We start from the raw sequence: 1,095,323 nt of genomic DNA, 5'->3' as shown, positions 1-1,095,323 counted from the left end.
CTCCTCCAGCTGACCCTTGCTGAATGTCAAGGTCTCTTGAGATTTCTGGCCTCTGCGTCTTCTCTCCCTCTTGTGTTCTCACTCCTTGGGGGAAGGGGAGGTCCTCTTGCTCCCACAGCCTCAGTTCACATCTCTAGGCTGACGACTCTCAGACCCCTATGGCGGCCGAATTTTCTATTTTGAGCTTGAAAACCTCAGTATACTACTGGCCACCTTCATTTGAATACACTTGAATTTCAAACTGAACTGTTCATCACCTTCCACCCGGACCAATTCCTCTTCCTGGTTCCCATTTTAGTGAAGGGTTCTGACAGGCATTATCACCCAAGCCAGTGGTAGGTGTCACCCTGGGCTCCTGCCTTTCTTTCGGTTGGCCTACCAACTCTATCTCCTAAAGCGAGCTCGGATCTGCTCACTTAGCTTCATCTTTGCCGACTACCCAAATTCAAGCCACCTCACCTCTCACCTGGCTTCCTGCTCAGTCCGATGGTCTCTCTGCCTCTAGCCTTGCCCCTCCCAATCTTCACGCAGGTCCGAGACATCTTACTAAAATGAAAATCTGATCATATCACGCTAACACTTACAGCCCCCCAGAGACAGACAGCTTGACAAAGTATAAAGATTCTTCATTTTCTGAGAACTTCTCACGTCTCCAGACATTTCTCTTCTAATTCTGTTCCCATACATGCCGTGTAATTAAGAAATGCTAAATCTACCTGCACTTTCCAGAAATGTTCCACTCTCTTGCCTCTTGGTGCTTTATACATGCTTCAAGTTATACAGCCTGAATGCACATCCTCACACATTTTCACTGGGGTCTCTTTGAGATGTCTCAGTTTAGATGTCACTTCTGGGGAGCCCCCTGGACCCTGCAAGCCTCAGTGAAGTGCTCTTCCTCAAGCTACCAAAATGTCCATCCACCCCTGTGTATCACCTGTCATCTGAATTGTAAGTGCCTGGGGCTCTGTGATTCTTTTCCGGCTGGCAGTCTCTCAGCAGGCTTTCTCTGGGCTCAAGGAATCCAAGACTCCCACCCTCCTTGGCTGTAACCCTACCTTCAGGGAGAGTTGTGTGTTACTGTGCCCTCTCTATGGGGGCCTCCAGGGGGAGTGGATCCCCACCTGGCCCCAGGACTGGGCCTGGCTCCGTAGGGGACCTCCTCTCCTCCCAGCTCCACCTGCTATGGCATCTCACCATTTGGTCACCCTGACACCCTCTTCCCAGCTCATCTCGTCTCCTTGGGCCACCTCTGACCTCTCTCTTTGCTCCCCTGCCAAGGCTTGCTGGGGACAGCCCTACCCTCTCCCGGGGGCTTAAGCAGTCTATATCCTTCTCTACCGTCTGCTCTATTTCCAGAGGGCAAGTCCTTTTCCTTTGTTGCAAATCAAAAAAAAAGGGTCACCTCTGACCAAAGCAGCAGACCTAGTTCCAAGTCATGGTGTTCAACTCAGGGAGCTGAGCACAGGATGTGCTTTAGGACCCCCTGCGATTTATAAACCGTACAAACGTGTACCGCCCTCTCTGGGTCATAGAGACTTAATATCCCCATTTTACAGATGAACAAACTTAGGCTCAGAGGAGCTAAAATGAGGCTGGATGTTGCCTGCTGGATCCAGGATCTCTGGGTTCTGGCCACGAAGGACTGGTGCTGCCCAGCAGCTCCCCATTCTCCACCCTGCAGCACTTGTTCCTAGTCCCAGCTGGCTGCCTCAGGTGCTCTCTGGGCCTCTCCCAAAAGGTAAACACATGTCCCAGAGGAAGTCTGTGCCCAACCAGGCAGGATGGAGAATTTCTCAGCTTTTCCCTTGGGTTAGTGAGGCCTATAATTCTCCAGAGCAGACAAAGCTAATCCTTGCCCCATAGCCCAGCCTGCCCACCCTCAATTCCCTTGGATCCCCTTGCTCTGCCTGACAGCTCAGCCCCTGTTGCTATTTCCTGCTCATGCATGGTCAGCAGGATCCAAAATAGTGGCTCCAGAAACTGGTCTCTAAATCAACATCCGGCTCTATAACTGTGGGCAGCTGGCCCTTGCTGGCTGGGTGGAGCACCTTGAATCTGGAACAGAGCCGTACCCTGGGCCTGGGGCGTTTGTTTCAGCAGGTTACCTTCTTGGGGCTCTAAGGGTTGGACTCAGATTCTGGGGCTATGGGGTGAAGAAGGCAGGGAAAGCCAAACATGCCCCAGAGCACCTGAGGAAATACAGGTTGAGCTCCAGACTGGCACCTCCACCAGAAAGCCTTCCTGCTGCCACACTTGGCCCAGGAAGTCTGCGATGAAGCGTCTGTTCCTCCTGTTCTATGGAGCAGGCTTGTGAAAGAAGTGAGACGTTGTTAAGACCATGAACTTAGACTGTGGTTATATAAGAAGTTAACATTAGAGGAAGCTGCTTGAAGGGTAGCTAAGAAATGTCCCCGCTATCTTTATAACTTCTGTACATCTAAAATTATTCCAAAATAAAAAGCTTTTACAATTTGTTGACAAGTACTGAATGCTTTGTGTATGCCAGGTACTATGCTGAGTATATTAGATACATTACATATCTTTTGTTTTTTCTCAGTTTCATCATAATGTTTTATTTCTTTAGAAAAAAAACAGAAATCAAATATGGCAAAATGTTAAAATTTGACAATATTGAATTGTGGGAGTAGAGATATCTGGTTTTCCTTTTTTGATATTTTTAAAACTATTTTCTAGTTAAAAAATATAAATTGACTAAACTTTTAAAATGAGAGACAACCGATTCTCTATATTTATAGAGAATACATTCTCTATATTTAAAACCCATCAGCAAATGGGTTTTAGGAAATATTATGAATTTAAATGATGCTGTTATTATTTGCTTTGAAAAAGTGAAAGTCACTCAGTCCATGGAATTCTTTAGGCCAGAATACTGGAGTGGGTAGCCTTTCCCTTCTCCAGGGGATCTTCCCAACCCAGGAATCGAACCCAGGTCTCCCATATTGCAGGTGGATTCTTTACCAGCTGAGCCATAAGGAAAGCCCCAAAACACTGGAGTGGGTAGCCTATCCCTTCTCCAGCAGATCTTCCCAACCCAGGAATCAAACCGGGGTCTCCTGCATTGCAGGCAGATTTGTTACCAACTGAGCTACAGGGAAGCCCATTATTTGTTTTAGGCCTAAAACACTGAAAATTCATGTTATCCTTTGAAAACCTTCAAGAGGCTTGATTATGGCTAATCTTGCATCAAGAAAAAAGGTAATGATGACCAGTTTATAGAGTTTAGATGAAATAACTATGATCAAAGGGAAGCTAGGCCAGTCAGTCAAACTATACCACTGACTCTTGAGGAACACAGGTTTGAATTGCTTAAGTCCATTTATAGATAGGTTGTTTCCAATAGTAAATACTTTAGTACTGTACGATATATGGTTGGTTGAATCCACCAATGTGAATCAGTGATACAGATCTGGAGGAACCATGGAAACAGAGGAACTTTGTATTAGGAGAGCCAACTGTAATAAGTTATATACATGCGTTTTCAACTCTGTGGGAGGGTCTGTGCCCCTAACCCCCTTGTTCAAAGGTCAACTATACATTTTATTTAATCCTCACAACCCTATGGGGTGAGTCCAGTTATCACCCTATTTTACAGACAAGAACATCAATACAGAGAGGTTAAGACAGATAGCAGCTAACTTTGAGAGTTTATAAGGAATCCTCCAGTTGCCCTCCCCCACGACTTGAAAACAATTGCGAGCTTTCCTGGGGCTAACTGGATATTGTAAAATCTGGATACCCAACTATGGTCTAATTGCCCAGCCCTTATATGAAAGCTTGGAGAAGGCAATGGCACCCCACTCCAGTACTCTTGCCTGGAAAACCCCATGGATGGAGGAGCCTGGAAGGCTGCAGTCCATGGGGTCGCTAAGAGTCAGACACAACTGAGCAACTTCACTTTCACCTTTCCCTTTCATGCATTGGAGAAGGAAATGGCAACCCACTCCAGTGTTCTTGCCTGGAGAATCCCAGGGACGGGGGAGCCTCGTGGGCTGCTGTCTGTGGGGTTGCACAGTCGGACACGACTGAAGTGACTTAGTAGTAGTAGCAGTAGTAGTAGAGAGCTTATATACCTGAGCATTAAGCAGGCTTGTGGCTCTGACCAACAAAGCTCTCTTTATCTCTCAGAACACAAGCTGATGGGCAGAAGCGGGAGCAAGAAGGGAGGATGTAGATCACTTCCGCTCTAGTTCCCAGGGCCAGAACTCAGTCACGTCACACCTAACTGCAGCAGCGGCTGGGAAATGTGGTCTAGCAGGGTGCCCAAGAACAAAAGGAAACTGCAGATACTGGTGATCATGAGTAGGTGTTCCCAGACCAGGCACTGATACGAGATATAGTGAAGTTGCTCAGTCGTGTCCGACTCTTTGAGACCCCATGGACTGTAGCCTATCAGGCTCCTCCATCTATGGGATTTTCCAGGCAAGAGTGCTGGTGTGGATTGCCATTTCCTTCTCCAGGGGACCTTCCCGACCCAGGAATCGAACCGGGGTCTCCCGCATTGCAGGCAGACGCTTTACCGTCTGAGTCACCAGGGAAGCCCCCTATAAGATATATATAATCAGTTAATTCTCATAAGCCATAGCAGTAAATACTATTTTTAATATTCCCATATTACAGATGTGAAAACTGAGGTTCAAAGAGAGTTTAAGTAAACTTCCTCAAGGTCACTTAGCTAGCAATGGTAGAACCATACTACGAACTCAGTCAGCAAGCCTATTTTCTTAAACACTTCCTGAGCCTTCATTCTGCGTTGGTCTTTAGTGACTTGCTTGCCAATGGAATTTGGGGCAGAAGTGGTATATTCAGGGACTTCTAAGGCTAGGTAGTAAGGTGCCTCACAAACTTCTGCCTGGAGCTCTTGGAACACTCTTTTTGGGAGCCCCAAGCTACTCTACAAGACGTCTGACTCCCCCAAGGCCATGAGGCTGGAGTAGCCATGTATAGGTGAACTGGTTGACCGGCCCTGCTGAGTCCAGCCTTCCAGCTGAGACCCTAGACCTCCTCTTGGACCCTTCAGATCAGCACACTTGCCAACTGAATATCATTTGAAATAGGTGTCAGTGCCACGTGGAACAGAACAGTCCACTTGACCCTGCCTGAATTAAGGACCCACAAAATCATGAGATAAAACAAAATGCTCTCAAGCCACAAACACTTGGGGTAGTTTGTTATACATCAACAGCAGCAGAGCCAGTCTGACCAGAAGTCCCACTTGTTAAGCGCTAAATCAGTCTCTGGAGGAACAGGTGAATGAAAAAAGGACACAGCAGTCACATCAATCCACCCACGTGCTGGGTGCATGAAGGCAACGTCACAGTACAAGGAGGACAGATGACAGTAAAGCCCTGGCTTCTCTCTGCCGAGAGCCCCACTGGAGAGCAGAGGATGGTTAGAGGCCCAGGGGAAATGCTGGTGGTAAAGGCTTTGGGGTGGACAAGGTGGGGAGGCTGCCAGGAATGGAACATCCCCCTCCTCTCCCAAGCTCTGTTCTAAGCTACAGCTGCCTAACTTCCAGGCAAACACACTCCTGCTGACTTCCTGGCCCCCAGGAGGCCCCTGTGGGTCTGCTGGCCTCTGGTTCACAGCCTGGCCTTGACACCTGCTTCCTCCACTTCCTCCCCAAGGCAGCTACAGTATGAACTCTGTAGCCACTGGGGCCTCAGGGAAAGCTGGTTTGAGGAAAACTCAAAGGGAAATACCCCACCCTACCGCTAGCTACTCTGCTCCCCCATCACTGGCAGACAGGAGGAATGGGCTATCAGTGTTCTCTCCCTTTCCCCAGATCACTCAATTCTCAGGTGATGCCCCCAGGTTTCTGCACTAATCTCTTTATCCATGTTCCTTGAGCCAGCTGATGTCTGGTTAGCCTGGCCCTCTCTCCTGGGGAGTTGCTAGAATCTCCCCTCTTCTGAGATTTCCTGCATCCCAGCCCCTACTTCAGAGCCTTCCATCAGCCGATCCCTCGAAACACTTCCCCTTTTACAGCCCTGTGCAGGTACGACTCTGTCTCCTATGCCCTCTAGAGCCACACTGGGGTTCCTAGGACCCATAACTGGGACTCCATCAGACTAGTTTTCAAGCCTCCCAGGGCTCTAGCTTAGTGCTGTTGACTGCTAGAGCCTCCTGATTCTGGAAGCAACTACGGCAGAGGGTTGCACATTAAGCAGACATGAGAAAATACACATGTGCATATAAAGAACTGAGGGCAGGTTAATTTCCCCAGGATCACAAGGGTGCTAGCAAGGCACATTTTCACTTGACTGTTGAACTTGCAGGCAGGACTACAAAGGGGAAACTTGGGGTGAGGTGGAGGGGCTCTCATGGCCCCTCATAGACCATCCCACACAGACAGCACTCTGCATAGCCCATGAAAGATCCCCCTCACATCAGTGCCCCTTTCCGAGGGACTCCTGGTGTCACACACTCTGTACCATATGACTCTACGGCTCTGCTGGCCTAGCCGTAGATGGCTGCACCAGGATGGGCACCTGGGCACAGCCTTCAATTTGTTCCCCATGTCCATCCTCCCCTTTTACTTTGGTGAAGAACCTCAATCGTCAGCTGGGTGGCGATGCACCCAGCCAAGAGAAAGTGAAGTCGCTCAGTCGTGTCCGACTCTTTGCCACCCCATGGACTGTAGCCCACCAGGCTCCTCCGTCCGTGGGATTCTCCAGGCAAGAGTACTGGAGTGGGTTGCCATTTTCTTCTCTAGGAGATCTTCCCAACCCAGAAATTGAACCCGAGTCTCCCGCATTGCAGACAGATGCTTTACCATCTGAGCCACCCAGTAAGCTCTACTTTGGCACCCAGCCAAAGGTAGGTAACTTTGGCCAAGTGACTATGTTCTATTCAATAAGATGTACTGAATTACTGTGTGGAACTTCTGATAAGTCTCCCTGAAGGGCAACGTGTGTTCCATTTAAGGGAGAGAATGGGATTGGCTGGGATCCCTCCTGGTCCTGGACTCCACCGCCTCCACACCCTCCATGAGAGAGAAAGAAATGTTTGTCTTGGTTAAGCCCCTGTTTTTCAAGGCTCTGTTACTTGCAGCCAAACTGGTCTTAACTGTTATTCTCCTGACCCTCAGGTAGTCAAGAGGCCTGTGGACTGGTCTGATGTAAGAGGCTGCCATTGATGAAGAGCAGCTGACAGTTGATGAGCCCCCACGTAAACCTGGTCACTGGAGTTATGGAATATTCTGGGAGATACTCCCATTCTCCAGGAGATTCCTTGTTTCCCAGTGTATTCTTACAATGAACCCGTGAGGTCACTGGAGAGTGAGTTTATGCTTGGGTCCCTGAAAGAACCTCAACTATTTCCTTCCTGAATTTCCATCAGACCCCTGGGATTCCCTGAAAAAAATGAGTTGGGCAGGACAATGGGTCAGTGGAGGCAGTTCTGTCGCAGAAAGAGCCACTGCACAGAAGGAGCTGGCCTTACCCTTCTTATTCTCGGTCCGGCTTTGTGCCTCCAAGAAGCAGCAATACATCTCCAGACAAGGAGTGACAACAGACACTGCCACTGCTGAGCTGAACGGCCCGGGGTGGGAATGGGGCGGCAGGAAGAACAGGAGCCTTGGACACGGGTTTCCATTCAGACTCCATCCTTTAACCAGCTACATGAGCCTGGACTGACAGTCAGCTGCTCTGAACTTCACATTCCTCAAGGGCAAAAGCAGGACAGATGCCACACTGCACAGGGCTCTTGTGATGATGGAAAGAGGGGAGCAGCCCAGTGCCTGGCACGCAGTAAGTCCTCCACGAAAGCTTGTGTTTCTTTCCCTCCTGCTGAGAAAGCCAGGAGCCTTGCGAAGGAATATTGGGATCTCCATCCTTCCTGGCTGGGGAAGGGAGGCCTGGTCACACAGGCCCCAAGAGAGATGCAGTTTTTGTCCCTTAGCTTCTCAGAACAGCGATGGGGCCCAGTGAGGTGGTCACCACCGGCCCATTTCTAAGAGGCCATCATCTGGGTTTACTTTCTCGTTCTTTTAAATAGATGTATATGATTTATACACCTTTGCCAAGGAGTTTTACACATATAAGAGGCTCTGCATTCTATTACATATAAGTTTCTTAGATATTGTTGTAAACTTACATTAGGATATTAGACTGTAATGATAAACGCAGCCCTCTTAGCTGAAGCCCTCGTTATCCAAACACTAGAATTTTTGCCTAATGAAAAGAGTTTTACAGGCTCTCCAGACCCCCAGTTCATCTTTATTCTGGTCCTTAACTTAGGGAAGAAGAGAGAAAAGTTAAATGTCTCCCACAGTCACTCACACACACACACACACACACACACACACACACACACGCCTAAAGCAGGCTTATGAGAAAAATCTGGAATGTCTTGGAGTTGTTTTTTTTTTTCAATTACAACTCAATAAAAATGTGCTTGTAAAAGTTCTAGATAAGCAACAGCTTTGCCAGCAGGATGGGGCTACCCACTTCCCAGGGAAGCCTGCCTGGTGTGATGGGCAGGGGTATAGGGGAGGGCAGGAAGGCAAAGTTGGTTGCTTTATGGTCTCCTCCGCCTTCTCCATACAGCACACACACAACGGGCTCCTCTGAGGAACTGGGAACAGCCCCTGCTATAGAGGAGGTGGGGGGCAGCCTCCTTCTTTCTGAAAGGTCAGTCTGTCCAGCCAAGAGACCAGCAGGAGTAAAGCCTTATATTAGGCATAATATTTTGAAAATATTCAATGGCTGTGTTTTTACATCGTCTCCCCCATAAACAAGTTGCTTAGAAGTAGGGTTGCCAGATAAAATACAGGACACCGGTTAAATCTGAATTTCAGATAAACAACAAATAATTTTTTATTATAAATATGTCCCCAATATTGCAGAGGACATTTGTTCTTATCGTTTAGTCTCTTAAGTCATGTCTGACTCTTCTATGACCCCTGTGGACTGCAGCCCGCCAGGCTCCTCTGTACATGGGATCTCCCGGGCAAGAATACTGGAGTGGGTTGCCATTTACTTCTCCAGATGATTTTCCCAATCCAGGGATCGAACCCAAGTCTTCTGCACTGGCAGTAGTTTACCACTGGGCCACTAGGGAAGCCCGCAGAGGAGATGCTTAAAATAAAAATGTATTTGTAAATCAGTCAATCCTGTCTGGAAGTCACTTCACTTTTATAGCCCCTGACAAATGGGGAAAAGAGGCCAAATTCAGTAAGAGGAGGCCCAGAGGATTTTCCAGTGAGAAAGAAAAAGGAGGTGAGTGACTGGAGAGAACAAGCACTCGAGGAGGGGCAGGAGCGGTGACCTCCATTCTCTGAGACACGGTCCCGGGGACGAAGTGAAAGGTATAGAGAGTGCCTTGCTCTTCACTTATTTTTTCCAACATGAGCAGCAGCCAGGCTTAAGGGGCCCCACAGCATCAAGGCTCTCTCCCCACCTTTACGGCTCTTGCAGCAAACCCTGATGGACTACAGCCACAATCCATATTACAATATATCCACAGTCTGGCTTGCACAGCGGAAGAGGATTCTGAGTTTGAGCTTTTAACTGGGAAGCTGGGATGTTATTATTTAGCAAATTTAAGTGTCTGAAAGTCCCAGCAGGTGGGGAGGGGGCTTGTAGGGAAGGTTAGAAGAGCTAAAGATAAATAAAGATGCCCCAGTTCCTTTGTACATCCCAGCGAAAAGAAGAACAGCAACATGAGGACGGTGATGCAGCCTATCTTGCTGTTACCTTTCCCTCCACTTGTAGAACTCTGCCCAGCACCTGAGAGGCGCTCTGGGAAGGGCAGAGTGTGTGAACTTCCCACCCACTCTAAGCCAGGCTGACTGTGGTAGTGAGGGTCTCTTCAGGCCCTGGTACACCTGACGCCCCTCGAGAGCTGGCCTCAGGGACAAGTCTGAGACTGCGTGACCAGACACCAAAGTAGTGAAGTTGCTTAAGAAAACACGGGCTTCTTTCCTAAGATTCATCAGCAACTTGTGCAGGGAAAAGTTACACCATCAGAGTCAGAGAACTTTTATTAAAACAACAGCACCACTATGTGCTAAGGCCTGTGTTAATTAAGCACTTCATATCATTTCATTTCACAACAAATACCTCAAAGTCAAACTCACCAAGTAATTCTTTACAATCAGCCATCAAAACATACCTGGAATCTAACTTCTCAAAAACCCTGTCACTACCATCCTGAGCCCGTAAGGCACCAGCATCTCTTCCCTGAACCACCAGAGCAGACCCCTCCCTGGTACACTACTTGTTCACCACATTCCATTCCCCACATACCGGTCAAAATGTTCTTCTTAAAATGCACATCAAATCATGTAAGCATCCTCCCTGGCATAAAATCCAAACTAGACCACAAGGCCGCATGGTTACAGGCCCTCGTATGCCAACATTCTCATTCTTCTCCACTCTGGTGTAACCACACCAGCTGTTCAAAGCATTGGGGTCCAGGCTGGGTTACTGTGATAGAGTCCAAAACACAGTGACTTAAGTAACTGTTTATTTCTCTCTGGTGTCACTGTTCAAAGGTAGGTGGGCAGTCCAGACTGGTTAGGGGACTCAGCTCCCAGGGGTCACGCAAGGGACCCCGGTGCCTTCCACCTCGCTGCTCTGCCAGCCCTGAGAGTGTTGGTCTCGTCTGCCTGGGGGAAGCTGCAGCCCATTGCTTCCTATTGCCTGGCTGCTTCAGCATCCCTGGCTTGTTCCCTTAACCCTCCTCACACTCTGCATGTAGTCCCTTCACTGATATCTCTTTCTTTAAACTATCCCTGGTGAATTCTGTCCCTTTTCAGCCTGTGACTAAAGGTCCACTGCACACAATGTGTCAGAGTCAACCCCTCCCTAAAACTGAGCTCAGTTCAGCTTATAGATATATGTGGTGGTGGTGGTGTTTTAGTCGCTAAACTTGTCCAAATCTTTGTGACCCCATGGACTTTGTAGGCCCACTAGGCTCCTTCGCCCATGGAATTTCCAAGGCAGATACTGGAGTGGGTTGCCATTTCCTTCTCCAGGGCATCTTCCCAACCCAGGGGTCAAACTTGCATCTCCTGCATTGCAGGCGGATTCTTTACTCACTGAGCCATCGGGGAAGCCCCCATATATTAACATATGTCTACATGTGTATCTATGTGTACATATATGGGTGTGCATATTTATATTTGTATATACTTATGACTATACAGTGGAAGTGAGAAACATATTTAAGGGTCTAGATCTGATAGATAGAGTGCCTGATGAACTATGGAATGAGGTTCGTGACATTGTACAGGAGACAGGGATCAAGACCATCCCCATGGGAAAGAAATGCAAAAAAGCAAAATGGCTGTCTGGGGAGGCCTTACAAATAGCTGTGAAAAGAAGAGAGGCGAAAAGCAAAGGAGAAAAGGAAAGATATAAGCATCTGAATGCAGAGTTCCAAAGAATAGCAAGAAGAGACAAGAAAGCCTTCTTCAGCAATCAATGCAAAGAAATAGAGGAAAACAACAGAATGGGAAATACTAGAGATCTCTTCAAGAAAATTAGAGATACCAAGGGAACATTTCATGCAAAGACGGGCTCGATAAAGGACAGAAATGGTATGGACCTAACAGAAGCAGAAGATATTAAGAAGAGGTGGCAAGAATACACGGAAGAACTGTACAAAAAAGATCTTCATGACCCAGATAATCATGATGATGTGATCACTAATCTAGAGCCAGACATCTTGGAATGTGAAGTCAAGTGGGCCTTAGAAAGCATCACTACGAACAAAGCTAGTGGAGGTGATGGAATTCCAGTTGAGCTGTTTCAAATCCTGAAAGATGATGCTGTGAAAGTGCTGCACTCAATATGCCAGCAAGTTTGGAAAACTCAGCAGTGGCCACAGGACTGGAAAAGGTCAGTTTTCATTCCAATTCCAAAGCAAGGCAATGCCAAAGAATGCTCAAACTACTGCACAATTGCACTCATCTCACATGCTAGTAAAGTAATGCTCAAAATTCTCTAAGCCAGACTTCAGCAATACGTGAACCGTGAACTCCCTGATGTTCAAGGTGGTTTTAGAAAAGGCAGAGGAACCAGAGATCAAATTGCCAACATCCACTGGATCATGGAAAAAGCAAGAGAGTTCCAGAAAAATATCTATTTCTGCTTCATTGACTATGCCAAAGCCTTTGACTGTGTGGATCACAGTAAACTGTGGAAAATTCTGAAAGAGATGGGAATACCAGACCACCTAACCTGCCTCTTGAGAAATCTGTATGCAGGTCAGGAAGCAACAGTTAGAACTGGACATGAAACAACAGACTGGTTCCAAATAGGAAAAGGAGTACATCAAGGCTGTATATCGTCACCCTGCTTATTTAACTTCTATGCAGAGTACATCATGAGAAATGCTGGACTGGAAGAAACACAAGCTGGAATCAAGATTGCCAGGAGAAATATCAATAACCTCAGATATGCAGATGACACCACCCTTATGGCAGAAAGTGAAGAGGAACTAAAAAGCCTCTTGATGAAAGTGAAAGAGGAGAGTGAAAAAGTTGGCTTAAAGCTCAACATTCAGAAAAACAAAGATCATGGCATCTGGTTGCATCACTTCATGGGAAATAGATGGGGAAACAGTAGAAACAGTGTCAGACTTTATTTTGGGGGGCTCCAAAATCACTGCAGATGGTGACTGCAGCCATGAAATTAAAAGACGCTTACTCCTTGGAAGAAAAGTTATGACCAACCTAGATAGCATATTCAAAAGCAGAGACATTACTTTGCCGACTAAGGTCTGTCTAGTCAAGGCTATGGTTTTTCCTGTGGTCACGTATGGATGTGAGAGTTGGACTGTGAAGAAGGCTGAGCACCAAATAATTGATGCTTTTGAACTGTGGTGTTGGAGAAGACTCTTGAGGGTCCCTTGGACTGCAAGGAGATCCAACCAGTCCATTCTGAAGGAGATTAGCCCTGGGATTTCTTTGGAAGGAATGATGCTAAAGCTAAAGCTCCAGTACTTTGGACACCTCATGCGAAGAGTTGACTCATTGGAAAAGACTCTGATGCTGGGAGAGATTGAGGGCAGGAGGAGAAGGGGACGACCCAGGATGAGATGGCTGGATGGCATCACGGACTCGATGGACGTGAGTCTGAGTGAACTCCGGGAGTTGGTGATGGACAGGGAGGCCTGGCGTGCTGCGATTCATGGGGTCAGAAAGAGTCAGACACGACTGAGCGACGGAACTGAACTGAATACATGTGTGTGCATATGTTTATATATTGACACATGGGGTGTCTGTGTGTATTTTCCCATCCCAGACAGTGCCCCCAAATCTAACTGGAATTGGCACAAGATACTTGTCGTAACTAAACTTGCGTGGGTTGGCACTGAACTGAAAACGTCCATGACAGTCTGGAGTGATAGCACTCTCTGTGCAGCGAGTGCTTGTTGAGTGCCTACTGGGTTCACGGATCACCAGTACATTACCACAGATGTTCCCATCTAGCCTTCTTCCCCCAGGGCCAAGGCTGGCCTTCTCTGAGCATTTGTACTGTTTCCCGGCTCTTCTGGGCAATCTCGGTCACCTGGCACCCCCCATCACAGCGCTCGCCTCTCATGCTGCTGGTGTGTGTTCAGAGGTTTCTGTTTCTCCACTGGGCAATGAGCTCATCCAGGGCAGGCCCTGGTTTCCTGCTCCAAGGACAGGGCCTGGACTCAGAGTAGGGCATCACTTTAATAAATAAGTGAGGCGCACTGCGGGCGTTTCAGCTCCCAACCTAATGGTTTGTTCATTTGGTCCTCTCTAGGGGCTTCACTTTCATGCACTGGAGAAGGAAATGGCAACCCACTCCAGTGTTCTTGCCTAGAGAATCCCAGGGATGGGGGAGCCTGGTGGGCTGCCGTCTATGGACTTACATAGAGTCGGACATAACTGAGGCAACTTAGCAGCAGCAGCAGCAGCAGCAGGGGCTTCTTAATCTATCCAGTGAGAGATAAAAACAATTAACCAGAGTTGAGGGAGAATGAGAATAGCAATGGCTAGTGTATAATATTTGCTTCCTCCAAGCCAAGGGCTTCACATGCATCATTTTATTTAATCTGCATGGTAACCCTATAGGTAAACCCTGTTGTTAGATATAATGTACAGGCTCAAGGAAGCTGAGGGACTTGTACCAGCTCAGAGTTACGTGGCTGAGGCAGGATTTGAACCCAAGTCCACGTGGCCGAGGCAGGATTTGAACACAAGTCCTTCTGTTTTGCAAGCACATGCTCTTTCCTCCTTCACTCTCCTGCCTCCCACACATGAATAATCACACTGTCAAGGCTCATCAATGTTACTTTGATGCATTAACAGGCCGTGAAGAGGAAACAGCCATCTATCTGTAAAATAAACAAGTCCTGGCATGCAGACAGAGGTGCTAATAGAGACGCAATTTACCCATTTGCTGAGATCACTGACAGACTCAAGCAGGGCTCAAACAGCAGTCATCTGGGAAAGGGCGGGTTTGGGGGGACCCCAACCTACAGCCCATGCCCCGGGTCCTCAGGGCTCCAGAGCCCCCCAGGAGGAGGTTGGCAGTAGGCACTCCCAGTATTTTGACAGCCAGGCAGATAAACAGAGGTATCGATTTCAGAGAAACATCCTCAGCTCTTAGGTCTTCTCTCCAAACACAAAGTCCTCACATAGCTAGGTCATCAAAGTCAAGAGTGACAGCTCCACAGCAGACATGGCCTGGCCGGCTGCCAGCAAGCTCCCCGGAGAGTCACAGAAACCTTCAAGGCACCTACACACCGGCAACAACCTGGGCTGGAAGGAGGTAGGGCAGGCCTGGATAGATGGAAACCCCCACTGTGATTCCCATCAGCACAACGTCTTGTCTCACTCTCAGTGACCCGGGCTGCCCAGTATGGGAGCCCCCAGCCCCTTGGGCTGTTGAGCACTTGAAATGTGACTGGTCCAAGATGAGATGTGTTATAAGTGTGAGATACTCAGATTTCAAAGATTTCATATAGAAAGAAGCATGTCAAATATCTCAATAATTTTTATACCGATTACATACTGACACTGTAATATCTGGGATATGGTTAAATAAAATACATTATAAAAATTAATTTCACCTGTTTCTTTCTACTCCTTAATGTGGCTACTAGAAAAAAATTTTTTTGGCTGCGTCGCGAATAGGGATTGAACCCAGCGCCACGGCAGTAAAAGCGCCAAATACTAATCACTGGACCATGGGGAACGCCCCCTAGAAAATTTTAAGTTGCAAACATGGCTTTGCATTATATCTATTTTAAACAGTGCTGATCTGAAGAATAAAATAAAAGGGACAATTCAAAGTGAACAAAGAAATTTTTATCAAAATGCAAATTAAATGAAAATAAAACATGAGAAACACCTCCACGTGTATTTTAAAGAGTTCCTTTTTTAAAAACAAAACATTGGAAGTTTCTATTAAGAGTAAAAAGGAATATATAATTGCTGGATATCAAAGTTTTAAATGAAAACAATCTAAATGAACCCCAAAATCTTAACTCACTTCTCTGAAAGCTTTGTTAAATCTTACAGACAACTGTTACAAAAACAAAATGATGGATAATTCTAGTAGTCAATGTAAAGAAGTGGCATTTTGCTTCATAGTACATCTAGACCTGCATATAATATATATGCTTTAAAGAAGTCTATGAATTGTTTTAACACACCAAAATATCCCTCAGCTGTTGTGTGGCTGTTGGGAATACCACACTAATGCCAGGTCACCTCCAGAGCCCTGGAGCAGAACGCAGACACAGCGGATGCTCAGCACCACCAGGTCCGTGCGCTTGCTGAGCCGACGACTGATTCAGCAGGATAAGCCGTCCCGCTTCCCCGGCTCCAATCCTCTCTGGAAGCCCGAGTTAGCAGTGACACAGCCCATCAAACTTCACGGAATTCAGACTCAGTCACTTTTTGTTCTGAGGACACCGAGGAAGGGAAGGACGAGCACATTCTCTGCGGCCTAAATGGCGTTAATCGCAAAAGCAGATGGAGTTACAGGTCACTGGGCGCCTGTGAGAAGAGCCAGACCCTGGGTGAATGAGTTGCCCACATCCTTTTGATTTTTAAACTTCCACGCAGTGAAGTTCACTGTCTTTTTACTGACAGATTCGTATGGTTGTGTCACTATGACCAACACACACAACAGTCACTGCAACCCCCAACATTCTTACCCAGGTTTGGCACTGTAAGCTTCTTGCTTGTTTTTAGCCATTCAAATGAGTGCTCAAAGCATCTCAACACGTGTGCGTGTGTGTGAGACACAGAGAGAGGGACAGAGAGAGACAGAGGTGGGGATCTCTAAAAAAGAAGCTCAGCGAAGGGCTCCTTCTTCCCGGGTCTGCGGATGATACTGTCTGCTGCTGCTAAGTCACTTCAGTCGTGTCCGACTCTGTGCGACCCCACAGACGGCAGCCCACCAGGCTCCCCTGTCCCTGGGATTCTCCAGGCAAGAACACTGGAGTGGGTTGCCATTTCCTTCTTCAATGCATGAAAGTGCAAAGTGAAAGTGAAGTTGCTCAGTCGTGTCCGACTCTTAGCAACCCCATGGACTGCAGCCTTCCAGGCTCCTCCATCCATGGGAATTTCCAGGCAAGAGTACTGGAGTGGGGTGCCATTGCCTTCTCTGGATACTGACTAGGGGAGTAAAGAAAAAAAAACCCTCTCTCAGATGGGTGACAGTGACTTATCTGGCAAAATGCCATGGTGGGCTTTTTGATAAGAAAGGGAGGCCCCTAGCTTATTCTGTTTGGGAGGCTGAGACTAAGAGGGAGCTGACCTGCTCAGCATAATCACTGGAAGAGCAGGAATCTGGAAGGTCCCTGAGGGAGCTCTGGAGGAGAGAGGGAGAGGCCCAGAATGGAAGGAAAGGAAAGCTGCGAGGACTGTTCGCGCAGCGGGGAGCCTCGTGAACATGGCAGGCACAGGGACGGATGTCTCAAGAGGGAGAAATTCCCTGGGAGTGGGGCCCAGCCAACAACTTCCTAAGACTAAGGAGCTCAGACATGGAATTCGGAATTGTCACCTGCTCTGTGCTGTGGTCCCCTCTGCCACACACAACGGCACCAGGTGAGTGGTGCTTTGGAGGAAGAACAGAAGAGGATGGTGTCGAGCTTGGGATGAGGCTGGAGGAGAGGAGGGCGGCACGTGCCAGTGAGGTGGAGAGGCAAGAAGGCTGCAGGGACGCTGCCCCAGAGAAATGAGAGCCCTCCTACCTGGACTCCTTCGAGAGGACGGCAGTCCCTGGAGATGCTGTGGAGGGCTCTGGGCAGGCTGCAGAACATGGGCCTCAGTCTGGTTGCTTTTCTTCTTAACATGAAACAAAGACCGTTGTGGACAGCAGAGGACCTCGCGCCATCAGGCTACACCCGTGTGCTGCTGAGATACGGCCTCAGCCCTCTGGGCTCCATCTGGGAGGGCACCCTCTCTCTCCCTGGGCTCTGGCTGGATTTAGCATCCGCATAAACTCTGGTGTCCACAGAGCACAGAAGCCTCTGGATCTTTTCAACCCAGAAAAGTCAGGTACTAGTCAAATATCACATACTGGTTTTCCTGCTGCTGCTACTATAGCAAGCCACCTCAAACTTAGTGGCTCAAAGCAACACAGATCTTCATACAGTCCTGGAGTCAGAAGCCTGATGTGGGTCTCACTGGGCTACATCAAGGCATGGGCAGAACTACATTCCTTTAGCAGGTTCTAAGGGAGAAGCTGTTGCCTTTTCCAGCTTCCAGAGGCTGTTCTTTGGTTTGTGGCCCCTTCCTCCATCTCCAAAGCCGGTAACAGGAAGCTCAGTCCCTCTCACAAGGACTCAACTCTCTTCTTCAGGCTCTCTCTCCCACTTTGAAGAGACATTCTGATTACATCAGGCCCACTTGGGTGATCCAGGGTACTCTCCCTGTTCAAAGATCTTGCGATTGGCACTCTTAATTCCACCTTCAACCTTACTCTGCCTTGTAACATATTCACAGGTTCCAGGCATTAGGATGCGGACACCTTTGTGGGTGTGTGCATGAGTGTGTGTGTGTGTGTATTCTGCCTACCATACCTTGCCACTGCATGTAAGTGGAATTCTGATCCAGAGTAGTGTCTACCTGTATGTGAAAATGGAGAAAGTAGAGAGAGATTATGGGGGAAGGGAATTTGCTAATAAAATCACTTGAGTCAGAGAAGGCAGTGGCTTTGGGAGGAAACCTATGTCAAGTGCTGCCATATGTACGTTAAGTTCCTAAGAAGCTACAATGAAAACAACAGCTGTTTCCACAGATCACACTTTGCCTGCACTAGGGCGGCATGCTGTTGCACAGAATCCTGGCGGATTAGCCTCGGAATCTTAAACAGGTAGAGACATCTCTGAGTCCAGCCGACAGTCACCGGGCTTGCCCCCCTCCTGGCATGATGGCGTGTGTGCTGCGTCCACATCAGGCAGACCTTGGGGCATTCACTCACAGCCTGAGTTCTGTCCCGAGAGCTGTGCAGACAAGGCGGTCGTTTCTCACAGGTGAGCCCTTCAGCTAACTAAAAGATGGACCAGGTGTTCCCAGCCACCACCACTCTTTTCTAATAAACTCTTCCCAGGGCTTCCTATAGTTTCTCACAATTAATTACGTGGTTTCCACTCTTTGCTACCCTTGACACTCTCCTTTGGGCATCCCTTAATGTGTGAAGGATTGGCAACATGTGGGGTGTGGGGAGAGGGTCACGAGTCTTCTGATCACAGCATTTAGGGGCTAGTCTAGCAGAGGTGATAATCCAGCAACACACACCAATCTTTCCTTGGCCATCCTTCTAGACAGTGTGAAATACTACCCTGCTCTGTTAATGGTTCTCTCTCTCTCTCTATCCATCCCAGATGTCTTTAGCTATTTGATTTTTGCCCCCTCTGAATCTACATCTTCAGCAGCTCCTCTTGCTACCTCAGCCCTTAACTTGGGCTGGGATTGGGACTGATGCTGGGACTGGCCCCCCAGGCTCCCAGCTGGATGGAAATCTTTCTTCAGCCTCAGTTAGTTTCAGCATCTCTGACTTCTCCAGTTCTTAGGGCAATTGCAGCAGGGCCTGTGACTCTGGTGCTCTGACTCCAGAACGTGATGGCAGGGACATGTGGACCCCGACAGCTTGACCTCCTTAATACATTTTGTACTGAGTACTCTGCCTTATGTATATTCTCTGCACCAAGAAATCAATAAAAGCAAAATCTTTCTTAGCAGTTTCGCAATGAAAAATACTAGAAGACATAATTGCTCTAAATGAAACTGGCAGTCGTTAAACATGCGAATTGTATTTTGGTTTGCTGAAGACAAAGTTGTAAAGGGCAATATAATGACCCCAACATAAGAAGACCCTACTAAGTGCAGGATATAGAGAGACTGGGGACCCCCCACCCACTCCCCCTAATCCTTCACACACTGAAGGATGCCCAAGAAGGGTGACAGGATGGGAAAGGATGGAAAATCAAGTCACTCATTAAAAGGAACTATAGGAAGCCTTGGAATGATTTTACCAGAAAAATAGAGGCGCCTGGACAGGACTATCCCCCAACCCCTGCAGCCCTAAAAGAGAGGACCCTAGCAGTAGGGGTGGTGGTGGGGACCCAGGAACAAAGAAGGCTGGGCCAAAGAGATGGGAGGCTGAGAGAGAGAATCATTAAGAAGAGAGATCTGGGAATGACTGTTGAATTGGGAATATTTTTGGCCTCCTAATACCGTCCAGTATTTTTAACAGGTTTAGCATGTATCAGGCACTGGCTGTAGACTTTTCACACGGTATTTCATGTAACTCTCATATCAACATAAGAGGGTGGCACTATGATTATTTTCCCCACTGAAGCCCAGACACGGGTTGGACAACTGCCGAAGGTCTCACAAGAAGGGACACAATGCAAATGAACCCAAGTTTCCAGTTTGTCTGGAAGGTGGATGTGGTTCACTGATCACCCTGCATGATGTGGCAATCATTCCATTCACTCCTCAGAGACAGCTCCAGAAACTCCCAGAAAATACTGGAGTGGAAAGTTCTCCAGGCTGGGGGCCCCTGCCCTTGCACAGGCACTGTGCCAGCTTGCAAAACACCCCCATTCCAGCTGCTCCAGGACAGAGCCCCAGGCAGGGCCCCGCAGGCACCTGGCCTCATCCATCCCAAGAAAACAAAGCCAGGAAATCCCCCTGCCTGTCCCTGCATTAGTGGCCGCGTGTCTCGCCTCTGTGGCTGGGCTGGGGACAAGCGTGTGTGCTCCAGGTACAGGACTCCCAAAGTCAAGGGTTTCAGATCACACTGGCAAATCATTTTGCAAGCAGATGCCATAGGTCTCCTTGCAGACTGGGCAGCACACAAGGTCAGCGTCAGCAGATCTGACCCTAAAAATAGGCCCTTGGATGCCAGTCAGAGTGGCTGGGTGTGCGGCCGCCACACGCCCCACGGACCAGCGCCTCCTGACCCGGCCAGGACCCAGTGCGCACAGGTAAGGCCCTCTGGTGGGGAGACTGGCATCTCTTGGGTTCAGTCAAGTGTTCTTTGGGGTCCCGGGTGTGGGGATCAGAGGACCCCTTTCCACCTGGTCTCTGGAGCAGCAGAGACCAGCTGACATCTTCTCAGTTTGACAGGCTTCTTGCTCCATCTTTCCCTAAAGACTCCCAAGAAATTTTCTCCACTTCCCTTCCTCTAAATCTAAGCTTCCAGTTCAATGACCATTTCTAAAGGATAACAGGGTGGGTTAAATCTCATCGGGCCCTTCTGAGGCACTGGATGCACTGCATCACATATCATATTCCAGCAAGGTTCTGCATTTATCCATTTAGCCAGTAGAGGGGAAAAAAACCTCAGCAGGAGGTGGGGGTGGAATGGAGACACCCGTGGTGACTCACATCAAGTGTGGGGCAGCACAAATCACAACTAAGTCCTTAAAACCCTGGGGATGAGAACGCTTCCTGTGTCCTCGGTAACCCTAAACATCATTTGGACACAGTGGTTGTTTTTGAAGCTTTTTCCTGTCCTGGTGGGAGGGTGGGGTTGGGGATGATTGCTCTGGTAGAGATGGGGAGACTGGGTCACTGAGGGACTTGGCCTCTGGACCAAGACCCCAGCGCCTGTAGGCAGGAAGGTGGGACCATGTCCTGTATCTCAGACCAGAGCTCTCCCATGAGACCCTGGGCCCTTGTCCTGTGGCCCCAATGGCCCCTCATGGGCCTGGACCCAAGAGTTGGGAGTGGGGGACTCTGAGTGTTGAGGAAATCTGAGGACATGCCGAGGGGAAACGCTTCAAGTAAGATGGGGGAAGGTGCCGGGCGTGTGTGTGGAGAAGCCGCCTCACTAAAGGCCCAGCATCTGAGGGGCTCTGTACTCGGTCTGTGTTCTTGCGCCCTGAACCTTCTGTCGTGACCTCGTCTTTGTCCTCTTCACAACAGACGCATTTTGTTCCCACCAAATGACATTTACCAACAGCACTCGAAGGGCTTCTGAGCTGAATCCTGTACAGGGGAACAACCTGGGGCCTGGAGGGGGAGGTGGGACGTGGGGGAGGGTCTGAGGAGTCATGGGGAGGTCAGAGGCTCTTCAGGGGCAAAAACAGATCTATGCTGGGGGGCTGGGGCAATGGCCCTCCTCCATCTGATGAGCTGGAAGCCCTCGCTTGGGGGCATGTCGGTCCTAGGGTGGAACTGGACTGGAGGGGACCCTAAGTCCTGACTGAGGGTGGATTTCCAGTGGCTGCTACCAACCTCACAGGAGACAAGGGGCAGAGGGGACCCTGAGGCCGGGGCCTTAGTTGTATTTCCTGTCACCCTGGTGATGCCCAGCTGAGTCCTAGGGGGAAGCTTGCCCTCCCTGGAGCCAGGGCTGGCCTTCTCCAGACACCGTGCAACCCTGTGAATCGGCAAGGGGTCCTGGCTGACCATATGCGAGGCACGGCTCGGAGAGCTTGTCTTCTGGGTAGTCACATGGTTGTGTACTTACTACTTGGAACCGCAGCAGCCCAGGGAGGGATGCGCCTCGTCACCTTCACTTCAGATGAGCACACTGAGACACAAAGCCTTGGAGTAGCTTTTCCAGCATCACATAGCCCAGACCACAGCGAGGCCAGTGTGCCTCAGAGCCTGCACACACAGCCACTGTGCTCGGGTGGCCCTCCGTGAGGTGGGGGTGGGGGGACACTTCACCCGCTTCCCTCGTTGCCTGAACCCCCACCTGCACATGGCCACTCCAGGTTCTGGTGTCAGGAGGCAGAGCTCCGTGCGTCCTCTCCAGCCTGACTCCAGGGCAGGAGACCCTCGATGGTTCTGGACCCACTACTTCCACAGCAAATAGGGGATCAAGTCTCATCGCAGCCTGGCATGGGCACCAGATATTAACAAGCTGGAGAGAGACCTTTCTCCTTCTCCCCAAAGCTCTGCTTATACTTCACCCATGAGCAAAGGAGCCCCATCACCCAGAGGATGTTCAGACGTATTTATTAATGCCGCATCCTGTCTGCCACGACTACCCCCACAGAGACCTTTGGCCCCCACCAAACAGCTCTACCCCTATTCCTAACACATTCTGGGCTCAGAACTTAGCTCCTAACACAGTGGTAGCAGCTGTAAGAGTGGGAGCTTGGCCTACAGCCTTCCCAAGGCCTAGAGCCTCCTCTGCGCAGCACAGAGAGATGGACGCAGTGAGTGATAGTGGTGCGGACGGGCAAGTGGGGGGGTGGTGAGAGCCTGGTGAGGGCTGCACCCCCACAGTCTACCCCAACATCTTCCCCCCTCACGAGGAAGCCTCACATTTTGAGGCGGCACATAGTGGGAAGTGATCCTTGAAAGAGAGGGGCTAAAAGGCCATGTACTCCTGAATTCATGAGCTGTGTGACTGCCTGCAGTGTTTACACCACCACCGGTCTGGTCAGAGGCTCTTGCAGCCCCCCCTGTGCCAGAGCCTCCTCTCCCCTACGGGGCTGGTCATGGAGGTCAAGGCAACCCCAGCCAGCTCCCCTGTCTGGGAAGGAAGGTGCATGTGGGCCTCCAGCCTCCTCGCAGATTCTGGGAGGCCCAACTCTGCCAAACCAAGACTGAAAAAAATCAATTAGGAGTTCATAAATTACCACCCTGAAGCACTTTGAAACCATTTGAAGAGTTAATCAAACAAGTTAATGACATCAACCCCATCTTAGAAGGAATATTAAATTACCTCTTTAAATGAAGCCTTCTCTGTTTTTTTTAATAAAAGGATTTTACATTAATTCACATAATTGCCTCCTATTAACATATTTGCCAGAATCCAAAAGGAAAAGAAAAATCTGTTAAACTTGGGTTGTGTCTGACATATCAGGAATTAAATTATAGGCAACAAAAAATTCCTAGGGTTTTCACGTCCAGGTTTTAATTTTTTTAAAATCCCACAACTTTTATTTCCTAGTTGGGATCATTTTCGCAGATTTAAGATGCATAAAGACAAGCATGACTAGCAGTAAATTAAAAACATGTATATTCATATACATATACTGCTGCCAAATTCTGCCCTTCCACATACCCTGGTGGTAGGTATTACTCTCCTAATAGAGTAATTTTCCCAACCACAATAACATTTTTACTCTCCCCCTTCTTTCAAGGCACATTCCAAGCCCAACTTGGGTGGTGTCATGGAAGAAATGTGTATGCAGGCAACACAGGCTAACTTTCCCCAAGAGCCCAACGCATTTAGGAAAGTAAATATGTTATGTCCGTAAATACGGGATCCCGTCAAAGGAAGAGGATTCATTTTTAGGAGATTAAATTATAAACTGCTCTACTAGACCAGAAACTTGTAGAAGGCAGAGACCTCTCTGGCCCAGCCCAGGCCTGGCACTTAACAGAGGGATATGGTGGATTGTGGGGGTGAGCAGGGCCAGGCCTAACTTCTGAGGTGAAGTCAAAAAGCAGCCGTGATGCTGGCCGAATCAGCCTAAACCACGACCAGGCTCAGCAGAATCAGAGAGCCCCAAGGGATGGGGATGGATGCTGCCCTCTCCACCTGAGGTCTGTCTCCAGTCCAAGGGACGCTTGGGAAGCAAGCTTCCTTCAGAGGTAGATTTACCCCCAAAGAGTCAACACCCCGCACTTGCACTGGTCTCTTCTAAGGCCCTGCACCTATTGGGTTTTCTTTTTCTTAAAGAAACTGTATACACTTCAGAACCCACAAAACTTGACTCACTTCTGGTTTTCCGGGAAGCACTGAGGGACCAGAATGACTCGGTGATGTGACCTAGGCCTGGCTCTGCCACCAGAGGGCTCACGAAGGATACAGCCCTGCCTCTGGGAAACTCACATGGCCTGGAAGGTGCTCGGTGCTGTGTGTCACAGCAGGAACTCCTGGTCAGGCCTTGCCCTGAGGGCCACCTGTCCGTACCTTCTGTCCACAGGTTTAGAAAGTGCATCGACAACACCCAGAACAGTTCTCAAACAGAACCTTCACAGGTTTCCCCCCTGCCATACACTCTCAAGTATTCTATGTTCATCACAAGAGATTTTAGAAAAGATGGCCCCTTAGAAATAAGAATAAGCTCATATAATTTCATCATTCTAAAATAAGGATATACTTAGTGTTAATATTTTGGTGAAACGTATTTTTGTACAAGAACAGAATCAGACTACACATGCTGCTTCACAAACTTCTGGTCTCTTCTTGCCACCAACACAAGCCTCTTCCCTTTTGATGTCTCAAAACCACAGCAAACATAGCAGTCTGTACCATCTAACAATTTCACTGAAGTTTCAGGGTGACAACGAGAGGGCTGACAGCCAGTTGTTTAGTCGCTAAGTCACGTCCGACTCTTTTGCGATCCCATGGACTGTAGCCTGCCAGGCTCCTGTGTCCCTGGGATCTCCCAGGCAAGAATACTGGAGTGAAGTGCCATTTCCTTCTCCAGGGGGTCTTCCTGACTCATGGATCAAACCTACATCTCCAGCATTGGGGGAGGACTCTTTACCACTGAGCCACTAGGGAAGACTGATATAGTCAGTTGTTGTTCAGTGACTCAGCCACGTCTGACTCTTTGCAACCACAAAGTTAAGCATGGGATCCCTGTTCTGAGGAATCCTGTGGCTGTGTGCCCTGGATGCTCCTCACCTGGCTCCCAAGCGCTGCCTCCCACACCCTACAGCAGTTCCCTCACACACCCCCTCTGGGGAAGTTCTAGAGGCTCAGAACTCCCCTTGCTTTCTTGTACAGAATAATTTAGCTCTTTGTTCACTCCATCACTTTCTGAAATATGCTTTAGGACTTACGTTTTCCCCATCAAAAGGATCCTTCAATGGTGTTTTTTTGTTAATCGGGAGGCCTGTTCTGTGGCTCACACTCCTGGACATGGCTACCTGGCCAATCTCTGCAGGCTCAAGGGGGTCCACTTAGATATTCAAGTTTCCTGCTGAAATGAATGATGCATCTCTCCACTGGGCTTCTTCCATCCGCCACCTTAGAAAGCAAAAGAATCCAGGTTAAGTATTTGTTTTTGAAGCATCTTCATCCCTTTTGTTACAGCTCTATTTGATCAAAAAAGGAGGCAAAGCTCAGGGAGGATGAGACGTGTAGATCCGAGTCCTCAGTGATTGCTGAGGCTGTGAGAGTAGAGAAGGGCCACCAGCCAGTGAATGTGGGGAGAGAGGGACAGAGAGGTAGAAGAGCCCCAGGAAATAGCCAGGCCCTGGAGGCAAGTCAGATGAAGTGGAAATCATAAATCAGAAGTCACAAGTAGCTTCCAGCCCAGACTGTTCTATTTGGCCAGCACAGTGAAAAAATACAGACGTGGTTATTTATTATAAAATATGATTATTTATAAAGAATCCCAAAATAGAAGACACACAAAAATATCTTTCTGAGTCCTGCCACTTGTTTACGGTATTTGGTAGTTTTTCCGCTAGTTGAAAAAAAATATATATATATATACATATATATATAATATAAAGTTTTTAAATTTAAGTATATTTGATTTACAATATTGTTAGTTTTAGGTGTACAGTGATTCAGTTATATAAAAGAATATACATATATACATATTTTTTTCAGATTCTTTTCCCTTATAGATTATTACAAGACACAGAGTATAGTTCCCTGTGCTATATGGTAGGTCCCTGGTTATCTACTTTATATAGAGTCATGTGCATAGGTTAATCCCAAATTCCACAAATTTTTTTTTTTACATAAAGTCAAATCATGGTGTCAAAATTATATTTCTAAATTCAGCTTTAGCCCTTCTTCACTGGCAAGGGAAACCTTTAATCAAACACAAGCTGTACCACTGAAAAATCTGACATGGAGTCAAGATTAACTAGGGATCCCAGTTTTGATTATTCCTGGAAATAGTTTCTCAAAGCAAGGCTACTGTTTCACAGAGGGAAATGGCACTTGGGCCTTACAGGTCAAGTACCACTCGGTCTCTGCATTCTCTGTTATCACAGTGTCTTTGAATGTTTTAAGATCAGCGATATCTTAGTTGGGTTCCCTCCAAGGCAGACCCTGAAACCAGGGTTTGAGAACAAGTTGTTTGTGAGGTGCTCCAACAAACAGGATCAGTGCAAAGACCCGAAAATGCCCTCAATGAGGGAAATAAAGGGCCTTGAGGGAGGAAGCCTTTTGTGTATAACGGAGCTGTCCACGGCATGATCCAAACAGGAATGGGACAGGACAAGGCTGGTTTCTAGTGCAGCTGCCTACTGACTTAAATTTTTTAAATCAGCTGATTTCCCACAAAACTCTGGCTTTCCGACTTTTCATAAAAATAACCAACAATATGGGCTTGCATCCCCACATGGAATGGCAAGCTGCTGCCCCTTCAGTGGGGGCGTTTGCTCCCCACTGTGCCACAGTCCGCACCACTCCCTGACGTCTCCTGCTGCTGCTAAGTCTCTCAGTCGTGTCTGACTCTGTGCGACCCCAGAGATGGCAGCGCCCCAGTCCCTGGGATTCTCCGAGCAAGAACACTGGAGTGGGTTGCCATTTCCTCCTCCAATGCATGAAAGTGAAAAGTGAAAGTGAAGTCACTCAGTCATGTCCGACTCGTAGCGACCCCATGGACTGCAGCCCACCAGGCTCCTCTGTCCATGGGATTCTCCAGGCAACAGTACTGGAGTGGGGTGCCATTGCCTACCTGAGGCCAATAGTTGGGCTTTTGCTTGTTTTATTCTTTAACACCCAATGCACTTAACTCCTCTATGTTATCTGCCTGGCCCCTCCAGGAAGGAGCCTGAGTCTATCATCCTTTGAGAGGAGGCAAGCTGATGCTGCAAATAAAGGCCAAGTAGCCATCAAGTTGACATTTGATTTCCTGGGACCAAACCTTTCAATATGAAGCTGTAACAGGAACCTGGAGGCCTCTCTTGACAACCTGCCCAGCTCTCATTATGACATTTAGCCTGTGATTGATATTGTATGTGTCATCGAGACCTTGGCAGTTAATCTTTAGGTCGAATCTATGGAAACCAAACAGAGCAGGTTTGTCTTCCCCTTCCACTTTGGCTGTGATCTGGGAAACAGACGCTCCTGGCCTCTCCGAGATCCAGAGACTTGGGAGCCATGCAGAGAGATGCACACAAGCCGCCTTCAGGATTTGGAAAGATTACAGGTCTATGGTTTCTGGACGGCTCTGTGCTTTGTTCTCTCCCCCCATTCAATCTACATGCTGGAGGATAATAGATCCCAGAGCTCCCTCTGCATGCCAAGCCGCTCTGGGTAGACCACACCACTTCCGCTTCTGTCTGGAAATCCAGCCGAGGCTTTCAGCACGGGGATGGGGATGGCTCCCTCCACAGTATAATGAAGGAGGACCAGCCTCAGCAAGGGTGAGGTCAGCTTCAGTGATCAAAGGAGGCAGGCACAGGGTTCAGAATGCAGTTACTTCAGCATCTCCCTAAAATCCCGTCTTCTGAAGCTTGCTTTGGTAGCAGTCAGGGTTCAAAATGGCTCAAACCTTCAAATTTCAGTTCCCAGCTTTGACTCACTGTGAAACAGGAAGAGCTGGTGCCATGGACAAGCTGAGCTCCAGACCTCTTAAAATTGAAGCACCTCAGGCCTGCAGCAGGGAGAGTGTGCTTACACTCTCAGGAGACTGGGTGTCTGCGCTGGTTCCTCCACAGATGTTTCCATCCATTCCTGAAATAACACCTCCCTTGGTGACTGCAAATGCCAGTAGCCATGCCCCAGAGCAGAGTTCGGGTCTGAGAAACTCCCTGCTGCAGGGGACTGTCCACCCTGCGTTCTGCTCCTCACTCACCTTCTGTCCTCCTCCAAATTAGCCCAAGGCTCCCTCCTGCCCCATCAGCTCCACTAAGCCCCTAGCACAAGCCCCCAGTCTTATTCACGGCCCTTGGTCATCCATTCACTCCTTCCGTTCACCCCCTAGGCCATTCCCTCATTCAACAAATACTTTCTGATCCCCTCTTACATGTCAGACACTGAGGCTGCAAACAACACAAAGGAGCATCTTCAAGGAGCCTCGGCCAAAGGCTCTCTACCCCCTCTCTTGTCCCAGTCCCACATCCTTATTCGGGGCTAAAGACTGGGGTCTGCACTTCAGTGAGAACATGGAAAAGCATATTGAGCACCCTTCCTACCCTTCTGTTGACTCAACAGCTCCTTGACTCTTGAACCACATACTTGGACAATTATTATCAAACTTTAGTTAGCATGAGACTCACTTGGGAGTTCGTTAAAATACAAACTTCTAGACACCACCCTGGTTCAGGGTACAACTCAGGAATCTGCAAGAGCCAGATGATTCTGTGGGAGGTAGCCTTTAGATCACACTTCCACAGACTCCAAAGAGAGGCCTCTGCAGCCCACTGTCCCACCCCTCCACTCAGGGTCCTGCAGGAAAAAGTCACAGATCCTGACCTCCCATGATCACCAAAGACACTGCTAGCCAGTGATCCTTTAATTCATCTACTGTGAACTTGGCTGAATCAAACTTCCCAGAGCAGCCCTTTTCTTCTTAAAAAAAAAAAAATAATAATTTAATGTAAACTTTCATGCATACAAAGAGTAACAGTGACTACCTGCAGCCCTCATCCTTGGCAAATCCTGCCTCATCACACCTCTATCCATTCCCCCCACCCCATGCACAGTATATGATTACATTTTCCAGTGGTATTATTTTTGAAGCAAATCCCAGACATTATATCATTTCATCCGTGAACATTTCACTACATATTTCTAAAAGATAAGACCCCAAGGTATAATTTAACTGTCCTCTGAATCTCCCGCAAAGCAGTTGCTAGATCTAGACTCTGAGGACTCTGATCAAAGATCCAGCTCTTCCTTTGGCGATACGCCTTCTGTGGTGGTGGCAGCGTGTTTCTCCATCAGAAGGCCCGTAGCGTCTGATCGTCACTTCTTATGTTGCTGCTGTCAGTGCTTGGCTCCTGCATCCATTAGCTCCTCAGGTGATGTGAAATGGTGCTTTCTTCCTTCTCTATTAAAGTTCTTCTATAAAAGAAAATTCCCCTCATCTACCCAGTAGTACAGTTTGTATCAGATAGGAACAACAAATGCCAGATTCTGTTTATCGACCTGTCTTCACAGTGAGCTGGTTCCCTAGCATCTTCCAACAGTGAATGATTGTTTTCCGTATCATCACGGTTTAAATGCTTGACGTGTTTCTATCAGCTGCAGTTGTTTTTGTTATTCATGTTCAAACTGTCCCATTTTTGATAAGTGGGGGCCTCTTCGAGATGTGCTCCGGGTCCTTTCGATAGGATGCTACTGGTCTTTGAAGTTCCCAGGGCTTTTTTACATTTTTAAGTCCCTGGGGCCTGCCCTTCCTCATGCTGTGTGCTCCACTCTGACCCCTGCCCTCTCAGCAAGTAAAAAAAAAAAAAAGATTTATTCCTTCATTTATTTATATTTGGCAGCGCTGGGTCCTCGTTGCTATATGTGAACTTTAACTAGTTGTGGTGAGTGGGGGCTATTCTTCACGGCAGTGCATGGTTTTCTTATTGTGGTAGCTTCTCTTGTTGCAGACCATGGGCTCTAGGGTACTCAGGCTTCAGCAGTTGGGGCTCATGGGCTCAGTACTGGCTTAGTAGGTGTGGTATATGGGCTCAGTTGCTCGCTGCATGTGGGATCTTCTGAGACCAGGGATCAAACCTGTGTCCCCTGTATTGGCAGGTGGATTCTTAACTGCTAGACCACCTAGACCACCAGGTAATTGACCACATGGCAATTATTTTTTTCTCAGAAGACTGCTGCTAAGTCACTTCAGTCGTGTCCGACTCTGTGCGACCCCAGAGATGGCAACCCACCAGGCTCTGTCGTACCTGGGATTCTCCAGGCAAGAATACTGGAGTGGGTTGCCATTTCCTTCTCCAATGCATGAAAGTGAAAAGTGAAAGTGAACTCGCTCAGTTGTGTCCAACTCTTAGTGACCTCATGGACTGCAGCCCACCAGGCTCCTCCACCCATGGGATTTTCCAGGCAAGAGTACTGGAGTGGGGTGCCATTGCCTTCTCTGCTCAGAAGACTAAGATCACATATTACAAACATCCTCAATTTACAGTGTTCCTCATCTCCAAAATGAAGATAATCCCAGCACCTATTAATTTAGGTTGTTAAGATTAAATGAGTTAATAATTGTAAAGCACTTGGCACAGTGCCTGGCACACATTAAGTGCTACACAAGGATCTGTTACATGTATGAATAGCGTTCCCTCCCCATTTCTCGGCCGTGAGTTTCTCAGTGACTCCACCCCTTCCTCTTTCCCTCCAGTTCCCCAGCACTGTGAGTACAACCTCCCTTCCCAGGCTGCCTGAGTGTATTGGTCACCCAGCCCACAGAACACATGGTGCCCAATTCCACGGAGATTCATTTCCTTGGGGACAATGGAAACTGTTCACACACATTCTATCACAGAGGCTGACAAGCTCTACAAACATCCTGATCTGCAAACACAGCTTTCTAGCTTGGAATGTCTTCTGAATGACCATTAAATTAACACAACTGCCAGCCTCCTAGCGTGAGAGTGGCCAACGTTGTGTTCAACCTTCTAACAAGTTGACAAACCCTCACACAGCCAAGTTTCCTCCCACCCCAAGACTTCTGAAGCCCTGGCAATGCTTGGCTACCCAGACCTCACAGGTTCTGGACCCCCAGATGTGCCCTTTCCACTGGTCAACAGTTCTCTGCAGACACTGAATACCATGGGTCTGGAAGGCCAGGGACCTTCTGGGCCGTCTTGTTCATGCTCAAATGGCCTCAGCCTGCAGACTCTAGTCACACTAAGGAAAGAGTAGGCACCAACAAAGGGGTAAAAATCTAAAAGAAAGATGGCAAAGAACAGGCTGCCTGCAGGGATTTCTTAGACCCAAAGTCTGTCCTGGGTCTGCAGCATATGCCCATGTCAGAGGGCATGCAGCATGCTTGCTCTGCAGGGGACTGGAATGTCGGGAAAGTGTTGTTTAACTGCCATCATGGCCTTCCTTGTTGACCTCCGTAACCTGGGAAAAGGAAGGAGGATCAGAGCAAGCCGGGGAAGTTCCTGCCACATCTTCAGATCAGCTTTTACCCAACTCTGTCCCTGCTAACCCCAACACTGATCCTCTCTCATGACCAGCTGCAGAAAGGAAAGAAAATCCCTTGGCTCCAAAATGACATCTGGAGAATCGAAGACAGGCCTCAAGAACGTCTACCCATCTGCCAAGAAGCTGCTGCCGAAGGTGGAGGAGGAGGGGGAGGCTGAGGATTACTGTACTCCTGGAGCCTTCGAGCTGGAGCGTCTCTTCTGGAAAGGCAGTCCCCAGTACACCCACGTCAATGAGGTCTGGCCCAAGCTCTACATCGGTGATGAGTAAGTGCCCAGATTCAGCCTCATGTTTGGTAGCCAGCCCTTCCCAGGTAACAGCCCTTGCTACCTTCCCACCAAGAGCTCTTGCTTTCCAGGTTGGTTCTGAGAGAACTCTTTATCAGTTAGGACTAGGTTTATTTTCCTATTACAGAAAACTCAGAAAAGGGGCTTAAGCAAGATAGAGGCTGGTGTGTCTCACATAAAAGATGTGCAGAGGAAGGAGAGCTGAGGCTGGCATGGCGACTCCAGGGTCATCAGCAGCTCAGGCTCCCATGCGTGGGCCCTGCCATCCCCCAGGTGTGGCTTCCTTCTTCAAGGTTGCTTCATGACCTGACACGGCTAGTAGGGCTCTGTCACCAACTGTAGGATCCAGACCATGGGAAGGTAGAGGAAAAGGCCATCTTCCCTAAGGGAAGTCCCACCAAAGACTTCCCCTGCTCCTTGCTGCAAGAGAGGCTAGGAAATGTAGCCTGCTTTTAGCTGAGGATAAGACAAGCAAGAATAAAGTCAGTTCTCAGGTGGGTGGCATAAGAGCACATCACCCTCTGTATCAGGAAATGTGGCAGACCTAGCAAAGTTGAGGTCACTGTCTCTTGCTTTTGATTTTTATAGCCACCAGGCCCCACTCTTCAAAAAAAAGGGAAGTGTCTACTGTAAATAATAGTGATAACACTAATGTTGGTGGTGGTGGTGGTGGTGATTAAAAGTCATGTCTGACTTTTTGCGACCCCATGCCAGGCTCCTCTGTTAATGGGATTTCCTAGGCAAGAATACTGCTGGAGTGGGTTGTCATTTCCTTCTCCAGGGGATCTTCCCAACCCAGGGATCAAACCTGTGTCTCCTGCACTGGCAGGCAATTCTTTACCACTGAGCCAGAAGGAAAATAATAATAGTATACCTATCATTTATTGACTATTATGTGCCAGGCACTGTGCTAAGCATCTTGCATGAGTGATCTCACTTTATCTTCACTACAGCCCAATGAGAGGTCATCTCATTACTCCCATTTTAAAGATAAGGAAACCGAGGCACACAGCAGCTAAATAATGGGCCCAAGGTCCACAGCTTGGTAGGCGGCTGAGAGCTGGGATTCAAATGCAGTTTTGCCTAACTCATAAGCTTTCATCCTGATTAGCACTCCTGCTCCTCCCTCCACCCCCCAGGATTCCAGTTTACAACTCACCTCTCCAAGGAGTCAGATGGCACAGGACCCATTCACATGTGACTTTCAATAACTGCTGCTTAAAAGTGTCTAGTCATGGGATATCCAGAGGCAGCATCCCTCTTTTTTCCTTAGTAATTTTAAATGGAAAAAGTTACAAAAAAATTATATGCCTTTTTACACTAAATTAAACAAAGAGTTTTAAAAACAAATTGCATAATCTCCCTTTGTCCTCTCTTAATTCTGCCCTAAGTAACCAGAATTAAGCTCACTTTATGTATATCATGGCAAACATAAGGAAACATATGCAAACACTTAAAGGATTTTTATTTCTTTTAAATAATTTTAGCAGGAAAAAAGGAATTAAATGATTCTGTACTTTCAGTATTCCTTAGCATAGGTGTGCCATAATTTATCACATCATCTCTCAGTTGTGAACATTAGGGGAACCTGGGCTGTTCTAAATAGGGTCTTCATTGTTTACTTTTTAAAAAATAATAGCATTATTGAGATATAACTTACATTCCGTAAAACTCACCCTTTTAAAGTATACAGTTCAGTGGTTTTATTTTATTCACAGAGCTGTGCAACCACTATCTAATTTCAAAGCATTTTCCTCACCTCAAAAGGAAACCCCAAACCCATTAAGTAATCACACTCCATTCCCCATATTCCCCCAGCCTAAGAAACCACCAGCCTGCTCTCCTTTTCTATGAATTTACCTTACCTGGAACTTCCCATGAATGGCCTTTCACAACTGGCTTCTTACGCTTAGCGTAATGTTTTCAAGGTTAATCCAAGTTGAAGCATGTATTAGTATTTTATTTTTTTTCCTGCCAAATAATCTCTGTACTACTTTTGCAACTTTTTTTCACTGCACGGCTTGTGGGATCTTAGTTCCCCAGTCAGGGACTGAATCTGAGCCCTCAGCAGTTAAGAATGGAATCCTAACCACTGGACCACCGGGGAAGTCCCTATTTCTGCAACTTTTATGTGAGTCTAGGATTAGTTCAAAATAAAAAATGCATGCACACACTGTGACTCCAAATATCACTTTAAGAAATGAAACACACAGAAATAAGAGTACCAATACATAAGGATATATGTACAACAACGTTTAATACAGAAGTAGCAATAAAAGGTGTGGGGGGGATCTGAATATCTTCTAATATTATTAAATAAGTATAGTAAATATACTGCTTCCCTATTTTAAAGGTAATATAAACTCACTGTATAAAATTATAGACATCTTCATTTCCCTAGGTATAATATGTTGACAAGTGAACTCTCTTCATAAGGGTGTATGGATTGAGACAATATATGGACATGGGTCTGAGCAAACTCTATGGGACAGTGAAGGACAGGCAACCCTGGCGTGCTACAGGGTCGCAGTCAGACACAACTGAGTGACTGAACAACGGCAACAACGTCAAATACTAGTGTGGTGTCAAGTACAGAGTAAGCACTAAAAAAGATTAGCTTTAATAATAAGACAGTGCTTCGTGTTAAAGAAAACTTTTCAGTCTCCCAGAACAATCACTGAAGTCCACCACTCCAAAGCCATTCCTGTTAATTCTGTAGTAATTTCCTCTTAGACTGTCTATATGCTACTTTTGGTTTAAAATAGTTGTAATCATATGGATTATTCATTTTATCTTTGTCTTTATTCCACACAGCATCATTCAAAACCTTTCCCCTTTTTATATACTTCTCATACACTTAATTATAGTAACTATAATTATATATATCAGATAGACATAATTATCATTTATCTAACCACTTTTCCTACTGTTGGATATAGCAGTCATTTTCATGTTCTTGCTTTTATAAATAATGCTGCAGTGGACATCTTTAGGTATAAATATATTTTTAATATTTAAGATTATTTCCTTAGATTTGATCCTTAAAAATGGCATAAATGGGGGAAGGACCAGATTGATCCCCAAGAAGCACCTCACTCTTTTGCCCTCCTCTCACCTCAAGAATAGAATAGCTGGGCATTTGCTCAGGAGCCACAATGTTTGGGTCAAATACTGACTCCTATGTGGCCTTGAGCGTGTCACTCAAGCTTTCTGAGCTTAGATTTCTTTACCTATGAGATGTGGGTTCGATGGTTTAATATGTCAGATGCTGAGCTCAGTTTCCAGCACTGAGTGTGAACTATTAGAGATCAGGCAGGTTCTGGAAACTCACCTCACAGTGTGAGAAGAAGGTAAAGAACAGTCACCACACTTTGCCACGAAGGGTCCCTGTGTGTTAAGGGCAGCCCTGGGATAGAAAACACCCCCAGTCACATTTCTCCCATGAGATGCTATCATAAACCCAAGGCCAGGTTGGAAGGAAGGTCCCTCCCTCATAATGGGCCTCCTCCAGACAGCTCCCTCCACAGACACTGTCCCGGCCTTCCAGGGACCCGGGTGGCCAAAGGCCCAAGGGGGCAGTGCCACATCCAAGCCCTACAAGCCTGTGGGTTCCAGAATTTCTGAAGCTTTTCTCAAGCCCAGCTTATCCCAAGGGGATCACCAAATGGGATGCCTGGTGACTCCAAGTTCCCACTGCTTACCAGCCTGGGGAGGGCACAGATGCAACCCCATCCTCTGCCCTGCCCAATACCACCACAGCCTGGCGAGCAGAGGTCACAGATGGGAGAGTGATGGGGTTGATGTGAAGCGCGCTGGCCCAGCGCTGAGGGTCGGTAGGCGCCCCTAGGCAGCCACCTTTTGGATGTCCTCATGGAGAAGCCTTCCTCCCTCAAGGGCTCAAGGCACAGCCACCCTCTCCCACGCCTTGGTAGGGGGTCTGAATCTCCAAGTAGGAACTGGAGGGACAGTGTGGAGAACAGCAAAAGCCGTCCAGCGGGGATTGAGGCAGAGAGTTCAAGCCCCCAGCGTGGGTGGCCACTCTGTGTGGCCTTTGGCAAAACAACTTATTGTTCTGGGACTCAGTTTCTTTATTTGTAAAATAAAGGGATAATTTCAAAGGTCCCTTCCAGCTCTGAAGTAAAATTCTTTAAGAAATGTCTTATTAAATAAATTAGGCTTTATTAGGCTCAAGCACATACTTGTTTTATTACTTTTAAGTCATTCAAATTAGATTCAAATTAGGTTAACCAAGTGTTGCCCTCCAGAGAATCAGGGACTGGCATCAATGATGAGATAAGAATAATTCATCACCTCTTATCAATCAGCAGTCCCTAAATGGGTGCTTCACAAGTGCTTCAGGATGCTTGAAAGCACTAAATTCCTGTAATTTAAATATTCTAACTTTAATCTCATTCACATCTTTCATTTGCTTAGCAAAATCTTTTTTTCTTTTTTCTCCCTGACAGTCAGCAGGAGGGCAAGTATCCTGGCTACAGTCAAAGTGACTGCAAATTCCCAGGCAGGACAGGCTCCCCACAGCAAGGCAACACTGAGAAATCTCTCCTCCCTCTCACAACAGAGGCAGTCCTGTGAGCCAGCGCCAGGGCTCTGTGAAGTTGCTCTGCTGCTTGAATGGTGGGGACTCTATTTTTATTAAAATTACAGTCGCCTCCAAGGTCTGCCTTTTAGGGTCATCAACAGCCAGCAGCCTCTCCCCATCAAGCCTGACTCTTCAAACGCCTGCATCTGCCCCACTCAGCCTGAGCTCGCTTGCCAAGGGGTCTCTCTCTCTCCTCCTTTTTGCTCCCAAGCAGACCATCAGCCTCTGAAGCCAGAGGTATCTCCAAAGTTGGTTGGTCAAAGATGCTGGAGAGAGTTGTTAAGTCGCTAAGTTGTATCTGACTCTTTGTGACCCCATGAACTATAGCACACCAGGCTTCCCTGCCCTACACTATCTCCTGGAGTTTGCTCAGACTCACATCCATTGAGTCAACGATGCCATCCAACCATCTCAACCTCTGTCACCCCCTTCTCCTCTTGCCCTCAATCTTTCCCAGCATCAGGGGCTGAGGTGAAGGCAAAGCAATGGCTGAGACAGTCCTCAGATTGAGACAGGACCTCTCACTGGTGTACCCGGACAGCTGCAACCTTTCCCCTCAAAAAGAAAGAACTAATTCAGCCTTGAGGCACCAAGTAGAGCTAAAATTTAACTGTCTGTTTTTAGGGTGGGCCATGGCTAGACTAGGATGCAATGAAAACACAGCCAAGGTTGACAATTTAACATGCTGAATGTCACCTGAAAGAACTAGAAAATTTGGACTCTGAGCCTCCAAGCACCCAAGGCGACTAAGCATAGCTGGGCACCGGTCATGGGCAAGGCTCTAGGGGAGAGGTGCCAATGGTCCTGCCCCTACTGGGCCTTCTCACACTGGGTGGCAGTACTGTAAGCAAAGGCCCCGAGCAATGCCAACCATTTCCTTTCACGGATAGCCAAATGCCTTGTCTAATCAATAATACAATGGTATCTTTTGAAACCAGGCCTTCTACACATTGTCTTTTCCCATTTAGCCTCAATCCTTGGAGGCCTAGAGCCTAGTGGGGTGGGGAAGATGATGGAGAGATTCCTAAGGAGTTAAAAACAGAGACCACCTTAGGTCCTTGCGACAGTCAATCTCTCCTGAGAACTAAGGATAGACTGTCAATAAAAATCCTGGCATATATTTAAACACTAAGTGACTATATGACACGTTCATTACTGAAAATTTACACAACACGGACAAAAGGAAGAACATTAAAATTCCCTATAACCCCATTACCCAGAGATAACCACCGATAAATTCCGTTGTACATCTTCCTGTTGCTTGCTACCTCCTCTTTGTTCAGAATTTATCTTTTAACCTTTCAAAGAAACTTGAATATCATCAACATCACTCAACTCTTCAAGAATCTTGCAAGGAAAGTACTGCCAATGTAACTGGTCCTCTTTAACAAATAAAGAAATCTGAGGGTCCCAGAGGTTCGTTGTTCTGGTTCATGCAGCAGTTTAAGCTTACAAACCACACCTGCGTGCCCTGTGCTTTCCGCAGGTCCTCATAGTGCAACAGTTTCATCATTGGCAAGTAACAGGAACACCCAGAAAACAGACAGCTAGTGAATTCTGCCTTCATATCAGATGAATTGAAGGAGACCAAAAACTACAATTGTGTCTGTTTTAAAATTCACCTGCAAGGAGCAGGCGTGGCGAAGACTCCAGAGAAGAAGGTCAGCATCAGGGTCATGCTCTCAAAATGATCTGCCACTGCAACAAGCAGGGTCACATTCACCAGTGTGTGTCTGTGCTGTGCTTAGTCGCTCAGTCGTGTCTGACTCTTTGCAGCCCCATGGACTGTAGCCCGCCAGGCTCCTCTGTCCATGGAGATTCTCCAGGCAAGAATACTGGAGTGGGCTGCCGTGACCTCCTCCAGGGGATTTTCCCAACCCAGGGATCGAAGCCAGGTCTCCCACATTGTAGGCAGGTTCTTTACCAACTGAGCCACCAGGGAAGCCAGCATGTGTCACAGGCATCAAAAAATGACAGGATGTGGGCCATGGTGAACAGGAATCCACAGTTAGGTGTGGGAAATCGGCAGGTCCTCACATGTGAGGGTATGCAGAACCTCCCCATCAGTAGTGGACATACATCAACACCCAGGGCAGAATCCTGGCAACACGGGAGCGCCTGGTGGGCGCCTGGGGCAGACGTGTACATGCACGTGATGTCCCTCCTCCCCTCTGTGAGAACACTCACCTGTGGGAAACGGGCTTCTAGGCAGGGGCTGAGGTATGCAGGACGGGAATCAACAAGGCCTCAAGGGGTCTGGAAAAGCAGGATGCCGGGAGCTCTGTCCAAGGAGACTGCTCCTGTCACTCCTCAAGGTGGAAGGGGTGCTGGGTGAAGCAAGTTTCCTGGAGAAACTGCGAGGGGCTGGAAGGAGGAAGGGAGGGAAGGTCTCTGAGGAAACTGGACCCCAGGAGAAGAGAGTCGCTTCCTTGGCCCTCCAAACCAGATTCAGAATCCACATTTGAGGCCAGAGGTTCACAAGACAGGGAGAAGTGCCTAAGAGAGCTGGGTCAAAAAGAGGGATATAACAATGTTCTTCCAAAGCGAAACTGTACAGGGGACTTCCCCGGTGGCCCAGTGCTTAAAACTCTGCTCTTCCAATGCAGGGGGTGCTGGTTTGATCCTTGATAGGATCCCACACTGCATAGCTAAAAAGTTTTTTAAAAAAGTAAAACTATACAAGTCCAACAAATGAAAGAGAACATGCCCAATCACATCACTGAAATAAATTAATAAAAACAAGACACCTTTTTTTGTCTGTGAAATTAGCAATGAGCAAAAATCAGAATGTAAATTTGAACATGCTTTCTAGAAGATAATTTAGTAACAAGTATCAATTGTGTTCAAAACACTCATGCCCAGCAATTCCACTTCAAAAAAAAATCTCTCCCAAGGACACAGACATGTGCTCAAAGATACAGCAAGTTGTTTGTTTATAGTTGTTATAATAACCACTATTCTCTCTCCAGGATAGAGACAGAGAGACAGACCAGAGAGAGAACACAAACGCCCAAAGCTACGGACTTGAGGAGGGAAAACTGAGGCTCATCTGTGGAAGGGAACAGGATGCAGCTACTGAAGGCTGTATGTTGACATAATAAGATGTGTACAGTACATCACCATGCAAGGGTTCTAAACCGTATATGTGGTATTACCATTATCATAATATTACCATATTACCCCCAACCATTAAATAGAATATACAAATATATTCATGGAAAAGCAACTGGAAGATCTTATTTCAAAAGGCAAATAGTCCTTATCTCTAGGGTGTAGAAATACATGTGTTTTTGTGTTGGGGGGAGCATGTTTGTCTTCCATGTTCTACAGAGAACATGTGTTAGTTTTGTAATTAGCTGACACTTACAATGAACAGATTATCAACATCTAGGATTTTTCTTAAACTACCAGAAACTAAGGCCGCTGCATGACCTAGATTCTAGGAGTAATTTCTTAACCCTGTTTTTTTTTTTTTTTTTTTTGAGCTTTTCTCCTTCAACAGAGGCACATTTCTTAGTCTTTCCCACATATCTGAGTAGATGGCCCTGAAAGTTAAGAAAATAAAACAACACAGTGCCAAGCGGCACCCTCCAATCCCACCAGTGACACCCTCCAATCATCCCAGCGACAGATGAGCTGGGTGTCTGGGCCAACTGGGGACCTGCCTCCAAAACAGCTGCTGTCTACTAAGAGTCACTTTATGTATCTGCAAATCCCCTTGCTGCCGTTGAGCCGTCACCTAGACTCGGAGTAAGTCAAGCTGGGGGAAATCTTCAGAGGGGTGTGTGAGGACATCACCCCCCATTCTAGGCCTAGGGAGCCACAGAGCCCAAAGACCTGCAACAGGCCTCAGGATACCCACCAGGTCTAGTCCTCCCCATGAACCTCCTTCTCTCTTTCAGACACAGTCAAAAACCGGCTCTGGGAGGGAGGGGTGAAAGTGGATGTGTCATGAAACAAGTCTTGTTGCGTATCTACCTTGATCCTTGACCCCCAAAGGAGCAAAGTGCAAACTGCTATTTATTCAAACTGCCATTTGACTATGTTGAAACCCAGCTGCAGAACCCAGAGAGACCAGTCTTTATGGTGGGTAGGAACTTCCTGTCAAGGACAGTTAATTTTAATTTTTCCACTGAGCTCAACCTCAAAGTGAGGTTGATTGCTACTCGGCAAGATGGACTGCATTAGTGGAGGCTTTAATTGAGCACAGATCTACATCCCAAAAGCATAATGTTTGTTGTATACATACTTTGGGGCGAGGAGAAAAATGAAAAACAGACCCTTCTGAGGAAAAATTGAAAGCATAATGTGTTTCGTAGTCAGCATGGCAGCCCCAAAAGCCAGCTGGGGGGCTTGGTGGAGCTCCACACCTCCCTATGCCTCTGTTCCCGTGGTCTGTTTGCTCGTTTCTAAAAGCTCACTGGGGTTCCTCTCATGACCAACAAAAAGCCCCAGGAAACCAGTGATAGATGTGGGGGCCTTGGCATGTGTTTCTACTGCATGGAGGTGCAGGGTGTTGATCCACACTGGCATCCAATACGCTCACTTCTGTCCAGATCCTCTTACCAATGGCCTGGAGATGAGCCCTCCACGGGAGCACAGTGCCACTTTTTGGTCTCTTACTGTCACGGTTCCAGACCTTGTCACCTCTTCCCTGAGCTGCAGAAGTGGACTTTGCGCTGTTGACGGAGATGTCATCTCAGAGCTCAGATGGGATCACCCACCTCAAACACAAAAAAGCTCCTCTCAACCCCCAAATGCACATTCTGACTTGCAAGCACCCCACGGTCAGATCCCACACTCCCTCTCCAGACCTTTCTCTCCTCTCCTCTCTTCTCACATCTTATGCTCTGCCCAAACCAGTCCCTTCCTTCCTCCCCTAGTCCCAATCCATCAGCAAGTCTGCTGTGACCCAGTCCAACTACCTTCCTCCCTTGACCACGTGACTGTGACACCTCCAAAAGAGAGCCTCACTTCTATTTTTCGCTTCCTTTCAATCCATCTCCATGCATGACTGATCTTTAAGAAGTAAACAGCACTCACCTTTTCCTTAAACGCCTCTGTAGCATGCGGCATCCTACCATACTGAGCATAAATTCCAGACTCTCCCCCATGACCTCTAGGGTCCACCGTGACCCAGCCCCCACTTTTGGTTTCCTCTTGTGCTACTACCACCCTTGTGATTACAGCCACACAAGTCTCCCTTCTGTTCTTAGCACTTGCTGTTGCCTCTGCCTGAATAAAACATGTTCCCTCCCCCTCTTCCCCTGCCTAGGCCCCTATCACCTGCTTGTCTTAGTTTAAATGCCACCTCCCGGCAGGGACCTTCCCTGATCACCTTACCTAAAGCAGGACCACAGTGATTCTGCACAGCTTACTGCTATCTGAAATGGATCATTCATTTATTTGCTTTCCCCAGAATCTAAGCTTCCCGAGGCACCTTGACTACCTGCTCACGGCTGCAGCATCAGTACTCAGGACAGTGCTTGGCACACAGGAGGTTCATTTCCTGAACGGCTTTCGTTATCTCCAGCCTCCATCCCTTAGGTTGTGCTATTTCTTTGGCTTGGCATGCCCATGTCTCCCTCTTCTCCTCCATCACCAAGTGTTGATACTATAGTAAGGCAGGCTCAAAACCCTCTTTCCAATAAAGTGTTTCCTAGCCCTTCAAGGAATGATAACTCCTGCTTTCTCTGTCCATGTTCCAAGGCCACCTACTTTAAGACGACTTTACTCTTTGTTAATGAAAAATCTTGCCTAGAAAGATAAGGCTATAAATGAGAAAATAATCTCACTGTTGGCTTCAGGAACTTCCTAAAGTCGGTTCCAACAACAGACAGCTTAAACAACGCTCTTTCTCAGAACAGTGCTTCGCCCAATGAGGCAATGATTTACTTATTAAAGCAAAGAGTTTGTATAGTGTTCACCAATCTCCTGAACATCATGATCAAGAATTTTGCCATATCCTCACACTGAATGACCCATTTTCGACCATTCATTTGAACCTCACCCTTCAAACCCCAGAAATATCCAAGGGTTCAGAGGAGAGGCTGCTTTCAGGGGTCTCTTGAGGCTCTGTGGAGGTGGCCCTCTCCCTTTCACTTATTCAGCGTGGCCTAATGAACAGCTTATTCTGATGGCCTTAGAGGAGGTCTGGCAGCTGACAGTCGACTCCTGCCACCACTGGAGTGTCCAGCACCAAGTTCTTCTGTATTTGGTGAATGAAAGAGTGAATGGACAAATGAATAGGTTGCCCACTCTCCACCTTCTCTCAACTGCTGAACCAGAAACGTTAAAAAGGCAAAGCAGCCAGGGGGTCAGCAGGAGCAGGGCTTGCACAAGGGAAGTCCTTCATTTCAGTGGCTAGGCCTATTTAGAAGCTAGAATTGATGGCAAAAACCCGTGGACTGAGCTCGAGTTTTCCCCAGATTTTGGCCAGGGCTCTGCCTACAAGCCTCTCTCTCTCACACCCAGGGCAACCGCACTGGACCGCTATGGGCTGCAGAAGGCAGGCTTCACCCACGTGCTGAACGCTGCCCACGGCCGCTGGAACGTGGACACGGGGCCCGACTACTACCGTGATATGGCCATCGAGTATCATGGCGTCGAGGCTGATGACCTGCCCACCTTTGACCTCAGCGTCTTCTTCTACCCAGCTGCCGCTTTCATTGACGCTGCCCTCCGCTATGATCACAGTAAGAGACCTTTGAAGCCCGTGGTCCCACCCCCGCCCCCGGCCACCTCGAGGCCCCGCCCCCAGTCCACAGCCCCGCCCCTCACCCTGGTGGGAAGAGGCATCTGCACGCTTAAAGTAAGCTCCCTTCTCAAATTCTGCCCTGCCAGGGTAGCTGGAAATGTCGGACCCCCTGGAGTCTCTGAGCCTCACTGAGCGGTGCTGTAGTTGCTGGGGTTTGGACTTGGTTGCCACTAATGGGAAGTCGGGAGGGCTCAGAGGAGAGGTCTTAGGCCTGAGTCTCTCTTCCCTAAGGCACAGCAGCCATCCTTTGAATGCCAGGGTTGGTTGGAAGCCCTCAAAGCTGGGGTGCTGCCAGGATGCTAACTGTGCCTGGGTCCAAACCAGACTAATAGCCAAGGGCCTCGATGCTAGAAAAACTTTAGAGAGCTAATCTGAGTGGAAATATAGAGACTTCAAATTCTCCTGCTCTCCAGCCTAGCTCATACCCACCTCTCCCATCCTCCCACCCCAGTCATATTCAGTCTAGTGAACTCTCCTGTGGAAAGCAGACAACTTCAGAAAGACAAATACCATATATCACTTCCACGTGGAATCTAAAATATGACAGAAATGAACCTATCTACAAAACAGACTCTTGGACATAGAGAACAAACTGACGGTTGCCAAGGGGGAGGGGAGGGGCGGGGCTTGGTGGAGGGCTGGAATGGGAAGTCGGGATTAGCAGAAGGAAGCTTTTATATATAGAATGGATAAACAACCAGGCCCTACTGTAAAGCACACCGAACTATAGTCAATATCCTATGAGAAACCATAATGGAAAAGAATATTTAAAAGGACTATATATACATGTATAACCAAATCACTTTGCTGTACAGCAGAAATTAATGCAATATTGTAAATCAACTATATTTGAATCTTTAAAACTAAAGGATGAGGCTTTCAAGAAAAAAATGAAAGCTGACAAGTTATTCTTTGTAAGTGCCAAACTATGAGAATCTGAGTTTTATGCTCATAATGTCCCAGTTTTTCAAGGTTAATTAATAACCATCTTTAAAAATCACGGTGCTAGTCCTTGTGCTCCAAATGCAGTTTTAGCTGCCCTAATCCAGGTAAAGGCTGCAAGGCTATTTTCGAGAGAAGGGCACAGTGTAGGTATGCATCCGGGTGAGATAATATTCCATGATGACTGCAGGTTGCGTTTCAGTGGCATTCCACAGAGGTCAGAGGGGCTTCAAGTCCTTGATCTGTGCTCTGACTTCAGCCCCATGTGTCACACACTGAATTATGGAGTCATCACATAATTCAGGATATACAGTTACTAAGTCTTTCTGGCCGCAAGTAGTTGGAATTAAGAGGCTCACTGACTGACCAACTCGCCTGCTGCAGAAACTGCAACTTACAGCTGGGCCAAGGCCACGCCTGCTGGAGAGTCTCAGACCTTGTTTTTTATTTTGGTTCAGAAAGCAATGTCAGAGTGAGGGGGGAAACAAAACAAAACAAAACACGGAGCTGCAGTGCTTGTCTTAGGGGATGCCTCATTTCAAAGTCATCCTTTTTATGAGTCTATTTATGGACCATCTTTCTGTGCTGGGCACATTCTGGGTTTCCAAGCAGGATCAAAAAGCAACTGGGCTCTGACTCATCACCATAAGGTGAAATTCGCCTTACAGTATTTGAAGCTAACTGAAAACATATTTGACATTAAAAAACAAAAAGATTCAACCACCCGATCCTTCCGATTCTGTTTAATGTGCTCAACTTGCCATTACTATATCTTCAACCATCCCCTTAATGGAAGGGGCCTGGCTTCAGAGAAGACAGGGCTGCTTTCAAATTCATGCTGCACAACTGACTAACAATGTGATTTCTAAGCCTTGGTTTCTCCATCCAGTGATGAAAATATTTACCTTGAAACGTTATAATGAGGATCAACAGTAACCCACAAAAAGCACTTAACCTAGAACCTGGCACACAGCAGGCTCTCAGATGTGTTTGATAAAGAAAGGTCGCGCACCGTGAAGCACATAACCACACCAGCACGTGCATATCATCATAATAAAGTTTCCAATCCCCAAAGGGGTAAAAAAAAAAAAAAAGGAAAAAAGACATTCCAACTTTGAACTTCAGTGGCATGATACACGCATAGGACAGCGAGCTCAGTTCCTGACATGCCATTTTAGAGTCTGCTCCCACTCACTGCTGAATTAGGAAAGAATGGGCTATGGAGTCATATGCTTATGCCTGGGCAGATCTCAGAGCATCGCTGTGGATTGTGACAGGTAGATGGTGCAGCCAAAAGCATCATGCTAGCCAAGATAGCATCAAGAGAGAAAAGCATATCCGCAGGTCAGAGGACACGCAGGGAGTGTGAGCCTAGACCAGCTGGCTGGGGGTGGGGAGCAGGACTGGACAGGACCCTGTTCTCAGGTGGGAGGACTGATTCCTGTCTCTGTGCCCTTTGTATCTGCATATCTAAAGACTTCCTCAAGCTGAGGGCTCAAACACCAGCCCTTCAGGACCCAGGCAGATGCCTAAATGAATGACACTGGCTGTGGGGGAGGCCACGGGGTGCAGGGAGGGGGTTCTTATGGTTAAGCCAAGAGCCCCGTATTCCCTCCACAGGGCACAACTGTGACTCAGTCCCAGCCAGCGATCATCTTGTGAGAATCAGTGCTGATGTGGTAGATCTGACTTTACAGGAAAAGTTTCCAACCTGGATTTTAACATAAAACTGCTCAAATTTTAAGTGTTGTTGGCAACAAGTTGAAAATTTCTTAAAATGCTGCAAAGACCAAACAAAAGAAACCCAATGGCTGTCAGCTTGTAACCTGTGCCCTGAGTAGTCAGAGTAACAAAATAAAATGCTAGTTAGCATCATCAGAGACTCCAGTAGTGGAGACAGTATGTGCTCAGCTTGTATGACACATGTGCAGGCTGCCTGGATGGGGCTTGTCACACCCTGGAAAACCACAGGATGCTCCTGTAGCATTCTAGAGCCAGATGCACTCATATGTTTCTTATTATACTCTTAGTGTAAGAGCTGTTGATGGACAGTCTGGCCAAAAGGCAAAGGCGTGTCTTTTTCCTGTCTTTCCTGTTCTTCCTTTAGCTTCAGCTTAGTGCACAGTTTCCCACACCACCCCTCACAGTCAGTCTCTTTTTGGAAAGCAGAAAAGCATCCCTCGCGGTGCTGCGGAGCTGTACTTGTGGTCTGTTGTCAGCCCCACGGGGCCCACCCCATGTCTACCCAACCTTGATCTGACCATTCCAAAATAACTCACCAAGCAACATCAGTCACTCCTGAAAAATCTTGGGAGATAATCGGGTCCAGTGTTCTGCCCTGAGAGCTAGGGAAACAGAGACCCAGAGAAGTCACATGACACGGTGAGGGTCACAGAGCTCATCAGAGGCCAATGGGCATCCCTTCTGTCACTCAGGCCTCATGGAAGAGTCCTTTGTCCCTATTTTGAGCATCTGGTGACTGCAGTATAAGGGGTCACCAAATATCATGAAAGGTGAGACATTCTAGCTGGTAGTAGGATCTAAAACAACTGAATTATCATGCCTCATCAGAAAAAGAAGTACGGACAAAATACTGCCACTGGAGCCCCGTTTGGACTACCTTCTCTGCTCTTGGGATGGCATCCTCAGAGCTAAGTTACTGTGGTTTTAATTTAATGAAATCTTCTGAGAAATCCCAGGGCAGATACCAAGAGGTTCTAAAGATCAGATCTTAGTGTCACCACTCTCCTTTCCTTTCTTTTTCTTAAACAAACAGTCCATAGGCTGCTTTTGAAGCCATCTTAAAATCTATTATGGATAAGGAAGGTATGAATAAATAAATGAAGTCTGCATTTGAGCAGGAAGCTGATTCTCTGGTGCTTCTGGCTTTAACCAGACCAAGATTTCCAGGGTGTTTTAAGAGTCTCCCGACCCACTGCAGCAAGAACAGGCCTGCTGCCTGGCAGTTCTAAAACACGCCACACATCCTTTTCCTGAGGACTTCCACGGGTGCAGACCGTTTTGGGAGGAGAAGGAACTCTGCAGGTTCCCAGGTAGTGAGTGGGAGACAAAGGGCATACCCCTCAAACCGAGGGAATGGGATGGGATGAGTTGGTGATTAACAGGCTTGGCCTATATGACTGATTTGAGTGACCAAGGCTTACCTTCTGGTCACCAGTGAAAACACGCCACTAGGTAAACAGTAGAGATGAGACGGCTGAACAGCATCAACAATGCAATGAATATGAACTTGGGCAAACTCTGGGAGATGTTAAGGGACAGGGAGGCCTGGCATGCTGCAATCCATGGGGTCACAATGAGTTGGACATGACTAGGTGACTGAACGAGAGATTCTGAATTTGACTTTTCCTCATAAACTGTGGGAATTCACCTTTTTTGTAAAAGGTCAAAGGAGGAATGCTTAATCGAAATCATTTCTCAAACATAAATTGTGGCCTATCAGTGGACTGAGAAATCAATTTAGAGGCTGTGACTAGTATTTCTTGAAAATTTCAAAAGATTAGGAAAGAACAGAAGCCAGCAGCATGCCTGGCATGTGGCAGAAGTGCTAATTACTTTGTAAAACTCTCCTCTGATATACACACACCTGTGAGGCCCCTTTATAGCTTTTAAGGTTTCTGGCGGCAGTGGCCTGGGCTTGAATCAGGTCCTGCCACTCCCCAGCTGCGTGACTAAGACACAGCACTTCCGCGCACTTCAGCTGCCTCCTTTGTAAAACAGGGGCACTGATTTTATCTACCTTATCAGGTTGTTGTGAGGACTGACTGAAATGCACAAAGTGCTTGGAAGATACGGGGTGGGCTGAGCCCATGTCCGTGTTAGCTGTGAATTTTATGCCAGGGAGCAACAGGATGTAACACAGAAGAGTTAGAAAATCACCGATCCAGAAAATGCCAATCCCGACAATGATCCCTTCCCTCAGGGTCCTAACCCGGGCTGGCATCTACCTCACAGAGAGCCGCCGGCTTTCTCTGGTGCGGGCCATGCTGTGAAAAGGCTGGGCCCACAAGGGTGTTGCTTAGCAAGAGATCCAGAACAGAGGGAGCAGTGCCCTGAGACACTGGGGACAGCGCCTCTACCCGAGGAGACCCACCAAGCTCACGAGGCTGGCAGCACCAGCATTGCCGTCGTAAAAGCAAAATTCAGCTGAGCCGGCATTAGCGCTACTGTCGTAAAACCGAAGTTCAGCGGGAAGGGGCTTCTGCCGGAGCGGAGCTGCTCCGGCTCCTTGTCCCTTCTCTCCCCTTCCTCTCTCCCACTCAACAGACTTCAGGCTCCCTAAAGACTTAATGAACTACAGCTTTCGTCTGTTTCAAGTCTTTAGTCATGACAGAAAGAATTACCCTTTTTGCCAGGAGAGGAAGAAACGCTTTAGTTATCAGCAGACCTGGCAAGGAGCCAGGCAGCCTCTGGAACAGTCCGTGGGGATTAGAATGCCAGAGGTAGCCATTCCACTCCAGGAGCACAGTCATGCCGCTGAGCTGGGCCAGCCGCCCCCAAACCCCACCCAGCGCTAAAGAAGCCAGCCCTGCTCTGGCCCTCTGGCCTTTCTAACCAAGGTGCACAAGCAGAAGGCGGCCACACTTGCCGCTCAGTTACCGGGATTGGAGGCCTGTCTGGTTAGCTTGTGCAGACTCTTGGAAATGAATCACAATAAAATTCTCTATGAGGCTCCTTCCGAATCAGTGTGTGTATGTATGTGTGTAAAACTAAGTTCTCTATGAGGCTCCTTCTGAGCGTGTGTGTGTAGGCCACCAGTGGGGTTCTTATGGTGGGGCAGGGTATATAGGCCTCTCCAGCCCGCATAGGTTGCAAGAGAGAATCTCAGTGCCTAGAGTTCACCCCTTTTGCTTGTCTTACGCTGCTGTGGCCACTGACTGTCAACTCTGTCTTGGGCTTAGTCCCATGAGGTGAGGGATGAGGATGAGAGGGACACAGAGCCGCGTCCCCTCACAAGTGTTCTTTGCCAAGCTCTTCCTATCTCCTGATGGTGCTCCACAAACCCAGTGACATCTGTTAACATCTTTCTCCTTGGTCATCCTTCCAGGCCTGGGGCCTGAGACTTTGGAACAGCTTTGGGGTCACACAGCCTAAGCTTGGCCCCAGCAAACAGATCCTAGAACCGCAGGAGAGGGCCACCACTGCACTGAGATGGTGGTATGGCAGTGCAGGGGACAGCCAGAGATGCTAATCCCCAGGGCACAGTAGCAAGGAGCCACCGCGCAGGAGGGTCTCAACAACAAATTGCTTTGAACTATTTCCAGCGGTGGCACCATCTTTCTGGGTGACCTCTGGCAGTCATTTTGCCTCCCTGAGGCTATTTCCCCATCTGTAAAACAGGGATGAGAATAATGAAACCTTGAAGGTTATATTAAGGATGAAATGAGATAAAGCATGTTGATGCGCTCTGTGAGCTCTACTCTAGAGCACTGCCAAATTGGAGGCCTGAAGGATGGAAAGCTGCTTCTCATGGTGGCTTCTCGTCAGGCCCAGCTGTTGCCATTGACAGTGACCAAAGGGAGCTTTTTTCTAGTGGAAATTCTTCTAGATCTCCAGTTTTCAAATTTTACAGTTTCAGATCACTTCCACACTCCTAAAAATTACTGAAGGCCTCAAAGAGCTGTCATTTATGTAGGTTAGATCTATCAATCTTTATTAGAAATAAAAACTGAAAAATTTGAGAATATTTGTTAAAAAATAATAAAGTAAACCAACTGCATATAACAATGTTTTTATGAAAAAATTACATTTTCCAAAATAAAGTTAGGGAGAATCGTGGCATTATTTTACATTTTTGCAAGTCTTTTTGATATTAGACTTAAGAGAATCCAAGTGGGTTCTTATATCTGCTTCTGCACACAATCTGTTGTGATACAGTGTCTTGATGGAAGTATATGAAGAAAACCCAACCTCACTCAGATATGTAGTTGGAGAAAGAAGGGATATGTTAATAGCCTTTTCAGAAAACTGTGGATATTCTTCTTTGATATTACACCAAAACTTGACAAATGATAGCTTCTTAAAGGTGAGTTGTGATGTGGGATTTGAAACCATATCTATAAATTCTGTTATATTCTGTCATATTCTGTTACATGAAAATCCATTGGTCTGTCTTGAACTTGGAATGGATTTTTTTACCCATCATGATGCTGTAATATCTCATATTGGTCCCACAGAAAGTCTCATTCACTGAGTTAGGCAGATCTTCGAAATGTTGACATTTTTTCATTGTACATTGTCAAAAGACACATTTGTTAATATCACAGCTGATCTTAACAGAAAAATCCTAAGAGTATTGTGAAACTGTCAATCTCACAGTGGTAGACACAAGTTTTCCCAAAATTCTAATTTTTACTTGAAAGCTTGCTTTTTTATCACTGGAAAAAGATACTGTCAATTGTTTTCTTTGATGTGACAGGCTCACTTTGTTCACTTCTGATAAAAAGTCTGCCAAACACCGAAGTTTGAATTACCATAGTTTTTCTGTCATTCATTAAGTAAAAATGGTATTTCATGAAACACTGAAAGCTGAATTAGCAAAATTCAGCTTGCAACTCAATCTCTCATAAGCTTTTCCTTGTGATAACAACTGTACTTTGGTTTGCAGCTTAAGTACTTTGGATGTACATCCCATTTCATTACATAGAATATAAGAAGTGTAACCAAGGGCTGAAATTTGATAAAATTAATTTTTGCTGCTTCATCAAGGATATTCTTAAGGGAAGTTGGCTTGCTTTTCCCCCACGAGTGCCTGCTGGTGAACGCAACGATTACTAGTCTAGTTCGGCGCCTCTGCCGTGATTCACACTAAGGCACCAGCAATTCCTCCTCCTTGCCTTTGCATCATCAGTGAAAAAGTCAAAGCAGTGAACGAGGCAAATATCACTACAGTACTATTTTGAAAATAATGTTAACTCTATAGATCTCCTCAGAGTATCCTGGGAACCCCCAGGGTCTTAAATCATGCTTAAAGAACCACTGGTCTAGATGATGATTTCATCATCCAGACTGTAAGAACAGTCATCCTGTGGTTGTACTACATGACATGGTAAAATTATTTTTGAAAAATCTTATCTTGTAAATTTTACTGACTTGATTTTGCTCACAGCTGACCTGAGGTTGCTGCCCCTTTTGACAGTTGAGGAAGCTGAGGCTCCACAGGCTGAGTGGAGCCCAAACCCAGGTAGTTAGGAGCAGAACTGACTCTGGAACCCAGGCCTGCAGGAGAATAGGCTAGGGTTCTAGGCAGACTGGGTCATGTGGATGCTCACAGATACCATGACAAACAGACCATGCCCTCTATCTCTTAGGACTGTGGGTAACTTTCTCCTTACTGAGGTTAAGTGCATCAGGACTGCAAATGGTGCAGAAAGCCTGCATTTCTCCACAATCCACCTGCAGTCATGGAAGGGATGGAGTGCATCTGCTTAAAGTGGATTATGGTTCATCCATACAGAGGAACTCTGTGCAGCAACAAGAAAAAATAACAAAGAGAGAACACTTCAGAGGCTGATATACAAAGATTTCCAAGACACACTGTTAAATGGAAGAAGCAAGGTACAGAAAAGTGTGTAAAACTTGCTACCTTCTGGGCAAGGAAAGAAGAGAAAAAAGTATGTTTTTGCTATGTATATGCACAGATACTTCTCCATAAGAAGAACTGGTAATACTTGTCACTTTGGGGAACTGAGGAGCGGGTGGGAGGGAGACTTTTCAATGGGCACCATATTATACATTTTGAAATCTGAACTCTACTGGCTGCCCTATTCAAAATAAGCACTAAGAAAAATAAATAATATATTATAAACATGAAGAAATTAAAAGTGAGCACTAAAAAAAAAAAAAATCATAAAATTTTTACTCCTGCACGCTGATGGAGCTTTCACTTGGAGGCGCTTTGGCAGGTAGGAAGCCATCAACTTCAACCCCTCCTCCCTCCTCCTTACGGAGGCAATGATAACATCTGTGCGCCAAGCAGTGTACCAAGTGCTTTAAGCAAACTGCCTTTACAAGGACACTAATGAAGATTACTGATGGTATTTCCACTGTACAAGTGGGGAAGCTGGGGCTCCCAGATACTCAGCAAGTTGCCCAGAGTCCTACAATATGGGAGAGGGATCAGGATTTGAGCGGGTTCCACCTGAGCCCCAGACGTACGCTCCAACCTCCAGGCCACCCTGCCTCTCCAATGTGGGTCTTTCTTCTCCCCTCTCCGTTTCAGATAAGATCCTGGTTCACTGCGCCATGGGCCGCAGCCGGTCGGCGACTCTGGTCCTGGCCTACCTGATGATCCACAGGAACATGACCCTGGTGGACGCCATCCGACAAGTGGCCAAGAACCGCTGTGTCCTACCCAACCGGGGCTTTCTGAAGCAGCTCCGGGAACTGGACAGGCAGCTGGTGCAGCAGAGGCGCCAGGCCCAGCACGGGGAGGACGCCGGGAAGAGCTGTGCGCAGGAGCCGTAGGGGCCCCTTGCGGGGCCAGCTGGACGTTTGGGAACGGAGAGGGAAGTCTGAAAACAGCTCTGCCCCGTGACTTCCTTTGTCGCAGAGAAGGGACATGAAACCAAAGCTTGACTCCTTGCAAACAATCTTAAACTTCCCGGGGGCTGGTGAACAGGGGGGCATTCACAGTGGGCTCCGGGACGAGCCCGGCGCCCGGCTTCTCTGCAAATGGCGCGGACCGGCTTCCCAGCACAGTTGGTTACAGGTGAGCGCGCAGGCGCCGTTCTTGTTTCTTTTTTTTGGTAAAATGGAAGCAGAGAAAAGGACTTAAAAATCTGTTGACATTGTGCTGTGATTAAACATTTGGCTTTGTCTGAAAGTCACATTCTTAAAAATATAATTTTAAAATATAACTTTATTTTCTAACCACAGAAAAAGTGCCTGGGAGAGCTGCGTTAAACGGTCTGCTCCTGGGGTGGGGAAGTGCAGGCAACCGGGATTTCCTTAACGGCGGCTGCTGCGTCTTCTTTTCGTTAGACTCCACAGGCTCAGGTCACCATCCAGAGATGCTGCTCTCTGCAAGCTGTAGACAGCAGTTTATCTGGGAGGCGTGGGGAGTGGGGGGTCCTGGGACCCTGCACAGAGGACCCCTCTTTGGCTTCCCCCGCCTTCCTCAGGGAGCCAGGGAAGTTCAGAAAGTTAGTCAGTCAGTCGTGTCGGACTCTTTGTGATCCCATGGACTGTAGCCCGCCAGGCTCCTCTGTCCATGGAATTCTCCAGGCAAGAATGCTGGAGTGGGTTGCCATTCCCTTGTCCAGGGGATCTTCCCGACCCAGGGATTGAACCTGGGTCTCCTGCATTGCAGGCAGATTCTTTACCAACTGAGCCACCAGGAAACCAATAATTTTGAAAAGAGACTTTGGGGGGGTGGAAATCTTTCATTTTGATTCTAGTCCAAGCAACACGAGCTTGTTTTCAGTCCCAGTATAAAGCGTTTGCCCTGGAATGCGCAAACCAGGCAGCCTTGTGAGCCTGCTCCCCACCCCCTAGCCCAACTAATCCACTCACCATGATCGCGTGATTCTCATTCTTGAGGAGAAAGCAGCAGCAGGAACAAAGCTGGGGGAGATGTCTTCTAGAACTAGAAACTGGAAACCAGACAGAACCCGAAGATGCTGATGCCAGTAGTCAAAGAACAGAAAACCTGAAATGATAATGGCCTACGGGGAAAACAGGAAAATGAACCCACTAGGAGCTCAGCAGCTGTATAAAGCCACCCGAGGGTCACCCTGTGACTTTAGGGGAGCTGCCCTGCTTTTGTGAGCCCTCATAGGGCTCCCTGGGATTGCCCATGGTCTGCTCTGGGGTCACCTTGGCCCATAATGGATCCTCATAATGACTCAGATTTGGGTGAGGGGAGCCCTGTACACAGCCTCTTGGAAAAGAGATGTGGACCAAAAGGGATTCTAGTGGCCCCTACTTAACCTTTCCCATTACAAGATCACAATAGCTCTTCTACATTCAGTTCTTATCTCCTAGGTCTGACCATTTCTGGTCCAGAAAGAAATATTTCCATTTTAATGAGATGTTACTTTTATACATCATCATGAAGTATTTATGAATCCATATGTGGGAAGGATAGGTCCATTGGCTGCTGGTGTCCCTCAGAGGGTTCTTGTATTTTCTCTCCACCTTCCCACATGTTCCCATCTTTGTGGGGCTATGAGTCCTGTCAAGGAAAGCAGAAGTAGATCACTTTGAAGTTAAAGCCTGGCCTCTTTATGATGGGAGCCAGGGGTAGAAGAAAGGAAGAACAGAAGTTTTTCAAAAGCACTTAAATTTTTCAGAAATGATATATTCATTTGGTCAACAAGTATTTGAGAACCTACGGCATGCTAAAAGTTGGGTTAGGAGGCCAGTGCAGAAATGTCTGTTTTAACGACATGGGATGAGGGAAGCAGCTACTGAGGGAGACAAGCAGGGGGGATGAGGCAGGGGAAAACCCACTTTAGACCTGGGAGGACGGGGTGAGATGAGACTTCAAGGAGAGCAACTTCCAAATGGGAGGGAACATTCTAGGCTGAGGAACAGCACGGGTGAAGTGGCGCCGAGGTGGCAAAGAAGTGTGTTTCTACCCGGTGGGAGTGTTTCAGCAACTGCCCATCAATGAAGCTGGAGCTTGTGGGTGAGACAGGAGATGGATACAGAACAGTAGAGACACTGGATTTTATTCCAAGTGTGAAGAATAACCACAATCAGTTTTTAAGCAGGGGAATGGTTTGATCTATGTTTTAAGAAGATCACTCTGGAAAGAAAAAAATCACCCTGAATGAAATATAGAGAATCGATTGTAGGGAGGTGAGGCAACCAGTAAGAGGGTGTTGAACTGTTGACAGGAAAGAGGAAGATGGTCTGGACTAAGATAGCACCAGGCAACTAGCATTCAAGATTAGTTTAGAATTATCCTAGAGAACAAAGCCTGCTTTGAGGGACAGGACTGGAAGGCAGTGATTCAGTTTCTTGGTGGTGCCTTAATACTGAGATGGGGTTGACCAGGGCAGAAATGGAAGGAGGGGCTAGAGATCCTCAGTTACATCATGTCTAAGACCTACAAAAGATGACCCATGATTTCACCTTCAATCTACAGAGAGAGCTCAGAGGAAGATCCACTGTTAGCAATATAATCCTGGGTGCTATCTGCATAGAGGTGGTGTTTGAAGTCATTGTACTGGATGAGATAATGAGAGAAAACAGAGGAAGCCCTAGTGCCTGAGTGCTTTGGGTGCTGGAGGAGGGAGAATAGGGAAGATGGAGAAGGAAAACCAGGAGTGCGCTGCAAAGAAACTGAAGCTCCTGCTTCATAATGCAACTACTTGTACCATAAACCAGTACTGCTTGTAACAACAAAGTAACCTATATTTGTATAGCACCTAACAGTTTTAAAAGCATTACCTATTAGTTAGCTAAGCCTTTAAATCAGAGAGCTGATAAGTTATGGCCTTCTCTCAGAGTAAAGTGTTCTAGAAAAAAAGACTATGCTTTGGAGAGAATCAAATTTGTTTCTGCTCACAGATTTCAGTTCAGTGTGTTTGGACAATTAAGTTAGCTTGTTTGCCCCATTTCCTGCAAAGGTGGATATTTGTGACTTTTTCTTGGAATATTGTGTCATTTTTTTCTAAAATGAAATGTTGGCAAGGAAAGCCAATGCCTTCACACCTGGGTAGGCACCACCTGCGCCAGTAAAAAGGCCAGGCTGGCAATTGACAATCACTTGTTAAAAAATTCTTCTAAATGAAAGAACACATTACTGGGTTTAGAAGGTACAGCCTGTTGATGCGTCTCAACCTAATAATGACTCTGTTTCTCCTGATGAATCCGAGTTCCCGTTTTCTGGGCTCCCTGGTGTCACATTTAAGGCTGAGCTGATTTCTCTAAGTGAGAGTAGGCAAGTGCAGAGCAGGCTCAGATCAGCAGCTTCTCTCCCACCACCCGTTTCCATCTGTGATGAATGTTAGGACTTGGGGCCCGAAGAGGGGCTCCCACCCGTGGCTATGCTGCAGTCCCTGGGGAGCCTGTAGGACACCAGGAGTCCCCAGTACCGTTCTTAACTTCTGGTGCGGCAGGTCTGAGGCAGTGACTAGGACTTGTCCTCAAGCTCCCTGGAGGACTGAGAGGCAGGCGGAGTGTGGTAAGCCCAGGTGCCACACAAACCATAGGGTGCGGTTACAAGCCATTGTAATGCGTGGAACAGACGACAGTCTCAGTCCCCAAAGAACCTTATTTAGCACAAGAGAAGAGACTAAATATGAGCCGGTTTCCAGGTGGGGCCTGTGGAAGGTTCTGCAGAGTTCCCCATCAGCTGGTTAGCAAGTCCCCGCAAGTCCCCTACCCCTCCTAGGGGCAGACTCCTGCCTGAGGTGTGGATCCACCGGGTTGCTAAGATCCTCGGCAGCTCTAGAACCGATGCCAGCAGCTGATTCCAACAACAGCACACCATCAATTCCTGCTCTGAAGGAGGAGAAGTTTCCTTTCCTACCAGAAAAGCACCTTAAACGTTCTCTTCTCCCCTTGGTGACAACAGCCTTTGCAGAAGTGTCTTCTTGGAAGCCCTCCCTCCAGCTACTACAGATGTTCCCCCACTTGCTATACAGTTTTGGGGGAGGAGGAACCAAAAGATAAAATCTTGACACCAAGCCCAGACTGCTTCGTAACTGTGGGAGAAAAATATTAAGGGTGAGTGAGTGCACGAGGCAAAGCCCTCTATCGGGACCCGTGACCCCGGGCTGTGTGCGCTGTCCTTTCCACGCGGGTGCCGTCAAGATTCGTTTCTAGGCTTGTCACTTAATCATCAAATGTTTTAACAGTCAGACAGGGCTTTCTCTGAATGCCATAATGTTTGTGAACAATGACTTTCCCCCCCCTAAACTTTAGACTCTAAAAATAACATCCAATCACTCATTCATGACAGAGCAAAACGTGCATGCTTGTTCAAGAAAATGATATTTCAAACATTCAAGTCCAAATTGGGTGCTTTTTTTTTTTTCCCCTGGTATTACTGTTTATAAAAATGAACTTTGCTACCAATGGACTAGGCCCTGAGGGGATTTTATACAGACTGTACAAACGAGGCAGCTGGATATCTGGGCAGGATCCCTTTGCAAATGAAGATCAAAGTCAAAAAGAAAAAAACAAATTCACTTTATTTTAAAGACAATGATTGGCATACAGAAGGTATGCACTAGCATAAAATAAACTTTCATGAAAAGCATTAAAATCCATTATAAATTAATTTATTAAATAGGTATTTGGTATATGTGATGGTTTTATTAGATATTACTCTTATTTATTGCGCCAACCCCTCCCACAAAGTCAAAACAAATCAGAAAATCTCTTAACTCCGATTTACACTAAATAATTTATTTTCCCGAAATGTGAATGTGATCTGAGGTGTGACATGATATACAGTTCAGTTGGTCATTCTCTATCAATCATAATATGACAGGACACAAGAGGCTAAAAATGGCTCATCATAATTTATTTTATGTTAAAATGTACAGCTTTTTTTGTTTGTTTTTGTTTTTTTTTTTTTGAAGTGACTGACTAAAAAGAGAACAGATAAATACAAGAGTGTCGCTGGCTCCTATTTTATACAAGGATTACGCCTCTCCTGCTTGGCCCTTACAGTCACCCTGTACAGGTACAAAGGCTACAAAAAAGGAAGCAATATAAACAGACACAAATAACTTTTTTTTGCTTTTTTTACATGCGATTGGTAAGCTTAGTTTGAGCTATTCACAAGCTACTTCTCTATTTTTCCTTAAAAAATAACTCCAATATTTTATAAAGATAGAAAAATCTACAGATGGAATGAAAATGTAAAGTTAGAGGCATTTCCATAAAATAGCAACTTTACACCAAATTCACTATTTTTTTAAATCCTGCCAAGTATTTGGACATATATGAAATGTTTCAAAACCTGACAGATAAACACTGAGATATGCTTCATTCAATAAACAGAAGTCTGCATTTATAAAACAGAAAGCTGCCTTTTTTTCCCCAAAGAAATCTGTCACCAAAATGGAAAAGGGTCTCAACTTTACACCAAACATTTAGCAATAAAACCCTTTTGACTAACCAAATGGGAATAGCTTTTATAGCTCTTTACAGTTTTATAATTAACAAAAATATAGTTTTTTTCTTAAACCCTCAAGTTAGGGCACCCTAATCAAGGCAAAAAACTTAAGAAATGGCTTACTGTCAGCACAACACTTGTACAGTACTACAAAATGCACGGTCACTAACAAAGACATTAGCGGCATGCTGAAGTGTCACCTCGAACAAAAGAGACGATAACTGAAAATGGCAAAGGCATTTACATGGAGTGGACAGGGAAGAAAAAAAAAGCTCTAGGTTCAGTACTGAAACAGAGAATTTGGGGTGGGGTGGGGCTTGATATCCACATTATTTAATGGAAGCAGTCACAGCGAGTGGCTGCCTCCATATGTAGTCCAAAGAGAGGCCTTCCTTTGCAGAGAATTTCATATAAAAAAGTAACAGAAACAAAGGTACCAAAAAGGAAAAAGGAAAAAAAAAAAGATAAAAAGAAAAACAACTTTATAAGGCTTTCTGCTGCATACAGCTTTTTTTTTTTTTTTTAATAATAAATGGTGCCAACAAATGTTTTTGCATTCACACCAATTGCTGGTTTTGAAATCGTACTCTTAGAAGGTATTTGTGCAGATCAATCCGAGAGAGATGCCCAGGGGTTCTGTGACTGCCCCTGTTGCCTACCGTCTCATGTAGGACCCATTGAGAGACTGTTTGGACATGCCTGTGTTCATGTAGCCATGGTGTCCGGGGGCCGTGTACATCATGTTACTGTGGGGCGGGGTCTGCATTGGCTGCTGGGCGTATGGCTGGGTCCCCATCATGCCCATCTGCATCTGCATAGGGTACTGGGGCGTCTGATTCATGTAGCCATGGTTGCTGTGGTAGCCACTATTCATCATCGGCTGGGACATGCTGTACCCGTTCATGGCATTGAGAGTGTTCATGTTCATGTTCACAGAGTTGACATTGTAGGCTGGGGATGGCATCAGGTTCACACTCATATTCATGCCCCTCTGCATCGTTAAAGTCCGTGCAGGACCCTGCATGGCTACAGTCTGGGAGCGCCCATAGATTTGCGACTGATGGGTGGCAGCGGCTGGTGACAGAGATGCCGATTTGGTTCTCATGGAGACGTGGCCCTTGCTGGCAATCTGGGTTTGCAGTCTTTGGCTGTGGGAGATGCCAATATTTGACGCAGCCATGTTCCGTTGCAACAGAGGTGGTGGCAGATTCATTGGAGGAGGAGTCAGGTTGGGGGGTGGGGTCATGGTAGCTTGTGCTTGGGGTCCCCCAGGGACGGAGTGTGGAGACTGAGAAAGCTGAACAAGCCCTGTGTTACTTAATGGTGTGGACAAAGAGGCACTGTTTGCATAGGAAGTTACAGCAGCGGAATGGCTGTAAGGCAATGAATGATCAATAAGTGTATTAGTTAACTGCTGTAGTTTGGCAAGGCTGAAGGTGGCTGACGGCTGTGGGTAATGCCCAGCCCCAAAATCACTCTGACCCATCCGTTCATATAAGCCAAGGTTGGCATTGCCAGTCTCGGGGATCTCGGCCAGCTGCATGGGCGGTGTGAAGTTCGCAGCCATGCTGCACTGCGCCAGCTGCTGGCTGCTGCTTGGCGGCCTCTCCACCACACAGCCTTGAGGAGACTTGACGCTGCAGGTCGGGGGGGAGCTGATGCTGGTCTGCTGCAGCATGCTGCAGCTCCCGCTGATGTTGGACATCTGCTGGGTCACAGCACAGCTGCTCTGGGTCAGACTGCTGGAGGTGAGGTTGCTGTAGGAGCAGCTGTTCTGTGAAGAGCCATTTCCACAAATGCTGCCGCCCATAGTAGAATCATAGCTGCTGGGGTTTTCGTAGTTCTCGGTTGTGCTCTCGATACTGCCCAGGTCACTGAATCCGCTGTCCACAACTTGCTGCGAATGATCCGAAACGGACGGGACGTCCATCATTGGACTGGTTTCCATGTTCTGCAGAGATGGCACTGAGATGGCACTTTGATCCGGGCTGATTTGGGCATAGCTGTTTTCCAGGGCAGGGACGCTTGGGCTGTTGACAGAACGTACTGACTGGCCAGGGTGGGAATGGACGGATGAAACTGGGCTGCTGTGGTCTGACTGCTGGCAGTCATCTAGAGCGGCGGAGATCTGCGGGCTTTGGTCTGCATGGGTGTAGTTCTGTAGGCTTCTACAGGCCTCTTGAGTCTCGGCACAATCCTGAAAGGTGTCGTCCTGTTCACTGTTCTCCTGGGTCAAGGACTGAACCGCTTGGACGGTCTCAGAGTCTATTTCCAAGGTGGCTGTGTTTCCCTCTTTGAACTCAGAATCTGCTTCTTCACTGTTCTTTTGGTCCTGCTTCTGTGCCTGCTCTCCTGGGGGTTCCTCATCAGATTCAGGGGCCGTTTCAGTGGCTCCAGCAAGCTCCTTAGGTTCACTATTACATGAAGCTGGGAGGTCAACACCACAGTCCATTAGGACCTCTGGGTTTGAATGACTAGGCGGGACACTAAGGTCTAAAAAAGCTCCCTGGTTTTCCAGTACTTCTTTGAAGGCTTCTCTTGGGTGTTCTTCCTTTGCTTCAGCAGACGCCATGTGACTGTCATCCTCATCATCGGCATCATGCCCCTCGTTGTGAGATGGCTCTTCCTCCTCTTCCTCCTCCTCTTCGTGATCATCCAAATTCACAGGGTCTTTGTCCATGCAGACTTCTGGCTCCTCTTTATCCTGACTCTTGGCACCACTGGGGTCTTTTTCTACATTTCTTTCCTCTTCCTCTTCCTCTTCTTCCTCCTCCTCCTCTTCCTCCTCAGGTTTGATTAACTCGTCTTCAGGTTTTCCACCCGGTGATTTATTTGGACTTACAGGTGCACACGTCTCCTCCCTTCTGTTTTCGTTCTGAGGCAGCAGGGGTTCCACGGCTTCCTTGACCCCCTCCTCAATCCTGGTGGAAGTGGGGCTGGTTTTGTCTGCTGGAGTCTCCTTCTGTTCTTCCGCTGTTACCTGGTCATCAGGCTCCAAGGGTGTTTCTGGCGGGGTGTACAAGTTCAGTTTAAACCCAGTCTTCCTCTCTTTGTTTGGCCTCCACTTAGACAGAGCACGCTTTGTTCCTTTTGGCCACTGTTTGCACTTCAGAGGTTCGGGATTGTCTCTACTGGCTTCTTTCAAGTTATTTGCACCATCATCCACATTGTCTTAGCGAGGAGACAGACAGAAAGGGGGAGGAAGGAAAATAAAATCTTAGAAAGCATCACCATAAACAATTTGAATTCATTCTTCTAAATAACTTATCAAATACTGCTTTTCAATTTAGCACTTTAAGCTTTGATGCTAAAGATATAATAAAACCTAATACAGAATAATATTGTGGTTAAAAAAAAAAAAACTGAGGAAATAACCTAGGTCTGGAAAATAATACATGCTGCACATACCATATACCCACCCCCCCACACATAACCCATTCTTTACAGAAGTTGTGCTTTTTTATAGGAAGCACATGAATAATAATGTGCTTATATTATTATATAAGCAACTATAATAAGTTCATTTCAGTTTAACAAACAAAATATTCTTTAACACAAAATCCTGGAATTCCACAATGTGAAAAGAATCATTTTGAATATTTGCAAATTAGGAAATGCAGGGGAAAGGAGTTAAAGTTAGCTCATATCCCAATCACCACTAAACTGGAGAAATAAATAGAAGCCTAGCTTGCATATTTATCCTGAGAAAGTGAACTTCTGCTTGTGGACATTTACTGGTTTGAAATGATCTCAGATGACATTATTTTCTTTGATTTGAATATTCTCTCTGGCATAAAAATAAACTATGTACCTCTGAAACAAATGAATAACTAACTAAATAACCAAAACATAAATACATTTCTAATCTACTCCAGGATCATTTCTGCCTGACACACACTATAATGTAATTACCTTGAAATTATTGAACATTTAAAATACAGGTATTCTTTTTATCACTAATTCTATCCACACTGCATTTTGGATCCATGTGCAAATGTGTGGTTTGAATATTAAATAAGAAACAAACCATAACTGTCAGGTTCATTTTAGCTCAGCTCAACCCTGGAATTTCTTTGGAAGGAATGATGCTAAAGCTGAAGCTCCAGTACTTTGGCCACCTCATGCGAAGAGTTGACTCATTGGAAAAGACTCTGATGCTGGGAGGGATTGGGAGCAGGAGAAGAAGGGGACGACAGAGGATGAGATGGCTGGAGGGCATCACGGACTCGATGGACGTGAGTCTGAGTGAACTCCAGGAGATGGTGATGGACAGGGAGGCCTGGCGTGCTGCGATTCGTGGGGTCACAAAGAGTCGGACACGATTGAGTGACTGAACTGAACTGAATCTTATTTTTACTGTTAGTTGTATATATGTATGAATATAAATATATTTCTATAAAATAAATATATATATATTTTTATATAAACATAAGCAAGCAAACAAGTAAATATATGAATAAATACAAATATAAAACACCCAAGTCTTAATATCTTTATAAAATTAATGACCATATCAATCTCCTGCATGCATGCGCAGCTGCTTCAGTCGTGTCTGACTCTTTGTGACCCCTTGGACTGTAGCCCACCAGGCTCCTCTGTCCATGGGACTCTCCAGACAAGAATACTGGAGTGGGCTGCCATGCCCTCCTCCAGGGGATCTTCCCAACCCAGGGATCAAACCCATGTCTCTTATGTCCCCTGCGTTGGCAGGCAGGTTCTTTACCACTAGCACTACATGGGAAGTCCCACTGATCTCCTAGAGGGTTCAATTTAAAGAAAAAGCTTCATAAAGAGAAATGGTCTTATTAGAAACACTGTTTTGGAGAACAAAATAAGATCTAATTAATAATCAGTGAGAAACAGAGATCCCTTTTGCCAGAATGGAGTGGTTTCTAATCCAATCAGTGCAGAGCAGGGTAAACATTGAGCTCACTTATGTAATAAAAGGGTTACACATAAACTCACCTGTATGTATTACATTCAAATGGGCTAACTGAAAAGATATGTACTATAGACTGATTCCTTCAGAAGTGCAAAGTACAATACCCAGTTAACAGATCTCTCAGGTGTTCAAATGGTTTCATTTCTATTCGCACAAACAGGGAGCAGGCAGGCCAGTGACTCTGGACTCCACGTTCTCATTCCACATGCTACTAGGTCTACGAGCATTTTTAGGAAAACTCTGCTAATCAGAAGATGAAATTTCTAATAACTATTTTTTAAGAAAGAAGATCCTGAAAGGAATCAGGTATAATACAGCCACTTGGAATTTGTTAAGGCAAGTGGCACAAAGCAGAGAATGAAGGCAGTGATGAGTCATGTATAGACTCCTGAGAACGCAGCTAAAAAGTGGAATAAGGTTCAAATTCCATGCCAAAAAATGACTAATGAACAGGCTTGGTTCCTCCATACCCAGAGTGAGATGTCACTGCCTCTGCAAAACAGGTGTAGCAATAGCATTGTTGTTAATTCAGAAAGTCAAGGAGCTGCCTGCTCATGTTCTTAAAATTGTGGCTTTTCAAAGGCAAGAGTGATAACCGGTGGTTTCCAGGAAAGTGAGATGGTCTGTTCTTTAGACTAAAATAAAGTAAGGTTTTGAATAGAGTCATTTCAACTGGAGAGTAGAGAGACTGTCCCACAAATCCTCATCATTCCGCTGGGAGCTCAAGTTCCCAGCCCAACAGGCAAGGGATGGTTTCTTTTAAATAGGGCATCAAAGAGGAGTCAATAGTGTTTCTTTTTTTTAGAAGATGGGGTGGGATGTCTCTGCAACAGCAACTGTTGAACAGTAATTTGAAAGGAAAGATAATTTCCTGATTTACACATTATCCTATATTATCAAAGCCAATACTGATGGTGTGGGTAGGTTTAAATGATTCTTAATAAGAACATCTCCGAAGACACCATTGATTATGATTCATCATCAATTTACTAGTATTTGTTTTCCAGGGAAAAACATTCAGTGCTCACATCAATAATAATATATACCCTGATTTTAGAATTATTAAAAAGTACATATTAGAATCAAGGAAGTGCAATGTGTTTCTTATTGACAGACTTCAAAGTTTTTGAGGATAAGCCAATTTCTGGAAAGTAAGATGAACCCACCTAGAGGGATGTTCTGGCCTTAGAAGTTGTTTAACATAAAATCCAATTCCAGGAAGAAGGGATAGAACCTTTTATGAATGAGAAAGGACAGATGAGCACTTATTTCTGGTGGGTCGGTATCACCTCAGAGATGCCTTTGGGTAGAATTCAGGTGCCTGGTTTTTGGCAATAACAGAGAGAAATTCACAAGGGTAAGGTTTTTATAATTCCTCCACTTACTTCTACAAGGGTCAGTACTCTTAAAGCAATGATTGTCTTCTCCTTCCTCCTCCTCTGTCTGTCTTTTCTTCCCAGGCTGATGCTGGAACGCTCTCCTCGGCACTGGCTTCCTGCTGTCCTCCTCCACTTCCGTCTCACAGGTAGGCTCCAGCTGTGGCATTGGCCTCTCTTCGTCTGAGTTGTCAAAGGGCTCATTCAGTACTTCTGTCGTCTCAGAAATGGTCTCAGTTGTTACACTGCTGTTGATCCTCCTGCGTTTACGACCCCTTTTCTTCTTTACTACAAAAGGCCTCTGAAATTAATTCCAAACATAATACATCAGAGCTCATGAGAAATTACATTGCTGAGTTGATATGCGGCAAACATGTACTGAACGCGTGTCTGAGACTTACACGTAAAGACTTCTGTAATGCCTTTGTACTTAACCTTCCATTTGATGTTTAACATCCCTCTCGGGCGCCTACTACACAGACAAGTGTTTTCCAAATAAAACAGTTGTTTACCCAAGCAGATGCTTTGAGAGGGAACATCCTAGCAGCTGCACTGTGGATTTTTAAAAGCTAAGGTTTGCTTCCCTAGCATATTATTTTCGAGTAGTACCTGCTGGCTTCAAATCCTATATGTTATAGTGATTAAATCATCATGGACATCAGCGTCTCTATGAGTGTTTCAACAGTCAACTAGCCACTGGGTCACTCATTTTAAATTTGATAACTGTTCAAGGAGCACCTACTATGTGCACAGCACTCTAAGATATGTGATGATACACAAGACTAGCCTACTCACTCCCCAGTGCACAGGAATTCAGTAACAACGAAAAGGAAAGAGTGCTTGAGGAAAGAATTACTCTGCAGACAACGTTAGAGTCATGTACTGGTGGCTGCAAGGATTTTACAAAGTATTTCACATGGACGGCATCTAAAGAAAATGTAAAGATATGTGGAATGTGTCTTACTTATGTAAAATATAACAATTTTTTTTATAATTGCATTAGAAGTTGGCACAAATGACTTTCCATAGTTGAAAACATAAAATATTTTTTCTAAGCAAGATGTACTCAATGATACAAAATCCAAGTATAACAGGTAGATTTGCTGCTAAGATGTAATCTGTCAATAATGGGTCTGAAAAATTACTGAAAGTACATTGCAAAGAAGAGGACAAAATGCTTGATTAAAACTCAAACTCTACGTAAACTATATCCAAGAATCACTGCGTCTCACATTTCTAACTGTCTGGATGATGACTGAAGTGCACATATACATTTTGATAGTCATATTCTGTATTTTAGTATTTATGATTATTAATCCCTTCAGTCAGCCTGCTCTCCCTAATCCATTAGAATTTTCCGAAACATGAGTTTAGCCAATATGCAGAACTGGTTTTCTTTAGGTTGAGTCCTTTTGTGTGATGGTAGGCACTTAACACCCCTTGGATAATTCTGGGGTTTGTTATTTTTGAAGCAAATTTCTTTTGTTATATACATAATACATGGATACATGTTCCTTGTAAGAAATCAAAGTATGAGTCATAAGCCTAAAGTCCTCTATGTGGGATGTTCTTCTTGTACCTCCCCCAGCTGCCCTTCCACTCAAACACGGCCAGGCTCAGAGGATGGAGCACCAACCACCCTGGGGGTCAGAACAGCAGGTGCTTTGACAGAAACCACACAGCGGGGCCTTGGGGCAGAGCCTTAACTTGCATTCTCACTATTAGTCTCGGCTATCCTACACTATCTGGCCCCTCCGCATGTCACAGATAGACACTGAAGACAAAGACGGCAGATCTGGGTTGAGCGCTTACCTAAAGACAAAATCAATTTTCTAACTTCTGCACCTGGAATGTGTACCTAGAGAAACCACCAGGCTACTATGACCGGAGACACGTCAAGAATATGTACTTGCACAAATGCAAAATACCAGCATTAAACATAAGGGCTTAAAATACCTTCTGACAATTCTGTGCCAAGGACAAGAGAAGGAAATACCATCAGGAGCACTGGGCTTGCAGTCTGAGCATTTGTCTGGTTCTGGCTCCATCTCTAATGAGTTGTGTGACCTTGGACAAGTCTCCTATCCTCTCTAGGCCTTGACATTTTCATCAAAATTGACTGGAGAGTGGTTAAGTGCTCCCCTGGGCCCTTTTCTCTTCCCACAGCCTGATTTACTCCAGGCCTGCAAACCAGCAGGTGGCAGTAACTACCAGCCGCCTGTCCCTGGCTTCCTGTCAGAGCACCAACAAACCTCAAAGAGTAAACACAATCATGACTATAAGATGAATGATGAGGACATATGATCAGTGGGACTGGACACAAATAAACTACATCTAAAGAATGGAGCGTGAAACAAATACTAATAGAATGTTTGCGATGACAAATAAGATCTGATTGAAACTGACTCACAAGACAGAAAATCTAAACAGACACATACCTTTCTCTTTATGGCAACTGACTGTGGTTTAGTCAATCTTGGAGGAGAGCTTTGGATATTTTCTTCCTCTTCCTCCTCCTCCTCCTCCTCTTCCTCTTCCTCTTCTTCCTCTTCCTCCTCTTCTTCCTCCTCCTCTTCTTCACTGCTCTCTTTAGACAGCTCCATCAGCTGCCCTCGCTCCCCTGCCACTGGCCGGCTCTCCGGGGAATGCAAATATTTATTTTTCGATTGTACTTTTGCAGGTGATTGCCTACTGTTAGCTCTAGATGACAGGATTTCTTGCTCCTCTTTTTCCCAGCAGCTAGCTTGTTCCATTAGCCGCTCGGCCTAAAGGGGAGGTAAAAATGGCGGGTCAGTGTGAGGGCAGTTACAGAGTCAGAGCCTCTAAGGATCAAAGGCAAAGGATCTCTAAGTCGTTTCGGATCAGGATAATCAGCCAGTCAAGCAGCATTCCAGCTGCATCATCTCAGAACTCTTTTGCATCAGTTAGGATAACAAATCAAAGAAGATTGGGTTTCATGGGATATTTAGCAGTATTAATGATGCGGCGAATTGATTTGAGTCCTTATCGCTACATTACATGCTCACTGGCATGGAGCACTTTAAGTAAGTTCATAAACACAATGAATCGATTGACATTGCAGTCTTGGAGCTCAGCACCAAATTTGATCTGATTACATGCTGTCACTAGTGAAAAATGCTGCTTTGTGATCAATGATAAACGTTTCATTTTTCATACTCAATTCAATAAAATTATCATGTCTTACCATGCAACCTCACTTAGGATAAATTAGTGCCATATCATTTCACAAGCTCTCTCTACATAACCAAGCTTTTGACCATGATGTTAATGACCTTAGCTTAAAAATGCTACAAGATTGAAATTACACAACTTAGGTTGATGAACCCAAATTACCTCTTTTTCGGCTTCTCGTTCTTCTTCAGAAACTGCAGCATTAGAAATTAAGATTGGGGTCCACCTCAGACTCTCTGGATCAAGTTCATTGGTCCGGGAACAGGTTTTCAACTTTTCCATGTGGCCCAATATCAACTTTTCCCGTCTAATGATGACAAATCTGAAATGTGAGGAGGCAGAAAAAGGTGCAATCAAAAGCTGAAATTTCATTTCACCTTCAGATATTGATCTCTGCTAGCACTAACATTGCCGGGGTTAGAAAAAACCAGAAAGCTCATCAATGAAAACGTGGAAGAAACTGAAATTTGACTAGCAAAGAAATGTCACTGCCTGTTTTCTTTTTAGGAGAAAAGTTTTTATAATGTTGTTGGGAACCTCTAATATTTAAATAGAATGAATCTGCCTAACTTTAGGGACCCTTTCTGGGGTAAGATGGTTACGAGGCAGCTGGGTTGCCCAGGACACGGGTGCTCACCGGCCATCTCTCTTGTCGATCATGTGGAGGTGCTGCAGAGTGGTGGCGATGTCATGGGGGCACATGCCCGTGGCTCTGCTGATGGCCTTGATGCTGATGTGCCGCTCGTGGTGGTGGTAGAGATATTCTAAGATGACACTCTTCCAGTAGGCCAGGTAGGAGAGACGACCTAGATCGGAGAGTGGCTTTTCAGGAGACCCTGCTTGGCCCTCTCTTCGAGAAAGCAAATAGCCTAGGGCAGAAAAAGCAAAAGTCGCCGTCACTGTGGTGTTCTCAGACATCGGAACAGGGGCCACTCAAAATAATGTAAGACTTAAAAAAAAAATGTAAGACTTACACTGTAAGTAGCAACAAGGTATATCACATCACAAAATATCACACAACTAGCATCACATTGGAGAAGTGCATTAATTTTCTGTATAGTCTCTTCCCAGTTATAGTCATCTGACATCCACGAAGTTTATGCCCCCGAATCCTTTATAGGAGCCCTGTAAGTCAGTTCATTTAGCTGATGGCAGCATTTCAGGCATACGTTGTGGCATACTTAACGAAGCTAAAGTTGAACACATTACTTCTGATAAGTCTCAACGTCCAAGTCCCCCGGCTTCAGATCCTTTCAAAAACTAAATGTCAGGCACTTACTCAGAAATCCTGTCAAGGGACCACCCCGAACATTAATGGGGAGGGGGGTGGTTTTCCACAGGAAGAACCAAATGACCCTTTAACAGCTGGGTCTTAATAAAAGACAAGGGCCTCTGTTGACTGAGATTCCGTATTGCTTGTTACATTTAACTAGCGGCGGATCTAAAGCTTTGTTTCAGGACTAATAAAAGAATGTCTTTTAAGTCAACTGCTGCAACTCCTATCAGCTCCACTAGCTCTATTTTCACCTCTTTCATGGAAATTAATTTATAATCCAACCGTTGGCTCCTACAAATTAAAACAAAACAACCTCCTTAAAACAAACTGTTTCATGTAAACGCAGAAAAGCCCTGAGCATGGTAGGCTTTTGAACACATACCCAACAGCATTACTGTGAAGGTTCCTTGGCAAAGGAACTTTAAAACGAGAAAAACTTTAAATCCACTTGAAGGTAATGAATGAAAGCTGGCGGCTGTCTCGGTAATTAAGAGCCACTTACTGAGTAGAGAAGAAATGTTATAAACTAATGATGTCTACCTTGTTCTAATTATCTATTTCAACAGCCTCACCTTCATGAACTTCCTAAATTTAAACAAACATCAACTACATACAGTAGGTGGCAGCAATTACAAAATCATGCTGCTTTGTAAACCACCCAAATCTTCAGCATTTTTCTTCTTTATCTACATTTCCAAAATGGCTGCATTTTCAAGAATTCTCTCAATTTTGGATTTTTTGTTAAAAGGAGAAAGCAATGTCTCTGGTGCGTTTTCCTGCCTCTCAGAATCACTGTAAATAATGCAGAAATATACAACAAGAAATCCAGCCTTACCCTAGAAGGGTATAACCACAGCATTTTGCATTTTGATGGTTTTAATCTGAACGCCATTATGAAGATCAGGCACATATTTAACTTTAGGTTTTGCTGAAGTCTTTTGACTTGTCTCTTTAACTCATGTTTAAGCGCAAAGTATCTGACTGAATGCAAACAAGCACCACAAAATCTGACTGTCGACACGTCACTGGGCTGCACACAGAGGCTTTCTACAGCAGTGTCAGGAATGCTAACAGTGATGGCCACTGTGCTGAACCCAGCCCAGATTATGCCCTGTCAGTGTGCAGAAGCGCTGTCACCAGAACACAAAGGGTGCCCAAACCTCAGGACACAGATAATCGGCACATCTGTCCCCTGCCTCCTAAGTGCTTGGTACATGCTGAGAAATTTACTGGGTCAGCTGGAGGTCCCAGCTCTGTACCTCCGGGGTGGGTGGGAGTCGGGGAGGGAGAGGGAAAAGAACCATAGTGTCATGGACAGGGAATGATCCATTTTTGTCCACAGGATCCCACAAGTCAGTCTGATGCAGGGACTATGAAGTTCCCTAGCTCCTCACTGGTTCTCATCTGAACCCCACAGCTGGGAACAGTAAGCACCCCCACTCTGAAGCCCAGCAGACAGATTTCCGTACCACCAAAGTTGCACCCTCCCAACCTCATGTCCCCTCTGCGACGAGCAACCTTATCCAGGGAGCGCATGTATTTCTTTGTTCTGTCTTCTCTTCCCATGAGTGCTTTGTTGGGCTAAAAGGAAGCAGCCAGAAGCCCCCCAAAAGACAGCTGACACGATTGTTCATGCTTTCACACCCTGAGAGAGCAGCATACACCTTCTCAGGGCCTCAGACCAGACGGGTTAGGCAACCTGGGGTCTGTGGAGAACATCCTGGAGCAGGCCTTTCAGCTCCCGCTGCTCCCACTGTGTTCAGCGGCTGTCTCCCTGGGACGCTCCCTTGGACATAGTCTGTGATCTGTGTCTGTGCCCCACTGAGCGCGTGCATACCAAGCCCGCTGGACGTTCACAGAGACCACCTCTGTGCTGTGCTAGCAAAGGCTGCAAAGGCTACCCATACCTGCCAGGAAGTGATACTTTCCCTGGTGTGGGAGAGAAAAAACTGCTAGCCCAAACTCCAACCAGAACACACCAAGCAGGTTTCCAAGGATGATGGGCCCGCCCCACTGCAGACCACACAATGCCGCTGTCCCAAGACATCCCGGCACCGTCTGCAGTTTTCCTGTCTCCTCTTTGACTCATGAGCCCTTCAAGGAGCTTACACCAGTGGAAGGAACTCATATTTGTGCTTTTGTAAGTTCACAAAGTCTTTTCTCCTGAAGGAGAAATTTTTGGTTTAAACGGAATCCATTTCAACAAACAAAATGACCAAGGACAAATTTGTGATTCCTTGGTAGTAAAGTCAAGTCACTGGTAATACGTTAAAATATACACAACAGTTTAGCAGGAAAAGTTGCCGTGTCTTTTCCACTCCATTTGTGCACAAGGTTGAAGTAATACATAATTTAAATTTTACCTGCAGCAGGCACTTTTCCTCAAAAAAGCTGTAGCTGGTGGCACTTTATGACTCTGACCTTCATAACATGGCATGGTTTAACTCATGCATTTCTTGCCATCTTGTGTTTCCTTCTACTTTTTCTAGGCTCCTCAAATTATCATCACTATAGAGCCCAATGACAATAAGTTTTAGTAAGAACAGTTACTTATTGAGTGATTATAGCGATGTGGTGGTTAAGTTACAGCTCTTAAGTTTAACTTACCAAAAAGATTCCAAATAATTGATCTAAGATGCAGGGAAATAAAAAGCACTTATCTTGGAAGCCGGTATATTATCCTGAAGCATCTGAAACAAGTACAATACACCCCTGGGGAATAGATTCCTGTGGTGCTCTAATGCCTTTCCTCAACTCAGGATACTTTGAATCAGAAAACCTGAACTATCCCTGGGGAAACCTGGCTGTTCAGACTGGAAACAAAGTGATGTTTGGAGGACAAATCCCAGTAGCTGCAGTATAATTAATCGCTGGTGAAATTATTCCCTGTAAATTGTGAGCCAGAGGTGCTGGTGAAAAGCGCTTAACTCTGCGAGCAGGAGGCTTGTGCTTTAAAGCTGACTGGCCAACACCCCTCACCCACATCAACTATCTTGAGGAAGCTAGCTTGTTATTTTGCTTCACTGGAACTACCTACCCAAGAGAAAGTCAGGTCTAAGTTTTAGTGTATGAACCACGCACTAAATTCAAAAGATTATCAAGGTATTTGCTTAAAGGGAAAGGAAAAATAAGGCGAGGTCTGGAAAGAAATAAGTGTTTCTAAGCTGTATTGCATGGGACCCAAATTTACCTCACCTCTGTTGAGGCTGACCTACCTGTAGTAAGATAAGCAATCCTCATGTTAACTAGCTCTGATCCCCAGTGTGTGAAGAGGTTAATTCTCTCCTAAGGGCAGGGGAAAAAAAAGTGGTAGAGAGTTGCCTTCCTGCAGGCATTAGGATAAGGAGGGAACAATCTTGACAAGGTCAAGATTTGTTTTTGCAGCCTAAATTCCCAAATTAACTGAACTCCCAGCATATTAAATGCAAGGTTAACCCTTGATTAATATGACACGCTCTTTTCTTTTAAATCAGTAATGTAGTAAATTAGAATGCAGACTAAACCAGAGTGGGGTCATGTTTTCCAGCAAGGGGGTGGGCACGGGTAAGGATTTTCCTCTCCAAGGCAGCCACGCTCACCCTTGCACATCTTTATGTTCTACCACCTGGAGCCAGACCAGATGAACTTCCTCAAAGACAAAAGGGCAGACTTTGGCAAAGTACTTCCAACTCCCATCTATCTGGATTATATGGGTCTGGAGTAACCAGTTGCTTTTAGGGGAAAATAATCTTTAAGGATTACACAGTTTTCATCAGACACCTGTTTAGCTCAGCAAACCCCACTAAAGGGTTCCTATCAATAGAGAGCATTGGGTTTGCAAGCCTGGGAACTGACACCAGGCCAGGGATTTATGGCAGCTCTGGATCAGAGGAAATCCAGTGGCTCTAACCATGTATCTCAAAATTGTGGACGGAAATTCACTGGTCCACACTCATCTATTACTGGCTTCTGGGGTTAAGCAGCTCTGTGACCAAGTGGACAAATGGCATGTTATCAGTTTAAACAGTGGAGATAAGTCAGTTTGACAGGCTACTTATGTCTCCTCAGTGAAATTTTGTGGTGATTTTGCAATTAGTAAAGAAGGAGGCTGAACCTTAGCCTTCTCACTGTTTGAAGAGGAGTATTCTAAATGACTTGTGATCTGCCTGAATTCTTAACTGCTCAGATGTGTCCTCAGCGAACTTGGAAATTTTTAATTTTAAAGATATTCTGTATTTTAGGAGATTGGTTTTGAAGACATGGAAGTTTACGGCAACATTCCCATAATTTTATGGGCTTGAATAAACACTGCCTGACCTCTCAGTCTACAGCCAAAGACCAGTGGTTTTCAGAGTGTGGTCCCCCAGACCAACAGTATCAGCTATCACCTGGGAACTTGTTAGGGCTGTAAATTCTCAGGCCTGTTCATCAGAACTTTTGGAGGCAGGACCCAGCACCTGTGCTTTAACAAGCCCTCCAGGTGATTCTGACGCCCTGAAGTTTGAGAAGCACTGGAATAAACTCTGCTATAGGGCCGCACAGAATCGGACACGACTGAAGCGACTTAGCAGCAGCAGCAGCAGCATAAGGCTGCTGGCTTTGATGGGAATGTTACAATGGCCCTGCGCAGCAGGAGAGCCAATGAAAAGACAGTGGCTGAAGAATCTCGGTGAGAAGATCTCACCCAGATACTCGGTGGGAGAGAATCTGGAAAGCCCCACCAGACTGAAATTTAACCAGGGTCACTGAGTTGGAGAGTGCCTTTGTCTGTAGCTTCTATGCCTGTGCTTCCCAACCTTCACTGTGCAAACAATCCCCTTCTCGTTACAACTGGATTCTGATTCAGTACATCTGGAGTGGGGCTTGAGAGTCTGCATTTCTAACAAGTTCCTATACCATGAACCATGCTTGAATAGTAAGGGTTTATACAAAAAGCCAGTGATTCTCAAACGTTTGGGTCTCAGGACCTCTTTACACTAAAAACAAATTGTTTAAGAGCTTCTGTTTATAAGGGCTACATATATTTAGAAAAAAATTGACAAATATTTATTTAAACCCCCATTAAACCCATTATGCATTGACATTATTTTCTGAAATACAAAAAAATTAAAAAACGAATAAAATAAAAAGTGACAAGAGTAGCACTGTTTAACATTTTTGCAAAACTCTTCTACAATTAGCTTAAGAGAAAACAGCTAGATTCTCCTATCTGTTTTGGTATTCAATCTGTTGTGATATCACAGGTCATGAAATTCTGGACAACTCCACTGTACACTCGTGGGAGAATGAGAGTGAGAAGGACAAACAGTATCTTAGCATGATTTTGAAAACACTTATGACCTTGCAGACTCCCTAAAAAGGGCTTCCAAGACCCCCAGCGGTCCCTGGACCATACTATGAAACCATCTGCATTAAATAAAGAAATGAGAAGAATTTATAAAGATGGGCAACAAGGCAACAAGTATGAGAAAACAATCTGGCCCTTACTGCACACAGTATGACAGATTGTAAGAGGCACCACGGGTTGGTTAAGGGCAAGGGCTCTAGAGCAAGACTGCCTGTGATGGAATCCAGAGTCCACGTGTAACAGCTACGTGGCTTTGGACAAGTTATTTAATCCCTCTGTGCTTCAGATCCCTCATGCATAAAGTGTGGAGAGTAATCAATCATACCTGTCACCTGAGGGTTGTCATAACAATAAAATGAATGAATACAAAGCACGTAGAGCAGTGCTCGGCATGTTACAGAAACCCTGTATGAGTGTTAGGTATCATCAGCATCATTCAGCATGGTGAATGACAGGAGTCTCAAGCTGGTCATTTGATGACTGCTTATCCTTACTGTAGGGGAAAGAAAGAAAACTGGGACAGGAGGAGGCAGAGAACGGCTCCCTTTCCTTTTTCCTACTTTTGCTTGAGGCACCTGAAAACCATTCCATTCTTCCTCCTGCGCCCATCCCCATCTAACCACCCAAACATAAATTAAATTAGAGGAAGAAGCTGTGATTAAAAAAAAAAAAAAGGCAAACATATTCTGCCTTGGGAACGATCTCAAGAAACTGGCGACTAAAAGCTCCCAGCAAGCACATTTCTGTGCCCCCAAATTGCCTTTGGTCCTCAAGTCTTTAACTTCAAGGACTGCCCTTAGGAAACAGCAAGCACATCAAACCACAGTAACAATGATGGCTGGAGGGCTTCAGCAAGAACCCAGGGATGGTCCCAAGAGATGAAACAAAAACCCAAATGTTCTAGAAGACTCAAGAGTGGCCCTGGGAACATGGCTTGAGCCAGTGAAACCCAGAGAATGGGAACAGCAAGTCTTTGGAGAGGGAAGGCTGGCTGCCCAGGGTCACACGCCAGTCTGTCTCTCTAAGGCGCCCTTTAAGATCTCCCTTTTCAAAGATCCCACAAGCTCCTCTGCAGACTGTGCTGATGCTGGGCTCTTCCTCAGTCATGTGGTGGGGCCACTGGTCTTTTTTACTGAACACCCCTGCCTTGCTTTCAAGACTATATGGAAGAGGAGTGGTATTCCTTCAAGCCACGCCCCTACCCCACCCCCACCCCCACCCTGGGTAATGTGTATGTGGGGCATGCCGCCGCTGCTGCTGTGGGGGTGTGCGTGTGTGTAAGCATACAGACCATACTGGAATTTACCAGATGAGTTCCATGAGTCTGCGAGTGGATGTGGCCTCTCAAAGTGGGTGGTCGTTCTCCGTGTATACAGACTCATTGTGTATACAAACTCACAAACAGGACATCAGGTGGCAGGAACTCTCCTCCCTCTGCAGCACCCTTGTGTTGGAGAGGGTGAACATCTGTGAGTGAGTTACCAAGTTGGGGATGACCAGGGCCGGACCCTTGTGAGACAGCCCCAGGGTAAAAATGAGTCAATGGGTTTTTAATAACTGATTAATTTAACTGAGTGACGCTGTCTCTTTATTTCTCCTTTTTCTATCTTGTGGTCTTGCCCAGAGGCTCTCAACCCTGGTTGCACACTAGAATCACTCAGCCTTTTAAAAGCTCCAGATGTTCATGCTTCATCCAATCACAACCCTTGCCTCTCAAGCCAGGCTGGTCTCCGAAGTGTTAGGGCTTATATTAGGCAAAGGATCTTGGGGACTACTCCTTGGCCAGAATGTTAAATAGAGGTGGAATACCAATCCCACTTCTCATTTCTGTCTTGCCCCGCAAAGGCTGTGGTGGTAGCGGTGGTGCCTAATGAGAGATCCAAGTAGAAGGCGAATCCTGGGGGAATCAGAGACACCTGAGAGTTAACGGCAGAGAGGAGAAGAGGGTCACTTGGCAGAGAACTCCGTGCCAGACTTTGCAGAAGCTTCACTGATTTAAACATTTAACTGAGAAATATTTGTTTACGTGTGCCATGTTACCACACCATCAAGGTCCTGGTCTGGTGTATTAGAAAAATATAACTTTTCTAAGAAGGTGATCATGTATGAAATAGATTCAGTCTCCCAAATTTCTTGTTAGGAAGATGAGGCACCTCTGACAAAGAACAAAATGATCAATTTGTCACTCTCACTTATTCCCAAACTAAAACCATTTGGGGAAGGCAAGAATTAAAAAAAAAAAAATCTTTCCTTAACTATATCTGGGAAGTAACTAGTTTTTTTTTTTTTTTTTTTATGAGGCCCTTGCCTATTGCAAATTAAGTTCAGCTCTGACTCATCACTCAGAAGCACCCTTGGTTAGATAATAGTAATACAGTACCAGTACCATGACATCTGAGGTGACAGAAATTAGAAAAACATGTCAGAAGAATGCCCTCCTTTGGGACCTTTTGTGGGTTTCCACAGTTCAAACCACTTTTAAATTCTGCAAAGTTTTGGGAAAAACAAATTTACCAAAAAAAATTTTTAAGATGAAGTAATGTGGCATTTAAAAACTATGCCCTTTCTTGTAAATAGGCAAAAGTCCACACTGGCGATTCAATCTGAAAAACTATTTCAAAAACTAAATTTCTTCCAAGTTGAAACCTGGATACAATTTTTATATTGAACTTGCAAAATCCTGGTAACAAGAATTTAACTTTGAACAGTTACAACATTTTAATCATTGCATTAAATAAACCCATACACATTTCAAATAAAGTATCTGCTCAGAGCACGTAACAGTATATATTCACAATGCTGCACCTGTGTGACCATTCTCTGTAAAACATTACAACTGAACTCTTCTTTAAATACTACAAAAAACAAAAAGGGTAGTTTCTTTTGACCACTGAGCTTCTGTGGAGGGTGGCTGAAAAAGTTATTCTAATAGTCTGGTCGAATCCTACCCAGGCAACCAAGGGGGAGCATTTAAACCAACATGGCCACTGGCCACTGATCTCAAACCACGTTTGGGAGACAAGACAGACAGAAGAACAACTTGCCTTTCCATATGTTTCTTCTCCCACAACAGCCCCACAATACTTTGTGTGTGTGTGTGTGTTTCCAGTTATAATTTTCAAAAACTGGACAAAGTATAATTCCAATCATGAGTGATGAGCTTTCTGCACTGCAAATGTAAGAATATAGCAAGACTGAAAAAAGGAAAAAGGGGGAAGCAAAATCTAAAATTTTTCTTTGTTTTTAAAGTACATTTCAAAAAGGGTCTGTCTTTGAGACAACTTTCTAAAACCAAAGCATGGCCTATCACCCAAGGTGACTTAGACAAACAGTGCTATTTCACTGGTCTATAGAAGTCGGAAACTTCTCTTTTCACTTTTTATTTATCTCCTCTAAGCTTTCAAACAGGATTGGAAGTAAAAAGCCTCTGGCAATAAAAGGTGGTCTCCACACAGGGTTACTGATGAGCCCATTTTGACAGAAGTGCAGCTTCCTGCACCTGCAGGCTGGATGGGGCAGGAAGCTAGGCTGGGATGAGGTATTCAGTCAAGTCACTGGCTGCTTTGCCAGTGGACTTGGTGTCATGTAAGTTTCTAGCCATTAATCCTACAGGGATCTTAAAGTCCAACTGGCTACAGTTAGATATTAGCTGTTGGAAAAACAAAAAACTATGAAGCGTCATCACTAGCGGTATGAAAAGACATCAGTAGCTACCCCTTCAGTTAGCAGGTAATTATCTCTCAAAGTCCACCTTTTAGATTGGCTCCCTAATTCAAGAAGTACTTAACAGCTGAGACTTCAGTAACAATGTGTTAATATTGGTGGTTTAGTTGCTGAGTCGTGTCTGACTCTTGTGATCTCATGGACTATAGCCTTACAGGCTCTTTTGCCATAGGATTCTCCAGGCAGGAATACTGGCGTGGGTTGCCATTTTCTTCTCCAGGGGATCTTCCAACCCAGGAACTGAATCCAGGTCTCATTCTTTACTGACTGAGCTATGAGGGAACTGTGCTAATATTAATATATTGTTATTATATATATATAGGCTTACAGGTTTAATACTAGTAATATTAACACTGTAGCAAAAACTGTGCTAACAATATATTAGTATTAGCACAGTTTTTGCCACAATATCACTAGTATTAAGCCTGTAAGCCTTTATATTCTGTGGTCACTGGTAACCAAAGAATGTCCATCCAACTTTCAAAAGGTTGGGATTGAACAGTGCGTTCAGCAGGGGAATGCCCACTGTGTTCTAGGCACTTTTCTAGTTAGGTTGTGGAGAGACACTACATTTTCCAAATTTAATAAGGAAAAAAGCTCTGGGAATTTAATTTGTTAACCAGTATACAACTGTTGAACGCAAGAACCACAAACTACATAAATAATAGGAATTCAAATAGATATGCTAACAGCTAAAGTTCATTTAAAAAATCAATTCAATATGCTACATGCAAGCAATCAATTACACTGCAATCATCATTTACAAATCAAAGTATAATGCGGATACTCATGGGGGTAAATACAACTAGGTGGAAGTGTGTGATTATGGACGAACAGGCTGAAACTGTAAATTATGTAACTGTCTCTTGTAATTACCCTGCTTGAGAACCAAAAGAAACTTCCTGTATAATTTTGCTGGAGAATGGGGATCAAGACACAGAATTGCTTTTTAGCTGGTTTTAACCCTTCAACAGCTATTTAATTATGTGCGATGAGGTCAAAGAAAGTTTATGCTTAATTTATGAAAACTCGGCAGGGAGGTATTTTAAAGTAATCCTCTGAAAAGCTCCAGATTATTCATGAAAACTCATGATTTCTCTTCCTCTTCAAGAAAGATTTATCTAAATTATCTGGTAAAATAAACAACATTTAAAACAAATTCACAGGTGTCATTCAATTTATTTGCTCTCTAAAAACATTCATTATGGTCTGTAAGTTCTTAACTGGATGCAACTAAAACTTGCAGGGGTAGAAGGCTGTCAGAGTCCTCAAAGGCTCTTCTGCTTTGGTAGGGAAAAAAAATCTCATTAGCTTCCTTAAATTCATGGGGAAAAGCTCCAATACTGGGCAAACCACAGGGAAGGACTTCTAATCTACAGAGAATCATCTGCTTCTTTAGAAGGAGGAAGTCTGCTTTTGCAACAAATAATCAGCAGAATCTATTCTCATTTTAAGACATTCCAGCCTTTTTCCTTACCTTTCTTAAAAATCTAACTTTTAAACATCTTTTCTCTTCTGTAAGCACTGTTTCTAGTGCCTAAAAATCTGCCCCAAATATCGGAATACTGAACACTTCAGCATTCTTGGTGGAAGGGCAATTTCCTACACTTACAACGTCTGCCAGTATTGCTTTCCCTTATTTTGGATCAAAAAAAGGGTGGGGGGGGTGCTTCCCTAGTGGCTCAGTGGTAAAGAATCTGCCTGCAGGACACCCAAGTTTGTTCCCCGCTCCTGGAAGACCCCACACGCCACGGTCAGTAAGCCCAGGTGGCGCAATGATTGAGCCTGTGCTCTGCAAGAGAAGCCACTGCTTCCCAAACAGAGAAAGCTGGCGTGGGGCAACAAAGACCCAGCGCAGCCAAAGATCAAACACAGAAAAGTAAATAAAATAAGCAAATTAAGTTATTAAAAAAAAAAGAGCAAGGAAAGAAGAGAGGGTAGGTGGGGGGGAGGAAAGAAGGAAGGAAGGGAGGGAAGAGAAGAGGAAAAAAAAACCCCGAGGCTGCAGTGTCTCTTCTTCATCTCTTCGGTCTTTCCATTCCATATTCTCTCCTCAGTTCACCCCTATTCTGCACAGGCATTCCTTGCCTGCATCCTCTATTTTATCACCTGTGTTAACATACAGCCCTTCATTTATGTTTCTCTAGGTTTAAGAGTAGAAACATAGTTTACAGGAATGCTGTTTTTCTAACGGACTTAACATTTGAGAGGCCATGATTCTAGTAAATTTCAGGATATTTCCTTCACATAAAAGTGATTCTGTATAGCACTGAAATATATACATTACAATGTGTAAAACAGATAGCTAGTGGGAAGCTGCTGTATAGCACAGGAAGCTCAGTCTGGTGCTCTGTGACAACCTAGAGAGGCGGGATGGGAGGGAGACGCAGGAGGGAGGGGATATGGGTAGACTTACGGCTGGTTCATGTTGCTGTACAGTGGAAACCATCACAACATTGCAAAGCAATTATCCTCCAATTAAAAAAAAAATAAATGATCCTGCAAGGTCTGACATAAAGGTGATGCCAATATACCAAATACACTTGTAGTGTGCTAAGTCGCTTCAGCTGTGTCCGACTTTTTGTAACCCCATGGACTGCAGCCCGTCAGGCTCCTCTGTCATGGAGATTCTCCAGGCAAGAATACTGAAGTGGGTTGCCATGCCCTTATCCAGGGGATCTTCCTGACCCAGGGATTGAACCAATATCTCTTATGTCTCTCGCACTGGCAGGTTCTTTACCAGGAGCGCCACCTGGGAATCCCCTTATATTCATGTAAAAGTCTAAGCTCTAAAACAGATACCATAGGACATTATCTCCTATTTCAAGAATATCACTTCCTTTAAAAAACAAACAACAACAAAAAAGCAAAAATTAAACACAGAGACATATTAAATAAATATATACAGCTTAATAGATTATCATAAAGCAACCGCCCTTGTAACCATCTCCCAGGATCAAGAAGTAGAAGCTTGCCAGCTAGCCCGCTACAAACCTCCCACCTGTCCCATCCTGTTTACCCTCCTCCTTTCTTCTTCTTAAGTAACCACAATCATGACTAACAGTAATCTCTTGTGTTTCTTTATACTTTTATCACCAAACTATCCCCCCCAAGGACATATGCAAATATATTGTGTATAGTGAGGTCAACATGCATTATATTTTCCTCAAGATTTCAGCAACTTTTTTCAATACCTTCTACTATATAATCACACTGCATATTTTTTTTCAGTGTGGACAAATGCACAACTGAATTATTCTTAATCCACCAAGCTATTTTAAAGCACTTTATAAACATTAATTTAAAACAATTTTGTTGAAAAAAAGTAGCTCCTCTGTGGTGTTAGCTCAAAGCAGGACTCAACGTGAATTAAGTATAAAACAAGGTTTTTATATTGGGAAACGTGAAAATGCAGCACTAATATTAGAGCAGAATCAAATGGAACACAAATCCATGAGGGAGGGAAGAAAAAAAAAATCATGAGGGAGAAAAAACAAATCAGGTTTCTTACTAGTACTTCCCTAACAGAATTCAAAACAAATGTAAGAAAGTTGCTTAACCCAAAACAAATTGATATAAAAAATTTCTGCTTTACAACAACTGAAATTTTAAATATATTATTTAGAAATTTCCTGGAGAGAGGATGTTATCAAACTATTATCTTACAATATTCTACTTCAAACATACTACTACAAGCTGCAAAACATGTTTACAGAGAATAGCTCCCTTGAATCCAAAACCAGGTATAGCACTAATTTCAAACAATTGGAACAAAATCTTTCTTGCTCTTGGTTTAATAATGAAAAAATGCTTCCCTTGCATATATCTTAGCTGGGAAAATGGAAACGGAAGTGGGAAGCATTTCCTCCTCTGCAATGATGCAGCCCAAGTGTGCTTCACAGCATACACTGAGTGGGTGGGTGGGGAGCATCCTTGGTGTGCCCATTTCCTGTGAGCAAGAACTAGATCATTTATCCTGATGTTTTCATCACCAAGGCTAACCCCGGCAGAGTCTGTGCAAAGCATGCCGCTAAAGGAAAGGATGAAGGGATCAATGAATGAAAAAAAAAAAACAAAAAACGGCAAAAAACCAAAGATGGAGAGGAGATCTGAGATCTGGCTGGGTCAATTGGACAGGTGCTGTCACTGACAGAGAAGAGGACAGACTACATTTGGGCATTCATTACTTCTCTCCCTCAGCAAACTTTTTGTGGGCTCACCTATGCGTGTGACACTGTGCTTGTGGCTTGGGGTAAAGCAGTAAACAAGTCCTGGCCCCTGTGATGGTGCTGCCAGTGAAGTGAAAGTCGCTCAGTCATGTCCAACTCTTTGCAACCCCATGGACTATACAGTCAATGGAATTCTCCAGACCAGGATAAAGTGAAAGTCGTTCAGTCGTGTCTGACTCTTTGTGACCCCATGAATTGTAGTCCATGGAATTCTCCAGGCCAGAATACTGGAGTGGGTGGTAGCCTTTCCCTTCTCCAGGGGATCTTCCCAACCCAGGAATCAAACCCAGATCTCCCGCATGGCAGGCGGATTCTTTACCAGCTGAGTCACAAGGGAAGCCCAAGAATGCTGGAGTGGGTGGCCTATCCCTTCTCCAGTAGATCTTCCCGACCCAGGAATCGAACCAGGGTCTCCTGCATTGCAGGTGGATTTTTTACCAACTAAGCTATCAGGGAAGCCCTGCCGGTGTTGCCAAGTTCCCTTTATTCTTGAAGGCGAGGTTTTCTCATACTAACTCCTGGAATGGAGCTTGCCCAGTAGTGGGATTCAAAACTACTTGCTGCAAATGCTGGTCAATGTAAACAATTCAAACGGGCAAAAGACTTGTTAAAAAAAAATCCACCTGCGTGCCAAAACTTGAAACATTCTCAGCTATGTAAGGCAAAATGGTAGTTGCAGGTCGTATGTTTCATATTTACAATGTTTTCATTGATGCATGAATACAAACTATTCTATAAGAGCTATTTATTTGCTCTTATTTATGACAAGCTTAGTTAAAAATAAGATACATAAATAAATCGTTAGCTGCACTGCCTCATGCAACTCATTTCAATGCATTCAGTAACAGTCACTCGGAATAAATCACTGAAGAGCTCAATTTTCAACCTTGATGTTATCTTTAGCATATTAAAATATACTGTACTTCAGCCCAGTGTAATAAAGCAGTCATGACAAAGGCTTCTAGTACAACATATTATAATGAGAAAATAAGGAAAAATAGCCATTTCCCTTATTATATTATAAGCTAGAATCCTATTAAAAGATATGTCATCATTATATTTGATTACACAGGTCAAAACATGTCTTCCAAAACCCAGCCAAAGTCTGAGGATACAGCTGCTGGTTCTATCTTCCAACAAGTGTCATGGTGGAGGTGGGGGGAGCAGCTCTTATCTTAGAAAAGGCCATAAAGGACTTGAGCACCATTTCAAAAGCATAATTGATTATTCCTTAATGGTTGCTCAGCCTGTGCTCACCACGGGAGAAGAGCTGCTGGGAAAGCTCTGCAAAGAAAGAAACTGCCGTGACAGTTTCTTAGGACTAAAGTTGGAATTCTCCTTCCAAAATAAATGCATGGAGAAACGAATTATCTGATGAAAGCAGGAAAAGATAAATATCTCTTTGACCAACTGTGTGTAAATGTGCATTTTGTCACAGCTCTCAATTCTCTGCTCAAGGTTTATAGTAGATAACTGACAGCTTCCTTTCTGATGCAACTTATATGATCCTAAGACAGAGGCTGCCCTTAAACAAAAATACCAGACCGCAACAAAAGGCAGGGTGTACATATCATGTGGAAGACAGCAAACCACACCTAATTATGTTCTAATAAGATACAATTCTTCTTCCTAAGAATCACATGTGAGAAGAGAAAGAATATTAAGATAAGTTCTTCCTGAGGTAATTCATTTAACATTTATTCAATAAATAATAAAGACCTATTCAGTGCCAAGGGCTTCTCTGATGGCTCAGCAGTAAAGAATGCAGTAAAGAACACCTCCCAATGCAGGAGATGGGAGTTCGATCCCTGGATTAGCAAGAGCCCCTGGAGGAGGGCATGGCAACCCACTCCAGTATTCTATCCCAGCCCACAGAGGAGCCTGGTGGGCTATAGTCCATGGGGATGCAAAAGACTTGGACATGACTGAGCATCTAAACAACAATTCAGGGCCAGGCTCTTCTAGGGGTGAGATTACAGAAGAGAACGAAGACTCTACCTCCATGACGGACAATAACCCATGAATATATAAAAGACATCTGCAACTTTCTAAATGACTTTGCACTTACTCAGCCTAGAGCACTTTTTAAAAAATAGTCAGTGCCACTGAAAAAAAAGAAAAACTATTAAATAAAAATCACAAAAGTAGGTAAATAGCACATGTCAAATATACAGCTCCTTCATTCAATTTGCTTAACTCCTCACAGGCGGTCAGAGTGTTTCAGTCGGATCATGTACCTAAGACACACTGCCATGGTCTCTTAAAACATCTCTGATGCTTGGCTTGTGGGGCTCATAAATAGGGGAAAGTGAAATATTTATCCTGTAACCTACCCAACAGAGTTTATGCCCCCAGGGAGTGCTGCATGGCCTCCACCCAACAGGGAGAAGATAATATTCACATGCCTGCCAGAGTAAAAGGATGAGGCTGCTCAGGGTGAGGTGACTAGCACTAGAGCTCTGGAGACTGCAACATCTCTGGCTAGCTGGACCAGTTCCTGGGTGACTCGTTGGAAACTGTAGCCCTAAGTTGACCGCAATGGCACAGAGATGCCCAGAGACCCTCACTAGAGCAGTGGGTGTCTCCCCAGGGCCTGCCACACTAAGGATCCATCTCTTGGGGAGAACCTGTTTGTCCTGATATGGTACTTGACATGGCCTCAGAGAGAAGCTAGTGACTCCCGTCAAGTCCTTGTTCTTTAGAATTTACCAACAGGTAAAATGTGTCACACTGGAATCCAACCAACTCGACTCCTAAATTAAAACTCCTATTTTCTACAGGAGACAGGCCAGTCAGTATCAGAAATTTTGTTCTAAAAAAAGCATGCAATTTTCAGGTAGGATGAAGTTACTCTAAATTTTTGTTTAATAGTTTTCTTAAGTTTTACTTAAATTGTGTTCTGAAAAGTTTGTAAGTGGTAGCTCTTTTAAAGTAATCTATTGAAGGCTGACTGTTAAAACTGCAAGTTGCTAGTTGGTAACCAGAAATACTATGAGATCTATCCTGGTATTTAGATATATAACATTTAAGCTAGTGGCTAGCATCTAAGATCGGAGAAGGCAATGGCACCCCACTCTAGTACTCTTGCCTGGAAAATCCCATGGACTTAGGAGCCTGGTGGGCTGCAGTCCATGGGGTCGCTAAGAGTCGGACACGACTGAGCGACTTCACTTTCACTTTACACTTTCATCCATTGGAGAAGGAAATGGCAACCCACTCCAGTGTTCTTGCCTGGAGAATCCCAGGGACGGGGGAGCCTGGTGGGCTGCCGTCTCTGGGGTCGCATAGTCGGACACAACTGAAGCGACTTAGCAGCAGCAGCATCTACAATACAGGGGAAGACATTTTCTCTTTGAGAGAGATAATGTGGTTAACATCACCAACATCATGTTAACTTTCAACATCACAATATTCTAGGTAGAGATGCAGCATGTGACTTTCTAATTCTGCCTGATGGACCTAGAAAGGCAGAGTAGTAGGGAGAGAAGGTGCTTTCTTGTCTAGGTGGTGCTTCCTCAAGAAATCAGCCAAAAGCTATAAAGAGGCTAAAGGAAAGACAACACTGGCACTGGACCGTCTGAACTACCTAAGAGATCTCTGTCACTAGAACCAGATCAGGGGAAGAATGAGGGCATGGAACGTTGATCTGTTAATTCTCAGTGAGGATGAAACTAGCTATTAAATGGTACCCAGAAGCATCCTTTCTTAAAAGTTTATTGTATTTCTTATTTTCCTTAAATCCAGGTGTGTGGACTCCTTAAGAACGAGACTTAAATCCAGTCTCATTCCAGTCTCATTCTTAAGAAAAGTGAACAAGTACAAGGACACTGCTAACCACACTGGTGACCTGACCAAGTTCATAACTTGTAGACACAAAACTGGGTCATTTGCACACATCTTCTAGCAGCACACACTAAAGACAGATTGAGTTTGTAAATGGTATACATTCCTCATGAAAGCTGAGGGGAAACCTCTCAACATACAAGATCACAGAAAAGATCAGCAAAGGTGATTTCTGGAAATAATAAGTACCTAGCTCATTCCATCATTCATATTTCCTCTAGAGCAAGTTCTGTTCCATGAAGGACAACCCTGATACATCGTACAGTATTTTAATACTCAATGGAGAAAGCCAAGAATCGAAGCTGCTTACAAACTTTTATGATTAGCCTACAAATAAATAGTCGTTTTTAAAATGACTGACTGAAGGTGAAGTTAACTGATAATTTATGTAACTGAAAAGCTTGTCATCTGTACACTAGTCTCAGGAAAACTGCAGATTTAAGTTTGTAGACTCCTGGACCCAACTGTCATCTACTCTTTATAGCTCCCTGCCCTAAGAATAAGTCAAGTCTGAAACAAAGAAGAAAAAGTTAATGTAAGATTTAGAATTCTTATGATTCAAATGAGTACATTTGATTATTTTAAATTAGGAAAGAATACTGAATTTCATCAAATGCCTTTTCTCATTTGTACTAAACAACCCCTCTGGTTATCGTTTGTTTTCTCATTGATTTTTCTCCATCAGTGCTCCAGTCTCTCTAGCTTAAAAACAAAAAAACCTACAGCCCTTGATAATTAAGCTTTTTAAGTCTACTTCTTTAAATTTCACTTATACCATAGTCCTCAAAGTATAATTTTTACACCTTATCTTAGCCTTCTTCTATGGGGTACTGAACAGTGGCTCAGGAGTGATCTTAGACAAGTTTCCTAGTGTCTCTGTGCCATCAAGAGAGAGAGAACTGTGACTAACTTCTGAGGGTATCTGCAAGGACTAAGTGAGTGTGTAATTCGGGTTATAGTACCTCATATATGGCTTTCCGGGTGGCGCTAGTGGTAAAGAACCCACCCGCTAATTCAGTAGACTTAAGAGATGCAGGTTCAATCCTGGTCGGGAAGAGCCCCTGCAGGAGGGCATGGCAGCCCACTCCAGCATTCTTGCCTGAAGAATCCCATGGACAGAGGAGCCTGGCGGGCTACAGTCCGGGGTCACACAGAGTCGGACACGACTGAGGCGACTCAGCACGTGCCTGACACACGGTAAGTGCTTTAGAAACGTCAGCTATGACTATGGATACTGTTGTCGAAATGCTGACCTCTTTTGGCTTACTTTTCCTACTTCTGCACCCTTTACAATGAGGCTAAAAGCGCACATCTCAACATGTGATGTGAGGACAGACTCCTATGACCGTGACGGACACATATTAGACACTTAATAAACGTCAGTGCTGTTGCTGCCATCGATGATTTTCCCTTTTCTGCACATTTTGTGTTCACGACTTCTGCTCATTTTCCCATTAGGGTTTATGTTTTAACACTATCAAAACCTTTACTTTTGTATTTGTTTAAATACTACAGATAACAAACCTCTGCCTGGTAGATTTGTTGCAAACATCTTTCCTATTATGTTTGCTTTTAAATATTAATATTTTCCCACATAGAAGTTTTACATTATTATACAGTGAAGTCTGTCTATTTCTTGCGTGTGATTTCTTTCATTCTCTTAATGCTCAGGATGTCCACGACCATCTAAAGACCAGATAAATAATTAGATATCCTTTCTTTTACTTTCTAAATGTTCTTTTTGTTGTTAATCTCTAAGTCTTTAGTCTACCTGGAGTTTCTTTTGTTGTTACCTAAATATCTAACACGATTCTGTACATGCTCACACCTTTGAATATGCTCTTTCCTCAGCCTGGAATGCTTTCACGTTTAACTTCTCACGCCACGAGCTCTCAATATCTATTGTAGAAACATACTGTCCAACAATTGATGTCTCCTCAGTGAACTTAATTAACCACCCAGCTAGAGCTGTGTCTTCATTTCTCTTGCCTGTGTTTAGCTGAATGTAGACTATGGTTTCCCAATCGACAAGGTTGAAGAGGTAAGAAATGAATCTTTTCTCATCCTTCTTCATTATCCAGTTCAGAATCAGATAAACACGTTTACATAAACACACAAGCACGTGCTTTGGCCAGCCTGTTTCACCACTACCTGGCACAATGTTCTGCAACCTACTGCTGAATCAGCTGTGTTCCCTGGGTCTCTCCTGGGTTAGCACAGGAGCCTGGGTTTTGTATCCTGCTCCCTAGGCAGGGTTTTGGTTCTGCAGGCCTAAGTAAAAGACAGTTCGTCACTGCCCATCCATTGCCCCACCAAGCACAGTCCTACACAACTGAAAGTATATACAACAGATTATCACTGCTCCATAAGTATTTGTACCAGAGGAAACAATGAAAGGATCAACAGAAACTAGTAAGATTGGTGACCTGCAGGAAAGGCTCAGGAATGGGTCTGAGGAGGCAGTAACACTTCTTTGAGTATACCCTTTAATTCAGTTTCAACTTTGAAAATCATGTTGTTCTATATGCTTAACATTTGAAAACAGTTGTACTCAGGGTGAAGTCGTGAAGAACTATATACAAATACTGACCTCTCATTAGAAGGTCTGTTTTATACAGTGATGTGATTAGCAATCCTAAAATGATTTAATGTGTATTCTAGGACTAAGCACAGTAATAAATATACTGTAGGTAATGGAAGTCAGGTTTCTCGCTACCAGAGAAGAGAGGTGCAAATACAGTAATATGGAAGGATAGACTAAAACTGTGCAGAGGTGTTGATCTGGAATGCAAAGCTCAGTGAACTCATAACAGGGATGTGTGTGTGTATACATAAACACACACACACAGAGAAACATTTATCTCTTCTTTCCTGGCTCTTGCCCCTTGAGAGGCCCTAGAAGCAGTGATACCCCAGTAGCAGTATGAACACCTAAGTGCTCAGATCTTGGTTTTTACATTGTTTTTCACCATAAAGAATTAAAGACTTTTAAAACAGAAATGTGTGATTCCAGGGCTAGGTCAGAGAGAGAATAAGATGAATCTGGTACATTAAGTTTGTTGTACCAGAAAGTAAGGAAGGATCAGACATGTCAGGCACCAGGACATAGGCACCAGTCTTAAGCAGTTCGCACAGAATAAATCTGGGGCAACCTGAATATCAAAATAAACAATGGCAGCTACAGGTTATAATCCATAGAATAAAATAAAAATTCATTAAGTAGTCCATAATTATATAAATTAAAGAATAATGAGATAAATCAAGTGATTTTAATTAATAAAGGAAGCTCTGGGCTTCCCTGGTGGCTCAGCTGGTAAAGAATCTGCTTGCAATGCAGGAGACCTGGGTTTGATCCCTGGGCTGGGAAGAAGGGAACAGCTATCCACTCCAGTATTCTGGCCTGGAGAACTCCAGGGACCGTATAGTCCATGGGGTCACAAAGGAAGGGCCACAAAGAGTCAGACACAACTGAGCGACTTTCACTTTCACTCACTTTCCTTACAGCAAATATCAACAAGAAGTAGACGATACACTGGGATTTTAAAAATCATTATTTGGTAACTACCAAAGTAGTAACTGTTTTAGATAAGAATTATGAATAAACACTAAAGGTAGTAGGTGAAAATTGGATGAGAAACAGGATATTTACATAATTCCAAAGTATCTTCCTAGGATATTACTGATTACAAAGGGAAAAATGTTATTCTATAGTGAAGAAATCTGAAAGGCACCATCTTACACCAGTAATGGGACAAAGAAATGATCACGTGATCCTGCTGGGAGGTGCTCGGGAGGACCCAGCATCACTTCTGTGTCTTCCCACCAAAACATGGAGAACTCCAGTCTACTCATGAGGAAACATCAAACGAGCCCAAACTGAGGGACAATGAGCAAAAAAAATGGTCTGTATACTTCAAAAATGTCAAGGTAATGACAAAACAAAACAAAAAATGACTAAGGTGTCATTCCAAATAACTCTAGAGATATAAGAACTCAACATGCGATCTTGGACTGGGGAAAAAAAAATTTTTCCCGCCTGCAAAGGACATAAGTGAAAACTGGCAACATTTGAAATTTGAACAAGATAGACAGATTAGATAACAGATAATGCTGAATCAACATTAATTTCTTGGTTTTGATAATTTATGGTTTTGTATGAGAGCATCTTCTTTTTTTTTAAAAAAAAAAAGAAAAACACACTGAAATGGTAAGGGTAAAGGTGCAACAGGTCTGTAATTTATGATTACATATGACTCTCAAATGATTCTGGAAAAGAAATACAGAATGACAGAGGGGGATGGGAGGGAGCAAGAGGAAGACTGAGAATAATAAAGCAAAAAACAAATGTGACAAAATGTCAGTATCTGGGGATCTGGGGTGGAGTAGATGGGAACTTTCCTCTAAGTCTGAGAGTACTTCAAAATTGAAGGGAGAGCAGTAAGCTGGAAAGGCACTGCTGGGGGGTTCTGGCAGCAGGGACAGGGCACAGCCTGGCAGGGACATGCTAATGCCTCACCCTGGGAGACCTGGAAGCAGGAATCACAGAAGTTTTGAGGGAAGGGGGCTCTCTGGAGTTCTGAGATGCCTGGTGTGGATGGAGAGTTGTATGTGTATGTGTGTGGACACAGAGAAGGGGAGGACTGAAAATTTCTAACTGAGGGAGAGAGGGAAATCTTAGAAAGCAGGAGAGAAAGAGAAATACAGTATCAGCTTCAACCCATGACAAGTCACTCCTTCCACTATCTACTTCTGACTGAAGTTTTGGGCAGAGTTACAAAACCTATGAGTTGGTTTATGAGCAGACTGGGAGTAGGTGCCCTTAGTCACTTGGGCCAATCTGCAGATGACCTCTGGGGAAGCCCTGCTCTGACACATCCCAGACAAGCTGTCCTAGGAAGACACACATAATAGCATTATTCTAAGGACAGCATTTGGTGCTGGGATGACCATTCCATCTGTTGAGAACAGTGTTCAGAGCTTTAGAGTCACAGCTCTTTACATTCACTCATCACTCTGTGCCCATGTCTATAATTCTGTGTGCCAGTGGGCAGCTGGGCAGTGAACAGCTTTCCTTCTATTGGTGTCTTGTTTTAGCTTCCTGAACCAGTAGTTATTATAAACCAAATAAAGATTTCATGCCTTAAAACCTTCTTTAAATTACTGAAAATACCTGCCCGGACCAAAAGACCCTCAGGCTCATGTACAAGTAGAAATAAAATAAATTTAACCCTTAAAAGCTTCCTTAAAAAAAAAAAAAAAAAACAGAGCAGATTTTAGAAAACTTATAACTCCAGTTATCTATTTTGCCCTGAGTTCTGAATTATAAGATCGATAAGGATTATGCGAGGTCATGGGGTTTATCTCCTCCTTCTGCAAAAGATTGGATCTAATCATCATAGAAAGATATTTATATACTATTATTTTAAGTAACTCCAAACGAGGAGAGGCTATCAATTTTGGCAGCAGCCTACTCTATCTTCTTTAAAACGTGTGCAGCCAAGGAATTATTTTTTGGTTTTAAATTGAATTTCTGTTTGGTTTATACTAGTCCCCATTTTCTTTGAGTGCTATAAAATTCTTCCCCTGATCTCCTCGTCTCTGAAGAAACAGCACCAATCCCCTTTCAGCTTTATTCAAATCATTCACCATACTTCTTAACCCACTGCAGTGCAGGGTGATGCCAAGGGTACATGAACGAGAAAATCTAAAATGACACCTTTCAGCACTGCATTGCCTGGCTGCACCCTAATGGATGGCATTCGTCATGATGGCTTTGAGCCATCCAGATAGATTCCACTGTGTTCCCTAGTTGTTTCAAAAAACAGAGTAGACTCTAATACAGTTTTCACTAAAATGGTTAACATAAAGATTTGCATTTGTTCCTGGGTTGTTATTTTATGCAGAAGGCCTCAGTACCAGACCATGCTGAACAAATAAGTGGCTACTATATTTAGAGACCTGCATTTTTACCTGGTAAGTACCAGTCCCTTTTAAACTTTAGGTAGAAAATCATCGTAAGCAGTGACCGTATCACTTTGGAGATTTCATTCAAACGAGCAAAAATACATCTACTGCAGATTACGAGTGCTCTGCCGTGCTGAATGAAAAGAAGGTAGCCAAGGAGCTTACAGCAAGCTGGAAGCATGACACTTGTATCAAATAATTACTACAAAAGAATGAATTGAATCTAAGTGCTACACTGCAGAGATATAAAGCCAAGAAAAAAACAGGATGTAATTCTGGGAGATGGGATCAAAAAGAAGAGGCTGGAGGCTCAAAAGGGAGTGGATATATGTATACTTACAGCTGATTCACGTGGTTGTGCAGAAGAAACTAACTCAACATTGTAAAGCAATTATCCTCCAATTAAGAAAAAAATAAAAAGGAAGTTCTTGAGCCAGTTCTTAACAGCAGGTAGGATTTTGAATAGAGGCTAGAAAAGGAGGAAGTGGTCATTTAAGGAAGGCAGGGCACCGACAATGGAAATATGGGAATCTGCTCAAAGTATTTGAGGAAATGGAGGTTAATATACAACATAATACATGAAAAAGCCCCAAAGAGAGGCTGGAACTAGCCGTTGGAAGATCACGAATACTGAAATAAGTAGTCTGCCTTACTCTGTAAGCATGCAAATACTATCCAAAATTTAAGGCTCAAATGGCTGCAAGGCATACCCAAAATTATTAGGAACAGCTTGTGAACAGTGGCCACAAAAAAACACAAAAATAAAACAATTGGATTTGCCTGTAGAACACATTACAACTGGGGCTGTAAAATAAAATGGTGAACTTCCGGTAAGATGACCTTTCGTGGGATAACTAGATCAAGAAAGAAGAGTAAGACTAAGGTAATGAATTAATGACCAGAAATATCATCTGAAAATATAATCAATTAAAATACTTCAAAGAAGAATACTATCTTTCAATGTCAATAAATTATACAAATCAGTCCAACACTGCTATATAGTTATATTTTACACCCAAAATTTCATATTTCAACATCTAATAATATAGATTTAGACTCAACACATCACTTCATGGTTTTCCTTGAGTATATTTACATTTTGGTTTTGCATCTGATGTACCTTATGACGATTACATGATTTGCTGTGTTTTCCTTCTTTCAGTTTAAACTCTGGTAATGAAGAAGCACATAGTTCCTAGTGACAGATTTTCACATGGTCAGATTACTATCATGAGATACCTGGTCTTCCTGTTATCTGGATATTTTGAATAAAATCTCCAAATGCAGCCTTAATACTGTATTTACACATCCAATCTAATATAAACAAAGGAGGAAAAAACGACCAACTTTCTTTAAACATTATTTTATGCATACTTTAAAGTAGTATTCCAATTTTCATCGAGGAGACTCAGCAGATACAAATGCGTATAAAAAGTATTACTTGGGGAACCTCTAAATACAAACATTTCCATACTAATTTCCATAAGAGACAAGGGAAATTAACAAAACAAGATATTTATTTCTACTAGAGAGGCTCCAAGGATAGGCTACCTAAAGAATTATTTTTCTAAATAGACAAACCCCTGTTTCTACTCTGTACTGCACAAGATTATAGGCAGAATTTCAGAAAGCTGAAAATCCTTTTAAATAACACTTCCTCTGGCTTTAATCACAAATAATTGCCTCTTTTGGTGCTAATGAGCATGAGCCTCACAGAATGGAATGTAATTCTGCCGGTTCATTCAGGGTAATGGCTTTGTGAGCTGGTGACTCTGCGAGAGATGGGGTCTCAATTTCCTAGAGTACAATAGTGAGCAGCAATACATTTTTCACTTGAGGAAGATTTTCTAACCTATGTAAATATAAGTAGAAAACCCATTATCTATTGATAAAAACAACAAAGTAGGTTAAATAAAGTTTTAAGTACTACTCTCCTTTAATAGCCGTCAGCTCCCTGGATCATGAAAGTAAATAAAGTACTTCACTTACTGAAATCAATGAGAAACCGTCCAAATCCTTGCCTTTGGTGCTGGGGCATGATCATTATGCAGGAGACATTATACTTCTGCTGGCAAAGTTTTTCCTGAGGGAAGGAGAAACAGATCAAGTATGTCAGAGCGCTGCTAAAGCGGGCAATTCCCTGCACCTGCCGCTGTCCATATGCCACGGTCCACTAAGGTGAGCGGCGTGTTAGGTCAGGATCAAGCAGAATAATTCGACCATCTTAATCAATCAAACTATCAGCTAACAACAAACTACGCACTCCAGGCATGCCTCTCAATTACATCTTTATTCTTGAAAGTCAGCACCATGAAATATGAATAAAGAATCCAAGGAAATGTGAGTCAAATGAAACAGCACAGTATGGAAGAAAGGTTTTCTATCCTCAAACAACCTGGGAGATGGGCGGAGGGAGTGGGGGAAGATCCAGAGAGTCACCCAGCGGGATCAGTTAAGAACACCTTGTTAAAGGCCACAGTGAAACTGTAACAGTGTCTGTGTGGGGAGACTTGCACGATACATTTCTCTTATGAATGAACAGTCAAAGTAAAACGCTGGAGAAATAATCTATATTTCAAAGAAGGACAACAAAACAAAAAAGACAACAGCAACAAGAAATCCCCAAGCCTGCAAACCAAAGTGAGGCCACCATATTACCAACAGTCTGAAACCAGGAGGAAGACTGGAGAGAATCTAGTGGAAATGGTTCTTGTAGTTCAGGGAAAATTTGCAATGTTCATGGGGCTATGGCATCAGAGCAGCAACATTTTCTTCACAGTACATAGAAGCTGCCAAAACCTACACAGAGAAGACCTGGAAAAGGCTTCTGAGGTTGTGAATGCTCTGGCCAACTATAAACCACAAATTAGATTAACCACAAATGGTACTAACCACATCAAAGAATTACTTTGGAACACCCAGATCTTTAATGAACCTATTTGAAAGATCACAGGAAATGGTGGAGGAAAAAACACTACAGGGCAGAATTAAAGATTTTGTGAAAAAGATGTGCTCCCGACTTTTGCACATTTGGAGCTGTCTGTGGAGTCTCCAAGACATGAGGAATAAGAAATAATGTATGTCAATTTTCCTAAGAAACTGGACGGTCCCATCACTGGATGTGTACATCCACAGCAAAGATTCAAATAATTAGTGTGTTTTGCAAAGTCAGACAAATGGGTCACTGTATCTAAAATGAGGTGTACTCCGAGCTAAAGGATTCATCCTTGACACAAGTCTTTTCTTTATTCCAAACTATTTTTACCTGTATATTTTTGGAAATCTAACCCAAAAGTGGTCCTTTCCCCCCATCCTTTCCCCCTGCCTTTAAACACATGTTACCACAGCTAAACTCTAAACAACTGCTCCCTCTTTCCTTCCTGTTTTGAGTCCTCTATTACATGCTTAGAAAGATATATGCATGTAATGATTTACACTAAACTTTTCTAGGTCATCTCGGCCATCCTTTGGCTATAACATCTAGAATTTGGTTTAACGTCAAAGGGCCACAGTCCCTCAGACTCCAACTGAGATGTTAGAATATGGCTTAATTTGCCTCTAGTCTTTTAACATGGCTGTTTTTTAGATTTTGTTTTACTGCACTTGCAAAGGATATTTTAATACTCCGAGTATGGTAAGAAATGACAGCAGTTGCTGCCATACTATAAAAGAAACAGTGACAAAATGAAAAAAGTTTAGCTTGTTCTAAGTAAAATGTTTGGCGAAGAAAATGGCAACCCACTCCAGTATTGTTGCCTAGAAAATTCCATGGACAGCAGACCCTGGCACCCTATAGTTCACGGGGTTGAAAAGAGTCAGACACAACTGACCATGCATGCAAATAAAATGTTGGGCGCTCTGTGACAAAGAGAAGACTCAAACCCCAAGAGTTACTGTGAACTAAAGACCTAGAGGTCAACTCAACATAAGGCAGTACAATGTCAATGGGCATCACCATTTGTTTTAAAATGCAGATAAATTTAAAGAAACACCATTTTCAAACAGAAAGGACAGTCATGACCATTATTCTTTTTAATTCTTTGGAGAAAAAATTAAAAATTCTTTTAAATTCTTTGGACACATCTATACAGAAGGTAAAATGTTCTATAAATTATATAAATTTCCTAGCTATTGCTTTCCCTTGTATTAATCTCTATCATCTGTAACCTATAAAAGTTAACAGTCTTCTTTTTCATTTTAGAGCTTTACCAAATACATGGATTAAAATGGTGAGGCTGTTTCCCATGAGTGTTGTCAGTTCTTCCTATTTTTGTTTATGGTCTCTGGGTTGTTTCTTAAATTTGGAAAAACTTCTGTATGCAAAGTTTTGACCTTCCATGAAAACAACAATTCCATTAGGCATTCCATTATGTAACAGTAGATTAATTAAAATTCACTTATCACCTAATATGTAAACATATATCATAAAATAAATAAGCTATAGGATTTGGAGCATTTCTATTCTGCCCTAGAAATCTTAAAATTACCATTCTGGCATATTAAACTATTTCCTAAGTACCTAAGAAAATTTAAGGTTAGCCTGATAAATATCTCCAAACTCAGATTCCTTTTATTGCATACGAGTTAATGCATCTCAGAAGCCTCTGAACAGAAGAATGTGAGATAAATGTTCTGAACCACGTGAAAAAGACAAACTACAGCCACTCAAAATGTCAAGGGCTCCCCTATATTAACAGCTGGAGATACTTAGGCTTTCTGAAGATGAGGCTACTTTAGACCTTAAAACAATAGCACGGAGAGTAAGAGATGAAAGAGTAAAACCAGCCATTATATCAGCTTAACTGTCCAAATGCCAGCGTTCCAACTCACTGAGATACTGATGACCACCGAGGGAAGGCAACAAGGAGAAAGGAGAATTCTCTTTTAAATGCTACGTTATACTGAAACCTTCATGTTGATACCACTTAGGGGGAAAGGGGAACTAAGCTTAAAATTTAGAAAATGAAAGACGCTAGGTGGTCTGCAAGGCAGCAATTATAACATTACATGAATGCTGACAGTCAACACAGCAAATAGTGCTGAGGTCTTTTACACACTTCTTAGGCACAATGCTCATGGTGTTTTTATGTGTGTTTTTCTTAATGAGCTCTGAATAAGAACCTGAGCTTTTCAGAAACATGTTGTTTATTCAAATTAGAGTCATAAAAAGGCCCTGTTTAAGGAATTGGACTCTACCAAAAACATTCTGAAAAAGAAAATGAAGGTCATACTGGCTCTTGTTTTACCTTAGAGAAGTATCCAACCAGATGACATCCCTTTTCATCATTTTTTGTAAGGACATAAAAAAGGAATGGCTCGACATCATAATACAATGTTTTGTGGTCCAGGAAGAGCTTGGCTAACAAGCAAAGGTTTTGGCAATAAATTTTGCTCATATTCCCATCAACCTAGCAAAGAGAAACAGACAACATTATTTAACATAAAAATACCACTCAACATAAAACTGTTTCTTTTATATGGTATTTTGGAAAGCATATTTTTTTCCCCCAAATCCCAAACTAAACAATTAACACACTCCATTAACCGAGAAAGTTTACCAGAAAATAGCGGTCATTTGGCCAATCAGAATTCCACCTTTTCTCTTAAATTGGGGTAAATTTAAGGTAGCTTAAATTTCTCTCTACACTTCCTAAAGAAAGGCCACACATTGCTAACAAAGGAGTAATTTTTATTTACTATTTATTACAACTAAAAAAACTGATTAGGCATTCCTTCTCTATTTGAACCAAGTAAACTTGAATTAAAGAAACGCAAACCAATCAAAATGCTGCTTGAGTCAGTTAAACTTTATGTTGCTTCCAAAGGGCTTCACATTAAAATAAACTATATTATTCTGATTCCTCAGAAACATGGATGCACAAAAGAGGATTCCATTTTGGTTTTATCCCAAGCATCATTTTAAATATAATTGGAAAAGATAAAATTTCTATGTTGGGAATACTTACAGAGAAAGTGAGATGAATTTTAACCTACAGTAAGTACCATGATTACAGTCTACTTCTCTTCAAAATAAAAGAATCAAGCTGTGTTACTGATGGTTACAGACAGGAGGCGAGGCACAGATGCCAATTTCGTTGATCAAATGTAGTTACTTGTTGAAAACAGAAAGCACAGCAGATTCAAGAAGAATTTCCCTAGCACTTTTCTTACGGGAAATGGATATTTGCTAACCAGAGCTCTTGGACAATGAACTTGATCGTTCTTGAGTCTCCTGTGGACCATACCGGTTCTCATAATGCACAGATTATTTTTAGACTTCATATAACCATTTCCCTTGGATGATACCTCGGTCCCGCACATGGCAACATGATCAAATGTGGGCAACAGGCACAGAGGATACAATTCTCTCTTTAATTAAAGGAAGTTTTTTGGAGTATGGTCCTTTTGGAAATGGTAGTATATAACAAAAAGGAAAGACAGAGATGTATGTATCCCTGAACCAGAAAAACAAAGAGATGACAGTGCTGGAAAGTCTTACCAGTTGTGAAAGGTCTAATATGACATGCTTTCAAGAGGGATATAGAAAAGATAGGAAAGTAGTAATCTATGATTATTATTCATTTATTTTAGAAGTTACTAAGGACACTGCAAAGACAAAAGTTCCCCACATGTTATACTCTTAGTATTAACTCAGATTCTAAAATAGGGACCTTGGCACTTCTCCAATCCAATTCCTTCAATTATTTTTATGAATAAAAAATTTACAGATCTGCTTCTGATTTCTCCCTTCTTATCTATGTATGGTCCCAAATTAGAGCATTTGGTCCTGAATTAGAGCTTTCTCATTAGCCTAACAAGATTGATTCTCTTACCCCAGAAGACTTTTCCTGGATTTATGAGAGGTTCACCCCCTCTGGCAGAGTTATGCTGATTTATTTAACAATTACTTAAAGCCAACAATGTGTTCTGTCCTTTGAGAAACAATGAGACACTGATTTTCATTTTATTTTGGTTAGAAGAAAGCTTCCAAGGCATCAAGGAAGGAGCCAACAGTAAGTTGAACTTGTGACATTCATTAATTAAGCTTCAACTGAGAACAGCTCTGTTGTCTCAACTGGTTGGGGCTGGCCTGTTAGCATCCCAAGATGAACAACAGGACAGCGACTGGCATCTGCCTTTCCCTTTAGCCCAGTGGTTCTCACTGTGGGTGATTTTTATCCTTTAAGAGACATTGGCTATGTCTGGATATTCTGACTGGAGGGGGCTTGGTGCTACTGGCATTTAGTGGGTACAGGCCAGGGATGCTGCTAAACATCCTACAATGCCCCTACACCAAAGAATCATCCAGCCCAAAACATAAAGAGCCCCCAGGGTGAGAAACTTTGTGCCTCCCGTTTAGTAAGAACACATCAAATCTTCTCAGCAACAAAACCCTTCTCCCTTCAAGCTTGCCAAAAGAGCCCGATTTAACCAGGAAGAGGGGTTTCAGAAAAATCATAAGTCACAATACATGTGTTCTCTGGTGAGTCTTGGGAAAAAGCAATGGGCCCAAGACTGTCTGAGAGAGGGAGCCTGATCCATGAGAGAAACCTAGGCATGACCCTCCCCTACATTAAATTTAATGCAAGACATTACAGACCAGAATTATAGAGAAATGTGGGGTAGAATAATAAATTTCTAATCTGAACAACTCCGAAAAAGAGAACCCTAAAGTAAAATTATTTCAGAGAAAGAGGAGATCATATCTGCTGTGCAGGGAAGGTTTCTTCTGAGCACTCCGGAATGAACCCAATGACTAAGATGCGTAATAGAAATGATAATGAGGCAGGGTGATGGAAGCGTGCAACCAGAGAGAGAGAATTGAGAAGGCCTGTGAATAGGCAATAACAGGAAAGAAAGGCATGGCCTCTTCAAGAACAAGTGGCCTCTTCAGCCAAACTGGATCCCTGAAACTGACAACAGAACATGATCAAACCACGAAACGATATACCAGCGAAGACCTTCTGCTACTAAATCAATTCTGAAAACACAAAGTGTCTTCAAGAACACACAATAACAGACACATGGCCACAAGGGGTTCCTGTGAACAGCAAAGTTCTCCAGGGGTGGTCACCCACCCAGATTGGGCAGGGAAGGAGTCCCAACATCTGCTGAGGTCTCACCAAAAGGATTAGCCACCCTGCCAAGAAGTGGATGGAAACACAGGTGGTTGTGTACTGAGGAGATATGTACAGCTGCTCAATTCCCTGGAAGAGTGAGCACCTGCCAGACACTGGCTGGAGCTGCTGAACAAAGCTAATTTCTCCTGCCAAAGAGAGTAGAATTTACAAAGAGCTAAGGAGATCATAAATTCACTGGTGAATATATCTGGTGCAGACAGGGATTTGGGAGAAGACAAAAAAGTTAATGTGATGAAGTAGGAATTCATCATCAATCTCAAAGGTTGCTTAACATGGTTAGAAAAACACTTCAAAATATGGAGATATTTGAAAAAGCAGTCTGAATTTCAGTGCCAAAATTGAATAAACATTGTACCTTCTATGAACAAATCAGTACATAGTCAACAATTAGAAGCACTAGGTTTCCAAAGCTGAGTTTTTTATTTACACATGCTTACCTCAAATACTGAAAGGTCTTTCCTTCGGTAAATTTCATTTGCTGGAGGATGAAACCATCCACATTTCTTTGAGTGTCTTAATAAAATATTTTTACTTTTCATATATTTAAGACAGAATTCACACAGGTAAAGCTTTGGTAATCTGTTGAAATTGGGGAAATATTATAAACATTGTTCAATTCTCTCTAAGCCATAAAAAGGCAGTATAATAGTATTTGAAGGAAGTAGTTTAAAAAAGGAACAAGAAAGCCAGTAGTAGACAGAATGTACAAACTTTACATTATTTTTCAATCTCATAGTATTTGCTGTCTTTACTGTATGAACAAATCATTTCTTTCCTTAGAAATGTCCTATCGAAAAAAGGTTTTCAGACTTGGAACTATGACTAATAAAAACAATGGCATCCTGTCAACCATGTACATTTCTCAAATTTCACACTTAATGTCATGATTTCAATATTACATATAATCAGTGGTGTAACGATAACAAATCTTTTCAAAAAGAAGCGAACTCATTATTTTTAAAATGATCTGTGTACTTATAAGACAGGGAAGTCCTAGAATTTAGCTGTCTCCATTTCTTATGGATGAGGTAACTTTAAGGTTTCTATCAGTTATACACAATCTAAAGCACTAAGTGCAGTCAAGTCAAATGACCTTATCTGTTCCTACCAATTCCACTGACTCTGAGTAACATTAGACAATCAGCTTTCTCACTTCTGCTGACTTTTTCTCCACCTTAGAAATGACACCGTTTTGTTAACCAGTGCCCTGTTATGCTTAGGTGGACACTGCTTGTATTTACAAGAGAATGCCTGGAAGCATTCTCAAGGGCTTTGGGATATAAACATGGGGAGAAGGGTTTTGGGGAGAACTAGACAGACGCATCATAGAAATCTCCAATTTTGGATTCATATACAAAACTTATCCAAAGCTCTCAGAACAACATGACTTATGATTACCCATACATATAAAAGCTCACTGGTGTCTGGTGTTTTTCAAAAACTGTTTAGGAACATGGAGCTGAGCGATGTGAAACCAAAACCCCTGACCTTAGTCTGCCACTTCTAGAAATCCTCCCCATTTCCTCCAGTTAGATGACTGGACAGATGCCCATGAGAAAGAGGAAAGGGTGATATCTATTTTAGAAGGAAAGTAAATTTGTGATTACCAAACTTCGCAGGCTAAAGCATTTGAGAAGATACTAATCAAGTATGCCCTGATATACCTGAAGGAAAAAAAATCTGTTCATAAAACACCCATTTTTAGATACATTAGTTCAAGACAATTTCACAGCTAATCTTAGTTCAGGACAAAAGAAAAACCTAGTACCATTATTTTCTCTTCATTTTTAACAAGTTAGTCACAGATGCTCTAAAAGTCAAGACCTGGGGAAGAATCTCTGAAGGCTACCCACTCCCACCTATTTCCTTCCATATTTCCTTCTTTTGCTATGCGTGCTAAGTGCTAAGCTGCTTTAGTCGTGTCTGACTCTCGCGATCCCGTGGACTGTAGCCCGCCAAGCTCCTCTGTCCATGAGATTCTCTCAGACAAGAATACTGGAGTGGGTTGCCAATTCCTCCTCCAGGTCTTTTGCTCTAATTTATGTTAAAAAAAAAAAAAAAAGAATACTTGACAATAAAATGCCAGAAATCATGAGATAAAACTAACAGGCCTAATTAGGAAAATGAAAAAGGCAACCAAAAAGAAACTACCAAATACTTTACAATGGCTAAATTTTTTTTCTTGATTTGGTTTCTTACATAAACAATATTTCCCCAGTTAGTTTACAGAATTTCCCCAGAAATTTACAACACTGGTGTAACTAAGGAGTTTAAGGTGTTTGTACAGAACAATGACTACTATAAGAAGGTGCTGACAAAAGTGATAGTTTTGGACACACCTGAAATTGAACTGAAATTGACACTCAAAATATGTCTTTTTCTTTTTTTTTTAAATTTATGTCTTAAAAAATCACCCAGTTTCAGTTCTAGAAGGCTCCTTCCTACATGTGAGATGTTAAGGCTGCACACCTGCCAGGCTTATTCCATTACCTTGCATATTCCTGTGGGTAAGGCGAGGAGTACCAGGTTTGGATTTCATATTTCCCAAATTCTATTACAGAAGGGTACCGGCCACAGTCTTCCACTCCACTTTCACACTCTATTTTCTGTCAGAAAGAAAACAAAACAGAAGTCTCAGAAGAGGATTTCTTCACTTACGCTTTGGTTCTTTCACCAGTGGTTATGAAAATCTACCAATGCTTTACAACGGCTAAATTTTTTTTCTTGATTTGGTTTCTTACATAAACAATATTTCCCCAGTTAATTTACAGCAGAATTTTTTTCATGTTGTTGAAAAAAAATTATAGGCCTTTGTGAAACAACAGTCAACTTTGTATCATATACATATATAAACAAATACTCTTAAGAAACAGTATTACCAATATAGGAAAAAATGAGTACTTGTTAGAACATATAAACCTCTATGAACAGTCAAGTGATCTGCTACAATGTATTAAAACAGGAAATTCTATGATGTGGCTATTACACACTGTCACACTGTTAACAGTTCCTGTTCTCCACCAAGTAACATTTACCCCAACCGTAATTAAATAATCAATTTGAAGTCTGCAGTTGATACCCATCTCCTTTTACTCTCATGCAGGAGGTTAGAACTTTGCCTGCCTGATTCATCCTGACATTCCCAGGGTCTAGCCCAATGCCTGACACAGCCAAGACATGTTCTTGAATGGAAAAGCCAGGGTTACTGGGTTGGATACAACGGGCTTTAGGTTTAGCAGTAACTTTCAGGTAATTGCTTGTTGTTCATCATGTTTAAATATGAATGCCAGATACAATCTCCCAAAGTGGTAATATTTAAGGACTTCAAATCTCAGTGACTGGGGGGTGGTTGGGGGGTGGGGGGTGGGGATGGGATACATTTTATCTTAGCCAAAGGGGAAAACACTACAAAGAATGCAGAATGAGGACTGGAAATATCCAATGGCCCCTCAAGGAGAAATAAGCACAAGTATTTAGTCCAAGTGGTTTCTACTAAAACTAAAGCTCAAGAGCCTTCAGACAGATCCCTACTCCCCACAAAAGGAAGTGAGGTAGAGCAGGTAATCTATCCATAAATATCGTGCCCTGAGAATGTGGTCTTGTTCAGCTGCTAAATCATGTTCGAGTCTTTGTGACCCGATGGACTGCAGCATGCAAGGGTTCCCTATTTTTCACTATCTCCCGGAGTTTGCTCAAATTTATGTCCATTGACTGAGCCAGTGATGCTATCTAACCATCTCATCTTAGGCCGCCCTCATCTACTTTTACCTTCAATTCTTCTCAGCATCAGTCTTTTCCAATGAGTCGGCTACTAAATGTGGTCTACTAACAGAAAAACTCGCAATCCATAATAAATTTGTTTCTGACAAGTCCAACAGCCCTTCCTTTCAATGTTTTGGTGAAAATAAGCTAAGTAGAGTTACTATCTTAGGGAAATCATTTAAAAGAAATTACTGGACATCGAAAATAAAAGTAATTACAACTGATCATGCAACACAATATTGTCTTCACCAATGCCCAGGAGTTAAAATCAGGAGATGTTTTTCATATTGCTGGCCATCTGAGCTGGAAGAAGCACTGGTCAATTTAAAAGTGATTTCTTCTTTCAGTGAGCTATTTAAAAGGGCTATTTTCTTAATTTGAGCAAGAATAATCAGAAATCTATTCCTTTACCCCTAGAAGCATTTTTTAAAATCTGTCTCAACAACTGCTACTCTGGCCTATTTTGTGAGACCAGCTGAGCCATTACCAACTTGTGAGAGTGAAGACAACTCAAAGTCAGGACTTTTGAATGTACAGTCCACAGAAATGACGGTAGCAGTTGAAGAACCATAAAGAATTTTGAAGGGGATTCTTTATAAAATCAAGGCAGTTAATTTCACAGTAGTCAGATACAAAAGTCATATATTATCTTAGTATCTGGATTGCAGTATTCTGGCCTTACCTCCCAAGACAGTTCCTGGGCCTGCTTGAAAACATCCAAATCCTCTTCAGTAACGGTATCCTTGTTTCCAATCACATTTATATCTGTACTTTCCTGTTTGATGCTTATTTTGATTTCCGTATCTGTCATTTAAAACCAGCAGAAAGTGTATTTACTGACTTGCATCATGAATAACCACCATGTAATTACCAAAATGGTACCAAATTAGCACAGTGGGCAAATAGGGAATTTTTTTTTTAAAGCTTTATAAGCTTTTACATCTAAGCGCTACTCATAGTTCCAGCAGTACCTTTTCCCTGCCATACCCAAATTATTTGAATTATCATTGTCATCTTCTTTTAGCTTCAGTAAACACGGGAAAGTAAGAGCAGTACAAAAAAAAAATTCATAGTTTTCAACCAAGATTAGAAGGCATAGCAATGTCTAGGTATAGAATTCCCATGATCATGTTTGAGACAATAAAATCTATCATTCTGTCCCAATGACACATAGTTTGGCTTTTGTTTCATATAAAGGATAGCAAATGTAACGGGCCAATTTGTTAAATGAAATCATGAAATCAGTTTTCTCCCTGAGGTGAATACACACACAGACACACTCACATCCAAAAAAGCACACTTCACAGAATTACAGATCAGGCTCTGTTGAGAAGGAAGCAGGATGAACTTTGTCATGAGAAAGCAATGGACAGAGGGAAATGAGGAGCCGACGTCCCCCCTGCCGGAAGCGCGGACAGCACGTGGCCACACAGCGCTGTGGCTGGAGAGCTGGCACGGGGAGGGGCGTGGCGGAAGCGCGACAGTGGCTGCTCATGCGGGACCACAGCGCCATAAGCAACGCTATGACAGCATCTGGGGGGGGCCCTAGTGTCACTACAAATGGAAGGAAATCATCAGAGTGGGAGAGTATTAGTTGAAAAACAATGTTTTGGAGGTTTAGTCAGCATTAGAAAAAGGTCAAAGTTTCACTGCTTCTGTATGAAAGTGAAGTGGAGAACAAGAGAAATAGCTAAGACCTATGTGACAAATAGGAATTGATTGATTCTTTTTTTTTCCGGGGGTTGGGGAGAAAGGGACGGGACGCAGGTTTGGTTGGAGCTTTGACCTTTTGCTTACCATCATCCTGATCAGGTTTAATCCTTCCGTCTGTCAAGCTCCCCTTCCCTGGTGAGGGGGTCCCCATCTGAGGGGTCACTTTATATTTTAACCTGCCTAGCATCCTGTGCTTTTTAAGGAAAGTTGTTCGCTTGAAGTGAGCAATTGCTTTAAAAATACGCCCTCTAGCCATCCCCCAGCTAGAGGAGGAGGAGTGAGAAATAAACCTACTTCTAATATCTCTTTTTCCAAAGAAATGGGCTTTAGATTTTGCTGTGAGAGGGAATTCAGTTTTACGACGCATACGTTTAGGTGGTGCATAACTTGGGTGTCCCTTTTGGCGAGACTGTCCCTGAGTGGTATAGATATGAGAGAGTCCGTCAAAGAGTGCCTTCAGCTGGCTGTTATTAGTAAGACTGCTAAAGGAGGGCACGCTGGACTGGCTGGAAGAACTCTGGGGAGAGGTAGAAGAAACAGAAGTGCTGGACTTTTGTGAGCTGGGGCTCTGACCAGAGATGGGAGTCGGGGGTGGGAGTGAAGAAAGTGGAGGTTTTAGCTTTTGTGTGGTACCTGGAGCCAACACATGAGAAGTGCATGACTGTTTCTGAGAGACCTTTTTCCTTGGACGATAGTGCTTTGAAAAGTCTATTATTTCACCTCGTGATCTGCGACCATCAGGTGATGGTGTAAAAAACTTAGTAAGGCCATCAATGAGCCCTTTGGTTTTCTTGTTAACTTTAAGTGTAGAGGCAGAAATGTAGGTGGAGGTGGTGGTGATTTTGGTGGTGGCACCAGGCCGAGTGGGGTCTGTAACAGCCAATCTGCTGCTTGAGTCCTTCCCAGATGCAGCATGACCGGATGAAGGTGTGGTACAGACTTTAGTCTTTTGACCCCTACCAGGTGACCCCCTTCCTGTGAATGCATTCATGGATCCTTCATCACTGGTTACAGACCTAGGCAAAAATTTAGAGAATAGTATCAGCATTTAATAATAAAATTATAAAGGTATCTAACACAAGTTTATAGCAACTAGATGCAGTCAACGGGCTTAAACTTAAAAATCTGAATTGCAACCCTAAAGCCCTGCTTGTGTGTGCGTGTGCCTTCACTGAGGTGTTCTTCTCGGTTGAAACAGGTTGCAGCCTCTACGCTGGCAAGTCATAATTCTCCCAGGGCCTGTCCAACAGGTACTGGAAGAATCATGTGGACCCAAGGGCATTATGAGTAAGAAAATTTTTGAGGGGATTAAAAGATCACCCCATGGTTTCATTATAGTTAAATAAAAAAATGTTACCCCTTGTGTCATTATACATAATTGTGATTTTCTGAAATGCCTTTTAAAAAAAGTATTAAAAGAAAGAAGTCATTAAGTATTATCTCGAAGTGAAAGAAGAAATTTATGTAATCTCTAGTTAGAAGCAATTTTAACTCAAATGGAAAATTTATAGAAATAATTATTATCTATAGTTTTTTTTTTTTTTTTAAGAAAACATTTTAAAAAATACCCTCTTCCTCTTAGCATTTTATGCTTAGGATGATAAGATAACCAATAATACTCTCTAAGTAGAGGAGACAATTAATTGCAGCATAAAATATTGCTGAAAAAAGGACAACAATAGCAAAAAACTGAAGAAATGGTTAAAGAAAAGCTACAGCAGGTCAGACATGACATGGAAAGTCTGGTGGAGAAGCAGCACATTTACCATGGTCATTATCAGACACCTGGCATCAGAATCTTTACACACTGGTTCTGACTGCTATTTCAGTTCCTGTGAGGCTGGTTCTGCTCATACAGCTGTGTGCTCAGTGGAGATGGGAGGTCACTCTGCTAGCACAGCTGCCTACAGGAATGGCAGCTGCCTGCCTTCGCCTCAGGCTAGGACTTGGAAAGCCACCCGTTTTGCCGCAGAATTTTATACAGCAGAAACATGTGCATGTGAATTATGGCAGTGCTGGGGCCCGAGAACGGACCTTAAAAATTATCAGTTGAGCTGACGGCTAGTAATGAAGAAATGGAAGCCTGAAAATGATATGATCTTAAATTATAAAAATATCTGTAAGTAATTACAAAAAGAAGAGCATAGCTTAGTGGTTATCCTGTACATAGAGATTTGATGAACAATTTCAGCAGTCGCCCTAAAGGGGAGGCTGGCGTAGGTCAATGGAGCAAGCTACTAAGGCTCATCTGAAGCAGCTCAACCGCCAGGAGCTTTGTCCAACACCACCGAGTCAGCCAAATCAGGTTAGAGCTGGAGATCTCGAGTGTCACAGTGAGAGTCACCAGTAAACAACTCATCCAGGATAAAATGTTTTGCATCAGAATGTTACATTTGGACTGTATCTGGAATCGATTGCCCAGAAAGGATAATATGCTTATAAAGCATGTAAAAAGGAAAACTCCCCAGACTGTCTTAAAAATTCCTAAGCTCAAAGGACAATTTTGGACAAACAAAAAGTTAGGATTGGTGCCAGATGTAATTTTCAGCTGTGGCCTTTGTTTAGAAAGTTTATATCCTAATTCGGTTTTTTAAATTGGGCCCTGAGGATACAGTCCCATTTCAAGAACAATGCTTAACACTGGATGAACACAAAAAACACATAATTCCTACTTCAAGTGATGCTAATATGAAAGATTTTATTCATGAATATGTTTCATGTTTGCCTCTACAAATTAACACAAATTCCGTATTAGAATGTCCACCAGTTAGAAGATTTTCATAAAGGTTCACAAAACACTCTAGAAAGGAGCATGCATTTTTTGTTTCTCCTTTGGGAGATAAAAGTGCAGGAGGATACTGTTTTCCTGAGAGCAGGTAATAATAAAATGAATTGCTTCAGATAAAACTAAGGGAGAGGGGAGAGTAAGCAAGTAAGACACCTGGTGTTTGTTCACTGTGTGTAGAGTTCCTGTTCATTTCTACATTATAATGACCCTTTCACTAAGCCCAAAGAGAAAGGCAATGGTCTTACAGACAGAGCTGCTTCAGATATGCAAGTATATAGATTTCATTTCTAAACTCCTTACCTAATGCTGATATTCAGTTCTATATTCTATATGGGTTAAAAAAACAAACACACTCATTACACCTCTTTTCTCTACTTCTCCAGTAATTCCAGCTAAATGTTCTATTTGGCATTAATGGCAACCACATGGCCACAGGCTAGAGGAAATGGGGCTAACATAGCATTGGGTTGGCTAAAAAGCATATCGTTTGGATTTTCCCTAAGATGTTATGCAATAACCTGAATGAATTTTTTGGCCAATCCAATAGAACTGCATGCTACCGCAAATATATTATTTTGTCTATATGTTTGTATACATGTGCACATACCAAATGGTCCTGTCTAACTCTCTGGAGGCAAACATTAGGACAGTCATTTGCAGATTTCTCAGAAGCTTCTATTTCATCAAAGGGATCTTAAAAAGTTGTAATACTACATTAGCACCAGAAACGAGGAGTATTTTTCTAAAATGTTATCTGGGGTAACAAGAGAGAGTCATTATAGATGTGAACAAATCCCTCTCTTGTTTTAAAAATTCCTATAAAAATATTTATATAATTAAGCTCTTTTAATGTTCAGCCAGTAATAAAGTAGGCACAATGAGTGTTTCCAATTCTTACATTCTGCTTCTATCCTGCTGGTTGAAAAATGTCACTAAGCATCACAGATACTGGCAACAGAAGACCTCAAAATGCCAATTGTAATTTTAAATGTTATTTTCAAAAAGATTTCCACAGCTTATGCAAAAGAAGAAATATTCCTCATCCCTTGAGTTTGTAAAAATGATGCTAAAAAGTTAATGGGATCTAAGGGGGTTACAATCAACTGCATTTTAAAGCACAACATAAAAGATTTTTTTTGATAAGATCTCAACCTACAACAATCGTTGCTTTAATTTATTTTTCGGTCGTCCAATGGGTTTTGCATATCGTCGTTTTATTTGTGCAGCTTTCTCATGAAGTAGTTTTCTTCCCTTTTTCTTTGGTCTGCAGACTTGGCAAATCCACATCCCTGAATTAATATATATATGAGAGAAATATTTTAATGTTTCATTTTAGGAGAGAGATTAAATATAAACTGCAGCTGTAATAAGCTGCCCAAGGATGCCTGTATGCAGAACTTTACCCTAGAAGGTGGATCGTTCCCTTTAGTCATTCTCCTCAGGAAGCTGTCACTAAAGGTCAGTTTTCCCAGGTCAAGGTGATGAGAGCAGAGGGCTGACCCATCTGAGAATTATTCCAATAAGGTTTTGCCCAACATGTCACCAAGACTCCCCACCACGTAAACACACGTGAAAACCCAGTCTTGTCAGATAGTATATATTTTTGGATTTGAGGGAGACATTTTTAAGCCAACTGGAACATTTTTAAGTCAACTGGAACTTCTAGGAAAAAAATACTTGTTTTATCATCTCTTTTGGGGAATTTTCTATAGTAAATAAGTTATAATTCTAATATATAGTTTTAAAAATGAAAACTTCAAACGTTTAAGTACTGTGGAGCTACAATAATTTGAAGTGTGGCATATGGAAGCAGATCAATGGATAAGAACTAAAAGGCCAGAACAACAGAGAGGTTTAGCATATCATAACAGTCATATTTCAGATCAGTGGGGAAAGGATGAAATGATTCAGAAAGGGGTGCTAGAACAAATAGATGTCTGTCTGGAAGGAAAATAATTACTTCCTATCTTTTATAAACACAAATTCTAGGCAGATGAATATTATGTGACAAAATTAAATGTTACATAATTTAAGCATGACTGATACTTAAGACTGAAGCCATAAAGAAAAAGATTCATGGATTTGACTACATGAAAATATAAAGAGCTTCTGCAAATCAGTAAGAAAAAGGTGAAAACCCTTAAAAGAAAAATGATTAATGGATAAAAACAGGTGCTTTACAAGATGATATACAAACAGCCAATAACCAAACACAAAAAAATGTTCAATTTCACTAAAGAAAATAATTATCAGACATATTTTTTCTATTATCTAACTGGTAAAAATTTTAAATAATAACACTGTATTACACTGAATCTAAGCTATTTATGACTACAAGATGCATCTGATTTCAAAAATGTTAAAATGTTTTTTAAAAATGTCTGTCTTAGATTCAATGAAATATAGTTAATGGTGAGTGTTGATCATCATACAGGGAAACAGGTATTCTCTCATGCACTGCTGGCTGGCCTGAAAACTGACATGACCTTCAATCCAGAAATTCTTCCCTGAGGAATTTATCTTAAGGCAAGAATTGTTGATGAAAAAAACTGGAAATATTTGTAATATTCACTAGATGAAATTGGTTAAATTTTTTTTTTTTTAGAAGAACATGGGGTTGCAAAATCAGTTATGTTCAGGAACCACCCAGGTATAATATATGTGACTGAAGCAAGCTGGAATGTAAAGCAACAGGTAGCAGTGAGACTGAGGCAGGATGGAACACTGGCAAATTCAAATTCAAAAATCTTTAAATACAGAACCAGATCTTCTGTTACACAGTTAAGAGAAGTCTCAATAAAACATTTCTGTGGCCCACAGTCATCATGCTTATAATCTCGGCTCTAAATAGTACGGAGTTCTACACACTCATTAAAAACTATCTTTGGGAGAATATTTAATGATGTGGGAATATGAGAATCTATTGTTAAGAGGGAAAAACCATAAACATACAGAATTTTCCATTTCTTTTTAAAAGGGTGGGTGGGGCAGGGAAGGAATTTCTAATTGATTATTCTTTCCATTCCTTTATGGCAATCAGTATTTTCTAAAATTTTCACAATGAAAATGTATAAACTTTTTAATAAGAAGGCAAAGTTATTTATAACGTTCAATATATTATCATATGAGAAAAAGAAGGCTAAACTTGGCTGACTACCCAATAAATGGAGAAGAAAATCCGTATTCTATATGGATACACCCATGTAAGATAGTTCAGATCTTCACGTTCAAGATTATCAATCGACGGCCAAGGAAATGGTAATGGCTCCTGTTATAGGACTTTTTGGTGGTCATTATCACCATCATCGAAAACAGGTAATGTGTTACCTCTGAACACTATACTGAATAACATGGAGAATACTCTAAACTTTTGACCTACATAGTCTAAATTTATTCTAATGGGGAGTGGTTTTAGGAGAAGAATGATCTTTTTAGTCCTGTCTGAATTACAGCATTTATTATATACATTACCCCCAAATTATAAGCTTTTACACTTCTCTGCTCACAAACTGTACTAAACCCACAAGTATAAGGAAGGTGGGAGGGATGAAAAAATGCTTAAAGAACCTATATACTCCTGAGCTGTCAGACATTAGGACTAGGCTAATGTGTACCTAATAAAGCACATTTTTTAATAGGTTTAAAGGTTCACCTTTTGGCATTCTGGAAAGTGGGGGATCACAGCACTCCATATGGAATCCTCTATCACAGGAGTCACAGAAAAGCATATTATCCTGTAATGTAGCATATTAGAGACTAATTGAGACTGAAATCAACTGTAAAAGGCCACAAATTCTTTTGTTATCTGGTTAACAATAATAAAATATGATAAAGTAGCACCACAATCCCTACTGAAATTTGGTATCACATGTACCTAAACATTTAAAAAGAAAATAGCAGCAATCTACAAAAATGAAAACCTTAACACTGAAAGCCAACAGTTCACCTGGAGATGGATACTGAGAGCCGTACTTACTGCATTTTTGCCTTGGATTCTACACGCACTGCACGTCTTGCATTCGATGCATTGCCACCTTAAGGCCTTTACATTTGTTGTTAATTCAGGACAAAATTTCAAACAGGATGGGTGTCCTATAAGAATAAAAAAAATAAACTGCTTTGTGGGAATGGTGCCTTCAATTTTTTAAACTCACTGATATTTAGTGACGATGTCAGCCAAAGATCCTTAGGAACTTGAAAATACAAAAAAAATCAAAGATTCCAAATTGTATTTTCCCTTTTGCCCTTCCCCCTGGCACCGATATGTGACAGAGTGACTGTACAAATGTTTTCCCTAAGAGAAACTTGGAAAATGTATACCAATTCTAATCACAAGTCTTGGAGAACCTGAAGATAATGTATGCTCAGATCATGTTCTCATACCTGTGCCTTCTGTTAAATCTCCTGCCCTTGCCCTCTTCATCAACCACCATCTACCCCAAAGCTTTCTGGCCTGCTGGCCTGTGAGGAGAGTGCTGAAGTTCAAATGATTCCTACTTTCTGTGTGTAATGAAATCATAAAACATAAAACAACAGTTAACTAAATAAAAATCTGATGCTGCGTAACATAATACAATGAACAAATGCAAAAAAAGAAAAAAACTCAGTAGTATACAAAGACTATCCCATTGCTGGGATATACAAAGACACTACTGCCATCTTGCCCCGGGTTCCTGAATTTAAAATCTGTAAGTGGGAGTTGTCATTTAAGTCGCTAAGTCACGTCTGACTCTTTGCGACCCCACTGACTGTAGCTCACCAGTCTCCTCTGTCCATGGGATTTTCCAGGCAAGAATACTGGAGTGGGTTGCCATTTCCTTCTCCAGGGGATCTTTCCAGCCCAGGGATCGAACCTGGGTCTCCTGCTTGGCAGGCAGATTCTTTACCACTGAGTCATCTGGGAAGCTCTGTAAGCAGGAATAGAAACAGTGAATTTGGGAGTTAAGAAGTTGCAAAGTCCAGGCTACATAGAACATGTCAAGAAGCATACCCTTAGCAAGCGTCCCACATTTTTCTGAGAGTTTGGCTTTTCCACCCTGTTTTGGACACACTTTCCATCTAGCAGCTCTCACCTTACACAGGAAAACTGGAGACCCCAAGGGATAGCACCACTTAAGAAAGTCAGCCAGGCTACACTGAGTAATAGATCTCTCTGAAAGGTTTGGGGAGTGTGAGTCCAGACTCTGGAAGTTTAAAATCTGATGGTCTTTTATCACGTAAACCTGAGACCTCCAAATTTGATTTTAGTTTTCTAAATCTGGTCTTAAAATAGTATGGATGTTAGTAAGTCCCATGTGAAAGAACTTATAACCAAGCTGCAAAAGAAACCTGAGGGGTAATAAAAAAAAAAAAAAAAGCAGATTCTGCAATTTCAAAACTGTTTTATAATTTCCTGACTTTGGCAGGCTCATTGTTTAAATATGTATTTTGGGTGGCTGCCAAAAAGGTCCTCCTTCCTAAAGCTTAACAGGTGCTTCATAAAATTCTACCCACCAGGAGATTTGGCTTTTTGAAGTAAAAACATTCAAAATCAATCATCAATACTGTTAATAAAAGCACACTATTCCTGAGTTAAAAAAAAAAAACAACAAAAACCTAAACATCTGTATTTAAGATGTTGAGCAAATAAAATGTTGTCATAGGATTATGACCTCAGGCAGTAGACACCCAGGCAGATGCATTTAACCTATGACACTTTTCTTTTACAAGGGCTTCTCTCATTCAAATGAATGTGGGGTGGGGGGGGCAAGTTTATATATATATAAATGGTATCAATCACCTCTTTCTGCTCAGGAACAGCAAACAAAGACAGCTCCCTTTTAGACTTTAAGAAGGATACTTTGAAGAGGGAGGGGAAGGTCTACTTTGATCAGGGCTTTCCCGCCCCCACTTACATAGTGAGGGGGGTAAAAACTCAAGTTTTAAGGAACAGCAATTTAAATTCCACCCTTAAAATGGGTCCCATCAGCTTAAAAGTATACCATTTACTTCTCTTTTTTTCTCCCTTTTTATTACTTCCTGTAAGTCATACATCACTAGCACATATGACCTCAATTTCATGCACTAAATTTTTCTCTACATTAAAATCTGCTTTTGTACTTTGTAGCTTAATATCCAGCAACTAAGGTAATTCACATCATATTATAGCTTACTATTTTTTTCTCACAGATATCCTATAAAAATAATTTTTAATAATTAATTATACTTTTGAAAGTTAATGGATTTCAGCCACTTATTCTTCTTCTTATTGCTTCCCCTCACTTTAAGTAATATTATATTGTAACTACTACCATTTAAGCTACCCTATCAAATTCTAAAATCTTTAGTCTATCTTTCCTTCAGGCAGCAATCTTACCTTTATTTAGCTCAAGAGAATTGGCCATAGATCCCTTCCAGCTCTAAATTTATATGATTCTGTAAAGGATGCTGAGGGATGAAGAAATATTTCCATTTTATTTTCTCACTGCCAACTTTACACAAAAGACTGTAACTGAGTCTTGATATGCTAGTACACAATCTATAGTAATTAGAAAAAGGACAACAATGCTATTAATAATTCAATTCCTTACCTCCCATTTTAGCCATTCTGTAAACTCAACAATCCCCTCTAAAATTTGGGTTCTCTCTGCTGACACAATTCATGGTGGTTTACACACACACACACACACACACACACACACTCTCTCTCTCTCTCTCTCTCTCTCTCTCTCTCTCTCTCTCATTCTTATAACAGCAGAGTCTAAGCACTGATAACTTACAACCGTTTTGTCCAGCGAAACCAAAGGAGCACTGTTTAACATTAAACAAGTACCAATGAGACCAGAAGTCAGCAGAAGCGATTTTTGAGTCAAGTATTATGGGAGGAAAAACCATGGGCTCTGTAGTAGACTGAACAGTGCCCTCCAAATATGTCTATTTGTAATCCCTAAAACACACAAATATATTTACCTGACATGGCAAAAGCGCCTTTGCAGATATGACCAAGGGCACAGGCCTTGAGACGGGAGATTATCCTGAATTATCTGTGTAATTATTCCAATCTAATCACAAGTACTTAAAAGCAGAGAATCCTCCAGCTTGGTTAGTAACATGAGACAAGAGGAGGAGGAGAGGTTCAACACGGGAGAAGGACTGCACCCAGAGGGGAGTGGGAGGCACACAAGCCAGGGAGGGCAGGCGTCCGCAAGAAGCAGGGGATGCCGAGTGTGGGACAGCAAGAAATGGGGAAACTGGTCCTGCACATGCAAGGAACTGAACTCTGTTCACAGTTTTGTGGCAATTTGTTACAGCAGCAATGGAAAAACTATGAAAGACTCAAGACACTGGGTCCCTCAGATCAGTTATCTGACCAACTACCTGTCCACTGAAGACACAATGAGGAAAAGGACAGACATTTCAGATCACATGGTCCAGCAGGAAAGACAACCATTAGACAAGAATTGGGATAGGCTGGCTTGGAGATGTGGGCAAGTCTAGCAAGAGATTAGAGGCAGGCCTTCCTAAAAAGACACCAAAGGATGAGTGAGATCAGAGGGAAGCAGAGGCAGGCAGGGTGGGAGAGAGCAGCATGTGCACAGTGACAGGAGAACACGGGGACGAACATGGGGACATTTAAGAAGAGGAAATAAGCTTGATATAACCTCTTTATAACCTCATATAGTGTGATAGCGGAGAAGGCAATGGCGCCCCACTCCAGTACTCTTGCTTGGAAAATCCCATGGACGGAGGAGCCTGGTAGGCTTGCAGTCCATGGGGTCGCTAAGAGTCAGACACGACTGAGCGACTTCACTTTCTCTTTTCACCTTCATGAACTGGAGAAGGAAATGGCAACCCACTCCAGTGTTCTTGCCTGGAGAATCCCAGGGACGGGGGAGCCTGGTGGACAGCTGTCTATGGGGTTGCACAGAGTCGGACACGACTGAAGCGACTTAGCAGCAGCAGCAGCAGAGTGTGATAGGGATGGTGATGTGCAAAGGGGTCAACAGGAGCCCAGTTCAGAAGAGTGTTTTGGGCTTGGATTTTTCCTAAGGTTAACTGGTGGACACTAAAAATTCTGTGATTAGATTTATGGTTTTAAAAAGTAATTTATGCTGAAGTATGCAAAATGGATGAGGAGAAAGAGTATGAAGATTAAAGCTAGCTTATTATCATGGCAGCTCTGAGCAGGTCTGGTGAAGGCTGTGGATATACTGAGGACGTAGAATACATATTGGGACCTACAATCAATGCATTTTTGGTAATTTCTTGCTGTGAGAGAATAGGACAGAGGAGGGCTTGTAGAACTGAATGCGTAGCTGGTATGTGTCATTTGCTGAAATGGGAAATCCCCGAGGAGAAGCAGGATGTCGTTGTTTGCTAAGATTTCTGTCTTTGCTAGAGTGGTGGTGGTTGTTTGGGGAGGAAGGAGCAGTGTAAGGTTCATAAGCTGTTTTGGATATTATCCCTGAGGAGCCCATGAAGTGTCAAGAAGAGGAGTCCTGGAGGTGCTTATACCTAAGGGTCTGGAACCCAGGAGAAGCTATGAACCAAAGTGAGGGCACATAGGGCCAAGGATGAAAGCCTGAAGAAACTCTGAGGTGATGAAGAGAGGGCCAAGGAGCTCACAAAAGATCTGGAAGAACTGAACTGATAGAAAGAAAACAGAGAATATGAAATCGCAGAAGTCAAAAGATGAGAACATTTCACGGAAAAAGATTCTCAGCAACTCAAATATGACTGAGAGGAGAATCTGTTGTAGATTGAAAGATGTCCACTAGACTTTTTTTTTTGCCACGCCACTGGACAGCATGCAGGATGTCTCAGTTCCTCCAAAAGAGATTAACTTGTGCCCCCTGCAGTGGAAACTCAGAGACTTAACCACTTGCCTGCCAGGGAAGTCCCTAGAGTTTTACAAAAACATAGAAGGCACCTTTAGAGTTTGCTACATGGAGGTCACTGTTAATCATATCAGCAGAATTTTAGTGAAATAACAGGTCAGAAGCAAGGCTTCTGCTTCCTGTTACTCTGCGTGGACTGTCAATCCAGCTTTGGGCTTGTGGAGAGGGGGGCTCACCAATCCTTCCTCCTACATCCCTGTCTAGTCCTCTTTAGAGTCCATCTCGAGGTTTCTTCCTGGTTAAGGGGCTTCTTCCAAACCTAGTTTTCAATCTGTGTATAGTCGGTGTGAAGCTGGACAACTAACCAACCAATCCCTGGGGTATTTTCTCACAGTAATCTCAAGAAGCTAGTGACTACATATATATGTATATTGCACCAACCAGCTCACTGGGAGCAGAAGGCAGGCAAGTTTTATTCAGGGTTCACACCAATAAAACAAACACAGGAGAGACTTCAGGTCTCCTGAGGACAGACTGGGGCACAACTCCATGTCTCTGGAGGAGACATACTTCACTGTACAAAGGTAATCTTCCTGCTCTCCAGCTGCATCTCAGCAGCCATGCTGTCTCCAGTGTCAATGAGCTTCCACTTAGAATGATGCTGTAATTTTGAACTGTGCACTTATCTTAGATTTGCTAATTTGAAAACACACATGCACAGAACTCATCTGTAAGTAAGATTTAACCACCCAGCAATCTGAGCAGCAGACACAAAATTTCATTTGGTATAATATCTAATACTTATGTGAAGCTAATTAAAGATAATTTGGTCTTAATGAGGCAAAGAGAATATAACAGTGTTAATTTCAAAGTAGGCTGATCCATGAAAGTCAAGCAAAATCACTTCCTAGTCCCAACATTTCCAAAGACCTGAAGACTATGTGATGAGTCCCACAGTCCTATTAGTGTTTCGAACAGCCCTTCGGTGTTTGTGTGATGATTTATAGATACTGATGATCTTCACAGCATTATCTCACTGGATCCTCACAACAGCCCTGTGGATGCAGGATACAGACATCACCCTCCAAATCTCACAGATGTGTACAGTTCCATAGCCAGCAAGTAAAGAGGACTGCAGCACTGTATCTGGGGCTCCTTGTACTATTTACCTCCCTTCACAGTTTTACTATCTGCAAACTTGAATAATTTTTTTCAAAAGTTTTGGCAGAAAAAACACAGTTAAAGAAAATACTGCCCATCTGCAGCACTGAGCCATCTTAAAAATATAGAAATTTCTAATTGGCTTTACTTTATGATGTAAGCAGAAGGAAACACTTATTACCCAGGTCTATGAAGTCTAAGCAGTCTAAATGTGCCATCATATAAAAGATACTTCAGATAGAAAGAAGTGACTAAAAACCAACAGGCACATGTGGGAAACACATTTAAAAGCAATCCTTATGAGCTATTATCTATATTTCCTTTTTTGTTTGTTTGTTTTACAAGGCTATGATTTTTTTTTTTTTCCCACAGAAACACCTTACATTGGGGATTCCTTTGATCATTACAAGCAGTCTCAATCCAATCCCAGAACCAACGGGCTCTACAGTATGAGATAGTGGTCACTTCTGTAAGGCCAACCGGGGCTACCAGCCGCTCTGTAGTTCCCACTTCTGAAACTGAACTAGACCATGACACCAGGGCTCCCACCACTACTGGGGGACACTGCTGGGCCAGGCCAACCTGTTTGATGCTTTTTCCCTATAATCACCAACATGTCACAACAGACCACCGTAACTACAAAATCTCCCCAAGCTTTCTAAGAAGAACCATATTTTTCTTCTAGTCCTTCTATTTAAAGACCGCTGCTGCTAAGTCACTTCAGTCGTGTCCGACTCTGTGCGACCCCAGAGATGGCAGCCCACCAGGCTCTCCTGTCTCTGGGATTCTCCAGGCAAGAACACTGGAGTGGGTTGCCATTTCCTTCTCCAATGCATGAAAGGGAAAAGTGACAGTGAAGTCGCTCAGTCGTGTCCGACTCTTGGCGACCCCGTGGACTGCAGCCTACCAGGCTCCTCCGTCCATGGGATTTTCCAAGCAAGAGTACTGGAGTGGGGTGCCATTGCCTTAAAGCCAATAACAAAGTCCACTTATCTGATCTACCAGATGAAGTAAATGCTTACAGTGCATCTCCCCAAGTTAGGAACTTTTTTTTTTTTTTTTTAAACTAAAGTAGGTAAATCCAGACTGGCACAGTACACTCAAGGGAAGGTTCAGTTCAGTTCAGTTCAGTCTCTCGGTCACATCTGAGTCTTTGGGACCCCACAGACTGCAGCACACCAGGACTCCCTGTCCATCACCAACTCCCAGAGCTTACTCAAACTCATGTCCAAGGAGTTGGTGATACCATCCAACCATCTCATCCTCTGTCGTCCCCTTCTCTTCCAGCCTTCAATCTTTCCCAGCATCAGGGTCTTTTCAAATGAGTTGGTTCTTTGCATCAGGGGGCCAAAGCACTGGAGTTTCAGCTTCAACATCAGTCCTTCCAATGAATAATCAGGACTGATTTCCTTTAGGATGGACTGGTTGTATCTCCCTGCAGTTCAAGGGACTCTCAGGAGTCTTCTCCAACATCACAGTTCAAAAGTATCAATTCTTCAGCGCTCAGCCTTCTTCACAGTCCAACTCTCACCTCCATACATGACTACTGGGAAAACCATAGCATTGACTAGATGGACCTTTTTTGGAAAAGTAATGTGTCTGCTTTTTAATATGCTGTCTAGGTTGGTCATAAGTTTTCTTCCAAGGAGCAAGTGTCTTTTAATTTCATAGCTGTAGTCACCATCTGCAGTGATTTTGGAGCCCAAGAAAATAAAGTCTGACACTGTTTCCATTGTTTCCCCATCTATTTGCCATGAAGTGATAGGACCGGATGCCATGATCTTTGTTTTCTGAATGTTGAGTTTTAAGCCAACTTTTTCACTCCCCTCTTTCACTTTCATCATGAGACTCTTTAATTCTTCTTCGCTTCCTACCATAAGGGTGGTGTCATCTGCATATCTGAGGTTATTGATATTTCTCCCAGGCAATCTTGATTCCAGCTTGTGCTTCTTCCAGCCCAGCGTCTCTCATGACGTACTCTACATATAAGTTAAATAAGCAGGGTGACAATATACAGCCTTGATGTACTCCTTCCCCAATTTGGAACCAGTCTGTTGTTCCATGTCCAGTTCTAACTGTTGCTTCTTGATCTGCATACAGATTTCTCAGGAGGCAGGTCAGGTGGTCTGGTATTCCCATCTCTTGAAGAATTTTCCAGGTAATTGTGATCCACACAGTCAAAGGCTTTGGTGTAGTCAATAAAGCAGAAGTAGATGTTTTTCTGGAACTCTCTTGCTTTTTCGATGATCCAACGGATGTTGGCAATTTGATCTCTGGTTCCTCTGCCTTTTCTAAATCCAGCTTGAACATCTGGAAGTTCACGGTTCACGTACCGTTGAAGCCTGGCTTGGAGAATTTCAAGCATTACAAGGGAAGATTAAGTGAACCTTAACACTAGAGCCAGATCACATAGGGGAGTCCAGAGAAACACGCTGAACCATCCATCCTCTATCCTAACCAAAGGGACCTGACGACCCCAGTTTTGAATTTCTACCAGGACCCACAGCTCAACTCCAAAGCCTCTAGCTCATTCTGTGTGAAGGGGGGGCTTACAAAATGACTCTGGATATGTCTTTTAGACAGCATCCTCAATTCATTCTTCCCCATGTGTGAAAAGAGAAAATAAGAGATCATTTTTGAAAAAAGAAAACACAACACTACACCTACATACCCTGGAAAAATGAGAAACTTCAGGAGTAAAAATATTTCAGTCACCTCTAACTATAAAGGAACTCAAACCTCTCTTTTGGCAGGCTTCAATCTGGGAAAGATGAAAGGAGATTGGTTACATCAGAAAATCTAAGATCTACCTGTTTAGAATTACACCTTTATACCTTGTGAAAAAAGCCTTGAAGTTATGATCTGGAAGATAATGATCTCTTATCAACTTAAGTAAGTGTATCACTGGAGGTAAGGAAATATATGAAGGGAACTTTTCTTTCCAGATTTAAGTATGACTTTAATCTGTCTAGGTGCCCAGACAAATAGACACTCAAGAAATAAAACAGTTAAGAGTGTTTTTAAAGTACCACCTTAAAAATCACAAAGGGTAAACCTTAGACAAGGGAACACTACTAAATTGATCAGGCAGTTACACAAAACAATAATTCATTCAGAATGAGCCCCGTGAGAAAACCCAAAAGATAACTACAGAGTCAGAACTGATGAGTGAGGCACTAGCTCACCAGGATAAAACAAGGAGAGTGAAGGATTGAGATTTATTAATCTGAACATACAGATAATGTTTCCATGCCCTTTTGTCACCAGCCACGATATCATGGCAGGTGAAAGAGTTTTAATGAATCTGTAAAGCCCATCAAAAAGACTGTCAGAAAGCATTTCTCAAGCAGAGTTTGAAACGTCTTATTTCTAAGGCTCTCTCCTCCTAGTCAAGTCCTGAGAGCTGCAGAACCATTTAGGGTCTATCAAGTTAAACCTTCACAGGAGGAGGAAGAATCATTACACAGCAGTGTCATTCTTCAGTGTGAAACATTTCCTCTATCCAACCATCAAGCAGCTGTCATAAACAATAAGATTTTAAATTTCTTGCAGCAATCAAGGAAAACAATTTGATCCGCCAAAAACAAAAAAAGACCAACAACTGCTGATGTGTAGAGTTCACTTACCAGAGTGTAGACCATGTGTTAGGCTATTTACTTGTGCTCTCTTCTTTAGCTTCCATACAACCCAAGATATAAGATGGTACCTTTATCTCTATGTTTCCAATAAGGGAACCGAGGCTGAGATGGTTAACTCATTCGAAGTGAAGGGGCTATGGCCGGCTTTCTAGTTTGGTCTTAACCACTATACTATATTATTGACCTGCTAAATGAGAGAATGCTATTGTGTTTTGCAGATTTGTTGATGTTTTTAAAGAATTAACTATAACTAGAGCAATACTTGGTGTTAATTTTAAAATAACATTTTTTGGGGGAAAAGTTTCAGTAGGCTAGGAGAAGAAAATTTAAAGATTAATACAGAGGTTGATTTTTAAAAGCTCAGTAACTGCCACTCACTCTCTTGTGTACGTGTGTGTATATACACACACATATAACCATATATATCTCTAGGCAACTTAAGAAGGAAGGCTGGCTGGTAGGACACATCCTTTTTAATTATCTTTCTTGCCAAGCCTTGCAGCATGTGGGATCGAGCTTGAGTATGAACCTGCACCTGCCTCAGCAGTGAAGTGCAGTCTTAACCACTGCACCACCAAGTAAGTTCCAAGACAAATTCTTTTTGTATAAGCATAATGTGACTTAATTTCCATTACAAAAGTGGAAATGTGTGCTTAAAGTCCTATGCTGAGAAAAAGAGGTGACAGCAATCTTGAAAGTTTTTTGGATATTGCAGTGTACCAATGACCCAGTCCTCGCCAGTATTCTTGCCTGGAGAGTTCCATGGAGAGAGTAGCCTGGCGGGCGGGGTTGTAAAGAGTCCGATACAACTCAGCAACTGACAGTAACCCTATCCAGTAGTTCCTTGGTTTCAGCATCACTTTCTGAGTAGGCCACTCTTTTCCTATCTTACTCTGGGCAATCTGAGTTTCTTTTATGCCTGATGATTTCTGGATTATATCAGTGCAGTTGCCAGAATCCTGTGCATCCCCTTCAGTCTGTCACACAGAGCTGGGCTGTAATATTATATTTCACCAGTAGGTGTCAGGATATATTCCTACTCAAATGTATTAAATTGAGACTTCAGGTTATAAAAAACAAGTGATTCTAGCTGCAATCAGCTTGAAAATTTAGAATTTTCTACCCTGAATTTACCTTCAAGGTAGAATATTCCACGTTGAATTACCAATGCTGGCACGAAATCTACGGTTAGTTTAAAATATGAACACATAATTTTTTATAAACATATATAGAGAAATTGCACGTACTATAATGGGGAGTCATTGTACACACATACAAAAATAACAACTTACCACTACTGCCACAATCTGCACAAGAGAGAAGTTCTTCTGGTTTCTTTTCACGATTTGATTCCTTTGTCCCCAGACAGAAGCTACATATTGGAATGGGATCGGCACGGGGCTATGAAAAAATTAAAATGAAAAAACACTGTTAGCTTTCCACTTCAAAATTAAAAACAAAGTATTAAAATCAAAAGCGTCTTACATATTTCTTTACCAAAGAAAGAACAGGGTATTCATATCAATATTTTCTTCTGATTAAAAAACCCCTCAAATTATTTGATAGTGAAGTATTGCCTGAATAATACATTTAAGTATAATGCATAAGACTCAGAAATAATTTTTATTAAGCCAGTGAAACTTAAAACCTTTATATATATTATGTATTACCTTCCTGAAATGAACATTAAGAATTCATTTGAAGTCTCAAATTGTTTCCATAATCTATATGCCTACAATAAATTGATTCATCTATTCAGTATTGCAGTCTATGAATATCATCTAGTCAGACCAGATTGCTTAAATTTCATCAAATGTTTTAGTACAGGTTACTATAATCCATCAATTAAACATATGACATAAAATACTGGCATGTTAAAAGGTGACATAGTAACACCCTTGGAACTAAAGAAGGGGTTTCCCATGGTGATTCAGTGATTAGGACTCTGCATTTCCACTGCAGAGGGCACGGGTTGGATCCCTGGTCTGGGAACTAATATTTCACATGCTGCGTGGCATAGCCAAAAAAATGTTAAGAACTTTAAAATTCTGTAGGATCATTTAAGATGATCAAAAGACCATTAACAAACCTTTTCTAACACCAATGTCTTCAAAAGTAAACCACACCATGCCACACAAAAGGGATAAACTCTCAATCTCTGACATTCCCCTTCAATAAAAGAAACAACAAAACATTGGTCTAATCCCTAGCACCCCTTTAACTCTCACAAAGGAGACTGCTTTTAACAATGTATAAATCTGCATACATTTTAGTGCCTTCATTGTTATTTGCGACTAACAGCAACACTAGTATTCCCATCCATATGAAGAGCTGATTGTGCCTACAGGTCTGGTCACATTATTTTGCACAGCCAAACGGTATGAGAACTAAAATTTTACTGCATATTCCAAGCGTCACACGTTGTCTGCTAGCCATTAGAATGTAACTCTAACGCATTTATATTTGAATCTCGTGAATCAAAAATTTAGGGCAAGAAAGCTTAGTATAATCACAATTTTTTTTATTTAAATGTAAATTTAAAACAAGATTTTGCTAGGCCTAACTTTCCAAATATACATCAGTGTAGAATAAACCTCATTTGTTCAGCCACTCTATTCCAAAAGCCTGATGCACATAGGCACACAAAATGTTTTTTGCTAACTATATAAAAATATATGTGAATAAATGAAAGAAATATATGCTAGTTTAAAAAACCTTATTCTAAAATAATATTTCAAACAGTAACAGTGATTCCAACAAACATCTTGGTTCAATGTGGCATGTCATCAAAAACCAGAACTCATCTCATGACCAAGCATTTGCAAACTGTTCGATACGACCGTTAATTTCATCTTACAATATAAGCTTTCATTATCTTGCCCTGATTTTCAGTTTAATTTGTTCTTTTAATACCAACAGGCTTTACTTTCTGAGGTAACTATGCAAATATATTTTTTGTAGCCCCAGTTAAAAAGCAGAGAATAAAACTCTGTTCTAGAAAAACCAAAAAAGACAAGCTACAACAAACTGGTCACTGACTCCTGCCACCATTTTTTAAATGCCAGATAATCAGCACTGCATAATTATGGATCCATAGTTATTACTTGCAAATGCTCAACTGCAGTACCTTGGGAACACTTCTGTTCCTTTAAATAGCAATTAAAAGAACAATCTGGTTTTCAAGTGACAACATTCCCCTGATAGATTCCAGCTAAAACCCAGTCCTTGTACTAATGGGATTCCTACTTTCATTTGATATAACAATGCTCGAGCCTTTGCTGCCCTCCTTGCAGTGATAAATAATTTACAAAATGTCACATATCATTCACGCAATGAAACAAATCCAAATCTGCAATCCTATTTTTCTTCCCCAGATGAATTTTTCACTGTAAGAAGACATGGCCATCAGCCAGCATTCATGCTCATTTTTCGTTTTTAACTAAAGGTAACACAAAGGACAAAGGTTGCTAGTAGTTCATGGCCAGAAAGACCGATGGTTCACACTCTGCTCAATAATAGAAAGCACAGATGATATCACTTCACGCCACATTCAAGCAAGCCCCACCATGCTGATGTATGCTCACAACCATTCATTTTAGGGATAACTATCTCACAATACTCTATAAAACCACTGTATTATACAGAAATGTCTGCTCTGCTGAATTATTGATAATTCAAAGCACTTTTTGCTAACCTCAGTATAGCCGAGTCTAATTAACTTTAAAAAACTGTCACTTGTATGAAATGAAACTTTTACAGTAAGACATGTAAACTGGGTCATGGGATTATTATGATTCACTATTCTCAATCCGACTACATATAAACTGTTTCAAAAAATAATCCCTGGTAATAGATTAAAATGAATTCCAATCAGAAACAGGTCTGAATAAATGGCAGCTCAACTCCACTATAGACAAACCATGTTTAAGAGGTCTGAAAATGGAACCAAACATCTTCCAGTTCTGAATTCCTTTCTTTGAAATTTCAAAAAGGCATCTTACCTGTTGATCATAATTTCTTATCAACATGCATGAATATTTCAATCTCATCTCGAGAGCAAACACTCTTGGAGAGGTATAAACTCTGCAGGCTGCTGGGGAGGCATTTCTTCCTCACTTCCCACGTGATGGTCCTGGGGCAGCTGCTAGGCCAGAGGCCACTCATACACTAGCTCATTTAATCATTTTAACAATACTGCCAGGAATGTATATTATTATGCCCATCGTAGGAAAGAACTTGAGACTCTAAGGAGTGAGGTAACTTTCCTAAAGTCACACAGGTTCAAGTGTGGAGCTGGGATTCAGACACAAATCTGCCTTCAGTAAAGCCCATTTTCTTACCTTTATTACCTCCCCTCCTGTCTCTCCTCTCTCAAGAAAAACAAATGTTTAAAAATTATTTTTTCCATTGACGGTAATAATTCTCATGTGCTCATAATCTCTGCCATCCAATTTCTCCCATGACCAAATAGCATGCTTTTAAAATTATTTAAAAAGCAACCTTTAATATGCTACAGATTATTTATTATGGGGAAACAGAAAGGCTGGGAAAATGGTACATTTACAATGGAAAAATATGGTAGACACCCCCTTAATCAAGCAACCAAACCTAGCAGCCGTTATGGGACAAATCGACATCGAGTGCCTTCCAAGCGTGGCGCCGAAGGACTCAGCACTGCCTGAGCAGGGTCCTTGCTGGGAACATTTACTCTGACTCCAATCATAAGGAGATAATCAGGCAAACCCAAAGTCAGGGACATGATCCAAAACAACTAGCCTGGGACACTTCAAAAAATGCCAACGTCAGGTAAGACCCCCAAAAAGGGCAGAACCAATTTAGGCAACTAAAGTGTCAGGAAAATGAAATATAGTTTGTGATCTTCACTTGGTTTCCAAATTTCTCAAAAATACCTATGACCATAAAGAACATTATTTGGATAAGCAGGGTAATATGCACTAAATAGACAATACACAAACCAGACTGTCATTGATTATACAGGAGCTGTTCTTAGGAGTTATGTGCTGAAATATTTTGGAGTAAAGCGTCATGATGTCTACCACTTGAGCTCAAAAGATGCAGGGGAAAACCCCTATGTGTATTAGTGTGTTTGTGTGCAGAGAGGGAGCAAGCAAATGCGGCAAATGTTAATGGTTGGTGGATCTACATAAAGGTAGGAGGGTGTCCATGACATGATTCTTCCAGTTTTTTCAATTATCCATTCAATGTTTACAGTTTTCCAAGCAAAAGGCTAGGAAGGCACTTAGGAAAAAAAAAAAAAAAACACAAAACACAGGACCTAAAATGAGTTATTACATAGTTGGATTACAGCATTTTTAAAATAAAATAACTCAATTCAATTACTGCTTCATAGGAAATGCAGAGGACAGAGGAAGGTATCAGTCTACATAGCAGAGGGACCCAAGTACCAAAACTCTTGAGGACAAATGACCCAGTTTCTTCAACAAATAAATTAAAAGGGAGACAGAATGAGTGAGAGAGGCAGAGACACAGAAACAGATATGAAAGAAGAAACAATAGATTAAGAGAAATTTAAAAGGCTTATCAGCCAATTATAATGTATAGTCCTTATCTTGACCATGATTCAAATATACTGTAAAACAAAATGCAATGGCCTATTGAAGGAACTGGGGCTAGTTCGCTGGGAAGAGGCTGTTGGGAGGGGACAGTGGGTGTGCTCTTTCAGGGGGAGGGGTTAGGTTTGTTCTCCATGCTTCCCATGCCCCAACCCTCCAGCAACAAAATGATTTTTTTTTCTTGTTTCTTTATTTTTCACATTGTGGTTTTATATATACATATATATATATATATATACATACATATATATATATACACACATATAACATACAATTTATCATCTTAACCATTTTAAAGTATACAGTTCAGTGGCATTAAGTATGTTGTACCACCAACATTGATCTCTAGGACTTTTTCATTTTCCCAAGCTGACACTCTGTTCTCATTAAATACTAACTCCTTATTCTCCTCTAGCCCCAGGCAAATGCCCTTCTGCTTTCTGTCTCCATAAGTCTGAGTAATCTAAGGACCTCATATAAATGGAATCATACGGTCTTCATAATCAGAAGAGGCCATGAGAGGCTGGGTAGACTCTATCAGGATGTCAAGGACACCAGGGTGGAAAAAGGAGACTCCCATAAGTTAGGATCTGGGACCTTTTCAGAGGTCCTTTCCAAATCAAATAGTTAAATGGTTCCGTAGCTAGATAATTTCAAAGGCCCTTCCCAGCTGAGCTCTAATTTTTTATTGCTTCTATTATACTTTAAAAGACATTTTTAAGAGTCTTCAGGAATCCTCAATATCAAAATAAAATAGTCTTTTCTGAGGAAACATTTTTAAATTCAAGACAACTCATTTTAGGTAAGTTTTACATTTGTTTATGGTTACTTTTATTTCTGCCCTGAAGGGAAAAAAAAAAAAAAAAGATGCTCGCCAGTCTTGTTAGTCTAAGTAACTGTCAAAAAAAAGAAAGTTCATGCACAGCTGGAGGCAAGAGCACCCAGGCTTACATCCTCGTTCTGACAATGACACCAAAAGGGGTTTTGTCTCCACAGTCACCAGTCACAGTGATCGGGGACATAGTCTTCTCTTTCCATAATCCCTTATGGATTCTTCTCCTGGAGTCACCTACAAAATTTCTTGAATCTACTTATAAAACAGCTGAGCTACTCCCTGGTAGCTCAGCTGATAAAGAATCCTGCAATGCAGGAAACCTGGGTTCAATCCCTGGGTTGGGAAGATCCCTTGGAGAAGGGAACGGCAACCAACTCCAGTATTCTGGCCTGGAGAATTCCATGGATGATTCCACAGGGTCGCAAAGAGTCAGACACAACTGAACAACTTTCACTTTCATTTATGAAACATATCAATTTAGTAATTCCAAGTGCTGGAAACAATTCCGCATTTCTCATTCATATACTCACACTTGTGTCATGAAAAGACCTGAATTTATTTTCTGTTCTCTGAGTCTCAGCTTCCCCCATTTTAAAAAGAGCACAATAGAGTCCATGTTGTCTTGATCCAGGATTGCTAAAGTTCCCATGTGAGTGAGTGTGTGAAGTACTTTGTAGGCTACAAAGTTCTGTTCAAACATTGTTAACAATTATTGCAAAATTCACCCAGGCTATAAAAACAAGCAGGGGAAACAAACAACTTCAAGTCCTTAATAAACATCAGTGCAAATAATTTGATCTGGAGTCTAGAATTTACTCTATAAAAGGTGGATGTTGTGAGGCTCTGAGCCCCATGATAAGTATTCATCTTAAAGCGGTTTCTGGTTTTTGTTTTTAATGAGTTGATCAGAGAGTACAGGGTAGAAAACGCCTCAGCTGAGAGTGAAGAGGCCTGGAACCGATTTAATAAAAGGAAAGCTCAGAGGAAAAGGAAACAAAAAGATGTCAAAGGCAGGAAAGCACAAACAAACATAAAATCTTAAACAAACACGAGCACAAAGGCAAACAAAGATGAATATAAATCTTGTACACCCCAGTCTCAAATGGTTCATCTTTGGAGAATGTTCTCTACACTCCAGCTCAGACAACTCAATTCAAAATTTCACAACAAGCTGTATGAAAGGGCTGTTTTAAGGCTGCTGCATTTATCGCTTTAATTTGTGCCCTCTTGTCGTTTCACGCTGAAATCTGAAGTCAAGGCACTGCTTTCCTGTTTCCTGGTCTCCTCAAGTGTCTCACTTGTGCCGAACACGAACCCTGGGAAACAGGCTTGGTGACTCTTGTCTGTCGTGTCACAGGTAAGTTAAATGCTCCCTCTGGTCACAAAGCTATTAAGACATGGCGTCTTGCTGACTCTAAGCTCTTCGCTCTTTCTGCTTCCCATGGCTGGTCCCTCATTTCCTTCGGAGGTGGATTTAGGTACCACCTTATCAGAAGGGCTATCCCTGACAGCTCTCTCCAAAGGGCACTCCAGCAGCACCTCTGGATCCTCCGTGCTTTGCTTTACTTTTCTGCACACTGCACATCACTATCTGACATATGCTGTATCGTTTGTCTTTTCATTTCACTTAGTAAACATTAAAAGAGCAGAGATTTGTTGCTGTTGCTCCAGCCTCAAAGTACATTTCCGGAATAAGTGAAAGAATAAATGAAAAGACTGCTTTTGGGTTCAGACTGACTTCTCTGATTTAACAGGTCCCTAAATACTGACTACTGTTCTTTATTTTAATGTATATTTTTAATGACTACAATATGAAGCAACGACTGGTGGCAAGGTGAGTGCCATAAAGGTCTAATCTGACTGCTTTTTTCCTATTCTGATCACTTACCCTGACTGATATTTATGTTTGGACATAATACTTCTGTGGGTCTAGTCTGACAAGATAGAAAATTTTAAAAATCAGCTGGGAGGAAAACTGCCTCATCACTCCCACAAATATTAACACCTATTGGGGCTCACTCACTAATAGGCACTATAGATTGTATGCAAGATAGATTTGGGGCCATGCTCACGTGCTAGTACCTAACACACAAAAAAGAAGTCAAGAAAGATGAATACACTGTGGTCAGAGTAACAGAATTATAAAAAAGCATTAATCTGTTCAATCTATTTTAAAAAGTATTTTACAAACTTTGGTGTTTTATTATTGGTAATGAATCACTTCCCACAAAATGCACAAGTGACAGCACTGGGACAACGGAGGATGACACTGTTCATGTTGTTTCGGGGAACATACTTCCTCTTTTTTAAATTTTTTGGCTGCTCAGCACTCTACCTGCCACTTATCTAATAAAGAGCTAGACTTCATTTCTCACCACTTAACCCACTTACTCAACTGATATCTGTCTGAACAGATCAAGCCCACTCCTAATTAGGATACAGATCGTGCACATTCAGGACTTTCCTTTACAGCTATTGGCTTAAGCCGCGGTCTTGGGAAATAGCATATTTCAGAGTACAACTCTGACAGTTTTTCCGTGATGGCTGAAATCATCTTATTTTGTAAGAGTGTTATTTTGTCCCCCTCGGTGGTCAGCGCAGCCATCCCTCTGCAAGAAGAAGGTCTGGTGACCACACCCTCACAGCAGCACCGGGGCTGCGGCAGATCCTTGGGGCTCAACAGAGCTCTGCTCACAACATGCCCGCCGCCATCTTCTCTACGCTCACGTACCCTTCTGCTTTATTCTAAGGCCATTCTTGCATTTCCGTCATGAATCTTAACCTGAGCAGATGCCTAAATAATTTCTTTCGGAAAATAATTGGAGATATACTTATTACAAGACTTTTCATAGGCAACAGTTTTTACCATAATTTTCCTCTGGCCATAGAGGTTTTATTATATCACCTCCCTTGCTCATTATGCTTCTCTGTGGGTGATTGGTTCTGTGAGGGAGCCCTACATCTTCCTCACTGGCTCTGGATTGAGTTTCTGTATTACTCAGGGCAAAAGGATTTATTATGGCTAATGTATGGAGATCTTGAATGTGACTGTTGTATTTCACCTCCTTGTCACAGTCAAGGGAGTTCTCTGTATTTCAAGAGTGACAACAAGCAAATTAAATCTAATAAAATAAAAATATTTAAAAGCATCCCTACACATATCCATAAATACATCACTTCTTTTTTCATTTAAGGAATAACGTAGAAACAGAAACATCAATGACCACATACCATGAAATTTCCACAACCAAAGGCAGAGTCATAAGTATAAAATAATAAAAAGCTTAGCCACAGAGGAATAAAAAGAGGAGAGAGGGGAAGACTTTCTAAGAACATCAGTCACAATAGCTATCAATTGTGTGGAGGTAACTGAAATCCTCACACTATATCCTGCAGTCTAGAACTTGTTCTAATTAGGCAGGTGTGCCATTTGTAAGAGTGCTGATTAAGGAAAGTGATTCTATTGGAAGGAAACAAATCTGATCTTGGACACAGCATTTAACAACAGCATCTCATTTGTTCTTTTTTTCCCCCCCTAGGCAGGGGTGGGAGTGGGTGGGGGGTGTAATAATGAGGCCTACAAATGGGGGGGGAGGGGTAGGATAAAGAAACAATTGCCTTTCCCAGGGTTTTTAATTTCTTGTCTGGACTGGGACTTGGTTTTTAAGATTTCATTTGAAAGTCCCTCCTACACCCCTACCATTAAAAACTGCAGATACTGCATTTATCTTCTCAAGAGGGATCAAAGTCTGACTCAACACAGCTGGAAATTCAACACATGGTTATAGGAAGTCAGCTTAGGATTTACAAACTACTATTTTCAGTGAGTATGTCACAATAGTAGCAATATAGTATAAACCCTACCATAGATTTTGAGAGATGGAATTTAAAAATCAATTCATATTCATGTGTCACAAATCTTTCAGTTTTCTTTTCTTTTTTCCCCCGGAGCAGTTTTAAGTTCACAGCAAAATTCAGAGGAAGGTACAGAAATTTCCCATATATCCCCTTGCCCCCACATATACATAGCGTCCCCCATTATCACATCCCCCACCAGGCTCATACATTTGTTACAACTGAAGACCCTACATTCACACCTTATTATCACCCAAAGCCCACAGTTTACATAAGGGTTCTTTCTTGGTGTTGTACATTCTGTGGAGTTGGACAAATTTATGATGACATGTATCTACCCTTACATTAATAGTATCATACAGAGTATTTTTCACTGCCTAAAAAAAATCCTCCTGTTCTGCCTATTCATCTTTCCCTCCTCCCCTGTAATCCTGTTAACCACTAATCTTTTCTTTACAGTATCCATAGTTTTGCCTTTTCCAGAACATCACATAGTTGGAAATCATAGGACTGGTTTCCTCAGTTGCCCCAAGGAATCCATTTTAATCTAGAAGTGATGCCTACACACAGGGCCACCGAGGCATGATGTGAACGTAAACATTCTCATTACCAGTTTCACCAACAGAAACCTGCATCATCTGCTCAGAAATAGAGGCAACCGAGCTGACTGTAATTGGGTACAAACAGGGAAGCAGGGTGAAAAGATGAGGCACAGGCAGATGGATATTAACATGGCAGCTGGTCACCTTCTCAATAATATTATCACCACCAACTCCAACAATGTTCTGCCTTCACAGAGATTTATGTGGCAGCTGAAACGCTATGCACTAGTCAACATGTTTTCGTTTCTCTTTGGAGTTACATGTTTTCATCTCTTTTTAGGAGCTAAACTGCTGGGTAAAATGTAAGTATATGTTTACCTTTATAAGAAACTGTCAAGAGTGGTTTCTGAAGTGCATTGCCTGGCTGCACTTGGGTCTTGCCCATCTTTTTAATTTTAACCATTTTAGAGGGTGTGTGAGAGTATCTCACTGCGGTTCTAATTTGCATGGACTTGATGGCTAGTGCTCAATGGCCATTCATACATCGTCCTCTGTACAGTTTCTATCAGGCTCTTCTACCTGTCATCATGGTCTCCTGGAATATATTGTCAAACCTTCTTCCAGTTGAAAACCTGTTGCCCCAGCTATTGAAAATGCTACCAGCAGGCAGGTGCCAGCTGTCATTCCCTTCAGGGGCTGCTTCAGTTGCAGAGTCATGTCACCAAAGGATACTCTCCTTCCTGCAGTGGCCCACATCCAAGAACTGCATAAAAAGTCAGCCATGGCCGTTACTGAGCTGCATTGCTGCTCAACCGTCTCCTCTGCCCAATGCTGCTTCACTGCATTTCCTCCCACAAGAGTCGGTATTACTAAAGGCTTCCCTTAATAAATATCCTACCATAAAACTTTATCTCAGTGCCTGATTCCTAAGGAACACACCCTATAACATCTGTTTTTAAAATGGGTTGTTTGTCTCACTATTGAGTTGCAGGATATATGCTCTAGATACAACTCCTTTATATATATAAAGGGCTTCCCTGGTGGCTCAGATGGTAATGAATCTGCCAGCAATGCAGGAGACTGGGTTTGATCCTTGGGTGGGGAAGATCCCCTGGAGAAGGGAAGAGCAACCCACTCTGGTATTCTTGCTGGAGAATTCCATGGACAGAAGAGCTAGAGCCTAGCAGGCTACAGTCCATGGGATCACAAAGAGATGGACACAACTGAGGGGGCTAACACTTACTTATATATAAAAAATATATGTACTTTGACTATTTCCTCTAGTTCTGTGGCTTATCTCTTTATTTTCCTAACAATTTTTTTTGAGAAACAAGTTTTTCATTTTTATGAGGTCCCATGTACCATTTTTTCTACTTTTCATGTCCACTCTAAAAAATCTTTGCCTAATCCAAAGTTACAATGGCTTTATCATATATTTTCATCTAGTTTCATGGCATTCGTTTATAAATTAAGTCTATGATGCATTTTTACTTAATTTTTGTGTATGGAGTGAGGTAAGGGTCAAGATTCACTTTTTTCCATATGTATATCCAGCGATTCCAGGACAATTTGTAGAGATGTTCTTCCCGTTGAACTAGTCCTTCAACTTTGGTCTTCTTTTTCAAAATTTGTTTTGGTTATTCTAAGTTCTTTGTATCACCATTTCAATTTTTCAATCAACTTGTCAAATTCTAGAACAAAGCTTGCTTTATCATGATTGTATTGACTAGGTAGACTAGTTTGGGGAGTGCTGACTGTAACATTACTGAGTCTTCCAATCCATGAGCAGGTGTATTTCTCCACTTATTTAGGTCTTCTTTCCTTTCTTTCAATAATGATTATACTTTACAGGGTACATATTTTGCTAAATTCATCCCTATATACTTTCATATTGTTTGATGCTATTACAAATGGTACTTCAATTTTTGAATGTTCATAGCTACCCAAAGAGAAATAAAATTGTGTTACCTCCTACTTTCTGAAAGAATTAATCTAACATTTGTATTGTTAAATATTTTATAGACTTCACCATTAAAGCTGTCTGTTGTCTGACCTTTACAGAGTTTCCTTTGTGCCACAGTTTTACGTTTTGATCTCAATTTCTTCAAGAGATATAGAGCTATTCAGAGTTGCCATTTTGTCTGTATGTATCAGCTGTGGTGATCTGGGCATTCAGGGAATTTTCTCATTTAATCTAAGTTGCCCAATTTATTGGCATAAAATTGCTCTTGATGTTCCATTATTATTCTTTTATGTCTTCAAGTGATATCCTCTCTTCCATTTCTGCTATCAATAATTTGTTGTCCCTTTATTTTCTTATTGTTCTACCTAGAGGTTTCTGAATTTTATTGATGTTTTCAAAGCTTTTGATCTCCCCTATTTACTTTCAATGTTCTTTATATGCAGAAAAATGTTGATTCTTATGCAGAAATCTGATTTGTTATTGTCACTATCATCATTTTTATTCTAATACAACAGATAAGAGTCATGTGGTTATTCAGAGTGCCAACCCCTTTTCCTTGGGATGTAGAGCAGAGACATTCTACCCAAACATTCTACTCTGAGAGGCAGCGGGGAGGGAGGAGGTAACAGCTAGTGCTTTGGCAGAAGAGGAATCCTACCAATAACTGCTCTCTAGACAGGGGTTCTTAAAGAGATGTGAATATTGGGATCACCTATGTAGTTTTAAAAAAATGTACATGCCTAAGCCACACACATGGATTTTGATTAAATAGGCAACTCAAACATTTTGATTTTTTAAAAGCTTCAAAGAGATTCTGTTGGTACCCCAGGTCGAGAATCAAAGCTCTGAATGATTAGAACATCAGGCAGTTTATGCTACGAAGGGTCTGAGAAATACAAGAGTATACATAGAACTGAGAGGCTACTAAGAACTCACTGGATACTCTTAATTACTGTGTGTCTGAGGGAAGATGAATGAGTTTATGGACATGAAGTTGCTTTAAAAGTAAAGTAAAAAAAAATTGTAAGTGCTGATAGCTTCAGTTTCTTCAATACAAGGGCCATTTTGTCGATTTAAAGTTGTGTGTGTGGGTATTTTTAAAATTTAAACAGTATAAAGACATATGGAATGGGAAATAAGTCTCCATCCTACATTTAATCTCTGCACACTCAAACCCCCTTTCACAAGGTAAAGTGAGATACCTTCATCTTATACAAATTAAAAGTTGAGGTACATGAAACCCATTTCATTCCAATAGATATTGAGGTTATTATTCTTTTGCTTCCACAAAAATGTACATATGTACATTTGCATGTGCAAATATACCTATGTGGAATAAATGCCTAGATGTGAGACTGCTGGGTCACAGAATGCAGGATTTTTAATAGTATAAAGTTGTGCCACGGTATCAATTTTTCCTTGACAACAGTTGAAAATCACACCATATTTTAACTTAAATTTGTTCTTCAAATTAACTTTAAACAACAGATTCAAAGGTCATATTTTAAGTAAAAAAACTAGCAATTTCTTTTATTCCCTAGTATGTGATAATACATGGAGCTGTTCCTCCACAACCACCCATGATTCACAGTTAATTAAAGACCAATTTTCTTAAATATCTTCACAATGTTTACATAGAGGAAACAAACCAAAGGTAGAAGTACTGGCCAAAGGACAGTAAGGACAACACATGGAACTCTACTCTCCTATCCACTGGTCTTTTAGGATCAGCACAGTGAGAACACCATCTTCATATTAAAAAGGTAAATGAAGCAGGATTATAAGATGACTGCACTGTATATGTATATATTTAAGAAAATAAGGGATGTACACTAATTTTTGAGACCATGAGTTAAAAGGAGACTTTGCACAGTAAGTTTGACAGATCACTGGAACTTACAGAGCCAAAGAAATTTGCTACCAGCCCATAAAATTTCAGTCACTTCTTTCCATGGTCCATGCCACAACAAAAAACAATCTAAAATCAGTGAGCACAGACTCATCTACAGAATTACAGTATTAGTACTGGCAGGCATGGTTTTTCTTCCTCTCTTCTTCCCTTCTTTCTAATTAACAGCCTGTGTATTTTGAGGGCCTGGCTCATGTGGTGCTGCTTGGTGGTCCACTGCTGGTAGTCATCTCTAAGTCATTCAGATGATTTTGAGGATGATGGGGGAGAGGCTGGGAAATGATGAAGATTCAATCTTTAATAGACAGTCTCCCTAGGTAGTGCAGTGGTAAAGAATCTGCCTGCCAATGCTGGAGACTCAAGAGACGCAGGTTCAATCTCAGGGTCGGGAAGATCCCCTGGAGTAGGAAATGGCAAGCCACTCCAGTATTCCTGCCTGGAAAATGTCATGGACAGAGGAGTCTGGCAGGCTACAGTTCATGGGGTCGCAAAGAGTCAGACACAACTGAGCACGCATGCATAAAACTCCTGGAGATCTTGTTAAAATGCAGGTTCTGATTCATTAACTCTGGAGTGGGGTCAGAGTCTAAATTTCCAAGAAGGTCTCCTGTGACACTAATGCTGCTGATCTGTGGTCCACACCTTTGAGCAATAAGAATATAGATACTTTTTAAAAAGAGTAACCCCCAAGTTACTCATATTCAACTTTGGGATATGTTTTACCATTTCAATATGAGGGTTCACTGAAGAGCAGAACCCTGGAGTTAATGCCCTGCCAGAGGAACTATTTTATTAGGCATAGTAACACAGTCTTTGGTGTGGTAGCAGTTGTAGCAGCAAGCATTTGAAAAGCACTAATAACAGATATTCAGGTAAGCACTTAATCAATCATTAAAATACCAGAAGGTAGGTACTATTATCTCTATACTACAGATCAGAAAACAGAGGTTAACTTTCCCTAAACAGCTGGGCTCCAGGATCACTGCAGTCTCCAGTTATCAAGTTCACCATCACTGTGTTCTTAGTAATGAATGTCATCATTTCTCAAGCTGACACATGGGAAAGGGCAATTGTTTAAAGGCCTTATTTTCTAGCTTCTGTAAAGTCCAGCTTAGATAAACAAACAGATCATTGTAACTGATCAGCCTGGGTCAAGGTCAGGAAGAATTTAAAACTGATTTGACACTACAGACAATCTACCCTTAGATAATCAAGACTGGCTGTGAGTTCAGAGGCCAAAGAGACGATAATGTTGTTGTTTTAAATCTTCTGGCTTCATTTGCTAACTAAGGTGTGACAGAGTGGAACAGCTTGCTTTTGAAGTTATCCAAAGACTAACACTGGCTACAATATGAATTCCAGCATATTTGGCTTCGAAGCTACATTTTACGCTTTTTAAAAAGAGATCAAGCTAAATATACAGTTCTCAGTCAAAATAGCTCTGTAGAGTAACCCGATCTGAGCAGGGGCACTTTAACTCACTGCCAAATAAAAAAGCATGATCGCCTTATTCCACACACAAATACCATTCTAGGATAGGCCAATTAATCATGAATATAACTTTTCAGACATTACATAATTTCACATAGACTTGCTCCTAATGCCTGCCAAGGAAAACAGCAATTTGTATCACCAGGAATAAATCTACATTTGAAAAGAAATGAAAGTTACAAATATTAAACTGTGTAACTCTGGTCGCCTCTTTCATGCCACCCTTCCTCATAAGCTCTCAATTATTTTACTTTATAAAACTGACATTAGTAAGATAACCTAAAATGATGTAAGCTTTAAAATTACATAAATGAAAATAGAGAAATTCAAGTAATTTTTACATCTACAAGAGTAGCAACCTCGAAGATATGATAAATATTAACAGCACTATGCAAAGTCATGTGCACACTGCATACTTCTGGGTCCTCCAATATTATACAGAAAAACACTGGTATAGTAAATCATTTATTATTAGTTTTAAGACATTTAATTTTCATATCTAAAATGATTTCTATTTTCTAAACAAATGTTTCACTGATACATCTCTGGTAAACCAGGAATAAATGACTAATCTGACAGCAATCCAATAATATCTACATTCAACATTTTCCAATATAAACAATCAACATAAGCCTGGCAATTATTCTATTGGAAAATATACCCATCAGCCCAGGATTACTTTCAGCACGTTTAGGAAATTCATTAACAGAATAGTACAAGTAGGAAAGCTCGGAAAACAAAAGCAATTAATTATCCTCATGCTAAATAACTGCTGTACCAAAGATGCATCAGACTTTAAATGGATATGTGTAAACTCACGACGGACTTATCTGAAGCATCTCCTTCTACAGTTATTTTTAAAAAGAATGCTCTCCTTCACACTATTCTTTTTTAAAAAAACTAATTTCTCGTTCATTTACTTAAGGTTGGGGTGGACTAGCTTTTGAAACTTTCCTAAGAAAAATCAGTTTTTCTTAATCATTATCACTCAAAAGCAAACAAGTGCCTACACACGCATATGGGACTGTTGCACATGGAACTCTGGTGCTTTTAAACAAAGACCGAACCTCTAATGCCAGATCTTCAGTAGGTGTGCAGAAACAGATGCTGCGGTGCACTTCCCCACCTCTGTTGAAACCCTTGCCTCACCAGCCAAGATTTTGTTCAACTTTATGTGTTTTGTATTTTATAATATGTAATTTTTCAATTTCTAAAAGAGAAATGATATTCTGAATGTTTTTCTAAACTATGTAACTATGTAAGTGAATGCAGATGTGTGCACACATATGCATATATGTATATACACATATATATAGGTACTGTGTAGATATACAGATATATTAATAAGGTGTGTTCTTCATTCTCTTTCCCTGTTAACAAGAATAACAGCTAATATTTATTGCATGCTAACCATGTGCCAGATACTGTGTGAGGTATTTACATTATTTCAACAAACTCAGCGAGGTGTTCTTATGATTCCAGACTTATTAAGGAGGAAACTGCAGCCCAGAAAGGTTAAATAATGGACCCCAAGGAGCCCACAGCTGCAAGCGGCAGAGCTCAGATTCCGTGTCAGGAGGCCGACCTCAGAGCCTGCCTTCTTCACCCCTGTGTGAGCCTCTAAATTAGGAACAGTAACTAGAGCAGGATGGGATACACACGTAAGTCAAGGGCAAGGGTCATTTTGGAAGTGGGAAGCAAGAGTAAGTTTATAACAGGCATGGATATTAGAGGAAGAAGCCACGCGAGGTCTTTTATTGTCAGAGGAGATGAAGAGGAGACCATTGGCAATTCTCTACTTAATTCAAAATGACTTTTACACAAGACTGGCTTTCAGGAGTTATTTAGAACTGAAGGAAAAAGGACAGTTTGTTGAGGAGAGAATCTAAGAAAATGATAGTGCTTGGGAGACTGTTCAGAAGACTAGTAATGAGTTCACAGAGAAGGTGCTACCTAGAGGGACTGAAACGAATGGAGCGAGAAGGCTAGGGACCTGAGCAGCAGATGAGGGAAATGAGATAATCCAGAGCCTGCTAGAGACTGGCTTTGATGCATGGGGCAAAGAGCCAGAGGAGATGCAAAAGGAAATGAGAAGCCCCTGTAAAGATTTAAGGAAGGGGCTGGCGTGGTCAGGAAATTCACCCGGCAGGAGGTAACAGTCCATTCTAGGAACTTGGAGGAGAAGGCCAGGAGAGGAGAATGACAGGCCTAGAAGCTACTGAGTTCAGTGGATTTCATGATGATTTCATAAAGACGGGTGTTATTCTGGACAAGTCTGTATGTTGAAGAAGGAAAGTCAGCCAGAAATTGCTCTCTAAATTTAATAAAGTTTTCAGAAAAAAATTGCCAAGGCAGAAAACTTCCCAGTGATTCTGCCAGTACAGCTAATTGCTTAGCAATTACTGGCTATGAGCATCACAGAAACTGTAGACATTTTTAAACCCTTTCGCTATGAGGAACTATGTCTCAAAGCCCTTGAAATTTTCATTAGTATTTGGGTGTCCTCTGAGCAAATTCTCTACCCACGTCACCAGAAAAAAAAAGATAATTTCCCAGAGAAAATTGTTATGCTGTCTCCTCCATTAAGCCAGAGTTATCCTCAGCTAAGATGTACATATGAATAATTTATACTCACCTGGAATGGTTAACATATGAGCATACTGTTCCACAGATACAGCTGGTTTCTTTAACAGCCCAGATCATAGACATTCCTCACAGTCCTCATTTGGTTAAAGGATAAAATACAAACATTTATGGGAGAAAAACAACTTTAGTAGCTTATTGATTTAGCTCTAGGAGTATTTTCACAACTGAGTCCTTTTTAACAGCATACAACCAGGGGCATGTGTCTAATCAATACTGAACATCTACCTTGCAGTTGGGGCTCATGAATTAATCAGAATCTACTCCAACTCAAACCGTCAGACAAAAGCAGCAGTGACCTCCATCTCTTTGAACACTGTTAGAACAACTCAAACAATGTTATCATTTACTATCATGACAACAAACTTGAACCCTAACCACAACCACCAAAACTAGTGTCTCTACTCGTGAGTTATTTATTTGTAGGGTATCTCTTTTTCCAGGGAATTAATAGCAGGAATTCAGGTTGTCCCATGAAACACTTCCTATATGTATTTGCCACCACATCATGTAATACTACAAGCCAAAAGCTGAAAAAGCACCTGATAAACCCCAGACCACACAGCAAAATTAGGGAGTGTGGGGAATCTGCATCTCCCAGTCAGATTTTTATTGTTAGGCCAAGAAACCTGTTTCCCTGATCAGCAGGTGAAACAATAGAGGATAAAATGGCGTGTAAGCAGAAAGTCTTCCCTTGTAAGCTGCAAATTACCTCAAGGTTTTATTTCTAATTATGGTCATATAATTACAGACACTTTAAGGAGAAGAGCCTGTTTGTTCTCCCTGGTGTGAGCAACTCACTGATTTAGGCTCTCTTGAAGCCAGCAGCCAAGTGGCCGTGGCAGAGGCCCAGGAGTTCCTGAAGAACAGATGGACAGCTATCCTAAAAACAGAGCTTCCTGATGCCACCCAGCAATGGGATGTGAGAGCCTGATAACTCTACCGTCCTCACTCAGGTGATACACGGATAAAATGAAAGGGTTCACAACATTAAATAGACACTGTTTCACTGGGTAGTAGACAGCACTATGCTTGGTCTCCCATTCTCTCATTTTCTGACCAGGCCTTCCCAAGGCCTTCCTACTTAGCATAAATTGGCTTCACCTGAGAATTAGTATTCTGTTTTCCATTTGGTTTGGTTAAGAAAATAATCATATTTCATTAAAATTTCAAAACCTGTCACAGAAGATTTCTGAAAGCCTGCTGACACCCATTGTAGTAAAGAAACTGAAGGCCTAGAGTCTGGAACAGACTCCCTGCGTTTGAGCCCCAGCCCTCCCACTTTCTGGTTGTGAAATGCAGCCAAGACATTGAGGCCTCCTTTAGGTTCTACGTCTGTAAAACGGGAATAACAAAAGTTGCGTAAATTAAGGAGACCACATATATAAAGTACCAAGTGCTGCAGCATGTAGCGACTGCTTGGAAGACATGGAGTTGCTGTTGTACTTGGTGTAGGCATTTTTGGCCCCTCAACACTTTTTCAGCACCTGCTTCTTACTTCAATTGTACAAGAGCACAGGGTCTCTATCCACTGTGCCATAGAAAATTCAAAGAAGGAGAACATACGACCTGCGCTTTTGGAGAGTTTACAAATTACAGGGAAAAAAAAAGCATACATGCACAATTCAAGAACATGTTTCAGACAACATAACCCCATAGACACATGTGTTTCTTGCTTTCTTCAACAGTATGTTCTGTGGAAGGTTGGCAAGTCACATTCTAAAAGGCCGTTTCCTCCACCTCCTTTAAAGGAAAGGTATGGTGAATACTTGAAAATTAAACATCTCAACAACTGTCACATCAATTATTTCTCAATAAAACTGCAAAGAGGATGTCCAGGGGAAGAACTGTCCTATTTTATTGGTTCATATGGCTAAAGAAATATTTGAGCACTTAGTATATATACAGAATACTGTATTTGATACCAAAATTCAAAGTGTTCAAAGTTTTATTTCACTAAAGCTATATAGATAATATACAAATTATCAATAAAAGCATAAAAGTTGGGTAGAGTCAAACCACAGGGCTTATACAAGGGGCTGAATTTTGATGCAAAATTTCAAATGGAGGGTGGGAGGCAGACACAAATAGTAAAGCCTAATGGCAGCAGACTTGGGTGGAAAGGAGAGAGGTGGCAGCTGTAACGATGAAAATACACAAGGATTCATGCGGGAATGAATGACAGGAAAAAAAAGAATGTCCTTTAGATGGAGATCCAATTTGGCAAGAGCCTCAAATTAAAAAGAAACAAAGCTCTCCCTCACTGACCACCACATCACAGCCTCCCCAGTCCAGAGCTCTTGATTTCCCACAAAATGCTCAACACCAGGGGCTAATAAGCTATTTTCTAGGACGCCCATGCACCTCTGCTTCCACCTGTTGAGGTCTGTGCTTAACTGTGTTTGTTTTCAAATTTGTTTATGTCAGTTATGCCTGTTACTATAATTAAGCACCTTAATTAAACACTGTTATCCAATACCCAATAAACTATGTATACAAAGAGAGCTGTAGTCTCTATGGACACTTTGTTGAATGTTTTTAGGCAGATCTGACTAATAGTGAAAAAAATTATTCCAAGACTTGGAGGAAATTACAACGAGAAGAACTCTGCATTCTAATTACTTCACAAGTGCATCTAAGGAAACTGAGCCTGAAAGTTGTGGAGAAAAGAGGTGGGAAACTCCAACCTATCCTCAAAAACAAGACTAGAAGCTCCACAAAACAAATGGCAAGTATATATATGATACATATTTTATTACAAGTTAAAATATTAATAAAATATTGCCACATATATACTGATACAGTTTTTTGTTTCCTACTTTTAACTACCTTTTCAGGTTAACCGGTCAATTCTTATCACATCAAATAAGAAAGCTTCTACTGTAATGAAGTCAAGTGGACCACGCAATCACACTTGAATTAAAGTTATCAAAAAACTGCACCTGCAAATAGATGGGAAAAATCCTATTCAAATGCATAAGTTTTATATCTATACTCACTATATCGCATCTGTGAAGGTCAAAAGAACAGGTAAATGAAGTACAAACATCGTTACATATTTTGCCAACAAAATTTCAGTCTGAATATTGAATTTAAATATATATTTGCATTTGTAAACCTGACCTTAAAAATTTTAATTTTATTTAATGTAAAATACTCTATTTCTAATACAAAAGAAGTCTAAATAGATATTAAGTATTCTCAAAGTACCTTAAAATAATCAAGAAAGGATAAATGCTGCGAGGATCATCAGTCTCTGAAAAGCAATCATTTTTCAAATAATATAATGTGCTATTGACTGATTTTAAGATCTAAATAATATAAAGAATGGTAGATACCTCCTACTTGTGCTCATTTTCTTCTTCAGTGGGTTAAAATACAGGTAAGAACCAGCCTAGGATTATTAAAAAGAATTATTTAATTTACTGTGAATTATTTTGAATACACAATTACCACCAATAGATCTGAAACTAGCAGGCCAGGAGGAGCCACATACACTTTCCCATTAATTACTCAGAGCAGGTTATTAATCATAATTGCAAAGAATTTGCCCAACTGATAGCTCCTTGGTTTTTTCTGACATGACCATTTCACAGATGATTAGACCATAAAACCACTAAATAGGGATTGTGTCTTGGACTACGTCCTGTACACGATGATGAATACACTGGTGGCGCTCAGTCAATGTATGACTAATGATAACACTGCCATTCGTTTATTTTTCAAATACTTTATGTTCACTGAAAAATATTTATCACAGGATTTCACTGTATGCAAGAGCATCTGTAACACAGGGTAGAAACGGAATGTTTTCAAAACAGAGCGCCTGGAAACATTAGCCAGAACTCAGGCGGCCAGTATTTTGGGATTTTTTTTGGCAGGCACATAAAACAGATCAGACATTCTGGTTGAAAACTAAATCCCCCAGCAACAGACAGAAGAAACCAATTTCATTCAAGATAAATGATCTTTTTTCAAATTCCATTAAGAGGAAGAATCTCTGTTTGGTAGAGATAGGCATAAAGTCATGAAAGACACACATCCAGATATATTAGATTGAGGCCCAAACCACTACCACACCTCGTATGGCACAGCATTTTCCCATTGCAGAGCCTCATAAGCTTTGCAAATTTTTATTTCATCAATTATAAATCACTAAACAAACCCTGACAATAATGAGAATGTGGCTTGGACAGAAACAGTCTGAACATTTCTAACTCAAGTTCTACCACACAAGAAAAGAGAAATATATTCAGCAAGGGAAAACAAAGGTTCTTGGCTAAAAGCTCAACTCACCATCTTGTACTTATCAAAGTCATCTTAAGAGGCATTATTCCAGGGTTACACTACCGTTGTTTAAAAACTAAAAAATGTACATGCATTGGCCCAAGGTCAGTGTTCAACAAATACTTGTTGACTTGACGTCTTAATTTTTCAAGAAAAAGACTATGAAAAATTTAACAATTATGTATAAAAACTAAAGATTCCTTTCTCCAAAAAGACATGTTCATATGTCAAATGACATAAATCAGCTAAAAACTCAAGGTTCAGAATAAAACCTAGGCTCTCTAAATCAGTGATTCAAAATGTTCTTCCTGACAGAAGAATTAAAAATATTTATTTCTTCTAAAGTAGTGAATTTTACTAAATAATATCTATTTTTCATCTCTTCCTGCACACATTGCACTTAAAGCTAAAATTAACCATACACTATTACACTTGATTACTACTCAAAATATCAAGTATTTTGCTTCACATGCATAATCTTATCCATTCAATCATACCACTAGTTTCTTGGGAGAAGATCTTATAGTTTTATATCCTCTTTGGGGCCTAATACACCATCAGGATATAAGACTTTTTAAAAAATTACTTATCTATCAAGTAAGTGACAATCTAATCAGGGAAAGAGAAAGCAAACTCTTGCTTCTGACATAAATTATTTGCTTTATTCAAATATCCTGGTTCACAAAGTAGGATTAACAATTTCACAAATTTTAAGCAGAGTAAAAAATTTGATATTACAGCCACACAATTACCTTTGAGTTTTGCCTTGTATACTCTTGCATTATTATTACCCTTGATGAACCAGAACTGCCAGCTAAAAGAAACGTCCAAATAATAAAATGCCAGGTAGACCAACTGTTTTTGCTAGAGCATTCTTTGTTGATGAGTTCAGATGCCTGACTCTGATCTGGGTTAGCTTGCATAAGCCTGTGGCGTCCTCCTGAGTTAAGGGTGGCTTGGAGGGTCTCTCTACATGCCAGCACTGGAAAGCAGTGCATGAAAACCTGGTCTGCATACTTCGTGGCCGGAGAGCATAGCTTCCAAGGGCAAAGATGGCTGTGGAAGCCACCAAATAGTCTTCTGGCAGCACTGCTGTAAACAGCAAAGGACACCAACAAAGGTGACTGGGTAGGAAAAACAACATCCATCCCATGCCAGCAGGGGAAAGACACCTTCTGAATCAGGGTGAGGGGTGAGGAGCTGGGGAGATGGGCTTTGAGGGGACCCAGAGCTCTCTGTGGCTTCCCCCTCCTCCTAAACCCACCAGTGAGTAATCCAGCCGATCACCACTTGCTGACATTCGGAATCAGAAAGGATCTTAAATTATCTGTTTCTTAGAAAGGAGATTTTCAATTTCCCTAGCAAGTCTGTCAGAGCCAAAAAAAAAAAAAAAAAGAGGTTTCTTATGGCAGACTTTAGTCAGGCAAGGAGAGGTGCCTCCTGCTGAGCTGCTGGCTCCCCAGTTCAGATTTCCTGAATCATTCAGGCTCTCCTGAGAGGCTTCTTTATACCCACGGAAACAGCAAGGTCTCACTCCACAGGGATCTGCTTTAGGCAGCCCCTTGCCGGTTGACAGATATGACTCCTGATTCATTAGCAGTCAGGACTACTGGAATGGGAGTGGGGGTGGGGGTTGAAGCGATGTACAGGAGCCTGAAAGGGGCCTTGTCAAGGACCTCTGCTCGGCCAACACACTAATTGGTAGAGAATAGTTTATTACATTAACATCTAGGTCAAACCTAGAACACTGGCGTCCTCAGTAAGATTTTGTAATTACATTTCTGGAATGCGTATTCTAAGGAACAACAGCAGTGTAGTGATAATTACTGTTGATTATGATGATTCCACTGCCTCACATTTACTCAACATGCCTGACTCCCACCTCATTACTACATTTAATCCTCACAACCTTGTGTGACAAGAGCAAGAATAAACACCTCACAATGAAGGAGCGAGGCACGGAGCTGACCGGACTAGAGGTCACTCCTTCCTGGGAACCAAAACAAGGTCTTCGGGGTACAGTGAGGAAGGTGCGGAAGCAGAGTCATTAGCTAAACAAACCTCTGCCCCACGCCTCTGTGGGAAGCAGTGGGCCAAGCTCTAGGATTTCAGATAAACACTGCACGGTCTCAAAGGAGTTGTGAGATGACAGGGAAGGAACAAGGTGGCATTTAGGCTGGGTCTGGAAGGGTAAGTGCCTGGCATTACTGAAGAAGACTAGAACATATATGTGAAGATGTTGAGAGGCATGGACCTAAGAAAGAACTTTAAGTTAACCTTTTTTTCTTTTTTTTAAAGGGACTTTCTTGGTGGTCCAGTGGCTTGCAATGCAGGGTATCTGGGTTTGATCCCTGGTCAGGGAACTAGATCCCATATGCTGCAACTTAGACTGCAACTAAGACTCAGTACAGCCAAGTAAACATTTAAAATAGAAAAATACAAAAAAAAAAAAAAAGCCATCGTAAAATAAATAAGTAGTTTTCATTTTCTCTTACAGGCAAAATACATACAATGGTATTTCCCCCCAATGTCTTTTTTAACACATTTGATTTCAACCAGTCTAAAACCTCAAATAAGTCCCTTACATAGAAACCTTCAAGTTGCAAACTTTCAAAGATGCAAACATGTGTTCACATGTCCAGTCATGTGAGCCAGTTCCCATGTCTGACATACACTGTCACATCATGCATCCTCCACAGCAGTTGTTTCTGGGTACTTTACATACAGGACTGTATAGCATATAGCAGTACAGTAGCCTCATTTCAAGCCCAGGCTGTCTGGAAGCAAGCATAAAAGCCGCACTGATATAGCCGGTACTGCTCCCAGCCCCTGGATGCCAGCTGTTGCACTGTACTATTATACTTTTCAAGGTACTGTACTGTAAGATTAAAAATGTTTTGTTTTTTTTGTGTATGAATTGTATGAAAACTATTATAAACCTATGATACTACAGTACCATCAATACATAACCAGCTGCGCTAGTTAGGTACCTGGGCTAACTCTGTAGGCTGTATGAACAAAATGGACTTATGAACATGATCTCAGAATGGAACTTGTTTATATGTAGGAGACTTACTGGTATTCATTCAATTTCAAAACCAAATTCAACATTTATTTATTGAGTCTTGACAATATACATATTAGGTGCCCAGTTCTATGCTCACTGTGCCTTGCGCTTGCTATCACAACTGCACGGCCATCTGTCCAATTACTGGTTTGCTGCCTCCCATCCCTGGACCCCACCATGGGCTGTGAACCCCACATGGCACAAACTGCATCTGGTCTGCTTACTATTGTGCCTCCAGCACACATGCCACATACATGTCTGGCACATAGTGAGCACTCAGAACATTCTTCCAATGAATTGATGATGTACATTGGGCATTGTGTTATAAAAGAATTCTCACTCCACGGAATACAGACACCTAAAATACAGACAGCACTATGCAATGAGTGTTAAGAGGTATTATTAAAGAGCTTTGAAAACACAGACAAAGGAGCAAATAATCTAGTTCATATATCCTCCTACACGTCACCCTGTATAAACAGTTTCTACCCTTAATAGTTTGCTTTTATAACAAATACTCATCCAACAGAAACTATGTTATTCTGTGAAGGAAATTTAAGCAACAAAAGTGACTCAATTTCCAGGTATAGGTTTCACAAAATGCTTTATTCTCTGCCAACCACTGTGATTACCAGTATCTTCATGAAGGTTATGAAAAAGAAATGTTATTATATAGAAAGACTGGAACAAGACTAACCTCTAGACCTACCGAGGAAATCCTCTTCATTGAAAATTTTCAGTGGGAGAGAGGGGGCAGCTTGAGGAGAGAGGAGGTATAGAATGATTATTCTACAATATTAGGCCTTTAGCTTTCAGATGTTAAAACACAGTTTATGCCCCAAAGGCTCAATTAAAACACAGTTGGAAAAAAAAAATTCAATAGAGCAAACTGACAGATTTCATCATCTGATTTCATCACAGAGCAGTGAGAAGCACTTAACTGGCCTATGGAGAGAGAAGAGCAGTTCTCTTGGCTGGAAGGCACTAAATCCAGCACTGTTTTTCTTTCTTCCCCTTGGTGTTTTTTTTTTTTTTTTTTGGCAAAAGGAGAAATGTCCAGTCATCATAGTAGAGAGCAAGTCACAGAATTTCTAATTTTAAAAAGGCAATTTCATGGTTAAGAAGTGATGGTTTGATGGTAATGAATACCTTCTCATTTTTATTTTTTTATTTTTTTTACCTTCTCATTTTTAAAACCTGACCATGAGAACATCCAACTAAGACACTTATTTCCAAGGATAACGTCTCTTCCTTTCAAAGTTAAAACTCTTAATATTTACTCGGCTTGGAACATGTTTTTTAGTCATTCCCATTCTTTGAATCTCTGCCTAAAACAAGCTTACGTTTGGAGACACCACTCCCATTGATGTTTATAAGAATGTCTTGCTATTAACCTCTGACCCAGTTAGTCACCAAATTGGCAGAATACACAGCTATTTGGAAACCAATAGCTTATGAAGGAAGTTTAAAAAAATCTGCAAAATGAGCTATATTATGACTACTTTATTTATAGTTTTTAAGAAGTATTCCAGGAAATCTACAGTAACAAATCCGGAATAAAGGCAAGCACAGGTCCTTTGTGTGCAACAGGGCAGGGAGTTGTGGCTATTTTAAACAAAAATAAATTTAAAATGTAAAGGTACAGTGCACTCTGTACTTTCGTCATTTTTCCCCTTTCCTCTCCTGCCACTGTCTCTCTGCATCTTGGTGAAAGAAAGCTTCATCTTTCTAGTTACTCAGGCCAATACCTTTGAGGTCTCCTTTTTTCCTAACATTGTATATCCAAGTCCATCTACAAATTCTGTTGGCTCTACTTCAGACTATATCCAGCTGCTGATCACTCCTCTCCACCATCACTCCAGTCCAAGCCATCACAGCTCCTGCTTGGTTTGCAGCCCTGCCTTCCTAGCTGGCCTCCCTAGTGCTGTCCCAAAGTTTCTTCTCAGCACAGCTGCCAGAACATCTGGTTAAAACAAAGTCGCTCAGATCATGGCCTTCTTTGCTTAAAACCTTGCAAGGACTCCCCTTCTCACTCACAGAAAAGCCCGAGGTTCCTGAGGCCTGGCATAAGCTGGGGTCTTTCTCCCCCTCTGTCATCTCTAACTACTCTCCTCCTCCACTCCGGTCACACTGGCCTCCCTTCTGTTTCCCGAATAGGTCAGAACACACTCCCATCAGCAGGGTCTCTGTACTTGCTATTGCCTTTGTCTAGAACACTCTGTCTCCATGCACGGCATGCTCTGCACATCCTTCAGAATCAAATGTCACTTTCTCAGGGAGGTCTTTCCTAATCAAACTAATTAAAATAGCAATCTTGCCTCCCATTCCTGTCACTCACTAACTCTATTTATCTCCACAGTACTCATCACCAGGTGACGTGCTGTATATCTACTTGTTTATTATCTGTCTCTTCCCATTAGAATGTGAAATGAATTTCATGAGGGCAGAGGACTGTCTGTTTTGTTCTTTGCTGTATCCTCATCGCTTACAACAGAGCCTGACATATAGCAGGTGCTCAGGAAATACTGGTTGATTTAATGAATAAATTAAAATGCCAGACTTCTTCTTCCACGCCTTCTCCATGCTACTTCTAGTAATACAATTATTTGCCCATGATTTAGCATTAAAATTGTTCTGAGTTCATTTCTCAAAGATCCGTTTTAAATATAACTCTTTATTAACCTACCTGAGGATATACCCAATAAATAAACAGGAACTTAAGAAACCAACTTATTCACCTTCTAGCTAAACATTAGAGACTCCAATCTTTCCAATAACCTCTGCCTGCTTCTAAAAGCCTACATTTCTTCTGTGGCAGAGTACAATTTAGACGTGTTTTCCAATCCTTAGTCACTCCCAGACCATCCTCAGCAATTCTGCTTCATCTACACATCAACTGTGCAATTATTTTCTTAACAATGTCTTTAACTTGGCTCACTTTTATTCTTTAAAAAAAAAAATGAATGTAAGAAGAAACTCATCTTAAGCAGTAACAACTATGAAAAGAGAAGTCTGAAGCAGGTTCTGTCCCACTAATATGTATAAAAATAAAAGTAATGACTTATAGGAAAGAAGGGTTTGTCCACGGTTTACCATCAGTGGTACAAACCATACTCCAGGATTCACTGATACAAGCCAAAAACTTTACACTGAGGCAATATCTTTAGGAAGAAATGAAGAAACACACACACACACACACACACACGTTCCCCTTTGCTTTACACCATGTAAGTTAAGAATTCAAGTCCCAAAAGAATCAGATTATCTATGGATTCCAAATATATCATGAAGAAATGTCTAAATTCCTAGTCAGATTGATTCAGACCATCAAAGCTAAGCTCCTAAAGGGAAATCTATTCAACTATCTGTTGGGTCCTTTTCTAAGATGATTATCTGCTCAAATGCTCCAGTAAAGAGGAAACCTGTATACTTTTCTAGTTAAGTTTTTTTTTTTTTTTGAACACCCAGTCTGCCTGCATGCCTGTTTGTCTTTTTCCTTCCTACCTAACTTCCTTCCTTGTTTTCTTTTAGAAGTGGGTGGTTGGGGTAAAAAGACCTGGGACACATTTCCTAAACTTGATGATTTCTTCCTAACAGCAATTTCACAGTTTATTTCTAGTGCTTTATCAAATTTGACTTCTAAAGATTACTTTTCTACTTTAGCGATTGATAGTAAGAAATTTCTGATTGAGAACAATGATCTTTAACAAACTGAAAGGCCATTCTTATATTCAAACACATTTTAAAATGTCAGTAGTATTCTAAACTTGCTTCAGACAGCCCATACAATCACAAGGGTTATTTTAAGAAAAAGACTTAGATGGACATATCCACGGAAGCTAATACGAATGCGCTGTTCTTCCAACAAAAAGGTTACTGACCCATCAGTAGGAGTTGTCTTTTCTGGCAGAGATGACAGATTTGCCTTGTCTTATCTACACCCCCTGCTCTGTCCCCATAATGAGCCACGGCACACATGTGCAAGACAGCTGGCAAGGGGAGTCGGGGTCTGTGGCCATGGGCCAGAGCAAAGCTTACCAACCCACTCAGAGCCCGGACCTATGACCCGGGTCTCATTAGCACCTTGCTCCAAGCAACTGAGCTGCCACAAAAATCAACAGTGGCTTAAGCCATTTTGTTTACAAGTGAAACAAATCAGGTCAGTCTGACAACCAGTAGTTCAAGCAGCCACTAGAGAATTGCCCAAAGTACAGAAGAACCAATGGTGAGGGGGAATTAAAAGGGTCTTGCTGTCCTGCTTTTGCCCCCCACCTTCCAAAGTAAGGATAAATTTGGAGGGGAAGTGAGAATATAATAGGCAAGTCCATTTGTAATACACTAGGTATTCAGCGCATGTTAACAAGAGATAATAGAAGAAGAAAAGCACGTCTACAACTTCCTAGGTTATACCCCTTCCTACTCAGCGGTTAGGACATACTTGAGAGATGCACAAAAAAGAGCAAAAGACAGTTTGTACTTGAGAACTGCAAACCTAAAAAATCTACACACAAAAAATACTTAGATACATTTACATTAGGAAATCATTTGGTCTTAAGGAAAAATGAAAGAAACAAAAATCCACAGCAAATCAAGCTCAAAAGAAATCATTACATAAATAGTTTCATTACCAAAACTTTGGATTTCTAAAACATCTAAACAATCTTTCCTTTGATAATACACACAAATTAAAACTAAGGAACGCTCCCTGGGTACCAGTTTGTGCCAGAGTTTTATCAGCTGGTTTAATTGGGGTTATCCCACCTTGGGATGGAAAAGCAGGGGAGAAGAAAAAAAAATCGAAGCTATTTTTAAATTATAATAAATCTCTCTTTGAGGAATAAAAACAGTCTTATGAACAAAAAGGAGAAAACACTGGAGGTTGGAAAACTGCCCTTTAATCAGCCAGTCAACCAAGTTGTAAAGAACTACCTATCTACTTACCATTATATTAAACGCTATGTGAGATAGATAAGAAATATTAGGCAAAGTCTTATCCACAAAGCTTACGATCTGGTTAAAAATCAAGGATAAACAAATATTAAAAAAAAACAACAACAATCCAGCTAAAATACTGAACTGCATAGTTGAGGCAGTAAATGCTGGAGGCACTCTTCTGGTGATGGGAGAATAGGCAGTTCATACCAAACTTTCTGGTAAAGATAACGTAAGATGCTGGATAACAAATACATCTTCATAAAAGCACCAAAGAGCTAACTAGACAGGGTTAGATTTGGTGAGAACTGGATGCCAGAGAGATAAGCCCAACACTCAAGAGCTGCATTTGTCCTGCCTTTTTTTTTTTTAACCTGTTCAGGAAGAGAGGCGGAGGTGAAACTGCGGTGGCCTCTGGGGCCTAAGAAGTTGGGGTCTTTATCTGACGCTTACTGTAAGTTGGGCCACGCATAAGCGGGGAAGGGAAATATAAGTAACCAGCCTACATAAGGATCTGCAGTCCAATTTACAGTGGCTCACTGGTAAAGAATACACCTGCTAATGCAGGAAACTCAGGATTGATCCCTGGGTTGGGAAGATCCCCTTAAAGAATGAACAGCAACCCATTCCAGTATTCTTGCCTAAAGAATTCCATGGACAGAGAAGCCTGACAGGCTACAGTCCATGGGGTCACAGCGAGTCGGATACAAGTGAAGAGATGAACACACACATTACAACGTCTGAATTGTGACCCTGGGTTGAGGAGGCCTCAGCCTAAGGCATTAAGGCAGAGCACATGAAAATTCTAGGCCTCAAATTATTTCTATAAAAATGTTTTTTCAAAAACAGTATCCAGCATATAATCAAGCACATGGAGAGATAAGACACGGTAAGTCAGAACTACCTGAAACATTAAAGGACAGGATCAGACCCGCGGAAATATCATATACAGGCATACTTTGCTTCATTGTACTTCACAGATACTGCCTTTTCTACAAATTGAGGATTTGGGGCAAACGTGCACTTAGCAAGTCTGCTGCTGCTGCATCTATCAGAACCGATCTTCCAGTAGCATTTCCCCACCTTGTGTTTCTATGTCACATTTTGATGATTCTTGTAATATTTCTAACTTTTTCATTACTATTATCATATTTGTTAAGGTGACTGGTGATCTTTGAGGTTACTAATATGCTTGGCACCCCACTCCAGTACTCTTGCCTGGAAAATCCCATGGGCGGAGGAGCCTGGTGGGCCGCAGTCCATGGGGTTGCTAAGAGTCTGACATGACTGAGCGACTTCACTTTGACTTTTCACTTTCATGCATTGGAGAAGGAAATGGCAACCCACTCCAGTGTTCTTGCCTGGAGAATCCCAGGGATGGGGGGAGCCTGGTGGACTTCCGTCTATGGGGTCGCACAGAGTCGGACACGACTGAAGCGACTTAGCAGAATATGCTTGCTGAAGGCTCAGATGAATGGTTAGCGTTTTTTGGCAATAAAAATATTTTTATTCAAGGTATGTACATCAGTTTTGTATATACATAATGCTATCGTACACTTAATAGACTACTGTATAGTGTAAACCTAACTCTTATATGCACTAGGAAACCACATAATTTGTGTGACTCCTTTATTTCAATATTCATTTTACTGTAGTGTTACAGAACCGAACCTGCAATATCTCTGAGGTCTGCCGATGCTGAAAATACAAGCTAAGATTAAAAAACAATTACATTTATTACAGTCAAAGAGATAAAAACCAAGCTTAAAGATTTGGCAGGGGACTGTCAACTAAAAAATGTGACAAATGCGAAAAATAACTAAAAACTTCTATTATTGAAATCAGGAACTCAGTGAATAAGTTTACTGGCAGATTAGATACAGTTGAAGAGAGAACTAGTAAACTGCAGTTGAGAAGAAAATTCAAGTATGGCTCAGAAAAAAAGATGAAAAATACAGAAGAGAAATAAGAGAAAAATCTTTTATTTTTCAAAAGATGAAAAATACAGAAAAATACTGTATGCCCTGTATGCATAGGATATACAGTAAGAAATTATAACATGTATTTTATTAGAAACCTGAAAAGAGGGAGGAAGGTGGAGGAAGATTCAAGAGGGAGGGGCCGCACGTATAGCTACAGTTGATTCATGTTGATATATGGCAGAAACCATGACAATATTGCAATTATCCTCCAATTAAAAATAAAATAAACTTTTTTTAAAACAAAAGAAAGATCTTATAAACAGAATGTTCTAGGACTAAAGGAAAAAAAAGAAAGAAACCTCACAAGAGAAAATAAAGAGGATGAAGCAGGAACAGTACGTAAAAAAATAATGGCTGAGAATTTATATGAACTAAGATCCCTAGTAGACCACACAAAAAGATATTAATATCTAGACATAGCACAGCAAAACTTCACAGATAAAATTTGAAGAAAATAGATGAAAATGCAGATTCCTTAGTTTAACAAATGAAGTCATAAGACAATGGACTATCTTCCACATGTTCAAAGAAAATTGTTGTTCAGTTGCTAAGTCATGTCTGATTCTTTGAGACTTCACGGATTGCAGCACCCCAGGCTTCCCTGTCCTTCCCCATGTCAAAGAAAACAACAACCCAGAATTCTATACGTAGCAAAAATAATCAAGAAAGAATGTAAAATAAAGATAAAATTATTTGTGCCAGCAAACTTGAACTCAACAAAACTCTTTTCCTCTTACATGACCCAGTCATACAGTTATTCATTGTTTTAATCCTCTGCATTACATACCGTAGGCAGGAAACAAATGCTTGACAAACTGCACTGCCATGCCAGTTCACATACATTACAACAGAAACCTCTAAGATGTATTGAAACAAGGACCGGGATTTTCCTGTTTTCTTTGTTGCTATATCCCTCACCTATCACATAATAGGTGCTTAAAGACATTATAAAATAAATTCATAATATTAATAGCATTTTTAGAAGATTTTAGATTCCATTGTAAGAGTTGAAAATGTTTCCTTTGTTTGTTCAGACAATAAAATCTTTATGCTATATATTCTAAAATTAGAAACACTGATTACAAAGTAAATGCTTATAAGTATGGTTAACTTGAAACTTTTTTAAAAAAGCCAAACTTACCTCATAAATATGAGACTCTATCTACATAATTAAAAAGCAATGAAAAAAGATAGTTCTTAACTGGTACTAGTTTCATCTCTCACTATGTTCTCTGCATACTTTATGCTCCGTATTTCAGTTAAGTGATGTGCCAGTCCATGCAGTCACTGTTTCGTCTGTTACGCATTCATGCCAATAACGTTGTCTCTGTCCATAATGTCCTTCTCTTCCATGCCAGTTCTCCAAAAAGAAAAATTCTCTCATTCCTTAACAACCAAATCAAATGTCATTTCTTCAGAAAAGGCCACCTCAACACTGTCACCCAATGAGCTAGTCTGAACTCTCTCCCCGCTATTCAGACGGAACAAAGGCTTTTTACAGAAGGTATTACATGCTACATGGTGCTCAGCACTTGCGTATACCTGTCTACCTTGAGAGCTAGAAGGGAAGGGCCCTGTCTTCTCCATTCTTTTATCTTTCTAGCCCCAAGCACCAACCTTAGTGTCTAGGACATAGTGAGTATCCAAAACTGTTTGCTCAGGAGACTGAAAGAAAGAACAGGAAATTATAACAGACCGGAGGAGACAAAGGAGAAACAGCAGCTAAAGGCAATGTGGGATCCCCAGATGGGCTCTGAGACAAGGAAATACAGTAGGCGGAAAACTGGTAAAATTAAAATAAGGTCTATAGTGTATTTTAATAGTGTTGTATTAATACATTTCTGGCTTTAATAATCATACTACAGCAAAGTAATTGGTAAACATTAGGGGATTAGGTAAGCACAGGCTGCAGTCCATGGGGTCGCCAAGAGTTGGACATGACTGAGCGGCTTCACTTTCACTTTTCACTTTCATGCACTGGGGAAGGAAATGGCAACCCACTCCAGTGTTCTTGCCTGGAGAATCCCAGGGACGGGGAGCCTGGTGGGCTGCCGTCTATGGGGTCACACAGAGTCGGACACGACTGAAGCGACTTAGCAGGAGCAGCAGCAGCAGCCGGGGGGGCTAAAGAGTATATATAAACTACACTATTTTCATAATTTTTCTGTATTATTTTTTCAAAATAATTTTTTAAAGGGCTTGCTGGATTGAGTTATTTTCTCAAATGATAGAAACGTCACAAAGAAATGTTCAGTTTTATACAAAGTGTTCAGCCATACAATGTAAATAAAAATAATGAAATAGGTCAAAGGAACCATTACCAGATATACACTATCTGAATTTTTACCCAAAATAAATTCATATACAATGTGTCAACTAAACAAACAAAAAAAAAACCCAAGCAAACAAAGTATATAAGAACTACAAAGCAAATTCAATAGACCTGAAATTTGTCTATGGCTAGCACAGTCAATAAAGATACAGACTCTATAAGCACTCTCTAGGTAAGATGTAACGCAGTGATACACAGAACATGGAAATCATGAAATCCAGCACTACTGTGCAGATATTTCATTCTGATTCATCACTGCACAGGAAACGAAGCTCTACATAAAGCACTGTGCCATGCTACAGAATACAACAGGAGAATATGTCCTGAATAAAAACTGCTGAGATGGTAAAAATACGAATCTAAGAGGTCAGTTTAACGTAGAGAAAAAAGCAAATTATCAAAGAAAGCACCAGTTCAATAAAACACGTAGAACTATAGACGTAAGTGAAAATGCCCACAGATCTACAAGATAGATTACCATGATGGCATTCTGATACCTCTCAGGGTCATAACAACGGCAACACCACTATAAAAATATAGATTTTTTAAAAAACAACCATTGCAAGCAATGTAAGTGAATTTTAAATCATCTTCGGAATATTGATAACAGTGGCAACAAGCAGCAATATTGAAGTGGTGGATTTGAATTGATCTGCTAGCACTTGTAACCTTTAGATTGTTTCATTTAAGACAAAGGTAACCAGTTAATTCTTTATCTGAAAGACTAGTGATAAAGAACAGAAACTGTCTTTCATTCTATAGATAATTCATTGCAACTTAGTATGTGCCAGGCACTGGGACAGTATCGGAGACACAGAAAGATGCAGTCCCTGCCTTATTGGGGTTTACAGTGAGACCACTAATAAATGTGATGATGGCATGTTAGTGAGAACGAGGAAGCACTGGAAGCTCCGAGCCTAGTCAAGGGAGGCCTCCAGACAGATTCCAGTTACACTGACACTGAAGGCTAAAGGATGAGGAGAGTCAGCTAGACAAAGGACGCGAAGGCAGGAAGTGAGGTTCTCGGTGGGTGAGGCACCTTATGGGAAGAAAAGTCTTGAAAACACATGGAGCATGGCAGATTAAGGAAGTGAGGAAAATGGAGAACGCTAGAGTCCACAGTAGGATGGGGTAGTATATGCATTTATCAGCCTATATAGCATGATTCTCAAGATCACAGAGAAACTTATAAGGATGTTCTTCAAAGCTACATATATTTATGGTGTATCAGTATGGTTATCACTACTTTTGCCAAAGAACAGGTTTTAATAAAAAGCTGTATCTCAAAAGATACGTTCTTTGCTTCTAAGGGAACTGGATAAGCTTGATAACAAAGGAGACTATGTCAACAGGGGAAAAAAAGGATCCATTTGCACTGAGGGTACACTGGAATCATAACCTAACTATGCAGGCCTTTTAAATTGCTGAATTCAAAACAAAAATGGCTCATTATTAAAGAAATTCCTAATTTCTTGTGCCAGTTACTTTGAAAAAGTTACCAAGTTTGGCCAAAGTTCCTTATTCAGAAGACTGTAAAATTTTCCAGAAGAAATAAATTGCTTTAACCTTGGCAGTAAATAATAACCGTGATAAGTATGAAATTAACCAAATCCAAATTAGTTCTACACATCTAATACCAAGAAAATTATGTTGAAAGCTACCCACATAACAATTCTTCAATTTAAGAAGAACTCATTTAAATAATAAACCTGATTGAATTTTATTTCTCATTTTTTGGTGAGAACAGCATCTGTTTTCTGTCACAGGTCTTTTAATTTCTGGATTAACTAATTATATGTTGAGAAAGCACAGTGACATACTACATAAAAAAAATGTTATAGACTTGCTAAATAAAATAACACTTAAAGCTCACATTGGGCTTGAGGGCAGATCTACTGTATTGGTTTAAGTAGCAGGTGACTCGGGCACTGGGTGTGGGTCTCTGCTGGGGAAGGCCTGGGTGACCCCCACAGGTCCACTTGCTTTCTGTCTCCAAATGTATGTCTATTCGCTGGCCTCGAGCATGCACATTTTCTTTCATCTATGTGCACTTTCTCAAAGGAGCAAATTTCTAAAATACAAGTTCTTGCTTGACTAATGTTGAATAATGTGCTTCTGTAGCAAGATCCAAGTCTAATTCAATCCTTGTGAAATTCCAGAAGCAATTAACATTATGAGAGTATTTCGAAATCTAGTTTGAAGTTTATGTATAGGGTGCGTGATTTCAGATTTCCCTAACAAAAGTTATCTGCAGAGGTCCCACTGAATAGCTTGTGACACCGGAGAAGGCAATGGCAACCCACTCCAGTACTCTTGCCTGGAAAATCTCATGGACGGAGGAGCCTGGTAGGCTGTAGTCCATGAGGTCGCAAAGAGTCGGACACGACTGAGCAACTTCACTTTGACTTTTCACTTTCATGCATTGGAGAAGGAAATGGCAACCCACTCCAGTGTTCTTGCCTGGAGAATCCCAGGGACAGAGCCGTCTAGTGGGCTGCCGTCTATGGGGTTGCACAGAGTCGGACACGACTGAAGCGACTTAGCAGCAGCAGCAGCTTGTGACACCAAACTTCTCCCACTGATTACTTGGCCTACCCCTTCCCTCTCTTCACATCCCCAAATGCAAGTAACACTTCACAAGACACTTACTTATCTCTAGGATTATCATATAACTACCATTTACAGTTAGATTCTTTTTTTGCACTTGACTGAACAACCCAATCAATAGCAACAAGGACACTCTGTTGTCAAAAGCAGATGCTGCTCCAGCTGCTGGCTCCCCTGGGGCTGATGCTGGGGCACCATGTTTGGAAAGCCCTGCCAGACTGACCCCATGTGCCATGATCACTCTGCTCCATCACACAGACACAGACATCAGGCACAGCACTAACTCATATAGGTCATTAATGAATCTGACTGTAATTAGGCAATGTTATAAACCAATACAGTATAGCCTCTTTTGTAATTCTGAAAGCCTAAAAACTAGACATGGCTGCCCATATTATAAACTGCACTCATAGCGGTTATGACTGAAATTAAAGAGGGAAAAATTAGAGAAAGCAAATGCTCGTATAACATATAACCTTTCTATAATACAGGCAGCGCTAAATACAAGATACATGACTGAGCAAAGTTAACAGACTTACAATATAGGAAATTATACATCTGATTGGCTACTTAATAGAAAATCTACTGGAAGTTAGGATTCATCCTCCAACTCTATCCCCTTCAGCCTTTAACTATCACATAAACATATGCAAAACAGTTGAGTAACTTGCCCAAACAGCTTAGAAATTAGGATATTTGAAGGCTGAGCTCATTAGCTACTGAAGACACAATTAGAAGGAAACCAGTTTAGAAATCCTTTGTAATACGAAAGGGAATATAATTTCAGAAAATGGAATCTGCTTTTTAAAAAGTAGTCACAAACACCTACTGTTTTTTCTCCAGATTACAGACATACACAGTCATTCAAGAAAATGTATCAAAATATTTTTAAAGGAAAGGTAATTTGAAATGGATATAAGAATCACAAAAATACTACAAAATAATAATTTAAAAATCGTGATGAGAAGAAAGACAGGGAAGGCATCAAGGGAAAAAATGACATGGTTCTATAAAAATGGCACAGAACAGCAGGGGGACTAAATTCTAAAGTGAATGAAGACAGTTAAAAATTATGTTCCATCAACTTTAAAAAATATGTTGATACATACACACAAGTCGCACACACACATATAGGCTGCCATGTAAGAGCGTGAACCCTGGAGGAATGCAGTGTTTATCAAACATCTTCACACGTTATACTCTGCTAGGCTATTCAGAATAATCAAAGAAAAATACAGTTGCTTTGAAGATTTGAAAGGAAAGATGTTGTACATAATAAAGTGCTTATTCTCAAAATATTTTTTTAAAATATATTCTTTCAGGAATGAAGACAAATACCCAAGATTCACTAGCAAGAATCAAAGAAGAGGGTCTTGAAAGCGGCAAAGGATACGCTAGACAAGATTGTCGGCTCAAGCCCAAGATTAGGGAAGAAACGCTAAGAGAGGACCTAGCTTCTGTAGGTATGTGTATTTACTCCCTGCCTTCATCCATAAAAGAAAAGTGTTGATATCTGTTTTATACAAGGTCAAGTTTCCAAACCTCAGTAAACTTCCTCTTAAAGCTGAGATGACAGCTTTAAGTGAGGCAGCAGACGTACAGTCCATTAAGGTTTTAAAGTCAGGGAGGACGGCTGAGACGCCAGAAGTCTGATAGGAGCAAACGCCAACAACAACGATAAAGTTAAGGAAGAAAATTCAGAAAACAACATGCAAGCAGACACTATACGCCCCCTGAGCAAAAACTTTAGAAAAAATTAAACAGCTTATTTCTAAGTACCCAGAAGTGAAGTATTTTTAGACCCCCAAGGTGGAGTTACTTAAGCACTAAACCTCAAAAACTAAGTTCATTTCTCCTCTTTTTAAAATACTTATGTATTTATTTTGTTTTTGGCAGTGCTGGCTCTTCCTTGCTGCAAGGGCCTTGTTCTAGCTGCAGAGAGAGGGGGCTACTCTCCAGCTGCAGGACGCAGGCTTCTCACCATTGACAGCTTCTCCTGTCGCTGAGCACAGGCTGAAGGGCACACAGGCATCAGTAGCTGCCGCACATGGACTCAGCAATTGTGGTTCCCAGGCTCTAAAGCACAGGCTCAATAGTTGTGACGCACGGGCTTAGTTGCTTAGAGGCATGTGGGATCTTCCTATGCCAGGATTGAGCCAGTGTCTCCTGCACTGGCAGGCGGATTCTTTGCCACTGAGCCACCAGGGAAGCCCCCAATTCATCCATTAATAAGGCTGTTGGACACTCAGTCAGAGGAAAATGCCACAGACCCCAAAACAAAACAAAACATAAAGGCAGGTAATAAATTCTTTTCATGTTATAACTACGGACGGAGAGAAATACAAGGTAAGGTAGTTAGGCAAACTTACTAATTTACTGAAAAACCAGAGTCTAACCAAAGCAGACAGATTACTAAAGCAACAACAATGGGACGTATCCCTTTACCTCATCTTACTCAATAAATATATGACCTCAAGAAGGCAGTTTTTTGAATGCTGAGTTTTAAGCCAGCGTTTTCATTTTCTTCAGGCTCGACCAAAATCACTATGGACAGTGACTGCAGCCATGAAATTAAAAGACATTTGCTGCTTGGAAGAAAAGCTGTAACAAACTTAGACAATGTACTAAAAAGCAGAGACATCACTTCGCTGACAAAGGTCTGTACAGTCAAGGCTATGGTTTTTCTGATAGTCATGTACGTATGTGAGAGTTGGACCATAAAGAAAGCTGAGTGCCGAAGAATTGATGCTTTTGAACTGCGGTGTTGGAGAAGACTCTTGAGAGTCCCTTGGACTGCAAGGAGATCCAACCAGTCCATCCAAAGGAAATCAATGCTGAGTATTCACTGGAAGGACTGACGCTGAAGCTCCAATACTTTGGCCACCTAATGTGGGGAGCCGACTCATTGGAAATGACTCCGATAGTGAGAAAGGCTGAGGGCAGGAGGAGAAGGGGGAGACAGAGGATGAGATGGATGGATGGCATCACAGACTTAATGGACATGTGCAAACTCGAGGAGATAGAGAAGGACAGGGAAGCCTGGTGTGCTGCAGTCCATGGAGCAAAGAGTCGGACACGACTGAGGGACTGGACAACAAAGAAGAAAGCAGGAGTAAAATAGAACATTAGGGGAAAGAAGCGACAGCTGAACACAACACCACAATAACCTCCTCCCTTCAAGCAGTCTGGGATCTAAGTGCTTCAGGGTGGCGCTTGGAAGCCAGGCGATCCGCTCATCTTGTAAGTATGACAACTGCTCTACTCCTCTGAAACCAGAACAGGTGAAGAACAATAAGCAGTCACAAAATGTGCACCAAAAACTTGGGGAAAAAAATTTAAGACTGCTATAGAACTCAAGCTAGTCCAAGCAAAGCAGAAAGCATCTCTGGCCACAGAACCCTTTCCTCAGAAGGCCAGTATCCACCCAGAGCCCTAGAGAACTAAGGGGAAAGATGTTTGGCCACGATGAGGAGGAGTTGAGCCACGGCCTTATGCACGTGAGGAGATTATCCAGGAAGGATGTGGGAGTCCAGTTTCGGCTTAACGCTAACCCAAATTTGAGAAGTGCAGCCTGGTGTCTAGCCAATAAAGAACTAAACAGGGAATAATTCTTCTGCACAATCAAGAGGATAAACTCCAAAACTGATTTGAGGGAACAGGCCTGGCCTCATTTACATACTAACAAGGCCAAGATGGCCACATCTTATTTTACTCCTCAGATCTCTTGTGTCCCCACTACTGACTACTGGGCTTCCCAGGTAGCACTAGCGGTAAGGAATCTGCCTGCCAGTGTGAGACATGCGAGAGACATGGGTTTGTTCCCTGGGTGGGGAAGATCCCCCAGAGAAGGAAATGACAACCCGCTCCAGTATTCTCGCCTGGAAAATTCCGTGGACAGAGGACCCTGGCGAGCTACAGTCCATTAGGTCACAGAGTCGAACATGACTGAGTCCAGCACAAATGACTATCACCCTCTAACCTCATCATATATATACTGTGGATATTGTGATTAAAAAACCTTGGTTCAGAGTCCAAAAAGGAGAGCAGTTGGGGGAGAATTTGCAGTTGATTTGGGGAAGAAGATACAAGGCAGAATCTGAGTTGCTGTGGGTCAAAACCCTGTGGTCTACCAGAGGAAGGATACACATAAATCACAAAAAAAATGTAAAAAGGAACTACGAACTTATATTAAGGATTTAAGTGACAGAAAGTTATTTAAACTAGAAGAATATATAAACAAAAACAAACAGTCAGGAGGAATATACTGAGTTGACCCACATAAAATCGCTATTTTCACAGATCCAAAAAAGTGCAGTGTCAGCAATTTTATAAGGTTCGAATGTACTTTGCATTGAAAAATTCACTGAAACTGCACTGGACAGCACCAGAATGAAGAGGAATTTCAGACTCAGTATTAAGGAAGCACCTCTGACAAGGCAAACAGTGTGCAAACAGAACAGGGTGATCCCCTCTCAAGAGATTTCTGTATTAAGTTGCTTCTAAGATCCCTTCTCTTGCCTACTTAGTCTAAGCAATTTCTGGTGGATTCGTTTCCATCTGCAGTAAGAGTAGAGAAGACAGGTGACTGTGAAACAAAATGTGTCCTGAAAAAGAAAATGGGACTAGAGAAGTTCAGAAAGGCAACAGTGACCATTTCCAACCCGTTCAGCCCCCTCTCTGCAGAACCCAGGGATCATCCTGCCTTGAACACAGTGAGAGCTCAGCCAACATCTGCAGGCAGGGGAAAAAATGAGTCCTATAAACAAATGCTATAAATTTAAAAGAAGGATTTAGGACCAGGAAAAAGCAGTAAAGAGATCTGGAAAGGAAGGCTTCATTGATGCAAAGAGACTTGACCTGCAGAACTGTGACTTAGGTAGTTTGGGACACAGAGCAGAGAGCACACCAGGGGCTGAAGCCCAAGAAGCAGAGCTGGACACAACGTATGTAAGTGAACAGAGAGTCTGGGGTGATGAGTTAGAGAAAGGGGGTTGCGGCCAAGACTAGGAACAGGGACCATCTTGACTGCCAAGTTCAGGCTGGCACTGTAAGTCTAAGTAGGGTTTATAGACAAACCGGAAGACTGAAGTAATAAGTGAAGGGACAGTTCATGTCTTCACCCACAAGTTCCAAGTATTACAATGTTAGGGACTCAGACAAAGAAAAAAGCAAAGCTACGTTTTGATTTCAGTACTGCTTCATTTTTGCATTATTCAGGTCAGATTCTGCTACATTTTGTTCTTAATGGTTTATAAACTGTATTCAAAATGCCTTATTTTTATTACAAATTGTTTACACTCTACGATCACAAAAGTTATTAGTCCATGTTCACCTAGCAATTCCTCTCAAATGAAAACAGCTATCTTGGCTCAAATGTGAGAAAAGCGGTAAACATTTTGGGGGCGTTTACTGGCAGTGGTGGTATTTCAAGGGGCTGGATGGAAGGAGTGGTCCACCCAGGGTGCAGGCAGTAACGGGGTCTGCAGAGAATTTAAAAACAGTAATAAACTGACTAAGGTCAGTCTGCTTTTTATTATCCCTCTGCACTGGCAATTCTAAACAATTCTAACCCTCCCTGCTGGGACTGATGGCTCCCATCTCAGCCATCTCTCCTGGGTCCACCACCAGTACTAGCGCTCAGCATCATAGGAAGTGTTTTACATGAACTCTCTTTTACCCCTCATTTTACAGACAGGGAAAGAGAGGCTCGGGAGACAGAGGTAAATAGAAAATGAGGGTTTACCCCAGGCAGCCTGATTCCCAGGGTTGCATGTTTAACCTACAAACTACTCCACTCAGGGAAAAATGAGCAAAACAGTAGAAATCCCCAGTTCAGCTCAGTTAAGAGTCAACAGCCGAGTCTGAATGTCGTGTTTCATTAGCCTACCACCTACCTTTTCATCAGTGAATCAACAACTGACTGCCTATAGCTCAGAGAACACTTCTTACTTACTAATTCATTGCCCATTTCTGGACTTTTCCCCGGAGAGCAAGGTAGGTTAACTGCCATATTCCTGGCCACTGTGGCCTGAGGCAAAGATCTCTCAGAACAGCCGGGCAGTGGTAAAAACCAGCTTCATGAAAACACATTCTGGACTCCATAGCATTCATTTTAATGAACAAGGACATCTATGTTTAGGTACCGTCAAAATCCTCATAATAGAATTTTATCTTAGTTGCTTTAATTTTAGACTCTGCCTTTTACCAGGAGTCTTCACAGTGAGAGAATGTAGAATAGAAATAACAAACAATACACTGGCATTTCTTCAATGGTTAATAATTTAATTGTGCAAACAACTCATTTCCTCTCCCCAGCTTCTCCATCTATTAAGTAGAATGTTAAGTTATACATGGAAGAAATGGACAAATTCTTAGAAAAGTACAATTTTCCAAAACTGAACCAGGAAGAAATAGAAAATCTTAACAGACCCATCACAAGCACGGAAATTGATACTGTAATCAGAAATCTTCCAGCAAACAAAAGCCCAGGTCCAGATGGCTTCACAGCTGAATTCTACCAAAAATTTCGAGAAGAGCTAACACCTATCCTACTCAAACTCTTCCAGAAAATTGCAGAGGAAGGTAAACTTCCAAACTCATTCTATGAGGCCACCATCACCCTAATACCAAAACCTGACAAAGATGTCACAAAAAAAGAAAACTACAGGCCAATATCTCTGATGAACATAGATGCAAAAATCCTCAACAAAATTCTAGCAATCAGAATCCAACAACACATTAAAAAGATCATACACCATGACCAAGTGGGCTTTATCCCAGGGATGCAAGGATTCTTCAATATCCGCAAATCAATCAATGTAATTCACCACATTAACAAATTGAAAAATAAAAACCATATGATTATCTCAATAGATGCAGAGAAGGCCTTTGACAAAATTCAACATCCATTTATGATAAAAACTCTCCAGAAAGCAGGAATAGAAGGAACATACCTCAACATAATAAAAGCTATCTATGACAAACCCACAGCAAACATTATCCTCAATGGTGAAAAATTGAAAGCATTTCCCCTAAAGTCAGGAACAAGACAAGGGTGTCCACTTTCACCGCTACTATTCAACATAGTTCTGGAAGTTTTGGCCACAGCAATCAGAGCAGAAAAAGAAATAAAAGGAATCCAAATTGGAAAAGAAGAAGTAAAACTCTCACTGTTTGCAGATGACATGATCCTCTACATGGAAAACCCTAAAGACTCCACCAGAAAATTACTAGAGCTCATCAATGAATATAGTAAAGTTGCAGGATATAAAATCAACACACAGAAATCCCTTGCATTCCTATACACGAATAATGAGAAAGTAGAAAAAGAAATTAAGGAAACAATTCCATTCACCATTGCAACAAAAAGAATAAAATACTTAGGAATATATCTACCTAAAGAAACTAAAGACCTATATATAGAAAACTATAAAACACTGATGAAAGAAATCAAAGAGGACACTAATAGATGGAGAAATATACCATGTTCATGGATTGGAAGAATCAATATAGTGAAAATGAGTATACTACCCAAAGCAATTTACAAATTCAATGCAATCCCTATCAAGCTACCAGCCACATTTTTCACAGAACTAGAACAAATAATTTCAAGATTTGTATGGAAATACAAAAAACCTCGAATAGCCAAAGCAATCTTGAGAAAGAAGAATGGAACTGGAGGAATCAACTTGCCTGACTTCAGGCTCTACTACAAAGCCACAGTCATCAAGACAGTATGGTACTGGCACAAAGACAGACATATAGATCAATGGAACAAAATAGAAAGCCCAGAGATAAATCCACACACATATGGACACCTTATCTTTGACAAAGGAGGCAAGAATATACGATGGAGTAAAGACAATCTCTTTAACAAGTGGTGCTGGGAAAACTGGTCAACCACTTGTAAAAGAATGAAACTAGATCACTTTCTAACACCGCACACAAAAATAAACTCAAAATGGATTAAAGATCTAAATGTAAGATCAGAAACTATAAAACTCCTAGAGGAGAACATAGGCAAAACACTCTCAGACATAAATCACAGCAGGATCCTCTATGATCCACCTCCCAGAATGCTGGAAATAAAAGCAAAAATAAACAAATGGGATCTAATTAAAATTAAAAGCTTCTGCACAACAAAGGAAAATATAAGCAAGGTGAAAAGACAGCCTTCTGAATGGAAGAAAATAATAGCTAATGAAGCAACTGACAAACAACTAATCTCAAAAATATACAATCAACTTCTGCAGCTCAACTCCAGAAAAAAAAACGACCCTATCAAAAAATGGGCCAAAGAACTAAATAGACATTTCTCCAAAGAAGACACACGGATGGCTAACAAACACATGAAAAGATGCTCAACATCACTCATTATTAGAGAAATGCAAATCAAAACCACAATGAGGTACCACTTCACACCAGTCAGAATGGCTGCGATCCAAAAATCTGCAAGCAATAAATGCTGGAGAGGGTGTGGAGAAAAGGGAACCCTCCTACACTGTTGGTGGGAATGCAAACTAGTACAGCCACTATGGAGAACAGTGTGGAGATTCCTTAAAAAATTGCAAATAGAACTACCTTATGACCCAGCAATCCCACTGCTGGGCATACACACCGAGGAAACCAGAATTGAAAGAGACACATGTACCCCAATGTTCATCGCAGCACTGTTTATAATAGCCAGGACATGGAAACAACCTAGATGTCCATCAGCAGATGAATGGATAAGAAAGCTGTGGTACATATACACAATGGAGTATTACTCAGCCGTTAAAAAGAATTCATTTGAATCAGTTCTGATGAGATGGATGAAACTGGAGCCGATTATACAGAGTGAAGTAAGCCAGAAAGAAAAACACCAATACAGTATACTAACACATATATATGGAATTTAGGAAGATGGCAATGACGACCCTGTATGCAAGACAGGGAAAGAGACACAGATGTGTATAACGGACTTTTGGACTCAGAGGGAGAGGGAGAGGGTGGGATGATTTGGGAGAATGGCATTCTAACATGTATACTATCATGTAAGAATTGAATTGCCAGTCTATGTCTGACGCAGGATGCAGCATGCTTGGGGCTGGTGCATGGGGATGACCCAGAAAGATGTTATGGGGAGGGAGGTGGGAGGGGGGTTCATGTTTGGGAATGCATGTAAGAATTAAAGATTTTAAAATGTAAAAAATAAAAAACTAAAAATAAAAAAAAAAAAAAAAAAAGAATGTTAAGTTATAGTCCTCAAAAGTTTGATGAGGGGACTTCTTGGTGGTCCAGTGGTTAGGACTCAGTGTTTTTCACTGCTGTGGCCTGGGTTCAATCCCTGGTTGGAGAACTAAGATCCCGAGAACGTGGCCACAAAACAGAACTCTTTGATGAGGGCAGAATTTCCCTAATAATATGAAATCTTCAGGCCATAAAACTACAAAGAGAGGTCACTGTTGTCAGGATCTTGGCAATTATAGTGAAGACATTTCCCTTCATTTCATTCCTCAATTTCTGAAGGGAAAAGATTAATTAATCTGCTTTATATATTTAAACTTAAAAATCAATACATACTGAATATGACTAGAACTATGTAGCAGTTTATGCAAAACAGCTTCTAAGCCCAGACTTCCAAACACTGGATGTATTAACACAGCTAAAGAAGTAGGAACCAGAGATCAAACTGCCAACATCTGCTGATCATCAAAGCAAGAAAGTTCCAGAAAAACATTGACTATGCCAAGGCCTTTGACTGTGTGGATCACAATAAACTGGAAAATTCTTCAAGAAGATGGGAATACCAAACCACCTGGTCTGCCTCCTGAGAAATCTGTATGCAGGTCAGGAAGCAACAGTTAGAACTGGACATGGAACAACAGACTGGTTCCAAATTGGGGAAGGAGTACGTCAAGGCTGTATATTGTCACCCTGCTTATTTAACTTCTATGCAGAGTACATCATGAGAAACGCTGGACTGGAAGAAACACAAGCTGGAATCAAGATTGCTGAGAGAAATATCAATAACCTCAGATATGCAGATGACACCACCTTTATAACAGAAAGTGAAGAGGAACTAAAAAGCCTCTTGATGAAAGTGAAAGTGGAGAGTGAAAAAGTTGGCTTTAAAGCTCAACATTCAGAAAACGAAGATCATGGCATCCAGTCTCATCACTTCTTGGGAAATAGATGGGGAAACAGTGGAAACAGTGGCAGACTTTATTTTTGGGGGCTCCAAAATCACTGCAGATGGTGACTGCAGCCATGAATTTACAAGACGCTTGCTCCTTGAAAGAAAAGTTATGACCAACCTAGATAGCATATTCAAAAGCAGAGACATTACTTTGCCAACAAAGGTCCGTCTAGTCAAGGCTATGGTTTTTCCTGTGGTCATGTATGGATGTGAGAGTTGGACTGTGAAGAAGGCTGAGCACCGAAGAATTGATGCTTTTGAACTGTGGTGTTGGAGAAGACTCTTGAGTGTCCCTTGGACTGCAGGGAGATCCAAAACAGTCCATCCTAAAGGAAATCAGTCCTGAATATTCACTGGAAGGACTGATGTTGAAGCTGAAACTCCAATACTCTGGCCACCTGATGAGAAGAGCTAACTCCTTTGAAAAGACCCTGATGCTGGGGAAGATTGAAGGCAGGAGGATATGGGGATGACAGAGGGATGAGATGGCTGGATGGCATCACTGACTCAATGGACATGAGTTTGCATAAACTCCAGAAGTTGGTGATGGACAGGGAGGCCTGGCATGCTGCAGTCCATGGGGTTGCAAACAGTTGGACACGACTGAGCAACTGAACTGAAAGGTGACAGGAACAAGAAGCCAGTCAGCAGTGGACACTGAGACTAAAGCAGTGGTAGGCAGAATTCTAGCATGGCCTCTGGGTGTATACAACCTCTATAATTCGCTCCCCTTGGCGGGACTATGGATATTATGGGTTCTCCCCAGCCCCCCACGGTTAGGTTAAGTTATGTGACCAAGGTAAGGAAATTCTGCAAATATAATTAAGTTCCCAAATCCACTGATCCTCAAGTCTATCAAGATAGAGATTATCTAAGGTAAGCCTGCCTTAATTAGATGGAGTTTTTTCACATGATCAGAGATTGGAAGTCTAGAACAGATTATCAAAGGATCTTGGAAAAGCGAAAAAGTATGTTGTGGAGAAGGGTCACATGGAAGAGCAGCCTCTAGAAGCAAAGTGCCTCAACCCTATGACCATAAAGACCTGAACTCCGCCCACATCTAGTGAGCTTAGATGAGGAACTCAACTTTCAGAAGAGATCATGGCCCCAGCCAACATCTTATTGTGGCCCGGTGAGACCCTGAGCCAAGGACCCTACCAATCCATGCCTGGACTCCTGACCCATAGAAACTGTGAGATAACAAATGTTGTTTTAAGCTGTTAAATTACAGTGATTTGTTAACAGAGCAATTGAAAACTAATAGAGTGAGTCTCCAGATAAGCTGGCAGCATTCATTTAAACACTGTCCAGGACACTGGCATCCCTGCTATGAGACAGAAAAACTAAAATCATCTAACTCTTCAGGCTAGACGTCATGCCCACTGATACAAGCTTGGCTTCCTACACAGATCTGCCTTCAGGGAGATAACAGAAACCGACTATCCCTGGGATAATTACTTCTTAGGCAAATAAACAAATATACTGGCCCCCAAACTTAATACATCAGTTCTTCAGCTAGGCTAATGTGAATCTGTGTGACAGAGAGCTCTGCCCTTGATATCCAGAAAAAATAAAAATAAAATCTGACTAAGCTAAGAATTAGCAAGACTCTGGGTTATATTAGTTCTCTATTGCTACCAACAGTGGAGTAAGCAACACTCATTTATTAATTCACAGTTCTGTAGGTCAAAAGTCCAAGCAGGCTGACTGGACTGGGTTCTCTGCTTAAGGTGTCACAGAGTCAAAACGAAGGCGTTGATCAGGCTCTTTATCTTGAGCCTCTGGGGAATAACCCACTTCCAAGCTAACTTAGGTTGCTGGTGGAATTCAGTTCCTATTGGTTGTAGAACTGAGGTCCCTGTTTCTTTGCTGGCTGTCAGCTGGGAGCCACACTCAGCTTCTAGAAGGAATGCACATTCTGAGGCATGTATTCCCTTCCATCTTCAAAGCCAGCAAAACACAATCAAATCCTACTCAAGCCTCAAATCTCTCTCTCTTCCAATTATCCAGAGAGCAAGCTCTGCTATTAACAGGCTCCTTTGATTACATCAGCCCACCTGGACACTGCCCACTTTCATTGTCCAAGGTAATACAATTGTGGGCATGCCAGCTCAACACATTCACAGGTTGCACCCATGCTCAAAGTGGAGGGGCTTGCTCAAAGGCCAAAGGTCATCGGGGGGCATTCTTAGCCCTCTGCCTACCATACTGGACCACAGCAAACCCAACAAGACAATGAATGCCACCCTGGAAGGCCTCCTGAAAAAGAACCAGCTAGCTTCCTACAGAAGACACAGATACTACAAGGACTGTCAAAATTCCCACTAGCTTTAAAGCAATTCATATTTCCCTGTTCCTTTTCCAGATCCTCAGCATATTAGCATATATACACACACATACTTTTTATTTCTCTGAGCTGGAACCTTATCAATGTATTTAGAACATATGCAGAAATTATTTCATAAAACAAAGCAAAAGACACCAAATATTGGACATTTATTTCATATGAGTCACTATGTTAAACACAGTGAAAGCTGGAAATATATAAAAGTTAATGCCTCTGAAGGGACTGATATATAACGCAAGTCAAAGAAAAGATAATATAAAATGATGAAGGATGCCACACTAATATTAGTCAGATGCCCAAGAATAACATATTCACACCAAACTGCATAGCTTTTAATACAAGTCTCACAGCCTGAGTATACCTACAAATGTCACTGGTGACAGCAGTACATATGAAGGCTTTTAAAAAATTACCAATATGGTTCCAAATTTGGTGAGGGTGTTTAATGTGTACATAATTTTTATGTACAAATTAGAAAACGTATGAGCGGAAATATACCAAAGTGACTAGCTATTTGAATAGCAAGAATCACAGGAGATTTTAATTGCATTTTGATTAATTTTTAATATTTCTCATTTTTTCCAATAAACATGTAAGAACACTCTCATAACCAGAATATATATATATATGTATGTGCACATTTATATTAGGAAACTCGTGGTATTTGGTCCAAACAAACTTTCTTTCAAGCCAAAACCAACTGCTGTACATGTTTCAGATAACACAGTAGCTTTGACATAGCATCCCACTGTGTAGAATCTGAATAAGGAACAAACTTGTTAATGACAGAAACCACATCAGAAAGGATACAAAAAGGTGAAACTCCTAAGGACCACTACAAACCGGTGGCATGAGAGAAAAGAAACGCTAAGTAAACAGAAGCTATGAGGTAGAGGAAAGGGTGGAAGGAGAGTGAGGAAAGCAGCAGATGAGAGTGGAGAGAGGAGCTAGACTTGCTGTGGAAGGCAGAGACAGATGCCAGACGGAAAAGAGAATGAGTGAATAAATGGGTGGGCAGGGAAGACAGGAGATGGAAGGACAGACAGACAGACAAAGAGCCAGAGCTGGCATCTGCTTCTCTTAGGGCTCCTCTGATTTCTGAGAATTTTCCAGCCCCCTTGGTTGGAATCATTCTTAATAAATGATTTTTCATTGTTTTCAACCAAAATGAGCCCAACTACAATTACATTAAAAATATTACTTCTGTAAGGCTAAAAACTGAAACAAAAGACAAGGTCTTAAAGGTCTTCTAAAAGACAATTTCTTAATTTAGACATTTTGTTTCTTCAAATCCAGCTCCTCCCCAAAGCTGGTGAGAACGTGGCAATCTCTGACCCTCCCCACCCTCAGCACTCAAAAACAGAACAATCCCAGCCAGAAAAGGATTTGCCTATTAGCCACGCTATCTCCACCAAGACAGCAGCCTTATTAAATTACAACTGTTTGAACAAGGTCAAGCACTCAGAGTTTAATTCAAAGTGTTTCCAGGTATAATGCTGTCAGGTCAACTTAAACAAGCCAACAGAGGCTTGGAGCCTGATTAAATATTAAAACAGAATCTTTCACATCTGTTTTTACCCAAGGATGAAATTACTGTACATCACTTCCACCAGCTCATTAATACACTATACACACATCTTGCCTCAAAGGTTACAGGAATATCAATGCTTCAGAGGCCTGCAGTGAAGCCTGCCCACACAGCCAGAAGTGAGGTCACTATATACTTTACAGGACGTCAATATTTCTTTATAAAATGTGAGAGATAATCAGTTAGACACAGACACATTTTAAATTAAAGGATGAAAATCTCCATGAAGTTAAGCCAGTTGCTTTTGATCTGAACCTTTTATTCATTCATTCAGTTGGCTTTGACAGGTAACTTAATAGCACAGGTTAACAAAAATTCTGATTCAATAGTAATTATTTTATAAAATGGAGGGCTGTCACATCCAAATAGATGGCCATGGTGATTACCTTTTTCAACTTATAAAAGCACAAATATAAAAGGTACATATAGATATTTCAAAGCACAAACACTTGGGACACTCAAAATATATATTTTCATGGGGTATTAGGGAAAAGAGCAGTGGACGGTTTGAAAGCTTTGAAAAGCACTATAACAGGGAATGACACCTGGACCGACCGTCTAGAATTACTCAGAGTACTCCTCTGCGTTTAATACCCTGACCTGAACCCAGAGAGCAATTTAAGAACTGTTTTACAGCCCTAAGCCACAGACGATGAGTTACTACTGATACCTGTGCTGCTGTGCACACATTTCCCACTCTCTCCTCTCCCTCTGGTACATCACCCCCTTTCTTCCGGCGAACCCACTTCCACTTCTGGTCCTGGAGAACTGTCAATCATCGTGTCCTCACCCCCAACTCACAGGGATGATCCTCAAAACCGCAGTTCCCAGGCATCTGGTGACAATAGCTGGTCTAAGGGGTGGACACATGCCTTAGGAAGGCTGTTTCTATCTATGTGTTGGGAGAGAGAAGTCTCTGGAGGCTGGAACCACTTACCTGGCAGGAGGTACGGGCGGCCATTTCCCCCATCGCCAAGGAGAGGGCCTATAGGCACAGTGAGCCCATGCACAGAGGGGGCAGAGCTACGGATGCAGACAAACAGCCCTGACCACATCCTCCGAGCGAGGGCCGTCAACTGAGCCTAATCCACCTCCACTTTCTGTTTTGAACATTAGATGTCTCTAGATAACATTAACATTAGGTTAATGCCAGATTTATCTGTGCTTAGATATTTGCAATAAGATAACAGAAAAAATGTTATTCTAACCAAAATGCAGCAAAGCTCACATTTCCAGGAGGACATCCTACTGATCCTTCTTTTTTCTGAAGTTCTATAGAACTTCAATTTCTACAACATTACCTTGAGATTTATCTGGAACTGTTTTCTTACTGTCCCACCTGTGTAATTAATTTAAAGTTTTAAATCTCTCGTTGCTACATATTGAAAAGAATACAAAGGCTGCTTAGGTCTAAGATATTTGAAGTTAGACTAGGATAAGGATGATAATTTTAGCTATGTGAAACGCATTTGACCAAAAATAACGACGCTGGTATTGATGTGTGACTTGGTGAGTCTGTTTCATTGCAACACTGTCACACCTCATATACTCAGGGTTTTTTGTTTTCTTTTTTCCAAGAGAACAGATGATCACTCATTTACACAGCAGTGGAGGTCAACTTCACGCCTAAAGAAGAGTGGGGACAATGCACAAACCCCGAGTGATAAAACCTTCACAATCCACCTTACACGCTTCAGGCTAAGAGGCATTCAAGAACCATTCATTGGATTACAGAGTTTTAAAAACTCCATTTAGAAAGGTGATATATTATCTAGTCTCTCAGAGAAATAGTGGCTGCTTCCATAAATATATGAAAAAATATTTTCTTTCTTTGGACTAATTGACTATAAATAAAGGAATTATTGGGAGATGAAAAATCAAAGGTTCATTTTTTTCCCCAAAGATATAATTACATTGGAAAAATAAAGTGACTCTCAGCAGAGAGCTGCTTTACGCTTCTTTTTTTCCCTGCCATTTCACAGTATTAAATAGCATTTCTGGGGGAAAACCACGGGACAGGGGCCAGGAGACCCAAGCTGGAGTTCTTGCTCTGTCACTGACTGCCCGTGTAGAGATAAAACAGACAGGGTGGCCCAGGGGTTAAGACTCCACCTGCCAATGCAGGAGACACAGGCTCAGTCCCTGGGGTCAAGGAAGATTTCACATGCCATGGGGCAACTAAGCCCGTGCGCCACAACTACTGAAGCCTGCACACTCTAGAGCCCACGCTCCCCAACAGGAGAAGCCGCCACAGTAAGTCCACGCACCACAGTGGGAGGGTAGACCCCACTCGCCCCAGCTAAAGAAAGCCAGCACGCAGCAATGGAGATCCAGCACAGCCATAAAGAAATATAATTTTTTTTAAAGATAAGACAGATACAGCATAAAACCTCTCTTGAACCTGTTTTCTTAGTTGCACAACGAGAATAATATCTGCCTTACCCACCAGCTAAATGGGCAGTAAAAATCCAATGAGATGAAGTTTGAAATTCACAAATATAAGCTGCTGTCTAGAGAAAATAAATTACTTAGTATCATGAGCTATGTGCAAAGATTATGCTAATCCTCTTCCAATTTATAAATGAGAAAACAAAGCTCAAAGAGGTTAATCCTAATTTGCGAAAAGTTATAGAGTAGGTAGAAGAAGCAGGTCTGTCCACAGCCCGGGCCCCATTCTTTCCATCACAATCCTGCCTCCAGTTACTTAAGAACAGGAAAGCTACATACCTTGACTGGAAAGGACCCAAATTCTAGGTGACTTTGCCTAGTTAACAAATGCATTTCATATGTTTCGAGAGGATGAACATTTTGTAAGAAGCACTTTGTTCTTTTTTACTAAACAAACATACAGTTTATTATTGACAAAGAAAAGGTCTAACAAACACACATAAGCATCTATTGCATTTTACTGAACAAAGTAATTTAAAAGTGTCTGTCTTGGTATAGTTAAAATTCTAATTTAACATGGCAAAAATATCTACAACTGAATTATACTTAATTTCCTATGGAGTTTTCAAGTTCTAAAACATAATAGCTCCCAAATTTTCAATTTTCAAAGCCAAAAACACAACACAGATCCCTGTTTATAGTGTTCATTTACTGAATGTAAGCCATGAGGAATACATCTAAATTTTTAATAGAATGTTTTATAGAAAAGCTGAAATTTTTTGACTAGTAATTTAAATCATGATGCAAGCTAAAATCATTTAAAAATCAAGACCGTCTTGGATGAAGTTCACTGCTAAGACACAAAAATAGATGTTGGTCTCATCTCTTACATTCTGGAGGATGTAAGCAGCATGTCTTACGAAAAGGAAAAAGAAGTCTCCAAGTAGTGATGACCTAATGGATTTTCACTGCCCATGAGCTCATTGGAAGTAAAAGGAACTGACCAGCTTATTGCAGCTGAAGATAAGAGATCTCTGTCCATGGGCCACCACAGTGAGGAGGGGAGGTGCAATACCACGGCCACTGGAATTGGGCCACTGCTCTCGGTTCTGTCAGGAGGGGGTGAGGGGCAGGGGAGGCGGACGGGCTCAGGGGTGCATGCCAGACTGTGTGTCTGTGCCTGGGCTTGTTTCAAGGGTGGAGAAGGAGGCAGCAAAACCAGAAGGTTAGGTTGCAGGATTATAATAAAAGCACTTGAGGACTTATGAAGAAAAGGCTTTTTGAAATCTTAAACCATTAAACACCAGTCGTGAATAAAACACAAAGTAATTTAAGAGAAAATAGAATTCCAATATACACAATCTTATGCCACACACAAACTCACATTTGAACGATATAATTGAGCAGAGTAAACCACACTAAATGTAAAATCAATAAAGTCTTTTTCGATTGTTGAGCCCCTACCCCCACCACTACCACCAAAGAAAAGATGCAAAGGAATTTAATGGAAGGAAATTAATCCTAATACTCTGGAATCTACAGTAAAATAATTTGGGCATTAGTTCAGTTTACTTGAAATAAGATTTAAAGCAGCACATTTGAAAGAAGCAGAATTCATTAAGCAACCTCTCAAAAGGATCATTTCCTCTAATTATTGCTTTTATAACAGAAGACAAAAGCAACCCAATGTAAGTTCATAAAATCTACAATTAGCTGCCAAAATTTTACCAGATAAAATTAGAAGAGAAAGGATACTTAGACACAAAATTGGCAAAAAGTTCTGCTACTTCTAAAAAGGCATTTGTTCTCTCTAGCCATAATCATTAAGGAAGCCAAACACTATGGGCTAGATATTGTGGCAGGTCCACGGGAATGAGGACTGAAGAGACAAGAACAAGCTGGGTGCTTTAGAAGTTTACACTGCTTGCCTGGAGTGGGCAAAGTATAAAAATCCTCATAATATCTCCAGATAACCTAGACTGTATAAGAGACTCAGGTTTGATCCCTGGGTTGGGAAGATCCCTGGAGGAGGGCTTGGAAAGCCACACCAGTATTCTTGCCATAGGGAGAATCCCTATGGACAGAGGAACGTGGCGGGGTACAGTGCACAGGGCCACAGAGAGTCAGACAGGACTGAAGCAACTTAGCACATGGGAGAAGCTGCTGGTTGACTGGCTGAGTCTTAAAGGAGCATGAGCATGAAAAGGTAGAACACGAGGTAAAATAAGGCTCGCCTTCCGTCATACAAAAGCAGCAAGTGTGTGTGAAAGGGCACAGACAACAGGATGAAACGGCGTTTTTAAGGCATCTTTGGACAGAAGAGGAGTGGAGAGAATAAGGAGGAATGAGGGGGCAGTCCACAAAGCTGGAAAGGCTGACGGCAACCAGATTATGGGAGAAGAGCATTTTAGTCAAATGACAGAATTAATTCAAGTTTCCTGCGCTACTCAATAGGCCTACTGGGAAAATGTTGAAGATCTGATCAAAGTCTGTCATATTATTTCCGTTCAGTATTTCAAAATATTTAATCATTATAATTAATGTTTTAACTGCAAAAAAAAAAATATGATTAAAGGACAGAGTGAAAAGGCAACCTATGGAATAGGAGAAAACATCTTCAAATCCTATATCTGATGAGAGGTCCACATCCAGAATATATGAAGACCTGCTACAACTTAAAACTGGGCAAAAAACTTGAACAAACATTTCTTCAAAGAAGATATGCAAACAGCCAACAAGTTAAAGAAAAGATACTCAGCATCACTAAGCATAAAAGAAATGCCACAACCACCTCATATCCATCAGGACGGGCACTATCAAAAGGACAGGAAATAACCAGTGTTGATGAAGACATGGATAAATCGGAACTCCAGTGACCTGTTGGTAGGAATCTAAAATGGTGCAGCCACTAGGAAGAATGGTATAAAGGGTCCTCAAAAAATTAAAAAATACTTCCATGTGATCTAGCAATTCCACTCCTGGGCACATATTCAAAAGAATTCAAAGCAGGATCTCAAGGAGATACCTACACACCCATCTTCACCAGAGCACTATTCACAACAGTCAGGAGGTGCAACCACCCCAAATGACCACCAGCAGATGAAGGAGTCAGGAAAAGGTGGTGTATACATCAAACGGAATATTACTATTTTTAAAAAGGAAGGAAATCTTGTCGTATGCATCAATACAGATGACCCTTGAGGATATTATGCTAAGTGGAAAAAGTCAGTCACAAAAAGATAAATACTACATGATTATTCCACTTATATGAGGTATCTTAAATAAACTCTTAGAGAGCACAAAGGTGGCTGCCATGGGTTTTGAGGAAGGGGGGAGAGGGGTAGGGGAATAGTGTTAAATGGGTACAGATTTGCAGTTTTACAAGAGGAAAAAGTTCTAGAGATCTGTTACATGGCAACGTGCACGTATTGACACTGTTGAACTATGCGCTTTAAAAATACACTCTGCTATGTACTTTACACTTAAAAATGGTTGAGACGGTACGTTTTCATGTTTTTCACACACTTTAGAAATAAATAACAGCAAAAACACACCAAAAAAGCAATGAAAAGTTGCAGAGTTTCAGGCTACCTCATAAGGGGTCCCAAATGCCAATACAGGGCCATGACTTGTCCTAGCTATAAAATTAGTTAGCAAGTTTACAATGTTCAGTTTATAGTGAAATTTCACCTTTCTCAGTTGACAAAGTAACTGTTGGCAAGCCGTACACCTGAAATCTGGAGTGAAACTGCACTTAATTATAAAGTCCTTCTCTAATCTACTGGTGCTGAGAATGCTGACTGTGTCATCATGAAAGGATTTTTTTCCAAGTTCAGTGACTTAGAACTACATATTTGTAGTTATGAGTTTAAAAAAGAAATTATCTTAAATACAGTCAAACTTTCAGGTACTAAAAAGTCCAGTCTAATCCATATCAAACCTAATTTCATCTAATGTGAAACTCTTCCCCTAAGACCAGCAGAGAGGAAAGTGTGGGGAGCCAGAGAATGAAAAGAGGCAAATGGCAGAAAAAGGAAAAGGAAGTGTCCATCTATTCGTCTGTGGTCCGCTGGCCTATAAAACACCTGCTGGAGTCCAAATGCCAGCTCTCTCCAGTGAGACCTCGTCTCTGGATCCTCCATGCCGCTGAGGCAGGCAAGGGGCCCTCTGGCTCGTCTCTCTCAGCTCCTGCCCGTGGCTCATCCACAGCCTCTTTCTGCTGGGGTCCCACACCTGGCAAGCAGTCTCCACACGCAGGGAAGTTCTTTCAAGAAGACTCAGTGGTTGCCTCCAAGCAGACCTCCTGGCCGGCAGGAAGCGTCTGGTATTTGCTGTCCCCTCTCCATACACTGCTCCCCCAACTCACCACCCAAGGTAGCTCTGGCCACACAGCTAGTTCCAGGTGAGAGGAAGACGCCAGCCTCTGTTCACAGATACCTCCAAACTCCAGGAGAGGCATGCCACACTCCCTCAGGAGTTCTTCCTTAGGACTTCATCCTAAATCCATAGCAGCACCTGGCTGGTGACTGCGATTCAATAAAATGTCAATCTCTTTTCGCCATCATCCCAGTCTTTCTGTTATTCTCTTGAGAGAATGACACACAGAGGGAAATTTTCCTTTCCCTCAAGGAAAAGCATTCTCTCCTCCTCGGAGATCCGTGCATGTAACTCATTCCCAGTCTTCCTGACAGAGGCTGGGTTACAGGATGGAGGGTGTAACAGTTGCTAGACCCATTTAGACACCCCTTTACAAGTCCCATGATAGATGCTTCTAGAATCTCTCTTGAGACTACATGGGTGCCTACCACCTATCGGTTATAGCTCTGGATCTTGACCAGAATTTTAGGCAAAAGAAAAACTCCCATTTAATACACTACCATATATATTTCCTTACTAATAGGACAAAAAATGAGAAGCACTATATCAAATTGAGGTACTTGGTTATCAGGTATTCAAGGTACTTCCATGAAGTCGAAAATTCCTCCAAGAAGAGTTTAAAAGTCAACTCTACTAAATATTTAAATAACTGCACAAATAAGCACTGCTTTACAGAAAAAGAAGTCAACCCTGCTGAACCCAAGCTGTTGGCAGGCAAGCAGTGTCATCACACAATAGCTTGAACTGTCTGCCATCCAATGCTCATTGTCAAGTAACTTTTGATTGCACAAAAGCAGGTTTGAGGTATCAGTGCGAAACGTACAAAAGTAAAAGCTAAGCCCATCTGTATCAACGCTGATGTGTACAATGAGGGCTATACAGGGAAGATGAAATCCTGGCCATTTTAGTAGCTCTACTGCCATTACTCAACATTCAGGAAACGAAGATCATGGCATCAGGTCCCATCACTTCATGGGAAATAGATGGGGAAACAGTGGAAACAGTGTCAGACTTCATTTTGGGGGGCTCCAAAATCACTGCAGATGGTGACTACAGCCATGAATTTACAAGACGCTTACTCCTTGGAAGAAAAGTTATGACCAATCTAGATAGCATATTCAAAAGCAGAGACACTACTTTGCCAACAAAGGTCTGTCTAGTCAAGGCTATGGTTTTTCCAGTGGTCATGTATGGATATGAAAGTTAGACTGTGAAGAAAGCTGAGTGCCAAAGAATTGATGCTTTTGAACTGTGGTGTTGGAGAAGACTCTTGAGGGTCCCTTGGACTGCAAGGAGATCCAACCAGTCCATTCTGAAGGAGATCAGTCCTGGGTGTTCTTTGGAGGGAATGATGCTAAAGCTGAAACTCCAGTACTTTGGCCACTTCATGTGAAGAGTTGACCCATTGGGAAAGACTCTGATGCTGGGAGGGATTGGGGGCAGGAGGAGAAGGGGACGACCGAGGATGAGATGGCTGGATGGCATCACCAACTCGATGGGCATGAGTTTGAGGGAACTCTGGGAATTGGTGATGGACAAGGAGGCCTGGCGCGCTGCAAGTCCCAGGGTTGCAAAGAGTCAGACACGACTGAGCGACTGAACTGAACTGCCATTACTAACTGTCCCTGCATTTTACACCATTCTCTCCAGTTTCAAGCTCCAGGGTGAAAGCAGTCAGCAGGCTGAGCCTAAGGAGTGAGCCCACTCCTGTAACTCCTAAGAGGCAAGACCAGGAAATGCGCTTTTGACCTGCACCAGCTTCCACAGCAGAAGGCAGACCCTCCCCATGGCACACCAGTGGGCAAACCATAGTGGACGCCAAACGTCTGTTAGAGATACTCCTAATCTTCTTCTTTAAAGAACTCAGAATATAAGTCAAAACAACACTGACAATGATAAACAATTTTATTTCCGCAAGTCCACATTACATGCTAATAGCATTCCGACTAAAAACTAATTTATAAAAGCATATCACTACCACAGTCTCCCATCATCAGTCAGAGTCAACCAAAAATGAAAGCTCCCAGAAGGGCTAAAATCATTAATGCAACGCTGATGACAAAGATGCCAGGAGATTATTTAATTTTTTATGTCAGATCATGTTAATTGTCATGTTTAAATTTGTAAATCGCTGCTTGTTAAACTATCCATTTACTAAAGTAATAAATAATGCACGTTGTGACATATTAGCGAAATTATTATTTTTAAAAACATCACAGACACAGATGAATAACCATTTCAGTGCAACTCCTTGTACTATTAAGGGGAAAACAAGAGGATTTGATAAGTTATACTGTGGCAGAAAAAGCAAGAATTGTTACTGTATTTTCCTACTCCAAACTGACCCTCCACATTTCAGGCTAAGTCCTCCACATTGCAGATACGGTCAACTCAGCTCAGCAAGGTACCTGGGGAGCCAAAACCAGAATCCAGAAAAATGCCTGGAGGCTTTCTGCCAAAGACGCCCTAGAAGCAGCAGGACCAGCTAACATCGAGGTTAAGCTGGCAACGGAAGCAGGGCTGAGTTCAAAAGAAAGGCTGTAAAGAATTGCCAGGACCAGAAGAGCTGTTCTGAATCACATCACAGCAAAGGTACAGGGATCACAGCTTCCCCTAAACAATGTGCTCAGTAAATCTTGCATGTTCAATTTCACCTCTTCATACAGGGCTTGGTTCTTCACTTTCACTGAATGGAGATAAATGCTAGGATCTCTCATGATCGTCTGTGAAAGAGAAGTGGTTATTTGCAAATGCTGGAAGGCAGAGAGTAAAAACAAAGTTTATAGAACACATGTAATTTTAAAATTCAACCATGTGCATGAGGGAAAAAACCCCCAAAACACCCTGTGCTCTACACACAAGATCTGAATATTTATATTTAAAAAAAAAAAAAAACTCTCAGAAACTAAATCAGAAGTGACCACTTTAAAAAAAAATAACCAATGATGATACAAAAATATTTAATACTTGGTAAACAAAGGATTCAACGTAAAATATGTGCCTACTGAATCAAAGTTAAACTTCTAAACTTGGCCTTCTTAGCTCTTCATGGCCCAGCTGTAACCTACCTTTTAAAATCTTACTTCCTCCTGCTTCCCTTTTATCTACCTTTTCCATCTACCTATTTACATGCCTGTACCAGCAAGCGGTACTGCTCCCAGTTCCTCACATTCTCCTCTGTGCCCTTGTTCATAGCAATGAGCCCTTCTTCCCTCCTCCAGCACCGCTCCTTAAAAGTCAAGCGGTTCAAATTTCACTCTTCCTCCAATGACTACCCCAATGACATCGTGGCCAAGAAATCTTCCTGGGTTTCCCAGGGAGTGCTCTTCCCTTCCTCTGGCTCCCAGAGCCCTGGCTGACCTCTTATAAGAAACTACACTCTGTTCCTTTTTAACAGTCATTTAGTTTACAGGGGGCTTCCCTTGTGGCTCAGCTGGTAAAGAATCAGCCTGCAATGCAGAAGACCTGCGTTCAATCCCTGGGTTGGGAAGATCCCCTGGAGAAGGGAAAGGCTACTCCAGTATTCTGGCCTGGAGAATTCCAGGGACCATACAGTCCATGGGGTCGCAAAAAGTCGGACATGACTGAGCGACTTCACTTTACCTTCACAACGCAGCTCTAACTTTATGGAGAGACACCCATACCATGCTCTGCGTACAAAGATCTCCTGCTTGGGCCTCCAGAAGAGGGCAGACCCTACCTGCACCTACAGTTCCTATCTGCCTTGTTACTCCCCTCAGGTACAAAAGCTCATTTACTCCTCTGGCTCTTCATCAGCAGGACTTAGTTCTCCACCCAGACAATGCGCTTTCTTTCAGTAGCACTGAGTGACACTTTGTGGTTTGACTTGTTTTCTGCTTCACCGTACCATTACCTTAACCACACAGTGGAAGGGACACCACTGACAAGGCTTGTGCCAGGGAACCCCCAGTTAGTAGATGAATAACCCACAGTACTCAGCCCCGGCTAGCCTGGCACCACCGTGTGGATTGAGCCCTTCAACCTTTCACACTGACAGGAAAGGCGACAGTGCCGACTGGCCCTGGGCAGAGCGCCCTGCTCCACGCCTCTCCTGGACCTCAGGACTCAATTCCCTTCCACTGCATCTTCACAGCTCCTTAACTTCTTAATGAGGCTGAACAAACTCTCAGCCGTGGCAGCCTTACAGCCTCAGATGAGCTGAGTGTCAAATATAAGATAGGGAAAAATGACTCAGATGACACAGATAACTAGGCAGCTCTATCTCCCCATACATATAGACACACTGATTTAAAAAATGTTAGAATGTGAAAAACATGTTTTGGAATCCATGAAATACATATAGAACAGAAATGAATTTATTTTATATATAGATTTCATATGCATAATACATAAAGAATCCATGAAATGCAATACATATAGAAATAGATCTAGTTCTGAGGTGGTTTTTTTTTAACATAATGTGATAATTTTGTAATTTATTTTTCTCACTAAGAATGTACTTGGGAGAGTTTACCCTACCAGCTGCATACAGATCCACTCCCACACTGTTATTAGGTGTGGCGTAATATTCTATATGCTGGCTACACCATTGTGTATTTAGCTTTTCCAATATTTCACCACTGCTAACACAGAGAGAATAAGTGTGTGCTCTTGTATACTGTACTAGACACAAAATTACTGAATCAAAGGTATGTGACTTTATTTTCATAGACACTGTCAAACTGCCTTCCAAAAACACCTGAACAATTTATATATTCACTATATAGAAAGTACATCCATTTTTTTCTGTCACCAAAATGAAATATTATTAATCTTTTTAACTTCTGTCAATATAATAGGAAAAAAAATATCTGATTGTTCTGCAGAAGGTTTCTCGTACTCTCTACATTTATCCTTTGTCTATTACACATGGTCTATTTTCTCCTAGTCTCTTACTTGTCCTTTAATTATTCTTGTGATTTTGTCTTTGGTGATACAGAGGTTTCAAATCTTTGCAAGTCCAATTTACTCATCATTTCCCATCTGTACCTGAGTTTATTTACATATAGGGAATATTTTCTTCTAACAGTAACTCATTCTTTGCAATTCCGCTGGGTTCTGGCCTGGCAGTGCTTACGGGGAGAAGGCATACACTCCCACGACCCAAACACTGGAAAATTTCCATAGCTATCCTGAGCCCACCTCTGAAAGGGGCAGGTGCCAGCCAGTGGGCACCAGGAAGGACTAGCCAGTTCCCTTGCTTAATGTCTGAGGCAGAAGCCTAACCTATTCCAGGCTTGTGTGCCAAACTGGTCAGCCTGACTCCTGACCCAAGGCCAGAGACCAAGGCCCAGATACACAGAGGCGAGCATCCCACTCTCCATGGCTGAGTTTCCGAACCACCGGTGTCTGGACATCTTGTGTGAAGACTGCCAACCCAAGCCCACACACACACACCCACCACCACCGCACCCTCAGATGTAACAGACACCCTGACCTGGCAAAAACAAACCCAGAGTGACAATGTGTACCCACAGCAGGTAACTCTGGTGACTGGATCCTGACAGGCCCAGCTGCCAAGACACAGTCTGTGTGACAGGGACTCCTGTCCCCAGGAGAAAAACCAGGCCCTTCTCCCTCCACATCTGCACCATGAGACCAGATCACTAACTCCAGCTCACCACTGTTTACATGGCCTCCCTCTCTCAGCCTATGACCTACTGCTCCCCGCCTGCCTGAGCTTTACCCTTCAGGCCCTCATGACTCACCCAACTGCCAGAAAGAGGGCCCAGGACAGTTAGGTTCCGAGTTCCCTGCCTCCCGAGCAGTGCCTAGTGGCTCACTGGGAAGACGCAGGGTTGTGGAAGGCCACAGATTGGTGGCAACACACACCCCTCTGCTCTAAATTCATGATTAATTTAGCTAAAATCACAGAACTTAATGGGCAAGTGAGGTGGCTACACAGAGCAGGAGCAGATGCAGCCTGTTTTCCTGTGGCTTTTCCTTTGCCCCTGAGTTTCCAACTAAGAGCACAGCCAACTGAACTCAAGATCTTGTCAGTTTAAAGGGGAAAAAGCTGAGTTCTTGCTGCAAGTTTTTTAAAAAATCTGGCTTTCTTAACACTCTCTATACCTCTGTTTAAGGGAATATTTATATACATTAGATAACCCCAGCTGTTGAGCCAAACTTGGCATTTATTAAGAATCCCTCCTCACAAAGGTGAGGAGAAATGCGTGTGCAGAGGTGGGGTGGGGGCATGGGGGGATTCATGCCCAGTATCTCTCCCTCCAGCTTTCCAGAGTCTTGGGAAAATCCATCTTTCAGAAACACTGAAGACCTGAGGGGCCTGCTCAAACACATCTGGAACTCAGCAGAGCTTCTCACAGTGCACACCTGGAGAAATCCCAGTCCCACCTCAACCCTCTCTCACTCCAGATTAATCTTGTATGTCGGGATCTTAACGTTCCCAGATGTAAACAGTTCCTTCTTGGGCTGTTACAGCCCCAGCCAGGCTGTAAAGCCCTGAAGCCGAATCCTGACTTCAACAGTCTGAAGATAATACCCTATTTGGTTTGGCATTCTGGGCTCTAGAAGGAACCCCTTTGGACAGAGCTCACCCTCTCAGCTTATCAAAACCTCCCCAGTAAGACTCAAATAGAAAGCTCCTTGAGGGGACCACCTAAGTTTAATTCACTCCTAAGGCCTCCACGTTTAGTATAGTTCTTTACACACAGGAAATATTTTCTAAATATTTGTTCAATTAATTACATTGGAGTTATTTTTGGACTCATTTGCTTTCCCAAAGAAGTTCATTTCTAATATATTTTAAGTCTGATAAACTTACTCCTTTGTTAAATAAGGCCAAAGTATTGGAGTTTCAGCTTCAGCATCAGTCCTTTCAATGAACACCCAGGACTGATCTTACTAACTTCAAATTTAACCAGTTGAGGCTGGTTCCAACCCGAAATGAGAAACCTTGACAGCCCAAGATGTCATTATACTAAATGGTGATTTTCTACATGATCTAAACCTCTGTTGTCTAATATGATAATCACTAACCAACCACCTTGGACTGCAAGGAGATCCAACCAGTCCATTCTAAAGGAGATCAGCCCTGGGTGTTCTTTAGAAGGAATGATGCTAAAGCTGAAACTCCAGTACTTTGGCCACCTCATGCAAAGAGTTGACTCACTGGAAAAGACTCTGATGCTGGGACGGACTGGGGGCAGGAGGAGAAGGGGACGACAGAGGACGAGATAGCTGGATGGCATCACTGACTCGATGGACATGAGTTTGAGTGAACTCCGGGTGTTGGTGATGGACAGGGAGGCCTGGCATGCTGCAATTTATGGGGTCGCAAAGAGTCGGACACGACTGAGCTGAACTGAACTGAATCAACCACCTGTGACTATTTAAATTTTAATTTTAAAGAAAACTTAAAATTTAACTCTTGGGTCTCACTAGCCACATTTAAGTGCTCCACAGCCACAAGTGGTTAATGTTGGACAATGCAGACATAGAACATATTTCCATCATTCTTTGGATCAGCATCACTCTGCTGCTGCTGCTAGGTCGCTTCAGTCGTGTCCAACTCTGTGCGACCCCAGAGACGGCAGCCCACCAGGCTCCCCTGTCCCTGGGATTCTCCAGGCAAGAACACTGGAGTGGGTTGCCACTGCCTTCTCCAATGCATGACAGTGAAAAGTGAAAGTGAAGTTGCTCAGTCATGTCCAACTCTTGGTGACCCCATGGACTGCAGCCTACCAGGCTCCTCCGCCCATGGGATTTTCCAGGCAAGAGTACTGGAGTGGGTTGCCATTGCCTTTTCCACGGCACCACTCTAGGTGCAATATGAATCTTGAAAAACCGAACAATTCTTAGCTTGCATCCAACAAGTATCAGATCATCAAAGTGCCATGATTAAATTAAAAATATACTGCTCCTCCAATTAAATCAACAGAAGGAAACACTCACTGATCAGCAGAGCTTTTATAATAACAGATTTGTCTTATGACAATGAAAAATTTAAACACAGCATAGTTCTCATCTATCTCTGATTGCCAAAAGTAATATGCTAGGCAGAGGGCAATGCATACTTTAAGTTACATGTCTCTGTCTGGCCAGATAAAATTTCTGGTTAATGGTCATTTAAGGAACTAATTTTTATACAACCCTTAATGTCTTGTGCCAAGTGTGCAAACACTTAGAAAATTTTTCAACCCAGGGATTTCACCATGTGTGCATACAAAACCAAAGTATCTAAATACTCTAAGAGTTCAGAATCTGAAACTAGGAGAAAGGCTGCCATGAATATGTTAAGTATGTAAATTAGAACAAAGGAAGCCTCGACTACGTGGGTCAATCTCCCACCCCTGCCCACTAAATGCCACTTTCCTTAACAGATAAAATACACACATGGGGAGTGAGAGAAAAGTGATCTTCTGCAGACTTCTAGGAACACCGAGACTTCAAGGTGAAAGATCCAGAAAGCAAAGTCACAGCACTTTGACAGAAAAGCCTTTTCCCACGGTGAGATCAGTAAGAGGGACACTGAATGCACAACGAAGGAGAAAAACTCAAAACCACGGTGGACAGTGGGCAGACAAAAGAGGCCTGAAGGTAAGGACGACATCACAACCTACCAAGGAGATTCAAGGTATAACACGGTACATTAGAGTCTGAATTTTACACATTTTGAGTGTATATTTGTGACATTCTTACTGGGCTGTCCACCACCCTGTCTAAGAAATTGAGCTTTATCTACTATCCAAGGTCATTCATTTACCACTTCTTACTGAGATGTACTCTACCTTAAGGACCACTCAAGCGGGTCACAAACAATTTGACTGTCTTCAGGTCAGTTTTCTGCTCTATCCTAAGGCCAATGATTTCCAACTAACTGAAATACATCCCTAGAATTCTGCCAGGAGGGCAGCAGGAGGTATGATGGGCAGGCAACGGACTGGGAACTTTTAACTTTCATCTCCCTTGTCCTGCAGCAGCACATCACAGTCCTAAAATGGTGATTATCTTTTTCTGCCTGACTCCTTTGCCCTTAAAGAGCTGTTTATCATCATGAAATAAAACTGTATTTTTTCCTTTGGAAATATACGTGTTCTGTGACAGGACAGGAAATACTTAAGATCATGATGGGTAGAACCATACTGGGCTCACAGTACTGATCTTGAGTTTACTGGAAATTTTTAAGAGGTTAACATTTTATCCAGGTAAGAGAGAAACAGATGAGAAACAACTTAATCTCCCATTTTATACATCCATTATTTCAATTCCATCGCTGTCTGTAAACTTTTTACAAACTCTCAGAAACTCAAGCAAAAACAGTGTGTGAGTCACTCTCTCAACAGTGTATAAATGATGAGGAATATGTTATTATATGCACACCATCATTCACTGAAATTTTTAGTTAGCTGTTTTTAATAAAGAAAATCACATGATCATCAAAAGTATATGTATTATAAGCATGTTACAGATTCTGGTACTGATTTCTTAAAATTCAGAAGGAGGTAAATCAAAAAAGTACTAATATCTCAACCTTCAGAAACCAGGTTTAAAATGTTTAAAACATTTAAAAAAACTAATGTTTTAACCTCGATTTACCAGCTATTAGGGAAGAAATTAACTTTTTAAACAAAGATCATTTTTAAAAGTAAGCAATCTTATAAAATGTTTATCTAACCAAATCCCGGCATACTGGCTACAGCATCTCTATTGACATACCTAAAAAACCACAAATTACTATGAAATTGGTCTGGAAACATGTGGCCCATGGAGAAAAAGTGTTTAACAAAGAAAGGTTTCTCTCTAAATTACATTAGTATTCACAGAGCGGAACAGCTTGTTACAGATGCATGCCATTAGCATCACGTTCAGTAATACCTTTACTAATAAGAGAATATATCCGAATATCACACTTCTTTTTTATAAAACGTAATTATCAGCGGCTAGAATTGAGAGGCCCAGGGATGAGTTCCAAGATGTCAGATAAGAAGATGGCTGCAGAATGAAATTATCATTAAATATTAACTGAAAGTCAGACATGCAAGAAAATATAAAATATGCATCAGACAGTTTGAGGAAGAAGTTGAGGAAAAAAGAGAGTAAGCCAGATTACTTTAACAGCAAGAGGAGAAACAAGAGGAATTTCTATTTGAACAGGAAAGGGAGGACAGCACAGGAAATCTTGAAGAGGGGCAGGGCTCCAGGCTCTAAGTGAGGTGAAGGGGAGGATTCTGGAAGCCCCAGTAGACACATCCAGTCTGGGTCTCAGCATCAGGGAAAGGAGTGGGAGGGTCTTTCCAATCATACCCTTCCCCCTGCAGACCACCCAGCAAGGGCCTGACTACACTAAGACTGCCTTCAAGGTCAACCTCAGCAGGAAGCCTAGGAGAGCTTCAGGCCTCTAAAGCTCCACCCCTGCACAGTGTGCTAGCCTGCCGCATAGAGTTTAACATGTAAATGATGCCTGAGATAACATACATTTGTTTCCAGTATAATCAATCAATAAAAAGTACCAGTGAAAGATATCAAATTATTATGTTTTGACAGAAGGACAGAAGATGGAGTCTGGGATGTCTGAAGCTGGCCAAAAGGGAAGGCAGGGAGCTAAGGGCAGTGGAAATGCCAGAAGTGAGGGATGTGCGGCTACAGGCCAGCACTTCACTTTACACAAGTTGATCTCAGGAAAGCCTCATGATAAGTCTACAGATGAAGTGGAGAGAATCAATGAGGGGAATCCTAATCTACCCCTAATCTTGGAAAACTAATGCTATCTAATGAGAGTCAAACAAAATAAGTTATGCACAGTATCCTTAAAGAATCAGAGTAAGATTTGCCTGAAGACCCAACAATTCTACTCCTAGGTTTATTCTAGGAGAATATAGGTATGTTTCGGGTTTCCCTGGTGGCTCAGCAGTAAAGAATCTGCCTGCCAAAGTAGGAGACATAAGAGATGCAGGTTCAATCCCTGGATAGGAAGATCCCCTAAAGGAGGGTGAGGCAACCCACTCCAGTATTCTTGCCTGGAGAATTCTGTGGACAGAGGACCCTGGAGGGCTATATATAGTCCATAGGGTCTCAAAGAGTCGGACACGACTGAAGTGACTTAGCACACGTGCACATAGATAGATCTGTTTCGAAAGATCTGAAAACATGTGTCCACCCAAAAACTTGTACACAAATGTTCGTAGCAGTATTCAAAATAGCCAGAAAGTAGAAACAGCCTAAATGTCTACCAGCTTATTAATGGATAAACAAAATATGACATATCCATACAGTGGAATGTTGTTCAGCAATTAAAAGGAATGAACCACTGCTCCATGCTACAACATGAATGAACTTGAAAACATTATGCTAAGTGAAAGAGGCCAGACACAAAAGAGGCCACAAACTGTATGATTCCATTCAAATGCAATGTCCAGAACAGACAAATTCCAAACAGCCAGTACATAGACTAGAAGTTGCCAGGGGCTGAGGTGACTGCAAGTGGGTACAGGGTTTCATTTTGTAATGAAAATGTTCTGAAATTAGGTAGTAGTAAAGGCTGCATGGCTTTGTGAATATACTAATAAAACCACTGAACTGTATACTTTTAAAAGGGTGAATTTTAGGATATATGAATTATATCTCAATTTTTCAAAAAAATATTTGCTTGAAGACAATAAAATATCCAAAGACTGTCTATCAGAAGGGGAGACTTGTCCACAACAGAAGCTCAGAAAGGGTGAAGAAACAAAATGGCAGTGTCCAGAGGAGAAGCCTCACCTGCAGAGAGACCAGGAACTTGGTCTGTTCCCGTTAAAAGGGCTTTTTTTTTTTTGCCACATGTGGCTTGTGGGATCTTAATTCCCTGACCAGGGATCTTAATTCCCTGACCAGGGATCTAACCTGGGCCCTCAGCAGTAAAAGTGCACAGTCCTAACCACGAGACCACAGGGAATTTCTTCAGTTCAGTTACTCAGTCATGTCCAGCTCTTTGTGGCCGCATGGACTAGAGCATGCCAGGCTTCCCCGTCCATCACCAACTCCCTGAGCTTGCTCAAATTCATGTCCATTGAGTTGGTGATACCATCCAACCATCTCATCCTCTGTCGTCCCCTTCTCCTCCAGCCTTCAATCTTTCCCAGCATCAGGGTCTTTTCAAATGAGTTATTTCTTTGCATCACATGGCCAAAGTATTGGAGCTTCAGCTTCAGCATCAGTCCTTCCAATGAATATTTAGGGCTGATTTCCATTAGGATTGACTGGTTGCATCTCCCTGCAGTCCAAGGGACTCTCAAGAGTCTTCTCCAACACCACAGTTCAAAAGCATCAATTCTTCGGCGCTCAGCTTTCCTTATAGTCCAACTCTTACACCCATACATGACTATGGGAAAAACCACAGCTTTGACTAGATGGACCTTTGTTGGCAAAGTAATGTCTCTGCTTTTTAAAATGCTGTCTAGATTGGTCATAACTTTTCTTCCAAGGAGCAAGTGTCTTTTAAATTCATGGCTGCAGTCACCATCTGCAGTGATTTTGGAGTCTAAGAAAATAAAATCTGTCACTGTTTCCAATGTTTCCCCATCTATTTGCCATGAAGTGATGGGACTGGATGCCATGATCTTATTTTTGAATGTTGAGTTTTAAGCCAACTTTTTCACTGTCCTCTTTCACTTTCATCAGGGAATTCCTTAGAAAGGCTTTTCTGAACAGCATTAGCAATACAGAATTCACCCCAGGCTGGAGTGAACAGAGCCCGCTGGAGTTGAGTAACGCCGCAGCCCAAAGACCCTTTGTCAAAAGCTCAGATGTACCAAGCAGCTTCTGCTTCCATTGTGCTCCACGGATCCAAAATCACTTATTTCTTGTTGTACATTATTAAATTATTATCTAATAGTCTGATAATTATTTTGTATAATTTACAATTAAATATTTGATACTATTACATTATTATTAAAATTAAATTATTAAGCTGCCTTTCAGTCTTCGTAAGCCCAGCCAAGGTGGTTTTATCCTCAAGAGATAACTCACTTTCTGTATTTTTAGACCCAAGAGAATATGGAAAGACTAGGGCAACAACCACCCTGGTTTTTCTAGGACTGTCCAGGCTATGTAGTACTGAAAGCTCTGCATCCCAGGAAATTTCTCAGTCCCAGGCAAACCAGGATAGTTGGTCACCCTAAATAAGACCCTGAAGTGAGTAACTACACCAAGACAACGTCACCCTATCAAGGGCAGATACTGCACAGAATGACTGACACAAACTCATTCTCACCATCTTTTCCTTTACCTTCCAACCAGAGAGACTGCAAAGTTAAACTTGTGACCTCCCAGAGTACTTGCAGCGAGTGACGACCATGTGACTCAGCTCAAGGCAACGAAATATAAGTACAGGCCCCTGGTGGAGGACAAGAGGCCTCATTTCCTGAACAGAAAGGAAGACCTTTGTGGGGCTACCCCTGGCCCTTTGCCTCTTTTCCCTGGTGGAACACAGCAGTGGTGACTGCACATAAAGAAGCTACATTGTGAGAATGAGAGGAGTGTGAGGAAGGCCTCAGCACTAAGGACGGCGAAGCAGAAAGATGCAAAGGCGGAACCATGGCATCCTGGCAGCCTTGGAGCGCCCACCTTGGCTGCTGCAAGAGACAAAAACCCCCTGCCTGTTCAACCTTCACTGCAGCTCTTGACTCTCTACTATCCAATGTCCCTTACCTACAGTATCTGTGAAACTTCTTGGGAAAGAGTCATCAGACTACTCCAAGTTTAAAGGAAATCATGAGAAACAATATTAAAAAATGAATTGTCCTCATTTTTATACCAGGTATGTATATTTTATTAAAAAAAAAAAAAAAAGCTCAGGGATGGAGTACAGCATGGATCAGACCTGGGATAGGGGTATTTGCTGGTTTGCTGGGTATACAACTAGGTAAACGTTTTAAAGCTGAAAGGTTAATAGTTTGTTTCATAGTCAGGCAACAGGCATGGAGTTCAAATCTACAACATCAAAATGGCCTCTTCAAAATGTCATATAGTTTTCTTGGGAATATTCCATTTTGAATCAATAAATGTTTTCTAATTTTTAAAACTTCAATAGATACTTAATCTTTTTGCTTCATGGATGAGCAGACTAAGGCTCAGAGATAAAAGTGAAAGGCCCACATTCACACAGTTAGGAGGCAGAGGAGCCAGGACCTAGCACCAGCCCAAAGACTCCCTGCCTCTGACCAAGGGCTGTCAGGGCTGGGGAGGGTGCTTTGAAAGATGCACCAGCTTGCCTAAATGAGGAGGGGACAAGATGAGGCTCCACATGGTGGCACATATAACTTCACCACAGTGTCTTTAAAAAAAAAAGGTGTAAACAAGTCTGAGTTTATTATAAAGAGGCTTTACTCTATTTATAAAGATTTATATATTAATGTATATGTGTGTGTATTAGATAATAAAGTATCTTGTGGATCAAAACAGTCTGTTGAGATATCTATAATACAATTATTCAAAATAAAAAAAATGAAAAAAAATTTGCTGATCAGGGAGAAAATGAAAAGTAAAACTGCTCAAAATACCTAATAAAATGAAGACCAGGTCCCCTTCCTAGGCTAATCCTTGAATGTCAGTATTCCCGGAGACCTGCCCTCTCCTCAGCAACCACTGTTCCCCAGACTCTCCTCACTCATGCCACACAACAGACTAGAAATGTCTCAATACTTTGGTGTGTCCTCTCGGACATTGCTCCACACCCAAGACCTCGCTTCTCCTTTACCTCAGTTGCACATTATTCCCTGCCTCCAATCTCTCTGCCCCACAATCAACCTGTCACACTTCACCGGTTATGTATCTGAAAATACAAATCTCTCCTCCTCCGCTTAAAAGCCTACTGACAGAATAAGATCCAAGTTTCTTCACTGGACCCAGCTCTACCATCCTCTCAGCCTCATCTTCCCTCACACTCCCCCTCCTCTGAGCCATACACTCTGTTCGGCCATCTGCTGTTTATCCGTTGCCCAAACGTGCATTCTGGATTACACCTCCGAAGTTCTGGGTTCACTATACCCTCTGCCTAGAATGCCATCCCCACTTCTGGGCTGTCAGTGCACTCTGACACTAATCTCAACCTAAAATTTCCTTCCTCTGCAAACCCTTGCCCAGCAAAACAAGTTTTTCTCCTTCGTGCTCTCAAGGTAACTTCATGGCGAGCCCACTTACTTAGAACACAGCATGAGCATTAGTTGTATAGTTAGTAACCAATGTACCCAACTAGAGTCTCCCTGGTTGGCCAGTACATACTATACCCATAATAGGTAGCCAGTAAACAGATATGAAATATTTCATGGGTCACTGACAAAGCAGGAAGCCCATTTATCCTTGAGTTTCTTAAGGAAAAGAGTGGTGTCTTAACCATTTCTGTATTCCTAATACCGGCAAATCTGAGATGCCCAATAACCATGTGCTGAACTCGTCATCACGGCTCCTTACAAGTATCACCAGTGAGTTGTGATTTAAAGCCATCCCTCTCTGTGAACTGAGAATTGTCTACTCAGACAGAGGTGTCATTCAGAGAAACTTCATTTTGATAGATGTATTTTTTATTTGTTTTAAACTTTTGTACAACCAGCATGCATTATTTTTATAATTGGGTATTTCCCTTTGAGGGGAGAGGAAAGAGTGGGCAGAGAGACTGTCAATGTTATTACTCACTGTTGATTATATAGGGTTAGAATCCAAAAACAAATTATCCTTAAGTTCAGAAAAGGCTGGAGAAATATTTTCTCTTCAAAGCTCTATGCTTTTGACTATGAGAATCTTAAAAATCATGTTTCTCTTTCTCCTTAGTGTTCAGAATGGTTAGAACTAACTTATTCAATCTAGACATAGGATTTATCTAGTCTTTCATCTTAATTATTTCTGTTACTTTAGAAAAGAAGATTCGTATATTACATATATTTTAATCACCTAAGTCACCTAAAATCATTTTTTCGATCTAGGCATAGTATAACCACCATATATAAAGGTGAAATTTGGCAGAGCCACTTTCAGAAGCATCAAAACCATAGTAAAGCCTTGGAAAAAAGTACATATCTCTCAAATCTTGGCAAAATCATCCCCCCCCTTTTCTAAATTATTTCAATGAATTTTAAAGAGCTTCTTCACTTCAAATGGGATCTTAAAACCACTACATATTTAAGCATCATTAAAAATCTGGTGTAAAGTACTAGACTGCCCACACTGACACATAAAACCTTAGCACTACATTATTCTGCTCCCAGAAACCCTTGCACTTGGCTTACTTTTGCCGTGGAATACAAAGCCTCCTTAAATTGAGAAATAATTCTCTATGATATTTAACAAAGCAATAACTCCTCAAAATAAAACTTTGCCTTAGTATTTGGAGATGCCTAAGAAATAGCACCATGAAAAGCACACACAAAAAAGCAAAGATCAGCTTTTGATAAACAAGTCTTTGCATGAGAAACAGTAACATCGGTCACCAAAAAAGAACACTTCTATGTATCTCCCACATTCCATACATAACAGAGGAGGCATGATCCTAAGAAGTCAAAGCCTATTTTTTTATTGCCAAAGGGAAAAATTAGGAGATACATTTACATTTTCAGAGCTCTTCAAATAGTGGGCAAAGTTGACATGAAGTTGCAACTGCAAATATTTGTTCTTTTCTTGGTTTAAAACTTTCATGATGATAAAAATTCTGTATAAAGAGCCACTAATTAAAAAGGAATCAATTTGTCTTATAGGATGCTTGAATTTGTATGTTTTTTAAGATGAATAAAATGGTACACACTAGAAGGCAACGGGAATTAGAATATTTAATTTTATTGGTTTAACGAGTTCCTCCTGAGATTTCAATTGTCAAATCTAAGAAGCTCCTTTACACAATAATTTGTTCGACAAGGTAGCAGTATGGTATAAATTAATATCTCCCCTGACCTTGGAAGTACAGAAGGCAGAGACTTCCCTGGCAGTTCAGACTGTGCTTCCAAGGCAGGGAGCACAGGTTTGATTCCTGGTCAGGGAACTAAGATCCCACTAAGATCCTGCATGGCACAGGCCAAAAAAAAAGGAAGCATAATGTGTGGTGAAGAAACAGCAAATTAAATGTCTGAGAAAAAGACAATTTTCTATTACTTTGACTTAGGGTCACTTGATATTCCCATTTAATGGTAATCGAGTAAGAAGGTCCCCTCATTGTGCAAGACTCCTTAAATTTCTCAGAGAACTAGCTAAACCAAACTGATTATCGCATAGCACACACAGACAGTCATTTCTGCTACTACTTACCTCTATACTAACCTGGAATATAGACCTTAAGCCTGAATTGATTTCTTATAGTAAGCATCACTGCAACAAAAAACTAGGAGTTATGGAGTTCTTATTATGTGGCAAGTTCTTATTATGTGTCCAACAGGCCTCTGTCTGAAATACTCTGTGTGTATTACCTAATTTATTCTGTGAAATGAGTACTATTCTCCCTAATTTATCAGATAAAAAATTTAAAAACACGTTTCTCACACAGAGAAGTAACTTCTCAGAATAAATAAATTCACTTACTGCTAGGAAATCCAGGGCTCAAAAGCAGGGAACCAGCTGTTACATAAATTGATATTGGGCCCTTCCCCCTCCCTCTACAAAACATCTTCTCCAGGTGCTCACAGAGCTTTTCTCCACCTTTCTCTTAATTGCCCTTGGGCTCTGTCCCCAGGCCTCTACTCTTCTGATCCACACTCCCACCCACCCCAGCCCATCCAACCTCCCAGCCTCACCCCGGGAAACTCATCAAATCTCAGTCCTTTTAATATCAGCTATATACTGCTAAGTCACTTCAGTCGTGTCCAACTCTGTGTGACCCCATAGACGGCAGCCCACCAGGCTCCCCCATCCCTGGGATTCTCCAGGCAAGAACACTGGACTGAGTTGCCATTTCCTTCTCCGATGCATGAAAGTGAAAAGAGAAAGGGAAGTCGCTCAGTTGTGTCTGACTCTTCACAATCCCATGGGCTGCAGCCCACCAGGCTCCTCCATCCATGGGATTTTCCAGGCGAGAGGACTGGAGTGGGGTGCCATTGCCTTCTCCGAGCTATATACTAATGACTCTCAAATTCTCCAGTTCAGACTCTAACCTAAGACTTTGACCATCCAACTTACCACCCTGGGTCTCCACTTGTGTGTCCAACAGGCCTCTGAAACTCACGGCCAGGAACAGAACTGCTGAATTACTTTTCTCTACAGTCATATTTCTACATCAGCCTCTAGTCTTTCTTACCAGTAAATGGTTCCATCATCCACCTAGATTTACCCCTGCATCTCTTCCCTCCACATCAATCCATTATTTGGTCCTGTTAGCTTTTTTTTAAAGAAAATTTTATTGAAGTATAGCTGATTTACAATGTATTAATTTCCACTGGACCACAAAGTGATTCAATTATACATATATGTGTGTGTGTGTGTATACCCATAAATATATATATGCTAAGTTACTTCAGTCATATCCAACTCTTTGCAACGCTATAGACCACAGTGCACCAGTCTCCTCTGTCCTTGGGATTCTCCAGGCAAGGATACTGGAGTGAACTGTTATGCCCTATATATATATATACACACACACACACACACACACACATACACACACCCCTAAAAGGAGTACTGGGACCTCAGCTTAAAACCCCTGAACTTGGTGACCTCAAAGGCCACCTGCTACTCTAAAATGTTATTCTCCAGTTGAAGAACTACACAATGGTTGTACTACCCTATTGCTTCCCTGGTGGCTCAGACAGTAAAGAATCTGCTTGCAATGCAGGAGACCCTGGTTCAATCATCCCTGGGTTGGGAAGATCCCCTAGAGAAGGAAATGGCAAACTACTCCAGTGATCTTGCCTGGGAAATCCCATGGACAGAAGAACCTGGAGGGCTACAGTCTACGGGGCCAAAGAGTTGGACATGACTTAGCGAGTAAACCACCACCGCCACTATATATGTGTTATATATTTCCTTTCCGTTATGGTTTTTCCCAGGATATTGAATACAGATGCCTGTGCTATACAGCAAATAGGTCCTGTTAGCTTCGTCTCCAAAAAAAATACCCTAGACCTCACTTCCTCTCTTTCCACTCTCCTTTGAATCCCTTGCCACTGTTCTGTCCCGCCAACACCCTTGGCTTGTTTCCAACTCAGGACGTTGGCCTGAGCTATTGCTTCCGCTTGGGTCATTCTTCCCTGAAGCAAAGCTGCACCTTCAGTTTCACTTGGGTTTGAACTCAAATGTCACCTTCTTAGAGAGGCCTTCCTAGATCAGTCCTCCTAAACCTTTAGAGCACCTATCACTCAAAAAACTGAAGGAATCTTAAAGTTTCACTTGGTAACGTGTTTAAAGGTAAGCTCCTTGAGGGCCAGAGCTGTTCTGCTCATTGCTGCTCAGGCTGAACAACAGCCTGGCACACAGCAGGCACTCAATATTTGTTGACTCCAAGGCCGGAAGGGGAGGATGACTATGAAGTCCACAAAAAACACACTGACTTAAAAAAGCCCATCAATCATTAAGAAAATAAACAACACAGGACAGCCAACAGTAGCCACCCAAGTGAGCTTATCTTCTGCTTTCTTATTCCCATGGGGATTGTAAGACCTGTTTACAATAATCCTGTGCGTGGTGCTTCAATTTTCAATGGTAACTCAAAGTAAATAACACATTTTATATCATGATGAGAATATACATATGTACATATTTAATTAAAACTGAAGTTTCATGAAACATTACTTATCCTTTCCACACAGGACATGCTACAATGTTTCTTTTTCACTGTTTTTTAAAGCTGCTACCAACTACTACATCAATTTCACAACCAACTAATGGGATAGGATTCAGTTTGAAGAACACTTTTAACTCATGCCTATATGTTGTTTCTTCTGCGGAAAGACAGCAAGATTTCTGCCTACATCTGGCAACTTCAAATGAGCCACTTCATAGCCCTGAGCCTCACCTCACCTGTAAAATAAATCACTATGTTAACTATTCATAAAGTGGCTGCCTTGAGTAGAATGGATTAGAGGTGAGAGTACCTTAGGAAGAAGATTCTTTTAGAACTCGATCTGTTACCCTAAGGAGGCAATTTCTACCTCCTGCTCTTCCCCAGGCCACCACATCCACTCCATCAGCAAGTTCCATTAATTCTACCTCCAATTCACATTTCAAAATTGTCCTCTTCTCTCCACCCCACTGCGACACCGCAATCCATGTCTCCATCATCCCAACAGCCTCCTTCTGGACTTGCCTACCCCTACTCTGGTCCCCTGTAATTCCTCTCACACACAGCAGCCTCAGAGACCTTTAAAGTTTTGTTTTGGGGAAAAAAAAAATCAAACCCACAGAAAAGTTGCAAGGATATTACAATAAACAGCCGTACATCCTCTAACATATTTGTTACCTTCTATTCCTTTTTTTCCCTGAACTATTTGAGAATAAGCTGCAAAGACCACGACTCTTCACCCTTCTTAAGAACAAGGACACTCTTTTCATAACCACAAGGAGTTACCAAATTTAGGAAACTTAATATTGATACAATACTGTTATCTAATATGCAGTTTGTGTTCAAATTCTGCCATTTATCCCAACACTGTCCTTTAGAGTTAGCATTTCCTACCTCCCCCACCTCAATCCAGGATTGCACATTTCATTTACGTGTCATGTCTCTGGATGATTTTAAAAACATAAATCAGATTCTGTTGTTCCCCATCTTTAAACTCCCTGCTGCTCTGGTTCTCCCACACAGCTCTGGTTACAGCCACACAAGCTGCCCTTTTCTTTCTCAAACACAAGGGAGGACCCTTCCCTCCTGGAGCCTCTCAGCTCTCCCCACAGCTGACCCCTCCTCATCTTTTCATCTCTCCTCAGGAACTTCCCAGGGCACAATGTCTACAGACACATCCTTGGTTTTCCTCTCTCTCACTCCACTCTTGATTACCTTCCTGTTACTTAACAGTCTGTATATACCTTGCTGGCTTATTCGCTTATCAGCACCTGATTTTGTGAAAGAAGAACAGTGTTTGGCTCAGAGTAAGCACTCAATAAATATTTTTGAGTGAATAAATGAAAGAATAAACAAACAGCTCTTTTAAAAAAGTGGCCTTGTCAAGACCTCACTGTGTAAGATTGCACACTGGAAGGGACAAGTCAGTGAGACCCGTTCTCCTCTGAAGGGACAGCAATCGCATGTGGGCACAGCTGGGGTGCAGTCAACGAGAATGTGCACCCTCAAAGCACTGTGAAGGTTTCTAAGATCAAGGGTGACAAGAGGGGTTAGCGGGCCAGCGCAAGGTGGTTTCGAGTTGTTAGAAAGACCCACGTCTTCAGCTTGAAAGGGGAAGGCCACAATAGTTTAGGGAAAGGGCTGGCTCTGGAGTCAGAAGACGGGGTTGGCTTCCCATCTGTGTGGCTGTAACTCTCTCTGGGCCTCAATTTCCTCAAATGTTTAGTAAGGATAATGCCCCGCTCTTGGCCCATCTGGGAGCAGAGGGTCCTGCAGGTACTTTGAAACAAAGGGAAACAGGCTCCTGAATGGAGGTGAGGAGCAGTGAACCGGGACACACAGCTGAGCAACAGTGATTGCTCACTTCTGAACCTCAGCCTAAGTGAAATGCCGGCACTGTATCTGGCAAAGCGGGCTCTCAATAGTTCCCTTCTCACTCTTGTTCATCCCTATTTGGACCCAGAGCAGAGAGCAGCTCAAATATGCAAGCATTTAGATACCAACAGAACCTAGAACAAAAGCTGCTTCTGGGCACAGGGGCTCCCATTCTCCCTGTGGCGGGAACAGAGGCTGCATGACCACTTGGGAGGATTCTGCAGAAGAGATTCAAGCGCGGGCTCAGCCCCATGACCCACAAGGTCTCTTTCAACCTCAAGAGTCTGTGATTTTTTAATGGAATTAAGTATGCCCCTGCGGTAGGCAGCATGGATGTTATCAATTTAAGCTTTAGTCTCACTCTCCAAGGAATTGACAACCAGCCTAGAATGTCAGTGCCCACAGAACTGACAAGTTACAGACAGTGCTGAGGAGCAGGATGGACAATAAAGACCACAGTGCTACAGTGGCTCAGAGGAGACCAGGAGACTGGCCAAGAAGAGGTGAAAAGTGGCTAGGACGCGAAGGCCAGTGCATAATGTAAGGCTGTTTAAGGAGTGTCCTCTCTGTTAATAAATTCAGTGGTAGTTTTCCTCTTGTGGTGCTGGCTCTGGCCTCAGCTTGACACGTGTAGCCATGTACCAACACGTCCAGGACAGGAGGCATGTACGTCTGATTGTTGGTTTAACATCCAGCACAAGTACCAGAGCATGTGGCTATCTGGCAAATATCCTGCTATGTGGGGTGAGGTGGCATGGGGTGGTGGGAAGAAGACAGGAAGGGCTGAAGCATCCTCTATGGGACCTGGAAGAGCAGGCTGAGCCTGCAGGAGAAACAAGAGGGCTCTGCAGCAGGCTGTGCCCAGAACACAGCCCCAGAACAAGGGAGGGTGGTGGCTGGGAGATGGATTCCAGTCTGTCCGCTGTCCAGACACTCTAAAGGGCAACCTTCTACCCTAAACTCAAAACTGGTTTTTAAAATGTCAGAGATTCAAAATGAACTCTGCATTTATTTGACTCAACTTTTTTCCAGTTGCGGGAGTCTACAGATTCCCTTGCCAAGATTTTTTAATTACCAGGCAGTTGGCTTGCTTACACATTTCGAGTATCTGATTTATTTTTGACCATCCTAATAATCACTATATATCCCACAGAGTTATGTATAACATACAGAGTCACTTCTTTTATGTTACTGAAGTATAGTTGGCTTACAGTGTTGTGTTAACTTCTATTGTATAGCAAAGTGATTCATTTATACACATATATTCTTTTCATATCCTTTTCCATTATGGTTCATCACAGGATACTGAATATAGTTCCCTGTGCTATACAGTAGCAGAGTCTCTTCTAACAAAATTCTAGCCTCAGACATCGACAGGTCGTGTCTTTTGTACTATAAACCCCTGCACTGTTTAATTTGTTCCATTAGATCACAAGTGTTTCACAGAAGAGAAATGGCAATTAAAATCATTGCTTTCATAAGACAATTCATGTTCAAAGAAGCAAAGTGAAAATGAAAAGATCAAATGGATCTATTTGAAATGAGCTGATATGTAACTGTGAGATTCAGTGGTCATCAATCAGAAAAGAGACTGCTGCTTGCCCCTCATTCTAGATTAAGATATGGAATAGCCCAAGTGAGAAGCTACTCAACTCTAAAATGTAAACCATAGGCTGCAATTCCAAGAACCCACCTGGAGGACTTCTGCTTTTAGGTCTCATTTCTTAAATCTCTGTATGCTATCTCAGACACAGACAGGATCAGGAAACATATGACACCTCTCCTGATCATCCTAAACACACTCTCCCACAGCTCTCCAAGTCTGGTGAAAATCTGTCCAACTGTTTTTGGACAGACTCTGTGTTCCTGCAATGGAGTAAAAGACAAACAAAAATTTAATATTTGCTAATAAATAATATAACTCCTTGCACTCACTCAACAGAGGTGAGCAAAGAAAAAAGGCCTCCATCTTCGTGGAGCTCTTCCACCTAGGGGGACAGTTAACCAGAAGTTAACCAGACAAATAAATACACAATTGTCAGCTGTCACAAGTGCTGATAAGATAAAGTATCGGGTACTTTGCTGGAATTACTTAAGGGACTTCATTTGGATGGGAGGTTCAAAGAGATTAGGAAAAATCTTTTAAAAGAATCACATTTAAAATGGAAAATATTTATGAATTAATAGTATTTTTTTAAAAAAGCAGAATATACAGCTATGGATATGATTTGACTATAGTTATATAAAAGGGCATGCATAAAGACAAATCTGGAAGAGAAATACAAAATAAATTGGTTATGTGAGGGTGGCAATGTTATGGATAGTGTTCACATTTCAAAATTTTTCTTTAATGTTGCTTTATTATTTTTATCATAATTAAGATAAGCACAGACAGAATCTAAAGCCTTAAAGAAGTTTTTGTTTACTCCAAGGCTTGACCAAAAATCCACGGCTTAGATCTTCATTAAAATAGCAGCATGGCGGAACAGAGGGCAAACCTCGGAGGCTGAGAGCCCTGGACACCATTAAGGCCCAGGCACTAATGAGCTGCGTGACACTGGACGAGCCACCCTTCCTGGGAGGCTGTTTCATCATCTCTTGAGATGGAACTAATGAGATCTACCTCATAAAGCTGTTGAGCGGATAAAAGAAAAGAGCATATGTAAAGACCCAAGTCCAAAGCCTAGCACACAGTATGTGTTTAATAAATGTTGATAGACATCATGATCATTACTAGCATATAAATCCAAATGAAAAAGTGGGCTTTGAATCAAAAGACTCCCAGGCCTAACAGATGACCAAACTAGAGAAATCAGACGACTCATCAATCATTGTTAAATGACTTCTCTCTGACAACAAGGAAATCAACTAGTGGCCAGTCACTTTCTCTGAGGCCCCCTATGCTGTACTCTGAGTAAAGCCAAAAAGATGAGTCCAAGAAAAATTTTCCTAAAGAAGAAATGAGCCACACAATTTTGGCAATTTACTGAAAACAATTTAGAACCCCTTTATTAAAAATAAAGCCTCCTGAAACAGTTTCCAGAAACTGAGACTAGAATTCATATAAAAATACAGCAGATTCAAAACAAAATAGCCCTACAAAAATTATACAGCCGGAATTTGCCAAAAGATGATATCACTAAGGCATGCTTTTTGGTTTCCAGGATATCTGTGAAAATAAACTAAAAAGACAACAACTCCATTAGTCTACCAAGCATTTTCAAACACAGACTCTGCCCTAAAACTAGAATGCTTCTAACATCAAATATTATGATAGGATAATTTTTCCAACTTAAAACATTAGGTTACAAAAATGCACTCATCCAAACACTCAATAAATCACTGCTTTAAATCATTTAGTTAACTGAGCAAGAAGCAAAACTGTTTTTGTTCATTTGCTTCCGTCAGAATAGAAAACAGTGTCAAAGGAGGAAGAAGGCTTTCACTCTTGCTTTGTTGAATACCTGGATTAGACTGACCACCCTTTAAGACTGTCTTTGTGTGCTTCCAAACCCAAACCAAGCCACACAGAGCAGCTGCTCACTGACCAACTGGTCTGCAGAATTCAATGAATGACAAAAGGTTACCTTAATTCAATAAGATAATCGGCACACATTTACCCACCACCCGGAGTCTAACCATCTGCAAGGCGACAGAGCCAAATGCCTATAAAACAACTGGCAGTATGCAGACATGTCCTCATGTCCCTCATGTCAATGACGTTTCTCTCTTAGCAACAGCTACAAAGAAGCTGAACTTTCAGAAAAATTTCAAGATTTCATGATCCAACAACTTGTTAGTAAGTTATTTTGAGTGCCACTGAGATTTCCAGGCCAGATGGGTAATATGTTTTATTCAATTGAGTCTTGTACTGGGATAACAAAATGTGAGACAGACACGATCTGGGTCCTTTCACTGCTCAAGAGGCAAAGCGACCTAGTGGCTTCCAAATAACAGCAGGGACAATGTAGCAGGAAAGAAAAAAATAAAGAGAGAAAGGAAAACAAAAAGATCAAAAACTCAGGAAAACCCCAACGACAAGAGCAATTTCAGAGCAAGAAACCTCTAACTATTTAGACTGCAGAAGCTGACATCTGCCTTTTAGGCCAAGATGCCATTCAGCTAAACATGCATCTGTAGTGATCAAAACTACCAGATAATAATGATGATGATGATGATTCAACACAGAAGGTTTAAAAACAAAGACATAATAGGAGCTATAAATAGCACACAAGTTTCTTTTCTTTCTAACACACTACTCTAAAATCAATGGATACAGCATTTCTCAAAGATTCAAGACACTTTGAGGTGAGATTCAAGACAATTTGAAGCAATCTAAATCACCCAGAATAGGAAAGCCCTTGTTCCCTTTTCAATTTTCTCTTAGACCTCCTTATAAAGTCAAGAAGAAAGTCTCAGTTTGGTGCTAATATATATTTAACACCTCTCTAACATTTGCTAAATCTTTGAGAGGCCAGCCTGGGCTCCCAGCAGATAACAGTATACAAATATATTTTTAATTAAAAAATTTTAATAATAACTTTCACAACTATCTTCTGTTTATGATATGGAATACATATTTTCCACTTATAGTAACGAAAACTTTCCTTTTTCAGTAGATCAAAGTAAAGAAAATAAGGCCATTTAACTTTTAACAAGTACTATTCAGTTCAGTTACTTAGTCTTGTCCGACTCTGCAACCCCACAGACAGCGAGTACTGTAATTATATTTATTTTTTCAAATTTACATTAAAAAAAAATTTCAAGCCTATAGAAGAGTGTAAGTACAATGAATGCTTGTATGCCCTTCACCTAAACTCACCAATTGTTAAGATTTTGCCTCATAGCTCTATCTACACCTTCTATCTATTTAAACATACACATATGTGTGAAAATGTCGGTTGCTCAGTTGTGTCAGACTCTGCAACCCATGGACTGCAGGCCACCAGGCTCCTCTGTTCATGGAATTCTCCAGGCAAGAATACTGAAGTGGGTAGCCATTCCCTTTTCTGGGGGATCTTTACCACCCAGGGATCAAACCCAGGTCTCCTGCATTGCAGGCAGATTCTTTACTGTCTGAGCCATCTGGGAACCACACATACTTTTGTTATGCCTGTTGATGAACCACTTGAAAGTAAGCTGCACCAGCATGACACTTTATCATTAAATACTTCAGAAGGTATTACCTAACTCATAAGGAGATAATCTTAGATGACCAAAATACCATTATCACATGAAGAACATTAACAGTAATGTCTTAATTTCCCCTAAGTGTATGTGTTAGATGCTCAGTCATGTCCGACTCTGCTACCCCACTGACTGCAGCCCGCCAGGCTCCTCTAGTCTATGGGATTCTCCAAGCAAGAATACTGGAGTGGGTTGATATTTCCTTCTCCAGGAAATTTCCCCTAAAATCTGGCCCAAATTCAAATGAACCTAATTATCCCCCAATTTCTGGTACAGAATTCATGCATGGCATTTGGTTGTTACCCCTTTAGAAGGGCAATAAGAAAGAAAATATTAAGAAAATAATTAATAGATGGTATATGAAACTCGCAAAAATTGTAATGGAGACACACTTGGATTTGTAAAACACTGAACCAACCAAACACCTGAGGGGAATAGGGGATAAGTAATCTAAATAATTAACAAGGAAAAAAAAAAACATAACCTCTGCTATTAAACTAAACTTACACTCACAGAATGCAAAGCTATAAGGAAAACATTTAATACCTACTCTTTTTTGATTAGGCCTTGAAAAAGGACAGTCAAAAGATCACTGTCAGAAGAGAGAGGTATATGCCAAAATGGGCTTCATTAAAAATTTCAAAGCTACAAATAAAATAATTAAAAAATTTGTTTTCAGAGTTTATACGTGTCCAAAATAACTAGCTCATCTCTTTTACTGAATAGGCACCAAGTCAGGTGCTCCAATGCATTATCTCATTCAATCATAATCGACATATCTACAAAAAAATAGACATGCTGATTTCAATTTAGTAGTAAAAATATTTACATTGTTTTAGTAAAAAATTATTACATTATGGTTTGTTACAACAAAGATGTCGATATACCACACATTACAATTTATTATATCATAGCTTCTAAAACCCAATATTGTGTTATAACACTCTTCCTCAAGCACCCATGTGTATGCACTCCCTCTCTCTCTCACAAACACACACACACAATACTGAATACTGTCCTCTAATACGAGCTTCACAAAAAGGCACCGGGAGATGACTTACTAATAAGAATGGTTCTTTATGGAATAGACATGTTTTGAAAATGTGTGAATGAATTTACTAAGACTGAGAATTTTAAATATGCCAGGGAAATTTGCTATTAAAATGAATGTCACTCTTTAAACAAATAACACACCATGAACACCTGCAATTCATACTCAGAAAGCAAGAATGGTCAATATTAGAAATTCATCATATTAAAGATCAAAGAAAAATCACTCTCTCCATAAATGCCGAAAAGATATTGAATAAAATAAAAAATCTATACTTGATAAATTTCTTTATCAACATGATAAACACATAAGACAGTATCATATTTGAGAGATAATGAAGTATTCCCCCAAAACATATCCACTGTCATCAGTACTTTTTAACATCATTAAGGAAGTACTAAAGCTGATAAAAACAGACTATAGAAAAATTTCAGATATAGAAATTACCAAGGAGGAAACAGAATTTAAATGATCATTATTTGCCAATACAGTATTATTTGACCAGAAAACCCAAGATAATAACTAAAAACTATTATGAACAAAAAATGAACTCAGTAAGGTGGCTAAGTACAAAATTAATACATAAAAATCAATAGCTATCTTGTATTTAAAAAATCAAAAACTATCTTGTATTTTAAAAAGAGTCAGTTAGAAAGGGTAACAAGTTTCTATTTACAATAGCACCCTAAAAATAGCATATCCAGGAATTAATTTAACAGAAAGTTAAAATCCTTCCGTACACATTGCTCATACTCTATAGTCTACACACTTACATTCACACACAAGACTTAAATGGATAATAATGGTTATATTACAAAAATATTTATAAACAAAATGTGTTTGGATTTACTTCAAAATAATTCAGCCGTGGCAGGGCTAGGAACAATGTGTAGGGATATAAATGAAACCTGAGTAGTCATGAGGAATTATTGTCATGGTAATGGGTGAGCATTGCTCTTGATTTTTCATATGTTTTAAATTTTCCACAATAAAGAAAACCTGAAGTAACAAAACATATTAAAAAAATGGAAGTTACATCTGTTCTTTGGTATAAGCTTCAGTATTATTATAAGAATGCCATTCTATACCCTAAGAGCTCCAATAAAATTACAAGAGCTTTTGAGAACTAAACAGCTCATTCTAAAGTATATGTGGAAAACTTCCCTGGTGGTCCTATGGTTAAGAATCTACATTTCCAATGCAGGGGGTGCAGGTTCGATCCCTGATTGGGGAACTAAGGACCCACAAGCCGTGTGGCACAACCAAAAAGAAAACAAAATAATAATAATAAATAAAGTCTATGTGGAAAAATAAGCACAACTCACCATGAAAATTCTGAAAAGGAGAATAAGGGAGCACTAGTTAAGAAAGAGAGAAAGAACAAGTGTTGGTCAGAACGTGGAGAAACTGGAACTCTCAAAACATTGCTGGTAGAAATGTAAAATGATGCAGCCACTGTTGAAAGCAACTGGGGAGTTCCTCAAAAAATTAAACACAGTATTATCATATGACTCAACAATTCCACTCCTAGGTATATATCCAAAAGAAAAGAGAACACAGATTCAAATACTTTTATTCAAGTCTTCAGGGCAGGACTGTTTATACGGTATACAAGAGGTACACCTTAAATTCAAAGGTATAAATAAATAGAAAGGAAAAGAAAGGAAAACGATAAACCACAAAAATAATAACCAAACAAAGGTGAAGTGGTTATATTACTATCAGAAAAAAATGTTTTAACATAAAAATTGTTACTGAAAGAAAATAAAGATACTGTATAATGATGAACGGGTCAATATATCAAGAAAATATAACAATTTTAAACATGTAGAGCCTGAAAATACACTAAGTAGTAAGTAAAACTGGTAATAATGAAAGAAGCAGACAATTCAACAGAAACAGTTGGAGTCCTCAATATTATACTTTCAATAATAAAATAATCAAGCAGAAGATCAGCAAGGAAACGGAAGTCTTAACCAGCACTACAAACCAAGCAGGCCTAACAGATAGCTACGGATGTCGTCACACGGCAATAGCGGAATACACACTCCTCTCAAGCGCGTACAGAACATTTTCAGGACAGATGTTTTCAGCTCGTATGTTAGGCATAAATATAAAAGGACTGAAATCATATAAACTGTATTCTCTGATCACAATGGAATAAAACAGAAATCTTAATAACAGAGGTAAATTTAGGAAATTCACAGCCCAGTATGAACTTTTGGGCAATACTGAATGACAGCGGGATAGTTCAGAATGACAGTGGGATAGTTGGAAAGATCCGAAGGCAGGCTAGGAGACAGTCTGATGGGCGACAGCTCAGGCGTGCCCAAGAGGAAATCCACTCGCTTCCAACTGTGGCAGGTTGAAGACAGCAAGGGTCTCTTACAAACGCACTGCATGTCATTAAAAACAATAGATAATTGGGCAAAATACATTCTTTTCTGAACCCTCAGTTTCACGAAATAATCATAAGCAATTAGTGAAATACAGGCTGACATAATAGGGCTAGCTAAGACTCTCTAGAGAGGCACAGAATTTAGACAGCAAATGATTTCAAATGATATGTATTCCATAAGTTTTTGAAAATGGGAATAATGTACCATAGAGGCCACTTGCCTTTTACCTCCTCTGTCCTCCCCTACATTCCAAAGCAAAATTGGAAGACAGTTCCACAGGCTAAATGAGGTTAAGTGAAATAAATGTTACAAAGTTAACTGAACTAAAACTGTCAAAGGTAAAAATGAAGCTGAGTATTAAGAGAGATCTAGCTCTCAGTTCAGTTCAGTTCAGTCGCTCAGTCGAGTCCGACTCTTTGCGACCCCATGAATTGCAGCACGCCAGGCCTCCCTGTCCATCACCAGCCCCTAGGGTTCACTCAGACTCACGTCCATTGAGTCAGTGATGCCATCCAGCCATCTCATCCTCTGTCGTCCCCTTCTCCTCCTGCCCCCAATCCCTCCCAGCATCAGAGTCTTTTCCAATGAGTCATCTCTTCACATGAGATGGCCAAAGTACTGGAGCTTCAGCCTTAGCATCATTCCTTCCAAAGAAATCCCAGGGTTGATCTCCTTCAGAATGGACTGGTTGGATTTCCTTGCAGTCCAAGGGACTCTCAAGAGTCTTCTCCAACACCAGGCTGGAACTGAACTGAGCTTTCTGACAGATAAAAAGTTATGATGTGATTTTTTTTTTAAGGTATCATAAATTAGTGGGGAAAGTAATAATTTTTTTATATGATCCTGGAACAATGTCAGCTATTAAAAACAACATGACAACAAGAGACCCTTACACCATTTACCAAAACGAAAACTGCACATGATTTTAAGGATTTAAGTATAAAGACAAACAAAAAATTAGAAGGCAAAAACAGTAAATGTCTCTCTGAACTCAGCATGGAGAATTTTCTAAACAAAACAAAACAGGGCCTCCCTAGTGACTCAGTGGTCAAGGATCACCTGCCAGTGCAGGGGACATGGGTTTGATCTCTGATCCTGGAAGATCCCACGTGCTGAGGAGCAACTAGGTGCATGTGCCAGAACTACTGAGCCTGTGCTCTGGAGCCTGGGAGCCGCAGCTACTGAAGCCCGCCTGCCCTGGGGCCCACGCTCTGCAATAGGAGAAGCCTGTGCACCACAGCCAGACAGTGGCCCCGCTCACCGCAGCTAGAGGAAAGCCCGCAGAGCAACCAAGACCCAGCACAGCCATAAACAAACAAATCTTTACCTATTTAAAAAACAACAAAAATCACGAAAATCGATAACAGTATACTTCAAGGCACAAGTAAATCGTATATGCACACTGACTACAAATACTTAGGCAGAAATGATGACCTAATCACACTGAGAGGAGAAGGGCAACGGGAAAGGGAAGGGCGTATGAGAGCTTTATCCTTATCTCCCCTGGCAAGGAGCCAATCGAAAATATCTAAAACCAAAATTCAAGAAACAGCGTTATAAGAATGCTGTTTAAAAACCAAGAACTCTAACTTCCAGAAGAAATGACTAAATATGGTTGAGGAGTTGAAGATGGTTGCCTCCAGGGCACAGGAATGAAGGACGGATAACCACAACACTACAGCTGTTAAGCAATGACCACTAAACAAAAACGTGCGAGTCATTCGCAAGCACAGAAATACCAAGTAAAGACAGAGATCCACTCTTCCGTCTACCACACTGGCAAGGTAAAAAGTCAGGATGAGGCCGAGACTTCCCTGGTGGTCCAGGGGCTGGGACTCTGAACTCCCAATGCAGGGGGCCGGGGTCTGATCCCTGGTCGGGTAACTAAATCCCACATGCCACAAGTAAGACTCAGTGCAGCCAAATAAATAAATAAATATGGGTGAAGAAGCAAGTTTGAGCAAGCTCTGGGATTTGGTGATGGACAGGGAAGCCTGGCGTGCCGCAGTCCATGGGGTCACAAAGAGTCAGACACGACTGAACCACTGAACTGAAGAAGCAAGTGGATGGATGCCCAAGGACTCTATACTCTGCCCAAGAGTATAAACCGGTACTACCTTTTGAAACATTTTTTACCATATATTTCACAAGTCACAGAAGAACTAATGTGTATGCCCCAGTATTCTCCTCTAATAATCTATCCTATGAGAAGTAATTACCCATGCGTGCACAAATTTTTAGTAGCAGGATTACTTGTAATAGCAAAAGAGTTAGGAACATCTTAAACGTTAAGCAACAAAGACACATGAAATACTACCAGTCTTTTAAGGTCACACTTCAAAGAATTAATACGGGGAAAGGTTCACAACATGTTTTAAATGTAGAAAGCAAGACACAAAATTATACAGCTAACATCTTTTTATTTAAATAGAACAAATACACAGGTAGGGGAAAAAAGACGGGAAGGAAATACAAACTTTTAATGCTAGTTATCTTTGGAGGGAAATTTACATAGTATTATCATCCCTGAACTTTTCTGTCTTCTCAAAACCTGTACAATAAACATGTGTTACTCTAGAAAATACACTCTTTTTCTTATTATTTAAATAAAAAGAAATGAGGGAAAAAACAACAAAGAAACGGAAATTGTAGCCATTGGTGGCCTGTGTGACTACAGCGAATCTCCAGTAGGAAAGGAGGGCTTCCTTATGAGGTGATGAGGGTATCACTTTTGCTTCAAATGCAGCGAGGCCACGGGCAACTGTGCCTCCCATAGCGCTAGACTCTGTTCAGCAGCCCTTTCTAGTGCAGCAAAACTACCCCACGCAGTCTGTGCTTTTATCGTCCCCATTTGCCAGCTGAGAAAACCAAGACAAGGGCTACTTGCCCAGTGGAAAAGTCGGGATTTGAACCAAAGCATTCTGCCCCCAGAGCTTCTTTTTCCTAAGACTTCTTTCTCACATGATCTCTAAGATCTCTTTTAGCAACGGTGGGGGCCCTGTCCAATTAACATATTTAGATTGTTTCCTCAACCACAAAGTAGCGCCTGTTTGCTCATCTATAAAAGAAGAAAGTTAGCCTCAGGCAGTGATTCCTAAACTTTTCCTGCATGCTGGCATCTCTCCAGAGATTGTTAAAAACTTCTCATGCCTGCCTCCCACCCAGACACTGTGTGTTAACAGGTGGGATGAAGTCTGGGCATGGAATTTTTAAAAGCTCTTCCAATATTCAAACGTGCAGCAAAATTGGGAAACCACTGGTCTAAAGTCAGGTGACCTGCTGAAGGAGGGGAGAGATGACAGGCTTCAGAAAAATACTCATAAAACATGTAAGCCTAACATTCTGTATACAGTTTTAGAAGTTCACAACCCCCTAAAAGGAATACTGGGACCTCAACCTAAAAGCCCTGAACTTGGTGACCTCGAAGGCCACCTGCTACTCTAAAATGTTACTCTCCAGTTGAAGAACTACACAATGGTTTTACTACCCTACAGCTTCCCTGGTGGCTCAGACAGTAAAGAATCTGCTTGCAATGCAGGAGACTCCGGTTTGATTCCTGGGTCAGGAAGATTCCCTGGAGAAGTGAATAGCTAGCCACTCCTGTAATCTTGCCTTGAGAATCCCATGGACAAAGGAGCCCGGTGGACTCTAGTCCATGGAGTCACAAAGAGTGAGACATGACTCAGCAACTAACACTTTACTAATTCATAACACAGACAAGGAATGAAAATGATGATTTGAGGGTTTCTCTTCTGAAGCACAAACCCAAAGTCAATTAGTCAATGGCTTCCCTTGGGATGAGTATTTGGGAGAAATGAGGAAAGGACTTGGCAGTATAACCTGACATTAGCACTATCCAAACTGTGCTTAACCAAATGTAAAGATTTCTAGACAAGTGAACAGCTACTGTGAGGAGTGAGGAGAAAGAGGAAGGCCCATTATCAAACCATCTGGAGAAACTATAGGCTAAGCAAGTCAAATTCCAGAATCTCTCAGGAACTTTAAAACTCAGAACGTTGTTAGCATCCTTATCATCTTAAAGAGTACCATTTCCTTCTACCTCAGGATGTTTGGAAAAAGCTACATCAGATGAGGTCACACTACAAATTTTAAGTCTTTGCAGTGACTCCTATCATAAACACTTAAAAGGCATTTAGAGGTCCAGGTTTATAAGAACTTAATGTGTACTCTTTTCAACACCCTTTCTTTAAAAGTTTTCTTCTAGAGGAAAATATAAGGGAATACAGCATAAGCATTAAGCGTACAGACTGTGGAGCCAAGATGCCAGGACCTGAATCCTGGCTCCACCTCCCCACACAACAGGCATGTGACTTTGGGCAAGTCCTTTAACCTCATGTGCTTCAGTCCCCTCCCTCGTAAGAAGGCAAAGAAGTACTACATCACAGGCAAGTACCTAAAGCACTTTAAGTAGCGTCTGACTCACAGTAAGCAGTATATAAACGGCTGCAATTACTCATTCCTGAAGAAAATAAATTTTCAGTCACTGTGAAAATGAAGATCACCGCACTGGTCGTTTGAAAAGGTACCGCACAGCTGTATGTCTAGGAATGTTTCAACTGGTTGATCTAACTACAATTTGAATATAGCTTATACTATGTAAGTTTTATAGCACTTAGTACAGAGCTTTATATGTTATAAGAATTCAATAGGTATCTGCTGGTTCCATCCAAATAAGTGAGAAGACTGGAAGGTGTGAAGTGGCTGTACTCCAAGTTGTATGCCAGGTTGAAACACTAGCTCTGACACTTTTTGTGTCCTCTTGGGCAAGGTAACATCTCTGCACTGTTTCTTCATCTGTAAAATTCCATCAATAACAGTATTTATCTCTCAGGGTTCATGTAAAGTTATTTTATATATATTAAATACTTAGAAATTTACCTGGTACATAGTAAGTACTGAGTATCAATATTTCACACTAATATTTTCTTGCATGTTTTCTGTACAGCCTTCAAATCTGAGCTGTTTATTATGCTATTTTACAAGGTACAAGTACAAAGTTTTAACCACATTCTTTTGCTTTTGTTGTGTATCACAGACAGAACTTGGAACTGAAATAGTCACAGGCACAAACAATGTATTTTAGGAGAGTCAAGGCACTTAACTGCAAGGTACACGGTGACATTCTACTATGTCAGATTGTAAAACAAACAACCTAGAAAGTGGTGGTCCTGATGATAACTATTTATTTCATTTTGCTCTGAAATTTTTAGAAGCTGGAAAAATACATATAATTTGCCCCTGATCAATGTTCTGCAAACTGCCTATAGCTTGTGTTCCTACCTTAACAAGATTTATTGCTAACCAACATGCTATGCTAAATTGAAATCAAGACATTACACAATTTTCCAATAAAGAGATGATTTTATATAAGTTGGTATAAATGCTCTGTGAGGAAGTACTTGTTGGCTTCTTGTTGTATTTCAGTAGTTGGTGGAAAATAAGTTGGAAGGGAGGTTTACAGAGGGTCAGAGCTCATCAGATGAGAAGATTATCTTTTTTTTATCAGCTCTAGAAAGCACATTTACAGGCGGATAACAAACAGTTTTTCTTTAACAACTGAAAAGGTCAGCATTACCAGTGCATGCCAACTAATTGCAGCTACTGCAGAAGATTCTACTAAAGCACTATGGAATGAAAGGAAATGAGGGCTCAATGCCTTTGTCAATCTTGATGTGATTTTTTTTCCTCCTCAGTTTTTACTAAGAACTGAAAGAACATAATAGACATTCACCTGAATATTTTTCTTTTTTTCCCCCAACTTTATTGAGGTATAATTGACATATAACATTGTGACCAAGATATTATTCTTTCTTAAATAAGTCAGTTTCTTTACTGGCCTATTTAAGACTTCTCTAACTGAGGATTCAGATTTAAATAATAGACATAAAACTCTTCAAAATATCACCAAAGAGTCTCTCACATTAAGTTGTCATATATTTTCCTGCACTCTATGAGTATTTAAATGAAAGAGCCTTATCTACAACTTTAAATGTACTCTGTTAGAAAATATTTTGAATATCCAGACTCCTATCGGTAAAAACTCTCAAGCTATTACTGCCAAACCCATTCTTCAGTTCTTCGACTCAGAAGTAAAGAAACATTAAGTGGAAGTGGGGGCCAGCCCCTGTTCCTGCCCTCATGGAAATGATTCAGGATGTACATCAGACCTAGAACTCAAGCTGTCTGACTCCCAGCCTTCACTCTTTTCTAAGCAGACTTAAACCATGTTATTACACTACAGCACCAAACTCTTCACACAGCACCAAACTCTTCAAAGATCAGCAACCTCTAATGTAAAAGTTGATTTAAATGAGGTTATTGAAACCACTGTGTGGCAGGCAGAATAATGCCACCCCCCTCCCAAGAGCCATTTCCTAATGCCAAGAACTTGTCAATCTGTCACTTTACATGGCAAAGTGACCTTTATGGCTGTGATTAAGTTAAAGACTTTGAGATGGGGAGATTATCCTGGATTATTTAAGTAGCCCCAATCTAACCACATGAGTCCGTGAAAAGCTGCCCAGGCTGCTGTGACTATGTGACTATGGTAAAATGTTGAGAGTGCTGAGATGTTGCTGACTCTGAAGCTGAAGGGAGAGGCCATCAGTCAGGAAAGGCAAGCAGCCTGTAGAAGTGGGGAATGGTGAAGGAACAGAGTCTCCCCCAGAGCCCCAAGAAAGGAACACAGAACTCCTTTCACCTTGACCTCAATCCTATGGGACCCATATTGGGCTTCCAACCAAAAGAACTGTAAGACAATAAATTTGCAGTGTTTCACGCTACTAAATTCGTGGTGATCTGTCACAGCAAGTAACGGAAAACTAATATACACTGGATGAAAGGTTATTCACATGGTCTCAGAGCATCATGAGATACTGTACAAATTATTTATTCACTACAAAAGGAAAAAGGTGCCTTGGTAAAGAGAGGTCTAGCAGGCACCACCTTAAGCAACTAATCAAATAAGCACTGCCAGTAACAAGACCACCTTAAAGGATGTGACCAGAAAAAGGAAATACACAACATGACCCATGTAGTATTCTTAGCAAAAATATTGACTCTGAACTTAATCATAAGGACATAATCAGATTAATTAACAGTAATTGTGGGACATCCTACAAAAATAACTGGGCGAAACTGTTGAAAAATGTCACTGACAGGAGAAGTAAAAAAAGATGGAAAACGGGTCCCTATTAAAGGAGACATGATAACCAAGTGTGATGCAAGATGCTTAACTGGATTCCAACTCAAAAACAAAAGCTATAAACGACACTTTGGGGCCATCTGAAACAATACATGGGGTCGCAAAGAGTCGGATACAACTGAGCAACTGAACAGAACTGAACTGAAGCTGTGACTGTCTATTAAATGTAATACTCTTCTTTCACTGTTGAATTTCTACATGAGCTAATACCATTGTGGTTACACTGGAGAATGTTCCTCGATATATAATTGTTATTATAATTTAACATCATGTTTGCTGTTATTTTCAAACGGTTCAGCCATAAGTATGAATGTGTGTATACACACATACACACACAAATGGGGAAAGAGAGAAAGAGCAAATGTGGGACAATGTTAACAAGTGGTGAGTCTAGAGGAAAGAAATACAGCACTTATTGTATTACTCTTTCAACTTATCTGCAGTATTGCAATTTCGTAAATTACAAAGTTAAGGGGGAGACGTCTTCCTGGCTCCCACTAAGTGCGAGTGCATGCGTGCTCAGGTCTGTCCTTACTCTCTGTGACCCCACGGACTGTAGCCCGCCAAGCTCCTCTGCCCATGGGATTCTCCAGGCACAATACTGGAGTGGGTTGCCATTTCCTCCTCCAGGGGACCTTCCTGCCCCAGGGACTGAACTGGGTCTCTTGCTTCTCCCAACTTGGCAGGCAGGTTCTTTATCGTTGCGCCACCTGAGAAGCAGTAGGCTGCCTACACTGCCTATCTTTCCCAGCCTCCTTGTGCCTGGCCAGCATTGTAGCTGGAACAGCTCATATTCTTCAAACTGCCAGCTCTTCCACTAGCAGATTTTGCATTCTGCTGCTTCACTCACATCCCAAGGCTCAACAGCTGCAGTTGGATTTCGATATAAGGTAGAAGCTCCTACATGGTATTAAAATACCAGTTTGGGAAACAAGTTGACCAAATATCAAACTGGAATCATCACTGCATGTCCTTAAAACCGGATTTTAGTTTGTGAATTCTTTGCTTCTCTTACTACCATTTCTCTTGCCCAGTATAACCCCTACTCTCCGTTTCTTGAAATTGATCATTCTCATTTATGATCCGAGACGGTCACAAGCATGGCAGTCAACCATGGACAAAACTCAGGACTGGTGACATCAGAAAGTACTACAGACACATTCAAGTGTCGCCTCTGGCTCACAGCCCACATCACTGTGAGTATCATAGACAGCCCAGACCAAGGCTCACCTCCTTCCTGCAGGCCTCATTGCTTTCCATATGGCAGCTTACCGACATCAAAGAAGATGGAAGACATTATCTAAATTTACCAGGCTAGTCCCATTCCATCCCTTGAACTGTGGAAGAGTCACTGATGTCTCAATTACCAATTCTGCAATACCTTTTTCTGCATGCTAAGATTCTGTAATGCTAAAATAGCAGAGCGGGGGAGGGTGTACTGGACTAACAGATGGAGGATTAAGAACAGAAGACCTCCCTGATGGGAGGAACAAGAGCTAAAATGTTTGTACACCTACTATAACAGCACAGAGAAACAAAAATTGAACTTGTAAATAAAATTAAGTTGCTCTTCTGAAACGCCTGTCTAACTACAGACAGGAAAAGGCCCAGCATGGTTTCTACGTACGCTTATGCTGTTTTTAATAGAAAGGACACAATCAAGCCAAAACAAACATCTGTTAACCAGCTAAGTTTGTTAATGAAACAAAATTGCAGCTGGTTTTATCAAAGATCAAAAGTGAAGCAAATTACAGAAAGGATGTATGAACAAAGCTGGTTTCTAAAAAATAATGGCTAAAGAGTTCTAAACCCACTTGTCAAATTAACACAAATCCTTCCTGGATTTTGCTTACACCACTGATTAGTATTTATTTTGTATCTTTGAAGAAAACCAGCCTCACAGTTTAATATCATTCCCTCTAAAATTTTGCCTGTATAGTCCAGTTTGCAGAGTTTTCAATATACTATATTTCACCAAAGAAAAAAAAGTTACACTCTAATTAATACTCTGTTAATTAAAAGGTTCGCTTATAAAAGGAAAAACAACAGTATACTGTCTGCAACTCCTAGAGACTTCTGTGGGAAAGCAGTCTAGTCCAAAGTATAAGCCTGATTAACAGTGACTAGCATTTCACAAGGCTCACTGCCAGGCCTCCTCCTTTTACTTATATAAACTCCCCATCACTACCTGAAGACAGTGAGATAAGGGAAGCCACACACAAACAAAAACTCATGGCCCTGCTAACTCCAAATGTCACAAATTACACGGATGACTCATTTGCGAACTTTAATTCAGTGAGCTAATTGATGTTTCGGAGAAGGCAATGGCAACCCACTCCAGTAATTGATGTTTATGTACTTAGAAACATTAATAGATTGGAGAAATCAAAGTACTTAAGTATGCTGATTCACATTTGAAATGCTGGTGTAACCAGAGAAGAACTATTAAACTGTAGTTTCATTAAACTATAGTTTAATGTATAGGCCAGAAAAATTAAGTTTATACGTTTATAAACAATACCCAAAGTCATGAATTTTCCAATCAAAATTTGCTACTGCAGTGATAAAACAATCACATGTATTCTTTTTATATTACCATGAACAAAGATAAAATACACAAAAAGAATGTAAACTTTTGTTCTGAGATACATTAAAATGTACTATTTATTAAATAAAGTTTGAAAGGAAAGGATGAATAAAAATCTCTGCCATCCAAGATACAGTCAGAATAAATCAGCAAACAGCACTTAACTGTTAAACAACATCAAAGTTATAAAAATGTAGATTTTTCTTAGCACTGAAAGAAATATAGCTGTTATAATCTAAATAGGTATAAGGAATACAATAGTAAATTCCTAAAAGCTGCTCAAAACATCCAAAATTAGTCAAGAAACTACAAAACTACACCCTTAGCATCCTCAATGCTTGAAAGAAAATATCATTAGGAAATCAAGGTCAGGAAAAGGCAGCTACAATATCAAACATATCTAGGACCCAAAGAGTTAAAAGGAGTTATTTCACACTCATTTTAAGAGTCCAGAATCCTCTAAGGTTTATATTTTACCTGAAATGTATTTCATTAGAGGTGTACACAAGTCCCACCTAGATATAAGCTCAAAAGTGGAACATACTGTCACTCCTGTGAGTTCGAGAAAGACGCACGTGTTCTTCATTCCGTGCTCCCCTTGACCTAACTAACTAGTCTCAGACAATTCCTGGGCTCTCAACATCACCTCAGTAACTAGCACTATCTGCTCTCAAAAGCAGCTCATGTTATTCTGAAGAACTTCTGAAGCTTAAACACAGGAATAACATAACAATCCTTTTCCCTCCCTGACCCTGGAAAAGCACGTATGGATTCACCTAGTCGTTCACATGACAGAGCAGCTTTCTGTCTGACTTCAGTCATTCTAAAACTGACCTTGATCCATACCAACTCCAAAATTCAGGTGACGTGTAAGAGTACATTTTGGTGTATTCAGGGCTTTTTCCTACTTTCAGTTGAATGCACACAGCTAAGCACTCTGAGAAATGTGCCATCTGCAATACAAAGGACACCAATTCAAAGGAGGACTGAGCAGGACAACAGAGAGGACGTTTGGACTCCATAATTAGCAGATAAAAGATACACACATTTCTGTCAAAAAGATCCAGAGTTGTCTGCAGCCATGGACAATTCTACAGCTGAGAAACTTCTGGAAGCCTGCCACATCAAAGAACAATATGGACTAGTGAATGGTCCTTCACAGAGTACAGGCAATTGAAAAAAATCCCAGAAAGGGAGGAGGAGGGCAGGGAGAAAACTGAAGAAAAGAAAAAATTAAGTTATTTAAATTATGGCATTTACACAATACAGGAAATTGATGTAGGATATCCATTAACCTTCTGTTTATGAAAACTCAAAAAAAAAGGAAACAGATCTAATATGGAGTCAGATTTGTTCTTTGCTACTACACTTCCTTTAAAAAAAAATCCTTCTATTTAAGGAACTATTTCATAGTAATAACCAATAACCATAAATAAAATAGCTCCCTAAAAGGAGTGAGGGACAAACAGAATAAACAGCTGAACAGGCCAAGAGCACAAAAAGTGATTTTTTAATATAGTTTTATCTCTCAGCCCCATTTCTGATCATCTGTGCTCCTTCTGAAACTCATTTTTTTTTTTCTTTTTGACAGTATCACTGGTGTGGTAATTATGTTTGAAGCTTTTTCATAGTATTATAATATAGGTATTTCATTTCTTCAAGAAAAAAACATCAAAAGCCCTACCTGATATTAGAAGTGTCTCCCTTTCCAACCACAGCTGCCAAAAATGAGAGCTCCTATTATAATAATATGTACTGCACTAGAAACATACCAAGATTTGGCACTTAATAAATTTTAGGAAGATATTACCAATAAAGTGAAATACCGAGGAATTTGTTTAAAACTGAACCAAACTGATTTTATAAAAATGCTAAAGCCCAAATGTTCAAATAGAATCTTAATGCTACAAAATGCATACTGATAACTAAAGTCTCTCTTAGAATATTTGACTTTTCCAAAGTCCTCATAAAAATCTGACCTAATTGAGCTTTACCATTTTTAATGAGAAACTCTAACACTATCCTTTAGGAGTTCCCTCATCAAATCAAAGATAAACTTTTATCTTCAGTGGTTTAATTCGTTTCCATATCACCTCACCAAAGAGAGCTTTCTTAAATAAATACAAAGAAGTTATGCTAAGGAGCCAGTATGGTAATATCCAATTTGAATTCCAGACTATCAGAAGATGTGCAATTACATGTTAGAAAGGAGGGAGCCCTTCTATTTCAACTCGCATTGTATTCCTCCTAGCAGTCATGCACAGGAATGATGACAATGTTAAATCTAATTAGACACAGAGTTACTATTTTCCCTACTGCTTTCCCATACTGCTAATATTATAAATAGTACCTGCTTCAAAAACTGTAATAAGCTCATTGCAGCTACCAAATTTAAAATGCCAAAAATCTATTGGTTGGGGGGAAAACTGCTTCAAAGCATTTGAGGACTTGAAAGAGATACTTGTATTGCTAATGAAAAGCCCCACCTGTTGCCCAGTATACAGCCCAGTGGTAAAGAGGTCTAGAGTCAGACTGTCTCAGAATCTTGGCTTCACCGTTCACCAGCTCTGTAAGTGACCTTGGATAAACTGCTTAGGTTTTGAGCCTCCGTTTTTCATCTATAAAAGGATAATAATCTATGGCCCTCACAGTTATTGTGATAATGAGACAATAAATGTAAAGCACTTGGAAGAGTGCCAGCGTTTAACAAGAAATGTTATTACTTTCACTCTTTTTATTTTCTTTTTTACCATTAAATGAAACTGCTCAACAAAAGTAACTAGAGTAACAGCTTCTTAAAAGATACTGGTCAGCTAAATTGTGATTGAATGACTTCATCTCTGTACAGCGGCCATTTATATCATAAATGTCCTCCCACAGTGTGAATTCTTCAGACTTCTAGCACAAGAACAATGATAATCTGCCTTTCAAATATATTAGAGCAAGTCCTATATACATGAAGCTATAGTAGAACTAGTTTACATACAGATCCAAGTTCAACAGCTGAAGCAAAAACAATGGAAAGGTAACAATTAGTGTATATATATATATACACACACACACACACACATACATACATATATACAGGTTTTTGTATAACAAACTCAAAAATATCTTCTACAGTATAAAAATGTTCACATTGGCTCTTTGACATTTTAGATCCCTTTGAGAATCTGATAAAAATTACAGACCCTGACCCTAGGAAAACATGTGGATACAAACGACTGTTCTATTTAAGAGGATTTGTTAGCCTACCTACCCCAAACTCATTCATGCACCCAGGATAAGAATTTCTATTACACTGACTTCGAAAGTTTACAGGGTTTTAAACTATTTACCCCTTGTAATCTCAAAGGGCAATATATTCTAATGTAGTTCTCATCACATTTTTCAAGGAAAAATGCCATTGTAATATACAATGGAAGCAATACAGCACATTCTGGCCAAAGTGACTTGATCTGATTTTCATTTATGTTTATTCGTCCTCTTTTAAGAATTAGATTATGATTACTCAATACAATTCCCAAATTTCATCAAATAAAAATTACAGGACACATTTTCTCAGCATTCCTTGTTATAGGATGATGCTAACTGGACAATTTAAAGAACAGCATCACAGAAAGAGCAGGAACAATTTGCATGCTAAGCAATAAATCACTCTGTTCTCAATTCTAGACACCTCCGGACAGGAGTCTTCCCTTAGACTAAAAATACTTTTGTGTAGATGCTGTATGAAAAAAATATGATAAGAATGGCAAAAATAACGATGAGCAAGGTTAAAGAGAAGGAGAGGAAAGGGACTGTGGAAAATCTATAATGATTTCTCTACCACAAGTTAAGATATTCCCCTGGATCACAAAATTATTAAAACATGCTATTAAATTGCCTAAAGCTGCCTGAATTAGTCCATGTACCTGATAATTATAAAGCTTTAATATATTAATGCCTTAGAGTAATGCATATATTTTTAAAACAAAGACATCCAAAACCATCAAGAAATGGCTCTACATTCCCTTAAGGAATTTCCTTGTGGCGTAAGCTTTTATAAAAATATTTAATGAGAAACAGAAATGCTCAATGTGGCTGTGTCAGAAACAGAAATTAGGATTTAAGTCACCTGCTGTATTTTCTTGAAACAAATGTTATTAAAAAGAAAATTTCAAAGGTTTACTTATTTCTTTCTTTATGCCCACATTCTCTCACAAAGAACTGGGGATTGGTTATACAAACACAAATACCACCCAAGGATAAAATAAATGTTGAGGAAAATTAATAAAATAGAAATACAGTTAAAAAATAAATGCTAGGGTTTAGATTAGTCCATGGAAAAGCAAATCACCTGGTCCCACTTAGTTTGCAAGGATGAGCCTCTATCAGCTTAATGCAGTGAGGGAAGCAGGGGCTATCTCAAGGGCAACAATATCCAAAGAGGAAAAACAAGTCCTCAGGAGCACAGCTTTTCCTGACACTGCTTCTAGCACTTCTGAAAATGCAGTTCGCTCATACAACAACCACCCTGTCTATCAACAATGGCTAACAGTTTACAAGATGTAAAGTTATTAATAACTGGCATCAATACATCCACTCCCTCAAGGGATAGACAGATAAACTGGAGGGCTGAAATCATTATAAACAATTTGTTGCTGCTCTATTTTGGGTTTAGTTTGGGTGGTAACTTCAATAGCTTTGAAATAAAACAAAGGATAACCCTACATAACCAAAGACTTTAAATTGCAGCAGTAACTTTAGGAGAAAGAAATAACAGAAAGCCCAGAGAAACCAAAGATTATAAGAAAGATACAGACGAGACAAAATAAACATTCGCTTTCACCAGATGAGAAAAGTGAACAAGTAATAAATGACTTTAAATTGAAACAGGCAGGATTTAGGTCACATACTGTAACACTTCCAGTAATGCACAAGCTATCAGTATTAAAATAATTAGTCTTAAGATTCTTCTTCTCGGAAACAACAATAAAGAGGAAGATAAATCAATTATACCTCATAAAGCTAAAAAAAAAATAAGTAATAATTTTAAAAGAGAAAAGCATGCAATGGCTTTTCTTAGATTTTTGAAATAAATATATGATCCTGCCTTGAGTAAAGAGTGAAGTTATCTATCCTGGGCCCTTCAAGCACCCAAGGATTAGCAATTAGAGTTTAAAAAACAAATCACATAATCATCACATTAAATTCTTATTCAACCAATGAGGAAGCCCTCAACACACTGTAGAACAATAGAGAGCAATTTATATTGTAAAATAATATATATCTCTTAAAATATAAAAGACTGCTCAGAGGCAAAACATTTTGATTTTATCAAACTTAACTTGCGTCTGTGTAAAACTTAACTGAAACCATACAAGTCAAATGGGCAATACTTAGAAAGTACTGACACTTCTGTCTGCACTTACCTGATCTTTCTCGTGGGGTAGAAGGCTGACAGGTGGGAGTGAAGATGGGAAAGCACTGGGGTACTTGGGAGCCCCTTTGCCATCTAAGCCTCCGTAATTGACCCTGTACTGCGGTCCGTCTTTCAGTAACCTCCCATTGTTCACTGCGCGTTTGGCCCCCAGTCGCAGCCGCTGCTGAAAGGCTGGGTTGGTGGTGGTGCTTGTGAGATCACTTTGACTTCTGAGATACTTCTCAATGTTCTTCAGGGAGGAGCCATTTGGCTCCTCCAGTCCTTCAATTGCTCTCCTTAGAAGTTTATTCCAATCCACGTTGCGCAGATCATTGCATGATCCTCTCGACCCCTTGGCTGACTTAGGGAAAGTGCCTGGTTTAACTGATGAGAAGCGCCCAGGGTTGTCTGGGTCCTTGTAGGAGGCAAGGCCTTTGTTGGTGACTTTGAGAACTGAGCCATCCTGAACACTGAGTTCCAGCTGCTCAGAGACGGTCTTCTTATCCAACCCATGGGAAGTGCTGACGGCATGGCAGATTCTCTCTTCGGAGGGCCTTTGCTTTTGCTTCTTTATTTTCTGTATAGCTTCAAGAATCCACTCTGTATAAAGTGGGTTTGCAAGTTTTACCATGGTTGACAAATGACTTCAGTACAAAAGTTACCCATAGAGGTTCTCCTTGTATTTAACAGAACTTGCACATTTAAAAGTCACTTACAATTCAACAAATGGGCAGACTATTCCAGACCATATTAAGCAACATCTCACAAATATCCATCCTTTAGAGATTAAAAAGAGGATGAACAGGCAAAGTTGATATTTGTCTTATTTGACCAACAGGAAAAACTGCATTCGGGTGAAGAGCATCTTTAACCAGGAAATCAAGACCTTAAAAGATAAAAAAGAAGGAAAAACTCTTAATAATGAAACTTCTAAAAATAAAGTAAAAGACTTTTTCAGATGCAAAATGACCACAGAAATAATGACAAGCAGGTATTATGTAACAAAGCCACAGTGATTATATTTTCCAACCAGAAATTGGGTCACAGTCTGAAAAGGAATTTCTTTTAGGATTTTTCATTTGTTATTTATACGAGTTGTTTATGGGGCATTTAAGAGATCATATCTAAGTTATCAATACATATTTAATGGATAACCTTCATTGAAATTAACAAAATTACATGTTAGTGGTTCAAGATATGTATCTACCATAAACATAAAATCAACACCAAAATAAATCTATGGCGCAAAACATCTGATGGTGGGGATCTCCCCAGTGGTTCAGTGGCTAAGACTCCATGCGCCCAATGCAGGGGGCCAGGGTTTGATGCCGGGTCAGCAAACTAGATACCACAGGCTGCAACTAAAGATCCCAAATGCCAGCACAGTCAAAAAATTAAATATTTTTTTAAAAAAAGGAAAAAAACTCTGATACATTAAACGTAAAAAGAATTTTAAACTTAAAAAAAAAAGAGCAATAGTCCTGACTCTTCTATTTCAGCTAAACATTCTACCTATTTCTCAAGTCTCACACATAAGAAAATTTCCCACTGAGCCTCTGCTACAGAACCATTTTCCCCCAGCCCTTTGAAGAGGTTCTGTAACACTCTCTCATCCACAGGTTGGAAGAAAACTGAAACTAATGTGGTAACATAACCCGTCACCTTTTGAATAATGGAGCCCTTGAGGTGTCTCTACCCGCTTAGCTCACGAAACCGCTCAATTCGAGCAAGATTTGTACACATTCTATTCCAGGTAGACACTGATACTGCTTTCTGAGAACCTCCTGATATACACAAAAATCCCCTAGATCTCCAATCTGGTATTGAGAACACCTGCCAAGAGCACCAGCCAAAGCACCCTGGTCTGGGAGTTGAGTCAGATCTGGGCCCTAATCTTGCTCTTCACAGATAAAATCCACATCTTAAAACTCTTTTTCAAACAGTTTGAAGTTTTCAGAGTGTGCTCATATATAACTTGTAATCTGCAGGATGACTCTATGGGTAACCTGACGCTCGGGGAAAGGTGCAACACAGGATAACAGTCAGTGGTAGACTCCAGGTTCATAGGCCTTTATTCTAACTTAAGTCCGTTCTGCCTTCACTTGAGCCTCAACTGCTTGTTCCAGCTAGTTCTTCCTCTGCAATTAAGACTAATAGTTCACACGCTGGCCCTACCCATGTCAAGCAGAGAAATCTGGGTAAATGACTTAAGTTTCTGTCACTTTACCTGTAGGGCAATAATAGTATATCCTTCCAGGACTGCTGAGAGAATTAAGTGAAAACATTATCTAATATGCAGCACAGCACAGCTATCATCATTTCCACTTAATACAATGCCTACACACTCTGAAAAATGGCTCATAAAATTATAAAGTTATCTCTGATTGCTTATTTACATTTAATGTACCTCAAAGAGTAAAATGAGCTTCCCTTGTGGCTCAGCTGGTAAAGAATCCACCTGCAATGTGGGAGACCTGGGTTCAATCCCTGGGTTAGGAAGATCCCCTGGAGAAGGGAAAGGCTACCCACTCCAGCATTCTGGCCTGGAGAATTCCATGGAATTGTATAGTCCATGGGGGTGCAAAGAGTTGGTAAAACAATAAAAATAAAATAAAAATGAAATAAATAAAATAAACATTTTAAAAAGGGTAAAATAATGTTTTTCCCCAAAATTTAAGCAGATACACTGAAGAATTTAACATTTGCTTTCAAAGATTCTGTTGCTAAAAAACAACTGGACCACTGAACTATACTAGTTTGAAAGTGGCAGTTTCAAAAAGGATTTGTCCTTTTTGCAATTAGTATACTATAGTTTCATTCTATTTTTCTCCATTCAGATTTAGAAACTTGGGACTAAAGAGATCTTATAGGTCATCCAATCCAACTTCTAGTTAAACAGTAAAAGACCCCTTGTTCAATTCCCCAACAGATGGGCCATAAAGTCTCAAAATACTTTCAGTGATTGAGAATTTGTCACTTCTCAAGACAGCTCATGCCACTGCTGGACAGCTCTGACTGTAATATATCTCTTGCTCAGAGGAGCCAAAATCTTTCTTCCCGTAACTTTCACCCACTAGCTCTAGTTCCCCTGGAACAAACTCAAGAAATTCTTTAATAATACACTCCTTCATATATTTGAAAACAAGTATCTTTTGAAAACCACTACAATCAAATCCCATTCTACCTGCAGTCCACCTTGGACCACTCATATCCCAATTCCTTAACATGCCCACACATTACAGGTTTCCAAGCACCTCCTTCTCATGCTCACTCATTAGCCTGGCTAATGCTCATCTTAAAATCTGGCAGTCCAGGCATTATCCAATTATAAATGCAACCCAGGGTTATATAAACTTTCCTACCAGCACTGCCACACAACTGGTTCATGCCAAGCATGCAGTCCAACTAAAAATCTCAGATATTCTTTCAAAAAAACTGTTCAGCTGAGGATTTTCATTCTCTACCCCATACAAATTTAATAAATGCTCAGACTTTTAAACGTATCATGGTTCATCTTATTGGTTTGAGTCTATCTTCCAACTTGTTAAAAACTGTTTTGAATCTTGATTCTGTCATCTATGTCATCTGCAAATCTAATAAGCACTCCCCTTTGTGTCATTACATAAATCATTGACAAAAATGTTAGACTTGGAACACAGTGTGTTTAAGAATGAAATCATTGGCTTTCATCGTGCAACCACTTTCAGGACAGAACACAGAAATCATTCTGCTTTAGTAAGTTTAGAACAGGAAGCTGATCTTTCCAAAGTAAAATGGTTCGGGGCAAAATTTCATTAGAAGACATTTCACCGTGTCCAAGCAATTATTTCATCTTTCATCATTTATTCAGGATAAATCAACTAATTTAATTTGATTGCACAAAATACAACTACAGGAAGCAGGAAAAGAGGTCACAGAAAAGTATCTAATATTGCAAAGTTGCTTTCAGGCATTTTGGTTACACAGGCCAATGAACATACCTTAAAACAAAATACATTTCATAATTAATACTCAAAATACACCTTCATGACAAGCTATTACCATAATCCTAACCCACAATCAAAAGAACTGTTCATCTCCATGACCAACACATTTCAACCAGACTGACATTTTTACATCTGAAAAATACAATGAAAAAAAAGGGAAAATACCAGAATCAGAACTCCAAGTGTTCTAACAGTCCATGACAAAAAAGAAGATTGTCCAGATGTCAGGCAAATCTGCCAAAAGAAAAAAATGTAAATGTTAATTCGGGCATTAGGACACCCCTTAAATTCAGCAACCATCTCTGGATCTCCATGATACTCAATCCAGACACGGTGAGTTTACTGGTACACCCTATTTGGTGATAAGCTAGCTATCTTTGACAAGAAGCCCCACAAGAAGTACCTCAGGAAGTAAATTTTCAGGCTTCTTCAAAGCTAGACCTGTCCTCCAAATTTTAAAAAATCAGGTTTGCAATAGAGACTAAGAAAGAATTTCATCATTTAAAAAAAACCAAAAACTCACTATAACTCAAGTAGTCAGGCAGGTACAACATTTTGTCTGGATGGAAGAAAAAAAAATAGTCAAACACTGTTTAAAGGTCAATATTAACTTTCCCAGGCAACATTCACTCTTTATCCCAAGGGTCATCTGGTATCTAAGTACTGATTGAACTATCAAGATATGGCCAATAGCTGCAACTAAGAGAAAGATGCACCAGTTTCCACAGTACGTCAGCACAGGACACATTTCAGGGCAGTGGTGGTTAGTCGCTAAGTTGTGTCTGACTCTTGCAAACCCACGGACCACAGCCCGCCAGGCTTCTCTGTCCATGGAATTCTCTAGGCAAGAATAACGGAGTGGATTGCCACTTCCTTCTCCAGGGGATCTTCCCAACCCAGCGGTCAAAACTGAGGCTCCTGCGCCGCGGGCAGTCTCTTGCATGCAGGAAGATTCTTTACCAGCTGAGCCACCAGGGAGGCAAAAAGTAAACGTGAAACAACACTATGGACAGCTGTACTGATACCGTGCAGAACCACCAAGTAACCTTAGAGCCTCCTTCTCTCCTCCCCTAGCCACAGACACATACCTTACTCCTCAATTTAATCTCAAAATTAGCTCTCATCTGACATCAACCAACAGAGTTAATTAGGCAGAAGCAGATGTAACTCAGCAGCTCTTTGCTACAAGCTGAATCAGTGTTAAAAACAGACACACACAGAGCTAAGAAAGGAACAAAATCGTAAGTCTCTTATCTGTAGCCAATTCTCAACTAAACACATGTATATTATCCACTTTGTATATTACCCACTGCATGTTTTTTAATCTTAGGCTGGTTTGTTTCTGACATCCCACTGGCCCCACTGTAATTGGTATATGTTAAGAGAATAGACTGAAAACCAATTTTAGTCTAAGCAATATTTAACTAGAAAGACAAATCTAAGGCAAAAAAAAAATGCATAATTCATTAAAAAGCCAGTTAGAAATGCTTTCCGTCCCCTGCCTCCCCTGATTCAGAATTATCCACACCATTTCTCTCTTCCAAAGCCCTAGGATTGGTCCCACAAGTAGACAGCTCATGCTATTACAAGTGCGACCCTGAAAACCGTTATGCTGTTTTCATTTTTTTCTATAAAAGCTTGAAAGCTGGACTAAAAGGCTATCAAAACTAAGAATGAGTCATTCCAAATTAATTCTGGGGACTCATGCTACATCAAAATTAAATTACTCTATTTTCTAAGGTTTTGAATCACTATTTTTAACTACAAAGTAACATGAGTAAATTATGTGGTTGTATCATACAGTTTTTAATAAAACACTATTTACATCATTCATTACAAACTATTCTAAACAAATCTAGAGAAATGCTTCGTCCAACACTGAGCTTTTGGCTTCATTAGTATTATAAAAATATCAACACTATTCAGAAATACTCATGTCAGCATAAGAAGAGTCAAAATACCCTGGATCATAAATTCTATGTGAAGCCTCCTCTAAGCTTTTACTAAGGCTGTGTGTTTCTTCAAAATCAATGTCATAACACTCGAGTCATGAGATTGCGGATGAGCCAAAAGCAGTGGTAGAAAAAAATAAAGATTAATAGTTGAGTTTACTCTTCTGTCATACTGACAAAACAGTTATTTTTAGCTCTCCCACTTTTATAGGCTCCTGGATTTTTTCATAGCCTATTATGTAACTGAGTCAGGATCCACAAATCTTAACAATATCGTCTGAAAAAGAATATAGACTGTTTAAGGGAAGGGAACTTAACTTCTCTTCTTCTATAACCACCCAGCACAGACTACTAGCACAGTTGCTCCAAACAGCATTCTTAGTGAACAAATTTCTGGGACATCAGACCTCATCCATACAGTAATACTGGTTTAACTTTCAAATCCTGCGTGCGATTACTTCTCAAAATTAATGCTCAAGGCCCAAAACCTGTGAACTGGGAGGTGAGGTTATAAACACTATCAAAGAACAACCAGCAAATTTAGTGAGATACTGTTCTGCGTGTGCAGCCCTCTGGTAGATGCTGTGGGGAAAAGAAGCAATTCAGCACAACTTGGTAGTTCTTCAAAATAATTAAACATAAAATTACTGTATGAGCTCACACTTTCACTTTCCAGATATACACCCCAAGGAACTGAAAACAGGGACTTAGATAAGGACATGTATACTCACGTTCAGGACAGCATTATTCCCAACAGCCAAAAGAAGTGGAAACAGGTCAATGTCCATCAACAGACAAATGGGTGAATAAAATATGGTATATCCATACACTAGAATATTATTCAATCATAATGAGAAATGACGCAGCGGGGGCTTCCCTGGTGATCCAGTGGTGGACAGTCTGCCTTCAGATGCAGGGGACATAGGTTCAATCCCTGGAGGGGACGATCCCGCAGGCTGAGGGCCAACTACGCCCATTACCGTAACTCCTGAACGTGCACTGGGGAGCCTGTGAGCCACGACTACTGAAGCCCACGCACCCTGAGCCCCTGCTCTGCAACAAGAGAAGCCATGGCAATGGGAAGCCTGAGCACTGCCACCAAGAGCAGCCCTGACTCACCGCAACTAGAGAAAGCCTGCATGCAACAACGGGGAAAAACAGCACAGCCAAAAATAAAAGTGAACTCGTCTTTAAAAAAGAAAAAGTGATGAAGTAGTGATACATGCTGCAACACAGACGAACCTCAAATTATGTTGTGAAAGAAGCCAGACACAAAAGGTTACATATCATTTAATCCCATGAATAGGAAACTCCTAGAACAGATAAAGCTAGAAACAGAACACAGATTGCTGGGACCTGGGAAGGGATGGGGGAGATGGTGAGGAGAGACTGCTTAATGGGTAAAAGTGAAAAGTAGTGAAAGTCACTCAGTTGTGTCAGATTCTTTGCGACCCCCATGGACTGTAGACTGCCAGGCTCCTCTGTTCATGGACTTCTCCATTCAGGCAAGAATACTGAATTGGGTAGCCACTCCCTTCTCCAGGGGATCTTCCCAACCAGGTGTCAAACTCAGGTCTCCCACACTGCAGGCAAATTCTTCACCACCTGAGCCACCAGGGAAGCCTGGCTTAAGGGGTAAGTAAAGTTGCTCAGTCGTGTCTGACTCTTTGTGACCCCATGGACTGTAGCCTACCAGGCTCCTCTGTCCATGGGACTTTCCAGGCAAGAGTACTGGAGTGGGCTGCCATTGCCTTCTCCAGGCTTAAGGGGTAAGGGACTTTATGTTGGAGTGATGACAATGTTTTGAAAACTGCATAGAGGTCATGGTCACATAACACTGTGAGTCCACTAAATGACAGTGTAGATCACAATAAACTGGAAAATTCTGAAAGAGATGGGAATACCAGACCACCTGACCTGCCTCTTGAGAAATCTGTATGCAGGTCAGGAAGCAACAGTTAGAACTGGACATGGAACAACAGACTGGTTCCAAATAGGAAAAGGAGTATGTCAAGACTGTATATTGTCCCCCTGCTTATTTAACTTATATGCAGAGTACACCATGAGAAACGCTGGACTGGAAGAAACACAAGCTGGAATCAAGATTGCTGGGAGAAATTTATCAATAACCTCAGATATGCAGATGACACCACCCTTATGGCAGAAAGTGAAGAGGAACGAAAAAGCCTCTTGATGAAAGCGAAAGAGGAGAGTGAAAAAGCTGGCTTAAAGCTCAACATTAAGAAAACGAAGATCATGGCATCCAGTCCCATCCCTTCATGAAAATAAGACGGGGAAACAGTGGAAACAGCAGCTGACCTTATTTTTTTTGGGCTCCAAAATCACTGCAGATGGGGACTGCAGCCATGAAATTAAAAGACGCTTACTCTTTGGAAGAAAAGTTATGACCAACCTAGATAGCATATTCAAAAGCAGAGACATTACTTTGCCAACAAAGGTCCGTCTAGTCAAGGCTATGGTTTTTCCTGTGGTCATGTATGGATGTGAGAGTTGGACTGTGAAGAAGGCTGAGCGCTGAAGAATTGATGCTTTTGAACTGTGGTGTTGGAGAAGACTCTTGAGAGTCCCTTGGACTGCAAGGAGATCCAACCAGTCCATTCTGAAGGAGATCAGCCCTGGGATTTCTTTGGAAGGAATGATGCTAAAGCTGAAACTCCAGTACTTTGGCCACTTCATGCGAAGAGTTGACTCACTGGAAAAGACTCTGATGCTGGGAGGGATTGGGGGCAGGCGGAGATGGGGACGACAGAGGATTAGATGGCTGGATGGCATCACTGACTCTATGGACGTGAGTCTGAGTGAACTCTGGGAGTTGGTGATGGACAGGGAGGCCTGGCGTGCTGCGATTCATGGGGTCGCAAAGAGTCAGACACGACTGAGCGACTGAACTGATACTAAATGTCACTGAATTGTTCACTTTAAAATGGTTTTATGTTATATGAATTTCACCCCCATTTTTTTTTTAAGAAGTAAACTATAATAATAGCAACCACTGCCTGACACCTACTGTGAGCCAGGCACTTTACATAGATTATCATGTGCATATGTATGTCAGGTCACTTCAGTTGTGTCCGACTCTTTGAGACCCCATGGACTATAGACCGCCAGGCTCCTCTGCCCACGGGGATTCTCCAGGCAAGAATACTGGAATGGGTTGCCATGCCCTCCTCCAAAGGATCTTCCCAACCCAGGGGTTGAACCCATGTCTCCTGTGGCTCATGCACCCCAGGTGGATTCTTTACCACTGAGCCGCCGGGCAAGCCATAGATTACATAATTATCAAGTAAACCTCAAAACCACCCTGTAAGGTAGCATTGTTGCCCACATTTTGCAAAAGAAAAACAGATTTCTGACTGTCAAGACCTCAGACCAGTAAGTCATGAAAGATTCTAATTCAGATGCTAAATGCTTTCCTGTCTCTCCATTGGTTTTCAAACTAGGCTCCTTGGCACTGCTGTGAGAAAGTGCCTGGGCTTTCAGAACCACCTGCAGATGCCCTTGTGGGTTACACACTAGGGCCACCATAATCCCTGCACCAAACAAAGCATCTCTGCCTTAACTATTCTCTATTTAATGGGCTTCTCTATCATATTCACTTCAAAGAAAGGGCTCCTCTAAATACAGAAGGAACAAAGTCTGAAAAAAACCGCGACTATTCCTCGGTGGTAGTGCGGATGGGAGAACATCCCTTGGACGGATGGGACTTAAACTGGACCCTGAAAGGCAGAACTTAGATTAACTGCCTGTTCTCGCCACAGATACCTCCTCAGAAGCCCGACATCACTTTGTCTAACAGGAAACTTATCATTTGGCATTTCTAATCTGTATTTTGCTTACCTCACCTCCCCTGCTGCTGCTGCTGCTGCTGCTGCTAAGTCGCTTCAGTCGTGTCCGACTCTGTGCAACCCCAGAGATGGCAGCCCACCAGGCTCCCCTGTCCCTGGGATTCTCCAGGCAAGAACACTGGAGTGGGTTGCCATTTACTCCTCCAATGCATGAAAGTGAAAAGTGAAAGTGAAGTTGCCCAGTCGTGTCTGATTATTAGCGAACCATGGACTGCAGCCCACCAGGCTCCTCCGTCCATGGGATTTTCCAGGCAAGAGTACTGGAGTGGGGTGCTCTTGGGGCATGCTAAGATAAATCAAACATGAGTCCTGTCCTTAAGAATTTTGCAGTCATCTCCCCTAATAGACTGTAAAATTCTTAAGAACAGGACTCATGTTTGATTCATCTTGGCATGCCCCAAGATTTCCAAGGACCACAACTTGAACGTAAGAGGGGTTCAATGTCTATTTGTTAAATGGATGCACCAGTGAATGAATGAAGGGAAATCTAGGAGAAGGCACAGAACAAGAATGAGCTGTCCAAATAGAGGAACACTGAGTCCAAGTGCATGCTTGGAGAGGGGACTTGTTGACTAGGAGTAAGAAATAAAGCTGGATGTGACAAGAGCCAGGCTGAGGCATGCAAACACGACAGATGAAGTAACAGAAAGCCAGTGCAGAAGTAGCAACACGAGGTAGAGTGGAATGCAAGCGCGCATCTGCGCGCACACACACACACCCACACAAACATGCTCAACGTCTGAATAATCCTGGCCATGGTACCCATCCAGTGTACGCTAAAGGGAAGGATGACTGAAGGAACAAACAAAAGCAATCAGTATTTCATCTCCCCAAATATCAATCTTGTTCAACTTATATTTATGAGCCTAATTCAGCAGCAAGCCCAGAGTAGGCATTCCATAAATGTTAGTTGAATTGAATATTTAATTCCCATCTTTTTAGAATAATACTAAGTCCTTTCTCACTACTCATTAACATAGAGTTTTCAATTCAAAAGCTAATAATGTTTTCCAAGGATTTCTAACAGGCTAAATCACCATGAAAATTATAATTTCAACGAATACATATTATATTAATTGGAAATTTAATTTTTCATGTCATGCTCTCCTCGCTGACAGTATCCTTGTTATGTCATTAAACTATAATTGTGTGAATCTGCTTCAACAAACAATAACTGAACCATCAGTAAACTATTATGGCTTCCATAATCCCCAGCAAAGATTAGTTTCAACATCACCATCGTAAGTTAGTAGAGACGCGTCCCCAATCTCCTGGTGAAGCCTATGAATCCCGTCTGCACAGTCATCCCTAAATTTAAGTGCTCAACAGTTTCGGTCTCTAAACTTTAATTACATTGTTAGGAACCTCACAGGAAATTTGATCCCTTGTAAAACAGGATTTTAGAGACAAGATGAAAAGTCATTCGAAGTCATCAGGCCTTTGGAGCCAGGGTACATTGATTAGCAATAACGATATTATAACTAAGCACTTTCACTTAAGAAATAATCAACTGAATTTAGAGTGACGGTTTTTTTCTGACATTTAAAAATTCCTATTCAATTCTAACATATGACAAAGGCAAAAAAAACAATGTATTTGGGGAAAAAATCTGACATCTTAAATTTTTAAAGATTATTTTGAAAATACACATCATTTCAGAATTCTGTATTAACTTTATCACACAGTTCCAAGAGGATATCCTTAAAACAAATTAAAGCTGCTCTCTGAGAATCTCAAGGAAATTACAGATCTATTTCTAAACAGGAACACAAGTACATACAGACATTTGGATACAATTTCAAGGGCTTACAGAATCTCTGTTGCCCATCCAAGGACCTCTAAAGGTCTATTCACTAACTTTACTTACTTTAACACACACAGAGAGGTTGATCGTTTTGTCCAGTTTCACAATAATTATCTCTATATGTGCTTAAAGTAAAACATGTTATATTGAAAAAAAGAAAGTTATTATCATCAGTTTGGGATACTGCCAAACAGGCTCATGAAATCTTATTCAACAGGGCAATGTGCTATGATGGGATGGATCTAGAGAGTTCAGGAATCAAGTCCCCACTTTGTCAGCTACCTAAGCTGTGGGATATAGGGCACATTACTGAGTCAACCTAAGTCTTAGTTTTCTCACCTGTAAAAATCAGAAAAATGTAGTTTTGCAGACCTGTAAAGAGGAATAACTGAGATAACAAATATGAAAGAACCAAGGCGGAGGACACATAGCAGGAACACAATAAAATGCTAGCTCATAAAAGGAAAAAGGGCAGTGCAGTCAGCTAGAGACCTGTAAAATCTAATCTAGCTGAACTTCTGTCTATATGACCATTTTCTCCTATGAGATAGGGAAAATCAGCACCTGGCTTAGTTATAGTTGCAGAAAAGAAAAATTCAAGACAGAGAACAGAAAAAAGTGAAGAAGAGCAAAAAGAGATTTGAAATGGTGAGGATAGGGTCAAGAAGCGTGTATTTTCCTCATGATCATACATCTTTTAAGGTCAGTAAAGATTTAGAAGATAAAATTGATAGGCGAATGTCTACTTAACCTGAGGGCAGGAAAAGTCTTAAAACAAGACACAAAAAGCACTAACCATAAAGAAAATACCATTAAATTTGACTCCATTAAAATTAAGAAGTTCTGTTCATTAAAAGACATCACAGAGAGTGAAAAGGCAAGCCAGAGAATGAAGGCAGGCATTTGCAACACACACAAAGGACAGAGTTTCATATTTAGAGCAAGAACTACTAAATAGCTATAAAAAGACACAAGGACCAATTTACAAAAGGGGGAAGAGATGTGGGGACAGACTTGAATAGGAACTTTACAAGTGAGGAAATCCAAGTAGCCAATAAATAAACGAAAAGCTGTTCAACCTCCTTACTAATAAGGTAAAGGCAAAGTGTACCAGATCGGCTAAGCTGAAAAGCTAACAAGACTAAGTCCAGTTGGTGAGAATAAGAAGCCAGGGAACTCAGATATAGATACAGATACATAGATATACTGGAGGAAGCATCAGCTGGTACAACTCTGGAAAATAGTCAAACTGGTACCTAGTAAAGTTGCAGACAAGTATACCCCACAACTAGGGCAACCATACAGATCATCATCCAAATTCAGACGCTTCTGAGAATTAAAGGTGCGGAGGAGCCTGGCAGGCTACAGTCCACGGGGTCGCAAAGAGTCGGACATGACTGAGCGACTTCACCTCGACCTCGACCTCGACCTCTATACTAATACCTGGAGGAGGAAACGGCAACCCACTCCAGTATTCTTGGACAGAGGAGCCTGGGTCGCAGAGTAGGACACGACTGAGCATTATACAACCAACACCGGGCCAACAGGCATAGGCAGCATTAACAATCACGCTGCCTATGAAGCAGTTCATTCCCTGTGCACACCTCAGGCGGAGGCTGTGCACACGCACACCAGGTGATGAGCACGGGAACGCTGGCAGGGAACATTAGTTCATAACTTCCCCACACCAGAAACAACTCAAATACCCAGCGAGAGTGGAACTGAGGAGGCTTCCCTGGTGGCTCCTGGTCATGGTAGAGAGTCTGCCTGCCAATGCAGGAAACACAGGTTCGATCCCTGGTCCTGGCAGATCCCACATGCCAGGGAGCAACCATGCTCACATGCTGCAACTACTGAGCCTGCGCTCTAGAGCCCGGGAACCACAACTACTGAGCCCCTGCAGCCTGCAGTCTGCGCTCTGCAACAACAGAAGTAACTGTAATGAGAAGCCCATGTACAAAACCCACCATTAACCACAAACTAGAGAAAACCTGCGAGCAGCCAAAAATGAAAATAAAGAAATACAATTATTTTTTAAATGGCCACTTGGACATATTACAGCCTTTCAAAAAAAAAAAAGAGCGGAACTGATGATAGAAAAATTGTGGAAGATTATGGGAGTCCCATGAAAAGCTGCTTAATGGCGTTCTGGAAAAGAAAATTAAAGCACTACAAAGAAGAAATCTCCATTGATCACACGTCTCCCATTCACTAGTCATTTACTATTCTACATGCAAAGACTGATCACTGTAGCTCACACATACCTGCTTTCCTAAAACAATTCCTTTTCTCTCACTTGATACAAATACGGGGATCTGTATACAAGAACGCTGAAACTACTGCGTAGAGAACTAACAGATGAAACGTCACTTATTAGGAACCCTGGCATTTAAAAAACCGTACCAGTTGGCTACGTCTTCTTCTGACTGGTATTCAACAGTCCATGAAAGTTTCTGAAGTACATTATTTATCCAACTTCCTCAACTACCTTCCAATATTCACCTTATTTTAACTTTCCCTCCAGTGACACCTTATATCTGACAGTTCCCACCTTATCGGCACAAGCAGTGGGAGAGATAAACATGTGGTGTAACAGCTATGACCTAACATTCACTCTACTCAAGAGGCCTGGGCTTGATTGGCAGGCAAAATTTCAACTGACCGTGTCATCACCACTGGGGCCAGTCATTCTCCTAAGTTCCTCCTTTAATGTTAAACCCTCCCCCTGTCTTTATCTTCTCTTTTTAACTATCACTTCACCATCTCAATCTTTGACCCTAAGTTCAAGTTCTCAGGTAAGAATCTTACCCTTAATTGAAAAATGCATTATCCTTTCCTTCTGGGAAAAGAAAAAAAAAAAAAATCCTGCCCAAATTCATTTTGATAAGTGTGAAGAATTTATGAATAAAAAAGAATGGAGTGTTTTACTTCAAGGTTATCCCAGAAAACCAATGAACTTTACTCACAGTCATACAAAACACACACACACACCTTTTTTTGGAGTACCACAGAACTAGAACACTGTCTCGGTGTAAATTATTCCCATTAGCCACTCCCACCTCCTGTCCATATATGGAGGAGTCTTCATGTGCTCGCTCTTTTGAATTTCCAGGTACCTCCACCCAAATCTTGGTTCACTGGTTCTCTCTTCCTATTTTCCACATTTGTAATCTAGCCCCTCCTCTGCCTTTGCCCTTTGTCTCCTACCACTCCCTGCACTCAACTCAGACCAAAACACTTACAAATTCAAAAATATGCAAACACAAGGAGCCTCTTTCAGAGACAGACACCCAGTTTCCCCTTGAGCTGACTCCAGTTCAAGTTATACCCAAGAAATCCAAAGTGTGTGCCAACTTGCGTACCCATGGGTTGTAGGCCACCAACTCCTCTGTCCATGGAATTTCCCTTCCAGGCAAGAATATTGGAGTGGCATGCCATTTCCTACTCCAAGGGATCTTTCAGACCCAGGGATTAAACCTGTCCCCCACCCTCCTGCATTGACAGGTGAATTCTTTACCACTGAGCCACCTGGGAAGCCTCTAACAACTGTCTCCCACACTAACATCTTTGCCCATATGCCCTCCCGACTCAATCCAAATCACATTCGCCCAGTCCCACCTATCCTTCTTCACACCTGTCTCCTTTTCCCACCTCCTGAACCCCCTGGCTCCTAAGAGATTTTCTGTTAGATATATTTTGTTCAAGGGTCACCTCGGGGCAAAATATATCTAATAATTTAGAATATATTTAAATTCTAAGTAGGCTCCCTTGGAATTTAAGTTTGCTCTTCTGTCCTCCGGAGACTCTCCAAAGAATATCCGTTTCCCATCCCTCCATGTTTTTTCCAAGCTTCTATACCCCAAAGCTAGTAAACCTTTCTATTCAAGATCCCAATTCACCCAGATACCTCCTTCCCCCCATAGTAAATGTACCTAACCCCCCGTTTCCTCAATACTTCCTCCAAACCAGTATCTACTCTGCACCGCTTTCTCAGCACTACTCCATATCCACCACACCCAAATCCATTCTTACTCTGCCTCCCCCCAACCCCCATATCTACAAGTTCACCCTTCTGCACCGTTTCACTTGCCCCTCGGTCCTCCTTCCACTTCTCCCAATTCTGCACTCCCCTCACCCTCTCTGATGCACCTGCTTGCACATCTCGTTTCCCCTCACACCCAACCCCTCCCTGGGAGTGCACTTCCCAGACACTCACTGGCCCCCTACCGTTCCTAGTAGGTCCCTCCCACTCAGAAAACCCCTACGAGCCCTCGCCTTCCGACCACCCGAACCCCGCCCCCATCCCGATATCGCTCCGCCCCTCTACCTCGAGCCCCGCCCCTGCCCTGGAGGTCCCGCTGAGGGGCGGGGCCTGTCCCTCCTCCCCTTTCCCCCGCCCCCTACCGTCACGCTCAGGGGCAGCCTGACCCCGAGCGGCCTCGCGGTGACCCTCGCGCAGAGGCCTGTGGGAGGGGCGTCACAAGCCCCCTATTTCCCCCCCCTTCCGCCCCCCTCCCGCCCAGTCTCCTCCCCCTGGGAACGCGCGGGGTGGGTGACAGACCTGGCCGCGCGCCACCGCCACAGCGCCTGCCGGGGGCGCTGCCGCTGGCTGAGAAAAAAGCCGCGGCTGCCGCCTGGAGGAGGTGCCGTCGCCTCCGCCACCGCTGCCGCCGCCGCCAGGGGTAGGAGCTAAGCCGCCGCCATTTTGTGTCCCCCTGTTGTTGTCGTTGACATGAATCCGACATGACACTGATTACAGCCCAATGGAGTCTCATTAAACCCGAGCCACGGTCCCGCCCCAGCGCTGCTCCATTGGACTAGACCGCAGACACTTAGGGCCACCCGTTGGCCTAGGAGTCTGTCTGTCACCCACACACTAACCACTCTGCAGCCCATTGGGGCAGGATCCTGCCGGTCATCTCGCCTCCGCATAGGCACACCCCTCGACCCATCAGCCCCCCCTCCGGTACCACCCCGGGGGAGGGCCCACTGCCAGTACCAATCAACAGACCGCCTGGCCCGCCTATTCTGGGCACCTATTGGTCCAGCCCTTTTTCTCTCGCCCAGACACCACGCAACCTCTACTTCCACCTACCCGCCCCCTCTACCTCTAGAAAAGGATTGGGTCTACTCGCAGGAGAGGTACTTGGCCTTATTGGCTGCAGACAACGCCAATCAGAGGGCCTTTTCCCTTTCCCCTCCCCCACTCAACCCCGAACCCCCTAGCCCGCAGCTAAAGTTTGTGTGAGAGCTGATCGCTGGCGGCGGCCGCAGGATTTAGGGGTGGGCGCGGGCGGGCGCGCGCGGGCGGGCACGCGAAGTTAAAATTCGAGGTTCTCAGTCGCTAGCTCCTGCGGTGGAGCGCGCGGACGGGCGCGCCGCCTGGAGCGTTCCATCCCGCCCCCTCCTCCACCTTCTCCCGTCCTGTCCCGGGCGACTACTCGCCCGCCCCCTGGCTCGCATCCTTACCCCCCACGCACCCCTACCCTGCAAGCCGAGGCCGGGTGCAGGCAGTATGATGTCGCTGCAGCCTCCTCGCCATCCCATGCCGAGGGGGAGCAAGCCCTTACCCGCCGGGCGTGCACCCCCCGGCTCCACACTCGCCCGTGTCTGCAAGCACGTGCACCGTTCGCCGCTGCCTCCAGCCACCCCGGTCCCGGGCTAACCTCGCCTGCAGCCCGGCCAATCGCTTGCTGCCCTTTGTTGCTGCAGCCCGGGTCTCCCCGCTGCCTTCCTCAGCCTCCGCCTCGTCCTTTGCCAGCCGCCCGGGTCCGCAGCGCCGCGCTCCCCCCGCCCGGGACCCACCGCCGCCGCCTCCTTCTCCTCCTCCGCCTCCTCCTCCTCCTCGGCTCCGGGCTGCAGCGCACAGAGCCCGAGGCAGCGCCGCCCAGCCCCGCTCCCCCCGCGCCGCCAGCTAGCCCGCCCGGCCCGGCCGGGGGCGCAGCCTGGACCCCGCCCGCCCCAGTCCCCGCCCCGGGGGTACCTGCCTCCGCCCTGGGGGGCTCCGCTTGCCGCCCTCGGGGGAGGGCGGGGATGCCGGTGTCCGCGGGAGGATGGGGATGCCTGGGCCGTTTGGGGCGGGGAGTGTGCCCTCCAGGGCTGGGACTGAGAGGTGCGGTCCTCGCCAAAGCGCCCCCCCCCCCGCCCCGCCGCCGTGGGCCCCAAACTTCGTCCTCCGCTAGGCCTTGTACCCTGGGCGGTCGCGGCAGTTTTGGGGTGGGGGATGCTTCGGGAGCTGTGTCTACCCTGATCAGGAGGAAGAGGGAGCAGTGACATTCAGCGACTGCGGACAGGGCACGGCGGCGGCATCCTTGGGTGGGAGTGGGGATGTCAGACGCCGCTGGAGGGGGAAGCTGCCCCTCAATACCCTCTCCCGGTCTGCGAGGAGCTGGAGAGCTCTGAGCTGCGTTCTCAGTGCTTTCTTGGGCGATGCAGCCGGGTGGCAGAGGGGCTAGGGGCGGGGAGAGACGGCTGGGGGGGCCCTTCCCCCTCTCTTCTAGCCAGCGCTCGAAGGAAGGCTGATGGCGAAGTTCAGTTTTCCAGGCTTCCCCTGGGCCCCCCGAGTTCCTGAGGCCCACAAGAGGGAGGCTGGGGGCTCATCTGGCCGCCCAGGCGAGGCCACTTTGACGCTGCCCACATGCCTCCCAGCGCCGTCCAGACTCTGAAGAGAGACTCCCTCGTTCTTCCCAGAGACCGGCGGGATGCTGACAGGGGAGACTTCAGAAAATAGTAAAAGTAGCCTTGGGAAATGGCTCCTAGAGAGTTTGAGTACGAAGTTTCCCTTCCGAGGCGCCATTTCTTCATGAGGGGGAGGAGAACTATGACTTTGTAAAAGAACCAAGTTTCAGGCATGGTGGCCTAGGTGGCAAGCCACCTGTTGACTCCAGTCTGCCCCAGGGCGATCTTGGGCCCTGGCAGGGTGACACATGGTAACCAGGGAGAGGAATCCCCAGGCTTCCTACCCTGGTTGACTCTAGCATCCTCATGGCAGTGACTGCAGCAGCAGCATCTTCAACTTCGCGTTAGCAACCACTGTGTAAGCTAGGTAGGTGCTTTGTTAGAGCAACTTCTCCCAAACAAACAAAAGCAGCAGCACAGCGCAGTCATCGATTGCAGAGCTAAAACACACTTCACTTTTTAAGATGGTTTGCTTCTCTAGGGTGTGAGCTACCCCTACTTACATGCTTCTTGGCAACAAGGTGAGAAAAGAGCTAAGACAAAGGGTGCAGAGTTGGATGAAAGGACAGAAGAGGGGAGAGGGGGAGCAGAAGAGTTGTAATACTACACTCAAAACTGTCACCGGTTCCATTATAAATCCCTTTTATAGGTGTTTTATTACTTGGTTGTTAGTTTTTAAAACACAAACCTCTTTAGATTAAATCTTGGCATTCACCGGCTCAGCTTGGGGAAACAAAACACAGGGGAAGCTCTGGCTTGGCTACTTTTGAGTTACATTACTGATAAAACAAACAAACAGCAGGTTGGGTTTCCTCATAGCCTCTCCTACCTCTTTTATTTAATATCTTCAGTAGCTGGCTCAAGGTGAATTTTTACAAGCCATTAGTTTATAATTCAGTCTAGTTCATTTAGGTATTTCAAAGAAAAGGACATTTATAAGGTATGCTTTTTTTTTTTTATAATGCACTTGTTGGGATTTTTATTCTCCAAGAAATTACTAAGTAAATCTAAGAATCCTGGCACACACTTTGGCCTTTATGTTCTGGTGCCCCCCCACCCCCCCGCCCGTGGTCTGCCCAGATGCACTTTATTTTGTAACTTAGATTTGAGCCTCCCAGGCTGCATTTTATCTTAAGCAATAAAAATAAACCATGTCTTAATTAAAAACAAGTTTCAAAACTCCAAATCTGTACAAACTAAAGTATGCTAAAGAAGCAACCAAAGACAATTAAAGCCAAAAGTCTGCATTTAAGATGTCTTCAGCCAATGAATTGTGGGAGATTTATGAGCATCTAACACTTGTTATCACTAATGAGTTAGCCAGATGGATTTCCAGTGCATCAAGATCTGAACAGACACCTTAGATAGAAAAGGGTCTCATTTGCCTAAACTTGTGCTCCTGTAACCCCAGGAGCTGGCAAACACAGAAGATGGAAGTATCTTTATCCAACAAATTGATGTGGTTTTTTTTTTTTTGAGGTTCTTTTCTTAATATAGTTCTCTAACAGGGCATGGCAAGGAAAGGGACTGTGTTGCTTTCCCAATGATACTCCCCTCTAAGCTTACTTGTCCTTTGAGCAATCCTGGCTCTTCAGATAAGTGGGACTGGAAAGCATAACAGAGTCACAGAAAGAGTTACATACTTAATGCTTCCTCTAAACCTCTCTTTATCTATAGTATCTCAAAGCCTCAGCTGAGCTAAACAGCTCAATTAATAAGTTAATCTAGAAATAACTTGAAAACCAAGCCCAGCGCAAAATTTGCAAGCTGACTGGACTGAAGGATTATGAATCCAGGGGCCCATCTGATGAGTCCTCCCCCTTCCCCAAAAGAGTTGCCAGTGGGCACCACTGAGCAGCACTGCTCACAGATGAGCAGCATCAGAATGATCTGGGAATGAGTGCTTAAAACACAGATTCTTCAGCCTAACCCCAGATTCTGATTCAGTAGGTCTACAGTGAGTCTCCCAAATCTACATTTTTAGCCCACGACTTGACTTGAAGCTTATGATCCCTGATTTGACAACCACTGGCCTAGGCTGAATCCTTGTCTTTCCCAATTGCAAACTAATGTTTCTTTTGTGAGCTTCTCAGCCAGAAGGTTATAGTCCCTAGTATACTGAGATGATTCCATGGTCTGACCTATCTGTCCTTCAGTCCTGAGTAAGAGTAAAAAAGAATGCAGAATAGCTTCAGGAGCTGAAGGGAACTGAAGGGCTTGATCTTTGGGGTTTGTTTACTTGCTCTGCAGCAAGTCAAACAAACACTCTGATAAGAGGGATCATATCCACAGATGCACCAACAAAACCTTATGAAAGAAACCGACGAAGGGAGGCAGCAGGCAGAGACCCTGAGCTGATCTGTCCAGGCCAAAGCTCAAAATGAAGTCTATTTACACTCAATTAGTCACTTAAAAAAACAATGGTCTCCACTGTCCTTCCACCTGCCACTGGGGACTGGAAATTGTATCCCCACAAGGTCACAGTGTCTGGTTATGTCAGTCAAGGGCAAAGGGGGTGAGGGATGATCAGTCAAACCATTAGTTTGAAATAGGCTAGCAAATTCAAGCTATAGGTGTGTATGAAAAGTCTGCATTGTTTTAAATACCAATATTTTGTACTCTTACCCCATTAGTTCCAGCTTAAAAACTTTTAGTGTCATTTAAAAGCATTCTAAACCAAGTCTACACTCCTTAGCCTACCTCTAAGGCTATGTACATCTGCACCCAACCATTATCTCATCTCCAGCTTCTCCCAGCCCCACACACTCCTCCGTGCCCAGCACACACTGTTCCCTCTGCAGTCATGCCTGCCCTCTCTACCTTATCTGATGAAGACCTTGAAAAAAAGATACCTCCAAATCCCTGCTTGGCTGCTGCCTCTTCTGTGAAGTTTCCCTGGTCTTTGTAGGGAGCCCAAAGGACTTGAAGCAAACCTGGAGCAATCCAGCCCTGCACTTGTTGAGTGCTCTGTTACTGTTTGTCAAATTACAGAATAAAAGCACTTACACTCTGTTGTCACATTTTGCCGGTCTGTTGTCCTAGTTAGCTTTTCTACTACATGGTCCAGTTTTTCCATCTGTATAACTGCCCTAGAGCCTGACCCATAGAAGCTACTTAACAACCACCACGCACACCTGTGGTTCCCATCCCTGGCTGCACGCTGAAGGAACTTTTGAATCAGCTTAGCACCAAGTCCCACCTGAGGACACCTAAGACTGTTTGGGGTGGACTGTTTATTAGTATTAGTATTTAAGCACCCTGTGCAGTCAACAGTTCAGAACCATTGTTTTATATTTACCAGGAGGATGCCTCAGCATCAAGTGAGAAATTCTGAAGACAAGAGAATGGTAAAAGATTATAAAATTAGCTAAATGTTGCTGAGAGGACAGGGGACTCAGGATCTTTTTGGTTTTGTTTTAAGACTTAAGAGAGTCTTAATAAAGACTCAGTTTTTAGCACCAGGCTATAAAAAAGAAAAATGAAACAATACCAAGATTTAATTTAATGATTCCCAGTCGTTTGAATTTTAAAATTGGGGGGAAAAAGCTGCCAACTTATAATTTTGATAATAAGGACATTTTTTAAAAGACCTAATGACCATCCACTGCCTGCATTATTGGGGCTTCCCAGACAGTACTAGTGGTAATGAACCCATGTGTCAGCGCAGGAGACATAAGGAGATTGGGCTTTGATCCCTGGAACGGGAAGATCCCCTGGAGAAGAACATGGCAACCCACTCCAGTATTCTTGCCTAGACAATCCCTTGGACAGAGGAGCCTGCTGGGCAACAGTCCATAAGGTCACAAAGAGTCGGACACAACTGAATTGACTTAGCATGCATGCACGCATCTGCATCGAACAAACTGTGGAAAACTCTTCAAGAGACGGGAATACCAGACCACCTTACCTGCCTCCCGAGAAATCTGTATGCAGGTCAAAAAGCAACAGTTAGAACTGGACATGGAACAACAGACTGGTTCCAAATCAGAAAAGGAGTACATCAAGGCTGTATATTGTCACCCTGCTTTTTTAACTTATATGCAGAGTACATCATTAGAAACGCTGGACTGGATGAAGCACAAGCTGGAATCAAGATTGCTGGGAGAAATATCAATAACCTCAGATACGCAGGTGCCACCACCTTTATGGCAGAAAGTGAAGAGGAACTAAAGAGCCTCTTGATGAAAGTGAAAGAGGAGAGTGAAAAAGTTGGCTTAAAGCTCAACATTCAGAAAACTAAGATCATAGCATCTGGTGCCATCACTTCATGGCAAATAGATGGGGAAACAGTGGAAACAGTGACAGACTTTATTTTGGGGCTCCAGAATCACTGTAGATGGTGACTGCAGCCATGAAATTAAAAGACGCTTGCTCCTTGGAAGAAAAGCTATGACAAATCTAGACAGCATATTAAAAAGCAGAGACATTACTTTGTCAACAAAGGTCCATCTAGTCAAAGCTATGGTTTTTCCAGTGGTCATGTATGGATATGAGAGTTGGACTATAAAGAAAGCTAAGCACCGAAGAATGGATGCTTTTGAACTGTGGTGTTGAAGAAAGACTCTTGAGAGTCCCTCGGACAGCAAGGATATCCAACCAGTCCATCCTAAAGTAAATCAGTCCTGAATATTCATTGGAAGGACTGATGCTGAAGCTGAAACCCCAATACTTTGGCCACCTGATGCGAAGAACTGACTCATTTGAAAAGACCCTGATGCTGGGAGAGATTGAAAGCAAGAGAAGGGGACACAGAGGATGAGATGGTTGGATGGCATCTCCAACTCTGTGGACATGAGTTTGAGTAAACTCCAGGAGTTGGTGATGGACAGGGAGGCCTGGCGTGCTGCAGTCCATGGGGTCACAGACAGTTGGACACGACTGAGCGACTGAACTGATGCATCTGCATTATTACAAAAAAGAAAGAACTTTCCGAATAAAGGATAGTCTCGCCCATGAAATGAAAGTGGATGACTATATCAACATGTACATTTTCTTTCTTCCTCTTTTTTTTTCCATTTCAATGCAGACATTGAAACTTTACTTCTGAGTCTGGCTACCTGAGCAGAGTGCATTCAGGAATCACTGGACTATTTTACACTTTTCCAGGGGCAAAAAGTATAGATCATGTTCCATCTAATCATTAATAATTTTCTCCAACATGCCCAACTCAATGTGCTCAACTAATTGAAGATGGTTTTCTCTTATTCTATCTTTAATACAGAAAGAAAATATACAGCTCAGAGAGGTAGTGGCAAAGGAATATGGAAGAGAGCACCAAAATAAAAGTAGGCACCAGATTTTTATCCATCTCTGCCAGCAACTAATGTGTGTCCTTGGACAAATCCAGAGTGGCGACATCTTGAAACTCATCTCTGCTCTTAGTAATTTATTGTTGGCTTACCTGTGATTCCCAAAAGGTCATTGTTCTTGTATATAAAGTTTCTAAAGAACTGATGAAAGAATGAAACTTCTAAATATGTTTTTTCTTACCTCATCTTTTAATTATAACATATTTATACATATTTGTCATAGAAAGTGTGGATAATAAAGAAAAAGGGGAGAAAAGTAAACAGAAATTAGTTGTAAGTCCTGACACCGAAAGATAATATGTTGGCAAGTATTCTAACTTTTTACTTCAATCAATGTTTCTATTGTGGCTGAAGTTTGGGATAAATTTTTCAGCTAAGGAAACTGCAGTAGTAAAAAAAGTAACTTACTAGGACTTACTAGAATATTGCAACTTCTCAGACAGTTTGCATATATGATAATTATTGCATATTGTATGATAATCACTCCAATTTTTTGATAGAATTGCAGACAGAGGGCCTGAATTAGCCTTTCCAACCATAAGGTTCTCAGTGCAGCCCACATCCCATCATTCAAGTCAGCAAGTCAAAAACATCTTAAAGGCAGTCGAGAAGATCAGCCTGGTGAGCAGTTTCTCAGTATTAGTAACAAAACTGCTTGTAGGAGACCATGGTTGAGAGCCTGCTTGATCATAACAACCTTGGCCAGAAACTTCAGGGTTGGGATTGGGTTCATGTGTACAGTTCCCCAATTGCCCTGTACATGGTATTAATAAATGATGTTGAGTAAAATAAAAAGGATCTGTTATCTATTTGCTTATCTTAGAAAATTCATAAAGCAGGCTGTAAACGTCCTAAGCTGAAGTATTTCCTGTATACGGTCATGTACATCGTGTGTGCACGCTCAGCTGTTTCAGTCGTGTCTGGTTCTTTGCGACCCTATGGACTGTAGCCCGCCAGGCTCCTCAGTCTGTGGGATTCTCCAGGCAAGAATACTGGAGTAGGTTGCCATGCCCTCCTCCAGACGATCTTCCCAACCCAGGAGTTAAACATGCATCTCTGCAATGCAGGCAGATTCTTTACCCACTGAGCCACCTGGGAAGTCCCATATACTTCACAGACATTCATTCAATATATGAAGGCTGGATGAACACATTCCCTAACCACTGTAAAACTGTACTTTCTGCTACTTAATCTAAAACCAGTTTTTCTAAGTTATGTATGTCTGTTGGAGAGTTTTTAAACATTAACATTTTTTAAACATTAATATTAATGTTCTTAAACATTTAACATTTCAGCATTTGATCAATGGGTATGTTTTATTATATACTACATTTGGTTTTATATATATATATATATATACACACACACACACACACACACACACACACACACACACACACATGGGCTTCCCAGGTGGCTCAATGGTAAAAGATCTGCCTGCCAATGCAGGAGGCTCAAGAGATGTGGGTTCAACCCCTGTGTCGGGAAGATCCCCTGGAGTAGGAAATGGCAACCCGCTCCAATATTCTTACCTGGAGAAATCCATAGACAGAGGAGCCTGGTGGGTTACATACAGTCCATAAGGTTGCAAAGAGTCAGACATGACTTAACAACATATATATATATATATACATACACACACAGACATACACATAGGTACACACAGGTATATATATATTTATAATGACGCTAAAGCTGAAACTCCAGTACTTTGGCCACCTCATGCGAAGTGTTGACTTATTGGAAAAGATTCTGATGGTGGGAGGGATTGGGGGCAGGAGGAGAAGGGGACGACAGAGGATGAGATGGCTGGATGGCATCACCGACTCAATGGACGTGAGTCTGAATGAACTCCGGGAGTTGGTGATGGAAAGGGAGGCCTGGTGTGCTGCGATTCATGGGGTCACAAAGAGTCGGACACGACTGAGCGACTGAACTGAACCGAACATACATATATACACAGACTTGAAACCACTCCCATCTCAGTTTCTAAGATCAAGAACACCATACTTTGAGGAAATCGTCCTACTCCCACAACTATGTTAGCTACCCACGTCTGCAGTTTGTGACCTATTATAGTGCTCCCAGTGGCTCGCTTCAGTAGCCAGTGTGACTTGGCATATCTACCAGCTGGGACTGATATCTTCCTTTTTTTTCCCATTGCAGTGCCACACATCTAACGATTACCTTTAGTAAAGAGTCTATAATTGCTCCTGACTCTGCTTCCTAAATCTTAATTGACGATCTAAAATAACAACTCCAGGTTCAGTTTATTTGCTGTTTGTAGTATCTCAATCTATGGCAAGGCAAAGAGATTACTGTTCTCCAAGTATTCCCTATGTTCCCCTATATTTCATAGCCTTCCTTTCAGTTTGGTTAGATCGTGTGGCTAGGTTTAGCCAATGGACTCTGAGCAGAAGTGGTATGCATTACTTCTGGGTCAAGAAAGTTAAGAACCAGGGTAATGGTTCTCCATGCCTCTCTCTCCTTGCTGAAGCATCTCAGAAGCCATGTGTTACAGACAAGAAGCTGCAAGTTGGCAGAGCCACTATCAGCCTGGACCCCTGAGTAACTAAATGGAGAAGACTCCCCAAATCCCACAATTGGGTTTAATGTGTAACAGGAGAAATAAATTTTGTTGTGTTAAGCCAAAGAGATATGCCTTGAAGTATGTCTATTATAGCAAGCAGTGGAGTTGCAGAACCTAAATTAATGTATTTCCTAAGTGCAGTACTTTACAAATACCTTTTAAAAAATCTTAGTATCTGTGTCATTGCGGTAAAAACACGTCCCTCCTCACTAATTATCCTTTTTCTCCAAGCACCCCAGCTGACTGCCCATTGGCCACGGTTGCGATGGATATATCAGATCTATCATATTATGTTGGATTTCCCCCAGAATGCTTCAGTAAAACTGTTGATGAGATGAAGGGAATTGAACAGTGGATCCAGGACTTCCCTGGTGGTCCAGTGGCTAAGACTTTGGGCTCTCAATGCAAGAGCCCCAAGCACCTTCCTGATCAGGGAACTAGATGCCACATGCTGCAACTGAGACCCAGTGCAGCCAAATAAATAAATAGATATATTTATTTAAATTTTAAAGATACAATGCTTAAAAAAAAAAAGGTTCTGTTTCTTCATGTAAATAAAAACTGTGAAAAGTCTGGGGTGGTAGTGTCATGCTTAGGCTAGAATCTACTGTATTTCTGAAGACAGTAGAAAAATTGAGTTGGAATCACTGTATTACTTTAGCATGGCTTTGTTGGCTTCCAAATAATTAATTTTGTCACCACTGTAAGTTGAATTTTTTGAAATATGGGTATTTCTTGGAAAAACTGCTGCTTCTTAAGAGAAGGAAATTCTGCCCCAGTCCATTCAGTGTCCTTTTTTACAGTTTCTCAGCCTAGCCTTGGAGCTCTAAGAAACGACAAATGATATAGGAGCTGATTTGCAAGGTGGCTAGGAGAAGCGCATTTTGTTCCTGTCAGTTAAAGAAGGGGGACTCATGTTGGGCATGGTATTGTGTAATTCTGTGGCTCCACTCAAAACCTCTTAGGATAAACAGCGTGGGAACACGGGATGCTGAAGTGGACTGCGGGAACATGTTGGCTGAGCACGGCTTTTAAGTGCTTGGCCTAACAATATTATTAATAACAGCTACCACTTACAGAGTACTTACAGGGCTAAGTGATTTCCCTGAATTGGCTCATTTGATCCTCACAAAAATCCTCCTTAAATACTGCTATTATCCCCCATTTTACAGACTAGGAAACTGTGGCCGAGGTGCTGAGTAGCCGGCTGGTGGTCCGAATTCCTTTTACCTGCCCCTTGATGAGGTATGAACTCAAAGCCAGGCCTCCAGCCACTGCCCATGGGAGTGGGGCCCTGTGGGGCTGTACAGGGGGCCAGGCAGCCACTGAGCAGCCTGCCCTCCTGGCATTGCCCACTCAGCGCCTGTGCAACAGAGGCAACTCCTGAGGTGCACATGACCTCACCCAGGTGCCCAGGCCCAAGGCTCTTGGCAGAGAGGAAGCTGGCTCTACCAAGAAAGGGAAGGCACGGGAATGCTGCAGGCCAGGAAGGCGAAGCGGCCTCTGGGGCAGAAAGAAAGAGTCCTGGCACTGGATGGAGAGGAGAAAGTAACAGAGAAGAGCCTCCAGGTCAGGCCTCCAGGAGTCCAGAGGCCGAACCACTTCCAGGCTGTGAGAACACAGGAATAACCACTTTCTGGCATGCCAAAGCCTCTCACTTAATTTCAATAAGAATACTTTTTAGAAAGAGGAGAAATGAGCGAGGATACTAAGCTTCCAGCAGGTGGGTGCTGCGGCAGAGACTCTGGGGCGCAAACCCGTGTCTGTGGCGCTGTCCCCCACCAGCCACCGGGAGACACTCTGCGCCTTTGTCATTCCGCATCCCATGGTGCCATCTACATCACTCTGCTGTCACCGCCAAGCCCGGGGCCGCTGGATACAAAGTAACTCTCGGAGTGACCTCCCAGCGAAGGGATGGAGCATCAGCTGCCAAACTAACTCAAGTTGCTAAACTAGCCCGGTGGCTGTTTTGTCTTTTAGTGTGAACTCACGAACAGGTTGCGGATACCTCTGCAGCATGTGAGGGAGTCTCTTTCTGAAAGAATTCACCTTGCTGAAGGGCTGATGTCTGGCACAGAAAACTCACAGGGCTCACCTGGCTTTGACAGGAGCCTTCTCTTCCCTGCTCGGTTGCCTCCTGGGAACCCCACGCCACATGCCCCCACCTACCCACAAAGGGCTAGCCAGGCAGGGCCTGGGGCTGGCATGGCCTTACTACAGTCTGGGATCCTGAGCCCAGCCTTCCCTTCTGACCCTCCCTGGTGGACATGACCCCACTGGCTTGCACAGACGGAAGCAGGGAAATCAGCCAGAAGGTTCTGGAAACTGGCAGGCTCCCTCCAAGAAAACCTCTGCTCCATTCTGAAAATGTGCCTGCCCCTGGCGGGGTCCAGCCTGAGCGTCATCACCAGCCTGGCATCAGCCATCATGCAGAAAGGGTCATTTCAGGGAGGATGATCCCAGATAACTGTTACTCTAGCAGAAAGCAATTAACATGTGGATGGGACATTATCCTACGTCCTATGGGTTTGTTTAAGCATCACATCCAACTCCTTTCTCAACATGAATGTACTCTGTTTCTGCCACGGTCATCCCAGCTACCTCCTGGATGTGGATCTCCAGTGTAAAGCCAAGGACATAGGAGCAGGCATAAGCCATCCGGTTGCCTGGCCTGCTGCTTTAGCCAAAATGAGCCAGTGTACTGACCTGAGACTAGATAGGAATTGATGTGATACATTTTTAAAGAAAGTTTGATATATTTTAAAGAATATATAGTCTAACATGAACACTTTAACAAATAACAAAGGGCTTCCCTGGTGGCTCAGTGGTAAAAAATTCACCTGCCAATGCAGGGGGACATAGGTTTAATCCCTGGTCCAGGAAGATCCCACATGCCAGGAGCAACTGAGCCCATGAGCCTCAGCCACTGAGCCTGTGCCCTGGAGCCCATGCTGTGCAACGAGAGGGGTCACTGCAACAAGCGGCCCGCGCGCTGCAACCAGAGCAGCTCCTGCTCAGCCCACACAGCAGGGTGAACCCGGCAGAGCCAAGAATAAGTAACCAAAATGTTTAAATGAGGAAAAGTATAAGTATCTAATAAGCATATGAAAAATGTCCAGACTGAAGATGTGTGAGATCCTGTTTTTCCCTTTCCAAATAAGCAAAATGAAAGCATGGGGTCCCCCCACACTGGCCTCGGTGTGGCAAGTGTGACACTCTCCCTGGGAGCATAAATTGATGTGAAGTTTCTGGAAAATAGCTGACAGCGTTTATCAAGAGCCTTAACAATGCTCCGCGCAGATGAGTGGACGCTAAAGCAGGGGCGTGGGAGCCAAGCAAGTGTGAGTCCTGATCCCACCATTCCAGCTGTGTGCCCACGGACAAGCCTCTTTGCCTCGTTTACGCTCTTCTTCTCAAGTATGAGACCAACGGGTGCTTCTCCCTGCCTCACAGGGCTGTTGTGAGGCTGAAGGGAAAAAACAGAGGGCTTAACACACAGGGAGGCTGTGGTGGCTGTTATTCTAAATTCTCTTTGAGCCAGTAATCTGGACTGTCCCAGAGAAATAATCTGACATGTAGGCAAAGATTCATGTACAAAACATGTCTATCCAGTATTGCTTTTTTTTTTTTTTGCCCTCCCTTGCACCCTCAGTATCTGGGGTTCCCCGACCAGGATCAAATCCATGACCCCACGCCGGGGAAGTGCACAGGTGCTGGATTGTCAGGGAAGTCCCTCTAGGATTACTTATGATCATAAAAACAAGGGCACAATCCATCCAGCATTAGGGGAAAGTTAAGAAAGTTATGGTCCAGACACGTGGTTTCAGATAGAAACTCAGCTGATAGCCTATGATATGCACTGCTCTGTACCTTGCTTTTTTTCACTTAACAGTGTAACATTTCACAAATTCTACGTGTCTGTAGGGTAAGTGCCTAGCATTGGGATTATTGAATCAAAAGATGTGTATTTAAAAATTTACAGTTATGGCCAACTTGCCCCACAGAGGTTCCAATGCACTCTTGGACAAAGATATCAGAAGGGCTGTTTCTGAAGCTCTCCACATCAGTGTTATCAACCTTTGTTCTTGGCCAAGGTGAAAGTGGTATTCTATTGAAATTTCAATTTGCATTTCTTTTATTGTGAGTGAGGTTGAGCACCTTTTCATATGTTTAACAGCCATTTGTGTTTCCTTTTCACTGCATTGTCTGCTTTTGGCCTCACTTTCTATTGAGTAGTAGGTCTCTCTTTTTTTTCTTCGTTTAGCTCTTCAGCTGAAACATATGCAAATTCTTTCCTCCGGTTTATCACTTATCTTTTAATTTTTTGTGGGGTTTTTGCCATTCAGCTTTAAAATAAAAAACATATTGTCAAGGTTCTAGGAAATTGCTCTTTCTCTGCTGTGACATGCTGTATTGTCCTAATCCATTGACTCTTCTTCCTGTTTGAGCTCCTTGAGGGCTGGGACCGCGGCTATCTGCCTCATCTTTTGAACCCCTGATAAGCGCCCAAAAGATACCTGTTCAGTGACTGTGGTTCCGCTTAGTGAGTAAGTGCCAAATGGCTGTGCCTCCTAGGTAAATCTGCGTAGTACACAAGGGAAAAATATTCTCCTGCCCTATCCACTTCTGCCACAAAACAGTCATGGTCAACTTGTAACAAAATGTGTGAATTTTCCAGGTATTACCCCAGCCTCTCTGGTGTCTCAGACGGTCAAGAGCCTGCCTGCAATGCAGGAGACCAGGGTTTGATGCCTGAGTCGGAAAGATCCCCTGGAGAAGGAAATTGCAAGCCACTCCAGTATTCTTGCCTAGAAAATCCCATGGACAGAAGAGCCTGGCGAGCCCCAGTCCAAGGGGTCCCAAAGAGTGGGACACAACTGAGCAGCTGACACTTTACTTCACCCCAGTCTCAGATGTTGGCAGCCTCAATATTCAAGGTCACACTGAGAGTCGACCAGTCCACCCCCGCCTCCCACCTGGCCCAGCCCACCATCCAAGTGGGACACACAGCCCCTCAGGGACTCACTGTGCTGTGGCTCCCAGATGAGTGGGCTGGGGGTGGGGGTGGAGGCAAGTCCTCCCCTACAGGGGCTGGGGCAGCTTCAGAAGACTCTCTACTTCTCTTCTCATGGACCTAGGAGGAAAAGCAAGAGTTCCTTTCCAACAGCAAAGAACAGGACGGCCCAGATTGTGCTATGCAAATGATTGACTCCAATCCATAGAAAATTCAGAGCATTCCTGGACTGACAAGGAAGAATCAAGAAAATTCAACATTAAAAAAAAAAAGGAAAAAGAAGCGTCTATAGAACAACTGTCCACCTTTGGCAGAGGTGGGTCAGGTTGCTGTCAGGGTCTCATTTACTGCTTGCTGTTCAGGGGCAATACTGGGCAGAGGCAGAAAGTTACACCTTGGCTCCAAAGCTGTTTTATTTTGCAGCTCAGCCATTGGTATTGTTTTTTTCTAACAATTATTCTCCAAGAGCAAGGGGCACTGAAGGGCTGTGTTCAGGCATCCAATTCTGCTTTACTCAAACGGTTAGCCTCTTCTTCCCAGAAAGCATGATGGAGCCACTCTAAATAAATACCATACCAGGAATATTGGGAATATCTTTCTATCTTTACAGACCCTAAAGGCTTTCTTGGGCAGGTGTCGTGTCGGGTGCAAAGGTGGCAAGAAGCTGCCCCTGAAGCAGCCCAAGAAGCAAGCCAAGGAGATGGATGAGATGAGGCATGCAAGCAGAAACAGAAGGAGCAGCAGAAGAGACTAAAGGAGCTAAAGCCAAAGTCTCAGAGAAAGGCCCCCTGGCCACAGGTGGAATCAAGAAATCTGGCAAAAAGTAAGCTGTTCCTTATGCCTGAAGCAATGACGATTCTTAGTTCCATTCCTCTTTAAACCTCTGGATTGCCTGCCATAACATCTTGTTGACATCTATAGCTAGAATGAAGTGTTGTCTTGGAATCTATTGTATATTTAAGAGTAAACTTGTGTTAAAAGAAAAAAAAAAAGGCTTTTTTTATTTTTTATTTTTTTGGCCATGTGTCACAGCTTACGGGATCTTAGTTCCCCAATCGGGGGTTGAACCCAGACCCTGAACAGTGAGAGCAAAGAGCACTAACTACTGGACAGCCAGGGAATTCCCAAGACTTTTTAATTTTTAACTTCTTATTTTGAAAAAAAAAAAAAAAGTAAAATTTACAGAAATGTTGCAAAAACAAACCCTCCTCATCTATTTTCACCAATTGTTCTTATTTTTGCTACATTTGCTTTACCATTCTCGATACAATATATTAGGGGGTTTTCCCTTGTGGCTTATCTGGTAAAGAATCTGCCTGTAATGTGGGAGACCTGGCTTTAATCTCTGGGTTAGGAAGATCCCCTGGAGATGGGAAAGGCTACCCACTCTAGTATTCTGGCCTGGAGAATTCACTCCATGGGGCTGCAAAGAGACACAACTGAGCGACTTTCACTATTCACTATAAACTGCATACCATTATTATCTTTTTTTTTATTATTATCTTTTAAATGAACTATTTGAAAGCAAATTGTAGACTTTTACTCCTAAACATTTTCATCTTTGCTGTTAACAGTGAAGACATCCTCTTATAATCACAATACAGTTATTAAATTCAGAAAACTTAACATTGTTAAATTACTGATATCTAGTCTGCAGTGAAATTCCAATACTTTGGCCAACTGATGCAAAGAACTGACTCACTGGAAAAGACCCTGATGCTGGGAAAGATTGAAGGGAGGGAGAAGGGGACGACAGAGGATGAGATGGTTTGATGGCATCACCGACTCAATGGACATGAGTTTGAGTAAGCTCCATTAGCTGGTGATGGACAGGGAAGCCTGACGTGCTGCAGTCCATGGGGTTGCAAGGAGTTGGACACGACTGAACGACTGAACTGAACTGACCTGAATCTGTAGTTCACACTCAGATTTCACTGTATGTGTGCTCAGTAACGTCTGACAGTTTGTGATCTCATGGACTGTAGCCCACCAGGCTCCTCTGTCCATGGAATTTTCCAGGCAAAAATACTAGAGTGGGTTGCTACTGCCTCCTCCAGGGGATGTTCCCAACCCAGGGATTGAACCCATGTCTCCCGAGTCTCCTGCGTTGCAGGCGAATTCTTTACCACTGAACCACCAAAGAAGTCCCTCAAATTTTGCTAATTGTCCAAATAAAGCCTCCAATAGCTCCTTCTTTCGGAGAAGGCAATGGCACCCCACTCCAGTACTCTTGCCTGGAAAATCCCCTGGATGGAGGAGGCGGGTAGGTTGCAGTCCATGGGGTCGCTAAGGGTCAGACACGACTGAGCAACTTCACTTTCACTTTTCACTTCCATGCATTGGAGAAGGAAATGGCAACCCACTCCAGTGTTCTTGCCTGGAGAATCCCAGGGACAGGGGAGCCTGGTGGGCTGCCGTCTATGGGGTAGCACAGAGTCGGATACGACTGAAGCGACTTAGCAGCAGCAGCAGCATCTCCTTCTTTACCAGACCAGGATCCAATCTTGGTTGCATTTAGTTTTTCTCTCTTAATTTCTTTTAATCTGGATGAGTTCCTCCACCTAGATTTTATGATCTTGATGTTTTCAAAGATTGCTGGCCAGTTGCTTTGTAGAATTTCCTTTAGTTTGGATTTTCTGATGTTTCTCTATGGTTAATTTCAGTCCATACAATTTTTATAAAAATATTTTTAATTGCTCATGATCCTTGTATATTATAACCAAGTGATCAAATGAGTCATATTTTGAAACAAGTTTTTTCATTATAATTCATATTCACTTGAGGCTGACTTCTTAAAACATTATTTCTTATATTTTTGAACTATCTCCTTTTGGTAATTTTAAACATGGTAATTTTTTTCTGTTTGCATTTAGTATCTGTTCTTTTGAACACAGATCAGGGAGTCACTCTTGCTGGTTCATTCTCTGTCAGTTTTGTTTTTTATATCTGTTTATAATAGGGATATTGACATTTTATTTTGAAATAGAAGTCATTCCTCCCATACCATACCATGCATGCATACGTGCTAAGTCACTTCAGTTGTGTCTGACTCTTTGAGAGCCTATGGGCCATAGCCCACCAGGCTCCTCTGTCCTGGGGTTCTCCAGGCAGGAATACTGGAGAGGTTACCACGCCTTCCTCCAGGGGATCGCCCCAACCCAGGGATCAAACCAGCGTCTCTTCCGTCTCCTGCATTGGGGGTGGGTTCTTTACCACTAGCACCATCTGGGAAGCCCATACCATACCATAAGTCTCTCTTACTCTCCTTTGTATCCTTTTATCTAGCAATAATACCTGGCACCACTCAGGAAAACTCTGGGGAACACTGGTTGACTCAGTGAATGAATTTAGTGGCTACATACTGAATTTTCTTAATCCAAGTCCTATACAAAAAATAATTTTGGTTTCTATTAATTACTGTACACATTGAGAAGTACAGGAATTCAAGTATCACAGTTTTACAAAAACATCTTCTAATGATTTAAGTGTCTCAGTCTTAGTATGAGCCCAAAGTCCACCATCTTTGGCTGAAATTCTGTTTGAGTCCTGGTACATTGGAGGAGAAAGGGTGGGACGAGAGTACTCATGGTCTGAAGGCAGGCTTCTCTGGGGAAAAGCCTCCTTATAGAAATCAACACAGAAGCACCTGAGGGCTTTCAGGCTCTCCTCAAGAGCACCAAATCTTGAATGCAGAGAATTCGACTTAGTTACTCCTTGGTCTGAACCTTACAACTTGTCGTATGGTCCAGCTACATTAACCTGAAGTTCAACACACCTGCCATTGTGAGAATTTGCCCACTCTCCAGGCTCAGGCTCCCTCTACCTTGTTCCTCTGTCAGTAACATGCCGTCTCCACCTCCTCCCTGGAGTTTTGATACTTGGTTAATAGAAGGAAAGAGGCTCAACTTAGAATCCTATAAATTTATATCATAATGAAATAGTTTAAATTTATCAGTTTGGCAAAGACAAGACAGATTAATTATATGTAAGAAAATGACAAAATAAGTACTTTTATATACTTTTCATATTTTACAGCATCTGTTTAAACTTGAGCAACTCAACTTCTGGGATTCTTTTCTATAGACATACTTGCACAAGTGCAGAAAGAAATATGTAAAAGCATGCTCACTGTAACCTTTTTGTAACAATGGAAAGATGGAAACTGCTCTCTCAACTGTCCACCCATAGGGGCTGGTTAAACAGATTACAGCAAAGCATATAATATAATATAATCTGATTGTTAGAAAGAATAAGGTGGATCTACATGATCTAATATGGAATCTGTCAAAAATATATTGTTGAATGGAAAAACAATTTGCAAAGCAGATTAAATATGGTTATTTATATCATATAATATATTCACAGCAAAAAAGTAAAAAAAATCTGAAAACGTACACCAAACTGTGAACAATGATTATTATCTGAGGAATGTGGGATTACGGAAGGCTGCCACATTCTTTGCTTTATACATTTGTGAAGTTTGAAATTTTTATAAGAAATATTATTTGAAAATCAGGAAAGAAAATAAAGAATGGAAAAGCTCACGAACCAAAAAATAAAAGGTAGTGTGTGGGGAGCTGGAGGGGGTCCAGATGCAACAAAACTGATCATTTGCTGACAACTGGGACAGGTCGATAGGGGTTCCTTGTACTCTCTACGTTTGCATGTGTTAGAATATTCCATAATAAAAAGAAAACAAGGAAAATAAACATCCCAAATCCTAGGACAGGCAGGTGAAGAGGAAGCACAGCCTGTGTAAGCTGGAAAAGGATAGAGTTCCAAGAGCTCATTAAACATCCAAGATTACATTTCAGTAGGTAGAGAACGAGACATTGGTAACTTCTTTAAAGTATGAAAGCTGATTTCATAAAGATTACTTTGTATAATTTGGGTTGGAGGAGGGAAGCATTACAGGTAAGGAGACAGACTATTCACAGAAATCACTTTGCTACAGCAATAAGGTAGAAAGGAAGGGTCTGTTAGAGGTGGGATGGAGGCTGCATGGAAATGGCACAGTGGCTGCTGCGGAGCGGGGAGGCGGGAGAGTAGTGCCACGGAACATCTCAGTCCTTCTTCAGAGCCCCTGGGATGCTGCTGGGCCGAGACACCCAGACAGAGATCAATTTCCTAAGCGCCAGCTTTCATCCACTTCCCCATCAGGGAAACCTCCCAGCCTCTGCAGGGGCCTTTTAGCCAGCTCTTGCCTGGCTCATGTGCGACTGGAACAACTGGCCTCGAACTTGATTCCACTATTTCTCCCAACACCACCTTCCACTTCTTACAGGGCTCCCTAATGGGCTACGCATGCATGTGCGGGCTAAGGCGCTTCAGGTTCTTGTCACCAGCGCCACCTGAGAAGCGCCTAATGGGCCAGAGGAGTTAGCAGAAGGATTTGTTTTCTAACGTTCATTTATCCACTATCTTTAAGTAGGGGGCTTCCCAGGTGGCGCTGGTGGTAAAGAAACTGCCTGCCAGTGCAGGAGACTTAGAGACGCAGGTTTGATCCCTGGGTCAGGAAGATCCCCTGGAGGAGGAAATGGCAACCCACTCCAGTATTCTTGCCTGGAGAATTCCATGGACAGAGGAGTCTGGCAGGCTACAGTCCACAGGGTCACACACAGTCAGACATGACTGAAGTGACTTAGCACACACATACAACGAGACCAAGCACAGAGTACACTCAATAATGAACACAGCAGACAAGTCACTGGTCTCCTGGGGCCTGCAGTTCCTTCTTTCACCATCACACAAGTAGATTGTTTGCTCTCTCCTTTAACTATTATTATTATTATTGTGGTAAAATACATATAACATAAATTTTACTGTCAATGGCACCCCACTCCAGTACTCTTGCCTGGAAAATCCCATGGACAGAGGAGCCTGGTGGGCTGTAGTCCATGGGGTCGCGAAGAGTCAGACACGACTGAGTGACTTCACTTTCACTTTTCACTTTCCTGCATTGGAGAAGGCAATGGCACCCCACTCCAGTACTCTTGCCTGGAAAATCCCATGGATGGAGGAGCCTGGTAGGCTGCAGTCCATGGGGTCTCTGAGGGCTGGACACGACTGAGCGACTTCACTTTCACTTTCATGCACTGGAGAAGGAAATGGCAACCCACTCCAGTGTTCTTGCCTGGAGAATCCCAGGGACAGGGGAGCCTGGTGGGCTGCCATCACTGGGGTCGCATAGAGTCGGACACAACTGAAGTGACTTAGCAGCAGCAGCAGCAGCCACTTTTGAACATACTGCTCCGTGGCATTAATTACATTCCTATCTTTCAAGACTGATATTCTATACCTATTAAATAGTGACTTTCTATTCTACCCCTCCCCCAGGCCCTCAGCAACCACTATTCTACATTCCGAATGAAAAAATTTGATTACGGGAGGTACCTCATATAAGTGGAATTAAATAATATTTGTCTTTTTATGTCTGGCTTATTTCACTTAGCATACTGTCCTCAAGTTTCAACCACACTACAGCATGTATCAGAAATTCCCTCCTTCTAAAGGCTGAATTAACATTTCATTGTACGTATATGCCACAATTTCTTGAATTGCTTCCACCTTTTGACTATAGTGATAATGCTGCTATGAACATGGGTATACAAACATTTCTTTAAATCCCTGCTTTCAAGTTTTTGGATATATACCTAGAAGAGGAATTGCTGGATCGTATGGTAATTCTATTTTTTAATTTGTTGAGGAACTGCCGTGTTGTTTTCCACAGCAACTACACCATTCTCACCCACAGGGCACCACGAGTTCCAGTTTCTCACATTTTTACCCACACTTGTCCTGTTTAATGCTTGTTTTCAGTAGCCATCCTAATAGCTATGAATGGGTAGAATGGGTTTTAAAATATAAAAAATTTTTAAAACGAATATTGCTCAAGCATATTAGTTTCAATTCAAAGGGTATTTTCCTCTCCTATTAAGCCACCTTAATCAGAGATAGAAAACTCTGAGAAGGACCAGCAGTTGTAGCCGCTTTTGTCCGGGGGGTCTAATTCCGCTATTCCGAAAGCAACACAGCTGGAAGTTTCAATTCACTCAGTACAGGGCTGTACTTTAGCTTAGCTTCCTCATCTATATAACAGGAATAATAAAAGTATCTACCTCATGGAGTTATTATGAAGAGGCAATGAGTTAATTAATATAAAGCATTTAAAACAGGACCTGACATATTGTAAGCTCTGTACAAACACCTATTAAATAAAATAATAAGAAGTTTTCCAGTTTTGTGGATCCTTTGGAGGTGCTGTCTATTACACTGGAAAGGAACAGGAACTGATCAAGCCTTTACCAAAAGCCTGTGTGTCTAGGATTGTTCTGGCCACTGGGAAGGGACATGGGAGATGCCTCAGGACTCTCTAGGCCTGTGGCTACTCAGTAAGAACAGTTTCTGAACTTCAAGTTTCAGCTTCTCCAGAATTAAACACACTCAGTTTGCCCACCACATTCTGGGTACTGTCCTGGGCATTTTATATGCCATTTCTAATTTTTCGAACAACTTCACAAAGTAGGGATTATTAATACCAGTTTACATATAATGAAATTAAGGCTCTGAGAGGTTAAGTGACTTGCCACCATGATGGGGAGCATGGTGGGAGCTGAGTCTAGGAGGGAGGCAGGGCCGGTTCACCCCAGAGCTTGAGACCTTCAGGGCTAGTGAAGATTCATCTTTTACTTAGCCCTGCCACATGCCAGGTCCAGGTCAAGTCTTCATACATGAGACTCATCATGAGACTCACCATTCATGGAAGAATTCTTCCCGGGAGATATTTTTATAAAGAGGAATCTGAGGCAGAGAGAGGCTAAGTCATTGGTTAGCAAAAACTGGGTTCACTGCAAAGTTTTCAGATACCTGGAAGGGTGGCTAAGCACTACCAGAGGTGTTCAAAAGGAGACCTTCTGCATCAAAATCACCTGGACTGCATATCAAAAATGCAGACTCCTGGGCCCCACTCCAGGCCAATCAAATAAAACTCTGCCTAGGATTTGGAAGTTTCAGTAAAGCTTTCCTTGGAGCCTGGAAATAAGAATACAATTGCCCACAGAGAGTTAAACCATGAAATCAGCATTAAAGAATCCAGGCAAGATATGCCAAGTTACATCTGAGGGGACATATCAATCTTCCCTTTCCCTCTTAACACCAACCAGACTGACTGTATTAACAAATATAAAGGAATAATGAAGAGGAGAAGATATCATGACCTCGGCATAGAGAAGCACTTCTTAAACAAGATGCAAAAAGCATGAGCCTTGAAAGAAAAGAACTCAAATATTCAACTGTCTAAAAATTAAAAACTTCTGTACAACAAAAGATGTCATAAAAAAAAGTAAAGACAAGTCAGAGAAGGGGAGAAGATATTTGCATTACATATAATCAACAACAGATTGTGTATAATCAACAAAAGATTAGTATCTAGAACATATTAAAAAACTTTTAAAAATCAATTTAAAAAGAGGGAGAAATATCTCTGTAGAATAGTGATCAAAGGACATGAACAGGCAATTAGAAGAAAAGCCTAAACCACAAATAAACACGTGAAAAGGTGTTCAATTTTACCAGGGATAGGGAAATGCAAATTAAAACCACAAAGAGATATTTCAAGGACTGGTTAGGCTGTGCAGCAACTGAAACGTCTACATACACTGGGAGCCAGTGTAAAATGGGATGTGCTCTTTGCAGAGCAGGCTGGCAATAGCTAATAATATTTAAGAAGAAAATACTCCCACAATCCAGTAATTCCCTTCCTAGAAAAATTCTCCCACATGTGCTCTAAGGGACAGATTTTTAAATTTCCACTGTGGCATTTTGTATAATAAAAAAGGAGGTAGAGAATTCCCTGGTGGTACAGTAGTTAGGACTCTATGCTCTCACTGCTGAGGCCCTGGGTTCAATCCCTGGTTGGGAAGCTAAAATCCCCACAAGCCATGCAGTGCAGTCCAAAAAAAAAAAGGTGGGGGGGTCCGGGGTGGGGGAGAGAGAAAAACAGAGACAGTTTAAATGTTCATTGTTAACCTAAAACAAAAAAATAGCCAATTATTTTTTACCAGCAAAATGGGTTTATCCAGGAGCAGCTAAGAACTGCAATTCAGGACATGCAACTATGGGGAACGACATGCAAGTCCAGTAAGGCAAAGGAGAGGAAACTTACAGAGAAGGAAAAGTTGGGAGGGACTGTTAAAACAAGTTAATTGGAGGAAACAACAAGTTTGAGGCTTTTCATTGGCTGAATTATGACAGTCTCTCATTGGCTGAGCTGTTGCCAGGCGAGGAGAAAATCTTTATCCCTCCTGCCGGCACTAGTAAAGTCATGCTACTTTCTGCTGGAGACACAAGGTGCATTTCTTCCAGATGGGATTTGTGTTGACTTGAGTGATATGTGTGTGAGTGGCCCTCTTCCTGACCTCCTGATCTGATAAATACCCAGGTGGGTAATATGGTCGTTCTATTTTTTTGTTTTTCGAGGAACTTCCATACAGTTTTCTATTGTACCTGCATCAATTTATATTCACATCAACAGTGCACAAGAATTCCCTTTTCTCTACATCCTTGCCAACACTTTTTCTTATCTTTTTTGCAAAAGCCATTCTAACAGGTGTGAGATGATATTGTATTGTGGCTTTGATTTGCATTTCCCTGATGAGGAGGGATATTGAACACTTTTTCCTGTATCTTTTGGCCATTGTTTATCTTCTTTGTAAAAATGCCTGTTCAGAGCCTCTGCCCATTTTAAAAATTAATTGTTTTTCTTGCAATTGAGTTGTATGAGTTCTCTATATATTTTGGATGTTAGCTGCTTATTAGAGACATGATTTGCAAATATTTTCTTCCACTCAACAGGTGACCTTTTCATTTTGCTGGTGGTTTCCTTCGCTGCTCAGCAGCTTTTTATTTTGATGTGGTCTCACTTTTTGATTTTTGCTTTTGTTGGTTTTTGCTTTTAGTATCAAATCAAAAAAATAAATCACTAAGACAATATCAATGAGCCTGATTTCTTCTAGTAGTTTTATGCTTTCAGGTTTACAGTCAAGCCTTTAATCCACTTTGAGTTAATTCTCGTGGATGGTGTAAGATAGTGGTCTAGTTTCATTCTTTTCATGTGGCTGTCTGGTTTTCAGTTCTTAAAAGAGATTGTCCTTTTCCCATTGTATATTCTTGGCTCCTTTCTTGTAAATTAACTGACTGTTATATGTATGGGCTTATTTCTAGGTATTATGTTACATTGATCTATGTGTTGTTGTTGTTTTTAATGCCAATACTACACTGTTTTGATTGCTATCGCTTTGTAAATACAGTTTGAAATCAGGGAATATGATACCTTCAGCTTCGTTCTTCTTTCTCAAGGTTGTTTTTGGCTATTTGAGGTCTTATGTGTTTCCATACAAATTTTAGAATTGTTCCGGTTCCATGAAAAATGCCATTGAAATTTTGATAGGGATTGTACTGAATCTGTAGATTGCTTTGGTAATAAGGATAATTTAACAATATTAATTGTTTCAATCCATGACCATGGAACGTCTTTCCATTTATCTGTGTTTTCGATTTCTTTTCTCAGTGTCTCATAGTTTATAGTTTACAAGACTTTTACCTCCTTACTTATATTTATTGCTAGGTATTCTATTCTTTTTTTGAAGCAATTGTAAGTGGGATTATTTTCTTAATTTCTCTAATTGTTTATTATTATTATTGTTTTTGACTGCCCCCATGCAGCATGTGGGATCTTAGTTCCTTGCATTGGAAGCATGGAGTCTCAACCACTGGGGCTGCAAGGGAAGTCCCCTGATTACTTGTTATCAGTGTACAGAAATGCAACCTATTTCTGTTTTTTGCGTTTCTTTGGCCACACCACACAGCTTTTGGGATGTTAGTTCCCTAACCAGGGATGGAACCTGGGCCCTTGACAGTGGAAGTGCAGAGTCTCAACCCCCGGACCACTAGGGAACTCCTGATTTCTATATATTGATTTTGTATCTTGCAACTTTACTGAATTCATTTATTAGTTTGAACTTTTTTTTTTGGTGGAGTCCTTGGGGATTTCTATTTATAACACTATGTCATCTGCTAATAGTGAGAATTTTACTTCTTCCTTTCCAATTTGGAAGACTTTTATTTCTTTTTCTTGCCTGATTTCTGTGGCTAGGACATCCAATGCCATGTTGAATAAAAGTAGTGAGAATGGGCATCCTTGTCTTGTTCTTGATATTAGAGAAAAAGCATTCAGCTTTTTACCTCTGAGTATAATGTAAGATATGGGTTTGTCATATATGGCCTTGCCTATGTTGAGGTATGCTCCCTCTATACCCACTGTGTTAAGAGTTTTTATTATGAATGATGTTGAATTTTGTTAAATGCTTTTTGTTCATCTATTGATATGATCATATGATTTTTACCCTTCATTTTGTTAATGTGGTATGCCATATTGATTGATTTATGGATGTCAAACCATTCTTGAACCCCTGGAATAAATGGCACTTATCATGGTATATGATCTTCTTTAAAAATTTTTTTTTCACTATTAAAAAAAATTTCTTTGACTGTGCTGGATGGCATTGGGGATCTTAGTTCTTAGACAAAGGAACAAACTCGTGCCCCCTGAGGTGGAAGTATGGAGTCCTAACCACTGGACCACCAGGGAATTCTCTTTTTCAAAAGTCTTCATTTTATTTATTTTCAAATTAATTTGATCCTTTTAATTATTGTTGAATTTGGCTTGTTGATATTCTGTTGAGAATTTTTCCATTCTATATTCACCAGAGATAGTGATCTGTAGTTTTCCTTTCTTGTGTCTTTGGTTTTGGTATTTTTCTCATTTCTTAAGGTGAAATGTTAGGTTATTTATTTGAGATCTTTCTTCTTTTTAATATAGGAACTTAAAGCCATTTCCTCCAAAGCACTGCTTTCATCGCATTCCATAAGTTTTGGTATATTGGGCTTTCATTTTTATTCATCTCAAAGTATTTTGTAATTTCCCCTGTGACTTCCTTGACCTACTTGTTTTTCAAGAGAATATTTATATTTTCCACATTTTTGTGAATTTCCTAAATTTCCTTCCACTATGGATTTGTACTTTCACTTCATTGTGAAATGAAAATACAATCAGAAGCATATTTGTATGATTTCAAGCCTTTCAAATTTATTGAAAAAAATTTTACAGCCTAACATATGCTCTAATACTGGAAAATATTCCATGAGCACTTGAGAAGAAAGTGTATTCGGCTATTGTTAGAGTATTTTATAGATGTGTGCAAGTTGATTTATAGTGTTGTTCAGGTCTTCATTTAACTTGATCTTCTACCTACTCTTTTCATTATGGAAAATAGGATATTAAATTCATCAACTGTAATGACTGAATTGTCTATTTCTCTTTTCAATTATGACTCTTTTGCTTCATGAGTTTTGGGGCTCTGATAGGTGTATATTTATAATTATTATGTCTCCTTTATATATTGGTCATTTTAAAATTATGTAATCTGCTTTGTCTTTAGTAACAATTTTTATTATAAAGTCCACTTTGTCTGACATTTATATGGACATTTCAGCTCTCTTTTGGTTACTGTTTGCATGGTACGTCTTTTTCCATCTTTTTTCTTTTAACTTACCTGCACCTTTGAATCTAAAGTGTATCTCTGGTAGACAGTGTGTGATTAGTTCTTTACTCTTTTTGAGAATCTTGGCCTATTGAGTGGAGTGTCTAGTCCACCCACATTCAATTACCTTATAAGGTAAGGTTTGGGCTTCCCAGGTGGCTCAGTGGTAAAGAATCCACCTGCCAATGTAGGAGACTCAGGAGATGCAGGTTCGATCCCTGGGTTCGGAAGATCCCCTGGAGGAGGAACTGGCAATCCACTCTAGTATTCTTACTTGGAAAATTCCATGGACAGAGGAGCCTGGCAGTCCATGGATTTTCAGAGTTTGACATGACTGAACAACTGAGCACAATCCCACACAGGAAAGATTTACACCAGTCATTGCGATTTGCTGACTATATGTCTTTTTTTTTTTTTAATTTCTCTATTTCTCCATTACGGTCTTCTTTTCTGCTCAGTAGATATTTTCTAACGTACCATTTTAATTTCATTTCTTCTAATATTTTTTTTGAATTATTTTCTTAGTGGTTTCCTGAAGACTGTAATTCACATCTTGAAACAATCCAGTTTGGAACAGTTCCAAGTTAATTTCAAAATTATACAAAACTTTGTTTCTACATAGCTCCAATTCCTCCCCTTCCTTTGTGCTATCATTGTCAAGCAAATACATCTTTATCTAATATATGACTGTCAACATATATTTCCAATCTTTCACAGATTGGAGAGAAAAATGGTTACAAACAAACTATACATATATACTGTCTTTCATACATACTTATTTAGTTACCTCTTCCAATGCTCTTTATTTCTTCATGTGGATTCAAATTATCCTCTGGTGTTCTTTCATTTCAGCCTGAAGAACTCCTATTAGTATTTTCCATTAGCTAGGTGTGCTACTGACAAATTCTCTCAGTTTTTGTTTATCTGAGAATGTCATAATTTCACCTTAATTTTTTTTTTTTTGCTATTTTAATCTAACATTGTATTTTTTCTTACTGTGGTAAAATATACAGAATGTAAAATTTATTATTTTAACCATTTTAAAGTGTACATTCTGTGGCATTAAGTATCTTTACATTATTGTGCAACTATAACCACCATCCATCTCCAGAACTTTTTCATCTTCCCCAGTTGAAACTCTGTGTCCTTTAAACACTAACTCCTCAATCCCTCTTACCCAGCCCCTAGAGAGCACCACCATTCAACTCTGTCTATGAATTTGCCTACTGGATGTACCTCATATAAGTAAAATCATACAGTGTTCTTCTGCATAATGCCTTCAAGGTTCTTCCATAGTGTGTGTCAGAATTTCATTCATTTGTCTGTAGACTACATTTTGTTGTCCATTTATCTGTTGATAGGGGCTTCCCTTGTGGTTCAGATAGTAAAGAACCCGCCTGCAATGCGGGAGACCTGGATTCAATCCCTAGGTTGGGAAGATCCCCTGGAGAAAGGATAGGCTATCCACTCCAGAATTCTGGCCTAGAGAAGTTCATGGGGTCACAAAGAGTCATGACTGAGTGACTTTCACATCTGTTGACAGACATCTGGTTTGTTTCCACCTTTTGGCTCTTATGATTAATACTGCTTGAACATTGGTATACAAATGTCTTTTGAGTTCTCTCTAATGTTTGAAGGATAATTTTGCTGGATATAGAATTCTTGACTGACAGTTTTTTCTTTTAGAACATTGACTATGTTCCCACTACCCTTTGGCCTCCATGGTTTCTGAAGAGACATTAACTGTTAATTTTATTGAGGGCCTTTTGTATGTTACTGTGTTTTTTCCATCATGCTATTTTCCAGGTTCACTCTTTATTTTTGTTTTCAACTGTTTATTATGAGTCTAGATTTGAACCTCTTTGAATTTATCCTATTTTGATTTTGTAGAGCTCTTGGTTATGTAGATTATTGATATTTTTCCCAAATTTTGGAACTTTTGAGCCATTATTTCTTCAAATGTTCTTTCTGCCCATTTTGCTCTCTCTTTTCCTTCTTGGAACATCCTTATGCATATGTTGATATAATTGAAGGTTTCCTACAGGTCTCCGAGATTCTGTTCTTTTTCTCTGTCATTTTTCTTTCTGTTCCTTAGGTTGGATAATTTCAATTGACCTATCTTCAAGTTCTCTGATTCTTTTTTTTTTTAATAACAACTTTATTGAGATATAATTTACATATCACACAGTTAACCCAAAGTATACAATTCAATGGTTTTTAGTATATTCACAGAGTTCTACAACAATTACCATAATTAATTTTAGAATCTTTTTTATCACTGAAAAATAAATCCTGTACACATTAGCAGTCACCCCTCATTTACTCCAAAGCCTCCAGCCATGGGCAACCACAAATCTATTGTCTTTCTCTGTATATTTTCGTACTGTGAACATTCCATGTCTTCAATTTAAAGGATTTTGAACAATGGATTTGGCATTGTCACCATACCCAGCCCACCCCCTGCCTGAGTTGATTCGTGTTTTCCTTAATTCCCCCATCACTGAGATACAGGTTTTCTGCCCCTTCCTTTTCCTCTTTCTTTACCTGCTTTCCTATTCTTCTCCTCCATTCCTTGACTTCTTTTTCCTCTTTGCTTCTCCTCCCTATTCCTCCTCTTTGCTCCACACTTTTCTTCCATTCCCTACTCTCTCCCTTGCTCCTCCCACATCTGCTCCAGCGAGGCAACATGACTGAGTGAGTGTGCTCAGGTTCTGGCAGCAAGAAGAGCTGAGTTTGAATCCCAGCACTGCTGTGTGAGTTTGAGGATGACTATTTACTCACCTGTAAGATAAATTTAATAACAAGGAACTAGCAGTGTTGTGGTAAGGAATAAATGAAATAATATATGCGAAGAGTGTTATATGCTAAAGGCTCTACATTGAAACATTATCTTTGTTCATTAATATAGTATTATACACCATTAGTTTCGCTATGAATATATTATCATTCTTTTTTCTCACTGTTGAATACTTGTATAATTTACTATCCATTGTTTTAAAGCATCTAATTCTTCTATGACTTATCCTTGATCCTTTTTTCTCACTTACCATGGCATATGGTCCCTGTCTCTTTATTTTTAATATATTTAAAAAAATATTTATATTTATTTGGCTGCACAGGGTATTCATTTAGGCATATGGGATCTTTTAGTTGTGGCAGGCAGGATCTAGTTCCCTGACCAGGCATTGAACCAGAGCCCCTTCTGTTGGAGCATGGAGTCTTAGCCATTGGACCACCAGGGAAGCCCCCCACTGTCTCTCTAATTGTTTGTATCCCCTCTAATGCGGAGCTCCTCAAGGGCAGACCATTTGTTGTTCACCTTCAGATGCCAGTGAACAGTGTCCAGACATGACAAGCACCTAAAAAACACTAGCTAAAAGCCAAATGAATGAATGAAACTCTCCCCACTCAGGGACAAAAGGACATATCCAGAAGGTCCAGGATTTCTGTTTTTGTTCTTGTTTCCCAGACCTCACAATGGGGCATCAGTGTCTCTGTTTTACCATGAGCTAAGGGGTGACCATGCTATTATTTACTAAAAGTTTTATTTAAATGAACTTGCTGCTTTACTGAAATGTAGGAGCCTGGTAGGCTGCAGCCCATGGGGTCGCTAAGAGTTGGACACGACTGAGTGACTTCACTTTCACTTTTCACTTTCATGCATTGGAGAAGGCATTGACAACCCACTCCAGCGCTCTTGCCTGGAGAATCCCAGGGACGGCAGAGCCTAGTGGGCTGCTGTCTATGGGTTTGCACAGAGTCAGACATGACTGAAGCGACTTAGCAGCAACAGCAGCAGCAGCCAAAAGGAAAATTTTACGTCAATATCATAAGCTGAAAAGCCAGTATCACTTGTCTTTGTTCATTAACATACACATTTGAATTGTTCCAAAATAAAAAAAAGAAAAATTCTTAAAGAACTATTTCAAAAAAATAAAATGAACCCCCTAAAAACAGATTCCTTTCTGTATCCCCTAAAGTGATCTTGGGTACCCTATTTTGGGAAATATTACTTTTCATGCAGCATTTTCCCACATCCAACACACTGGCCATTTACATGACATATGAGAATTTCTGATTTTTTCCTGTCCTCTTTCCTCAGGGTTGAAATGCTATATCCTATGAAAAATGACATTTTTTTTTGGTTTTACCTAATTTGAATTTATTGGGGTCAACTCAGGATGGTACAGTACAGCCACCAGGCTTTGGTGCCAGATATGCATCCTGCTGCCCATGGGGGCTTGGCCCTTGATTGTTCTTATTTCACTGCACTCCTCTGTTGCTCACCCCTGGGTGAAGTTGCCATGGCCTGCCTCTGAGCACATGAGATTTTTAAGATTTCTAAATCTGATTACCCAGAAAGGTCAAGATAAGGACTCAGATGAATACTCGGATTCACTGGGGGGAACATTCATTATTAGGTACCATGCCATTGTTTCCAGTTAGCCCTGGATTTGTGTTTTATGTTATGGAACATAAAGTATCTCTAAACATGCTAAGAGAATTTTTTCTTGTAAAATATCCTTCATAATTATATCATTGGTGCTGATTTATAATTTCCATTATGCACAAGTTTGCTGAGAGGTTCATAACTCTGCTTTAGTTTCCATAAAGTGCCCTTTTTGGCAGGTGGATTGTTGAATTGGATGCAAATCCTAACTCTATATTAAGTGAAAACTTGTTAAGTCACTTTATTTAGATCAAGGAGAGATTTTGATCTGTTTTTGGAGAGGGTACAGACACTTTTTGATCTCTCCACTTCTGACAGTTATAGACGGCTGTTTTACAAAGAGAAACTCAGGAGGTTTGTGTTTATTCACAGGGATAAGTAATGCTGAACACTGGAAGGCCCTCCTCCTTCTGGGGTGCAGAGGAGCAGAACCGCTGGGCCACAGGGAGCTTAGCACCTGTTCTCTTGTGCTCTGCCAGGGAAGAGATGAAGCCTGCCTGTAACTGCGTCCTCTACCTGGGGTCCTGCCCTTCATTCTGCCCCTACTCCCTGGCCCTGGTCACTATAGTTCAGTTCTGGCATGGAATGGCCCCAGCATCATTAGTCCTCGCCTCCTGCATAATTTGTTTGGAAAATCTCTGAGATCTTTGTGAGAGGGACAGGGCCTCTGGCCAATCGAAGTGTCTGGTTGCTCTGCCAGTGTCCCAAACCGACAAGTGACGATGGCAAATAAAACAGTCACTAATTGTGAAATATAAAATCTAAAAATTCCATCCAGGGGATCCCCCAGAAGTCCAGTGGTTAGGAACCCATGCTGTCACTGCTGAGGGCCCAGGTTCAATCCCTCGTTAGGGAACTAAGATCCCATAAGCCATGAGACAAGATTAAAATAAATAAATAAATAAATAAAAATTCCTTCCAGACTTTGAAAGACTATGAGCCAGAAAGTGTTTTTTTTTTTTTTCAGGGGGCTAGTGATGTCAATGATAAAGTGGTTTTCTGCTTTCCTCGTGTAGGTCTTAAGTGGCTGAGAAGGGGAAGGTGCCTCTTGACACCTTCTGTTTGCATCTGTCCTTTTGAGCACTTTTGCTCCCGGGTGACAGCAGCTCAGTGACCACACAAAAGAGCAGAGATACTGCCTGCGATCTGAGTTGTCCCTCTGTGCTCACATTTTGGTGTTCACACAGAGTAATTTCTATGAAGAAGAATTCACACATTCCTCATTAACACACTAGTGATTCCTTCTCCCAACTCAAGACACCAATGACCCATGTTTCAGGAGGCCACGTTTACCTGGGCTGGTGCCTTTTGTCATTCTGTTTCATCTTCCTGGAAAATCCACTCCCTGTTTCAACTGCACATCTCAGATGCCATCTTTTTCAGGTTGGGTTTCCATCTCTCCCTACTTAAAATACCCATGGCACTCTGTGAGTTTCTTCTAGTGCTTCCCTGACTCTGATACTGGAGTTCTGTGTGGCCTGCGGTCTCTCCCCACTGGGCCGTGTGCACCCTGAAAACAGGACCCGTGTTCTCTCATATCCTGTATCGCAACCACCATCTCCTCCCCCAGAGGGCTGAGTACATTATTTGTTGAATTAAGCCAAATTGCATCTATCTTTGTTTTCCTGTTTTCTACTTTTTCCTCCATTTGAAACCTTAGCTTCCGTCGTCACTAGTTCCTGGATATACCTTCTCTTTCTCCTCATCCACCTCTTCATTTGTTGAGCATTTATCTTGTGCCTTCTAAGTGTCAGGCACTGGACTAGGCACTGGGGTGGGGAGGAAGTGTCACAGTGAACAAAACACTGTTTCAGGTGCCAAGGAGCCCTGGTCCAAGGAGAGGGATGGGGAGCGGGTGGCGGGGGGGGGGGCCAGAGGCAGACTTCAAGAGGGCTGAAGGTGCAATTGAGGGAAGCCAGGGAGGGTTTCTCAGGGTGCCATGTCTAAGCTGAGACCCCCTGGCATGCTCATGTAGTCCCTCTGCCTGGACATACCCTTTAACCCCTGGGACCAAACCCATATGGCTGCCCTCCTCTCCATACCCTTGTCCTGGACGTGCCCTCCTGCTCCTCTGACATCTTGATCTCTCTTTTCAGTGTCTGAGGCCATTGGCATTTGTCCTTGACATTTTTTCCTCATTCTTCCTGGCTTCGTTCTCAGCTCAATGCAGATGACTTCTGAACCTATGTCTCTAAGCCCATCTTTCTTGCCTGAAATACATTGCTACCTGCCTGCTGGATCCAGCCCTCTGGAAATTCTGCTTTCTCAAACTTTGGCACATTTAGAACATGGTGTTTTCCTTTTGAATCCCACTTCCTGAGACATTCAGAGGTCTTGGGCTGGAGCTGGGGAGAATGCATGCTTTTTTTTTTTTTTTTTGGTCTTTTTACATAACCTGATACAAAGTTTGCCCTGGTCATGTTCTCCCTCTTAGATGTTCTTAGTGGTAGCGGAAGTACAATGGCTGGGCTCAAGTACTGAATTATGAGTACGAGACCCTTCCAAGATCTCTTTCCCTTTGTTGTGTGACTGGCAATGTTTCTGACAACAGCTGTTTCCCCAGCCTGGGCCCTAGAGTGAGGACACGTGGGGCAGTGGCCCCAGCCAGCTCATGATAGACATGTAGATGCAGTGGAAATAACCTTGTTGTTATAAACTACTGAGATTTGGGTTGTTGGCAACATACCTTATCCTGACTAGCACCCTGCTATGTGGAGTGAAATCATATTTAGCACCTTTTCTATTTCAAGCATGCCTTTGGGTTCTATAATAGCTTCCATATCCATGTCCACGAACTTTGTAGATGAAATTCCCTAAAGCAATAGGTTTCTCTTTAAACAATGGTTGAAAATATATACATATTGATGTCACTTGTTTTACACAAACCCTAGCTCAGTTGGTAGAGAATCCGCCTGCATTGCAGGAGATCCCAGTTCAATTCCTGGGTTAGGAAGATCCCCTGGAGAAGGGATAGGCTACCCACTCCAGTGTTCTTGGGCTTCTCTTGTGGCTCAGCTGGTGAAGAATCCACCTGCAATGCAGGAGACCTGGGTTTGATCCCTGGGTTGGGAAGATCCCCTGGAGAAGGGAAAGGCTGCCCACTCCAGTATTCTGGCCTGGAGAATTCCATGGCCAGTCCACAGAATGGCAAAGCCTGACATGACTGAGCAACTTTCACTAACCTGTGTGAAGGGCTTCCCAGGTGGCACTAGTGGTAAAGAACCCACCTGCCAATGCAGGAGACAAAAAGAGACCTGGGTCCGATCCCTGGGTTGGGAAGATCCTCTGGAGGAGGGCATGGCAACCCACTCCAGTATTCTTGCCTGGAGAATCCCATGGACAGAGGAGCCTGGAGAGCTACAGTCCATGGGGTCCAAAAGAGTCAGACATGACTGAAGCAATTTAGCACAAAAGCACTCAACCTGTGTGAAATCAGAGCAGGTCCCACACTTGATGAGTAAATGCATTAAGGAGCCACACTTACTGTTGAGTTTGCCTTAAACTGCAGCTGTCTCTGCTGTCACACCACACACTACGTCCCATGCTCTGTTCTGAGTCTGCATCCATAGCTCATGGAACCGGGCGGCAGCCTCGGGCTTTTTCGTGTCTGCTGTCACTCACTTTGACAAGTCAGAAGTGGCGTTTCCACCGGTGTCAGCCCTTCCAATCTCTCTCATTCCTGTTCCAACCTGCCACCAGAGTTCCAAGTCAGAAGAGCTCCTAATGGTTACACCTCTCAAACTCCAAGACAGAGAAAGGAAAACCAGGTGGGCCCACTTCTAAGTGGCAGAGGACAGACACCTCGATCCCAGCCAAGGTCAGTCCTTGCAGATCCTATTCCCTCAGCCCTGGAGACTGCTTCCTTTGCCTGAGGCTGGGTGGCTGACTCTCCTATCTGCAGGGCTAGTCTTCCGAGTGTGTAACCCAGCCCCTGAGATTCAAAACTCTCACCCTTCCTAACACTCTGCATCTTCCTTGCCGAACATCTTTCCTCCGTAGCACTTAGTTCCTTATCACATCCATCAGTCAGTCCAGACGCTCAGTCATCTCTGTTCAGTCACCATTTACTAATTATTGTGTTTGCTCTTTTTTTGTTCCTCCACAAAAGCACTGACATTTTTGTCGTTTGGGGGAGGGTCAGTCTTTATTCGAAGTAAACAGAACAGTGGCTGGCACACAAAACAAGATGCTTGCTGAACATCTGTTGACTGAATGAACAGGGTAGAACAGGTACCTGTGATTTTGACAGGATCCCTGAGTGAGTCCAAGCAGAGTAGGGTAGAGAACTACTGTCCCATAGTCCCTAGTTCCCTGGTGATGTGTAATAGTTCTTGCTCTTTTCTCGACAAGGACCTCAGTGGCCAAGCATGTTCTGGCTTATCCCTGCTTGTCAAGGACAGCATTCCTCCCACAGCTTTGGCAGAGCGAGGAAGGAGAGTTGGTTCTGTGGGAGCCCCTGAGGGCTGCTTTCCCAGTGCTTGTACTCTAGATGGACACATACCAAAAAAGAACACAGATCACGGTGTCACGGAATAACTCTTAGTGACTAGGAAGTTTGGAATGGAAGTAGAGAATGCATTTTTTTCTCCTAGTTAAATTTTTGGAGCAGAGGTCTCCCTGGCTCCCTGAGGCTGTCAGGAGAGCTTCTGATGCCTATTGTAGTACTGCTCTTGTTCCAAACATCTGAGTAGCAACAAGGAGACACACTGCCATGACATCATCTGTCCTTTGCAAGAGGAGACACATCATAGTTGGCAAGCACATAGACTCTATTTATAAAACCACTTTACTTAGATATGATGGACATGTAAAAAAAAGCTGTACCTACTGATGTATACAACTCGTTGAGTTCGGGGATAAATATACACCCCTAAAACCATCACAACAATCTAAGCTATAGGCATATTCATCACGTCCCAAAGGTTCCTCTCACCCCCCTTATTTTTGATTATTATTAATTTTGTGGTAAAAACACTTAATGTAAGATCTAGCCTCTCAGCAATTTTTGAGTAAAATATTGTTAGCAGCAGGCACTATGTTGTGTGGATTTCCAGAACTTATCTTCATAACTGAAACTTTGTACTCTTTGACCATCGCTTCCCTATTTACCCCTTTCCAGCCCCTGGCAGACACCATTTGACTCTGTGCTAGCTTAGACAGTACAGAACCCACCTGCAATGCAGGAGACCCAGGTTCAATCCCTAGGTCAGGAAGATCCCCTGGAGAAGGGAATGGCTACCCACTCCAGTATTCTTGCCTGCAGAAGTCCATGCACAGAGGAGCCTGGCGGGCTACAGTGCAGGGGTCACAAAGAGTTGGACACGACTGAGTGACTAACACTTGTACTTCTACGAGTTTGGCTCTCTTAGATTTCACATATAAGTGATACTATATGGTATTGTCTTCCTCTGTTGGGCTTATTTCACTTACCATAATGTTGTCATAAATGGCCCCCTTTCTTTATTTTTTAAAGGGTGAATAATATTCCTTTAGATGTATATACCAGATTTCATAATCTATCCATCCATTGGTGGACATTTAAATCAGTTTCATATCTTGGCTACTGTGAATAATCTCGTAATGAATGTGAAAGTGCAGGGATCTCTTTGAGATGCACATAGACTCTGAAGAAAACTTTAAATTCTTTTTAATGTTTTTAAAGAGTACCATTTGTTCATATTTTTTGGTCTGATTTATACTAGTCTTGTGTATTTTTAATCTGTTTTCTGTTTTCCATATTCATTCCTTGTGTGAGTGTGTCCTTTGTCACTCAGTCGTCTCCGACTCTTTGCAACCCCATGGACTGTAGCCCGCCAGGCTCCTCTGTCCATGGGGATTCTCCAGGCAAGAATACTGGAGTGGGCTGCCATGCCCTCCTCCAAGGGATCTTCCTAACCCAGGGATTGAACCCAGATAGAGGCAGATTCTTCTCTACCATCTGAGCCACCAGGAAAGCTCAATAATACTGGAGTGAGTAGCCTATCCCTTCTCCAGAGGATCTTCCTGATGCAGGAATTGATCTGGTGTCTCTGGCATTGCAGGTGGATTCTTTACCAGCTGAGCTACCAGGGAAGCCCATATTCATTTCTATTTTTTCTTTAATCAATAGACAGTTGTTTAGATTTATACTAAATTCAGCAGATAGTAGGGAAAGTTCCCATACATGCTCTTCCAGCACACAGTTTCCCTTATAATTAGCCTCTTGCAGTAATGTGGCATACGTGCTAAAACTGATAAATCAGTATTGATACATTATTATAAACTGAAGTGCATAAATTACATTCCAGTTCAAGCTTTATGTTGTATATTTTCTATGGGTTTTGACAAATGCATAATATCATGCATCTACTATTATGCTATCATAGAGAATAATTTTAGTGCCTTAAGAATCTCCTGTGCCCCACTCATTTCTTCTCTCCCACCCCCAAACTCCCGGCCACCACTGATCTTTTTACTGTCTCGTGTGGCAGCGACTGTCACTCAGTCGTGTTCGACTCTGTGACCCCAGAACTGTAGCCTGCCAGGCTCCTCCGTCCATGGGCTTTTCCAGGCAAGAATACTGGAGGGGTTTTGCCAGTTCCTTCTCCAGGGAATCTTCCCGACCTAGGGATTGAATCCGGGTCTCCCACACTGCGGGCAGAGTCTACCATCTGAGCCACCAGGGAAGTCCCTACTGTCTCTGTAGTTTTGCCTTTTTCGTAATGCCAAATGATTGGAATCATACATGATGGTGCCTCCTCCAACTGGCTCCCCTTACTTAGCACTATGTATCTCAGGTTGTTCCATGTGTTTTTTGAGGCTTGGTCAGTCATTTCTTTTTATCATTGGATACTAGTCCATTTTACAGATTACCGTCATTTATCTGCTCACCTTTTGAAGGATACCTTGGTGGTTTTCAGCTTTCAGCAATCATGAGTAAAGTCGCTATAAACATTCATGTGCAGGTTTCTGTGCAGACGTTAGGTTTTAACTCATGAGGTTAAATGACTTGGCGTGTGACTGCTGGATAGTATGGTAAGACTATGTTTAGCTTTGTAAGAAAATGCCAAACTGTATTCCCAAGTGGCTATACCATTTTTCATTCCCACCAACAATGAATCACAGTTCTTGTTTCCCCACATCCTAGCTAGCATAACATTTAACACTGTCTGTTCTTTGGATTTTGGTCATTTTTAGAGGTGTGGAGTTGTTTAATCTGCACTCTCTAGTGACATATGATATTAAGCATCTTTTCACATGCTTATTTTCCATTTGTGTAACTTATTTGGTGAGGATCTGTTCAGATCCTTCGATCATTTTTAAACTCGTTTGTTTTCTTATCGTTGAGTTTTAAGAGCTCTTTGCATATTCTGGATATAATTCCATTCTAGGTATGCGTTTTAAAGCTGTTAAAATAGAACAACTTTATTGAGATATAATTTGTTGACTTTACAATTCAACCTTTTAAAGTATGTAATTTAATTGTTTAGTATGTTTAGAATTGTGCAAACATAACCACAACCAATTTTAGAACATCATCACCTCAAGAAAAAAACCCATGACTATTAGCAGTACTCCCCATTTCCCCCAACACCTCCACCCTTAGGCAACCACTGCTTTACTTTCTGTTTCTGTAGAGTTGCCTATTCTGGACACTGCATATACATAAATCGTATAATAGGTGATGTTCTCTGAATGGCCTCTCTCATTTAGCATAATTTTTAAGGTTCATCTGTGTTATAGCTTTTATCAATACTTTACTTCTTTATATGGCTGAATAATATTCAATTGTATGGGTGTATCATATTTTGCTTATCATTCATCAGTTGATGGATATTTAGGTTTTTCCCACTTTTTGACTATTGTCAATAAAGTTGCTATGGACATTTGTGTACAACTTTCTGTGTGGACATATGTTTTCATCTTTCTTGAATATATACCTAGGAGTGTAACTTCTGGATCATATATGGTAACACTATGTTTAACTTGCTGAGGATCTGCCAAACTGTTTTCCAAAATGGCAGCACAATTTCATGTACCACTATCAACATGGGACAGAGAAGGCAATGGCACCCCACTCCAGTACTCTTGCCTGGAAAATCCCATGGATGGAGGAGCCTGGTAGGCTGCAGTCCATGGGGTCGCTAAGAGTTGGGCATGACTGAGCGACTTCACTTTCACTTTTCACTTTCATGCATTGGAGAAGGAAATGGCAGCCCAGTCCAGTGTTCTTGCCTGGAGAATCCCAGGGACGGGGGAGCCTGGTGGGCTACTGTCTATGGGGTCACACAGAGTCGGACACGACTGAAGCGACTTAGCAGCAGCAGCAGCATCAACATGCAAGGATTTCGATTTCTCCATATTCTTGTCAACACTTATTACTGTCTATCTTTTTATTAAGGTCATCTTAGCGAGTGTGAAGTGGTATCTCATTGTGATTTTGATTTGCATTTCCTAAGGAGTACGTCAAGGCTGTATATTGTCACCCTGCTTATTGAACTTATATGCAGAGTGCATCATGAGAAACGCTGGACTGGAAGAAACACAAGCTGGAATCAAGATTGCCGGGAGAAATATCAATAACCTCAGATATGCGGATGACACCACCCTTATGGCAGAAAGTGAAGACGAACTAAAAAGCCTCTTGATGAAAGTGAAAGTGGAGAGTAAAAAAGTTGGCTTAAAGCTCAACATTCAGAAAACGAAGATCATGTCATCCGGTCCCATCCCTTCATGGAAAATAGATGGGGAAACAGTGGAAACAGTGTCAGACTTTATTTTTGGGGGCTCCAAAATCACTGCAGATGGTGACTGCAGCCATGAATTTAAAAGATGCTTACTCCTTGGAAGAAAAGTTATGACCAACCTAGATAGTATATTCAAAAGCAGAGATATTACTTTGCTGACTAAGGTCCGTCTAGTCAAAGCTATGGTTTTTCCTATGGTCATGTATGGATGTGACAGTTGGACTGTGAAGAAGGCTGAGTGCTGAAGAATTGATGCTTTTGAGCTGTGGTGTTGGAGAAGACTCGTGAGAGTCCCTTGGACTGCAAGGAGATCCAACCAGTCCATTCTGAAGGAGATTAGCCCTGGGATTTCTTTGGAAGGACTGATGCTAAAGCTGAAACTCCAGTGCTTTGGCCACCTCATGTGAAGAGTTGACTCATTGGAAAAGACTCTGATGCTGGGAGGGATTGGGGGCAGGAGGAGGAGGGGACGACCTAGGATGAGATGGCTGGATGGCATCACAGACTCGATGGACGTGAGTCTGAGTGAACTCCCGGAGATGGTGATGGACAGGGAGGCCTGGCGTGCTGCAATTCATGGGGTCGCAAAGAGTCGGACACGACTGAGCGACTGAACTGAACTGAATGACTAATGATGTTGAGTATCTTTTCATGTATTTATTCACCATTTGTATGTCTTTTCTGGAGAATTATTCTCTGTCCATTTTTAAGCTGAGTTGTTTTTCTTTTCATTATTTAGCTATAAGTTATTTTTATATTCTGGAAACTAGACCATTATCAGATCTACAACTTGGAAACATTTTTTCTCATTTGCTGCATTGTCTTCTTCCTTTCTCTTTGAAGCACAAAAGTTTTTAATTTTGAGGAAGTCTAATTTGTCAATTTTCCTTTTGTTGCTTGTGCCTAACCTAAAGTCTTAAAGATTAACATCTATGTTTTATTATAAAAGTTTTATAGTTTTAAACTTTACATTTAGGTCAGTGATCGATTTTGAGTTAATTTTTACATGTGGTACATGAGAGGAAGGGGTTCAGTTTCACTCTTTTAGATGTGAATATCCAGTAACCTCAGGATCATCTGTTGAAATGACAGCATGTAGACTCCTAAAGAAAAAGCGGGTGTTACATTTGAAAGAGGCAGAAGAAAACTTAGCCAGTTCTCCTGACTTCATGTTTTCCTTTGGGGCCACCTGATGAATAGTCACTCTGAAGCCAAGTGCTATGGTGGTCATGACCAACTGACCTCATCTTTCAAGGCTCATCTCCTCTACTGCACACCAATTTCTTTCATCTTCTAGTGCACTTAGAACAGAACAGAATCTCCATGAAAGGTCCCTATAGGTCTAGCCTGACCCAGTCTTTGAATATTTCTCATGGAATCCTGGATCAGCTTCTGGCCTCTCTCTGTTTAGATACCTCCTAGTAAGAGGAAACTCACTAGTTTCTAAGTTATAAAGTTCAACTGGTGGATGGTTTGATAATGATAATAATAGTAACAACAACACCAACAACTATTTTTTAAGCCCTTTAATTTTGATGATACATCATAGTTTAATTCTTGTAACAACCACTCTCTTCTCCTGTTGCAGCAACTCTGGAAGCAATGGTTGGAAATGGTGGAGCAATAAGGTGAAAGGTGTCTGGATTCACTGCTGTTTGCCCTAAATTCACTGCAGGGCAAATAGCTACTTTGGCCTGCATTTAACCTTGCTTGAGCAAGATACAAATTTCACGTTAGGCCTCTGAGACTTCAAGGTTGGTTTGTTCTTGTAGAGTAGACTAATCCCATCCTGAGTATTAAAGCTGAGTGCTGTAACTGCTTCCATTTATTTTCCTCTTGATAAGAGTTCTGCTTCCTAGGGTTATACAGGTGTACACAAGCATCCGCAACATCATCTCAGTTTCTGATTCTTGCCATATTGTTTTATTTGTTATTGTCTCCTATGTGCTGATCTCATGGCACTGATTAGTTATAATCTCCTTAGCAGGTCAGAGACTATGTTGTATATTTCTTCTTTATCCTGGCTGCTCCAGGTACAAAATTAGTGCTAAAGCAGTGCTAGTTAACTGCTGAATCTATATTACCCATGAAAAACTATTTATATTTACTCTGGCTTTAAAAGGTTAATATTAATTAGACTTTTAAATTCAGTTGAAGGCTTTATTCTATTTATAAGTCTAGCACATTTTAGTGATTACTTAAAAAATAATAATTTGGTCCCATTTATAGATTCTGTTAAATACTTTGAACTATTTAAAACAGCATTTATAAATGTAATATACTCTATTTCCTTTTAAAAGTACTTCAGTTATTTAACTGATAAACCCTTCAAAGTACCTAAGTAATTTTTACAAATCTAATAAATTAAAAAAATACATATGGTGAACTTAATTCTTCTGAAATGTTTCACTACTATATATAAACTTGGTAATATTTCTACTTAAAAATTATAAATCTAATCAATTACCTGATAACACATTTTTAATACAAACACAAACTTATAGAAACTTTGAAAGCACAATTTAAAGAACTTTTTTCCAAACCATTTGAGAGTAAGTTGCCAATCTGATGCTCCATCACTTCTGAATATTTAGTGTGTGTTTTTCTACAAACAAGGACATTCTCCTGTGTAACCACAACAGAGCCATTAACATCTGGAAATGAACACTAATATATTCATCATTAACTCCTCAGACTTCAAAAGAATTTTGTCCATAGTCCTAATGATGTCCTTTATAGCACGCAAATCAAACTCAGAATCATGTGTTCACTCCTAGCCCTAGAATCATTTCTTCCTCCAAGAAGCCATGGAAATAGTAGTGTTTAGAAGCCAAGATCTGGGCCTTAGGTGAGCTCTATGCCACTGGGATGCTGCTGCTCCTGGGTCCTTGCAGTAGATAGAGGGAATTCTAGCTTCCATTACGTTATTTGACTCATATCTTGGTACACAATTAATCTTTCCCACCTGGGCTGCCTCTTCTATTCTCTGCTGAGATTCTAACTCTCTACCCTGAGCTTCCCCTGCAGGGCTCCCCGCTCATCCTGCTGGGGCTCTGATGCTCTGCCTTGGGCCACTGCAGCCCCTCACTCTTTCTGAAAGCACAACCAATTCTCATTCGAGGTAGTTGTGCCCTATAAAGTTGGCACAAACACTGAATTAGTGAACTACTCTTCAGGGAAATACAGAATTAGGTTCCCAAGAGCCTCTGGTCATAATGGTTTGTTACCTGATCCATACATACCTAGCTTTATGTGTATTTCTGTTTAAAGTACTTTATTTAATAGATACTGTTGATTCACTAACATTGAACTCACAACCAATGGCACTATAATCCATTCCTGCGTGAAGTTTATCTTCATGTTTTCTCTGTGAGGCACAGCAGAGCCTTCTTGCTCTCAGGAAGAGTGGACAGCACTTCAGGACTACACTTGAGGAACCGACCATTTTAAAAAGAGAAAACAGCAACCAAAGGGGTAAAAATGTAAAAAGTTGGCACTTAACACAGCCAGAAAGGACACTTATTTAGAGCTGAAAGCTGAAACAAGGAGGCATCACACCAACTTGTTCAGCCTCAGCTGAGAAGGTGAGCTTGTGGTAACTCAGACTTTTCACCTTTGTAACCGCTTGCCCAGGCTCACAAGAGCCAGCTGCGCAAGCACTTCCCAACCCCACATTCTGAGCCTTCACCAAGTAGTTTGAAATTGACCATGGTGTGTGTATTTACACCACAGAAATCTGCAAATGCTACAAGCCAGGGCTTTTTTTTTTGAGAATTGGTTGTTAAGCTTTAACCATCACACCATGGCTGGAATCTCATTTATAGCTGCTATACCGATAACTTCAAAACCCCAAAAGGGACAGCTCACATAGCCAGAGACCCTTCCAGCCCCTATTCACAAAAGTCTCCAACCCTTCTATCACTTGTGTGGATACTGCATTTCTTTGTCTCTAAGAGTGGTGGCACCAGGGACCGACTCTGTGGAAGGCAATCTTTCCAGGGACTGGGGAGGGGGGAATGGTTTCAAGGATACTTCAAGTGTATTATGCTTACAGTGCACTTTATTCTAATCTAATGCTGTTGCTGATCTGACCAGAGGTACTGGTCCACGGTCCAGAGGCTGGGGACCCTATCTTAAAATATGTAACCTTTGGAATTCCCTGGTGGTCTAGAGGTTAGGGGCCTTCCCTGGTGGCTCAGATGGTAAAGAATCTGCCTGTAATGTAGGAGACCCTGGTTCGATTCCTGGGTCAGGAAGATCCCTGGAGAAGGGATGGGCTACCTACTGCCATATTCTTGGGGTTTCCTGGTGGCTCAGCTGGTAAAGAATCCGCCTGCAATGCGGGAGACCTGGGTTCAACTCCTGGGTTGGGAAGATCAGCAGTACTTTTGCCTGGAGAATTTCCATGGATTCTCCTCCCCCAGAGGGGCCTGGTGGGCTACACTCCATGGGGTTGCAAAGAGTCAGACATGATTGAGTGACTAAGCACAGCACAGTACAGCCAATGGTTAGGACTTCACGCTTCCCACTGCACAGCACAGCCAGTGGTTAGGACTTCACGCTTCCCACTGCACAGCACAGCCAGTGGTTAGGACTTCACACTTCCCACTGCAGGGGGCACAGGTTTGATCCCTGTCGGGGAACTAAGATCCTATATACTGCACGGTTTGGAAAAAAAAAAAGTAACTTCAACTCTAAAGATTTGATTTGATGGATTCCCGTCTTCTTTCACCTTCCTAGGACTGTGCAACTCTTACAACAACGGAAATAAAATCTGATTGAGTCTAGGCCATTTTTCTCAGCTTTGTCTCATTCAGTCATGACCTTCAGGTCATTCTACTTCCCCACCCCCCTCTCCCCAGCATCCAGCCCGAATCCTCATGTTATAAACTTTCCTCATTTCTTTTTTCCTGTTTAGGATCCAGATGAAGGCTCCTTTTGCAGAAAGCCCCCTGGCTTGACAGCTTGCAGCACAGGCAGCCCCTCCCCCACCTGCAGGTCTCCTTAAGCAGAGTGAGCCAGTTCCCTTTAACACCTGGCACCAGCATGTGGACAAAGAACTCATGCTGCTGTGCTAGCCTGGTGACTTAGGCTGTAAAACTGTAGTCCAAGTTGTTAAACCCAGATTCAGGTAGACAGCCAAACAGGGCCAAGGCTGCCCTGAATCTGGGTTTTGGCAGACAGAGCAGTTTCCCCATCTGTGGAGCCTTAGTGTGGCCTTTCTCTCTAGGAGGCAATGCCAGTATAATTTATTGGGCCATAATTGTTGAAAGGAACAGTCCTTCAGGCCATTCATTCAGGCCAAAAAAATGCTTCTTTATTGAGCATTCTCAGTGTTCTCAGCCTTGTGCTATGTGGGGCGCGTGCATGTGCGTGTGTGTGTGTTGAGGGGAGACTCACAGAAAAAGGCCAAGATCCAGACCCTCTTCTGTAGCTTACCAGTCAAGCAACAACAGAAAGCAGAACATGCTAAGGCCAGGTAAGTGGTAGAAACAGTAAATGCTAAAGAATTTAAAAGAAGAACTTCTCACAGTAGACTTGAATTTCACAGGGTTTTAAGGATGAATGGGATTTAGTCAGTGACGGGCAAGGTGAGGGCTACTTTCCTGGGAGATGAGCTCATAGAATGTGCACAAAAGGTCCTGGGACACATCCAGGGAGTGGCAAGTTGTAGGCAGAGAGTTCCTACGGTGAAGGCCCCTGGGGAAGTTCTCCCGATGGAAGAGCTGAAGCTGTGGGCAGACAGGAGGTGGGAGAGAACCTTAGATCACAGGCAAAGGAGTGTGAACTCCATTCTGCAAGAAAGAGGAAATGCTGAAAGTTTTCAAGGAGAGGAACAGCATGATCTGGTGTGTGTCATACGGAGGCAAAATTGAGATTTCAACTCTCACCATTGGAGCTATTTTCTCTAAGAGGAGCTTTAGCAATATGCCAAGGTTTCCAGGCTGAGGGGGTCACGAGTGAAGGACAAAGGCTGGAGATATTTCCAACTTCCAACTGTGCTCACTGGGTTGTTCTTACTGTCCAGTCACTACCTATAGAATGTGTCAGATATAATAATGTGATTCATATTAATAACAAAGTACTAAGTATATAACCATAAAAGTAATAAGTATAGGTAAAATTTATTGAACAATTCCTACGTGCTAGACCCTGAGCTAAGCAACCTATAGCTATGATTTTGTAAAATACTTACGTTAACTCTCTTTAGTAGATGCTATCATCCTCATTTTACTTAGAGAAAACTAAAGCACAGAGAAGTGAAGGAATCTGCCCAAAGTCACACAGCCAGGAAGTAGAAGGGGAAAGATGAGATCCCAGCAACGCCTAAACTCTGCCTACACTATGTATTCCCTTCTGAAATAAAACACTTCCTCTATGGAGCAGTCCCCAGGATATCTGGGCAAGATGGCAAATGAGGGCTGGATATCATTCCAGGTAGATGACTTAATAAGTGGTTGAAGAACCACATTCAGAGGGGGCTGGGGAATGAATTCGGAATGCCTCAAAGGGTAGTTTTCTAGTGATGTCACAGCCTCTAACTGTTCAGTTACTTTAGTGTAGAATTAATTGATTGCAAACTGATGGCCTACAGGACATCTGTTCTATAGATACTTTTATCCCATATGCTGGTAAAAAATAGTCTGTGTTTTGAAATCAGTAGACTTAAAAAAAAATCCAGAATTCCAGATTTTGAAAGAAGCTGGTGATCAGGTCATAGTGTATTTGCATTCCTGTAGAGCAACCGTCAGCTGAAGTAAGTAGCAGCTGCTCCTCTGCCAAGGGACTCTTGCTCCCCTGCTCACAGAGCCCACATCATTCACAGAGTGTACACTTAAAACCAGCCCCATTGATCCACTCCTGGGCCTCTACAAGTATTTGACTTTTGAAGTCCTGATGACAGATGCTTTCCCAAATTATCACAGATGAAGTGAAGGTGAGAGGGATAGCAAGAAAATGGATAAAAACATCAAGATCCAGAAAGATCTAGTTAACAGATGTGTGTCTTTAATAGAGATAAACGTCTTGTAATTTTCCATTGCAAGATAAACCTTTAATAGAGATAAATGTCTTGGAATTGTCTATTAAAGTGACTGTATTAGTGGGGACACAAAGATATGGCTTAACAGGAGTAAGCTTTAAGAAAAAGCCCCACAAGTTTTAGCTGATGAAAGCCTCAATGTGAATCAGTAGTACAATGTGAGAACCAAAAAGGCTGTGATTTTAAGCTACATTAATAAGAGTATAGGACAAATATTTGGCTTCCCTGTAACAGGGATTAGATGTACTGCATAGCCTCCCAGGAAGAGCATGAATTAATTTCACAGAGTAGAGCCTAAGTGAGGAGAGACATTGGCGCAGTGTTAGGAAGCTGCTCAAGGCCACTCAGAAACAGAAGAGCTGTTCAGGGGGTAGCTTGTTCCCTGGAAACTGGAGTGTTCAAGCATGAACAGAATGACCACTGGGTAAAAAATGGGGCAGCAAGAGAACCATGAGAGGATGGTGGGTCTTAAAAAAAAAAATCTCAGGTCCATTTTGATGCTCAACATTCCATAATTCCAGGTACTAGATGTCTCTTCAAAGAAGGGAAAACGAGTATTAACCTATTTGTGCCATTTCATATGTGGGTGGGTGCTAGTTTAGAAGAAAGCATTGGTTAACTGTGACAGCATATGGCAATATCTGAGAGCCAAGCAGGCCCGGCCCTAATCTCATCATCTGAGGTCTTCAGATGTAAGTTGGGCTGAAGGTGGCATTCTGTTCCATCACCTAGGTTTGTGGGATGGCTGACTTGCAATGGAGATATGACATATACTGAGGAGAAACAGGTTTTGAAGAATTGACAGCTGCCACATACAAACAGTTTGCCAGCCATTGTGGGGCACGGGTCGGGGTGGGCGAGCTGCATAGTCTCAAACCGAATCTGGAAGCCTGCTCTCTGACAACACTTGGTAACCACTGGGCTAGCAATGAGTCTGTAGTATCCAATGCACGTAATCAGCACACAGGAGGTGATGGTCTGCAGTGGAAAAGAACACAGGCTCTGGAGTCAGACAGCCTGGGCTCAAAGCAGGATCCAGGTTACTCATGTGTAAAATGAGGATAATAACACCTATGTACAGAATGACATATATATATATATGTTAATTATATATAATATAATAATATATTGTAATATTATATTTATACATATATACACAATATATTATATATTATTATATAATATATATTATATGTATATTATATATACATTATACAATATACTATAACAATTGTATATATACAATATATATATAATACATATATTATAATATATATATAATGTGTGTCTGTATTTAGTAGATGATCAACAGAAAATAACCAAAGACTTATTTTTCTTTACAGATATTTTTAAGACCAGACTTATTTTTCTTTTTTCATTCTATTGTGGGCTTTTGCCTGTGAAGCAGCTTAGATTTTAGCAACTTTGGCACTTTGAAAAAACACATATTGAGGAGACTGGATGGAGGGATTAGAAGATGTGTGTGCACATTATGGGTAGGAGCAACCCACCACCCACATGCAGAGAGCACTAGCAATCTTAGTGAGAAACCCCTTATTCACAACCTAACTCAGTTACCTCCTGTAAGAGGCACCGCAGGAGGAATTTCTGTCACTGGCTCCTCAGAGTGTCACCTTTGGGTCCTCAAACATGCCAAGCACATCCCTAGCCAGGACTTCTTTCTTGCTGTTTCTTGTGCCTGAAACTCTTGCATCAGATAAGGGTGTGACTCAATCTTCATTCAAATATTGCCTTGTCAGAGGAAACTTGTCTAAGCAGTCTATCTAGGATAGCATCTTTCCCCTTGTCCTGATTTTTCTTTCTTACCCTGAAAACCACACAATACATGATGTAATTATTTATTGTTCCTGTCTCACTAAGTGTGTGCTCCAGGACAGCCGGGGGCCCATCCCCAGGACCTGGAACTTGTCGGTATATATTAAGTCTCAAGGAACATTTTTTGGGTTGTGTGGTTTACAATGGCTTCCTGGATAGCTTGATTGCTTCCCAGAAAAGTTCTACCCTAAACCACCCTGAGTTCACTCTGAGTAATGGGTCTGTAGCCAAACAGCAATTCCTAGACAGAGAACACTACCCACTTGGCACTGGGACGGGCCTGTTTTGTGCTTGGCTCTTCCACCTTTTGCTTCTCTGCTGCTGCTAAGGCTAAACAGTAACGGGCAGAGACTGAGAACAGGCGCAGAGGCATCTGAAAGAATGAGACGCTGACTCACATAATGGGGGACAGGACCAAGTGCCCTACTTTTACAGAGCCACACAGAACAATCCTTGGTAATAGGCAGAACTTACCATCCTCTCTTTCACTTGTCCAATTGTCTAGCACCACAGAGCTGGTAAAACTGTTTAGAGATAGGCTTTCATACCCGAGCAAGGAAAGAGTCTACTTTTGACTGCACCACCGAAGGTAAGACTTGAATGTGTCTCATCAATATGCAGCCACTGCAGTTCATTCACATGGAAGACCATGTTTACCCCTCTGGCCCTTTACAGGGCTGAGTCCCTTGAAGCAGTTCTTCATCAGCGGTTCACATTCTATCTAAACTTGTATTTCAAAGCTGTGTTTGGCATAGAGATAAACTTCACTGGTTTGAAGGGTTGTTTTGTGTGTTGGCATTTGGCCTTGCTGGGCAGTGGGCGCTTTTGAGCTGACAATTCAAACAGCTATCTTCTGATGGAAAGTGGTCACATGGATAGGGCTGTGGGTCAAATGAAGAAACATTTTTGGATTAATATGAATGGAATTTTTTTTTTTTTGCATGACGATTTAAAAAATCTGATAAAAGAAAGCAGCTCACAGGGTGGGGGAGTGAGGGCTGAAAAATAACATTTGGACTTTAAGATGATTAACTCAGCACTCAGCTATATTATGTCTCCTCCATTTGTCCTTCACAACTTGCAGCTTGTGCCACACACGCAAGCATTTCTCCTTGTCACCAGGGCTTGCCGGCTCTGGGCACAGAGAACAGACGGTGAGTGCCCCCTGGAAACTCCTTTCCTTCAGGATGCGGGGTGGTGGAAATGTGGTGAAAATATGTGTTTGGTGATTCAGTGCATTTGCTGCCCATTTACTGAACTATGAAAATTACTGAGGCCCAGATAGGAGACAGGCGGAGATCATGACCTTTTATTAAGGACCTTCCAGCAGGTTATAAACCAACTCTGGAGCAAGCATACACACCTGTTTCCATCTTTGTGCCACCTACCCTGACTCACTCAGTAAGACAGTGGGTCCAAGAGTCATTCTCCTGGCCCCAGAAAGTGCCTGGCATAGGATACTCAATAATGATTGCTTAAAAGAATTAAATGATCACAAAACAGAATTTCAGAAATGGGGAGACTTCAGAGATCGAGTCCAAGAACCTGATTTTTCATACAGAAGTGTGTGAAGAGCTGAAATAATCTGCCGAAGATCCCATAAGGCTGACAGCCACCAACAATCAGGGCTTTTGGTTCCTTGCCAGACCTTTTTCCACTAGAAAAACAAACATTTCAGAGCTGGAAGTGGTCTTGGCACTCGTGAAATCGCTTTATGTTTTGTGTGTCTGTGTGTAAATGTGAGTATGTTCTGGGTCACAACTGATTTCTTTCAGCTTGTGGTATAAAAAAAGAAAAAAAGGAAATTGTCTTTCTAATGCTCTCATTTTATAGATGAGAAGACTGAGGTCCAGAGTCAGGACTCATTCTCCAGGAACTAAACCTGGGGTTTTCCTGAGTCAAAGTGCCAGGCTCTCCAGAGCTTAGCCAAAGTGCCTGTTGGGACGTGAGACTATGTCACCCAAGCACAGTAAAACACTCCACGAGGACCTTGAGCTTGCGGCAGTGCTTAGCACAGTCAGTACTCAGGAAGTGTTGAATGAACATCGTACTAAGGGTATTTTGAGGTGGGCCGTGTAAAAAACAGCTACAACATTACAATGTCAAAATATACTTTTAGCAGAACACTTACATCTCAATATGTTTCCAGCTATCCAGGCTGTGTACATTTATTTCAATATGCTGCTGCTGCTCAAAATCCTTCCGAAAGCTTTTTTTTGATATTTCCTCCTGAGTTCTTGAAGTCCTATAAAACCAAGGTCTCATTACTTTAGAGCCACATCTTCTTTTTGACCTAAACACAACTTTTGTAGTAAAATTTCCTATCATGTTCATCATATTTTATTTATTCAAAGATGTTTCAGTTCAGTTCAGTTCAGTCGCTCAGTCGTGTCCGACTCTTTGGGACCCCATGAATTGCAGCACACCAGGCTTCCTTGTCCATCACCAACTCCTGGAGTTCACTCAGACTCACGTTCATCTAGTCAGTGATGCCATCCAGCCATCTCATCCTCTGTCATCCCCTTCGCCTCCTGCCCCCAATCCCTCCCAGCATCAGAGTGTTTTCCAATGAGTCAACTCTTCGCATGAGGTGGCCAAAGTACTGGAGTTTCAGCTTCAGCATCATTCCTTCCAAAGAACACCCAGGGTTGATCTCCTTCAGAATGGACTGGTTGGATCTCCTTGTAGTCCAAGGGACTCTTTCAAGAGTGTTCTCCAACACCACAGTTCAAAAGCAGCAATTCTTTGGCGCTCAGCCTTCTTCACAGTCCAACTCTCACATCCATACATGACCACAGGAAAAATCATAGCTTTGACTAGATGGACCTTAGTCAGCAAAGTAATGTCTCTGCTTTTGAATATGCTATCTAGGTTGGTCATAACTTTTCTTCCAAGGAGTAAGCATCTTTTAATTTCATGGCTGCAGTCACCATCTGTAGTGATTTTGGAGCCCCCCAAAATAAAGTCAGCCACTGTTTCCACTGTTTCCCCATCTATTTCCCATGAAGTGATGGGACCAGATGCCATGATCTTTGTTTTCTGAATGTTGAGCTTTAAGCCAACCTTTTCACTCTCCTCTTTCACTTTCATCAAGAGGCTTTTTAGTTCCTCTTCACTTTCTGCCATAAGGGTGATGTCATCTGCATATCTGAGGTTATTGATATTTCTCCTGGCAATCTTGATTCCAGCTTGTGTTTCTTCCAGTCCAGCATTTCTCATGGTGTACTCTGCATAGAAGTTAAATAAGCAGGGTGACAATATACAGCCTTGACGTACTCCTTTTCCTATTTGGAACCAGTCTGTTGTTCCATGTCCAGTTCTAACTGTTGCTTCCTGACCTGCATACAGATTTCTCAAGAGGCAGGTCAGGTGGTCTGGTATTCCCAACTCTTTCAGAATTTTCCACAGTTTATTGTGATCCACACAGTCAAAGGCTTTGGCATAGTCAATAAAGCAGAAATAGATGTTTTTCTGGAACTCTCTTGCTTTTTCCATGATCCAGCGGATGTTGGTAATTTGATCTCTGCTTCCTCTGCCTTTTCTAAAACCAGCTTGAACATCTGGGAGTTCACGATTCACGTATTGCTGAAGCCTGGCTTGGAGAATTTTGAGCATTCCTTTACTAGCATGTGAGATGAGTGCAGTTGTGTGGTAGTTTGAGCATTCTTTGGCACTGCCTCTCTTTGGAATTGGAATGAAAACTGACCTTTTCCAGTCCTGTGGCCACTGCTGAGTTTTCCAAATTTGCTGGCATATTGAGTGCAGCACTTTCACAGCATCATCTTTCAGGATTTGAAATAGCTCAACTGGAATTCCATCACTTCCACTAGCTTTGTTCGTAGTGATGCTTTCTAAGGCCCACTTGACTTCACATTCCAGGATGTCTGGCTCTAGATGAGTGGTCACACCATCATGATTATCCGGGTCATGAAGATCTTTTTTGTTTATTAAATGTTTTCTGTATGCCAGTATTATTGACTTCAACTCTGTGTATGAGCAGAGCATATTACTGACTGCCAGGCATTGTGTTTATAAGTCCTTCTTATAACTGATTTATTTGATCTCCCTCAATAACTTTAAAGGGTCAGTATAGAAACTGAGGCTTAGAGAGAGAAAACTGATTGTCCCATGACACAAAGCTGGGAAGAGATGGATTTAAATCCAGGTCTGACTCTAGAGTTCAATGGCTTCAACATTCTGATACTTACCAAGTTAGAACATACTCTTCAACATAATTTTTAAGGGCTCTGTGGTATTCCATTGTACACATGGACTGATGTACCAAAACAGCCTTCTTCTGTAGAACATTTCTATTATTTCCATTAATAACATTTAAAAAATTCTGTGATGAATATCCCTGGATATAGATCTTTACACGTGTCCCTTGATCTTTTCTTCAGAAGAAAATTCTAGATACATGTTTTTAAGGCTTTTTAACTGCCTTCTGCAGTAAGTATATGAGGTCATTGCTTTCCAGTAGCTATATTATTTTAATTACTGTCAATTTTGGATATATAAAAAGATAACTTCATAAGTTTATTAGTGAGGAAAACATTTCTTTTTTTCATTTGTATTCTACTTTTGTGAGTTGCCTTTTGTTGCATTTTTAAAAAATTGAGATATATGTCTTTTCCCTTCTGCTTTGCAAGTTCTTTCTTTTTAAAATACTTTTATTTATTAAAGATTTTAAAATTTAAAAAATAAAAAACTAAAAAAAAAAAACCTTTTATTTATTTATCTTATTTCTGGTTGCACTAAGTCTTTGTTGTTACACCAGCCTTCCTGCAGTTGTGGAGTGCGGGCTTATCATTGTGCTGGCTTCTCTTGTAGAGCACAGGCTTCAGTAGTTGTGGCACACGGGCTTGGTGGCCTCACGGCCTATGGGATCTTCCTGGACCAGGGGTCAAACCTGTGTCTCCTGCTTTGGTAGGTGGATTCTTTACCACTGGGCCACCGGCGAAGCCCTGCAAGAGTTTTTATTTTTATTTTATTTATTTATTTTCCCACCCCCCTGCAAGAGTTTTTAAAATTAAGGACATTTAGCCTTTGTCTAAGGATAACATTTTATCCTTGTTTGTGGTTTAGCTTTTCATTCTTTTAAATTAAATCTGTTTCAAAGTTTTATGCAGGCAAATCTATGTACCTTTTATGACTTTTGCTTTGAAAAACATTTATGACTCAAAATTATATAAGCCCTTTCTATATTTTCTTTAAGGTATTCTAAAAAAATAACTCTATTTGAAAATTTATCTTGATGATTGGTATGCAGTGGAAACTCTAGCTTAATTTTTCCAATGAGAAACTAACTATCCCAGAACTCTTTGCTTGAATAATATTTCCCCCCTCTGATTTTTAAATTGATATATCTCATTGTATTACAGTATACAGCATAATGATTCAGATTTGTCAATACTGCAAAATGATCACCACAATGAGTCTAGTTAACATCCATCACCATATGTACAGGTTTTTTTTTCTTTTGAAGAGAACTTTTAAGATTTACTCTCTTAGCAACTTTCAAGTATGTAATACAGAATTATCAACTATAGTCAACATGCTGTACGTTACATCCCCATGACTTATTTTATAACCTGAAGTTTATAAAGGTCCGTCTAGTCAAAGCTATGGTTTTTCCAGTAGTCATGTAGGGATGTGAGAGCTGGACTATAAAGAGACCTGAGTGTCAAAGAACTGATGCTTTTGAACTGTGGTGCTGGAAAAGACTCTTGAGAATCCCTTGGTCTGCAAGGAGATCCAACCAGTCCATCCTAAAGGAAATCAGTCCTGAATGTTCATTGGGAGGACTGATGCTGAAGCTGAAACTCCAATACTTTTGCCACCTGATCCAAAGAACTAACTCATTGGAAAAGACCTTGATGCTGGGAAAGATTGAAGGCGGGAGGAGAAGGGGACAACAGAGGATGAGACGGTTGGATGGCATCACCAACTCAATGGACATGAGCTTGAGTAAGCTCCAGGAGTTGGTGATGGACAGGGAAGCCTGGCATGTTGCAGTCCATGGGGTTGCAAAGAGTCGGACATGACGGAGTGACTGAACTGATGAGTGATGATACCTTTTAACCTTCTTAACCAATTTTACCCACTGCCACTCTACCTCTGATTTAAATGCTATTTTTATCATATACTAAACATATGTGTATACTAATACTTCACGTCTGTTTCATGGCTTTAAATTTTATTTTACTGATCTGTCTATTCTATGCCAAATTTTGCTTCATAACAAATTTAAGAATTAAAAAAGTAAAATATTAGTTCAAGGTGTACAACTTGTTGATATGATATTCATATATGGTAGAAAATTATCACAATCAAGGTAACTGACATAGTCATCACTTCACATAGTTACTTTTTTCTTTTCTCTTTTCTTTCTTTGCATTTTTGTGGTAAGAAAACCTAAGATCTACCCTCTTAGCAATTTCAAGTGTAAAATACAGTACAGTTAACTACAGCCACATTGTTATTCATGAATTTATCTTTTTTAATGTACCTTGGTAAAGTTTTGTTCTTTCCTTCAGGTAGATCTTCATATATTTTAAGTTTTTTATAAAGTTTATTCCCAGTGATATATATACACATGTACATACCTGCAAATATATATGCACACATATATACAGGGATACCATGGAGATACGATGCATCCAGTTCCAGACCACTGTAATAAAGTGAAAGTCACAATAAGTGAGCAACATTAATTTTTTTGGTTTCCTGGTACATGTAAAATTATGTTTACATACTATAGCCTATTAAATATACAATAGTATCATGTATAAAAATGTATACATCTTTATTAAAAATACTTTATTGTTAAAAAGTGCTATCATCTGATCCTTGAGTGAGTAGTAATCTTTTTGCTGGTGGAGGGTCTTGCTTTGATTCTGGTGGCTGCTGACTGATCAGGTTACTAAAAGTTACTAAAGGCTGGGGTGGCTGTGGTAATTTCTTAAAATAAGGCAACAACAAATTTCGTCACATCAATGGACTCTTCCTTTCACAAATAATTTTCTAAAGCATATGATGCCATTTGGTAGCATTTTACCCACAGGAGAACTTCTTTCAAAATTGAAGTCAATCTTCTCAAGCCCTGCTATCGTTTTATCAAGTTTATGTAATAGTCTAAATCCTTTGTTATCATTTCAAGTTTTACCATTAAGGTTTTATCATGAGGTTGTAGCAATTCAGCCTCATCTTTAGGCTCTACTTCTGATTCTAGTTCTCTTGCTATTTTCATCTGTAGTTACTTACTTTATTGAAGTCTTGAACCCCTCAAAGTCATCTATGAGGGTACAAACCAAATCCTTTGAAACTCCTGTTAACATTGATATTTTGACTTCTTCCCATGAATCACAATGCTTTTAATGGAATCTGAAATGGTGAATCCTTTCCAGAAGGTTTTCAGTTGACTTTGTCCACATCCATCAGAGGAATCATTATCTATTGTAGCTATAGCCTGACAGAATATATTTCTTAAATAATAAGACCTGAAAGTCAATTACTCATTGATCCAAGCACTGCAGAATGGATGATGTGTTAGCAGTCATGAAAACAATACTGATCTCTTTGTACATGTCCATCAGAGCTCTTGGGTGACGAGGGGCATTGTCAGTGAGCAACAGTATTTTGAAAGGGATCATTTTTTCTGAGTAGTAGATCTCTAGAGTAGACTTCCAGTATTCAGTAAACCATGTTGTAAACAGGTGGGCTATCATCCAGGCTTTGCCTTCCACTTACAGAGCACAGGTAGAGTAGACTTAGCATCATTCCTCAAGGGCCTAGGACTTTCAGAATGCCACATGAGCACTGGCTTCGACTGAATGACACCAGCTGTGCTAGCTCCTACCAAAATCACGTCCTTTGAAGATCTGAAGCCAAGCGTTGACTTCTCCTCCCTAGCTATGAAAGTCCTAGGTAGCATCTTCTTCCAATAGAAGGCTGTTTCATCTATATTGAAAATCTGTGGTTTAGTTCAGCCACCTTCATAAATTATCTTAGCTACATCTGCTGGCTAACTTGCTGCAGCTTCTATATCAGGACTTTCTGCTTCACTCTGAATTAATGCTTTTATGTTACAGAGATGGCCTCTTTCCTCAAACCTCAAGAACCAACCTCTCCTAGTTTCAAAATTCTCTTCTGCAGCTTCCTCATCTCTCCCAGCCTGCACAGAATTGAAGAGAGTTAGAGTCTTGCTCTGGATTAGGCTTCAGTTTAAGGGAATGTTGTGGCTGGTTTGATTTTCTATCCAGACCACTAAAACATTCTCTGTATGAGCAATAGGCTGTTTTTCTTTCTTATCATTTGTTTTCTCCGGAGTAGCACTTTTGATTTCCTTCAGGAATTTTTCCTTTGCATTCACAGCTTGGCTAACTGTTTGGCTCAAGAGGCTTAGCTTTCAAGCTGTCTCAGCTCTTGATGTGCCATCCTTACTAAGCTTAATCCTTTGATTTAAAGTGAGAGAAGTGACTCTTCCCTTCATTTGAACAGTTAAGAGGCAATTTTAGGGTTAGTAATTGGCCCAATTTCAATACTGCTGTGTCTCAGAAAAGTCCAAGAGGAGGGAGAGAGATGGGGGAATGGCCAATTGGTGGAGCAGTCAGAACACACAAAACATATTTCAGTGAAGTTCAGCATCTTACATGGGTGTGTTTGTAGCATCCCCCAAACAATTACAACAGTAACGTTTAAGATCACTGATCACGGATCACCATAACAAACAATAATAATAAGGAAAAGGTTTGAGATATTGTGAGAATTACCAAAATGTGATGGAATAAAGTAAATTGCAATAAAACAAGGAATAAATTTTTATGTATTTATGTAAATTATATTTATATATTTATGTATGTTTTAATGTTTATATGTATACATTTTATGTATTTATATAAAATTTCTATAATTGCTACTTGAATGGGATATTTATCTTCTCATTTTATTTTCAAACGGATTATTGACAGTGAATACTAATTTAGTCTTTCAGCAAATACTGTGTGCTAGGCACAGTGCTAACCACCAAGACTATACTAGCACAGGACAGACATGGTCTGTGTACAGTATTTATAAATTGCAAAGTATTGATCATCATCCTTGCACTTCTGGGTGATGATGGTATGTTGGAATGGAATGTTATAGAATGCTTGGTGATAGAATGTTATTTTAATATATTGTGCTAACGGATTAGATTTGGCAGTATTCCATTTTGAATATATGTTTATAAATTCCATATAAGTAGCTTAAGTCAGACTAGTCTGATCTGGCCTGTGTGTGCGTGTGCGTGTGTGTGTGTGTGTGTGTGTGTATTTTAGCTTCGTAAAATAAATTGAGTATCTTCCTTTATTTCTATAGCTTATATAGCACTGGAATTAAGTGTTTCATTCTTATTCCTTGACAATCACATTAAATCATAAAGTTCAAAGTAGAAGATTAGAACTGAGATAAAGCACTGGTTTCTTGAATATCAGACATTTGAAAGAATTTATAAAATTGGGTAAGAACAGAGATTTATACAACAATAATCCAGATGACAAGAAATGTATTTCTTGTTTTGGTTTGGTCCCCAAATGGGATAACAGTGGTCTTGTATGTTTACTTCCTGAAGGAGCTAATTTTTTCATCCAGGGAAGACACCAAATATGCTCTCATCCTAGAGCTGCTCATACTCTGCCAGTAAACACTTGACTGATGCTTTGGGACACAAGTGATCGATTTGCTATGTATGAGGTGAATAGAAAATTCTGGTGATGACAACTTTGGGTCAAAAAGCAGCATGATCATTGTTCCTTTCTCAAAGAATCTCTCAACATCATACACAAATTAGAGTGTTACTTCTTATCTTCATTCTCTGAGTCCTTCTGAATTTGTACAACTATAGTTAAATCTATCAGGCCAGTTCCATCCCTGCTGCAGAGTCCAATACACAACCAGGCACTGAGCCACAAACCCTGATTCTGAGATATAATATCAGTTCATTTCAGTCGCTCAGTCGTGTCCGATTCTTTGCAACCCCATGGACTGCAGCACACCAGGTTCCCTGTCCAGCACCAACACCTGGAGTTTACTCAAATTCATGTCCATCGAGTCAGTGATGCCATCCAACTATCTCATCCTCTGTTGTCCCCTTCTCCTCCTGCCTTCAATCATTCCCAGTATCAGGGTCTTTTCAAATGAGCCAGTCCTTCGGATCAGGTGGCCAAAGTATTGGAGTTTCAGCTTCAATATCAGTCCCTCCAATGAATATTTTGGACTGATTTCTTTTGGATGGACTGGTTGAATCTCCTTGCTGTCCAAGGGACTCTCAAGAGTCTTCTCCAACATCACACTTCAAAAGCATCAATTTTTTGGTGCACAGCTTTCTTCACAGTTCAACTCTCACATCCAAACATGATACTGGAAAAACCATAACTTTGACTAGATGGACCTTTGTTGGCAAAGCAATGTCTCTGCTTTTGAATATGCTGTCTATGTTGGTCATAACTTTTCTTCCAAGGAGTAAGCGTCTTTTAATTTCACAGCTGCAGCCACCATCTACAGTGATTTTGGAGCCAAAAAAATAAAGTCAGCCACTGTTTCCACTGTTTCCCCATCTATTTGCCATGAAGTGATGGGACCAGATGCCATGATCTTAGTTTTCTGAATGTTGAGTTTTAAGCCAACTTTTTCACTCTCCTCTTTCACTTTCATCAAGAGGCTTTTTAGTTCGTCTTCACTTTCTGCCATAAGGGTGGTGTCATCTGCATATCTGAGGTTATTGATATTTCTCCTGGCAATCTTGATTCCAGCTTGTGCTTCATCCAGGCAGGCATTTCTAATGATGTACTCTGCATATAAGTTAAATAAGCAGGGTGACAATATACCGCCTTGACGTACTCCTTTCCTGATTTGGAACCAGTCTGTTGTTCCATGTCCAGTGTTAACTGTTGCTTCTTGACCTGCATACAGATTTCTCAGGAGGCAGGTCAGGTGGTCTGGTATTCCCATCTCTCTCAGAATTTTCCACAGTTTACTGTGATCCACACAGTCAAAGGCTTTGGCATAGTCAGTAAAGCAGATGTTTTTCTGGAAGTCTCATGCTTTTTCGATGATCCAGCCGACGTTGGCAATTTGATCTCTGGTTCCTCTGCCTTTTCTAAATCCAGCTTTATAATATAATCCTGCTCATAATGTTTTTCTTTATATCCCTGAATGTGTTTTCCAGTTTTTAAATTTACTTGCCTTCTTACCTTCCCCAAGAACCTTTTCAGCAAGTGGGGTTCTGAAATCCCTTTCTAATAGCTATTGTATTCATTTTCTATTGTCATGTAACAAACTGCCACAAACACGACCTCCATTTATTATCTTACTGTTCTGTAGTCAGCAGTCTGGTGGGCTTGGGAAGGTACTTCCCTCCAGATCTCAAAATGTCAAAAATCAAGGTGTTAGTAGGGCTTTGTTCCTTTCTGGAGACTCTGGGTAAGAATCCACTAACACGTTCACTTTAGCTGCTAGTGAGATATGGTTCCGTGTGGTTGTAGGGCTGAGGTCTAGTTTACTGTCTGGCTGATAGCCCGAAGCCCCTCTCAGCCCCTTAAGTTTTCTGATATTTCTTGTCACATTGCTTCTACATCTTCAAAGCCAGCAACGATGCACTGAGTCTCCACGCTTCAAGTCTGTCTGACTTCTCTTTCTGTTCTCTGCTTGTAGAGGCTCATGTGATTAGACTGGGCTCACCCAGATCAAAGAGAATAATCTCTTTATTTTAAAGTTTGTAACCTTAGTCATATCTGCAATGCCCTTTTACCATTTTATATAATATACTCATATGTTCTAGGGATTAGGGGATTATATTATCCCCCTTTGTGGGATTATTATGTTTATCAAAGTTTTCATCTCTTTATTTTCTACACAGGATATTTTGGAATCATCATGTCCCTTGAAGAAGAAGCAGAAGACAATTCCACCCTTTTGGAAAAAAATAAAACTACTGCCCACATCATGCCCCAAACTCACATAGACATCACACTTTCAGCTTATCATAAAGTTGTTTGATTCTGGCATCAAGCTCATTTGGTGGATTTAAATTTGAGATCACCAAATATTGACACACCATTAGGTGGCACTTGATTAGAAGGCTCGCTGCTGTCTAGATTTTTCCAAGGCTGAGATCTGTGAGATGCAGAGGAAACTCTGCTGTAGATGGTGGGCAGATTTGGGGATGGCATTCTTAGTGACTACAGGAAGATCCTTAAAGGCACAAACTATCCAAGACATGAATGTAATTTGTATATGCAAGCTGATTTTAGATAATTTACTTATTGCTTAGCAAATGTAAATGGAGTATTTAAAATCTTTCATACATGATATTTTTAAAAAATCCTGCAGTCAAAAAATTCCCTCTAATATATTTTTATTACCTATAGCCTTTGTTCTACGTTAACAATTGAGTAAATATTCATGGAAAACGTAATATGTAGGGTAGTCATATAATGAGCACCACTATGCTCTCCTATCTACCTTTGGCCCATATTTTGCACCAAGCTGTGTTTCTCTGAAATAGCACTGTCCAACAGAAATAGAATGCCAGCCATATATGTAATTTTTCACAGCTTGAGACATAATTTACATACCATAAAGTTCACATGTTAAAGCATATGATTCAGTGTTTTTCAGTATATTTATAGAGTTGTGCCATCATCGCATAATCTAATTTTAGAACTTTTTCATCATGCCCAACAGAAAAGTTGTACCCATAAGCAGTCACTTCCCATTCTTCCCTACACAGAGGCCTAGCCCACTGGTAATCAGTCTCTGGAGAATTTCCTATTCTTGACTTTCCATACAGATGGGACCATGTAATACGTGGTGTTCTGTGATGGCTCTTGCACTTAGTATAATATTTTTAAGGTTCATTAATATTATAGCACCCATCAGTATTTGATCCCTTTTTATGGCTGAATAATATTCCAGTGTGTGGTTATACCATATTTGTTTATCCACTGATCAGCAGATGGACATCTGAGTTGCTTCTGATTTGGGGCTATTTTGAATGTGCTACTATGGAGCATTCTTTATGTAGAATGTGGATATGTAGAAGTGAAATTGCTGACTAGAGATAACTCCATGTTTAGCTTTTTGAAGAACTGCCCAACTGTGTCAAAAATGGCTGTATCATTTTATATTATCAGCAAATATGCAATTTAGAAAAGTTTTATTGCGTTATAATTGATATACAATGAAATGTACTAATATGAAGTATATAATTTGGTAAGTTTTGACATGTATATATCTGTAAAGTCATAACCATAATCAAGATAATGATCATAAGCATCACTCCAAAATTTGCCTCATGCCTCTTTGAAATGCATTTTCCCCATCCTTTCACACTCCATAACCCTGTTATTCCCAAGCAAACACTGATCTGCTTCCTGTCACTACGGTTTAGCTTGCACTTTCTAGAATTTTACATAAATGGAATCACCCTTTGACAGGCTTTTTGCAGCATAAGTATTTCAAGCTTCATGTGTTGAACATATCAATGATTCATTCTTTTTTATTGATGAATAGCATATATATATATTTATATATATTAATTTGTCCATTCACTCATTACTGATAGATATTTGGGTTATTTCTAGTTTTTGTTGTTGTTCGTTCAGTTGCTAAATCTTGTCTAACTCTTTGCGACCCCATGGACTGCAGCGTGCTAGGTTTCGTTGTTCTTTGCTATTTCCCAGAATTTGCTCAAACTTATGTCCATGGAGTTGATGATGGTATCTAACCATCTCATCCTTTGTCACGCACTTCTCCTCCTTAGGGCTATTACAAATAAAGCTGCTATGAACATTCATGTATAAACTTTGTATGGACATATGTTGTATTTTAGTGGGGAAAATACCTAAATGTAATACTTGGATTATGTGGTAGGTACATTTTAGGAAACTTCCAAACTTCTTTCCAAAATGGTTTGATTTTATATGATTCAATGTGACTTTCTTTGCGCTTACCTTACTTAAGATGGCTGATTTAAAATCCTTGTCGTTCATCCCAGAAAATGTCGACATTAACTTGAAGGGACGGACAGTTATTGTGAAGGGCCCCAGAGGCACCCTGCGGAGGGACTTCAATCACATCAATGTAGAACTCAGTCTCCTTGGAAAGAAAAAGAAGAGGCTCCGTATTGACAAATGGTGGGGAAACAGAAAGGAACTGGCCACTGTTCGCACAATCTGTAGTCACGTACAGAACATGATCAAGGGTGTTACACTGGGCTTCCGTTACAAGATGAGGTCGGTGTATGCCCACTTCCCCATCAACGTTGTTATTCAGGAGAATGGTTCTCTTGTGGAAATCCGAAATTTTTTGGGTGAAAAATACATACGCAGGGTTCGAATGAGGCCAGGGGTTGCCTGTTCAGTATCTCAAGCCCAGAAAGATGAGTTGATTCTTGAAGGAAATGACATTGAACTTGTGTCAAATTCAGCTGCTTTGATTCAGCAAGCCACCACAGTTAAAAACAAGGATATCAGAAAATTTTTGGATGGTATCTATGTATCTGAAAAAGGAACAGTTCAGCAGGCTGATGAATAAGATCTCAGTGGTCCTGCTGCAGAAACAACAAGATGGTTGTTTGGAATCAGATGGTTCTATGGACTCAGTTGTGATCCTTTAAAGAGACAATAAAAACTCTTGATTTGAAAAAAATAAATAAATAAATAAAATAAAATCCTTGTCGTTTAATGTCTGGGCTTCTTTAGGGATAGTTTTATATTGACTGCTTTTTCTTCCATGTATGGGCCATACTTCCTTGTTTCTTGCATCCCTCGGGGTACAAGAAATGGGACTCAGGCAAGTTAAAATGCCACAAAGCTCACTGGTCTTATCAGGATGCTACTGCTTTTCTTAAAAAAATGCTTCCCAAGCTGCTTCAAGCTTTTGATTACTGTCCAGAGTTCTGAAAAAGTTGATTCTGACAGTTTTTGCCAGTTTATAGTTGCACTTTAGAGGGGAAGCTTTAGGTATTTCTTACTCTGTTATTTTCACTGAGGTCACTCCTCTAAATTTTAAAGATCTGGTTTACTCTATACTTGCAACCCTACTCTTCCAATCAGCCACATTTCAAGTACTCAGTAGCTACATATGGCTAATAGCCATGTTGGACGGTGTAGGTTTATAAGAAAATTTCTAAGCAGAGTTATTTAAAGGAATATAAATGAAAAGTAAGGTCTTTAATTGCTTTTTTATAGTTTGCCATGAAATGGTTTTCATGGCAAGGTAGGGACCCTATGAACCACAGGCTGCAAATAATAATAGCTACCACGACTTAAGCACTTTACTTAGTGCCACGTAACACTTTAAGATGTACATGTATTAACACTTTTATTCTTTATAACAACCTAATGGAGTAGATATTATTGTGCTTTAAGAATGAAGAAAGCAAAACATTAAGAAGTTAAACAACTTACCCAAAGTCTCAAGTTAAAAGGTGGTAGAGCCCAGGTGCAAACCTTGAAAGTCTGGTTTAAAGTTCATGCTGTTAGCTACCACTCCATGCTACTTAGCAGACCTTAAAGGAGGAATTCAGAGAAAAATTATTTTGGCCAAAAGAGGATAGGGTGGGGAGGAAATAGTACTATATAGAATATTTAAAAATTAAGAAAGTCTAATAGGCACTTATAAGAAAACATATTCATTGAGGGCTATATATATACCTGTACCTAACCTATTACTTGATATTTAGTAGGCGCTCAGATACTCGATACTTTTTATATCAATTTAAAAAAGTATGAATACTTAGTGAATATTTGTTGAATAAATGAGTCATTGTTGCATATAGATACATTGTACTAGGTTTTCACAAATGGCTCACTCCAAGTCATTTTTAAAGGAGAGACACTAAGCTCAGAGTTGTGGAATCATTCCCCCCCTCACTAGCTAGATAGTGCAGAGATTAGACTAGAGATCAGTCCTCAAATTCCAGATCTTCTACCCTCTAGCTTTTTCTGAGTTCAAAAAGGATCAGAGTTACAAAGGATAAAAGCTTATTCCGTATCACACGATCAGGTGTCATTTATGTGCATGCAGATTTTGTGTCTGGGGAGGTGGAGAGAAGGTGTTTTAGCCGTGGCAATCTGGATACTCTTTTTTTTTGTTTGTTTGTTTTTTATTTTTTATTTTTATTTTTTTATTTTTTTTTTTTGGATACTCTTTTCACTTGCTTACTTAGTAGACAGTCTTCAAAGAACGGAGCTACAAAGAAAGGCAGGGAGAGTTCAGTTATGGAAAATGTAAGAAGTATAACCAGATAGTAACAATTGATAGCTGTTGTAGCTGATATCCTTGGTGACCCTGCCATCTCTAAGCTCTAACTCACTGCAGAGATCTGGAGAACTGAGAAAGGCCTTCCTTGAGCAAACATTTATTGAACATGTACTATGTGGCAGTGGATAGTTCTTAGAAGAAGACATACACACCAATAAAAATCATATGATACATTGTGATTGTATAAACTACAATAAGGAAATATGCAGTGCAGTTTGAGAGAAAAAAAGGATGGAGCAGGAACTAATTGCCTGGGAGGTTTACAGAGAACTTTTTAAAGGACACACCTATTCCAGGAGTAGAACGGCTGAGTCGAAGAATAGGTGTGTTTAACTTTATAAGAGACTTCCATGCCTTTTCCCGAAGTGGTTGCTCCATTCTGCACTCTCACTGGCAGTCCTGGTTCACATCCTCTCCAACATTTGGTGTTGCCATTTAAACTTCAGACTTCTGAGCTTGGATTCTGACACATGAGCAGTTGTAACGGGAAAACAGCAATCTGCGTAGAGGCAAGAGTGTAGTTATAAGGTATATTTGGGCTCAGGTGAAGGGTTGTAAAGATGTATGGCAGTAGGAAGGCTGTTAAAGCGATTAAAGGGTGGATGGTCAATGACCAGACCATGGAGTGTGACTGTTTCTTCTTAGGAGGGCAACCCCCGTGGTGAGAGAAGACTAACGGCCAATAAAGGGGAAGAACTAGAGTTGGGTAAATTAGTTAGATATGATGAAAATCTAAACTACACCTGAGAGCAGGAGGAGGTGGGGAAGAGATTTAGGAGAGGGAGAACTGACAGAACTTGGTGATCAATTAGATAAATGGGCAAGGAAGGAAAAAGTTGGGAATTACTTCTATTAATGGAGATAGAAAAAGTAGAAATAGACTGGGCTGGGGACTTCAAGAGAAGGTGAGTTCTATTTTGATCATTAACTTGCCTGCAGAATATCCCAAGGGGCTGACCTATATAGGTTTTGAGCCTAAACCTGGGAAGGCGATCAGGGTTAGAAACAGAGATTTGAGAGTAATTAGATGATAGGTGAATTCATGGCAGTCAAACTGAACACCTAGGAGGAGCTTATAGTGACAAAAGGCTGTGGGAGTGGAGGTATCCTGACACAAGAAAAGGACAGAGGTGTTCTGAAAGCACGCTAAGAGGAGGAGGTAAAAGAGGCAAGATAATGAGGAAGAAGTGGCTGGGTGAAAGTTGAGGGAATAAGTCAAGAGAGCATGGTCCTCCAAGTCAGATGCTAAGATGAGGTAGGATGAGGACTGAACACTGGCTCTCAGGTCTGACTATTAGGAATTTTCTGGTTATCAGGAGAAGGGATGCTACAGAGAAGGTAGGGGCAGACTGCAGTGAGTTTATGAGTCTGGGTGGGAAGAGGTCTGGTTGGTGTTTACAGAGGTGCTTTGTGAATAATCCAATTGCTAGGTGGGTTAGGGAATGAGGAGAGGGTGTTCCATACTCAGAAGAGGAGCTTGGAGGTTGCAAAGAGCCCCAAAATTAGCTAACTTGCAGCAGCCCAAGGATTGGCTAATTTTGTCAGAGAATTCATGTGAAACTTACATTTTGAAGTAAATATGTGGTTTTGCATCAGGTGCTGTTTTACCTTCTTCATGAAACGTTGCTATCAATCATATTTAATAGGCAAGGTAGAAACCATCCAAGTGCCCATCAACAGATGATTGTGTATTCCATACATAATGGAATATTATTACTCATCCATAAAAGAATGAACTATCGCCACTGTATCAACATGGATGGACCTAAAGGATATTATACTTAGTGAAATAAATGACACAGAAAAAAATGAATATTACATGATACCACTTACATGTGAGTCCAAATACAAATGGATCTATATTCCAAACAGAAAAAGACTCACAGTTACAGAAAGCTAATTTATGGTTACCAAAGATTAAAGGTAAGGGGAGAGAAAATTAAGAATATGGGATTAACAGATACAAACTGCATAAAATAGATAGGCAGCAAAGATTTACTGTATACACTGGGAGTTATATTTATATTTGATGTCTTGTAATAATCCATAATGGAAAATAATCTGAAAAAACATATAACTGACTCACTTTGTTGTATACGTGAAACTAATACAATATTGTAAATCAGCTATACTTATTTAATTGATTTTCCTATTTAAGTACTTTATATTTTTTTGAACATTAGGACAAATTTCGACCATAAGGAAACATTGAAAAGTATTACACAGAAAACATCCATTTCCTTCTATAGTCTACAACTAATATTTTGCTACATTTGACATCACTTGTTTATCCATTTAACCATCCCTCTTTCCGTTCATCTTATTACTTGATGCACTTCACTGTAAGCTAAAGACATTAATACACTTCATATCTATGCACATCATTAACTAGAGTTCAACATTAGCTTATTTTGTGTGTATGTGAGTTTCAAAAACCACGCAGCTTAAGTGGGACATTCCCTGTTTTGACAAATGAATATACCTGTGTAACCCCTATTATGACATCACTGTCAGCTTAGAAAGTCCCCTCATTTCCCTTCCCAGTCGGTTTCCACTTCTCCCCTCTCCCACAAAGCAGCTCTTGTTCTGAACTGTCTCAGTCGGTTGGTTTTACCTGTTCTAGAACTTGACATACAGGGAACCTTACAGTATGCACTCTTTTTTGTATCTGATTTCTTTCACCCAGTAAAGTGTTTTTGAGATTGATTCATATCGTTTTATCAGCAATCTTCTTCTTTTGCTGAGTATTATTCCACTGTTTGACTATACCACCATTTTTATCTCTTCTCTTGCTGTTGAATAACTAACCCAGTTTCCAGCTTTTGGCAACAATGAATAAAAATGCTATAACTATTCGAATACAAGTCTTTATGTAGACATATGCTTTCACTTCTCTTATGTAAACACCAGGAGTAGAATGCCTTCATCAAAGAATAGGTGCATTTAACTTTTAAGTTTCTTAAAACTCACACGTGTTTTCCCAGAGTGGTTGTTTCATTTTACGCTCTCACTGGCAATGTTGCTTCACATCCTCTCCAACATTTGGTCGTCTCATTTAAACTTTAGTCATTGTAATGCAGAAGTTATCTTATTGAGGTTTTAATGTTAATTTGTCTCATGACTAATGATGTTGAATACTCTTATCATATACTTAATGACTATTCACGTATTTTCTTTCCTGTTTGTCTTTTCACTATTGAATTAGTTTTTTAGTATATTCTGGATATAAGTTCTTTGTTAGGTATATGTTGTATTTTATCCTAGCCTATAGCTTGTTTATTCATATTCTTAATGGTATCTTGATGAACGATAGGATTAAATTTTTTTGAATGTATCAGTATCTTTTCTTTCATGGTTAGTGCTTTCAAAGTCCTCAATAAGAAACTTTTGCCTATCCCCAAGCTGTGAAAATATTATTTCCTTATAGAAGAGTAATAGTTTTAGCTTTTATTACAGCTGTGATTCATTTTATTATTTTTATGTATGGTGTAAGGTAAAGGGTGAAAGGTTCATTTTTTACCCCATAAAGGTATCAAGTTGTAATAGCATTGTATATTGAAAAGATTTTCCTTCCCTTATTCGGTTGCTTTGGTGCTTTTGTAAAATATCAAACTGCATATTCAAATTTATTTTACTGTTGATAAAACGGTCTTATTCTCCTATTAACACTCTCTCACTCACTATTTTCCTCATTTTGAATTGAGAAAACCAAGGCTTAGGGCAGTTCAAGAACTTGACCAAAGGGACAGAAAGTAAAGGACTTCTGGAACTACTCAGTTCAGTTCAGTTCAGTTCAGTCACTCAGTCGTGTCCGACTCTTTGCGACCCCATGAATCGCAGCACACCAGGCCTTCCTGTCCATCACCAACTCCCGGAGTTCACTCAGACTCACGTCCATCGAGTCCGTGATGCCATCCAGCCATCTCATCCTCTGTCGTCCCCTTCTCCTCCTGCCCCCAATCCCTCCCAGCATCAGAGTCTTTTCCAATGAGTCAACTCTTTGCATGAGGTGGCCAAAGTACTGGAGTTTCAGCTTTAGCATCATTCCTTCCAAAGAACACCCAGGACTTATCTCCTTTAGAATGGACTGGTTGGATCTCCTTGCAGTCCAAGGGACTCTCAAGAGTCTTCTCCAACACCACAGTTCAAAAGCATCAATTCTTCGGTGCTCAGCTTTCTTCACAGTCCAACTCTCACATCCATACATGACTACTGGAAAAACCATAGCCTTGACTAGACAGACCTTTTGAATCATAAAGAAACTGTTCACATTTTAAACCTACTATAGCCAGTGAAAATATTAAATGGACACTTTTTCTGAGGGTAATGGAGTAACAGAAATGAGTAAGTGCATGTTTTTATATTTCAATACAGGTGGTATTTTCAGACTGCTAGCCAAACACATGCTTCTTTTGTAAGCTTGTGTATATCTAAAACAATCTAGGACTACCCTGGTGGTCCAGTGGTTAAGACTCTGTGCTTCCACTGCTTCCACTGCAGGGGGCTCAGATTTGATCCTTGGTTGTAGAAGTTCCTCATGCTGCATGGTGTGGGGAAAAACCCCCCCAAAACCACCACCACCAAGCCCCCAAATAATTATCCCCCTAAAAACCAACACAAAATAAAACAAAATCTCCCCCAAAACTCATAAAAACCCAATCTATAATATGCATCCCTTTTTTTGAAAAGATATAGAATTATAACAGTTGCTTTACATAATTGAGTAAGAACAACAGCTTTTAGCAAAGGTTGCTTGGACTTTAAGATAAAAAATGTATTTCTTTCATCCTGATCTAAAATGAAAATTACTTTTCCACGATTCACAGAAAGAAAACAATACTTAAAGGTATATGCCATTAAGATAGATATAAAAATGAGTTGTTGTTGAGTTGCTAAGTCTTGTCTGAACTGACTCTGAGACCCCATGGACTGCAGCACACCAGGACTGTCCTCCACTGTCTCCTGGAGTTTGTTCAAATTCATATCCATTGAGTCAGTGATGTTATCTAACCATCTCATCCTCTGCCACCCCCTTTTGCCTTCAATAAAAACTAGAAGAAAGCTCAATAGCCACTCTTACTTTTTCTTTCTCTCCTATTCCGCTATACTAATACTTGGGCACCCAGCCTGTTTCCAAATGTTTGGTATCATTTTCTTTTCCACATCATGGTAGCAGTTTTCAAGCAAACTTGATCATCTGCTGAGACAAGGCCAGCCTCAATAATCTAATTCTCTTACTCAAAGAAATGCATTTGAGTCAGTTCGAATGAGGTGGATGAATCTACAGCCTATTATATAGCGTGAAGTAAGTCAGAAAGAGTAAGAAAAATACCATAGATGGTACTGACGATCCCACATACATGACAGCAAAGGAAATACAGACGTAAAGAACAGACTTTAGTATTCAGTGGGAGAAGAGGATGGGATGATTTGAGAGAACAGCATTGAAACATATACATTAGCATATGTAAAACAGCCAGCCAGTGTGAGTTTGATGTATGAAGCAGGGAATCCAAAGGGTGGTCTGCGACAACCTAGAGGGATAAGGTGAGGAAGGACGTGGGAGGGGGGTTTAGAATGGAGGGGACACACGTATACCTATGGCCCATTCATACTGATGTAGAGCAAAAATCATCTCACTATTGTAAAGTAATTATCCCCAATTAAAATAAGTATATATATATTTTTAATCTAATTTTCCAGATCACCTAGGTTCACCCCTGAGGCATGGGTTTCCTATGCCCACCCAATTTACCCAACTGTAACATGCAAACTAATGGCTTGTAAAGACCATCTTTTCCCAGATTCAGGAAGGCAGGCTTGTTAAAACCATTCATACATAATATCCTTTAGGAATGTCACAACCAAAGCATTTATATTTTCAGAATTATTGGCTTGACCAAAAAGTTTGGGATTTTTCTGTAACATTGTACAGAAATCCCAAATGAACATTCTAGCCAACCCAATACATAAAATAAGAGAGTCACTCAACTATTTGAAGCCAATCTGAGACCAGAACCCATGTTTTCTTGACAACTTCATTATCCCTTCCCCCATTCGGGAGTCCTATATGTCTTTCCTCAACTATCTGCTAAGTCAAGATGCTATAAAGTGGAACTAGGTTAGCTATTCATCATTCCAAGATAGAAAAATTTAGCCCAGAGAAGAGGATGCTGGACAACCAGTTAAGAGGCAGTTTTCCTGAGACCTGGTCAGCAAGGCTAGCCATTATTTTCCCCTTGTCCTTTAATAAAACAGAGAACTAAAAAAAGTATGCCATAAATCCAAGAAAAAAATACACACATCCCAGTGACTATTTTGCTAATACAAGAAAGTTATGTGATCTGTGTGCATGTTACTTACTACCAGAAAGCATGCTTCTGGAACCTCTTAAAAATAGTGACTGTCATAAAAGTCTAGCTGGTGAGTGGTACTTATCAATAACCTTGGGGTGAAGGACTTTATCAAAAAAAGAATAGGAAAGGTTTATCAGTATCAGAACTACTGATCTAAGAGGAAGACATTTTGTAGTAGTTTTAATATGATAAAGATACTCTAACATTCAAAAACTAATTGTCCTTGAGAGACAAAGTTAGAGGACTTTGATTTCAAAACTTAGTCAAAGCTCCAGTAATCAAGACAGTCCCGACTGGCATAAGGATAATATACAGACATACAGACTAATGGAACTGAGAGTCCAGAAATAAAACTTTATATTTATGGTCAATAATTTTTGACAAGGGTGCCAAGACAATACAACTGAAGTGAAAGTAAAAGTGTTAGTTGCTCAGTTGTGTCTGACTCTTTGTGACCCCATGGACTGTAGCCCATCAGGCTCCTCTGTCCACGGAATTCTCCAGGCAAGAATGCTGGAGTGTTTCCTTCTCCGAGGGATCTTCCCCACCCAGGGATCAAACCTGGGTCTCCTGCATTGCAGGCGGATTCTTTACCATCAGGGAAGCCCCAAGACAATACAATAGTGGAGAAACTAGTCTCTTCTAACAAGGCACACGGACAACTGCATATCCAGAAGCAAGATAATTAGACCTCCCAACTCAACTATAAAACTCTTAGAGGGGAACATAGATGTTAATTGTTCATGACCTTGGATGAGGCAATGGTTTCTCAGACATGAAACCAAAAGCACAATTGACAAAAAAAAAAAAAAGAGAGAGAGAGAAAGAAAGTGGCTCCCATACAAATTAAAAACATCTGGGGAACTCCCTAGTGGTCCAGTGATTAGGACTCCATGCTTTCACTGCCAAGGGCACGGGTTCAACCCCTAGTCAGGGAATTAAGATCCCTCAAGCCACACGTGTGTGCACCGTTGTGTCTGACTCTTTGTGATCCCATGGACTGTAGCCAAATAGGATCCTGTGTCCAAGGGATTTGCCAGGGAAGAATAGTGGAGGGGGTTACCATTTCCTCCTCAAGGGAATCTTCCTGACCCAGGGATCAAACCCACGTTTCTTGCGTCTCCTGCATTGGCAAGTGGATTCTTTACCACTAGTACCACCTGAGAAGCCTAATCACAAGCTGCAGAGCACAGCCAAAAGGAAAAAAAAAAAAAAAAGCTTCACAAGCCATGTGGTGGAAGACAATATCTGTAAGTCACATGACTGATAAGAATATACAGAACATACAAAGAATGCACACAACTCAACAATAAAAGAAGGACAAACCACTCAATTTAAAAATGGACAATAACTTCGAATAGACATTTCTCCAAAGAAAGGAATCCAAATGGTCAATAAATACAATACCATTAATAAACAGGAAAATACAAATTAAAAACACAACGAGATATCACTTTATACCCTCCAAGATGGCTATAATCAAACAGAGAGTAGCAAGTGTTGGCAAGGGTGTGAAAAAATTGAAACTCACAAACCTTTACAGTGAGAATGCAAGATGACGCAGTCCTTTCGGAAAGGTCTGGCAATTTCCCAAAAAGTTAATCATAGGGTTACCATGTGATCCAGCAATTCCACTTCTGGTATATTGAAGTTGAAAACATACATCCATATAAAAAACTTGGACATGAATGTTAATGACAGCACGATTCATAATAGCCCCTAAGGGTTGATTGGGTCATTAACAACTGAAATGTCCATCAACATGAATGGATAAACAAAATATGGCATATGTATTCAAAGAAATATTATTTGGCAATAAAAAGAAGTACTGAAAATATCATAGGATAAGTAGACTTTGAAAACATGCTAAGTGAAAGAAGCCAGACACAAAAGAAAACATTATTATATGACTCCATTTTTATGAACATCAAGAATAGGCACATCTATAGAGACAGGAAATAGATTAGTGGTTATCAAGAGGATAGGGAGTGAATTGGGAAGAAAAGGGTTTCCTTTTGGGGTGATGAAAGTGTTCTTGATTTAGATATTGGTGATAGCTACACAACTCTGTGGATATACTAAAACCTACTGAATTGTATACTTTAAAAACTTTTATGGCCTATGAATTGTATCTCAACAATGATGAAAAAGATTAGCGTAGGAGACCTAAAAGTCTTCTTAAACGTAAAACAAAAACCTGAATGCTTTTCTATGAACTCAGTTTTATAACTATGATTTTCTTCTTCTTCAGTAATAATAATCATAACAATAGTAGGTTCTTATTAGACTTGTAACAAGCATTTTGTACCTAGAATCCCCTCTTGAATCATCTCAGTGACCTCATACAAAGGGATTATGATTCTATTTTGTAGAAAGGAAATTGACGTTCAAGAGGCTAAGTAATTTGCACAAGCTCTTATCAAGGTAAGTACGTCTGACTCCAGAGGTTCCATTTTTTTTTTAAGATTTTTTTGGGGTGGGGGTTGTGCTACACAGCATGTAGGATCTTCATTCCCTGACCAGGGACTGAACCTGTGCCTCCTGGGGCAGAAATATGAAGTCCTTACCACTGGCCTGCCAGGGCATTCCCCAGAAGTTATATCACACCGTTCTGTCTTCCTGAAAACAGTGGCTTACTGATCTCCAATACTAAGTTATTTTTTGATGTGTTATGTTGTTTTTTCTATCTCCATAAACAGATCAGATATTTCAGGACCCAGGATTAGACAGTTATCTTTCTACCTTAGTTTGCTGAGTACAGGACAAAGACAGAAAAAAGGCCCTTTATGACAAGTTTTTATTTGTATCAAATACAGAGTACCATAAGTAAATATAAGATTATGACTTGAATATTATAATATAGCTTATAATTTGGCAAATTAATTATCCAAAATTTATTACATGTTTGAGTACACACTGATGAAATTACTTGGCATAACTTGGAAAGATAAATATTTCTGTACCTTATTTAACCACTTGTCATGTATATATGTGGTACATATATGAACACGTGTGTGTATATGTGTATAAACACACTTCTGAATTAAATATACTTGTATAAAAGCTAAAGATTTATGTATTATCTTTAATTCCTTTAAAAAAATCTATTATATTAAATTGCATCTGCATTCAAAGCAGAAATGTAAAAAAATGATCACTTTGCTTAGTACACATGAATTTACAGTGTAATGGAAAATGAAACAAAAATTTCAATTGAAATACTATATTCCTGTTTAATTGACATTTGCCTGGCACTATCAAACTATGGAAATAAACCTCCTACTTTAGGTTGTTGAGAGAATAAAGATTCTATTGTGCATTACTGTACCCCCTAAATTAAGAATCAACATTATTATAGTAGGAAAGGTGGCATTCAGTTTTCTTCTTGATTAATATGGGAATTCTCAGGAAACAATCTGGGCAGTGTCTGTACTCCTGGGATGCAGCTTCATGCTTTTCCATCAGTGGAAGTCAGGCTTCTCAGGAAAGGTGCAGCCAGTCCTCCTAATGATGACGCTTGCAGCATAGTGGCCAGCACGGATGCACTCGGTTAGGGGCTTGTCAGAGACCAGCTGAGACAGAAAACCTGGAGCACAGACAGAAGGGAGAAACCTGAGTATTGTGTAATGGCATCAGAAATGTCAGATGGGCCAGAATAAAATATGGTCTACGTACCTTTAGTCTTGACAGTGAAGTGTCAAACCTCCAGGGTTAGAGGGTTCTTCCCTAATAATTCTTTTAAAGAGCTCAAGTTGGGACTTAACAACTCATCATCAAGTCAGTCTAGTCTTTCTAGGCATAAACGATCATGCTTTCCTTTAACTTTGAGAGTAAAAGGTTGTAAGAAAGAATTACTGGCCAAATAGTATTGTCTTTGGTCTTTACAGCTGAGTAATTAGGAGCTATACCTCTGCCTATCTCTCTAAATTCCTTCTGTATTGCTGTTAGAGAATTGTTATTTGGGAAAAACTCTATCATCTGGATATCTCTCCAAGAACAAATCTGAGAGTTGAAAAGTTATGAAGGACCTTTTATATACCTTTTTCACTCCCAGAAGTATCAGGGAAATAATATCTAGAGTCAAGCACCATGGAACAGTTTGACATTAAAATAAATGTGATTAGATAACAATGCTGAGGCCTTTTGCTCCCGATCAAGACGAAATAAAACAATCAGATTTACCCTTTCTTCAGAAACAACTTTAAAATAAAAACAAAGTATATGAAACAAAGTTTCTCAAATATTGTACATCAGTCACAAAAGATACATGAAAGAAGGGAAACAAATGAGGAAAACTACCAGGCCACGATTCACGGAAGGAAAACCTTGGCAGAGCCTGACAGTTACCAAGTTGAGAAGATGGAAGTAGGAATCATAGTACGATAAACATTTATACAGACTGAGAACGAAAAAAAAAAGAGGAGAGACATAAAATGGTCACTACTGATAAGAAGAGACATCATATCACTAGAGCATCTATACACACTAAAAGGATAACAACTTAATGCCAACAAAGTGTTACAGAACTATAAGGTGTTCAGATCTGACAAGTAAGACAAACTTCTGGAGATACACAATCTATCAAAGCTCACTCAGGAAGAAATAGATAACCTGAATAGCCTTGAGTTTATGAAACATTTGATTTTAAAATTAAAAAGCTTCCCACAAAGAAAATTCCAGTTCAGATGGTGTCACTGCTGAATTCTACCAAACATTTAAAGAAGAAAAATAATGTCAATGTTATCGCTCAGTCGTGCCCGACTCTTTGCGACCCCATGGACTGTAGCCTACCAGGTTCCACCATCTGTGGGATTTTCCAGGCAAGAATACTGGAGTGGGTTGCCATTTCCTTTTCCAGGAGATCTTCCCGACCTAGGGACTGAACCCGGGTCTCCCACATGGTAGGCATTGTAGGCAGACAATTTACTGTCTGAGCTACCAGGGAAGATATACAAACTCTAGAAAACTAAAAAGGATATTTTCTGACTCACTCTTTGAGGCCAGTTTTACTCTGACAGTATAATCAGAAAAGATGCAAATATTTTAGCAAATCCAATCCAATAGTATATTTTAAAAGATAATAATTCATGATAAGGTAGCATTTATCCTAGAAATGCAAGGTTGGTTTAACTTTCAAAAATCAATCAATGTAATCTACCATATTAACCAGGAAAATCATATGGTCATCTTCATAGATACTGAAAAATCATTTGATGAAACCCAAGATGGATTTCTAAAAAAAACTTTCAACAAACTAGTAACAGAAAGGAACTTCTATGAAAACCTTGCAGTTAATATCATTCTTAATGGAGGACGATGAAGTGTTATTCCCCTTAAAATTAAGAACAAGGAAAGAATGTTTGTTCTTAAACATTGTACTGTAGACTCTAGCCGGTGCATTAAGGCAAACAGAAGAAAGAAAAGGCATCAAAACTGAAAATGAAGTAGAACTGTCTTCATTTGCAGATGGCATGACCACCTATATCTATGGTTCTCAACAGTGGTAATTCTGCCTCCTGGAGAACATGTGGCAATGTCATACTCATGCCAGAGGGTGCTAATGGCAACTAGAGGGTAGAGCCCAGGGATGCTGCTAAATATCCTATGATGTCAATAATACTCAAACTGAGAAATCCTGGTCTATATAAAAATTCCTATGGCATCTAGAAAAAAGTTAACTTGAACTACTAAGTTAGTTTAGTGAAGCTGCAAGATATAAGATTCCTATACACAAATCAATTGAATTTTTATACTAGTAATGTGTGTATATATAGCAATTGTATATGCCAGCAATGAACAGTTAGAAATTGATATTAAAAATACTCTTCACCATACTACCAAACATGTGAAATACCTAAATCTGACAAAAGCTGTGTAAGACCTCAACACTGAAAATGACAAAAAAAAAAAAAAAAAAAGCTGAGAAAACAACCCCAAACAAACAAAAAACAATGCTGAGAGATAAAAACAAGCTAAGTAAGATGAAGAGCTATACACTATTCAGAGAACAGAAGACTCAATATTGTTATCAGCTCTACTGATTCAATGTAATATCAACCAAAATTCCAGCAAGCTTTTCTAATAGAAACTGACAAGCTGATTCTAAAATTTATGTGGAAATGCAAAGAATTTAGACTAATCAAAACAGAACTCTGAAAACAAGAGTACTTGATTTAAAAATTTATTATATAACTAAAATAATTTAGACATTGTGGTACAGGTATTAAGATGGACAAATAAATCAGTGAAACTGAACAGACAATCCAGAAATAAACTTACTTCTATGTGGCCAACTGATTTTTATAAAGGTATTAAGCAATTCAATGGAGAAAGGATAATCTTTTTTTCCATGTTATTATAATAGACTTCTTTTTAAACAAATGTTCTTAGAAGAGCTGGATGGGCCATATGTGAAAACATAAAAAAACACATACACTTCTACCCTTCTTCACACCAACCACAAAATTAACTTGAAATGGATCACAGGTCTAAATGCAAGAGCTAAAACTATAAAACTGAGAAGAAAACTTATGAGAAAATCTTTGTGATTTTGAAATTGCCAAAGATCTTAGGACATAAAAAGTGTAAACTTTTATGAAAGAAAAAATAATTTTGACTTAATAAATTAAGCACTTTTACACAAACACTTTAGTGAAGAAGATAAACATGTCAGACAAGCACAGGAAAAGACGTTCAACATTATTATCTGTTAGAAAAATGCTAATTAAAGCCACCATGAAATACCACTGCCCATCCACTAGAAAGGCTAAAATGAAAGACAACTGACAAGTGTTGGCAAGAGTACAGATTAACTGAAACTCTCAAATACTGATTGCCTGTGTGTGTGTTCAATCGTTCAGTTGTGTCCAACTCTTTGCGACCCCATGGACTGCAGCCTGCCAAGCTCCTCTGTCCATGGGATTCTCCAGGCAAGAATACTGGAGTGGGTAGCCATTTCCTCCTCCAGGGGATCTTCCCAACCCAGGGATCGAACCTGAGTTTTCTGCATCTCCTGCATTGGCAGGCGAATTCTTTACCTCAGAGACACTGGAAAGCCCCAAATACTGATTATGAGACTATAAGACTCTTTTTGAAAAACAGTTATCAGTGTCTTAAAAAGTTAAACATACACCTATCAAAAGACTCAGTCTTTCTATTTCTAGGTATTTAACCATGGTTTGTATATGAATGTTCAGACCAGCTTTATTTGGCATAGCCCCAAATTGGAAATAATCCAAATAGTACGGACGCAGTAAATGTGTCCATAGTGATGGTCCATGGGTGTATACATAAGTCAACATTTGTAAAACTGTACACTTTAAACATGTGCAGTTTATTGTATGTCAATTATACTGTAATAAAACTACACAAAAAACTGTTGTAGTTACAAATAAGATAGTCAAGAACAGAAAAACCTGGGGCTACTTCCCCTCTAAGGAAAACCGGAGATGCTATAGCAGTACTCAAATACGCAGAAGAACAGATGATAATGAGAAACTGTTCTGTAGCCAGACTTTTAGGCCTCACAGGCCCTGGGCAGCTGGGGGGTTAAGGTTAATTTAAAAGCTGTGGTATAGTGACCTGTAGAGAGCATTATAAGAGATTTATGTTCTTTCTCTTCTACCATTCTGACCACACAGGCTTCTCCCTTGTCAGATTTGGGGAATGCCGTATCCAATAAAATAAATAAGTACGCCCAACCAAAGAATAATTAATTTGGTTAATGGAGTGATGTATTTTGAAGACATTTGCTTAGAATGTGAAATCACTCTCTCAAGAGGTTTAGTAAGAGTATTTTATCATTGAGTTTTCAGGTAACAGTCAAAGGTCAATATTAACTTTCAGCCAAACTGTGAGACTACACTGTTCAGCCCACACAGTGAATGGAGCAGATGCCAAATTCAGTCAGATCGGCTTACAATGGAAACACGTCTATTAGAAGACTTATAAGGAACATCTGTTTTCCTCATTCCTCCTGGTATGTTCTTTCTGAGAAAAAGAAAGCTTATGTTTATGAAATATTTTTGAGAAGCATAAGTACCAGCATCCTCTTTATAATAGAAGAGCTAGTTGATGATTGAAGTGAAGTCCCCTGAAGAGACATTTGCTTTGACAAGTGGAAAACCTGCATGGAGAAAAAAAGCTTAGACCTTTGCCCTGAGTGAATATCAGTTCTTTAACAATCTATTTTTAAATTCTAACTGAGATGAACTACAGATGTTATATAATCAGTTATAAGTTGAACCTTCATAAAGTAGCTGATATGAGTCTTCACAAGTTGTACAAAATAGTTTAAAAAAATAAAGGAGCTTATATTTAAAGAATCATAGGAAATTCTTTCATAATAAGAATTAAACATCCCCAAGATACCTTTTTTATTGCGTAAAATATACATAACCTCAAAGCTACCATTTCACCCATTTTAAAGTGTACAATTCAAGCCATTAAGTCTATTTGCAATGTAGTGTAACCATCACCTCTATCAATTTCCAGAATATTTTCATTACTCCAACAGAAACTATATTTATTAAACTCTCCATTCTCTCCCACCCCTGGCCTTTTGTGTCTGCTTTACTTCACTTAGCATAATGTTTTTCAGTACAATTTTTTAAGTTTAGATTTTTATTATTAGCTGGCCTAAAATGTATTTTTTAAAAACCACATTTGGAAATAATTTCAAATTCAGAAAACTTGCCAAAAAAAGAAAGAAAACTTGCAAACAATGCAAATAGTATCCATATATCCTTTACCTGGATGTACTTATTGTCAACATTTTGCTCCTTTTGGGCCCATCTGCTCTTGTATAAAATTGTATAAAACACAATTTTCTCCACTGAACTAATTGAGAAGAAGTGGCATTTGTCATGCCCTTTACTTTTAAATCTATCTATGCATCTTTCCTGAGAATAAGGCTAGTCTCATGGATAACCATAGTCATCGACTTCAGTAGTACTGTTAGAACAGTGTTATCTAATTGACTGTTCATATTCCAGTTTTGTCAATGACCCATTAATATCCTTCATAGCATTTTTCTTCCATCTAGGATAGAATTTAGTCTAGGATTTGTCATATTTTTAGTTTCCTTTATCTTGAACATTTCCTTCGACTTTTGTGACAAGGACATTTTAGAAGAATATAGTCTTCCCCTACTCCGTATTTAATAGAATGATGCTCATTTTGGTTTGTCTGATATTTCTTCATGATTAAATTCAGATTATGCATTCCTGGCCAGAATACTAGAAAAATTATGTTGTGTCCTTCTCAAGGGTATCACATTTAGGAACACATTATGTCTGGCTGCTGTTCACTGGTGATAATTTTGATCACCTGATCAAGATGTTGTCCTACTTCTCCACTGTATAGTTATATTTTCCCTTGTATCTAACAAGGAGTCTGCTGGTAGACACTTTAATACCATGCAAATATTCTGCTCCCTATAAAGAATCCCAATCCCTTCTCCCAAATTTAGTATTCACTTGTAATTCCTAACTGAAGCAACTTAAACCATGATGATTTTCTAACTCCAGCACTCCCTTCACATTTACCAGTCAGCTTTCAACATTCTATATGTAAGAGCTTATCTCTTATCTCATTTACTACTTTTCATCTATTTATGTATCAATAAGGAGGCACAGACTTTTATTTTTTAATCAATGGTTTATAATTCAATACAGCTCTATATGGTGCTCAAAATGTCCCAGTTTTTACCAGTGGGAGCACCTTAAAGCTGGCTCAGGTGTCCTTGGATATGCCCCTCATACTATCTTTGAGTACTTCCTTACTTTTTGGAATTATATTATTGGCTCATCTTAAACTCACCCTATCTCAGCCTTAGAACCTGCCATTTTTCCAAGGATACCTATTTCCTATTAGGGTAAAATGGTGTTAGAGACCACAGTGTGGGAGGTAGGTGCATTCTTTGCTTCTATACCCTGATAGCAAATGGAGCTAGGAAGTATGTACTTATACACATGTACAGATACAGATACACATACATACACACATAAATGTGTATGTATGTATATACATGTATACACAAACCTATTTTAGAAATTGAATTGACACCAATGCTTCCAGTTCCAATCCATCCTTATAGCGCTCTTTCTTACCTTTCTCCAGTCCATTATTATGATTCTGTACTTTTTTCCATAGTGAAAACCCTAGCTTTCAACAATATCAAAATATTTATTGGCTCAGTTTTATACTATCTCCAAAACAGCTTCAAAATTGCTTCACTACTAATTTTACAAAACCCCAAAACTATTAAAAACAGCTTAGAATCGGTTTGCTGTTCTCCAATGTGCTCAAATACTGTGTTCAGTATGCTCTTTAGATTGGTTCTCCTTTTTACTCCACTTCAGAACTGACAAGCTGTTGCTGAACCACGAAAGACCCCAGGACTCTTGGCCTCCAGAGAAGAATTCAATCCGGGCCCAGAGATGAGGCTTGATCGCTCAGAGCTTTTGTGTAATAAAGTTTTATGAAAGTATAAAAGAGACAGAGAAAGCTTCTGACATAGACATCAGAAGGGGGAAGAAAGAGTACCCCCTCACTAGTGTTAGGAATGGAGTTATATACTTTTAATTAGCTATTACAGTGAATCAAAAGAATGTCTGGAGGTTGTAAAGACCTTACTAGACCCACTCCCATAATTTACATTTTAAGATAACAGGATTAGCCAGAAGGTTTTTTCCAGAAACTGTCCTTAAGCAGGATACATTATTGTTATATAATCCTAAGGAATGTAGAGGGAAAAAAAGTTTGTCCTTTCCTCCTCCTTGAGAATTCCAGACCCCTCTCTCCCTGGGGACCCCCAAACTTCTTATCAGCCTGCCTAGGAATTGACTCTCTCAGAATGGTTCACTTACTTAAGACCGAAAAAAATGTTGGGGGTCACGATTTCAATTTTCATCCCTCACTTTCATCCTTATTAACTTAATACTTTTTAAAAAATATGTAGAATATTAAAAATTCTAAAAAAGGTATGCTCAGAGAAGTGTCACTTTCTTTTACCCTATGCTCTCCCCATTGGAGGTACCCAATTTCACTGTTTTTTGGTTTGTCTTCATGAGAAACGCTGGACTGGATGAAGCACAAGCTGGAATCAAGATTGCCAGGAGAAATATCAATAACCTCAGATATGCAGATGACACCACCCTTATGGCAGAAAGTGAAGAGGAACTAAAGAGCCTCTTGATGAAAGTGAAAGAGGAGAGTGGAAAAGTTGGCTTAAAACTCAACATTCAGAAAACTAAGATCATGGCATCCAGTCCCATCACTTCATGGCAAATAGATGGGAAAACAATGGAAACAGTGACAGAGTTTTTTTTGAGGGGCTCCAAAATCACTGCAGAGTGACTGCAGCCATGAAATTAAAAGATGCTTACTTTTTGGAAGAAAAGTTATGACCAACCTATACAGCATGTTAAAAAGCAGAGACATTACTTTGCCGACAAAGGTCCATCTAGTCAAAGCTATGGTCTTTCCAATAGTAATGTATGAATGCGAGAGCCGGACTATAAAGAAAGCTGAGTCTCAAAGAATTGATGCTTTTGAACTGTGGTGTTGGAGAAGACTCTTAAGTCCCTTGGACAGCAAGGAGATCTAACCAGTCCATGCTAAAGGAAATCAATCCTGAGTATTCACTGGAAGGACTGCTGCTGAAGCTGAAACTTCCATACTTTGGCCACCTGATGCAATCAACTGACTCCTTTGAAAAGACCCTGATGCTGGGAAAGATTGAAGGCGGGAGGAGAAGGGGACGACAGAGGATGAGATGGTTGGATGGCATCACCAACTCAATGGAGATGAGTTTGAGTAAACTCCAGGAGTTGGTGATGGACAGCGAGGCCCGTCGTGCTGCAATCCATGGGGTTGCAAACATTTGGACATGAATGAGCAACTGAACTAAACTCCTGTGTTTATTTTTGTAAAAGTAAGCAGATATCTGTGCATTTTCTTATTTCCTCTTTTTTTATACAAAAGGAGTGGCATAGAATATATGCCCTTTTGCACTTTGCTTTTTTTTTCCACTTAAAATATCTCTTGGCATCACTGCATACTAATACATAAGAGATTTTCCCCATTCTTTTTTACAGCTGCATAGCAGCTTATTGTATGGATACACCATAGTTCATTCACTCCATCTCCTATGTATGAATGTTCACCAGTTTTTAATGCTTTGAAATTACAAATAATTCTGTAACGAATAACATTTTGCATGTGTGCTTTTATGCTGTTGGGTGTGTGTGTGTATCTTTCGGGTAAATTTCTAGAAGTGGCATTTTGGGGGTTGAAGGATAAATACGTAAGTAGTTTTGTTAGATACTGCCAAATTCTACTCTCTTGGGGTTAAACCTTTTGCATTTCCACTGGTAATGTTTAATGAGCATTTCCTCACAATCTCAATAACAGAGTACACTGTCAAGCTTTTGATTTTTTGCCAATCTGATGGGTTAGAAACATATCTCAATGTGAATTTAATTTGCATCTCTCTTACTATGGGTGAGATTGAAGACCTTGTTCTATGTTTAAAAAACTAATCTCTTTCTGTGAATTGTTTTTTCTGATCTTTTGCTTATTTTTCTGTAGAATTTTTGGCTCTCCCACCCCAATTTTTTAAAGTTCTCTGTATTTTTAGGATATTATTTCAATAAAGTATTTTTAGGTAGGAAAAATACAATATGCTGTTAGTATATACAAATACTGTGCCAGCAAGTAAACAAAGTGCTTATTCATATTTCATTCACTGAATGTGATGAATTACAAATACTGTGGCTAGAAGACACTATAGCAGATAAATATGGCTTGCAGATAAATTAAAAAAGAATTTTGTACTCTTTCAGTAAAGACTCTGGGCCAAAGAAGAAGTAAGAAGTAAAATTTTAAATAACTGACTTGGAATGGGTGTTCAATATGAAAAAGTACTTTAGAAGCTCTTTGTGGGGAGGCCATTAGCTTATGGTCCTTGTCAGTATATCATGTTAAAAATGAATAGTAAGGCTCTGTGTATATGCCTTTCAAGACAGCCATGAGAACAGGAACAGGAGGCATACACTGGTGAACGAGAAACAGCAGTACAGGTTTCCGAATCAAGAACATGCTGAGGCAGTGGTTGTACCTTTTAACTTGAGTGCCTTCTTTCTGTGACTCCTAACTTCTCTTTGATCCTTTCATGGACAGGCTTATTCCAGGGCCTCTCCCACTTCTGGTCATGTCATGGGCCTTAGGTCCATGCTCAGGCTGCTGAGGCACAGTGTACCTGAAGGCTTCTCACTGACACTGAATTTGGTTCCTAGGGCTCTGAATCTTGGAGCAATCACAGACCCAGAGTTCTCAGAATAAACCTCAGTCCATTAACAACCAGTATGGTTTATTATCTTCTGGTTAATTTCATTTGGACTTTTCTTTTACTGCTATTAAAGAGAGTGGTCAATTTGAGCATTCAATCAGCATGAATTCAGTGTCCGAGATTAGACCTGACACATAATTTAAAGTGTGCTGAAAGGAGTACCAAGTTTTTTTTTTTCTCAAAGCATATAGAGGTGTGATGGCTAGTGTGGGCAAAAGGCAATGAGATTTTCTAGCTCAAGTTGTCCATTCCCTGTAGTTACTGTAGAAAACATACAACATGTAGAATTTCCTTAGTGTCATCCATAGAAAACAGAAATATTGTCAGTAACTATGAAAGTCTTAATAAAGACACTTAGGAGCCAGGAATATTTTAGAAGGAAATGAATGAAATCTATAAGTCAGTATTTTCTTTTTCATATACAGTTCCTTCACTAATATTTCTCATGGTGGCTGGAACTAAAAACCCAGTAGACTCCATTCCTGTTCACTCAACATTCACAGTAAAAGCATGAGTTAGCTTTTCTGATTATCATCACATATGGCTACATGGTTTATGTTAAAAAAAAAAAATCCAACAATTCAAAAAGGTGACCAGCTAAATCCATGCAAAGGAATTACAGAAAGCAGTTAACTAAAATGAGTTAGATCTTCATTAAGCTGCTATGAGACAATTTCCAAGATAAAAGTAAATGTAAACTCAAGTAAGCCCAGTATACTCTCATTTGATGAAAACTAGGATATATATACATATACAAACTTGTACAAACACATAATATTTATGGGTGGATTCAACAGATGCCAGCAACCAAAGCTACCTCACACAGGGGAATTAGAGGACTGGGGTGCAAGCCATGCTTACCTTTCATTACATATAAATATAGTACTTCTATATTTCCTTTTTGTGCTGTTGTATTTTCTACTGCTTACAGGTACTATTTCTGTAATAAAAACTTTATTAGAAACATTTTCCTATATCTTTAAATATTCTTAGAGACCATGCATTTTAAATGTAGATGCAGTATAATTTACTTAATCCTATTACTGGATATTTAAGTGTATTTCTAATTTTTTTTACTACTATAACACTATAGTGAGTATCTTTATAACATTTTAATAACACTTATTGTGCACAATTAAAAAATTTAATTTTCTTGGGATATATTTCTTGAAGGGTAATTAATTTTTTAATTAATTTTTTTATTTATTGAGATGCACCAGATCTTGGTATATGTGGGATCCAGTTCCTTGCTCAGGGATAGAACCCAGGCCCTCTGCATTGGGAGCTCGGAGTCTTAGTCAATGGACCACCAGGGGAGCCCCAGAGGTAATTAATTTTAAGGCTTTTTATTCATATTGCCAAACTCCTTTTCAAAATGATGTTATTAACATATATACCCAATAGCATTCTTGCTATAAAAAAATCTGTTTGATAACTTAAAAAGTGAAAGGCAGAATTTTGTTTTAACTTAAATTTGTTTATTAGGGAGGTTGAAAAATTTTTTAGCTCATATGTCTACTGGCCATTTGTATTGCTTCTTTTTATGAGCTGTCTGATGACAGCTTTTACCTGTTCTCCTACTAGAGGATTTCTCGTCTATAATTGATTTCTAAAAGATATTCTTCCAGTTTGTCTCCTATTTATGTTGAGAGTACTTCCTGTTATTTTGTCACTCGCCTTAGATTGCCACATCGATATATTTATCTTTTAATAGTTTTTTCCACTAAATTTGAGTTGAGACAGGTCTTCCATACCATGAATTCAGATAAATATCAGCTTATATTTTTTTTAGTTCACTTATGGTCATTTAATTATTTACTCCATCTAGAAATTGAGTGTCATGATTGGTAGTAATCAACTTTCATTTTTCCCAGAGTTACGTTTTTGTTCCACCATCGTATCTTAAGTAATCCATCTTGTTCCAAACATTTTAAAACATTTTATTTTGAAATAATTTTAGATTTACATAAGAGTTGCAAAGACAGTAGAGTACATCTGTACTCATTCTGATTTTATTAAATTCCTACATGTGTTTCCCTCCATTTTTACTCTTTGGTCAGATCTTTGCAATGTATTTTAGAAACATGTTTATTCAAAACAGTAAAAAAGCAAAATTCTTCTATGTCTGAAGAATTATGATCATTTCCAGATTTTGGAGATGGTTTTTACTTCCTGTTTCCTTTTATTTCCTAAATATTCTATAGTAAATAATATTACTTTTATAATCAGAAAAAAATCAATAAACATTTTAAAGGATAACATGGGACATTTAATTATTCAGAAAATGTTTACGAACAACTCATTCAAGAATTTCAGTTAAGTGATGTTTTATTCTGATAGTTTTCCATTCATGCTTTTAGAATTTATTAATAATTATAGCCAGTTGGGGAACAGCTTTCTGTAAAGTAAATCAGTATGAATGTTAAGTACAATGAAATTGGTCCTTATTCTCAGAAAGATTTCTCAAGAACTAAAGATCTTCACTACCTTCTATATTCTCAGGTTTAGGGAAACACAGGCAATGTTAGAGGAGGCACCTTAGAGAGTTTTTGAGGCAACCTTAGTACAGTATTTCTTCCCCACATGAAGACTTCATTTGTAGATGGCATATGCCAAATACATCAGTCTGCATCTTTTGAAATGGAAATTCAGGGACCAATGCTTCCTTAGCAGGGATTCTGGGAGAATTCCTGCCAGAATTAAGCAGAAAGGTTCACTGTACTTGAATAGAGTGGTCATTATGTGGTATCAATAGAATAAGCTTTTTTAGTAAAAACGGTGAGATCACTGGCCATAGGACACTGGCCTTAGAATCTTAGAACACTGCAACTGATGAAGCTGGGAAACTTAAGGCACACGCCCAAACTGAAGATACTAGTAAAATGAGGTGGGTGGAAGAAATGTTTTTCCATTTTGGCCTTTTTTGTCTTTTAAATTCATAGACTATTTTTGGGAGCAGTTTTAGGTTTACAGAAAAACTAAACAGAAAGCACAGGGTTCCTATATACCCTCTCATTGCTACATCCCTTATTTCCCGTATCATTAACTGTTAACAATTAATGAGCTGATAATGACTCACTGAAGTCCACGGTTTATATTAGGGTTCACTTTATGTTGTTCATTTTATAGGATTCAAAGACATATAAAAAGAAAATGTCTGATTTGTTACACACCATTACAATACTACATAGAATAGTTTCACTGCTCAAAAAACCCCTGTACTATCTATTCATACCTCTCACTCCCCCCTCACCCCTCGACAATCACTGATATCTTTACTCTCTTCATAGTCTTGTCCTTTCGGTAAAGGATTCATACAATTTGTAGCCCTTTCAAATTGGCTTTCATTTAGCGTGGTATGTCTGAGTTTCTTTTGTGTCCTTTTCATGGCTTGATAGCTTGTTTCTTTTTATGACTGAATAATATTCCACGGAATGGATATACTACAGTTTATTTATCCAGTCATCTATTGAAGGACATCTTGGCTGTTTATAAGTTTTGTCAATTATGAATAAAGTGTTATAAACATTTGTGTGCAGGGATGAAGGTATAAGTAGGTATAAGTTTTCCATTCATTTGGGCAACCAAGGATCACAATTGCTAGATCTTACAGTAAGTGTATTTTTTAAGAAACTGTCAGACCGTTTTCCAAAGTGGCTGTACCATTTTGCATTCCTATCAGCGGTGAATGAATGAAGAGTTTCTGGTGCTATACATCCTAACTACATAGTCTGCACATACAAACTCAAGATGCTGGCTTAATGATATGTGTAAAAGAATGTCTTTTTTCATTAAAAAATAAATCTTAATACTTACTTACAACTAAAAACCTCTCAAAACATGAAAGTATATGCCTTTTGTCCTATGCTCACTTATCTATTTCATTGCTCACAGTAAACTTACTATATTTTACATATGTTGTCTTCGAAGCCACATGATTTACTTTAGACACTGATGGTATTCTCCACAGCTTTGGTTCAGATCCTTGAGGAGTAGGTCAATGATCTAATGAATCATTTGCATTCTAGATATTTATAATACTATGCTTTCTCTACTATCTTCATCCCTCATCCCACCCCAACTCATCCATTTAAGTTATCAATGTTCTTTAAACATGAGTAATATTGAACTATACACTGTATAGTAGTGATGAGTTAATCACATAGTTATTAAGAGATAATATGGGAATAGTAACATAAGTTATCATGTAATTACCTTTGTTCTCAGAGGCATTACCGTGTAATTAAAGCAAACCTGATATAATATTTTACAGCAACTAAGAGTGCTGAATTCTATATTCTCCCTGTCATTTTCTTTGTAAAAATTTTGCTGTCATTTCTAGGTCAATTTGATTTTCAATATTTGGTTATTTTCCATCTTTCTTAGGTATCTACACTTCAGTGATGATTTTATGTGCTCTCTTAGACTGGTCTGCTATACCTTCTAAATCAATGGTTATCAGATATATGCTGCCACACGGCAAATGAGACAGTCAACTTAAAGGCTGTACTTTTATTTTTATTACCTGTGCATGCTCTAAGAGAGAGAATAAGCTATAAATTAAAACACTGACTAATCTGCCTCAATTTATTAGACTCATGCCACTATCATGCTAACACTCATATACTTATACAAACTTGTATAAGAAGCAAATGAAAATAAAAACCTAGAATGCTATCAAATCAAAGTATTTTGATTAATTCAACCAACAGCTACTGAATACCTGCCATTACTAGGTAAGGTGCTAGACATCAAAGGATTCAAAGATGGATAAAACAGTGTTAATCCTTGAGGATTTTAGAGTTTTTAGGAAAGCCATATAAATACTTTAAAAATAATCCTGGCAGAAGTGTGTAACATGAATTCACTAGGAAAGAGAGCGCTGGCAAGAGATCACATAGGCATCTACTTCAATATTCTGGGAGTGTTTCTCTAAGTGCGGTTCCTGTACCAGCAGCTTTAGTGTGACTTAACCCCCATCCCCGATGTTATCAAATCAGAAACTCTAAGGACAAGACCCAGCAACGTATCTTTTAACAAGTCTTCCAGGTGATTCTGAATTCTGATGCACGCTCAAGTTTGAGAACCACAGGTCTAATGTGACAGATAATAAGGGTAGGAAGGAGAATAAACAGTGATTTGATGTGAGTGCTGATGCAAGTTAAAAAGTTAAGAACAATTCTGTGGCTTAAAGCTTAGGTAACTGTGTAGAAAATGAAACAAGGGTTATGCCCCAGGCATATATGTATGTTCATCGGAGTCTCATTGCTACTCCTGTGGAGAAGCTACATTTCACAACACTTTCAGTAAGAAACAGCAGTAAAGGTCCTAGGTAGGACACGACAAAGGCACTGTTACTGGATGCACTGGACATTCCACTAGGCATTTTAGCAAATCGGATTTAGATATCTACTGGGTAACTTCAGTACATTCTGTGATATCTTCCTGGGAGCCTCTGACTTGTATGCTACTGCCTATTAACATCAGGAACTGATGTTCAGGATTATGATCCTGAGAATCAGTTTTCATATTCTGGCACTAGAGGTAAAGAACCTGCCTGCCAATGCAGGAGATGTAAGAGACGGAAGGTTCAGCCCCTGGGCTGGGCAGGAAGATCCCCTGGAGGAGAAATGGCAACCCACTCCAGTATTCTTGCCTGGATATTCCCATGGACAGAGGAGCCTGGAGGGCTACAGTCCCTGGGGTTGCAAAGAGTAGTATACAACTCAGCAACTGAGCATCCACACATATAATAGCAAAGTTCAATCTTTTTTTTTTTTTTGCTTTTTCACTTTTATTTATTTTTAAAAAACTTTTAAATTTTGTATTGTAGGGTATGGCCAATTAATAATGTTGTGATAGTTTCAGGTGTACAGTGAAAGGACTTGGCCATACATATACACGTATCCATCCTCTCTCAAACTTCCCTCCCATCCAGGCTGCCAAAACACACTGAGCACAGTTCCACGTGCTACACAGTAGGTCCCTGAAGGTTACCCATTTTAAATATAGCAGTGTGTACATGTCCCTCCCAAACTCCCTAACTATCCCTCTCCCCTGGCAACCAGAAGTTCATTCTTTAAGTCTGTGAGTCTGTTTCTGTTTTGTAAGTTAAGTTCATTTCTACCATTTCTTTTCAGATTCTACATATAAGCGATGCCATATAATGTTTCTCCTTCTCTGTTGGACTTATTTCACTCAGTATGATAATCTCTAGGTCTATCCATGTTGCAGCAAATGGCTTTATTTTATTCTTTTTACTGGCTGAGTAATATTCCATTGTACACATGTACATCTTCTTTATCCAACCTTCTGACAGTGGTCATTTAAGCAGCACAGTTTAATCGTAGGTGAAGGTGCTCTGATACTAAAGTATGGTCTAACCTGCTATTTCCTGACTCATTCCCTTTCTGACAAAATCCCTCAATAACCAAGTTCTTATTTATACTAAGTTTATTTGACATAAGAGGTAAGTTTGTTGTAACTATGCACGCGATTAACTGACTTTATATCATACAATGAATATTTACTGTCTATTCTCTGCTAGGTACTGTGGTGGATCCTGAGGATACATTGGTGAAGAAGACACATAGAGACCCTATTCTCTTAAAGCTTGTATTTTAATGGGGGAGATTTTTTAAGAAGCAATAAGTCAGTGAGTAAGATAATAAATAAGTAAGATAATTCCAGAGAATGTTAAGTGCTATTAAGGAAAATGACTATGTGCAGCAGTACAGAAGAGTGAATGGAGCCATGTTAGATAGAATGATTAGAGAAAACTGTTAAGCTGAGACTGAGGATGGCAAAGACATTGCCATGCAAAGTAGGGACGAGCATTCCAGGCAAAGGGAATTCCATGTGCAAAGTGTCTAAGGCCTGAAAGAAGGCTTGCATAGCTAGAGCATGCAAGCAAAGGTGAAATTTATGCAGATTTTCTTCAGAATGTTTTCTAAAAGTGCAAAACCCTTCAGAATGTGTACTAGTTATATTAGTTTCCTTTGGCGGCTGTAGTAAATTACCACAAACTAGGTGACCCAACATATCAGAAATTTATTCTCTCATGGTTGCTGTGGCCAGATGTCCAAAATCAATGGCCCATGATCCCTCCAAAGGCCCTAGAGGAAAACCCTCCCTTGCCTCTTCCAGCTTTGGGTGGCTATTGGCATTCCTTGGGTTATGGCCACATCTCTCTGTCTGCTCTGTCCTCACATTAACTTCTGCTCTGTGTATTTAATCTCCCTATGCTTCTCTCTTATAAGGATGCTTTTGTTGAAATTTCAAGCCCACTGAGATAATCCAGGATAATTTCATATGAAAAGCCTAAACTTAATTACTTCTGTAAGACCCTTTTGCCAAATAAGGTAACATTCAAAGGTTCTGGGGATTAAGATATGGACATATCTTTATGGAGGTGACCTTTAGCCCACTACAGTCTGCCTTCTGGACCCCCAAATTTATGTCTGTCCCCTGTGCAAAATACATTCACCCTACCCTAATATTCCCCAAAGTCTCAAACCTAAAGTTTAAACTCTCATCCAAACATCATCAGTTCAAAAGTCCCAAATCTCATCCAGATCATCTAAATCAGCAACAGGTCAAAACCCTGGGGTAAAATTCCTCTGCATCTGTGAATCAGAGAAACAAGACATTAACAGGGCTCCTGCTTTCCAAATGCAGTGGTGGGATAGGCATGTGATAATAGTTATAGACATTCCTATTCCAGAAGGAAGAAAATGGAACAGACATAGAAAGGAGTTCCTTGTCTTGATTTTCAGAATTTGGCCAGGCAGAATCCCCTTCCCTGGTGGCTCAGATGGTAAATGCCTGGGTTTGATCCCTGGGTTGGGAAGATCTTCTAGAGGAGGGCATGGCAACCCACTCTAGTATTCTTGCCTGGAGAATCCCACGGACAGAGGAGCCTGGAGGGCTACAGTGCATGGGGCCGCAAAGAGTTGGACACGACTGAGAGACTAAGCACATAGGAAGCTACTGTAGTAAGTAAAAAACAGGCCTGAGTTAAAGCGGTAGATCTGATAAAGCAGAAAAACAGATGGATTTGAGATAAGTTGACATGAGATATATCCTTAAAATTGAGTCAAAAGAACTCACTGAAGGTTTGAACAGAGGGAAAGGAAAGTATTGAGTAAGATCCCTAGATTTCTAGCTTAAGATATAGGGTGTTTGATGTTCCATGTGTTATGTGATAGATGGATCATGCTGTAGGGAACATTTTCAGAACTCTAAGTATGAGAAAAAGGGTAAAGACAAGGCATGCAAACATACATGTACATAGAGCCCTTTAAAGGCTCCATCCATCACCCTTTTAAGAAAAACTGCTTCACCTTCAGCATTGTTGAGGGGGTCAGTTGATGTATTTTGAGCATACAGATCAACCCCTGGATCAAGGCCAGGACATCTGACCCAAGATATTCTTCCAGTGTCCTATTTATGAATGACACAAAAAGTAAATTGAGCTAACCTAGTGTTCTCTTTTAGGAGCCAGAATGGAAAAAAAAGAAGGACCAAGAAGGAAGAAGCAGAGATACAGTGAAGCTGAGTAATATTAGTGCATAAGCACTGGAGTAAAGATCCATGAATTTCTGCTGTTGAGGTCTCTAGAACTGATGGGTTCTAGAATCATCATCTGGCTCCATTCTCAGCAAAAACTCGTCCAGTCATGGTTCTTGCTTGAGATTCCTTTTATGACAGGTAACACTTAATGAGTCCTTACTAAGTATTACGTATTGTGCTTTGTAAACATTGTTACATTCAACTTTTACAATAACCCAAATGAGAAAGGTACTTGGTCCTCTGTTCATAGATGAGAAAACTGAGGCTCAGAGATGTCAAGTAACTAGTTCCACAACGAGTTAATGGCAGCACCAGGACTCATATCCATGTCTTTTGACCCACTGTCTTAACCACAATGTTATAATGTCCCCTTTAATGCTAATGTGCTTCCTTAAAAAACAATCCTTATTCTGAGCTAGATGAAATGGGTTTCTGTTCCTTTGACCAAAGGACTCAGATGAGATAGTACCTTGAAGCCAAAGTATGGCTGCCCTACTAGATCCTGCACCCCTCCCTGCTTCCATGACAACAAGCTTCTTCACATAGCTGTCATTCTCTAGAAATGAATAGAACAAAATTAATTACTGGATTGTAGGGATTTTGAAATATAAAAAACAGAATGATATAAATCTACATCCTTTCCTTTTCCTCTGTCTTTGAATACTTGAACATAGAATAAAGATGGAAATACAGCTGTGAAAAACCAGTTTCCTTCTCTACCCTCTGAAAAATTGAAAGAAGAAGCTCTAGTGGTGCCCACTTACGTAACAAAATTTTACAATCTGCTACTTCAAGGTTTAGAAGTTTAACTCGGGGTAGAATTTGGCTGATAACTATATACCATTTCAAAGGCAAAGAAAACGCTTCAATATCTTTCACTTTTTTTTTGACAGAGTCTGTTACTCCTAGGCTTTAGAAATGGTCATTCCTCAGATATCATCATTTTAATGAGTCATTTAGGTAAGCTGGGCAGTAGTGCAAGAAAGCATGAGTTTCTTATAAGGCAGCAAATAAATGACTGTAGATGATGGGAAAAAGACTAATTTTAAAAAAATCTATAATGGTAAAACATATTTTTGATAAATTTTCAGTTTTATGTTCATCATCCTAGGTATAATTCAACTGTGACTTTTTCTAGTCATTTGCAAGGAGGCAAGTAAAGTGTTTATATGACTACCTTTTATCAAATTCAAAAGCTAATATAGTTTTTATAGAGGGTAAGTAACTTCTTAATCTAACTCTTATCTTTCTCACAGTTGTGCAATCAACTTTTATCTTCAAGATAACGACTAACTTATAGCAAGCTAGAATATTTTAGATTCTTCTTTAATGAAGGAAGGTATTAAGAAACAAGGGTGGCATTTACAGTTTTGTGTGTCTTGGTCATGCTGCACTACAAAACCATTTAGGTTTGCTAAAGATGCTAACTGGGTCTTTTTTTCCTTAATAGGATGTTTTAATTACTTTATAATTGCTTTACTATTTCTTTAAAATTGATTCTTCAGAAAGACCATGTATGTCTTTTGATATGAGTACAGATCACTGTCTCCTTACATTGTGTTCTAATGTTAGCTTAAATTACAAGAATGAAAAAAAGTCTGAAAAACCCTTAGCCATTAAATTTATATATTTAACAAGTCACGACCTTGAAATCTTGCTCTATCTGAAAGCACCATTAAAAATGCTTGATTATTATTACTAGAGGAAATTTTAAATAAAAGTTAATTAATCTACAAAACTCCCAGGCGGTTAACTGATTTTAGGGGCTAAATTTCTGGTACTTCTAATTATCCTCTGATGGCTTTACTCAGTGTCTCACAACCATGGCAGATGACAATGAAAAACTGCAGTGAAATTCATCCACCCTGACACTGTGCTAAGCACCAGCTTCTCCCTCTCCAAGTAAAATCAATACTCTGTTTGAGTAAACACATTTACAGCTTTATTAGGATGTCTTGCTTGTTCTATAACAGCTACTTGAAGCTGTGGTAACAAATCGACTCAACTCAGTTAAACCTAGAGAGCTGGGTAAGAGGCCCATCGATAAGGTTGTTATAAAAATAAACTGCAGGGGATCAGAAAGCTGGAGCAAACAGTCTGGCAAATGTCAATATTTTCCCTTACAGAGGATGACAAAAACAGTGAGATCATGTGGAAAGCCTTTTTTTTTTCCCCTTAAAAATGTCTCTTGTTTAAAATGGATAAAGCATTTCTACCTTTTGTGCACAACTCTTCTGAATGAAATTTTTACTTCCTAATTCCCATGTGTATCTGAATAGAAAGCTGATGTAAATACTTGATATTTCTTCTGCCTTTTCAGAATCTTTATTTTCGTTTACATTAAATGGCTTATTTTGGTCTTCACTGACTTTATAAAATAGCCTTATTCAAGTTATCGGGAATACCCACGGTGGTTCAGTCTTACCTTCTTTTTATTGATGAAACAAAACTATCACCAAAATTTGGGAGGTCACAGTGTTCACTCTTACCATTGTATCTGAGACCTGATGTTCTACCTTCCAAATTAGGTCTTCCAAATTAACGTATTTAACAAGAGCAAACACTGTTAGCTATAGACAGACTACACAACCTCCTGATGAGTGGCAGTACATAAAAACGTCTGCTACCTATTAGGAGCAAGCCTCCACAGTGGCTACAGCTCTACCAAACAAGAACTCATATACCCTATTTTAGATGTTCACAGGTTGCTCAAAGAACTAACATATGGCAGGAAATTCCCACTTCAATTTGGCTGGCTTAGACTACCCAGATGTGACAAAGTAATGGTTTCCCCCTGCTGAAAAAGCCTGAGACATAAGCTTTTTTTTTTTTTCTTTCATTTTCTATGTAGTTTAGTTAGTAAAATTTTGTTTTGACTTTATATTGACTACCAGCTAGTCATGAACTTAAACAACAACTTGTGACTCATATGTTAAAAAACACAGATTTTTCTGGAAAAAGGAAATCAACAAACATTAAGTTTTGAAATAACTTAAAAAGCTACTGTGCCTGTCAGGGTAAGGTCTGACCTAGCAGATATTTGCATAATGAAAACCAAAGCCTAAGTGGTGTCAGATGGTGTAGTGACTGACATGGACAGGAAGTCAATTCAGAGCGAAGGTTCCTTTATGATAGCTCAGCACAATATGCTCTCCCACACAAAGACAGCGACTGAGCAGTATGGTATAACACACAGGCAGTGATCAGTGCTATAACAATGAGGATAACTTATTTCCCCTCTCTGGTATCTGAAAATGGAAACTTGTCAAACTCTATTAACATGGTGTGGGATATTACATTCGAATTATTAAAAAAGAAAAAAATCCCAAACCAAGAAAACCTTTCAATGCTAATTCAGAAAAGAAGCTCCTAAAAAGTACCAGAATGCAGTATGTTTTACTTGTATGGATAAGTTGCCCTTACACCCCAGCCCCTTTCAAAATACTGCTGTAATGATCATTACTCCTTATGTAACAAAAATGTACACGATGAGATTAGAATCTGAATTCTAAACCTAACCTGTGAGCTCTTGATGTGGTTCCCAAAATAACAGTTTAGCACATGCTTCTGTTTATTGTGAAAGCTTTAACATCTTGGATACCCACATGCCAAAAACAAAAACACTACATCAAAGGCTTCTATCCATTTGGGGTATTGACTCTTGACCTATATATTTCCAAAAGGCCTACTTAACTGACAACTTTCATTTGGCTTATGAACATATGTAATTACTGATCATGAATTAATGAGTTAGGAGATCTAGTTTCTAGTATTGCATATTTGCAATTAACTCCTTTTCTTTGGTCTCACTTTCCTCATCCATCAAATGGGGGCTTTTTAACAGATTATGTTAGGTTTTCATAACTAGTATCAACCCATTCAAGGGAGCTCTTTTATGAACTGCTAAATAAAATGTGGATAAGGTAATATGGGGGATTTGTTTAACCTAATTTCATTTTGATTCAGATAAGACCTCATTTGAACATGGTTTCACTATTGAAAACCTGAAAACCAGGAAACATGATTTAAAAAAATACTCTTTCAGCACTAACATCTTAAGCAATAATAATTAAAAACAAAAAGGCATATCAGGACAAAGTCATAGCTGTAGGAGTAAGGAGATGATAGTAAGATTATTTATGCTTCAATTCATATGCAAGATAAGTAATTTTGTTACAATTTAACTCAATTCAAAAACCTGTATTTGATCAACTGACAATTCTTCACAGCAGGGTGGTTTCAAAATTCTAAGAGCACTCCATGACAGAGACTGGTTTTAATTTGCCATTTACTTCATGGGCTAGAAATAAAAGGTACATATCTTAACTTCATAAAATGTCAATGTAAACTAGATAATTAAATGAAAAATAAATTAAGATCCTGTGTTCATACCCCACGTTTGGGAACTCATATCTGATGGGATAATAGCTGTGAATTTAGAGATCATGTCGATAAATTTTTGTTTCATTCAGACCTCTGTTGACAGTAAACAGCCCTTTGACAACACAGGTTAGACTTCATACAAATTTTCATATAGTTTGGACATTGTTTCTAATAACTTACACACCGTGGCTAAGACTTTGGCTAAGTCACAAGGTGGACCAGGCTAAACATCAGTACCACCAACATGTGATTTCATTTATTTTGATTATACTAATAACAAAGCCAATAAAGGCACATGGTAACAAATTCAAAGATCGCTGAGACAAGATTTCAAACTGAATATATTTAGCTTTGTGAAAACTTACTATACTGCTCCTACCTTTTGTTTTCATTTTGTCATTGATTGATGAAATCTCTGTAGACTGGCCCCAGTCTACAGACTAGTGGTTAGAAAGGCACTTTGGATATTTCTCCTCATTTGGAGGGGAAGACAAGAGGATATACTAACAGAATGGAGTATAACAAAATAATCAGAGTTAAGAACTTTGCAGTCAAACTTTAAGTTCGAATCCTGGCTTTCACTGTGACCTTGGGCAAATTACTTAATCTCTCGAACCTCTGAGACTAGAGGAACTGCCCAATTGAGCCTGGGCCCAGCTGTCAATTCACAGATTTGTGGAGCTAAATAAACGGTTGTTCTTTCAGGTCACTAAGTTTTGAGGGTGGTGTGTTACACAGCAAAACCTAACTGATACTGGCTGTATGAATCAGACAGATAAGGTAGGTAAAATTGACCAAATACATGTAATAGCAGCATAAACCGCTACTGGATTCAAATTAGTTCCATTTGACTCACAAACTTGTTAAAGGTTGGAAAACTTACACACATATATTTTGTCATGTCACACTTCTAAGAAAATCAACTTCAGAAAGTTTTGCTTATGATATTTCTTTTGCTCTCTTCTACCAAATGAAATCTTATAAATACCAATGTTGTTTCCTTGGAATAAGCATTTCTCAATAGCCTTCAAATACAGGAAATGTAAGGTTGATCTTTGGGCTTCCCAGGTGACTCAGTGGTAAAGAATCCACCTGCAATGCAGGAGTCGTGGGTTTGATTCCTGGGTCATAAAAGATCCCCTAGAGAAGGAAATGGCAATCCACTCCAGTATTCCTGCCTAAGAAATCCTACAGAGAGAGGAGCCTGCCAGGCTCTTTTTGGAGTCACAAAAGAGTTGGACATGACTTAGCAACTAAACAATAACAAGATTCATATATATGTTTCAGGATCTGACAGCCTACACAGCTCAGCCTGTCTCTAAATTATCCAAATCTCCAGAAGACAAAGTCCTTTGAATTTCATTATCTATTAACAATTGCTTCTAGATGGAGGCCATCCAAGATACTGTATCTTTGAGGGAACATTTCTAATGGTGAGAAATTTCAGACTTTATCTTAAACTCATCCTGTATCCCATGTGAATGAAAGTTATTTCTCTTTTTTGTTAAGGCTTGAGGATCATGTTTACCTCTTTAGACAAAGGCTTAAATAATCTTTGGCAAGGTTCATGAAATTTGGTCCTGGTCCAATGTCAGCTTATTGAAATCTCTAGGTGTGAAACATCAGCATAGCATGTCATGAAGAATCCTAGGACTGTGCAAGGTGTGAATCTCTTTTCCCTTCCCCCTTGCATGAACTTGAGTTGCTGTCTGTGTTGTATTTCAAATTCCTAATGACCAAGTCTGGTGTGCTGCCATTCATAGCATCACAAAGAGTCAGACACGACTGAGCAACTGTACAACAAATGGCCAAGTGTATTCTATACCTCATTTAATGGTTTTAAGGGAAACTGCTTAAGAAATTAAACACCAAAGATGTCCTCCTAGAGGTAAAAGACAGAGAAGGGATTCTTGTTGCTGTGGGACATGGTAGGAATATGCAGCAATCTTCTCGGTTACCATGCACAAATAAATCTTCTGCATACAGTGGGTCATATGAAGGTTTTGATTTTTGAGTAAAGAAGTGTGAGAAATGATATATTCAACATGCACCAAGCTATTTTCTAGTCCTCTGAGTTGACAGCAAAGGAAGGGGGTTGTGCAGAGAAAAAAGAAAATCATAAGAATTCTGCACCACTTCTTTGCATAGCACGATGAAGCAGCAGTTTAGAAAAATGGGAGAGTAAGCTATTAATACAAATGTTTGGGAACAAAAAGCAAGGGGAGAATAGAGAATATAAACATAATTTAGATTCCCTATGGTTTTCAGAAATGTAGACAGGTGCTACTTGAAAAGGAAGTAGTATCTCTGCTCTAGAAACTTAAACCTTTTTTAAAAAAACAAAACATCTTTTCTGAACATAAATTAGAAAGTGAAGTTAATGTTCCTTTTTATTAGATGAGAAACAGGATAATTATTTACAGTGTGATTGCTAAGTAGCTTTAATGGTCATTTGCATGTTGTAGGTAATATCTTTTAGGAAAATTCATTTTCCTTGCAAAAGCTGTCATGAGAAATTTGAAAATATAAATATTAAAGGCAGCACAGTTACTCTACTATCATTCAAAATAAACTGTTCTAACCTATATATGGCTTTTAACCATTATTTAATGAAACGCTTTAAATCCTAAGAATGCTGGCCCTTGAGTGAGGTCTCTAGTCTTTTATCTGAGAGTTATATTAATATATATGTGCCTGGGAATAATCTGTCAAAGGTGTACTCAGTCTAAAAATGATTAGCAGATCTAGTCCATATTCCTACAGCTGCCATGAAACATATGACTAAATCATATTAGATTAACACAAGCTGGTATTGACAGCTCACTGGGAACATATTGATTAGGTCCCCTTTCATGGTATTTGTTATGATTTTTCTTCTCAGTTTCATTTACTGGGAAGACACAGGGGAAGAGATTTCACTGGGAACAATGACAGTGCCTGTCACAAAATGTTCTCAATGTTTCCATTTGTTACTATGGCAGTGACAAAGAGGGTTCCAAATGAAAAGGCAAACCTGCTGTGACAAAGCACAGCAGGACAACAGGAAGAAATTTTCTACTGACCTGGGAAATTAGGAAATCATACTTAGAGATTATAGAATTGTCTCCATTTCCAAGGGTACAATCGTAGTGCTTGGGCTTTTGAGGGAGAATGTGAAAAGGGTAGTTCCATCAGGGCTGGCTAGTGACACATAAGAAAGTGCTTAAGATCTACAAACAGAACAAGGAGGTATGCTTGTAGAGGTTGGAGGTATTTGTCACTGTCACTAAACCCTGGAGATGGAACTATGAATTTAATTTATGTCTATTTGGGGTAGTCATTTTAAAATTATACATCAATGATGTAGTCATGTCCCTCTTATGTGGCTAATAAGAATACATGGCACTCTGGTATTGTGATATGTAATATCACCACATGGTAGGTGAAGTCATCATTTATCTAAGAACTTAAATTTAGGACTGGAATACCGTTATGCAAATTCACAAAAGAAAGAAATGCTTTTAAGCCAGCAAAACTTGAAAGTAATAGGAGGAATATATTAACCATCTAAAGATAAAATGTGTCAATCAGAAAGGAGGTATATTAATCAGGCAATAAAGCACAAAAAAGAAACTACATAAGACATGCAAATGTTGCCACTGCCTCTCCATTCATGTTCAAGCCAAAGGAGTATGCTTTCCCAGGTACAGATATGGAAGAAGGGGATTTTAACCAACGGATTTTTCACTTTTCAAAGTAACAAGACCATCTCTATTGTAAGACAGATGCATCACCCTGGTGCTGTTGAACAGTTGATTCATATAACTCTCTCCATTCAGATTCCATGCTGGCCAAACAAGTTAATGATCTGTCTTTCAGTATGTAGCGCCATCAATTCCACTATTTAGCAAGAAGTTCCCGGTTCAAACTCACTGGGGATTCCAGTTCTTCGATTCTCTTCCCTTTCCCTTTCTCTTTCTTTTCTGCAACAATCTTACCCTAGAGTTCTCAGAATCCTATCAGATAACAAAAGCTCCTGTTCAATAAATGAAGTCATCTATGCAGACGACAGGAAAATTCTCTTTGGCAAAACCAGTTGTTATTAGTAAGGCTGGTCTGTGGTTCTGAGTCCTAATGATGAGATTTCCCTAAACGTTTAGAGAAGCAGAACAGTTTATACTGCCTATCTCTGCTACTTTCTAGCTATGAGACTTTGGGCAAGTTACCCAACCCTTCCGTGTCTCAGCTTTATTATCAGTAAAATGGGGTTAAATATAACTTATCTCCAGGATCTTTTATGAACATTAAATGAGTTAATATATGTAAAGTGCCTAGGATATCGATTGGCTTGCAGTACTATGTGTTACTAATTGCTATTACTGTATAGCTTGACTTAAGTAAACAGAATGTGCTGAACTAGCCAACATTAGTATTCTTTGTTAAAATAACATTATTTATCTCATTGCATGACTCAGTCTTTCAGGATCTGATTATCTTGTGAAGCAATGAGAGTAGGGTTAAATGAAAAAAAAATGGCTACCTAACTGAGATATGCAGATGACACCACCCTATGGCAGAAAGTAAAGAAGAACTAAAGAACCTCTTGATGAAAGTGAAAGAGGAGAGTGAAAAAGTTGGCATAAAGTTCAACATTCAGAAAACTAAGATCATGGCATCTGGTCCCATTACTTCATGGCAAATAGATGGAAACAGTGGAAACAGTGGCTGATTTTATTTTGGGGGGCTCCAAAATCACTGTAGATGGTGACTGCAGCTGTGAAATTAAAAGACGCTTACTCCTTGGAAGGAAAGTTATGACCAACCTAGACAGCATATTAAAAAGAACAGACGTTACTTTGCCGACAAAGGTCTGTTTAGTCAAGGCTATGGTTTTTCCAGTAGTCATGTATGGATGTGAGAGTTGGACTACAGAGAAAGCTGAATGCAGAAGAATTCATGCTTTGGAACTGTGGTATTAGAAAAGACTCTTGAGAGTCCCTTGGACTGCAAGAAGATCCAACCAGTCCATCCTAAAAGAGATCAGTCCTGTTCATTGGAAGGACTGATGTTGAAGCTGAAACTCCAATACTTTGGCCACCTGATGTGAAAAGCTGACTCATTTGAAAAGACCCTGGTGCTGGGAAAGATTGAAGGCAGGAGGAGACAGAGATGACAGAATGAGATGGTTGGATGGCATCACCGACTCAATGGACATGAGTTTGGGTAAACTCCGGGAGTTGGTGATGGATAGGGAGTCCTGGCATGCTGTGGTCCATGGGGGCGCAAAGAGTTGGACATGACTGAGCAACTGAACTGAACTGAATTGAGGTTTTACCAGTAAAGTTCTGCCTAGTTTTAGCCTGCCTTCCACTTTCTCTATACTGATTTCAACACTCTGTAGTGAAATCCAGGGTATGATGAAAGTGAATCAAGTGAGGAAGCTGCCAACATATTACAAAAGGGGTTGGCAAACCATAGCTAAGGGTCAAACCCAGCCTGTGGTCTGCTTTTTTACAGTTGGAGAGCGAAGAAAGGTTTTCACATTTTTAGAGTACTGTAAAACATGAAAAAACAAAACAAGAAACAAGCAAGAAAACAAATGAGAAGAATATGCGATATAGCCTGTATATGGTTTGCAAAGCCTAACATATTTACTACCTGGCCCTTTAGGATAAAAAAGCTTGCAGGTCCCTGTTCCACACTCTTTCCTTTTTATTTACCTCACTGTACCCCAACCATAAGTATATAATGAAGTTGAGTAAGAAAAGCAAGATAAACAGGCTGAAAATCCTCTAAGAGCCCAAGTGCTTTGATGACATAGTTAACCATAATACAAATGGGTAGCTGGCTGTTCCTACTTCTTATCTTAAGAATGCCTTTTCTCTTCCTCAGAAAGTCTACATATTCCTACCTTGTACTGGAAACATTATAGGAGGTAGGGGCCTATGGAGAAGGTAATGGCAACCCACTCCAGTACTCTTGCCTGGGAAGTCCCATGGATGGAGGAGTCTGGTGGGCTGCAGTCCTTGGGGTCGCAAACAGTTGGACGCGACTGAGTGACTTCACTTTCACTTTTCACTTTCATGCATTGGAGAAGGAAATGGCAACCCACTCCAGTGTTCTTGCCTGGAGAATCCCAGGGACGGGGGAGCCTCGTGGGCTGCCGTAGGTAGGGTCTCACAGAGTCGAACACGACTGAAGTGACTTAGCAGCAGCAGCAGCAGCAGGGGTCTATAACGGAATTGCTGTTGCAAGGCTAGGAAACCCAGGCCTGAGGATCAGAAGTAGTGGCTAGTTAGGTCACCATCATCATCATATCATCATCATTATATTTACGGTGGCCTCAGGAGGTACCAAACTAAACAGCAAAGAAAGAGAATTCTGTTTTAAGTATTTTTAAATGCTTAAATAATACACACAAAAGTTATAAGTTTATAAGTTTCTGTACTAAGATTACTGGTTTAACCAATTTTTAACCAGGAAATCAATAGTGTCTCCTTAATGTATTACAGAATTTGACCCAATTCTGGATAAGGTGTTTTTAGGTTACATGGTATTAGATTTTACATGGTATTAGACCTCTGAAGCAGCATGGAATAGAAAAAACAGCTGCAAAATAATCAATGGTGAAAACTTTCACAGCAAAGAAATAAAAGATACATGAATGACAGCAAAGTAGCACCTTATTTGTTGTGTGCACATGTACTCTTTCCCAAGAACAGGGCATGGTGCATGCGACCAGTCTTGTGTTAACAGTTTAGTGATAAAAGTTTCAAAGAAGGAAACACGAAACATTTATGCTAGTGAAATAGAATATTAAAATAAAAAGAATATAAATATTTTAAACAATACTAAGTTAAAACCATTACATAATCTCAAATAAGTTTCCCATAATTCAAATTATACTCCAAGGAAAGAAGGACAAGTTCCATTTACCTTTCTTTCCTTGATGTTATGAGAACTAAAGATCAGGAGGGACTCTTTTGGGCTATCATTCAGGAATCTAAAGCTTTCTAGAGATCCTAACCTAGCTTAACTACACTTAGCTAGAAGGAGTTCAGAACTTATGAATCAGATTTTACATCAACCTAAGTCAGGAAGCCAAGTGAAAATGAAGTTGCTCAGCTGTGTCTGACTCTTTGCAACCCCATGGACAGTAGCCTGCCAGGCTTCTCTGTCCATGGGATTTTTCATGCAAGAATACTGGAGTGGGTTGCCATTTTCTTCTCCAGGGGAATCTTCCCAACCCAGGGATCAAACTGGGGTCTCCCACATTGCAGGCAGACCCTTTACTGTCTGAGCCACCAGGGAATCCCTAAGTCAGGAAGCCAAGACTCTGCCAATTTTCTTGATTTTATTTTTGACTACTCACTCCAAAAAAACCTTAGTTCTTATAAATATCCAATCATGTGTTAGAAACAGATGATACAATCAAAGGATATAATCCAAAGACATCATCCTTAGCTATTAGCATACTATTAATATTCACAACTTGTTTTAAAGAACAACAATGTGTTAACATTTCAGCTTGAAGGGCTATGAGTATGCTATGTACTATACTTGATGCAGCTTGTTTATGCAATATTCTGACAGACACAATTAATCTTGTGAAAATGACTGGGATATAGCATAATAGTAAATTACCTTTAAGCCCCAAATATGTATTTTTCTATAGTGATATACCCTTCATAAAAATGATAGAACCATATGGAAAAATATCAGGAGTTAATTCTTTAAAAGAAGAAAGTAAAAGTTATTAAATTAAAAAATCTTGGCCATGTGGCAAAGATAGGGTTAAAGGAAACGTTTAACTTATAAGTAAGAATCATATAAATGAGTCTGTACCTCCAACAAATGCATCTCCAGCTCCATTGGTATCAACAACTTCTTTCTGGTCTTGATCCAAGACAGCAAAAGCGGTGACTTCATTTTCTGCAATTAGAGCCAAAGCAAGGCAGAATGACTTCTCTTCGTAACACTCAATATACAGACTAACCCAGGAAAGCTTAAAGCTCCTACAGCATTCAAAGAGAGCGACGGAACATGAGGTCCATATTCTCCACACGAGCACTTGGGAACCAAGGTGAAAGGCCAACTGTAAGCAATGTGCTTTTGGTAATTTTCAGCACACAGATGCCATATGTTTTGTCAAGAGTTATACTGAGGGTGGTTCACATTTTTGAGGAACGACTGCAAATGGTAGCAGTAACTTTTTGGACAGTAAAAATACTTGAACAGAAGCTATGAACTAAAGGAAGTGCTTTCAAGTACTATATCATGGATCTCTAATAAAACACCAAGCCTGGCCTACAATCCTGCCAGTGAAATCTTATGGTTCAGTCACTTAGCCATGTCCGACTCTTCGGAACACCATGGACTACAGCCTGCCAGACTTCTCTGTCCATGGGGTTTTCCAGGCAAGAACATTGGAGTGGGTTGCCATTTTCTTCTCCAGGAGATCTTCCCGGACCAGGGATTGAACCCTCGAACCCTCATCTCTTGCACTGGTAGGCAGATTTTCTACCACTGAGTCACCAGCAGAGCCCTGGCAGTGAAATCCTGGATATAGTTAAAGAGCTATAAATTTAAAAAATAGAAATAATGAATCTTGGGTGTTTCTATATAGAAAATCACAATGGCACAATAAAAATATAACTACTGTTCTGAATAATACTTCATGCCAATGGCAAAGATTACTTCATGCCAATGGCAAGGATTACTGATATTAGTTGGCTTATTACAAATAACCTAATCTGGTTACTTTTTACAAAAGAGCCACTATTTCCTCCAAACTATCAGTCAAACAACAAAAGGAAAAGCTACCTCTGCCTGGGCAGAACAAAAGGGACAGTGCAATGAGCTCTGGTCTTACAGCAGTCTGGACTAGGGCTTGGTTGTTTTGACTACAGAGGAACTGAATACACTGCTTTAATCCTGGCAGATGACAGTGGAATGACATGACAGTAGTCTCCCTTATCCACAGTTTTGCTTTTTGTGGTTTTAGTTACCAGCGGTCAGCTGAAGTCTAATGGAAAATTCCAGAAATGAACAATTCATAAATTTTAAGTTCCATATCATTTTGAGAACTGTCCCAATTTATCCTGCCCTGGATGTGAATCATCCCTTTGTGTGATGTATGCCTCCCGTATGTCATTCAGTAGCCCCCTTGGTTACCAGATTGACTGTCACTGTACTGCAGAGTTTATGTTTAAGTAACTCTTATTTTACTTATTAATGGCCCCAAAGTACCAGAGTAGCGATGCTGGAGATTTGAATATGCCAAAAAGAAGCCATGAAGTACTTCATTTAAGTGAAAAGGTTTCTAAGATCTACAGTAAGAATGAATCTTCTATCTGAAATTGTGAAGAAGGAAAAAGAAAATCTGTGCTAGATTTGATGTTGCACCTCAAACTACAAAAGTTATGGACATGACTGAGTGGCTGATCACACCCACACACAAACGGTGGTTACACAGATTCAGGAACAGATCTAGACTGAAAAACATAAAAATTACTGGTGAAGCTGAGTCTGCTGATGAAGAAGTTACTGCCACATTCCTGACAGTGTTGGAACTAATTAAGGAGAAAGGATACCAAAAGCACAAGTCTTCAGTGGCAATGAAACTGGGCTCTTCTGGAAGAAGATGCCCAAGAGAAGCTACATTCATGAAAGTGCAAAGAAGGTACCAGGGTATAAAACATGGAAGGACAGATGAACTCTGGCACTATGTGGCAACACTGCAGGGCATGTGAGAAAGCCCAGAGTAATAAGAGTAGTGTGCAGGGCAAAGAACTCACTTGCTCTCAAAAACTGTCAGAAAGCAAGGGTGACAGTCACCTCATTTATTGGATGGTTTTTTTTACTCATGTTTCATCCCACAAGTGAAAAAATATTTGCAAGAAGAAAGGTTGGAATTTAAAGTCCTATTAATTATGGATAATGCACCTAGTCAACCTGAATTGTTATAAACATGAAAATGTTGAGGCTAGAAGTTTACAACTTCAGATACAACTTCACTGCTTCAACCCCTTGACCAGGGCATCATTCAGTTTGTCAAGGCCACATACACCTTCCTGGTATTTGATAACATTCGACCAGCAATTGATGCAGACTCCAGTCTAGACACAATGCCATACTGGAAATCACTCACTATTACATACACAATAATACTCATCAAAGCTGCAGTGGATTAATTAAACTAGATATTGTAAAGGCCTGCAGTCATGAGTGATTTTAAAGGCTTCCTGGGAATCAACAAAAACATTAGGAAAATCATTCATACAGTAAGAATTTACCAACATGCTCGATGAAGAAGCAGAACACATAGGAAACTATGGAGAAAGAAGTGTTACTAGATGAGAAACTGTAAGAATTTGTTGAGTCATCAACAGAGAAAGAGAAAGATTACAAAGAAGAAAGTGAAACAGAACCAGCAATTCAGACGATACCAAAATTTGCTGAAGTCTTTCAGATTGCACAGACTTTAAAGGATAAAATTAGGGAACAAGACTCATGGATGGAATGCAGTATTAAAGTTACCCTTATTATCACTGAAGGATTCAAACATGGCAGCAAAAGTTTGATGTGTTAAAAAGAGACAACTTCCAATTACCATGTTCTTCTAAAAGATTTCAGTGAAACAAACACAAACAAAAACAAATACCCTTCAACCATCAAGGATCCCCAATCATGGACATCATCTGCTGCTGACACCCAACCACTGACATCATGGCTTGATATCTTCCTTCTGACGTTATCATCAGAAGGTCAATGTTAGCTTAATAATACATAACAATATGTCATTCATCTCACCTCATTTCATCACACAGGCACTGAATCATTTCCTGTCATCATAAGAAGGGTGAATACAGTACAATAAGATAACTTTGAGAAAGAGACCACATTCATATATATATATATTTTTTTTTTTGGTTGTGCTTTGAGGCTTATAGGATCTTATTTCTCCAACCAGGGATCTAATGTGGGTTTCCTGCAGGTGGAAGCATGGAGTCCTAATCACTAGACCACCAGGCAATTCCCATACCATAATTTTTATTACAGATTATAACTATTATATTTTATTATTAGTCATTGTTGTAAATCTCTTGCTATGCCTAATTTATAAATTAAAACTTTACTGTAGTTATGTATGTATAGGGACAAAAAACATAGTATATATAGGGTCTGCTACTATGTAGTCTCAGGAATCCAATTTGTTGGGACATACCCCCTGCCAGTACAGGAAACTACTGTATTTGCGATGAAATCTGGCCTAGAGGACATTTGTAAAAGATTGAATAGTGCTTTTTATTGGTGTCTGGAACTTCTCAAACCACAAATTTGCATCCTTTCTGGTGATAGATGTGCCCAAAAAACTGTAACCTTCAATCTCACCTAAGATGAAGAAGGAGAGAAAAGGAGATCTTGGAAACTTTAAGGTTTTAATGAAGAAATTAAGACTTTCAAAAAGCATGTTCTGCCTGCTTTTTGCTACCTGCTACTAATGGATACTTTCAACAAGAGATAAACAAAGTTAAGATAATGAGAAAAAGATCCTCCTGGGAAGACTGATGCTCCAGAAGAAGACTCATTCACTTCATGATCCCTATGGCTGTAGATGCTAAGAAGACTTCACGTTAGACGTATCCATCTAAAAACTATAAGTACTACCTTTCCACACTTTATAACACAAGACATACATGAAGTTGACAAGGTTTTGATTAATTGGAAGTTAAGGCATAAATATCCAGGATTAAATTTCCTAGGGAGTATGTAGTATAGACTGCTATACAGGCCAAAAAAAGAGATATAAATAGAGTTTATTGGAAACAATTAGGAAAGGAAAGGGCTACAGTCTGCTTTATGGGAAGGTCTGTACCATAAATATTTATAAAGAAATCTGATTTTATTACTTCCAAGTACAAGTCCTACTATAAAGGGAATTAACAATTATAAACTAGAACGAATAGGCACTAAACAAGTAAAACGAGCTAAGTTAATGACACCATTACAATTTATAATAGGGTTACATTATGTAATAATATGTCTATAAAACATTTTAGGTAATAGAAGAATTAATATAAGAATTAATTACTGGATTAGAGATTTGAAAATAATTATCAATAAATGGTAAGTAAGCCACAATTAGATATAATTCTTTGATTTCCTATTTAAATAAGTTATTGATTTTTAATTGGATAAATCTTTATGAATAAAACCTAATTCACAATGGGAGAGTTCATCTGAATTATGTTCTTAAGAATCACTTTTGGTCTACATTAGCAAAAATTCTAAGTGAATGAAATTTTACTATACTTTTTTCTGGATGTATGTGTAGATTCTTAAAATCTTTTATCCTTAGGTGTCATGTGAAGTTCAATTTCCTAAAACAAAGTAGAAATATTTTCTACCTTCTGTACTTGTTAATATAAATAATATATGAGAATATGAAGAATGTACAGAGAGCTGTCGTAAACTGGTATAGACACAGTCCAGGCTCTACTATCTGCTGCACCGTGTGTGCTCAGTTATGTCCGACTCTTCGAGACCCCACAGAGTATACAGCCCACCAGGCTCCTCTGTCCATGGGGTTTTCTTGGTAATAAAAATGGAGTGGGTTCCATTTCCTCCTCTAGGGGATCGTCTCGACCCAGGCATTGAACCTGCATCTCCTGCACTGGTAGGTAGATTCTTCACCGCTGAGCCACCTGGGAATCTTTTATCTGCTGCATATCAAGAGCTATACTATGAGAACTCTTCAAAACAATAACCCCCAAAATTCCAAGACCTTGAATGGTGTTTCAAATTATTGAAAGGGGATTAAGCAATGTTCAGTAATATTCAATTATATTTTCAGTAAATTCTTATTTTGAAATACAATGATCTAAGCTGTTTTACAGAGCTATTTTTTTAAAAAAAATCCACAAACTAAGTAAATGGGTTTTTTTGCCGGCATGATCTATTTCATAGCCATCTAGTCAATTTATTGCATGAAAATACAAAGTACTTAACTAAATCTGAAGACCCATTTATATGCATGGGCATTATTCAGCTAATGAGGCCCAAGAAACTCACATGACTCTAACTGAGAACTAGTTTTCAAAGGTGTGAAATGGGTCTGGAGTAGCTGTGGGAAAAGTAGTAAAAATAGCCATTTGCCTTAGTTATAGAAAAATGACACTGTTAGTTCTGATCAAATACGAGCTTAAGTGCTACTGTCTCTCAATTCCTCCCAATTTTTTTTTCCTCTCACTTTTTATAAAGTAAGAAGGGAAAGGGCTGGGAATTATTATTGTTTTTAATTAATTTATTTTTAATTGAAGGATAATTGCTTTACAGAATTATGTTGTTTTCTGTCAAACCTCAACATGAATGAGCCTTAGGAATTCTTAAATCCCTTCCCTTTTGAACCGCCCTTCCATCTCCCTCCCCATCCCATGGGAATTATTATTATTCCTATTTTCCAGACTTCTACAATAGCACAAAATCATGTGCTTCCCTAAACAGACAGGAAACAAACACTAACAATTCAGTTGATACCAGATTTGTTTAGTGTCAGTATCATTTATTAGATAAGACCTTAGGGTATTTTCACTCAGAACAATCAAATTTAACATACTTAAAATACAAAGCAATAAAAATCAAACATTCTCTGGACAGTTTATACAAGCAGATAATTTACTCCTCACTTTACTGTGACATATGCCTTACTTCTCAAGCACTTAAGAGGCCAGTCTGGCTAGAATCAACTATAATGTTAAGTCATTTATACTAGAGATGGTAGTTCATACAAATGCCAAAATATCTAACTCAAAAATAATAATACAAATTCAGTCACTCAATGCCACACAACCAGACTAAATGTTCCTGTAGCTTTACCACTACAAAATGAACTATATATTTTAGCACTATACACAAAGTCCCAAGACAGTTAATATCCTTAGGAAATTTTGTTCAAGGTATATTAAAAAGCCACATGTTGCCACTGTATCAAAAATGTCACCTCTAAGTTGTAGTGAAGATACAACTGAAAAAGATAGAAAGCAGGATAAGAAGTAGACAGGCAGATGATTTTCAGCCATAAAGTAGATTGTAGTCAGTCACCACTTCTGCCACTGCCTCTGATGAGCATTACCAGTCATGGAAAAAACTGAAAACTGATGGCAAAAATTTCACCAGAAAGTGATAAGCACTACTGTTTAAAAACCTGAACTTCTAAGATTCTTTGCTTGTTTTTTATTAACCTTTTTTTTGGGGGGGAGGGGCAGTGTGTGGAGATAATTTGAAACTGGGCTTCCCTGGTGGCTCAGTGGTAAAGAATCCATGATGTGGATTTGAATCCTGGGTTGGGAAGATTCCGTGGAGAAGGAAATGGCAACCCACTCCACTATTCTTGTTTGGAAAATACCATGGAAAAAAGAGCCTGTCGGGTTAGTGTCCATGAGGTTGTAAAGAATTAGACATGACTTAGCGACTAAAAGACAATTTTAAACTAGCAGAAAAGTTTGAAGAAAAGTACAGAGAATGTTTATTCAGATCTATTAGTTTTTCATTTTGTCAAAATTTATCAACCCTCTGATATGTATGTATATACACATACACACATATTTTTATTTATTCTTTCAGGTCACTTGAGCATAACTTGCATATATCATGTCCTTTATTCCTTAATAATTCAGTGTGTATTTCCTAAGAACAAATATATTCTTTTAGGTTACCATGGTATAGTTGATAAATTAAAAAACTTACTATTATTATTAAGTTTATTAATTATTATTTATTATTTCCTCTAATCTGTATTCCATAATTGAATTTTATTAACTGTCCTAATAGGCTTTTTTTTTTTTTTTTTGCTGCACCAGGTCTTAGTTGCTGCACTCAGGATCTTCAGTTGTGGCATGCAAACTCTTAGCTGTGGCATGTGGGATCTAGGTCCCTGAACAGGGATCAAATCTGGGCCCCTGGCCTTGGGAGCATGGAGTCTTAGTCACTGGACCACCAGGGAAGTCCCTTAATGTTTTTATAGCACTTTTTTTTAATCCTATAAGATGCAGTCCAGAACCACACATTGCTTTTAGTTATGGGTTTTTAAAAAAAATTTAACCTTTCAATTTTTGTTACAAATAATACATAACCTATAGACTCCAAACATTAATCTATAAAAAGAAAGACATGGTATAAATTCCACTCCCTAGTCTCTCCCATTTCCCATTTCTAGTCCTACTATTTTCTAATCTGGTTATCACTGTTATTACTTCCCTGTATCTTTCCATAATTTCTCTATGCACATACAAGCAAAATACATAGTTATTTTTCTTCTTTTTATTTTATTTATTAAAAAAAATTTTTATTTTTACTTTATTTTACTTTACAATACTGTATTGGTTTTGCCATACATTGACATGAATCCACCACGGGTGTACATGCGTTCCCAAACATGAATCCCTCTCCCACCTCCCTCTTCTTTTTATTTTAAACAACAACAACAAAAGAATAACACTATGCAGCCTGCCCTGGACCGTGTTCTTTCTCTAGGCGATCTTTCTATGTTGGTAAGCAATGTCCCCATTATTTTTTATGGCGGCATAATAGTCCATTAAATGGACAGTCCTTTTGTTTACTTAAACAGTCCTTTACTGATGGACTGTTAGGTTGTTTTCAATATTCAGTTATCACAATGTTTCAAAGCACTAATGTTTTTAAGTAGACTCTAAATCTAATTATTTGACTTAATAGCCAAGTCAATAATATCATTCCTACTTTATACTGGGAACTGACACAAGGGAATTAAGTTGTTAAACAAACAGCATGAAATATGCCTGTGTCACAGAATAGGAAAAAAAGGGAGAATCTAGGAAATAATTTTTCTTTTCACTGTGATACACAAACCAGGATATGAGCAAAGACACCCTGCTCAGACTGCTCTAATAAACAGGATAATGAAACAGATGACAAATTCTGCTAATAATACAGATTTATAGAATACTCCTAATTAACAGGGACTTTGGGGGGAATGAAGAACTCTGGGCTAATTTAATTTTCTGATTAAAGAAAAAGCAGAAAGTCTCTTTAGTTGGAAATCTTTCTAAATGTACTAATATAATAACATACCATGACATCCCTGCTTTAATTAGTTTAGTTTATTGAACTCAAATGAAAATTTTCTTTGATAATAGAGAATCTTATAGCACATGTTAGTGTTATTATTCTGAACATCAATCCTTATTGTAGTTCCAAATGTATAAGCGCTTTCATGAAAGGCAGAATAAATGGAATGATGGCAAGTACACTGCATTAGGACTCCACTGTTTGAGTCTGGTTTTCGCTCAGCTACTTTACTCAACAAATACTTACTAAGAGCTTATCATCTGTCAGGACCTTTGTTAGAGAGGGAGAATACAGATGTGAGGAAACATCTAGTGAGGAAACACAAAAATGAAGAAGATAATTTGAAATAACAATAAATGACATTAAGGAAACAAATAGGATGAAAAAGTATGACTGGGGAGGAGAGCTAATTTAGATGGGTGCTACTTCCTCACTGAGGAGGTGATGTTTGAATTGAGACTACAGTAGCAGGAAGTAGCCACATCAGGGGTAGAATACTCAATACAAAGGACCTGGGCTATAACAAGCTTGGTTACCCTCCATGGGCGGTATTTTGTTATACCAGCCCAAATGGACTGAAATAAATATACCCACATACATATTAAAATATGATAAATGTAGAAGTTGTCATTTTACACTGGGAGAAGAAAGTTTGTTCAACAAATTGTGATGCAACTATTTAGTAACATTCTGGAAAAAATACAAACTTGTAGAATTATTTTTCTATATCCCATAGTTCATATATAAGTTCCCTACCTGAAGTGTGCTTTATCTACCTTTGATTGGAGAAGCCCACTTATCCTTAAAAATTTAATTCAAGACTGCCCCCCCCACCCCCTTCCCCTTCTCTCTCTTGCTGAGCAACTCATCCTTATAATTAGGTGAGATTGATCAAGACAGGCATCCATGACAAGGGGGCTTGGAGCCATAGTGGGCCAAAGTGATATTAGAGGTGACGTAGAGATGAAGAGGCAGTGATCAAGACCATTCCCAAGAGAAAGAAATGCAAAAACAAAAACTGGTTGTTTGAGGAGGCCTTACAAATAGCTGAGTAAAGAAGAGAAGCGAAAGGAAGGCAAAGGAGAAAAGGTAAGATATATCCATTTGAATACAGAGTTGCAAAGAATAGAAAGGAGAGATAAGAAAGACTTCCTTAGTAATCAATGCAAAGAAATAGAGGAAAACAATAGAATGGGAGAGACTAGAGACCTCTTCAAGAAAATAGAGATACCAAGGGAATATTTCATGCAAAGATGGGCACAAGAAAGGACAGAAACGGTATGGACCTAGCAGAAGCAGAAGATATTAAGAAGAGGTGGCAAGAATACACAGAAGAACTATAAAAAGATCTCAGTGACCCAGATAACCACGATGGTGCGATCACTCACCTAGAGCCAGATCCTGGAGTCCGAAGTTAAGTGGGCCTTAGGAAGCATCTCTATGAACAGAGCTAGTGGAGGTGATGCAATTCCAGTTGAGCTATTTCAAATCCTAAATGATGATGCTGTCAAAGTGCTGCACTCAATATGCCAGCAAATTTGGAAAACACGGCAGTGGCCACAGGACTGGAAAAGGTCAGTTTTCATTCCAATCCCAAAGAAAGGCAATGCCAAAGAATGTTCAAACTACTGCAAAATTGCACTCATTTCACACGCTATCAAGTAATGCTCAAAATTCTCCAAAAGGCTTCAACAGTACGTGAACTGTGACCTTCCAGATGTTCAAGGTAGATTTAGAAAAGGCAGAGGAACCAGAGATCAAATTGCTAACTAACATCCATTAGATCACAGAAAAAGCAAGACAGTTCCAGAAAAACATCTACTTCTGCTTTATTGACTATCCCAAAGCCTCTGACTATGTGGATCACAACAAACGGTAGAAAATTCTTAAGGAGATGGAATTACTAGACCACCTGACCTGCCTCCTGAGAAATCTGTATGCAGGTCAAGAATCAACAGTTAGAATTGGACATGGAACAACAGACTGGTTCCAAATTGGGAAAGGAGTACATCAAGGCTGTATATTGTCACCCTGCTTATTTAACTTACATGCAGAGTAAGCTGGGCTGTATGAAGCACATGATGGGATCAAGATTGCTGGGAGAAATATCAGTAACCCCAGAAATACAAATGACACCTCCCTTATGACAGAAAGCTAAGAGTAACTAAAGAGTCTCGATGAAAGTGAGAGAGGAAGGTCAAAGAGCTGGCTTAAAACTCAACATCAAAAAACAAAAATCATGGCATTCGGTCCCATCACTTCATAGCAAATAGATGGGGAAACAATGGAAACTGTGACAGACTTTATTTTGGGGGGCTCCAGAATCACTGCAGATGGTGACTGCAGCCATGAAATCATAAGACGCTTGCTCCTTGGAAGAAAAGTTATGACCAACCTAGAAAGCATATTAAAAAGCAGAGACATTACTTTGCCAACAAAGGTCCAGATAGTCAAAGCTATGGTTTTTCCAGGAGTCATCTATGGATGTCAGAGTTGGACTATAAAGAAAGCTGAGTGCTGAAGAATTGATGCTTTTGAACTGTGGTGTTGGAGAAGACCTTGAGAGTCCCCTGGAATGCAGGGAGATCCAACCAGTCAATCCTAAAGGAAATCAGTCCTGAATATTTATTGGAAGGACTGATGCTGAAGCTGAAGCTCCAATACTCTGGCCACCTGATGTGAAGAACTGATTCACTGGAAAAGACCCTGATTCTGGGAAAGACTGAAGGCAGGAGAAGGGGACGACAGAGGATGAGATGGTCGGATGGCATCACCTACTTGATGGACACGAGTTTGAGCAAGCTCCGGGAGTTGGTGATGGACAGGGAAGCCTGGTGTGCTGCAGTCCATGGGATCGCAAAGAGTCGTACATGACTCGGCAACTGAACTGAACTGTGTAGTGTTACGGAAAAAATTGAGCAGTCAAACATCAATGGCTTTCTCCTTCCCTCCATCCTTCCTGTCCTTTTCTTGTGGTTTAGTCCTAATCACTGCAGTAGTGGGATACAGGATACTACTGGTACTTTAAATGGACCCCTTTCCAAAACCATGTATTTCTTCCTGAGTACAACAGTAAAGATTTTCAAATGGATATGCAGGTACAAAGCTATTCTCCATTATCAATGAAGATGCTACGGATACCACTACTTCTAATCATGGGCTTCCTATTGGTAAGATTTCCTTTTGAATTGCTTGCTGGTGGTGGCAATGGTAATGTTGTTAAGTTTGCAAAGGAAAAGCTGCATCAGATATGAGGGAACCAATGTTTCCTTTTTTATCCTATGGATTAAGAAATCTTAGAGCAAGAAAGCATTAATGAAATATCACTAATGTTTAGTGCAATCTGGTTTGCAGGGATGATAATGCTTTAAGGTAACGTCGTAGGTTTAAAAGGAAACAAAAAAAATTAAAGTCTATACTATACAATAAAATTAAACTTCCTCAAAGTATGGAGTGAATTTCAGAGGGCTCCGTGACAAACACTGATAAAAGTTATGAGTACTGTTTACTGTCCAATAAACTAAATTGGATTCACAGATCACTTGACTACTTGGAGTACAGCGATAAGCACTAGTAAACAACGATTTTATCCAATTTAAACAGAACACTTTTCTTTATTGAGGCATTTACCAATCTCTCTTGCACTTAAAAGTAGATTAAAATGTATAAACGTATGGTTAATTACCTGTTTGAAGAAAACCTCTCAATTACAATATTTTATACTGCTTTTTAAGCTTGGTTGTACTCCTCACTATTCTTTATGAACAGAATTTGTAGCATCAGATTTTTGAAAAGTTGCAGGAATAGTTTAAGGATCATACTCATACCCCTAAGTAGATTAAAAAGAATGGCACAACCCTATTAAAAAATGATAAAGACCCTCTTTCCAAACAGGCTGGTGTCTGTCATCTAATACTGAGCCGATTACTGCTAATTCCTCTCAGAACTGTTTCTACTAATAATCCTTAGCTGCTGCTTCCATTTTCCTGTCCAAAGTGTCATTCTAGATGTCTATTACTCTTCCGAAGTCACCAAATAATTGTCACCATGAGAGGCTAGAATAGAAGCCATTAGGTGTCAAGTCTTTATACTTTGCTAGTTAGGTTGAACCACTAGATAGTTCTTCAAATGATACCAACCCCCCTCTCAAAACCTAGCATCTTTGTTTCTGAGACTGGAAGATGAGAGATAATTCAATTTAAGAAAACCATCTTGTACAGCTTTAGCGGATACTATTGATGCTCTAGTTCATGTAAATGGCACGTGCTAGCCTTGGTCTGTTTACAGTCCACAATACCACTTATACTTCCTCAGATGACCCAGAGACAAAATACAAATTGGTCAGGCTGTAGAGGTCAGTGCTGCATGGCTGGTGTCCTTAATTGTGTGGGGTATGACTTCTTGACATTGGTTACATCTGGACAGAAGAAATTTAGGCCTTGTTATTAAAAAAAAAAAAAAACTCTCTGTTTTAATACTGACAACTTGCACTAGTATTCCCAAAGAAATAAAGAAGCGTCAATAGGCCAGGTATGAATTTATTCACCTATTTTAATAGCACATTCTAGATAATGTTAAGTAAATGTTCTCTGTGAGCAACATTTGGAGAAGGCAGTGGCACCCCACTCCAGTACTCTTGCCTGGAAAACCCCTGGACGGAGGAGCCTGGAAGGCTGCAGTCTATGGGGTCGCTGAGGGTCAGACATGACTGAGCGACTTCACTTTCACTTTTCACTTTCATGCATTGGAGAAGGAAATGGCAACCCACTCCAGTACTCTTGCCTGGAGAATCCCAGGGATGGGGGAGCCTGGTGGGCTGCCGTCTATGGGGTTGCACAGAGTTGGACACGACTGAAGCAACTTAGCAGCAGCAGCAGTGAGCAACATTTGCATCAGCAGTTTAGTTTTTATTTTACCAGAGTGGTAACTGATAAGGAAAGGGAAAAGCCTTCAAGCTTAGCATGAAGCACATTCTGAAAGCTTAGAATTTGAGCGTCTGTGGCTATGGTTCACATTTTCTGGTAGTGATGGCAATCCCCTTAATACTTTGAGAGTGAAGGGAACACATACTGGATCATACAGGTGCCTTCTACCTATATCCAGGTACCGTGGTTTGAAAGGGATGCAGACAGAAACATCTTTAACACCATCAGGGAAAGTCAGGGGCACACGTTTTCACCCTCTTTACAGAATAAATGCCATTAAGAAATATGAAAAGGTGAAGAGCTTCTCTAGTGGTCCAGTGGTTAGGAATCTTCCTGCTAATGCATGGCACAGAGGTTCAACCCCTCGTTGGAAAGATCCTGTATGCCATGAGGCATCTAAGCCCAAGACCTGCAACTACTGAAGCCCACGCACCCTAGAGCCTGTGCTTTGCACCAAGAGAAGCCACCGCAATGGGAGGCCCACGCGCTGCAGCTAGAGAGGGGCCCCCACCGCTACAACTGCAGAAGACTTGTGCACAGCAACAAAGACTCCTTCAGAGACAAAAATAGTTTTTTTAAAAAGAGAGAAAATGTGAGCATTTTATCTAACATATTCCAAGTCTATGAAGTCACTCTAGACATCATATAACAAGTCTTTCTTATAATTATATGTTTACATATTTAGTGGGAAGAAATGGAGATAATTATTGAAATGTAGCAGAAACCCATTATTAGGTACATAACAAATATTTGGTGATTGACTAATGGTAGAATTAAAAGACTTCTAAGCTAGGAAACAAATACATTTTCTCATAAACAAATTTTTAGATATTATTTTAACAAAATAGAGGAAACTTCTGTATTTCTCAAATATTTTCTTAGTGGGTACAACAGGGATTACAATCAACATTCTAAATATATAACAATCTAATTTGAATTGAAACCAAATTAGTTTCAACACCACACAAAACCTATGCTTCCATATTATTCCTTTTCCCTATTATGATGGTGCTATAAATTGCATCTTTATGCAGATGTGTCCATTAACGTATTTGTAATTACTGTTAAATGTATTGTCTTTTAAATCATGTATGAAAAAAAGAGGAGTTAGAAACTCAAAATACAAGAACACTGGCCATTCACCTTTGTAACTACGTTTACTGGAATTATTTCTTTACATGGCTTCAAGTACTGTCCAGCATCCTTTCATTTCAGCCTGAAGGGTTTCTTATAGGGCAGGTCTACCATTAATGACATCCACTGGATCATCGAAAAAGCAAGAGAGTTCTAGAAAAACATCTACTTCTGCTTTACTGACTACACTAAAGCCTTTGACTATCTGGATCACAACAAATGATGGAAAATTCTTAAAGGAGATAGAATTACTAGACCACCTACCTGCCTCTTGAGAAATCTGTATGCAGGTCAAGAATCAACAGTTAGAACTGGACATGGAACAACAGACTGGTTCCAAATGAGGAAAGGAGTACATCAAGGCTGTATATTGTCACCCTGCTTATTTAACTTACATGCAGAGTATATCATGAGAAATGCCGGGTTGGATGAAGCACAAGCTGGGATCAAGATTGCCGGGAGAAATATCAATAACCTCAGATATGCAGATGATACCACCCTTACAGCAGAAAGTGAAGAGGAACTAAAGAGCCTCTTGATGAAAATGAAAAAAGAAAGGAAAAACGTTGGCTTAAAACTCCACAATCAGAAAACTAAGATTATGGCATCCAGTCCCATCACTTCATGGCAAATAGATGGGGCAACAATGGAAACAGTGATAGTCTTTATTTTTTTGGTCTCCAAAATCACTGCAGATGGTGACTGCAGCCATGAAATCAAAAGACACTTGCTCCTTGGAAGAAAAGTTATGACCAATCTAGACAGCATTTTAAAAAGCAAAGACATTACTTTGCCAACAAAGGTCCAGATAGTTAAAGCTATGGTTTTTCCAGGAGTCATGTATGGATGTGAGAGTTGGACAATAAAGAAAGCTGAGCACTGAAGAATTGATGCTTTTGAACTGTGATGTTGGAGAAGACTCTTGAGAGTCCCCTGGACTGCAAAGGAGATCCAACCAGTCAATCCTAAAGGAAATCAGTCCTGAATATTCATTGGAAGGACGGATGCTGAAGTTGAAACTCCAATACTTTGGCCACCTGATGCAAAGACTCACTGGAAAAGACCCTAATGCTGGGAGAGATTGAAAGCAGGAGGAGAAGGGGATGACAGAGGTCGAGATGGCTGGCTGGCATCACTGACTTGATGGACATGAGTTTGAGTAAGCTCCGGGAGTTGGTGATGGACAAGGAAGCCTGGTGTGCTGCAGTCCGTGGGGTCACAAAGAGTCAGACACAACTGGGCAACTGAACTGACTGACTGACCAGTAGTGAACTCCTCTAGCTTTTGTTAACTGGAAATATCTTAATTTCTCCCTCATTTTTGATGTAATATTTTTAACAGATATAAAACTCCAGTATATATAAACCCTTGTTTTCAGATGGTGAATTACAAATGACCAAAAAAGCTAACCCACCAAGGAGATTTTCCATGATTCACATTGCCTTTTAATTTACTGAAGGTCCAGGAAGATAAAATTGTAGTGTGGGCAAAGATCAATGTTGAGCTCAAGCTAGGAAAGCTTTGCAGAAATTGGTTGCTGATTGTACTTTGATAATTAAATACACAAACCTATGATCCTTTTAGGCTCACCTAATTAGTATCAAATGAGTTTACTTAATTATAGTTGTAAATTAAATGCACAGGGTTTGCCTCATCTCAAATAATTACATGTGCATTGTAATGTGAATTATGGAACATTAATTTTTAGTTTATCGATTACTCCCTAAACAGAGAACAGGACTCATTATGACAGAGTTATTATCATAGCAGTTTTGATAAATAGCTCCTAGAAAAGGTTCCTGAATAATGTTTGCATATAAGTTCTTTAAAGGAAAGGTGTGCAAGTGTCAGAATTGGTACTACACATTTACGCAAAGCCCCAGCATAGACAAATGTTTTCCCTGAGGTATTTTAAGTGAGAGACTTATATATATAGATATGCATGTATATCTATATATATGCACGCATATAAAATCTCCACTCTCATTCTTCAGAGCTAGAACTTTTTCAAAGTTTATAGCAGAGGCTGTAACTACTTAAAACTTAAAAAAAAATGTTTCTAGGCAAAATGTTACGTAATTACAGGTCGAAGCGTTACCTCCAGCACATGGGTTCTTGGAATCCCTCAGGTGGAGGAAATGATAGGCCAACTGTCATGTTAAGAAAGCTTCTGTTATGTTCACTATACCCAGAACAACCAAAAAATGGGACAAAAACTCTATATATTCTTCTACTCTGTGGATACTTTACTATAGCAATTTTTTTCTTCCTTATGCAATCTTTAAAAAGAAGTGCTAGAAGATGAATGAAGAATTATTACAGGTATAAATACAGACTAATCAGGGGGAGAAAATATTCTAAATATTGAAATGTTTCAGACCTAATTTCATGAATAGGCTTTTGGTTTTCCTCATACACAAAATACATCGAAGTAAAAATATGAGATTTTCTTGTTTAAAAGATACAAACTTTCAGACCAGTCCCTTGCCTGACTTACTTCAAATGTACCTCTTATTTTTCACATTTTCCTGCTCCTGTTTTATTATGAGACAATTCCCACTGACCACACCAATAACTGTAACCGGACTTATATTATTTCCTCTCATTTTTCTTGGCTATTTTGCAATGTGTGCCAAAAGAAACTCCCTGCTTCCGCAGAGCCTGAAGAATGCACTTGGTTGCTTGCTACAAACACTCACATTTTGCTAGTTAGGGATAGTGATGTTATATGGCTTCAAAAAGCAACAAAGGCGATTAAAAAAAAAAAGCAACAAAGGCGGAGACTGAACAGATATGTCAAGTCTTCCTCTGCATTTACAATTTCTAACTTTGGCCACCATAGTTTTTTTTCTCAGTATACTTGTAGTTTTCTGCCATTTCTCCCTCTGAGTATAGAGACTTGAGAGGAAGACCTCAGCATAATAATTCTGTATTAATTCAGCCCAATTTTGGCCTAAAGCAAACATCTAATTACTCGTGATTAATTCTGAAGAACATAACCCACTTTCATGTTCAGTGGATCTATGTTAGAATCTAACTAGTGGCTTCCCCTCATTTTTCACTGCCTTTCAGTCTTTTCTGTGTTAACTTAATCCCCAAAGTGACTGAAAAATCATAAACTGCCGTTCTCCTACTGCACAAATTATCTATATTATACAACTCACATTTCAAAGGACTTACATTATTAGTCTTGAATTGTGTGTTCAAATTCAGATTGAATTCAGACCTCTCTGTAATAAATGACAAGATGCATGAGGGTTGCCTATGTAATCTAGGCAACCATAATTATACAATTATTGATGAAGCTCCTGTTGATAAACAATGCAAACATTAGGAAATACTATTTTGCAATTAAATGGTGAAGAAAGCTGTTTATTGCCTTCCATTCTCTCCACTGTTAATAAGATTGAAGTTGCAGATGTTCTTGTATGCCGCATTGATGTTAAATGGTGCATGATGCTCTAGGTGGTTCCCATAACCTTGCTTTGTCTACTATGAACTGACTCAATTGATATGATAATAGAGAAAAGAGCTGGGCTGAACTGGCACAATTTGCATAGCCTTGAAATTTGTGATCGTTGGACAGCCAACTGCTCCTAAAAGTTCTTATTCAGTCGTCATTGACAACAATGTGTTAGACAAATAATATTTTGGAATTAACCACTCAGGTGGGGACATCAGTTTACTGAAGCTTTTATTCCATCAAACAAGTTACTCATCAAGGCATTTCTAGAGCTAATGACAGGGAATTTTATGATATTCCTTGGGATCATTTACTATTAGATTTAACACAAAGAAAGCAGACATCATTCAGGGGGTCACAAAACAGTGGTAGCACTTACAGCTTTTTGACACAGGAATTATATCTCATAAAGCCTGTATTTTCATCTCATTATTAAATAAATATTGTATTTTAGAGTAAGGAATAATAAAATCTTGATGCTGCTCAAAGCTTTCCTCATTAAAAAAATATGAGAACCTATACAAATATAGTAGGAATCAGTCTGATGCATGAAAATAAAAGGACATGTCAGAGAACCTCAAACACTGAAGAAAATCCCAATACCTTACAAAAACATTTTGAATAGTAACAGGAGAACAACTAGAGAAACACTTTAACTATAAAAGAGGACTGAGAATCTCTGAGCTTAGAATTTAAGAGCGTACATGATGAATGAAAAGATAAGAGACAGTAAATGGGTGCACAATGAAACAATGAAGAACAGAGATGTGCAAATAAATGGGAAAAATGTTATTAAAGTTAAAAAAAAAACCATAAAAATAAAAATCCTAGGAAAGCTAGGATGAAAAATTTAGTGCTAATGAAGGTATAATACAAAACAGAGAACAACTGGGCTATGCTGTAATACCGGGAGGTCACTATGAAAGATTTAACTCCCTGAAAAACAAATTCCATTATCACTACTGGGAAAAGAGGTGGGGCAGAGGAAGTTAGAGAAACACCAGATGGAAGAAACTGTGCGCACACAGAATTAATGTTTTAAAGAAGAGCAATGCGAGTGGCTTTTAAAGTAATTAGCCTCCAATTAAAATAAATAAATTTAAATTTAAAAAACTCATTCTCTAAGGTTTAAAGAATAGCATGTTCTGACTTTTTTGTTGTTAGTGTAACTTATGATAAATTTAGGATATAACCCCAAATTACAATAAGACCATTAGTTTTATCTCAAGAAGACTAGACTCTATTTCAAGAAGAGTAGAATATAAACCTGGGATGGAAAACGGGTCCACGGACACACTGTATTCAGTGCTCCTCCTTACTGGGCTCATTCCTGTGGGGGAACTATTATACATTCTGTAATAAGGACTGTACTTCCTACCTGATTATTGTCAGGCCATATGACTTGCTTCAGCTAATGGAATGTGAGGGGAGATGATGCAAGACATGTAACAACTACGTGTAGTTCTTTCATCATGCCTTTACCCCTCTAATGCAACTAACATGCCCCTGATTGGGACTGCCCTTCGGTGTTGATCCCAGACAGGAGAAAACATGGAGTTGGGCCTCAGCTACCAAGTGAAGAAAAAGAATGCAAGAGAAAAAGAAATATCTGTTATTGAATGTCATTAAGATTCTGAGGTTATTTGTTAGTAGGCTGCTGCCTTAACCTAATCTGGCTAATAAATATATATACAAAAAAAGGGTAGCACTGAATTATTAATCTTAACATTCCAAAATTATGAGATGAAGACTACAGAATAACTGCTTATTTGAATTTGATAATACTGTCACTGTGTCTGAAATGAAATGCAATATCAGATTAAACATTCAACATGTGCTTTTAAAGAGCATCTGGATAAATGTGGTACAGATGGTAAAATGTGTCTATGAGGATGCCCTTTCAGGGTTATCTCTACTCCCTAACAGTTTCTCTAGCATCCCAGAAGAATAGAGAAATATTAGTATGAGTTTAAGCAGGTTTTGGGGACTTCTGATAGTAAGAGATTAAGTAATTTAGACCAACTATCTCATGAAGAAGAATCAGAATGGGCAAAAAATATTCTTGAAATGTGCTTGAAGGTACTGATGCCATAACAAAAGAATGAAAAATTACCAGGGTAGGACATAAGGGATAATAGAGCCCAGAGAGGTGAGTCTGATGTTTGATATTGCTGGAGGACAAAACTTGGAATCTAGACCCTATAAAGTGAGATGGCCCTGGTAAAACCTCTTCATATTAAGTCTGGAACCCAAAGGACTGCAGCTAGGTTTAGGGTATACAGGAGGTAGACAGGTCTAAGCAATGGACTGTGGTTTATACTCCAATCATCTAAATACCTAAATTTAGATCAAGATGCTTCTAGTATGCCAGTAGACTCATGCTTACCAAAAGAAAACATGAATTAGCCTATACCTCTAATTATTTCTATAAAGAATTTTCCAAATGCAAAGTCTCAAACACAATAAAAAAAACAGTAATATAAGAAGAGCAAGAAATTAAAACCACCAGAAATTATACAACAGAAAGTAGACCAAAGTGGTCCAGATAATGAACCCATCAAACAGAAACTCTGAAATGACTGTACTTACTGATTACAAGTTAAAAACGGAAGATTTTAGCAGAGGACTATAAAGTATGAAAAATAGATAACAATTTCATAGGTTTAAACAAAAACTGAAAATAAGAATTCAATGAATACTATTTAAAGGAAACTCAGATGCAGCTTAGAAAATAATTAGTGAACTGGAAGATAGGTCAGAAGAAAATATCCAGGATGAGACACAGTGAAGATAGATAAGATGGATTCTACATAGCTACTGAAAGCGAAATTAGAACCAATGCAGAGATTTATAAGAAGGTAAATTTCTGTTTAACAGAAAGAAGAATTTTCTAACAATTTAGGGTTTATAAAACCAAAATGAAGAATCTGCTAGGCAGTGCATGTTTTAGAAAGGATTCTTGAATTGAGTTGGGAATGAAATAAGATGATTCCTATGCCCTTTTAAAGACCTTAGGATTTTATAAGAATTCAGAGAAAAAGTATAATATAATCCTATATATATAAGATTATGTACTACAGGCATGCAAGCACTCAGTAGAAAGATGTCTGAAAGGATAAGCACTGAATTCTTAACATCTGTTTGCTGAATGGGGAAATCTGAGTTGACAATTTTATGTATGAAAATATGCTGAGATTGTTATCAGTAACTGGGAAATATACTTTTGGGTTCTAGGACATATATAATACTTTTAAAGATTGAGGACCCCAAATGGCATTTGTTTATGTGAGTTATATTTATCAATACTTACTGTATTAGAAATTTTAAAAGACAGTGGAAAAAATTATTAATATACCTATTAAATTTTAAAATATTTTAATAAAAATAATATATTCCAAATAAAAATATTATTGAAAATTTGCATTTGCATTTTTGCTAATCACTTTAATGTCTGGTTTAATAAAAGATAGCAGGGTTTTCATATTTACTTCAGTATTAAATCTGTTGCTGTTTTACACATTATGCACTCTCTGGAAAACTCTACTGAGATTGAGTCATAAAGACAATGTCTTAGTATTATTGTGAAACAGTTTTGCCTTCATGGAAGACACTCTGAGAGTGTCCTGGACACCTCCAATGGGTTCACACCTTGAAAACTGCTGTATCAAAGTAACGGCTATTGATGTCCCTATGCTGGGATGGTACAACTGCTCACTCTGGACAAGCTGTAACTCAAAGAATATGTCAGTTCTGCTGTGCTCACAGCTGTGTTTAGTGGGATAGGCCAGTAAGGAGTTCATGCTCTGCAGCTTAGAAAGTAAAAGATCTCAAGTGTTTAGATGAAAGCAAGCTGGCTAAGAAGAATGTTTTAGACTTCCCTAGGCAGATAACGTGTCACTGTACTGATCCCTTTATATAATAATAGGCCTGAGTTAATTAACCCAACCTATGATTTCTCTGTTGTTATAGCAAACAAAAGTAAAGTTTGCTATAAATGCTCTGGATAAAGTATACTGGATGAGGCCTAAAGTGGGAGAACTAACAAAGGTCTCCAAAGTGATCATACTCTGATTTCCATGTTAGAATCCTGGTAGCTTAAGACTGAGATACACAAGCCCAACACAAGATAGATGGAAATCTGAAGCCTGCCTAGCGTGGCAGTTGCCCTTTTCTAGAAAAGCACACGCGCGCGCGCGCACACACACACACACACACGCACACACGGTCTGAAGTGTACACTACCATGAAAGGACTGATTTAGCCTATTTTATAAGAAATTATATTAACAGGCTGTTGAACTTCTCTCCTACTAGGCTGACAGTTTTGAGGATTTTAAAGAATCTAGTCACAAGTATTATAAATACCATTTCTTCCTTAATTGGGAATCACAGGGCTCCTCTACTGCAGATAATTTACTATAATAGTTTGATGACAAGGTATTTTTATCCTTTTCTTCCAAGCTGTTAAACACTGACTTTGAAATATCATTTTATTTACTTATTTTTATCTCAGTTCCCCAACCAGGGAATGAAACCAGGACATGGCAGTGAAAGCCTGGAATCCTAACCACTAGGCCACCAGGGAACTCTCTGAAGTATCATTTTATGTTTCATTGATGCTTTTGAACTGTGGTGTTGGAGAAGACTCTTGAGAGTCCCTTGGACTGCAAGGAGATCCAACCAGTCCATTCTGAAGGAGATCAGCCCTGGAATTTCTTTGGAAGGAATGATGCTAAAGCTGAAACTCCAGTACTTTGGCCACCTCATGCGAAGAGTTGACTCACTGGAAAAGACTCTGATGCTGGGAGGGATTGAGGGCAGGAGAAGGGGACGAAAGAGGATGAGATGGCTGGATGGCATCAGGGACTCGATGGACATGAGTCTGAGTGAACTCCGGGAGTTGGTGATGGACAGGGAGGCCTGGCGTGCTGCGATTCATGGGGTCGCAAAGAGTTGGACACAACTGAGCGACTGAACTGAACTGAACCTTAAAAGTAAAAAGTCTGAGAGAATGGTCCCTCTGATAGAACGTTTATGTTGTAGCCCCCTGAGAATTCTTTTAACACTTACATTACATTAATATATAGACCAGGGCTTCCCTGGTGGTCTAGTGTTAAGAATCTGCCTGGCAATGCAGGGGACATAGGTTGGATCCCCCGTTAGGGAAGATCCCACATGCTGCGGAGCAACTAAGCCCATGCACCACATCTACTGAGTCAGTGCACCAGAGCCGGACAGCTGCAACTACTGAGCTCCCGTGCCTAGAGCCCGTGCTCTGCAACAAGAAAAGCCATCTCAATGAGAAGCCTGCACACCGCCATTAAGAGAATAGTTCCCACTCAGCACAACCCGGGAAAACCCGCATGTAGTACTGAAAACCCGGAGCAGCCAAAGATATATAAATCTTAACAAAAAATCTAGACCAGAGGTTGTCCAACTATGGCTTATGGGCCACATCTAGCTATTTCCATTTGATTATGTACTGTTATATAGGAATACTTTCATTCTAGAGGCAGAGTTAAAAAGCCTCAACTGAGATCATATATCTTGACCCTGTATAGAAAGGTTGCTGACTCCTGATCTAGACGTATAGACCATTAGAGCAATCTGGACACATAGACCATTAGAATTGAAAGATACAGTAGAGATTTTCTAGTCAGTCCTTTCATTTCATAGTTGAATAAAATAAAACCCAGAAAATAAAAAAAGCAGCACACAGAAGACAAGTGGAAGCTTCCTAGCACACGGAATTCCCACTTTGCTATTTTCTAGCCTACTCATTCCACACTAGGAATGCTCTGCCTAAATCAAGAGTCCTGCCGAGTCTCTTAAAAGCCACATATGGTCTTGGCACAGAAATTGTTTTTTTAACACCTGGGTAACCAGGCTGTGTCGGTCCCAGGAGTACAGCAGTGCCCTTAGCATCAGCTCTAGCTAACCCCTGAGGAGTTAGATCTGAGAGAGAGCTACTTTCAAGGCCCTGCCTCATTAGTCCCTGCTGCCACCAATCTAGCTCAGAGAAAATTGATCCTTCCCTCATGTCTGCTGAACCAAGGCCAGTCTTGGGGAAAGAGGTTTTGTTCATTGAGGATTTGTTAATTAAGTCGTCACTGTACTAATGAAACCCCAGAGCTTCAGACACTAGTAGTCTATATTACTTTAGGGTAACTAAATTTGTATACTTAATTAAAAGGCTTGTGTTCTTTTAAAAACAACATAATTTTAAAACTATATAGAAATAAGATATGGAAAACACACAGTACTTATCATCTTACCCCTACCTCCAACATAATCACTTTTGCTATTTTGATTGTAGTGGCAGGTAATTTAATATTCTGATTTTTGTATACTATTGAAAAGTCCTCAAATTTTAAGTAATGATGTTTCACAAAATGAACAAACACTTTGCATTGTTCATCTAACACAATACATAAGGGTCTAAAATTGCTGTATCATTTTTAATGGTAGCATTAAGTAAATAACATACTTTATCCATTCCATCAAGGTTTTGTTTAATTTTTACTACTGTGCATAAAAAATGATATAGCTGTCTTCACACACTGTCTTACTTTGATTAAATTTTAAGAACTGAAAATACTGTATTAAAGGATATAAATATTTTCACTTATTTGTATTTTAGTAACATTATATAGGCATCTGATTGACTACACCCCCAAGCATCAAATATCAATTCTTTTTAAAGATCCTCTTATACCACATATCCTCAGCTGATCTTTTATCAAAGTCCTTATGTATTCTAACACATCTATGTTCTACCAACAGAATTAACCTTAAAAGCTAGAGTTCAAAGAAAGAAAAAAAGAAAAACCAACCCACCAATCTAGAGTTCACATTAGTCTCAACCACAACTAGGATGATGGACTTTCCTGGTGGCTCAGATGGTAAAGAATCTTCTTGTAATCGCTGAGTTGAGAAGATCCCCTAGAGAAGAAAATAGCTACCCATTCCAGTATTCTTGCCTGGAGAATTCCAGGGACAGAGGAGCCTGGTGGGTTACACTCCATGGAGTGGCAAAGAGTCAGACATGACTGAATAACTAACACTTTCACTTTTCACAGCTAGTATGAAACTGTGAGAAATCCATTAATAGTTCAGTAGTTTTAAAAAAGCTCATTAATAAAAGCAAAAGTGTATAAAGGTAAGAAAAGTATTTAAAATATTTATTATGATCTGGGGCACTTTCTGCATCTCTCATAAGGAAAAACTACTCAAATAAGGTGGTACTGATGTATTACAAAACCTGCTTGAAGGCCAATTTAAATATCCAGTCCACAGAAACACATTCTCAAAAAAAAAAAAAAAAAAATTCCAGAATCAACCGCTAGGCTTCTCTGTCCATGGAATTCTCCAGGCAAGAATACTGGAGTGGGTTGCCATTCCCTTCTCCAGGGGATCTTCCCGACCCAGGGATTGAATCTGGGTCTCCTGCATTGCAGGCAGATTCTTTATCACCTGAGCCACCAGGGAAGCCCCAGCACAGATTCACAAACACACAAATCTATACTTAATAAAGCATATTATTTTAAGACTCTAGTTAAAAAATCACTACACTCAATTCATTATAATTCAGGTAACCTAGATTAGTTCAAATTGTGTATATCCACTTAAAAATGACTAGATCTTTTTAAATATGAATAATGGTGCAGGACCCCAAATATTCTATCTGACTATTCTAAGATTAATTTCTTTTAATAACAGCTGCACTAAGCTATGATTTGAGACATACTGAAACCTATGGCTTGGGACCCTCTACTGGAGTTTTTGTAAGTGGACAAATGTTTCCTAGAGCAAAAAACTACAAAAAAACACTAAGAAACTAAAAATAACTGCATGCATGCATAGCTGGGGCAAATTATGAACAATATACAAAAAGGCCAAGCCCCAGTTGCTACTTCTGAGGTACCAGAGCAAAAGCAGGGTAGTGCGAATGACCCCTGCCCACAGCACCACCAAGGGGGCGGGTAGACCACTTAAGCCACCCGTTGAGCCCCAGCCACTGCCCCTACCCTCACTCCATTAATGGGACCAGCTCATCCCCACACTGGGCACTGGGGAGTGATAAAGGGAACTTGCTTTCATTCCCTGTGCTGCAGTATGAGTCCCAGTAAACCTTGGCCTGAATTTCTCCTCTGACCTCTTATCAGTTTCTATTGATTAAAGAGTCCAAGAACGTAGGTAAGTAACAGATTGACATCTGGTAAACTGCACATTTAAAGTGTATAATTTGTTAAGTATGTAGTATGTATATATCCATGAAACTATCACCATAATCAAGACAATAAACATATCTATTACTTTCACAATTACCCTTGTGTTTTTTAATAAGCTTCTATCTCTTTCTGCCCCCTAGTTCTTAGACAACCACTCATAATGGATCCATATTATCAAACTTTGATTTGGATTTTTATTCAATTACTGTGTTATTTTTCAGGTAATACTGACTGTAGTCAGTGGATTGTGTCTCCAAAAATGGATGTGTAACCTGAACAATAGAGGTTCTTTTGTAGGAAAATTTCTGAGCTACAGATTCATTGGACCAACAGCAGATTCAAGCATCTGCTAAATGCCAGTCTTCTGTGGAGACTGCCAGCCTTGTCATATATTAACACATAATTATAGATCTAGCATTAGCTGATAATTGGTGGTTCTTGAAACAACAGTATTTTAAAACAAATGAAAGAGGAATTAATTTGATAATTTAGATCCAAACCTTTGGAACACTCATAGCAGTTCTGTTTCTCATTTAGTTACCCTATTTCTTTTCTTCTGAGTTAAGAAAAATTCAGGTAAATTTTCCTTTATTTTATATATTGTAATTTTGAAAAAAAAAAAAAAAACAACAAACTATGCCAATGGTCAATAATCAATTCTAGGTTGTTTGTTGGCTTTAAAAACCTATGGTGAGTGTATGATATTCAGAATTTCACCGATGAAACACATTTAGTGTTCAAACATACATAAAAAAATACTCGCTGTGTATTTTAGGTACACTCAGATGAAAAATATCTATAGGCTACATAATTCTTAACATGGAGTTCCCATTTGTCTGTATTATCATTCTTCTAGTTACTCATACTCAGAATCTTAGGGTAATTTTTGCCTACTTACGTAGTCATAATTTCTATTAAGCCTTCTTTAATGGTACCTTTTGCCTTTAGCAATGGAATCCTTCTTTTGTCTTTCTAGCTCCTTGTGCCTGTGGCTTAGCCTGGACACACAGACATACTTTTATCACGCCCTCAATGCAAGATGCTCTACTCTTGTTTACTTAGGCTTTTGCTCGCCAAACTGCAAATGCTCACCTAATGTTTAATCTTGTATAAAACACTTATTAGAGTCTTCCATACAATTAGTTGATTCCTCATCCTGTGTCCTTAACACCTTAAGCATTCATCTGTTAAAACTCTCCTTACAACAAACTGCGATTATTTCTCTATACTTCTGTTTCATATATTGTGAGTTCCCTACCCAGTGCCTGGAACATAGTAGGTCCTCAATCCCTGTATATGGAATAAATAAATTTTATTACCTTCTTTCTCATTAAATTTCCACCATTCTAGTTCAAATACTTACAGGTACACATCTGAATCGCTGTTTCCAAACAAGCCTGCCTGATTATAACCTCTTTCCCCTCCATCTGATCTTATACCCTAGCATGAAATTACATCCCCTAAACTACTGTTCTTATCACATGATTCCTCTGCTAAAAACTCTTTTAACAGCTTCTTACATCCTTTGAAGTTGGAGCCATCTAACTGTAACCTAAAGTTAAATATTTTCTTTGTCATCTATTAAGTTTCCTTACAAAAACTTTACACTAGACAGATAAGAAGTACTTGTTTTCTCTGAAACATTCTGTAATAACCATTTTTGCTACATTATTCTTTAACAACTAGGTTTTCCATTGATTATACCCCATTTGAAAGTAAACTTTTTATTGAAGTATAACACATATTTAAAAGGGGTATAAACTGTAAGCCTGAGGCCGGAAGTGCTGACTCTAAGACTAAATGGAGACAGAGAGGGTTCCAGGCAACCCTAACAAATCCAGCTTGCAGGCAACGCACTAATTGAATGCAGTCATACAAGTGACTACTGTCAAGACCAGAAGAATTACTCACTTGAGCCTATTCTTGATTACAGAATCATTAATAAAACTTTTTTTAAAGCTACTAATTTGTGCAGTGGTATGTTATATGGTAACATTCCCTTTTTGAAATTACTAATCCCCTCCAAAGATAACCTGACTTCTATCTCCAATGACTTTATACACACACACACACACAGACACACACACACACGGAATCATATAGTATGCACCCTTTTGTTTACAAAAAAGTGACTTTATTTCACCTTCATACTTGAAGAAAAATTTTGTTGGACACAAAATTCTGGATTGGCAGGTTGTTTGAGTACCTGGAAGATTTCCCATTCTCTTTTGACCCTCAACGCTTCTGATGAGAAACCTGCAATTATTCATTTAATGTTTCCTCTGTATGTAATGTGCTATTTTGCTTTAGCAACTTTCTCCTCTTTATCTTTTGTTTTCAGTAGTTTTATAATATGTTTGGTTTTGATTTTCTGTGTATTTATTCTGTTTGTGGTATACATTGAGCTTTCCAAATCTTTAAATTCATGTTTTTAATCAGAATTATGAAATGTTCAACTATTATTCTTCAAACATTTCTCCTGCCCCATTTTCTCTCTCCCTTCCTTCTGGGATTTTAAATACACATACATTAGGCCCTTTGATATTGTCCCACAGTTTACAGAAGCTCTGTTCATTCTGTTTCAGTCTTTTTTTCTCTCTATTCCTCAGACTTGATAATTTCAATAGATCTGTACTCAAGTTTGCTAGCTCTTTTATCATTTCTAAATTGCTCAGAGCAGGTAGTGAATTTTTAATTTCAGAAGCTGTACTTTCAGTTCCAGAATTTCTATGTTTAAAAGTTTCTATATCTCTGCTGAGATTTTCTAATTGTTCATTCATATGAGCATATTTTACATCTTGGAGTATACAGTTAAAACAATTGCTTTAAAACTCCTTTCAGCTAATTCCACATCAGTGTCATTTCAGAGCTTGTCTCCACTGATTGTTTTTGCTCTTCAGCATGAATGTTTCTTTGCAATCTGAGATTATATCCTGAATATTGTGCACAGGATATGAAACAGAGGTTGGGCAATCTATAACCAGAGGGCCAGTCATTTACTTTTCTAAATAAAGTTTTAGTGGAATGCAGCCAAGTCCATTTGTTTACAGATTTTCTATGGACAGTTTTGCATTACAATGGCATAGTTAAGTAGTTTCAACTAAGACCACAAGGCAAAGCCTACAACTCTATATTTACTCTTGTGCCCTTTAAAAATAGTTGGTTGACCTTTATTGTAGGGAGACTTGTCATTTATGTATTTCTGAAGAGGATTAATTTTTTTAAATTTAAGTAAGCAGTTGGTGGTGGTGGTTTAGTCGCTAAGTCTTGTACAACTCTTGCAACCCCATGGACAAGAGCCTGTCAGGCTCCTCTGTTCATGGGATTCTCCAGGCAAGAATACTGGGGTGGATTGCCATTTCCTTCTCCAGGGGATCTTCCCGACCCAGGAATTGAACCTGAATCTCCTTTAAGGAGGAGAATTCAATGACTGAAGTCCTTATAATAAGAGGTGAAGTGAAGTGAAGTGAAAGTTGCTTAGTCATGTCCGAGCTACTCAAGTAGCTCGGTAAAGAATTGGTGGTATTCCCTGGTGGTCTAGTGGTGAAGAATCCACCTTCCATTGCAGATGTGGGTTTGACCTCCGGTCTGAGAAGATTCCCACATGCCGCAGAGCAGCTAAGCTCATTCATCATAACCATTGAGCCTGTGCTCTAGAGCCTGGGAGCCACAATTACCGAACCCCTGAGCCACAACTAATGAAGCCCACGTGCCCTGGAGTGCTCAGCAGCAAGAGAAGTCACCACAATGAAAAGCCCATGCACCAGAACCAGAGAGTATCCCCTCATCGCCACAACTAAGAAAAACCACCGTTCTTTACTGAGCGATGAGGGAAACCCATCACTATTATTACCCCATTTTTTAAATGAACGTACGGAAAGGACAAGACTTTAGTCCCCAACTAGTGGCACTAAAGCAGCGGCAGAAAGCAGGAAATGGGTGTGGCTGAGTGCCCACTAAGCAAGCAGTTAAACTTAGCTAAACTCAAATTCTAAACTCCTGGTTCCAGCAACGGACAGTAACAGAAATTGTCATTCAGTTCTTTTAGCTTTGGTTGAGCTGCTGGAACTTGTCTGTATATGTGTAATTTGGGGTCATACAAATGTCTTCCTTCTCTATGACTGCAGGATCTTTACGCAGTTTCAGGCTACTTTGCTATGGTTCTTTCCTTTCAGGAATTTCTTTGCTCACTTTCTGCCTGACGTAGTCACCCCAAACTCTTTCTCTGCTCCTGACGTCTGTAAGACTCTTTCAGTTTCCACCTGATTTTTCACTGTTTTCCAGTATCTCCCAGTAAATTTTTTAAAAGAATATTCATTTATTTATTGGTTGCACAGTCTTTGTCGTTGCATGAACTTTTTTCTTAGTTGTGGCGATGAGGGGATACTCTGGTTCTGGTGCATGGGCTTCTCATTGTGGTGACTTCTCTTGCTGCTGAGCACTCCAGGGCACGTGGGCTTCATTAGTTGTGGCTCAGGGGTTCAGTACTTGTGGCTCCCAGGCTCTAGAGTACAGGCTCAATAGTTATCTTGAATGAGCTTAGCTGCTCTGCGGCATGTGGGAATCTTCCCAGACCGGAGGTCAAACCCACATCTCCTGCAATGGAAGGTGGATTCTTCACCACTAAGCCATCAGGAACACCCTAGTATTTTCTTTTCTAATATTTTTCCAGAGTTATAATCGCTACGTGAGAAAGGATTGGTTTGATAGGAGCTATTCCTATTCTAAGATGAAAGTTAGTATCTACTCCTTTGAGCCTGACTATAATTGGTAGGACCTCTATGAAGTAGTATGGAGCAATATTCAAGTTATATCATTCACTGAAAAAAGCAAAGTGCAAACAAGTATCAACAGTATGCCACCTTTCACATGAAAAGAAAAGGAAATAATAAAACATTCATGTATCTGTTCCTTTGAGCATAAACAAGTATAAAAATGAAATGTCCATCAACCAATGAATGAATAAATAAAATGTGGTATCTTCCCAACACAGGGATCGAACCCAAGTCTCCCGCATTGCAGGCAGATGCTTTAACCTCTGAGCCACCAGGGAAGCTCATATTTATATACAGGTGGGTTGAATAGCACCTACCCCAAATTCACATTCATTTGGAATCTCAGGCTGTAACCTTATTTGGAAATAAGATGCTTGCTGATTATTTAAAATAAGATCATATTACATTAGAGTAGGTCCAAAATTCAGTGACTAAAGTCCTTATAATAAGAGGTGAAGTGCAGTGAAGTGAAAGTTGCTCAGTCATGTCTGAATCTTTGTGACCCCATGGACTATATAATCCATGGAATTCTCCAAGCCAGAATACAGGAGTGGGTAGCCTTTTCCTTTCCAGGGGATCTTCCCAACCCAGGGATGGAACCTAGGTCTCCTGCATTGCAGGCGGATTCTTTTTTTAAAATTAATTTTTTAAAAATGAAGGATAATTGTGTTATAGAATTTTGTTGTTTTCTGTCAAACCTCAACATGAATCAGCCATAGGTATACACATATCCCCTCCTTTTGGAACCTTCCTTCCCTCTGCAGGCAGATTCTTTACCAGTTGAGCCACAAGGGAAGCTCAATAAGAGATGTGGATGCAGAGAAATACATACAAGAAGTCCATGTGAAGACAGAGGCAAAGACTGGAGTGATTCAGCTACAAGCCAAGGAATGTTAGCACTGCTGCAGATTAATTGCCAAGAGCTACCTGAAGCTAGACAGAGGCAAGAAAAGATTTTTCCCTATAGTCTTTGAACATGGCCCAACTAATATCCTTATGACTCTATATACTGATACCTGGAGACTTCTAAGTTTCAGAACTATAAGAGAATAAATTTCTGTTGTTTAAGCCATGCAGTTAATGGTAATTTGTTATGGCAGTCCTAGGAAACTAATATGTCACACAATGCAATATTATATGGCAATAAAAAGGAATGAAGTTCCTGTAGAAAATTAAGGAAATGAAGCTCTACTTTTAGAATTTTAGAGACACCAAGGGAATATTTCCACACTGTGGAAAATTCTGAGAGATGGGAATACTAGACCACCTGACTTGCCTCTTGAGAAATCTGTATGCAGGTCAGGAAGCAACAGTTAGAACTGGACATGGAACAACAGAGACTGGTTCCAAATAGGAAAACGAGTACGTCAAGGCTATATATTGTCACCCTGCTTATTTAACTTATATGCAGAGTACATCATGAGAAACGCTGGGCTGGAAGAAACACAAGCTGAAATTAAGATTGCCGGGGGAAATATCAATCACCTCAGATATGCAGATAACACCACCCTTATGGCAGAAAGTGAAGAACTAAAAAGCCTCTTGATGAAAGTGAAAGTGGAGAGTAAAAAAGTTGGCTTAAAGCTCAACATTCAGAAAATGAAGATCATGGCATCTGGTCCTATCACTTCATGGGAAATAGATGGGGAAACAGTGGAAACAGTGTCAGACTTTATTTTTTGGGGCTCCAAAATCACTGCAGATGGTGACTGCAGCCATGAAATTAAAAGATGCTTACTCCTTGGAAGAAAAGTTATGACCAACCTAGATAGCATATTCAAAAGCAGAGACATTGCTTTGCCGACTAAGGTCTGTCTAGTCAAGGCTATGGTTTTTCCTGTGGTCATGTATGGATGTGACAGTTGGACTGTGAAGAAGGCTGAGTGCTGAAGAATTGATGCTTTTGAACTGTGGTGTTGGAGAAGACTCTTGAGAGTCCCTTGGACTGCAAGGAGATCCAACCAGTCCATTCTGAAGGAGATCAGCCCTGGAATTTCTTTGGAAGGAATGATGCTAAAGCTGAAACTCCAGTACTTTGGCCACCTCATGCGAAGAGTTGACTCACTGGAAAAGACTCTGATGCTGGGAGGGATTGGGGGCAGGAAGAGAAGGGGACGACAGAGGATGAGATGGCTGGATGGCATCACGGACTCGATGGATGTGAGTCTGAGTGAACTCTGGGAGTTGGTGATGGACAGGGAGGCCTGGCGTGCTGCAATTCATGGGGTTGCAAAGAGTCGGACACGACTGAGTGACTCAACTGAACTGAACTGAAGGGAACATTTCATGCAAAGATGGGCACAATAAAGGACAGAAATGGTAGAGACCTAGCAGAAGCTGAAGATATTAAGAAGAGATGGCAAGAATACACAGAAGAACTATACAAAAAAGATCTTCACGACCCAGATAATCACGATGGTGTGATCACTCACCTAAAGCCAGACATCCTGGAATGTGAAGGCAAGTGGGCCTTGGGAAGCATCATTATGAACAAAGCTAGTGGAGCTGATAGAATTCCAGCTGAGTTGTTTCAAATCCTAAAAGATGACGCTGTGGAAGCACTGCACTCAATATGCCAACAAATTTGGAAAACTCAGCAGTGGCCACACAACTGGAAAAGGTCAGTTTTCATTCCAATCCCAAAGAAAGGTAATGCCAAAGAATGCTCAAACTACCGCACAATTGCACTCATCCCACATGCTAGGAAAATAATGCTCAAAATTCTCCAAGATAGGATTCAACAGTATGTGAACTGAGAACTTCCAGATGCTCAAGCTGTATTTAGAAAAGGCAGAGGAACCAGAGATCAAATTGTCAACATCTGCTGGATCACAGAAAAAGCAAGAGAATTCTAGGAAAGTATCTACTCTGCTTCATTGACTATGTTAACGCCTTTGACTGTGTGGATCACAATTGTGAAAAATCCTTCCACCCACCTGACCTGCACCCTGAGAAATCTGTATGCAGGTCAAGAAGCAACAGTTAGAAATGGGCATGGAACAATGGACTGGTTCCAAATTGGGAAAGGAGGACGACAAGGCTGTATATTGTCACCCTGCTTATTTAACTTATATGCATGGTACATCATGCAAAATGCTAGACTGGGTGAAGCACAAGCTGGAATCAAGATTGCCGGGAGAAGTATCAATAATCTTAGATATGCAGATGACACCACACTTAAGGAAGAAAGTGAAAAAAAAAACTGAAGAGCCTCTTCATGAAAGTGAAACAGGAGAGTGAAAAAGTTGGCTGAACACCCAACATTCAAAAAAGGAAGATCATGGCATCCACTTCTAACACTTCATAGCAAACAGATGGGGAAACAATGGAAACGGTGACAGACTTTATTTTCTTGGACTCCAAAATCACTACAGATGGTGACTGCAGCCATGAAATTAAAAGATGCTTGCTCCTTGGAAGAAAAGCTATGACCATCCTAGACAGCAAATTAAAAAGCAGAGACATTACTTTGCCAACAGAGGTCTGTCTAGTCAAAGCTACAATTTTTCTAGTAGTCATGTATGGATGTGAGAGTTGGACCATAAAGAAAGCTGAGCACCAATAAATTGATGCTTTTAAACTTTGGTGATGGAGAAGACTCTTGAGAGTCCCTTTGACTGCAAGGAGATCCAGCCAGTCAATCCTAAAGGAAATCAGTCCTAAATATTCATTGGAAGGACTGATGCTGAAGCTAAGGCTCCAATACTTTGGCCACCTGATGTGAAGAACTGACTTATTAGAAAAGATCCTGATGCTGGGAAAGACTGAAGACAAGAGAAGGGAACGACAGAGGATGAGATGGTCGGATGGGATCACCGACTTGATAGACATGAGTTTCAGGAAGCTCCACGAGTTGGTGATGGACATGGATGACTGGTGTGCTACATTCCATGAGGTCACAAAGAGTTGGACATGACTGAGTGACCGGACTGAAAAAGGAATGAGGTGCTGATATTACATGGATAAACCTCTAAAATACCATACTAAATGAAAGAGGACCAATATAAAAGGGAATGTATTGTTTGAAAGTATTATACATTGAGAATATAAATTTTAAAATTTACAAAAAAATATATTGTGTATATCTTTCCATGTTAATAAAAACACCTTCATTACTAAATCAATTTCTGCCATATGGATATATTAATAAATTCAAAAACTCCTAAGACAAAAGGCATAGATAGAGAGACAGGTTATTGGTTGCCAAGGGCTGAAAGACAGAGGAACTGAGGAAAAATGGTATGTTTTGGGGTGAAGAAAATTGATTGTAAATAATATTAAAAGTGACTGTAGTGACGATCACACAACTTTATGAATATATCCCCAAGACAAAATTACACATTTTAAATGAGTAAATGGTATGGTATGTGAATTCTACCTCAATAAGCTATTAGGACGGAGAAGGCAATGGCACCCCACTCCAGTACTCTTGCCTGGAAAATCCCACGGATGGAGGAGCCTGGTGGGCCGCAGTCCATGGGGTCGCTAAGAGTCGGACATGACTGAGTGACTTCACTTTCACTTTTCACTTTCATGCATTGGAGAAGGAAACGGCAACCCACTCCAGTATTCTTGCCTGGAGAATCCCAGGGACGGGGAGCCTGGTGGGCTGCTGTCTACGGGGTCGCACAGAGTCGGACAGGACTGAAGCGACTTAGCAGTAGCAGCAGCAAGCTATTAGGAAAAAAAGATAAAATACAGGAAGAATAGTCAGAAAGTAAAGAGCTCTGCTGCCTACTGGTGGGTAGAAAAAGTATGAAGGAGATTGAAAACTGGAATGTGGAAGAAAGGATGAGTGGAGAGAGACACTTCACTCAGTATCTATGTAGTCATGGTAACTTTTTACATATATACATATATATATACACACACACACACACACACACATATATATATATATATATATATATATATAAAAGTTAACATGAACCAGGATGTGCAGGGAAGTCTCTGGTGTTGGACTGAAGTAGACAATACCAATATGAACCCATATTTTAAAAATACATATACACAGATATAGAATTAGATAGACGTGTTTATATATTCACACATTTTCTAATCTCATCCACAGAAATCTGAAAATGAGACAATCCAGTAGAAATGAGAATGGCCAGTGCCAATAAAAGGATCAAAGGCTTCTTAGAGAAATGGCTGATCCCATGGCCAGGGCTAAGTATAAGATGATCTTGGAATATCTTGTGTCAGAACATAAGGAAATAAAGAAATGATAGAAGCATGTTGAAAGGGTACAAGAGACAACTTGGAGGTGCTTCCAATGGCCAAATCTAAAACTATCTGAGCAACAAATAATGATACTAATGAATGCACATCCATAGAATAAAATAAATATCTGTAAGGTCATCCTGATATAAATAAGTAAATGAATAATGGGAGAAGAGAAAGCTCCTTCTGATGACAGAATTCCAATTAATAAATATACGATGAATAATAAAAATTTAAAAAGTCATTATTTGGCTGACACTACAGTAATCATTATTACTAATCAATCAATGGATGTTAAAATTTGAGGGCAAAAATGTAACGGGGGGGAGATGAAAGATACAATCTCAAAGTATCATCCCACAAAATACTTTGTTGATTAAGAAGAGAAAAACATTAATTTACAATGGAGAAATGTGAGAGGAACCATCTTATGTAAGTGATCAAAGTTAATGTCACCACCAATGAGACAAACTGGTATCATATGCCTCCTGATATGATGTACTGAGGAGAGCAAAATATTATCTGTGTGGTATTCTTGCCTAAAAATACATAACGTGAATTTTATCTTGAGGAAACAGTCAAACTCAAATTGAGACATTCTACAAAATAGCTGGGCAGTACTTTTTATGAGTGTCAAAGTCACAAAAGACAAAAGAAAGACTGTAAAACTATGCCAGACTATAAGAGAATAAGAGGAATTGACTAATGACTAATGCAATGTGGGATCCTGGATTGTATCCTATGCCAGAAAAAGAACATTACTGATAACTGGCTACCTATGAATAGGCCTGTAGCTTTATTAATACTATTAAATCAGTATTAGTTTCCTGGTTTTGATGATTTTACTATAATTACATGAAATATTAAAGATTAGGAAAGCTGGGTAATTAATATATGGAAGATCTCTATAATTTTTAACAACTTTGCTGCAGAAAATGAGAAGTTAAAAAATTAAGACCAATGCTGTTACAATCATCCTTGTGTATAAATCTTTGTGCATAGGCTAAATTATTCCACTGAATCACTTCCTATAAGTAAAGACACTGAGTCATATTTATACATTTTTTAAAGATTTTTGATATGTATTTCCAAGCTATCTTCCAGGAAAGTTGTATAAAATTTCTCCCACCAGCAGTGGGTCTCAATTACTTTTCAAATTTCTAAGATGTACCAGATGATCTCTAAGATCATCTCTGGTTCTTATTTGTATCAAAATCTTATTTACATTCCACAACTTAGTTTACATGTTCCCTTTAGAATATACTGTTTCCATGATCACTAGAATAAAATGAATTCATGCTTGCATTATTTCTACAGTGTATTTTTGGGTAAAATTCACGTAATTCTTTCTTATTCTGTTTTCTTGTATATATCTCACCTGCCTTACTCAAGAATAAGCTCTGCCATAAAGGCCGTTTATCTATGTTTCCAACATTACCTCAGCACAGTAGGTTACACATAGCAGCGGTTCAATTTAGCACTGTAGTAGTTAAACAAGTTGCAAGTTGCTTTCTGCCATGACATGTTCGGACAGCTATCTGCTGACATTTTAAGTCCTGATTTTGCTTGCATGAGGTCCTTCTTCATTTTGCTCTGTTTATATCTTTGCTAGTTCTTTGTAGTTCAGGTTGCATTTGCAGAGCTGGGTACCAAGTTTCAGCTAATTCTAATAAGGGCAGGATAGTTGTCAAGATTAGAACATGGAATAACAGACATTCAGATGTAAGCTGTGGTGGCCCAAATGTGACCACAAACCTCTTGTTCTATCTTAGTAAGTTGTCTTCTGCATTAGTCAATCCTAGGAACTGAACTGAGATTCGGTCTAGATTCCCTATCTTTAGCCCTGAGTATTAGCCTTCCTAACACTCTAGGCTCTGTCTTCTAAATCTAGATGGCTTTCACTCCAAGGTGTTTGCTAGGAATTTTAGAATGTGCCAGCTCTTGGGAACCTTCCATTTTAGAAGACCAATGCAGCTTTTATTGGAGAAGGAACTGGCAATCCACTCCAGCATTCTTGCCTGGAGAATCCTAGTTAGAGAAGCCTGGTGAGCTTCAGTCCATGGGGTCACAAGAGTCAGAGATGACTTAGCGACTAAACCAGCGGCTTTTATTTAAAAATAAACCTCTCTGAATGACACTGATTGACTTCTGAGAAAGAGTTCTTCCATTTTCCTGCTACCATTCCTAGCTCATATAATATGTTGGTGGATTCATACTAGAATTCCTCAGGCTGTTGTACTTCTGTGGAGACTATACCCAAGCTGACTTGACACCAGATTTGCTATAAACTTGTGTAACCAGGACATCTTATTTAAACATCTGCCTCATCTGGTTAAAGTATTTTTTAGTCCTTATTGACTTGGCTTTCCTGAGTTTCCTATGTAACTGATCTACTGTGCCTCCTTCTTGGATCATTAATCAACTTCCTATAATTTAACTTACCACAGTTTTGGCTTGTGAATTGCAAAAACAGCACAAGAGGTCAATGCCCAGAACCCTCTGGTTGGCATAACTCATCTGGAGAAAAATAATCATCCAAACAGTATCTACTCAATATTCCTGTTTTCCTCTGTTACATAAAATTCAGAATAACTTGATAGAAAAAGCTATGCTTTGAAGCTGAATTGAGACCACCATATACATGGAAACACATGGAAAGTTGAGTTGCAAACAGATCTCAGATTAAATGTCAGTACTGTCAATGGTGACAAATACCTCCATGCTTTACAGATAAGCTTACAAGTGGCATGCTGGATTGGGTTCTTGCTATCATGTGTCAAAGAAACCTACTGACTTTCCTTATGATCCACTTCTTAAGTTGATATACCAATGTACAGGTTTCAAGAAGTTTACTACAGCCAACTGTTCCATTAAGGTTGAACACACACACACCCCGCCCTCTCTCCCTCCTCTCTTTCTCTCCTTCCTCCCCCTGCCCCGCCCACCCATACTTACAAAACATCCAACCAAAGAAACCTGAATATAGAGATTCTTTATAGAGTAGTATAAGAATAGAGATTGATGAGCCTGAGGTCATTTCAAAAGAAATCTTTTTAAATTACTCTCTGTGTCAAATTTTCAAAGTAGCTAGAGTCCAGGTTCTAAAAAGTTTAAATCTCTATGGATTTGCTATGAGGGCTTAAGTCTAAATGCATCAACAGATTCCAGAATAGTTTACTTGAAAACTGTTTATTTGATCCTAACAAATTACACTGTTGATCTTTCTTTTTTTTCTTTTTTTTTCAATGTTTATTTTTTTATTTATTTTTTAATTAATTTATTATTATTATTTTTTTAATTTTAAAATCTTTAATTCTTACATGCGTTCCCAAACATGACCCCCCCTCCCACCTCCCTCCCCACAACATCTCTCTGGGTCATCCCCATGCACACGCCCCAAGCATGCTGCACCCTACGTCAGACATGATCTTTCAAATAATCACACTACAGTCTCTAATTTATGGTAAAATCTACTGCAAGATGTAGAAAGTGAAGGCCATAGTTCACTTTCTAGAGCTCATGAGCACATTCAGTACAAATAGCAGCTTACATTGAAATATGAACTTTGCTAAGGGAACTATATAATTGTCCTAGGGAACTACACTTTTTGCCTAGGCCTCCATCCACTGTTCCTCACCTAACTCCTTAAGACCTACACATCCTCCTCTAGGTATCTAAACACCATCAAGAGGGAGTAAGAATTTTATTTTATTATTATTTTTTTTAATTTTTATTTTTACTTTATTTTACTTTACAATACTGTATTGGTTTTGTCATACATTGACATGAATCCACCACAGGTGTACATGCGTTCCCAAACATGAGCCCCCCTCCCACCTCCCTCCCCATAACATCTCTCTGGGTCATCACCGTGCACCAGCCCCAAGCATGCTGTATCCAAGAGGGAGTAAGAATTTTAAAATAATTTCTTGATTAAAATTTGAGTCTCAGAAAGAAATATTTCATAGAAAATTCAGTGACAAAGATTTATCTGAAAAGTTTCACAAAAAAATCTACTTTGAATCATAGAATATAATCACATTATACATCATATAAATGTAGACTCTCCAGTGAAGACATATTCCTACAGCTCTACATCTTAGGTGTTTCTACCATTCAGTTCTTTTCCTACAAAAATTTTTTAAGTGTTTATTTATGGCTGTGCTGGGTCTTTGCTGCTGTGCATGGGTTTTTTTTCTAGCTGTGGCGAGTGGGGGATACTCTGTAACTGAGGTGAATGGGATCCTCATTGCTGCGGCTTCTCTTGTTGTAGAACATGGGCTCTAGGCACGCAGGCTTCAGTAGTTGTGGCACATGGGCTTAGTTGCCCTGCAGCACGTGGAATCTTTCCAGGCTAAGGATCAAACCTATGTCCTCTATATAGCAAGGTGGATTCTCAACTACTGGACCACCAGGGAGTTCCTACCATTCAGTTCTTAAAACCCTTAAACCAAGAATATCTCCTGGAAATGGAGACATTTCTCAAATGCTACCTGCTGCTTCTGTGTGGGTTTAAAAATGGAAAACATATAGCTTATCTTATGTTAAACACTAAACACTATTTTGACCTTCTATATCCAACTTACAGTAATTATTAACATTATCAGAATTTCCATCACTTTATTAACAGAGACAGTATCTCCTAACTTAGTATCAATTGCAAATTTTATTAATGGGTTACTTATATTTTCCCCCTAATTTAAGGGAAAAATGCTTAATAAAAACCAGGCCAGCAGCAATTCTTTTTGAGAGTACTTTAGTATAAACTTTCTTCATGACTGAATTCATTAGCCTCTTGCATTAGTCTTTGTTTATCATCTTTAAACCAAGCCAATCTTTATTAATTTTCTAAGGCATTTTCCCTAGTGCTTTCATCACAGTTTATATATAGCTCGTCTTCTCTACAATTTTTCTAACCCTATCAAATTTGTCTCACTCTGACCCCATGGGATTGTTCATCACTAATACGTTTTAGAGGGATTATTGCAGCTTTTATTCTTTGGCATTTAATTTAAAAACAAAAAAAAGGGATCTTCATCTTTAGTATTTGTTGATCCCTCTGAAACAGAGCTTTATAAACAAGTGTAAGTATAGTTCCTTTCTTTTACTGAATTATGATAAACTGACCACAAGATGTTTCTCAGCCCAAATCTCTTTCTTCTTAGTATGTACTTTAAGCACTTAATCATGTCCTGTGCAGTACAGCATTCAAAGGCCTATTACAACTTACCATTTCATGCTTACCCACACCCATCTCCATGATATGTAACTTTCTTTGTGATACATCATACCCTTTAAGGCCTCTTTGCCTTTTGATCTTAGTGCTCCATTAACTTAAATTCTTTTGTAATATCAACTTGCCAAAACTGTAAGTATTCTTCAAAGCCTAATTCAAACACCACTTCCTCTGTGAAACTTACAAATTTCTTCATTCTTTACCCTATAAAAATTTGCTCATAAAAGTTGTATACAACTTCTCATGTTGTATTAGTGGGTTATGTCTCTTCTAGATTCCAAGGAAAGGAGATTTTGTCTTATTTTATCTCTGTAATTACAACTTTTGACATATAGAAGGCATTCAATAAAATGACCCTGACTTGAATTCGTTTGTATTGCTACTTTACTGTTTTAATCTATCGGTATCTTGCCTCTCCAACTTGTTGTTCTTGGAGTTAGATTCTCAGACTTAAATTCTATATTATCTGGCATATTCTTAGCACATGATCAAGAATTTGTGAGTCGGAAGAAATGTTAGAAATAACATAAGCCCAAAACATCAACCAATGTAGTAATTCATTTTACTAAATACTTTTGTTTAAATATCTATAATGACTTGCATGATCACAGAGACTGGTTTGCCCAGGATAGTCCTATTACAATTAATAGTACCCCCTTCCATTTCCAAAAGTATGTAAGTTTTAAAGACAAGTTTTATGGTTGAATAATAACCATAAATAAACCATAAATAACCATAAATAAACTTAAATAATGAAAAACTATTTCCTCACAAGTAGTGGACAGCTGAACAAGCCCTAATTATTATACATTTTGAATTCTGAACCATGTGAATGTACTGCCTACTCATGAGGCATTAAAAAAATTTTTCCCTTTGTTATAGGTGAGTATGGGTGAAATTCTAGGAAATCATTAAGAGTACAGCCAAAATTTATTACAATGAGTAAATTATATAAACTAGGAGTCCCTACCTCTGGAATCTAATGCCTGATGATCTGAGGTAGACCTAAAGTGATAACAATAGAAATAAAGTATACAATAAATGTATAGTGCTTAAAACTAATACAACATTGTAAAGCAACTATACTCCAATTAAAAATAAAATTTAAAAAAGGGTTCATCTAAATTTTAATATATGGAAATTAAAATTAATGTCAAAAGAATATTAATAATTAAGGTTGTAGAAAATTAAAAAAAAAAAGAGTAATGCACTTCAATCATCCCTAAACCACCCTCCCACCCCTGGCCACGGAAAAACTGTCTTCCATGAAACTAGTTTCTGGTGCCAAAAAGGTTTGGGGATTGCTGATATTAAGTGCAAAATAATGAGACAAAAAAATAGGCCACTTTCTTGGGACAAGAAAAGCTCTAAATATAGGAACTTAAAATAGTTTAATAGAAACAGGGAAAAGCTAAATAAACTTTATGGACCAAGATTAAACAAAGGGGGAAAGTCCTCAGGAATACTGGCTTCTATAGGGCTACTTTAAAAATCAATGATTTAAAAATGATGTGAGCTTCTTAAGACGTTTAACTGGGATAAACTGTCTGATCCTAATAATAGGAACAAGGCAACAGTTAAGTCTGCATTTAAATAAGTTTTTCATATTAAATGTAAAAACACTTTATTCCTTTTAACTGAGTAAAAGTTTAGCTGTTCAATTATCTGAATTATACTTATCTGCTACCCTTCCAAAGATTTTTATCTGAGCCAAAAACTTGCATGCGGTATTTAAGCCAAAATAAAATTTTGCCGCCAAGTTGTAATGATCTGAAAAATGAATTTTGGTGTCTAACTGAATTGCAGAAAAATAACTTACTGGGTATAATCAATAATTACTCTGAAAAATATTTGGTAATACACTTCTTAGGTAAATATCCATTTGTATACTTTCAAGAGCTTTAAATTATAGAAATTGATTATACAGAGTTTTAAAACACAACAGATACCTTCTCTACGAACTATTTAAGCTAACGTCTATCTATCTAGGGCTTCCCAAGTGACCCTAAGGTAAAGAATCCGCCTGCCAATGCAGGAGACACAAAAGACGTGGGTTCAATCCCTGGGTCAGGAAATGACAACCCACTCCAGTATTCCTGTCTGAAAAATTCCAAGGACAGAGGAGCCTGGTAGGCTACAGTCCACAGGGTTGTAAAGAGTCGTACATGATAGAGTGACTGAGCTCACTATTTATCTATCTGTCAGTGTGTAGCTAAACATATCTATCATCTAGATATCCATTCATATACATGAAATGCATTTATATGTACATACTCTTTTTCATCAGACTGTTTTCTAGCTCTAACAAATTCTAACTAAAGAGTATTGGAGGGTATTTGGGAGAAACTCTAAAAAGCACAGCTAACCCAGTATGGACTAGTTCATACATAGATGCTTTCTTACATTAAGGGGCCCCTGGCTGTATTCCTATATGAAGATTTATTGTTATTGATCTTACAGTTAAGTGTGTAATGGGGAAGGAGACAGTGATCATTTAAATAAACATTCTGAGGTACACTGTGAGCCAGGGGTTTTCCAATCCAGGTGCTATCCATATTTTGGGTCAGATAATTCTTTGTTGTGAGTTGCTATCCTGTGAATTAAAGGATGTCTAGTGGCACCTCTGGCCTCTTTCCATTAGATACTAGTAGAATTCCCCAACCCTCCTCTACCTATTCCATTGTGACAACCAAAAGGAAAGAGAACCACTGCTGTAATAAATACATGAGGCACCATAGTACGGAATGGATTATACTAGATTAAGAATCAAAAGGTTAGGTTCTAATCTAGCTGTTTTTGCCTCTAACTTTGGGGTCATGGGGAAATTACCTAATCCAGCAGTTTTCAAAGTGAATTATGGAGGGCAGTATTACCAAATCAGCTAACAACCTTACATAACAAATAGATCAGCCCACTTAACTTTCCAGGACTATATACTTTTCAAATTTACAATAAAACATATTTACTAAGGACATTAGGTTCTATTGCTATTGCTTGTAACAAACCAACTCATACATCATAAACAGCTAGAACAGTTGAAAAAAAAAAATTTTTTTTTAAATAAATGAAGGTATAAGAGCTGCCAAAGTAGACAAGACTTGATGGGAGAAAAGAGAACCTTAAAGAGATATGTTGATGTACTAAAAGTTGACTTTCTCCTTCAAGGCCTGGTAATTCTTGGTTCTGGTGAATGGCTAAGAATCTGGGGAACTGGCTTATGCTAAGAGGGCTTCCCCTTAGCTCAGCTGGTAAAGAATCTGCCTGCAATGCAGGAGACCCCTGTTTGATTCCTGGGTTGGGAAGATCCCCTGAAGAAGGAGTTCAGTTCAGTTCCTCAGTCATGTCTGACTCTCTGTGACCCCATGGACTGTAGCACACCAGGCTTCCCTGTCCATCATCAACTCCTGGAGCTTGCTCAAATTCATGTCCTTCGAGTCACTGATGCCATACGACTATCTCATCCTCTGTCATCCCCTTCTCCTGCCTTCAATCTTTCCCAGCATCAGGTTCTTTCCCCAAAGGTCAGTTCTTTGCATCAGCTGGCAAAAGTGCGGGGGCTTCAGCTTCAGTATCAGTCCTTCCAATGAATATTTAGGACTGATTTCCTTTAGGATAGACTGGTTAGATCTCCTTGCAGTCCAAGGGTCTCTCAAGAATCCTCTCCAACACCACAGTTCAAAAGCATCAGTTCTTCAGTGCTGTTTTTTTTATGGTCTAACTCTCACATCCATACATGACTATCAAAAAACCAAAGCTTTGACTAGATGGACCTTTGTTGGCAAAGTAATGTCTCTGCTTTCTAATATGCTGTCTAGGTTAGTCATAGCTTTTCTTCCAAGGAGTAAGTGTCTTTTGATTTCCTGGCTGCAGTTACCATCTGCAGTCATTTTGGAGCCCTAGAAAATATAGTCTGTCACTGTTTCCATTGTTTTCCCATCTATTTGACATGAAGTGATGGAACTAGATGCCATGATCTTAGTTTTCTGAATGTTGAGCTTTAAGTCAGCTTTTTCACTCTCTTCTTTCACTTTCATCAAAATGCTCTTTAGTTCTTCTTCACTTTCTGCCATAAGGGTGGTGTCATCTGCGTATCTGAGGTTATTGATATTTCTCCTGGCAATCTTGATTTCAGCTTGTGCTTCATCTAGTCCAGTATGTCGCAAGATGTACTCTGCATATAAGTTAAATAAACAAGGTGCCTATATACAGCCTTGATGTTCCCAATTTGGAACACTGTTGTGTTCCATGTCCATTGCTCCATGTCCAGTTCTAACTGTTGCTTCTTGACCTGCATATAGGTTTCTCAGGAGGCAGGTCATGAAGTCTGGTATTCCCATCTGTTGAAGAATTTTCCACAGTTTATGGAAATGGCTATCTAATCCAGTATTCTTGCCTAGAGAATCCCCATCAGAGAAGCCTGGCAGACTACAGTCCACAGGGTTGCAAAGAGTTAGACACAACTGAGCGACTAAGTGCACAAAAGGCAACAAAGCCAATGGAGTTTCTGGCAATCTCCAGGCCTGGTGAGACATACTTGGAGTGAAGGCAATCTGAACTGAAGTGTCATGATCATGAAGGGGAATACAGTAGAGTAAGACTGGTACTCAGGGGTTTTCTCCTTTGAGGTATCTGCCAAATTTGTAAGGCAGCAGGACAAGAGGTCAACAGATTAAGTGGAAGATCTCTAAAAGGCAGAGTAATGTTTTGGGTAGTTATATGGTGCCAAAGAGAACCTACCAGTGAGTAGGGATCCTAGCAAATACCCCAGGATTTCAAGAGACCTGCAGAATTTCAGGAGTGAGGGGGAAAAAAAAACCAGAAATAGATTGAGCCTTATAAAAACTGCAACAAACCCTGGGTTGGTTCACTTTCTGATCTAGCGTTACTCTAGCTGCCTTTTACAAAAAGACAGTATCACCAACAGAAATGCTATAATTTATTAGGGATAAAAGAAACATCTGCTGATAACTGAGATATAGCTTTTGGACATGCAGTTTACTATTACTATTACTGTAATTAACATGTTTGAAAATTAATGACAAGGTAGAGGGTTATATTATAAAACTGCGATCAATAAAAAAGAAAATTTAGAAAAAGAATGTGATTACTGAAATAAGGAAATCAACGGATGTGTTGAAATGCAGATAGGAGAAAGCAAGAGAAAGGATTCCTGAACTAAATGCTAGTTAGTTAGTTAAGTCGCTTGGTCAGTCGTGTGCAACTCTTTGCGACCCCATGGACTGTAGCCCACCAGGTTCCTCCGTCCATGGGATTCTCTAGGCAAGAATACTGGAGTGGGTTGCCATTTCCTTCCCCAGGGGATCTACCCAACCCAGGGATCGAACCGAGGTCTCCTGCATTGCAGGCAGACGCTTTAACTTCTGAGCCACCAGGGAAGCTAGGTCACTGCAAAACACACAAGCTGAAGCCCGAGGGAAGAAAAAGGATAAAAGATACAAAAAAAGTAAAAAAGACATAAGGGATACAATGAAAAAGGCCCAAGATATGTGTGATTGGTTTCTAATTGGAAAGACAGAAATGCAGTATCTAGAGAGATAATTACTGAGAATTTCCCCAAATTGTTAAACAACATTAAGAAGATGATCCAGAGTCAAAGATGAAAGAAGCACTAAAAATCCCAACAGGATGAATACAAAACCAAATACAAAATTAAAGTCAAAGAAAGAGAACAAACTTACGCTTGCCAGGGGGTAAGGATCGAAGCAAGAGATAGTCAGGGAGTTTAGGACTGACATGTAAACAATGCTCGATTTAAAATGGATAACCAACAAGGTCCTACTGTATAGCACAGAGAACTCAGCTCAATGCTGTGTGGCTACCTGGTTGGGAGTATAGTTTGGAGGAGAATGGATACATGTAATATGTATCACTGAGTCCCTTTGCTGTACACTTGAAACTATCACAGTATTGTTAATTACCTATATTCCAATACAAGATAAAAAGTCAAAAAACAAACAAACCAAAGTTAAGGTCAAAGAGAAATCCCAAAAAGCAGTAAGAGAAAATGAAAATATCATGTTCAAAGGACCAAGAATAAGACTAATGTCTGGTTTCTCAACAAATATAAAAGAATCCAAAAGATAATGGAAAGTGATCATTAAAGAGCTCAAGTAACCCAGTATATCGAGTTCCATATTTATTGAAAGGCAAAATAGAAACATTTTCAAGCAAAAACCAAAAGAATTCACACACTGAATGAAACACTAAAAGGGGAGCTGTTTAGGCAGAGAAAAATTATGTGATAATTTGGAAATATTTAGATGAAAACATGGAAATACAAAAGGGAAAGAAAAACAATGGAAGGAGTATATTCAACTGCAGAAGATAACAGTATTTTGTCACTACAAGGCATTAAGATATATGCAGAATTAAAATGAATGACAACAATACAAAAGATTAAAAGGTTTAGATGGATTTAAAACTTTCTACGATCCTACTATTGTATGAGAAATGGCAAAAGTTACAGTTTATATTTGACTTTAATAGGTCAAGGATAGATTCTGTAATCTTTCAGTTCAGTTCAGTCACTCAGTCACGTCTGACTCTTTGCGACCCCATGAAATGCAGCACGTCACGCCTCCCTGTCCATCACCAACTCCCAGAGTCTACTCAGACTCACATCCATCGAGTCGGTGATGCCATGCAGCCATCTCATCCTTGGTCGTCCCCTTTTCCTCCTGCCCCCAATTCCTCCCAGCATCAGAGTCTTTTCCAATGGGTCAACTCTTCACATGAGCTGGCCAAAGTACTGGAGTTTCAGCTTCAGTATTATTCCTTCCAAAGAACACCCAGGACTGATCTCCTTTAGAATGGACTAGTTGGATCTCCTTGCAGTTCAAGGGACTCTCAAGAGTCTTCTCCAACACCACAGTTCAAAAGCATCAATTCTTCAGTGCTCAGCTTTCTTCACAGTTCAACTCTCACAACCATACATGACTAATGGAAAAACCATAGCCTTGACTAGACGGACCTTTGTTGGCAAAGTAATGTTTCTGCTTTTGAGTATGCTATATAGGTTGGTCATAACTTTTCATCCAAGGAGTAAACGTCTTTTAATTTCATGGCTGCAGTCACCATCTGCAGTGATTTTGGAGCCCCAAAAAGTAAAGTCTGTCACTGTTTCCCCATCTATTTCCCATGAAGTGATGGGACCAGATGCCATGATCTTTGTTTTCTGAATGTTGAACTTTAAGCCAACTTTTTCACTCTCCTCTTTCACTTTCATCAAGAGGCTTTTTAGTTCCTCTTCACTTTCTGCCATAAGGGTGGTGTCATCTGCATATCTGAGGTTATTGATATTTCCCCTGGCAATCTTGATTCCAGCTTGTGCTTCCTCCAGCCCAGCATTTCTCATGATGTACTCTGCGTATAAGTTAAATAAGCAGGTGACAATATACAGTCTTGACAGACTCCTTTTCCTATTTGGAACCAGTCTGTTGTTCCATGTCCAGTTCTAACTGTTGCTTCCTGACCTGTATATAGGTTTCTCAAGAGGTAGGTCAGGTGGTCTGGTATTCTCATCTCTCAGAATTTTCCACAGTTGATTGTGATCCACACAGTCAAAGGCTTTGGCATAGTCAATAATGCAGAAATAGATGTTTTTCTGGAACTCTCTTGCTTTTTCCATGATCCAGCAGATGTTGGCAATTTGATCTCTGGTTCCTCTGCCTTTTCTAAAACCAGCTTGAACATCAGGAAGTTCACGGTTCAGGTATTGCTGAAGCCTGGCTTGGAGAATTTTCAGCATTACTTTACTAGCATGTGAGATAAGTGCAATTGTGCGGTAGTTTGAACATTCTTTTGCATTGCCTTGCTTTGGAATTGGAATGAAAACTGACCTTTTCCAGTCCTGTGGCCACTGCTGAGTTTTCCAAATTTCCTGTTGGCATATTGAGTGCAGCACTTTCACAGCATCATCTTTTAGGATTTCAAATAGCTCAACTGGAATGTCATCACCTCCACTAGCTTTGTTTGTAGTGATGCTTTCTAAGGCCCACTTGACTTCACATTCCAGGATGTCTGGCTTTAGGTGAGTGATCACACCATCGTGATTATCTTGGTTGTGAAGATCCTTTTTGTACAGTTCTTCTGTGTCTTCTTGCCACCTCTTCTTAATATCTTCTGCTTCTGTTAGGTCCGTACCATTTCTGTCCTTTATCGAGCCCATCTTTGCATGAAATGTTCCCTTGGTATCTCTAATTTTCTTGAAGAGATCTCTAGTCTTTCCCATTCTGTTCTTTTCCTCCATTTCTTTGCACTGATCACTGAGGAAGGCTTTCTTATCTCTCCTTGCTATTCTTTGGAAATCTTTAGGGTAATCTGTAATCTTTAGGTTACACAGTAAAAGATATACCACTGGCAAACATATAGAGACAGAAATGAGAATTATAAACACCCGATTAATCCAAAAGATGCAGGAAAGGACAGGAAAAAAAAAACAAATATGAGAAAACAGAACATGAATCCAATTATATGAGTTATTCATATTTAATATAAAGATTCCAAAAGATAAAGATTGTCAGAATTGAAAAACAACAAAAACTATATGCCAACTGCAAAAAAAAAAAAAAAAAAAACCTTAAATTAAGACCAAAGAAAGGTAGAAAGTAAAGGAATAGAAAGACATACACCAATGCAAACAATAAGCCACGGAAAGTTGGCATATTTACACTAATAACAGATACCACAGACACTGAAGCAAGAGGCATTATTAGAAGTAAAGAGGGACATCTCAAAATGATAAAACGTTCAATTTATCATGAAGATAAAAGAATTCTAAACCTATATACAGGACTTCCCTGGTGGTCTACTAGTTCAGAATCTACCTGCCAATGCAGGGGACATGGGTTTGATCCCTGCTCTGGGAAGACCCCACAAGCCTCAGAGCAACTGAGCCACATGCAGCAACTAGAGAAGTCTGCATGCCTAGAGCCCATGCTCTGCAAGGGAAGCCACCACAATGAGAAGTCTGTGTACCACAGTGAAGACTAGCTTTTATTCACCAAAACCAGAGAAAGTTCGTGCATAGCAAAGAAGACCCAGCACAGTCAAAAATAAATAAATATACATTAAACAAAATAACTTATATGCATGTAATAGGATACCTTCAAAATACATAGATCAAAATTTGATAGTACCAAAAGGAGAAATACACAAATTCAAATCAGAGTAAGACTGTTTAATAAACCTCTCTTCATAACTGACAAAACAAGCAGACAATAAACAAGAATATAAATGGTCTGAACTACAAACTTGACAAACTTTGACCTAACTGTATATATAAAGACCATATATAAGAATATCAGCATTCACATTTTTTTTAATGCCCAAAGAATATGTATAGAATTAACCATATGACATGCAGTAAAAACAAAATTACAACAAATTTTGAAGAACTAAAATCATCCAACATACCTGATCACAATAAAATTAAAGTCAGAAACAAAAAGATAATTAGGAAATCTCCAGATATTCGGAAATTAAGCAAAACTTTCTAAATAACTTAAGGTTTTAAATTTCAAAGATGAAAATTAAACAAGATAATTGAGAAAAATCAATGAAGGCAGACTTGATTCTTTACAAGAAGAATAATAATTGATCAACCCTGTGGAGGCCATCAAAATGCGCCTCTCAGATCTGCCATGTGCCATAACTGACTGGTGGAACTAGCTATGTTCTGAATCCATCACTGCTTTCATGCTGGGCCCACGCTTCCCAACAGCATGGGACTGAGCATAGCAGGAAGACAGAGGAGTTCTCTTTTTCTTTCTGCTGTTGCTGTATTTATTTATTTATGTTTTGGCTGTGCTGGGTCTTTGTTGTTGTATGGGCTTTTCTCTACTCAGTCGCAGTGAACAGAGTCTACCTTCTGGTTCAGACGTGCAGGCTTCTCACTGCTGTAGCTTGTCTTGTTATAGAGCACAGGACCTTAAGCACGCAGGCTTTGGGTGGTGGCATGCAGGCTCAGTAGCTGTGGCTCCCAAGCTCTAGAGCACAGGCTCAGCAGTTGTGGCGCATGGGCTTAGTTGCTCCACGGCACGTGGGATCTTCCTGGACCGGGGACTGAACCCAAGTCTCCTGCACTGGCAGGCAGATTCTTTACCACTGAGTCACCAGGGAAGCTCTGGAATCCTATTCTTGAGAGGTGGGACTCTGTTCGACAGTCTGGCTTGATGAACAACTATGGATTGAGGAATCCTCACTGATATTGTCAAAACTTTGCTGTATTACAACCTAAGCCTCTTCCTACTTTCCTTCTTTCCTACCTACTTTCCTTCTCTCTCACACAGGGAACAGACCTGCATCACAGTTTGACAAGTCTCTTTGCTCCCTCTGACTGCCATCTTATTATCCTTCACAGGTGTTTCCTTCAATAAGTCTTTGGATGTTTAACTTCATCTTTTCAAAAATGTAAGCAATTAATTATCTGTGGCTGGCTGGGTCTTTGCTGCTGCCCACCAGCTTCCTTCAGTTGAGGTGAGTGGGGGCTCCTCTCTTGTGGTATGCAGGCCTCTGTTTATGGTGTCTTCTCCTGTTGATGAGCACAGGCTCCAGGGCACGCAGGCATCAGCAGTTGGAGCATGCTGGCTCAGTAGCTATGTTCGTGGTCTCTAGAGCACAGGCTCAGTAGTTACGGCACATGGGCTTAGCTGCTCTGAGGCATGTGGGATCTTCTTGGAGCAGGAATCTAATCTGTGTCTTCTGCATTGGCAGGTGGACTCTTAACCACTGGATAACCAGGCAAGTTCCTCTAACTTCATCTTGGCATCTACTTCTTGAAAAATTCTAACTAAGGTAAACTTCTAGGAAATGATCACGGAAAAGAGCAGAAATTTAATTTCAAGGTCAGGAATTTTAAAAAGGATATAGGATCATAAATCCTATAGTAAGCAGGAAGGTGAGAGAATAGTATGAATAATTTTATGCTAACAGATTTTAATATTTAGATGAAGAAAATTCCCAGAAAAAGCACAATTTATCAAAACTAGCATAGAAAGAAATGGAAGCTACACATACTGATTCAATGAAAGAAGCTGAGTCTGCAATGAAAAGTCATACAACAAAGTATTTCCTAGGCCAGGACATTTTGAAGGGTGAACTCTTTACAATATTTACATAAAACTAACAGTGTAATAAAACTCCTCTAGAACAGAAAAAGGCGTTTATCTAATTCACTTTATAAGATCATCATAATGTTCCTACTCAAAGTAACAAAATGTTACAAGAAAGGAAAATTATAAGGCAAACTCTCTCTAAGCAATGCTGCAAAAATCAGAAACAAAACATAATTAGATCAAATCCAATGATCTAATAAAAGAATATCACAATTATATTGGGATTATCTCAAGAATGTGAAGGTGGTTTTACCACTCCAAAACCAAGCTATAATTCACACATTAAAAGGAAAAGAAGGAAAGAAATCATATAGCAATCTTAATAGATCAGAACAGGTATTGGATAAAACGCAACATTCCTTCATGAGTCAAAAATAGTCTTACAACAATAAAATTCTTAGTAAACTATTACTGGAAGGAAACTTCCTTAATCTGATAAAGAATATCGACAAAGAGGCTATAGCAAATATCATTTTTGATGAAGTGCTGAAGGTTTTCCACCTGTTAGAAATGAGACAAAGATGCTCAAAATAACCATTTCGACTGTACTTATATTTGACATGCTGTACTGTGCTAGATAATACAGCTGAGAAAAAGTTTGAAAGAAAGCAAACATCTGTGGGACTTCCCTGGTAGCTCAGTGATAAAGAATTCACTTGCTAGTGCAGGAGACACTGGTTCAATCACTGACTGGGGAAGATCCCACATGCTGCGGAACAACTAAGCCTGTATGCCACGACTACTGAACCCGTGTCCTAGAGCCTGTGCTCCATAACAAGAGAAGCCACTGCACTGAGGAGCCCGCACACCACAACTCGAGAGTGGCTGCCGCTTGCTACAACTAGAGAAAGCCCATAGAGCCAAAACAAAAAGTAAATATTTGGGAAAGAAGCAAAATTGTAAATCTGTAAATATTCACAGATGATATCATTATATACATAGAAAATCCTACAGAACCAACAGATACATTACTAAAATGAATAAAACAAGGTCACTATAAAAAAATCTATACATTAATTAAAAACAAATAGAAACTGAAATCTAAAAGGATGTCACTTAAAGAGGGATAGCACTAAAAAACAAAAAACTTGGAATATTACAAAGATAGATATTATAAGACTATTACACTGAAAATAATAAACATTTTGAGAAAAATTAAAGACCACTTAAAACATCAGAGGGAAATACTCTATGGATTAGAAAATACAATGTTATAAAGGTGTCAATGCTCTCTAACTGAAATGCAGATTCAATAGAATCTAAAAAAAAAATTCTATTAAGAATTTGACAAAAAAAATAAAACTTTAGAGGGGGCGATAATAAACAGAGTCTGGAATTTATGTGGAAATGCAAAGGACCAAGAAGAACCAGGAGAGTCCTGAAGAACAAAGTTAGAAAGCTGATAATAATCAGATAATAAAGGTGATTATATAAACTAAGTAAATGACAATGTAAATCAGTATAAGCATAAAGAGACAATGGAATAGAATAGTCAAGGAAAAGAACCACAGATATAAGATCATCTGAAATATGACAAAGGTATCAATTTAGTGCAGTTAGGAAGAGGATGATAGGTCAACTGGTTATTCACATGGGTAAAATGAACGGATCATGCCTTCTAGATCACATCATATATAAAAACTAGCTCTAATTCTAGATGGACTGAGGATCTACATGAAAAATTTTTAAAAATTAAAACTTTAGGAAAAAAGAATAGGAAAATATGAAGACATGAGCTTGGCATATGTAAAGATTTTCCTCAAAAAAAACATGAAAGTTTATTTACCACAGAGGAAAACACTATAAATTTGACTATATTAAAATTAAAGGCTTTTCTAAGATACTTGCATCCTAAGGTTCACTGCAGCACTATTTACGACAGCCAGGACGTGGAAGCAACCTAAATGTCCATCCAGAGAGGAATGGATAAAGAAGATCTGGTATACATATATATATATATATACACACACATATATACATATATATACACACACACAATTTGGAATACTACTCACAGTAGTCTTAAAAAAAAGAATGAAATAATGTCATTTACGGCAACACAGATGGACCTCGAGAGTGTCAGTCTAGTGTCTAGTGTCAGCCTAGGGTCTAGTCTCTACTGAATGAAGTCAGTCAGAGAAAGAAGGACAAATATCATATGATATTGCTTACACGTAGAATCTAAAAAAAAGCGAACTTATCTAAAAAACAGAAATACAGTTACACATGTAGGAAACAAAACTTGGTTACCAGGGGAAAGGGCAGGGAAGATAAATTAGGAAATTGTGATTGATGTAACATACTACTATATGTAAAACAGATAACTAATAAAGACTTAACTGTAATTGAACTCTATTCAATACTCTTTAATGGCCTTTATGGTAAATGAATCTTAAAAAGAGTGATATATGTATAACTGATTCACTTTGCTGTATAGCAGAAACTAACACGACACTGTTAATCAGCTATACTCCTTTGAAGACTAAAGACAAAACAAAATATTACATTAGTTTCAGGTGCACAACAAAATGGTTTGATATTTACATACATTGTGTGTGCTACAGGGAATAAGAATACAAAATAGAATTTTACAGTAAATAAATAAATTGGCTCAGACGGTAAAGCGTCTGCTTGTAATGCGGGAGACCCGGGTTAGATTCCTGGGTCGGGAAAACCCCCTGGAGAAGAAAATGGCAATCCACTCCAGCACTCTTGCCTGGAAAATCCCATGGACGGAGGAGCCTGATAGGCTACAGTCCACGGGGTTGCAAAGAGCCAGACACAACTGAGTGACTTCACTTTCACTTTCAAAGGCTTTTCTAACCAAAGACTTGCATGTTGACTGTAAGAATTATAGTCAATTAGACAATCAAATAAGCACAAAAACTTCAACAAGAACTTCACAAAACTAGATATTCAAACGTTAATAAGCAGATGAAAATGTGCCCCACCTCATTACAACAGGAAAATTTCAATTAAAAGCACAATGAGATACTAGTACATACTCACCAGAATGACAAAATTAAAAAAGATGGATAGTTATCAAATGCTGGTGAAAATGTGGGAGGAAAAAGTCATTATATATAAATTGGTACCATCAGTTTGGAAAATTCTGAATTGTAACTATGGTAGTGGTTACATAAACATATGCATTTGTCAAAACACAGAGAACGTGATACTATGAAGAGTAAATTTTTTACTTACTTAAAAAACAATTATCTTTCAATTAAAAAATAAATTAAAAAACCCAGATATGAAAGGAAATCAAAGTAGAATACAAACTCTAACAAATATAACTATTACAAATGAATAATATAACCATATTGAAGTTGATGGAATAAAAAGAACTAACTTAGATTTACTTTTGGATAACAGCATCTTGTGCAGGGAGATTAAACCAGTCAATCCTGAAGGAAATCAGTCCTGAATATTCAATGGAAGGACTGATGCTGAAACTCCTACATTTTGGTCACCTGAAGCAAAGAGCTGACTCACTGGAAAAGACCATGATGCTGGGAAAGATTGAGGGCAGGAAAAGGGGATGACAGAGGATGAGATGGTTGGATGGCATGACTGACTCAACTGACATGGTTTGAACAAACTCCAGGAGTTGGGGATGGACAGGAAAGCCTGGCGTGCTACAGTCCATGGGGTCACAATGAGTCGGACACGACTGAATGACTGAACTGAACTGAACTGACTAGATACTGCAAGGTCAAAGACAAAAATAACTGTAAACTAACACTGTATGTCAAGGAAATATGTTTCACACAAGGGTATGGGAAAGCAATTAAAAACTTTGTTGTTTAGTTGCTAAGTTGTGTACAACTGTTTTGCGACCCCACGGACTGTAGACTGCTAGGCTCCTCTCTCTATGGGATCTCCCAGGCAAGAATACTAGAGTGGGTTGTCAATTTCCTTCCCCAGAGGCTCTTCCTGACTGAAGGACTGAATATGCATCTCCTATATTGGCAGGCAGACTCCTTACCACTGTGCCACCAGGGAAGCTCAAAAACTACTTTGCTGCTAAGTCACTTCAGTCGTGTCTGACTCTGTGCGACCCCAGAGACGGCAGCCCACCAGGCTCCCCCGTCCCTGGGATTCTCCAGGCAAGAAACACTGGAGTGGGTTGCCATTTCCTTCTCCAATGCATGAAAGTGAAAAGTGAAAGTGAAGTCGCTCAGTCGTGTCTGACTCTCAGCAACCCCATGGACTGCAGCCCACCAGGCTCCTCTGTCCATGGGATTCTCCAGGCAAAAGTACTGGAGTGGGGTGCCATTAGGATGAAACAAATAGTAAGTATAGCTTATATAACAAAACCAGAACTTTCAATATCAGAGTAAGAAGTTATAAATAAGGAAAGGAAGAAGGTCAGAAAGAACTTTATTGTTGGACTGGCATCAAAGGTTATCAGTCTGAACTCACGGAATTTAAATATATACATGGATAGAGAAATAAATATAAACAGGAGTAGAGTCATGGGTCAGAGAAGGCAATGGCACCCCACTCTAGTACTCTTGCCTGGAAAATGCCATGGACAGAGAAGCCTGGTAGCCTGCAGTCCATGAGGCCGCTAAGAGTCGGACACGACTGAGCGACTTCACTTTGACACGACTGAAGTGACTTAGCAGCAGCAGCCAATCTATTTGTAAGAGGGCCTAGAAGCAATGATTCTTAAGTAGCAATGAGCATATCTAGTACCCAGATTTGGGTTTCTAAAAACATTTGCTAGTAAAAGGAGCTGGGGTTATTTGAAGAAGTAGTTGAAGATCCTATGTTATCAAAAAGGAAGGTAGTGCTTAAAAAAGTATGGGGACAGAGCAGGATAAAAAGCCTATATATTGGGTGATTCTATTTTAAAAAGAAGCGGAACAAATTGTTAGCAGTAGAAGTGAAAAGAATGGGTAAATTTGGTGGGGGTAATGATTAGGAGGGGAGCACAAGGAGAGGGTTCTGAAGTGCTAGAAGAGTTCTTTTAATTGATTTGATGGTCACTGGCATAGGTATGAAAATCATAGGTATGATGTGCCAACATAATGAAAATCTGAACCAGCTGTGTGTCCACACTATATTTCAAAACCATACATTTTATATTTTGATTACAGTGGCTGTTCCATGTTAATTGCTAAAATATATGTGCATTCTACCATATGTAATCCATACCTTAATAAATGTGAATAAAGGTCCTTTAAAAATAAATTCTATAATAAGGCAAACATTTGCCTAGTGTAGGCCGTCTTCCATTTTGCTTTCTAGCTTTGATAGAAAGGTGGGTGTTCAAAGAAGTCTCGTTTCTTGACAAGCCTGAGATCACTAAACCACACAAACCATGCCCCAAAGATAATACTTTGTCAGGAACACGACATTTTCACATATGTCATTCTAAATTATTTTGAACCTCTGGATTAATTAAAGGACTTTGTCATTTGTGGTTACAAAAAATTTTAATTGGAACATGAGTTAATAAGTTACCTCTTTACATTAATAGTTAAGAAAAATACATACTGTGTAAAACCTTATCTGATAAGAACTTTTTCTTAAGAATGCCATGCATAGATGTTCTGAAAGAATGCTACTTAATTTGGTCCATCCACATCATTACCAGTACCTATGCCAATAAGAACAAGATTTAAAATTGGTTTGGCTATAGTGGAAAACACTTTCAAAGTGACTTATAATAATATTTTATAGCAGTAGCAGTTGTGATGATGTGCTGACATTATTCTTTCAGCTGCTGAGATTGTTTTTCCTTTAGAGTTCACATTTTCTTTTGCACACCTTCTGTGGTTTATGCCTACCAGAATTGCAAATCACACTGAGCTTTTCTTAGAGAGTAATAGACAGCCTTGAGTGTTTTCAAAGAACATGAAAACTTAACTAGCAAATGGGGTGACCAAGTTTAAGGACTCAAGAACATGAAAACAAAAAACTTCAATAACCCCATTTACTCATAAGAAAATGACAGAAGACACTATGATGTGACTATCTTAAATTACAAACTTCCCAGAGGCAGGAGACTAAAGTAGTATGTATACAGATTGCTTTTTATTGTGGATGAGTCCTTGTTACTTTGTGATTTATTGAGAAGGAGAAGGATTCAACAAGGCCTGACTTATTGAGGCATTAGATGCTTAGCTGCTAAAAGATTTTGTTTCTATTATCCCACAGGATCATAGAACTTGAAGCAACGTCATCAAATCACCTAATCCAATGGCTCTCAAAGTGAGAGAAGAGGATAGTAGCATTGCTATATCACCTAAGGGGCTTCCCTGGTGGCTAAAACAGTAAAGAATCCGCCTGCAATGCTGGATATCTGGGTAAGATTCCTGGGTTGGGAAGAACCCCTGGAGAAGGAATGGCTATTCTAGTATTCTTGTCTGGAGAATTTCATGATCAGAGGAGCCTGGCAGGCTACAGCCCATGGGGCTGCAAAGGGTCGGACTTGACTGAGTGACTAAGTGCACACACATTATCACCTAAAGAAGTTTTTTCAACAAATTCACAGCCTTGCACTTCTCTTCCCCCAGACTCTAGCACCTCCATTCTTATACATCTTGAGGATATATATTCTAACTCCTCACAGGGATGTATCAGATTGAGGGGAAGGTGTTTTTATGAAGGGAGGGCAATATTTACCATAAGCCCATTAGGTGATTCTAATATAACAGCACCAGTTTTCCAGTTGAGAATCCTGGACCTAGTCTTTTTTTTTCTTTTAGGGCACAATTACAATTCAAACAGATCAGAAAGCACTCTGGAAGTATTCAGAAAAGTCTACAGTTTATTCTTCAGCGCACCTATTTTATTGTCTCATAACAGCTACTGTATAAAATGTGTTATTTTCAATTCAGAACAAAAGTCCTATTGCTTCTTCCAATTTTCAGTGATATATTTAGTACAGAAACTTGGAAAAACTTAAATTTGCTACAAAGATATAAATATGTATATATGTGCATATATGTACATATTTATACATGTGTATGTAGAAAATCTTTTTTTCCACTACAATCCTTATTTTAGTAAGATGTTAATATTTGAAGACCTTATTAGCAGCTGCTTTGCAGTAGGTAATCTTCAGTCTTAGTTTTTCTAAAGTTTATAGACACAGAAATGATTTCCCTAACCTGACTCCCATGTTACCAACAGGTTCATTCAACATTTATTAAAAGGATCAAAATGGATAGAATCAACTTTTCTTTCCTGCCTTCATCCCTAGTCTCTTACTCATTATTTTCCAGTCCCTCTCCAATCCTCTCACTCCCCCAAAAGCTCAGAACTCAATTAGCCTACAAGCAATGAACCAATGATTAGTATGTGACAAAACCTCTGGGCTGGAAGGATAGAGGATGGATTCCCAAATGAAGTGACCAAAAAAAAAAAAAAAGTGGAAAAGTCTTTAGATTCACAAGCAATTTATGGAAGAGGAATTCAAAGAATTAATTTATAATATAAAGGAAAACAGTTTATCGACTCTATCTCAAAAGGAGAAAGGTCTCCAGAATTAAATACCAAGGAAACTAATTTTGTTACATTATTGCTAAATGCCACAAACTTAGCAATGATCATTTAAAAGTACTCTACAGCGCAAGGTTTGAGGAACAATGATTTCTAATTAGTGTTTTAATAAGTGTGTTAGCACTGCCTTGTGCCATTCTGGAATGTCACTTATAGTAAATTAAGGGATACTTTCTTTCCCCATCTTCCATTAGTATTTTAATGCTAGGAGGTGGGAAAAAGCTGATCCATATTCAAGAGGGAAGGAGGAAAAACAATAACAAATTGGCATCTCTTCTGTGAATTGCCCCACAGGCCAAGCATTTTTATGTTCTTAATCATTATTAAATGACTTAACATGACACCCAGAGCCTGGCGAATGATTGCATCCTGACATGAGAACGAATTACAAATGAAATGAAAGATCAAGCCGTATTAGAGGACTGCCTCTGGGAAATGAAAATCTTTAATTCTCTTTTACTATTGACATTTATTTGGCTGCCATGAATAACAACACAGCAAAGAGATTCAGCTATGCTTCTGCATTGAATAGCTTATCCCAGGGCTCAAAACTGCATTAACATTTATCATGTTTGCTTTTGTAGCTGACACTACTGAACAGATTCTCTATCCATCTTGTATTTATCATGCATTGCAGATATAGTGCATCCTCTAATTTAAGTTCATTTTCATAGAGTAGGAACAGCAAAGATTAGCCAGTGTCTTTCCTCAAATAAATGCCTGCTGGTAAGCATCCCTAAGCACGGTTTAATAGATTTAATAAAGAACAAAATGAGTTGACAAGGAAATTCAGTCATAGGAAGGGGAGGCTAATTTTAAAGGTTTCAATTTTGGGAAAATTGTGCAAATTCACAATGAGGAAGACACTTGTACAATATGTAGATCTGGAATATATAAAGCCTTAAAATAAATGTCTCCATAAAGAGCAACAAATTGCATGTTTTGAATCTGAAGGCAGTATACCAGTTCCTGTAAGATAAAAAAATCTGCATGTTCTTCACTTTTCCAAAAAGAGTTCATTGCTAAGACAGGAAGAGGCCACATGGTATAGGAAGACAGCAATCAAGGTAGTTATCAATGCAGGGCCATCTTTTCATGACCCTTTTCTCCCCTGTACACATTTACAACATGGCTTTTCCTGTCACAACAATTAAAGATTATACACTACCTGGTGCCTTTACACGATCCTCTTTGACAGGACTGCCCTCCTTTCTTTAAGTTCCTTCTAAAATTCAAGACTTAGCAAGGATATCAATGCATCTTAGGAAAGGTCCTTAATAACTCTGAATTTTGTCTGAAAAATTATTTTGTTTTTTACTTTTCTTTCTGTTTCATTCACTTTTAATTATGGAGAGTTTAAAACATATGTAGAAGTAGAAGTAATAACATAATAACCATCCCCCATCACCCAGCTTCCACAATTATTAACTCATGACAAATCTCATCTCATTTATCATCCCACTTCACTATTTACCCCTCACTGAATTAACTTTGAAACATAATTTTAAGTAAACTTCTCAACCTTGATTTTGACAATTCTAAAATAAGAAAGTTGAAATAAATTAACCATAGGGTTCCTTCTTCCCATAATTTGACAACAGTTTCTTCTTTTACCTATTTTAGGCTTATATACTTAATTCAGTAAAAAACCATCTACATATTCTCTATAGCATCTTTCTTCAAGGTTTACTGATCTCCTTCTTTGAGTCAATACAACCCATTTAGTCTGTACCAATAAATACTTATACTCTGTTGTATTCATTGTAAACAATTATACTCTGTTGGATTCATTGAGTTTTCCATGTGGCGCTAGTGGAAAAGAACCCACCTGCCAATGCAAGAGACATAAGAGACATGGGTTTCATCCCTGGGTCGGGAAGATCCCCTGGAGAAGGAAATGGCAACCGAGTCCAGTATTCTTGCCTGAAGAACCCATGGACAGGGGAGCCTGGCAGGCTATAGTCCATGGAGTCACAAAGAGTTGGACACGACTGAAGTGACTCTGCATGCATGTATTCACATTTTGATGGGTACCAACTTTATTTCTCAGCCAGATCTTTAAGTCTATTTTAAATTTCAGTGTTCTGCAGAGTACTGAACAAACACAAAACTAATAATTGCTATTGTTTATAACAGTTATTAATGAGCTGATTGAATTTAATCCTAATGATTCAGAGAATATTTAAAGGATTTTACTTTGGCTTTAACAGTAGGCAGCATCATATTGATAATATTACTCATTTCAATGAATAAATGTTTGTTTATTAGATAAAATTCCTATTCTATTTCTATGACAGTTATAAAATAGATTGCTGAGTAAAAACAGAAGTGAAGTTTTCTTCTTGAAGTTTAAAAATAACAAAGTAACTTACTTCTGAATTCTACTTGCTCATAATCAGATAAATTTATTTTATTCAAGCATGGTACTTGGTAAGTAAAATTTATTTATTTACTTATTTATTTTCAGGAAAGATATTTCTAGACTGACAGTATCTCCAAAATTACAAAACAAATAAACAAAATCAAAATGGATTTATTTAACTGAATTTTAATAAATATAAGTTCTTGAAACTTTTTTTTTAACTAGGAGAAGATAGCTGTATTTATTAAAATAAACAATAAAAAGTACATTTTTACAGACATAGAACAAACAGTCCTAAAATTTGCAGGGGACCACAAACTATCCTGAATAGCCAAAGCAATCTTGAGGGAAAGAATGAGGCTAGAGGCATCACACTTCCTGATTCCAAATGGCATTACAAAGGTAGAGTAGTCAAAACAGTATAGTACTGCCGAATAACACGCACACACAGGTCAAGAGAACAGAACAGAGCCCAGAAATGAACACGCGTATATAAGGTCAATTCATTTATGACAAAAGAGCCAAGAGGACACAAGAGGGAAAAGACAGTTTCTTCACAATAAGTGGTATTGGGAAAACCAGACAGCCATAGGCAAAAGAATGAGACTGGACCACCATCTTACAACATACACAAGCATCACCTCAAGGTGAATGAAAGACTGGAAGCTAAGACTTGAAATCAAACAACTGTTAGAGGGAAACAAAGGGAGTAAGTCCTTGACATTGGTCTTGATGATGAATTTTTGGATTTGACACCAAAAGCAAAGGCTAAAATAACAATAACAAGTGGGAGTTAAAACTAAAAAACTCTTGTATAGCAAAGGCAACTATTAACAAAGTAAAACACAACCTACAGAACGGGAGAAAATATCTGCAAGTCATATACCTCATAGGGGTTAACATCCAAAATATATAAAGAACTCACACAACTCAACAGCAAAAGAGCAAATAATCCAACTTTAAAAGGGACAGAGGATCTGAATATACATTTTTTCAAAAGAAGACAACAGATGGCCAATAAGTACACGAAAAAGGTACTAAAAATAACTACTCATCAGGAAAATACACATCAAAATTATAATGAGGTATCACCTCAGACCTGTTAGAATGGCTAAACTATCATAAAGATAGGAAATACCTGTTGGCAAGAATGTGGATAAAAAGGTACCTTTTTGTACTGTTGGTGGAAATGTAAATTGGTGCTGCTGCTATGAAAAACAGTATGGAGGCCCTTCAAAAATAAGCAGAACTACCATAAGACTCAGCAGTTCTGAATCATGAAGGAAACAAAAACACTAACCCAAAGAGATATTTGCACCCCCATGTTCGCTGCAGTATTATTTACAATAGCCAAGACATGGAAGAAACCTATGTGTCCACTGATAGACATTTAGGATGGACAGACTTCAGAATGGATAATAATAATGTGGTACATATACATCAGCTCACGCATGTGTGCACACACATGGTGAAATACTATTTAGGCCTATTAAAAGGAAATGCTAGTATTTGAAACAATATGGATGAAACTTCAGTACTCTACACCAACTAAGCAAAATAAGTCAAATACCGTATGATCTCACTTGTATCTAGAATTTTTAAAAAAATAATAAAAAAACTCAAAGTCACAGATACAGAGAACAGATTGGTGGATGCCAGTGGCAAGGGTTGGAGTGGGGATGACAGTGAGTAAAGTACATGAAGATTTTAGAAAGAAAAATGTACACTGTTTTGAGTAATTTATAATAAAAGTATATAACACCTTAAAATAATGATTAATCTCCATAATACTGGGTTTTTCCCACAGCTTCCCCAGGTACCTGTAGCCAGTATGGTGTCTTCTCTCCCTTGGGTGAAAATCACGATTCGCTGCCTCTTTGAGTTGACTTTTGGCAGAGCCTGTGTCTTTCTGGCTATTTCTTTAATGTCTTCAGTCTATTAATAGAAAGGAGGAAAAATATGTTCATAATCAATATAATAAACTAAAATTTTATAGTAGATTCAGGATTTAGTTTCTCATGCTCAAAATAAGAGAGACTTGATCATAGAATTATTACATAAAAATTTTAACTACATACAGAAGTAAACAGAATAGTACAACAATCTTCAAGGAACCTATCATCAAGCTGCAGTGATTTGAAATCTATGAAATCTTCTATTTATCTATCTACCCTTCATATTATTCTTAAGGAAATCTCAAATACTACATAATGCCACATGTAAAATGCTTTATTATGTATTTCTGAAAGGTAATGATTAAAACATAACCATCTATTATCATATTTTTAATTAATGATAATTCTTTAATATCAACAAAAGTCAGTTTTCAAATTTCCAATTAATGAGAGATTTGTAAAAAAGAGTATTACTGAATCATTTTAGAGGCTTACAGAGAGAGCATAATTATGCTGGTTCTGGAAATAATGCAATTAATATAATAAATTTTTCAAAGAACTAAAATGAGATGCTAACCATTTTCTAGAGACTTAGCTTTTTTAAAGATAAAGTTTAAAAAAGTACAAATTAGTTCTAGAAACCCTCATGCTGTTTTTCATGATCATATAGGCTGCAGTTTTACATCATAAATGTTCTTCCTTGAAATCTAATTCTTGAGTTATGGCTTAGATTTTTAGAATCATGTTTTCAACTTTTTTGAATTAAAAAATGTATTTTTATTAGCTTTTTAAAAAACCGATTTATTTTATTTTTTTTGGTTACGCTGGGTCTTCATTGCTGCGTGCATGCTTTCTCTAGCTGCAGTAAGCAGTTGTGGTGTGCAGACTTCTCACTGCGGTGGCTTCTCTTGTTGTGGAGCACAGGCTCTAGGCACATGGTTTCAGTAGTTGTGGCCCATGGGCCTAGAGCTTGTAGGCTTCAGTACTTGTGGCAGGTAGGCCCAGCAGTTGTGGCACACGGGCTCAGTAGTTGCAGTGAACAGGCTTAGCTGTTCCTCAGCTTGTGGCATCTTCCAGGCCAGGGACTGAACCTGTGTCTCCTGCATTGGCAGGCAGATTCTTATCCACTGTACCACCAGGGAAGTTCTCAACAATTTTAGATAATTTAAAAATCCATGTTTGAATTTGGAGGGCTGCTAAAATTGTCCATCGTTTGGAGTTTGTTGGCAGCTTCCTCTATCACTGTGCAAAGTTTTAAAAAGTTATGGAGACAGAAATATATACCAGAGTGGAAATATATCTAATAAAAGAAATTAATTAGGATATATAGGACAGAAACATTTAGGTAAGCAAAGCAGACAAGTCACAGTGGCTACAGACAACATCAGAAACCATGATGTTTTTAAAGGTATGACAGTCTTTAATGAAATATTTGTATGCTGTTTAGTCACAAAATACTTAAGAAATTCTGGATGATATATGAATCTAAGCTTCTCCTAAACCTAACATCATGATTCCTGAGGACTGCTATTTCTGGGGAAAAAAAAAAAGCCATTTGTGGTTGGACAATGCTGCTGACCTTTCAAACATGCGGACTATTTCACTTTTGTTTGCTTATTTTAGAAAAGAACTGTGCCTGAAACTCTGATAAGACGAGAAAAGAAATTCCCTCAGTTTGAGGGGAAAGACTATTAAAAATGACCAGTAACATTTGAAAGTGAAGTGGCTCAGTCATGTCCAACTCTTTGCGACCCCATGGACTGTAGTCTACCAGGCTCCTCTGTCCAGGGGATTTTCCAGGCAAGAATACTGGAGTGGGTTGCCATTTCCTTCTCCAGGAGATTTTCCCAACCCAGGGATTGAACCTGGGTCTCCCGCATTGTAGGCAGATGAGACACTTTACCATCTGAGCCACCAGGGAAGTCTATCCCCCCAAATGACAGTGTTTTATAATAATAATGTTTCTAATAAATATATACATTAAAATTATATATATTCTCCAAATCTCTTTACTGCTACTGCTAAGTCACTTCAGTCGTGTCCGACTCTGTGCGACCCCATAGACGGCAGCCCATCAGGCTCCCCTGTTCCTTAAATCTCTTTACTACAGACATATTCTACTAATACAGGATTTTTGCTTATGATTGAGTACAGTTCATTTTTAGTAAAGATAGGAGGCAAACTCCAGAAAGACTCACTTTAGCACCTTAGGAATGGAATTTTATGCATGTACTGGGTGATTTTTAAGTAGAGATCCTTCTTAAAAGTGGTATAAGGAATAAATTAAGAGTGAGATTTGGTTGTCTTATACCAACCCTGTGAAAAAAGAGAATGTGCTGTGGGAGTTTTGGTAACCTAATCAAAGCAACATTTTTTTCATGCCTCAAGTTAGACCTTATAAAAACAGCAATTCAAGATTGAAACAAACTTTACAAATATAAAAGATAAATCTTCACAGAAAGATTAAGCTTTATTCTGTTTGTATCCATATCTATAGTTCCATTGTGCACCAAATCAAAGTATCCCACACTAAGCTTTGAGGAGTCATTGCTTTGCCCTCAACAGACGATTCCCATCTAGTATAAAAGCTTTTCTTAAAACTTCAATTTTGTCTTCCTAACAACATATACTTCGAGTTCTGTAAAACTTGAAAACATGAACCTCTTCCTTATCTCCTGGCAGTTCTTTCTCCCATGTATCTGCTCTAACATATCTTAACAGAATGATGAAATCACAAGGGATTTTAGAGTACGACACAATTGGATTCACTAATTTTGACGTTGTTGTTCAGTTGCTCCGTCGTGTCTGACTCTTTGCAGCCCCACGAGCTGCAGCATGCCAGGCCTCCCCGTCTAACACCAACTCCCGGACCCTACCCAAACTCATGTCCAATGAGTCAGTGATGCCATCCAACCATCTCATCCTCTGTTGTCCCCTTCTACTCCTGCCCTCAATCTTTCCCAGCATCAGGGTCTTTCAAATGAATCAGCCCTTCGCATCCAGTAGCCAAAGTATTGGAGTTTTAGTATCAACATCAGACCTTCCAATGGACACTGAGTATAGGAAAAACCATAGCTTTGATTATATGGACCTTTGTCAGCAAAGTAATGTCTCTGCTTTTTCATATGCTGTCTAGGTTGGTCACAGCTTTTCTTTCCATTTGTGTGACCTCAACTAGTAAATTTTTATACATGGAAGATCTGTATAAAAAAGATCTTAATGAAGTGGATTACTACAATGGTGTGGTTAGTCACCCAGAGCCAGACATTCTGGAGTGTGAAGTCAAGTGGGCCTTATGAAGCACTGCTGTTAATAGAGCTGGTGGATGCAACAGAATTCCAGCAGAACTATTCAAATCCCTAAAGGATGATGCCATCAAGGTTCTGCATTCATTATGAAAGCAAATCTGGAAGACCCAGCAGTGGCCCCAGGACTGGAAAAGGTCAATTCTTATCCCAATCCCCAAGAAGGGTAGTACCAAAGAAGGTGCTGAACACTGGACAGTTGCACTCGTCTCCCATGCTAGTAAGGTCATGCTTAAAATCATGCATGCTAGGCTTCAGCATTATGTGAACCAAGACCTTCCAGATGTCCAAGCTGGGTTTAGAAAAGGAAGAGAAACTAGAGATCAAATTGCTAACATTTGCTGGATTACAGAGAAACCACAGGAATTTCAGAAAAACATCTATCTCTGTTTCATTGACTATGTTAAAGCCTTTGACTGTGTGGATCATGATAAACTGTGGTAAGCTCCTAGAGAGAAAGGAATACCAGATCATCTTACCTGTCTCCTGAGAAAACTGTATGTGGGTCAAGAAGCAACAGTTAGAACCCTGTACGGAACAAGTGATTGGTTCAAGATCGAGAAAGGAGTACGACAGGGCTGTCTGCTGTCACCCTGTCTGTTTAACCTATGCACTGAGCACATCACGAGATATGCCAGGCTGCCTGAGTTACAAGCTGGAATCAAGACAGGCGGGGGAAACACCAGCAACCTTAGGTATGCAGATGATACCACTCTAATGGCAAAAAGTGAAGAGAAACTAAAGAGTCTCTTGATGAGGGTGAAGGAGGAGAGTCAAAGAGCGAGCTTAAGATTACATATTAAAAAACTAAGTTCATGCATGGCATACATCCCCCTTACTACATGGCAAATAGAAGGGGAAAATGTGGAAGTAGTGACAGATTTCCTCTTCTGGGGCTCCAAAATCACTGCGGATGGTGACTGCAGTCATGAAATCAGAAGACGATTGCTCCTTGGCAGGAAAGTGATGACAAACCTAGACAGGGTGTTGAAAAGCCGAGGCATTATACTGCGGACAAAGGTTCATATAGTCAAGGCTATGGTCTTCCCAGTGGTCACGTACAGTTGTGAGAGCTGGACCGTAAAGAAAGTAGAATGCCAAAGAATTGATGCTTTTGAACTGTGCTGCTGGAGAAGACTCCTGAAAGCTCCTTGGACAGCAAGGAGATCAAACCAGTCAATCTTAAGGGAGCTCAACTCTGAATACTCACTAGAAGGACTGAAGCTGAAGCTGCAGTATTTTGGTCATCTGATGCAAACAGATGACTCAGTGGAAAAGTCCCTGAATGCTAGGGAAGACTGAGGACAGAAAGAGGAGAGGCTATCAGAGGATGAGACAGGCTGGATGGCATCACTGACTCAATGGACATGAGTGTGAGGAAACTCTAGGAGTTGGTGATGGAGAGGGAGGCCTGGAGTGCTGCGGTCCACACAGTCGCAAAGAGTTTGACATGACTGGGCAACTGAACAATAAATAGGTAAATATACCTCTCTGAAACTCCATTTTCTCATCTACAAAACTAAGACAATAGTAATTGTGTTAAAAGATGTTGAGAGTGAAGTATGCTAAAATTAGTGGGCAAAAGTCTGAAGAGAAATGGGGTATTTGCTTAGTCTTATGGTATCTCCCTCTAAACTTATTCATTACAGAAGAAAAAATAGAAATGTTAATAGTGGAGAAGGTTGACAGACATCCCTTTACCCCAGTGATCAACTTTAGTGATGCTTAAATTAGTGGGTAAAATGGGATATTTGCACAGGTATCACCCCCAAGATATTTTATCAACTACAACGGGAAAATAGTTAACTTCATAGAGGATAAATACCACCTTAACCTAGTGATCAAAGTTAACATCACCAAGAGTAAGACATTGGGATATCGTGTATATATTCCTATTATGACGCACTGACAAGGGCACAATGCTGCTGCTGCTGCTGCTAACCGCTTCAGTCGTGTCCGACTCTGTGCGACCCCATAGACAGCAGCCCACGAGGCTCCGCCCTCCCTGGGATTCTTTAGGCAAGAACACTGGAGTGGGTTGCCATTTCCTTCTCCAATACATGGAAGTGAAAAGTGAAAGTGAAATTGCTCAGTTGTGTCTGACTCTTTGCAACCCTATGAATCGCAGCACACCAGGCTTCCCTGTCCATCACCAACTCCCAGAGTCCACCCAAACCCATGTCCATCGAGTCGGTGATGCCTTCCTACCACCTCATCCTCTGTCGCCTCCTTCTCCTCCTGCCCTCAATCTCTCCCAGCATCAGGGTCTTTTCCAATGAGTCAGCTCTTCGCATCAGGTGGCCAGAGTATTGGAGTTTCAGCTTCATCATCAGTCCTTCCAATGAATAACCAGGACTGATCTCCTTTAGGATAGACTGGTTGGATCTCCTTGCAGTCCAAGGGACTCTCAAGAGTCTTCTCCAACACCACAGCATCAATGATTGATTCAAAAGCATCAATTCTTTGGTGCTCAGCTTTCTTCACAGTCCAACTCTCACATCCATACATGACTACTAGAAAAACCATAGCTTTGACTGGACAGACCTTTGTTGGGAAAGTAATGTCTCTGCTTTTTAATATGCTGTCTAGGTTGGTCATGAATTTCTTCCAAGGAGCAAGCGTCTTTTAATTTCATGGCTGCAGTCACCATCTGAAGTGACTTTGGAGGCCTAAAAGATAAAATCAGCCACTGTTTCCCCATCTATTTGCCATGAAGTGGACCACATGCCATGATCTTAGTTTTCTGTATGTTGGACAAACCTAAATTGAGGGACATTCTACAAAATGACTGACAGGCAGTCTTCAAAAGTATGAAGATCATGAACAACAAGGAATGCATGAGAAACTGTCTGATAAGAAGAGACTAAGAAGACAAACAGATGCAATGTGACCCTGGACTAGACTGTGGAAGAGAAAAAAGAAATTAGAGGAAAAACTGGTGAAATGAGAATAAATTCTATAGTTCAGTTACTAACACTGTACTAATGTTGACTTCCAGGTTTTGATCATTATACCTTGGTTCTGTAAGATGTTTACATTAGGGGAAGCTAAGTGAAGGTATCCAAAAATGCTCTGTACTATTTTTAAAATTTTCTGAATCTAAAATTGTTTCAAAATAGAAAGTTAAAAATAGTTTTCTTTGTGTATGAGGAGGAAAAATAAGGTAAGTGAAAGAGCTGAATGCAGTATTTAGCACATGCCAAGTACTTAATAAATATTAATGTATTTCCTGTATTTACTGTCATTTAAATATACTCCAAAACTGTCAAATCCTAAGTTGCCTGAAAATCTCTAGAAAGGACCTCAAGAATTTTTTGAGTGGGGCTGTGGTGAGTCTTCAGTGCTGCTCATAGGTTTTCTCTAGTTGTAGTGAGTGGGCTCATTACTTGTAACACATTTAGTTGCTTAGTTGCCCAGCAACAGGTGGGAACTTCCTGGACCAGGGATCTAACTGGTGTTCTTGCATTCCAAGAGGTGGATTCTTAACCAATGGCCCACAGAGAAGCCTTCTGAAGAATTCTGAGTATTGAGAATTCAATTATGTTATCCAATAAGGGAGGAGAAAGAGAAAAAAGGAAGAAAAAGTAGAAAGCTCACAATTTAAATACGAGCCATGTATGAACAGCTATGAGCACTCTAAAATACTCAGTACCTCTTAACCAGTCTAGACAGTATGTATTATTACTATGTCGCCATTTTATAGATGCAGAAAGCAAGAGCCATGTACATAGCTCTAAAGTATTCAATAAATCTTAACTACTCTAGGAAATAGGTGCTATTACTATATCCCCATTTCACAGATGAGGAAATTGAGTCACAGAGAGGTTAAGTAACTTCCCAAGGTCATAAACATACTAAGAAGTGGAGCCAGGACTAGCATCCACAAAGTCTTGATTCCAACACTCTTCCCTGTTATCTACAGATCATACTGCGTCTACGAATTCTGGTTATGTGATTTCTGTTGTGATCACAAAACTAAAGCATCTTCATGTTAAATGATTATATGCCACAGTCACAAGTCATTGCTGATCTTGCATTTAAACATGATATTTTTCTTAATTATTCTGGATTGTATTTTACCCTAGTGAATTTCAACTTCTGAATTTCCAGATATTTCTCATTTTCCAAGGTCATTTGAAAATCTGATTTCCTCCTCCAATATGTTAGACTGTGAGAAAGAAGTGTAGTTTATAAAGATCACCAGATTCAAGACAGCTGAGCTCAGATTCTGACTCCATTATCTGTTAGCTATGTGACTCTGAACATGTTATGTAGTTTATTTTTTTTTCTGTTCAACTGATATGGCAGTACATGCCCTACCTACCCCTCCAAGGTTTGTATGAATATTAAATGTATTAATTATATGTTAGAAAATGTTTTATAAACTTTGAATCATTTCATAAATGTCAAATTATGCTTTTATTGTCACTAGTGCTCACACACTTTAAATTTAGCATTGTTTTCCAAATTAATATATTGTCTTCATTTCATTTTTAACAAACTGATGATACAAATGTAAAAGAATACTGTTACCACCTATCTGCTGCTGCTGTTGCTAAGTCGCTTCAGTTGCGTCTGACTCTGGGCAACCCCACAGACGGCAGCCCACCAGGCTCCCCCGTCCCTGGGATTCTCCAGGCAGGAATACTGGAGGGGGTTGCCATTTCCTTCTCCAAAGCATGAAAGTGAAAAGTGAAAGTGAATTCACTCAGTTGTGTCCGACTGATATTTGTGTTTTTTTAGTTTTACTTCCTCAGAAGTCACTCCAATGATCAGAGTATCTAAAATAGGAGACTCCCATCTTTTCTTTTACTGTACACTTTCATTATTTCTATCTTGTCTTCAGGGTCTATCGAAGCGTTAGGCACAAAGTAAGTGCTCAGCAAGTGGATTTGTTGAATGAGTAAGTGATTAAATCAAGATAATCAAGACTATTCTATCTCTTTCTGTTAACTGAGTGTTTCAAAACTGTTATCATTTGGAACTCAGTCACTTAGGGAAGCAGTACTGTACTCCATCAACACATGATCTAATTCAGTGTCTCATTTCCAGAAACTCTTGGCGACCATTCACTGTGAATTCTTTACATTTGTGAGGAAAACAGGAACATTAGGAAAATCTTGGAGAACTCCTTGGTCATCAACACCTTCTGAAACCCTCTGTGGACTTACTATCCAGGGCTAATCAATGGAAGTTTCTGTGAGGATGTCACGTTCTACATCTGCTCTGTCCAATATGGTAGTCACTATCTACGTAGGCATGCACTTGAGATGTGCCTAGAGACTAAGGAACCGAACTTGGAATTTTATTTAATTTAAATAGCCACACATGGCTTCTGGATGCCTATTGGATAGCACTTTCAATACTTTCTTCTCTCAGTGGTCTAAGATGATAGAGCTGTCATTGGTCAGAGAAAGACTATAAGCCTGGAAGTCTCTGGGCAGAGTCATGGGCTGTAGGGAAGTGGGAAAATGGAAAAGGATTGCTTTATTTCCTCTATGGTTAGAAGTATTGTATTTTAGAGCTCTAAAATAAGAAAATTAAAATTTGCTGCTTGGAGTAAAATGGAGTAACCGATACAATAGAAAAGGTATGAATTCTCTTCATCATTTGGCATATACTCTATTGCACTGAGAATGAGAACACAAAGAATAGTTTTATTTAGGTTTTGGAGGTATGTTCTTCACCTTAATTTAAATCAATTTTCAATAGTGCTTTTAAAAGGTTTCATAATGAAACATATTGCTAAGTGCCTCATTTCTATTAAGGTTCTAAAAATACAAACCTTTAATCGGTTCAACTTAAGATAAGGTTGGTTGAAAAACACACTGCAGTCTGAACCGATTTTCCAAAATAATAAAAGGCCCCATGAAACTTTTTACACCAAGAATTGTCATTTTAAATTCTTAGCAGGTCTGTCATTTAAATCAGGCACTATGCAATTTTCCATCAACCTATATATATATACATTCCTCTCTCTTCTGCTTTGTGTTCTGGCCAGTTCCAGTTTTTATCTCATTCTCCAGTGCACTCCTAAGCTGCTGCTTCTTACTGAAAATTGCCCAATTCACTTTAAAGATTAAAGATTTTTTTCTTAAAGAAAGATTATCTGAAATTTGCAGAGAAGCTAACCAGAATATCATAAACAATGTCACTGAGGATATTTCCTGATGATAAACACTGGTTATTTTTAGATGCATTTGGATTGGTCTCTTAGCAGAAAGATCACTAGTGGCAACACTCAGTGGCTTTGGGAACTGATTGGGATTTATAACAGAAAATGAAGGTAGGACTTGTGGGAAGAAAAAGTGCCCACCTTTTCTTTCTCTTTAATTTTTTCACTTCTCTCCTCTCATTCATGTCTCAAATTAAGAGGTAAAATTAAAGTTGGGAGGAAATAGATACAGATCTTGTCTAGTTTGTCACAAGACTTGAAAGCACTGACACATTCCCACAGACATTAAACTGTTAAATGATTTATTCTCGTTAGAGTCTTTAAAAATACTGAGATTCCAATCTATGCCTTCATACTACTATCTAACCAACTAAGGAAACTTTAATGACATTTTAGAATCATTCATTTTCTCTAGATAGCATTCAGTACAAGGATTATATTTTATTAAAAATACTGACTTCAGGGTATTCTAATCAAGGGTTTTACAGATTCTGAAATGCTTACAGTATTTCAGGGAACCCATGAAGGGATACATCAAGACACTGTATGCTTTATACAATCTAACACACCATCGTCAGATTACCAACTGAGTTTTGCTATGTCAGGAGGTAATAAGGTATACTATTATAATCATCACTTTGTTCATATGTTGTAATCAGTTATGGCAGACTTATGGTAAAAAGAAACAACTTTAGAGTCAATAAGTAAGAACTAATGGCAAGGTTAATATGGTGTTAGTTAGTAGAAAATAGAAAAAGTAGCTTGTTGCTAAGACTGAATTTAAACCAGGCATATTCAAAGCATTTAGCTCAACAGGACAATAAAACTGAATTAGTAAGGTTTAATAAATTATTAAAATTATTATCAGGTACTACAGAATCATTTGTTATACATGTTACATATCTAAGCATTTATAAAAGTGGTTATTTTTTAGAACTGAAATACATTTCTAAATGTTAGCACATAAAATAGGACACAAATTTATACTCTATATATGTTTTATTTGAAGAGTTTTTATGTAACAATGGAGAATATTAATTGTTAACACTGAAATTTAAAATCAGTGAAACTTTATAACATGACTTAAAATATTTACTTATAGTTTCATGATCAAAACATTTGCCTTTCTAAATTGAACGTTCCCCTCATTACATTTAGCCCTGTACAGCAATTGCCAGTTTGGGAAATTACAAAGGGAAACTTAAATTAGATAAAAATTACTTGGAAATCTTTATTCCTTCTTCATGTGACTCAACCTTATATTCATGAGAATATGTTAAAATAAAAAAAGCAAACTCCCAAGAAATGATGATAGTTTCCATTAATTGAGAGCTATGAGGCAGCTTCCTGCCCTGATACAGTTTTTATATAGGACCTTGAGAGTAGAATACTTATACCACATGCTCACTATCTTCCCCCAAGAAAAAGCAGCACCTTGGTTGTCAAGTCCTATGACATGGATAACATACACATGTATCACTTTGTTGCTTAATAACGAATCTGTCTTTAGTACATTTAAGTAACATTTCCTTCACAATTTTATAAAACACCTTTCTCTAAAGAGTTCAAAGTAAGCTTACTAATATATCCAGTCAACGCTCACAGTTTCTGTACATGGTAGACAATACTGAGTATGCAAATAAGGAAAGAGTTTCTATATATTCCAGATCTAGTCAGGTTAAATTTAAAAAACTTACTTCCATCACACATTCCAGTTTGCTATATAGAACACAATATTCTACAGAGTTCTGGCTAAATAAATAAGATGGTGATAAAAATCACACACTCATTTAATCTCTGTCAATTAGCCTGGGTTTAGATTAGTCAGTGTTTCCCAACAATCTAGCAGAAGGTAGATACTACATATGTAAAAACATGGTCTTGGCTATTATTTTAATTTTGCCAACAACAACTATATGGAGTTTGGAATCTCAACAGGATAGTATTTCTATAAGGAAAACAGAACTGATTATCTGAAAATTAAAGCAATTATCAATTTTGTGTTTCAGATAATGTATATGTTTTATGCTATCAAAGAAATGAGGAAAAAGAAAGAAAAGAAAAAAAGATTCAAACAGGAAGTTCATATGAGAAGGATTTAAACTAGTCAGTTCCTAACAACAGTTAAGTATAACCTTTTGGAAATTAATTTACATAATGATAATCTACATGTGGTAAGGTTGAAATTATTTAAATGACATTATATTTCACTATTTAGTGTTGCTCCACCACTGCTTTAGCAGTGAATTCTTATGAAATGTAATGCAGCTAATGAGGTAGCTTTTTAACTGAACAAACTGACAGGCCCCATATCTGCAGAGGCAGCTTGAAACCGTGCCCAACCTCTTGGCTTCCCAAGAGGCTTTTCAAAATTCAATAAATAACATCTGTAGGCGATGTTGGGTGCAGACCTAGCAGAGTGCGTCATAACACTGTGCTGGCAGAACAAAGAAACCATGACGACTGCCAAGTTTCCATGGCAACTGCTGCGAGGCTCTGAGAGTATAATAGCACATCAATCACTGTCCAACAGAACTTCATTATCAGCTAGAAAAAACCTTTAGGATCTGTTTAGTGTGCAATTGTGGGTTAACTCACCTCAAAGCCTTGCTCTCTAGCAAAAGTGGCAGCTTCCTGAAATAAAAAAAAAAGAACAGTTAATTATAAAGTGCTAGGTAATGAAGAAATAATCCATTTTGAAACTCATTCAAACAGTCTTCTTTTTACACAATTATCTCAATATACTCACATAGTTCAATTTTTATTCTTACACGGAAAAAAAGATTTCTTTTTTCCTTGGCATAAAAAAAAGGCAGCAAATGTCAACACACTTCACAAGCTGAAATAAAGAAGATGTAGTACATGTTTTTACTGTAGCTGTCACCATGAGTTCAGGTGTTTTGACCCCAACAAAGAAAATCATTTGAAACCTAAGGAAGATGCTGATGGTTATGTTTTTAATTAAAACAATACCTTTCAGAAAACTCTTCTGTAAGAAGAATGTTTGCTAATAAATTAGATTCAGAAAACCCACCATTTTGCAATCTCTGATTTATTCAGGCAAAGGTCATCAAAGGATGCTCAATTCATTAGGTTAAAGAATGATGGGGAACTGGTTATTTCATGGAATCAAAGTATCAAAGATCACATGCTGGTCACAAGGAGCAAAGTATAACTTTACAGTGGAAGAATCAAGCAGTCATCACTTTAACCCAGTGATCAATCTTACTACCTAATATTCTGATCACCAAATAGTCTGTGGTTTCTGTCATAATGTAGTATAACGTACAGAGCACCATCTATAAAGTTTTTAACATAAATTAATCAAAATTTTATTCAATAACTTGCAATCTACAGGAAATATATAGAGGATAGAAGAACAAGTTAAATGATACACTGAGAAAGCTAATAAACAAATCCATAGTGAAGTGAAGTCGCTCAGTTGTGTCCGACTCTTTGCGACCCCATGGGCTGTAGCCTACCAGGCTCCTCTGTCCATGGGATTTTCCAGGCAATAGTCCTGGAGTGGATTGCCATTTCCTTCTCCAGGGGATCTTCCCAACCCAGGGATCGAACCCGGGTCTCTTGCACTGTAGACAGACACTTTACCGTCAGACAGGACAAGTATCTTGGTCTTTTTAGTAAGTCAACATCATGATAAAATGTATAGGAGTAATGTACAGATTTTAATTGGAAACTGTTTGAACAAACCAGTTGTAAAATACATTTTGGGTAAGTCTGATTATGAAATGGAAATCAAATAATGTTAGGGATTATCAACTTGATATGAAAAAATCCTAGATTTTCAGGTGTATCCTGAAGTATCCTGGGATAAAATGGCATGGTATATGTAATTTATTTTAGAAAACTTAAAAAAAGAAAGTGAAGCAAAAATGGTAAAATATTAATGTATCTAGATGTATTCAGTATTATTATTTTTGCCTGTTTGAAAATTTGTGTAATAAAATGTCTACCCCCGCATTTCTCTCTGATTTAAGATGACAGGGTAACAAATGCTGAATATTTTTTAAAATTTAGTTAAAAATTTGAAAACAATGTTTTTCTAGATATTAAATATATCTTAAGGGCACAATCTGATGAACATTATTATATAATCTAATGCCCTTATAATAGGCTATCAAATGACAAAAACACATCTGTGTAATCAAATCCTTTCCCTTTCTTCTTTCTCTACTTTGTGCATATATTTTCATTTTAGTACTGATACAGAAAATGGAGGCAATATTACTTTTCAATTCCACTTCCCTCTTGAAGACGAAAAAAAAAAAAAAACTGCAGACAACTGTCAAGAGTCTCTACATCTTAACTTACATTCCTCCAGAATTATCTTTGCCAAGAGATATTAATAGAAGGATGGGATGTGAGCCTGAGTAGTGAGCAGATCCAACTTGACTAAAATGACTGCTGCACCAAACCATGTAAGGCAGAAACTACAGTTAATGTCTCCAGCACAAATCTGGGTACTATCTACATGTTAAGGAAAACATAGAGAAAAGAAGTATGTATGCAGTTATAGTCCAATATACTAATACCATGTAAGTTTAAAGAACCACTTTGAGGGTCTGAGAAGAGTGAAACATACTATCACAATTAAACACTGAAGTTAATAGAAAGTGATAAGCTGAAAGTACAGCTCCTTAGGCTGTTCACTAGAGAAGCATAAAACTGATTGAGTTAACCTTAGTTGATACAGATAAAACAAATTAAATCATGATCTTGACAATTGGGGTAAGGATGGTTAGCCTTCTTGACAATTTACTTCCACCAGAATCTTGTATACCAGACAGTCAATAATATTTACTAGCTTGGATGTCAAGGAAAAGGATAGGGTTCAAAAGATAGCAATGTAAAATTTTTCCAAGTTGTCCAACTCAAGAATTAACCAAGCTAATTCTTATAGAAAAAAAACAACAAAACAGCTTTGTGAGAACTACTTATTTATATGGAACTTTATCAGAGGCATGAAAGAAACCTAAAGGACTGTAAGACAAAGTTAATATGACAAATCTGTACAACTAAAATTGTACTAAGACATAAAAACTCAAAATTCACATACAGTAGATAAGTTGCCTTTTTAATATCCAGTTTTGCTCCCCAAAGTAAGAAGCAATAGACTGTGATCCGTTATGGTACAACAGAACTGACTAATTGCAAGAAGGCACATTTACCAATGTCAGATCATTATTCTTCAATGAAACTGAGCCCTAGGACTCTTCCACATCTGTAAACTATTCCAAGCACTAACATATTTCTGACTGAGGAAGGACATGCTGAAGAAAAGTCAACTCAATTTTCTATCTTAGCGCCCCCTCACACAGGTTTGCAGAGCTGTGCCCTATCACTGAAAAGCTAAGCACTTGTTCTATAGCTTAAAAAGATCTTATCTCCCGACTTCCTCCCACCTTCCTTTGATCTTGGGTTGGTGCCCCCCAGTCACTCCATTAGTAAAGGCAGCTGGCTCACATCACTGCAGACTTTCCCACAGCTAACCTCTGATCTGAAGGTGTTTGTAGATACAACGATGGAACAACATTTATTTTTCCCTCACAGCAAAACAAATAAAACAACACAGAGGAACAGTTTGACCCAGTAAGAATTTGATGGAGAATTTTAGTCCTAAGATTCACTGCATGGAGGGACAAAAGAGAAAAGGCATTAGGTCAGAAATCAGGGAAGAAAAAAGGCATAAATGGTGGGCAGAACAGTAAGGCAGGTTCCAAATATCAGGGGTAATTCCAAGTGAACTGATCACACTAAATTGAAAAGGACTTTTTAGCGTGCCTTCGCAGTAAAAGTGAGAAAAGAAAACAAGCAAGTCCCCATCTGTGCTGCCCCAGGGCGCCACGTACTGAGTTTCACAAATCTAATGAAGCAGTCAGGTTAAAATCCAACCGCAGAGTGGATGTGACATGTGGAGAACAGCTAGGGTTAGAATAGAGAAGCATGGCGGTCCCTAATGCAGGTGATTATCCATGTGATAATCATTATATTTACAGGCTTTCCATTTTAGATCTGACATCAAAAATCACAAAGGAGGCGGGATTAAGGAAATAAACAACCGACACAGAGGCTTTCCTGCTCCCCTGAGAGTGTAGCACTTTCATTCATGCATGACAAGCAACAAAAGCAAAACGAAACAGGCCAGGAAAGAGTATTTCTGAGAAGGCTGGATTTCACATTAACACTACTTTCCATTTTGATAACTTTCACTATTATTCAGCTTCTCATACAGGTCACATTTTCAAAATCAGTTCCCATTGTTGTCTAAGCCATAATACAGTATCATTTTTGGTTTACAATGAATGATACTCACATATGTCTTTTTACAACAACAAAGTCATTTTTTTCCTTCCTGGAATTGAGTGTTGTGAATAAAATGGCATATAATTAAAGTCTTAGGCTCTCATCTACACCACGCTATTTAGGATTTGCAGTAGGCTTGCTGCTTCATCGACTAGGCTAAAAGGATGCAGCAACAACCAAGAACAGTTTTTGAGTAGAGGTTTAAAAAATAAAGCTGAAATTCATGGTTAATGAAAACTATGGAATACTTACATGAAGAACTATTTAAAGGGATTAGCAAACCGCTACTAAAAAGCACAGTTCTCAGGTTATACAGGAAAGGAAGGAACAACTCCAGTGTGTGTTTGTGTGTATGAAAATACAACAATTTCCTTTATATCTAAGAAGAAAACCATTTTCTTTGCATTTTGCCTGATAACACCTTGATTTTATGTAGAATTATCTGTAGTCACTATAAAACTAAAACCATAAACAGGCCATATTATTATTCTCATTCTAATTATCTGTTACTAGTTACATAGAAATACAAATGATTTCTGTATTATTGGCCTTATATCCTGAGACTTTGCCAAATTAACTTATTGGTTGTAGGAACTATCCTTTTCCTTTAGGGAAACAAGATGTTCCTACTAACCAAACCACAAAGTTATTTTAAGAATTTAGCAACATGCCTTAAAAAATCATCTCTCTTTTCTCCAGGGTAATCTGAAGGGTGTAACTACAAACTACCCACCACTATCATAGCTCATAACCCTTGCTCTCCTACTTCTGGCTCTACATTTCAAGGCACTGAATCCATTTAGAGCTATTATCTGCTTGCTTATGTTACCACTCTGTTTTTCGATATAGGACACGAGGGATCTTGGGTGTTGACTGAAACTTCATGGACTGAAGTAAAAAAAGAACATCCAACTTAGGACCAAAGAAAGAAAACTTCTGACTATCCACAGAAGGCAGCTCATCCATTCAAAATAAACTATTTTGCTGCTCCAATGCAAACAGGAAGCAGCAAACTCACTGGCGTTTGCATGGTCTTCACTCAAGTCATAGGAGTCCAGCCAGAGCTCTGGGAAAAACCAAGGGAGAATGGAACCACCAAAACAGTTCTATTTTGTTTGTTCATCTCTCCATCCAACTAGTATTTACCCTGCAAGGACAGTTTTAGGCTAACAGATACTATAATGCTAGAGATACATCAGTGTTACAGCTGTTATACATCTTATTGGACTTTGACTTGCAATATTTGAAACAATACTGTAAATCCTAAATGGTGCGGTGCACATGAGAGTCTAAGATGGAATGATATCTATGTCTGTCTCTATCTATATAAATCTATGTATAAAAATCTCTGCATATAAATAAAATCCATATATTTTTATACAATTATATGTATGAAGCCTTTCTTGAAGGCTTTAAATGCAAGATAGTACTGGTCAGGAAGCAGTTACAGACAAATAGAAAGAGTAGTTGGCTTAGAAGATCTTCACTAAGGTTACCATTTTATAGCTCATTTGATACGTAATCTTGGGCAAGTCACTCAGTATATATCAGTTTATATTAGTAAAACGGAGGCCAACAAAACTGACTGGATTATTACTAGGAATAAGGAAAATATTTAATGTGAACTATAAAATCATATCACCTATTAAATTCAAGCTTTTGGTAAAATCTTAGGAAAATTTAAGCAAATGAATTTCAGAGCATCCAGAGTACATTCCATGATTTGTCCTATCTATGGATCATATATGTAGCAGGAAGCCTCTAAAATGGTTGCCTACTGTGTGCCTAACTGGCGACATTCAAATCCTTGTAAAATTTTCTCCCCTTTGTGTGTTGTCTGGACTAAGAGACTCACTTTTAACAAATACCTGACAAAAAGTGATGGGATGTCGTTTGTTCGTTCTCTTGCTCACATGCTCGCTCTCAGCTCTCGCTCTAGGGGAAATGAGCTGCCATGTTGTGAGCTCCCCCATGGAGTGGCCCATAACTAACCATCAGAGAGGATCTAGGGCTTGCTAACAGCCACGTGAATGAGCTTGGAAGTGAATCCTCCCCAGGCAGTGACAGGACTACAGCCCTGGCTGACATCCTGACTTCAGCCTTGTAAGAGACTCTGAATTCAGAGGCACCGAACTAAGCTGTGCCCAGATTCTCTATCCACATCTTATACATGAGCAATCTAAGCCTAAAAGAGTTTAACTAACATGGTCCAATTCAGAAAACCTCTCTATTCAGATTATGCTAATCCTTAAAAAAAATCCTCACAAAAGTCAAACCAAACAAGCGTGGCTAACAGATCAATCACAGGTGAGAAAATAAAGGAAAGATAATTTAGAAACATATTATCTAAATGGTTTTCTATACCTGATTGTGATTAATCATTTCTTAGCTGTAGCAGTGATACACCTCTGAGTCATGCTGACATTTAATGATAAAGAACTATCTGCTGTTAATTTCTTTCCTATATTCAGCTGAGTTCAGTTGCTCAGTCATGTCTGACTATTTGTGACCCTATGGACTATAGCATTATGAAGACTTATATTGCTTAATCAAATCCTAAAAGATGATCCTGTTAAAGTGCTGCGCTCAATATGTCAGCAAGTTTTAAAAACTCAGCAGTGACCACAGGATTGGAAAAGGTCAGTTTTCATTCCAATCCCAAAGAAGGGCAAAGCCAAAGAATGTTCAAACTACCACACAGTTGCACTCATTTCATATGCTAGCGAAATGATGCTCAAAATTCTCCAAACCAGGCTTCAAAAATACATGAACTGTGAACTTCCAGATGTTCAAGCTGTATTTAGAAAAGGCAGAGGAACCAGAGATCAAATTGCCAACATCTGTTGGATCATGGAAAAGCAAGAGAGTTGCAGAAAAAAAAATCTACTTCTGCTTTATTACTTCCAAGCCTTTGACTGTGTAGATCACAACAACCTGGAAAATTCTTCAAGAGATTGGAATACCAGACCACCTTACCTGCCTCTTGAGAAATCTGTATGCAGGTCAAGAAGCAACAGCTAGAACCAGACAGGGAAAGACAGACTGATTTCAAGTTGGGAAAGGAGTATGTCAAGGCTGTATATTGTCACCCTGCTTATTTAACTTATATGCAGAGTACATCATGTGAAATGCTGGGCTGGATGAAGCACATGCCGGAGTCGAGATTGCCGGGAGAAAAATCAATAACCTCAGATACGCAGATGACACCACACTTATGGCAGAAAGCAAAGAAGAACTAAAGAGCCTCTTGATGAAAGTGAAAGAGAAGAGTGAAAAGGCTGGCTTAAAACTTAACATTCAAAAAATAATAGGATCATGGCATCTGGTCTCATCACGTCACGGCAAATAGATGGGGAAACAATGGAAACAATGACAGACTTAATTTTCTTGGTCTCCAAAATCACTGAAGATGGTGATTGCAGCCATGAAATTAAAAGACGCTTGCTCCTTGGAAGAAAAGCTATGACCAACCTAGACAGCATACTGAAAGGCAGAGACATTTCTTAGGCAACGAAGACACATCTAGTCAAAGCTATGGTTCTTCCAGTAGTCATGTATGGATGTGAGAGTTGGACTATAAAGAAAGTTGAGCATCGAAGAACTGATGCTTTTGAACTGTGGTGCTGGAGAAGATTCTTGAGAGTCCCTTGGACAGCAAGGAGATCAAACCAGTCAATCATAAGGGAAATCAATCCTGAATATTCATTGGAAGGACTGATGGTGAAGCTGAAACTCTTAATACTTTGGCCACCTGATGTAAAGCACTGACTTATTGGAAAAGACCCTGATGCTGGGAAAGACTGAAGGTGAGAGGAGAAGGGGACGACAGAGGATGAGATGGTTGAATGGCATCACCAACTCAATGGACATGAGTTTGAGCAAGCTCCAGGAGCTGGGATGGACAGGGAAGCCTGGTGTGCTGCAGTCCATGGGGTCCCAAAGAGTTGGTCATGACTGAACCAAACTAACTGATATTGCTTAAGCCTCTAAATATTTCTTCACACTATCCTTCACACTATGAGTTACTTTTACCTTGTACTATTTACAAAATGTACTTTGTACTTATTTATAAAAATATTTACATATTTTCCTATGAGACTGCATTAATGTTATACTATTTTTAATACTAAATTATTTGTGAAGAGGAAAAGTTTTAACTTGTAAATAAAGTAAACAAAGGCTGGATAATATTTTTAAGTAAATATAAATCTGAGAAACCCCTTTTAAAATGTTTCATTCATGAAAATATCTGTACTGGTTTTTCAAAGAACATACAACTTCTGGGAGATTTTCAACCTGTGCTCTGGCATTTATTACCATATGCTTCCTGCCTGCAGAATGCTGAATATAAATGTTATTTAACATTTATTGAGTGTCAAAAACTCTGTGGGGCAATGTATAAGCTATAAAGACAAGCATGGCCCCTATCCAATGATAAAAATTAAACAGTGTATAAAGTATACCTTCATAAACATGACTGAAAAAAATCACATAGCTGAATTATAAGCCAAATAAATTAGGTTCAGTTTAGAACATACTTAATCCTTTCACAAAATGATTTACTAGGTGATATGTCTGTTTTACCAAGGAAAGCTGTTCATCACGCCCACTGTTATGCATATTTAATGATGGTAGGTAAAGGAAAGCAAGTTTAGGAAAAGTATTTCATCAAAATTTGATTGACTAGCTATTTGGGCTAACTTATAGACTAACCCAAGTTTTTCAGCTGCTTAAAAAAAAAGAGGAGAGGTGATAGGATAAGAAAACGATTAGGGGAGTAGGCCTCTTATTGGGTGTTTTATTTCCATTTCTAGTGAGATACCATGTGCATGGCATAATGAAGACACTTAACAGGTGTCAATTATTTTCATTTCATTTGATCCTCATAAAAATCCCATAAAATACGTATTCTTCTCCTTTCATAAATAAAAATCTGAAGGTTTGGAGACATTAAAGTATATATTCAATACCAAATAAAATGTATTCATAATAGCTGGCAGCTGGATCTGATGATTTCTGAACGGTTTGTGCTGGTCTGCTGAACTCTTTTAGCTGTTTTGTCTTAACCTCATTTTCATTTTTGAAAGATATTTTTGCAGGGTATAGAATTTGAGATTGACAATTTTTCTCTAAGTTTCAGTTTGCACTGTTTCAGATGCATTCTTTCTTGGCTCCTGGGCTCTAGAACACAGACTCAATAGTTGTGGCACGTGGTTAGCTGCTCTGCAGCATGTGGGATCTTCATGGATCAGGGATCAGACCCATGTCTCCTGACCCGGCAGGATCATCCCTGAGCGACCAGGGAAGCCCTAAGATGCATTCTTATCTTTGTTTCTCTATATAGAATATATCTTTAAAAATCTGTTTTAAGATTTATCACTGACTTTATGCAATGTGATTATGATGTTCCTTGGTGTAGTTTTTTTCCTTGTTTCTTTTGCGGTTTGTTGGGCTTCTTTGATTTCTGGGTTTATAGTATTCTTCAAATTTGGAACATTTTCACTCTTTTTTACTTCAAATATCTGTTTTGTTTCTCCTCTCTAGGACTCCAAATATGAATGTTAGGTCACTTGAACTTGAGCAATCCCTGTTTTATGCTATTAGTAGAATACGTATAAGTTTTAAAACAGACATTTTTCTTCTTTACTGCATTACCAGTGAAGAACTGAAGGCCTATGGAGACCAGGCTACAGCTTGTTAACCTTAAGATAAGTAAAATGTATCTTTAGACAGATGTTACGTCCCTCATTTATTGGAAAAAGAAAAAAAATGCAAAACTTGAGTCACTTATATTAATAAAAAACAGTAAAAGACAAGATAAATAATTGATTCTTACAAGTTTAGATACATGTTTACGTGGGGCAATGAGAAAGGTATTACTGATCAGTGTTAAAAATTAGATCAAAAAAGGAAACGAAGACCTTAGGATGGGGAGAGATTGGCATTTTTATTAAGTATCTTAATCTTTTCTCTCAAATGTGTACTAATATCCTTTATTTTTTCTATATCCCATGCATTAAGCTTCTTAAAGTTCCTAAGCTTCCTATCACACCTTCCTAAGGTCAAGGTATGATAATCACTGCTACCTTAGGGTCAAGGTGTGATAATCACTGCTACATAGTTTCCACCCTCTATGGCCACCCTAATGACCCTATCAGCAGAACCTATCATAAAAGCTCCTCTATTCTTTGAGTCTCCTGGTCTTTCAAGGGAGAAGAGGAAACAATTAGAAATCATAACAACATTCACAACCCAAAATATTACTGAATTAACTTAAAAAGAAACTTATAGGAACACATTGTGACTTAATAACATTTAAAAAATAGTTTAAAACAAACAAACAAACAAAAAGAAAACAAAATGAGAAGCATCTAATCTCCTAACCTCTAGTTGGCGAAGGGGGTCGGGGTGGAAAAGGTAGTTCTTCTCAGGTCATAATTTTTAAACTATGGATGTGTATATAACAACATTCCATTCAAGTATCACCAAAACCCCGTATTATTTTCATTCTTGCCAAGTGAGTCACAATAATTATGCAGAAAGTGTACAGTAGCAGTATGCCTTAGAAACAAATCTAATATAGACAAAATTAGAATTTTCATAATGGCCAGTGGGAAGAAACAAGGTTAGGCATGGTGGTAACCATCAATACAGGTCTCTCAAGGAAAAGAAAAAAGAAAGCGAAGAGCACACTACCACCACTAACCAAAAAAACCCCACAACAAAAATGAAACTATAAAGAAGTCAATGGAAAAAAAAGTCAGGCTATTAAAAAAATAATTACAGAAAGAGGATAGGAAACACCCAACATAATATGTATCTCCATAAATACTTAGCTGAAAGCATAACTCCCTTACCCGACCTCTAAGATAAATATGTTTAAAAAGCTACTTTTGAAAAGCCAGTACTGCATTTGATAATGAAATGGGAGACAATCATCTTAAGTCTACAAACTAGAACCAAGAGATATTCATCTACCTTGCAAACCTTTTTTTTTCCTTTTGGGCTGCCCCATGTGTGATCGAACCTGTTGCCCCCTTGCAGTGGAAGTGAGGAGTCCTAACCACTGAACTGCCAGGGAATTCCCTTTCCCCCCCGCCTCACAAACCTTTTGTCAGAATCTGAGATAACATTTAATCCAAGTGCTTGCCTATGTGCTTAGGAGTCTCTGTAACAAAGTATGAGTTTTCATTAGATACCAACAACACACTGGGAAATGAAGGTAATTCAGCACAGAGGTAGTAACAAAGCACCGGCATTTTTATTGTACTGAACATTATAAAGTGACTGGCTAACAAATGGGATTTTTGTTAAAAGTATTTTTGACTTATTGTACATAGTATTATAAATCGGCTTCAACCTATATCCATTTCAGAAACTTTTCCCGTTGGTCACCAATCCTAGCTTTCTCCTTCACCTTTCTGAATAGGACTTGATCTCTCTTCTAGAGTGATGAAGGATTTCTCCATGGTGTAAAAGTTAGGAATAATTATTTTAAGAAATATTTATTTTCTCCTATTTTAAGAATAGTCATTTCCTTCTATTTCTTCAGAAGCATAATTTTAATCCCTGTCCAAATTTCTTTGCATTACCAATTAGTCTTCATTTCCTGAATAAATATTTTCCCTCTTTCTAGTCTTTGGTCAGACTTCCTACTTACTCCTACATATTTAAGCCCTCTTGCTTGCATTTTTCCAATTTTATTTTAATTTAACAGATGAAAAACTGAGATTCTTTTTTTTTTTGATGCTTTAGAGTGTGAATTTTTCCACCCTCTCCAAGAAACATTCCTCCCTACTTTTCTGTTACATATCATCTTTCCCTTTCTCTCTCACCTTCCCTGTTGCTTATCTTCAAATTTATTAACTTCCCTAAACATAGTCTTACCTAGAAATTGAGATATCAACTTTTCAATCTTGTCTCTCTTTACATTTTTTGGGGGTAATTTCCTTTATTCCTTTCATTTGGTAACATCCTCAGATATACTTCCTCACTTCCAGAGACCCTTTGACATTTTCTTTCTCTTCACATTTGACAGCTTCCAAGTTCTGCCAAGTACATTTTATAAGCACAATGCCTATATAGTCTTGTCGTCATTCTTACCCACAGAAACCTAGGTCAGGCCTGTATTACCTCTTGCCTAGATTACTGCTATAGTCTCTTAAACAGTCATATGCATATTTGAATGCATGCTTACACCCAATCATTAGATCCACCTTCCTAAATATCAACTCTGATTAGCCTTTGTTCAAAAAGCTACCTACTGCTTCCTGATAAAGTACTGATAAAAGTTCCAAAGCCTGACTTTCAAAGGTCCTCCATAAAGTGCCCCTACTTTTTCTTCCTAGCCTGATCTTTTACTATTCTCTTGTACATGTACCAGATGCCACTCAAACTAGAATACTTGTTATTCTCTGAACATGCCTCAGGCTTTTTTGCCTTCATGCTACTTTGCACATGTAGGCACTAAATGAATTAGAATACCCTTCAACCACCCTTGTCAAAATCCTACCAATCCCTCCAGGGTTAGTTCAACCATCTTCTCCTTAATGGAAGCCTTCTTGAATTGTTCATGGTCTTTCCTTCCCATCTCCAGAAGTGGCTTTCTGCATTGCAGAAGAGTTTTGCTAAAATTGTAAAGGTTTCTTTTTTTGGCAGTTATGTACCGACTGGAAATCGTTATGTGTGTAGACAGCTTATCTCTCTTACTAGATTACAAATTCTTAGCATAGAAACTTTTTTATTTTATATCCTCAAAATATCTGATATGTTGCTCTGCCCAGAACAGATAATACATCTTTGTTGATTTACCAAATGATAAGGATAAAGCACTCACCTACATTAAGCAAAGAAGAAATACCTCTACATTAGATCAATGACTTGATTTGTTGTCCTTCATACTTCTGTTTTAGAGATCTTGGTGCTCTGTATATTTCTCTGTTATTTCTTACACTGCTTTACAATTTATTTACGCAGTGTATTTTCTCCCCTACCTTATCAGTTTCTTTGAGAACTAATTTTTATATCGTATCTTAGAATTATACCTCACACAGAGTATGAATTAAACAAATGAGAGCTGGAATGAGTTAAACTGTTTTAAAAGAAACACATTTTAAAAGGTAAAAGATCTTTCTACTCATGTATATTGAGCTTTTCTGGAATGAGACCCCAGCAAATTGCTGGCCTTAGGTGTTCCGTGACAGTATTCATTCAATATGTATTTGAGCTATTTCTGCAGTTGTCCTGCTCTGGGAAGTTACCATAAAGGATTTTGGCACTTGTCTCTTTCCAAGCATCACACAAATAATTGTGGAAATAGTTTTTCCTGGAAGAACGGTTAACTCTGAAATATTAAACTATGTTTTCAAAGATAGGCACAGTCTAGACATCACTGCCAGATAGTGGATATCAAAGGGTCTAATACAGCTCAACAAAGATAAGCAGCAATATTTATAATGGAAGTAGCAAGAACAGCTACAAAGAAAATCAACAAAAATAACTAAACAAAACCCACAAAACAACCTCTTCCATACAGATTAAATAACAGGGGTAAACAGCAAGTCTCAACTCAGGTTTAAAGACTTGATAAGTTATCTACTAAGTGGTTTTATGATAAGCTACTATTTTACTTTGCTGACATATATGATAATTAGAGAATTTATAGCACTTGGGATAGAAATAGAAGTCTAAATGAGCTTACAACCAGCCACAACCCATTATGGTAGATTCACAACTTCAAAATGCCATTTATTTTCTTTAGTAAATGAATGCTAATACATCCAATGTAATACATATCATTTTTTCACTGTCAGTGCACATATCATTATAGATACAACCCCATACATGTGCAGCTCAAGACGTAATGTTAAATTTTCTGATTTCAAAAGAAGAGAAACTGACCTTCATAAATTGATCTTATGTATTACGTTTTCCAAGTGTTAGCTGGTTAAGCATGTCCAACTCTTTGTGACCCCATGGACTGTATGCAGCCCACCAGGCTCCTCTGTCCCTGGAATTCTCTAGACAAGAATATTGGAATGGGGAGCTCTTCTCTTCTCTAGAGGATCTTCCCTTCCCAGGGATCAAACCCAGGTCTCCCACATTGCAAGTGGATTCTTTACCATCTGAGCCACCAGGGATGTCCAAGTTTTCCAAGAACAAGATCTAATTTAGATAGTGAGCCTCTGGAAACAGAAGCTAGAAGCAATGATAACATATCTAAAAACTTCATGGTGAAAGGAATGATCTGAGTTACATTTCTAATTAACAGGCACTCTACCTCAGAAACAGGAAAGTCAATTCTTCACTAGACAGAGCATATTAGACATGGTTTGGACAAAATAGGGGCCTGCCTGAGATGTGCTCACCAACCCAGAAGAGTCTGGTAATTAGGCAATATTGGATTAGCAGTTGCAGGATGAAGGCAAGGAGCTGGATTAAGGAGCACATTATTGTATCACCCACTTCCACTTCAGAGTAATTCACTTTATCACTGCCATGGTTAACATTCACTTGGACAACCAACACTAAACAATGGATTTGTTATTATAGCGATTTTCAGTTATCAATAACTTCTCTTCCTACTCTGCTACCTTTACATGCAGTTCAGTTCAGTTGCTCAGTTGTGTCTGACTCTTTGCGACCCCATGAATCACAGCACGCCAGGCCTCCCTGCCCATCACCAACTCCCAGAGTTCACTCAAACTCATGTCCATCAAGCTGGTAATGTCATCCAGCCATCTCATCCTCTGTCATCCCCTTCTCCTCCTGCCCCCAATCCCTCCCAACATCAGAGTCTTTTCCAATGAGTCAACTCTTTGCATGAGGTGGCCAAAGTATTCGAGTTTCAGCTTCAGCATCAGTCTTTCCAATGAACACCCAGGACTGATCTCCTTTAGAATGGACTGGTTGGATCTCCTTGCAGTTCAAGAGACTCACAAGAGTCTTCTCCAACACCACAGTTCAAGAGCATGTCAATTCTTTGGCACTCAGCTTTCTTCACAGTCCAACTTTCACATCCACACATGAACACTAGAAAAACCATAGCCTTGACTAGACGGACCTTTGTTGGCAAAGTAATATCTCTGCTTTTTAACATGCTATCTAGGTTGGTCATAACTTTCCTTCCAAGGAGTAAGCATCTCTTAATTTCATGGCTGCAATCACCATCTGCAGTGATTTTGGAACCCCAAAAATAAAGTCTGCCACTGTTTCCCCATCTATTTCCCATGAAGTGATGAGACCAGATGCTATGATCTTCATCTTCTGAATGTTGATCTTTAAGCCAACTTTTTCACTCTCCTCTTTCACTTTCATCAAGAGGCTTTTAAGTTCCTCTTCACTTTCTGCCATAAGGGTAGTGTCATCTGCATATCTGAGGTTATTGATATTTCTCCCGGCAATCTTGATTCCAGCTTGTGTTTCTTCCAGCCCAGCGTTTCTCATGATGTACTCTGCATATAAGTTAAATAAGCAGGTGACAATATTCATCCTTGATGTACTCCTTTTCCTATCGGGAACCAGTCTGTTGTTCCATGTCCAGTACTAACTATTGCTTCCTGGGCTGCATATAGGTATCTTAAGAGGCAGGTCAGGTGGTCTGATATTTCTATCTCTTTCAGAATTTTCCACAGTTGATTGTGATCCACACAGTCAAAGGTTTTGGCACAGTCAATAAAGCAGAAATAGATGTTTTTCTGGAACTCTTTTGCTTTTTCCATGATCCAGTGGATGTTGGCAATTTGATCTCTGGTTCCTCTGCCTTTTCTAAAACCAGCTTGAACATTTGCAAGTTCACGGTTCATGTATTGCTGAAGCCTGGCTTGGAAATGAGATGAGTGCAATTGTGTGGTAGTTTGAGCATTCTTTGGCATTGCCTTTCTTTGGGATTGGAATGAAAACTGACTTTTTCCAGTCCTGTGGCCACTGTTGAGTTTTCCAAATTTGCTGGCATATTGAGTGCACCACTTTATCAGCATCATCTTTCAGAATTTGAAACAGCGCAACTGGAATTCCATCACCTCCACTAGCTTTGTTTGTAGTGATGCTTTCTAAGGCCCACTTGACTTCACATTCCAGGATGTCTGGCTCTAGGTGAGTGATCACACTGTGATTATCTTGATCATGAAGATCTTTTTTGTATAGTTCTTCTGTGTCTTCTTGCCACCTCTTCTTAATATCTTCTGCTTCTGTTAGGTCCATACCGTTTCTGTCCTTTATTGAGCCCATCTTTGCATGAAATGTTCCTTTGGTATCTCTGATTTTCTTGAAGAGGTCTCTAGTCTTTCCCATTCTGTTGTTTTCCTCTATTTCTTTGCACTGATCGCTGAGGAAGGCTTTCTTATCTCTCCTTCCTATTCTTTGGAACTCTGTATTCAGATGCTTATATCTTTCCTTTTCTCCCTTGCTTTTCACTTCTTTTTTCACAGCTATTTGTAAGGCCTCCCCAGACAGCCATTTTGCTTTTTTGCATTTCTTTTCCATGGGGATGGTCTTGATCTCTGTTTCCTATACAATGTCACAAACCTCCATCCATAGTTCATCAGGCACTCTATCTATCAGATCTAGTCCCTTAAATCTATTTCTCACTTCCCTTGTATAATCATAAGAGATTTGATTTAGGTCATACCTGAATGGTCTAGTGGTTTTCCCTACTTCCTTCAATTACCCTTTGTTAATTAATAGGTAGATAGTAATTTATTTTTCTTTTTTGAAATGATGGCAAGAAAAGTCAAGAGTCACAAAAAAGCAACAGTACATTCTTAAGAAGCAAACTGCATAAACTGCATATATGAAAAAATACTAAAATCAAGTTCTATTTAAGGTTTTTCAGGAGCATCCTAAATTACTCAGTGTATTATCATGCACAGCATCTGAAAACATAGCTGCCACAGAACATGGCATGATTTTATGTGCAACTGCATAAGAAAAAAAGGCCTCTGATTAGTCTCCCCAAAGCAAAATATAAACAGTGTATATTCTACAGATATTGCATAAACTATGAAATTTGGTGACTGTAATAGGCTCAGAACAGGCATTTCATAGCAGGTATTTTGTATCTCCAGCCTCCATGTAATCACCATGACAATGTTAGTCAGATACTATTGATTGCTGGATAGGAATGGGAGTTGCTGGACTTCTCTTGGTTCTAATGACCTGGATAGATTTTTGATTATCTAATGCAGGAATATAGGGACGGTAGTAATCCCTAACTTTCATAAGAATTTTAGCAACCAATGACCATATTAGAGACTTTTTAGGTACTTTTTATTTCCAAAGTTATAAGGCACTGTGCAAGACTCATCTGATTAATCAAAAATAAGGAAATAATGAAGATGAAAGCAAAAATTAAACTCGGACTACAGTATGTTGCAATGGAAGTGAAAATGAGAGAAAACAAAAGAAAAGGCTTTACGGTAGAAGTAGAATTTGCTATAAATCTAAAAGGCAAAATTTTAGGAAGGATAGGAAGGTACGGAAAATGACAGGTGTGTCCTGTCAGTAGCAAGTGGTCCAATGTGGGTGGATCATAAGCTATGAATACAGGACTCGAAAGCACTAAGATTTGAAAGGCAGATTTACACTGCAATGAGTTAGAAGACTGGATTTAATTCATTTAACTATGTGGTAGGCCGATGGAGGAGGTGAGAGATATTATGTGATAGGCAGCCTAATTAGTTCTACACTTTGTAAAGACTGATTTATCTAGTGGCAATATACAGACTGGATATAACAGGGAAGACAGGTGAAGATTTTTAGATGGCAGATCAGAGAACAGGTGATGAATACAAAATAATTTAACTCAAAAAGTAAAGTATAGAAATGATAAGTTATAAAATAGCATGTAAGAATTAAAGATATTAAAATTTAAAAAATAAAAAACTAAAAAAAAATATATACACAATATAATAAATTTTGGGCAAACCTTTTTATTTAGGTTTTCCTTCCAAGTTACATAATATAATGAAATAAAATCAAAGAATCCTGGACTTGGAATCATGTTTGGGAATGCATGTAAGAATTAAAGATTTTAAAATTTAAAAAATAAAAAACTAAAAATTAAAAAAAAAAAAAAAAAAAAGCAGCACACATACTAAAGCCCTGCTAATCTACTCTGTTTTGAAGATGTCCTCTGTAACATTTTTTTTAATAAAGAAATGCACCTGTTAAAAAAAAAAAAAGAAACTTGGATTCCAGTTCTTTCTTTGTCTCTTTCTTTACCTATAGTGTGACTGTGGGCAAGGCAAACTCCGTCTCCTCACCTTGAGAATGAGAGGCTTAACACTTTCTCAAGTCCGTCTAAGTATATAATTCAATGACTATACAACTGAGTTTTTGGAAGGTACCTAAGAACTACAGAAAGCATATTAGAGAAAGCTCCTTCAAGCAGAAGTCCAGAGATTCTACCAAGAAATGACTGGACTAAATCAGTGAGATTTAAATATCTGTCAGTTTTTACTGCTTGTATCTTTTTGCTAAAGGTAAAGCAACATTTTAGAAGACAGTAAGGGGCTTCCCTGATAGCTCAGTTGCTTAAGAATCTGCCTGCAATGCAGGAGAACCTGGTTTGATTCCTGGATTGGGAAGATCTGCTGGAGAAGGGAAAAAGCTACCCACTCCAGTATTCTGGCCTGGAGAACTCCATGGACTGTATGGGGTTGCAAAGAGTTGGACAGGACTGAGCGACTTTCACTTCTGGAGAAGGTAATGGGAACCCACTCTAGTATTCTTGCCTGGAGAATTCCATGATCAGAGGAACCAGGCATGCTACAGTCCATGGCCTCACAAGAGTCCAACACGACTTAGTGACCAAACCACCAGAAGACAGTAAAAGATTCATTCCTTCTTTCTGAAAGCCAAAATTCAGGAAACCTTTTGCCTTATTCATGTATATGAAAACAAACTCCTGCCAAGAGAAACAAATTGCAAAATACAGAGGTTGGAAAATGTGAATCATCACTGGCATTAAAATCAACATTTAATAATTATGTTGCAGTTTCAAATGACTGCTGAATCCCATTAGGTTTAAACATAAATTCAATAAGATTTTATGACTGCATAAATGGCGTTTAAATGTATTCAGAAGTAGAAACAAGAACCATCTGATAGAGAAGTGATGGTGGTTAAAATGAAAAAGAAGGTGCAAGTAAAGACATAAGGAGGCCAGGTGAAGGAGAGGAAGGATATAGAAATAGGCTGCAAGTCAATGTACTACAGTGATGATTCTGAGGCAAATGCTTACAAATTTATCTTTCGTACTATGCATTTTCATACTGTATGGATTCTGAGTTAACACTACAATAAAAGATGGGACACCTGTCATTTAAGAAGCAGAAATTATTTTAGCAGAACTTTATGCCAAGTTCTTAAGGATTTTTAGAACATATGGAAATATGCACCACATGACTGAAAATAACAATTTGGCCTTTATTTCACATCCAATTTGGATTTTAACTGTTAACCGTTTTCTAAAGTTTTAATTCTATCTTATTTTTAATCATATTCATTAATCTGAAAAATAGAACTGCAAGTGGTGTCTTATTAAGACAAGATTTATGCTTTATTGTTGATATGATCACTTGTTTAAAAATCGCCAGTCTCATATTCAGCAATCTTGATTGTTAAAATATTTAACTCTCTCCTTCAGTTACCTGGGAATAGTATGGAACTCAACAAGCCCACAGAAAGGATACAGTAATGTTCCTGGAGTTAGGCTATATTCTAAGTCCCATCATTTGACTTTCCAGGCTCTAACCTGCCCCCTCTTCTTTTTGAACTCTTCTACTTTCACCTGACCTTGGGGCTCCCAGGGATTTAAAACCACATTTTAAAAAATTTAGGGCCTCACAAGGACATTTTCTCTCCATGCTACCAATACTCAGCAATTTTCTAAGGACCTTCGGGCACAAAATAGGGAAGGGAAAGAGTCAAAAGTCAATCTTGAAGGGTCAAGAGAAAATATCCAACATAGAAAATTAAACATAAGCTACTAAAGCTACCAACCTTAGTCAAAACTTTCGTGCAGAGGAAGCAGCAGAGCCGCTGAACTTCCAAAGCTAACGGCTAGGGATCTCAGCGGAGCCAATGTGGACAGAAGATAAGAGGGTGGAGACTGGTGGTAATTCCGAGTGCTATACTTTGTGTAACAACTCTGGGGAGGTAAAGGAAAGCACCCCAATAATGATGTGCATCTAATTTCCCAGGAAAGCAATTTAAAATTGCACTAAATTTAATGAAAATAAGATTCAAGAGACAACTTTTTGGGTGGAGACAAATGTGAAATTAACGAGTAAGAATAAAACAAACACAGAAAAGCCTACATCCAGTACAAAATAATGTTTATATAACCAAGTACATGAAAGTATAGTACATAAAAACTGAGAAATATATATACCAAAATGGTGAGAAAATTCAAAGAGCTTTAAAAAAATTAGAAAGGTTTGTTGGAGAAAAAGGATTTCCCTGCTCTTTCCTGAAAGATCATCCTGAGAAGAAAAACAAAGTAAAAGCATAAAAATATGAAGTATTATAGAATTCTAAGAAAATCACAGGATGGGGCACATGGTCCAATAAAGAGAACAGATGAAATACCATTAGCTTTCCTAGGCTTGAGAAGGTTTTCAGGTTTTGAAAATTAAAGGTAGAATGTTATACAGTGTTTCCTTTTTTTAAAGAGGCTTTCCTCCAAATTTTGATGGGCTCCTTGAACTTAAACATTAACAGCATTTTCCGGGAGATTTCTGATTTTGGCTTTTGACTCTAAGCAAACAAATGTGAGAAGCCAAAGCTGCAGAAACAGAGAGATGCCTGGGGAAGTTGATAAGTGAAATAGATTGCTTTTCTGGAAATACTTGTTAGGAAATTATTACACAACAGCATCCACTAAAGTGGTAGCTTTCAAGGTTTCTTGACAGCAACCACAGTAAAATATTCACTTTACTTTGTAACATGCCATACACAGACAGAGGTATACATGCACTTACATAAATGTACATTCTTATATCTTTATACTTATTCCATTCAGAACTGGTAATTTTGTTCCATAAAGTGAAACTAAGACTATCATTTACAAAGTAACATGGGCCTTTGGAACTCAAACTTAAGTTCCTTGAGGGCATTTTATATTGATTAGAACATAATAAGTGCTCAGTATATTAATCCATCCTTTCATTTACCACTATGTACCAGGAACTAATAGCAACTAAAAATACAGAAGAAACTATTAAGCAGGATCTAACTAAGATTTGGTGGTGTGAATGAAGAAGGAATCTTTAAAGAATGAATAATTTAGTGGGTGAATAAAAGTTAACACCACAGGTCAAGGCAGAGGGAAAAGAACATGAAAGGAGTCTGAGACAAGAAGAGAAATAGGTCAACAGTTTTTAAAACTGGAAATAGGCCACCATGACAGGAGACTGGTTAGTGGAAAGATGGTGTTATGGATTCTGAATTTTGTTCACAAAAAAATATTAATAATAAACCAAATCCTCACAACACAACATAACCAAAGAAAAAATGGTGTCTGTTGAATATAAAACCAAATACAGAAATCAAATTTAATTCTGCCTTTGACCTGGTTTGCAAGAACAGCTTTAAAGTTATAGAGCATAAAATATAACGCAAGTGTACTTGACACAAAGGCTGGTTTAATTTCTTGCCAAAGCAGGCATTTATTGAAAACACATGCACCACACTAAAAAGGATCCTAAAATTTTATGTGCCACATTTGATAAGAGATTTAATTTATATTTTGGAATTTAGCTAGAAGCCTGGATTAGTGATGCAGCAACATAATAAGGACTTCAACTTTTTTTAGTTATGTCCTATTCACTTGGTCACTGGCAGTTTCAATTAGTTCAAACCAATATACTGATCTCAAAACAAAGGTTAAAGGTCAGGAACAATGAGACTAAGAGCATGAATGAAAGAACCAGCCTGTCAATGCAGGAGCCTCAGGAGATGCGGGGTCCATCCCTGGGTTGGGAAGATTCACCTGAAAAAGGAAATGGCTACCCATTACAGTATTCTTGCATGGGAAATCCCATGGACAGAGGAGCCTGGCGGGCTATAGTCCATGGAGTCCCAAAGAATTGGACATGTCTGAGTGACTAACACACACACACACACACACACACACACACACACACACACACACACACACACACACCAGGAAGTGGCCAAATTAAAAAACAAAAACCATGAATCATGTCTCTATACTCTCGCAGTACAGATACTTTCCATAATTAATGCTGGTGTTTCCTGTATCATTTTCCTACTAGACTATCCATCTTGCTCACCACTGCATCAAGAGAAGTGTTAGGCACATAACAGTCATTTACATATTTTTTGAATTAATATATGGTCTTTACGGACCTTTAGTGGGAGGTTATGCAAGTATTCAAGAACATCATGCTGCTGCTGCTGCTTCTAAGTTGCTTCAGTCATGTCCGACTCTGTGCGACCCCATAGACGGCAGCCCACCAGGCTCCCCTGTCCCTGGGATTCTCCAAGCAAGAACACTGGAGGGGGTTGCCATTTCCTTCTCCAACGTGTGCAAGTGAAAAGTGAAAGTGAAGTTGCTTAGTTGTGTCCGACTCTTAGTGACCCCATGGACTATAGCCTACCAGGCTCCTCCATCCATGGAGTTTTCCAGGCAAAAGTACTGGAGTGGGTTGCCACTGCGTCCTCCGCAAGAACATCATATATATACAATTAGGCACAAAAAAACTCACAACCAAATTTCAGTTAAACTTTAATTATACATCATAATATCAAAGAGCAAACTAGGGATCCAGTATAAAAAATTACAAGGAAAAGGTAGCAGGCAAGGCAATGGAGAAATACTAAAACTGTGTCACTAATCCTTATGAGAGTGCTTAAAACATGTTTTTAATCCTCCAAAGAGGACAAAATTCATTCTCATAAAAGCCATCTCTACAAAGTTCTTCATTAAATATCCAGATTTTAAGCTCTATACCCAAAGAAACACATTTCTAAGTACCAAGATCTTTCACATATAATAATATTACAAACTGATAATTGAACTAAAAATGGAGTATTTTCAGTGCTCTATTTATACTCTTAGATGAATCTTGCAGGACTTTAGGTGAAAGACTAACTCAATTAAAATATATCCCTAAATGAGATATTTCAAGTATTAAAACAAAATTAAATTTCACAGTTTTTCTGGGCCTTAGATCTTGCACCTGAAAAATGAAGGGATAGATTGATTGCTTCTTAAGGAGATCTTTCTACTTTAAGACTAGCAACAAAGCTTAGTTTCTGAGTGTGAACGGTGCTAATGTAAATGATTCTTGAGGTTACCAGTTGTAGGGGAACTATTATTTTTGTGAATTATAGCCAAGGTAACAATTATTGCTTAATTATGTCTAAATGATTCTGATGGCTTTTGGGAGGCGCTGGGGCACATCATCTTGCTTAGGCTGAACTATCTTTCCCAGTTATTCAACCAAGCACTAATCTATCTGCTGCTGGGGTGGAATTTTGCAGATGAAATTAGAGTCCCTAATCAGTCAACTTTAAGTAAATCCCAAGTGGGACATAATCAGTGAGCCCTACGAAAGAGAGCTTGTTGTTTAGTCACTAACTTGTGTCTGACTCTTTTGCGATTGCGTGGACTGTAGCCTATCAGGCTCCTCTGTCCATGGGACTGTCCAGGTAAAAATATTGGAGCGGTCACTAATTCCTTCTCCAGGGGATCTTCCTGAACCAGAGATCAAACCCACATTTCTGGTATTGGCAGGTAGACTATCACTGAGCCCCCAGGAAACCCAAAAGAGAGCCTAGGCTTTCCCTAAACAGAGACTCTATGCCACATACACCCATATGATTTTAACCTGCTCATCATCTTCTGTTCTTAAGTAGACTTTAAACTTTAGTCAGCCTTCAGAACTGTATATGCCAATTCTTTGTAAGAAATCCATATTATCTATATGGTTCTACTGGTTCCGCTCCTCTGCTTCAACTCTGACTCATATAATGATGCTGTACAAGCTATAAAGAGTGAACACTTTAAAATATTCTAACTGTTCCCATCAATTTCAATGAAATGTGTAGATATGAGGAGTAGACACATATATAATGTGCAGATAAAGGGTGTATTCAGATGTCACTGCAAGGTGTACAAAGGTAAACAAACCTAGACTCCCATGGTTCTTCTTCTCCAGAGACTTTGAATTTTCTCATTGTCTCTCTCTTTCCCTATCCAAAACTAAGATGAGGAGAGGATTAAAAGTTATTCACACTGAAGTATTAATATTTTACAACAGTTGGTATTCAAAATTTCCACAAGTTACGTCTACTTTAATAAAAGTGAAAGCTTCAACACAAAGGAGTATCTGGCAAACGGTGAAATAAGCAAACAAATAAGGATATTCTCCAATACATAAATTCACAAACTCTCAAACGACCACATATTCTGCCTATCTATAAACTGGCTACCTCCAGGTATCTTTTTTTTTTGATGATTTATTCATTTTGTGATTCTAGAAATGATTACAGCCAAACCTTTCACACCAGTAACATTTTCTTACCATATAGTACTTCTACAGAAGAAACATACTTTTTTTTTAATCATTCTGTATTATTTTGGTTTGGGTAGGGAGTCTTTGTATATTATTGGGCAATTATCATTTATTTTATTATTTAACTTTTGATGCACTTAAACCATATATTCCAAACTAGATCATGAGCTTCTTGAAGAGAGGGTTACAACTCAAACTGAAGAAAAAAAACCACACAAAACGCAAACCAACTAGTGTTTTTTCTTATAAGAGTGTAGCAATAAATCAATAAGTATTTATTAATTTGATAATTTGCAGAGTAGTATGTAAAATAAGGATAATTGTGGTTCGTCTCTTATCTAAAGGAATTTTTTTCCTGTTTATGAGAAATGCTAGTACTCATGTTTTTATAATAAGACCATAACTTGGAAAGACGTACATCTTTTAGCCACAAAACTAAGAGTAAATATAAAGACACATAAGAGACAAAATCAAATTTCAGAAAAGGACAAATCATTTGTACCATATAGGTTTTTACTTTGGCTTTTACACATTACATGTTACCTTAACTTTAAGGCAATATTCAGAAATGACTAGTAATAATTCTTGAGAATTTGATTATGTTACAAGTTACTCTGCTTTACCATAATATTTAGAAGAAGCTACTAGTCATACTAGAGACTTTGCTCTATTGCTAGCCTAAAACCTCACTGCTGGAAGTATGAGGATATTCCTTGATTGTACATGCAGTACTGACCAACTGTTTCCAGACACTTGGTATACGATAGGACTCGAATGATTAGATTCTGAAAATAAGTGAATAAAATGAATACTTTAGACCCAAATAAATACGATACTAAAATTTAAAGGTTATAAACTAAAAAGGAAAACCAACAAATGTGACTACATACAAATGAAAAATTTCCACATATAAGAAAAGCATCAAAAATAAAGTGAAAAGACAAGCTGTGAGAAATATTTACAAGTGAGGAATTTATTAGGTATTATTTCCCTAATAAACAAAGCAGGGGAGGGGATAAACACTGTAGTAAAAAACGCATCATTCAAAAGCAAGCCGAGCAAAGAATTTGAGAGATGACAGATTAAAATAGAAATGGCTCTCAAACTTATAAACTTCAACAATAACTCCAGAAATGCAAATTAAAACAAAGAGATGTCACTTTTAGTTGATCATTTTGGCCAATCTTAAAAACACACTTAAATTCAGAATATGATTTGGTAGAAACTCTCAGGAGGGCAACTGGAAAAATTTAACAAATCTAAAAATCATTAGCAATTCTACTTCTAGAGATTGATCCTAAAGAAAAATGCACACTTAAGTACACAGACATATATTCACTACAGCACTATTTATAACAATAAAAAATAGAAGACACCCCAATAGCCTTCAATAGGAGAACAAACTACAGTGTATGCATACAATAATATGACTACTATTAAAAAATACCAAAGAGAAATCTGTGCTAACAGGAAAAGAGGTCTATGTATTTTGTTAGGCAAAAAGCTTTAAAGCAGAATTACAGTACAACCTCATTAAAATGAACATTTAAGATACTTTACATGGTAAAATATGAAGGTATTTGGAAGGGATACCTAAAAGTAACAACAGAGATTATCTCACTATGAGATGTGGTGGGATTATGAAAGAGTTTCCTTTTGGCATTATCTAGTTTTGTAAAGCTCAATTTCTAAACAATGACTAAGAAAAAAGAAAGTTCCATATAACCATGATATCCTCAGTCATCTGTTCTACCTTGTTGTATACTATTTGGGTAGGGAAGTATCTGATACTGTAAAGTTTATGGAATACTAAATCACGTTTTTTAAATTACAAGGGGGATGAAAGGGCAAACGCAAATATACCCTCAACATATATCCCGTGAGTAATAGGTAGTCAAATATTGATATATATATATATATGCCTATTTAGCTTTTTAAATTGACTAATCTGTGTTTGAAGATCTGTGATTCACCTCCTACAAACTTCAGTCAAAAATAACTTCCTCTATTAATTATGTGCTGTGTTCAGTCGCTTTAGTCATGTCCTATCCTCTGTGATCCCATGGATAGTAGCCGGCCAGGCTCCTCTGTCCATGGGATTCTCCAGGCAAGAGCAATGGAGTAGGTTGCCATGCTCTCCCCTAGGGGGTCTTCCCAACCCAGGGATCGAACCTGCATCTCCTGTGTCTCCTGATTCTTTACCTGCTGAGCCATCAGGGGAGCCTCTACTATCTATAGTATAGCTATTTCTAGTAGTTTCAATAAAGAACTTTAAAAATTTTTAATTCATACTTCCAGTGAAATAGGTATAATGCAGCTGCCAGTTCATGTAGAAATTCATTTTCTTATTTTATACTTGTTAGAGGTTGTTACAGAGCAGCACCATTCTCTAATGTGTCATAGTTCTTGGGACTGTTGAAAATAAATATCTGTTAAGATCCATAGTAACAAGGGTGTGCTCCTATTTTATTTCTGAGGTCTGACAGCCTTCTACATACTCTAAAGAATGCGAGACAAGGGGAGAAGTGGGGATCTGACAGCATCAATCACAGAAATCTGAAGTCGTTTTTTTACAGATACACTGCTATGTAACCTACACTTAAATCTCACAGAGCAATTAATGGTCCTAAAAGGGAACTAACTGCATGCCTCCAGCTGTGCCTGGCATCCTTCTCTTCTCAAATTCTAAAACAGACTCCTTTTTTTTTTTTTTTTTACTTAATACATAAAAGAAGACAGTAGGAGAAAAGCTAAGATTGGATAAGGACTGGTCAATAAGACTGAAAAATGTTTCCATGAATGCTATATATATATGCCCTTCCGGTCAAATCTTCTGAGTAGTAGTGATGCTCCACAGAAGATACTTGGTTAAATATACAATAGCAGAGTCCCTGCTGGTCAGAGATAGTGAAGCTGTTCTTTTAGCTCAGTGGCAAAGAATACAAACTATATAGTACAAGAGAGGTTGGAGACTTGAAATACACTCCTGCCAACTGCTTTTTACTTTGAAAGATTTCTAAATCAGTGATAAGCTATCTGCACTGAGAAGGGAGTGGAATATCCTCTAGTTGTGTATGCCGTCCTTATGTACAAAATAAGCATGGCTCATATGGCATATTGCTGTTCTCTATTTTAGAACTAGCACAGGAACCATGTGATGTGCTCATTGCTATGGTAACTACATTTCAGTGGCGAACAGAGCAAACAGGCATGTAAAACATGTATAAGTTGTCAATATATAAGTAATTGCTGCCCTGGAGCTGCAATAACTTAAATTCCCTGTTGCATGACTTATCAGAATAAAACTCTACACCTTTTTTTAAAAAAATCACATTTAATAAGTGTTCACTCTCTCTAATGCCTGCTCCGTTCAAGAAAACAAATGAATATTGTCTTTCATCCTAGGGTTTCAGTTGCTTCATAAAGAACTACTGATGTAACTATTACTACCACTATTACAGATCGATGCTTCTAAAAAAGAAGTGCAATGTCCTATGTGATTTAAGGATGGATGAAGTCTCAGTCTTGGTCAAGAGGAAAAATGCTCTTACTCTCTTCTCTAGGGTTTTGAGTCTACTGTTAGGACCAACTAGGTCAGGTTTTTAGTTGATTATAGGGGAAGAAATCTCTGATTTGGCACCAGTGTTATTTAAATCTTCCAAGTGCTTTCTTACCAGAGCAACCTAGAAAAAAAAGATCATCCAAAGATTTTGACTACTTTTAGAACAGTCCTATTGTCCTGTATTTTAATGAGATATTTATAATATTGTATACTTAATTTTAAACTTTCTGTATGATGTCACTTAGGAATGTAAACCTTAAGTTTCTCTGACAATTCTCTCTCCCTCACCCCTTCCCTTCCTCCCTTCCTCTCTTTTAATCCATCATTCTGACTTTGTGGTCTTTTTGTTCAGTCTCTAAGTCATGTCTGATTCTTTGTGATCCCATGAACTGCAGCACGCCAGGCTTGCCTGTCTTTCACTATCTCTCGGAGTTTGCGCAAATTCATGTCCATTGAGTCAGTGACGCTATCTAAGCATCTTATCTTCTGCTCCCCTCTTCTTTTGCCTTCAATCTTTCCCAGCATCAGGATCTTTTCCAGTGAGCTGGCTCTTTGCATCTAGTGGCCCAAGTACGGTAGTTTTAGCTTCAGTCTTATCAATAAATATTCAGGGTTGATTTCCTTTAGGATTGACTAATTTGATCTCCTTACACTCCAAGGGACTCTCAAGAGTCTTCCTCAGCACCACAGTTCAAAAGCATCAATTCTTTAGCACTCAGCCTTCTTTATGGTCCAACTCTCACAACCATACATGACTACAGGAAAAACCATAGCTTTAACTATACGGACCTTTGTCAGCAAAATGAGGTCTTTGCTTTTTAACATTTTGTCTGTATCTGTCATAGCTTTTCTTTCAAGGAGCAAGTGTCTTTTAATTTCATGGTTGCAGTCACTGTCCACAGTGATTCTGGAACTCAAGAAAATAAAATCTGTCACTGCTTCTACTTTTTCCCTATTTGCCATGAAGTGATGGGACTAGATGCCATGATCTTAGTTTGTTGAATGCTTAGTTTTAAGCCACCTTTTTCTTTCTTCCCTCTTACCTTAATCAAGAGTCTCTTTCCTTTCTCTTCACTTTCTGTCATTCGAGTGGTATCAAGTACACATCTAAGGCTGTTGATATTTCTCCCAGCAATCTTGATTCCAACTTGTGATTCATCCAGCCCAGCATTTTGCATGATATACTTTGCACAATTATACAGCCTTGTCATACTCCTTTTCTAATTGTGAACCAGTTGTTCCATTCAAGGTTCTAACTGTTGCTTCTTGACCTGCATACAGGTTTCTCAGGAGATAGGTAATGTGGTCTGGTATTCCCAATTTATCAGCTTGCTGTGATCCACACAAAGGCTTTCACATAGTCAATGAAGCAGAAGTAGGTGTTTTTCTGGAATTCCCTTGCTTTCTCTATGAACCAATGAATGCTGGCAATTTGGTCTCTAGTTCCTCTGCCTTTACTAAACCCAGCTTGTACATCTAGAAGTTCTCAGTTAACATACTGCTGAAGCCTCGACTGAAGGATTTTGAGCATAACCTTACTAGCACAAGAAATGAGTGCAATTGTCCACTAGTTTTGAACATTCTTTGGCATTGCCCTTTTGAAGACTGGAATGAAAACTGATCTTTTCCAGTTCTATGACCATTGCTGAGTTTTCTAAATTTGCTGGCACATGAAGTGCAACAGTTTAATAGCATCATCTTTTAGGATTTTAAGTTGCTCAGCTGGAATTCTATCACCTCCCTGAGCTTTCTTTGTAGTAAGGCTTCCTAAGTCCCACTTGACTTCACACTCCAAGATGTCTGACTCCAGGTGAGTGACCATACCATCATGGTTATCTGGGTCATTAAGAATTTTTTTGTATAGTTCTTCTGTGTATTCTTGCCTTCTCTTCTTAATCTCTTCTGCCTCTGTTAGGTCCTTACAGTCTCTGTCCTTTCTCATGTCTATTCTTGCATGAAATACTCCCTTAGTCTCTCAGTTTTCTGAAGAGATCTCTAGTCTTTCCCACTGTATTATTTTCTTCTACTTCTTTGCATTATTCATTGAAGAAGGCCTTCTCATCTCTCTTTCCTATTCTCTGACTCTGCATTCAGTTGAGTATATATTTCCCTTTCTCCATTGTTTTTTGCTTCTCTTCTTTCCCCAGCTATTTGTAAAGCCTCCTCAGATAACCACTTTGACTTCTTGCCTTTTTCTTTAGAATGGTTTTGGTCACTGCCTCCTGTACAATGTTATGAACCTCCGTCCAAAGTTCTTCAGATACTCCATCTACCAGATTTAATCCCATCTACCAGATTTAATCCCTTAAATCTATTCGTCACCTCCATAAAGGCTTTGACTTAGATCGTATCTGGAGAGCCTAGTGGTTTTCCCTACTTTCTTCAACTTAAGCCAAAATTCTGCAATGAGGAGCTCATGATCTGAGCCATAGTCAGCTCCAGATCTTATTTTTTCCTGACTGTATACAGCTTCTCCATTTTTAGCTACAAAGAATATAATCAATCTGATTTTGGTATTGACCATTTTGTGATGTCCATGTATACAGTCATCTGTTGTGTTGTTGGACAAGGATGTTTGCTATGACCAATGTGTTCTCTTGGCAAAACCCTGTTAGCCTTTGCCCATTGTTTCAGGTATCTTCCTACTCTTGCAGTCCTATCCCCTGTGATGAAAAAGATGTCTTTCTTTGGTTTATGAGACAGCGAAAGGGATCTCACACCAATGACTTAAATTATGCTTTTATATAATACACACTTCGGGGTTCTTCTATAAAGAACCATATTCTATGGGAAATAACACACTGCTAAATACAACAAATACTAAAAACAAGATGGACTCCTGAAAAAACCCATCAGAATGGTTTATTATTCATAGTAAATGACAATGTTATAAGCTTAACCATATCTTATAACTTGCCATTAACTTAGATCAGGAGGTTTTTTTTTTTTAATTGTAATAAACTTAGAAAATATAGTATAATTTTATTGGAACTTGGAGAAAAAATACAGGTTAAATAAAGCAGGTTATATTTATAATCAATATACTTTATACATACAACTATCATACATAAATTAAGTTGGAAAGAAAATAAACTTGTGCATAAAAGAGTAATCCACTTTCTGCTATTTCAGCAATAGGAACATTTTCTTCAAACTCATTGGTTCAGTTGCACCATATGGAGCATACTGATATTCAGACACCAAGAAATGTCTCGAAGATACACTTCATTCTAGTGTGTTAAAACTTTCTACTCTGCAGCTATCGGTAGAAGTATATAATTCATATTCCACTATAAAAATGCAAATCATATAACTGACTATACTTACAGAAATAGAAAGGATTTCTAATGGTATCTATATTTCAAGTCATAATTTCAACTTTGTTAGAAGTTTTACATATATGTGAAATCACTCCTGATTTTGCTGATTTAACTACTACTGCAGATGTAGTTCAGTCACTCAGTTGTGTCAAACTCTTTGCGACTCCATGAATCACAGCACGCCAGGCCTCCCTGTCCATCACCAACTCCTGGAGTTCACCCAAACTCATGTCCATCGAGCCGATGATGCCTTCCAGCCATCTTGTCCTCTGTTGTCCCCTTCTCCTCCTGCCCTCAATCCCTCCCAAAATCAGAGTCTTTTTCAATGAGTGAACTCTTCATATGAGGTAGCCAAAGTACTGGAGTTTCAGCTTTAGCATCATTCCTTCCAAAGAAATCCCAGGGCTGATCTCCTTTAGAATGGACTGGTTGGATCTCCTTGCAGTCCAAGGGACTCTCAAGAGTCTTCTCCAACACCACAGTTCAAAAGCATCAATTCTTTGGCGCTCAGCTTTCTTCACAGTCCAACTCTCACATCCATACATGACCACAGGAAAAACCATAGTCCTGACTAGATGGACCTTTGTTGGCAAAGTAATGTCTCTGCTTCTGAATATGCTGTTTAGGTTGGTCATAACTTTCCTTCCAAGGAGTAAGCATCTTTTAACTTCATGGCTGCAGTCACCATCTGCAGTGATTTTGGAGCCCCAAAAAATAAAGTCTGACACTATTTAAACTGTTTCCCCATCTATTTCCCATGAAGTGATGGGACCAGACACCATGATCTTCGTTTTCTGAATGGTGAGCTTTAAGCCAACTTTTTCACTCTCCACTTTCACTTTCATCAAGAGGCTTTTTAGTTCCTCTTCACTTTCTGCCATAGGGTGGTGTCATCTGCATATCTGAGGTTATTGATCTTTCTCCCGGCAATCTTGATTCCAGCTTGTGCTTCTTCCAGCCCAGCGTTTCTCATGATGTACTCTGCATATAAGTTAAATAAGCAGGGTGACAATATACAGCCTTGACATACTCCTTTCCAGAGTTGGAACCACTCTGTTTTTCCATGTCCAGTTCTAACTGTTGCTTGTTGACCTGCATACAAATTTTTCCGCAGGCAGATCAGGTGGTCTGGTATTCCCATCTCTTTAACAATTTTCCAGTTTGTTGTGATCCACACAGTCTAAGGCTTTGGTGCAGTCAATAAAGCAGAAGTAGATGTCTTTCTGGAACTCTCTTGCATGATCCAGAGGATGTAGGCAATTTGATCTCTGGTTCCTCTGCCTTTTCTAAATCCACTTTGAACATCTGGAAGTTCATGGTTCACATACTGTTGAAGCCTGGCTTGGAGAATTTTGTATACCCTAAACTTATATAATAATAATAAGCTGTACACCCTAAACTCATGTAATTCTGTATGTCAATTCTATCTCAATAAAAATAGAAATGTTTACTTAAAAAGGAATTCAACTACATTTGAGTATAACACATTATAAACTGAGGTTCAAATATATATTAATAAGCAGCAAGATGCAAATTAAAAAGACTAATATTGCTATTGAAAGTGAAAAGTGAAAGTCGCTCAGTTGTGTCCAACTCCTGTGACCCCATGGACTGTAGCGCACCAAGCTCCTTGTTCCATGGGATTCTCCAGGCAAGCATACGGGAGCGGTAACTTTTCTCTTCCCCAGGGGACCTTCCTGACCCAGGGACTGAACTCGTGCCTCCTGCATTGCATGCAGAATCCTTACCATCTGAGCCACGAGGGAAGCCCAACATTGCTGTTAGTATTTTCCAAATCAATCCACACTGACTCTATCCCTATGCCAATCTATTAAATACAACATACTTCTGTCAAAGCATGATCTAATAATGTTACTATCACTGCCTTAAAACCTCTAATATTTTTCTGTTGTTGATGCAAGGTGGTAAGACCTGGGGAGTGGGGAGCAGTTACTGAGTCTATTACAATAATCCAGGAAGTGATAAGAGCATCATGAACTAGGAAGAAGTTAGAAGAGGTGGTATAAGATAGTTAGATTTTCAATATAGATTGACTGTAGATTCACACACAACTATTTTGATTAATGTGACAATGGATACAAAGCTCCTTGACTGCAAACCACTGGATAGATATCTCTGACCTAAAATTGCCACTTCAGATTTATAAACTAAGAATGACAACTAGACATAAACGTCTTCAAAGAATCCAGAAATAGTCTCAATCTTAATGTACCTGGCATATCTATGGCTACTAAAAGCTCCATTATAACTTCAATGAGTTAACATACAAATATACCTATTATAGGTATAAATTATACCTCTTTGTGACAGCCCAAAGAGAGTTCTATAAACTCAAGGGGAAAGTTAATGAATGAACAAAAACTTCACAGAATAATTACATCTATCCCTCGAGACACAACATGTCCCTCAAGACACAATGTAGACACAACTCTACATTCATCATGGTCAGGTATTTAAGAATATACCCTTATTTTATATGAATTCAGAAAAAAGTACCTTCTCTCTATAATATTCAAGCCTATACTTATAAATTAAGAAGTACCTGAATAATGTCTGTCACTCCCACTAGACTATAAAATCCTTATGGGTAGGGACCATATCTCTTCTTATTCAACCAAGTATCCCTAATATTGGATGTAGTGGACACCTAATAAATCACTGTGAAATAAATGAATAAAAAAAGGGAGGAAGTTAAAAATTTTTTGCGAGGTTTTCCAGGATCATGGAAATTTGATCCTCATCCACTTAGTTGTAACAGGTAACTCTTGTTTAAAAAAGAAAAAAAAAGTCCCAGTTGTATTCATCGTGCAAATTCATTTATTTATTAAGAAAATACTGAGTGTCTACAGTGTGCAGATGCTGTTTAAGGGGTTGGGAATACAGCAATGAATGAGACACAACGTTTTCATCCTTATGGAGCATACTCCATTCTTGCATTCAGTGCCTTTCTGAAGCCATTTTTTCTGTGTAAAACATCTTTACTCCCTACCATGAAGGTTTCCTGAACATTCAATCTTCTGGTATACTTGCCAGGTAAAATACTAGATTACCAGTTAAATCTGAATTTCATATATGCAATTAATTATTTTTTAGTTTAATTATATCTCTAACATAGTGAATTCCATCTGAAATTCAAATTTAAATGGACATCTTGCATTTTCTAAGCTGTTTCTGGCAATCTTGTTAATTGGTAATTTCCCCCCTTTCCAAATTTCCATTCTAACTATATTCAGGATCACAGAGTTTAACACTTAATCATTCTCTTCTGTAGGAATTTTGTTCTGTTGCTATATGTTATAAGCACTTAACAAATACTTGATAGATGAAGACAGAAAAGAAAATTACACTGAATATTTATATACAGAGATGTTCTTCCGAATGGTACTTGCCATACTGAAACAATCAGAAACAGTAAAAACGTTCAGCAATACAAGACTAATGAAAATAAATGACATTATACAGCAACCTAAAATGATAACTGAAAGAACAATTAATGACACTGGAAAATAATGAAAATTTAATGCTAAGCGGAAAAGGAGAAATAAAGTTACAATAATGGAAATAATTTCAATTTGTTAAAACTTTGCATATGCCCAACAGTTTGCGACATTCTTTAAAAATGCCAATGTCATGACAGGGAAAAACCAAGGAACCGTTTCAGATTAAAGGAAACCGAAGACATATGACAAACAAAGGTGATGCACAATCTTGAACTGGATCTTGGAGTAGGGAAACAAAATTACTAGAAAGAACATTCCTGGAAGACAGGAAAAATCTGAATATACACCAAGTATCATATGCAAAAAGAGAAGACACTCAAAGCTTATGGGAGAAATTTATTTGTATTCTTCTTACAGCTTTTCTTAAATTTGAAAATCATTTCAAAATAAAAACTTTAGGGACTTCCATGTGGTCCAGTGGTTAAGACTCCGTGTTCACAATGCAGTGGATCTGGGCTAGATCCCTGGTCAGGAGACGAGATCGCACATACCTCAACTAAGAGTTTGCATACTATAACTAAAGATCCTGAATGCTGCAACTCAAAGATGCCACATGCCAAAAAGAAGACTGAAGATCCTGAGTGCCACAACTAAGATCCAGTGCAGGCAAATAAAAAGCCAAAAAAAATTTAAGCTAAAAAATATGTATGAAAAAAACACTGTGAGGAAACACACAAGAATTTTTTAGACTAAGTAAAAAATGCTGAAATGAAAGTTAATTTTAATTTTATCTTTGACTGTTTCTATATTTTATTCTCTATATGAGCATGCATTATTATTATAGTTGGAAAATATTAAAAGTCACTTAAAGGTCATCTGATAAAATATATAGTCCATGACTTGTTAATTTGTCTTATTTATAGACTTTCAGGATAAAAATTTATTGTTAACATTAAAAAAAGATCATTACAAAATACATTAGAAGACTGAACACATTCTCAATTCTAGGGGCTTCTTTGGTGGCTCAGATGGTAAAGTGTCTGCCTGCATTGCAGGAGACCTGGGTTCAATTCCTGGGTTGGGAAGATCCCCTGGAGAAGGAAATGGCAATCCACTCCAGCACTCTTGCCTGGAAAATCCCATGGATGGAGGAGCCTGACAGGCTACAGTCCATGGGGTCACAAAGAGTCGGACACGACTGAGCGACTTCACTTTCACTTTTTCACTTCTATTTCTACTCTTCTCTCTACTATCCAAGATGTTCTATTTTCTTACGACACAGCTTTTCTTAATTTTTAAAAGCTCTACTGTAAAACTAATCTAGATATGAGCAATCTTTTTAGAAATGTTCCCTGGACTTGTTACCTATTATACAAAGGGATAAAGGGACTATGATAACTAAATCAATGACATCGTGGTAGTAATGTTCTGATTGTTTATAATAATAAAGAAAAAGGAAATACAGAACTCAGTACAAATCTGAGAATAGCTAGACAAATAGAGATAAAAATGTTTCTAGGGAAGGCCTCTTTTAAAAATTTTTTATTTGGAGTAATAGTTACTTTAAAATTTGGTTAAGTTCTACAGTACAGCAAAATGGATCAGCTATACTTATACATATATTCCCTCCTTTTTGGATTTCCTTCCCATTTGGGTCACCAAAGAGCAGCTATACAGTAGGTCCTCATTAGTTATCTACTTCATACATAGTATCAACAGTGTGTATATGTCAACCCCAATCTCCCAATTCACCCACATCCTATTTCCTCCTTGGTGTGGGGTGAATCGGGATCCTCTACAGTTCCCTAGGGCTTCCCTTGTGGCTCAGCTGGTAAACAAACAGCCTGCAATGTGGGAGACCTGGGTTCGATCCCTGGGTTGGGGAGAACGCCTGGAGAAAGGAAAGGCTACCCACTCCAGTATTCTGGCCTGGAGAATTCCATGGACTGTATAGGCCATGGGGTCACAAAGAGTCGGACTCAACTGAGCAAACTTCACTTTCACAGTTCCCTACTTCTGTGTCACTATCTCTTCCTATGCTCTTGCCATACGGAAATTAATATATTAAAATCACAATTTAAAAGGCCCTTTCTAAATCTTTCCCTCTCCTAAAGTTTCCACTTCTTTCATTTGTTATTTGAAAACTAATTCTAAGTACCATTCAGTTGTGACAACATTGCTTCGTAGGTTTGTATCTTTTCACTTATTTTGTAGCTGGTCTATATTTTCCTGAGCAACAAACAAAAGTTCTGCTGATTTACTTTCTGGTATTCCTTGTAGTACATTTTGGGGTTCAATATATCAAGAAATGTAGACTCTGACTTTACATAACAAATGTGAAATTTGATTAGGAAGGTGTAAACTGAATTTACCTCCAAGCCAGAATTGCCCCCTTACCTCTTCAGATACTGAAGAGGTCATTTTTAAACTAATACCATGCTGAGAGAAAGAAAACTTACGTTTCCCTATGCTATAAAAAATTAATTTTGTACAAATTATCAACCCTAGTTGGCATGATGTTATAATAAAAGAACTTTACTTGTCAAATTAAATATTCTACCTTAATATGACTAATTAGTACTAATATGAATAAATTAGTACTAATATCCACTCTATTAACAAACGTCTCCACACTTAATATTTAGTTTCATTCAGGTCAATTACTGAAAACACATACTGCTTCTTAAAAGGCATTTTCATCATAGTTCAAAAGGAACAGTAACATTTGTAACAACAGTCATGGGGGATACCATATCTATTTGGCTTAAAGATTATCTAACATCAATCCTATGAGTATCATATTTTTGAAAAAACATTAGGACACTCTTCCAAAGAAAAAGAATTAAAAATTGGAGGAGCCAATCATTTCCTAAGTGTACAAAAAGATGATAGGTTTAAATCTTGTTTCTTAGGGAGTAAAGTTTGACAAGAGGGAGCTGCAGTTTCAGTCCCCTTGTCTCCCTTCTCTACACTATCAACTGAAACCAGAGAGTAACCAGAGGGCTGACAAAATACTTCTGGTGGGGACTACAGTCCCCTGGGCTTGTGAAGTTAGTACAGCGGTTACCACAAAACTGAGGCTCTTCAAACTATTCATATGAACTGGGACCCCTAAGCCAGACCTGAATTTCTTATTGTGAAAACATGCTGCAGATTCTTATTTTCAAAAAGTTGAGAGAAAAGCGATGATGATAAGCAAGTGTCTGTGTAATAGCACTGATGACATTCTAAAAGGATTTTAGAATACAGATGTAGAACACAGGGCCTGATACAGAATATTCTCTTAATAAATAGTGGTCAAATTGAAGGAAAATATTTAATCACCTAAAAATATTTTAAATGTGTCAAATATAGCCTAAAATAGCTAAAAGTTTAGTTTGGGGGATTCATATTTATGACCAATTCTTAAATCCTAAATCTTCCTAAGATCAAAAGTAATGATTAAAACAAAACAAAACAAAAAAACAGCAGTGACTAAGCAGGAAAATCGTATTTAAAAAGACAACCAGTCTATACAATTTGCAAAGATTCAAACTCCAAGCAACGGAGAAAAAAAAAAAAACCTCACCCATTCATTTATTAAATGTTTAGGAAACGCATATTATTTGTTAGGCAGTAGGACTATAATAATGAACAGAAGTCTACTGTGAATGAATATATTAGTGTAAAAGAAAATACATAAGCATGTAATTACTAAACTATGCAAGTGTTAAGAAAAATGTGTTATAATTACACACAAAATATCACTAAATCAAATTTTAAAAATGACTAAGTGAATGGGGATGGAGGAGAAGAAAAGGAGAAGGTGAGGGAAGTAATGCAAGTTTTAATGGATAAGTAGAAGTTTGCCAGAAATAATTAGAGACATTAAAGATAAAGACAGAGGACTGAAAGATGAAAAAACATGAAGGCAAAAATTAAATGGTGCAGTCTGGAAAACCTGAGTAGTTAGGAAGTTCAGGAGAAAGAGGGATTTGCAGGAGAAAAGAAAATAAAGAAAAAACTATTAATATATAATGAGGATTCATTCATATTCATTGAATGATTTTAGACAAGCAAAAATGAGATGTCTTTAAAGTCCATATCTTAAGAAATGATCATTTTTTAATTTACTGGATTATTTTTTATTGTGCTCAAATGATAGGCTGATAGGTGCTGAGTCAATTATATTCTTAATTCAGTTTAATTCTCGTAGCAACCAACTTTTTGAAATAAGCCTAGACTCTGACCCTTCTAATGAATTCTATTTGATAGCAGTGCCTTAAAAATAGTCAATAACCAAACATTAAAATAACTCCATTAGAAACAACATTCATGTATACAGCTGTTGTGAGTGAAAAGTATTCCAAATATGGACATTTAACATAACCATTTTAGAAACATCAAAGCTAGGAAATTACTGTTGATAACATACTATAGAACCTATTAAAAATTCCCCAATTATCCTCCTAATGTCAAACAAGAAAGCTACAGAAAAAATTCAAGCTGAGTTAAAAACAGACATTTAAAAAATTCTAAATATAATCGTAGGCTCCTTTATATGTCATATAAATTTAGCTTTTATTTACAAGTAAGTCAGTTTCATTATAATTTTAGTAATAATATTAAAATTCATTAAGTTTAAATATTAAGTCATTGCCTTTATATCATGGCATACCAGACAAATAATACTATAATAGTGACACATTTATAGAACAGTAACTAAAACATTCTTTGGCATTGCCTTTCTTCCAAGCCAGGCTTTAGCAATACGTGAACTGTGAACATCCAGATGTTCAAGCTGGTTTTAGAAAAGGCAGAGGAACCAAGGATCAAATTGCCAACATCCACTGGATCATCAAAGAAGCTAGAGAGTTCCAGAAAAACATCTACTTCTGCTTTATTGACTCTGCCAAAGCCTTTGACTGTGTGGATTACAATAAACTGTGGAAAATTCTGAAAGAGATGGGAATACCAGACCACCTGACCTGCCTCGTCAGGAAGCAACAGTTAGAATTGGACATGGAATAACAGACTGGTTCCAAATAGGAAAAGGAGTATGTCAAGGCTGTGTGTTGTCACCCTGCTTATTCAATTTATATGCAGAGTACATCATAATAACGATGGGCTGGAAGAAGCACAAGCTGGAATCAAGACTGCTGGGAGAAATACCAATAACCTCAGATATGTAGATGACACCATCCTTATGGCAGAAAGTGAAGAGGAACTAAAAAGCCTCTTGATGAAAGTGAAAAAGTTGGCTTAAAGCTCAACATTCAGAAAACGAAGATCATGGTGTCCGGTCCCATCACTTCATGTGAAACAGATGGGGAAACAGTGGAAACAGTGTCAGACTTTATTTTTGGGGGCTCCAAAATCAATGCAGATGGTGACTGCAGCCATGAAATTAAAAGACACTTACTCCTTGGAAGGAAAGTTATGACCAACCTAGATAGCATATTCAAAAGCAGAGACATTACTTTGCTGACGAAGATCCGTCTAGTCAAGGTTATGGTTTTCCCAGTGGTCATGTATGGATGTGAGAGTTGGACTGTGGAGAAAGCTGAGCGCTAAAGAATTGATGCTTTTGAACTGTGGTGTTGGAGAAGACTCTTGAGAATCCCTTGGACTGCAAGGAGTTCCAACCAGTCCATCCTACAGGAGACTAGTCCTGGGTGTTCACTGGAAGAACTGATGCTGAGGCTGAAACTCCAATACTTTGGCCACCTCATGCGAAGAGTTGACTCACTGGAAAAGACCCTGATGCTGGGAGGGATTGGGGGCAGGAGGAGAAGGGGATGAAAGAGGATGAGACGGCTGGAAGGCATCACCGACTCGATGGACATGAGTTTGGGTGAACTCCGGGAGTTGGTGATGGACAGGGAGGCCTGGCGTGCTGCAATTCATGGGGTTGCAAAGAGTCGGACATGACTGAGTGACTGAACTGAACTAAAACATTCAAATAAAAAGTAACTGAAATTCTGAGTAACACAGAAAAGCACTACTGTATAAAATGTGATCATCTCCATAGCAATTCAAATCATTTCAAATCACAGGATTTTTTTTTTTTAAACAAACTATTAGTTTAGGAATGATTGAAAGACCTTTCATCCTTACAGAGGCAATGTAGTTTGGTGATGAGAGGGAAATGAAGGGAGCAAGTATGTTGGTGGGGATAAGAAGGAAAAAAGAGGAAAGGAGGAAAGGAAGGAAAAGATGCACAGAGCTTACAGTTAAATAGCTTCTGGCTCTTTCAAAATCCTTCCCACAGCCCATCTTTACAACATGCCACTGACATTAGAAGACTCCCTTGTGCTACAGTAAATCTCATTTTTTTCCACGTGAGTTAAATATATCAGAAAGACCCTGAGGAGAAAGTTACATCTAGGAGCTAAGCAGCATTACAATGCCACAGCATCATCTTAATTGAAATTTCATTATCCTTAACAGAAAATAAATCAGAATCTTATAAGAACACCATATGTTTTAATTTTTATGAAGGGGCTATATATCTTCTCTGAAACATCATTTCCTACTTTCCTGGATTGACCTTATAATAACCTTAGATTCTGTCTGTATCTTAGGCACCTCTCACTTTCTTTGCTTATATTGATAGAAAAGAGACAGGAATGGAAAAACCTATATGAACAGTCAGAGGAAGGTGACTTCCATCTTTTGTTGGAAGAAACTAGGCACTTTTGTATACTTAAAAGGGTAGGATTACCATTTTAGATACAGCCTTATTTCCCACATTCATGTTGGAAATACCTTAATCTGAGGAAAGAAAAGACCATCTCTTACATTGGCAGAATATGGATCTGGTGACAACCTGGCTCTCTGAAAGTGTTTGGAAATCATGTTATCTTAAAGAATTAGATTTTATAAAAAGATACAAGAACTCAAAAAGGAATTCTTTGAGGATAAAATGTGCACAGACTTGAGAGAGAAAGGAAATTCTCCCCCAAATTAAAAATAATACCTTTGTAAAGAAAGTATTCTAATCAAACAGAGACTACGTGGATGAAGATGAATGCATGCTGCTACTGCTGCTAAGTCGCTTCAATTGTGTCCAACTCTGTGCGACCCCAGAGACGGCAGCCCACCAGGCTCCCTCGTCCCTGAGATTCTCCACGCAAGAACACTGGAGTGGGTTGCCATTTCCTTCTCCAATGCATGAAAGTGAAAAGTGAAAGTGAAGTTGCTCAGTCGTGTCTGACTCTTAGCAACCCAATGGACTGCAGTCCACCAGGCTCCTCCACCCATGGGATTTTCCAGGTAAGAGTACTGGAGTGGGGTGCCATTGCCTTCTCCTATGTATGCATGTATAGCACTTATTATATTTGGTGCACATGACTTAAAGATTTACACAGATTTTCATATTGAAATAGCAAATGACGTCTTTGCATAGACACTGACAGAATACTTCAGATAAGACAGAGTTTACCAAAAATTATTTACAATTAAAACTATTCCTGTTTTCCAATTCTTAATTTTTATAATGTAATTTAAAAAAGAATAAAAAAATAAAAAAGAATCAATGGCTATTAGAAAGACTGTTGTTTAGTCGCTAAGTCATGTCTGACCCTTTGTGACCTCATGGACTATGCCTGCAAGGCTCCTCTTGTCCATGGGATTTCCCAGGCAAAATTACTGGAGTGGGTAGCCATTTCCTTCTCCAGGGATCTTCCTGACCCAGGGATCAAACCTGTGTCTCCTACATTGGCAGGTGGATTTTTTTTTAAACCAGTGAGCCAGTGAGCCACCAGGGAAGCCCATTAGAAAGATTAAGAAGAATTTAACGGTGTAAACAATAAATGTCAATAAAGATCTCCTCCTTTCCCAGCGAAATATATATAAAAAAGAAAGTTAGCCTATTCCACCTAGTTTAGTAAAAAAATGATCAGGATTTACTTACACGGTGCTATAGCCATTATTCAAGCTCAGAAAACATGGATTCAAATAACGAAAGTCAGTTTTACACTTCTTTCAGTGTACTGATGCCTCAAGTAGCATTCCTGTTTTTGGCTGCACATCACTGACATAATATGATTTAAGAGCTGGTAAGCCACAACAAAATAAACTACAACAAAAAAGTGCAGAGCTGTGTTTATTGTTTTATAATTCATTGATTAATAAAATATTTTTTTAAGTTAAATCATCACTTACAAAAGAGAGTCATTTCAATTCTCCTGGTCTGCACTAGAGATTTTTAATATACTGAATCCTCTGTAGGATCAATAGGTTTAAAATGGACTTCCCTGCAAGAAAATGTACAGTGTGGGAATATTGCCAGCAAAAGGATGGATAAAACAGAGTAACACATAATCTTTATAAATAGAAATCATCTGTAAGATTCAAAACACTAGGTCTATGAGTTGGAGTTTTATCTAAAATGTAGCATTCACAATATCTATGAAATAATTAAACTGAATTCTTCTGCCCAATTTTCTACCTGTACTTCATTATTTAAACTCTATCTTAAAGCACACTGTACCGGTAATGTGACGTTTCACTGCGGAATTAAGTGGTAACTCTTGACAAAGCAGTTATTATCATGAGATAATTGACCTTATTTGAGAGTTAAGTATCCTGAAGCAAAGTTGAGGGTACTTAATCCTGGCAGGTTAATTACCCAGTGATTACAGAGACTTGAAAGGTATTATTCTTAAGAACACTTTGCAAGATGACACTATTTTTTTAAAAAAAACCTTAATTTAATAAAAATGAAATCAAGAAGAAAATCAAGTTCTTTAGTCATGTACTGCTAGATAATGACTACAAAGCAGACTGCATTAGCAGGCATCAATGAATATAATTACCTGCATGCAGAATGTCCTTCATTAAGCTGATTACATGTGACTCTAGGTAACAAATGGTTGTGGCTGAAGGGAAATGCTTTAAACTTTGAAGATATCAGAAAAAAATTAAAATGCAAACATTAAATAATTTATGTTTTAAAACTATCTTAACAAGAACAACCAATAAATTCAGGTGTGCAGTTTAAAAGTACAAAAGGCAATTTAACAGATTATCAATATTTTTAATTAAGGTACCACAGAAATTTATCGCTATCAATTTCTAAAAGTAAATCACACAAATCAAAATTACAATGAGATAATGAGATGCTACATTACACCAACAGGATGCTACTGCAAAAAAAAAAAAAAAGGAAAATAACAAGTGCTAGCAAGGTTGTAGGGAAACAATAACCCTTGTGCATTGCTAGTGGGTATGTAAAACAGTGTACCTGCTGGGAAAAACAATTTGGTGGTTCCTCAAAAACTTAAAAGGAGAATTCTTAGCATATGACCTAGAAATTCCACTTCCACATATCCAAAAAACCTGAAAGCAGGGACTTGAATAGATACTTGTATACCAGTGTTCACAGCAGTATTATTAACAAAAGTCAAAAGGTAAAAACAAACTGAATATCCATTCACAGATGAATAAATAGACAAAAGGGAAACTGATACAACACTGATGAACTTTGAAAATATGACGTTAAATGAAATAAGCTGGACAGATAACTAAGGTATGATCCCACTTTTTGAGGTACCTAGAGCAGTCAAATTCATAGAGAAAGACAGTAGAAATGTGATAACCCAGCACTGGCAGAGAAGAGGAATTAGCAGTTATTGTTTAATGAGTACAAAGCTACTGTACTGGAAAGGTGAAAAAGTTCTGTGACTGGATAGTGATGATGATTGCACACCACTGTCAGTGTACTTAAAATCAATGAATTATACACTCAAAAGCAGTAAATTTGTTACGCATTTTTTACCATGATAGAAGGAAAAAAAAAGTCACATCAGTTAATACTTTATACTTTCTTTTTATCATATTAATGGAGCCCTGGTATTTTTGTGATCACTTTTACTTTGTTTCAGAATGAGCTCAACCAAATATTTTCAGATATCCCTTACAGAAGAATATTCTTTTCCCAGGGCATATCAAACAGAGAAAAGAAATAGTACAGGTAAAAGAAGGGGGAAAATCTAGCTCATAAAGCACTATAGTCGAGCCTATTAACAATGAAAAAGACTATCGAAAGTTAATGTTTGGGACTGTAATATTCTAGATTTCAGAACAAGGACTTGCGGATTTATAGCAAAACTGGTTAGTGTTACTGAATATCAGAATGTTAGATTCATTAGAAAATGAATTCATGGTTTTTGAAAAAAACATTCTTAGGTTATAAGAAAAAATTTGAAAGATCACCTAGTATTTCTATATAAATCCCTCACTTTACCTATCAGGAGAGGAAAGAACAGTGGTTGGCTAATCAGCAAATTGATTAAATTAAAAATTTTTAATTGAAAAAATCTATAAACATTTTCTTAACATGTAAAGACACATTATTTGTTAATATTTAAAGTAGGGTCAAGGATTTCAGTGTCTACTCCAGAGTCTACCTTACAGAATCAGATCCACAATTCTTAGTTCATGAGTTCCACTTTTAGTTTCTTTAAAGCAGAATCAAAACTTGAAGACTTCTATGAAACACCCCTGAATGCAGATATTTATGGGTTCTTCGTCCTTTACTCTTTCAAACTTTGCATGCTCACACCTAATTCAATAAGCTTTTTAAAAATTATTTAGTTTTGGCGCCACAGTATCTGTTCCTGTGTGCAGGCTTTCTCTAGATCTGGTATGGGCTTCTCTTGTTTCAGAGCAAAGACCAGAGGTATATGAGCTTCAGCAGTTGCAGCAAGTGAGCTCAGTAGTTGTGGTACATGGGCTTAGCTGCCCCATGGCTTATGGAATCTTCCTGGACCAGCAATCAAACATTGGCAGGTGGATTAACTATTGGACCACCAGGGAAGTCCTCAAGAACAATTTTTTAAAGCAATTTGTCTTTATTGAGTTTTGTACCTGAACTTAATTCATTAAACTAATTCACATTAAAATCATGAACTCATTGCCAAATTCAGACTTAAATTGAAGAAAGTGGGGAAAACCAGTAGACCATTCAGGTATGACCTAAATCAAATCCCTTATGACTATACAGTGGAAGTCAGAAATAGATTTAAGGGACTAGATCTGATAGACAGAGTGCCTGATAAACTATGGACGGAGGTTCGTGACACTGTATATGAGACAGGAAATCAAGACCATCCCCAAGAAAAAGAAATGCAAAAAAGCAACATGGCTGTCTGGGGAGGCCTCACAAATAGCTGTGAAAAGAAGAGAAGCGAAAAGAAAAGGAGAAAAGGAAAGATACACCCATTTGAATGCAGAGTTCCAAAGAATAGCAAGGAGAGATAAGAAAGCATTCCTCAGCAATCAACGCAAAGAAACAGAGGAAAACAATAGAATGGGAAAGACTAGCGATCGCAGCAGCAGCAGCAGCAGCAGAGATCTCTTTAAGAAAATGAGAGATACCAAGGGAACATTTCATTCAAAGATGGGCTCAATAATATTTAACTTATATGCAGAGTACATCATGAGAAATGCTGGGCTGGAGGAAGCACAGTGGGTGACTTTATTTCTGGGGCTCCAAAATCACTGCAGATGGTGATTTCAGCCATGAAATTAAAAGATGCTTACTCCTTGGAAGGAAAGTTAGGACCAACCTAGATAGCATATTCAAAAGCAGAGACATTACTTTACCAACAAAGGTCTGTCTAGTCAAGGCTATGGTTTTTCCAGTAGTCACGTACTGATGTGAGAGTTGGACTATAAAGAAAGCTCAGTGCCGAAGAATTGATGCTTTTGAACTGTGGTGCTGGAGAACACTCTTGAGAGTTCCTTGGACTGCAAGGAGATCCAACCAATCCATCCTAAAGGAGATCAGTCCTGGTTGTTCATTGGAAGGACTGATGTTGAAGCTGAAACTCCAATACTTTGGCCGCCTCATGCGAAGAGTTGACTCATTGGAAAAGACTCTGATGCTGGGAGGGATTGGGGGCAGGAGGGGAAGGGGACGACAGAGGATGCTGGATGGGATCACCAACTCAATGGACATGAGTTTGAGTAGACTCCGGGAGTTGGTGATGGACAGGGAGGCCTAGTGTGCTGCGATTCATGAGGTCACAAAGAGTCAGAGACGACTGAGCGACTGAACTGAACCGAACTATATTTTATAACTGCATAAAAATAATTCTTAGGAACAAATAAATTGACTCTTGATCAGAAAAAAAAATTTGTAGGAAAAAAAAAGCTGGTCGATCAGAAAATCGTCTAATAGCTTAACATGTTTTCCTCATTCACCTGGCACTACGTATGATGTTTTAACAGTGGAATGGAGAGTGCATGTTTTTCAAGAAAGTAAGTTAAGTGAAACTTGAGAGGCAGAATAGCAGTACTCCAAAGGATGCCTTCAATAGTACATACCAAGACCTCAGGACAGCTGACGCTTGAACAAGACTGCTTGAACTGTGCAGGGTTCCACTGAGGAGCAGATTCTTTTCAACAGTAAATACTGGACCACTACTCGATATGCCTTTGCTTGGAACCCTGGGTACAGTAGAACCATTAGGGTGGGGAGCCAACCATAAATTATAAGCAGAATTTTTATTGCCTTTACAGTTGGCACCCCTTACCCTTATGTTTTTCAGAGGTCAACGTTACTTACTATGAATCAAGCCAAAACTTTACGTGCATTAGAAAACCAGCCACAGTACTGATATGCAAATTAAATGATGATTATTGTGGATGCCCAATGTAATTTTTAAAAGTATTATTTAATGATAAAGTATGATAATTTAAAATAATCTGTCCAAATTAAAAGTCAGGACTATCAAAATACTCCTCCTCTGACTTGATACTGCCCTTCAAATACAAGGGAACTTCTATAGAAATAACAGAAATTTGGTACATGGTGAACCAGACAAAAAACTGGCAATTCATTTTTTAGGGGAGATACCTCAATTTCCTTCACCTATTTCATGCCTTCATTTTAACATTGATTCTTTAGAGCTTTTTATTTGAACAACTCAAGGTTAATTTTCTCCATTTTTAAACTTATGTAACCAGCATCAAACAGTACGTATATTTTCAAAACAGCTTTATAAGATATAATTCAAATATAATTATCTGCACAAATTAAAGTACCTAATGTTTTGAAACAAGCGTGAAATCCTGAAACCACAACCACAATCAAGATAGGAATAAATTCATCACGTCCATTTGTGATCACTGCCTTACAGCCTAACTCCTTTCCAAGCAACCATGAATCTACAAATTTTGAATTTTCTAGAATTTAAATGGAATCATACAGAATGTACTTTTTGTCTGGCAGCTCATCTTTCACTCAGCATAAATATTCAGATTGTGTTGGTGTAAGTATATTCATCTGTGTTAGTGTATGTATAAATATATTTCTTTTATATAGTAGTATTCTACTGCATAGATATATCACAATTTATCTAGTCACCAGTTAATGAACACTAAATTGCTTCGACTGAATATAATAAAAATTCCTATAAGCATTTGTGTATGTGTCTATATGCACATATACTTTCACTTCTCCTGGGTGAATACCAAGGAATAATACAGCTAGGTCAAATGGTGGGTATATATCTAACTTTGTAAGAAGCCATTTTTTCAAAGTAGTTGTACCACTTTACATTTTCATCAGCAGTATCTGACAGTTCAACTAGCTCGTGCAAATATTTGGCATAGTCAAACTTTTTAATGTTGAACACTTGAATAGCTACAGTATGCTGTATTCAGTTGTATTTTGTATGGATTGAAGTTTACTTTTTTGGATATGGATATTCAAGTGGTTATAGTATAATTTGTTAAAAAGACTATTCTCTATAGAATGGCTTCTGAAATTTTGAAAAAAAATCAATTGTTGGTCTAATGGATCTATTTGCCTATCTTTATTCTATTTTAGCATTTCTATCAAGGAGTATTTATTTTGATACAGTTTCTTAATTATTTTTAATTGAAGGATAATTGCTTTACAATATTGCTTTGCTTTCTGTCATTTATCAATATGAATCAGCTACAGATATACACGTTCCCTCCCTCTTGACGAAAGTGAAAGAGGAGAGTGAAAAAGCTAACTTAAAACTCAACCTTCAAAAAACTAAGATCATGGCATCCAGTTCCATCACTTCATGGCAAATAGATGGGAAAACAATGGAAACAGTGACAGACTTTATTTTCTTGGGTTCCAAAATCACTGCAGATGATGGCTGAAATTAAAAGATGCTTGCTCCTTGGAAGAAAAGCTGTGACCAACCTAGACAGCATAATAAAAAGCAGAGATATTACTTTGCTGATAAAGATCCATCTATATGTTTTAGTTTTTCCAGTAGTCATGTATGGATGTGAGAGTTGGACTAAAAAGAAAGCTGAGCGCTGAAGGACTGATGCTTCTGAACTGTGGTGTTGGAGAAGATGCTTGAGAGTCCCTTGGACTGCAAGGAGATCAAACCAGTCCATCCTAAAGGAAATCAGTCCTGAATATTCATTGGAAGGACTGATACTGAAGCTGAAAGTCCAATCCTTTGGCCACCTGATGCGAAGAACTGACTTACAGGAAAAGACCCTGATGCTGGGAAGACTGAAGGCAGGAGGAGAAGCGGACGACAGAGGATGAAGTGGTTGGATGGCATCACCGACACAATGGACGTGAGTTTGAGCAAGCTCCAGGAGCTGGTGATGGACAGGGAAGCCTGGTATGCTGCAGTCCATGGGGTCACAAAGACTCAGACATGACTGAGCAGATTAACTGAACTGACCCTCCCTCTAGAATCTATCTCCCACCTCCCACCCAGCCCACCTCTCTAGATTGTCACAGAGCAGCAGTTTGAGCTCCCAGAGTCATACAGCAAATTCCAACTGGCTAACTATATTACACATGGTAGTGTGTACATTTTCATGCTACTCTCTCCATTTGTCATACACTCTCCCTTCTAGCGTCCAGAAGTCTGTTCTCTGTCTACAGCTCCACTGCTGCCCTGCAAATAGGTTTGTCAGTATCGTCTTATGTGTTCCAGATACATGCATTAATAAACGATATTTGTTTTTCTCTTTCTGACTTACTTTACTCTATATGATAGGCTCTAGGTTCATCTACCTCATTAGAACTGACTCAAATGCATATCAGTACCATCTTATGCATTCCAGATATATGCATTAATAAATGATATTTGTTTTTCTTTTTCTGACTTACTTTACTGTATATGATAGGCTCTAGGTTCATCCACCTCATTAGAACTGACTCAAATGCATTCCTTTCTATGGCTGAGTAATATTCCTATATATATATACACACACACACCACAGTTTCCTTATCCATTCATTTGTTGATGGGTATCTAGGTTGCTTCCATGATCTAGCTATTGTAAACAGTGCTGCAATGAACACTGAAATACATGTGTGTTTTTCCATTTATGGTTTCCTCAGGGTATATGCCCATAGTGGGATTATTAGATCATATGGTAGTTTTATTCCCAGTTTTTTAAGGAATCTCCATATTGTCCTCCATAGAGGCTGTATCAATATACATTCCCACCAACAGTTTAAGCGGGTTCCCTTTTCTTCACATCCTCTCTAGCATTTACTGTCTGTAGATTTTTTAATAATGGAAATTCTGACTGATGTGAGGTCGTATCTAGTTATAGTTTTGATTTGCATTTCTCTAATAATAAGAAATGTTGAGCATCTTTTCATGTGTTTATTAGCCTTCTCTATGTCTTTGGAGAAATGTCTGTTTAAGTCTTCTGCCTATTTTTTGACTGAGTTGTCTGTTTTCTGGCATTGAGTTGCATGAGCTGCTTGTATATTTGGGGGATCTTCTCTCAGTTGTTTCATTTGCTATTATTTACTCCCATTCTGAGGGTTGTCTTTTCACCTTGTTTATAGCTTCCTTTGTTGTGCAAAAGCTTTAAATTATATAGGTCCCACTTGTTTATTTGTTTTTAATTTCCATAATTCTAGGAGGTGGGTCACAGAGGATCCTGCTACGATTTATGTCATAGGTGTTCTGCCTATGTTTTCCTCTAAGAGTTTTATAGTTTCTGGTCTAAAACTTAAGTTTTTAATCCATTTCGAGTTTATTTTTGTGTACAGTGTTAGGAAGTGTTCTAATTTCATTGTTGCACATATAGCTATCCAGATAAAAACCATGTGATAATCTTAACAGATGCAGAAAAAGCTTTCAGCAAAATTCAGCACCTATTTATGATTAAAAACTCTTCAAAAATGGGTAGAGGGGGACCTGCCTCAACATAATAAAGGCAATGTATGATAAACCCACAGCAAACATTGTTCTCAATGGTGAAACACTAAAAGCACTTCCTCTAAGATCAGGAACAAGACACTGATCCTGATCAGTGTCCGCTCTTGCCACTATTATTCATCATAGTTTTGGAAGTTCTAGCCAAGGCAGTCAGAGAAGAAAAATAAATAAAAGGAACCCAGATTGGGAAAGAAGAAGTAAAACTCTGTTTGCAGATGACATGATATGACTATACATAGAAAAACCAAAAGATAGTGTCAGAAAAGTTGTGGGATACAAAATCAATATACAGAAATCACTTGCATTCCTATAGACTAATAATAAAAAATCAGAAGGAGAAATTAAGGCATCAATTCCATTTATCACTGCAACAAAAAAGAATAAAATACCTAGGAATAAACTTACTTAAAAAGACAAAAGAGCTGTATACAGAAAACTGTAAGACACTGATGAAAGAAACCAAAGATGATATAAACAAATGGAGAGATATCCATGTATCCATGTTCTTCCAATATTGATTGGAAGAATCAATATTGTGAAAATGACAATACTACCAAAAGGAATCTACAGATTCAATGCAATCCTTATTAAATTACCAATGGCATTTTTTACAGAATTAGAACAAAAAATTTCAGAATTCATAAGGAAACACAAAAGACCCCAAAGAGCCAAAGCAAGCTTGAGAAAGAATGGAGCTAGAGGAATCAACCTTCCTAACTTCAGACTATACTACAAAGCTACAGTCAAGACAGTATGGTACTGGAACAAAAACAGAAAGATGGACCAAAAGAACAAGACTGAAAGCCCAGAGATAAACCCACACACCTATGGGCACCTTATCCTTGACAAAGGAGGCAAGAATACACAATGGAGAGAAGATAATCTCTTCAATAAGGGGTGCTAGGAATATGCTTGTCTTTAGGCAAGTGCCACATTGTGTTGACTACTTCAGCTTTCTAAGTCCTGACACCATGTAGTGCAGGTGCTCTGACTTTTTTTCAATCCTGTGTGACTATTCAGTCCAATGTTTTTCCACATTAATTTTAGAATAAGCTTGTTAACATCTACAAAACAAACAAAAAAACCTACTAGGATTTTAAATTAAATTATGCTGAATCCATAGACAAATTTGAGAACTGACATCTTCACAATTGACTCTTAAAATCCACAAAGAGGCCTTCTCTCTCCACTTACTTAGCTCTTTAATTTTTCTGAACACTATTTTGTAGTAACTGGTATACAGGTGTTACATATCTTTTAATTTATCCCAAAGTATGTTATACATCTTTTTGGTAATGAAAATAGTGATTAAAAATTTCTATTTCTGACTGTTTGCTGTTACTGTAATAGAAACATAACTGCTATTTGTGTGTTTATCTTATATTCCACAACCTTGCTGAACTCTTTTTTATTTCTAAAATCTCTTTGTAGATTTCATAGGATTTCTATAAAGACAAGCATTATGTTTAATAATAGAGATAATTTTTTTCTTTCTTTCTAATCTGGATATTTTTCATATGTTATTAGCATTGGCTAAAACATATATGACAATGCTGAATAGAAGTGCAGAGAGCAAACATCCTTGCTTTGTCCCTGATATTAGAGAAAAGTACTCAGTTTTTAATCATTTAAGTATGATGTTAGCTGTATATTTTTTGTGAATGTTTCATATTGAGTTGAAGAAGGTCCCTTCTAAGTACTATGAGGGCTTTTTATCAGGGACGGATGTTGGATTTTGACATATCTTTTTTTATGTATCTATTAAGATGGTAATGCTTTTTATTTTTACTAAGTTGAATTATATTGATCAGTAAATCAACTGAATATTCCTGGTCACAATGAAGTATCCTTTTTATGTATTATTGGATTGGGTTTTCTAAAATTGGGGTGGGGTGGCAATCTCAAAATCCAAATCCATTCTAGAAAAAAGCCCTTAGTATTCTGAATACGAATAGAAGGAAGCTTCATACCAATACAGGAGACCATATGCATGTTGGGATAATATTGTTATAAGGGAGAAAAGACATATTTTAGACTAATTTTGCCCCAGAGATGTTCTAAGTACTGTATCTGAAGCCCATGAATTATGATAAGGGTCTCTATTCTAGCTAGTAAAATAAGGATAGTTATAGGCTCTCTGTGCACTCTGAAGATTATGCCCTAGGATCTTCTCAAGTGTTGTTTTTTTTCCTCAGCCTTCACTAGTTTCCTCATAGCTGATCAGCACTCAGGCTCAAAGACTTGGGTGGGACTCCGCAAATCTCCTGTGTTCTTTGTCTATGTGCTCTTTCTTTTCTGGTACTATGAACTGCAAACTCGCTCGCTAGCTGTTAGTTTTCCCAAACTTGCAGCTCCATTTCCTCAACTGAAAGAGACTGAATTCTACGTGGGTTCTCCTCTGCAATGAACTGGGAACCCTCTCCAAGTGGTAAGCTGGGTTAATCAAAGGGCACACATCCTATGAAAGAAAAAAATGGCAGTAGGTAGAAAATAAGAGCCAAGTGTATTTAGTTTTGGCTAGATATTGGCATTTTGAGAATGTATATTAAACACAGTAGATTTGGGGGAGAGGTTTGAGGGATAAAGAGGTAGGGGTAAGGACAAAGCAATCCTGAATGCATACCCTCAGAAATATATTTCACACTTCATTGCAATTTGTAAGTTAGATGTCCCCTTTCTTCCCTAGAGAACTGAAGATAGTTTATTATTACTAGAATATTTGAGGAAAACAAAGAAAGATGAGATCAAAGAGATAAACCTTACAATACCATATTTTTTATAATCAAATATGATATCCTTTTCATTTATCCTTATTAAATTTCATCACTTAACTGGTATTTCTAATCTATTAAAACTGTCGGAAGTCTCATTTTGACATTCAATTTACTTGATAATTTATTAACATGTTCCGTTATTTGCATTCTCTATATCTGCATTATCCACAAACACAAGTTTATCTGAATCACTTATCTGATATGAGCAAAGCATATCAGTATTAATTTGTCAGAAGAATTTTTTGAGACTGGTTCAACAATTATCAAATATATCAAACTGCACTATATCCAATATTCATTATTCTATAATCCATATTATGACAAATCATCTCAAATATACTATATACATCACTGCTTATTGGATTGTCATAACAAGTACTACATATCTACTGAAATGAATTCATATGAAGAGCAATCATATCAGAAAAGTTAAAGTCATCCTGACATGATTTGGAGTTCTGTTGTTAGGTTGTTGTGTTTGGCCCTTTGCGACCCCACCGACTATAGCCTGCCAGGTTCCTCTGTCCATGGGATTTTCCAGGCAAGAATACGGGAGTGGGTTGCCATTTCCTTCTCCAGAAAATCTTCCCAACCCAGGAATCAAGCCTGCATCTCCTGCATTGCAGGCAGATTATTTACTACTAAGCAACCAGGGAAGCCCTTTTGGAGCCATGTAGTAGCTTGTAATTTGACTACTTCCTCTTCTAGGTTAGGAAAAATAATTTCCCTAATAAGCGATACTAAGTTCTAGTCAAACTTTAAAAGTTCACTGATTTGTAGAATAAATTTTTTAAACTGTGATAAAATGTACATAATGTAGTAAAATTTTACCATTTAAACAATTTTAAGTGTTAAATTAACTGACATTATATTCACAATGTTCTACTATCATCTCCACTATCCATTTACAGAAGTTTTCTGTCATCCCAAACAGAAGCTTTGGACTCATTAAATAATAACTAATTCCCCTTTGCCCTCAGTGCCTGGTAACCACTGTTTTGCTGTCTTTCTCTATGAGTTTTTCTATTTCAAATACTTCATTTCAGAGGAATTCCTATAGGAAAATTCAATATGTGTCTTCTTGTATCAGTTCAGTTCAGTTCAGTCACTCAGTCGTGTCCGACTCTTTGTGACCCCATGAATCGCAGCACGCCAGGCCTCCCAGTCTATCACCAACTCCCAGAGTTCACTCAGATTCACGTCCATCAAGTCAGTGATGCCATCCAGCCATCTCATCCTCTGTCGTCCCCTTCTTCTCCTGCCCTCAATCCCTCCCAGCATCTTTTCCAATGAGTCAACTCTTCGCATGAGGTGGCCAAAGTACTGGAGTTTCAGCTTTAGCATCATTCCTTCCAAAGAAATCCCAGGGGTGATCTCCTTCAGAATGGACTGGTTGGATCTCCTTGCAGTCCAAGGGACTCTCAAGAGTCTTCTCCAACACCACAGTTCAAAAGCTTCACTCCTTCGGCGCTCAGCCTTCTTCACAGTCCAACTCTCACATCCATACATGACCACAGGAAAAACCATAGCCTTGACTAGATGGATCTTAGTGGACAAAGTAATGTCTCTGCTTTTGAATATGCTATCTAGGTTGGTCATAACTTTTCTTCCAAGGAGTAAGCATCTCTTAATTTCATGGCTGCAGTCACCATCTGCAGTGATTTTGGAGCCCAAGAAAATAAAGTCTGACACCGTTTCCACTGTTTCCCCATCTATTTGCCATGAAGTGATGGGACCGGATGCCATTATCTTCGTTTTCTGAATGCTGAGCTTTAAGCCAACTTTTTCATTCTCCTCTTTCATCAAGAGGCTTTTTAGTTCCTCTTCACTTTCTGCCATAAGGGTCTGCTTGTATAGGTAGGGCTAATTTCACTTAACATAAGTGTCTTCAAGGTTCATTCAGATTTTATCATGTATCAGGTAAAAGATTTTATTTATTTATTTATTCTGTATTTTACCAGGATCCATTCCTTTTAAAGACTGAATAGTATTCCACTGTATTTAATATATCACATGTATCTATTCATCCATTGAAAAACATCTGGTTTGCTTCCAACTTGTGGCTACTGTGAACAATGCTGATAAACACTAGTGTAAAAGCATTTAAATCCCTGCTTTGAAGCAGTTTTTTTTTTTTAATACCTGTAAGTGGAATTGTTGGGTCATAATGTAATAGTAAAAACAAAGACCATGGCATCTGGTCCCATTACTTCATGGCAAATAGACAGGGAAACAATGCAAACAGTGACAGCCTACTTTCTTGTGCTCCAAATCACTGTGGATGGTGACCGCAGTCATGAAATGAAAAGATGTTTGCTCGCCAGAAGAAAAGCAATGACAAACCTAGACAGCATATTAAAAAGCAGAGACAGTGCTTTGCTTACTTTGCCTACAAAGGTCTATCTAGTCAAAGCTATGGTTTTCCCAGTAGTCATGTATGGATGTGATAGCTAGACAATAAAAAAGGCTGAGTGCTGAAGAACTGATCCCTTCGAACTGTGATGCTGGAGAAGATTTTTGAGAGTCCCCTGGACAGCAAGGAGATCAAACCAGTCAATCCTAAATGAAATCAACCCTGAATATTCATTAGAAGGACTGATGCTGAAGCTGAAGTTCCAATACTTTGGCTACCTGATGCGAAGAGCCAAGTCACTGGAAAAGACCCTGATGCTGGGAAAGACCGAAGGCAGGAGAGGACAACAGAAGATGAGATGGCTGGATGGCATCACCGACTCAATGGACATGAGTCTGAGTGAATTCCAGGAGATGGTGAAGGACAGGGAAGCCTGGCATGCTGTAGTCCATGAGGTCGCACAGAGTTGGACACGACTGAGTGACTGAGCGACAATAGTGGTGATAACCCCGCTTAACTTTTTGAGGAGCATCAAATCGCTTTTCACAGCAGCCGCATCATTCACATTCCCAGCAACTATGCACAAGGGTTTCCATTTCTCAGCATTCTTGGCAATACTTGCTATTTTCCATTTTTTGACAACAGCCATCCAAAAGGGTACCAAGTAGTATCTCATTTTGGTTTCATTTGCATTTCTCTAATTATTAGTGATGGTGAGCATCTTTTCATGTGCGCTTACTGCCAGTCTGTATGTCTTCTCTGAAGCAATGTTTAAGTCCTTTGATAATTTTTAAATGGGATTGTTTCCTTTGTCGAGATATATTTGAGTTGCTGAGATATACATTCTGGACATTAATCCCTTATCAGATGTATTTATTTTCTTCCATCCGTGGCTTGTCTTTCACTTTCTTGACAGTGTCCTTTGATGCACGAAAGTTTTTAATTTTAATGAAGTCCAATTGCTTTTTTTGTTGATTGCACTTTTGAAGTTTTTTTAAACAATAAAGAACATTTTGATATCGGCATTTTCTGCAAAACTAATCATTCTTAGGCCTCTATTCTTTTCTATTCTCCTATGTCTCAGTCAAATTTTCAGCACTGCTCCTTCGTTCTATAAATGCTTTCCATCATTTTTACATATGTTTTACAAACATGAGCTCCTATTAAACAGTTTTCTGTGTGTTCTATAGAGCTTTTTATTTTTATTAAGGCTCCTCTTCATTTTCCTTTTAATTAAGGTCATTTGAGATTCTAAAGTCATAACTGAATTTTTGCTGGTATTCAATCCTCTCAAATTTTATTTTCCAAATTTCATTCTTTAGAATGACATTTATCTTTTCTAAAACTTTTAAAGTTTATCTTCTTAAAGTCTAAGTATTGCCATTCTACTGTTTCTGACTATAAAGGACTCTGGATTCAAGTGTCAATTTCTCCCAAGCACTCTCAGACTACTATACTAATGACCAATTCTTTAACATTATTTAAAGAGTCTAGAATAGCACTTTTCTTAAGAGCTTCCTGTACCTAGAAAATAACATTGACAATATGGAAAATCTAAAATACAGATTTCAGTCAAATGAGACCTCTAGCAGATACCTAGGAGATCAAGGTTTTTACCACTATTTCTTGCCATTATGTCAGTTTGTTAATCATTAAGAATGTAGCATGTCCTTCAATTGGTTAAGGGCCCTTAGAAGATATTCACACCATATGATTTCCACACCAATAACCCACAAGTTACTTCCAGGTCAAATTTTATGTTATTCTAGGCAGACAATATAGTTATTTTATTTAGATATAAAATTGGTGAATATAATCAAACTAAGTTAGAGTCACAGAATCTGAATCAGAATGGACTTCTGAGGTAATTCACACAATTTCACACATTCATAAAAGGAAGATATAGCAAAAGTCTCCTTTTTTTCTATTTCAAGGATTTTTACAAGTATTTATGTATTTTTATAGTCTATAGTAAGACAGAAGGTATGAATATTAAATAAGAAAAAAATTTTGTTTTCACTAAATTGGAATGAAAGAAATTATAATCTTGATAAAAAATAAAAGCTATAAAATTTAAATGAAATTTCCTTTTATCACCTTCAAATATAAGACAATATTAGCAAAATAATACTATAAATAAACACATTTGACTACAAATTACAATATACAACCATATAGTCATAATTTATTAAACTGACTCAAGACCTTGAAAATGTACTTAACTTCATAAAACATTTATTTCAGCTACATATCACTTATCTTAATCCATGAAAATATGAAACGAAAACATGATTTTACGGGTCAGAAAACAGTTTATGTTAAGGGCTAAGGATTAGGGGAAGGCTTGACTGACAAAGAAGATGAAAACATTTTTTATCTTGCTTATGCTTACAAGTCATATAACAGGTATACATTTGCAAAAGCTCACAGAAATGTTATAGGAGCTCATAGGAGTGATTATAAACCTGAACAACCAAATTTTTAAAAAGACTAATTGCTCATTATGTAAGGAATTAGTATATTCCAAAGGAAATACTGAAAATAATGAACTATAGTGGACCGAACTGAGGCCATTTTACTGTGTAATTCTCAAGTGTACTTCTGCAGTTGTTTAAGTTTTTATTTATGTATTTCTAAACACATACACAAACAGAAACCAAAAGCAAGGTACTTTTATTTAAAAAATTACTCACCACTTCGTTTCCAAAAAGTATGTCAACAAAAGGCATAACTTTCATCAATGATTCCTTGTAGAACTGACTAATAAACGGTGCAGACAGATTCAAAGTGAAAATTCTGTTGTTTTCAGAAGCATGGTGAGCCACTTTTAAAACCGACTCTGGAGAAACTGTGAGGAAAAAACCCTGGGTAAAGAAAAAAAGGAGAAATTAGAAATGCTATCTTCACAGAATCATTCTCAGTGAGAATACAAGAAATCTATACAAAATACAGATGAATCACAAGCTGGAATCAAGACCGCAAGGAGAAATATCAACAATCTCACATATGCAGATGATATCACTCTGATGGCAAAAACTGAAAAGGAACTAAAGATCCTCTTGATGAGGGTGAAAGAAGAGAGTGAAAAAGCTGGCTTAAAACTCAACATTCAACTGATGGCACTTCATAGCAAGTAACAGATTTTTTGTCCTGGGCTCCAAAATCACTGCGGACGGTGATTGCAGCCTTGAAATTAAAAGATGCTCCTTGGAAGGAAAGTTATGACAAACCTGGACAGCATATTAAAAACAAGAGACATCACTTTGTCAACAAAAGTCTGTATAGTCCAAGCTACGGTTTTTTCAGTAGTCATGAATAGATCTGAGAGTTGGACCATAGACAAGGCTGAGCGCCAAAGAACTGATGCTTTCAAATTGTGGTGCTAGAGAAGACTCGTGAGAGTCCCATAGAATGCAAGGAGATCAAATCAGTTAATCCTAAAGGTAACTAATCTTGAACATTCATTGGAAGGACTATTGAAGCTGAAGCTTGAATACTTTGGCCACCTTATGTGAAGAGCTGATTTACTGGAAAAGACCCTGATGCTGGGAAAGATTGAAGGGAAAAGGAGAAAGGATTGGCAGAGGATGAAATGGTTAGGCAGCATTACCAACTCATTGGACACTATCTAAGCAAACTCCACAAGACAGTGAAGGACAGGGGAGCCTGGCATGCTGCAGCCCACGGGGGTCACAAAGAATTGGATATGACTGAGCAACTTAACAACACCAACAACATACATAATACAAAAGCCTCTACAAGTGAAAGTGTGAGTCACTCAGTCATGTCTGACTCTTTGCAACCCCCATGGACTATACAGTCCTGGAATTCTCCAGGCCAAACTACCGGAGTGGGTAGATGTTCCCTTCTACACAACCCAGGGATTGAACCCAGGTCTCCCTTACTGCAGGCGAATTTTTTACCAGCTGAGCCACAAGGGAAGCCCAGCCTCTACAATGTAAACCTTAAAAATGCAATTATAAAATGCAAACCAGGAAACTACAGCATTTGATCAGGAGAAAAGTTTATCATCTGAGTACTGTATGCTTATTATGTGCCATTTCATTAGAGAAGAGTTTTGGAGAAGGTGGACTCTTGCCTGGAAAATCCCATAGACAGAGGAGCCTGGTAGGCTGCAGTCCATGGGGTCTTGAAGAGTCAGAGACGACTGAGCGACTTCACTTTCACTTTTCACTTTCATGCACTGGAGAAGGAAATGGCAACCCACTCCAGCGTTCTTGCCTGGAGAATCCCAGGGACGGGGGAACCTGGTGGGCTGCCGTCTATGGGGTCGCACAGAGTCGGACACGACTGAAGCTACTTAGCAGCAGCAGCAGCAACCTTAAGTTACAAAACAGCTATTGAAATGCTCACTTATAATTGAGAGACTAACTACGTCCCTCTTGCAAACTCAAAAAGTTTAAAGAGAAAATAAGATTTTGAACATTAAAAAATCAACTTTCTGGCAGAAGTCATGTGTACTGGGGTATATTTTTGAAGAGTATCTTTCCCTTAAAAATCTTGAAGTATTTAGAGAGAACTTTATAATTATCTCTTACTAAAGTATTGCTAATAAAATTATAAGAAATATGTTCTCCAATCAAAATAACACAAAACTTTTTCATCATTTAAAATTCTAATGCATTCATTCTTTACCAATAGTCAACTGTTTAGAAAGGTAACATCATTTATTATTAGGTAATATCATTTAATCTTTTCATCTTTATTTTTTAACCAAATACCATGTCACTTGAGAACTACGAGCATTCAAGCTGCTTTGCTATTTTTGTCACTTGGAGAATTAAGATGAACAGTGTATACAGCATCTTATCTCCATAGTAATATGGATGTATTTGCTCTTTAGTCTTTCATTTAATGAGGAGAGTTTAAAACTCTCCCCTTCTCCTAATTCTCCCCAAACTGTTTCAGCATGAAATAAAAACCTCCCAGAGTTAGCACTCTGCCAGCTGTGGATTAACCACAGACAGGCATAGAATGGTCTACATAAATAGTAACCTGGTCAAATAATTAGGCTTCTCACCAACTTCAGACTGAAAATTTGATCTGTGCTAAAATACATCTGATTGTAATTTAAGGTACAGAACAGTATGCCCCTGGAGTCTAAATGTGGCCTCATTCCAAATGTGTATATGTTGTATGCATGTTTAACTTTAAAATGCAACATAAGAGCATGTGATGTGGACAGCAGAACTTCCATTTTGTCCATTTTACAAAGAATATACAAAAAAAGGTCAGTTTTTAATTGAGGCATATTCACAATTTAAATTAATTCCATTTTTTGAATTGTTTCTTGTTTCTCTTTAAGTAAATATTTAGTATTTGAGCAATTATGGATTTGTGCTCTGTTAGAGTGCAAAGACCTAAAATTGATGCCAACCATAATTTTTCTTTCTTGATTTATATCCATTGCTAAGCCACATGTTTCAGAGTATAGTATCACCAAAAATAAAAACAGTGCCAGTATAAATTTTTTTTTCAAGTAACAGGTTTTTAATAAAAACAGACCAATAGTTTAGAGAACTATAGTTTAGAAAAACACTCTATAGAATCAACAAAACTTTTGTAATATTCTAATAAGGAATTTCAGTCAGCACAAGTTAGCCCTGCTACTCTTTGGCCATAAGAACAATGAAAAGCAAAGTAGATCCTAACTCTTAGAGACTGGTTAATATTAATCAGAATTGAGGGTGAAGTGAGACAATTTTATCCATTAAAATGAAAACTGAAGCAGAACAAAAAGGCAGGAGGAAAAGGAATGGGGAAAGCCTAAGGCAGAGCCAAAGAACCGTTTTTTATCAGAGGCAGACATAAAATTTGGAAATCCCAAGTATGCAGATTTGTCAGTCAGCCACTCTGAGGATTTCTCAGGGTAGCTTAAATATGGGGGAATGTAAGGAACTGAAGTGTTTAAAATACTAAAAGAAAAGAAAAGAAACTGCTCATTTAAAATCACATCAAAAATAACATACCTACAAATAAACTTAACCAAGGAGGTGAAAAAGCTATACTCTGAAAACTATGAAACACTGACGAAGGAAAATGAAAGATAATATACACACAATAAAGGAAAGATATTCCATGTTCATGGAATAGAAGAATTAAAATGATTAAAATGTCCATATCACTAAAAGCAATCTATAGATTCATTGCAATCTTGATCAGATAACTCAAAGCATCTTGTACAGAGCAAGAACAAATAATCCTATAATTTACATGGAATTATAAAAGACCCCAAATTGGCAAAGCAATCTTGAGAAAGAAGAAGAGAGCTGGAAGAATCATGTTCCCTGACTTCAGATTATACTACAAAGCTACAGTCATCAAAACTATATAGTACTGGCAGAGAAAGAGAAACATAGATCAACGGAAAGGAATAGAGGGCCCAAAAGAAACTCATGCATTGTGTTTAATTAATCTATGAGAAAGGAGGCAAGGATAAACAACGGAGAAAAGACAGTCTTTTCAATGACTGGTGCTGGCAAAATTGGACAGCTACGTGTAGAAAAAATAAATTAGTACATACTCAAACATCATACACAAAAATACACTCAGAATGTATTAAACACCTAACACCTAAATGTAAGACTGGATGCCATAAAACTCCTAGAGAAAAACAGAGGTGAAATACTCTTTGACAGATATTATTACAATTTTGGGGGAAGCTGTCTCCTAAAGCAAAGGAAATAAAAGCAAAACTAAACAAATGGAATTTAATTAAACTTAAAAGCTTTTGTACTGCAAAGGAAACCATCAACAAAATAAAAACACAATCTACAGAATGAGAGAAGTTTGTAAATAATATGACCAATAAGGAGTTAATATCCGAAATGTTACATAAACAGTCTATATACCTCAATATCAAAAATATAAGCAATCCAATTTTAAAAATGGGCAGAAGATCTGAGTAGACATTTCTAAAGAAGATATACAGATGACCAATAGGTGCATGAAAAGATTCTTAATCATTCAGTTCAGTTCAGTTTAGACGCTCAGTAATGTCTGACTCTGCGACCCCATGAATCGCAGCACGCCAGGCCTCCCTGTCCATCACCAACTCCCGAAGTTCACTCAGACTCACGTCCATCGAGTCAGTGATGCCATCCAGCCATCTCATCCTCTGTCATCCCCTCCTCCTCCTGCCCCCAATCCCTCCCAGCATCAGAGTCTTTTCCAATGAGTCAACTCTTATTCATTAGAGAAATGCAAATCAAAGCCACAATGAGATATCATGTCACATCTGTCAAAAGGGCTGTCATCAAAAAGTCTATAAATGATAGATATTTGGAAAATTATGAAGTAAAAGAACAATTGCACATTGTTGGTGGGAATGGAAATTAGTACTGGCACTACATAAACAGTATGGAAGTTCCTCAAAAAACTAAAAACAGAAATACCATATGATCCTGCCATTCTAGTGCTGAATATATATTCAAAGAAACCAAAAACACTAATTCAAAACGATAAAAACACTCCAAAGTTCAAAGCAGCTGAAAGCAACGAAATGTCCATCAAAAGATGAATGGATAAAGAAGATCACTCAGCCATAAACAGGAATGAAATTCTGCCATTTGCAATAATGTGAACAGACCTAGAGTGTATTACACTTCATGAAATAAGTCAGACAGAGAAAGACAGATACTTTTTATTATCACATATGAATGTAATAATTCATAGATATAAAAAGACAACTGTGATTACCAGAAGTGGGATGGGGCAAGACGGCAGTATGACATTAAGAGATATAACCTACTACATATAAAATAAATAGGCTATAAATATACTCACTGTACATCACAGGAAAATGAGCCATCATTTTCTAATAATTTAAATGAAATATAAATCTATTAAAAAATAGAATCAATATGTTGTACACCTGAAACTAATATATTATAAATCAATTATAGTTCAATTAAAAAATAAAATACATAGAATATAAAATCACTGTAGTAACTTAATGATGAAGAAAGGTTGCTGAAATTACTATATTAATACTGCTGATGGGAGTGCAATTGATACTTTTCCAAGAAAATAAATTGAAAATATGATGAATTATAAAATTCATATTCTTTGATGCAATAATTCTAAGAGTCTACCTCAAGTAAATAATTCAAAATATGGAAAATATTCATTTAGGAATATATCAGTATACTATACATGTGACTTAAACATAAATATTCAATAATAGAGGAATACGTAGTCAAGTAAGAATTGGCATATACACTCATTCTAACTTTGGCTATGGATCATTTAAAATGTGGCTAGTTCAAATGAAGAATTGAATTTCAAATTTTATTTAATTTTAATTTAAATTTAAGAAGCCACATGTCGATAATGAGCATATGCAATGTGGTTAGTGTGACTGTGGAACTGAATTTTTTATATAATTTTTTTGAAATTTCAAAATGGAAGGAATGAAAAATATTCTTCTATTAAATACATTTTTATTGTTTTGGTACGGTTACATTTCATTTTGACCGTTGACAATTTAGTGACTGTGCTGTGTTACAAATGTAAAACAGATACCAATTTCAAAGAAAAAAAGGTTAAAAATATAATTAATAATTTTATATAAATATGTGTTGAAATGATAATTATTTTAGATATTTGAAGTTAAATATATTGTTAACATTATTTTACTTGTTTCTTTTTACATTTTCAATGTCTCTACTAGAAAATTTTAAATTGTGTGGGTTTTATTGTATTTCCACTGGATAATGCTATTCTAGAGAATACTTTGAAGATAATAAAAAGGATAATTATGAAACAAAGCGGCAAAGTGGAAAATGTTTATGCCACACAAGTGTTAAATGAAACATAAGCTATATAAGTAGTATATGCAAAATATGGTTATAAACTATATTACATCAGTAGGAAAAGAATCTAGTAGGGGATACTCCAAAAGCAAATATGGTCACATTTCAGTAGAAAAATTATGGATGATTTTCATGTTTTTATTTTTCAAATTTTGGAGAAGTAGTTTAATTATTCTCTGATATAAACTCTTCAAAAGAGAGACTTCCCTGGTGGTCCAGAGGTTAACAATCTGCCTGCAGCGGACAAAGGTTTGATTTCTGGTCCAGGAAGATCCACAAGCCACGGAACAGCTAAGCGCCTGAGCCACAATGACTGAACCTGTGCAAGCCACAACTACTGAAACTATCCGCTACACCCCCCCGCCCTCCCCCCCCGCCCCCCCAGCCTGTGCTCCACAGTAAGAGAAGCCACTGCAATAAGAAGCCTGTGCACAGCCACGGGAATAGCTCCCACTCGCCGCAATGGAAGTCTGCACATACCAATGAAGACCCAGCACAGCCAAAAATAAATAAATAAATATTTTAAAAAAGAAAAAGAATACACAATAACATAAAAATATTTGGACAACTAGAAGCCCTACCAAACGCAGACTAGCACTGATGAGGGATGGCTGAGAGTACCAGATGCTGTATCTCAAGATGTACGACTGTTGTCTGTTTTAAAGAACATAATTAGTCTGTTTTCCACACCATAACGAAAGTGCCATAGTAACACTAGTCAAGACTAGTTGAGAGAGTGAATAAATAAGAAGCCAAAAAAAAAAAAAACAAAACTCATACAGCATGTTTTCTTTCTTTTAATGGGTCCTATGTGTTCTGCAAATCTCTTATAGAGTAGAAAATGTAGTTCCTTGTAGAGTGTGAGGATCAAGTACGAATTATTACAAAGCATAGTTCCTATATGTTTGTAAGGAAAATACTGACTTTGACTAACATTAGGATAATGTGTAAATTGTTTACAATTGCAATGTTATGATATGCACTCCTTTATAGCAATGACAGGAAAAGAATCACTAAAAGAAGAAAGTCAGAAAAAATATACTAGTGATGCTGTAACGCTTATGTTACCACTGACTAAAGTAATCCAGCAATGGAACAGGATAATTCACCTGGTTCTTCTTGCCTTTTGGAAGCATAAATAAAATCACTCATTCCACAAATATATTAATCTTTTTCAGGATTAAAAAAACATGAACAGGTGAAAAGATGTCAGGTTTTCTTCCATACGAAATAAACACCTTCAAAAGCATGTAATAGGAGGAAGCAATGTAGAAAGAACATGGATTTCAGGGAGATACATGCAAGGATATTTACCACAGCTTTGCTGAAAGTATAAGGAAATGTTAAGCATTCTGAAAGTTCCTTTCTAAGGAAAAAGACACAGAAAATGTGGTGAATACATACTGTTATACAAAGATATAAAGTAATATACTAGAAACATATGCATCAGATTGCATATAGTTCATCCTTTTATATACTGTGTACAATAAACACACAAGTGCACACACCTAAAACATGATGATTCATTTTTCAAGCATGCAAGACACATATCAAACACACTGGAGTATCCATAGAGTGAAGAAGAATTAGGAGAGATCAGGAATGATAGGGAAAAATAAACTAATAAAAGAGAAGCCATACCTAAGCCAAATAATAATAATTTGTCAAAATCTGAGATGGATTCACTCAATTCTCAGTGCGAGAGGTTAAACAAACTAGTATATTTAAACAGTCTGCCAGTCTTAGTACTTATTATGTGACCTGAGCTATGTAACCTCCCTAGGTTTATTATCTAAAAAATGGGAATACAAATGCCTATTAAGGTTGTTGTGAAAATTAAATGAATGCTTCATATAATGCCTGGCATGAAGCATGCACTCCACACATACTAACATTTTATTAATATTATTTCTGCAGTAATATCAAGAGCGTTACAAAGTTTTGTTTTTCTATTAATGTTGAGTTCTATTTTATAGCTCTTAGTTATAATGCTGCTCAAAAATATGCTTTTAAACTTGAATATAGAGCTTGGTATTTCCTTTGAAATACAAATACATAAAACAAAATCCATCATTCCCTTTCCAAAAGCTCCTTGCCTCCTATCTCTCCTTGATTTAATCATCCTATATCCTGCTGACAGATTAATCACACCAATCAGTCTTCTTTTACTAGTAAATTAAATCCAAATGTCTCACACCCCAGCATTCAAAGCTCTCCACAATAATATTCCAACTTTCAGAGTATATCAGCTGTAACCTCTATTACTCTACAAGGTATGTCCTTCCTTCAATCATATAGAAGGAATTGCTTCCCCCAAAATAAATCTCAGTCATTATGGGTTTTTTTTTCTGTTTAAATTATCCACCCCCTCTACCTGTTAGAATTTTACCCCTCCATCAAGGTCCATTTTAAGTTGAACATTCATCCCACAAAGTCATACTGCATTCCTACCAACAGATACACTCTTTTTTCTTTGAACCTCCATAATATATACTATAAAATAAATAACCAAGAGTATTTATTTTACTTAATAATTTAAACAATTTACATTTGTCTTACTTCCCTAACTTGATTGTAAACTTAAGGCTAAGAGTATTTTTTTATTTTTATGTTTGCTATAGCACAAAGCACAGTGTAGAGATAATTTTAAAATATCTGATTAAATTTTTATTGAGATTCTACATAAAATCCCATGTAACTGAAATGTTATTTTTTCCCATCTATTTTTGTTTTAAATTTTTATCAGAGTATAGCTGATTTATAATGCTGTGTTAGTTTCAGGTGTACAATAAAGTGAACCAGTTATACACATAGCCACATTCTTTCATATTCTTTCCCCATATACATCATTACAGCAGATTAAGTAGACTTTCCTGTGGTACACAGTGCATGAGAATACACAGTTGCTCAGAGTCCAACTCTTTGTGACCCTATAGACTGTAGCCCGCCAAGCTACACAGTCCATGAGATTCTTCAGGCAAGAATACTGGAGTGGGTTGCCATTCCCTCCTTCAGGGGATGGTACACAGTAGGTGCTGATTAATTATTTTATAGACAGTAGTGTGTATATGTCAATCTCAATCTCCAAATTTATCCTTTCCCCCTTTCCTACCTGGTATCACAAAGTTTGTTTTCTACATCTGTAACTCTATGAAATGCAGTTTTAGAAAGAGAAATAAAAGGATTGATGCATTTTCACATGCTAAAGGAAGAGTATATTTATTTTAGAGTTGGACAATTCTTTAGTTCAAAGAATCTGAACTTTCTCAGTTCACAACACCCTTAGTGAACAAACAACTTTTTCATGGTGCCCTAAGAAATACTTAACAGTTCTACTTTTGATAACAGTCAGGTCTAAACAACTTAACAACTACTGATAATCTTAACAGTATATTACATGGTTTGAAAAAAGAATACATACAAACTGAAAAGTTTTTCTTACTTCATTCAAAACCCAGCACAACACTTACTAATGGGATACGGTGCTTATGGGTATTGCACAACTCTTCAAGCCTTGGATTCTAACTGAACAGTGCAACTCTCATTTCCTATTCTGCACTAATTTTCAGGATTTTAAAAAAAAAATCACAGCAACCATTCCCATAGGACATCATCCCAAAGGAATGCATCACAATCTGATGTTGGGACTATGCATTACCCTGATACAAAATACCCTACAGAACTCTTAAATATGCTGCAACAGGACCATGGAGTATCTCAGTACAGATTCTGCAAAACATGGCTTTAGTTGAAGAAAATACTGTGATAAGGATTTTTATTTGACAGAGCTAAAGCCCTTCTTGGGCATGATTCAGAGTATTTAGAAAATGTCAATAATTTGAGACAACAGAAGTAAATCTGAGTGTAAGGGTAGAATTCTGGAGACCAAAAAAAGAGGATTTTATAAAGAGATGGACCCTAATTAGATGATGGAAATGGGATAGGTTACAATTTCATTGGCAAAATAAGGCCAATGAAAAACTGCCTTTGGCTGAGACTCCCTAATAACTTTGCTACCGCTGATACCTAGTAAACAATTTTGTTTCTTATGCTATATAATGTTGTAATCCTTCTCCATTAACTTAAACATTCCATATAAATCAGTTCATCTCTAAAATATGTATAAATAATTTTCCAATTTCCTGCTCAATGAAGTTTGAGAATTATTAACTCTTTGTCCTCAAATCAAATGGCCTATCAATTTTATCTCTAGAAATTATTACAACTATGCTCTTCCTCATTAATACATTAGTATTAATTTTCCACTAATACAATCCTCATTTGGCTAGTAAACATTACTGCAACAGTATCCCGTTTTGGCAAAGCTCCTTTGCTCAAAAACCTTAAATGGCTCATTTCCTAAACAATACACCTCATTTCTGACATGCCATCAAAACCAGTAAGTATGACAGGAATCTATCTTTTCTACATTTTCTCTGATGATTCACCTTCAAGAAACTTTTCTACTGACCACACAGAGCTTCTAACTAGCTTAAGTACAAATTCTATTACACTTCCCTGTATCCTCTCATATGCTGGTTTTATTTATTCATTCTGTAGAACCTATTCTTCACCTTTTACTTGGACAACAAAACTAAAGACTGGCAAATGTTTTTTAAGTCCTAAGAGTAAATATTTTAGATTTGTGATCTCTGCTGCAACCACCCAATTCTGCTGTTTTAATATTAATGCAGGCATATAAAATAACACAAAAAATGAGAATGATTATGTTCCAATAAAACTTCATTCACAAGAACAGTCAGTGAGCCAAATCTGGCCTAGATGACGTATTTTGCTGCCCCCTGGACTGAAGGAAAAGAAGGAAATACAAACTACCAAGTAAAAATGCCACTGTGATAAAATGAACATTGGAGAGAAAAATTAATAGGAAATCCAATATAGGATGATAATGAGAGGTAGCTTCCTCCTAAGAATGAACAGCATGAAGAAACTGAATGATAAAGTAACCTTAGAGAGAAAAAAACTATATTCAGTTGATCCTGAACAACAAAAGTTTTAACAGCTCAGGTATACTTAACTACGGATTTTTTTCCCCTAAGTAATACATGTGAAAGTACGGCATGATCCCCAGTTGGTTGAATCTGTGGATGCTTATGGATGGATATGGAGGGTGACTTTAAAGTGGCACACAGGGCTTTTCTCTTTTTAAAATTTTTATTGCAATATAGTTGATTATATGTGGTTTTAGAAAAGGCAGAGGAACCAGAGATCAAATTGCCAACATCCGCTAGATCATCGAAAAAGCAAGAGTTCCAAAAAAACATCTATTTCTGCTTTATTGACTACGCCAAAGCCTTTGACTGTGTGGATCACAGTAAACTGAGGAAAATTCTGAAAGAGATGGGAATACCAGACCACCTGACCTGCCTCTTGAGAAACCTGTATGCAGGTCAGGAAGCAACAGTTAGAACTGGACATGGAACAACAGACTGGTTCCAAATAGGAAAAGGAGTATATCTAGGCTGTATATTGTCACCCTGCTTATTTAACCTATATGCAGAGTACATCATGAGAAATGCTGGGCTGGAAGAAGCACAAGCTGGAATCAAGATTGCCGGGAGAAATATCAATAACCTCAGATATGCAGATGACACCACCCTTATGGCAGAAAGCAAAGAAGAACTAAAGAGTCTCTTGATGAAAGTGAAAGAGGAGAGTGAAAAAGTTGGCTTAAAGCTCAACATTCAGAAAACTAAGATCATGGCGTCCGGTCCCACCACTTCATGGCAAATAGATGGGGAAACAGTAGAAACAGTGGCTGATTTTATTTTGGGGGGCTCCAAAATCAATGCAGATGGTGATTGCAGCCATGAAATTAAAAGACGCTTACTCCTTGGAAGGAAAGTTATGACTGACCTAGAAAGCATCTTAAAAAGCAGAGACATTACTTTGTCAACAAAGGTCCATCTATCTAATTAAGGCTATGGTTTTTCCAGTGGTCACGTATGGATGTGAGAGTTGGACTATAAAGAATGCTGAGCACAGAAGAATTGATGCTTTTGAACTGTGGTGTTGGAGAAGACTCTTGAGAGTCCCTTGGACTGCAAGGAGATCCAACCAGTCCATCCTAAAGGAGATCAGCCCTGGGTGTTCATTGGAAGAACTGATGTTGAAGCTGAAACTCCAATACTTTGGCCACCTGATGTGATGAGCTGACTCATTTGAAAAGACCCTGATACTGGGAAAGATTGAGGGCAGTAGGAGAAGGAGACAACGTCCAACTCCAGGAGTTGGTGATGGACAGGGAGGCCTGGCATGCTGCGGTTCATGGGGTTGCAAAGAGTTGGACGTGACTGAGCGACTGAACTGAACTGATGTGGGTTTTTGACTACATGGGATGATGGCACCATTACACTCCCACACTGATCAAGGGTAAACTCTGCATTTTCTGGTGTCTTCCCCTGAAATAAGAACACATAACTATTTTCTGAGGCAAGCATCAAATCAAGGCAAGTTACCTACCTACATGTGAGTATAAAACTCAGTTTCAAAGGATGTAAGTTATGTTGCGTTAGCAGTTGCTGCTGTCTCTACCCTTTAGTCCCACTCAGTGTTTCTCCCTAGGTGCCTCTGAGGACAATGGCTGAAAATAGAACCTCTAGCCACCATAAGGTAGGCAGGAACATTTAGTTTTTATACCGTGAATATTCTTCTATGTTGGAAATATAAAAATTGTCAGTGGTAAAAATTTAATACTTTTGAATTTTTAAAAATGAATCATAATAATGCTAGAAGCATAGGGTTCACAAACCAGGCAACTGTGGACTAGCATTAAAATACAGGGTGCCTTCTTTTATGTACTGCAGAAAATTACCCTCTTTTAACTCAAGCTCTGGCCTGCTTTTTGGCAAATTACTAAAACAATCACCTGCTATTCCTGCATTTTTAGTAAGTAGCACAAATGAAGCTATGTTTCTTTGTTGTTATTTTAATGCACAAGTAACAAGTGGAGTAGTATTTCACCTAAAGTATCTAAACTGATAAAAGATAATAAAGCGGCAAGTCATACTTTTAAAATAAGTGGCTGGACTAGAAATTCAGACATTTCAAATTCTGGTCTATGTTTTGGACAAGGTACATTTAAATATTTGAGTGAGAGTCCTGATGAACTTCAGTTTCTTCATGACAGGAGAATGGGTAGATGATCTTGAGAAGCCCTTCCATGTCAAAAATTGTGGAATTCAGGTAGGTTTTAAGTTACCCTATTTTTTTCCTAATTGAGGTGAAATTTACATAAAATAAAACTAACCATTTTAAGGTGACCAATTTAATGTCATCTCGTATATTCATAGTGTTGTACAATCATCACCTCCATATAGTTTCAAAACATTTTCATCACTCCTGAAAAGAAAGCCCATACCCGTTAAGAAGTCACTCTACAATGCCTCGCAGTTCAGTTCAGCTCAGTCGTGTCCGCCTCTATGCGACCCCATGGCCTGTAGCACACCAGCCTTCCTGTCCATCGCAACTCCTGGAGCTTGCTCAAACTCATGTCCATCGAGTTGGTAATGCCATCCAACCATATCATCCTCTATCATTCCCTTCTCCTCCTGTCTTCAGTCTTTCCTAGTTTTAGGGTCTTTTCCAGTGAGTCAGTTCTTCATAGCGCCTAGCTCCAGGCAACTACCAATCTATTTTCTGTTTTTGTGAATTTACCTATTCTAGATATTTCCAAAAATGGAAACATACATTACGTGATCTTTAATGTCTGGCTTCTTTTACTTAGCATAACATATATGAAGTTTACTCATAGTATAGAATGGATTTAGTACACTGATTTCTTTTATTGGCAAATAATACCACATTGCATGGATATGACACATTGCGTTTAACTATATGTTTAGACATTTTTCTTGTTTTTATACCTAATTTTAAAATACTTTTGGAAGCATTAAATAACATAAAAAACATGTACATATCAAAAGTGTGTTTTAAAAAAGATTTGAAGGGATATTCTGAAGAGGGAGTCCCTTTCATCCAGAAACTGACAGGTCTCAATGAGCTAGAAATGCAACTTATTATAACTGCTGATTCATGTAACCAATTAATTGAGGGTTTAATGAAAAATTAAAAATTCTAAGATTAAAGTTTATGAAATACATAGATCAGAAACAGAAAGACTAGAGAACACAAGTGATCTGTAAGAACCTACGGTGAGACGATTGTTCCTTTTGGTTATATTTTGTCTTGAAGTGATCCTCTGTTGTTGCTTTAATATAATGCAAACTAGTGATTTCTCCCCATTACTACTGGACACAGTTGTTCTAAATCTGAGTTTAGAAATGATGAAGATGAAACTATGTGAAAATAAACAACTGCTTGCTTCTTTCTATAAAAGTATTGCTTTGTAAATGGAAAATGACTAAGCTGAAAGCTATTGCTTTATCATTCTAAGTGGTTGGTGTTTCTATTTTTGATAAAAGCCAAATATCAACCCATCTTCTGGGACATAGCAAAGAGCTAAACTGTCAGTCAATGCACTTATATTGACCCTGACATTTTTTTGTTAGGTGTCTCCAGCACGTCAATAGGAGAAGATTGCTTTTAGACTTGAATAATTGCTTTATAGCAGAAGCCAACCCAGATTGCTGCTGGATTGGTATCTATCTACTCATAACAGTAGTACAAGTCATCAGAAAGGTGTGGAAAGCCCTTGTTGCTAGATATGACAGCTTCATGACATTAGAGACTTTGCATATTATTTAAATATTATTTTACATATTATATTATACATTACTTGTCTTGGCTGTTATCAAGTTACACGATCTGACATAATTTCTAAAATAAGGAAACTGATTAAAATGCATTTTTAACAGATATAGGGCAGTAATTCTCAAAGTGTAATTCCCGAATCAGCAGCTTCAGTATCACCTGGAACTTCCTAAAAAATGCAAATTTTTGGTCCTAACCTAGGCCTATTTGAAAGAGAAACTGTGGGATGGATACAGCAAACTGTGTTTTCACAAGGCCCCTATGTGACTTTGATGCATGTTAAAAGACAAAACCCACTGCTCCGGAATAATGAAATACCTACTCATTATTCTTAAGACTTCTACTCCATCACAGAGAAACTCAAAATCTTTATGAAGATGGCAAAAAGGGAGATCGCAGCAAAATATAAAACTTGGCTGTAGTGAAATAAAGTTACGCTTTTTTGTTCCAAGAGGTAACTGATATTATCTAGATTAAGAAGATATCAAAATTAGCTTCCCTGCAGCTATGGCATATGGCTGAACACACACTGGGCTGCAGCTATGGCACTGGGCTGAACTCAAATTACATCTGAGTAATTTCCCATGGAAATATGGTTCTATAGCTAGAAACATTTGATCTATAAACCCATTCTGCAGATGTGGAAATCACAGTCCAGAGTGGTTGCTCTACTTCCCTAAGGTCATACAAATAATCAAGTGAGGAGGTACTTGGACTTGTACGTCTACTGACTTGTACGTCTGCTTACTTGTTTATATGCTCCACAGTCACACTCCATAATTAAGGAGGCAACTTTGAGAAAAAGGATGAGGGAAAACATAGCTTAGAACAGGTTAAGATTGAGGGAGTCTTGAATTGGCTTGAATTGGCTCTGAACTTGGTTCTAAGTTTCTTGAGAGCCAAAGCTAAAAGTAAGACACTCGCTTACCTGGCTTTCATTCTTGAAGAGATGAAAAGTGCTACTTTCATATGAGAAAGAACTGAGAGAGTCAATTCCTAGGCAGGTTGATAAGAAATCTGGGGATCCCTGAGGAGAAAGGGGACTGGGGCTCTCGAAGCGGAGACAGGGGTCTGGGGTTCTCAAGGAGGAAGAAAGGACAAACTTTTTTATTTTCCTCTACATTCCTTGGTCTTAAGTCACATAAAACACTTTTTTTCTTTAAGCCTGGAACTGATGATTACACAAAAAACAAATCAGTTTAAATTCTGTACTAAGGATTATATAACAACAATGTATCCTGCTTGAGGACAGTTTCTCCTTTCTGAAAACCTTCTGGCTAATCCTGTTATTTTAAAGTGTAAATTATGGGAGTGGGTCTAGTAAGATCTTTACAAACTTTAGACATTCTTTTGATTTAACATCTGCTGGATCATAGAAAAAGCAAGATTTCCAGAAAAACATCTACTTCTGCTTCACTGACTACACTAAAGCCTTTGACTGTGTGGATGACAACAAACTGTGGAAAACTCTTAAAGAGATGGGAATATCAGACCACCTTACCTGCTTCCTGAGAAATCTGTATGCAGGTCAGGAAGCAACAGAACCTGACATGGAACAACAGACTGGTTCCAAATTGGGAAAGGTGTACGTCAAGGCTGTATACTGTTACCCTGCTTGTTTAACTTATATGCAGAGTACATCATGACAAATGCTGGGCTGGAGGAAGCACAAGCTGGAATCAAGATTGCCAGGAGAATTATCAGTAACCTCAGCTATTCAGATGATACCACCCTTATGGCAGAAAGCAAAGAGGAACTAAAGAGCCTTTTGATGAAGTGAAAGAGGAGAGTGAAAAAACTGGTTTAAAACTCAACATTTAAAAAATGAAGATCATGGTATCGGGTCCCATAACTTCATGGCAAATAGATGGGGAATCAATGGAAACCGTGACAGATTGTATTTTCTTGGGCTCCAACATCACTGCAGATGGTGACTACAGCCATGAAATTAAAAGATGCTTCCTCCTCACAATAAAAACTATGACAAATACAGAAAGCATATTAAAAAGCAGAGCCATTACTTTGCCAACAAAGGTCTGTACAGTCAAAGTTTTTCCATTAGTCATGTATGGATGTGAGAGTTGGACCATAAAGAAAGCTGAGGGCTAAAGAACTGATGCTTTTGAACTGTGTTAGACAAGACTCTTTAGCCCCTGGGACTACAAGGAGATCAACCCAGTCAATAATAAAGGAGATCAACCCTGAATATTCATTGGAAAGCCTGATGCTGAAGTTGAAGCTCCAATACTTTGGCCACCTGATGCAAAGTGTCAACTCATTAAAAAAGACCCGGATACTGGGAAAGATTGAAGACAGGAGGAGAAGGGGATGACAGAGGATGAAATTGTTGGATGGCATCACTGACTTAGCGGACATGAGTTTGAGCAAGCTCCAGGACAGGGTTAAGGACAGGGAAGCCTGGCGTGCTGCAGTCCATGGGGTCGCAGAGTTGGACATGACCGAGCAACTGAACAGCATCTTTAGGATTTATATGAAGTAAATGCTAGTATAAGGATATGTACATTACTGTTCTATAACAATTTGCTCAAATAACATTTCTTCAGAAGTCTTCATCAACTATTGTACAAAGTATTACAAACTCCTCAGCCTTGTCATTTCTGCCTGGCTTAATGTATTTATTTTTAAATATACTATCCATCACTATGTAACATTATATTATATTCTTCTTTACTCTCTTTCTTTCTTCTACTGGAATGATATATATATGAGAGCAATAACATCTGTTCTGTTCATTATTACATCCCTAGAAGACTTCACATACAGAGAGAAAAATATTTTAAATATTTTTTGAATGAACGAGTCTAGAACTTCACGTGAAGACAAGCAGGGAAGAAGAGATGGTATATAAAATTAAAAAAATTAATTTCAGAAATGCCAGGTAGTTGAAGCAGTAGTTTCTATGTAAGTCTTGTCTCCCTCTGAAATATTACAGTACCAGTGTAGAAAAATAAATCTACCCAAACAACATGTCCTCAGCATAAGTTGAGAAAAACAATGCCTAAAGTAGAAAATAACTTCAAGTAAAAGAAGGCTCACCATATACCACTGCAAGATTGTCTTATATTCATGCCCACCTCCATTCTACCATGAGGCCTTGTGAAGAGCAAAAGTAGTTTGACAAAAAAACTGGCTAAGAAGAAAGCTGGTAACTGGGACTAAGGTCAACATAAAACCACTGTCAGAAAGATGACCTCCATCCTAAATATGAAAATATTTAATAGGTGTCCAGGTAGATCAGAGGAGGAATTTAAAAGCACAGAAACGTGAAGGGCCATTCTATGAAATGCATAATTTCTAAGTGAGGAAAAAAGGCAAAAAGAAAAAAAAGAAGTCCCTTTGCCAACTGAGTCATGAAAAGAATAAGAATCAAAAGGGGTAAATTTTAGAGTTTTGAAAGACAGCACAAAGTAGGGAAGCTCACAATGCCTAATCCCATCTGAAACAAATCCACTGAAAACAACTCCTGTCTCTCCCAGTGTCTCCACAAATTTACTAACAAATTTGCACTTTGACATACTGATGGAAGAGGGCACTATTATACCAAGAGTTATTTAAAGGACCAGAATAAGGCACTCACTCACTCTCTCTCTTTCTCTGAATAAGAGACAGAGGGACAAATAGGAAACTGTTAGGAACAGATAGTAACAAGCTCCAGGAGATGGTGAGGGACAGGGAGGCCCGGTGCCCTGCAGTCCACAGGGTCTCAAAGAGTCAGACACAACTAGAGACTAAACAGCGGCAACAACAGATAGCTAGGACACATGAAAAGTGAAAATCAGCAGGCATCAACCAAGGGAAGTGAAGGCAGTAGTCGCTCTGTCATGTTCAACTCTTTGCAACCCCAAGGACTGGGGACCACGAGGCTCCTCTGTCCATGGAATACTCCAGGCAAGAATACTGCAATGGGCTGCCATGCCCTTCTCCAAGGGATCTTTCCAACCCAGGGCCAGGTCTCCTGCACTGCAAGCAGATTCTTTTGTTTGAGCTACCTGGGAAGCCCCTATCAACCAAGGAAAGCTCCACAAAGGAAAACCAATCATGAATCAAAAGAAAATAATTTAGTACCACACAAGGAGTTAATTATACTCAAGAAAGCATTTGAAGACATGAAAACCTACCATGTAACTGAAATTTAAAAACTAATAAAAATTAAGAAAACAAGAAGAAAGAGTGGACTGAACTCAAGAATGAAGACAAAAGACAAAGACAGGTTGCTCAAGAAAGAATAAACTCAAATGAAAATGTAATAAGGGACAGTAAAAAAGGAAAAAAATGAATATTAAGAGAATGAAAATGAAGTAAGTAAAAAGAGAAAAATAATGGAAAAGGAAGACAGAAAAAGGAGTAATTACATTCACATTGTTTGAATCCCTAAAAAAAGTACTAGTAAATGGAATTTATTTTTAAAAATATAATCCCAGGAAACTTCTGAAAAATAAGACAGACCTAAATCTAAACACTGAAAGAGCCCATCAGATATCTGGGCAACTTAGTAACACACGAGCAACCTAGCAATGTATCAGAGCAAAACCATTACATTTCAAGAATAAAGACAAATCCTCCAAACATCCAGTCAAATAACGTATAAAAGGCAAAATAATTAGAGTGGTATCAGACTTTTCAAAACCAACACATAAAGCAAGGCAACACTAGAACAGTAAATTTTAGAAATCTCAATGAGTCAATCAAAGATTTTTATGCCCAATTAAGGTGTCCCTTAAATATATTAAGACTACAAAAGAATTGTTTCAACACAAAATTTAGGGAATTGTGTACTCATTAAGTCTTTCTGAAGAATTTTTTAGAGTTTTAAAATGGGGCTAAACATTAAAAATATATATACAGGTACATCTATGACTAAAATAAAAATAAAGATAAAGATGAAAGACTAACGTACACATTTTACATTGGGAGAAAGTAGAAATAATGTAACTAACAAAGGAAAGAAAAGACAAACACAGAAGGAAATATATAAGCTCGGAATAGGTGACAGATGAGAGTTAAGGGGTATCAATAAAACCAGATAAACCAGATAGTAAAAGGTTAAATAAGAAGACTAACAAAAGAGCATAAGAAATTGTGGAAGTATTAAGGTAATCACTAGAACAAAACTATAAATAAACTCAGTAAACACACACAAAGTATTTAATTTTTAATTAAAAAACCCATAATTTTGGCAAAACTTACTAACTGAACTGAGTGATAACATTCAAAAGTCACTTCTTCTCTCAAAGCAGGACTACACATACTCAAGGAATAATAAACGTCATTGCTCCTGATGACTAACAGTAGGTGATCAATAAATGCATATGGAAATAAGATAGAATATTATTTTTGGCAAATGTTAATAGCATGTTATTATTTTAATCTGGAAATGCTGCCAAAAGTAATGCCATACTTTTGCCCTGATCAAATAGAATATCATCTATCTTCAACCATAAAATATTATTGATTCTTTTTTCTCCTTCACTTTGAGGATGCTGTACTAAGAAAGAGTGAATTAGGCTAAGGGATCGCATGCTATTACAGTTAAAAATCATACACAGAGGTTGTTCAATTCAGCCTGAGTTATGCATACGGATACTTTAATACTTAAATATGACCTGCCTCATTTCTCTATCCTCCTAAAAAATCTGAAATCTGTTTCATTCTTAGGAGAATCACTTTCAATAAAATAACAAACAATTTACAAGTAAGATATACAAGAGAGAAAGAATGTATTTGCTTGAGTCTATGGAGACGTAGCATCTAGCAATCCAGAGGCTCTCATGACTTAAACAGAACTGGTTTGCTTGATCCCAGTGGTCAGTGGAGGCTTCTGGATTTCAACATAGAAAGCTTTATTGATATTATTGATTCTTAAATACTTATTTAAATGAAGTAGATTACTTAAAGTCAGACACTAAGGAAAATTTCATTTATTATAACCATTTCCAATTATTTACAGACTTCAATGAGAGAAAATGGAAAGATATGGAGTTGGTTTTAAGATAGCAATTCTGAAGCCAGAATGTAGACATTTCTGTACATTCTTTGCCAAAAACTACCTCAAAATAATTAGAGGAGAAACTAAAACAAAACACCTTTGTAAATAAAGGTAGAAGAACCTATCACAGGTGACAATATCTGAAGGCAGAAAGCACGAAGAAAAGTAGTACCTAGGTTAGCAGAGTACAGAAAGCTACAGTAAAAATGCTGGCAGATACATTAGCAAGAAGCAGGCTACTTCATCCAAAGAACCCTGAGAAGTTCAAAAAGTGGTAGAACCACAGTGGGGCTGAAAAACTGGGGAAGTGACTTAAGGGTTGTACTTTCAGATTCCCATTCACATCCCACAGAACCACACATTCCCTTGCCGCTGAAGGATAACGGAGAAAGAACTATGAAAGAACTAGAAGGGCTCAGGTTCAGGAACTCCAAGCAGAGAGGAAGACAGGATTCAGAATGAAGTGCTAGGCTGAAAATGGGCCAAGGTGAAGGTGATTATGTGAAAATTTACATACTACAAATTGTCAGTCCTTGAGACACTTTCCCTGACTAGCATTCAGGTTCAAGTTCACTTGAACAGAAAACTGGAGGATCCAATGTTACACTGGAGAAACTGAATAAACAGCCCTGTTGTTATTGTTGTTTAGTCTCTAAATCATGTCCAACTCTTTTGTGACTCCATGAACTATAGCCCACTAGGCTCTTCTGTCCATGGGATTTCCCAGGCAAGAACACTGGAGCGGGTTGCCATTTCTGTCTCCAGGGGATCTTCCCGACCCAGGGATGGAACTCGTACCTCCTGCATTGGCAGGCAGGTTCTTTATCACTGAGCCACTGTGGTGGCACAAATTACCTTTCCCATGAAAAAGTTGCCTTTTACTCAAATACTCTAAGATCAAAATGTCTCAGTTGCGTAAAGTCTGATGAGGTATTTAACATATCATTCCTAAATATAAATGGACAACCAGCATTACCAGATATTTGAAGAGTCTCCAACAAAAAGTGAAGGTATAAAAAAGGAATTTGAATGAACAGAGAAAATGCTGGGGGTGGGGTGGGTGGAGGTTATCAAGAGAAAAATAATGAGAATAGTAGAGGGACGTTCCAGGAAGCCAAATTTCTACCATATATTCCAAAAAGAAAGAATAGAAAAATCAAAGGAAGGAACTTACATAGAATAGAATTTACATCTGCATTTTAAAGTGCACCAAAACTTTCTTATTGTCTAGATTTCCAGGAATCAGTAAGTTAATACAAGGAACTAAAAGGGACCTCTGCCATTATAACTTGTTAGGGAATTTTTAAAAATCAAAGATAAAGATAGATTATAAACATTTTTAGAAAAAAACCAGATCACAAACAATGGCTTACAAAATAAATGAACTCAGACTTCTCAAAAGCAACATCTGAGTGTAGAATATAATAGAGCAAATATTTCAACATTAGAAATGAAATATTCTTTCTAGAATTCCATATGCAGCCAAACTATTAATCTAGCATGAGAGTAAATGGTAGAGACTGAAATATTTAGGTTCCAAATATTTATTTCCCTTGTATTTTTCTCAAAAGGTTAACAGAGGATGTGTACTTTTCAAATAAGGATTTAACTAAAGAAGGACTCATGAGATTCTACAAACTAAGGATTCAACACAGATCAGAGATGAAAGGAATTTCAGGATAATAGTGAAGAAAAGGTAAAAAGCTTGAAGCAAAGAAATGAAGGGCCTCAGAAGTGAGGTCTTCAGGAAAAGAAAAAAAGTGAAAAAAAAAAAAAGACTACCTTCTTTAAAATACAAAGAATATAGCGTAAAAAAGATGGGGGTTATATATTTTAAGGGAAATCTTTGAATGTAAAAATGTTTTTAAAGGCAAGAAGGCAAAATCTTAGTAACTGCTGAATCTTAGTAGTGGGTAGATGTGGCTACATTACATTATTTTTGCAATTTTGTGTCTTTGAAGACTTCTGTAATAAAATAAAACCTTAAGGAAATGGAATATAGCAAATTAAATCACATTTTATTTACTTAACAAAAACTCATTATGTATCTTCTATCTACAAGGCACTGTGGACAAAAGGCACTGTATGATCTTTGTCTCAAGTTAGAACTATGAAGACTTTTATAAATAGCTTTGTAAACAGACATCTTTTCCTCATGTTCATTTTAAGCAATTTAATATTTAATTAACAAAAACTTACTATTAGAATTCTATAGGGTTATTATTTTGAGTGACCAAATGTGTCATATTTTTGAAATAGATATTACATTCCATAGAATTACATAAATCATATAAATTTAATCACAGATCTATGGGTGCAAATATGATCAAATATCTGATATCTCAGTGTGTACAACACTACTTCCATCCTGGGAAGCTATCTGTGAGTTAATAAAAGAAAAATCAACAGAATTTTCAACCTGGAAGGAGCAATAAAAATTATTGTGTTCAACCCTAACAGTTGAAAATTAAGACAATTAAGACAAAGATGAACTGATGCCCAAGGATAAAACAAAAACAGAAAACTTCATTATTAGGCAGAAATGAATGTATTGAAATCTTTGAACTTTTGGATCATTTCAATTAGGAGATTGACAGTAAGACACTAGATCAAAGTTTTTTTCTTGTTATTTACTACTAATATAGCACTATGAAAATAATTTTAACTATTAGGCACTGAAGCTTTGTCCTAATTCAGCAACATATGCTGGAGATTATATAATGCATAGGGATATAATATTTCTGGTACCATCTAAATATAAAGAGAGAATGTAAAGACAAAGGACTGCATTTTCCATTGCAATTTTTTTCAGTATAATTAAGTTTGTGGCTTTTTGTAAATCTCTGACAATATTTCATGGGTTAACATAGTTCTATACTATCATTAATTATGTAATATATACCATATGTTGAACTTCTTCAACATTACTATAAAAGTACCTTTTCAGAAACACACTGATAAAATCAATATTGCAATGAATTCATAAAGGTTTTATTTTGTCAAACATTTTTATCTAATTTGGAAAATCTTTTCTAACACAATTAAAAATGCTTATTTTCCTCCTTATTGATATATTTTCTAAACATAGATGCTATGAATTATAAAAGAAACAGAATGAATTTTTTTTGAAAGTAGTAAGGATTCTTATTGTCAAAAACTACAAACATAACAGAAGACACAAATAAATTAATTATTCTGATCACTGCAGACTCCAAGGCACCCCCATAGGAAGGTCAGCTCAGCTCCTTGTGTAGACACATTGCTCTCCAAAGCAAAAGATAGCAGGAATGGGAAACAGTTTTCAAGAAACTGGTTGTAAATGTACCCAGTGAAGAGAAACAGTGGTTTCCCTAATTAATGGAAGGAATTTTTAAGTACAGAGATTATGACTGGAAAAGCAATTCATTTTCAGAATAATTAGTTAAATGCTCCATCATGCTGAAATATATGGGTTAAAATAGGCAACATTAATGTGGGCCACTGTAATCCAACAAACGTACAGAAACTCAAATCATTTTACATGATTCTTAAAGACTTTCTAAGAGCAATTCAAACCCCAGTATATTATGCCAATTTACACAAGACCTTTTCTCCCTGACTTTTGGTGGTTTCAGTATGTTATATATATTAGCTGCGTGTTAGGCCTAAAAAAAAAAAAAAAATCTATGAATTCCATTTTGACAAGTAAACTGGAAATAGTTTTAATTCTGAGTCTGTATTTAGTAGCTATGCACAGAACTTAGGTTGATCCAACTGGAGAATAATCAGAAAATTATCTTCTCTTGTTCTAACTGTGGTGGAATAATAGCAGCATTTTCAGGATTATATATATATATATATAGTCCTGTTTCAAAGTATGACTTAGGAAACAGAATGCTATCAAAAACAAGATGGATATAGAAAATGAAGTCTTAAAATAAGAATTTAATTCAAATGTAAACATTCTGAAGATTATTTTCCTATATCAATACACACATACACCTTCAAATCCACTGGAGGTACTACATGTATCTGTGCCCTTCCCCAAGTCATTATCCCAGCTCGCAGTGTCTCCTTTCCCCATTTCTCTAATCTTTATCCAAAAATCATGAACTTTCTTTACTGATGCCAATTTGTTGAATTTCTCTGAGTAGTATTACTGTGACACTTAAAAACACTCTGTAAAGTATATTCTTACCTGTCTCTTGAGCTGAAAGCTATGCTTTATATTGTAGAACTGAAAACACGACTAAACAAATAAGCAATGTGCTATATGAACTTCTAATATAAAATGTAAAATTACCTTCTCTCTGAGAGTCAAGCTACTGCACTGTGAACTCCTCAAAGGCAGTCCAGTCTTTAACAGTCTTACTCACATTTTCTTAGAAAAGGGCCAGGTTATAAAAAATACAACAGCAGGAGCAGCAGCAGCAGGTACACTTTTTAAAACACTTGTTTGTGCTCCAAATACATTAACTCTTTTCATCATTACTAAAACCCTAAGATATAGGTACTCTTATTACCCTATTTGATATCTGAGGGGACTAAGGCATAGATACTGAGTCAAATGATACTGAGTCAAAAGACTCAGCAAGATCGTGTAGTTGATAAGTTATAAAATCAGTATAAACCTGGATAATCATAGAGATTAGCTACTTTACTACAACACCTAAATGTTGAATACAATCTGATGGTCAAAGCTAAACAATGAATCCCAGTTAGGTAACTTAAATGACTTTAATGTTTTAAAAGGTCAGTTTTCATTAGCATTTAGATGTTAAATAAAAGGGGTTCCCTGTTGGCTCAGAGGTTAAACGTCTGCCTGGAATGAGGGAGAGCCAGGTTTGATCCCTGGGTCAGGAAGATTCCCTGGAGAAGGAAATAGCAACCCACTCCAGTACTCTTGCCTGGAGAATTCCATGGAGGGAGGAGCCACATTGTTTGGATTCCTCCATTCCCAGTATATGAAATTTGGAAAATTATTTTTAAGAAGTTATCAAAAGTGAAAAAACTCTGCCATAGAAACTTGATTTCTAAAAAAGTAACTCATAAACGTTAAAAAAGCATATTTAGTATATTAATTATTATAATTGCTACCATTTTTTAAAATGTGTTTTTCCCCCTGCAAATTATTCTTCAATTTTCCTGTTTGAAAAAATAACAAACTGGGACTTCTTCAGTAGTCCAGTCATTAGGAATCTGCACTTCCAATCTAAGGGGTTCAGGTACAATACCTGGTTGGGGAACTAAGACTCCATAAGCTGCATGTTGCAGCCCCATGCAAAAAGCTCAACAAACTTATAGAAAAAGTTCAAAGAAAAGTGCAATGAACACTCTTAGAGCATCTTTATTTACCAACGGGAACATACTCCACAAATGACTTTTTCCCCCCTTGAACTGCCGGAAAATAATTCCAAACATCACGATCCTTAAGTCCTTCAGTATTTCTCTCCATAAAGATCAAAAGCATTTTACTATATAAATATAAAATATATAACTAACACACAGTTCATATCTAATATTTTTTAACCATTTCAAAAATGTTCTTTGCAACAAGTTTCTTTCCTCTGGTGAAAAATTTTGGATTCAGGTTCAATCAAGTGCTGCATTTGCTTGTCAAATCTCTTCACCGTCCCTAATTCTGAAAGTATTCTCCCACCCTCTCCCCTTTGTCTTCAATGACAGTGGCATTTCTGAGATGCCAGGTCATTGCCTTATAGAATGTTTCACAGTCAAGACTGGTCTGATACTTCAGTGTTTTCAGCTGAGTTGAGTTGCTCAGTTGTCTCCAACTTTTTGCAAACCCATGGACTGCGGTACGCCAGACTTCCCAGTCCATCTCCAACTACTGGAGCTTGCTTAAGCTCACGTCAATTGAGTTGGTGATGTCATCCAACCATCTCATCCTCTGTCCCCTTTTCCGTGAAACTTCAATCTTTCCCAGCATCAGGGTCTTCTTTTCCAGTGAGTCAATTCTTCGCATTAGGAGGCCTAAGAATTGGAGTATCAGTTTCAGCATGAGTCCTTCTAATGAATATTCAGGATTTATTTCCTATAGGATGGACTGGTTGGATCTCTTTTCAGTCCAAGGACTCTCAAGAGTCTTCTCCAACACCACAGTTCAAAAGCATCAATTCTTTGGTGCTCAGCTTTCTTTATAGTCCAACTCTCACGTCCATACATGACTACTGGAAAAACCATAGCATTGACGAGATGGACTTTTGTCACCAAAGTAATGTCTCTGCTTTTTAATATGCCATCTAGGTTGGTCATAACTTTTCTTCCAAGGAGGAAGCATCTTTTAATTTCATGGCTACAGTCACCATTTGCAGTGATTTTGGAGCCCAAGAAAATAAAAGTCTGTTACGGTTTTTATTGTTTCCCCATCTATTTGCCATGAAGTGATGGAACGGGATGCCATGATCTTAGTTTTTTTAATGCTGAGTTTTACGACAACTTTTTCACTATCCTCTTTCACTTTATCACGAGGCTCTTCAGTTCTTCACTTTCTGCCATAAGAATGGTATCATTTCTATATCTGACATTACTGATATTTCTCCTGGCAATCTTGATTCCAGCTTATGCTTCATTCAGCCTGCATTTCGCATGATGTACTCTGCAAAAATTAAAATAAGTAGGATGACAATGTAGAGCCTTGACATACATCATTCGCAATTTGAAACCAGTCTATTGTTCCATGTCCAGTTTTAACTGTTGCTTCTTGACCTGCATACAGATTCTCATGAGGCAGGTAAGGTGGTTTGATATTCGCATCTCTTGGAGACTTTTCCACAGTCTGTCTGATCTACACAGTCAAAGGCTTTGGAGTAATCAGTAAAGGAGAAGTAGATGTTTTTCTGGAATTCTTATACTTTTTCTATAATCCAACAGATGCTGGCAATTTAATCTCTGGTTCCTCTGCTTTTTCTAAATCCAACTTGAATACCTGGAACTTCACAGTTCACATACTGTTGAAGCCTGGCTTGGAGAATCTTGAGTATTACTTTGCTAGCATGTGAGATGAGTATAATCGTGTGGTAGTTTGAACATTCTTTGGCATTGCCTTTCTTTAGTACTGGAATGAAAATTGATCTTTTCCAGTCCTGTGGCCACTGCTGAGTCTTCCAGATTTGCTGGCATATTGAGTGCAGCACTTTAACAGCATCATCTTTGAAGATTTGAAACAGCTCAACTGGAATTCTATCACCTCCACTAGCTTTGTTGGTAGTGATGGCTCAGTGTTTTAGGTGATATAAATAGATGATGCTCACTGTATGCCTTGGGAAACACACTAAGTTATTATTAAAGAGGTTATACTGAATCACTTGGTTCGGGTAACTCCCTAAGTTTAATATGAGGTTATCTCATTAAATGATTACAGCGTGAAGTCACTTGGTCGTGTCTGACTCTTTGCGACCCCATGGACTGCAGTCCATCAGGCTCCTCTGTCCATGGTCTCTATCATTGGAATTCTCCAGGCAACAATACTGGAGTGGACAGCCATTCCCATCTCCAGGGGATCTTTCTGACCAAGTACCCTGCACTGCATGCAGATTCTTTACCATCTGAGCCACCAGAGAAGCCCTGGCATATATATTCAGGAAGCAATGATTATATATAATGACTAAAAATTCTGCTTGATTAAAAATGTATGATTGTTAGATAAGCAAAGTAATATGTTGACTGTGAAACATAATTTTCAGTTAGAGCTTCAAGGTACTCGTTAAACTATTCTATTTCATCCAAATTTATCTTTGGAACTTCCCTAACTTCCATTATTGAAGACCTGATAAACCTCTTCACCTTGGGACACTGCTCAATACAGTGAAGTCTTTCCCAAAAGATCTCACAGGAAGCTAAACACAATGATAATAAATATGTAATTTATTTATGTAATATTAGATCAAATTTCTCGAGCAAATACTATCTTTAGCATGTACAAAAACTAGGTCCTACTCAATTTAACTACTATAACAGGACTTATGATAAAATAGAGCTAACCCTTTTCAAGTATTTTTAAAAACATTAATCATTTTGAGGGCTTTTAACTTTCATTATGCTACGATAATCAGTGCTTATGTATTGTTACCCTGCTTATTCAACTTATATGCAGAGTACATCATGAGAAATGCTGGGCTGGGTAAAAAAAAAAAGGTGAAAGCCAGACTTCAGGGAGAAATATCAATAACCTCATATATGCAGATGACACCACCCTTATGGCAGAAAAAGAAGAACTAAAGAATCTCTTGATGAAAGAAAAAATCAGAGTGAAAAAAGTTGGCTTAAAACTCAACATACAGAAAACTAAGATCATAGCATCTGGTCCCATCACTTCATGGCAAATAGATGGAGAAACAATGGAAACAGTGGCAGACTTTACTTTCGTTGGTGCCAAAATCACAGCAGAGGGTGACTGCAGCCATGAAATTAGAAAACACTTGCTCCTTGGAAGAAAAGCTGTAACCAACCTAGACAGCATATTAAAAAGCAGAGACATTACTTTGCCAACAAAGACCCATCTAGTCAAAGCTATGGTTTTTCCGATAGTCATGTACGGATGTGAGAGTTGGACTATAAAGAAAGCTGAGCACCGAAGAACTGATGCTTTCGAACTGTGGTGTTGGAGAAGACTCTTGCGAGTCCCTTGGACTGCAAGGAGATCCAACCAGTCCATCCTAAAGGAAACCAGTCCTGAATATTCATTGGAAGGACTGATGCTGAGGCTAAAACTCCAATACTTTGGCCACTTGCTGTGAAGAACTGACTCATTAGAAAAGACCTTGATGCTGGGAAAGATTGAAGGTGGGAAGAGAAGGGGATGACGAAGGTTGAGATGGTTGGATGGCATCACCAACTAAATGGACATGCGGTTGAAAAAGCTCCGGGAGTTGCTGATGGACAGGGAAGCCTGGCCTGCTGCAGTCCATGGGTTCGCAGAGTCATACACGACTGAGAAACTGAGCTAAACTGAATCACTGTTTACAAAACTACTTTATGAATACAAGGCAATAATAAGCTTGTCTTAAACCATGAAAACTAATCATAAATAAAAATCGAATCTGGATTAGGAGTTCCATATAACAACCACACAACAAAAATACCCAATGGCAACCATAACAAAAGAGGCTATTTGGTAAGCTGAAATATAATAAATACTATATCCAAATTTTTGAAACATAAATTACATGAATTCTTACTGAAAAAAGAAAAATTTTCATGGTCTCTGAGAAACATAATAAGAAGTACCCATTATCAATACCGAAATGTGCTGGGAGGATTATATTTGTTATTTCTGTCACCAAAATCCTGAGAGGGAAATTTTAGTATTTTATATTACAGATGAAGAAAATCAGACTAACAATGATTAAATAACTGCCTTCACACAAATAGCTACATTAATACATGACTGAACTGCGACCTAAACTCAGATTATATTTCAAAGGCCATAATTCATATCACTCAATTTCTCAAGGAAACAGATTCTGATTTATGTACATACTTATGATAAAATCTTAAACATTTATTGAAAGTTTTTACCACATTTATTGAAACATTTGTCACATTAATAAAAATGAAAGACTCTTACTTCTTGGTGTGTTTCTAGATCCTCTACTCTCTTCCATTATCATCACGGCAGTATCAAAACTACTATAACTTTATATCCAAAATTAACTTCTGCCATTTTGTTAATTTTTAAGAGAGTCCCTGATACTATAAATCCTTTAAATTTCTAGAAGCATTAAGAATCAGTTTGTCAATTCATACACAGATACAGTCCGTGTGTTAGGGTGTCTACTACAATTGCATTGAATCTATGAATGAGTTTGAGAACTGACAATACTAAATCTTTATAATACAGATTCTTAACGTGTAAACAATGATAAAAATTATTTATTTAGTTTATTTAGCTTTTCTTTGAGTTCAGATCAGATCATTCACTCAGTCGTGTCTGACTCTTTGCGACCCCATGGACTGCAGCAGGCCAGGGCTCCCTGTTCATCACAAACTCCTGGAGTTTACTCAAACTCATGTTCATTGAGTCAGTGATGCCATCCAACCATCTCATTCTCTGTCATCCCCTTCTCCTCCAAACTTCAACCTTTCCAAGCATCAAGGTCTTTTCAAATGAGTCAGTTCATCGTGGCCAAAGCATTGGAGTTTCAGCTTCTGCATTAGTCCTTCCAATGAACACCCACACTGATCTGCTTTAAGATGGACTGGTTGATCTCCTTGCAGTCCAAGGGACTCTCAAGAGTCTTCTCCAATACCACAGTTCAAAACCATCAATTTTTCGGCACTCAGCTTTCTTTCTAGTCCAACTTTCACATCCATACATGACTACTGGAAAAAACAAAGGCTCGACTAGATGGAACTTTGTTGGCAAAGTAACGACTCTGCTTTTTAACATGCTGACTAGGTTGGTCATAACTTCTCTCCGGAGGAGTAAGCGTCTTTTTATTTCATGGTTGTAATCACCATCTGCAGTGATTCTGGAGCCCCAAAAAGAAAGTCTGTCACTGTTTCCACTGTTTCCCCATCTATTTGCCATGAAGTGATGGGACTAGATGCCATAATCTTTGTTTTCTGCATGTTGAGCTTTAAGCCAACTTTTTCACTCTCCTCTTTCACTTTCATCAAGAGGCTGTTTAGTTCTTCACTTTCTGCCATAAGGGTGGTGTCATCTGCATACCTGAGGTTACTGATATTTCTCTAGGCAATGTTGATTTCAGCTTGTGCTTCTTCCAGCCCAGCGTTTCTCATGATGTACTCTGCATATAAATTAAACAACCAAGGTGACAATACACAGCCTTGACGTACCCCTTTTCCTACTTGGAACCAGTCTGTTATTCCATGTCCAGTCCTAACTGTTGCTTCCTGACCGGCACACAGATTTCTCAAGAAGCAGGTCAAGTGGTCTGGTATACCCATCTCTTTCAGAATTTTCCACAGTTTATTGTGATCCACACAGTCAAAGGCTTTGGCATAGTCAATAAAGCAGAAATAGATGTTTTCTGGAACTCTCTTACTTTTTCGATGATCCAGTAGATGTTGCCAATTTGATCTCTGGTTCCTCTGCCTTTTCTAAAACCAGCTTGAACATCAGGAAGTTCATGCTTCACTTATTGTTGAAGCCTGGCTTAGAGAATTTTGAGCATTACTTTACTAACGTTTGAGAAGAGTATTGCAATTGTGCGGTAGTTTGGACATTATTTGGCATTGCCTTTCTTTGGGATTGGAATGAAAACTACCTTTTCCAGTCCTGTGGCCACTGCTGAGTTTTCCAAATTTGCTGGCATACTGAGTGCAGCACTTTAACAGCATCATCTTTCAGGATTTGAAACAGCTCAACTAGAATTCCATCACACCTCCACTAGCTTTGTTCGTAGTGATGCTTTCTAAGGCTCACTTGACTTCACATTCCAGGATGTCTGGCTCTAGGTGAGTGATCACACCATCATGATTATCTGGGCCATGAAGATATTTTTTGTACAGTTCTTCTGTGTATTCCTGCCACATCTTCCTAATATCTTCTGCTTCTGTTAGGTCATACCATTTCTGTCCTTTATTGAGTCCATCTTTGCATGAAATGTTCCCTTGGTATCTCTAATTTTCTTCAAGTGATCTCTAGTCTTGCCCATTCTATTGTTTTCCTCTATTTCTTTGCACTGATCACTGAGGAACCTTCCTTATCTGTCCTTGCTATTCTTTGGAATGCTGCATTTAAATGGGTATATCTTTCCTTTTCTCATTTGCTTTTGCTTCTCTTCTTTTCAAAGCTATTTGTAAGGCCTCCTCAGATAGCCATTTTGCTTTTTTGTGTTTTTTTTTCCTTGTGGACGGGTCTTGCTCCCTGTCTCCTGTACAATGTCATGAACCTCCGTCCATAGATCATCAGGCACTCTGTCTATCAGATCCAGTCCCTTAAATCTATTTCTACTTTCACTGCATAATCATTTGGGATTTGATTTAGGTCATACTTGAATGGTCTAGTGGTTTTCTCCATTTTCTTCAATTTAAATCTGAATTTGGCAATAAGGAGTTCATGATCTGACCCACAGTCAGCTCCTGGTCTCGTTTTTGCTGACTGTATAGAGCTTCTCTATCTTTGGCTGCAAATAATATAATCAATCTGATTTCGGTGTTGACCATCTGGTGACGTCCATGTGTAGAGTCTTTTCTTGTTGTTGGAAGAGGTCATAGCAAACACTATTTGTAAGGCTTCCTCAGACAGCCATTTTGCTTTTTTGCATTTTTTTTTCTTGGGGATGGTCTTGCTCCCTGTCTCCTGTACAATGTCACGAACCCCCATCCATAGTTCATCAGGCACTCTGTCTATCAGATCTAGTCCCTTAAATCTATGGATGCTATGCCCAGTGCATTCTCTTGGCAAAACTCTATTAGCCTTTGCCCTGTTTCATTCTGTACTCCAGGGCCAAATTTGCCTGTTACTCCAAAGTTAATTGTTCTTTAACTTTCCTTAATATGTTTATAACTTTCTGTATAGAGGCCTTGTACATGGTTCATACAGTAAAGTTCCAGATACCAGACATAATTAGTGCATCAAAAAGTAACAAAACTTTCCAGACTGTATGGAATGCATATCTTCAACTTTAACAAGTAATGTAACAGTTTTCAAAAACATGTAAGAATCATTAGTACTAATCTTGGCAACATTTAGAATTAAAACTTAAGTCTTTTCCTTTATATGTTTCGTACCCTGCTCAACAAATCATTTCTGACCCCAAAGTCATAAAGATCATTATCAATGTCATCTTCCAGAAGCTCTGTTGTTTTAACCTAAATATTTAGATCAAAAATCCGCTTGAAATTGTTTTCTCTGTTTGGTGTAAAAACAGGAATTCAGTTTTATTATTTCTCTATGAAAAAATTATTATTCCAGCAAAGTTACTAAAAATCAACCATTTCTTCATCAAGTGCAAAGCCAGCTCTTTCATAAATCAGGTTACTATGTATGAGGAGGTCTGTCTCAGTCCTCTCTATCCAATTTCAATGTTCTACCACTTTGTCAACATCCAATAGTCTGTATAAATGGTAGGCTGTGTCCCACCACCCCTCACTGTCATTTCTTGGAAATATCCTGATTTTTTCTTGGCTTTTTCCTATTCAATAGAAACTTATGGTATTCCCAAAAACATTTCAGTTTTGATGATAATGGCATTGACTCTCTGGCTCACCAAAGGAAGAACTGACCACCTTAAAGACATTAAAGTTTTCAGTTTATGAATAGTATAAAACTGATATACGACTTCCCTGGTGGCTCAGTGGTAAAGAATCCACTGCCAATGCATAAGACATGGTTTTGATCCCTGGGTTGGAGAAGGAAATGGCAACCCACTCCGGTACTCTTGCTTGGTAAATTCCAAGAAAAAGGAGCCTGGTGGGCTATAGTCCATGTGGTCACCAAGAGTCAGACATGACTTAGTGACTGAGCATGTATTTGGTATTAGACTTAAAACTTTAATGGCCAAAAATAAAGAGGATTTCCGTAATAGCTGAAATCAGTGATTAAAAAATAGTAGCAAACTTTTGCTAGATATCAAGGTTTAACAGAAAGGAAGTCTGATATAAACCATTTGAGAACAGTGGTAAAAATACATAAAGTTACACACAATTTGTATCCTACTAGTTCTGACCATAAAATGAACTGGTACACAGGTACCCTAGGGAAAATTCCTGCCAATATAAAACAAATACCTTGTCTATTCTTTATTTGAACTTCCTATATAGTAGCTGGTTTAAAAAAATATCTCTTATTCAAACATGAGAATCATAGTCAGCCTAGAATGTCTTCATGGACAAAACAACAACAACAACAACAAAAAAGACACATGAAAGAGATTTAACAGAAATATTAATATATACCAGTGGAACATGTGTGAACTATAACCCAATACACGGACAAATCCCATACAGCAAAGATCTGTACTAAAAACAGAGGCAAAAGTATGGAGGAGATATGATTAAAGATGTTAATAGAAAATGAAATATAAACTGCCTGGGTTCAAAGGAGAAATCTAAAATAAATGTAAAACTATCACAGAAATGGACAGAAGAAATACTAACAATGTAGTAAAAGAAATATAGCAGGACTGGGTAAAGTAAGTAACATAAATTGGGAACTAATGAAAACAGGAAAATAAATTATTAAGAAAACGATAGAAACAAAGCATTTGTAGGGCAATGAAAATATTCTGTATAAGACTATAATGATGGATATATGTCATACATTTGTTCAAATCCACAGAGGATACATCAAGACTGTATTCTAATGTTAACTAGGGTCTTTGGATGATAATGAAGTGTCCAGAGAGGTTCATCAACTGTAACAGACGAACCTCTCCAGAGGTGGACACTGATGATGGGGGAGGCTATGAAAGTGTGAAGGCAAAGGGCAGATGGGAAATTTCTGTACTGTCCTCTAAATTTGGCTGGAACTCCACAACTACTTTAAAAAAATCATTAAATAAAGTCCAAAATATACAAAAAATTATGAAAACAACAAACAGGTAAATCTAAGATAATATATTAATGTTTCTAAGTTAGAAAAATGAAACAGTAATAGAAAAATCATGAAAATGAATTTGGAACTGCAATGAGAAGCCTGCACACTGTAACAAAGACCTAGCAGAGCCAAAATAAATCAGTAAATTAAATGTATTACTAGTATGCCTGTAAAGCAGTTGAAAAATTGCTAAACTGTATCTTTGATAAACAAATACACCAATGAAAGTATAATATAGTAGTGTATATATACATGGTTCTTTATGTTTCTAGCTTTATACTATCTAAACAAACTACTTTTTGCTGACTTAAGTTAGCTTCTTTCTTTCCTAGTAAAGAAATCTAATACTTTTCTTATTAAAAAGTTATTTAAAAAATTCTTTGATGAACCAACAAACACCTCAAAGTACCTAGAAACCTGGAATATGGGAAAGAATGAGTTTCATCTCATTAATTCAAACTAACTCAATTAAACTATGAGCTAATCACTGCAGATGGTGATTGCAGCCATGAAATTAAAAGACGCTTACTCCCTGGAAGGAAAGTTATGACCAATCTAGATAGCATATTCAAAAGCAGAGACATTACTTTGCCAACAAAGGTCTGTCTAGTCAAGGCTATGGTTTTTCCCGTGGTCATGTATGGATGTGAGAGTTGGACTGTGAAGAAAGCTGAGCGCCGAAGAACTGATGCTTTTGAACTGTGGTGTTGGAGAAGACTCTGGAGAGTCCCTTGGACTGCAAGGAGATCCAACCAGTCCATTCTAAAGGAGATCAGTCCTGGGTGTTCTTTGGAAGGAATGATGCTAAAGCTGAAACTCCAGTACTTTGGCCACCTCATGCGAAGAGTTGACTCATTGGAAAAGACTCTGATGTTGAGAGGGATCGGGGACAGGAGGAGAAGGGGATGACAGAGGATGAGATGGTTGGATGGCATCACCGACTCGATGGATGTGAGTCTGAGTGAACTCCGGGAGTTGGTGATAGACAGGGAGGCCTGGCGTGCTGCAACTCATGCGACTGCAAAGACTCGGACATGACTAAGCGACTGAACTGAACTGAACTGATGCTGTGTAGGATCGCCCAAGATGGATGGGTCACGGTGGAAAGCTCTGACAAAACGTGGTCCACTGCAGAAGGGAATGGCAAACCACTTCAGCATTCTTGCCTTGAGAACCCCATGAACAGTATGAAAAGGCAAAAAGATACGACACTGAAAGATGAACTCCTCAGGTTGGTAGGTGCCCAATATATTACTGGAGCAGAGTGGAGAAATAGCTCCAGAAGGAGTGAAGAGGCTGAGCCAAAGAGGAAACAGTACCCAGTTGTGGATGTGTCTGGTGGTGAAACTAAAGTCCGATGGTGCAAAGAACAATACTGCATAGGAACCCAGAACGTTCAGTACATGAATTAAGGTAAATTGGAAGTGGTCAAATAAGAGATGGCAAGAGTGAACATCGGCATTTTAGGAATCAGTGAACTAAAAGGATAGGAATTAGCAAATCTAATTCAGATGACCATTTTATCTACTACAGTGGGCAAGAATCCCTTGGAAGAAATGGAGTAGCCCTCACAGTCAACAAAAGAGTCTGAAACGCAGTACTTGGGTACAATCTCAAAAACGACGAATGATCTCAGTTTGTTTCCAAGGCAAATCATGCAAATTCACAGTAATCCAAGTCTATGCCCCAACCACTAATGCTGAAGAAGCTGAATGCTTCTGTGAAGACCTACATGACCTTCCAGAACAAACACCCAAAAAAGATGTCTTTATCATCACAGAGGACAGGAATGCAAAAGCAGGAAGGCAAGAGATACCTGGAGTAAAAGGCAAGTTTGGCTTTGGAATACAAAATGAAGCAGGGCAAAGGCTAACAGAGTTTTGGCAAGAGAATGCACTGGTCACAGCTAACACCCTCTTTCAGTAACTCTACACATGCACAACACCAGATAGTCAATACTAAAATCAACTGGTTATATTCTTTGCAGTCAAAGATGGAGATGCTCTATACAGTCAGCAAAAGCAATACCGGGAGCTAACTGTGGCTCAGATCATGAACTCCTTATTGCAAAATTAAGAATGAAACTGAAGAAAATAGGGAAAACCATTAGGCCATTTACCTATGACCTAACTCAAATCCCTTATGATTATACTCATAATTCTCCAATCAAGGCTTCAACAGTAATGCTCAAAATTCTCCAAGTGAGGCTTCAACAGTACGTGAACTGAGAACTTCAAAATGTTCAAACTGGATTTATAAAACGCAGAGGCAAGATCAAAGATCAAAAGGCAACATCTGTTGGATCAAGAAAAAGCAAGAGAGTTGCAGAAAAACATCTACTGCTGCTTTACTGACTACACCAAAAGCTTTGACTGTGTGGATCACAACAAACAGTGGACAATTCTTCAAAGGATGGGAATACCAGACCACCTGACCTGCCTCCTGAGAAATCTGTATCCAGGTTAAGAAGCAACAGTTAGAATTGGACACAGAACAACAGACTGGTTCCAAATTGGGAAAGGAGGACATCAAGGCAGTGTACTGTCACCCTGCTTATTTAACTTATACGCAGAGTATATCATGAAAAATGCCATGCTGGATGAAGCACAAGCTGGAATCAAGATTGCTGGGAGAAATATTAACAATCTCAGATATTCAGATGACACCACCCTTATGGCAGAAGGTGAAGAGCAACTGAAGGGCCTCTTGATGAAAGTGAAAAAGAAGAGTGAAAAAGTTGGCTTAAAACTCAACATTCAGAAAACAAAGATCATGGCATCTGGTCCCATCACCTCCTGGTAAATAGATGGGGAAACAGTGGAAACAGTGACAGACTTTATTTTCTTTGCCTCCAAAAATCACAGCAGATAGGGACTGCAGCCACCTTGCTCCTTGGAAGAAAAGCTACAACAAACCTAGACAGCATATTAAAAAGCAGAGACATTACCTTGGTGACAAAGGTTAGTTGCATCAAAGCTATGGTTTTCCCAGTAGTCATGTATGGATGTGAGAATTGGAATATAAAAAAGCTGAGCATCAAAGAATTGATGCTTTTGAACTGTGGTATTGGAGAAGACTCTTGACAGTCCCTTGGACTGCCAGGAGCTCCAACCAGTCAATCTAAAGGAAATCAATCCTGAATATTCATTGGAAGGACTGATGTTGAAACTCCAATACTTTGGCCACCTGATGCAAAGAACTGAGTCACAGAAAAGACCCTGATGCTGGGAAGATTAAAGGCAGGAGGAGAAGAGGACAACAGAGGATGAGGTGGTTGGATGGCATCACTGACACAATGGCCATGAGTTTCAGCAAGCTCCAGGTGTTGGTGATGGACAGGGAAGCCTGCCGTGCTACAGTCCACAGGGTCGCAAAGAGTCAGACATGACTGAGTGACTGAAGTCAACTACAATTATACAGTGGAAGTTACAGAAAGATTCAAGGGATTACATCTGATAGACAGAGTGCCTGAAGAACTATGAACAGAGGTTCATAACATTGTACAGGAGGCAATGATCAAAATCATCCCCAAGAAAAATAAATGCAAAAAAGGAAATGGGTGTCTGAGGAGGCCTTATAAACAGCTGAGAAAAGAAGAGAAATGAAAGGCAAAGGAGAAAAGGAAAGATACCCATGTGAATGCAGAGTTCCAAAGAATAGCAACGAGAGATAAGAAAGCCTTCCTCAGCGATCAATGCAAAGAAATAGAGGAAAACAATAGAATGGGAAAGACTACAGGTCTCTTTAAGAAAATTAGAGATACCAAGGAAACATTTCATGCAAAGATGGGCAAAATAAAGGACAGAAACTATATGGACCTAACAGAAGCAGATGATATTAACAACAGGTGGTAAGAATACACAGAGGTATACAAAAAAGACCTTAATGACCCAGATAACTACGATAGTGTGATCACTCACCTAGAGCCAGACATCCTGGAATGTTAAGTCAAGTGGGCCTCAGGAAGCATCACTACAAAGCTAGTGGAGGTGACAGAATTTCTGCTATTTCAGAATTTGAGCAATTTCAAATCCTGAAAGATGATGCTGTGTAAAAGATGATGCTGTGAAAGTGCTGCTCTCAGTATGCCAGCAAATTTGGAAATCTCAGCAGTGGCCACAGGACTGGAAAAGGTCAGTGTTCATTCCAACCCCAAAAAAGGCAATGCGAAAGAATGTTCAAACCATCACAAAATATTACTCATATCACATGCTAGCAAGGTAATGTTCAAAATCCTTCAAACTAGGCATTAACATTATGTGAACTGAGAAATTCAAGATGGACAAGCTGGATTTAGAAAAGGCAGATGAACCAGAGATCAGATTGCCAACATATGCTGGATTGTAGAAAAAGCAAGAAAATTCCAGAAAAACATCTACTTTTACTTCATTGACTATGCTAATGCCTTTGATTGTGTGGATCACAACAAATTGTGGAAAATTCTTAGAGAAAATTCCTCACCTTACCTGCCTCCTGAGAAACCTGTATGCAGGTCAAGAAGCAATAGCAAAACCAGACATGGAACAATGAACTGGTTCAAAATTGGGAAAGGACTATGCCAAGGCTGTATACTGTCACCCTGCTTATTTAATTTATATGCAGAGTACAGCACACAAAATGTGAGGCTGGATGAAACACAAGCTGGAATCAAGACTGCCAGAAGAAATATCAACAGCCTCAGATACGCATATAACACCACTCTAATAGCAGAAAGCAAAGAGGAATTAAAGAGACTCTTTATGAAGGTAAAAGAGGACAGTGAAAAACCTGGCTTAAAACTCAACATTTAAAGAACTAAGATCTTGCCATCTGGTCCTATCACACCATGGCAAACAGATGGGGAAACAAGGCAAAGAGTGACAGCCTTTATTTTTTTGGGCTCCAAAATCACTGCAGATGGTGACTGCAGCCATGAAATCAAAAGATGCTTGCACCTTGGAGGAAAAATTATGACGAATCTGGACATCATATTAAAAAGAAGAGACACTACTTTGCCGACAAAGGTCCGTATAGTCAAAGCTATGGTTTTTCTAGTAGTCATGTATGGATGTGAGATTTGGACCATAAAGAAGGCTGAGAATGAAAGAACTGATGGTTTCAAATTGTAGTGCTGGAAATTACTCTTGAGAGTCCCCTGGACAGCAATGAGATCAAACCAGCCAATTATAAAGGAAATCAACCCTGAGTGATGCTGAAGCTGAAGCTCCAATACTTTCACCACATATGAGAAGAGCTGGCTCCTTAGAAAAGACCCTGATATTGGGAAAGACTGAAGGCAGGAAGAGGAAGAGGGGACGACAGAGGACAAGATGGTTGGATGGCATCACCAACTCAACGGACATGAGTTTGTGCAAACTTTGGGAAATGATGAAGGATAGAGAAGCCTGGCATGCTATAGTCCCTGGGGTCACTAAGAGTCGAACACGACTGAGCGACTGAACAAGTAATGGACACTGACAGAGACTCTTGGTATTCAGTAGTGAACAAGTCAGACCAAATCTCTTTATTATTGTTATCTTCATTCTATGGGATGGAGATAGACAACGAATAAATAAGAAATACATACACCAGACCACAGAGTAATGAAACTGCATAATGTAAAAGAGAGTTAACCAATGAAGAGGGAAGAAATCTACGTGAGTGTGCGGACACTTCAAAGCATCATCAAAAGATATAAGATAATGAAGCCATGACCATACTCTCCTCAAGGAAAGAAAGTCTAGCTAAGAATTTTATTTGTGACTAAATTAACATTAAGTAACCTGAAATGACAATTTTTTTGAACATAAAAGAATCAGAGGACTATAATATCTATGTGATTTTCTGAAGAAGTCATTGAGAATAAACTTTTGCAAACCAGAGATGACTACTATTAATAAAAGTCTGGCAATGAATGTTGACTCTTTTTTACTATTAAGGAAAAAACAAAAATTTGGGGTGGATGACTGGTTTTGGTTATAGAACAGAATGTAAATGTTATAAAACCTCTTTATGGATGCTTTCTCTCTCAGTAATTGAGAGTGAATGGTGAGAGACAGTGTATTACCTAAGATTTCCTCTTCTTTCATAGTCAGGGGTCAAGGAGCTTCTGAAAAGCTGATAAACCATGCAACTGTAGTCTACATTTGCTTAAAAATACAAAGGGTGGGGGGGGGAAACACTGTAAGAAAAGAGAATGAGGAATTTCTAAGAATCAACAGTTAATATCTTTAAAAAATTAGTTTATATGATGTTACAGATTACAAGGGAATAATCAGAATAAAAATATAAGCCTAAAAATTTATGGAAAACAAACATACACAAAATAAACCAGAGTGCAGGCATGGGGTTTAGGGGGAAGAAGAGACCACAGGAAAGATTTAAAACAAAAACAAAACAAATAACCTCAGAAACAGAAAGAATATAAAATGACAGAACTCATTTATAAAATAACTATTTCACATAATAAATACGACTGATTTCACACTACAAGAGTAAATCTTAAATGCATTTTGACAATGTTGTTTAGTCGCCAAGGCTGTGTCTGACTCATTGAGACACCTGCTAGGCTCCTTTGTCCATGTAATTTCCCAGGCAAGAATACTGGACTGGGTTGCATTTCTTCCACCAGGGGATCATCCCAACCCAAAGATCGAATCTGCATCTCCAGCTTGGCAGAAGGATTTTTTACCACTGTGCCACCTGGGAAGCCCAAAATGTAATATAAAAATGTGATAAATATGTACAGAGGAACACTGTGTGTTAAGTTGCTTCAGCTGTGTCCAACTCTTTGTGACCCTATGGACTGTACCCTGCCAGGCTTCTCTATCCATGGGATTCCCTTGGCAAGAATACTGGAGTGGGTTGCCATGCTCTCCTCCAGGGGACCTTCCCAATCCAGGGATCAAATCAGTGTCTCTTCTGTCCCCTGCATTGGCAGGTGGGTTTTTTCACCACTAGCACCACCAGTGGCACACTCTTCAGCCTTAAAAAAGAATGGAGTCTTATCATATGGTGCAGCATGGGAAACTCTGAGGATATTATTCTAAGAGAAATAAGCTAATAACAACAACAACATAAAAATATGGCATGATTCCACTCATACCTGGTATCTAAAATAGTCAAACTCTTAGAAATAGGAAGTAGCATGATAGATGCCAGGAGCTGGGAGAAGAGAAGCTATTGCTTAATGGATGGAGTTTCAGTCTTGCAAGATGAAAAAGCTCTAGAAATCTGTTTCACAACAATGTGCTTATAGTTAATACTACAGCACCATACACATAAAAATGGTTAAGAAGATAAATTTTGTTAGGTGTTTTTGAACACACACATACAAGACAAAAAAGCTACATGATAAACACACACATCTTACTGGATTACAATTTGAATAAAACAATTATACAATGAAAATTATTTTTACTGAAATGATATGAAAATGTTAACATGGACTAGATATTAGAATACACTAGGGATTACTGTTAATGTTAAGATATGAATGTAGGTAATGGGAATAGAGGAGTTCATTGTGCCATTTCATATTTGTGTATGATTTTAATTTTTCCATAATAAAATGTTTAAATAATTATAGTTTTTAGAGCTGAAAGCAACTTTATAGATAACCCTATTCACCTTCCAATTTTATTAGTAGTACAGGTCAAGAAAGTTTATTAAACTTGCATATATATAAACTAGTGACAAAACTATGATTAATATTTGAAACACAATTTGTCATCTAATGCTCTCTCTAGTACACAATACTGACTCCTTCATAAAAGCTCTACCAATGAACACAGAACATATATTATACATTTCAATGAAAGCCTCTACAGCTAGCTAAAATACTGAAAATTGTTCCCTTAACAATTATCACTAAAAACTCACATGACAGTATATCATATTTGAGAGTATTGTTAAACATTCCTTTTGAAGATTTGGAGAACACAAGTTTATTAAAACTCTGAAATTAAAGGAACTTTGGTTCATTTTTCTTTGAGTTCCTCACCTCAACAACATCAAAAACAGCCCAAAGCTGAACCTAATAATGGGTGGCTTCAAAGATAAGAATGGCAGTAAGTCAGTTAAGGTACAGCCTTACTTGAGAAGAAGGTGAGAGGAGGCTCTTTTTAATGAGGTATAACAACTATACAGCTACCCACTTTCCTAATGGTCTTTTAATCCCACTAGCTATACCAACACCCACTCCCTCTCCCCAATCAGAATAACTGACCACTTGGGACCCCTGAATAGAAGCAGTACTGAATGGAAAAGGGCAGCTGGAAAGAGAAGTATAGCTCTACTTAACAGAGTAATAAAATACAAAAAGTTAAGAGTAGGAAATTGCCTTAGAGTATAGTGCAAACTAATGAGGAAATGTGGTATAATACAGGACCTGGGTTTAAGAGCCAGCTGTCACTGTCAAGAGATCTAATCTCTGTCTGGTTCCATAAAGAACAACAGTGATCAATTGAGACTTCAGACTCATATGAAAGTAACTTTTTATATAAACTGTGAATCCAGATTATTAATAAGATCAGCTGATATTTAAGATATAGTTTTAAACAAAAATAATAAAAGTAATACTGTCCTTACTAAGGTGTTTGTCATGAAAACTGCTTAAAATAGAGAAAAACATAAAACAGATTTCTTTTCCCTTATCTATCTTCTGATTTTTGCTTTATGTATCTTTGTTTCTTTCTTTGGTGTCTAATGGTTTATGATGTCTATCTTCTCTGTGAATTATACCTTATTAAATATATTAATCTGTGTCATTAAAATGATTTAAAAAAACCCCATAAAATAGAAAGTGAAAAACTGTCCATAATCCCACTTCTTAGAGATAACAATAAATGGCTTTACTAGTAATCCGCAACTACTGCAAAAGAAGAAAATATTTAATATATTATTTGATAACTTTTACTGTAATAGTCAGTGTAATATGCCAAAATTTGTTATTTTATTCTTTTGGATTCTGAGTTATCAATGACTGACAATCTGGACTGTGGAATCAAAGACAGAAGGAAAGTCCTGGAGATACAGCTAATTCATAATTTTAAGTTAATATTTGTTGTGGCTTTATGTACTATCAACTCAAAAAAGAAGTGTCCAGAATGGAAGTTTATAGTTTTTTACTGTACAAAGTCTATAGTATGCTAGTAGCTCACACTTTCTTTGATTCATTAAAATAGTGATATAGGGACAGAAGGTTATTCAAAAGGTAAAAAAAGAAGAAAGAAAAGAAAGTGTTAGTCATTTAGTCTTGTCCGACTCTTTTTGACCTCATGGACTATAGGTCTTCAGCCCTCCTCCTCCTCTGGAATTTTCCAGGCAGGAATACTGGAGCCATTCCCTTCTCCAGGGGATCTTCCTGACCCAGGGATGGAACCCAGGTGTCCTATATTGCAGGCAGATTCTTTACAGTCTGAGCCACCAGGGAAGCCCGTTCAAAAGGTAAAGGGACCAGTAAAAACATCTATGATCTTTAATTTAATGCTAAAAGATTAATGTCCTTTCTGCAGTGAAATTTACCTTCCCTGAAACAGTATTTATAATAGATAAAATATGTTTTTAAAAGAGATAGGTAATACTATGCTGGATCAATAACTTACACTAACTAAAAGGAAAACTTTGATTTCTATCTTTTCCAAAAAAAATCTAAAATTTAAAACATATGAACAAAATCATACACATTCACTTATCTTACCTGGTAAGATCTCCAATTTTAAAAATTAATTTCTTTTCTTTATCTACATTTGTTAAATTGGATTGAGGATTTCATTTGTTGCATGTAAATACTAGTAAATCACTAAATGTCTCATGTAACAGATATTAAATGAAGACATGACATTTCAACTAATGAAGCAAAGCCATTTATCTTGAAATTTTCTTGCTACAGAAAGAGGAACCTTTAAACATGGCCTTAAGTTTGCAAAAATCAGCAAGTTTAATCTATCCACTTTCTTTTGACCTTTACACTCAACCTCAAAAAAATGTTCAGCAACATAAATTCGATCTCAAAAGGCTGCTGCAGATCTCATTTTCTGCTGTTTTTCCATTAGGTATTTATGGGACTTGCTAGTGCTACAAGGGACTAGTAAAACGCCAAAGTAATCCTGCAGTTCCTGTGTATGAATTCAGCTTTTCCCTCTGAGATGGTAACTTTTTTGCCTCTTGCCAAGACCTTTTCAGAATCGAATATAAAACTAAGCGTATAGGTATAATGTGCTTTTTTAAGAGGTAGGATGGATGAGTTGGGACAAGGCATGGGGAAAGAACATTAACTAGGTTTAGCAGTTCAACTATTGAAACAAAATAGTTTTTAAGCCATTAAGGTAGCTTGTTACACATCTGTACTAATTGAAATTACAACATGATCACACAAGATAGAAACTGAATCCAATGAATTCTGAAGTTTGAAGATCTCAGCTGTGTGCATGCCTTCTCTTAACTGCACAGGAAGCCAGCTGCTTCCATTTATGAACTGTATTGAACACATGTGCTCTAGTATACCCATGACATAACGTGTAACACTATACTTTCAAACAAGTTTGCCAAGAAGGGGGAGGGTGTACAAATACGTTAGTAAGACAAAAGACTTTATATATACTTATTTTTTAAATGTTAGTAAGAAAAGAAAAGAACTTCAAGTTGTATTTCCATTAGTGTGCCTCATATTACATCATAAAATAGCAACAACAGAATCAATAAACTAAAAAAAGACCCATTTCTTCATCATAAATATACAAATTTATCAAGGTCTAAGTCTAAACTAAGTTTGAGACAAAATGAAATATTGAAAGATCACTCATTCACTGTGGACAAGGGACTATATTAACCAGAGGCAACTGGGCTATGAGACTAAAACTTCCCATAGTTTGTGTAAAATGGAACCAAATTCTTCCCAATTCCCTCATCTCAGCTGATGGAATTTCCATCTTTTATCATGTAAATAATATATATAATACTTCCTTCTTCCTCTCATATCTTACTTCCAATCCAATAGCATATTCTATTACGTTTACCTGCAAACTATACTCAGAACCTGATCGGGTCTCACCACTTCCATTGCCAGCATCCAAGTTCACGCCACCTTATCTCTTCCCTGCATAACTGCAAAGCTCTCCAAATCGATCTCCTAATGTCTATCTTTGTCACACTCAGTTTCTTGTCCACAAAGCAGCCAGAATAATGCTATACTAAGATAAAAGTCAGGTTATGTTGCTCTTCCACACAAAAGCCTCTGAAGACATTTTATTCGTTGAAAGTAAAACAAAAATAAAGTCTTTACTATAGTGTGTAAAGTCGTTCTCAATATGCCCCTCAAATCTTTGCCTCTGTAACTACATCTACTACTTTTCCCGTTGCTTCCTCCACTCTAGCTATATTAGTCTCCTTGCTTCTGAAATCTGCTATGCTCCTCACTCCTCACATGTATACTATAGACATACTTGGTTTCTATTTCCTGTGTCTAGATTGTTTTTAATCCCTAAGATGTACGTGACTGGCTCACTGAACTTCTTCAAACTTTATTTAAATTCTACCTTCTTGGGTGAGGCTTTCTCTAATGGGGCCATTTGAAAGTACAACCACTCTCTGCAGACCCCACAACACTCCTTTTTCATTTTATTTTCCTCTATACTTCTTATTACCATCTAATACACTACATATTTTGTTTGAAGTCTTTATACACCAAATCGTAAGCTCCTTGGGAACAGCAATCTTTATTTGTTTTGGTCACAGATATATTTTCAGCACCGAGAAAAAGTGGCAGATACATAGTTACTCAGCATTAGGAATGAAGTAAACATACAATATTTAAATTTAACTACGGTTGTCACGGCAAGGTATCTTTTGAAATTATTTCCTGTACCTCTTGAAGACAAATGATTCAAAGTTCATGAAATATTCTCTCAAGGTATGACAGAAACAAATTTAAAACAGAACTATAATATAATATCATTCCATAAATTGTTTACAGATTCTTACTTACACAGAGCTAAGAAAACATTTATGTACTGCTGTTAAAAAAACGAAACTTTCTAAAACTAGAACACAAAGGACTCAGGAGAAGGTGTCACATATAAAATATATCCTAGGTGTATTCCTGAAAATTTTCTTGCTAGTCATTTTTAGTACAAACTCTCTATAACTTTGGAAGCATACAAATAACACTTATATACGAGAACCCTTGGGTATCTATAAGAATACATCAATTCAGAGTAATCATAACAGTAACAGTACTTTCTAATTATATAAAGACCATGAAGTGTTGCTCATGATTTTTCTCATATTTAGGATCTATATGTTGGCAAGTAAGAATCTAAGAACATTCTCTTGAGTTTTATAAGTATTTCACTTACACTTTACCGAATTCTTTGAGGATTAAGGTGGTTCAGAAGGATGTAAAAAAGATAAGACCATGATTAAAAGGTACTGGCAAAGAAAAAACAGAGTAAACACAATGTCATAAGCTGCAAAACAGAGACTTACTTTTAGTTTTCTAATAAATATAGGAAAAGGAAAACTACACTGAAAAACTGAAAATGTACAAGACTAGGAAATCTGTAAATAGTATAGAGGTTCTTTGTTTCATGGCATTCAGTGCCATTGCTTCACGGCAAATAGATGGGGAAACAATGGAAACCGTGACACTATTTTCTTGGGCTCCAAAATCACTGGAGATGGTGACTGCAGCCATAGAATTAAAAGATACTTGCTCCTTGGAAAAAAAGCTACGATCAACCTAGACAGCCTATTAAGAAGCAGAGACATTACTTTACCAACAAAGGTCCATCTAGTCAAAGCTATGGTTTTTCCAGTAATCATGTATGGATGTGAGTGGGACTATAAAGAAAGCTGAGCGTCGAATAATTGATGTTTTTGAACTGCGGTGTTGGAGAAGGCTCTTGAGAGTCCCTTGGACTGCAAGGAGATCCAATCAGTCACTTCTAAAGGAAATCAGTCCTGATTATTCACTGGAAGGACTGACGCTGAAGCTGAAACTCCAATACTTTGGCCACCTGATGTGAAGAACTGACCCACTGGAAAAGACCCTGATGCTGGGAAAGATTGAGGGCAGGAGAAAGGGATGACAGAGGATGAGATGGTTGGATGATACCACTGACTTGTTAGACATGAGTTTGAGAAAGCTCCAGGAGTTGGTGATGGACAGGGAAGCTTGGCCTGCTATAGTCCACGGGGTCACAAAGACTGCGACATGACTAAGTGACTGAACTAAATTGAACTGATATTTATTTACGAAATTTGAGTCATCACTTTCTTGGAATCCAGAAGATACTTTGAGACCATCACAAATTCTTAAATCTGTGAATTAATGAGGAAGTTAATTAAAAATCTTAAATTTTGCATTTCAGTCATCCTTCTTTAATGTGTATCTCTAAACTTAATCAGGTTTTATCTTTACAATAATCTACTCTTCTCACTTAAAGGTAAGTTTTCAGAAAGAATCCAAGTTCTTATTATTTCAGAAGGGCAACTGATACTTGATAAGCTCTAGGGGAGAAAGTATGTCACACAGGTGCTAGACAGTTTACTAGATTCATTCACTACCTAAAATCATGGTAAATGTGAGTCAAATTATGAAAACCAAATTTGTGATGAAAGGGCAAGAACTATCTTGTTCTTTTATTTTGAAGTAGATGACTCACTCAAATATGACTGAACTAACTGTAAGGCTCTACTTGGTAGCCAAAACACAAAAATTACTTGGATTTTTGAAACTAGATATGAACTACACATTATTTAATAAATTACTTCGCAAAACTTCAGAAGTTAGTTTTAGAAGAAAATGTGGTCTCTATATATTTTTTAAAAATTATTTTTCTTATACTTTTTTTCTCTATAGATCAATCTATAGAATTATAGAAAAGTTCTTCAAATGTACTCTTAAAGAGATTTTATTTTTCTTGGGAGTACTATGATAAAAGAGTTTTTTTATCTTAATATGCTGTATATCATCATTTTTCAAAACTTAAAATTTTTGTGATGTCCCCATGTCAGTAATATAGGTAGATTTTATCTAATATCAATAATACCATATAATATAAAGCAATGTGTTAAATTTGGGAGTGCTTAGGACATCGATTTCTGATATAAAAACAAAACAAATAAACCAAAAAGACATACAACGAAGAAATTAGACTCTTCTCAAAACCTGTAGAGCATTTGTATAAGATTTAAAACAGACATACGCTTTTAAAGTCAAGAACTTTCAAACACAACAGTTAATCCACATAATAATTCAACAAGCAAGATAGGTTCAAAGTTCTAACAGATACCACATGCAACATGTAATAAAACCCAAGTTAAGATATTTTCAAGCAACAGGATAATTTTATTTTCTATTTTAAATGGAAATGGGCTATTTTTAGTTAATGGGCTATGATACAGCACTATAAAATGCTATAATTATTGTATAATAAAACTCTAATACAGATAAGATATTTTACTATTAGTTAGGAAGCCACGATTTGGGGAACAATATTGCAAAAATATTTTTCTACATTTACTATAGAAGATATAGTAATGAATCTACCATACCATAATGAATTTACCATTAATTGTAAAATGTCATGAAGTCTAGTGACTGTTAAAAATAAATCTAGCTAAGTAGATGAAACAGCAGGAGGTTATATTTAGCCAAGAAAATGAGTGAGTTCCAAACCATCTTCTATTATATTGCATACCTGCTATATGTAAAGCTTTGTGTCAGTCATAAAGGGGATATGTGTTTGGAAGAGGTTATACGATCGCAATATGAATTACCAAAAGAACTAGTACTCAGATAGTGAAATATCAGAGATGTATCTAAAATAGTTCATATTTTAAATTGGAAGGAAACAATTAAATGATGTGCAAATAGTACTGTCAGGATATTTTTCCTTTCCAAAACAGAGAATCAAAATCTTTGTTCTGATAATCAGAACAATGGAGGACTACATAAATCATTCAGACTAGAATGTGAGAAAAGTTTTAAAATGGAATTAATGTGCAGATAAAATTAGATGTTAGCTGACTAAAACAAGAAGCATATTTATTGTTTTTTGCTAGGAGTTTTTGAGACAAAGAAACAAGTGTCTGGCAACTGAATTCAGAGAAGTTGGGTACTTAAATGGCATTATTAAAAGGAAATATCATTTTCTATTTTTGGCTTCTCAAGTTTAGAGTTGGTTTACTCTAAGGATTTATTTTAAGTATTTCTTACCTTAATCACATAAGATATTCTGTAAATTTAAAGACAGAAAACTGGCAACCCCCTACCAGCAGTATTTCAATATTACAACAGAGTCTTTTATTAGAATCTCAGTACTCTTAATTCATTCATCTGCTAGACAGAACTTCCTGGCTAACAGTCCATTGTGATGACATAATTTCTGACAAAGGCATTCTCAGTAAAATGGAGACTACCGGGAGTAATCATTACAGTTTCAGTTTAAATATTTTCTCAAGCTATTTGTAATCCATGGAATAAAAGGAACACTTCACTAGAACATTCACATCTTATTATATTACCCTGAAGTAACAACTTCACAGAGGAAAAGATACAACAAATAAAGCTGTTGCAGATATCACGTTTGTTAGGGACAATTTTGCTTATACTCCTCACTGGCATAGAGTGTTTAAACTGTATATGGTAGGGACAAGGCAAATAGAATAATCTGGCACTAGAGTGAGATGGAATAAATTACACTGAATATAAAATCATAACTGAAGTTTTAAGAAAAATAAAGCATCCTTGAATAGAAATCTCTTCATTATTAGAATTATACAAAACCTAATGGGGTTCATGTACATTTTAAAAAACTATAACCTTTTTACACACATGCATCACTTTTTTTTCAACAGCAACAATACTACGTGTGTTAGGTAAGAAATGAGCCAAATCAACAACAAAGTAGACATACTAATATCTGAAATTTCACAACTATAGAATAGCAGACTTATAAACATGACAAATGAAATAAGCTCCACCCTTCCCATTTGCAACAATCAAAATGAGTTTGTATACATGTGCATATTAGAATTACAAAGTTTATGTCAAAAGGACCTTTTGGTACACAGGTATCACAAGGCTTTGTTTTTTCCATTAAAAAACCAAAAAACCCCTGCTTTATCTGGGAGAATAATGTTCAAAGAGCACTTAATACCAGGTGTTCTTTCACAGTATTTTCCCCTTGGGGTAGAGGAACAGATAGATAGCCAGAGAAACAGATTCCAAACCCAAATCACTTCCCACTCCAGTACTCTTGCCTGGAAAATTCCATGGACTGATGAGCCTGGTAGGCTACAGTCCATGGGGTCACAAAGAGTCGGACACGACTGAGCGACTTCACTTTCAACACATGGAAACAAAGCTAGGGGAAAAACAAATCTGCCTTATTTTAGCAGTGAAAATGTTTGACTCTTGGGTATAGAGAGCTGATTTTTTGTACTAGTATTTTCCAGATAGTGTCCTGCTGAACCCTAGTGTCTCCTGATATGTAAAAACATGTTCTGTGAAAAAAGGATTTTGTTTCACAGTAAAGAAATGTGTGCAATTTTTGCCTATCCTTACTTTTATTTTCCCAGCAATTTGGAAATGAGCCTCTTTTTTCATTTAGGAAAAATTGCTTTTCACTATATGTTAAGGTAGGGTATGTATGTATGTGTTTAAAGAAAAAAATCTTTTAATCAAGTTTTCTTTATCATTTCTTGATCTTTCCCATTTTAAATCCTAACTAATCTAAAGAATTCTATGGTTAGGGAAGAACCATCAGGTGGTCTGTAGGCTGGTCCCAGAAGAAAGGTAGATGAGTATTCCAGAAAGAAATATGAAGGAAAAAAAAAAGCTATTTAGTTAATTGCTTTGGGAGCTGAGACAAGTGGGAGCTGATAGTACAGGTGTGGTAAATGGAACAGCCTGTACCAATCTGAAACTAGATGACCTTATTAGATGTACAGTACAAAAAAATTTTAAAGCCAAGCTAATGATAATATTTTTCTTTTGGAATAGGTCTCAACGTACTCACTCCTGAATGATAGAAAAGAGCACAAACTTAAAAACTGGGATGTGGTAGAAACATGAGGAATCTGAGGGATAAATCATAAACTAAAAGTTATTGGTCATCATTTTTAAAAATTATGAGAATTCTGTATTGAAATGTTTACAAACAACATTTACTCCCAATTTTATAGCCAAGAAGATGTGACATACCCCTGATATTTTTCAAGCCTGTTTGAAAGGCAAGGTCTTAAGCTGATCAAAAGAAAAGTTACTAAATAAACAATCTGTTTGTTTTTCTAGGAAAATAATGATCTGGGCCAGTGTTTCAAATATCAGTCCATAAATTCAACAGATATTTACTGGCTATGTGCTAACTACTGTTTAAAGGGCCACAAAACATTGCCATCCTTCTCATCACAAAGGCTTTTTATTCCTCAAAAATTTCAAGCATGCTGTACTGTCTATTCTATCTGCCTGGAACATTCAGATATATACATGATCTTCCCCTCAAATAATTTCTGTCTCAAGTAAACATCCTCTCCTTAAAGAGATCCAAGAATATCATGTTTAAAAAGAGAACACTACCAATCCCTACCTGTCAAGTGCTAGTCAATTTCCCTAATTGATTCTTTTATAAAATACTTACTGTCAGGTGACTTCTATAAACTATTATTACCACCTGATATATATATATATATATACACACACATATATATATATGCTGTATTTGTTGTGCCCTACCCCCTTCCCCTGCCTCTCTAGAATGATATATTACTGAAAGCAAAAAATTTTATATACATATGTATATACAAATATATACATGGTATCTAGCATATAATATGGACTCATTTAACATTTGTTGAAAGTGTAAATATTGTTAGGATAACAAAAGTACATTAAATGGAACTGATGAAGGAATTGATTATTGAGACAAAATCTGATGGATCTATAGAGTTAACTAGGTAATGGAAGGCAAGAATATAAGAACTGTTTCATCAGAAAAGAATAAAACCTGAAAGAAGTCCAGTGTGTCTGAAACTCAGAACACTGTCTGAAAACAGGCAAGAGAGCTAGGTAGAAATCAGTCAAGGAAAGGCCTCTTTTGGATGTCAAAAAGATTTTTAAATTCAATTCTTGGTTAAAGAGATTTGCAGCTAAAATTAAAAATAAATAAATAAAAACCTTGGGTAAAAAGAGATTTGCTTAGAGGAAGAGGTAGATAATAGTTTTGTGCATCTTAAAGTCATGTCACTGCAATGCAAAATAATAGAAATCATTTCAGAAATATTCCTTTAATTTAGATTAAGCTACATTTTTAAAAAGAGAAAGTTAAGTATTTCCCATGATACACTAATGAAATTCACCTACGAATAATGAAATCAAATCTGAAGCTTCTGATCATGATGTTCAAATTAACAAATCACTTTATTTCTTATAAAAATGAGAATGTCAACTCTCTGAAGTGTTTCTGATCAGCCAAGAATAGATTTTTATCTACTCAATATAACTCAACCATAAGTCCAAGAGTTAACTACATTTTCTAAATTATGAGCTTCCTTTGTATACAGTTCTACTTCAATGAAGTATAAAGAACAGCTTTTGTTTTTTAATATAAAAACACTACTTGAAAAATATTTCTTTTAACAATTCTTTGATTTTCTTTTTGTTGGGATTCAACTTCTCTCCTTGGTATACCTTTAATTTTGGAATAAACCTGTATAAAATTTAACATATAGTCTGAATAATAAAAACATCTTCATAGCAATATTCGGAGAAGGCAATGGCAACCCACGCCAGTATTCTTGCCTGGAAAATCCCATGGACAGAGAAGCCTGGTAGGCTGCAGTCCATGGGGTCGTGAAGCGTCGGACAGGACTGAGCGACTTCACTTTTCCTTTTCACTTTCATGCACTGGAGAAGGAAATGGCAACCCACTCCAGTGTTCTTGCCTGGAGAATCCCAGAGATGGCAGAGCCTGGTGGACTGCTGTCTATGGGGTCGCACAGGGTCGGACATGACTGAAGCAACTTAGCAGCAGCAGCTGAACAATATTTGCCAAGTGTCTCCTGTGGGCCACACAATATTCTAACAATCTACACATAATTATTTTATCCTTATGAGATATGTATTATTTTGAAGTGAAGAATATGGGTTTAGAAGTTAACTTGCCCAAGAGAACACAGCTAGTAAGCAGTGATATCTGGATTTATATCCTGATAGTTTAACTTCAAAGCATACTTTCTCAACCAAAATAATATATTCTTACCTTAGCATGAAGTTCCTATTAAGTGTCTATTATTTTTATACATATTTTCAAGTTAAAAAATGGAAAACATAAAGAATGTCTCTATAAATGAATATGACATTTCATATACTGATAGCAATTCCAAGTTACCCAAGATACACGCTAGTGGTGGTTTCTTTACAATAATCAAGTATACTAACAAAACAAATCGAATCATGTAATCTAACTGAAACTTTGCTACTGACAGACACCAAGAAAACAACTGTGATTTTTGCCACACTGCATGATATGTGGGAACTCGGTTCCCCAACCAGGTACCCAGGGATCAAATCCGCATCTATTACAGTGGAAGTGCCAAGTCTTAACCAATGGACCACCATGGAACTGTCCAAAACAACAACTCAATAAATAATCGTTTAAATGGAGGAAGAATAAAGAAATAGTACCAATGATTCCTAATATGTACAAATGAAGTAAAAAGATTTTAATTTAATCAGTGCAATAAGACCATTCCTTAAGACTCAGGTGGTCTTCAACATTTTTTACTTCTGATGTATTCAAGAAAGGTCCATTCACTGCAGAGGTTAAGGAATGAACACAGGCAACTACTAGCTATGAGGAAATTTTAAGATATTAATACAGCTCTAATTTTGAAACAAACTTGCCTCATTGAAAAACAAAAGTTTGAAATATATGTGTACATCTATACACACACACATATATATGGTTTTGCTTTTAGCAATTACTAAATAATTTTGACCTCCAATTCCTGTCATTGTGCTCCAGATTCATTATGGCTTCTATTATGAATATCCATAAGCTTAAAATAAACAACTATTTTAAAATAATTCATTAGTCCTTTAAAATTGTTAATTAAAATACTGTTACTGAATTACAAGTTTATAAATTGTTGCTTTTTATGAAATCTATCAATGAAATGGTTGTTTCAAACCTTTTTTTCAAGAGTTTTATATGTTAGAGGAGAGAAATGAGAAGGAAAGGAAATAACTATAAAATGATGAAGTAATTTTTAAAAGCAAAATCACTGAAAGGCCACTAATAATTTCAAGTGAAATGCTATATAAAAGCTTTTAATTGCCTTAAATTTGTGAAAAACTACCCAGGAGATCAACAAATTCACATCAATGAGCTGCATTATACTAATAAGAGACCCTTGGCCTCTAGCCAGAGAGAACAAACAAAATGAACCATTCTCACATGGCTGCAAATTATCCAAAAGGAAGAGAAAGAGACAGAGTCAAAGTAACATGTTTGTATGGTGGGAAAAAGATCAAATATTGATCAGTCCAAGCTGAGGTAATTAGAACCATAGTCAACGAGATGGGGTACATGTTCTTAGTCCTATAGAAATGAATCTTAAATGCTGAACAAATAAGCTATTCACTATTTGGATTCTTGCTTTAAAAAAAAATTCATAAAACATCTAGATGGTACCAGGTGTTCAACTTTTAAAAATTAGTAACTTCTTGACCCTGTAAGAAAGTTTTGTGTGAGTTTCAGAAAGATTTATAAAATTTGATTTTTAGTTAAACTTATCTGTTAGCATGAAACTAATCATCTGCTCATATGTTGAACTATGGTTTGCATAAAAATAAAAATAACTGCAATATGAAGACAATTTAAAAATCAGTGTATCTATCTGATAAAGTATCTTTATACACCTATAAAGCATAAAGCTTACGTAACTTTTTCTAAATTCTATTATAGTAAAAACCTCCACACTATCACTATCATCACTGTAAACTTCAGAGGTTATAGTAACCAAAAACAAGTTGAGAAAAATTCCTAATAGGTCTATGGCAAGAGGCAAACCAGAAATGTGCCCACTGCTTGTTCAAAATAAATTCTTTTAATTTAAGAGCTATTCTAATCATAATGAAGTGTATCTGGTTAAATTCAAACGTGTATTTTAAAAACTTGTGGCCAGTCATATGATAAACTAGAGTTAACATGAAAATGGTCACCCAGAATCAGCTGGCCAGGAAACAGTGTTCTTAAAAACCTCTGGAAAGAATTCTTATTATTACTATTCTGTAGCAAAATCAAGCCCTCATTTATAAATTTACCAAAATACATCTGAAGTATTTTATTTCTATATATACTTATAAATTCATGGTTTTACAGTGTTGAAATAAAAATAGAGGTTATATGCCTAATCTCATTTCTTCCTACCACATTCATGTGTGTTGATCAATTAACTACAGACTGACTTCAAACACCGTTTTAGAAACAGCAAATCATTAACAGCTATAAAGAAAGCAGCACCGCAAAGCTTTATAACATAAATTCAGTACTTTAGAAGCTGTCAATAAGTAGAATGAATGACTAGCTCCACATTTCAGCTAATGATATAACCAAATACAGATAAAATTATAGGTTAATCTGAAAATTTTAAATTCATTTATTTAAAATATATCTTTCATATTTTGTCAACCAAGTCCATTTCCTCAGTTGCAAATTTACTAAAACAAATAGCATTAATTCAAGTTAAGGTGTAGCTTTCTTTTAATTATGCGTAATTATACATAGCTTAATTTTTGTGAAACATATCATGGCTATACTCTGAATTATAGCTGATACACCATTAACAAGCAAAACAGTCGATTGAGACGTTTAATCAATGTATTGGTTCTGATCAAGTACTTTTAAGTTCCTTTCCCAACAATGCCACTTATAGGAATAAGTAAGCAAATAATCTCTAAAATAATTCACTTTTTATACATTGAGTTATATTATTATTCTTTAAAGAATATAATATTTAGTTTACTTTTTACTTCCATTCTTCCTGGCATTTACTCCTTCATTTTAGGATGGCTTGATCAATCCTTTATTTCTTCATAAAATGAGAAATAGTTACATCCACTTGCATTAAATTCGTGATATCCAGTATAGATGGAATGAAAAACTCAGTCACTTCAGTAGCTTTGCTATATATTAGGCCCCCACTCTCACCTTTTTTCTAAATTGCTAGAAAAAAGCGGATCAGATCATTTGTTAAGAAAGAACTGCATATCTAGATGTCACCTCACAAAAACAGGTTTCATTTCTAAATTTTTGGTCACATTTCAACGAATGGAAATTATACTCATTTTTCATCATTAGCATTTTTTGTATGTATCTATGATCATGTGATAAAAGCTACCAGTATTTGCCAAGGAAGAACACAGGTAGCAAATTATTCCACTGGAACACTGTTTTTATTGTCTCTTTGGGAAAAGGTGGAAAAGTAAATACACTGTTTTGCATTTTGTTACCTAGTTTCAGACAACTTTACTGAGTAAAATAAACAATAAAGCAATGTTTCACATTCTAGCAATAAAATTACTAAAAAGCCATCAGAGTAAGACATTCTTTGATCCCTACTGTTTCCCACAAGATACTCTATAATATTCAATTGACTAGATATTATAAAATAAGGATAAACTCAAAAGAAAACCATTAAATAAATAGAATTAGTATTTTACTTTTTCCACAAGATCCTGGTAAAAAATAAATTTAATTACAAAAATAGCAGTGGAGCCGTATTTCTTAAAAATTTTAAAAACATAAAAAGGTGAAAAGATGTCCAACTGTTTTTTCCTTTGATATTTTTCTGATACGTGGTCAGAAGTGAGAACAAAATGGGAAATAAAACAGTTTCTAGGTACTAACAGATAACTTTCTGCCTCTTGATGAGGGTGAAAGAGGAAAGTGAAAAACCTGGCTTAAAACTCAACATTTAAAAAACTATGATCATAGCATCCGGTATCATCACTTATGGCAAACAGATGAAGAAAAAGTGGAAACAGTGACAGATTTCATTTTCTTGGGCTCCAAAATCACTGTGGATGGTAACTGCAGCCATGAAATTAAGAGGCCTGCTCCTTGGAAGAGAAGCTATGACCAACCTAGACAACGTATTAAAAAAAGCAAGGGCATCACTTTGCTGACAAAAGTCTGTCTAGTCAAAGCTATGGTTTTTTCATTAGTCATGAATGGATGTCAGAGTTGGATCATTAAGAAGGTAGAGTGATGAAGAATTCATGCTTTCTAACTGTGGTGCTGGAGAAGACTCTTGCAAGTACCTTGGAATGCAAGGAGATCAAATTAGTCAATCCCAAAGGAAATCAACCTGAATATTATACTGGAAAGACTGACGCTGAAGCTAAAGCTCAATACTTCGGCCACCTCATGCAAAGAGCCAACTCATTGGAAAGACCTTGATGCTGGGAAAGACTGAGGACAGGAAAAGAAAGGGGTGACAGAGGATGAGGTGGTTGGATGGCATCACTGAGGCAGTGGACATGAGTCTGAGTAAACTCCAGAAGATAATGAAGGACAGGGAAGCCTGGTGCTCTGCAGTCCATGGGGCTGCAAAGAGTCAGATATGACTTGGCAACTGAACAACAGATGACTGATCTGTGATAGGAAAGTAAAGAAAGTAAAAGTCACTCAATTATGTCCGACTTTTTGTGACCCCATGGACTGTAGCCCGCTAGGCTCCTCTGTCCATGGAATTCTCCAGGGAAGAATACCAGAGTGGGTTGCTATTCCTTTCTCCAGATGAACTTTCTGGCCTAGGGATCGAACCCAGGTCTCCTGCACTGCAGGTGAATTTCTCACCATCTGAACCACCAGAGAAGCTCTATAGGAAGGTAAAAAGATAACAGTTAATTAATCTTTAAATCATTTAGGGGAGGTTTAAAGGTGGCCTGGTGGTTATGATTATAGACTTCTACTGTTTTGGCCTGAGTACAGTCCCTGGTCAGAAGCAGAGGGATGTAGCAAAAATAGAAAACTTTAAGCCATTTACACAATAAATCTTTAATCCCCACACAAATAGTTTTCCTTTATATTCAACTGCTTTATCTCGTTACACAGAAAAGCACTGAAAGATAACAACCAGAGAAACTTTATAATGCTTTAAAGACAAAATAAACTTTAAATATATAAAAGCAGAAACACTGAGAATATGTTTATTACTTCTTATTAATTTATACTTTAAACATAAAAAAGTCCACATAATACACAAAAATAAAGAGGAAATACCTTGAACTTGCTATTTCTTTCACCAAAATTTATCCTCTATGATGGTTTTTTAAATGAGATCAACTTGGCTAGGCTACAGACTCCAGTTTTTCATTCAAACGTTAACCTAGGTGTTGCTGTAAAGGTATTTTCCCGATGTAATTAAAACCCCTAATCAGTTGACATCTCATAAGGATATATTCTGGATTATCTGGAAGGGCTGGACTGAAATCAGTTGAAAGGCCTCAAAAACATGGCCAAATGTTTCCCTCATGGAATAAATTCCACCTATGGAAGACAGCCTCAGCCCATGCCCATGGAGTTCTAGCCTGGTGGTCATCATTCTGGTTGCCTGTCCTGTGGTTTTTTTGGCTACCTTTCACTTTCATGCACTGGAGAAGGAAATGGCAACCCACTCCAGTGTTCTTGCCTGGAGAATCCCAGGGACGGTGGAGCCTGGTGGGCTGCCGTCTATGGGGTCGCACAGAGTCAGACACGACTGAAGCGACTTAGCAGCAGCAGCAGCAACCAGTTTCTACAAGGATAAAGGTAAATTCCTTGAAATTTCTCTCTTGATCTCTCTGTATGCATGCATATCAAATGTATCTATTGGTTCTCTTTCTCTGGTTGAACCGAGACTGATGAAAATCTCATTCCAAATCACACATTATACTCATACATTTTCAAATAATGCATGCCTCTGCTTTTTAACTGGAAAAATGGGCATTTTATCAACTAAGGAAGCCAGTACACATTATTGTAAATGAGTATATAAAATACACCAGTCTGAATTGCAGTGAATGTGTCTAACAATTCTTGGCTTAAACATCAACTTTCAACTAAAGGGGCCTAATCATAGAGAAAACTGAAGAGGAGTTCTAAATTGTCAATGAAAACTTTATTATTTTATGAACAGAGCACTTCACTTGGCACTGAGGTGTGTTACAAGGCAGGAGAGGACACGGTTTTAACATAAAACTTGCTTAACACCTGGGGTAGGACAAGAAGCCTAGAAAATTTATATAGAAGAGGAAGTGGCATATAATGAAATTTATCATATGCCTGATAAATGCTGCCTCATTTAATGCTTATAATCTAATGAACTAAACATTATCATTTCTATTTCCAGATAGGAAAGCTGAGGTTGAGTTGTCCAAGGTCATATAACTAACAGGTGACAGAATTAGAATTTGAATACAAGCCTATCTAACTCTAGGAGCTCCAACTTTTTCTTCTGCACTACAGACTCTTAGAAGGAAATGATTAACAGCATTATGAATCATTCATTGAGCAGTTAACATGTGTTAGGCCATTTTTATTAAGCACTTTTATAGATTTTTCTTTGTTTCTTTTTTCTTTGTAGGCCATGCTGGCTTGAGGGATTGTATTTTCCTGACATGACCTGGGCTTTAGTCAGTAAGTGTGAAGTCCTAACCACTGGACTGCCAGGAAATTCCCATGTATTTATTAACTTTTGACAACTTTTTGAGCAAAGTGCTATCATCATCTCCATTTTAACGATGAGGGAACTAAGGTTGGAAATTGACAGAGTACTAGGATATGAGCCAAATCTTAAAGTGCATCTTCATTCAGCATTCTAGTATTAATGAGTAGTCTGTAGCCGATTTCTCCTACAATCTTCTGGCAAATAGGGAAAGAGAAGGATGTTTAAATAAAGTTAGCAAATAGTACAGCTAATAAGTTAATATTCATTAGGAACATAATAATAGATGTCTGATAGAAATTATTACTGGAAGGGTAGATGATGTGAAATGCTTTCACTAAAGCATTAAGGAAACAAAAACAAAACCCCAAAGCTTTCTCAACACAAATGAGGAACATGAGGTGTTTTGACAGTGATCATTTATACTTTTGGCTTATAAAAATCAAGGTAAAAGTATGCTTAAAATCACTGTAGTATATAAAATAGAGAAAATAATAGTTGATGAAACAGGTTTTAAAATATCTCAACGTATTTCCACACTCTAAAAGCAACAAAAAACTGAAGAAAAGCTGAAGCTTTTTCTTCTGTATTTCATTCATTTTACATATTTGGGAACCACTAGCATAAATGGTTAAAAACAAATGAACAATTATCTACTGTCTCACTAGTATTCTTTCAAATTAGTCTTATACCACATTCCTTCTAAAAAGATTTCATGGTTCCCAAATGCTTATACTTTTAACCATTAAATATAAGGTCCTTCTAACTTTTATATTTTCTACCATACTCTATTTTTCTACCACAACCTCCTACCCATTCTTCCACATACAACCTATCTTAGTATTTCACAATCTCTTCCAGAGGACAGGTTAACAAGCTCTCTTTGGGAAAAAGGCTTGAGTGGCAAATGAATTTCAAGAGCTGCATAGGTCCCTCTTACAAATTCAAAATGAATATTAGCATATTAAGGAGAGGGTAAGGTTGGAAGGATTTCTGAGAAAATAACTTACAAAAAGTTTATACAATTAGTGGCAGGATACCCTCCCTCCAATTTCAAGTAATTAATGAGTAAGGAGATAAATTATCAATCTTAAATCAGTATAAAAGAAAAAAGAAAAAGTCAAAGCCCTTCAAAGTATGTACCATTCATTTTATGGTTCATCTGGCAGAACCTATTCCCAAATTCTTTACTGGGTTTTGCTAATCTACTATTTAAATAATAATAATAAAATGTTTATGCTTCAATTAATTCAAAATCACTATTGAGATAACAAAGCAAATCTTTTATGTATTTTTAAACAGCTCTTTTTCAAAAAGGTAGAAGTTTTAAAAATGATAGTTCAACGACTCAACTGCAATTCCTTTGAGAGAAGAGAGCAGTTATAACTCTTTCATTTATACTTGACATTTTCCATTACCCTTTCTTAGAATTCTCAGTAAACAATTACTTGCACTCACTTTATGATTTAGGTATAAAGCTCAACAGCCACTTCCTCTAAATAAGGAAACCAAGGTTAAGAGAGGTTAAATGCCTCAGAGCAGATCAGAGGTGGGACTAGCTATGTAACTGTGGGGTTCTCAGGAAATAATTTACTCTTTCCTTCAAGCAGGTGTAAACATACTAGGGCATGTGATATTACAGACATTCCAAGTAGCTTCTTTTATATTTCAACCACTTTTGTTCACTCAAAGGCACTTAAAATATGGAATAATAGTGGACAAATACATAAAAGAATGAATATAAAAGCATGTTTAAACTTATATATGAGTTATTAGTACTACCAACAGCATCTTGCTCTTTATTAAATTTTAAAAAATATAATTGCCACTTAGCTATAAACTGGAAAATTCTTCATCTGAGGAATGAATAATAAGAAACATGAGGTGTTAATAATGAAATTAGATGTAGATACATTAATGATATTCATACTTGTTATTAAGATATTAATCACTCTATGGGGCAGCTGATTTTAATGGAAGGTTTTTTCAACAGAGGCTGTGTATTACATCTGTAATTTTCATGTGATAATAGGGAGAGAAAACTTTTTTGGGGCAAGTATGTAAAAATTAAGTGTGCATGCAATGAACTAATTCTTTAGAAAAATACCAAACAACATATTTACATCACTGCTTACTTTTATTTTCCGAACTTAGTAATTATGCCAGTGAAGAAACTAATTCTACCATGATATTTATTCTCAATGTTTTATTACTTCTTTTCTAATTCGTATCTTTAATATTATGTGTGTTCAGTTCAGTTGCTCAGTCATGTCCGACTCTTTGCGACCCCATGAATTGCAGCACACCAGGCCTCCCTGTCCATCACCAACTCCTGGAGTTCACTCAGACTCATGTCCATCTAGTCAGTGATGCCATCCAGCCATCTCATTCTCTGTCGTCCCCTTCTCCTCCTGCCCCCAATCCTTCCCAGCATCAGAGTCTTTTCCAATGAGTCAACCCTTCGCATGAGGTGGCCAAAATACTGGAGTTTCTGCTTTAGCATCATTCCTTCCAAAGAAATCCCATATGCCCTTATAAGCAGAAGTTATGGAAATTATTATACTCTTACACAAAATGGATTTTGTGATTTCTGGTGGGAAATAAAGTAGTCAGACAAATGAACCAATACAGGAAAAATGTCCTATTTTTCATGAAAAGTAATGGATCAGGATTAATGACCATCACCTCTTTCTCTTCTTGTTGAAGAAAAAGGATGTAACTCTCTTAACTCTGAATTTCAAATGAGTAACTTCTTTTAAAAGATCCGAGGTGGCGCTAGTGGTAAAGAATCCACCTGCCAATGCAGAAGATGCAAGAGATGTGGGCTCAATCCCTGGGTTGGGTGGATTCCCTGGAGAAGGAAATGGCAACCCACTCCAATATTCTTGCCTGGAAAATTCCATGGACACAGCAGCCTGGGGGCGGAGGAGCTACAGTCCATGGGGTCACAAAGAGTCAGGTACAATTGAGCAGACAAACATCAGTTAAATGGAGATTTCCTTGTGGCTCAGACTGTAAATAATCTTCCTGCAATTCTAGAGACCTAGGTTTGATCCCTGAGTAGGAAAGATCCCCCGGAGAAAGCAATGGCTACCTATTCCAGTATCCTTGCCTGGAGAATTCCACATAGGAGCCTGGCAGGCTGCAGTCCATGGGGTCACAAAGAATCAGACATGACTGAGCGATTAACACAACAACACAACAAAATCAGTTATATGACTGGGATGAAACAGAAGACCCATGAGTTTGTTTCAATTCCAAATATGTGTTCATCACAAAACGGACAAATATTTCCCACTAAAAGTGTTAAAACCTCAGAGCCAGGATTTATCCTCAGGAAAGAGGCTTTTTTTCCTCCTCGTTCACTGCCTACCTAAATAATGCTTTAAATTAGTGATATTAAGTACTTATGAAATACTGTGGGGAATTAACCAGCTTTTGCACAGGGGGATAATTCCTGTGGTGAAATGCATTTTAAGTTCTAAACAACAAAATTACAAATACACTTTGGCTATATCGATCATTTGCTCACACTGGATAATCTGGCAAATGACTGACGAAGTGCCAAAGAAATCATCATATTAACAGTTAGGTCACCTGCACATGCCTGAAATGGAGAGGCAAGTGACAGATGTTCCATGAAGTTCTGATATGAATTCTTCCTCAATGGATTACCAATATTTGACTCATTCTAAGTACTGTAGTCTACTTAACCAAATGGGACTACAGAGAATACGTAAATTAACACCACCATGGTTTTGATGAATAAATATAATAACAATAATACTTTTACATTATACATTTCTTCAATGTGCCCGTCTCTAATTCTATGCCTTTAATACTACAAACAAGTATACTTCTAAGTACTAATGTTTTAGATACTTTGATCTTAGGTGTGCCAACAGGTCTAAGTAGTCTAAACATTCTGAACATCATGTTTTGTTTTACATTTTACTTTTAAAATCATAGCTTTATTGAGGTTTAACTCACAGACTAGACAATGCACACATTTAAAGTACACAATCCAGTGGTTTTAGCATAGTAACAGAGATGTACACTCATCACCACAGTCAATTTTAGAATGCTTCTGTAACCTCCAAAAAGAAACCCTGTACCCAGGAGTCAGTCCCCATCATCCATCACTATCTCCCCATTCCCCACAGTTCCCCTCCACACCCTCCCTGCCGGCAGCTACCAACCTAAATTCTGTCTCTTATCAAATTCTGGAATTTTCATATAAGTGTGATTATGCATCTGTGGCACTTTGCAAATTGCTTCTTTCACTTAGAATAATATTTTTAAGGTCTCCATCCATGGGGTTGCTAAGGGTTGGGCATGACTGAGCGACTTCACTTTCACTTTTCACTTTCATGCATTGGAGAAGGAAATGGCAACCCACTCCAGTGTTCTTGCCTGGAGAATCCCAGGGATGGGGGAGCCTGGTGGGCTGCCATCTATGGGGTCGCACAGAGTCAGACAAGACTGAAGCGACTTAGCAGCAGCAGCAGCATGCTGTAGCATGTGCCAATATTTGATCCTCTTTATTGCTAAATAATATTCCCTGGTAGCTCAGCTGGGTAAAGAATCTGCCTGCAATGCAGGAGACCCCGGTTCAATTCTGGGTGGGGAAGATCCTGTGGAGAAGGGAAAGACTACTCACTCCAGTATTCTTGGGCTTCCCTGGTGGCTCAGCTGGTAAAGAATGCACCTGCAACGTAGAAGACCTGGGTTGGGAAGATCCCTTGTAGAAGGCAACAGCTACCCACTCCAGTATTCCGGCCTGGAGAATTCCATGAACTCCATAATTCCACACAGTCCATGGGGTCACACAGAGTCAGACACAACTGAGCAACTTTCACTTTCACTCCAGTGTATAAATCCAAAGATTATAATACATTTATCAGTTTATGGACATTTGAGTTATTTCTAGCTTTTGACTATTATGAATAATGCTGCTACAAACATTTGTGTACAAATTTTTACACACACAAAAGTTTTGATTTCTCCAGGGTATATACCCGGAGTGGAATTGCTGAGTCATATGGTCGCTCTACGTTTAGCCTTTTAAGGAACTGGCACACTCCCAGCAGTAGTTCATGAAGTTCCACTTTCTCCACATCCTTGTCAACACTTGATTATCTATCATTTTGATTATGGAAATGCTACTGAGTGTGAAGATGAATCTCACTGTGGTTTTGATTTACATTTCTCTGATCCTTAATGAAGCTGAACATTTTTTCATGTTCTTATAAAAACCTCTGCTTTGAGTATATGTGTGTGTATGTGTTTTCAGAAAGTAGATGTAAGGCCTTGAGTTTACAGAGCTATAGATCAGTATAAGCTTGATGGAATTATACTTAACTTGTTACTTCACAGATTAGCTAAGGGGACCCTCACATATACTAAGTAAGTATTTGTCAATTTATATTGCAATAGATCTCATTCTTCCTAAAAAACTGGTAATCCAATAAAGACAGCACCCTTGTTTTCTACATCTTTGTACCTGTCACATTACTTAACAGAATACACACAGTAGGCAGACTCAATGAATAATGTTTCAATTAATAAATTTAACATGAAATCTCATACTAACTTCCCAAAACCCTCTAAGATAGAATGGATAGTATTCAAACCCCTTTTGAAATATGATAATCACAGACAATTGTAATTTGAATTAATGAGACCACAACAAAACTCCAAATTTCCTAATAACAAGCTTAATGCTCAGTTTATTTCTGATTGGGCCAGAAATTCTTCACATTCAGATGACATTTTAAAATATTCAACAACAAAGCAATGTCTTTATTTTGGTTTATGAGCATGAATAGATAGTTTGCTTATTTTAAACAAAATGAACATAAAACTAGGTATCATCTCATTAGAATAGGGAAAAGCTTTAGCAATTTTCTCATTAACTATGAAATAAGTAGTAAGTAGATTCTTTGTTCCTGTTAGGTATAAAAGGCACATCCAGGAAATGACTGTCTACGTCTATAAATCTATAATGAGGGCATGAGTTCCAGTCCCAAATCCACCACTTGCTAGTTGGGTGATCTTGAGCAAACTATTTAACCTCTTTTAACTTCAGGTTCTGTATTTTCCAAGTGAAGTGTGACAGGTGCTCAGTCATGTCCAACTCTTTGTGGCCCCATGGACTGACTGTATAGTCCATGGAACTCTCCAGGCCAGGATATTGGAGTGGGTAGCTGCTTCCTTCTCCAGGGGATCTTTCCAACCCAGGGATCAAACCCAGGTGTCCCACATTGCTTGCAGATTCTATACCGCTGAGCCACCATGGAAGCCCCATTTTCCAAGTAGGTAACAGAATTTAAAATAGAGAAGTATCAAGGGGAATAAATATGTAATATACTATTGTGTAGTAAGATATGTTAAAATAAGCTATTATTATTCAAGAAAACACTGTAAATATGTCCAATGTGCAGTTTTGAAACAAAAAAAAATTCTTCAACCTATAACAAAGTACTAGGATTAATCTAAACATCTTAGCCTAGTGGGGAATTAGGTGGCAGAAATGGGAAAAAGACTAACTTTTACTTTTTGAATTATGTATTATTTGCCTGCTTTATATACTCAAAGTCCATAATAACATAAGTAAACAAATAACTTTATTTGACTATTAAACAGAATACATTGTTATGAGAAAATTATTTATATAAGTTGATAGAAGACTTTATATGACCTAATTACTAATACCAAACATAAATGGTTATAGGAAATTATACATATCTATATACTAAAATTAAATCATTGATTCGTTTAGAGAAGTTGTGGTTATTTCAAATTGGGACATTCATTTGAACACTAAGAAAAAATGTTCTAACATTTAATTTTATGTGATGCCCTTAATATGTTGTCTTGATTTACTGTGTATTATACACTTTATAAACATGAAAATTGTATCTGCTCAATTAAGTAAACAATTTCAATATGAAGGAGAATTTTCTCTTTTGGAAGCCAAGACAGATTATAATCCATTAATATATCTTTCAACAAAAAGGATGAAATCTTCCACTGGTTAGGCTGATAAACTCTTTCGTGTCAAAACTAAGCCTCTTTATCATGATAACCCAGAATAATGGTCGGCTGCTCTAGGCACTTTATCTACTTTACAGATGAAAAATCAGCTCTACTTTCATGGAATTAGATTAATGCCATAACAGGAAATACTTCTAGGACTGAACTTGCTTCATGCCTTCAAAGCTGCCTGTAAATTTAAAGTACTTCCTGAACTCAAAAGATAAGACAGGAGAAGGAAAAAGAAAAACAGTACAGTGACCCTTTTACTGAAGGAAAATATTGCTTCCTGAAAAAGCTGTTGAAAGCTACTTGCTACGGGCATTATGCTCTAGAAAGCCTAGGGCAAGACGGTTTTAGTTGAACATGGGGATTCTGGGCATATATCAGACAGCTGCTATAAATCTGTTCTTTCTATAATCCTTTTTGATAAACTTTAAGTCATCTTGGGGAAAGCCAAAGTAATAACTTTCTCAGCTTCTAGTAAATTCAAAATTACCTACTATTTTACATATAACATTTTATAAAGGATTATAGTTTAACACACTTGGAAAATGCTGACCCTAAGCTCTAGAATTAAAATTTTGGTTCAGAATGTGTACCAAAGGCAGCAAATTTATGTGACACCTAATTGGGCAGTCTAACCTAACAACAAGAAAAAAACAACAGGCATTCTGTGGAACATATAAAAGGGTTCTTTAAAAGGTTATCACAATAGAAAGTTGAGAGTTTTTATTCAAAAGACACATACTTAGGGAGAAAAGAACACTGACCATAGTCATGCATTTGAACATGCCACATGAAACTGAAGACAAATCAATAATATAAATGATTGTATGATCTAAAGAAGGGAGAAAGGAGGGAATAGACCCACTATAAAACAAGAAAGAAACTCAAAAGAGATACAGTATCTGTTGATTTTTATATATATATATATATATATATATATATATATATATATATCAGTTCAGTTCAGTTCAGTTGTTTAGTCATGTCCGACTCTTTGTAACCCCATGGACTACAGCACGCCAGGCCTCCCTGTCCATCACCAACTCCCGGAGTATACCCAAACTCATGTTCATTGAGTTCGTGATGCCATCCAAACATCTCATCCTCTGTTGTCCCCTTCTCCTCCCGCCTTCAATCTTTCTTTTCAAATGAGTCAATTCTTTGCATCACGTGGACAAAGTTTTGGAGTTTCAGCCTCAGCATCAGTCCTTCCAATGAACACCCAGGACTGATCTCCTTTAGGATGGACTGGTTGGATCCCCTTGCAGTCCAAAGGACTCTCCAGAGTCTTCTCCGACACCACAGTTCAAAAGCATCAATTCTTCAGCACTCAGCTTTCTTTATAGTCCAACTCTCACATCCATACATGACTACTGGAAAAACCATAGCCTTGACTAGACGGACCTTTGTTGACAAAGTAATGCCTGCTTTTTAACATGCTGTCTAGGTTGGTCATAACTTTCCTTCCAAAGAGCAAGCGTCTTTTAATTTCATGGCTGCAGTCACCATCTGCAGTGATTCTGGAGCCCAAAAAGATAAAGTCTGTTACTGTTTCCATTGTTTCCCCATCTGCCATGAAGTGATGGGACCGAATGCCATGATCTTCGTTTTCTGAATGTTGAACTTTAAACCAGCTTTTTCACTCTCCTCTAGTTGTTAACAATGTGGTCAGCACTGGGTAGTATACAAAAAGAAAAATAATATTCTACAAATGCATACTGAATATAAATTAAATACCCAGCACTGTGCTAGCCGCCAGAGTTAATGTGGTTATTAAGACAGGCAAGAACTTTGTTTACCTTCTCATCTAGTTAGGATGTTAAGAGAAATAAAGATAATTACCAACTGAGATGACTCAAAAAAGGTAACAAATATGATTATATAATGAATGGGGAGTATGTTAGAGGTATATAATAACAAAGGCAGGAAGAAGCAGGCGCAGCAGTTTAACACAGGTGACCAGAAAATGTCTTGCTAAAAGAATGATATCTAAGTTGAAAGCTGAAGAGTATGCATGAGTCGGCTCTTAGAAAATGTTACTTAAGAGCAGGGAATCCCCAATCTCTGGGCTGCAGACTGGTACCTTGGTCAGATCAGAGGCAGCATTAGATTAGAAATAAAGAGCACAATAAATTTAATATGCTAGAATCATCCAGAAACCATCCACCTAACCTCTGATCCAGAAAACTTGTTTTCCACAAAATCAGTCCCTAATGCCAAAAACGCTGGGGACCACTGGCCAAGAGTATTCTAGGAAGAAGGAATAAGAGTGAAGGACTTGAAGAAGAAGAGTTCAGATATTTAAGAAATGGTCAATGACAGAAGAATGGAATAAGATGATATGACCGTTAAGAGAAAGCAATAAAACATGTAGGATCTTACATATCATTGCATAAAGTTCAGACTTTATTTTATAAGCAACTGGCAACTATGCAAGGAACTTAAACAGTAAATGACTTATACTGATGTGCATTTTAAAAAGATAACTCCTATTATTCTTTGGAGAATGGTTTAAAAAGAGTCAAAAGGTAAAACTGGGGAGACTGGTTGTTGCAGTAGGCCTAGTCAAAAAAAAAAAAAAAACTAACTAAAGTTTTATAATAGAAAGGTAGTTGCAGATAAAAGAAAAAAGGATGCATTCCTGATAAACTTTAAAGACAGATACTTCTTGAAGGAAAGGGAATAAACAAGGATAAATTTTAGGATTTGGCCAAAGAGCATTGAGCCAAACCTTATAGTGATATCATGCACAGAAATGTGTTAGATGAAAGGGAGAAATAAGATCAACGGTGTTTCAAGACTACTGTTGGTATGTATCGACTAACCAGTGGGTACTGCTGCTGCTGCTGCTGCTGCTGCTGCTAAGTTGCTTCAGTCATGTCCAACTCTTTGTGACCCCACAGATGGCATTCTCCAGGCAAGAACACTGGAGAGGGTTGCCATTTCCTTCTCCAATGAATGCAGTGGGTATTACACTTGGAAATTAGAAAAGAGGCATACACAAAAAAAATTCATTTGGAAATCACAACCCTCTATGAAGGATATTTATAGCCATGAGTATTGCTAAGTCTACTATGAAGATAATATATAAGATAAATGAGAAAACTTCAGAATGTATCAAATTTTTAAATATACTGGTCCCAATTTTTCCTCTCTTTACTGATTAAACATCATTTTCATTGTTAATGGGCTCTTTCCTGTTTTTCACTTTATTAGTATTAACAAATAATATTATCTACTTTGATTACTTTTTAAAACAACTAGGTTTTAGGTTTAAGTCTGTATTATTTTCTATTTCATTAACTTCTAATTTATGTTTGTCATATCCTTTTCCTCTCCCCCGCACCCCTCCCCCTGAGTGGATGCCTTAAAATTCTCTACATGAGAAATCACATACTGTCTTCAAATCCAATGTCTTTAATCCATTCAGACTGCTATAAGAAAAAACCAAAGACTGAGTGGCTTGGAAAAAACCAAATGTATTTCTTACATTTCTGGAATTTGGGAAGAGGAAGATCAAGTGTTTGATGAGGGCGTGCTTCCTGTTTCACAGATGGGCATCTCTTCATTATGTCCTTACATGGCAGAAAGGGCAAGGGATCCCTCTGGTGCCTCTTTTTTTAAGTGCACTAATATCACCTATGAGGGCTCTGTCCTCATGGCCCAATCACCTCTCAAAAACCATACCTCTAAATACATTGAGGATTAAATTATTAGCGTTCAACATATGAATTCTGAAGGGACACAAATAGTCTACAGCAGATAGTTTTACTTTCTCTTCTAGCTGTCTATTATTTTTCCTGCTTAATTGATTTGATTAGTACTTCTAGTATAATATAGAACAGAAATTTGCTTAGTCCTATATTGATAAGATTTGCACCCATTTTTCCCCCTGAAAGTTTTATAATTTCCTTTCTACATTAAAGTCTGTGACCCATTTTGACTTGATTTTTATATAAGGTATGAGGATTTTTGTATAAGGCTCATTTCTGGACCTATGAATGTACTATTTCAGCTGCAATGTTTTGAAAAGACTATCCTTCCTCAAATGAACTGATTTTATGCTTTTGTCAAAAATCAGTTGAATACACTTATATGGGTCTTTTAATGACTTTAAGTTAAAATTTTTGTGATTTTCTCCTTGGTTGCCCTAGTACTTAGAATATACATCTTAATTGTATCTACCTCAGATTCATACTAACTTAAGTCTAGCAAGATACAGAACTTTATTTCTGTACAGCTCTATTTACTCCTCTCTCTTATGCTATTATTATTATATATTAAGTCTATATGTATGTGACAAACCCAGGAATGAATTTTTATATGTATTATTTTATATACTTTTATGTCTTTCAGAGAAGAAAGGAGAGCTAGTAGGTACTGGAGTGGGTTGCCATGCCCTCCTCCAGGAGATCTTCCCAACCCAGGGATCTAACCTAGGTCTCCTGCATTGCAGGTGGATTCTTTACCATCTGTATCCTGGTCTCTAATCTGATAAGAAGTCAGCTTAAAATCTTACTGGTGTGCCCTTTTATGTGATGACTATTTTTTCCCCTTGCCTTTTTCATAATTTCTTATCTGTACCTGTTTTTCAACATTTTGACTATTATATATCTTTGCATTTATAACACCTGACATTCAGTGAAATTCTGAATGAGACATGTAGATTAATGTTTTTCAACAAATTTAGGAAGTTTTCAGCCATTATTTCTTCAAATATCTTTTCTTATTTTCAAACATGATAGTAATTATTAGTATAAAATTAGGCATCAGAATATTTCTATTCAATAACCATGTGATAATGGATAAGGCATCTGAATTTTTTTTCTTTCAGGTGGAGAGCCAGTTATTCATAAACTAAAATCATTATACCACTTATTTATAATACAGGAATGGGTAGACATTCCCTTCTCCAGGGGATCTACCCAACCCAGGGATCAAACCTGGTCTCCTGCATTGCAGGCACATTGTTTTCCATCTGAGCCACTAGGAAAGCCTCAAAGAACCTGAATTTTTTCTCTATTTTCTTCCATGTAAAAAGGAATGAATTATAGAAATTATACTCTGCCTGCTGCTTCTGCTGCTAAGTCGCTTCAGTCGTGTCCGACTCTGTGCGACCCCAGAGACGGCAGCCCATCAGGCTCCGCCGTCCCTGGGATTCTCCAGGCAAGAACACTGGAGTGGGTTGCCATTTCCTTCTCCAAGGCATGAAAGTGAAAAGCAAAAGGGAAGTCGCTCAGTCGTGTCCAACTCTTAGCGACCCCATGGACTGCAGCCTACCAGGCTCCTCCGTCCATGGGATTTTCCAGGCAAGAGTACTGCAGTGGGGTGCCATTGCCTAACTCACTGGATTCCCGTGAGGACCAAAATAAACATCTAATAAAAACAACACATAAAATATTACATAAGTATAAAATTTCCTCCAACAATAAAGCCTTCATCTATATGCCTTTGATTTCATTCCATCTATTAGTTATAATTCTTCCATTTCCATCATCAGACTTCTATCATATCTTATTCAGATAATATACAAACTCAGATCTATTATGTCTAAACAAACTTTTATTCTCATCCAACACTCTTTATGTAATCTGTCTACTATCACTATCTCTCTGGTGGAGTCCATATCAAACTGCGCATGGTGAAAGACAAGTTGGATTTTTTAAGCCACTCCAATATGAACTCTTATATGGCACCACAGTACAAGACTTGCTTATAGACTATATCATCAGAAATCTACCACAGGTTTTCCCAGCATTTGAAGTTATCCACTCCCTATTCAATGAGGAATTAAACTGACATTTAGCAACAGTAAACTTGCTAAAAAGTTTTTAAATACTTTCTCTTGATTGCTGTATTTAATTCATTGCAGACTGAGATCAAATGTCTCCCAGACTACGCTTAGCTCTAGTGACTTTTTTTGTACTGCCACCAGTGATGTAGAAGTCTGTAAGGGATTTCTCTGTGATGAATTCTTAGTTTTGAAACCATTCTTCTGTACCTTATTTGCTGCTGTTGTTCAGTCACTGAGTCATGTCTGGCTCTTGGCGACTCCATGGACTGTCGTATGCCAGGCTCTGTCTTCTCAGCTCATTAATTTCTTCACTCACCATTTAGGAAGCACTTTTCAAAGTACTGCTTTTGGTATTCTATATTTTTCTCTCTCAATAATCTCAATACTCTAGAAGCTTTACCAAATCCACCATTATGGCTGACTCACAAATCTTCACCTTTAGCTCCAACTCACTTCCCAAGAACCATAGCTGCATTTAGATTACCCACACATATTAAACTGGCTCTTCTAATTCAACACGCCCTAATCAAACTTACTATGTATCTAGACAATTCTTTTTCCCTCTGGATTGCTAATGGAGCCATAAGTCTCTCAAGACATCCAGGAGGGTAATTCTATCTTGTTTTGGTCTGTCACACACTTTTTCCCAAAGGCTCTTATATTATCTCCTGCTTTCTTAACTGGTATCTTGGTTAAGGTTCCTATGTTCTTTTACCTTGACCTAGACGCAAGTAACACTGCTGACTAATATTCTTGTAACTAATGTCTCTTACTCCAGGTCAGGTTAATGTAGATAATGTAGATAATCTAGTCAAACAAAGATACTGTATATGAAATCTTGAGACATGGAGAAAACAATAATATTCACAGAACTGATAGAGAAAGACGATCATGAATTTAAACAGCTACATCTTTATCTGAAAGAGTAAAAATTTAAAGACAGTCTTACTCAGCATTTTGTGTGTTAAGATGCACTACTGTCCTTGACAATTCTGGATAAATGATATATCACTAAACAAAGTTTCAGCAATACTAACTGCAATTGCCACAAGGAAGCCCTCAAAGCCAACTAACGTCTCTTACTCCAGGTGAGGTTAATGTAGTCAGTAAAGTTTGGATCCTACTACATTCCTATCTACTCAGAAATATTCAAAAATATTTCATTGCTTTAGCACAGCATGATAAAGCACTAATTTCAAATTTTACCACTAATTTATACTTATAATCAATTTTGAGAAGTCAACAATTACCTTAACATACCTAGCAAGTGTAAAAATCAGTAAACAGTTAATGAATAACTAACAAGTGATTTTAAAAAATCACACCCTATACTTTATAAGATTATATCCTTTGATATTACTATTCACCTTTTATTAAAACCACTACATAACCAATGTTATTTTCACATGTCTAATATACTGCTGCTGGTTTACTTTTGAATGAACTACATTCTAGCATCCTGCTGTTACTGAGAAATGCATTAAAGCAGGTCACGTGGTTTTTCCCCTCATGTCAACAAATGATGGCTCAATTAGGCAGATAAGTATCTACAGCCCTCAGCAGAATCTTCAGTCCATTCTCAGCAGTTTAGAAAAGCACTCTGGTTAGCATTAGAGCTAAGAAAAGGAACACTTGTAATTCTTTAAGCATTCAATTAAATTTTTAAGTTCAAGACTGGCTACTGAATGTTTCCAAACACAAACAGTATGGAAGTAGACTTTCATCATGAATGAGTACTCTAAAATCTGTGTGTATGTAAATTTTTTAATGAAATGAGACTATGACATTTCTGATACACTGTTTGCAGCATAAACAATTATGGATGATCCAAATTGCTCATTTTCTCATCAACAGAATATGTCAGGTAGCTAATAATGGGCAGTATTTGCTTCCAGGAACCAAAGGACTTCAAATTAAACGACATATGGAGATACTGCTGACTTACTTTGTAAAGCCTTTCAGGAAAGCAGAGTACAAAAGAGAATCAGAGAGCTGAAAAGGTCCCAGAGTAGTCAAATACCTAAATTATTTCGTATTTATTTCCTCTTTTCTAAAAATTCTACCTACCTAATTAGATTTTTCATACCTACCCTAAAAAATTAGAAATACTGAAAGGAAGCTGGTTAAGGACAATTCATTACCAGCCACAGAGGCGGTAAACTTATTACAAAGTATCTATATACAAAAGCAGAACATATTAAGAAGGGGTGGTAAAAATACACAGAAGAACTATGCAAAAAAGATCTTCACGATCCAGATAACTGCGTGATCACTTACCTAGAGCCAGACATCCTGGAATGCGAAGTCAAGTGGGCCTTAGGAAGCATCACTACAAACAAAGCTAGTGGAGGTGAGGGAATTCCAGTTGAGCTATTTAAAATCCTAGAAGATGATGCTGTGAAAGTGTTGCATTCAATATGCCAGCAAATTTGGAAAACTCAGGAGTGGCCACAGGACTGGAAAAGGTCAGTTTTCTTTCCAATCCCAAAGAAAGGCAATGCCAAAGAATGCTCAAACCACCACACAATTGCACTCATCTCAACATGATAGTAAAGTATTGCTCAAAATTCTCCAAGCCAAGCTTTAATAGTATGTGAACCGTGAACTTCCAGACGTTCAAACTGGATTTAGAAAAGGCAGAGGAACCAGTTGGAACATATTGCCAACATACATTAGATCACAGAAAAAGCAAGGGAGTTCCAGAAAAACATCTACTTCTGCTTTATTGACTATGCCAAATCCTTTGACTGTGTGGATCACAACAAACAGTGGAAAATTCTTCAAAGGATGGGAATACCAGACCACCTGACCTGCCTCCTGAGAAATCTGTAAGGAAGTCAAGAAGCAACAGTTAGAACTGGACATGGAACAACAGATTGATATAATGAAAGGAGTATGTCAAGGCTGTATATTGTCACCATACTTATTTATCTTATATGCAGAGTACATCATGAGAAATGCTGGGCTGGATGGAGCACAAGCTGAAATCAAGATTGCCAGGAGAAATATCAGTAATCTCAGCTATGCAGATGACACCATCCTTATGGCAGAAAGCGAAGAAGAACTAAAGAGCCTCTTGATGAAAGTGAAAGACGAGAGTGAAAAACTCGGCTTAAAACTCAACATTCAGAAAACTAAGCTCATGGCATTCGGTCCCATCATTTCATGGCAAATAGATGGGGAAACAATGGAAACAGTAACAGACTTTATCTTTTGGGGATCCAAAATCACTGCAGATGGTGACTGCAGTCATGAAATTAAAAGACACTTGCTCCTTGGAAGAAAATTTATGACCAACCTAGACAGCATATTAAAAAGCAGAGACATTACTTTGTCAACAAAGGTCCAGATAGTCAAAGTTATGGTTTTTCCATTAGTCATGTATGGATGTGAGAATTGGACTATAAAGAAAGCTGAGCACCAAAGAATTGATGCTTCTGAACTGTGGTTTTGGAGAAGACTCCTGAGAGCTCCTTGGACTGCAAGGAGATCCAGTCAGTTAATCCTAAAGGAAATCAGTCCTGAATATTCACTAGAAGGACTGATGCTGAAGCTGAAACTCCCAATACTTTGTCCATGTGATGCGAAGAATGGACTCATTTGAAAAGACCCTGATGCTGGGAAAGACTGAATGTGGGAGGAGAAGGGAACGACAGTGGATGAGATGGTTGGATGGCATCACCAACACAATGGACACAAGCTTGAGCAAGCTCTGGGATTTGGAGATGGACAGGGAAGCCTGGCATGCTGCAGTCCATGGGGTCGCAAAGAGTTGGACTCGACTGAGCAACTGAACTGAACTGAAAATACATAGCTCTTTGGAGTCACTTAAAAACACACAACAAACCCATTAAGCAATAGATACCGTATATGAAATCTTGAGACATGGAGAAAACAATTATATTCACAGAACTGATAAAAAAGATCATGAATTTATACATCTACATCTTTATCTGAAAGAGTAAAAATTTAAAGATGTTCTTACTCAGTATTTTGTTTGTTAAGATGTAATACTATCCTTGACAATTCTGGATAAATATCACTAAACGAAATTTCAGCAGTATTAATTGCAATACTAAATTTATACAAGTGAAAAACATGTTTATTGTTTATCACTATTGCTATTACAATGATACAATGTGAGACATTACTCAATAACATGTAAATAAGGAATATTCATAGCACCTTTTAGTCAACTGTAGGGAGCTGCATTAGGCATTACTGACAAAATGGAGGCACAGCCCCAAACCCCTCTCCTCATCTTGCAGGCACAGCCCCGGGATGAAGGAGTTAGGCCTTGTAATTCTGACTTGTTCTTTCCTTTCTTTAGTTGAGCTGGCTGGAAAGAATGTTAAGGTGCTTTAGAGAAGCATGAGAAAGCACAAAGCCTTCTGCAGTTGTACCCAGAAAATAATCTATAAAATAACCATTGACATTTGTTCAAGGATCTTTATAAAGAATGTCCCAGGATGAGCACATAGGCCACAGCTTGAGGCCATGGGAAGGATTATTATCTGAGACCTGTTTGTGAGGGGAATGTTTATGGCAAAAGAAGTTTGCTGAGTTTAGGGTTTAGGATTAATTAAGAATAGCTAGAAACCACCATGACTTCCCTGGTGGCTCACAGTAAAGCGTCTGTCTACAATGCAGGAGACCCAGGTTCAATTCCTGGTTTGGGAAGATCCCCTGGAGAAGGAAATGGCAATCCACACCAGTACTATTGCCTGGAAAATCCCATGGACAGAGGAGCCTGGTAGGCTACAGTCCATGGGGTTGCAAAGAGTTGGACTGAGTGACTTCACTTTCACTTTCAGAAACCTTTTTAGGAGATAGTGATCTTAAGATACTAGGGGCAAACAGGATTTAGAAAGACAAGAAATAAACTGAGGAATGTAGCATCAGTTACAATGTAATCACAAGTTAAGTACAGTAAATCTGGGTGGGGGAAACTAAAAATGTCAAACCTCTGACCTAATGCTTTTGTCAAAGTATAAAAGAGAACCTGAAGCTTGAAATAAACATGTAGTTCCGTACTATGAGTCAGAGCTACAGCACTGTCCACCGACACCACTCACCCCTTCAGGCTGATTCCCTGGCTGCCGGAGCTGGATTCCGGCAGTAAACCGTAAAACAACAAAATAAGATGAGAGAAGCAATACAGCTTGTTTCAATATATCAACAAATCTAGAGAAAGGTTACGTTTAAGTTAGTTGTGTTACTGCTGACAGGTCATAAAAGAGAGAAAGGCAAATGTTAATATTCAACAAGAGCTCAGGAACTATGGACAATGGACTTCACATTTTCAGGTCCTAATGAAGAGATGAAGTTATCAAGTACACATGCTACTAAAGACTGAAAGTCTCTTCTGATTCTATGTCATCACAGAGAAAATACTGAGCTCTCAATGCAAATTTATCTATGGCTAGAGAATATGCAGGGTCAGTTCAGTTCAGTCGCTCAGTCGTGTCCGACTCTTTGCAACTCCATGGACTGCAGCACGCCAGGCCTCCCTGTCCATCACAAACTCCCAGAGCCCCCAAAAATAAAGTCTGACACTGTTTCCACTGTTTCCCCATCTATTTTCCATGAAGTGACTGGGCCAGATGCCATGATCTTAGTTTTCTGAATGTTTTATGGCAACTTTTTCATTCTCTTCTTTCACTTTCATCAAGAGGCTTTTTAGTTCCTCTTCACTTTCTGCCATAAGGGTGGTGTCATCTGCCTATCTGAGGCTATTGATATTTCTCCCGGCAATCTTGATTCCAGCTTGTGCTTCTTCCAGCCCAGTGTTTCTCATGATGTACTCTGCATATAAGTTAAATAAACAGGGTGACAATATACAGCCTTGACATACTCCTTTTCCTCTTTGGAACCAGTCTATTGTTCCATGTCTGGTTCCAACTGTTGCTTCCTGACCTACATACAGATTTCTCAAGAGGCAGGTCAGATGGTCTAGTATTCCCATCTCTCTCAGAATTTTTCACAGTTTATTGTGATCCACACAGTGCAAGGCTTCAGCATAGTCAGTAAACTGAATCATCCTGTCTCTCTCATATCCAATAATCAATCTATCAAAAATATATCCGGAATCTAACTCATCTTAAACAGCTCCACCACTAGTGCAAGCCATCATCATGTATTTGCCAAGTATTATTGTAAAAGTCTCCTTATTGTTCTCCCTGGCTCAAGTTCCATCTATTTTCCTTAGGAGTTACAGTGAGCTTTCAAATATAATATAGAATATGCCACTCCTTTATTCAAACTCTTTACTAGTTGCCTGTCTCATCTTAGGAAAATTTAAAACCTTACATATCTTAATATATTTGACTCATAGCTGCCTTTCAGAGTTCGTCTGCTTTCATTCTCTTTGTGGTGTGTCTCAACGTCCTCCTTTGCTGTGCTGTAAATACTATAGGCATATTCCTACCTCAAAGCCTCTTAACTGCTCCCCTCTGCTAGAAATGCGCTTTCCTGAAATAGCTACATGGCATTTTCCCTTAATTCCTTCAGGCCTCTTCTCAATGTCACCTTACCAGCAAGTTATTGTCTATTCAGTGTACTGAGAGATATGAAAGGATGGATAAAGCTTAGAGGTAGCTAAGAAAAATAAATACAAATATAAACAAATGTTTATAGAAACTTTTTTATAATAGCTCCAAACTAGAAACAACCTAGAGGTCTTCCAATGAGTAAACAAACTGTGGCAGTTCCATACTAAACTATGTATTAATAAAAGAGAATGAACTATTGATATATGCCAACAATCTAGGTAACTCTCTACAGGATTATGCTGAGTGAAAAAAGCCAATCTCAAACATGAAATACTGTATGATTACATTTATACATTCTTGAAATGTCAGAATTACAGAGAAAGGTTAGTGGTTGCCAGGGTTAAGGGGGTATGTGAAGGGGTTGGGGAAGAAGGTAAGTGGGTGTGGCTATAGAGAGACAACATAAGTGCTATATAATAAATGTCTCAGTTCAGTTCAGTTCAGTTGCTCAGTTGTGTCCAACTCTTTGTGACCCCATGAATCGCAGCACGCCAGGCCTCCCTGTCCATCACCAACTCCCGGAGTTCACTCAGACTCACATCCATCGAGTCAGTGATGCCATCCAGCCATCTCATCCTCTGTCGTCCCCTTCTCTTCCTGCCCCATCCCTCCCAGCATCAGAGTCTTTTCCAATGAGTCAACTCTTCGTATGAGAGTATGTCCCTACAATTCTGTATGCTGAAGCCCTGATTCTCAGTGCAATGTTTCTGAGGGAAGGCTTTTCAAGGTAATTAGGTCATGAGAATAGAAGCCTCATGAGAAGCATTAGTGCCTTTGTAAGAATAGACAAGAGAGACAGTCCCTTCTCTGCAGCATGTAAGGCTACAGCAAGAAGGTAGCCATCTGCAAGTCAGAAAAAGACCTTCATCAGAACTCAACCATGCTATGCTGTCACTCTGATTTTAGACTTTCCAGCCTATAGAACTATGAGAAATAAAATCCTATTGTTTAAGCCACCCAGTCTGCGGCACTTTCATACAGTAGCCTAAGACAATGAGAGATTCTTGTGATGGATCTGTTTGGTACCTGGATTATATTACTGTCAGTATGTTGGTTGTGCTATTGCAGTATAGTGTTTTGAGGGAACTGTGTAAAGATATATGAGATCTATTTATATTATTTGTTACAATGACATATGAATTTTCAGTGATCTCAAAAGTTTTATCTTTTTTAAAAAAGAGGGTTGGACACAGGAGCCTGCACAATGTGTTCAAATTCAAGGTTGGTCATATGCTAGCTGTGACACCTGGAGTAAGTTAAGTAACATCCCCGTGTTCCTGTTTCTTCAACCATTAAATGGAGGTGATAACAGTGCCAATACTCACAAGGTTAATTAAGGTAAATTAATTAAGATACATAAAGATCTTAGAATGGGATGTGTCACTACACAAATATGATCCATTATTAACAATTCTTCAGAGAACATTTGCTGCTATATTGTCTATTATAAATATGATTCTTATTCACAGTTATGTTCTAAGTGCCGAAAACACCGTCCAGCACATGATAAGTACGTGAACAAATGAATTGTCCTGAGAGATGTATTTGCTTCCAGTGCATGGATAAAATCACTGTTCTGAATATCCAAGTTTGAGAATATCACATGTCAAACTTTCTTTTTATATTTGTATAACTTGTATAATTGATTATGGATGACCACAAAAATTCTCCTCTGCATTAGAGAATTTCTCCTCCTTTCTTTCTCATGAAATCTTCCTTGGCTTAAAATCCATTTGTATTATATCCATCTTGATTGAAAGAGCTGACAGATATATTGTTAATCTCTTCCTTCTCTATCTCTATAATATTACAGATATGAATTATGATTAATAAGGCCAGTAGTCTTAAAAGTTTATAGGTTTCTTCTAATAACTCTAATGATCTCTGTTATGCATGGAAAAATTGATTGGAATTAATGGAAAGAATTGAGATACTTTGCTACAAGTTGTGTGTATTAACCATAGAGCCAGCATTCTGTAAATGTAGATGCAGAAATACCTTGATATTAATACCTTAATATGACAAATACCTTGATAGGACTGACTGTTCCATATAATTTTATATACGGCATTTTAGCATCCAAGGATTTTGATGTCCTTGGAGGGGGATGTAGTTCCTGAACCAATTCCCCATAGATACTGATTATATATCTATAATATATAGACACTAATTATATATTAACTATAAATTATATATATGTTAGCTATATATAGCTACACATTAAATGGTATGTTAAATCTCAAAGAGATTCTAGGTATCATAATTTAATGCTTTAAGAAGCATAAAGTCAGTGTAATAAGATATTTCACAATTAACACAAAATCAGTTTCTTAATTAAAAAGTTTGAATAATATTCACTAAAAGGATTGGCTAATTGTCAGTTGGGACTGTACACTATCTGAGTCCAATTTAAGATGGTTTTCTCCTCAATTTCTTCTCAGTAACTAAAGAATTTTGTTGTTGTTGTTGTTAAGTTTCTAAGTTTTGTCCAACTCTTTGAACGGCAGCATGTCAGGCTCCTCTGTCCTCTACTATTTCCTGGAGTTTGCTCAAATTTATGTCCCCTTAGTTTGTGATGCTATCTCATTTATGTCCCATTAGTTGGTGATGCTATCAAACCCCTCACATTCTTCGCCTACCCTTTCTCCTTTTGCCTTCAATCTCCTTTTGCCAGCATCAGGGTCTTTTCCAAAGAGTTGGCTCTTTGCACCAAGTACCCAAAGTACTGGAGCTTCAGCTCCAGCATCAATCCTTCCAATGAATATTCAGGGTTGTTTTCCTTTAGGATTGACTGGTTTGATCTCCTTGTAGTCCAAGGGACTCTCACGAGTCTTCTTCAGCATCACAATTTGAAAGTATCAGTTCATTGGCGCCCAGCTTTCTTTATGGTCCAGCTCTCACATCCATACACGACTACTAGAAAAACCATAGCTTTGACTATATGTACCTTTGCTGGTAAAATAATACCTCTGATTTTTAATATACTGTATAGGTTTGTCATAGAATTCATATGAGTTTTCAGCTGGAAATAATTTCAAATGTAGAAAAGTTCCAAAAATAAAAATTGTACAAAAACACCCATATACATATGGTTTTTACTCAGGTTCCTCTGTTAACATTTTTATTTCATTTGCTTTATTTATTTGCACTTGTTAGGACTGTCTTTCTCTATTTGTGCATTTTCTAATGTTTCCTGGTTATTAAGTTGAGATAATGCACTCTAGACAGAATATTGCATAGGCAACACTGTGTCCTCCTCAGAGAACCTCATCAGTAGACATACATTGGCCATCTGACTTTCACTGGTGATAATTTTCATCAATAGGGCTTAGCATCTCCAATGCATTACTGCTATTTCTTTTCAACCCTACAACTAATAAACATTCTTTGGGGAGCCACTTTAAGAGCACGCAAATCTCCTCCGCCTCATCAACCTGTTGCCTCTACTGATAATTTTTACTTGCTCTAATTTTTACCCTGGAAGCTGCAAAACAATGTCAGGTTTGTTTTCAGTTTTGCTTTTTTCCAGCTCCACGACACCTTCCACATCTGCCATTCAACCTGCAGCATTCTGCTGTAACAAGATGCCTTCTTTTTCTTGTTTTCTTCCTTTTACTTCCTCCCTCCCACCTATGATTGGCATAATCTCACAAAACTCTTTTTTCCCAATGGTTCATAATTCATTATGGTACTTAATTATTTTGATGCTCAAGTTGTTCAAAATTTGGCCAATGGGAGACCTTCAAGCTCTTTCCTATATAGTTAACATAAACCATCCATTATTATTTTGAATGCTTCCTTTGTGACATTATACTTGGCCCTGGAACCTGCTATTTCAACAAGGAGTCCTGATTTTTTTTAAGTGTTGTCATGGGTTGAACTGTGCCCCACAATAAGATATGTTTAAGGTCTAACTGCTGGTATTACTTGTGAATGCAGGCCTACTTGGAAATAGAGTTTTGCAGATATAACCAAGAGGAGACTATACCATGTGGGACCTAAGCCAATGACTGGTGTCCTTATAAGAAAAAAAGAAATCTGGACATAGAGAAAATGCACACGACAATGGAGGCAGAGACTAGAGCTATGTTGCCACAGGCCAAGGAACTTCAAGGATTACAGGCAACCACTAGAAGTTACGAGAAAGGCATGGCAGAGATTCCCCCTCGACCTCTCTAAGATCAAGAATTAACCAAATTCTGCCAGCACATTGATTCTGAACTTCTAGACTCCTGACTTGTGAGAGAATAAATTTCCGTTGTTTTAAGTTTCTGGTAATTTCTTACAGTAGCCCTAGGAAGCTAAAAGAATGGGACACTAGCTGTGTCATTACTACTTGAGCAACTTTCTTCCTTTGTCCACTTGGCAAGAGAACTAGGGCATAAATGTATATATATTCACATAAACACACACATATATATACAAGTACACACACGTATATATACAAGTACACACACACATAAGTCACTTACACACAGGAATGTACATATTTACACAGACACCTCTAATCCAGTCCATCCCCATAGCATTCTTTTCTGTCTTCTCTCATTCTACATTTGTATGTCCATTTTTTCCACAGTGATAATACCTGCTCCAAACAATATTAACTCAATTACTCATTCACTCAAAATAATTTCAGGATTAGTTTGCTCAAACTGCCCAAATAAACAAATGGAATAAAGAAAAAAAGTTCAAGATTTGTATGCAATACTGTTTGCCTCTCTCATTCTGCCCCAAACTGAGGATATATCATCCAATACTGCGTTAATAAAGTACTCGAATTATTCCTCCCTTCTTTCTTCTTTATCTTTCAGTATACATCATTCATTTGACTTCTGATAAACAATCATGTTCATTTGTTTTAGTATGCTTAGTTTTAGATCTGCCATCTCACTGATAACATTTTTCTTTAACCTATCGAATACACAGCAGTGGTTTAGTTGCTAAGTCATGTCCAACTCTTGTAACCTCATGAGCTGCAGACCACCAGGCTCCTCTGTCCATGGGACTTCCCAGGGGGAATACCAGAGTGGGTTGCCATTTCCTCTTCCAGGGGATCTTCCCAACCCAGGGATCAAACTGTGTCTCCTGCATTGCAGGCAGATGTTTTACTTCAGAGCTATCAGAGAAGCCCTTTGAATAGGTAGGATACTAACATAATTTGAAACTATACTAAAAAAATAAACTTCAAGAAGTGTCATGTGAGACCCATATCTCTTCCACCACACTTTCTGCCTCATACGGATTACTGATTTTATTGTGTCTGCTTTACCCTTCCTGCACAGATGCATGTTTTATTTTCCCTTTTTCTTACACACAAAAATAACACTACATGTACTCTTTTGTGCTTTCATTTGGTATCTTATTTCCTGGATATCAATTCATTTCTGTTTATAAAAAAGCTGCATTGTACTCTATAGTGTGCATGTACCATGGTTTATTCAATCAATCTCCTATGATTGGTCATTTATATACATTCTAATATTTTTACAATTATACTGAAATAAATAATCTTTGCAAATTATTTTAACATACCATAAGGACTGGATTCCTGGTTTAAAATAATTCATACTTGTGAAGATGTTTTTCTTTACTCTTATGTAATGGGGTATGGGCATCTTGTGGAGGAATTTTTAATGACATGAGCAAACATTCCTTAAATATTAAGAAATAAAAACATATTATGAAACAGAAGATATAGTATGATGCAAATTATATAAAAACTCAAAGGGACACATGCATGTACAAAAAAACAAATGTGTGATGGGATTATGGGTGTTTTAATATTCTTTGCTGTACTTTTTGTATGTCTCAAGTTTAACGTAATCATCATGCATTATGTTTATAATACAAAAAAAACAATAAATTATATTTGCAAACAAGAAAAAGTTCTATTTTTGGTAGTTAAACTGACTTTAGGTGCCATAATAACAAAGCCCTTTTGCTGAAAACAACAAATGATGAGTTAAATAAAAAAGAAAAGAATCTTTTTCGTTTTGAAATGCATTGCTAGATTGACACAGAACACTCAGAAAGCTAAAACAAAGTAAAAATGGAAATCCACGGAGGTAAGCAAACAGCCAAATGTCGTTCATTCTAGAGACATGTCAAATTCCATGAAATGAGCTTTACTTTTTACAGCCATGTACAGAGTTGGCAGCAGTATCCTGGAAATGGCTTGTGGGAGCAAACTATACAGATCTCTTCCCAAATTCATGCTCAATGACTTCACACTGGTAGTTTGAAATTAGTTGTAACATAAAATTGAAAAATACTGCAAATCAAGACTTTTTTTTTCCCCTCTAGAAAGCAAGTTTTAAAATCCTTACCAGCAAACTACTGAACCTAAGGTTTAGAAAAGAAATCTTAGGTAAACTGAAGATAGGGAGACTATAGATCTCAACATAAAGCTGAAATTCTAAAGAGTTGCACACTTAGTGTAAGAGTGAAACAGAAGTAAGCCTATCCCAAAGAAAGAGGCAGCAAGGAAATCTGCTTGTTTCAAACTTGCTGATGGGTGAAGGTAAAAATATCTTTCCTGAAAATTTAACCACAAGCCCACCCTCATAGAAGTTTATAGGTCTAGAACTCATACTACCTATGTAGCCCACAAAACTTTAAGCCTACAATTTATCTGAATGTGTGTCCATGTTGACAGTATTCCTAGGGTTTTGGCAGATTCCCATGCAAATCCTCTCTCTGGAAACTCACCTTCATCTCAGCCTCAAAAATACTACAAATAATGAATGTGAGCTCACACATAAAACCTAAGGGAGTCTGAGTAAGAGCCAGCAGAAACAAAAAACAACAAAATCAGAACTGCAAAAGATTTAACTATTAGGTTAGGCACAAAATAAAGTTTAATATATTTTTAAAAATGAAAGAAAGAAGTATAAACAGGAGAAAGGAGTCCGAGTTTACCAAAATGATGAAACAAGAAGCAAATCTGAAAGAAATAAAAATGAAAAATAAAGTTATGGATATTAAAAACCTCAAAGGAGAGGCAAAACAGAATACTAGACACTACTGAAGACATAATCAGAAACATCAGAAAATACATCATAATCCAGATAGCAGCAAAGACAAGACAGGGAATTTATGCAAGTGATTAAAGGTTTTGCGATAAAGTGATCAGGGATACAAATATGGTTAAGTTATAAAGAAAACCACAGGAATAATGTTCATAAAACTCAAGATAATGGTTACCTTGGGGCTGGAGAGAGATAGAGGATCATAAGGATCAAATAGAGGTTTAAAGATACTGGCAAATTTCTGTTTCCTAAGATGGGTGGTAGGTACACAGGTTAATTTTTATAAAAAGTTTTATTTGGGAATAATTATAGATATATAGGGAAACTTCAAACATAGTAAAGAGAGTGTCCAGATGCTCTTATTCCAGTTTGTTGTAAAGTTAACACCTTACATTACCATGGTATATCTGTCCAAACAAAGAAACCAACCTGTTGTACTACTATTAACTAAAGTCCAGACCTAATTCATTTTCACAGTTTTTATACTAATATCCTTTTCTGTTCTGGTTCCAATCCAAGAAACCACTCTGTGCTTAGTTGTTATATCTCTTTAGTTTCCTCTTATCAGTGGCACATTCTTAGTCTTTCCTGATTTTTTCAATCTTAAAGGTTCTGAGGAGTACTCAATGGCATTTCTTAAGAGTTTCCATCAGTTTAGATTAGTCTGATGTCCTCATGATTAGATGGGGGTGGAAGAATACAAGATACTACAAGTTCATTTTCCCTGTTCCAGTCATAGAATCAGCCATTTGTCCAAGGAACCCTGGGTCCTTTCAGTGGAGAATAGTATTTTCCAACACAGGTCTGGGTGCTGAGTATGTCTGTTGCTTGGGGTATCACTGCTTCTAAGCCTTCTTAGTTGACAGATCTAGGAAATATACGTATGTACACTAATTCATGTACACACATGTATCTGTAATCATTTCTATATATTAAACTGAACAAGAATTCACACTATTATTGCCAACTCTAACTCAGTACGAAGAGTTTATTCTAGTTTCCCCCCAACCCCAGGTTATCTTTAACATCTCTCTCTGACAGTGAGAAACCTGAATCTCACCATCCATCATCGATTTCAATAGTTGTCCAACTCCAGTATATATACAAAGTAGGCTCAGAATTATTAACTCATACGCCTGTAAGAAACAAATCTGCCAACTACAATGTTTCTATAGTGTTCCTTTGTATTTAACTTAACATTTTCCAGTCAAAACACCATTTCCCAAGTTACTTAGGTCAGCTCCTTTTTTCTGCACCCCTCCAGTAAGGTAATATTATATATTTGGAACACAGATTCATTTCTCAAAGTCTTTCCTAATTCTAGGATTCCCTACATTAAAAAATATTTTCACCTTAACTCCTTGTGATGTACAGTTCTATGGGCTTTAATAAATGCATAGCATCATGTACCTACCACTATAGTACTATCCAAGAACAGTTCTATCAGGACAAAAATTGATCTCCATGTCTTCTTCGCAGTCAATGATTTTATCTGCCCAACATCTATAATTTTAATATCTCCATGATTAAAAATGAGAATATAAGAATTAAAACTGATGATTCTTCACAGAATAAAACATAAAATTGTGAGGAAAGGCCATGCTTAAACATTATGGGGGAGTGCTTATACTGTATCACTTTAGAGTTTTAGACTGGAGAAAAGACATGAGATCAACTTTTACATTTTTCATGGTTGGGAACTGGGGTCTAGTCCCAGGCACCTATTTTATATGTTTATAAAGTATTGTCCAGGGAAAGACTCTATAAGCTTTGCTTACACAAATGTTTAGTATTGAATTGTAAATGGTTTACTAGAGAGATATTAAAAAAAAAAAAACACCACCACAACTACAGTGTAGGGACAATAAACTAGAAAACTATCTTACAGACTATTCAATTTGGCATATCAATCATGTGAATATTCGATTTTAGTAGATATGCTAATATCTACCCAATGTCACAGATCTGAAGAATTCAGTTTCAGAAGGATAGCTCAAGTAGACAGACAGTTAAGACAAAAATAATAATAAAAATCTTCAACTTGTTTATTTGTATCTGCTCTTAAAAAAAAAATCATGCAGTATGGGAGTTTCCATTTAATTTACATTTAGGTACTTAGTTAAGTCAGTATAGATTTCATATACATTTGATTTCATATACAAATTGTATATGAATCATGACCCCAAAGGCACTGTTATCTGGAGATATGATTAACTATATAGGTCTAAGCAGCACAAGTCACTTGCTGGCAGTGTTATCATCAAAGACTTTTTAGCTTTCTCCCCCTGGTGGTAATGTATGCATTAACACTTTAAATAATATTTGGATAGAATCTTAATGCTTTATGTTTATGGCTGCTACAGTCAATTATAGGCAGCCAATTTTGGGATAAGAGTGGATTTAGATGAAATAGAAACAGATCTCAAAACTCTTCTAAAGGAAGCACTTTTCTCCTACAGTTCCTCTTTTGCCCCCTCAAAATGCAATTACAACCATTACATCATTATAAATTACATGCTGGAGTTATCTCAGTAGGTATCTGCCAAATGTAAAACTTACAGAAGGTATTCAATGTAACAATAATGCTTTATCATTTTAATTACAAACTCTTAAAAAAAAAAGCTCCCTAAAGTATACCAATTGGGGTGGTCTAAATTAACAGTAACTTAGTAGTTCAAGGGTAGTAAAAATAGACCGAACTACCAAATTTTATCATACTCATAGCAGCTGTCTTCCTGCCGCTAGGAAGCTAAGTATTTAACAAAGCAGACAGCTTGGCATTGGCATCTGATTAGCAGTGTGTGTATTGTCAGATAGAATGTGCTTGGCTCTTTTGTTTCAGGGTTTGATTAGAAATCTGGAGAGCAGTGGCATCACGTAACTTTATTCTTAAGATTGTAAAAGGTAAATAAACTGTGATGCTTCATCTGTACATTAAAGACTGATCAATGTCATTCTGGTAATATACTTTATCAAATTCTAGAAAATGTAAAGGAATTCTTTTTCTATATATAAATACATCAAACATTTATTCTAACAGGCAGATCTTAAAATCATTTTAGTTAAATATTTTATATATTAAAAATAGTTTTACAAGAGGGTCTTTGAAGCATAATGAGTCCTATAATTAAAATACTGTTGGTGGAGAGGAAGAGCAGTCATTTTAAGTACATAAATACAAGATTCTATTCCTAAAATTATCAACAGTATAAATGAAGATTCATAAAAAATTTTTAAATGCCTATGAACATCTTATTGGGAAAATAATGCTTTCTTGAAAGAATAATATTGTTTTGATGCAGATACCCACACATTAAACTATAAAAGGGTGACTCTCATTACCTTCTCCCCACAAATTTCTTTGAAAATTTATAACAAATGATTGTGCTTATTGGCAGAGTTCAAAATCAGTAGAGTCTATGCAAACAATCTACTTCAATGAGAAGTACATTCTTTTACTCTATCAAATCCTTCAGAGGTAATCGGACTAGATGTTTTATTCAACAGGGCTGAAGAAAATTGTTCTACAATAGGTTAATTCAAAATGGCAGCATAGAAAATGCATCTGTCAGTGGGGATCAAATTACAGGGCAAGCTCCTCTCAATGCTTAGAAAAACAAGTCTGCAGTTCTACAGATTATGTGCCTGTGTGTGTTTAAAGGGGTGGGAAAGGAGCTAAATATCTGAGCTAACCTCCAATTAAAGTCAATCATAAAAACAGCCAATTTAATGAGTGCGGATTTCTTTGGGTAATTATAACACCAACCACTTTTTTCTCTTTTAAATCTGTAATTCTGCCTTCTTGTTATTGCTTGCTTTGTCATTAATCGCCTCAGGACCTTGATTTCCTAGCAACAGACTGCCACCAAACATTTGGCTCCTGTTCAACATTTTCTTTGTGAAAAATGGCACTGCTGTTGCCGCCTGGGCTGCTGCAGCTAGACTGGCTGTGTAAGTGCTCTAATAATGTATTCTACTGGAAAAAAAAAAATCACATGATATGGGGTGCAATGACTGAGCTCAGTTAATTACTGAGCTGGGAAGTTTATCTACAATCAAAAAGCTGTTGAGGAAAAGGAGGATATAAGGATTAAAAAGGTGCTCCATTATCAATTATTTGCAGGTGAGAATTTACAAAGAAATATTTTATTCTTGAGTTGACAGGTTTCTGTTTAAGTTTATTTAGGAAAGGGTACACAAAAGGCCAATATCCCTCAAATGCTGCTTGACAAATTCTTTCTCCACAAAACAGTCCCAAACACACAAAAGAATCACACAACAGTTTGCTGCAGTTTTAAAAAGGAAATTATGTATCTGTCGGTTGTTTCCCTTCTGCTTAAGGTAAAAATCATATGTATATGTAAATATACTATGAGATGAGAGAATGAGGTTTTCATTCACAATATGAACACTAGACATGATAAAAACAGAAAAAGATACTGCGTTTTGATATATTATATACCTAAATAACTATTGTATAATCCATGATAAGAGAAAAAAAGATGCTTATCATTGTTTTTGAAGCAATTCAAGTAGAACTGAAAGAAACCAAACCTCATAATTGGAAACCCAGTGAAAACGTAGATATTTTCTCTTTTTTTACTTGGTAGATTTATCAAGATTCTCCATGTCTTAGAAATACTACTGCCTCCAGAATGATAGTTATGGAAATTAACATGGCATGTCAGCTATGGTTCGCTGAAACCTTGCTTTAGTTCTTAGAAACATGGCTTTATAGGACTGGCATGTTTCAGGACTGCTGTCAGGATATGATAATTTAATAAACCCAAGGGTACACTAAGTATTATGGAAGCATCTGTGAAACTAGTAAGTTAGTGGACATTTCGATTCTCAGCCATGTCTACATACTGTATTAAAAAAACTTCCCACAAGGCATAGTCCCAATTTGGCTCATATGAGGAAGTAAAAATGCTGTGGTTTACCTGAAAACATCGCAATGACCACTTTGACAGACTGAATGAATTAAAGATATTTGAATAATTTTATAGAATTCAGTTCTTCTGTCATTGGCACTAAACTATATCATTTCACCACTGGGCCTGATTCTTCATTTTAACACCTTTCTACAAAATCTAATTCTTGAATGATATAAGAAAACAAGCATATAGACACTACTAGAGAAGCTTTAGAAATCCAGAATGGACATTTTTAATATGGAACTATAACTAGAATTATATATCACTTCATTCACTGTTTACTAAACAGGGGTTACTGACCTGGGCTCCATTAAATAGGAAAAAGTCTTCTTATATCCATGAACTATCAAAAACTCTACAAAAATTTTATGAGTAAATCTATCTTTCTGGAATGGTTCAAAACTCAGAAAAAATTAAAATCTACTATACTAAGCAGATACATCTGCCTGAGAAATGCTGGTCTACATTTTTAAGCAAAATAATATTTTAAAGATTTAATTTAGTTTATTATCACTATCAAATTAAATAAATATTAACCTTAGAAGAAACTACATGTCTGTAAAAATATTTATTTTTATAGGATGAATAATGGAATATATGGGACTCTTTTAGTTTGTGTATATATATGTCTTTCTGAAAAGACTGAGCCAAGATATTTTTGGTGAGTTACTATATATTCATATTTTGTTTTGATTGTGACTATTTCTGTCATGTCCCTTAAACTTAACAATAATAATACAAGTTGGTCTTATGTTATTTATAGAATGAAGTAAGATACAATAATTTGAAAAATAAATACATAAAAAGACTAGTCAGGACAGCAGGGTTAAACAGAGGTGAGAGATTAGACAAAATTTGTGTTTGGGCTAAAAGTATTTATAGGGGAAGATGGGAGAGAGAAAAGTGTTCAAGGGTTTATCAAAATTTAAACAAAAACTTGTGCCAGTATTTCTGTACATGAGGAATGCAATTTGGAAGGGTATTAATCTATCTTTTAAAATATCTTCAGTTATTTAGGATTTGCTAATGCTCCTAATTATATTAGGACAAAGTCAGTGAAAAACTTAATATGAATATATCCAAGGGGTAGGGAGAAAACACACGATAGACCCAAGAGGTTAGAGTCAAATGAGCCCTGTTATATAGTTTAGAAACTATACTGATCTGAAATTAGATGATAGCAAATATGAATTTAATAGGTCTAAGTAAGTACTGAAAAGGAAGAAACTTTTTCTCATCTTTTCATCCCACTTTACCAAATATGATTTTTAAAGCTTCATCTACTACACGTGATACTACACGTCATCCACTCAGATCAGAAAAAGAAAAATTAAGTGCTATTGTAAAGAACTGACTCCAAAACATGTAATATTATATTTAGAACAAATAAATGAGAACAAAAGATTAAAAGCCACTCTTTACAGAGTATCTGCAAAGGAGAAATAGGTAAAAGGAAGAAAACAAAGAATAGAACTTATTATGACTTCTACTACGTGTGTCAAAGAACAAAGAAATAAATTCATTATCTAATTAGGAAAACTATATAATTTATAGCCATAATACTTGAATCATACAAACAACTATACCATATGGATATAAATTGAATGCTGGAACCATGGAGAGTAACTGCGAATGGGTACAAAGTTTCTTTTTGTGGTGACGTTACAGTTTTAAATTTAAATTATAGTGATGGCTGCAGAACTCTGAATATATCAAAACTAACAATCACCAAACTGTACACTTTAAACAGATGAAATTTACAGGATATAAATATCTCAAAAAAGCTGCTATAAAGAGACTAAATCCAATTTTATTTATCTGTTGTAGAACAGACACAACAGAACATACGGCTTAAATCATATTAAGCTAGAAAGAATGTACAATAAAATTTGTTAGAAAAAAGATATACATCTACAGATACTAGACTGTTTATGTCCACTTTATATACAATATCAAAGACGTGACAACTAGCATGTAAAAATGTATACTGCCATCACAATGCTTATAAATTTCCCCTCTTAAACATGTTTATTAAAGAGATTTAATAGACATTTTCTCAAGCAATTGCTGATTGACCTGAAATATTATCAACTGAAGCAGAAACACTTCAGTAGATGGTTTATTAATTCATTTGGGGTTCTGTCTAAACAATTAATTGTTATACATATACATATACATATGGTAGCTCAGTGATAACAAATCCACCTGATGTTGCAGGAGACGCACGAGACATAGGTTTGATCCCTAGATCGGGAAGATCCCCTAAAAAAGGAAAGGGGAACCCATTCCAGTATTCTTCCTGAGAAAATCCCATGGGAAGAGGAGCCTGGCCGGCTACAGTTGCAGGGGTCACAAACAGTTGAACATGACTGAGTGCACACACACCCACAAGCAATTAGCACACAGTGTGGTTTCCAACATCACATAAAATTCCAAGACTTAATTATAAAGCCAGAAGTTTAAAACACAAACACTTTCAACCTTTATCTTTCTATCTTTAGAGTCCAAAGCTTCTTTAATCAATACTATCTTACCTCTACTAAGCAAGTAAAAAGATTATCCTGTTTAGCTAAAGATAACTTTAATATTCCATGTATTCATCCCTCCTACTATAGAGTTTTACTTTTGATACCTGCTAAAAATGAGACTCAAGAAAAACTATAGGCATATAGGAGTAAACTGGCTTTCCAGGTGGTGCTATTGAAACCACCTGTCAATACAAGAGACATGAGATGCATGTTCAATCTCTGGGTCGGGAACATCCTCTGAAGGAGGGCATAGCAACCCACTCCAGTATTCTTGCCTGGAGAATCCCATGGACAGAGGAGCCTGGCAGGCTACAGTCCACAGGGTCACACAGAGTCGGACACAACTGAAGCGACTTAACACAGTACAGGAGTAAACTGCTCAACTTGAAGAAAATATCTCTATATATTTTTCACAAAGTATTAATTTAAAAAGTGAAACTGTTAGAGTTTAACTTGCCAGAAAAAAATTCTAGACAAACTGAAAACAAATACAAATAGAATTTCTAAAAATCACATTCTCATTTGAAAAATATTCTAGTGTGAATCAAAGGTTCTCTCTAATAAGGAAGAAGCAAGAGCAGTAATCATTTGTGTAACTCACTGGACAGATGTAACATTCAGAAAATTTTTTCAGCTTAAAAACTGAACTCCAATGCTAATGTTTAAGAAGCAAAAGAATTAACAGTCTTTTTCTTTCTCTCTATCTTGTATCCAAGTTAAAGATGGATGTCTTTTACCACACAGTTTGGGGTTTTACTTGAAGAGATGTCAAATTGGTACATAAAACTCTAAATTCCTGAATGACACAGATTCATATGTACAGCATCCCCCTTATCTGTGGAGAATACATTCCAAGAATATCAAGGTATACTTGAAATTGCCAATAGTTCTAAACACTTTATAGACTACATTTTTCTCAGCATCACTATTCTTGCACTTTGGGGCCATTATGAAATACCGGTTATTTGAACACAAGCACTGCGATACTCCAACAGTTGACCTAATAACTGAGATGGCTACTAAATTACTAACAGACAAGTAGTGAACAGTGTCAATGTGACGGGCAAAGGACAGAGCAAGACGGCACAAGACTTCGTCATCCTATGCAGAATGGTGCTCAATTTAAATTTATTGTTATTTCCAGAATCTTTCATTTACTATTTTCAGGCCAAAGATGATCATGGGTAACTGAAAGCACAAAAAGGAGAACCACAGATAAGGGTTGGGGGTGAGGTGGGGGGATTACTATACTAAATGTCAGAAATTAAACACAAACATGTAATGCTCCAGAAAGAAGGGGAGAAAATGTTTCTTATTTTATCTTTTGACTTTATAAATGTTAATAGTTAATGTCACCTATAAGGACATTGTAAAAAAATTTTTTTAAGCTTAAAAATTCATAGTTACTTCCTAATGAAGTCAGTGAAGCAAAACAGAATAGTATAGTCAAAACTTTCCAATACAAAAATGCAGGAATAGGACTTCCCTGGTGGCACAATGGATAAGAATTTCCCTGCCAACGCAGGGAACACAGGTTCAATCCCTGCTCCGGGAAGATTCCACATAAAGCAACTTCATTGCCATAAAGCAACCAAGTCTGTGCGCCACAACTACTGAGCTCACACCCTAGGGCCTGAGCGGCCCTGAAGCCTGAGCAGCTACAGCCTGTGCTCCACAGCAAGGAAAGCTCGCAAACTGCCACTAGAGAAAGCCTGTGTAAAGCAACGAAGACTCAGCTCAACTTAAAATTGAATTCAGAAAATTTTTAAAGTTTTTGAAAAAAATGCAGGAGTAAAACCAAATGATGGTCTTTAATTTGACCAGTGCAATGGGAGTTTCAAATACATAAGCACAGAAAAACTGCATTTAGAACACTGATAAAATGAAAAGTCAGAGATAGTTCAACCATCCCAACTCCTTAACGAATGATCTTAGAAGATTATGACAAAGATTAATAAATTTCAGAAATGCCTTGAATTCATTCATAGCTAAAGGTTTTATAAACAGATTAAGTGACTTATTAAATCAATTCTTGCACACAAAATAGCTTAAATTCTTTTAAAAAATACATTTGTTTATTTACTCTGTCAAAGTTAATTCGCTATAATAGCACATTTTTCAGAAGATGATATTACAAAGGCTTTTTCTATAGTATAATAAGTGTATGGTAACGAGTTTAAGTGTCCATACTTGAGCAAAATTTTTCTATTTTCACCTATCCAGATGTTTTGGGGGAAGAAGTATAAATCTCACACATATATATAATATATATTAAATAGGTATCTTTCATTCCCTTGTACATTAATTTCTATTAGGTTACAATTACAACACAAATTCATTCCTTTTCATTAGAATCTCTCTCAAATTTTCTCACATTACAATATTAGATGACACTAAATATTGAGTATAATCAAAATGTCTTTAAAATTCTAATCATGTTATATACTAAGTGTATTTTTTTAGCCAATGTTATCTGAAGAAAACCAAATCCTGAAAAAAAAAACCAGCAATTATCTTATTCCATTATACATTCATTCTAATTTGCTATTCAACATGCACAGAAAAAATTTCTAATATGAAAAATCTCAAATATATGATTTCCTAGACTACATTTTTATAATTTATCACACTTCATTTTAATTACTTTAGTTATTGCTTTCACAATATCAACAAAGATATTTAATTGTAACTGAGTCCAAGTAACAGTTCTATTAAGATAAATTATTACTAATGTCATTATTAAGAATTTTAGTAGAAAACTCAACCAGGCTGAACGAAGTTACAACCTAAATAATTGTCACTGAATACTAGTTGCCCCTTATGTGCAAAAGATCCTATTTCTTACCATGTATTAACTCTATTCCTTTTCTCTAAGCATGCACACTTCTTCAAACCATGTTTCCTCCAATCATCCATAATCATATCTCCCATCATTCCAGAAGCAAACCTTACTAACATTTAAAACCTTACCTTCCAGAAAAATATACTACCCAAAATGGTTTAAGACTATAGGCTGTAACAGATCTATGATAAGCCATTAAAACTGACAACATCACAGAAAGACGAAAATATGCACAGGAGTCAAAGGATAATCCAAATTACTGGCCCTGCATTCTCAAACAATTACTGACAAACTATGACTCACTGTTTTTTTCATTTATGGTGCTTCAGTTTCAATCAGTAAAAAAGAACACACACACTAGGTGACTCAGTTTATACAAAGTAAGTAACATGGCACTTGAAGCTCTTGTTAACCTATTTCTTAAATATCACTTTGATCTCTAAAATTAAAAATTCTCCCTATAGAAGCCTAAACTTGCAAGCTGATTACTGTTTTACAATGTATTTGATATACAGAAACTTCTTCTCATTAAGAATTCTTCAGAAATAACGCATAAACGTCTATGCAAAATCCCACTGTACTCACAATGCAGGCCAAAACACTACTAAGAATTGACTGAAAATGTTAGAAAAGTTACCGTAATATTTTAATTATACATGGATGATAGTTATCTATTAGCTAAGAACTTTCACATTTTTAAATGATAAAATGACATTTTATCATTTTACAGAATTTTACAGAATCTAGAACAATAACTTACACAGTTTCTTAGGCTGAATGAACCTTAAAATTGTTCAAATCTAAAAAAGAAGCTTAGGTAATCTTATAGGAAAAAAAAAAAGTCATCTAAAAAAAGGAAAAACAAAGCCAGGAGATTTCTAATTCTAACCAAGATGAAAACAGTGAGAAACGGGTTTATCTTCCCATTTTAAAGAACAATAAAAATGAGCAAAACATATCAAACAACAACTTTGAGAAACTGGACAACAATCATATGAGAGACAAGATCAAGTGATCTCTACAACTATTCAAACTTAATTACTAGAGAGAATTTCCAGGTTGCAGTCAAGGCAGAGAGAACCTAAACAGAGTCCAGTAGTCTGCAATCAGGGAAGCCATGGCAGGTAGCACATGCAAGGGTAATACACTGAATAGGAGAGAGCCATTTGAAGAAAGAGGTACAAGACGAGAACTTGAGATCTGCAAGGCTTTCCCATCAAGTATTTAGCACATGTGCATGAAGAAAAAACCCAATGTCAAGATAAGAACCAGAAAAAAATACGATAGAACTTGCAGACAAGGGTATTAAAACAGGTAGTATAACTATATCCCATAAGTTTAGAAATGCAGGTAATTTCTAAAATTTCATACCTTTTACTCAGGTAAAAAGCATGAATATGTAGAGCAGACACAGCAGGAGTTAAAAAGGCCCATTATCAAACTTACAAAGGGAAAACTACAACGTCTGAGATAAAAAATACATTGGGTGGAGAGAACAAGATGGCAGAGGAGTAGATGGATTTGGAGTACATCTCTCTCCACGAATACATCAGGAATACACCTTCCAACACAGACGTCCATGTGGAACACCAGCTGAGAGCAGACAGGAGTACCTGACCAGTGGAAAAAAATATATGGAACCATGCAAAACTCAGCAGGACAGAGGAGCTAGAGGGGAAAACAGGAGTGTTACTAGGACTGGACATGCCCTCAGTGGGTGGAGGAGCTGAAGCAAGGGTCCGATCCCCACATCAGGGCAACTGTCTGAGTCAGAAGAGAAACATTTAAGGCTGAGGGTGAAAACGATTATCTGCAGCCTAAATGGACTGAGAATCAGACAGTCCTTGCCGCAGCCACATGTATCCCAGACAGGGACACAGGTCCCCTAGAAGGCGAAGCGGCTGGAAGCCGGAGCTTAGGGATTGTGGAGCAATCCCAAGGCAAGGGCTGCTGTTGACTGTGGACAGATGGACCGAGGAGACATCAGGGAGGAGACTGAGGTAGGAAATGCCTGTGGATGAAAGCCAGGCAGCCACGGAAGCAAGGCAATACTGCTGAGTGACACACAGTGGGTGGAGCCACCACCATAGCCTCTCTCTGCCCACATGCCAGCATCAGCATCTGAACAACCAACAGGCTGGCCCATCAAGGGCCTGACACACTGAACTACAGAGTAGGACACCCCCTGCCCCTTTAAGTGGCTGATGTGCCGATCTACAGAGTGGGACCCCAGCCATGGGGGCCCCTCTATCTGCCTGATGCACTGAACAATAGGTAAGGACCCCAGGTAAGGGAGCCCTCTAAGTGCCTGAACAGGCAGAGATATGGAGAAAGACTAGTCAAAGAGGCCTTCTGATCGTCAGCTACCAGAGGTTCAAAAGAAGGCTGACAGGGCCATAACCCCAGCGGCTGAAGCACTCTGTGTCCCTGCACACTTGGAGCCACCAGGGTCCCCACGACCCAAGCAGCTGCACCACCTTCATGTTCAACCCTCGCTGGGGCAGAGCTGCCACAGGCAAAAAAAAAAAAAATGCCTTGCCTCTATGCACACAGGGTCACTTTGATCATGTCCAACTCTTTGGGACCCTTTGGACTGTGGCCTGCTGGGGTTCTCCGTCAGGGGGGTTCTCCAGGCAAGAATACTGGAGTGTATTGGCCAATACTGGTTGCCATACCCTTCTGGAGCACTATATTTCCTGCTGCCCTAACTGCCAACTCCTCTGAGTACTTGGTGCTGCCAGAACCCCTGCGACCCAAGCAGCTATACCACCTCTGCACCTGGCCCTCACTAGAGCAGACCCAAGTCCTCCAAGGCAGCCTCAGGAGCAAACCTCAGTGGACAATCCACACGCAGAGGTGGAAATAAAACCGCAACTGAAACCTAGGGGCAGTGTAGCTAAGGAAGAAGACCCAAAACCTTCCCACCAGCTGTAGAAGCTACCGATTAAATCCACACGATCAACTAGGTAGACTCTGTGTCTATGGAATATATAAAAGAACACTGAGAGCTCCCACAAAATAAAACACACTAGTTCTGATAGCTGTGGACACTGGAGGCAAGAATACGAAGGAGTAGAACCAGATTAGAATCTGAGCTGCCCCCACAGCAAGGCCAGAGACCAGCACAGTGTTGGAGGGCATCCTAGGGAGGTGAGGGGGACTGTGACTCCCAGCAAGGGAAACAATCCTGACAGCAGTGACTCAAGAAAAACATTTGTTATTGTTATGTTTTGATTTGTTCTGAAGTGTCTTTTGGATTTTTTTTTTTTTCCTTCACTGCTACCCCCTCCCACTGTAGTTGTCAATTTTAAGGGCACTATGAAATCTATTGAGCTTTGAGTTTTTGGTTTTTTTTTTTCCAATCACACTTTTAATTGTTGTTATAAACCTCTGCCTCTGCATTGAGCTTTTGCAGTTCTGTGGAGTTTTCCTTTTTTTTCCTTTTCTTTTAATTTTTAAAAACCTATTATTATTTTTTCTACATTCAGTCCTTTGTCTGCTTCTCCTACTGTTCTTTTCCCCGTGCAGTTAACCTTTAATGTATATAAATCTTCATGTACCTCTATTTAGCTTTGCATATCTATTCCTTCTTTTCTTTCCTTTCCTCTTAACATATTTCTTAGTTTTGCTTTCATTGCTTTATTCCCCAGTTGGCACCTTGCTTAGTTTTGTTTTCCAGTTTGTGCTTTAGCTAGTTTTTGTTATTAACTAGTAGATATAATTTTTGGTTTCCTTTCTTTGCTGGGTCAATCTATTGTACTTTATTTTTGTTGGACTGTTTTGATTTAGCTTATGGATGTATATGTGTGTGTATATACTCCATTATTTTAATTATTATTTGCCTGATTTTGTAACTATCATTGGTCTGGAGATCATCTCTGGTTTCTCATTTTTGGGTATGTGTTTTAATCTCATTTAATACCATAACAAACCACTCTTGGAATCTTCATTCCCGACCAGAGATCAAGCTCTGAGCCTTTGGAGTGGGAGCACTGACTCCAAGGCCTGAGACTACCAGAGAACTAACTCTAGGGAGTATCAAATAGTGAGAACTCCCACAAAGGAAATCACTTGAATACAAGACCCAGCATCAACCAACCACCAGTACCACCCTGCGCAGGACACCTCATCCAAACAACAAACAAAATGAAAATACAAACCCAGTCATCAGCAGACAGGATTACCATGTCACCTAGCTTTGCCCATCAGAGGAAAAACAAACAAAATAACTCAGCATAAATTTCACCCTATACGAAGCTTAAGCAAGCCACTGCACCAACCTTAGTGGGTGGAAAGAATTCAACCTTGAAGCCTGCAAAACAGAGACCTCAAACACAGTAAGTTTAAAAAAAAATAATGAAAAGGCAGAGAAATACGACACAAATGAAGGAACAAACCAGAAACACAGAAGTCCAAATAAATGAAGACAAAATAGGCAAACTACCTGAAAAAGAATTCAGAATAGAATAATGATAGTAAAGATGATCAAAAACCTTGAAAACAGAATGGAGAAAATACAAGAATCAATGAACAAAAACCTAGAAGAATTAAATAATAAACATTCAGAGACAAACAACACAATTACTGAAATTAAATTACTCTAGAAGGAATCAATAGCAGAATATCTGAAACGGAAGAACGAATCAGTGAGCTGGAAGATAAAATGGTGGAAATAACTTCTGAAGAGCAGAAAAAATTAAGAAGAATGAAAAAAACTGAGGACAATCTCAGAGACCTCTGGAACAATATCAAACTCACCAACATTTGAACTATAGGAGTCCCAGAAGAAGAGAAAAAGAAAGGGTATGAGAAATTTTTTGAAGAGATTAAAGTTGAAAATATCCCAAACATGGAAAAGGAACTAGAGGCAAAAAGAGCCCCATACAGGATAAACCCAAGGGGAAACATGACAAAACACATACTAATCAAACTAACAAAGATTAAACACAAGAAAGAATATTAAAAGCAGCAACGGAAAAGCAACAAGAAACATACAAGGAAAACCCCATACATTTAACAGATGATCTTTCAGCAGAAACTCTGCAGGCCAGAAGGAATATGGCAGGATATATTTAAAGTGCTGAAAGGGGGAAAATCTACAACCAAAATTACTCTACAGGCAAGGATCTCATTCAAACTGATGGAGAAATCAGAAGCTTTTCAGACAAGCAAAACTTAAGGGAATTCAGTACCACCAAACCAGCTTTACAACAAATATTAAAGGGACTTATATAGTCAAGAAATACAAGAGGAGAAAAAGATCTATAAAATCAACCTCCAGACAATTAAGAAAATGGTAACAGGAACTTATATATCTATAATTACTTTAAATGTAAATGGATTAAATGCTCCAACCAAAAGACACAGATTAGTTGAATGGATCAAAAACAAGACCCATATATATGCTGTCTACAAGAAATCCATTTCGGGCTTAAAGACACATATAGACTGAAAGTGAGAGGATGGAAAAATATATCCCATGCAAATGGAAAGCAAAGGAAAGCTGGAGTAGCAATCCTCATATCAAACAAAACAGACCTTAAAATAAAGAATATTAGAAGAGATAAGGAAGGACACCACCTAATGATCAAGAGATCAATCCAAGAGGAAGACATAATAATTGTAAAAATCTATGCACCCAACATAGAAGCACCTCTATACATAACACAAACACTAACAGCTAAAAAAAGGAAAAATGGACAATAACACAATAATAGTAGGAGACTTTAACACCCCACTCACACGAATAGACAGATCATCAAAACAGAAAATGAATAAGGAAACACAAATCTTAAATGATACAGATGAGGCGGATCTCATGGCTATCTTCAGGACATTCCATCCATATGCAAAAGAATACACCTTCTCAAGTGCACATGGAACATTCTCCAGGATAGAGCACACCTTGGGTCACAAATCAAACCTCAGTAAAAAATTGAAATCATATGAAGCATCTTTTCTGACCACAACACTATGAGACTAGATATCAATTACAAGAAAAAAAACTGCAAAAAACACAAACACATGGGGATTAAACAATGCATTTCTAAATAACCAAAAGGTCACGGAAAAAATCAAAAGGGAAATAAAAAAATTTGTAGAAACAAATGACAATGAAAACACGACAACTCAAAACCTCTGGGATGCAGCAACAGCAGTTTTAAAAGGGAAGTTTATAGCAATACAAGCCTATCTAAAGAAACAAGAAAAACACTGAATAGACAACCTAACTTTACACCTAAAACAACTGGAAAAAGAAGTCCAAAAAACAAGACAAAATGAAACAAAACAAAAATAGCAGAAGGAAAGAAATCATAAAGATCAGAGTAGAAATAATTAAAAAATAAATGAAAGAAATGATAGCAAAGATTAATAAAACTAAAAGCAGGTACTGTGAAAGATAAACAAAATTGACGAACCTTTAGCAAGACTCATCAAGAAAGAAAGAGAGAAGAATCAAATCAACAAAATTAGAAATGAAAAAGGAGAGGTTACAAGAGACCATGCAAATATACAAAGGATTATAAGAGACTATTACAAACAACTATATGGCAATAAAATGCATAACTTGGAAGAAATGGACAGATTCTTAGAAAAGTTCAATTTCACAAGGCTGAAACAGGAAGAAAAAGAAATTATGAACAACCAAAATTACAAGCACTGAAATTGAAGCTGTGATAAAAAATCTCCCCAAAAACGAAAGCCCAGGACCAGATGGCTTCACAGGACAATTCTATGGATAATTTAGAGACGGGCTAACACCTATCCTTCTAAAACTCTCTCAAAAAATTGCAGAGGAAGGAACACTCCCAAACTCATTCTATGAGGTCACCATCACCCTGATACCAAAACTAGACAAAAACAACAACAAATAAGAAAACTACAGGCCAATATCACTGCTTAACATAGATGAAAAAAACCTTAACAAAATTTTAGCAGACAGAACTCAGTTCATTTCAGTTCAGTCACTCAGTCGTGTCCGACACTTTGCGACCCCTTGGACTGCAGGACACCAGGCTTCCCTGTCGATCACCAACTCCCGGAGTCCACCCAAATCCATGTCCATCGTGTCAATGATGCCATCCAACCATGTCATCCTCTGTCGTCCCCTTCTTCTCCCGCCCTCAATATTTCCCAGCATCAGGGTCTTTTCCAATGAGTCACCTCTTCGCATGAGGTGGCCAAAGTATTGGAGTTTCAGCCTCAACATCAGTCCTTCCAATGAACACCAAGGACAGATCTCCTTCAGAATGGACTGGTTGGATCTCCTTGCAGTCCAAGGGACTCTCAAGAGTCTTCTCCAACACCACAGTTCAAAAGCATCAGTTCTTCGGTGCTCAGCTTCCTTCACATTCCAACTCTCACATCCATACATGACCACTGGAAAAACCATAGCCTTGATTAGATGGACCTTTGTTGGCAAAGTAATGTCTCTGTTTTTGAATATGCTGTCTAGGTCAGTCATAACTTTCCTTCCAAGGAGTAAGAGTCTTTTAACTTCATGGCTGCAATCACCATCTGCAGTGATTTTGGAGCCCCCAAAATAAAGTCAGCCACTGTTTCCACTGTTTCCCCATCTATTTCCCATGAAGTGATGGGACCAGACGCCATGATCTTAGTTTTCTGAATGTTGAGCTTTAAGCCAACTTTTTCACTCTCCTCTTTCACTTTTATCAAGAGGCACTTTAGTTCTTCTTTACTTTCTGCCATACGGGTGTTATCATCTGCATATCTGAGGTTATTGATATTTCTATCAGCAATCTTGATTCCAGCCTGTGCTTCATCCAGCCCAGTGTATCTCATGATGCACTCTGCATATATGATAAATAAGCAGGGTGCCAATATACAGCCTTGATGTACTCCTTTCCTGATTTGGAACCACTCTGTTGTTCAATGTCCAGTTCTCACTGTTGCTTCTTGACCTGCATATAGATTTCTCAAGAGGCAGGTGAGGTGGTCTGGTATTCCCATCTCTTTCAGAATTTTCTACAGTTTGTTGTGATCCACACAGTCAAAGGCTTTGGCATAGTCAATAAAGCAGAAGTAGATGTTTTTTCTGGAACTCTCTTGCATTTTTTGATGATCCAGCGGATGCTGACAATTTGATCTCTGGTTCCTATGCCTTTTCTAAAACCTTCTTGAACATCTGGAAGTTCACGGTTCACATACTGTTGAAGTGTGGCTTGAAGAATTTTCAGCATTACTTTGTTCTCAAGTGAGATGAGTGCCATTGTGCGGTAGTTTGTACATTCTTTGGCATTGCCTTTCTTTGGGATTGGAATAAAGACTGACCTTTTTCAGTCTTGTAGACACTCCTGAGTGTTTCAGATTTGCTGGCATATTGAGTGTAGCACTTTCACAGCATCATCCTTTAAGATTTGAAATAGCTCAACTGGAATTCTATCACCTCCACTAGCTTTACTCGTAGTGATGCTTCCTAAGACCCACTTGACTTTGCATTCCAGGATGTCTGGCTCTAGGTGAGTGATCACACCATCATGGTTATCTGGGTCATTAAGATCTTTTTTGCATTGTTCTTCTGAGTATTCCTGCCACCTTATCTTAATACCATCTGCTTTTGTTATGTCCATACCATTTCTGTCCTTTATTGAGCCCATCTTTGCATGAAATGTTCCCTTGGTATCTCCAATTTCTTCAAGAGATCTCTATTCTTTCCCATTCTATTGTTTTCCTCTATTTCTTTGCATTGATCTCTGAGGAAGGCACTCTTATCTTTCCTTGCTATTCTTTTGAACTCTGCTTTCAAATGGGTATATTTTTCCCTTTCTCCTTTGCCTTTACTTCTCTTAAACAGAATTCAACAAAACTGAATTAGCTTACTGCCTTGAGAGAGTTCCCAGCCCACTAAGTTGAGGAGATAGAGCTGAGAATCAAGGAAGACCAGAGCAGGCAGACATCAGAGGCCAGATATCCAAGAAGCAAAAGCTTTACAGAGAATCCCGGATACGTGCAAAGGGTTTGCTTTTGAACATTCACCAGACCAGAGCCCAAGAAAAAATGACCTAAAAGTATTACAGGGAAAAGGATTATACAATAGTTTTAGGCACACAGACCTCTGGAAATGGTACTTTTTTCCATCATCTAAAGCAAAAAAACTCACAATTAACAGGGCACTGCCGTAAGTATAGATAAATCTTGCTTCAGTCATAGGGATTATTTAGCCTTAGAACAGGGTTTCTTAAATCTTGGCTATATTGATGTTTACAACTGGATAATCCTTTGTTGTGTGGTTCTGTCCCATGTATTGTAGGATGTTTAGCAACATTACTGTCCTGTACCTACTAGTAGCAATCCTTAGTCATCACAATAAGAAACTTCAAGTGTCCTAATACAGAAGTACTCTGAGACCCAATAGGAGGTGATGGATGTTGAGGCAAAGAACATATTTAAAGAAATAATGGCTGCAAACATTTCAAACATAATAAAAACCATAAGTCCACAGCTCTAAGCAGTTAAACCCCAAGCACAATAAACATGAAAAGAAAACTGAAACTAAAAACTGAAGCACAATAATCAATTGATCAAAATCAGCAATAGGTAATCTCTATCTAAGAGGACACAGAATCAGGGGTGTGTGGCATGTGACATCCAGAGAATCAAAATTTAGGATATCAGATTTCTCATCGAAATAGCGCAAGTGATAAGACAGTAGAGCAACGTTTTCAGAGTACTAAAAGACAAACACCTGTCAAACTAGAATTACATACCTGGCAAAATTTCCTTTTAAAATGAAGGTGAAATAAAGACTTTTCAAGTATAAAAAAAGGGAAAGAATTCATCATCAACAGACCAAAACACATGGAATGCTAAAAAAAAAATGGTTTTCAGACAGAAGGAAAATCATACCAGGTGGAAATCTGATTCTAAGCAAAAGAAATGAAGAGCTCTAGAAATAGTAATTAAATGAACATATATACATTTATTATTTAAATCACTTTAAAAGATATTTGATGATTTCAACAAAAATGTTATAGTGTTTATCACATGTAAAAGTATAATATGGCTGTGTATGGTAAGTGAATAATGTATTAATAAAGCTATTTTCAAAAATAAACACAAGATTAGAAAATAAAATGTATCACAGTGATGGCATAAAGACTAGGAGGGATGAAACTGAAGTGCACTACTGCAGGGTTCTTATACCATGTGTGATGCCATACAGCATTATCTGAAGGCCGATTACAATGTTTCAAATATATATAACACCTGAAACAATTGCTAAAATAGCAACAACAGTAAGTTAGAGATATTAAACCAACAATGGAGATAAAAATACTGGATTAACCCAAAAAAGAGGAGAAAAGAGAAAACAGACATTAAAGAACAGATGGGACAAATACCAAATCTAACCATATCAATAATTATATTAAATGGGAATGGTATAAACATTCCAATCAAAAAGTAGCCCTTGTTAGGATGGACAAAAAATAAGACTCACTAGCATGCTGCCTACAAGAGATCCACTTTAAAGAGACAAATAGGTTACAAGTAAAAGAGTGGGAAAAGATATACCATAATATCAACAGTCAAAAGAAAGTTATATTGGTTATATTAATATCAGACAGAGTAGAACTGAGGACAAAGTATGTTACGAGGGATAAATATTTCAAAATGATAAATGAGTCAAATAATCAACCATATCCATTTATGCCCCTAATAAAAGAGTTTCAAAATATATGAAGAGAAATCAGAATTGCAAGGAGGAATACACAAACGCATAATGGTAGTAGGAGGAAGATCCTTGGAAAATCTCTATATTTAGGAAAAAACAATACATTTCTAAATAATCCATGAGTCATATACAAAAGCTAAAGAGAAAGTAGAAAGTATTACAAACTAAACGAAAATGAAAACATGATATATCAAAATTTGTGAGAGACAGTCAAAAAAATGCTTTCAGAGAATTTTACAGCACTAAATGTCTATAGTAGAAGAGAGAAGTCTCAAATCAATAAATAATTCTTCCAAAGGTGGAAGAGGGGCGGAACAGAATGAAGGAAGAGGAGTAAATGAGTGGCAAATGAAATTCAAAGTAAACAGAAAAAAAGAAAATAACGGTAAAGAACAGAAATAAAAACCAACCTGACCTTGCACTGCCCATAAGAAGTGTTAAGGGACAATGAAGCAATGTCCACAAGGCACTTTGTTTCATAAAATATGACACCAAACAAGGCGTCATTCACATATAAAAACAACATGAAAATAAGCTCAAGAAGAGAGTTCTTAGTCTCTCATTGGTTGGGAAATGTTTAATGAATGCAGCCAATTGAGGGACAGTCAAAGTAAACAATAAAGGAATGGGGTAAATGGGGTAAAGAAGCGGATAGTTAGCACTTAAATCATTTAAATATAGAATAAGTCTGTAACAATTATGGTTATAGAACAAAACGTAAATTTTTAAACACTTTAAATATAAGAATAATTATAAAAAACAAGAAGGAAGATGAAGTATAGCACTAATTTGCTGACTTTTCACAGCACATTAATATTGCTTAAAAAGAAAACACATGGCTTATAAAATTAATGGCTCCAATCTCATCTTTTTCATTCTTTTCATATCTTTCCTAAATATCACAGTCTTAGAGGGCTACTGTAACAATGTTTCTTTCAAGAAACAGACATGTCAATCTGATTCGAAGGTAAAGAGCAACTAAGGTTTACGTTTTCAAAAATCAATTAGCTACTAATATAACTAAGAATCCCTAAATATCTACTAAGAATTTGGTTTAAACATGGAAAATTTGAGTTTATATGCCATAAGTGGGACACTTTACACCAAAAGAGAATGCTGGTGTATGCATAAGCTATACTTCAATTTTTCATAAGACAATTTTTTGCTTTCAATTATAGATTCAATGCATTATGTGACAGAGAAAATGATGAAAAGTTTTAAATTTTTTTAATGCTTCAATAATTCATGGAAGAGTGAGGAAAAGTCGAGTATGTAGATTTAGATTATTTTGTGTAATGCAGACAGACATTTTACTTATGGAAATATGCTGGATATACTGAACCGCTTCTTTAGATCAAGAACCTTTTATATTTAAAAGAGCTCCCACAATTTCAACTTGTTGAACCTCCAAAGTTTACAATGATGATGTGAGATGACTACAAACTCCTACAGAACCTGAAAGTGTTAGAAAGCCCATCTGATTTCTTGAAATAAGTACAGATATATCTATCAACTCAATCTAAATTTGCAGTTTTCTCACTAAGACTAGACTGGATGCTCTGAACACAAAGGAAATTAAATATTTAAAAGAACAGCTGAAAGTCTGTAGAAATAACATTACATTTCTGAAGAAATATCACAGATTTAAATGAACAGTAATTATGTTCTTAGTTGTTAAGCAGAATAAATATTTGTTGAATGTTCACCAAGAATATATAGCATTGTAAGTATCCGGTATGAATCTACTATTTCCAGAACTATTTAAATAGTCAAATCTGAACAAACTATAGATTTACCTGGCAATGTGAAAGAGCATTCTTTTATGAAATTGCTGACACAGAAACTAAGAGATAACAGCTACAAACAGATGAATCAACTACAATCTGTTTCGATACTCGTTTCTGGCTGAATACACCACACAAGTGTCAAAAGTAATTCAATTTTATTATTTTGATCAAAACTGATCACTCTATACTTTATAAAAAACACTACTAAAAAAATTCTATCTACCTGAAGTTGGCTAGATGTGTTACAGTATATAATTGCTACAATTATTTGTTGACTTCAAATAGGTCTATACTGCTACAAAAATTTCACTCATGCAAAATTGGCAAGATGTATTATATGTGCATAATCATCAAAATTATGAGTTGTTTCCAAGTTACCTCATAACTTGAGGTCCAATGAATATACTGACATACAAAGAATTATAACTGTCAGGGTAAAAGTATTTTTGTATCATTATATATTGTCAAATTTCAGTCAGTAAATATAGCATAAATAACAACAAACTTTAAACCATGTGCTCTTTGACTTTCAAATAAGAGATGGCTTAAGATAATGCATAGACCCCCTTACAGCTATACTACAAACCCTTGCTACCAAGACATTAATGAAAAAATTCAACAATTTTGAGAAATAAAACAAAACAGAACACAGAAAATTTTTTAAATTTTGAGATGTTTTTCTTACATAGTAGCAGAAGACATAATGTGACTTCCTCTATATAATCCTCTCAATGTAAGCATTTACTTGACAGCTATAAAGGAGACAGGATTTGCTATCCAGAAGGATCAATACCAACCTTGTAAAGCCTACAGCAGAGCACATAAACATGCTGTAGGAGACATTAACACTAGACTGAAAGAAATAATTATATTTTCAATAAACATGTTCTTACTGGATAATCAATTTTTTACACATCTTACCAGCTGTTTCACAGCTCAGGTAGTAAATGGCAGCAGCTGTTATATCAAAACCATATATGCATATGAATTACTTGTAATTTTTCAGAGGTATCTACTTATTTTTCATCAGTCACATTTAACTCATATCAAATAAAAACAAGATTTTCATAGGGTGATTAATTCAGGAGAATTTTTATTACAGTCTTATTTTAGAAATGAATTCTTAACTAATTATTTTTATGTCAGAAGACTTAATAATTGAAATTACATGCTGCCCTTATTCTGATATTTAACAGATTTGTCATGATCAATGTCTCTGAAATATTAAATTAAAAGGTGTCATGGTAATTACTATGGAATAAATACTAATTAAGATTTTTTAGGCAAATGAGCTCAAACTGTTTGCAGTGAACAATTATATTACTAATATTTTCCCACACAACACATGCATCATTCATATGCAGCCCACAACTGGCTAATTTCCACAATTACTTCAAAAGACCTTAACATTTAATACAGAATTTGTCACTTGGTTAAAAATATCTATATATAATGTATACAAAAGAAGGTATACTTAAAGGTAAACAGTTCAAATTATGTTACCACAGAATGATCATATTTCTGTTCTGTAACAGTGAGCCCAAAATATGCTTTGAGATGGGTATATAATTTGCAGGATGAGACAATTATTTTTAAATGTACATCAACAAACAACTATAATTTATAGTAAAAATATGTACCAGAAATTTGAATTAGTCAAATACTTACTGCTATATAATAAACTCTTGCTTTGTCTACCAATATCCAGTTTTTCTCCATATCAAGGTGTTTTTCCTTTTTGTAACAATTGGCAGCAGCAAGATTAGCTACAAGGGATCTAAAACAACAACAAAATGTAAGTAGGCTTTTACTTACAGTCGCACCTGTCCTGTAATTATACAGTTAACTATTTTTGCAACTTTTGTTTTCATTTTAATTTTTCTTTTTAAATTTTTTTAACACCAAAAACATTTGTATTGAAGTATAGCCATTTAACAACGTTGTGACACTTAGAGGTGAACAGAGAAGGGACTCTGCCAAACATATATATGTATCCATTCTCCTCCAAAACCCCTCCCATCCAGCCTGACACATAACACTGAGCAGAGTTTCATGTGTTATATAATAGGTTTGTGTTAATTATCCATTTTAAATATAGCAGCATATATATGACCTTTCCAAAGTCCTTAACTATTCCTGGACTATCCCATGGAACCTCCCCACAACCATGAGTTCATTTTGTAAGTCTCTGAGTCTTTTTCTATTCTGTAAGTAAGTTCACTTGTATCATTTCTTTTTAGATTGCACATGTAAGGGATGTCATATGATATATCTCCTTCTCTGTCTGAAATACTTCACTATGACTTTCATTTTAATTCTTAATTCTTCAAACTGCTGTATATTGATTTTACTAAACTAATGTTAATTTTGTTTTAAAAATTTTGTAAGACATCTTGGTTACCTTGATAAAAACAGACATTAACCTAAATATCATCTAGTATTTCAAGAAACTAGCATTTAAGCTTCCTTTTGATACTAACATGATAAAATTATCTACCCTCTACATTTTAATAGTTCAAAACGCAGGTAAGAAATAGCTACTATATAGTTATACAGAAAAAATATATATGCAACTAAAATCTTCAGTTTTTAAGTATCAACAGAATATCCATTGATATTTAATGCTTTAAAAGCCAAGCATGAGATTAATTTTGTAAAACCCACATATATATGTAGACCATATTTACTATGAGAAATTAACTTGCAATTCATTACATTTTATGCACTATAACATTTAAATTACTTTTTATAGTTGAAAACTCCCTGTGCTGATCCAGTTTTGCAGCTGAAAAATCTAACCACAATACTACACTTAAAATTTTGCTGCCAAGTATCACATACAACTTTTTATTATTGTCCAACAATTAAACTTAACACAATAATTGTTTACATTACATACAAAAATACTTTTCCTTTTCCTACTGATCCAGAAATAAGAAAACACAACTTGCCAATTTTTCCAACTTTTTTTGGTAACAGTTGTGATTTAAAAAATGGAAAGAAACCCACAAATATATAATCACTTAAGATTTTGATAACATGGTTAGATTCTCTTTTGAAAAAATCAATTATCTTCAAAAACATATTTCTACTCACCCATATGCCAACTGAGTGACTAACTGAAGGATACATTCTGTTTATGCTCAATTGGATTAATGAAAATAAGCATGATATGCATCAATGCATGCATATATAAAATAACTATATTACAATTTAAGAATAACCACTCAATCTATAAAATATATTTTAGTAATCGTGACTCCTGCAAAATTTTGGCATAAAAAGGTTACTAAATAAAAGCAAATACTTTTAGTATGAGCTACTAAATTCTATTCTGATAATAAAACTACTCTTCGGTAGAAAACTAAATAGTCCTCCAAAAGAAAATACAGGTATTCTTACTATCCAAGTGTATCTGGTTCAGAGTTTGGAGAGAAACACCTGGTTAAGAAAAATATTGCCTTAATCTGAGTTTGGGATAGTAGAAGTAAGGGTTTCTAGCTCTATTTAAAAGTTTATCCAAATTTATTAAGTTCTACAATTTGGAAAATGAGTTAGATAGCAAAGGTTTCCCTCAGTTTCTGACTTCCAATATTACCTAAATAATACTGATAATGCAATTCATATGAGTATATAAATTAAGCTGCTGACATCTGGAAAACCTAGTATTATCACAAATGCTCTTTAAAATAACAACAGATAAAAACAATTTAGCAATTTTACTGTAGCTTGAGTGGTAAAACAGGCAAAAGTCGATCCATTGCTCACTAACAGGAAATCTCTGCACCTGCCTACTAAAGGTAATTTTAGAAAAACTGTAAAGAGGAAAGGTCTAATTAAGTATATCTCAATATCTCAACAATTGATGGTTTTATTTATTACAAATACTATTTTTTGTTGGTAGGAGAACTTTACTACTTTCCTGTAACTTTATTTTTAAAAATGGCTTTGGTACCATAACTATTTCTGAAAGTTTTATTTTAGCTATTTCATGACTACTGTCTAGAATAGTCAAGGTTTTAATATACGTTTGCAAAGTCAAAAGTGCGCAAAAATAAATGAAGTAAAAAGAGGGAATAGAGCAAGGGGAGCAGAGATAAGGTAGGAAATAAGGAAAAGAAGACAAGAGGCTAGAAAGAAGAAAAAGAGAGACAGGAAATGGGGGAGGACATACAGCATTTCTAGTGTAAGGTATGTAAAGTATCGAGTGAATTGTTATTTTAAAAGAGATCATCTTTGTGGATTCTAACAATAACAAAAAAAATCATTTTTTTCTTTTTCAATGGAGGAAAAAAGCTCGTGCTGATAAGCAACATGGTAATGTTGATGTTAGCAAAGCATGAATGTCCTGAAGATATACCCCATGAAACTGCAAAAGGCACAGAAAGAGGCAATGCATGGCAGGCTCTGACAGACAGCGTTCAAGTTCATAGAAAGAAAAATCTTCTGATAAGCAAAGCTGTTTAGAAATGTAATGGCTTGTTTTTTGAGTAGCACACTACCCATGACTGAAGTTGTTTAGTTTGGACAGATAAATATCTGCCAGAACTGCTTTAGATGATGTAATCCGTAAGAGACTGGATATAACGTAGTATTTTATACATGATAAAATACATTAAAATATATTTTATATATATTAAAATATATATGTGCCAATATTTAACATTTCAATCTCAGGATACATAGAAAAGGACAGTCTTCTTAATGTCAGTTTGGCAAGAACCTAGCTATAAAACATTGAATAAAATGTGCTTCATTCTTAACTCTAATTCTCTGGTGGCTCAGCTGGTAAAGAATCTGCCTGCAATGCAGGAGACCCAGGTTAAATTCCTGGGTCAGGTAGATTCCCTGGAGAAGGGAATGGCAACCCACTCTAGTATTCTTGCCTGGAGAATTCCATGGACAAAGGAGCCGGGTGGGCTATAGTCCATGGGGTCTCAAAGAGTCAGACATAATGGAGCAACTAACATACACACACATAAAAAGCATCAGCAAGAACACATGATCTCCAAATTTTCATTTCATTGTGCTTCATGGAGACAACAGCAGGTTCAAGAAAGGAAAAAAAGAAAACCTTAAAGAAAAGTGATATAAGAAGGATTTATTAAATATTAAAACCATTATAAATATGAAATCTAAATTCCAAACTCAGATTTGAATTCAGATTTTACCAGCGGTTAAGCAGTCAATTAGTACAGAGCTGCCTTCAAACAGCACTGACCTGTTGCCACCAGTGATGCATGCGGCACAAGTTCCTGTGGGCTGCTCATTCTGTTCATAGTAATGAGCATCCACATGGGCTTCAGCAGCTTTTTTCTTCAGGATCTCCCCAAATTTATCTATCCCAATGCATCCAAAAAATGTTGCTGCTTTGTGTGGCTGCTGAATCATCCACTGAAAAATGGAAACATAAATAATTTTAATGGGTTAGAAAAATGGAACACATAGTTCAGTATTCTGCCATGGATGGTGGCATAAAATGGTTTCTTTGTGAGCAGCTGTCGCTGTTATGAACGGAATTCTATTCTTGTATCACCACTTACGATAACAAATTTGATGTAACAACTAGAGAAAAATCTTAATATACTTCTTTCAAGGAAAGAAAGAGAGCAGAGCGATTGATTAAGAACTCAGAATCAAAGTCATATAGAATGTTCGGTTACTAATTAGCCTTAATACAGAAAAATAATACCAAGTCCAATAGAAGTAGTGAAGCATTGTCATTAAAAGTCCAGAATCTATAATGAATACCGTGTGGGTTCAAATCTTGCCTTTGCCACTAATTAGCTGAATAATTAAGAGCACGTCACTTAACATTTCTATGCCTCAGTGTCCTCATCTATAAATGGCAAATAATTATATCTCATAAGGTTGCTGGAGATTCAACTAAGTAATTTAATGTATATGCATTGTTGGACAAGGTACACAGCATACAGTAAATGATGTATAGCTGTGGTTGTCTCTATGATATATGTAATTCATATATGTGTATATATACATATATATACACAAATATATATGCTAAACTATGTTCAGGTCTAGTAAGTTGCTTTAAAGACAACTTACTTATTCAGAACTAAAGAGTATTAAAAACTCTAATTCATTAGTCTCATAAACTTTAATTTGCTATAAATTAATGAAAATGTCTTTTAAAATGCATACTTTCTCTTGACTCGTTATCTTTTCTAATTAGGCTAACTCCTGAGGTTTTTAACACTCGTATTAGTTAAAACAGTCATTTTGTTACTGTAAACATTTATTTTGTTTCTATGACTTTTTAGCAAACTACTCAATATACATAGTCATGATGTCAAAATCATACCATATTCGCAAGTATTTGGGGGAGAAAAGAAATGCATGTATCAATATATTCAGTGTAAAAGGGATGAGGAAAGTAAAAAGATAATGAAGAGAAATCTGTAAGATAAAGATACACTAACTGTCTAATGATTTAGCAGCCTAATTCTACATATAGGGATTTATCCTGAAGATACACATCCACAAATACAAAACAACATATGCCTAAGTATTCTTTGAGACATTATTTGTTATGAAAAGTTATTGGGGAAAAAAATGTCCCACCACAGAAGACTGGGTTAATAAAATATAATAAATTCAATCAATGGAATAAAAAAAAAAAGACAAGCAAAACCATTTGAAATACAACAAATATTTAAACGCAATGTGTAATCCTTACTGGATGTTGAACTGAGAATAAAATCAAACAGCTATAAAATTATTAGAATAATCACTGAAACTGGAATATGTATAATATATCAGAAAACAGTATTACATAAATTCTAAATTTCTCAAGTAGAGAATACAAAATGGTTCAGAAAATATATATATACATTTATGTAAAGAAAGAGAAAGCGAAAGCTAAGATGCTAAAAGTTGGTATATTTATATAATAGGTACAAAGAAGTTCCTTTTACTTCTCTTTGTACTTCTCTGTGAAAAACCAAGACAGCATATTAAAAAGCAGACATCACTTTGTTAACAAAGGTCCGAACAGTCAAAGCTATGGTTTTTTGAGGAGTCATGTGCGCGTTTGAGAGCTGGACCATGAAGAAGGCTGAGTGCCAAAGAATTGATGCTTTCAAACTGCAATGCTGGAAAAGACTCTTGAGAGGCCCAAGGACTGCAAGGAGATCAAGCCAGTCAATCCTAAAGGAAATCAATGCTGAATATTCATTGGAAAGACTGATACTGATGCTTATGCTGAAGCTGAAAGTTGATACTTTGGCCACCTGATGTGAACAGTTGACTTATTAGAAAAGACCCTGATGCTGGGAAAGACTGAGGCAAAAGGAGAAGGGTGCAGCAGAGGATGAGACGGTTACATAGCATCACTGACTCAATGGACATGAATTTGAGAAAACTCTGGGAGATAGTGAAGGACAGGGGAGCCTGGGATGCAACAGGCCATGAGGTCGCAAAGAGCTGAATATGACTTAGTGACTGAACAAAAACAAATATTTTTCTGTAAGCTAGAAAATTTTCAAACTTGAAGGGACACAGATATTATGACTAAATCAGTCATTAAATTTAAAAATAATAATAATTTAAAATTAACTTATTCAAACTTTGATGATATCAATTTATAAAAATAAGTCAACCTCATGAAGCATTTTAATATCTTAAAATGCATCAATGGCCATACCTAATAGATTTTAAATCCTCTAAACCACTCTTAGGTAAATTATAAATTTAACAACAGAAAATATCTGTGGGGCTTTTTTATAATTTACTTTTACTCATGTAGAAGCATGATTGAATGATCAACCATGTTTGCTTTAGGTAGTGAGATAAAAAAAGGGAAAGTCAATAGCAAATTTTACTATGTTCATTTAAATAACTTAAAATGTCATTAAAACATCAATGATAGTAATTGCAATGTAATTCAGCCTAATTATAATCACATTTCATATGTTAAAAACTGTAGTCTGAAAAAAAGGGCTATATTACCTCACTATGGAGGTTAAATCTGATTTATAATTCTTCCTTAATCAGAATTTAAATAAATTGAAATGTTTATATTACAAATCAATATTACTTGAAGCTTCAAAATAAAAAGAATGGATAAATAATAGAACTATTCAGCAGGTTATATTATAATTCCACTATTGAATATTTCATCATAGGCAACTGGCTAACATTCTGGTAATATCTGATATCAGCATACTGACAAAGAAAAGAACTTTACTCTTGGATCAGTTATTTCCACTTAAAAGTTAGCCAATCTAAAATGAGAGTTTAGTAAGCCAAAGCAGACACATAAAAGAAACAGAAGCCATGCTCACTGCTTGAAAGTATTTAGTAAACTACCTGAATAAGTCAAGACATTGTAATCAAGGAAGTTGGGAAAGATTAAAAAATCAATTCTTAAACATTTAATACATGTATACTAGAGAATAAAAAGATGAAAATAACAGTCCCTAAAACAAAGTCAAAATCATTACATTCTCAAGAGTTTCTAGAAGAGATTAAACCTTCAGTCATAACTGGATTCAATCATTACTGCTTTTTTAAAGGCAAAATAAACTGCCCCAATTTTTTGTTCTTATAAGTACAGTACACCATTAAACACATATGTTTAATTTCCAATCTAGCTCTGAGGGAGAAGCAGGGTTCAGAATTACCTTTGCGCTATAATTAACTATAAAGAAAATCAAAAGGGAAAAACTGTAGAATTTTCAAACGCTGGCCAACAGGAAGAGCTGCACTGTAACCTTTGATAGGAAAGACACAAGGTAAGCCCCGACATCACGCAGTCTCTCTGCCAGTAAGCAATGTACAGACTATGGTGCAGGGAAGAAGAAGACAAACACAACCTGGCATGCTCACTGAAATGAGCAGACAGAGGTTCAAGGAGAGTCAGGAGACTAGAAATTTTGCAAAAGATTTTCAAAGAGGAATGAGCTGAAATCCATGTAGAGTAATTACTGGGGCTCTGGCTGGGGACCAATCTGTGCGTGTTTAAGGAATATCTGAGATCACAAAGAATCTCATATAAATGCTTTAGGATTAACAAGTGACTTTATCAAGGTCTCAGGAGTCAGTTCAGTTCAGTTACCCAGTCGTGTATGACTCCTTGCGCTGTAGCACGCCAGGCTTCCCTGTCCATCAACAACTCCCGGAGCTTACTCAAATTCATGCCCATTGAATTTAATGAGGCAATCCAACCATTTCATCCTCTGTTGTCCCCTTCTCCTCCCACCTTCAATCTTTCCCAACATCAGGGTCTTTTCAAATGAGTCAGTTCTTCGCATCATGTGGCCAAAGTATTGCAGTTTCAGTTTCAGCACCAGTCCTTCCAGTGAATATTTAGGACTGATTTCCTTTAGGATTGATTGGTTTGATCTCCTTGATGTCCAAGGGACTCTCAAGAGTCTCCAAAAACACAGTTCAAAAGCATCAATTTTCGGCACTCAGCTTTCTTTATAGTCCAACTCTCACATCCATACATGACTACTGGAAAAACCATAGCTTTGACTATGGACCTTTGTTGGCAAAGTAACGTCTCTGCTTTTTAATATGCTGTCTAGATTGGTCACAGCTTTTCTTCCAAGGAGCAAGTGTCTCTTAATTTCATAGCTGCAATCACCATCTGCAGTGATTTGGGAAACGAAGAAAATAAAATCTCTCACTGTTTCCAGTTTCCCCATCTATTTGCTATGAAGTGATGGGATTCGATGATATGATCTTCATTTTTTCAATGTGGAGTTTTAAACCAACTTTTTCACTCTCTTCTTTTACTTTCATCAAGAGGCTCTTTAGTTCTTTTTTGCTTTCTGTCATAAGGGTGGTGTCATGTGCATATCTGAGGTTATTGATATTTCTCCTGGCAATCTTGATTCCAGCTTGTGTTTCATCCAGCCCAGCATTCTCATTAAGTACTCTGCATATAAGTTAAATAAGCAGGGTGACAATATACAGCCTTGATGTACTCCCTTCCCGATTTGGAACCACTCTGTTGTTCCATGTCCAGTTCTAACTGTTGCTTCTTGGCCTGCATACAGATTTCTCAAGAGGCAGGTAAGGTGATCTGGTATTCTCATCTCTTTAAGAATTTTCCACAGTTTATTGTGATACACAGTCAAAGGCTTTGGTGTAGTCAATAAAGCAGAAGTAGATGTCTTTCTGGAACTCTTACTTTTTCAATGATCCAGCGGATATTGGCAATTTGATATCTGATTCCTCCCATTTCTAAACCAGCTTAAATATCTGGAAGTTCACAGTTCACATACTGTTGAAGCCTGGCTTGGAGAAGCCTGAATCAGGAGTCATTATTCAAAAAAAAAAAAAAATCTAATGTGATTCCATATACTACCAAGGAACAGCTAAAATTTAAAATTAAGAAAACAATGTCATCTACAATAATATAAAAAAATGAAACATACTGGGATAAATTTAAGAAAACGTGCAAAATCTGTACAGAGAACACTATATATGTTTGCTAAAGGGGAAAAATACCTGCATAAATAGAGAGCTATATACTATGTGTATGGATTAGAAAAAAATATGTACACACACACACACATACATTTTTGGCCATGCTGTGTGGTTTGCGGGGTCTTAGTTTCCTAACCAATAGACTCAATCTGGTCACTCAGCAGTGAAAGCATCAAGTCTTACCACTGGACTGCCATGGAATTCCCCAAAACTCAATACTTGTTAAAAAACACAATTCTCCATTAATAGATTGAGAGAGCCATTGCAAATCATAATCAAAATCTCAATATGAGGACTTCCTTGGTGGTTCAATGGTTAAGACTCTCCCTGCCAATGCAAGGGACAGGGGTTCAATCTCTGGTCCTGAAAGATTTCACATGTTGCAGGGCAACTAAACCCATGTGCAGCAACTAACAAGCCTGCATGCCACAAGTACAGAAGCCTGCTTGCCCTAGAGCCATCCACCCCAACAAGAGAAGACATGGTGATGAGAAGCCCACACACAGCAACTAAAGAGTGCCCCACTCCCTGCAATTAGAGAAGGCGTGTGGGCAGCCCTGAAGACCCAGCACAGCCAAGAACAAATAAAGAAAAACAAACAAAGAAAAAGCTCAATAGAATTTTTAAGGATATATCAAAAAGCTGGTTATATCAATAGGAAAAGGAGAAGTAACAAGAACAGTCAAAGGTTAAGAGGTAGGCAGTGTGACAGAAATTAACAGTGATTTAAATTTCAATGTCTTCACATATAAAATGTGGATAATATAATCTGTGATCTTATAAGGATGCTTTAAGAATTAGAAATAGACTAACGAAACACGCACTTTAGTTCTGGAAATGATATGAAATAGCTCTTACTATACTGTAAGTAACTACACCTAAACGGAGAACCAGAAAGTCATCACTGTTAACTTTAAATAAACACATGAATTCAGTTCAGTTGCTCAGTCGTGTCCGACTCTTTGCGACCCCATGAATCGCAGCACACCAGGCCTCCCTGTCCATCACCAACTCCCAGAGTTCACTCAGACTCACGCCCATCGAGTCAGTGATACCATCCAGCCATCTCATCCTCTGTCGTCCCCTTCTCCTCCTGCCCCCAATCCCTCCCAGCATCAGAGTCTTTTCCAATGAGTCAACTCCTCGCATGAGGTGGCCAAAGCACTGGAGTTTATCAATTTTGAAAGCAATAGTAAAGATACCATGTTACCAGGAAACACCCAGGAGGGAGATTAATTGCAGCTGAGAGGATCAGAAGAGCCTTCCAGAGATGGGTGACATTACAACTAGTCTGAAGGATAGGTATAATTTTCAAAAACAGCTATAAACTGGAAAGAAAGTAGAAGCATAGAGCACATGCCTCCTTTACTGTGTTAGGAAAAAGAAGTTTCATTTATTAAGTGGTTAGTTCTAAACAACATAGTATTTATTTCATAACAATTTAGCCCCTGCTGGGCACTACACACTTCTCAAACCTTGCCATCAGACTGGTCACCACCACACTCATTTCCTGTCTCACAATGATTTTTGAGCAGTGCTTTTTTTTTTCTTCAATCACAGAAACTCAATTTTACAAAGTTTATGATACCACCAAAAGAAAGATTGCAATCCAATTTTAAAATGGAAATATCTGAAGCAAGTGGTTTGTACTATGTCTAATAGATATCACTGTTTCCCTAGCAAATTTAAAATATACTGTGGAACCAAACTGTCCACACAGATGAGACCTTGGCACACAGTTTGAGGAATAAGAATGGTGTTAATAAAAATAATGAGAAAGAGAAATAAAGGAAAATAAACATTTGTCAATTAGGACTATAATTACAGAACATTATGTGTGAGAATGGTGTTATCTGCATATATGAGGTTATGTCATCTGCATATCAGATACGGAGATGACACCACCCTTATGGCAGAAAGGGAAAAGGAACTAAAGAGCTTCTTGACGAAGGTGAAAGAGGAAAGTGAAAAAGCTGGCTTAAAACTCAACATTCAGATCATGGCCTCTGGTCCCATCACTTCATGGCAAATAGATGGGGAAACAATGCAAGCAATGACAGCCTTTACTTTCTTGGGCTCCAAAATCACTGCAGATGGTGACTGCAATCATGAAATTAAAAGATACTTGGCTCCTTGGAAGAAAAGCTATGATAAACCTTGACAGCGTTATTAAAAAGTAGAGACATTATTTTGCCAACAAAGGTCCGTCTACTCAAAACTATGGTTTTCCCAGTAGTCAATTACGGATGTGAGAGTTGGACCATAAAGAAGGCTGAGTGCCAAAGAATTGATGATTTTGAACTGTGGTGTTGGAGAAGACTCCTGAGAGTCCCTTCGACAGCAAGAAGATCAAACCACTCAATCTTAAAGAAAATCAGTGCTGAATATCATTGGAAAGACTGATGCTGAAGCTGAAGCTACAATACTTTGGCTACCTGATGCGAAGAGCTGACTCACTGGAAAAAGACCTTGATGCTGGAAAAGACTGAAGGCAGGAGGAGAAGGAGATGACAGAGGACGAGATGGTTGGATGGAATCTCTGATTCAATGGACGTGAGTCTGAGTAAGCTCTGGGAGATGGTGAAGGACAGGGAAGCCTGGCGAGCTGCAGTTCATGGGATTAGTCACCAAGAGTTGGGCATGAGAGTGCAACTGAACAACCACCAATATGTAAGGAAAGAGACTGGTGAGAGCAAATACCTAGGTGAGATCATTAAATGCCACTTTAAGAAGTTTAGGCAACATTCTATAGGTAGAAGGGTGCACAGGACGGATTTTTAGGAAAAACGAGAGGGTAAGAGATGATCTCTCATAAGGGAAGAAACCAGGAGGAGGAAATTTACAACTGGATTTAAATAGGAGCTGAATAAATGACATATTAAGCTTCACATCAAGAGACTTGAACAACACATGGAAAGATTTCTATTAACTTCACCTTTCAGATGAATTTTCTCTTTGTCACCTAAATGTTAACATTTAGGACAATATAAATGACAGTGATGCTCAAGAACCAGTCACTTCTAAAATAATGCTACTTTAATTCAATCCATGAAGAATGATGAAGAACAATACCTAGATACTAAAATACTTCCAAGATAAGCCTAAGATAAAAAATTTTGTAAGAGAAAACCCAATGAGGTATTTCAAGAAAACCATAAAGCACAACTATTAGAAATTAAATGTCAAAACTGGGAAATAACAGCAACAAAGCAGATAGCAAAGGGTGATGAGGAAATCAAAACTGAGGTTCAGTTCAGTTCAATCACTCAGTCATGTCTGACTTTTTGTGACGCCATGAACTGCAGCACGCCAGGCCTCCCTGTCCATCACCAACTCCCGGAGTTCACTCAGACTCATGTCCATCGAGTCAGTGATGTCATCCAGCCATCTCATCCTCTGGCGTCCCCTTGTCCTCCTGCCTCCAATCTCTCCCAGCATCAGAGTCTTTTCCAATGAGTCAACTCTTCGCATGAGGTGGCCAAAGTATTGGAGTTTCAGCTTTAGCATCATTCCCTCCAAAGAAATCCCAGGGTTGATCGCCTTCAGAATGGACTGGTTGGATCTCCTTGCAGTCCAAGGGACTCTCAAGAGTCTTCTCCAACGCCACAGTTCAAAAGCATCAATTCTTCAGCGCTCAGCCTTCTTCACAGTCCAACTCTCACATCCATACATGACCACAGGAAAAACCATAGCCTTGACTAGACGGACCTTTGTTGGCAAGGTAATGTCTGCTTTTCAATATACTATCTAGGTTGGTCATAACTTTTGGTTAGGAAAACTGTATATATCACAAAGCTTAAAGGATTGATTCTCTGAGATGACTGCTATGCTACCAAGTGAGTCAGGGTGAAACAAAATTTTCATAAATATTATTAAGAATCCATTCTTCTTCAATGACTAGTAATACTATTCTCCCGTCCTGCCAAAGCTGCTTCATTTTTACCTATTGGAAGGCGATGGTTCCCCACTCCAGTACTCTTGCCTGGAAAATCCCATGGATGGAGGAGCCTGGTGGGCTGCAGTCCATGGGGTCGCAGAGAGTTGGACACGACTGAGCGACTTCACTTTCACTTTTCACTTTGATGCATTGGAGAAGGAAATGGCAACCCACTCCAGTGTTCTTGCCTGGAGAATCCCAGGGACGGGGGAGCCTGTGGGCTGCCGTCTATGGGGTCGCACAGAGTTGGACATGACTGAAGCGACTTAGCCGCAGCATACAACCCATTAGTAAAAACTGATTCCCAGTAATCCTACTATTATCCCCCAAATAGATTTTGTTATTTCTTTTGTTAAATACGTGTTAACATCTATTTCTCTGAAGAGACTCTGGGAAACTTTGGCCTACTAGAAAATCAAACAAACAAGCAAACTTCAGACTCAGACATACGCAAGTTCATTTAGTCACGTGATGATAAATTATATACTTTATGAAAAATTATATTTCTTGCAGAATTATTACAAGAATTTAATAAGATAATGAAAGTAAAGTGCCTAAAGCAGTACCTACTCAAGAGTACCAGTGAGGATGATAACAGTACACTGAGATATAATAAAAGTAAATTTCAGTGTAACTTCATTTAGCTCATCTGACAAGTATTTCTGATCATTGAACACCTGCTAAACATTACTGTAGTAAACAATAGATAAAGAAACAATTATCTCTTTAGTAGACTTGTTTTCTTCTTCCGATCCCTTAGTATTAACCAGCCTGGAATCTACTCTTCTGATCCTATCCATTTTTATATATATAAAGTGTGACAGCAAGTGAGCAAGAGAGAATGAGAACATTACTGCAGCACATAGGAGGAGCATGTATGTTAGACTTTGGGGAGTCACCAAAGAATATATCCTAAGGGCAATATAAGAACCTGTGTCCAAACTGAAATTTGTAGGAAATAAAGGACATGTGGGTCTTGGTGGGGTAGTTAATTTTCAGCAGAAGAAGAATGACAAACAGGCTCGGAAGCAAACAAGAGACCACTGAAATTAAAGGACTAAAAATAAATTCAGTATCCCTAAAAGGAGTTTTGTGTAAATGGAGCAAATGAAGATAAACCAGCAAAGGTCTTAGAATCAAAATGCTTATAATCTATTCTTTAAAACTGTATTCTAAAGATACACTATTTTCTAAAGCACACAATAAATGTAAACTGGGTAAGTCCACCTGGGGATATCATTAATAATAAACCATTAGTCTGGGTTAAAGGTTTAACAGAAGATGGAGTATAATGGTACAGAATAAAATTTTAACTATTTTTTTAACCACTACTCTTGTAATTATTATATGGGTATCAATAACACCATTATTTCTAAGGTAAACTGTTAAATACTGAGATTACTAGAAAGGAGTTTGAATTTTATTTTCTAATGAAATTTGTAGCCTATCTGAGGTCCATGGGCTCCAATCAGGTCAAGGTATATATGAGAGAAAGCAGGGAATTCATGAACTCTCTGAAATATAAGGAAATTCTGATACATTTTTCAGAAGATAGGATTCACAAATTTCATTAGATTCTTAAAAGGGATTAGACCACCCACACCAGAGAGGAAGGAGGGGGAAGAGGAATCGTGTAGGGAGAACATACCTATAGCTAGGGTAGATGCCTTTTTCTTTTCAAATGTAAGGGTTAGAAGGCTATAGAACTGCACCAAATTAACCAAGAAAACCACTGATTCAAAACTATGTATGCAAGACAGGGAAAGAGACACAGATGTGTATAACGGACTTTTGGACTCAGAGGGAGAGGGAGAGGGTGGGATGATTTGGGAGAATGACATTCTAACATGTATACTATCATGTGAATTGAATCGCCAGTCTATGTCTGACGCAGGATGCAGCATGCTTGGGGCTGGTGCATGGGGATGACCCAGAAAGTTGTTATGGGGAGGGAGGTGAGAGGGGGGTTCATGTTTGGGAATGCATGTAAGAATTAAAGATTTTAAAATTTAAAAAATAAAAAACTAAAATTAAAAAAAAAACACATAGATATGTAAAAAAAAAAATAAACACATAGATATGTAAAAAAAAAATAAAAAAATAAATTTTGAAAAACATTTTTAAACAACTTAGATTATTTGAAAATTGTTATAAAATTTCTTCATTTATCAAAAGTAAGTAGCCCAGATTTATTTCCAAAAGCTCCAAAATCAGATGATAAAAAGATACCACAGCACCTGAATACAGTGCTGTAACAGGATTCAGGTTTTTTTTTTTTAAATTTATTATTATTATTTTCTTTACTTTACAATACTGTATTGGTTTTGCCATACATCAACATCAATCCGCCACGGGTGTACACGTGTTCCTAATCCCGAACCCCCCACCCTCCTCCCCCTCAACACCATCCCTCCAGGTTATCCCAGTTCACCAGCCCCAAGCATCGTGCACCCTGCATCGAACCTAGACTGGCAATTCATTTCTTATATGATATTATACGTTTCAATGCCATTCTCCCAAATCATCCCACCCTCTCCCTCTCCCACAGATTCCAAAAGACTGTTCGATACATCTGTGTCTCTTTTGCTGTCTCCCATACAGTGTTATTGTTACCATCTTTCTAAATTCCATATATATGTGTTAGTATAGCATATTGGTGTTTTTCTGGCTTACTTCACTCTGTATAATCGGGTCCGGTTTCATCTACCTCATTAGAACTGATTCAAATGTATTCTTTTTAATGGCTGAGTAATACCCCATTGTGTGTATGTACCACAGCTTTCTTATCCATTCATCTGCTGATGGACATCTAGGTTGCTTCCATGTCCTGGCTATTATAAACAGTGCTGTGATGAACAGTGGGGTATACATGTCTCTTTCAATTCTGGTTTCCTTGGTGTTCAATCTGCTTTTCAACAGAGGTCTTTGGGAAATAAGATCTCTACCAAACAGATAATTTATACTCTATTTCTACATTTTCCCAAGATTTTAAAAATTAGGCCTACCTTTATTTTCTTGCTATGCAGAATTAAGTCTTACTTTTAGGTCAAAATAGAGATGTCTTACAAGGAGAAATTTGATTTGTTAAAAAAAAAAACCTTACAGAAAAAGTCTTCAGAAACAGAACTCAATATAAAATTTCCATGACATTACCCGAACTTGTTATATTCCCTTACAAAGTGAAATAATGTTGTGTGTATATATATATATATATATATATATATATATATATATATGTAGACAATACACTGAGGAGGTTTAAGACACACTACTCCAAGTTATGGCATAGTGGCTAAAGGAATTTGAAAAAAAGGGCAGAAGCAGGAAAATGATCCCTCTTACCATCCCCTTCCTCTCCTGAAACAGGTCATAAAACCTTCATGTGTGAAGCGCCCTCCCTGTATCTGAAGGAAAAGAGCACCTTTATCTCCAAAGACAAAGGGACACTGAGAAGACCCAACAAAAAGACCTTGCTACGTTTTCTCCAGTTAACACTTGCTCATACTCTCTGACCTATCGTATTTCTGTAAGATTTCCCTTTCTTCATTAAAGCTAGCTACACAGGTCAAACTGTTTGGATCTTTATTGCCTTAAGAAGGCTCTCACGTCACATACAACTTATATTAAATTAATCTGTATGTTTTGTCAGTTTGATTTTCAAACCTAGCCAGGGACCCTATGAGAGTCAAGGAAAATTTTTCATCTCCTACAATTGCCAAGAAACTTCAAAGTAACAGCTGCTCTAGTTTAAAGGACATTTTATTTATCTATATTTTCTACCATAATTTAAAAATGATGTCTAAAATCATTTTAATTTTCCCCATATAGTCTAAATACTTTCCTCTGACAACTTAAGAAAAAACTGCAATTTAAAAAAAAAGAACAGCTAGAAAGCACTGTAATTAACAAACTATGTTGTTGTTCAGTCGCTCAGTCATGTCCGACTCTTTGCAACCCCATGGACTGCAGCATGCAAGGCTTCCTTTTAGAAACAAAAATATAATTTAGAGTTAAATTAGTGGGCCCTTACTTTATATTAGGCAATATGCTAATACTTTACCTACTTATGTAATCTCAGCTAATCTGAACTACCAAGCACAATATAGATACTTACTATTCCAATTTCACAGATGAGGAAAATAGATCAGTGGCAAATTCAAGTCTGGATTATTTTGGAAGGTATACTCTCAATCACTACTCTAGATATAGGAAAGAAAGTGAACTAAAGAAAATTTTACTGGAAAGAGTGTCATCAGTTCTCAGACATGCAGCCAGCTTTGAAAAGAGTATCCTTGAATAAGTAACTTAATCTCTCTAGCTATCACTGTTCTCAATCATAAAAGTCAGCAAATCATGATGCTTTTCTAAGATATCCATCACTTCAAACTACAAAAAAATATATATATACAGTATATGAAATGAGAAAAAAAATCACTACAGAAGCTAATTGTGGCCAATTAAAACTGGGACAGAGAGGTGAGGAGAATAAGAAACTTTCAGAGAAAAACCACTGAGGGTCTTTAAAGGTAAAAATGTCTCTCAGATGTATTCGTGCAGAAATTCTACAAAATCTGAAAAGAAACAATCCAAAGAATAACCAAAGAGCAAGAGAAGAATTGAGAAAAATCCTTCTCCTTTACAATTTCTAGCATACACGTTATAAAAAGAAAAATCCCTCAAGGCAGTAAACATCTGCCCATCAGTGCTTATCAGAAGCAACATCAAAAACATAAGGCAAAGGTCAAGTCAAAGTTTATTGACAATGATGAACTATGACAGCCTCTATTAAATTACCCCTTCTTTCAAGGTGTATGTGATCAAAGCAGCAAAGATATTTTCACTCAGTCACATAACAAGCTATTTGTTGAGATTGAAACATCTGGTCAATATCTCCTAACACTGCAATTTCATGCACAGTTAGCATTAGGGCACATTTCTTCTCCTCTTCTTACAGGGTCCATAAGGGTGGCACATATGGCTGATCATTTCATTCGAAAAGGATTCAATTCAAGGCATTATACACAATCGTCTGTGCTTTATGGTGTTTTAAGTCTACCTGCCACCGTCTTCCATCATCGCTGCTCACTGCGGTTCTCTTCGACTATAAAAGCCTGCCAATATGACAGAGCACTTAAAGCTTAACAGCCTTCCTCTACTGGAGTTAGAAAGCATTTAAGGCAAAGGAAGCCATAAAGTGGCAGGCCATTTTCTATTGTCAAAAACTCCCAATATATTAAACTATTTACCATTTAAGCAAAGATATAGCATAGGTTAGAAAAGTAATTTTTAATGTCAAATACTTAACTTTCTGTATGACAGATCTATGAAAGGATATTGTTTTGGTATAGTTTTAACTCATAACAAATGACTTTAAAACAATATTATAGGACTATTTTAATATTAATTTTAGTAGGGGATTTCAGAATTTTTTTTTTACTACTTGCCAAAGAGCAATTCTATACTAAGAGAATACGGATGTTACAATTTTATCAGTTCCCTACGTTGAAAATTTTCCATTTGAAATTCATGCATTTGTTGTCATGGTAACAGGGGGCCTTTCTTATATACTTACAGTAGTAAACCTGAACTCACACCATAGATTTCTCTGTTTTCCTTTTCTTCCTTTAAGATAATAGCTTCAAGGGGCAACAGGGGTGGGGGTAGGAAACATCTTTAAAGCTACTATTTCACATTTTCTTTCACACATCATTGCAACAGGCAGTATAACTATATGACTACAGCTGTCTTCTGAAACATAAGGATTTGCCTAATTTTAATAACCAAATGAATTTCAAGGAAGAAACTTTCTTCTAGTGACAAAGAATATGATCATCTTACAATTAGCAATATGCAATGGCTGATTAAACAAGGAGAGTAGCAAAATAACAAGACGATAAAAATCTAAGTTAGGTGTAATGTCCAGGGCTGCTAGCTCTGGCATATAAAGTAAATATTTTGGTTGTTCATTTGAGCATTAATCTAGTCTGTCAATCCAACCTGAAGTATTTACTGAATGAGTCTGTGGGTCAGACACCAGACTAGCACTGAAACACAAAGTTATGCAAGTTAGAATCAGTTCTTACCTCAGGGAGATACCAAAGAAAAGAAAACAAAACAAACAAATGAAGGCAAATAAAACAAAAACACTGAACAGAGAAATAAAATAATGGCAAGAAATGCCAAAAAGGAAAAAAAAAAAAAAAGGCCGAGAAGGAGAAAGGCACGGGAGAGAGAAACAAGGAAATAATTTACCTTAAATAGGCCTGCCTATGGAACAACAAGTTGAGACACAAAATACGTAAGTAAGCTAAATAGGTAAAAAGTGAGGTAGGAGGTGGGGACCCTTCCAAACAGAAAGAGAAGCAAGTGCAAAACTTCTAAGGCACAGAAGAAGTTGGCATATATTCAAGAAACTGAAAAAAAATTGTTTATAGTAACTAAGTTTTGACACATATGTAGGTTCCAGATAATGCACACCTTATTGGCTACGGTAGAGAGAATAAATTTTATACAGAGTGCAACAGAATGTCACTAAAGTGTTTTCAACAACAAAGCAAAATTACTGAATTTAAATGAGAATCAATGTTACTATTACATATAAAGGATTTTCAAGACATAGATAAACAGACAGGCAATAAAGATATCAGTTGTGGGTGCATGCTCAGTCAGTAAGTCGTGTCTGACTCCTTGAGACCCCATGGAATGTAGCGAGCCAGGCTCCTCTCTCCATGGGATTTTCCAGGCAAGAATACTGGAATCAGCTGCCATTTCCTGCATCTCCTGCATCAGCAGGTGGATTCTATACCACTGAGCCACCTGGGAAGCCTAAAAGATATTAGTTAGGATGATATAATTCACATCCTGCATCTAGCCCTTTGGAAAAGCTAATTGCTTCTATCCTCATTTTATTTCCAAATTTTAACTACTTTTTTTTTTCAAGAATTTTTAGTTGATTTCACTGCTACCACTCATCCAAGTTACCATAATCTCTTGCCTGAAATGTTGCAAAACTTTCCTGATGTCTTTGCCTCCTTTCTTGACAGCCTCCTTTTAAAACATACATCAGCAAATGGCATTCCTTTGCTTAAAACCCTGTAATGCTCTTCAGATCACTCAGTAAGAAGCAAAACTTCTTATATTAGTCTGTGAGGCCATACAGGTTCAAGCCAATCTTCTTTACTTCCTATTCCCTCTCTAACCTCATCTTCTGTTACTCTTCATATCCTACTGCAACCACAATGAACTCCTTGCAGGATTCTGAAACATGCCAAGGATGCTCTCCCCCAGCAACTACTGACACTCTACTAGACTGGACTCTTCCAGTGAGCCAGATTTCCCAGTGATTCCCTCATCTAAAAATTCTTTACACAAATCTAAACAAAATTATTCCACACACACTCTATTTAATATTAAAAAACATTCCTTTTGTTCCAACATTCCCAATACTCTCCCAATTCTCTTTTACTTTTAATTATTTTGCTTTTATAAAATTTAATAAACAGATATCTCAGTTAAAATAAAAGTGTGGAGACCAGTAGGAGGAACTGGTCCTTTCCTTGCCTGGCAAGAGCTCAGCCAATGAGAAACTGTCATCACTCAGTCAATGAAAAGTCACTTATTCTGATCTCTCAGTTACCCCAATTGACTCTTATTTTACTAAAACCTCCCAATTTATTTTCCCTTTCTTAAGAGTCCTCCCTAGTGGCTGAGTGGTAAAGAATCTGCCCGCCAATGAAGGAGACACATGTTCAATCCTTGTATGGGAGGATCCCACAGGTCTCAGAGCAACTAAACATATGTCCCACAACAACTGGGGCAGTGTTCTACAGGCTGGGAGCAGGAACTACTGAAGACTGCTGCGCCCTAGAGCCTGAGCTCTCCAATAACAAGAGAAGCCACCTCAGTAAGGAGCCTGCGCAGAACAACTAGGAAAAAACCTGCACACCAATGAAGCCTGAGAACAGGCAAAAACATAAATAAACAAAAGAGTCCTCTCCTTCCTTTGTAGGGATCTGCATAAGGCTTGTCATGGTTACAGATCCCCAGTTACAATGGTTTGTTGATCCTGAATCAACACATTTTTCCTAAAGAAAATTTTTTAAGGTCAACACCTAACACATTACATTATTTGTATTTCTTCCTCCCACAAAAATAAGTTACATGGAGGTTGTTGTTGCTGCTCAGTTGTTAAGTACAACTGCTTGCAACTCCATAAACTGCAGCACACCAGGCTTCCCTGTCCTTCACTCTCTCACAATGGATATGAGTTTGAGTTAGTCTGTCAGTGATGTCATCCAACCATCTCATCCTCTGTCACCCACTTCTCCTCTTGCCCCTAATCTTTCCCAGCATCTGGGTCTTTCCAATGAGTCTGCTCTTCGCTTCATGCAAAGTACACAGAGGTAGAATTTTTATTTGTTCTGCTCATCAGTGCATCCTTAGAAACTGACACATAGTAGATACTCAGTTTTCAATGAGAAAATAAGAGATACCAAGGGAAAATTTCATGCAAAGATAAACACAATAAAAGACAGAAATGGTATGGACGTAACAGAGCAGAAGATATTAGTAAGAGGTGGCAAGAATACACAGGCTGCTGTTGCTGCCAAGTCACTGCAGTTGTGTTCGACTCTGTGCAACCCCATAGACGGCAGCCCACAGGCTCCCCCATCCCTGGGATTCTCCAGGCAAGAACACTGGAGTGGGTTGCCATTTCCTTCTCCAATGCATGAAAGTGAAAAGCGAAAGTGAAGTCGCTAAGTCGTGTCCAACTCTTCGCGACCCCAGGGACTGCAGCCCACCAGGTTTCTCCATCCATGGGATTTTCCAGGCAAAAGTACTGAAGTGGGGTGCCATTGCCTTCTCCGAGAATACACAGGAGAACTTAACCCAGATAAACATGATGGTGTAGTCACTCACCTAGAGTGAGATATCCTGGAGTAAAAACTGAAGTGGGCCTTATAAAGCATTACTACAAACAAAACCAGTGGAGGCGATGAAATTCCAGCTGAGCTACTTCAAATCCTAAGAGATTATGCTGTTGAAGTGCTGTACTCAATATGCCAGCAAATTTGGAAAACTTAGCACTGGGACACGACTGGAAAAGATCAATTTTCATTCCAATCCCAAAGAAGGAAAATGCCAAAGAATGTTCAAACTACTGTACAATGGTACACATTTTCAAATGCTAGCAAGGTAATGCTCAAAATCCTTCAAACTAGGCTTCAACAATACATGACCTGAAAACTCAAAAATACAATCTGGATTAAGAAAAGACAGAGGAACCAGAGATTAAATTACCAACATCCACTGGATTATAGAAAAAGCAAGGGAATTCCAGAAAAATCTTTACTTCTGCTTTACTGAATATGCTAAAGCCTTTGACTATGTGGATTACAACAAACTGTGGAAAATTCTTCAAGACACAGGAATACCAGACCATCTTACCTGCCTCCTGAGAAACCTGTATGCAGGTCAAAAAGCAAGTTAGAACCGGACATGGAACAACAGACTGGTTCCAAATTAGGAAAGGAGTATGTCAAGGCTGTACATTGTCACCCTGCTTATTTAACCTATATGCAGAGTTTATCATGCGAAACGCCAGGCTGAATGAAGCACAAGCTGAAATCATGATTGCTGGGAGAAATACCAATAACCTCAGATACACAGATGACATCATCCTAATAGCAGCCACGAAATTAGAAGATGCTTGCTCCTTGGAAGAAAAACTATGACAAACCTAGATTGCCTTAAAATGTATTATTTGACAACTGTAACTGGTACGAACACGGAAAGAAATCAGTGGGGGGATAAAAAAGAGTTCCAATTCAGACTCATGTACCGATGGTAACACAGTATAGGCTACAGATGATATTTCACTGAGTTGGGGGAAAACGGGATTATTCAATATACTGTACTAGGATAAGAATACAGCCTTTGGGGGGTAGGGGTGATTCTTTCCCCTTATACTTAAACCAAAAAAAATGTAAAACAAACAAACAAAACAAAACAGAAAGTTAGAAAATCCAGCGACTTCCAAAGGCAGATTTGCTTACGGCAAGAACACCAAATGCTATAAAGGAAAAATCTGATAGCTGTGACTTGATTTAAAGTTAAAATCATTACAAAGAGGCAAAGAAGCATGTGCATGCTAAAAGGGTGGCGAGAGGTCAGTATCCTTAATGTACAAAGCACTCTCAAAAATCAGTAAGAAAATAATATGCAAGGTTGTCGTAAGCATGGTGCTTCATAGAGTAATGCTCATACATATAAGGACTTCCCTGGTGGCTCAGTGGTAAAGAATTCACCTGCCAATGCAGGAGACACAGGAGATGCAGGTTCAATCCCTGGATTAGGAAGATGCCCTGGAGAAGGAAACGGCAACCCACTCCAGTATTCTTGCCTGGGAAATCTCATGGACAGAGGAGCCTAGAGGGCTACAGTCCATGTGGTCATGGAAGAGTTGGACACAACTTAGCAAACTAAACGAGAACACCACCACTACCAGTGTTCTCCCAGCAGGTTCAATTTCTGTTTCTCAATTTGACACCTTGGGCTTCCCAAGGTGGCACTAGTGGCACTAGTAATAAAGAATCCACCAGCCAATGCAAGACACACAAGAGACGTGGGTTCAATCTCTGCTGGGTTAGGAAGATCCTCTGGAGTAGAAAATGGCAACCCACTCCGGTATTTCCGCCTGTAAAATTCCATGGACAGAGGATCCTGGCGGGCTACAGTCCATGGGGCCACAAAGAGATGGACATGATATAAGCAATAGTACACATATTCCTTTAATGTAAGTAAAGAACACTATAGTCTGTAAAGAGTAAGAATCAGCAGCACTCTGAAAGAACAAAAGAACTCTTCACTGGCTTTCAAATCTGCATGAAGGAGGCCACTCTTGATGTTATTAAAACTTCCTGTTCCTAGTGAGTATGCCGTATGTCTTTGAAGAAGGTATTCTTGCCATTCTCAACATACTGCTGAGGTACTTATGCAGTTCTAGCCCCTTTTGACCGACTCTAATAAGACACTTTAGCTTTGATCCTGTCTATCCAGTGTTAGTGGTAACAACATCATAGTCCCAAGAGCAGATTGTGAATCAAAAAACAATTTTTCAGGCATATCGATATCTCTGGTAGACCTACATTTTATCCCACCTGTATCTATCTACACTTACAATGAAATATTCAATAGCAACGAACAATAAATGGTATTTTTTGCACAGTAATATCAGATAATTACAGAGTAGCACAAGATAATTAAAATGGACAGAATTGCGGGGGGGGGGGTGGAGATTAACATGCAGAGATTCCAAGGAGACTCTTATTAGTAGCGGAATTCTATCTTCATAAAAATGTTATTGGGCACCCACCATGGAATTATACACTTATTAATTCAATAAACTTCTATCAAGCTCTTATTATATCTAAAGTACTCTGTGAGGGAACACAATCTCAAATTAAGACCTCAAAGAGTTCATAGTCCAGTGGAGGAGGCAGCATGGAAACGCTCACGTTTCCATGAAACGTTATGAAAGATGTAGACACAAAATATTCTGAGAGCATCAAGAAGTTTGGGGAGTAATGAGAAAGTCAAATAGAAAATGACAAATAAGCTGGTTCTTGAAGGCTGAAGATCTTAGCTGGTTCTTGAAGGCTGAAGATCTTATCAGTTTGAGAACAAGAGAAATAAAGTAAGTTATACACAAGAGAAACATATGGGCAAAAACACAGAGGGAAACTATGTCCATGGCTTACTCAGGGGATTAGTAAAACATGGGTTCTGTAATAGCATATTTTATAAAGGACCAGCAATCCATAACACGGAAAAGCAGGCTGCAATCACTGAGTTACATGACAAAAATGTTTTCTAGTAAGATAATTTTGGCAACAGTATCCAGAAAACTAACCAAAAAATATTGAGAGACAAATCACCATGGGTCTATTATGTCTCTATAGGTCGTATCAGATTTTGTTCTCTCTTTTTAAGGATGTTAATATAACAAACAGTCTTCAAAGATAAAGATAGTGGCTTTATGTCAGGGTAAAGGTTGGGCAAGTTTCAGGGAGCATATTTAAAGATTCTGATTTCTTAAATTCAGGATTCTTCAATTGTGATGCAAACTCTGAGAACACAGCTTCCCTTCCACATTGCCTCTGTGATTGAGGAATCAAACAGAACTAATGGGAATAGAAACTTAATGCTGCCTGCATTGTTGTAAGTAAAAAAAAAAAAAAAAAATCCTTTGTCTCTGACCCAGGAGCTTCTTGCCTTCTGTTAACAACTAAGAAGCTGTGGCAGACCAATTTGCTAGCCTGCAAGAGGTATAAAATCCAAGACATTTCACAGTTATTGACAAAGAGAAGAGGATGATGAGGAACAGGATACAGGAAGACCAATTAGCTGGCCACGCAGTACTGCAGAAAAGAGACAAGGATCTCACTCTCAAGAATTCTAAGGAAAGCAGGACACAGATATAAAAAAGGTTCTTTTGGAGGCAAAACGGATAAGACGAGGGACTGATTTTGAGTTCACGTGTGCTAAGTCACTGAAGTCGTGCCTGACTCTTTGTGACCCTATGGTCTTGTAGTACTCCAGACTCCCCTGTCCATGGGATTCTCCAAGCAAGAATACTAGGGTGGGTTGCCTTGGCACCCCTCCAGGGAATTTCCTGACTCAGGGATCAAACCTGGATCTCTTACGTCTCCTGCCTTAGCACGCAGGTTCTTTACCACTAGCACCACCTAGGAAGCCCCAAAGGACTGTTTAGTTACGGCAAATGAAGGGCAGTGTATGTTGAAACTGACTATAAAGGCTCTAAATGGATGACAAAGGGGGGGCGTTACATTAGTAATAGAGAAAAACTATATGCAGAGTACATCATGAGAAATGCTGGGCTGGAAGAAGCACAAGCAGGAATCAAGACTGCAGGGAGAAATACCAATAACCTAAGATATGCAGACGACACCACCCTTATGGCAGAAAATGAAGAGGAACTAAAAAGCCCTTGAGAAAAGTCAAAGAGGAGAGTGAAAAAGTTGGCTTAAAGCTCAACTTTTAGAAAACTAAGATCATGGCATCTGGTCCCATCACTTCATGGCAAATAGTGGAAACAGTGTCAGACTTTACTTTTTTGGGCTCCAAAATCACTGCAGATGGTGACTGCAGCCATGAAATTAAAAGACGCTTACTCCTTGGAAGGAAAATTATGACCAACCTAGATAGCATATTCAAAAGCAGAGATATTACTTTGCCAACAAAGGTTCGTCTAGTCAAGGCTATGGTTTTTCCAGTGGTCATGTATGGATGTGAGAGTTGGACTGTGAAGAAGGCTGAGTGCCGAAGAATTGATGCTTTTGAACTGTGGTGTTGGAGAAGACTCTTGAGAGTCCCTTGGACTGCAAGGAGATCCAACCAGTCTATCCTAAAGGAGACCAGTCCTGGGTGTTAACTGGAAGGACTGGTGCTGAGGCTGAAACTCCAATACTTTGGCCACCTCATGTGAAGAGTTGACTCACTGGAAAAGACCCTGATGCTGGGAGGGATTGGGGGCAGGAGGAGAAGGGGATGACCGAGGATGAGATGGCTGGATGGCATCACTGACTCAATGCACATGAGTTTGGGTGAACTCCAGGAGTTGGTGATGGACAAGGAGGCCTGGCGTGCTGCGATTCATGGGGCCGCAAAGAGTCGAATACGACTGAGCGACTGAACTGAACCGAACTGAACTGATATAAGAACACAGGATGAAGTACTATGTCAAAAAACTAGAAAAAGGTGAATTTCAACATATGGAATTAGGAGAACATTCATGTAGAATATCTACTGGTATATTGGAAAAACCAGTTTGTAGTACCACAAAAGGTCACAAATACTGAAAAAGCACTGAAAATTAGCTATTCTTGAAAGAGTCTACAGACCCTTCGAAAACCCTGAAAACATGACAAGGTATTCACAAAGTCAATTCAAGTTTCAGACTATATGAAGATATTATCCGCATTTTTCACTATGCTGACATTTGCTTTTAAAGTGCAAATTGCAAATGACAGGTAAACTGCTGGTATCTAAGATAAATAAAGGAAGTGGAGCCACAGAACAGTAGTCACTGAATTCTTCACAACCTTGTGCTCATATAAAAAGATACCAATTTATTAAATGAACAGCATGGGTAATATATTCAATAATGTAATACCTCTGTATGGCGACAGATGTTAACTAGTCTTATCGCAGTGATCCTTTCATAATGCACAGAAACATCGACTCACTAAGCTGAGCACCAGGAACTAACATAGTGTTATGCTAGTTGTTCAAAAACAAACAAACTCAAAGAAAAAAAGATCAGATCTGTGATTATTACAGGTGGGGGAGTGGTGGAAGGAACTGGATGAAGGCAGTCACAGGTACAAACTTGCAGTTATAACACAAATCGGAGCACTAAGGATTTAATGTACAACATAATTAACACTGCTGTTTTTTCTATATAAAAGTTAAGAAAATAAATCCTAAGAGTTCTCATAGCAAGAAAACATCATTTTTTTTTCTTTTTGTATCTCGATGAGATGATGTTCACTGAACATTTTGCAGTAATCATTTCATGATGTTTGCAAATCAAACCACTATGCTGCACACATTAAACTTATGCAGCACTGTTAAGTCAATTATATTTCAATAAAACTGGAAGGAATTGCTTTCTTTTTTAAATGATACCAATTTAAGAATTTTTTGAAGCAGCAAAAATCATCATTTTTATTAAGCACTAGCCTTTAAATACACATCTTTTAAATGCACTGTTTAAGAAACTGGAAAAGTATGAATGCATAAAATGGTTTCCTAAGGAAAAACTCTTGTGATGTTGAGTTTCTACACGAACTAAATTGCTTTCTTTAGGAAAAACTATTTTTAATTTAAATAATGATGGACAGACAAATGACAGTTGCTAAAACTTGAGCATTTGGCAGATATATTCTTAAAAATGAAAAAAAGTAAGCCTGTCACATTAAAAAAAATAACTGTCAGGATTTATTCTTAATAATGAAATTTGAGCTTTCAACTGAAAATTATAATTGTATAAATCACATATTTACCACTGTGAGATTCCCAATACATAAAAGACTGTTTTCTTGAAACTAGGAGTGATACTGACAAATGAGGGACATTTTAAAACATTTGAAAAATCTGGATAATTTAATGAATAAAAACTTTGCAAATGAACAATGCACCATAGTAAAAGTCACACATGGGAAGAATTTCTATACAAGGAGTTAAAAAGACTGGTGGATATATATATCTTTTAACACAATATCTTGTTGATATACAGTCAACACATATACAATTTATATTTAAAGTGAACAATTCAATAGCATTTGGTATATTCAGAGCTTGCAAGGATCACCACATCAATCTCAGAACATTTTCAACACCCTAAAAAGAATTCCACATCACTTAGTCACCATACCCCTAAACCCCCATTCCCACAAATCCTAGGAAACAACCAGTGTATTTTCTGTCACTATAAATATGCATATTCAGGAAATCTCACAGAAATGGAATCATAAAGTATGTGTACTTTTGTGAGCGGCTTTTTACACTTAGCGCAACGTTTTCAAGATTCAGCCACATTGTAGCATGAGCATTTCATTTCTTTTTATTGACAATATTCTATGGTACAGATACTTCACATCTTGTTTATTTATTCCTCAATTGATGGACATGTGGTTTTCTCCCACTTTTTTGCTATTATGAATAACACTGCTATGAATATACATGTACAACTCTTTATGTAAAGATACATTTTCATCTCTCTTGGGTATATACCCGGAAATGTTGAGTCATATGATAATTCTAGTCTTTTGAGGAACTGGGAGACTCTATGCCAAACCAGCTTCACCATTTTGTAATCCTACCAGCTCAACATCCTCACCACAATTTTTATATATGGTGTGAGACAGGGTACGAGTCCATTTTACTGTATTTACCTTACCCAGCATCATTTGTTGAAAAGGCCATTCTTTCTCTGTTTCTTTTGATATTCTCGTGAGAAATCAATTAACTGTAAATTTCTTTCTGAACTCTAAAATCTGTGACAACTAGATCGGACAAAGGTACAAACATAATTCAATGGAGAAAGAATAGTTTTTAAGCAAATAGAGCTAGAATTACTAGACAGTTACATACAAAATTTCCATCCATTCCTCACCTGTAAAAAGAATACTTCAGAACAGATTATAGATCTAAATGTAAAACCCCTTACCAATGGATTCTTAAATGCACAGCTTTAATATAAAACTGACACTCTATAAATGCTAGTGGTATTATAATTTTTACCATTGGAAAATTAGCATTCCATACACAGATAAGAGTATACCATAATGACTGTAATTTTCCCCTATTGCTGAATGTTTACATTGTTTTCAGTCTGTTTTATTATAAAAACTCCCTTAACGTATTTACATAGTCCTTATTTAAATATCTAACTACTATTATAGGATACCAAAACTAGGAATTCCGGCATCCAAGATTATGCACATATAAAATTTTTAAAAATACTGCCAATTGCTCCACAACAAGGTATACCTAGTTTTCACTCCCATACAAAAGGGTATAAAAGTATCCTTTGCTTTTCAATCTCCCCACACTGAATTCTAATCAAATTATTTACAACTAAGTGATATGCAAATCTGGTGATTTCTCTTGTAACTTGCATTTTTATTGTTAACTGGATTGAGGTTTACTTATTAGCAATTCATATTTCTTCTTATATGAAATGAATGACTCATCATATCCTTTGTTTACTTTTTAAGTTGGGCTTTTCTTTTCTTAGTGATGCCAAAATGCTAAGAATTGTTTAAGACTTTAGGAACATTAATTCTTTGCGAGATAAATGTTGCAAATATTTTCATTTCATCTTTGTTTATGATGTATTTCACCTACTACTTTTTGAATTTAATGTAATTTAAGACTTACAGATTAGAAACAACAGTGAGACAACAGTGAGAAACTAACAGAGGACGATAAGCCAGTAATGGGTACAGACAGCTAAAAGTCAACACGAACAAAGAGTGCTATTTATTTGTCTTGAAAGCCAACGTAAGAAAGTTTTAAAACTGAGGAACTAATCAACAAATGAAATAACCTTGAGTGGGTCAATCAGAATTCATACTTTTAAATAGTCTCTGGTTTCAGCAATTATATTATTACTGATTTCTGTAAAAAATAAATAAATAATGTTTGCAAAGAGAGATAAAGGTTGAAATCTTAAAAGTGGGAGGTAAAGCAGTGGTGATAATGAACATAAACTCTTCTACCTAGACTAGGGGTAGTGAAGGGAAGGTGGAAAGGTAACAATTTGCTGTTTCAGAGAATGAGAAAGAAACTGGAATAGAACCTAAAAAATAAAATTATATAAACAGGTTTGAAGACAATGAGGAGAGAATGTAAAAAAGTTGAAACCTGATGATTTCTGTTACATATGTTGAGAAGGATATGAAGTAACTTGCTGAGAATAGTTCAGTTCAGTTCAGTTGCTCAGTCGTGTCCGACTCTTTGCGACCCCATGAATCGCAGCACGCCAGGCATCCCTGTCCATCACCAACTCCCGGAGTTCACTCAGACTCACGTCCATCGAGTCCATGATGCCATCCAACCATCTCATCCTCTGTCGTCCCCTTCTTCTCCTGCCCCCAATCCCTCCCAGCATCAGACTGTTTTCCAATGAGTCAGATGTTCACATGAGGTGGCCAAAGTACTGGAGTTTCAGCTTTAGCATCATTCCTTCCCAAGAAATCCCAGGGTTGATCTCCTTCAGAATGGACTGGTTGGATCTCCTTGCAGTCCAAGGAACCCTCAAGAGTCTTCTCCAACACCACAGTTCAAAAGCATCAATTCTTCGGCACTCAGCCTTCTTCACAGTCCAACTCTCACATCCATATATGACCACAGGAAAAACCGTAGCCTTGACTAGATAGGCCTCAGTCAGCAAAGTAATGTCTCTGCTTTTGAATATGCTGTCTAGGTTGGTCATAACTTTTCTTCCAAGGAGTAAGCGTCTTTTAATTTCATGGCTGCAGTCACCATCTGCAGTGATTTTGGAGCCCCAAAAAATAAAGTCTGACACTGTTTCCGCTGTTTCCCCGTCTATTTCCCATGAAGTGATGGGGCCGGATGCCATGATCTTCATTTTCTGAATGCTGAGCTTTAAGCCAACTTTTTCATTCTCCTCTTTCACTTTCATCAAGAGGCTTTTTAGTTCCTCTTCACTTTCTGCCATAAGGGTGGTGTCATCTGCATATCTGAGGTTATTGATATTTCTCCCGGCAACCTTGATTCCAGCTTGTGTTTCTTCCAGTCCAGTGTTTCTCGTGATGTACTCTGCATAGAAGTTAAATAAGCAGGGTGACAATATACAGCCTTGACGTACTCCTTTTCCTATTTGGAACCAGTCTGTTGTTCCATGTCCAGTTCTAACTGTTGCTTCCTGACCTGCATACAGATTTCTCAAGAGGCAGGTCAGGTGGTCTGGTATTCCCATCTCTCTCAGAATTTTCCACACTTTATTGTGATCCACACTGTCAAAGGCTTTGACATAGTCAATAAAGCAGAAATAGATGTTTTTCTGGAACTCTCTTGCTTTTTCCATGATCCAGTGGATGTTGGCAATTTGATCTCTGCTTCCTCTGCCTTTTCTAAAACCAGCTTGAACATCAGGAAGTTCACGGTTCACGTATTGCTGAAGCCTGGCTTGGAGAATTTTCAGCATTACTTTACTAGCATGTGAAATGAGTGCAATTGTGCAGAAGTTTGAGCATTCTTTGGCACTGCCTTTCTTTGGGATTGGAATGAAAACTGACCTTTTCCAGTCCTGTGGCCACTGCTGAGGTTTCCAAATTTGCTGGCATATTGAGGGCAGCACTTTCACAGTATCATCTCTTAGGATTTGAAATAGATCAACTGGAATTCCATCACCTCCAGTAGCTTTGTTCGTAGTGATGCTTTCTAAGGCTCACTTGACTTCACATTCCAGGATGTCTGGCTCTAGATGAGTGATCACACCATCGTGATTATCCGGGTCGTGAAGATCTTTTTTGTACAGTTCTTCTGTTTATTCTTGCCATCTCTTCTTAATATCTTCTACTTCTGTTAGGTCCATACCATTTCTGTCCTTTATTGAGCCCATCTTTGCATGAAATGTTCCCTTGGTATCTCTATGTTAAAGGAGATTAAGAGAGATTTAAACAAACATGAGGGCTTCTCCTGTGGCTCAGCTGGTAAAGAATCTGCCTGGAATGTGGGAGACCTGGGTTTGATCCCTGGGTTGGGAAGATCCCCTGGAGAAGGGAAAGGCTACCCACTCCAGTATTCTGGCCTGGAGAATTCCATGGACTGTGAAGTCCATAGGGTTGCAAACAGCTGGACACAACTGAGCGACTTTCACTTCAAACAAACACAAAGGAAATGACAGTTGGGAGTAGAAACTCAAAGTGTTGTGGATACAGACATGTCTGAGTCCTTTAAAATGCCTAGAAAATGCTTGCATATGGACAGATTCAATGAATACATATAAAATATGACAAGATTTTCGAAAATGAAAAAATATACATGCTTCAAGAAAATTACCTTTTATATGACTTTTTAATGGAAAATTTTCATACAAATCAGTATACACTAATATGATAATTATACAGTGACAAGATTTCCAAAGAAGAACTTATAGTTCTATTTGATTTAATTTCTATAGAATCAGATTAAAACTTTCATACTAATGGGTTGGCAAACTGATGAAGTGGCACCTATTAAAATTTATATTTGTAGTATAGGATCAAATTTGTAAATATCACTAAAAATGGAATTTTTAATTTATCAAGACATATAATTTTTAATACATAACACAGAATTAAAAATCTTATGATATGAAGTACAACAAATTTTTAATCAAGATTATATCTAAACTATATTACTAATAATAATTGTCAATGAATCATTTGCATAATAAAATCAAAAGTAAGAAGTACTAAAATTGCTAATTAATGTTAAAGATTATATTTAAACAGAGTTAGAATAAAGACTTTAAATGTATTCAGCTCTTAAACATGCACTGAAAATGATATTTTTATTTAAGAACCTAACACCGAGAAGAAATTAGGTGAGGATTACATAGGAACTCTCCCGTATTACTCTAAAAATTTTCTATAAATCTAAAATTACTCCAAATGAGAAGTCTACTCTCCTACTACTGTTGGTGGGAATGTAAGGTGGTGCAGTGACTACAGAGAACAGTATAGAGGTTCTCTAAAAAAATTAAAATAGAGCTACCGTGTGATCTAGCAATCCCACTCCTGGGCATACATCTGAAGTAAACCATGGCTCAAAATGATACACAGATCCCCATGCTGGTTGCATTGCCATTTACAATATCCAAGACACAAGAGCGACCTAAAAGTCTATCAACAGATGAAAGGATAAAGAAGATATGATACTTACATATAATATAATATACTCAGTCATTAAAAAGAATGAAATTATGCCATTTGCAGTAAAATGGATGAACCTGGAGATTACCACACTAAGTGAAGTAAGTCAGACATCAGAACACAAGTATCCTAAGATACTCTTAATATGAACAATCTTAAAAAATGATACAAACTTATTTGCAAAACAGAAACAGAATCACAGACTTAAGAGAATCAACCTCTGCTTATGGTAGGAAAAGATGGGGATAGGGAGAGATTAGATTGGGAATTTGGGACTGACATACACACACTACTACATTTCAAATAGATAACCAATAAGGATTAGTCCTGAATATTCATTGGAAGGACTGATGTTGAAGCTGAAACTCCAATACTTTGGCCACCTGATGCAACGAGCTGACTCATTTGAAAAGACTCTGATGCTGGGAAAGATTGAAGGCGGGAGAAGGGGACGACAGAGGATGAGACAGTTGGATGGCACCACCGACTCAATGGACATGGGTTTGAGTAAACTCCAGGAGTTGGTGATGGACAGGCAGGCCTGGCATGTCGCAGTCCATGGGGTCATGAAGAGTCGGACACAACTGAGTGAGTGAACTGAACTAAAGGAAATACTATATAGCAAAGGGAACTCTGCTCAAATATTCTGTAATAACCTAAATGAGAAAAGAACTTGAAAAAACCAGATATATGTACATGTATAACTGAATCACTTTGCTGTACACCTGAAACTAACACTGTAAATCAATTAAGTCCCATAAAAAATAATTTCTATAAAAGTTTATTTGAAAAAACTAAACATAAAATTACTTTATTTTTTAAATTTTTACCTTAAAATAATTTTATACTTAAAGAAAACTTACAGAAATAATGCAAAGAATTCTCATTTACCCTTCATGTTATATTAATATACTATAATAAAATTAATATTATATAACAATAATAAAATGATCACAATCATGATATTGCTTTCTTGTTTTGAAGTCATTATTCTGCGAATCAAAAAAATCTTCTCTGTGTCATAAACTATTTTTCGGCAAAATTTTGACATGGTTTGTTGATTTTCAACTCAAGTGATAAATAAAAGGATACATTTTTATTTGAAAGCAGGATAAAAAATAAGAGTAGTGTTTTCATTTAGCAATTGCAGTTGACCCTTGAACAACACAGGTTGGAACTGCATGCTAAGTCGCTTCAGTCGTGTCAGACTCTGTGCGACCCCACAGACGGGAGCCCACCAGGCTCCCTCGTCCCTGGGATTCTCCAGGCAAGAACACTGGAGTGGGTTGCCATTGCATAGGTGCACTTATATACAGATTTTTTTCAATAATAAATACTATAGTACTACACTCTGCTGCTAAGCTGCTGCTAAGTCACTTCAGTTGTATCCGACTCTGTGCGATCCCATAGACGGGAGCACACCAGGCTCCCCCGTCCCTGGGATTCTCCAGGCAAGAACACTGGAGTGGGTTGCCATTTCCTTCTCCAATGCATGAAAGGGAAAAGTGAAAGTGAAGTCACTCAGTCGTGTCTGACCCTCAGCGACCCCATGGACTGCAGCCTACCAGGCTCTTCCGCCCATGGGATTTTCCAGGCAAGAGTACTGGAGTGGGGTGCCATTGCCTTCTCCAGTACTACACTATAGTTTTTAACATAGGATGATTAAAGTCATCCAAATTTAACTCAGATGACCATTATATCTACTACAGTGGGCAAGAATCCCTTAGAAGAAATGGAGTAGCCCTCATAGGCAACCAAAGTGTCCAAAATGCAGTACTTGGGTGCAGTTTCAAAAACAACAGAATGATCTCTGATCATTTCCAAGGCAAATCATTCCACATCACAGTAATCCAAGTCTATGCCCCAACCACTAATGCCAAAGAAGCAGAAGTTGAATAGTTCTATGAAGACGTACAAGACCTTCTAGAACTGACACTCAAAACATATGTCCTTTTCATCATAAGGGACTGGAATCCCAAAGTAGGAAGTGAAGAGCCTGGAATAACAGGAAAATTTAGCCTTGTAATACAAAAAGAAGCAGGGCAAAGGATAACAGAGTTTTGCCAAGAGACCACACTGGTCATAGCAAACACCCTCTTCCAACAACACAAGAGACGACTATACACATGGACATCACCAGATGGTCAATACCAAAATCAGATTGATTATATACTTTGCAGCTGAAGATGGAGAAGATACAGAAGATACAGTCTTCAAAAACAAGACCAGGAGCTGACTGTGCCTCAGATCATGAACTCTTATTGCCAAATTCAGATTTAAATTGAAGAAAGTAGGGAAAACCACTAGACCATTCAGGTATGACCTAAATCAAATCTCTTACAAATATACAGTGGAAGTGAGAAATAGATTCAAGGGATTAGATTTGATAAAAGTTCCTAAAGAACGATGGATGGAGTTTCATGACGTTGTACAGGAGGCGGTGATCAAGACTATCCCCAAGAAAAAGAAATGCAAAAAGGCAAAATGGTTGTCTGAGGAGGCCTTACAAAAATAAGGCGTCCTTATTTGTACAGGAAAAGAAGAGAAGTGAAGCAAAGGAAGAAGGAAAGATATATCTATTTGAATGCAGAGTTTTGAAGAATAGCAAGGAGAGATAATAAAGCCTTCCTCAGTGATCAGTGACAAGAAATAGAGGAAAACAAGAGAATGGGAAAGACTAAAGATCTCTTGAAGAAAATTAGAGATACCAAGGGAACATTTCATGCAAAGATGGGCTCAATAAAGAATAGAAACGGTATGGACCTAACAGAAGCAGACGATATTAAGAAGAGGTGGCAAGAATACACAGAAGAACTATACCAAAAAAATCTTCAGGATCCAGATAACAACAATGTTGTGATCACTCACCTACAGCCAGACATCCTGGAGTGTGAAGTCTAGTGGGCCTTAGACAAAGTTAGCGGAGGTGATGGAATTCCAGTTGAGCTACTTTCAAATCTTAAAAGATGCTGCTTTGAAAGTGCTATACTCAATATGCCAGCAAATTTGGAAAATTCTGCAGTGGCCACAGGACTGGAAAAGGTCAGTCTTCATTCCAATCCCAAAGAAAGGCAACACCAAAGAATGTTCTAACTACTGCACAATTGCACTCATCTTACACGCTAGCAAAGTAATGCTCAAAATTCTCCAAGTGAGGCTTCAACAGTATGTAAACTGAGAACTTTCTGATGTTCAGACTGGTTTAGAAGAGGCACAGAAACCAGAGATCAAATTGCCAACATCCACTAGATCACAGAAAAAGCAAGAGAGTTCCAGAAAAACACCTACTTATGCTTCATTGACCACGCCAAAGCCTTTGACTGTGTGGATCACAACAAACTGTAGAAAATTCTTCAAGAGATAAGAATACCAGATCATGTTACCTGTCTCCTGAGAAATCTGTACGCAGGTCAAGCAGCAACAGTTAGAACCAAACGTTTAACAATGGACTGGATCCAAATTGGAAAAGGAGCACATCAAGGCTATATACTGTCATCCTGTTTATTTAACTTATATGCAGACTGTATCATGTGAAATGTCAGATTGGATGATGCACAAGCTGGAATCAAGACTGCAGGGAGAAATGATCAATAACTTCAGACATGCAGAAGACACCACCCGTATGGCACTAAGTGAAGATGAACTAAAGACACTCTTAATGAAAGGAAAAGATGAGAGTGAAAACGCTGGCTTAAAACTCAACATTCAAAAAACCTAAGATCATGACATCTGGTCACATCATGGGAAATTGATGGGGAAACAGTGGACACAGTGGCTGACTTTACTTGTTGGGCTCCAAAATCACTGCAGATGGTGATTGCAGCCATGAGATTAAAAGACGCTTACTCCTTGGAAGGAAAGTTGTGACCAACCTAGACCAGCATATTAAAACGCAGAGACATTACTTTGCCAACAAAGGTCCATCTGGTTGAAGCTATGATTTTTCCAATAATTGTGTATGAATGTGTGAGTTGGACTATAAAGAAAGCTGAGCGCCAAAGAATTGATGCTTCTGAACTGTGGTGTTGAAGACTATTAAAAGTCCCTTGGACTGCAAGGAGATCCAACCAGTCCATCCTAAAGGAAGTCAGTTCTGAATATTCATTGGAAGGACTGATGCTGAAGCAGAAACTCCAATATTTTGGCTACCTGATTCGAAGAACTGCCTCATTGGAAAAGACCCAGATGCTGGGAAAGACTGAAGGCAGGAGGAGAAGGGGACAACACAGGATGAGATGGTCGAATGGCATAACTGACTCAATGCACATGAGTTTGAGCAAGTTCTGGGAGTTGGTGATGGACAGGGATGCTGCAGTCCATGGGGCTGCAAACAGTCGGACATGACTGAGCAACTGAACTGCATTGAACAGACAGTCCTACACAATCCACTGTTGGTATACATCCAGGGTAATGGAGAGTTAACTATAAAGTTATAGCTGAAGGATTGGCAAGCCTAACCCCTAAATGTTCAGGGTCAACTATTCATCAACTTTCTAAAATGTATTCCTATGCTAGAATTCAGTATCCTCCAAGTGGATGAACAACGAAGTATTTACATAAATTATATAATACTTTAACACTAATCTTCATTAGAATTTCTAAAAAGAAAAGCTACCATTTCCAAAAGTACTACAGAGAGAGCTAAGTGTGAGTTTGGTGACCAGGAATTTGAAGTAGGACCCATGCATTTAACAGTGCTGTGATTTGCATTCAAGTATCTCAATACCAAGGAATAGACTGGCAGATACTAAGTTAGACTGACCTAGGGTTGGTGGCTAAGCATGGTGAAATAAAAGAACACAAAAAGTGAGACAACGTGTTTACATAAGTTTGAGAGAAACTTAAGTGTACTCAAATGCACTAAGGGCAGTGAAATGCCAGATTTGGGAGCACTGACACGTAGAGGTACAAGGGCTAGGTAAATTCTACATCAGCACAGAAAATGAGTCATAGATCTCATATATAGAACTGTAGGGATGACAATTTACAGCACTGACAGAGAATTATTTAAAAAGAATGAAGTTCAACAAACTCTGAAAGGAGAAGATGGATGGTTTCTACCAGTGAAATCATCCCTTGCCTTCTGATTGGGAAACTAGACAGATCTTTACAAGTTACAAGAAAATTCATTTAAATGCCTTTAGACTTCAAAAATACAAAAAAGAAAATATTAAAATGTGCATTTTTCCTGCTTCTGTTTGATCAATAGGAAATATACAATTTTAAAAATAATTGCCAAAAGAGGGGAAATGTTAAAATTTTCTTGAAAAGGTATGTTAGGACAGCATCACCATTTCCCAACATTTTACACTGTTTTTCAAATAATGCCTAGTACTATTACCTTGAACTGAAAGTACTAAGATATTCATAAAAATTTTTTATTTCTTCGAAAAAGTAAGGTATGTGATTTGAAAGTATTTTAAAAGTAAAAAACTATATTCTAAAACAATGTTATTAAGAAATACTGATTATTCAATAGATGCCTGCTCACTCAATATAGAAGATCTGAAGCATATGTACAAAATCATGCTGGGACTGAATATCATCATTATTCTGAGGAGAGCAAGGGAAAAAAAAACTAACAGTGTTAAGTGATGTAGAATATTCATTTAAATATGAATGGAATTTTTACTAAAATACAGAGAATACATAGAAGAACTATACAAAAAAGATCTTTATAACCAGGATGTGTGATCATTCACCTACAGCCAGACATCCTGGACTGTAAAGTCAAGTGGGCCTTAGGAAGCATCACTACAAACAAAGCTAGTGGAGGTGTTGGAATTCCAGTTGAGCTGGAATTCAAAACGATGATGCTGTGAAAGTGCTACACTCAATATGCTAGCAAATTTGGAAAACTCAACAGTGGCCACAGGACTGGAAAAGGTCAGTTTTCATTCCAATCCCAAAGAAATGCAATGACAAAGAATGCCCAAACTACCACACAATTGCAGTCATCTCACATGCTAGCAAATTAATGCTCAAAATTCTCCAAGCAAGGTTTCAATAGTATGTGTGTGAATCAAGAACTTCCCGATGCTCAAGCTGGATTTAGAAAAGGCACAGGAACCAGAGATCAAACTGCCAACATCCGATGGATCATAGAAAAGGCAAGAGAGTTCGAGAAAAACATCTACTTCTGCTTTGTTGACTATGCCAAAGCCTTTGACTGTGTGGACCACAAGAAACTCTGGAAAATTCTTGAAGAGATGGGAATACCAGACCACCTTACATGCCTCATGAAAAATCTATATACAGGTCAAGAAGCACCAGTTAGACCAGACATGGAACAACTGAAGCTCCAATACTTTGGCCACCTGATATGAAGAGCTGACTCATTAGAAAAGACCCTGATGCTGGCAAAAATTGAAGGCAGGAGGAGAAGGGGACAACAGTGGGTGAGATGGTTGGATGGCATCACTAACTTGATGGACATGAATTTGAGCAAGCACCAGGAGACGGTGATGAGCAAGGTAGCCTGGCATGCTGCAGTCCATGGATTTGCAAAAGAGTTGGACATAACTGAGCAAATGAACTGACTGACTGATTATAAATGTCCCATTTATCAGATAAGTTAAGGACTTAGTTAACAAATGATCACGGGACACTTAATAACAAAAAATACAGTATAAAATATAGGCAACTACTACTTAAAGAATTATAATTCTTCATTAAGTTAACTTTTAACAACTAGAATCCCAGGAATCAACTGATATCAAAAATTACCAATTAACAGACACCCCAAAAAGTCTATTATTCAGAGAAGCGGTTTCTAGGCAAAGTAGAAAAAAATGGAATATTTGTTTCCAAATAATTTATTGCCCATTTCTAAGAAATAATTGGTACATGCTGAAAATTCCCTGAGAGCTAAGAAACACACCTTATTAAAAGATGAAATTAAACAAAAACCACAAACCAAAAAACACAAAACAAACAAAAAGATGTAATTAGTCTCCAGAAATTACATGCACTGACACAGAACAGAGTCTCAAATTAAGCTTGTAAAGTAAGCCCTTTAGATAAAGCAGAAAAATGCTGTATGCAAAAACCTTTCATTTGGAAAGCGCATGCGAGTGCAAAGTCACATCAGTCGTGTCTCTCTCTTGGTGACGCTATGGACAATAGCTCACCAGGCTCCTCTGTCCATGGGATTCTCCAGGCAAGAATACTGGAGTAGGGTGCCATTACCTTCTTCAAGGGATCTTCCTTCCTGAATCTGCATCCCTAAGGTCTCCTGCATTGGCAGGTGGATTTTTTACCACTAACACCACCTATGAAGCCATTGGAAAGTAGTAGATTTCAGGTTTGTTTCATCTTCGAAAAATTTGGAGGTAACACAAAAAACATTAACAGATATACGTTCTCTCTTGTAAAACCCAATCTCTTTCATACATTTAGCTTTATGGCTAAACCTTCCAGTTCTATCAGAATGTAAGTTAAAATAAATATACGATCTTTGAAAATGGGGATGTTAGAAATCTAATCTGAAACATTCAGAAAGTCAAGGGAAACTATCTTTGGAGTGGTGGTGGTAGATAAAACTTCAGATTATACATTTTCCTTGCCAAATTGAAAAGTAACAATTGCTAATATATACATTTCATTGTGAATTAACTTTTCATCATGATCTGTTGCTTGAAAAGCAAACACTATGATTTAAAATACTAGGTAATCAGTAAAGGTACCCTCAACAGTTTAGCATATCTCCATGATAATAAATACAAGCTTATTTTCAAATTACCTCAAAATTACTCTATATGGTCTTCAAAAATATTAATCAAAGATTCTTATATTCACATAAGAATGACTGCAAAAAACACACTTATACCTTTTATTCACATTTATACCTGATGGTCAACTGAAACATTAACCTGCTGTAAGTTTATTACATACTCACAGGAAAGCAAACAATATTTTTTAAAAAGAGAAAGTACTAAACAACAGAGAATATCAGCAATTACTTCAGCACTAACCAATGACTACTAGTTAACAGACAAAGGAAATCATACCCTTTTCGTAACTGCTCATTAAGGTATGAAGAAATGCTAGGTGGAAATATTCTATATTAAAATTTTCAAAAAGTCAAAGCACAAGCTGGAGTCAAGACTGCCGGGAGAAATATCAATAACCTCAGATATGCAGATGACACCACTCTTATGGAAGAAAGTAAAGAGGAACTAAAGAGCCTCTTGATGAAAGTGAAAGAGGAGAGTGAAAAAGTTGGCTTAAAGCTCAACATTTAGAAAATGAAGATCATGGCATCTGGTCCCATCACTTCATGGAAAATAGATGGGGTTATTTTTTGGGCTCCAAAATCACTGCAGATGGTGACTGCAGCCATGAAATTAAAAGACGCTTACTCCTTGGAAGGAAAGTTATGACCAACCTAGATACCATATTCAAAAGCAGAGACATTACTTTGCTGACTAAGGTCTGTCTAGTCAAGGCTATAGTTTTTCCAGTAGTCATGTATGGATGTGACAGTTGGACTGTGAAGAAAGCTGAGCACCGAAGAATTGATGCTTTTGAATCAATCATTGATGCTGTGGTATAGGAGAAGACTCTTAAAAGTCCCTTGGACTGCAAGAAGATCCAACCAGTCCATTCTAAAGGAGACCAGTTCTAGGTGTTCTTTGGAAGGAATGATGCTAAAGCAGAAACTCCAGTATTCTGGCCACCTCATGCGAAGAGTTGACTCATTGGAAAAGACTCTGATGCTGGGAGGGATTGGGGGCAGGAGAAGAAGGGGACGACAGAGGATGAGATGGCTGGATGGCATCACTGACTCGATGGACGTGAGTCTGAGTGAACTCTGGGAGCTGGTGATGGACAGGGAGGCCTGGCGTGCTGCGATTCATGGGGTCGCAAAAAGTCGGACACGACTGAGCAACTGAACTGAACTGAACTGGATATTTTAGTATTAAGATGAAAAAACAATTTGCTGCATCTTAAGGACAGAGAGTCCAGAAATGCTGGTAATATTCAAGGAACTATTTAAAATGATAAAGTGACAGTTGCTCAGTCGTTTTTTATTCTTTGTGAGGCATAAACTATAGCCTGCCAGGCTCCTCTGTCAATGGAATTCTCCAGGGGAGACTATTGGATTTGGTGGGCCATTTTCTTCTCCAGGGGATCTTTCCCACCCAGGGATAGAACTGGGGTCTCCTGCATTGCTGGCAGATTCTTATCATTTCAGCCACCAGGGAAGTTCCATTTAAAACGAGACCATAATAATAAAGAACTTCTAAGGTCAAAATGTAAACTCTTCTTTGATGATCATTAAATCCAGAAATATCTTGGATCTGATCATTTAAAAGGTATTTCTGAGTCAAAAACAGAAGACAATCAGCCTAATAATTATCCCAAAGAAAATATATAAATGGCCAACAACTGCATAAAAAGATGTTCAATACCATTAGTCATTAGAGAAATAACACAGTGATGAAATACCACTGTATGTACAAGACTGGTTATAATTTTAAAGAAAAAAAGAAAAGAAAGGGTGAGGGGATAAATTCTGGCAAGGATCTGTACAAACTGGAACCCTTAATACATTTCTGGTGAGAATGTACATTGTTGTTGCCACTGTGGAAAGAGTTTGGTAGTTCCTCAAGAAGTGCAGATTTACCAAACGAGCCATCAATTAAATCCCTGCAGGTATATACTCAAATGAATAAAAAAGAGGCATTCAAACGCTGTGGACAACCCAAATGTTCATGAACTCATGAACAGATAACAGGATATAGCCACATAATGGAATTATTATTCAGTTACAGAAAGGAATCAAGTGCTAATACATATGACAATCTACATAAATCATAAAAATATTATTACATATAAGTAAAGGAAGCCAAATAAAAAAGGTCATATAAAGCAATGATTTCATTTACATGAAACATTCAGAAATGGCAAATCCATTGTAACAGATAAACTGTCTGTGTTTGTCAGGGGCTGACAGGAGGGAATGATAACGACTGCTTTCATTCAGGGGTTTCCATTTGGATTGGTAAAACACATCCTAGAACTAGACACGGAGTATGGTTGCACAGTATTGTGAATTAAGTACATTCTACTGAATTGTACACTTTAAATGATTTATTTTATGTTATGTGGATTTTACTTCAGTGAAAAAGGAACACACAAGAAAAGGAAAGACTCTTTATCCTGTTAACGTTACCCACTGAAGCATTCTAAAGAAGCAACATCACAAAATTTGTCTTTTAGTAGGGTTTTCAGTAGCTCTATAGAACACAAATTGGTGGAGAGACAAACAGCTGTAGTGAGAACAGAGGGAAATCATCCTATAACTGAGTAAAGAACAAACGAGAGTAAGGGAGGAAGGAGTATCAGAGAGAGATAGAGGGGAACAGTGAAACCCAGGGGAGACTTTTCAAGATTGCCACGCAGATGAAGGAGAGGAAATCACAAACAGTGCCTGTGACACTCCAGCTTAGTGTCAGAATATGTCAGAAAATGAGCTGGAATTCATTTGTTAAGGGGCCATAAGAACCCAAGAGAAAACAGTGGGTAAAGATTTAAGCAGAAGGAAAGAAACACTACAAGAATTAAAAGAAGATCCAGCTATGGAAAAGGAGGGAGAGCAGCCAGAAAAGGAAGAAAACCTAGGGAACAGGTATCACAGAAGCGAAGCCAGAGGGGACAAAAGCTTCAAACTGGTGGTAGGGTCAACACTGATAAATGAGTTAAATGAGATGAGAACTATAAAGTGTTCAGTGGACTGGATGACCAAATCATAATCAGTGGCTCCTACTACCTCAGTTTCAGAGAATTTGGTAAGTACAATAAAGAGATAAAGAAGTATAGACTACATTTTCAAGAATTTCAACTGAAAAGGAAACTAGATAGATAAGGCAGATTTTGGAGAGAGATTTTCTTATTTTATATTGGGATGGGAGAGAAATTAAGCACATTTATAACAAAGATAGTGAAGACCAGGGAGGGGATAAGATTTGAAGGCAGACTCAAGGATGAGAAGAAAAGCACAAATGAAGGATGTCAGATATAAAATGAAAGTAGAATAACTAATTCTCAAATATTAGATAGAAACAATAAAATAAAGATATGGATGCAGTTAAGCGTGACTACATAACAAGACACTGAAAACACTTCTTGAAAGCCAAAATAGTTGCTTAGTTGAGAAGCTGGGAAGGTATCTCCTGGTAGGGGGATAAGAGACTGGGTAGATGTGAGGATAGGAAAAAATTATTAACATAAAATCTAGAGAAAATAAGAGAGAATGCTAAAAGCAAATTAAAGAACTGAAAAGAAGTTTCACCACCTACACTGTTGCTGAGAATGTAAACTGGTGCAGCCACTTACATGTAATGGGGAACTTTACAAAGGTTACTTAAAAAACTAAGAAGAGAGTTGCCATATAATCCTGCAATCCTACTCCTGGGAATATATCTAGGAAAACTATTACTTAAACACCGCTATGTTCACAGCAGCACTATTTAGAGTAACTAAGGGTGGCTCAGTCATTCAAGAACTTGCCCACAGTGCAGGAGACCCACGTTCGATCCCTGGGTTGGACGATTCCCTGAAGAAGGGAATGGCTACTCACTCCAGTCTTCTTGCCTAAAGATTTTCATGGACAGAGGAGCCTGGCGAGTTACAATCCACGGGGCTGCAAAGAGTCAGACACGAGTGAGCCACTAACAAGATGTGGAAGTAACCTAAATGTCCAGGAAATAAGTCAGATAGAGGAAAGCAAATATTACATGATGTCACTTATTTGTGGAATTTTAAAAGACGATACAAATGAACTTACTTACAAAACAGAAATAGACACACAGACATAGAAAATAAGCTTATGGTCACCAACAGGATAAATCAAGAGTTTGGAATTAACTTCTATACACAGCTACATAGAAAACAAGCAAAGAACAAGGATCTACTGTATAACACAGAGAACTATATCCAGTATGCTGTGATAAACTATAATGGAAAAGAATCTAAAAAAGAATAAATATATATAATAAATAAATTTTATTTATATAATCACTTTGATGTACACTTGAAACTAACACAACATTGTAAATTAATAACTCAATTAAAAAAAGAAAGAAAAGACATTTCAGTAACTTAGTTTGGAAAACTGAGTTACTCTGCCTATTTACAAAGAGCATGGCTTTATACAAACTTCTACTCATCACTGGAATCAAGATTGCTGGGAGAAATATCAATAACCTCAGATATGCAGATGATACTACTCTAAAGGCAGAAAGTGAAGAGAAACTATTAATAAAGAGCCTCTTGATGAGGGTGAAAGAGGAGAGTTAAAAAGCTGGCTTGAAACTCAATATTAAACAAGACTATGGCATCCGGTCCCATCATTTCATGGCAAACAGAAGAAGAAAAAGTGCAAGTAGTGACAGGTTTTCTTTTCTTGAGCTCCAAAATCACTACAGGTGGTGACTGCAGCCATGAAATTGAAAGATACTTGGTAAGGCAAACGGGCTTCGGTGGCTCCTTGGCGGGTGGCAGCAGTGGTTGTAGCGCTTCCTCCTGGCCTTGTTAATGTCGGGGCCAGGCCCAGGGAAGATGACGCCCTAGAGCCCGGCCTTTCCTGGGGCAGGGGTGGGAGGGGACGGGGTGGGGACCAGCCATGTCAGAGGTGACTCGAAGTCTGCTGCAGTGCTGGGGCGCCAGTTTTAGGAGAGGCAGAAGATCTGACGAAGCTAGAACCAACCCTTAAGAATATTCTTACATATAATAAAGAATTCCCATTTGATGTTCAGCCTGTCCCTTTAAGAATTTTAGCACCTGGTGAAGAAGAGAATTTGGAATTTGAAGAAGATGAAGAAGAGGGTGGTGCTGGAGTAGGGTCTCCTGATTTCATTCCTGCCAGAGTTCACAGTACTTTATTACCAAGGTTGCCATCAGAACCAGGAATGACGTTACTATCAGAATTGAGAAAACTGGCCTGAAAGATGCCAGGCAATACACTGATCCCTATATCACAGTTAGGGTGAAAGACCTAAATGGCATAGACTTAACTCCTGTGGCTTCAAGAAAAGAAGACACATATGCTCATTTCAATGTAGACACTGAGCTCTAGAAGCATGCTGAAAAATTAACCAAAGGTGCAGCTATTTCTTTTAATTCTAACACTACAAGCCTAAAGAAAGGTTTACCAGCACCGAGAGTTGTGCCTTCATGGAGATGGACGAAATTAAACCTGGGTCAATTGTAATAGAACTATACAAGAAACCCACTGACTTTAAAAGAAAGAAATTGCAATTATTGTCCAGGAAACCACTTTATCTTCATCTGCATCAAACTTTCCACAAGAAATGCTCCTGACATGAGCATCCTGGAACTTCTGTGAATCTCACCACTCCACAGAATCCATCATAGCTCTGTGTAGCATACGCACCCCTCAACAGGCAGGAAGCAAGCCGGACACAGGTCGGCAGACCAGAGTGAGTTCATTACAAGCTTTAGCACAGAATTCAAAGTGCAGCATCACTGACAAAACAGCCTCTTTCGGATATAGGCTTCTTGTAGGTCTTGAAACATTTTCACTTTCTTGTTAATTGTGCAATTAATAGTCTCTTTTCTAACCTACCACTACTCCCTCCCTGCTTCCTGGAACAACACTGTTGTGGGCGGGATGTTCTTGTCTTCGAACGTAATACAGCAATAAGAATGTGCTAGAATGTCCACTTCTGCTCCAATATGCTCTTTAGCAAACTGGGGGTTGCTGTGGGGAGGAGAACATGAGCCTGCTTTAGAGGAAATGGGACCAATTATGCTGCCCAAAGTCAGTTTGGAAGTTTATAGCCTGCTCCTTAGAGACAGCCTCCATTCACCCCAATCTCATGGCTGTCCTGCCTAGAAATCAGGTGCCTTGGCCAGTCTCCCACATGGGAGTATTTGCAGGTTATAGCTGGGATTTTTCCAGATGACCAGACTGCTCTTCTGAAAGTGACCATATTTTTAGTCATGTTGATTAGCTTTTTTCCTATATCACATTGTTACTCTTTCTAATACTGATTCTAGGGTTAATGATGAAACCATCTCAGAATAATTACAAATTCTTAGTGGGGTTATAATGTCTTCTAAGTCATGAAATCTAAAAATAATTTGAGTCAGATGCTAATGAGATATTGCAGGAATAACTGCTATTTTTCTGACATCTGATAATGAAACCTTAAAACCTGCATACCTCTTCCATAGTGATGAGTATGCAAATCTGGAGATATTCTATTTTTTTAATATAGGCAGATAGGATTGCAGTTATTTCCTATTTAGATATACTGACATTTATCCATATGGAAATATGTAAGTCATTAGCTTATTATGATATGACTATTTACATTCTTTTGACTTAATAATGGAGCCTAGATAAAACTTTCATAGTATATACACAGTGGATATTTTACACAGAACAAGAAGATTTGGGGTGGATGTTCTGTGGGTGAGACGTGGAGCCCACATATTTAATATTCACTATTTTAAACGACCAACGCTAGAATACAAAAAATGCAGTGCCAGTATGTGGCCTATTTTTAAACTAGTATAACAAGCCTTACCTTGGACGAGGGATATCTCCTTATGGTAAGGAGCAGTGGCTGCACTTTGCTGGAGCAGCCATGAAGAGATACCCCACATCCAAGGTAAGAGAAACCCAAGTAAGACGGTGGGTGTTGCAAGAGGGCATCAGAGGGCAGACACACTGAAACCATAATTACAGAAAACTAGTCAATCTAATCACACTAGGACCACAGTCTTGTCTAACTCAATGAAACTAAGCCATGCCGTGTGGGACCACCCAAGACGGGCGGGTCATGGTGGAGAGGTCTGACAGAGTGTAGTCCACTGGAGAAGGGAATGGCAAACCACTTTGGTATTCTTGCCTTGAGAACCCCATGAACGGTATGAAAAGGCAAAAAGATAGGACACTGAAAGATGAACTCCCCACGTTAGTAGGTGCCCAATATGCTACTGGAGATCAGTGGAGAAATAACTCCAGAAAGAACAAAGGGATGGAGCCAAAGCAAAAACAATACCCAGTTGTGGATGTGACTGGTGATAGAAGCAAGGTCTGATGCTATAAACAGCAATACTGCATAGGAACCTGGAATGTTAGGTTCAAGAATCAAGGCAAATTGGAAGTGGTTAAACAGGAGATGGCAAGAGTGAACGTCGACATTCTAGGAATCAGCGAACTAAAATGGACTGGCATGGGTGAATTTAACTCAGATGACCATTGTATCTACTACTGTGGGTAAGAATCCGTTAGAAGAAATTGAGTAGCCATCATGGTCAACAATAGAGTCTGAAATGCAGTACTTGGATGCAATCTCAAAAACGACAGAAAGATCCATATCGAGGAAAGAATGGCAGCAAGAGAAATATCTTAGTGCTGCCTTTTTGAGCACCAGTCCTCAGGGGACAATGCAGTAAGGACAGGATGCTACTAGTGCCAGCCAAGTGCATCAGAGGACAGTAATTCCAAAATTTAGAAACCGATCTACATGCGGTAGCTGCTCCAAAGTGAAAGATTACTCATTACTATAGTAATACAGACAGTCCTTGACTTATGATGGCTTGGTCTACAATTTTTGGACATTATGATGGTGGGAAAGCTATACTCATGCCTGGCAGTCCAGTGATTAGACTCCACGCTTCAATCTCTGATCAGGGAACAAAAATCCCACATATGGCCGTGGAGAAAAAGAGAAAGAAACTACTATGAATTCTGAATTTTCTCCAGGCTAGTAATGTTGTTCAGTTGCTCAGTAATGTCCAACTCTTTGCAACCCCATTAACTGCAGCACATCAGGCTACCCTGCCCATCACCATCTCCCAGAGCTTGCTCAAACTCATGTCCATTGAGTCAGTGATGCCACCCAACCATCTGATCCTCTGTCGTCCCCTTCTCTTTCTGCCTTCAGTCTTTCCCAGCTTCAGAGCCTTTTCTAATGAGCTGGCGCCGTATCAGGTGGCCAAAGTACTGGAGCTTCAGCTTCATCATCAGTCCTTCCAATGAACACCCAGGACTAATCTCCTTTAGGATGGACCGGCTGGATCTCCTTGCAGTCCAAGGGACTCTCAAGAGTCTTCTCCAACACCACAGTTCAAAAGCATCAATTCTTCAGCTCTCAGCCTTCTTCATTGTCCAACTGTCACATCCATACACGACTACTGGAGAAACCATAGCTTTGACTAGACAGACCTTTGTCAGCAAAGTAATGTTTCTGCTTTACAATATGCTGTCTAGGTTTGTCATTGCTTTTCTTCCAAGGAACAAGCATCTTTTGATTTCATGGCTGCCGTCACCATCTGCAGCGATTCTGGAGCCCAAAAAAATAAAGTTTGTCAGTGTTTCCATTGTTTCCCTATCTATTTGCCATGAGGCGATGGGAGCAGATGCCATGATCTTAGGTTTTCTGAATGTTGAGTTTTTAAGCCAGGTTTTTCACTCTCCTCTTTCACTTTCATCAAGAGGCTCTGTAATTCCTCTTTGTTTTCTGTCATAAGGGTGGTGTCATCTGCATATCTGAGGTTACTGATATTTCTCCTGGAAATCTTGATTCCAGCTTCTAATTCATACAGCCTAGTATTTCTCAATAAGTTGTATAATAACTCTCTCTTGATGCTGGCCAACTGCAAGTTGTAGTGAAGTTTTAGTTACTTACTGCAGTGTTCTGCTTGGACTTAAAAAAATGCATTACAAATGCATATCGTAAACATACTCACAAAAAAATGGAAGCAGTGGATGAAAAATGAGAAGCAATAACATACCTAGTAACTCAACTGCAAATAGATCTTTCCCATCAATATAACAGTTGCTTTTACTTAGATTAAAAAACGATATAAAAGAAAATGGAGCAATGTCACGAAATCTGGGAGCTATATGGACCACAGAAATCAAGTCTAAAATAATTATTTAATTTATAATTATCTAGCTGATCCTGTTCACAGCACCAGTTGTCTTGCTGTTCCCACTGTGCGCACTGTTCACTGAAGCCAGGGTAGGTGAGGCAGGAGCTAAGAGGCTGGAAGAAGACTCGCGGAGATGCAGGAACTGCTGCTGTGCTTAGTTGCTCAGCCGTGTCCGACTCTTTGCGACCGCATGGACTATAGCCCGCCAGGCTCCTCTGTCCATGGGGATTATTCAGGCATGAATACTAGAGTGGGTTGCCATACCCTCCTCCAGGGGATCTACCCAACCCACAGATTGAACACAGCTCTATTACACTGCAGGAGGATTCCACACCATCTGAGCCACCACTGAAGCCCAAGAATATTGGAGTGGGTACCCTATCCCTTCTCCAGGGGATCTTCCCAACCCAGGAATCACACCAGGGTCTCCAGCACTGTAGGCAGATTCTGTACCAGCTGAGCTGCCAGGGAAGCCCAGGAACTACAGACACATTTATTCTCACCTGGCTGGCACAGCAGCCATAACACAGCCTCTCTCCTGGCTGACGCAGCAGCTATAACATAACCATAAAATAATTATAACGTAGCAAAAATACAGTCCCATATAACATAACTATGATGTAGCTCCGATGTAGCCCTAATGCAGCAGCAGCCAGGGCTTTCATGGTGAAGCTCACGTAGGCACACGGCACAGGTCCCCCGTGACCAAGCGAGGCCCCCGTAACCAAGCGAGGACCTCGTGATACACATGTGCAGTGTCATAAATGGTCTCAGCGGTTACACAGCTGTGCAAAGTCACTGTTTCCAGAATATGGGGCGAGAGGGCATGAGAGTGGGGGGCGACAGAGCCTGACTGGCACCATCTTGTTAATTTCCCCACAATAATCATATCTAATTAATTATGAAGTATTATTAAATTATTAAATAGTTGAATCACTTGCCCAAGATCATTCAGCTACTTGCTGACAGAGCATGGAGTAGACATTCTACTTTGTGAGTTCCCATCAGGCCTTTGACTGTTTCTATCATCCCAGATATTTATAAAGTTTTCCGTAAGACTATACAAATAATGTCTTCAGCTCTAAATAGTCATAAAAGAGTTAAAGTTCATCATATTTTTGAAAAGATATGACATTCATTTAAAAACAATAATTCTTTTCATACCTATTTTAAGACTCCATGGATAATTATCAAAGCATACTAAGGCTGAAGGAATTGTGTTATGGGGATATCTTTACTATTTATAAAGGAGTTGTATTGAGGCCCAGAGATGCAATTTATCCAGCTAAAAAAACTCATATAGGCACTAGAATATTTCTGTGAGAGTCAATGAAGCTGTGCATGTGCTTCATTTCAGGGCAGCATAGGATCTGCTGTAAGGATAAGAATATAGAAATTACCAGCTTGCCTCTGGCAGTAAACTTACTCCAGATGCTCAAGAGAATGATGAAGAGGGTGGGATGATTTGGGAGAATGACATTCTAACATGTATACTATCATGTGAATTGAATCGCCAGTCTATGTCTGACGCAGGATGCTGCATGCTTGGGGCTGGTGCATGGGGATGACCCAGAAAGATGTTCTGGGGAGGGAGGTGGGAGGGGGGTTCATGTTTGGGAATGCATGTAAGAATTAAAGATTTTAAAATTTAAAAAATAAAAAACTAAAAATTAAAAAAAAAAAAAAAAAAGAGAATGATGAGTTCATTTTTTCCTATTCCCATATGAAGCTTCTGCTTAACAGTGGTAATCAGTAGAAAAACTAAAAAAGCCAAAGGTTTACTTGCCTGCATTACAAGTCTTACACTAATTTGTTGAATACATATTTTGATCACTATTTTAAAGAGAGGGTTTTTTGAAAAATGAAAATCTTTTTTAATGTAGAATGATTAACAGTGTTTATAAAATCTTACTTCTTTTCCATACATTTTTATGTATGTAATCCTGAAAAACTATTTTTTTTAATACCTAAGGAACTCTATACACAAAATTAGACATTTCAAAAACAAGATTGCTTCTTTAAAGCATTACGAAACACTTTTATAATTTGTATTTAAGTGATTTTAGTGTTCTCACTTTTTAAGATTTTTTTTTTTAAGGGAAAAAATGTAAGAAATGTATCTTAGAAGTCAGCTGATTAGAGACTGGAAATCAGTGAAAATTTAGACTAGCTTGCATTAACTACAAGCTAATTAAACAATTACATTGGATGAGGCCAATCCATGTTAAAATTACACACTGTTATGACTTAAAGTGAACTCTGGGAGTTGGTAATGGACAGGGAGGCCTGGCGTGCTGCGATTCATGGGGTTGCAAAGAGTCGGGCATGACTGAGCGACTGAACTAAACTGAACTGATGACTTTAAAGCATTTATCAATATGCAACAAACTGTCAATATAAAAATTTAAACTATCAGAGAAAAATCTAAATGATATATAAATTCAACTAAAATATATGATTATATTTAACATTATAGTATTTCTCCATGCCAGAAGATCACATTATAAGATATAACTATTATACTCATTATTCAATATAATAAAAATCCAGTGTTTAGGAAACTTCAAATCACTATTTTTTAATTGATTTCATGACATGAAAATAAGGGAAATGAATTTACAACTCAAAAAATAACAGAACTTTCAAAATGCAATGAAACTTAATCTTATTAAATATTTTGTCAAAGGCCTTAGTAAAAACAAGCTGAGTTTTATAGAAAAAGTAGAAAACAATTTGTGGACTAGTATACCGATTCATGGAAATAAAATAATGAGACAAATCTCACATTTTCATATCAATAATTCTGATACTTTTATATAAAAATATTTGTTTGTCTAGAAGAAACACACCTTACATCAAAAGCTACAAACGGATTCAATGTAAAAGGGTGGGAAGTGATGTGTCATGCAAATATCCAGAAGAGACCTGAAATGGCTATTGTAATGAAAAAACAGACATAAAAATTAATTACGTAACTCAGATAAGAAGGGTAATACAATGAATGGAATGACCACAAACTACTGAAACTGACTCAAGAATAAACATGTAACCTTTAGAAACCAATACAACCAGTGAAGTAATTAGTAATCAAAAACTACCCACAAACCAAAGATCAGATGACTTCATCACTGAATTCTAACAAATATTTAAAGAAGAATTTGAAAATTCTCCACAGATTCTTCCAAAAAACAGAAAAAGAAACAAACCCCAATTCATTTTATGGAGCAGTATTACCATGATACCAAACCACAGATAGAAATAAGGTAATTACAGACCAATACGTCTTATGAATATAATGTAAAAATCCTCAGTAAAATATTAGCAAAAACAAATCCAGCAATGTATAAAAATGAATTATATAGCCAATGAGATTTAATCTCAGGAATGCAAGATTGGCTTAACATCTCAAAATCAACTAATGTTATATATCATATCAACAGTATAGAAAACGAAACTCATATGCTTATGACAACAAATGCAGAAAAGGCACCTGGCAAATCTAACACTGTTTCATGTTAAACAGATTCAACAAACTAGCAATAGATAGGAACTTCCTGAATATGATGAACATTTACGAAAAATATACAGTAAACATCATTGTGAACGACAGGACACTTTGGCCCTCAGACAAGGAACAACACAAGGATGTTTACTCTCATCACTTCTCTTCAACATTATACTAGATGCCTGCTTATTTAACTTATATGCAGAGTGCATCGTTTGAAATCCCAGGCTGGATGAAGCACAAGCTGGAATCAAGATTGCTGGGAGAAATAGCAACAACCTCAGACACGCAGATGAAACCACATTAATGGCAGAAGGTGAAGAGGAACTAACGAGCCTCTTGATGAAGGAGAAAAAAGAGTAAAAAAGCTGGCTTAAAACTCAACATTCAAAAAACAAAGATCATGGCATCTGGTCCTATCACTTCATGGCAAACAGATGGGGAAAATGTGGAAACAGTGTCAGATTTCATTTTCTTGAGCTCCAAAATCAGTACGGATGGTGACTGCAGCCACAAAATTAAAAGATGCTTGCACCTTGGAAGAATAACTATGACAAACCTAGACAGGGTATGAAAAAGTAGAGACATCACTTTGTCGACAAAGGTCTGTACAGTAAAGCTATGGTTTTTCCAACAGTCCTGTATGGATGTGAGAAGGCTGAGTGCTGAAGAACTGACGCTTTCAAACCGTGGTGCTAGAGAAGACCCCTCAGGGTCCCTTGGACAGCAAGGAGATCAAACCAGTCACTCCTATAGGAAATCAACCCTGAATATTCATTGGAAAGACTGACATTGAAGCTGAAGCTTCAATACTTTAGCCACCTGATGTGAACAGCTGACTCATTGGAAAAGACCCTGATGCTGGGAAAAACTGAGGGCAAGAGGAGAAGCGGGCAACAGAGGATGAGATGGTTGGACGACATCACTGATTCAATGGACATGAGCAAACTCAGGGAGATAGTAAAGGACAGAGAAGACTGGGGTGCTGTAGTTTATGGGGTCACAAGAGTCAGACACAACTTAGTGACTAAACAACAACAACAAAGAGGCACTAGTCAAGGCAATCAGGCAAAAGAAACAAACAAATGGGTTCCAAACTGGAAAGGAAGAAGTAAAAGTATTTGTATTGTGTTGACCAAAAAGTTTGTTTGGGTTTTTCCGAATGATCTTATGGAACACTCAAATGAACTTTTTGGCCAAACTGATAGATAACATATTTAGTACATTCAAAACCGTAGGGAATTCACTGAAAAATATAAGAACTTAGTTCAGAAATACTAGAAATGAGTTCAGAAAAGCTACGGGAAATAAGATCAATATTTAAATAATGAATTCTATCTCTATACACTTGCAATGAACAACTGAAAAATGAAGTTTAAAAAGTAATTCAATTTACAATAACACCAAAATGAAAAAAGATGGACGTCCTTGGTGGTCCAGTCATTAAGAATCTGCTGGCCAATGCAGGGAACACGTGTTTGATCTCTCTTCTGGGAAATCCCCACATGCTTGGGAGCGACTAAGCCCAAAAGCCCAATTAATGAACCTGTGCTCTAGATCCCTCGAGGCACAACTACTGAGCCCACAAGCAGCTACTACTCAAGCCCACGCACCTAGAGCCTGTGCTCCACAGGAGAAACTACCACAATGAAAAGCCCAGGCACTGCGATGAAGAGAGGCCCCCACTTGCCACAACTAGAGAAAGTTTGCACACAGCAATGAAGACCCAGCACAGCCAAAAACACATTATTTTTTTTAATAAAATATATTTGGAAATACTTTCTTTTAACATGAAAAACTTCTGAAAACTGTAAAACACTGTTGAAAGAATTTAAAGATCTAAATAAGTGAAAAAAATCCCATTTTTTCAGAGTCAGAAGACTTCACACAGTTTAATATCGCCAATAATACCCACATTGATCCTAATCAGAGTCCAAGCTGTATTTTTTGTAGAAATGTGCAAGCTGACTCCAAAATTCATGTGGAAAACACATGAAGGAGAACTAGAGAGTGATAACTAAAGAGCATGCGGTTTCTTTTTGAAGTAATAAAAATGTACCAGAATCGACACTGGTGGTGGCCACACATATTTATGAATACAGGGAAAACCATGGAACTGTACCCTTTAGATGATTAAAACTATGGTAGATGAATTATACCTCAATAAAATTATTTTTTTAAGGAGCATGAGAACAAAGGTTTAAAAAGTTAAAGCACAGTTTTAAAGATACCAAGGAGTGGTAACATTTGTGCTAACTTTATGTTTTACTGTTCTCTGAGTCTTTTAAAATTTGAAAATACCCATGTAGCAACAATTAACTACAATAGCACAAACTGAGCTTGCTAGTCTTGCATTGCATTTTTCATAAGTAAACAACTGTCGAACAATTTTCAATAAAATGACAGTCAAATAAATAAATATATAAAACCCCAAGAATAGTTACTTGTATTATGTAAGGAGCTGCATGACATGGGGAACTATTAGGAGAGCTAACACATGGTGGATTTTCCAATAAGTTAAGCCCAAATATATATAAAACTCTGAAGAGGCCACAATAGCAAATCAAAACCAGAGACAGCAAGAAGCAAAAGTAATGATTTCAAAAATTATTTCAATGTACACAATATAGTATGGCAAGTATTAAGAAATCTTGGCAAAAGGATGATAAAAATTAAAATTTAAATGTTAAAGAAAAGAAATTAGGACACTGAATCAAATATACTTGTGTTAGTATACTATAAAAGGAAGAAAAAAAAACCTGTTACGTAAAAAACTGTAAGTTTGGATATCACAAAGGTCATATGTGTGCATGCTAAGTCACTTTAATCGTGTCCAATTCTTTGCAACTGTTTAGACTATAGCCCACCAGGCTTCTCTCTCTGTGGGATTCTCCAGGCAAGAATACTGAAGTGGGTTGCCATGGCCTCCTCCAGGGGTTCTCCTCAACCCAGGGATGGAACCCACACCTCTTATGTTCCCTGCATTTCAGGCAGGTTCTTTACTACTAGTGCCACCTGGGGACTGTACCTTTGGATATCACAAAGGCCAGAGCACAAGAAAATGAGGACAAATGTTTATCATTCAGGCCAGCCATAAAATTTTCCTTATTTTAAATTTCTGACATAAAGGATAATGGTATATGCCTAATGAATAGTTTATTAAGAAATATTTCTTATGGAAGAAGGTTGTACTGTTTTTTAAAAAAGCATTTGAAAGACAGTGTCCAATGTTCTACATATCATACTAATCCTGGTATAATTAGCAAACGGATAATTAAATATTGATTAATAAATTGCTCTTACAAAAATCTAACAGTGCATTTTAATTTTTCAAAATTATGTACATACTTAAAATTCATGATACATAGCATGTTATAAAAGTGATTAAAACAGTAAGAAAGCTCATGAGTAGAAAAAAGTTCTCCCACAAATAGTAATTTCTTCGTTTTCCTCCACTGGCTGCCAGTTTTATATATTTTCTTCCATAATTTCCAATGTTAGGTGTATTTATTTCTTGACTCTATTTTGGTCCCCTGGTCTTTAATCTATTGTATCTAGATATATACAATAAAACTATATATTCTAGACTTCCCAGAATAATCCATACTTCTACTCACTTTATCAAAACAAATGGTACATAGGCCCTCATTTTCATAAAAGATGAAAATGCTTAGTTTTAAATAGTAATAGAGTTCCCAAACTAGGAACCAGAATATATCTTCTGAAACCTGGTTCAAACAATATTTTTAGAATGAAAAGTCACTAGGTGCAGAAATAAAAACTATCATACTTGTCAAAGTGTCAAAAAGTGTATGAGAATATAGGGAAATAACCAAGTTTTCCTCATATAATATAAGCAGTGCAAAATTCTGACACATGATGGAACACTGAAAACATTTCCTGAGATAATTAACCAGTATCATATGGCTTTTTCTTTTCACCATACCAAAAAACACTATTTTTTGTTTCTGGTCAGTAGATTTGAATCCTAAAATTATACTTAGTAAATATAAATTGACAAATACTTTTTTAAAATCATAGATAATTTGTAGTAATAGAATATGTCAATATCAGCTCAAATAGTTTAAATTTCCTCGTATGCAGGTGAAAAATGGTCCTTCAAAACAGAAGGGAATTTCATCAACTCGTTTAGAAATAACATTGAAATAAAAAAGAGAGCAGACAAGACTTACTGTTGACCTCTGAGTCCCTTCAATATAGAAGTATTATAAAGGAAGAGGAAGTTAGCATTGATATAGTAAAGAAACTTTCACTTTAATATATCATTTTTTCAGAAAAAGGGAAAGTCTGCAAAATCTGAAAAAGTGATTTATCTTCAGGTGAATAAAACAAACAGCAATTGATCTTACACTCAGGGAGTGATTGTTCTTCTACTGGTTACAAATCCATCTCTGTTAAGTATCACTAGAATAGGATGGGTGGTCTCATCTTTTCAATAATTTATTAACATGTTTAAGATTTAGGATGTACTCCAAAATTTTATACCAAATGACACTGTTGGTTGATTAACTTTCCCATTATTTGACCACTCTGTACATATGTAAAATGAATTTGACTTGGCATAGAAGCATATTATCTGAGTAGAAACAAAGATTTTGAAAGAAGAGTGTCAGAGTAAGAAAGACCTCCACAAGAATGTCACATTTAAGCTGAGATTCAAGAAATGGGCACAAACAGGTCAAACAAACAAAAAGAATGTTACAAGTAGGAAAGATTATAGATTTATATCAATGAGATGAGTGACCATCAAAGGTTTTAATTTACAACCTAGAATTCTGAAGAAATCATGAGTGTTCTCTAATTTAGTCTATAAAGTAGATCATTTAAAAATGAAATTATTTTATTTATATTTGCAACCCTGAAATTCTGTGAAAAGGTTTAAAATAGACAAGGGAAACACTTGACAAAATTAAATTTCATACAAGCAGTTTCATAGTCTTTTAAGCCCTAACTTAAAAAACATTTTAAATTACATATTATGGGATTATTCTGTAATGAAGAATCAGCTTACAAGATGTAAAAGAATGTTAATAAATAAAACACACTGAGTAACCAAATACTAATTTCAGATTCACTAGAAATTGCAAAAAAATAGTATAGAAGGCTCCTACATTACCTTCTCCCAGTTTTCCCTAAAGATGATGTATTATTCAACCACAGCTTGCTTTCAAATCCAGGACCTTGACATTGGTACAATCCTAAACTACAGATCCGATTCAGATTTCACCAAGTTTCACATGCACTCTTGTTTGTGTATGTGTACAGTTTATAAAATCTTAACAGTGTATAGATTTGTGCAACTACTACCACAATCAAGATACAGAACCCTTCCATCACCACCAAGACAGCTTTTTGTGAAAATCCTTTCTATTTACACTATCTTTCAAGTTCATCCCTAAACCTCTGACAACCATTTTAATATATTTCAAAACTATATATATTTTTAAAATCCAAGGATATATAATTTGAATCACAAAGAATATAACCATTTGCAACTGGCTTTTTACCTTCAGTGTGACTCCCCCTTGAAATCCATGCAAACTGTTGTCTGAAGTAATATTTTATTCCTTTTTAAAGCTGAGTAGTACAGATGTATCACATTGTACAGATGTATTCATCGTACAGATGTATCACAATTTAGCCATTCATTTGATAAGAGCTATTTGGATTGCTTCCAGTTTGGGGCAATAACAAAGTGCTATGAATACAGTGTAGGGAGTTTTTGCAGGAATGTAAGTTTCATTTCTCTATGACAAATGCTCAGGAATGTGACTGCTGAGTCATGAAAATGTATGTTCAATTTTAAAAGAAATGTCAAGCTGCTTCCAGAGTGGCTGTGTCATTCTATATTCCCACCAGCAATGTATGGGAGAGCCAGTTCTTCTGTATTCTCATCAGGATTTGTTACTGTCATCACTTAAAAATGTTAATTAAAGATGTGCAATGCTTCTCATGTTTTTAACTTGCACTCTTCTGATAGCTAAAGATAATGAAAATGTATTATACACTTATTTGCCATTTTAACATGATTTTAAGATGGAATAAACAATAATATTTCTAAGTGTGTAGTTAATAAGGTCTCTCACATAAGTAAATAGTATGACAAGGATAAATAAACAAAACTTAATGAAGCTTTATGAATAAAAAGTGGAGACACTTAAGTACAGAAAGTATAATCTATTTAGAAAATATCACTATAGGGATGATCTGATTGAAGTTGTTTATTATGATAACCCAGAAAAGGGACTTAAGTCATAGAGCATGCATAGGACACAGATGCTATCAGTGTCCCTGCCGTGTTCTTTGAACCTAACGGTTTACTCTGGCTCAACGCTTCTAAATGCTGCAAGCTTCCTCTCTGCCCCAGAGGGATCTTCTCCTCAACTGGTGAAAGCTACTGTGCCCATGTGGGCACTAGGCAGGTGCACAGTCCTCTAAACCACACTTCACCATCAGTAACAGGAAATATACTTGCATTTTCTGTGAGTTAATTCTGAAAATGATATCAACACTGCTGCTGCTGCTAAGCCGCTTCAGTCATGTCTGACTCTGTGAGACCCCACAGATGGCAGCCCACCAAGCTCCCCCCGTCCCTGGGATTCTCCAGGCAAGAACACTGGAGTGGGTTGCCATTTCCTTCTCCAATGCATGAAAGGGAAAAGTGAAAGTGAAGTCACTCCATCGTGTTTGACTCTTAGCGACCCCATGGACTGCAGCCTACCAGGCTCCTCCGTCCATGAGATTTTCCAGGCAAGAGTACTGGAGTGGGGTGCCACTGCCTTCTCCGATATCAACACTGATTATTCCTAAAATTTCCCCACAGGATAAAGCCCCAGTATCCTATTGTGATAGTACGCTTAATGACTTTTTATTAGCTGCTCTGTCTTCCCTGAATCACCTCCTGCCACCCTTTCGAGAGACACCTACATGTCCAAAATTGGTGTTTTAAACTTCTTGTCCTAGGTTCTGCTCCTCGGGGAACCTATAAAAATTAAACCACCTATGAAAACAAAAATAGTCTCACTAAAAATAAAAATATTTTTTAAAAGTAGTGACAATTAGCAACATGTATTAAGTCTTCCCTTTTCTATTTAATTTTTCTACTTACTACTATTAACTACAGTCACTACTACAAAATTCTCTTCAACTGTTAGTTAACAACACTTTGGATATTGAAAACAATTTCTAATATGTACATTAATCAAAATTCAATAGTGAAAATTTATAGATGTTTATGACTGTAAATGGGCGTCCCCAATGGTTCAGCGGTTAAAAGAATCTGCCTGCAATGCAGGAGACGTGGGTTTGATCCCTAGGTAGGGAAGACGCCCTGGAGTTGGGCATGGAAGTCCACTCCAGTATTCTTGCCAGGAGAATCCCATGGACAAAGGAGTCTGGCGGGCTACGGTTCACAGTGTCACACAGAGTTGGACGTGACCTAAGTGGCTTCCCTGGTGGCTCAGAGGTTAAAGCGTCTGCCTCCAATGCGGGAGACCCGGGTTCAATCCCTGGGTTGGGAAGATCCCCTGGAGAAGGAAATGGTAACCCACTCCAGTATTCTTGCCTGGAGAATCCCATGGACGGAGAAGCCTGGTAGGCTACAGTCCACGGGGTCGCAAAGAGTCGGACACAACTAAGTGACTTCACTCACTCACTCTTAAGTGACTGAGCACGCCTGCATGTGGATATAAATGTGAAAAAATTTCAACCTGTGAAATGTAATAATTCCAACGTTTAGACTCGATTTAATATGATTATAGAGAACACAGAAAACAAATACATCAAGGGCTACTCCAAAGCTACAGAAATCACCGCAGCATATGGAAACAGAGTAAGGCATATCGATCAATGGGACAGAACATACAGCACAGAAAAACAACCACAGAATTGATTTTGGAAAAAGTACAAGGGCAATTACAGTGATTTAAAAAGATTTCAGGAAAGGTTAACCATTGGAACAAGTGGATACCTATATGCCAAAGTGAGGATTAAAAAGAAACATTGTTTCATGTCTCATTCTACAAACACAAAAATTAACTCAAAATGGAATACAGACCTAAATATAACAAGTAAAACAATGAAATTTCTGTTAGAAAATATAGAAGAATACAGTTCTGACCCTCAACTAGGGTCAAAAAATGAACTTTTTTTTTTTAAAGATCTGAATATTGCTCTAAAGAAGGTATACAGATAGTAAAAAAAAAAAAAAAAGAATATGCTCAAAATCATTAGGAAGTATAAATTAAAACAATGAGAAACTTCTTTACCCCTGCTACAGTGGATAAATAACAAAAGCCAAGAATACCAAGTACCAGCAAGAATGTGAAGCCACCAAATCTCTTAATATACTGCTGGTGGGAATGTAAAATGATAACAGCCACTTTGACAATTTCTTATGAAGCATGTGATCCAGCAATTCCACTTCTAGCGAAATGAAAACGTTTGCTAATAAAGAATATATACAGAAATGTTTATAACAGTTTTATCAGGAATCACCAAAACTGGAAACAATCTAAGTATTCCTCCATTAGGGACAGATATACAAGCTGCAGTACATCAACAAGATGGAATATTACTCAGTCACAAAAGAAACAAACTACCGATACTCAACAAAAGGTATGATAATCTCTGATGTACTTACGCCAACTAAAGCAAAGAAAATTCAACAGTTATGGGCTAAATGCAGCCATGAAATTAAAAAACTCTTGTTCCTTGGAAGAAAAGCTATGACAAAGCTGGACAGCATGTTAAACAACAGACACATTACTTTGCCAACAAAGGTCCATCCAGTCAAAGGTATGGTTTTTCCAGTAGTCATGTATGGATGTAAGAGCTGGACCACAAAGAAGGTTGAGGGCCAAAAAATTGATGCTTTTGAACTGTGGAGTTGGAGAAGACTTTTGAAAGTCCCTTGAACAGCAAGGAGATCAAACCAGTCAATCTTAAAAGGAAATCAGCCCTGAAATATTCATTGGAAGGACTGATGCTAAAGCTGAAACTCCAATACTTTGGCCACCTGATCAGAAGAACTGACACATTGGAAAAGACCCTCATGCTGGGAAAGATTGAAGGCGGGAGAAGAGGACGACAGAGGATGAGACGGCTGGATGGCATCACCAACTTGATGGACATGAGTTTGAGCAAGCTCCAGGAGTTGGAGATAAGCAGGGAAGCCTGGCATGCTACAGTCCATGGGGTCACAAAGAGTTGGACATGACTGAGCGACTGAACTGAACAGATGGACTAAATGATTCCATTTATATGTGTCAGGAACTCAAGTGAGTTGAAGAAAGATGGGCTGTCAGATATCAGCATAGTTGATTAAGACAAGCCAAGGAATTACCTGGTGATCCAGTTGATTTAGAGGGCTTCCCTGGTGGCTCAGCAGTAAAGAATGCCTGCTAAGCAGGAGATGCAGGTTTGATCCTGAGGTCAAGAACGTCCCCTGGAGACGCAAATGGCAACCCACTCCAGTATTCTTGCCTACGAAATCCCAGGGACAAGGCCTGGCAGTTACAGTCCATGGGGTCACAAAGATTCAGACACGATATAGCAACTGAGCGTAGTGCTTTGGATTCTATCTTTCAAGGCTGAGAGCAAGGGTTTAATTCCTGGCTGGGAAACTAAGAAACTGCAAGCTGTGCACCCCCTCCCTCCAAAAAAAGACAACAAATCAAACTGAAACTAATTAAGTCTTTCTTCACTTACAGTGATACTATAAGAAAGAGACTAATTTGCAGCAACATGGATGGACCTAGAGATTGTCATACTGAGTGAAGTAAATCAGATAAAGATAAATATATGATACAGATTATACACAGAATCTGTAAGAACAAAAAAAGGTCAAATGAACTTATCTACAAAACAGAGATAGAGCTACAGATGTAGAAAATAAACTTATGGTTACCAGGGGGCAAAGGGGAGGAGGGATAAATTGGAGGATTAGGATTGACATATAAACACAAGTATATATAAAATAGATAACTAATAAGGACCTACTGAGAACTCTACTCAATACTATGAAATGACCTACATGGGAATGGGAATAGATTCTAAAAAAGTGTGGATAAATCCATATGTGTAACAAATTCACTTTGCTTTACACCTGAAACAATATTGTAAACAATTACACTCTGATAAAAATTAAAGAACAAAAAAAAAGAGGTTAAACTGTAGAAAGTGTCAGCTCCCTACTGCTCCATATGTTCCCCCCAAAGACCAGTACACTGATCAAAGAGCAGGTGAATCTTAACCAATGTGGGAGTTGCTTCATTTCCAAGGGAGTCTGCAAAAAAGGCTCCAGCAGTTTTCAGACGCTGGGTCTGGAGTAAGATGGAAGGAGAGCTAGGTGTAGAAGAGTATTGAGTACTAAGTCACAGAACAGAAAGGTGTCTTCCAAGTTCTTTAACTTCTCTAATAAGAAGGTCTTCACATAGAAATCTAAGCCAGGTCTCAATGAAAGCCCCAGTCAAGTTTCCAAACGAAGGCACTTGGCCTAGGAATACTGACATGTGTAAGAATGAGCGTGGCTGGCCATGTGGGACGAGTCCTTGACTGCAACTCCCTTCAGAGACAGTTGATTGGCTTTGTACCAAGTCAGGAGTAGGGAGGGCAGCTTTCTCACTTAAAGCCCTCCATATAAAACCTTTGTAGATCTCTAGGACACCTTGAAAAAATCACACATAGGTTTTCAGCCAGGAGCTGGCTCTGTCAATATGAAACACTGTAAAAGGTTAAACTATAAAAACAGAAAACTATTGAGATATGGGATTTGATTTTATCATGTTTTAAAAGCTAATTAAAAAAAAAAGTCTGGTACTAATTCATTGACAGAAGACATGAGACTTCTGAGTCAAAGGGAAAGACTTTATTTTACTCAAGGCAAGACATTCAAATATAGGCATATTTGTACTATTTCCCCTTGCTCCAAGTCCTACGGAGGTAATAGGATATGGTTCAGAGAGATGCTATATATGCTCTGGGTTTCCACTGGCAGGTGAGGAACATAAAGCTTGGGGACTCTACCAATTTTATAGCAAACAGTAACTAAGTCTGCTCTTTGTCTGGCAAGAGACAGTTACCTCATGTCTTAAGTCCACCAGCTGTATAAATAATACTGAGAAATGTCCCAGGAAAGAGAGCAATCAGAGCCTTATGGTCTTGGCACACCAACCAAGGAGGTCTATATCTGCCAACAAAAACAGAGCACTGATTGGTAGGAGCTGAGGTGGGGAAAGGCTGACTACAATAGAGCACAGGGGACGTTTGGGGTAGGGGAGCTAAAATATGTCTTGAACCCTGGTACTGGCTACATGACTCTGTGCATATGTCAGAGCTGACCCAACTGTACATTAAAAAGTCAGCTTTACTGCATGTACTTTACACCTAATTTTTACACCTAAAATTTTACTTTTTACACCTTAAATTTTCTAATGGTTAAAAATATTAAGGGAAAAGAAAAGGTACATCTTTGTTTTTTTTTTTTAAAGGAAAGGTATCTAGCACTTGTGGTAACATCCCCAGTGTCCTTTTCTCCACATGTCTTCTTTTCATTGCCAACTACTTAACAATGTTTCCAGCATTTACTTAATTAATTAAAACTTTTAGATATATTTAAATCACCTCTTCAGACATATTAAATCAGAACTCATAGTTTCTAAATCTCTTGTTGGCTTTTACAACAATTTCTGAGAAAGAAACAAGCTTAAATGTGTAAAATAAATTAAAAACAAATATAGTTCACTGCTATCTTTCAGCTTTCTAAATTAAGATATCCAAAATACAGTAACATTTAGCAAGCTCCCCTTCACCCTCCCTACCACCAATATTAACTGACAAATGGAATAAATTTTCAAAATCATTACATTGCCATTGTTCATATTTTTCTTATTGACCAGTGATCTAAACATTCATTTTAGTTAAGGAGGTTTTTAATAGAACGTAACATCTGTTTTATGTTACATGCGAGACAGCAAACTTCTTCCTCTCTGACTGGATTATTAATGCTCACGCTTTCTATGGAGTTATTCTCTTCATCCGCATCCCCACACTAGCTCTCTAAAGTGCAACATACCCCCTGATGTAATACATTTTCCTGCTAACTGTATAATACTGTAGATACCATAACTCTAATGTGACATGCTATTATTTCTTTTTTAAACCACAAATGCATTTCTTATTCTCAATCACAAATTTAAATTTCCTGTATATTCCCAGCCCACCAGGCATTTTCTGTTTAAAATTGCTGAATAAAAATAGATGAATTCAATTTTTTGACTTGTCATCTCATTTTTTATAGACCTCTCTCCAACTCTGAGAATGGAAAAGTAAAAAGATATTTCTTCTTATCCTTTTACTATTAAATCAACTTTAGCTTAAAACACTGTAAACTACTACTCCTGGAGAGTGACGTAAGTCCAGAACACATGTAAAATTATTTAATATAATGTTTGCATTAAATCCAAGACAAATACCTTTAATAAAGGCATTCTCATTTCTATAATTATGTTAACATGAATATATTTTTGCTTTTATTTCAACAGCCCTCAAATTTGACATACATTACTCATCTTATTTCTGAGGTTTACACCAAGATTTGAGACCATCCTAACATTTCACTGATTAAAATGAAAATAAAATATGCCAAATGGAGTTACTATATTTCTACGACCTTCAGTTTTTCTTGTACAGTATTTTGTTCTTTATGAATGAAATCCTGACAAAATTGAGACAAACCACATAACTACTAATGATTCTCAATTAGTTCTTTAGTTCATTTCCCAAGAAAACTACATGTGGTTTAAACCACTGGTATTTCTTGCTTTCTGCCAATACACAAACCTTCCTTTTTTGTGTGTTGAAAACACTTCCATGAATAATTATAATAGTCTCCAAAGAGACCAGATGGTAATAAACTCTAGAGCAGATTTGGAAACTAACCATAAATTTACCTTTTCATAGTCTCACCATCATAATATAGCTCTTTGTGTTATACCACTAAAAGAAAAATACTGGTGACAGAAAAAATATGAGTATATTTTAAACTTAAATAAAAAGATACACAGTAATGTTAAGATCACTCAAAACTACATATACCTCTCATTTTATATTGCTATCATCAACAATTTTTACGAGAGCATCAGCTTAATAGAGTATGACATTACTAATTCCATTATATAGCAATTTTTTACATTAGCATAATTATTATTAAAGTAAAACTCAAGAAATATGATCCAGCTAAAGGCAACAAATGATTTCAAAGTTAAAGAAATAGAAATATAGGCTAATGTTACATAGAATTACCACTGATTTTTATTCCATTATTCTTCTGGGAAATTAAATTATTCTGGCCTTGCTACTTTGATTGAAGTAAAATGACTTAAATAATCATTTATCAATGTATTTATTTTAGAGTATCACATTTCTGAGAAGTAAAAATCAAGAATGGTTTTCAAAACTAGAAGCATGATTTAAAACTTGGAAAACACATCTATAAGATTGAAATTTAGGCATTTCCCCACATCTGTAAAGAACAAAAATTAGCCCGTGAATAGCTTATTTTTGTACTTCTTGATGTAAGCAACAACAGTAAATTATAATAATAGTAGTATTTTCTGTACATGTTGTAATATTGCTATCTGTAATGTCTCTGGTATTAAATTATTCTTATAGCTGAAAGTAATGAATATATAAAGTCACACAAGAATGGGAGTAGAGAGAAAACAGAGAAATAAAAATAAGGGCAGAAAAAAAGAATGTTTAAATAAAAACAGGAAATATGAAAGAGGATTGGTGGCGAAGAGATTGCAGAAAACAAAAATAAAAGAACAATGTCTGTCCAAAAGTTGCATTATCTTTTTGTTTGCTATCATAAATGAGGCTTAGTTAATAGCGTCTATTAATATAAGCACCTCAACATTTTAATTTTAAATGCAGCTAATATATTAGTTCTTTGTTGACAACAGTATTTACTTCATTCCACTGAGGTTTTACACAAAAGACACAATAAGTGTGCGCGTGGGCTTAGTCGCTCAGTCGTGTCTGACTCTCTAATGCCATGGACTGTAGTCCGCCAGGGTCCTCAGTCGTCATTCTCCAGGCAAGAATACTGGAACGCGTAGCCATTCCCTTCTCCAGGGGACACTCCTGACCAGGGGATGGAACCCATGACTCCTGCACTGCGTGTGGATTCTTAGCAGTCTGAACCATCAGGGAATTCCCTCAACAAAGGTAGTGCTAAATTATTTTTCCATTTAATCTATAAAATATAATACTGTCATTAGAGATAAAAGAGACAGATTGTACTAACGAAACATATACCTGTTTTCTTTAATGGAAGTTGTTTCAGCATCTCCAGAGAAGATCCTATTTTTCCTTTGTTTTATTACTATGGGTCCAAATTACAGATTTTGTCACAATGAACCATCCTTGCATTCCCAGAATTAATCCTATTTCTCAGTTTGGTCACTGACAATTATTAATGTGGTACTAAATTTAAATTGAAATTTACTTCCAAATATTGTACTTGAGGCTTTTTTTTTTTTTCAAAATAGTCATAAACAGTATTAATCTATGCTTTTAGTTTTATGTCTGCTTATTTCTTTTTCTTTCTGCTTTCCTTGTTGGGTTATGGTATCAATGTGAGACAAGCTTTAAAGAATCTATAAGGTTTTTTCACCTACACTGCTCAATGGTTTAATTATCTTCAAATAATCTACTCTTCACAAGTCTGGTATATTTTCTAAGCAAAATCATCTGGGATTTTCACGATTATGGAGAAGAAGCTTGTTGATAATCTGTATTTCTCAAAATAGCATTATACCACACAGATTTTTCTCTTTTTAGAATGAGTTTTGGTGATTTATTTCCTCTCAGAAAATAGTTTACTCCGTCCAAGTAATTCATGTCATCCAGAGAAATGGAAGTGTAAACTTTCAATGAGGTCTTTTTACATAGCATATTGATAAAAAAGATCCCAATTATACTCTAAATGGTAAGGATGTACTAAAACAAACATGTTTATTCAGTTCTGATGGAAATAAAAATTGGTAAAATGTTTATGTGGACAAATTTGCTTATTTGCATAAAAATTTACCATGCCTATGGCTCTTTCAGTCAGCAATTCTATTTCTAAAACTAAATTATAAAGACATACAAATGGAAAATAACATGTATATTAAGGCACTCCTAAAGCATCTCTATAAACCATTTAAGTGTCAAGAAGTAGTAACTAATCAAATTATAATACTATCACAGAATGGACCATTATAGCCATTAAAAAGAACTAGCCAGATTTATTTCATACTGATATGGAACAACCTCCATATACTATATAAAGATATACTATTAAGAAAAAAATTCAAAATACCAAAACTGTATAGGATAACACATGAAGAAAACACACATTGACAGATATGCGCATAGTTGTAAAAGAATAACATATTTCTAGAAGGATAAAGCACTGGCACCCCACTCCAGCACTCTTGCCTGGAGAGTCCCGTGGACAGGGGAGCCTGCTGGGCCGCAGTCCATGGGTCGCTGGGAGTCGGACACGACTGAGCGACTTCACTTTCACTTTTCACTTCCATGCATTGGAGAAGGAAATGGCAACCCACTCCAATGTTCTTGCCTGGAGAATCCCAGGGACGGGGGAGCCTAGTGGGCTGCCGGCTATGGGGTCGCACAGAGTCGGACACAACTAAAGCGACTTAGCAGCAGCAGCAGCAGCAGAATACAAGAAATCTGTTACAGGAATCACATCTATTTAATGAGCTGGGTGAGCAGAGTATGGGTACAGGAAGAAAACCTACTTTTCACTACATACTCTTTTACATTTAAAAATTTGGACTCTGTGACTCTTAGTTATCTGTTGCTACCAAACACAGTGGCTTAAAATAAGAAACGTAACCTTATGTAGTTTTTAATGGGTCAGGAATGTGGGAGTAGCTTAGCAAAGGAGTTGTGGCTCAGAGTATCTCATTAGGTTATGGTGACTGGGGCTGGCTCCTGCATACGGCTAGCATGTTGGTGCTCCTTGGTGGTGGAAAACTTTAGTTCTTTCCCATGTGGACCTCTCTACCGACTGATTAAGTATCCTCATGACACACCAGTTGACTTTGTTACTATGGGCATTCAAAAGAAAATAACATGGGAGCAACAATACCTTTAAGGGCCTAGCCTCAGAAATAGCACATCATCAACGCCATACATTTCATTTGTTAGAAACTAGTTACTAAGTTTGGCTCATATTTAAGAACAGGGAAATTAGATCCCACCTTTTAAATATAAGAATGTCAAAGAACTTGAGAGCAATACTTTTAAAAGCCGAACCATACATATTCCATTTTGGGAAATACTAATAGAAGAATATTAGAAAATTAAATAAAAAGATGCCTATAACTCTGTGTAAGACAAGCTTTATTTTCTGGCCCTGCCTCATGGCTTTGTGGGATCTTAGTTAACTGCTGCTGCTGCTGCTAAGTCGCCTCAGTTGTGTTCAACTCTGTGCAACCCCATAGACGGCAGCCCACCAGGCTCCCCCATCCCTGGGATTCTCCAGGCAAGAACAAGGGAGTGGGTTGCCATTCACTTCTCCAATGCATGAAAGTGAAAAGTGAAAGTGAAGTAGCTCAGTCGTGTCTGACTCTTCGAGACCCCATGGACTGCAGCCCACCAGGCTCCCCTGTCCATGAGATTTTCCAGGTGAGAGTACTGGAGTGGGGTGCCAGCGTCTCCTCCCTTAGCTCACTGACTAGGGACTGAACCTGGGCCCTCAGCAGTGAAAGCACTAAGTCCGAACCACTAGACTGCCAGGGAATTTCTGACAAACTTTTATCATTTACCAAAAGAACGACAAAGAGAACTGGGATTTAATTTTTATGAAAAAGCACTTATCTCAATCTCTATGTTTGTATCTAAAATAAAAAACAGCATTGAATGTATAACTAAAGGACTATTTTGAAAATGGCTCTGAACAGTGCCAATATGTCAGTGTGTACCACTTATTCATACGAATATGTTATGAAAACACTGAAAAATTAAATCACATAATCTTTATTGATGATACTGAAGTTTAATAACATCTGTGAAATGATTTTATGTCCCAGCACCTTACTGCGTAGTACATACTCTTTTTTTTTTTTAAGTTGTAGGAATTTATTTTAAATAACCTACAGTTGATTAAAAGGGAATTCATGATAAAAATAGAAGATACTTGAGGAAAGATATGGGAAATGGACTCTGCACACACATTAAACTAACAATGCCTCTAAAACTAATGATTATAGCGAAAAATGTCTTCACATTAAAATTCTACTTTTTATGTGTTTTTTTTCCCATTTTTTACACAATTACAAAAGAAAAAATAAAAGCCCTAAAATCTTGATTATTTTTCCTTTTTTTTTTTTGACCAAATACTCATTTTCCTCTAAATTTTTTACCTGTGGAACTTTTATACAATAATATCTTTCAAGTGAAAGACTGGGGTTTTAAATGAAAAAGATGGGTATCTGAAAGGGCATAGAGAATGCTCAGAACAAAGGATGATGGGAAAATGGTTTCAGTCACTGATTATTATCCTTAGACTCGCTCACCCCTCATCCCTCCCCAGCCCCAATCTACACGATCTTTAAGATCAAGAAAAAGGTTTAAATATTTTAAAATAATTAAAAAGAAATAAAAATTCACATTTAAAAAGGAACACTCAAGTCAGGAAATATTTTCCCATCATGCTTTTCTGTGAACAGGTGTCTGAACCAAAACACTGCCGATGTCACGACTGCTTCAAGTTTAATGAAAATTGATTCCCATGACAATAGATAGTGACAACTCTAACAGGTGCGTTGGGTTTTTGTTCTACTTAATTTTAAATTCCTGAAATGGGGGAGAGGGGAGTTTAGGAATTCATTTCTATTAAAATATAGAAGTTATTGCAAAACCCTAACTGTAAAAACGCACCAATATAATCGGACTTCGTATACAGTAGCTAAGAGGATCCAAATGTTTCAGTGAAACAGTGAATTTGCCTGGCAGAACTCTTGACAAATTCCCATCCACTTGACCCCTTGAAAATAAAAACAAAATTCAAAACAAATCATACAGCTAGAATTTTGATATCTGAAATATTTTTAAATAAGTTGTCCATAGGACAACTGGCTCAGCTCTCCCTTATAATATCTTTTCTCAAAGATGTTAGTTAAGACTTGCTGCCTCTTTCCCTCAGGTGTGAGGGCAAGCGAGGCTCACAGTTTATCCATCTTTCCCAAACCACACTGTTCCTTTTCACAGAACTCTTGCTCCTCAAGACTGGCTAGAACTCGTAGTCCTCGTCAGCCATGTCGATGGCCCAGGCAAACTTCTCCCGCTGGGTTTTGTTGTAAATTTTCTCAATGGGGACCCCCCACTTCTTGCACCAAGCCACGGTGATCCTTGGGTCCAAATAATTGAGTTTAGAGGTTCCCAAAGCAATCTGTTTATTCTCTTCTCGGTCTGTGGCCTGAACTTCAAGCTTCATCAGCTGTTCCTCCAGCCTCTGAACAGCCTTCTTCTTTGACTCTACAACCTTCTTGGTCTTTGCATCCTTCAGGACTTTAGCATCAGCCTTAGCACTTTTCAGGTCTCTCCGGGCATCTGCTAGCTGTTCCTTCTTCGCATCAATCTTAGACTGCAAGTTCATCATGGACTTCTCAAAGGTTTTCGGTGGAGCCCTCTGATGGTTACAAAGAATTGCAACAGCTCGGTTGGCACGGTTATAAGACAGTATCTTTGCTGGGATATTCTCGTCAGGAGCTGTGAGTTCCTTTAACTGCTGCTGTAGCGTGATGGAGGCATTATATGTACGGAACACCTTGGCTGTCAAGCCTTCCATGAGATCCTGGAGATGTTTATTTAGGATACCAGTATTGAGTCTATCAAAAAGATCATCCTCAGGCTGTTTGTTTTCCATAAATAGTTGTAAGTTCTTAAAAACTCGCTTCTCCACGGGGACTTTGTTATAGTATCTGATTGAGTCCTTTCCCAGGAAGTCAAACTCCACCACATACTCCTGACCATCCAGCTCTGGGTGCAGATTGATGTGCTCCACACGAAGCGAGCAGCAACCTACAGTGTCCGCTGTTTCTCCTTCCTCCTTCTCGTTGCCTGCTCGCAGAGCAAGCTTATCAATGAAGCACAGGGCTACAGCTCTCTGCCGGACTTTCATCTCTTTGGACTTCCAGTCTTCCCGATATTGGTTCCGGATCTTATCCACACACTTCTTCAGCCTCCGAGCAGTCTCATATTTCTGCCAGTCTTTCTCACCCTTGATTTGTGAGCTGGGGTTCAGCATGATGTATTTAATAGAACCTTGGATATTCTCTGTCCAGGAGACTAGCCAAGTAACCTTGTTATCGTGTCGGACTTCTTTCCACTTATGACCTGGAGGAGGAGAAGGAACCTTGGCATCTTTGCTACAGTTGATGATTATATCCTCAGGCATGATTCGTCTCTTCAGCATGCCCATCTTGGGGTGGTTGCCGCGGCCACGGAAAAGCCCAGGAGGTTCTATCTTGAAGTTGGCGATCCTCTCTCTGTGGTTGTCCATAACACAAAAGCCATATTCTTTCAGTAATTTTTCATTCTCCTCTTTGATTTTCAGTTTCTCTTCCTTGCTCATCTGCTTCCGAGCTTCTGTCTGGGCTTTGAAATACTGGCTCATCTGGGTAAAATCACATTTGCTGAGGTTGGTGATAATATTCTTCTCTTCATTGGTCATTTCCTTTCTCCAGTCTTTAAAGAAATTTTTCCTAAATATTTCCTTAGTAGTATATTCATGGTTGAGCATTTTTGCAAAGAACGTAGCTACTTCTTCTGCTTTGGGGCTCAGCTTCATGACTTTACCATCATAGTAAAACTTGACATTCTCTGGAAGAGGTTCATATGGTGGAGCGAATACAGGACCTTTATGTTCTAGGAATTTCCATTTGATGCCTTCAGGATAGCGTTCTTCTTCCCACCATTTCCATTTCTGCTCCTCTTCCTTCTTCGGCTTCTTTTTCTTGCTATCTGGCTCAGGAACTTTTTTATCTTTATCTTTATTCTTGGTTTTTTTCAATTTACCATCCTCTTCTTCCTCTAGTTTTCGTTTCTTCTCTTTCTTGATATCTTCTGTTTTAATTTTCTTAGGTTTAAAATCAGCATCATCCTCATCCCGAGGTCTCTTTAATGGCTTTATATCCTCTTTAGGAGAAGCAAAATAGCCATCATCTTCAGGTTCATCTTTAATCCGTGGTGGACTCGAAAAGCCATTTTCCTTCTCTTTTTTTATTTTTGCATCCCCAGAAGCTTTAATCTTTTCTTCCTTTCGTTTTTCCTTGTCTCTGTCTTTGTGCTTGTCTTTATGCTTCTCTGAACTTCCATCTTTGTGTTTGGTTTTCTCCTTCTCTTTGTGTTTCTTTTCAGAATCTTTATGTTCACTGTTGCTGTGCTTGGACTTCTCTAGGTCCTCCTCCTTGTCCTTCTTGTGCTCTCTGTGCCGGTGTTCTCGATCTTTATGCTTATCTTTGTGTTTATGAGAATCATTCAGTCGGAAATCCGCCTCGATCTGGGAATCGTTGTGGAGATGGTCCCCACTCATGTCGGCCGGAGAGGCGAGGGGCGCCGAGAAGACGCAGACGGTCGCGGCCGGCCTGTGCGGGCGGACAGGAGATACCCGGAGGCTCCGGGAGGCGCGGCGAAAAGGTGGTGGGGCGGGCTTAAGACTACCGGAACCGCTGATGCGGCGAGGCTGACTGACTGCCGGGCGGGCGGCGACAGCAGACCCCAGCAGTTGTGTAACAGCCTAAGTTCGCATTTCCGTACATACTCTTCTTATATTTTACATTTCACCCTCACAAAGCCAAGTGTACAGTGTGCATTTTACAGTGGACAAACGAGCAGAGGCACAGGAAAAAGTGAAATCCAGTCAGTTGCATCCGACTCTTTTTGACCCTGTACACTGTAGCCCGCCAGGCTCCTCTGTTCACGGAATTCACCAGGCAAGAACACTGGAGTGGGCTGCCACTTCCTTTTCCAGGGGATTTCCCCAACCCAGGGATTGAGCCCAGGTCTCCTGAACTGCAGGCAGATTTTTTTTTACTGTTTGAGCCACAGGGAAACCCTAGTGGTCCATAAATATTCTTTACCATTTGAGCCCACCAGGGAAGCCTTGTTTGGATGACTTGCCCAAGGTCATCCAAACAAGTTTATCACGTAATCTAAATATATATGGTTACCAGAACTAAGCACCATATTCAAGAAATATACTGTTCTTAGTCCATTTTCCTTCATTTTCAATATGTTTTTAACATTACTCTCCCTAACATTGTGTTTTGGTGGTTCTGTAAACCTGTAAACTGAATTTGCCTTAAAAACAAAGCAAATGTTTTCTCCCCCAAGTTTTCCAATTTTAAGAACTATGTTTACACACACCAACTCACATACAACTGGAAAGAAAAAAAAAATGTCATTTTTTTTTTCTTTTCTTTACATTTCAATTTTCTAACATGAGTTCTAAGTTTAACAAAGACATTTGAAAAAATGTTAAGGAGCCTTATGGGGGTGAGGATAAAGCATCAACCTGCCACAGCTTCCTATATGAAAGGTTTAATTATACACAGAAGAGCCCAATGGCTGAGCTTGCTACTCCACCTTCTACATAGTCAACGCAAAAGTATGAGCCCTCTCAGGTCAGCCATGTACATGTTCCAAGCAATGTACATTACTTGCAGTCACTGCTACTATAAAATTAAACCTCAACGCTTAGGTGCTTAAAGGAGATGGTTAAGAATTGATAGTTTCTGCTTTTAAAAAAACTGCAACACTGACGACAGTATTAATGACTATGATCTTTCACGTTTAGTGTTATTTTGCACAGCGTAGGATTAAATCTGTAAGTTTGGGGAAGGAAAAATGAACTATTTTAAATAACTTAAAGTTGTATTCTATATACTTAGAGGTTTAAAATCTTTCACCATTTAAGATAAATGACATATTTATGTAAATCCTTCACATTTACATAGTAGTAAAAAAAAGCAGTAAAGATATTACTTTTTAGTTCCCCAGTATTTTTAGATAACTCTTATGGTTCAAATATTACTTTCAAATGTGAATTGTATTAGTTTACCCAATGAACATTTCATTCAATTTTTAATAAAAGAGAAAGTGATAACTTTACATAAAGTGCAAATCCCTAGTGGTCCATAAATACAAAAACTTACTTTTCTGAACTTAACAGAAAATAACCTGATCTATATAATGAACTATTATTTCATTGCTCATATTTGCATAAACTGTATGCCATATTCATAAAGCATAATAATTGGTATTGCTTTCATAAAATTAAACCTATGTTCCTTATTTTGTCAGATCGCAATTTTTAAATTATAAAAATGTTCATATTTTTCTGTTACATATTGTTAAATCACTTCTAAATACACAAAGATTAAACAGCAAAGCTCATCAATTTAATTATATACCACCTGCAATCAACCTGCTACTCTTACCAAGAACAGAGCTTCTCAATGGTCAGCTAACTTCCAACCAACCATCCAATTTTATTCCTGCTTATTTGAAAGCTTCTAATTTTCATGTAGAGACTCTATGAAAAGTTGGAAATTATAGTTCATGATAGAATGGACAGCAATTACTACCAAGTAAGATCTATGAAAATGAATCCAAGGATTATATCACTGCATACTGGATTTTAAATGCTTTACATGGGAGGGATTCAGGTAGGAGAATAGAATGAAATAGGGTTCCTTAGGTCAATTCTTCATTTTATCTCACCAACCCCTGTGTATACATGCATACATATTTATCTTTACAGCCAACCACAGGTGTCTAATTTTAAAAAGAGAAAATATTCCTTATCCTATTTACCTTGCACTTATTTCAAATTTCATTAACAAAAAACTCAGGCCTTTCATTTCCTAATAATATATTGCTGCTGTTGTTTAGTTGCAAAGTCATGGCCAACTCTTTTGCGACCCCATAGACTGCACCCTGCCAGGCTTCTCTGTCAATGAGATTTCCCAGTCAAGAATAGTGGAGTGGGTTGCCATTTACTTCTCTAGGGGATCTTCCAGACCCAGGGATTGAACCCATGTCTCCTGCTTGACAGGCAGATTCTTACCACTGAACCACCTGGGAAGCCCAATATAAATATTCAGTTCAGTTGCTCAGTCGTGTCCAACTCTTTGCGACCCCATGAATCGCAGCACGCCAGGCCTCCCTGTTCATCACCATCTCCCGGAGTTCACTCAGACTCACGTCCATCGAGTCCATGATGCTATCTAGCCATCTCAGATATATAATCAAATAATCTTATAAATCAATGTGAATACAATGTCCTGAAAATGTCAAAGAAGGAATGAGTATCTTGACTAGTACAGGAATAAAATTAGAAAATAGGAAGTTATTGGCTCTTAATGGATGGCAACAATGCCTCTGAGGGGGAAAGCAAAAGAAACAAGTCGGGAGTGAGGAGTTCAGAGTATGCGGTCACCTAAAAAGCAGCAATGCACAGGGTAGGTCCAAGCAAACAAACAGTTTAGTTCACTCTTTTATGTTTTAGCTGTGCCACTCTGCTTGCAGAATCTTAGCTGCACAATCAAGGACTGAACCCAGGCCCCAGAAGTGAAAGTACCAAGACCTAACAACTGGACAGCCAGGGAATTCACTTAGCTCACTTTCTTAGTGTAAAGATGAGTATCAGGCAAATAAACAGAACCTGGAAAGTACTATCACAGATTCTCAATTCAACAATTCATTATTATATACTGCAAAGTTGACAGTGAACTACAATACACAGACTATATATGAAAAATGAAGAACAATTTCCTAAGATTTAATATGAACTCTAAAGATTTTAACAGATGATTCATTTACAAATTCAAAAATTTTATCAATAAGCTATTATATTCAAAGGCCTATTCATATAGTACTGTTAAAATAAAAACTCTGTCTTCAGAATTTTCTTTTACATACTCTGAATTTCTTCCAGTAGAAACAAGAACATTTTGCAGTTATACTCAACTAAGATTTTTATGACCAATCTAGATAGCATATTCAAAAGCAGAGACATTACTTTGCCGACTAAGGTCTGTCTAGTCAAGGCTATGGTTTTTTCTGTGGTCACGTATGGATGTGATAGTTGGACTGTGAAGAAGGTTGAGTGCCGAAGAATTGATGCTTTTGAACTGTGGTGTTGGAGAAGACTCTTGAGAGTCCCTTGGACTGCAAGGAGATCCAACCAGTCCATTCTGAAGGAGATCAACCCTGGGATTTCTTTGGAAGGAATGATGCTGAAGCTGAAGCTCCAGTACTTTGGCCACCTCATGCGAAGAGTTGACTCATTGGAAAAGACTGTGATGCTGGGAGGGATTGGGGGCGGGAGGAGAAGGGGACGACAGAGGATGAGATGGCTGGATGGCATCACTGACTCGATGGACACGAGTCTGAGTGAACTCCGGGAGTTGGTGATGGACAGGGAGACCTGGCATGCTGCGATTCATGGGGTCACAAAAAGTCAGACACGACTGAGCGACTGAACTGAACTGAAGATTTTTAAAAACTTCTTTTCCTACACTTAACTTTGGATATTATCAGCTAAACTGAGGGCTTAAAGGGGAACTCTAAGTGAGCATGTCTTAGAAATGCTTTAAAATTCCTTATTTACATAGCACAAAATGTGTTAAGCAAAATTCAGACCTTTGATTTAACTCTCAGAAGTTAGCTTATTTGCCCACTAACATAAGTAAAAAGCATGACATTATTTTATTAGGTATGGTGAATATCTTATGATATCATGTATTCAGAAAGACTATAAACATCCTGAATACCAACTTAGATAGGTGTATTTTAGGGTCCCGCATTTTACTTTATCATATCTATTATTAATGTGATAAATCACCATCACATTATATCTGTGAGTCCTTCAAATCAGAAATAGTTATGCAAAAGCTAAGGGTTTTTTTTTTTTAATTTATTTACTAGTTTTATTTGGCTTTGCCAGATATTAGTTGGAGCAGGTGGGATCTAGTTCCCCAACCAAGGATTGAACTCGAGCCCTTTGCATAGCCACTGGACCACCAGGGAAGTCCCAAAGCTACGCTTTTTGATCACTTACTATGCGTCAGGCACCTTGCTAGGTAATTCATGCCTATTATTACATTGAATTTTCTTAATAAACTACAAAGTTTTGATGTTTTGAGTTATCATCTCATTTTACTTGTGAAGAAACTAATGCTCAAAGAGTTGAAGGCCACTCAATATGAAAGTGAAGAACCAGGTCTAAAATAAAGATCTTTGCCTCTGAAGATTATACTGTTAAAAACTTTATTTATATTGCAGTCAAAACATTTCAATGCATGACATTAAAAGAAAAAAATTAATAATAAGATTAAAATAAATATTTATGCTTGTAAAGATGCTATGTTTTCAGCCTGTCAAAAAAAAAAAAAAAAAAAACCTAAATAAAATTAGTACAAACCAGAGAATCAAGCACTAAAGAAAAATAAGTTTTCTCATATAGGGTTATGTCTCTTAATCACTTCCGTCACTCAAAATTTGTTCACTGAAAGTCTTATAAGTCACACAGATTGCTGGAGATACTAAGGGCACAGAGCAAGGAATTAAACAAAGGGCCTGCCCTCATAATGCTTATATTTTAAAGAATATGCAATAATAACAGGAGAAAAATATTATAATAATAAATTGTAGTAACAGGCTAAAAAGGAAAAATAATTATGCTATCAACTCAACAATTATTCTTTTCTAATATTTATTTATTTACTTTATCTTTGGCTGTGCTGGGCCTTCACTGCTACAAATGGACGAGGGCGACTCTCTACTTGCAGTGTGTGGGCCTCTCATTGCGGTAGCTTCTCTTGTGGCTCCAGGGTACAGGCTCAGTAGCTGTGGCACACAGGCTTAGCTGACCAGCCTCATATGGAACCTTCCCAGACCAGGCATCCAACTCATGTCCCCTGCATTGGCAGGTAGATTCTTTACCACCAGAGAACTTGTCAACAGCTCTTCTTAATAAAAGTTGTGAAAATATAAAGATTAGAATTATTCTTCCCTAACATTAATTATAGGCTTCTCAAGTGGCTCAGTGGTAAAGAATCCACCTGTCAAGCAGGAAACGTGGGTTCAATCCCTGGCTCAAGAAGATAGCCTGGAGCAGGAAGTGGCAATCCCCTCCACAGTTCTTGCCTGGGAAATCACATGGACAAAGCCAATCCCAAGGTGGGCAACAGTTCACGGATTTGCAAAGAGTAGGACATGACTAAACAGCAGCAGCAACATGAAGTACACATCATATTATCACCTTTGAGCTATTTCATGAGTTTATAATTATATCTATAAAAATCAAAAATTAAGATCAACCCAGTAGAGATGAAAAATGAAATGTCACCTCATCATCATCAGTTTTGTAATATTTATAGACTGATTCCATGGACCACATGTATCTCCAGTCCTGAAGTCTCCTTAAGATAAACTGCAACATCTTACCTGTACACTAATCAACAATGAGTTAAATAAAATTGTTGGCATGTGTTTATTTTATATCTGAGAGTCATGATTTTCCCTTCTAAGATGTTAGCCTGTAAGAGTACTACGATTATTCCCATTTTACAGAAAAGGAAACTGAAACTTGAAAAGGTTAAGTAACCAGTCCAAGTTTACACTTCTCCAGCTTTATTTACTGCACAAAACATCACTAAGCCCCCCACCACTATATGATGTTAAGCTAAAATTTTACGTTTTTTTTTTCACTTTTACAAAATATCTTATCACCGAAAGTACCAAAGAAAACAGAAATACTCTAGAAAAGCTTGTCTTAAAAAACATGGCAGTTGACAGTACCGCTATACCATTTAATCGGCAAAGACCATCTTCACTATCCAACTAATCAAACAAAAAGTCCAGTGGTCCAATGGTTAAGAATCTACCCGCCAATGCAGGGGACACAGGTTTAATCCCTGCTTCACAAAGATCTCACATGTTACATGGCAACTACACCCCTGTCCCACAACTACTGAACCACTGCTTGGTCTTACCAACACAACTACTGAAGCCTCTGTGCCTAGAGCCCGTGCTCAGCAACAAGAGAAGACACCACAGTGAGACGTCTGCACACCCACTTGCTACAACTAGAGAAAGTCCACACACAGCAACGAAGATCTAGTGCAGTCAAAAATAAATATATAAATCTTAAAAAAAAAAAGCCTTCCCTATTTAAAAAAAAAGTCTAGGCACTCACCTCTATACCAGAAGAGGTCTCAACTTTGTTTTTCAGTTCCAAAAAATAAATTAATTAATCAAAAAGACACTTATTTAAATGTAATTACAAATAGAATAACAGGAAACAGAATCAACACAAAAAATTTTATCCCCTGGATGAAATAAGGTCCTGCTATTTCCAGTACTTTCCTTACTTGTAATAGTAAAGCACTTGTTGCTTTACTATTAGGCAGGAGAAACACAGTATCAAACTGTAACCATGTTTAATTTCATACCATGGGACAATGCACCACATTAAGGTTCATAAGTGTGAAAGGTACACTTTTTTTTTAAATAAAGTGCACGCTTTATGATATGTAGGTACAGATTTATACTATAAAACCTCAGAGCACACCAAAACTACTGAGACAAAACCAAAGGCATGTTTTACTAATGGGGGCAAAAGAATCCCTGAACTTAGTCATAAAGTAAGCCTTAAAGGACAAAAAATACAGAAAGAAGGAAAGAGAAAAAGAGGATGGGGAGCTAAGGAAGAAAGAGAAAATACTGGTTTTTGCTTTACATTATAGAATCTAACTTAACATAGAAAGATGTCACAAACACATGAAAAATATCATTTAGGAAAACAAAACACTACTTTTGTCACCTTAGTTTACTACAACAGTCATTCACAGTCTAATTCAACAAAGAAAAAGATTACCAAAGCAGCAAGATATTAATTCATACTTAATTTTTTCAACTGCAAGGAGAAACTCACAATATATAGAGTCAACTTTATTTTGTAAGATTCAAGTTAAAATTATTAAAATAGGCACTAAAAGAAATCTTCTTTTTAGGGACATAAAAGTTTGACAAGATTCTGTGTTGCATCACCATCTGCCATATCCTGCTCTGATATTTATAAATATAGTTGTGCTATTGATGTTTCTACAACTGCTCCAGGTGTAAGGCATTAGAAGGGAGAACTCTCTTTGATCACTCCAGTGTCATTTCTTCTCTTTAGATCTAAGCAGTCTAGACTGTTCCCAGATTCCCAGAGATATATCTACTAAACTGCCTTTTAATCTCTAAATAGTTTTTTCAAGTGAAATTGGTCAGAAAATGAAATAATCAGAATACTACTTATTCATATAGGAAAGCCACAGATTTGTTTCTTTAAAAGAAAAAAAAGTCTACAAAAATAAAGATGATGATCTCGACTTTCATCAATTTTTATTTCTAAATGCTACTGTTACTAAAACACAAGCCCGTGTGCCCAACGCACACTGAGTCCAAACAATACTAAATGTCAGTTTGGAACAAAGCAAGGTTTACTGAGGGCCATGCAAAGAGATGGGTGCTTCATCCCTTAAAAACCCAAACTCAGGATTTCCCTGGTGGTCCAGTGGTTAAGAGTACGCCTGCCAGCGCAGGAGACCCTGGATCAATCCCTAGTTGGAAAAGATCCCACGTGCACTGGTGCAACTCAGCCTGCACTCTAGAGCCTGTGAAATGCAGTTATCGAAACCCAAACCTACAGCCCATGCTCCGCAACAAGAGAAGTTACTGCTAGACAAGTTTGCACACCGCAACAAGAGAAAGCCCACATGCAGGAATGAAGATGGAGCGCAGCCAAAAATAAATATAAATAAGCAATTTAAAAATATAAGACAAACAAACAAAAATCCAAACTCCCCAAAAGCTTTCAGCAAAGCCCTTTTCTGTGAAAAGTGAGGAAGAGTTTAGGTTAGTCCTAAACTTCTTGGTATTAGGTCACAGTCAGGTAACAACATTCCTATAAATCTCCACCAGAGAAACATTATTCTACGTTCTGACAAGAAAGGACCAGACCCCAAGGCACAACTCTGACCCTCTGAGATCAGGTCCTGGCTAAGAGGTGGCAGCTCTCGGTTGGTGACTCCCTCAGCTGACATCGCTGGGGGAGACAGGTGCCCAGGACTCAACTGGCCCTCAGGCTCCACAGGCCACCCACACAGCAGAGGCAGGTTGGCAGATGGCAGCTGCATTTGGTGGCAGAGGCAGAGATTGGGGAGAGGTTCACTGCCACCTCAAGGCCTGGGCCCGGGCAGTAGTGGAGCCCCACAGGACACAGCCTTCAGCCTGTTCCCTGGGAGCCCCAGCTCACTCACTACCTGATGCTGGATGAGCTGAAGAGCCCTGGGGAGAAGGCCAGGACACACTCTCATCTTACTCTGTGACTGGGGACCACCACTCTGTTGGTCGTAAGGTGAATGGGCCCACTAATGGTCCCTCAGGGGAGGGAACCAGTGCAGCACTGACCAGTGGGTGAGCAGGACCACTAACAGTTCAAGGTAACCACAGCCAGGTAACAAGATGCCGGGAAAACCTGCTGTGCGTAGCTGTGCTCTATTATGCTGTGACCTAATTGGAAATGTTACAAGGTTCTTAAAATACCAAGCTTACAATTCTGAGTTGAACATGTTTCTATTCAATCCAATATTAACTGTAAACTCTATAAAAAATGTTTTTAGGTATTCAATACATAAAGAGCTTGGGAAAGCTTTAAAACAATTCTGAAAACTGATAGATTAAGTGATGTTTGTATGAAAAAAAGTACCCTTCCTAATACATACCTCTCATAGTCATACTGCATAAAACATAAAAATACTGACACAAAAATATTTCTCTCAAAATTAAACACACACACCATGGTTAAAATTTCAATACAAAGGCTTATCTAACTGGGAGAAAGATGAGAAATACAAAGACTAAAAAGTCAATAACCAGAAAACCATGTGAAGAATTAGAAGGATATAAGAATTCAAGAAACGAGCAAGTGAAATGTTTAATGCTTATGTGAAGAAGAGAATCAAATCTATCATTGATGGATTTATATATATGATTAAGGAAGAAAATTTATAATCAGGAACATATTATACTTTCTAAAGAAAAATGTAGGAGAGAGGGCTATTTGACAAGGAACATATATAAATTTAGTAGTTTTCAATAAATGATTTAAACTACAGCAAAGAAAGAAGCACTATTTGATCCCCAAGATCTTTGCTTCAAATGAGAAAGAAAAACATATTTAGAAAAATGACAATTATTAAAGTAACAAGAAAAAGATTACCCTTTATTATTGAAGAAAGAATTATAACAATGCATATAGCTTTAACATTTCAGGGGATGAAAGAGAGAAGAATTAATTGATTCCAAAGACATTATATTCCAGGTAACAAAGACTGAGAAGGCACTTAAAATATTTGACTAGATACCCAGAATATATCCAAAATGACAAAATTTCAACAAGTATAGAACATTAGAAAAATCAATAAATCAATTTGTGAGGGCACTTCCCTAGTGGTACAGTGGATAAAAATCAGCCTGCCAATGCAGGGGATATGGGTACAATCCCTAGTCTGGGGAGATTCCATATACTATAGAGCACCTAAGCCCATGTGCCACAACTACCAAGGCCACACTGTAGAGAACCTTAACTTCTGAAGCTGCAAGCCACAACTAATGAAGCCCATAAACCTAGGGCCTGTGCTCCAACAACAAGAGAAGTTACTGCAACGAGAAGCCCTCACACTGCAACCAAGAGTATCCCCTGCTTACTGCAATCAAAGAGCCTGTGCGCAGCAACAAACAGTGCAACCAAAAATAAAAAATAAACAATTTTTTTAAATGTACAGGAGGCTTAAAAACAGTGAATTTATATAACTTAAAACCATATAGGAATACCACATGTATCTGGTCATCAGACTTCTGAAAAATTCAGTGAGTCTGAAAAAATATGAACTGTCAAGAACCAAAAAGATATCCAAACAAGAAAAACTGCTGTCCCTAAGAAGCATGAAAGAAGGAGTTGGTTTACTCAGAGCTGTATTTAAAATGATGGCTACTTGATTCTCTGAAAACCTCCAACTCTTCCCAAATTGAAGCAGACTGTAAGAAGTAGAGACTATGTGAAATGCAACATATGAACAAGTCAAAACTAAAGTCAACTAAGGGGGAGAGAAAGTCTCCAGTAAGGGGAAAATCTCCAGCAAGGAGAGCAATCAGATGTTTCCAGTTAGAACATCTGAGTTCTAGCGCTGATCTGCTATGTCACCCACCATGACATTTTATCTGTTATTTAATTAGAATCTTATCATTAAAACAGAAACCACATATTTTTTTCTGTCTCATAGGCTGTCATGAGGCTCTAAAGGTTGAGCAAGTATACAACATTGGTATACAATAAAGACTGCAAAGAAACAAAATAGTTTACAAAATAGTTTACAAAAACCAATAGCTCCAGCATAAGAATAGAAATCAATAGACCATTGGCCTTAAAACAGTGACCAACTTTTTAGAATTGCAGCCCAGGAACAAATGTACCAGATTTATATATATATAAATATGTATTTTATATATATGTATATTTGCTATATATATATACACACATATACACACACACACACATATATATATACAATATATATATATATATAATGGCAAAACAATAATTATGGAACAATTGGTGAGACAGGCAGCTCCACACTCTAAGAAGCAACAACCGTCAAGAATACCAAGATATTATGTATTATAGGAATCACAGAAAAGAGGAAAGAGCAGAAAAAAATATCTGAAGACATAATGGTCAAAAACATCCCAAACTGATGAAATACATGCACCTATACATCAAAGAAGCTCAACAATGAGAGATTCATACCAAGATTTGACTAAACTATCAAAGACAAAGAATCTTAAAAGCAGAGAGAAGCAATTTGTCAAGAATAAAGGGTCCTCAGTAATTGTAAAAGCTGATTTCTCATCAGAAACCATGGAGACCAGAAGGCAATGATATGACATATTTCAAGTACTGAACTGTCAACCAAGAGTTCTACACATAGATAAACTATTCTTTAAGAGTAAAGGATAGCATGCTCCCTGGGGGCCTACTGGTTACGATTCCAGGCTCTCACTGTTGTGACCCAGTTTCAATCCCTGATCAGGGAACTAAGGTCCCTCAAGCCACATGGTGCAACCAATAACTAAATAAATGAATAAATTAATAAGAATAAAGGATAAATTAAGACATTCACAGATGAAAACAAAAGTGGAAAGAAGCTGCTAATAGTAGACCTGCCCTATAAGAAATGCTGAAAGGAGTCATTCAGATTGAAGTGAAAGCACATCATTAGCATTGGTTTGTCCAAAAAGTTTGTTCATGTTCTTCTGTGAGATGTTATGGAAATAACATATAATAATAACTTAAAAACATATCAAGAAATAAAAAACAATGATGAAGGTAACTACACAGGCAAATATAAAAACCAGTAGTACTATACTTTGGTCTGCAACTCCTCCTATAGGATTTAAAAGGTAAATGAATTAAATAGTAACTATAAATCTATGTTAATGAGCACACAATGTATAAAGATATAATCAGTGACAATAATATAAAGAGGGAGCATAGAGATATAAAGGGGCAAAGTATTCATACTGTTGAAACTAAGTTGATACTATTTAAACTAGGTTGTTATAAGTTTAGAATGAAACTGTAATCCCCCAAAGTAACCACCAAGGAAATAACTAAAACAAATATAGAAAAGGAAAGAAGATGGGAATCAAAATGGTACACTACCAAAAAGGATATGTAACAAATGAGTACTTGTCCTGAACTGTCTTTCCAAAATTGATACATTGAAGCCCTAACCTCTAAGATTTCAAAACTGTACTTGGAGGTTAGGGCTTTAAAGAGGTCATTAAGTTAAAATGAGACATTTATTATAGGCCCTAATCTGTAAGGAAATCGAACCAGTCCATCCTAAAGGAGATCAGTCCTGGGTGTTCATTGGAAGGACTGATGTTGAAGCTGAAACTCCAATACTTTGGCCACCTCATGTGAAGAGTTGACTCATTGGAAAAGACCCTGATGCTGGTAAAGATTGAGGGCAGGAGGAGAAGGGGACAACAGAGGATGAGATGGTTAGATGGCATCACCAACTCGATGGACATGGGTTTGGGTGGACTCCAGGAGTTGGTGATGGACAGGGAGGCCTGGCGTGCTGCAGATCATGTGGTCGCAAAGAGTCGGACACGACTGAGCAACTGAACTGAACTGAATCTAATCTGACTAGTGTCTTTTTATAAGAATTAATAGAAACACACAGAGACACAAGGGTATGCACAGAGGGGCAAATATGTGAAAAGGCAGTAAGAGAAGAAAGGACCCAGAAGAAACCAAGGAGCCAACACCTTGACCTTAAACTTCTGAGCTTCCTTGATCTGTGAGAGAGTTAAATTCTTTTTTTAAGCTGCCCAATCCATGATGTTATTACGGCAGCCAGAGCAAACCACCATAGTATTTAATTGAAATTGTATACTTTTCCTAACTCTTTATTACATATTTAAACTTCAATAGGTCATACTGTATGTTCTTAATGTACATAAATGTAATAAATTTTTAAAAAGAAGAGTTAAGTACACTTGGATTAAACAGATATTACCAAAATTTAGAAAAGAATAACAATGACATGTTCCATTTTGTCCCATAAAACAAAAGAATATTTCAAATTTCTGTTTCCAATACTTCTCTGAACTGATTAGAACCATTAGGACATCTCCTTTAATGTGTGATAAAACTGGGTACAGTTAAATGTAAATGTCACTCTGACTTACAGCGTTGCTCTTATCAAGTCCACATTCGTGATGTCCATCCAACATGATGACATGAAACTAAATATCCTTTCAACAAAAGCATCTGACCATGTAATACTTTAGATTTTACTTATTAGCAATAACAGACATTGAGATATATCAGAATCCGTTTCTAGCTCTACCTTGAATCTAAATGCCTGTTTTAGTATTCCAAATGTTTATTCAATCATATCCTTTGCATCGATAGATTCATTACATATACTATCCATGCCTAAAATGAACATTATGTCAAAACACTTCAAAAGACAATTGCAGTTTGGGCTGTCAAGCTGGATTCCAAGTAGGTTACAGTTTTAGTAAAGTCATTGAGAAAGTCCTATTTAAGTTAGCTGCCCTTTCAAAGTGACCTCTACCCCTCTTGAGATATAAAGCAGTCCTATCACACAACAGTGAGTCATTTGATTGCTGTGTGAGTTTTTCTTAGCCTCTTTATGGCCTCTTCAAGTATCATCTAACACTTTTGGAGAAATGGCATATAAATTTTTGTTTTACTGTAATCTTTCTCTGCATTCTCTTCAATGTACATTAGACAAGGACATTCTTCTTATATCACATCTTTAAAATATTATATTGCAGGACATATTTTCTAGGTCCAGCAATAATTATAGCCATCTTTCAGGCACATGTTCAAGGAGGCAATCTTCTTCCATTTTTTTAAAGTCAAAAATCACATTAAGTGCATCTGTACATTTAAAAAAACTGGAAAGTGATCAAACGTCCACTATGAAGGTACCAATCTCACAGGTAAGCAAATCACTTTTTTGTATACAACATGTGCAGGATATTTAGAAGATAAAATCTTTTTATTTTCATTAGTAAGTTTACAATGAACAGAATCTGTTAAAATTTAAATGTGTACTGCCTGTCAAATATGCAGATAAGAAAAGTCTAAAAAGTATATTTGGGCATGATATCAACAATATTACGATATCTTATTTTATGCTGCCTGAAGTTTGATTAAAATCTTCAAAACATGTTTTAACAAATTAAATTCTCTAAGAGCTAATGGGAACATTTTCCTGTTGACGTGGTTTGTCCCATCGCTTATATCAAAGTGTGGCTGCTGATGAGATCTGACAGAATGAGTTCTACATCGTCAAATGTTACCCTTCACTCTCCATGTGACTTTCAGTTCTTCTTTAGTAGCAGTGATGACTTTTCCAAGTAACTTTCCCTTTCAGTGTTTCAGCATATCTTTAAATACAGCTACCATGCAAGCTACTGTTGTTAAACTACTGAATAAGGAGAAATCGACCTAAACCTGGTGTTGTGTGGTGAAATTACCTTAAAGCCCTGGTAGACGCCAAGTACTTTATAAGCAAGCAATACCAGAGGACACAGAAGAGAAAGGGCCTGCTGACCAAATTAAGCTGTTGAAATCATAGATGTATCCATCTAAAGCACACAGCAAGAAGCAAGGGAAAGTGTTGGAGCAGGTTAATGCTCACTTGCAAATAAGTGTAAGGACCACACCACCTGAATGTTCACACATTATCTGCCTTTAACCTCATCCGACTGATGATAATGGTATAGGTAGGAGAGCAAGGCCACAGTTTGAGCAACGGGGCCCAGAGACGGGAGTCCTTGGCAGATATTATAAAACAAGGAAACTAAATCTTGGGAAATAACCTGAGTAGTCATGGTTTTATTTACCTTTCCAAAGTTACACACCTGCGAGGCCAGAAATAAGGACATAGTAAGTTTCACTAATGAATGATCTTTCGAGGGTAGGTATAACTGTCAGCCTAGTATTACATGATCATAATATGTTTTTTCCATCCTTTTCTAGCTATAAGTAACACTCTTGTTTGTTATAGCATAGCTTTTTATTCCATCTTCAGCAGTCTTACAGGTTATAAATTTACTTGCTATTTATATTTAACAAATCATATCAATATTGCCTGTTTCTCAAGCTACTTGTTTACTACTTATACTTGACAGTCCAGTGGTTAAGACATTGTGCTTCCACTGCAGGAGATAAGGGTTTGATCCCTGGTTGGAAACTAAGATCCCAAATGGTGCATGGCACGGGCAAGGGGGAAAAAAAAAAAAAAAGCCTGTTAGTTTTATCTCAATCTTAAAAGCTATCAGTTTACTATTTATAAATTTCATCTATCTTTATTTTTCCTATCTTTACAGAAGAACTGAATTATTTTCAAAATACCTATTACAAAAGATCACCCAGGAAACACATATTACACATGGTATGTACTAACAAAAACTATACAGAATTAAATTATTTATGAGTACTTTGATGATGACTGAATTCCTATCATAGAGCTTCGCCCTATTTTAGATCTACAGTTCACAGGACCTGGAAGACATTCAGTTAGCACAGTTAGACCAAACTGGTATTTGTTGCCCAGTATTTGCTTCTCAGTCACCTAGAATAGTAAGAGAAAATGGAAGAGCAATCCAGTTGTTCTCTGCAGTAAAGGAGAACACAAATGGATAAGAAAAGAAGACCAAAGCCCAAAACCAACAAATCAAATGCACTAACAGAAAATAAAATCTGGAACCTGTCCTGATGGGTCATCTCCAGCTAGACTTTTTAAACAGCTTACAGTTCAACCTCATTCATTCATCACATTAGATTCAAGCAAGGCTTTATCAAAACTGTTCACGTTAATGTTCTAAATATTGTATCAAATTTGACTTAAACTTAAGAAGACACAGCTTATGATACCAGCTACTACTGAGCACAACGGTTAGCACATAGCAGATGCCAATAAATATTTACTTTATGTATAAAGCAATCGATTATTTCTATTAATGACTGCCATGGAAAATCTGAAGAATTCTCCTTCTGAAGAAAAGTACTTCTCTAGGAACATTTTTCAAACCTCTCTGGCTACCCCAAAGATAAATTATAATTGGGCAATTATGTAGCTGAATCATCAATCAGATGGAAAGGAAAAGCACTCTCAAAATATTAGGGGAACTAAAAAGCCAAATAACATGTTTAACTGAAGACTAGATTGAAACAGTATTTTTCAGTGGATGAGAGCCACAAATCTGGTTGTTCTGTCCATGGATGGGTAAGTTTACAGTCTGTTAACTAAGTAAAATGGCGGGAGGGGGAGAAGCCCTGCAACCCTAGTGGTTTCCAAACTTTCCCTTTAAGAGCAGTATAACTTTTTAAAATGTTCATTATCTCATTAATCCTTATGACCTTCATTTGAGATACACATTAAACTCCACATTTATAGATGAAAGGCCCATTAAAGTTGCTCATGGTTTCACAGCCAGTAAAGCAACAAAGTTTGAACCCAAACCCAGTTTAATGGATTCCCATAGCCACAAGAGCAAGCCTACGTTCTTGTTGCCTCAGTGATTGTTAAATAAGCAAATGAAATATAAAACTTGAATAAAGTTGATATACTTCCTATAGAAGCATTTCTAGAATCTATTTTTCAATTTATTTTTAAAATATGATAAAAGATATATAAGATATATACAAAAGGTATACAAGATATAAAAAAGAGATACCAAATTTATATTTTTAATCATTTTTAAGCATACAGTGCAATGGCATTAGATATATTCACACTGTTGTACAACCACACTATTCACCTCTAAACTCTTCATCTTATAAAACTGAAACTCTATGCCCAGTAAGCAATAACTCTTCATTTTCTCTTCCTATAACCCCTGGAAACTACGTTCTACTTACCATCTCTATGAATTTGACTAATTTGGGTACCTCGTATAGGTGGAATCATCAATATTAATACTCCTGTAACTAAGTTATTTCACATACTGTATACACTCAAGATTCATTCATATTGTAGTATGTGTCAGAATTTCCTTACTTTTCAAGGCTGAAAAATATACCACTGTATGCATACACCACATTCTGTTTGGCCATTCATTCACTAAAGGACATGTGGGTTGCCTCCACTTTTTAGCTGTTCTGAATAATTCTGTCATGAACACACATGTACATATATGTCAATACCCTGCTTTTAATTCTTTTGGGTATATAACCTGTCTCAGTGTGCTCTGCCTGATATAACAAAATATCATAGACCAGATGGCTTGAACAATAGAAAACTTTTTCTGGAGGCTTGGAAATCTAAGATTAAGATACAGTTGATGTGGCAGCCTGAGAAGACTAATAAAAACACCTAAGTACAAAAAGTAAACTGTCTTTTTTCTATTAACCTGAACTTACTAAATGACTACCGGAATGTTAAACAAACAAACGAACAAAATCCACTGATAAACACAAAGATCTCATCTCCTCAGGCCACTGAACACAGTGTTTTACAACCTAAAACATTTTACTACTTTAAATGATCAAATGATTAAATCTGAGCTTTGATAGTGTGCAGGATAATTACAGTACATGTCTAAATTTAATAAAAGTCCAATCTTTGACAATTCTCCACTTCTTCAGTCCATAATTAAAACTGCAAGGAAAAGCATTAATCAATGTAAAAAAAAAAACAAAATGACCTGAATCCATGAGAGTTAACTTGTGACTGCAGTTACAGGGACTCTGAGCTAGTTTACAAATCACAGAGGTAAGAACAGAGATTTATAAAGCTCTTCCTGTTCTTCACAATTGGAACTTTAAATAGAACACTAACATTACCACTTAAAATTAGGTTACACTGGTAACTTGAAAGAGTACACGTCAAAATGAGTTCATCCAATTACCCACTGGAAGATGTATATAGATACAGACACAGATGCATAAACTCATATATAAATATACACAAATATATAGATATATATGTATTTATATATACTACAAGAAAACTTATAGTATCCATAAGAACATCCATTCTAAGTACTATAAGAAAGCCACAAAATTTAATTATATTAAAAAAGCTAAGAACTTTGGCAGAGTAAAAGATGTGAAAAGTCATTAAAGTACAAATGACAAATAAAAAATACTTCCAATTCCAAAAAAGGAATACTATTTATAAAAAACACAGAACTTCTACAAATCAAGAACATGAAAAGTTATAAAATATATCCAAAGGATTCCACAGGTAATTAAGAAATATATATGAATAATAAACATTTAAAACCAACAAAAATATTCTATAACAAAAAATATAGATTAAAATACTTATGAACAATGGCCAAAAGTATCAAATCATTTTGAGTCAATTTCTTTTACCACCTTTAAAATAATCAACTAACCTGGGCCACTTTAATTGAATTCTGGGTAGAGCCACCAGCATGATATTCAACTTTGAATTTTTTTACAAGTTCATCAAACCTAAAAGTAAATCACAGTAGAAAAATGTTAGCATTTGTCAGTTGTCACAATGCAAATTTTTCTGATTAGAAGCTCATTAAATTACATTTAGTGAAATTTTTGAATTACATAATTATGTTGAATAAATGAATTAAAATGCTATATGAAAACAACTTTGCTAAATTTCCATACTTAACAAATTGTTTTCTACAAGTGTACAATTATGAGACTTTAAAATACATAGGGTGACCATATTAGACATTAAATAAAAGGTAAAAATAAAAACTTGTAAGTTATTAAATATTTATAAGCAATGAATATTTTCCTACTTTAAATGTTAAATTCTAAAATTCTAACAAATGTATGTCCTAATAAGTTCAAAATTTTTTAGTATCATAATCGCTACAATTTTATAACTTAAAGAATTACAAAACTACATGGAGTTGCATGACTCTTAGGAAAGTTGACTGGTGACAGTTTCTGTATCTGCGAAATAGAGAGGCAGAGAGAGATGATCTAAAGCTTTCATACTTCATTACCTTGGCATCTGATAAAGGAAGATATTATACTAACTACACATAGTACTTTTCATACAAGGTGATGCATGTAAATCCCTAGTATTACACTCAAAGGGCTAAGTAAATTGATTAAAATGTCTCAAATTACATGGCGCTTAATAATCTAGATGACAAGTCAATATTCTCAGAGACACATCTCTAACATGTTGGATGCTGTGGGAGATAACCAAAGGGCATAGGCATAAACTTTATTTTAAAGGATTTATATGTTTTGGAGGGACAAGGATGAAAGAATATGCATGAAAAAAGAAAATTTTAAAACACCAAGTTATCCATAAACAAAATGCATGCAATACAGAAAGCAAGGGTTACAGAAGACCAAAGAAGAGAGACTGGGATGTGAATACAGTGTTCAAGAAAGACACCAGTCTTAGTGCTATTTTCACAACTTTAAAATTTTAAAGCTCAGAAGGAGGTTTTTTACTCAAATGAAACCTTTCACAAAACTTCAAAATACAAAAACGGATAAATATAGAGATGGTTACGTTAGGAAAAGGGAAAACAGAGTTACTATACCCACTTCTATCATTCCAATTGCCTTCAAACCACATCTATAAAACCCTGAGATGTCAATAAATACAACTGGCAAAGCCCAAACTGTGGACAAGGTGGCTTGGTGGTAAAGAATCCACCTGACAATGCAGGAGACACAGGAGACACATGTTCAATCCCTGGGTGAGGAAGATCCCATAGCGTAAGAAATAGCAACTCACTCCAGTATTCTAGCCTGGGAAATCCCATGGATAGAGGAGGCTGGCGGTCGCAGGAGTCAGACGCGATGGAGCACCCACTAGAAAGTTTTGACAACAGTATCTGTATACCACTAAGAAGAACTTACAAAAACACTATCTTAAAAACCCAGATAACCATGATAGTGTGCTCACTCATCTAGAGCCAGATGTTCTGGAGTGACAAGTCAAGTGGGCCTTAGGAAGCATCATTACAAACAAAGCTAGTGGAGGTGACAGAATTCCAGCTGAGCTATTTCAAATCCTAAAAGATGATGCTGTGAAAGTGCTGCAGTCAAAATGCCAGAAAATTTGGAAAACTCAGCAGTGGCCACAGGACTGGAAAAGGTCAGTTTTCATTCCAATCCCAAAGAAAGGCAGTGCCAAAGAATATCCAAACAACTGTACAATTGCAGTCATCTCACACACCAGCAAAGTAATGCTCAAAATTCTCCAAGCGAGGCTTCAACAGTATGTGAACCAAGAGTTTCCAGATGTTCAAGCTGGATTTAGAAAAGGCAGAGGAACCAGATATCAATTGCGAACATCCACTGGATCACAGAAAATGCAAGAGAATTCCAGAAAACTATCTACTTCTGCTTCACTGACTACACTAAAGTCTTTGACTGTGTGGATGACAACAAACTGTGGAAAATTCTTACAGATGAGAATACCAGACCCCTTGACCTGTCTCCTGACTTCCCTGGTGGCTCAGACGGTAAAGCGTCAGCCTACAATGAGGGAGACTACATTCGATCCCTGCGTCGGGAAGATCCTCTGGAGAAGGAACTGGCAACCCACTCCAGTACCCTTGCCTGGAAAATCCCATGGATGGAAGAGCCTGGTAGGCTACAGTCTATGGGGTCGGACACTCAGTCGGACATGACTGAGTGACTTCACCTTACCTTACCTTTTTGACCTGCCTCCTGAGAAATCTGTATGCAGGCCAAGAAGCAACAGTTAGAACTGGACATGGAAAAGAGTAGTTCCAAGTAGGGAAAGGAGTACATCAAGGCTGTATAGTGTCACCTTGATTATTTAACTTATGTGCAGAGTCCATCATGTGAAATGCTGGCTGGATGAAGCACACGCTGAAATCAAGATTGCAGAGAGAAATATCAATAACCTCAGATATGCAGATGACACTACCCTTATGGCAGAAAGTGAAGAGAAACTAAAGAATCTCTTGATCAAAGTGAAAGAGGAGACTGAAAAAGCTGGCTTAAAACTCAACATTCAAAAAACAAAGATCATGGCATACAGTCCCATCACTTCATGGCAAATAGATGGGGAGACAATGCAAACAGTGAGAGACTGTATTTTCAGTTCAGTTCAGTTCAGTTCAGTCACTCAGTCCTGTCTGACTCTTTGCGACCCCATGAATCACAGCACGCCAGGCCTCCCTGTCCATCACCAACTCCCAGAGTTCACTCAGATTCATGTTCATCGAGTCAGTGATGCCACTCAGCCATCTCATCCTCTGTCATCCCCTTCTCCTCCTGCCTCCAATCCCTCCCAATATCAAAGTCTTTTCCAATGAGTCAACTCTTCGCATGAGGTGGCCAAAGTACTGGAGTTTCAGCTTCAGCATCATTCCCTCCAAAGAAATCCCAGGGCTGATCTCCTTCAGAATGGACTGGTTGAATCCCCTTGCAGTCCAAGGGACTCTCAAGAGTCTTCTCCAACACCACAGTTCAAAAGCATCAATTCTTCGGCACTCAGCCTTCTTCACAGTCCAACTCTCACATCCATACATGACTACTGGAAAAACCACAGCCCTGACTAGTCGGACCTTAGTCAGCAAAGTAATGTCTGCTTTTCAATATGCTATCTAGGTTGGTCATAACTTTTCTTCCAAGGAGTAAGTGTCTTTTAATTTGGAGTACATCATGAGAAATGCTGGACTGGAAGAAACACAAGCTGGAATCAAGATTGCCGGGAGAAATATCAATAACCTCAGACATGCAGATGACACCACCCTTATGGCAGAAAGTGAAGAGGAACTAAAAAGCCTCTTGATGAAAGTGAAAGAGGAGAGTGAAAAAGTTGGCTTAAAGCTCAACATTCAGAAAACGAAGATCATGGCATCCGGTCCCATCACTTCATGGGAAATAGATGGGGAAACAGTGGAAACAGTGTCAGACTTTATTTTTGGAGGCTCCAAAATCACTGCAGATGGTAGGGGAGTCTAAAAGCACAGCAGATGGTGACTGCAGCCATGAAATTAAAAGATGCTTGCTCCTGGGAATAAAAGCTATGACCAAACTAGACAGCATATTAAAAAGTAGAGACATTACTTTAAAGACATAAGTTAATCTAGTGAAAGCTATGTTTTTTTCAGTAGTCATGTATGGTTGTGAGAGTTGGACCATAATGAAGGCTGAGTGCCAAAGAATTAATGCTTTTGAACTGTGGTGTTGGAGAAGACTCTTGAGGGTTCCTTGGACTGCAAGGAGATCAAACCAATCAATCCTAAAGGAAATCAACCCTGAATAATCCTTGGAAGAACTGATGCTGGAGGTTAAGCTCCAATATTCAGCCACATGATGCAACGAACCAACTCATTGGAAAAGACCCTGATGCTGGGTAAGACTGAAGGCAGAAGGGGAAGTCAAAGGATGAGATGGCTGGATGGCATCACTGACTCAATGGACAATAAGTTTGAGCCAGCTCCGGGAGTCAGCAATGGAGAGGGAAGCCTGGCGTGCTGTAGTCCACAGGGTTGCAAAGAATCGGACATGACTGAACAACTGAACTGAATGGAATAATACTAACCTATTCGAAGGACTGATGCTAAAGCTGAAACTCCAATACTCTGGCCACCTCATGCGAAGAGTTGACTCATTGGAAAAGACCCTGAGGCTAGGAGGGATTGGGGGCAGGAGAAGAGGATGACAGAGGATGAGATGGCTGGATGGCATCACCGACTCTATGCACATGAGTTTGAGTGAACTCCGGGAGTTGGTGATGGACAGGGAGGCCTGGCGTGCTGCAATTCATGGGGTTGCAAAGAGTCAGACACGACTGAGCGAATGAACTGAAATGAACTGAATACTTACAGGAGAGAAGAAAAAGTACATAGTCCCAGATGCAGATATGTGGGAGTTGTGGTAGTCTAGGAAATCTTCTCTTTTAATTACTTTCTAAACTATGTATCAGCTAAGAATGATACTGGAGATTGGAAGAGAAAGGAAGAATGAGTGGACAAAATAAACATTAAGTGATTAACTGCTCTACCTGTTTGAGGCCATTCCACTTTCAAAAGCCAATTTCTCTAAAAAGATATGTCCCTTCATCAGAACCTGTGAATGTAACCTTATTTGGAAAAAAAAAAGTGGGGGGTCTTGCAGGAGGTAGAGATTTGGGGCTCTTCAGGAGGTAAAATCCTCCCTCTTGAATTACCCAGCTAAGTCTCAGATCTCAATGCCAGTTCTTCTTACAATGGACAAAAGAGAAGACAGAGGTGAAGATGGAGACAGAGATTGGACAAATGTGGCCAAAAGCCAAGGAAGCCAAGGAATGCCAGCATCCATCAAAAGCTGGAAGAGACAAAGATTCTCCACTAGGCTCTTCAGGAGTACAACTATGCTAACACCTTGATTTCAGACTTCTGCTTCCCAAGAACTGTAAGAGAATAAATTTCTGTTGAAGACCACCCCAGTTTGTTGTTGTACAGCAACACCATCCTTTCTCACTCTCTCAAGAATCTTTCCTTAAGTTATGTCTTATCTCCTCCATCATTAATTTCTTCCTTCCAACAACAAAGAATCAAACAGATATAATATTTTGGTAATAACTGGGGGGTAGATTTAGTACAGATACTAAAATCACAGTAAACCAGTGACAATCTGTACTGTTTACTTTGTTTTTGTTCTCATTTCTCCCAGCACCATCAAATAGAACTTTCTGTTAATAGTGAAAAGTTCTGTATCTGTGCATCCAGTCTGACAGCCACTAGCTAGCTACTGAACGCTTGGAAGGTAGACAGTGTGACTTATGTTTTATTTCAAATAAAAATTTAAATTTCATTTAACTTTATTAACTTTTGCTTGAACATCTATAGCCTCAAGGCTAGCGGCTACCTTCTAGACTATTATGGTTTCTTCAAGATGCTCTAGAGAAAGTGGATTACAAGAGCAAATAAGCATAGGAAATTGTGTATTCTATTCTCATCTTGAAGATGCATATTGTATATCAGCATACTAAAAGCACTGAGATATCTGAAATAAAGAACAATGTTTTATTTATTAAACATATAGGATCTTAGAATCCTCTGAGGTTCTAGGGTTAGGTTCCATAGCTAACATTTATGTAATACTTACTACATGCCAGAAGCTACTGTTTTAAATATTTTATCCAAATCATTTTTTTAAATGCTCAATGCAAGTTTATAACATGGGTACTACTATTAGCTCCTATTTCTTTCAATTTCTTTTCAACAAATACCTACATACTACAGTATGCAGTATTCCATATTTTGGTCTAATAAATCCTGATGAATTCTGATAGATGACAAGGTAGATCCATTTCAAAAATGTTTAATTTTTCATTTTGACTTTTTACTGTGTGTATGCACTGATTCTCAGTTCAGTTCAGTTCAGTAGCTCAGTCACGTCTGACTCTTTGCGACCCCATGAATTGCAGCACGCCAGGCCTCCCTGTCCATCACCAACTCCCGGAGTTCACTCAAACTCATGTCCATCGAGTCGGTGATGCCATCCAGCCATCTCATCCTCTGTCGTCCCCTTCTCCTCCTGCCCCCAATCCCTCCCAGCATCAGGGTCTTTTCCAATGAGTCAACTCTTCACATGAGGTGGCCAAAGTATTGGAGTTTCAGCTTCAGCATCAGTCCTTCCAAAGAACACCCAGGACTGATCTCCTTTAGGATGGACTGGTTGGATCTCCTTGCACTGATTCTACTAAATAGTTTAACATTCTTCAACATTCAGTCTACTTCTTCGAAGTAGACTTATACTACTGACACTTTCCATATATTTCAATTGAGAAATATTAAGTAACCAAAATATATGTACAATATAACCCAAGAAAATTACAATATGTATGTGTATAATGCAAGCAAAATTACCCAATATACGTATGTTCTAAAAAGGACCTAGAAGGTTACAACCAAGGTGTTAACAGTGGTTTACTCCAAAGAAGAAGCAATTACAGATCTTATATACTTTTTTTTGATTGTGTAATATGCATAGAAACTGTTTGTAATGAAAACATTTAAAAATCTACTTCATCTTACAATGGAAGAAAATAGCAGTTTTCCCAGTCAACAATACAAATAGAACTATATACAAATCAAAACACAGTGCAGAGAAGTGAGTGGCTCTGAATGAAAGAGGCAGGGAAAGAGTAATATCTGAAGTGGAATTTGACAGATATGGGAGAAAAAATATTCAGGGCTAAGGATAAAACAAAACTCCAACATATTCAGGGAAGTAAGTTATACACAGACTAAAATGTAGGTAAAAATCAAAGTAGTAAAAACTGACAAAAGCGAACTCTCTCTGCCAGACTAATACACTTCAGTACTATGCAGTAGGCAACTAGGAATTATTAAAATCTATTTACTGATAGTGTGAAAGGTAGATTTTCTTTTTAAATGATAATAGCTCTTCTCCAAGAACAAGGCAGATTGGGAGGCAGACTGGGACTTCCCTGGGGATCCAGGGGCTAAGACTCCACACTCCCAATGCAGGGGGCCTAGGGAACTAGATCCCACACACCACAACTGCGCAGCCAGATACATAAAGTATTTTTTAAAAAGAGTAGAGAGGGAAAATCACATCTTTTGAGGAAAAAAAAATGAACAGAGAGAGAGGGAGAAAGAGAGAGAGGCACATCGCAAGCCTTTGGAAAAGTTCATAAGTCATATGCTGAGCCAAGGGGCTAGAGGGAAGTGATCAAGCTAAGGAATCATTTCCGAAGTTGAAGACAGGGCATGTGATAAATAACGGGAAGTGAAAGATGTGTCAGAGGGAAAAACAATCCTGAGACTTCTACTTTGCATGACTAGTTGGATGGTGTTAAGAAAGGCAATATAAGAAAGAAGAAAAGTCATATGGAAAAAAGGGAACTCCTAAGTACGTGATTATCAAAGAGATTTTGTATGAAAGTTCCACATTGTCTATGACAAAACTATAAATGCTCAATGGAAAATGCCAGGGAAAGAGGGACTGTATATCTTTAATGAAAGAACAAAAAAGTAGAGCTAAGATATTAATAAGCCTCAAAACCATGGTTTAAATTTTATAGGGATATAATCAATTATGTAAAAACCCTAAATATTTTCTAGGTTACTTAGAAATAACAGAGTTTATGATACCTTTACATTTGATAGAGAACTTCCATATATTTCAGAATGTGATTTTTTTTTTCCTACAGGGAGTGATTTGTCTATTTCTGTACGTCATAGATACATTCTTACTTTTTCCTTTCTTTGAGCTTCTTTGTCTGAATGGAGTGAGTGTATCAAACACCTCAATAAAAAAAAGAATTTAAATAACAGCTGATCCATTTCATATGAAAGTATTTTCATTAAAGAAAATTTTAAATAAAAATTAATGTCACTGGGATATAATTCAGAATTTCTCAAAGGTTAACCTTATGGAAAAAAGAAGAATGCAATATACCATATACTGTTAAAGAACTGTAATACTTGTGTATAGTATCAAGCTGATGATGCACAGGAGAACTTAAATTTTAAGTAACACTCTCAGCTCTCATATCACATATTAGTAAATACTTCATAAATATGCTATCTATATATATATGCTCTTTTTTTTGAGAAGAAAAGTAAAAAAATAATAGAGTAGAGAAGACTTCAAATATTAACACGGCAGGCAGAGATATGACTAAATACTAGCCTTTTAATCCTGGTTTAATATTAAACCATACCTCAGAGTGGTAGTATACACAGAGAAGTTATCATAAGAAAATGATCAACCATGAGAATTTTAAGTCTATTAAAAGATAACACAGACTTCTGATAAAAATAATACTGATGATCCTAAGCATGCTACAGGAGCATCTAGTCAAAGCTATGGTTTTTCCAATAGTCACGTACGGATGTGACTAGCAGGAGCAAAGAGCTTCTAATTTTGGAACAGCTGGGCAATGACTAAATGACCAAAGTAAACACAGTCAACCAAACATAATTCATCCTTTAGCATAAAAGCTCTTTTGGCATTGAGGTCAAGCCAAGTATTAATGGAAAAGAATGTAGGAGAGTATACTACAAAGAGATTCACCTTTTCAAAAACAGTAATTACTATATTAACTACAACATGGCTGGCAGAGCTGCCAAGATTGCCCTGAGAAATATCAATAACCTCAGATACACAGATGACACCACCCTTATGGCAGAAAGTGAAGAGGAACTAAAGAGCCTTTTGATGAAGGTGAAAGAGGAGAGTGAAAAAGTTGGCTCCAAGCTCAACATTCAAAAACAGAAGATCATGGCATCCAGTCCCATCACTTCATGGCAAATAGACGGGGAAACAATAGAAACAGTGAGAGACTTTATTTTCTTGGGCTGCAAAATCACTGCAGAGGGTGACTGAAGCCATGAAATTAAAAGACGCTTGCTCCTGAGAAGAAAAGCTATGACCAACCTAGACAGCATATTAAAAACCAGAGACATTACTTTGCCAATAATAGTCCATCTAGTCAAAGCTATGGTTTTTCCGGTAGTCACGTATGGATGTGAGAGTTGGACCACAAAGAAGGCTGAGCATCGAACAACTGATGCTTTTGAACTGTGGTGCTGGAGAAGACTCTTGAAAGTCCCTTGGACTGCAAGGTGATCCAACCAGTCAATCCTAAAAAAAAATGAGTCCTGAATATTCACTGGAAGGACTGATGTTGAAGCTTAAAGTCCAATACTTTGGCCATCTGATGCGATGAGCCAACTCATTAGAAAAGACCCTGATGCTGGTAAACATTGAAGGCAGGAGGAGAAGGGAATGACAGAGGATGAGATGGCTAGATGGCATCACTGACTCAACAGACATAAGGTTGAAAAAGCTCTGGAAGATGATGAAGGACAGGGAAGTCTGGTGTGCTGTAGTCTGTGGGGTCACAAAGAGTCAGAAACAGCTGAGTGACTGAAAAACAACTACAACATGGTCAGATAAGACTATGGAGAAGTCAATAACTGAAAAGTTTAATGGAAGAGAAATATGGTGCTACCTTGAAGACAGTATCTAGATTTTGCTGCTTATTATTATAGTAAACTATTCATTTCATAAAATTTCCAACTAGTATCCACTTTACAAAGTTGGAATGAGGAACAAACAGTGAATGATTTTTCAATGAGTTTTAAGAAATAAACACAAGCAGAGTCTAACTCAGATAATTTAGCAATCAAGAATAAAGAATAATGACCACACAAAAGTAAAAATCAGGAGTGTAAAGGTTAAGGAGAATAGTATTTGTCACAGGATGATAATAAAACAATGTATATATACTGTATCTTAGAAAAAACAATCATAAGACTCTTAATTCCACTGACAGTGATTCACACATAAGGATATGAATGATAAAGTAAGTTTTATCCCTTATAATCTGAGGCTTAATATGTGTGTTAGTTGCTTAGTCATGTCCAACTCTTTGCAACCCCATAGACTGTAGCCCACCAGGCCCCTCTGTCCATGGGATTCTCCAAGCAAGAATCTAGTTCAAATTTTTAAGATTCAAAGAAAGTTTTAGAATGTAGGGCATTTTTAATTCTTATCTTTACTCAGTTTTTAGGTTAAGAAATTTCTTTCAAATAAACCTCTTTTTTAACCCTAAATAAATTACCCAAGCAGCGATGTAAATTGGTAAGACAAATGGCAAAGACATAAATGTGAGACTTTTTAAAGAAAAACTTTAGATATATGAACTTATTTCCTGACATTCCTGAAAAAAGTGATTTACCAATCTAGATATTTTTCATATTACATAACATTAATTCCTGACAAGTTTGGAAACCTACACTCAGTCTGAATATGTCATTGTGAGGCTAGTGACTAAGGATGCTAAAGCATTGTTTAGCATTTCTGACTTAAACATTAACTGACCTAGCATTTCAAAGATATACTTATTGTTATAAAAATGCTCTTCAACATTTATTATTAACTCTGAGAAGTATGTACTTTTCAGGATTGACTGCATCTGCTCTTGAACTCTGTTCTCCACATCTTTCCCTTCTTTTTCATAGGCTCTTTAAGGTCATCTACTCTCCAACGTTTTTCTCCAGAGGTAAAGATATACAGGAGTAGTTAAGAGCTCTCTCTATTGGAACCTGATGTTTCTTCTAGTATTTATAAGAAATTTAAATTCTTATGATCTGTCTCCTAGAAATTCTGAATTGCAGGTTATGTGATTATATTTACGAGCCTTGTTTTAAGAAGACCAAGGAAATTCACTTTCATTATCCTCCAAGTCCAGTTAAATGATTTTTTATTAATTTCTCTTAGTGGCAGATTCAGGACTAGGAGATCCATCCAAAAATTAAGAAAACATTAAAATCATATAAAGTAAAAATAAGATAATTTAGAATAAAATACCTTATTAGCTTGAACCTAAGAACAGAAAAATTACACATTAACACTTAAGGAACTATTTCTGTAACTTAATTTCCTCTCTCCTGTTGTGTTTTTTTTCCTTATCATTCTTTTTCTTTTTATGACTCTTTAGAAGGATTTTCTGCATCTTGAAATCATGAGGAAAATTTCACAGTTATACCCTATAACTTAGGACCAATCATTCTTAAATCTCCTTAAAAAAGTTCTTGTAAGTAAAATAAAAGAAATATCAACAGGAAAATGTCCACAAAACCATCCTTTATAATTTCTAGTTCTATCTTAGGGCAATTGCTTCCCACTTTCACAGCAACTAAAGTAAAGTCTCTTTTATCCCAGCCTTGGAAGGAAAAAGAGAGTGAGCTCAGAAGATAAAGAAGACCTCACATTGTGCTAACATCACAGCATAGAAACCAAACATCAAAAATTTTGAAAACTTTGTAAAGAAGACATATGAAGGATAAGATACATGCAAAATCTTTACAGTAAAACTCAAAATATTTAACTTCCTTAAGAAAGCATTTATAACTGCCAAGTAGGGTTCTGATGAAGTTCTTTTCCTAAACTTCTCATCTAAACAAATAATAAATGAAAAAAATCACTAATTCTAAACAGGTTACACTTATTAAGACCAAATGTTAATAGAATAACACAGTGGGGAAAAATCCATAGGCCAATAGAAAGATTCAAAGCTTTGAAATCTTTTACCACAAATGTTTAGTGAGGTTCAAAAAAATTCACTTAAATGTCAGTTTGATAAAAGCCAAAAGAACATTTCCCACATGTGTTTATATTTAAGCATATTTTTAAAAGATGGAAAAAGTAACAGTCATTCAAAACCAGGGTTAAGCTATTAGCTCATGAGGATCGTAATTTAAAGGTATTTCTCTAACCTCTAATTTTATTTTCCTTGATAAGAAAGCAGTTTTAAGCATCCATTGTTTAGATAAGTCTTTATTCAATTCTAAAATGTTTAAAAGTTTTAATTATTCCCATTTATAACTCTGAAGATGAATGAAGATGTCTCCACATGAAATAACTGTTGAAAAGTACTTTGTATGTAAGTGTAGATGATTAAGATAAAATGAATTATTCCTAAACACAGATGCATAGCATACACATTAGGTATCCCCTCCTTATAAAAATATACAAGGAAACTTCACTAAACCAATGTACAAGTTTCTTTAAATAGTAGAACTATTTGACATTTACTTTTAAACTATATAAGAAAAAGTAATATATAAGAAAGAGAAATACTGTAAGATAGTGTTTCTCAAAATGAGACAAACCTGATAAACTTAAGAGTGTCACCCATATGTCCACAGAAAGTTCCAAAACACAAACTATACTTTTTCACTCCATTACTGCTTTGTTATTTCTATCACAGAATACATGGTTTATAATGGGGCCTTAGTTTCTTTAATACAAACACTCCATAAACATATGTAACAGATACGGATATGGACAGTATTTAAGCAACAAATTTATCATTTTTCTCTATCCAACTATAAAACATGTCATTTACAAGAAACACTCATTCAGATTTCTTATCAAAATATAACATAGAAATTTTGATTCTGAGTCATAAATAGCATTTCTACTGACAACAACTAGTAAGTCACACATATTACAGATCATTAAAGGTACAAGAGATCTTTGGAAGCAACAATCACCAAATGAATAAATTACTACGGAGGTGAGAACTGTTCAAAGAGTTGGCCAGAACCAGCAGTTGTTTGTCTGACCTGTCCAAATTTGTACTCACCAGCTTTAGGCTAGAGAGACAAAATTTGACAATTCAGGAACCACAAACATACAGCTGGTTTGTCCCATAACACATTTGCTGAATTCTGAAAATGAAATGCAAACAAAGGAGGTTAACCAAAATCACCTGAAAACCAGAAAGTCTGCCCAGTCTGGCAGTGCTTACAAAACAAAGGCCAAGAGCAAAGGAACTAAAGATATGTTAGGCAAGAAATGAACTCCACAGGAAGAGTGGAGAATAAAAACTAAAGATAGACACTCTTCTACTGGGAAGCAGGAGAGGATGTGTGCCTATCCTGGTTCTATCTTGAAATTGAAAATTCAAACTTTGGGTTTAGGAGAACAATGGTATGGGGATGGAAGGGAGGGAGATTAAAAAAAAAGTTGGATAATTTTATTCATTACATCATACCAAAGTGATAAAATTGGAAACTTAGAGTCTAAAACAAAATGTCAGTTTCCTAATGCAAACCGGTACAGCCATTATGAGAACAGCATGGAAGTTCCTGAAAAAACTCAAAATAGAGTTACCATACAATACTACAATCCCATTCCTGGGCATAGTTCTGGAGAAAACTTTAATTCAAAAAGGTTATATATAATACACAATGGAATATTACACAGCCATGAAAAAGAATGAAATAAGGTTATTTGCAGTAACATGGATATACCTAAAGATTATCATACTAAGTGAAGTATGCCAGATGGACAAATATCATATGCTATTCTTTTATATGAAATATTAAAAAAAAGATACAAATGAACTTATTTACAAAACAGAAATAGACTCACAGACACAGAGAACAAATTTAGGGTTACCAAAAGGGAAAGGGGAGAGAGGATAAATTAGGAGGTTGGCATTATCATATATAAACTATTACATATATAATAGATAACTAACAAAAAGCCCTACTGTATAGCACAGGGAACTATATTCAACATTTTGTAATAACCTGTAAGAGGAAAGAATTTGGGAAAGAATATATGTATAAATCACTGTGCTGCATAGGTGAAACGAACCTAACATTATAAATCAACTATACTCAAATCTTAGAAAATATATATATATTTTAAATGTCAGTCTCCTACTTGAGATATTTGTCAAATTTTGAATGTGTACTGGGCAGAAAGCTAAAGAATTAAGCTAGAAACCTCTGAGAGAAGTTCTGGAGGACTGTTCCACAGCTGAGACAAAGACCCCAGTCGTCTAGATTAAGAATCTTAGAGAGTCAAGCTCTAGAAACAGAGGCAAACAGCGTAGACCAAATTTATTAAAACCAAAAATCAACTCTAACCTAGATTCAAATTCTTAACTTTATTACGGTGATCAGCTCTCCTTTCACTTCACATCAGCCTCTTAAACAAACAGGTGAACAATCTGGTAGAATATACAATCTGAAGGATCAACAGCTCTTATATAAAGTGGACAGCAAACAGTAAACAATTGATAGTTATGCAAAAAGACAAAATAATTTGACTGAAAACTAAAAATGAAAAAAACAACAAAGAAGTTTCAAAATGATCCAAATACTGGAAATAAGAAACGAGACTTCACAGTAACTATAATATTTTCAAGGAATTAAAGGAAACAAATGCATAAACTAGAAACACTGGAGAATTTAAGAGGATTAAAATTATAAAAAAGAGTAAACATTTAGAACTAAACAATTTGATATATGTGAGTTTAAGAATTTATTGGTCAAATAACTGTAAGTTTGAATATAAGTTCAAGCTGAGACTATTTTCTCTGTATCTTCCTATTACTTAGCCCAAGACAAGTCTGAGTCTGAGGCAGAACTGGGAAAATAAAGCCCCAGATCTCTGGCTAGGAAACCAGAAAGGAGAACTCCAGAAAACAAAAATTACTAGAACTCTTGAAGTATCTAGAAAAAAGGGAACGACTCATCAAAGAAATAAAAGATATAAAGAAGATCAAATAAACATTCAATAAGTGAAAATTTAAAATTCACTAGATGGACTCAACAGAAAAATTAAAACTCAGTATACTTGAAGACCAATCAATACAGTCTGAACAATAGAGAGAAAAATGATTTTTTTAAAATGAGCAAATACTCAGATACCTATGAAATGATACTAAAAGATCGAGCATTTATGCTATCAGAGTATCAGAAGAAGAGAAAAATGCAGTGCAAAAAAAATTTTGAAGAAATAGCACCTTAAAACTTCCTAAATTTTATTAAAGACACATTCCTATAGGCTTAAGAAGCTTAAAAAAATCCAAAGAAATCTATGCCTAGACAAATGAGAAGAACCCAGAGGGTGGAACCAGATGGAATATCAGTATTTAAAAGGAAAAAATTTAAAAGGAAGGAAGAAGGGGGTAGGGCAGATATCAATCTAACATAGTTGAAATTCCTTACCAAGAACATAAAAGACTTGATACCAATATGGTCAGCCTATGATTTTACATAGCAAGTGATCAAGACAGACAGATTCCTTAAGCAAAGGCTCTGGTATAGACAGATCTGGCTTTAATTTCATATTCATCTAATTGTCTGAGATGGGGCAAGTAATTTATATTCTCCGAGATTAAGTTCCTCATGCGTAAAGCATGGCATTAGAGACTGTTTTTGCATTCTGCAGCATTTAAACATAGTGCCTGACAGATACTGGATACACACACACACACGCATGCGTGCCAAAAAAAAAAGGGGATAAGTGGATGGATGAGCTATGGAAGGATTTTATAAAAGAGTCTTTTTGCTGCTGCTGGTGTTGAATTTTCAAGAAGGTAGAGACTGCCAATTTGTACACATTTTAACAAAATTAAGTTTTTCTTGAATATTTTCAGAAAAATTTGACATTGATGGCAATTTTGCCTATGTCACAGATACCTCCTAGACATGAGGTGGAAAATTAAATCAAAAGAACTAAAACAAATGAGAATGCAGAACATTGTTACAAGAGAAATTTAAGTATAAGACATAAACTTTAGGTTAATATTTAGATATGATGCCATCTAGTAAGAAAAAAGTTTGATTATTTATAAACAGTAGCGATCAGATAAGGTGCTCCTACCTGCTTCCTTAACAACATGTTTAAGATGACAAAAGTGTGTGTGTTTGTATGTAGTACACTACTGTACTCATTTAGTAACCCCTTATTATCTTTCAATTAGTACAAATCATTGCTACTTTGTCGTGACATGAGCAATATGCCACTGCCTTGAATACAGTAAGCACTCAATAAATGTTACCAACTGGAGAAATACTTTCGTTGCTGATTTTGTACAGATTATGCAATTTGGCTATCCTCTAGAAAGAAAGAAAAAAGAAAAAGAAAAAAAGAACTAAATGATTGACATCATTAAAAAAAATTTAAATTCAAACTTCCCAACATTTTGGATAAACACTTGAAACAAAACATCCTCAAGTTCTCCTAAATGCTACAGCTATAAAAAACAAAAACTAACCACATAACAGTGTTGATTGAAAAGCACATACAACAGACAATATTATTTTTTACATGATTGTTAATGCAATTCCCAGTTTGATAATTATATTTTAAATGAAGGATTCTAAACATTTATCAGTAATAGAAGTTTTATCTTATGCATGCCTTTGCAGCACAAGACGTTAAAACCAGTATGAAAAGTGTTTGGAGACTGAGGAGATGTTTTCTTTCATCTTCTGAGTACTACAAACAGAGATTCCAATAAAGAAAACCACAAGTTTGCTGAAGTTTAAAACATCTGGGGTATATCTTAAGATATTCATTTTAAGAGCTCCATGTTAAAGAACAGCCTGAAGGGGAGATGATAAATCTGCTCTAACAGTGGAAGTGTGTTTTTAATCCCATTGAATATAAACAGACTTTAAAAAACAGAGAGAGAGAAAAGAAAAAAGAAACTATAATTTGGAAGCAAAGTACCAAGAGACAAAAATGCTCCATAAAAGAAAACTTTAAAAACAAACACTAGTGCTCAATTATAAAATATATAGGACTTATTTATATAAGAATATACTAATCTTAGAGGGATCAGCGACCAGAAAGTAACTATCAATAATCCTTTGTAACTGCTAACAAATATACTGGGTGAAGGGTTCAGATAACAAATATTTCCTTTGGTAAAAGATGGAAACTCTCATGAGATAACAATAAACTCTCAGAAGATTACTGTAAGGAATAAATGGGTTAATTTCTATTAAAATCCTGAAGGTGCATTTTTCTTTCGCATGAAGTTAAGCTGTTAATGTAAAAGCCTGTTTCTAAACAATTATTTACCAAAATATATACTATAGAACGCATCAAGACATGTTATATGGGGTCCTAAAATATGTATTTCTCACAGAATTTAAAATTAAACTGTCCATGAAGCTTATTAACTTGAAAGTATTCATATTGTTCTTTAAGTCAACTGCCAAAAATAGATATATAAAACAACAATAAAATAAAACACTGGACTCAGTACAACATAGAATAAAAATCCTTTTCAGTATATACTAAACTTCAGAAGTAAAAAATTTTGAAGACCCATCATCAGTCATTTGGAAGCAAAAGCAAACAATAAAAGGTAAAGAAGGCAAAGCCTTGAATTTTAAAATTAGACAGCTACTACAGGAGAAGGGTGTTTGTTGCAAGATACTCTATAGGACATCCTCTGCTGACATAATTTACAGGTGAATTTCATTTTCAACATTTCAAAGATTGAAATTATCTTAATAGGCAATAAACTGTCCCAAATTTGAACATTTTCAGTATTTTCTAAAGGCAAGAACTCTAAAACGAGAATAAAGGACAATCAATGCATAACTGGTTTCTAACTAGAAATATATTTTTCCTTCAGGAGGAGAGTGGCTTCAGAAAACTTTCTCTGTAAAGAGAAAAACACATAATAACAGTATTACTGAGGTAGTTATAAAATAAGAGAGAGAACAAATTTCCAAAAAACTTCCGGCAATTCAAGTCTACTATTAGCAGTAGAACATAATTCTTCTGGGGGGAATAACATTTCATTTAATGGGTGTTCAAAATTACTGTTCACCATCATCAAAAATGAATGCAAATGTTCATCTGCTAACACTGATCTATAATGAGATTTTACATATTTCAACTTTGAAAATGTCTTTTCACACAGATATACTGCCAAATACCGATATCAATCCACAAGCATATGATTTTAATTGAGTATATTCATCACTTATACGGCATTTATAGAATTCTATTACAAAAGTCTCTTGATATTTGCCTTTTAGCATGTCACTATAGATCATTCACTTCTAACTTAAGGTTAGGTAGAGGCTCCTCAATCGCACTGTTACAAGATTTTGAAATAAGGAAGCTTCTTTGCATCTCCATCAAGGTCTGAAAAATACTGTTGGAACTACAGTTCTAGCCTGGAAAATATGTCTGCTGTCTGTGTGAATGGAGAGATCACTCCTTGCTTTACCTTCTGACAGAATGACATATATAAAGCAAACTGACATTACTTGTGATTCAAGCTGCCGTGTGCGTGCGTGCGTGTGTGTCTGTGTGTGCGTTAGTTGCTCAGTCATGTCTGACTCTTGTGGACTACAGCCTGCCAGGTTCCTCTGTCAACAGAATTCTCCAGGCAAGAAGACTAGAGTAGGTTGCCATTCTCTTCTCCAGGTCAAGTTGCCTTCAGTTCAGTTCAGTTCAGTCGCTCAGTCATGTCCAACTCTTCGCGACCCCAATAACTGCAGCACGCCAGGCCTCCCTGTCCATCACCAACTCCCGGAGTTCACTCAGACTCACGTCCATCGAGTCAGTGATGCCATCCAGCCATCCCATCCTCGGTCGTCCCCTTCTCCTCCTGCCCCCAATCCCTCCCAGCATCACAGTCTTTTCCAATGAGTCAACTCTTCGCATGAGGTGGCCAAAGTACTGGAGTTTCAGCTTCAGCATCATTCCCTCCAAAGAAATCCCAGGGCTGATCTCCTTCAGAATGGACTGGTTGGATCTCCTTGCAGTCCAAGGGGCTCTCAAGAGTCTTCTCCAACACCACAGTTCAAAAGCATCAATTCTTCGGTGCTCAGCCTTCTTCACAGTCCAACTCTCACATCCATACATGACCACAGGAAAAACCATAGCCTTGACTAGATGGACCTTAGTTGCTGTCGAATGATTACCATGGTATAAGTTTCACATATAAGAGTTGGTTTGCCTCATAATTAGAAATATTATCAATTAAATCGGTAATAAGCAATATGAAGATTGAAGCAAAAGGTAATGTTCAAGCCATTCAATATTCCAAGAGCAGTAAAAGGAGTGTGTTCCTATCTAGAAAATTTTCAATCTTGACTGCAAGCTCAAAAAATTGCAATGATCAAACTTATGGGTGCTAGGTTATGTCAAATAGCTCAAACTTCTGACAAAAACTAGAACCATTTCTTCATGAGATCTGATTTTGTTCACTATTTATATTTCTGGCTCAATAATAAATGGCAGTTACAAATGTTTTCCACAATTCTGCAACCATAAAAATAGAGAATAACCATAGGCTTTAAAAACTTTACATTTTCACAAACTTTGTAAATTAGTTTACCTTTTTTTCTGCTCCACATATATTTTTATCACCATCACTTGTAACATATCTTTAGATTTTACTTCAGACTACACTGAAATAGTGTTGTCAACTTCATTGAAAATAATCTTGCCTGAAGTTGTTCTACAAACACTTCTCAGGGAGACTAATTAATTCTTCAGTCACTTGAAACTCAGCATTGCCTCTTTGAATACACAACTGAACAGTGTCAGTAAACATCTGTTGACTCATCAAAAGTCAGGAAAACCACTCAAAATCATTATCCTTTTTAAATTTGACTACTGATGTTGCTACCAATGTCCTCAATTCTTAACGCAATTATTGTCATCAAAAGGCTAATAATCTTAAACAAATTAATTTTTTCTGAACACATTTCTTTACTGCAATAAAACACAGTTTAATTAAATTAGCTCACCATTGGTAACTGGCTCTCTTTGCCTAGCTAACAAATGAGCCACTCTAAACCTTACTTTGAGAGCCAGCTCATTTTCACCTTTTTTATACTTGTGGGGAAAAAAAATTCTGCTATGATGAAATTTTTTAAAATTTCTAATTTTTATGAGAGTTGCTTTCCTGCATTTGGAAAACTGTAATGCTTAGACTGGTAAGGGCAACATATATTATATATTCTTTTAATAGAACATAATAAACCCAATGTTTTATCATCTAATTTAATAAAATAATTTACAGTCCACACTCCCTTAAAACTGTAAGTTTCAAAGTCCCCTTTTTTCTCCTTTTCTTGTTTTGTCATAATGAGATATGCAACAGTTACAAAAAAAAATAAAATGTTATGGTACAGCAATACGCATGACGCTTATACCACACTGAATCTCTGCTGCAACTATTGAAGTCAGCCATAGTGGTGGGAAGGCAGCCACAGACAATACTTAAATAAATGTTTATGATATCTTTTAACAAACTAAATTAAATTTGAACTTCATAAAAGCTTCCTGTCATATAATATTATTCCCCCTCAGTCATTAAAAAATATAAAAACCATTCTTAGCTTATAGATCACACAAAAACAGGTGAAGGGACAGGTGTGGTCCACAGGCTTTACCAATCCTTGCTTCAGAGAAATCATTTATTCACTTGAGCTCAGTTCACTCTTCTGCAACATGAAAATTAAATAATGACTGGCCTATCCATCTACCACATATGCAACTATGACCAGGTTCGGAAACTGTAAAAGGAATGAATGTTTGTGTGTGAACTAATTCTATTTCGCATTCACAAAATACTGTCTGTACAACATTCAATGTATTATGACAGGCAGCGTGGAGCACATAAAGAGCATTTAGCATGGTCCATATCATCTATTTTCAATGAATTTGCAATATGAGTGAAAAATTATAATATAACTAAGAGAAATGCTGAATATCCTGTGTTAAATAAATACCAGATGAAGTCAATTCAATTCCACAGACATAAAACAAACACTTAGCATTTACTTTACACAGGATACACAGCTAGGCAATTCAGCAATTCCCTATGCACACACAAAACCCACACTTGACCCTCAAACTCTTTCGCAAGATACATTTTTCAGCAAACAGTCTTTCACAGAGTTTGTTCCATAACAACCAGCACCTTCAAACTACCTCTTTTCAGTGGTTTCACAGCTTTACATTGCATAGCTACAACCTAATCTGTAGAATAAACATATACTAACAGATGTTTTCCAGGATTTTTTTTCCTTTTCGCTTTTACAGGTAATATGAGAATATACATATGGATACATAAAAGTCAAAGGGCATTTAAAATTTTGCTAAATAATGTAAATTGCTCCTTTAAAAGGCTGTGGCAATTTATATCCCACCATAGTATATAAGTGCCCATTTCCCATATCCTTGCCAATAAATTATGTAAGAATTATCACAACACATTTACTTTGAATTCCCCATAGGAGAGAGGATGAACATCCTTTCATATGTTTAAGTACCACTGATATTAACTTCTCTGTCCATTATCTGGTCATAGACATTGCTCATTATTAATATGTACTTGTTGCTCTTTTCATGTTGATTTCTAGAAGCTCTTAACATATTAAAGAACTTGGACTTGGACTCTGATTTAATTGGCAATTATTTTGATCAGTTCGTGAACTGTCTTCTGACTTTAGGCAAACATTTTGTCATATATTAAAAAAAAGTGGGAGGGGGGTTCATGTTTGGGAATGCATGTAAGAATTAAAGATTTTAAAATTTAAAAAAATAAAAAACTAAAATTAAAAGAAAAAAATAGAATACAAAACAAACAAACAAAAAACCTACAAACTAAACCAAAAGAAAACAACAAACAGTAGAATAAGTAGATACAGAAAACAAGTAGGGGAACAACAAAGACAAAGCTGGCTCTTTAAAAATGTTTATAAAACTGACAAACCCTTAGAAGTAACAAACAACCATTAGCAGAAATGCAAAAGGGTACATTTTGTAATCCACATATTACATACAAATCAAGAGATCACAGGAAGACATTATGAACAAGGGTTGTATAAACAACACATTTAACTATTTAGACAAAATGAATGAATACTTATAAACACAAATCTTACCAAAGGTGGCATAAGAATAAATAGAAAACTATAAAAAGTCCTTTATCTATTTTTAATGGAATATTCATATGAAGAAAACTCCAAGTTGAGACAGCATTATCACTGAATGCTACAGAACATTTAAGAATGAAATAACACTAACAGAAGTCAAAATCACAGAGCACAGAAAGAGAAGAACACCAAAAGGGAGTATCCACATTAAAATGAAGAACATTTATTCACAAAAAGATACCTTTAAAGACTGAAAAGGCAAGTCTCAAAATCACAGAAGGCATTTGCCAACCAAAAAGGGCCATAACATAAATATATACAAAATTCCTATGAATCAATCAAGTATTATTAAACACCCAATGAAAACTGGGAAAAGACCTTAAACATGAAGTTCACAAACAAGTATACACACAAACAGTAAATAAACAAATAAGAAAACGCTCAACTTATTATTGATTATGGTCAAAGAAATACAATTAAAACAGTAATGAAATACCACTACTTATACAACCGTCTGGCTAAAACAAAAGTTTTAAAGACTGAAAATAACAGTGGAAAAACTAGAATTCTCAGTCCTGCTGATGGAAACACAAAACTTTGGAAATCTTTCTGTCAGTATCTAGTAAAAATTAAGACAAGCATACTCAGTGACACAATGCTACACATAATTCCAAAAGATATGTGCGCACATTAACACTAGAAGATATATACAAGAATGTTTTATTAGCATTATTTATAACAGAGCCAAACTAGAAACAACACAAATTTTTATCAACAGTAGAATACCAAAGTAAATTGAGATTGATTTATACAGTGGAATAGCACATAGAAAAGAAAATGAATGAAGCAGTACTACCAGAATTGACGTGGATAAATCACACAAACAAAGACGAGCCAGAAAGGTATTAGAAAAAAAAAAATACACACTGTATGATTCCATTTATTTAAAGTTCAAAAACCGCAAAGCTAATCTCTGTGTTATAAGTCAAGGACAGTGGATACTTTTCGGGAACAAAGAGCTGGGACAGGAGTGCTTCTAGGCTGCTAGCCAAGTTCTATTTCTAGAACTGGATGGCAGTTAAACCAAGTATGTTTACTCAGATAATTCCTTTAGCTGGACACATGATTTGTATACTTTTCTATGTGTGTTATATTTCAATTCATAAAAAGTCAGTAAAAGAATAAACGTTGAGTTTTGCAAATGCATTTTTGGCATCTATGAAAAAAATATATAAAATTTCTCCAACTAATTTCTCCAATTTCTCTACTAATATGGTTCATTAGTTTGGTTCACTAAAAAGATTAAAACCACAGTAGATTAAACAGGGGACTTTTAACATAAAGAATTAACTATGATAAAAGAGTAACTAAAAGACATAAGAATGCCCATATGGTATTCGAGGGGAAGGAAAAACATGTAAAGGATCAGACTTCATTTGACAAGGTGTGGTTCAGCCACCAGATAGCAGGGTTCATTAGTTTAGCTGGTCTGGAGCTGATGAGCAAATAATAGTAACCTCTGGGAAGCAGCTAGGGAAAAAGCATGGTAAACCCTATTCAAAGATTCCCTAATTCTGAATGATCCTTTCATTTTAGAATAAACCCCACTTGTGCTAGTCTCTTTACAATCTGAGCTACTAGGGAGGAACCTCCACTTGTGCTAGTCTCTTGGTATGTAGTTGTATTCTGTTTATGTTGCTGCTAATTTATCATTTGGAGTTTGCCAGGTGCCTCAGAGGTAAAGAACCTACCTGCCAAGTAGGAGATACAAATTCGATCCCTGGGTCAGGAAGATCCCCTGGAGGAGGAAATAGCAAACCACTCCAGTATTCTTGAGAGGATAATCCCATGGACAGAGGAGCTTGATGGGCTACAGTCCATGGGGTCACAAAGAGTCAGAGACAGCTTAGTGAAGTCGCTCAGTCGTGTCCAACTCTTCGCGACCCCACGGACACCAGGCTCCTCCGTCCATGGGGTTTTCTAGGCAAGAGTACTGGAGTGGGTTGCCATTTCCTTCTCCAGAGAACTTCCCGACCTAGGGATCGAACCCAGGTCTCCCACACCGTAGACAGACGCTTTCCATCCGAGCCACCACTTGATCTTAGCCAAAAGGCCACTAAAATACCAATTTATCATTTATGGTTCTTTGTATAGAGAAAAGTATAAAAAATGTTTTTGTGTATTAATTCTATAATCTCTTACCAAGTTCCGTTCAGTTGCTCAGTCATATACAACTGTTTGCGATCCCATGGACTGCAGTACTCCAAGCTTCCCTGTCCATCACCAACTCCCGGAGCTTACTCAAACTCATGTCCACTGAGTCAGTGATGCCATCCAACCATCTCATCCTCTGTCGTCCTCTTCTCCTCCTCCCTTCAATCTTCCCCACCATCAGGGGCTTTTCAAATGAGTCAGCTCTTCACATCAGGTGGCCAAAGTATTCGAGTTTCAGCTTCAACATCAGTCCTTCAAATGAATATTCAGGACTGATTTCCTTTGGGATGGACCAGTTGGATAGCCCTGCAGTCCAAGGGACTCTCAAGAGTCTTCTCCAACACCACAGTTCAAAAGCATCAATTCTTCAGCACTCAGCTTTCTTTATAATTCAACTCTCACATCCATACATGACTACTGGAAAAACCATAGCCTCGACTAGATGGATCTTTGTTGGCAAAGTAACATCTCTGCTTTTTAGTATGCTGTCTAGGTTGGTCATAACTTTTCTTCCACGGAGAAGGATGGCTCCTTTAATTTAATGGCTGCAGTCACCATCTGCAATGATTTTTGGAGCGCCCCCCCCAAAATAATCTGTCACTGCTTCCACTGTTTCCCCATCTATTTGCCATGAAGTGATGAGACTGGATGCCATGATCTTCATTTTCTGAATGCTGAGCTTTAAGCCAACAACTCTCCTCTTTCAATTTCATCAAGAGGCTCTTCAGTTCTTCTTTGCTTTCTGCCATAAGGGTGGTGTCATCTGAATATCTGAAGTTACTGATATTTCTCCTGGCAATCTTGATTCCAGCTTGGGCTTCATCCAATCCAGCGTTTCTCATGATGTACTCTGCATAGAATTTAAATAAGCAGAGTAACAATATACAGCCTTGATATACTCCTTTTCCTATTTGGAACCAGTCTATTGTTCCATGTCCAGTTCTAACTATTGCTTCCTGACCTGCATATAGATTTCTCAGGAGGCAGGTCAGGTGCTGTGGTATTCCCATCTCTTGAAAAAATTTCCACTGTTTGTTGCGATCCACACAGTCAAAGGCTTTGGCATAGTCATAAAGCAGAAATAGATATTTTTCTGGAACTCTTGCTTTTTCCATGATGTTGGCAATTTGATCTCTGGTTCCTCTGCCTTTTCTAAAACCAGCTTGAACATCTGGAAGTTCATGGTTCATGTACTGCTGAAGCCTGGCTTGGAGAATCTTGAACATTACTTTACTAGCATGCGAGATGAGTGCAACTGTGCGGTAGTTTGAGCATTCTTTGGCATTGCCTTTCTTTGGGATTGGAATGAAAACTGACCTTTTCCAGTCCTGTGGCCACTGCTGGGCTTTTCAAATTTGCTGGCATATTGAGTGCAGCACTTTCACAGCATCATCTTTTAGGGTCTGAAATAGCTCAACTGAAATTCCATCACCTTCACTAAGTAAATTCCTACCAAGTAAATGTTTCTAAATATTTGTTTGTTGGTATTTTTTGAGTTTTACAAAAACAGAGTTATTTCACCTACAAACTATAGTTTCCTTTCTTTTTGATTTCTGTATCAGAGCACCATGATCTGACTTAAATGTTTTTAAAAATTCAACTCGTCTGCCCTGCTAAGAATATAATGAAGGTGAGAACGGTAGAAAAAGCAAGACTAATAGAGGTTACTGCAATAACCAAGGCAAAGAATGATGGTGGCATAAAGCAAGGGATATATGACAATTATGGTATCAACGGTTAAAAAGTGACTAGACTCAGGATGTATTTCAAAGTGGTCTGGTAAGATTTGTGAAGGATTGGATACGTGCCATCAGAAAAAGAGAAGAATCAAGAATAATGCAGCCCAAAAAACCAGGATAAAGTTGTCATAAAGTGAAAAAAAGAAGGTTATAGGTGGAACAGGTTTTGGAGAAAGATCAAGAGTTCGATTTTGGATATGTGGAGTTTAGGATATGAGCTGTGCCACAAGACATTCTACTTCACTGAAAAGAAATGATCCATGAGATCACAAAAAAGTATAGAGACTTTACAGCAGTTGCCATTTTTCCAGTTTCTTTTCAGATAGAAACTGTCCTATAGCTTGACTGCCATGTACAGGGTTGTACACATAAAGAACCAAAATGCAGGCTTTACTAAGGCAGAACCAAAAGATAAGCTCTTCTTTATCCCATGCTATCTCCTTTCACTCCTACAAGAAAAGTCATGAGAAACAAAATATTCCAGATGAGAAAATTACAGTATGCAAATATTGTGACAGGTATAACATAAAGGTAACCAAAATTAGAATCAGTATCTTCCATATCATTTGCTACTCTCTCAAGGAGTTTCTAATATTGCAAAGCTGTCATACTAAACCAAATATGAGGTAACAAAGAAAACTATAAAAATTTAGCACATTGTCAAAAATCCTAATGACCTTTTTTTTTTTCCAGAAATAAAGAAATATACCTTAAAAATTCATGAGGGATCTTAAGTGAAACCAAACAGCCAAAACAGTCTTGAAGAGAACAAAGATAAAGGACTTGTATTTCCTGATTTCAAAACTTCCTACAAAGCTACAATAATCAAATACTATGAACTGGCTTAAAGACAGAAATATAGACCAATGGAATACCATAAACAGTCCGGAAATGAATTCTTGCATATATGGTCAAATGATTTTTGACAAGGATGCCTACATCATTTAATAAACAAAAGAACAGTCTTTTCAACCAATTGTGCTAGGAAAACTGGATATCTACATGCAACACAATGAGGTTGGATGTTCATCTAAGTCTCTCTATATATGCACTTAACTCAAAATTGATCAAAGACCTAAACTGAAGAACTAAAACTGTGAACTCTTAGAAGAAAACACAGGGCAAAACTTTCATGATAGTGGATTAAGCAATGACTTCTTGGATATGACACTGAAAGAGCAGGCAACAACAACAAAAAATAGACAGACTTCATGTAAGTGAAAAACTTCTGTGCATCAGAAGAAAATATCAACAGAAGAAAAAGACAACCCACAAAATGGGAAGAAATATTTGCAACTCATATATCTGATAAAGGATTAAGATCTAGAATTTCTACATAACTCCAAGGAAAACCAAACAGCATAATTCAAAAACAGGCAAAGGACCTGAATAAATGCTTCTCAAAAAAAAAAAAGACCAAAAAGCACAAGAAAAAGATATTCAACATCACTATCATTAGATAAATGCAAGTCAGAATTATACTACTTCAAACTTACTATTAGGAAATAATTATTAGGAAATAGTAGTATTATTATTAAGAAAGCTACTATCAAAAAAAAGAAAATAATAACTGTTTGACCAGAACAGGAAGAAGCTGGAGCCCTTGTACACTTGTTGGTGGGAATGTAAAATGGTACAGACACTGTGGAAAACAGTACAGGATTCCACAAAAAATAAAAGCAGAATTACAATAGGATTCATCAATTCTACTTCTGGGTATGTATTTTTTGTTCTGTCTTTATGACCAAAACAACTGATACCAAAGAGATATTTGCACATCCATTTTCTTGGCAGCATTATTTATAACAGCTAAAATGTGGAAGTAATTCGTGTCCATCGATAGATAATGCATAAGCAAAATGTGAAATATAAGCATAATGGACTATCATTCTGATACATACTACAATGTAATTAAATCTCAAGAACAAGAAAGAAGCCAGTCATAAAAAATATATACTATATAATTCCATTTCCATGAGGTACATAGAGGTAATCAAAACCATAGAGTCAAAAAGTAGAATGGTAGTTGCCAGAGGCTAGGGAAAGGGAAAAACAGGAGTTATTGTTTAATGGGCACAGAGACTCAATTTTATAAGATGAAATGAAATGGATGGTGGTAATGACTGAACAACTATATTCAAAACCACTGTACACTTAAAAATGGCTAAGATAGCAAATTTTATATTATATGCATTTTACCACAATTTTTTAATATGGAAAAAACTAGGCAGATATAAGAAGACCAAAAAAAAAAAATCAGTACATCAATAATCACAATAGTTTCCTCAATTACTAACGATTACTCAAGTTTGGCCACTGTAATATATCCTGTATATCAAAGAATTTCAGAGCTAATCTGGCTTCCCACGTGCCTGTAACTGATAATAATCTATATAATGCTTTGGTAAAAAGGAAAAGAAAAAAAAAACCTTTCTTTCTGTTATATGGAACATCAGGATTATTTTTTATTTTTCTCAGCTGAAGATAATGAGCAAAATGCTTCCATATTCTTTAGCTTATATCTTACATATGGACAATAAAATGTATTACAAAACATTTTCCATTTTAAGTTTGTAATTTGGCAGAAAATCTCCCACAGCATTTAATTCATTATTATTATTTGCTACAGACTCTTCCTAAAAGCAAGAGGCCGCCCATTTTCTCCAGATGACTCATTAACTAAAGGCAAAGTAGAATGAAGTGTTCCAACTTGAAATACCAACAGCTAAATATAACCTCTTCAACACCGGAAAATTCAGTGCCTCTCCTTAGTCTGTAAGAGCAATCTTAAAGGGTCACCTTAACAAAACACATTTAGCATATTAGTTGATTAGCAAGAAGAAAAACCTGAAACAATGTAAACTGTCTTTTTTTAAAAGAGCATTCAGCAAAAATGGAGAAAGCACTGCAAATTAGCAAAAAAAAAAAAAAGAAAGAAAAAGACATTCTTTAAGTAAAACAGTTCACCTCTTTCATAAAAGCACTTTTAACACCTCAGAATATGAATATGCCACAAATACTAAAATTTATCAGCAGGTCCCTAGTGTAAATTCAAAGGCTTTTCCAGCTATTAAACAAATGAGATTCCAGTCATGGTTATTTCATTTGAAATTACTCTTCTGAGGACAAATAATGAAATACACCATAAATCTCACAAAACTATGAAACCAAATTATTTTTCTGGATATTTGTTTTGCATATAAAATAAAATAAAAATGTAAAAACAGTATCTGCAATTACTAGTTAATCAACAGTACTGATAACTTTTCAAACAAACAACAAGAAAAGCTAACAGATGACCACAACACACAACACAGTAGGTCAAAGTAAGAAAAGAGAAGTCTGACAAACTGAAGCAAAATCCTGAAGATAACTCTCAGAGGCAGAGAAAACTGAAGAAAGAAAAATCTGACAGCTTTTGAGTCTGTAAATTTAGTCATTCCTATGAAATTAAAAGACGCTTACTAGTTGGAAGAAAAGTTATGACCAACCTAGATAGCATATTCAAAAGCAGAGATATTACTTTGCTGACTAAGGTCCGTCTAGTCAAGGCTATGGTTTTTCCTGTGGTCATGTATGGCTGTGAGAATTGGACTGTGAAAGAAGGCTGAGCGCCGAAGAATTGATGCTTTTGAACTGTGGTGTTGGAGAAGACTCTTGAGAGCCCCTTGGACTGCAAGGAGATCCAACCAGTCCATTCTGAAGGAGATCAACCCTGGGATTTCTTTGGAGGGAATGATGCTGAAGCTGAAACTCCAGTACTTTGGCCACCTCATGCGAAGAGTTGACTCATTGGAAAAGACTGTGATGCTGGGAGGGATTGGGGGCAGGAGGAGAAGGGGACGACAGAGGATGAGATGGCTGGATGGCATCACTGACTCGATGGACGTGAGTCTGAGTGAACTCCGGGAGCTGGTGATGGACAGGAGGCCTGGCATGCTACGATTCATAGGGTCGCAAAGAGTCAGACATGACTGAGCTACAGAACTGAACTGAAGGCCCAACTTGCACCCATATACTTTTGTGTGTATGCAGTTTTAGAGACTTAAGTTGCTAAGTTCCTTTTCTAGACTAAGCTAGCGCTAGTTAAGTTTCCTGTCACATGGAACCAAGAACCCTAATAGAGTGTAAAAGTATTAAGAAAGAGTAAACTACTAACTGCCCATATATTTATAGAAGTGCATCAATTTTCACATGTATGATGACATACATATATTCTATCTTCTCTCCTTTTTCCAGGAAAGAGAACTTTATTTCCTTTATTTTAGATGAAGGGGAGAGTTTATTTTTTAAGCATCAAAATAAAATCCACTACAGCAGAAAACTTCAGAATCAACTTTTTTGAAAAGCACCAATGTAAGAAAGTAAGTAAACAGTAACTTCCCTGAAGTACTCATCTCTTTCAAAACTGTAGTACCATTTTTTTCCTCCCAGCTTTACTGAGATACAAATGACAAACAGCACTGTATAAATTTAAGGTGTATAGCATAAGGAATTGACATACATACATCATGAAATGATTATCACAGTAAGTTAGTAACTATCTTCTCATATAGATACAAATCAAAAAAATATTTTTCCTTGTGATGAAAACTCAGGATATACTCTCTTAATAACTTCCATATGTAACATATAGCAGTATTAATCATATTAATCATATTATACATTATATCCTTAGTATTTATTTTACTAGAAGTTTATACTTTTTGGCTATTTTCAAATTCCCCCTCCCCAACATCCTCTTCCTACACCCACCTGCAATAAATCTGATCTCTTTTTCTGCTTGTTCATTTGTTTTTTTACAGTACAAGTGACCTACAACACTACACTAATTCCTGATACACAACACAGTGATTCAACATTTCTATACATTAAAAATGATCATTTCAGTAAGTTTAGTTATGCTTTTTTATATTATTACTATATTATATATCAGCTATGTTACATATTATATTATTATTGGCTATGTTCACCATACTGTAAATATCATCCCATGATTTATTTATTTTTTAACTGGAAGTTCATAGTGCCATTTTCACAGAAAAGTTAGTTGAAAGAAAATACAAAGTGGTAACAAAAGTACTCTATTCATGATGGAATTACCGATGATCTTTATATTTTTGTTGTATTTTTATGTATTTTCCAAATTCTCAACAATCAGAAAGAACAATTGCTGTTTAAGTAAGAGTATGTTTTACATAATTTTAACTTTCATCATGGTTCAATAGACATCTTTACTTAGGCTTAATCTTCACATAGCTTTCACAAATACTGTTTATTTAGTTCAATTCAACAAGTATTTATCAAATGCCTACTATGTGTAAAGCTGCTGGTGCTGCTAAGTCACTTCAGTCATGTCCGACTCTGTGCGAACCCATAGATGGCAGCCCACCAGGCTCCCCGGTCCCTGGGATTCTCCAGGCAAGAACACTGGAGTGGGTTGCCATTTCCTTCTCCAGTGCATGGAAGTGATGGACTTCAGCCTACCAGGCTTCTCCGTCCATGGGATTTTCCAGGCAAGAGTACTGGAGTGAGTTGCTATTGCCTTCTCCAAGCAGAGTGTCATAAAAAAGTAGCTATAAGACTTCAGTGAATGTACATGTATTGAGAAAGAGGGAGAATGAGTGTGTATCTGTGTATGTACGTGTGTGAAGCATGTTTGAGTTGTAATCAAGTTTAATCCAGAAATTAATCCACTACGTTAGGACTCAATTCAACAACGAAGTGTAAACTGGTTCATTCTGATATTTTCATTTTCTACGCATTGACATAATTTTCAAAGTACTCCCCCTCCCCCTCGTCACTTGTGATGTTTATAAGACATTACTTGCTTTTCATATAAATAATCTCTTAAACAGTTTAAGGCCAACTAACCTCTATGAAAATTAATAAAGAAAAGTGAAGTAACACTGTTGCCCATTTTAGATCCTACTTTCTACTACACTAGTTATCAAGGTTCCACTCTAAACATATCTAAGGAGATAGATGTTAATACAGCTCATCTTCACTGTATTTTAATAATGTATAGATTTTGTTAAAAAAGAAAAACCGATGAGACCTTCAGGTAAATGTCTTTATAGTGAAGTTTTGAAAGTTTGCTTCTATATATTACAGTCACTGTTTTTTTTAACCACAATATTGGTTTATATGATCACTAGTAAAAAAGTCTGTTTTCAGTGTTCGAGAAAATGAAAACTGAAGTTCATAAGCTGTTTAAATTCAAGCAATACAACTAGATGGACAATCCCAGAATTTCTATTGTAGCCCCCACAGCCCATAGGAACCACAGTATATGGGCCCTAGATATTTAGTTAAGGCTCGATAAATGAAAGGGTCTCCATGGTCACAGTTGTTCAGATGTTTAAAGAACGCACGCCAATAAAAAAAACTAGAAGGCTATTTAGGAAGCAGCTTACACAAATATTTATTCAGAGCCTATTAATGCCTTAAGCTTGTCTACATTACTTACTATATATTATTAACATGTTTTATCTCAGACTGACACAACCACTCTCCCACACTGAATACAACCTGAGAAATCACTCCTCTCAGTGTTTACATGAAATCTGTTGATTTCAGCTTCCAAACAGGCCTTAAATCCCACTTCTATTCCCTTCAGCCTCACTGGGACATGTAGGGCCTCCTTATTTAGTATTTAGGATATTTCAAAAGTCTGACATGTCTTTACAATTGCAGAAAGGCCTTCCTTCAATCCATTCTCACACTGTTTAATCAATTAACTCTCCTATTTAAAATTATTCCCATCACCTACTAAAAACAAATCTAAACGTTTTAGCAGGGTATTTAAACACATATAAACCAGGTTGCATTTAACATCTTTTATCTGCTAACTCACTCTTAGGTCCTTCACTCATGTCCCATGTTTCAGTCATACTGTGGTGTGTCCATAAAAATGCTTTCTCAAGTCTCTGCATGCTTTCTGCAAAGGCTGTTCACAATACAACCATGCCACACACACATCTTCCTATTTATCAGTTTCTTTGTCTAACTTCATACTAACATCATCATCTCTACTGCAGTCAATCTTAATCATTAATCTTCTAACCCTTTTAAAGTAGATATCCCACCTCAAAGCTCTCAGAGGTAACTTTTCAAGTATTTATCATAACATTTATCACTTGTTTATTACAATTCACTGGGTCTCAAGTTTGCTCATCTACAGAGTGACTAACAATATCTACACTGAAGGACTATTAGAAAGACAAATTCAAGAAGTAGCTGGCACTTAATAAAAGTTTCACTAAATGATAGATGTCCTGTGACATTAATATTTCTTTCAAAGGCAAGCACCTTAGCCTTACTCCAGCAACTAATATTGTATGGCCAAAAAAAAAAAAAAGGTGACTGTACATTTGTAAAGTGAATTAAATCCATGTTTCAGAGAGTTCCCTGACAGTCCAGTGGTTAAGACTCAGAGCTTTCACTGCTAGAGTCTGGGTTCAATCCCTGGTTGGGGAACTAAGATTCCACAAGCCATAGTGCAGCTCCAAAAAAACCAAACCAACCAACCAAACAAACAAACAAATCCATGCTTCAAAAAGACAGTTCCTGTAGCACTACAGAAAATGGAATTAAGGAATTCCTGCAATAGACACTTTAGGACCTCAGAAGAAGAGAATCATTGTTAAGGTGTTTTCAAAATCGAATACACATGCTACCGAGACACAGAGGATTTGGCACCTCAAATGAGAATTACTACTCAAGTGACAGCCTCCTTGGTGGCTCTGCCACAAAGAATCTCCCTGCCAATGCAGGAGATCCCTGGGTCAGGAAGATCCCCTGAAGAAGGAAATGGCAGCCCACTCCAGTACTCTTGCCTGGGAAATCCCATGGACAGAGGAGCCTGGTGGGCCACAGTCCATGGGGTCCCAAAGAGTCAGGCATAACTTAGCAACTAAACAACAAAACAACAACTGACGGGTGACTCATAATTTAGGGGGAAAGGGTTAGATGAATATCTAATCCATCATATATTGCTGAGAGAGAAAAAGTGGAAAGCAAGAACCACTGCAGAAATAAAACCAGAGATGACAGGGCTACAGTACTTAATCCAAGAGACGATATGGGCAATAAACATGAAAGGAGCAGAGAAGGAGAAATTTTAGATCCATTTCAGATGGTAATAAGCCCAGTTTGCTAGTGTTGAACAACAACTTGCTAACAACAATTAGTGAATAACTTGCTTATGAAGGCTTAAGCAGTAGGATCAAAGATGGCTGACATAATATGACAAAATAAGTTAATTGTGATTTAAAAAAAAAGTCAAAATAATTGTGATTTAAAAAAAAAAAAAGTCAAAAAACAAGGCATAAAATTAAATTAACCAAGGTTTAGATATTGGCTTGGTCAAAGGGAACAGAAAGTTGAAGATAATGGTAAGAGGTAGTTGAAATAACTGTCCCTGCCACTCGGGCTAGGTAAAGAGAATAAGGTGAAAATATGAAGAAGCTAAAAAGGAAGACACAGATTATTTTGTTAAAACAGTTCTGGGGATGGCGCAGGTTCAGAATGTGAAAAGAGGGTTGCTCAAGTGAAATGAACATAAAGGTAGTTATAACAGAGGAGTTTAATGAAGTGTGATGCCTGCTACTCACGCACATGAGAACTAAGAAGACGGTAAGAAAGAGAATATTTGTAAAACAGGTACCAACGTTTTCAAAGAATGAAGGAGTCTAAAAAGGTGACGCAGATCAGAACCCCAAAAGCTTCCCAACCATCTTTTCTAGTAAGATCTAGTGTTTGCGTTATTCACTTAAAATGTTAAATAAAGCTTCTTCCTGCTTCCTCTAACCTATCACTGCCTTCCAGAAGAATTCCCTATTTTCTGATTTTTTTCAATAGATACTTGACAGTTTGTCACAATCAGAAAAGTTCATTCTACATCAGGTGGCTAACATATATTGTAAAACAAAAATAGAGCAAAAAAAAAACTGACTTTACACTAAACAATGTTTACTTAATAATCTTATACTAGAAAATATCAATGGAAAATTATTCATTCTACAGGTTTTATTAAGACTATGACTTAAATGAAAAGAAGAAAAAACTTGCCGTGTTTATTTGATAAAGCCGTGAACACTTTTGTAAAAATACATGTTTTCTAAGAAACTTCAGCCGTTCTTACCACCATAATGTATCAAAGGTTATTCTTATCACTCTGCACAGCTTTAAAAGGGGCCTCCCAGGTGGCGCTAGTGGTACAGAACCCGCCTGCCAATGCTCAAGACATAGAGACCCAGGTTCGATTCTTGAGTCGGGACGATCCCTTGGAGGAGGAAACAGCAAACCACTCCAGTATTCTTGCCTGGAGAACCCTCACGGAGGAGCCTGGCAGGCCATGGTCCATGGGGTCACAAAGAGTCAGACATGACTGAAGTGACAGCACAGAGCACAGCTTTAGAAACAACAAAGCAATTTATTATTACGGTGGTAAAATCCAACAAAGGAATAAAACTAAATCTTATGACCCTTAAAAGCTTAAGGTACTTATTACAATTTATGGCTATTCATAATATTTTAGTACATTTTAAATGATCCAACTACAGTGTCTTTTCATAAGTACATTGGTATCACCATGCAATTTTAATCCATATGCTTAAACCTCTTTCACAGTTTACAGGAACAAAGGAGTTTTGATTCACAAACAATGCCCTGCAGTCAAATACACTCATGAGGTATTAATTTACAACTTCATCTGTGATCAGTTAAACTGCATGTGAAATCTTAAACATCCTTAAAAAGCTCACCACAAATACTTCAATAAGAGATTTTTTGGTAACATTACTTTAACAAAAAACATGTAGGATTAAATTCTATTGTAAAATAAAACCAAATGCCACTTGCTTTTAAGGATAAGCCACTAACAAAACAATCCTTTAGGCTGTCACCTTTTGCGTTTAAATATTAATTAAAAATGTAACACCAGTATCAAAAACATAGAATCCCAAAGCTTTGGCAAGGCAAATTGCAAATTTTTTTTAAAATTTCATGAAGAAAAATGTACGTATTTCAACAAATAAGTTGTTCCTTTAATCAGTCCTAGGAGCCAGATTTATTAAAATGTCATGTCAACCTGAATCACACCAAAACAAAAGAATAAAATTACCAGTTTTACCAAACAACTAAAATGTCAGAGTCACATAAGCTATGGGCAAAAATAGTAATAATGAAAGAATACAATATAAATTCCCAATTCAGCTTGTTTTAGTGTTGGGGGGGGGGGACCTACTAACTTCTCAGAAACCTGCAGTTTTAACATTTATGTAATTTGAACTTTAGAATGTTTATTTACTTAGGATTCTTTTTTCTAACTCGCTAAGAATAATGGTTAGTTTGATTATTTTCAAAGATAATTAGAAGAATTACCATCTCACATAAAAAGTGCCAGACCTAGAGCAGTGCTCCTGGGTTAGTGAATTTATGACTCAATATCATCATCACTGGCATAGTTTGTTTTCATGTTTCCTCCACGCCATCCTCAGTGTGGTGCGCTGACTTTTGTCCTTTAATGGCCCAAGATAGCTGCAATAGTTGTAAGCATCATTTTATCTAAGGTCCAAAGGAGAAAGACTGTCTCTTTCTTATGTATCATAAAAATAAGAAAAGAAAAACCTCCCAAATAAATTTCAAGTGTCATTGGCCAGTCATTATTAAACCAATCAAAAGAAATGAAATAACGATGATTAGCTTAGACTAATTCAAATTCAGTCACTGAAGGTAAAGAAGAACTTAGTCTCTCAGAAAGTTTTACATGGGCCTTTGATAAGCAATAAAAACTGAAGTATCAAGTGAACTCTATAAAATGTGAAGAATCAAATTACACTATTTTCATATATTACATATAATATACAATCGTCATTATTTCCTTTGCATACTTCAAATGAACATTATATGTAACAATGTGGAAAATCCTTTTATATACCTCTTAAAATTCTCAATTCTGATAACTGAATATCTCACTAGAAAACTATATAATGCAATAGTTTTTCATCTAAATTAAGAGACCAAAATAAGAAAAAGCAGCAATTCAAAACATGTGTCATACATTCAGGCAAAAGAAAAAGGAACTGTATACTTCAATGAACTTCTGATTCGTTCTGAATGCCACTAAAACTATTCTCAAGGACAAAAATTCCAGAAAAGGAAACAATGGTGGCAAAACTTTGGACACTATAAAAAAGAATGGACCCAAGGAACTCAACAGGCCCAAGGAAGTTAAATCAAATAGCAGTGGAGAAAGGTAGAAGGAAACTGAAGGTTATCAAATTTACACTGCCGTACTCCCCAGCATCAAACTAGACAGCCTTGGGAACCTCTACGAATGGGAGTGAAGCTACGTAAAGTCTGCTTAAGATCCCTCCCTGTACTTCATATATCAGGGCAAATGTCCTTTTTTCTCAGCCATGCAGAAGACTAGAGGTCCATTTTCTAAAACGGGTAAGACTACTATAAAAGTATACTGAAAACATAAGGAGGATTAACCAAAAGTTGATACACTAAACTTTCGGACATCCAATTTTCTTCTCCTTCTTCGCTCCAGAACCAGGAAGTTGGGGGAAAAAACCTTCCTATAACTGACCTAGTATAAGAAATTATCTCATTAACATCAAATGGAATTCTGCTACAAAACAGCACAGCAGATCATTTAACAGTGATCAACTCTTATCCAAGCACAGTTATTATCTTTCAATTTTCCACTCTTAAAATAAGCAAAGAGGTTAATATTACAAGACATCTGAAACTCTCCGCTGTGAAAGACAGAAGTCAAAACAAAGTTAATTGCAAATTTGGAGGAAAGGGAGACATACATTAGAAAAAAACCTTGATATGAAACCTATCTTATTAAAATCCTTAGAAAGATAAGATACTGCATCCATGAGACATGAACAGATGCTACTAAAAAAATGTATCAGAATAAGTAAGAATCCTTTGAAATTAAAAATATGACAGTAAAAAACAAAATTCCTCAAAAAGGGAGAATAAAATTTTAAATTAGAAGAGAAAGTTTAGAGGACCTATCGAAGATGTCCAATATCCCAATAACTGGGGTCCCTACCCATGAAGAGAAGAATAACAAATAGGAAGAAATCATACAAATGATTAAAGAACATTTTTCAGAACTCCAAGAAACGGACTTCCCTGGTGGTCTAGTGGCCAAGACTCTGTGCTCCCAATGCAGGTGGCCTAGGTTCTATCCTCTGTCAGGGTACTAGATTCCACATGCAGCAACTAAAGATCCCGAATGCCACAACTAAGACCCAGCACAGACAAATATAAATGTTAAAAAAAATAGAAAGAAAAGACTCCAGGACAAGATCCATATCAAAAGAATCCCACCACCAATGTATCCAGCAAAATGGATAAAAAGAGACTCATACAAAGACATTATCAGGACAAGAAGCCTAAAGGCTTTTTTGCAGGGGGGAAAAAAAGTGTTTTGAACAAAGGATAAAGAATCAGAATTCATCAGAGCAACACTGAAAGCTAGAAGATAATGGAGCATTGCCTTGAAAATACAAAGGTAATTTTGGCAAAAAATACACTGCTGAGATTTAGAATACTTTGTACCAAAAATGTCTGCTTCAAGTAGCTGGTTATACAACAGCCAGTACTGCAAGAAAGGACTAAGAGTACTCAAATCTCAACAACTCTAAATATTTCAATTCTATACAGAGAACAGGAAAATGGAGCTGTGGTTTAATTAAGGATGCGCTCGCAAGTCTGTTAGAAACTTCTGACTAGAACTTTAATGTTCATGGAACATTCTCTTCCTCCTATTGGAAATCATGCAACATCAAGGAAAATGAAAACAGCACCTTATTTTTAGTAAAAGTAGGAGACGAATATAGGCAGTGCATGCCTGCGTGCTTAGTTGATCAGTCATGTCTGACTCTTTGAGACCCTGTGGCCTGCAACCTACCAGGCTCCTCTATTTATGGGATTTCCCGGTCAAGAATACTGGAGTGGATTGCCATTTACTTCTCCAGGGGATCTTTCCCACCCAGGGGTCAAGCTCACATCTCCTGTGTCTTCTGCACTGCAGGCAGATTCTTTACCCCTTAAGCCACTGGAGACACTCTAACAGAGTCAGTAGGTACTACAAATTAATAAGAAAAAGCTAGAGTAATCAATGACGGTATAGAACAACTATAAATGCACATGGTAAGCTGTCAAAAGCAGCTGTCATGCAGCAGGAAGAAAAGCACAAAATGTGACAAGACAGTTCACTGGTGGAAATTCACTGAATGAGTCTGTGAAAATATACTTTTTGAAGGTGGAGGAGTACCATGAAATGCACAACATACCACTCTAATTTGCTAAGTTAGATGGAAGATAAGAAAGTCTATTATCATCATTTACCATCATATTGGAATACTAGTCAACATTGCTAACAAAATGAAGGAAACTGGAGCTATAAATATTGGAATATGTTATTGCATAGTTTTAAAAAGGTGCATAGTTAAAAAATTGAAAAAAGCAGTAGAAAACTTATGAACAATAAGAGAATGTGGTAAAGGACATAGGTTAAAAAATTAATATAACCAAAGCTACAGTTTTTCCAGTAGTCATATATGGATGTAAGAGTTGGACCATAAAGAATGCCAGAGAATTGATGCTTTTGAACTGTGGTGTTGGAGAAGACTCTTGAGAGTCCCTTGGACTGCAAGGAGATCCAACCAGTCAATCCTAAAGGAACTCAATCCTGAATATTCATTAAAAGGACTGATGCTGAAAATGAAGCTCCAATACTTTGGTGACCTGATGCAAAGAGCCACAACATTAGAAAAGGTCCTGATGCTGGGAAAGACTGAAGGCAGGAAGAGAAAGGGATGACAGAGGAAATGGTTGGATGGCATCACTGATTCAATGGACATGAGTTTGAGCAAGCTTCGGGAGATGGTGAAGGACAGGAAAGCCTGACATGCTGCCATCTATGCAGTCGCTGCCATCTATGGGGTCACAAATAGCTAGACATAACTTAGCAACTGAACAACAACATTGTTAAATGCCGTGTTCTATTAAGTAAATGTCAATTAGATCATAAAGGACATCTAATGTTCTGAAGAGTATGAAACAACTAAATAACCAGCTATGAAAAAAAAAGGATATGCTGATCAAATGTAGAATCCACATTCCATACTACATACGAGGATAAATAACAAATCAATCAAATACTTAAGAGTAAAATACTGAAATAAGAAGTCTTAAAAGAAATAATAAGATCAATAATATAATAAAAATAAAATTAGCAAAACAAAAAAATCTAAATTATAATCTTGTTAAAATGTCTCTAACACATATCTACACAGCTTATGGTTGCTGCTGCTGCTGCTGCTGCTAAATTGCTTCAGTCACGTCCAACTCTGTGCGACCCCATAGATGGCAGCCTACCAGGCTCCCCCGTCCCTAGGATTCTCCAGGCAAGAACACTGGAGTGGGTTGCCACTGCCTTCTCCAATGCATGAAAGTGAACAGTGAAAGTGAAGTCGCTCAGTAGTGTCCAACTCTTCGCAACCCCATGGACTGCAGCCCACCAGGCTCCTCCATCCATGGGATTTTCCAGGCAAGAGAACTGGACCAGCTTATGGTTCCTAACATATAAAAAGCTCCCATAAATCATTCAAAAGATCAACAATTCACCAGAAAAGGAGGTGTGGTATAGAATACATGAAAAATGTTACATAGTAACAGAGAAACAAATGGTTTTGAAATAAGCGCCTCAACTTTACTCATTATAAAAAACACACAAATTAGAAGTAGGCTAAAAACGCATTTTTAGTGATTAAGTTGAGGGAAAAAATCCAAAGTTTAACAACTCTGTTAGTGAGACTCCAGGTTAAAGACACTTTATTTTCTAAAGGCAAGAAAAGAGGAAAAAAAGACAAGCAAGACAAATTTTAAAAGTCACAAATATATGCTAAAGGAGAAAGATTTTAAGGTAAAGAAAAAGTTCAACTAATGGCTGTTATAAAAGATACATCAAAAGCATAAGAACATCTAATGTTCTGAAAGGAAGAAAAGGATATACTGATCAAATGTTAATGAAAAGAAGTTTAATTGTAACTGTTATCAGATAAACATTAAAAGTAAAAGACATCAATTAGGACAGAAAGGGTCACTAATAATGATTTTTTAAAAGCTAAGTTCATAAGGAAGAATAGTAATTCTAAAAGTATATGCATCTAATAAAATGGGCAACATATATTAAACAAAAATAAAAGAATCTGAAAAAGAAATTTACTAATCTTATATTGCAACAGATTTCTACACACCTTTGTACATTATTGATCAGGCAAGCCTATACACACACGAGTGGATAATACAATGACATATGGAACACATGGATTTTTTTCATCCAACAATTAGAGAGTATATATCAAGTACACATAAAAAATTACAAAAGTAATTGTATACTGAGTAAATGTATACATAAGATAAATTACAAAAATTTCTAAGAGCAAATAGCATACATAACTTTCTAACTATAATTTGCAATTAAAAAACAAACAGATAACTTCTTTTAAGTCCATATTTCCAATTTTTACAAAGAATTCCCACTTAAAGAATAAAAAAGAAATTGCTAAGGGAAATTTAAAATACTTACAGATGAATGATAGTTAAAACACTATCTTAGTGTTCTGAGAAAAACCATAGAGCTTGATTGAAAGTCTTAGAAAAAAATCTGCAAATTAATAAGCCAAGTGTTCACATGAACAAACTCTTAGTTCATATTACGATATTAGGAAAGCAAAAATAGATAACCAAAAGGAAGGAAATAAAGAGTACAAATTAAGGAGACAGAAAGCAAAGGTACGACAAAGATCAATTTAGAAAATACACACACACACAAAAGAGAAAATGCACATATATATAACTACAGAAACAATAGAGATTAAGCAGATACAAGTTTGTGGCCAAGAGCAAGCAAGCAAATGGGACCCCAGCCCTACAACTCCAAGTAACTAAACTCAGCCAATATCTTGAATGAGCATGGAAGCATTCATCCCTAGAGTCCCCAGAAAGGATGCAGTCCTGCCAATATCTGATTTGAGTCTGGTGAAAACTGAAGCAGAGAAGCAGTTCAGTGTGACACACCATACCTACTTCTGACTTACAGAACTATGAAATAATAAACGGGTGTTGCTTTAAGCTGCTATATTTGTGTCAATGTGTATGGAAGCGACAGAAAACTAATATACATTCCTTGCAGTTAAGTACTGCTCCCGAGGCTTTACTATTCCAGGATCTCATCATCTCCTTCCCTACTAGAGTCTAGTTTTATAAAGTATCTATTTTGCCCATCTGATGCAAAAAGCCAACTCATTACAAAAGACCCTGATGCTGGGAAAGATTGAAGGCAGGAGGAGAAGGGGACGACAGAGGATGAGATGGTTGGGTTTGGGCAAGCTCCAGGAGATGGTGAAGAACAGGGAAGCTTGGTGTGCTGCAGTCCATGGGGTTGCAAAGAGCATGGACACGACTGAGCAACTGAACACAACCACCACCATCAGCTTTCATCTACAGTAAATAGCCACTGGAAGCTTCTCTATGATGCTGGTACCCCCCTCACTATTGCACTTCCTTATTACATTATTGATAAACAGCAGCTCTAACATACCGACTTCAATTAACATGGGCCATCACTTTTCCCGAGCTTCTAAGAGCCACTGCAGCAGCAAATGAGAACCAGCTCCAATGGCTTCTGCCAGGATGCTATACTGGAGAATGTTCCCCAGTCAACAAAGCTCTGGCTCAGCTGCTAGCCAAAATTAGAAGTTCACAATATTTAGTCTGAACCTGAACCCAAAAAAACTAAAGCGAAAGCCTTTCCTTCTTAAATCTTGGATAAAAAATGACCTGTAGCTTTCAATCTAGCTTTAAAAATAGAATGAAAGCTGTAGACCCTCCCAAAATCACACACACACACACATACACACACACCTGCACACACACACACAAATTTGCATAAATTTTATGAAAAAGTCAAGCACGATACCCATAGACCTCCCTGTTACAACTAGAATTCTCTAAAACCAGACACTGCAAGAGTTTGGAATGAAAGATGTTTACTAGAGATCATTCCTGTGAAAGGAAGGAGGGGAAAGGAGAATTGCAAGGCAGAAGTCAAATGACAACACAGACCTCACAAAGCCTCGTGCAACCTGGCAGGGATCTCTGCAAGTAGTTACTTGTCCGGGTTTTCTCAGTGTGAACAAAAAGGCTGGGCTTTTACACCTCTGCCTTGCTCAGGTGCAGGATGAGAGCTGCCCTGAAAAGGGTTGAACCTTAGGCAGGAGGTTCTCTGTACCAGAAGCCGACCAGGAGGTTCCCTGTACCAGAAGCCGACCTTGAACAAGCTGATAGCTGAAAGCTTTCTGATTACCTTCTTCTCCCCTTGTAATTCTTCCTTGAAGGATGTGGGCTGCACAACTCTATGTCCACCACACTTCCACTTAGGAACCCATTTCACCCATTCTCAAAAATCCCCTCCTCTCTTCCACTTCACTCCTTTCTTATCTTTTCTACTTCTTCCAATTACATGTGTGTGCTTGCTTAAGGTAAAAGCGCAAGCGGAGGTCTGCAGTATAAAGCCCTTACAGAAGGTGCACTATAACCTGTGGCAGACTGAAACTGCATATGGGTAGAAGGAGCAACAGGAGGCCCTACTGACCTAAGTTTATTTGTAAATTGTTGGGAAAGGCTGTAAATGAACTAAGCAATTACATGGAAATAGTTGACAAAATGATCTAACAGCAAACTTCTGAAAGTAGAAAACGTTTCCACCAAATCCAACTAGAATTAAACACAGGATGGCTTATAATTTATTCATCACAACAAGGAGCAGTAAAATATCACTACTTGGGGGTTATAAGATTAAGCATTTATAACAATATCTTTTAAATTATAATGAGAATTAAAGGCATTTTTAAATGATTTCATCTTAAATCACTTAAATATAATCTTCCTTCATACAACAATATTTAAGGTCCCGCTATGTACCAGCCACTCCTAGGAGCAGGATATAGAAGTCAATTGGGCAGAGACCCTGGCTTCAAGGAGCTTATACTCTAGACAGATAATAAACAAGAAAACAAAGCTACTTCAGATATTGGGAAGTGCAAAGAGAAATGTGATTTAAACTGAGAACTGAAAGAAACCCAAAAGAACTATACAGAAGAGTATTCCAGAAAAAGGAAACATATGCACGGTCCCAATATAGGAATCAGCAGCTGTTCAAGAAACAAGACATAGATCAGTGTCCTTGAAGCATTGTGAGCAAGAGCGCTTTTACATGAGGTTAAGTGTTAGTTGCTCAGTCGTGTCTTTGCGACCCCATGGATTGGAGCCCACCAGGCTCCTCCTCTGTCCATGGGATTTTCCAGACAAGAATACTGGAGTGGGTTACATGAGGTAAGAGTTATACTCAAAGTGTCTGTCAGGATCAGTCATTCTTCCTGCCACTTAATCTGCTGCTAATTGTTAAAGAATTATATAAATACTTGAGACTGAAAGCTGATGAGCTGGCACTTTCAGATCTTCCAGAAACCAATGCTGCTTGCCACATTTGTTCTACTCTCCTTGTATTATAAAAAGATCAAATCTACATTTTCATAGAAATCAAAGAGAAGAAACAGAAATAAAGAATGAAAAAATTTCTCACATCTCTTAACAAGGAAAATTAATTTTATTTGTAACATTAAGTAATGTAAAAGATATTAGCAACACTTCCCTTTTATGCAAAAATCTACATATATTTTGACTGAGTTACATTAAAGATAGTAAACAAATCATCTACACTTCATAACACAAGTGTATTCTGAATAATTAAGGCTTCCCTGCATGTTAATTCTTCACAAATAATTTAGTTATCAATGGATTTACAGTGTAGTTGAGTTCCACTCAGGAAAAGCAAGTATTTATTTGGACATATCAAAGGGAAGCTTAAGCTAATAGGACAATGCCAAGTAGCTCTGTCATAACACATAATCGGTTTGATAAACACTAACTATTAAGAAAACAAATGATATACTTAAAAGAAAACTGCCTTAAAACATACTTGATAAAAATGTAGAACAGAAATACTTTGTCTTTAAGCAAGAAAACATGAATGCTTAAATTTTTAATACATAGTATTAGAGCTAAAATTTCCAACATTAGAAATTACAATTATTGCAAGATACTAACCAATGTGTGTTTTGTCTCCATGCCTCAGCTGAACAACTGCCAATTGGAAGGTATCAAAATCCCCCACAACGTGATATTGGGGTGAATATAAGTTATACTAAGAAAGGTCTCTATATAGAAGCCAATGGCAACCCACTCCAGTACTCTTGCCTGGAAAATCCCATGGACAGAGGAGCCTGGTAGCTGCAGTCCATGGGGTCACAAAGAGTCGGGCACGACTGAGTGACTTCACTTTTTCTACTATATGTAAATAGGTTAAATCCCCTTTGCTTCTCAATCACACATGACCAGTCCCTATATGAGTCCTGTCAAATAGAAAAATACATTGTTATCCTCTATTCCTAACTTGCTCATCCATGTATTTTATTTGCTTCTTTCTCCAAAATAGTCCTGGTCTGTTCACATAAAAATTAGTCATGAAATAATTTCTCTCTTCTTGATGATTTCTGCACAAGTATCCTAAGAAACATTTTAGCAGCTATAACATCCACAATAGCTACCTTGCCATTTAACTGAGTATCAAATAAATTTAAAGAGCCTTAACCCTAAAGGACTATTCCTGGCTGCTACAAATCTGATCAGCAACTTTTACACATTGTGTTAAGACTTAAAATTCTCAAACTCCTGGTCTTTTAACATAAGATCAATAGACATCTGATATTAACTCTCAAACCTTACTGTAAATTAAAAAGAATTTCTACCAACGCCTCCCAGCGATTGTTTTCAAGTATGTAGGCTAGGAGTTCTCAACATATGGTCCATGGACCACAAGGGACCCTACAATTCTTTCAGAGAATCCGCATGCAAAATTATTTTCATTTTATAATCTATTCTTGCATGATTATATAGCAAAGTTTTGCACAGGCTACACAACATAATGACATCACTCTGGTTAGCTAATGAAATGAATGATTATATGTTTGTGTTCCATTTTGTTTTGAGAAGTTTATTTTTTAAGGTAATAGATCTAGGATGTTAGCATGGACATTTTCACAGATTAATTACTTTGTTCTTACTACTTCTATTATACACTCTTAACTAGCTATACATGCTGTAATCTTGGTGTAAGGCCATATTTCATTCATATACTTCAATCAAAACAATATACTGCAACAGACTGAATGCAGACAGTAAGAATCCACCTGCTTCTACTAATTCAGACATTTAAGAAATTAGCAAAAATGTAAAACATAAAGTAAAACAATATCAACCTTTTTATATCATTTTCTGTTTTAGAAAACATCATTTTTCACAAAAATATGTTACTTATATTAATATATAATGAGTTTATTACAGCTATCTTTAAATGTTTAAATAAAAATTTTAAATGTCTTCATGTTAATTTCTGATACAATAAAATATCAAGAAATATAACCAAGAAGCAACAACTCACTGTGACAAAGGAATAATACTTTTCACATATTTAATCACCAACTTTGTCTTCAAAATAATTTCTGTTATTGTATAAATCAATTTTTCACCATTTTCAATTTAAAAAATTTTCTGTACTTTTAATTACCATCAAATTGATACCTCTCATTAGCATTGTTTTTTAATTGCTTATATATATATATAATACAGTGTTTTAAAAAATAAATTGCAATTAAAACAAATAATAATGAACACAATAACCAACAATAAAAGATGGGCCACATGAGTTTTCAATATCTTTTGGTCCGATGTGGCTTTATTTTTGGTTACAAAATTTTATACAGTTAAATATTTTTATATTTGCTATCAATACCAGATAAAAGATACCAGTACTGTGCTATATTACAAAGAACATAATTAATTCTATGTCAGCACTATCGAGAGTTTTATGTATATTGCTGGAAATGTAGGTTACCAAATAGCTAATGTTTAAATACTTTAAAAACCATTATGAAGGTTCTTTTCTTGAGACTACACATTAGTTAACCTAAATGGATTATAAAAGTTAAGGTTGGTGAAAAAATATTATGATAAATGTAAGTAATATTTTCAAATAAAGATTAATGGTAGTTGAAAAATTAGTGTTACATTTAAAAATACATTTCTGAATACTGTACACAGCAATGAAGCACCTTAATTAAAAAACAAGTTTAAACCATAATCATTCATCTTTCTCTCTTGTTGCCAACTTCTTTCTATTGTTCAAACACATGGAACAGTTTATATTATTTCCCCAAACAATAAAACCATTTATCACAATTTAACTACATTTATTGCTGTCTTTAAAGATAATTTATATTTCCCAGCATAGACTAATTACAAAAGTCTTCATGAGCTAAATCTATACATTCAACAGAATATAAAGATACAGGTAAGTCATGACTAGGACAGTGTCTATCAATTACCATTTTAATCACTGAAAGTGCTAATCAATAAATTACATTGAGTTTAGAAATTTATCAATAAAAGTTACTACACTTGTAATATTTACTGATTACAGACTAATATGAGACAAATGTTGATTAAACCCAAAAGTTTCTGGCTTAGGCCATGCTTAGAGGTGAACTAACATTTCTAAAATATCTAATATATGCCAGGCATTCGGCTACATATTCCACACTTATCACTGTATTTCATCATCACAATAACTAAAGCAATAGGTGTCATATTCCCCCTGCCAATGACAAAATGGATTCTGAGAAGCTGTACAACCGAGATATAGCATAAACTGAATTAAAGTCAAAACAAACTCTAGCAAAACAAAATCAAAAGAATGAAAGCAGTTTTAAGTCAACTTTTTTAAAGGAATGACTATCATTTTTATAACCATTCTTTATTCCCGTAACAATCTTCAAATCTGCTTTTAAGAAACTACCCCTCTGAAACTCTTAATCTCTAAATTTCCAGGAGAGCTAATTCTACCCCCAGTTGCAGGAGTAGACAGGCAGCCCAAGACTAGCCAAACAGATCTAACATGATTTAATGCCATAACTCTTCTTGGAGAGATTAGATGCAAATTTAAAAAGAAAAATGAAAAGGATATAAACCTGCTGGGGCCCACCCTACCTCCAGGAGATGAAAGGCTATTTGCAAAAGAAGCTAAAACCAAGAGAAACACAGTTAACAGTTGAAGAGGACCCAAAGATGTTATTTAAGCCACTGGATCAAGCTTTACCTGAAACCGGCCATGTCGTATCTTTGTAATTATGTGACCCAATAAATTTCCATTTGCTTAAGCCAGTCTAAATTAGAGGTTTCTGTCACTTGTTCAAAGCACATATCAATAAAAAGTGGTATATATCATTCATAAAAGCCAAATAATGCATTTAATTATTCTCAATTTGGAATCTTAAAGGAAATTAACAGGCATCTTTAAAAAAAAACAGGAATTAAATTATTTTCAGTATTTTAGAAAGTTTAATGGAGTCATAATCCGATCTGAGGTAAGGTCACTAAAACTTAACACCAAATTCCTTCTGACTTTATCATCTCAAATGAAAACTTGTTATCTAGTTTCACCATGAGTTCTACATAGAAATACATTTTTATATATAATCTTTAATTTTAAATTGGAAAGAAAATGGATTATCCATCAAATAAACTATTTAAAAAGTAACAAACTACTTCAAAACAGAAACATTTTCACAATGATCACTTGAGAAGAAAACCAAGAACTATCACATTACTTTGAAAGGTACTCTTAAAAAAACAATTCACACCTTTAGTTCAGTTCAGTTGCTCAGTCACGACTGACTCTTTGCGACCCCACGGACTGCAGCACACCAGGCCTCCCTATCCATCACCAACTCATCACTCAAACTCATGCCCATTGAGTCGGATTCCTGACGTTCTTTTACCCTGAGGCTGTTCAGCCTCCAGTGACATCAAGCAAACAGTCTAGACTAATGGCACCACCTAGTGCCCTGCACTGGTCACTGTCTGAGATCCACTGTCTTTCCACTTCCTTCACAGCTAAAGGAACACAGGCAAGTCCCCTACTGTCTTTCTGTATTTAATAATTATTTCAAAATCCATTCCTTTGTGCAAAATCCATTCCTTTATTCCTACGCACATACATGTTGTCTTAGGTCTCCTGTCGTTCCTCTCTCAACAACTGTCTTGTCACTTCTGGAACAACTGTTTAGAATGCCCTTCACCTTCGCCAGGCACTTGGTGCTTAATGCAGGTCATCATCACAAAGAGTTTAGTAAAATTACTACTCTGAGTATCCCATTCACGTACCCAAGATCACAAATTACTGGACAGGCTGTAAGACTCCAAAACCCATTTGCTTAATTACTACTCACAAGATGCATATTGCTTTTTCTTCTTTGTTTCATATTATGGCCAAACCACAAACCCAATTTATAAAACTGGGAGTGCGTGATTCAGTTGTGTACCAAAAGAAAACAAAAAAAGTTGTATTTCAAAAGAAAATAAAAGTGAAAATTAATTTTAAAAAATTTAACCTACCACTTGAAAGTGTCTGACTTTCAAAATGTTATCCATTTTTTTCAATTCTTCAAAAATGTAGGGATAAGAATGAAACGTAATTAAAACCCAGAAACGGACTCACACATATACAGAAAACTCAATATAAGACACTGGACTGTTCAAAAAATTATACCAAAATAACTGGTTATCCATTTAGGAAAAATTCAGTCTCAAACTCTACCTCACACCATACACAAAACTTATATTCAGCTGGATGAAAGAACAAACTCTGTAGGGCACACATAGAAATTCTTTGACTTGGAGGTAGAAGAAATTTCTTAAAGCAAAAGAGCATAAAGTATAGAAGAAAAAGATTGATAAATTTAGTTAACATCAAATCACAAAACTTACATGAAACAAAAGACACCACAAAGATAAGTCACACACAGGGCACAGAAATATGTAAATGAATACAATCAAAGAGTTAGTATCCATAAAATATAAAAAAACTATAAATTAGTCACTTAAAATATCACAGCAGGAAAAAAAAAAGTGAGCAAATGACACTAACAGGCAATCACAAAATAGGCAAATAAACCTGTAGGAAAACATGCCCAACTACACCAGACATTTTTTAAATGTCAGTGAAAACCACATTGAGATACATTTCACACCTATCAAAGTAAAACTAAATTAAAATTTCTACTGACACCAATTCTTAGCATGACAGTTGAGAAAAGGAATGCTCAGATGCTGATGGCAAGAACAATTCAGCAATATCTAGTAAAGTATAAGATGCGCATGACTGACAACTCCACACACAGGTGGAATAAATATAAATCTGAGTCAGTGCTGTCATACAGAGCTTCCTTGAAAAAGGGATATATTTTGTATCTACAATACCCAGTACATTTAGCTGCTAGCTGCATATGGTTTCTGAGCACTTGAAATGTGGCTAGTTTAACTGAGCAACTTAATTAAATGTACTAAATCTTAATTAATTCAAACATTGACATGCTACTGCAGTAGACAGTATATCCCAAGAGAATCTTCCACATGTACATACACAAATACAAGAATTTTACTTGCAGCAAAGTTTCTGAAACTGAAAAACTTCTAAGTCCTCAACCGGAGTATAAACTGTGACACATTCATACAGTACTGCACAGAAGAAAATACACATTTATTTCATAACATTTATGTCCATGAAATTTAAATGCATTATATAACATATAGGGCTTCCCTGGTGGCTCAGCAGTGAAAAAAAAATTCATCATGTAATGCAGGAGACACAGGTTTGATCTCTGGGTTGGGAAGGTCCCCTTGAGAAGGAAATGGCCAACCCACAACAGTCTTCTTGCCTGGGAAATGCCATGGACAGAGCAGCCTGAGGGGCTATAGTCCACTGGGGTTGAAAAAGAGTCGGACGTTAGACTAAATGACTAAATGCAAAATACAACATATAAATAACATTTAAATATATAAACTTCAAAAAGTAATACTGCACAAAAAACCATGAAGGATAGACACAGTAACACAGCATTTACATAATGTTTTACAGCCTTCTAATCAATTCACTCATATTGTGCATGAATACACATATGTTCACATTAAACACTAAGAGATGTATCATAGCTTAAAAACATGAAGAACAACTAATGACGGGGTAACAGGGAGAATGGGACTGCAGGGTGGTACATACGAAGCCCTAACTCTATCTGTATGTTTTGTTATGTTGCCACACTAAAACCTTCAACAAATATAGCACAGTTTTAATATATTGGGTAGGTGGGTGTATGATTCAGTACTGTTCAATTCTTCTATATACTTACGATATTTTATAAGGAAAATCTAAAGACAAGAAAATCCATGATACAAACTATAGAACACAACCACTTCAAAAGTGTGAGAGTTCCTGTTTAATTTCTTCCCATCTCATTTAGCTTACTAACATTCATCACTAAACACAGTGAAATCAAATTTGTGAAGCCCTAAAACACTCAGTTGTATTTTCATGATGAAGCATAGTCTTTTACTAAAAATGTTCTCTATGTCCTCGTTAAAGCAGTAAAAAGTCAAGGCTTCTCTTTTTTTATGACTTTTTGATTTCTTACTCAATTCCCTTGTGCAGTATTTGTAGAAATCAAGTATTTCAGCATGAAAACAAAACAAAAAGCTCTCCTATATAAGAATTACCCTTGGGATAATTCATAGATTCCTGAACCAGGCCATTTAGCCATGAGGTCAACTATAACATATGTTTTAAATAACATTTAATCTACTTTGTTGAATGTCTTATTAAATGTTTATGTTTTGCACTAATTGAGAAATTCATAAGGATCACATATTAGGTCTTTCTTCCAAGACACTGTTCTCTCCTAGCTTTAAAAATCAAAAGCTAAGAAATGTACTCATGAAAATACAAATAAGCAAACATGACATTCCACTTTAAAGTAAGCCTGTGTTTGAATTCTAAAGTTTTTTTGAATTATTCAATCCTTCTATTGTTAAGAAGTACAAACTACATGTTTTATTGTTAGACTCCAACCAATCCCTAGGATTCTATGTTCCATGAGATCAGATATAGTGTCATTGTGACTGAATGAATAAACGAATAATCAACAAATCCAACTATCTATTATCAGTATCAAATATGTCCCCTATTTGTTTGTTATGATTCATGACTACGTAGGACAAAAAAAAAAAGTGAAGAACTGAAAATAAACATGCTTGAAAAAGCAGTTCTAAACATTGGAGCTTCACACCAGAATGTCAGTAGAACTGCGAAACTTCCTCTCACAGCTTTCTGCCGCCCACCTTCCTTCTCTCAGAGGAAACACCGGAAAACAGGATTAAAGCCCAATCCCAATTTTAAGGTGAAAATCTCGTGTCTTCTAAAGGTGTTCTGCTTTGCTTGGTACATTTACATTTGGGAACAACCCCTCCGTCTGAAAAACGACAAAGCCAGGACAAAGGCAAAATATATGCTTAAAAATGGCCAATAAAACTGTCCTGAATATCAAAGAAAATTTACTAGAACTGCTGTCATATTTTCATTTATTGCATTGGTTGCATGTGTAAATGAACACCATTATGCTCTATCATAAGTAAATGATACAACTTTTGTGAAAGACAATTTGGCATCTTTGAAGAGTTAGAATGTGCATTCCTTTAAGCTGTTGTTGTTCAGTCACCCAGTCGCGTCCGACTCTGCAACACCATGGACTGTTATGTAATATACCAGGCCTCCCTGTCCCTCACCATCTCGTGAAGTTTGCCCGAGTTCATGTCTATTGCACTGGTGATGCCATCTAGTCATCTCATCTTCTGATGCCCTCTTCTCCTGCCTTCAATCTTTTCCAGCATCAGGAAAGATGATACTTTCCCATCCAATGAGTCGACTCTTCACATCAGATGACCAAAATATTGGAGCTTCAGCTTCAGTCCTTCCAGCGAGTACTCAGGGTTGATTTCCTTTAAGATGGACTGGTTCGATCTCCTTGCTGTCCAAGGGAATCTTCTCCAATACCACAATTTGAAAGCATCAATTTTTTGGCACTCTGCCTTCTTTACAGTCCAGCTCTCACAATCCTATGTGACCACTGGGAAGACCACAGTCATGACAATACAGGCCTTTGTTAACAGAGAAATGTCTCTGCTTTTCAAAATACTGTCTAGATCTATTATAGCTTTCCTGCCAAGAAGCAATATGGCTGCAGTCACCATCTGCAGTGATTTTAGAGCCCAAGAAGGGTGTATTTGTCACTACTTCCACTTTTCCCCCTTCTATTTGCCATGAAATAATGGGGTTGGATGCCATGATCTTAGTTTTTTAATATTTAGTTTTAAGCCAGCTTTTTCTCTCTCCTCCTTGACCCTCATCAAGAGGTTCTTTAGTTCCTCTTTGCTTTCTCCCACTAGAGTGATACCATCTACGTATCTGAGATAGATGTTCCTCCTGCCTATTTTGATTCCAGCTTGTAACTCATTCAGCCCAGCATTTTTCATGACATGCTCAGCATGTGGGTTAAATAAACACGGTGCAAACTGACAGCCCTGTCATACTCCTTTCTCAATTCTGAACAAATCAGTTGTTCCCTATAAGGTTCCAACTGTTGCTTCTTGACTCGCATACGGGTTTCTCAGGAGACATGTAAGATGGTCTGGTATTCCCATCTCTTTAAAGAGCTTTATACAACTTGTTATGACTCACACAGTCAAAGGCATTAGCTTTGACTTTAAGTTACGGCTTACTAAAACTGGCACAATTGTGTAAAGACACACGCAAAAAGATAATAATTGGCTTCAAAATGTTTATTAATAGAAAGATGGTTAATAAAGATAATTTACAGTTCGTACAGAGAAAGAACACAGAAAATGGTAATGAGGAAATTGCCAAAAACGCTTAACAAAAATGCCAAGAGGAACATTAAAGTCTCTGGATGATAAGGTTTCATCACATGCTCCTAAGAAAAATTGCATAAAGACATTTCAGAATACTAGAGGGAAAGAAAAAATTCTATCAAAGTGTTTCCAAAGAGAAAAACAGGTTACATATAACGCTCATGGGTAACAAATAGCTACCAATGAAGTTAGGCCTTCAAATTCTTGAAAAATTTGAAAATTTTTGAATAATTTAAAATAACTGAAAAATTATTTTCAATCTACAGTTCCATTCCTTGTTGAAATACAAAGGTGAAGAAAGAATGAAGATATTTAAGACTTCCAAGTACTCATAAATTTCACTTTTTAACACATTCTTTCTTCAGCAATCTTTGAATAATATGATTCAGTAAAATGTGAGAATAAACTTCAGTAAAATGAGGAAATAAACTAATAAAGAAGAAAACAGCCTCAAAAGAAAATACTCCAAAAGAAAAGTCAGAGAATCAGGATCAGGGCTGTGAAACATTTTAAAAAAGACTGAAGCAGAACATTAAGTTGAGAGAAAGCTCTAGAAAAAAAATAGCTTTTAGACCTATACTTAAACTCTGGAAAAAAAATTGAGCAGTGCCTAAGCGATTTGTTGAAACACAGGGAGAAATAAGCAAATTAACTCACAGAAAACTAAGTAAATGAATAAGCAAAGCAATAAATCACAGAGGAGGGGGAAAGGACAAATGTTTAAGTAAATGGATGTAATATAGTGCATTGTTATTCAATGCTTACATGATCATTATAATGTAAATATTAAGTATAGACTGTTCACAGATTTACCCAAAATTATTATATTTTTTTAAACTAGAGAAGAAAGAAGTAGGTGTGTATCATGATTTGACTCACAAATCAACATTAAAAAGTCAATAATTATAGCCAAAATTGGTTAGTCAAGAAAAGCTGAGCAACCATGTTACTTAGAAATAAAGTGGTATCATAAGAAAGAAACTATCAATAATAGCATTAAAAAGTGGTTACTTCTAGAAAACTGAGGGGCAGAAAACTGCTGTATTTTACTGTAAACCTGGCACTAATCAAGTCTTTTACCTACATGCAACAATTATTTTAATACAAAAACATTCTTAGTATTATCAACTTTGCTATTGTTAAAATTAAAGGAAATTGAAAGAAAGCAGGGAACATCCATACAATGTAACATTCCTATTGTTATTTGAAATACAAAGTAACCAATTTAAGAACTGAAACAGCTAAGGAAACAGAGATTGTATGAGATAAAGATTCATCCCATCATAGAAGAATATAAAGCAGAAATACCAAGAAATAATACACAATCCCTACTATAGGTAGAGATAACCACAACAAGCAGTCAAAACAGATTGAGTTAAAAGTAGCTGCCTTTAGGGGAGTGGGAAGGGGAAACGTGGGATATGATTTCTCTTGTTTTTCATTATAAGACCATCTGTTCTATCTGAATTCTAACCATGTGCATATATTAACTTGGAGTTTTTTTAAAGTGGTCCTGAGATATAATGGATCAAAGGCCCATGGGATTCCCTGAAACTTGCTACCAAAAATAACTTTCTCAAAAGGGTAAAATGCATTTAACATAGTCTTCATAACCTAGAAACCCCCATCTATACAACATTCTTACAAAGAAATAATTTATTGGAAAGAAAGGTGGGCAGGGCAAGGAGTATTCCCTAATATGAACATGCAGAGAAAGAATGAGTAATGAAATGTAATCTGAATCATTTAATTCAATGAGCAGTTAATTGAGAAAAGTTATTACACTGAGTTTATAACTCATTCCTAAGACTTCTGAAGCACACTTCAATCACTACCTCAACAAGAATAAAACCATAACAAAAGATTACTTCACTAAAGATTTAAGTTAATTACATTACATTATCTTATTTCTTTAATATAATTCTAGAAACAATAATTTTAGCACATGCCTACATGTTTAAAACCAGGTACTAATAAATATTCTGTGTGTGCCATGACCTGAGAAAGCTGAAAACCAATGAATTAAGGTATACTCTCATATTACATATACATATAATATATATACAGTAAAACCATGGTATAGAAAGCAAGTTAGTAACATTAAAAATTTAAAGGACAGAATATAAAACAAGTATATTATTCATATCTGATGCTATTATATAATCACCCTGACAGCCCACGGCACTCAACAAGGAACATAAATGGCAGCTGCATGCTTTCACTGTAAAAGTGATAAATCACTTAGTTTAGCAGATATGTGAATTATTTGACACTATGATCCTTCACTTTTTCCCAGCTAAATAAAATACTTTAAATTTTGATTACTTCTAAATCTGTTGTATTAAGTCTGAAACCAATTAATGATGTGCCATACTGTGCTAAGAGGAATTAGTGTATAATTGATTACTGTATAATTGAAGCAGTTGTAGATTTACCAACTTTAATTAGAATGACTTACTACAGATAACTTACACTATAATAAAGAAAACAGAAGCAAGAAGTTCATCAAAACCTTAAATTATTATCACAGATACAGTATCACAGATTTGACAGGGCTAAATATCTAGTACTTTGAAAGTAAGCATTTTAGCCCAAATTCTTTAAAAGGAGAACACTGATTATTAACCTTTAGCCTAGATTTTTCAAATAAATACAGTATTTATGGTAATCTACTGTAATAGGTGATGCTAATTTATGTGGGTCAATGAAAGTGTATCAATAATACTTTGTCTACCTATAACCCTAAATAACACTAAAAAGAAAACATATAAAAACATTTAAGTGTTTCCTTTAACTCCTTTAAAGGGTATTCAAATAAGAGAAAATCTCTTGTCTTTACCTAAAAATAAACAAAAACAAATTTACCAGCAAAGCAGCAAATAAGGAGAAACAGTATCTCAGCAACAAAACACAGTAGTATCTGCAGTTCTCTCAATACCCGAGTGGGTGGTAACTACAGCCCACGAAGTCCCACATAAATTGCTAATTCCCCTGAGCTTAAAGCCATGGTAATTAGGTTCATTATCTTACATGCTAATGACACAGAGATAATAAGTTTTCAGTGAATAATTCATATGCTACCAGCTCTCACTGTGATGCTCATTACTAATAGTTTATTTACAGTACAAGTTACATTGCATTTTTTTTCCTATAGTTTAAATGTATTGCCTAAATAAGCAGGAATAATTTAGTATGGGAATCTAATTTACTATCAGTAAATGATGACAATTCTAAGCTTATATTAATGCTAGCTTGCACATTTTGAAATAAAATTTTTACTCAGTATTCATTATTGGAATAACCAAAATACCACAAAAATGTGTTATGTAAACATTAAGTTACCTATATCTATATGATTATCCTAATCATATTTTATAATGATTATCTAAAATGATTACATGATGTCAATAAAGTATGAACTGCTTTAGTAACTCTTATGCTGTGCTCTGCTTAGTTGCTCAGTCGTGTCTCACTCTTTCGCAACCCCATGGACGGTAGCCCACAAAGGCTCCTTGGTCCATGGAATTTCCCAGGCAAGAAGTGAAATGGGTTGCCATTTCCTTCTCCCGGGGATCTTTCTGACACACAGATTGAACCTGAGTCTCCTGTATTGGCAGGCTGATTCTTTACCATTGACATGGTACCACTCTACCATCACAAAATGTACATGTGGATTATTTTGGCACTCTGAATATCAAAGTACAAATAAACCCCGTAAGTGTCCAATTATGTAAATACTTACTGGAAAATAATATCTAGTGTAAAATTAATGCAGTGACATAAAATTGCAGTTATCTTCAATTTTTACCCAGTTTGTAATGGATTTATATCACATTTACTATATTTATGCTAAAAATAACACCATTTTAATCTCTTTAAAATGACTTTAAACAGACACAATAACTCATAGTCTACATATATCAAGAAAACTTTGACATTCTCACATATATGAATTATCGTGATTTAAATATCTCTAAACCAGATAGGAAAATTTTCTTTACCTGTTTTTATACTTCTATAATGATTCCTTCTCAAATAATTTTATTTACAAGCTAAGACTGCTTTAATACATAGGTTGTGCATCAATGAAGAGAGGTCAGGTTAGGACCAGGTAACAACTGCAAAACTTCAGTGGCTTAAGACCCAAAGGTCCTTTCCTCACTTTACTAGACATTCATGGGTCTTCTAAAGACTCCACTCCATGTCTTTTCATTTCACTAACCAAGATGATGGAGCAATCACAATCTCAAATACTGCCCGTCATCACGATTAATAGAAAGAGAGCTCTGAAATGACCTGCATTGGTAATTAAATGCTCCATCCTAAAAAACACATTTCACTTCTGCTCACAACTCATTAGATCAATTATCTGAGAAAGATAAATCTTCACAAAGTTTAAATTTCAGAAGAAAAATTTTTTTCTTAAAGACATCTAATTCACTCAGTAGGCTATGAAGACAGGTTAGATAATAAAGATTTCTGAAAACAAAGAGAGAATCCCAATTTTTTTGTATTAATTTACTATCAAATCTAAACAATCAGTTCCAGCCAAAACTATAATCACGATACTACAAATCTGAACACATCACCAACTTAAGATTACTCTAATTTTCTCAGACTCACTCCCCAACTCCATGAACTAATCCCTGCCTGCTTTTCTGTCCTGTCAGAATACCCAATACAAGTTACAAAATGCTCCAGGGAGACAAAATTAGTACAAATGTTGAACTCAGTCTTCCCTGCCTTTTCACAGGCTGTCTATGTCAGAGGGCTCCCTTCCACCTCTACTTAATGAAATCTTACTCTTCTTTCAACTAAGCTTAAGTCCTCCATTATGAAGCTCTGCCTGACTGATGAAACAACCAAAGATTCTGTACTCCCTTAAACACTAATTTCACTTCTCCACTCTGACTGTTCATTGGGTACCCTGTAGACTGCTGTTACTGTTGTTCAGTTGTTAAGTCATGTACAACTCTTTGAGACCCCATGGTCTGAGGCATGCCAGGCTCCTCTGTCCTCCACCATCTCCCAGAATCTGCTAAAATTCATGTCCTTTCAGTCAGTGATGCTACCAAACCATCTTATCCTCCATTGGCCCCATCTCCTTCTATCCTCAATCTTTCCCAGCATCAGGGTTTTTTCCAATGAGTCAGATCTTCACATCAGGTGGCCAAAATACTGCAGCTGCAGCTTCAATCAACATCAGTCCTTCCAATGAACAGTCAGGGTTGATTTCCTTTACGTTTGACTGGTTTGATCTCCTTATAGGCCAAGGGACTCTCAAGAGTCTTCTTCAGTACCACAATTCGAAAGGCTCAATTCTTTGGCACTCAGCCTTCTTTATGGTCCAACTCTCACATCTGTACATGACTACTGGAAAAACCATAGCTTTGATTATATGGAACTTTGTTGGCAAAGTAACATCTCTGCTTTTTAATGTGCTGTCTAGGTTTGCCATATCTCTCCTTCCAAGGAGCAAGCATCTTGAATTTCTTGGCTGCAGTCACCAACCTCAGTGATTTTGGAGTCCAATAAAATAAAACCTGTAACAGTTTCCAGTTTTTCCCCTTCTACTTGCCATGAAGTAATGATCTTAGTTTTTTGAATGTCAAGTTTGAAACCAGCTTTTTCACTCTTCTCTTTCACCCTCATCAAGAGGCTCTTTAGTTCTTCTTCACTTTCTGCCATTAGAGTGGTTATTATTTGCTTATCTGAGGCTGTTGACATTTCTCCTGGCCATCCTGATTCCAGCTTGTGCTTCATCCAGCCTGGCATTTCACATGATGTAGACTGCATGTAAGATAAATAAGCAAGATGATGATATACAACCTTGATGTACTCCTTTCCCAATTTTGAAGCGTCAGTTGTTTCACATTAAATTCTAACTTCTGCTTCTTAACCCACATACATGGTTCTCAGGAGATTTGTTATGTGGCCTGCTACCCCACCTCTTCCAGAATTTTTCAGTTTGTTGTGATCCACACAGTCGAAGACTTTACTGTAGTCGGTGAGGCAGAAGTAGATGTTATTCCAGAACTCCCTTGCTTTCTCCATGATTCAACAAATGTTGGCAATTTGATCTCTGATTTTTCTGCCTTTTCTAAACCCAGTTTGTACACCTGAAAGTCCTCAGTTTGCGTACTGCTGCAGCCTAGCCAGAAGGGTTTTGAACATAACCTTACTAGCACGTGAAGTGAGAGTAGTTCTACAGTAGTCTGAACATTCTTTGGCACTGCCCAGTTTGGGACTGGAACGAAAACTACCCTTTCCAGTCCTACGGCCACTGCTGAGTCTGTCAGATCTGCTGACATATTTAGCACCTACTAGACTAGGAACACTGCAAAAAGGAGACAGTCTTATCTACCTCTGAATCCCTTGCACTTGACATCATGCTGCTGCTGCTGCTGCTGCTAAGTCGCTTCAGTCGTGTCCGACTCTGTGCGACCCCATACACGGGAGCCCACCAGGCTCCCCCATCCCTGGGATTCTCCAGGCAAGAACACTGGAGTGGGTTGCCATGTCCTTCTCCAATGCATGAAAGTGAAAAGGGAAAGTGAAGTCGCTCAGTCGTGTCCAACTCTTAGCGACCCCATGGACTGCAGCCTACCAGGCTCCTCCATCCATGGGAGTTTCCAGGCAAGAGTACTGGAGTGGGGACATCATGCTGCTGCTGCTGCTACTAAGTCGCTTCAGTTGCGTCCGACTCTGTGCAACCCCAGAGATGGCAGCCCATCAGGCTCCCCCATCCCTGGGATTCTCCAGGCAAGAACACTGGAGTGGGTTGCCATTGCCTTCCCCAATGCATGAAAGTGAAAAGTGAAAGTGAAGTCGCTTAGTCGTGTCCGACTCCTAGTGACCCCATGGACTACAGCCTACCAGGCTCCTCTGTCCATGGGAGTTTCCAGGCAAGAGTACTGGAGTGGGGTGCCATTGCCTCCTCCGGAAACATCATAGGTGATTAATAAAAAAAAAAGTTCAGAAAAATAACTACCATTCTATGGTGACAAATGAACGGTCTTAAAGAAAAGCAGTATGTTTTGATAAATGAACAGTAAGTGTCTTGATATCTCATGGAGATACAATTGCAAAAGTAAAAGTAAGTCATCATTTAGTGGCCAAACTCTTCACAAAAGCAATGACACACATTCACTGAACATTTTTTTACTTTTAGCATTGTACAGACTGGGGGAAGATGCATTTTTTAAAAAAAGCTGATACATTAATAGCTACATCTTCTGATAACGATATACTACTAACTACGTAAAATCTGTACTACTGCAAAATATCAAGAAACTTCTCAGTTTTAGTCTGGCATAAATTTCATGACATAACTGGATAAGAACTCCATGAATTTATGTCAGATACATGTGGGAAGACAATTTAATCTAAGATTCTTATATTGCAGCAATTTTAACCACTCATATAACTAGCTCATTGCGATGGTGCAGGAGTGGCCAAGAGGAGCTACCCCAGGCCCAAGCTCAGGGGCGAGGGCCGAGAGGAGCTACCCCACGTCCAAGGCAAGGAGCGGCGGCTATGCTTTGCTGGAGCAGCCGTGAAAAGATACCCCACGTTCAAGGTAAGAGAAACCCAAGTAAGACGGTAAGCGCTGAGAGAGAGCATCAAAGGGCAGACAGAAACCACAAACACAGACACTAGGCAATCTGATCACAGCCTTAAATAACTAAACAAAACTAAGCCATGCCGTGTGGGGCCACCCAAGACGGACGGGTCATGGTGGACAGGTCTGACAGAATGTGGTCCACTGGAGAAGGCAATGGCAAACGACTTCAGTATCCTTGCCTTGAGAACCCCATGAACAGTATGAAAAGGCAAAAAGAGAGGACACTGAAAGATGAACTCCCCAGGTCGGAAGGTGCCCACTATGCTACTGGAGATCAGTGGAGAAATAACTCCAGAAAGAATGAACAGATGGAACCAAAACAAAAACAACACCCAGTTGTGGATGGGACTGGTGATAGAAGCAAGGTCGGATGCTGTAAAGACCAATACTGCATAGGAACCTGGAATGTTAGGTCCATGAACCGAGGCAAATTGGAAGTGGTCAAACAGGAGATGGCAAGAGTGAACGTTGACATTCTAGGAATCAGCAAACTAAAATGGACTGGAATGGGTGAATCTAACTCAGATGACCATTATATCTACTACTACGGGCAGGAATCCCGTAGAAGAAATGGAGTAGCCATCATAGTCAACAAAAACATCCAAAATGCAGTACTTGGATACAATCTCAAAAACAACAGAATGACCTTTGTTCGTTTCCAAGGCAAACCATTTAATATCATGGTAAACCAACTCTACGCCCCAACCAGTAACACTGAAGAAGCTGAAGTTGAACAGTTCTATGAAGACCTACAAGACCATCTAGAACTAACACTCAAAAAAGATGTCCTTTTCACTACAGGGGACTGGAATGTAAAACCAGGAAGTCAAGAAACATCTGGAGTAACAGGCAAATTTGGTCTTGGAGTACAAAATGAACCAGGGCAAAGGCTAATATAGTTCTGCCAAGAGAAGGCACTGGTCATAGGACACACCCACTTCCAACAACACAAGAGAAGACTCTACACATGGACATCACCAGATGGTCAACACTAAAATCAGACTGATATATTCCTTGCAGCCAAAGATGGAGAAGCTCTATACAGTCGGCAAAAACAAGACCGGGGGTGACTGTGGCTCAGATCATGAACTCCCTATTGCCAAATTGAGACTCCCTATTGCCAAATTGAAGAAAGTGGGGAAAACCACTAGACAATTCAGGTATGACCTAAATCAAATCCCTTATGCCTATACAGTCAAGTGAGAAATAGATTTAAGGGACTAGATCTGATAGACTACATATGGACAGAGGTTCGTGACACTATATAGGAGACAGGAATCAAGACCATTCCCAAGAAAAAAAATGCAAAAAAGCAACATGGCTGTCTGAGGAAGCCTTACAAATAGCTGTGAGAAGAGAAGCAAAAAGTAAACGAGAAAAGGAAAGATACCAGCATCTGAATGCAGAGTTCCAAAGAATAGCAAGCAGAGATGAGAAAGCCTTCCTCAGTGATCAATGCAAAGAAATAGAGGAAAAGAACAGAATGGGAAAGACTAGAGATCTCTTCAAGAAAATTAGAGATACCAAGGGAACATTTCATGCAAAGATGGGCTCGATAAAGGACAGAAATGGTATGGACCTAACAGAAGCAGAAGATATTAAGAAGAGGTGACAAGAATACACAGAGGAACTGTACAAAAAAGATCTTCACGACTCAGATAATCACAATGGTGTGATCACTCACACTCACCTAGAGCCAGACATCCTGGAATGTGAAGTCAAGTGGGCCTTAAAAAGCATCACTACAAACAAAGCTAGTGGAGGTGATGGAATTCCAGTTGAGCTATTTCAAACCCTAAAAGAGGATGCTGTGAAAGTGCTGCACTCAATATGCCAGAAAATTTGGAAAACTCAGCAATGGACACAGGACTGGAAAAGGTCAGTTTTCATTCCAATTCCAAAGAAAGGCAATGCCAAAGAATGCTCAAACTGCCACACAATTGCACTCATCTCACACGCTAGTAAAGTAATGCTCAAAATTCTCCAAGCCGGGCTTCAGCAAAACGTGAACCGTGAACTTCCTGATGTTTAAGCTAGTTTTAGAAAAGGCAGAGGAACCAGAGATCAAATTGCCAACATCCACTGGATCATCGAAAAAGCAAGAGAGTTCCAGAAAAATATCTATTTCTGCTTTACTGACTATACCAAAGCCTTTGACAGTGTGGATCACAATAAACTAGGTTGGAAAAATTGTGGAAAATTCTGAAGGAGATGGGAATACCAAACCATCTGACCTGTCTCTTTAGAAACCTGTATGCAAGTCAGGAAGCAACAGTTAGAACTGGGCATGGAACAACAGACTGGTTCCAAATAGGAAAAGGAGTACATCAAGGCTGTATATTGTCACCCTGCTTATTTAACTTCTATGCAGAGTACATCATGAGAAACGCTGGGCTGGGAGAAGCACAAGCTGGAATCAAGACTGCTGGGAAAAATATCAATAACCTCAGATATGCAGATGACACCACTCTTATGACACAAAGTGAAGAAGAACTAAAGAGCCTCGTGATGAAAATGAAAGAAGATAGTGAAAGAACTGGCTTAAAACTCAACATTCAGAAAACTAAGGTCATGGCATCCGGTCCCATCACTTCATGGAAAATAGATGGGGAAACAGTGTAAACAGTGGTTGACTTTATTTTGGGGGGCTCCAAAATCACTGCAGATGGTGACTGCAGCCATGAAATTAAAAGACGCTTACTCCTTGGAAGAAAAGTTATGACCAACCTAAATAGCATATTCAAAAGCAGAGACATTACTTTGTCCACAAAGGCCTGTCTAGTCAAGGCTATGGTTTTTCCAGTAGTCATATATGGATGTGAGATTTGGATTATAAAGAAAGCTGAGCTCTGAAGAATTGATGCTTTTGAACTGTGGTGTTGGAGAAGACTCTTGAGAGTCCCTTGGACTACAAGGAGATCCAACCAGTCCATCCTAAAGGAGATCAGTGTGGGTGTTCATTGGAAGGACTGATGTTGAAGCTGAAACTCCAATACTCTGGCTACCTGATGTGAAGAACTGACTCATCTGAAAAGACCCTGATGCTGGGAAAGATTGAGGGTGGGAGGAGAAGGGGACAACAGAGGATCAGATGATTGGATGGCATCACCGACTCAATGGACATGGGTTTGGGTGAACTCCAGCAGCTGGTGATGGGACAGAGTGGCCTGGTGTGCTGCGGTTCATGGGGTTGCAGAGAGTTGGACACGACTGAGCAACTGAACTGAACAACTAGCTCAAATACATTTACTGAATTATAAAATGCAGTATTGGCAAGAGAAAGACAAGAGGCTCTTGAAAGAGAGGAGGTGGGGTGTTGCCGATGGAGACAGATAGAGGTGTGTGAACTTGGAGCATTCTGAAGGAAGAATGAGTAGGCAAAACATGCTGTTGGACTGGAGGTGGGGAATGAGAGAGAGCTTTGTGCCATGGATAGCTTCCAGTTTTCTGCCCTGCAATTATCTATCAAAGTGAGGCGGACTGTGGGCGGAACAGGATTGACCTATTAAATTTCAGATGACTGGGTTTATCACAAAGGCATTATTCAGAGGTGTCTCAGCCATCTGATGTGATAAAGTCCAATGGAAACAAGAGAAATAATTCACCCAATTGCTTTGGCAACACTTAACAGCTTTATAAAAGTTTAGTTCCTTATTTGTAGAACAGGATCTAAAAGAGTCTTGTTCACTTTTTTGAGCTGTAGTTGGTTTCATTTTATGAGTGACAACATATGCTAGAGAAGCATTTGATACTTTGGAGTTTCATAAAGGTAATGGGTATAATACTCATCAATATCAAAGGTCTACTAGAGATATAATAGACAAAATATTCAGGATAAATTACTAGAATAATTTCCAGTGAAACTTTATAGAAAATGTAAAAAAAAAAAAAAAAAAAAAAAACCACACACACAACTTTTAAATAAAGTGCACTGCTGATCAGCATAAATTAAAATTTAAAAATTTTACAGGAATTTTAAGTGATGGAGCAGCAAATATGCTTGGAAAAGAACAGCTATTCTAAAAACCTACTAGGCTACTAAAACAAAGAGTTTGTTGGAATCATTATTTTATGCAGTAAAGCTTTAACACACAAATTCCATCAAATCGCATGGGTAAAAAAAATGTAATAAAATCTGTTAATGTAATGACAGGAGGCTCACTGAATAGCTGACCTTCTAAAATATTTTGTTCAGAGATTAGAACTAACCATACCCACTTAGAATTACATTTGAAGAGCACTTATTAGCAGTTGAGAAAGAAAATACTAAGAAGATGAAATGAAGGAAATGAAAGAAATGAAATGAAGGAAAAAGATATCCTTTTCTAAATGGAATAAAAATCTTTTCAGGTAAGCACTTTTGAAAACTTGGGGGACAAAACAGGCATGTTTGATTATGTTCAATACACTTAGAGAAATAAATGTCAAACTACAGGGAACAAGCAATGATATATTTTAATACAACAGAAACAGCCATGGATAGCAAAAAGCATTGTTCCCGTACTGAAGAGAATATTAATGGAAACAAGTCTGAATTGACGTATTATAAATTCTTACTTCTCTGTGTAAAACATTTCATGATTAATTTTTGAATAAGAAATTTGAAACTTAAAAGAGAAACATTTAGAGGACAGATTCACTTTTTAAACCTTGAATCAAAAATTACATTAAATTTGATGTTCAAACAGCATGAATTATTGTAGAGTAGGACCAAAAAGAAATTTCTATTTCTATGTAGAAAGAGCATATTACCACTGACAAAAATCTATTAGTGTGAACAAAGATTTCAACTTGACAATTAAAAACACCAGAAAACAACAGGTTCAACAGTGTGCCAGTTAAACACTGCTCTTCTACAAAGTGAACTGAAAGCGATTTATGAATAGGAAAGAACATCCGTAATAAAAATTTCCAAAACTGTATCAGTTCAGTTCAGTTCAGTCGCTCAGTCGTGTCCGACTCCTCACGACCCCATCAATCACAGCACGCCAGTCCTCCCTGTCCATCACCATCTCCCGGAGTTCACTCAGACTCACGTCCATCGAGTCAGTGATGCCATCCAGCCATCTCATCCTCGGTCGTCCCCTTCTTCTCCTGCCCCCAATCCCTCCCAGCATCAGAGTCTTTTCCAATGAGTCAACTCTTCGCATGAGGTGGCCAAAGTACTGGAGCTTCAGCTTTAGCATCATTCCTTCCAAAGAAATCCCAGGGCTGATCTCCTTCAGAATGGACTGGTTGGATCTCCTTGCAGTCCAAGGGACTCTCAACAGTCTTCACCACCACCACAGTTCAAAAGCATCAATTCTTTGGCGCTCAGCCGTCTTCACAGTCCAACTCTCACATCCATACATGACCACAGGAAAAACCATAGCCTTGACTAGACGGACCTTAGTCGGCAAAGTAATATCTCTTCTTTTGAATATACTATCTAGGTTGGTCATAACTTTTCTTCCAAGGAGTGTCTTTTAATTTCATGGCTGCAGTCACCATCTGCAGTTGATTTTGGAGCCCAAAAAAATAAAGTCTGACACTGTTTCTACTGTTTTCCCATCTATTTCCCATGAAGTGATGGGACCGGATGCCATGCTCTTCGTTTTCAGAATGTTGAGCTTTAAGCCAACTTTTTCGCTCTCCTCTTTCACTTTCATCAAGAGGCTTAAAACTGTATAAATAGTTCCAAAACAAAACATTTATAAATATTCATTTTTCACTACTCATTCTGTAAATTTTAAAATCATATTGTCATTAACTTTTTATATTTATTATATTTAGTAACAATAAATAGTGAGTTTCAGTTGTAGGAGCATGTGTCTACATGCATGCACTGAAATATAAAATGCGTTTCTTGTTCCAAGCTGTAATTCACAGTATTTTAATAAGTACTACCCTAAATAAGCTATTGCACATGTACAAGAGGAGTCGCATGTAAGATAATTTTAAAAAATTGGGTTCATAATCACAAAACAAACAGAAATGACATAAACGTCCATCAACAGGTGAATTGAAAATTAAAGTGATATATGTTCATGCAATGGAACACAAGTTAACAATGAAAATCAATGAACTATATGTATCAACAACAATCAATCAGAGAAACATACAAAAATGCATTAACTTTACAGTTTCAAAACAAGTAAAACTAAAGAACATACTATTTAGGAATATACATTTACAAGAAAACCATTCAGAAAAGGAACTGTAAAAACAAGCCCCACCCTCAGGAGAATGGTTACCTCTGTAGGGAATTTGAGAGAATAAAATCCATAGGGAGTACATAGGGATTCTCAAAGCTACTAAAAACATTTTATTTCTAAAATTGGGATGGGTTTGTGACTGTTAGTTTCATTAGTAGGCTTCACAAGATTATATATATATATATTCTTTTTGTGTGAGTGATTTAATATTTTTATAGTTAAGCACCATACAAAATTCTTACAGTATTACTAACTGTACTCCCTTTGCTATACTGTTGTTGTTGTTCAGTTGCTCAGTCGTGTCTGACTCTCTGCGATCCCATGGACTACAGCATGCCAGCCTTCCCTGTCCATCATCAACTCCCAGAGTTTGCTCAAACTATGTCCATTGAGTCAGTGATGCCATCCAACCATCTCATCCTCCATTGTCTCCTTCTCCTCCTGCCCTCATTCTTTCCCAGCATCAAGGTCTTTCCCAATGAGTCAGCTCTAAACATCAGGTGACCAAAGTATCAGAGCTTCAGATTCAGCATGAGTTCTTCTAATGAATATTCAGGGTTGATTTCCTTTAGGATTGACTAGTTGGATCTCCTTGCAGTCCAAGGGACTCTCAAGAGTCTTCTCCGGCACCACAGTTCAAAAGCATCCATTCTTCGGTGCTGAGCCTTCTTTATGGCCTAACTCTCACATCCATACATGACTACTGGAAAAACCACATCTCTGACTGCTGCTGCTGCTTAGTCACTTAAGTCATGTCCGACTCTGTGAGACCCCATGGACTGCAGTCCTCCAGGCTCCTCCGTCCATGGGACTCTCCAGGCAAGAACACTGGAGTGGGTTGCCATTTCCGTCTCCAACCTTTGACTAGACAGACTTTTTGTCCGCAAAGTGATGTCTCTGCTTTTTAATATACTGTCTAGGTTTGTCATATCTTTCCTTCCAAGGAGCAAGCGTCTTTTAATTTCATGGCTGCAGTCACCATCCTGCTGGATTTAAAAGGCAGAGGAACCAGAGATCAAATGGCCAACATCCGCTGGATCATGGAAAAAGCAAGAGAGTTTCAGTAAAACATCTACTTTTGCTTTATTGACTATGTCAAAACCTTTGACTGTGTGGATCACAACAAACTGTGGAAAATTCTGAAAGAGATGGGCATACCAAACCACCTGACCTGCCTCTTGAGAAGCCTGTATGCAGGTCAGGTAGCAACAGTTAGAACTGGACATAGAACAATGAACTGGTTCAAAGTTGGGAAAGGAGGACATCAAGGCTATATATTGTCACCCTGCTTATTTAACTTACATGCAGAGTACATCATGCGAAACGCCAGGCTGGATAGAGCACAGGCTGGAATCAAGATTGCTGGGAGAAATACCAAAAACATCCAACATGCAGATGACACCACTCTTATGGCAGAAAGTGAAGAAGAACTAAAGAGCCTCTTGATGAAAGTGAAAGAGGAGAGTGAAAAAGTTGGCTTAAAACTCAACATTCAGAAAACTAAGATCATGGCATCTGGTTCCATCACTTCATGGAACATAGATGGGGCAACAGTGGAAACAGTGAAAGACTTTATCTGTGGCGGCTCCAAAATCACTGAAGATGGTGACTGTAACCATGAAATTAAAAGACACTTGCTCCTTGGAAGAAAAGCTATGACAAACCTAGACAGCATATTAAAAAACAGAGACATTACTTTGCCAGCAAAGGTCCATCTAGTCAAAGCTATGGTTTTTCCAGTAGTCATGTACAGAGTTGGACTATAAGGAAGCTAAGCACCGAAGAATTGATGCTTTTGAACTGTGGTGTTGGAGAAGACTCTTGAGAGTCTCTTGGATTGTAAGGAAATCCAACTAGTCAATCCTAAAGGAAATCAGTCCTGAATACTCATTGGAAGGACTGAAGCTGAAACGCCAATACTCTGGCCACCTGATGCGAAGATCTGACTCATTGGAAAGGCCCCTGATTCTGGGAAAGATTGAAGGTGGGAGGAGAAGGGGACGACAGAGGATGAGATGGGTTGGATGGCATCACCTAATCAATGTACATGAGTTTGAGAAAGCTCCAGGAGTTGGTGATGGACAGGGAAGCCTGGTCTGCTACAGTCCAGAGTATCACAAAGAGTCAGACACGACTGAGCGACTGAACTGAGTCACCGTCTGCAGTGATTTTGGGGACCCAAGAAAACAATCTGTCACTGTTTCCATTGTTTCCCCATCTACTTGCCATGAGGTGATCAGACCACATGCCTCTATACCTTTTAATCCTCTTCATCTATTTCACTCATACCCTCATGCTGCGGCCAGTTCTGGCAACCACTAGTTTGTTCTCTATATCTATGAGCCTGTTTCTCCTTGGTTATTATTTATTCATTCGTTTTGTATTTTGCATTCCACATATAAGTGAAAACACACAGTATTGGTCTCTCCCTGTCTGACTCACACATATTATTTTGTTTATATCAAATAGTTTTCAGGAAAATGTTTGAAAAATATATACCAAGTTACTGGTATTGGTTATCTCATGGATAAGAAATTCTGAGGGCCTTCTGTTTTCTATATATTTAGGAATCATTTTGATCTTGCACAAGGAACATGCAATTGGCTAATATCTGGAATCAAACAAAAATAATTTTTTATAAGTTTATAACTGTAACTTAAAACAATTAAAAAATAATAAATAGAATGAGAGAGTCTCCTGCATTCTCCAGACACTTTCTACACTCTCCAGACAGAAAGATGTTAAGCCTGTTAAGTGTTAAGATGTTAAGTATTTTTCAAAAGTACAAAAATCCTTTCACATACATGTTCAGTACAAATGCATTTAAATAGATTTTATAAAATTATATAATTTATGTAATACAAAAGTGACCTAAAAGCCCAGATATTTTAGGAAAATTCTACTTAAAAATAATGATTATAGTAGCTCTTATATATTTAGACACACAGAAATAGTGAGAAAGTATGTGCAAGTGAATATACTACAGTAAAATTTTTTTCATGTAAATATTTGCTATTTCCAGTAGAGATGAAATAATCAAAACAGTTTCTATCTTCAAGTTTATACAATTTTTAGGATGTGACAAATGAAAACAGCGTAAATATAATGCAAAAAAAAGCATTAACATGCTGTGGAAATGCAGGAGAGATTAGCATGATGGAAGGAGGTGGATAGGGGAAAGGCTTATAATCTTTTAAGGAATTGTGAATTTTCAAGGAAAAACAGATATGAGTCTTACAGGGAGAGGAAGAACTTCCCAGACAGAAAATTATATATAAGCACTAAAGTCGGGGCACAATCAAACTGCAAACAGAGTACCTGAGGCTAACCAGAATATGAATAAATAAGCCTGAATAAATAAGAGGTTAACAGATAGAGGATTCCAAATCATTTGAAGACTGTCCTGTTGATCTTGAATCATTGATCCTATCCCAACAAAGTTAATCGTTCCTTCCTCAAAGCTGGCTCTATATTTTATACAAATTCCTTTATTATTTCCTTAAGCATACCATATAATTATCTTACTGCTGTCCGTTTAAAGTCAATCACAGTTCTCTGATTATGTCATCGGAATTATTGCCACTTTTGCTTGCTCCTAATCTACCGTATTCAAAAATCACCTTCTCCTTAGCTGCCTTCCCCAAGAGAAGCCACTATTTGATGCCTGCTACACCTTCACTTTTACAAGCTGCTTCTTCATTCATTATAAACTCCAGGAGGTCAGGAACTGGGTCTTTTTATAGACTGCTCTAAGGACAGGAACTCTAAAAGATTTAAACATATTAACAGCCACCATAAAGAACCTGAAAATTGAAGCCAGAACAGAGAAAACAGAGCTTGGGTTCCCGGTAACTATTAAGCTCTTACACCAATATGGACTAGCTAACTTCTAGATATCTTTTACATAAAAGAAAAATGAAGTTCTATCTTGTTTATGTCACTGTGATTTTGGGCTTTCCAGTACATGCAAACTCAATTCTAATTGACATAACATGTGAACTGGTTATTAACATTCTCCTGAAAAGGAAACACTGAAACACATAATAGGCCAAAAAATAAAATGTTCCATCTCTGAGGAATGAAATTGAACATCTGCTCATACGTGAGTTGTCCATTTATGTTTTTCATTTTGGTGCTGCAAACCACCAAGTCCTAAATTGTGTTCAGTATTTTCACATATGGTTTCCCTGGTGGCTCAGTAGTAAAGAACCTGCTTGCCAATGCAGGAGACTCAGGTTTGATCCCTGGGTTAGGAAGATCCCCTGGAGAAGGAAACAGCATCCCACTCTAGTATTCTTGCCTGGAAAATGCCATAGACAGAGGAGTATGGCAGACTATATAGTCCATGGGGTCACAAAAGAGCTGGACATGACTTAGCGACTACACAACAATTTTCACACATAATTTTAGAATTTGCCTTTCTGGAGGTATTGTCTGCCAATCTCAACTGGGAACTGCAACTCAATTCTGACACCAACCACCCAGAGTTAGGGCAGATCCCACAAGTTAAAAGACACTTCACAGCAGGATTCCCTCGCATCAGATGCCACGCACACTTGTGACCTACAGCCTACAAATTTGGGGGTTACCATTACCGTTTCAGGTTGAATATTTCACAAGACTCACACCATTCAGGAAAGCAGCATACTCACAGTTAACCTATAATTGATAACACTCAAACAGTCAAATGAAGAGACATAATAAAGTCTGAAAGAATCTCAGAGAGCTTCCATGCCCTCTGCCTCTGTACAAGCAAAGCTGGACATACTCCTGGAACCTACTTTGTTTACTAACAAGGAAGTTCCACTGAGCTTCAATGTCCACAGTTGGGATTTCATTTTCAATGAATGATTAAATCACTGGCCACATGACTGAACACAACCTACAAGGCCCCTTCCCAGAGCTGGGCTGGCTCAAAGTCCCTACCCTGTAATCACATGATCTGGTCTTCCTGGGTGACCAGTGCAGGGGTTATCCAGGAGTCCACCCTTAGTCACTAACATAATGACAGCCATAGCACAGTGATTCAAGCAGCTCGTGAATAACAACAGTATTTCCATCACTTGGGAAATTCCAAGGGTTTCAGTTGCTCTGTACGAGGAACCCAGGACAAAAAAAAAAAAAAAAATTCTTTATTATACAACAGAGAGTGATTCTGTCTAGTCTTCATTAGCTGCCACACGGTAGTGGCCTTCTTTGCACTCAGCAAATCTCTCCCATTCCAATTCCTGAAGAACATTAGCAAAGACAGTATCGTCAAGGCCGCCACTGCCATGCACCAGAAATAATCTGATAAAATGTTAAGGGAAAACATTATCATTCAAACCCAATATAGCTATTAAAACCCCCAATTCCCTGTGTTCATTTCAAACTTTTTACCTCTATCTTACTCTGCCACAATAATGAAACATGGTACTTGCTTAACTGTCATTTGACTTTATTCTTTCAACACTTCTACAAAACAAATCTTAGCTTTTGTTTCCTAAGAGAAATGGATCCATGCTTTGTGGGCCAGAATCTTTTATAACAAGGGGGATTCTTTTTAAGAAATAAAATACAAAATTAGTTATGAAGTAAACATTTAATTAGAATGTGAAAATAAATTACAACAAATTACACACTTTAAAAAACTAATGCCAAAAACATCAAAAATTTCAGAAAGAATGGCCTATTTTTATTCATTACCTGACCAACCTCTCTAATACTCATATTTCCTACATTTCTGGCTACATAATCTATTGTCCCTTCACACAACACTTTTGTAGTATCAAGAAAATAGACAATTATTTCTTCCAGTCTATTTGATCAATGATTACAATAAATAATTTAAGAAAGTTTATATCAGTTTTACAACATACTACAGGTAAGGTCATGTGCATTGTTAAAAGTGTCAGATTGAGGAAAACTCCTATTAAGTTTCTTTCATAAACATGCTCTAAGATTTGGAAACTTTTTCCAGACAAGCTGCTGACTCCATATATTAATAGTGAAATCATATTCCCCTTTCCTTGCCTAGATAATTCTGGTTCCAGACACAAAGAACATATTCATATTGCTCTAAGACCCTTGGCCCTGCATCTGTGTATTAGTGGAAAGTAAGAATGTTCCTAGAAGTCGCCCCTATGCCCGAATGACTAGTAATAACTAAAGTATACACAGAAAAACTTCAAACGGCGCTTCCCTGGTGGTCCACTAGTTAATAATCTACCTTGCAATGCATGGGACCCCAGTTCGATCCCTGGCCTGGGAAGATCCCACACGCCGCAGAGCAGCTAAACACACGTGCCGCAACTCCTAGGCCTGAGCTCTAGAGTCAGGGAGCTGCAAATGTAAATGCGTCTCCTACTAAACTTCCCCTTAACTAGATCCCAACTCAATGAGGGTACTACTGAGCAGACGGCAGGAAGTTCAAAGTGAAAGAGACAACATTTTTAACTGTTTAAAAATACCTAACTTTTGCAAATTTTACCCGACCCCCCCCCCCACAAAAAAAAAACTATGAAAACACATTGCCTGGGATCCTTTCAGGGCCTTGGAAGGGCCTGTGTACCCCGAAACAAGTTAGCTGACTACCAAGTAAAGCCAACTCCATTCCCTACCCTAATGTGAAGATCTACTTTCTATTCCTTTTAACTACAGAAACTGTTAGGATAAACAGGCTTATTTCCTCAATGACACTTTCCGACCTTAACCTATAACGTCTATTCTCCAGTACATAATCATCTATTATAGCTTCTACCTCAATTAGATTAGGCACATTTGCCAATAAAACTGCCTACTAGTCCTGTTTTAATTGCACCTTAATAGTAATGCAAGTCTTACAATGCTTTCTGTTGTACTTCAGATCAAGGGTAAATAATCTGACCCCAGTTAGGTTTCTTTCAGTGGAAATTATGAGAAAAAAAAAAAATTCCAATCCAAAATGGCCTAACAACTCTCTCTCTTTTTTTTCACACAGTCTACGAGACTTACTCTAAGTTCATATAATACTTAGTCCTGAGATAGAGTAGTTTTAGGGCTGGGCAGTCTAGCAGCTCAACAAAGTCATTAAGGATCCAGGTTCTCTCCATCTTTTCACTCTGCCATACAGTGGGGGTTTTTTGTTTAATTTTATACTCAACTAGCCCTCAAATGGTTACAGAATAAACCCCACAATTCCAAGCACCCACATAGATGGATAACATCCAGAAATAAGTGGGGAAAAACTTTCTCCGAAGCCCCTCATCAAGCATCCCCTCTCATTGGCCAGATATGTAGTCACACGCCCGTATCTTAACTAATTACTAGCAATAGAAGAGCGAGCGAGCTAGACAGACAAACAGGATTGGCCTAGACTGACAGGATTTTTCTCAAGTCACAGAGTAGAGGGGTGAGCCCATCCCCCCACCCACACACACATACAGAGATCTGCCACAAGGACAACAGCAGTAATGAATGGCTGCTGGGTAAGCTTTTTATTAAGTAAATTGGACAGCTAATCTTGACATTAATTACAGATTTTAGCTATGACATATATTTGATTATAGGGCAGGGCTAGATAATGTCTTTAGATCTATTACAGCTCTCATGTTCTACAAAACAGGCAATTAGCATAGTGGTTAAGAGCCTGGATTTTAAAGTCAGACTAACCTGGGTTTCAATACCCAACCCTTCACTTGTTTACTCTTGATCAACAAATCATCTCTTCTGAAAATCCATACAGTATAATATTAAATCATGCTGCTATGAGAATTAATAGGATGATGAACATAAAATGCTTAACGTTTCAGCTAAGCTTCACAGGAGAACTCAACTTTAACTCACTCAATAAATCTTAACTAATATTATTAGTCTGTAACATACATAATTATCATTATGATTTCTGCACCATTAATTTATAACTGTGATAACAAAAACATTGCTTATTTCCAAACCATAAAAATAACTGATCCCACCTGCCATATTTTATAAATCACAAACTGAGAATTTAAGAGATTCAATGACATACCTACAGCTAACTATCTCTCCTAATTCTCCTTTCTCTGTAAAAGGCATTTCCTCAACTTACAATGTAAATGACTCCAACGTTCCTTTTAGGTTTACTTCTCCAAATTAACATTACAAAAACAAATTTATTACATCCCCCAAACCATGTTGCTTTTCCTTTCAAATTTAATAGCACCATCATTTATCTATACACATGACAAAGACAAAAATTCAAAATCTTACTGGATGTCCTCTCTCCTTATCCACTACTAAATTCTGTCAGTTCAACCTCTGAAGTATACTTCAAATTTATCCCATGTTCTAAAGTCACTGCTGCTGCCAAGTCACTACTACTACCCTATAAGAGATCCTCATTATCTCATTAATATCTAATATATGAGGAGTTTTTAAACTAGTACAACTGTTTATAGTCTCACCTTTGCTCTACTTCATCCTATACAGTATTCTATCAATTATCTCTGTAAAATATAGTCTAATCATGCTTGCCAGGTTTAAAGCCTTCCACAGGTCCCAAACAGCTCTCAATTTTACCAAACAACTTAGCCTAGTATATAAGTCTATTAAATGTATGATGCTTTTGAACTGTGGTACTGAAGAAGACTCTTGAAAGTCCCTTGGACTGCCAGGAGATTAAACCAGTCAACCCTAAAGGAAATCAACCCCGATATTCAGTGGAAGGATGATTTCTGAAGCTGAAACTCTAACACTTTGGCTATCTGATGCAAAGAATCAACTCACTGGAAAAGGCCCTGATGCTAGGAAAGATTAAAGGCAAAAGGAAAAGCAGGCGGCAGAGGATGAAATGGTTACACAGCATCACCCACTCAAATGGATGTGAATTTGAGCAAACTCTGGTAGACAGTGGAAGACAGAGGAGCCTGGCAAGCTAAAGTCCATGGAGTCAAAAACAACTGGACACTCCTTAACAACTGGACAACAACGTAAGACCTCTCATAATTTGGCTCCGACCTACATGTGTAGCTTCTTCTGCTACTTCTCCTTCCACAGCATACCTAGAGTTATAAACAGTACAAAATAGTTTATCATTCTCTGCATGAAACTTGCTCATTCACGTTCTGTGCATTCATGGACATCCCTCTATTAGGCATAGGGGTATAAACCAAAGAATGTTACTCACCATCTGGTTCTAAAGAATCAAATTCCCAGCCAATGAAGTGACCTCTGACATACCCTGAAAGGATTTTAGGGTGGAGATCAGGAATGAGGCACTCTGTACTCTGGGAAAAACTGGCAGAACAGGTCTTCAGTTGGTTAGATATTTTAAGGAGAAAATTCTATGAGTCCAATTTCTTGCATATTTTCATACCTAGAACAGCACTAAAATCATTAACAAAGACATCTGTCCCTTGTGACTGGCAGTAACCTTCTGATTAGATGTGTGCTTGGTTGCATACACTCCCTTGATCAAAATCACATATATTCAATACAATGACCTTTCCCCACGACTTCTTCGCAGCAGTTCCTCAGAGCTATCTGCGACCGTCTCCAGGGCTGCAGTCTTCAGCAAGTCCCAAATAAAGAGAACGCATAGCTCTCACGTCATGGGTTGTTTTTCCTGTTTGTTTTGTTTTTCAGTCAACAAGGGTAACTCCTCCTTTATTCACACTGATTCCTCTGTTCCCAAATAATTTCTAATCATCCTCAAGGTCTAGCTCAAATATCAGTCTTTGAATTAGGTTCTTGTATCCCTCATAGCTAGAAGAATGTACTACTCCTTAAGGATTTCATACATAATTCAATCACAGCATTTATCACTAGCTATTAGCTGTCTATATCCTCGAGAGACTGAGTTTTTTTCAGAGCAGTTATATCTTACTCATCTCTATGTTTCTGGTATATACAATAAACAGTTAATAATTAGCATTAACTGGATGAAAAGCTAAAGAGTGTCTGAATAAGAACTCAAATCATTAGACTCCACGTTCTAAGCTTTTTACTTTATGTTTTACTAGAAATATTTATTGAATAAGAAATGTAATGTTCATATCTGCCTTTCCCATTAGACTATAAACTCTATGAGTGAAGAAAAATTATCATCTGATACAGTATCCAATGTCTGAAGTAGGCTTTACACACTGTAGGAGATTAATTAATGCTAATTAAATGAATAAACACATGAATTAATACATAGACAACCTCAGCATTCTTGAAGAATGGGGAGATTAGTTAATTTGTATAATGACAATTTGACCAAGAAGTCCTTGCATTCAGTTCTGCTAGAATTTCTTAACTATTTAAATATCAAATACAATAATCTTATTTACACTGTGTAACAGAGGGCAAGATTCCACAGTGCCACAAATTTTATGTTGAAGAGAGAATACAGTCTACCTATCAACCAAAAACTATTTTTCCAACTTGGCTCATCTCTCTCATTCACTTCCTACCTGAGCCATGTAGTTGCCAGGTCTTCAATCAATGTGTGTCAAACAAATAAATCACTGTGTACATCTGTATGTGTGAGTGCACGCATGTACAATAAGACATTGCTGCTAAGTCGCTTCTGTTGTGTCCGACTCTTGAGACCCCATAGACGGCAGCCCACCAGGCTTCCCCGTCCCTGGGATTCTCTAGGCAAGAACACTGGAGTGGGTTGCCATTTCCTCCTCCAATGCATGAAAGTGAAAAGTGAAAGTGAAGTCACTCAGTCGTGTCCGACTCTTTGCGACCCCATGGACTGCAGCCCACCAGGCTCCTCCGTCCATGGGATTTTCCAGGCAAGGGTACTGGAGTGGGGTACTATTGCCTTCTCTGACAATAAGACATTATAAAATCTCAAAATCATTTTTGAAAGTATTAAGAATACACATGTTATACAGAGAAAGATACATGCACAGACAGAAAGACAGACAACCACTCACAAATGAAAATAAAGTCAAATATTTTGCTATAATCCATTTACTAATAGTTCTAATAATAGTAAGAACATGTTCTTTCCTCTAGTATACCCCCCCCAAAAAAAAGTTAAAAATATTACTTAGATCTTCCCCAGGCCAACACTGTTAAATTAAGAATATGTTTTAATGCTGCCATCATTTTGATTGTACTACAAAGCAGCCTATAACTTATAAAACCAGCAACAATTGAAAGAATTTCACAAAAATACTGATTATAGAATAGTTTATTTTGTTGTGATACTTGGAAAAGGAACAGACATGGAAAAAAATGGTAATAGGCAGAAAATATTTGTGATCATAATAATAAAATAAAACATATCTCAAAGTATCTTCAATTCAAAGTACATCTTCAAAATTGCTTTCATCTTCCTTTCTAATGTTTATCATTCCTTTTGCTTCTAAACTTCTGGTACCAATCTATCATCTTTTCAAATGGCTTGTAATAAAAGGAACAAACAAAACACACAGTCCTTCTAGGAGAATCGATTACACTGCTCATGGCAACACCACAGATCCATGAAGTTTACTGACTAGTTAATATAAAAGTAAAATACATCTGCTAAGCCAATTACCTTTCTAAAATAAATCCTTATCATTTACAAGATATTTTCAACAAGTATATGCAAACTCATAACAACAGAAAGAATCTTATGAAAGATCATCTAATTCAACTAACCTTAACTTCTCGATTCATTTGCCAACATTCCCACCAAGAAATCTGGTCTACAATTTAACACCTCCTGACACAGGGCACATAATACCTCCAAAAGAAACTGATTATGTTTCTGTACTTCTTTACTACTAGAGTTTTCCTTTATCCAGCTAAAATGATCCAGTCTGTGTCAACTTCCCACTGGTTCTTCTATACTTGAGGTTTTACAAATAAATCAATAAACCTAATATTTCCAAATGAAGAAAGTCCTTCAAATGACGAGGGCTATCATATACATCGCCTGATCCTCTCTCTTCAAGCTAAAGCTACCCAGGTTTTCCACCCATCTTCATGGTAAGAATTTAAATTTCTTCCACAATTAAAAAAAAAGAGAGAATGTTTTACAATTCACTCTTCCAAGCATGAAATTCAACGTAAGAAATAATGCATATCCACCAAAAGAGAATGTGGAATTATTATCCTCTTAATTTTTCAAACCTAAGAATAGAATACCTCATTATTCTATGAGTAGACTGCCATAAATGTCAAGGGAAGCTTGTAATCTACGTTTTATTGTGGATGAATGGCGAAAAAACAAGTAAAGAGTAGTAAAAGACTCTCTAAAACACAAGAGGCTACCTCTTTGACCTCAATTTTATTTTTTTGACACTAAGGCTACACTTTTTCATCTATCAATTCCCTTTTCTTTCTCAAAAGTTCATACGTTATAGCAAAGTCATATTATAAATTTAACGTAAGAAAAATTTTTATTGTAGCTAAAAAATCAGGTCAATATTCCCAATTTACTCATATACTTAATAAAATCAGTTAAAATATCAAACTACAAAACAGTTTAAGAAACTCAAGAGTTGGTATTAGGTTGGAAAATATCTAAATAGCAAAACAGCTAATAAAATAAATCAAAGCAGTCAGAAATCAGTGACACAAGTATCAGCTAAGCCAAAAACTGGTTGAGTATACTTGATTAAACTACTTCACCTCTCTAGACCACAGAGTACTCTCATCTGTGAAATGAAGATGAAAAATCAGGATCAGAAGTGCTCATAAACTTTGATCTCAGAACCTCTTTATACTTAAAAAAAAAAAGTACTGAATACTTCAAAGAGCTTTTATATCTATCCCTGGTTACCATATTAGAAAATTTTTAAGATTATTAAATGTTTATTAATGTATTGCCTTTAATAATAGAAGCATCTAAACATCAAAACAAATAACATTTTATGGGGAAAAAATTATTTCCAAACAAAAAAACTTTAAGTGACATGAGTTACACTGTTTATTATTTTTGCAAATCTCTTTAATGTCTGGCTTAATATAAGACAGCTACATCCTCACATGCTTAGGCATTCAATCTATCATATATCATGTAACCTCTGGAAAACTACTTACATTCATGAGAGTATGAGAAAGCAAGCAATATCTTACTATCATTTTGAAAACAGCTCTGCCTTCATGCCCCCTGGAAAAGGTATTACGAACTCTGCCTCAACAAAGAGGCCCTGAACCACACTTGGAGCACTATCAGGCTAGACCATCCTAATTCTCAAGATCCACATGGAACTAGACTGATGACAAGATTTGATATTTATTAAAAAAAAAACACGTGAAAATACATTATCTTCACCATGACAGAATGCATCACTAATATCATTTTAAGAGAGTTCAACGAGATGGTCCTTTTAAAACCAGCTATAAAAAGTCATGTAAGAAAAGATGTTGAAGATTAAAAATAATGCGACATAGCATACTATTATCATGGAAATCACTACAGAGAAGAAATAAAATACAAAGGGAGTGATTATATTATGATGATTCACAATCTTCAGGTTGTAATATCAACTACGTTAATATAATCATGATTAAACTATTCATTTTCGAAGTCTAAAAATACAAGAAAATCTACTATCTATATTTCCTAGCCTAAAGAGCTAAGTTTCATTCACTGACTCTGAAGTTGAAGGGGTTCAGAACAAGTCTCCCCAAAAATGTGTCACTTGAGCATTTGGATTGTTTTGAGCTGGAGACAACCAATGCCCAAAAGACTCAAGAAGAGCTTTTTACCTCTCCCTTAAGTACCTAAAAAACATTCAGATAAGGGGCTTGGCTCAGAGACACAGCTACCAGAGATAACAGTTTATCTGAATGGACGATCTATATGACATACAATTACCAAACATCTGCTCTTCTTACTGTCCTGTGAAATATCCTCCTCCCCTTTAAAGCCCCAGGCCCCTATCCCATTCCTTACCTCAAGAAGGCATCAAATACCAGGCTTGCCCTTGCGTTTCATATTTTATGGGGATCCCATACATAAGTAGTTAAATTTGTCTTTTTTTTTTCCTGTCATCTTTCGACAATTGAATTACCAGACCAACCAAAATAACCTAGAAAGGTATAGGAAAAAATTTTCCTCCCCTACAAAGTAATACATGTACCTTTCCACAGAAAAAAGTTAAATATAAGAAATGCAAGTTTAACCTCCAATTTCACATAGGCAAACAGAATCATTGTTGGCACAATTCTTTGGCAAATCCTTATAACAGGACCTATATACCTTTATGCTTCGATCTCAAGGCCAGACACAAATACGGAGTGATGGTAAGACCAGAAAAAGTAAAGTATATTAAAATCCTAGAAACGCTCAATGATTTTTCCTATGTCACTGAAAAGCATATTTCATTAGCTAGCCATTTTAACTACAATGGATAGTCAGTATTCAACTGCAGCATCTAAACGACTAGTGTGCCACACGGTTGCTTTCTTGTAATATACAAATTAACTTGGATCATTTTTACCCCTTGTAAAAATAATGAATTCAAGCCTAATCCTCTCTTCTCGATCTGAGAAATATTTAAGAATATACAAAATAATCAAAACGTTTGCCTCACTCGTAAATAACTATGTAACTCAGTCGGACAGTAATACTATTTACTTCAAAACAAAAAGAAAACAGAAATATAAATTTTGTTTTCATGCTTATGGAGTTACAACAGTTGACAGCATCACATTATGTAAAACTTAAGAATATCTACTTAATATTTTTACACTTAAAAGAAAGTTCTCTGCCATATTAACTGTAGCAATGGTCTATAACTCTATTAAAACACATTAGTATAACTTATATACGTAAACTTATTTTATATTCTATAAGCTTACAATACTTGAATACTTCTGTCCACTGAGCGCTGAGATCTTTCACTTTTTTTTTTTTAATTTTACTTTATTTCACTTTACAATACTGTATTGGTTTATTCATCTTTCCTTTTCCCCACAAACAAAACAGGCGAAATAGCACCATCTGGTGGATATCACCTTAGTTTCAAAATAAATTTCTAAATTTACCTTACTAATTCTATTTTGGGAAAATTGCGCAATAGGGACTCATTATAAAGTACTATAAATGAATAATAAAAAGTGGCTTGATTAGCAAGCAAAAGTATACTTGAAAACTGAAACAAGATTACAGCATTGCTTTAATTACTAAGAAGTTAACCGTTATTCTCAGGCCATTAAGGATGACATCTCCTCAGAACCTTAGGATCTTTGTTTAAAAAGAAGGAAATGTCAATTTTTAATATAAAAATAATTATATTTTTGATATAATCAGTTCAGTTTAGTCGCTCAGTCATGTCCGACTTTTTGCAGCCCCATGGACTGCAACACACCAGGCTTCCCTGTCCATCACTAACTCCTGAAGCTTGCTCAGACTCATGTCCATCAAGCTGGTGATGACATCCAATCATCCTCTGTCTTCCCCTTCTTCCTCCTGCCTTCAATCTTTCCCAGCATCAGGGTCTTTTCCAATGAGTTGGTTCTTTGCATCAGGTGGCCAAACTATTGGAGTTTCAGCTTCAGCATCAGTCCTTTCAATGAATTTTCAGGACTTATTTCCTTCAGGATGGTTGGATCTCTTTGCACTCCAAGGGATTCTCAAGAGTTTTCTCCAACATCACAATTCAAAAGCATCAATTCTTCAGCACTCAGCTTTCTTTATAGTTCAATTCTCACATCCATACATGACGACTGGAAAAACCATAGCTTTGACTAAACAGACCTTTGATATAATACATGTATACTAAATGAAGAGGATGAGATATGAGATAATCTTCAGAAAAAACAGGGAATTTGTTAGCAGTCCAGTGGTTGGAACTCCAAGCTCTTGCTGCTGAAAGCCCAGGTTCAATTCTTGGTCAAAGAACTAAGGTCCCACAAGTTGTGCACCACAGCCAAAAAAAAAAAAAAAAAGTATAAAAAAAGGAAAGATATAAAAAAGCACTCTCTGCTGTTTGTGTTTATACTATGGTTCCCCAACCCTCATCCTGAACATGCTACAAGGTTTGTGGGATCTTAGTTCCCAGAGAATGAACCCAGGCCACAGGCAGTAAAAGCACGTAGTCCTAACTGGACTACCAGAGAATTCCCAGCATTGATTTTTTTTAAAAATAAGTTTATCTAAATAATCAACTAAATTAGTAAGGCTGATCTCAAGGCTGATTAACAATAAAACCTTTCTGAATACTAAGTACTGTGCTGGATAATGGTCAAAACATAAACTACATCATAATTTTATGAGGTCATGGTAACAACTATGGAAAGGAAAATAAACTAAAGACAAAAATTAGGACATTAATTATTGGCTTTTAAGGGTGAAATGGAGAATGAGAACAGGATCAAAATATTAAAAAGTCCCCAAAAGGGTAGCATATTTCTTGATGTACTTTTTTATCTAAAAAGATAAAAATTACGTGTTACATTTTTTCAGTAATTATTGGTTAACACACACACACAAACAGTTTAACAAGAAAAAGGAACTACTGGTTACACAAAGTTAAGCACTATATATACAATGGACAGGAAACACAAACACACAGAGACGTAAACCCATTTTCTCATGAGACTTACAACGCAGCTATCATTCTCCCCACTGACTAAGTATCCTGCAAATGCAGCAATTCTTCTCCCTTTTAATTATGCTGTTGTTTCCTAACGTAAAGGAATTGAACATCTCAATTTATACAGCTTTTATATTAAAGACACCCCGACCAGTATTAACTTGAACTTAAATACAAAAAACTTATACCAAAGCTCATCTCTACTCCTTGCACTAAAATGATAAGAAACTTCCAAGGACATTTTTGGTACAAAATATCCATAATACACTGAAGTCTTTAAAGCAACAGAAATATTGAGCTGAACTATATCACCACACAAAGCCTGAGGAGGAAGACAGGAAAGAAGAAATATTCTCTCTCTCTTTCTCTCTCTCTCTCTCTCAGCCCCCCACACACGTACTCACACATCCACACACAGCTAACTCTACCCTTTTCCTTCCCCTCTCCCTACCTTTCTCTCCATCTTCCCCCTTCCCCACTTCCTGACCTTTACTTGACAACAAATAAGGTGGAAGGATGAAATCAGCATGGGAATAAAATTATGCTCTAGAAATGTTCTGATAATTAATTCTGTTTTTAAAAGGATTAAATTATGGACCAATCTTTTTCATATTTTCCTACAACATTCAAAACAAAGAAATCAGAATAATTTTATGCTGTCTAAAAATCCTTCTATAAATAAATATCAACAATACTATCATTTTGGATATCATGCTTAAAAAACTAACACTGTTTGCCTAAAATTCCTAAAGCATCATTTTCTAGAAATTCAACTTCCAATTCAACTTACACTTATTCCTTAGTCCACAGGCATTTAATTTGACTCCATAGCATTTGATAAGCAGACCTATGTACCACACACAAGCAAAACTTGGTATGAAGTAGTCACAGGCCTCAAGAAGTCCAGTCTAATATGGACAACAACACAGACAAGTTTTAGTACAATAAAAAAAGCAAATTTTTCAGGAGTGAAGAGGGAGCTTTCTGGAAGAAGCAGCAAAATTTTGAAGTTATTAGGCAGATAAGATTGGGAAAGGGTAGGACAATACAGACAAAGACAAAAATAAGCAATTGGACCTGAAGGGAGCTTAAAGCAGAAGAAAGCTGTTGGCAGGTGATAGAACTAACGGGGGAAAGCCAGCTTCGGATCAACTGCTTCCGAGTCACACACTGCTGCTGTCTTGTCCACCTCAGTCTTGTCCACCTCTTTCCGACCCTGAGTACTGCAGTGTATCAGGCTTCCCTGTCCTTTCTCATCTCCCAGTTTGCTCAAACTCACATACATGATGTCATCGAACCATCAGTGATGCCAACCAACCTTCTCATCCTCTGTCGTCCCTTTCTCCTCCTGTCTTCAATCTTTCCCAGAATCAGGGTATTTTCTAACCTGTTGGCTCTTTGCATCAGGTGGCCAAAGTATTGTAGCTTCAGCATCAGTCCTTTCAATGAATGTTCAGTGTTGATTTCCTTTAGGATTGACTGGTTTGATTTCCTTGCAGTCCAAGGGACTGTCAAGAATCTTCTCCAGCACCACAGTTCAAAGGCACTAATTCTTCGATGCTCAGCTTTCTTTATGGCCCAACTCTCACATCCATACATGACTACTGGAAAAACCACAGCTTTGACTATATGGACCTTTGTCAGCCAAGTAATATCTCTGCTTTTCAATACACTGTCTAGGTTTGTCATTGCTTTTCTTCCAAGGAGCAAGCGTCTTTTAATTTCATGGCTGTAGTCACCATCCACAGCCATTTTGGTGCCCAAGAAAATAGTCTGTCACAGTTTCCATTGTTTCCCTGTCTATTTGCCATAAAGTGATGGGGCCAGATGCCATGATATTCATTTCTGGATGTTGAGGTTTAAGCCAACTTTTTCACTCTCCTCTTTTCACCTTCATCAAGAGGCTCTTTAATTCCTCTTTGCTTGCTGAAATTAGTGTGGTGTTATCAGCATATCTGAGGTTATTAATATTTCTCCCAGCAATCTTGATTCCAGCTTGTGCTTCATCCAGCCTAACATTTCGCATGATGTGCTCTGCACATCAGTTAAATAAGCAGGGTGACAATATACAGCCTTGACGTACTCCTTTCCCAACTTTGAACCAGTCTGTTGTTCTGTGTCCAGTTCTAACTGTCGCTTCTTGGTCTGCAAACAGGTTTCTTAGGAGGCAGGTAACATGATCTGGTATTCCCATCTCTTTAAGAATTTTCCACAGTTTGTTGTGATCTACACAGTCAAAGGCTTTAGCATAGTCAATGAAGCAGAAGTAGATGTTCTCCTGGAATTCTCTAGCTTTTTCTATGATTGAACAATGTTGGCAATTTGATCCCTGGTTCCTCTGCCTTATCTTAATCCAATTTGTATATCTGGAAGTTGGCCTTTCACACACTACTGAGGCCTAGCTTGAAGGATTTTGAGCATTACTTTGCTAGCATGTATTCCCTGGTGGCTCAGATGGTAAAGAGTTTGCCTGCACTATGGGAGACCTGGATTGAATCCCTAGATCAGGAAGATGCCCTGGAGAAGGAAATGGCCAACCACTCCAGTATACTTGCCTGGAAAATCCCATGGACAGAGGAACCTGGCAGGCTAAAGCCCATAGGCGCAAAGAGTGGGACACAACTGAGTGACTTCACTTTTACTTTTCATTTTGCGGTAGTCTGAACATTCTTTGGCAGTAGGCAGAGAGCAATTCATCCAACAGCCAACAGAGAACTATTAATGTGCCTTAATAATATGGTCAAACTAGATGGGACAAACCAGTCTCTTAGAAAGGTGCACAATTAATAGGTCAGGAAAAAAAAAATACTGCAACAAACATTAAACAAAGAACGTGAAGTGAAGAGAAGGGATGAAGATAAGGCAGGTGGTCCTAAGGTGCTACTGTAACATTCTAGGAAGAATTATGAAAAAAAAAAATATAGACAGTTGAAAGTTGCTAAGAGAGTAGATCTTAAAACTTCTCACCACAGGAAAAAAAATTGCACCTATGTTGGTGATGGACGTTAACTAGACGTGATCATTTTACAATATACACATGTATCTTCAAAATCCTGTGATAAACCATAAAGAAAAAGGATATTAAAAAAGTATACATATACATATATAACTGAATCACTCTGCTGTACAACAAAAATTAACACTGTATATCAACTATATACTTGATTTTCAAAATACACATATATTGAATCATTATGTTGTACAGCTGAAACTAATACAGTGTTTTATCAGTTATATCTCAATTTTTTTAAAAGATCATGAAGGGTATTGCTATGTCAATAAAATAGTTCAATTATACTCTTTCAAATAATTCTGTTATCAAATTCAGTGAAGCTCAACAAATAAAAAATAAAAATCATCCCTGATGTTTTTTGTGCCACCATGATGTACACCTGTGCTTCTATAAACTATATTATACTTTAACAGAATAAATACACTCAAAATTAACAAAAAGTTCAAAGATAATTAACTTATAAAATTGTTTAAAAGCCGATTCATGCATCATCCTAATTACGTCCCTAGCTTTAAAGTTGACATCAATTTGCCCATTTTTCCAAATTTCATTTTGGAAGCTAGACACATTCACTTTGCCCTCATTCTAATGGGGAAAACTTCCCTGAAGGGATAATTATACAACTCAATATTTAAATATAAAATAATCTGGAAGAAAAAGGAGAAAAAGTAGAGGTGAAAGAAGTATCCACATTCCAACAAAGGAAAATTGGTGGTAGGATTTGATAATAAAGGATTTTCCCACAAGAACATAAATTTATGGAAACTATGTATGTATTTCCTGCATTCCTTTGGATTTTTTGTTGACTTCAATTTGAAAAGAAATGAATCCTTCTAGCATGCAGAAATTTTCGTGCCCTTTCTGCAAGATCCCTCCCCCGAAAATTCCCTTAATGACCATTTTCTCATCCAATTTAACACTGAAAAAACTCTTTTAAAAAAGATAATTTAAAATATGATATATGGAAACCAGTTATACTTGCAGAAAACTTCCACCCCCCCCCAAATCTTCCATCAGGTTTTTTCCTATCCCCTCCGGTCTTATCCAACAGACCCTACAGACCTAGAAATCAAAAGTATCTCTGGCTTTCACAAATTAAATAAACACTAAAGTAGCAGGAATATTTGGCAAAGATGGTTTCCCTTTCTACTTGCTACTAAAATTTAGTATATACAAAGTGAGACTTTTTATAAAGGCAACATTTTCACATATATATACACACACAAAAACAAAAACACTTAGAAGTTATTAGAATATAAAGCAAAAGTTTTAAAGGAAAAATTGTTAATGTATTCTGGATAATGTTCAATCATTTTGCAAAATGATTGAAATAGCCAAGTTGCAATCTTAATGAAGTTCTACAGAGGGAGCTAACATCACAAGGAAAAATTTTATAATACATAGAACTTCAAGAAAAGACCTATTCAGTTAGAAATATTAGATTTCTATTCATCAACATAAACTTGGATTATACACTAAGGTTTTTACACCTTGGCCATCAGCCGACCCCCCAAAAAACCACAATATTATCTACAAAGTATGGCATTTCTCTGGTAAATCACATTAAACTAATGAAATATAGCATCCACCCCAACCAGAGTGTGTGAAGTAAATGTTCATTTTAAATAACATCATTCTTCTAAAGAATTTCTTTAAATACTCTTTTTCTTAAGTCACTGCTGCTGCTAAGTCACTTCAGTCGTATCCAACTATGTGCAACCCCACAGACGGCAGCCCACCAGGCTCCCCAGTCCCTGGGATTCTCCAGGCAAGAACACTGGAGTGGGTTGCCGAACTTAGGCAATAAAAAGGCAATAAAAGAAACAAACTGAAATCAAATTGGAGCCCATCCTTTTCTACTATAAAACAAGTAATAGAGTCTTATCAAGCTTCAGTTTCCTGTAAAATGGGAATGATTATATCTACCTCATAGGGTTGTTGTGAAGATTAAATTAGCACATAACAGTAATTAAAATACTGCTCTCATCCCGTACTCATGTTATTCAATTTTTCAATATTTTCTAAACAGAAATCATTATAGATACTAGAGAAAATATTAATTATAGTCAGTAGTTTTCAAGAGCTACATTAGCTGCTAACAGACATTAAAACTTCCCTGAAACTTCTAAATTCATATCATTTCCAAATAATCTGACTCAATTCTTTAGGGAACAATAGACTGTGTCAGCATAACCTTTTCATTATTTTTCAAGTTGATATCTGTCATAGCTTCACTCTCAAAACATTCTTGTCTGCTGTAGACTAAGAAGAAAAGAGAATTCAACACAGCAGTTTCTACTCTCTCAAACTCAGGTTGACCCTAGTAAGTATTTACCCAATTGATATCACATAGTAAAATGACGTCAAGTAAATTCAGTCAGTTCAGTTCAGTCGCTCAGCCGTGTCCAACTCTCTGTGACCCCATGGACTACAGCACGCCAGGCCTCCCTGTCCATCACCAATTCCCGGAGTTTACTCAAACTCATGTCCATTGAGTCAGTGATGCCATCCAACCATCTCATCCTCTGTCGTCCCCTTCTCATGCCTTCAATCGTTCCCAGCATCAGAGTCTTTTCCAATGAGTCAGCTCTTTGCATCAGGTGGCCAAAGTACTGGAGTTTCAGCTTCAACATCAGTCCTTCCAATGAACATCCAGGACTGATCTCCTTCAGAATGGACTGGTTGGATCTCTTTGCAGTCCAAGGGACTCTCAAGAGTCTTCTCCAACACCACAGTTCAAAAGCATCAATTCTTCGGTGCTCAGCTTTCTTTATAGTCCAACTCTCACATCCATACATGACCACTGGAAAAACCATAGCCTTGACTAGATGGACCTTTGCTGACAAAGTAATGTCTCTGCTTTTTAATATGCTGTCTAGGTTGGCATAACTTTCCTTCCAAGGAGTAAGCTGTAACTGGAGAAGGAAATGGCAAACCACTTCAGTATTCTTGCCTTGAGAACCCCATGAACAGTATGAACCATTTGTAGTTGCCTGAAATAAATTCAGTCAATGCTAGTTTGTGATTCTTAGAAAAGTCACCTGATTAGTTTAAAAAAAAAAGGAACAAAGAATCTGAACATACATTTAGTACTTATTCCTGGAGGGAGCCACAGCTTCAGAAGCACACATGGTAATGTTATTATATGGCACCTTTTAAAGGTCAACTTAAAAAGCAATATAGTGAACAGTTACTATACAAAGATCATGACTATACATTAAAAAATCAATTAAAAAATATTTCCCAAACAACAACACAAAATGTTTCCCATGTAAGAGGAACTGGTAGCTTAGAATAAAATGTCCTATGAAAGCATTATACATGAAATCAAACAACTTGGATCAAAGAAAACTGCTGTGTTCTAGAGAAAACAGTTCTAGTGGTGATTATGAAAATTCTGGATATTCAAACAAGTAAAAAAGAAAAAATAATTTTAATATCATTTCACATGTGATTGTAAAATGTATATAACGGAACTAAATTACAAGTACAAATCTGACATTTTGCAAACTTCTCTAAAAGTTTTTAGAATCGAGATGGCCAAAAAGCTTTGTATTATACCCTCTCCTTGGAAGAATAAGTGCCTTGTATTTGGAATTCAGATACACGTAGCATTTATTTGATTGACTGTCCTCAACTCACTCAGTGAGTCTGAGGTTGTTTCTAAAACCATAATACTGTAAAATTAATTAGCCATTGAGCCTTGATACAGTTGAGTTCATTATAATCAGTGAATCTGCCAATGAGTATCAACCCCTTTTATTTAAAAAAAAAATCATATTCTTAAGGAGCTTCTGGGTGTGATAAAAAAGCAATTAATTGGGAATCAGGAGATTTGGATTCTGGTCCAGTGCTGTAAGTAAGGGGCAGGGTAACCCAATTCTAGGGCTCATTTCTAGAATCGTGCATTCTATAATGTAAAAGATATAAAACACTAACCATGTAACCTTGTTGCTGGTCCTAGGTGTTCTTTATTTCAGTTTTGACTTTTCATTTCCCAGGCTTTCTTTTTTCTCTTTGGTATTTGCAATGAACAAAATCTATCAGCTTTATAGGCAAACATTCTTATATTACTCTTACAAAACAATCCTGATATTTTCAAAGAATTACTAAGTCACACCATTAATAATAATGAATTTAGGAACATTCAGACAGATGCTATTCACTGTTTCCAATGGCTCTGAATATGTTTTCAAATGTGCCACTTAAATACTTAAAAATCTTCCCTACTGGTTAATAAACTGGGCATTGTTCTCTAAGAAATTCTAATGTTTTGACACTGAATCAAAGACTAAGGTCTAACAGTGTCCTTCCCCAGTGGCTCAGACCATAAAGAGTCTGCCTGCAATGCAGGAGACCCAGGTTCCATCCCTAGGTGGGGAAGATTCCCCTGGAGAAGGAAATGGCAACCCATTCCAGTATTCTTGCCTGGAAAATCCAAGGATGGAGGATATAGTCCATGGGAGGCTATAGTCCAAGGGGTCACAAAGAGTCAGACACGACTGAGCGATTTCACTTTCCAATACTTCTACTTCATACCTCTTACATAATTCATTCATTTTCTCCCATTTCATCATAACCCTAAGCTGATAAAAACTTAAATATACTGTAATTATCGCAAGACAAAATTTTAAATTCAAGGACTAATTCTAACAAGCTAATACAATTTTTGACATAAAAAATAGTCAATAAGGAGAATTTATTCAGTAACAGAAAGTAAAATAAACTCCCTATCTAGAAGAGCATGAACTGTTCTAGAGGTAAAGGTAGAAATTCACCCTTTCTCTTGGCAACTATATTTAAAAGCCAAGTAAATAAAGGTGAATCTCTTCTAAACAGAGGCTTTCCCCATGCTTTATGAAGTACAGGAAACTGAAAAACAATCCTCAGTTATCAAGTTACTTCTGTATGTGCTAAATGGCACAAATTCTTTTGAATTTACTTATATTTGCCTTTGAAATTTATCTCTTACTCAAGCCAATTTTTATCTTTCCTTATCTGAATCTTTATGACCTGATCTCAATATTCTGTTCAATGTAATACAGATTTAGATATTCATAAATAAAAACACAAGAGTTCTATTTCCTATAACTGTAGATGTTCAACAGTGAGAGAATGCACTATTATAAAATCTCCAACTACAAAACTTTTAAAATGTGAACTATTATTGGGGAGTAACCCACTCCAGTGTTCTTGCCTAGAGAATCCCAGGGACGGGGGAGCCTGGTGGGCTGCTGTCTATGGGGTCGCACAGTCGGACATGACTGAAGCAACTTAGCAGCAGCAGCAGCAGCAAGTCTACATTGATAAATGTTTCTCTTAAATATCACCTAGCATAGCAACTGGTAAGTAGGTGAAAAAATATTTATTCAATGAAATAGTGATATTTTTCTCATTTAAGTATCTCCACCTAGAAAACTAAAACTCTAGAAGACTGAGCAAAATCTGCAGAAGACTAATGAAACCAGTTCATTATTGGATCATATACAGTGCAAAGTATAAATTCCATAGTTTTGGATTAATCAGATCACAAATTTAATTTCTTGGCCTATCCCACTTAAAAATCACCTCTCAGTATCTTCAGTACACTGAAAAACAGCAACTTGAGAAAAGCCTCTATGCTTAAAACAAACAAGTGTCACTTTCATTGCTGACCACTTTCCTGTTTTCGCGCATGTCAGTCTTCCCCAAACAAGGAAGTAACAAGTACAAGTGAGAAACACAAGTGACTAAACGTATATGGAGTCTGAATTATGACATCTTGGGTACTACGAATATTTTAAATAAAAGCATACTTAATATTTACCACAAAGTAATATCAAAATAATGTTATTATACTCTCCTATTGGCATACAAAGAATTAATGTAGACTTTCAATAGGTCAGTTAACCTAATGTTGCATTTTTACAACTTAAATAAAGATTTTCAGCAGATTATAATTAAGAAGCAAATAATACTGTTTTATAGGAATAAAGCATGGAATTATTAATTTGGATAATTTTATTTGTTTTATAGCTACACCTCTTATGATATTTTTAAAAGCTTTATCTTAAACATAAAGAGATCTCAGCTATTTTAAGTATAAAATACAAATGAAATTATTTATAAGCAGCTTTCATGAAGGACTAATGCTGAGTTTTTTTAAATTAATATCTGCTCTGACAGTGGCGTACCCAACTGAGTTTTCTTAAGTGTACAGGTCAAAAACTAAAGAGAACCAGCAGTCAAAAGAATTAAGATACATCAACCAATGCCAAATCAATCAAACATGTACTAACAAGTTTAAGATCCTTATTGCATGCTGCTGCTGCTGCTAAGTCGCTTCAGTCGTGTTCGACTCTGTGAGACCCCATAGACGGCAGCCCATCGGGCTCCCCTGTCCGTGGGATTCTCCAGGCAAGAACACTGGAGTGGGTTGCCATTTCCTTCTCCAATGCATGAAAGTGAAGTCACTCAGTCGTGTCTGACTCTTAGCAACCCCATGGACTGCAGCCTACCAGGCCTACCAGGCTCCTCCATCTATGGGATTTTCCAGGCAAGAGTACTGGAGTGGGGTGCCATTGCCTTCTCCGTCCTTGTTGCATAAGCACTAGTTATTAAGCAAGAAGACTTCAAGTTGCACTAAAAAAAAATTAAGTTGTGTCATTTCAACCTTTAGACCCTCATTTTTATGTTTCCTCACTTAGATCACCAATTATGATCATAAAGTTGAAAAAGTTCATCCTGAAACAGATAATATATTTAATAACCAATTTAAATTTAGGGAATTTATGACTTCTTTTATTCTTTCTTTTTTTCTGGCTAAAGAATTAACACAACCCATTAGAGAAGATTTAAAACACACATAAAAGGACAAGGAAAAAAAACAAAATTCACCCATAATCCTATCACCCACAGATCTACTATTCTACTACAGTTCTCTTCTATAATATCTGTAAGCAAGCTTTTTCAATTATTTTATCACTGTAATATTAAATATTTTCCTAAAAACATGTTAACAACTGCATAATATTCTATACAGTTAACTATTTAATTTCACTGGAAAAAGAGAATAAATCATTTAAGATTAATCCAAGGGTATGGCACTTGCCTTTTAAGACAATTGAAAAATTTGTGTTTTTTGTAAAATGTGTATATATTATTTAAATCCTAACAAGATTCTATACTCCTTTCCAACATCTTTTAAAAATTTAAATAAGTAAAGCAAAGAGTAACCTAGAAAACATGTAATTTTTAAATGCTAAATAGTGACAAAAGAAAAGGTCTAACCAAAAAATCTGCTTCAATCAATAATGCAATTGTATTTTCCTGTCATATCATACTATTTTTTGTAGAGTATTTGCATTAAATTAAAATTTTGAGCTATTAATCTTTCATCACACTACACACCTTGAAGAGTTTCTCTACTAATTATGACAAATTTGAGCTAAATACCTAATTCTCTTTTCCAGTCTCTGGAATAGCTCAATCATACTCATTTTAACCACAGCTGGCAAAGATTAGGAACATACCTAATTTTCCTACACAGCTAATTATGGGGAAATGGTAGAAAAATAGTAACTCCAACATACTTTTTTTGGATAAATGTATAACATTGATAAATGTTAACTTATAAAAATAATTATTATATAATATATTCAAAGAGAAATAATCTACAAGAAGAACACAAATACAGAAGATTTTCCATTGTGAGAAGAAAAAATCATCTATCCAAATTTAACACATTCAAGGTGAAAATATAATGTGAAACCCTCAATTTTTTGTTTCTAAATTCAGTCATTAACAGGTGGTATTAAAATTCATGTAGCCTAGTCAAGCAAAACTGCTACACTGAGAGCTACAACGCACTGCCGAAAGTAATTAGAGAACTAAGCACTGTTAAGATGTCGCTTCTCTCTGAAATAGATTCAACATCCCCATGCTGATCCCAAAAGGTCTCTGTGAGGAAACTGAGAAGCTGATGCTAAAATAAAAGGCACTGTAAAGGATCTGGTATATTCAAAGTAATCTCATAAAAGAACAAAGTCGAAGGACTTACAGTGACTGACTTCAATATTTACTATGCTGTGCTACTGGCATAGAGTGACAAGTAAATCAACAGAACAGAATAAATCCATATTTCTAAGGTTATTTGATTTTCAGCAAGGGCATCAAAGCAATTCAGTGGACAAGTAAAGTCTGTTCAGCAAATGGTGCTGAAGCAACTAGATATCCATCCAAGTAAAGAAAAATGAACCTCAACATCTACTTCACATCACAGACAAATATTAATGCATAATAGATCACAGACCTAAACAAAAAAAGCTCAAATCACAATATAAGAGGATCTTCATAAATTCAGGGCAGGTAAAAGTTTTTTAGATAAACATAGAAAGCAATAATCATAAAGGCAAAAACTGATAAATCAGACTTTATAAAAATTTAAAACTTGCTTATCAAAAGAAACTATTAAGGGAAAAAGGTATGCCTGGGACTGCTGACATAGACTGGTACCCAGAATATATACAGAATTTCAACAACTCAGCAACGAAAAGACAAAAACAATCCAATGTCTATCATCAGCAAAAGATTTTACAGGTTCTTCACCGAAGAAAATACATATGGCCAATTAGCAAATGAAAAAATGCTCAATATCAATTGTCACCATGGAAATGAAAATTAAACCACAATGAAATGCAACTACATACCCACCAGAATACCTAAAATTAGCAAGACCATCGAACACCTAATGTTGATGAGGATGTAGAGCAACTAGAACTCTCACATATCGCCGTTAGGGATGTAAAACAGTCCTGCTTCCGAAGAAAATCTTGTCGTTCCTTACAGAACCAAATATGATGGCACCCTATATCCTAGTGACTCAGCAGCAAATCTACCCCTGAGTAATTTTCCATGAGAAATGAAAACATCTTCACCAAAAGACTTGTACAAAAATATTAACAGCAACTTTACTCATAGCAGCCAAAATGAAAGGAAACAGCCTAGCTGTCCACCAATAAGAGAACAGATAAACCATGGAATGTTAATATGCAATAAAAAGAATTAATTCATACAACATGAAAGAATCTAAAAACATTATACTGAGTAAAAGAAGCACTATATAAAACCAGAACTGACATATGATTCCATTAGTAAGAAATTTCAGAACAGGAAAACCTTAATCTATGATTGAAAAAGAATCATAATAATGGTTCCTCTCAGAGGTTAGGAGCAGAGAGTGACTACAAAGAAGAAGGGAAGAATTTTCAGGGGTGATGATACTGTTCTGGATCTTGATAGAGAACTGGGTTACAAACATTCATGTATCTGTCAAAACTCAGCAAACGTACACTGAAGATTTGTGTGTTTCAATGTATGAAAATTTTTACATGTAAATACAAAAAACTTTAAAAGACTGAACTCTAGGTGATGGTATGCATGTTGAAATACTTATGGGGAAACATACTGATGTCTGCAATTTACTTTTGAGATGCATTCAAAAAGCAGATGAAGTCATGGATGGACAAAAGAATGGACAGGTAAAAAAGTAAGCAGAGTAAAATGTCAATGATAAAATCTAGGTGGTGAGTATATGGTTAAATATATACTGTACATTTTTCATAATAAAGTCAAAGAAAAACATCAGTCTATCCTTGAGGGTCAACTATATCATAGACGGCTAAAGAAATTGTAAATGAATGACATTAGTATGGGTTACATATTAAATAATATGAAAATATTTACACTATGTAAGTTTTCTGCTATTTTTAATATTGGTCATAGTACTAGAGAGGGTAGCTTATCCCTTCTCCAGGGGATCTTCCCAACCAGAAATCGAACCAGGGTCTCCTGCATTGCAGGCAGAATACTTTACTAGTTGAGCTACCAGAAAAGCCCCAAAGAACTTCTAGGTTGACTACCTAATTCCCAAACCGAAAAAGCTCCGCTATAAGACCTATAAATAACAAGCAATCAACCAATGGTACAGTTACAATCATGTACCCTCATTCACAATTTCTGGTTGTAAAGAAAAAATTATATAAAACTCCTTGACAATAAATTTGAGAACTCACTCAGAGATTATAATTAAATGAAGACATAACAAATATAAAAACACTGGTAAAAGGCTAATATTAACAATGGGATATACCAACTATAAGAACTCTTAAAGAAATCCTTTCCCTACACATTGAGCCTATCATTTTATGATTAACATGATGAAAGGCTAACATAATAATGGGATATATCAATTGTAAGAACTCTTAAAGAAATCCTTTCCCTGCACACCATTTGATGATTAACACTTTCTGCAATCTCTTCAATAAGAGAAAAGGAAGAAAATAATGTGGAAAAGATCCAGGACAGAGTTTTTTTTAAGCAGTTACAAGTACTCAGAAAAATCACTACTTAACCTTGGGACGAAAATAAGAGTCTTGAAAAGTACTTGATCTACAGAAAGTTATTCTCCATACACATGAGTACAAATGAAGATTTCATTTAAACTAAACAGCAAGGGACTTGAATTAGATGTCAAACATTAAGGAAACAACCAAGGATGTCTGTAAACAAATTCACCAATGTATTTTAAACAGGATAGAACCTTAACTATCACTGAGAATAAGTATGGTCTGCACAACACTGTAAGTCAACTATACTTCAATTCTAAAAACATATAATAATAATACTAACAATGTTAAGTCCAACCTAAAGGTATAGTAAGCCTCAAACTCTTAGTTCTACATTATTAGTTGATATTAAATATTTGCATAATAATTAATGTTATCAGAACTTTCTTATTGCATGATGGAGAAAAAATGGTAGACTACTAGAAAAGAGAAGCATAAACATTTTTTTTTAGCTTCCCTCCTGGAACAATCCTATAATACTGAAAAACAAGAGCTGAATTTTTAAAACTACCAAGTCTGTAATTTTTAGCTAAAAACCTCACAGTTCCTGTAACGCAGTAATTTTTTTAGACACTACCATAGGGCAGAAAAACAGCAACAGAGATATTCCAAAATCATGTATACAGTTACTCTACCTGAAAAAGAGAATCCTATGAATACTAAAAATTTTTAAAGAAACAAAGTTATATTCACATCTACAATTTTAAAATGTTTTTTTACCCTTGTGCTAAACAAGCTTAAGCATTTACTTTTTCATAAGGTGACAAAATCATGTCTCCACCTTAAGCACAGGGTGGAAGTCAACTCAGCAAGAGCCAAAATTAACAAAGACAATTTACTACTTTATCTGGGGAAAGGAAACAAAACAACTTATTTCCCAATATGCCCTTAGTCCAGATGATGGGATCAGTTCAATTCAGTCCAGCTGCTCAGTCGTGTCTGACTCTTTGCGACCCCATGAATCGCAGCATGCCACGCCTCTCTGTCCATCACCAATTCCCAGAGTTTACCCAAACTCATGTCCATCGAGTTGGTGATGCCATCCAGCCATTTCATCCTCTGTCGTCCCCTTCTCCTCCTGCCCCCAATTCCTCCCAGCATCAGGGTCTTTTCCAATGAGTCAACTCTTCGCATGAGGTGGCCGAAGTATTGGAGTTTCAGCCTCAGCATCAGCCCTTCCTATGAACACCCAGGACTGGTCTCCTTTAGGATGGACTGGTTGGATCTCCTTGCAGTCCAAGGGACTCACAAGATGATGGGATACAATACTATTAAAACATATTTTAATGTGCATGTGGTAACAACTTTGTTAACCTTATGTAGTATAACTTGTCCTAATCCTACTAGGATTAAGAACATACTACTGGTTATATCTTTAGATTTTTAAAACCTCATGGAATTTTAAAAATCAGATTGTTTACACATCTAATCCACAGACTCTAAATTATGTATAGCCTAGGGTTTAATGCACTTACAGTTCCTTATGTTTCTCTTCAGCCAAAATCTGGTCATTAGGTTTAAGAGAATACCTGTAACACAGAAACAAAAATATGCTGGTCAAATAAACATATACGTTTGCCTCATGGACATCTGACTGTAGTCTCTACATACACCAGTTGACCCCAAGCAAATAAACACTACTACACTGATAACAGGTCTCTATCTTAATTGATAAAACATTAAAAATATGTCTGAGTTCTTTGATGCTCTATTAGACACTTCCACCAACACCACCTCAGTAACGAAAGGGAAATGAACTTGACCATGCTTTAAAAATGTGAGGTATCTTCAATATTCTTCTGTAGTGACTTATCTATAATGTTGTATTTATCCAGCAGTACAAAATTCAAGAAACTACTCCAAGGTTAAGATTTAACAGTTCACAAAACAATACAAAGTTATTCTTTCATTAAATATACAGTAGGGACTTCCCTGGTGATCCAGTGGTTAAGACTCCACGCTTCCAAAGCAGAAGGGTGTGGGTTCCTACTCTGGTCTGGGAACTAAAATCCCATATGCCATGTTGTACGGCCAAAAGAGGGAAAAAAGCAATAAACAGTAAACATTTATTATATATCGGACTATGTACTAGGTAATGTAACACAGGAGGAAAAATAAGCTTTAGAGTTCTTAACTAAACCATTAACTAGCTTAGTGACCATAGGCAATTCTTTCAACCATAAGTTTCCCTGACTATAAAATAGAGGCTATCGTAAATATAAGAATAGGGATATTCCAATATCATATAGTTCATACTACTAAAGGTCACAGAAATAGGCAAACAACAAAGGACAGGTCTTCCATTTCCATTTGTACTCATCCTTTTCCTAAAACAAATTGTCTGACAGCAGAGAGGTCATCTAATTCTCCTTTCTTGCCTCCCCTTCCACAAGTGCTTTTATTCACTTTATAAAAAGAATGGCACACATCTTTTCCATCGTGAATGTAACCATACTGCAATGCCTAAGTATAAAAATCTCTGCAGTATTAAACAAGGAATGATTCATAATACTTTGTCTTCAAAGTCTTCTTAAAGTACTACAAACTGGCTTTATGGCGTCCTGTTTTATACACTATTACAGTAAAGAATGAAGACAGAAATTTAAAATGAGGAACTGGGATAGAATGTTCTATTTTCAGATATATTCAGAAGTTGATTACAATTTTCATTTTAAAAGTTCATCATTTCTAGCCCATGTTCATTATCAGAGAATACATTCCTTTTCAAGGAGAGTTCTGTGAAGCAAAGCTAAGAGAGTTTCTAAAAAGGAACAAGAAAGACAAAGTCAATTTATTTCTTCTAAGCAACATTGAACAAGTCTTCTTGCCTTACATTTATCTACATTAAGTATCAAAGATGGTTGTTACAGGAACATGAATCAAATCAATTTATTTGAATTGAAAAAATGAAGTCAGACTTCTTACATCATGAAAGTAAATCTCATTGGTGTGACAATGAAAGAACAGTTTTGCCAAAAAAGGTTTCAAGATAGACAGTGGCTTTAAACTGAATAAATGGTTTTGGTTAAAACGTGTTTAAGTCACCTGATAAAAACATCTTATCAAAGAAATATTCTTTTGACATAGGTATATTGAAGTTAATAAGATTTAGCTTTTCTCAATACTGTCTGAACAATGCCTATGAATAAAACACCAACGTATAATTACTACTTAATAGAACTATATTAAGAAGCTTTAATAGAGCCTTTTTGGTATACTTCCCAGAATTCCAAGTCTTTAAAGACTTGGCAAAGTCAGGCAATTTCTATTCTTTGCTTCCAACAAAACTGAAAAAGGTCTTAATCAAATTATCAGCGGATAGATAAATAAAAATAATTCTGATGATAAATCATTTGATGTTAGAAAAGTTCAAATAATTGAGTAAAAATTTCTGAAACAAAACTGTCCATTACCATTCAATTAATAATACAGAGTACTCAAAACTTAGATCTCTAAAAGAAAAAAAAAGGGGGAAATAAAACTAATGCTGAACATTGTCTTACTGTAGCACTGAGTATTATTTATCCATAAAAGGTTCAATTAATTGAAAAAAATTAAAGATCAGCTCCATCCATCTCATTAAAAGATGCATTTCCAAAAACTTCTTATTTTCTTGTTTAATAATGATTTAACATTTAGTACATTTACATTGTTTTACTAATTGTATGCTAATTAAAATAACTAGAAAAAATATTTTAAACTTGACTTCATACATATAGTTGTTCAAAGACATACGACAGGGTGATCAATATGCAAGAAAGCCTTGCTTGCATAAAAATACATTGCCTTCATAATGTACACATAATATACTATATGCAAAACATAATCCATGCATAAAAAATATATCACAAAAGGATGAAACCTGGTGGGAAAAGTATAATAGAAACACAAATTTAAACAGAAAAAGAAATATAAATTTTTTAATGTTAAGAAAGAAGTTGTTTGTATCTTTTCATAAATATATAACAAATGGTAGGTATCAAACCACTATGGTATTTAGACTCCAGTAAAATAATCATTTACCAGTTTTACTTAACATTAAAATATAAAAATCATAAATACTTAAATGAGTGAGGAAGTACTTACTTATCAAAACATTTTCATGGAAGTTAAAAAGTTTGAAACCAGTGGATTTGATGATATCTCTCTCTTAGCAAAGTGCTTGATATATATAAAATAGCAACTCATTCGATATAACTTTCCTTTTTTTTTAACATGTATTGCGTGCTTAACAATGCTGTAGCACAGCATTAAACACCTTTAATATTAGCTCCTTTTGTCAGGGGGGCATACCACGAGGCCAGTAGGATCTTAGTTTGCTGACCAGGGATTGAAGCTGTGTCCCCTGAAATGGAAGTAGGGAGTCCCAACCGTTACACCACCAGGGAATTCCCTTACGTTCCTTCTCTAGATAGTGAAAGAGAAATAACAAACATGTGTTGCCCTTATGAGTGTGCTAATCGCTCAGTCGTGTCCAACTCTTTGTGACCCTATGGACTATAGTCCACCAGGCACCTCTGTCCATGGGATTTTCCAGGCAAGAATACTGGAGTGGGTTGCCATTCCCTTCTCCAGGGGATCTTCCCAACCAAGGCATCAAACCCAGGTCTCCTGCATTGCAGGCAGATTCTTTACCCTCTGAGCTACCAGGGAAGCCTGTCTTGCTCTTAGGGATCTCACAATTCAGTAGACAAATCAGAATAAAAATAACCACTCATAGAGTCATAAGTATTGATATTACAATAAAGTTAAGTACAATGTAGAAGAGGGAGTACTGTCTCTTTTGTAAGAGTCAAAAAAAAGAACAACTTTTATCTGTTGCCCAACTTTCTCTTCTTCTCCTATTTTATCTCTTCTGTGCTCCTTCCTCATAAAAAACCTTTCCTCCGTTTAAAGAATTGTGGTGCTGGAGAACACTCTTGAGAGTCCCTTGGATAGCAAGATCCAATCACTCAATCCTAAAGGAAATCAACCCTGAATATTCATTGGAAGGACGGATGCTGAAACTGAAGCTCCAATACTTCAGACACTTGATGCAAAGAACCAACTCACTGGAAAAGACCCTGATGCTGAGAAAGATTGAGGGCAGGAGGAAAAAGTGGAGACAGAGAAAGAGATGGTTAGATGGCATCATTGACACAATGGATATGAATCTGAGCAAACTCCAGGAGATAGTGAAAGACAGAGAGGCCTAGCACGCTGCAATCCATGGAGTCAGACACAACTTATCGACTGAACAACAACTTTTAAAGTCTCAGGGTAAGAATTTAAAGGGAATAGTGAAAGTAACCCATAAAAAAGATCCATATTATAGGCAAGAAGAAGGCAAGGACAGCTTAACTGTGATCAAATCACTCAAAAGACATTCTACTTTGCAGATTCGCATACATCTTCAGGTCCTCAACAATAAATTTGCAAGATCCATTATTTTTCTTTCTTTTTTTTATTTTTTAAATTATGAAAGTATGATAACACATCTAGGAGACTTGGAAAGTGTAGAACAAAGTTACATGTAGTTCCACTATATATTACAATAATTTTTTTAAGTCGATAAATTAAGATTTTTAGTTGGAGTTTCAGTATCTAACTCTCAAAAACTAACAGAATGAATACACAGAAAAGTAGAAGGATAAGTAAATCTGAAAAGTACTATGAACCAAGCCAAAATCATTAAGATTCACATAATTTTCACACAACAGTACGATAAAAATTCTAGTTTCCACAGACTATAAATCAGGAGACCCTGGAACATACCCAGGGACATAAAATAAGGTACAAAAATTGCATGGTCTAATGCAGTCTATTCTGTTATCACTGAGGAATTATGTTAAAAATCAAAGATATTTAAAAAGAACCCACATATTTTTAAGTACAATGTAGCATTCACCACCTTTGATTATCCACTGAAAGCCTCAATAAAGTTAAAAGACTGAAAAAATACAGAGGGTTACTACAGAGAAGAAAGCATTTAAATGAGAAATTAATATCAAAATGCAAGATCCATTTTAAACTATTCTACTGGCAGATTACTTCTCTAATCCCAAACTTTAAAATGTTCAGTCTCTCCTTAGTATTTCTTTCTGTGATATGATTTTCCCCTGCCCCAAGCTAGGTAACTTTCCATTAGATCTCAATAACCTTTTATTCTTCTTTGTCTTTGCTGGTTTAGTCAGTTTCATCTTCCTTATTTCTTCCTTGATTCTTGTACCCTTCTTCTTAAGAACCTGACCTACTGCCAAGAGCAAGCCAAACTTCTAGGTTTGAGGACACAGTTATATACTTAAAACACTGCCTCAAATTCATTTTGGAAGGCAAGATATAAATTACAATTATAAATGTAAAAGTAAATATGCCATCAGGTCCACAATCCTTACTAATAAAATGGAGCTCCTTCTCAATGAAACATTTAATGTTAATATTTGCTTTTAAAATGTCTGTTTAAATGTGGGACTAAATTAAATGCACTTCTCTTTTTCATTTAGTGGATCCTATTCTGCCAACCTAACTTCTGTTGGCAGAACAAAAGATATACAGATTTTTTTAATCTCTTATTACATTTAACTTATTCTCTGAATATTCAATGTTTTAAATTAATAAACTTGAAAGGGAAAATTCAACTTAGTAAGAAGTAGAAAGTAGAGAGCTATACTTCAACTTTCTACTCTGTCTCCTCCAGAATAATACAACGCATAAACTATTTTTCACTTGAGTTTTGTTTCCTAAAGACATGATTAAACAGATGTTCTGCTTTCATATCATTTCTTAGATTCAAACATGAACATAGTTCCTAAAAAAGCCAGAGACAGCAAAAGTGTACCATGGTATTTCTCAACATGTTTTCTACCTGAATTTACCAGAAGGAAAAGACATACACTCCAGTCATCAGGAGATGAGGAAGCAGAAGAGGACACAGGCAAGGGCCCTCTCTCTCTTGCCTCTAGTCCCCACAAAGTCTGAGTCTTCTGTACGAGACTGAAACAAACATTATTCATTCAAATATGTTATTTCCCTGAAGATTAGCATAACTTAGAACTTAAGGCTCAGAAAGGTCTTTGGACAGATTGTTAAGCCCAAAAACAGCTCAGTCATAAATGAAATGCCCTACCAATGTCAGATAGTTAATGCCAAGCTAAGACTTGCTATAAAGGAGGATGATAATAAATAGTCCATAAATATTTGCAACTAAGATTGCCCTCTTGAGAATCAAACAAGTAAAATTCTAGAAATCTACAAATATTACCGTATAAACCAAAGAACCTTAATGGTATCCTGCAAATTTCTATAAAGTTGACAGAATCAATCAGATAGTGTGGATAGAGCAAGATTTTAAACTTAACATGTTTAAATGGTTCTTGCAATTGAAAAATAAAGTTCGATTAAAACATATTAAGGGAATTCCCTGGTTCTCACTGCCTGGGGTTTGGGTTCAATCTCTAGTTGGGGCACTAAGATCTCCACCAAGGTGTGCACTATGGGAAAAAAAAAAAAAGAAATGTTAAAAGCACAGAGAACTATATTCAATATCCTATGAGAAACCATAATGGAAAGATTATTTTAAAAAAAAACAATGAATATATATGTACTATTGAATAACTTTGTTGTACTGCAGTAATTAACATAATATTGTAAATCAACTATATATTGTAAAAAATACCAAAAAAACCCATACTAGAAAGGAAGAAAAAGGAGATCAAAAGTGTTAATCTACTAATCACTAAGGCTGAAATTTAAGAGGCTTCTAGAGAAGGAAATTAAGAGTAAACCATGGGGTTAGAATGCAAATAATAGCAAAGTTACAAGGTTTATGAAAATACTATTTTAAATTCTCATTAGAAAACTAGATGAGTATTAAAATTCAGCTAGATGAATTCTACCAAAAATTTAGAAAGGGGCTAACACTTATCCTACTCAAACTCTTCCAGAAAACTGTAGAGGAAGTTAAACTTCCAAACTCATTCTATGAGGCCACCATCACCCTAATACTAAAACCAGACAAAGATGCCACCAAAAAAGAAAACTACAGGCCCATATCACTGATGAACATAGATGCAAAAATCCTTAACAAAACCCTAGCAAACAGAATCCAACAACATATTAATAAAATCATACATCATGACCAAGTGGGCTTTATCCCAGCGATGCAAGGATTCTTCAACATTCGCAAATCAATCAATGTGATACACCACATTAACAAATTGAAAGATAAAAACCATATGATTATCTCAATAGATGCAGAGAAAGCCTTTGACAAAATTCAACATCCATTTATGATAAAAAAAAAAAAACCCTCCAGAAAGCAGGCACAGAAGGAATATGCCTCAACATAATAAAAGCCATATATGATAAACCCACAGCAAACATCCTCAACGGTGAAAAACAGAAAGCATTTCTCCTCAAGTCAGGAACAAGACAAGGGTGCCCACTCTCACCACTACTATTTAACATAGTTCTGGAAGTTTTAGCCACAGCAATCAGAGAAGAAAAGGGAATCCAGATTGGAAAAGAAGAAGTAAAACTCTTCACTGTCCACAGATGACATGATCCTCCACATAGAAAACCCTAAAGACCACCAGAAAATCACTAGAGCTAATCAATGAATATAATAAAGTTTCAGGATATAAAATTAAGACACAGAAATCCCTTGCATTCCTTTCCACTAACAATGAGAGAACAGAAAGAGAAATTAAGGAAACAATTCCATTCACCATTGCAATGAAAAGAATAAAATACTTAGGAACAAATCTATCTAAAGAAACAACAGACCTATATATAGAAAACTATAAAACACTGATGAAAGAAATTAAAGATAACACTAATAGATGGAGAAATATACCATGTTCATGGATCGGAAGAATCAATATAGTGAAAATGAGTATACTACCCAAAGCAATCTACAGATTCAATGCAATCCCTATCTAAAACTGGAACAAATAATTTCACAATTTGTATGGAAATACAAAAAACCTCGAATAGCCAAAGCAATCTTGAGAAAGAAGAATGGAACTGGAGGAATCAATCTGCCTGACTTCAGACTATACTACAAAGCTACAGTCATCAAGACAGTATGGTACTGGCACAAAGACAGAAATATAGATCAATGGAACAAAATAGAAAGCCCAGAGGAAAATCCACACACCTATGGACACCTTATCTTTGACAAAGGAGGCACGAATATACAATGGAAAAAAGACAATCTCTTTAACAAGTGGTGCTGGGGAAACTGGTCAATCACTTGTAAAAGAATGAAACTAGAACACTTTTTAACACCATACACAAAAATAAACTCAAAATGGATTCAAGATCTAAATGTAAGACCAGAAACTATAAAACTCCTAGAGAAAAACATAGGCAAAACACTCTCTGACATAAATCACAGCAGGATCCTCTATGACCCACCTCCCAGAGTAATGGAAATAAAAGCAAAAGTAAACAAATGGGACCCAATTAAACTTAAAAGCTTTTGCACAACAAAGGAAACTATAAGCAAGGTGAAAAGACAGCCTTCAGAATGGGAGGAAATAATAGCAAACGAAGCAACTGACAGATAATTAATCTCAAATATATACAAGCAGCTCCTTCAGGTCAATTCCAGAAAATTAAACAACCCAATCAAAAAATGGGCCAAAGAACTAAACAGATATTTCTCCAAAGAAGACAAACGGATGGCTAACAAACACATGAAAAGATGTTCAACATCACTCATCAGAGAAATGCAAATCAAAACCACAATGAGGTACCATCTCACACCAGTCAGAAAGCCTACTATCAAAAAGTCTACAAACAATAAATGCTGGAGAGGGTGCAGAGAAAAGCGACCCCTCTTACACTGTTGGTGGGAATGCACACTAGTACAGCCACTATGCAGAACAGTGTGGAGAGTCCTTCAGTTCAGTTCAATTCAGTCGCTCAGTTGTGTCCGACTTTTTTCGACCCCATGAATCACAGCACACCAGGCCTCCCTGACCATCACCAAATCCTGGAGTTCACTCAGACTCACGTCCATCCAGTCAGTGATGCCATCCAGCCATCTCATCCTCTGTCGTCCCCTTCTCCTCCTGCCTCCAATCCCTCCCAGAATCAGTCTTTTCCAATGAGTCAACTCTTCACATGAGGTGGCCAAAGTACTGGAGTTTCCGCTTCAGCATCATTCCCTCCAAAGAAATCCCAGGGCTGATCTCCTTCAGAATGGACTGGTTGGATCTCCTTGCAGTCCAAGGGACTCTCAAGAGTCTTCTCCAACACCACAGTTCAAAAGCATCAATTCTTCGGCGCTCAGCTTTCTTCACAGTCCAACTCTCACATCCATACGTGACTACTGGAAAAACCATAGCCTTGACTAGATGGACCTTAGTTGGCAAAGTAATGTCTCTGCTTTTGAATATGCTATCTAGGTTGGTCATAACTTTTCTTTCAAGGAGTAAGTGTCTTTTAATTTCATGGCTGCAATCACCATCTACAGTGATTTTGGAGCCCAAAAAATAAAGTCTGACACTGTTTCCCCATCTATTTCCCATGAAGTGATGGGACCAGATGCCATGATCTTTGTTTTCTGAATGTTGAGCTTTAAGCCAACTTTTTCACTCTCCTCTTCCACTTTCATCAAGAGGTTTTTTAGTTCCTCTTCACTCTCTGCCATAAGGGTGGCGTTATCTGCGTATCTGAGGTGACTGATATTTCTCCCGGCAATCTTGATTCCAGCTTGTGCTTCTTCCAGCCCAGCGTTTCTCATGATGTACTCTGCATAGAAGTTAAATAAGCAGGGTGATAATATACAGCCTTGACGTACTCCTTTTCCTATTTGGAACCAGCCTGTTGTTCCATGTCCATTTCTAACTGTTGCTTCCTGGCCAGCATACAGATTTCTCAAGAGGCAGGTCAGGTGCTCTGGTATTCTCCTTAAAAAGCTGCAAATAGAACTGCCATATGACCCAGCAATCCCACTGCTGGGCATACACACCGAGGAAATCAGAATTGAAACAGACATGTGTACCCCAATGTTCATCGCAGCACTGTTTATAATAGCCAGGACATGGAAGCAACCTAGATGTCCATCAGCAGACGAATAGATAAGAAAGCTGTGGTACACATACACAATGAAGTATTACACAGCTGTTAAAAAGAATGCATACGAATCAGTTCTAATAAGGTGAATGAAACTGGAGCCTATTATACAGAATGAAGTAAGTCAGAAAGAAAAACACCAATATAGTATATTAACGCATATATACGGAATTTAGAAAGATGGTAACGATTACCCTATATGCAAGATAGCAAAAGAGACACAGATGTAAAGAACAGACTTTTGGACTCTGTGGGAGAGGGCGAGGGTGGGATGATTTGAGAGAACAGCATTGAAACATGTGTATTATCATATGTGAAATGGATCACCAGTCCACATTCAATGCATGAAAGAGGGTGCTTTAGGGATGGTACACTGGGATGACCCTGAGGGATGGGATGAGGAGGCCTGTGGGAAGAGGATCCAGGATGTGGAACACATGTACACCCATGGCTGATTCATGTCAATGGATGGCAAAAGCCACTACAGTACTCTAAAGTACTTAGTCTCCAATTAAAATAAATTTATTTTAAAAATAAATAAATAAAAATCAGCTAGAGAAAAACAGGAGGAAAAATAATAAACATCACTGATAATTATTCATAACAACTAGCTAGATATTTTCATTAAAGGAAATTTTTAATATTTGGTACTTGTAAGATGTCACCACATGGCTCTTGAACCACTTCAACAAAGCTAGCCAATTTTGTATCACACTTTCAATATACTTCTAAGTACATTTTAATCTGGCTTCTGTCCCTCTCTATCATTCCACTGTGATTTACTTAGCTGAGGTCACCATTCATATTGTACTGCCAAATTCAGTGGACTCCCTCTAGGTTTTATATCGCCAACCTGTTACATCTGATACTATTCACTACTCTGTCATACAAGCTCACCATTCTTTGTAAGACCTGGTCTTAGTTCTCCCAATAAAAGCTCACCATCTCCTCTGTAATTCATCTACCCACCCATTAAATGCTTTATCCTCCACCCTACTTCTCTTTTTATTTCATGTCTTTCCTCTAGAAAGGCTTATCTATTAGTTGCTTTAAACACTACCTATAGGAGAAGGAGATGGCAATCCACTCCAGTATTCTTGCCTGGGAAATGCCATGGACAGAGGAGCCTGGTGGGCTATACAGTCCACAGGGTCACCAAGAGTGGGAGGCGACTAAAGCGACATAGCATGCAGGCTCTGGCTGTGCCTCTCTCACGGGACTTAGGCCTTCTGAGCAGTATTAAACTAGTTTTTGGAGGTTATCAAAGAAAAATTAACACTGCCTATATAATGATGGTGGTATTGGTGGTGATAATGAGGATGATAATGGTAATAACAGGTAACATTTATCGAGTGGCATTAGGCCAAAGTACAATTAAATATAACCTTTATTTATTATATGTCTCTCCCACTGTGAATCCTCTATCAACCAGACACATAAATCACAGACGCTCCTAAATATGCCCATCTAGATAACACATATTTATGTCATCCATGAACAAACCTGAACCCAATCTCTTCATCACCTCTAACATGTCCTTCCTCCCATACTCCCTAATTCAGTTATAAATAACAACATCTAGTCATTCACCAAAACTAAACATTGGAACATCATTCCTGACTCCTTTGCTCTTTTCATTAAATCAATCAAATCTTACCTTTATAACACTGTATTATTGAATTTTCTCCTGACCACTTTCTAACTATAATGATTAGGTCACCATCTCTCAATACGTCTATACTACAGCCTCCTCTAATTTATCCCCTCACACCCCCTGATCTACTGTAGACACAGTGATTTACAGAATTCTACACATGAATCTGACCATGTCATCCCCTTGCTTATTAACTCCCTGAAGTTGTCTCCACTGTCTGTAACAGAGACATGAGACACATTCCAAGCTCCTCAGCAGCCAATAATATCAGCTAGCATTTGGAAAATACATAAATTATCTTGTTCAATCTTCATATTATAATATTCCTGCTATTAGGCTGGTGCAAAAATAATTGGTTTTGCACTGCAGAACTCTGTCGTTTGATACTGGAATATATCTTAATATGGTTATGTTATACATCATTTTAATGCATATTTCTCATTTCATGTTGTTTTTTGGGAAGTGACTTATTCAGTTCAGTTCAGTCACTCAGTTGTGTCCAACTCTTTGCAACCCCATGAATCACAGCACACCAGGCCTCCCTGTCCATCACCAACTCCCAGAGTTCACTCAGACTCACGTCCATCGAGTCAGTGATGCCATCCAGCCATCTCATCCTCGGTCGTCCCCTTCTCCTCCTGCCCCCAATCCCTCCCAGAATCAGTCTTTTCCAATGAGTCAACTCTTCGCATGAGGTGGCCAAAGTACTGGAGTTTCAGCTTTAGCATCATTCTTTCCAAAGAACACCCAGGACCTATCTCCTTCAGAATGGACTGGTTGGATCTCCTTGCAGTCCAAGGGACTCTCAAGAGTCTTCTCCAATACCACAGTTCAAAAGCATCAATTCTTCAGCACTCAGCTTTCTTCATAGTCCAACTCTCACATCCATACATGACCACTAGAAAAACCATAGCCTTGACTAGATGGACCTTTGTTGGCAAAGTAATGCCTCTGCTTTTGAATCTAGGTTGGTCATAACTTTCCTTCCAAGGAGTAAGCATCTTTTAATTTCATGGCTGCAGTCACCATCTGCAGTGATTTTGGAGTCCAGAAAAATAAAGTCTGACACTGTTTCCACTGTTTCCCCATCTATCTGCCATGAAGTGATGGGACCAGAGGCCATGATTTTAGTTTTCTGAATGTTGAGCTTTAAGCCAACTTTTTCACTCTCGACTTTCACTTTCATCAAGAGGCTCTTCAGTTCCTCTTCACTTTCTGTCTTACTGTTTAATTTACATTTATTTTAGATTAGGGAAATGATGTTAGACAAAAAGCAAATTTGAGCAATTTTCTTATTCAAGTTCAAAATGGGTCATAAAAGCAGCAGAGACAACTCCCAACATCAACAACACTTTTTGGCCCAGGAACTGCTAACCAACACAGAGCACGTGGTGGTTCAAAAAGCGCTGAAGGTGAGTAGCATAGTGGCTGGACACTGGAAGCTGACAAGGACCAGTTGAGAGGATCGTGGAAGCTGATCCTCTTACAACTACTTGAGAAGTTGCCAAAGAGATCAATGTCAATCATTTACACTACAGGAATAAACAAGCTTATCTCTCATTAACAAAAGTGTGTTGATTGTAATGGTTCCTATTTTGATTAATAAAGATATGTCTGAGCCTAGTTATAATGATTTAAAATTCACAGTTCAAAACCACAATTACGTTTACATCAGCCTAACATAACCCATGTACTGAAAAGCAGTGACATTACTCAGCTGACAAAGGTCCGTACAGTCAGGGCTATATGGTCTTCCCAGTGGTCACACATGGTGTGAGAGTTGGACCGTAAAGAAGGCAGGATGCCAAAGAATTGATGCCTTCAAAATGTGGTGTTGGAAAAGATTTCTCAAAGTCCCTTGGACAGCAAGGAGATCAAACAAGTCAAACTTAAGGGAAATCAACCCTGAATACTCATTGGAGTACTACGTCCAATAATTCACTGGAAGGACTGATGCTGAAGCTGAAGCTCCAGTATTTTGGTCATCTGATGTGAGCAGCCAACTCACTGGAAAAGTCCCTGATGCTAGGAAAGAGTGAGGGCAGAAGGAAAAGAGGACATCAGAGGATGAGATGGCTGGATGGCAGCACCGATGCAATGGACATGAACTTGGGCAAACTTCAGGAAATGGTAAGGGACAGGGAGGCCTGGCATGCTGCAGTCCATGGGGTCGCCAAGAATTGGACACAACTGGGCAACTGAATAACGACAACAGATATAGTATTCCTATTTTATTTACAGGGAAACTGAGCTTCCACAGATTGTCACACAACTACAAGTTGTTCCAGAGCACAACTTTAACCAATACATTAAGATTACCTTGTGCCTCTGTGCTCTGTCACTCAGTCATGTTCAACTCTTTGCAACCCCACGGACTACAGACCACCAAGTTCCTCTGTCCACGGAATTTTCCAGGCTAGAATGCTGGAGCACGTTGCTATTTCCTACTCCAGGAGATCTTCCTGACCCAGGGATCAAACTTGCATCTCTCTCTCTCCTGCACTGGCAGGCAGACTCTTTACCACTGTGCCACCTTACCTTACCTTATACTTAACCAAATTCTATAACGCCACAGTAATGAATTGATTTCTTTCTTCATTTGTCTCCTCAATTATGCTACTAGCTGCTTAAAGGAAAGAAATTTATTTGGCAAAAAGCTGACCACGAAGTAGATGCTCAAAAAAATATGTACTGAGCTCAAATGAGCTGCTAAAAATAAATCTATGCTTAGGTTAAGTCTTAAGAGTACCATTTTCCTCAATATTCAAAATCAGGTCTAAATATCAGAGAAACCACAAGGAATACCATCTTATAATATCTGGGGCAAAATGAGGTCTTCATAAATGAGTCTGTGTTCATTTAGCATCCATATTTTAGGTCTTATTTGAAGAAGCCCCAGAGCAACTCAAAATCAGCTACTTAATATGAAGTAATATAAAGATTCAGAATCATATATCAGTTTGTTTCAAATTCTAAGAATATAGAATTCTTTTTTTTTTTTAATCAAAATGGCCAAGATCACCTTTCTTTTAACGAAAAGCAAAGATAACTGAGCTAACGGAAATATTCAAAATTCAGCGGCATTTCCAAATACCAGCAATAATCTAAAAAAGTTAATGGATTTCCCTGGTGGTCAAGCGGTTAAGAATCTGCCTGTCAATGGCGGGGACACAGGTTTGATACCTGGTCCAGGAATATTCTACATGCCACAGAGTAACTAAGTCTCTGAGCTGCAACTACTGAGGTCACGCATCAGAACTGATGAAGCCCATGAGCTCCCACGCTCTGCACCAAGAGAAGCCACCGCAGTGAGAAGCCTGCAGACCACAGCTGAAGAGTAGCCCCCATTCGCTGCAACTATAGAAAGCCCGAATGCAGCAATGAAGACCCAGCACAGCCAAAAAGAAATAAATTAAAAAAAAAAAAAGACTCAGTATAAAGCTTTACCAGCAAAACAACTACAGGGCTACATAAGCTCAAGGACAGAAAGAAAAAACATTGAGAAGCTAGAAACCAAACTACAGATAAATTTTAAAATTCGCATTGCAGATCAGTGGGTAAAGGTAGACTATTCACGATACAGTAATATAATAACCGATTCCCTATAAGGAAAACTTTTTAAAAACCAGATCCTTACTTCACATTATATACAAAAATCAATTTAGGATCAATTAAAGACCTAAATATACAAAGCATAATGATACGACTTGCAGAAGAAAATATTGCAAAATAGTTATATATAGATTTAACTACAAAAATGTCAGAGCATCTCACAATTACTTTCAAACAAAACAATGATAGCTTTTAACCTTATATACAGTCCTACTTGACACTCCAAATGTTTCACCTTTAAACTACTATACACTCATTTATTGAAGTAATTCATCATACCTTACACAATGATTCACCTATAAATTGCTGACACTAAATAATCAGTACTGAAATTTATGACCAACTATAATTACTCTTAGTACTTTTACAGCAAACATTATGTAATACCTTTCATTTTTGTTTACATTAATCAAGATTTACCTAAGGTTCATATCATTATTAAGAATTTATATCCATGAGAGAAACATATTTCCTGAACTACTCTAGCTTCCCTTTTTAAAACTGAGTATTTTCATTACAAATGATGATTTTTATTTCCAATTACCATTTCATTAATTCTCTCATTTCTCTTACTTCTGTGGATATTTATCTGGTGTCAGGGAAAATTAAGGCAAATCTGTCTTACAAACTCCTTCCCTCTGTTTTCCATCCCTATTAACACATTCCTTTTCCTTTACTCTCCATAATTACACCAATATTCATCTGGAAGTATTTATATGTTCCGTATTTCCTCCCCTCCTCACACCCACTGTGTCTCTTCAAGATGCTGGGAAAGATTATTTTCAATAGTCTACTTCCTATAACAAGTGTTCCTACTTAATTTCAGTTATAATATTTACATCAAATAATTACATCAAAACAAACTAACCTAATTTTGCTTCTCTTTTAGTTAAAGATCCTAACTTTTTCTTATTCAAGGGAATACCAGCTTTATAATCTTCAAGTAAAGAACAGAAACTCTAGAAGAAATTTAATTTTTGAATATCAAATAATTATCTAGTTGATGTTTCCAAATCATGGCAATACTTGCTCTATTCTGGAAACAGGTCAATTGGAGGCAACATACCATCCTCCCAACACATAACTTCACTGTTTTCAAAGCTCAGCCAAAAAGAGAATTCTAGAGTCCTTCTGTTTTTGTTGTTGTTTCTTTTTTTATTTTTTTGCTTTTTAAAAAATTAATTTATTTCTTTTAATTGGAGGCTAATTACTTTACAATACAAAGAAATTATTAATATACTGATAAACTAATTAAAACTGAACGTGAACAATGTTTAGAGCAAATAACACACATCTTTCTCATCTACACTGTATCTATAATTAAATGAAAACAGAATTTCATTAACTCTATGAGCCTTTACATATATACTTATTTACACTACAAAAATCTAGATGTATAATTGAGTTTTTCAATTTCAAATTAATACTTTCAGAGTAAGATAGCAGAAAATATAGAATACAAGTTTACAATTAAAACAAGCATGTATTTCAAATTACTGCCCAATGCCTGATACATTTTTTGGTCATGAACAAATGTCTTAAGCTCTGTTATTTTTTATGAGGATAACTACCTCATGAAGTTGTCACGAGGACCAAACTTATATAAAAGATGTACCTAATATACATTGTATAAATGCTTCATGGTCAAATAATTGTCAAAAATAATTATATTCTTTTCTCCTTACCCTTAAACGTTTTTCAGATGGATTCTCTATGGCCCTTCTTTAGATTCAACCCTTTGTGTACACCAGCCCCAAACGCAGAGACCATTGGAATATGATGGTTCTTGTTCTTTAAAAAACTGCGCTGAAAAACTTGACAAACACAGCACATGAAAAATGTATCTTCACAGAAATATATGTGAAGAAAATACCAATTCCCTCATTAGCTTTCAACACTGAACACAAAACTCCACTTTAAAAAAGGCCTTTCATAAAATATTTTTCAGTCAGATGCTATCTACCAAGGTGCCTAACATATATCCAGCACCGTGCTAAGAGTCATGTAAGAAAAGTGCAATTCCTTTGCACCAAGAGCTTAGCACATACAGAAAAAATTTACTAAGATACTTTTCTTAATTGTCTCTCTCCCCAGCAATGTTTAGAAATCCTGATGTGAGGCATATGCTATAGGTATTTAATTATAAACCCATACAACAGAAAAAATATTGAGCTTCCTCTCAAGAAATGAGAAGGCAGAAGACAGTAATGAGTCAAGAAAGTCAAAGGAAATCGTAAATTAAAGGGAAAAAACCTCTCATTAAAACCACCACTTGTTTGACAAACTGTAAGTTGAGATCATCACATAAATTATACAAACTGCTACATAGTTAAAGCAAAAGATAAGATCAGCAATCAAGAAAAGATTTGAACTAAAAGAAAATAAGAAATTCATTTTTATTAATCCAGAGATTGCTCTGACAAAGAAACCAGGCTTACTCATTTTGAATCCCCCAAATCTGTATGTAGTTGTTAATTCTCAGTTTATACAACAGGTTTAAATTACCGATAATTTAATAATCCAGTTAAAAAATAAAGGTAGTGAGTGTGGCATGGTAGAAAAAGAAATAAACAGGGTCAGGACACACAGATTCCATCTCAGGCTTGCACTGCTAACTATCATCAACAGCAAAAGCTGTCACTTCACTGAGATTGTTCCTTTGCTGTAAAATGAATAAAGAGATTTAAATTATCTCCAAAGTCCAGTTTGTCTCAAAATTCCTGTGATTATATATGTCCTGCTATAGTACATACAATAACAGTGAAATATACACAGTCATACCCCTGGAACTTCCACTTATATATGGCAGAAAGATTATCTACTCTTCCATCTAAGACTGTTAAAATGATGACAAAGGTACAAAAAAGAAAAAAAAAGCAAACATCTACGGGATCAAAAATAATATAAAAGAAGTAACTAAGCAGTACTGGTCAAAAGGTTTCCACAAATTTTCAGAAAAAAGAAAACAGGTGAGGAACTCAGCAGTGCTAAATAAACAAAAATCTCAATTAGAACTGAAAGAAGCTGCTTATGATAAGCAAGCCTAGTCCATCTGCAGAAACACTAACCTCAGAAGATATACATAAGACACGGGGCCACAAGTAAGGGAATGGACTACTACCATCTCACCATTACAACCTACGATTCCTAAAATAGAGATAAATTACCAGTTTATTCCCTCAAGAAACCAAACAGAAGCATCTCTGAATTAACGGACAAAAGGCAAAGCAGAGGAAGTAAAGACGGACAGGTGAAACTGCCTACTTAATTAAGGTACCCCCCTACCGGCCAACTCAGAATAAAGCAGCCAGGCTGAAACCTTCAGAAAGCAAAATGCAAGACTTTTCTGGAAAGAAACTGAACAGATTTTTTAGACTTCCAGATATTAACATTAAGGGTCACACACACACCCTCAGAAAAATAGGCTTTTAGCATAACCAAGCCTTTGGTCAAGCCCAACCTGAAAGGGACAGAGTAAACGGACAAAGTAGTTAAGCAGTTAATCCTATTAGAGGATTGTAAGTAAAGAAAAAAGTATGGGAGACCCTTGTAAGTTACTGATCACTCAATAAAGCAGGTTTGCTTAAGCACAAAGCTAAGCAAGCTTGATTAGCAACAGAAGCATGAAACATGCCCCCAAACAACAGAACACTGGTGGCATGAGATCCACATTCTGTCCAGTGAGCTCATTAAATTAATGATCCCTAGGGCAAAGTCTCTGCACATATAAAACACAGTAATTTATGGAAAGGTGACATTTCAAAGTGAAAGACCCTCATTGTTCTGAGACCTGAAATGATTTTTCCATGGTGCCAAGACAGTCCTGGCTTGACCAGGACTGAAAACGCCCCCACCTGACAGAAAGGAGCTGATGAGGGAAGCATGATGTGCACTCACGAATGTGGAAGGGACTTCCCTGATGGTCCAGTGGTTAAGAATCTGCCTGCCAATTCAGGGGATACGGGTTTGATCACTGGCCCAGGAAGATCTCATACGCTGTAGAGCAACTAAGCCCACGCGCCACGGCTGTGGGAAGCCCATATGGTCCAGGACCCACACAGGGCACACGTGCCTCAACTACTGAGCCGTGTGTCTAGAGCCCAGGCTCCGCAGCAGCAAGCCTCTGCAATGAGAAGCCCTCACACCACAACAAAGGGCAGCCCCCACTCGCCACCACTAGGGAAAAGACCGTGGGAAGCAACGAAGACCCAGCACAGGCAAAAATAAATAAATAAAATAATTTTAAAATAATAATAATAATGAAGAAAAAGGTGATCTTTTCCCCCTCCTACTTTTTCTTTGATTATAAAACTGTAGCCCACTAAGTTCTTAGGACATGATACCATCTCACTTGCCCAACTGTAAACCTCACAAGCATCCTATTCCAATAAACCACTTGTATCTACCACTTTGCCTCTCACTGAAGTCATTCTGCACTGAGACATGAACTGGAGCTCCTTGGAGGCCCCCAAAACACCACCTGGCAGTTTCAAACCCACACATATCAACATGCCAATGTGGTTTTGAATGTGGGATATGGGTGTGTGCGTGTGTGTGGGTTTGGAAAAAAATTTTTTTGCTTTATTTATAGGTGCTCTTTGCCTATGTAACAAATTCACCCCAAAACTGGCAGGTTAAAACACAACTCACTATCCCGCACAGTTTCTGAGGGTCAGGAATCCAGGAGTAGTTTAGTTGAGTTTTTCTGGTTGCAGTCAAGCTGTCAGCCAGAATGGCAATCACAGGGCTTAAAGGACGATGGAGAATCCACTTCTCCGGCTCACTCACATCACATGGTTGTTGGCAAGTCTCAGTTCCTCACTAGTTATGTCGACTTCCTCACAGACAGAAGAAGTAGCCTCTATCTCCAGCCATTAAGCCTCTCACAAGATGTCTAAATGTATGAGAGAGAGAGAGTACGCTGGAACACAAAGAAAGCACCCACAGTGGAAGACAACTTTTACAACTGACTGCGGAGGCTTATAACACTGTACAAGAAGTGGTGACCAGAACCATCCCCAAGAAAAAGAAACGCAACAAGGCAAAATGCTTGTCTGAGGAGGCCTCACACAACCAAAGGAGAAAAGGAAAGATATACCCATCTGAATACAGAGTTCCAAAGAACAGCAAGGAGAGATAAGAAAGCCTTTAGTGAAGAAAACAAAGAAATAGAAGAAAACAACAAAATGGGAAAGACTAAAGAGCTCTTCAAGGAAATTAGGGATATTTAGGGAATATTCCATGCAAACATGGGCACAATAAAGGACAGAAACAGTATGACCTAACAGAAGCATAAGATATTAAGAAGAGATGGTGAGATTACACAGAAGAACTGTACAAAAAAGGTCTTAATGACTCAGATAACCGCAATGGTGTGATCACTCACCTAGCACCATACATCCTGGAGTGTGAAATCAACGAGGCCTTAAGAAGCATCACTACAAACAAAGCTAACAGAGGTGATGGAATTCCAGCTGAGCTATTTCAAATCCTGAAAGATGATGCTGTTAAAATACTGCACTCAATATGCCAGCAAATTTGGAAAACTCAGCAGTGGCCACAGGACTGGAAAAGGTCAGTCTTCATTCCAATCCCAAAGAAAGGCAACGCCAAAGAATGCTCAAACTATTGTACAATTGCACTCATCTCACACGCTAGCAAAGTAATGCTCAAAATTCTCCAAGCCAGGCTTCAACAGTACGTGAACCGTGAGGTTCCAGATGTTCAAGATGGATTTAGAAAAGGCAGACAAACCAGAGATCAAATTGCCAACATCCACTGGATCATCGAAAAAGCAAGAGAGTTCCAGAAAAACGTCTACTTCAGCTTTATGGACTATGCCAAAGCCTTTGACTATATTGATCACAACAAACAGTGGAAAATTCTTCAAGAAATGGGAATATCAGACCACCTGACCTGCCTCATGAGAAATCTGTATGCAAGTCAAGAAGCAACAGTTAGAACCAGACATGGAACAACAAACAGGTTCCAAATCGGGAAAGGAGTACATCAAGACTGTACCCTGTCTCCCTGCTTATTTAACTTATATGTAGAGAACATCACGCGAAATGATAGGCTAGGTGAAGCACAAGCTGGAATCAAGACAGCTGGGAGAAATATCAATAACTTCAGATACTCAGATGACACGACCCTTATGGCAGAAAAGTGAAGAACTAAAGAGCCTCTTGATAAAAATGAAAGAGGAGAGTGAGAAAGTTGGCTTAAAACTCAACATTCAAAAAATGAAGATCATTGCATCCAGTCCCATCACTTCCTGGCAACTAGATGGGGAAACAATGGAAACAGACTTTATTTGGGGGGGCTCCAAAATCACTGCAGATGGTGACTGTAGTCATGAAATTAAAAGATGCTTAAAAGACCTAGGCAACATATTAAAAAGTAGAGACATTACTTTGCTGACAAAGGTCCATCTAGTCAAAGCTATGGTTTTTCCAGTAGTCATGTATAGATGTGAGAACTGGACCATAAAGAAGGCTGAGCATCAAAGCATTGATGCTTTTGAACTCTGGTGTTGGAGAAGACTCTGGAGAGTCCCCTGGACAGCAAGGAGATCCAACCAGTCCATCCTCAAGGAAATCAGTCCTGAATATTCACTGGAAGGACTGATACTGAGGCTGAAACTCTAGTACTTTGGCCATCCGATGTGAAGAGTTGACCCATTGGAAAAGACCCTGAAGGTGGGAAAGATTGAAGGGAGGAGGAGAAGGGGACAACAGAGGATGATACGGTTGGATGGCATCACTGACTCGATGGACATCAGTGTGACCATGCTCCGGGAGTTGGTGATGGACAGGGAAGCCTGGCGTACTGCAGTCCATGGGGTCACAAAGAGACAGACACAACTAAGCAACTGAACTGAACTATGTCAAGACTATATACTGTCACCCTGCTTATTAACTTATATGCTGAGTGGTGGTGGTGGCTTAGTCACCAAGTCATGTCCCACTCTTATGACTCCAAGGACTGTAGCCTGCCAGGCTTCTGTCCATGGGATTCTCCAGGCCACAATACTGGAACTTGTTGCCATTTCCTTCTCCAGGGGAATCTTCCCTACCCAGGGATCAAACCCAGGTCTCCTGCACTGCAGGCAGATTCTTTACCGACTGAGCTACAAAGGAAGCCCTATATGCAGAGCACATCATGCTAAATGCCAGGCTAGATGAAACTCAAGCTAGAATCAAGACAGCCAGAAGAAACACCAATAACATCAGATATACAGGTGATACTACCCTAATGGCAGAAAGTGAGGAGGAACTAAAGAGCCTCCTGATGAAGGTGAAGCAGAGTGAAAAAGCTGACTTAAAACTTAACATTCAAAAAACTAAGGTCATGGCATTCGGCCCCACCACTTCATGGCAAACAGATGGGGAAACAATGGAAACAGTGACAGACTTTATTTTCTTGGGGTCCAAAACCACTATGGACAGTGACTGCAGCCATGAAATTAAAGGACGCTTGCACCCTGGAAGAAAAGCTATGACCAACCTAGACAGCGTATTCAAAAGCTGAGACATCATTTTGCCGACAAAGATCTGTATAGCCAAAGCTACAGTTTTTCCAGTAGTCATGTACAGGCATGAGAGCTATACCATAAAGAAGGATGAGCACCAAAGAACTGCCTTCAAACTGTGGTGTTAGAGAAGCCTCTTGGGAGTCCCTTGAACAACAAGGAAATCAACCCGGAATAGTCACTGCTAAAGAACTGATACTGAAGCTGAAGCTCCAATACTTCAGCCACCTGATACGAAGAGCTGACTCATTTGAAAAGGCCCTGGTGCTGGGGAAGATTGAAGGCAGGAGGAGAAGGGGTTGACAGGCTGAGATGGTCAGATGGCATCACTGACTCAATGGACGTGAGTCTGAGTAAACTCCGGGAGCTGGTGATAGACAGGGAGGCCCCGTGTGCTGCGATTCATGGGGTCATAAAGAGTCAGACACAACTGAGCGACTGAACTAACTAACTAACTAATAATGAAAGAGAATAAGTACCTTTTCATGTGCTTTTTGCCATCTGTTTATCTTTGGTGAATGTTCAAATTTCTTGCCCATTTTTATTAGGCTGTTTCTTTTCTGACTGAGCTTTAAGAGTTCGTAATATATTCTCACCGGTATTATCAGATATATGCTTTGCAAACATTTTCTTCAAACCTATGGTTTGTCCTTTCATTCTTCTAAGAGTATCTTCCCAACAGTAAAAATTTTCATTTTGAAAAAGTCCAGCTCATCAGTTTTTTCTTTAATAGAACATACTTCTGGTGTTCTATATTTAAGAAATTCTTGTTTAAATCACAGTCACAAAGATTTCCTGCTATATTATCCTAAAGAAGTGTTATACTTTTAGGCCTAAAATTTAGCTCTATCAGTCAATTTTGTATATGGTACAAAATACAATTTCCTTCTTATGCATGTTGATATTCAATTGTTCCAGTACTACCTGTTGAAAAAAGACAATCCTTTCTCCACTGAACTGACTTGCACCTTTGTCAAAAATCAGTCATCCATTTATGTGTGGGGCTATTTCTGGACATTCTATTCTATGCAATCAAACTTTACACTGACATCCCTGCTTGATTACTATAACTTTAAAATAATTCTTGAAATCAGGCAGTAGCTTTTTTGTAGATTCCATCAGTTATTCTACATAAATGATCATGCTTTGGGGAAATAAAAATAGCTTATTTCTCCCTTTGCAAGCTGGGTGTCTTTTACTTCTTGCCTGACTGCTCTGAATAGAATCTCCAGGACCACTGTATACATTCTGAAGTGGTAAGGGCCGAAATCGTTGAATTGTCTCTGATCTTAGGGAAAAGTATAAAGACTTTCACCATTAGAAATTATGTTATGAGGCTTTACTCTAACCAAACTTTTATGAGAAATAAATAAGATCCCTTCTATTCTAAGAATCCTATACAAAATTGTATCAGGAATAGATAGTGGTTTTGGCAAATGGTTTTTCTATTGAGATGATTACATTAATTTTCTTTTTCTACTATTAATATAGTTAAGTACTCTAATTACATTCCAAATGTTAAACCTACCCTACACTCTAAGCACACTATTTCATTCTACAAAAAGGAATAAACATACTGAGACTGTCTAAGTATGGATAAGTGATTTTCGATCTTCACTACCACTTGCTTTCAAAACTGGAAATGTAATAATAGATAGCCAACAGAATGAAAACATATCAATCTTAATACTAAAATAAAAATATAATTAAACAGAATTTATAAAGCTAAAAGTTAGAGCAGTAGTCAGGAGTTAAAGTAGAAAGTTAACAAAACTTAGAAAGCAGAGGAGAAATAACAGAGGGAAGAACAGGGGCACTGGTAAATTCACTGTACATAAGGAAAAGTCAAGGGCTTCTATTGAAAGCTGATACAAGAAAATATTTTCATGTATGAATATTATGTCATTAAAAAGTACAAGGTAACCAAAAGAAGTAAAACTATTAATATAATTGTATGCAGGAGTGTTTCTGATTAGCAGAGTGTATTTTAAAATTTGTATCTGAATGTCTTATGATAAGACACATCCTCCAGTTTGTCCTTGGATCCCTAACCTATTTCCTACTATCCTGCAATAAGCCAAATTCACACAATTATAAATTCTTGCTGACCCTGTGACACTTGAGTTTATACAGATAAAGAGTTAATCTCCAAGACATTAAAAAACAGAATCTGCTAAAAACGGCTATTCCTCAAAATCAACTGTATTCTACACATGAGCAATGAACAATCCAAAATTGAAATTAAGAAAATGACTCCATTTACAATCCCCAGTCAGGAACTGAACCTGTGCCCCTGGAAGAGAAAGTACGGAGTCTTAACCACTGGACCTCCAGGGAAGTCCTAGGATGGCTGTAATTTTAAAAGGGGAAAAGACCAAGTTTTCGTGAGCATGCGGTTCTTCAAAGAACTAAACACAGAATTACTATGTAACTTAGCAATTCTACTCCGACATATAAACCCAAAAGAAATGAAAATATATATTCTTACAAAAACTTGTACACAAATATTCACAGCAGGTTTCTTTATAACAGTCAAAAGACAAAACAATCTAAGTGTCCATCAACCAATGACTACATCAACTGATGAATGCATAAAAAAACTGGTATATACAAACAATGGAATATTATTCTGCCTTACAGGAATAAAGCACTGATACATGCTACAACATGGAAGAACCCTGAAAAACATGCTAAGTAAAATAAGCCAGACAGAGAAGGCCACATATTGCACACTTCCATTTATATGAAATAAAATATCCAGAATAGGCAAATCCATGGAAACAAACTAAACTGGTAGATTGGGGCAAGGCAGGGAGGGCAGGTGGGAATACTGATATGCTCACTTATTGGATACAAGTTTCTTTTTGACGTGATGAAATGTCCTGGGTTTAGATCGTGGTGACAGTTGTGCAACACTGCCAATGTCCTAGTAGTCACTGAATTGTACACCTTAAAATAGTTAAAATTGTGAAGTTAAGTAAATTTTGCATCAGTAATATTTTTTAAAAGTGGTTGCCCCTGGGCATAGAACTTGGGGTGTTTAAGAGGAAGGGGCGGTTAATTTCTCATTATTAAGTGTTCTTTAGTACTTAACTTTTCCCTTGTACCAAATGAGCACGGATAAATAAACATAAAATGATTTCTCCGCTCAATTAACAATATCAAAAGTTACTATTGGGGGAAATAGGGAAGACTCATAGTGTTAGAATGATGTCTTACATATTCTTCTTGTTCTCTATAATCCTATTCCTTCTCCCACATGGTATGGTACCATTACTGATTTAGTTCATTGACAGTTAATTTTTAAATGTGGAAATTAAATCATTAAGTAAATCACATACTTCTTCCTTGCAAAGAATAACAGAATCAACTTCAAGTGAAAGGAGCAACAGGAATGAACAAAACTACCAAAGTTTTCCCAGGGAAAATTATGGTCAATTACTCAATAATAATGGTATTGCACTTGCCATTATCAGGATTAAATTTCCTGAATTTTCCTCCAACTGAAGATGTTAAACAGCAAATTCAACTCTAATATTTTCAGTTTTTACTTAGATGTATGTTTTACATAGTAAATATGAAGAGCTCAATACTTACTTATCAAGGAAATCCTTGTCCACTACAGCACTGATGTCAAGAAGAGGATTTCCCATTCCAAAGAGAATATTTTCACTAAAAAAAAAAACACAAAATACAAGCACAAGTTAGAAATACCTCTGAGTAAGGTGACGTATAAAACCCACACGAATATAAAAATATCTTCACTTTACCCTGAAAATAAACCTAACATACTAGATTATTAAACCTTTGATTTGCTTATTACATACATGTAGGACAAACTTTAGAGGTAGCATAAAGCCATTCAGAAGGGAGAATGACTTTTAAATTGGACAAAATAAAACATAACAAAAGAAGAAACCAGATCATATGATTTTTTTCCACAATATTTAATAGCTAATGAGTAAAGCTAATTAGGTCCATCTAGTCAAGGCTATGGTTTCTCCAGTGGTCATATATGCATGTGAGAGTTGGACTGTGAAGAAAGCTGAGCGCCAAAGAATTGATGCTTTTGAACTGTGGTGTTGGAGAAGACTCTTGAGAGTCCCTTGGATTGCAAGGAGATCCAACCAGTCCATTCTGAAGATCAGCCCTGGGACTTCTTCGGAAGGAATGATGCTAAAGCTGAAACTCCAGTGCTTTGACCACCTCATGCGAAGAGCTGACTCATTGGAAAAGACTCTGATGCTGGGAGGGATTGGGGGCAGGAGGAGAAGGGGACGACCGAGGATGAGATAGCTGGATGGCATCACTGATTCGATGGACATAAGTCTGAGTGAACTCCGGGAGTTGGTAATGGACAGGGGGGCCTGGTGTGCTGCGATTCATGGGGTCACAAAGAGTTGGACATGACTAGCAACTGAACTGAACTGAAAGCTAATTAAATTCAATGTTCTTTTTTTTCAAGGTTTAACAAAGTTTTATATATTCAACCAACATGATAAATATTTAATTCTATCTAGACAGTAAAATACTGAACTAATGAAAGTTTATTGCAGAGCATAGAGCAAGTCCTGGAAAAATTCAAGCAACAGCCTTATCCTTGAAAAACTGTGAATGCCTGGAGTGGGACCTTTACAGTGGGTGTCATAGAGAGTGTCATTTTCGATTACATTTAAGGGACTTTGAGGGAGTCTGTTTTCCATAGTACTTCAGTATCGCTCAAAACTAAGGGAAAGATAGAACCCTGAGAACCACAAGCAATACCAACTGACAGCAAGAAATGGACTGGAGGCATAGCTGGGTCAGCCTCGATCAGGGACATTTTTCTAGTTACTGAAATAAAATTCGCCTCTGCATAATAATTTCCCATTGGTATCTAGTTTGCTCAAGCGCTTTTCCAGTTGCTTCCAAACCAGTTACCATTCTCACCACTTGGAGATTATCATTAACACCAACAGGACCGATACACCAAAGTTTCCTTAGGAGAACCAAGTACAGCCTACACTTGCAGTCTAAAATGATTTAGAAGACTAAAGTAAAATCACAGATTGGGCAACTATGGTTGAATATGCAGTGGGAAATCTGTCCCTTCTATTTAAAGAAAGCTGATGAGGGAGGGATAAGAGACAATGTATTTATTTGTTCACACTGGCATTTATAATCAAAATAAAAGTCTAGTAAAGAAAGTAAGTCCTTAGAAAATGAAGGATCAACAGGCAGACACAGTAAAATGTGACCATCATTTCATTAGGAACTTCTCTGTCTAATTTGTGTATTATTAGGCAAACAATAAAAACTCTTCAGTTCACTTCAGTTCAATCGCTCAGTCATGTCCAATTCTTTGTGAACCCATGGACTGCAGCACGCCAGGCCTCCCTGTCCATCACCAACTCCCAAGGTTTACTCACACTCATGTCCATTGAGTCGGTGATGCCATCCAACCATCTCATCCTCTGTCGTCCCCTTCTCCTCCTGCCTTCAATCTTTTCCAGAATCAGGCTCTTTTCCAATTAGTCAGTTCTTCCCATCAGATGGCCAAGTACTGGGGTTTCAGCTTCTTCATCAGTCCTTTCAGTGAATATTCAGGACCAATTTCCTTGAGAATGGACTGGTTGGATCTCCTTGCAGTCCAAGGGACTCTCAAGAGTCTTCTCCAACACCACAGTTCAAAAGCATCAATTCTTCGCTGCTCAGCTTTCTTTATAGTCCAACTCTCACGTCCATACATGACCAGTGGAAAAAACATAGCTTTGACTAGATGGACCTATCCTGGCAAAGTAACATCTCTGCTTTTTAATATGCTATCTAGGTTAGTCATAACTCTTCATCCAAGGAGCAAGCATCTTTTAATTTCATGGCTGCACTCACCATCTGCAGTGATTTTGGAGCCCTCCAAAATAAAGTCTCTCACTGTTTCCACTGTTTCCCCATCTATTTGCCATGAAGTGATGGAACCAGATGCCATGATGTCAGTTTTCTGAATGTTGAGTTTTAAGCCAACTTTTTCACTCTCCTCTTTCACTTTCAAGAGGCTCTTTAGTTCTTCACTTTCCTCCACAAGGATGGTGTCATCTGCATATCTGAGGTTACTGATATTTCTCCCGGCAATCTTGATTCCTCCAGCCCAGCATTTCTCATGATGTACTCTGCATGTAAGTTAAATAAGCAGCGTGACAATACACACCCTTGACATACTCCTTTCCCGATTTGGAACCAGTCTGTCGTTCCATGTCCAGTTCTAACTGGTGCTTCCTGACCTGCACACAGATTTCTCAGGAGGCAGGTCAAGTGGTCTGGTATTCCCATCTCTTGCAGAATTTTCCACAGTTTATTGTGATCCACACAGTCAAAGGCTTTGGCATAGTCAATGAAGCAGGAAGTACATGATTTTCTGGAACTCTCTTGCTTTTCTGATGATCCAACGGATGTTGGCCATTTGATCTCTGGTTCCTCTGCCTTTTCTAAATCCAGCTTGAACATCTGGAAGTTCACGGTTCATGTATTGCTGAAGCCTGGCTTAGAGAATTTTGAGCATTACTTTACTAGCGTGTGAGATGAGTGCAACTGTGCTGTAGTTTGAGCATTCTTTGGCATTGCCTTTCTTTGGGATTGGAATGAAGACTGACCTATCCAGTCCTGTAGCCACTGCTGTGTTTTCCAAATTTGCTGGCATACTGAGTGCAGCACTTTCACAGCATCATCTTTTAGGATTTGAAATAGCTCAACTGGAATTCCATCAGCTCCACTAGCTTTGTTTGTAGTGATGCTTCCTAAGGCCCATTTGACTTTGCATTCCAGGATGTCTGGCTCTAGGTGACTGATCACACCATCATGATTATCTGAGTCATGAAGATCTTTTTTGTATAGTTCTTCTGTGTATTCTTGCCACCTCTTCTTAATATCTTCTGCTCCTGTTAGGCCCATACCTTTTCTGTCCTTTATTGTGCCCATCTTTGCATGAAAATATCCCTTGGTATCTCTAATTTTATTGAAAAGATCTCTTAATTTATTTAAACAAACAAAAAAGCACAGGGGAAATATCATTGAGCTGCTTGGCTGTTTCTTTTTATTCACACCTTCTAAGTGTTTAATTCAATATAGACAGTAATGTAACCACTGCAAAAATTAACACACAAGACATTTCCATCATCACAAAAAAATAAAACTGCCCCCATGTCAGTCTCTCCACCCCCAACTGGTCCCCTCCTGGTTTTAAGAAATATAACAGTGATACTTCTTTTTAAGAAGTCAGTCCTTTGCATATCTCCTGCACTCTCAAAATGGTTTATTACACCCTTCTCAAAAATTTAGTAGAAATAATATTATCAAATTAATGCAACCTCTCTAGGCCCATGGCTTCTACAGTCAAAGAATTATGGTGGGAAATGAGAACAATGAATCACAATAACCATGTTTAAACTCATTTCTAAATCTATTTGTCCAACAAAACCTTTGCTTATGAACATAAATGGATAAGAATATGTGAAATGTTGATCTAGAGCTCCCTGTGTAAAGGACAAAAGAGGAAGAACTTAAATACCAATTACTGTTCTTTAGTGCAAGAATTATATGGTGTAGGCCCTGATGAGAGATGCTGTCAAGCTGGCCTAGTTGGAACCCACTGCAGCAAGCATGGCTAATACAAGAGGTAGGAGACAACAGAATTGAAAACAAACATAAAAGGTGTCTTCATACAGTAAGTGAAGTTAAAAACTATACAATTATTTCCAAAAGCAAATGAGTTTAGACTACACACATTATTTTCCTCTCCATCACTGTATATTACTGAGAAGCCATCAAATAACTTCATTGTAATATAACAGATCAACTCTGTTAAAAACACTAATGCTTTAAAACGGCTAATTTCCTAAATACACACTAGTATCCAGGCCAGTAAATACTGTACCACCCTTCTCAAATAATGAAAATACTATTTAAGTAAGCATTTATTTTGATCTTTTCCTATTAGATGTTAACAAGATGGGGCTGGTCTATGGCCAAAAACTACCTGACTCATACTAGGACTATTATTTTGTTAGCAATATAAATGTTAGCAATGTCTTTTTCCTGGAATGGATGCTAGGATGAAAGATTCTGAATGACTGGTTTTGTTGGTTTTTTTCTTTAGTCAGTAATTTTACATGTCTCATAATTCAGATGCCATCCAACATAAACCTATAATTATTATTGTTACACAACCTCCAAGTTTCATGCACTGATGCAGATATCAAAGTAAAAGATACTCATAAAACTTTGTCTACTCTACTGATATATTATTGTCAATTACCTCTTTGGTCAGCAAAAATATTTAGTTACACTAAGAATTGATGCTTTTGAACTGTGGTGTTGGAGAAGACTCTTGAGAGTCCCTTGCACTGTAAGGAGATCTAACCAGTCCATTCCGAAGGAGATCAGCCCTGGGATTTCTTTGGAGGGAATGATGCTGAAGCTGAAACTCCGGTACTTTGGCCACCTCATGCGAAGAGTTGACTCATTGGAAAAGACTCTGATGCTGGGAGGGATTGGGGGCGGGAGGAGAAGGGGACGACAGAGGATAAGATGGCTGGATGGCATCACTGACTCAATGGACATGAGTTTGGGTAAACTCTGGGAGTTGGTGATGAACAGGGAGGTCTGGCGTGCTGCGATTCATGGGGTCGCAAAGAGTCGGACACAACTGAGCGACTGAATTGAACTGAACTGATCTTAGAGAGGCAGCAGTGAGTAGTCGCAAGAAGTGAGCTCTTAGTTTCCTAAGCAGGAATTGAACCTGTGTACCCAGGAGCAAAGGATAGAGGTTAGAAGGAAATTTTCCCTGGCTCTTGCCCCCACTGAGAAATTCATTTCTCATGGAGGTAAGAACTGTACAAGCAAGTACAAAGTTTATTATTAGAGACAAAGCACCATGACAAGTGGGAGAGCACACAGAGAAACAGTTATGATGGGAGCAAGGCAGAAATACACACCCAAAGAGAACGGGTGTGGGCGTCCCCCCTAAAGAGGAGGAGGGCAGTAAAGAGGTGGTTAAATCATTTATACAGGGCAGTTTTTTGGGGTATTTGTTTACCTTTGGCCAATTATATGGTTTCTTTCTCCACACCTGACTTACCCAAGGACCCTCCCCAACATGCATGTGCAATTTTTTTCAAAATATATTCCAGCCCAGAGGCCTATAGGGTGGCCTTGGCATCACACATTCTGGAGTGACAAACTCCTCCTTTTGACCCCAAAGAAGCCTTTCTGTGCACGTGCAATGTATCCCTCGCCCCAAGGATGGGAAATATATGACCTCTTGATCTTTTACACAAACAGGGTTTAGCCCCTTTCTGTTTCTGACTGTTGTTATCTTAAAGTGTCCTCAGGAGACAAAGCCTGGCTATTTACTCTATTTCTGTTGTTATTTCTATTTTGAAGTGCCAACAGGAGACTGGTTGTAAATATCTAACCTGGAGCCCACATATCTCTTGTCTCAAGAAATGGAAACAGGAGGCTAATTGTAAATGTCTGGACTGGAGCTCATCTTTTTTTGCCCCAAGAAATGTATACAGGAAGCCAGTTTAAATGCCTAGCCTGGAGCCCATCTTATAATAATAGTTTTACTGGTAATAGTAAAAAATTGGAAGCAACCCAAATGTCCTTCAACAGGTAACTAGGTAAACAAACTGTGGTACACCCATACAACGGACTAATATTCAGCATTAAAAAGAAATGAACTATGATACATCTCGGATGGATTTCAAACACACTGTTCTGAGTTACCATTTAGGGATAACACAAAGGAGTTTCTTTTGCTGACAGAACAGTTTCGTACCCAAATTGTGTTCATATGGAATCTGTATGTACAGATTCATGAAACTTCATGAATTATACAAGATTCTTCTGCACAAAATTTCACAGAAGTATACACCGCCACCACGCCAGTAAAACGCAGTGTAAGCAAAGACTGGTGATATTCTAAAAACATTCATAGTCAATTCATAGTCAGCTTAATAGTACTACACGTGCCAAGCCGCTTCAGTTGTGTCTGGCTCTTTGTGACCCCATGGACTGTAGCCTGCCAAGCTCCTCTGTCCGTGGGATTCTCCAGGCAAGAATACTGGAGTGGGTTGCTATTGCCTCCTCCAGCGGATCTTTCCAACCCAGGGAATGAACCCTCATCTCTATCTCCTAAAACTGGCAGATGGGTTCTTTACCACTAGCGCCACCTGGGAAAGTACTATACCAATATTAATTTCCTGGTTTTGGTAATATACTATGGTTATTTAAGATTTATTACTGGCGGAAGTTGGGTGAAAGGTGCATAGGAACTCTCTGTACTCTTTTTGCAACTTCCTGTGAATCAAAAAAGAAAATCGTAAAGTATTCAAAAGAAAGAGAAAAATATATTAAAATGTTTAAAAAACAATTCGGGTGACATCATCAGGAATGGTAGAATAAGGCCTGCAAAAATCCTCTCTTCCATAAAAGCAACAAGAACAATAACGGAAAAAGAAAAAAAAGGTCAAAATCAACACTTTCAGAACTCCAAAGGCTTTCAACATCTGAGGAGCATTTTTCAAAGGGGAAAAAAAAAGGCTGAACCTCTGCAAAAGAGCAAGCTTTGTGGCATTCTAACTTGCCGAATTCCCATCCCCCTCCCCAGCTCCATGGCAGCCTTAAAAGCAACAGCCCCCAAAACACAGTGGAAAGCAAGAGCCCATCAGCCACTGGAGGAATTGGAACAGAACTGGAGCTCTTTCAAAGCCTCATTTTCAGAGACTGTTATTATCTGAGCTTTTGAGTAACCGGCAGTTACCCGAAAAATCCCTACTCCTAACACTTCTCATTATCTGACCTGACTCACAGTTTCCCCAGAGCTCACAGCCTTTTCCCCAGGGGCATTTGTCAAAAACAATCATCTGCAATTGTTTAACACTCCAGCCATCTGAAGCAGTTGGGAGCAAACCAAAAAGCTTAAAAGGAAAAGTGTGGACAGGAGATGTCGATAGGGGTTTTGAAAAGTTCTGAATATTCCTGAGAATCTAGGAGACCACGTACATGTGCCTTGGCCTGTGTGCATGTTCAAGAAAGACTTGAAAAGGCATTAAGCAATCATCTCTGAACATGAGGCTCTGCACAAGCAGGAAATAAAGGCTATGGCAGCACTGTAAGCCTGGCTAAGCATTGAAGTTACACTTTATCAAGCATAGACAGCCTCTCAGCAAAGATTGGGAGACAATAACAAGTATGGGAAAGAACATAGAAAAAGGAATCCACACTGCTGGTGGAGATGTAAAATGATGCTGCCAGCTTGAAACAATGTTTGGCAGTTCCTCAAAAGAAAAAACAAATGTAAAATTCCTAGGTGGTGCTAGTGGTAAAGAACTCGCCTACCAATGCAGGAGACATAAGAGATGTGGGTTCAATCCCTGGCTCGGGAAGATTCCTTGGAGAAGGAAACGGCAACCCACTGCAGTATTCTCACCTGGGAAATCCCATGGACAGAAGAGCCTGGCAGGCTATAGTTCATGGGTTTGCAAGAGTCGGATATAACTTAGTGATTAAACAAAATAACCATATGACCCAGTATAAGCATATACTCAGAAGAAATGAAAACACATGACATCACAAAAACTTGGACATAAGTGTTTATGGCATCATTACTCATAATGGTCAGAAAGTGGAAATAAAAATACCCATCCACTGGCAAAAGGATAAACAAAATGTGGTCTATACACACAATGGAATATTATTCAGCCGTAAGAAGGAATGAAATACTGAAACATGTAACAACATAGGATGAACTCTGAAAATAATATGCTCAGTGAAGAAGCCAGGCACAAAAGCCCAAATACATGGTTCCACTCATGAAACGACCGGAGCATGACAAATTCACAAAGTAGATTAGTGCCTGCAAGGATATGGGCAGAGGAAATGGAGAGCGACTGCCAACAGGCGCCAGGCTTCATCTCTGCCCTGTGCTCAGTCACTATGTTGTGTCCAGCTTTTTTTGACCCCATGGAATGCTGCCTACCAGGCTCCTCTGCCCATGGGATTTTTCAGACATGAATACTAAACTGGGTTGGCATTTTCCTCCTCCACGGGACCTTCCTGACCCAGAGATCAACCCCACATCTCCTTTATCTCCCGAACTGCAGACAGATTCTTCACCTGCTGAGCTATCAAGGAAGCCTGAGACTTCATTTGGAGATGATGAAAATATTCTGCAATTAGATAGTGGTGATGGATGCACAACACTGTGAATATCCTAAAAACCACTGAGTTGTACAGTTTAAAATGGTAGATTTTATGGCATGTGAATTATGTATCATAGTAGTCATGCATGGATGTGAGAGATCATAAAGAAAGATCATAAAGAAAGATCATAAAGAGAGATCATAAAGAAAGCTGAGCGGTGAAGAATTGATGCTTTTGAACTGTGGTGTTGGAGAAGACTCTGGAGAGTCCCTTGGACTGCAAGGAGCTCAAACCAGTCAATCCCAAAGGAAATCAGTGCTGAATTTTCACTGGAAGGACTGATGCTGAAGCTGAAGCTCTAATACTTCAGCCACCTGATGCAAAGAACTGACTCACTGGAAAAAGACCCCGATGAAGGGAAAGACTGAAGGCAAGTGGAGAAGGGGAGACAGAGTATGAGATGGTCAGACTGCACCATCAACTCGATGCGCATGAGTTTGAGCAGGCTCTGGGAGTTACTGACAGACAGGGAAGCCTGGCACGCTGCAATCCACAGGGTCGCAAAGAGTTGGACACAACTGAGCAACTGAACTGAAATGAATAATGCAGTAAATAAAATAAGGAAACTAATTGGCATTTATAGAACAATACACCCCAACAGCTGCAATATTCATTTACTGAATAAATGATTACAGAACAACTGCACTGAAAATCTCAAAACATTGCTGAGTGAAATTAAAGATTTTAAAAACACTTGTAACAGTCAGCAAAACAGGGTACAGGTAAGACCATAAAAATCTCAGTAGATACCAAAGGACTGAAACTTAACAATGTATTTTTTCTCTACACATAAAAAGGCGGCTGCCCAGGTAGCTCAGTGGCAAAGAATCCACCTGCCAATGCAGGAGCCACAGGAAACAAGGGTTGGATCCCTGGGTTGGGAAGATTCCCTGGAGGAGGAAATGGCAACCCACTCCAGTATTCTACCTGAGATAACCCCATGGACAGAGGGGCCTGGTGAGGTCACAAAGAGTCAGACTCAGCTAAGCACACATGCCCACATATATAAAATACCAATATATGCTTATAAAGTACAAGCAATATATTTTCCGTATCATGGAATTAAATAGAAAATCAATTTTTAAAAATAATTGAAAACCCCCAAATATTTAGAAATTAGACAATAAACTTTAAAAATCTGTAGATGAGAAAAATCACAACAGAAATTAGAAAATTACTTGAATTGATCACACATGTCAAAATTTGTATGTTGCAGTCAAAGAAGTACTGAGAGGGAAACATTTATATATATGAAACATTTTATATATGAAATGCACATATCAGAAAACAAGAAAAGTTTAAAATGAATGGTCTGAATTTCTAACTCAAAAGAAAATGGAAAAGGAGTAAATTAAGTCCAAAAGAGTAGAAGCAAGAAAATAAAAATATGACAGCAAAAAATTAACAAAATAGAAAATGTAGTACCAAAACAGAAGTTCAACAAAACCCAAATCTGGGGTTTTAAAAAGATTAATACAACTGGTAAACCCCTAACAAGACTGAGCCCAAAAAGTTTAAAAAAAAAGGGGGGGGAGGAGGAGGAGGAGTACCACTATCAGGAATGAAAAAGGGGACATAAAACAGTTCCCGCAAGCAGTAATAGAATACTATGAGTAACTCTGTAACAATCCAGCAATTTAGAACAGATTTCTTTAAAAATTCAAAACTGACACAGGAAAAAATGGTAAATCTGAATAACCATTTATCATATCTTTAAATATTCTAGGCCCAGATGGCTATACTGCTGAAAGCTATCAAAAATTTAAAGAAACAACACCAATCTTAAAAAGCTACAATAATTAAGTCAGTGTAGTATTGGCATAACACTATACAAACAGATCAACAGATCAGAACAGAGTCTGGGAAAAGTCTTATACCTATCGAATCTATTGACTGAGAATCCTTTGAAGGAAATCCTTACACTGTAGCAAAAAAAAAAAAAAAGCTTAAAATGGATTACAGACCTAAATGTGAAGGCTCAAACTATAAGGCTTCTAGAAGGAAACATAAGGGAATAGTCTCATAACCTTGAGATAGAAAAGGGAAAGATCTCTTTATCTCTATTAAAAAGTAATAAACATAAAATAAAATGAATCCAATGAATTCAATATCAAATTTTAAAACTTCTGTTCCCAAAAGACACTGTTACAAAAATGGAAAGACATGGCTCAGAGAGAAAATATTTGCTAAACATGAAGATATATATGCTTATGTGTAAAATCTGACAAATAACTCCTATCTAAAATACCAAAAGAATTAACAAACCAGCAACCAAAAAGACAACCTATACTTACAAATATGGGTAAAAGACCTGAACTGACAGTTCAAAAGAAAAGATAAGTAAATGGCCTATAATCACATTATTAGCCATCAGTGAACTATAACTACAATGAAATACAATTATATACCCACCAGAATGGCTAAAATAAAAAATGCCAAACATTTTGGTATTTGGAAAGGACAGAAAAGGAGTAAAGGATGGAAAAGGAGTAAGTGACATAAAAAATGTCAAGCATGTGGAATAACTGGAACTCTTATAATACTGAATGTTGAATGTATTTCATTTTCTACTTTGGAAAACAGTGGTGGTTTCTGAAGTTAAACACACATCTACCCTAGAACACAGCAATTCCACACCTGGGCATTTACCCATGTCCACACAAAGGCTTACACAGGAAGGTTCATGAAGCTTCACTTAGGGTAACCAAACCCTGGAAACAGGCCAAAGTCCATCAGCAGAACTGTTATAATATTCATATCATACAATCTTAGCAGTGAAAAGAAACAAACTACTAAAACACACGTCAAAATGGATGAATCTCAAAACTGTCACTGAACGAAAGTAATCAGACACAAACAGTACTTATTGTATGATTTTATTTATATGAAGTTTTAGAATACACAAAACTAATCTCTACTAATAGAAGCCAGAAAATGATTGCTTGTATGGGGCAGGAGAAAGAGACTGATTGAAAAGAGGCAAGAAAAAACTTTCTAGGGGATGAACATGTTTTGTTAAATTGATCTGGGTGGTGTTTTACAAATACGTTTCTTTCCCCCCAAAAAATTCAGTGAACTTAGGATCTGTGATTTTACTATATATGAATTACATTGTTGGCATTTTTTAAAAAGTAAACAAAGTAGGAAAATCTTTGTTTCCCTTAGGCTATGGAAGCCAGTCCTTTCATTTAAGCCTGTCCATACTAGCATGCTATCTTGCACACTCAAGGAAAAAATCTCTTCCCTCTGCCCAGCATCATCTATTTTTTTCTTCCCCTTCATCCCCAAAATCCTCAACCATACATATATCTCTAAGTATTATTTCCCTACTCCCCATGACAGCTAACACTTCTAAAAGACTGTGCTATGAAATTGCAAGGTTCCCTAAAGTAGATAAAATTATTCATTTTAAATTCAATTTTCAGAAGCGTTATGTGTGAGATACTAACACACAGCAATTTAAAGCTTACAAAGCATTTTTATGTATGTTATTGCCTTTAAATCCTCACAAAAACCCTATAGTATAGGTTTCGCTATTATCTGTGTTTATGGAAGCCTGGCAGGGCTACAGTCCATGGGGTCGCCAGAGTCAGACATGACTTAGCAACTAAACCACCACCACTGTTAAAGAGAGTAAGAGGCTCAGCAAAGTTTATAACCTGTCGAACGTCATACAACAAATAAATGATACCTAACTTCAAATCACATTCTTTTTGTTTAATATGCTACTCTGAGACAATAAGAATTCTGTTAATAAAAATGTCTGACTGATGAAAAATATCCAAATCTAGCCAAAATAAGCTAATATTCCATTATCTTATGGTACTATGTCAAGTAACATTTCAACAACCCAAATCTACTATCACAAAATTACTATAGTGTGTTAAGTAGGTGACCAGATAACTTATTATCCAAGTGGGACACTTTTGAGAATAAAGGAAGAGCTATTAATAATTATGCCAGGATAACAGGCATGATCCAAGACTGTCTTGGGCAAACTGGGACATATGGTCATTCTATTTATAAGCTAGCTATGCTATGTGAAATTAAGAATTCAGACTTATATTTTATTACAATATTTTTTAAAGTAACAATTTTAAAACCAAGTAGAAAAGGTAAATAATCATGAGCATTAACCAATGTTACAAGAAAGGGTTAACATTTCAAAGTGTCTAGACAATCATTCTGGTTCCATTTCATCTTTGACAGTTCTGCTTAATGTAGCAATACTGTGGCTGGAAAGATCTGGAGTTAGAAATCCTTGTATGCCTTTTCAAACAAAGATGACCTATTTATAAATATGAGTATTAACAGCTGACAACACTGCAGTTCTCCAAGGAAAGGATTCCTGCTCTAGTTCTTCAAAATATTTCATAAATGAAACAATTTCATTTTATTTTAAAAAGCTCATTAGCTTCACTAAGAAGCCTCATGGCATAAAAAATTTGCTTAATAATATAAAATGTATAACTCTTATAAATGACACAAGCCCTGAAATGAGTTTGAAAACTGTTTAAATATTCTAAAGAAACCAATTCAACAAAGTAATACACTTCAATCTCAGCCAGAATTTAGTCTCCATATGAATGTTCTCCATTTGAGTAGCTTGGCAGATCCTACCAGACGTACCTCAAAGTCTTGAGTGTTACGAGAAAAATATCCCAGGACTCCACCCACAGCCCACATAAATTTTCCAATGTAGGCTTAACCCACAGAAGTGGTTACAGAATTATCATGTAGGTCACAGTCATGTCTAGTCCCAGAATAGTCTTAAACCAAATCTGACCTGTCTGCGCAGGCCAAAGAATAGGCTCCTCAGCTCTACAGCAAACATGGCACAAACTCAAGCTGTAAGCAATTTTCAAAACCAGACTAGACATTCATGCTGGAAAAACAAGGCAATATTCATAGGAGTATTTTGAAATACTGTTGGCTTAGTACCTATAAAAAGTTGCTGCCAAACTAGGACATAGCTCTTCTTCCGGGCCTGAAGGTCCAGTATCAAGAAAGAAAGGAAAGCGCTCTCTAAGATTCTCTTATACTCCTAACATTCTACATTTTCCTGTGTGTCCTGAATTTTAACCCAAGCATCAACTTTCCTGTTAGGCCAATTAAAAATGACAAAAGCATCAGTTTATCAAGTAGGTTTCATCATTTCTCAGATGAAGACCAGCTGGAATCTGATATATTGGGATGGCCAAAAAGTTTGTTTGGGGTTTTCGGTAGCCACCATACAGAAAACACCGAATGAACTTTTTGGCCAACCCAATACATACTCTGATAATTGGTTTAAGAGGCTGCAAACTTGGACTCTTCATTAGTAATGGTGAAGCAGAGTAGAGCATAAACAATAAAAGTCAGAGTCAAATTCTCCAGCCAAACTTATTCAAAAATCATAAGCTTTTTTAAAATTCGTTTTATGTAAATAGTTATTCAGGAGTTCCAGTTGGAATGCTGCACTGGAAAGGGCACTAAATCAGGTATCTAGAGATCTGGGATCTACTTCAAGACATGCAACTACTTGGTATGAACCTGAACAAAACACAGCATCTCTTGCCTTCAGTTTCTTCGACTGTAAAATGAGGAAATTAGCTAAGTTCGCTTCCTATTTAAAAATCTAAGATTTAAACATTTATTTTCAGATGACATCATTCTCTAAGGAGACCAAATTGCATTCAACAAGTTAATATTCCATTTACAAAATGCCTTAAAACATAAAAAAGTTTCATATCTACACAAGAACACTGTGGAATACATATCTGTATTACCATCACAACAGGCCCCATGGTGTGATGATTAACACTCTGGTCTCTGAATCCAGCAATCTTAGTTCAAGTCTCAGTGGAACCAGAGATCTGTATTGAGGGCTTCCCCAACGACTCAGTTAAAGGATTTGCCTGCAGTGCAGGAGATGTCAAGATGTGGGTTCAATCCCTGGGTGGGGAAGATCCCCTAGAGGCGGAAATGGCAACCCACTCCAGCATTCTTGCCCAGAAAATCTCATGGACAGAGGAGCCTGGCGGGCTCCAAGAGTCACAAAGGGTCACAAAGAGTTGGACACGTCTGAGTGACTGAGCGTGAGCACACATTACCATCACTATTTCATAAAACAAATGTTCAGAGAAAAAAGAAAAAGATCACTCAATCAGAAGAATACTGTCAATTAGAACCCAGGTGTATTGACCACTGGCCCTCACTGGTTCCCATTTCTCTGTCATAGTCACTATGAAGAGTAACGTATTACTATATTTACCAGCAATTATCTTAAGTGTGGTGTGAAAAACAGCACTGGGCATGACGTCAGCTCGGTGACCTTGATCATTCTCCTCATCAGTACAAGCAAGTCAGCAGTCCCATTCTCTGGGCTATTGTCAAACCGAGTACAAAATGGGAACGCACACATCATCATAAATGTGAAAATCAATAAACATAAATGTGAAAGGTATCATAAAATTGCACTAAGTGTTGTCTTCTTTGGGAACCAGCTGGTATCTGTAGGATTACCAACCCATTTAAAACTGTCACCACATATACAAAGTTGCTTCAACTTCAGCAGTCCCCACACCTACTCTTAAACCTAAGTTATTAAGTTCTTTGCAGGACTATAGGAAAGAAACAAAGTTACTATAGTTGTCCCTCACAATACTTTACAATTTTTGTTCCCAGAAGCAGTTTTTTCTTTATTTTATATATATAATTTTGTAGTTTTTTAGGGTGTGCCATGTGGAAGCAGTACCTTAGTTCCTTAGTTCAAATTAATGCCTCCTGCACTGGGAACACAAGAGTCTTAACCAATGGACAGCCAGGAAAGTTCTAGAAACAGTCTTCAGGAAATTTAAGTGGTATGTTGTTTCGATAAAGGTATCTTGCAGAGCACTAGATTACGGATATCTGGATTCAGTTCCTAACTCTGCCACTAACTGATTTTACTCAAGGCACTCAATCTTTCTTAGCCTCAGGTATAAATGTGGCAACTGGTTTTAGGTAATATCTAAAAATCTTCGAGTAATGTCACTGTAGCTGAAGACTATAAAAATGTAGACTAATATCTGAAGATACAAGCATAAATGTAACTATTATTAGTCATCTATGAAGAGCCTGAGATACTCCATCTTGTAAAAGAACTCCATTTTGCAAAGGTACCAGGCAAACAGACTTAGACTTTGGATATTGCCTAAACTTGCCCCACTGTGCATAAGCCAATCAGCCCTTAGGTTAAACCTCCTGACTTTAAGTTCAAGAATTTGTGATTTACCTTGGAAGTAATGATTTACATTTGTGATTTACCTTGGAAGTAATGATTTACAATTGTGACATTTGTGATTTACCTTGGAAGTAATGATCTACCGTGGAAGTAAAAAAACCAATCAGAAATCCACACACAACGCTACAGAAGAGGGTAACCAACCAGTAGTCCTTCAGCCTGAACACCCCCTTTGTTACCCTTTCACCTGAATATTCCCTATATAAGCAGCGTAACCCAAAACTCGGGGCTCCTCTCCTTAGCCGCTGCGTCGGTAACGGTGTGAGCCCCAGCTCAAGCTTGGTAATAAAAACTCTCTTGCTTTTGCATCGGATACCAGCTCCCTGGTGGTCATTGGGAGATTTCGTGACTTGGGCATAACAATCTACCCTTCCAGGAGTCAAATAAGACTAGCAGCAACCTTTAAATCAATCTTTTTGGGACTTGCCTGGTGGTCCAGTGGTCAAGAATCTGCCTTCCAATGCAGGGGACATGGGTTTGATCCCTGGTTGGGGAGCTAAAATCCCACATGCCTCGGGGCAACTAAGCCTGCCACTACTAAGCCTGTGCTCTCTGGAGCCTGAGCACCATCACTAGAGAAAAGCCCATACACCCTCAATTAAGAACAGAGGCAGCCAAAAATACATGTTTAAAAAAAAAAATCAAGTCTTTTTAATACAACCACCATTCAACTTCTACATTAAAAAACACATCCTGTTGTCACTAGCCAAGAAGCAGAAGTTTTAGACTTGGGTGTTTCTCCACCAAGGAGTAGCCAGGATTATGATGATGGATTAAAATTAAGTCCACACAAGAAGAGACCCTTAACATGGAAAGTATTTGCCCCACACTCCTAATTAGTAGCAGACTGAAATGATGCGATTTCAAAGTGCAAATGGGGAGATGGAGCATAAACTAGGTTTAACAGCATAATCCTAATTCACCCTAAAATACTGTTAGCATTAAAAGCTAAATTTATACATCCCAATATAATTTACTGGGAAATCTTTCCATGTGGATCTCCACATTTCAGTGTGTGTGTGCTCAGCTGTGTCAGACTCTTTGCAACCCCATGGACTATAGCCCACCAGGCTCCTCTGTCCTTGGAATTTTCCAGGAAGGAATACTGGAGTGGCTTGCCATTTCCTCCTCCAGGAGATGTTCCCAACCCAAGGATCAAACTTGCATCTCCTGGGTCTCCTGCATTAAGAGACAGATTCTTTACACTGAGCCACCTGGGAAGGCCCCACATTTCAGTACTGTATTTCCGTCCTCCTTCTGCAGAATGAGGTAAGTACTCTGAGTTTACCTAGAATTATGCAATTTAAGAGAAATTGCATCCAAGTTCAACAGTTACATCCTAAATTACATGAGGGTTAGGTTCTAAAGTAATTTCTAAAATACTGTGTAGTCAAAATCACCAGTGAGAAACCATTAAATCACCAGGACTTAGGCTGCTAGAAGCTCGCAGAGCAAAATTTCATTTCATTTATTCTCTTCACATTTGTGCTGGGGCCTCCCTTTCGCTGGCACAATGAAGGTCAAAAAGTGAAAAGTCACTTAGTCGTGTGGGACTCTGCGACCTGATGGACTATACAGTCCATGGAATTCTCCAGACCAGAATACTGGAATGGGTAGCCATTCCCTTCTTCAGGGGATCTTCCCAACCCAGGGAGAGAACCCAGGTCTCCCGCATTGGAGGTGGATTCTTTACCAGCTGAGCCACCAGGGAAGCCCATGAAGGCCAAGGTCTACTTCAAAAGAGGCTGTTCAGAACACTGGGTAAATAAAGCAATTTATCTCTTTTTTTTTTAGATTTATCTCTTTTTATAAATAGTTGCATTAGCATGAGGTAACCATTTGGTCAATGCTACCCACAGACACTGGACCGGGCCATTAACAATAAAGAACCTTCCAAACTCTGGAAGAGCAACTGAGGTGAAGTTTTTCATTTACTGTTCTCATTGAATACTATGAAACTCATTCTGCTGGGGCTCTCAGATAAAAGTAGGTAAACAGATGGTACCCTGGGAGCCAGAGTACTAATTCCAGTCATAAGCAAACACTGTGAGAACACAATTTCAAAACTTGGGGGCAATCTACCTGCATCAAAGGGCCAACACTGCAGGTCTGCACTGGGCCACCAACGAAGTTGTCAGAAGGCAAGACACGGGCATGGACACGCCCGGTGCACGTCACACTTCCCCAGGCCTCAGGCCATTCCGGGGGTGGGGGGAAGACAGCTACATTTTTCATGAGAAATCCACTAGACTCATCAGCAAGCTTCAAATCCTGGAATCTGGGCGAGGGTCACCTCAGCTCTGCGGCTACTCAAAGGTCTCCGCCATGTGCCTCGGCCCCAGAACTTCTGAGGAAGGCATGAACGACCAAATGAAAAGTGCAGAGAGCCTCCACATGCGGGGAACCGGTGGCACCGGGAGGCTCCAGAACACCCAAGAGAAGGGGCGACAGTTCTCAGCAGCCGAGAGGCTAATGCCTACCCCGCGCGCAGTCCAGGCTGCCGCCCAGACTAATTACCTGATGGCCGTCATAGCTTCACCTTCCAGCCCCACGCGACAGCGCTCGCGTCCGATGCTCTGCGTCCGCACGGGTGGCGGCAGCAGGTACCACAGCCACCGCTTCTGGGCTCACTCAGCGACCCGGGAGCGCGTCCTCACACACCCCGCGCGCGGGCGGCCCCCGCCTCGGTCGCTCACGCTGATTGGCCGCGCCCGGAAGGGGCGGGCGCTCCGCTCCGTGCCGGCGGCCGGAGGACCTGCCCAGGGCGCCGCCGGCCACGGCAAGCCGCCCGTGCGTCTCGTGCCGGCATGCGGGCTAGCGGGCTGGCTAGCGGGCTCGGTGGCCATCTTGAGTCCTGGTAACTGCCTAGCCCCCGCTCCCGGCTCACGGTGCACGAGGTTGGGTGCCCGCCTCAAAAATGGCCGCCCCGAAAGGCAACCGGTTTATCAGTCACATGGCGCGGTCTACCTCGGCCAGCCCAGGTCGCTCTAACAGGGCTTGGGACGGGGGCGATGTCAGGGCAGTCTTCGGGGAGGGGGTTTAACAGCCTGAAAACCCATCTGCAGAAAAACAGCAACCGCCTGGCAACCTCAGTCCGGGTAGAATCGATCGCGTGGCAATAGCAGCACGATGTGTTAAATTAGAACTCGCAGCCTTTTAAGAGTCAAATGCTGAGTATGGTGGTCCCCTAACGTTTTGGACTTTAAAAACACTTAGGACAGCTTATAAGGAAGTGTCCAGGGTCTCAGTGTAAACTTGCGAATCAGAACCTAGAAAAGTGAGGCCCGTACAATGGTATTTTTAGCAAGTTCCCGGGTTATCCAGGTACACGTGTAACTTTTAAAACCTCCAGGCCAAACTAGCCCAGACTGTCCTGCTTGACACACTAATTGTCTTACGTCCTCGCTTTCCTGAAAAGGATGCAGCGCTCTGAAGCAAGCATCTAGTCATAGGGAGAAAACTGGAAGAACCTTAACTCTTGCAATTTAGCGGGGGTAAAAGGACTTAAGAAACTGAGACTGAACCACTAATAAAAGACAGTATATCAGTTCCAACTGCGGGAAGGACTGACATGGGGGCGTTAGAAAATAAACGTTTTATGATCTAAATAACTTGTTTATTCCCTCTTTATTCTGAGTACAAATATTTATATAAACAGACCATAACCTCCAGTGGCATTCATTTACTAACCATTTTGGATGGGGTTCAATTCCATAATCTGAAATCCGTTACATTAGAAACACACCCCCAACACATAACATTGAAATGTGCATTCTATGACTGAAAGAACTAAATATTTATTTCCTTTTAATTAGTTTAAATTTTAAAACCAAAAGCAAAGTAAAACATTATTCCATTAAACAGTATTTTTCACTGCATACATTTCACTGTGGAAAATTTAGCATGCAAATTGAGACACTGCACAGATAAATATGTACTTTTTCAAAACAGTACAAAAAAATACAGAATATCTCGAATAGTTTATATATATATATGTTGACTACATGTTAAAATAGTACTTTGCTACACTGACTTAAATAAAACCTATTAAGATTAAACTGTTTACTTTTTAATGTGGCTACTAGAAATTTAACTTTGTCTTACATTACATGTCTACCTGACAGTGCTGTTCTACTAAGCCAGCCTTGCTTTTCTTACCCATCATTGCCCCTGTGACAGAATAATTATGTTCACAAAATGAAATTAGTAGATCAATTTACACAAATCTGTGGCTTCTTAAAATCTAAAATATAAGTATTCCAAAAGATTTCAAGTTTTCTTCAAAAATGCTTTTTTTTAACATTATTTTCTTTAATTTGGAAAATGCCTATCTAGAAGGAAGCCCTGCACTATAAGTCTGATGTGTTCAGTCCATGAATAAAGGCTATTAAAAACAAGAGTCTCGGCTGACTGAGACTTTGTCCAAATGTCCACAACTAGTCAGTTGTTCCTCAGGAAGTGAATCAAAGCAGCAGCAGGATAGCAATTTGAAGCAGTGGAGACATTGACTAATTCAACAGTTTGCCTTCTCCACTAATGGAAAATGTTAATAGATAACCCACATGAGTCGGACACAAGTTAGCGACTGAACAACAACCGTAACCCGGATGAACTAAAGCAAAACCAGGAATAATACTCAGAACAAACTTCAAAATCTCCATGCAACTTTTAATATGGGATGTACTATGGTGCTTTTCAGACTTTAATACACATCACTTGAGAGATCTTATTATTAAGGATTCAGCAAGCTCTGTGGTCAAGATTTTGCATTTCCTTAAGTTCCCAGATGTTACCAGTTGCTTCTCCTCTGTGGGCCATGCTAAGTAGCAAGGCTGTAAAGGAAAGTAGCAAGATTATAAAGGTAGCAAGACAGAAGTGACTTGGAACCCCTACATGACTTCCTGCATGAGTTTACACATTACATGCTTTTCATGGCATTGAGAAGATTAAAAATTAATTCATTCTAGTAAAGTGTCTAATACAGTCCTTAGCACAAGACATTGAGTATTACTTTGTTATTACCACACTTGTTAAAATTATATCTCTGAGAAGCATGATATGAAAGCTAACATGAACTTGGCCCTGTGAAAAATAAATGAACTTTCACTCATGCTTTTGTTGACACTTACTTTTGATTTTTAATAATAAAGGTAAAGAAAAAAAGGTGGTACACAAAAAAGCTAGATTTGAAACCCTGGCTTTAAACAAATATAGTATATTGTATGTTATTAAGGGATGATAAAAGTCTGTAATGTTCAAATATTCAATATAATTAAAGTCATATCAAATTCAAAGATTTTTTTTAAAAAAAACAACCAACTTTTGAGAAGTGACACTTTGCATCTAACAATCAATATTTTGTTTTGGGGGTGTTTTTTTGTACTCATAACCAGTCAACACAACTTTTTAAAAGTGTATTATCTAAAATGTACTTAGGTAACAGTTCATTTCTGCAGGTATAGATATAAAGATGTTATTTCAGTAAACAGGGTTCATGTGTGATCCTTCTTTTAGAGTCATTCAGGTAAAGATAAAAGACATGTCTTTCCAGATAAAGGCAGCAGCTTTTTCCATTCATGGCATGTTCCTTTCCTCAGCTTTTCATGCTCCTTTTCTAATCTTTCCCTACCCTCTCTTCCACCCAGTTTTTTTCAACCATACACATACAAATACACACATGGTTAGCTACTGAATAACTACTAAAAAACTTTTGATCAATTTTCTAAGCAATTTATTTCAATCCTATTCGTCACTCTAGGGAAAAGCAGTCAATCGGAACTTTTAACTTTTGCAGCCAAAGATGGAGAAGCTTTATAGAGTCAACAAAAACAAGACCAGGAGGTGACTGTGGCTCAGATCGTGAACTGCTTATTACCAAATTCAGACATACATTGAAGAACGCAGGGAAAACCACTAGACCATTCAGGTATGACCTAAATCAAATCCCTTAAGATTGTACAGTGGAAGTGAGAAATAGATTTAAGAGCCTAGATCTGATAGACAGAGTGCCTGATGAACAATGGAATGAGGTTTGTGACATTGTACAGGAGACAGGGATCAAGACCATCCCCATGAAAAAGAAATGCAAAAAAGCAAAATGGCTGTCTGGGGAGGCCTTACAAATAGCTGTGAAAAGAAGAGAAGCAAAAAGCAAAGGAAAAAAGGAAAGATACAAGCATCTGAATGCAGAGTTCCAAAGAACAGCAAGAAGAGATAAGAAAGCCTTCTTCAGCAATCAATGCAAAGAAATAGAGGAAACAACAGAATGGGAAAGACTAGAGATCTCTTCAAGAAAATGAGACATACCAAGGGAACATTTCATGCAAAGATGGGCTCGATAAAGGACAGAAATGGTCTGGACCTAACAGAAGCAGAAGATATTAAGAAGAGGTGGCAAGAATACACAGAAGAACTGTATAAAAAAGATCTTCACGACCAAGATAATCACGATGGTGTGATCACTCATCTAGAGCCAGACATCCTGGAATGTGAAGTCAAGTGGGCCTTAGAAAGCATCACTACGAACAAAGCTAGTAGAAGTTATGGAATTCCAGTTGAGCTGTTTCAAATCCTGAAAGATGATGCTGTGAAAGTGCTGCACTCAATATGCCAGCAAATTTGGAAAACTCAGCAGTGGCCACAGGACTGGAAATGGTCAGTTTTCATTCCAATCCCAAAGAACGGCAATGCCAAAGAATGCTCAAACTACCGCACAATTGGACTCATCTCACACGCTAGTAAAGTAACGCTCAAAATTCTCCAAGCCAGGCTTCAGCAATACGTGAGCAGTGAACTCCCTGATGTTCAAGCTGGTTTTAGAAAAGACAGAGGAACCAGAAATCAAATTGCCAACATCCGCTGGATCATCGAAAAAGCAAGAGAGTTCCAGAAAAACATCTATTTCTGCTTTATTGACTATGCCAAAGCCTTTGACTGTGTAGATCACAATAAACTGTGGAAAATTCTGAAAGAGATGGGAATACCAGACCACCTGACCTGCCTCTTGAGAAATCTGTATGCAGGTCAGGAAGCAACAGTTAGAACTGGACATGGAACAACAGACTGGTTCCAAATAGGAAAAGAAGTACGTCAAGGCTGTATATTGTTACCCTGCTTGTTTAACTTATATGCAGAGTACATCATGAGAAACGCTGGACTGGAAGAAACACAAGCTGGAATCAAGATTGCAGGGAGAAATATCAATAACCTCAGATATGCAGATGACACCACCCTTATGGCAGAAAGTGAAGAGGAACTAAAAAGGCTTTTGATGAAAGTAAAAGTGGAGAGTGAAAAAGTTGGCTTAAAGCTCAACATTCAGAAAATGAAGATCACAGCATCCCGTCCCATCACTTCATGGGAAATAGACGGGGAAACAGTGTCAGACTTTATTTATTTGGGCTCCAAAAAAAACACTGCAGATGGTGACTGCAGCCATGAAATTAAAAGACGCTTACTCCTTGGAAGAAAAGTTATGACCAACTTAGATAGCATATTCAAAAGCAGAGATATTACTTTGCCGACTAAGGTCCGTCTAGTCAAGGCTATGGTTTTTCCTGTGGTCATGTACAGATGTGAGAGTTGGACTGTGAAGAAAGCTGAGCGCCGAAGAATTGATGCTTTTGAACTGTGGTGTTGGAGAAGACTCTTGAGAGTCCCTTGGACCGCAAGGAGATCCAACCAGTCCATTCTAAAGGAGATCAGCCCTGGGATTTCTTTGGAAGGAATGATGCTAAAGCTGAAACTCCAGTACTTTGGCCACCTCATGACAAGAGTTGACTCACTGGAAAAGACTCTGATGCTGGGAGGGATTGGGGGCAGGAGGAGAAGGGGATGACAAAGGATGAGATGGCTGGATGGCATCACTGACTCGATGGACATGAGTCTGAGTGAACTCCAGGAGTTGGTGATGGACAGGGAGGCCTGGCGTGCTGCGATTCATGGGGTCGCAAAGAGTCGGACACGACTGAGCGACTGAACTGACTGAACTGACTGAACCTTCTTTCAATTCAAAGAGTTGAATCAAGATCAGTGGGTCAGAATAATTTTCTCATGTAAAGATAGATAAGCAAATATTCTATTTATCTAATCCTGTGGCTAGTCTGCCACTATAAGCACGTAGATAGCTAATCCCCAAATAGTTAAATAAGTACATTTACAGATACCATAACAAATATGTAGGCCTACCTTTTCAACAAATGCTTCCAACCCCAAAACAATAGCAAAGTTCTCTTCCAACACCACCAGTTTGTTATTAAGAGTCCAATAAAACAAGTATTTCCATATAATGGTACATTTCTAGAAAGCTTTGTGGTAATACGTGTCACCAATTCAATGTTTTAGCCAACTATCAGATAAAATAGAGCAAATGTAAACAAGGATTCGTATACTATTCATTTCGCATTAACAGTAGCAAAAATTTATTACATCCCTAACTAAGCAAAAATAGAATGCCTGCGTGCTAAATCACTTCAGTCCTGTCCAACTCTTTGTGACCCTGTGGACTACAGCCTGCCAGGCTCCTCTGTCTATGGGATTCTCCAGGCAAGAATATTGGAGTGAGCTGTCATGCTGTCCTCAAGGAGATCTTCCATACCCAAGAATGGAACCTGTGTTTCTTACACCTCCTGCCTTGGCAGGCAGGTTCTTTACCACTATCGCCACCAGGGAAGCACAGGAATAAGGAGGTGGGAATTCTAAGTCTAGGCCTACCAAAAAAAAGGTATGTCTTTTGACTATTAGTTTCCTTATCTGAAATGCAAGGTCGTTTGTTACAGTCAACATCTCAGGTCCCTTTCAGTTCTTACTGGACAGTGGGAAAAAAAAAACTGTCCACTTGTGACTCAATACAAATTGGGTAGAATTTTTTTAAGAATTGGTCAGTTTTAATGAAAATAAAATGTGTACAGTTTTACTTAGCTTTCATTATGGTCAAGGTTATTCAAAAAAACATTGCTAAATGTATTACCTCAAAAGATATAAAAGGTTCACTATTTTTATTTCCTTTAAATTATTGTCTGTAGATTCTTATGTCACATTTCACTTTACCATGACATATTCAAACAGAACCTAATCTTTAAATGGAAACTGACAATTTACTTCCCAGAAGAATTTGAAGAATATAATAACATTTGATTGATTGAACTTTATTTAGTAAGAATTCTGAGCAAAACTCCCTCCCAAGAACACCCACACAGTGCTTCTTTATTTTCAGTGAACCACAAATCTCTAAAAGTCAAAGAAAACTTCCAACCTAAAAGTATAGGACAACACACCTTCCCAATTATTTATGCTGCCAAGAATATATATTTAAATTACATAATTGAATACAGCACTATCATTTCATAAAAGGGCATTTTAACATAAAAATCTAAAAAGGACATCACAGAATAAATAGCACTACTCAAAGTATTGCTGGTAATCTTGTGAAGTATAGTTTCTATGTAAAAGATTTTTTCTTATTTTTATTTTACCATAAATCTGGTACTTCACAAACAAGCTTTTAGGACCCAATCACTCGGGAATTTCCTAGTGGTCCAGAGGTTAGGACTCCATGCTTTCCCCACTGAGGTCAGAGGTTCAACCCCTAGTCAGAGAATTAAGATCCCACAATCCAAGGTATAGCCAAAAAAAGGGGGAGGGGGATCAATCACTCATTAGCTCAACAAATATTTCCTGAGTTCTACTCTACTACTCAAAACACTGGAGACTTAGCAACAACCAAGAATATGTACTGCCCTTAAAGAACTTGCCTTCTAGTGAGCGGATAGGGATGAATAACAAAATAAATAAGATCATTAAATGCTCATCAGTGCTATTCAGAGAATTAAAGCCAGCAGATCAACACAGAGAAAGGCTCATTTAGAGTGGGTAGTCAGTCAGTGAAGGCCCCCAGTAGCAGGGAACTGAATAGCAAAGAAGAGCAAAGTGGGGAAGGGATTCCAGACAGACATGACTAAAGTGACTGGAAGGCCAGTGTGAAGAAAGGCAAGGAAGAGATGGAAGGCTGTAGTCAGAGAAGAAGCAGACTGTCTTAGTTTTGATGAGCCTCAGAAGTTTAGATTTTGTTATAAGCAAGACAGGAATTAAGTTTTAAACACTTAATTAAGTTTTAAACACAGGAATGACATGATCTGATACTGTTTTAAGAGAGAATGTGGTTACGGTGCAGAGAATGGATCACAGGAGCATGAAGGCAGAAAGACTAAATTAAAAGCCTGTGACACGGATTTCCCTCGTGGTTCAGTGGCTAAGACTCTGTGTTCACAATGCAGGGGGCTCAGGCTCAATCCCTGATTGGGGAATTAGATCCCCCATGCCGCAACTAAGACCTGATGCAACCAAATAAATAACCTATTACAGTATTAAAGATGACAAATAATTCTGATTTGAACCACAAAAATAGTGGTGGACATAGAAGTAAGTGGACATTTTGGAGGTAGAATGACAGGACTTGCAAAATACAGGGAAGTACGGAAAACAAAGGAATCAAGAGTAACTCCTAGAGTGTAGACTAGGTTGGGTAAATTTGGACTAAATTGAGTAATGGTGCTACTATTACCAAGATATATGGAAAAGGCAAGAATCAAGTTCAAAGGACAAGTTCTAGGAGTGGTCAGGGATAGAAATAAAAACTTGGGAAACAGATTTTTCTTTCTAGTCGTTCTTACTCTGTAGTGCCTACTGGTTTCTATTAATAGACTAAACAGTTGTCCATAATTGTATATGCAGTTTCATTTGAACAGCACCCTAAGAGGGGAACCATTCTACCTTAGCAGTCACCTGCTAGCAGTCACTCTCTAAGTTGCTAAGTCGTGTCCGACTCTTGCAACCCCATGGACTGTAGCCTGCCAGGCTCCTCTGTCCATGGGATTCTCCAGGCAAGAATACTGGAGTGGGCTGCCATGTCCTTCTCCAAGGTACAACTTAATGAGGGGTTAGTATGTGCCAGGAATCATGCTATATATATCTTTCAAGTACTATCTCATTTGAATTTATAACTGCAATAGAAGACATTTTATTATCACCATTTACACTTAAAGAAACTGAAACTCAAAGAGGTTAAATAATTTGCTGAAAGTCATACATTACAGAGCAGAAATCCAAACTCTGGTAGTATGACTCCAGAACTGGGACTAGTTACCACTATACAGTGTTTGATCAGAGTAAACCCAAGATAGACTGACGTAAGTTTGCTGCTGCTGCTGCTGCTGCTGCTAAGTCGCTTCAGTCATGTCCGACTCTGTGCAACCCCAGAGACGGCCTCCTACCAGGCTCCGCTGTCCCTGGGATTCTCCAGGCAAGAATACTGGAGTGGGTTGCCATTTCCTTCTCCAATGCATGAAAGTGAACAGTGAAAGTGAAGTTGCTCAGTCGTGTCCGACTCTTAGCGACCCCACGGACTGCAGCCTACCAGGCTCCTCCGTCCATGGGATTTTCCAGGCAAGAGTACTGGAGTGGGGTGCCATTGCCTTTTCCGGAGGTAAGTCTGAGACTTTTATAAATATCCAAGTTTCAGACCACTATACTATGACTTCAACCCATACAATGTAATAGTTCATTAACAGCTTTCTTATTAGCTGGAGCATCATAGGAAATACTTTCAGAAGTTGCTTCTTTTTTTTTCCATGTGTACTTATTCATAGTTAAATCTAAGCAGACGATGAATCTGCCATTTTTATCTTTAATTTGGCCAAGACTCCTAATTGCCACCAAGAGATATCTCTTAAGAGCTCTTCATTTTTTAAATTTCAACCACAATTTCATTTCTGTCAAAATCACAAGACTGATTTCTGACAAAGAAAAATATCTTTTTTACCACTCTGCAAGAATTCAGAGGCACACAATGAATATAAGGGTTCAATTTACTATAAAACTAGAAAAACATCCCATCTCAGCCATTCATCTTGTGCAAATCAAATTTAGGCTTTAGGAAAATTACAAATTATTTCTTAGCAAGATCTTTCAAGACTCAGAAATTGAAATCACAAATGTCCACAAAAGGCTCCACTGTAAGAAAAAAATCTTTTTATATATTCATGCTATCCTTGGGTATGTCCTCTAACTAACCGGTGCCTATCATTTTCTAAATAAGAGTAAAAAATATGCAGCTTTATCCAAAGAGTTCTAAGGAACAATAATTTCTATTGAGATTTTTAGAAATGTGAAACTGGTCTCTTATTCAGTGTTTTGGGGCTTTTTTTTTTCCTAACAGTGTATTCTAACAACGGTAACCAGCAATCTCCTAGTTTCCACTTATGAGGACTGATCTAGATCTGAAGGCCCTGTCTTCGACCCTACTACATGGGCAGAGGGCCATCTTCTCCCACAGTCTTTAGGACAGGACAGACTGGCACTGGCTCTCATCAGCCTAAAGACTGACCTGAAATTGGATTTCAGGATGCAGAGAGACAGCGCAACCCCTCCTTGTGGAAACAGGGTAGACTGCTTTCCTGCAATAACTAAGCATTTAAAATGGAAACACTTGGAAGTTTATATGGCAGTGGAGGTGGTAATGATAGTAGTCTCATTGTTACTGGGAAACCTGGGAGGGAGAAGGAAATGGCAACCCACTCCAGTACCCTTGCTTGGAAAATCCCATGGACAGAGAAGCCTGGTAGGCTACAGTCCATGGGGTCGCAAAGAGGACAGGACTGAGCGGTTTCCCTTTCTTCTTTCAAGCATCTATAACATATCACTTTGCCAGGGGTTGAGATAAGACATTTATCTTCACAAGCCTATTTACAAGCTTAAAATATACCTAAGTATTCCCACTCCCATTTCATTTGAGGGTGGGTTTTAATATTTATTTTTAAATACTGGCATTTTAAATGCACAGAATTTCATTCTAAATTCTTATCGTTTTCCACATTCTCCTCCTTTATCACTTTGAAGGAAATCTTGATTATCTTCATGTCTTTCTTGATGGGAAAGAATAGTCTGAGGTGGAGGAACATTTAAAATGAATGTGGGTTATCTGAAAAACAAGACATTTGTCTGCAGACAGAGGCAAAAAAAATAATCACTCTCCAGTGTAACTAGTCAAATAACCAGCCCAAACCATTCCCAAAAAGCCAGGGGTTAAACTCAAACACTGCTTCAAGATCTGGGATTCTAAATAGCCAAGGGTATGGTAAGATAAATCCCTTTTACTTATATCCTAAGAGACTGCTATTAATATTCCAAATATGGGCAGATACGCTGATATGGACATTTCTTCAAATCCCTACAGCTTTTGGGAAGAAGGATGGAGGGAGGTGATAGGGAGTTTGGGATGGAAATGTACACACTGCTAGATTTAAAATAGATGAACAACAATGACCTACGCATAGCATATGGAACTCTGCTTAGGGTTACCTGGCAGCCTAGATGGGAGGGGAGTTAAGAGGAGAATGGATACATGTGTATGAATGACTGAGTTCCTTTGCTGCTCACCTGAAACTAACACAACATTGTTAATTGGCTAGTCCCCAATACAGAATAAAAAGTATATATAAAAAAATCTCCACAATTCCATCATAGGGAATAGTCCTATTCTAGAAAGTCTCTGTCAGCTAAAAATACATCACAAAATCTACATTTTACAAAAATGAATATATTTTTTGCAAGTATAATTGACACCTAACATTGTATTAGCTTCAGATGATTCGGTATTTGTATATATTGTAAATAATCACCAAAATGTCTAGTTAACATTCGTAACCACACACAAACATTTTTTTTCTTGTGATAACAACCTTTAGATTTATAGCAAAAACGTTTAATGGTTTTGTTTTCTTTACTGTGAAGTGGAATAGGGGTTGGTGGGAACAGATTTCACACTTTTCCAGATTTCAGCAAAAGCATAACAGCTCCAGACTGACTATCTGTGAAGGGAAGAAGTAGTTAAATCCAAAGGGAATCTCCAAACATTATAAGAAGGCAGTTCTTTTAGGCAGCATTAGGTAACAAACTTAGGACTCCACAAAAATGGTTAGACCTTAAATTATTTCTCCAAAAACCTAAAATTCACTATATACCATGTGAAAATAATATACATATTTAAACTCTGCACTTCAAAACCAAAAGTTGACACATTTTTCAATGTTATTTGTGCAAGTGGCAGGGTAGGGGAGAAGATTATTGAAATGAATCATCATTCAAAGGACGGCAGCAGAATTAAAAGCTTAGATAGACAAATTCGGTCACGCTTTAGCCATAAAGCACTGCCAGCTCCTGCCTTGGTCTCTTGGAGACCTGAGCTTCTCTCAAGGAGATCCATCTACCAGGATGAAGAACCACACGGAGAGGCACTCAAACTACACAAAGAGGAATATAGCCAAGATTTCCAGTCACCTCTACCAAAACAGACCAGACCTATTATCAGCTGCTGCTGCTGCTAAGTCGCTTCAGTGCGACTCCATAGATGGAAGTCCCCCAGACTCCCCCGTCCCTGGGATTCTCCAGGCAAGAACACTGGAGTGGGTTGCCATTTCCTTCTCCAATGCATGAAGGTGAAAAGTGAAAGCGAAGTCGCTTAGTCGTGTCTGACTCTTAGCTACCGCATGGACTGCAGTCTTCCAGGCTCCTCCGTCCATGGGATTTTCCAGGCAAGAGTACTGGAGTGGGGTGCCATTGCCTTCCCCATATTATCAGCTAAATACTTCCAAGTGATCCTAGCCAGCTACTCCTGACCTATAAAACCATTAACTCTAATAAAATGGCTGCTCTTTGAAGCCCCTAAATTTTGGGACAGAAAAATCAAACTCATTGTGAAAATACATTTTGCACTGCAACTAACACTCCGTAAATACACATAACAGAAATATTTCACAAAGCAGTATTTATCCTTACCATATCCAATACACTGACACTATTTTCCTTTTATAAAATACCACTTTTTCTATATCCAAATTGATTCATGATCTAGTTTGAAAAGCTTTTTAATCTAGACTACTCACTTCACAGGTGTATACACAAACCTAGACAGAAACCTTAATAGGACCCAAGTGTTCTGATTAATAATACAAAGCTCTTTTTCCTTATACCATCCTAAGAGACCACAGGTATTACAGTTCATAACAAGAAGTTTCTCACAAACTCGAATACACACTTCAGAGCTGAGTGAAAAGCTGAAAAGCAGAGATGTCTGATGTTGGAAGTGATGCAGAAATCAGAAACAGCTAAGAGGAATTGAGTCCTTTTTTTAAATCACTTCCTTTTACTTCCCCTCTTCTTTTCACAGATCTGCATTTTCTTACTCCTACTTCCTTTTTCCTATGGTTCTCAAGCATTATAAAATTGACCTTTTAAGTCTCAGTTGAATTTAATGAAATGTTATAGTCATATCCTTAAAAGTAGACTAACTGAACATTTTATCATTTCTTTAAAAATGTTGCTTTTTTTCCGAATGAGGTCCAAGACTAATTGTGGCTGCAGGTCTTTTCTAATGAAAAAGAATTGTCACCACTGCCATCTCAGATTTGGTAGAATATTTTTATGACATTTTAAATTATTAATATTAAGATTAATTAATAGATATTTAGATTACTAGTAATAGTTTCATATACAATTTAGGAGTATTTTTGAAGCAAAGGGCTTATTTTTTTTAATCCCACAAATCACTATTGATTCCTGCTGTACTGTTTATATAATACCTGAATATTTGAGCTAATTACTAAACATTAAGACAGATTCAGGTTTGAACCCTATCTCTGCCATTTATTGTATAATCTTGAGCATATTAAATTCTGTGGACAGTAATGGTTATTCCATATTATTATAATAATTAATAATGCTAAGTCATAACATCCAAATCATCAATATCAGAGAAAAGTACAAAATCTCCAAAGTAAATAAAAACTTACCAGAGATTGTTCTCTTAGTTGGAACATTTTAACTCTCAAAACATAAGCAAAATTGGCTTATGCCAAGCAAAAAAGGCTTTTAATGGAAAACACAACCTGCTCAAAACTGAAGTTCAATGAGTTAATCCACTGCAAAGCATACAATTAAGTATATCCCACAACTTTATTTTAGGGTGTGAGGAGGGCTGGACACTTCCATATGTGAATAAGAGAATTTGAAAGACGAAGATCTAAACAAGGTTACCTAATAGAAAACAGCATTTCCTGAAATAGTGTGCTTATCTCTCACACACAGAATTTATTTTGACAAGTTCTCAATTTCTGTCTTCAGAGTGTAATACACACACCAAGAAATGTGAATCAGATGTCCTGAGTGTGAAATGGGAGCTTACTACTTAGGGACGCTTAACCTCCCTGGGTCTATTTCCTCAGCAAAAAGCAGTTACCTGGTGGCCTTGAGAGGATCAGTAAGAAAAGGTAAGTGAAAGTTATTGACGTATTCATATGTTATTTTTATCTTTAAAAAAAAGAATGATACTTCATTTCCTGTTCTAGAAAGTAGGACCATGAGAAATTATAAGCCTTGGCATCAAATTTCATTTCAGATACTTAATAGCTATGTTACACGACTCTTATTTAACCTCTGCTGCTGCTAAGTTGCTTCAGTCGTGTCTGACTCTGTGCGACCCCATAGACAGCAGCCCACCAGGCTCCTCCTTCCCTGGGATTCTCCAGGCAAGAATACTGGAGTGGGTTGCCATTTCCTTCTCCAATATATTTAACCTCACTGGGCTTCAATTCTCTAAACACAAGGTAAATATGAGACTGATTTTAAGTACCTCCCCAGGCACTAACAACCTAAAGGGTCTAAAACATGTTCAGAGTTTAAAAAAAAAAATCATGTGGAAATGGTAAATTATCATTTCAAAACCACATCTGGCTAATACTGAGATTTGCAGGAAACTTCAGCTCTATGAGATCCTACCCTACCTTAGAGTCTGCACACCTAGACATCTCTTCCCACCCCTGTTCCTACTCCTACCCACACCAGCATTCCCTGGCATTCCTGGGATATACCAAAATAGCTCCTAAAAGGGAAGCCTAAGAAAAGCAGCTAAAAGCTCCTAAAAGCAGTCTAAGAAAGCCTGCTTTAACCTGTTTATGAGTAAAAAGAAACAACATCTTGTTCAACAAGAGAGCATTTAAAGAGCTTTGAGTCTGACGTGATAGTTACAGGATACTAACAAGTCTTCTCAGGAATGTAGCTTATTCAGGCTTCACATAGAAGTGAAGTGGAAGGAGTCTCTAGTGAGCTCTGCAAAGAAAAACAGTTTCTAAAAAACTCTATTTTAGGAGGAACCAAAGACTTCCTCAGCCCTGCCTACAAAATAAGAAAATGTTCAAATCTCTAATGTGGTTAACTTCAAAGACAACACATTTGAACTGTTTGTTTAAAAAGATAAAATTTTCTTGTTTAACTTGCTTAACTCAGAAACTTAACATGGCTTTCCAAACTTTAGCTCAAGGGTTCAAAGGGTAAAACTATTTACTTGCTACATCAAGCTTAAAGGAATTTGAGAACCCTAAGACATCTGAATTTGATTATTTTGCTCTATTTCAATAGTTTTCAAGTGACCCCTCTTGGATGAGTCAATAGAGACAAATTTCTTAAAAAGACCGTTTTGGGATATCACTTATTGGTTACACGGTACATTGTTACACAGTATGTTATGAAATCAAGAACAATACTGCTAACCTTCAGTGCTTTTGGAGTTCATTACAATGCAAATAATCTCACTAAATATGGACTTGCAAACCCAGAGGGAAAAGACTGACCATTCTGATCGGTCACTGAGTTCTGTGTAAATTCACTCTTTCAGAAAATTCATTTCTCCACCAAATAAGCAGTTGTACTGTATTTATTTTAAGAAAGAAAACACTTACAACATGGCCTTAATAATACACTTCTATTAATATAGGGTTGTTGGTTGGTTGTTTTTGTGTGCTTAGTTGTATCCAAATCTTTGCAATGCTATGGACTGTAGCCCACCAGGCTCCTCTGTCCATAGAATTTTCCAAGCAAAAATACTGGAATGGGTTGCCATTTCCTCCTCCAGAGGATCTTCCGGACCCAGGGATGGAACCCGAGTCCTTTGCATCTTCTGCACTGGCAGGCAGATTCTTTACCAACTGTGCTGCCTGGGAAGCCATTAATATAGGAGAAATATATTTATTTTGAGGTAATTTCCCCTATGGACAAATGCATGAAATGATTATTATAGTCAAAGCTCACTACAGTCATCAGTAAAACAGAAATGCAGTCTAGAGTGCATCTCTTGGCCTCTATCCTCCAGCATTGGATTTATTTCACACACAAGCTCACTCCACATGACAATAAAAAACAAAGGTCCAAGAACCATGAAACATTTTCAGGTAAGAGTTCTATCAACTCTTCTGAACAGATAACAATTTACAGTCAATATATGATTCCATTTTGCACCACTGAATACCACAAAGATAAGCTTCAAACCTCTTTAAAGAGTTTATTAATTCATTGAACAAAAATGTAGTGCCTATGTTGCAATGAAGTAATTAGTTATAAAGCATTGAGAGTTATTCAACTAGTTTCCTGACTTCAAGTAGCAGTAGACAAGATAAAACACGCACATACTGTGCACTGCAATAATACCAAGCATAAAGTACCAAGCACCAGAGAGAGAGCCATTCCCAGGCTGGGTGATTAGGAAAATTTTATAAGGAAGACAGGCTTTGTCTAGACCTTGAGGAATGAGGTTTCCAGTGGCAGCAGGAGACAGGAAAGGATTGTTTGTTCATTTTAGTAAATATTTTTTTTAAGTGCCATAATGAATTTTTCTCTTGCTGAGAGAATGACACCACCTCCTGCACCCTTCAAGTTCCTGGTATAGCTGTTGATTATAGTGTCTTCCTCAACATCCATACACTCCCCAACATGTATAAACACACACACACAGAAAAAAAAGTAAGAGTACATCCAAGGCTGGCCAAAATCCCCACCTCTGAGACACTAACTGGTTCAATGGTGGGTATGTAACCCAGGCAGGGCCAATCAGAATATTCTCAAAACCGTTAAACAGATGTGGAAAGTCTTGCCTTTGGGCTCATGAGATTGTGGGCTTAGGGATGAAAAATGCTGTCTTTCTTACTACATTTAAGATGGCCTGTGTGAGAAATAAATTCAATACCAGAGGATAATAGAAGCTAGGGATGCACTCCTAGAATGAGTCATATTTGGCTAGACTTCCCGCTCTGTGAGTCAACTGAGTCTCTTAGAGAATTAGAAATGGTTCTTGCCGGGAGCCAGCACGGGAGATCCCACCCATGGCAAAGGTCATGTGGAAGAGAACTGTTAAGCAAGGCTTCAGGACTCGAGGGTCTCCCTGGGCCTTCTCGAGCATCTACCCTAAGACCAGAATCTGTCTGTCTTACTATCTTGTGTCTTTCACCAACTTTCCTGACATACAGGGGGTTATCCCTGACCACCTTTCTCTGGAGAAAATCAACTTAGGGCTCTAGCTAATAAGTCTCCTGGACATGAGAGGAATATTTCAAATCAAACCCCCTCTATTAGCATTCTAGCTTGCTTGGCAGGTATATCCAGACTCTTGCAGCTACGCATATGATTATTTACAGCCTCCCAACTGTGAGAGGCACAGAAAGCCTAAAACATAGAGCCTTTCAAAGAGTTAAAAGTTATTAAAGTAGTGCTGGTATAGGATTTCATTATAGGGCCAATGCTTATTGCTAAGTTCCCATATCTCTTATCCACTGTGCACCTGGGAGTGCATTAGTTAACATAGTTGGAATGTAAGAAAACAAGTGTGCCTTGAAATTAACCACATCAGACTTTTGAGCTAATTGGTTCTTTCTTGTAACTCACGGCACCTTTACTCTGTGAAATGTAACTCTGTTTGGCATTTTCTGAGGCTGACATAGATTAGAAATAAAAAGAAAAAACACTTTGAGGGAAAATAAGTTTTCTGGTTGAGCAGCCTTTATCAAAAGAGGGTCATAAAATGTTCACAGGCCTCCAAGGCCAGAAGATAATGTACACAACATCATTTGTGGTAAAGGTTTGCAGAAAAAAATCCTGGTTTCGATAAGGGCAAAACTGCTGACTCTGTATGACCTTGCATCTTTCATTTCCCTCTATGTATAAGGCAAGGTATAAAAGTACCTTTTGAGAAATAAAGCTTTTGGGCCTCGCTCACCGAAGCAGCTTGGTCTCCTCGTGTTAATCATTCTCTCTCTCTCCCTCTCTTTTTCAGGCTGATCCCTTGGAGCATAGAGGCTCCCTGCGTTCACTTATCTGCCTGGGTTTCTAAGACCTGAACGGGAAAACGTTCTGCATCTTCACTTCCTCGGGAGACCAGGAGGGCACCTGTGGCCTCCATGAACAGGGCAAACTTCTTGTCTCGGAGTTTTATTGGCTTTCTATGTAAACCAAGGAATATCAGCCTCTTTCCCTCCTCTATTTTCTTATCTACAATATTCTTTCCTTATCTCTCTCTAAATCAATCGCCAACGCCGTTTTCCCTTCGGGTTCCCCTGGACCCTGCAGGGGCTGGACCCCGGCAGGTTCTACTAGGGATACAACAAAGTCCAGCCTCAGCCTCCAGAAGGCAAAAAAGTCAAGTAACTGCTTCAATATCATTTCCAATAACCGCTAATTTTGTGAGTGATCAGTGATCACATAGGCTACTTCCAGATCTATAATCTTGTATTTGCAGCTAACACAGAAAAATAGCAGGGTTTGCTAATGACTAAGTGTGGCTTGCAGACAAAATTGTGAGAGTCTGTTAATAAGTAAGCAAACTGGGTTTCTTACATAATTACTATACACAATTTCTTATTCTACAGAAGGTGGTGAAATTGGCATGCATGCGATGAAAGCCAAATTCCAAGTGGAAATTCAAATGTTCTTATGTTGAAAGCTAATTATTGTTTTCCATTTATGGAAACATTTTTGAAGAAATCATGTGAGGGCACAAATACAAACAAAAAACCAGAAGTAAAACATAGAAGAGAGGGCAACAACTTTAAATCTGCTTTGGAAAATACTCAAAAGGTATCATCTTCAAGTAGTACCTGAAACTTCAGTTCATGAGACCACTTTCAGTGAAATACGCCTTCTAAATCGTGAAATTCAAAAACCTGAAGTCTTTACCTTAGTCAGTTACTATCAGAAAGGAAAAAAAAAAAAAACCTAATAACTCAGTGACATAACCAGCACACGTACTATGGTAGAACTAGCCAAACAATACCTTTGAAACAAGCATTGATTTAGAATTATTGACATGTAGAATGGGGACCCGGAGAAGGCAATGGCATCCCACTCCAGTACTCTTGCCTGGAAAATCCCATGGACAGAGGAGCCTGGTAGGCTGCAGTCCATGGGGTCACTAAGAGTCGGACACGACTGAGTGACTTCACTTTCACTTTTCACTTTCATGCATTGGAGAAGGAAATGGCAACCCACTCCAGTGTTCTTGGCTGGAGAATCCCAGGGATGGGAAGCCTGGTGGGCTGCCATCTATGGGGTCACACAGGGTCAGACATGACTGAAGTGATTTAGCAGAATGGGGACTGCAGGAATATTTTAGCAAGTGATTCTGATGAGACACTGTTGTTTCCTCACAATAGTAAACTTTAAAAAACTGAATTTTTAAAAACAGAGTTTGATGAGATGGTTGGATGGTATCACTGACTTAATGGACATGAGTGAGCAAACTCCAGGAAACAGTGAAGGACAAGGAAGCCTGGTGTTGTGCAGTCTATGAGGTTGCAAAGTCAGACACAATTTTGCGACTGAGCAACAACAACAAATTGAGTATTTAAATTTTTCAAAAGGCCCTCAATCCTTTTATTGAATCCTTGGGGCAAGGTATGTTTTAGGGCCAGAATTTTATGAGATTCAGAAGTTTGTGAATTTTAGGAAGGTAATACACTTTATGTACTATATTTTGTAAACTGCCCAGGAAGGTTTCATGCAGCATGCCATTAACAAGCAGATATATCTACAGCAAAACACACACATTTGTGTCAACAAATAAATACTATAGAGAGCCTCACAACTGTTCCACGTTTTGCTGGCAAATCAATTCTATCTCAAACCTTTTTTTTCAATTTCCAGTTTTCAGAGCTTTGGGGACCTCAGAAATAAAGATGAAAAGACTATAACCTATATGAAAATCTTAACGCTTATTTTACAAAGTTTCAGATTTACTTAGTATCCCAGAGGTCCATTCTATAATGATACTCAGCCACTCAGCACTTGACCAAAATACGTATTCAGTATACATCAAGTTCCTCCAGCTTAAAATCAAGTCCTAATATATATGTTCAATGTAGAACAGTTGGAAAATACAAAAAAAGAAAAAGTAATAAACAAAAATAACCCACCATTTGAACGTAAACTGGTATAGCCAGTAGGCAGAACAAATGGCAAAACCAATACAATATTGTAAAGTAAAAAATAGATAAATAAATAAAAACAAATTTCCAAGGAAAAAAAATTGAGTTACCACATGATCCAGCAATTCCACCCCTAGGCACATATCCAGACAAAACTGTAATTCAAAAAGATACACACACCCCTATGTTCATAGCAGCACTGTTTAAAATAGCGAAGACACGGAAACCAAAATGTCCAGTGAGAGAATGGATAAAGACGACGTGGTGTGTGCAATGCTACTCAGCCATTAAAAGGAATGGAATAATGCCATTGTCAGCTACACGGATGCCCAGAGATTATCATACTAAGTGAAGTAAGTCAGAGAGAGAAAGACAAATACCATATGATGCCACTTAAACGCACCTGGAATACCCTTTCAACCTGAGGGCTTTGCTCTTTCTTAAACTCTGGGAAATTCTCAGTCATCATTTCTTCCAATATGTTTTAGGGAAATTAAAATGGAGGCAGTCTTGTTCAGGCTTCAGAAGTAAGGCAGCAGACCTCTGACCAACTTCTGATCTTGCCTGGACCTGCCTGGTCTACATGCCTACCTGTAAATCGCACAATTGTTACCAGCAAGTCAAGTGGCCTGTGACCACAAGCAGGAGCCTCCGAAACTGCAATATGAAGTCTCACCTATGGGGTCGATACACCGCCCAGGACCCTTTTCGCCACTAGGACTCCAGACTGCTGTTACTCAAGACTTGCCTGTGCTGTTCAAGTCTGGATGTAGAATTTGGCCAATTTGGTGATGCATATGCTACTGCCTCTATTGTTTCTATTTCTTTTCTTTTAATGACCATATGGACTCTAGTGGTAAAGAAATGACTATATGTTGAGATTAAGTCAAATAATCCTGTGTTAAATACTGAAATTATTTATTGTGTGACTTAGCAGCAGCAGCAGTGGTTTATTAATGAATCCTCCAATCCTAAATTGAAATAAAACTTTCAGCAAAACAACATTGCCTCTCCACTATTCACACTCTTTTCTCTTTTTGGAACTCCTTATTAGACATTAGTTGGTGCCTCAATTTTTACACATATCTATGTACTGCCAGGGAGAACTTCCAAATGTACAAGCTGGGTTTAGAAAAGGTGGACAAATCAGAGATCAAATTGCCAATTTGTTGGATTATAGAGAAAACAAGGGAATTCCAGAAAAACATCTTCTGCTTCATCAAATATTGTAAGTCTTTGACAGTGTGGATCTCAACTAACTGTGGAAAATTCTTAAAGAGATGGGAATACCAGACCACTTTACCTATCTCCCGAGAAACTTGCATGCAGGTCAAGATGCAACAGTTAGAACCTTACATGTAACAATGGACTGGTTCAAAATTGGGAAAGGAGTATGACAAGGCTGTATATTGTCACCCTGTTTATTTAACTTACGTGTGGAGCACATCAAGTGGAAATGTCGGGCCTGAATAAATCACAAGTTGGAATCAAGATTTCCAGGAGAAATATAAAAAGCCTCAGATATACAGATGAAACTACTCTAACGACAGAAAGTGAAATGGAACTAAAGAGTCTCTGGATGAGGGTGAAACAGAGAGTGAAACAGCTGGTTTGAAACTAAACATTCAAAAAACTAAGATCATGGCATCCGGTCCCATCACTTCCTGGCAAATACATGGGGAAACAGTGGCAGACTTCATTTTCTTGGGCTCCAAAATCGCTGCAGATGGTGCCTGCAGCCATGAAATTAAGACGCTTGCTCCTTGGAAGAAAAGCCATTACAAACCTAGACAGCGTATTAAAAAGCAAGACATCACTTTACCAACAAAGGTCAGGATAGCCAAAGCTATGGTTTTTCCAGCAGTCATTTCCAGATGTGAGAGTTGGACTGTAAAGAAGGCTGAAAACTGAAAAATTTATGCTTCTGAATTGTGGTGCTGGAGAAAACTCTTGAGAGTCCCTTGGACTGCAAGATCAAACCAGTCAATCCAAAAGGAGATCAACCCTGAATATTCACTGGAAGGACTGATGCTGAAGGTGAACTCCAATATTTTGGCCACCTGATGGGAAGAACTGACTCAGTGGAAAAGACCCTGATGTTGGGAAAGATTGAAGGCAAAAGAAGAAGGGGTTGGTAGATGATGAGATGGTTAGATAGCATCACCGAATCAATGGACATAAATCTGAGCAAACTCCAGGAGATAGTGAAAGACAGGGATGCTGGCATGCTGCAGTCCATGGGATTGCAAAGGGTCAGATACGACTTAATGACTGAATTTAACACATGTGTATATATACATATATATATTCTCTTGATTTTTCTTGATTTCTCTGTACTACAACTGGGAGAATTACTCAGTACTATCTTCCAACTCCAAAGAATTGATGCTTCTGAACTGTGGTGTTGGAGAAGACTCTTGAGAGTCCCTTGGACTGCAAGGAGATCCAACCAGTCCATTCTGAAGGAGATCAGCCCTGGGATTTCTTTGGAGGGAATGATGCTGAAGCTGAAATTCCAGTACTTTGGCCACCTCATGCGAAGAGTTGACTCATTGGAAAAGTCTGATGCTGGGAGGGATTGGAGGCAGGAGGAGAAGGGGACGACAGAGGATGAGATGGCTGGATGGCATCACGGACTCGATGGACGTGAGTCTGAGTGAACTCCAGGAGTTGGTGATGGACTGGGAGGCCTGGCGTCCTGCAATTCATGGGGTCGCAAAGAGTCGGATACGACTGAGCGACTGAACGGAACTGATCTTCCAACTCATTAATTTTCATTTTAAATGTGTTTGAACTGGAGTTTAACCAACTTTTGCTGTTTAATTTCAGGAACTATTTTTTATTTTATATAGCCATTTACTTCATATTTACTATTTTTTAACATTTTTAAATTAACTATTATTTATCTTTTTAAGGATCTTTAAAAATACTTAAAATCAGTTTGAAATTGCTCTAACAATCCATTAGATTTTAAGTGAGTTTATCTCCTGGTGGTTGTGTTTATTTTCTAAGTGATAGTCTTCTTTATCTGTTTGCAGGCTCAAACTTTCCCTTCCTTTTTCCAATGGTTTTGAGGTAAGCCACCTCTCTTCTAGATTCATGACCTCCAAGTTTGGTGCTCTTGTACCAGTTGATAATGGAGAAATTACAGTTCCCAGCTTTGAGCCATCTGGCAGCTCAGCCACTTCTGTATCACCACTTCAGATTCACAGCTTTTTAAAGCAACAGCCAGGAACAGAGGCTTTCAGCCTTCTTTTCAGTCAGCCCCAATCCAGCTACAAGATTCATTCAGGGTATCTGACTCCAGCTCCCCTGCACAAAGTTATTTCCACTTGCTCCTGAACCCAGAATCTAAATGCATGTTTCCTTTTCATTTCAGTCCCTGGAGATGTTTATCTTGTTCTTGAGTATACCTGCATCTTTTCTTTTTCTGCTTAAATGTGTAATTGCAGAGTTTGGAACGGGGTAGGGAGCCAAAAGCAGGATAAACAGTACCACAACAGCAACAGCTAACATTTACTGAAGACATACTATGAGCCAATTTTTTTTTTTTTTCATGAAATCCTCTCAACAATCTTTTGAGGTAAGTACTTTTATTATACCCATTTCAAAGGTGAGAAAACAGAGACATGGGGCCATTAAACAATCTTACCAAGATTACCAGCTAATAAGGACCAAGGACCAAAGATCTGATTCCAGAGACCATGCTCTTAACTGCTCCTCTTCTGGCTTCCATCCTGACCAGAATGCTCGAGAATTTTGATTTAACTCTGAATATTTTGCATACAGAAAGGATTTTATTGGCTGGAAGGGTAGTCAAGCCATATTCCAGGTAGAAAGTAGCAAACTGGCCTCATGTTTTGTTTAGTGTTGTTCAGTCTAGGCCTATACCTAATACCAGAAACTTAGTTTTCAATGCCTTTTTACCAAAAGTCCTTCTGACTTTGCCTGGGCTCCACGCATTTCATGTTTATCTCTAGATACCTAGGACCATCCATGGAGGCTTTCCTCTGACTCTGCCTTTTCACCACCCTCTCTCTGCCCTAATTTATAATGCCTAGGAAAGGACTTTATTAAGGCATTCATACAAAGTACCTCCAAGAGTTCCATTTTTCATTTTACTTCATAGTCAAAAGCTTTAATATTAAAGGATTAAACTTGTAATGTAAGTCAACAACATGCAATGTCACCTAAAAAGAGCCGAACTTGATTTTAGGCTGCACTGTTAAAAGCATAAGATCTAAAAAAGTAAAACTCATTAGTCTCACTCTACGCTGTGCTGCTAATTCACTCAACAAACATTAACTGAATAGCTCCTAAGGACCAGGCACTGAGCAACACACTACTGACACATGATCAGTCATCCTTTCTCTTTTCTACTATGCATACATTTTCCACATTTAATCCTCACAACAGGCCACCCCAGGAACAGTATGCTCCATTCATAAAAATCATATTCCAGGGAATTTTCTGAAATTTTTTTTAAAAAGTGTTTTAAAAAAAGAGGTTGCTAATACTTTTGCTTTGTCATCCAAAATACTTACAGACTTTTCCAAGGTTTAATACACAATTTTAAAACAGAGAGATTAGTGAAGTAAAAGACAGAAGGAAAGACTAAAAGGACCCCATAGAAGAGAAATGGTTAGGCAACAATAACTTGAGAAAAGTTCAACATTTGCTGACTGGAGAAGTGCTGTCTGTTTCCTTTTTAATAAAGATTAAAATTATATATAATTTATATGTATAAGTTATATAAAAGTCATGACCTAGAACAATGTGTGATTATTAAACCATGACCCAGAACAATGTGTAATTACTAACATCAGAAAGAGTTACAATGGCTCTTCAGATTCAGCCTTTCCTAACATCAACTTCAGAGCTTACAAGTATTTTCTATGATGAATAAGTCGAGCTATTCTTAATGAAGCTTAGGCAGAACTTGAGACTGGTGAGAAAGTCAACACAAAGTCTAAGCAAAATAAAGTCTTAAACTTGAGTTGTGGCAGCAGGATGGAAAAGAAAAGGAATTTATCAGACATAATTGAAGAAGAAGACCAACTTTGATAACCATATACAGAGGGAAAATGAACCAAGTGTCTAGTCTCCAAACTTTGGAATAAGAGAAGTTAGTGGCGCCACTAACATACGTACAGACCATGGAAAAAGGTGCAGATTTAGGACAACAGGTGAATTTAGTTTGATATATACAACTTTAAAGTGTCAGCAAGACACTGCGTAGGAGATATTCAGCAGTTAAAATTAGGTCTGAAGGACATAGAGGTAGAGAGATCACACAGGCGAAAGTGTTCAGTACAAAACCTGGACCCCTTTATACCTTCCAGCTTCAGTCAGACCAAAGAGATGTAGTTCCCCAACAGAGGCAGCTCTCTCCCATTTCTACCTCCAAACAAACTTTTCTTTAAAGCCAGACACCCTATTTTCCACCTGGCTAGCGCTCTGTCACCTTTTGGAGTGCTCAGGTGTCATTTTCCCACCAAGAAGATGGTACCAGTTCTTCGCTCTCTCACCTCGTGTACCTAGTTTTCAGCACCATGCCTAAAATAGCAGGCACTCGAAAGACTAAAAGAATAGACTTGGCATGTGCTCAGAAAGCCTGGGAAGGAACTCTATCCTCCCAGATGGATCAAGAAATGAACTTGGATGACATTCCCAAAAGAGAGAAAAGAAAGTGGTCCTAAATACAGGTAATCATCATGGAACACCTTTATCCAGGGAACAGTTCCCCAAAATGCTTCTGGACTTCTTTCAGGCCTAAATACACCACTGTAACACAAGGCTCATTCACAGGTGGCTTGAAGATTAAATGAGATAGCATATATAAAGCACCCAGTGTGCCTGGCACTCAATTAATGTTCCCTTCTGTTCCTCGGCCCAGTGTGAAAACATGATAGAGCTAGCTTCTTTCCAACTTCAGTAACCCTAAAAAGCCTAGAAAGATATTTTTTGAGAAAGGGAAACTAGACTTGTCAGATGCTCTCTCTGGAGCAGAGTTTTTACAACCTCCACATTATTGTCACTTTTGCCTGGATAATTTTTTGTTTGGGAGGCTTCCTGTGTAGGAGGAGAAGGGGGTGACAGAGGATAAGATAGTTAGATAATATCACCAACTCAATGGACATGAGTTTGAGAAAACTCCAGGAGATAGTGAGGAACAGGGAAGCCTGGTGTGCTGCAGTCCATGGGGTCATGAAGAGTCAGACACAACTTGATGACTGAACAACAGCCTTTATAAGCCATCCTCTTAAAAGTTAACCAAAACTGGTAGCTAGCCTCTTAAATGTCAAGCAAGTCATCGTAAATAAGGCACACAATCTAACCACTCAGTACATTATCACACTGAGATCCTTAAAGACAAATGAATATAATGAAAGTACGAATAGCCAATCACAAAAGGCCTTCACACAAAATGAAGAGATTTATTCCAGTACTCAAGTGTCTAATCCTACCTTCATGTCTACACTTAGTAAAGACTTACAAGTTTTAGGTAGACAATCACTGCTGCTGCTGCTGCTAAGTCGTTTCAGTCGTGTCCAACTCTGTGCGACCCCATAGATGGCAGCCTACCAGGCTCCCCCGTCCCTGGGATTCTCCAGGCAAGAACACTGGAGGGGGTTGCCATTTCAAGTTTTAGGTAGACAGACACTAATGACACGTAAAATAACATTATACACGTTTAAGAATTATTAAGTATCATATGCTCATGTATTGCAACAACAACAAATTATACACAGTGACCAAAAAACAAAACAAAAAACAAAAGCTGAGTTAATAGTTCACTAGGGCTTTTGATCAAAATGTGAAGTTAATAAAGTTGACCTCGATAAAGTTAACTTAACTTGTCTATACCTGTTTCCTCCTTGGTAAAATGGACATATAGTGTCTACCTTGAAGGGTGGTTGTGGGATTGAATGAGTTAAAATAGGCAAAATGCTGAAACAATACATATTAAACATTATTTTTTATGATTATTTTTAAGGCTGCATAGTCAGAGAGAAGCATATCTTGGGTGACTGTATAAAAGTAGGTATAGTAAAGTCAAATAACAATGAACTTGCACCCAGATTCTTTCTGTTCAAACTTCAGTTCCTTTATTGTTTCATCTGGGCTTCCATTTTCTCATCTGTAAAACAGGAAAGCACTTTGAAAATGGAGGAGCAGAAGAGAAAAATCTAAGGGCTGCATCTTCAGTAGGATAGGAGGGGGAAAAGTTGGAGCTGTCTTCCAATTTGGTACAGGAAACTTTGTTAAGAAGGTGCTTTTCAAGGAAAGCATATGCCTTTCTTGCAGGAAGGGGGACCCCTTCCAGGGCCCAAAAGTGGGCTCCTGTCTAACACTCAGAAATGAATTATCTAAGGAGACACACATGCTGACCAAGCAAGGGACTTTATTGGAAAGGGACGCCTGCCGGAGAGCAGTAGGTTAACACAACCCAGGAGAACTGCTCTGTCACAGTTTCTTGAAGTCTGAAGTTTTATGGTGATGGAATTAGTTTTCGGGTTGTCTTTGGCCAATCTTTCTGATTCAGGGTCCTTCCTGGTAGAACAGGCATCGTTTAGCCAAGATGGATGCCAGTGAGAAAGATTCTGGGAGATGGTTGGACACGTGATGCCTCCTTTTAACCCTTCCCAAATTCATCTGGTTAATGGTGGCTTGTTAATTCCGTGTCCCTTACCATGACCTCCTATGGTAAAATAACTCATGGCAAATGGTTATTACAGTGCCTGGCCAGGGTGGGCGGTTTCAGTTTGCTTCTCCTAACAACTCAAATTCAGGTAGGTCTGACTTAAAAGCCTTTGCTTTAGTCTGTAGTTTGAAAGCTTAAAACGAAAACAGACAACCTGAGTCGTGGGGGAGAAAAAAAAGTTTATTTTCTTTATATAAGGTAGGCACACTAACACTTTGGCCCTTTGAAGGTAATATGAATATATTAAAGATACTGGCAGGGATTTCATAACTATCCATTGAAAACAGCGTGAACAGACCACCGGACTCCTAAGTGATCTTTTCAAACATGAAAGATTAGTTCTTTCAAAAGTGAAGAAGGGTCATGTTGGAAGAAACTAAATTTGTATAATCAGGAGTGTCCCAATAGTTTTAAATCAGTTTTATATATCTAGCTTTACATAGAAAACCCACTGCCTTCCAAAGAGCATTGCAAAATCATCAAGAAACGTGCATACTCCACTTTATACTTATCAGAAACGAATATTTTAACCAGTAACGTTTTGTAAGTAAAAGTTGCAACATCAAATCATATGTTAGGTGCGGAACTATCTCCACTGCTGCCAAATGTGCAAAGAAGAAAAATTAACCTTTCCTAACCATTTTGGCAAACGCCATCCCCACGCCCCGGACCCCACTCCAGCAAAGCCTCGGAGGCGGGGTCTTGGTTCCCGGTAGAGGATTTGCAAAGGTACCAGCATTCAGATCTACCTAAGTGCTAAAAGGAAGGTCAAAGCGCCCTTCCGCGACCTTTACGAAAAATACCCAAGAATTCTATCTTTGCCTCAGGGTAAGCCAGTCGCTGGGCATTCTCCTCGTCATCTCCCAGGGAAGAGGAGGTGACCGCGGCTGACTCGGCTCAGATCGGGTCCGGTCCGGTCCTCCCGGGTCGCACAGCCAAGTGGGGGCGGGCTCCCACGTGGCGCCGGCAGCCTGCCCAAAGCCGGCTCCGCACCCCGGCCGGCGCTCTGATTGGTCAAGGGCGGCGGAGCGTCTCAGGAGCCTGCGGCGACTGGGCCAGACTGGACGGACAGCGGGCAAAGGGTCGCAGCCCGGCGGGCAACTACCAGAGCTACCCGTCCCGTGCGGTGGCCTCATGCCGGGGGTTGAGGTTACCACCCAGCGCCTCTGTCGCGCAACCCTACGTGGCCCCTGGCTAGCGGCAGGCATCGTCGCCCTCCACCCTATGTCAGGTAGGGCTCACCTCAGCGCTGGAGGCGCCTCCACCTTCAGCTTTTTGGGCTTTGGCTCCTCCTCAGCCGCTGCCATCTTCGCGCTCCCACCTCACTTACGCGCCAGGGCTCGCCCCACCCCTTCGGCTCCCTCTCCCCGCCCCCTGGCCGCATCACCGCCTCCTTGTCACTAAGCCCCGCCCCCTTGGCTCCTCCCAGTTTGTGCCTCTCCCAGCCCCAGTCTTTTGGCCCTACCTCTTGGCCTTACCCATTGGCTGGTACGCAGCTCTTCCAGACCCCGCGCGCTCGACTCCAGGGACACCCCAGACTGGTTTAGGCTGCAGATGAGCGCCTGAGTCCAAAAGAGGTGAACGCTCCCATTCTTCTAGACCTGGATGATTCAGAAGATGATATCCTAAAATTCAAAAGACGTCTTCTCATTCAGCGTCTTCCCGCTCGTTTACTCTTCCCAAAACTATTGGTTATATTGATGCTGTTACTCAGGCAATCTACTGGGCATCCCAACTGCAGGGTCCTCGCGGCTTTCTCAGCTGTCTCAGCCTCGGTCCGGAGAGGACCTCGCGTCTAATCACTGACGGGCCCAGGAGCCGGGGTGAGTGTGAGGGCGGGGGAGAGAGGGGTGGTCTACGGACAGGGGACATCACGAAAGCTGGGAAGTAGACTGAGTAGCTAGAGCTCCGGCTTCCAGCCAGGGGTGTGGAAGCGCCTCTGGTGCTGTGAACCGAAGCCGCGCCTTCCTCCCGGCCTTCCGGTTCTTCTTGCCAGCTAGGCCGGAAGGGAACGGTGCACCTAACAGCCCAGTGTTTTCAGACCTCAAGCTCAAGAGGTTCAGGCTCATTGGGGTCGCTCGTCGTGCTTCGGCGCGGGAAAAAGGTCTTGTCACGCACGGAGAGCTGGAGTACCAACAGCTCGGACCTCAACCCCAGGCTTCTGCTTTGGAGGACAAAATCCCTAGCTGACGCGAGCGGGCCTCCTGTTAGAGGGTGGCACCTGGATGAGCCTCGGGGAATACGGTGAGAAGGGTGTTGCAGTTCTTCAAAAATGAGTTAATAGGAATCTAAACTGAGGAGGTGACAGTTGGATTTGGGTTGAAGTTGGAGCTTGATTAAGAAGTTGATAGTGTAGTAGTAGTTGCTCAGTCGTGTCCGACTCTTTGCGACCCCACGAACCCCCCAGTCTCCTCTGTCCATGGGATTTTCCAGGCAGGAATCCTGGAGTGGATTGCCATTCCCTTCGCCAGAGGATCTTCCTGATCCAGGAATGGAACCGTGGTCTCCTGCATTGCAGGAGAATTCTTAACCCTTTGAGCTACAGGGAAGACTTGTTGATACTTGTTTCAAATTAGTAGTCTTCACCTGAGAAGGGTTTCCCAAGTGGCTCAGTGGTAAAGAATCTGTCTGCCAATGCAGGAGACCCGGGTTCGATCCCTGGGTCAGGAAAAAATGGCAACCCATCATTATTCTTGCCTGAGAAATCCCATGGACAGAGGAGCCTGGCGGGCTACACAGTTCCATGAGGTCGCAAAAGAGTCGGACAGGACTTAGCAACTAAACAACACCACATGAGAAGGAGGAATTTTGTAGGACTTGGGCTATATCCATTTTGAGATAGTAGTTTAGATGGAGATGAAAGGTTGAAAAAAAAAAAACATTCTGATAAGCAAACCAGAAAGAAACTTTCCAGGTGAGAACCAAAACAGGTGTAGTTTCATATAATTTGGTAAGAAGTATTTGTTTTGTTTGGCAGACACCTAACAGCGACATGAAATGCTGCAAGGATCAAAGGAGGAAGTTGAAGTCTGAGAATAGGTTGTTGGAATTGATGATTAAGAAGTCATTGGGTCATTTCCAAGAACTGCTTTAATAAGAGTCAGTTATTGAGAGGAGAGACTGCAAGTGTAGACCAATGCTTCTTCATGTGGAGCATGAAGAGAAAAATTGTTTGCAAGCTCCCTAAAATGTTTGGGGTTTGTTTGCTTTAAAGGATACAAGGCACGTTATGAGCAAGTAACTAATGTATAAGATTAAAGATTCAAGAAAGAAGAAGTAAGACCTTGGAAGAGAGGAGAGGGGATGGGATCAGAATTAGAGGTGAAAGGATTACTGTTGCAAAGGACAGAGGACACTTTCAGTTGAACCATAGGAAAAGTAGAGGATTGAGATGAGAGAAAAATTACCGGAATCCTAATATCGCTTTAGTTGGGAAGCTCTCTTGGCAACAAGGTTTAGCTTTTCTTACTGAATCTTAGGATTTTACAGGGTTTCTAAACAGTCAACATAATAGACTGTTGGAGTTCCCTGCAGACTAGATATATTTAAGTAGCTCTTCACACATAACAAATGGTATTTGTAGAGAGGAGAAATTCACTTTCTCAACAAATGACCTTTTCTTCTTTTGGACAGAGAAAATAGAAGCCATCATCTTGCAACCAAGTATAGAAATCTGCTTTCCTTTTGTTTAAAGAAGGAAAAGTGCCCCTTCTCCTTAGGAAAGACACATGCTTTCACTGAGTTTCCCAGTGCCATCCTCCCCTACCTTCTCAGAGTTCCTTAACTTATTCCCTCTCTCCTACATCATCAGCCTCCCTTCTACTCACATTTTTCCTTCAGCATTTAAAAATATCCTTCCTTAACTTTATGAACTATTCCCCTTTATTTTCTTGCCTTTTTATCTCCTTCACAGCTATAGTTTTTGACTGTATCATCTACTCTCCTTATCTCTGTTTTTCCCATTTCTTGCTATGTCCTTTTCAGCCCACTGTAGTATATCTTTTTGCCACTGTTCCATTGAGCTACAATGAAACTTCTTTCACTGAGATCACCAATAGCCTCTAAATTGTACATTCTCATCAGGGACAAAATTTGCTTCTTATGAGGAAAAAAAAATCATACTTTTTATGTATAAAGCACAGATATTTATGGTACATAAAGAGGTGTACAGAAATATTCTATGATTTTAATAATTTTATGGAGGAATGGGGAATTAATAATGAATGGGGTTCTGAAAAGGCCTCTTCAGATGCAATAATGAAAAAAAAAGTTGAGGAACACTGTAAAATAACAGATATTTTAAGTTTTTCTTATAGCTTGGCCTCTTTGTGCCATTTAAAATGTTTACCGCTCCGTTGTTCTGGAAACACACTGACTGACATACTCTAGTTACTAAAAACTCTGCCCCCTTTTTTTTCCTTATCCATCTTCAGCCACATTTTGTCAATCTTTCTGTAGGCCGACTTGACCCATATGCTTCTCAAATGTTGAAGTTCTTTCTCTAGGTTCTCTTCTACTATACACGTTCTCTGTTTGCAGTTTTAGCCTCCTTTTGTTATAATTTCCATTAATAAAAAATCATAGTTACAGTACTCACAAATCTGTCTCCAGTTTGGCTTCCCTCTGAAGCACCAGACCTCTGTATACAGTGGTGTTTTGAATATATCCATTGGGGTCAAATATATCCGGAATTGGGTCAGATTATATAGGACCAGAACTAAATTCCTCCTTTTCCCTCTCATGTCCACTGCCCCGTCTCTACCCCCAAAACTTTTCTCAACCCTAAATGTTTCTCTTACCTTTTCATTTTGCTTCATCTGTATTGTCAGCACTCTAGTGTAGGCCACCACATAAGTCATCTCTCAGCTAATGTCACAATATTCAATTGCCCAATTATCCAGTTTCCATAGTGTGATCTTTCTTAAAACTATAAATTGGATTGCATGAATCCCCTGCATAAAACCATTTTAAAAATGACTTTTTGCATTGCACTGGGAACAAAGTGAACCAATATCTGCTTTTCTCCATTTTTATCTCACCACCTCCATCCACCTTCTGAAGTTGCTAAATTTGTACTGGATTTCTTTATCTTATGTTCTTTCTCACCTTGAAGCCTTGTGGATTTTTATAGCACACTGTTTTTCCCCTGTTATCTTACTGTATTAAATTGTTTGCCTTCTTTGCTGAACTCTGAATGCTTTTGAGTTCAGAGACTCTGTTTTATTCAACTGTATCCCTATTGCTTGATATAGAAAACATACAAAACTTTGTTGAATGAACAATGGTCCAAATATTGTTTAAAAATCAGAATGACTAAAATATTTTCTGGTTTCATTCTCTCACCTTAGATACATGCCCTTCTGTGCTTCCATTCTGTTATGTGCAGAAGGAATACATTTTCTTTTTTAGTCACTCTCTTCATTTTGACTATTGTGATTGCATTGTTTGTGAATCATCAGGCTGCATGTGTTCAACATTCAGTGAAGAGGGTTTATGAAATATTTAAGCTGCAATTGAAGCTCTGATGGAACTGCCTCTAAACACAGTTTCTTAAGTGGCTTTAATATAAGCTGGGAGAATGCTGTTTTCTGACTCTGAAGTCACTAGGAACAAAATGATAGTTGTGGTAGCTTTCCCAGAAAGTCTATTAAAATAATGGAAGAAGTAACTGCGGCTACTCAAAGGATAAGAAGCTAAAGAAACAACTTAATTTACACAGCTGCATGTAGTATATGTTTTTTGCACTAGGCCCTTGGTCTTAATATGGATAAAAGAAATAAGCTCTCTTTCCCTGTAATAGAAGATTAAGGTTGGTTTTAAAGCTGCGCGCTGTTGAAAGGTGCAAGTACTATGCTTTCATATCAGCACTCAGGACAATAGCAGTTAATCCAGATGGTGGTTTGACTTACTCTATTCTTCTGAGACCTGGACGGTGCCAATAAAAACAACTTTGGTGGAAACTTTTCCTGGAAAGAATTTTTCACCAGCTTAGGACGACAAGTAGGAATCTGGCCCTTCAAATAAAGAAACTATGAAGTCACTTATTCAACAACAAGCAGCTTTTTTAGGGTATATTGTAGCAGTAAAGTACCAAAGATCCATGCGAACTATACTTTCTTTAGGATAAATAGGTGAAGATAACTATGTCAGCTCTCTCAAACATAATTTCTGCTCTATGTAATTTATTAGAATACATTTGGGGACTTCCCTGGTGGTCCAGTGGCTAAGACTCTGAGCTCCCAGTGCAGGGGGCCCAGGTTCAATCCCTGGTCAGGGAGCTAGATCCCACATGCTACAACTAAGACCCAGAGCAGCCAAATAAATAAATAAATTTTTTTTAAAAAAAGAATACATTTGGCTTCTAACTAAACAAGAAACATATCCTTCAACTCATTCTCTTATATTTTAAGTTCAAACAGCACACTTGCTGCCCAGTCCAATATGATAACCATTAGCTCCATGTAGTTACTTAAATTTAATACTTCAGTACATCAGTTGCATTGGCCACATTTCAAGTGTTCACATGTGACTAGTGGCTGCTATTTTAGACAGCAGAGGTAGAGAACATGGCCATCATTACAGGAAATATTACTACGGTAGAGTGTGTTCGTGATAATTAGTGTCTAAGAGGCAAGTAAGAACAGGAGCTCAAGATTCAGCTGGATGTGGGTTTGAATCCTAGCTCTGACACTTAACTGCATGACCTTAGATAATTGACTTATTTCCAGACATTCTTGTCTAATCTGCAAAATGGGGATAAGTATTTATAGCATTGATTATGAGGATTAAAGAAGATAATGTAAGTAAAGTGCCTAGCATAGTGTGTGGCCCACAGTAAGTATTCAGTTTTAGATATTATTAATTCATTTATCTTTAATGAATAAAACACTTTGAAGCTGAAAATTAGTTATTGTGAAAGATGCTATATTCCATAGATGGCTCACCTGAAGTGCTCAAATCTCATTGCGTTGATTACAAAAGTTCCGCTTTAATCCGTACTTTATATTTCAGATGAAAATTTTATTCCACAGAAGGTATCATAATGCAGCTTTAGTCACATATCTTATTTCTGGATACCCCTTTTCCTTTTTTTTTTTTAAACATATCAGAGAGCAGAGGTAATAGTTAAAAGTCAGTAGGTTCTGAATAGCAAGTCTCTGTATTCCAGTGGTGCTACTCAAATGGCAGCTGACACAAAGCAAACTTATTAAACAAGGCATCTGACTAGATAAAGTGGAAACATTTAGCAGGTTCCAGATATTTATCTGGAAATGGCTACCCACTCCAGTATTCTTGCCTGGGAAACCCCGTGGATTGAGGAGACTGACAGACTATAGTCCATTGGGTCACAAAGAGTCAGGCATGACTGGGTGACTGCGTATGGCTATTAATCTGGAAAAATTTAGTGGGTCCAAAGCCTCCGGCAGTTGGTGATGGACAGGGAGGCCTGGCATGCTGCGATTCATGGGGTCGCAAAGAGTCGGACACAACTGAGTGACTGAACTAAAAGCCTTAGCTGTCAGGGTTTATTGCTGCCAACTCAATCAAAGTTGACTACTTGGCTAAGTAGAGATGCCTTTGAACAAAGAAACATTTTCTCTTTCTAATAAATAGGAAGCCTAAACTATTAACAGCACCCATATTTATTAATACAATAATTACTAAAGCACATCTTATTAATTAGTATTATTTAAATTAATAACTATTTAACACGCACCACGTGGGAAGAGGAAATCATCAGATAGTCTTTAAATGTCAACTGCTTTCATTAAGTAAATGACTTCCTCTGAAAAGAACTGGTCAGGTTGTCATCGTTTTCCCTGTTGATAGAATTGAATTCATTCTGGAAACTCTTCCTTTCCTCTTTGCAATTGGTCTTCCATGCTTAGAAACTGTATTAATAGATTTTACATTCTTTCTCCTTAGGTTACATTTATCATTCAGCACTGTAATTTTGAATGAATGAACCTCTAGACTAAGTTACTGGTACTGATATTATTCATATAAAAGAAAGGAGCAAGTTAACGTAATTAGATATTTGTCCACTGTCTCCCACATTACAAGGACAATAAACTCTATTTGAAGTATAACTAACACTCAGGAAAGTATTCAAGCTGTTAACATAAAACCCAATAAATTAACACAGAATGAACACAACTTGTAACCATCATCTAGATCAAGAAATAAAACATTACCAGTACCTTAGAAGGCCAACCTTATGCCTCACTTAAGTCACCACCCCATTCTCCTTCATAATAGAAACCATTTGATTTCTCTTAACTATAGAGTAGTTTTGTCTGTTCTAGAACTTAATATAAATAGAATCATACTGCATGTATCCTTTTGTGTCTAGCTTTGTTCAGTATTTGTAAGATTTGTCCATATTTTGTTTCATGTAGCAATAATTCATCATTTTCATTGCTGTTTCATTTTAATATATTAGTTTATTTTCCCATTTACTGTTAATAACTGGTAATAGTCTCCACTACTACAGCGTATTTTTATGCATGTTTGTTGTGTACATTTGTACATATTTCTGTTAATCCATCTGGGGGTAGACTTATGTGTTGCAGAGTATTAATACTTTGTGTTAATTAAAATAAATTAAAACTTACCTTTTTTAATACTAAAAACTAAACTGCACAGTATTCTAAAAATGTGAAGTTTAGTAGTTTTTAGTATAGTCACAAAGTTGTACAACCATCATTTCTAATTCTAGAAGATTTTTATCACCTCAAAAAGAAATGTAAAACCAGTAATTCCCCATTCTTCTCCCTCTACCCGGCCCCTGGCAATGGCTAACCTACTTTCTGTCTCTATAGATCTGCCTGTTCTAGACGTTTCATACAAATGGAATCATACAATCTATGGTCTTTTGTATCTGGCCAGCATAATGTTTAAAGATCCATTCTGCTGTAGCATGTACTAGTACTTCACTCTTTTTTATGGCTAAATATTTTATTTCAGATATCTATCAGTATTATTTATCCATTATTTGGTTAATGAATCCATTCATCAATTGATATACATTTGAATTATCTCCACTCTTTGGCTGTTACAAATAATGTTGCTACAACCATTTGTGTACAAGTGTTTGTATGGACATATGTTTCCAGTTTTCTTGAGTATAAAGTAGAACTGTAGGGTCGTTGGGTAACTCTGTCTTTAACTTTTTGAAGAACTCGACACTGTTTTCGCACATAGCTGCAGCGTTTCATTTTCTTGCTTGGTTGTCATGGCTAGAGCCTCCAGTACCATGTTGAAAAGAAGTAGTGAAAATGGAGTATTGTTTGTTCTTTATATTAAGGGAAAGCTTTTGGTCTTTAAGCATTAAATGGTAGCTAAAGGATTTTCACAGATGCTCATTATCAGGCTGAGGAAGTTTCTTTCTGTTGCTAGTTTAAATGTTTTTATCACAAAGGTGGTTGGGTTTTGTCAAATGATATTCTGTACCTTTTGAAATAATTATATTTTGTCTTTTATGAGAATTGTATATTGATTGATTTTCTTATTTTGAACCAGCCTTGCATTCTTGAATAAATCCCACTTGGTCAGGTTTATAATCTTTTTTGTATGTTGCTAGATTCAGTTTGCTAGTATTTTATTGAAAATTTTTACCTCTGTCTACAGATGTTGGTCTGTAGTTTCTTGAATTGCCTTTGTCTGGTTTTGGTGTCCAGATAATACAAAGATACTTTTCTTTGATACATACTAAATTTTAACATTTTTCCTCCCACAGAAAATGATCCACAGTCTGTTTCTCATAAACTGTTCCGGTGACATATTTCTAGAGAAGCACTGGAAGAGCGTCGTGAGCCAGTCTGTCTGCGATTATTTCTTTGAAGCTCAAGAGAAAGCTGCTGATGTTGAAAATGTACCACCTGTTATTTCAACACCTCACCACTACCTCATCAGTATCTACCGGGATAAGCTCTTCTTTGTCTCCGTCATACAGACTGAAGTACCACCTCTCTTTGTAATTGAGTTCCTACATCGAGTTGCTGACACTTTTCAGGTTGGTTATTCATCAAGTCTTTTGAAGTTGGATTATTCAAGTTAGTTGGAGGTGGGACATAAGTATATTCTTTAATTTTGATATATAGTCTGTTTCCCTGTCTCTCTGTCCCTCTTCTTTCCAACTAAGCATAAGTTCATAAAACGTAAACCTTTTTAATAGGGTATACAAGTAGTACATGTGGCTGCCCCTGTTTTAAGAGAACAGAACAATCTCCTGGTCATAGAAACTGTATTTTTTTAATGTATTATAAATTATGTCATCAGGAAATAATAGTGCCCTCCACATGCAATTCTTTGAATGGCACCAAAGTTTTTATAGGTTATGAAATCTTGCATTATTTACATTTTATTTTTTGTCTTGTCTTGCTTAATGTACCAGTAGTTTAAAACTGATCTGTGTCTTTTGGAGTACCTAATCAGGGAAAATGAAGTTTATAGTTCTTATTCTGTTTTAACATTTCAGTGTACTTTCTGGCATAATTTGTAGTAGGAATTCAGTTCAACCTAAAAATATTAAGAAAATATTGAGAAATAGTATATAGAATTATAGAGGGCTTTTTTCCCTCTGGTTTACATATTTTCAACATCTTAAACAGTGAATTATGCTACTGTAAATATGCCCTTTATAATAGAATAAAAAATATTTAGCAAACCTTTTTCATGCCTTCCATTGTGCAATACTATGTATGTTTTATTAGGACTACTTTGGTGAGTGTTCAGAGGCTGCAATTAAGGATAATGTGGTCATAGTATATGAGCTCTTGGAAGAAATGCTGGACAATGGATTTCCACTGGCTACTGAATCTAACATCTTGAAAGAATTGATTAAACCACCAACAATTCTGCGTTCTGTCGTCAACTCTATTACAGGTAAGGTAAAACAGTCTATTAGGAACTAAGCCATTAAAACTTCGTGAACAATTCATTTTTGCTTGTGATCTGGCAGATTATTAAGGTAGTCCATTTTGGCCAGAATTATAGTTAGTGGTAATGTTAAAATGGATATATCAGTATATTTCTTTTCTTGAAAAGAGCCTATATCTTAAATGATAGAGTTTTTGGTTATTACTCTTTTGTTATAAGTTTTGCTTCAAAACTACAGCAATATTATTACTATTGTTTAACACAATAGTAACACTGAATAAATTATCCCAGTTAACCATAAGCCAGTATAGTGGCTGCTGTTAACTATTGTAGTAATCACTTTGTAATATATATATCAAATAATTATGTTGTATACCTTAAACTAATACACTGTTCTATGTCAATTACATCTCAATAAAGCTGGGGAAAAAACAAAAAATAAAATTTAAAAAGTAGCATTTTAAAACTGGCATTACCCTGTGTCAGGCGCTAAGTCGCGTCCAAACTCTTTGCATCCTTATGGATTGTAGCCCTCTAGTCTCCTCAGTCCATGGGATTTACCAAGCAAGAATAGTGGAGTGGGTTGTCATTTCCTTCTCCAGGGGATCTTCCTGACGCAGGAATTGAACCCATGCTGCCTGCATCTCCTGCATTGGCAGGCAGATTCTTTACCACTGCATACCGCACAATTACTAGAGTATAGAAAGTTTAAGATTCTGCACCATAGAGTATATGTTACCTCCTTCAGGTCTTTATTTTACACATATAAAAGATGCATTAAAGAGAAAATAAGTGTATTTGTGAGATTTCATGCATTATGGGCCCTTGTACTTGTGTTGCAAACTTCTAATTTTGCTTTAATTCTTAAGTATAGCTAGAAATTAGAGCTATTCAGATGACAATACTCTTTTGAAAGTATCAAAGTCTTCTAGAGAAAAATTTCTATGAACTGTTAAGTACCACTCCATGTATATACCCCATACATACTCCATGCATACTATCCACCATTGCAAACTCCTTTCCAAGTGCACTGGCCTAAAAAATGGGTAAGCAAGGTCTATAAGAAAGTGATGTTTCCATTATTCATCCTCATCCTCAAGAATAAGTGTCAGGAGAAATTTAAGGAAAGATAAGACGAGATTTTTTTGCTCCTAAAATGTAAACTCTGGATGAGAAACTGAGGGGAAAAATTAAAACATATAAATAACAGTGTAAGATTCTGAAAAACAATTCCATAACTTTATAGACAGTGTCATGACATTAGAGGGTACACATCATGTGCTATTAAATGAAAAAAAAGACGGAATGTGGAATACCTTGTGGGCCAGTGGTTAGGGCTTGGTGCTTTCACTGCTGGGACCTGGGTTCATTCCCTGGTTGGAGAACTAAGATCCCACAAGCTATGCAGCACTGCCAAGAAAGGGAAAAAAAAAAAGTGCACAATCATAACAAGTTGCCCATAATTATAAATAAATATCCCCACAAAAAAATTCTAAAGTTTATAATACACAATAAAGATCAAGAGAGTGGTTCAGTGGGTGAAGTAATCTCTCTTGAACTGTAGTGGGTGGCCCTAGGGCAGGGATCTGGAGAATCAAAAGAATTTAGGAAGGGAGGGAGGAATAAGAACATTCTTCATAGATAGAACCATATGAGAAAACACACAGTGGAAAAATCTTGAATTGTGTTAACCTGTTTAATAGAAGCAGAGCTGTTTTTCAGTTGAGTCATGAGATAAAAAGTTAAGTTGAGGAAGTCCTTGAATACTAGGCTAAATATTTAGCTTTTATCATAAAACCAGTGGGATAGCATTTCAAGGTTTTGAGAAGGAAGATTAAAGCAGTGTTTTTTAGAAAATTCTGGAAAGCAGCAGCGTTGGAGACGGGATCATCAGCGTAATCACACTACAAAGTTGTATGTATGATTGGACTGCAACTACAACCAGACATGGGTTTGAACTGCAAGAGTCCACTGAAATCTAGATTTTTTTCAATAAATACATGTTATAGTACTACACAGTCCACGCAGTTGGTTGAATCTGTTAATGCAGAACCACGTTTTGAGAAGGCCAACTATAAAATCATGTATGGATTTTCATCTGCACAGGAATCAGCACCCCTAAAGCCTGTGTTGTTCAAGGGTCAATTATATATTTTACAGTGAAATCAAAAAGAAAGCAAAATTATCAAAATAGAAGAAAAATAATAGATGCAACCTGCTCTGAGGGGGAGTGTGTGTGTGTGTGTGTGTGTGTGTGTGTGTGTGTCGTGTGTGTCGTGTGTGTGTGTGTGTGTCGCTAAGTTGTGTCTGACTCTGCGACCCATGCACTGTAACCCGCCAGGCCCCAGGCTCCTCTGTCCAGCGTCTGTGTGTGTGTCTGTATGTGTGTGTCGCTAAGTCATGTAACCTGCCAAGCCCCAGGCTCCTCTGTCCATGGAATTTTCCAGGCAAGAACACTGGAGTGGGTTGCCATTACCTTCTCCAGAGGGAAATGTTTGAGGAAATACATACACCAAAATGTTAATAGTAGCTATATTTCTATAATAGGAAGATAGTTGTTAGCTACTTTTCTTAATTTTTCACTTGTTGTTGTTGTTGTTGTTAAACATGTACTACTTTTGAATTGGAAATGTAAATTAACCAGAATGTTAAAGTGTCACAGCTCAAGGGATATGTTTTGGACAACCAGACTTATTTTCAGACATATGTCAGTTTACCAGGAAATTAGCCAGATTTTGAACATTTTCCATATCACATATGGGTACCATATGAATGTGCTGACCTTAAAATGTTAAAAGGCGAGAGTATGTTCTTCATCCAGTTACTCCACATCCAGTTACTCCCCACATGAGAGGCCTGTTTGGCAGCATCTCATGTATAATTCAAGCTGAACACCAAATGGCCTACTTATCACTCTGTACTCTCAGTGCAAACATTTAATCAGCGAAGGATTTTGAAACATGTCGCCTGTTTTCATTAGTGGCAGCAGGAGGAGATTCCGTAGTTGAGCCACTGGAATTAGGTTAGGCTACTGTAGCACACAGGAAGCAGAAGATAAGCAAATGAATTTAACCTGGCTTGGCAGACAAACACAGGACCAGGTGGCCTATTTCTGTCTTCTAGAAATTTGATCATGTTGATATGGATATGTCTCTGACAATTCTGTAAACCATTTACAACTTCAGTGGAGAGAAACCCAAACATTGAACAAGCAGCTAAACTATTTGAGGTTTTTTTTCTGACCGTTTTATATGTTAGCTTTGCTTTCTATTTTTCTGATTTCTAGGCAGTAGTAACGTTGGGGACACACTCCCCACTGGGCAGCTGTCCAACATTCCGTGGCGCCGCGCAGGGGTAAAGTACACAAACAATGAAGCCTATTTTGATGTTGTTGAAGAAATAGATGCAATTATAGATAAATCAGGTAATTGGGTGCATGTTTTCTTATCGGGGGAAAACCATTCAGGTTACAGAAGCGGAACAGAAAACTGATATCCCTTGGCAGTATCATGTACCGGAAAGGCATTCGTTTTCAAATCTGTTTATTTTGCCCAGGGGTTACATACAATTTTCATAACCACTAGTTGAGAAATGCCAAACATTTGTAAATCAGAGTAAATCACCTTACTTTAAGCCAATTATCGTGTATTCATTTATCTTGCCATTTATCCAGCCTAATATGTAGTGTATGTCTACTGTGCACCATACTTTTTACAACCACTTTGTGTGCAGTCCTTCTAGTAAAGACCCCAGACTGAAGAACAGTACTGTATTAGAATCGTAATATTTTACTAAAGATATCTAGTTCAACTCTCACATGTTATGTATGGGGAAACTGAGACTTAGAAGAGTTAAATAACCTGTTAAAGGTCACACCACTAGTTGGTATGTGAAAATGACTTACTGTGAATTACAGACAATTATCTCTACAGTGAGTTGCATTTTTATTATAAAAATTCCATTGTATGGAATAGTTGCTGTACTGTTAAAGAATTATGGTTCCTACTTTTTAACATTTCATTAGAAACTTGGCTAATTTTATTTAAAATATTTGAACTTCAAAAAAAAAATGTTCAAACAAACATTATTTACAGTTGCCAAGATGTGGAAGCAGCTTAAGTATTCATCAACAGATAAATGGATAAAGAAGATGTATATATGTACACAGTGGAAAATTACTCAGCATAAAAATGAATGAAATTTTGCCATTTGCACAACATGGATGAACTTGAAGAACATTATGCTAAATGAAATAAGCCAGATAAAGAAAGATAAATACTATATATCACTTATATGTGGAATCTAAAAAATACAACAAACAAATGAATTTAACAAAAAAAAAGCAGACTCACAGATACAGAGGACAGATTAGTGTTTACCAGTGTGGAGTGGGGCAATAAAGGGGTGGGAGAATGGGAGGTACAATCAGCTGGGGGTAAGACAGGCTCACAAGTACACTGTAAAACACAGGGAATATAGCCAATGTTTTGTAATAACTATAAATGGAAAGTAACCTTTAAAAATTGAATAGTTTTTTTTTTTTTAATTTTAAAAGTCAGTGGAAAAAAAGTATTTTAACTTCACATCCAGCAGTCTTACAAGGCTGACTCTATAAAGATAAGGATGGGTTTGATTTTCCTTAGAATCATCCTGTTCCAACCGGAGACAGGAACAGCCTTGGCACTCAGTAAAGAAGTTGTCTAAACTGGTGTAATGGCTCCTCTGTCCACTAACCTTTTAATAGATGTGCAAAGCTTCAGTATGTCTGACACCTGGGAGATACCTCCATTACTTCAGATATAGTGATAGCTCTAGTAGGGTAGAGCTACTTTACTAGAATGCATGCATATTCCAGTGATACCTTTATTATTCCTTTAGGATCTACAGTCTTTGCAGAAATTCAGGGGGTCATCGATGCTTGCATTAAGCTCTCTGGAATGCCTGACCTTTCCCTTTCTTTCATGGTAAGTTTTGCTCTGTTTTGTAACTCCTTCGTGCCTAATATATATGAAGTACTAAATGAAATGATAAATACTGATACATGCTTCTTTCAGATCACATTGGATTATGTAAGAGGTATTCCTAGCACAGCTTCCAAAGACAGTAGCTTACATGATGAGCACTGCCTTTATGGATAGGCTGCGGAGAGGCTTTGCCTCTGAGTATGTTAGAAGTAGCTTAAATGGCTGGCTGGCTGCTGCGGATATGTAGTGCTGCTTTTACTGAGTTGTTATATGCTCTGTTGGTATGAAAAGGCATTGATCTTTTCATCATTTTAGATTCGGCATACTACGCTGAGAACTGCTAAGAGAACTGAGCCCTGATGCTGTCTGTGCCTCTAACTCGTCCTGGCCTTGAGCTTTCTTTGAACCTCAGTTTTTTCATCTATGAAGTGGAAATGAAACCACTCACATTTTCTACCTCATGGGAATTACTGGAATTGAATTATTGAAATTCAAATAATAATGTATATAAAATATTTGTACACTTGAAAGCATTGTGAAACGATAAGCCTGAATAAACTTACATGACTGCTTTATCTTAAGGAAGCATATTTCTCAGATCTCATAATATATCTGACTAGAGTTGCCATATTCATTTTACTTTATGAATATGCTTGTCTTCTCTTTTCTGTGGCAGAATCCAAGGCTTCTAGATGATGTCAGCTTCCACCCCTGCATTCGGTTCAAGCGTTGGGAATCTGAAAGAGTTTTGTCGTTTATTCCTCCAGATGGAAACTTCCGACTCATATCATACCGTGTCAGCTCACAGAAGTATGTTGTTGTATCAACCATAATCTCCTGTCATCTATCAGTGTGCTGTGTAGAACTCACTTTTTCCCTGTTTCATTCTAACAGTTGGTTACTTGAATTCACCATTGCTCCCTTTAGCCATTGCTCACCAGGAGACCCAGAACAAACTGGTGAAAATATATGTGGAAAATATAATTAGTATACTTTGCATCTTAAGAGTATAGAGTAATAGTAAATATATACCTTAGAGCAAGCACTTGGGACCATGCATAACCTGGACGAAACCATGAACCCATGCCATAATTTTACTATGATCTGTGGACATTATGGCTGATAGAAGGAGACAGACTTACCTGTAGTTCTCCAGGACATCCCTCAACTAACTGGCTTGAAGTCACTCTTCTCTGCACTGAGGTTTAAATGAATGATTTAGCATCCTGGGTTGTAGCTGGTTTGTCCCTTGAAAACATCAGAAAGTATTTGGACAACATCAAAACAGAACTTAAAAGCAGAGAAATTTTTTCTTGGCTCTTACCACAGAGAAACTGATATATTTAGTTTGTGTAATTCGAAATTATCTTTCTCTGGGATCTTAATTCATTTCTTGAAACCAGGACTGTTTGTGCCAATTATTGATGCTATAATTTTATCTTGATTTGTATACTTACTGCTCAGAAATTGTATAATTTCTGGCACAGTGGTTCCACAGCACCGCTGTACTCAACTGCCCTGGCTCAGATACTGAACCTGCGGTTCTGCGGGTATTGGATATTCTATACTAGGGTTTTTGTGCCACCTCCAGAGCTCACACTATTAATTGTATGTTTTTTGTGGCTGTGTCTGTCTTTCTCTTTTTAGTCTAGTGGCAATACCAGTATATGTGAAACACAGCATCAGTTTTAAGGAGAACAGTTCTTGTGGTAGATTTGATATTACAATTGGACCAAAGCAGAATATGGGGAAAACTATTGAAGGAATCACGGTGACCGTTCACATGCCGAAAGTTGTGTTGAATATGAACCTGACACCAACACAAGGCAGCTATACATTTGATCCAGTTACCAAGGTACAGTCACCTAAAATCAAGAGTGAGCAAGTGTTTCTGCGGTCCTTATTTTGTGATTTGGGGACATGGGAGGACAGAGGGAAGGGTCTAATATCTTGGTTAAATTAAAGCTCTAACAGCCTAGAATGCAGATTGTGCTGTTCTCTGCCTCAGGAGAGAATCTTGCATCTGCTGCTAAGTCGATGAGCAGAAAAGTGAGATTCATTCCTTCTTCCTTCAGAATCTGCCTTTTCTTATACATTGATAATCCAGAGGTTCACTAACTCTTCCATGAGGAAGATATAAAAACTTTTTAAAAAGAGAAAAGCATTATGTGCATATAATAATCTATTAATGGTTAATAGATATTACAGTGTATTAATTGTTAAGAAATTAAGATCTTTCTCTTCCTTTTTAATTTAAAAGCATTATTTCATACTCTTCTACAGAGGATGCTGACTAGGAAAGTTGCCTTCTCACCCTCTATATATTTGCCTCTAGCAGAGGGAGTTCAGAGAAACTGTAAAAGCTGATTTTTCTCTCTGCTTCCTGCTTGGGTAAAGAAATGATTCTTTTCCTCAATAGAGTCATTGAGCTGCATAGTAAATGAAAAGTCTTTTTTTATTTAACTATAAAATCATTGAATGTTAAAGATCATCTAATCTATTCCTAAGAAGTCAAAGAATCTCCCCAGAGACCACACAGGGCTGAGAAATTAAGCAGGAGCTCCAGATCCCTAGCCTTCACCCCAGCTTCAACCATAACAGCTTTATTTTCTCATCTGTTACTGAGCTCCCTCACTAGGTATTTCATTTGAACAAAGGGTTCCATCACTAAAAGTTTAAAAGCACTGATTTAGGCCCATCTTCTCATTTTACAGAAAACTAAACTTAAGCCCAGAGAGAAACAGTAAAGATGGCATAGTGGAAAGGATGTTTGATACCAGATAGCCTTAGGGTCAAATCCCAACCTTTCCTCTAGCTATGTGACCTTCAGCAAGTCATCTGACTCCAGCTTTAGTTTCTTTGTTTGTCAAAATTAGACAAAGTTTTACATCACAGACTTCCGAGACAGCGTGAGAATAGTGCTAAGCACAGTATTATATCCAAAAGTAGATGCTCAACAAATGCATCTACTCCTTTTTTCACTCCCCATTCAGAGTCACAGAACTAACTAGTGGTAAAACTCAGTGGGAATCCCAGGTCTCTTATTCCAAGACACTGTGCTTTATTTTCTACAGAAGTTTATGGTCTTTGAACCTTGTCTTTGAACATTTGTCTTTAATAAATAGTTCAGAATGTTTTTTGTTTTTTTCTTTCTAAGGTACTAACGTGGGATGTGGGGAAAATCACTCCACAAAAGCTCCCCAGTCTTAAAGGACTGGTAAATTTACAGTCTGGGGCTCCCAAGCCAGAAGAGAATCCAAGCCTCAACATACAGTTCAAGATCCAACAGCTTGCTATTTCAGGTAAGGAGAAATTTGATGTGTGTAAGGGTTAACTGAGTTTTGCTGAGGTCAGCTGCTAGGAGCTTCGAAGAGTAACTGACATTCCGTCTCTTCAAAGAGCAACTACTCCAGTATGCCTCTCACTCTCCTTGATTTTTGAGAGTGATTTTGGAGAGCACCTTATTTCACATAGCTTCCCTTCACCCCTACCCTCATTCAGGCACAAAGAAAGAAATCATTTATACTCAAAGAAAGTAGAATTATCCTTAAAAGACATTGCTTGTCCATATGGGAATCTGAACTAAAATCATACCCTCCTAGTACTTGAATCTGTGAATTCTAGAAGGAACATTGCTTCCAGATCTTGAAATGGACACTGGCTAATGTCAGATTTACTGTATAGTAAACTGTTTCTTAAGCAAATATCGTACTGGTTGGTGTGACCAGGACTGTAATTTGTTCCTTTCCTTATGTGTTCTTTTTGACACAGGCTTAAAAGTAAACCGCTTGGACATGTATGGGGAGAAATATAAGCCATTTAAAGGAGTCAAATACGTCACAAAAGCTGGAAAGTTCCAAGTGAGGACATGAGAAGAGGCCAGAATTCCTGAAGATTTATTTGTTTTCCAGGCGTCATCACAATGTATTACTATTAGGTACCAATTGGGTGGGAATACATATTCTAGTTAAAGCATTTGTGTCTAGCCACATACCGCTAACAAAGTTGCTTAGTTATCGATGCAGGGTTCTTAAGGAACTTTAAGCTAAGGAAACTTCTGAATGACTTAGCTTATTTGCACCTTGTCACTTAGGAAAGTTTTAGAGGTGATTTCCTCCATAGGAAGGCACCAGCTAGAGGCTGCACATTTTCACAGTCAAGGCAGAAGTCTACAGTGATAACCTCTCCCCTAAAACAAGTGAACCGGTCTCAGCCAGCAGACGCTGTCTTAGTCTGTAACGTGATGTATCAAGTGGAGCCAAGTGTCACACTTGATCGTAGCCATCCCCAATCATCTGTCCCAACAGAGGAATAGTTCCTCCCACCCAAGAAGTTTACAAAAAACTGCCTCTTCAAGTGTTTGCCTTATTCAGCTTTTCACTTGTGCCATTAAGCAAGCACTGTAGCAAAAGCCACTCCACATGGCCCTGGCAGGGAGCACTGCTGCTCCATGCTCCATTCTCACTGTACTTGGTATTGTATTTTTTATAAATAAGATTTTTATGTAAAGCTGATTTTGATTTATAGGGACCTTGCTGCAGGAAGTACACTCTCAGTTTTGTGCCACTTAACTCATCTGTTAGCACAGTAAAAGTCATTTGTATCAAAGGGGCAAATGCTCTAAGGTAATAAAAGGGAACACTACTTCTACTTCTGCTTTTAGGAAGTTATTGCAAGCACAAGCATTTGAGATTTTGAGCAAACTAACATAGTAAAAGAGAAACTTAAGTGAACCTTTGCCGTCTTCATGTTTTATAAAGCTTGTCTGATACCACTTAGAACCAATTAGCCTAAAGCCCTCATGCCCTAGTTCAGCTAAAGGAAGAAAATGTGCCTGCCTCAATACTGTCAAATTATTATTTTTTTAATCTTTTATCTTTTTTCTTTCCTTTTCTTAATGGATTCAGTTTGCCTACATTCTTTGCTTTCAGGGGGACTCCCTTTACATAGTGTGTGCTACCCAAGGCTATAGTCACAAGATTCCTCTCTGAAACTATTGTTGAAACTGTCACTGGAATACTTAAATATCTCTACTCTACTGACCAAGTAGGTGAAAGTACATATATAATAAGGCAGAAACAAAATCCTCTGTAACATTGATAAACCTGTATTGATCTTTGTGGTTGGCGAGTCAGCCCGCAGTTATCTTTTAACTTGGATGACTTAGAAGTCCTTGCCCACTTATTTTGGTTCATTAGACATGAAGAATAAAGTTAAGATCTAAGTGCTTGTTCTTGCTATTAGTTTTCTCCCTGTAACTCCATTCATTTTGTTCTTCTCAACTTATAATTCCCCTTCCCATATGCAAACAGTAGCCCTTCCACTCACCCCATTCTCCTGTCAAGGGCTGGTGGTTGGTGCTGATATAGGGAGCCCACTGCACAGCAGCATTCTTTGCTGCCTATGGCACCAAGCCTGCCTTCCATCTAATCTGAAAGATCACATTTTGCAGTTTATAGGACAACCAGTATCAGCTTGGCAGCTAAAATTAAGATGTTGCCAAATGTTTATTCCCTTTGCATAAGGTTGGTTACCAAGTTCAGTTGCTTTTCATTTTAATGTCTTCCTTTTCAGAGTTCATACCTCAAAAGAGCGATCAATACATTTGTTCTTCTTTCTGCAGAATCCCTCAACCATCCATATATGGACTAATTTTCTTTCTCTACTACCCTCCCAAATCCCAGCAGATTGTATGCCAAGAGTCCTTTGCCTCTAGTAACTTCTGCTAAAACTTCCAAGGAGACTGTTTCCTTTTATAATTAAATTATTGTATTTATTAATTTGATGGAATCCAGTAAGTCCTTTCTCCAGCTCTGGCTACACCGTCAATAAAAAGATGAAAGCAACAAGTTGACTTTTTTTAGCTTGACTGTTAATTGAGCATTCTCAGATGCACATGCCTCAGTGTTCAAATAGGCTGAAAATGAAACTCGCTCTGTTGTGTCTCTTTGCAACCCCATGGTATACAGTCCATGGAATTCTCCAGGCCAGACTGGAGTGGGTAGCCTTTCCCTTCTCCAGAGGATCTTCCCAACCCAGGGATCAAACCCAGGTCTCCCACATGGCAGGTGGATTCTTTAGCAGCTGAGCCGTGATCCCGTTTTACCCAGCATCATCACACGAGGTGTGAAGGCTGCAGCAAAGCACTTCCAAATGCTCCTCTCCTGACTATGTTAATAGCCCGTATCTAAGATTCACCCTTCCAGCCCAGACTGAAGAAGTGATCGGAGCTCCTCTCCCTACCACCACCTGCTGACAACTAAGATCCATGAGTACTTAATCATAATGAAGTATTTTTCAAGCACAGAATTCCAGATAGTTCAAGAATAGCTTCTTGTTCTAATTCTTAAGGGAGTATAACCCAAAAGCTTATTTTCTGCATAAAGGAGTCACCATTGTTTTATTCAAAGGGAGTTCATGTGATGGGTTCTCTTTAAGTGCCACTGTAGAAGAATCCGTGGAAGATAGTGATCCTGTAGTCCTTTGAGTCATCTGATTTGAGAAGAATGAGAATGCAGGAGGAAGGCCGCACCAGTGAACATATGGTGAGGAGCAAAAATGAGGCCATGACTACTGTTTCCAGATATTGCTGAGCTAATTTAGTAGCCTTGGACATTTCCCTGTAAGTTGAACACCCAGAATCTGCCTCCCTAGTCAGCAGCTTTTCTAAGTTAAAGCAGTGATAAATGTAGTCAGCAGTCCTCTCCCTCTTTAGTGATATTTGGATCTAGAAAATCAATCAAAAATACTGATGTCCCAGCTCCACTTTAAGAACCTGTTCCTACTCTTTGAGCTTTCTCAAGCAAGAAGAGGAATATGTCCCCAGAAGCTAGCTCTGCCTCACAGCCCTGTTTGGATCCCTAGACTTCAGACTCTGACATGTAGACTCGCAATATTCCTGCCCATGTAACAGCTTTAGCTTCTTAGGGGATAGTGATGGCCTCCACATACAGCTGGACTCTTCTAAGACAGACTCCTTCAACCAGGGGATGGTCTCTACCGTCTGCCTGCTTTCCTCCTCCTGTTAGCCTTGTCATATCTGCTCCTTCTAGTGTATAATTCCCCGAGTTGTCCTTTATTACACAGAACTTGTGAAGTAAATGTATGACCACTGGTTTCTACTTCTTCCAGTACAATACTGGGTTAAATAAAAATCTTTCGTTTCTTCATTTTTGAGGATTAGCTTCACTTGCTGTTCTTCAGAGCAAAATTGAAGCCTGATCTAAAAGTTCTTGCTGAAATTAAGCCTATGTACCACAACGAGGAGAGCCCATGCCCTAGAGTCCACTAGCCACAGCCGCTGAAGCCTGCGCGCTCCAGAGCCTGTGCTCCACAGCAAGAGAAGGACCGCAGTGGCCTGCTCAGCGCAACCAGAGAAAACCCCCATGCAGCAACGAAGACCCAGCACAACCAAGAGATAAATACATGGATTTTTTTTTAAGTTCTTGCTGAAATAACATACCCATCATTTAAAGCTTTATACAAATGTACTTTATTTTAAACAGAAGAGGCAGAAAATATTTGCATATAACAAATTCTGGCTTATAAATGTAGTTTTTCAGTGGTGATATCTCTAATCAGCATTCAGGGATTTTTTTTTTAATTTGTTTCACTGTGTCTTGAGCACTGATATTAGAGAAAAGCACATTGGCGTAAAGTGTAAACCAGTGTCTCAAAACACTGGAAGAACTTGGAGAGCAAACATGATTTTTCTTACTTCCTCTAAGTAGTCTTAGTAAAACAAAAGGTGATCTTTGGCATAGATTCATACTTTAAAGGCATTAATATTGCATTTATATCAATTAAGCAACTATACAAAGATGCCGAGGGCCTTGAAAATCATTATCAGTTAAAAGGTAATAGAGGAAGCCTGAGTGTACAGTACCAACTTAAGACAAGTTTTACACATTCGATGTTAGGATCTAACACACAGTTGAGGTGGGGAGGACATTCAGGCAAGGGTCTTACTCCTTTACTCATCCAGTTCTGGCTTTGGGAAGAAATAGTTTCATGTGCTGGGGAATGCTTAGACAGCAGTGAAAAGTACAGGAAAGGAAAAGCTCCCTTCTCTCACTTTGCTAATAGGAAACTTATGGTGATAAATATTATACCCATTACTCCCTTGAACAGCTGTACTTCGGAGGGAGAGGAGGTTGCGAGGGACTTGGTTGTTGTTGGCCAAGGGAGGTAGGAATTTCTGAGGACTATTTCCCGTTGACTCATCCCCCAGAGTGCCAGAATTCCAGTCTGCAAGTACCACCTCCCTTAGGAAGTATCCTTCAGACAGGATTGCCTTTCCATTAAACACTCCTGGGGGCAAGCACCAATTCTCAGGACTGAATTTCAAAAGGATAAAAAGGATCTTCCAAAATTACAAAACAAACATTTATCTTTAAAATCTTGTCTAGGAAGGGTTTGAGGGAAGAATACAAAAGCCAGGACAGGAAACATGATTCGGTTAAAAATAAAATGCAGCATTTCAGCTCAGAAAGAACAGTAAGAGCTAAGAATGAATGAATAAGGCCTCAGCATAGACCTCTGCAGGCAGTGACAAAGCGTGGAGTGGCCCTGCCAGGAGGGTGGGCAGAGCTACGCCCCGGCTACTCTGCCTCTCCAGTGGCAGAGAGCACCAGGACACACAGTGTGTTCTTGGGATGGCTGCCTTGGCGGGTCAAGGCAGGGGATGGGACGGAAAGGTTTCCTAGCACAGACACTGCTCTGGGGTGAGGTAAAGACAGAACCACATGATACAGTGATTTCCTCCTGACAAAGTGAAATTTGGCTGTGTTCTGTGGGAAACTAGAAGGATTGAATTAGGGAAAGGAAGCGAGTGAGTTCAGGCCCCACGAGCTGGGGCTCCCCAGAGGCCACCTTCCCCTGCCACAGTGAAGCTCACATCTGAAAAATACCCAGGAAGCACAGCCAGGAGAGGCAGGCAGGGTCAGCAGCAACATGGAAAGCCCAAAACAAATGTTGGAGGCACAGTGATTTCCTTAACTGACTTGCCTGGCCCTGGGTCTTGGAAGCCTAGTGGAAAGAATGAGAGGGTAGAGGCGGAAAGGGAGCTGTCCTCTAGGGAACAAGGGCAGAGCAGGGTGTCAGGCTAGTGTTCACTCTTGGATTTTGAGCTTATGTGAAGTCCATGGGCTAGAAACCCAGTCTGCCTATTGGGAAAGAGTGTGCATAAGTAAAGCCGTGTTTGAGAATACAGGCCTTATAACGGAGACACGTTTCAGTGTCCATAACAAGAGTGTAAATGTTTTCTAATTTGTATGTCAAGCCAGGATGGTGGCTTTCAACCCCCCAGCAATCTTGGGTGGCTCCTGGGACCAGATCATTTTCGTTCTGTGCAGCAGGGGCTTGCTTCTGTGCTAGCCAGGTTCAACCAGGTGTCTACTGGTACCAGGGAGTCTTTCTAACCCAGCGCAGAGTAAACCCAGCATCTGTTCGAATTTTGATTGAAGCTGCTTCTGCTTCTCGAACAGTCTCCTTCACAGACTGCATGAGGTTCTGGGCATTGTGAACCAGCATCTCTGTGGCCTGCAAGGAAAGAGGAGCTCTCCATTACTCAGAGTCCCTGATGGAGCCCTGCCTCTGAAACAGGCTTAAGCCAGGAATGGAATGCGGTCTACCCCATCTGCACCTGGCGTCACTGGTGGTTTATAGCTGGATCACCAAAAAGAACCCCAAACTGGACCATCGCTGATTGTGGACTGTACTCTCAGATGGCATCTAGTGTATACGCCTTTGCCGATGTCTGAAAAAGCCCCTGCCTTGGGCTCCCCCTCTGCCTAGAATGCTCTTCCCTCAGGTATCCCAATGGCTCACCTCTCACCTCCTTCAGATCTCTCTGCCCAGTTATCACCTTGCTGAGGCTTTTCCTATTCACCGTATTTTAAGTCACAAAGCACCTTCCCAACTCCCAGTGTGCCTCATCCTCCAGTTCTGTCTTCATTTTTCTCTATAGAACTCATCATCACTAGCTGATATACTATGTTTTATCTAGGTTGTTCATCTGATGTTTTATCTAATTTTATCTAAAATTTAAGTAACATGAGGGCAGCAATTTTTGTCAGTTTTGTTCTCTACTGTATTTTAGTGTTATGTCAGTGCCTGTCACGAGGCACTTCATAAATATTTAATTAATGGATGAAAAAGTAATCACATAAACCAACCACCTTATAAATCCATGAAAATCTAAGTCTTCTAAACATAAAAAATACAGGACTGAGATCACATTAGTAACATCAATCTATTAACCCAGTAGTTTTTTAAATTCTTATATATTTTTGAGCTACAGATCCTTTGAGAGATTAATGAAGGCTGTGGATTCTCCCCAGAAAAAGAAGCTCACAAAATTTGTGAATGCGATATCAGAGGGTTTATGGGCTCTGAGAGGCATAACTATGGACTAGAAGTCCCGATCAGTTAATCTTTTCACTTGGTCAACAAAGAGGCTGAGGCCCAAAAAGATTCAGAGAGTTGCCAGCCAAACTCACACAACAGTCAGGATAAGGCTTCAAATTTCTAACTTGCAGTCCTGTGTCTCTTCCATTCTACCACACTGTCAGTTTCTTCTTTTTCTACTAGAATATTTAATGGAACATAGTAGACACTCCCAAGATACATTTTTGTTGGTTAACTGATTACATGATAAGGTCGGAAACTCTTGAGTCTTACCCTTCCTTCCTTGTCTTTTCTATTTCCTTTCCCTGGGGCAGAAGAGATCACCTGACAGGAAATAGCCAACTGCCCAAACCCTGCCTAGAATACACGGAAGTTACAGGTGAAGATCCAGTTTGCATGGTTTAGGGGACGAGAGGGTTAAGGTGAGAGCTAGTGAATTAAAACATGGTAGTTAAGGCAGCACTATTGGCCCTAAGAGAAGTAGCCTCCTTGCCTCCTCTCAAGTGCTCCTACCCTCTGTTTCCTGGCCCAGACTTCTCCAAGGAGAGGGACTGTGTCTTTTGTTAACTCCTCTACATAGCACATTATACAGTGCCACATACATATTCCAATGTATGATAAGCCTTGTCTGGGCAGTTCAATAAAAGATGTGCTGTCTTCCATAAGAAGAAACTGGAAGGCCGGCTCACAGCACACCTACTGGAGGGAGTTTAGGAGAGGAAGAGGTGTCCAAATGATGGCTTTCTGAAAGACCTGAGCCACATTTCCAGGAGGCAGGGAAGAGAACTGTGATTGCCAAAATACATACAAGAAACACTTTAAGCAAACATTCCCACCATCTTTATTTCAGTATCTGTCAAAAAACCAAAAGAGAAGCACCTCCTTTGAGATGTCATTTCTGCCTCACCACAGGCCTAACCACCTCATGCCCCTGAAAAGATAGCACTGTGCATCCTCCCTGAGGTACTTATCATCCAAAGGGCAAGGAAGCAGAAATTCTCCAGCCGAAAAGGTCCAGTGGGCAGGACTGAACACACACTAGAGGCCTCTAAAGAGCCAAGCCTATTCCAGGTAGAAAAAGAACTGAGTGGAGTCTTAACTGCTGCTGATTCACTCAACCTCCCTAACCCTCATTTCTCATTTGCAAAATGACAAAAGTTGCACAAGAGCTTTTCACTTCCCTTTCCAAATTTCTGATGCATCTCTCCAACATAGATGCCCTTTTGAGAGAATTGAAGACTCCGTCCCATGTCCTGAATACTCATTCCTCAAGGCTGAATTAAATCACCATAAAGAGGCACAGAAGCTGCTGGTGAGAAATCAGAAGCAGCAGGTACGTACCTGCTCAGACTCCTCGTCGCTTATGTTGGTCCGGCCCAGCATGGTAGCCTTCACCGTGGACAGGATTTTGAGCTGGGTGCTTATGGTTGGGATTCGCTCACAAACCTAAAAAAGAAAACTTAATTGAGTATGTTTCTATGTTTTTCTTGCCTGCAAGCTCCTTGAGGGCAAGACTTATCCACCTCTTATTCTCAGTGGCTGGCATGCGGAAGGCATTCAATATATCAGCAGCAGAATTCCATTTCTTTTCCCCCTAGAATCAGTCTAGTCTCTCTGTCCAGAAATGGAAGCATTAAAATTCTTTCATTTGATTCAGAAATAAACTTTTCCAACTCTGTCTTTCCCAAACTCACATGCATATTTCCCCTTTCTGCTATTTCTTCCCATTCTGAGGTGCCTCCTCCTCCTTACTCACCTGGATTTCTCTCTCCTGCTTTTCTCCCCAGCCCTGCCACTCCCCCTCTTCCCCCCCGCCACACACACACACATACACACACTTTTCCTGAGTACCTGTAAAAGGTTGGTTCTAATCCGCTTATCTGTGCACTGCTTGGCAACCTCCTTGGCCAACCGAGTCACCTCATCTGAGGCCTTGGCAATGTCCTTGGCACACTGAATCAGTGCCCGCTTGGTGCCGCTGCCCCCTCTGACCAGTCGAGACATCTCAGCCATCAACAGAGCCATGCGCTTGGCTGCTGCAATGATGTCATTGCCCTGGAGAGAAGCAAGACAGAGTGAGCCCAGCCCATACTCTGGCCAAGTTAGGGAGCGAAGTAGAAGCAGAGAGAAGAGAGGAGGGAGCCTGCTGCTCTAGCAGCCCTCTGGGAGGTGAGAAGAGAATACATGGACAGCAGAGAAGAGAGGAGTGAGCCAGGGCACTCACCCTAGCATTCAGTGAGAGGAGAGAGAGAGAGAGAGATCACTGAACCGAAGAAAGGAGGACTTGGATATTAATCTGAAAGGGCAACATGTGAGCCCCAGGCATAGCACTAAACAAACACTTCAGCATCTCCAGGTTAATCATGTCAATAAAATGGGAGTGGGCCCAAGGAATTGGTTAAACAGGCATTTTCCTTTCTGTGGGGGGAAAGCAGTAAAGTTGGCCTGAAGGGAAAAATACAGATGAGCCTTTCCAGATGCTGAAATCATCCTCTTCATCCTTACCCTTGTTACAGACAGCAGCCAAGGATTGCCGCTGCTGAACTAGAATTTAAACCAAGTAACTATTATTAGCCTTGGTGAAAAAAATTTTTTTCTTACTGAGACAGCTCCTTCCCTCTCTCTACTGCCTCTTGTTTGTACTGTCAGCCTAAAGGAACATGTTATTTTCATTCTTCACATTTAAAAAGACCCAAAATCAATTCTTCGGTCCCCTCAGCTAAGTGGCTTCAATTAAAGAAACTTTCAGCTAAGAGGATGCTAGGGGAGGCTTTGGGAAAATAAAAATCATGTGTCAAGCTGTAACTGGAACCCCTGCAACTAATCACAGCTTATCTTAGATTTGGCATTTTGGTTCATTATAACCTTCATGGGTCATAATGTACAAGTAATTTACTTTATGCCTTCAAAAGGCTCATCTTTTGGCTGATAGCAAGCAAAAATAATAAATGCAGTGTTCAAAACTACCTAAAAGGCCAGGCCCTATGCATTTTTCCCCTCATGCTTTCCAATTTCTAGACAATGCAGTGAGGCATACGCAAACCATGCCACAGCAGGGTGCTCTGTGAGAGGCATCCACAGGCACCATGAAGTGGCTGCTCATTTACACAGGAGGGTGTGTAACCTCCCAGGTAGTCATCGAGGCCGGAGAGAACACAGTTACGGGAAGAACTCATGAGAACAGGAGGACGTTAGACAAGGTTGGCTAGGCCCACCTCTTCCACTGCAGACCTGGGATCATTCCAGGATTTCATGACCTTGGTTAGAGGATAGTGTTGTGCCAGGGTTAGTTATTTATCACGCATCACTCCTCAAAACCTTTCTTCTTGCAACATGCCACCTTCAAAGGGGGAAAATGTAATGATCCCATCCTCTACTCCCTAAGGCCAGAGCTCTGTTGGTTCCTGTCCTGCCTTGAGCCCTCTCTCTTCCCCACTCCCACACCCTGGCCCACTGAAACCCCTGATCAAGCAGTCAGTGAAGCTCCCTTCCCTGTGGGTACCCAATAAGGCCAGCATCTGCCACACAGCCAAGTGCAGGACAGCAAGCAGTCCTCCCCAGAAACCCTGCCATGTAAAGCTGCTTCTCCCCCTGATCAACTCTGCCAGAGCCATCAGTGAGAGGTCAGCGGAGAGGAGCTGGGGGTGGGGGGCAGGCAAAGCCCAATGATCAGGCCAGATGACCTCTTAATGGTCTACAGTGGTTCCTGACCTGAAAGTCATTGAGAGACGCATCCACAGCTTCCCAATGGGTTTAAGGTTCCAATGTCGGCCACAAGGTCAGTAAGAAAAGGAATCCTTTCAAACAGTGACCCCAACTCTCTAACCCCCAAACATGAATGCAATCCAATTAATCTGGCATGAGCAGACCTATGAAACTTGTGAAGCCAGTCCTAACAACAAGGTGCAAACAGACAGATGCCCGCCCGGCCCAGACTCACAGGACCCGCACAGATCATGAGTGATGCAGTGTGTCAAGGCTGCACATGGCCGGATGCATAGGGAGCAGCCCCACTGGGGGGCGCTCATCAGTACCTTACTAGACCACTTGGTAGCTTCCCGATGCAATGACTGAGCCGCGGCCAGAATGGGCTGGTTGACCGGCTGATTGGATGGCATTAACAGCAGCTCAGGTTCGTAATCGTCTTCCATGTCAGGGGGGACAGGGAACCCAACAGCATCAGCCGCCTCTGCCTCAGCTACAACACTTATACCCACCTTAGCGGCTGGGTTACCCGGCTTGGTCGATGGCAGGAAGGATGAGAAACAGGGACAGTGTTAGTAAGAGCAGTAGGGCTTGGGAAACTGAGCTTCAGCTGGTTTAGTAACCCAAGCTGGCCTAGCATGGGAGAGAAAACGGATTCCCTCCAGGAGTCAGATGAGCCAAGCTCCGCAGAAAGGGAATTCTCAGCCTCCAGCACCAATCTGCTCGTAGCAAGGGAAAGAGGCTTGCTTACTCCAGTAGCAAAGGTTTCCAGAGACATATTTATACAAAGAAAGAAAGTGGCATTCCTTTTTAATACACTTACTACCAAAGAGTAATTCTCGGGTCAGAACATTTTTTAGAAGGCAAACAAACAATCAACAGTAGCCTATTAACTTTAAAAGGAATTCAGAGGGGAAAAGTAAATGCGGCCACACAAGCTGCTTTGAAGAGAACAAAGTGAAAACCCTGCTGGCTCATATGGACACTGTCCTGCAGTTTCCTGGACACAGGAGGTATCTTGGGTCAGCTCTGCCAGAACAAATTTTTTTTTTCTTGCTGAGGTTAAGAGTCCTAGAATCTAAAATGATAAACTGGAAGCAACAGATATCAACTCAGGAAAGAAGAAAGGAAAACACAACTCTGAGTGAAGAGGGCTTATCAAATACCCACCAGTCACTCAGCTAGAGGGAGCCTCGGGAAGACACCTCACCCAGCATCCTTAGGGAAAACATACTTCAGAGCACTTGTCCCTGTCTGAGGTCCTCAGAGACAGCGCTTTACAACCTCACTTTGCATCTATCACTAATGCTGCCCCAGCAAGCTATTCTTTGGGTACAACCTAAATCTCTCCAATCGCTCTCAGCCCAAACTCAGTTTACACAGTTCACAGATAATTAACGCATGGACTTGTCAACTGACCAAGGCTGAGTTCAGAGGAGCTCTAAGTTGATGCCCATGAGACAATGGGACCTGTGTGTGTTGGGGGAGACAATTAATTTAATACCAGGGATGGGATTCTGAAAGCCCAGGGAGGAAGCAGGGAGATCAGATGCTAAAAATAGGTTGAGGGAGAAAGAAAATGGAAGGAACTGCCCCCAGTGAAGCCAAACCACTGATATAAAGCATGGCAAAAAAAATAAAAAATAAAGAATGGCAAACATGGGTTCTTTATATCAAACATCTCAGGGTATGTAATCTCAGACTACAAACATCTCTAACCAAAAGAAAGTAAGAGTTTGTGTCATATTTTATTTGAGGTTGCTACAACTCCTAAAAATCTTTATCTGCACAGGAAGACTGCCTCCAAAAAATGACTATTAACTTGGAGGACTCATCACCAACAAGTGGTGTAGGTACCTTCTAAATCCTTTCACCTAAACTGTCTCAACCAGGACTCATCCCCATTCCTTAGAGGTAAGGCCAGCCTACTCCTTCTGGATGGGGTTCAGAGTCCCAGAGTGTACAAAGACAGACTGATAGAAACACAAACACAGCCCACTCCCCACCTCCCTAAACACACATGGTTCAAGTAACTACTGACTTCACACAGCTTGAAGTCAGCAACCCCCAGAGGCCAACGACCAGGCACAGTCAGATTTAAGGATTTCTGGTGACAAATAGCAGAGTAGGATAAAACATCTAGGCCAATGCTGTCCACCCCTCAAGTTTTATGTTTATCTTTACAATTCATGTATATTTTGTGTTCCTCTGAACAATGTATTTGGGTTTATTGTAATGAAATTTATATTTTCTTTAGCAAATTCCCTGGTGGTCCAGTGGTTAGGACCCAGCGCTTTCACTGTTGGGGACTGGGTTTGATCCCTGGTCAGGGAACTAAGAGCTCACAGGCCGTGAGGTATGGCCAAATAAATAAATAAATTTTCTTTAAAATCTTTAAGTAAAACCAACCTTCACTGCCACCCCCACTCAACTCCCCACATGCACTGGGACTCTGCTAACGGTCCCAGGTGTATGTATGCCCCAGTTGGAGAGACATGATTGTAAGTAAGTCCACAGGTCAGGTCCAACACCAGCAAGGTCACCATTCCTTCTGTGAAGCTGGACTCACAGCTAACAGTTCAGAAAAATACAGAGTTAAAAAAACTAAGGTCAAATTCCCAGCCTGAAAAAAACCCAAGATCAGCTGCATGTGCAGGAGGTCCCTTGGGAACAACATTCAATACAAGAGCTTGAGATGACAGAGAGTGTAAAAAGAAAAAAGGAAAATAGATGTTGGGAATAAAGATGTAGGGTCATAGTAGAAACACAACTGACTTAAAACTAACAAATAAATTTAACTCTTATCTAGAAAGGCTACCACTCACTTTTCATCATTTAGAGCCAAATAGGGGCTTCCCAAGTGACTCAGTGGTAAAGAATCCACCTGCTAATGCAGGAGACACAAGAGACACAGGCTTGATCCCTGGGTGGAGAAGATCCTCTGGAAGAGAAAATAGCAGCCCACTACCGTATTCTCGCCTGGAAAACTGGAAGGGCAGAGGAGCCTGGCAAGCTACAGTCCATGGGACTGCAAAGAGTCAGACACAACCGAGCACGCACCCACACACACGCAGGCAAAAGTTATTCATGGGGCACGACTGCTATAGCATCCACATTTTCACCAACCACGTTAACATTACACTTCCAGATCTGCTGGAGTTACCCTGAAGCTGTCTTGAATTGAAGGGTAAGATGATTCTGATAACAGGACAAAGGACAAAGCTTTTAAGATACCAAATATCTGCTTCTATGAGAAAAGAGAAGGAAAATGAAACTATTTCATATAGCTCTAGCAGAGCCCACAGAAGACTGTGCCATCTTTGGAGTGTGGAGAATTACCAAGGGAGCCTCTAAAAACACTCAGTGACCCCAAAAAAGAAGAGAAATTTCTTAGAGACTAAATGTCCACCGTCAGGGGAGCTGATACTCCAGAGGAAAGAGGAAAGGAACCTTCGTCTCAAACACAGGTGTCCTAGCTCTCACTTGAGCTGCTAGAAGGAGAAACCATCAAGTACCAGAAACATCTCACTAAGTCACAAGAAAGAAGATGATCCTGCTACTGGCAACAACACAAACCAAAGCAGAGAGAGGGTGATTTTCCAAAGACTCTTCCTAGGCTGTGTGCCTGGCTTTTCATCCTTTCTCAACAAGAAGAGCTTCACTACTTACCTTGCTGGACCACTTGCGAGCTTCATCATGGAGCTGCCTGGCAGCCATCATCATTGGCTGGTTAATCACCTCCCCGGCTTTCTGCTCAGGGAATTCTTCATCCTTCTCCTCTGGTGGTGGGGGCCTGGGTGGAGGGACCTCACCCTCAGGCAGAGGTGGTTTGGGAGGAGCAAGCTCATCTGTCAGCTAAGAAACAATTGCTAGGTTATAAGCAAAGCCCTAGGAACTACCCTACTAGAATTCTTTCCTTTCCTTGAAAAAGCATCCCCAGCAAATACCCTGAGAAAACCATAACTGAAAAAGACACATGTTCCCAAATGTTCACTACAGCACTATTTACAATAGCTGGGATATAGAAGCAACTTAGGTGTCCATCAACAGATGAATGGATAAAGAAGCTGTGGTACATATACAATGGCATATTACTCAGCCATAAAAAAGAACACTTTTGAGTCAGTTCTAATGAGGTGGATGAACCTAGAGCATTATCACACAGAGTGAAGTAAATCAGAAAGAGAAAAACAAATATCATATATTAAAACATATATATGGAATCTAGGAAGTTGGTACTGATGAATCTCTTTGCAAGGCAGCAGTGGAGATGCAGACACAGAGAACAGACTGTGGACACAGGGAGGTCGGGATGTGTGGACATGGGATGAATGGAGAGAGTTGCGTGGAAATATATACTACCATATGTAAAGTAGATAGCCATGGAAATTTGCTGTATGACTCAGAGAACTGAAACTGGGGCTCTGTGACAACCTAGATGGGTGGGATGGGGTGGGAGGTAGGAAGGAAGTTCAAGACGGAGGGGATATATATATACCTATGGCTTATTCATGTTGATGTATGACAGAAACCAAAACAACATTGTAGAGCAATTATTCTTTAATTTAAAATAAACAAGTTTGTTTTTTTTTTTTTTAATAAAAAGCATCCCCAGAAAAGTCACCCACATTCACAATCATCCACACTGAGCATGAGGACCACCTGCTTCAATCTCAACAGAAGCATATTTTCTTCCTTTTTTCTTCACAAAAAACTAGCAGCTACTGTTTTGGACATATCCCAGGGAGGCCTGCATGGCAATACCAAGCCAAAGATCCTCAAAGAAGATATAAGTTCTGGTCTTAACTTCAGACCAGAGTTGAGGGGCAGCTGCATAAGCATGGAACTTCTCCCCAGGGCCTTGGGTTCCTCATTTACCAATGAGGGGTGTCTAGACCAAATGACTTCTAAGTTCTTGATTCCAAATCTCAGGACTCTGTTGATCCCATAAGAATCCATTCCCCAGAACAGCCATCTCCTGACTCTAACCACCCACCCACAGTCCATCAGATGGAAATAATCAAATCATATCAAAAAAGAAGTGTTGATGGGGAAGCACTGGTCATTAGCTATGGGCACAATCACCCAAATTTGTTCCTCAACAAATTTAGAAACTTAAATATGGGAAAGCAAACTTGGGACATTAAATATGGGAAAGTAAATCAGGACATTAAATCAAATTATTGCCTTGATAAGCTATTCCTAAGGACAGCTATTTCCAATACGGCTATTTTCCCACTCTTCACCAGCCTACCCCACTAACTCATCACTCATCACATTCACACTGACCATAGCCAGCTCCTCTGCTCCAGTCACTCCCCATCAAAGCAGACCAACACCGCAGACTCTCTACTTACCCAGCACACCCAATGCATAAGCACTGGGTTAGGACTCCCCTAGATTCAAGAATGAAAGCTGAGTTGTGCCTTTGAGATTCAAGTAAAATAAAACAAAGCTACCTAGTGACAGAGGCTCCAGAGCAGACTACCTCTCTGCCACTACAGTCCCAACACCCTGCTGCTCAGTTCTCCCCATGTATCTGGATCTACTTACTCGGAGCTGTTCAAGGTCTGGTGGAGGAGGTGGGAAGTCAGGCTCCTGTGGCTGGAAGGCTTCTCTGACCTTGGCCACAGCTCCTAGGATCCGGTATCCTGAGTCCAGGAAGCTCTTTTGCAGTCCTAAACACAGACACCCTCACTTTCAGTTGGGTAGGTCAGTACCCTGGAGCACTCTCTGTCCAGCAGAAGAACTGGTTTCCAGTAACAAAAGCTGAGTGTGAAGCTGCCAGTAAGTGGCACAGGCAGTGACTGAAAGGGAAGGGAGGTAAGAGCGAGGCAGATGCCCTGAGTCCTGCAAAGAGTCAGAAGCAGCACAAACCAGCCATTCCCTGTAGTGCTCAGGGGACCTTCTTGCCTGGACAGCTGACAAGCACTCGGGACATTCCTGGGCAGGAACACTTTGGGATCAGGTGGTGCTCATCACCTCTCATGATAAAGCAGTCAAGAGATAAGCATGCCCCACTCAGAACAGGGGAGATGTCACTTTCAGATGGGGCAGACTTTCCCTGAAGTACTTCTCACCTTTCTCCCTACCTAATCCTTTGCTCCACTTGGCATTCAGCATATTAACCCCTACACTGAGCTGCTGCTACTGTATGTGGTCACCTAGAATTAACGAATTTACTCAAACTATTGTTGTTGTTTAGTCACTAGGTTGTGTCCAACTCTTTTGCAACCCCGTGGACGGTAGCGCGCCAGGCTCCTCTGTCCATGGGATTTCACAGGCAAGAATACTGGGGCGGTTTGCCATTCCCTTCTCCAGAGAATCTTCCCAACCCAGGGATTGAACCCATGTCTCCTGTATTGGCAGGCAGATTCTTTACCACTGAGTCACCTGGGAAGCCACTCGAACTATTAGAAACTCCAATTAGGCACCTGAGCATGTCTTTAGTGATGGTGGGTTGAGAAAACGAGGTAGACTTTGCCTGGGCTAGGGATGAAGAGGACAGCCCCTTCCTCCCACTCTCTCACACTGAGTGGATCCTACTCAGAGAAGAGGCTAGAATCACTGGAGGTTCACAGAAGGAAGGAATTCAGATGTTTCCTACCAGAAAGGAGTGAAACATCTTCAGCAGCAATGAAAACATGACCAAAATTAGGTGAAAGAAAACCCAAATTCTTTGGTGTAGGATCAAGATAATCACCTAGGAGACCCACAGGTCAACTCAGGTCCTCCCAATTTGACAGAAATAAAGAATGTTGTCTATGTCTAGAAAAAAAGCATTTTAAGAAAAGCAGAAGTTATGCAAGTGACATAAGTGGTTGATAAATTGGTTATTATGCATCTTTTGAGAAATTTCAAAATAATGATTCAACAGGAGAAGGAGCTATTTCGTCAGACTACATGAAGAAAGTGCAGAGAAGTTGCTCCAGAGAAACTAATTTACAATAACCCTGCCAACCCTGCAGGAAATATTCTGTCCAACATATTTTGAACAGAAAAAGATTAATCTAGCATTCTCAAACTAGCAGGCTGTAGTTTTTCCTCCAAGACTTTGTATGTGGGGGTTTTGGGGTGCATCTTCTTTTCCCTCCCTGTCAGCTGCCTGAATTAACCTCTCAGGTGAGGTGAACCACACCATGCATTGCTTACCAGGGTCAGAAATGTTTCCTGCCACGGCCTTTGCATCCACCACCATTGGGGAGATGGTTTTGCTCAATTCGTCAGAGGCAGCTTTCACGGCCTCACGGAATTTGGGATCCTCAGAGTTCTCCACCTCCCTCTTAGCCACCAGCAGGATCCGGTTGGCCCGACGAGCAATGCTGGTTGCCCCAGCGACCAGCATCTGAGGCTGAATGTTAGCCATGGCAACTTTACACTTGTCCAGGTCTTTTTTAATCGCTTCTTCGGAAGCATCCAACAGAGATTTAGTGTCAATGGCTTCGTCCACCAGCCCTGTCCGGAGAACAGAAATGGAATTTAGTTTCTATTTTAGAATAGAGACTCCAAAACCCTGATGCCCACTCATGTGAAAGTACAACACTCATAATTCTCCCCTTCAGCTCAAAGTCCTTCTTACACAATCAAAAGCAGCACTGGAGGGTGGGTGGGGGGTGGGGAGTGAGAATGTAGCCCAGGAGGCCAAACAGATTCAGAGCATTTTTACCAACCGTGGTTCCAGCCTTCTTATATCTACCACAGACACCCAGTAACGCTTTCACATCTGGAGGAAACCAGGATTGTGTCTGAAACCTTCGCTGCATCAGCACCACATTATCTGTTAAGAATGCTTTCTCCTCCCGTCTCACTCCCCAGCCATCTGTTGCTTGTTGGCAGCATGTAGTGCCCAAGATGAGCCACACAGTGGATTCCGGTAACCTTAACAGCCTGTTTCTTGTTTCTGTTACCTGTCTTCATATGCCCAAGGAGCTCCACTTTCATCACTGGCTGCTATGGACCCCTGCCCCAGCAGGTCGTGCACGGAAGCTAAAGCGCCTACCTCCCTCATCTCTTCTTCTCCCATCCCTCCCTCCACGGAGAATGAAGAAGATTCAGAGATGCCACTTCAGCTGCACAGACACAGGTCTGTTGGTTGTTGATGTCTCCTTTTTTAAAAAAAAAACACAAACTACGTAGTCGATAAGTTGGAGGAAATTCTGAGACAAGTTGTATTAAATGGTAGCTATTGTGGTTCCTTGAAATGTGAACCCGTTGAAAATGACAGGGACGCTTACTGTATCCACAAACACTGCCTCTCAGCCTCTGAAACCAAACCCCAGCTCAGACAGAGAAAAGACACTATTCAGAGAAGATAGGAGCTGTAACAATAAACATCACACTGGGAGGGCGGCATTAAAATCAAAGGGGCTCAAAGAGTCTCTCTTTGGACAAAGTTGCAAGGCTTGAATGAGAAGCTGCCACTGCTCAGAGGCCTTAATCAGGGCCAAGTACACTGTCAGGCACATGACAGTCCCTTTATCCAATTACAGCTTAGTAACATAACCGGTCCTGCTTGAGTTTCTCAGAACTTGTTTCTCATGGATTAGACAGCAAGATTTTTGCACACAACTCTACCTGTCATTTTTTCAACATTATCGATCCACTGGTTCTTCATGGTCTCAAAATGTTCATAAGCAGCTTGATTTCCAGGATTCCTAAGTAAGATGCGAGCGGCTGAGACCACCTGGGAATGACAAAACAACCTTGAAACACCAAGAGCACCTTCCCACTCAAATATAAGCCTTGAGTGAAGCTTCCTCCTCTTCACCTGCAGGTGGCACTATAAGGCCAAAAGTCAGCGAGTCTCCTTTAAGGCCAAACTTTAGTTTTGGTCTGATAAGCAGCTCAGCTAATAAAGTAACAAAGTAAAGGAGTGTTTCCTTGATACTTCCAAACATACACAAAACAGACAAATACTTAAGCCCTCCATGTCCTTCCATCTTAAAAAGCACCATTTAAAAAGATACTGATTAACAGATTTGTGAATATTTACTAACAACAACTGTCTATAGTTAACAAAGTACTTTCACATCCATTATCAGGCTGAATCCTCAAAACAAGCCTGTGAGAGAGACAGGATAGTAATTTCTCCGCTTCACAGCTGCAAAAACCAAGACACAGAAAATTGAAGTCACTTGCTCAAGAGCTCTTAGCTAGTCAGTTACAGCCCTAGGGGAAAGAACTAACATTTCTAACATTTACTGAGTATTTGATAAGTTATAGGCTGTATAACATATAAATATCTGAATTTTCAAAGCAATCCACTAGGAAAAGAGTTACCTCCGTTTACATATGAGAAAAGGATTAAAGTCCAGATCTGTCTCCAGAGTCCTGATTCTTTCTACAGTTGGTGTGTTAAGCCTACTGCTGTGTTTCTGTTTTTTAGGAATCTCAGTTTTATACAGAAATTCTATATTTTTATTCTTCATGTTTTATGGAACTTTTTCAGGAAAGTTAGATACACTCATGTTTTACAGACATGTTTAAAAAAGCTAGACAAGTATGACTTTTCAAGAGAATCTAACTTGTTAACATGCCACATGGATAAAAGCTGAACAATGAAGGGACATGCTAAATGTCCCCTGTCTCTGCTTACATGCTCCTACTAAATCTAGTATCACAAATCTGTAAAGCCAGGACAGTTTCTAATGTCACAGGCATTTAAGAAATATATGCAGAGTAAATAAGTGAAAAAATAATAAATTTTCTATAATTCAATTGAAAGAAAAAAATGCACAAACATCACACTAAATGACATTGAACTGATTTTTTTTAAAGAACATCTATCATGTACTAGAACTTTAATTCCTACCAATTTGTTTTCTTTTGTTCCCACTCTTCCAATATTCTGTTCAGTCTGCTATATCTTGGTTATATAATTAAAGAAAAAAGAAAACTAAGTATAAACACAGCTAAAAATGTTTAAATGCCATCAAAGAGATGTGCAGAAAGGCGTAAACTCTAAATTAATCAAAGCCAACTAACCTCTCAAGACTATCAAATTTTTCTTTAATTCTGCATAGGAGGGGGGTACTTAACTAGTTTCTTCTACTTTCAAAACTAATCATATCATTGTAAAAAAATTCAAACAATATAAAAATGATTTTATAGACACTAAAGGTAAATGTGGATTTTTTCATGATATTTCGTAATAATAAGTGTTCAAAAATCTACAGAAACTGTTCTGTAGTTAACCTCCTTTACTCACTATGGTATGAACTTACATGACAAAAAGGGAGTGAAACTCACCTGGGGTGTGAGTTCTCGGGCTGTCTTCACTGAGGCCTGAATGCCTTCCACTGTTGATTTATTAGCAGTTCCAACAGCAGCCGCCTTCTCTGCTGTGGCCCCAAGCCTTCCTGAATGGTTTTCAAAGTTAGCTGCCCTCTCATCAAACACCTTGAGGAAAAAAACAAAGATACTAAGTAATTTTATTTCAATAAAACAGGTCAGACAGCCTAAGGGAAAAGTCTCTCTTTATAAGTAGAGGCAGCAACTGCTTGAGCAAAGACTTCAGGAGATGACATCAAACCCCAGCTAATAAGACAACAGTCACACACTGAGTCCTGGCCTTGCCATATCTCCTCAGAAATTTGGTCATTAGCACCACATGTATGCAGACAAGTGCGCACACACACCCTTGAATTTCAGTTCAACTAATGCTTACCAAGTGCAAACGAGACATACAGAGCTGTGTGGTCTACAAGAAGTTCACAGCATCCAAAGACTTAATTCCCCTTTCCCAAAGGCTTATCCTCCAGTTTGAAGAGGTCAGAGAAACCTACTCCAGGTTGGTGGCTGAATGCGTTAAAGGCCAAGACTATCCACGGAGTCCTAACCAGAGCCCCCGCCTCCTCAGGGCAGCTCACATATCCCATTACCATTAATGTTGTAAAAGTTCTGCCCCTGACCTCCACAGGAAAAACGATAGCTGGTGCTCACACCCAGGCCTGACACAAGGGAGATACAGCTGATTTCCATCACCCCAAAGCAAAACTATCTACTGAATTGTTCATTCAGGTCACACATCTGCTTCAGCATGGATATTATTCAAAGTCGCATACCTCGAAGGGGACAACTGAACTTAGAGGACAGAAGTTCCTCGGTCATCTGTCTGAACATTATGAGGACTGACGCTCAGCAGCAGTCCTGGGTGACACTTATACACAGAGCACGTCAGGACTGCCTAGCAGAATCTACCCTCCTCTTTACCTCCTCCAGAAGGTCTACGTGCCTGTACTTGGAGTCAAGTTCTGCCTCCTAGCAGACACTCTCTAAAGGTCTCCTGGCCCAAAAACAGACTCCTCATTGCCAGGGTTCTGTGTTTACCCAACTCAAGTCTTCTCCATCCTGGTCTCTTCTTTGGATTCAGCCATTAATGGATTCTTGCCATTTAATGCTCAGAATCTCTTCCTAATTTTCTGGTCTTCTGGTCCTCTTCTCCTGGCCTCCATCCTTGTTTCTCTCCTTGTCTAGTCTCCCTACTCTGAATACACAAGGCTTTTGCTGACTTTGTCGACCATCTCAATCCCAGACCACGTCCACTGCTCCCTCTGACTTAATCTACTGCTTCGCTTGCTTTTCGTGTCATGAAACCAAAATTTACTGAGCACTTACTATGTGCCAGGCTCTAGAACAGCTGCTAAAGAGTAAGACATTATTTCTGCATCTCAAGGAGCTCACATCCTAGCAGGGTCTAAAAGGCCCACAAACAGATGCCTACAATAGTTGTGTGCTATCTGAAATAATAAATTTAAGCATTGATACTTGGGAGGAAAAAGGCACATAATACCCATGAAGAAAAGGATACTAGAATAAAGGATAAATAGAAATTAGCCAAAAGAGATGATGGGGAAGATAATTAGGTAGAGAGATAGAGAGAACAAAGACATGGAGAAAAGAAAGGACAGAGTAGGCAGGAAACTATAAGCAAAGAGGTATTTATTGCAGGGACATGAACTGAGAAGCAGGGCTTTGTGCGAAACAGGGGTAAGGAGAGTATTAGAAGCCGGATCACAGAGCCCTGGCTTTCTCCTATGCGAAAAGGAAGGACCACTGAAAGGTTTAAGCAGGAAAATATCAGGCTCAGACCTTTAATTTTATTTTATGTGTCCCTTAGTGACCGATTCAAAGACCAGTCACAGCTGCATAGTCACATGCAAGGGACAAGGATCAGAATTACAGCTATGGCAACATGAATAGAAATTAGAATTCAAGACATATTTGTGAGATCAAATTAGCTTGTCTTATTTTATTGATGAAGGGAAGAGTCAGTGGCAACTCACAAATTTCCAATAGGAAAAAACAGGACAATACATGCTGTGGTACCCAGCAGTATCTAGGTAGAGATTACCAACAGAGTTTGCCTACTCATCCAACACCGAGAGATGTCTGGAATGAAAAAATAGCAAATTACCCCAGCCTAAGTGGACCATGAGCTGAACTGCCCAGGAATCAAGGCCACAGAACAAAAATGGGGATCATTAGCAAATAAGAATAACACAAACTTCTGCCCACCTGTTCTACACTGTCTTGGGTGCCTGACCCAACTCCTTCTCCTTCATTGCCAGGACTACAGAGTCTAGAAAACCAAATACTTGCTTTCCTAGATTCCTTTGCAGTCAGGTAGCCTTGTGACAGAGTTCCAGTCAATGAGACATGCACAAAAGTCTCCTGGAGGATTTCTGGGAGTGTTTACTTTCGTTTATTCAGTGCCAATGATGTGCCAAGAATTGTGCCAAGAAATGGGAATAAAGTAATGACAAAACAAAATCCCTGTCCACATGGAGCTTTCATGCTAACATGAGGGAAACATACAAAGAAAAATGAGGTAAATATGCAAGTGTTGATAAACACAAAGGAGAAACAGGATGTGGAGATAAGGAAATTCCTTGGGCTGGGGTTGCTCTCTTAGGTGGTGACCCCAAAGTGATGTTTCAGTAGAGAGCTGAAGAGAGCGAGTAAACAGTATTTGCAGTTATCTGTAGGAGGACCAGAGAAGAGCAAGGGCTTCAAGATTAGAACATATAAACACAAACAAGGAATACTGGGAATACAATACAAGAAGGTCAATGCAGAGAGAGGAGCATGAGAGGGATGAGAGGTACCAGATGAGGTCAGAGAAGTAGATGGGGACCATCTCAGATGCAGTGGTGTGACGAAGATGCTGGTATCAACTCACACAAACTCATAAGAGCCAGAAGTGCCCATCTCTTCCCAATTCTGCTTACAGTGACTTCACACTGAACCAGTCATCGTGGGAGTATTTACATCATGAAAGTCAACAAACTTTACAAATCAGAGTCTTTTGTTTTTTGTTTTCTCCTCGAGAGCTGGTCTACCAGCACATCACTGGCCTTACTGTTCATTGTAAGGACTCTGGCTTCACTCTGGGACAGAGAGGAGTAATCTGAAGGGTTTGAGTAAAAGAATGACATCAAATGACTTAAAAGAAGTGTCCTGACTTTGGTGTCAAGAATAAAGGGTCCTAAGGACACAGTGAAGGGACAATTATGACTAGAGGGACTGTTACGGCAGTTATGACCGGGGTGTCCCCATTCCTCGTTTCTTACTGCCTTGAACATAATGCTCAGGGCTGCATCAGCCGTCTCTATCAGGAAAGATCATGAAAATCACAGAGATGCCAGCTTTCAAGGTGTCAAGCTGCTGAATCAATGCCAAGGCTACCTAGCTCCCTGTTTCTTGTTATGTGATAAAAATAAAACCCATTGTTTTCATCTCTGATGGTCAGGTCTTCCACTACTTGCAAGTGAAGACATGTCCTAAAGAGATTCCTAGCTGATATACGTGGTGACTGAAATAAGAAGTGGCAAGGCCTTCCTTCCCTCTTCTACTCTTCATCCACAATTTCTCAACCACCCCGATGTACACTGTAGTCACATTTTACCTTCACACATGCACACACACACACGCGGATGGCCAATAGAAGAAATGGAAGACCTCAGACACCCACCTCTTCCCTGTTGGGTGCATCAGGAGGAGCAGTGGCTGCCACCGCCAACAGCTTGATGGGAGTTGTGGTATCACTGAAAACATCTGACACCTCCTGAGTCATGGCCTCCTGCATCCGGGCTTTCAGATCCTTAAAAACATTGTTTACAAATGAAATTTTCCGTAAATATCCAAAAACCACATCTGCCACTGTCTTCTCTTCCCATTCACTCCTTCAGTGTTTCTTTCAATGTTATCAACTGTGAGTATCAACCATGTGCAAAGCACTGAGCTAGCATAAAACAGGTATAAGTGAATCTTACCCTCTAAGCAATTAAGGACATAACCCACATTGCTCTAGAGACTGTTCCACCCAAGTAAGAAATCTTATTTCATTTCTTGATGGCCTCTAAGAAATAATACTAAGAATCACAGGGTTGAGCCCAAAGACGACCATGAGATGAGATAATCCCTCACCAGTCCCAATGCTGGAGGGGCCTGACATGATCTCAGTAACTGTAAGATACTGTGGATACAGTGCCAAATTTCTAAGTAATTTCTTATATTTAGAAGAAAGAAATCAATAATGGATTTTTTTGGATACATGATATTTCAAATAAATTTCAAGAAAAACTCAATAACCATTATATGTATCCATTTTCTAACATGGATCTAAAGAAGAGAATTCTCAGAAGTCATGAAAAAAACTCCTTTTTATAACTCACATTTAGTCCAACCTAAGGTTTTTCTTTGTTTGCTTTTTAGTTGCACCATAAGGCATATGGGACTTCTCTGACCAGGGGAACAAGGGATTGAACCCGTGACCCTTGCAGTGGAAGTGTGGCATCTTAGCCACTGGACCACCAGGGAAGTTCCAGTCCAAGTCTTAGAACAGATTTACACTCAAAAAAGTTTCAGTCACCTCCACTGTTTCTCAAAGTGGATGGCATGTACTGGCTGGTGATATCTAAGAAGATTTTAGGTGTTATACAGAAAAATGTTTTTATTTTAATAATTGTTTCTTTTACAGAATATTAGAAAAAATATAACCAGCTCATCAAGCTCCTGACTTCAAAATTATTATAAACTTTTCTTTTAAATAAATTTAAGTTTAAAAAAGGAGTCCATTTTAGGAAAAAAAGCTGTCTGACTAAACAAGTGTAAGTGATACGTGGTAGAGCAGATATGAAAGAGCTCTTGTATTTCTTGGGAAACACAATTTTAACTCCTATCACACACTGATAAGCTTTTTCCTAATAAACTCTGGATTTTCTCATATTCTTGATCACATCTTTTTCACTTTCCCTAGACTCAGGAAATTATGTATTTTGAAAACTCTCTCCCTCCCTAGTTTTTCAATTATAGTTAAGCATAAGAAATGCAATGATACATGCTCCCGAGCTCTACCTTTAAGGAGTCTTGGAGCTGAGATGCAAGAGCTCTCGCCTGGGGGCTCTCCCCTTCCCCTCTGGCAGCCAGGTCAGCCAGCTGGGCTGTTAGCTGGTCCACTCGGTCACACTGTGCAAGAAGATCCTGGCGATAAGGCCCCATCATGACATTAGCCAGACGATGTCCTTCGGCCACAAGCCCTCGGATGGCAGCCTGACCTGTACCAGGAGGGAAAACACTGACACTCACAAGGATATGGAGAGGCCAATCACTGTGCCATTCTGGTAAGGATTTCTTTTTTTAATAGTAACATTTAGTGGTGTGTTCCTCCCCCCCACTAAAAAGACAAAACATTTGAGAAATATAAAAAATGTAAGAAAATATAAACCACCCATAATCCCATCTCTCGGAGACTAATATATTAGAACATCTCCTTCCAGTTTTTTTTAATGCATTGCATGCTCCTCTATATACATACATACATTTCTCTTTCATAAATCTGGGATAAACTATACATTAACTTTTATTCTGTGCTTCTTTTTATTTAACATGAGCATTTTTCTACATCATTAAATATTATTCAAAAATCATGATCTAAAATTTATGTAATATTTTATCATATGAACCTAATTGTTGACAATTTACTTATTAAATATTTATGTTGTTTATATACATTATTGTAACTCCTTAGAAATATCTCTAATTATTTCTTAGAATAAATTCCTATAAGTCAAAATGCTGAGTCAATGGGTATAAACTTTTTTTAAAGCTCCTGACATATACTAATTCCAAATTGCCATTCAGAAAATTTGTACCAAGTTATTCCTCCACCAGTAAATTATACATCTGCCTGATCAGCCAACACTGGATTAATTAAAATAATTAAAATTTTTCCAATGAATGCAGCAAACAAACTAAATATATCTTTCAGCTTCAACAGGCTTGCTATCATAATATGACCTAAATTCTTATAGTTCTATTCCTAAAATATCTCAAAAATCAAAATTTTAGGTTATCAATTCTACAGGTGATTGTGTGATACAGGAGACTTCATAACTGAAAATAACGTTGGCAGTTAAGTACCTTTTATTTAGTTTTAAAAATTATATTTAACTGTCAACTTTCTAAGGACTGTAATAACAGAAAGAAATATAATAGAATGAAAGTACACTTAAACTGGAAATAATCAGCTCAAAGTTTCAATTGCAACCTGAGGACTTCTCTATTTGCCTGCAACAAAATCATTTATTTGCTAATAATTTTGATTAAATCAAAGAAATACTACTGGCTACATTCAGAGATGAAGTCCTACTGTGGAATTACTTACTCACCAGTGACTAAAGAGCCCCTCTGTACCTAATCACAGATGACACAGGATCTCTAGCAACAACTTGCTTATCTTCACTGAAATAAGTTTAATGAAGGCTAAGTCCACTAATAGCCTTACCAACTCCCCGGTCATCCACAGTAGGATTATCAATCCACCGCTGCGCTTGCTCAATCTTGCCTTCAAGGTGGACAGCTGCTTTGGCAGGTCTGCTGTTGGCCACAGCCCTGTTTGTTTTAGTCTGTAAATTCTGTAGGGCTGTGGCTACCTGTTTGGCTAATGCTCGGGCCTCTGGGGAATCTCCTTTTCCTCTGCAGAGAAAAAAATAGTCACCTTGTCACACCAAGATATTCTTTACATTGAGATGACTAAACTGATAATAGGAATGCTAATGAAATGATAAATTGCTAATGATTATTATTAACTTGACTTGAAAGGAAAGGGATTTATCTATTTGGCCCTTAAATAAGAAATTAATACTATAAATTCTGATTGTTTTTCCTAGTTAAGATAGTTAAATATGAATTTGGTCATTCTGGCTCAACCAAGCTCAACCATTTGGTAAGCTGAGCTCAGTCATCAATAGATTAGCTGACTGATCCTTCCCTCTAGCCGGCCACCTCAAGAGTATGACTCATTCTATAGCTCAAATCCAGTAGGCCATAGAAAAGTAAACCAGGAGAAGTGTACCTGGTCTCACTAAGAAAACCGCAAATATTAGCCTACCTGATAGAATGACTAACTTAGATACCATCTTAAGAGCTCCTTTATGATTCTAAATTTTTATACTTTCTCCATTTTTGTAAAGCTGGACAAAAAAGGTAACTGCCCTGTTAGGAAGTTTTATATAAATACATATATTAGATAGATATTATAAGTAATGATGGCATGTGACCAAACGAAGGTCTGCTGTTATCAGTGTCATCATTAACTCTCTCTTCATTAAGAAACATTAATGAGTGCTTGCTATGAATATGGGCTTGTGTTTAGATCCTGAGAACACAGTTTCCTTTCTATGTATTTTTGTATATAGTAAAAATGTAAGCAGACTGCACTAACAGGCTAATGTTAGTAAACAGATGCCTAAATTTGTCGATATTGTATCTTGCATGTGTGGGTGCTCAGTCGCTTCAGTTGTGTCTGACTCTTTGAGACCCTATGGACTGTAGCCCACCAGGCTCCTCTCTCCTTGGGATTCTCCAGGCAAGAATACTAGAGTGGGTTGCCCTGCCATACGCCAGGGCATCTTCCTGACCCAGGAATCGAACCCACGTCTCTTATGTCTCATGCATGGATAGGCGGGTTCTTTAGCACTACCTGGGAAACCCATTGTATTTTACAATTGTCTAGTTATACATTTTCCCACCTACATAACTTAAGATTTGGGGTATAAAGCAGTGACCCCCAATTGATTGAGCTTGATACCAAATCAAATCTTAGCTATTACATAAGCTGCTCTCTATCACCACAACCTCCTGCCTAAAGTATGTCCACTCCACTCTCGCTCATTTCTATTTCATGGTCTGAGGCAGGAGTTTGCTTTCTTAGCCAATATTGCTCTCTTAGCCAACGTAAGATTTGAAAGAACTCTAAAGTACCTCTTTGGGAAAAAGGTAGGCACTCTCCCATGGAAGAACAGGAACTGAAACATACAAGTTAAATGAAACACAGGAAAACAGGAACTGAAGCATTCAAGTATCTTAAATCTCTCAAGATACTTGACTATCGTTATCCCTAGAGAAGTGGCTAGATGACTGAGGCGGGAGAGAGAATCAACTCTTAACTTTTGCTATCGTACACTTTCTTAATGTCCTTTTAGCATGTGATGCAGTTGCTTTCTTAAGACAGAAAAATATCTTTCAAAAGGAGAAAGCAACACCTTTTTTCAATATAATCAAAGTAGGTGCTAAGAAGGCCTTATCTGTCTGATTTTTTAAAAAATCTTCAAAAGAAGCTGTGGTGAGAATATCATATTTAAGGATCTTTTATAATTGCTACATAAAAAATACACTGCTTAGGAAGGGAGAAAATATTTTCTTATGTCTCCTCAATCCTACCCCCCACACACCCCTATCTTTTCACAGCTAGCCACAAGTTATTTTCCTCATACGCCTGCAAAACAGAAAAGTCACAAATATGGTGTAGCAGGATGTCCTAAGAAATTTAAAAAACAGATCCCAAAAAAGGTGTTCTTAGTATCCTAAATTAATTAATAATTTAAAACCATCTGCCCTTACCATGTCACACAGAATCAATGAGAATACAGGAGAAGAGCATCATATGTGCATTTAACCTATAAAATTTAACTACATATGTGCTCAGGGGGGAGAAGGGAGGAGGTAAAGCATCATTTAACTGATTAAATACATACTGTCTCCGTAGATCTCCTAATTTAGAAGTCAGAGCAGATATTTCTCCAAGAGAACGCAGAATGTCATCTCTCTCTTTAGGATCATCACATAATTCTGCTATTTTGCGAGCTTCAGCCAAAGCCCCTCGAATCTGTTCTTCTCCTTCTGGTCCACCATTCGGATCTGCAAGCCAATTCTACACACACAGAAATGAAAAAGCAGCACACTGTGATTTACTCATGAACCAATGTTATTCAACTTAACAAGGGCATCAGAAATATTTCAAAAGTAATCACAAGGCATATCAGCAATAATGCTAGTCTTTATTATTTTACATTGGTTCTTGCTAAGGGAAAATCAAATCAATCCATCTTGTTAAAACTGACTTTTTTATTCTCATCAGGATAAAATATCTTCATGAGTTTTATCTTATCTTTGAATTAATCATACCTTATTAATTCTTCAGTTTCTTAAACATTTTTCTTCATGAAATACTTGAAAATCATTTTACAGTAGAGTAGTATCAAAAACTTTTAACCCTTTAACATTGCTATGACCAAATATAGTTGTGAATTCTGAGATGAAGAACAGGTTTAACATACTGCCTGGAGAATCCCAAGGACGGGGGAGCCTGGTGGGCTGCCATCTATGGGGTCGCACAGAGTCAGACATGACTGAAGCGACTTAGCAGCAGCAGCAGCAATCTCCATCAGGAACTAGGAGAATGGTACTCAGAACACTTATTTCTAACTAACTGAAGTATTTGAAATTAAGATCTCCATTTCAAAATATAGATAAACATTAGTCTTAAGCCTGTGGTAGTAGGAAACATGTTAACAATGACAGCTGCTGGGAATCAGTCACCACTTAGAAACACCCATTATCCACCCACAGAAAATCGGGAGGAGGGAGATATAGGATATTTATAGAACATTTCTCTTTGTCTTTTATTTCCCACCCCTCCTGAAAATCACCATCGCTACCTGAGCAGCATCGATCTTCTTTGCAATGCTCTGCTTTGAGTTGGTCATGGCTTCCAGCTTGCGGGCTGCATTTTCCACTTTTGCTGTGAGCACATCCAGACCCTGAGACACTTGCTGGGCTTTCTGCATGGCCACGGGTGAGGCTCCTTGTCCTCTACTCAAACAGACAGATGTGTTGCTGTTGTACTCTCTCAAAATCTTAATGGCAAAATAATACTAAAAGCATAGTGTATATCATTTTGCATATTTGTCCTTTTTCCTTTCCTCCACTAAATCCGGGATAACACAAGGAAACAGAGAGAAACAAAGCAAACCATCCAAACCATCTTAAAACCAGTAGCAGGGACTTTTCTGGCAGTTCAGTGGTTAAGACTCTGAGTTTCCACTGCGACGAGCATGAGTTCGATCCCTGGTTGAATTATTAAGACCCTACATGTTGTGTAGCATGGTCAAAACAAAACAAAAAAGAAAACAACAATATCATACAGAAGCTTTAAGGAACTGAATAACCACTTGAAGACCTGCAAATTTTGATAATTATAATTCTCCTCTTGGTGATTACATAACCAAACCTAATCTTAAGAGGGGCAAACCCACTTGTGATCTTATTGCTATGGAGGGTTTGTTACCATAGTAGGTATGCTTTAGAAATAAACAGCCCATTAGATTGTCTTATTTATGGGCAAATATACATTGAAAATGTTTCAGGAGGCAGCATGCATGGTGTTACTGAAAGCACACCGCACCAGGACCAAGGAGATCTGTGTTCAAATCCTGGCTCCTGTACCTGTGGAACCTTATGTTTAACTTCTTTGGGCTTCAGTTTTCTAACTTAGAAAATGAAGAGTGGGTAGGTAACAATACTTGCCCTGCTTATCAAACAGAGTGGTGCCTCACAAAAAGAAATAGTTGAAAACAGTTTGGCAATAAACCAATACACATATATAACTATTATTACTACAGAATTGACATTATCATAACCTAATGGTAATCTTAAATATCGACCTTCCATCCCTATGCATCCTGTACGTATCAAAAGCAGTTAGTACTGAGGGAAAGGGCACAGAGTGACAAGTTCTCGCCAAGTTCCTAAATAACTAATTTCTTTATTTTCCTTTCTCAGAAGTAGTATGCTGCTACTACAAAAAATGATACGAGTTAGTGGAAACTTATTTTCCCTTTGTAAGAGACTTCCCAAGTCATAAGAAAGTAAGATATGCCATCTTTTCATATTCTTATTTTTTAGTCTACCCAGCCTGGTAAATTCAATGATAGTGAGCAACAACTCCATCATTTGGTCCAATAGCATGGCTAATCATAACCCAAGCTTCTGATTTTAGGATAACCTCCAAATATCTTTGCTTCCTTTAATGATAGTATGGATTATGGACTTATCATTCATCTATCTAACCTCTTTTTTAAACTTAGGTTTCTCATGTACACCAATATTTGAGGTAGTGAACTCAATAATATTTATTGCCAATAATATTTGTATATAAATATATACACGTTTTACTTATGCTTGACACCTCCGTTTTATGGCAAAGGATCTGAGACTTTTGGAAAGATACTTTTTATGTTTTAACTTGCTTTTTTCTTTCAAATCTAATAATTCATGATGAGGAACCTTGTTTGTGTAAGAGTCCAACTGTGAAAAAGTAAAAATATTTACGGGCTACATAATTTTTCATTCAAAAGAAAAAGCTTATTGAGTCCCATGGAGAGGAAAATATACATTTACAATCCTAGGTGACTGAATAAAAGAATACTAAAGAGGAAACTGTTATTGAGTTTCAGCCGCTAAACTGTTAGACAGTTAGGCATATCCAAGAAAGGATAACAGGGAGACAGCTTTGCACTCTTTCATTGTGAAAGGAGATTGCAGGCGCCAGTGTGAAGCAGACTCACTGGGGCTCCTCACTGCTCCAACCTTTTCTCTTTATAGATTTATGGTCAATCCTGTACAGAAACTACCTCATTCTCTTGTTCAGATTCATCTTTCTCTAAACACATATAACTGTGTACTTGAGAATTCCAACTGAAAGCTGTCTACCACACTGTGAAAAGGCTGCACACAAAAGAGGCAGCAGAGCGAAATTAGAAGAGCCAAGAGAAATTAGAAGAGCCAAGAATCTTGTCAAAAAGGCATTGGCATTTCTCCGAATGGGAACAGGACTTCTTTTTGTCCTTTCTGTAGAGTTTCTGTCAGGCTCATGACAGAGGAGACTGCTTCACAGCAGGAGAAAAGGCCCACTGCACTCAATGAGATCACATTTATTTATGCAGTTTCTTCTTTCCTTCAAGGTAAAGACTCTTACCCTGAAGCCCATGGAGCTTCCAGGGCTACAGTGAATCCATGAACTTCTGGAAATTACACATAATATTGTATAAGCATGTTTATATGCATCTTTTTTAGGTAGAGATTGATAGTCTTCATCAAATTATAAAAATGACCTGGGTCCAAAACAGGTTAGGAACCGTATTTAGGACTTCCCTGGTCGTCCAGTGGTTAAGACTCTGTAATGCAGGGGACACCGGTTCAATCCCTGATTGGGAAATGAAGATCCCACATGCCACGTGGCATGGCCAAAGAAAAAACATAACTATATTCTGGATTCCATTATGTTAATACATTTGAGGCCATGTGTAATGGTATGCAACACATCAAGGAGTGTTCCTGAGGTCTTAGTTTGTAGGTAATTCCAATTACCTCGAGATGTGTCATGACCATCTTGAAGCAAAATTAAACTCTATCTATACCTCAATTTTCTCAATATCCATAGTATAAAATTTCATAAAAATTGAAGATCTTTTAGAACTTCATTAACTATATGTATGAGTTCCAAACAAACCTATTATACTGAGTTTTCTTATCAGCAAACTAAACACAGTTTGGAGGAATGGAGTTGGATTCTAAAAGCCAAAACTTGAAGTGGCTAAGAGATAGATAAAAGAATTATAAAACTAAATGAATAATAATCAAATAGAAACTCAACAGAGCCTAGATATGACCAACACAGAGGATAATCTATTTAACTGATTTTTTAAATTCCAATTTATGTTTCTTTTTCTCTCCATCATCCTTCATAAAAGACATCTATCCACTATACCTTGTTTTTCATAAGCCTATGACTAGAAACTATAAAAACATATTTCTGTTTCAACTTCAACTTTACTACAAGGCATCTATATATTTTAAAAGTTCATCAAAAGGAAAATTCACTCCAATTCCAACACAGAATGTAATACCTATGTTATCTATTAGCCAAAGAGAACTCAGTAAAATTCACAGAAACTTGCTTCTGAATCACTCCATCAGAAGCAAGATCCCAGTTGTTACCACCAGTGCTCTGGTGAGAGCAGAGAAACTTTACCTGGCTCGGAGGTCAGCCACTTGGTCAGTCATCTGCCCTAGCATTTTGCAGGTTCCCAGGATCTCCCTGCGTTCTTTGCCTGCACAGAGTTCACCAACTTTTCCAGCTTCATCTAAGATCTGCCTGATGGCCTGTTCACCAGCATCACCTAAAATAAAGAGATATTCAAGGGAGTACCCTGGTAGCCTAGTGGTTAGGATGTTGGGCTTTCACTGCCATGGCCTGAGTTCAATCCCTGGCTGGGGAACTGAGATCCCACAAGCCAGGGGCAGCCAGAAAAAAAAAAGAGAGAGAGATTCAATATCTACATTATAGATCTATTAATTATTTAGAGAGGATGCTTTACAAGTCATTTCATTCATGAAGGAATGGATGACTTTAAATGACTAGTGAATAGAAGGCAATACATCTGATAGTTAATAGCCAAGCAGTGCCCTTAAACCGTAGGGTGAGGTTTCAACCACAGAGACTGCTGAAAAAGATCCTTGGAACCATAAACAGCTGGAGATAATAAGCAGCTTGTGGTAAGCATATGGATGAGATGAAAGTAGGCTCTAACAATTTAATAGTACTTAACACCTCCAAACTCTATTAGGCTTTATACATTCATTCAAATATTAATCTAAAACTGAATAAATATTAGATTAGAAAATCCATAAAGCCTAGCTCAATAACCTATTTGGGTCTTATCACAAGTCAACTTTGCTTCCCAATTCTTATTAGCATCATCATTTCATCTGCTTAATTAAGTATTCTGTTGGCATAAATGGAAATCTGCCCAATGGGAACTAGAAGAGAAGAGCTTTTATTCAAAATAATTACCTTTCTGATTCAGGGAAAGGGTGAACCAATAATCTGGCAAAGAATGCCCAGTTCACTTTGGTTTATTCCTCTGTGATGAGAGGTAATTAATTCATGCCCTTCATCCTTTAGAGGACCAGAAATGCTTCAATTAGTCAAAACTATCAGAGAATGGCATATGCCCCTAAATGTTGCAGTAGTTATCTCAGAATTATGAGATTATGAAATAAATTCTTTTTTTTTTTTCTTTCTGCCTGCTTTTTGATGTATCTATCAGAAAAGTAAAACCAGAGGGTTACCTGGGGAGGCATTGGGATCACGGAGCCAACCTTTAGCCTGGTTCAGTTTGGAGTCTATGGAGGCCAGTGCTCTCTTCATGGCTTCAGTGTCCTTTTGAAGAAAAGTATAAATTATTTTCTTTGCAAAAACTGAAATACCATGATACAAAGTAAGACAGAGAAGAAGTTACACCATTAACATACAATAGCTACAGTAGTCCTACAACAGCCTTAAAAATATTCTCATCACACCATAACGCTTATTTCTGTCAAAATGCAACATCTTGCATGCAAATCTTCAGTTAATTCTATCTTCTGGTCTCCCTATTGCTAAACTATGAAAACTGGTAAAACTGCTCATGTCAAAGCAGTTTTATATCATTAGCAAGAAAAAGCCCTTTTGTCACATGCCTCATTATCAGCCTTTCTACTAGTCAACATTCATATACTGCAGCCCTGCCAAAGCCTTCCTGGCTTCAGAGAAGCCTCATTAGGATGTGGTGCCACAAATCACAGTTTCTCTTACATCTTGTTTTGAAATATACACACTGGATGATATTTCACTATGTTTAATTAACCCAAGGAACCTGAAATTACTGGTTAGAAGAAAACTGAACATTTTAATCTAGCAATTTAGTTTTAATTCCACAAATAAACCACTGAATGTATCACAAGAAAATACATTCAGCCTTCTCTGCCACTCCTCATCCTTAGTTCCCTTACCATCCCTAACCTGGAAGAAGAGGCAGGATAGAATAAGGGGGTCTCAATCTATTGTTTACAATCAGGATTCATAGTGACTAGCATAAAACCTCCCAGGATATAGCATGAGAAGTCTAAACAGACTAATCACTTTTAAAATATACACATATTTTAATAGGGTTTTTTAAGTAAATAAAAATACAGAAAACAATATAACAAATATGTATGAACCCATTCTCACAACTGAATGACTGGCCATCTCTTAAGTCTCTAACATCTTAAAAGTCAGTCTCTCTCTCTGTTATTAACACTCAGGGAACTGGCTGTTACAGAGTCCATCCATCAAAGTACAGAGTTACCCTCTGAAACTCTATGGAATGTCTTAAATCCCCACCTCTTTTCAATTCCCACTGATGTAAATTTGGGTTCCTAAAGGTGTGGTGCCACCAGTTTTCCACTTGGGGGCACTAAGAGCACCCCACTTTGAACGCAAACAAAACCCAGCACTAGCACCAGTAAGTATAGGGAGCATTCATAATTAGGCTTAGAGTTTCAGAAGAACTGACCCCAGCTTTTCCAAAGTACTCAGTCAAAGTATAGAACTCAAAGCTTTAGACTCCCTCTTTCCCCATCTAAACAGATACAGGCTATTCTCCTGTTATAAACTTGTCTACTTCAAGGCTCTAAAAAACACATTCTCATCCACAGCAACTAAAAAGAAGTGAACTAAATTACTGAAAAAAATGGAAATAAAATAGTTTTATTATTGAGGTGTATGAAATTATGATAGCTATCTATCAATAAAAGTCTGAGTTGTAGGAGGATCTATTTTTAAATCCATTTGTATTTAGTGCAAGTAGACAAGTGGCATTTAAGTGCTTTGATTCTCAAATATTTGTTCCTCCTCCATCTTGTTCTAATTACTCTGTACAGCAAACCTTGCCTTCAAAAGTCAACTTTAGTTTAATTCCAAATTAGCAAGACCCAAATTAATATCGTTTTAAAGAAAGCCTCAGGCAATACCCAACCTCCGAGCTGGATAGCCTTCAGGGTCTAATACAAGTTATAGGACTTTGTCTAGATATAGATTTTTTAAAAATTCACAATCTCTCACCTAGGAAATATTGTGCACATGCTGAAGAGGAGAAACTGAAATCATGTAAAAACACTTAATTTAAAACCTCTTAATAACTATTTCTCTGATACACATATATATTTAGTGAAAAATTCAATAGATATTTATTATATTTCAAAATTAAATTTAAGAGGAAACAAAGATCAGAAATTTTCTAGTGTCTACTCTAGCATTAACAGCTATTAGTTAGGAAACTAACCTTAATTGAGCATTTCTTGCATGTTAGGTTCTACTTTAGCCATTTTTTCCCTCATTGCTTCATTTAACTTCAATTTTAAATTAAGGGGCTCAGTCCTAGAAGCCCCATTTGATATCAAATCTCATTATTTTCTGATGGATGAAATTCAAGAATTTTTTTTTCTTTTACCAAAGAGAGTTGTCAAAGATTCCACTAACCTTTTACAGTAGTCAGCAAATCTTTTGCTTGGCCAGTTTGGATTGGTTAATACAGTCACTGCCCAGAAAATTAGCTCTATAAATCAAATTTATAATTCTTACTAACCTAAATAACTGCCTTTACTCACCACTGCCCAAAAATGATTTGAAACACAATAGAAAAACCGGGTTTGCTCAGCATTCAGTATCCTCAAAAGTCACTGTTTTTTCTCTCCCTAATAAAGCATGGCTACCACACTTCAAGGAAAGAATCCAACTCTAAGGATGTGACTAATTTGGTCCTGAGAAGATGTGACAATATGAAGAAGTTAACATTATTTCTTTTAATTACTATCATTTTCTCTTAAAAAGAATCAGTGGCAAATATGCAACGAAGATGCATTTTTAAACTGGGAAATTCAATTAGTTAGCAAAAATTTTAACAGAATCAATTTTAGACAATTTTGGAGATTTAAAACTGGGAGGGCCACATTAAATTCTTGCTGGAATAAGACAAGTTGTAAATAATCATTTAAACATAGAACATTTAAATGTCATATCTATTGGGTTGACCAAGAAGTTTGTTCGAGTCCCCAACAAACTTTTTGACCAACCACATTAAAAGCAAAAATGTCTATAGGAACATAAATTGTGGTGTCCTAAGAATGTCGTAAGAATTTCTTTTGAAGGGGAGTGTTTATTATGGAAGTAACAGAATTCTGACATAAGCAACAACAGAAGTATACTAACACTAGATATAATATAAACAAATTCAACTAGGACTAAGAAGCAATTTTGAGATATTTATAAAGGATGAAAATAACCATAACTCTGTGGCCAACTACATTATGTACCACAGAGCTTTTAGTTAAACCTTGCCATGTAGGTCTAAGTACCCAGAGTACACTATGGGTATGAAACACAAGAGAAAAAAACTGCACCTTCACTAACTGTACTTCACTAAGTACTTTTCTCTATAATATCTCAAATTTGGGAAAGAGAAAAGTCTTCACCAACCTATTCTCTGTTTATTGTTGTTGTTGGGTTTTGTTGTGTTTTTTTTTTTTAGTGAATATAAAAAAGATCAGATATAGTTGTGCAGCTCTGGGGACAGCTGGCAGGGTTCTGGCCCCTCTTGCTCTGGTTCCTTTTATTGTAAAACTCTTAGGAGTTCAGGTTTTAAATGAAGAAACACAGTTCCTTGAAACTCCACCACACATACTGAAAGTCAGAAGGACAACCTAAAAGACTTCTTTTTCCACGCTTTTCCAGGAACTGAAACACTTCTGAAATTTAATACAGAGTTAGACCTAAAGAACATTGAATAATATTAATACTAAGAACCACTGAGTTTCTCCCACAAACAGTCAAGAGGAAGTGTGGTAGGAAAGGTGAGCTCCTGCAATCCCATGCTCTTGAAAATTTTAAATATGTGACTAAGGACCCCCTCTCATTCACTGCCCAACCTACTCTCCTTTTTCCACTAACACCTCCTGTCCCCACCCTTCCCACTCCATTCCATTTCTGACCACATTTCTAACTCCAAATCCATATTTTAAACAAAGATGTTTTTGGAAAGTTAAATTGGGCAGTAACACAAAATCTTGTAAACTACATTTAACCAAGGAAAGAAAGTTGTCTAGCCCTGAACCTCCAGGCAAGCCTCCCAGGCATCAGTTCCCCATTTCTAAGAATACCTTCTCAGTGCTACAATTCTGCACCACCTATTTGAACACAATCAGTTGTATCAACTAAAAGATCACTTGGATCAGAAGGGAAATGTCAATTTAACATGGTGGGCTTTTCTCCTTTGGTTGGGGGAGGGGGTAAGATATATAAACGCTTAAATTAACTATTTATCTCAGACTCTAAGAGATAAATCCTTTGTTGTGTTAGCTGCATACTAGAATACTAATATTGCATCACATTAAAAGGCTCATAAAAAGCTCATAGATAACCTTATTTTTTCAAAATTGAAATAAAAATCAACACTTAAACCCCAATGGTCTGCAGTAAGGGAAAGTGTTATAGAATCACAGGTTCTAAGCAGTATTTCCTTCTTTGGTACTCTAATCTGCACAAAGACATCTGAGTCACTCACTACATTTACCCACCACCAACCTAGGCCCACAGTGGGAGGAGATATACCACAGGGACAAATTCTGAATAAGTGACTCAGGGTGCAGTTACAGGAACACCTCATAGGGTTCAAAAATTCTCAGTAATGAAACGTTTTTAAATTTTTTCTCATTTCCTCTTTATTCTCAACATGCATCAAAATACAAGTAATATAAACACCAAAAAAGATTAATATATATTGCTAAATTTACAAAGGGTAAAATGTGAATTCTGTTTAATCCCTAAATTTTTTTGTCTCATGATGTATTCTCAGGAAAAATGCTAAACTAGTTTTTAAAAATCATTATAAGATGATTATTGATTTAAGGGGGGAGAACTTTTATTTTCAAAATAAAAGGAAGGGTTTTAAGTCAAAATACTTTTAAATTTGTAAATCTGCCATCTGAATGTAGGTATAAAACATAAAATAGTCAGCTATTGCATTGCCTCTTTAAAATCTTAATTTATTCGGCAAGACGCACTTTTACCAAGAATTTTTTCCACTTACTTTCTTCCCCCACTTTTCTAGAGGAATCATCACTTTCCAGGAGAAAACTGCACCAATGGGGAGGCATGAAACAAGTATGGTAAGACAAAGTTAATTCTTTATTGGTAAGGGGTGAGAGGAGGTAAAAATATTGCATGTATTAAACAGAATGGGAACCCAGGGGTCACAGACAGACACAGGGTCTGATTAATTCACTGCTTTCAAGTGAGCAATGAAAGATGCATAATACTACTGAAAAATAACTAAAATCCTAGTTACCAACTTCCATTTTCAGGGTAAAATTTTTTTCTAAATATTCTTGCCACTCATAAAAACAATTACTCTTAGCGGGTAAGGGAGATAGAGTGGAAAGGGATTGGGATAAGAGTTAGCTATGTCATATATATCTTTTTACAGCATTTTGACTTTTGAATCAGGTAAATGTATAACAAAAGCAAAAGGAAGTTTAAAAATAAATATTCATTGCTCATTCTGACGTCATTTTGTACTTAAGCTTCTTTTGGCTGAGCTAATTTTATTTATTTCCTTTAATTCTGATAGTTTTACAGTATCCTAACAGTCTGATTCCTTCCAGATCAGCATAAAACTGAGATGGCTATTAGACTGTGACACAGTGGGGACCAGGTCTATTTCCCTTGTATGTGCCCCCAAGTGCCTAATCTTCCTCCTGAAAACCTCAACTGACCACAGTTTTGGTTTTGGTCTTTAAAGAAGCAGCTCTCAAATTTTCACAAAGTAAAGCTCAATGACTTATTCTAATTGATGGATGACTTTTCCCCTCTGAAAATAGAAACATGACAGTTGCAGTGCCTGCTCCTCATTTTTTACTATTTCTCATCTGCTAGAAGCAAAGGGAAGAGAATAAGGAAAGAGATTAGGTTAGGGGAACATGAGGTCATAGAGAACGATGGCTGATTCACAGCTCACACAGCAGAACATGCAGTGAGCCAGGGACTGAAGTTAGGAAAAACTTTAGGTACACCTGACTTTTTCCTTTTGATTCTGCAGGCTTGGATAACCGTGAAGGACAGGTGCCTCATTGAGACTCTCTAGCCTACCTATTTTCATTATGGCTTAAAACCTCAATGATGCATCTCCAAAAGCCAAGCTCCAGAGCCTGCAAAGGAAACGCACGAGTGACAAATACAGTGATGGCATCAGCTGGAAGTTTCCTTTGCTAAGAAAGAGCAGGATCCACAGATAACTTAGGGATCACCCACATGGGGAAATCTGCCCCTCAAAAGAAGTCAGTGGGAAGGACCAGGTCAAAGCAGTTCCCAGGAGCTTGCTCAAAGAGAGGAATTGTTTAGTTGTTCAGTCGTGTCCAACTCTTTGTGACACCATGGATTATGGCCCATCAGGCTCTTCTGTCCATGAGATTTCCCAGGCAAGAATATTGGAGTGGATCGCCATTTCCTTCAGGAGATCCTCCATCTCCAGGAGATCTTCCCGACCCAGGGACTGAACCCACATCACCTGCACTGGCAGGGGGATTCTTTACCACTGAGCCACCAGGGAAGTCCCCAAAGAGAGGAAAGCGCCCACCAAATATAGAAAGCCTGACATCCCATATTAATGTCTTTCCTCTTGCTTCCCCCCAAAAAACAGCTCCTTTTGAGCTAAACAGTCCGCCCAGCACAGCCCCAAGTCCCATATTAAGTCACATTCTGACGCATAATCGAGCACAGTGCTACACACCAGCACACAGGATAAGGCATGGCACACAGCACAAGAAAACCTCACAGACATGCTTTTTCTCTTTTTAAGCAAGAAACTAAAAGGCAAGAGAAAGCTTACCTTCTAAACGTGAGAAAAAGAATAAAACAAACAAGAGAACAAAAAAAGATGCATAAAGAAGTCATAACAGGGAAGTGAAAGTTGTCAAACATGCAAAAGCAAAATTAAGTAAAATATCAAAGACTTTATATGATTTACCATATGGATTTAAAATATAGTCTCAGGACTTGTTCAATAATTTCATGCCTCTGAAAACAAATCCATGGTTAAGATAATCTAACTAATTTCTCCTACACATTTAGTTTAACTTCCTGAGCAACAAAAGAGACAGAATTGGTAATTTTAGGCCCAGCTTCGACCTTAACTTTTAGGTGTCCTAGAGGACAAACAGAGCCCTACTGTACACCCAGTGGAAATCATACAACAAAATCCATTCTGCAGTCTGCTCTCAGACTGCTGGGTGGCCCTGGAGATCACATTTGGGTCCACACAGTAGGGGAAGCTGGGTCCTAGAGACAGTGGGTTCCCCTCACTGTCTGCATCTTGGGCTCCTATAAGAGAAGTGTCTCTGTTTCCAGTCACTAAACAGGGAGAAGCAGGCCAGAGCAGCACCTCAAACCCCTGCTGCTGGGGTCTAGGAGGAATCCACCAGCCCTTGTGGAGTCCAACAGGAAATTATAGACCAAGGGGAAAGGGACCCCTCAAACTAACAGACAATGTGAAAACTAATATTTCAGTGAAGCTTTCTTTAGGGAGAATGGAATGATAAAGAGACACACTTAGAAATGCCTATATTTTCCTTCGTAGATTTCTCTGGGTCAAAAGCTGATTAAGAAAAGTTTTCCATAAAATTCAGCTGTAGGCATATTCTGTATCTTACTTAGTAACCTAGCAACAACCACCCACGTGAAAGGCAGGGCTCCTACCCAGGGGAGTATACACCACAGCAGAACTCCTCCACCAACTCAATAAACGAGACTCCAGTTTGAAAGAAAAGCTACACATCTCAGCTTTTAACCAACATTCACCTCACATACCTATTTATTTGTTCTACCTGAAAACAAAGGAAAAGTGCAAAAGCAGCAAGCAATTCATGAAATAAAGATGAAATTACTTTCATAATATCTAAGTAGTCTTATGCTGCACGAAATTACAAGATAAAATATGAGACAATCACAACCCCAAGAGGGGAGAATTAGGGATTTTGCTTATTTCTTCCCCAATAACACTTACCTTGCTGGCCCAGGCATCTTCGTCCCAGGAAGTGAGTTGTAATACACGAATGATCTCATTAATTTCAGCACTCATCTTTTCTACAGTAAAATTGCGATTTTTCAAAGCTTCTTCAATTCCTTGGTTTTTGGAGTTTTTAGTTGTTACAAAAATCTTCATAGCTGTAAAAATAAACAAAAGATCAGAAACTAAATTTGGAATGTAATCTTGCTGTATTACAATAGTCACACAAGATGTTTCACACTTTGAACATGTTTTGGGCTTCTAGGGTCTTAAAAAGAATATGAAATAAACACTACAAGTCTGCTATTAAAATTCCACTATCAGCAACCTTCACTGTAAAGAAAACTGAAGGTACAAAACATCACCACATCATGATCAGGGAACTAATTTAACATGCATGTACTGAAGATCCAAAATATGCACTGTTCTAAATCAGTTACCATCCCAGGCCTAACACTGGTCCCATCTAACACAAACCTAATGGGACAAGATAAAAACAGTCAGTTAAACTGTAACCAGAGTATGCTGCTGCCTCAATCCTAGTGGAAGATCCCAGTGTTGAGTTTATCTTCCATGATTTCTCTTAACATATAGGAAGGGCTATCTAACCCCTACAAGTAAAGAAGAAAATAATAATGAAACATTGGAAAAGAAAATATCTTCTCATAAACTAATAAAATTATAAAAACAAAGATTAATCAACATTTTATTGAGTTACCCAAATTAGAAAGAAATATTTTTCCCAAAAGCCTTTCTGCCACATGGAACAACAGTTGGCCTCAAAAAACATATTTTTGAGAAGACTATAAGACTCTATTTACAATTTTTTATTTTCTAGTTTATATAAGGGCTTTCTGAACTCTTATACTCACATCTCCTATTTTAATCACTACCTGAAAAATGACAAAGCAGGAAGGCAGTCGCTGGGGGGTTACAGTGACATGCCTTAAAAGATTTTGAAAATAAAGAAACCCTCTTAGAGTTAAACCAACTAACACATAACTTGACTAAGAAAATTTACATAAACAACAAGATATGTGATACATACCAGAAATATCTGATACATACTAGACTCTTAATAAGCACAATTCTCTTTTGCTAGGTGAGAGAGTAGCCATCATGTTTGCATTTCTGGGCTTTGCCCAATGGGAAGGTGATCCTAGTTGGTATAGACCATCAGCTCTTCAACATAGAGAAGAGCCAGGAAAGGGATGTGGACTCAATTCTCTACTATATAGTGTTCTAGATCTAATCCAGCTCCTAATTTTTTTTTCCCAAGTACAAATAAAGGGGTCAAGATCCATACATCCAAAACTAGAGTTCCTAGAGAAGAAAAGGAGCCTGTTAGAACTTCAAGGGAACAGTAGTATGCAATAGGAGGGCAGTTTCACACAAAGAGCAGGAGGAGAGCATTAAAGAAAGTGAATCCTGGCTCTTAGCTAACCAGCTGCATTTTTACCTAGGCTGAAGGACATGCAACTAAACAGAAAATAAAATGAACACCAGAGTTTAGAACATATAAACACTTTTTTTTTTTCCTTCTGTAAGATAAAGTACAGACAGAAAATACCTGAAATGAGAACTGGCAGCAACTCTTTCACAGTGTTCATTGAGTTCACCAACATCACTCGATGCTCCTGGTGAGTCAGTTCCTGCTGCCTCTCGTCAATCATCTTGGCCATCTTAGTCATTCCTGGGGCACAGGAAATAAATTGTACAGGGTGAGTAGTGAAACAATCCAGAGTCAGGATTTCTGAGCCTATATTCACTATGAATTACCATGAAAGTCCAAACTGCCCACTTATTTAATCATACATACTATCAATGAACTCTATCATTTATAACATTGAATTTTGCTGAACAGTTCTAACTTAAGGCAAATGTATTCTTCTCATTAAAATTAATTTAATAAATATAAATCCTAAATGTGACATAATTTTCACACATTTGACAGACATTTACAAATATGTTTAAACTGTTGAAATTAATAAATATATATTAAAAAAAAAAAACAATTCACAAGTGGTGAGTGGGGGAATACCTTGCCTGGCTTCCATACCAGTTTTCATGTCATGTACCTGGCCACTGAGCCTATATGTGTAAGAACCTCATGTGAGCCTACTAGAGGCACGCCTCAAAGATACTGTAGATTCAGGTCCAAACCACTGCAACAAAGTGAACATCATAATAAAGTGAAGACATAGGAATGTTTGGGTTTCCCAGGGAATATAAAAGTTATATCTCCACTGCACTGTAGTCTATTAAGTGTGCAATAACACTATTTAAAAACACAAAGTACATACCCTAATTTAAAAATACTTTATGGCTAAAACATGCCAACTATCATCTAAGCTTTCAACGAATCATGATCTTTTCAACAGTAACATCAAAGATATCAGTGATCACAGGTCACCATAACGAATATAATAATAATGAAAAAATTTGAAGTGTTTTAAGAATTACCAAAATATGACACAGATACATGAAGTAGAAAAATGGCACCAAATGACTTGCTTGAGCTAGGGTTGCCATAAACCTTCAATTTATAAGAACGCAGTATGTGTGAAACACAAGAAAGAGAAGCACAATAAAATGACGTGTGTCTGTACTGAGAATCTAGCAGCTGAAAAAAATCTTAGGAATTACAATAACATGTTTTGTTTTCATCTTTAAAATTTTCTCTACTTTCCAATTTGCCCAAAATAAGGAGGGGGGTCTCACTGTCATAATTAAAAACAAACAAAAATGTTATAAATGTAATTATGGTGATGACAGCATTTGAAACAATCTGGTATTTCAGAGTTAGCCTACTAGAAATTTTGTTTACTTTGGTTATTATTCAAAGGTGCTATGTGAGTCTCTAATACTTTGATTTTCAAACTGCTCTTAGAATTTCTTAAGTAGTTTCACGGATTCTCAAGGGTACCCAAAGGGAGATGGAAAGGTGGGGATACCCCTGCTTGATCCACACTGGCTCCATTTTTGTCTTTCATATGTTGAGATTTTGCACTAGATTTCATCTGAAGAAATAAGGTTTCTTCATAGTGCTAGGAACAAGTTTAAAGGGTACTTCTCTAAAGCCATTTCTCAGAGATCTTCAATGATAGCTCAGAGAAATTCTTAACTGCCGTTAAGTTTACAGAATGACTGCATTGGAGCCTCCAGAAAATGCTATTAATTAAAAATCATTTCATGTAAGAAAAAAGAATTTTATAAAATATGTGATCCTTAATACTAACAAATTAAACATCTAATATGTCTTATCATTAGTCTCATTTATACTTTAAGGAGCCTCAAGTTCATGTTATATAACACCAAAAGCTGGTACTGTTCATGTATTTTGAATATTTAATTCTCAGATGACTACACAATGAGAGATTTAGCTACAGAAGCTCTTCTCTCCTTCTAGGTCTGATTATATTATGCAGTCTTGGGCAAGGGCATGAATCCATAATAGCAGGCGAGCTAATCAGCAAGCTAAGAGGTCACAGAGAGCTCAGGCCAGCTGGCAGACAGTGAAGGAATGCCGTATAATGTGGAATGAAGAGGTCAGGATTCAGGGTGGCCTTAAGCATTGCAGTAATAGAAAAGTATTTCCTACATTCTCCAGCAACATTTGCAATGTCTAGTTCAGTTCATTAGACAGGGCCAGGATTTGCAGAAAGCAGATTCAGCTTTCAGAGACAATGATTTCTCTTCAGTAGAAGCACAGAGTCAGCTCCATCAAGAGAGCAGAGACAACTAAAAATCCAAAGCATCATTACCTACCTTCCACAAAAAAAGCAGGGAGGAGTGCCCCTTTCCTCCTGATCAACCAAGGACAATTCATAGAACATTTATTATAAAAGTAGCATATGACTAACCTGGTCCAAGATTCTTCGTGTAAGTGACCAAATCTTCCATAGTTTCTACCACCTCTGCCACTGTAAGATATTCCAAAATTCCTTTGCAAACTCTAATAATTTTACGAACCTGAAAATATATTTCAGAGTATTCAATCAATTGTGTTAACGATAAGTAGAAAACACAGTGATTCAGATGTGTAGCTAGTCAACGTTTTCTCATCCTAAACAATCCTCAATCCTCCATTATTATCTTTACGACTGGGCTTTTTGTCAGGAAGAGGTCTGCTGGGACTTCGGGGTGCCTTACCTCAGCCTCGTCGAAGGTGAGGAGCAGGTCTGATGTGCCGGAGAGGATGCCTCTTGACCCATCAATTAGATAATCTCTAGCAGGCACTGAGTAAGGGTCTGACTGTAGCATCTGGGCTGCTTGGACAAGCTTGGTACAAGCATTCTCCACCCTGTGGGGAGGAACATGGAGTTAACTCACTGGCAGAACCAAGCAGAGGAATATCACATGCAAATTCAATGGATGTAAATGGAGATGAATTCACATTTTTTTCCTATATGGAAAATAGACAAGAGTTTACAGCTTTTAAAATGGGCAATTAAGGGCAGCATATTCATTCACTCACTGCATTAAGCCTTTGTTCTTCATTATTTCCTGACTACAAAACAGAATGAAAAGGAGTTCTGGACCTTTTACTTTAGGGGGCTATATCTCTGTAACTCCTTTGTTTCCTTACTACTCACCCTATACACACTGTCATTAAAAGACACTGACAACAGTTTCAGATTCAACATCTGGAAACAAAATACCAAAGCACTGTGCTAAATGAAAAAAATAATAATCAGACAAACCAAAGGAATAGGAGGAAACGCAAAGAAAAAGCATGAGGTAATGTACAAATTTTTCATTCATCTAGTCAAATGGATTTGTTTGACAAACTAGACTGTTTGAAAACAGCCCTATAAAACAGTGGTGTTCATTAAAATGTCACTGGCATTAATAACCAGTAATTAATAGTTTGATATAATTTAGTTTAATAGCATGGATGACCTGATCAGTGAAGTCACGTGTCTTTTGGAGGTGGGAGATCATTTTAAAAAGGAACCCAAAACGCATAAAGCAAATATTCACCTTGATCCTCCTGTACTACTAATATGTATTCATTCATTCAACTGTTCTTCTATACAGAGGTGAAAAGGACTTACCAGATCATTTCCTCTAATTCCATACTGAATAAACGCATTATGTTATCACAGAGTAACTTATAAACACATGCAATAAATTACTTTAAGTTAAAGTATTTAGCCAAAATTACACATTCTTATTTGAAAACACAAAAAAATGTCCCACACAAATAAAAGCCCACTCCACAGGCAGTTCTGAGGATCAAAAAAATAATATAAAATTCCACAAGTACAAGGCAGTCTTGCACTGTTAATAAATAGAATTAAACCAACATATCAATTTCAATTACGTAAAAAGCACTGGGCTATGGACACTATAACTATGTATATAAAGATGCAAAAAAACACTAACTCTCAAGAAACATACTCTGGTAAGTCACAAACATCAGAGCCATAAGGCAGCACATTATAAATATCAGCAAAGAGCAAGACCTCACTGACATGGCTTTTGATCAACAATCTTAGGTGATTGGTTATATTTAGTTAAAATTTTTAAGTTAAAATTAAAATTTAATTTGAAATTACATAATATATATATCTATACATATGACAAAAACATATACACATATATAAAACACTAAGGCATACAGTGAAAATTTTTCTTCCCTCCACTATCTCCTAGGCATTCAAATTCCATCTACTTGCAACCAATGTTACCCATTTCCTCTGTATTCTTCAATAAAAAGATATTTTATGCACAAAGAAACAAAAACACAGACTTCCATTTTTTTAATATAAATAGGATCACACTATGCATACTCTCTGCATTCTGATTTTTTCACTTAACTTGGAGATGTTCTAACAGAAGTATCCAAAGAACCTCCCTATTCTTTTACACAGCTCCGTAAGTCCATAATTTACTAGACTGCTGCAATGAACCACCTTGAATAAACATCTTTTCTGTTGTTTGTGCTGTGCAGCTTCCAAAATGTTAGTCTCCTGACCAGGGATTAAATTTGGGCTCAGAAAAAGAAATGCAAAAAAGCAAAATGGCTGTCTGAGGAGGCCTTACAAATAGCTGTGAAAAGAAGAGAAGTGAAAAGCAAAGGAGAAAAGGAAAGATATACCCATCTGAATGCAGAGTTCCAAAGAATAGCAAGGAGATATAAGAAAGCCTTCCTCAGTGATCAATGCAAAGAAATAGAGGAAAACAACAGAATGAGAAAGACTAGAGATCTCTTCAAGAAAATTAGAGATATCAAGGGAACATTTCATGGAAAGATAGGCTCAATAAAGGACAGAAATGGTATGGACCTAACAGAAGCAGAAGATTTAGAAGAGGTGGCAAGAATACACAGAAGAACTGTACAAAAAAAGATCTTCATGACCGAGATAATCACGATGGTATGATCACTCACACTCACCTAGAGCCAGACATCCTGGAATATGAAGTCACATGGGCCTTAAAAGCATCACTATGAACAAAGCTAGTGGAGGTGATGGAATTCCAGTTGAGCTATTTCAAATCCTAAAAAATGATGCTGTGAAAGTGCTGCACTCAATACGTCAGCAAATTTGGAAAACTAAGAAGTGCCCACAGGACTGGAAAAGGTCAGTTTTCATTCCAATCCCTAAGAAAGGCAATGCCAAAGAATACTACTGCACAATTGCACTCATCTCACACGCTAGTAAAGTAATGCTCAAAATTCTTCAAGCCAGGCTTCAGCAATACGTGAACCATGAACTTCCAGATGTTCAAGCTGGTTTTAGAAAAGGCAGAGGACCCAGAGATTAAATGGCCAACATCTGCTGGATCATCGAAAAAGCAAGAGAGTTCCAGAAAAACATCTATTTCTGCTTGATTGACTATGCCAATGCCTTTGACTGTGTGGATCACAATAAACTGTGGAAAATTCTGAAGGAGATAGGAATACCAGACCATATGACCTGCCTCTTGAGAAATCTGTATACAGGTCAGGAAGCAACTGTTAGAACTGGACATGGAACAAGAGACTGGTTCCAAATAGGAAAAGGAGTACGTCAAGGCTGCATATTATCACCCTGCTTGTTTAACTTATATGCAGAGTACATCATGAGAAATGCTGGGCTGGAAGAAACACAAGCTGGAATCAAGATTGCAGGTAGAAATATCAATAACCTCAGATATGCAGATGACACCACCCTTATGGCAGAAAGTGAAGAGGAGCTAAAAAGCCTCTTGATGAAAGTGAAAGAGGAGAGTGAAAAGGTTGGCTTAAAGCTCAACATTCAGAAAACCAAGATCATGGCATCAGTCCCATCACTTCATGGCAAATAGATGGGGAAACAGTGTCTGACTTTTATTTTTCTGGGCTCCAAAATCACTGCAGGTGGTGACTGCAGCCATGAAATTAAAAGATGCTTACTCCTTGGAAGGAAAGTTATGACCAACCTAGACAGCGTATTAAAAAGCAGAGACATTACTTTGTCAACAAAGGTCCATCTAGTCAAAGCTATGGTTTTTCCAGTAGTCATTTATGGATGTTAAGAGTTGGACTATAAAGAAAGCTGAGTGCTTTTGAACTGTGGTGTTGGAGAAGGCTGTTGAGAGTCCCTTGGACTGCAAGGAGATCCAACCAGTCCATCCTAAAGGAGATCAGTCCTGGGTGTTCACTGGAAGGACTGATGTTGAAGCTGAAACTCCAATACTTTGGCCACCTGATGCGAAGAGCTGACTCATTTCAAAAGACCCTGATGCTGGGAAAGATTGAGGGCAGGAGGAGAAGGGGACAACAGAGGATTAGATGGTCGGATGGCTTCACTGACTCAATGGACATGGATTTGGGTAGACTCCGGGAGTTGGAGTTGGCCTCCTCCTCCTCCGGGAGGCCTGGTGTGCTGTGGTTCGTAGGGTTGCAAAGAGTCGGACACAACTGAGCAACTGAACTGAACTGAATGAAAACCAAGTACTAACTCACTGGATCACTAGGGATTTCCCAATAAATATCATTTTTAAATGTATATATCTGTAGGACACTATCTAGAAATTGAACTGCTGAGTCATAGGTGTGGCTGCTGCTGCTGCTAAGTTGCTTCAGTCGTGTCTGACTCTGTGTGGCCCCATAGACGGCAGACCATCAGGCTCCCCTATCCCTGGGATTCTCCAGGCAAGAACACTGGAGTGGGTTGCCATTTCCTTCTCCCATAGGTGTGGACATTAATAGTTTTGACAAACATTGCTATATTGCCATCCACAGAAATTATCAATTTACATTTCCACCACAATGGATAAGAGTACCTGCTTCCTCAGAGTTTCAACAACTCAATGTATAATCAAACTTAGGCATCTTCACCAATATGACAGATCAAAACTGATAAATCTCAATAGTTTGAGATGATACTTATATAACATACAATTAGTAATTTTAAAGGGTATAATTTTCTATGTGCTTGAAAAGAATAAGTTTGCTCTTAATTTTTAGGTGAATTATTTTATATATTCATTAGCTTAAGCTTGGTAACTGTGCTGTTCAAATCTTTTATATGTTTGCTGATACTTTTTTGGTCTGTTTTATCTATCAATTACTGAGTGATAAAAAATCCCATCAGAACAACAGATTTGTCCATATCCCCTTGCAGCTCTGTTTTTGTTTTACTGAAGCTAACTTATTAGGTACATATAAATTTGCAATTATTATATCTTTCTTATAATTTGAACCTAAAAATCATTAGGTGACACCTCTCTATATCTCCAATAATGTTTTTTGCTAGTTTATTGTAAACCAGCTTGCTCTGACTATTGTATTTGATTGGATATAACTTTAACTTTCTGTTTCCTTATATTTTCAGATCAAAGGTGGCTCAGTGGTAAAAAATCCATCTGCCAATGCAGGAGACGCAGGAGACTTGGGTTTGATTCCCAAGTCAGGAAGATTTTCCCTGGAGGAGGAAATGGCAACCCACTCCAGTATTCTTGCCTAGAAAATTCCATGGTCAGAGGAGTCTCATGGGATACAGCCCAAGGGTTGCAAGGAGTCAGACACGACTGAGCACATACACACACATCCTTGTATTTTACATGTGTCTTTATGAGTCTGCTAGTGACAAAATGTATTCATTTTGGTTTGTTTGAAAATGCCTACTTTGTCTTCATTCTTCAAAGACTACTTCAGTAGTACAGAATTCTGATTGATCATTATTTTATCAACACGTTGAAGGTATCATCTCACTATGATCTGAAAACAGAACCAAAAAGAGATGTAATAGAAGTAGAGGTTGGAGTGACATGGGGCTATAAGCCAAGGAATTCGGACAGTGTCTAGCGGCTGGAAAGGGCAAGGAAATGAATCCTTTCCTTAAATCTCCAGAAGGAACCAACTCTGCTAACCTATTTTGGACTTTAGACCTCCAGAACTGTAAAATAAAGCATTTGTATTGTGCTTGTTGTGAGAGTAATAGGACACTGGCATCCAACTGAAATTCACTAGGCATATAAAAACACATGAAAATACTACCTATTATGAACAGAAAAGATAATCATTCAAAACCAACCCAGAAATGACACAGACGACAGAATTAGTAGACAAGAAGGTTAAAACAGTTACTATGTGTTTCATATGCTCAAAAGCTAAAAGAAAGACTGAGTAGATAAATGAAAATTATATTTAAAAAAATACTCAGATAGATCAACTAGAGATGTGTCTTAGATACAAAACTACACTGGATAGATTACTATTAGATAAGATATAGCACGAAGATTTTTTTTTTCTTTTTTCTGTTTTGCACGAAGATTATTGAAACTAAAGTCATAGCAATGAAAATTATTTAAAATAGGAGAAAACAAAACTTAAAAGAAAATGAGCAGAGCATCTATGAGTTGTGGCACAATTCCAAGCAGCCTGTATGTCTGTAACTGAAGTCCCCAAAGGAGAGAAAAAGGGACAGGGAAAAAAACTGAAGAAAAAATAGCTATAAATTTTTCAAATTTAATGAAAAGAATAAAGCACAAGGTTCAAAAAGCTTCATTAACCCCAAGCACAAAAATCATCAAAGGACTCACAACAAGCTACATCATAAAAAATTGCTTAAAACCAATAATGAAGAGAAAATATTAAAAGCAGCCAGAGAAAAATGAGACACTTTATATTACAGAGAAACAAAGATAAGAATAACAACAGACTTCTCATTGGAAACAATACAAGCCAGAGAAGACTGGAGCAAAGCACTGAAAGCACTTTGGGTGGATACAAAGAAAATATTTCAAAAATTAGGGCAAAATAAAGACTTTTCCAGCTATGCAAAAGTTAAAAGAATTCATCACCCAGCAGACATGAACTATAAAAAAAGTTAAAGGAAGTCCTTCAGGAAGAAAATTATACCAGATAGAAGTTTGGATTTACAGAAATAAAGGAAGAGCACAAAATGGTAACTATGTGCATAAATATAAAAGCACATTTTTTTCTTATTTTTAAATCTTTAAAAGATAATTGACTGGCTAAAGCAAGAACTTTTTAAGATACAAAGTTCAAAAAAATAAGTCTGATTTGGCCGACTAGTTAGAAAATGAGGACTGGTTTCGCCAATATTGTGGCAAATGTTTTCCACAAATTAAATTAACATGGAAACATTTGAGATGTGTACAAAATACATAATATGGCAGAAAATACATGTTTTGCAACTAAACTTATGATTTTAAATATTTAAATTTAAAGTAATTAAATATTTAATTAAATAAATATTTAAATTTGGAATATTCAAGGTATTTACAAGTATTCAAAGTATCTGAGTATTTAGGAATACTCAGGCTTCCTCTATGGCTCAGCTGCTAAAGAATCTGCCTGCAGTGCAGGAGACCTGGGTTCGATCCCTGGGTTGGGAAGATTCCTTGGAGAAGGGAAAGGCTACCCACTCCAGTATTCTGGCCTGGAGAATTCCATGGACTCTATAGTCCATGGGGTCGCAGAATTAGACAAGACTGAGCGACTTTCACTTTAGGAGTAGTCAGATGCTTACTAAAGACCACTAGTTGAAGAGCACTGGCCATCTGCTTCAAGGTTTGTTTGTTTGTTTTTTTAACAGCCATTCCTTCTAGCTGAAACTCCTCTTTCTCTCTCCCCTCTTTTGCTTGACTAACCCCTATTTATTCTCTTAGGTGCTGCTTTTTTTTTTTTTTTTGAGTTTTCAAAACTTTTATTTTATATACAAAGAGCTAGTATTGTTTCTGCATATGGTACATGTGCTGGATGATCCATTAAAGGGAGTTCATTTAGGCCAAGTTAATGAAGCTCATGTCCTTCAAGTACTGGCTGAAGATCTTAAGTTTGTATTTCCAGATCAGACCCCGCTGGTTTGAGTAGGCCAGCAAGAGCGAGAACCCTGGCCAAATTTTCTCGAATGGTTCCAGTAGAGCTGCTGGTGACCTACATTGCTTTCTCAGTGGCAACAAAGCAAAAGGAACAAGAGAGCACACACATGTGCTCTTCAAAATTTGAGGACACAGTTTACCCAGAAGGTAGTGTTGACAAATGACTAGATGCTGCTTTTAAACAACTCTTCCTTCAGAAAACCTACACAAATCTATGTGTCTCTCTTATATGTTCACGAGACAAACCCTCCTGGCTTTGTTTTTCCTGTCTCCCAGAAGAGTGTAAGTTCAGCAAGATCAAGGACCTTATCTTTCCTGTATTCACAGGGTGCAATCCCTGACACATAAGAAATATTCAGTAAATACTCAATAAACACTTGTGGAATGAAAGAATGGATTTTTTTCAAGTACAGGATATCATGAAATCATCTGGCCATCAAAATCATTAACTTTAAAAGGTCACAAATGTATTTCTATGTTAACATGAACCTTGATGAAATTATAGCAAACATAAACACCACAGAATGCAACTACTGCAATACATCTATTTGAAAAGATAGTTTCTGCACAAGTGTTTCAAATTTGGAAAAAGCAAAAAATAAATGAAAGGAATAACCATTATGGAGAAAGGAAACAGGAAAAAAAAGCTGAAATGGAAAAGCTTTACAGGAATCAATTTGATTCTCCACTAATGGTTCCCTTGTGTGGTAAAATGATAGGGCCAAAACAGACACTGCATCCTTTCCTTTTACCTACAATAAGACATCTGATCGGTACATTAAAATTTAATGAGATTCATAAAGCCAAACAAATCCCACCATGACTAACCAGTAGGCAGAAACAGGAAGGAGTCTGTCTTGTCTGTGAAAGTGAGACTTTTTTCAACCTGCCTGGCTTCTTAAAGTGATCTGCTTTTTAACACAAATCTTTTTTAAAAAACATGTAGAGAATGACAGCAGGGATAAAGTCTATTTCTTAAATAATTATAAAATTTAAAAAAATAAATCTTGACTATATATTAATCATAATGAGTTAGCTACTTTAAATTAATCCGCTAACACATTTTAAGTTTTCTCTCTTCCTTTGAGTCTTCAATCTAAATTAGTAGAAAGCTCTTCTGCTTTAGATCAATGAACCAATGACAGCCTCACAGGACCCACTCATAACCCTCAAGTCCATTCTTCATCAAATTACTACATGATATAACACCATATCATTTAAGAGATGGAAAGGTTCCAAACTATTCAGTTCCATGTGATTTCAGTTATCACTAATCAAGATGTTTTAACTCATGATGAGTTTTTTTATTTAAGAAAAATAAGAGAAAAACAGATTTAGAGATTATAAAGACTCAATGCCACAAGACTTTTTTTTTGGTATTTTTATTTTATTTTATTTTTTTAAAATATAAATTTATTTATTTTAATTGGAGGTTAATTACTTTACAATATCGTATTGGTTTTGCCATATATCAACATGTATCCACCACAGGTATACACGTGTTCCCCATCCTGAACTCCCCTCCCTCCTCCCTCCCCGTACCATCCCTCTGGGTCGTCTCAGTGCACCAGCCCCAAGCATCCAGTATCATGCATGCTGGACTGGCGATTCGTTTCATATATGATATTATACATGTTTCAATGCCATTCTCCCAAATCATCCCACCCTCTCCCTCTCCCACAGAGTCCAAAAGACTGTTCTATACATCTGTGTCTCTTTTGCTGTCTCGCATACAGGGTTCTCGTTACCATCTTTCTAAATTTCATATATATGCGTTAGTATACTGTATTGGTGTTTTTCTTTCTGGCTTACTTCACTCTGTATAATAGGTTCCAGTTTCATCCACCTCATTAGAACTGATTCAAATGTATTCTTTTTAACAGCTGCGTAATACTCCATTGTGTATATGTACCACAGCTTTCTTATCCATTCATCTGCTGATGGACATCTAGGTTGCTTCCATGTCCTGGCTATTATAAACAGTGCTGTGATGAGCACTGGGGTACACGGGTCTCTTTCCAAAAGTCTACAAGCAATAAATGCTGGAGAGGGTGTGGAGAAAAGGGAACCCTCTTACACTGTTGGTGGGAATGCAAACTAGTACAGCCACTATGGAGAACAGTGTGGAGATTCCTTAAAAAACTGGAAATAGAACTGCCTTATGACCCAGCAATCCCTCTGCTGGGCATACACACCAAGGAAACCAGAATTGAAAGTCACAAGACATTTTTAAAGATTCTTCTAGACTGCACCCAGAAGTGAGTTCAGTTCAATTCAGTGGCTCAGTCGTGTCCAACTCTTTGTGACCCCATGGACTGCAGCATGCCAGGCCTCTCTGTCCATCACCAACTCCCAGAGTTTACTCAAACTTATGTCCATTGAGTCTGTGATGCCATCCAACCATCTCATCCTCGGTCATCCCTTTCTCCTCAAGCCTTCAATCCTTCCCACAATCAGGATCTTTTCAAGTGAGTCAGTTTTTTTGCATCAGGTGGCCAAATTATTGGAGTTTCAGCTTCAGCATCAGTCCTTCCAATGAATATTCAGGATTGATCTCCTTTAGAATGGACTGGTTGGATCTCCTTGCTGTCCAAGGGACTCTCAAGAGTCTTCTCCAACACCACAGTTCAAAAGCATCAATTCTTTAGCACTCAGCTTTCTTTACAGTCCAACTCTTAACATCCATAAATGACTACTGGAAAAACCATAGCTTTGACTAGATGGACCTTTGTTGGCAAAGTAATGTCTCCGCTTTTTAATATGCTGTCTAGGTTGGTCATAACTTTTCTTCCAAGGAGCAAGTATCTTTTAATTTTAAGGCTGCAGTCACCATCTGCAGTGATTTTGGAACCCAAAAAAATAAAGTCTGTCACTGTTTCCCTGTCTATTTGCCATGAAGTGATGGGACCAGATGCCATGATCTTAGTTTTCTGAATGTTGAGCTTTAAGCAAACTTTTTCACTCTCCTCTTTCACTTTCATCAAGAGGCTCTTTAGTTCTTCTTCACTTTCTGCCATAAGGGTGGTGTCATCTGCATATCTGAGGTTATTGATATTTCTCCCGGCAATCTTGATTCCAGCTTGTGCTTCATCCAGCCCGGCATTTCACATGATGTACTCTGCATATAAGTTAAATAAGCAGCATGACAATATAAAGCCTTGACGTACTTCTTTCCAGATTTGGAACCAGTCTGTTGTTGCATGTCCAGTTCTAACTGTTGTTTCTTGACCTGCATACAAGTTTCTCAGGAGGCAGGTCAGGTGGTCTGGTATTCCCATCTCTTGAAGAATTTTCGACAGTTTGTTGTGATCCACACAGTCAAAGGCTTTGACATAGTCAATAAAGCAAAAATAGATGTTTTTCTGAAACTCTCTTGCTTTTTCAATGATCCAATGGATGTTGCCAATTTGATTTCTGGTTCCTCTTCCTTTTCTAAATCCAACTTGAACATCTGAAAGTTCACAGTTCATGTACTGTTGAAGCCTGGTTTGGAGAATTTTGAGCATTACTTTGCTAGCATGTGAGGTGAGTGCAATTGTGTGGTAGTTTGAGCATTCTTTACCATTGCCTTTCTTAGGGATTGGAATGAAGACTGAACTTTTCCAGTTCTGTGGCCACTGCTGAGTTTTCCAAATTTGCTGGCATACTGAGTGCAGTACTTTCACAGCATCATCAAAGAAGTGAGTTACTAATCTTAAATTCCTTTAGTTTAATTCTTTCATATATTAGTTCATCTAACATATTGAGGACCTACTACATGCTACATGAGTCCTAGAACTAGACTGGAAGGAAGGTGTGCTACACAGCTTGCAGAATCTTAGTTTCCCAACCAGGGACTGAATCCAGGCCCATAGCATTGAAAGCATCAAGTCCTAACCACTAGACTGCTAGGGAACTCCCTAGACTTTTTTTTTTAAGTCCCTATTTTTAAGGGGTTACCACCGTGGTAAGACGAGGCATACAAATAAACAAATAAGAATTAGTATTTAGAAGTATGCCGAGCACATGCTGAGGGGATACAAAAGTAGAAGTAGTCTTCTTTCTTAACTGAGAGATTATAAGAGTTGTGACAGAAAAGTGCTCCTGCCCTCAGAAGTTCAGTACTACTTATAATGACAGGTCTAGTAGCATCTCTTTGAGTTGTTTTTCCCATGGAGTAATATTCTCCCCATCTCCTTCTCTCCCTCCCTGTCTTTCTTTCTCTGTGTGTGTGTCTCTCTCTCACTCTCTCACAGGGACACAGTCAAGTGTCCTTTCTGTGAACAATAATAAACATTTGCAGTAGACCTGCTTTGACAAGGGAAGGGCAGTTAACTACTACAAAGGACAGGTAAATCCCTCGCCTTGAAGCCAAATAATCTCAATCTACTCTGTCAAAATCAATTATCATATCCCAGCTCACTGATTTAAATGAAGAAGGGAGAGAAAGAGAGCTGGAAAAAATAATACAAGCACGCCCTGGAGATACCGAGGGTTTGGTTCTAGACCACCAAAATAAAGCAAATATCACAATAAGGTGAGACACACAAATGTTTTGCTTTTCTAGCACATATAAAAGTTATGTTTATACTCTATTGTAGTCTATTAAGTATGCAATAGCATGATTCCCAGAAGAAAAACTACATACTTTAATTTTAAAATACTTTATCACTTAAAAAAAAGATGCTAACCACCATCTGACAATGCAGGGTTCCCATAAACCTTTGTGAAAAACACAGTATCTGCAAAGCATAATGAAGTTAAATGCAATAAAACAAGGCATGCCTCCCTAAAGGAGAGAGTCTTATGGGCCTATTTAGACATATATTGCTCCATAACTTTAAACCAGAAAGCTCTCTAAAACACTCAGCAAGTTAAACTTTCACCCTACCCCTAAAACACATGTTGAGGGGTGGTGGAAACTATCCCATATCAAACTCACTATATGAATAAAACCTAACCTTAGACAGTACAGTCACTTAGGTTATAAACACTATTACAAAAAATGTGTTCTGTTTGCTAAAGACTGCAGTGCTTTGGAGGAGAACACCTGAAAATATGATTTCATGGAAGTCGGATTAGCCTGGAGCACATCCAAGGAAGCAGGTCTTTACATCTTGGGACCTGTCCTCTGAAGAGAGAGAGAGCTGGTCAGATCACAAGCACATCCGATCAGTCGAAGCACAGACGACACTTGGTAGATGGGAAGGAAACAGGCGGAAGGAAGAAAGAACACAATCTGCTGGTGGATGAGGTTTCTGCCACTGTAGCCATGGCACCCAACATAATCATTTCCAACCAGGCTGACCCTGGCATGATGACCTCACAGGAGAAATCGACTAGCCAGGCTATTCCTGCTGTCTTCTTAATGCATGTTCAGACCTCCCCTCCCTTCTTATCTGGGCAGGGTCTCTCGGATATCATGAAAGGGCCAGATCACTTCCAAGTTTGAGAAACCCATCATATATAAAAATAAAGAAATGCCAAAACAAGGTTATAAACATAGTAGAATATTCAAGTCTTTACACTGAGTAATTTTAATTGCATGATAAAGATTTTCTTTTAAGACTGTCTTTTTTTCTCTGGGACTGTATACATGGTATCATTTGAAGAAAATATTGAAGTCCAGGCCCTTCACAAATATAAGGCCTGGGTGAGGGGCCAGGGGGTTGAGGGTAAGGGGTAAGCACTCAATACCCTCTGCTTTCCTAAATTTAGAACCTAACCCAAGATCGGTAAAAATGACTGCTGATGCCTCAAAGATTCTCCCTTTCCCAGGTATTCAAGCATTTAAACTGTTAACCTGATGAATGAGCTCTAATGAAATTCCAGGCATAAGCAATGAGAGTGCAGTCTTTCTAGTACCCCTCAAACAGGAAGTACGGCCTCTAATCAACCCATTGTATCTTCATCTCTTTTGTGCATATACATAATATTTTTAAGAAATGATAATAATATAGAGAGAGATTTCAAAAGACTCATGGAGTATGTGAAAATATTCTTTTATATACTCGCCATTTGGCACAAATTTTACTTTAAAATAGCAAAAGCTAGACTCATTCTGTGGCAACCCAGGACAAACCAATATGCTTTGCTCCTGGCATTGCCATTTTGAGAAAGGTCAGGGAGCCTTAGCCGTTAGTCATCCAGAAACCTGAGTGAAGACCACAAGCAGTTACAGTTTTTAGGAGGGAGTCAGGAACACTGAGTACAATGATAAACTCTAATCTAGCTCAAGTAGCAAATGCCCAGCATCAACTGACCCATGTGTACACTGAATGGTAACACACTGTTCCAACCTTGGGCTCCTAGATTTAAAGATCCTACAGGGCTTATCCACATATCATTCTTTTCCTGACCTAATTCAGTGACAGTAATTTTGACTAAAATTAAAAACCACAATGAGTCATGAGTCATACTGAAAAAATTCAAAACCCTTTAAGGGCAACACCAAACTGTTTTTGCTAGAACATGTACATTGAGATAACAGAGCTAAAACACACATAAACATCAAAGGCTCACTAATTTCTTTTATTTCATATGATATTAGAAGGCTATGCAGCCAGTTTCAACTTCCCCTTCAAACAAAACCAAAGCCCAGAGATAACTGACAGAGAAGCAGCATGGAGGGGATGGGAAGGTCTGAAGTGTCACAGCTGGCCAAGTCACATCCTCCTCAAGTCTCAGTGGCAGGTTATTTGAAAGACAGTATGAGTCACAACTGTATACTTTAAAGCCTGAATGACTAGTCCTAGTCTTTCTCCCCACCTTCTTCCACCTCCTGTTCAAATCTAGCATCTGTGAAGGAAGAGGAGATTCAGAGCCTGCAAGGTTCAATCAAGAATGCTGCTATTTACAGGTCCATCAGCTCCTCTGGTCTTTCTTCCATCTCATGCTAGGGTTACGGCAGAAACAGATAAACGCAGAAATAAGTGTGTCTTACAGATACTGCTGCTGTTGCTGCTGCTAAGTCACTTCAGTAGTGTCCGACTCTGTGTGACCCCATAGACAGCAGCCCACCAGGCTCCCCCGTCCCTGGGATTCTCCAAGCAAGAACACTGGAGTGGGCTGCCATTTCCTTCTCCAATGCGTGAAAGTGAAGTCACTCAGTCGTGTCCGACACTTTGCAATCCCATGGACTGCAGCCTACCAGGCTCCTCCGTCCATGGGATTTTCCAGGCAAGAGTACTGGAGTGGGGTGCCATCGCCTTCTCCATTACAGATACTAGTAGTTTTCAAATGTATGTTGATGTTGTCATGATAAATAAAATCAAAATTTACTTTAAAACATTATAAATTCATTGTAACCTTTATTCTTATATATTCTTAATTAACTAGTAATAGTTTACCATTATTACTTGAAGGTCTTTAATGCTGAAAAATTCAACAGTCACTATTCTACAGCAGAATGTAATGACTGCTGATGTAATGACACAGCAGAGGTGTTAATACCTAAAAATAAATGAAGTGGAATAGACACAATAAGAGATTCCTAGGTGGTTCAGCAGTAAAGAACCGGCCTGCTAATGCAGGAGAATCCAGTGGGTTCAATCCCTGGATTGAGAAGATCCCTTTGAGGAGGAAATGGCAATCCACTCCAGTATTCTTGCTGGGATAATCCCGCGGACAGAGAAGCCTGGCAGTTTACAGTCCATGGGATTGCAAAAAGCCAGACATAACTGAGCACAGACACATAAGAAAATATTTTTAAGAAAACTGACAAAATCTAAGATATGGTTTAAAAAAGAAAAAAAGAACAAAATCTGGAAATAAGTCAACAGTAGGCTTAACATCAAGCAACAGTCATTCTTAACAAAGGCTAGTAACAAAATAATGAACATAATTTAGGACCCAGAGAATCATTAGGCGTATAACGACTAAATAATACTGCTTTGAAACATATAAAGTCAAAATTGACAATTATGAGGAAAACTGACAAATCTACAATTATTGTAGATTTCAACAGACCTTAATCATAAACAATTTATGATCTACAGTAAGACTATATAACATGTCAGATCAATAATATTTATATGTTGGTCTAATTGATAAAAAGAGAACTCTACACCCAAGCAGAAGAGAATACACTTTCTTTTTAAACATACACAGTACACTTACCAACACTGACCACTTATTATGTCACAGAATTTCCAAGAATCAATAATACATCTTGACTACTAGGCATAACACAATTAAATCAGAAATATAACAATCAAAAAATACAGTCATATCTCATTTTACTGTGCTTCAATTCACTGCATTTAGCAGATACTGAGTTTTTTACAAATTGGAAGGTTTGTGGCAGCTGTGTTGAACAAAAGTACAGGCACCATTTTTTCAACATCATTTGCTTACTTCATGTCTCTGTGTCACATTTTGATAATTCTAACAATATTTCAAGATTTTTCATCATTATTATATTTGCTATGGTGAACTTTGATGTTATTACTGTAATTGCTTTGGTATTTTTTAGTAATAAGATATTTTTAAACTGAGGTATGTACATTGCTTTTTTTTAGACATAATGTTATTGCACAATCAACAGACTATAGTGTAAATGACTTTTATATACACTGGGGAAAAAAATTCATGTGACTTGCTTTATTGCAAATACTGTAGTAATCTGGAACTGAACCCACAATATCTCTGAAGTATGCCTGTAGTAAAAATAATTTTTAATGTACTACTAGATAATACACATAGGTAAGAGGAATTCACATCAAAATTACCAAAAAATTTAGGGTTGAACTGCTATATATAAATGGGCTTCCTTTGTGGTTCAGCTGGTCAAGAATTGGCCTGCATTGCAGGAGACCTGGGTTCGATCCCTGGGTTGGGAACACCCCCTGGAGAAGGGAAAGGCTACCCACTCCAGTGTTCTTGCCTGGAGAATCCCAGGGACGGGGGAGCCTGGTGGGCTGCCATCTATGGCATCGCACAGAGTCAGACATGACTGAAGCAACTTAGCAGCAGAAGCAGCGTAAGTACCTGTAAACTGTTTACAAGCTTGTAGTCAGACTAAGAGCAAAACTGAGAGCTCAAAATATATTTATTAAAAACAAGAAATACTGAACATAAAAGACAGAAATATTGAAAATAACATATTCATATAATAAACAACTAAATAATGAATATAAGAGCAGAATTTAATGAAACAGACTTTGGGAAAAAATAATAAAATATAAATCCGCCCATAAGAGTGATAAGATAAAAAGCAGAAGTAAACAATACTGAACAAAAAAGGAGAGATGAAAGGGATAATTTCTTAGAAAAGAATCAGATTGTTAAAGCTAACTCAAAATGAACTTAAAACTTGAATTAGATAATAAAAGGAATCTGAAAGAGTAATCGAATTTCTTCCTCTAAAGGACACCAGACCCAGAGAAAGTTTGCCAAACTTTCAAGGATAGACAATCCTTTTGTTATATAAAATGTTTCAAAGACTAGAAATTTTATGAGACTAAAATAACCTTGATAACAAAACAGGGTAAGAAACAGAATAACAAAAGAAAATTATAGATCAAGACCCCCTCATGAACTAAGAAGCAAAGCCTTTTAAAAATATTAAAGTTGAATTTAGCACTGCCTTTTCTTTTCTAAATCACAATCACATAGTGTTTGTCTCAGAAATGCACAGGGAGGACAATTCCCTGGGGGTCCAGAGATTAGGACTTCACACCTTGACTGCTGGGGCCTAGGTTTGATTCCTGGCCTGGTAACTAAGATCCAGCAAGCCACGCAGGGTGGCCAAATAAGAAAAAGAAATGCATATACAGGTCACCATCAGAAAAGCTGTTATTTATGGAGTAGACTAAAGACCATCTTACAGAGTAAAGGATAAAAACTGCATGATTATCTGAAAAAGTAGTATATTATACAGAAAAAGTATTAAATAAAAACAAGCAATCATGACTTTTATTTTTAAAAAAGGTTTTACTACAGGAGAATAAATTAGAGGAGACTCTTCTATGAAAAAAGCTTAAAAAGTAACTGAGTTTATTTGGAGGAAATGATTGAGGAAAAAAAGATCGAGAAGTTCATGAAGGAAGCTAATAATCATGAAAAAAATTTTTCAGGTATTTTCACATATATTACCTCACTCATTTAAGCCTCACAATAACTAATATGTTATAAGAAGAGACTCTTTTAAGGAAGGGCAAAAAACATTCTTAGCATGCTAGATTGAGTACAGCCTGGAAGTCAGATAGTCTAGGGTTTGAATCTTAACTCTGCCATTTATGCACTGGGTAACTTTCAACAAATTAACTGTGAACTACTCTGAGTCTCAGCTTTCCCATCTGCAAGATGAGGTGGATTAAATAACAAAACAAAGTACCAGCTCATAAAAGGTACTCAAGAAATAGAGCTATTTTTTTTTCAATTTGTTAATGTTGGAATTTTATTTATTTTCCATAGCTAAAATGTATTTACATTATTTATATACGCATTTCAAAGGCATCTTATTTTGTAGCACAAAAAATACACAAAACAATTATCCTCCAGGTATAGTTTCTGAATATTATTTTATAAATAAATCTTGTCTTGTTTTTATGCATACTGTCCATAACAGAAATAGAGCTATTTTTATAAGGTTCTCTTACTAAGAAAAGAACAATATAGATTTTAAGTAGATAGAGGAAAAAAAAACTAATTTTGCAAGCATCTTAATTTGAGAATGGACCTTTATAGCAATAGTGAAGGTAATAATTGAGGGAATTTTAGTCACTAAATACTTTTAGTGTTTCTGTTTATATTTGCAGGGTAGTGCTGGGGTAGCCAATGGCCTCAATTCATCTATATAACAAAGCAGTTGGATTAAATAATCTCTGATTCTTTCTAATTTTAAAATATTATGACTTTAACTTCTATATAGGTTAAGAACTGTGTGTGCAGTACATGACAAATTATATCCGTAAAATTCCTCCTTTGGAAATACTTAGGAAAACTGTAAATAGTTATCCTCAGAGTGGTATAAAGTTAGTTTAAGAAAAAGGAAAATGTGAAAGTCACTCAGTCGTGTCTGACTCTTTGTGACCCCATGGACTATAGCTTGCCAGGCTCCTCTGTCCGTGATTCTCCAGGCAAGAATACTAGAGTATAAAGTCATTCCCTTTTCCAGGGGATCTTCCTGACCCAGGGATCCAACCAGGGTCTCCTGCATTGCAGGCAGATTCTTTACCATCTGAGCCACCAGGAGAGCCCATAGTCTTTACTGCCTAAAAAAGAGATTGGTGGACTACATGACTTCTTGGAAGTCAGATTATGGAAAGAACATGCACCTGGATACAAGACCATCAACAGGAAACATGCTTTCCCATTTACATGAGCAAACTTAGGTGAGTTAACGTTTGTCAAACCTTAGTTTTCTTATCTATAAAATGAATGTATTAATACTTTGAAGTTGGTGTTCTCAGAATTACATGAGAAAATAAAAATACGTAAGTACCTCACCCAATAATACATACTCAATAAATGTGAGTTCCCTTGGCCCCTTGAGTTTTCCTCAGTCATGTTACCATGACTAGTCTGTTGGCAATGGAAACCAAAGTATTACATGTTTAAAGTATTATTTGTTTACTTCTTAACTATTAAGGTATACAAAGTAAAATAAAGATTAAATCCCTGCCAACATGTTTAGAACTCTCCCACGAGTTAATAAAATACTCAGAGTTCATTACTGAGAAAACTCAAAACTTAAATCATTTTTGTTTGAGAAAGTCTATGAAAAACAAGTAGTACTCAACTATGGTTAATATGGCAAGTTCAAAGGTGAACTATTTAAAGTCTAAATGCTTGCTCTAGGTCAAAGGTGCAACAAATCAGCTGGCAGATGTGAATGATTATCTCACAGCTACTTGGTCATCTATCTTAAGTGACAAAAATCTCTTAAAGCAGCAATGGAAAGGATCACAAAAAAACTTGAAAAAAAAAAAAAATAGAATCACACATTAGCCCCAGAGAAGCAAAGTGCACTGGGTATTAATCAAAGAATTAATACTTTAAAAAGATGTGCTGGCCACTTTCACTAAGAAGAGTGTTTGAAAATTCAGATTTCGTCACAAATTATTCAGAGTGTTCAAGATCAAAGCAATGAAAAAAGCTAAATATGAGGGCGTGTGATCTAAAAATACAGCACTACTACTTTCGGTCAGAAGAGACCTAGATTAAGTGCGCTAAGTTGCTTCAGTCGTGTCCGACTCTGTGCAACCCCAAAGACGGCAGCCCACCAGGCTCCCCCGTCCCTGGGATTCTCCAGGCAAGAACACTGGAGTGGGTTGCCATTTCCTTCTCCAGTGCATGAAAGTGAAAGGTGAAAGATTAAGTGTAAGCATGTTTAAATCCTTTAGAAAGTTCTTTGTACATGAATATCAGTCCAGATAAAATTATATCAAATACAGATTATAACTGTGCTTAAAGACTTTAAGGGTTAAAACAAGACAGTTTCCTAGGAAATATGATTAATGGCCATTCTGTACATTTCCAATACTACATACACCCTTTTACAAGGTATTTTAGGAACATTCTTTTATTTGATAGGCATAAACATTACAATATGTTTCAAAAATAGTCCAAACTGTGACTCAATCCAAGTTTTGATGATTTCAAGCAGACTGTGCAGAGCAGCACTGAGACAGAGTGGCGGCACTTCCCAGCTCTAAATGAAACTGTCATCTGCCTGCCAACAGACAAAATGCATTATGCCCATTTAAATAAGTTCATACCACAAGGCCACCTCACAAGTGACACTTTTTGACATGCTCAGACACTGAACACCCCGGGATCAGAGTCAAGAACTGCGTTCCTTATCCATTTCTGCTCCATTGCAGAAATAAGAATGAAATTCCACTGTATACCGCAACAGCAATTTTTCTGAGGCAAATAAAATAGTTTGCCATAAACATTTTTTTACCTATAAGAAATCAACCTGAAGCAAATCCATGCTGACAGAAAATGAATCTGGTCGTTCTGACATACAGCTTCCTCTCCTTCACTAACAGCTACCTATTATTCACCTTGTATTGGCTATGAATCTTCCTGAAGAACCACCTTCATCTTGTCATTCTACTTACTGTTCAAGAAGTGCAAAGTTTCCCTGCACCCAACTCCAAATTCCTCACCTGGCCCAGCTACCCAGGCTGAGTTCCCATCACTCCCACTGTGACTTCCTTTCCTCACAGCCCCCATGACTGACTCATGCTACTCATTCCACCTGGAGTATTTTCCTTTCTCACCACACCTATCCCCATTTCCAGTATGCTCCTTTTTCCCTCCCTCTATCCTCCCAAGTCCCACTTCCTACATGAAACGTCTTCCTACTATTTCTACCTAAAATGATAGCACTCCTCAGAACTTCTATTACAGTTGAATCAGTCTGTTTTACAGCTCTTCAATTTGAAAATTCTTGAAGCATTTTCTCAAAAACCTCTTTGAGGGACTTTCCTAGTGGTCCAATGATTAGGAATCCACCTTCTAATGCAGAAGATACAGGTTCGATCCCTGGTCAGGGAACTAAGATCCTGCATGTCTCGGGCCAACTAAGCCCATGGTCAGCAACTAGAGAGCCCTCATACCACCAACTAGAGAAAGTCCATGTGCTGCAACAAAGACCCAGTACAGCCAAAATAAATAAATATTAAAAAAGGAAATAAAAAATCTCTCTGTAATAGCAGGTCACCTTATTCATTCCATGATACACAGAAGAATAAAACTCTCATCTATGACCTACCCCCTTGGGTATACCTGGAATTATGCAGTTTTCAGCACAATATCTATATTTCCACTAATTTCTCCCCCACTAAAGAAACCATAATAAAAAGCTGGTGAACATATTATACTTCAATAAAGGTAAAAGGAAAAAACTGACACCTAGTGAGTTGGAATGAGAGGGATGTTATTATATATGTGATCTTGAATATGATCACTTTTTACCAAAAAAAAAACCAAGCACTTGCAAACTTTGGCTCTTTATCACTATTAATAAATAATTTGTAATATATCTTACAGGTAATCATTCATAATAAAAATGATAAAAACTGCTATTCTATGTAGCACTCAGCATGCTACACACATAAAAAGTCATCAGTAAATACTCAATTAACCAATTAGTGTGTCTAGCCCACTAATCAATCAATTGCACATAAATATTATCACTGCTGCCACTGCCTGAAAACAATGATTGATGACGATGACACAAAATACAAACATGGGGTACAGCAGCTGAATCTCCTGCTGCCAGACTCTAAGGGAACAAATGACTTCTTATAGGGTGAGTCTGACCAATATTTTGACAGGATAGCATGACCACGGCACTCCTGAAGTCTATGAATATCACAGTTTCTGTGGCAATCATCATGCAACCCTACACCTCTTGTGCAACAGTGTGGCTATTAATGCAATCTTCGGTAAAATTAGTAAATTGTAAACTCTATCTGCCAGTGCAGTCAGGGATCAGATAACGTTTGCTCCACCCAAGAACAAGTCCTTCCTGTGACAAAGCAAATCTTGTTATATATTAAAATGGCCCTCAGTTTTACAATAACAAATTGCCAAGCATTAGAAGTCCCTTATCAACAGTTACAACCCGAATGTATAATCTTTAACAGATACTAAAACATTCTATAACATTCCAGCATGCCCCCTTAATTGCCAGTCACACAAATAGACTATGATTTTATTTTCAGACCCCTCCCCAAACCTGATAAAGTCAAAGAATCTGAAAATGACATATCTTTTCCTAAAAAAAATCTCTATATCTACATCAGATTGCTGAGGTATAAATCCATCTATAGATCATCAGTCTTCTGTTTTCTTTAGCCCTTACATTTTAACAATCTAGAAGAGACTGATCTAAGAATAAATTTTTTAACTTATTTTTCAGTGTTCCCAAAACAGACACTATTTAGAAATCCTTGTGAAAGTGGAGGCAGAGGAAGCACCAGTCTATCATGCCCTGGAAACTTCCAAACATCAACCAAACAGCCCAAAAGAATGTCCTACTCAACAGTTCCAAGGATGTCATTAATTGCTTCCATCTGTTTCCCTCTCTGTCCCCTCCCCATCCTAGTCAAGGCATCTACTAAAGCTATTTTTTGCTTCATTTTGCATTCTAAAGGAAAGCATAAAGAGGCCTGATGTTTTAAACTACAGAATATTTATTTTTCCCCATATCTGGTTGATAACCACGGTCACATTATTTCTGTACTCCAGGTTATTTTCAGGTAACATTTCAGAGTGTGGCATATTAAGACATGTACTTTTTAAAAACTATGCAGTAATTATTTCAGTTGGTCATAAAACAATGTTTTCTCCCGACTCCTCAAGGAAACCAGGGATTTCCCCCCATAGTATGATAAAGGTTAAAACCTCTAAATGGTTTCATCCATTGATGATCCTTTCCTAAATCAATGGTTTCAATAAATGTTACACAAAGATGATCTCTAATTTGTCATTTATTCCACATTTATTGGTTAGAATTCCCCTCATCAATTAGGGCTATTAGGTTACTGAGAAATAAAGTACACATAGGAGAGAAAGGATAGTTATAATTTTTTTTCTCTTTTGATGAGAACTTTTAAGATCTACTCTCAGCAACTTTCAAATATACATTACAGTATTGTTAACTATATGCACCATGCTCTACATTATGTCCCCACGACTTATTTATTTTACGATGAGAAGTCAGTGCTTTTTGACAAATCCCTCCACCTCCCCACCTCTGACATCCACCCAACTGTCCTCTATACCTATGAATTCATTTTTCAAAAGATTCCACATATAAACCATACAATATTTGTCTTTCTTTGACTTATTTCACTTAGCATAAGCCCTCAAGGTCCATCCATGTTATTACAAATAGCAGACTTTTCTTCTTTTCTATGGCTGAATAATATGTATCTCACATCTTCTTTATCAATTCACCCATTGATGAATACTTAGATTGTTTCCGTATCTTGACTACTGTAAACAATGCTGCAATGATCATGGGGTGCAGATAGATTTTCAAGATGAGTAATTTTGTTTCCTTAACATAAATACCCAGAAGTTGAATTGCTAGATAATGTGACAGTTCTATTTTCAATTCTTTGAGGAAGCTCTGAAAAGATAGGATAAACGCTTAACTCTTTTCTTTAAATTTTCCATTACCAGAGTAAGGGGCTGGGGACCTAGTTAACACCAAGGGTGATCAATGAAGTTTTGTTTAAAGTTACCCACTCTTTTGAGAATGTCATCACAACTAGGGTACTCCTTAATTTTTCTAAGTCCCCAAGGAAGCCTGTGAAACAGCACACAGCGTATTTCAAAAGTTTGTCTCTGGAAGTAAAGTGTGAACTGTTAGTTGCTCAGTCACACCCGACTCTGCAACCCCGTGGATTGCAGTTCACCAGGCTCCTCTGTCCATGGGATTTTCCAGGCAAAGATACTGGAGTGGGTTGCCATTTCCTTCTCCAGGGGATTTTTCCAACCCAGGGATCGAACCTGGGTCTCCTACACTGCAGGCAGATTCTTTACAGACTGAGTTCTGGGAACAAGCAAAAATCAGTTTCCTGAAGAAATTCATTTACCAATCAAATGATATTCATAGACTTGAATGTGAAGGGTTGAAAGGAACTTTTTATAGGTTCATCAAGTCCAACAGATACTGAATCTCCCTATACACTATCTCACCAAGCTCTGTACCTTCCAAGGGGTGAGGGATAAATGGGTATCAGCTAGAGTTCTGTTTTTATTATAAAGTAAATGCAAGTTTACTTATAATACATTTAACTGTCAGCATTGAACTCTTAATTATTACCATGATGATGAAATGGCACATAAAGTAGGCTCATACTGGTTAGACCTGGAAGAAACCTAGGAGGCCACCAAGTCCAAGGAAGGCAAGTTTGAAAAGATATTCCCACAAAACAGACTGCAAAAAACAGATGCTTCTGGTACCTTACTTCCTAACACATGAACATTCTGCAGAATTAACAAAAACATGGTTCTGTAGAAGCACCCACTCAAGTAAGTTAGAAATAAGGCACCAATATGGGTAAAATGTTGCATCTGTTCAATGAAAATAATAAAACATAAGGAAGATAAAAATAAAGGAACACTTTTTGCTTTATTTTGAATTGTGATATATCATATAGATACCGAAAACTGCAAAAGCCTATGTATAATTACAAAATAACCACTCATGTAACTGAACAGTTAAATCAAGAAATAGAACATTATTAACACTTTAGAAGTCCCTGCATTCCTCTCCCTCATATAGCCCTCCTTTGTCATCCTCGAAACACTACTATTCAGACTTCTGTGTTCATTATTTCCTTGTTCACCTTTATATTTTTACCTTACAGGCATCCTTAAACCACACAATTTATTTCTACATGGTTTTGAACTTTAAATAATGGAATCTACCTACATATGATGAATGAGATGGTTAGATAGCATCACCAACGCAACGGACATGAATTTGAGCAAACTCTGGAAGTCATGAAGACAGGGAAGCCTGCCATGCTGCAGTTCATGAGGTCGCCAAAAGTCAGACAGGACTTAGCAACTGAACAACAACAACCTATATATCTCTATCATTCACTTCCCTAATTATTTTTGAGATTCATTTTTTTTTTAATTCATAAAATTGACCATTTTAAAATGAGATATTCTCCTTCCTTTTTACTACTAATATTCAACTGATGATTATACCATGATTGTTTTTATCCATTCCAATGTAGGTAGATAAATGATATCATGAACAATGTTGATATCAGTATTCTTGTATATAGATCCTAGTGTACAAGGGTATAAGTTTCTTTAGGGAACATATTGGGAGGCAGTGAAACTGCCTATCTTCTACTTTACTAATGACACATTGTTTCTCAAAGTGGTTGTACCAATTTACATTCCCAACAACAGCATATGGGTGTTCCAGTTACTCCACATCCACATCAACAACTGACAACATCAGACTTCTTAATTTAGGAGTTTATAATAGAACAATTTCTACTTTTCTGGTGGCTAATGACATAGAGCACTTTCTCACAGGTTTACTGGCTATTTGGATTTCCTCTCCTTTCAATTGCCTATTCAAATTCTTTGCCTCTTTTGTTTTTTAACAGAATGGTCATGTTATTCTTAATGACTTGTAGAGGTTCTTTTTTTTTTTTTTTTCTGTCTTATGTATCAGCCTTTACTTTTACTTAGGACTTGACAAGAAGCTTTAACTAATCAAAAGTTAGTAACTCTGCTTAGTTTACATAGGATGGGTCAAAATGCTTAGAAATTTAAATTTAAAATGCTGAAATATGTTACAATATTTTTTTTTAAGTTTTTATCTACTGTTATTGCTGAGCAAAAGTATTTAGTACATAATCCAGACTCATGCATGCTAAGATCAGAATGTTTCTAAATCATTTCCACTCTGAAAAACAAAATTCAGAAGTCATAGTTTGATTAAAAATTATGTCAAAAATGTTTAACACCAATGAATAAAATCAAGAATAGAAAACTTGAGTGTTGAAAAATGAAAAACTGAAATTTCAACTATAAACAGAGCTTTATATATTTTAAAATTTCCTTCTATGATCACTATTTTTCCTTTTCTAACAAAAAGACTATTCTGCTTAGCAATAGAAGAATGTTTAATTACTTACTTAATAAATGCTGGTGGCATATCTCTCTTCAAAATCTGATCCTCAGTGGTTTGAACAGTCTCTTTTCCAACCTACAGGGAAAAAAGATTCACAATTCAATTATAAATTCTCAGACTTTTAAAACTACTACTTAAACATATGGGAAACATCACAATCTATCATTTAAGCTTCTGGATTCAAAGATAATTTCTAGTTTTCTTTTTTAATTATCAGGATTGCTCCTATATTTCCTTCCATAATACAGTTGGATAACAATATGGAGTGCAAACATAAAATATAACCCCTTCTCTAGAGTAATTAATTTGAAGGCATCATTGAGCACACTGAGTGAAATAAAGAAATTCATCATTGAGAATATGTATGTGTGTACTTATTTATGTTTAATCATAAACTGCCACATCTCTGAAAGACTACACGAAGTACATGAAAATCCAGTTAGGTAGGTTAAAATGTCTATTCAGAAAATAATTGACATTACTGGAACTGGGAAAATATATAAAGCAATTATAACTGAAACTAGAACCAAATACATGAAAATACACAGCTTAACTAGTAATCAACATGATATTTTCCCTAATCACCAGTTCAGTCGCTCAGTCATGTCTGACTCTTTGCAAGCCCATGGACTGCAGCACACCAGGCTTCCCTGTCCATCACCAACTCCCAGAGCTTACTCAAACTCATGTCCATCAAGTCGGTGATGCCATCCAACCTTCTCATCCTCTATCGTTCCCTTCTCGCACTTTCAATCTTCCCCAGCATCAGGGTCTTTTTCAAGGAGTCAGTTCTTCCCATCAGGGGGCCAAAGTACTAGAGTTTCAGCTTCAGCATCAGTCCTTCCATTGAACATTTGGGATTGACTGGTTTGATCTCCTTGCAATCCAAGGGACTCTCAAGAGTTCTCCAACACCACAGTTCAAAAGCATCAATTCTTTGGTGCTCAGCTTTTGTTACAGTCCAACTCTCACATTCACACATGACTACTGGAAAAACCATAGCTTTGACTCCTGGAACCTTTCTTGGTAAAGTAATGCCTCTGCATTTTAATATGCTGTCTAGGTTGGCCATAGCTTTTCTTTCAAGGACAAAACATCTTTTGATTTCATGGCTGCAGTCACCATCTGCAGTGATTTTGGAGCCCAAGAAAATAAAATCTGTCACTATTTCCATTGTTTCCCCATCTATTTGCCATGGAACGATGGGACTTCGTTTTTTGAATGTTGAGTTTTAAGTCAACTTCTCACTCTCCTGTTTCACTCTTATTAAAGGCTCTTTAGTTCTTCTTCGCTTTCTGCCATAAGGGTGGTGTCATCTGCATATCAGATGTTATTGATATTTCTCCTGACAATCTTGATTTCAGCTTGTGCTTCATCCAGCCTGGCATTTCACATACTCTGCATATAAGTTAAATAAGCACGGTGACAATATACAGCTTTGAGGTACTCCTTTCCAGATTTGGAACCAGTCTGTTGTTCCATGTCCAGTTCTAAGCGTTGCTTCTTGACCTGCATTTCTCAGGAGGCAGATTTCTCAGGAGGCAGGTCAGGTGGTCTGGTATTCCCATCTCTTGAAAAATTTTCCACAGTTTGTTGTGACCCACACAGTCATAGAGCAACTTGAAATAATATATAATGCTACATGCTGTAATGGAATAGACAGTTTTACCCCTTGCTAGTGGCAATGTAAACTGGTACATTCTCTTTGGAAAAGCATTTGCTAACATGTGTTAAGCGAAAAGCAAAGGAGAAAAGGAAAGATATTCCCATTTGAATGCAGCGTTCCAAAGAATAGCAAGGAGAGATAAGAAAGCCTTCCTCAGTGATCAATGCAAAGAAATAGAGGAAAAGAACAGAATGGGAAAGACTAGAGATCTTTTCAAGAAAATTAGAGATACCAAGGGAACATTTCATGCAAAGATGGGCTTGATAAAGGACAGAAATGGTATGGACCTAACAGAAGCAGAAGATATTAAGAAGAGGTGGCAAGAACACACAGAAGAATTGTACAAAAAAGATCTTCACGACCCAGATAATCACGATGGTGTGATCGCTCACCTAGAGCCAGACATCCTGGAATGTGAAGTCAAGTGGGCCTTAGGAAGCATCACTACGAACGAAGCTAGTGGAAGTTATGCAATTCCAGTTGAGTTATTTCAAATCCCGAAAGATGATGCTATGAAAGTGCTGCACTCAATACGCCAGCAAATTTGGAAAACTCAGCAGTGGCCACAGGACTGGAAAAGGTCAGTTTTCATTCTAATCCCAAAGAAACGCAATGCCAAAGAATGCTCAAACTACTGCACAGTTGCACTCATCTCACACGCTAGTAAAGCAATGCTCAAAATTCTCCAAGCCAGGCTTCAGCAATACGTGAACCATGAACTTCCTGATGTTCAAGCTGGTTTTCGAAAAGGCAGAGGAACCAGAGATCAAATTGCCAACATCCACTGGATCATGGAAAAAGCAAGAGAGTTCCAGGAAAACATCTATTTCTGCTTGATTGACTATGCCAAAGCCTTTGACTGTGTGGATCACAAGAAACTGTGGAAAATTCTGAAAGAGATGGGAATACCAGACCACCTGACCTGCCTCCTGAGAAATCTGTATGCAGGTCAGGAAGCAACAATTAGAACTGGACATGGAACAACAGACTGGTTCCAAATAGGAAAAGGAGTACGTCAAGGCTGTATATTATCACCCTGCTTATTTAACTTATATGCAGAGTACATCATGAGAAATGCTGGGCTGGAGGAAGCACAAGCTGGAACCAAGATCGCCAGGAGAAATATCAATAACCTCAGATATGCAGATGACACCACCCTTATGACAGAAAGTGAAAAGCAACTAAAAAGCTTCTGGATAAAAGTGAAAGAGAAGAGTGAAAAGTTGGCTTAAAGCTCAACATTCAGAAAATGAAGATCATGGCATCTGGTCCCATCACTTCATGGCAAATAGATGGGGAAACAGTGGAAACAGTGTCAGACTATTTTGGGGGACTCCAAAATCACTGCTGATGGTGACTGCAGCCATGAAATTAAAAAATGCTTACTCCTTGGAAGGAAAGTTATGACCAACCTAGATAGCATATTCAAAAGCAGAGACATTACTTTGCCAACAAAGGTCCATCTAGTCAAGGCTATGGTTTTTCCTGTGCTCATGTATGGATGTGAGAGTTGGACTGTGAAGAAAGCTGAGCGCCGAAGAATCGATGCTTTTGAACTGTGGTGTTGGAGAAGCCTCTTGAGAGTCCCTTGGACTGCAAGAAGATCCAACCAGTCCATCCTAAAGGAGATCAGTCCTGCATGTTCAATGGAAGGACTGATGCTGAAGCTGAAACTACAACACTTTGGCCACCTCATGCAAAGAGTTGACTCATTGGAAAAGACCCTGATGCTGGGAGGAATTGGGAGCAGGAGGAGAAGGGGACCACAGAGGATGAGATGGCTGTATGGCATCACCAACTCAATGGACAGGAGTTTGGGTAAACTCCAGGGGATGGTGATGGACAGGGAGGCCTGGCGTGCTGCAATTCATGGGGTCGCAAAGAGTCAGACACAGCTGAGCGACTGAACTGAACTGAATATGTGTTAAGAAACGAATCTGTCCTATCTAAGAATTCCAGTTATGAGAATATACCCTATAAGCAATAATACCAAGTGTGGTAATCACAATATTTCTAAAAATATTCACTATCATGCTAGTTAAAAAAGTAAAAACATTTTTTAAAAACTTATCCAACAATGCGGAACAGGTAATTAAATTAAGATATATCTTTAGCCTTAGTACTATGCAGCCATTAAAACAATGGTTATAAAGACTCAGCACTATAGGAAAATGTTTATTATGTTATAATTCATTCAAAAGGATAAATAAAAAATCATAAGTACACTATGATTAAAACAAACCACAAAATCACTATCATAAGGCCAAAACCCTGAAAGAATATAAAACAAAATGTGTTTATTAATACTTGCAAAATTTTGAGTGAATCTGTATCTGTATGCTCTGTCTTCTAATTTTCTGAAATGTGAATATAAAATTTTTATTTTTTAAAAAGTAATATTAACATATTACTCTGGGTTACTTAGGTGCAGTTATTTCCTATCAAATGATTTTAGTAATTATCTGTCATTTTATACCAAAATCTTTCCAAAAAGTAATGGTTAAAAAAATTTTTTTAATTTAAAATACTGTCACATTAACCAGATTGTGTGTATCTGTACATGTATTTACTACACTACAAATGATATGTATACTTACCCTTTCTTCAAAATCATTCCTATGTAGGGCTTGGATGTCAATTTTTCTTTAACTATATCATATTATAATATAGAAGAAACAAACTTTGATATAAGGGGTAGTGAAATTTACCCTATTATCAATATAAAATTATTTAGGAATGTTAAATCACAAAATACAAACCAGATTTCAATGCAGAAATTTATGAAAATTTTAAAACCCAGATAGAAATTTTCTCAATCATATTATTTAACTTTTTATTGAGTTTAAAGAAGAAAAACTAGTTTAAAAAATCCCAAATGCACAGTAAAGAAGCTAAAATAAATAATAAATAATTCTCAAGAATTACCAGTCAGGCATGAGCTAATGAATACAAGTTTTTTCTCTCATATTAATAGCTCAGAAAAAAGAAAGACACATATACCACTGTGTAATAGCCAGTGCTTTTGTAGACAATAGACAGTCTGTATCATAATAAAAGCCTTTCAGATCAGCAGCTAGTTCTCTAGAGTTTCTCAGATCAAAACATGACAGAATATTTCCAGATGTATTGTTCACCAGAGTTTCCAACAAAACTTAGCCATTCAAAAAGCTGTAGGCCATGACTTCAAGAAGGAAAAGATGAAGTTCAGCAAAAAAGTCACTAGTTCATTCTAAGCATAAAGGGCTTAGAAAGATACTCACACTTAGATAAATGGCAATCCCTTTTATCTTATACACCATGTGTACACATACAGAGCGAGAGCTAGAGAGAGGCAAGAGCAGAGAAAGAGTGAGCGAACTGGGGGAATGGGGGGAGTTCCTCTTATATCTCCTTTAGAAAGTATTCAGTTATTCAACATTATTAACATTTACTGAATGCAACTGCATGTGCAGTCACTGTCTAGGTACTTTACACAAAGCAGAAGTAAAAATAAAGTTTCCTGCCTTCATGGAAGTTATATCCTAGTGGGAGTAGACAGAGATAGCACAAAAGTAAACACATAAATAAACAACAACAAAAGAAGTCATGCCAGGTATTAGTAAAGATGATGCTATAAAGAGTATGTGGTTGGAGTGAAAAGAGAAAGAAAGAATAAAGTGAAAATGTTAGTAGCTCAGTTGAGTCCAACTTTTTGCGACCCCATGGACTACAGTCTACCAGGTTCTTCTGTCCATGGAATTCTCCAGGCAAGAATACTGGAGTGGGTAGCTGGGAGCCACAGAGAGGACAAAGAAGTAACACTGGAGCTGAGACTCGGAAGCTGAAGAAGAGCTACTCATGCAGGAGCTGGGAAAGAATAATCCAGAGGGGGAAGCAAGAAAAAGACCCAACGCAGGAAAGTTTGGGTATACCCAAAGAGCCCTAAACAGGCCAGAGTGGCTAAAGCTCAGTGAGGAGGGGTATGGTGATAAGGCTGGGTTTTCAGAAGAAAGCAGGAGGGTTAGATCACAAACAGCTTTTTAAGGTCAGGTTAAGATATTTGGAATCTTTTCTAAGTATAACAAGAAGCAGGAGAGCTAAACAAGAGATTGACTTGATCTGATTTCTTTTTTAAGTTTTGGCTGCACTGGGTGGAATCTTCCCAATCCAGCGATCAAACCTGTGTCTCCTGAACTGGCAGGTGGATTCTTATCCACTGGGCAACCAGGGAAGTCCTGATTTTTTTTTTTTAAGGTCATTTTGCCTGTTATAAGGAAAAGTGATCTTTGCAGGCAAGGGGAAGCAGAATGACCAGTTAGGAGGCTACTGTAGTCATGCAGAGGAATGATAGCAGTGACTTAAAACAAGACATGAAAGTAGAAATGGAGAATTCATTTTCTTGGAGAGTTAATGGGACTTGCTCTTGGAACGGGTGAAGTAGGGGTTAACGAGTGGACTGAGAGAAAAAAAAAATTTGAAAAGACATGTAGGTCAATTAAGTAAAATGTCTCCAAAGGCAGCAATGCCAGAAGGCTGATATATAGCAAAGATTTAAGATAAAAAGATACAACAGTCATGAATACACCAGGCAAAACAATGAAATAGCTTTTCAAATATCAAGTATTCTGACCCCAGCAGAGGTAATTACTAACGAATGAGTTCTATTGGGACTTCTTTGGTGGTCCAGTGGCTAAGACTCTGAGCTCCCAATGCAGGTGGCCTGAGTTCAGTCCCTGGTCAGGGAACTAGATCCCACATGCCACAGCTAAAGAACCCACATGCTTCAGTGAAGACAGAAATCACACAGGCTGCAACTAAGACCTGGCAAAGCCAAATAAATAAATTTTTTTTAATGAATTCTATTAAAATATTTTGTCTCTTTTGTAAAGAAAAAGGTAAATGAAGAAGAGAAATAGACAATATAAACATACTCAAGGGCTACTTATTTAAAAGCTATTTTTAAGTACTTAAGTGATGGGTACTAAATCTGATTATTTTAAGCTGCATTCATAACCGCAGTGATAGTATCCATAATTGCTCTCATCTTCAATACACTCAGCTTATAATTAGGTTACATACAATGAATGGTCCTATTTTTAAGGTACACATAAAACACGTTTATGTAGAATGAATGCCATTTCTACTTGGGGAATTGATTTTTGGCAATGCTGTCCAACAGAACTTTCCATTATGATGGAAATGCTCTATTTATGTTCTATTTAATTTGTGCCACCCAACACAGCAGCCATTAACCAAGTATGGCTACTGAGCACTTGAAATATGGCTAGTGTAAGTAAGGAATTGAATTATTACTTTTATTTCAGTTTCATTAAATTTAACCTGTTTTATTAAGACTTTTTCATTGGAATATAATTGCTTTACGATGTTTTGTTCCAAACTGGGAAAGGAGTACATCAAGGCTGTATATTATCACCCTGCTTATTTAACTTATATGCAGAGTATAAGAGTACCTCAGAGTACATTTCACAGAGTACCTCATGTGAAATGCCAGGCTCGATGAAGCACAAGCTGGAATCAAGATTGCCAGGAGAAATATCAATAACCTCAGATATGCAGATGACGCCACCCTTATGGCAGAAAGTGAAGAAGAACTAAACAGCCTCTTGATGAAAGTGAAAGAGGAGAGTAAAAAAGTTGGCTTAAAATTCAACATTCAGAAAACTAAGATCATGGCATCTAGTCCCATCACTTCATGGCAAATAGATGGGAAAATAATGGAAACAGTGACAGACTTTTATTTTCTTGGGCTCCAAAATCACTGCAGATGGTGATTGCAGCCATGAAATTAAAAGATGCTTGCTCCTTGGAAAGAAAGTTATGACCAACCTAGACAGCATATTAAAAAGCAGAGACATTACTTTGCCAACAGAGGTCCATCTAGTCAAAACTATGGTTTTTCCAGTAATAATGTATGGATGTGAGAGTTGGACTATAAAGAAAGCTGAGCACCAAAGAATTGATGCTTTTGAACTGTGGTGTTGGAGAAGACTCTTGAGAGCCCCTTGGACTGCAAAGAGATCAAACGAGTCAATCCTAAAGGCATCAGTCCTGAATATTCATTGGATGAAGGACTGATCCTGAAGCTGAAATTCCAATACTTTGGCCACCTGATGCGAAGAACTGACTCATTTGAAAAGACCCTGATGCTGGGAAAGATTGAAGGCAGGATGAGAAGGCGACAACAGAGGATGAGATGGTAGAATGGCATCACCCATTCAATGGACATAAGTTTGAGCAAGCTCTGGGAGTTAGTGATGGACAGGGAAGCCTGGCATGCTGCAGTCCATGGGGTCTCAAAGAGTCGGACACAACTGAAGGACTGAACTGAAACTGTTGTATTAGTTTCTGTTGTACAATAAAGTGAATCAGCTCTGTGTATACATACATATAACTCCCACTTGGACCTCCCTCCCACTCCACCCCACCCATCTAGGTCATCGCAGAGCACCAAGCGGAGCTCCCTAGGCTATACAGGGAGCTATCTATTTTACACATGGTAGTGCTTTACGTCGGGGATGAATTGGTAGATGTGACTATTTTTTAAACAGTCATTTTAGGTTTACAACAAAATTAAGGAAAAGATACAGAGATTTCCCATACAGTCCCTGCCCCCATACCAATTCAGTTCAGTTCAGTCGCTTAGTCATGTCTGACTCTTTGCAACCCCATGGACTGCAGCACACCAGGCTTCCCTGTCCATCACCAACTCCTGGAGCCTACCCAAACTCATGTCCATTGCGTTGGTGATGCCATCCTACTATCTCATCCTCTATCGCCCCCATACCAATAGCCTCCCCTATTATCAACACCCCCCACCAGAATGGTACATTTGTTAAAACGGATGAGTCTACCACTGACACATCATAATCACCCCAAATTCATAGTTTAAATTACACTCCTCTCTTGGTGTTACACATTCTATGGATTTAGACACATGTATATTGACAGGTATCCATCATCATGGTATCAAGCAGGGTATTGCCCTAAAAATCCTGTGTTCTGCCTTTTCATCCCTCTCTCCATCCAAAACCCCTGGAAAACACTGACCTTTTTACTGTTTCTACAGTTTTGCCTTTTCCTGAACATCATATGCTGGGAGGGATTGGGGGCAGGAGGAGAAGGGGATGACAGAGGATGAGATGGCTGGATGTCATCCTGGACTCGATGGACGTGAGTCTGAGTGAACTCCAGGAGTTGGTGATGGACAGGGAGGCCTGCCGTGCTGCAATTCATGGGGTCGCAAAGAGTCAGACACAACTGAGCGACTGATCTGAACTGAACTGAACATCATATAGTTAGACTCACATGGCATGTAACCTCTTTAAACTGTCTTCTTTCATTTAATGTGAATTTATGGTAGCTGTGGCTAGCAGCTACCATACTGGACAACTTAGGACTATGGAACTTGCACTGTTTCCTAAACTGGTCTTCCTGCCTCCAGGATTCCTTAATTCACTCTTCATACATCTGGTAGATAAATGTTGCTTTTTGCCTTTGCTACTTGGTGTCTTCACAAAAGAAGTGAGCTGGGCCTGGAGAGACCGCAATTACCAGGTGGAGGAGAGAGGGATCAGACAGACCAAGCACAAAGAAGAGCACAGGTCAAGGCTCAGAAGTGTTTGAGCACACAGTTAATAACTAGACAAGAAAAACAGGCTGGTGTGGCTTCAGCAAAGGAAATGAAGTTGGAAAGGCAAACTGGAGTCAGCCTAGGAAGGGCTTTGTATGTCAAAGTGAAGGCAGAGAGGATTATGTAACTTACCCTGCCCATGTATTCAAAGGCTGTCATCCTTTGTACTAGATCTGGATCTTTTCAATTTGGTGTTCCATCACTTTATCAAGTATCAAGTCAAGAACTTCAAAGAAGCCAGTTTCTAAAGATATGCAGGACCAGAAAGGCATCTCCTATGTGTCAACAGCTGACAAAGTCTACAGAGAGCCAGAGACAAAACTTCCTGTTTTTAAGCCATCAACCAGGAGATAACACTTTCCTTCTCTCTCCCCACACTATCAAAACAGAAATAGTTTCTACAGGAGCCATAAAAAGAATAGAACAATTCAGAAAGGGATTCACAAAATGCCCTTTGTTAACTAGTAAGAATCTTCACGGCTTGTAGGGAAACATTATTCCTGGAAATCAACGTTAATATGGGGAAGCGTATGATTTCCTAATACAGGCTACAACTGAGCAAACAGGAGGGTCATTGGTAATCTTGACAAATGCTTCTTGAACCTGTACAGTACCAGGTCATCAAGATTCTTGACTAATTATGTCAAATGTTTGCTACATACATGTTAAGAGCACATGTGTGGGAATTTGGTGATTTGATTACTAGTTACAGCTTTTCCCAGGCAAGAATACTGGATTACCATTCCCTGCTGCAAATAAATGACTATGTGACCTCAAATAAATCATTACATTACTCAATTATTTCTTCCATACTACATGATCTCTTTAAGGGTCTCCTACTTGTCTACTGTGTGTTGACCAAACTCTCTTTTAGCTCTCTGATGTAGAAAAACTTTTTTCTCTACCTTACAATCTCATTTTCTACCTCAAATTCTTTTGGTGAGCAAGAGAAGGTATAAAACGATTAATAAATACAAAATGTAAAAGCTCTCATTTCCTACACATTTTATCTGTATGTTTTATGACTGTGAGATGCCTAAAGTAGATGCCTGATTTTTTTAACCTTTTATAAGCCTTATTCCCTCGAAAAAAAAGACCTGTATAGTAAGGCACTTTTTCAAAATGAATAAAAAAGAATGACATATAAGGTCTTAGTTTTATATTATAGTCTTAAATCCTGAGCAGGTTTTTCAGGTTAGCATTCAACAACAACCCTTTCAAAGTGATCCAGCTTTACTGTAAATACATTTTAGGGCTTCCAAACTGCATTCCTTTGCTTAAACTCAGATTTTTTTGGTTCTATTCAATGCTAAAATAATTTCTTTTATTTTCTTCTTCAGAGAACTGCTTCTAACTCTTGAGGCCCAATTCCACTTCATTCAATGAATAGGCAGTAAGTGCCAACTATGTGTCTGCTAGGTGGTGAAAGAGAATGAGATAAGAAATAAAGCATTCTTAGACATATAAACTGAAATAATGGTAGTGAATGAGTAAAAGACCTCTAGGGGCATTTTTAAGGGCTTGGCAGGAAGCCTTGTTTCTTTTGAAGAGCTCTTACTTTGTTCCATAGTTAATTTAAATATCTTTTGTTCACTCTGTGACTTTAGTTCCAAGTTACTTGCAAGAAGCCTTTTGTCTTCAGCTGTTCTTATACTCTTTTATCACTATCTATCTCAATTTGGTTCAATAATACAGAGATATGGTTTCTTTTTAGCAAGAAAAAAAAAAAAAGCTTGGCTGATTCAAGTCACTTCCCAGACTAAAAAGTATGTTAATGTAGATGTCTCCCTTAGCAAGACTAAGTGTAAGAAAACTGGAAGACAAAACACAGCAAGTTGGACTTGTGTTAGTGATTTGTACTGTACAAGTGGTAACTATAGAGCATTATATTAAAATGGTGGCAGGGAGATGGTAATCAACAGAGGTTGCTAACGTATTTAGACAAGAAGATACAAATGATGAAAACGTAACACTAACTTACAGTTAAGGTGACAGTGGGCCGAGCCAAGGTATGAGGTCAACTGACTGACCTATTGATTGTGACCAGACAAGGGAATATGCATTCATCTGCCTATGAGTTTGGCTCAGTATGAGGCTGATCAATCTATTATTTGGAACAGCCATTTTGATAGGTTGTTGTTGTTGAGTCACTAACAAAATGAAAAAGCTGATATGACACCAGCAACAACAACATGTCCGATTCTTTGCGACCCCATGGACTCTAGCCCACCAGGCTCCTCTGCCCATGGGATTTCCCAGGCAAGAATACTGAGGCAGGTTGCTATTTTCTTTTCCAGGGGATCTTCCCAACCCAGGGATCAAACCTGCATCTCCTGCTTGGCAGGTGGATTCCCAACTACTAAGCCACCTGGCAAGCCCATTCTGATGCGTTGCCATGTCCAATACTATGTGTGGGTCATACAAGGGTAGTGAAAATGTATGTGTCTCAATATCAGCAACACTTTCGATTGTTTTCCTACAATGGTTGGTGACGGACTTGTGATCCATCCACTCACTCACTGGTTCCTTTTGTATCATTCAAAGATGACACACCAGGGACTTCCCTGGTGGTCCAGTGGTCAAAACTCCATGCTTGCAATACAGGGACTGGGAATTCAATCCCTGGTCAGGGAACTAAAATCCCACATGCTGCCCAGAGTGGCTAAAAAATAAAAAAAATAAAAGCAGAAGCAGGGTTTTTAAAAAAAAATGACACACCAGAGCCAATGTCTGTTTATTTCGTTTTAAAATTTATTTTTGGCTACACTGGGTTTTCCATGCTGTGTACAGGCTTTCTCTAGTTGCAGTGAGTGGGGGCTACTCTCTAGTTGAGCAGGCTTGTCACCGCGGTGGCATCTCCTGTAAAGCATGGGCTGTGGTAGTTGTGGCACAGGGACTTAGTTGCCACACGGCATATGGAATCTTCCCAGACCATGGATCTGGAGTCTTAACCACTGGACAAACAGGCAAGTCTCAGAACCAAGTTTTTTAAAAGCCACATATACCAGAAAAATTAGGACTCTTTAACCTGCTCTGATTTCTAACTCATTCATTTAATCAAGCACTTACTGAGAACTTCATACATAACAGCCATGCACAACAGTGTGTGATGGGAACACAAAAAATAAGGGAGACGCAGGCCTTGCCCTTCACAGACAAGACAAATGCTTAAATAAATCATTGTAAGACAAGGTAATGCTCTAACAGAGTTACATCCAAGTTTCACAGAGGAAAAGAAACTCTAAGAAGGCTGATAAGGGTTCTCCAGGAGTGATGGGATTTGGGGAAGAAAGAAGAGGTTTCCAATGATGGAGAAGCATATGTGAAATCATGGCCAGTTCAGGGGACACAGACCCACCCAGCTGGAACAAAGGGTATTGGGTGGAGGAGAGGGATAGAGAGTAGGAAGCTGGAGAAACAAAAAACGCCACCTCAGGGAGGGTCCTATGTGCAATGTACTTAGACTTCACTCTCTAAAGCAGTGGGAAATTATTTTAGGTTTCTAAGCAAAAGACATATTAGGTTTATATTTCAACAAGAAAAACTCAGGAGAAACAATGGACCAGAGGGAGAAAAACTAGAAATACAAGTTCATTTATTCAATCAAATATTTATATAACATACCATGTGCCAAGTATTAAGACAGTGACGAAGAAAATACACATGGCCCCTGACCTCAGGAAGCATAGGGTCTCAGTAAAAGATAAACTAAAAGTGAACTAAAGCAGCAGCAGTACAGATGGATATGAGGGCAGATGTAAGAAATCCATCTACATGACACTCAGTCCAAACAGAGGGCAACGGACACACCCAGACTTCTGAATCAAGTGACTTGGTAATGTCAGGGGAAGCACACTGACTGAAACTGCCCACCCTGGCCAGGCACCATGGTAAACATTTACGTGAGTTATTTTATGACAGGAGGTCTCGAACACGGAAATAATAAGCCACCACCAAACAGAAGAATTCGGGAAAGGCCAAAAGGAGAACCACATTTCTGACCACCTCCCAAAATCCTTCTTGCTGGCATCCATCTTGGCTAAGCAATGTGTGTGCCACCAGGAAGGCCTCTAAGTCAGAATGATTGGCCAAAGACGACTAGGAAACTAATCCTATCACCATAAAAACCGAGGCTGTGAGCCATGTGGCAGAGCAGTTCTCCTGGGTTCCCTTACCCTACTGCTCTCCATCCGGGTGCCCCTTCCCAATAAAATCTCTTGCTCTGTCAGCTCATGTGTCTCCCTGGACAATTCACTTCCAAGTGTTAGACAACAGCCCACTTTTGGGCCCTGGAGGGGTCCCCCTTCCTGAAAGAGTAATACCTGTAATGGAGGACGACAGCCAGCTCCAAGAGAGAAACTAAAACTTATCTATGGGATGTTCAGATGCAGATAAGCAAATGTTCAAGGAGAAATCATACAGATGATTCCTCAGTTTAATTCACTGGGTTGAAAAAATAGGTTGTGGCTGGTGGAATCAGCTGATGAAAAGAGCTGAGAAGGCAATGTGTGAGTGCAGGGTCAGGGAGTGGTAGAACTGTGTCATGAAAGTCAATGGGATCGAGTTTAAAGAAAGTGAAAAATAGTGTCAACTCTAGAGAAAGGTTAATGGTTTCCAGTACATTTACAGACTTGTACAACCATCACCTATATATTGTCATCCTGCTTATTCAACTTACATGCAGAATACATCATGTGAAATGCCGGGCTGGATGAAGCACAAACTGGAATCAAGATTGCCAGGAGAAATACCAATAATGTCAGATATGCAGATGACACCACCCTAATGGCAGAAAGTGAAGAGGAACTAAAGAGCCTCTTGATGAAGGTGAAAGAGGAGAGTGAAAAAGTTGGCTTAAAACTTAACATTCAGAAAACTAAGATATGGCATCCAGTTCCACCACTTCATGGCAAATAAACGGGAAAAAATAGAAACAGTGACAGACCTTATTTTCTTGGGTTCCAAAATCACTATGAACAGTGACAGCAGCCATGAAATTAAAAGACACTTTCTCCTTGGAAGAAAAGCTATGACAAATCTAAACAGCATATTAAAAAGCAGAGATATCACTTTGCCAACAAAGGTCCATATAGTCAAAGCTGTCATCTTTCCAGCAGTCATGTATCAATGTGAGAGTTGAACCATAAAGAAGGCTGAACACCAAAGAATTGATGCTTTCAAACTGTGGTGCTGGAGAATACTCCTGAGAGTCCCTTGGAAAGCAAGGAGATCAAATCAGTCAATCCTAAAGGAAATCAGTCCTGAATATTCATTGGATGCTGAAGCTGAAGCTCCAATACTTTGGCCACCTAATGCGAAGAGCTGACTCACTGGAAAAGACCCTGATGCTGGTAAAGATTGAGGGCAGGAGCAGAAGGGGGTGACAGAGGATGAGATGCTTGGATGGCATCAACTCAGTGGACATGAGTTTGAGCAAACTCAGAAGACAGTAAAAGACAGCACAGCCTGACATGCTACAGTCCATGGGGTCGCAAAGAGTTTGACAAGACTGAACAACACCACCACAACCACCACCACAATCAATTTTAGAACATTTTCATCACCCCAAAAAGTATACTCCCTATATGGGACATTTGGGGTTCCTACCCATTGTTTTCTTACTGAGATTCAGATCTCATATGGCCAAAGCTTTTGATACTTTGAACGATGTCAGTACGGAATTAGGATTTGTAGGATACTCAGGGAAACTGTTACTCAGGGAAAGCTAGAAGTTGCAAACTAGTGGCCTTTGTGCAGAATTTGAGTCAAGGGTGATTTTTCTTTGGTCCTTAAAAAAAAAAAAAACTTCACAAAGATTCAAATTTCTGACATCTCTTAAAATATCAAAAGCTTTGACCATATGAGATCTGAATCTCAGTAAGAAAACAATGTGTAGGAACCCCAAATGTCCCATATAGGGAGTATACTTTCTGCATCACTCCCTAAAATGTTAACAGCCAGACCATTTCACTCATTTATGTCACTGTCTGGTCCCTGTGGGTATCAGAGTTTTTCACTCCTATACTAGGCAACCCTCTCAGTGTCTACACAGAGTTAAAAGTTCCTAAAGCCACTCTCAGAAATTCCTTATTCAACTCTTCTCTAAATATTTTCTAAAAGTGCTCTTATGAGAGGTATGAGAAAGACTGAGAAGTATTTATATCAGGAATGACAAAATGGGAGTGCATGGAACAAGTGCAACCCACAGACCTATTTTGTTTGATCTGCTCTGTCTGTATTCTTTTTAAATGGAAAATTTCACATAAAAAGAAATATAGATTTTTAGATTTTATTGATTATCAGGAAAATCTGGAAACATTAGGCCCTGTTTCCATGTGGCAACAATAAGCTGAAGATAATAACAGTATTCTTCAATCAGGGCCTGTACTTTTCAGTTGACCAGTCTCTCTGGTCAGCCACTCCCTGGTGCCCTATAACCCACCTGATTCACTCATTTCCTGTTTGACTCTGTAGGTATTTGAGTTTGCGACACCTGATATAACAAAAAGATTCCATTCTTAATTAGCACAGTAGACAAGGCAAACTCCCCAATATCAGGAGAGTCATGTAAAATTTTACTATGCCTCAGATATTTCACTAATAACGAAACACCTCAGTTGCTCCCCAATATATATCCACTTCAAAAAACAAAAGAAAATGACTGGAAGGAATTACAGTATGGAAAGTAGAACTTCAGATGATTTTTATTTTCTTCTCAATCCTTTTCCATACTTTTCAGATTTTTTAAAAAATGAGTATGCAATGCCTTCATAATCAGAAAAATACCAATTAAATTTTTAAAACATGTCAACAATATTGTTGGTGTGAAACAGTCCATAAAGTAATGAGACAACACCGGCACCTAAAAGGTTCAAATTTTGACCAATTGCCCAAAACTTAAATGTGCATCAAAAAGAATACAACCGAACAGGTTAAAGAGCAGGTGAACTACATCAGCGGCAAATTCTAATGTCAAACTAACTCACTTGATGCAACATAGTTTCCTTAGAGCTAGGGTTAAGCTGCCTTGGCAGCAGTTGCTTGTTTTAACACAACATGAGATTGAGTGTATCAATTAGGCTAGATAAATGTTAGCAGAGCAGCCTTGCTCACCAGATCTCTTATTTATGAAGATACTGTGGACAGTCTTCCAATTTGCAAATACTGCATTCTCTCCCTCAACTCCAGATTCTTCTGTGGACACAACCATGGACACCTGTGCACTGGGTGGCCACCAATTTCTTAATAACAAGAAAGCAGGTCATCATCACAGATAACTTTCCACCACCCACTTTCTCCCACAATGAATTCAAAAAGATCTTTCATTCTTTTCATTATTTCTTCGACATATCTATAAACTAGTCCTCTATGGCTCTATTAAGGTGACAAGCTCCATGGATTAAAAACATGAAAAAAAGAAAGGAAAGCTAAACACTGCTAAGAAAAATCAGGTCAACTCTACCACCTATCCTATGTATCTCAAACAAGATTATAAGGAAATAATACATATGAATGTGCTTTGTACTCTATGGAAGTGTTATCAAATGCAGGCTGTCTCTGTGTCATAAATGTTTAATCCCTTAAAGTATCCTAGAGGCCCCATCAGCATCAAAACAGTCTTTAGGACTTCCCTGGTGGTCCAATGGTTAAGAATCCACCTGCCAATGCAGGGGACATGGGTTCAATCCCTGGTCTGGGACGATCCCACATGCCGTGTGACAACGAAGCCCAGGCGCCACAACTACTGAGCCTGAGTATCCAGAGTCCCTGCTCTGCAAACAAGAGAGGCCACCACAATGAGAAGCCCTCACACCTCAATGAAGAGTAGCCCCTGCTCACCGCAACTAGAGAAAAGCCCTCACAGCAACGAAGACCCAACACAGCCAAAGAAAATAAATAACTCTTCAGGAAAAAAAACAAAAAACCCAAAACAGTCTGTATTTCCCTCACTGCCCTCTAACTAAATCTGCTTTTCCCAAGCATTCCACAGAATACACTCTTATTTTTCCTGTTTTTCTACTTTAACAGCTAGAATTGCAAATGCGTTTTTTTCCTAACAGATTTAGTTCATTTGTAATACTGTCCCTACGGAAAAACACTGTCTCCAAACCAATTTGTAAACGAATTTCGAAAATTCACCCATTTTTATGTTTGGAAAACTGGGACCAAGGGCCCATCCTAGACAGCAACATGGAGAGGTAGGAAAAGCACTGGGGCTTTGGAAGGAATCTTCAAAGTTTTAGCTGCTTAGTCACGTCCGACTCTTTGCGACCCTGTGAACTGTAGCCCACCAGGCTTCTCCGTCCATGGAATTCTCCAGGCAAGAATACTGGAGTGGGTAGCCATTCCCTTCTCCAGGGGATCTTCCTGACCCAGGGATCAAACCCAGGTCTCCTACATTGCAGGCAGATTCTTTACCACTGAGCCACCAGGGAAACTGTTAAAACTAGTTCTGTATCCTGGGGCAAGTAATAATCTCTTTGAGCCTGAATCTCTTTATCTGTAAAAGGGAAAAAGGAAAATGTCTCTCATGGCTGAAGAATGTAGTAATACAGATATAAATCACCTAATATATATATGCACCTGGAAAGATAACAGATACTAAATAAATATTAGTCCCTTTTTCTTCCCCTCTGCCATTGAAGCACTCATTTGTGACTTCCATTTTATCCTTAAAAAAATTATTTTAATATTAAGAACATGCTACAAGTTAGGACCCCTTCATTACCTCATTAAATCCTTTTAAACAAGCCTATGAAGGAGGTACCACCGCTAAATCATTTCACAGATGAAGAACAGAGGCACGGAGTGATTAATTGACTTGCCTAAAATCACTCAGTTCAGTTCACTTGCTCAGTTGTGTCCGACTCTTTTGAGACCCCATGAACTGCACCACACCAGGCCCCTCTGTCCATCTCCAACTCCCAGAGTTTACTCAAACTCATGTCCATTGAGTTGGTGATGCCATCCAACCATCTCATCCTCTGTCGTCCCCTTCTCCTGCCCTCAATCTTTCCCAGCATCAAGGTCTTTTCAAATGAGTCAGCTCTTCGCATCAGGTGGCCAAAGTATTGGAGTTTCAGCTTCAACATCAGTCTTTCCAATGAACACCCAGGGCTGATCGCCTTTAGAATGGACTGGTTGGATCTCCTTGCTGTCCAAGACTCTCAAGAGTCTTCTCCAACACCACAGTTCAAAAGCATCAATTCTTTGGCGCTCAGCTTTCTTCACAGTCCAACTCTCACATCCATACATGACTACTGGAAAAACCATAGCCTTGACTAGACAGACCTTTGTTGGCAAAGTTATGTCTCTACTTTTTAATATGCTGTCTAGGTTGGTCATAACTTTTCTTCCAAGGAGCAAGCATCTTTTAATTTCATGGCCACACTCACCATCTGCAGTGATTTTGAAGCCCAAAAAAATAGTCTGCCACTGAGTTTCCACTGTTTCCCCATCTATTTGCCATGAAGTGATGGGACTAGATGCTATGATTTTAGTTTTCTGAATGTTGAGTTTTAAGCCAACTTTTTCACTTTCCTCTTTCACTTTCACCAAGAGGCTCTTTAGTTCTTTGCTTTCTGCCATAAATGTGTCATCTGCATATCTGAGGTGATTGATATTTCTCTCAGCAATCTTGATTCGAGCTGTGCTTCATCCAGTCCAGCATTTCTCATGATGTACTCTGCATATAAGTTAAATAAGCAGTTGTGTCCTACTCTTTGAGACCCCATGGACTACAGCCCACCAGGCTCCTCTGTCTATGGAATTCTCCAGGCAAGACTACTAGAGTGGGTAGCCATTCCCTTCTCCAGGGGATCTTCCCGACCCAGGGATCAAACCTGGGCCTCCTGCATTGCAGGCAGATTCTTTACCATCTGAGCCACCAAGGAAGCTGACTTAAAAACTCAACATTCAAAAAACAAAGATCATGGCATCTGGTCCCATCACTTAATGGCAAATAGATGGGGAAACAGTGGAAGCAGTGACAGACGTTAGTTTTGGGGGCTCATCACTGCAGATGGTGACTACAGCCATGAAATTAAAAGACGCTTGCTCCTTGGAAAAAAAGCTACAACCAACCTGAACAGCATATTAAAAATCAGAGACATTACTTTGCCAGCAAAGGTCCATATAGTCAAAGTCATGGTTTTTCTAGTAGTCATGTACGGATGGCAGAGTTGATCCATATAGAAGGCTGAGCACCGAAGAATTGATGCTTTTGAATTGTGGTGCCAGAGAAGACTCTTCAGAATCCCTTGGACAGCAAGGAGATCAAACCGTCAATCTTAAAGGAAATCAACCTTGACTATTCATTGGAAGGACTGATGTTGAAGCTGAAGCTCCAATACTTTGACCACCTGATGTGAAGAACACTCACTGGGAAAGACTCTGATGCTAGGAAAGATTGAGGGCAGGAGCAGAAGGGGGCAACAGAGGATGAGATGGTTGGATGGCATCACTGACTCAATGGACATGAGTTTGAGCAAACTCTGGGAGATAGTGAAAGACAGGGAATCCTGGCACGCTACAGTCCACAGAGTCGCAAATACCATTACTCTGTGTTTTTCAAAAACGTGGAAGACACATTCAATGATGTCTCAAGTTTTCTGCTGTAAATCTGCATGATTTTACAATTCTTTGGAACTTTCAGATGGCAAGAAGGACAAGAAAAACTTCAAGCTCACAACAGGCAAATATAAACCAACAAGATGAAGTTTAAACAACTTATGTTGTTTGATTTTCCTTCCCAGAAGTTGGAAAATTTACACAGCAAACAGGGGTCACACTCATTAGGGCTTCAGTTGCTTAAGCTTCTTAACTGTTACTTGCTTAGAGATGATCAACTGAGTCAACCTGACTACAACTAGCTTTCAAAATTGAACCAGGAATGATCAACAATATAGCCCTTTAAAAAAAAAAACAAACAAACAAACAGTGCACTCAAACTTGAAGTAGTAACCCAATAGCAAAAATAAATATTGTTACTACTGTTGGGAACCATCCTGCCTGGTAACTGAAAATTATCCAGAGTCACTTTACAGTATAGTAATTTAATTTGGCTCTAGGCTATAAAAGACGCTCTGATCCATTCAATTAGGGCCATAAGTAAAACTATTCTATTTCTTACCTCAAGCTACAAACACACTTCTTACAAGCAACCAGAACTGGAAATTCAATGTTTTGTAATATTAATGTGTCAAATGGTTAAGGCTCCCAATATAAAGCTTATAGGAAAAACTCCTGTGTTATAGTACCTATAAAAGCCCCAAAGTTTTACCTTTAGGCTTTTCTTTTTTTTCTTCTCAACTACTATAAATATAACTTAGTGAGATTATATACGGGCTGAGCACACTTAGTTTTAAACTTGTTGAAAAGTGAAATAAACCAGCCAAGATGTATAGATAGAAAAAAGTTATCAACCATCTACAGCAATACTAGTCATGTGTATGCCTTTTGCACATTGCATTTCATCACTGTTCTTCATGTAACAATAACAAATTAGACACAGCCTCAGTCTAATCAGTCTAATCAAAAAGACTTTGACAAGAATATTAAAGTCAATGTCCTTTTGTTTCATTTGCTTTCTAATACAAACTATCTATACTGCAGCCTAGATATCTATCTGTTCAGCAGTTGCCACAGACAACTAAACCCATTAGTAAGTTCTGGCGCTATCATCTTAGGTAACTTATTCCCAGTTGGGCAAAAGGAAGAAATAGAACTAAAAGAATTACACTATAATGAGAGTCCATTCATCCATCTAGTTTGACTTTTTTTGGTAGTTTTTTTTTTAACAAAACTAAAAACAATGCTGGCAATGCACCTGAACATTAAATTACAATCTTTTTCTCTTCAGTCCTTACTAAACATCAAGTATTCTCCTAATGGTTCATTACAGGGCAATAAATGTCTATATTTAGTTCATAAATGGAAGTCATCCAAACTGAGAGTTTGTATGGAAAGTATGACAGAAGAAAATCCCTGGAGATTGAAAGAGAACATGGAAGGTTTTTATTGTTGAATTTATGTGCATTCCTACCTTAGCAGCAAGTTTCTATAAGCCTATGGCTATGCTTAGTCGCTCAGTCGTGTCCAACTCTTTGAGACCCCATGGACTGTATGTACCCTGCCGGGCTCCTCTGTCCATGCAGATTCTCCAGGCAAGAATACAAGTGGGTTTCCAGACATCTTGGAATGTGAAGTCAAGTGGGCCTTAGAAAGCATGACTACGAACAAAGCTAGTGGAGGTGATGGGATTCCAATTGAGCTGTTTCAAATCCTAAAAGATGATGCTGTGAAAGTGCTGCACTCAATATGCCAGCAAATTTGGAAAAAGCAGTGGCCACAGGACTGGAAAAGGTCAGTTTTCATTCCAATTCCAAAGAAAGGCAATGCCAAAGAATGCTCAAACTACCGCACAATTGCACTCATCTCACATGCTAGTAAAGTAATGCTCAAAATTCTCCAAGCCAGGCTTCAGCAATACGTGAACCGTGAACTCCCTGACGTTCAAGCTGGGTTTAGAAAAGGCAGAGGAACCAGAGATCAAATTGCCAACATCCGCTGGATCATCGAAAAAGCAAGAGAGTTCCAGAAAAACATCTATTTCTGCTTTATTGACTATGCCAAAGCCTTTGACTGTGTGGACCACAATAAACTGTGGAAAATTCTGAAAGAGATGGGAATACCAGACCACCTGACCTGCCTCCTGAGAAATCTGTATGCAGGTCAGGAAGCAACAGTTAGAACTGGACATGGAACAGACTGGTTCCAAATAGGAAAAGGAGTACGTCAAGGCTGTATATTGTCACCCTGCTTATTTAACTTATATGCAGAGTACATCATGAGAAACGCTGGACTGGAAGAAACACAAGCTGGAATCAAGATTGCCAGGAGAAATATCAATCACCTCAGATATGCAGATGACACCACCCTTATGGCAGAAAGTGAAGAGGAACTAAAAAGCCTCTTGATGAAAGTGAAAGAGGAGAGCGAAAAAGTTGGCCTAAAGCTCAACACTCAGAAAATGAAGATCACGGCATCCAGTCCCATCACTTCATGGGAAATAGATGGGGAAACAGTGGAAACAGTGTCAGACTTTATTTTTGGGGGTCTCCAGAATCACTGCAGATGGTGACTGCAGCCATGAAATTAAAAGACACTTACTCCTTGGAAGAAAAGTTATGACCAACTTAGATAGCATATTCAAAAGCAGAGACATTACTTTGCCGACTAAGGTCCGTTTAGTCAAGGCTATGGTTTTTCCAGTGGTCATGTATGGATGTGAGAGTTGGACTGTGAAGAAGGCTGAGTGCCGAAGAATTGATGCTTGTGAACTGTGGTGTTGGAGAAGACTCTTGAGAGTCCCTTGGACTGCAAGGAGATCCAACCAGTCCATCCTAAAGGAAATCAGCCCTGGGATTTCTTTGGAGGGAATGATGCTAAAACTGAAACTCCAGTACTTTGGCCACCTCATGCGAAGAGTTGACTCATTGGAAAAGACTCTGATGCTGGGAGGGATTGGGGGCAGGAGGAGAAGGGGACGACCGAGGATGAGATGGCTCGATGGCATCACGGACTCGATGGATATGAGTCTGAGTGAACTCCAGGAGATGGTGATGGACGGGGAGGCCTGGCGTGCTGGGATTCATGGGGTCACAAAGAGTTGGACACAACTGAGCGACTGAACTGAACTGAACTCCAGGGGATCTTCCCAACCCAGGGATCAAACCCAGGTCTCCCACATTGCAGGCAGATTCTTTACCATCTGAGCCACCAGGGAAGTCCTAGTAATCAACAAATATACTAAAGGCTCAAATAATCATCACACAGTTAGATAATCCTCCTTAGGACAAACCCAAGTTCCTCTTCCTAGGGTGTATATACTTCATTAATAGCCAGGTGAATACGGTGTAGGTAAATTCCCTATGAACTCTTCTATATAGCTGATCCCATCGAAAATACTACTCAGTGCTGTTTCATTTTTACTCTTTCTTTTTTAATAGAAGAGAAGTAAATTAGAGATCTTGAAAGTGCCTCTGGATCTTGACATTTTAGATTGGTTCATTATGTCCTAAGAATTTTGTGAGTAAGGCAATGTGCTGGTGACATTTCCTCAGGTGACATACAGATGCACTGTTACTAAGTTTATGGCCTGGAATAGCATCAGAACTAAATGACTCTCGTGAGTTCTATCGGGGAGCTATAACTTAGTATTACTAGGCGTAGGTGGACAGAGAGCTCAACCAGTTGCTGAGATAAGGGCAATCTTCAGTATTTGAGATGAGCCTTAAGGTATGAATGGATAAAATGTCTGGAGGGAGGAAGGCATCTTGGAAGGAAATTCAGCATATGCATAGAAGCGGAGGTGACACAAACTGGAGTTTGTTCATGAACAGCCAGCAGTCTCACCAGGCTGGTACAGACTTCATGGAAGAGTACCATGGGAAAGCAGGACCAGCAGTAATTCTGATCTTGGCTTTTCCGCTGCCAAAGGGACCTTGCTTTAGACATACTGTTGACTGCATCTGAGAATACATTTTCTCATTTTTAAAATGAAGAGTTGGAGCAGAACATCTCTGAGGTCTTATTTCCAACTTTATAAATCTATGACTCTAGGTCGAGGGTTGGCAATTTTTTCCATAAAGGGCCAGAGAGTAAACCCTTTAGGCTGTGTGGGTCATACAGCACAGCACTTCTGTGCCAGCACTTCTCACCACTACTGTAATGTGAAAGCAGTCATAGAAAACATGTAAATAAATGTGCAAGGCTGTGTTCCAATACAGTTTTATTTATGGATATTAAAATTTCAATTTTATATAAATTCATGTGTCACGAAATCTTCTTCTTCTGACTTTCCAAATATTTCAAAATTAAACACTATTCTTAGCTCCCGGGCAGTACAAAATTTGGCCCACAGGCTGTAATTTGCCAGTTTCTCTACTCCATAGAGAAATACGAACAGAAAGGGGGTAAAGTGTAATAACCATCAAGAGCTAAAATAAGATAGACAAGACTGTACTATAATTATATGTGATAAATAGTACTAAACAGCAACATATTGCAATATATGAGTATATAAAATATCTTTCTTGATAAGAAACATTGTATAACTAAAATTTTAACAATGTTATATGTCAAATATACTCAATTTTTAAAAAGAGCTGGAAAAAGGAATTTAGATGAATTTAGAAAACAATGGGAGGAGATGCCAGTTTCTGGACAGAAAGTGTTGAGATCAGAGTTGTACCTAGAATCTTTACTTGCCAGTAATAGATGAGAGTGAGAAATTAGTAGACAACTCTCAAGAAAAGGTAATATTAAAGCCTAATCTAGGCTGGTAGCTTTAAGAAAAGGCGGCGGGGGGGATAGGGGAACACGATATGGAAGGATCAACAAAACACTACTTTAAAAAATGATGAGGAAAAGGTTTATTTCACAAAGATAATAAAAGAGGTCAATTTCCAGGGAAGGGGGGAAAAGGTGATTTTTGCATTCCCATTCCTCAGTGTCTGCAGTAGAGTTCATGACTGCAGTCGACTGAGGAATTTGCCTTTCTGTGGAAGCTTTCAAACAAACAACCCAAGTTAAAATTTCCAGTTCCAAGATAAAAGTTCTCAGGTAAAATGTAGCTTTTGTGTTTGGTTTTAGAGATGCAATAGATATGGCAGTTATAGAGGTAATTTTCAGCGGCCTTCACAAATTAGGAAAGAGTATACATCCAGTGTACATAGATATATCATTGCCCTCAGAATTTAAAAATCACCCTGCTGAATGTGACTCAGAATTTATATCTATCTTTGCTTTGCTCTGACACAGGAAAATATTGCACTGCTACAAATACAACCAATTCAACATTCTAGGGTCTATCAAGTGTGAGCAATCCGAGTCAATGGTAACACTCCATGCTTCTAGAACTCAAATTTGGAAGCTGGGTGGAGCTGGAGGAAGAGGGGTGCAAGGAGACATGCATGCATTGCAACAGCTCTAATTCATGTTAGTATTCGATAGGAAACATGGCCACGCCTCATGGGAACAGCAAATTCAGAGATTAATTTCAACTAAGCAACCTAAATGGAGCTTCATGGAGGAAGTGACATCAACACTGGATCCCTTTTAAACAGGAGAGGAAAAATAATTCCAGGCAGTGAGAATAATGCAAACAATAATGATAAAAAGATGTGAGAAAATACTTGCTTATCTCTTTTTTTTACTTCAAAAGTTGTACATGTTCACTGTTAGAAGACAAACATGAATTATGGTAAGAAAAACAAAAATTTTAACCTGAAACCCCACGACTCAATCCCACCACATTTTAGTATATGCTCTTCCACATATAAAATAATACAAAATGGAATCATTCTAAACATATCCGCCTGCTGTTTTTTGCATAACATCTTAGCATGCAAATCTTTCTATGCCATCTTGGAATACACATTGGAGTAATTAAAATCCACTGGCATACCTGAGTTCAACGGTAAGTATAATCCTTCCTTTACAGACCTTTCTTTGAGCTTCCAATTTCAATTAGATCTTTTCTTTCTGTCTTCTCTAGAGAGTTTTCCTGCTTTCACATGAGATCAAAACAGTTTGGATACAACTTGCTGTGTCAATAAAATCGTTGACTTCTTTGAAATTTGATAAGGATTCTAGTTATTCTGTCATGCAGTTCAAAGTGATTTTATTTGCAAAATTAAAACTGGCCCTGCCACATATGGGAATGATAAGCACATAGTATAAATAAAATAATTGAGGATACATAAAATAGTTTTTAAAACATTTGTTTTACTGACACATTGTTGAGAATACTATGAATCCAAATGTAAATTATGTAATAAAGATGCTATCTCTAGAATGTCCCCTCTTTACATTCCTCCCACTGCTTGAAGGCAACCTTAACCATTTTGAATGGGTGGCTCTCCAACTCCTGTGTCTCACTTGCTGATCTATCGCCTCACCACTACCAGGGATGTCTTACTAAAGCTCAAAACCATCCATGTTAAACATCAGCTTAAAATCCCTCCATTGCCTAAACATCCGGGGCTTAGAATGTTCATGAAACAGAATTCATGAACATAACATAACATGAAACATAATTCCCCTTCTAAAAATTATCCTATAAATGTACCTACACACATATAAAATGACATATCTATGTCATTCATTGCCACACTGCCTGAATTAGTAAAAGATCATACGTAACTTAAGGTACTTCCACAAGGGTCTAGTTAAATAAACTGTGTTACAACCATCAATGAATCATTATATAACTATCAAAAGAAGAGAAAGCTTGTATGGAACAAGTAAAAGGATATACTATTCAATACAGAAAATATTCCCAATATCTCATAATAACTGTAAATGGACTATAACCGTTAAAAATTATGCATTACTCTACTGTACCTATAACATATAATATTGTACATCAACTATAATTTAAAAAAAAAAAAGGAAGATAGGACTTCCTTGGTGATCCAGTGGTTAGAACCCTGTACATCCACTGCAAGGGGTTCGATCCCTGGTCAGGGAAATAAGATCACTCATGCCATGTGGTATGGCCCAGAAAGAAAAAAATGTAATTTAAAAAAAGAGACAGTTCTATATAAACTGATAAGAAATGTTCTTCTAAACAGGTTAAGGGGGAAAAAAATCAAGGAACAGAACAGGGTAATAGGTCACCATCTGTATAAAAGAGGAATACAACTGCCTGAATATACATAACTATCTCTAGAAGCACACTCAAGACATTTGGTCTCCTGTGTCCATTAGTTTCCTCTGAAGGAACCAAGGTGGCTGGAGTTCAAGGGTGGGACGGAGACAATTCACTATTTTAAATTCTGAACCAGGGTAAAGTTTTCACTTATTCAAAAACTGGAGGTTTCAGTGATTAATATGGCATGTAAGTCCCTTCACAAACTAGCACAATCTACCTTACCAGTATCATCACTAAAGCTTCCCCACTCCCTACGGCACACTCACACTCTTCTATCTTTTCATTCTCTCTGCTCAGAAGGCATTCCAGGTTTTCTCTGGCGGGCGCACTCTCTCATGCTTCAAACACTGCTTCTCTGTAACACAGAATGAACTTCCCCTCTTGTCTTCTTTCCACCTTACTCTTTAAAAGGTCCTTCAGACTTTGATTACAAGTTTGCTCCCTTGTATTAGAAGTTGGGTTTGCAGTCCCCCATGAGTTCGTCAGTTTATACCCCTTGGGGACAGAGTCCAGACCTCAGAAAGCATTAAAAGTGTGATGAAATAGCAGCATTACTCGCCTTAGTCAAATGCTAGAAGCCAAATGTGATAAAATGGAATATTATTCAGCCTTACAAAGGAAGGAAATTTTGACACTTGCTACAATATGGATGAAATCCACAGATACATTGCTAAGTGAAATATGCCACTCACAAAAGAACAAATACTGTTCTTACTATATGTTTATACTTGGAATGATGCTAAAAGGTGAAACTCCAGTACTTTGGCCACCTCATGCGGAGAGTTGACTCATTGGAAAAGACTCTGATGCTGGGAGGGATTGGGGGCAGGAGGAGAAGGGGACAACAGAGGATGAGATGGCTGGATGGCATCACGGACTCGATGGACGTGAGTCTGAGTGAACTCTGGGAGTTGGTGATGGACTGGGAGGCCTGGCGTGCTGCGATTCATGGGGTCGCAAAAAGTCGGACGCGACTGAACTGAACTGAACTGAAGGTACCTAGAGAAGTCAAATTAAGTGGGATGGAGAGTGGAATTGCAGTTGTCAAAGAAAGAAATGGGGAGATAGGGTTTAATGAGTACAAAGTTCCAACTGAGAAAAATAAAAGATTCTGGAGATCATGGTGATGGCTAAAGAAAAATGTGAATGTACTTAATGCCTCAAAACGACATACTTAAAAATAGTTAATATAGTAAATTTTATGTATATTTTACTACAATAAAATTTTTTTAAAAGAGGAAAAAAAAAACGAATCAGTGACTTCAACAGTAATGCTTTCCTGGCATTTATAACTGCCTTTCTACTCTCATAGTTCCTTACACTCCAAGATGTTTTTCATCAAACAAAATGAAAATAAAAGCAATCTTTTTTAAAAAGTATGATGAAACAACAAGAGACTACCAATACTGATAAGATTTTGAAAAAGATACAATTCTAAAAATGAGAAATACTGCCATTTAAATTAAAAACTCAATGGCTGAACTAAATGGCATATTAGACCCAGTTGAATGAGAACGAACAAAGTGGAAGAGCTGAAGAAATAACAAAATGGAAAATATAAGCAGTTCAGATATACAGAGGATAGAGTGAGAAAATCTCTACACTTCCAAAGGATGAGAACAAAATGAAGAAAGGCAAAAATTCAAAGATATGATTCAGTTCAGTTCAGTCGCTCAGTCGTGTCCGACTCTTTGCGACCCCATGAATCGCAGCACGCCAGGCCTCCCTGTCCATCACCATCTCCCGGAGTTCACTCAGACTCACGTCTGATGCCATCCAGCCATCTCATCCTCTGTCGTCCCCTTCTCCTCCTGCCCCCAATCCCTCCCAGCATCAGAGTCTTTTCCAATGAGTCAACTCTTCGCATGAGGTGGCCATAGTACTGGAGTTTCAGCTTTAGCATCAATCCTTCCAAAGAAATCTCAGGGCTGATCTCTTTGCAGTCCAAGGGACTCTCAAGAGTCTTCTCCACCACAGTTCAAAAGCATCAATTCTTCGGCACTCAGCCTTCTTCACAGTCCAACTCTCACATCCATACATGACTACTGGAAAAACCATAGCCTTGACTAGACAGACCTTAGTCGGCAAAATAATGTCTCTGCTTTTGAATATGCTATCTAGGTTGGTCATAACTTACAAGGAGTTACGCTTACAAGGAGTAAGCGTCTTTTAATTTCATGGCTGCAGTCACCACCTGCAGTGATTTTGGAGCCCCAAAAAAATTAAGTCTGACATTGTTTCCACTGTTTCCCCATCTATTTCCCATGAAGTGATGGGACTGGATGCCATGATCTTTGTTTTCTGAATGTTGAGCTTTAAGCCAACTTTTCCCTCTCCTCTTTCACTTTCTTCAAGGGGCTTTTTAGTTCCTCTTCACTTTCTGCCATAAGCGTGGTGTCACCAGCATATCTGAGGTGATTGATATTTCTCCTGGCAATCTTGATTCTAGCTTGTGTTTCTTCCAATCCAGCGTTTCTCATGAGGTACTCTGCACAGAAGTTAAATAAGTAGGGTGACAATATACAGCCTTGACGTACTCCTTTTCCTATTTGGAACCAGTCTGTTGTTCCATGTCCAGTTCTAACTGTTGCTTCCTGACCTGCATACATATTTCTCAAGAGGCAGGTCAGGTGGTCTGGTATTCCCAACTCTTTCAGAATTTTCCACAGTTTATTGTGATCCACACAGTCAAAGGCTTTGGCACAGTCAATAAAGCAGAAATAGATGTTTTTCTGGAACTCTCTTGCTTTTTCCATGATCCAGCGGATGTTGGCCATTTGATCTCTGATTCCTCTGCCTTTTCGAAAACCAGCTTGAACATCTGGAAGTTCATGGTTCACGTATTGCTGAAGCCTAGCTTGGAGAATTTTACTTTACTTTACTAGCGTGTGAGATGAGTGTAACTGTGCAGTAGTTTGAGCATTCTTTGGCATTGCCTTTCTTTGGGATTGGAATGAAAACTGACCTTTTCCAGTCCTGTGGCCACTGCTGAGTTTTCCAAATTTGCTGGCATATTGAGCTCAGCACTTTCACAGCATCATCTTTCAGGATTTGAAACAGCTCAACTGGAATTCCATCACCTCCACTAGCTTTGTTTGTAGTGATGCTTCCTAAGGCCCACTTGACTTCACATTCCAGGATATCTGGCTCTAGGTGAGTGATCACACCATCATGATTATCCGGGTCGTGAAGATCTTTTTGGTACAGTTCTTCTGTGTATTCTTGCCACTTCTTCTTAATATCTTCTGCTTCTGTTAGGTCCAAACCATTTCTGTCCTTTATCGAGCCCATCTTTGCATGAAATGTTCCCTTGGTATCTCTAATTTTCTTGAAGAGATCTCTAGTCTTTCCCATTCTGTTCTTTTCCTCTATTTCTTTGCACTGATCACTGAAGAAGGCTTTCTTATCTCTTCTTGCTGTTCTTTGGAACTCTGCATTCAGATGCTTATATCTTTCCTTTTCTCCTTTGTTTTTCGCCTCTCTTCTTTTCACAGCTATTTGTAAGACCTCCCCAGACAGCCATTTTGCTTTTTTGCATTTCTTTCCCATGGGGATGGACTTGATCCCTGTCTCCTGTATGGTGTCAGGAACCTCATTCCATAGTTCATCAGGCACTCTATTATCTATCAGATCTAGGCCCTTAAATCTATTTCTCACTTCCACTGTATAATCATAAGGATTTGACTTAGGTCATACCTGAATGGTCTAGCGGTTTTCCCTACTTTCTTCAATTTAAGTCTGAATTTGGTAATAAGAAGTTCATGATCTGAGCCACAGTCAGCTCCTGGTCTTGTTTTTGTTGACTGTATAGAGCTTCTCCATCTTTGGCTGCAAAGAATATAATCAATCTGATTTCAGTATTGACCATCTGTAGTCTTCTCTTGTGTTGTTGGAAGAGGGTGTTTGCTATGACCAGTGCATTTTCTTGGCAAAAGAGATGATAGTTAAGAATTTTCTAGCATTGATAAAAGAAACTGATCTTCAAAATCAGGGAGACCAAAAAATCCCAAGAAAGATAAATAAGGACTTTAAAACTCACTAAGGAAAAAAATCATCATCTAGAGCAAAATAACAATTAGACTGATGGCAGATTTGAACGCAGAAAACACTGGAATAATATTTTAAAGGTGCTAGAAAAAAATTACTACCTGCCTAGTTTTGTATATCCAATCTTTCAAAAAAAAGATGCCAAAATGAAAGATATTTTCAGATAAAAGAACTAGAGTGTGTACTGCCCAAAGACCCACCTAAAGATATTAGTAAAGGAGAGACTTCAGGAAGAAGGGAGATTTGTTCACTGTTTCTCTTATATCACAAAGAAAATGGTGAACACATAGGTAAATGAGGGGGAAGGCAACAGTATAAGAGAACAACAGTATCTAATTTACAGGGTGAAAAAAATCAAGAGAGAAACAAAATCTCAGACAACCATATATAAGGGGACAGTGAGATTACAAATACTTTGCCATTTTATTCAAGTAAACAGTAAAGGTGCCAATTATTTTAAGACTTTGAAGCTAACTATGCATGTTAAAAAATTTCCAGAAAACCACTGAAACACCAGAAATAATAGTTTTTTCTAACTCAGACTATTCCTTTTGGCGGGGAGGGGGTGGGGGGGAGGGAAGGGCTGTGCTGGGTCTTTGGTGTGGCACAGGGGCTCAGTAGTTGCAGCACACGGGCTTAACTGTCCCAGGGCATGTAGGATCCTAGTTTTCCAACCAGGGATCAAACCCACATCCTCTGCATTGGAAGGTGGATTCTTACTCACCGGAAAGTCCATCTATTACTCTTATATTAATGGGACATTTGAAGAGATTCTATCCTTCCTTTCAAGCTAACCTTTTCCAGTATCCAGCATAATATGTAGTCATTAAGAGGTCGCAAAGAGTTGGACATGACTGAGCAACTGAACTGAACTGAACTGAAATATTTGTTAAATCAATTTGGCTGTTCCAGAACAAGATGAATTCTATCTCACAAATGCATTATACTTTTCAACTCTACCTGTAAAGAGCCAATTCCATTTATTTTAATGACTACCCCTTCAGTGTTTCTCTTTTTTAGAAAATAGGATAATGAATGCTTGGAATACAGCTCAAATCCTAAATCTCAATTTTTGCTTTTAAATTGGGGTGGGTACCCTCACTATTGCTCCAAATAAAGGAGAGCTATCAATCATAAATTTAGACGTCTGATTTACATCACGAGAAACTTGCAATCAAAGGCTCAGGCACCTAAACTGTGAGATATATTTTCCCCACAGTTGATAAAACTATATATTCCACAACATATGGAATTCTATGGAACACTTTCACTGGCACTTTGCCTTGTTGAGTCAAAGTTAGGAGTTATACTTAGACATTAAAAAAAAAAATCAACAATGCCTTTTCATTAGACTAACATTTAAAATATGACTTAAAAATCATGTGAAAATATATTAATATATCTAACACTCACTGAGCTCTTACCTGTCAGGCATAGTTCTAAACATTTTTATGACCTCATTAATCTTCACAATACTACACTCTAAGTCAGATACTAATATTAGCTTTGTTTTACAGCAGAGGACTATGAAAAAGAGAAATTAAATACTTTCCCCAATGTTATATATGTTGTAGGTGTCAATCAACGGCAGGATTTAAACCTTAAGAGTTTACTCTTAACCATTATATTCTAGGCTGAATTACCTTGTGTGCGTGCATGCATGCTAAGTCACTTCAGTTATGTCTGACTCTTTGTGACCCTATGGACTGTAGCCCACCAGGCTCCTCTGTCCATGGGATTCTCAAGGCAAGAACACTGGAGTGGGTTGCCATACCCTTCTCCAGGGGAGTACCTTACATCTATATCTAAACTCTGATTTTGGTATTTGCTAACTCATACTAGATGCTCATTGCCAAAGTTGTTCATTTGCAAAGCATCAAAACTACAGAGAATCCCAAACCCATGGTATATTTTTATTTACATTTACATACCCTGCATGATTCTATGCTGAAAAAGATTATCCCCATCTGCACTCCAGGACTCTATGCCTAAAATTTATTCATTCAGGAAACATGAATTGGATGATCCTATTGCATGCAATACCCCATGCTAAGCAATGATTTACAGCTGCTTTCCTAATTGGCAGCTAAATTTTGCCAAGATTCACCCACGCATGAGATACATTTTTCCAAAAAGCATAGAACAGTCTGGGGGTAGGGAAGCAGCAAGTGGTCTTCCCTCTTGTTCATTCAACAACCATTCCTTAAGACTCTTCTATGTGTCAAGCACTTTGATGGATGCTGGAAATTCAGGGGCAAACACAGCCGAGCCAGTATTTGCCCATGGGACTCTAGAGGGGGAAAGATGTTAAAGAAGTAATCATCACACAAATAATGACTTACAATTATAAAAAGCACAATCAAGAAAAAAATAATCATATGATAGAGGGACCTAACATAGTTTTGAAGGCAGAGTCAAGGAGGTCAACCTTTGACTTTTTAGAGTCAACCCTAAAAAGCTGATATTTAATATGGAAGTCGAGGATTAACAGAAATGATCAAAGTAAAGAACAGCTTTACTTCAAAATCCAAGTAAAGAGTAGCTCAGACAGAGGGAACAGCCCATGTGATGGCCCACAAGCAGCACCCGGCTTTGAGGAAACGAATACCCACTGTGCCTTGAGAATCACAGGAAGAGGGAAGCTGAAGCCAACGCTCAGTTCTTTTCCTAACTGGGGGCATACCACCTGAGCATTCTGCTGCTAGACCACTCACATTTTCTCCATGGCTCCAAGGAATAAAAACTATTGTTACCAACACACAACCCTTTAAAGTAAATAATTTAAATTCCACAACAATTTGATGCGTGGAGAGAATGTAGATAAGCTACATCTTTTATAAGATCATAAATTTCACCTGTGTTTTAACAATTTGAGGCCACAGACCCTATCTGAGAGTTGGACCATAAAGAAGGCTGAGTGCCAAAGAATGGATGCTTTTGAATTGTGGCACTGGAGACTTCTCTTGAGAGTCCCTTGGACAGCAAGGAGATGAAACTAGTCAATCCTAAAGGAAATCAACCCTGAATATTAACTGGAAGGACTGATGCTGAAGCTGAAGCTCCAATACTTGGCCATCTGATGTGAAGAACCAACTCATGAAAAAAGACCCTGATGCTGGGAAAGATTGAGGGCAGGAGGAGAAAGCAGACAACCAAGGATGAGATGGTTGGATGGCATGACTGACTCAATGGACATGAATTTGAGCAAACTCTGGGAAATAGAAGGACAGGGAAGCCTGGCATACTGTGGTCCATAAGGTGACAATGAGTTGGACACAATTTAGTGACTGAATGACAGCAAATCATTCAGAACACCAGGCAATGTGCATAGCTAGAGTCTGATAACTAATTTTGCTGTTGGGTGACAGCCACAGAATAAGAAAATTGAGTGTTACTAGAAATTTACCAGCACATTCAGATATGCTTATCTATTTGAATTAAATGAATAGAAACATGTTGTCCACCTTACAGATAAAAGATGATCTAGTTCTCCAGGGATGGGGTGGGGACAGAGAGAAGGCTGGAAATACAGGGAAGCTAAATAAGTTGCTAGTTGTCCCTCAACTTTCAAATCTAAGAACAAATATACCATTTTTCTTTCTTCACAGAAAGCCTACCTATGGGAATAAAGTTAAGCTTATTTCAAAAGAAGGAATGACTTTGGCTTGGACTGTGGCCAACTGCAATGAGATTCAGCCACTTTCCCTTTAAAAATCATTCAACTGGAAATCTTATCAGTGGGAAATTCTCTAAGGGCCACGACTCTATTTTCTGCAACTTAACAATACTTGTAAAACATTTTTAGCTCCAAGATTCACTACCTCTCATCCTCTATACATACACACATCCCACATTCACACCAATCCAATAAGCTGACTTCTGATAGAAGTAAGTTTTTGGAATCTAAAGTTCCAATTATGTAACCAACACAATATAATATTTATGAATCTGTTTATCTTTGTGATTACACAGGCATTTGTATACAGCAACATTTATGGGCAGAAGAGAATACCAAGTCATCCAATGCAGGCAAAGAAGATCTACAAAGTTTTACCAAGGGACTGGAAAGAAAGCAAGGACTCCCTAACTGCCCATATCTAATTATACAAGTCCTCTTTTATTCATTCCTCTATCATACCTTATCCCTTTGTGTACATATAATGCACAAACTTATTCAGTGTAAAGACCCCATATCTTTAAAGAGGATGTTGAGATTAGAAGTTCTTTCCTGACCCAGCCCATTATTTTGAACTTATTTCATTCGCCACTCACTTAAAGAGCTGTAAGCTAAGCATTATGGCTCCCTAAACAGCACACGGCAGTGAAAATCCTGGGTAGTTATAACAGACTGAGTTTCCTTGCTTTTGTTTGCAAATTTTTGAGCAGGAAAGTGAATTAAATGGTTTGAGAGGAGGGGTGTTAGTGGTGGAAAAGGGATAAGAACTGGTGCACCTATATATAGTTAAGTTTGTATTTATGTCTGTGGAAACAAATTGGTTTGGAGTAGAGGTAAAAGACTGGAAAAGGCTGAGAAACTCTGTAAGAAGACTGTGACTATAGATTTTTGTAAATTTCAACAATAAAAAGTATACTACTTTTGTAACAAGAAAAACTGTTCTTTTTGAAAGACTATATGAAGGCTCAGCATGACAAAAAATAATTATTGATAGTATACTATTCACTAGTATTATTTTAAATGAAAGATGAAACAGTTTTAACTATGTTAAAAATATAAATGAACAAAAATCCTCTACTTATATATTTATTTCAACTTCCTTCCCTAATTAACTTTTTTGTAAATTATTAAGGAGAAATAGGTAAGATAGCCTTCCTCTCATAACCATTCCCAACAGAAACTGAATAAGAAAATTATAGGAAAAAAATCAGAGGAGTAGTCACCTAGATAACTCAAAACTTATGTTATCTGAACTTCAACTGTCTGTGTGGCCCAACATACCCAAATGTATACTGTAAGGATTCTACAGGTCCAGACAAGCAACAGAAAGACAGATGAAAGCCTCCAATGGAAGGTACTTCCTCACATATATAAACTTTCATCTCTGGGTGTTTCAGAGTCTTATTACAGATTTGAACTTTACCCCTTAAAGCTCACTCTGAAATATTTATACTACATAGCACTGAAGGCTGGTGGAGCTTAAAAAAGCCAAGGCTAAAGTTTGTTTTCTTCTTTTAGTCCTTTCTATATGGGAAGATTTAAAAGCAGACTGGCCTGAAAGCAACATGAACTGACAGAATGACCCTTTCTCAGCAAGAGTCCTGAGCACAGAGCATTATCCTAGAGAGAAAACTTGCTGGGATACCAACTGATCTCTGACATTTGCTCTTTCCATACTGCTACTTCTTTTGATATTGCTCTAATGCTGGTTTACTATGTAAAAATATACCCCACCGTCGTGACCACGACATAAGGATCACTGAAAAAGTTGGGCCGCAGATCAGCCAAAACACAAAAAAGAAGCAGATCAACTTTCTGAAATCTTTGTCTTCTGCCATATAGTTCAAGGAAATAAAAATCTTTTAATGAGGCATTAATGACTCATGGTATGATACTGCACCGTAACTAGCAGAGCTCCAAACAATATATCAACCCCTGGACTGAAATGTTAAATTTTTAAAAGACAAAAAGAGTTCAAAAAGAATGCAAAATCTCAATGCCACTTTCAGACAGGAGGCAACATATTCGCACATTATGAATTTAGTAAGTGGCCTGCATAGTTGAAATGACTCTGAAACAGAGAACCACAACCCAAAATAGCCTAACACTTTTGTTATCTCAAACAATGGGCAGTTAGCCATTCATTCCTCCCTCTCAGTATACATTCTACTTGTTTCAGATGAGGCCTATTATAAATTTGAAGAGACTGTTCAAATTCAGTATACTAGATGTTTAAAAGCTGGGGATGGAAGATATTTGCCACACAAAAATTCCTATTATAATATTTTGTGCATAAAAAATGAATGCTATGTATTTAGTATTTTTTAAGTTATATTTCATACCTATTACCAACTTGACACTGGAAATAAAGAAGCAAACACACAGACATGGTCCCTGCCATTGAGAAACCTTCAACCCAGTGAAGACAAATACTGACCAAGTATGATGGCTGTCAAAAGAGAAAAACAATACATGTTATGCTGCTGTATACTGTGGATAATTAAGATGTTCCCATGGTACCCTCTTTCAAGGTGTGCCAGCAAAAGACCAGGAAGTTGTCAGAAAACTTTTAAAATAATGACCCTCTCAGTTGTGATACATATAAAACATAAGTATTATGTGTATGTGTGTGTCTGTGTGTCTGTGTAAAAATAACCAGTAATTAAGTATATAAAATTACCAGACTACTCTTTTAACAAATATACAAGAAATATTAAAATCCAAATTAGTCCCATATCCATAAAAGCAGTTGCCTTAAAGCTGTCCTTACTCCTGACAAGGGCAAAAGGAGTCAGCATAGGATACTGTGGTTGACAGCACAGAACTTTACCTTTTATTTTGTCCATAGAATATAAAATAACTTTTATTTTGTCCATGAAATATAAAATAACTTTTATTGTATCCACTGTTATACCAGTGCTATTTATAAAACAGCTTTAGAAAAGCCCAACTTTCTATAGTGTCAGTACATATAAATACTTATTGGGACTCCACTAAAATTATAAACACAGTTGTAGAAACACAGTCTCCAAAACTCTTCCATTCTCTCAGTCATGAGCAGATTTAAGTCCCATTTGTATATCTCTTTTGATCTGTTTCAAATGAAACTTCATAATTCCCCAAAGAACCCACAAGCCTACTTTAAACACTATTTAAATATAAAGAAATCCTACAAACCTACTTTAAATAGTATTTAGTTCTAATAGACTTCAAGCTAAGCAGCTAAATACACCAGAAAAAGTCTTTATCTTTTACAGACATAGATACTTTTTACTATCTGTATCTATTTTTTTTTAAGCTGCAGAATTAAATGTCGCTGTGAAACAGAACACTACCTTCACATCATTTTTTTAATATATACCCTTCACACAGGCCATGCCAAAGCCAGGCTTTAAACAAATAATCTTGCCAGATCCAGGACAAGGGGACACAGCATGGTAAAGCGAAAAAGGCAGAGGGTCCAGAGTGAGAGAAACCGAGTTCAAGTCCAAGCTCCACCACTAAGCAGCTGTGCCACTGTAGGCAGGTTACTTAACTGATTTACAGTATCTTCATCTGTAAAATTAGGACCATAGCAATATCTACCTTAAAGAATTGCTATGAGATTATACACGTTTATATGAAAGCATTTTATAAACTATAAAGAATTATACATTCTTATTATTTATCTTAATTTTTCCTTAATATAGGAATGAATATTTTCATTTTAAAAATTAGAAAATACAGAATATTAAGAAGAGAAAAATCACCCATAGCCCTGTCACCCAAACATTGCTATTTATTTTAAATGAAGTAAGTCCAACATCAACCAAAAGAAATTAAAGTAGGAATAATTTAAGATGTTAATACAGGTAACGTATTAACAACAAAATAAACTGCTGATTTCTTCTTAAGAACAGAACAGTCTTTCTCATCTATCAGTTTAAAGACAGTGCTGCTGTTTGTCCCAGAGCTGGTCCCAACAGGGTATGATATATGGGTGAAGCTCATAAAAGTCAAAGCCACAAAACTCCCAAAATAAATATTTCATGAGCCCCAGGAGTAATTACAACACATGCCCTCAGATGCAATGGAGAAGGCAAAGTGTATGAACCCCATTAACAAAACTGGCATGACTTTACGGTCACAAAGACTCAGATTTCTATGGGCCACTTCAATGGGAAAAAAGAAAAATTTATATACCATGCTACAACACAGACAGCCTAAGACTTCTGAATTTTTCACATTGCTTTTAGAACTTGTACCCCTCCTCCATTTTTCCTTTCCCACCCTTCTTTCTCCTAGGTCCCCTCCTTGTTTTATTACTGCATTAGAATCACTCTCTGTGTTTAAAATGGCCTTATTTTATACAATGGAATATTATTCAGCAACAAAAAGGAATGAATTTCTGACACATACTACACCACAGATGAAAACATTATGCTAAGTGAAAAGTCAGACACAAGAGGCCACATATTTTATGATTCCATTTACATGAAATGTCCAAAATGCGCAAATCCATAAAGACTGAAAGCAAATTGATGGTTGCCTAAGGCTGGGGTATTAGGGGATGGGAGAAAATCAGTGAATGTAATGGGTATGAAGTTTCTTTCTGAGGGAACAAAAATGTCCTAAAATTAGTCTCTGGAGATGTTGTACAATTCTATAAACACGCTGAGAAACACTGAACTGTACACTTTAAATGAGTGAACTGTATGGTATGTAAATTATATATCAACAAAGCTGTTTTTTAAAAAATGATCTTATTCACTAGAAAAAAGGACATGTAAATAACCTCATCCTACCCTCTCTCTACGGGTAGAGTAAAAGTGATCACTCAATTGTGATGATACATATATAAAGTGACCAGACTACTTTTATTTAACAAATTACACGAAAAATTGCAAATCCAAATGTTTTGCTTAATGATTCCCTAAGTCAAAACTTGGTCCTCCCTCAGATTCTCAGTAATTCTATCCCCTCTGTTTAGGTAGTTCTTTCTACCTATAATGCCTTTCTTACCACATCTTTAAATGTTCAAATACCACCTTCTTTAAGGCCAGTTCAGAGGCTACCTTCTCCATGCAGTCTTCCCCATGCTCTCAAGAAAAGTGACCTCATCTTCCTCTGAACTTCCATACTTCACTTTCTCTGGGCCACTTATGACTTTCAATCCAATATTATACTTACTCTGGCCAACATAATACTGCTTTGATGTTAAAAGGGGGTTCTCAATAAATACTGATCTGATAAGTGGGTGACCACTGCTTAACAATGCAGAATTTCATCATCATTGGGTATATTTTCATTTTGGAAATATTCAAGTCACTTTAGACTCAAAAATGGTAGTAAGGTTAAGCAATACGCACTTCAGACAAAATTTTCTTGACCAAAATAAAACAAATGTATTTGTGTGTATACAATCTGTAAAAAAAAAAAAATCCCAAAGAGAAACATTGGAATAGGGATATAGCCTCCCAAGGTAACTGAAAGAAATGTGAGTTGCATACATTTTGGAATACTTGTTCAAAAATCAGATTCATTAGAGGAACATCACATTTCTTCCCTGAGAGTTCTATTATCAGGCTCTACTAATTCTTCTTCTACTGTATTTCTAATATAGTCCTATTCCCTGCTCCATTTTGCCTGCCAAACCCAAAGTCCTCTCATTTTCTTCATGACCAACCAATTTTTAGTCTCCTAATTTATCTGCCTTCCCATAGTTCCTTCTTTCCTTCAACAATATCAAGCCATCCCATGTGCCAATGTTAAGGGTAGGAACTGGGGAGCACATACATATCATATGAGACACAATCTAGTTAGGAACTTGATACATGTACACAATTCATCACAATATTCAGTAGCATATACCCAAGGGCCACGACAGACACCCAGAATTCCAAGCGATGGGTAAATCCTCTGGGCTCCCCAGAACACAGTCTATACAGTTTCCGTCACACACTCTTATCCTCTCCCTTCCATTCTTTTTCATTTTATTGGACTTCTGTTAAACTGCCCATACAGCATGCACCAACTTCAGCTCCAGTTTCTCTCCACCTTGCCTCCCTGAGCGAGTCAAGATAATCTACTTGCTGTAATCTGGAAGTGACTTAATCACAAGTACTTTTGTTCACCACTGACTATTTATCAACACAATCCTCCTCACTTTCTCTCTGCTAACTCCTATCAAATTTCTTCTTTTGTAATGTATTGGAAAGTATGTAATAATAAATAATTTTGTTTTTAGCTTATCACTGCCCTCGTTTCTTTTGTGTTTGTCTTACAGAATCTATTACAATGTTTACTAAGGGACTGTATCACAGCCACCTATGGAGCTTCTTAAAAACACAAAGACCTTGACCCAACCTCCTCAGTAAGTCTGGGATGGGAGCTGGACATCTTTATTTCTAAAAAGCCCCACCGGTGATTCTAATGCACATTTCAACCTGAAAACCTGATTTATTAAAATGTTCCCTATACAACAGACATTCAATTCTTATTAGTTCATGCACTGAAGCTCATAAATAACTTTTCTCTAAATAGCCTAGCCAGATATCAGCCCCTAGACTACACCAGCTCTGTTCCAAGTGCAACATGTGGTTTTAAGATTTCATTTCCTGAAGTACTCCTTGGAGGGACACTATTACCTTGACTCTTTACATTGTTTCCTATTTGTTGAAAAATGGAGGCCTGGAATGCAGCCATGTTAGACAACACTACTTAAGAATGTGCTCTGGAGCCTTAGATTAAAATTAGTTATAAAAAAAAAATAAAAACAATGTAGAACTAGACATTTTGAATGAACACAGTATTCTTCCTGAATACAGTCTAACTAAATCTACAGGGAAAACAGATGGGGAATTTGGTCAGTAGTGTCTTCCTAGTTACCAGTCTCCTGAACTGTCTCCTGAACTGGGCCCCTAAAGACTGAGGAAGACTTTCAGCAGCTGAAGTGCATTAAAGTGCTCTAATCAGATAAGGAGCCCAAGCCGCACCCAGACCCACAGTGGCCGCCCAGCCTCCTAACTACCCTGACACACAATATTTACACAGCTCGGTGGGGAAGCCTTATGAACTTTTTCCGAAGTTGCTTCTCACAGGCAACAGCCTTCTGAGTCACCCACCCAGGGTGGGAAAGAAAAGTGTGATATTAGCCAGCGGGGTTTTAGGAGACTGGGCACAGCACCTCTTTTCCCATCTCAGAAGCGGGCTCCGCCTCCTCCAGGAACCACCTCAGTTACGAGTCACCGCTGTGGGCGACAGGGGTCTGCGGAGCCACTTAGCCATCTAGGAAAGTTGTGGCTTGGGGAGGACACGCCCCGTTCTTTTCTCCGGCAGGGGCCGCAGATCCCAGATTCCACAGGCCTCTCCCGGCAGCTCCATCTTGCTTCCTGTCAGGAGGAGGGGCCGAGGAGGAGGGCCCCCGAGTCTGGAAAGGCCCCAGGGGGAGGAAGTCGTGTGACAGCAGGTAAAGCCAGGTGGAAATCTCCACAGGAGTTGGGGGTGGGAGCGGGAATGAAAAGCAGCGGGGTTAAGCGAAAGGGGGAAAGGGATTCGTGCTCACGAATTACTGCATAAAGAAGTCACCCGGCGTTTGTGAGTGCCAGAGGTGTGAGCAGAAGTAGACTCCTCAGGAAGGGAGGAGACAGACAGGAGGGGTCAGTAAGACAAGTGGACAAAAGGGCCGGACCCGCGGAGCTCTGGGGAGGGGTGGTGGGTGAGGCAGGTTTCAAGGTGAGGGGCAGAAGTATCAGAACAACGTGGCTCCTATTTAAGAATCCCTGGAAGGAGAGGCAGGGAGTCAGTAGAGGAGCCCGCCAACCCAGAGGCCAGGCTGGGCAGGCCTAAAAAGGAGCTGAGAGCAAGGCTGTCAACGGGAGGGGCGACAGCCGGCTGAAGGAAAGGGGCTATCAGACATCCTAACACCTACCATTTACTGAGCGCTTACTACAGGTCATAAGCTGCGCTAGGCACTTTATAAATACCACCTCACTGAATGTTCACAAGAAACCCTCGAGGCAGGCGTTATTAGGATTGTCCCCATTTTATAGATGAGGAGACTGAAGCTCAGAGAGGCCCGAGGGCTCGCTCAAGGTCAGACAGCGGGGGAGTCAATATTCAAATCTGAGGCGATCTGGCTCCCGAGTCCACGCGCAAACTCACAGGCAGTGACCGGGAACCGTAAGGTGAGCCAGGACCCCAGGAACGTCTCCCGCCCCCGTTCCCCATCCCAGGCCCAGCGCGCTCACCCGAACGAGGTTGCTGACCGCCGCCTGCACGGCGGCCACAGGCGCGGTGAGGTCAGGGATAGCTTTGCCGTCCACCTCGCCTTCCTCGTGCATAATCACCAGGTGCGAGATCTGCTGCGCCACCGGCTCCAGAATGCTCTCAATCGTGCGCGTATGAAACACCGGCATCGCGGCGGCGAGCGGGGCGGCGAACCGCGGGCTACAGAGAACTGAGAACCAGGGGCCGGGAACCCGCACGGAGACGGACTCGCAGCAGCGACTACTGAGTCGGGGCTTCCCTCAGCGTAACCAGCCTCACGGGCGCCCCGCCCGCTCGCGTCGCCGCGCCCAATGGAAGCGCCGCTCAGACCCAGGCCTCCACTCCTATTGGTCCCTCTTTGATATGCTCCGCCCCCGCAACCGCGCCGCCAAGACCCCGCCCCGCCCCCATTCCCAAGGGAGGGGCCTGGGATTGGGGCTGCGCCGCAGGGATTGCGACCGGATTCCCGAGCCCTAACGCCGGGCGCTCCTTATAAGGGCATGGTGGGAGCGGAGCGAGCGGCTGGAGCCGGGGGCCCCGCCCCCGAGGCCGCCTCCCGCGTCGGCCCTGCAGAACTCCGCCCCTCTGCAGAATCACCTCAGTGGGGCGGGGTCTCCTCACCTCTGGCGGCGCTGGAGTCTGAGGAAACCCGAGAGCCCTTAGTCTGTTCCCGGCTCCCCAAGTTTCCCTTCACGCGACGCCCTAAAAATACGTTTTCCACTTCCTCTCAGTAATGCTTTCAAACAGCAGAGGTGCCCAGAGGAACATGTGTCCCATTCATTCACACACAGCGCAGGCACACACACACACACACACACACTTCACCCACTCCCGTCACAAACACACACACACACTTCACCCACTCCCATCCTCAGAGATAGTCACTGTTAACAGTTTGGTGTGCAGGATTTAGACCTTTGCTTTAGACCAGTCTACTCACTATCTTGTACATATATATTTTCTGAGTAAGTGGGCATTAAACATTTTCCAGGAACTTGATATTTTTCCCCTTAAATAAAATCTCTTTGGTTATCTCTTTCTTGGTAAATATAAGTCTAGGTGGACCTCATTCTTTTGATGGCTGCATGATATTCCATTGCATGAAATCAGTTTCCTAGTAATGGACATTTTTATTTTTCCCTATTCAACAGTTCTGCATGAATCTAATGGTACTTGCTTCTATATTGTTATTTTTTTAGTCATGTTTGACTCTTTTGCCACCCCATGAACTTCCAGGCTCCTCTGTCCATGGGATTTCCCAGGCAATAATACTGGACTGTGGAGAAGGAAATGGCAACCCACTCCAGTGTTCTTGCCTGGAGAATCCCAGGGACGGGGGAACCTGGTGGGCTGCAGTCTGTGGGGTCGCATAGAGTCGGACACGACTGAAGTGACTTAGTAGTAGCAGTAGTAGTAATACTGGACTGAGCTGCCATTTCCTTCTCCAGGGCATTTTCCCGACCCAGGGATCAAATCCACATCTCCTGCATTGGCAAGGCAAATTCTTTACCACTGAGCCACCAGGGAAGCCCATAGATGTATTTAAGGAGAACCTAGAAATGAAGTGAAAAATGCAAAAATCCATACATTTTGATAGATACGACCAAATTGCCTAATCTTCTCACAGCATGCTGTGTAGAAGACATCTTCTAAATGTCTTCCTCACCTCAAAAGCTCTTGCCTAAGCTTCCCCATTCCAAGGTGAAACACTTTCACTGATACCTACACGCAGAAGATGCTCAAGTCAAAGGCAAGTATTTTTCAAGGACCCACATTTTGCAAAAAGCTAAACTAGTGTGTGTTGCACTGTGCAATTCTTGAAGTTGTTTTTGCCTAGTAGTATACATCTTGTTTCTACCTTGTGTTACTAAGTCCTCTACTTTTCCTTCTCATAGTAGCTATACTTTTTTGTTACTGCTTTCATGTCCTTATAGGCAATGGATTTCTCTATTTTGAACTAACATTTATTTGTTACTTTCTAAGTTCTACAAGGAGATCCAACCAGTCCATCCTAAAGGAGATCAGTCCTGGGTGTTCATTGGAAGGACTGATGCTAAAGCTGAAACTCCAATATTTTCGCCACCTGATGCGAAGAGCTGACTCATTTGAAAAGACCCTGATGCTGGGAAAGATTGAGGGCAAGGGGGAAAGGGGATGACAGAGGATGAGATGGTTGGATGGCATCACCGACTCAATGTACATGAGTTTGGGTGGACTCCGGGAGTTGGTGACGGACAGGGAGTCCTGGCATGTTGCAGCTCATGGGGTCGCAAAATGTCAGACAGACTAAGTGACTGAACTGAACTGAACTGAACTGAAGTTCTAAGAAACTTAGAATTTGATACTTTGTAATTTCTAAGATTACACACAGGACCAGCTGCTAAATTTGTGGGGCCCAGGGCAAAATAAAAATGTGGATCAAAAAACAGGAAACAGTGCAGTTAAAGATGCTAAAATGTAAAGCTTACTCCTTTCTTTGGTGGTCTCTCTCTCAACCTGTCATAGTATTTTTATCTGCTATTTAATGTCGCGCTCCCTGGGCAGGGGTTTATCTTTGGCATAAATGCAGATCCCCCCACAGGAAATTGGGGGCCCAAGCAACCTACTGGCTGCCTGAAGCCCCCTCCTGCTAGCTACTGGACTAACATGCTATTCCCAGCAAAAGATAAGGAGGTCAAGTCAAGCATCTCCCCTTCCCATAGGCCTGCCTGCTCAACTCACAGTAAATGGGTGACCTCCAAAGGTATTACAACCTCCACACTGAGACCCTCTCTGTAATGATAAAGAAAGGCAAGAAGCTCACCCCCACTGAGTGAAGTGCAAAGAAATGCTGTGGCATTGATATTAAATAGCTTAGGTTGAGAATAGCCACCCACTTGCCTAACCCTAGATACTATTGGTGGAACACACAAGAGCCCTGCCCAAGCAGAGTAAGGCAGAGTAGTACATAATAGTCACTAAACAGGACAAGGGAGCTTGACTGGGGCCTAGGGACCAGCGTCAGAAAACCTATGCAAGGGATGTGGTCAAAGGGAGGACCATGCAGTAGCTGAGTCTCCTAGCCCCTGGTGTCTGTTCCAATTTTCCCATTGGACTTCTCTGCTAAAGTACAAACTCACAGATAAAATTATTAAGAATCAAGACAGTAACTGCAAAGCATGTGGCCCCAAATATGAAGTTCTGAATAACTTCATATTTGTGTAACTGCACTGATTATGTACCCATGAACCTGGCCCTAGTTACACAGCTGGTAACCTACATCTGACCATGACTGACTTAATTATTAAACAGCTCCCTAGGAACTCCCATTCCTTATGGAGCCTCTTATCAAATCTATTAAAACTGTTATCTAGTCCTACCACAGTTGGGCTTCCCTGGTGGCTCAGAGAATAAAGAATCTGCCTACAATCTGGGAGACCTAGGTTCTATCCCTGGGTCAAGAAGATCCCCAGGAGGAGGGAATGGCAACCCACTCCACCATTCTTGCCTGGAGAATTCCATGGACAGAAGTCTGGTGGGCACAGTCCATGGGGTCCCAAAGAGTCAGACACGACTGAGCAACTAACACACACCACAGCTACCAAAGCTGTTTTCCCTGTTCATTATTTCACATTAGTAATAGTAATATTTGGGTGATGAAACTGTATATGAATTGTTATCTGTAATCCTCCTTTTGCCTCCATTCTGCTGATTGTATCAGTTCAGTTCTGTTCAGTTCAGTCACTCAGTCGTGTCCGACTTTTTGCAACCCCACGAAACGCAGCACGCCAGGCCTCCCTGTCCATCACCAACTCCCGGAGTTCACTCAAACTCACGTCCATCGAGTCAGTGATGCCATCCAGCCATCTCATCCTCTGTCATCCCCTTCTCCTCCTGCCCCCAATCCCTCCCAGCATCAGAGTCTTTTCCAATGAGTCAACTCTTCGCGTGAGGTGGCCAAAGTACTGGAGTTTCAGCTTTAGCATCATTCCTTCCAAAGAACACTGGGACTGATCTCCTTTAGAATGGACTGGTTGGATCTTCAAAGGGACTCTCAAGAGTCTTCTCCAACACCACAGTTCAAAAGCATCAATTCTTCAGCACTCAGCTTTCTTCACAGTCCAACTCTCACATCCATACATGAGTTTTGCCAAGAGAACGCACTGGTCATAGCAAACACCCTCTTCCAACAACACAAGAGAAGACTCTACACATGGACATCACCAGATGGTCAGCACCAAAATCAGATTGATTATATTCTTTGCAGCCAAAGATGGAGAAGCTTTATACAGTCAGCAAAAACAAGACTGGGAGCTGACTGTGCTTCAGATCATGAACTCCTTATTGCCAAATTCAGACTTAAATTGAAGAAAGTAGGGAAAACCACTAGACCATTCAGGTATGACCTAAATCAAATCCCTTATGATTATACAATGGAAGTGAGGAATAGATTTAAGGGAGTAGAGCTGATAGATGGAGTGCCTGAACTATGGACGGAGGTTCGTGACATTGTACAGGAGATAGGGATCGAGACCATCCCCGTGGAAAAGAAATGCAAAAAAGCAAAATGGCTGTCTGGGGAGGCCTTATAAATAGCTGTGAAAAGAAGAGAAGAGAAAAGCAAAGGAGAAAAGGAAAGATATAAGCATCTGAAAGCAGAGTTCCAAAGAATAGCTGATTGTATACTTATATGCGATTTAACATGTTCCTCTGTTCTGTGAATTTCCTGCAAATTAGCAGTGAGATTCAGAGGCTTGGTCACGCAGTAGTCAGCTGGAACATATCATCCGTGTCTACAATCTTGTAATCCAGGATCCTCCTGACTGATCATACTGACCTCCCTAAAATACCATACTGCACATCCAATCCACGTGTTTCCCTCCATCCACATCCATGTCTACTTTTGTCCCCTTCCTCTCCCACAATTCACATGTTCCTTCTAAAATCTTCCATGGCACCTGTTAACACATTTTAACATCCATGCCTCCACAGACTAAGCTCAAACCAGCATGACTGACTTCTGCTTTTCCATCCAGACCCACAGTCAGGTGGGTTAAGCAATGGAAAGAGCACAAACTTGGAAGTCATCCAGAGCTCAAGCCATAGTGCCAGCTTTATTACTTGACTGAAATAGAACTGTGATGAGTGGCTTCTCCTCTCTCTGCCTGAATTTCTTTCTTTATAAAAGTGAAATAATACCACCCTCATAAAGCTGATATAAGGATTAGTGAATGAATTTGTGTCAAGCACCAAGGAGACCTCAGTAAAAGGAAGCTATTATTATGGGAGCCGTCACAAACAGACATTCTAATATCCAAGAATCTGTGGTGCAGTTTCACTTTTGAGTTTTGCCTGCTTTTCTTCCCCACATAGAAAGTTCTCTCTGCTTGTCTATGTCTTATGGGGCTTCCCTATAACTAAGTGGGTAAAGAATCTGCCTGCAATGCAGGAGACCCAAGTTCAGTCCCTGGGTTGGGAAGATCCTCTAGAGAAGGAAATGGCAACCCACTCCAGTATTCTTGCCTGGAGAATCCCATGGACAGAGGGGCCTGGCAGGCTGCAGTCCATAGGGTCACAAGAGTTGGACACGACTTAGCGTCTAAACCACCACCAAGTAAAATTCCGAGATGTTCCCCTAGATTTATGGCCCCTGGTATAATCCCCAGTACTATGACTATAATAGGTTTTACTTACATGATTGACATTATATAGTACAGCTGAATTTAAGATAGGAAGGTTTTCCAGGCAGGTCTCGCCTAATTACAATAACCCCCTTACAGCAGAGAGCTTTCTCCAGCTGATCACGAAAGACGAAGTTAAAAATTAGAAGCACAAGAAGGATTTGACAAGCTATTGCTGCATTAAAGATACAAGAGGCCACATATCAAGGAATGTAGGCAGCTTCTAGGAGCTAAGCCTGGCCCTGGCTGACGGACAGCAGGGAAATGCGGACCTCATTCATACAGCCACAAGGAACTGAATTCTGCCAAGAAGAAGAATGATCTCAGTAACAGATTTACCCCAGAGCTTCCAGATGAGAACTCAGTCCAGTTGGCACCTTGATTATAGCCTGTGATGCTGAGCAGAGAACTCAGCCACATCACACAGGACTTCTGACCTATACAATTTTGAGATAATAAGTGGGTGTTGTGGGATAACTTGTTACATAGCAATAGAATAACTAATATACCTGTCTTCAAGGCCCACGTCTAGTTTTCTCTCTTTGACTTCTTTCAAAGCCTGAACTGTTTATACAATCCTTCCTCCTTCATAGCACGTATCACAACTGTCCTTCTATTAGATGACCATTTTACATTTATCTCCGATCTCTCTATAAGAGAAGTTGCTAGATGTCTCCCAATATCTGTTTTGCTCTTCCTCTACAATAACAGACCCCAGATTCATAGCTAGGCACTTAGCCGCATGGTTTCAAATTGACACTTGGCAAGTTACAAAGCTTCAGTTTTCTCATCTCTAAAAGAGGATAAAATGGTTTCAATCTTATTGAATACAAAGGATTAGCACATAATAGCCAATCAAACAGAGAAGGCAATGGTACCCCACTCCAGTACTCTTGCCTGGAAAATCCCATGGATGGAGGAGCCTGGTAGGCTGCAGTCCATGGGGTCACTAAGAGTCAGACACTAAGAGTCGGACATGACTGAGTGACTTCACTTTCACTTTTCACTTTCATGCATTGGAGGAGGAAATGGCAACCCACTCCACTGTTCTTGCTGGGAGAATCCCAGGGACAGCAGAGCCTGGTGGGCTGCCGTCTATGGGGTCGAACAGAGTCAGACACGATTGAAGTGACTTAGTAGCAGCAGCAAGCAATCAAAAAATGTTACCAGAGAGAGAGGTCAATTCATGTAGGCAGCTTCTAGGAGCTAAGCCTGGCCCTGGCTGACAGACAGCAGGGAAATTTGCACAGCCACAGGAACTAAATTTTGCGAATGGTGGACTGGAGGAACCACGAGCTGGAATCAAGATTGCTGAGAGAAATATCAATAACCTCAGAAATGCAGATGACACCACCCTTATGGCAGAAAGTGAAGAAGAACTAAAAAGCCTCTTGGTGAAAGTGAAAGAGGAGAGTGAAAAAGTTGGCTTAAAGCTCAACATTCAGAAAACTAAGATCATGGCATCCGGTCCCATCACTTCATGGCAAATAGATGGGGAAACAATGGAAACAGTGGCTGACTTTATTTTTGGGGGCTCCAGAATCACTGCAGATGGTGATTGCAGCCATGAAATTAAAAGACACTTACTCCTTAGAAGGAAAGTTATGACCAACCTAGACCACATATTAAAAAGCAGAGATATGACTTTGTCAACAAAGGTCCGTCTAGTCAAGGCTATGGTTTTTCCAGTAGTCATGTATGGATGTTAAGAGTTGGGCTATAAAGAAAGCTGAGCGCCGAAGAATTGATGCTTTTGAGCTGTGGTGTTGGAGAAGACTCTTGAGAGTCCCTTGGACTGCAAGGAGATCCAACTAGTCCATCCTAAAGGAGATCAGCCCTGGGTGTTCATTGGAAAGACTGATGCTGAAGCTGAAACTCCAATACTTTGGCCACCTGATGCGAAGAGCTGACTCATTGGAAAAGACCCTGATGCTGGGAAAGATTGAGGGCAGGAGGAAAAGGGGACAACAGAGGATGAGATGGTTGGATGGCATCACCGACTCGATGGACATGGGTTTGGGTGGATTCTGGGAGTTGATGATGACAGGGAGGCCTGGCTTGCTGTGGTTCATGGGACTGCAAAGAGTCAGACATGACTGAGCGACTAAACTGAACTGAACTGAACTGAGCTGAGACTAAGAACCATCATGAGAGTAAGTAAAAAATAAGTGGAAAAGAGCATGTGATCAAGTTCCAAACAAGAGGAAATCAAATCTGTCCTCAAAGGAAGAATAATGTTTGGTTAAGCAGGCAAGATGCAGACATTCCAGAATGAGCAAGACCTGGACTGGAGCATGCTCCAGGACAGTGATTATGTTAGTCAGAAGGAAGTAAATGTTCATACAACTCGAAGATAAAGATAAAAAGGTAAATTTCCACAAGATTACAACATACAGAGGTTAAGGACTCTGTGACAGTTGCTCATGGTTGTGGCTAGCTCAACATCACTGTTTGCCATGTAATTAGTCTGAAGACCACTAATGATAGGGAACATTGTAAGATATGTAAAAATTTAGCATTGACAGTGGCAATTATTTTACACAGTGTCCATGACATGAGAAACTTTAGATTCTTTTAAGTCCATAACAGTTCTCTGAGGTAAGTGGAAAACAAGAAGTACCCGTTCTCTTTTATTACACAGACTGGAAAATTGACACACAATAGCAACTGTCAGTATGAGCACAATTTATAGCAACTTTAATCAGGGATAGAGAGACTTCTATATTCTGTTGGGATGCTCAGTTTTGCTCCATGTTTTTGTGTTCTCCTTCTGATGAGGCTTTGGACTGCTGTGTGTTGGTCATGTGTCTAAGGATTTGCTTACACCTTCTCAGTACACTCCAGTGCACTTCACGCCCACACGGGTGAATCCACAACTTACATATAGACACACGCACAGCATTCCCCCAACTCCCCACAGATGTACCTTCTCTCTCTAGAACACATTACCAACCCCTTCCCCAGGCCATCCCCACACACGAACCACAAAGTGGCTCAGTCAGTAGTCCTTCCTTCCCTTCCCCAAATGCTGCATGTACACCCCACCCCGCCCACCATCCCCACCCAAAACCACAACCACTTCCGCCATCATTTTGAAAAAGATGTGGTTCTTTTTCTTTTTTTATTCCTAGCTTTGAGGTATAATTAGCAAATAAAAACTATTTATTTATTTACTTATATAAAGCATATGGTATCATATATGTATATATACATTTATAGTATAAACTGTAGTGTTTTGATATACAGATATATTGTGAAATGATTATCACAATCAAGCTAATTAACATATGCATCATCTCATTTATTGATCCTTACCATTTTTCATGTGTGTTGTGAATACTTAAAGATCTACTCTCAGAAAATTTCAAGTATACAATACATTATTATTAACTATAGTGAATAGGCTGTACATTAGGTCTCCAGAACTTATTCATCTTATAATTGAAAGTTTGTATACTCTTACCATGGAGAAGGAAGTGGCAACCCACTCCACTCTTCTTGCCTGGAGAATCCCAGGGACAGGGGAGCCTGGTGGGCTGCCATCTCTGGGGTCGCACAGAGTCAGACATGACTGAAGCGACTTAGCAGTATCTCCCCATTTCTCCCATTCCTTCCAGCCCTTCCCATAGTAAGTACCCTCTACCCTCTGTTTCTATGAGTTTGACTTTTTTAGATTCCACATGTAAATGAGATCATGCAGTATTTATCTTTCTGTGTCTGGCTTATTTCACTTAGCATAATGTCGTCCAGTTTCATCCATGTTGTTGCACATGGCAAAGCTTCCTTCATTTTAAATGCTGAATAATATTCCACTGTGTACATATACCACATTTTCTTTATTGTTGGGTGGACACTTCGATTCTTTACGCGTCTTGGCTATTGTGAATAATTCTGCAATAACATGGGAGTGCAGATACCTCTTCAAGAACTAGATTTTGTTTCCTTTGAATATATTCCCAGAATTAGGATTGCATTTTCCAAAGAAGACATCCAAAAAGGTGCTCAGTATCACTATTCATCAGGGAAATGAAAATCAAAACAGCATTAAGGTATCACCTCATATGTGTTAGAATAGCTCCTATCAAAAAGTAAAAAAATAGAGTGACATGGAAACATATACATTACCATATGTAAAATAGATAGCCAGTGGGAATTTGCTGTATGACACAGGGAGCTCAACCCGATGCTCTATGACAGCCTAGAGGGGCGGGATGAGGTGGGAGGTAGGAGGAAGATTCAAGAGGGAGAGTATATATGCATACCAATGGCTGATTCGTGCTGATGTATGGCAGAAACCAACACAACATGTAAATTATCCTCCAGTTAAAAATAAATACATTATTTTTTTAAAGGTAGGGTGAGAAATAAAAAAATAGCAAGTATTGGTGAGGATGTGGAGAAAAGTCAATCCTTATACACTTTGGGGAATGTAAATTGGTACAGCCATTATGGAAATCATGATGGACGTCCTCAAAAATGAAAAACAGAGGGTCTTCCCTTGTGGGTCCAGTGGTTAAGACTTCATCTTCCAATGCAGGAGGTACAGGTTTGATCCCTGGTCTGAAAGCTGAGATCACAGATGCCTCACAGCCAAAAACCAAAAAAAACCATAAAACAGAAGTAATACTGAAACAAATTCAATTAAAATTTTTTTAAAAATTAAAAATAGAACTACCATATGATCCTATTCTTTTTTAACCAATCTTTTAAAAATTCAATGTGAATTGAAATCATTTTCCAGTTTTACACATTTTTTAAGTTTTCTCACTTTTTTATTGCATTTCAACCTTTTTCACTGTGTGAGAAAGCTACAAAAGAAGATTATTAAATATTATGTAGAATTATAGCTCCCAGAGATAACTACTAATAACATTTAAAATATCCCCTTTTAGCCTTTGTTTCCTGTTCTCACATATTTTGTGTGTGTTCAATTTTTTTCTCATACAAAATTTTTTCTGAGATAATATACGTACTATAAAATTCACTCTTTTAAAATAAAGTGTTCCAGGAAGCCCAGCCTGGCTGTGCTCTGTAATGACCTAGAGGGGACGGGATGTGGGAGGGGAGGGAGCCTCAAGAAGGAGGTGATGTATGTATTATTATGACTGATTTGTATTGTTGTATGGCAGAAATCAACAGAATGTTGTAAAGCAATTTCTCCCAATTAAAAACAAATTTTAAAAAAGTAAAAAAAAATAAATGATGGTGTTCAATTTTTATTCTTGATATTTTCACCTGAACATTATTATGCCAAGAACTATGCCTATAACACTGAGTATTCATCAAACATTGATTTTTTTTGTAGTTGTTTTATAGACATATTACATTTAAAGTGTACAAGAACCATAAATTATTTAATCAACTTCCTATTTTTGGAGAGTTACGTTGTCTCTCGTCTCCAACTCTTTATTATTGTAAATAGTGCTCTAAAAAATAGCCTTGAATTTTTATTTTTATAGGCATCAAATTGTTTTTTTAACATCTTTGCTACTTATGAGATGAACAAATATCTATGCCTATTCGTTGCCTACTCAATAGGCATTCTCCCTTTCATCCTTAACTTGCAGAATCTATTAATTTGGAGCAATATATCAGTTATCTATTACTGCATATAAATTACTCCAAAACAATAATGTTTTATTCTCCCTTTTGTTTTCTGTGGCTCAGGAATTTGGAAGTAGCTTGGCTGGGAAATTGCAGCTCAGAGTCTCTCGTAAGATTGCAGTCATATAGTACCTATTGCTGGGGTCATTTCAAAGGCTTCTTCATTCATAGGTTTGATAACTGGACTAGGAAGACTCAAAGAGCTTGAGGGCTTAAATGATGAACCCATCAGGCATCTCTTTCTATCTCTGTGTGATCTTTCCCATGGTCTCTCAAGCGTGATGACTTCAGGATAGCCAGACTTCAGAACTCCAAAGGCACATCTCCCAAGAAATCAAGAGCTATGCAGAAGCTGTACTGCCTTTTCTAACCTAGCCTTGCAGGTACCTAATATCACTTTCCACATGAATCATATATGAGTCTGCCTAGATTCCAGGAAGGAAACATAGACTCACTTCTTCATGGAGAAGTATCCATTTAAAGAGAACATTTGAAAAGTATTATCTGCCAAAGAAGGCAAATATGCTCAGAGAAGGTGGGCCCCTCCCCAAACCTAAGGGATGAACCATGCTTTGTCTGAACCAACTATGATAACCCCAGTATTTGTTGTTAATATGAAAGATACTGCTAGAGACTTCCCTGGCAGTCCAGTGGTTAAGACTCAACGCAGGGAGCTCAGGTTCAATCCCTGGTCAGGTAATAAGATCCCATATGCTTTGCAGCATGCTCCCACCAAGAAAAAGACACTACCTGTTGCTTACCCCAAATTAATTTTCCTCTTCCTCCTATCAGAACTCAGCTAACTATACAAAAGTACTCAGACTTTCTTGCAACTAGAATAGCCAAGTGATCAATTCAGCTCAATGAAACCAAACTCAGTGATCTAAAAAATCTTTTGTTTTTCTGAGGTAGATACAAGCCCCTTTCTGATGCACAGGAACACCACTCCCTTGATGGGCACAAGCAATCACTACAGTCTCTCCACCTGTTCATAGAGATTGGCTCAAGAATAAGCATTTGATCCAATTTGGTCCATTGTGAGAAAGAGGTATGACTCCCAGGTGTAGGAGCTACCAAAGACATGCTTTCTTTTCCCTCAAGCTATGGTGTAAAAATGGAAACATATGCAGCCATTTCACTTCCATGATGGGAGAATCTGGAACTCTGAGGAACACCATAAAGAGCTTGAATTTGAAGGCAACAATGTGGAGAAAAGAGACAACTATGTCTTCAGTGACACTTTTTATTCTGGATTCAGTTTTCACCTGAAGCCAGACTGCCTGAGGATTTTTCAGTTACTGAATATATTGATCAAGATTCTCCTAAGAAACAGAGCTAATAGGAACAAAGAGATTTATTAAAAGGAATTGATTCATCGTGGAGGAAGAAAAGTCCCCAAATCTACCAGCTGAATTGGCAATCTGGAGACCCAGGAAAGTGATTAAGTTCTAGTCCAAGTCTAAAAGCTTGAGAACCAGAAGAGCCAATGATATAATTCCTGTCAAGGGCTCAAACTCAGAAAAAGCCCATGTTTCAGGTAGGGAAAAAATTCCTATCCCAGTTGAAAGGCAACCAAGAAGAATTCCCTGTTTCCAGGGTGGTTACCCTTTTTGTTCTATTCAGGCTTTTAATTGATCGGATGATACCCACTCACATTTGGGAAGGCAATCTGTTTGGCTTAGTCTACCAATTTAAATGTTAATCTCATCCAGAAACACTCTCACAGAAACACCCAGAATAATGTTCACCCAAATATCTGGGCACCTCATGGCCCAGTCTAGATAGGACAAAATTAACCAGCACACTGAGGAAATTAATCTTGTGGTTTAAGTTAGTTTGATGTAGTTTCCTTTTCTTTCTTTCTTGTTAGTTTTTTGGCTGTAGATCCCCATAAGGGATTGAATTTGTGCCCACTGCAATGGAAGCATGGAGTCTTAACCACTGGACTGCCAGGAAAGTCCTTGATTTGGGTCTTCTATCACTTGCAATTAAAAGAGGCTAACTTGATATAGGCACATATTGTGTGCCAGACTGTGTCTGGTGCACAGAAATAGTAACTAAGACAGAGCTTATAGTCTAGCAATGTGCGTAGGAAGGCCGTGCGTGTGCGCTAAGCCGCTTCAGTCACGTCTGACTCTTTGTGACTCTATGGACTGTAGCCTATCAGGCTCCTCTGTTCATGGAGACTCTCTAGGCAAGAATACTGGAGTGGGTTGCCATGACCAGGGACTGAACTTGTGTCTCCTGCAGCTCCTTCATTTCAGGTGGATTCTTTACTGCTGAGCCACGGGGGAAGTCCAGAACGGCTATTGCTTTAAAACAAATTGTTATTAAAGCATAACATCCAAGTAATTGCAGCCTGGTTATTTTGAATGCAGTCTCACGAAAGACCCCGAACCAGAACCACCTAGATAAGCTGTTCGTAAATCCCAGACCCAGAAAAATTTATGTGAGATAATCATTTTGTTGTTGTTGTTTTATGCCATTAAGATTTTAGGTAATTTAATATATAGAAATAGATATCAAGTACACGCCTCCCCCAGAAGTCTTCACTAATCTGATTTCTATCATTATCATAGATTAGTGTTGCCTGTTCTTAAGGTTTATACAAATAGACTCACACAGTATGTATTCTTTTTGTGCCTGGCTTCTTCAAGTCGTTGTTATACCTGTGAGATTCATCCAAACACATCCAGCAGTAGTCCGTTCTTTATTACATGGTATCTCATTTCATGAATATACCAAAATCTATCCTTTCTGCTATTGGTGGCCATTTGATTTTTTAAACAAAATTTGGTTGTATATGAGTGAACACTCATATATGTGTGTTCTGTGAACTCTCATATATGTCTTTTGATTAGACAGATATGCTCATTTTTCTTGGAAGACATTTTTTCATGTAGTATTTCTCGCTTCTTCTAACTTCCCCAAGCAACTGCCTGATCCAGTACTTTACTTGTTAATTTGTCCTGCTGTTATTTTTAAAATGACTATAAACTGAATCATACCTTTTGAACAGCTCCAAATAACCCTTAATTTGTACATTTTAAGTACTTATAATGGTAAAGGAATAATCAGAGGGCACTGTTTTTTTAGCTGTGCAGATGAGTTCTTCATATCTTATTCATTCCCATGGGTTTTCTTAACCCATCAAGTGGAACTTTCAGTCCTGGATTTTTATGCAGAGAACTTCTTTCAGCAATGTTTTTTGCAGATCCCAGATTAATCCTAGTGAGTAAAGCCACTGTATAGCAAAAATGTTGGTTAGCTAATTTCTGCATGTGCCAGTAGCTCTCAAACTTTCGGGTCTCAGGACCTCTATACACTCCTAAAAACTGGTGAGGACCCCAAAGATTTTTTTGTTTATGTGACTACATTTATCAATATTTACTGCTTTAAAGAAATTATCAAACTTTTATATGTTTTTTTAGTCATTGTAAAATAAGCCCACCATATGTTAACATAAAAAACACATTTTTACTGTTAAATTAATGTGAAAAATAATGTGGACCCCCTGAAACTGTTTCAGAGACTCAAAGGGATCCCTACACTACACCTTGAGACACTGGTCCATGCTGATGAGTTCCTTGTCCATACTGTAGCTATCATCTCTTATTTTTGACTTCCCAGCATCACATTCATCTTTATTTGGTGACAAAACCCTTCTTTCCTAAAGAGATCCTATTTAAGATGGTCCAAATGAGGCTGAACACACCACTTTTCCAACTCAGTGATACACATGTGACTTCTGATTGGCCAAAGATTCTTGGAAACTCTCATGCTGAACTATTAGATAATTTCTCTCTCTCCCCACCACCCCCCCACCATCCTGCCCACATTGTGAATCATGGCCTGACAACAGCTTTATTCCCCATTACTTCAAGAGCTGTAAAGACCCAATCCTTGATGACATCATTTGAATCACTAAAGCAAGCCATGATTGAAAAACCTCTCCTTCCTCCTCTCAGTTGCGTCAGCCAGTTTACTTAAATTGGGTTTCTATCATTGACAACTGAAAGATCCCTAATTAAAACATACTGATAACGTTTGCACGTCGATTATAATCTTCAGTATTTAAGTGTTACATGAGAATTTCAAGCATTGTGGTAGGACAACAGGCAAAATTTTCAAGGGGATGGAGTCTTCCAGACATCTAGGTCAGTAGTTCTAAAATTTGACTACACCTTGAAATCAACAAAGGGAGCTTCTTCAAAATACAAATTTCTAGGCTCTGCCCAGAATACTCTGACTCAGTAGTTCTGTAGAAGGGGCCAAAGAATCTATATTGTTAATAAGATCCCTCGGTGATCCCAACATGAGTCCCAGATCTGGCATTTGCTAAACACTAACCTAGGAAGCTACCCACTCCATCTGTAAGAACAATACTTGCTACAGTGTGGAGTTCTATGTGCCTATAAATAAAACCTCTTTGGCTGGTACAGGAATGCCATGATTTTCAGAAATTCATTTAAGAGAAAGCCTGAAATTTATAAATTTGGTAAAATGTTCACACACAGCATAGCACCCCCATGCTTCCCATTATTGCCTTTTCTTGCTTCTTTTCTAAGTAGCATTTGGTCAAAGCAGAAGGAAAGTTCAAGAAACTTGACTAGGGCTCTAAAATTAAAATCCAATTCATTTCTCACAGATTTTGTATCTTAACTTTAGATGCCACCGTCTCTTCAAGTCCAAAGGTAATAAGTTATATGGTTATTGCTAAGCTGCAGCAAGCTGAGGAATCTGGAAAGGACAGTAAGTTCAAAAGCAATAGGAAGAAAAAGCAAAAGAGTATTTTACCATGTTGTTTGGAACTGAATCTCATCAGCTTAAGCAAATGAACTTATTAGCCTAAGAAACTGAGACATAGGGAAAACCAAAGGTAGAAAAATCTAGATCGGGCTCTGCATCTTACCTTCTGTGAGCTGTAATATTTGACACTCAATATCTTTCTTATCCTTCTAATGTACAAAACCTTTTGCTTTGGCATATTCCTCTCCTTCTTCATGTGACTGGTGTGCGTGCTCAGTTGTTCAACTGTGTCTGACTCTTTTCAGCCCTTTGGATTGTAGACTGCCAGGTCCCTCTGTCCATGGGATTCTCCAGGCAAGAATACTGGAGTGGGTTGCCATGCCCTCCTCCAGCGGATCTTCCTGACCCAGGGATCAAACCTGCGTCTCCTGCATCTCCTGCAATGCAGGCGAATTCTTTACCACTGAGCCAATGGGAAAGCCTTCTTCATGTGACCGGGTGAGGCGCCTACTTACAGTTATCCCTTTTCTCCAACATTTTTCCTTCACCATTACCAAAGTAGAGTGACTATGACCCAGGATTGGCCAATCATAATATCCCACCTCTTTGGTAACAGTTTAGTATTGGTATTTAGTATTTGGTAACATGTTTAGTATTTTTATTTGGGGGCTCATTTTGAGAACAGCACAGTATTATGGTTTGGAGTATCGTGAATAACTATATTACTATCTTTTCTAAGCGAACTCTTTTTTTCTTTCCAGTAACCTATACAAATGTTGCTTTTTTATAAAGAAATTTTATTTTTATTTTGCCATGTTTTGTAAACACTGTTACAATCAGCGCATTTTAGAGACCCCTGATTTGGCAATTTTTTAATGGAAATCAGTGAGAGAATGTAAGCCACCTAGCAAAATTCCTAAAATGCTGTTTATTCTCCTAAGCAAGGGGGACTTGCGCTATCCTTTATGTGCTCAGAAGTGATTTCTCCAGAAATTAAAGTACGTTTGTATATAAGGCAACCCTGGAGCATGGCATTTTATAGAATGACAGAGAATCTTGGATAGCGGGTGGAAAATAAGTAGCATTAATTGTAGGCCTGTTATGAAACCCTCACTTTATCTATCTAGGAAACCCAAATGCTTGAGCTTCATCAGCCTACGGTTACAAATTTCAGCCATGTGTCCATTAATACTAAAACAAATACTCAATACTCATTCATTGCCAAGAAGTCACCTTTTCAATATGACCTGCTGAGAAGGACTATCTATTGAGGGGTCAGGAATAGATCTGTAGGACTCTGTGACTTTGGCCTCCTTACCTTGTGGTCTCTCTCAGGGACCTTGACCAGATAATCAAGGCAGGGGACACCTGTGTGCTCCCTGCCCTGCCTGCCACAGTTCTCTCCATGGGTATCCACAGTCTGGCATCAGAAAACGGGTGTTGCTCTGCTCTTAGCTACCTCTCTCACGTGTGGTGGTTCTTAGGAGTCAAATGCATTTAAATAAACAAACCCAGAAGAGGCAGATGTTGCACAGATAGATTATCTCACAGAATCAAAGTTAGGAGGCACAGCCTATGCTCGTCAGCCACAGAACAAAAGGAGTGTGGAGTACCGAGTCCAGGGACAGAAATCTCTCTATGTATCTTCTTGGGCTCCCGCTTCATTCCCCCCTCTCTGTACTCGCTTTCCTTTTTCATCCACAGTATGAAAAATGACCGTCCCAGCTCTCAGGGTTCCCTCCCCATTTTCTCTCAGACATTTTCCTTAATACATTTCTTACACATCGAATACCATCTTAGAGGGCCTGGAATAACACATCCAGCATCAATACATTCTAGATTATTCTGTCTTAACTACTGTGTGAAAGTCTGTCGCTGTGAACAATTTCTCTTCTGACCTGAGGTGAAGTTATGCCCACAGTTCCTCCTACAGTTCTCAGGGTTCCCTCATAAAAAACAACTGGGAAAAAATTACGCTGTTCTCCAAGAATGAGGAATAATTTGTAAACAAAAATTATACTCTATTTGCATTATCAAACACATAATTTCTTTATGGAAAACCACTATATTTGCATTCTGTTACTGTTTTCAATTTTTTCCCCAAGACCAATGGATGGCTAGTTTGTGTACATTTCCATAGTTTCAAGACAAAGTGGCAACTTTTCCAGAAAAAAAGGGCAGTGCATTCTCAATGTGTATCCAGATCTTCACTTCTTATCAGGAAGGAACTGCTTGTAAATCTTAAGTTACAGTTTTCATTCTGCTTTTCAAATTTCAAAATCCAGTCTCTATCAAGACAATCCATTGCATATGCATTGTCTCAGTTAATCCTAAAACAATTATGTCTTCATCTCCATTTTACAGAAGAGGAAATCATTTCAGAGAAATTAGGGGATTTACCTAAAATTTTTCCACTAAGTCTGAGAGACAGAAATTAAGCCCAGCTCCTTCTAGCTCACAATCTCATGTCTTTCCACCGCTTTCAGAGATGCCATTAAAAATCTTGTTTGCTGGGACTTCACAGGTGGTCTAGTGGCTAAGACTCTTGTGCTTCCAAAGCAGGGGGCCCAGGTTAGATCCTTGATACCTCACCTAAAAGTGTTGAATGCTGCAACTAAGACAGGGTTCAGCAAAATAAATACTTTTCAAAAAATCTTGTTTGCTAAAGCCTTTATTAATTATAATATATGGAGACTTAAGCAAATTTAATTGTATTTTTTTGTTGTTTAACAAAATGAGTGATCTGTGAACTGCATGGTCAAAATGGTTGAATATACATAAATATTTTTTTAAACTTCTGGCACACTGAGGGGAAATGTCTTTTTTCCTTCCTCTTACCCTTCATTGATGGAGGAGTCTGACAGGCTACAGTCCATGGGGCTGCAGAGTCAGACACGACTGAGCAATTTCACTTTCACTCCCCTTCATTGGGGCCAACTTATGCACTGGTATCCAGTAAGGGGTGGAGGTTGGCATGTCTGGGGTTAAGCAAATAAATAAATATAGATTTTTCACTGGGAAAGGAATTACAACTATGAAAACTGAGAAATCTAGACTATAACCTAGAATGTTGCATAGACATTGGAGATGCTGGTATCTCCTGCCTCTGATTAGACAGACAAATATAGCTGTATGTGAGTGGGTGTGTATGCGTGTGTGTGTTTTGTTTGTTTGCTGGCAAGTTCTAGAAGCAATGACATTCCAATAACAATAAGCATATTTAGATCTTGGTTTATTGATATCATTATCCACTAAAAAGAAACAGGGCTCTTAATTAAATGGCTGACTCCAGAACTGGAGCAGGGAAAACACAGGGTGTGTTAGTAACATTTTATGACACTAGAAAGTAAAGATATCCCCAAAGAATGATGGGAACGTGTCTACAAGTAATCAGTTTGAAGGGGCTCTCACTGGCAAAGTCTGGAACAATTGGAGTATTAAAGCAAAGGAATAATAACAGATTGTAGCCCTATGAGTGAAAGAGAAATCATGAGTCTCTACTGATGATTAAGAGCAAGCGTCTTTTAATTTCATGGCTGCAGTCACCAACTGCAGTGATTTTGGAGCCCAAAGAAATAAATTCTCTCACTGTTTTCATTGTTTCTTGGTCTATTTGCCATTGAGACATTAGGGGATGTTTAAATTGGGTCCATAGATTACATAATATTGTTGGATCAATGTTAATTTCATGATTTTGATTGTTGTACTGTATCCTTACACTCAAGATATACAAACTGAGATGTTAAAGCATAATATAGCACATTGTGTCTACAACTCCTTCTCAAATGGATCAGAAATAATAAGCAGAGAACCAGGGTGAAAGGTATATGGAAGCTCTGTGTACTATTTTGCAACTTTCCTTTTTTGGTAAATTTGGAATTATTTCCAAATTAAAAGTTTTTAAAGCGAAAAACTGGTAGTTTATTCCCTGACTAGCTCTAAGAACAATAAAGCCCACAAACACTTGTGGGATTAGGAGGCTTAGGGAAAACAAAACAGAAATATTCATTTCCGTTATTTACGGCTGCATAATAAACCACTCCAAAATTCAGTGGCTTCACTGTATGATCTGTCATTATTCTGTGGATTGATTGGTGCCAGCTGGGCAGTTCTGCTCCGTGAGGTGTCAGATGGGACTGCCATTATTTGGGGGATGCTTGAGGCTGGAACATCCAAGACAGCACAGCCACATGTCTGGTTCCTTGGTGATTATGGTTGGAAGGCTGGACATGGACTGCTGGGATGGTTGGGCCTCTTTTTCCGTTCAGTCTCAGGATCTCTCCCTTTCTACATGGCCTTTCTAAGTCACTTCTCTAAGTGACCTCTCCAGTGGGTAGTCAGATTTCTTGCACGGCAGTTCAACACTCTTCAAAAGTGCAAAAGCAAGAATTGCAAAGTATTCTGAAGGCTTATGTCTAGAACTAGTCATCACTTTCGCTGTACTGGTTAAAACAAAAACAAAACAAAGTGGGGAAATATTCAAATATACTATATAAGTATATGAGCTTTCATGTACTCATCACCTAGCTTCAAATTTTTGTATAACATCTAAATCAAATTTAAATTATTAGTAATTGGGACTTCCCTGGTAGTCTAGTGGTTAAGAATCTACCTGCCAATGCAGGGGACACAGGTTCCATCCTTGGTCCCACATGTTGTGGGGCAACTAAGCTGATGTGCCACAACTGCTGAAGCCTGATTGCCCTAGAACCTGTGCTCTGCAGCAAAAGAAGCCACCACAATGAGAAGCCAGTGCAAGACAACGAAGAGTAGCCCCCAGTTGACGCAACTAAAAAAAGCCCGAGGGTAGCAGCAAAGATCCAGAACAGCCAAAAGTAAATTTTTAAAAGAATTATTAGTAGTTTTAAAAAATGAATTACGGGGTCAATCCAGATTCTATGTGCGAGAGGACTACACAAAAGCATGAATAGCAGCAGGTATATCAGGGTCTGTCTTTGGGGCTTAGCTGCCACACCATCCCGGTTCATATACCAGACCTCTTGCCAAAAATGTGTTATTTTAAAATCATATTAAATAAGTATATAGTCTGTTGAAAGCCAAATGTGATCTTGTACTAGTAACCTCTTCTTCCTTCTACGTGACCAGTATGTAAGTTGTGGTTGCTTCTTGTGGTTTTTAAATTTTTGCTTTCTCTTCTCATTATAACCTTGACAATCCGAACAGCAAACTAATTACCTTAATTTATGAAGGTGTTCTTGATTACAATTTTATTAATTATTTAAGTTTCAAGGACAGGTTAAAATAATCAAATGGATTTTGATTATAATTCACTATCATGAATGAAGTTTTAGCAGCTTTAATGAAATATAATTTAGGGCTTCCCTGGTGGTTCAGATAAACAATCCGCCAGCCAATGCTGGAGATACAGGCTCAACCCCTGATCCAAGAAGATCCTACAGGCTGCAGAGTAACTAAGCCCTTGCACCTCAGCTACTGAGCCTGTGCTCTAGAGCCTGAGCGCCTGAATACTGAAACTTGAGCACCCTAGAACCTGTGCCCCACAACGAGAGAAGCCACCCCAGTGAGCAACTCATGCACCACAGCTAGAGAGAAGACCCGACTCACTGCAACTAGAGAAAAGCGCACGCAGCAACGAAGGCCCAGCACAGCCAGGAAAAAGGTAATAAATACACATTTGGAAAAAGCTACTTTCATCATTTAAAAACAGAAGTATAATTAAATATTATAAAATGTATATATTTATACGATTCAATGGTTTTTTAATATGTTTACAGAGTTGTGTAACCATCACCACAATCAATTTTGGAATATTTTCATGACTCCCCGAAAGAAACTTGCTACCTGTTTTTAGTCTCTCCCCATTCAACCATTCCCACCCACAGTTGTAGGCACCACTAATCTACTTTCCATTTCTACTGAGTTACCTGTTCTACACAGTTTATATAAATCAGATTATACAATATGTAGTCCTTTGTGACTTAGTTCTTTCAATTAGCATAATGTTTTCAAGTTTTACCCTGTAGCATGTTATCAGTATTTCATTCCTTCTTATTGCTGAATAATATTCCATTGTTTGAGTACATCACATTTTATTTATCAATCAGCATTTCGTGGGCATTTGAATTGTTACCACTTTGGAGCTGTTATAAATAATGCTGCTATGAACATTCATATTTTTGTGCTATGAATATTTTTGTGTGAATCTGGTTTTTCATTTTGGGGGTGTTGCTATCTGGGCCTGGGAATATTGTGATGTATTTTATAATACATTTAATTAACTTTACACAATTAATTATATATAGTTAATTATATTTAATTACATTTATATGTTTAATTAGTTTTATATATTATATGATATATCTGGATCTATATACTGGATCTATATACCTGGATTTGAATGAGAAAGCTAAAGGTTATTTTCCAGTTATTAAATTTCATCTTTCTAATATATGGTAAACTCCAAATAATAGTTAATTTGGAGGAAGAGGATTGGAGAAGTTAATAAGAACTTCACTCAATGTATAACGGAACTTAGCTTAGATACTGAAGTATATAATTGCCTGGTTTAAAATCATGATTCTATCACTTGGAAGATATGTGACCTTCAACAAGTTACTTAACCTCTCTTTAGTTTCTTTGTCTGAAAATGGAGGAAAATATGCCTCGTAGATGGTTGTGAGGACTAAAGTAGCTAACTCTAAACCTAGTGCTGGGCTCAGAGTAAATATGTGTTCATTGTTGGCTGCTGCTGCTAAGTCACTTCAGTCGTGTCCGACTCTGTGCGACCCCATAGATGGAAGCCCACCAGGCTCCCCCATCCCTGGGACTCTCCAGGCAAGAACACTGGAGTGGGTTGCCATTTCCTTCTCCAGTGCATGAAAGTGAAAAGTGAAAGGGAAGTCGCTCGGTCGTGTCCAACTCTTCACGACCCTATGGACTGCAGCCCACCAGGCTCCTCCATCCATGGGATTTTCCAGGCAAGTGTACTGGAGTGGGGTGCCATTGCCTTCTCTATCATTGTTGGCAATTATTATTAATAATGTGCAAGCTGCTGCAGTTTTACATTTCTAATATGACCATGCATTGCATTTGAAGTTTTAAAAGCAATTTAAAAATGTGTGAAGTCAATCTTAACTTTGTGTGTTTACTAATTTAAAAACAATCATGTTACCAAATCATGTTTCAAGCTGAAAAATAGAGATTTGATACTGCTTACTTGGTATCTGCATTTTAGATTCACTGAGGAAATGGAGACTAATGACATAAGGTCTGAACTGTGCTTTAGTTACCCTTTTCCATTTTACAAACCAAAGAGGGAGAATTTCTTGGGCAAAACAATAAAAATTCATAAAGATGGGGTGCCATTTTTACCAAAATTGATCCTGAAACACATACTATTAAATTTCCTAGTGTACAAAGAATTACTTTTATTATTCCATCAATCACTTGAATCTTTGAAACAAAGCAATTATAACTACTTTTGCTGACCCCTAAGGCTTTTTGTTTTAATGCAAAAGAACTCTGTTAATAATCTAGTATCTTGCCAAAGATCCTTTCTCATCTCCCTATAGCTGATTTGAGTGTTCCATTTTAATTCGTTGCCTGTGGAATTAGTAATCATATGATTTCTCTAGTGACTTCAATCTTAAATAATAGTATACCTCTAATAAGGCTTATTCTATTTATAGGGCTTACAGAGAAATTAGATTTTTAAGAAAAAACAGTAGCAATACTAGAAGCCATTTTCTGGCCTATTTCCTGCTGTCGTATACATGTTTCCAGCCAGAAGACTAGAAATACAGAATGCGGAACTTGTGAAGTCTTCATCCTGTTCCTCCCATCCATGCTTGGACTCATAAGAGGTCACTTACTAGGATCTCCAGACAGGACACCAGGTTCATTTTCTAGAGTTTAGGAGACCTGTAGCCTTTTAACCAACCAATCTGGTAGTACCTACAAGGTAACAAGTGCTATCTTTGTGTGTGTGTGTGTGTGTGTGTGTGTGTGTGTGTGTAACAGCTTTATTGAGTTACAGTTTATATGCTTTGGAGAAGGAAATGGCAACCCACTCCAGTATTCTTACCTGGAAAATCTCAGGGACAGAGGGCCTGGTGAGCTACAGTCCATGGGGTAACAAAGAAATGATACAACGTAGCAACTGAGCTGGAGACAGCAATGGCACCCCAACTCCAGTACTCTTGCCTGGAAAATCCCATGGACGGAGGAGCCTGGTGGCTACAGTCCATGGGGTCACTAAGAGTCAGACACGACTGAGTGACTTCACTTTCACTTTTCACTCTCATGCATTGGGGAAGGAAATGGCAATCCACTCCAGTGTTCTTGCCTGGAGAATCCCAGGGACGGGGGAGCCTGGTGGGCTGCCATCTATGGGGTCACACAGAGTCGGACACGACTGAATCGACTTAGCAGCAGCAGCAGCGACTGAGCACTTATATGCTATACAATTCACTCATTTAAAGAGTACAAGTCAGTGGTTTTTACTTTATTCACAGAGTTGTGCAACCACTACCACACCAATTTTAGAACATTCTCCTCACCCCACATAGAAACCCCATACCAATTAACAGTACTCCTGTTTTTGCCCCAGCTCTAAGGCAACCACTAATCTATTTTCTGTCTCTATGGATTTACCTGTTCTAGAAATTTCTTACAAATGGCATTATATGGTATGTGGTCTTCTGTGTCAGGCTTCTTCCACTTAGCATAATGTATCCATCCATCATATTGTAGTATATATCAGTACTTCATTCCCTTTTAAGTCTGAATGATATTCCATTGTACAGATAAACCACATTTTGTTTATCCATTCATCAGTTGATGGGTGTTTGGATTGTTTCTACTTAGCTATGGTGAATAACGCTGCTGTGAACATTCACATGCAAGTTTTTGTGTGAACATATGTTTTTATTTTTCTTGGGTATATACCTAGGAATGGAATTATTGGGTCATATGGCGTCTCTATGTTTAACCTTTTGAGAAACTGGCAGACTGTTTTACAAAGTGTACCATTTTACATCAAGACTGTTTTAAGAGCTACTTGGTCTGGGGCTAATATTTTTTCCATTTGGGTATGGAATTGAGAACAGGTCTTTGCTGTTCAGGTAAGAAACTTCTGTCAAAGATACTTACTCTAGAATGGTCTGGATTTACCAATCTAAATGATTATGTGTTTTTTAAAAGTTCTTAAAATAAGATGATTAGCATTCGTCTGTCTAGAAAAAAAAATAATGATTTTATTTATCAGATTTCCAGAATACTATAGACTCTCATGGAGCACTTGCTTCTTCTCACCTTAAGAGGTTGACTAGGCATCATGGCAAGTGGACAAGGCATAGTGGTATAAATTAAGGGCATTGCAAAATTAAATTTCCCCAGTGTCGCAAGGGAATTCTTCATCGCATTTACAATAACATCCCTGGTTATGGAAGTTCATATGGGCTAATACATTTTCACTGTAGTCACTCACACCTTAGCACAAATTATTTTAATAATCACATTTTCCTCCTAATCCCTAGTTAAGTACTAAGTCAAACTAAGGTGTTTCTGATCGTAGAGGAGGTACTAGAGAAAGGATGGAAAAGGAAGACAGTTGATCCCTGAACAACATGGTTTGAGATGCACAGGTCTTCTTATTCACAGATTATTTTCAATAGTAAAAACTACAGTACTATAGGATCTGTGATTGGTTGAATACAAGAATGGGACACTGAGGATACAGAGGAACCGCATACACAGAGAGCTAACTATACCCAGATTTTTGACTGTGTGGAGGGTCAGTGACCTTAACCTCTGAGTTGCTCAAGAGTCAACTGTAATTTTAAAACCTAAAAAGGGGAATTGGGAACATACTATACACATTATGTGTATTTATTTACTCCTCATAACAACTCTGTAAGATAAGCACCATTGTTTTTGCTTTTAAAGAAAAGTTGAGCAAATTTATAAGGTCGCAAAGATTCTGTGTGAGGAGCTAGGGTTTTAAACTCAGATCTATCTGATTCCAAAAAATCGGAGTATCCTCTTTCTATCCTGAATAAAAGGTAGACACAAGCAGGACTTGTGGGCTGGGAAAGAGGGAGTGAGGAGAGCAGGGTTGTACCCAAACCAGACTTTGCCTTCTCTACAAATCTTTTTTGTGTCCCTGCCACAACCACTTGCTGGCAACACCCCCGGCCCCCATTGGCTCAGCTGTGCAGTAGTGCTAATGAGTCCCTAAGTGCTTTCCGGCTTAGTGGAGCTACTGTACTTGACTAAGTTAAGACTCCAACAACTGCGGCTGCCTGGGCCACACACACTCCAGCAAAACTTCCTTATTTGGAAAAGTCTTCGATCCTCTTTGGGCAGAAAGAATACAATCTCACATTGAAGAAAAACAAAATGCTTTGACCTGAATCAGAAGGGGTACTTGAAAACACTAAAACACAGAGAAATGCAAAAAAAAAAAAAAAAAGTATATTTCTAAATGCTTTTTTCAGGTGGAAGCTGGGAGCAGCGTGAGGGTGAGAATACTTCTTCAGAGAGTTAAAAGAACATTCACAAATTCCTTTTTCTTTATTTCCAGAAGTTATTCCAGTTAGTAATGTTTTAAATCTCAGTTATATGAAATTTGGGCTTCTCTCATAGCTCAGACTGTAAAGAATCTGCCTGCAATGCAGGAGACCAAGGTTCAATCCCTGGGTCAGGAAGACTCCCTGGAGAAGGGAATGGCTGCCAACTCCAGTATTCTTGCCTGGAGAATCCCCTGGACAGAGAAGCCTGGTAGACCACAAGTCCATGGGGTTGCAAAGAGTTGGACACGACTGAGCAACTAACATGTGAAATTTAGCATACTTTTTAGTGGAGTTAAGAAAAAAATGCATTTTGAAATTGCTAATTTATGTCAGGAGGGACCTGAGTGCCAGGAGATTACTGCCACTATGAAGCAATGTTTTAGCATTGCTTTTTACACCCTGGGTAGAGGTTATATTTGAAAAGGCAGGACAGATATTTGTAGATATGGGCCAGTGAGATCAACCTGAGTATTGGCTCATGTCATCCCTGGAAAGACAAAACAAGGAGACTTAAGTCTCAACTCTGCCACTAACCTGCTGGGTGAAAATGAAAGTCGCTCAGTCATGTCCGACTCTTTGTGACCCCATGGACTGTAATTTTCCAGGCCAGAATACTGGAGTGGGTAGCCTTTCCCTTCTCCAGGGGATCTTCCCAATCCAGGGACTGAAACTTGGGCAACTTAATCAACCTCTCAGATTAAACCTCAGTTTGCTCTTCTCCAAAGAGGAGTTGGACTAAGTGACTTCCAGCAGCCTTTCTAGAATTGTCTTTCTAGTTTATGGCTTCCATGATTGAGAAAAGGGCTTGTCTAGGCTAAAATATGCTGTGAAAATCATGGTTTTCAGTGCTGTCTAGACCCACCCCTCATTTCCTAACTTCCTTCTTGGTACCCTTATCCCCTCAGCCCTTCCGAAGCTCAGGACCTTAGTTGCTTCCTGGCTTCTGGGAGGAACCTCCCAAAGGGCCCATTGGTATGCAAAGCACAATAAACTGGATGTTATCTTCAATGCTTATGAAATCTTATCTATCCCATGTTCCATTCCCCCAGAGTCTGCTTTCAACCACCTGGCCCTCAGCGATGATGGATTAAATCAAATAAAATAACCCACATGGATATTTGCTAACATGTAACCCCACTCACAAATATACCTTAAAAGTAATCAAAATATAATCTCTCCCCATAGAGGTCCTCATTTCTACATTATTTATTTACATAGGAGGGGAGTGTTGATGGAAGGGTCTTCCTGTACCCCTCAAATTTCATGAAGGTTGGATTGTGCCTTCTCTGATCAGTGACACTTGGGAAAGTTGTCTTATCTTGGCAGAAATATTGTAAACTTGAGATGGAGATTTTGTTTTTCTCTGCATTAATCTGCAGCTAATGCCAGTGAACATTATCCTTGTTTAATTACATTCACTAACCAACTGACACAACTTCCCCTGGGAAGAAGCTTATCCGACTCTGACTCATGCTTTACAGCATGTTGGATCTGAGGAAATGGATAATATACGCCCCGCTGGCTTTGGAATTTTAAACAGAAACCCACATGCCGCCAAGTCTCCGGCTTACTCCCAAATATGGGAGAATGTGTGCCCCAGCGTGGTTGCAGAAGGCATGCTCAGTGTGACAAAAGGCAAACTTAATGGTGTATGCTGAGCGCCAGGCCAGATGTGAAGGGACAGAGTCAGCATCCACTTGGCAGAAAATGAAAAGCCTTAGGGAAGGGGAGAGAAGCTACCATGGCTAAGGACTATCTCCTATCTAGAGTTATCTTGATGATATCACGGAAGTGGCTATCTCATTAAAAGTAAGATGAATCCTGAGCTTCAGGGACTAACGAGGAGAATCTTCAAGGAACTAACCTTTTAGGGCAATTTTCACAGACACAGCCTGTCAAACCAGGAGATAAAATCATACCGACTTTGTGCTGAGCTAGCCAGGTTACCCTGGACCCAGATATGGCAAGAAACCCTCTGCTGGCCAGTGTGTCTCAGGGTTCTACAAGAATCAGAGAAGTTGCCAAGGCAGAGCTAACTGCAGCAGTTTGTCTCATTATGTCTTTATGTCTGACCTGAGAGAGCAGAGGGCGGTGTCCCAGAACAGAAAGAGACGGCTCCTCAGCTAGAGGCCAAAGAAAAGGCTCACACTCCCTTCTCCACGTCTGAGCCCCACCCTCTTGCCCAGATCCCTAGTGCGTCTGCACATGCCCTCTTACTAACTCTCTTCCCCTAACAGCTATACAGCTATCCTTTACTTCTCTTAAAAAAAAAAATTTTTTTTACTGTTTTTATTTTAAAAATATGTTTGTTGAAAAAATTTTCAAATAATATAGAAATGTAACACCCAATGGCTCAGTGGGTAAAGAGTCGCCTGCAATGCAGGAGACACAGGCCACATGGGTTTGATTCCTGGGTGGGGAAGATTCCCTAGAGGAGGAAATGGCAACCCCCTCCAGTATTCTTGCATGGAGAATCCCATGGACAGAGGAGCCTGGCAGGTTACTGTCCATGGGATCGCAGAGTCAGACATGACTGAGCGACTAACATATACAGAGAAAATACTCCATAAATGGGAGCTGCTATTGTGATCATCTGTGTGTGTTAGTCGCATCATTTTGTTCAAACTTCGTAATATCCCTACGAAGTAGGTTTATTTTCATTCCCTCTTACAGGTAAGAAGATTCAAGTTCATACAGGGGAAGTAACTTGCACAAACTTACAATGCTAGTACACAGCAAGGCAGAGATTTGAACCCTAGTGTTTAGTGTTTGCTCTCTGAAGGTTGTGGGCTTAAAGGACTTCCTTGGTAGTTAAGCGGTAAAGAACCTGCCTGCAGTACAGGTGATGCAGGAGACCCAGGTTCAATCCTTGGGTCGGGAAGATCCCCGGAGGGCATGGCAACCCACTCCAGTATACTTACTGGGGAAAATCCCATGGACAGAGGAGCCTGGCAGGCTAAGGTCTATGAGGTCGCAAAGAGTCAGAGTAAGCATGCACTCATGCTGTCTTAAAAAGTATAAAGAAGAGATATATCATCCTCACACCAGGACTCAAAAGACAACCTCTGCTGTTGTACTTCGAGACTTCTCTTTATATACATGTTCTTAGTATTTAATCTGATTTAAAGAAAATAAAGTCTGATGCTGGTTAGGCTTCTAGGAAGAGGGAGAATGAGTCACCCACTGTAATTGATCCAGATTTCTCTTGCCCTTAAAAAGCCCTAGCTCAGGGAACTTTGGCTGAGTCCCAAGCCTTCTGCTGATGTCTGAGAAGCTCAGATGTCTTCCTGGGAGTGTCATGCCAAGCATACAGTAGGCACTCAATTAATTTTCTCCAGGTACTGTTAGGGATAAATTCTTCTGGGATCCTTGGCCTCTGCTACAGTGTAGGTATTTAGGAGCTGTGGGTTGCTTCCCTCTCCAGTTGGTGCTGGTGCTAGTGTGGGAGCTGAACAAAGAAAGAGCTGCCCCACTGAGCCTAGAAGGGCAGACATGTCACAAACTGTACAAGAAAATGACAGCTACCACGCTGGGCGACTAAAGCCCTTGCTGAACTTGTCATCCTGATCTGTCTCATGACTACTCATGAAGAAAAGAAGTTTTGGGGACAGACATTCACAGGTGAAGCTGAATGCGTGTTGTTGGACTAGAGGGAGCAGAGTGGGGCCTGGATTTAGTGGCATTTCTGAAATTTGTAGTCACTTTTATCATTTGGTCCAGCCTGGCTTCGGGGGGTGAAGAGTCACCTCCTAGTCAATGAAGGGACTGACTTCAGGGGGGAGCAGTGACATTTCCCTGTTTGGTCACAAGACCTTAGCTTAGCAAGCAGAGCAGATGCTTGTCACATCAGGGCAGGCCATGGCCAAAGCTAGTTAAGAATTTAGGAAACCTGTCTTTCCTTCCCACTTTCCCCTAACAACTATCATCCCGCCACACACACAATCACACACATTCTCTTTAAAAAAAATTTATAAAGAAATGCATTTTGTGTTGTGGAGATTTTACCTCATTTTTTTAAAAGATACCAACCCGGATTAAATATTCCATTTTCTCTCTTCATTCCTGTGTCTACATATTCATCAGGGTTTCTTTTTCTTTTTCTATCTGAGCACATTGTGGAATTTGATCTGTTCAACTTGTGATATAACAAGAGTAGTTATCTTTAGTTTCTAAGCTAAGGATTACCAATTCTTAAAAATTTTTGTGGAAGTATAACTTGTATACAGAAATGTGCACAAATTATTAACATACAGCTCTATAAATTCTCAAAAGGCAAATACTGCTATGTATCCAAAACCTAAATGAAGAAACAGAACATCTCTATATCTCAGAAGCCCCCCTTTTTTTAATATAAATTTATTTATTTTAATTGGAGGTTAATTACTTTACAATAATGTATTGGTTTTGCCATACATCATCATGAATCTTCCACAGGTATACACGTGTTCCCCATCCTGAACCCCACCTCCCTTCTCCTTCCCCATACCATCCCTCTGGGTTGTCCCAGTGCACCAGCCCCAAACATCAAACCTGGACTGGCGACTCATTTCATATATGATATTATACATGTTTCAATGCCATTCTCCCAAATCATCCCACCCTCTCCCTCTCCCAGGGTCCAAAAGTCTATTCTATACATCTGTGTCTCTTCTGCTGTCTTGCATACAGGGTTATCATTACCATCTTTCTAAATTCCATATATATGCATTAGTATACTGTATTGGTGTTTTTCTTTCTGGCTCACTCCACTCTGTATAATAGGTCGTTTCATCCACCTCATTAGAACTGATTCAAATGTATTATTTTTAATGGCTGAGTAATACTCCATTGTGTATATGTACCACAGCTTTCTTATCCATTCGTCTGCTGATGGACATCTAGGTTGCTTCCATGTCCTGGCTATTATAAACAGTGCTGTGATGAACGTTGGGGTACACATGTCTCTTTCAATTCTGGTTTCCTCTGTGTGTACGCCCAGCAGTGGGATTGCTGGGTCATAAGGCAGTTCTCTTTCCAGTTTTTTAAGGAATCTTCACACTGTTCTCCATAGTGGCTGTACTAGTTTGCATTCCCACCAACAGTATAAGAGGGTTCCCTTTTCTCCACCCCTCTCCAGCATTTATTGCTTGTAGACTTTTGGATCACAGCCATTCTGACTGGCGTGAAATGGTACCTCATTGATTTGCATTTCTCTGATAATGAGTGATGTTGAGCATCTTTTCATGTGTTTGTTAGCCATCTGTATGTTTTCTTTGGAGAAATGTCTGTTTAGTTCTTTGGCCGGTAAATTTCCATACTCATTCTATGAGGCCACCATCACCCTAATACCAAAACCTGACAAAGATGCCACAAAAAAAGAAAACTACAGGCCAATATCACTGATGAACATAGATGTAAAAATCCTTAACAAAATTCTAGCAATCAGAATCCAACAACACATTAAAAAGATCATACACCGGCCGGGACTGTGTGAGGAGATGAAGCCGGCGGTGGACGAGATGTTTCCCGAGGGCACCAGGCCGTATGTGGACCTGGACGAGGCAGGAGGCAGCACCGGGCTCCTGATGGACTTGGCAGCCAATGAAAAGGCAGTTCACGCAGACTTTTTTAATGATTTTGAAGATCTCTTTGACGATGATGATATCCAGTGAGGTGTGTCCAGCGGTGCGTCTGGCCAAGCTTCGCCACGTGGTGGTGTGGTGGGGCTCCTTAAAGGACAGTTTCAGGTGGTTCCAGAGAACTTGTGGGAATCGCTAAAATTTAGATGATTAGCCAAGAAAGAGAAGAAGGTTTTAGCCATCTGGAGGAGGCCTGTTAAACTCTTGAATGTTGCCAGCTTTTGTCCTTAACTTCAGTTAAAATAAAGTGATGTTATTTCTTGCAGGGTGAAAAAAAAAAAGATCATACACCATGACCAAGTGGGCTTTATACCAGGGATGCAAGGATTCTTCAATATCCGCAAGTCAATCAATGTAATACACCACATTAACAAATTGAAAAATAAAAGCCATATGATTATCTCAATAGATGCAGAGAAAGCCTTTGACAAAATTCAACATCCATTTATGATAAAAACTGTCCAGAAAGCAGGAATAGAAGGAACATACCTCAACATAATAAAAGCTATATATGACAAACCCACAGCAAACGTTATCCTCAATGGTGAAAAATTGAAATCATGTCCCCTAAAGTCAGGAACAAGACAAGGGTGCCCACTTTCACCACTACTATTCAACATAGTTTTGGAAGTTTTGGCCACAGCCATCAGAGCAGAAAAAGAAATAAAAGGAATCCAAATTGGAAAAGAAGAAGTAAAACTCTCACTATTTGTAGATGACCCTCTACATAGAAAACCCTAAAGACTCTACCAGAAAATTACTAGAGCTAATCAATGAATATAGTAAAGTTGCAGGATATAAAATCAACACACAGAAATCCCTTGCATTCCTATACGCTAATAATAAGAAAATAGAGAAATTAAGGAAACAATTCCATTCACCATTGCAACGAAAAGAATAAAACACTTAGGAATATATCTACCTAAAGAAACAAAAGACCTATATATAGAAAACTATAAAACACTGGTGAAAGAAATCAAAGAGGACACTAATAGATGGAGAAATATATCATGTTCATGGATCAGAAGAATCAATATAGTGAAAATAAGTATACTATCCAAAGCAATCTATAGATTCAATGCAATCCCTATCAAGCTACCTAGGGTATTTTTCACAGAGCTAGAACAAATAATTTCACAATTTGTATAGAAATACAAAAAACCCTGAATAGACAAAGCAATCTTGAGAAAGAAGAATGCAACTGGAGGAATCAACCTGCCTGACTTCAGGCTCTACTACAAAGCCACAGTCATCAAGACAGTATGGTACTGGCACAAAGACAGAAATATAGATCAATGGAACAAATAGAAAGCCTGGAGATAAATCCATGCACCTATGGACACCTTATCTTTGACAAAGGAGGCAAGCATATACAATGGATTAAAGACAATCTCTTTAACAAGTGGTGCTGGAAAAACTGGTCAACCACTTGTAAAAGAATGAAACTAGAATACTTTCTAACACCATACACAAAAATAAACTCAAAATGGATTAAAGATCTAAACATAAGACCAGAAACTATAAAACTCCTAGAGGAGAACATAGGCAAAACACTCTCCAACATAAATCACAGCAGGATCCTCTATGACCCACCTCCCAGAATACTGGAAATAAAAGCAAAAATAAACAAATTGGACCTAATTAAACTTAAAAGCTTCTGCACAACAAAGGAAACTATAAGCAAGGTGAAAAGACAGCCTCAGAATGGGAGAAAACAATAGCAAATGAAGCAACTGACAAACAACTAATCTCAAAAATATACAGAAGCCCCCTTTTGACCCATTCCAGTCACTAATGGCTCAAGACCAATCCCTGTTCATAGATTAAAGGCATCTGTTAATTTTTCTTATTTTTTAACTCGACATATATGGAATTAGAAGTATGAATTCTTTTATGTCTGGTTTCTTCCACTTAATGTTATATTTATGATATTCATCCTTATTGTCATATGTAGTTACAGGTTATTATTCTCATTGTTGGATAGTGGATTATGTAAGTTCATCATGAACTATTTATCTATGCTATTATTGGTGGACATTTGAATTGTTCCAGATTTTTAGCTATTACAAATAGTGCTGTTCTGATTATTCTTGTATGTGTCTTTTGGTGAACATATGTATTTCTAGAAATGTAATTGCTAATCATAAGGTACACATATGTTCAACTTTGGCAGATATTGCCAAACAATTTTCCAAAGTATTGATAGTTGTACTGATTTACACCCCCATGAGCAATGAATGCAAGTTCCAGTTGCTCATAGTTTCATTAGCACTTAGTGTTGTCTATCTTCTTCATTTTAGCCATTTTGGTAGATGTGTACAGATATCATGTTGTACTTTTCATTTGCATTTTCCTATTGGTTAGTGAATTGAGTATCTTTTCATATATTTATTAGCCATTTGAATATTTTAGGGACTCAAAGATTTTTCCTGGTTATTAAAGTAATATGTGTTAATTGAAGAAGGTTTAGCAAATACAGAAAGGAATTATGGTAAATTTGTACTATGTCAATCTAGCTAAATTTTAAACTTAGCTCTAGCTAAATTTTAAACTATGTTTTTCAGAATTGCTTTCCTTGTCTGGTTCTGGGCTAGGATTAGCCACAAACACATTTGCATAAACTCAGAAGGTCTGTGTAGAATCAGGTGCTGTCATAATTCAAACACATTCTCACATCTGCTGGCTTACCTTGTTAGCCCCAGGTAGCCATTAGGCCCACAGTTCCTTCAGTTCCCACTAAATCTCATGTGAAGCTTTTTCAACTCCTGGGCCCAGTGTGTGTTGAGCTCTATGACAAAGGACCCAGTAAGAGATTGACAGAGCTTCCAATTCACCCTTGTGAGCACCATATATATATATATATTTTCCAAATTTGCTTTGCCTTTGCTCTCCCACAGTTCACATCTAGCTACTCTTCCTGACCACCTGCCCTCCTAACTTCAAGCCCAGCACCAGAAGCATACTCTACAGTCACACACAAGTTGTTTAACCAGCTCCCACAATTGCAAAATGTCAAGTCATTATAATAAACTCATTCTATGACATTCCTAGTAGTGTCTCTGACTAAACACTGGCTGATACAGACATTAAGAAAAAAACTAAATCCACCTGTAATCCCACACCCAGGGAGGACCTCTGTCAACATCTCAGTGTGTGTTCTTCTTGCCTGGAATATTTTAACTGAAGAGAACAAACCCCAGAGACATTAAGGATTGCTCAGGGTTTGGCTAGCTGATGGCTCAGCCTGGCCTTGAGAAGGCTGTTTTTGTCCCTGCTAATCTGGTGTTGCTTCCACTGCGTCTCAGAACCCCTTGAAAGCATTAGTTGCCCAGTCATGTCCTACTCTTTGCAACCATGGACTATAGCCCACTAGGCTCCTCTGTTCATGGAATTCTCCAGGCAAGAATACTGGAGTGGGTTGCCATGTCCTTCTCCAGGGGATCTTCCTGACCCAGGGATCAAACCTGGGTCCCCCGTATTACAGGCAGATTCTTTATCAGAACCTGCTAATAACCACTTACTCCTCCAGCTTTCCTAGGGGCCTCCTAGCTCTGAGCACAAACTCTGAGCCTGTGAGAGGAGCTTTTGAACACATTTCCCTGTGTTTTGAAGCCACCTGCTTTTATAGTTTCCCCATTTTGTTCCGATTGCAGGAGTTCTACCTTCCTGTTCCTCTTAAGAAAAAAAACAGTCTTCTGAGACTAGTCATTCTGTGTCATCTCCATCTGGAGAACTGACCAAGAAGTGATGGCCACCAGGGGGCCAGAGAGAGCCCAAAGGCCTCCCCCTCCTGCCAAACACAGCTCCCCAGATGTCAGTTAGAGATGTAGTCCTTTGATTTAAGCATTACTATCTTGAGTTCTCTTTTAAAACATAAGCACTCCTGAGAGAGGGTGCACCTGAAATCCTTAATTCTTCAGAATGAATTATTCCCCAGATGGTGAGTATTGGTATCATAAAAGCTTTGGTGAAGAACAGGCTGGTCAGAGAAGAGCCAAGGGAATGAGAAGTCAAAGACAAACTTTCCTTCCTTTGCAGTTTGTCCAAGGGCCTCCTGGGCTCTAAATTCTACAAGAACAAGAGTCAGTAGGGCTTTCCTGCTCAAGCCTGAAGCTTAGGCTTGCACTTTACTCCTTACCCGGAGGGCGGACTCACCAAGAGGACAGATTTGCTTCCCTGAGGAGAACAGAACCAGAGAGAAGCAACTAGAGGCAAAGAGCAACGCAGAAACTAATGATGATCAGAAGAAACTGGCGACACCCTCTCGCCCAGCATGACAGTTTTGCCTGGCTGGTTTCTTAAACAGGAACAAAAAGGGGATGTTGTGGTAAAGGTTTCTTGCTTTGTTTTGTTTTCTCTTCCAACGGCTATAGATAGTGTTGGCCTCTTTCCCTGTTTGCTCATGACACCACTTTCCTAAGTAGAGGGGACAGTTACCCCATAGGTTGATGGCTGAGCTGAGACCCACAGCCTGGAAGGGAGTCCCCAGCCCAAAGTGCAGGAGTGCCCAGGGGTAACTTTATCCTGGCAGAGCTACACAAGGAACTGAGTGTTTAGAATAACTTCAAGAAAGTCGTAGGCGTTTCCTCTGTCAGGGAAACAAGAAACCACAGGGAGATAATGGATAGCTATATTCAGGTCACAGATTATCAGCTGCCACTGCTGCTTCCTGTTCAGAACTCGATGAAGCATCTTTCTAGTCACTAGAGCCTCATGGGTTCTGCGAGCATGACAACATTCAGTGTTGTTAGGGCTTGGGAGCACTGCCTGGGGATCTGACACAATCCAGTGGTGAAACTGTTTTTTGAGGGGTGAGGCTTCAGGGGCCTGTTCCTGGTTGGGTAAGTGGTGGATGAGGAAGCAACAGTGAGAATAACTTTTGCCAAACTCTTAGTTTTTTTTCCAGGCTCTTGGACTAAGAGAGTTTTGTGCATCATCTCATTCCACTCTTAAAACCACCTTAAGCAAAGAAGAGTTAGCAAGGATGTGGAATTAACCCTTTGTACACTGTTGGTGGTAATGCAAAATGGTATAGCCACTAATGGAAAGCAGTGTCAAAATTTCTCAACATTTAAAAGGGAACTGCTGTACGATCTAGCAATCCCACTCCTGGGTAGCTATCTAAAAGAATTAAAATCAGTATCTTGAAGAGATATTAGCACTCCCATGCTCACCCAACACTGTTCACAGTAGTCAAGTTGTGGAAACAATCTAAATGTGTATTAAAGGATAAATGGATTAGGAATATGTGGTATATATATGTACAATGAAATATTAGTAAGCCTTAAAAAAAAGGAAATCCTAAAAATATGCTACAACATGGTGGAGCCTTGAGGTCATTGTACCAGTGGTACCCAGCCTTTTTGGTACCAGGGGCTGACCTCATGGAAGACAACTTTTCCATGGACCAAGGGCGGGGAGGGGTTTGGTCTTGGGATGATTCAAGTGCGTTACATTTATTGTGTTCCTATGAGAATCTAATGCCACCACTGGTCTGACAGGAGGCAGAGCTCAGCCAGTAATGGGGAGTGGGCGTGACAAGCAATGCAGAGTGACTGTAAATACAGATGAAACTTCACTTTCTCATCCACCACTCACCTCACCTCCTGCTGTGCAGCCCAGTTCCTAACTGGCCACAGGCCAGGGTCCTTGGGGGTTGGGGACCCCTGCATTATACTAAAGGAAATAAGTCAGTTACAGAAGGACAAATACTATATGATTTTACTAATATAAGGAATTTAAATAGTCAAATTCACAGAAGCCAAAAGCAGAACATTGGTTGCCAAGGGAGAGAGAGAAATGAAGAGTTGCTAATCAATAGGTTTAAAGCTTCAGGAGTACAAAATGAATAAGTTCTACATCTGTTATATAGTGTTGTGACTGTAACTATATTATACTTTACACCTAAAAATCTCTTAAGAGAGTAGATCTCATATTAAGTGCTCTAATCACAGTAAAATAAAAATGTAAGAACCACCTTGTGTGAGAAGTACTATTGTTATCCCCATGTTATGGTTGAGACAAGGGAGTCATAAGTGTTAGCTAACTTGCCCAGAAGCCACAGTGGTAGAACTGGGAACTAGAATCAAGCCTTAAATTCTCTGTCTCTCTCTGTCTCTGTCATCTATCTGTCTCTTTCTCACATACACACATGCACAGAATACTTTATTACACTGTCACTTATATATACTTAACATGCATACACCTATGTGGCTGCCACCCAGATCAAGATTAAAACACTTTCATCTCTCTCACACTTTCCCTCATGTCGCTTTCCAGCAGATACCCATGCCCCATACATTTCAAGTAACCAGTAATCTGACTTCTATTCTCATAGATTTGGTTTATCTATTCTTGAACTCATATTAATAAAATCATGGTCTTGTATCTGGCTTCTTTTGCTCAACATAGTATGTCTAGGGTTTGTCCACGTTATCATTTGTATCAGCAGTTTCTTCCTTTTTATTGCTGAATAGGATATGATTTTATGAATATACCATTCAGTTTATTTATTTACCAACTTGTTGATGAACATTTACATTGTTTCTAGTTTTAGGTCATTTTGAATAATACTGTCATGAACATTTTTCTTAGGTAGGAATGTATTTAATTTTATTAAATAACTGCCAAATCATTAGTTGCTCCACATTCTTGTCAACACATGGAATTGTCAGTCTTTTCATTTTGCCATTAGAGTGAATGTGAGAATTAGCTGTTTCTGATTCCAGAGCCTACACAGCATCACCAAGCTCTGGATCTGAGCTACTGCTACATCCATGACTCTGGCTTCGGTGGGAACAAGAGGCCTAAGTACCACTTTCTTACATGCTGGCAGCAAGAACGGAAAGTGGCTCCCCAGAACAGCTAGGTTCCAGGAAGCTGTCTCCTCCGTCGTTTCTAAGGGGTACCCAGCAACTTCCAGACTGAGTGTCCATGTGTCCTTTTCCAGGAAAATCCCTCTAGAAAGCTCTCCTATGGCTTCTGGTACAAGGATGTGCCAAGTGTGTGGTCACTGTGGCCAGACCCTACTGTGAGGTCGGCCCTGTTCTTCTTTGCTAACAAACTGGAGTGGTTCAAGCCAGAACATCAGAAGGCTCTCAAGGATAGGACCTGGCCCAGGAAGCCCTGTAGTCTGAAGCATGGAAGCCCTAGAACTATGATGCAGCTTGGCCTCCTACCCTAATGTGGCCTTGGGCATGTCATTTCTGTGATACAGTTTACTCAACTATTAAATGGGACGACAATGCCAGCTCTATAGCTCACACAATTTCTTCAAAGGCTTCTTATTTTCTGAGGGTGTCTTTCTCTGGCCCAGCTTCTCCCCATATCCCCTGTATTTCCACCATGCTGATCCAGTTAATATTTATGAGCAAGATAGCCTCTTAGACTTCTCTAGATTTTTATAAAAGGTGTTTTCATGTAAGATATCCTCTTTATCTGGAATACCCTTCCTCACCTTGTCCAACTGGCAAACACCTCCTCGTTCTTTAAGATTCAGCAGAAGTAGCATATCCTCTCTGAAACCCTCCCTGGCCATTCTATGGCTCTCCTGGCAGATGGGGGCCTGCCTAATACTTGGCATTATATATCCTCTCACACCACATTGCTTTTTAAAAAATTGATTAATTAATTTCACTGCTCCAGGTCTTAGTTATGGCATATGGGATCTAGTTCCCTGTCCAAGCACCGAACCCTAGCCCTCTATATTTGGAGCACAGTCTTAGCCACTGGACTACCAAGGAAGTCCCCACATTGCTTTCTTGTGAGTCTTCTCCACTAAACCATGAGCTCCTTAAGAAGAAAATGTTTTAGGGAATTTCTTGATGGTTCAGTGGTTGGGGCTCCATGCTCTCACTATGAAGGGCCTGGGTTTGATTCCTGGTCAGGGAACTAAAATCCCACAATCTGGATAAGAATCTGCCTGCCAATTCAGGGGACACAGGTCCAATCCCTGGTCTGGAAAGATTCCACATGCCAAGGAATAACTAAGCCTGAGTGCGACAGCTGCTGAAGCCTGCACACACAGAGCCTGTGCTCCACCACAAAAGGAGCACCACAGTGAGAAGCCTGTGCACCCAGCTAGAGAGCAGCCCCCATTCTCTACAACTAGAGAAAGCCCATGTAGAGCAGCAAAGACCCAGCACAGGCATAAATAAATATATAAATAGAGCAGTGTGTACATGTCCGAAAAATCCCATAGCCCAGTTTAAAAATGGGCAAAGGATTGAATAGACATTTCCCTGAAGGAGACATACAAATGACCAATAAGAATATGAAAAGATACTCATCATCATTAAATATTAGGGAAGTGTAAATCAAAGCTAAAAAATGACATACTACTTCCCCCTACTAGAATGGCCAAATTAAAAAAAGAGAAGAAAAATTTCTAGCACTGGGTCAAGCTGATAGTGTTTGCTCAGTAAATATTTTCTGAATGAATGAATAAATCTTAATTGAAAAGGAAGTATGGAGTAGTGAAAAAAAAAAGGAACTTAACCCTTCATTTTATATATATTTATATATATATATGTGCTGCTGCTGCTAAGTCGCTTCAGTCGTGTCCCACTCTGTGCGATCCCATAGACGGCAGCCCACCAGGCTCCGCCATCCCTGGGATTCTCCAGGCAAGAACACTGGAGTGGGTTGCCATTGCCTTCTCCAATGCATGAAAGTGAAAAGTGAAAGTGAAGTCACTCAGTCGTGTCTGACTCTTAGCGACCCCATGGACTGCAGCCTACCAGGCTCCTCCGTCCGTGGGATTTTCCAGGCAAGAGTACTGGAGGGGAGTGCCATATATATATGTGTGTGTGTGTGTGTGTGTGTGTGTGTGTGTCTCAGATGGTAAAGCATCTGCCTACAATGCAGGAGACCCAGGTTCGATCCCTGGGTCGGGAAGTTCCCCTGGAGAAGGAAATGGCAACCCACTCCAGTTTTCTTGCCTGGAAAATCCCATGGAGGAGGAGCCCGGTAGGCTACAGTCCATGGGGTCACAAAGAGTTGAACACGACTGAGCGACTTCACTTCACTTCACTTCATAGATATAGAGAGAAATAGATGCAAATTGCAAAATATTCAAGCAATAAAAGTAGAGGTTTCCTCTAATCCACCCCATACCCAGGGATAGCTCTGTAAGCAGTTTGCTCTGAGACCCTTTTCTCACACAAAATTTTCCCAGGTTTTCTGCCTGTCTTTTACTTATTATATCATGAGCACCCTTTGGTAATTTTTTAAAAATATTATTCAAACAGAGATTGAAAGAACAAGTCTTAGGCTTGGTAAATAGATCAGGGAGAGGAACTTACAGACTGAGTTTTATTTTCCATTCAGCCCTCTGAAAATCCTAAAAATTCCCATATTCATTCATTCCTTCATTCATTTTAATTACAAAACTCACATCTGTGCACTGTAACATTCAGACAATGCAGAACTGTATAAATAAAAACATAAATGTCTTCCATATATGTGTGTACACAATTTTTAAAAAGAAAAGACTGTCCTATATGTCTTCTGTAGCTAGCATTTTCCACCTAATAGCTTATGGGCATCTTTCTACATCAGTAAATATGTATCTACCCACACTTTTCATGCTTGCATAGTATTCCATTAAATGATGTACCATAATTTAGATATTCTCTACCTTCTGCTAATACAGTGTATCTGTTCAGTAAACACTTATCGAGCGCCAGTGGGAAAGATTAAGCAACACTGTGGACCTTGTGACAACAGGTTTATCCCAGGATACAGTGGGACGCGCAGAGTGAAAGGCCTGTATTTGATAGCACCACTCACAGCATCAAGGGTGTATCTAGGAAGCGTGACTTGAAAAGGCCAGCTGCCCAGCTGCCTCTTCCTCCCACACAAGCCTTGCATTTCATTGGCTAGAACAAGGCGGATCCAGGAGCCCCAGAGGGACCTTCTGGAACATGAGCTGAATGGAACAAGCACTGTTTGCTTTAGATGAAGAAATTGGTTTTACAGAAAAAAACAGGAAATTTCTTTCATACTTTAATTCCTAAAATAGAATAAATATTCTGGGATATGCAGGGATTTGGGGAATTTGGTTAACTTTGTGAAGTAAATTTGATGTGTATATTGAATCTGACAATCTCTACGTGAGCTGTTACACACTTCTCAAAAAGGCTTGTGTTGAATGTTCATGTAATTATAGAATGGAGGGATGAAAGCACCTTTAAGCATTGCTGGTCTCAAGGATACAGGAAATGGAAACTTCCTGCTCTGTTAGGGAGACTGATCAGGCAGCCTAGAAGAACAAGCATGGCCTGGTTCAGTCTTCCTCTCAGCCCCACTTCCAGATTTTCTCCCCAACACTGGCCGTGGTGTTCCTCCAACTCAGCCCGCTATCCACCTCAAGCCCTCCACATAGGCCTTCACCTTTTCTGGAAGGCTCCTTCTCCCTCAATCGTCTCCCAGACCCTCACTCTTCCTAATGTATTCCTATTTATCTTTTAATTATCAGCTTGATGACGCCTGTCTCTGAATCCTCAGTATAAAGTAGATTCCTCCATCTATATTCTCCAACAGCCTTCTCTTTTCCTTCGGAGAAGTTACAATTGCAGTAATATATTGGTTTGTGTGGTTGTTTGTTCAGTGACAACAGTCCTCTACTAGAAACTGTATCTGTTTTAATTCATAGCTGAATTCCTAGGGTGTGATACAAAATAATACCCAATAAATACTTGTTGAATGAACAAATGCTTTTAGAAGGAAATCTCTTCCAACATTGTAAATATGCAATTCACATTTACAGGGAAAATATTTCTCCCCCAGAAATAGCAAGACTGCACAAGAGGTATATGCAAGTGTTGGTGTGGATGCATTTGTATTAGCAGAGGCTTAGAAAATGCTTGCCGCATGCTTGTTGTTGCTGTTGGTTGGTTGCTACACTATGGTACAACATTCAGTGGAACAGCATGTAACCATTCAAAGGAATGAATGGTTTACTGAATGAATTATTTACTGATATGAAAAATGTCAAGGAAGAGATGAATAGGTGGAGCACAAAGGATTTTTAGGTCAATGAAATTACTCTGTACGATATGAAAAACATACGGACATGTAAACATAATGACATGTGTACACATCATTGTACACTTGTCAAAACCCACAGGCTCATTGATCGTAACAAATGTGCCACTCTGGTGAGGGGTGTTAATACTGGGTGTGTGGATGGGGCTAGGGAGCATATGGGAAATCTCTACCTTCCACTCAATTTCATTGTGAATTTAAAACTTTTGTTTGAACAGTCTATTTTTGAAAAAGTTCCTGAGTTCGGGAGATTTCTTTTTTATTTACACATTTATGCTTTCTGAATTTATTACAGTGCACATATATTGATTACTTTTGTAATAAAAAAATACTAAAGATCAGAAAAGAAAGAAACACTATCAGTCTATACATACAGTCCACTCTCTGCATCTCCAAGTCCAGTATCAGGCAGAATGTGAACATGCTCAGAGCTCTCTGACCACCAATAAGAGCATCAGTGCTTCTCCCTAAACACTGGCAGGACCACACATTTTCACTGACAACCTCACAGAAGGAGAAGAAAGCTGCTCATCTGCTGGAGATTTGCTCAAACCAGGCCCTGGGAGAGCAGGGGCCTGGGACCTAATGCGGGTTGGAATCTATGCAAGACATGCAAGGAAGTTTCTGAGTGTGGCACCCTGTTCTTTTGGCAGACCCAGATGAGGTTTTTTTCTCATAATTATGGCATTTATGTAAAACATAGAGAGAATACAAAAAGGTATAAAGAAAAAAATCAATAAGCTATACACATCCACATCCTAGTTATAATATGATCTAGAGGTAATAATATTTTGGTGTAAATTCTTCCAAATTTTAAAATTGATACATATATAAACATGTATGCATGTTGTTATGGTGTTGTGCTCAGTTGCTCAGTCATGTCCAAATCTTTTCCACCCCCTGGACTGTAGCCTGCCAGGCTCCTGTGGAATTTTCCAGGCAAGAAAACTGGAGTAGGTTGCCGTCTCCTACTCCAGGGAATCTTCCCAATCCAGGAACTGAACCTGCATCTCCTGCATTGGCAGGCAGATTCTTTAGCACTGTGCCACCTGGGAAGCCCCAGGTGATATGATGTATGCACCATCTTAGATATAATATATACCTGATTGCTATATTTACTTATTTCCATTTCCTTTTAAGTGTCTTTGGACTGGAGCTTTAACTTAAAAATTTTTTTTTTATTTTGGAATAATTTTAGATTTACAGAAAATTTGCAAAGACAGAATTCCTGTCTAAACTTCACTCAGCTTGCCCTAATACCTTATAGACACTTAACTATAGTCCATTTGTCAAAACTAAGAAATTAACATTAGTACTATACTATTAACCTAAATTCAGACGTTCTGGTTTTATGAGTTTTTGCACTTCCATCCTTCTTATATCCTAGGATAGTACATTGCTTTGGGACAAAAAAGTTTTCACAGATTTCACCTGCTTCTTAAGGCTGCTCCTTTCCTTTCCCCACACGTATCACTAGCCTGGGGTCACAGTGCCTTCCTTCGTTTTTCTATCTTGCTTTCAGGCCAGTCATTTGCTGTCCTTTTGTCCTTCTCCATTGACTGCCTTTAGGAACCTCAGATATGAGATCTCTGGAAGGACTCGTTTAGTAAAACAAATCCTGCTCACTCTGAGCAGGTTGATTCCAGGAACCAGAGAATTCCCATCAGGAGACATGTCACCCAAGATAAGATTAGATCCATTGTGTTCTTGCTTCCCTCAATGTACATCTTCCCTTTCCACTGTAATTTTATCCCATGACTCCCTTGGGCATGCCACTTGGGGGCCTAAGCCTTTACCTCCCTTCTCATTCATACAATTCCTGGGTCACCTTAAAGTGCCTCTAAGATGCCTGAAGAATTTTGTAACAATCTTTGTGGTCTTTCACTTGAAATGTCTATCCAAACTTTATACAACCACCAGCTATCCTTAGAGGAAGCTCCAGATGCCCCTTATTTTTGACAGTCTGTATGAAAAGTTTTGACAGTACTTTTTTTTTTTTTTTTTTGTCTCTGGAACAGAAAGTTGGACAAATCTCTTCAGCTGATGGTACGTCATTTCATCATTAGTAAGTAAGTGTCTCTCTGTTGGAGAAGGCAATGGCAGCCCACTCCAGTACTCTTGCCTGGAAAATCCCATGGATGCAGGAGCCTGGTAGGCTGCAGTCCATGGGGTTGCTAAGAGTCGGACACAACTGAGCGCCTTCACTTTCACTTTTCACTTTCATGCACTGGAGAAGGAAATGTTGGCCCACTCCAGTGTTCTTGCCTGGAGAATCCCAGGGACAGGGGAGCCTGGTGGGCTGCCGTCTATGAGGTCACACAGGGTTGGACACAACTGAAGTGACTTAGCAGCAGCAGCCTCTCTTTTATTTTATTTTTTTCCTATTCATTCTCCTAACCATTTATTTTTCTCCCCACCCCATAAGGGGCACTTACTATAATATGTGTAATGTATATCCACTGGTATATAGGTATTCCTAAAAGATACATAGTGCTCTTTTGTGGGGAGATATGTCTTCAGTCTACGTAAATGATACTGTACCATAGATTTTATTGTATTTCTTCTTTACATGACTCATGATTTTAAGATTGCTGTGTGGCTACAGGTACCTCTGGTTCATTGTGTCTGGTGTCTACACAGTGCATCCACACATTTCACTGCTCCATCTCTCCAGTGATGACACCCAGGTTTGCCCCTTTAAACGATTCACTGATGAATACATTTGTTTATGTTCCATTATGGGCTTGTTTGAGAGTTTGGGGGAGCAATATACCCAAGAGTGGGATCTCTGGCTCTCAGGGCATAGCATATTTAAACTGATGGAAAAGAGTCAGATGGCTTCTAGAATGGTCTACAAGGTTATACTCCACCACCACCATTTCCCTTTTTCCCGCATTCTTGCCAACACTTGGTAAGTGATACATGACTTGCCTAATTTTTGCTAATCTAATGATAAAGTGATATTATGTTTTAATTTGCTTCACTCAGAATGCTTCTAAGGTTGAACATCTCTTTACACACTTGCTAGCTTTTCTAATTTCCCTTCTATGATTTTCTAGTCTGTCCATTGCTTACTTTTCCATTGGATGTCTGGTCTCTTTTCTTGTTAATCTTTGGGAGTTTTCTGTACATTGGAGATAGTAATCCTGAGTCTGAATAGATCTGACTCCTAGATACAGACTACTCTAGAAATGGGCTTGTTTTCGGTTATTCCAGATATGCTCTTCCTCTTTACTGTCCACTGATAAAAACCAACCACCCTCTTGTGGTTGAACCATCATCTCTGTCTTGTGCAGTCCACAACCCTGATAAGGCCCTGTGCCATCAAGCAGCCCAGGCTGACCTGGGCATGTGAGTAGAGGAGGGGCATCATTTCAGGAACCTCTTAACTTCCCCATGGCCTTGAGGGGTTAGCTCTGCAGCAGCTCTCACCAGCCCTGCGCATGTGTGTGTTCCAAGTCACTTGAGTTGTATTCAACTCTTTGTGACCCTATGGACTGCAACCTGCCAGGCTTCTCTGTCCATGGGATTCTCCAGGCAGGAATACTGGAGTGGGTTGCCATGCCCTCCTCCAGGGGATCTTTCCCACCCAGGGATCAAACCTGCGTCTCTTATGTCTACCTGCACTGGGAGGTGGGTTCTTTACTGCTAGCGTCACCTGGCAAGCCCCCTCGGCAGCCCTGGATAATAAACAAAGAAAGAGAAAGAGGAAAGAACTGGGGGAAGCTGCTACCACTAGCAACTTAAGGGCCCAAAGTTCACACATAAGTGTTCTTAGACCAGATAAAACTAAGCAGCTTTGTCTGCAGTATAAAGTTTCCATCTGCACTGTTAAATGAGAAACAGAGTCGAGGGGGAAGCAAGCTATCGAGATATAAACTGCTTTACTCATGATGACAACAGCCTCTGTCTGTTTGAAGTGAGCCTTTGCCAGACCTAAAAGACTCTGTTTTCTCAATAACCGAATACCAGTTTCTGTCACTAGCCACGGCAGCTGCAATAAGCTGTGGGCTTCCGTGTGCTATTTTTATTCCCAGTACTCACTGGGACTCACTTGGTCACCAGTAGGTTCAAAGAAGCGATCGGAGGCCTGAATGTTACCATCTACCTCACAGGAATAAATGCTATGTGCCTAAGAAGGATTTTCATTAACTGCCTGGGTAAGGCTACTGCTTGCCCTCAAAACAAGGTCCTTTAGTAAAAGCTTCATCAGAGAGCTCAGCTGTGGCCAGAGGCCTCTGGAGGACTTCCTGTTCTCTCTCTTTGAATCAAAGAGGTCATGACCCAACCCTGCTGCATAGAGGAGAATGGCTGCCCTTTTCAGAGAGGCCAGGCCCTTTGTGGTCACCATATGCAGCCAGGGCTCAGAAAAGGAGAAACTGAGTCAGGAATCCCCACTCAGCAACAGAGCATTTCTCTCCCTGGGCTCAGCCATCTTGCCTTCTTATCTAAACTTGCCTCCCATCCTCAGCACCGCTAACAGAACAGTCTGTTCCAACAAAGCATGGTATAAACAACCTTGAAGTCTTCGGATCTTATCTTCTTAATATGAGCACCAATGTCCTCACACTGCCCACCAGAGCATCCCACCCAACTTCCCAACCAGGGTTCTGAGTGCCGCTCCATTCTCGGTCGCCTTTCACCCCCAGCCCAGCAGAGGCCGCTAGAGTGATGCAGATGAAGCCAGAGTTGGCAGGAGCCATGAAAGGAGGGCCCAGGAGCTGGCAGAATATCCTGTCGGCTAGAAGCTGAATCCCAGCACACAGCTGGGAAGGCTCCCTGAGCCTCCTGCCTGGGGCTCCCCTTATCCTTCTCAAAGGTGAAGAAGCACCAGACTGTTTCCATTTTGTTATTTTAAAATGTTTACTACTTCCATTTTTATGGATCCTGATATGTTTTTTAATTGCCAAAAAATAGTTACTAAATTGTAACCTATTTCAAATGTTTATACTTAGCAAATTAAAGCTTATGGCTCCCCCGGACACACACACACACATACATACGAATATATAATGTAGCAGGTGCTTAGCTGCTTAGTCATGTCCAACTCTTTGCGACCAGGCTCCTCTGTCGTGGGGATTCTCCAGGCAAGAATACTGGAGTGGGTTGCCATGCCCTCCTCCAGGGGATCTTCCCAACCCAGGGATCGAACCCAGGTCTTCCTCATTGCAGGCAGATTCTTTACTGTCTGAGCCACCAGGGAAGCCAGTGGTGCAATTGACAAACCATATGAAAATAATAATAGTTTACAGCACTCCTGGAGATAGTGAAGGACTGGGAAGCCTGGAGTGCTGTAGTTCATGGGGTCACAAAGAGCTGGACATGACTTAGCAACTGAACAACAATAAGAAGAAAGGTCCATTCATCAAAACTAAGAAATTAACATTTATACTAGTAACCTAAATTCAGACATTATTCAGATTTTAAGAACTTTTGTACTTTTTCTGGCCCAGGTGGTTGGTCTGGTAATGGAACAAGTTTGGGATGCGTGTTTTCTGCTAATCTCGGTGAATGAGGCTCCTCATTGGATATGCAACCCCACACATTTAAGGTCGGTATTTGAGACCCTTCATAAATGTGAGGCCCTAGCTAAATGGCCCTCTGATTCACTGTCTCCTCTCCACCTCCAACCACCATGGACCAAGCCATAGCGAAATATTACACCAAGTGCAGAGTAGATAAAAGAGGAAAGTGAGGAGGGTTCAAGAGTTACTGGTCCCCCTCCTCAAGCTCCCAACCTTCACCCTCAGTGGAGAAATGCTCTCAGTTGGCTGGAGGAACACAGCTGGCTAAGGAGGGGAAGGCTCCTCTGTATCGGCTGTCCCATTCCAAAGTCTCTACTCTGGTCCACTATTCCCTCCCCTTAGGCCCCAAAGCCTTTTCCTGTGTTTGTGTTGTTTTTGTCAGAGCAGGAAGTCTTCCTGGAAATCTTCCAGAAATCCAACATCCTCCTCCTTACCCAGGGGACATTGGCCTTAGGCGTGCACCCTGCTCGGCCCACCCCCACCTCAGCTCTGGGCTGGGATGATGATGCCAGAGCAAGGGGAAGCCTTCTTCCCAAGGACCCAGCATCAGCCCTGGGCCTGCCTTTCTCCCTCAGCAACACTCAGAACAATAATTCCTTGCAGTAGAAAAGAACAATCAGGGAGAGAAAAAAAGCGAATGTTTTAAGGAAATGAGAAAATGTGGAAGAGTGCTAAGAGACAAACTCGAGCTTGTGTCTCACAGCGCTGCTTTTCCTCATGCTGTTTTTTCCACCCAGGGCTTGAAGGTTGAGCACCAGGACTATCTGCCCAGATCTGCTATGTCTGGTAGGAGCTTCGTCTTTTAATCTCTTCCTCCTTATTCAGTTATTAGAATCTGCATCTCATCCAGTTGTCCCCAGAGATGATGAGACTAATGTGAGTGCCCAGTGAGACCGCAGTGTGTCCCCTCCCCTGGGAAGGTTGCAATGTAGACCAATAGCTTGAGTGTCCTCCAGAGTCTGCGGATCCTGTTCCTGCGGGATGCCCCAGGAAAACGGGGATTCTGTGGTCAAATATGTTTGGAGTGGGGGGCTTCATATACAGGTTCACAATCTTTTATCCATAATGTTGAAGTCAAAAAAGTCCTGAAAAATAAATGGTTTTTCATAACTCAGGGACAGAACCTGACCTAAATTGATGTGTAACTTTTCAGATTCTTTCTTTAACCTACTTAGTGTGAATATCCATATGTTTTGTTACAGAAATATGTGATTACAGGGCCTCTCCCACTCTGCTGGGGATGCTATGGGATAAATCATATATTCACACAAAAATTTGGAATTTCAAGTACATCTCATCCCAAGGGTTTGGGGTACTGGATTGTGAACTGTATAAATGCCCTTATTGGATCTTTATCCTGAACATAATATATCAAGGAGTCTGAGAAACCTTGTTTTAGACAAGAGACTAAGACTACAGAGCATTCCCTAAACTTATTTGGCTACAAACTCTTTTTTCCACTTAATATGAGTTAATACAGAATTTTTGTGTGGATGCTTTGATATACACAGGATGTTTAGAAGAACTTAACTCTCTACGAATGGACTCTCAGATGTAGGAAAAGGTGGATCTTCCTGAGCGCTCTTAGAACCTAGACCCTGGGGATGATTTTACCTCACTCAGCACTACAACTATGGGCAAGATGGAAAATTATAATGGGAAGAGAGAGGCAAGGCTTTGATGATTCACATAGGCCTGGAACAGAGATAAGGCCTGCTGGAAAGCCCAGTAATTAACAGGACAGATACCTCTGTCAAAAGTCAAACCACAGAGTCAGACAAGAACCAGGAGGGAAACAGTTAAGAGTTCAGCTAAAGGTCAGAAGGGGCTTCCCAAGTGGTACTAGTGGTAAAGAACTCGCCTGCTAATGCAGGAGGCGCAAGAGATGTGGGTTCAATCCCTGGGTTGGGAAGATCTCCTGGAGAAGGAAATGGCAACCCACTCCAGTATTCTTGCTTGGACAAACAGAGGAGCCTGGGTGCGCTACAGTCCATGGGGTTGCACAGAGTCAGACACAACTGAAGCGATTTAGCACACAAAGATCAGAAACCAAGAGATATGCAGGATCAGGAGACCAAGTACCCATCATGAAATATCCTGGAAACTAAGGCAATATTTTGTTTCATCCTCTGAGCTTTTACAAGCCTCCTATAAAGATCCACTTTATAGGAATGTGAAATTTACAGGTAGAAAGATGAGTGGGCTCCCAGCCAGTGTGTTAAGTCAGTGAGCAGGCAGCTAACCCTTTTAATATCCTCTCTTGACCAAGGTGGATGGGATACTTGTAAGAGTATTAGATTCAGGCAATAAGGTTTGCAATATTCTTCTTATGTCTTTGTTCTCTTGGCTGCTGCTTGTTATCGTTTGCTAAAATTATGCATTGACCAAAAATGTTGGGCTCCAGTACCATGTGTCAGCAGGACCAGAGCTGGGAGCCCTGGCCTGTCACAATAGGCTTGTGAGGAGGTGGTCATCTTGACTAAGACCCCTTAACAGTCCTGGATCTATCAGAAGGCAGGAAACTCTTCAGAGTTCTGGGTAACTCTGGGATAATTCGTGATTGGTTATCTCTGAGCTCTTAAGGCTGGTGCTTGGGAGTAGCTGGAACATGCTGGGAAAACAATATGCCAGATGCATCCAGAGCTTTGACGCAATTGACCTCTGTCTCTTGCTGCTATGAGTACAGAATATACAAGTTCTTTAGGAAAAAAAAAAAAAAAACTTTTTTCTAAAACTCTCACACTCAACCTCTGGCTACCTCCCTGTGTCTTGCCCTCTACAACTCATTCTCTATCTCAAGTTTTCTCAGCCATGGTTTGGGACCAGATAATTCTTTGCTGTGTGTGACTGTCCTTTGTAGAATGTTAGTTACCCACCAGATGCCAGTAGCATCCCCCAAGTTGTAACAACCAAAAATGTTTCCAGACATTGCCACATGTCTCCTGAGGGGCAAAATCACTCCCTGTTGAGAACCACAGCCCTATCTGAATGAAGAAGTAGTATGGCAGACTAAGTGAGTGCCTTAGAGACACCAGATCTCCCCTGGTCTAGCTGTGTGCTTGGCATTCCCTGGTGGCTCAGCCGGTAAAGAATCTGGCTACAATGCAGCAGACCTGGGTTTGGTCCCTGGGTCAGGAAGATCCCCTGGAGAGATGAATGGCCACCCACTCCTTGCCTGGAGAATTCCATGGACAGAGGAGCCTGGTGGGCTCCAGTCCATGGGGTCGCAAAGAGTCGGACATGACTAAGCGACTAACACACACAGCTGTGTGCTTAAACATCTATATTATTTCCTGTGTGACTCTGTAATATTTCCCACTGCATTTAACCTTTCTGAGCCTCAGTTTCCTCACTCATAAAATAGAGAAAAAATGATAGTAAATATCTTAGGCTTGTTGCAAGGATTAAATGAAGAAACGTACATAAAAAAATTATAGTACTCTGGCAGAAAAGAGCATTCCAACTCTTCCGTAGGTTATTATTAACCTGTCCCTTGGTGCTCCATCCCTGCCTACAAAGTGACCACTAACTCGTCTTAAAACTCACTTATAAAACACATCATGATCTGACTTTACATCTCCAACTTTATTTCTCCAACACCTCCTCCAAACTCAACATTCCAGACCTATCGAGTGCTTGCAATTCCAGGGATGTAATGAAGTTTCTTTTTATGGCCCCTACAGTCTTTGTACTTGTGTTGGTTCCTATGCCTCCCTTTCTCTCTTCTCCCCTGGCTAACTCCTATGTACTCTTTGAGTTTCAGCTTGGACAGCACCAGGTCCAAGAAGGCTTCCTCTCCCCAAGTCTGGGCAAAGACACCTTCTTTGCACCTTCCCCATCATCACGCTTCTGACACTGCGTGGTCAATGCCTGGTTCTCTGTCTCAATTGCTCTCCCAACAGGAATCTCTGTGAAGCAAGGAATGCTGTGTTGCTCTCTGCAGCATCTCCAGAACCTAGTACAGTGCCTGACATCCAAGAGGGATGCCATAATGTTTATCCAGTCAATGACTAACATTGTGAATTATTTTAGCACTAATATGGAAAAAGATTCTCTTTGTTCTCTTCTTTCTTGGGTTATCAAGTATTCTTTCTGTTTGAAATTGGAGTACTTGCAAATGGAACAAAATTTAAAAGTTATCAAAGGAGAGTAAGAGAGAAGAGTAAGGCTCAGTTTCCTGTTGCCCAACCGTCCACTTTCCCTTCCTAGAGACAACTACAGTAGCAGCTAGAGAGATGTCCAACGATGCATTTTTAACAGAGCCTTTGTAATTTAATGTTGTCAGGACTCCATCTTGGGCAATCAGCCAGAGTCCTCCTGATTTCCTAAATCCCACTTTACATACTCAAGAAAATTGACTCACTGAAAGCAGGAAACAAACTATAGAAGGGGAGAAAATCTGGTAGATCCCAGCATGACCACTACCCTCAAATCTCCTAAACTGCACTCATGTGTGTGTACACACACACACACAGCCATGCGCGTGTGCAGGGTACATGCAGACGTATGGGGCTGCTCTAGGGGAGCAGCGTGGTCACCTGCAAAACGCAATCCTCTCCCTCACTCTCTTGAGACATCTGAGTGAGCGAGAGGGCCAGGCCCAGCTTCAGGCTTCCTCCTCTCTCCTCAGTAAGAGGAAGCAAAGTTCAATGCTTAGTCACTTCCCATTGGGTTGGGCTTTACCTGGGGGTCTGAGTCACACACAGGTGCCAGGGAGGGAAAGGTGCTGCCCCGCATGACACATCCGCCTGCTCGGGAAGGAGAGTGGCCGTTGAGGGTTTCAAGGACCACCGCAAGCCTGATCTTGGATGTTAAGAGCCCCTGAAGCTCTGTGAAGGGCTTTACAGTCCCAGGCCAGGGGCAAGGCCTTAGGGTAGAGAATTAACAATCCAGGGCTCCTATGCTTATCTGAGTTACAGGCACTTAGTGGGCCCTCAACAAATGTCACTTCCCTTCTCCTCTCTCTGAATTGAGGGGAAAGTCTAGGGCCTGAGGAACACCAATGAGCATGTTCGACTGGCCAAACATCTCAGTCAGCCGGATATGACCAACCCAACCCTGGGAGAGGCTGGACTCCAAACTGGGCACCTTCACCTCTGCTTGACTTTCACTGTCCCTGAAGCAACTGTTTGCACTCCCATTAAGCTGTGCTAACTATAAAAGGTTAAATAGTGACCTCCATAGAGGTCAACATTCTAATCTCTGGGACTTATGAATATGTTACCTTACATGGCAAATGAGACTTTGCAGGTATGATTAAACTGAGATGAGGAGATATTCCTGAATTATCTATCTAGACCCAATTAGTCACAAAGGTCCTTAGAAGGAAACAATGACCAGAGTGAGAAGAAGGGATGTAATGAAGGAAGCAGAGATCAGAGTGATATGGGACCCTGAGCCAAAGAATGTTGGCAGCCTTTAGAAACTGGAAAAGACAAGGAAATAGATTCTGCCAAAATGGCAACCCACTCCAGTATTCTTGCCTGGAGAATCCCATGGACGGAGCGAGCCTGGTGGGCTACAGTCCACGGGGTCACAAAGAGTCGGACATGACTGAGCGACTTCACTTCACTCCACTTCACTTAGACCCTTCAGTCCTGCTGGTTCATTTTGGACTTTTGACCTCTAGAACTATAATGCTACTGCTAAGTCGCTTTAGTCATGTCCGACTCTGTGCAACCCCATAGATGGCAGCTCATTAGGCTCCTCTGTCCCCGGGATTCTCCAGTCAAGAACACTAGAGTGGGTTGCCATTGCCTTCTCCAATGCATGAAAGTAAAAAGTGAAAGTGAAGTTGCTCAGTCGTGCCCAACTGTTAGTGACCCCATGGACTGCAGCCTACAAGGCTTCTCTATCCAAGGGATTTTCCAGGCAAGAGTACTGGAATGGGTTGCCATTGCCTTCTCCTAGAACTATAATACATTTGTATTATTCTAAGGTACTAAGTTTGTGGTCTTTGTTATAGCAAAAGTTGGAAACTAATGTAGATTTTGGTACCAGAAGTAGGGTACTGATGTAACAAATACTAAGAGGCTTTGGAATTGGGCAGTAGGCAATGAAAGGAAGCATTTTTAGAGGTATGATAGGAAAAGCCTAGGTTGGGACTTTCCTGGTGGTCCAATGGTTAAGAATCCACCTTATAACTTAGGGGTGTGGGTTCAAACCCTGGTTGGGGAACTAAGATCCCACATGCCTCGGGGCAAATAAGCCTGCATGCCACAATTACTGAACCTCCCGTGATGCAATGAAGACCTGATGCAGTCAAGTAAATATATATATATATTTTTAAGAGTCTGCTACTGCTACTGCTAAGTCACTTCAGTCGTGTCCGACTCTGTGTGACCCCACGGACGGCAGCCCACCAGGCTCCTCTGTCCATGGGATTTTCCAGGCCAGAGTACTGGAGTGGGGTGCCATTGCCTTCTCCGTTTAAGAGTCTAGTTGTCTTGAATAGCCTGTTAGTAGAACTATGGATGTTAAAAACTCTACTAGTGATGGATAAGAAGGAAGTGAAGAGCAGATTTTTAAAAATTATATTGTTTTAGATAATATTTAAATCATAAACACTATATTGGTGAAAATATGGACATTGAAGGTATAGTGAGGGCCAGGAAGTGAGGAATATTTAATTGGAAACTGGGGAGGAAGGGCCTTTGTTATTTAATGACAGAAAACTCAGCTGAATTTTATCCTAAACTTTTATGGAAAGCAGAATTTGTGAGAAATGAACTTGAGTATTTAGCTTAGAAGACTTCCAAGCAAAGTGTTGAAGGTACATCCTGGTTTCTGTTTGATCTTTGTAGTAAAATATGAGAGGAAAGAGGGAAATTGAGGGAAGAACTCTAAATAAAAAGGAACCAGGACTTAGTGTTTGGGTAGTTCTCTTATCTAGATTGGAGAAGATATTAAAAAATTAGCATATTCACTGTCAGGAAAGAATACTCTAGAAAGAAAGTCAAGTTGTGGGTGGAAAACCTTTTGGCAATGCAAACAGCGTATTTATTAATACAAAGTGCTCTTACAATGGATTGGGTATGTTACTCACTGGATCCCCACAACTATCTTAGCAGAATCCAGAAACAGAAGGGATCATTCAGAAAAACCTGTGGAGGAACTTCTTATCTAATGGAGAGAATGTTTATGACATATATGGAAGACCCATGAGACTCTTGAGAATTTTATACCAGCAGAAACACTGCTAGTTTGGACTGAAAGTGACAGAGAGAAAACAAAATTAAAGATTGTCAGACTCCCAACATTCTACAGTTAAGAAACAGGGTGATAAAATTTCTTGCTGAGAATACGTTATCCTTCAAGTAGAAGAAAGAATGACTCTGAGAGAGGAGGAGCAAGCCCAGAGGACAGAGCTTTGAGCCACAGACGCTTATTCCCAGACCTTGAAACCTAAAGGAGTTTGTCTAGCAATAGTTTGAAATTTCTTGGGACCAGTGACTTCTTTTTTCCTTCCATTTTCTCCCCTTTTGAATGAGAATATCTATAACTATTATCCTATACCTATTCCTAGAAGCAGATAACCTGTTTTTTGAGTTTCAGTGGCTCACAGATAGAGAGAAAATGGGTCTTAGAATTGATTATATCCAGTGCCTCACTCATACTGTTGCAGAAACCAGTACACCAGAAACCAAGCGCCACACTTGGAGAGTTGGAGAACACAGGTTTATTACACCAGCGGGCCCAGAGGAGGTAACACTCCAAGCTCTGAGGCCCAAACAAAGGGATTACAGAGTTTTTATAAACAGACTATAGTGGGCAACACCAGCTGTTAATAGGCTGGTTTAAACTAAGGGGTTTTGCGCATGTGGCAATAGCAGTCAAGATGGGGAGGTGCATGCCTGGCTTGGACAGGCATGATTAAGCAGGTTTGCAGGGGCTGGACAATTGCAAAGAGCAGGACAAGGGGGAGTGAGATAAACTCCATTTCCTAGTTTTGCAAGTCCCCACTTTCTGAGACTATGTGATTTAGACTTTGCAAGGGGCAAGCTGAGTTACAGAGGCAGAAGGAGGAGTTTATGTAAAATTTTAACTTTTCCTCTTCATTCCCCCCTCTTGATGCTTCTATCACTCATTGTAGAAAGCATCATCTCATGTTTCTGGTAGGACATTCAGAGCTCCCCATCGTTTAGGGGGCTATTTTGAACTATTACCATTTGTAATTTTATGGATTCAATCTGAGAGGTTATGAACTGGGTAATTGCATTGAGACTACAAGGGCCAAACAAAAGCATCGCAAAGAGCATGAAGAGAGGACCTGCTAAATGGAGAAATCACGATTCCCAGCTCCAGATATTGTTCCAATTACCCCAGGAATTAGTTAGTTTCTCTCTCCTTTTTGGAGAAGGAAACGGCAACCCACTCCAGTATTCTTGCCTAGAGAATCCCGTGGACAGAGGAGCCTGGTGGGCTACCGTCTACGGAGTCGCACAGAGTTGGACACGACTAAAGCGACTTAGCAGCAGCTCTCCTTTTTATTATTTGTTCCCTTAGCAGTTGGGCCATGTCCCTGACTATCTTTGATTGTTTTACATAAAAGCAGTATTCTTCATTCAAGAAGAGGCAGAGTCCTCCCTTTTCAGCTGTCAGTAGGTCTAGCCCTCTCCTATTCTGTAAACTCACCTCATCCAGGGAGTCTAGCTGGTCCTATAAGGCCACTAAAGATTTGGTTACTCTCTCAATGTCGTCTGTGAAGTCTTTGGATAGTGCATGGTAAAAGGTGGTTGATGAAGCCATTCCTCCTATTCCCATACATATCCCAGCCATGATTCCCAGACCAACTAGTAGGGGTATAAACTGGATGGCTCTTTTTTGACCATGTATGTGCTGCCAAAGGTACTGCGAGAGTCTGGTTATTAGGGACAATATTCTTCTGGGGAGTGAGGAAAGCTAAGGTGCAGATACTCATCTAATTGACAGGTAGACATAAGTAAGCATCTGTCCCACCAACAAAGAAAAAGCCTTGATAGTGGCAGCACCATCTGTCACAGCAAGGGACACCAAAGGGCTGCAAAGCAGCCTGCACGTAACAGATAACTGAACACTAGCAAAAGGTTTTCTCCCCATCTTTGGGTCGTCACGGCTATAGCAACTAAGGCTATCATGAAGCGGGTTCAGCTACACTGTGGAGCAGTTTAGTTAGTAAGGAGAATAGCTCATAAGAGACATCTAATAAGAATGAGACTTCCCACTATAGTGAGATAACAGTTCACCACAGCTTCTGACCCAAATCCCAGTCCTGGCATACGACTGAAGGTAGTCCTGTAGCGAAGAGCACAGAAATAATAGCAATCAGGGATAGGGTCCAGGATTGACAGTGAAAATCCATTAATATTTTGATAGCTGGATCCTTAAGCTTCACACCATGCATTGACCAGCCAGCTGCCAGAGTGTGGCTGGAGCAAGGCTGAAGAATTCTCAAGCTTCTGCAGGGCATGGACTAGTCAGCTTCCAGAGTGACTAGAGCAGGGCTCAGCGTCCTTCATGGGTGAGGGCCATTGTTTTTGGAAGCAGACCTTGAGGGGGTTTTTGGGATCCCAAACTGCTTTCCAGGTGTCCTCATTATAGGAAGCTGCTGCCTTCTTGACTCGGTGTGGTGGATCCAAGGGATGACATCTATAATTTTAACAGCAGTAGGGGTTGCCAGGAAGACTGTGTGATGACCTGTCCAAACTGGCTGAAGTGGTTCATTTTTCCAATCTTTAACCCATACCTCATCTTCTGGCTGACAGGGATGAACCCAATTGCCCAATGGAATGGATGTCCTTTCTCAGGTGATATGGCGGAAGACTTTCCCAGGGCCTGGAGGTGTTGGGACATCTACAGGTGAGCTAGTTGTTTGTGGTCTCCCTTGAGTTTTTTTATCACTGGAGGTGGTCTCCCGTATAAGATCTCAAACAGAGAACAGCATGAGGACCTCAGGGTGCAAGGGCGATGAGAATTCACAGAATAAGGCAGCTTGTTCTAGCATTGCTGGACATTGGCCGGGGGATATTCTTGTCGTACTACTTCTTGGAGAAACAAACTTAACAAGAAAGTTAAAGATATTTGGCCCAAAGATTAATAGAAGTAGAAAAGCTGCTGAGGGACTATCCAGGAGAACCTGGTCCACACATATAGCTAGCAGTTATTAGTAAGGTCACAAACAAAAATTTAAGTCAAGAAGTTTCATTGGGTACAGCCCAGTATACCCCAGGTCACCTGCCTCAGTTAAATGATTAGAGCCAAATGTTAATCTCCTGGTTGTACATCATAGAACATCTGACCTTTATCCAAAGACTGGTTACTGAGATAAGCTTTAGAGTGTCCTTTTTAATAACTTAATTAAACCTTTTAGCAATATAACATAACAAGGATCTATCTCAGAAGTGAGTCATAATAAGCACAGCTTAGTTCAGTTCAGTTCAATCTCTTAGTCGTGTCCAACTCTTTGTGGCCCCATGAACCGCAGGACTCCATGCCTCCCTGTCCATCACCAACTCCTGGAGTTTACCGAAACTCATGTCCATTGAGTCAGTGATGCCATCTAACCATCTTATCCTCTTCATCCCCTTCTCCTCCTGCCTTCAATCTTTCCCAACATCAGGGTCTTTTCAAATGAGTCAGCTCTTTGCATCAGTTCAGTTCAGTCAATCAGTCGTGTCCGATTCTTTGTGACCCCGTGAATCACAGCACGCCAGGCCTCCCTGTCCATCACCAACTCCCAGAGTTCACTCAGACTCACATCCATCAAGTCAGTGATGCCATCCAGCCATCTCATCCTCTGTCATCCCCTTCTCCACCTCCCCCCAATCCCTCCCAGCATCAGAGTCTTTTCCAATGAGTCAACTCTTTGCATCAGGTGGCCAAAATATTGGAGTTTCAGCTTTAACATCAGTCCTTCCAATGAACTCCCAGGACTGATCTCCTTCAGAATGGACTGGTTGGATCTCCTTGCAGTCCAAGGGACTTTCAAGAGTCTTCTCCAACTCCACTGTTCAAAAGCATCAATTCTTCTGCATTCAGCTTTCTTTATAGTCCAACTTTCACATCCATACATGACCACTGGAAAAACCATAGCCTTGACTAAACAGACCTTTGTTGACAAAGTAATATCTCTGCTTTTGAATATGCTATCTAGGTTGGTCTTAACTTTCCTTCCAAGGAGCAAGTGTCTTTTAATTTCATGGCTGCAATCACCATTTGCAGTGATTTTGGAGCCCAGAAAGATAAAGTCAGCTATTGTTTCCACCATTTCCCCATTTATTTCCCATGAAGTGATGGGACCAGATGCTATGATCTTAGGTTTCTGAATGTTGAGCTTTAAGCCAACTTTTTCACGCTCCTCTTTCACTTTCATCAAGAGGCTCTTTAGTTCTTCTTCACTTTCTGCCATAAGGGTGGTGTCCTCTGCATATCTGAGGTTATTGATATTTCTCCCTGCAATCTTGAGTCCAGCTTGTGCTTCTTTCAGCCCAGCGTTTCTCATGATGTACTCTGCATACAAGTTAAATAAGCAGGGTGACAATAGACAGCTTTGACGTACTCCTTTTCCTATGTGGAACCAGTCTGTTGTTCCATGTCCAGTTCTAACTGTTGCTTCCTGACCTGCATACAGGCTTCTCAAGAGGCAGGTCAGGTGGTCTGGTATTACCATCTTTTTCAGAATTTTCCACAGTTTGTTGTGATACATACAGTCAGAGGCTTTGACATAGTCAATAAAACACAAATAGATGCTTTTCTGGAACTCTCTTGCTTTTTAGTAAGCACAGACCTTAATTAACAAAACTAGAACTTAATATTTAGTGAAACATAATTTTTTCTTTTTTTGGAGAACTCATTGTGAGGGCATTAACACCGTACCCAGGTAAGGCTTTAACCCATCAAATAAAAATGAGGTCTGTCAGGGAGCCTGGAATAACCAAGCAGCCATCTTGGATTTCCTATAGCCCTGGCTCTTTGATTTTTAGCTGTTGTTTATTTATTTTTAATTTCCTGATTTAAGAGCAGACTATTAAGGACATCAAGATAGCGAAAGTCTAACCATGAGGGGTTATTTTTTGTAGAAGCAGAATGAGCTTTGTCTACATGTACCATAATCTTAAATAATGTTTATTTCCTTTACCAAAGTAACAAAAAGATTTTAAAAACAAATATAAATCATTTAAAGGCAAAGAAATTTATAATCTGTTATCAAAAACTGGATTTTAAGAAAACTTTGTCTTCTAAACAGAGAGAAGACAAATTCCAGACTGGTTCCAGCTTACTGCTAATAACAACATTTTTTTATCTGTTTAGTCTTAGAAAGTCTTTTCCATGAATCTTGAAGAACTGGCAGTATTCTTCTAAAGGCATGAGAGTGAAACCATAGAAGGTATGTTTAAATTCTGATTCTATTGCAATTGACAAAGAAAGCTGGTCATAACACTTTAATATGATAACTAGAACTATTATTGACCACATTTTATTGGGGCATATCAGAATCATATGAATTTCACATAATTTTAGGATCTCTTTATTAGTAATATCAACCATACAGTATAACCTGAGAAGATTTTTCACCCCTTTAACAATACTTCCCACATAATTTAACATGTCCAATGAACCCAGGTAGCTTAATAGCTCTTTGGGATGTCTCAGGGGCCCTCTGAAATGTCCCAAAGTTAGTTAGAAGTCAAGTTATTTAGGAATTTTTGTCAATAAATATCAAAAGGGTTTATACCACTCAGTCAAGAAGGATGACATAAGTTACTGTGAAATATTTATTTAGCCAAAGTTAAAAAGATTTCAAAAATTTCAAAGGTAAATATAGAATAGATCAATTAAGAGGTAAAGAAACTTATGTCTATTATTAAAAGCAGTTCAACATTTGAAGAAAGTATGTCTTCTCAACAGAGAGAAAGGCCGAATTTAAGTTTCTGCACTAGCTTGCTTTAAACTCATTTAGGTAAACTTAATTAAATTTATTTTAAATTAGTTAGTCCTAAACATGCACAGAAGGCAATGGCACCCCACTCCAGTATTCTTGCCTGGAAAATCCCGTGGACGGAGGAGCCTGGTAGGCTGCAGTCCATGGGATCGCTAAGAGTCGGACACGACAGCGAGTTCACTTTCACTGTTCACTTTCATGCATTGGAGAAGGAAATGGCAACCCACTCCAGTGTTCTTGCCTGGAGAATCCCAGGGACGGGGGAGCCTGGTGGGCTGCCGTCTATGGGGTCGCACAGAGTCGGACATGACTGAATCGACTTAGCAGCAGCAGCAGCAACCATGCACAAAACTTTTTTTCAGGGTCCACCTTCCACACACCTTTTAATCACTTTCTGTAACAGCCACCTGGAAGTCAGACGTACTTTCTTTATTTTTTTATATTTTTTATTAAAACATACATCCTACTTTCTTATTAGATTAGCAAACAAACATTAATACTAGATATTTACTATTGAATGTTTCCCATTTTCTGGATTCAAATGAATCTGAAATTTATTCAGTTAATTTTTCTTGTATTTAGAATTATTTGATTTGTAAGCACTTACTTTTCTTTAGGCCAATTAGAACTCGTTTACAACTTCAACAATATTATCGAAAAAAAGACATACACTGAGACAAACATGAATCCAGACAGACAGAGTGACAGATCTTATAGTTTTCTATTTGAAATTTAAAATATCTCTTTGACCCCCTCCCTTTTTTTCTCTTTGCTTAAAGTTCTAATTTGCCCAAGGCTGAGGTCTCAGGCAAAGTTGGCTGTGTATTTCAAGGACATGGAAAGTGTTAACTTCAAGCTTTTCCCTGGGCAGGCCTTATAACAAGCTAAATAAGTAAGTGTTAGTCACTCAGTCGTTCCCAATTCTTTGCAACCCCCGACTCTTTGCAACCCCACGGACTGCAGCCCACCAGGCTCCTCTGTCCATGAGATTTTCCAGGAAAGGATACTGGAGTGGGTTGCCATTTCCTTCTCCAGGGGATCTTCCCAACCCAGGGATTGAACCCAGGTCTCCTGCACTGTAGGCAGATTCTTTACCGAGTGAGCTACAAGGGAAACCCCTTATAACAAGCTGCTGCTGCTGCTGCTGCTAAGTCGCTTCAGTCGTGTCCGATTCTGTGCGACCCCACAGACGGCAGCCCACCAGGCTCCCCCGTCCCTGGGATTATCCAGGCAAGAACACTAGTTGCTTTTAATTGCATGTGCAAAAATAATTGATTTTGCAGTTTTCCAAAAATAAAAATTTCTCTCACTTCATTCAATCAGCAATCACACACTCACAATCATCCAGAGGCTATCTCAATGCCTCCCTTCTCCTGAGTCCCCAGGTTTCCTTAACGGTTGCTCCCTTCCTGGAAGCCCCAAGGAGGTTATCAGTCATGATGCTTCCCTTCCTCCTGAGTCTACAGGTTTCCTTAATTGTTGCTCCCTTCCTGGGAGCTCCAAGGAGGTTATCATTCACGATGCCTCCCTTCCTCCCAAGTCCCGAGGTCTCTCTGTCTGATGCTCCCTTCCTGGGAGCCCAAGGAGGTAACCAGTCTCCTCTTCTACCAGTTAGGGTAGGTTCCTTCCTGGGGACCATCCCCTGGGCCTCACCTTATCCTGTGGCCATTCCTGGTGAGTTGGTCTGTTCCTCCAATGAGTTCAATTGGGGCTCAGTCATCCGGAGAGTAGGAACACCGGTCGGAAAGAGAACCCAGAATACCGTCAGGGGGCGTGCCTCCTCTTTCTTCTCGGGGTTCCTTCACTCCAGCCCTACCAAGCCACCAGTCCGGCGGCTCAAGGTGCTGGCACGGTTGGAATCTTGCTGGGGCCTCCAGAAATGTTGCAGAAACCAGTACTTGAGAAATCAAGCACCACACTCAGAGAGTTGGAGAACTCAGGTTTATTACACCAGCGGGCCCAAGGGAGTGAACACTCCAAGCTCTGAGCCCCAAACCAAGGGATTACAGAGTTTGTACAGACAGACTGTAGTGGGCAACACTAGCTGTTAATAGGCTGGTTTAAACTAAGGGGCTTCACGCAAGTGGGAACAGCAGTCAAGATGGGGAGGGGCATGCCTGGCCTGGACAGGCATGATTAAGCAGGTTTGCAGGGGCTGGGCAGTTGCAAAGAGCAGGACAAGGGTGCATGAAATGAACTCCAGTTCCTAGTATTGTAAGTCCCCATTTTCTGAGACTACGTGACCTACATGATCTAGACTTTGCAAGGGGCAAGCTGAGTTACAGAGGCAAAGGAGAAGGAGATTATGTAAAATTTTAACTTTCCTCTTCGATACTATATTTAAGAATATTTAGATGGTGAAATTTGGGGCTTTGAGGGTGATAACTTCTGAGCCACCAGGGAAGCCCAGAAGATTATCTGGGTAGGACCCATGTAATCACACACATAAGGGGCTCTCTTTATAAGAGGGAAATGGAAGAGTCAGAGGGAGAGAAGGAGATATGATGCCAGAGCAAAGGTCAGAGTGATAGGAAGGAATGTGGGGGGCCTCTAGAAGCTAGAAAAGGCAAGGAAATGGATTCTGTTCCCCTAGAGTAGAATAAATACACCCTCCAGCGGGAATGCAGCCCTGCTGACCTATTTGGATTTCTGACCTCTAGAACTTTAAAATAATAACTTTGTGTTATTTTAAGCCACTAAATGTGTGGTAGTTTGTTACAGCAACAGTAGGAAATTAATACACTAACCCTTTTCCTACACTGAGTTCCACACCATTTGAGCCAACCTGCTCGCCCTCCCACCTGAGGCCCTGTCCACCTTTCCGTTTCTAACTAACCTCCCCCACAGGCTTCCGCCAAGTGTTTCATAGGCACTCCTTCACTTTCTCTTGTTTCCTCATTCTTTCCAGATCTGAATCATCCTTTTCAAAAAATATTTAGTTGTTTATTTGGGGGCACTGGGTCTTAGTTGTGGCATACAAACTCTTAGTTACAGCATGTGACTCTAGTTCCCAGACCAGGGATGGAACTCAGGCCCTCCTGAATTGGGAGTGTGGAGGCTTAGCCGCTGGACCCCCAGGGAAGTCCAGCACCATCCGTTAACCTGATGGTTCTTAACCCTAACTATATGTTAAAATCACTTGGGTGGGGGTGGGAGGAACAACTTGTATAAAGTACTGAAGCCCTGTATCTGACCAATTGTATCAGATTCTCTGGAAGTGGGGTTCGATATCAGGTCACTGTTAAAGCTCCCCAGGGGATTCTAACGTGCATCCATCGTTGAGAATGCCTGCCGACCTATCATCTAGAATTGTCAAACATTCACATGCATAGCAATAACCTACAGAACTCTGAATGTGCCTGCCAAGGCTTCAGGGCCAGAGAGTTTGGGTCACCACATGTGATACTCAGATCTTGCTTCTCTAACAAGCTCCCCAGAGGTTCTGATGCAGGTAGCATTAGGAACTTTGAGACATTTCTACAGCCTTCTGTCTCCTCCCTCCCCAGGAGATTCAGTTAACTGATAAAATGAATTCCTTAGATTAGTGATTCTCAATCTTTGAAGAATATCAGGAAGCTTGCTAAAAATACAGTTGCCCCGGTACCAATCCAGTTTTAACTAGGCTATTGTTAACAAGCTCAGTGGTTCAGATGTGTACTAAAGTCTGAGAATAAATGGCTTAGATGGGTGGTTCTCAAACTTGAGTGTGTGACAGAATCATTTGGAGGGCTTGTTAAAACACAGATTGCTGGAGTTGCTCATTCAGTAGGTCTGAGTGGGGCCCGATAATTTTGCACTTCTAACAAGAGCTAAGTCATCTGAAGTTGCTATTTGAAGGACAATACTTGGAGAACCACTGCTTTAGATGGATGTTTTAAGAAGTGTTTACCCCACCCCTTGCCTGTATCCATGCTCCCTCCTCATTCTTTCAGCCGTGAAGGAGTCCAGCCAGGGGGAGAGAAAGTGTTGAGGTAAGTGCATGAGGGAGTCTTGACCTGACAGGGCTGCTAGAGAGGGCTGTCAGAGCAGGACTTCCAATAAGCTCACCACTGGGGCATCCTGGCAGAATTCTAATAACTCTCCAAGGCCAAGGATGGTAGCCAAATTACAGTGGAGAATAAAAGTGATCTTATCAATAGCTGTTAACTCCACATATACACCTAGCTCCCCTGAGGCTCAGAAGCTTAGAGTTTCCCTGGCAGAGCCTCTCAGCTCATGATAGTAAGAGGTATACAGGTGTGCACGTGTGCTTTGTTGTGGCTGACCCTTTGCGACCCTATACACATAGCCTGCCAGGCTCCTCTGTCCATGGAATTCTCCAGGCAAGAATACTAGAGCAGGCACCCATTCCCTTCTCCAGGGGAGCTTCCTGACCCAAGGATGGATCCCGGTTCTCCTACACTGCAGGCAGATTCTTTACCATCTGAGCCACCAGGGAAGCCAACAGGTGTAGTGAGAAGTAAGAGAAAGTCTGAAGTAGGGGTTGACACACTCACGCTGCTGCCGCTGCTAAGTCATTTCAGTCGTGTCCAACTCTGTGCGAACCCATAGACAGCAGCCCACTAGGCTCCCCCATCCCTGGAATTCTCCAGGCAAGAACACTGGAGTGGGTTGCCATTTCCTTCTCCAATGCATGAAAGTGAAAAGTGAAAGTGAAGTCACTCAGTCGTGTCCGACTCTTAGTGACCCCATGGACTGCAGCCTACCAGGCTCCTCTGTCCATGGGATTTTCCAGGCAAGAGTACTGGAGTGGGTGATACTTAAGCTAGTTAGGGGGAAAGTCAAGTGGGAGCTAGAGTCGTGTTCACCCATGGTGTTGATACCAGCTCTGGAGAGAGAGAGAGCTAAAGAGACTACAGAGCAAAGATGAAAAGAGCCAAGGGACAGAAGAAAGTCATTTCCTTTCCTTTATATTAACAGGGAGTGAGAAAGTAAAGGCAATTGGCAGGTCACAGAAAAGGAGGATGGAGGGATTGGGCTGAAAACACTATCAATAGGAGTTCTTACAAAATCCACTTCATTTTTACACCTTGAGCACAGAACTTGGTTATGTGCAAAGTGCGTATGGTCTTCCCAAACACCAGAAGTCATGCCTCAGCTTTGGGAAGCCGGAAGGCAAACAGCTAGATCTAGCATCTGCTAATGCCCTTATACATACCACAACCCATCCACCAGTTCACTGACAATGCATCACAGGACTGGGAGGTTTTGGAGAAGTTCCTTCATTTCAGAACCGCAGTCACAGGGTTGAACAGACCTGGGAAGTTTAGGGAACAAGTATCAACCCCCACAGGTTTGGGCACCACTTGCGGTTATGATGATGAGAATTTTTCTGATTGTGTGGACAGTCACAGAACTCATCAGCAGGTCTAGCTTGCCCTGTAGATGCTGATTCCCAAAATTGCACAAGTAGTAACTCAAGTGTTGTCAACTACCTATTAGATGTGAAAGTGAAGTAGTGAAAATGTTAGTCACTGAGTTGTGCCCAACTCTTTGCAACCCCGTTGACTATAGCCCACCAGGTTCCTCAGTCCATGAAATTCTCCAGGCAAGAATACTGGAGTGGATAGCCATTCCCTTCTTAGGGGATCTTCCCAACCCAGGGATCAAACCCAGGTCTTCTGCACTGCAGGCAGATTCTTTACCATCTGAACCACCAGGGAAGCCCTACTTACTAGATATGGCTTTAGGGAAATCACTTACAGTGAAACCTCAGTTTCTCACCTGTAAAATTATGGAATATCTTACTTATCCAAAGGCTGGAGGCTAAATCAAATGATACGTCCTTCTCCTCCTTTCACCTTAGCCAGACTCCAAGTCTACCCTGTCCCCCCCGCCGCCCCCAACAAATCTCCCATATCTATACCCTCCACCCCCACAGCACTGCCATTGCCCGGTTCAAACACTCTTCAGCTTCTACTTAGCTGATTGTACTCGTCTCTAAGCTGGTTTTCTCTTTCCACAGTCTCATCTAGGCCAAAAAATCTTTTACTCAATCTTTCACACTGCTACCACATGCAGCAAACTTTCTAAAGACTCTTCATTACAATAAAGTCCAAAGTCCTTCACGAGGCCAGCAGAGTCCTCTCAGTTCAGTTCAGTTCAGTCACTCAGTTGCGTCCAACTCTTTGGGACCCCATGAATCGCAGCACACCAAGCCTCCCTGTCCATCACCATCTCCCAGAGTTCACTCAGACTCACGTTCATCGAGTCCGTGATGCCATCCAGCCATCTCATCCTCGGTCGTCCCCTTCTCCTCCTGCCCCCAATCCCTCCCAGCATCAGAGTCTTTTCCAATGAGTCAATTCTTCGCATGAGGTGTCCAAAGTACTGGAGTTTCAGCTTTAGCATCGTTCCCTCCAAAAAATCCCAGGGTTGATCTCCTTCAGAATGGACTGGTTGGATCTCCTTGCAGTCCAAGGGACCCTTAAGAGTCTTCTCCAACACCACAGTTCAAATGCATCAATTCTTCGGCACTCAGCCTTCTTCACAGTCCAACTCTCACATCCATACATGACCACGGGAAAAACCATAGCCTTGACTAGATGGACCTTAGCCAGTAAAGTAATGTCTCTGCTTTTGAATATGCTATCTAGGTTGGTCATAACTTTTCTTCCAAGGAGTAAGTGTCTTTTAATTTCATGGCTGCAGTCACCATCTGCAGTGATTTTGGAGCCCCCCAAAATAAAGTCTGACACTGTTTCTACTGTTTCCCCATCTATTTCCCATGAAGTGATGGGACCAGATGCCAGGCCCTCAGATTTCAGCTCTCGCCAATCCCTCCACCCGGGTTGTCTCTCCAGCGTTGGCCCTCTAGCCCATCCAGTTGAATCCAGTTCCTTGAGTGCCCCGTGTGTCCACCTTCCTCTTTACCTTCCATGTACTGGTTCCTCTACTCAGATTGTCATTTGTCCCTTCCATATTTGCCCTTCAAGATCCGGCTTCAGCCTTCCGTGCCCATCTCTTACATTGTCCTATAGCTGTGCTTTCACTGTGCTCTGTTATTTGCATGTCTGCTCCTTACTTGACTTCTAGCCCACTGAGGCAACAACTAGGGCTTTCATCTCTACACTCAGTACATAGCACAGTGCCAGGCCCATGACCAGCCCTTGATAAACAGTTGTTAAATGAATGAGAGAAGAATAAGTCAGCAAGTATCTTGAGTCCTCTCCTAGCCCCCAACCCTCATCGACTTGGCCAGAATGCCCTTCTTTTAGAAAACCTTCTAAACTCTTTGGGCTGGTAGCATGTTAAAGTTAATGAGTTACTTTAAACCTTAACTATGTGGTCAGGCAGAACAAGGGCAACAAAAAAACAAAAAAATGCCCAAGGTAAAGAGGTATAAGGGTAAAGGTGGGGAGGGCACCAGAGAGAAATTTTACCTCCATTTCCTTTTAAATGAAAATAGTACTGTCTCATATGTACATACAGATTACAGATAACTTTCACATACCTTATCTGTGATGCCTCAATCCAGAAAGGTAGGTTGGATTAGTGTTATTATTAACTACACTGTACATAATAGGCTTGGAGAGATTTGTTATACCACAGGAAGTGTCTTATGATAAAATATGACAAAGGCAAAGGACAAGATACAAAATTATGTGTAGAATGTGAACATGACTGTGTAAAAAAGAAGCAGAGGAAAAAAAATGGGAAGAAATGCATCAGAATGCATTCATTCAATAAACAGTTTTTAAATGTCTGCCATATTCTAGACATCATGCTTAGTGCTGGGGATATAGTGGTGATCAAAACACACTGTCCCTCATGGAGGTTACGACTTGGTAGGGCAAAGCAAACGTTGGTCAGATATGATACAAGAAAAGTAAAATTGCACCCATGACAAGTGCATCAGAGAGGCGATGCATAGTGTAATGAGACTGTAGACAAAATAGTGGGATCACCTGTGTATGTGTGTGTGTTAGCCACTTAGTCATGTCCGAATCTTTGTGACTCCCTTGGACTGTAGTCTGCCAGGCTCCTCTGTCCATGGAGTTCTTCAGACAAAAAATACTGGAGTGGGTTGCCATTTACTCCTCCAGAGGAGCTTCCTGACCCAAGGATCAAATTCATGTCTCCTGCTTTGCAGGAAAATTCTTTACAGTCTGAGCCACCAGAAAAGCCCTGGGATCATCTATAGACAGAGGCAACCCAGGATAAACTTCCTTGCAAAGTGAACTCTGAAGCATAGAAAGAACTTAACCAGTCGAAGAAAGTCCCAGGCAGAAGGATCAGGATGCACAAGGGCCCCGTGGTGAGAGAGGAACTGATGAGTAAGAGAACGACTGAGTAGGGCAAGCCTGGAAGAGGTTGGTGTCAGGCAGAGCTGGAGAAGAGGGAGAGGCTGGACCATGCCCAAGCTAGACAGCAGGAGCAATGGGAGTTAGTAAGCACATGTGCAGTTTCAAAAGATTTCTTACTTCCAATGAGCAGAATGGATTGGTGGGGATGTTCAGTTCGGCTCAGTTGCTCAGTCGTGTCTCACTTTGCGATCCCATGGACTGCAGCATGCCAGGCTTCCCTGTCCATCACCAACTCCCAGAGCTTGCTCAAACTCATGGCCATTGAGTTGGTGATGCCATCCAACCATCTCATCCTCTGTTGTCCTCTTCTCCTCCCGCCCTCAATCTTTCCCAGCATCAGGGTCTTTTCAAATGAGTCAGCTGTTCACATCAGGTGGCCAAAGTACTGGAGCCTGAGCTTTAGCATCAGTCCTTTCAGTGAATATTCAGGATTGATTTCCTTTAGGATTGACTTGTTTGATCTCCTTGCAGTCCAAGGGACTCTTAAAAACCCTTCCCAGCACCACAATTCAAAAGTGTCAATTCTTCGGCACTCAGATTTGTTTATGGTGCAACTCTCACGTCCGTAAATGACTAATGGAAAAACCATAGCTTTGACTAGATGGACCTTTGTGGTAAAGTAATGTTTCTGCTTTTTAATATGTTGTCTAGGTTGTTCATAGCTTTTCTTGCAAGGAGCAAGCATCTTTTAATTCCACGGCTACAGTCACCATCTGCACTGATTTTGTAGCCCAAGAAAATAAAGTCTGTCACAGTTTCCATTGTTTCCCCATCTATTTGCCGTGAAGTGATGGGACCAGATGCCATGATCTTTGTATTTTGAATGTTGAGTTTTAAGTCAGCTTTTTCACTCTCCTCTTTCATGTTCATTAAAAGGCTCTTTAGTTCTTCGCTTTCTGCCATAAGGGTGGTGTCCTCTGCATATCAGATGCTATTGATATTTCTCCTGGCAATCTTGATTCCAGCTTGTGCTTCATCCAGCCCAGCATTTCTCATGATGTACTCTGCACATAAGTTAAATAAAAAAGGTGACAATATACAGCCTTGATATACTCCTTTCCCAATTTGGACCCAGTCCATTGTTCCATGTTGGGTTCTAATTGTTTCTTCTTGACCTGCATACAGATTTCTCAGGAGGCAGGTAAGGTGGTCTGGTAGTCCCATCTCTTTCAGAATTTTCCACAGTTTATTGTAATACACACAGTCAAAGGTTTTAGCATAGTCAGTGATGCAGAAGTAGATGTTTTTCTGGAATTCTCTTGCTTTTTTCAATGATCCAATGGATGTTGGCACTTTGATCTCTGGTTCCTCTGCCTTTTCTAAATTCAGCTTGAACATCTGCAAGTTCATGGTTCGTGTACTGTTGAAGCCTCGTTTGGAGAATCTTGAGCATTACTTTGCTAGTGTGTGAGATGAGTGCAGTTGTGCAGTAGTGTGGTAGTGGTGGGAGTATGGAGGGAGTGAAAGAAGTGATAGAGTCAATGAATCAAATCGCCTTTAGAGTCACAGCTAGAAGTCAATAGCTTCCCAACCTGGGGAAGTTTGGAAGCTTCCCATTAGGGAAGTTATTGTGGTGGTCTAAGCAAGACTGGATGGTGGCAGGGGCTCAAGTAATGGTGGTAGTGAAAATGGAGAGACTTGGATGACCTCAACAACTATGAAACAAAATGCCAGAATTTGGAGATGGATGGGATGAAGAGGGTGAAAGGAGAGACGCATTGAGATGACTCTTAGCTTTCTGGATGTGAATAGAGGTGGTGCCATCACCTGAGACAGAGAGCAATAGAAGTCGATCAGGCTGGGGCCTGAAGACAGGGCTGATTTGGGACAGGTTGAGTTTGAAGTGCCCTGTATGTGAAAACCAAAAGGAGTGTCAAGTAGACAATTAAAACTAAGGGTTTGTAGCTCAGAGGAGATGTCTGGCTGGAGATAAGCATCTGTAAGTCAACTGTTGATTGATGGTAATTTACACATGAGTGTGAATAAGACTGTGTGGGAGAAAGTTTAGGGCGGGAAGAGGAACTGGTCTTGGGTCTGATCTTGGGGACCCCAATATTCAGGGCCAAGTGGAGGAGGTTGAGATGGCAAACCATTAATATGAAATGTCCAGAGTAGGCAAACTCAGAGACAGAAAGTAGATTAGCAGCTGAGGGAATTGGGAAGAAAAAGGGAGTGATTGCTAACAGGTATGGGATTTCTTTTTCTTATTATAGTTGATTTGTGATGTTGTGTTAGTTTCAGTTGTACATAGATTCATTCTTTTTCGGATTCTTTTCTCATATAGGTTATCACAGAACACCACGTAGAATTCCCTGTGCTATACAGTAGGTCCCTGTTGGTTATTTATCTTATATAGTAGAGTGTGAATGTTAATCCCAGGTTCTTGATTTATCCCTCTTCCCTGGTATGGGGTTTCTTTTTGAGGTAATGAACATGTTCTAAAACTGATGGTGATGATAGTTGCACAGCTCTGTGAATATACTAAAAATCATTGAGTTGTACACTTTAAATGGGTGAATTGTATGGCACATGAATTAGTATATCCCAATAATACTACTATTTAAAGTACAGCTCAGCAAACTCCTCTCACGGTGATTCAAAGGGCAGGCTCAAGTGTCTGCAGCTGGGGAAGGAGGGGGACAAGTTGGGGTGAGGGTGGAAGGGTGGAAGAAAGCAGGGGTGTGGTTGTTGTGGGAGGCTGGCTTGGGAAAGGCAGAGCATGAGTGGAAATCAAGTCAGGCCCTGATAATACAATGGGCCACAGACTATTTCAGAAGGTGGGGTTCTGGTGAAAGCAAAAACCACTTCAATGAAATCAGGTGTCAACCAAAAAGGCTGAGGTTCACTTGAGAAGGGTAAAGTGTTACTTTGCAACTGGTGGTTGAATGTGATCTGCTCACTTGGCCTGGGAGTCTTTTAAGAGAGAAGAATTACAATCTAGGCCAGGGTTGAAATTCTGACACACCTAGCCTCCCCAAAGCCAGCATCCCTGAAGTAGGGAGCTTGAAAAGAGGGCTGCTAACTTTCCCTCAGGAGGGGCCCTGCTGAGAAGTCATACGTCACAGTGCTGGGCCTGTGTGCTCTGGAGCCAGCTGCCTGGATCAAAAGCCTGGCTCCACAACGTACCAGCCACACTGCCTTGGGCAAGCCACCCAATCTCTCTGTGCCTCCATTTTCTCTACTGTTATATGGGGCTAAGGATGGCACCTTCCCCCATCAATAGGATAGTTACAAGGATTAAACCAGATCCTTGGGGAAGGACCTTTAGCACGAGGTCCAGAACATGGGGACACTAGAAGAAGATATTCCCTAAAGTGAGTGACAGGGTCATGTCTGGAACCACAAAACTGGTTTCTGGAGAAGTGGCTGATCCTTGCTAACCCCGAGTGAAGTCTGTGACAGGGAAGAGACAACAGCTGGCTGGGGGTCAGTCAGGTGGCTGGGAAATGGTCTGAAGAGTGTTAGCAGTACATTGCTCAACTTGCCAGTGGGGTTTATACTTCCTGTTTTCCGTGTCTGGAGCCCTGATGCTGGCGCTGCTCGTGTTGGAACATGATCTTTCTTAGCCCCTGGCAGGGAATGCAGAGGCTGAGAAGCAACTCAGTGTGGGCTGGGCTCTTTAGCTTCACACTGTGCCTTTTCTCTCCTAGCAGGTTTCAGCTTCCACAAAACACACGTATTCAGTCCTGGTGTGGAAGAGGGGAGGGGGTTCCTAATTCAATTCTACAAGAATGTACTGAGTTTTATGATAGTAGGCACTGTTTTATGAGCCTTTACCAGGGGCCAGGGTAATGGCTAAGAGATTTCTGAGTGCATGAATCCTTATAACAATTCTGGGAGGTAGATACTTCTTTTATACCAATGAAGAAGTTCAGCTCAGTTCAGTCACTCAGTTGTATCCGAGTCTTTGCAACCCCATGGACTGCAGCATGCCAGGCTTCCCTGTCTATCACCAAGTCTCAGAGCTTGCTCAAACTCATATCCACTGAGTCAGTGATGCAATCCAACCATCTCATCCTCTGTTGTCCCCTTCTCCTGCCTTCAATCTTTCCCAGCATCAGGGTCTTTTCAAATGAGTCAGCTCTTCGCATCAAGTGGCCAAAGTATTGGAGTTTCAGCTATGGCATCAGTCCTTCCAGTGAATATTCAGGACTGATTTCCTTTAGGATTGACTGGTTTGATCTCCTTGCAGTCCAAGGGACTCTCAAGAGTCTTCTCCAACACCGCAATTCAAAAGCATCAGTTCTTCGGTGCTCAGCTTTCTTTATACTCCAACTCTCACATCTATACATGACTACCGGAAAAACCATAGCTTTGACTAGATGGACCTTTGTTGGCAAAGTAATGTCTCTGTTTTTTAATATGCTTTATAGGTTTGTCAGGAGAAGGCAATAGCAACCCACTCCAGTACTCTTGCCTGGAAGATCCCATGGATGGAGGAACCTGGTAGGCTGCAGTCCACGGGGTCGTGAAGTCGGACACGACTGAGTGATTTCACTTTCACTTTTCACTTTCATGCATTGGAGAAGGAAATGGCAACCCACTCCAGTGTTCTTGCCTAGAGAATCCCAGGGACGGGAGAGCCTGGTGGGCTGCCGTCTATGGGGTTGCACAGAGTCAGACACAACTGAAGCGACTTAGCAGGTAGGTTTGTCATAGCTTTTCTTCCAAGGAGTGTCTTTTAATTTCATGGCTGCAATCACCACCTGCAGTGATTTTGGAGCCCCCAAAAACATAGTCTCTTACTGTTTCCATTGTTTCCCCATCTATTTGCCATTAAGCGATGGGACCAGATGCCATGATCCTAGTTTTCTGAATGTTAAGTTTTAAGTCAGCTTTTTAACTCTCCTCTTTCACTTTCATCAAGAGGCTCTTTAGTTCTTCTTCACTTTCTGCCATAATGGTGGTATCATCTGCATATCTGAGGTTATTGATATTTCTCCTGGCAATCTTGATTCCAGCTTGTGCTTCATTCAGCCTGGCATTTCAGATGATATACTCTGCATATAAGTTAAATAAGCAGGGTGACAATATAAAGCCTTGACGTACTCCTTTTCCTATTTGGAACCAGTCTGTTGTTCCATGTTCATTTCCATGCTTCTTGACCTGCATACAGATTTCTCAGGAGGCAGGCAAGGTGGTCTGGTATTCCCATGTCTTTTCACGGTTTGTTGTGAACCAATCAGGAAACTGAGGCACAAAAAGTTAAGAGTTGTTCGCAAGTTATACAGGAATCTAGTCTGGGCCACCTGACTCCAAAACCCATGCTCTGAACCACTGCATCATACTGAATGAAACATGCTAGGTTGTGGGAATTAAAAACTGAATACTCTGGGTCCTTGCCTTCCAGGGGTCCATGGTCTAGAGATTCTCTGAACAGGAAGACTAGGAGACCTTGTATCTTCAAACCCTACTCAGAAATCTAACTGAGCATATCCTGACCACATCCAGAATTTACTGAGTTCTTCACATTATCAGGCCAATTGTCCCCAACAGATCTGCATCAGGGCTGCATATCAGAAATACCTGGGGAATTTTTCTAAAATCACGAGCCCTGGCACCAGTCCTGACCTGAGTCACAGCCTCTGTGGGTGGAGCATAGACTATCTATCTATTTTTAAAGTTCTCAGGTGACTTAGTAAAGAAACACTGCCAAAACTCACTAACATAGCTTGCAAATTTCAGTATTTTGGCATCCAGCTATATATAACTCTTTATATTCTGAACTTTCTGATATTGGGGATAGGAAAGGCTAGTAACGAACTTCATTAACACACCAGGTAAACTCAGCACCATCCTCATAGACAAATTATGGGAAATTACGTTTTCTGTTTCCTGAATGCCACCAACTCAAGCTGGGCTAGGTTTTGGATCAGCAACTTGTGTAAGTCTCCCGCTTTAGTGAATTCAGCCCAAGGATCGTTGGGGATAGAATGAAGAGAATATGGTGAGACTAATCCTGAAGACCCTGGAGCAGAGCATGGCAACCCACGCTGGTATTCTTGCCTGGAGAATTCCATGAACATAGGAGCCTGGCCGGCTACAGTCCACGGGGTCTCAAAGAGTTGGACACAACTGAAGCAACATAGCACACACGCAGTTCTAAAGAGGATCACCGTGTAAAGTTGAATACGATGTGCACTGCCCAAAGGCATCAGGCTCAGGAGGAAGCTGAGAATTGACACAGCCTGCACACCATTTATCATGCTGGGGACTTCTGGCACACCTTTTTTCTTTTGGCCACACCACCAGATGTGGGACCTTAGTTCCCCAGGGATCAAACCTGTGCTTTCTACATTGGAAGGTAGAATCTTAATCAGTGGACTGCCAGAGAAGTCCCTGGGGCACCTTTTTGTACCTTATGTGTTATGGAGGATCTGCCCTACAACTCTCCTAGTTTCTCCTTCCCAAAGGCCCATTAAGTCCAAGATATAGCCCCATGGGAAACCCTGGGATGCATTCCACCGTCGTCATCTTCTACTTTTTATGCTCCCAACTCCCTCCCATACAAGCACCAGCAAAGAGCCAAAATCTTCAGAAACATCACATTTGATTGATCATATTTATTCAAAATTACAAAAATAGATATAAATAAAAATACCAGAATATAATTATTAAATATTCAGTGTACAGGAGTGGTCCTCACCTCACTCAGTGAATATTGGATGAATTCAGTTAGAAGGTCAGAAGGGAAAACTGGCCAAGAAAACATCTATGTGAAACTGAAACTGCAAATTTAGTGCTTCTCACAGTCTGTAACCTAGAATGATACATTTATACATATCACCACCTGGGAGGCCCAAGAGGCCCCAGCAGTGACCCACGACTTCTCTAAACAGGCTATTCTGTATGACGTCACATCCAGACAATTTGGGGAAGTATCTAGACTTGCAGTCAGACACAGAACACCAGCTCTTACACTGACACAGCTTGCACACAAGTGTGCAAACATACACACGCATATGTAACGTTTCCTGATACATTCATGGAATGTCAGAGCCCTTCCCTCAAGTCATTAGTGTCTCTACTCTCCAAACCATTGTTCTTTCATTGGTTGAGCTCTCTCAAGAGACCTCAGTTGTGTCATACTTCCTAATTGGGAAATTATTCATTTCCCAACCGTGACCTTGGCCCACTGCCAGGGAGCTGGGTCTCCTTCCACCTATGCACAGGAGATGCCATTTTTAACTCCAGGAAGCTTTAGTCCAGAAATGGACAATACCATCCCGGTTCAGGACCACCCTTCCATCCTGATCAGGAAGGATCTGGGCATCCAGCACCCAGACCATATCTGAGGGTAAGTCTACTGTCGTTCACCCTGGGGGTAGCACAAGCAAAACCACCTCTGCAGGGTCCATCTTCCTCAGTCTCTTCCTTAATATAGCTGTGCAGCTGGCCCTACTGAAAAAATGACGGTCAGCATGGGAGTGGGTGGTGCTTTCCTTGGTTGTCTGGGGTCCTTCACAGGCCAAGGTCAATCTCTCCCCTGGTGTGAGTGTAGATCCAGGGCAGGAATTTTGAGACCCTTGTGTAGACTCCTGGCTTGTCCTTCATGGCACATTCACGGCCCCAGCTCACAATCCCAGTCAGGGTCAGGCGGCCTTGGATGGTACAGACCAGCGGGCCCCCTGAGTCTCCCTGTTAAGCCAAAGACACAAAAGGTGAGTCCTAGGAGAAGTAAGAAGGGGGCCAATCATGCCAAAGAGAGAAAAGAGAGTTTCCTAGAGTCAAAGTCCTTAGTGACTCCCCATTTCCTACCACATCAAGTTTAAAACTCCTCTGCTTGCCTTTCAAAGTCCTGTTATCTACAATTCCATCTACATTTTCAGACCCCATACTTCTCCTTCCCATCCCAAGATATGCCGTAGTCATTCTCATTTTTATATCTTGCAAACTGAAATGCTCCCTAGTCTTCCCTCTGCTTCCCTATGGATTAAGAGTTACATTCTTTCTCTCTAAAGCGCCCCCCACCATGGCCATGACCTTCTAGTTGGTGCTCACCTCCTTCTTCTAAACAGCTGATCAGTTATAATTCACATGACACTCTGAGCACTGCATTGTAGTATGATTTTCTATTGTTTTCTCTTTCTTATGGTCTTAGTCCCTGTCCCTTTCTGAGTCTGAAGTGCCTAGCACAGAGCCAGGCTCTTGACAAATGTTTGGAACCGCGGTCCTGGTCCTGGCTTCTTGGGACTTTGACTGGAGAGAGACTCCCCAAAGTTGATAGGAAAAAGCCCAGAAGCCCTGGGAGACCAGTGTGATGGAGAGAGATGCTTGGAATTCTCACCTGGCAGGAATCTGTTTCCCACTGTGGGTCAGCCGCACACAGCATTTTGTCAGTGACTTCAGTGCCATAGTAGTGGGGCTGCTGACACTCCTCATGGGAAACCAGATTCACAAAAGTCATTTTCAGCTGCTCTGGGTAGAGATAGTCAGCTGGATGGAGGAAACAGGGAGGAATTTATGTTAAGATGTGTCTGTCCAGTCTGCACACTGGGGCTCTGTCAGGGAGGGGGCCAAAAAGTGTCCCTACCAGGGAAAGCCCTTATTTTTTCCCCCACCCAAAATCTAGGTCTTTACCGCACCTGTAGTCCCTCACCCCTCACCCGTTTAACTTTATGGCTCATCAGTTCCTAAACAATGCTCCCTACTCCATCCCTGGACCTATGTGCTGCTTCCACCGTGCTCCCATCTCTTTCTCCACAGTTCTCCCTTGATCAAGCTGAGCTCTCTTCCAGGCTACAACACTTTCCCGAGGACCCTCTTAGCCAGACCCAAATGTCACTTACAGGGATTCTCTTTTCCGAAGCCAGTGATCTCACACCTTGTGCCAAAACGGGCATCTCCATATAGTGGGGGCAGGCAGATGGTTTGTATGGACCGGGAGGGCTGTGCACATTGGCCTCTGCTGGTACGGATCTTCAGCAAGGCTAGGGGAGCAGGAAGGAGGCAGAGGAGAAAGATCACCACATGGTCAGGTGGTTACCATCACTCCCCTCCAAACCCTGAAGCTGTCTGTTCCTGCATCAGTTAAGGTCAGAAGCATCCTGGGAGGTCTGCTGGTAGCCTGTTACCTAAAACAAGCCTATTCTGTTCCATGCTTCAAGGGTTTTGTTCCAGTTGCTGACAGAGGCTTAGACAGCTAGGGCTACTGCATACAGCTGTATGGCTTTTTTCCTGCAGAAAGCCCTGGCAGAGGTCGTTGGGCTGAAACCAGCCCCAATACCCTCTCCAAGTTCTATATCCTGGTACAGACAGAGGCTCCATCCCACAACAGAAAGGGCGTCCCAGTCCAAGCTATTGCCACCCAGCGGAGGCTCCCTGTTTGGAAATTCAGGGACTCTATAGAGAAGCAGCAGACCCCTCGTTTTTTTCACTCTGAACCCTTCCCTACCACTCCCTTTAAAGCAGGGTCTTCAAGTTCCCCTACAACCGCAACCTCCCACTCAGGTGTCTCCAGATCCCCTTCCCCCAGCTATCATCACTGGGCAGATGAGGGTTCTCCACTCACCAATATCGTTGTGGTGAGCAAGGCTGTCTGCACTGTAGTCCTCATGCAAGATGAGCTTTTCCACCTCAAACTTCATCTCCCCAAGTGTGTCGGAGTTAAGCTTTGAACGACCCAGGTAGACAATGTAGTCCTCCTTCTTTGGGTGATTACTGTGGGGAGATTTGTCAGACAGTCTGACCCTATGAGATCCTGTCAGTTTCCCCTCCCCACCACAATGACCTGGGAGCATCACCTCTCCCCAGGGCCCTGGGCCATGTAGAGAGAGGCTGAGGGATTAGAAATAAGGGGAATCTTTTGCTGGGAAGGAGGAAGGGATTCGTTTGGGCAGAAGGGTCAGGGACAAAAAACAAGGAACATACATGAAGCAGTGTGTGGCGCTGACCACCCAGCAGGGACTGATGAGACTGCCACCGCACAAGTAGGTAACAGAGCCTCCTCGATGTCTCCTATAGATGGCTGCAAACCAAGGCTGGCTCTCGATGGTGGTGAACTCTCCCCCAACAATCTTAAAGCGAGGCCTCAGAGCCTTCTGGCCACATTGGAACTCTACTTTCTCCTTAGGAGAGGAGGGACTTTTTCCTGGAGGAGAAAGAAAGGGATGTCTTGGGCAGGGAGGTAGGGTAAAGTGTTTTGCTCCTGGTCCTCTGACCACCCAGTTTTCAGGGCCAGGCAGGCCTCCCTCCTCATCCCTCCTGTGATGCAATAAGGGAACGTAGGAGTTTGTCACCTTCCACCCCACCATCATAAACAGGCCAGTGACACTCACCAGCAGAGCAGTCCTGCACCATGCACTCCTGGACAAACTGCTTTAGGCCAACCTGCACATAGCACCAGGGCCTTCTCTGATTGTCTGGGTTCCTGGCAACATAGAGGGGAGGAGGGTGTCATTCCAAGCCAAATTGCCTTTTCTGTATCTTCCCCTTCAGAGAAGACTCAACCAATGGCCTTGATTTTCTCATACTATGGCCAGCACTTGGCAAATAGGATAGTAACAAGGATTTCTGTGAGGCCAAGGTCCTTGCTACCCCCACTTACCACTTACCTGCAATAATTGTGTTTCCCCAGGCCCAGCTGAATGGCATCAGATCTGTGGGCATGGTACATTTTCAGAAGGACGGTGGCAGAGTCCCAGGCCAGGCAGGGCCGGCCTCTGAGGTCTGTGTTGGCCTTCCCTCGGTAAGAGTGACCATTCCCCTGATAGCAGGTTTTTGATGTATCTGTGGAAGAATGTGAGGATGAGAATATTAGAGAAGGAAGTTCAGACAGGCATTTCAGAGAACTTGCCAGGCCTCAGATGATTTCAGTGAGACAGAAGATCCTAGAAAGGGGCTTTTTCCACCCTCATCTTACATTTGTGCAGCCCCAGCTTCATGAGCTGAGAAGGCAATGGCACCCTACTCCAGTACTCTTGCCTGGAAAATCCCATGGATGGAGGAGCCTGGTGGGCTGCAGTCCATGGGGTGGCTAAGAGTCAGACACGACTGAGCAACTTCACTTTCACTTTTCACTATCATGCATTGGAGAAGGAAATGGCAACCCACTCCAGTGTTCTTGCCTGGAGAATCCCAGAGACGGGGGAGCCTGGTGGGCTGCCGTCTGTGGGGTCGCACAGAGTCGGACACGACTGAAGCGACTCAGCAGCAGGAGCAGCAGCTTCATGAGACAGTGTGTGTTCACTGTACATCACATGGGGGTGAAGATGCCCTCCGCTCCACCTCCTAACTCCTGCCTGCTCTTGCATCCTACCCATGTCTCCCTGCCCCCAAATCACTGGTACCCCTGCCCCCTCCCAGTTAGAGTCAGGATCCCCATACCTATCTCACAGTATTCCCCTTGGAATTTCTTTGGGCAACTGCATCGCTGAATGTTGGAGAAGTACTTGTAGGACACACATTTTCCTCCGTTCAGACAGCCACAGTCCGCTGGAAAACACAAAGGTTGGAGGGTAGGCAAGGAGCGTGGGAGTAGGCCAGGGGAGAGCCAGCCTTGAAGCAAGAACAGGGAGGGGCTGCCCCCTGAGGCTTTCCCAAGATATCTGCGCGAGGGGTAGATACTCACATACACCAGACTCTTTATGAACTTCATTGCTGCCCTGGAAGAGATAGGGGAGTGGGGGAGAGAAAGTTCATCAAAGGTTCCATGTTCCTGAGACCCCGGAGTGAAGATGAACTGGCTCCAATCCCAAAACTCACCCTCCCTCCAGTTGCCTCTCTCCTCACCCTGTTCATGTCTAACTAGCCCTCATATGGAAGATCATAGGTTTCCAGCAGGGAGAAATGGACTGACTCAAATAAGCTTCACAAATCAGGTGCCAGCAGGTTGGGGCAGTCCCTGCGGCTTCTTCTTCCCCTGGCAGCAAGTGCAAGCTCCCCAGTTCTCAAGGCCCCAATGCCACGCCTGTCCTTTTTCCCTGTTTGGCTCTACTGTTGATGAATTTTGGAGGATTCCAGCTCCCTATGCAGCCCCTTCCTTCCCCTGCGCTGTTCGGGGGTCTTGCAAGCCGCCTCCCTCCACCTACAGTCAAAGCAAGGAAGCCACTCACATCAGAGTCGCTCACGACCAGGGCACAGACGAGCAGGCATGCCAACAGGACCCTCATGGTGGCAAGGCTGGGGCTCTAGACAGGAGCTCTGCATGGGAAGGAGAAGTCAGGGGACGAAGCGGAGGAGCGTGAAGGCGGACGGGGTGGATTACTGCAGTTCAGGGCTGGAGCCCTTAGGTTCCCTCCCAGGCCTGGCCCGTCCCTCCTCTCTGGAGGTTCAGGGGGTCGTGGCGCAGCCTGGACCCGCCGCTGCAGGGGGATACATGGGCACGGGGCACGGTGACTCAGCGCGCAGACGCAGCCGAGCCGGGGCAGACGGTAAGGGGAAGTAAAGCCGGCACGAGCGGGGTCCCCCGCATCCACTCTGCGCTCTCAGGGAGGCTCACACTCACCCGCGGCTACGGCCAGAGGGGCGCAGGACCTGGACTGTGGGGACTTGTAGGCACTCTGATGCTCCGCCGGGGTCTAGGGCTCCAGTCTCTGCGCTGTGCTGCCAGCCGGCACTGCAGGCTCTATATTAGGACTCGCCCCAGTTCTGGCCCCGCCCCAGCCCGGGATCGCCCCGTCCGCTCCCTTCCCTCCCCTGCCCTGCGGGCCAGCCGCCGCTTGGACCCCGCAGGCTTCCACAACCGAAACTGTGAGGGGCAGCGCGGTCCCCAGTGGAGGGGACGAACCAGGTCTGAACCTAGAGATGGAGAGGTAACTAAATTCACCGCCCCCTCCTTCCATTCACCTGGCCTGGGCCCGCCGGGTGCAGCACCCCTCCACCTCCCGAACTGCCAAAAGGAGAGGCGCTAGTGAGACTCTCCCCTCCAGTAAACCAGCTCTTCTCCACCCTCGGCCTCCAACTGCCTAGGACAGAGATTCGGACCCCTGGGCTTAGGGGCATAGCTCGCAGCTCACACAGCTGTGAAGTCTTTCTCGATGTGAAACAGACCAAAAAAACCCCAAAACCCTGCTTACTGGGGCTGCCCCTGTAGTATGCCGGCTTCTCCAAAATCAAGACAACCAGTGGATAAGACAAGCTGAGTTTATTGCTTACTGCAGTAAGGCAGTTTGGTCGTGACAGGGGGTGGGGGGAGGGCGTCGGATTTTATTGAGAATTTGCAGTTTGATTGGGCTTCCCCTGTGGCTTAGCTGGTAAAGAATCCGCCTGCAATGCGGGAGATCCAGGTTCGATCCCTGAGTTGGGAGGATCCCTGGAGAAGGGAAAGGCTACCCACTCCAGTAATCTGGCCCGAAGAATTCCGTGGACTAGTCCCCGGGTCGCAAAGAGTTGGACACGACTGAGCGACTTTCACTTTGGCAGTTTGATTTAAGGGAGGTCTTTGAAAGTGAGGGCTTGATAAGGACTGGTTAAGAATCCTGCTATGATTTTGTAGGATTGTGAGGACAGGGCTTCCAAGGGCTTCCCACTCGCATGAGTGGCATAGTACCTATCCGCCAATGCAGGAGACAGAAGAGACTTGGATTGGATCCCCCGAGGGCATGGCCGCCTCTCCAGTATTCTTGCCTGGAGAATCTCCATAGAGAGAGGACACAGGAAGGTTAGTCCATAAAGTTCCAAAGAGACAGGACTGAGGCGATTTTACACTCACCCACATGAGAATAATGTCTTAGGGCACAAACTGTTGATGCTTTCTGTTGAAGTTTTGATGTGTCTTCCAGGAAGTTCCTCTAATGAACCATCCATAGTATTGTCACTTAATAAGGACAATATAAGAATAAAGCCTTCTTAATGTAGAAACTTGTTTTCACCTCTGAGGAAAGGAATTGGGAAACTGGAGGACAAGAATAAGATTTATTTTTCACTATATGGCCTTTTACACTGTTAAATTTTTGAACATATCCTTGTATATCACCCATTCCAAAAAGATAATTACAGTTTTCAATGCATGTTTATTTAGTATTCTATATCATAAAACCTTGTTTCTACTAACATAAAATAATTGCTCATCAAGTAAGATTGGTCTTCAGAAAGACCATGTGTAAAGAACTCTACTTATGCTTCCTGCCTGACGGCAAGTGCACAGTTGTATACACACACACAACTCCATGCATATACACCTATCTCTCAGGCAGAGCTGAAGAACCACAGTAGGGACTCTGGAGTTCAGTCACCCCCATCCCTTTCCCCTAGTGTTGGGAACCAGGGCTTGGGGTCACCTGAATCCACCCTGTCACCTCAGTGGAAGGGGAGGAGGCTGAATCCTCCCAAGGCTTAGGAGAAGAGGCCACTGGGAGGCTCAAAGAGGCGTAAGGTTTGGTCCCTCTCCCTGCCTAGTGTTAAAGGCTCAGTCATGTCTGACTCTTTGCCACCCCATGGACTGTAGCCTCTGTCTATGGGATTTCCCAGGCAAAAATACTGGAGTGGGTAGCCATTCCCTTCTCCAGGGGATCTCCCCCAATCCAGGGATTGAACCTGGGTCTCCCGCATTACGGGCAGATTCTTTACCATCTGAGCCACCAGAGGCCTACAGCATTTTGCTGCCTGGCAAACCTGGACCTTGGGTCTGGGTTCACCTGAGAGGGGTAGGAGAGAGTACCAGGAGAGCAAGAAGAAGGAAAGCCTCTTTGCTCTGATCCAGCCAGAGGTCTCAGGATTCTGGCCTCTGCCTGGGGAAAGTAAAAGCTCACTATCCAGCTCGTGGGGCCAGTGACCCATCGTCTTCTGGAGAGATTTTCTGTGCCCAGCTCTGAGCTACCAGCCTCACGTTCTGAGTCAGAATGCTAGAGGCCTCCGAACCAGCTTTGCTACTTCCTCTAGAAGATCTTGGTATGTTTTGTTTGGAGTTAGAACCCACTAATTGTAAATAAATGTGATCAAATGTAAACAGAGATGTTGCTGCCTGAGGACTTACCCCGAAACTTGTAGGTTAGTTATCAGGAAATTCCCAGCTGACTCTTGTGATTCACAGCACACTCCCGGCAGCTCTCATGACTTCAGATTACTTGGCTGGAGGCTGTCATGCTGATGCTAAGAGCAGGATGACCTCATTTCCTCCCGGACAAAGAGACTTGGAGACCGTTATGCACCATGACACTCCTCTTCCCCCTCCTTCCTGTTGTGGCCTCTACACCTAGTTGAACAATCCTAGAGCCTCTGTGAAGACAGAATTTCTTTTCCACTTTGTGACCATCGGTGCTCTCTGAAATCTGTGTTCATCTTTTGGTGCAGTCATCTTGTAATTCTTTTAGGGCAGACACTACGTCTTAAGTATCTTTCTCTCCCTCAGCACCTGATGCACGCCTTGTTCACCTAGGTGCTTTATTATGAAGGAATCCATGAACAAGTGAGAACAAAGCATTCGGGGGCTCCCTAGAAGTTTCCCTCCTCCTCTTTGTCTTTTCTTTTTTGCCTTGCCATAAAAAAATAGTCCTGACATAATTTCTGTCTTTTGCTAAAAAGCACCTTGATACAAACCCTTCCTCTTTAAACTCAGAGCCGCCTTACATAGCTGGGAATTGTTTTTCCCATTCTGTAAATGAGGAAAATGAGGTGGAGAGAAGAGACATAACTGATAAGTGGCAAAGCAAGCCCTAGAATCTAGATTTTCTCACCCTTGGTCCTGTGCTCTATACCTCACTGCTTCCAAAGAGAAGGATTCAGAACAGAAGACTCTGAATAGAAGGATCAGATGATGTAAGATGTTCCCGCTTCGGTGAGCCCTCTTACTGGCTTTGGAGACTTCCTTCTAGAAACACACCTCAGACTATGGACTCTGAGCTCCCGGGAGGCCCCGGCTATAATATGAGTTAGTCTCTTGCCTGAATTCCTGAAACTAACTTAGTGGTCTAAGGTATCTGAAGTTTCTATCCAGTGTGAGAAAATAAGGAACTGAATATATGTGGTTTCATTCTGTTGCTGACTCTCAGAGTAAAACCAACCTCCTCCTTCCACATCTCAGCAGTCCAGATCCCTCAAGTTAGATGTGGCAAAAAGAGACTAATGGAGAGGCGCTGTTTCCTGGAGAGACTCATAAAAAAAGCAGGCAGATGCCAAGTGTGCAAGGAGGACCAGGATACCGAACTTGGCCCTGAGACTGTGTCTAGGAAGCTAGCCCACTGAAGGGCTATTTTCTGACTAGCAGGACCCAAAAGGAAGTTCATGTCGAGTCACAGGATGTTTTCCTGGGTTTCTATACCAAGAGTATTCAACTTGGTACTGTGTATAAAGTACAGTGTCTAGCCACAGGTCAGCCACATCCAAGCCGATTGACCTCAGGGCAAGATATTTAATTCTTTGGGTCTCAGTTGCCCATGTACAAAAAGAGGCAACACCTGCCCTGCCTGTGCCTCACTTTGCCGATTGAATGAGGTCACAGACGTGTGTGAAATCATTCGTTCATTCTTTTATTAAATCACTCAGTATTTATCATGGGCCTTGTGTGTGTCAGGCAGAGTTCTAGATGCTAGAGACTCACGGATGAAATTTGTAAACTATAATTCCTACCTCAAATGCTTGTGCCTTCCTGTCTATGACTCTCCTGGCTCAGAAGTCCAGATCATTCCTGGGACTTCATCCCAGGATTCCAGTCAAGTGGCAGTGCTACGTCCTTAGCCAACAGTTCCCAGCAATGGGCCAGCTGTGTGCGCTGCTCATCCCCACAGCGCTGACTCCCACTCTCTCCGTCTCCTCTTTAGTCGTCTGTGGACTGAAACTCTTCTTTCTCTCACACTCATGGGACCGACAGATTCCTCTGCAGTTCTGGGAAGGAGGTACTGAATGCTGGTCGTATAATTTCCTTGGGTCTGAAGACATGTTGGGTCTCTCTGCATGTTTAATGCTAAGGGGGAAGATACTGTTTCACAGTAGGCACTGGAAGCCACGTCTGGGGCCTGTAACATGATAGGGGAGTTGCTGGAGCTGCTAGGCCCCCAGTGGCCTGTGGAAAGAGTAGGGCGGGGGAAGCCACATACTTGCTTCCTTACTCATAGAAAGCAAAAAGCCCAGGGGCTATACCCTGAGGTTATACTCAGTGAACAAAGGGGCCAAGTTGGACCCTCCAGCATCATCTTATGAACCCTACCCTTTCTCATCATTTCTGCCTCATCATCTCTGGTCCAATTCCTAGCCCCACCCAAGCCAGTAAGCTCAGACGTCTGAATGAATTATTTTGAGCCTTAGCCAGATTTTCCTTTGTCCCTAATTTAAATCTGGTTACTTAGGAACTTATTACTTCAAAGAGTGCTGGTCATGGCTTTCCAGACCTTTTGGATTCTGAGGCCACCTACCAGAAACAAAGCTAGGCCCTGGTCCTAGGACTTCTGCTTGGAGCCCAGAACACCTTGCTGGATGGCAATAGCTTCTTGCTGCTGCTGCTGCTGCTGCTGCTAAGTCGCTTCAGTCGTGTCCAACTCTGTGCGACCCCATAGACGGCAGCCCACCAGGCTCCGCCGTCCCTGGGATTCTCCAGGCAAGAACACTGGAATGGGTTGCCATTTCCTTCTCCAATGCATGAAAGTGAAAAGGGAAAGTGAAGTTGCTCAGCCGTGTCCGACTCTTCACTACCCCATGGACTGCAGCCTACCAAGCTCCTCTGTCCATGGGATTTTCCAGGCAAGAGTACTGGAGTGGGTTGCCATTGCCTTAGCTGGAAGCTAAAAGGGATTCCAGAAACAAAGGACTAGAATGGGAAACCAAAAACTGATGGGTTTGCTAAAAACTGCCAAGAAGTCAATGCCATTAAAGGAAGTACATTCAACTAGGAGTTAGCATACTCAAAACTATTGTTCAGAAGAAAACCAACATAACATCCACAGCCTATACGAGGTATAATTTCATGAGTTTAGGACACTCATAAGCTGCATCCTATAACTCTGCCTTTAACACAAATGCAGCACTTCCCTTTCCATTACACAGAGAGGAAAATAGAGGGCTGAAGAAAGGAAGTGAATCATCTGAGTTCATTCACTGAAAATGATGAGATTCAGAATTCACCAATTTTGAGGAACCTCATGACACATTTCCCCCCCTCCCCTCCTATTCTGAATCTGCTCTCCTCCCTTCCTGACCACCCTCAATCCCCACCCTCAGTCTGTCTTCCTACCCACCTGTGGAAGGTGTTTCTTTTCTCCAAATGGTGATTGATAACAGTGTGATGAGGCAGCCAAGTTCTGGGGAGAAGTCAGTCCCCTTTTAGAAGATACTAGAGGATGAAATGTATGGAAGTCTGTGAGAAGAGAGGGCAGGGGGCATGGCAGAAAGCCCCTGAAAGAGATCTGTGTGCAGAGTGAAGAGAAGGAATAGTATGTAGATAATCTAACCAGGAGGCTCGTGTTTACTCTGAGAACAGTGTTGGTAGTAATATGACAGAAACTAAAGAGGAAGTCTTTTCTCTCCAAGGGGATATTATAATCTATTCCTTGTTGAAGATAGATTATAATAGCCAACTTATATTGCTTATATTCATTTTATTTTTCTGGCTTTTCCAGTGGCTCAGCGGTAAAGAATCTATCTGCAATACAAGAGACATGTGTTTGATCCCTGGATCGGGAAGATCCCCTGGAGGAGGCTATAGCAACCTGCTCCAGTATTCTTGCCTGGAGAATCCCATGGACAGAGGAATCTGGCAGACTACAGTCCACGGGGTCACAAAGAATCAGACACAACTAAAGCGACTGAGCTGCATCAGCATTTTTTCAGTGTTATCAACAACCTTTAAGGAAGGTACTATTGGGACTTCCCTGCTGGTCCTGTGGTTAAGACTCTCAGCTCCCAGTGCAGGGGGCCCAGGGAACTAGATCTCACATGCTGCAGCTAAGACCTGGTGCAGCCAAATAAATGAATAAATATTAAAAAAAAAGGAAGGTACTATTAATATCACCCTTTTATGGATGAGAAAACTGAGGCTCCCAGAGTTTAAACAGTTTACCCATGGTCACGCTGCAGGCAAATGGTAGAGCTGAGACTCACACCCAGGGTTGGTTGATTCCCGGGTTTGGAGAACTACCTCTGAGGCAATATCATATTTAGTCAGGAAGGTGGAGATCCTAGTCCTTATACCTAATATCCCTATTCTAACCCCATGGTGCCATCCCAGAGTGTCCCCAGTAGTCCAAGTCATGTCTGGGTTGAGTCCTATCTGTGCAGCTTGAGCCAGACTGAAAAAATGTTCCTCCTTTTGCTTAATAAACCCAGCCATGGCCGTATCTGCAGGGTCCAGTCAGAGAAGTTCATTGGGTCTTCTGTATGTGCTTATTTTTCTGTGTAGCTCTCTAGAAGCATCAAAGGTGAGTTTTTTTCTTTTTCAAAACTGTTATTCACCTATATTTATATGATGGAGATACCTAGGATTTTTCTGTGGCAAAATAACAATAGCATCTCTGCACTGAGCATGCATTTTATTTAGCAGGCATTGAGTAATCATCCTGTGTGCATTCTCTTATTTAATCCTCAGTGAAGGAGATACAGTTTTGACCCCTCAGATAAGGAAACTGAGGCCCTGAGAGGTTTAGAACACACAGCCAAGTCAATATCAGTAGTGTTGTCCGTTTACCTCTTTCTGAGGGGGGGAAAAATACCCTGTTAGTAAGTTCCTCGAAAATCTGTAGTAATAAATATTACTAATGTTATGTTTCCCCACCTTGTCTTAAATGTTTTAAGAATTACAAAATCTCAAGTAACTTCTTAGGAAATTCTGATTCATTAAGTCCAGAAGTGGGTTCAGGAATCTTATTCTTTATATACATCCCAGAAGATTTTTACCATCAAACAAGTTTGGAGAAAATGTCAGTTAGGGCATGCCTAGGGAGTGTTACTTTATTTTTTCACCTAGGAATGCCCAACTAAATCACAAATTTTCTATCGACTGAGGCTTCGACTCTAACCCAGTCCTTTGAGATGGGGGCCCGAAGAGAGCAGAGGTGGGAAAATCCAGGGCTGGAAAGCTGACTTTGGGACAGAGTTTCATAGACAGAGATGAATCAAGAAGGGGATGTACACCTGAGAGCATTGTGCCAACCCAGTCACCCTGAGGCGATTTTTCTAAAGAATCTGTTCTCTGAAAGCTAATTGCTTCAGCACCTCTGTACTTGTTCTTTTTTTTTAGATAATAATGATAGTTTCATTTTAAAAATGCCAAACATATGGCTAATGGAGGGACTTTTTCACGTAGAAACTAAAGGAGTTTGGGGAATCAGAGTAACCCTCAAAGTCATGGGAATGGATAAGAAATTGACAACTCAAGGCTTCAGAAAAATTGGGAGAAGCTGAGTAACCCTGAGAACAAAGAAGAATTGAGAGTACTTGTACTGACTGGTGCTTTTCTCTTTAAAAATCTGTGTTTGTCTTTGTTGCGTTGCCAGTTTTCTCTAGTTGCGGTGTGCAGCCTTCTCATTGCAGTGGCTTCTCTTGTTGCAGAGCATGAGCTCAAGGCACACGGGCTTCAACAGCTGTGGCCCATTGGCTTAGTTGCCCCCGCGGCATGTGGGATCTTCCTAGACCAGGGATCGAACCCGTGTCCCCTGCATTGGCAGGCATATTCTTGACCACCGGACCACCTGGGAAGTCTCTTACTGGTTTTTGTCTATCTGTGATATTTCCTCACGGATCTTATGCTGGCCCAACTTCTGAGCTTCCCAAGGCCAGTTTATTTGTTTATTTTCTTCTGGTTCCACATGAATAGAACTGGGTTTCCAGAGCATCATCCCTTTGCAGGGAGTGTGGAAACTATGCCTTTCAACGATGGACCCAGCAGCGTATGGGATGACCGCAATGCTTGCATCTGTAGTCAAGAAGGAAGCAACAGTGTCGTTCTCCCCATGCACACCCTCTGCTCCTTTGCAAAGCATCCTAAAGACTTATTCAGTCTGCATTGTGACAGTCAGCTTAGTCTAATCATAAAGAAAATTCAATGCCAAGTTCTAAAACTAAGAGAACTGAAGTCAACTCAAACTGCTCATTTCATTCAATGAACTAAAAATTACTTTCAAATACCTGAGGCATGCCAAGCACGACTCTGGGCCCTGAGACATGATCCCTGCCCTGAAGAAGTTTAAAATCTAGTAAAGAAGAAAAAATGAATATACATGAAATAATGTATGATGACTTATTAAAAAAAAAAGTAACAAATGTTGGCAAAGCATATAAATTAGAACTCTTATGCACTGTTGGTGGGATTGTAAGATGTTGCAAACCACAATGGAAAACAGGATGGCAGTTCCTCAAACATTTAAATCTAGAACTAGCAAATGTCCAGCAATTCCACTTCTGGGTATATATCGAAAAGAAAACTTAAAACAGAGTTCAAAGAAATTTGTATACCCATGTCATAGCAGCACTACTCACAATAACCACATGGTGAAGCAATCTGTGTCCACTAACAGATGAAGAGATAAGCAAAATGGTACAAACATACAGAGGAACATTATTCAGTCTTTAAAAGGAAGAAAAGCTTGTCACTTACTATATAACATGGATGAATCTTGAGGACACTGTCGGGCTCATGCTTAGTCACTCAGTGTGTCCAACTTTGCAACGCTGGTAGCCCACCAGGCTCCCCTGTCTATGGAACTTTCCAGGCAAGAACACTGGAGTGGGTTGCCATTTCCCATTCCAGGGACTCTTCCCAACCCATGGACTGAACCTGAATCTCTTGTGTCTCCTGCATTGGCAGAAGAGTTCTTTACCACCGCATCACCTAGGCAGCCTTGAGGACATTATACTAAGTGAAATAGTTCAGTTCAGTTCAGTTCAGTCACTCAGTCATGTCCGACTCTTTGCGACCCCATGAATCGCAGCACGCCAGGCCTCCCTGTCCATCACCCACTGCCGGAGTTCACTCAGACTCATGTCCATCGCGTCAGTGATGCCATCCAACCATCTCATCCTCTGTCGTCCCCTTCTCCTCCTGCCCCCAATCCCTCCCAACATCAGAGTCTTTTCCAATGAGTCAACTCTTCGCATGAGGTGGCCAAAGTACTGGAGTTTCAGCTTTAGCATCATTCCTTCCAAAGAAATCCCAGGGCTGATCTCCTTCAGAATGGATTGGTTGGATCTCCTTGCAGTCCAAGGGACTCTCAAGAGTCTTCTCCAACACCACAGTTCAAAAGCATCAATTCTTCGGCGCTCAGCTTTCTTCAGTCCAATTCTCACATCCATACATGACCACTGGAAAAACCATAGCCTTGACTAGACGGATCTTAGTCGGCAAAGTAATGTCTCTGTTTTAATAAGCCAGTCACAAAAATCATACATAGATATATAAGATTCCACTCATATCTATAGATACAGAGGTATCCAAAGTAACCAAATTTGTAGAGACAGAGAATGGTGGTTACCAGAGGTTGGTGGGAGGGAGAACTAGGGAGTTGTGAAATAGCTATAAAGTTTCAGTTTTTCTTTGTTTTTAATGGCAACATAGTGGTATACAATGTTATGTTAGTTTCATCTGTACAACAGTGATTTAACATTTAAATACATTATGAAATGAACACCATAATAAATCTAGTAACCATTTGTTCTCATACAAAGTTATTTTAATATTATTAATGATATTCTTTAATCTGTATATTACATCCCTGTGACTTATTTATTTTATAACAGGAAATTCAAAACCTTAATTCTCTTCCCCTAGTTCCCTCAAACTTTCCCTGTCTGGAAACCACCCATTTGATCTCTGTTTCTAAGAGCCTGTTTTCTTTTTTTTAATTAATCAATTATTTATTTTTGGCTGCACTGGATCTTTGTTGCTGCCTGTGGACTTTCTCTAGCTGCAGTGAGCAAGGACTGCTCTCTATTGCTGTCCACAGCTTCTCATCGTGGTGGCTTCTCTTGTTGTGGAGCATGGGTTCCGGGCATGCGTTTTCAAGCAGTTGTGCTGAGTGGGCTCAGTAGTTGTGGCACATGGACTTGGTTGCTCCTGGCATGTGGGATCTTCCCAGACCAGGAATCAAACCCGTGTCCCCTGCATCAGCAGGCAGATTCTTAACCCCTTGAAGGAAGTTCCAAGCCTGTTTACATTTTCTTTTTATTTATTTGTTTGTTTTGTTTTTTAGATCCCACTAGATCCCACATATAAGTTCAATCATATGGTGTTTGTCTTTGTCTGACTTATTTCTGTTGGCATGATACTCTCCAGATCCATCCATGTTATTGCAAGGGGCAAGGGTTTTTTTATGGCTAAGTAATATCTCATTGTATAAATACTCCACATCTTGTTTATCCATTCATCTACTGATATGGACTTGGATTCCTTCCATATCTTTGCTATTGTAAATAATGCTGCGATGAACATAGTGTGCAAGTATCTTTTTGAATTTGTGCTTTTGTTTTCTTCATGTAAATATTTGGAAGTAAAATTGTATAGTAGCTTCTTTCTTTCTTTTTTTGAAGAGCATGCATGCCATTTTCCATAATGGCTAACCAATTTACAGTCCCACTAACAATACCTGAGGATTCCCTTTTCTCTGCATCCTCGCCAACACTTGTTATTTATTGTTTTCTTGTTAATGGTCATGGTCCTTCTGACGGGTATCAGATAGTATCTCGTGGTTTTGATTTTCACTTCCCTGATAGTTAGTGCTGTTGTGCATCTTTTTATATGTCTGTTGACCATTTGTATGTCACCTTTGGAAAAATGTCTATTTAGGTCAATAGACATTTTGCCAATTTTTTAATTGAATTATTTGACCTTTTTTAAAAAAAATACTGAGTTGTGTGAGTTCTTTATATATTTTGGATGTTAACTCCTGATCAAATATATTATTTGCAAATATCTCTTCCCATTCCGTCGGAGAAAGCAATGGCACCCCACTCCAGTACTCTTGCCTGGAAAATCCTATGCGCGGAGGAGCCTGGTGGGCTGCAGTCCGTGGGGTTGTGAAGAGTCAGACATGACTGAGCGACTTCCTTTTCACTTCTCACTTTCATGCATTGGAGAAGGAAATGGCAACCCACTCCAGTGTTATTGCCTGGAGAATCCCAGAGACGAGGGAGGCTGGTGGGCTGCCGTCTATGGGGTCGCACAGAGTCGGACATGACTGAAGCGACTTAGCAGCAGCAGCTTCCCATTCAGTAGGCAGTCTTTTCATTTTTTGGTGGTTTCTTTCACTGTACAAAGCTTTTTGTTTGAAGTAGTCCCATTTGCTTATTTTTACTTTTGTATTTCTTCCTCAAGGAGACAGATTCAAAAAATATTGATAAGACTGTTCTTGAAGAGTATACTGCCTATGTTTTCTTCTAGAAGTTTTATAGTTTTAGGTCTTACATTTAAATCTTTAATATATTTTGAGTTTATTTTTGTATAGGGCTTGAGAAAGTGGTTCAGTTTTATTCTTTTGCAAGGAGCTGTCCAATTTTCCCAAAACCATTTATTGAAGAGGCTGTATATTCTTGCCTCCTTTACATGCTGAGTCGATTCAGTCATGTCTGACTCTTCTCGACCCTATGGACTGTAGCCTTCCAGGCTCCTCTGTCCATGAGATTCTCCAGGCAAGAATACTGGAGTGGGTTGCCATTTCCCTCTCCAGGGGATCTTCCTGGGATTGAACCTGGGTCTCCTGCATTGCAGATGGGTTCTTTACCATGGCGGGTTCTATACCATGGGCCATCTGGGAAGCCCATGCTTCCTTTGTTGTATATTAACTGACCATATAAGAATAAGCTTATTTCTGGGATCTCTGTTCCATTGATCTATGGGTTTTGTTTTGTGCCAGTGCCATCCTGTTTTGATTACTGTATTAGCAGTGTGGTTTGAAACCAGAGACTGATATGATCAGCCTTATTCTTCTCTTTTAAGATTGCTTTGGCTAATTGGGGTCTTCTATGTTTCCATAAAAATTTTAGGATTATTTATTCTAGTTTGGTGAAAAATATTTTTGATATTTTGGTAGGGATTGCTTTGAATCTGTAGATTTCCTTGGGTAGTATGGACATTTTAATAGTATTAATTCTTCTAGTCTATGAGCATGGCATATCATTCTGATGGTCTGTGTCAGTTTTAACTTCTTTCACCCATGTGTTATGGTTTTCAGAATACAGATCTTTCACCCCCTTGGTTAGATTTGTTCCCAGATATTGTATTCTTTTGATGCAATTATAAATGGTATTATTTCCTTAATTTATCTTTCTGATAGTTTGTTATTAGTGTCTCAAAATGCAAGAGGTTTCTGTATATTAATTTTGTATCCTGCAAGTGTACTGAACTCATTTTTTAGTAGCTTTTGGAGGAGCCTTTAGGATTTTCTATATGTTGTATCATGTCATCTGCAAATAGTGACAGTTTTACTTCTTCTTTTCCAGTTTGGATGCCTTTTATTTCTGTTTCTTGTCTGTTTACTGTGGCTAGGACTTACAATATCATGTTATCTTGTTCCCATACTTAGAGGAAATGCTTTCTGCTTTTTATCATCGAATATGATATTCGCTATGGTTCTGTTATATACAGCCTTTATTGTGTTGAGGTATGTTCCTTCTGTATCATCTTTTTAAATAGTTTTTATCACAAATGCATGTTGAATTTCATCAAAAGCTTTTTCTGCATTTACTGTGATCCTTATATGATCTTGAATCCTCATTTTGTTAATGTGGCGTATCATATCATTTCATCTGTGCATATTGAACCATCCTTGTGTACATGGCATAGGGGAGTATGATCCTTTTAATGTATTGTTGTATTCAGCTTGTTAATATATTGTTGAAAAATTTTGTATATATGTTCACCAGTGATATTAGCCTGACATTTTCTTTTTTATTTGCTGTCTCTACCTGGTTTTGATATCAAGATGATGTTAGCATCATAGAATGAGTTCAGAAGTATGGCTTTCCTACCAACTTCTTGGAATAGTTTGAGAAGGGTAAGTGTTAACTCCTCTATAAATGTTTTATGAAATTCACCTGAGAAGCCATCTGGCCTTGGACTTTTGTTTGTTTTTTGATTACTGATTCAATGTTATTATTGTTAATCAGTCTGCTCATATTTTCTATTTTTTTCTGATTCAGTCTTGGGAGATTGTATGTTTCTAGGAGTTTATCCATTTCTTCTAGGTTGTCCAATTTTGCAGCATGTAATTTTTCACAGTAATCTCTTATGATCCTTTATATTTTGGGGTCAACTGTAATTTCTCGTTCACCTCTGATTTTATTTACTGGGGCCCTCTCTGTCGTAGAGCTTAAAACATAGAGCTTAATATTGCAACATGAAGAGGTTCAAGAGAGCTGTTGCACAGTAAAGTAAATATACTTAACACTACTGAACTGTACACTCAAAAAGAATTAAGATGATAAATTCTATGTTATGTGTTTTTAAAAATTATTTATTTATTTATTTGGTTGTGCCAAATAAAGTTAGTTGTGGCACATGGGATCTTTAGTTGTGGCACGCAGGGTCTTTAATTGCAACATGCGAGCTCTCAGTTACAGCATGTAAAATCTAGTTCCCTGACCAGGGATCAAATCCCAGCCCCTTGCATTGGGAGCACGGAGTCTTAGCCGCTAGACTACCAGGAAAGTCCCTGTGTTGTGTGTTTTGTTTTGTTTTGTTTTAACCACAATTAAAAAAAAAAAAACTATTAAATTAAACATTATGTACACTGACCATAAATGAAGTAAAAACTTAGAGAACAGAGACACTGAAATTAGAGATTTCCTGGACCTGAACAAATCGTAAAGGATTAGTCATGTTAGGATTGGCAGAAGACAGGAAAAAAGAAGTTCTAAGCAAGATAGGAGCTTAGATAAACATTGTATATATTATGGAGAGTACACTTTGTATGTGTTTAACTCTGTGTGTGTATGTATGTGTATACACGTGTACATAAGCAGTGATCAGTCTTGCCCAATTAGGGAGCATTTACATCGGAGAGCAGTGAGAACCACGTACAGATAGGTAAGGTGAAGTCAGATTATAAAAACTCTTAAAAGCCAAATAGAAGTCTATACTTGATAACACAGACTCCAGGAAAGCACTGTAAGTTCTTGAACAAGGATGTGTATAAGATTTTTAGTAAAGCTGAAAATTCCCACTGGTCTCAATGAAAATAAATGAAGTTAAGAAAGTAACTTGCATTTTGTCTGGGGTTGGGCTGGAGGGAATGGGGAAATGATAAACCCCCAGTGTTGGGTGAAGAAGGGGAGTAAGAACTGAAATAAAAGGACACCAAGGGGAAGTGAGAATTCAAGGAGGAAACGGGACCCAGACTCTTGTATAGCTGTCATTGTTCCTATTCATTAGGGACTTTTGTTTTTCCAAACTTGCAGGGTCATATGTTTTACTTTATAAAGATCTTTAGAAGGTTCCTTTAAAGGGCTGAACCATGAAATCCATATTTGAAGGCCAGAACAATAGTTTCAATAATAGTTTCAACTGAGGGCAGAGAGTCCCACTGTCCAATCCCAGAGGCACCTGTCAAGTACAAAGGCCGTGTCTCCAAGCATGAGCTGAGAGCTTCCTCTTAAGGAAGCAGTTGACTGCCGTGCTGAGAGCTGTGGTTTCAGAGTCAGAGAATGGAGTTCCATTCCCATCTCAGGTTCTGAATCCGCCTTTGAACCTGGGTGACTCACTTCCCTCCACGGGCCTCTGTTTCCTATTTTGTGAAAGCAGAAGGATGTCCTTTCCACCTGCTTCCATGGAAGAAAGAAGTGGCTGAAAGAAAAAGAATTTAAGTGAAGGGGTAAGGTCTGGGCTGAAGCAAAGCCTGAGATCAGGGGGCCAGGTTTGACACACCCATGCCCTTGACATCAGAAGTCTATGGAGAGGATGTAAGCATTAAACAATATAAACAAATGTTGCCCCAGAGAGTTTGGGTTCTGGGAATACGAACAGGGAATCATGACCAAAATTCCAGGTCTCCAAGTTCCCCTCAAGGAGTCATGAGGCTCGTGAGGAGGTGAATCACCACACCCAGTATCTATCTTGAAGCCCTAAAGCACCAAATATGAGCCTTAGCAAAGGAAGGGGCTCAGGGAAGTCCTGATTTAGCTAGCCCCCAGGGTGTAGCTAGAATGTAAGTCATTCCCTTAGGTCCTGGTAAGACCAGTAAACAGTTTTGCTTGAGGCAGCTGGATGGTGTTCTAGCGCTGAGGTCAGTGGCAGGTCAAAGTCATAAAGTCGGTCGCGTGGAGCCAGCGCAGTCGTCTCTGGTCTGGAAGCTAACATGGAAAAAGCAGCTCAGAAGATTGTAGGGCTTAAAGAAATCTGATTTGTATTCTTCCCAAAGTCTGTCCTACTTCTGGGTCCAACTCTCCGTAATCAAAAGACAGAGACAAGGGTAGTGTCTTGTCAGAGCCCGGAAGAGAGGCCAGAGGGCATGGAAAGAAAGAAGTGTGTTGGCTGGAAAGACCATTCTCAGAGCCAGGGAGCCTCGTGGGAGCCCCAGGGAGCAAAGCAGACCTTGGGAATCTGGAACACTTGGACTTGTGGAGTGCTGTGGTCCAAAGGGATCTCACATACCACTTCACATCCATTAGGATGGTTTTTATCAAAATAGTGGAAAACGACAAGTGTTGGTGAGCATGTGGAAAAAATTAGGACCTTTGTGCATTGCTGGTAGGAAAGTAAAATGATGCAGACACTGTGGAAAACAGTTTGGCAAGTCCTCAAAAAATTAAATATAGAATTAACATATGATCGAGCAATTCTACTCCTAGGTATATACCCAAAAGAATTGAAAGCAAGGACTGAAACAGAATACTTGCTGAGCCACGTTCATGGACTTCCCTGGTGGCTTAGATGGTAAAGAATCCACCTGCAATGTAGGAGACCCAGGCTGGATCCCTGGGTGCGGAAGATCCCCTGGAGAAGGAAATGGCAACCCATTCCAGTATTCTTACCTGGAAAATCCCATAGACACAGGAGCCTGGTGGGCTACAGTCCATGGACTCACATAGAGTCAGACACGACTGAGCGACTGAGCATAGTTCATAGTTCATGTTCATGGTGGTATTATTCACGGTAGTCAAAAGATGAAGCAACCCAACTGTGCATTGACATTGAAGGAATAAACCAAAGGTGGCATAGGCATGCAATGGAATATTTTTTAGCCTTAAAAATGAATGAAATTCTGACACATGGGATGATATGCATGAACTTTGACAACATTCTTTAGTGAGATAAGCAAGACACAAAAGGCTATATATTGTATGACTCCACTTCTAAGAAGTATATAGAATAGGCAAATTCATACAGACAGAAAAAACAGAGGTTAGCAGGTGTTTGGAGGAAATATTGTTTAATGGATACAGAGTTTCTGTTTCAAATGATGGGAAAAGTTCTGGAAATGAACAGTTGGTTTCACAACAAACTGAATGTATTTAGTACCACTGAGATGTAAAAAGTGGTGAAAAATGGAAAACTTTACATTATGTGTATTTTACAAAAAAATAATTGCAAAAAAGGGGGACCTTAGGACTCAGGGATCGACAAGGCACTGAGAATAAGACACAGAGAAACAGAACATGAAAAAGTGGCAACACAGATGTTCAGAGTCTTGAGCTGAGATGGGCAAGGGAACTGGGACAGAGACAAAGCAATCTGTCCATGAGGAGAAAGTGTGGGAGTCAGAGATGAAATGCAGAGAAGGTGGCTGAAATGGAGCCCTATTAGGGGGTAGAGCTGACTATGGAGAAAGAAACAGGGATTGGCTGGTCTGGTTTTTAAAATGAGTCTTAAGTCTGGGTGCTTCTTTGGCATATGAGTTTCCACGTTTAACCGCCACAGGGCTTGTGGTGGATGCTTCTGGGACCTTCATCCACTAGGCAGTGGTCAGCTGGCTGTGGCCCACTGAGGCTTCCTGTCTCCTTGTAGAGCCGACAGACACCACAGTGAGTCAGTCCTACCAAGGCTTGATTCATTTTTGACACAGTTTTGGTAATCAAACACAACACTCTGGAATTGGCAATGCAGCCCAGAAGGTGGGAACATGGTTGCAGGACCCAGGCTCCTTGCCGCTCCTTGCTGCCATCTCAATTCTTTGTAAAGGTTGACGTGAACTGCATTTAAGGTCAGAAAGACTTGGGTTCAAATTCTGTCTTGCCCCTCATTAGCTGTGTGATCTTGAGCAAATTACTTAACCTCCAAAAGCCATGATTTCCTCACTTGTAAAATGGGGTTATAGAACTCCATAGCCTTGTAGTGTGTACTAAGTAAGATAACCACATGGAGAGAGTTTTTCACTCATCACAGAGAAACGGCCCAGTAAGTTAAGGTAATTATAATTATCAGCACTACTATTAATACCCTGAAGTCTTTGATTATCTAGGATTGCTTTGCCACAATGGAGACCATATGTGGAACTTCAGTAACCCACACTATAGGAATAGCCCTGAATTTAGACCAGGAAGACTGGAATTTCATCGGGGTTCCCTGATTTACTAGGTGTGTGACCTTGGGCATTTTTCAGAGTCTCAGTTTTCTCATTTGTAAAATAGAGATGATTACATAGAGTTGTAAACATCAAACTAAATAATCTGTATAAAATTTCTATAAATAAAGCCAAAAGAGCATAGATGTATAATATGATAGTATATTCAAGATCAGAAGTAAGGACGTGTCTGGGCCAAGGTTAGGGTCAAGATGAGAGTCAAGGTCAGGACTGGCATTAGGGCTGTAAAAACAACTGGGATCAAGATCAGGGCTGGAATTGGGTCAAAGCAAAGTTCTGGGTTAGGGTAGGAAGGGAGTCATGAGCAGGGTCACAGTAGGGGGTTATGTGGAAATTTTGATTTGGCCTAGGAATCCAAGCCAACGGATGGTATGCACTGTCTGAGCCCTAAGGGCTACAGCAGTGTTGTGCAGTGACTCACAGGTGGCTGAGCTGTCTGGGATAAGGCTCTAATCCAGAAATCTTGATTTGGGGGAGAGTAGAGTGTGAGA

General features: G+C 39.1%; 7 protein-coding genes, 4 long non-coding RNA genes, 1 other non-coding gene and 3 pseudogenes across 34 annotated transcripts; 7 read left to right on the top strand and 8 right to left on the bottom strand.

Annotated features, from left to right (window-relative positions):
• Positions 1-15,288: 15,288 nt before the first annotated feature.
• LOC138430180 (uncharacterized) lies at positions 15,289-35,198 on the bottom strand. The gene is made up of 5 exons (XR_011253037.1): positions 35,124-35,198; positions 32,952-33,060; positions 25,223-25,409; positions 17,206-18,082; positions 15,289-16,003 (listed from the first exon to the last, which is right to left on the bottom strand). It is a non-coding gene; the product is annotated as an uncharacterized lncRNA (long non-coding RNA).
• On the top strand, positions 20,079-52,994 carry DUSP29 (dual specificity phosphatase 29). Its single transcript, XM_069572178.1, has 4 exons — positions 20,079-20,448; positions 31,538-31,771; positions 42,867-43,087; positions 52,334-52,994. Exons 1-4 carry the CDS (start codon positions 20,363-20,365, stop codon positions 52,576-52,578), a joined length of 786 nt encoding a protein of 261 aa, XP_069428279.1. The 5' UTR covers positions 20,079-20,362; the 3' UTR covers positions 52,579-52,994.
• Positions 52,995-57,577: 4,583 nt separating this feature from the next.
• Positions 57,578-243,954, bottom strand: KAT6B (lysine acetyltransferase 6B). 9 transcript variants are annotated; one of them, XM_069572169.1, is made up of 18 exons: positions 243,712-243,954; positions 230,589-230,657; positions 226,448-227,323; positions 123,372-123,480; positions 112,441-112,556; positions 112,117-112,198; positions 109,621-109,753; positions 105,761-106,692; positions 104,646-104,767; positions 102,692-102,807; positions 100,639-100,780; positions 97,307-97,468; positions 94,050-94,143; positions 68,337-68,568; positions 67,862-68,021; positions 66,946-67,272; positions 64,517-64,808; positions 57,578-61,360 (listed from the first exon to the last, which is right to left on the bottom strand). In XM_069572169.1, exons 3-18 carry the CDS (start codon positions 227,066-227,068, stop codon positions 58,845-58,847), a joined length of 6,156 nt encoding a protein of 2,051 aa, XP_069428270.1. In that variant the 5' UTR covers positions 227,069-227,323; positions 230,589-230,657; positions 243,712-243,954; the 3' UTR covers positions 57,578-58,844. The 9 variants fall into 9 exon arrangements, with proteins under 9 accessions (XP_069428270.1, XP_069428273.1, XP_069428277.1 ...); XM_069572172.1 differs by having other exon boundaries at positions 106,310-106,692; XM_069572176.1 differs by having other exon boundaries at positions 106,637-106,692.
• TRNAG-GCC (transfer RNA glycine (anticodon GCC)) lies at positions 113,297-113,367 on the bottom strand. The gene has a single exon. It is a non-coding gene; the product is annotated as a tRNA-Gly (tRNA).
• LOC138430181 (uncharacterized) lies at positions 129,762-141,867 on the top strand. Its single transcript, XR_011253038.1, has 3 exons — positions 129,762-129,865; positions 139,751-139,929; positions 141,663-141,867. It is a non-coding gene; the product is annotated as an uncharacterized lncRNA (long non-coding RNA).
• Positions 243,955-306,322: 62,368 nt separating the features above from the next.
• LOC138430176 (large ribosomal subunit protein uL6 pseudogene) lies at positions 306,323-306,977 on the top strand (annotated as a pseudogene).
• A 10,753-nt stretch (positions 306,978-317,730) lies between these two features.
• ADK (adenosine kinase) lies at positions 317,731-860,763 on the bottom strand. 2 transcript variants are annotated; one of them, XM_069572166.1, is made up of 11 exons: positions 860,589-860,763; positions 813,440-813,514; positions 787,460-787,513; positions 688,589-688,667; positions 599,426-599,598; positions 595,873-595,981; positions 483,919-484,089; positions 425,313-425,348; positions 413,160-413,274; positions 349,080-349,166; positions 317,731-318,536 (listed from the first exon to the last, which is right to left on the bottom strand). In XM_069572166.1, the coding sequence occupies exons 1-11, from the start codon at positions 860,651-860,653 to the stop codon at positions 318,412-318,414; spliced, it is 1,089 nt and encodes a 362-aa protein (XP_069428267.1). In that variant the 5' UTR covers positions 860,654-860,763; the 3' UTR covers positions 317,731-318,411. The 2 variants fall into 2 exon arrangements, with proteins under 2 accessions (XP_069428267.1, XP_069428268.1); XM_069572167.1 differs by lacking the exon at positions 860,589-860,763 and adding an exon at positions 831,861-832,262.
• Positions 631,822-642,390, top strand: LOC138430454 (axin interactor, dorsalization-associated protein-like; annotated as a pseudogene).
• Positions 666,891-673,353, bottom strand: LOC138430171 (DNA topoisomerase 1-like). Its single transcript, XM_069572162.1, has one exon. It carries the CDS (start codon positions 670,113-670,115, stop codon positions 667,812-667,814), a length of 2,304 nt encoding a protein of 767 aa, XP_069428263.1. The 5' UTR covers positions 670,116-673,353; the 3' UTR covers positions 666,891-667,811.
• AP3M1 (adaptor related protein complex 3 subunit mu 1) lies at positions 860,372-887,067 on the top strand. 11 transcript variants are annotated; one of them, XR_011253030.1, is made up of 11 exons: positions 860,805-861,169; positions 869,086-869,361; positions 870,062-870,233; positions 873,514-873,651; positions 875,106-875,191; positions 875,868-876,001; positions 876,839-877,046; positions 878,349-878,493; positions 878,963-879,128; positions 881,630-881,813; positions 882,369-882,947. XR_011253030.1 is itself a non-coding variant. In XM_069572163.1 (10 exons), the coding sequence occupies exons 3-10, from the start codon at positions 869,089-869,091 to the stop codon at positions 879,061-879,063; spliced, it is 1,257 nt and encodes a 418-aa protein (XP_069428264.1). In that variant the 5' UTR covers positions 860,404-860,577; positions 861,088-861,169; positions 869,086-869,088; the 3' UTR covers positions 879,064-881,040. The 11 variants fall into 11 exon arrangements, 3 of the variants coding, with proteins under 3 accessions (XP_069428266.1, XP_069428264.1, XP_069428265.1); XR_011253032.1 differs by having other exon boundaries at positions 881,630-881,736; positions 882,375-882,726; XR_011253031.1 differs by having other exon boundaries at positions 881,630-881,736; positions 882,369-882,726.
• Positions 882,660-994,946, bottom strand: VCL (vinculin). 4 transcript variants are annotated; one of them, XM_069572158.1, is made up of 22 exons: positions 994,460-994,946; positions 951,501-951,571; positions 925,720-925,870; positions 925,431-925,539; positions 923,138-923,260; positions 921,565-921,725; positions 913,778-913,871; positions 912,678-912,825; positions 909,304-909,457; positions 908,341-908,516; positions 906,090-906,280; positions 904,661-904,860; positions 903,276-903,404; positions 899,552-899,701; positions 897,878-897,986; positions 896,456-896,758; positions 894,857-894,981; positions 892,973-893,158; positions 889,633-889,836; positions 887,450-887,653; positions 886,940-887,044; positions 882,660-884,731 (listed from the first exon to the last, which is right to left on the bottom strand). In XM_069572158.1, exons 1-22 carry the CDS (start codon positions 994,625-994,627, stop codon positions 884,585-884,587), a joined length of 3,408 nt encoding a protein of 1,135 aa, XP_069428259.1. In that variant the 5' UTR covers positions 994,628-994,946; the 3' UTR covers positions 882,660-884,584. The 4 variants fall into 4 exon arrangements, with proteins under 4 accessions (XP_069428259.1, XP_069428260.1, XP_069428261.1 ...); XM_069572159.1 differs by having other exon boundaries at positions 913,778-913,868; XM_069572160.1 differs by lacking the exon at positions 889,633-889,836.
• A 31,561-nt stretch (positions 994,947-1,026,507) lies between these two features.
• LOC138929825 (COP9 signalosome complex subunit 9 pseudogene) lies at positions 1,026,508-1,026,929 on the top strand (annotated as a pseudogene).
• Positions 1,026,930-1,071,006: 44,077 nt separating this feature from the next.
• PLAU (plasminogen activator, urokinase) lies at positions 1,071,007-1,077,101 on the bottom strand. Its single transcript, XM_069572157.1, has 11 exons — positions 1,076,904-1,077,101; positions 1,076,512-1,076,599; positions 1,076,028-1,076,061; positions 1,075,784-1,075,891; positions 1,075,012-1,075,186; positions 1,074,736-1,074,827; positions 1,074,329-1,074,548; positions 1,073,970-1,074,118; positions 1,073,248-1,073,388; positions 1,072,746-1,072,894; positions 1,071,007-1,072,096 (listed from the first exon to the last, which is right to left on the bottom strand). Exons 2-11 carry the CDS (start codon positions 1,076,566-1,076,568, stop codon positions 1,071,920-1,071,922), a joined length of 1,302 nt encoding a protein of 433 aa, XP_069428258.1. The 5' UTR covers positions 1,076,569-1,076,599; positions 1,076,904-1,077,101; the 3' UTR covers positions 1,071,007-1,071,919.
• A 7-nt stretch (positions 1,077,102-1,077,108) lies between these two features.
• LOC138430169 (uncharacterized) lies at positions 1,077,109-1,086,968 on the top strand. Its single transcript, XR_011253028.1, has 3 exons — positions 1,077,109-1,077,210; positions 1,082,947-1,083,181; positions 1,084,874-1,086,968. It is a non-coding gene; the product is annotated as an uncharacterized lncRNA (long non-coding RNA).
• On the bottom strand, positions 1,077,528-1,079,501 carry LOC138430168 (uncharacterized). The gene is made up of 3 exons (XR_011253027.1): positions 1,079,373-1,079,501; positions 1,078,110-1,078,292; positions 1,077,528-1,078,033 (listed from the first exon to the last, which is right to left on the bottom strand). It is a non-coding gene; the product is annotated as an uncharacterized lncRNA (long non-coding RNA).
• Positions 1,086,969-1,095,323: the final 8,355 nt, after the last annotated feature.

Source organism: Ovis canadensis, chromosome 25 (genome assembly GCF_042477335.2).
Source record: "Ovis canadensis isolate MfBH-ARS-UI-01 breed Bighorn chromosome 25, ARS-UI_OviCan_v2, whole genome shotgun sequence".
NCBI classification, from domain to species: Eukaryota; Metazoa; Chordata; class Mammalia; order Artiodactyla; family Bovidae; genus Ovis; species Ovis canadensis.
Note: the sequence above shows the minus strand (reverse complement) of the source record. Positions and strands in the feature narration are given on the sequence as shown.

Bases quoted from the DNA above. Each gene is read 5' to 3' on its own strand.
- VCL (XM_069572158.1), bottom strand. From the start codon at position 994,627: ATGCCGGTGTTTCATACGCGCACGATTGAGAGCATTCTGGAGCCGGTG. The intron at 925,871-951,500 runs GTAAGTAATTAA...TCCTCCCCACAG, and splicing joins ATGCCACCAGCATTTATTAA to GGTGGAGAATGCTTGTACCA. The intron at 909,458-912,677 runs GTAAAGTTTCTC...CTGTTTGAGTAG, and splicing joins GTGGCTGACCTCCGAGCCAG to AGGACAAGGAGCCTCACCCG.
- KAT6B (XM_069572169.1), bottom strand. From the start codon at position 227,068: ATGGTAAAACTTGCAAACCCACTTTATACAGAGTGGATTCTTGAAGCT. The intron at 104,768-105,760 runs GTAAGCAAAAGG...TTTAAATGACAG, and splicing joins TAAACCTGATCAGGATGATG to ATACGGAAATCAAAATAAGC. The intron at 102,808-104,645 runs GTAAGGCCAGAA...TCTTTCTGACAG, and splicing joins CCCAGGAACTGTCTTGGGAG to AAAATAGAGTGTGAAAGTGG.
- DUSP29 (XM_069572178.1), top strand. From the start codon at position 20,363: ATGCCAGTCAGAGTGGCTGGGTGTGCGGCCGCCACACGCCCCACGGAC. The intron at 20,449-31,537 runs GTAAGGCCCTCT...TCTCATGACCAG, and splicing joins CCAGGACCCAGTGCGCACAG to CTGCAGAAAGGAAAGAAAAT. The intron at 43,088-52,333 runs GTAAGAGACCTT...TCTCCGTTTCAG, and splicing joins TGCCCTCCGCTATGATCACA to ATAAGATCCTGGTTCACTGC.
- ADK (XM_069572166.1), bottom strand. From the start codon at position 860,653: ATGGCAGCGGCTGAGGAGGAGCCAAAGCCCAAAAAGCTGAAGGTGGAG. The intron at 813,515-860,588 runs GTGAGCCCTACC...TTTTTTTTTTAG, and splicing joins GAGGCGCCTCCAGCGCTGAG to TGAAAATATTCTCTTTGGAA. The intron at 425,349-483,918 runs GTGAGTAATTTT...TTTTTATTTCAG, and splicing joins TACTTTTTGGAAACGAAGTG to GAAGCTGCCACTTTTGCTAG.
- PLAU (XM_069572157.1), bottom strand. From the start codon at position 1,076,568: ATGAGGGTCCTGTTGGCATGCCTGCTCGTCTGTGCCCTGGTCGTGAGC. The intron at 1,076,062-1,076,511 runs GTGAGTGGCTTC...TATCTCTTCCAG, and splicing joins TGGTCGTGAGCGACTCTGAT to GGCAGCAATGAAGTTCATAA. The intron at 1,075,187-1,075,783 runs GTATGGGGATCC...ATTCTTCCACAG, and splicing joins AGGGGAATACTGTGAGATAG to ATACATCAAAAACCTGCTAT.
- AP3M1 (XM_069572165.1), top strand. From the start codon at position 869,089: ATGATCCACAGTCTGTTTCTCATAAACTGTTCCGGTGACATATTTCTA. The intron at 869,362-870,061 runs GTTGGTTATTCA...ATGTTTTATTAG, and splicing joins GAGTTGCTGACACTTTTCAG to GACTACTTTGGTGAGTGTTC. The intron at 877,047-878,348 runs GTACAGTCACCT...TTTCTTTCTAAG, and splicing joins CATTTGATCCAGTTACCAAG to GTACTAACGTGGGATGTGGG.
- LOC138430171 (XM_069572162.1), bottom strand. From the start codon at position 670,115: ATGAGTGGGGACCATCTCCACAACGATTCCCAGATCGAGGCGGATTTC.